This window comes from Sarcophilus harrisii, chromosome 2 (genome assembly GCF_902635505.1).
Source record: "Sarcophilus harrisii chromosome 2, mSarHar1.11, whole genome shotgun sequence".
NCBI lineage: Eukaryota > Metazoa > Chordata > Mammalia > Dasyuromorphia > Dasyuridae > Sarcophilus > Sarcophilus harrisii.
Window position 1 is genome coordinate 523,357,129 of NC_045427.1, and position 1,153,433 is coordinate 524,510,561.

General features: G+C 35.2%; 4 protein-coding genes and 1 non-coding gene across 11 annotated transcripts; 2 read left to right on the top strand and 3 right to left on the bottom strand.

The window, feature by feature from the left end:
* Positions 1 to 19,875: 19,875 nt before the first annotated feature.
* Positions 19,876 to 548,019, bottom strand: TLN2 (talin 2). Of its 4 annotated transcripts, none has more exons than XM_003755615.4 (60): positions 547,906 to 548,019; positions 445,719 to 445,825; positions 320,119 to 320,197; positions 300,052 to 300,110; positions 251,312 to 251,480; positions 243,995 to 244,092; positions 242,433 to 242,562; positions 238,626 to 238,778; positions 237,168 to 237,310; positions 233,554 to 233,681; positions 222,163 to 222,226; positions 220,163 to 220,267; positions 207,122 to 207,277; positions 206,321 to 206,422; positions 206,108 to 206,184; positions 202,037 to 202,217; positions 199,938 to 200,051; positions 197,390 to 197,498; positions 195,600 to 195,808; positions 194,784 to 194,882; positions 186,256 to 186,423; positions 182,168 to 182,462; positions 181,356 to 181,522; positions 178,900 to 179,028; positions 176,849 to 176,962; positions 174,356 to 174,469; positions 171,376 to 171,510; positions 170,348 to 170,476; positions 167,317 to 167,419; positions 160,535 to 160,743; positions 157,822 to 157,941; positions 156,791 to 156,988; positions 155,612 to 155,751; positions 146,169 to 146,262; positions 142,903 to 142,992; positions 141,090 to 141,212; positions 138,837 to 138,980; positions 137,329 to 137,490; positions 132,681 to 132,821; positions 130,085 to 130,266; positions 128,576 to 128,708; positions 121,593 to 121,694; positions 117,684 to 117,854; positions 101,314 to 101,460; positions 97,805 to 97,906; positions 94,807 to 94,926; positions 85,744 to 85,890; positions 79,121 to 79,287; positions 77,608 to 77,791; positions 75,513 to 75,638; positions 72,354 to 72,470; positions 70,316 to 70,501; positions 58,465 to 58,572; positions 44,288 to 44,393; positions 42,844 to 42,968; positions 30,948 to 31,073; positions 28,456 to 28,518; positions 28,181 to 28,363; positions 26,739 to 26,864; positions 19,876 to 25,801 (listed from the first exon to the last, which is right to left on the bottom strand). In XM_003755615.4, exons 5-60 carry the CDS (start codon positions 251,445 to 251,447, stop codon positions 25,673 to 25,675), a joined length of 7,629 nt encoding a protein of 2,542 aa, XP_003755663.1. In that variant the 5' UTR covers positions 251,448 to 251,480; positions 300,052 to 300,110; positions 320,119 to 320,197; positions 445,719 to 445,825; positions 547,906 to 548,019; the 3' UTR covers positions 19,876 to 25,672. The 4 variants fall into 4 exon arrangements, with proteins under 4 accessions (XP_003755663.1, XP_023353474.1, XP_031811299.1 ...); XM_023497706.2 differs by having other exon boundaries at positions 251,312 to 251,483; XM_031955439.1 differs by lacking the exon at positions 547,906 to 548,019 and adding an exon at positions 545,891 to 546,077 and having other exon boundaries at positions 251,312 to 251,483.
* MIR190 (microRNA mir-190) lies at positions 39,175 to 39,324 on the bottom strand. The gene has a single exon (NR_105676.1). It is a non-coding gene; the product is annotated as a microRNA mir-190 (primary transcript).
* Positions 548,020 to 718,777: 170,758 nt separating the features above from the next.
* On the top strand, positions 718,778 to 720,508 carry LOC100932047 (C2 calcium-dependent domain-containing protein 4B). The gene is made up of 2 exons (XM_012543133.3): positions 718,778 to 718,884; positions 719,083 to 720,508. The coding sequence occupies exon 2, from the start codon at positions 719,124 to 719,126 to the stop codon at positions 720,402 to 720,404; it is 1,281 nt and encodes a 426-aa protein (XP_012398587.3). The 5' UTR covers positions 718,778 to 718,884; positions 719,083 to 719,123; the 3' UTR covers positions 720,405 to 720,508.
* A 148,989-nt stretch (positions 720,509 to 869,497) lies between these two features.
* On the bottom strand, positions 869,498 to 871,398 carry LOC116421845 (C2 calcium-dependent domain-containing protein 4B-like). Its single transcript, XM_031955442.1, has 2 exons — positions 871,267 to 871,398; positions 869,498 to 870,818 (listed from the first exon to the last, which is right to left on the bottom strand). Exon 2 carries the CDS (start codon positions 870,764 to 870,766, stop codon positions 869,609 to 869,611), a length of 1,158 nt encoding a protein of 385 aa, XP_031811302.1. The 5' UTR covers positions 870,767 to 870,818; positions 871,267 to 871,398; the 3' UTR covers positions 869,498 to 869,608.
* Positions 871,399 to 881,572: 10,174 nt separating this feature from the next.
* On the top strand, positions 881,573 to 1,058,676 carry VPS13C (vacuolar protein sorting 13 homolog C). 4 transcript variants are annotated; one of them, XM_031955443.1, is made up of 85 exons: positions 881,573 to 881,888; positions 895,304 to 895,347; positions 897,428 to 897,470; positions 898,060 to 898,155; positions 898,825 to 898,926; positions 910,698 to 910,760; positions 912,946 to 913,011; positions 913,228 to 913,337; positions 919,915 to 919,974; positions 925,707 to 925,766; positions 926,163 to 926,243; positions 927,275 to 927,344; positions 930,292 to 930,419; positions 931,324 to 931,430; positions 932,783 to 932,954; positions 935,244 to 935,306; positions 936,232 to 936,367; positions 936,903 to 936,997; positions 937,920 to 938,062; positions 939,098 to 939,290; positions 939,778 to 939,892; positions 940,349 to 940,485; positions 941,012 to 941,135; positions 942,945 to 943,062; positions 943,528 to 943,657; positions 944,551 to 944,629; positions 945,553 to 945,692; positions 945,896 to 946,049; positions 946,921 to 947,000; positions 947,843 to 947,902; positions 950,593 to 950,752; positions 951,413 to 951,529; positions 951,615 to 951,718; positions 953,218 to 953,385; positions 953,849 to 954,153; positions 955,197 to 955,344; positions 956,048 to 956,156; positions 962,499 to 962,635; positions 966,537 to 966,693; positions 966,994 to 967,073; positions 969,937 to 969,996; positions 971,132 to 971,294; positions 973,695 to 973,808; positions 976,538 to 976,641; positions 977,507 to 977,674; positions 979,029 to 979,333; positions 981,202 to 981,349; positions 981,767 to 981,923; positions 984,356 to 984,486; positions 984,908 to 985,077; positions 987,083 to 987,330; positions 987,967 to 988,196; positions 989,234 to 989,326; positions 991,184 to 991,549; positions 991,930 to 992,016; positions 992,814 to 992,969; positions 993,132 to 993,396; positions 994,310 to 994,470; positions 996,214 to 996,335; positions 996,564 to 996,858; positions 998,012 to 998,401; positions 1,005,896 to 1,006,000; positions 1,006,911 to 1,007,075; positions 1,009,833 to 1,009,961; positions 1,010,226 to 1,010,359; positions 1,010,678 to 1,010,804; positions 1,020,842 to 1,021,077; positions 1,022,512 to 1,022,653; positions 1,026,364 to 1,026,504; positions 1,028,219 to 1,028,300; positions 1,028,411 to 1,028,480; positions 1,029,490 to 1,029,601; positions 1,029,759 to 1,029,872; positions 1,038,680 to 1,038,819; positions 1,040,064 to 1,040,145; positions 1,040,831 to 1,040,944; positions 1,041,832 to 1,041,907; positions 1,044,589 to 1,044,752; positions 1,046,736 to 1,046,781; positions 1,047,348 to 1,047,471; positions 1,048,770 to 1,048,884; positions 1,053,445 to 1,053,533; positions 1,055,063 to 1,055,186; positions 1,055,597 to 1,055,680; positions 1,057,356 to 1,058,676. In XM_031955443.1, the coding sequence occupies exons 1-85, from the start codon at positions 881,789 to 881,791 to the stop codon at positions 1,057,443 to 1,057,445; spliced, it is 11,292 nt and encodes a 3,763-aa protein (XP_031811303.1). In that variant the 5' UTR covers positions 881,573 to 881,788; the 3' UTR covers positions 1,057,446 to 1,058,676. The 4 variants fall into 4 exon arrangements, with proteins under 4 accessions (XP_031811303.1, XP_031811304.1, XP_031811305.1 ...); XM_031955444.1 differs by lacking the exons at positions 910,698 to 910,760; positions 912,946 to 913,011; XM_031955445.1 differs by lacking the exons at positions 1,053,445 to 1,053,533; positions 1,055,063 to 1,055,186; positions 1,055,597 to 1,055,680; positions 1,057,356 to 1,058,676 and adding an exon at positions 1,049,558 to 1,053,438.
* Positions 1,058,677 to 1,153,433: the final 94,757 nt, after the last annotated feature.

Sequence of the window (1,153,433 nt, forward strand, 5' to 3'; positions counted from 1 at the left end):
TTGATGTTCTGCTGGATACATGACAATGTACTTTTTTGTTTTGCTTTATTTTATTTTATATTTCTTTTATGTTTTCCTTTTTTTTTTTTTTTACTGATTTTTCAGATAAAAAAAAAGTATCACCATTCATTTAACCTTCCTTTTATGATTGGGCATTTAGTTTGTGTCCTGGATTATTGTTTGTGTTTATTCAATTACAATGAATTCTAACAAGCAAATTGGCTGCATTGGAAAGAAGCTGAATTGTTTAGGAACTCCACAAGAGCAGGGATTGTCTTTTCTTTTTCTTTGTATCCCTAGAGCTTAGCATAGTGTTAGGCACATAGTAGGCATTTAACAAATGTTTCTTGACCACTAAAGATCTTTAAAATTATAATTCTTCCATGCTTGGGAAGACATGTTACTATGTGATGAGATCTATAGAGTGGACTTTTCCACTCTAGTGACAATATAAAATTGAGAGAGGAACACCAGCAGCAACAGATGGAGAATTCTTTCCAGGAGAATGACTTTAAAGCCTTTTTTTCTTTCTCTTGTTCAGTCAGTTGAGAGAAAACCTAGCAGGAAGTGACTGAATTATGCCTATTTAGAGAAACTGCTGGAAAAATGGTGAATTTACTCCATTCTCGGGTTACTCTTTTTCTGTTTTATTGTCAGATGGATTAAGTGACACGGTTCATTTGCTGTTTTTGTATTTTAAAATCTGCTTGCTAGTTATTTATATTCTTTTAAAGATTACTTTCTAGATAAAGATAAGAACTTTAATTGCATCCTGTTCTGATGTTTTTCTATAGCGTTTGAGAAAAGTTTGGTGGGGAAGAATGAGAAACTGTGAGTAATTGATTATTTCATATTCAGCTGGTTAGAAAAATCTGCTTTTTGGCTTGTGTAATCAAAAGAATTGCCTGGGGGCATAGAGCTTTATGGATTTTTACTAATAATTTGTGTTTTGAAGTCTTCTACCATTGCAGAGAACAGCCATGTGGAGCTGGGATTTTTGCCCTGGGCTGAGCTCATCTTTACCTCTTAGTCAGTCAGTTGCTTTGAACCTTTGGGCTTTCTCCATAGAGGGAAAGAGGAGAGAGCCAGAGCAGAGCCAGAGGAGAGCCCTGAGCTGGCACTCATTAGGGGGAGGTAGGTGGAGTCAAGGAGAATCAATTCCATCCATCTTTGAAAAGGGAGAAGCTGGAGGAAAGTGCTTGTCACCCTTTACTGCAACATCTGCTGAATAAATACTACTGCTGGGGAAATCTTTATTATTATTACTTTAGTATTTATTTTGTAACTTTTTTTTTCTTTTTAAATTTGAGTTTCAAATTCTCTTCCTTCCTCCCCACCTAGTGAGAAGGCAAGTAATATGATATCAATAATTCTTGTGAAATCATGCAAAATACATTTCCTATGGACATCTTTTACCAAATAGCTCTTTTAAAAACAACATTTTCCGGGTGTTAATGATCTGTCTTCATATTTAAGCTATGACAAAAATCACTTAGAAGTCCTTTTTATTTATTCTTTTTAAAAAATGAACAGCGGCATCTTAACTACTCAAAAGACAAACTTTTGTGGATGCTCCATTTTATTTCACCTATATTGAGCTCCCCCTATTGAGAACAGGGAACACATATCCTATCATAACATTTATTTTAAAGGAATACATTTATGAACTTTGTGCCTCACAAATGTTTTGATAGTGTCTTTCCAGACTGCCAAGCTCTGCCAGTGCTAATTACAGTAAGGTTTGTGAGATGACTTGGTTATGTTTGTCTACCATAAGCTTTTAATCAACTTTATTTTAGGGGGAGAAAGAATTTTCACCACAGCAGTTTGGGATCATTAATGTTACACAGATTTCAAAGTTATTTATGTCTATCTGAGGGGAAATGATGTGAACATTGTTTCCCTGGCAGATCCCATGGGGAACATGATGATTTGGAGGTACCAATGTGTGATAGGAATGGATGAGTGGACTCCATTAAAAGACCATGTTCCTGCTAGCAACTCACTATCTAAATGGGCTCCAATGAGGAACAAACTGACCCTGTAGAATTATCTTGTCCTGACAGAATTATCTTGTACAGACATAGCTATCCCATACTGACGTCCACTGTTAACCCTATACAACTGGAGGTTAAGCTATAGATGTCAGCTCCCAAGACTATCTTGTATAAACAGGATGACCATAATCACCAGTTGATTTACTGATGTACACAATTAGCATGGTTAGAACATGGTGCTCTGGGTCTTTTCCTACAAAAGATCTCCCCCTCCCCTTGTTAACTGAGAGTTCTGTTAGAGTTCTGTTTCTTAAAGCATTTTAATAAAGCTTTGTCTCTTGACTCCGAAAACTTATTCTCTACTGGGTCAAGCTAGTGTCTGGCTTTCTCCTCAATCTTGTTTGGACTCCACCCTGGTGGGGAGAACTATAAGTCTTTGATTAGATTGCCCAAGAGGTGATTTGGAAGTAAATGACAATATCAAAGTCACAGCCCCCAGCCCAGATCAGAATAGGTCCACCTTACAGTATAATATTCATTTTGCCTCATTATTTGTTAACCAATTAGAGTTGAGTTCTACTCTCAGAAACACTAACTTCCAAGGGCATATATTCACTGAATGTTTACCTTTACTAATAATATGCTACCATTATTTATAAAATAGTTTATTACTCAAAAACCATGTCACAGCTGGAAACTTCTAACTGGAAAGCTGTCAAATTAATAGGGATTTTCTCAGAAGCTAGAAGATCCTTTTCTCATTGAATGCATTGAATGCAGTAAAGATGTCACCCATCATCTCCCAATATGAAATTGTTTCTCCAAATCAGAAAAATGGAAACAGAAGAAAGTATACAATGAACTGAAACTACTGATATTGAGAATATTATAAGTTAAGAAGAGTATAAGATTTGAAGTCAATAGGGATGGAAAAAGCCATCTACATCCAAAGAAAGAACTTTGGAAATACAGATCAAAGCATACTATTTTCAGTGGTTTTTGTTTTGTTTTATTTTATTTGTTTGTTTTTCTTTCTTGTGGTTTCCCCTTTTGTTCTGATTCTTTTTCATAACACAAGTAATATGGAAATATGTTTAAAATGATTGTACATGTATAATCTATATCAGATTGTTTGCTGTCTTGGGAAGAGGGGAGGAAAGGGAGAGAGGGAGAAAAATTTGGAGCTCAAAAATCTTACAAAAGTGAATGCTGAAAACAATCTTTCACATAATTGGAAAAATAAAATACTCAAGTGAAAAAAAAAAGACTAAGTCAACAACTTGATTTTAGTTTCCCTCTGGCTATAGGACTCTGGGAAAATTGTTTTTAGTTTGCTTGTTTTTAATCCTGACTCTTTGTGACCCCATTTGCAGTTTTCCGATCAAAGATACTGGGATGGTTTGCTTTCTCCAGTTCATTTTACACATGAGGAAACTGAGACAAATAGAGTTGAATGACTTGCTCAGGCTCACACAGCTAGTAAATATTTAAACTCAGGAAGACGACTCTTCCCAGTTTCAAGCCCAATACTGTATTTACTGCCATGTATGCAAGTTATTGATTCCTCCCTCTCCCTCTCCCCCCCATTTTAAGATATATTGAGAAGAGGGAAATCAAAGAAAGAGTAGGATCCCTTCTTAGAATAGATGAGAAGATGACAACTGATGGTAACTGATTGGAGAGAAAAGGCTCAACTTTCATGTTGTTTCTTCTTGGGAAGGGAGAATCATCTTTGGACTGCATAGTCAGAATAAAAATAGCCAATGGGTCTTCCTTTTGTCCAGCCTACTAATGAGAATCATCACAAAGTAGGATGGACTGCTTTAATAAGAAGAGGGTTCTCCCTCCCTCGAGGTCTTAAAACAAAGGTTAGCAGCCAGCCACCGCACATTTTTGTTGTTGTATTCAGTCATTTCAGATTCAGTCTGACTTTTCATGACCCCATTTGAGGTTTTCTCTAAGATGCTGAACTGGTTTGTTATTTTCTTCTTCAACTCCTTTCACAGATGAGGAAACTGAGATTTGTCCAGGGCCACATAGCTAGAAGATTTCCTGACTCCAGAACTGGCACTCTACCCATTGGGCCACCTATCGCTCCCAAAACATGTCTGAAGATTCTTGTATGTGCCGGGTGCTGCGCTTGGAGGTACACTGAGGAAAGGAGTCATGGCTGGATTAGGGGCTTCGGAGGGTCTTTCCAGCCTTGAGATTCTTCGACACTCCCTGAACTTGCTTCTCCCCACTCCCATCCCCCCCACCGGACTGTGGGGAGGAAAGTGCTTGCAAAGGAGCATCTCCGTATGAGTCTCTTATTCTCCCCACACACTTTCCCACTGACTCACCTCCCCAGGGCCCTGGTGCCTCCATGCTGCTGCTGCTGCCTAAAGGAGACAGAAATGTATTCTGCTACCAGAAGGACCAATCTCTGTGTCCCGGATGGTCAGACTCTCAAGGTCACAGATTTAGAACTTGAAGTCAATCCAACCCTCGCAGATGAGAAAACAGGTCTAAGATCACCCAGCATCGAGGATTGGGCCCCGGCCTCCCTGATCCAGCTGCAACTCACTTTCCACCACACCGAGCTGCTCCTTCCACGGCTGAGGGGCCACTCTCACGAGGGACTGTTCCTGGAAAAGGCATCCAGGACTGCCACCCAGTGTTCAGACATCAAAGGCAGGAGGTTCGGCTCCCGGTGCCTGGAGCTAGGAGCCTCCAGCAGTCGGTGCCCTTGGTTCTAGACTCCGCGATCAAAGGGTACCGAGGCAGAAAACACCCACAAAATACTCCAATAGCCCTGGCCTCTGGCACAGACAGGCGAAGCCATGGAAGGAGATTAGTAGCTTCACTTAGAGTTAAAAGTCCCACCTTTGGAAGACAAATGTGGAGATGTGGAGAGGTAGTGACATAGAGGAACCAAGTAAGTCCCGAGTTCCAATCTCATCTCAGACACCTATTAGCCACGTATTCCTAGGTAACTGACTATTCCTTCTCGCCTCAGTTTCCCCCTTTATCAAATGAGAAAGCTGGATTTGATAGTTCCTAAGATTCCTTCTGGTTCTAAATCTACAAACTTATGAATCTGTTTAGAGATGGCAGCACCTACATCCTGGGTACAGAGTCAAATAAAATACAGAGTCAAAAAGTCAAGGGGCCCAAAGAATCTCGGAACTGGAAAGAGCCTCAGACACCATCTAATCCAGCCCATGATCCCTGCCTCGGTATCCCCGCCAAGCACAGTGCCTGATACCTAACATATTTTGGGGCTGCTGCAGTCTCAGCACAAATGAAATCAGGGTCTCTATTATAGCACAATTGTGTAAGAAAAGATTTAGCTAATAGGAGGCAGTGAGGCAGTTCAGTGAATAGAGTAAGGAAGACCCCAGTTAAAATCTGGCCTAAAGATACTACTTGTGTGACTTTGGGCAAGTCACTTAACCTCAATTTATCTTAATCCACTGGAGAAGAAAATGACAAATCATTCCAGTATCTGCACTGCCCAGCTGCATAAAAAATGCGCACCCACATACACACACATCCCCCAAACTAGCCACAGGCTGAAACGGATCAATAAATAATCCCCTCTCTGCTTTGATAAATCACTCTGTGGATATATCAAAGACGCAGAAAATAAAGTTCTCACTCTCAAGTCTTTGGTGCTGTCAAGATTCAACATCTGAAACTGATAGAATTTTATCATTGGAAATGAGGTTAAATAAAAGACATTATTATCTACATTGCTGACTACTCCCCGAGGACCACGGGACCCTTCTGTCTGAGCTGAAATCTTTGTCTACCTTCATTAGAATGAAAGCTCTTTCGGGGGCAAGGATTGTGCCCACTGTTCTCCTCTTTATTCTTTGTGTTTAGCACAGTGCTGGGCACATGGGACATAATTAATAAATGTTTTTATTTATTCATTCATTCATAACTAGGATTTCCCCCTTAAAAAAGAGATAAAAGGTTTGGTTTTAGTTCTGTCCTGGTAATGGTTAAGAAATGTCTTAAATCCAAACCTGGAGGTGCCTCTCCAAAGAGCAAAATATCACTAAGGAAATAAGGAATCGGGCCTCTGTCCAGCCTCCATCACTAGGGTAGACCTTTTTTCTGAGCGGCCTTCTCCTCATCTGTCTTTGATTTAACTTGATTCCCTCTCCTTGTAATTTGCTGGATTTGTGTCTTAGCCAGGATACACTCTCCAACTTGGTGTTTTGATTTCTTCTCCAGAGTTCCTGAAATGGGATTTTTCAGTACTGGTATTTTAGGTTTTATAAGAAAGTCCATGAAATTCAAAGCGACGTAATGAATAAAGGCCTGCCCATAGAATCAAGAAGACCTACATTCAAATCCCAGCATTGCCATTTTATTGGCTCTGTGACCCAGGTAAGCCACTTAACGCTTCGGTACCTAAAGCTTCTAAAACTAGTTACAGAGAGCTGCTGACTTGCATTAATGGCAGGAGTTTCCATACTGAGAATTCCTGATATCAATCAAATCATAAGTTTTGGTCCAAGAATGAGACTGCATGTTAGTGGAATAGGTTCTGGAGACTGTCACTTCTTAACTATTTGAACATGGACAAGGCATTTAACTTCTGAGCCTGTGGAATGGGAGTGAGATTTACACAATCTATCTCATAAGGGCACTCAGGGGAAGTGCTCAATTAAAACATGAGCTATCCTACCCTTAAGGGAAGAGGAATGATTGGGGACCTTCTCCCAAGGAAGCTTAAAGCCAGTGTTCCTAACCCTTTTGGGCATCAGTCTGAAGCTTATGAACTTCTTCTTACAATTATTGTTGTTGTTATTCATTCTTTGTTCTTGAGGAGGAGGGTGAAGTCTTGACATGAGTGTGAATTGGATTTAAATGAGGCAGAGCTGTACAAAATCATCACCCTTCAGTGGGAAGACAAAACACAAAACAAAAACTTTTTTAAATAATTAAAGGAAGTGCTAAATTTTAATTAGAGGTTAGCAAAAGATATATATATATATATATATATATATATATTTTATTTCAACCAAATTCATGAATCCCCTGAAATCTATGTACAAGTCCCTGTTAAGAATTATCTTACAGGGATGAATGATGAAGGAATCACAATGGGAAACATTGGACTTGTTACTGAAACCTTACTCGACTGCCTTCTTTCCCAGATAGTGCACAAAATACATTTTTAAGGACCTTAATGAGAAACAGATTCCATTTCTTGATCTGCCTAGGAGAGCTATCACTGATTAATATTGGTAGAGATTCCAGGAGCCATATGTGCTCTTCTTAATACATCTAGGAGCAAGAATGAGCTTGGGGAATTAGAGTGTGAGCTATTCCGGCCACTATTTATTTTTATGTGGAATAAAGATAAAAGAAAAGGAACTGGAACCCTTCCCACCTATACTGAATTTTTTTTTCATAATAAATCCAGCCATATTTGCCGACCTTTTTATAGGTTCTAAAAGGTCTGAGGATAAAACTTTTATAAGTGTAAGATAGCATATACCTGGGTGCCAGGATTATCGTTGTAGGCTGTAACTACCCTAAGGTCTCAACCATAGCAGGTCACTGGGCTGCAGGACCACTTTACAGCAGTGACCAGGTTACGACAAGTTTCTTTCAGCATTTCAATAATCCACATCTGTGCTCTCCCTTGGAGAGATACTGAAGACAGGGCTTCAAAAAATACCCTCGTGATACCCCAGAAGATTGTTCTTCACAGAAGCTGTTGTGAAACAAATAACTTTTCAAAATTGCTGTTTAAAGAAATAACTTTAAGAAAATCTCCATATGTAGCTGAAAATCAAGTTGATGTGGACTATCCCTAATAAAGAGTAATTTATTTTTGTCTAATTATTTGGGTCCAAGGCAGTTTAGCATAGTGGAGAAAGAGATGGCCTTGGATCAGGAAGAACCGAGTTCCATATCAGCCTCTGACACGTGATGGTAAGTGATCCTGGGCCAGTAACTTAATCTTTGGTTCTCTGGGCAACTTTCTTCTTCTTTTTTTTTTTCTGGGCAACTTTTCTCAGACTTTTAAGTTGTAAAGAGAACATGAAGTTGGGAGGGTTAGTTAACATATTGAATGGCAGAAAGTTCAACAAATAAACTGCCTGATTACAAATCTATGTATGGTTGGACATTCACTTGAAGGGAAGTTAAGGATCTTTAGCAAACTCCCAAATCAACATATTCTAACATGTAACCTTTCTAAACTTCAATGTCTTATCTGAAAAATGGGGGTAATATTAATGTCTGTAGTAATAATATCTCATAGAGTCATGCTGAAGCTAAAATATGTATAGCGTGCTTTACAAAACTTAAAGTGGAATAGAAATGTCAGTGATGATGATATGAAGATGATGATGGACGCCCAAAGTCCCACTCAGATCATAGACGACATTAATAAAAATGTAATTTGTAAAAGAAGGGATATGAACCTCCTAGGTCTGTCCTGGTCAGGTCGCATCGGTGGTTTTGTGTTCAATTCTAAGCACCATATTCAACAAGGACTTTGATAAGCAGAAGCAAACAAGACATCAAGGCAATGAGGGACAATGGAGAAGGCCCTGATGTCTTGGAGTCAAAGGAACAGAGTTTGGTATTGTTGAGTCACTCCAGTTGTTTCTAACTTTTCCTGATCCCATTTGGAGTTTTCTTGGCAAAGAGATTCAGTGATTTGCCATTTCCTTCTCCAGTTCATTTTTACCAATGAGGAAAATATGGTTAAGTGACTTGTCCAAGATTACATAGCTAGTAAGTGTCTGAGGTCAAATTTGAACTCAGATCATCCTGACTCCAGACTGAAACTGAGTTGAATCTATTTATTAAATGTGTAATCTTGAATAAGTAATGTAAACTCTCTAGGCCTAGGTTTCCCTTCCTGTAGAATGTGGGGGTTAGATTAAATGGTCTTCGAGATCCTTCCGGCTTTACTTTCATGATTTAAGAGACAAAAGTTACGGTGGTGAAGTGACCAGAAATCATATCATACAAACATTTGGTGGAAAAAATGGAAATATTTAGCCTGGAGAGAAGAATTATATTCAAATATATAAAAGGCTCTTCTAATAAGTGGAAGAGTATTAATTACATTGATTATAATTGTTCTGTTTGGCCCAGAAAATAAAATTAGGACAAATGAGTGGTCCTAATATAAAAATTTTTTTTAAAAATTAGAAAAATCTAAAGGTGAAATGGTTTGATTTAAGAAACACTGAGTTCTCTGTCCTCAAAAGACTTTCCGAACAGCTGGACAGTAATTTTCTTAGGAATGTTGTAGAATGGATTCCTGTGTAGGTACAGATCAGAAGAGATGACACGCTAGGACCTTTGAAATTCTAAGATACTATCAATAACAAAACGACCTTTTCATCTCAGTATAAACTGGCAATCCTAAATCAGAACACACCAAAATGAAAGAACAGATGAGAACAATGATAATCATATAGGGCATTTGATTGCATTATCTCTAAAGTCCCTTTCAGGCTGAACTGGCTGTCATGGCTATTCTCCTTATTCATATATTTTTATGTATTTCAACTAGGTACTACTAGGTCCCAGTTTAATTTAGAATTGCCTCAAAGAAATTCCTTAATATCTGGGTGAGACTTGTAGAGTTCAAAATCAATGTCAAATTATAAAAATTCCACTTTTACTGTATTATTTTGCCTTTCTCAAAAAAAAAAAAAAACTCTTTATTTCCAAACAGATAAAGTCTAAACTCTTTTCCTTGCCTTTCAAAGCCTTCTCAAAAATTTCATTCCATCATTGCTTCAAAAGTTCTAAGTTACTATTGATTATAGAAATGCAAATTAAAACAACTCTGAGCTACCACCTCATATCTATCAGATTTGCAAAACATGACAGAAAAGGAAAATGACAAATCCTGAAGAGGATGTGGAAAAATTGGGACACTAATGCACTGTTGGTAGAGTTGTGAACCCAGTGTAATCATTTTGGAGAATAATTTGGAACTGTGTTCAAAGGGTTATAAAATTATATACATCCTTTGACCCAGCATTACCACATTAGATCTGTATCCTAAAGAGATCAAAGAAAAGGGGAAAGGACCTGTTTATACAAAACCTATTTATAGTAGTTCTTGTGGTGGCAAAGAATTCTAAATTCTAAATGCAGAATAAAACACTTTTTAAACTTTATTTTTCTCTTTTTTTGTTTGTGTTTTCCTTTGCAACATGGCTAACATGGAAATATGTTTTGTATGACCACATTTGTAATCAGTATCAAATTGCTTATCTTCTGAAGGAGGGGAAAGGAATAGGAGGAAAGAGAAAATTAGAAACGCAAACTTGTTTAAATGATTAAAAGGTTTTTTAAAACATATAATGGGGAAAAGTTTAATAAAATAAATAAAATATGTTAAAATTTTAAAAAAATTAAAAGGGTTTCATGATAAATAGGCTAGCCTATTCACAATGCCCTCGGCCCCAAATCCCCTCTGTATGAGAGAGATGGGAACTATATTGATCACTTTGTATCCACTTAAATTCATTTTCATTCCTACCTCTCCTCCTTTACTCATGATGTTGTTTTGTTTATGAAATATTCTTCTTTCTTCTAGTCAACAGTCCCAATCCAAATTATTCTCCAAAGATGAGTTCACTTCTCATATCCTCTAAGGCTCTTTTCTGTTCCACCCTACACTGATGGCTCTCTTTTCTAAAGATCTTTATCACTTGTAACTTATGGACTATAATTGACTTCTTGACTTTTAAAAGCTCTCTTGAACTCTTCTCTGTTGTTTACAGATAAGAGATGTCCCACTGTGTTGGAATACTGGGGAGCCACCTGACAGTGGCTGCTGGAGACCCAACCCAGAATGGATCTTCTCTTGTGAGGGGATGCTACAAGGAGACTGAGAGGCAGTTGCTGTTCTCTGACCTCTCTGACCGAGAAGCCGTTGGGTTGTCTGACCTCCCTCCTCTTCCCTTTGCCTCCAATTTATCTCATAGTCCCCAGCACCTGTGTCAGCAAAGGCTGCCCTGAAGCTCCTTCAGATGCTTGTGATCCACAGCTGTGGAGGCTCTCGGAGAATTGACCTGTCCCCTAACAACTCTCTAATTGGAGTCTAACCTCCCCGAGGTCTGGAATTGCTTTTAATTCAGTAGATAGTATGCAAAATACTGTGACACTCCCCAAATCATCCAAAACAGTGTTTGTTGGATTCAATATTTAACTCGAGGGCAGCTAGATGGTGCGGTGGATAGAACACCAGCCCTCGAGTCAGGAGGACCTGAGTTCAAATGTGGTCTCAGATATTTAACAAGTACCACTAACTGTATGTCCCCAGGCAAGTCATTTAATCCCAATTGCCTGCTCCCTCCCCTTTATGTGTGTATGTGTGTGTTTGTGTAAAATTAGCTTGAAAATGAACAAGGATAAATTCTCAGAATATTGAAAGCACTATTAAAAATAGGGATATTTTAAAGTCATAAATCTAGAGAAAGCTAAGTAAACTATTCCAGAAACTGAAAGTTCCAACCTCTTATGGTTACTATGTCTTGTCTATTTGTCTGCAGTCTTCTTGAGTTTAAATTCCAAAGAGAAGGAAAGGAATGGACACATGTTGTTCTTTAGTACCAATAGATGCTAATTATTTCCTCGTACTTGCTGCAGTCCATGAAACAAGCATTTATTGAGCTCCTACTATGCAGCAGGTATTAGTGTAATTTCTTGGGTACAAAGGCAAAAACGAAACATTTCCTGACCTTAAGAAACCAGAGGAGCACACGGGGACAGGGGTTTGGATGAGCAGCTGTGGTCATATATGCTTTGTAGTCAGTTATAAGTGAAACCTGGCACATAGATCATCATTACTCAGCTTCCTCAAAGAAAGTTTGTATCTGGATTCTGAAATAGCCCAAACACTTAGTCATAGAGCCATGCAACGTGGTCTAGTTGTTTCATGAAAAGAGACTGGATTTGCCCGTTTCCTCATCTTTAACATTTGGGGGTTGGCTTAGATGACGTCTCTCCTCCAGTTTTAGAGGCTGTGATGAGGTGTAGATCAACATGCGCTATATACTTGTTCTCCGAGCTGTGTCACCCATGGGATTAGTGGCCAGCTGTATGAGCAGAGAGTGAAAGGAGAGAGAGAGAGAGAAAGAGAGAGAGAGAGAGAGAGAGAGAGACAGAGAGAGAGACAGAGACAGAGACACAGAGAGAGAAACAGAGAGACAGAGAGAGAGAGAGAGAGAGAGAGAGACAGACAGACAGAGAGAGAGAGAGACAGAGAGAGACTGAGAGAGAGAGACAGAGAGAGAGAGAGACAGAGACAGAGAGATAGAGACAGAGAGAGAGACAGAGAGAGAGAGACAAAGAGAGAGAGAAACACAGAGAGAGAAACAGAGAGAGAGAGAGACAGAGACAGAGAGAGAGACACACACACACACACAGAACGAGAGAGAGAGAGACAGAGACAGACAAAGAGAGACAGAGAGAGAGAGACAGAGAGAGAGAACGAGAGAGAGACAGAGAGACAGAGACAGAGAGACAGAGACAGAGAGAGACAGAGACAGAGACAAAGACAGAGATAGAGACAGGGAGGAAGGGAGAGAGAGAATGAAAAAGGAAGAAAGAAGAAGAAAATAGGAAGAAAGAAGGAAGAAGAAGAAAAAGGTGGGAAGAGGAAGAGAAGAGAGGGAGAAAGGACAGAGATGGGATGAGGGAGAAGCAGCAGGAGAAAGATGGGAGAGGGAGAAAGAGAGATAAAGGGAGAAAGGAGAGAGGCAGGAACACACAAAGAGAGACAGAAAGGGGAAAGAGGAGAGACGGAAACAGTAAAACATACAGAGAAAATTATCCAGAAGCTTAACAGACCCTTCTTTACAGTTGTGTTCCTTGTGGGAATTCACGTTTTTCTTACTCTTTTCTCAGTACAGTTATATGGGACAGTTCAAGGTCATCAGAACTGAGAGCCCAAATCCTTCCAGGGAATGGAAGACTGTGAAGACTGAGTTACCACCCTGGATGCCTTAGAATCAGCTGGAGTCAGGATAAGCAAAAGTTCTTGGTCTTTAGGGGTAGAAGTGAAGGGAATGGACACAGGATGTCCATGACCTCCCTTCTCTTCCTCTACCACCAAAGCGACTCTGGCTTGTCTTCCTCCACCCCTAATCCTTTCCACAATCCTCTGTATATACCAAAAGATCGAACCAGCACAGAATAGTGGAAAGGGCCATTTTTCAAGCATATGCTAATAGAGTACTGGCCAATCAGTAATTAGCCTTAAGTGCTCGGTTGTCTACCCCAGTGCATTAACTCAGAGTTTCAGCCCTTTTCTGAAGACAACTGAGCTCTTAACTCTATTGATCAGATTCCCCTTTTCCAACCCAGCAGTCTACCTTTATTACCTTTCCTTTTATGCCAGTACCAGGAATCCACTAATCTCTCTCATTTCCCTGAACTCCCTTTTGTCCTTTCTAGAGATCCGAAACATTAAGAGAAGGGAATGGAACGGGGAGAGACAGCAAAGCTGGATGAATAGCCTTACCATACCTCCTTTTCCTGACTTTGCTCTATATATGAGGATTTTGGTTCACAGGCAGACATTGGAATAAACACAGTGTCTTGATTATGGAAAACGGTTCTTCAACCTTTGTTCCTGGACTCAAAGGGAATCTAAACTTTATTTTCTAAAAATAAACCCTGAACTCTAATCCCCTGCCAAATGAATCCTAATATGGGTACAAGGACACAGAAGTGGTTGCTTTCACATCCTGAACATGGCATTGCTCTGGTATTTACATCCAACTCCTAGAGCCAGGAAAGAACGAAGGAAAATCTGCAGGTCAAAATTTGCCTAAATTGTGGCCGAAAATGGTTCACTCTTCAGAGCTAAAGGTAGCTAGAATTTTTGGCATTTGATCATTAGCTGTGATTCTCAATGGATCAGGCAGTTTAAAATTAGTGATTTGCCTGAGGACTGTGGTTGCCCATCTTGACAAGGTACAATGGATCTGGAATAAGGGAGACTGGAGGTCCTATCCCATCTTAGAAGTTAGTATTTGAATAGAGTGTGCTATTTATGAAGGCCTTCCTGAGCCTCAGTTTCTTCATGTATAAATAACAGTTGATATCTCAGATTATAAGGATCAAGTAACATAACGTGTAAGAGTTGCCTAGCAAACCTCAATGCTGTATATAAATGTGTGCTCTGCAAAGAAGCTGTGATTTCATGAGCTTTGGGGATTTTTGATGTAAGAACTCTTTCTACCAAAGGAGATTTGAAAACTTAGGACCACGTTAGTAAGTCAGTCAGTCAGACTGTAAGTAAGCATTTATTAAGTACTTATTATGTGCAAAACACTGTTCTAAATTCTAGGGTGTTGCCTGAGGCTTATAGAAATTAATGACTTGCCTTGATCAGACAACTAATAATAGTCAGAGACAAGATATGAACCTAGTTTTTTGTTTTTATTCTGTTTTTTTTTCACTCCAAATTCAGTGCTGTATCCATCATTACTCTTTCTAATTATGTTTGTTTGAGAGGATTTAGATATAAAATAAAAGAACTGGAACAATAAAATCAAGACCACAAGAGTAAATTCATTAGTCCCAGGACAGACTATCCATACTATTACTCATATACAACCATGATAGCAACCAATGAAAAAGTATTTATTAGGCACCTACTATGTTTCAGGCACTGGAAATACCAAGAGAAAGGATGAAATAATCCTCTAAATTAATGAAAACAGGATAGAGAAAAAGAGGAGCATCTAAGTTAATCCTAGATGGAAGATGAAATATAAAGAGTAAATTGCAAACATGGAGGTTGGCTTATGTACAGAGGTAGGAAATTAAATGTTGAATTTAGAAAGCAATAGTGATTCAATCCATCTGACTGCAATGTAGAGTGCATGAGGGGAAAATTGAAATAAGGCTAGAAAAGTCGGCTGGAGACAGATGGTAGATAACCTTGAATACCAGACTAATGATTTTTTTCCCCACTTAATAGTATTTTATTTTTTCCAATTACAAGTAAAGCCAGTTTTCAATATTCATTTTTAAAAGAGATTTTGAGTTCCAAAATTTTCTCCCTCTCTCTCCCCTTTCCTCTTTCTCAAACAAGCAATTTGATATAAGGTATACATGTATAACAATGGTAAACATTTCCATTTTCATCATGTTGTGAAAGAGGAGTCAGAACCAAAGGAAAAAAACACAAGAAAGAAAAAAAACACCCAACAAAAAAGTGAAAATAGTATGTTTTGATCTGCAATCAGACTCTACAGTTCTTTCTCTGGATATGGATAGCATTTTCAATCACAAATCTTTTGAAATTGTTTTGAATTACTGTATTGCTGAGGAGAGCTAAATAGATCATCACACAGTGTTGCCATGTTCTCCCGGTTCTGCTCACTTCACTCAGCATCAGTTCATGTAAATCTTCCCAGGTTTTTTTCTGAAAGCTGCATGCTCATTTCTTTTAGCACAATAGTACTCCATGACATTCATATACCGCAACTTGTTAAGCCATTCTTCAATTAAGGGGCATCTTCCTAATTTCCAATTCTTTGCCACCATAAAAAGAGCTGCTGTATTTCTGTACATGTAGGTCGTTTTCCCCTTTTTGATGTCTTTGGGATACAAACTCCACAGAGACACTACTGGTTCAAAGGGTATGCAGAGTTTGATAGCCCTTTGAGCATAGTTCCAAACCACTCTCCAGAATGGTTGGATCAGTTCACAACTCCATCAATAATGCATTAGTGTTCCAATTTCCCATATCTTCTCCAACATTTATCATTTTCTGATAGATGTGAAATGGTGCCTCAACTGTTTTGTTTTGCATTTTCTAATCACTTAGAGTATTTCTTCAATTTAACTATACATAGCTTTAATTTCTTCATCTGAAAATGTTTGTTCATATCTTTGACCAGTTATCAATTGGACAGACTTGCATTCTTATAAATTTGACTCATTTACTTCATCAGAATACTTCATCAGAAACATTAACTGTAAAAATTGTTTACAATTTTTCTTTTTGCTTTCCTTTTAATCTTGGTTGTATTGTTCTTATTTGTGCTAAACCTTTTTAACTTAATGAAATCAAAATTATCCATTTTGTATTTCATGTTTTCTATCTAATGCTTGGTCATAAATTCCTCCTTCTCCATAGCTCTGACAGGTAAACTATTCCTTATTCTCCTAATTTGCTTATGGTATCACCTTTTATGTCTAAATCATGCACCCATTTCCTTATCTTGAAATAGGATATAAGATGTTAGTCTATGCTTAGTTTCTGACATACTATTTTCCAGTTTTCCCAGCAGCTTTTGTTAAATAGTGGCTTTTACCTCAGAAGCTGAAATCTCTGGGTTTCTCAAATAGATTATTATAGTTATTTAACTGTCTTGTGTACTTAACTTTTTCCACTCATCCACCATGTAAAAAAATTTTTTTTACAGGCAGTAGGTAAACACTGCAACTTTCTGAAAATAACATGGTCAGATGTACGCTTAAAGAATATTACTTAAGAAAGCCAACTGTGCAAATGATGGATTGCAGAAAAGAGAAACAGGAGAAAGGAGGACTAAATGAAGAGTTCTTACAGTAGATCAAATGAAGGATATTGAAAGGCTTGAACTAGGATGATGATCCTTTGAGTGAAGAGAAAGGAATAGATGTGAGAAATGTTAAAGAATGGGTCTTAACCTGAGAAATAAGAACTTGTTTTTTGAATATATGTAATGACTGTATTTCAACATAATTGATTTCCTTCAAAATCCAATAGGTACATCCATGAAATGGAGAATGCCTGAACAAGTTGTAGGATGTGTTTGTGATGGAATAGTATTGAGCTCTAAGAAATGACAAGCAGGATGGTTTTAGGAAAAAACCTGGAAAAGACTGATATGGACTGTTGCAAAGTGATGTGAGCAGAACCAGGAAAACATTGTACACAGTAGTAGCAATACTGTATTATGATCAACTGTGCATGACTTAGCTATTCTCAGCAATACAATGAACCAAGACAATTCTGAAGAATTCATGATGAAAAATGCTATTCACCTCTGGAGAAAGAACTGATGAAGTCTGAATGCAGATGGTGTTGTGCCACAGTTCCCTTTTATTGTCCTGACTCAATTTCCCTAACTGTCCAACCTCAATTTCCCTAAATTCTTCTGCCTCAATCCCTCTGGTTGCAACCCCTCCCCCTTTTCTGTTCATTAGGACTGAGATAAATTAGGGCTGTAGCTGGCCATTCTGACATTCCAAAAGTTAAAACTCCAGATGTCCTATCTCAGATACCTAATTGGTGTCTTCTGAGTTCAGATTTCCTGGCTCCTAACTCCTCCTAAGTTTTAAGAATTTATGGTCCTACTTCCCAACCTGTCAGAACTAGACTGATGGTCAGTCACTGGAAATTCCTGCCATTTACCAGTGTTCCAACTCCATCCCTTCCCTGATCTTGGAGCCATGTATATAAAAACTATCAGAATCTCACATTCACTACTGGATTCTTTGAGACCAAAGTCTGATTCAGTCCTGGGACCAAAATGGATCCTTTGGTCCCAGAAAATCTCTCCCTCTCAGAAACCCAAATAAAACATTAATCTTGCCTCAGTTTCTCCAGCATTACAATGGAAACATACTTTAAAAACCCCACTATTCTTTGGGGGTTTCTTGGGTTTTAGAGAGCAGGGACTGTTTTCTTTGGCAACATGATTAATATGGAAATGTTTGACATGATAGCATAAGTAAAATCTATATAAAACTGCTACCTTTACAAAGAGTGTAGAGGGATAGCAGGGAAGGAGGGAATTTGGACCCCAAAATTTTAAAAAATGAATGTTAAAATGCAGTTTAAGTTTAGTTTTATTGTAATTGAGAAAAAATAAACTATAAATATTTTTAAAATCCACTTAGATCTCTAAGATGGTTTTATAGACTGTTAGGGAAAAACTAGCTTAGGCTAGTTTACATGGCAGGAACTTTAGCAGATGTAGCATCTACCACAGCAGTGTTGGCGAAATGGTGAAGATTTATGGCAAAGGAGGCTGGGATGCCTCTAAACCCAGGTATTCTGAAGCATACACTATTTTGATGTCTTCCCCATCCCCACATAAACTTCTTTTCTAAGTTTGAGAATCCCTTAATTTCCTGTTTCTCTAGCGCAAGGCTGAATTGGAACATTTCTGCAGAAGTTAATGGAGACTAGGAAGGTACTGAAATGATGAAACTTCCCAATAATAGGTGGCCTGGAGCCCATGTTAAGAGTGCCATCTTTTTTTGATTTTCAATTATAATCAATATCACACAGTTGAGCACTTAATTATACTTTTGTTTCACCTTTGTACATTTTGCTTCCTCAACCAGATAAGATCCTTGAGAAGGGCAGAGATCATGCTTTATATTTCTTTTATTCAGATTTCATGGTGCTTTGTATTGAGCAAGACTTGGTAGAGCTTAAAAAAAAAACAAAAAACCTTTGGATTTGGAGTCAAAAGACATGGATTCAAATTCTGAAACTGCTACTTATTACTTGTGTGATTTTTGACAAGTCACTCCTTTGCTGACAAATGAAAGTTAAATGAATTGGCAGTTCACCAAGTAGTCACTTATCTCCCGGGTCCTTGAGACCTCTGGAGGGTTTTTGAGGTCAAAACTATTTTCATGTAATAATTTTCATGCCTATTCTTTTTGAACTATATATCTATATAAGGCTATTCAACCAATGCAATGTATTGCAACAGATTGAATGCATAAGCAGATATGAAAATCTAATTGTCTTCTATTAAGCTGGATATTAAAGAAATTTGCAAAAATATGTAAAACAATTTCATTCTTCTTAAATGAATTAATATACATTAATAAACATTAAGCCCTTTGAGGTCCTCAATAATTAAGTAAAGGGATCTTAAATAATTTTTAAGTAGAAAGGGATTCCGAGATCAAAAAACTTGAGAACCACTCAACTGGATGATCCTCAGGTTTCTTCTAAGTTTTTAAATCTCATAGTTCAATAATGTTTGATAAATTATCTTGATGAGTTCAAGGGTTTAGTATTCTGCCAATTACCATTCTAGGTGCAGACTCACCTTCTAAGACAGAGAATTCTAAGCAATTTTCTAAGATATAAGCTTAGAGACACTGACTTCTATTTTGTTCAATGCTAAAGGAAAAGGAAACTTTGGATGGTACCACTGGCCAGTGATACTCTCTTGATTATTATAGTGTTTGCACTCAAATGTTTAACCCACTACAAGGTGGGTTACTCTAGGCCTCTCTAGAGATCCATGAAACTGCTACAGAGGTTGAAGGAAATAAGGGCATTAAATGTAACTGTAAAGAGCTTTGCTTCAGCTCCCCAAGGAAAGGGGATTTCAGTCAATCAAGTGTTGCTCAATGGTAATTAATTACCATTACTCCCTTGATAAGCACATTCTCTCTTCAGCCCTTTCATTTATGGAAACAAATATGGGACTTGGTTATCCACAGAACTTTTCAGCCAGATTAACAAGCAAAACTGAGGTTAACTAATGAGAGCAGGTACACAGTGGCTATATAAGCATGAGCAAGTCACTTAAATACTCAGTACCCAAGGCATTCTCTAAGGCTATAAATTGCAAATCCATTGTCGATGGAGAGACTTTCCTAATGGTGAATTCATGGATAGAAAAGCAAAAATTAATACCTCCTCTTCCCATTATGAATCTTTAATTTCCTGCTTTAAAAGGAAAATTTATCTTCTCTGAGCATTTATCTCACCTTTGGTTCTTTAATGAGGATCATCCATGTTCTTGTGTTCTTCACTTTCTCCTTAGTCTTGACAGATTTGGATAATTACAGTTGTGTGACAACTCTTAGTACTGAACATGCTCATACGCATTCTTACTCTTTCAGACCCTCACACAAATTCATTTCTTTAAAAGTTTATTTCTGGTGAATACAAAAAAATAATTTCTGTGGCCAGATAAATAGCATACAGACACTATGACATCAGGGATGGACCATTCCCGATTCCTTCTGGATTTGCAGCCTGAAGAAGGCAAGCTGCCAAGCAAAAGCCTGTCTCATACACCCTGGAACAATTGAGTCCGAGGTTCAGCATTGAAAACATGGATGCTTGTAAGAAAGGTAAGGAAGCAGATTCACAGCAAGAAAAGGGTTGAACTTCAATTAGGAAAAAAAAATCCCTTCATAGTGTTTTTTTTTTTTTTTTAAAGAAAAATCAACATAAAGTCCATTTCTAATGACATAACACATTACCATTTATAGAGGGAGAAAGATGGAGCCAGTGAAGGGTAGGAATCTTATGGGATGTCAAGAGCATCTTAGTCCATTAACCCAGAATGCAAAGTCTGTGGGAGGTTTGGCCCAATCCCAGGGAGAAGACATTTAACTTACTTGCAATATTTCTCGAAAGCAGAGAGACTCAGATACCACTGAGAAATGGGGAATTTGAGACTTTTATTAACTATAGAGAAATCTATCTATTGCATATTCATTTTCACCTTCCAGAATTCCAAAACTAGCAGCGGTGTGTTCTTATGCCATTTTTTTTCCAGTTGTAGAGTGGGAAAAATAATTTGCACTAGATAGTAGGAAAACATGATTCCAGAGGAACTTTTAATGAAGTTTGCTGCCCACCTCCGGATGGAGAAGTGATAGTTTTTGGTCTTGGTCAATTGGGGATTGATTTTTGACTTTGCTCACCTTTATAAAGGTTTTGGATTTCTTCACCCCTTGTGGTATTTCTCTTACTCCCATCCCCTACCTTCCTCAATAAATACAATTTATTCAATAAAAAGGTGGGACAGAGGGGAAAAAATGCTTGTTTACTGAAAAAAAAAAAAACTAAAACTAAGTAGTGGGAAAGATAACCCAGGCTGTAATCCGTAATTCAGAAAGCTAAATTCAGTGAAGTTTCCTACTATCTTTTGTTCTGTCTTTACCACAAAGAACACTAGCCCTTATATGGAGCGACCGGGCTCAATGAGTGCTCCAGCTTTTACTCTGAACAAATACACGAATTTAAGCTGTTTATATCTAAGGCTGTAGAGATATTTTATTTGTGTTTCCAGTGTTATCTTCTTCTTTGGGTTCTAGAAGAGCCCTTATTATAAGAGTATAACCTAAATTACATCTTTATTTTAATCTAGAAATTTGGTTTAAAGCATAGACAAAAAGTCATGACTAAAGGTGGAAGATTATCAACCCCATCTTTCAAGTCTATATACTAGCTACATATATCTCCTTTGGGAGAATGAATTTGCACCTTTCCCTTTCTGCTAAGCTTAAAAATGGCCCAGTGCAACAATATGGGACAGGAAACTTAATTAAGAAGAAGGCACAAGGTTCTGGGAGACACCCAAGGAAAAACCATCTCTTTGATTAGGAGAGGGAGGCTGGATAGGACATTTTGAGTTAGTGGATGCGAGGGATTTCTAAAAGCTGGACCTGGGGTCTAGAGTCCAAATTCTAGTGAGGTACCTTAGTCAGTGGTACTAGAAATACCAGCTGGCAACTCTGCAAATGCCTCTAAGACAGATAGACATTCTCATATTCATTCTCTTTCTCTCTCTTACACACACACACACACATACACACACGATAGAAATTTAAAAAAAAATCTAATTGTACATCTTACAGATCATAGTATCACAATAGAACCCAAATTCTAAATTTTTTTTTTCGGATTTTAAATTTTTAGATTTTTGTGTGGTTTTTCTCTTTTGTTGGTGATGGTAAAGAAGATTGTAAATTTGTTTTGTCCATACACTCACTGGGTATATATTAACAGGAGTACACTCTCAGAAAACCAGTACATGCAAATATAAGATGCCATTAAGAGTTCATTACTATAAATCTCATTTCTTCTATGAAATCAGTATGTAAAGAAGCTTAAAAAGATGTGTACTTCTTAGGCTGGACTCTAAGCAGAGCAGAGGCTCAGGACCTATCACAGCTGGTCTAACACTTCCTATCATTCTGTTAAAGAACAAATTTCAAAAAGCTATACTTAATGAATTTCCAGTTTTCCTCTTATTTTATGCACTGATACCTGGTATTGATTAGGAGATGAATCAATAATTAAAGTCTATGACTGAATATAAAACATTTAGCACCTGTGACTTTTGGACCTTTTAGCCCTTTGCCCAAATACCTTTTTGTAAAAAAAATCAGATTATCTTGGGTATCTTACTGACCATTTTCATCTCTGGGCCTAGTTTAGTTTTGGAACAATGGAGATCATTTTACAGAGAGAAACACTAAGTTGCTTCCTGTTATTCATTTCAAAGTGACTTTTTTTTCTTTTCTTCTGAGGCAATTGGGATTAAGTGACTTGCCCACGGTCACACAGCTAGGAAGTGTCTTCAAGAGTAGATTTGAATTCAGGTCCTCTTGACTTCAGGGCTGGTGCTCTATCTACTGCATCACCTAGCTGCCCCCAAAGTGACTTCTTAAATACTCAACAACAACTCTTCAGTTAGCAGGCCTTTGGACTATGGGGATCAAAATAAAACTCTAGGTCCTAACATAAGAAAAAAAGGCCAGACCAGCACATCTCACATTTAATAGGCAATGTAACCTTGTGTATATCTCTATGGGTGACCCTTATCTAAACCAGAGATTTAGAGAGCCTTGATTATCACACCTCCTTGATGACAGAACCGTCAAGATCGGATTTGGAATCAAGAGACTTGGACTCAAGTCCTCACTATTATTTACCAGCTATCTGACTTTTATCAAATCACGTCATCTCTCCCTCTTTTGACCTTAATTTTCTCCTAGTAAAATAAGGAGTGGGAAGTTGGATTAGATCAGGGTTTTTAAGCTTGGTTGTGAACTTTTATAATTATATTTCAATTTCTTATGTAATTCTATATATTTTATTTTCTGTATTTAATAAACAATCTGAGAAGGGGTCTAGAAGTTTCAAAGTGACAAAGGGGTTCCGAACTCAAAGATGATTAAGGACCCCTTCTGTGTATAGCTATAATCCTATGAAAAGAAAGTGATTTCTTGGAACAAAGACTCATATTTGGGGATACTGTCTTTCAGAAAACTCTGAATTTTAGGGAGAGGAAGGTGCTCTCTTAAAAATATAAGAGGTAAGATCTAGAGGGAACAACTGCTAATAATGTCTAAATCTACCACCAAGCCATATACTATTTTATGGATAAAACAGCTTACATCTAATTGCCCAAAATGAAGTTATTCACATAAGGTGTTTTGTGTGTGTGTCCTACACACATGCTAAGTGAGGAAAGCAGCAGCTAAGGCTACACTGCATGGGATAATCTATTCTGAAAAAAAAAAAAAAAAAAAGCATCCAGAAGGGTAACAGCAGCAGCAAACCCTGACAAAGGGGACATTTAGACTCTACAAAAATAAACTTAGTCTTTCTTTCCTGTTCCTCATAGCTGCAAAGAATTTGGCTTTTATTTATTCACTTCTGCCAGTTTTCTAAAGCAAATACATTAGGAAAGATCTATTGATATTTCAGACTCCTCTCACTAAGCTGTGTGACATGGAGGAACAATCTTCACCATCATCATCACATGTGGGAGGCAGGAGTGTAGCAAGGGGGGCTTCCCCTGAGAGGAGCCCTGAGGAGGCTCAGAGATGGGGCAAGCTCCACACAGACCAGCTGCCACACTCCGTGAGCTCTTTATCTTTTCCTGAGATGCCACAGTTCTATCTATTCATTGATTCTGGGGAATGGATTAAGCCCACTGCCTTCTTAACCCAATTCCCCATACACATTTTAAAATTAAAACAAAACCAAAAACAAACCTAGATACTATCATCTTTAAGTTTCTACTAGTCTCTAAAAAAACTTCCCTGATATGTATAGTGCATGCAAGTCTCTTAAATAGGGGAAGTCTTCACTAGCTAAATGGTACTTGAATACTATGAAATTGCTCTGAAGTCCAATTAACAAGATTTCAGGAGCAAGGATGGCAAGACTGATGGGCCAGGACTGGGGTCTGCCCTATGGTTGATTCATCTGGAAATATATTGCAATGTAACAGTGAAGCCTTTTGAAGGCTGGAAAGCCCATATTTTCCCATTCTAAGTGAACTTTCCACTCCACACTATGCAGAGCCAATGACAGCAAGGAAGGAGAGGGAAATAAAGCTCTCCAGGAAAGAGGCAGAGGGTGAGAGCTTTGTCTGACTAGCAGCTTTTGGAAACCATATCCCTCCATTAACTTTACAAAAGACTCTGCTTAGGATGACTGGCTCATCTTACATGTACCTTCTTTAACAGAAGCATCAGAATACTCTTGGGAATTCAGGGAATAGGTGAAGTACCTTATGAAGCACTATATTAAAAAAAAATTCCAAAAAGGACTAGGTAAGGGGGAAGTACTAGAGGACATTAAAAAAACAAGGTGAAAGTTATAGAAAGTTCCAATATGATAACTTATTTTATACTGATGCTCAATCAAGGAGATGGAGTTTGGGAGTTATTTCTCACCTCGACTCGCCTAAACAACTGAATTTCTAAATCTGGAAAATGACTTTTGAGAAAGTAGTAGTTTGATTCAGGGAAAGACTGGAGATGGGAGAAGAGGAAGGAGGCAGTGCGCAATTCATCCATTCACTCTCTCTCTCTTTTGCCAAGCAAGAGATCTGAGAAGTCCTTCACAATGCTATTAAATTTTGGCTATTATTTATCTCTTTCCCTGGTAACTTAGTCATTTCCCCAAGGCTTAGATGCAGGGGCTTTAGTACACCAAGGACACAAACTGTCCAAAAAAACTAAATTCCTCTCTTCATCAGTTATTCATCCATTCTGGATGAATGCCCCAAAATAACCTGCCAAAAGATGGCTTTCTTATAGCTAGACAGGAGAATGGATGGCTGTATTTATGTGAGCCTAAGCAGCTTCAGAAAAGTAATTAAGTATGCAGGTTTGATTACAATCCCTTACTTCCCAAGGTCTGACAGGCCTCTTTTTCCTTAGCCCACTAGAGAGGAAGAACAAAAAAACAAAAACAAAAAACATTATTTCACTTCCTGGGCCACAGAATATACAATTGGTACATATCATACAAGAAGATGACAGATAAGGGGCAAGAACAGACCCACAGACTAGTGCAATCGGGAGCAATGATTCTTCTAAAATTCGAGGTGAGTTAATTACCAAAACACAAAATGGGGGAGACACCCATCACTCTCCTGGAGTCCACACTGGTTTGCGTTTGTGGCTTAACTGTGTCCAAAACACTTCTGCCATCTTTTCTGGAGAAGGAGAAGAATCATTTACTCCATAGTGGTAGATACCTGTGACACGAATGCCTTTTCCTCAAACAGTTTTTTCTTTCTTCCTATTAAGATTCCCCCCAAGATCCCAATAACAGGCCAAGAGGAAAGGTTGACAAAATCCAAGTGTCTGAGAATGACATAATACTGATTTTTTTTTTTGAGGTGGGGAGGAGAGGGGGTAACAGTTCATAAAATGTGTATCCTCTCCTGAGAAACAGTGAATGAGGAAGGGGAAAAGAAGGAAGAATGGTGGATGGGGACACTGTACCACAATCATGCAGCTTTTGCTGTACAGATGAACAAGAACATACACATTGTTGGTGCTTGTTCTAAGCACCTGCAGGCAGTTTCCAGGGAAGCCCATGGCCCATTAGAATGATGTCAGTTCGGTTCTTTCTATAGCGTCCCCTGGGCTCTCAACCTCAGCTTTGGGATTTAGCCTTCATCCTCTCTCAACTCTGTGGGGAGGAATTTGTACTGCTGCTGGCGGATCTGAGCCAGTTTTTTCCTTGCTTCTTCTAGTTCTCGTTCTTTCTTCAGCATTTCTTCTTGGGCAGCGATGATCTAGAAGAAAAGCAATAAGGTTTGATGGGCTCGAAGAAGGTATAGGTGCACCCCTGCTACTTTTTCTTTGCCCATTGTCTTCCTTTCCCCCTCTCTTTCTTGCCAAACAGAGGGCAGAGCAGTCCTTCATAATGCTATTTAATTTTGGCGATAGTTAATCCTTTCCCTGGTAACTTTGTCATTTCCCCAAGGATTAGATGGACATGAACTATCCAAGAAAACTAAATTCCTCTCTTCAGCAGTTATTCAAATACTTTAGAGCTACCCCTGATAAATCTAGTATCCTTTCAAGTCTGAAGAAAGAGAAAGAGGAAGGGAGGGAGGGAGGAAGAAAAAAAAGAAGGAAAGAAGGGAAGAAGGAAGGAAGAAAGGAAGAAAGAGAAGGAGGAAGGGAGGAAGGAAAGAAGGGAGAGAAGAAGGGAGGGAGTGTGATCTGGTCAAGCTGGCTTTCTATTTCTCACTCTGGACACTCTGTTTCCCAGCTCCCTGCTTTTCCTCTGGCTGTTCCTCGTGTCTAGAAGGCACACTCTTCTCCCACAGAATACTTTTCTTCCTTCAAAATTCAGCTCAAGTATCATTTTCTAGAAGGTTTTTCCCTATTAATCTATCCTGCACCCTTCATCCCAAACTACCTTCTATATAACCACTTTGTATTTATTTGTGTTAATTCTCTTTTCACTTATATTTATGCAGCTCTCTCAAAAGCCTTAGTAAATGTTAAATTACCAAAACTTAAGGATACTCTGTATTATGTGTCCATTGTCTTTACCATTTGAATGTAACCTTGTGATAGTAAGGATGGTTTCTTTCTTTGTAGTTGTATCCCTAGAACTTAGAGGGACCTTAAAAATGTTTATTGGTTGACTGACCTTAGTAGACACTGTGGGAGCCAAGGTTAGAGGGTGTACCAAATCTTAGTCCCTGAGTATTCACTCACCTGAGCAATGCCGCCCACAAACTTTGTCTTCACCACCACATCATCATCATCGGCTTTGCCAAAGGCTGCTTTCTGCGCTGCACGGACGAGATTGTCAGATGCTCTTTTCACAGCATTTCCTGCAGCCTAGGGTGAGAATGAAAAATAAATCCTATCGTTAAAGATTAGACAAAACAGAATCTGAGAAATGGTCAAAGATGAAGGATTCAGACTCAGGGGAAATGCCAGAGTGAAGTAAACCGAACAAAGAAAACAATATTGATCATTTCAACACTGTTAGTGAAAATAATTAAACATAATGACTAATTGGTTTCAGAGAAAAGTTGAGAAAAAATTTATGTCCCTCCCTTTACTAAAAAAGATAGAAGGATATGGATGTGGAATATTGCTTATGATGTCAAACAATGTCATTGTATTTCTTTTGCTGACCTACAATCCCACCCACCTCTCTTTTGCCCTGCCCTTTTCTTTTTAAATCTTTGTTTAAAAGGTTAGTCTGCTGAATAGATAGGGAGAAGGATATCTTTGAAAGTGGCTGTGATTTAAAAACAAAAAGAAATTAAAATTTAAAAGATGAAACCAAATTAATCAAACAACTAACCTTAAATAGCAAGCATTTCTTTAGTGACTATAATGTGCCAAACACTGAAGAAATCATCAAAGACATATATCACAGAATCAAAGATGGAAGGAAACTTAGAGGTCATCTAACTCAAAGTCCTTGTTTTAAAAATGAGTATCTAAGGCCAAGAGAAGTCAAGAGACCTTAGTCATATTTACAGAGATAGTAAGGAGCAGAGCTGGGATTTGTTTTTCAAAGCATTTTTTCTAGCATTCTTTCTTTCTTAAAAAAAAAAAAAACAATTAAATATTGTATTTTTGTATTGTCTACATTTTCCTTGGTATCCTTCCCCTCATATTCTCCTCAAAGAAAATGGACTCAACTTTGATGGAAGGCAGAAGGGAGCAGTAGAAAGAATGCTAAACTTCATGGGAGCAAAGAACTAGAAACAAGATAGATGCTGATCAATTGAGGAATGGCTAAAAAAAAGTTGTGGTATCGGAATGGAATGGAATGTTACTGGGCAGAAAAAAACAAATGTAAGAACTACAGAGAAGAAGAACTACATGAACTGATTTTTTAAAATATGTTTTGTTATAAGGGATGGTTCTTTGAGAAGAATATGGGGAAGGATATTTATATATATAAAATACAGCACCAAACCTCTGAGGATGCTGAGATAATTATAGCTTAGCATAGTACCTGGCACAGAATAAGCATTGTACATAAGTGTTAGCTGTTGCTGTTGATAAAGGATGACTATTAGCATCTTTGACTGATTAATTTTTAAGCTTGCCTAGCTGGGTGCTGCCCCACACACGCCCCGACCGCCCAGGAGTGTTCCACCCCCCCGCCCCTGTGCCCTGGCACGAGGCCCTACCTGCAGCCTTCGCATGGCCTCTGAGTCCTGGTCGGCCTTCACCTTGCAGGCCACCAGCAGCTGGGCCGTGGAAGCTGCCACCTGCTTGGCGGAGGAGATCAGCTTCTCCTCGCTGGCGTGGCCCTGCACGGAGGCGTTGGCGGCTTCACACAGGCTGCTGGTCGCCGCCGCCACCATCCTAGCCTGCAAATGGCCAAGAGACAAAGAGTGAGCGAACGCTCTGACTTTCCTGCGAGAGCTCAGAAAGCCGAGAGAGAGCAGAAGCAATGACTCACAGCAGAGATCAGTCCCTGAGACCACTGTCCATCGTCGGCAGCATTTGCGGGGATCGCGCCAACCTAAAGGAGAGATTTAGAGGGATTAAACGAGAAACGTCAATATCCCCCCTCTCCTGCCAGCTACTTTTAGACCCCTGCCTTCTTCTCAATCTGAAACGAGAGCGAGCTAATTTACTATCACCTGCGGCACTGCCACCCAGAAATACGAGGGCAGAAAGCCCATTCTCATTCAGGGCTCTGAACATCCATAAAGGGTTTCCCAGGCAGGTCCTACCACTCGGGCCAGGTGGAGCAGAGGAGAACTTCAGAATGACCTCATCTGAGTCGCCAGACACCAGGTTTTCCAAGAACAGCTCAGGGAACAATAGGGAAGGACGGCCTTTTATACCATTTACTTCCTCTGACAACCCCTCTCTACTTGAAATGTGGGAGCTACAGAGTCCATGTATTCAAGGGATGAGGGAAGCAGAAATCTCCCCCAGTTACTGGGCTCTGGAAGAAGCAGTGTGACTTTCTAGCACATGTCCCAGGAGAAAAGCCATTTATCTTAATTGTTCATAAACTCATATGATTCTTTGTCCTTAAGAAATTCGGGCTGTTTAGTCAGGGAAAGAAAAGCCTGAAGACAGCTTGTTTCTGTAACAAGAGATACAACAACAAGGGGTCCGTAACAAGGTTTGGGGGAAATATTTTCCTTCTAGGCAGGTCCACCGGAGGTTAGTGGCAATGGAAAGAACTGCATCGACTTCGGGTTCATGTTTAGAAATACAGAGGGGCTGGACCTCAGTGAATTGTCAAAGCAAATTTCTCTAGGAGAAATTGCAAATGGGATCATAGGGAGCTTTTTTTTTTTTTTTTTAAAACTTTTAAATTCCAAAACATACGCATAGGCAGTTTTCAACATTCATCCTTGCAAAAATAAAAGCATTCTAATTTTTTCTCTCCATTTCTTCTCCCCACCTCTCCCCCGGATGGCAAACAATCCAATACAGATCATGGGGATCTTTAAAGTAATTTCAGACTTAAACACTAGAGGGCATTGCATGGAATTGCAATTTAGAAAAAAGGGAAGCTGCATTCCATATACACACATTTCTGATGATATTTTCATTTATTTATTTTTTTTAGTTATATTATTCTTCAGTGGCTTTGAAGGGTGGGTAGCATTTGGATAGGTGGAATCATATATCTAAATTACACATTTTTAGACTATAATTTTTTTTAGCAGGATATAATTATTAAGTAATATTATATTTTTTGGACAGGACTTGTGATTTCATTTTTACAGAAAATTCTCAAAGATAACCAGCAATTCCTCTGCAATTGACAGTCTCAGTCGCCTAGAGCCATTCACTCATCTGGAATAGGAGAAACATGTGATACAGAAGGAGTGATGTGTTCAAAGTCAAGAGTCAAGGTCAAGGCCAAACCTAAACTCAAGTTCAGGGGGGCATTGAGAAGGAAATGCCTTTCCCAGGGTGACACAGTCACTGTGTTAAAAGGCAGGGTGTGACTGAGGTCTTCTTGACCCTAAGGCTAGCTCTCTAAATTCTATCCTACCCTAAATTGTTATGCAAGGGACCCTAGCATCATGTTGATGGAAGGAATGCTCCAAGTCATTTAACCTCCCCCCCCCACCATTAGGTAGATGATGACACTGAGTCTTCTCAAATAAAACAAACAGCACCCCCAAAACCCTAACTGCCATGCAGCTGAATTTGAAGAGATGACAGAACTATTAGTCCTTAGGCAACCTAATCAAAGGAGAACTAAAAACTACTATTTGTGCTGAGACAGAAGGGAATGGGTAATTTATAGGTGAATCACATATAAGACAATTGGTATTTAGACAATTTACCAGCTGTGTGACTCTGGGCAAGTCATTTAACCCTCAGTTGCCTCAGTTTCCCCAACTGTAAAATGAACTGGAGAAGGAAATGGCAAACCACTCCAGTATCTTTGCCAAGAAAACGCTACATAAAGTCATGAGAGTCAGACGTGACTGAAAAACAACTGAACTCAGAAGAAAACTACCCATGTAAAGTTTGTCACTTATTCTGTAGGACTTAAATGTTAAAAGAATTAATGATACTGCTTGGAAGTGAGAATAGGAAAAATGGTTTTTTGACTTGCATTGGCCCCCTCGCTCTGGTGCTTATAGAGTCAGCCACTCACAAAGGAAAAAACAAAACATTGTTTATGATTCAAATAGTTCAGTGGTACAATGGGGATATACAGGACCCGTCTTTCTATTCTAAAGTGGAATGCCTCCTTTAACGAGGAGCAGCTGGAAGACCTGGAAGCCAAACACTTAATTATGCTTGTCAGGTTTGCATAAACACAGTTTTCGGCCAACCTGATCAGGGCTGGCAATTCGGTAAGTGAAGCTGAGATGTCTGACTACTTGGGCTCCTACCCTCAGTCACTTGGGCTCTCTCTCCAGGTGCTTCCTCAGCCTTTCACCCCTTGCCCACAAGGGGCTTACTCACCTTCCCCTGGGCCACCAGCTCTCTCTGGGCCGCCGATGCCGACTTGACGAGAGCACTCGTGGCTGCTGCGATGGATTTGGCTGCTTCTAAGATCTGTTCTTCAAAATCCAGAGTCTCGTCTGCTTGCTATAATTAAAAGAGAACACCGTCATATGTAATTCACATGCAAGGGGGGGCTGTTCCATGCTCTCGCTCCCATTACTGGGCTTATCATTGGTAGACTAGCCACCCTTAAGCTCTCTGCCATCTGGATCGTGCACATCTGTACAAAAACAGTAAGTGCTGACCCTGGCAGGTACTGCCAGATCTCAAAGGTGGGCAGACCGCAACATGCAGATTTCTAAAAGCCACATTTCCTTGCATGAATCTGTAACAGAAAGCACAGAATCACCCTGCATAATATCAGAGTGCATGCTTTTCCAATAAGAAACTACATGAGTTCTGGGGTAGAATATGAGGGTCATATTCCTGTGATTCTCCTCTCAGTAGGGCCCAGAATAAGGGAAGGATGGCTAGCTTCCATGTTGTACTGTAAAAAGGAAAACAAAGTATTTGTCTGATTTGTCCAAGGGTGCGCGTCCCCCACACACTGTAAAAACAACTAGTGGCAGGGACACAATCCAGAGTGCTGAAAACCTTCCCAAATGTGCTTCAGAGTGCAAGCTCTCGACTAGCAAGAAGCTGGGCCGAGGGATGTGTCACTTGAAGCACAAGATCAATGTTATCTTCAGTCGTTTAACTTTTGTGCTCTGATGCTAGTCTTAGCTTTACTGTGTCACCCGACAAGGCAGGGGCAAGCTGTATCCTGGGGGCTGAAGGCATGGCGGACACCTGACCAGGGGGAGTCAAGAATCCTTGCCAAATGCCTCATGTGGTCGGTTGGGAGACTTTGGTCAGTCCCTCAAGTCAGACTTGCATGTAAATCAAACCATAATCAAGGATATCAACATTAACATGAATGTTCTGAACCTGGCAAAAAATCCAGCTTTTGTTTTTACAATAAAAGGGGAATTTCAAAGCAAAACAAATCCTTAAAGAGGTAGGGGCACTTCTAAGAATCAGGGGAAGGATTTGGCGTGAGGCTATTTCTTTTGTCCGTCTTTCTTATCCTGGAATTCTGCTAGCTGTGTGTGTCTATAGTATGGAATTCAGATGAAGGGGGATATAACTTGGACTCTCATCCAGTAAGTGGATCAAAATAGGATCAAACTGTTATTTACAAAGGACTTTACAAAAATTATTTTTTATTATATTTATTTATATATATTTATAATTATGATATATATAATATAATATATGGATAATATTATCAAAGTTCTACTGCATAAAGAAGAATCACTGAGGTTAAGGAATTTTTTTTTCTTTCTTTCATCTTTTTTTGGTGCTTTGGAAATTCATCTATGGAGAGAATTGTGTGTTTCAGAACATTCTGATTCTGGGAAGTCTAGGGAATATTGGATCTGGAAAGGATCTTATGTGATCATCTAGACCCATTCACTCATTTGGAATGGGAGAAACATGTGATACAGAAGGAGTGATGTGTTCAAAGTCAGAGGTCAAAATCAAGATCACACCTGGAACTCAGGCTCCTAGTCTATTGCCCTTTCTATATTACTAGCTGGCTTAAGAGAAGAGCAGTAGAGCATTTGCTCAGTTGAGTTCTCATTTTCTTAAGCTATGAATTTTTTAACCGAATGATAAATCCATCCAAGTTAACATTCTTTAGGCATTCTTAAATGTTATTTCTAGTATAAATGGGGCATAATACTAGCTTCTAGTAGAAAATGGAGAAGTGCAATTTTGCCAAGTCTTGGTGAATTCAGCAAATTAAGCAAACACATCTTATTAAATAGAAAACTTTAAGAGACCCTCCAACTTCTTTTGTTGCTCTGGAATTTTATGTCACTAAATAACGCTTGAAATAGATTCTTCTGCCTGGGGAATTAGCAATCTTTTGATACACGAAATTTTGGTTGCCAATAATGTATGTTATCATGCTATTTGACCAGCACTTATTTTATTCCCATCTGTACATATTCTATAGCTCAAAGCTATTTTGGAAAGATAATTTGTAAAAAGCCATTGATATTATTCTCATTCTCCTAAGAAGGGTTTCAAATGGACGGTTTGATAGTCAAATGAAATATATAGGATAGAAGATAATTATACATTACACGTGTATAAAGCCTGTACTATTTCTACTTCTACATCTGTCTGGAAGCCAGTTTTATTAGTTAAATCCAGACCTACTTTGCTGAAAGCACACATCAATGAAAGGGCACTTAGGTCTCTTATATGGTGTATGATACCTTGCTTAAAGATGACATGAGCTCTCCCAAAGCCAGCATGGACTTTGCAGTTCAGTATTTATGAATGTGAAGGCTCTAACAGAGACCTTGATTACCCTCTTAAAGTAATTATTCCTTAACAATGGCTGCCTTCTTATGATAATAGCCAATGGAATCCCCTAGTGGGAAAGGAGAAAAACAATTCAAGTCATGAGCTATTCACACTCAGAAAAGTAGAAATACTTAACTGGTGTATCCTTCAAAATTCTGCCTTAATAAAGGGCCACAAAAAGATGGGGGCTTTTTTTTTTTTTTACATTGATATTCACCATAATTTTAATGTATCTAGAGGAAGCCCTACATTTCTCTTTTCATAAAATTTTAATTTATTTATTTGATCGCTTTTTTAAAAGAACAACTCACCATTCATGAGCAAGACATATAGTGCTAGGAGGCTGGAGGTGAACAGTAAGAACAATTTTCTTGGAAAAAAAAAAAAAATGGAGAGAACACTGTGACTTGAATCAGGAGACCTGAGTTTGAGGCTCAGCTCTACAATTAAAGAACTTTATGACATTGAAAATTTTCAACTTTCAGAATTTCTTCTATTTCTTCTTCTTCTTCTTTTTTTTTTTTTTATTGAGAGAAGTTTGGCCAAATTATTTCTAAGTTCCCTTCCAGATCTAATATCCCACTTAGACTTTTTATTCTAATAATGACTCCTGGCTAAAGTTCTATTCTCAGATGTAGAAGAAAATAAAAACAAAAAACAAACAAAAACAAAACACCAGCAACAAACAAAACCCTGAGCTCTGGTTTCTAAGAAGAATGACTATAAAAAGAAAGCCATGGGGTTTTTGTATGATTTTATTTTAAATGAAAATCTACTGTGACTGATCATACAAAAGTAAGCTAGCTGATCATAGATTGCTTCTCGACTTTTTATACTTACTGGGGTTGCACGCAGGACTTAAAAAAAAAATTAAATGGGATTTAAGTAAACCTATTTAAAGTTGGCACTGTGGTATAGTGGATAATGATAGTTTCAACATCAAGATCTGGGTTCCATTCTCATCTGACACATACTGGCTGTATGATCTTGGACAAGTCATTTAACTTTTCAATATCCTGGGCAACACCTAAGAGTATGAGCTCTGATAAGCATAGGAGCATTACTATACCAACAGTCCCACCCCTTATTTCTATCCCTAATTTAAAAACTATTCATTCACCACAGCCTGTTTAATATGAGCCACGAGAAGTCATGAATATGAGGAAGTCAGAGAAAAATGGGAAGAGTTGTATGAAGTGATGCAAAATAAAGAACTGAGAGAATATGCACAATCATTAAAGTAATGTATATAGCATTAAAAAGCAGTTGGATTCTGATAAAGTGCAATGAAATATCTCTGGCTTACTGAACCGACAAAGAAATTCACATTTGTCCTTTTGTTAAGAGAGCTGGGACTACAGATGTGGGAATAAGCTGTCAGACCAGTCTGTCTTGTAATCAGTTAATTTTGCTTAAAAATTTTTCTTTGTTACAAGGAAGGGCTTGAGGGCAGTGGGGGAGGTAGAGAAATTCAGGGAAAATAACTAGTATATATTTTTAAAGACATAACAAAGCAAATTAGATTAGAATCCTGTGTGATCTATATTCCTTCCCTCCAATATCATTAATGATCAAGGCTGGTTTTTTGTAAATCTATAATCATTTCAGATGGCTTTTTGTCCACTGTAATGAAAATACTGGCATTAAACAGTCTGTGAGACAAAGGAATTGGTGACATACAGTGGCTAAAGTTAAAATCTCCTACTTCCTCTACCTCCAAGTCAAAGATTACGAAAGGGTTTTCACTCCAGACTGACATCCTACACCTCCCCTCAATGTCTTTGCCAACCACTTTTTTGGGACAGAAGGAAGAGCGTCTTCTGTGGGATGTCTGTCCAAAGCTCTGCTTGGATGCTAGTTATACCAGTGGTACCTGATCTTGAAAGTGGTGACCATGATTTGTTAACGTACACATGATGTCAAGAAGAGGATGGGACATTGAGATCCTAATGACTGCAGTCACAGTCAATGCTATTTTGTAGTGCATTTCATACACAAATTTCGAAGGCTCTGAGCATATAAAAGTATATGACTGAGTCTAAAGTTCCCTTCTATGCTATTCAAGACCTAGATTTAAAACATGCTTGTATAAATGCAAACATGCTTCCATTTGCTAAAGGCTATCACTGGAGAAGAAACTCTTAAATAATATTGGGGGGGAATACAAACAGAAGCACAATTCAAGAATGTAGTAACTGCTTCTTCATTAAGAATTAGCTCTTCCGCTGGCAAATATAAACATGCACAACATCTTTTATGTCTGTACAATCTTTTAAATTGCTTTTTAACCCATCCTTGTCAAATTTATTACCGGAAAACTAACAATGGAATTTCTTCACTTTCCCATGTAAAACAATAAAACATAAAACAAGTGTTGTTTTATTTTTGCCTTAATGACAAAATGCACAAAAATATTATCATTCAAATGATTATGGAATCAAGAATCACCTTTACCAATTTCGTCTAGAAAAATAAGTATTAACATCAATCTTTTTCATGTTAAGCAATTCAATATGGGTAAAGACTGCCTTATTTCTTTATCTTCTGTTCCCCCAGCATCACTTTGGTTTTTGTCCTTTCTTTTAGGGGTCAGTCCTCCATCTATTCAGGAAAGTTTGGGACTTTATAGTACAGGGTTCATGTAGAAGAGTTCTAGGGATGGCAAGTATTCAGGTTCTCTCTAATGATGAGCTCCTCTGGTTCCCTCTCCCTTCTCTCTGCCTCTCAAAATACTAAAAGTTCATTATCATATAGGTCTGTTTTAATTGTGACTTTTGCTCTCCCTCCCCTTGCTGCTTTTACCCCAAACATCTCTGTTCCAATCAGGGCTTATATGGGATAGGTAAAAAGCAAACAGGAAAAATTTGCCTTTCTTCTTGCTCATAGCCTGAAGCTTCCCTAGGGTAAGACAAATGGAGGATGTTGCCCAGGTCACTGTTCTTTTGCCCCATCCACTCACTCTACCCAAGTGATTTTGTACCTGTGCCCAGTTAAAATCTTGTTTCTGGCTAAAGAGAAACGACGATTACTTTCCATAAAGCTGCCTGAAACAAAATTAGGCAGAAGAACAGCTCATTATGCAACCTTTCAAGTTAAGAATCCTTGTTTTATTTTGACAGTAAGACACAAAGGTTGAAGTCTAATTATACTAAGCTATGTCAGTATACTGAAATGTTCCTATCTTATGGGTCAGGTGAATTTTCAGTATTATAAGCACAGTTAGCTGTACTGAAGAATACTTGCTAATTAAAAATAAGGCCATGTCCTTCACACCAATTCCTTTAAAAAACAGGATTTAGTCTATAAAAAAAAGTGTGAAGATTTTGCATATATTTAAATGCATTAAAAAGAGAGAACAACATCTAGAACTCTCAGATATAGGCAAATGAATCATATTTCTTGCTGGTTCCAAGTGTATAGGGAGGCCCCCCTCTATCAAATCCTTCATTTTTGGCTTTCAGAATTATCAGTCATAGGGCAAATACCCCTATGGCCTATACCCCCAAACCCAGACTAAATATAATTCAGCACAAATGAGATCCATAAAACGAAAAAACAAAAAAACAAAAACCTTTTTTTTTGACAATGGTATTTTAATATAATTGGTTCTCTGAAATCTTATGTAGACATCTACTGATTGATGTTTTGGGAGGCTGATAGAGAATTGGTTGGTTCTAAGGCACCATCCCTCCTCCTAGTTCCTAGTAAATCTTTCCCTATATTTCCCTTCCAAGCCTGGAGAAATTGGAGTTCATCAAAAGCTTATGGAATAAGGAATCTCCTAAGTGTCTTCCTGTTTCTTTAGACTAAATTGGCTCTGGAAAGGAACTCAGAATGGAAGATAAGGGAAGGAGGTTTTGGGGACTGGTTATGAAGAGGCAGTATTACATGAAGCACTCTATGCCCTTTACATTCATATTTTTTAAAAGCAATGATGATTCTAATGTGACCTGGAGGTATAGAATTTCTGTTTGAAGCACAATTATTAAAGCCTTGATTCTGCTTTTAAAAGAAGTCACAAACACGTGCAAAATAGATGAGCTGGAATCATTAAAAGAAAAATCATAATATTGATAAGCTCATGGAAGATGAATCCTAGATACATCTAGGGTAAAAGTCACTGATGATAAAACTATTTCATTCATTAGGCTAAAAGATATGACATTAATTAATTGGAAGTCCCAAATTTGGGGATGTGTGTTGTTGATCTGACTTTTTAAAAGATCTTTTTTTCCCCTTCCAATACTACTCCTTGACGAATACCAATGAGAGCAAGGCAGAGGAAAAAAGTTTTAGGCGAGGTGATGGTTATAAACTTAACCATTTACAAAGCTTTCCCCAAAACATTTCCTTCCTCTTTGAGCTATTTCCATTCATCTTAGAAGCATTAAGGATACATGTTAGGAAAGTTAATTTATTTCAAATAAAAAAATCTTTCTCAGCCTTTCAACCTGATCTGTTAATTTTAGATTAAAAAAAAAAAAATAGTTCACCAGTGTTAATTCACTGCATTGATTTCAAATAACCATTTCCTCAAAGAATTTCATAGCAAAACTAATTGCTTTGGTCAAAAACTCAAGGAAGTTATTTATTGATGCAATGAAGAAGGATTTAAGTTTTGGCAACATAGAACGTTAGATGTTTGGAAATTTTCTTAAAATTAAAGAAATAAGGCATTTATTATTGTCTCAGTGGGGCTCAAGAAGTTTGGAAGGGCCATTTGCTATGCCAGGATTCAGGGAGAGCCAAGAATACATACTACTGAGAGGCCCAGTAGAGAGCACATTTTATAACATTGAGACCAAATAATTTCAGATGTTGAGGAATGTAAAAAGAATATTTCTATCTTATGCCATGTTTTTAAATTATGCTATTATAGACTATGTGTCACTTCTACTATCCAAATTCTTCATGAATTTTTTTTTTTTTTTTACTCTCTCCATTTTGTTTTGTTATTGGCAAACTGGATCCCTTTATACATAACATAGCTGTAATAAATTCCGAAGCTAATTCTGAAGAACAACCTTTCTTCTTTGAAAGGAAAGGGACCAAAGTTATTTCAAAGAGACTCATGTAAAAGGAAAAGAAAATTTCTAAAAAATTCAAATCCCCAACTGTCTTATAACAGATCACAAGCAATTTGTCAGCCTCTGCTTGGTAACAGGGTTACTAATGGTAAGCTATATCAGTCAAGGAAACTCTCAGCCATTATTAACATTGCACTATTTTTATTAAACTTATTAAAGCTTAACCCTGATCCATTCCAAGTCTGAACTTCTAAAATAATATGAAGATTCCCACTGAATTGTGATTGTATAGCCACAACATAATTCACAGGGTAATTGGATGTTTTATTTTTACTACCTGATGTTAAAAGCAATTAGATGTTTTTGGTTAAGTTTTTATTCCCCCTTATATTCTGGTTGAAATTTTGAGACTATAACACTCTGGAGATTAATCTAAAGAGCAGAAAAGGAATAAATTGAAATGGGAAAAATAAAGAAATTGCTTGTGTTTGGTGGCTATAATATTGATCTTTATCATTTGGAATAAGAAAGTGCTAGCTGGATTAATCCCACTATCATTTTTGTCACTGAGGATACAATCCTGAGAATTTGTCAATGTGTAGATCTATGAAATACAATCTCTTGAACCCTAAATTCTTGAGGAAGTTCTAATAATTATGTGATTTTTGTCTATAATAAATATCTTGCAACACTGATACAGTTCCCAAGCACAACCCAAATAAATGGAATATTCCATATTCCTACAACATAATATAAGAATGAGAATCTGAAGTCTTCTAAATATCCTTGTGACCTTAAAACACTCCTCCCTGTTGCCTTATAGACTATATTATGAACCCCCGGAGACAGGGCAGGACACTGTAGGAATATGTTTGATATATAGTTGGATTAAATAACAACCTAATATATCAAACATATCACACAGAGGCCTGCAGAAAAGGCATCCAGGTTTGATTGAGCTTGAAAATGGACACAGAATTGAAGACTATGACAGCAGGGAATGATCATCAGCTACTAGAGACGCAACTTCTTTACCTGTCTGTGGAGGCATAAGCCTATCTGTGAGTGTGGAAATAGCACTATTAGCAATATGGCACATGCATAAGCTCTCTAACATTTTTATTCGATCATCATACCACATTTCCAATCAAAAAGTTAATTCAGCAAGGTGTATTTTGTTTATTGATTTTTTTTTTTTTTGTTCTTCTTCTGAAAATCCAATGTAAAAAGGGATGCTTAAATTTTAAGAATCTGAGCTGGGAGTGTTCCAGGTAACATCTTCACAAGTCAAAGACCATTACATTCTAAAAATAGGCATTATGAGCATATGGCATGTAGAGTAATTTCACCAACATCACCTTCCTTAAGGTGGTTCATAAAATCAAAGGAAATGCCCAACTATATACATTACAATCACTAGTACCCATCAAAAATTCAGGACCTGTTATGGTAGACCAAATACATTTTCCTATAAACAGTGAAAATGAATATTAATCTTATACTATATTTCTTTTCCTAAAGGTAGAAACATTACAACAGCTGATTTAAAAAAATTAAAATATTTCTGAAAAAGTTTAAACTAAAAAAAAAAAAAGAATTAAAAAGAGAGAAGATGAGTAGAGTTGAGAGAGGAAACAAGGAGGTAGAAAATGAGTACAACAATTAAAAACTTAAAAGTGTATATTTGTTTTCTTCTTTGGAAAATCTATCTAGACAAAAATGTTATTTTATATAGATGGTAGTGAAAAAAAGCAAAGAAAATAGATGTTTCTCTAAAACAGATTAGATTATTAAGGTTTGGATATGCAGTTTCTCAAAAATGATTAGTCAGTTAACATAAGACATGTGAAAGGCATTGAATCAAAAGTTTCTAAATCAAAAAGTTTTTACTTGGAAAATAGAGACTGGCTCTGGATCACTGAAAATATAGCTATCCCTGAGTAACAATATACTCTTCTTATTGGGGGACCATATGTAAAATATATAGCATAAGAGTAAAGACTCATATCAACCACTTAATTATGACTTTCACTCTTGTTAAATCATTTTGTAACATGTTTGGTATGGAAACCATTACATTAAATATGACATCTGTAGCAACATATGCAAAGAAAATAAGGGCTAGAGGTCTGCACTACAATTCTGAGAAGCTTCTTAATTTGGTAACCAAAGATACTAAATTTTCTCAACCATGATATCTCGGACTCCCTCATATGCTAAATGGGAATTTCCCAAGAGACCTATGAAGTAACTTACACTTTTAACAGTTTTCTTGTGGATAGAAAGGAGAAAATCTCCATCTGTCATAACTTGCATCTTTTATAACTTACATTTTCTAGATCTGATCTGCTTTTTCTTCTTCTAAAATAAATCTAAAACAATGAGACCTTTAGGAACTTTGGTCCACTGCTATTACTAATAGCAAAAAATTAAAAATATAACTGGACATATGAGGGGAACAGCAGAATACAACAGTAGTCATATTGAAATGCTGTTTCCTTCAGCCACTTACTGGTCAACTGGACTCCTTCAGAGGCTGAACAGACATTGGCAACAGTCCCTAGAAACTTTCCTGATGGCTTGGTAAGATGGGCAATTATCTGACTTGTTTTGTGGAGGTTGTCCCACCCAGTCAAGATGAATTCCAATTGGTCCCACCCAGTCAAGGTCAATTCCAATTGGCTAGAACTCTGTTCTTATTGGCACTATGGGGAGCTCATAATAGAGCCTCAAATGCCATGGTTTTCAATTCAAAGAGCTCATTCTCCCTAAATCAAGTGAAATGACAGGTCAGGTGAATATCAATTAGATGGAGAGAAAAAATTCAGAACCAAAAAAGGATAACTCTTTACAAAAAAAACCAAAAAACAAAAAAACAGAGCAGATATATTTAGGATATATAAAATGAAATTTTAAAAAAAGCAGGCACATTTCTTTCCCCAAGGAATTAAAATGTCTATGGAAGTGGATTAGATGTTAATAGTGATTTTTTGAGTTATTAGACAGGTTCCCTCATGATTAGATATAGGAAAAAGTCAGGGAAGGAAGAAAAAGGGTCAGTGAAGGGTCTAAACTCAAGATTAACCACATTAACCTTTTATTTTTGACAAAATTGATAATTTTCAAGAAACTAGAAAACAAAGCAGATTTTTAATGTACTTTGCTGTGTGAGTTTGAAAGAGAAATTATAACTTTTCCCCATACATCTCCCAATCTCTTTGGGACAGAGACCATTTGGAGGAGATATGATTTCATGGAAAACTGAAGAAACTAAAATCCTATATTAACATCTTAGTAAAATATTTACAATTCTTTTGAAGGTTACCTTTAGGCCAGGAAGATAGTTCTTTGGTTTAAAAGAACTGTAAAAAACCTGACTGTTCAAGGAAATAATCTCAATAAATTCATCAAGTGGTGGTATATGTTTGTGTACTACTCTGATGAGTTATTTTTTCCTTGAGTCAGTTGTAACATTTTATACTCAAATATTCCATGAAAGGGTAGAGAGACAGTGTAAGAGTTGAGAGTATATTCTTGAAGCACTCAGGGTTGATTTCCCAACTTTTCTGTGGGGAAGCTAATTATTATTTCTTGGAGGTCTCACAGTTAAGGAAGTTAAAAGTATTGAGAGTGAGGACTCTCAATTGAATATATTAAACTAAAATGTTTTTAAAACCAGGCACTAATAAACTAATAAAAATAAACCATCATGGAGGTAGATCTGAATTAATAACATGTTTTTTGCTAGACCTGTCCAGTGGTTATTACTTTATGACAGAATAAGTGAAGTCAATTAATGAATTGAAGACTATATATGTAATCTATATACCCACATAGCTTTTCAACTTTAGATCTTCTTTCTCTCTACAATCCTTTTTGAATGAAAGTAGTTCACTTGTGAATTAGGTTTTCAATTTCTTTTCCCTCTCCTGTCCCCATCCCTCTCATACTCACAACATATGCAACCTTAAATTTTGATGTCTATTGATGAGCAAAAACATAACAGGAAAAACTTCAAACTTTAATCTCGTAATTTTTCCTTTGTGGAAGGAGACATTTTTACAAATGAATCATTTAGAAGAGCTCTCTGGATTAAATTTAAAGATAGATTTTTCAGCACTGCCTAGTTTCCCTCTATAGTGATGTTTTTTTCAAGGCCCTACTTTCCTTCTATAAAAAACTCATGAAAATTTTGGAATCCATAATAAACCTGGTACCTTCTGACCTTTCATTTTGTAGCAGGTACTTCCTAAGAAGGCATTCTGCAAATACATCTATGTATGAGATAGAAGTAATTCTATATTATGAAAAAGTTAGTGATAGATTCATAGTCTTGATGACAAAGAAATAGGTAAAGCAGACTTCTCTGTAGCACACCTGCCCTCCCTGTTCCTCTCCCACCTCCCCATTTCCGGAATCATGAAGTCACTGTGTTGATGTCACAAAAGCAACAGTCAATAGATACTCACTTTTGGTTTAGCTCTTGGCTTTAGTTGCTCGAGCTTCTTAGCTGCAGCCTCAATAGATGCTGCAGCCCCCAGTAATTCAGTTTCAGCAATGACTGTCGGGTCTTCCGGATCCACCCACTCTGTACCTGAAATGAGTCCAAAACACCATCATTTTTGGTAGTCAAGGTTCTTGCTCTACTGCCGAGACTCAACACAAACACCCGGAAATATGAGAGAGTATGATGTGGAAGAACTCTGATGGTCTCCCTGAAAGTGAATTTAGTTTCTTCTCATCTCATTTAATGCCTCTAATTTCTAAAAAAGAGCATTTAATTACATAGATATTTTGGGCAAACCTTTGTTTTTGATATCATTTGCTGTAGAGCAAGGAGCAGTCATCAGTAGGAACTTTGGCAAATAAGTTCACACAAACTACTACTGTCTTTTTGTGGAATCCTACTACTGCCTCCAGCTGAAAGTTTTAGCAAGTCCAGATTCCTCAACTCTGAATGAAATTGCCCCGGAATGATGGCAACAGGGGTCCAGGAATTCTTTACTGCCATCTTCCTCACCAGGGCCTGGGATGAAACTTGGATTTATAGTACATAAAGTTAGACTGAAAGTATTAAGTACAGAGAAGTCTGCTGCAAAAGCAGCACTCAGAATTAAGTTGGCTGGCATATTTTTGGTAATTTTGGTTTTTGAAGCCAATGTTGAAGAGTAGATGGAAAACTGGCCCAGAAGCCAGGAAGACTTGAATCTTGCCACTGACACATATTGGCTAGGGAGTTCAAATTTAGCCTCAGAATCTTTCTAGCTATGTGATTCTGGCAAGTCACTTAAGCTGCTTGCTCCAGCTTCCTCAATTGTAAAATGGGCATTATGAGGAGAAATAGGAATAATAGTACCTCTTTCCTTGGACTGTTGTAAGGATCAAGTGAGACAGTAATTTGTAAAGTACTTAATATAGTACTTAGAATATAGCAGGTGTTTAATAAATGCTTTTTTCCACTCTCCTTTCCTTTAGGTAACTCTCTATGATGACAAATTGCAGAGAAATGGCAATGGTGCAATAGTAGAAGGAAGATTGTTATCTGGTAGTTTCCTACACAATAAATTCACAAGTCTATTGCCTACTTTCGTTACTTTGGATGACAACATAGAAAATAAATGACAGAATCATTGGAAAGGGAGTTTAAAATTGGCTCTTCTTTACAAAAAAGATGCATGCAATACAGAGGGAAAGAAGAAAGCTTGTCCTAAAAAAGACATATCCAACCTTGTTATTTCTTACCTTTCTCTACTTATTTTCTATAACTGAGAGCTTCTGTTCCATAAAGGACATTCAGGAAAGGTTTGAAGTGGATTTTCTTTAAGCCCAGCAAATGACCAAGGCAAACCAACCCCCTTGATTATGAGAGTGAGTATTGTCAATGTAGGGTGGAATAATGAGAATCAAACCCACCTTTCATGGCTTCTGCTGCCTGGATAAGCTCCGTCACAGCACCCGCCACTCGCTTGGAGAAAGCAGCCAATTGATGCTTTAGTTCTGGTGTTGGTTTCTGCAGAATCTATGTATGAAAAGAAAGCAAGCAAGATTACATGTGAATGTTACAGAAAATATATTCTTCCATCTACCAAAGCTCACAACTGAGATAAAGTTATGAACTATGTTATAAAAAAGTCAAAAATTATGAAACAAAACCACCCCAGCTGCTCACCTATCACATCCAAATTCTAAGGAATACACATCCACACACCACTGAAGGCATAAGAACAAAAGCAGCAACAAATATTCAACAGCAAAGCAAATGTGTGGTCTAAATCTAATGGCGATTGGTACTTGGAAATCCAGTAGTTTGGTCCCAGGTGACAGGAATCCCTAAGAGTACAAGCATCGTAAATCCTAGACTTCCAAGTACAATTTTTTTGGGAAGTGAGGTGAAATAGGAAGGGGCAAAACTCCAATGACAAAAAAGGGAGAATCACTTTTATATATTTATTCAAGATTGACTTTTTCTTTTTAAATTGATGATTTAAAGATAGATAATTAATGAGTACTATTCTCCCTTTTTTTTTCATTCTAGATCAGATGAGCTTTTTCAGCTGAGTTTTTCACTAGTCCATCAAAGGAATTATTATTATTTAGTCATTTCAGTTGGGTCTAATTCTTCCTTGGGATTTGTTGACAAAGATCCTGGAGTGGTTGGCCATTTCTTTCTGAGGCAAACAGGGTCAAGTAATTTGCCCAGGGTCACACAGACAACATCCAAGGCCACCTTTGAACTTCTCAGACTCGTTCTCTTAAACTCATTCTTTTAGTCTGTTCCTTTATATTCATAGTGGCAACCTTTAAATTTGGAGAACTTAATAAATTCATAGATGATACTTAGATTTTTTTTTCCACTTGTACCGATAAACATACAACTACCATTTCTCTGAGTTCTTCTAAACAGATAAAACAAAACAAATCTTCCTTATGATAAAAATCGGCATTACTACTTTGGTGCAGGTAAGAGAAACAAACCCATTTTTCATAGCATTCTTCTTAGTTCTTCCTAAAGCCCTTTGGACTCATAGTATTCTGGAAACCTTAGCCCTACCATCCCTCCTTCCTTTTTTATCTATAGCCTATCCCTCATTTCTAGTTTGACTGAAGATGCAGAAGAGCAAAATCTCAAACTTTTAGGTAAAGTAAAATCAAGAAGTCTTAAAGTTTTAGCTGAATCAACTAACCACTAACTCATGTCACAAGCTGGAGAATCAAGATTGATTGCCTCTGGGTCAACTGACTAAAATATATTAGAATGTTCTAAAAATATTACAAATAGACAGTTCTAACCACTCAGAGTTGTTTTTATCTCTCTCTGTAAGATGCAATTTCTTTATCTCATCCTGTATTCCTTGAGGCTCTCTGTTACTGATTTGTCACAATTTAACACCATATATATATATATATATATATATCTCTTGGATTTTTTTTTTCTTCTCTTAGATCAACACTCCGCTCTTAATTTGCAACACTAATGAGAGACATATAGATATAAATAACCACTCAGGGTTCTCTTGGTGAGATAAACTTCCTCTCCATTTCCTTTATTAGTTGAGAGTTTGTACAGGTATAAAAACTTCATACCTGTCAAAGATCTTCACTGAAATTGTTCTAATTGATTTGGGAGGCCCTGATATTCTTTCTTCTACAATTATTACCTTCTTTTCCCCTCCCCTCACGCCCATCTTCATCTTTAAAAACTAGTTCAGTGATATGCAGACAATAAGCAATTGGGAAGCTGAATGAGTCCTCTAGTCAAATTATATTAAGACTGTTGAGTCTAGTTTTACAAATACAACTCTTTTAGTAGTAGGCCTGTTCTTCTAAACTGTGATGAGTAGAATTTGCTTTCCCTAATGCTTTGGGCTCTTCTCCAGTTTTTTCATACCTCACTCAACAATTTGGTTACTCCTTGTGTCACTGGAGAAACCAATGGATTTTTAATCATATAATCTAAGTTCAAATCCTAGCCATACCACATATTATGGGACCTTGAGCAAACTGCTTAATATCTCTGGGTCTTCAGTTTCCTTATCTATAAAATGAAGTTAGATTCAAGGATCTTTAACATCCTTTCAAACTCTGAATCTATAACCTTAGATTTTCTATAATCCTTTGATTTCAAAGAGCAAACAGAACAAATATTTATTGTCTATTATGTGCCTAGTGAATGCACTCACAAGGCAGGATGAAAAAACAAAGGGAAGTACAAGATACAATCCAGAAGGACATTACAGTCTGGTTGGGAACATCAGATTTATGTACATTATCACTGGGCAGCTCTAGACTTATAGACTTCATAGCCACAAGACTCCCAAACTTGTATCAGTGAGTATTTGCAAATTAGAATCTTGAATGTTACTGAGTCAAAGAAGTATAATTAGTTGTTGTCTGGTCATTCAGTCATGTCCTACTCTGTATGATCCCTTGGATGCCAGTATTGTCCATGGGATTGTCTTGGCCAAAATAATGGAGTAGTTTGCCATTTATTTTTCCAGTGGAAAACTGATTTTAATGTGTAAAAACCAAGTTATACTGAAATATAGTCATCAAAATATACATACTTTAAAAATCATAAATTTATAGATCCCCTCTGGAATCTATTCCTGGATAAAGGGACATTTTGTATGACTTCTGTTAAGAATCCCTTAGAGGTCTAAGTAAGCCAAATCCCACATACTCTCCCACATCCAATCCCATTCCCAACCCACACATTCTCTTTGATTTAAAATAATAGAGCAACTCCAAATCTTTTTGTCTATAATTTTTCTCTTGAAAACTAAAAGATAGTTAAGAAAACTCCAAACCTACACCAATTGTAATATTTACTATCCTTATCTAGATTTGGGTTTATAAAGTGAGCCTAGCTGTTTGACTCTTTGTGACCCTATTTGGGATTTTTTTTTTTTGGCAAAGATGCTGAAGTGACTATCTAGTAAGGGTCAAAGGCTACCTTTAAAGTCAGGTCTTCCATTCCAAGTTTGGCATGCTACCCATTATAGCTCATGGCTGGTCCAACTACCAGAAAAATAGTGGTACCTTAATTATGGCTGTCTGATATGAACACCTGAAAAAATGATGTTCCTCTCAGAAGGTAATAGAATTTTTTGAAAAGCTATTAACTATTTGTGGAAAGGTAGGGGAAAAAACCACACACTCAAACTGCTTCAGAGAAGAATGAGGAAACAAAGAATCATGGCTGAGAAAAAAGCAGTGAGGGAGAGAGATGTCACTTCTGTATATATTCTGAACTTGGAAGCAAGAAAGAAATTTTATTGTAAACAGATTTTGAAAGTGAAGCAGGATGGAAACAATTTCTATTTTTATATTAACATTTTTTTTCATAAAGACAGTCTGGGAACAAGGTGATTTCTAATGGAAGGAAACAGAACAAAATTAAAATTCTGCTGGTGGAAATGAGGGTAATTTCAGTGCCACTTAAAGATCATATATTATAGTTGTACATAAATGTTGGCCTCTGATTGCAAGAGACTATGATGAGTTCATTCAGGGAATGCTTATAAATGAGTTTACAGGTTGCCTTGTAGTCCAAATTTTGTACAAATTAAAGGCAAACGGACCAGGCAAAATGTAACACAAAGAGGTATCTGTGAACCCCAGGAAGTATGTTGGAGGATGTAAAGTATAAGAAGACTGGAGAGGATCTGAAGGGCTTTGAATATTAAATAAAGATTTCTGTATTTGATCCTGGAGTTGATAGGGAGCCACTGGAATTATTAAGTAGAGGGAAGTGGGGTAACTTTAGGAAGATCACTTTAGTAGCTGAGAGGAGGATGGACTAAAATGGGGAGAAATGGGGGAGTAGAAAACCAATTAATTATTAAAATAGGCCTGTTCCAAGTACCAGAGGAAAGAAAGGGTCACATACACATAATGATACAAAGGTAAAAATCGACAGGGCTTGGCAAGAGATTGGATATAGGGGTAAGAGAGAGTCAAAGATATCACCTAGATGGTGAGCCTGGGAATGGAGGATGTTGGAGGTAGTAGTAACAGGAAACTAAGGGAGAGGAAGAATTAGGAGGAAATAAGCTAATTAAGCTAAATTTTGGACATATTGTATTTAAGATTATGGAAATGTACAAGAAGCAGAAAGGTTATGCTGGAGAAGAGGATTTGAGAATCATCAGCTTAGAAATACTTTTATCTACTGCCTGTTCGTACAGCCATTTGTGTGTACAGAGGAAGAGGCAGTGGAGGTGGAGAAAGATGAAGCAAACAGACCCACCAGTAGTTCTTGTAACAATCCAGGCATGAGGTAATGAGGGTCTGCACCAGCATGGGGACAGTGTTAGAACAGAGAAAGGGGGATGTACAAGAGATGGTATAAAGGTAAAATCAACACATATTTACTTATTCCTGGTAAACACTTAAATAGACAACGAACTTGGCTCAGAATTAAACAGAAGAAAAAGAAGGTCTGATTTCTTCTCCTTGTAACCAAAATTTCTCTCTTTGCACCAGCAGATTCATTCTTTCAGTAATGATATAAAGATGTCAGTCACTCAATACAAAACTTTCTCAATCTTCCTCTATACTGAGGAATTTGTAGAAATGGAACTAAGAAAGCAAATTGATCAAACAGCAAATACAGAGTATAGCAGAAGTGTTAGTATGGTTTTGAGGTTAAGCTTTAATAGCTTAAATAAGTTCGGTAGGCTTTTGTGGCTTAAAACTGCATCAAAACTTTTGTCTGGATTAATACCTACCATGTTTTAGGCACTATGTGGGGTGATGAGTATATAGAGAAAAAAATCAAACAGTCCCTGCCCTCCAGTAACTTACAGTCTGAGGAAAGGGGGGCTGATGGTCAATATGAATATATAGAAAAAACAAAATAATTTAAATTAGATAAAAGATGTATTTTTGGATAAAGCCCCTAAAGCACTGAGAATAAACAACTGGCCTTAATCAGCAAGACCTGGATTAAACTCTTGCCTCTGACAGATATGTGGATGTGTGACCCTTACAAAGTCACCTAACCTATCTGTGTCCTAAGCCAACTCTTGAATTCTCTGAGCTGATCAGGAGGAACTGCTTATGCATTGTTTATTTAGAGTTCTTCAAACCAATAAAATCAGACTTGTGGCAAAAATGAAAAAAAAATACATAAGGCACTGCGTTATATAACTAGTTGTAAAAATATATATATATATAGCTCTTGCACTCAAAGAGCTCACTTTTTATTGATTTTTGAATGAATAGATTTCTATGATACTCTTTTCTCCTTCCCCTACTTATGTACACTTTAAAGGAGATACCATATATGCCACAATGGACTACTCAGAGATAACCTTTCTATAAAGACTGAAGTTTAAATAGAAACATTTTAATGTCTATTGTATAAAAAAAAAGGTTAATATTTTTGGTTTGATTCTAAAACTTATATTTCATGTCTTATATTCTTGCAAGAAACATTTTGTTTTCCTTGATTTTTTTTTTTTCTCCACAAGTTTCTTTTTTAGGAGACTTAATAAAAATGTATACTCTTTTTATGGAGCAGCTAGGTGGTGTGCTGGATAGACTTGCCAGCCCTAGAGTCCTGAAGAGCTGAATTCAAATGTGACTCTAGATACTTACTAGCTGTGAGACCCTAGGCAAGTCACTTAACCATGCTTGTCTCAATTGTAAAATGTATGTAAAATGAGCTGGAGAAGGAATATCTGCAGCCAAGAAAGTCCCATATAGAGTCACAAAGAATGAAACACAAGTAACAACTTTTTATATCATTCGCAAACTAACTCAGAAGATGGTATTCTAAATGTGAGATCTTTTATTAATAACCAGACATACTACTGGAGAAACTAAATAATTATAAATCTTGATGATCTCATTACAAATGAGCACATATAAACATACAACACAAACATAAATTTAATTTAAAATTTAATTAAATTTAATAAAAACAAATATATAAAAAGTAGTTAAATCTAAGGTGGGAGAGATAAGTTGGAGTCAGGTTGTATATAAACAGGAGTTTGTATTTCATTTTTTAGAATAAAAGGCAATATAAAAATAAATAAAATAAAAAAAATAAAAAGCCACATAAGTTGTTCAAGTAGGGGAATTGCATGGTCAGATCTATGCTTATGGAAATTAATTTTGGCAGCAGCATGGAGGATTGACTGGAGTGGGCAAAATCTTCCAGCAAAGAGATCAATTAGGAGACTTCTGCAATAATTTAGCTAAGAGGAGATGAGAACCTGGGGCTAAGATGGCAGCCATGTGAAAGAAGAAAGGGGTTGGATGTCAAAGATGCTACAAAGGTAAAAACAGCAAGATAGGGCAATTGGATGGTTATTTGTAGTAGAGAGTCCAGGACAGTGTCAAGATTACAAATCTGAGGCACTGCAAGAAAAATGGTTCCTTTGTCAGAAAGAGGGAAGTTTGGGGGAAAGCACTGGCTAGAAAGAAAGAAGATGAATTCAGTTCCAGACAAGCTGAGTTTAAGATGTCTCTAGGACTTCAAGACTGAAATGTCTACAACAGAGAAGTAATGATGTGGGACTGAATTCACCTGGAGGGAGGTGATGTAGCTGGGTGTATAAATTGAAGAGCCATCTATATAGAGAACAGTAAAATGCACAGGAGCTGATGAGGTTAACAAGAGAGAGAGCAAAGAAGGCCCACCAGGACAGAAGTTATCCACAGTTAGGAGCAAAGGAGAATGAGAAGAATGTGGAAGATGTAAAGGCAGAGTAATTTTTCAAGAACTGAATTTGTTGTTTAGTTGTGTCTAACTTTTAGTGACTCCATTTGGGGTTTTCTTGGCAAAGATACTGGAGTGGTTGGTCATTTCCTTCTCCAGCTCATTTTACAGATGAGCAAACTAAAGCAGAGGTAAGTGACTTGCCCAGGGTCACATCGCTAGTAAGTGTCTGAGGTCAGATTTGAACTCAGGAAGATGAGTTTTCCCGACTCCATCCAAGCATTCTTCCCATTGTATCACCTAGCAGACCCAATAACTCAATAATCACCTTCAAACTAAGTCAACATATAGCAGAATACTCAGTGAATTCAAGGCAAATGGAGGAACAGTTGAGCATGATGAAAAAGATTAGAAAATATGGACAAACACTAAGAAAACACTAAGGCCAAAGAGACTTGTAGACTACTCAGAAACCTCATAAACCATGAATATTTTCTTGAAAATAATCAGGAGGCCCTGGGCATGGCAAACACTAAACAGCAAACATAACAAAAAAAAAAAAAAAAAATTAACTTTATTGCACAAGAATAATGTAATGCACAAGAAGCGATTCACTGATGTGGAAGTCATTCCTGAATCAATGACTTAATAGATCAAAGATCAAAATTAGTATGAAGCTGAAAGAATAAAAATGAGAAAAAGATATTATATGTGTGATGAAAAGAACTCTAATCTGACCCATATAAAGAAGGAAATGAGGCTGAAAAAGGGAGAAATGTATGGAGAAGGCATCAATAGCAATGACAACAATTTTGTATTGAAGTTTTAACTGCATTGTTGGAAGGAATGCCTGTACCAATGAGATTGCAGAAATACTTACGATGAGGATATGGTTTCAAGTTTTTGTGGCATTCTCATTTATAATTCAAACTCTTAGTCACACTGGTTTCTTCTTTTGTTACCGGAACTATAAGCACTATTTGCAATAGTAAAGACTCCAGGGCTTTCTTCATCTTTAGACTCTCACAATTTTCTGCTTTAGGAAATCAATGTTTCCAAAACTTAAATTAATTCAGTGTTTTAGTTAATTTAACAAACATTAATGTAACTTTTTTTTTTAAAATATGTGCTGATAAGTCACAAGCTCCCCAAATGCATAAGTGGATGTGAAATCAAACAGATGAGGAAAAAGGTCTAGGATTGATAATCTTAGATTATTAATAGGACTTAAAATTTAAATGTGCTTACTGTTAGCTACTGGAATTCTGGGCTCTTTTTAAGAGCCTATTTGATAACTTTAATGATATAAACCAGGTTTTTGAACATCTTTTTTTAATGTCATGGGTCTTTTGGCAGTTTGGTAGACCCTTTTTCAGAATAATGTTGTTAAAGGAGTAAAATAAAATAATGTAGGATTTCAAAGTAAACTAATTATACTGAAATACAAATCAAAATATTTTTTAAAAACCCCACAAATTTGTGTATCCCTGATCTAAACTGATAGGAAAAAAGTAAATATTTCCATTTAAGGTTATCTTGAAAATCAGTACACAGATTTAGGGAATTTCACACATTTTTTTTAAAGGCTCATTTTAATTTCATTTGCTTTTTGTTCTGTTTAACAGTTTTCTTTTTAGAACTGGCTACCTCCATATTACAAGTCTACAAACTGTCAAGTAAAAACGAAATACATTTCCTCTGTAATTACATGTTACAATGACAATAATTGTGTTGAAAGATGAAAAAGAAACACAGGTGGCAGGCTTTGAACAGACACATAAACTGTTCAATTTTGCAGAATTTAAGGTTTGAAAGAGCTGTCTCCATAGTAAATACAGGGAAAAATGAACCCATAATAAAAAACAAATTAACAGAAATGCTAGCAACTACTCAAATAAAAATTGATGTTAGCATGGTAATACTGAAGGATACCTATCTTTTAAACAAGACTCCTCATGTAGGAAGAGCCCACAGTTATTCCCTGACTGCCTGGCCCACCCAGAGCTAAAAGCCACTAAATCGAAGACATGGAGATATAGCCTACAGGCCGGCCAAGAAAAGTGATAAATAGTGGAGTAGAAAAGAGTGCTGGTCTGGAGTCACAAAGATCTCAGATACCGAGTCTGGGCAGGTTATTTCTGTTCTATCTTTTGTGGAAACTTTGTTAAAAACAAAACCTTAGTGGCATTTTGTTCCACTAAATAAAATAATTTTTCATAATCTACCAACAATAAGCAAGATAGGATTTATAGTCTCAGTATCTTTTAGTCAAGGACAAAATAGCAAAGATGAGGTTTATGTTTAATTATCACTTGTCGCTTCTTCCTTACTAAAATCCTCCTCATGGATGATCTTGATTTATATATAGACAAGTTGGATGAAGTTTTTGCCTAAGTAGGAAAGTAGGTAGGTGAGTCACTAAGTTTTTCTCAGTTGCTTTTTTAGGGATATATTGATAAAGGGCCATGATTTCTTCCATGCCTTTGGTATCCTCATTTTTAACAACCATGGATCTTTCTATCATCATCTTCACAATTAAGGCTCCTCTAGCATGGATCTCACTTTTATTCATCTGGTTCAGTAGAGTTGTTTGACCCATTTTTACTATCTATTTATAATTCTACTTCCCTTATAAACATACATGGGACCGTAATCTTAGGTATTAATGGTAGTTCCATTGCTTTTGCTGTAGAAAACATTTGTTTTTAATAATTTTTATAGATATTTTCCATTTTCCTTCTATGTGACTTGCTCCTTCCATTCTTGTTTTTTAAAGGCATTTGCACTTGAGATTACTTGCTTAGTTTATACTTCCTGTCAAGCTTTTAAAAACAAAACTAAACAAGCAATAACCCTGGTATTACTCTTAAATGCTTTTCTTTACTTTATGCAATGATATTTCTTCTCATTATCCATGATCCTTCATAAAATTTTACAAACGAATTTAGATTTTAAATCACTGTTGGCTTTGGCCACTTTTTCTCCTTGGAAACTATATTAAGTTAAATGTTTGCTGATTAAGATGTTTTCTGGGCTTCTCTGGTATTCCTGTGGCAATATATTTACAATGGTTAGATTTTGGTACAAAATAACTGTAATCAGTGCTGATGTCATTTCTAATATCCATTTTTCATTATTGTTTTCTTGTAATGTCTTGAGGATAGCCTTAATTTTTTTTTAAATCCCTCAACAATACATACAACAAGATTCTATTTTCTCTATACCCTACAGTCAATTCTGTGGCAGTAAAGATGGAGTCCATGGGAATTCTCTGTCCCTTAATCTTTTCGTGTTTTCATAAAGAAATCTTCAATTCATGTATTGAGTCTTTTTTTTTCTCAGCAATAATTTTGGAGGGGTTTGGGGAGCAGGTAAACGTATCATCTGTGATCCTTCTTATTCTTTTGAATACTTTTTTCTATTTGAGAGATTTTGAAAAGTAAACTACTTTAAAAACTGTGTCCACTCCAACAAGACATTATGTATCAATTTTCCACACATATCTGATGAGAGCTAGGAGTTCTTTTGGATGATATTAAATGTCATTATTGAGACATATCAAATGTAGTTATTCTATTATTAGCATTGCTAATAAATGTGGATCAATATAGTAACAATAACAGATCTGTTTTATTTTGTGTCTTTTATCCTTAGTTCAATTTCATTTTCACATGGTATCTAGATGACTGGAAATAGCCAGATCGCATGCAAAGCTGACTGTAGGTTTATTTTCCCTTTAAAAACTTTTCACTATTTTGTAAGAATATACTGCTCAAAGTGTTCTATTTTCCTTCCTAATATATCCTAAACTGATGTTATTCTTTGTTCCCACGTCTCTCCACTTAGCAAGAAGATTAAATGTTTTCTCTAATACAGCTCATTTAATCTTGTTTTGGTGACTTTAAAAAACTGATGTGACAAAATCAATATCTTTACATTTATCCATTTCTCATTTAAAAAATTTGACAGGAGTCAATATCTTTACATTTACCTATTTCTTATTTTTAAAAAAATAATAGTCTGTTTAAATAGGTTAGGTCAGAGTTACCATAATCATGTATGATATCTACTCTCTAGTCTTTATTCTTCTGTTTGACTTGTTATTTAATCACATTTTAAAAAAATCTAACCAACTGATGGTCTGATTATAAATAGATATGATTTTGTCAACTTCAAGTTTTCTCAAGGAGAATCTAGGTGACCAATTAGTCAATAAGTATTTATTTAGTGCTTCCTCTGTGCTAAGCACTATGCTTACTTATTACTGCTGTCAAGAAGCTTACAGTCTAATGGGTAACATGCAAAAACTATGTAGAAATAAGATACATAGGATAAATTGGAGATAACCAATATGGGGAAGGCACTGGCATTATGGAGGATCAGGAAAGGTTTCTTATGGGTGAAATTTAGCTAAGATTTGAAAGAAGCCAATAAGATGGAGATGAGGAATGGGAGAATTCTAGGCATGGGAGACAGCAAGTGAAAATGCTTAAAATTGGATGAGGGAGTATTTTATGTGAAGGAGAGCAAGGAGACTGGTGTTATTGGGTTATAAAAATGTTGAGGGGAAAGAGGAGGGAGTTAAATGTGTAAGCTGACTGGAAAGATAGGAAGGGACCAGGTTATGAAGAACTTTTGAATATTAAACAGCATTTCTCTTTGCTAGGATTATTTAAAAGGGGAGGCATGGATATGAGTTGTCTCAGGACAGCTTCTGAGATGTCTTACAATTCACGAAAATCTAATGCACTCATTAAACTAAAACTTAAGTCTTATGATTTCAATTTTGCTAATATAGATGTAGTTCAGTTATTTCTACACAGCAAAGTTCTGATTAATGTAACTCACATTATTTGAAATTTGCACTTTTCCAAGTAAATTTATATGTAAGTTAGGATAATTAGGTCTGGTTCAATGGAAAATTCAAATAATGTGACCACTTAACAGGGATTCATTATCTGCATTAGTTGACTTTAATGTGTAATGTGTTAAGTCAACTTATTTTTGCCTGAATAAAGATCACAAGAGAGAAGTTCCAACAGTAAATTAACTTTTATGAAGAGTTTAAGAATTGCAATTCTTAGCAACCTTTGCCACAATAATTCTGTAAGCAAAAGGACCCTCCAGGACAGATCCATTTTGGATCTATTTTGTGGGTTGCTTTGACCAGAAAAAATTCATGACTATCTGACTGATAATGAACCTCTTCAAACCTAGGTAAGCTGGTTCTCAGGCTAATTAGTCCCAAGAGAAATCAGAGTCCCTCCTGTACCAAGACAAAGTACTGAAAAAGAACCTATGTGATAGCTTGTGGTGCACATGAACTAACATTCCATAACGTAAGGGGATTTTCATGGAGCAAATTCTAATAAGGAAATCTCACCTATTTTATTTTTCTTAATTTGGTTCCTTTGCTATGTATGTATCTGAAAAGACTTGGTTCCCTTGTTTTATTTATATTCCAAAAGTTAACCTAATTTAAGCAAACATTAAGGCCCTTGCCTGGGAACAAACATTTGCAATTGTTTCCTTTCCACTGGCACTCCAGCACAGAGGTTTCTGCTCAGGGGGATTAAGTACATCACAGCCTACAAGGACACAGGCTATCAATTTCTTATTATTTTACAGGTTCAAAGGAAAAAAGGATTTTAGTTCAGGGATCTTAAATATTCTATCATTTTCTCATCTTCTTCCTATCCCCACTGGGCCTATAGCTAGAAAGAGAAGAGTTCAAATCTAGGCTTAGACTAGTTCTATGGTTCCAGGCATGTTTTTAAACCTCTATCTGCTGCATTATCTTCAACTGTAAAAGGGAATAATAACAGCCCCCCACCCACCTCCTAGGACTGTAAAAAATCAAATATGAATGAAGTGCTTGGAACAATGCCTAGCCCAAAGGAGGTGCTTAATAAGAAAGGAAACAAACATTTTTTTAAATGTACCAAACTTGGGAGGTTGTTTTTATTATTATTATTCCCATTTTACATTTGAGGAAACTGAGGCAGGCAGAAGGAAAGTTACTTGTGCAGTGTCACACAGCTAGTGAGAATCTGAAGCTATATTATCTGAACTCAGGTCTTCCTGACTTTAGGGCCAGCACTCTGTCCACTTACCCATCTAGAAGCCTTAATAAATGATTTTTTTCCCTTCTTTACAGAGGGAAACCAAGGAACAAATTAAGAAACTTGCTCAAAAGCCATACTAATTAAATAAAAGCTATTTAAATTCATTTCACTTTTATTCAGTGTTGATTATGTGAACAACACTGGACTAAGTGATGGATATGCAAAGGCAAAAATCGGATAGTTTCTGCTCATAAGAAGCTTACATTTTCTGGAGGTAATCAATATGGACACTGAAGAGTAGCTAAACAGCAAAAACATCTATAAAGAAAATATAAAATAATTGGGAGGTGGGTGGGAGGAGAGCACTGATAGAACTTGGATCTCTTCTTTCTCGTGGCACCAATCTCCCCCATCCCCCACCCTCCGGGTTCCATGTTGTCTCCTTTGCCAAGATCAATCAAACAATCTCTTCTATTTTCCCTCAGATAGCTGTCATTTTGTGGAACACCCTTATATTGATAAGCAAAACAGAAATTAGATTAAATATCCCAATAAATTTGAAGTCCAGAATTGAGACTTTTAAAAATGTCATGCAATAGAAAAGGGAAGAGAATGCCAGGCTGCCTGTAAGTCAGATAAATTACCAATCCTTTTTCCTTCTGAGTTTTCTTAACTGAAAAATGGAAGTATTATCCTTTCTTCTTCCATCCTCACAGGGCAATGAAGCAACAAAATGAAGAATGCAAATGCAAAAGTACTTTAAAAAGGTATGAAAGTAAAATAATCTCTCTTTTTTTTCCCCACTGTATGAGACTGTCTGTCTCCAGAAGGAAAGCATACAAAGTCATTCATTTTAATTACCAGGGAAGACAAGTTCTGAAATAATCTACTGTGAACTGGTCTGAGAAAGTGAGGAAAAAAAAAGGGAAAAGAAGAGAGATAGAAAGGGAAAGGAAAAGAAAGGGAGTGAGAAAGTAAGAATGGGAAAGAGATATGAAGGGAAAGAAAAGAAGAGAGAAAAAAGATAAGGGGAAAAAAGTAAGGGAAAGAAAGAGAAACAGAAAAAAGAATGAGAGTGAAAGAAAGAGTGAGGGAGAAGAGAATGTAAAAAATGGAAAGAGAAAGAAAAAAGGAAAGACAGTTGAAAGAGAAAGAAAAGGAGAAAGAGGGAGAAACATGGGGAAGAGACTAAGGAGGAAGAGAGAGAAAGAAGAAGAGAGAGAGACACGCATAGAAGGAGGGAGGAAAAAAGAAAGGGAAGGCAAGAGAGAGAGAGAAAGAGAAAGAGAGAGAGAGAGAATATGAATACGGGAAGGGAAGGAATGAGAGAGAGAGAGTCAATATATTTTTCTTACCACAAGGACATGTTCCAGGAGATCCAGGTATCCTAAAGTACATTCAGTCCCATATCGCAAAGCTCTGGCTTTCACATCTTCAGCAACATCAGCATGATATGAAGCTTGCTAAGGAAAGAAAGGAACACAGACCTTAAGCAGGAAGAACCAGTTCTATACCAACTAAAGCAAGGAAAGGAAGTTTTCTACCCATATTCATAGGTTCACAGAGATAGAGCTGGCAGGAAAAGAGATTTCAAAGATCACTTAGGTCAACTCTCTCACTTTAAAGAAAAGGAAATCGAGGTCTAGGGAAGATAAAATGCTTTGTTCCTACTCCCATAGATAATATATGTCAAAAGCAGAATCTGAAGCCAGTATTCTGACTCCAGAGCCAGTAATCTTTCTACTGGATCACAATGAATTTTAAAATTTAATTTCTCAAAGATATTACCACTAGGGGAAAGGGGGAGAGGGGAGGAAGGAAGAGATCTTCAAGTCTTATTTTGAATTATTAAGGAAATGATTCTTAAAAGTGAGGAAAATAAAGGGTTACTCTGCAATTATATGAATGGTCAATCGCTAGCTGATCCTGATACTTAAAGATTTAAATCAAAAGTCAGAAATAATTTAGAGAGACTCAATGGCCTCCTGTGTTAGGAACAGGAAGAAATTAATCATCTAAGATAAAATTTGTTATTTTTTTGGTTCAGAATGTCAATAAATATATATAGAAACGTAGTAATTACTCTGGATAAGGGAATCCTGGGCCAACAGTAGATTCTGAGGTTGTTCTCTGAGTCCCTTATCTGAAATCTGATGGTGTCTGATTCCCTTATTTAGTTCCTATTACAGAAGTAAATAAAATATCAGCTTTCAAGAGAGAAAAAGTAGTGTGAGTAAAACAGACAGTTTCTCTCAGAGTTGTAATAGTGGGTGCAAGGGCTCATTCCATTACTACATGATTTAGTTCTCACTTTCTTTTCAAAGTGAAATTGGATGGTTATCATGACTCTAGTCATTTGTTGTTACGCCACTCACCTTAGTTTACTGTCAACAACCTGAGTCTGGGGAGTAGGCTAATTAATGCTTGCTCCTTCACCCACTTATAGTACTAGGAAATCTCTTCATCTCTTTCTATAACTTGCCTTTTAAGTGGGGGGTTGATTTTTGCACTCCCTCAATGAAGCAGGCAAAAAAAAAAAAAAAAAAAAAAAAAAGAAGCAGGCAATGGAAGCTGGGTTGGGCCCAGGAGTAAACTGGTAAATGTTTCATAACTGTCTCTCCAGAAAAAAGAAATGTACACATGATACACTTTTAAATCTGCATTATTTATATTTTCTCCATTACTTTCTTAAGTCCAGACAATCAATAAAATAATGAATCAAGCCCAGATTTTTAGCATTTGCTTATTTCTAAGCAAATACTGACACTAATACCCTGAAAATTGAAAAACTGAGTTTTCTGGCAAATGACTCCAGTACAAGTTGAGTGGGACAATAGTACCACAGAATGTAAGAGCTGGAAATACCCTTAAAGAACATCTAATTTAACCCTCTCATTTTATGGAAAAAAGAAATAGAAGCCAGAGAAAGTTGGAATAGAAGCATAGACCACCCAATGAGCTCTGAAAAACAATGTTGGTTTAAAGATTCTCATATACAGGCAGAGAGGCATTCAGGGTACACGGCATAGGATATGGAGTCAGTCGCGCGTGGGTTCAAATTTCAGCTCTGTAACACTCTGGTTATGTGAGTCTGTAATCTCTTGGGGGTTTAAGATTATATGTTAATGTTTGCTTTACTAGAAGGAGTCTCTCCAATGGGATTTCTTGATATCTACTAAATCACAGGTTTGGAATAAACAAATATAGATTATAGAGCTCAAAGGGACCTTAAAGGTTAACTCATTCACGTGTCATTTAAGAGATTAGGTACCTAAATTGAGCAGTGGAAAAGCTAGCTAGATTAGGAGTCTGGAAGACTTAAGTTTAGTTTCTCATATATATGAGAAATCAAACTTTTTTCAACCTCAGTTTACTCATCTTTAAAATGAAGATAATAATAGCACCTATTTCATAGGATCACTGTGGAAGATCAAATGAGAAAATGTTTGTAAAATGCCTTGCCAACCTTAAAGCGATAAATGCTACAATTATTATTATTATAAAATAGGTACAAGGTAATTAAAGGCTTTTCAAGTTTATACCAATAGTAAGTGACAGAGCTGGGCTATTCTAACTTCAAAATTAGTTTTATTTTTTTTTCTTCTGTGTCATGGAGCCTTCTAAACATTTACAAATAGAAGAACTTTAAGTATAAAGGCTTCTTTGGGACTCTGATCTAAGTAGCCCTGTGGTTTTTTTTAGGACATTCTCTCCAGTTTTACTAGATAATTCATGAAGGATGAATGATTTCTTAAAATGTAATACAAAATATAATCACAGAAAAGATGGGAACAAAGAACAATTGGTTCTTTTTTTTTGCAATAGATGTGCTTCTAGATTGTACATAAATTGAATTTTTATAAATTGAATCATAGTTGAAACACAGTAGAGAAATTTGCTATTTGAAAAAAGAAGCTAGTGAAACATCTTGCCACAAAATAGATACTCTTTGCAATGCAAATAATTGTCCCTTAACTTATTCATTTTCTAAATTCAAGCTCATGTATGATAAGTTTGCTTAAAGCAGGATGTGCCTGCAAAATAACCATCAAAATTGTATTACTTGTGTAGACAGAAAGGGGGTTTGATTTGGTTTAGGATTTGATTTTGGATTTCTGCATTTGGTTTCATTTGAAGTTTTTTGTTTTATACAATGTTATGAGATTTTCTAGGCAATTGATTTACCTTCCTTGTGACATTTCCTTTGCTTAATATGAACATTAGTTTGATATAACAGAAAGACTACTAGACTGGAACTTGAAAGAGTAAGATTCTGCTAACTTGGTACAGTTGGCAAAGAAATGGCTCAGTGGATAGGGTGCTATGTCTGGGGTTAGGAAAACACAAATTTGAATTAAGTTTCAGACACTAATTGTGACTCATGGGAAGTCACTTTACCTGCCTGCCTCAGTTTCCTCAACTGTAAAATGTAAGAATACCTCCAATAATGAGGATCAAATGGGATGATTTTAGTAAAGCATTTAGCACAGTACTTGGCACATAGTAGGAACATTGAATAATTGCTTCTTTCTTTCCCTTCTTCCTTGGGTATATTAAGCTGATTTTTCAGTCCCAGAACCTTAATTATAAAATGGAACCATCTTAATCAATAGTTTCTAACATCTCTTTAAAATATCAAGTAGAATAAGGAGTAAACTAATCTGGAATTTGTTACAGATAAGACATCTAATTTAAGTCATGTATGATTACTGGAAAAAAATTGACTATGCTGCATTCAATTAAAAATAAAAAATCATTTAGAGAAACTCTTGTTAGATTTTTATATTAGGAACTTAACTTAGATGAAATTAATCAGCTATTTATAAATTATGTTTCAGTTACTACAGGGCTCCAGTAAATGTAAAAGGAGATAAAGTATTTATTCTAGGTAAGGAAACCCTAGGCAAATAGTAGATTAGGTTGTCTTATGAGACACTATTAAGTCTGATGGGGTATTATGCTCTTAATGATACACTGTAGAGGTGAATCACAAAGCAGGTTGCCTCCTCTATTCTCTTTCTTCAGTGATATCCAATACCTTCATTCTGCCTGCAGGTAGCAAAGGTGCCCCCTTCATCCAAGATGTTCTATCTTGGGATAATTAGTTTAATCCATTATCCTTTACCAGGAACATATCTGCATTTTAACAAGGGCCATCTGGATAAAGAACATAAATAAAAATACCCTGCTAGCTCAAGGAGGGGGGTTGGGGATGAGGAGGGGAGACAGAACCTTCAGTGCCTCTTAAATCACTTCTCTAGGTAGAGCCAGACATTACCATTGAGAGATTTCACACCTAAAAGACAATGGAGAGGCTCATGCTTGTCAAGAATATTCAGACATGTTACAAACTAAAAAATTAGCAATCTAAATCTCCAAATATTTATATCTATTTATCCATTTAATATATATATATATATATATATATATATATATTACATATGTATATACATACATTAGAAAAATGGAGATTTTTCTTTTCCCCTCTTCCTATACACAGTCCCTTTTCACCATAGAAGATCAATATGTCTCAACATCCTTCTCACCCTTTCTCTGATTAGTTACTCTCTGAACCTCCATTTTAAGGAATGTTCCCTGACATTCATTTATTCTTCTTTGGCAATTCTATTCCTTACTCTTTGGTCTTCTTTTTCTATCACCCACCTTCTTCCCCTTGCTGTACTATTTTTTCTTTATGTACTGTCTTCCCCTATTAGAATATAAGCTTCTGGAAGGCAAGACAATCTTTCGCTTGCATTTGTATTCACATCGATTAACAGAATGCTTGCTATATAGTAAGCACTTAATAAGAGCTTGTTGCCTTGAAAAGAAATCGGTCATTTGGCAAGAGTGAACAACAATGGGTGCAGAGTCTATAAAGTCTTTTGGCATCCAGCCAATATCAAGGGAGCTAGAACATCCTGACATGTTGGATGAATGCTTTTTGGATGATTTGGTGGAAACAAAAGCGATAGGAGAGTATAAATAAAGAATAAGAGAGTATAAAGGATAAAGGATAGGAGAGTATAAGTGGGAGAATATAGAGTATAAAATCAATCACTTTTAGGCCATTGTCAATCAATCAACAAGCATTTATGAGGTGCATATTATATACCCAAGAGAGCTTACATTCTATTGACTTACATGGACGAGATTCATGTGGTATTATACTGAAATAAGAACCCCCTTTTCCTATGTCCGAATTGATGGCTATAAATTCCTTTATAAATTCACAATTACTATGAATTCCTTACTTCTAGCGGCTTTTAGGGATATGGCCACATCCTGAGGAAAGCCTTTTATGATCAAAACCTTAGTTATTACCTTTGATTCTTTTTTCCTCCTTTCATCTCACAGCCAAGTAATTATGAGGACATACTGATTCTGTTTCTAAAATATTTCTCATATCCAACTCTTCTTTATACCCAGTGTCACCACTTTACAACAGGCCTTCATCATTATCTTTCATTTCAAGTATCAGAATAACCTTCAAACAGATATTGCCATCTTACTCTTTCCTCCACTTGAATTTCCACTGGCAAACTAATCCTCCTTAGGAACAGAGATCTAGTCCCATTATTCTTCTGCTTAAAAATCCTTAGTGGCTCCATATAGTCAACAAATAAAGATCTAACTTTTGCCTGGCATTCAAGGCACACCATAATTCAATGTTATCTTACCCTTATAATCCTGTCTTGTATTATTCACCATTGCTCCAGCTTACTTAGATAACTGCATCCTCTGAATATACCTTGTTTTTTCCTAGTGTTCTCTATATCTGGATGCCCTTTCCCCCCTCATTACCTGACAAATTCCTATTTGCCATGGAAAGCCTAGCTCAACTTCCACTTTCTCCAAGAAGCCCTCACTGATTCCCTTCCTACTCCTAATTACCAACACCTTTCCTCCAACATCCTGCCCTGCCCTTTTCATAACTGTATAATTTTCTATTTCTCAACTTCCTACTTATTATGATAATTATTATTAGGAGTCATTATGATGACCCCTGTGTATGTGTGTGTGTGTACATGTGTGCATAAAAAAATTAAATCTCCTAATTATGCCCTTGCTCCTCAAGGGTAGGAATTGTGTTCTATCTGAATCTTGTTATCTGCCCAAATTAGTACCCAGAACAATAACACCAGGCACTGAATGCTTTCATGGATCTAAGTGATGTTACCAGACTTGGAATTTTATCCAAATTTCATTGAACTGCTTACATTCAGATAAAATTTTTGTTTTAGCTGCGTCGATTATTAAAGCTTTTAGTACACAAGACTATTATTTTTCATTATTTATTAGCTAGTGCCAGTCAGCTTGTTGTGATGTAAAATTTTGAGCACTATGAAAATTTTCCCAGAAAATCCAGTCAGACTGCCTTCCCAGATCACTTTGGCAAGACTTCATTGCCAGATTTCTGGATCAACAATTCTGATTACCAATTTTTCATATGTATATGTATATGGCCATATATTAAAAAAAGTTTAGATTTTGTTATATGTAAGAATCAGGCCGATACAGGGTTTAAAACTTGCTTCTGACACAAACTAGTCTTGGTAAATCACTAAATCCTTTTAGCAAACTCTAAGGCAGAGGTCCTCAAACTATGGTCGCGGGCCAGATGCTACAGCTGAGGACGATTATCCCCCTCACCCAGGGCTATGAAGTTTCTTTATTTAAAGGCCCACAAAATAAAGTTTTTATGTTTACTATAGTCCGGCCCTCCAACAGTCTGAGGGACAGTGAACTGGCCCCCTATTTAAAAAGTTTGAGGACCCCTGCAAGGGATTCTTTAAGACTGTCTCGAGAGAACAGTCAATCTACATTAGAAGTTCCTTATTGGGAGCTCTCTATATCAGTGGAGTCCTAAGTTATATCCAAAGATGGCAAAATATATGTGCAACATGTATATGTACACCTAGGGCTTCACTTCTGTCACCTGGGTACTTTTAAAACCTCACCACTAGGCCCACAAGACATCCCAGCTTTCCATCTGCCCTGCAGCTAAGGTCCTTTTTATATGCTATCTCCTCCAAATTCTGATTCACCTTTCCTGTCTAGCACAGGGCTTGGCCTAATAAACAATACTAATTATTGCTTAATAATAATAAACTTGGTTTAGTAACTGCTTAGTAATTGCTTTTTCATTTATTCATATTCACAGGAACATATGAAAACATTTATATACATACAAACACACCTTAAAGTTTCTTCCATTTTCTTAGCACAATAAAACAAGGAAGACTCCCAGTACATTGGATAAATCTTTTGTGATAAACTTAAAGGAGGACATGGACAAAAGTCATATTAGATGAGCAGATGTGGATGGACTGAAATCTATATTATCAAAGGGGATACTATTCATGTTGATAAGATCAGACAAATTTGCAATTTTTGAATATGTTTTATATGTATGATAATAATAACAATGAACATTTACAAAGTACTTATTATGTGTCAGGCACTATGCTAAGCACTTTATAAATATTATCTCATTTGATCCTCACAATAACTTTGGGAGACAGGTGCTATAATTATCCTCCTTTTTACAGAAGAGGAAACAGACAAATAGGTAGAATAATTTGTCTAAGGTCACATTGCTAGTAACTGGCTGGGGCTCGATCTGAGACTGAACCCCATCTACTGTACTACCTAGTTGTATTTATATTATATTTATATGTATTATTATATAATTTGCCTCTTATATTTATATTAAAGATATGTATCTTATGCTATAAGGACAAATGACATCTACATACAGAGAGAACTTTAGCTAGGAGTTGTGAGAGGGCAGGAGACTCATTCATTGTCCTAGAGTACACTGTGGATCATTTACCATGCCTCTCCTTCATACAGCAGCAACAAAATTTGTTGAATTCAATTAGTGAGCATCCCATCCCTCAAAATGTTACAAATATGAAATGTTATTTATATATTCAATTCCTAACATTTAATTCAAGCTGTTTTTATCATAATCCAAAGAATATTCAATACTCAAGAAATACATTTTTATGCTTTCTAAATATTATCCAAGTCTTAGTTTAACAAAAGGAAAAGTCAGTCTTAGAGATGAGTCCTATGGATCCGGGAATCTTCCCTAAAGACCAGTTGGTCTAAGTCCCTTGACCCTATCACCTTGTTAATGTGACACCACTTGGGCTGGTGAATCCCTCAGAATCCTGTTCATTATTTAATTCTGGGCCACACAATGCATCATGGTATAGTGGAAGAGCAATTTGATTTTGGTCCTGATTCAGATATTTTATGGACGAAACATTACTTGGAATAAATTATGGCCCTTCTCAGCTGCCTCATTTAAGTCATGAGATCTGCCCAGGTCTTTTCTAGCTCTAATGTTCTATTATGCTGTTAGCAGAGTAGTTTGTATTTGATCAGGAGCCACTATAGCTTGTTGAGTTCCGGGTGACATGGTTAGACCAATGCTTTAGGAAAATTACTTTGGTGACTGTATGGAGGAGACATAAAATAAAAAATAGCTTAAGGCACTGAGAGGTAATAGGAGGCTATGTCAAATAGTCTAGGTGAGAAGGGATGAAGTAGCCTGAATTAGGGTAGAGCTACCTATAAAGAGGAAGGGGAAACATATATGATAGATGTAGTAGATATAGAAATTAGGATACATGAAATGGGTGAGAGTGAAAAGTTGAGAATATATACAAAGCTTATGAACTGAGATGAATGAAAAGATGATGCTCTTGTTGACAGGAAGAAAGACAGGTTTAGGAAGAAAAAGTTGAGTTTGAGATACTTTGAAAATCCAGCTTAAAATATTTGACACCTATGAGAAGTTAGGTAGCTCAATGTAGAGTGCTGCATCTGAAGTCAGGAAAACTCATCTTTCTGAGTTCAAAACTGGCCTCGAAGACTTATTACTAGCTGGGTCATCCTGGGCAAGTGACTTCACTCTGTTTGTCTCAGTTTCCTCAACTGTAAAATGATCTGAAGAAGAAAGAAGCAAACCACTCTAGTATCTTTGCCAAGAAAACCCTAAATGGAGACAAGAAGAATTAAGAGGCAGAAAGTCAATGATGAACTAGCAAAGTCTGAGAAGGACCAGTCAGAGAGGCAGGAAGGGAACAATGTCAGGGAAATTCAGAGAGAGCAGGAAAGCTCCAGAGGAGAGGGTGATTAAGGGTGTCAAATGTTGCAGAGAGATCAAGGAAGACGCAGGGAGAGAAGGTTCCATTAGAGTGATTTATAAGGCACTGGCAACTTTGGAGAAGGCAGTTTCAGTTGAGTGAAAAAGCATGAAGCCAAACTGCAATGGGGAAAGAAGACAATGTGAGGAGAAGGAGATCAACAGGTATGGCTGGAAAGATAGGGATATAAGACAAATAGTTTGGAGGGATGGTGGGAGCTAACAAGAATTTCTGAAGGATGAGGAAGACTTGGGCATTTTGGAGGTAGATATCAGGGAAGAAACCAGTAGAGAGGAAGATACTGATGCTTAGAAAAAGAGGAGGAAAATGGTGAAGACAATCTGCTAGAGAAGGTGAGAGGAGATGGGATCAAAGGTGCAGGTGAAGGGACTTGACCTTTGGCAAGGAGGAAGGCCATCATTACATCAGAGACTAGAGGAGAGCACAGAATGACTGAGAAAGTTAAATAGGGATAGGATTAATTAAATTTTCCTTTTATTCCATTTCTCCATTTCTGGAATAAGGAGGAAGAAGTTTGACCTAATAGAGAAACAGATGGAAAAAACTGAAACCTATTCCATTTCCATTTTAATCATCGAATCTATCTCTGTTTCAGAGCATCTTATTCATGGAACAGCATCACTGGGGAGTAAGGTATACGAAGACTGCAAAATGGGGGTAAATACCTTCTCTTTTCCTTCAGAGGTAGATCAAATATATTTGAAATAATAAACATAATAAACAATATTATTTTAATAATAAATGTTTTACAGCTGTCAGGTGCTATTATGTGCATATTGGCAAAATAATGAACAGGAGAGAATGAAAAATCATGCTTTACTCATGAGAAATAATACCCTAGATCCTTAATTTTGGGTCACCACTGACACCAATTTCTCAACCATTCTACCTCTCTCCCACCTCCCACTTTTCTCTATTCTGCTGTCATTAACACTTTTTTCTACATCCTGTTAGCTCCTTCACTGTCCCTCTCCCAGGGACATGTACCCATGGTAAAGGTACCAGCCCCTGTGCAATGCTGGGAATTTTTTTTTCCATTAAATCAGTTTTATCACCAAGCAGCACAGCAACAAACCCAACTGTCTCACTGATCTGCAATTCATACTTCCTATAACATCATTCCATATGAGGCACTGACCAATCTTAATAAGGAAGCCCAATAATTAGAATCCAAAAAACTTTCCAGAAATATATCCACCCAATCTTCAGAAGGGTCCAATGTTTGAGGCAAGCATACTTTGTGCAGGTCTGCCTGGAAAGCACAGCTTTGCTATCTCAAGTTTTTTGGATTTCTAGAGAAAAATGGATAAACAGGGAAAAGATGGTCCTCATCAATTCCAAATTTTCATGGTCACTGAACACAAAAACACTTTTTTCAAGTGAGGCTGAGGGAAGGCACTTGGAGACATTAGAGAGATGTTTTAGAGAGAGAAACTCTGAGTCAGCAGACTGCCTTTCTCTGTGCCTGGCTTTTCCCAATGGATGCAGAAGGTCAGGAATTACTTGGCTACTCTCACATAAAGCCTTCCTGGCCTGCTTTTAAACTGATAACCAGGGTGGACTGGCCAGACAATGATCTGTACTGATGGGGCCCTGTGGGAATCTAACTGAACTTGATCACAAAGGATTAGAAACAGGATGAACAGTTTTCTACAGAAAGAGTAAGGGATAAGAAGAGCCAGTACACTTGGATAAGTATTCCCTATGGCCAGGAACACAATGTTTCATAGCTTTCATTGTGAATTCCTCTTTATTTTTTTAAATAAGCTATTTAATATTTTATTTTCCTCCCAATTACATGTTAAAACAATTTTTAACATTTGTTTTTTACAAATTTGAGTTCCAAATTCTTTACCTTCATTCCTTCCCATCTCACCGAGAAGGCAAGCAATTTGATAGAGAAAACTTTTTTATCTTAAAAAAATGATGAATGTTTTCAAATCACATTTCCTCATGTTATTGCTTTTCACTAATTCAATTTTCTTTCCTATTTTTATGAGAAAAGATGATATTTTACGACTGAACTATATAAAGACTTTCAAAAAAGCAAAGAGCCTTTACATTTCTCATCTTTCCTTCCTTACTCCACACATTTCACTTCAATTAAAAAAAAAAAAGATTTTAAAATTGAATAAAATTTTTAAACAAAAATATCCTCTTCCATGCTAATGTTTCCTATTCTATTATCCTGGTGCTACTTAGGAATCTTCTAGAAGAAATTATACAACAATTTGGGTATTCAAGGGCTTGGAGTTTGAGTATTTCTTCTTCCTCACCTCTCAACGAATGGCCATAAAACTAATTTTGGTAACCTTCTAGCTGCCAAAGAATTTAAATCCTCTTGAGTAAGGGGAGTTCTGACCAACTCCACCTGGGATGAAGTGGAGGTTTCCAATCTCCCCTCCTCCCCCAGTTTAATTTTCCTTCCACTCCACTCCCTTTTTCTCCCTTTTAAAGACCTGGACTTGAAACAGCTCTCACAGTGGGGAGCAAAGAGCTAATTTTGCAAACAAGCTATAGACAAGTAGTTTATCTGACTTAGCTTCAACACAGCTCTTCAAAGTTGTTTTATTCATCCAATTTACTCCCTCATAGTAATCATGAGATCTGTACTATAGCTAAGGGCTTCTCTACCTCTGTAGGAAGGATAGTTACCAAATAATTTTTAAATTGGGAAACCTGGTTTGGAAAGCAGTTAAAACCTGTTTACTACAATTCCCTGGGTTTCTTCAGCCTGGCTCTTTTATAAGAAGTTTCCTTCTTAGGAAAGAACAGAAAATAAGGAAAGTAGAAGAATTAAGTCAGCAGGTTAGCAACACAGCCACTCTCAAGTACGAAACTACCTCAAAGTCACCAGTAGAATGTCCACGTGCCGGACACCTGAAGCTAAAGGTTTAAGACCTTCTGCCACCTCCCTCCAAACTCTACACCCTGAAAGCTAAACTAAATAGCTCAGTCAAAAGTGAAAATCGCCTATTGATAAAAATCCCTGCCAAGTTAGAAGCAAGAGGAAGTAAATCTTTACCTTACAAGCTGCTAACATGTCAGACACCGCTTTTCGGCTCAGATTTGCAGTAGCAATCACATCCTCTTGTCTGCACGAGTTCCCAGCGGCCACGGCTTTGGCGGTTGCCATAGTGATGCCTTTCGTCATCCTTATCGATTCTTCAGGTGATGATGTCTTTTCTGGCACTTCCTTTGACTGAAATACCTGGAAGGTAAGAGAAGAAAGGGGGAAAAAAAAAAACAAACCACAACTTATTTCTCTCTTTGCCAGGCCACCGCCCGGTGCCTCAAAACAGATGCAGCAATTGGAAACAACCTTGAAATGGCAGGAAATTAGAAATTTAATTTGAGTACAGTAATATCATTCTTGCTTGTCAAGACTCTAGCCCTGATAAGCCTCTAACACCTACACAAGGAACAGGCTGTGGAAGGCATGCGTAAAATATTAACCCATTCAGTTGCAGGAACTGACACCCAATATTTTTAATTTAAACTGTCCTGGGAAAGTAACTGTTTTAGCCCCTCATCCTTTTCCTTCTTCCATACTGATGTCCCAGCAGCTCTAAAGACCGAGCAGTCCCTTGATTTGTTTGTGGATTGAAGGGCAGAGCTGACCTGGATGCATCTCAGAGGACTCATGTATCTCTCTTTAAAGGGGTGTGGGGTTGGGGGAAATGAGGCATTGAGCTCGCTCTATTCTTAGCCTCTCTTACAAATATAACTGCATAATTGTGCAGAGGAGCTCAAGTCGAGTGAGCTATGGTGACACTGTGAATTATTTAGCAACACATACATCTTTAGAGATGCTGAAATAAATTAACCATGGTAAATGTATATCCTACTTTAAAGCTGCACCAATCAATCAAATCAAAGAATACTGGGTGGGTGGCCGGCTGTTTCGGGGTTGTATTTCTATGTCTTTTTTCTCCCTGGGGTTGATTATAAATGCCGTTCCCTCTGTACTGGGCATTAGTTACTGAAGAAAAGGACCAGCATCCAGACAGTAAGTACTAGATTTGGGATTTTCTTGGCAAAGATACTGGAGTGGTTTGCTATTTCTTTTTACAGCTCATTTTACAAGTTAGGAAATTGAGGCAAAGAGGGTTAATTAACTTGGGCAGGGTCATATAGTTAGCATCTGAGGGGGGATTTGAATTCAGGTCCTTCTGACTCCAGGCCTGCCAGTGTATCCACTGGACCACTTGGTTGCTCTAATTCCAGATTAGTATGAGCGTCTCCTAGGAACTTCAAGGAAGCAGCTTTCTAGAGGGTTTCCCTTAGGCAGGCAGAGGGAGAGAGAGCTGCCTATCAGAAGATCTAACTCAAGAAGCATGGGGGGAGGGGGAGGAAGATGGGTCCAGGAAAATAGCAGAGGATTGTAAGTGAGGGGTAGAGATATTTAGGAGACAATTTGTATATGCACAGAGCCCTCCTTTTTTTGACTCTCTGGGAAACTTTGGGCAAGCACAAAAGCTCCAAAGCTCTGGCATGATTGGAATGAGTAGTTCTGAAACACTGTCTGGTTGGAATAAATATTGTATTTTGATTTTAATCCTTCAAGTACAAACTAATGCTAAATCAACTAAGATCTAAACAATAAGTCAACAGGGTGGAAGTTAGTGCCTCTCAGGCAAACCCTAATGGGATTTCTCCATTCTACTAATAGGTGCGAGTTGATTTTATCATAGGTGAATGACCAACTCATAGAAGAAGGAAGAGGAGAGTCACATAACTACACTTGAATTTATGACCAAAATTCCTTTAAAAAAAAAAAGGTTCCAATAGATTGTTGTCCATTTTCAATCAATTCCTTAGGAGAATTAGGATAATGAATGACAGGACATAATGAGGAAAAAGAGGAGGAGGAAGAGCAGTAAAAGTACAGATATTAATGAACTAAAATCCTCTTTTCTGCAGTGTAACATCTGAGCATATTTCACATTTGAAAGACATGGAACAGATTAAGTTAGGTGCACTGTATGATAGCATTATCTACAAATAGAAGGAAATGAGTTTTAAGGATAAAGTTTGTAGGGGGCAATTATATGGTTCTTTACCGTGAGCTCTTGTTTTATGTACTCAATAGTAGCTTCCAGAGCTCTCGTGCCTCTGGTGGCTTCATCCTCCACAGCTTTCACTGTCTTTAGGAGAGATGTGACATTTGTTACCATCACCTAGAAAGGGATTAAGAAAAAGAGAGAAGAAATAGTATGTGGGTTGAAGACTTTACCCTAAATCACAGATTTGACTACATCACAAATTATTTGAAATATTGAAAACTGGCAAAAAACAAACAAACATCCAAACAAAAACAAAACCCCAACAACAACAATAAAACTTCAATTAAGGTCTTGCTTTCATTTAACAATCTTCAAATTGGAACAAATATCAATCCATTAATAAAGATTTTTTAAAGTGCCCACTTTGTGTCTTGCATTGTAGTAAGCACTAAGTATTCAAAGAAAAATGTTGAAATTGTTCCTGCCCTCAAAGAGCTTACATTCTTTTTTTTTCCTTAGGCACTTAAGTTACTGCCCAGGGTTACATAGCTAATGAGCTTTTGAACTCAGGTCCTTCTAATTCCAGGCCGGTGTTCTACCCACAGTGTCACTTAGCTGCCCCAAGGAGCTTACATTCTAATGAGAGAATGGAATCAAAAGAGGAGGTATGAGGCAGAGAGTTCATTCAAATGACAATGAACCAAGTGAAAGCTCCCTAAGGACTTAATTAGGGTAGTATTTGCATGAATAGAGAGGGAAAGGAAAATGGGAAAGATCTGTCAATTTACTGGATATTCAGGGTGAGGAATTTGGAATTGAGGAAGCCACTGAGTTTCTGAAGATGAGTGAATGGAAAGCACCCTCAGCTATGACAGGAAAGTTCAGAAGAAGGGTGGGTTTGGGTAGGAAAGATGACAGATTCTGCTTTGAACATATTAAGTTTGAAATGCCTTTGGAACATCTAGTTCAATAGTTTAAAAGGTAGTTGATGATGTAGGTCTGGAACAAGAGTTATCTGAATAGATGTTGAGTGATTTCTTAGCTGAGAGGGAGAAGGTGATAAGATCACTGAATCAGACAATGACCAGAGGAAAAAAATGGTCCAGAGCCTTAGGGAACACTGCAAGCAAAACAAAAGCAATAGAACATCCCAGACTCATTGCTTTTACATTACAAAAAATGGAGATGTGAATCTTATTCATTCATGTATTCATCATCTTTCCATCTTACTATGAGAAAAGTGATTTTTTTTTTCCTCCTGTTGCCTAATTCAGTCAATCAACAAATATTAATTATACATGTTATGTGGCAGACACTATGCAAGGTGCTGGGGATATAAATATAAAAGGCAGTGCCTACCTTCAAGGAGACTGAATTCTAGTAAAGGGATACAACATGTTCAAAGATAAGCAGAATATATGCAAAATAAATACACTGTAAAATGAAATAGGAAGCGAGGTAATAAGAACTGGAAAGGCCATGAAAGGGCTCTTGTAGGAGGTGGTAATTTGACCTGGGCACATGGAAGTCAGGAGGGAGAGCATGGAAAATAAAAAAAGTCATGGAGGCCAAAGCAGGCATCAGGTAATGCCTTATAATAATTCTGGGAAATTTCACATTGAGAAGTCACAAAGTGAAAGATGGACCAGATACAGGTGTATCAGTTTGGCTTAATAAAGGCATACAGCCCATGCATAAGAGTCAGCTAACCTGCTGACCTAAGTCAGCTAAGCCTGACTTAAGCCAATACTACTCAAAGCCCTGGAATCATTCAAAGAAACTAAGTGGCTATCAATCTTTCTGGGACAATGGGTGACCAAACGTGCTTCCTTTCTGATTTTCTTCCTTCAGTTTTCAGTTTTGCTCTTTTCAAATATGGTATGCTTCAGTTATAACTATTGATGAATCTCTAACAGTGACCAAGCAAGAGGTCATTAACTGGATAATGAAAATATCACTACTTTTTTGTATATGATAAAAGGCATCTGAGTTGAGGATAAGTGAAAGCCAATGTTTTGGTCTTTTTTGGGCTCTTAGTTTTCATGTAGCAAGTTGATAAAAAAGGAAAATGGCAAGTGTTAGAGTGACAATGTTAATGTAGCTCTGAATTCATACTGTCACCCTGGAAAGCAATTTAAAACTATGCCCTCAAGGTTAGTAAATTTTACATGCCATTTGATCTAGCACTATCACTATGAGGGTATAAACTTTAAAGAAATAAAAAAAAAAATAAAAATCTCATATATGCACCTCTCTTTTGAGGTAGCAAACAACTGAAAATTAAGGGACAAATTATGGGAGGTAATTGTAATGGAATACTATTGTGCTATAAGAAATGGCAAAGGGGACAACTGGTGGGTCATAACTGGACCCGAGTGAAGGACTTAAGCAGACTCGTATGAATTGTTGGACAGTAAAGAGAAAAGAACTGGAAAATAATTTATACTATAACAATATTGTAAAAATGGATCTCTCAAAAACTTAAGAACTCTTAATGATCATTCATGACTCCAGAGGTTGAATAATAAAGAATGCTTCCTATGTCCTAATAGAGAAGTGATAATCTAAAGATACAGAATGAGATATTTTTGGATATGATCTATATGGAACTTAGTTTTGCTTGGTTATGTTTAACTTTGTTACAATAGTTTTTGCTTTTTAAAAATTTTGTTGAGAGGAGAGGGTAGAGGATCTGGGAGGAAGAGGAAAAAAATGTGTTAGCTGAGAAAAAAGTTTCTATGCAACCTCCTGATGAAAATTATGACACTATTTTATGCTCTCATTTTCACCTGGCATCAAACCAAGGATTCTAAACCTTAAAACTGCAAATTCAGTGACTTGACATCCTCACTGTTCACTTTGAAGGGCAGAGAAGATGGTACTGGCATCTCTTGAATAGCAAAGCGATGCTTGTGACAGAACTACTGCTGTGTTAAACTTGATATAAGACAGGCTGCTACATTGACAGAGATCACACAAAGTGCTGAATAAATCACTTTAACGGGTTATTTTTGTCACCAGAAAGACCATGTTGCTAAAGATGATTTCAAACTCATAGAGAACAAAACTGGAAGGGTTTAACCAGGTAATAATAGCATGCTACAAATAACCAGGTCGTGGAGGGAAAAAAAAAAAAGACCTTTAATATGAATAAACGCTTGAGTGAACTGCCATTTGAAAGACAGGTTGGGGAAAAAAGAAAGGCCCTCCTCTCACCTTGGCTGCACCCTTGAGTTGGTACATGGATGGATCATCAGCTGGCTTGCTGGCAGCTCCTTTCGTAGCACCGATAAGATCAGAAAGGGCCTTGGCCACATCTTTTATGGCATTGATCAGCACCACCTAAAAGAAAGGAGCCACAAAAAGAGAAGGAGGAAATCACCTCACAACCTTATCTATCTTCATCTCTCAAATACAAAGAATTAAGCTTTCTTAATGACCATGCATGACTCCAGAGGTCCAATAATAAAGAATGCTTCTGACCTCCTGACGGAGAAGTGATGGTCTACAGATACAGAATGAGACATTTCTGGACACAGTCAATATAGGAATTAGTTTTACTTGATTATGCATAAAACACTAGCATACGGAAGATGTCATGAGGAATTGGGCAGAGAGAAGGATTATCTTTGTAAAATAAAAATGTTTTGTTGGGACCTGTGATTTTAATGATCTGAAGAACTTTCAAAATGGAAATTAATCTCTCACTTCTAGATTTCAGAGAAATGACTGGAATACCGGGAGGTAAAAGTGCATTGCCCACCAGCACTCAGGCAGCAGGTATCAAAAGTGGGACTTTAAACCAGACTTTCTCAACTCTAAGACCCACACTCTGCTGCTTTTTAATAAAAACAGCCCAGCTAAATATGTTTTTAGCCAGTGACTTTGTTGATCTGGTCTCATTTCCTACAAAGGGATTGAGACAGATAAGCAGTCACTCTGACTCAACACTACCTTTACCTCATGAGACCAAATAATTCAATATATACACTAGCCTGCCCTTTCACAAAATGCATTATCTTAATCTGTTTTACTCCATGGTAACTGTGACTACTGGATATAACAAGCCATATTTTTGCAGCATTTCTTCTCTCACTTTACCCAGTTTTCTATCTTTCTTTCATAAAAGGAGTACCAAGTTTCTGGGAGTGGAGAAAAGATGGTGGTAGACGTTTTGCCTCTGCTGCCCATGTGCCAGCTCCTATTGTCATGGAGCACTGGGTGGTGGTCTCCCTGTGTGGCTGGAGACATACAAAGAAGTGGGCAAAAGGCACTTTCCTACTTTTCCTTAACTAACGAATCCTTCCCAACTAGCTGGCGATGAGCTCTGGGGAGAAATCAGGACAATACCTCCTGGATGTTTTCAAAAGCTTGAGAATCCACAGAAAGACACCAAAGTACTTTGAGCAGCATTTGCAAACTGTCATCATCTACCTTAAGCTCAATTCTCACATTTCACCTTTTAAGATAGTCTGGCCCTTTACTTTCCAAAGTTTAAACACACCAGAACACTGTGGCCAACGTGTGGCTCTACTTCTAGTTATCAAGTTATAGTCTTTCGGTCCTCCACGGGGTAAAAGCAACACCACAGGAAGGAATTGTGCAAATACTTAAAATTCCACAGGGCAGCCAGTTTGGATTCTGATATTATCAAAAAGAAATCCAGCGGGGAAAAAATCTGCAATCTAAGGAATGTTTCCCTTCTGAGTTATGCTCCAGTAGAGGATGTCAGAGGAAGAAAGGGGCACGGCCATTGGGGGAAAAGTTGCTAGTGTTTTATTAACTCACTTCAATCACTTATTAACAATGCACACAGCACCATTTGCTTTCTCATACGAGTAAAAAGTTTTTGTCTGCTAGGAGCCATCCGAACTGAAGGGATGGACTTGTGTAGAAGTTGTAAGAAGCTAAGTCTGAAGAGTTCACCACCTGATGGGCTAGAATGAGCCAAATAAACAGGAATGAGTAGTAACTTTTTGGGGGAAGCTTTTAAATGGTTAGCTGCTCACTAAACCTGCTTGTATTTAAGAGAATATAAGTGATAATTCTAGCTGGAACAGAACCTGCCACCGAGTTAATTTCCATCTCCCAAAGTCAAATATGCATGAAATCATATGTTTATGCCTTGTTTTTCTTTGAGAAATCTGACTGGAGTCAGTTATTTTGTCTAACTACAAAGACCCTGACCACAAACACAAGAATAAGATTACAAATGAAGAACTGGAAGGACATCTATTATTTTACAGCTGATGCAACTAAAGGTCAGAGAGGTTAAGTTTTTATATTTAGATACCCCTAGTCATTCTCATACCTGGGTCTCAGGGTCATCAGAACCTAGGCTGGCTGCTCCCAGCTTCACCACTTCAGCTAGTTGGGTGATGGTGGCTGCTGATGACTGAGCGGCTTGGGCCAGTTTATCTTGAGTAGAAGCAGCCCCCGACACCAGTAGTTTTGTATCTTCCACCAAGGCCTTTGCTGTCTTTAGAATGTTCTCCCTGGGAACGAAAATAAGGCATTAGAGAATAAAGGGGCAATGGACAACTTGTTGATTATGTAAGGCTGTATGGTAAAAAGTTGAGATGCCCATCAGCCAAACCATGGTACCCACAGAATCAAGACTTAAAGAAGGAATACTTGAAGAAAGTTGTTGTCAAAGAAGGTCTCTGAATAAAAGGATTTCCTTATTGAGGGAGGGGAGAAAGAGAGAGGAAGGGAAGGAAAGAGAAAGAGAAGAAGGGAAGGAGGGAGGGGGGAAGGGAGAGAAAGAGATGTGAGAGTCTTCCTCTGGAAAGAATGGCAAAGCTGCCAAATGTCAAGGAGCAAAATGTGAAAATCTTGGATTTTAGATCTCTCTGACTCTCTCTCTTTGTTAAGTGACTAGCCCAGGGTCATAAAGCTAAATATGAGGCCATATGAAAACGCAGGTTTTCCTGATTTCAGGGCTTGATGTTCTATCCCCTGCATCACCTAGCTGCTCTTGGTTGTCTCTTTATAGCCCTACATTTTGTGTGTGTGCACGAGTGAGGCTTTCTTTCTCATGAGCTAAGAAATCCAGCAGAAAACACTTAGCTCACTGTATGAAATCAGACAAATGGGGCTAGAAGAAGTTCTCCACTATATTCTATGTTGAGATGGCACTGGCAGGAGGTGAGCTTGGGAGGAAGAAACAGCTGGAATCCCTTTCTCTTTCCCTGCCCCAGGATGCAGGGTCAGAGCCAGAGGGAGTACGGAGCAGCTGTGGGGCCGGGATGGGGCCTCCAGCAGCACGCACGGAATTCTGACAGTTCTAATTTGGGAGGTGGCACAGGAATGCATATTCCTCAGCTGCTGGTCAAGGTCCAAGCTCCTGACCCAGGCAAGGAAAAGAGGTCAGGTCGTGAGCATCACTTACCCAATGAGCTAAAATCCCAGCTTTTTGGCCAGTGCATTTCTCTACGTACAACTGCCATGTGGTTAATAAGAGAATGGGTTACAAGAGTGATTTCCTGTTTTCCTGAGTGAGAATGTCATCCTTCACTGGAGCAGGCTTTATTTGGGTTGTGAAATGAAAGGCTCAAGAAATGATTCTACTTTTAACTCTAGTCAATAGGATTTATTTTGACTATTTGGCTTGTTCCATTTCTCTTAGCTGCTTGCTTTTCCAGTCCTTTTCAGGATTGCCATAAAGCTTTTTGCCTTCTGCTCCTGCTTCTCTGGAGTGAACCTGGGAATGTCCCTAACGCAGCTAAAACTCCATCTTGACCTTCGCCCCTGGCCACTCTGAGATGGTCACCTTCTGTCCGTCTCTGAAGCAGCCCCCCCCTCCCCTCTAACCGAGCGCTGACCTGTGGTCTGCAAAGGTTTCATTGTTCTCGGCATTGAGGGTTCCGGCTGTCGCGAACATGATGGTCGTGTCCAGATCTGCGATGATGCCCGACACAGCGCTGGCGGCAGTGATGCAAGCCTGTGTCCCTTTGTTCCCTGCTTGGAGCGCAGACAGAACCAAAGAAACCTGGAAACCAGAGACAGAGGAAATTACCCAAAGACCTTCCAGGGCGACATCGAGGCTTGTCGTTGTCTCCAAGGTCTCTTCCTGGCCATGAAACCATGCAACGGGCTATGACTCAACAGCCACTCACGTCCCACTTCGGGTACTCACAGCCCATGGGCTAATCATTTGTATTTCCTGGGCCTAAGTTTTTTTAAATCTTTAAAACAAGGGGATTGGCCTCCAGATAGCCTTCTAAGTCCCTTCCAGTTCTACAGCTCTGTTTGATGATCAGTCTATGGATTTATGATCCTAAATCACATTAAAAATGTGTCAAGAAGAAATATTCACAGCTGGGATAATCTAATCTAATAATCTGGTCATTTCATACTGGGGGGGGGGGGGGGGGGGATTAACTTTTTTCTGACTTCTTTCATACACCTCTGTGCCTTAGCCAGTGCAAGGAGGTTTCCTACAGGCTGGCACTGTATTTTGTGTCTTAGGATGCCTCTTGATCAGAAATGAACTCTGGTCAAGGAGCACCCTGCATCTGCTTTGGGTGTAAAGGACCAGCCCTCCCCACCCCATGGGAATGATCAATATTCTAAGCACTCCCCTTTCCTAATAGCCAAACAAAAGGAAAAAGATCTTCTGATTTAATAAATAAGAATTCCAATTATCTACCATATGCAGGGTAGACAAAACAGGAATCAGCAACATTTATTTCCATAGTACCTCGCTTTTTAAGCAATCTATGCTGGTACTCAGTAACATGGTAGTCATCTTTTCTTTAGCTATTTCTCAAACAGATTCTCTCTTAAAAAATTTTTTTTAGGTCCAAATCCTCTCTCTCCCTAATTCTCCTTATCCAAAAACTCCTCCTTGACCAATTGAGAATGGAAAAAACAAACCCTTGTACAGTAAAAAGCAAATTCCTGCTGTGGCTATGTCCAAAACACCTTCCAAAGGGCTCAATCTACACTTGAACTCATCACTTCTCTATCAGAAAATGGGCAGCCTGTTCATAAGCACTCTGGAAATGTGGTTGGTCATGAAGAATCTCTTTAAAAAAAATCTTCATTTTACTCCCTTTCCCAGACAATCCCAGACAACAAAGGAATTAATGTGTCTTTTTAATCATAGATTATTATAGGAGACACAATGAAAACATAATGCTTATCAAAACGAGCAGATAACATTCCACCACATATTTAACTTGTGTACAACATAACCCTTTTATAATGATAAGCAACTTCCAATTAAAAAACAAATGACAATGAAAAGTATAAAGGTCTTAAGAAAAGACAGGAAAGTATCCTGGAAAGAGAACTGGTTTAAAGTCTGAAAAATTGGACTCAAATCTCACCTCTGAGTTTGTAAATTATTTACCTTCAAGCTTCAGTTTTCTGAAGTATAAGAATATGTATACTGCCTATTTCACCAAGTTAGAAGGATCAAGTGAGATAACATTTATGAAATTATAATATAAATGCTAACTATTATTAATGAGAAGCAGTAAGAACACTATGGTTCTCCAACCCTAATGTCACTATCTACTGCAGTATTTTTAACATTCACTTTTTAAAATTTTGAGTTCCAAATTCTCTCTCCAGTCCCTCCTCCACCTATGGAAAAGGCAAATAATATAATATTAATTATACATTTAAAGTCAACAATTCAGGGATTTTTAACCTAGGATCTGTGAAATTGAAATAGTAGGTTTTTTAAAAATTGTTGTTAACTGAATTTCACTATAATCTGTTTCATTTTTAATTCCATGTATCTTAAGTATTTAAAAACATTCACCCAAGAGGAGTTTATAGGCTTCACTGCTAAAAGAATCCATGACAAAAAAAGACATAAAAAAACCCAAACATTAAAAACTTCAGGTTTACTAGAATAAATACATGAAAGGACTTAACTTGATACATGCAGTTGACAATGGTCATTGCACGCTTGGGGAATGATGGCTTACTAGTCACCATAGCAATGACCAATCCATCAATGAGAACATTGATCAAGTACTCTGTGTACAGAGCCTTGAAAGAGATGCTGCATCCAGGTAGAGAATTGTTACCTTTTCTCATGTTTCTGACCCTAGTTCCCCAGTTCCCAAGTACCTTTGTAGCTATATTAAAAAAGACAAGCCAGATTTGAAGCAAATGGACATTATGCACGAGATGTTATAAACAAGAAGTCTATAGAGGGCTCCCATATGCCAGGTTAAGGTACAAGGAATACAGAAGAATAATTCACAGCCAGAGAGGATGGTTTAAGAAGATCATAGAAATGTCAAATAACAACTGAGAATGCAATAGGAAATTTTAAAAGGAAAAACTATTTCAGAAAACACCTAGAGACCTTTCAAGAAAATTCATAAAGCTGTTGATTTCCTCTGATCTAGTGGAATATAAACTGAGAACAGATATTATATATTTTGCTTAATTTTTGAATGACTAGTGCTTAGCGCAGTGTTTTATATTTAACAGTTACTTAAGGACATATCAGATTGGCTGGGGCTTACAAAAAGAAAAGAATCATATGTACAAAAGTCTGTATAATAGACTAGTTTAATATAAAAAGTTGGGAGTAAATTCAGTGTCCAAAGATTAAGAAATGGCTGAATAAATTGGTGTTAATATCACTAGTATTGGTAGTATTACTGGTAGTTGGTAATAACTTTGCAGGGTTGTTGTGAGCATCAAATGAAATATTAATTGTAAAGCACTTAGCACAGTGCCTGAAACATATAAGGTATTACAAAAACATCAGCTATCGTTATTATGATTACTGCTATTAATAATAGCAATGATAACCTTAATGATAACTAGCATTTATATGGCATTTGAATGCTTAAAAAAATGCTTCATAATTATTTTTTTAAAATTGAATCCTCCCCAACATCACTGACAAGTAGGTGCTATAATTATCATCATTTTATAGATGAAGAAACGGGCACAGAGTGGTTAAATGACTTGTCCAGGGTCACACAGAAGGTAAATGTCTGAAATTGGACTTGCTACACAAGTGAAATGTAATATTGTTGAGCTGTCAGCAAAGAAGGATATTAAGAATTCAGAGAGGGTAGCTAGATGACACAGTGGATAGAGCACCAGAGTTGGGAGGATGTGAGTTTAAATCCAGCCTCATTTAACTAGGAGTGTGATCCTAAATAAGTCACTTAACTCCAATTGCCTTGCAAAAACAACCCCCCCCCCCAAAAAAAAAAAGAGAGAGAGAGAGAGATTCAGAGAAACATAGGAATAAAAATATGAAATGATATAACGTAAGAAATAAAAATGAAGAACCAAAATATCAATGGAAACAATGACTACAGAAAATGTAATAAAAGCAACAGCAAAATGCAACAAACTCATATCAAGCCCAATGGACAATTCTGCTTCCAAATGATTAAAGTGTATATTTGTTATTCTTATTTTCTGTTCATAATTGGCAAACGGCAAAAATGGAAAATAACATGATTTATCAGTTGCAATCACTCCATTAGGTAATGTCACAACTTTTTTTGTTAAAATGTTTTCTTAAAGGGGAAGGACCTTTTGGAGATGAGGTAGAGTTTGTTACAACATGACTGTGAAAATTAAGGAGAGCATTTTGTCCTGGCGGACAGAAGAATGGAAGGTGAAAAGGTATGTGCTAAGAATATATTCAGATTTCTATTTTTGGATGTCTTTTCCAACCTACTCATGATCACCTTTGATCATCTTAGCTGAAAAGAGAAATCATGTCTAGGACAGAATGATATGTACATTGTCAATGTATTTATAGTATTAGATGTCTAATTGTTTCACAAGGAAACACAAGGAAAGGTGCAATCACAGGAGCAGTGAAGGTGGAGAGGGCAGTGTTTCCTGCCTAGAAATGAAAGTGAGATGGGCAGCCACAGTGCACAGAGATCTTGGGTCCAGAGTCAGGAAGACTCATCTTCCCAAGTTCAAATTCAGCCTCGGACATTTATTAGCTGTATGACCCTAAGCAAGTCACTTCACCCTATTTTCCTCATCTGTCAAATGAACTAGAGAAGGAAATGGCAAACCACTGCAGTATTTTTGCTAAGAAAAACCCAAATGGGGCTTCAGAGAGCCAGACACGACTGCACAGAGATGAAGTAAGTGCATCAAAACACAAAATAAAAGAAGTCAGGCAGATAAAGGCGAAATTTCTTAGACTATTACTGAAGTATAAATATATTCTCTCCTCTAAAAGGGCTGTTTTATCTCTTGGGACAGCTCTCTTCCATCCTATTTCAATTTCAAGTGGCCTTCCAGGGGGAAACTTGGCAGCTACAAATTCAATAACAAAGGGAAATAGTAAAGTCCTTCAGGATATGGATTCATTTCCTGGTTCTAGCATGTCTTTGGCATCCTAGACAATTATTTCAAGCTATAGGAACATACCTCAGGCCAGGGACTTTACTACAGGGTATAGATGGAAAACACCCTCTCCATGTATGTATTTTCCTTATATTAAGTGGAAAGATTAAGAAAAATTTCCAAACAATGGTAATTTTTAAGTTTTAATTAACAACAATTAGATGCCATAAAGCATTAATAACATAGGATGGAAGGGGGCCTGTGTATGTCAAATTTACCAAGGTTCAGAATCACAGCTCTAATAAACCTGGTCCAGGCCAATCAATACCTTTATTATGCTATCTGCCAACATAATCCTTAGCAGTGTATTGGTCACAGAGATTGGTTTAAAGCTGGAAGAGACCTTAGAAGCCATTAAAGCCAACCCCTTCATTTTACAAATGAGGAACCAGAAGCACAGAGATGTTTAACAACTTGCATATAGTCACTCAGCCAGCTTTTCCTGACTCCAAGACCAGAGCTTTATCCATTACACTGCCCCTCAAAATAACAATAGCTCCACTGAGATTGGTTCCCTAACTTTTTGAGTAGGAAGATTTTCAAAATACCAAAGAAATTTATAGACTTTCTCAAAATTATATTATCAGAGGAAAGAGATGATGAAATTGCAATGCTTAGTGCGCAAATGGCAACTCTTGTAGTTACTCAATGACAATGAATGAAGAATCTACTGGTCTAATGGGGGGAGAGGAAAGAAAAGTAGGCAGAATAGCATCTATGTAATATATAACAGATAGAAAGAAAATAGATAGAAAGAAATCTTTTAGATAGAAGAAAGAAATAGAGGTTGGCTTCTACTAGACTGTGCCATAATTAGGATATAAAATTCACATGCACAAATACCATGACTCAGATCATGGGAACATGGGAAAAAAACTACTTTCTGTGGATTATAAGAGTTGCTGGGAATAAAGAATTATTACAATGGAATGACGGATCAGGGAAGGTTCCTTAGAGAAGGTACATGGTACCTTTGAGTGGATGGAACAGCAGAAGTAAACAGATGGGAAGGAGGGATGAGCAAATTGTGTTAGTGTATGTGTTGGGACTGAAAAGGTAAATTATGGCAGAATTTGTGTGTCTGACAGAATCGTGTTAATTATGAGCAGCATCGAGGTCACTGTGAATTTGGGGGGATATGTTAGTGTCCTCCCAGGAACAACAGAAAGGAAAACAAAGCTACCATCGCCCACCCTGCGTTGCTGCCAGTGCCCAAGTCATTAGACAGTTTGCCATGGAGCTCAATGCATAAGAATACTTCAGAGACATAACCCAGATGAACACAGAGCGCTCAGAAAGAACCGCCCCCTCCTAGACCCTAGAAGCTCCTGTTTTCCCAAAGGTTTCACACGGCTCTTTTCCTTCCCCCCTTCCAGCGTGTGCTACTCTGCAGCCCCACGAAAGCCCGTTACGCCCTCTGCCTCCACGGTTTGTCTCAGGCAGCAGCTCCTGCCTTTTGTCCTACAGATCAGCCACTGGCTACCTGATCATGGTGAAAGATAAGAGTATTGAAGTTGGCCGTAGCCCTCAGTGATGGAAGGACCAGAGTCACTTTTCTAAACCCCACCTTCCACTTACCATGGACCTTGTGGCCGTTGCGGTCCCTGACCATCTTAGAAGTTTCCAGGAGCACCTTTCTGGGAGGGAGGAGGGGCTCTACTCCTGATAGCCACACTCAATTGCCCCTCCTCCCCTCCTTTCCCCAGGAGAACAAAGCTTCACAGAGGATTTTTTTTTTTAAATCCATAACTGACTCAATTATTCAAGGGAAGAGAGGATTCAGTCTCTTTGCTAGGTTATCACACAGTTATTTAGAAGGAGCTTGTAACTTTGCTCTTTGTTCATTATGCATCAGCACCTTTGCCAGGTGACAAACAAGAAACTATAGGAGCAATAAAATACTAATCAATTGGTTTGTCCAATTCATTCTATGGGGAGACAGATGAAACCACTGGATTAACAGATTTTTTTTTTTTTTTTTTTAAGTATTTCACTTACCTGTGTCATCATCCCTGTTGCTAAAGTTGCAGCAGCTGGGAGCTGGCTCTGTTTACTCATCATATGACCAGAGGGTTAAATTTCTTACCTTTTCAGTGACTGAGCGGGCACATTCTATCAGCTCCCTCTTGGTGTAACTGTCAGTGGGGCAGACCTGAAGAGCTCCTGCCTTCTGGACGAGGAAGATACAGCCATGGCCAAGATCCTGAACACGGGTCCGGATCTGGAATCCAATCTGAGAAGGAAAACCAGGGTGGGGAGGAGGAGAGATGTTATAGATCTTTTCATTTATACTTTCTCATAGCATGGAAAATTTCTCTTAAGTTATAGGTGACCAAAGCTAGGAAAATTCCACTTCTATTGGGATTCCATATCTCGTGAAGTGTGGGAGGGGATACCAGTTAAATTACATTTTACAGATTCCAAAGGCCACCCAGATCCCATAAAGTATGTCTACATTTTGTGGTATTATTTTTCATTCTATTTCTATTTTGCCACATACAACAGGCAGCCAAGGCTGACCCTCTGAAAAGTTGTTAAACAGTATGTGGATGATTTGGGGGTCTCTAGCTTTTCTCTTGCTGCTCTTCAAGCCATTTTCCCCTTCTCTCACACGACCTCCATGACTCCCCCTTTTTTATCTGTTAAGAGTTCTAAGGAAAGACTCAGACATTAATCACTTACATTTTAGTGTGAGCACAAATTCAATGTTTAGTATAACACCTGGTATATAATAGGGATTTACTAAACTCTCTACTGACTGATTTATATTTTCCTTCCTGATTTTTGTAATTTAATCCTGACCTAGGATTATGGACAGAAGATTTGGTTCTCTGTTAAAGGAATTTCAAGCAAAAGCAATCAGTAGAGGGAGCACCTTCCAGGTACTTTATTAACCTGTACTACACAAGAAAAAAAATTAAGGAACATAATCATAACCCTACAGTCCTCAAAGATCCTGAAATGCTTTCTGAATTATCTAAGGCCCCATGTTAGTCACAATTTACATAAAGCACATTTTAGCTATGATATTTTTCTGAAAACCAGCATTCCCTTCTAGATATATTTAACTGTCCTATTCAAGTTCCCAACTAAGCTGAGAAAGAGAGTTTACTATCCCAAGAATGGGTGCTTTAAAAAAAAAAACAGATTTTTAAAAAAGTATTTGTTAATTAGTATTTATCGCTTAGAGCTGAGTTGGTACAAATTCTTTTAAATGAACTTGTTCCTTGGATAAGAATCATAAAATTCTCTAGGCTATGGCTGTGCTTTCTGTGCCTGCAGCCAAATCAGTTTTGCTGTGGAGAGCTGCCAGTCATCTGATTTGAGTTATAACAAATAATGCTTCCTACCTTAATTTGCATCCCTCTGGGCCAGCACAAATCTGTTTCACATCAATTTTTATTTTGGTTTCATCAATAAATCTGTCATAAATAATAGGCTGTCCAGTTCAGCTAGGCAATTTTAAAAAAAATTTTCAAAGTATTAAATCAATATGTATTATTTTCAAGAATCCATACTAAGACCTGTGGATTACATTTAAGGAATTCCGCCACCTCATTTTTGAAAATGTCTTTGGAGGCATATAATTACACAGGAGCTTGTGTGATCACTTGGATAGAAGTCATCTTCCTAGATAATCTCATTTATTGGATTATAGGGAAAGGTATTTGATGCCAATTTGACTTTGTAATAACCATGATAGAAAAGATGCTATTCACTTTACCTTGTCAACAGAACATATTAAAGTCAGTGGGAAAAAAAAAAGATAAATTTTATACTTTATGTTTAAGCATGTCTACTTGTGGGATCAGATGGAGATAGTTTTAAAAATAAGACACTTCAAATAGGAGGCTGTGACATTTTAGATCCAAAACTAACTTGGAGAGGAATTTCAGACTCCTAGGGCATCCCAAAGCATTCAGCAGCCTAAGGAAAATGTTCTGCAGAAGCCAATATTTTAAATCTGAAAATTTTAGGAAGTGTTTAAAAGGAAAAAGAGGAGGAAGGTGAGGTAGTGATAAAATCTTAGGCTTTTTAAATTGGAAGAATCTTGGGAATAATCTATCCAAATCACATACTTAAATTTTTTTTTTTTTTAAAGGGAACTGATTTGGAGACCGAATGATTTCCCCATAGTCATAGCTAGTAAGAGAGCTGAGACATTATATCAGCTTTCTTTATATGATTCTTTATATGATTTATATGATTATATATTCAGTTCTTTATATGATTGATACCTTTCAGTGTCATTAATATAATTCTGAATTGACCAGTATTCTGCCTGAAAAAAGAACTCTAGTATGAGATGCTATAGGTTCATCATGGCAAGAGCTGCCTAACCCCTCCTTGTCACCTAGAAACAAACACCTCAAACTAAAACCCTCTTCCCCTTACTCAAGGAATTCAGTGTCTTGTTACTTCGGAGAAACATAATTACAGAAAAAAATTTATAATTCTAATGCTGTAAATATGATTTCAACAATGTTCACAGATCTTTACTATCTTCCCCTTCCCAATCCCCCCAAATTAGAATTGACCATATTTAGCAGACAAAGCAAAACTCTAGTTAGGCAGGTCCCAAGACAGCAAGTGACCAGGCAAGGAAAATGGCAAGGCTAAAATAACAGTTATGAAATCCCTTTAAGAAGAAGCATAAGCTCAAGGTATTAATGTTGAAGTAAAATCAATAATTCATTTTTAGACTCAGAAATTCCTGAAACCTGTTGTTGAAATCTCCTATCTGCTTCATTGTGCTATTCTATTAAGATGATATTGATAATGTCAATAAATGATAGTGATTTGGTAACATTATTATTACTAATAAAGAGTTTCCTCACTGGATTTTTGCATATCAGAAAAATCACAGTTCTGAATAGTAATAATAATGGTGACTTGAATGTCTGTAGCACTTTCAGGCTCATAAACGTTTTTCTGATAATAATTCCATGAGAATGGTAGTATGAATATTACTACTCCCATTTTAAAGATAATAAAACCAAGCTGTAAGTTTTTTTTATAGTTGCACAGCTAAAGTGTAGCAACTGAGACAGGATTAAGTCCATCAATTAATCAGTTAATTAAATCATTAAGGACTGACTCCAGATTCCAACTCTAATACTTTCCACTACATCAATTTAAGTAAGACTTGTCTCAAGTTAGTTTTGGAATAAAAGTAGTTTCACCCTGAATTCTTTTCATGTTTGTTAAGCATGGGAAGAGGATACCAAAGGCTCTTCCTGTCTTGCCCCTGACATTTATTTAAATCTAGTATGCCTGAGCAATGTCATATTCATGTACTGATCCATGTATAGCTATTGTGAGAACAAAATATTATGTTTAAAGTACTTTACAAATCTTAAAATACTTTAAATGTACTTTGTGCATCTAAATGCTAGCTATCATTACTAGAGGGGATTGGATAAGGCCAACAGTTCTTAAAGAATGGTTTATGGATTTATGATCATAGATCATAATTTTTAATAAAATTAAGATGTTATTTGCCTATTAAAAATACCTATCCCTTTTCTAATTACATATCTGTGTGAGGCCATATTTTCATCAAATACTTCTACCAAAATAATATACTATAAGAGATTGAATGCAGAGACATAAATGACAATTCAGCTGTCTTCTATTAAGCCAGACATTAAGAGATTTGCAAAAATATGCAAAACAACACCATTCTTCTTGATATTTTTCCGTTTTGGAAAATGTAGTGGTTTTTAAAAAATAAATATTATTTATGTTAACATGTTAACAGATTTCAAATTTATTTAAAAATAAAATACAGGAAATAAATTTTCATTTAATTTATAATATGATGCTATTCATCCCTGACCCTTAGTTTGCTAATTTATAAAATAAAAAGGGGCTGAGGCATCTAGGTAGTGCAGTGGGTAGAGCATGACCCTGGGAATCAAGAGGATCTGAATTCAAAATGAGAATTTACTAGTCATGTGAATCTGAGCAAGTACCTCAATTCTGACTGCCTCCAAAAAAATTGAAAAATAGTTATTCTTAATATAGGATATTCTTAATATAGAATCTTAAGATTCTATGATCTTATTAATGACAAGTTGGAAAAAATTAGCAGCTTTAATGTATTACTTGCTGACATTAAGAGGAAAAAAATAACTCTACTTTTCTTCCATGAACAAAAAGCGAAAAGAGAATGTTGTATCCCAATTAATTTGGGCTTATGTTAATGAAATTAAAACTTCAGTCTTTATAGGATTCTAAATGATATTCTATTTATTGAGTTAAAGAAACATATGGTCATTTTCCTTACTAAATACAACTAAACAAATGAACTTTTTCCCCTTAAGCTAATATTTTTAAGAGCAAATTTACAATTTGGATAAGATTAAGCACCATTTTTACTCCCAAAAGGATAGTCCTTGGAAGATTATAAACTAGCAAGAGGAGCTAGAGTGGTGGAAGGCATTTTCCAATGTCAACTTCAATGTTCTTTGATGAGTATGTGGTGCTAAAAACACTTTGAAAAGAGTTAGGAATCTTGGATTTGAATTCTAATTCTTACAATGACTGTGGGATCTTAGTCAAGTCACTTCATTTCTAAATCAGTTTCCTCATTTTTAAGATGAAGGGGTTGCATCAGATGACATAGTTCTAAATTTACAAATGTACAGCCACAATCTATCACTTAACCTTTCTGATTCTCATCCTTAAAATGGGAATAACAACAGATGAGAATTACTTCTCTTCTAAGGCTCTAGTTGGGCAAATACCCTGTAAACTTTAAAGCGTAGTAAATCTGATTATTAGAGAGACAGTCTGGTATGAGAATGTGGGCTCTTTATGAGAGTGAAGATTCTTTCATTTTTCCCCAATATCTTTCACCATGTCTGTCTGGCACATCCCAGCCACTCAATAAATGCTTGTTGATCTTAATAAAAAGTTCTGGTTGTCATTACTAGCTGTGTGACCTTGACCAAATAATTTGGCTCATTTGAGGCACTGTTTTGTTATTTGCAATAATTGTACCATATACCTCACAGGTTGAAATGAGGCTCAAATAAAATGATTTATGTAGGTGGCTGTGCCTGTTACTTCTTTTAAGACTCTAAAGTGAGGGCTTCTAACCTAAGGCATATGGACTAAAAAAAAATTTTTGATAATTATTTTAACATAATTGTTTCTTTGTAGTCCTACATTTTATTATTTTATGCATCCAAAAATGTTATTCTAAGAAGTCCACTGGCTTCATCAGATATACAAAAATTTAAGGACCTGTTCTCTAAAAATAGAGAAATTGATGGCAACAGGGAGAGTATATATGAAGGATGGAAATAATTAATTTTACAATTGTCAATGAAGTATCTCAGAGCAAGAAACTGATAGAGAATTCTTTTGTAGGCATATTGTTCATTTTGAGAAGGCTACCTAGGAATAGGGAACATAGCAAACTTAAATAAGTGCCTGCTTTTAATACACTGAATGCTAGAAAATTGCTAGTTATCCTCAGGTTTTCAATGTGATATTCTGAAATAAACATGAATTTTTCCAATGAAAATCAAGAGGGTAAAGCTTCCTTTTGCTGCCCAAAGGAAGTCTATTCCATTCGGTTTGATATAGTCGTGGAATAGGATGGAATGCTTACACTGCAAAATGTCTTGGGACTCTGGAGAACAAGGTCCTGGGGCTGTTTATTTGGATTGGATTTAAATGTTTTCACATGCCATGATGGAGGGCCCTCTTAGGCATATGAATGTTTCCCAGTTCTTGGGAACAGAAAGCAGTGTGGCTTTAGGGATCTCCCAGCCCCCTCCTTTTAATATATGTCTGGCAGGCACACACAAGGAATTTCCCTTAGCAAACCATGGGCAGTATTATATTCCTACCCCCAGCTTCTTTTCACTCCAGATTACATTGTTCTTTTGTCTGGAATGCAAAATACAACTCAAGATGTGATGGTGAAAAAACAACAAAATGAAAAGTTAATGAAAACATCAGCCCCTATAAACTGAAAAATATTTGAGAGATCAGTATCTACAGTAATTTGCAGCTGCATTTTTAGCAGATAATTTCCTTTCCTGACTTTTTTCATTACTTTATATTTTGCTTTTTCCTGACTGTTACAATAAAAAATTGTGCTCATTTTTTTTTTTTTTTTTACAGAGGGTAGGTGGTTTGTAGAATCTTAGGACTGCAAAAGTAATATGTAATCGATATGTATGTGATCTATAATCATATGTAATATGATCTATAACCCAATGCCTTGGAAAGATTTATACTTAAGCTAACTAGGAGAGATGGTGACTGATAGGTGCTTTTAAAGGTCTTTGGAAAGAGATGTTTCAAATCTCTTTGAATAATATAATGGTTAAAATTCATATGAAGTTTTAGTTTACAAAATGGAGTTATGTGTTCCAGGTAGCATTAGCTGCATTTTAAAAATGAGGAAACTGATGTTTACAAAGATTTTTTTCAGTCTCACAGCAAGAATGACCAAAACGTAGGTACTCCAGGGCAGATTTTCTGACTTCCAGTTCAATGCTCTTTCCATCCTACCCCACTGCTACTAACCACTGTCTTTTGTTGTTTTGGGCACAGCAATTAGGGTCAAGTGAGGCTGGATTTGAACTCAGGTCCACTGTGATATCTAGTTGCCTCTACTTACCACCTTCAATATTCAATTTCCTTTCAAGTGTGGTAGTTCTTAATTTTGCTTAACCAAGTCTTCTTTTACTGCAATTTTGTTTTTTTGCTCGTTTTTACTTTATAAAAGTCAAACATATTATGTTCTAAAGACTGGTCGTTTTTCTTAAAATAATTAGCCACCACAGCAGAAGTATCAACAGAAGTCTGATGCATAAATCTGCAAACAGTTTAGTCTTGGTACTGACTTGAAAGAATCACTGATTCAAACCTGCCACGCTCTTTGTGGTGGGAGATGGTGGGGGTGATGAGCTTATATTAATGTTATTCTATTATTAACCTGTTAGAGCTTAATATAGGAAAACTCATGTTTAAGCATCAAAATTCAGGCTATGGTTATTCCTGGAATGCTGAATTCAATTAATTTTTTATATTACATATATTATAAATAATACATATAAATAAAAAAATTGGAGCATACTGGACATAATTATAGTGGAATAAGGAATTTCCAAAGAAGAAATTAACTACCACTGCCACTCAGCACATTCTGTACCTTTTATTTTTAATGAATGGATTACTAGTTAAGTGACTTGCCCAGGATTACACAGTCAGGAAGTGGTCAGAGGTGAAATCTGAATTCAGATCTTCCTGATCCTGAGAGTGGCTTCCTATTCACTACGCCCTTAGTTCTGAAAGTAAAGGCTACAAGAGTTCTTCCTTTAAAGGGGGTCTATGAGGTCAAGAGTATTTTTCTAACTTCTGTATTAATACTAAAAGATTTTAATTTCTACTATGGTAAATATCAATGGATATAGACCACATAAATAAAAGCTCTTTGGAGGGGATCCTTAATATTTGAGAGAGTGAAAGCAGTCCTGAGACCACTCTGACATGCTGCTTTTCCATGCTTGCACAAATATAATTACATGCCATTATCATGCCATACATTAGACAGCAACTTTTACTTAAGTGTTTATTTCTGAAACATATTTAGGTATATGAGTTAACGTTTTAAAAAGAGGTGGGGAAGAATGCTAGTATCAGGAGATACTAACCTTAATCATAAAGGCAAAAGGAAAGATAATTCCTAACCCTCTGCCTCAGGAATATATTTAGTTACTTTCATCTTCCCTACACAGCTGTAATCTATACCATTTTGTTATATTACAGGTTTAGAATATTTTCCCTGAAGGGAACACTGATTGTTAGGGTTAAACTCCTGCCAGGCTTTACTTCCCAAAATTCTGTGGGTCTTTTCTCTTTAAAAATCTGGCCTATTTGCATTTTCCTAAAGGGTCCTACCACCTAAGGCAATCCCTGAATCCACCAATTAGACTCTACATATTAGGAATGAGAAGTGCTTGGATTTCATATTAGGACAGGTCATTCTACAAGCCATTCACTGAGGTTCTTGGGAGCACAGCCACCATGGGGAGGTGACTTTTGAGATGATCAGGGAAGACATCTGACCTAATATCCAGAAATTCCAATTACTGGGATGGCAAAGATTTGGCTGAGGACAAAGAACAAATCAGAGTAAAGCCAAAAATATACTAGTATGAGACAAAGGAAGAGCCCCCACAAAACTTGGAATGTGAGTCTGATGTAGATTTTGGAAACAGCACAGTTGGTGACTTTGGTGCTAACTTGTTCAGGGAAAATAGGTCTCATAGAGCTGGAAGCAGCTAAACTCCATCTCTCAGGGCTATTTCATGGGTTCCTCTAACTGCTACTGGGGAGAATTCTGCCATATTTGATTAGCTCCACATGTCAGAATTAGGAGCTATAGAAAGAAGCTGCAAAGGGACAAATTTGGCCTTGATATCAGGAAAAGCTTCCTTATGATTAGAACTATCCAAAAGTGGGATGGGCTGCTATGGGAAGTGACAGATGATTTTCCCTGTCCCTTTAGATCTTTAAGCAAAGATGACCATAAATTGGGTATGATGTAAAAAAGATTTTTTTTTTTAAGGTAGAAAGCATTTTTTTTTATAGGTAGAAAGGATTTTTTTTTTTTTTTTAGGTACAGGTTGAACTAGATGGTTATGAATGTCCCATCCATTTATGATTTTATAATTCTTCCATTTTCTAAACTAAAGGTACAATGCTGAGTGAGCTAAGTCAAATGATTCTGGAGAGAAGGAGGGAGAAGATCATAGTGATCACCTTGGTGTATATGTCTAGATAGCAAAGGCTTTTATCAGGCATGTGTCACACGCTGGGAGAGCCAATGGTTCTAGATGACATGGATGAATATAAATAAGCAGACCTCTTCTATCTGGGAGCTCATATGCTATGCTCAATTTATCATGGAGGTCCGAGAGTAGGGGCTACAATAGAAGTCAGATTCAGGGAAATCCTGCAACTGTTTTATCCAAGACTCAGGGGAAAAAATGGGAGAAAGAAACCTGGCTTTGACTCCCTGGCCCCGGTCTCATATGTGACACTGAGCTGTGAAGAGTAATCTGGGTATGAACATCAGTATTATACATTCACTAATTAAAACAGAGCTCATAAGATGGCAGACCTCCTCTGGTTCAGCTGTAGCTGCTGCCATCTGGCCCTGGAGAGCCAAATGCCCATAGTCACTGGTCATTTGTGAAGCAAGTCCTCCCAACTCCTCCGGGTTAGTAACCGACTTAGTCATCTGGAAAAAGAAAACAAGCAGAACACACAAACACACATATAAAAAATGCATCAGAATAATGGGTTAATACCATTTGGAAGCCAAATGATCTTCTTTTTTAACCCTGCAACAGGTGCGTTAGGGTTACGGTGTCTGAGAATAACTGGGTGCAAAGCCAAACCTGGACAGGCGTGCTTTGTTTGCTCCCCCTCCTCTCCCCGGGGTCTGGCAAGCGGAGGGCCCGGGACTCCACAGCTAGCATGCTCAGCATTGAGAGTGTGCAAAAAGGCCAGTAGGGTTTCCAGTTAGGTGGCTGGAATCGCTTTGCCGGGCCCAAGGACAATGCGACCATCATCAGCAGCAGCCAGCTAGCTTCTCCTGCTAGCCCCATAACAGGGTGGAAATCCTTTGAGGAACTTGCAGGGGGACACACGGGCATGTGACAAACTCTCATTTCCTTCCTGCCCCTTAATTCCTCTCCCCCATTTACCAGAGGCTGTCCATTAATGGCTCAGTTCTAGAGCTATCCAGCCTTTTTAGCATCAGATCAATCACTATTCCACAGGAATACTGGGAGAATAGTATAGAACTAAGCTAGCTATGAACCCAAATTTCAATGAACACAGTGGGGCTTAGCCTTCTCATTTCAGCCAGATGGAATACTAAGCATGAGAAAACGGGGGAGGTGAGGAAGTAAAGCACTGGAAGGTTCAAGACAAATAAGTGCTCTGGGGGGAAAAACCCCCAACAAACCCAAACCTAAAAAAGTTCTAGATCTGGACAATTGGAGGGAAATAATTAAGGAGAGAGCTTAAAACAGCAAACCAAAATAGTCCAATTCCACTGTTTTGCATCAAGAAGAGCAAGCATTCTCTTCCAAGTTACTTTAGTTATAGAAAAACTTCATTACAATTTGCTTAGCTTAAATAAGTTTCCAGTTACTTCCCTCCCAAATTCCTTTTATTTCCCCCCAAATATTGTTTTAGTAATCCCTCTCATAAATGACCTTTCATTCCTTTTTCCATTAGGAAAAGCTGTTCTACATTCTGTTTTCTCCTTTTAGTTTTAGAGATAACAGCCATCTTTCTATGGTATAAATAATAAAACCCTTAAGCAAGAGAAGCTGTACATAAAAAGGACTGCTGCTTTCAGACCTACATGTGGGTCACCAAGAAATGAACATTAGGTCCAAAATGGAACAAGGAGAGCCAAAGAGTTGCTTCATTTCTGTTTGCGTCAAAATGAAACCCAATGACTCAGGGGCTAACCCTAAGGCATATGGCTATAATTTTCTGCAAACTCAAAGTATTTGCACCAGCTGTCTAATAAATGGGGACTAAGCATAAAGCTAGGGTTTCACTAAGATCGTAGACATCAAGAGTTAAGTCAGCAGGACACTTCGGCTATGGAGATACTGCAGGGGCAAAACTACAACTAGTTAGTAAAACTAATTCCTTTAGTTTGTTGTGCTTCTCTCCAAAAGTCAAGCTTGAGAACGGTCAGATTCAACTCATCTTCTGTCAAACGATCCCTTGAGAATCACCACCTCTGGCCTGGATTTCCAAATGTTTTCCATTACGTTAGGATGAACACTGCCATTCCTTCCTACCCTGAGGGGGAAAAACAAACCTACCACGCTGCAGACCAGGCAGGTCTGTGAACTGAGCCGCTAGAGGGAGGGGAAAGACTTTAGTAGTCGTAGGTCAGCCTCTAGTGGACATAAGTTCACATGACAAAATCTTTTGGAGACCTTAGACCTTATGCAAGACCAGGTCTAGGTTGAGAATGATTTGGGTCTGATTAGAAAAAAATGCTAGGTGCTCAAATATGGCCTTTTGTACCAAGCAAATAAAAGGATATATGAGAGATATTACTGACTGAATGTAATTTACACCTAACATTTAGACTGTCATATTTACATTGGCTGAATGTAACCCTTTTCTTGCATATAGTCTTATTTATTGTTTAAATAGTAGTCACTTTTATAAAATCAAGGCCTACCTTGATGAAAACATTTTCTATTAGGATATTCAGCTGTCCTTTATATAAGGACCTTTATGATTAATTTCAACTTGAGTTTAGTTCCAGATAAAGTTTCATTTCAACAGATGTGTTTTGTCTTGTCAAAAATAAAACAATGTATACAGTTTTCCTTTTAGCTTTGGCTGACAAAAAACCTATAGTAAATTGTACAAGGATTGTAATTTGTTTAATTCAGGTATCTGAAAAATCTACTTTTTTCTGCATCCTTAATTTTCCTTTCTTCTTTCTTTTTCCTTCCTAGCACAAAATATGTCTAATAAATAATAAATAAATGCTTGCTGACTGACTTTCTCCATTTTGCTTCTCCTGTTCACCTCACTCTCTCCCCTTAACATATCCATACCATAGATTTCTCTAATTCTGATTTGGGGAATCTGTTTCTGAACAAGATCAAGTCTAGCAAATAGGACTTGGTTCTATAAAGCAGAGGTGTCAGACTCATAGGCCTGAGCCGGCTCCTCAAACTCTTGAGTGGGGGTGCTTTTGGCCTGAATCATTAAAATGTAAATGACGAAAATTCAAATAGCAGCTAATATTAAATAAAAATAAATAATAGCTAATATTAAATTGTGGGTTTTCTACATTAATGTGGATCTGTTTCTGTTTGAGTTTGATATTACTGTTCTAAAGTGTCAAATAACTAGAAGGACAACAGATACCTACATGAACTGTCTTTTGCTGGTTTAATGAAAGAAAAAAAAGAAAAAGAAAGGAAAGAAAAAAAAAAAAAAAACAACCTGGAGAAAAATATTTCCTCTGCTTTCCCAAAAGAGAAATAGACTTTAATAACTAGGTGATAAAGATTAGGGAATTAAAACAAAACAAAACAAAAAAATCCAGGATCTCCCCCACTTACCATTTCTTGTGCAGTTATAGCAATGGCTTTAGAATATTTCACCACTGTTGTCTGGTAGTCAACGAAAGTTCCCTTTGGTTCTGGAGGAGTGCCTTCATCCAGCTAGAGGAAGTGAAAAATAATTTAATTAAATGATCATCATCATTATGAGAAAATTTATTTCTCTTAGGATGCAGAGTTACAGAATCATATCATCATGCCCTAAAAGGAATCCTAAGTGACCCTAATAGTTTTATTAGTAACTGCCTTTGACAAGAGTTTTAGGCAAATAATGTGTGAGAATGAGGTTCAGTTTGTATAAGGACACATGAAGCTGCAAAGGGAGATATTGAAGACAATCAGAAATTTAAGTAATATCTCTTCTTGCAAAGATCTTAATGGTATCATTAGTATAGAATGCTCACCTTCAGGAAGAGGAGAAAAAAAAAAAAAACCAGTGAAGAAGAGCGGTCAGACAGGAAGAAGAAGGCCTACATGTAAGGACATTATAGGACTCCCTCCACCAAAATAAGGTCAATGTAAGTGAGAAAAGGATGTGATCAAATTGTAGATGGCCTTGAAAAACTAGGCAGAAGAAAACAGACTTGATGTGTGTGTCTGTGGATGGGGGAGCATCATAGACTCTTAAGTGGGAGAGTAACAAGATGTGAGTAATATTTTCAGATGGTTAACTTGGCATCTGTGTGCAGAATGGCTTTGATGCAGAAATAAAGTGGAAGCAGAGAAAGCATTTAGAAGCTTATTAGGTAAAAGGCATTAAAATTAGAGCTGTTATTTAACGAGGAATAAAAAAATGGCAGTAGAGAACACTGAAAACATGTGGTATAATATAGAATATATAATCATCATCACTATTTGGAACGTAATCATTACTAATGTCATCAACATCAACTCCAGCTGGACCATCCATTTTCCTATCAAAAAATGGAGACATCGCCAAATAGCTCTATCCCTGACGCATTGCAATGTGTGAGGAATAAGAGATGAGGCTAATGTAGTTTAATCATTCAAAGTGGGGATAACAACATAGCAGGGGAATTGCTTATATTATTAAAAGTTTAAATAACCAGTTAAAAGAAACTTTATAAATTATTCTCACATTCCAGTGATAATAATTTAATTAGAAAATTACAGCATTAGGCTCCATCCTTTCTCTCATCCTTACGAAAAAAAACAAAGAGAAACTATGTGACATTCTGGAATTATGTCACTAGATTTCCATAAATTAAATGATTCAAATGAACATACATCTAGAAACATAAAATATGTGTATATATATATATATATATATATATATATATATATATATATATATATATATCCTTTGACTACATTTTTCTAATCAATTGCAGAATTCAATGATACTACAGTCTAAAGGGCAAAACTCTCTTTTATGAACATGACAAGTTTGAGGAATACCAAAAGTCATCCCCTCTTCTTATCTTCACAACCAATGCATGAAATTACCACCCTTAAAGTCAGCAGATCCTATTGAAATGTCAATTTTATCTTGATTTAACCAAGTGGTATCAGAAAGGATTCTGAGTCCTGATGATGTCTTAACTGTGTATGCAAGAAGAAGATGGCAGGATGAATGATTTTGAATACTTTGCCAGAACCAACTTCAGATACTGGAAAAATTTCTAAGTTCATATTTTGTAAACTGATCACTTTTATTTTAAACAGAGATTTTATATATACACACACACACACACACATATATATATATTAAAAAAAAACTCACTGAAAGGATTCACTTATACTAATGGTGGTAGTTGCTTTGTTGTTCTCTTCCAGTGGAAAGGTTGTGATAAGTGTGCATAGGGGGATTAAGCAAACATTTATAATAATATTAGTTTGTCCAAGTCCTATAATGTCAAGTAAACTTGAAAACTTTCTACAAACTTGTTGGTTACTTCCTCATTCTTTCATAGATTCCTGGGTCCATAAAACAGGCTAATGGTCAGACTTCTGGCATTAGGGCTCAAGCAAATAAACTGATTCAGGTAGATAAGACTCTGAAATTAAGAGAAAGTTTAAATAATGTTTTTTTCGTTTCTCAGAAACTTGTAAAACATTTTTTTTCAAATCACTGGAGAGGTACCAAACTTGGGTTCAATGAAGAAATAAAAAGACATTTAATGCTACATTCCTGAATGCTATTTCAAGATATATATATATATATATATATATATACGGTATATTGGATACTAGGAGTGTTCAGTCACATGGAAAGCTTGTCAAAACACTCAAGGACCTTAGGAAGAAAAATATCACATTCAATTTCTGTAAAACTGACCAACTTTAAAACAAGATACCAAATTAAAACTCCAGAAGGTAAATGAATGCTTTGACAAGACATGTAAGTGAGATCCTCAAAAGGGAATCATAACACCCTAGTTCAGGCTTATTACTTTGTCTGAACTATGAGGAATAATTACTGCATAATGTTTAAGGATAATTATTCTAATTAAGATGCTATCTAGTTTCAGGGTATATCCACTTTCTGATACAATAGCAACAAATCTTCTCTAAATTAACGACCATTTATTATTCTGAAAAATCTTATTAACGCACTCATAATAGATGTTTCAAGACAAGACTTCCATTATGGTCGCCTAAATTTCTTGGCTATGATATCAAATGATAGCAATTAGATAAAGATGAACAATTGTTAGGACTAATGAATGTCAACCTGATACAACAATGCAAGTGCTAACTTCTGGAATTCAGCAGGAGACAAGTTGCTAAGAGTCTCTGAATATATTCTCTACTTAGCCACCAACTCAACTATCACCATTTTTCCTTATGTAGAATATAGTGATCCACTACAAAAAGAGTATGTTTACAGAAGGAAGATCTGTCGGACATATGATTTGAAAACAATAACACTGAGTGGCAATCAGCAATAAAAAGCTGGAAATCTTCAAAGGCAAAGTGTCTGAAGGCATGAACAAAAGAAATACAAGGGAAGTTAATGAGAATAATAATAAATAATAAGAAGCACATTTATATAGTGTTTACTATGTACTAAGCACTGTCCTAAGTGCTCTAGAAATACTGTCATTGTTGATCCTCACAACAATCCTGGAAAGTAGATATTATTATTTTCCTTCTTTTTTATTTGAGTTAACTGAAGGAAACAGAGGTTAAATGAACTGATGTGAAGTGATAGAGCTAAAATGTTCAGAGGTTGGATGTGGAATTTATTGTAGTTTTTCAGTCATTTTGATTGTGTCTGACTCTCCATGACTCCCTCTGAATTTTGTTTTGTCTTTTTGGGCAAAGATACTGGAATGGCTTGCCATTTCTTTCTCCTGCTCATTTTACAGATGGGGAAACTGAGGCACAGTTAAGTGACTTATTCAGGGTCACACAGCTAGTAAGTATTTAAGGCTGGATTTGAATTCAGGCCTTCCTAACTCCAAGCCTAGGTTCTACCCCCTGCACCACATAGCTGTCTCTAATCAGGAAAAGGTATTAGTTTCCAGAGATTAAAGAGAATCCACCTTGCTCATGGCTTCTGCAATCGCATCTACCATTCCTCCCACCATTCCGACTTCACTGGCAGCTTCATTCAAGGTGACCATAATATCATCCACTGCTTCTTTCATTAGCTGGGCAGCCTCTGTGATGGCATCATGGGTGTGCTGTGCCTAGGAAGAAAAAGGAAGAAGACAAAAAAGGTTGTTTAAATGGCAAAATCATCTCTTAAGAATGGCTTCAAGGATTGCAGCCTTGAATTCACAGGACCCTAGATTTAGGACTGGAAGAGACCTTAGAGATGGGCAAGACTCAGACACTTAAATAACTTATTCATTGTAAAAGGTATCAGGATTTAGCCTGAGGTCCTCAATGCTCTATCCTCTTCCCTACAACTCCTCACTCCTGGCCCTTTTGGTGAAGTGAGAGCTAATTGCTGCTATTTCAATATGACATAAGTCCTCCCCACAGTCGGTCTACATCAGTGGGTGTAAAGGTTTAGGTGTTAACATCTCATCAGCAAGCAATATGACACAGCTAATGGTATATGCTACTCAAAGAATTAGGCAACTGTGAAATATGTCAGTTTAATGAGGTTTTCAACAAATGTTTGTAATATCTGTTGTAACTTTTTTCTTCCATTTTCCCAACGCTGTCATTTCTGTACAAGAGCTAACAAAATCTAGGAATATGTTTGATGATTATGGTATGCATAAGAAAAATAAATCCTGAGAAAGTAATTGCAAAAAAAAAAAAAAAATCCTTGAGGATATGTCAAAATATTATATCATTGCATTTAGATGGTATGACATGATGTAATAGAGATAGAATAGTAGACGTGGAGCCAGGAAGTTGTTCAATTGTGTCAACTTTTCATGATCCTGTGAACCATAGCACACTAATACCGTCTGTGGGGTTTTCTTGACAAAGATACTGGAGTGGTTTGCCATTTCTTTCTCTGGGGGATTAAGACAAACAGAGGTTAAGTCACTGGTCCTCAAAGTGTAGTCCAAAGAATTGTTGGAGTCTCTGAAACCCTTTCAGAGGGTCTACAAATTCAAAATTATTTTTTATTTCTAATATAGTAAATAGCTATAAATATAATGCATGTGAACAAAAACTCTTTGAACAGATCCTCAATAGTTTTTTTTTGTTTGTTTGTTTGTTTGTTTTTTTAACAACATGAAGATATTGAGAACAAAGGTTTGAGAACCACTGGGTTAAGTGATGTGCTAGAGTCACACAGCTAGTAACTGTCTAAAGGCTGGATTTAATTAAAATCCAGTCATCTTGACTCCAGGCTTAGCACTCTATTGACAGAGTCACCTAGCTGTCTCCAAGAACACCTGAGTTCAAATTCTGCCCACCACTTATTATTTGTCTGACCTCAGACAAGTCATTCTGAACATATCTTTATACTAAGAAGGAAGAAAGAACACATGATCTCAAAATTCCTTTCCAGCTCTACATCTATAACATGATTTTTTTTAAACATACAGGCAAGATTTGCTACATGGAGACTTACTTGTGAGGATCAAATGAAAAAAAAATTTGTATAGCACTTAACACAGCATCTGTCACATATTAGGTATTTATTTAATAAATGCTTGGTTCCTTTGCATGTAAAAATAATCAAATCTAAGGACTAGAGTGAATGTGGCTGGGACTTACGTAACAAAGGAAAGATCCTTGATTTAAGAACTACTAAAATCCAGGAAGGAAATTAGATCTTGGCTGGTCTACTAGTCCTGGATGATTCTTAGTATCTGACAAGCATGAATCACATACTCCTGGTGTCATTACATCCAAGATGATTTGGGCTACAATATGCACTTGGTTATTAACCAATATGATTAATATTGGCTAATGGTTAGAATTAATAGTCTTGTCAAAGATTCCTCTTTATCAAATGAGGACCAGCCAAGCTAAATTCAGAGAAACCCATGACTAGAAAGTCAGCCATTAGGTGATTTTTTTTTTTTTTTTTGCTATAGAGACTTAGAAATACTATCTACCTTTGTGGAGGAATAAAATGAAGGATCCTTGAAATAATGAAGAAATAAAATACATTGCTGATAGAAGGATAATCAATGAGAAAACTGATGTTTTCAAAAATTTAAATTACAAATTGCTTTCCTGGGACATGTCCATTTTATGAGAAGCCCTCCTGTATTCACACACAAATATCTGGGAGGTTTTTCATTTTTCAATCATCAGAAAATATCAAGATTTGTGCCTTTACTCTATATCGTCAGAGAGCAAATTAAAAAAAAAAAGGTACTGAATGAAGTGGAACGAATTTATATTTGAAAAGCTACCTTTTATTATTAGCACTTATTAACAGCACCAAAGGAGAGAGACTTTTGTGTTTAAATAACACCTCTTGGGTGAGATTTTCCAAATGCTTTATGAATAATAATTTGCCCTATTTTATAGATAGAGAATCAACAACAGGCCTGCGCAAGACCTACATTCTAATAACTGTTTAGAAATGGGAACACAGCACAAGACTTGGAGGTCAATGTCCTGACTGCTATTACTTTACTCTATTCTGATGAGATTAGGGTAGAAGATTTGACCAGCAAGAAGCAGAAACAGTAGCAGTTTTCCCAAAAGAATAGAAAGTCATAATTCACAAAGCAGTCTCCTTGGAACAGTCTTACAGAGATAGTTTGCAAGTATTATGCAATTAAGGAAACTGATTTCAATACATATCAGAACTGGGACTCAATGCAGAGGCTCAGGCTTGAAGCCAAATGACCCTTCTCCTATGCCCAACTTCCACTTCTAAGATTTGTTCTGATGTTTAGCTAAGCTGGATAACTTTTAAGTAAGGAATATTAGTTATAAAGGTGGAAAGAGTGTACCACAGCCTCAGAATTAGACCACTTTTCAAATCTGATCTCTGACACATACAGGCTGAGGGATCCTCGGCGGGTCACATAATTTTTCCGTGCTGCAGCTAAGTCTCTATAACTATAAATTGCAGAAGAGGTGCTCCTGGAATTAGTATAAGAGTTTCTCTCACTGGGAGTTCCCTATGTTGATGAAATCATGGGCTCCTAAAAAATAAACTTCAAAGTAGGATGATGGGGCAGCTAGGTGGTGCAGTAGATAAAGTGCAGGGCCTGGAATCAGGAAGACTTTTTCATGACTTTAAATCCAGCCTCAGACACTTATTAGTTGTGCAATTCTGGGCAAGTCTTTACTCCTGTCTCAGCTTCTTTATCTGTTAAACAAGCTGGGGAAGGAAATAGCAAATCAGTCCAATATCTTTGCCAAGAAAACCCCAAATGAGGTCACAAAGAGTTGGACATGACTGAAATGACTAAACACATACAGGATGGATAGTACCACAACTCTTTTTAAATGAGAGTACATTCACATACCCTTGGTCTGGATGCATCACCTCAACTGAAATTCAGTGTTGTTCTCTTTCCAAGTGACAAAATTAAACTGTACTAAATAATGGAATAGCTTTGATGAGATAGGAACATATCTCAGAATGAAAACTGGAAGGGAACTCATAGACTACCTATTCCTTATTCCTACCCTTTTATTTTACATATGATGAACCTGAGGTCTTGAGAGGTTAAGTGGTAAGCCACAGAGCTTAAGTAGGCATCAGAGGAGAGATCTGAACCCAAGGCTTCTGATACCAGAACCACTGCTGCTTCCCTTTTACTATGCTGCCTGCTTATCAATGAGAAAATGTAAATACTAATTGACTGAAGTTATTCAACCAAAAGAAGTGAATAGTTCAATAAGAGAGGTTATTAAAAGATCTAGAATTCATTCTGCTCTTGAAAATAATTGCCAGATCATGGGAATCAAGAATGATTTCCTCAAATGTGACAAATAATGAGGTATGAAATGTGATAACAGTAGCTGGCTTTGCTCGGGGTGGCTGTCAGTGTGCATAACACTCTCTCACAGGGACAGACTGATAAACCAGTAATTTAGGGTGATATTTCATTTCATTCAGACCATGTGACTGAGTAAGGGCAAAACAGAATTCACAGTTTATTGTGATTCAGAAAATCCTACAGTACTCAATCTACCTCAGGAGAAAAAAAAATACATAAATTTACTTACAAACTGAAGGCAGAAGGCAAGAGTTTGTATATAAGATTTTGGAGATTTCAAAACAATCAAAATGAGATGGATGCTTACAACATTAGTGACACTAACAATCCTACATGTCTATATCAAAACAAAACTATTCAAAACTCCTAAAAATAGTATTTGTACTCCCACATGGACCAAAAGATAGGGCCCAGATCAGATGCATGAAGTTTGGTATGCAGATGGTCAAACTCAAACATATACACTAGGATCTCATAAATGGAAGGGACTTCAATTAAAATTCTCTCTCTAAAGCTTATTAACTGAGTGAGTCTAGGCAGATTACCTCTCTCCTCTGGCCCTCAGTTCCTCAAGTTGGATAAGATAGCTTTTGAGTTCTCAAGCTCTGGTTCTGTGCTGCTATTTCTTGATTAATGGTTATCTCAGCCTCAGTGATGGAGAATTTAATAAATGTCAAAGCAACCCTCATTCACATTTGGACAGCTCAGTTTCTTCTCATATTGAATCATAATCTGCCTTTCTACAATTTTCATTCAATTGCTCCTAGTTTTACTTCCTATGAATGATCAGAAGAAAAAAAAAATCCAATTTCTCTCTTATATGACAACCTTCCAAAAACCTGAGGGTACTTCTCATGTCCCTTCTAAAAAATTTTTTTCCAGGCTAAATAACTTCATATCCTTTTACCATCCTGTTTGTTTTTTCAAGATATAATTCAGATTATCATTATCCTCAGTAAGATGAAGCATCCAGAAGTAAACATAATACTCTAGATATAGGTGGAGGAGAGCAGCACTCCCATCTTCCCCAGGCTGAATACTGTAATTACTTCACAATGTAGCACAGAAAGCATCCATTAACAAATATTTCTCTCCTTTTCTACTTCTGACATTTATTTTTTAACCATATTTAAAACTTTATATTTATCCCTATTAAATTTCTTTGAATTTTTAGCCTATTCTAGTCCATCAACATCATTTTAGCTTCTGAATGTCAATGTTTTTAGCTATACATATGCCATGTAACCCGGAAACATCAAAATAAATACATTGCATTTTTTCCAAAGTGACTGATGCCCAAGAAATATATACCATCTTCTACTCTAGTAAGGTCAGCTTCTTCAGCATCCCCTGTTCATGCCTTTCTCTAAAATTTCTTACGTGTTGTTCTAGTCATTGAAAAGGCTTCCTTTCTTCCTACTGGACTTTCAAGACAGAGTTCAAGTGAGATATTCTCTAGGCTCTTCCTTGATGCTTTCTTTCACTGTTTTCCCTTTCCCAGGGATCACCAGGATATCTCTGGCCTCCTTCACAAAATTGAGAACTTAAATAATGTTGTGTTGCTATATGCAATTTAATGACAGTTTTATGCATCTTAATCTTACCTCTCCAGGTACACTGCTATCTCAGTAGGGGAAGGGACCTATATTATGTTTTTTAAGCATCTCCTACAACACTTGGCATAGCTAGGCTGAACTTTAAGGAAAAACTTTCTGACAAATAAAATTACCCCAAGGGCAAAGGGCTGTTGCATTCGGGTTGTGCATTTCCTCCACAGTGGAAGTTTTTAAAGCTGAATAATCACTTGTCAGCTCTGTTATAATTTAGTTATTTTTCCAGTCGTGATTGATTCCTCATGGCTTCATTTGGGGTTTTCTTGGCAAAAACACTGGAATGGTTTACCATTTCCCTTACTAGTACATTTTACATATGAGGAAGCCAAGGCAAACAGAGCTAAATGATTTGTCCAGGGTCATACAACTAGTAAGAATTCTGAGACTACATTTGAACTCAGGTTTTTCTAACTCTAGGCCCTGCTCTATCCATTTTTATCACCTAGGTGTTATAGAGAAGATACTTACTAAGATGCTGATGCTTCTTTTGCTACTACAGCTACCATTAATACCACTACCACATACTATTACTACTGCTACTATTATATATATATATATATATTTGTATAGTTTATATTTATTATTTATATAAATATATTTTAAGGTTTAAATAGCTCTTAAAACATATGTCACTTAATTCTTATAACTATCTGCAGAAGGAATCATTAACACCCTCATTTTATAGGTGAGTAAACTGAGGAATATCTAGGTATAGTGAATTTTCTGGGATCATATACCTAGTTGGTTTCAGAGGCACACTTTGAACTCAGGTTTTCTACTCTTTTAGGTTCCTTTTAACTGGAAGATTCTACTGCCATTTCATTTTTCATAATGCTCCCAAATTACATTACTGACGAACTTAGTTATTTTTATGCTTATAAACTCTTCCCAGTGTCTTATTCCCCACTGCCAAATAAAAAAAGTTTTAACTTTACTCAATCAATTACACTATTATTTAAAAGACTCTCAAATTATCTCTGAAGTTTAAGGGGTGTACTCCCTAAGACAATGGTCATATCAGTCCTAATTTGTTCAAGACCTTACCATCCCAGACTTACCTGATTTTGGAAGATCATTCCCTCTATTTCCCCCCTTCTCCTCTCCTCACCAATAGGGAGACACTAAAATATCTACAGTTTGCTGGATGCTCAGAAAGAAAGGAAACAGACACACAGTTTCCTTGACTACCTTCCCAAGGGGCAATGTCCTGAGTGAAATATATAATGACACATTTGTATCAGAGAAGTCTCCAAGGGATGCTAACTGTGTATCCACATCCTTTTCAAATCCCAGAGGTTACCTGGGTCTGAGCTGCTTTCTGAAGGACAAGAACACCGCTACAATGTATTGTAATCATAACTATCCTTTTTAAATCTCCTCCATCACACACTGTCTCCACTTTCCCACAGAAGCTGAAAAATTAAATTCAATGCTAAACCTTGCAAACAAACAAACAAACAAAACAAAACAAACAAACAAACAAAAAAAACCAACCCAACAAAAAAACTAGCATGTTTCTTGTCCACATTAATCTTAACCAGGGGGATGTCAATTAATTACTGTCCTACCCTTGTCATTCTTTCCCCATCAGAGGATACTGAGGTAATTTTTTGAAATCCATAATAAAAATAAATATAATGATAAAGATCCCTAATAAAAGATAGTGCGCATGTTACAGAATAACTCCTATATATGGTATTCTGGAACATGATTCTGCCAGCATCATAATTTATCTCACACCTCATGTGTTTTCTCAACTCTACTTACACATGTGGCAAGTCATTCTTGCTATCACCAGGAGACTTTGAAAGAACACGCTGTTTTAAGACATGAAACATGAGAAATCCTAAATATCTACCATTTTAAGGCCATGAGAACCTCAACAGCAAGAGGCACACGTGATTGTCCTAAACTTAGCATCTGTGTTTCCATAATGGAAACTCTGTTTTCTGTCAGTCTCCCCTGATTCTGTGCCTGATGGGTGGCCTGGACTCACTTTTGCAGGTGATTTCCCCAGCTCTGCAAGTCTAACATTTGTTGTGTCTTTAGTACATCTACTAGAACACATGAAAAGGAGACACAGGCTACTTGAAGGGGTGAGAATATTGAGTTTTCTTGCAAAACTTTAAGCCATTATTAGGAACAAGACCCCATTCTGCTGCAAATCTCTAGACTAATAAAAAAAGTCATGCTTAACACCTTGCAGATCCATTATGTATAACTTGATATTCCTTTCAAATACACAACAAAATTATCATGGAACTTTTTTTTATTCTCCCTTTACACACCTCTCCTCTTTCCCAAATATTGAGATGGCTACCATTAGACACAAATCTGCATGTGTGTATATGTAGGTATACACACATAAACATGTATTTGTACACACACATACATGTCAGTTCTTTTTCTGGATTCAAATAGCAACTTTGTGGTATTTATAATAAAATGAACTGGTTGCTCAAAATCATTTTTAAAAGAATACTTCTGACACTGCATACAATGTTTTCTTGGTTCCACTCATTTTGTTCTTCATTATTTCATAGAGATCTCTCCATGCTTTTCTAAAATCACTGAGCTATCATTTTTTATATAGATAATATTCTATCATGAATAAATACTACAAGTTGTTTATCCACCATTCACCAATTGACAAGCATTCTCACAATTTCCAGTTCTTGCCACCACGAAAAGAGATAGTTGCCACAAATATTTTAAACATATAGGTTCTTTTCCATTTTCCCATATCACCTTTTTACAGGTTAAATAGTGGTATTGCTAAGTCAAATTGTATAAGCAGTTTAATAACTCTTAAGAGATTCCACATCTCTTTCCAAAATGATTGAATCAGCTCAGACCCACCAAAAATGAATTAAGGTCCCAATTTTTCCACATCCTCTCTAACATTTGTCACTTTCTTTCTATCATTTTAGCCAATATGATGGGTTTAAAATATCTCAAAGTTGTTTTTTAATTTGTATTTCTCTAATCAATATTGATTTAGAGCATGTTTTCATATGATTACAAATTGTTTTTATTTCTTCACTGGAAAAAACTGTGTGTTAATATCCTTTGCCCATGTATCAGTTGGGGAACGACTTGCATTTTTTTTTTTTTTTTTTTTTTTTTGCTTTTTTACTGAGGCAATTAGGATTAAATGACTTGCCCAGGGTCACACATACAACCAGGAAGTGTTAAGTATATGAGGTTACATTTGAATTTAGGTCCTCCTGACTTCAGGGCTGGTGCTCTATCCACTACACCAACTAGCTGTCCCAATGATTTGCATTTTTACACATATGACCAAGTTCTTTAAATATTTGAAATATGAGAACTTTATCTGAGGAATAGTCTCTAAGTCCCCCCCTCCCCCACATCTTTCTGCTTTCCTTCTGATTCTAGTTACATTTGTTTTATTTGTACAGAACCTTTTTATATCTCACAACACTCTCTTGCTTTCAAAAATTGCTCATTTATCCATGTCTGATAAGTAATATATTCCATGTTCTTCAAATTTTCTTGTAATATCTCCCTTTATTTCTAAGTCACACATCCATTTTGACCTAGCCTTAATCACAGATCGAACCTTGCCTCAGTCAAACTGAGACTATTCAAGATCTTAGTTTAAAAAAGCCAAGGTCTCCCACTGCATCCAGGGCCATCTCTAGTCATTGTGATGTATATCTTGCCACTGGACCCAAAAGGCTCCAGAGGAAAAAGTAGGATTATGACAATCTGCTCTTACTGAAATCTGATTCACTTCCACATCATAGTATTACCTCCCTGATGCTGTGATTCTCTTTGAGGAAAAAGAATGAAGAATAATCTTAGTAAATGGTGTAAGATATTGATCCATGTGCAATTTCTGCCAGAATGCTTTCCAAACAAGGTTTTTGTTTGTAATTTAATAATTAATATTTTAATTATTTAATTTAATAAATTAATTGATAATTTAATTGGAATGGCATTGAATATACAGATGAATTTTGGTAAAATTGCCATTTTTATTACACTGGCCCTAACTATTCAAGAACAATGAAAATTTCTTTATTTAAATCTGATTTTATTTACATACAAAGATTTTTATGATTTTGTTCATATAGATCCTAGGTTTGTTTTGGTAGTATCTTTTCTCAGGTTGTTATCTTTATTTATGTTAATAGTTTTCCTTCTGTTAAATCATCCTTGAATTTCTAACATGAATTCTTCTTGGTCACAAAGCAAAATCTTTGTAAAACATTGTTACAATCTTTTAGCTGGTATTTTATGGTCCATAATTATAATTTATTTACTATTGTAATTACTTGGCCTTTAAGTGTTTGACAGAACTCACTTGGAAATATGTCAGGTCCTGGTACTTTTTTCTTAGGAAGCTTATTTATGGCCTATTCAATCCCCTCTCTCTAATCCCTAAAAATAGGTCTATTTAGATATTCTATTTCTTCTTATGCTATCTGGACAATTATTATTCTTATAAGTGTTCTTCCATTTCACTTAAATTCACTAACTTTATTGGCAAATAACTGGACAAAATAACTCCTTATAATTGCTTTCATTTCAGAAAAAGAACAAGTTAAAAATCTCCAATTAAACACTAAATTGGAAATTCTAGAACTTAAAGGTGAAATTAAAATAAATGTATCTTTTTTTTTGTTTGCTTGCATTTTGTTTTCTTTCTCATTTTAAAAAAATTTTTCTTATGCAGCATGATAATTGTGGAAATATGTATAGAAGAACTACATATGTTCAACATACATTGGATTACTTGCCTCCCTCTGGGGTGGAAGTTGGGGGAAAGGAGGGGGAAAAATGGAGCACAAGATTTTGCAAGGGTGAATGTTGAAAATTATCTATGCGTATGTTTTGAGAATAAAAAGCTTTAACAAAAATTAAATTTATTAGGAATAAAATAAAATTGAGCATAAGAAAACTATTGAATTAATAAAAAAACTAAGAGCTGGTATTTTGAAAAATTCAATAAAATAAACAAAACATTAGTTAACATGATTTTTTAAAACAATAGGTGAGAATTACTAGAAAGGTAGTATCATAAATGAAAATGGTGACTATGCCACTAAAGATGAAATGAAAGCAATTACAAGGAGTTATTTTGTCCAATTATTTGCCAATAAATTTAATGAACTTAAGTGAAATGGAAGAACATTTGTAAGAATATATTCTTTAAGATAAAGTCTTTTAGTCTCTAATTTATTTTTTTCCTAGATTTTCATGGTCTCTTATTAAATACAAAATTTATTGCATTATGGTCTATAAAGAAAGTACTTAAGTTTTCTGCTTTTGGCTATAAAAGTTTTCTACCCTAATATATGGTCAATCTTTTTAAGGTACCTTGTATGCTGAGGAAAAAGTATATTCATTTGCATTTTCATTCAATTCTCTCCAGAAATCTAACATATCTAGCTCATCTAAAATTCCATTTGCTTCCTAAACTTCTTTAATATTTTTTCTGGTTAGATTTATCTAGTTCTGAAACAAGAACATAAAAGTCCCCTGTTGTTATCTTTTTCCACCTGTAATTCATTTATTTTTTTCTTTTAAAGATTTAGATGCTATGGCATTTGATGCATATAAGTTTAGTATTGATATTATTTTATTATCTAAGGCAGAGGTCCTCAAACTAAGGCTCGTGGGCCAGATGTGGCAGCTGAGGATGATTATCTCCCTCACCCAGGGCTATGAAGTTTCTTTATATAAAGGCCCACAAAAGAAAGTTTTTGTTTTTACTACAGTCTGGCCCTCCAACAGTTTGAGGGACAGTGAACTGGCCTCCTATTTAAAAAGTTTAAGGACCCCTGATCTAAGGTATCTTTTATTATAATGTAGTTTCCTCATTTATTTCTTTTAATTAAATCTATTTTAGCTTTGACTTTGATATCATGATCATTACCCCCACTATTTTTGCATCAGCTGAGATATAATACATTCTACTAGAGCCCTTTCTTTTAACATTTGTATATCACTTATTTTTAGAATGTTTCTTGTAAGCAGTATATTGTTGGGTTTTGATTTTTAATCCATTATGCTATCCACCTTCAAAGGTATAATTACTATTTGGGTATTTCCCTTCATCCTATTTTCCCACACTATTGTCCTTTCCAGCCTCTCTTTTTATCCTCTCTCTTCTAGTTTACCATTCCCTACATATTATATACGCCTTTAAAGAATTTCTCTTATCCTTTCGCTTAATCCTTCTTTTCTTTACCCTGCTCATTCCTCTAAGATAGGGTTTCTCAAACTTTTTTCATCAATAAATTTTTACATGACTCCAAGCATATAGGTATAGAAAATACAAATCAAACATTCACTAATAATCAATCATAATTTTGTGAACCCCCTTCCCCACATTCAGTTATAAAATCCCATATAAAGTTGCATACACTCAGTTTAAATAACTGAGTTCTAGAATCTCTTCCTTCCCCCTCCTCAAATCTTAATTTACATACCCTTCTAAACACTTCTTCTGTTATCTTATTCCCTCACCTTCTTATTTCTTTATGAATTTAATAGACTTCTATATCCTCCTAGATGTCTATATTGTTCCTTCTTTACCCCCAAATGATTTCTCTGAATCAGGTTTATTGTATCAAGACTTATTTCAATATCTATATTTGTCATATTCAATGTAATAATAATTACAATAATTGTAATATTTAGTGCTAAATCAAGATTCTTTCACACAGTCTAATAATTCTTATGTTTTCTTTTCTTGATCTGTTCTCTAGATCAGTTGTTTCTCACGAGATGTTTCATTTTCTATTTTTTCAATTTTGTTTTATTATTTCTTGATATTTTATAATGTCATTCACTTCCCTTTGTCCAATACTAATTTTCTTTTTTTTTTTTTTACATGACCAAACCGTTATTTTGCTGTTCAAAAAGAATCAGACCCTGAAATCCAATACTAATTTTCAAAGAGTTGTTTTCATCCTTAATATTCTGAAGCTCTTTAACCAGTTTAGTAGACTTTCTCTTCATGATTTCCTTGGTTTTCTTGAATTATTCCCCCTCCCCCTCACACATTTTTTCCTCAATTTCTTTTATTTGATTTTTAAGTCCTTCTTAAGCTCTTCCAAGATCTTTTTTCAGGCATGTGACATTTGAGGTTACTCTTTGATTATTATTATTTTTTAATACTTCAATATCCTTCTCTGAAAATGAACCAAGGACTTTTCTAGCACCATAATAGCTGTTTATGGATGAGTTCTTTCTCCTTTCCTTACTCATTTTCATTTATTTAGTTTTAGCAACTTGTTATTATAATCACCTCTGGTCCTGAGGCATGGAAGATGGTGCCTCTGGCTTACTGTTATTTTCTAAACGTTGGCCAAGGCCCAACTATAGCACTCATTTTCCTTTCCAAGCCCCAGCTAAGGTCACCAAGTACATTATGCTGGGGATGTTCTTGCTCCTTGAAGATTATCTATCTAGTTGCTGTAATCTTCAGTTCTCCCCTCTGGCCTGGACCCAAATCAGAAACTTAGCTTTCCTGTAAGTGCCCACCAGCAGCAGCAGACGGCACCTTCAGCTGCAACAGCACAGGGTCCTTCAATCTTTCCCTGCTCAGATGCTGGACTTCCCTACTAACTGTAAGGTGAGAATGCCTGTGGCTTAGGCTGAAGCTGAGGCTCCTTCTTTGTAGTTTGTTGTTTCAGCAGACATAGATTGGAAATGCTTGTACTTCACTCAGGCTGAACCGGAGTTCCTAGGGTCTTTGCTCAGATCTTCTCCAGCTGTCCCGGGGGATCACTGTTGTATCCCAACTTTTTTTTATTTTTGTCACTCTGTCTTCACAATGAGATACTATTTTCGTTTGTGGAAGAAATCTGGAGAGTAACAGATTTATATCTGGAAGGGGATCTTGAACTCTGCTGAGAACTAGCCTTAAACTGCTACAATCTCCTATCAGAGGGTTCTCCTCTTTCAATTTAACTGAAAGGGTCTCCAATTTCTTTATCTTAAAGACCACCTCATGATTCAGGCCAATTCCACTAGACTCGTGATGGAGAGCCATCTGCATCCAGAAAGAGGGATATATGGGAGCTGAATGTGGATCACAACATAGTATTTTCACCTTTTTTGCTGCTGCTGTTGTTTGCTTGCTCCCTCCCCCCCTCCCTTTTTGACTTGAATTTTCTTGTGCAGCATGGTAAATGTGGAAATATATATAGAAGAATTACACATGTTTAACATATATTGGATATTGTTGTCTAGGGAAGGTAGAAGGTGGAGAGGGAGGGAAAGAACTTTGGAACACAAGGTTTTGCAAGAGTGAATGTTGAATGTTTAACATGTATGACACTGCCTGCCATCTAGGGGAGGGGGTAGAAAGAGGGAAGGAAAAAGTTGGAACAGAAGTGATTGCAAGGGACAATGTTGAAAAATTACCCATGCATATGTTCTGTCAATAAAAAGCTATAAAGAAGAGTGAATGTTGAAAACTATTTTTATATGTATTTTGAAAAACAAAAAACTATTTAAAAAAAAGACCCCACACCTCAGTGTAGTAGTTGGTCTACCCAACATAGAACACGGGGCTTGGAATCAGGATAGACCTGGGTTCAAATCCAGCTTCAGATTCTATCTGTATGACTCAGCAAGTCACTTATCTTTTCTAAACCTCAGTTTCCCTACCTGTACTTCACAGGATTGTTGTGTACACTTTCACACACACTTAAAACGATTCCAAAGAGTGGTTCTTCTGGGGGTGGCTCTGACATCCCCCCAGTACAGCCATCCCCTTGCCAAACCCCATAGTCACCCCTTCAAGAAGCAATTGTAATAGGTAGCACAAGAATACTACAAGCAAGGCACAAGCAAAAGGCATGTACAGTTGGTTATAGAAGAAAAGGCTGTGATAATTAGCTTCTCTTCAAGACCTGGAATATTTCTTTCCTGGCTAGAAACAAAGTAGCTTACCACTATTCAGATGAAGGAACCAAGACAAAAATCACATTAAATCTCACACAAACTATCAAACTGACATGGTAAGTACAACCCATTCCTGAGTATGTTTCTTCATATGACAATATTTTGTCCAAGCAGCCGAGCTATGGTACTTTCCTCTCTCTGACTGGACCTCTGTTTTCCCTCCAGCTCTGACTCTGCATTTTCTACAAATCACTGCAATAAACCAGATGAAGACAACCAACTTATATAAGCTAAGCAGAATATTTCATAGAGAGTAGAAACAGATTATTAGAGCTGGACCACTTAGTCTCTGGAGTTACTTCAAGCTCCAGGTCTAAGAACGCCTATCAAATCCATCTCCTCCTTTCTCCTCCCACTGCTACAGCTCAAGTTTGAGACTGTTTTTGCTGCCCCCATTTTAATCCCTCTGATTCATGTGGATATCAGGTATTACTCTTTCTATATAGAGATTGATCTGTCTTACACTCATTTTATTGTCTCCCGATAGAGTTCTTATATTTTATTATGAGTTTGCCTACAGGTTTTATTCCCCATTATACTACAAATTCCATGAGGATATATATGCTAATTTGCTTTGTCATCCTTCTCGGGACCTAGCACGGTACTCTGCACATAGTAGGTGCTAAACACGTGCCTTGTTGGCAAGTCATGTTGTCGAGCTCTTTAGGATTCCACTTTGGGGTTTTCTTGACAAAGATACTGAAGTAGTTTACCATTTCCCTCTCCGGTTCATTTTATATATGAGGAACTGAGGCAAAGGGGGTCACAAAGATAGTAAGTATCTGAGGCTGTTCTTGAATTCATGAAGACGAGTCTTTCTGATTCCAAAACCGGTGCTCTACCCACTGTGCAATGTAGCTGCCTCCATAATATATGCCTAGTGGATGAATAAATTTGCTGAAGGTCCATACACGGTTGATCTGCATGTGGCAGTTCACCTGCCTAGAGTCAGGAAGATCTGAATTCATATTTATTAATCACTATATTTAATACTTATTAATAAATTATAATTACTAACTTAAAGCTATTAATAAGTTAAGTTACACTAAGACTTTTGAGAAACCCTGCATATTTAAATTAATATAAACTATATAAATATAAAGAAAACAGTTATGTTAGCAGTTCAGTGGAATTAAGACATTTGGTATCAAAACCAAATCATTACATCTTATTTTCTGTCAAATGAAATTGCCTATAGAAAGATGCACTGAGATCCAATGTAATCTGTTGTCATCAGCCACTTCATAGCTGATAACTTCATTTAAAATTTCATTTCTAGGATCTGAGTCCGGATGAACTGAAGGCACTTGTTGTTTCTTTAGTGAAATATTTTAACATAAACATTACCTCTTAAAGAAAATAACACATTGCAGTCCTTGACCACTCAACGTAACAAAAAAATACTAAAAGCTAAAGATATATATCATTTGCAAATGAGCCACAGCATTTCACACACCCTGTCCTTAAGATAACAAAAGCTGCTGTCCCTAAGATAACAAAAGTCAATACCATCTGTGACCTTATGCCACATTTTGCTTTGTGCTGCAGGAAATGCCTAAATACAGAGATGTATCTACAGATATGTCACTTGCTAGAAAATAATGGAAAAAGGTCCCTTGTACTCTGTGCAGATGCCCAGAGATAGTGTTTTTGTTCCTGTAATAATCACCCACATCCCAAAAGAGACTTGCCTGCTGATGTGCAGCTATAGCATGAAAGAAGAAGCCAACAAAAAAAGGTTTCCATCATGTAGTTTTCTTACTCTTTTCCCTGGTGAACATTAAGAATACCAATACCTCAGACTTTCTTGTCTCACACAGTTCAGCAGCCAAATATCAAGAAGAAAGGAAAGATTTAGTGATTTGGAAAACCAAAAATTTCCAAGCAATGCTCCACACAGCAGGAATGTGTGAGTACTTCAAAATGACCCCACTGTGAAGTATAAAGGGGGAAGGGTCCCTCAGAATATACCTTGGGGTTGCCTCCACCTTCTTTGGCAGCATACAACATCTGTAGAGCAGATTCCGCCAATGTTTTGGTCTGGTCCAACACCGTCATCTGCTGTTGATGGTCTAGAATTTTAGATGCAACACCGACCGCAGCTAAGATCAAGGGTTCGAAGTAACTCGCCAGCTGTGTGACCTTGCAATGAAAATATCCACAAAAAAAAAAAAAAAAAAAAAAAAAAGCATTCAATTTAACATGTCTCAAACCATAGTTTGCAGGGAAAGACAGAAGTTTAAAAAAAAAAAAAGATCAGATGATTCTCTAGGAAGATATGCAACTTAGCTTTTGAAAATCCATCTTGAAAGGTGGTTCTGAACTGTCTTGAAGAATTCTACCTTCTTTTTGTATTTTTTTACAGGAGTATACAGAAACTTGTTCAGTAGTATGGAGTTTAGATGTATCTAATCTGGGAATCAGTTATTTTAAAAACAAGAAACTTATAAGGGCTTTAAAAAAAAAAAGGGACAACTGTTTCTTCTACTATGTAAAGAAAGTTTAATTATTAGTAGATAAGATTCCTTAATTTTGTGATGGAACCAAAAGACTTACATCCCTGGTACCCATTTCAAATCCCATCTGTTTTCTAGCAGAGTCCAGGTACCTCTGTGAAGCTTAATTGAAAGAAAAAAAAAAGCAAAAAAATCCTTTATCATTATCTTCAGACATTTAGCTTTGGATTTAGCTCCAGCTGATGAAAAGCTATTTACTGAACTGGCAAGGGGACAGTGATTGATTGGGTTCTATTCTAAGGCTTTACTTAATGCTTTAATAAGGGAAGCAAATTGTTATCAGGTCCAGGTCTGTAACCTGGAGACTGGAAAGAGAAAAAAAAAGATGCTTCATAAGATTCCATAGAGATGAACCCTCTTTGTCTAATCTATGTGTTGTCCTGACAATGAACACTGACTGTGTTGTTGTTGTTGTTGTTTTGTTTGTGTGTGTGAGATAAATAAGAGGAATCTTGGTCTGACCATTTGGGTTACACAAAGATGGGAGAGCATAATGAATGTTTAATTTTCTTGATGCTCATTTGTTCAAAAACTGGATTTTCAAAATAAAGGCAGTTTTATAATCTTTTCTTTAAGAAATGTATTGTTGTTTAACAATGTTCAGTTGTATTTGATTCTCTATGAGTACTGGGCAAAGGAAATGGAGCAATTTTATATTTCCTTCTCCAGTGTGTTTCCATTTTACAAAAGAGGAACTGAAACAAACAGGTAACTTTGCTCAGGTTCACTTAGCCAGTAAGTTTCTGAAGCTGGATTTGAATTTAGAATTTCCTGGTGTTTTAGCCATAAAGACAGAACTGAGCTTCAGGAAAATGCTGCTAAAATAATTTATGTAAGATTCCATTATCCATGAAATAATTTTATATCCCTTTCTTATATCTATAGTTAAATCTTTTCTATAACAAATGTGAGATAACTTTGCAACTTGGAAAGTTAGTCAATAAATATTTAACTCCTGTTGTATTAAGTAAAAGGGATACCAATTTCTGCTCTCAAGCTTAAGGTCAAGGTGAAAACAACTACTTTGTCTTTTAACATTCAGATCTTGGATGCTCTTGCTTCTTAGTCTTTTAAAAATTATTATTTATTTTGTTTTTTTCCTCAATAGTATTTTATTTTTCCAAAAACACAGAAAGATACTTTTCAACGCTCATTTTTTATAAATCTTTGTGTTCCAAATTTTTCTATCTCCCTCTTTCATCTCCCCACTCAAGACAGCAAGCAATCTGATAAAGGTTAAATATGTTCTTGCTTCTTAGACTTAACAATACATTGGTATTAATTTTGCATTTTCAATATACCGTGTGAATCTATTGCCAGACATGATTGTGAAATGTCATCAGAAAATCAAAGACCTTTTGGAATACTACAAAGTTTTTGCGGCATTGATGGGACAAGTAGGAGCAAGATTAAAAATGTATGTATTTCTCAAAATTTAAAAGTCAGAATGGAGTCTCTATTAGCTAGCAATGACCTAGAAATAATAATTTTGATTTAGGATAATGATTCTCAAATTAAGAAAAGATTATCTTGCACATAGCTTCAGAAAGACTAGTGTCAATTTCCAGTCTGTTCCCAAGGCAAAAGATTGTTGCTCTGCAACAATTTTGTTTGCACATTGGGTGCTGAAACCATGAGGCATTTCCTATATTTACCAGAAAGAGATGCATAACACCTCTGAGGAATATGAAAATTGCAAGCACTCTATATAAAATGTCATTCTAAAAGCTTATTTCATTAATTTAATTGATGGATTAAGACAGGAATTCTTAATCTTCTTCTTCTTCTTTTTTTTTTTTTGGCAGCATGTTGAAGCCCATAGATCTCTTTCTCAGAATGTTTTTAAATGCATAAAATAAAATGTAAAAATTTCCAGAAATCAAACATATTGAAATAGTTATAAAAATATTTTTAAACAGCAAGTTTGAGAACTGTATAAATTCTCCAGATTTAAGAGAATATTGATTATTAAGAGTTAAATACAGCATTTTAAGAGAAATAATAGGTGTCTTTGTGTCCTAAATGAAAGAAATTTTTTTGGTCCTAGGTGGTGTACCACTAGGGCCGATTTTAAATTACCAGACTTTAGAATTTCAAAGCCCTGTGGGAGGCTTTGCTTCTCCTCTTAAGCTTTTTGGTCTACTATATCTCTCAGTAGACTATGAGCACTCTGAGAATAGGACTGACTTTTTGCTTTCTTTGTATTCCCATGGATTAGTACAATGCCTGCCACTTAATGATGTGCTAGTTGACTCACTGACTGATTAGATGGAATAATGAATGCTGTTCTTTAATTCTTATTATTGCTAAAAACTACTGAAATAAGTCCTCAAAATATATGAAAATAGGACAAAAAACAATTGGGAAGGAGGCAAATGTGTAAATAAATGCAAATGGCAATTTTTATAGAATTTGGTACATTCAAAGCATCACTGATATGAAAGCCAGGATTTGAATCAGTATCTTCTGAATCTAAACTTAATATTTTTTCTTCTATTCCACTCTTCCTGAGTTCATAAGGAGGACAAAGAAACACTATAGTGGAAAACTTTGTCATTCATCAATAAACACCTTTAGGTGATTTTAGAATTTAAAAAAAAAAATCATCAAAAGTGCTAGTGTTTTTCACCTGCAGAGATTTTGGATACTAGATTTCTTTATCTGAAGAATATGATCTATAAACAAAATCACAAGAGAATTAAAATTGACATCTACTATGAATATTTCCAAAATAAATTAAATACCAGTGAAGAATTTGCATAATTAATTCAATACAGTTTATGTTTTAATAAGAATTTAAACTAAAAGGAATATTAACATTCTTAAGCAAGTAAGGGAAAGGCTATTCCCCCCTCTAATTTCAGAATAAGGATAGAACTTTCCTGTTAAAATAAATTGAAATGAGGTAAACTTAAATGATGGGGGAAAAAAACCAAAAACATCTCCCCTCCCCAAATCAGAATTGGGCTTACAGTTCTGGCTTCAATTTTACTAATGGCTGCTAATTCTAGGAAACACTATCAAAGAAGGATGCCCACAGGGAAGGGTCCTAGGTGCAACGGCTAAGAGTAAGAAGCCCAGAGCACAAATGATTCTGCCAGACCTCAAGGGGAATGGTAGTGCTGAAATGATTTAATTTCTTGAGTACATGCTAGGATGAGGGCAAGTGATCTTTTCTGTAGCTTCATGCAGTGTTGGAAGCAACCATCTGACATGGCTGACAGCATGATGGGAGAGATTTTTGAGAGCATAACCACTTCAAATACTTCTTCTCTAAGTAGATACAGATGGGCAATGTGCTCACGCATCCATGCACACACCGATACACATCCACACTCAGAAGAAACAAATTAGGCCAGAATACCTTGTGTCCCAACTGAGCTGCTTCTCCCCTTGCTGCTGTAGCAATGGGATCGATAAGGTGCCCGATCTCCTGGACCACGGATGTCAACTGTTCCTGCAAAGCCTGATAAGAAAAGACATTCTCAAGTTCTCCTGCTACAATTTACTCACTGGGCTGCCCCCGTTCATAGAAGACAGGGGTACATGTATCAAGTGGATGATCATGAGGGTGTCGGCTCTTTAAAACATTTATCTTTGTGGCAAGGGTTCACACATTCTGTGGCTAGCAGTTTCTAGAAGCATTTCTCTGTACAAGATCAGAGGTAGGTCTCCATTTCTGCTTGATAGCCCCAAATTGTCTCCTACTTGTTTCCAGCCCCAGTTCATGCCTTCATATTCATTTTGGTATCATTAGATTATTCAGGAAAATGACTGAAATTACCGAATTAAACACAAAGGAACCCAGTAAAGCCAACCAAAAGATGTAAAAACAAAACAAAATAAAATCTGGGCACAGAAGTTAGCCATCTTGGAACTAATTTGCAAAATATCAAAGGTGATATTAAAAAGAGAGAAAAACACCTATAAAAGTTGAGATTCATTTCCAAAATACTATACTAGAAACTGTACCAGTAACGTGTCAATCATGGATTGTTAGGGAAGGCACAATAAATTTTTACATGAAGTTGTAACCACTAAAAACACCCTAATGTAATTATTCCTAGGTTTTTTTTTTTCCCCTAAACCTCAGTTTCAAAGATTTGGACTGGATTCTGGAAAAATTCCAAATTTAGAACAAGATTTTGCTGTCTTTTTTTTTTGTAACCCCAGAGAACCCATAAAGCAAAGACTCCGTTGTTGATGATTATCTTAGAAGTATTAGATTACTAAGCAAAAATTTTCACTGAAAAAAATGCATGTCTTGGATCAAAAACACTGTACATTCATTGCTTGCTTTCCTGCACACATGTGCACAACGCCAGATGATTCAAGGCAAAAATACATGGTGACAATGAGCTGTTCATCAGAAATGAGACTGGTCTTTGTGGTTAGCAAATTTGCCAGAATGTTGTTGTATATGAGCCTTATGCTTAAGAGATCTGCTCTCATTGGAAGTAATGAGAAAAACAGCCTATGGAACGACCACAAAAACATTCTGGGAAAGAAAAATGGCTTCCAGGAGGTTTCTGCTAATTGCTTGTCACCACAATGACAAGTATATCCACAATCTGACTCTAGCCAAGACAGCAAAATATTCCAGATACATTGAGTTGCTACAGATGGGTTATGAAATGGACTGGGACATAACAGTGGAGAATATGCATTTGGAGACATTTTTTTTCTTCTGTCCGAAAAAGCTCCAAATCCCAACTTTTTAAAACCTTTCATGACCCTGATTTAGAAAGTCAATTAAGGCCTTTCAAACATCATAAGCTGCCAGTCTTCACCTGGGAATTGAGGACCAAGAACTTTCTCTTTAATTTTTGTATCCCAAGCACCTAACAGTGCCTGGCACAAACCTGATGAATGAATGATTGATTTAGATTGAAATGAGAACAAATGTAAGCTCAAAAGCCAGGATCTGGTTGGTATCTTCCTAGGGAGGACTTTCCTGATCCCTATATAGTACCCTTTCTCTCAAATAACCTTTTGTATTTACCTACTTCCTACATAATCAAACTTTAAATTCACCTTCTCTATTTTTATGTGGACTTGCTTTTCCCATTAGAATGCAAACTTTTTGAGAGTAAAGCTTGTTTCATTCTTGGTACTTGTGCCTAGCACAGTGTCTGACATATAAAAGGTACTTAATATTTGGTTGATTGATCTACTGACACAAAATGAAGGCTTGAGATAAACAGGAAAACTAATTGCCAGGACAAAGATCCAAGACCATAAAGTCCATATTATATTAGGAAGCCAAAATACAGGCAGTAATCATTTGCTTGCCTCAGTTAAGATTCTCCAGAGTTTCCATCTATTTAATGACAACTTCTTCCTTTCCTGATCCTCACACCTCTAGGGACAGCATACTAAGACTCTGTACTAAATCTGTACCTTACTCAACTTCCCCTATTGTACTATAGGCTCATATACTATCTCCTCCTCCCAAAATGCCTCCTCCACAATGCTTCTTAAGTAAAAACATTAAGTGATAGGTCCACAAAGAATTTATGCTAGCAAATGTCAACACATCCCCCAAGACAATACTTCAATTTTTCTGTATTTGATTTTCTGTCATGCTGATCACAGCAGCTATTACAAACTTTTTCTTCTTTTAAACTAATCATACCATACTTAACTTCTCCACCTTTTCCCTAGATCCTCTCTGAAGAGTACCTTATTATATACTTGATTTTAAAAGACATGTCTGAAGGATCTAATCACTTTCTTTTCTAATCCACACTCTCTCACTAATCCACTCAACTCTCAAGGTAATTTTTCTAATATGTAGCTCTAACCACACCACCTTCCTGCTCAATAAACTTCGGTAGCACCTTATCCATATCCCAATGACCCCTCTAGCACAAAACAGAAAATCTTTTGGTTTTTAAAGGTCTTCATCAACAGGCCTCTTCCACCTCTCCAATCTTTTTACATTCTACTCCTCTCCACATACTCTATGATTTAGTCATACTAGCCTGCCTGCCTGCCATTTTTGTAAATGATATTCCATCTGCTACCTCTGTGCCTTGCACTAGCTTCTATCCCTGGAAGGCTCTTTTTCCCAACCTTTAAATTTTGGAATGCTTGGCTTCTTTTAATAGCGAGCATTTTTATAATTCCCTAAGTTTCTCAAAGAACTTTACATAGATTAACTAATTTGATACTTATATTACCTTCATGAGGTGGGTAATATTATTATCCCCATCTTACAAATGAGGAAATTCAGAGAAATTGCAGAAATTATACAAAGGAGAAATAAATTGCTTAGGGTCATATAGCTTATTAATGGTGTATGAAACAAGATTTGAACTCATGGCTTCCTGATTCCAAGGCCTAAGATCCGTTATAACACTTCTCTATCTTTATCAGTTCAAGCACTATCTCCCACAGCAGATCTTTCCTGGTCCCTCTAATTGCTAATGACATTTTCTCATACTACATTCTTTCATCTCCTTGTGTTAAAAGCTTTATATGTTAGCTTTCCTATTAGAATGTAAGTTCCTTTAAGACAAGGACTGGTTTTGCTTTTTCTTTATATTTTTATATTAAGTACTTAATGAATAAGGACTTAATAAGTATTTACTTAAAAGTATTAAATAATCACTAATTATATAGTAAAGAATATAGTAATTAATGATAATTAAGTAGTAAATATTTACTTATTAAATCAATAAACAAGCATTTACTAAATACTTACTATATGTTCTTACTTAGTACTTACTAAATGCTTACCGACCGATTTATAATGATTCCCATGTCTTCTCCTTAAGTTCATTATCTTGCCAATTCACTAGCAACTTTAATATACTGAATAACATGTTTTTTTGATTCATTCTGTTCTTCTACAAGTAGCAGTAACAGAGAGTAGAGTTAGGGGGTCAAGTTTGGTTCTTATTCCACAGGATGGCACTAGTTTTAGGTTATCAGACTACCTGATTGATGGAGAAGAAACATATTACTCTTTCCCTTAGTTTCTGGAAAGGTCTTGGAATACACAAGTTGTGGAAGGAGAGTTCCCTTTGCTCAAAGACACAATTTGATAGGGACAGCTAACATATTGGATAAGACAGTCAGGTTGCAAAAATAACCTACTAGAAAAGACCAATGGATTGAAATGAATTTAATAAGATGAAACTGAATAGTTATAAATGTAGGATATCTTATACTTGGGTGCTTAAAGTCGCCTTTTCAAGAATAAGACGAAAGGATATGGATAATCAGGAGTTTCTAGAGGATGACAATCACAAGTTGAAGGCCTCAAGTCATTTGAAGGAATAGATTCCTTCTCACTTTGTATCTTTGAATACAGTCCAGATGACCATTTGTTGGGAATGTTATAGCAATGATTCCTTCTCAGACCAGAGTGGGAAATGGAGAACTACTGAGGTCCCTTTTAATTCTGGAAGTCTGCTTCACTGCTCAGACTTAGCTCTGATTACTAAGTTCAACTCTCTCTTATTTTTAAATTTTCTTCCAAAAGTACAAATTCTATTTTGTTTTGATATAAAAAGTTCCAAATAAAACCTTTTATAAACTACACTTCCAGTCCTTGCAATGCTAGAAAACCTTCCACATTGTCCAACAGTGGGCAATTATCAGTGAAATAATAAGAGTGTACATAGTTCAGCAGACAGACTGAAAACATGAAAATCAACTTGTCCTAGTTCATAGAGAATCACTGAGGATCAAGGCCCACAAACAAGACAGAAAGGGATCAGGAAAAAATTATTAATTAAAAAAAAAAAAAAAAAAAACTGGTCAGGTGCCAAATGTCTACCAGGCATTAATGTTGGGGATACAACAAAAATGAGATAGTACCTGTCTCTTCAAGGAGCTTACATTTCTATTAAAGGTCCCTTATTCACTTGGCAAAAATCTGAGCAGTTCCACTGACTCTAAGTACTCCCTAATCCAGATTCTTTAAAACATGCTTGTTCTTAGGTAAATTCCTGGAGCAGGAGAACGGACAATCTTTGTTTAGGACAGATGGGGCAGAATCAAAATTAGAAAAAAAGCATGTCATTCCCCAAACCTATTTAACTGAGTATCAAAGTATTTGTAAAGTAGCGATATCCAAAGAACTGAGAAGAAAAGGAAGATGGTTAGTCAAAGTAGGGATTCAAGGGCAGGGATTCAGTAGATCAGAAAGCCAAAAGACAGAGAGGATCAGAGTCTTGACTACTTTACCTTCAGAGTACTTGCTAACTGAATGCTTAATGGATAGTCAATTGGTTGAATTCATTATGAGTTCTAGGAATGTGGTTTACAAAAGGTTTTATTTGGATATAACAAAAGAAAATGGAATTTTCACTTTTGGAAGAAAATTAAAAATAAGAGTTAAATTTGGTGGCCAGAGCCAAGTCTGTTCATTACATCCTCTGCCCCCACTGGCCGTAATGAACCAGCATCATAATAGGCTGCTGTTTTCTGTATATTCAGTGATAATACAATAGGCTCATGACATGGAAAGTAGACATAGTTCAGTTAATGCACTGCCACTTATAGACAAAGTCCAAGTGCTACTGCCTCATCTGAGCAAATTAAGTAGCAGGTAGAGATGAATCAAAGGAAACAAAGTTAGGCATTAAGAGCACTTAGAATGAAGATGGAAAAAACAACAACGAAAAGAAAGAGAACTGGCTGTCTCCAAAGAAATGGGGAAAAAAAATTTCTACCTCCTAGATTTAGGAAAAAAGAGCTCAATAATTTACAAGACTGATAGTGTAAGTGGATAAGGGTAATAGTAATAGATGAAAGGCTGTATAGCTAATAATCTTAGAGTAAAAATGTTTAGCTCAGTGAGGTCTGCCTGTATTTGAGTTTAATGCAAAATCAGATAATTTGATCAATGCTTTTTTCCCCCAGTTAATGCACACAGATACATTCAAAATTTATGTTTTAAGGTCTGCTCTGTTGAGCTTCTAAATTGAATTTAGAAACCCAGGTTGATAACACACTCCATCTTTTCTTCAATTTTTAATGTATTTGCTGTTTTCCAATCTTGCCTACCACTGGTAGGCGCCATCTTCTCAACTACTCAAAGAGAAATCCTGCTCACATGTTAATTTCAATTTTTTACAATCAGCATACCTACTCTCCTTCCATTCATGATCCACTGATCATTATTTAACAATATCTACTCTATTCTCTCCACTCCAGGATTAAGCATCTTAAATTCACAGAAGAAAGATTAATTAAGACTCAAAACATACATATTTTTGCTCTTCACAGAGCAATACAATTTCAAAGTGAAAAGTGACTTAAAGGGTCATCTAGTCTAGTATGTCTCCGAACAGGAATCCACGTTCCTGTTCTCCATGAATCATCTCCAAGAAGTGATTGTAGAATGCTTACTTATAAAACGCCAACAATAGAAAACCCACTGCCTATTGAACTTTTAGATTGCACTAATTATTTTTTTTCATATTTTGAATTTTTTCCAGATATGGAGCGGATATCTGTTCATTGACAGCTTTTGCCCACTGCTCCAAAATCTCTCTGGGGCCACAAAAGAACAAATCATATAGCGGCTCTTTTAATACATGAAGAAAACTACCATTACATATCCTATTACTTTTTCATTTAAAAAAAATAAAAGAGAGAATATTTGTTAAGCATTTTGGAAACCTCAAATTGCTATATAAATGCTAGTTACTATATAATCAATAGTATTATAATTACTGTTTCCAGAAACCCACATTTCCTAATTCTTTTAAAAGTAAACATATGAGCCTTGAACATAATTGCTACTAGAGGAGGCTCTATGTTATACATACATCAATCATATACATATGATTTCATATATACTGCCTTCAATTATAAACCTTCTTTACCTCAGCTGACAATTTTGATGAATCATGGCTGGAAAATATTATCATTCACTGGCTAGCCTTCTAGAGACGAGTCTCTCTATATGTAGCAAGACTATTTTAGGCAACAAATATGCAATCTGCTATGAGAGGGCACAATGGATAAAGCACTACCCTGAGTTCCAATCTTGCCTCAGACACTTTCCAAAGCTGTGTGATCCAGGAATAATAACCATATCTATCTCACAGGTTGATAGACACATAGATAAGGACAAATGAAATTATTTAAAGCATGTGTAAAGCACTTTGCAGACCTTAAAGAATTACATGCAATATCAGCTGCTGCTGCTACTAATACTGATACTACTGCTACTAGAACTGCTATAAACTTTTTCCAGAGACTGCACTGAGCTGGTACAGTTCTGAGGGCCAACTCAGAGGATTTAGGTTCTCAATGCTAGATCACTACAGCATTCTCTAGCCTGCAGGGGATAGATGGAGCAAATTACCTTTGAACAGCAATCCTTACCTCCACTGAGATGTCATCCCTTGTGGCCAAGTTCTGGCTGACTGCAGCCAGAGAGGCTTGCTCAATATCTCGGATGCACCTATTGATGCCATCAATGGAATAGTCACATTCTCTCTGGCCCGGAGCCTTATCCCTGAAACCAAGAGAATTTTATTAGGAGAAAAGGAGAGTCCAGTTTGCTTTGGGACATCACATCAATGACTAGTGCATTGGGAGGCTCTGACCAGGCGACCCCTGTCATTATGCTACTTAATTAGCTCCAGGTTCTCTAATTCCTACTTTTACATCTGACTTACATATGGGACATCCTGCCTCATCAAAGTGAAGGAAATTGTAGTTGTTCAACTTGAGAGGGGATCAATATCTGAAGAATACACTATTATTTCAGGAAGTAATAAAAAAACCCTTTAACCTTAATTGCCCAAATATTCCATGAATTGCCAAAAACTGGGGACTTGGATTAAGGCTTCTTACTGCTTAAGTATAATACCATCATAAAAAAGCTGGTTCAAATTCTACTTCAGAGACTTACTGGATACAAAGCTGTGGGCAAATCCCTTAATCTTTGAGCCTTAGATGCAACTTCATCTGTAAAATGGGGATAATATTAGGACTTTTCTTATAGGACTGTTCTGAGAATCAAAACAATATATGGAAAGCAATTTGTAAATCTTAAAGTACTATATGTTAACTATTATTATTGTTGTTATAAAAGATGAGTTCTATTTCCTGCACAAATGAGCAACATTATGCACTACTGAAAGAGCCCCTACTTATATTAAGGATAAGAATAATCCCTAATGGATTTTTTTTTTTTTTTTTGCATGGGCTTCTAAATTTCACAATGATGATTAAGAACATTAAGCAGTAAAGTGCTAGTTAATTCTATGACCTTCCCAAGTAAATGAGAAACAAAGTATAATTGTGTGAGTCCTTCTGTACAGAATTATATCTAATTCTGTAGATAATTGTAGATAAGAACATTTCAAGGAATGTTCTTAAGAATCCTAATGATACTGTAGATGGCAGAGACAACCACAGCTTTAGCAGGACTCAAAATATTCATATGATTTTTACCATTGAATTAGATTATACCCCAAATCGGTTTTAGGGCAGAATAGCAAATACTGGTTATCTTTGGATATTTAGGTGACACAGGTGATAGATAGCATTAGAACTGAGATAAAACTACATCACAGTTAAAATAATAAACCTTATGCATTTGGTGTAATGGGAAGGGCAGAAGATTTGGAGCTGGAAGACTGGGATTCCAGTTTTAGCTCAATCACTAATCAGCTGTATGACCTTGAGCAAATCAGTTGACCTCAATCTCCCTAACCTACAAAACAGAATTCATAATGCCAGCAGGACCTATAATATAGGATTGTTTCAAAGATCAAATCAGGTAACGGAAATAAAGTAATCTGAAACTGTAAGTCACTATATAAGAAATGATTACTATACTGTTGGAAAATGAAGGTGAATGCAAGCCATTCAAAAGACACTTACCTAATGGAAGTGATGAGGCTCTTGATTGAATCTGATACAGTATGAGAATGTCCAGCAAGGACAGACCAGGTGGGTGGGTCTTTAGGATTGATGGCCAATGAGCGAGCAGTCCTGATCAGGAACGAGGAGCTCTCCAACATGGTCTTAGCTGAGACTAGGATGGGTTCCTGTGCTCGAGATCCCTAGGAAAAATCAAAGTAGTAGAGTTGTTGCTAGTTTGGAAATAACAAAGTCAAAGTTGGAGGCAGAAAAGTATTCCTTGAAGGTGATACTTATTAAATAGAGGTATCTAATAGTCTTTCAGGATTTGGGAGAAAACAGTATGTTTGGTGGAGTTCTGAATTCCTGAGGACAAGGTAGCCAAACTGATTAGGAAGCTTTCTTCTTATGCCTGATAACCAATTGGGTCCAGAAAAGTATGAGGGTATCAATTGAGTGGGAGTCAGTAACCAAGAAAGACTTTTGCAGAGTTATCAGCATAGCAATCCATGCTAGAATCTTATTGAAATACAGCTTGAAACATCAGCACTCAATGGATGTACAAAACTTGTGTGCATGTTCTTAAAATGGTCCACCTTAAAGTTTAACTTCATGTGTTCAAGTATTTTTAGTAATATCTAGTAGTTTTTAGTAAGCATTCAATTTAATTAAATATTCATTTGGTTATCTAGGGCATTTAGATTTTATAGTAGATAGGACACCCCGTCTGGAGTCAGGAAGAGCTGAGTTCAAATCCAGCTTCAAACATTTATTAGTTTTGTGACCCTGTTTGTATTATCTTTCCTTTTCTGTAAAAGGACCTGAAGAAGGAAATGGCAAACCACTTTTTGATAGTATCTCTACCACAAAAACCCCAAATAGGATCACGAGTCAGACAGGGCTGAAATGACTGAACAATGACAAATGATTGTTTTTGGGTTTTTCCCTCCCTTACTACTTATTGATATCTAAGAGGAAAAAGTAAGAGGTTGAAAACAAATGTGATAGTTTTACTATTTGTTAGTAGCAGTTGTAGAGGTGAGAAACCTCAAAACTCCTGTATGAAAATGAGGGGTTTGGATTACCTTTGGATTTCAATGGTTTGTACTTTCCCCAAAGTCTAAAAAGATTGAGAGATGATTATGGTCACTTGAATAGCAATCTACTTGTAGACTGCAAAGTTGCAACATGATTATTCTATTTTCCTTTTATTTCCCAATGTCCTAACCCTCCTTCTTATCTTTGGAGAGTAACATCAGAAAGTTTGTATTCCTTCAAGTTGGGATACTGAGAAAAAGTTGCCTGAAGGCCATAGAACCAAGAGACAGGAGGAACAGGATTTTACAGTCCAAGACTTTAGTCATGGAAAAGAAAGTCATGAAAAAATTAAGAGGAACAGAAAATAATCTACAATCATGTTTACAGGCAAAAATTTCTTGAGAATTTTATTCTATAGCAAAGATCTTTGGAATTTCACTAGTCATTCAGATTCCACTGTGGTATTTTTTCTTCATAGTCTTGACACTTTTTTCATGTTCTAGTGAGGTTCTTCTTCAGTTTTCCTCACATAAGTTAAAATACTGACCTCCAGAATATCACTTCCTTGACTACTGATATGCAAATTCATCTCTGAGTATGACAAATTTGTCTTTACTGAAGTCTGATAACTGAGTTCATGAGAAAATTAATTTATATAGCTCTGGCTTTCCCAAGGAAGGAAAGAAAACTACTGACTTTACAAACGATATTCTGAACAGAATTATCATATGTTTATGTTGTTTTACCCCTAATGTTTTGCAGTTCTTATCACCTCCTTTAAGAAATCTCCAGTAAGAAGACTTATATGAACTGATACAAAATCAAAAAAGGAGAACCAGGAAATAAGGTACTCAATGACACACACACATTTATTAGAAAGGGCTTTTTTTTTCTTTGAAAGAACTATTTTTTTATTACCTACTTAGGCAAATGGGTACCCCAGAAGAAGTATATGAATATTAAAGCCCTAGAGGGTAGAAGATTTGAAAAAAGCCTTCCTGGTAGATAACAACAAAAAACATTTCTGTACAAATTGTACTCTTCTCTCTCTTTTGGAAACCCTTGCAGTAAACAAGGATAGCAACATGGAAGATAAGAGTATGATAGAGCAAGGCATCTAGTCAATAAAGTTCTGAGATGTGTTGGGGAACCCAGAGTCTTTAAAAAAAAAAAAAAAAAAAAAAAGACAAGTAAACACCACAAAGCCACAATTTGTTTCTTTATATTAAACGAACAAACCAAGCCCACATCTGAATACTTTTTCTAACTTCCCTATTTAGAGATTGAAAATTCAAGGTCCAACAGTCAATAAGCTATAATAATAGCTTTTTTTTTTTAATTATTCAGTCAAACTGGAATACTACTTCTTTCATTGATAACAATAATAAAATGATACTTTGTACATATTTAAGTATTTTTAGCTATTAACTTCATATATATGTATGTATATATATATATATATATATATATATATATATATATATATATATATATTTAACAGTATAGACAACCCCAAATCCAATTTTTTCTTGCTTCCTGGAACCCCCAAAAAAAAAGAAAAAAGGCATACATATCCTACCTCAGAGCTGATCTGGGCTGGAATGCTTACGAACTCAGGGTTGGAAGCAAATGCTGTCAGATTTTCAACTGCTTCAATCAAGGGCACAGTTGCAATTCGACACTTAGTGCGATTGTCTTCAGAGAAATCTCCATCCAGAGCCTGGTGTGAAGAGAAAATACAGAAGTATTTTCTGTATAATAATATCTAGTGTCTGTCCCTAGGGGCTAAAACCATCTTCTTCCAAAAGAATGTGGTCTGATTTTATTCAGGATTCTTAAAACATTTGTAAATAAAAGCAAAACGTACAGGATCCAAAACAATTTTAAGAAATAGAGTAAAATATGCATCTCATGTAACAGCTGACCTCCTGAATCATATGAACTATCCTTGCAATAAAGGATAAAATGATACATTTTGAAATAATATTCTTTTCCTGGTTTCATATATCTGGAGTATCTCCAAAAAGCAGAGCCAAACACCTTAAAAATTGAATGGAATCCTCTGGAGGCTCAAGCATCATATGTCAACACTAACTTTCCATCCAAAGAAAGTACAAATGTAAATATGCCTACAGTTTAAAGGCAGAAGGTTTCCATTCCAAGGAAACATTTTCATAACTGGCTTTATATTAAAGTGCCTAAAGATTATATTAATAGGAGCACCAAATATCCAGGTCATTTCAGTCATTCTTGTCTCCTGTTGCCCAGATTAGCTACTTTGATGAGAATGGCATTCCCTTTATATCTTAGATTCAAGACTTCTCTTAGTCTAATCTGTTTGTTAATCTGTTATAATAGGTTAGGAATCCCTAAAAGGTCAGAAGGAAATAGATATACTTAGAGCTAGATGGGACTTTAAAGACCATTTAATCCAAACTCTCAAGTTATAGTTGAGGACCGAAGCACTGAATGGTTAAGTGGCTTTTAAATATATGAAATAAAAATTATAACATTATAATATAAACTAATTATATTGAAATACTTACTAAAATAGTTTAAAAACAAATTTGTGAACTTCAAGCTAAGAACCTCTGCTTTAGAATTGGTCCCTCTCTCAGATAGAATAGTTGAAACTATAGTTTCCTACTAGTCATAACATCCCCTCCAGTACAATCTTTACTTTACCACACCTCTCATCTCTTAGAACAGAGTTCTTAACCTAAAGAATGTAAATAAATTTCAAGGAGTCCATGAACTTGGACAGGAAAATAATGACATCTTTATTTAAACAGTTGATTTCTTTTAAATCCCCTACATTTTATTTCATGGAAATTAAAACAGTATCTTGAGAAGACTCCCATAGGCTTGATCAGACTGCAGAGGAGTTTATGACACACATTACATGATCAAGCAATTTTAGTAGAAATTAGTTTTGACAGAACTCACAGATTCTTAGAAAACAAGATTTGGAAACTTTTTCATTTTAGTGGAGAAGAAATGGAGGCCCAGAGAAACAAAGTCATTTGTCCAAAGTTACAAAGATACCTGCTAATAGAGCACATTGTAGAACCTATCTTTTAAAGGCTACCAGTAGAATGCTCTTTTCTGCTCTGTCACACTGACTCAGAGACAACTGAAACAAGGTTCAAAATAAGAAAAGACCACAGTCAAACAAAAAATATTTTTTTGGGTAAAATCTACTTTAAAAAGGGAAAGCGAGTGAGAAGAGAGTATACTTACAGCCAAGCCAAGTACTATCAAAGAAGAAACAGAATCATTTGTTTTGAGTGTACAGTGATGATGTTTAATCCCAAGGGAATGAACTAAGTATTTCTTTACAGGGCAAGGCCATGCTCTGGCTTCTTAGAAAAACAAAAGCTACTCTTGCACAATTTTTATTTGGCATCCAACCAGTGAAACTGCCCAAGTTAAAATAACATTCCATTCCACACATCTGATATGAAACTAGAGTAACAAGCTGAATGAAGGAAGAAAGAAAAGACAGCTATACAATTTTCTTTGAGGAGAGTGGGTATAACTGGTAGTATGTCTTCCATATTACATTATCCAATACAAGAAACAGTCAGGATTTAAAGATTCAGGGTGGCCAACAGATAAAAGGCTTGGTTTCAGATATTCACAACCTGACAACCTCTCATGGATTCAATTTCTTGGTGCTGCTTCTACTTTCATCCTCCTTCTCTCTATTATTCCAACTGCTGACATTCTAACACAAATTGGATGTAATCTCATAAAAAAAAAATTTATGACAAAAAACTTTTTTCTTCCTCCCACTACCCCTACCCTATCAGAAACAACAGCAATAAAATTCTTGTAATAAAGTAGGCATAGTTAAGCAAAACAAATTCTCCTAAAAGTCTCATTATGTATCACCATCTCTTTCTCAAAAAGCCAATAGCATATTTCATAATTTATCCTCTGGAATCACATTTGATTATTGCTTTGATCATAGTTTTTACAGTTTTCAAAGTGGTTTATTTTTAGTGTCATAATTGTATTGTATAGATATTGTCCCCCTGACTTTACTGTGTTATCAGCTCATACAAATCTCAGATTTCACTGAAATCACTTTCATCATTTCTTATGGCATAATAGTATTCCATTACCTGATATACCTCTTATGGTACAGTAATATTCCAATGCTATCACAAAACATTTTTTCCCAGCCATTACCGAACTAATAGGGATCCTCTTAGTTTCCAGGTTTTTGATATACTACAAAAACAGTTGTTACACTTCTTTTTGTACAAATGCATAATGTTTCTGTTTTTTTTAATCTCTTTGATGTACAGACCTAGCACTGTATATATATATCCTCATTATTAAAAGGATAATCAGGTATTAAAAATGGGTGCCCCTTGCTAATCACTGCTATATAATCCTGAGCAAATAATCTTCGGGCCTTAGTTTTTTTATTTGAAAATAAGGGAATTAATTGGACCAGATAATCTCAAAGGACCGTTTCATTTTAAAATCTATGATCTAAGTTCAAGAAAAGATCTAATTGAGACTTTTTCACTGATGTAATCAGAATAAAAGTAATAAAAAAGTGAGAGGTCTGGAAAGAATGTACTTAAGTATATGTTTTCACATACTTTAAGTGCTTTAAGTGAATGAAGTCAGAAAATTTTAAAAAGCAAGTTTTTCCTTCCCAGGGATACTATATAAGTCTATACTCAGTTGTAATCTGTCCTGAATTCTAATGCTGCATTACCACCCAATTACAACACTCAACCTAGTTACCTTAAAGGAATCTCAAAAATCAACATGTACAATAAGGATCACCTCCTTCACCAAACTTCCTAATTTGTTTTTGAAAGCAGTATCTTTTTTTTTTCTCCCCTTTAGGCAATTGGGATTAAGTGACTTGCCCAGGGTCACACAGCCAGGAAGTGTTAAGTGTCTGAGGACAGATTTGAACTTGGGTCCTCCTGACTTCAAGGCTGGTGCTCTATCCATTGCCATCACCTAGCTGCCCCAATATCATCTTTCTAATCACCAAGGTTTGTAATTCTGAAGTTACTCAATCCCAATTCTAATTATTTGCCACATCTTGCTGAGTCTAACATCACTTCCTTCTCTCCACTCACATAATTACTTACAAGCTTGTCTTTTAGGACATTACCAGTCTCATTTACTGAAATGAGTTGCTGTGAAAATGTGACATTCCTTGAAGAATCTGAAGAGAACTGAAGAATTTGAGAGAAATTTTGTATACAGATCACTGTGTTTCAAACTGAGCAAAAATACAAAGAAGAGCCACTGGAATCTAAAGAAAAAAAATCCTCTTCAATTCCCCATAACTTAGTATGGCAATGTTTTAAGTTATAAAAAATATATACATTTAATTTCATTTTTTTCCAGGTTAGTTGATTTCACAGCAGCAAAAGTCAACTGTGAACACCAACAAAACACAAGGAAACAACCATATAAGGAAGATTTGACTAGATATGATTTGGAAGATCCTACCTGTGGAATTGATCCCCTCCACATTAGGAAAGGGATTACAGACTTAACTTAAGATCTATAGGCAATGCATTTCCCTGTTAAAAAAAAATTTTTTTTCCTCTTTTCTTCTTTATATAATTCCATTTACTTTAATCTTTGTTCCAACAGAAAGAAAACAATACTATTTCTGGCATATTATTTATTTCAAGAAAGATCCTACCTGCCCTTTCAATTACACTTTACTATTTTATATCTAATCTTATGGTCATAAAGAAAGAGAAAACTAACTGGCTTTCAAGAAATTCTGGGATAACATTTTCCTTTTCCACTGGAATGGGATTTGAGGCCTTTACTGTCTCTGAGCTTCCCATCACCAATAAATGAGAAATCTGTTCTCCTGGGTGACATATTTTCTACACAGATATACATCATGGCCCCTCTTTAAAAAATATAAAACCTTCAACTTTTTAAATACATTTAAGCAGAATTCTTTCTAATTTTCAGTAAAAAAGAAAAAACACACACTGATTTCTTTATAATTTCCATCCTCTCCATTATATAAGGAGACACACACTCAGACTGTTAATTCATCAAAAGTGACCTACATGGATATGCAATTAATGCATGCCCCATTTGGAAATAAAACAACTTTTAATGGGTAAAAATATTAACACAGAGAGCACAACAAAAACCTGGGATTCGAGGTGGAACTACGTTAGGGGCGTGGGGGAGGGGAAGAAGCCAGTTGAAGGACCTACCTTGATGGTTTTCACCAGGTTGGCAGTGCTATTGGCGACCTCCTTTGCCGACTGAACAAAATGCCTCTTGGCCACTGGGTTGGCTGTCTTAGATGAAGCGATGCGACAAGCGTTGCACAAAGCGGAGGTGTGCTTGGCAACAATTGTGGCAGCTGACAAAACCTATCAAAGAGAGAACCGAGAGCTGCAGGGAATCTGGTTCAAAGGCTCGGCTTTGAAAATCTAGAGTTCACAGGAATCAACTCAGGTATCAAAGTGGATTTCAGGTCTACTAAAATCAGGTTCTATTGTTCCACAGGCTAAAGGGCTTCCAAAGCTTTTTTTACATACATGTCAGCAGGAAGGATGGGAGTATGATAACAAAGAAAGAGGGGAAAAAGGGAAATAGGAAAAAAAAATATCTGAAGGATGCAATGAGGGAGAAACGAGTAGAAATGGTAAAGATTTTGACATGTTGTAGAATGGGGCTATGGAGAGTGACTTAGGCATCTCTGAGAAACATAGGTGATTTTCTTTCTTTTCTACTAGAATGGGGCCCGAGGTCTTTCCTATTTCTGAGTTCCTAATATTAATTATTGAGAAATCTGCATACAATTTGCTACCCTGTGCTACATATATTCAGTAAGGATACAGACCTTGTGTACCCCCCCCTCATCTCAAGGTTTTTTATTTTTATTTTTGCGAGGCAATCAGGGTTAAATAATTTCCCCAAGGTTATACAACTACTAAGTGTCAAATGGCTGAGGATGGATTTGAACCCAAGTACTCCTGACTCCAGGCCCACCTCCACCCCCCAGTTTCCACTTTTAAACAAAATATGTGGAACTATACAGATACAATGAGGTTAAACGAAATAAAAGATAGTAATAAAAAAGAAAAAGAAAAGAAAGAGATATTCACAAAAAAGGCAACACGTAGCTTTTTAGAGGTAGATATGGAAGGGAGAAGACATGATGTTGCTAAACAGACATTATGGTAGATTTGATTGTCTTTAAATTAACTGATATTCAGTCATTTTAGTTATGCCCAACTCTTTGTGATCCCCACTGGGATTTGTGTTTATTTTTGGCAAAGACACTGAAGTTGGCTTACTAGTTTCTTTTCCAGACCATTTTTCAGATGAGGAAATTGAGGCAACAAGGTAAGTGACTTGCCCAGGATCACACTGTCTGAAACTTGATCTGAATTCCAATTCCACCCTGGCACTCTACTCCCTGAGCCACTTAGCTGCTCCCAATGCTCTCTAAATATACAGAACACAATCCACCCTCATCTTTTACTCTCCACTGCTGATTTTATTTTATTCCAGCAATAATATAGGCTCTCTTTTACCTAAGATACAATTCTCTAATTTCCAATCTATAACAAGTTTCAAGGGCTCCCAAATTCTTTATCCAAGCCCGGGATGTGCCCAGTCTCCATCCCACCTTCACCATTCCTTTTACCTCCCCCTTAGGACATGCTGAAGCAGGACACAGAGCATTTCTCATCCTGCCCAGGTCGATTACCTGTGACGGACTGCTCCCTGGATCCACCAGGTTCTGACAAGCCATCTGGATCGCCTGATTAGCCCTGGCAAACTGGATGTGATCCACAAGACCCTGGTGCCCTGCCTGGCTGTTGGGATCAGAGATGCCAACGAGGTAAGCAGCCTAGAACAAGAAGGAAACAAGGTACTATTATTATCTATTTTACAGCTGAGGAAACTGAGGCAGCAAGTGGCTAAGCAACATACCCAGCTCACCCAGACAGTAAGTGCCTGAGGCAGGATTTGAACCTGGGGCTTTTGATTCAAGTTCAGTTCTTTGCACTATGATGCCCACCTGGCATGTTATTGTACCACAGTATCTGTATTTTTTAGTGTAAGACCCAGATGTATACATGGCACTGAGTATTGTATACTCAGACAACTAGAGGATTTCATTTATCTGCTTCAACTTTCCAAATTCAGGACTGCCACAAATCCTCTCTTGGGAGGACCCATGACACTATTTTGGAGTTGAGTAAATCAAACAGTTATTTTAAAAATTCACAAGATGTCCATAGTAGGAGGAGTAGGGGCGACATCTAATATATTACTGCTGAGGGTCCCAACCTTTTCTCACTTGAGCTCTACTTTTGAACACCAATTAAGACCTTATGATCCTAAGGCCAGAAACAGAATTCAAACAAGTCGTACTTATTTTAACAAGAACAAAGACACGTAACAGTAATTGCAAAACCTCAAAAACCAAATTTTTTTTTTTTTTTAAAAAGGATAAATCATTAGGTTGAGTATATATGTTTCTGTGATCCCTATTCTCAGGCCACTTGCCATCTCCTCCATAGTCTTACCACACCAGAGACAATAAGCTGAAAGACACACCCACTTTAGGGTCTCCCTGAATTGATTAATAACTGCTTTTCTGGACCATTATTTCAGGAATGTCTCAGCCAATATATTTCCACTCTCATGATATCATCCATCTCTTACACAGCTTCAATGGCTTTGCAATTGCTACTCCCACAGCCCACTCTAAAACAAGAATAAATTCAAGTCTTCCCTTGCTCCTGGATGATGTGACAGCCTGCTTCCTAGGACCTTGTTCACCCTCACAGTAATATTCTAGACTAGTGTCCTTCTTTGGGAACCACTTTCTATATTTTCTTCATGTAAGAATGTAGGATCTTTGAGAACAAAGACTTTTTTGCTTTTCCATTTCCAGTACTTAGAACAGTACTTGGCACATAGTAAATACTTAAATGTTTTATTTATTTATTTATACATTCATTCTTTTATCTATTTTGGCCAAGCATTTCTCTTCTTCTCCATCATTTTTCCTACAGACTCAGACAAGAAACAAACAAACAAAAAAAAAGTGGAAGGTACCATGGTTCTGTTGAGTTTTCAATTTTGGGATATTACAACTAGTAAGAAATTATAGTTTCAACTATTCTGTCTGAGAGAGGGACCAATTCTAAAGCAGAGGTTCTTAACTTGGAGTTCACAAATTTGTTTTTAAACTATTTTAGTATTTCAATATAATTAGTTTATATTATAATGTTATAATTTTTATTTCATATATTTAAAAACATTCTAAGTATGGGTCCATAGGCTTTTACCAGGCTGACATGTGTGTCTACGATATAAAATATATTAAAAACTGCCTCCAGCTTCTTTCCTTCTCTCTCCCCCTCCCTCCCCCCTCTCTGTCTGTATTTTTTTTTTAAGCAGAGACTGCTTCTCTCCAATATTTTGTCATCTTCCATATTAACTTAGAAACAAAAAATGTGGAAAGTACCGACACCCTTCCTCCCTTCTTTTCTTCTTTCCAAAATACAGGGGCTACGCATGAATTTGGCTTTATATTGAAGGAACTAACCTAGTTTCCCTCCCCACTGCTGGAAGATCACATTTAATGCTAAATTTAGTGTACATACCCAATTGCCTTAGCTACTGCAACATGGAACTCCTGAGTTCAAACGGTTCTTTGGCCCCAAGCTCAGCCCCCCTAGCAGTTTGAATTATAAGCATGTAGCCCCACATCTGGCAAGAACCCTTTTAGAGACAGTTTCTCTGGATTGGATTAATTCCAGTCCTCTTTTCTTACTATTAAAAAAAGCTGTCAATCCTTGCCTTGTGATTAAAAGAGAGGTCAGGTTCACATTTCTTATTTTTCCTCCTGGATAATCTTCAAGAATTTACCATGGAAATGTTCATTTGAATCTCAAGTGGAGGTTGGCGATCAATGCCTTACCATACTTGGTCAAAACAGACTTACCTGGGCTGCAGCTTCCGTGAGGCCACAGAGGGCCTTGGATGCAATTCCCACACATTCTCCAAATAGAGGAAGGTCACCTGTCTTGGCATTTTGAGATATTCCTGCCATTGATTCACCCAGAACCTAAAACAAAGAAAGCACCATTCTAATAACACTAAGTGCAAGATCCTAATACTGACTTAAAAGTTTAATCTCCAAGGAAATGTAATTCTATCTTCTTTCTAGTCTTCTCCCTCGTTGCTAACCATTAAAGGTAGATAAATGATAATAAATCAGTTTTAAATAGAGAATAAATTCATATTTTGAGCATGAAACTTTCACCTCTAAAATGTCTTTTATTCTAACAAAAGGGGGAATATTCATATAGAGTATCAAAAATACATAATATTTGGGTGTCCCTTTCTATGATTATACCTAAGCTAGGAACTCCTAGAGCTGCACACTTTTATAGCTTAATGTAAAGGAGATGAAACAGTTTAGTAAATAATTGTTTCAACAGAATACATGCTTCTTGAAGGCAGCAATTGTTTAATTGTTGTTTTTGTATCATTCAAGATTAGCTCAATGCTTGGCAAATGGTAGATGATTAATAGATGTTTTCTGATTGACTAAATCCAATTTAACATTAATTTATAAAGTGTTTACTATATGCCAAGAAGTAGGTAGGTGGGTCAGGAGACAGAGTACTGAGCCTAGAGTTAGGAGGATATGAATTCAAATCCAGTCCCATTTACTAGCTGTGTGAGCTTGGGTAAGACACTTGCTCTGTTTGCTTTAATCCATTGGAGAAAGAAATAACAAACTACTTCAGTATCATTGCCAAGAAAATCCCATGGACAGCACTGATATATAGTGAGTGGCCCACAAAGTCATAGTGAGACCTGACTGAATATTATATGATGAAATTTACTTGGTAATATCAATATGAAAGAAAGTATTTTTTATTAGAATAAGTTTAAAAGGAAAACATTTCTATATTTTATATTTATACTTACCTTCTTTTGGACAATAATTTACTACAAATTTTATATGTAAACTCAAGAGAGACATGTTGGCTAATTCTTCAAGAAAGACTACTGGGTAGGTGTGTATATATTATGATTAAACCTGCTCCATACATAGTGAAAAGAAGAATAAAACAATAATTAATTTGCTTTTTCTTAGTAAGATGGTAGCACCACCAAATCTATAAAACATTATAGTAACAAAGATCTCCTCAGTAGTAATTTCTCTGATGGTGAAACAGGCATATGATACTTTCCTAGGGAAAAAACCCTTCAATTCCTGGATATGCAAAGCATATTAATTTATATACGGAAAAATAGTCTTAATTTTAATTAGAAGGAAGGAAAGAAGGAGGGCATCTCTGAAACTAACTTCAATGTGGCTGGAAAAACATCCTCTGCCTAGGAGAGTCCAAAAATCCAAGTATTTATATTCTCATATCTCTCTCTCTCTCTCTCTCTCTCTCTCTCTCTCTCTCTCTCTCTCTCTCTCTCTCTCTGTATTTATGTACACATGTGATATGTAGAGTAGAGGAAAATAGCTGGAAGGGACCTAAGAGACCAAAGTATTCATAGATTCATATACACACGTGTATTCAAACATATAGACACAGATGTATGTGTCCACCCACACAGTTATGGAAGAAGTGATCACCTGTACGTATTACTGCAGATTCTCCCAGCTTTGGTGTGTTTGCAGACACATGTACACACCTCTATCACACATGTGAATCACACGTCAACACACATGGTTCCTTGTTTACACACAAGAAAGCTGACAGCTACTACAACAACAAAAGCATTCTTACCTTGGAATTTTCCATTACACTCTCAATACAGTCAAAATAGGAGAGATCACTAACGGGTTCATTGGGATTATCCAACATTCCCTTAACAGTCTGCAGAAAGAGAGCAAAACTTAAATGTAGAATAAATATAGAATGAAACCAACTCACTATAATACTGTACACAATTTTTTTCCTATACATAGAGCTCTGATCACTATTGTTCATTTCCCTTTTAAGTAGATAAACTTTGAATTCTTGATGCAAGCATATTAAGTAGAGACCAGTTTTGTTAATCAGATATGGTACTAATTAAGCTAGAAGTTGATTACTTTTATAGCCAATACTTATAAGGGAGAGAAATGAAGGACTTTATTTAAATCCTGAGAAGCTGTGTTTAAATAGTTTCAAGGAGAAAAGTCTAACCTAGATTTCGTTCTATTGAGTTAGTGGTGCACATAATAGTTATAAACAATAATATAATAGTTATAAATAAATGGACAGATAAATGTATGTATATGCATAACATACATATTAATATATGAGGGTTGTAGTGTTTAATGAAGTAAAATTTTTCTTCATAGGATGTCTTGAAGATGAGGGGCTTAAGAAGCATCACATAGGAAAGTTGATGAGAACATTTATAAGCATAACAGAAGGGACCTTAGCGGCTGTCTAGAGCACTTTACAGATAAAGACACCAAAGAGGTAAGGGTACTTCACCAGTCACAAATGGAGTGCTCTTTCCACTATAACCCCAATGGCATCCATATTCAGTTTAAGCTAGAAGATTAAAGGACACTTTAAAAAGAATAGTGGCACTTAAAGGGAGATGATCCCTTTGGACATCCTAAGAAAATCTGGAGAATGGAAAGAAAATTGTTCTTTTAACATACTATCTCTTTTTTTAAAAACTTAAAAAAAATTTTTTTAAAGTACTTTTAAGAAATACTACCTCTCATGCTATATTACCTGAATGACCTTAAGCAAATCACATAAAAATATCTAGGGTCTCATTTTCCTCATTTATAAAAATGAGAAATATTAGAGTAAATGACTTTTGTATTTCCCTCTGATCTATGATCCAGTTAATTTAAAAAATAGATCCTCCCAAATAACTGAAAATTTAATCAGGTATTGGTTATTAATGGCAAAAATGACTCATTTAACCAGCTTGCATTCTGAGCAGTTTATAAATGTTTCAGATCCAATATAACAAACTTTTTCTGTTTTACTTGGAGTACAAGAGCTTATTTGCTATTAACAAGATCACAGAATATCTCCATTGTCTCTATATATACATATATACACAGACAATTCCCTCAGCTTCAGCTACCTGAGAATCAATTATAAATGTAAAAACATGCCAAATCTCAACTCAGAAGGACAATTAGTGAGTAAAATCTCTCTATGCTTGTTTTAATTTTTCCAATCAAAAAGATTCTCTCCCTAAAAATAAAGTATCAATAGGCATCAAATCCTTTGTAGAGTATAACTCATTTCCCCTTATTTGCTTTCAATTAATCACTATTTCTGTTGTTTATAACCTCAAAACTACAGTCTATTTGACTTAGCTTCAACTATTTTGGATTCAGCTAACCAACCATGAAAATTTCTTCATCTATTATTAGTCTGACTTTTTCTAAAGAATTCACCTTAAAGCAAGATTAGTTTAAATAGGATTTATTTGAAATGGACTATTTAGAATCCTATGAGATTTTTTTTCCTTCTTAAAAAAAAATAACTATCATTATTTTAATTTTGTTTTCCATCCTCCCTAATGAAGGCATAATTCAGGCATGAAATACATTATAAAGTATAATTTATATCTATTCTTTCCTATGTAAATGGGAAACAAGCAAATATCTGAACATTTTTGTCAAACAACAGGCAGATTCAAACAAGATTTATGTCCTTCTGATCATTTAAAAACACAGAGTAGAAGGAAAAACAGCTAAGGGGATGTAATACTAGGCCACTGAATCAGACAAACAGCTAACATATTTAAGGTGATCAAGAGAATGCTACTTTCCATGTAAACAGTATAAAATTTTTTAAAACTTAAGGGTTCTGGACATTGTATCGCACTGGCAAACATGGGTGTTAGTTACTCAGAGTCCTTAACATTCACCTCAAGCTTTTCTCCTTTGTATTGGCAGTGAATGAAGTGACCTGAGCTCAGGTACAAAAGACAGTGCCCCACAGCTTATCATTAAGACCTATTGTCTAAAAATGGCAGCAGAATTCTAATGTCTGGTGTTACATTGTGGAAAAGGCCTAAAGACGTCATCGGTTGTGTTGAGAAATATGTAGATTTAAATTCAAGGCTCGTGGAGAGGGGTCTAAGCAATTTTTACAAAGTAATTGTACATTCTGGGTTCCAGGCTACTACTCCAATGCCAGGAATAAAAAGTCAATTTATAAAGACTACATCATGTGCAAGTGGGAAGCCAGAATTATTTCAGGTTGGTTGTGGAATGTCCTCTAGGTACCTGTATAATCCCATGACGTCAGAACTACATGGACTGAAGAACACAGAAATACTCTAAATGACTACCAAGCAGCATCTCTGTAGGAAAATCAAGTGGCCATGGAAATACAACCAATTTATTTTTCCTGAAATATCAATTTGGTCTGTTTAATATGCTCTGCATCTTTGGAACTGCTGGCTTGTCAAGGGCTGGGGAGGAGAAGGCTTTCGTTCATTTTCTGTCACAAACATTTATATTCTTATACTAAGATATAAGAGTTAGAATTTTAAATATAGCTGAAACTATAGTTATCAGGTGATAGGGAGTCCCAGGACTCTGACTCTGCTCTAAACTTTTTAGTCAAGTATGTTTAACATCCTGCCTAGACAATGTCCCAGAACTCCAGTAGGACAAAATGCACAGGTGAAACATTCTTTATTCAGTAAGTAGTGTGTCCCAGGCAGGCTGTCATTTTCAACTGCCTCAGGATAAAACATTGTCTTAAGTTGCCTTAACCAGTTCAGTTTTGGTCTTACATCCCCAGTGCCAGGCAAAGAGCTTTGGACAATTCCTCCCTGTTCTTGTAAATATGAGACTTTTTCTACAAAATATACCTGTGGTATAAGGTAGAGGCAGTACTGAGGCTTCCTTGGGACCCACCAGGAAGGATTCCTATCTACCAGGATTGGTTACAATTCCTTTCCCAGAAAGAGTAGGAGATAAGAAAGGCACAGGACAGTAATCCTACAAGAAAATGGAAGAACCATACCAATCCTTCCACCTTTTGAAATTTCTAAGCCTCATTTCATATAACAATACCTCAAGTTCCCTGAGGGCATTGTCACACTCCTTCTGGCCCGGTGCTTGCTGGGTACACAGTGTGATGAGTTGGTTAATGCTTTCTGTCACAGCTCTAGAAGGGGGGGAAAAGGATTTTTTAAAAATAAAGACTGATGATGAAATTACCCTTATTTTATTTTTCTAGTTCATAAGAAATTCAGTTAAATAAGGTACAATCCCCATTCAAGGCTTTTCTGTAAGCTATAGGTTCTAAACAAGAAAAAACAAAAGAGCAAAAAACCCAACATAATTGAGGAAGAGAATTTCTCCCTCAAGCAAAGCAGAATAATTACCTTATTTCTGATGATTGAATTTGCTTCTAAGGGGAACTTGTGTTTCTTTTCAAAATTAATGACTGTCTAAATATATACACAAGCAAGACTTTGCAATGGAGTTCAAATATTAATACAACCACATTAATATTGCTTTCAGGATCTTTCATTAGCCACTTACAAGTAATAATCTGGACACCTCACCTTGCAATTTCTAAGATTTTAATAACAGACTACAGATTACCACAGACATGCTGAGAGCAATGCAATGGAAGTTTGAAAATACTTTTAATAAAATCCCACATGAATTCATAGATCTTAAATGCAGGACTATACACTGGAAAAACAAAATGTTATTTTCATTTGAAGATTGGGCACACAGAACACACCAGAACCTTAGATCCAATCTTGGCACTGTTTCAGGACCACCATGAACATTTGGGAAAGATTTAAAACTTGGAGCATCCTGGGTATCCAATTCCTCTTAAGCAGCTCCTTGTAGAATGGGAGGCAGATATTGATACCTACTCTAGGTTCTGAAGATATTCACAATTCAGAGAGCCAGATTATTTTAAGGGCACACATTTCATTACTATGTAGTGTAATAAAATTTGATAGACTTGCAGAGATGACTGTCGTATTTCAAGGTAAAGCACAGTTAAGAGAGAATAAAGATAAAACCCAGAGACAGAGAATTGGGAGGGTGTGAGTCCAAGTCAACATGTTCCTTGGGTTGCTACTTAAATTACTGATATCTTTTATTAATATGGAGTAGTAAGTGGGGTCTGGAGTTCAGATTTGTCCTCAGGCTAGCTATGTGATTCTGGGCAGGCAGATTCTGTTTACTGAGAAGGCAGCTAGGAGTTCAGCAGATATAGAGCTGGGCCTGAAGACAGGAACACTTGAATTCAGATGATCTCAGACACTTACTAGCTCTATGACTCTAGGCAAGTAAGTCATTTAACCTTTTTTTTTTCCCTTTCTTTTCCCTAGCTCATCACCTTAAGTAAATTTAAAATTCAAAGTAGAGTTTTTTATTGGCCTTAATCCACTGGAGAAGGAAATGGCAAAGCACTCCAAGAAAACCCTATGAGCAATATGGTCTACGGGGTCACAAAGAGTTGGACACAACTGAACAACAACGTTAGGAGAAGGAGAAAAAAGGAAAACGAATCTTCAGCTTGACTTTCAATTCTCTTCACAATTTGGATCTTAGCCAACTACCCAAAATGACATCTTAAAACTTCCAATATAAAGCAAATCAATGCATAAACTCCCTTCCCCTCACCCCCCACCTAGTCCCCCAACATGTCATGCTCATTCCCACCCACAAGCTTTTGTTAACAACATTCCCCTTTGTTTGCAATACTCTTTGCATTTATATAAATTAGGCCCATCTTTGAAAAGATTGTTATAAGTAAGTGGCTTTGTGGACTTAGTGAATCATAAAGGAAATGTGAGTTACTCTTCCTCTTCATGACCCAATTCGAGTCCTGTAATAAAAGTGACAATAGCACCTGAGACCTATTTTTATATCATTTTCTGGTTTACAAAACTCTTAACATATTTGGTCACATTTAGTTCTCCCAGCAACCTAGGGAGGTAGGGTGTACACGTCTTACTTTTGTAGATGATGAAAGGCCCAGAGCACCCCAATCAAATCCCAGGTCTTTGGGCATCATATCCATTACTCTTGGGACAATACCAAGGTGCTGCTACTTCAAAATCCCTTCCACAAATGCTAGTTTAATGGAAAGGACAAAGGATTTGGAGTCAGAGAATGAATGCATTTTACTAATAAACTACTTTAAGTTTGCCAGAGAATATGCAAATTGAATGAAGAGATTTTTCCAATGTACAAAGGACAATCAACTTAATTATTTGATGAGAAAACTCTACTTTGAATTTTAAATTTACTTAAGGTGATGAGCTAGGGAAAAGAAAGGGAAAAAAAAAAACCATACTGAACTTTGGTTAGGGAAACAACTAAAATCCTCCTCCTCCCCCAATCCAATTTGATTTAGATCAAATTCATTCCTTTGTCCAAAGATTTTCCTTATAAAAATTTTAGTATCTCTAACTATGAAAAACCCAACATTTGAGATAAGTACTCAATTGGGATAACATATGACAAAATAGGGCTATTTTTTCCTTCACTATATGCAATGGAGAAACAATACACAATAACTGCTGGTTCCCTCTCAAGGGCAGGCAGGGACTGTACCTTATATTGTGGTTGGTGCAGTATCATTCAGGGGAAGAGCCTATTAGGGTTTAATAAATCAATAAACCAGTATAAATTAATACACCCAATTAATAGTGGCACAGCAGTTGTGTGGTGAGATCAGGACCACTTGGTATATTTGTACACAAATGTTTCATTTAGTATTTTGCTCTTTCCAATGTGTCTGCTCTTCATTTGGTTTGTTTTCAACTCTTGCCAATGTCAAGGTTACTTGGTTTAGAACAACAGACTCTAAAACTAAGGGCTTGTACCTGTCTGTTCAAAAGACAGGGTAACACCTTATGCATGAGGAATTCATTGGGCAATATGGACAGATACTGAATAGCCTTGATTCGGCTATTAGTCACACTTATTTATTCCTTCAGAGTATGTAGAAGGAATAAACAAGAAAAGTCAGGGTGCCCAACGTGAAAGGTTGTGTGAATCCAACTCAGGACATCGCCAACTTCTACAGAGGGCACTCAAGAGATTATCAAACATTAAGCATATTGGAGTTAGCAGCTACCACTGGCCCTGGAGTAGCGTGACTGATAATGGAAACACAAACCAGGGACATTCCTGTATTCAAGAATAAAAGCAAGCAGACCTGAGCCCAAGCCCCAAAACACTGAGGGGCTTTATAAACTCAAAACTGTTCAGTGACACTAAAATGACCCAAATTAGAGTATCTCAAGAGATACAACATGAGGGAGAAAATCCACAGTAAGTATGGATAACCACTTACTACATGCAAACCATAGTAGGGGTTTAATAACAGGGTGAAAATATTGTTCCTGCCTTTAAATTACTTAAAGTCTAGTGAAGATAAAAATATTACTGACCAACAAATATTTATTGGAATGCCCATTATTTACATGTACAGTACTAGGTGTAGGGAAAGAATTAAAACTCAAAATGTGGATCCTTGTCCTTGAGTAGTCCTCATTATGGACCAGACTAATGGGGATGGAGATGGGGTCTTGAATAAATGTCTGCTGAACTGAACTGCAATCTATTTAGGGATATTCAACTCATACCTACAAAAATGTAAATAGAAAAGTAACAAAACTAGAAAACAGTGACACAAAGCATTACCTAAGAGGTAACACACACAATTTGTGTCAATATAGATGGATTATATATTTTCCAAGTTTAGAGGGTGGAGGCAGAGGACCGTGGCTGAAATAGTCAAATGCCAATACAAGATCAAGAATGACAAGAAAGCAATCTGTGGGTTGGAGTAGCCAACAAAGTCTTTTAAAGAAGGTAGGAGTTGATTTATATTCTAAAGAATAGTTACTATTCAAACAAAAAGAAAAAAGCAGGAGAGTAATTAGGAATGAAGAAGAATAGTATGATCAAAGGCAAATGCAAAAAAGACCATTTTTTTTTCATGCACATCCCAATTCTTTTTTTTCCTTCTCTTATACAAAGAGAACTGCTGTTCCAGCTTTGGTCTCTGAGGAGATCAGATAGGCTCAGCAGGGACCAACAGCAAAATACAAGTGGCAATGAGGGAGACAGGTGTTAATTAAATTGCAGGTTCCTAGCAAGTCAATGCTAAGGTTGGGACAGAAGTGGAAACGGGTCCTATGATCCCCAGTATAACCTCAGTAACTAGGGCAGTTTTGGAAGGGAAGAAGGGTAAATTGCTTCTCAAGTTGTCGAATATTTCATGCCACGGGCTTAGCAAGGTTGCAGTGTCAGCAACAACAGCAGAGAGAGTGAATAGAGATAGAGCCCCTTCTTCTTAGAACTGAAAATTGGTTTCTCAGTTTCTGGACCCAATCAAAGAGCACCAACTTAGCTACTTATCCTGTGACAGGGATTGGCGGAAACCTGAGAAAATGGTTCAACTCAACCAGGCTCATGAGAATCAGCAACATTCTGAACCAGAACAAATGAAGGAAATAAATAAGTTTTTACATCCTTAATGTGAAATGAAAGCAAATGAATATAAAGTAAAAATAAAAGCCAGGCCACTGTAGACATTTGAAACAAAATGAGCTCAACTATCCTCTGCCCTCCCTTCCCCTTTTATCCTGAGGAAGAAATGAGAGTCCATTACACAAAGAAATGTTCCATTTTCTATTGAGAAGAAAACTGGCTTTCCAATGAGCAGAAGGAATGAACAGTACAACAAAGAACAAACAGACTCAAGTTTGAAAATATTGGGAGTTTGGGGGAGGAGAGAAGAGAGGGCAGGAAATTCAGGATCAAGACACTGGACTGGCTTGTTCACACCCTGAAAAGCAGCAATGTCACTGCCATTCAGTCATATGACAGCCATATGAATGACCAAGAGATACCAGGGTAGATAATGAAAAGGGCAATGACCAGGAAATCAAGAGCCCAAAAAACTAGTCTTGGGTTTTCTACCAAGTGCCCCTAAGAAAGAGATTGTTACCTCTCTGGAACTCAGTTTCCTCATTTGTAAAGGCATTGTTTCTAAAGCAAGGGATTCATACTCTAGAATCTATGGACTTGTTCTTTAAAAGTATTCTGTTAACTGTATTTCAACATAATTTGTTTCTTTTATAATCCTATGAATTTTATTTTATACATTTTAAAACTTGATTTTGAAATGAGGCCCACAGGCTTTACCAGACTATCAAAAGGGTCTAGTACACATAAAATGACTAAGAATCTCTAGTTCAAAGGTTGTGACAATGCTAAAATTGTGACATATAAATAACAGAAGAGTACCTCTCCATAAAAAGTGACCAATATGAATGCTATGAAGAAATATGATTCAGAATAAAGGACAATCAGAACAACAATCATATTGACAGTAACTATGCAACAATAGGAGGAAAAAAAATATATATATATAGATAGATAGATAGATATGTGTGTATACATATACACACATACACACATATATGGAAAAGAGTTCAAAAGGGGACATGAAAACCAAGAGAATATTTAGTAATTATCTTTTTAATGTCATTATGCACTTCAAATATTATAAAAGGTTTACAACTTTGTGCATCATGTCCCCCTACTATTTCTATATGTGAATATTTTCTAATAGTTTAAAACAAATGACAAAATTAAAAAAAAAAAAAAAAAGCAAATCAAATGAATGCTTTTACTAGATTGTGTCCAGGATCTATTGGGACTTTAACCTCAGTAACTTAATATTCAGTAGAAGTGGAAAGAACACAGATTTTGGATCACTTTTGTGATCCTCGGCAAACCATTTCATCTCAATACTAAGACTCAGTTTCCTAATCTATGTAATTAAATACTTGGACTTCACTGGGTATCAAGCTCAAGGAGAAATGGAGCCCGTAACCCTTATACCAGGATACCTGTAGGCTCAGAAAACTACATACTACTATTCCCTATGTCTATTTTTATTTATCTTGCTAAATATTTCTGAATTACATTTTAATCTGATTTGGGCCCCATTAGAGTGCTGTGGGCTGTGTGTTCAATCCCTAAGGACTAGATGGCCTCTATGGAAGTTCCTGGATATAGAGATCTAGGATGTTCTCCTTCTGTAATGGGAGGAGCAATAAAGACTGGAGTGCTGAAGATGTCTGGCCACTCTGATATCCATGACCATCCTCCTTGGTTGGGTCCTTCTGCCAAAGTCTGATTGAGATAACTCTGACAAGACCAGATCCATTCTACAGACTCCACCACTTCTACCTTGGACAACAAGTAGGGAGGAAAATGCATAACAAAAGATGCTGGGTCCTTGGGGAGTAGCTACCAGCATCCGTTCAAAAGTTTGCTCTTATAGAAGGAGCTAATTCACTTTGATCACTCTTATCTGATTAATTTACAGCATGCACAGGAGGGAGTCCGATTCTGTGACCCCATTTAGGATTTTATTAGCAAAAACTGAGGTTAAGGATAAGATTAAGTGACTTGCTTAGGGTCACTTACGCTAGTGTATGAAGCCATATTTGAACTCTGGAAGATATCTTCCTGATTTCAAATCCTATACTTTGTCACTGCACTATGGTAGTAAATGGTAAGGCTTGGAATTAAACTCAAGTCTGATGTCTCCACAGTCAGTACTCTAAGCTTCTTACTCCTTCCAATGTACCATACTACCTTAAAGAGCTTTGGTTTCTTATTTTTTTTTTTTAAGTATGTATGATAATTATGTTTGCATTATCTATCTTCTGTGTTATGTTGGTTACTTAATTTTTCTGGCTCTCATTTCCTCATCTACAAAATAAGGATTTGATTAGAGGGTCTCTCAAGGTTCCTTATTGCATCTAGGTGAGCTATTCAAAGGAGAAGCAATGCAAAGGATAGTTCCCAAATGTCCCTGGGCTTCTATGATCATTTTTACTGAAAGAAGCCTTTGGATAATTTATTGAGTCCAGGAAAGATTTCTTTTAAATTTTTTTTTTTTTTTTTAAGGTGTGTGACTTTTATCTTCAACTTTTTTTTCAATTTTCTAAGTAGGGATTTGAAGTATGAATATTATGAATGCTGATCATATTCATTTGGAGTAACTCTTTTATTTGATACCTGGAACTTTAAAAGGCCAATTTGATCTTCCCCTAGGATATTTCAGCTCTGAAAACTAGTTCTACCTTGCTAGACTTTCTCATGATCTAAGGTGATAGATGGCATGTTCCAGAATGGAAACCTTTCAAATCACTGTAATTTTTGGTCATTGAAAAAGTGCAAGATAATGTAAGTCATCTAAGGAAAGATGCCTGGGAAGAGGTTTATCAAAAGGGCTTGGCAATTTAGGGATGTGGAAGAAGAGTAAAGAATCATCAACAGCTGCTAAAAACCCAACTGGGAGAACAATAGATCTTCAAAGTGAAAGAGTTCTTAACTAGCACAACTATGGATATGGAATAGCTCTTGATCAAACAAAAATAGTAAGGACCATAAAAGAAAATATGGACAATTTTGATCACTTGCATAAATTAAAACTTGCTTTCATGGTCAAAATATTTGGAATTAAAATTAGAATGGAAATAGTTAACTGGGAAAAAAATCATTATAATCTGTTTCTCTGATAAAGTCCTTATATCCAAGATATAAAGAATGATTTATAAGAAATCATATCCTAGAAAAATGGGCAAAGTAAATGAACAAAAGAAGAAATTCTAGTTATGAATAAGCATATGGAAAAATATTCCAAATCACTAATAATTAGAGAAAATTAAGTCAAAATTCTATCTCATAACTAGATGATTGATAAAAATGCAAGAAAAAGAAATTGACAAATGCTGGAAAAGCTAAAGAAAAAAGAGGAATACTAATGGACTACTTGTAGAATTGTTAAATACTCCAGCTATTTTGAAAAGTCACTAAAGTGTGCATCACCTTTAAACCAACTATACCACTGTCCTATATCTCAAAGAGATCAAAGAAAGAAAAAAAAAATCTATAAATACAAAAATATTTATAGTAGCTCTTTTCATAGTAGCAAAGAACTAGAAACAAAGTAGATGTCCATGAATAGAGAAATGGTTGAAAAAATTTTATATTTTTTTTTATCATGCTATGAGAAATAAGAAAAGGGATGGACAGTTTTGGAAAAACTTAGGAAGACTTGTTTGAAGTTGAGGAAGAATGAAATAAGCAGTATCAGGAAAACAATATATACAATAACATTATAAAGAAAAACAACTCTGAAAGACTTAAAAACTGATAAATGCAATGGCCAATCATGATTTTAAAGTACCAATGTGGAGCTTTTATTCATTTCCTGGAAGAAAGATGATGGCCTCAACATTCAGATTAAGACATATAGTTTAAGATATGGCTACTATAGAAATTTATTTTGATTGACTATGCAAATCTGTTTTAATAGTTTTGTTTCTATTTTTCCATTTCTCTTTCTAGTGGTGGTGGTGGGAAAGGGAGTGAAAAACAAAAAGAAAAAGAAAAGGAAAACCAGAAAAAAAAACACAGATAAGGAGGACAGTTATGGTAGTCACATTCAAGTTTATTTTAAAAAGAAAAACAATCTGTACAGAAAAGAGATTCATGATTTTGGGCACGATCCTATTTTTCTGTTCAATTATGTATGCAGAAATGCCCGCTTTATTTGGTATTCATTAAGTTCAGAATCAAACAAATGGAATTTGAAAGATTTTAACTTATTTGTTCATTCTCTGGTAGCTCTAGTTGTAAAGCAGGCTGAAGAATCATTTAAGAATAGAAGAGAGGGAAAGTTTTTGGTTAGAATCATAAGTAGACTTGATAGCTCCACAAGCAAAAGGAAACTTCAAAGGTAGTTTTACAAGGAAAAAGAAAAAAAAAAGTCAATAATATTACTCTTCTGAGTGGAACAATGACAAAATGTAATGGTAAATATAGAGTCTATCTACATTTAAAGCTTAAAAAAAGAGGAAGAAATGGAATGGGTCATGTAGTTATCCCAGGATCAAGTAGTCAAAAAAATCACTTTAAATCGGAGCCTGCAAAATCAATGAAGTTGGGAATTTACTAAAGACTGCGACAGATTTGGAATCAAGAGATTTGGTTCAAATTCCAACCCAGTCACTTACGTTTAACCACTTAGAGACTAAGCTTCCTTAGCTGTAAAAGGGGAAAACATATTTTGAACAAAATAATATTTGTATTACCTACCTCTCAGGACTATAGTTAGCAAAATACTTCTCAAATTTTAAATCATTGTAGAAATGTGCATGATTAGGATTAAAAGGAGAAAAAAGTCTTGTGCAAAGAAAACTGCAACTGAAAATTCAACCCAATAAACCATTATTAAATGACTATTATGTGCAGGAGACACATTCATTTAAAACATAATCATTCAACTTTCATAAATTACCAGTAGTCTGATCATTTCTGCTACTTACAGGGAACACACACACAGTACACGTAGCAACAAGAGGCTAGACCAAGCATTTAAAGACATTATAACAGAAAAGAATTGCCACAGTGACACAGTATAACCCTTCATTTTCCCCTCTTACCTTGCAGCTGCTGCTAAGAGATTTTTCGCATTAGGGGCCCCTGGATCAACGGAGAGAGATTTAGCAGCTAACAACAGCTTACTGGATGCCATGGAGATATTCTTGAGGTTCCCTATCACTTGGATCTGGTCCTCTTTAGTCTGGAAAGTCAAAAGGAACCAAACTAACTAACTGTTTATCAGCCCTGGAACTCAAAGGGCCACAGGGAACATTTTGAAATAAAAGTATAGATCCCATTTTGCAGACCCCGTTTCCAGGTGCCTGTCTCCGTAGGACACTGACCAGTGGCTCCACTTATCCAGAAAGATGCCCCATTACACATCACGTTCTAGGTTCAGGAATCTACCCGAAGCAACTGAATATCTGACAGGAGCTGTGTTCCCAAGCGCGTGCATGCAGACACACCCCCCCCACAAACAATTCCAGCAACTTGCTTAACAAAGCCTGGGTTGTCAAGCAGTTTGCACATCTCAGCCTGGCACAAATGACCCACATTGTCTCTATTCTCAGGGCTGATTACATTCTGGCATTTTCTACACACTAAAAAGACATTTCTCACCTGGCCTAGCATCTGAAAATTAAAAAAAAGAAAAAAAAGAAAACATCTTTTGTAAATAAGAGGGCAAAAAACACCTTTACTCTCTCTTAGGGAGATCACTGGAGTTCAGGAAACAGTGATACTACTAAGGCTTGTCATGTTCCCTTGCTCTAAAAAGGTTTATCTATTCACTTGTAGGAGGGAACATGTAATTGTTTGATACTAGGTTTCAAAATGATAGTTTTAAATGGGCCAAAGAGCACAATATAAATACAAATTTTTACTGAGCTATGTTAAATTCCAATCTGCTACCCTAATCTCTGTTAAAATGCACCCCATATTTCTACCCAAAATGGTACAAGAAAGAGAGAAATTTTTAAAGGAAGGACAAGAAAAGAAAAACTCATTCTCTGGAGCCTGGAAATACTTCTTTCACTGGCAAAGATCCAAGTTTGAGACCACTTTCAGGTAGCACCATTCTAAGGGGCTTGTCCCAGATCATGGATCTTCCCTTTAAGTACACAGAACAGAGACATATCTAGAACCCCTGAAGCTTGTCTCTATCAATGTACACAAGGAAACTGAAGTCCCAAATGTCCAGTAGAAAGGTAGATCTGAACTCAGCACTAAGCCCCAATTACCTGAGCTTGCCCAGCCATTTCAATGCCGGCATCGAGGAATTCATCAAAGTCATCACTGAATTTTCCAGAGGCAGCTGCTAGTTCTCCGCTCTGTCCCCGGGTGGCGTGGACTACCTCCCCTGCTGATTGGTTCAGGTCAGCCGCAGCCTGGTTCAATTCACTTTGAGCTTCCTGGAAAGGCTTGGTACTTGGTGGTAGCTAGGGTAAGAAAGCAGAGAGGAAAATGTGATTCATCCTGGATGGAGGTGTCAGTACACTACGAAGTGTGTAATGGTAAAATTAAGAAAGTCTCTGTGATCCCACCCAAGTTAAACTTGTCCTTAGACATGGTTAGCCTCAAGACCAAAGCAAATCTAACATTAGGAAAATAGTATAAAGTGAGGAACCTAAGAGATTAAAATTTTAGATGCAAAGAAGCTTCAATAATGAACTTACTGTTAGTCTTAAGAACTAAGAGTAGGGGAAAAATAAAACCACTATCATATTTAAGGCCTTCTGGTTTTCTAAACCACCAATAATTAACTTTGGCAATAATTATCAGGTTTAGAGAACCCTGCAATAGTTTTGTTGGTGTTAAACTTGTGATCTTTGCTAGTAATAGACAGCTTTTTCATTTCCCCAGTGGGCAACTGACAAAATTGTCAGATAGCTACAAGTGATAATATCCCTTAAGTACGGTGGGGCTGTATCTCTTTTCTCTTTTTTTTCTAATGCAGGAGAGAGACCACCAAGAGATCAAAGTTGTCTCCCCCACTAACTTTTCTCTGCTAAGAAGACCTTAAAAAGCAATGAGTTATGGATCCACTGGAAAAGATATTATGGCAATGCAATAAAGGAATTTAGTATAATTATGGAAATTAGTTCTGCCTCCAAGTGACAAGAAGAAATAGAAGTCTGCTTAACCAAAAGAGAAATATCCTAAGAATTAGAGTTTCTCCAAATGACCTTCTCAGGACAAAAAGACTTCATATTTTACTCTGGAAAAAAATCCAATACTTAAACATCTTCCCCAATAAAATGATTCTTCTCACTGAATCAACAAGCAGCTTCTTGCTGGATTCGCCAATGCTCTTCAGGGCCACATCCACATCCTTCTGCCCAGGAAGGCAATTCACACAATTGTTCAAAGAGTGTGACACAGCTTTGGCCACCTTGGAAGGAAAAACAAAATAATAAAAGAGTTTCTCGAATCTCACTTTGACCAAATTATGTGTCCTTTGAATGCAAATTTTGGGTTGCTAAAATGAAGTAGAATGGACATCCTAATCCTGCTGAAACTGCAGTGTTTTACATCCCCAAAAGGTGCAAATCATGGAAATCATCACTATCTATCTAAAATTGTAGTGTGGTGAACTGGATAGAGAACTGATCTCTAAGGAGATCTAGTTCAAATTCTCCTTCTGATACATATTGGCAATGTGATCCTAGATACTTCCTCTGAGGAGTTCATCGAGTCTCTCCAAGATTATATATGGCAAAGAAGTGTCAACTTGTATTAGTAGGAGTTCATTACTGGGAACTTCCTATGCCAATGAAATAATGGTTCCATTAAAAAAATATTAAAAAATAATGCTACAAAACTACTAGTTCTCAGGAAAGATTCTGGGTCTAAAGCCAAGGTGCCCAAGCTACTTGGGGATAACATTTGGTGATACAATGTACCTAGGTAGATATCCTAGAGCAAATAAATCCAAAGTGCTTTTTGATTCCAACAGAAGTCACAACTAGTTCAAGCTGTGTGAAAGTTTAAAAAAAAAAAATAGAATCACCTTTATCTTTGCTAAGGTCACAAGGGTGAAAACTCATTCTGAATAATCCTTTGAAACAAGAAATTGAGTTGAGTGACTGTATCACTTGAATAATTCCATATTCATTTTGGGATGTGTTATTTTGCTCTGGCAGACACCTCACTTGTTGCTTCAGCTGCTTGATAAAGGTACTATTCTGTTCTCTTAAACAGAAAGTAATTGGGCATAGTGGTTTACACATGATATTCCATTATTGGAGAGGTTAATTAAGGCTGTTACACTTCTTGAGCTTAGAAATTGTTAACTGCAAGGGGCTCTTGCCTTCACTTAATATGGTGCGCATCCTCCTCAGGGCTCAAAGGACCAATAGGTTATTTAAGAAAAGAATGGAGGTCAGAAGTTGACCATCGCTTATATCCCAAAGAGATTATAAAGAAGAGAAAGGGACCTGTATGTGCACGAATGTTTGTGGCAGCCCTGTTTGTAGTGGCTAGAAACTGGGAACTGAGTGGATGCCCATCAGTTGGAGAATGGTTGGGTAAATTGTGGTATATGAATGTTATGGAATATTATTGTTCTGTAAGAAACGACCAACAGGATGATTTCAGAAAGGCCTGGAGAGACTTACATGAACTGATGCTGAGTGAAATGAGCAGGACCAGGAGATCATTATATACTTCAACAACAGTACTATATGATGACCAGTTCTGATGGATCAGGCCATCCTCAGCAACGAGATCAACCAAATCATTTCCAATGGAGCAGTAATGAACTGAACCAGCTACGCCCAGAGAAAGAACTCTGGGAGATGACTAAGAACCATACATTGAATTCTCAATCCCTATATTTATGCCCACCTGCATTTTTGATTTCCTTCACAAGCTAATTGTACAATATTTCAGAGTCTGATTCTTTTTATACAGCAAAATAATGTTTTGGTCATGTATACATATTGTATATCTAATTTATATTTTAATGTATTTAACATCTACTGGTCATCCTGCCATCTAGGGGAGGAGGTGGGGGGTAAGAGGTGAAAAATTGGAACAAGAGGTTTGGCAATTGTTAACGCTGTAAAGTTACCCATGCATATAACCTGTAAATAAAAGGCTATTCAATTAAAAAAAAAAAAAAAAAAAAAAAAAAAGAAGTTGACCATCAAAGCCCCTCAGACGATTGAGAGTGGACCCATGAGTAGTCCTACACTTTGAGGCTGGGAGAAAGGAGGAAAATTAAGTCTGAAAAAAAAGCAAATAAAATCCAATCTACGAGAAAGAAAAAACTGGATTTTTCATTTCATAGATCTCTTTCCATACTGCTGGTCTATCCCAAAATATAGGGTGTCAAGGCAAACAGATTAATTGGTTACTTTTGTTGATCTGAATGGACTGAAAACAGTCACGGTAACAGATCCAGTTTTCCTCCAATGTATCAGCCAGACTAAACTCATCAAGGACAGAAAGGCTTAAATAACCTCCAAATACACATTAGGGAAAGAGTTAAGGAATGGACCTGTGATTTCATTGTTATAAAGTTTTAAGCACATATTCAGAAAATTTTATGCCTTTTCACCTAATTTTTTTGGGAAGTAGTAGGAGGCAAACTAAACCTTTTTAGTTGGCTCTAGAAATAGGCGAAGTTAACTGCCAAGTCACATAAGAACCTAATGGCTTTTAGAATGATTTTTTTAAAAAATAAAAGCACACATTCAATGTCAAAAAAAACTATGATTCCTACTATGTTGATTATTTGTCTTTTAAGTTATAAATGTTACAGTGAAGGCCCCAAGGCTCTGATAACACAAGAGAATACTGTTTTGTACCTTCCTTGCTTTCTGCCAGTTGTGTACATCAATGCCATGGCTAGACAGAAAATTATCTTATACCATATATAGTTGAAAGAATTGGAACCTTATTCTATAGTTAAAGTGTTTACTGCACAGATAAGCTTAGTAAAGTCAGAACCAAGTAACATAAAGCCTACCCTGAGGGCCCACCTGAGCTAGTCTCTGTTGACTTTCTGCATCTCCAGGGGCAATCAGGGCCTGCTTAGCTTCTTGAATGAGCATGGCTGAGCCCTCCATCACATCTCTGGCTGAATCCAACATAGCGTGAGCTGCCACAGGATCATTGGTGGATGCTGCTACTCCTCGAGCTGCCTGCGCCAGAGTTTTCAAAGCCTGGGCTGTCTCTCTTGCAGCTACCCCTTGAAGGAAAAATCCACCAGACTGTCTGTTAGCATACCATATATAAAGCCAGTGTTTAAAATTACAACAAGCAACAAAATTATGATGGGGCATAATGATTATTTACATTACTAAAGGTAGAAGGAGACTTCCTTTATTTACTGGCTAAAAGGGACCAGTTCTTTAGGGCCTCTGAAAAAGGGGTCTGCCATAAGCTGGAGATGAGTTAAGAAAATGACCACATGGCCATGGGGAATGACTGATGTTTTTTCTAAATTACAACCTATTACTAAAGATGTTGGAAAGAGCCAAAAGAGACTCCAATGAAGAATATTATGACAAAGCCCCAAAGTGTTCAAAGCCTCATTTTGCTACAACTCTGTCAAGTTGCATACATAGCAAAATGGTACCAGAAATCTGGATCATAAAACTGACCCACCATCTTCTCTGAGAACCCATCAAACAAATCAATTGTCCAAGGCTCATGAAAATAAAACCTATAAAATTAGGGTCTGCATATCGACCCATCATAAGGAGTCATGACAAGGGTGTGATTTTACCCTGATAGGTGCAAGTGCTGGAACTGACAGTGAGGGTGAGGAATGAAGTAGGGAGGGTGAATGTCCAATGAAGGGGAGACAGTACACTCAAGAGTCCAACCAAGCAAGCAAAAGGACCCGGCTCACTTGGAGGTAAGCAACTAGACACATAAGTGGGTAAATGTGCTCACATACTTGGCTCAAGTTAGTATGGTGCTACAGAGCCTGGATCCATGTCCCACTGCTATTAACTACTGTCTGTGGGAAACCTGGAGGAGTCCCTTAACCTCTCTCACAGCGAGTGAATTTTCTCATTTCCAAAATAGAGATAATATGTTCAACCTACTTAGTTATTTTGATGGAAACTTTTTGGAAACATTAAAGTAGTATACAAATAAATAATGATTAAAAAATTTTATTCTGAACATTAGAAATAAAGCAAGCATTTCCATAACATCGAATAGAGAAAAAAAAAAAAGATTGCAATGAAACTGAAAATCAATTATGTACAAGTTCCTATTTGTTTTAAATATATAAGAAAATGATCATGTAACTTCTCCCCCCACCCCTTTCTATTCTTTCCTCCCTCACTCTAGACATGGTTACCATTACATACACAGAGCCATTACATATGTGTAAATTCACCTGCCAAGAGGAGATAAGAATGTAGCAACAGTAATAATATGGTCTCTGAGAAGCAAGACCACGTCACAAAATACAGAATTCCAAGCCTGTCCATATAGTAGCTCTTTGCAGGCTGGCCGGCCCACCCCAGTACACTGCCCCAGCACTTCTAGAGAAGAAGCTAATTCTACCATGCTGGTGGATATGGGTAGAAAAAAAATAGGGGCTTTTTGCAAGCTTTGACCTAATTCTTCATGGAACTGGCCCTCCACCTCAGGAGCTCAGTGTCCAGCTCCAAGCCACATCATTGGTGGACCATCCTTCCTGTTCCCTCTTTATGAATTGTCTTCACTCTTTAGAACAAAAGCTCCTCCAGGAGAGAGATATGTTACTTATGCCTCAAATTTTAGCACTAAGCTGGTACACAGCAACACCTTTCATAAAGGCTTATCGATCTGCTTTTTGTCCCTCTGATGATGTTGTAGGACTGCCAGCTCTTTCTAGTCTTAAAAGGTTACTTATATGCCATTTAACCTATTTTCCTACTTATTCTCGGTGAAGGCAGACTCTTTGACCTTGATTCTAATTTATCCTCTGGAGCACTTATTCACCAACAACTTTAAGCTCTGACAATAAATATGAAAATGCTTGCCTGGCAAAGCTAAGACATGAATTGATAGGAAGGATAGAATATACTCATGTCCATCTGAAACTCATGAAGAAGACAAATTCATAAAAACTCCTAATAAGTGGTTTACAGCTGCAACTCCAACCTTCATGTGATAATTTTCAGACAGTTCAAAGTTGAACTCTGTATGTACAGCAGGGAAGTATTATGGCTTAGTCTGAGTCAGTAGGTGGTCCTGTCATTTCAGAGTGAGGTGCAGTAGTGCAATAAAGAGACCAGAAGAAACTCAAATACATAAATGAGACAGTGTTGGTGTATCTCAGGCAGCCTAATTGTAAATATTTAGGAAATGACACAGCTGGGATATAGCTCTGTAACCTAATGAATGCAAATTACAAATCTCCCAATCCCTACTTTATCAAGTAAGCTTCAAACGTAGTTTATATAGGCTGGAACACTTTTAAACAAAATAATTTGTCGTCGTTGCAGTTTGGGGTTGGAGCAGATTTTTGACAAAATGTGCATGAGAATCTGCAAAAATAAGTGAGGCTAATGTGAATAAAAGATATAAAATGAGTAAGAATGGACATTTGATTTTAGACATAAGCCTCTTCTTTATAGACAAAAGCAGAGTGTAGTAATACCGGGAAGGAAAGAAGAAGATTTGGCTTCTAGATCAAAATCTGACAATTACCAAAAATGTGAACATAAGAAAATTAGTTTCTCCAGACCTCAACCTCCTCAGTTATAAAATAAGAAGGATTAAACTAGATGATCTGTAAGGTTCCATATATTTTTGTTGGAATGCATTCCCAGAACCTATTATAGTGCCTGAGACAGAGTGGGTGTTTAGCTAGTACTTTCCTATTGATTGATTTCAGCTCAGAATATCTTCTTTTTACCTCCTTTATTTATCACCTATGATAGAATCCAACCTAATTTTACATCAAGAGCACATAATGGTTGTTGTTGTTTACCCTTCACTGTTAAAGATGACCATGACATCAGGAGGTGAATGACACACAAGTGAACTGCTTTTAAGTGAGGGAGGGCTGGGCAAGGTCACCTGCCTTACCTTCTCCTCCAGAGCCACCTGGATGTAGCGGCCAGATAGAGATCAGGAAGACTGGAGATGGGCCTGGATGCAGTAGGAGACCTGAGCCTTTCTAAGTTAGTCTTTATTAATAGGTTTCAGTTTGACTGAGGCAATGCCCAATCAGTGATGAAGGCTAGGTAAGAAATGAAGCAACAAATAGCCTCTTACCTAGTCCAGGAGGGGAAAAAAAAAATCAATCTAGGAAAGAGAAACCCTCCAGGTTGTGGCCAAAATAGAAACAATTGTTAATTACATTTACTCTGACTCAATCAAGATCCATACAATGACCAAGTAGGGCTTGGCCTGGGACCAATCAATGAGAGCCAGTCACAGTGACTTGAGTTTAAGGCACGCTACTTAAGAAAGAACTCTAACCTATAAACTCCAAGATATCTTGCCTGATAGATGGAAGGATGAAAGGAAGGAATGGAGGGAGGGAGGAAAGGAAGGAGGGAAATGAAAGAAATATATTAAAAAAGAGCTGTATTAACCAGCTTGGTAAAGGCAGCTAGAAAAGGCACTTCTATCAAGACTCATTTGATGCAAAACATATTTTTATAGATAAAGACCATATTTAGAAAGCAATGGAGAGAAACCAACTCAGTAAAAAGGAAGCATATAGGAAAACATGAATTTCAAAGATTTAGGTACATTCATCCCAAATAATTTCTGCTCGATTCCTTCTGAAACTCATAGCACTTGAGGATCTACAAGGCATGATTCAGTTTCCAATCAAGAGGAAACTCCTGATAAATGTCAAAACAGGCCACCAAAAAAACCTGGCAAAAATCTAATGTTGTCCAATGGTTGAATTTGCAATAACAATGTAAATAGTGACCACCACGGGGACAGGCTTAAAAAGCAAAACAAAACAATTCTATGATCTGAATTCTATTGCCAGGACTAAGATTGGGAAAGCATTGCAAAGGGATTTTTAAAAACTACAAAAAAGCATATGAAGCCATAAATTACTTCAGCAGCTCCCTCACCATCTGGATCCTAAATTATGTTCAATAGCAGTGTCTGGAAAATATGCACTAGTGAGATTAAATACAGAAGAAACCCCTTATAATGGCTGATCTTTATTATAGGGACTTCTTTATCCTAAAATTTCAGATCACCATTGGACAAATACAACTATGTAAATAAACGTCAGCTACCACATGATTAAACTGGGGGTGGGGAGAAAAGATTTAAAACTGTCTCAAAATTAATTTTAAATGAGTTCCACAATCTCTCTATACAGGGACTGGTAAAAACTTTATACACCTGAAAAATAACTGATATTATTTGAATTACTGAAAATAACTTCAGGATGACAAATTCCTTCACTCAAAATATATTGACCAGTTGCTATTTTTGAACCTAGAAGGAAATATGAAGATACCCCAGCCTTAATTTATCTATAGTAGCTATACAAGAAAGTGGTGTTGTGGGCCTTCCTTATCTCAATATCTTCCATTAGTACTGCCTTCAAATTACTCAATTTATTAAGCACCTATTATGTTCAAGGCCCTAAATTAAGCTACTAAATACCTTTCTTTTTTAACCCAAAGCTTTAACCCAATACAAGAAAAACTTGTATTGAAGAGAGAAAGAGAAAGCTTCAAATTGTAGAGGCAGAATCCTGCCCAATGATGGTAAAGAGAGTGAAGTGGTTATATTGGTTACAAAAGAAGCAAATGCCCTCCAAATCAAAATGCATAGTGCATGAATGCATGCACATGCAGAAAATAAGATAACACCTGTCTTCTGTGGTGCTCTCTAAGGGAGAGTAAATTTGAAAACACAAAAACACAAAAGAAAATAGTAGTTAAAGAAATGGGATAAGACCTTAAGTATGTATGACTGTTAAAGATGACAACAGTAAATATTTCTTTAATTATAATTATAACTCAGACTTATAATACAGATAGATATAAAATGGTTACTAATTTTACTTTACAGATGAAGAAACTGAATTTCATTCAGAAAAGCTAAGTGACTTGCTCAGGTTCACACAGAATTTAAATGTTAGAACTGAGATTTGGCCACAGTTCTCACAAATCCAAGTTCAGTGATCATGCTATCTTTTCTACCTTTTCCAAACAACCAGAGAGACCAAATACACAGAAAATGTATGGAATACAGGACAAAGATAAATACTGTTCATAATGAAGATTCTTAGGTTTGTATAACCTAAGAATGTACCTTCTAAGTTTTGAAAGAAGGGAAAATTAAGTTTAAGACTTTTTCTGTGATAAGAATTTTCTTGTACTCTAATTCTCTGAAAACTAGTTACCAATATAACTACATCTAGACTAATTGTCTGTTAGCCTATTCTATAAGAAAGAATATCCCCATCATTCATTTTATGGGGAAAAAAAGGCCTCAATCAGCAAGTCTTTAAGTGCCAATTAATATATAAAGCTAGGTGGTGCAACAGATAGAACCCTAGGTCTAGAGTCAGGAAGGCTCATCTTCCCAAGTTCAAATCAGCCTCTGACACTGTGTGACCCTGGACAAGTCACTTAACCCTGTTTGCCTCAGTTTCCTCATCTGTAAAATGAACAGAAAAGGCAATGGCAAATCATTTCAGTATCTTTGCCAAGAAGAACCCAAATGGAGCCATGACTGAACATAACGGAATATATTCAAGCACTAATCTAGGCACTGAAGAGAGAAAGACAAAAATGAAATCATCGCCGTCCTCAAGTAGCTTATATTCTAATAAGGGAGACAATATGCAATTAATGTCTAAGTAAGTGATGTATAAGCACTCACATTTGGACCATTATCTGATAAACAAAATATAGACAAATTATTGTGAACACTTGATTTCTGAAGAATATATAAATCACATTAAATCTTATATCAAAGAAAATGCTTTTAAAAAGTCACATCAATTAAACATGAAAATACACAACAGTGGTGGTAATTAATTCTTTGTCTTTACTGACAAGAAAATAAGTTGGTTTGCTTTTTTAAAATCACCATGAAATTTTTTTTTTCTTAAGGAACATCTGTTAAAAAATTATTATTTGTTTTTAAATTCTGAGTTCCAAATTATCTCTTCTTCCCACCTCATCCACCACCCACTGAGAAGGCAAGCAATAAATGCAACATTCAATTTTTTTCCTAGAATGAAAAATAGATTACATAAACTAATTTCCAGAACTTTGGCTTACACATTAAAAAATAATTTTAGTTAGATCTGAAACTAGAGCTAGGAATAGGTAGGGAAGGAGGAAACTTTAAAAAAAAAAAAACAAACAGCACAATACAACACAGACAGAAGACTGATGACTACTGTCTTTCCAAAGAATTAATTAATGTATGTGCCTTGGATTCCCTTAAAAAATGGGTGATGTACTACATAATCAATTTAAATAAAAGCCAGGGCTCTTAACCACTGACATGATGCACATTTCTATGTTTTAGTCCTAGGAAGCACAATTCTGTCAAAAAATGATTTGGAGACATTTTCTAAATTGACTAGAGTGTGCCACTCTGGAAGTTCATTTCAGTAACTAATTCAGCTACTCCTCTAAAAACAAATTTCTATCCATGATGGTCAGTGACACCTGGAACTCTCACCATCAGCATGAGAGAATTAAAAACAAAATCACTCAACAAGTAAAAAGCTACTGATATCAGAAATGAAATATCTCTGTTCATTGCTGGTTATAAATTTACTATATGGCATTATGAATAATGAAGCACCTACCTGTGTAGTGTTCATTGCCTTGAGCAGCACAAGTCAGTAGTTGGGCCATTGAAGACCCGACAGCTTTCGAAGTACTTCCTAGGTCCTGGGCACACTTTTCAAGCTAAAACAACAGAAATGGGGAATATTATTTTGAGGAAATGAAAAACTCCACTAAGTTCATATATTAAAAAAAAAACACAACTCACAAGGATTGGCCTGTGCCTTAATGATTTCTACTTAGAAACAATAAGGCACAGAATATAGTACATTGGAAGTGAAATCAGATATTGATGTTTTAGTGCTTATTAGTTGTATGACCACATACAACTAATGATTCCCTCATTTATAAAATGGGGCTAATAAAGCTTTATTCTATATCTTTCAAAGGGGAGTTGTGATAAATGTGTTTTTGTAAATCAGAAAAGGCCATATAAGTTTATTATTAATGATAATAATGACTCTTAAAAGTTTTTTTGGAACATTCATTGCAAATCCTTAGAATGAGCCAAGGACCTCCCTATCAACTAAGTGGGCAGAAGGATTGCTCCTCTACCTCACCTGGATGAAGGATCTCTCACGATGGTTAATTTCATTATTCTATTTCAAACTGTACAAGTAAAACATTAAAGGAGAATTTGAGAATGGTAATAAACTGATGCAAATGACATTTAAAAAAAAATTCCTTAATAGTATATAAGCTTTCTGAAAGCAAGCGCTATTTTATCCCTATTTATTATAAGTATCTAATACATTATCTTATATATTAAGTAGGTGCTTCATAAATGTTGATTTTTTTCATCTAAGGCACAATAATAAATGCACAATCTTATTATTTAAAAGTAAAATAAATGCAAATTTATTTTACAAGTCAATTAGCTCATTAAAGGATATGGCAAATGACTAAGTTAGGATCATTTTTTGAACGCAAACCTTAAAAAAGCTTAACAGGATGTCTCAACATTTAGTACAGACTCTCATATATAGGGTTGGGTTTATCCTGCCCCTCCCTCCTTTTAAATATAGTTGCTACATCCCAGTTACCAGTGGAAAAACACAACAGATTTGGAATGAGAAGACTGGAATTTAAATTCTTGCTCTATCATGATATCCAAGGTCACCTGGGTGATCTTGGACATATCACCTCTCTGGGATACATATAGTTCCTCATTTGTAAAAAGGTAAGGGGAGTTAGAGCAGATGTCTTTTTGGTATAATTTATGATTAGGGAAAGAAAGTAGAGACAAGATCTGTGATTTAACTGATAGAAGGAGTTCCTATCTGAGGAAACACCTTTTCCTAAGGCAGGCCAGGATTCTCTCCATAATTTATTGTTTTAAAGAGCTGCCTACAACACCAAGAGGTCCCAAAACTTGCCCAGGATCGCATAGCCAAGTACATGTTAGAAGTGAGCCTTAGATTGAGGTCGTCTTGGATTTAAGGCCATTTCTCTTTTCACTATGATACAGTGTCTCCTAAATCTAGAATCCTAAGGAATATTGATGCAAAGACAGAATTTCTGGGTTCTTGGTATGTTTAGAAAAATCTGGATAAAAAATTAATTTTAGTAGCAACAGTAGAAATACATACTTCCATTTTAGAAAGGCTTGCCAGTAAAACTCATATTTCCAGATAAAAATATAAAATTGCAATTGAGATGCATCTGCAATGCAAAAGGATTGCTACATTCAGAAAATGTCAGCTGAAACTGAGATGGAATGTGCCTGAGGGCATTCAACTGCTTTCAGACTATTTTGAGTAAAGCAACTTCATTTATAGGAATACACAATGGGATATCTCAGGCTTGGAAATACTCCCTTATCAATTCACCCAGCAGCAGCAGCAAAGAGTGCTGTTTACATGCTTTACATTATCAGTATATGTTAATGAGGAAAGGCAGCCTGACACAATATATAGGGACTGGTACATTTTTATAGGAGTTAAATCCTGACATAAATCACCTTGCAGTATCATGAATTCATTTATATTATGGACCCAAATCATATCCGTAGTAGAAATAATAATATCACATTGCTTATGTATAGTATGTTCTGCTAGCCTTCCTTTTGAAGCTTTTACAATATGGTAAGACAGAAGAGGGATCATTATTTTAGGAAAAAAGTGGCTGCGGAAAGGATGTCACACAGCCCAAGGTCACGTATCTAGTCGGTGGCAAAGCTGGGAAGAAAATCCAGGTCTTCTGGACGTAGGGTTATAGATTCAGAGTTAGAAAGGATCATGGCAGCCATTGAGTCCAACGTGGAGATGCTGATCACCGATGAGGAATGTGACGCTCAAAAATTAAATCACTTGCCCAAGTTCACAAATGGAGCAGATGACAGAAACAAGCTATGAATTCAGGGCTTCCTGATATTAATTCCACTGATTACATTTAATGATTATCTATTTTTGTGATTTTCGACAATCAATTATCCCTCTCTTCAGGATGCTATCATTTTTGCACTATCAATTCTCTTATAATAACAAAAAGTCTGTCACAAAACTTTATTTCTCAACTACAGCATGTTAATGTATGTTATTTCTTAAAAATACATTTTTATTAATCTTATTTTTACATCATCTTCTTTCACCTTTTTCTCTTCCTTAGAGGAGAATAAACCTTTATAAAAGTTCAGAAAAGCTAATCAACATATTAAAGGAGTTGGACATTATATGCAGTGCTCCACACCCATAATTCTCTCTGCAAAGAATATTTGGGGAGGAAATATGAATGTTATTCTTGCATTCTATGAAAGAGGTGACCATTTTCTGCCAAGCCGTGTTGCTAGGAAATATGTACAGAAGAACTAGCCAGATATTTAGCAAAGTTGTCTAGCTCTCTGCTGCAATGGGGTCAGTCTAGATCTGTACATTCCAGGTATTTTTGAAAGCAGAATTCTGGCCACCAGTGAATTTGAACCAAATACACCAAAGGGTTTTTCCACAAGTAGGACAAAAGCCCACACTTTTTTCTCTTTAGATGTCACTTTAATCTTCTTCCCTAGAAATGGGGGGAAAAAAACCTTCTGACCATGCCCTCATCCCTTCTTACAGTTTCTCCAGGGAGTGGCTTTAGTTGACTCTCCACAGCTGCCATTTTGGCGTCCTGTAGTTCATTTTTGAGAGTCTGTACGGTGTTCAAAGCAGAATCAATTTCCATTGGGCCACAGGCTTCATGTGCCTAGACAGAAAAGAACAAATTAAAGCAGGAAACATTTACATCCAGATAAGGAATCCCTGAATCTTGTGGAGAAAGAGCATCTGGAGGCAATGGAGAAGGAAGACCCAGAAAACAAAGTTCTGGGACTATGGCACTGTCAAACGGTTCAGCATCAGAAACTGATGTGACTTAATTAGCCGAACTGACATTAAAGAAGAAGCAGGACCATTTGTGTCCTGAGGACCTTGTGAATTTTCCATGTGACTTGCAGCTGAAATCTTCCACATGCGTTATCAGAATGAGAGCTCTTTCAGAGCACGAGCTGCCTCTTCTATGTGTATTTAGTGTTGTGTGCACAGTAAGCCTTTCATAAATGCTTCATTCATTCATTCATCTATATGACAACAGAATCCAAGAAAGACGGATTCTATGGCCAAGTCAGATGTTCTAGTACAAGACTTACAATCATTTTCCAACAAAGGTAGTAGAAGAAACACAGGAAGATAAAATGACTCAAAATCTTCTCAGCTAGTTTACCAAGTTGTCATGTGAAAAACAGGAACGAACACATGTCAGAGACCAACAACCACCTCAAATGACACAAAATTGTTGTCAAGGAATGCTAGAAGAGATCACTATAAATCCAACCTTAGAAATATCTGCACCAGCCAGTTGCAGAGGGAGGCAAGAAGAACACAAGGCTTTCTTACCCAAAATTATCTGAACTGAAGGAGACAAATAACTAGATGACATAGAGAGGAAAACTTAAATGAAAGGAAAAATCTGACTATATTAAAGGAGGTTTCCAAAGTTTCAAAACACACCCTGAAATATCTATTCCCACCCCTAAACTATCCCAAGGAGCTCTTATTTTTTTTTTTAAATGCTTTTCGGAACTAACAGATCTAAAATGTACTTACTTTTTGGGAGGCAGTTCTCAGCTCCGCCAGGCTGGTAGCAAGGTTCTTGGCACATTGGCTCAGCTGCATAGCCGCAGCCTGATCACTGACAGTAGGTACCGCGGCTTTGGCAGACGCCACCATTTTGCTTCCCGGCTAAATATGAACAGAAAGCAATTGGAGAATCTATTGTGTGGTCATGTACTCTTCCCTATTCAGAGGCCCAAAAGGTAGTTTCTTGCTTAGTCCTCTAATCTGTTGATTTTGTTCAGTTTTATATCTTAGTCACGTTTCCATTCAGTACCTTAGTATATAGGGACCGCTCTAAACTAAATTTCTGATAGATTGCTTGCTATTTGGAGAATGGCTAAACAGTTAGTTCCACAACTTCTGACTCAAATGGGCAGCATGACTGTGGACAAGTCACCCAACTTCTCAGTTCCTCTGGAAATGCTCTAAAACCCTAAGCTGCAGAATTGTTACTCATCTGTATTAGTAGAGGGGTTTCTTTTACCAAGAAAACCACAGGTTTGGGACAAAACAGCAGCAAAGGAGGGAACTTTTTTTTTGTTCCAGACCTGTGACTTCACTGGACTTTCTATGTACATAAATGATCTTGTCTAGGGGTTCTATTGCTCTTTTCTTTAATGCTGATTTTGTAACCTCATGAGCTATAATGTTAAATTTCAAGTGTAGTTTTCCCACAGTTATTAAGTTACCTAAGATACACGAGTACACAGGTGGGGGGATCTGGATACACATATGTAACCAGGGTGGCTCTAGAAGGATGGATCTTTGGCCACTTTAATGGACATGGAAGTTATTTCATGTAGATATATATGTGATCTCTAGCATTTAAAAGGGAAGAATAGTGAAAAATGACAAAGGTCAACATGTGTCAGGTTCAAAAAGGTTGTGATGTCTTGAGAAGGAAAGGAATATGCATTTACATAATGCTCCAGCACTGCACTAAGCATATTACAAATATTTATTTGACCCTGGCAATAATCCTGAAGCATAGTTGCTGATATTATTCCCACTTTACAGTTGAGAAAACTGAGGCACATCAAGGTTAAATGACTTGCCCAGGTTGCACACCTACTAAGTGTTTAAAACTGGATTTTAATTTGAGAATGAGAAAATCCCAATAGTGTTTCCTTAATCACCATAGGTTCTCTACAAAGACTTTAGCCTACAGAAAGAATACTGAGAATGTTTGGATTCAGATCTTTAGGAACATTTAAAATTAGCAAAACTATGGAAATGGTAGGAGGGGAGAAAAATCATCATCCTACCATGATACAAGTTGGGATTAACTAGTAATAAACAAGGGTCTTCTTAGAAGAGCCAGATTCACAAATAAAATGCACTGAAAAACTGACAAGAATAGGGATAACTATTTCATTATGAAAATGGCATTTTTTTTTTTTTAAAGAAAGGCAACATGGCATAATAGATAAAGAGTAGATCTTGGAAGAAGAAAGATCTGGTTTCAACTGCCTCTTCTAACACGAAGTGGTTATGTTATTCTGACCTGGCCACTTTCAGAAATCTAGGCTGTTCTCTAAAACTATAAGGTACAGAGAAAATGTTAACATGCATTGCTAGAAGGAATTCCTTCAACCAATAAATTCATGGAATCACTCCCTATCCTGTATTCCTAATAATTAGATTATATCTATTGTACAGACCTCATAGTAACAAATAACCAAATAATGTGTTTCCAAGGAAGAAAATGAATTATAACTATTTCTTTGCATCCTATGTTTCCAAAACAAATTTCTCTCTCTTTCTCTCTCTCTCTCTCTCTCACACACACACACACACACACACACACACACACATTCTTTCTCTCTCTCACACACACACCCCTAGAGAGCCAACTGTTTTTCTTTCCTTATATGAGAGAACCAGCATATCTTTGAAGGGGATACAAAGATTTGAGTCTCATTCACAGTTTTTGACTGACTACTTTAAGGGTTCCAGAAGCCAGCTAACTCTCACTTCTAAATTGAAAGCAATAATCAGCACAAGCCTGTTCATCAAGATTTCCAATTTATCACATTCTCTTCCTGACTTCTTTTTCTTAAAGAGGAAAGAAGAAAAGTCAGAAAGTCCTTAAAAAAAAATAAAAAGGATCATCATGTGCATCTGCCCCAAGGGTTTTTTGCTATATTTTAGCATTCTGCTCTACAATACTCAATCTATCTTCTCTGAAACTGGAAAAATAATAAGAGTCTCAAGGGTCTGATTCTACCACAAAACATTTGTTGAAACTGCAGGAGGCATTCTAATTTCTCTCTTTAAGATCAAATGAAGAAGAAAAGGACCCATATGCACAAAATATTTATAGTAGCAGCTCTCTTTGTGGTAGTAAAGAAGTGGAATATGGGAGTAAGAGCAGCCCCATCAACTGAGGCTGGGTAGAACTACTTACGGCTTGTCAAGGGGATGGGATATTATTGTCCTTTAAGAAATGCTGAAAGAAAGGGTTTCAGAGAAATGTGGGAAGACTTGTAAATGTGCAGTGAAGTGAAGCAAGAGAATAATTTATGTAATAACAGCAATACTATAAGCATAAACAGCACTAAAAGAGTTAGGAATTCTGATCAACACAAAGTCACTCACAATTCCAAAGAATTCATGATGAAACATGCTACCATGCTCCCGACAGAGAGGTGATAGACTCAGCACAGTTTGAGACACATATCAAAATGTACTATGAATATATCTGAACAGTTATATACAACAAATATATCTAGATAGATTGATTGATTGATACACACGTATAATTTACATGGCCAATAAGGAATTTTGTATGACTATACATGTTTGTAATTAAGGTTTTGTTTTTCTCATTTTCTTATGAGGGTTTGGGGAGGAGAAGGAAGGAAGAGACAGATTTGAAAAAAAGAAATTAATTTTAAAATGTTCTCTCTCAAAGGAGAACAGGAATACAAGAGTCTATGAGTCCTGACATGGATTGGTCAATTTTACCTACCTGGAGGAAGTTCTGGCTGGAAATGATGAGAGCTAGTTGAGCACTGAGATCTTCTGCTTGAGCCTGGCTCCCCCTTACCCCCTGGACCAGCTGAGGAATATGATCAGCTACAGCCTGTGGGAAGCGAGGGAAAATATAATTAAGCACCTCTGGGTAATCTGGGGAATGTAATTATGTTGAATTATCCAGAGTGAGTAGGAAAATAACCTAGTAGAAGGTTTTTCTTGCACATGAAATTCATTTACATGATCTCTTTGGGAGGCAAAGACACGTCCCAGACCTTAGAAAGCATTTTGGCTTTAGAAGGCTTTACAAATACAGGGTTTTACTCTATAGTTAAGGTTTTTCCTGGCAGATGAGACTATTATGTATGAAGGTGTGAAAACTAGCTCACAGAAACTGGGCTTTCAACTTAACAGAAGGTATGTAACAGCAACTTTGAACTGGTTACTTTCATATAAAGTGACCATTTCCAAACCATGTCCCTTGCCCTCCAGCTATCTTCTTCATCTCCTCCTTATCAGAAGCTTGGGCTCTCCCCATGGGATGCAGGATGTGGAAGCCTTCACTTTACCTGGGTAGACCCAGACCTTGAAGTCACTTCTTAGTTATCTGTCCCACACATATCTACCTCCCCTTTAAGTGTTATGTTCTTCCACTAGAACTGCTTGCATTTCTATCTCAAGCACTTAGCCCAGTGTCTAGCACACTGTAGGTACTTATTAATGTTATCAATCATTCATTCACTTATAGGATCCTGAACTGAAAACCAAGATATAAGCATAATTTATGGCCAAAATGGAGTCAAGTGGATTCATCAATTAATCCAAAGCAAGAAAGGTAATCAATTTGGAGGGGGAGGGGATGGCAAATACTTTCAAGTTGGACTACCTGGCTCTTAGCAAAAGCATCCATTACTTAGCTCTCTCCTGATAAGTCGTCTCCATGAGTTAGGCAGGAGATACTGACATAGTTCCTTTTTTCCCTCAGCTTCACCAAGTATATTTCATTTCCCCAAATATGAAAGACTTCCCAAAGGTGGCAAGAGTCAGAACTCCATGTTTTTGGAAGCTTATTTCCATATATAGCCTGGCATGATTCCTTCAAAAGAACTTAACCCCCTGGCTTTTTTCTTAAGTAATGAACTCTTTGAAGCTCATATGCTGCCCACTAATCTCAAGACATTTCATTCTTTAACCAGGTTCTCAAAAGCTTTATAACTCAGTGGGCTTTGATAAATTATGAGTCTTCCATTTTCCTGGAATTGACTATATTGACTGTATTTTTATTTGTTAATTTTTTCTTTTCTTTCCTTTTTTAATAAGGGAGCCTTTTCTTCTAGAAGTCTATTAACTTGATTTTCATGCACCTTCTGAGAAGTGGAATTGCCCATTTCTATATCCCGTTGGGATCCTTATTGCTTGACAGGCCCTGCAGCAACCAAAATCGGGAGGAGAACAGCAGCTTGAACAATGGTACAAGCTCACACGCAGCAGTGCTCTCCCATCCAGCAGCAGCAGCCTCCACATAAAAGCAGTGGGAGAAGCCTGAGGCTAAAATGGTCTTTTCTTTGGAGTGCTTGCCTCATATATTTCTCAGAGCTTTTGTGCAGATGAGCTCAGAGCTATATCCGAAGGGGGAATATGGAATTTGGGCCCTGCTTTCAGAGAGTCATAGTGGGATCATCCAATTCCTTTCAAAGATAAATTTGTTTCTGAGATGGTAATAATCACCCCCATACTGTGGATATAAATCATTTCATAGATATATCTTGAGGAGTTCAAGTTAAATTTAAAAATGCACCATGTTTCTTTCCTGATTAGTTTTTTAAAAGTATAAAAGATCAACCATGTTATAGACAGATCTCTAAGAAATGGCCACACAATGGGATTTGCCAGATCAAACCATTTTCAGTCCTTTTGAGAGACCCAGGCTCACTGTGGCCTACTTAGCTGAAGACGGAATCTCATAAAAAAAAAAAACAATAAAAAAAAAAAAAAAACCCCGAGACAGAAAGGCTCCAATAGACAACTCCAAAAGGAAAATGGAGCTGAAGCCAAGTGGGAATGAAAAACTCAAGGTGTGGAATGGGGCAGAGGGCAAAGCAGAAAATGAAACACTATTATGATGTGTAAAGGATGAATGAGAAGTAGCCAGCTCTTCAAAAGAAAGGCTCTTTGGAAATTCAATGATTTATTACTGTTTCATGGTATTCAAATGGCTGGACTACTGAATGGCGGTGATTTTTGCATCTTTCAAAAAAGAAGAGAAAGTAAATCCAGGACATAGGAAAGAAAGAACTGGGAAAAAAAAATAAAAAGCCAAGTACTGACAAAAAGCAGACTCAGGAACACCTGGAAAATGTGAGCCATTGTGAATTGGATTAGTGGATCTGAATGATATCCATTAACTAAATTAGCAAGGCACTTAGAGTGGTAACACTCTTAGTATCATCTACAATAGACATTATACTCTGTCAGGCTGGATACTTACCTTGCAGCTCTGGACAAGTTGTTGGTGAGCTGCTGGGTTCTTGTTAGAAATAGCCGCGTTCTGGGATGCCGCAATTGTCTGAGTGGCAGCAGCTGCAGCTTGTTTTGCTGCAACCTTAAAAGGAGTAATCAACATGGAAAGATTTATTATTTTTTAAGGTACAGTTTTTGTTTCCTACATGTAAAGCAGTCCCTGCTGTATGTGTAAGAACAAGGATATAAGTAGATACCGATTTTGTAAATCGCTTTATGATTTTTAACAATGTCCCTGGAAACTATCATAAGGTTCAATACCCTGGAAGAATTATTAAGTTAGCTTGGTATGGGAAGTGGTTGGTATTTTCCCTTTGTCTTTTTTGTAAAGGGACAAGGAACAATCCTACCCATAATGGTACTAATGAGTGGCACCAAGGGGAATTCTTGAAAAAAAAATAAAAAACATAATATAGCACTTTCCATGCAGCTCTAATAAGCCAAATATAAATGTTTCATGCCTATGTTTTTCTTATGTATAATTGAATAACACTCTCCCCTTATGAAGAGCCTTGACAGAAAAACTATGAAACTATGGCTATAATTTTGGTGCATTTTCCTCGCCCCTTTCATATATAAAAAAAGGCTAAATTCAACTTTGAAAATGTTTACATTTAGTTTTTGATGAACTGATCTCAACGCTACTAATTAAAGAACAAGGATGAGGACAATGGCATGAGTAAGAGATGTTTCTGGATAAAAATTTATACATGAGTATGTGTGCAAGCACGCAATACACTTTTTCCCCATTCTATACTAATTTTGGTACTCCTGAATACATGATACAAAATTTGATATCCATCGATCTGTCAGAGAACTATACATTTTAACTCTGATGAGAATTCACTGACATTTCTTACTTTAAAAGTGTTCTTCTTTCCCCATCTATTCAAATCTTCTGATTTTCTATGATTCAAGAAAATAGCAGATACTCACTAGTATTTGATAAACTATTCCCTCCATTCCAAAAGTGAGAGAATATCCTAACAATTATCTTTCAAAATTTATAATCCAAATAAGCAATTTCTTGGGAAAAAAAGCAATCACAGAAATGTAACTGCTTTCTAATATTAAAGATTCTAGCTTTCAAAATATTTGCTTTGGTACAAATGAGATGATAGCTTAAGAACTGACTTTAATCCTAGCTTCAGAGTTCCCACAGACTTGAAATCCCTTCTCCTTCAATAATATTCATTTCTTAGATATGAATTCTTTGTGCCAGTGGTTAAATCTTTGACTTAGTTTTACTAATTAGAAAGATATACTCCAAATTTGCTGACTTGTATAGTACCTATTTAACCTAAAAAGGATTCTGGGAAGATGACAGAGTAGTAGATCAGTAAATTTCAAGCTCTCCATTTAATGACTCCTTGCCCAAAGAGAATTTATAGAAGAATCCAAAAAAGAAGTTAAAATCAAATGAGAGACATTGAGGAAAAAATAAAAATAAAAACCATCCAAGAAAAATAATATTATGAAAAAAAAGGCAAACTAGAAAAGGAGATATAGTCTTAAAAATAATAACTCCTTGAAAATTAAAATTGGGCAAGGGAAAACCAGAAAAGCTGTAAGAGACCAAGAAATAGCAAAAATAGAAAATAAAGAGTAAATAGAACAGAATGAGAAACATCTTTTAAGAAAAACAACAGATCTGGAAAAGAGATCAAGAAGAGGAAAATATAAGAATAATTGAATTACCTGAATCTGTTACCAAAAAAACAAAAACAAAAACAAAAAAAAATCCCAAACAAACCCTGACACAATAATGCAAGAAATAATCCAAGAAAAGTGTCTTGGAATAGAATGTGAGGCAAAAGTAGAAATAGGAAAAATCCACTTATCACCACCTCAAAGAAATCCTTTGTGGGAATCACATAGGAAATAGTTGCCAAATTTTGAAACCCCTAGATCAAAGAGAAAATTTTGCAAGAAACAAGAAAAAAACAATTCAAATAAACAACAAATAAAAAAGTAGATATTCCAGAAAAAGGAAGGGAGGAAGGCGGCCTTTTTTCTGACCTCCAATCGGTTGACAATTTTTTTCTTAATAGCATTCTGAGCAGCTGCATTGGTTGCAATCCGGAGACCTTCTGCAGCTTCCCTCAGTCTCTGTTGCTGATCTTCATTTTCTGGATTAGCAGCAGCACCCTGTAAGGGTAAAAATAAGGATTTCAAGAGGTCCAGGGAGTTCAATTATACACCTTTGATTGTTCTTTTATCTAATTTTGTTCTGAATATGGTTGGTTGGTAGGCAAAGGTAATTTTCCCAAGAGATAATTTTAAGCTCAAGAGGCTTCCTTTTGACATTAAAAATATCTGCACATGTTTTGCTAAGCTCTGAAAGTCAAAGTGAGATCATTAAACTCTAAGACATATTCTAAAGTGTTTTAAAGGCTGCCATGTGGATGAAGTACTTAACACATTCTGCTAACCCTACAGGGCAAAACTATATAGAAATTACAGGGAACCAGATTTTGGTTCAATTAGATTAATTTTTATAAAAGAGATCTAACAAGAAAATGAGTATGGTTGTCTTGAAATGTGATGATGAATTCATCAGCCCTGCAGTTCTGCAAATAAAGCATGTATGCTAGATATTTTAAGTAAAGCTTAGACTTGGGCTCTATATTCTCTTCCAAAATATCCTTTATGATCCCTTATTATCTGTGATCCATGTAAGTTATCACAGGACAAAAATATAATACTTGAAATACACTTAGCACAGTAAAAAAAATCATTTAATTTCATTTGTTAATTGAAAATGTGATTTACAATCTTGATTATACTAAATTGTGAATCATCCTTATAAGATATTTGCTCCCTATAGCATTATAAAGAATTGATACATCTATCGGAAGTTTTACAAGTGGGAAATAAGGTACAAAATCTGAGGTTGTAAAAGAATTTTTCTAAAATGAATTATTTAACTGAAAATTTTATTTCTGGTCATGAGAACCAAGAGATAACAGAGATGAAAGGTAGTTCCTCTTCAGTGCATTAGCAAAAAAAATGAGATACTTTGAAGAAGTTACATTAGGGAAGGAACCAAGGGGTCACCTCTATAACATTTTTTTGTCTCTAAGTTCCTGGCACATTGGGAGTGATGCTTCATTTTGGTTTGAGGCATGGGAGTCTGGGTAGGTTTTTATAAAGTACAGATGGTATGTGAAGTGGGAAAGAGGAATATAATTGTTAATAGATAGCAGATTTTTAAAAAGTCTCAGTAGTTCAATTGTGGTTAAGTTCCTTTATTTTTCCTTTCCAAACTATAGCACACATAATTGAGTTCACCCTCATATCTCCCTCCTCTCATGGACTTTACCTGAATAAAAATCAAAGAAGAAATGCAATGATGTCTATAAGGCAATTACTTGTGTAAGTGTACTATGTCTATACCTCACTCCGAGGTCCATGAGATCAAGGACTTCATCCTATCTAAACTTGAGATCTTCCCTAATGCCTGGAATTGTGTTCAACCCAGAGCAGGCACTTAACACATTTGCTGGAATGAAAATCTCTTCCATGGGGCAACCTGCAAGCTCATAAAGGGCGGAGAATGCTTCTGCTTTTATCTGGGTATCTCTAGCACTTCCAGTTAGTTCCATGCTTGTCACATAGTAAGTACTTGATAACTATTTACTGACTGATTGGGACAGTGAAATCACTTTACCATACAGGATCCTTGAGTGTTAATGTATTTATTTTAGTCTTTTCTCCTAGTACACAGCATACATGATTCCTGGATTAGAAAGTCATTAAACCAGGTATTCTGATCACACATTCGGCTGTGTCACCCATAAGGAGCTATCATTCTGCTTCTATGGATTTGTTTCCTAATCTGTTAAATAGTCACAGATCAAAGAATCTTGGTGATCATCTAATCAGACCTTCTTTTTTTAGAGAGGGAAAAAGTGAGAACCAGAAAAGGGCCTGGAAGGGGCAGCTACGTAGTGCAGTGGATAGAGCAGAGGCCCTGGAGTCAGGAGGACTCAAGTTAAAATACAAATTCAGACATTACTGGCTGTGTGATCCTGGACAAGGCACTTAACCCTGATTACCTAAAAAAAGAAATTAAAAAATGAGAGTTAAAGTCCTGCCAGCTCTGACTCATATTAAGTTAGCTGACCTTTCAATACCATGTAACTCTCCAAAACCTGCTCTGGGGGTGTGAACACACCAAACTGGTGATCACAGATAGGGGCCAAACCAAAAAATAATAAATACGGTGCAGGAAGAACACTGAAAATCCTGAATTTGCTAACCTGTATGAACTAGGTTAGGAAGATTAAATCTTTCTGAGTCTCATGTTCCTCTTCTGTGGGAAGGAAAAGTTGGATTAGAACATCCCTAGAGCCCCTATCAGCGACTGATGACGTTCCCTAAGTAGATTAGAAGAACAGCACATTAAAGAGACACAAAATTCCTAAGTGAGATAGCTGACCCCATGCCTTGTCCCAGGGAATCCACGGGATTACCTTTGCAGCCTCGACCATCCGCGCAGTGGAGTCAGCCAGGAGTTTGGCGGCCGCCAGAAGCTTTTTGGAGTTCTCCATGTCGATTTCCGCCTCAGCATCGGACCTCATGGCATTGACAAGGTCCGAGGTGGCTTGGGCCAGCACTCTGGCCTGCCGGACCATCTCACCTGGGGGATGAGACAGGTGAGACTGCAAAACCTCAAAGTGTTTTAAAGGAACCCGTTCAACTCTAATGGGGATGCAGAAATGGAGACATTTTTGTAAAAATACTCCGTCCCTAGACCAGCCTCTTGGAATAACAACTACGGACTCAACACCTTTCCAAAAAGACAAAGGAAAAGAACATTTTCTATGGGAGTTGCATGTTCTGAATAACTGGAGTTTAATTATCCTCTGCACAGAATTAACATGAATAGAAAAACAAACTGGACTGATTTCTTACAGGCTTGAACAAAACCTAGGAGGAGGAGGAGGTTGTGCAAAGTTTTCATTTTTAAACACACACACATCTAACTAAATGTGTGAAAAAAATCTTTTGGTTTTAAATTATTCATGAAAAATGCAGAAAATGTAAAAAAAAGTTGTATGCTATCACTTAATAAGTAGTGCTAAGAGAAACACATCTGTTAGTTTGAAATAAAGAATTGCTCCCAATTTCAGCGTAATTCCATAATGAACTTTTTGAAGTTTTTGCAATACAATAGAGACCTCTTTATAATAACGGAGTAATTCTCTCTCTCTCTTCACATGATAGCTACCCAAAATTTTTAGAGGAAACAAGAAATAAATACATCCTAGTCAACTCCACTTACCAGCATCTCCCATTGAGCTGAAGATGCTCTCAGTAACGCACATGATGGTGTCGGTGGCCTGGTCATAGCGGCCAATCGGCTCCCCTCGGCTGGCGAACTGCCGGACGTGCTGCAGGAGGTCGTGCAAGGCCTGGCTGACCACGCTGGCTGCTGCGCTGACCTGCTTCAGGAGCTCGCTATCATCGGTGGCGTCCTGGCAGGCTCGGACACAGTTTTCCACTGACCGGTCGACAAGTTTTCCAGCCTCAATCAGTTGTTCCTGGCATACGGGGGAGCTGAGAGTGGGGCTCACCACCTGCAAAAGGAGGCACAGAGGTACAGGAACTACAGGGTGGTTTTAATCAATCCCAACTATGTGCGAACACCTCTGAGTACGCTACAAGCTTAGGTTCGGTTTAGGTTCCATAAATCAAGGTATAGGATCCCTGAGGGTGGCCTCCTGCCTGCTTCCTATCTTCAAATCTGGGCTCAAAAAGAGTCCATAATAGCCACCTCTATCCCTTCTTTGCTAAAATGGATCACAAGAGTGCCTATAAATATGGAATATTGTATATATTGATAATTGTAGGAAATTAACGATTTCCTTTTTTGAAATCTTCCCTCTTTCCAAAGGATGGCTCACTGGGCAAGGGAATTAGCGACACATATAGCTGAAAATCAACCATTCAACAAGCATTTATTAAGCACCTAATAAGTGGCAGGAAGTGTGCTAGGCCCACTGGAGCTACGAATACAAAGAATGAAACAATCCCTACCATCAAATGTTATATGAATATCAGTTAGTTTTTATATAATGCCTTAAGCTTTGTAAATTGTGTAAAAAAGTAAAGAATATGATAAAAGAACAAGATATTAATAAAAATGAGATGAAAAAATTAACAAAAAAATTTCAGTCCAAGACTGCCTCTTCCTGAAAGTATTGTCTAATTGATTTCATCTATTTTATAATCACTAAGCAAAAATTAATGCACATCTACTTATTACATTTATATATTATCAATTTTCAAATTTCTAAGCTGGTGAAGGGAAGCAATGACAAAGATAATTCAAAATGGCAGATAAATCCCAAATTCACTGGAGTATGATTTTTGTATATGGGAGAAAGTGAGTATATCCGACATAGGAATTTGCAACACTTAAAATTGAGCCCACAAGTAATCAAAATGTAGTTCTGTATCTAGTCTCTCAACATGTATTTTTTGATTGCCCATTGAGAATATGTAATGGCAAAGTCAACAGTATCTAAGTACACCTACAATGCCTTTTAAGAAATTTCACTAAAAAACTCATTGAGTGTCAAATCATGTGAAAAGGTTTTGCAAGCCAACTACCATGTTAGTTCCCCAACCCATTAAATATAGTAAATTCTAATTTATACAGAATAGTTAAGAAATAATGTATTCTGGTTAATTAAGCATTCTCATTATTTGAATGAGATGCTCTACTACTTCAGATTGAATTAGAATGCAATAAAATCTATTCAAATATAATGAACGTTATTTAAACTTTCTTAAGGGCATTTTAGGACCATCATTATAAAAACCAATGAGCAATAGATAGTATTCTCAACACCCTCCTCCTTCTAAAAAATGAAGTTCCTTCAAATAAACAATAGTATTTTAAGATTTGCAAAGCATGGTACAAATATTTTCTCATTTGGCTCCATCATTTTGGGAGGAATGTGTTATAATTAACTCCATTTTATAGATAAAGAAATAGACTCAAAGAACCATTAGGAGATGATTTCTGAGCAAATATCTGAGGCCAAATTCCAATGTGGATCTTCCTGATTCCAAGTCTAATGCTCTCATGATTAAACACAATGCAACCTATTTGCCCAACATTACTAAATGAAAGCTATGGTATTTCTTCACTAACCAGAACAACACAATAATAAACTTTTCTGATATTCTCGAATACAAGTTCTTTCTTTTCAAGAGTAACATCTGGAACAAGTTTAATGTGTGGGAATAAACAGACAAAATACTAAATTGTTATTTTTTTTAATAAAAATAAAACAGTCCCATAGTAGGTTTTGTGGATAGTGTTGAGCCTAGAGTCAAAGACCTGAGTTCCAAACCCAGCCTCAGACTCTTACTCTCTGTGTGACTATGGGTAAGTCACAGAGAGGAAGGAAATAGAAAACTACTCCTGTATCTTTGCTAAGAAAACCTCATGGACAGTACCGATGTACTATGGTCTAAGGAGGTCAAGAAGAATTGGACACACATGAACAATAGCAAGCGCCAAGATTCTCTTCTTCCCCTAAAAGTCAGTTGTATCTTAGCAGAGCTAACAAAAACAATTATGTAGATCATCAGTGGTATAAACTACTATCTTTTCATTTGCTTAAAAGTTTAGGGACGGAATAGAGCCTAGAACTATGATTCACTTAGTATATGGAACATCTAGATGAGTAAATTCTTCTACCAAAGGAGGATGATACCTGCAATTTAGACTTTTAGAGAATTATTTAGAATAGAAGTGTTAAATTCAACTAATTTTCATAAGCTCTGTCCTGAACCAGATGGAAATGTAATTGAGAAATTCTTAATAAAGTAAAATAAAAATAAAATAAAAATATAATTGGGAAATGCTTAATAAAATAAAATTAAAATTAAATAAATAACAATAATTGTGATTTTCTAAGTCAATATGTGACCTGCAGGGACCAGTTTCTATTTGAGTTTAATGCCAAAGGCCTATCCAGGATCAAACAGCCAGGATGATTTAGAAGAGAGACTTGAACTCATCCTCCTGATTTTGAGCCCAACTATTCATTCACTACTCCAACATTCTTTCCCCTTCCTTAACAGGGAGACTACATAGGTCCCTATCTACTAATTCTTGGTTAATTTGTTTTAGAACAGAGATACTCTGACCCTTATGCCCCAAAGCAAAAATAAGTCAAGACTTTTATTCCATCTAAGGCCATGCAGCTCAGATCCGTGAGTTCCATATGTTACTTATTTAAGAGACTCATGTTCCCTGTCCTCATCACAAAGACACTATTAACTATGAAACGGCTACTCAAGACTACCTATGCTTTTTTTTTTCAAAAAAACTTTTTGTTTTCAAAACATATGCATGGATAATTTGACAAGATTGATCCTTGCATAGTCTTGTGTTTCAGACTTTTTTCTCCTTTCCCTCCTCCCCTCCCCTAGATGGCAAACAATCCAATATATGTTAAACTTGTTAAAATATATGTTAAATCCAATATGTGTAAACATATTTATACAAATTTCTTGCTGCACAAGAGAAAACAGATCAAAAAGGAAAGTAAATGAGTAAGAAAACAAAATGCAAGCAAACCACAATAAAAAGAGTGAAAAATGCTATCTTGTGATCCACACTCAGTTCCCAGTCGTCTCTCTGGGTGTAGATGGCTCTCTTCATCACAAGATTATTGGAACTGGCCTGAGTCATCTCATATTAGAAAGAGTAATGCTCATCAGAATTGATCATCATATAATACTGATGTTGTTGTGTACAATGATCTCCTGGTTCTGCTCATTTCACTTAGCATTAGTGCATATAAGAGACTACCTGTACTTTTACAAGAGTGAGTTACATAATTCAGAAACCTTTTCTGAACAGAATTTGAGATAAAGAACTGGAAAAACTAGATCTATAAAATCTAGGATATAAGCAAACACCTTTGTTGTTACCAAGTTAAATTGTATCTGACCTCATGACCTCTTTTAGACTTTTCTTGGCAAAGATACTACACTGGCTTGCCATTTCCTTCTCCAGTTCTTTTTGCAGATGAGAAAACTAAAACAAACAGGGTGAAGTGACTTGACCAGGACCTCACTGCTAGTAAGTGGTTCAGGCCTGATTTAAACTCATAAAAATAAATCTTTTCCTGATTGCACTCTATCCACTACATCACCTAGTTGCCTTAGGATGCCAAGGAAAAGTACCAACTCTAAGAGTCTGTGCATTAGTCACAGTTTGAAGATATAAAGGGAATAACACAACCCTGCCAAAGCCACCTGGAGATACTCAAAAACATTCTGAATGAAAATCAGCAAAGTTTTCAAGAGCCATGAGAGTGGGAGCTCAAGAACCAACTACAACCTTACCTTAGCACAAGCCACCAGCTGGGAGGTAGAGAGGGCACACTGGGTTGCAGCAGCGATTACTCTGTTCTGCAGAACAGTATCTTCTGCCACCTGGGCAACATTCTTTGCTTTCAGCACCAACATGGCGGCAGCATTAGCAACAGCTTTGGCTAAACTCATCAGTACATCCTGCCAAAAAAGCAAATAATACTCTTTTATTTTTCCTTTCCTTCTTTTTGTAGTACAGAAATAAAATGAGATTTACTTGTGTGTTTGTAAGAGTCTTTCCTAAGTATGTTTTTTTTTAATATATAAAGAGAAGGCAGTCACAAAATAGGAAGACTTGCAATGCTCACATCATATTATTTTTCTCATCCAATAAGTGGTCTGAAATAAATCAATTTTGGAGAAAGAGTTTCCATTTTAATAACTGGTTCACATGTACCAGACATTTAGAATTAAGTCCTTAATCCAATTTAATTTTTTTAAACCATTTTTCCAACATACTCTGTAAATAAAATGATAGAATATTATAGTAGAAAGGGACTTGAGGAATTAAATCAGAATCAAATCAGTTCAGGATTTTCTAACCCAAATGATACTGTGAACAGTAAATATTTAAATTCTATTCAGTGAACCACTGTCTGCTCAACAGTCTGAAAATAATAGTTATCAATGGTTCAGGAGTCCAGTACTAAAAGACAAGATTAGACTGGGAGAGAAGCAAGTCACAGGCAAAATTTTTAAAGATTATACCTTTTCAGTTTAAGATAATTTTTTTTAAATGGGTAAGTTTTGAGGTAAATTTTGTGAAGAGATAAGATAAATCCTTTATTAAATTCTTACTATTGCAGAACAGAAAGCATTTCCTTTGAATTAATAAGCATCCATGTGGTCCAACACTGAGGAGGGAAACTGAGGCCAGGAAATGGTATATGAATGACTCAAAACCAAACAACTAGAAAGTGGAAAATCTGAGTCTTGAATTCAGGTTTTCTGAATCTCTTTTCATATTGCTTCTGATGGTGGGTAAAAACAAACTTGAAAATATAACTAACTTTCACAAATACCATCTGTAATGTTTGGCCACACTAGGTGAATATGTTTCACTGAAAACATGGAAAAAATAATCTTTTTGGATCACTGTTTCCCTAGGCATTTGAGGTTTTCATTAGTATGAAGTATGAAGAATCCAGCCTCCAGAGGATGATATAAAACATTCAGAGGAAGACATGGTATCCTGAAATTAAATATAGATTCTAAGGAATCAGTTTGTTTTAAAATTAGTCATGTCTTCTGGGATTTGTTTGGTAGGAATCAAATATGATGGAAACTAGAAAAAAAAATTTAACTAGAAAAGAGAAAACGTGTTCTATCACCTTCTGACTAAAGAAGGAGACAGCTGTAAACTCTCATAAAACAGGAAACACTTGGCAAAGGATAGTGTTTATGATTAGCCCTTGTCTTGCTGAGATATAGTGAAATGGGTATTCCATCTGTGGAATAAAGAGTAATATCACTTCTTTAACTAGATTGGTCACCCAGCTGCCTAGTTTGCTGATTAACAAATGTTAGGTTTGGTTTATTTTCCATATTTTAAGAGACTTAAATAAACACAAGCATTTATTATTTGTACCTAAGGGATCATATGCATTACTTATTCCTACTATGTGCAAGGCATCCTGCAAGTATTAAGAAAACAAAGAGAAAAACCAAAACGAGCAGTCTAGCAAGATATGTGAACTCACAGGTAAATATACAGAAAATACAAGGTCACTTTCAGACTGAGGCACTATCAATCCAAGGAAAACATAATCTAATTGTTTGTGAGTGGTGTTTGAATTAAGATCTGAAAGAAAGTAGGAACTCTAAAAGGTGGAAGTCAGAAAGGAGGACACTTCTCTAAACAAAACCAAAGGCATAGTTTCTGGGAGACCTGGAAAAATGTGCATGAGGTTGAACTGAAATCACAGGAGAAGCAGGAAAACAACAGGGTTAAAGATGGGCAACTTGGAAAGACTTAAGAGCTCTGATCAATTCAAACAGATTTCAGGGGAATGAATGAAGTGTGTGACCTCTTAGCTAACAGAGAGCTGATGGATTTAAGGTGCTGAAAGAAAAAAAAAGATTTTCAGATCAGGGCAACACGATAATTTGTTTTAAAAGTTTTGTTTTGACTTTTGTTCAATGTGAGGAAAAGATGGGAAGGAGAGCGGCACTAATGATAGGATATAACTACTCTTCTCCTCAACCCCCAACAAAATGAGAAAAGAAGATCATGGAACCATTAAAAAAAAATCAAAGAACAAAGAAAAATTGAAAGAAACACACACAAACAGCACAGTTTTGAAAGCTATACATAGAACTTAAAAGGAAGCCACATGCACAACTTTTATCTGATTGCTTATGGTCTCAAATAGGGAAGAGGGGAGGGAAGGAATACAATTTGGACCTTAAAATTAAAAAAAAAAAACCCAACAAATGTAAAAAGATTGGAAAAAAAGAAATATTATATATTAAAAATAAAAAGAAGCCTTACTTATTGGAGAGTCAAGCTTTCATGTACATTCTACTTTGTTTATGGAAATGTTTTTATTTTATGAGTGCTGTTTGAAATTTTAAAAAAGAAATTTTTGTGGAATTCTATATATTAGAAACAACAAGAAGGACAATTTTTTGGATGGGGTTATATGAGGAGAGTAATATATACGCCTGGAAAAGATTAAAGATAGTTTGGGAAGTCTTTGAAAGCCAAAAAGAGTTTGTATTTGGTTTTAGAGGTAATAAAGAGCCACTACAGTTTATGGAGCAGGGGAGTAAGATGGTCAGACATGCACTCTGGGAATATCACTTTGACAGCTGTGTAGAGAACTAATTGGAGATAGCTGAGACTGGAGGCAGGGACATCAATTAGGAAACCATTCCAATATTCCAGATGAGTGGGTCTCAACTAGGTTGTGACTGTGAATGGACAGCAGAAGATTATTATGGAAATAAAACAGATAAGATTTGGCAACCCATTTGATATGTGTAGTGAGAGAAAGGTTCTGAGATTGCAACCTGGGTGACTAGAAGGATGGAAGTACCCTCAAGAGAAATAGGGAATTTGGGGAAAAGCAAGGCTTTGAGGGAACAGTAATGATATAACTCAATTTGATTTAGAAATGCTCATCCACAATAGACAAGCCATTTTTATTTTAAATAAGAATGTCAAGGCATTCCCTTCCCCAGAGAGAGCTGGGAATAGAGGTCTCCATTAGTTCATCTGATAATGAAAAGCACTTTAGAGCTCTAAAATTAGAGCAGGTTTTTTCCCCTCCCCTGGGGAGAAGGGGAGAAGGAGGAAGAGAGCAGTCAGTATCTTTAATGTAATTTTTCTTACATTTTCTTTTTTCCCTTGGGGTCTTTTGAAATATTTTTGTTATCATATTGGGTCATTGTTTTCTGTTTGGTCCATTTTAACTCTCAGGGTTTTCAGGCTTGGATGAAGTTGTGTTCTATGTTGTCCATTTCCTTTATTTTTCCTTTTTATTTTTTCCTTCCTAATATCTCCATTCTATATCTCCAGTTTCATTTTTCCAGGTATTCTATAGTTTCTGTGACCAAATCTTTTTTTTCTCTGATTCTTCCTGAACTTCCAGTGGGGTGGGTATTTGTAGGATTAAAGTTTTCCTTTGTTTATTCATTTTTTCTACCTCGGTAACTAGATTGGGAGATTTGGCTTGTGTCAGTCTCTGCAACTGAATGCCTGTGTATGGTTCTGTATATGGTGGACCACAAAAGGTCCCTCTTTTCAGGATCTCTGGAGCTAAAACTCTGCTGAGCTCTTCCTGGAGGCGCCTCTCTGTGAGCCTGGAGCTTCTGCCTGGGGTCCCTCCTACTTGCTGCCAGGCTCAGAGGATACTCCCATAATGGATTCCTGCCTTCGTCTGTAGGGAATGCACTCACTGGATTTGGCAAAGGGTCTTTCTTTAGCCTCACTGGATCCTGCCTGCAGCTCCCTATTCTTTCTTTAGTCCATCCCTGGAGTCAGAAGCCTCATCTTCCTGAGTTCAATTCTGGTCTCAGATACTTATTTGCCATGGGATCCTGGGCAAGTTAGTTAACCTGATTTGCCTCCGTTTCCTCATCTGTAAAATGAGTTTCAGAAGGAAATGGCAAAACACTCAAGTATCTTTCCCAAGGAAACCTCAAATGGAGTCATGAAGAATCAGATACAAATGAAACAATTGAACAATAATAAAAAAATGGCATATTTGTACTTAGTTGTTTGCAGAACATTTTCCCAAATAAACCATGAGCTCCTTCACAGTAGGGACAATTTTTGTTTTCTTTCTTGGTATTCCCTATGCCAAGTATAGGACTAAGCATGTATTAGGTGCTTAATAAATGCTTACTGACTGATTGGACTTTGGGGATGGCCTCGTATAACTTGTACCATCTTGGATCCATTGGGAATACTCATTGGTTGCTCTCTTGGGCTAAGTTCCTGGTGGCTCTAGGTTTTTCTGACTGTGTTTTATTCATAGGAAGATGGGGGGGGGGGGGGGGAAGGCGGGGAATAAGCATTTATGTACTGCCTACTATATTCCAAGCATTGAATGAGCACTTTTTATAAATCTTATTTGATCCTTGTAACAACACTGCAAGGTAGATGCTATTATTATGTCCATTTTACCGTTGAGGAAACTGAAGCACATAGTGGTTAAGTAGTAGGGTACTAAAGCTGGTGTCTAAGGCAATATTTGAACTCAGGTATTCCCAACCCCAAGCCCCGTGGCCAGTCTACTGTGCCATCAGCTCCCTCATGGAATTATCAAGGGAAAACAAAGCTTTTTGTCCTGAAAGCTGAGGGCAATTTCTGTGAAGAATAAGTAGAGTAAAAATAGTCAACATTTACTCAATACTTCTCTGTGACTGAGCACTCCACTCCCATTCCTCATTTATATAGGAAATCCCTCTGAATATTACATTTTTAGATTGAAGGTGATGGTTGGAAAGAAGGTATAGATTATCTAGGTCAGTAGTTTCTCAAAATGTGGAGTAGGGACCCTAGAGAAGAGGAACCCCCTTACAAGGGGACCATGAGAGCAAAACTATTTTCAAAGTAATACAAAGATGTTTTAACTTCTAATTTTATAACTATCAGTAGACAAAACCCATACATACAAAAATTATCTGGTGTCCTTAATAATTTTTAAGAGTATGATCATGCAGTCTTGAGAGTCAAAAGTTTGGGAATTGCAAATACAGACTAATGGTTCATTTTACAGAGAAAACAGAACAAGAGTCAAGATAAAGGATTTTTTTAAATTGCTCAATGTCTTTCATAACCCTATTGCACACAAGTACCAAAATTCAGTGTTGAATAATAAAGAGTGTTTTAAAGAGCTCATGAATAGTAAGTCCCATTAATTGATTTAACTACAGAAACACACACAATATATTAGCTATTATAGTTGACTCAAAGAATTGGAATAATTTTTAACTTCAACGTGAATCCTTAGAGATAATCTGTATAATCTTCTCAGTATTAAAATACCCGCAGAGAGTTTAAAGAGGACATTTTTAGGAGAAGAAAGGTAATGGATTTGACTCATTTAAGTAGTAGTAAATTTGAAACCCAACTGATATCTATTAACTCTTTCTTGGCTGCCCTGTACAATAGAAATTTGTAATTCTAATGTAGTCAATTACAGAGAATAGGGTCCTATTCTGAAAATGTAGAAATTAGAGAAAAGGAACAGGTGCCTTTTTGTTAGAGATAATAGGTTTTGTTACTGTTTGGTTGTGTCTCATTTTTCATGATGCCAGGTTCTTCTCTACTCCACCATCTCTCAAAATCTTAAATTCCTGTTTCATGTTTCCATGACACTATCTGTCATAGGTGTTCTCCTTTCCCTTTGCCTTCAATCTTTCCCATCATCAAGGTCTTTTCTAATAAGTCCTGTCTTCTCATTATGAAACCAAAGTATTTAAGTTTCATCTTCAGTATTAATAGTTTGAACTAATTTCTTTGATTTTTGACTGATTTGATCTTTCCTTTTAAATGGACTCTAAAAAGTCTTGAACCCACAAAAGCAGCAATCCCATGGCGCTTAGTTTTCCTTCCAGTTTAACTCTCACAGTCAAACACTGCTCCTGGAAAAATCATAGTTTAGACTTTTGCCAGCAAAGTGATGCTTCTGCTTTTTAGTAAACTGTCCAGATATGCCATAGTTTTCCTTCTAGGGAGCAAACGACTTTTAATTTTGTGGCTGCAGTCCCTGTCTACAGTGATCTTGGAGTTCAAGAATACAGTTCTGACACTGCTTCCACTTCTTACTTTGCCAGAAAGGAAAGGACCGGGTGCCAGGATCCTAGTTTTTTTGATGTTATGTTTCAAGCCAGTTTTTACTCTCTGTTCTTTTGCCCTCATCAAGAAGCTCAATTCCTCTTCACTTTCTGCCATCAGAGTTGTATTATCCACATACATACCTGAGACTGTTGATATTTTCCCCAGCAACCTTAATTCCAGCTTTTGACTCAGTGAGCTGATAGTTAGCAGGATGTACTCTGCATATTAGTTAAATGAATAAGGTGACAGTTTACAGCCTTGTCATCATATTCTTTTTCCAATATTAAATCAATCAGCCATTTTATGTTTGGTTCCAACTATTGCTTCTTGGCCCTCTTACAGGTTCCTTGGGAAAAAAGTAAAGTTGTCTGGTATTCCCATCTCTTTAAGGAATTGCCACATTTTGCTGTGATCCACACAAAGGCTTCAGTAGAATCAATGAAGCAGAAGGAGGTCGTTCTCTGGAACACCCTTGCTTTCTCCATAATCTAGCTAATGTTGGCCTTGGGTTTTAGTGCCAGACATTTTCCTTTGTGCCTCCCATCAGCCAGCATAAGTGACTAGTTTCCTGGTTTGCAGGAGAGAGGTTTCCCAAGAGGGGCCTCCTACTTTTGGTACCCACTATGTTATGTTCATGTTTCCTTCCCATCTATAATGAATAGGCAGAAAAGCAAATAGAAACCCATTCTGAAAGCTTCAAAATGGTGATGCTGGCAATATATCAGGCAAGATGCAAATAGAGTCTGGAGATGCTCACCGGCAGACACATCATGTCCTCAGGAAGGAAAGGGTCACATATGCTTTTATTTTGGATATTTTTAGAGTTGGACAGTATATAATTACGAACTCTTCCCCAAATACAAAGGACAGATTTAAAACATATGGATATTGTATGCACAAATATAATAATGATAGCTAATAGCAAGAATTTATATAGGGCTTAAAGTTGGCAAAGCACTTTATAAATATTATCTTGTTGTAGCTAATAACCCTGGGCAGCAGGCCTATTTTATGAGGAATTGAGGCAGACCAGTAAATAGGTGATTTTCTCAGGATCACAGAACTAGTCAAGTGTTTAAGGCGAGACTTGAATTGAAGTTTTCCTTATTCTGAATCCAGTGTTCTATCAAATGCAGCACTTAGCTCTGTGCATACGTGTGTGCACACACATGAGAGTTGACAGGAGCACAAATGGACAGCTTTAAAGGGACCTCGGACGTTGTGTGGAGCATCCCCCCTCATTTTATAGATGAGCCCAGAATGAAATGTCCAATGGCACACAGAGGGTAGAGGAAAAATTTCAACATAGGTCCTTTAACTCCAAATATAGTTCTGTTTACACTATACACCATGTTATGTGTGGATGCTCATACACGGGATATAATATAGAAGGGATTCCTTTTTTATCTGGGTTGGACTACTCAGGCTGCTAGGACAGAGAACTGGACCTGGAGTCAGGAAGACATCTTTCTGCGTTCAAATCTGATTTCAAATAATTAATAGTTATGTGACTCTGTGCAAGTCACTTATCCCTTTTTGCCTCAGTTTCCATCTTAAAAATGAGCTGGAGATGGACATGGTCAACCACTCCAATACCTTTGCTAAGAAATCCCCAGTAGGGTCACAAAGAGTTGGGCACGACTGAAATGACTAAGCAATTCACCAGCAAGATGGATACTGAGGTTTGTCCTAATTCTCTAATTCTGTGTATGTGTTTATATATAAGAAATGAGATAAAAACTGATCTATTAGAAATAAAAGCAACCACAATATCAAAGAAGCATACACTCATAGACAGACAGATGTCCAAGGAAAGGACAATGAATTCCCACAACTGTGTGTCAATGTCTGCTGGATCATCCAACAGAGAAGGTAGTTTGTCCAACAGAGAAGAAGGGGAAGACAAAAGGGAAATTAGTGGTACCTAAGAAGAATATTGAACTTTGTACCCCAAACTTTCCTTTTTGTACCCATTTAAAAAGAAATCAACATACTCTAAGTGACCAAAATGCTCTTTGACCTGGCTCAACAAAATGTAAATTTTTTCAATCTTCTAATCTTTCACTCTGTTTGAGGCAAAAGTGGGTGGGTGGGAGAAGTTAGCTCTTTTGTTAGTTCATCTTGTTCTTGTATGTACTATAACTTAGAAAGGTTTGCGGTGGGGTGGAGTAGAATTAAGTTTTAGTTAGTTTAATTTTAATTTAATTCTTACTTGGAATCGCTCATCTGTTTCATTCTCTCCAATCTGTCTCAAAAGATCCCCACTGGCTTGACCAATACTTCCAGCAGCAGTCAACACAGTCTGTCGAGGCTACAATCATTAAAAAACAATAACAACAACAACAAAAATTTAGGTTGGAATAAAATTCTCATTCACCAAAAAAAATCTTGTTAAGTAGAGATACAACTTCTTTCAGACATAGAGAAATTGGCAGGATTTCCCCAAAGATCCAAATGAAAATGTCTGGAGTTAATACAGAGTGCAAAAGGAATAGGGAATACAGTCATTGCTTCTACCTGAAGAATTCACATATCTTATGGACCAGGATGGAAAGCCACTAACAGGAATAAATGGAGTTAAAATTTTCACCCAATGGGTAAGACCCAGTTCACTAAGTAGTGCTCAATTCATGTAAATAAGAGTCCAAAGTGATTAAACCTTTGTGTATGGTGCCTTTTACAGATCAATGGGGGTAGATCTTAGCAAAGTACTCTTTCCAAATCACTTAAAGCAAAAAAAGTAGCCCTTGAGAACTTGCTCAATTCCACAAAAGTTAAAAAAAAAAAAATGGACTCTCAAACTCTCTTCCATTTTCTCATGGGATGGGAGGAAATCTCAGAGGCTACCTAATTCAATTTGTTCTTTTTAGAAATAGGAAATTGAGGCCCAGGAAGAGGAAGACTTTTGCACAGTAATGTCAGAGGTGGGACTTGAATCCAAATCCCGAGTGGACAAACCAAGGGCCAGAGAAGACGAGCTGCCTCCTCACAGGCCGCCATCTCCTTCACATAACCCTTTATGATTTACCTCTCCAGAAGTGGGCTGCACAGCCTTTAACAGGTCAGACACTGCCCCGGCTAACGTCCGCGCGGCTCTCAGGAGGTCTTCTCCACTGCCCACATCATCATCCATGAGTGCCGCGAGGAGCTTCACACCCTTGGACATTTCCGTCAAGTTAGAAGAGATGGTGGTGATTGCACAACCCACGGCCGTGTAATCTGTGTCTGCAGGATCACCTGGGGCAGAAGGAGAAAGAGCAGCAGGTCAGCTGGATACCCCAAGCCCAAGGAATAGCAGCAACTCAGAGCAATTCCATCAAATCTATTTTGGTTTCTAGGTTAATCAACAAAAATGAAGAAACAAAACAGACAAATCGGTCTTATTAACAAAGCTGCACCTGTAAGGCTGACCTGAGGCAATGAACCTTCTCAGGCTTATTTCCCATCATTCCCCTTCACACAATCTACAGTCCAATTAGCCTGGCCTTCTGGGTGCTATGAGTACCGGTCCTCCCACCTCTGCGTTTGCACGAATTGTGGCCCCTGCTTGAGATGCACTCCTTCCTCACCTCCTGCAGTTCCAGGATGCCTACAAAACTCATTTTAATGCTACAAAAATGCTACAGAGCCCCAGGCTGCTAGTAAATCCTCTTCTTGAAATTACCTTGTATTTATTTGAGGGAAAATGTATATATATATATATATATATATATATATATATATATATATATATATGTGTGTGTGTGTGTGTGTGTGTACAAATATGTATGTATTGTGGTTATCTAGGTGGTACAATACATAGAGCATGACCCTAGAGTCAGGAAGACTTAAGTTCAAATCCAGCTTCAGAAACTTGCCATTATCTGTGTGACCTTGAGCAAGTCACTTAATCTTTCTTCCTCCAAAAAAAAAAAAAAATCGTGTATCTATGTATATGTAATGATACATACACCCACACCTATATAGGTATATATATATATAAATGAATTTGAGTTTGTGTGTACATACAAATAGATACATATTTCCCCCCCCAATCAAGTATAAATTTCTTAACTGACGAAGACTTTCATTTTTGTATCTGCACCCCTAGAATTTAGCAAACTGCTTTAGTAGATATTTAACAAAGTTGTTAATTGATTTTTCGAAGCACTGATAGTGTGAACTCCTTATCATTAAAGGAACATTTAGGAAAGGACAATCCGTCTGTAAGACCTTTGTAGTCACTGCTTAAACAAAATAACTTTCACATCACCAAAGGGAATTTCAGCATTTCAAAGCATTTGTGATTATGGCCCCATCTGGTACATAGGGAGTTTAACTCTTGCTGCTTTAAACGTGATATCATGTAAGTGACACCTGCATGATAGAAAGCAGATTTTCTGGGTCAGTTTCCCTTTCACTTCTCTGATAAAAAGGGTGGATTCTCTAATAGCTTTTGCTCTTAAAGATAGTGGTACTTCAGAGAAAGAAAGACAAGATGGCTCCATTGATAGTATAAGTCTTCCTCTTGAGGCTATAAACTCCAAGAGGAGAAGTTCCTGACTTAATACTTTATTTAATGTTTAGCATATTGCCATGGGGATAAAGGGACTTTAATGTGTTTTTACATGATGCATGATGTGGGCTGAAATGGTACTAAGTTGTTGGGTTTTTCCCAAGATCTCCAGGGTCCTACTGAAGAAAGTGAATGGATTGAAGCAAATCTGGTAATGTATAAATATAGATAGTTCCTCCATATCGTGGAAATCTGTTTTTTCAATCAAAGGGCAATGGGTGAAATGCTCCAGCACTCCACAAATCTCTATCCCAGTGACTCACCAGCTGTGAGGTTAACAACTGAAGCTGTTCCAGCCGTGATAGCATCAACCTGAGAGTGGATTTCATGTTTTGATTCATCGACTTTGTTCTGAACCCATACCCTAGAGGCCTGCAAAATAAGGGAATCACCCAAAAGAATGTCAATTACATGCCAAATTAAAAGAGGAATAAAAGAATCTATTCCCAAAAGACAAGAGCCAATATTTCCGATTTAAAAAAAATTTTTTAAAAATCTAAATTCTCTTAAAGCAAAGGGAACTAATGAAGCATTTAAGTTTACTTAAATCATTTTCTCTAATGTGCCTTTTACTTTTTCTCAGATGCTAGCTAGGGAGAAGTCCTTCCTCCTCCCTTCCTCCCCCCCTCTCCCCCCCGCCCCCGGTTGGTTCATTAAAAACTATTACTACTATTTTCTTTATTTTAAAATTCCTGGCAGGAAAGGCCTGATGACTTTTATTCAGTCAGAGTAAGTTTAAGTACTTAATCTAGTGGGGAAAGAAAGCTATTTAGTTCCATGACAATGAGGATATCGGTTAATAATAATTCCCTTTTTTTGTTTGGTAGAGTTGTAATGATTTATCGCTGTTCTGTTCTCAGTGCAATGGCTATTTTTCTTGCAATTTGATTCTGTTTAGATGTGATAGTTATTAAAAATAAAACAAACCCTTTTAATTCTAGATCTGTGATTTCACTGATATAGGGAACTCTAGGTTTGAAAACTCCCTCCAGAGATGGATTTGAAGAACTCTTCTGAAAATTATAGCCACGGAGAGTTGCCAGAGGTCCACAGAGGTCAGGATTCTTATTCATACTCTTGGAGTCAGAATGTATCAGTGGCAGGGCCTAAAGGGATTCCCTTACTTCAAGTCTCAACGCTATACTATAGATGACTTACATGTGTAGATATAGCAGATTCTCCCCTATACAATATTTAGAAAAAACCTTGTGTCTTCCAGGCTTGTCCATGTCATTAGCCAAAAGAATGACATTCAGAAAAATAATTTCATCCCTCTAGATTTGAACTCCTCCTCAGACAAAAAAAAAGGGAAAGGGACTGATTGCATTTTAAAGTCCATTCCAACTCTTAAATTTTAAGAGCCTAAGATGTTGGAAATATTTATTAAACTGTCATTTCTGTGCTTTACTAAATTCAGGAAACAATAGAATAATATTCCTGAGGCCCTATAAGATCTAGAGGCTCCTTCTAATCTATGATTACATCAGAGTGAGATTAAAATAGATATAATGTAGATCTAATGTGAAATCCACTTGTACTTGAAATCTGATGGCCAGAGTAATGTTTATTTATTCAGAATAACTGAGAAGATGCAATTCTCCATCCATGCTAGATCAAAAGAGAGCATATACAATATACTTTTCCTGAGCCATAGTCTAAAAAATAAAATATCAATAAATTATGATACTTAACAACCTCGAACTGAATGCAACAGGACAGCTAACCAGAACTAGAAGGATATTTTTCTTGGCTCAAAAACATCATTGAATTTCAACTGCCAGCTCATCCCATCCTGTGTAACTGACAGTGGTACCAATTAATGTGAAAGAAATCCAAGCAGAATTTTCATGATATCAATATATAAACCCCAAATGATGTGTAGGAACTCAGCTAGCACTCACTGCTTAAGCCTGATGAATTTCTGTTTTCTCTATGATCCCCAAGGCCTTCACCATCACACAATATGGTATACTGAAAAGGACACTCAGGGCTCAGGACTCAAGGAAATCTGAGTTCTATCCCTCTCTCTAATATTTATTAACTTGCTAAGCAGTCGGGCTATAAGCATTTATTAAGTACTGACTGTGTGCTAGGCACTAAAGACACAAAGAGAAGTAAAAAAAACTATCTCTGTCCTCAAGGAGTTTACATGTCAATGGATGAGGTAGCATAAAAAAATTTATATGTATACACACACACACACACACACACACACACATACATACATATATGTGTATATGAATATGATATATACAGAGTAGATGGCAAGTAATCTGAAAGGAGAAGACATTAATATCTGGAGAGGAAAATAGGAAAGGCTAACTATAAAGTAGAATTTAAAATGAGATTTGAAAGAACAGAGACAATTTATGGGAGATGAGAATAAGTTAGATATGAAAACAAGCTACACAAAGTTCTAAATGTAAAAAAGAAAAATTTATAATTGATCTGGAAGCAGTAGGAAACCACTAGAGCTCACTAAGCAGGAAGGTGAAATGGTCCAGTATGATGCTGGACACATCATTTCAACTATCCACACCTCGGTTTCCTCACTGTCAAGGGATGGGGTTGAACTAGCTGTGCATTAAGATTCTTTCCAGTTCTGACACAGAACACATATGGAAATCTCAGCCCACAAAATTACTTACCCATAAAACTATATCTGTTTCTGAGGGTTCAGCTAAGAAACAATGACTCTAAACAAGAGACTGCAAACCAGAACGTTTTCCAGGGCCAAATTTTAGCTCCAATAAATAATCTAGCCTTCCGTTAGATCTGAGATGTGCTGAAAGACTTATAAAAAACACTCACCATGTCTTGCCCAAGAGGCGGCAGGTTATCAACTTCACTGAGGTCCGCCTGAGCTTGTTGAACCGCATGCATGCTTGTATTAATTGTTCCCATCAGGGCCTGCTGGGCTGACGTCTGGGAAAACAAATGGATATGGGGAATTCCAACAGAAAAAATTCTCCTTTTGTAGAAAAAGTCATACAGTTCTTACAAAACTTCATGTCACATTTCATGTCTTCTTAAGTTCTGGTGTGTCTTGGGCTTTGCATAAAATACATTAAAGACTAGGAAGGAATTTTTAACAGCTCTAAACTGGCATATTGGTAGTGAGATGGTGTAGTGGATGGAACACTGGACTTAAAATCAGGAAAACCAAAGTGAAATTGTGCTTCAGCTGCTTAGTAAACCATGGACAAGTCATTTAATCTCTCTCTTCATCATTTATAAATTGGTGATAATAATAGCACTTACCTTCCCAGGTGGCTGTGAAGCTTAAAAAAGATCATATTATAATATTATAAAGCACCTTACAAATTTTAGAGTATGCTAATATTAGCTACTATTGCTATCTTGTAACCCCTACCAGGTTAAACTCAATTTTGTGTATTTTGGAGTTTTTACTGTTACTTAAGACTCCACTTTTCTGCAATTCCCCTACCTAACCCTACTCAGAAGGTATCTTCCTCCCCACTATCCCTGACTACAAATATCTGAATGTTGATATTTGACCCATCCTTGAAGGCTCAACTCCATGTCTGAATTTTCCTAATTTTCCTTGAATTGACATATACCTTTTTTTTTTCTCTCCTTGAATTTCTTACATCATTTAATTTCTGCCTGTCCTATGAATGAAACATATTCTATTTTGTAAATGCATTTTGAGATATATATATATATGTATATGTGTGTGTGTCTTTTCTTTCATATTACAATATACATAAGCTTATAAAAAGCAGAGTATGTTTTATTTGTCTTCAGATTTCTTCAGTGTCTTATATACGGAGGGGCTAAAATAAATGGTTATTGAATTGAATGCCAATTGTTTTCTTACCAATGGGCTTTAGAAATTCTTAAACCAATAGCATAGGTCACCTGGTAAAACTAACTGCCAAAGTGGGTTCAAATAGGCATTTGTTTTAAAGATCAGGGCAAACAAATATTGTGGAAATCCATACATATCATTTGTTAGATTCTTTTGTAGTCATGTATTCTCTTCAATTGAAAATTTATCCTCAAATGTATATACTAACAAGTTTTGTTTTGCTTTTATTATAGATCCATGATTTTAAGAGAATAGGAAGTACACACACCTTCTACCAACACAGATCAGCAACTGTTCTGCCATTTCTAGTTTTAAAGAGTGGACTGGAGTGTCAAGAGGTTAAGGGAGGTTAAGGAACAATATCTTCAAAACAACCGATATGTGTCAGAAAAGGGAAGGAATGCAGTTCCTCCTTACCCCAGGCTGCCCTTCTCCACCACACCAAGGTGTCTCCCAATAAAAACTTGTTGAACAGGATTTGAAACTATTAAGTAATTTGGTTAACATATCTCTTCAAGACAAAGCCATGAGTTGGATACTTACACAAGAAAAATGGTTAAGTCTTGAACACGTCTACTTTTGAACATTCTAATCAATAAGATGCCGACATCATATGTGAGACTGATAGAATGTGTGTATGTGCATATACAGATAGATAGATGTATCTAACATAGATTATATATCTATTACAGATAGATAGATCGATAGATCGATCTCAGCACAACTAATCAATACTACTAGAAGGTAAAAAATCCCAATGCCAACCCAAACCATCAAAATAACATACATGTCCTCTTTCAAGGGGCCGTTCACCTTCTGTAAGAGACTTTTTCTCCTTCTCCCCAGATGCCAGTGTCTTCTAGATGGCTACCATGTACAACATTTGCAGATATCTTGCACAGACCTGGTCCCCCATTAGAATGCACGCTTCTTGAGGAAAGGTTTCATTTCTCCTTTCTTTTGAAACACATTGTTTTATAAACAATAATAACCGTTTATTGATTTATGTCCTACTGGTCATCTCTTAAGGACAAAGCAAGCACATGGAGGACCAAAGAAATTGCAAGAAAAGGCTTACCAATGGCGGCATGTGTCCTCGATGCATCTGGCCAACCATGACTTGCTGCTGGGGGGAGGGCATACTTCCAATGTTGAAAGTTTCTGGTCCGCTGGAACCGGAGCGCATGACAGCTGGCAACGCCACAGAGCCATGCTCGACCTTCCCTGTTCGATTGAACTGTTGCTGTAGGATGGTGGACCTGGAGAGAAAATCTTGGACTGTTTAGTTTCTGTCATTCAGCCAGTTATAAAGAATATAGTTTATTTTTAAATAATAAAATATCACAAGCCTATCCTGTCTTATACAATAAATATCTTCCTGAAAAAAAGTTCCATGCCAAATAAATTTCGGTAAATTGAGTTGTACTTTTGAATATAATGAGGATAAAGCAATGGTCAAGGAAATTCAATCTCAGAACTACAAATAATCACCTCTTATTTTATCTTTTACAACTTCCATATTTTATATATGTAGGTTCCTAATATAAAGGTACATTTCATTTTTAATTTTTTGCAGTTTTTGTGAGTCAGTGTGTGTCATGTCTTGTCTGTTGGTGAATGTTACGCATTCAGCTTGAAAACAATGAAATTAGTAAAAAAAACCAATAAAATGGAAGACCAAAGACCAATGAATAAATCAGGGCACAAAATTGAGTTGTCAGATGAAATCTTTACAGTGTGTCCTGCTTTGGCAATTCAATATCAAAAAAAATCTCATTGGTACTATTACACACATCTCAGATTGGCTAAGAACAGGAAAAGATAATGATAAGTGTTGGAGGGGATGTGGAAAAACTAGGACACTGATGCATTATGGGTTGAATTGTGAATACATCCAGCCATTCTGGAGAGCAATTTGGAACTATGCCCAAAATGCTATAAAACTCATACCCTTTGATCCAGCGGGGTTTCTAGTGGGCTTCTATCTCAAAGAAATCATAAAAGAATGAAAGGGAACCACATGTGCTAAAATGTTTTGTGGCAGCCCTCTTTGTAGTGGTCAGAAACTAGAAATTGAATCAGTTGGAGAATGGTTGGGTAAATTGTGGTATATGAATGTTATAGAATATTATTGTTCTGTAAGAAATGTCCAGCAGGATGATTTCAGCCTGGAGAGATTTACATGAACTGATGCTGAGTGAACTGAGCAGAACCATTATACACAGAAACAACAAGAATATACTATAATCAATTCTGATGGATGTGGCTCTTTTCAACTACAAGGTGATTCAGGCAGTTTCAATGGTCTTGTCATGAGGAGAGCCATCTGCACCCCGAGAGAGGACTGAGTGTGGGCTACAACACAAGATCTTCATGTTTTTTGCTGTTGCTTGCTTGCTTTTTTTTTTCCCTCCTTTTTTTTCCTTTTTGATCTGATTTTTCTTGTATAGCATAATAATTATGGAAATATGTATAGAAGAACTGCACATGTCTAATAAATATTAGATTACCTGCTATCTAGGGGATGGGGTCAGGAAAAGGAAAGGAGAAAAATTTTGGAACAAGATTTTACAAGGGTAAATGTTGAAAACTATGTATGTATTTTGAAAATAAAAAGCTAAAAAAATCTCACTAAGCATAGAATATATCATATTACTATTTCTCACTGAGTAAAAAGTAAGTAGGAATTTAGTCATTCAAAACTGGGCCATGTTCAGGAGGTATAGTGCCCACTCTGTATATTGGTCTAATTATCAGATAGTTTGTAGATCGATCAGATGGAAGTGAAACAGACCTATAATCTACTGAATAGCTCTCACACTATTAAAGTTCATTTTCTGGGAGCTAGGGCAATGTTGTTGGGAAGAAGGGAGAATTTGAGGATTTCTAAGCACTGGGATCCCTCTTTGATGAAGCTGAACTGGGGCAAGGAAAACATGGTGGGTATGAGATGGGTTTAGCAAAAAATAGTAGATAAGATCCCTTTAGTCCAATAGATGTAGTCTGAACTCTTGATCCTCTCTATTGAGCATAAAGGTAAAAGAAAAAGGGAGAGTCTATGGGTGTTTCTAGATGCATCTTCCCTTTCCCCAGGTGTCCACATCAAAAGGTTCCCACCTTAGCTAAGCCAATGAGAAAGGCATGCATTGATGGTGGGATTCTCACATGTGGTGGCTCCTTAAGGAAATACTTAGGCAGGAATAAAGTACTCTTATAAGAAGAGTACTAAAAGATAATGGCCAGGGACATTTGAGGTGAGTCCCTTTCCTACCAATATATATCATCTTAAAATATCCAGCATTGAATTTGCTCATTTACATTTGCTAGTCACTTCTAATTCCAATAATTTATAGTACTTTTGCCACAGGCCAGGCAAAACTTTTTTTCACATCAGATTTAATTCTAACTTCAGCATTAATACTTGGGAACAGAAAATAACATGTTGAAAAGGAAAGGAAAGGGGGAAAAAGGCAAGAGTTGGGGGAAAATGATGGAAAATATCATTATGTAGTGGTTATGATCCATTGGGGGAAAAATACACATTTAGCCAGGTGCTATACAGAGATCCATTATAGAAAATAGATATCTGATAACTGTTTAAAAGGCTTTATTGGATTAAAAAAGCTAGAGATATTCAAGTTCCTCCCTCCAGTAATACTGCATGTGGAAGCTCACTTAGCAGCCATTATTTTGATACCAACCTAATTAACAAGATAAATGTGAACAAAGAAGAAAGCTATCCAATGGCTCTGTTCCTCCAAAATGAAATCCCATACCCATCTCCCTCACTGCACAGTATTACCAACTGCCAGTACTTGTAATTATAGCTGAATGGTCTAGACTGTTTGCATTTCCTTGGAAATGGTGAATGATACCCTGAGGCAAATCAGGTACAACCGACATTTATAGGGAATGGGAGAACTAAATCTGGAGGACAGTGAATTCAACCAATGAGCAATGGAAAAACAGTCTATGTAATCATGTATAAAAACCACATGGCTTTCTGTGTTCTCTTAAAAAGCAGACATCTATTTTCACATCCTAAAATCAGATTACTTCCCTTAGTTAATGAGAACAAAAAGAAAAGCATAGCAAGATAATGAGAACTTTTAAAATTTGTGTCCACTAGTAGGCAGACAATCAACAATGTCAATGAAGACTGCAATGATTGTTCTTTACAAAAGCTCCATGCTCGCTTTCTTACACATGAGACCGAGTGGTAAAGGTGGAGACAGCTAGTTAAGGATTTGGACACAGCTTTTACCTGACTACAAGTTCAGGGTCATGTCTCAATGACTATCATGATGCCTTACCATGTTTGTCTAGTGAACAGAGTGAGAACAGGTGATGGGGGAGACTGGGAGAGGGCACTTCACTTGTCACTATTTAAAATGTGATGGGGATTTTCCCAAGAAGCTTCATTAGTCCTGGGGCTTTGGAAACAGTGATGCAAATGGTGCTTCTACCCAGGGTTTCAGTTGAGTAAGTATTAAAGCTGCTGTTGTATTCTTGGGAGACTGGCTATAATACTCTGCAGGAGTGGCAGGTGTATAGCTGATTTGTGTAGTCCCAGAGATTAGGAACCCTGGGTCTGTCCACAGTAAATGGTATTTCTGAGCTTTTTTCACCTCTGGGGGACAAGATGAGGATTCTTGGGTGCCAGTATGGATCTAATTAGGTTCTCCTGACAAGGTCTGGTTGGGGTCAGAGAATGAATTAGCCATTTGGTTCAGAAGAAAGGGTACTGGACATGGTTCCATTCTTGGCTCTGCAACATTCACCTATGTGACATTGGGCAAGTCACTGAATCTTTACCATTTTTTCTTCTGTGAAATGAAGGGGTTGGACTGGATGGCCCCCAAGGTGCTTTTCAGACCTGATTCTTTAATCAATTTCCTCCAATAAATGTAATGTCTGGAGGAAACTAACATGAAAATACAACTACTGCTGTATCACAACATAGCAATGTCCCAGTACTCTCTGTAATCAGTTTTATATCATTCATGCCATATAAATGAATTATTTAGTGTGATTAGAATTCAATACAAGATACCCCATCAAGAAGAACAATTAGATAGGAATCCAATAGAAATGATTGCATCCCTTTCTGTTACAAAGCAACTCTTTCCTTCATGAACAGAACACTTACTTTTTAGGGGAAACAGATTCTTCTAACATTGTTGACTCCTCATCTCCTTCTAATCCAAATCTATCTTTACTTTGTTTCTAGGAGAAGACAAAAACAAAATTCCATAAAGTCAAATGAATGAATCATTGACCCAGTCACCCCAGAAGAGTTATATGTGGGAACAACATAACAAGACATTCAAGGCCACTTTTAATCAAAACGATGAGTAAATACCTTCTTGAGAATGATGTCAATGTAGCCTGCAATTAGTTGAGATATCTGCTCTCCTTCAGTTGTTTGTACAGAATAATAACTTTCCTGATACTCCCCAAAATCCTAAAGGAAACAGTATTAATAGGAATTTAAAAAAAAAACAAAAAACATCAATTTTTAAAGAGGAGAAAAAAAAGATGGGACCAGAGAGATAACAGACACCAGTTTAATGTAACTTCTACTTTTAATAAATTTATGGACTTTAAAAAATGCATATCCATCTAGGACTACTAAGATCCAGTCCTGTATGAAGTAAATGAGATGATAACTTTGTCTGAGAGGGGGAGTGCTGGTGGTTTCCAATTATTTAATGATAGAAACAAATAATATATTGATTTTTTCTTGTTTTAACTCTTTTTTGCCCGCGGCAGTAATTGCAAGGCTTATAGAGCTTTAAGGAAGAATGACAGTCAGTTGGTTAATCCACAGTAATAATTGAGTATTTACTGTTGAGAACTATGATAATATTAAGTACTGTGATAAATAAATATACAGAGGAGGTTTCCAAAAATATTTGTAGAATTTAGTGACACAGAAACAGCTAACATAGAACAACTACAGCTAACATTGTAAAAAAATGGAGCACTATCAACTTTTTTCTATAATAATGTGATCCAATTAAGCCCACACCACTCCACCCAGACATAACTTTTCGTGCTTTACCAAGATGAGGTCATGTGAGATCCCAACAAATGAAAGCACCAGGTCTACTTTTGCCCTCTTCCCTGCCTATCCCCATACCCTCCCACCCCGACATTGTACCAGAGTAAAACTCTTGGGTGATGCTGCCCAGCGCTTGACAGTAGTAAGTGGCCATTCTTGCAAGACTTCCTTAGTCTTTTCATCCACTCGCATCACTGAGTCCTTAGTGATACCCAGCAATCGGGGAACCAATTTGTTCTTACCCTTCATCTTTTCCTGAAATGAAAGATAAGACTTATTCATCCTACTGAAGACAAAAATCTATTTATATTTATCTATAATATTAAGTTGAATGGTTTAATTTTATTTTAATTTGTATTGGGTGTGGTTTGGGATAGTACTGAGACTTTAAAGTCAGATTAAATCATGACAATTAATTCATACCATATAAAACTGGAAGTTAGCTTGGAGGTGCTTGACTATTTTATACAAGAAGAAAGTACAATCAAAGAAAATGAAATGATTTGCCAAACAGATAGTACACCCAAGGTTTAAATTCAAAATCTGATTCAAAACCTAGGGCTCTTTCTCCTAATCTCTGCTATCTCCTCACCCTCTGACCATCAGCAACTTCAATGTACAATTTTTCCAACGTGTTCTAGGAATTCTCTCTAGTTGTCTATATTTCTATAACCATTGCTTTGCCCCCACCAGGAAACCTTGTTCCATCCCTGCTTTATACACACACCCCACTCCAAATTAATTTCTAGCCACTTTCAACTGCCTGATGTCCCAGGACAAATCTATTACCAGGCTGAACCTCTAAAGACAATGAAACCATCCCTAACCTTCGCTCAGTGATGAACATATTTCCACTCTATCTTACCCTCCCCATCCTGGCTGCCATTCTCCATCACCTAATGACTGCTCTTTTACTCCCATCCCCTCAACCCACCCCCAAAATGCATACTCTAAATCTACCCGACCTGTGCCCTAGCAATGTGCTTCAGAACTAATAAACTAGCTTTTATCTTAAATGTTTTTCTTTTTTCATTCTCTCTATTTTCTTGTACTTATACTGAGACCTGATTTCCCCCTAATGACACAGCTTTTCCAGTCCAGACAGCATGTATGTTCATATGCTAAAATCACTGGTTAAGTAAGAGGTGGAATAGTCCTTGTTCTCAAGCCACCATCAGGTTTCTTCTCTATTACTATTACTCAGTAACCACTCCTCCTATAAGGCTCATTCAATCCATTCTTATCACCCAACTGGGATATGACAGGCATTGCTTACAGACCTCTAGGACATTCATTTCTTCCTCAATAAACTGAATGACCAGTTCACATAATCTTCCTCTCCTCCCCAAGTCATACCCTCATACTAGAGGATTTTTTGACATATGATACTTTCTCAAATATCCCAAGCCACCAAATTCATCAATTTAGTCATTGTCCATAACCTACTCCTCTCCACCTTAGCCACCCATCCAGATGTTTAAATTCTTGATGTTGCCATTACTCTCAAGTAGTGTTCTATATCCGTGGCTTATAAACACTGAAATTCCTTTATCTGACTATGGTCACTTGTGGTCCCCCTGACAACTACAAACTATTCTTAATATTTACTGTGACCTCCAGTTTCTTGCCCTCTTGTTCTACTGGAGATCTTGTCTTGCCCAACACCAAACTTGGTTTCATTCACTGCCTTCATTCCTAGTCACATGCTGTTGAACAAAGTTGCAGAAATCACAACTGTGTTGAGTGGGAATGCTTTAAATTAAGTTTCATAATATCAATCAGGCTCTCACTGTAGCAAAGCAATTCTTTTAGATGTCCTTAACTGATTCACTATCCTGCTCACTGCAACAGCTAATGCAAACCTTTTTTATCCCCTCAAAACTCCCATAGCCTTCCCCCTATCCCTACACACTCAGCTATGTACCTTGCCTCATATTTCACTGAAAAATTTAAGGCCATTAACTGAGAGTTCACTTTTCTCCCCTCCTCATCTCACATCACTCAGATGCCTTGTCTCATTTCCTCCATCATCCATTCTTGAAGTGGAAGTCCTTCTCCTTGCCAAGGAAAACCATTTTACATGGACAAATCATTCATTCCATCCCAACTCTCCAGCATATTGTCTCTTCAAAAATCTCTGTTTTGTGTGTGTGTCTGTCTGTCTTTCTATCTCTATAGTGTGTGTTTGTCTCACATCTGTCTCTCTCTCCCTCCCTTTCTCTTCTTTAATGTTGTCTATAAAGATGCACATGTCTCTATCATTCTCAAAAATTCCTCATCTGATCCATCTACCTTCTTCCTTGCTAACTAGCTCTTATATTTCTTCTCACTTAAATGATCATCAAGTAGGCCATTGGCAATATCACCACTTACTTTCCTCTCACTCTTTTCTCAACTCTCTACAGTAGGATTTCCAGCACAAAAACTGCACTCTTCATCATTATTAATGATCACTAAACTTGCCAAGCCTAATGGGATATTCTTAATTCCCATTTTTCTGCAGTTTTGATGCTGATCATTCTCTTCTCCTAGACAGTCTCTTTTCTAAGCTTTCATGACATTGTTCTCTCCTAGTTTTCTGATCTATTTCTGATCTATCGAACTATTCCTTCACAATCTCTTTTGCCAGGCCCTCAAGCTGGTCATGTTCATTAACATGTGGCTCTGTTCTGCACCTACCTTTTTTCTCCCTGTATATCATTTTGCTTATTGATTTCGTCAGCTTTCATGGATTCAATTATCATCTCTATGCAAACATCCTCTCAATCTAGTAGACATCTTAAATTCAATATGTTCAGAACTTTACTAATTTTCTTTCTTCCCAAAGTCCCCTTTTCCTAATTTCCTTAGGGTACTATCATCCTCAGAGTCACCCAGGTTCACAACCTAGGTATTATCTAATTCCTCACTTTCTTAGCTACCAATAGTTTCTTAGCTATTTCTCCTTCCTAACATCTTCTGCATATAGCTCCTTCTCTCTTTCTGCCACTGTCACACTCCCTGGGGCAGGCCCAAATCACTGCAGAGAGAAAGGCAGATTTCTCCAAATGTTAGAGTGAAGAATTGTTCCAAGAAGACAAGGGAAAACAGACTGTTTCACCAAAAAAGGAAAGGATGGAGAGTGGACCTGTGAATTCACTGACATAGGGAGCTCACAGATAAGGAAGCTCCTTCTATCAATGCAAGTCAGCAATTTATACCTTTGGGTAGTTGTGCAGAGATTTATTAAATGATGGGCAGAGGGTCATCCAGCTAGTATGTGTAAGGAGCAGGACTTGAATATAGTTCTTCCTGATTCTAAGGCTGGCTATCTATCCCCTCTGCTACACTGCCTCTCAAAGGGAGCTTGTTCCAAAAAGAATAGAAAGGACTGAACAAATAGTGATTCCACTGAGAACAAACAAAATAAATGATAAATAAAAGAGGCCACAGAGAGAACGCAACATATTGTTCAGGCTGAGAACCTGTTGGGAAGACAAATGTTTGCAACCTGTAAACAGCCATTTCCTGTTTTCTATCTTTAATGACCCCAGCTATAAAAGAGCTCTCAGCTGCCAGGTGATATGGTTATCACACATGACAGAGGACATGTGGAAAATACATTCACCTCCACCAGCAGTTGGGATTGGGTGGTTGGCTGAGCATGTAGGTTGTGGTAAAAATCTAGAAAGTATAAAACAAATGAAAGCTTACAAAGAGAAAGGAATACAGAAGAATAATATTGGTAGCACATTAAATACTATGCTAAAAATTGTACATTGTAGATTTATGGTTTTATGTTATCTTTATCATATATATGTGCATATGTTAATATATGTTGATGACTATCAAGGTCATAACTTAAAAAAAAAAAAAAAAAAAAGGGAAAGATGTACTCTAACTTCAATGGACCTCAATGTCAATCCTTGGCCCTGGGTTCTAGTGAACATCTTCATAGACTGATTTCGGTACTCTCCAGATTTCTTTCTCACCTACTACCTTGAAAAGTCTCCACCATGGAACTCTGCTCTCCTGATTGGTGATCCCCTCCATGGGACTCATTATTTTAGGAAAAATAAGAGCCATGCTTTACCTCTTCTAGACTTGGATGTCTCCAGACTTATCTTTCTCTTCACCTGTAGCCTTGCCACTTCCCTCCCATTCCCAATTTCCAGTTTCCTTAAATGTGTTATCTTTCCCCAAAAGAATGTTAAACTTCTTGAGAGCAGGGACTTATTTGATTACATTTGCATCTTGGCACAGGGTCTGGAACATAGTAAGTACTTAAATTTTCTATTTACATTTACATAGAAGGTGTTATATTTGTTTTAACCTTTGAATTTTTTAGTGAGAAATGGAGAATATAGATACACATGGTGGAATAGGTAAAGAAATTCCTGCATTATAGTGTTTAAGGTCTGATTATAGGAAGTTTGAGTCTTTACGTATTCCAAAGAACTATGATAATTCAGGCAGTTCTTACAGTTATTAAGTACATAAATTAAATATGCCAGGCCCTGTGCTGAGCATCTGGGATACAAGAAAGAAAAAAAAAAAATCTACCCTTGAGATACTCACAATCAAAAGCAGAGAGGAAAAAAGGCAAACCTCCCCCCATCCCACCAAAAAGTCAGTGACTTCTAAACACCCATCTACATACATAGTAGCTGCCCTGTGCTTTGTACACAGTATATAATCAATAAAGTTCCTAAAATACTAGCAATAACTCAAGAGATAAAAGTAATATTGATTTAAATAAGCATGGCATATTGATCACTTAAGATATGAGTACAGGTAGGGAAAAAAAACAAAGGAGAGCTAGCAGAGCTGAGAAGAAACAATGTTTTTTGGTAACTGAGAATTTATTTTTTTACTGGATAAATTTTAAATTTATTTAACATTTAAATTGTGTTTAATAAATTGTCTATTGACATATCGTAAATAAACGAATATTTATTATGGTGAAAATATTCACCATTCAATGTGGATTTTTTCCTGAGGGGCACAATTTTTCTATCTCATAGCTTTCTCTGCTTAGAGTGCTATTTGTTAGCACCTTTTGAGGTAAGGAAAAATAGAAACAAAAAAGATGCTTGTTAATTTAGGAATGGCCAAAGAGAAAATATGCTTCATAATTGTAATGAAAAATTATTACTGAGCTACAATAACTGATTATGATGAATCCAGAAAAACATGAAATTATATGAATTTATAGAAATTAAGAAGAATCTGAAAGAAATATTTGTACATACATACATACATATACATATAGACATATATATAAACACCACTATAAATGGAAAGAACAACAAAACAATGCTGTGAAGCTATAATAATCAAGGTTGGCCCAAAGAAGCGATTATAAGAAGACACTTCTCCTGTGATTCTTGGCAGAGGTGAGGGACCGTGGGTATAGAACACTGGATATCACATCACATTGTTATGATAATAATCATCATATTGGTTAGTTTTGTCATATCTTTTTTCTTCTTTTTTTATTATAAAAGATGGCTCTTTGGAAAAGGTGAGGGAAGGGTACAATGGGGAAAAAACTAACATAAAATTAAACTATATCAATAAAATTTGTTTTTATAACTAAAAATTTCATTTTCCCTAAAATTATCCAGGAAAAAAAAAGGAGTTACTTTCTATCTAGCAGAAACAAATATAGCAAAAGATGTAATATTGGGGACTTTGAGACATACCACAAATCCTAAAATAATGATGAGAATGTCACTCTTTCAGTATTCTCAATCAAGGGAAAATATTAAAGTGAGAGAGGATTCAATAAGGAAAGGGGTTTGGGAACGAGCATTTGAAGGAAGAAAGAATGCATATAATAAAGCAGTTATGGGACTAAATGGGTTTATGGATATACTAAAGGCTCTAGAATATTGGCAAGGGAAGAACAAGCCCTGGAAAAAAAAATGAGTGGGCTTCACAATCCACCCATAGTGGACCCCATTGCTTAACCTAATCTGGCTCTAGAAGCGGCAGACAGATGTCAGGATGGAGGTGTGGAGGCTGCAGCCAGTTAATTTGCAAGCACAGCACTGGCACACACAGCTGACAGGACCCAGAAAGGGATGGGAAATAAAATATGGTTTGCAGCTGTTCCTTCTACTCCTTCTTCCCACCCACCCTTGGCACTCTCCTCTGCAGTGCTTCAGTGTGAGGGGTGCCTATGTGAGCAAGAAGACAGGGAACAGAGAAACCTGATGGATTATTTTAACACATGTCAGGATCATTCTGGCACACAGAAAGAAGCCACTGTAAATAATTCAACAAATTAAAACGAAGCTTCCTATTAGGAACAATCAGCAATAAAATAAAATAAAGAATATTGAAAGTAGCAGCTGAGACTATCATTATGGGATAATCTATTTGCAATTCTTCTTCTCAAAACCCAGAACAGCTGGAGAGAATTAAAACGGTAAATAGCTAATATCTGTACAAGGAACCTTTGCCTTTTAAGGGCAAATACATTTGCTCAAATTCTATATATGTGAAGTATAAATATATCTATAGTAGAGTAAAAATTAAATCAGCAAGATTTTTAGAAAGGCCTAGAAAGATTTACATGAACTGATGCTGAGTGAAATAAGCAGAACCAGAAAAACAGTGGCCACAGCAACAGCAAGACTGTAAAATGTGATCATTGTGATAGGTTTCTTCTCAGTAGTGATAAGTGATCCAAGTTAATCCCAATAAACTTTGGATGGAAAACACATCCGCATCCAAAGAGAAGCTCTGGAGACTGAATGTAAATCAACACATGATATATTCACTTTTGTTTTTTTCTTCTTTTTTTTTCTCTCTTGTGTTTTTTTCATTTTGTTCTGATTTTTTTTTCTCCCAATATGAATCATATGGAAATATGTTTTTTAAAAAAGCATGAATGTACATATATAACCAAAAATGTTACATCAGGAAAAAAAAGTTAAAAAAATTAAATCAGCAAATTCTATAACTAATCACCTTAATACCAACATACACGCTCATATATATTGACCTTCCCCTAAGAGATTCAGAATAAAGTTATTATCTATCACTTCAAGAGCAAGGTTTTTTTTTTTTAAACTAGAGTTTGTTGCTTCATTCCCACTTCCAAGGAAACTTTCTCTAGGTGGACCACTTTCTTTTTGGGGGCACACACAGCTAATTTAACTATCATGAAACAGCTGCATTCATCTATTGCACAAAGAAGTGGAATCCCAGAGGTCACACTTTCTCCATCTTTCTCAGCCATCTCTTATGCCTCCACTAAAATTAGGTTATTTTCCTAGAAAGTTTTGCAATTACTATCTATTTCTTCTGATATGAACATTGCTGATAACTACCCTCAATTTCTTTTTGGAAAGAAAAAATGCAAGCATTTGCAAAGTATTGGGAAATAGATATATGTAACTGTGCACATCCGTGTGTACATGTGCAATGAATGTTCCATGACATGATAAACATAGAAATGTGTTTAGAAGAACTGCACATATTTAACCTATATTGGTTTATTTGCTGTCTTAGGGAGGAGGAAGGAGAGCATGAAAAAATTTGGAGCACAAGGTTTTGCAAAGGTTAATGTTGAAAAACATCCTTTCATGTATTTGGAAAATAAAATGCTATTAAAAGTAAAAGAAATTTTAAAAAAAAGAACTCTATGTTTAGAAGAATTGCACATATTTAACCTATATTGGTTTACTTGTTGTCTTCACGAGGAGAGAGAGGAGAAAAATTTGGAGCACAAGGTTTTGCAAAGGTGAATGCTGAAAAACATTTCCACATGTATTTGGAAAATAAAATGCTATTAAAAATAAAAGAAAATGTAAAAATAAAGAACTCTATTGCCCAGTAGAATGAAACTTCATTTAGATTAAAAAAGTTCAAATCTTAGCTTTGCTAGTGACAGCATAATCTTGCATAAGTCACAATCTCTGGGGGCCTTGGTTCTCTTATCTGTAAAATGAGAATACTGAATTAGATGCATTTTAAGATCTATTCTAGCCTTAAATCTATGATCCTGTGATCTTTAGGAAGCTTATGTCAGTCAAAGTAGAACAAGTTCCTAGACAAAGTCTGAAGTCTAGAAGGCAGTGTGTGATCCACTGATAACATCTCCTTCTCTAGGCTTCAGGTTTCTCACCTGGAAAATGAGAAGCCTGCTAAAATCATCTCTTTAGGACTCTTCCAGTTCTGAAATGCTACAAGCTAAGATCTGCAAAAGGGTAACAAGATTGGAAAGGGAATCAATTATTGAATTTTTAAAAAGATGGAATTTTCCCCAACTGAGTTCATAGACATTCTGTCCACAGAGCCTTTGTGGGCCCAGAACCTCAGGTTAAGAGCTTCTTCATATGAAATGAAATGCCAGGCCTATTATCTTTATAAACAAAGAGGTTTATAAATGAAAAGTTATATTTAAGCAACCTATGAACTCACTATTTCTGAATGTTATTTTTAAAACTGCCACAAGTGAATGAAAGGCAAATGGCCCTATTTCTTTACTTTGATCAGAGACAGTGGATAAAAAGTCAGAATAGGGGAGAAGAATGCAAACTTGAATTTCTACCCATCCATCTGAATAATATGTAGCTCAGAGTGACAAAACCAGGTAGGAAAGGATATCTAGCTTCTCTCTATGAAGTAAGAGTCCATAGGTATGCCTTGCAAAATGATGCAAAAAATATTAATTCAATATATGACACTGTCAGATTTTATTATACTTGACATTTAAAACAGATGGTAACACTATGAAGGGAAGAAAAACTTATGATTATGCAAAACCAAAACATGAGTAACTTCAATAAAACAGTCCAACTAGTCCTTTCAGACAACCCCCCATGAATTTTCAATTCTATGTAACATGACTAATATACATAACATAAACATTTAAATGTTTTAGCTGATTAAAATTTCAGCTATTTTTAATTTATTGTTTTTAATATATGAGTATAAATATTGGTAAGTTACATTATTTGGAAACCACTCACTGATTTTTCTCTTTATTTGTTAAAGCACCCTAGTATCTCCCTTTCATAATTTAATACCTAAATTAAGTTTCAGAATTTAGGAGTCAGAAGGATTATTACTTAGAGGTTTAAAATTCTGGATTTCTCAGCTCACTTAAAAAGAGAAAAAAAGACATAAAAAAAGAAATCATTTAATAAAAGATTAAAGCTTTAAATATTCCATTAACATCTTACAAAAGAAAAAATGTAAAATTAGTGGAATTCTAATGACTAAAGTCAAATTTAAAAATGCATATAAATATCATTGAAAGATTCTTGCCCTTTCTCTTCTACCTCCAAGATTGGGAGCAAAGAAACCCAAGATGGTTGGGCTCCTTATTCTTTCTAAAAAGTTCTCTGAACAGCATTTTATAGGCTTCAGTCAACTTTCAGGATCTTTTTCCAATAAAAAAAGTCTCCTTCTCCCCCCCCCCCCCCCCCCCCCCCAGCTCTATCACTTACTTAAGAGACAATGGTCAGGGTAATCACTATTCTCTTTTTCATTTTCTAATCATTATTTGAGATATTATCTGACAGAATTAATTTTTAAAGTTTAGATTATTGATTGATTTCCTTACTGGAAGGACCTAAGTTAAAATCTTCCCTCTGATGTTCATTACCTGGGTGATCTTGAGCAAATCACTTAATCTCCTTTGGTCTCAGCATCCTCATCTGTAAAATAGATTCTTTTAATGCCCTTAAAGGTCCTTTTCAATTTAATACTTGTGATCTCCTAATACTGCATTTACTTCCTGATCTATATTATTACTCAGACAATGGTGACACAATGGATAGAGTGCAGAGCCTGGAGAATCAAGAAGACTCATTTGCAATAGTTCAAATATGACCTCAGACATATTGGTTGACCCTGAGAAGTCACTTAATGCTGACTGCCTCAGTGTCTTTCTTTGTAAAATGAGCTGGAGAAGGAAATGGCAAAGCAGCCCATCATCATTGCTAAGAAAACCCCAAATAGGGTCACAATGAGTTGTACATAGCTGAAAAACTACTCAACAACAATAACATATGCTACTCTGAATCTATTTCTCATCAGTTTGCCATAGCCTTGAATATTTCTAAAGTATTTTTACTGATAGGAGTATTATCTTAAGTAAAATGATTTATATTATAAAAAAATTATTAGTGTACAAGAAATTAATTGTATATCAGAAAGTTATAAAAATCCTCAACTTTGTTCCTACGAGTTTTTCTTCATTGATATGTCCTGACTGTAGAGCACATTAATGTGTTGTTTTTTAAAAACTTTTCTTATCTATTGATCTCTCAAGAAATCTACAGTTATGTGATTTTGATTGGCCCATGAATTATAGAAGTTATCTTGTAATCCAAAGAGCAAATAATTATTAGATTAATTATTACCCAGAATATTTTCTCTGTTCAATTTGATGATATTGGGGATGGGTAGGATGGTAATTATTGGTAATTTTTAAAAAATCTAAAAAAATACAAAGTACAATTTTTTTTTTCATTCAAAAATTAGTTGAATGATAGAAGATTTTTTTGTTGTTGTTGGCAAGGTCTCCAAATGTTGTCTAGCTAAATGTCAAATTGTATGAAAGTCAGGGTGGTACAATGAATAGGGGATAAGGATTAGAGTGAAAAATAATTGAGTTAAAATTTTGCCTCAGAAACTTAGTACCTTCATGATCCTGAGAAAATCATGGTTTCAGTTAATTCATATATGAAAAAAGGTAATAAGAGTACATAATGGTCTGTTGTAAGGGTCACATAAAATAATAAATGCAAAAAGCTTTGTAAATCTTAAAGTACTCTATAAATGTGAACAATTATGATGATGATTATTAAAGTAACTAAAAACATTTCCATCAGTACAAAAAATATAACTATGTTAATTCAATAATCAAAACTGCTCCTTATATAATTACGCAGATTTTTCCAAAGAGGAAGCAGATTAATACAATGATATACATTGTATATGATTATATATACAATGTATATATTTAGAAATACAATGTATGTTGTAAAGAAATACAATGATGGTCCCCAATATCCCAAATGATGGTTTTACTTCTTTGGGTTGGTTTAGTTCTGAGTTGGTAAAATTGTTTACAGCACCCTTTCTCTATTCTTCCTGCCTGTGTCTTGAAAGACCAGTTGCTGTTCAGCTGGTTTTGATTCTGTTGGTAGGAAACTGAATCCTGGAGTATGTTGCCAAACTATGTGCTTTCTACATGGGTGGAACAGCAGGGCTTTAGGAGCTTAAAATGGCACAAAGACTTCTGGGATGCACTACCCTTCACAGGACAGGAGTAAGATAGAAGAGAAAAGAAAGAAACTGAATATGCATCAAAACCAAACAGAAATCATTTTGAAATAAATTGGTTAGAAGAGCCTAGAAATGCAGAGGCTCTATGGAAGGATAGAATGGAAAGGGAATGTGGAAATCATGATAATGGATCACTCAATGAAGACAATGAAGACAAATGAAATAGAAAGTAATGCTACTATCCTGGGGAATAGGAAAAGGCTCTGGATCTGTGAAGACATGCCCTCTGCTAAACCAAGTGAGATCTCTGCAACCTGGGACTTGGAGTATTGCTTAGAGCAGTCATGTCAAACTCAAATGGAAGCATATTGACTTAGAAAACCACAAGGTAACATTAGCTATGTTGTACGGTATTTTCATTTTTTAAAAAAAACATTTCCCAATTACATTTTAATTTGGTTTAGACAGGGGACTTGCAGCAAGAATCTGACACCTCTGGCTGAGAGAACTGAAAGTTTTACAATCAGTCACAAAAGCAGGATGTGTCAGTCACAGTTGGAACTCAAATCCAGATCTTTTGCTCAGAGACCTGCTCTCCAGTTACTCTGCACTTTATCTGCTTTTCTGGAACATGTAGGTGGAGCGCTGGGTCTGGAGTCAGAAAGACTTGAATACAAATCCCAGCCTCAGGTATTTTCCTGTGTCATCTTGGGAATGTTATTTAAATTTTACTTGTCTCAGTTTCACCAATTTTAAAATGGATATAAAATTAGAACTTCCTTTGCAGAACTGTTGTGAGAATAAAATGAGGGAATGACTGTAAAGGGTTTAGCACATAGTAGTAAACTCTTATTTCCTTTCTTTAGCTCTTTCCCCTATGCCACAGCTGTTTAACATGATGCTAGCATTTTTTTCCCCTGCTAACAGAATCACAAAATGAAGAGTGTGAAACACTGTCACAAAAATCCCTTAGTCCAAGTCCTTTATTTTAGAAATGCAGTGATTTGCCAGTTTCCTGGCTTGAAGGTGAGTTCTCTAGATTCACAACACTATTACTGCCTCTTTGGTATCATTCTATCAAACTGAAAGTGCATACCCTTATCCTGTAAGCTCCCTGAGAACATTCTCCCACCCCCTTTTTTGGCTTTTCTTTCTATCTCCATCTTCTTCCACAGGTCTGTACACAGTCGGCCCTTAATGAAAGCTTATTACTCAATTTCCTTTTCTATGAACAATTTCTATAGAACAAAAAAAAGAGTATCATATACTGTCACCTTCAATTGTGATACTAGTAGATTTTGATTAAATATCATAAATATTGAAGGATAAGGCAACAGAATTCAAAACAAAAACATAGTCATTAAAAAGGAATTAAAAAAAAAAAAGCCAAAGCATAAAACAATATATGCAAAATTACTTATAAGATGTCAAACTGGACAAGACCCTAGCGATCAAGTTTAGTCTCTCAGCTTACAAATAGAAAAACTGAAGTCCATGGAGGTTAAGGAGCAATTGCTGAACAAAAAAAATTATTAAGAAACCACTGAGATCTGGAGCTGGATCAGTGAGCTTCCTATTCACTAATGTTTCCACTGCTTCTGCTCTCTGTGTTAGGTAAGTCACAGATTAAAAGAGATGTTAATTGCCTCTGATGAGTTCAGTGTCTTAAACAATGCTCAAGGGGAGAGATAAAAGATCATATTGCTCATAAGAATCTGAGCCAAATTTCGAACCCAAGGCTCCAGATTTGTCCAGTGCTCCTTTTCTATCATCTTTCATTGTCTCACACATATCTGAAGAGTCCTGGTCAGCCCACGAGGCAAGGAAGACAAAGAGCTGTCAGCACACATTACAATAGAACACAAGAAACAAAGTGGGGCAGAATGGAACAGCTTGACATATACAACTCACCTTCACAAGGAAAAAGGAGACACCATATGTCCGGAGAGAACGTGCAAGTTTTACGTATTTCACCTTGGCTTCTATTTCCGACATCTCCCCACAGTTTTTGTGCTCCTGCAAGAGTACAAGATCCCAGGGGAAAGTTACAGCATCCTACCATTAAGTAATCATTTGAGCAATCTCTATGGCACATTAGGAAAATGTACACGTGAGATGCGATTCAGGGCAAACTCATCAAGAAAACAGAGAAGCTATGAGGACAGAAGACATGGAAGTTTCTGCAGAAAGGAATGAGAAGGAAGGGAGTTGAGACCCTGCAGATGTCAAAGGGAGCTATCATTTCTTTCACTTTTTTTTTAAAATTCTGAGGCCCCCCCCCAAAAAAATTCTTAACTAAGAAAACATCAAATAAAATGAACATTTCTATTTACATAATAGAAAAGAAAAAAAGAGAATTATATATAAAATTGGAGATGTTATGAATATCTTGTTTTATTTTTAAAATATATAATAAATTCAATCTGCACCTTTCAAATCTGTCCCTCTAGTCCATGATTCTTTCTAGTCTTTCTTCCCATTTTGTTCTATACAGTTTTAAGTGTACAAACGACCCTCTTTCTCTGCTTTTTTTTAAAATTCCTATATATCCTCTCTCTTCCTCAAACTCCCTCATCCCATCTTGGGGAAAAAAGGAAGACTATCATTTTGATAGACTACTAGAGGTCCCTTCCCTTTCTTCCTTCTACTTTTCTCATATTTACTTTCTTTTTCATCCTAAGTATCCCTACCTTATTCAAATTGATAGTACTTCAACCCCTCACAAACCTGAGAGCAATACTGATCAGTATGGAAGTTTTAACCTGTTCTATATTTCCCACTGAGGCAGTTTACCCGTCCACACAGGGCCTGGTGGTTTCTACTCCTGGGAGCTCATCATTGTTATATTTAATATGGACTTTCTAGCTCTATACCCAACTTAGGCTCAGCTCAGAATTCCACAATTCAAGTGATCCACCAGCTTCAGCCTTCCCAACAGAGGTGTACAAGCATGTGCTAGCCATGCTTAAGGTACAAGAATGACTGAAATAAAAATGGTTGGCAGGGATCATGGAGTTATATTTTTAAGAAACCTGACACCAACAGGAGGTATGAAAATGGTGTGTTTCCTGACATTTTGCATGCTTGGAATTCAAGACTAAAAATTATGTCTAGATAGGAGTCTTGGAATGAACATTTCAAAGCAAAGACAATTCTTTAGCTTTCAAAAAGTCCCCTTTGAAAAGATTCATTTATAATAATCTAAGAATGAATTAAGCTTTGCTTTTTAAAATACATCTCTGGAATAGGAGCTGGTGCTAGGAAATGGACCTGTGACATCACTAATTCAGGTGAGAAAACTCCTCTATTAATGTAGGTCAGCATCTTCTCTGCAACTTAGAGAGCTGACTACTATCTATAGAGATTAAGGGACTTTTTTAGAACCACATAGCCATTATGTGTCAGAAGCGGGGGTATAATACAGGTCTTTCTGGCTCTCTAGGAATTATGCCATGATTATTCTCCAAAATAGTGGCTCCTGAATAAGGATGTCAGTCAAAAGCAAGTCAATATGAAAAAGTGATAGATAAAACATCTCCTGCTATATTGTGATTACATAATATATTGTTGATTGCTATTGAGAATATCTCTTAAAAATTAAATATAAATATGTTTGAGACTGAGAAAATTCACTGAACAACCTTCAATTAAAATCTATAGATTAAGAAAATACATACAATATTCCTAAAGAAGAACTGACAACTTCTTTACTCTTCAGTTATTGATAATTAATGATATAAATTAGTTCCTTTTATCTTGAGTGAATGATAATGACATAAATTAGCTTTTCTACTCTTTAGTTAATGAAAATCATGATATAAGTGGAGAGCTACAAAATTAGGATGATGACAGAATCCTTTCAAATAAAAAAAAGAGAGAAAGGTAGTTAGAATATTTTACATTTTCATTACCTGAAATATTCTTTTTTCAGCTCCTCTTTGCTTGATGTATTCTTTGGGCAGAAATTCCTTTAGACTGAGGGGGGAAAAGGAAAATTATGTTGTGATAGATACAATAAAAAGGAAAAGGAACCATTCACAAAAATTCAAGATCAAGCCCCTATGCCAGTTCCATCTATTCTCAAACAGTCTTTGTTCAATTCAATTAAAAACACACATATATTAATTAGATATATATGGGGTGCCAGGGAATGTGCCAAGTAATTAGAATACAAAGTTGACAAATGAAATGGCAACTCATACTTCAAAGATTTTATAATGTAATAAAAAAAAAAAAGATGGAAAAATGGGGAGAAAGAAAGACATATCCATAGGATACAAATTAGAATGGAAAAATAACAAACAAATGGTCTAGGAAAAGTTGGAAGAAAGATTAATCTTAGCAGGAGACAGAAAAGGGGAGGAGTCAGGGTTGAGAAGTCAAGAAAGGCTTTATGGAAGAGAGGAAAATGAGCTGGTTCTTCAAGGAAGACAAAGATTTCAGTAGGTGAAAGAAGCAGACACATATGATCAAATCTCTGAATCAGGAAGGCTATATTAGATACCTACAAAAAAGAAACAGAGTGGAAGGAGGGAGATTTGTGGGGAGGCTTATATATAATATTCTAGATCAACATTTAATGAGTTCTGGTGATGTAGTGAAGAAAAGGGAGAAAATATAAACGAAATTGTGATTCATTTAATAGTTAAGCATGGCACATAATGCCCTAAAACTAGGTCACAAATAAAAAAAACTACCTGAGAAAGTCAAACCATACTCAACAAAGCAGAATCATTTCTTGAATCCATTAAGATAAATATAAATGTTTTCTTATGCTTTGCTCCTTTTTTTGTAGATAAGGGGTAAGTAAATTGGTTCTTTCTTGGGTTTTCAAGCTTCCCACTTATAAGCAACACAACACTTCAACTATGTGGGGGAAGGAAAGGTCAAATTTGGACCAAAGATGAGCCCTTAGGAAAGTCTAAATGTACCAGTGGCACAATTCAGAAGTATTTGTTATGTTTTAGTGATATGACAAGTTATATTCCTAGAGGGCATTAAGGTTTACAAAGAACACTTCAGTAGCAAAAGTTGTTTAAGTCTTTGAAATTAGATATAAACCAGTACATAGACTAGGGCTTCTGATTTTTGAGAAAAGAGATCTGGTCAAGTACACTGTTATTATCCCCATCTACAGATATGGAAAATAAAGCTTCAGTTAAGTTCTCTTTATTCATATGGCTTCTAACTTAGTTCAGGCCCTCATCATCTCTTATGAAGACTACTACAATAGTCTCCTATTCACAACTATTTTCACTTTCTAATTCTTTTTTTACATGGATTCTAAATTGGTATTCTTGAACTACAAACTGGATTGTGTTTACTACCTCTGCTCAAAAATTTCAATGGCTCCCTGTTACTTCCAGGATAAAATTCCCAATTGTTAACTTGGCATTTAAAACCTTCTACCTACTTTTCTAATCATTTCCCATTAATTTTCATTCCAGACTAAGCAGGTTTTTCAGAATTCCTTGTACTATTCTTTCCATTTTAACTCCTACTTCTTAGAGGTTTTACATAATTGTACTCTCCAGCCTGGAATGTACTCTCTCCTCCCCTCTATCTCATTAGATTTCACATCTTCCTTCCAAACACAGTTCAGCTGTAACAGGCTACCCAAGGCCTTACCTCATTTCTCCCACCATGCCTCTTTCATTATTACTTCTTACTGTCTCTTTGAATAATTTTGTATTACCTTCTATAGTTTTATATTTACTTGTGTGATTTCTGTGTCTTCCCCATCTAAGTTTCTTGGAGGAACAAACTTTTTCCTTGTTCGTATGCTCTATATCTGCCACAGTGCTATATCACAGGTATTTAATGTTTGTTGAATTGAATTGAATGTAATCTAACATTGGATTTATCATAATCTGTCATTCTAGACCATATACTTGCATTGTTTAATGCAGGTATGGGACCCAAGAACTTTAGCGATTATCCTAACTGTTGAGATAGCTCCTTTTACTATTTTGATCGTTAAATGTTGGTTCTCTCCCCTTTCCCCCTCTAAGCCAATTTCTTGGTCTTCCACTAATCTTTCTATTAGTGATCTTTTTTGGAAATCACAGTCATTCTGAAGACTTCCTCTGTTATTCTGTCTACATAGATAACTTCCAAATTTATCCCCAATTCTAATCTCTCCTCTTAGTTACAGACTCACACTTCTAATTTCCTTTTAGACAACACCACTTGAGTGTGTCACAGGCAACTCAAACGCAACATGATAGAGAGATAACTTCTGATTTTTCTCCCTAAAGCTGCTTCTCCTTCTAACTTTCCTTTTTCTGCTGATGGTTCTACCATACAAGTGATAACCTCCCATCATTCATTCTTGAGATTTTTGACTCCTTTGTCTTAATTATTTACCAAATCCTAGTCAAAAAGGATCAAATCAAAGTATGTCCCGCTGAATCTCTATCTGTAATATCTACCTATATTTTTTTTTTTCTGCTATTGTTACCATACCAACCCATGCCCTTCTTGTAAGAGTGGATTAACAGAATAGCTTACTAAGTGGTATTCTCAATGAATTTTGTGAGGACTTTATTTGAGAAGTGTCTGTACTATATCAAAACAAAATGTGTTTTTAATAAGTCAACTTATGTAATAATATGAATTATAATTATTTGTGTTAGTAGCTTCTCCCTAATTGACAATAAGGTCCATGATAATAAGAACTGAGTCTGAACTTTTTTTTTTCTTCAATATAGACTCCCTTAGTGTCTAACATGGGGCTGAGTATAGAATAGAAGTCAGTTCAATGAATGATTAAATAAAATTGCCCCATACTTTTTTAGGGAATGTTATTGATGCTCTAAGTTAGAGAATCATAGGTGGAAGAGACCCCAGCCTGCCAATTTTACAATGGAAAGAACTGAGTCCTAGAGAGCCAATGGGGCCCTCACCAGTTCATTCTACACAAGCTGCCAACCTAAGCAAAGGTCTAACCATTCCACTCCCTTGCTCAAGTGTACAATTGAAAATGATTGTGAAGTAAAAATATAGGACAATAATAAAACTTAATTAAAAATGATTAGGTATGGCCTTTAGAAAGTGACAGAGTCTGACCTTAATTTCATAAGTCAGCCCCAACATACAATCATTGACAGGAGGCTGAGGCATATTTTTTAGAAAGTTTTGAAGTTTCCATCTCTCTTCCCAACTCTACTGATGCTTCTAACACCAAACCTTGTTCAGATCAGAATATAACAGAGAAATGATATCAAATAGCTAAGCAAATCCATTAGTGCCAAAGCCCAGCTCCATATCAAATCCTTCATTAGATTGACAGAAAATTTCATCAGACTTGCAAAGTAGATGTCATATGCCTGGTATATTAACACATAGCTCTCTAGGCGCTCATTTAAAAATAATACATGCATATTTCTTTTATTCTCCTTGGGAAGTCAGAAAATTATAGTCTGGGTCCTTTTCATAAAAACACATCAACATTAGGCCATAAAAATCAGACCATCTACCATCATTCTTCTGCCAGCTAGCATTGCAGTAGCTCTGGCCTGGTTACCGTTTTGATAATTGAGTCTGGTTTCCAAAGGTGTATAAGAGGCTGGGACTCTTATCCACTAAAATCCATCAGTCAAAATGACAAGCTTCATTCTAAAAAGTGTGTTAGATGCCCAACACAATTGGATGATATTCTCCAAAGTAGGAAACCTATTTGTGAAGAGCCTACCTTTCACTATATTTCCTGTATTCTTTCAATGAAATAGAATCCATTTAAAATCCAAATATCTCATAACATCACAGAGGAGTTGGAAGAGATCTCAAAGGTTTTCTATCCCAACTCCCATTTTTACCTATGATGAAATAGAGGATGAAGTTACATGCCCAGGATCACATAGAAGTAGGCACTGAATGCAGGGTGGGGAGAGGTTTCTGACTCCTAAGCAAATCCCCTTTCCAGTTTACTACCTTGTCTTCACAAAAGATGTGTATTCAGGAAGCCCAAAGTCTGGATCTGGGAGGCCAAGTTATGTATTCAAATCTCTCCTAATGCTTCCCTTGTTCTATTCTCATTTGCAAACTCCACACTATCTGAAAAATACCTTAGCTAAGCCCCTAAACCTACACCAGAAGCCTTTCCTCAGTCTGCTCCTGTTAGAGGCTTTGGCTGGCTGAAGCTCTAGAAGGAAGTCTGTCCTGGAGCTATATCCACATCCCCAGCCCAACAGAACAATTACAAGGCAATACCTGTAACACTGAAGGTATTGTCACTGTGTTCCCTCAGCCTCCATCCTACTATGTGTATCTCCCACTTTATTCATTCTACTGATACATTGTAGCAACAGATAATAATGTCATGGGTAACAGACAGGAAATGAGCAGAGACTTGGCTTCCAACCCACTGACGTCTTTATTGACTGTGGGACCACGAGCCAAGCCACGATACTTCTCAAAGTCATTTGCACCTACATATAATAATAGAATTCCCACTTTACAGGCTTGTTATTAAGATCAAATAAGGCATACTTGCAGTTATTGCTTCCATAACACACCTTCCTCCATCCCTGTTTTGATATATTGTGGGTCAGCATAAGAAATTAAATGGGAATTTTGGGGGAATTTTGCAGAAGCCACAGATGACATGCAAAGGGCAGAAGATAACACAGAAAAGATTTGGAAATGCAGAAATGTACGAAATATGTGTACAGTATTGCATAATATCAATATAATTTATCTTTTAGTATCATAACTTGGGCTTTTTCTCTGGTACAAAAGGCCAAAAAATTTCATGTGAATTTTCTAGATTGTGGGGGTACGATACTCCTAACCCCCATGATGTGGAAAGGATAACTGCAAAGTGTTTATCTGTGATTGTGAAGCTATGAAACTGGAAATTTAATGAAGATAAAATAATTTATATATTCAAGTAATCATTACCTTTCAAAATGCTTATACCAGGAGAATACATGCTCAGTTCAATGATGCTATTATCTATAGTAACATTATTCTGGTAGAATTAAAAAACCTCCATTTCCCTCCCTTATTCTCCTCTAACGTCACATTTTCTTAGAAACAATTAATTGTGTTGTTAGGTTGAGTATATCAAAGTGCCGGCAATTCTTCATTTTCAAGGTATGTTTAATTATTGTAGATAGCAAAAATAGTCTCAGCTCTAAAGGAACTGAATGGTAATTGGTGGAGCAAGTATATAAATAGGAAAATACATAACAAGACACATTGAGTAGATACATAACCTTACAGAGGGCATCATTAACAGATTAAGCAGCTCGGGGAAGACTCTTGAAAAGGTGGCATTTTAGAGCTAGTCCTGAAGGAAGCCAGAGATTCTAAGAGAAAGTGGCGACAGGAGGAATATATCAGAAATAGAAGGCAACCAGCATTAAGAAATGTGATGGGAAGATTCAGGTTCTTCTAGCAAGGAGTTTATTATCCAAAAGGCATGTAATGCATATATACATACACACGTGTGTGTATGCACACACACACATATATGTGTATGTATATATGTGTGTGTGTGTGTATTTTCCACAAATACACAATCCAATTTTTTATATGGTGTCTTATAAAAGAGAGGTCAAATAGAATGCATGAGATAACTGGCTTCTGAATGACCGTAAGTTGCAAAATCTGAACCTTCCATTGGTCAGAGAGGCACAGAGCTAATTGCTATTAGGGATAAGATACAGGAATCTCTTGGGGTCCTCAGAAAATTCTGCTAAGAAAACTTGCACTATCCCAATTCCATCAATAAATAACTGATAAAATGAAAGTGCTGAAGGGAGTGAATTTGAGGCAAGGGGACAGGCTTTGGGTTGGTGACGGGTGGAGAAAGAGACAGAGTAGGTTCTATTAGTAGGAGTAGGTTATATTAGTCCAGAAAAAGTAAAATGAATGGAATGATATTCAGAAAAGTGGCTGTGGCCCTTCCCCCACCCCATACACCTTCCACATTGTCCAAGTTTTTGTAACTACCCCTGACTAAAGCTCTCTCCTCCCAGAAGAAAAAAAAAATTCTCTATGGTATGCTACAAAATAAAGCAATGGCCTCTAAATTATTTAAATAAAATTTTAAAGAAGAAAAACTCCAAAGAGCTTATGAGGAAAAAACATACAGTTGAATAGATGCCAAGGATAAAATTGATTTAGGACCTCTTATGTTATCAAAAGTTTTGCTCAGTCAACAACAAACTTGCTCAGAGTTTGTGGTAAAAAGTTTCAAGTTCCGGCACTACCAGACATTCAGACAGTGAATTATTTTTTTTTTTTTTGGTAAGAAAATTGCTATCAAAGCATGTTTAGACACTATGGGATGAATATGTAAACTTTGGACTTTGGGAGAAATTTCTTCTTCCTTAGCACATTTTCAACCAGACAAAAAAATCTCTATGTAATCAAACAAAAGCCACTGTGGTCAGATAAGCAGGGTAAACCAAAGTAACCAGGAGATCTTGTCAGTTTTTAGCATCTCCTGCATTTGTTTCTTCCTTTCCATTTCCATTGTCATGGCCCTAGTCTAAACCCTGACTATGTCTAGCCTTAACAATTACAACGTTTGCTAAACAGTTTTCCTAACTTCACATTCTTTTATTGTAGTTGTTTTGTTTTGGAGTTTGGGTTTTTGGAGACAATTGGGGTTAAGTTATTTGCCCAGGATTACAAAACTATTAGGTGTCTGAGGCTGTATTTGAACTGATGTTCTCCTGACTTTTGGCCTGGTACTCTATCCATCTAGCAGCCCCTAAGGTCATATTCTCTTGACATATATCCATCCTGCATACTATCAGTAGATTAATCTTTTAAAATCTGCATTCTGAGTTTTATTACCTATTCAAAAATATAATTCAATGCAATGAAAATGTTACTATATGAAAAGGAGTAAGTTAGGCAACACAGATGCAAATAAGAATACAGAACCTGCTTTCAAAAGAGCTTAAAATAATAAAAGAGCAAATACACAAAAATTAATATAATATAAAATTGAATTGATAGGAATAAAGAAAAAGTCTAGGAAAAAAATGCTTACATCTTGGGGGGATGGAAGGAAATTCTTGAGGTTTCATGGAGAAGTTGACACCTGAGTTGGACTGTAAAGGAAGAGAAGGATTTCAAGGATATAATGTATTATAGGCATAGTGGAGCACATGTATAACTTCATGTGGGTAGGCAAATGCAGATTGAAACTACAAGTACAGTTAAAGGAGAGTTTTATAACATCAAGTTTGGAAACATTGGCAAGAGACAAATTATGAAGGGTCCTGATTGCCAGGTTTAAGATTTGAATTTTTTCCTACAGGTAATAATAAAATTCTGCAAATGATATGTAATGCCTCTAATATTCTATAAGTGATTCTAGAAGTAATAGGAACATTAAATGTTTAAGTAAGGGAATGATATAATTGAATCTGAGCATTAGAAAAATTAGTAGTTATATGGAAAAATGAATTGGTAAACAGAAAGTCTAGAGGAAGAGAAACAATTTAGTAGACTACAGTTCCTAAGCAAGATACTGAAGATTTAAACTTAGGTGGCTTAGCTGTATGTGGAAAGGAAAGGATGAATATGAAAGATGCTTTGGAATTTGAACTAAGAGGACTCAGCAAATGTTTAGATGGGCATATATGTGGGTGGTCCTCAGGGAGACAAGAGAGTGAAGTGACATCAAGAAAATCATGTTCTAGAAGCAAGATGGGAAAGAAAAGAGAGATGTCATACTAGAAAGGTGTCACACTAAAGTAGGAGAAAATGAAAGAGAAGGGACTATGGTAGAGAATGATAAGATGGAGTCAAAAGGTTTTAAATGCCAGATAAATGAATCTACATTTTATGACAGTACTTGGCACACAATAAGTGCTTTGGATTAAGTGACTACAAAAAATATATTAACATCAGACAATTTCACTAAGGTACTAAACAACTCTATAAATTATAAAGCACTATAAATGAAAAACTAAGCAATATTTTATAGATGATAACTGAACTTTTTCTACAGATGAAATGCTTTCATTAGAAGAAAGTAGCTGTAGATCAGAGATTAATTTTTTTTAACCAACCAAAAGAAGTTTTCAAATGCAGCAGCACATAACTAGTGCTATAGGCATTTGTTAAACATTGCTAGCTGAAATGTATAACTACAAAGTATAGCTCTCAATCAAAATATGCCTGAGAAGCTGATTCTGATGACTATATCTTATGGTATTTCAAGTTATGTCTAACACAGAGCTTAATTCAAACATCACATACACAGGTCTGTAAACATAAAATATACAAAGATGCATATAAACATATACATGATGTTCATTGCACAATTCTGGAATTTAGTTAATCATTAAAACCTATTATTAACATAAACTATTACCTTGAAGACTGGAATTCTCTATTAAGGGGAAATTAGGGTACATATAGCTTCACAGTTTTAATTTAATTAAAACACTGAGTCCTATATGGTATATATAATGAAAAGACACAATCCAATATCAATGTTAAATGAAAATGTCTCATTACCTATGCTGGATTTAGTCTAAATTAAAAAGCAAATCACAATCCTCAAGGAAAAACACCCACAAGGCAACAATAAGCTTGCTTTAATTTAGAATCAAGAGTTGAAGTATCTATTCTACCAGAGGCATAACCTACATGTTACATTTAAAAAACACAATTTCAGAGTATTTTCCAGCTTAGATTTTCACATGAAAGAACATTATCAATGTAATTGGGGAAGATGTCATTCTCTAGGACTCCTTTGCCCAAAATGCCAAGCACTGTCAAAGAAAGTTAAGAAATCAGGCTGACAAGGCTAGTGATAGTCATTTCCGGCTTCTTGGCCCTGCTGATATTTATTTTTTATTTATTATTGCATTTCCCACTATGCTTATTTCTAAACTTGTCCCATTCTCCTTCAACCCACAATTGCACTTTCGTGCCTTTTTCGTATACTTTTATAGAGTATATTGAGATAATTCACACAAATACAATACAAGTTTCTTCAATTTCCCTCCTCAGCACAATTAAATCAGGGACTATGGCTTACTCATCTTTGGTTCCCTCAGTGTCTAAAGCAGTATTTTGGAATCAGAAAGCATTCAATAATTAACTAGAGAAATAAATAGACTACAACCACACTTATGCCTAATAATACTAAATGGCTGTCTGAGAATTAAATTGCATTCCATACTTGGGGTAAATAGTGAGTAGGTAATTTTATAATCAAATTCTTCTTCCAGAAGACCAGTGATAAAAGGAACTCTTCCATGAAAGCAAGACTATTTTGAAGAGTCTTTAGGAAACCATATAGGAATTCAAAAATCACAGGTTCTAGCATAAGAGGTAAAGGAAGAATTCAATCAAAGTACTCTTTTTGGGCAAAGAATTATCTAAGAGAGTGAAGGTGAGTTTGCTTTGTCATTAGTTTATCATCTATCTCTTACATGCTATGATAATAGCTTATCATCATAAGGATTAACAACTTCTTTTTCCTGGTAGAAAGATATAAAGACAGTATTATAATCGTCTTATTTGGTAACAAATAAGTGAGAACAATTTAACTTGGGATTCTCTTCTGCCCATGAAATAGGGTTACAACTGTGAATGATTAAAAATAGGGAAGTCATTCTATTTAAATTGCTGTCTTAAAAAATCATCTTCTTTCTTATGTAGTTCACCATTAAAGATATCAAAATGAAAACAGGATCATCATTTCTTAATCACATAATTAAGTTACTCTTGTAACAGTAAAGCAGCTTTCACATAGCTTCAATATGGAAAAAGTTCTATTAGCCAGGTTAATAAGCCCTACTGATTACTTGGTATTGTGGCTTGTTTGGTGTATAGAGACTAAAATAACAGGAATTCATCATAGAAAAGTTTTTTTGGTGTTTTGATTTTTAATAGTAAGACTGAGAATCAAGGTTATGATATGATTTTCCACTACAAATCATCTCTTTGAAAGACTCCCTAAGATTCATTAACCCAAGGGTAGAACTCTTTCAAATGGCATAGGCTAGACAAAATAATAGGGGATTTTCTGTCTCTGAGAAGAATTTTAAAAATAAAGAGCCCAAGGTTTCTTTCTCTTTCAAGGGCATCTAGTATTATCTTCCATTTAGATGGTATGAGACTTTTAAGAGTTGAGTCAGCATTTTCATTATTCCCTTCAGAAGAGACTTGGACACAATCTAATTAATGGCCCTATCTCCCCTTCACAACATATTCTGAATTCTATCTTCAGCTTGCCTATTCATTTAGTCCCACTCCCTAAACTGACATTCATTTCCATTCCTACAACTAACTTCACTGCAAGCTCAACTTTAAGGAGCATCATTATACTGACAACTCTCCTGCATCTGAATGACTGATCTAATTGTTTCAACTACACACATCAAGAAAAACTGAAATAGAATGAGGGAAATAATAGGTAAAGAATAGAAAACTACTACAGGGAGAGGGACAGAACAAGATCTTATAAAAATTCACACCAAGATCTTGACAGAAGTAATGCCAGATGAAGGACTAGATTGTAATTGGGAATTGTATTCCTCACCATTCACAATAATATACCCCTGTAATTCAGGCTCATGGAGAGATGATTAATAAAACTTTAAAGTTTCTTCCTGCTCACTTGAAACATCTGATATCATACCATTAGCAGAAAATGAGCCAAATCTTACACATTTACCTGAAATCAGACAACAGTTAACAAATACTAATTAAATGACATGAACAAGGCTTTGTGTTAAGAGCTGAGGATGCAAAAATAGACAAAAATAGTCTCTATCCTAAAGGAGCTAACATTCTAATGAGGAGACAACATACAAATAACTACATAAAAGATAGAGAACAGCAAAATGAAAAAAAATGTCAGAGTGAAGGCACTAACATGGGGGGAGGAGAATTAAAGTTGAGGAAGGAATCCTGCAGAAGATAGAATGTAAGTTGAATATTGAAGGAATCCAGGAAAGCCAGGAGATAGAGGTGAAGAAGTTGAGCATTCTGGATACTGAGATCATTCCCAGTTAAAAGGCATAGAAGAGAAATATTGGTTTTACTGCCCCCAACCTCCTCAAAATGTTACCATGTCAAATAAGATGGGGTAGGGGGGAGAGAAGAAAAAAGAGACAAAGAGGCAGAGAAAGAGGAGGGGGGAAGAAGGGGAGAGAGAAAGAGAGAAATACAGAGACAGACAGGCAGGGAAGAGTAGAAGGAAGGAAAAAATAGGGAGAAAGAGGGAAGGAGGAGAGAGAGAGAGAAAAGGGGGAAAGAGAGGGAAACAGGGAGGGAGGGGGAGAGGAAGGAGGGGGAGATAACAAAGGAAAGCCACTTACTCTAAAAACCCAGGTTTATGTTTATGTTCTACGTGAGGTCCAAACTGTATCTGGGCTTGAAATCCACCAAACTCGCAAGCTTTCTCAAAGGAGACTGGATGAGAACCATTCAGGATATCATCTCGAGCCTGCAAAGCAAGAGTCAGAAATGCCAGCATCTTTCAAACACTACCATACTATAACAATACAAGTTATTATTATCATCTCTTTCATTATCAGGCAGAATTTCTGTCTTTAGTGGTAAGTGAAGCTTTTCAATGACCTCAAGTTCTACAACTTTTCTCTCTTCAGATTTCATTAAGTCTTCCACTTCAGCTTCAGATCTTATTTTATCTAATCTACACTAAAGAAGGAAGTTATTTCTTACAATTTACCTACATAGGTCTGAAATATGACTGTAGAGTTCAAGATACCAGTGACAAAAGCAATATGATGCTCCCAGCCATAACTGCTAAACTCAGTTTTCAATTCTGTTGTGATATAGAACTGGAATGTAATGGAAACACTGATATATTTAGTCCATTTCATGCACATTCATGGTTTGTCTACCTTAGTGCTCAGCACTATCTTCGCTGAAACATTTTCATAAGGAAGGATATTGACATTTCTCACTTATTCTGATGTATCTGACCACTTTTTGCCAAAACATGAAAAAAAATACTATTTGCTCTTTTGTATTCTAGTCAATCTGACCATTCCAATAGATCCAGGTAGGAAGGGTCAGCCTACAACTGGAGCAACTGTATCATGCTGCCCAGAGTGGTATACATACTAGAACTCAATTCCTTGGCATTTCATTCAAGGTTATTATTAATATTGTTATCACTATCTTGTTCTTCTCTTTTTTGATAACAGTAGTAATTAGGATGGAGGCAGTTAGATACTTTATTGAAAAAAGTGTTTGAGAAGGAGTCAGAAAGACCTGATGTGACCTCAGACACTTAGCAGGTATTTAACACTGGGCAATTCACACAGCCTCTGTTTGCCTTAATCAGCTGAAGAAGAAAATTAAAACCTTTCCAGTAACTTTGCCAAGAAACTCCATAGACAGCATTGATATTCTATAGTCCATGAGGTCATGAAGACTTGTACCCAATGGAACAGCAACAACTATAACAATTATAATTGACAGTATTTATAATTATAATTATAATTGTCAATTATAATTGACAGCACTTTAAGCAGAACTATAAGCACTTCATAACACAAATATCTCATTTTATCCTGACAATTCTGAGGGATAGATGCTATTATCTCCATCTTAAAGATGAGGAAAAGGAGACACAGAGGGGATAGGTGACTTGGGCTAATAAATTAGGCTGTTAAGTGCCTGAGTCTGGATTTGAATTCAGGACTTCCTGATATTCTATGCACCTGCTTTACTATAGCACCTACCAGAAAAGATCTGAGAACAAGTGACAATCTGGCACTTATTCTTTTATGTATAACATCCTGTTATTGATAAAATTATTTTTTTTAATTGATTAAGAATATTGAGATGTAAATTCTCATTGCAATTAGACAAATCATGTCGACATGTACTTCATCCTGACTATGCTTTCAAGGCTTTGGTGATTATGAGTATATATTAAGATGGCAGCAATTAAAAATCATACTTAAATATTTTGGTGTATTTGCAGCATGAAGTTTACACAGGACAGCAAACTACTGGTGTATAATTCTAGTCACCTAATTATCTATCTAGTAGATTTTTCATTTTACAGGGAAGTGTTGCATAATTTCTAATTCATCATAACATAATTTGAATTGATCAACAAAGAATAGCCCCTTAAAAGAACCCTTCTAGAATATCTGGCTGCAATGATATAATGGCAGCATTATAAACTGCTTGGCATCTATAGTAAATCCATATGACTCACTATTTGTTGTGAATTTCTTTGTTGATATTATTATTGATTAAATTCATGTGCATGTTATCCAGGGGTATATTTTGTTTCTACTATTAGATTTTTAGGTGTTACATAAACTTTGTTTGGAGATAAACCTCTTTTGGTTATATGTGACAAATATATGTCTATTATCCTACCATTGCTTTCTGAAGCATTATCTGTTTGTTCCAAAAGTATTTTAGTAAAGTTTTAACCTGTTTATCATGTGTTCTGAGAATATTTATCAGTCAATTTTTCTCCTTTTTGACAAGGAAATATTCATTTTTTTTAAACCTGCTTTGAGTTTACGAGTTTGTTGTTTTACATTAAGTCTTGATTTTAGGATGCTAGTATAAGCTTTTTCCTTAACTATCTTGTATCTGATTTATCTTGCCCAATGATGACCAATTATTATCATTAATCTACTGACAATTTCTTCTGTTGATATACTACTGTGCTTTCTCACTAAAGTAAATATCACCTTGGGAAGAAGAATAAAATCTGAACAATACCACCAACAAAATATTGAGTTAAAATTTTCACTGTTGACTTTGGTTAAGTGAAATTTTAGATAAATGAAATGACAATGGTCTAAAAACTTAAGGGAGAAGTAGCAGGTACTGCAAAATAAAAAGATTTACTGAAGATATAAGAAAGCAAAGCTGACCATGAAAAATAATGGGAAAACTAAAAAGTATCTGCCAAATTATCAGGTTGAGAAAGATTGATCATAGAAATGAAGGTGTTCAGCTGTCTTTGATGCATATAATGTAAAGTAGGAAAGGATATTACGTCAACCAGTACAATACCATCATTTCACAGAAAAGAAATTAGAAACTCAGAGAGATGGACTGATTTATTCAAAGTCACACAAGTAGTAATTGATAGAGTTGAGAATAAAACCTATGTTCTTTGACTGAATAAACAAGACTCATTCCACTGTATTAGCTTATTTCTTCATTCACTTAACATTCCTTACAAACAACTCAGTGAAAAAAGTTGAGAAAAAAGTCAAGGGAGTGAGGCAATGACAGCAAAATCAGTGTGATCTTATAGGGCAAAGATATCTCACCTTTTTTTTAAAAAGAGGAATTCAAATAATAAAACTATAGCCTATCCTGGAGATGACATTTTCTATAAACTGAATGTACTTAATAGATTGAGTGTTAATGTTCATAGGAAATGGAATACAAACTGACTAAAAATCCTACAAATAACTAACTTTATCTTTCTCCCTTCCCTTTCCTTATTTTCTATTCATTTTCTCTCTAGCCCCATTGATCTTCAGTTCTCTCATCCTTAATTTGTTTCCTCTTCACTAGCTAAGTAAATCAGAGCTAACTTTGTGCATTTTTGGTAATTGTCTCTCTAAGCATGATTACTTTAACAAGTATCTCAATTGGCTTGTACATGTTTTACATTCCTAGAATTAATGCCTAGAGTTGCTTATAGGTCAGCATTTAATCCAGGTCCCTTCCAAATCAATGTTTCATCCTGGAAAAACTCTCAAGTGAAGCAAAACTGCCTTGTTTCCCATCAGATGGCTCCCCATGTTTACATAAACTAAAAACGGGTCCAGTGAATGGAACTAATGCTTTCTGATATACAATGGAGAAAGGCTTTGACTTAACCCAAAATACACAGAGGCCAGCTCTCATTTCTTGTGTCACCTCTGTCAAAGGCTTTCCAATAGTTGTTTAACCTGAGTCTGTAGATTTACCATACCTGAACATAAAGCAAATTCAGCTGTACAGGATCTCTTGAATCCACATTCTGGTCTGAATAAAAGAATTTCCGTCTAAGCAGCAACGTTTCATTTTCATCTACTCCTTGTTCTCTGAATGTTCGACTGTGATCTAGCCAATTTACTAGAATGCAATGAGGCTTGTATTAGTAAAAGGTATCGATATCTTTTAATTAAAAGAATTTGACAAAAAGGCTATTTGATACAGGATTATTATTCTTGATGTTCAACTATAACATTTATAGAAACAAATGTAAAAACATTTAGACCATGCTTAAAATTGGATATTTTATTGGCCCTATAGAGAAACCATTTTCTATCTATGTAAAACCCAATTAGATTCTACTTAAATGCTTTATTTTTTCATACTGTTATTATTACCTGTTTTTTCACAATATAATAATTTTTGAATTTTTAAATTATTAGAGCTTAAAAACATACTAAAACTTTTGAGACAGTACATAATCCCCCATCTAAATCAACCATCTCTTGAAATAGAATTTTTTTTTTAAAGCAGTCATACCCTGAAAATTTTCAAAGTATTCTTGCATCTTTCATAGGGAACATTGAAAAAAAAAAAAAATCACAAAAGAAATTTTAGTCTAACAAATACTTTTGAGTTGTTATTTTCTGAGATTCTTGAAGTTTGGTGAAGCAATATGATAATACCAATAGTTAAAGAGCAAAGAAGAGATATGATAAAACATCCCCTTCTTTTTTGTAGAAGTTGTATTTATCTTGGGAAGGAAGAGAAAGGTGAAGATGAGCAAAGTCTATAGGAACTGAACATTGCGTATAATGCTCTAAATCCAAGTCCAGTGCAGTCACTATCCCTTACTCTGTATTGTTTATCGTTATTAAAACTGAGGAATGCCATTTCAGATGGGGAAATAGCACAAGCATAAATCAGGAATGAGGACGGTAAGAGTGGTGGTGATAATAATGACAACTAGCATTTACATAATGCACCAACAAAGCACTTTATATTTATTCTCTCATTTGATCCTCACAAAAAAGAAAGAGGTGCTATTATTTTCCCTATTTTATAGGTGAGATAACTAAGGTCTACAAATGTTGAGTGATTGGTCCCACTAATAAAAGTTTGAGGCAGAAGTTGAAGGCAAGTCATGATGACTCCAAATTCAGGGTTTATTCATTTTGGCACTAACATCAGTAAAAAGATAAGTCTGGCTGTAGCAGTGGGTCTGTGAAGCCACAAGAGATGTGGCCAAATAGGTACTCAAGTTACTCTTTAGCCTATAACCTAGGAGGGGACAAAGGTAAGGCATCCAAGTACAAGCAGAGAAATAAAGAATATACCCTGGGGAAAGGAGCCTTGAATTACGTGAAAGATAGAAACATAACACTGTACTTTGCTATACTGTGATAAGACAATTATTCATCCTTCCCAAGCTTCTTGTTTTCTTTTTGAGACTTACAATCATCATCAGTGTGAAGTTTGGCCTTTAGCTTCTCCATTTTCCTTTCATCTCGTAGTAATGTTCTGTCCTTTTTGAGTGTACCCGTTCCTTCCTCTTTTTTCTCCTCAATTATTTCTTGGATTAATGAATATTCTTCATAATTGGTTATACCTAGAAAACCCAAACCCAAATGTGAATTAGAATAGCATTTTTGAGATTGTGTTTTATGGAATGATATAGACACAGAGTTCTAGATGAACTGCCAAGGTTAAACCTTGAGAAAATCCAATCTATACTTTAGTCCAATTCCTATTTTAACAACATGCACACACACATACAAATATCCTATCCCACAAAAATTACTGTGATCTTTCTACTATATCTTGTTTAACTCAGGCCTGTCTGTATATTGCTATCATTCCTTTTCACACCAATTCCAAAAGCACATACCTAGCAACATCTCTCCTCGAATCTTTTGGCAATAAACTCCAGCTATCACCCAGGCTCCTAAAACATGACTTCTCCAGTATCCCTACACTTTAAATGAGACACCCTTATGGTCCACTCTTCATATAGCATCTGTTGCATAACTTATAAAACTTACACATCCTACAGCTGCTTCACACTTGGTGGCCTTTCCTCACATTATGTCCCCCATATTAAAACTCTGTACTTACCCTTCCTCACCACTCCCATATCCTGGACTTAGATGTTCTAAATTACTCCCTCCATGATAATCTAAACAGAATGTATATAGCCAATGATAATAATTCTTGATATGAACTCTGCCCTCCTATTTTGCTCCAAAATTTCCCCCCCAAACTTCATTTTAGAGCTATTTCTTATCCCACCTCCCCAATATCCTGCTGTAGCATGTATGTGGTTCCATCAAAATATCTCAAACACCAAAGTGTTCTCTGTCCAGCTCAAGAAACTCAATAATCACATTTACATAATTATTAACAATTAACTTACATGCTGTTTTAATAATTAATTTGCATGAATACAATGACAATAATTATGAATGGAGCTCATAAGTACAATGAATGATTGATTTTGAGTGAGAAAACATAAGGCAAATTCTAGCTCTGTTACTTAATCCTGGGAAACTTAGTTATTCTTAGTCTGCTCACCTAGATACTAAAGGGTTTGATTATATCTGAGGTCCCTTTCAACAGCAATATTACTAACACTTTTGTTCATCTAAACATCTACATTTGGATCTTGTAAAGATGAAGGAATAAAAAACTCATTAAGAAAGAAAGAAAATAAGGATTGCCAGATGTCATTGGATGTATAACTGAATGCTTCTAGTCCACATCAAAGGGAATCATTGATACTTTGTGCTTTGCTATGGTCTTAAACTATTTTATTAACCTTTTATTAAAAGGAATAGTATAAAGTCAAAAGCTCTGAGTTCTAGTCTCGTACTTTACTAGTTACATTCCTTTGAGCTTTTTACAATCTCAGTGACCTCAATTTCCTCATCTAGAAAATAACTATATTTATAACCATTTCTCATTCTAAAATTTCATGGCTTAGGAATGGAGATACGGTATAATAAAAATAGGAATATTTAGATACTGTATAATAAACATAGGAATATTTCTGTGTGGTATGGACCACTTCTCAGAATTTTTTTTTAACACATAATATGAAACATATTTAGTTTTATAAAACCAATTATAGCAAAATACAATTATCAAAATATTTTTTTTTAATCCCAAATAAGTCTGCATCCTCATGTTGAAACTCTGGCATGGGGGCAGAAAAAAAGGCTAAAGTCTTTGAAGGGTTGTTAAATCGAAGAAAGTTGTTAAATGAAAGAAGGAAGAGACCTATATGACTGTATATTTATTTATCCACACACACATTTATAGAGAGAATTTGTTTTGCTAGACAACGGATATTTGTTACAAGAATATACTCTTTTTCTTTTAAATGGAGTAGAGGATGAAGGGAGAGAATATACTTTCTTAAACCAAAGATAGGGATGTCACAGATGTGAAACACTGCATGTACTTTAAGAGGAGGTTAAATTATTAGTTTTACTTAATGGTTTTATTTTGTTACAGGAGGCCTGAGACAAAGTGATTTGTAAATGTTTGTAAAAAACAAAACATCAATAAAACTTAAAAGAGAAGAAGGAAAGTTAAACAAAAGAAAAAAAAGAAAGGGAAAGAAAAAAAAAAGAAACAAAATAGAAAAGGAGAGAAAAGGAAGAGAAAAAAGAAAAGGGAAAGAAAAGGAAAGAAAAAAGAAAAAAAAGACAAGAAAAAAGGCTGCAGTGCCATTACTAGGAATATAAAAAGGATTCTTGTACTAGGTTGGCAATCAGAAAAAATAATCTTAGGGTCACAGAATTTTAGAGCTAGAAGAAAATTAATTTATTCCAATCACTTTATAACAGTGAATAAATTATATGCCTCTTCCCCCCATGAGATGCAATGACTTGACAGAGGTTAAATATATACTCATCAACAGAGGTAGTATTCAATTCCCTGCTCTTCCCAATGTATTATAATACCTCTTTCATGTCCCTTACTACCACTTCCACCAGTACCATGGTAGGTATGTAGACAGTGGTGCAAGGTATCATAGAAGAATATATTTGGAATAGAAAAATGATAATCATATCCAGAGAAAGAACTATGGAGACTGAATCTGAATTAAAGCATCACCTTTTTGTTTGTTTTTTTCTTTCCGGAGGTTTTTGTTTTCCTTTTAGTCAGATTTTTCTTTCACAACATGACAAATATGGTAATATGTTTAAAAGGATTGTATATATTTAACTTATATCAGATTGCTTGCTATCTGAGGCAGAGGGAAGGGAGGGAATAGAGGAAAAGTAAAAAAAATTTAAAACACAAAATTTTACAAAAAATGAATGTTGAAAGCTATCTTTACATATATTTGTAAAAATAAAATACTATTGGGGAAAAAGGTATCATGGGATAAATAATGGATAAAAAAGCTAGCATTACAGTCAGAAAGATATGGGTTCAAATGCCACCTTTGGCAATTACTGGCACTGTATTAAAAACAAAGTAGTTAATGCAGAAGCGTCCACCTGCTATTTTTAGTCAAGGAAATTTTCTGATAAGGGAGTTCTGGAAACCAATGAACTCACAGGTCTTACCCCATCCATTTAAGGCTTACAAATTATATCTTTACATATATTATCATATTATATCCTTTAATAAACCCTGGAGAATTAAACCGTACAGCTATATTATATTCAGTTTACAGGTGAGGAGATAAAGGTAAATGACTTAGTCATGGTCAATGTAGCCAATAAAAAGATCAAAGGAAGGCTTTGTACTTTGATCTCTCCATCCTCCTAGTTTAGTCTAAAGCTCTTTCTACTTTACTATTTTCGGGGAGAGGGGAAAGGATTCTTTTTTTGGGGGGGGTTCTTTTTAAATGACTTGTCCAGAGTCACAAAGTAGTAAATGTCTCAGGCCAGATTTGACTTCAGGTCCTCCAGACTCTGGGGCTGGTACTCTATCCCCTGTGCCACTTACCTACTACTCTAGTTTATTATTAATACTTTTAAGATTTTCAAATTCTTTCTTCTATTCTTTAAAAGGCAGATTTACTCTCTTGAATATCTTTAAATAAATTACTTACTATTGGGCTTATGGAATTCACTGGATATTTCAATTTTTGAAGGGAAATAGCAATTTGCGTAGCTTCAGGAATCATGTACTTGGGGTAGGGGTGGGAACCAGATCCTTGCTGCAATTTGAAGCACTGGGCAGGGTATGAGCATAGAGATAAAAAGATACATTCCAGAAAGTGAGAGTCAGACATTTGAAATCTCACCTATCCTGCTACAAATCGTGACCAGTAATTCCCCAACAGTTTTAGAATCATCCACCATCACTGTCTTCACTGATCCATCCAGCATCCGTATTTTTTGAGGTCTTTGTTTCTTTTTATATTCCAAAATATCCTAGAGCACAAACCACAGGAACATTTTACACTCATTCTCCCTAGATAGAAATGTAGCTTTTAATAGAGCAAGAGTTATTATTAACTTTTCTTGTATATCATAAACTCCCTTTTAGCAGTCTAATTTCAGAAATTTTTAAATGCATAAGATAAAATATATGTGATGACAAAAGAAATCAACTCCATTGAAATATAATTATCAAACTTTATTTTAAAAAAATTCACAGAATCCAAATTAAAAGTCAAAGAAGTAGATTCATGGATGAAGCTAATAATATTAGTCACTTTCATAGGCAACTTTTTTTCAGTAAAAGCCCTTGTAATTGCACAAACATTTAATGGACTACAATTTCTAATTTAAAATCAATTTATTAATGCTTAGTAATTAAAGAAAAAACAAATACCAATTTAATACTGAAATTGTATCTAAATAATTATAGCTTATGATTACTCAAAATTGTGTGTGATTTATGGCTCATATTCTATCCAATTAGGATTAGCTCATTCTGATTTTTTTAGTGAGACTCTTCAGAGAAATTACAGTTTGAGAAGTGTACAAAAAGACTTTGATAGAATCCCTCTGTCCTCACATTCAATATGAAGAGCAAACGAGACATTAGGCTGAGAGCCATATTTGGCTCTCACTTGACTTTATCTTGGTTGTGACTCCCCAAAACCCAACAGTGGAGGATAAAGGATCTTGCCTGGACAACATTCATGCAATGCTTACAATGGAGTTTTCACTGAATATTAACCAATCTAATTTGTCCACTCCAGTTGCTGGCCTTCATGCATCAGAGAGCTATTATCTTAGGGTTGATTTAACTGAAAAGAATGTTTAACCCTTTTTCACTGTCTCCTTTCCTTCCCTAACCTTTCTTTTTGCATTAAAATGACTTGTTATTCAAATTGTTTTATTACTTTACAGATGTTTGTGTATTCAGATGCAAAAGGTACTCAAATCCCATACCTCCCAAAATGATCAGAGAAATTTAATGATCAAATTCACTTTTCATCTTCCTTCCATCCTCCAACCCTCACTCTGCACTATGTCCCATTAATAATTACAGGAATATCCCCATAATTTCCACCAGGAGATGCCTCATTAAAACTCCTGGCTATAGAACTAAGTAAGAAATAGGATTGTTCTATTGGGTTGTGGAAAATATTTAAAACACACATACACATATATACACACCCAGGGCTACTCCTATGCCCCTGTGGAGTTTTGAGAATTTGGATTGTTGACATTTCCTACTATCCCCTGAGCCTCCTCCTTCAAAGAAAATTAGGAGTGTTTAAGAATACATTTATTGCTCATAGACCAAAGCAAATGATGTTTTTTCTTCTTTCCCTTCAAGTATAGTAATATTTGCTCTCATTAGAAGTCCCTCAAAACACCCAAAGGAAAACAAGAACAGGGAGAAACGTACCCCATTCCGCAGCATATAGTAGTCCAGCGTTCTGCCAGCTTCCAGCCAAATGCCTTTCCTGGGATCTTCATCCGATAGGAATAAGCCATAGTCGGAAGCTAAGAATTAAAATATAGGAAAATCAGAAATACAGCGAGGCTGAGACCTTGGGAGACCCAATAATGTATGCTCTGGCTTCTGTGCATTGAGTCTGTTGACCTGGCAAATGTACTGGCATCTTTCTTAATAGGAGAGAACTATTTGTTTGGCAGCAGTGGGCAGGATCTTTGGATGACAACACAAGCTGTATTCAATGCTAAAGCAGATCAGGAGGCATAAGAGCTGAGCTGTTGCAGTAATAAACCCAAATAAGATTATGTTTCATTAAGTTACTAGGCTGAAAAGTTATGTTTAACATTGGGGGAACCTTAGAGACAAAACAATCCAGGCTCACCAGCTGAAGTTGGCCTTTATCCCTATCAGGACTGGTCTATGGCCCCAGACTACTGAGGAGCCTCTTGAAAGGTCTTTCTACCTCAATTCTTTGCCTCTCCAATCAGCCCTGCAAACTACTTCAAGGCTAATCTTTCTTTTGTATAATTTGGCCATATTACCCCGTCTAAAGTATCTTCAGTGATTTTTTTCTTTTCTTTTCTTTTCTTTTCTTTTCTTTTTTTACTATTGAACAAAATTTAAGATCTTTTGCTTGATATTCAAATCTCTTAACATTGTAAAGTCATCAAATCTTTCCAATTTTGTCTCGAATTACATCCCTTCACATGATCCAGACAACATGAAAATATCCCTAATCTCAGAACACATGGTATATTCTCAGACAATACTCCTCCCTTCTTTTGATTCCATTCCCCTATTGCGAGAAAGTATTCTTTTATCCTCTTTAATCATCCTTTAAAAACCAATTCAAATACCAATACCCTCTCCCCAAATTCTTGAAGATGTTGTAGATGCTGCTGATCAATAAGAACCTTTGATGTTCTGAATCTCTCTAATGCAATATTATATACCACAGCTAGGAATAATCTTATCAGCCAAGAGATTTCGAACCCCACCAAAGTAATAATGAGGTCTTATCTAAACTTTAAATGTCCACTGGAGTTCAATACTCTATTTTGTACATAGTAGGCAATAAATAACAGATAACATAATGAACTGAATGTCTAATTCCATAAGGGTAAGGGTAACCATTCAAGAAGGAAAAATAATAGGCCAGAAATGCTATGAATGTATATTTATTTGTTAATGCCAAGGAAATATATGTTGCTTGAAGCAAGATTCGTCTAACAAGTATAAATAATACTCCATTAGAACCCAGGGAGAACCCATCTTAAGTTGAAGATGACTGAAGTGTTTATCACTGTTATATTTATATATTAGTGTCCACAGAAAGAATCATGACTTAAAACCAGCTACAAAATCCATTTCTCGATAAGCCAGACTTTTTCCAAAAGAGTATAAATTTACCCAAAAAATAAAGAGGAAGAAATTGATTATGGTTCCAGAGAGGCTACAAAGTATCCTTTCAAAATAAGTATAGGAGATCCAAAGTGAGTTTAAGAATCTCTAATGCTTCTGGAATCGGCAATTGCTAGTCCCTTGAATGTTTGATGCTCCCACCTAAGTTAGACATTAATCTGATCACAGAAAAAGAAAAAGACATAAGAAGGAAGAAGTATTCAAAGAAGAGAAGGTATCAAGGTGATATTAAGACTTTTAGAGGGGAAGATTGGGAGGGAAGGGCAGGAGAAAGGAAGAAATGGAAAGAAGGGGAAAAAGGAGTAAAAGGGAGGGGGAACAGAGGGAGGGAGGAGACATGGACAGTGAGACAGAAGAGAGAGAGGGATGGGGGGAGTAGAGTACTAAAGATATTTATTTCTCGACTGCATTTATTAAAGCTTATCAGCTATTTTGTATAAATATGTTTTGGTTTGGTTTAGTTTTTTAAAAAAATGTTTCTAGAGAAATTTCCCTTCATGTAGATCTAGTCCCTGGATCTGAAATCTTTCAACCTCAATTATTTGATTTATAGTCTTCAAGTTTATAAGACACATTTTCCACACCTCGAAGACTAATTCCCTGCCAACCTGGGGCTTTTCATTTACAAGCTGTGAGGCGTATAAACACAATGAGAATACAAGAGGAGGGAAAAAAGAAAAACAAAAACAAATGAGGCTTCTAATTTACATTAAGATCCATGGGCTCACTAGTTTCAATTAGTAATGAAAAATTGACATATCACTACTTATTTTTTAAATAACATTTAAATATCATGTAACCTCAAGAAGACCTAAACTGATAAAAATCATCTTTATTCTTAATGTTGCCAAAGAAATAAGAATGATCTGCTTGAAATAAAAAACAATGTATTTGGGTTTGTGTGTGTGTATGTGTGTGTGTGTGAAAATCAAAATTTGTGTTGTATAGTATGTACAATGTTCAAGTAAGCAATAATTCTTCAGAACAAGTTTCACTAACATTTATAGATTAGCCCCTATGCTAGAGGATTTTGTTGTTTGGTTTAGCGAGTTATTTCACATTAGGTGGCAAAACAGAAAAAAGCCTAGAGTCAACCCTTAAACACTGACTAGCTGTGTGAGCTTTGGCAAGTAACGTCACTCTTTTTGCCTCAGTTTCCTTATCAGTAAAATTCACTCAAGAAGGAAATGGCAAATCACTCCAGTATTTGCCCGAAAAAACTCAAATAGGATCATGAAGAATAGGGTATATCTAGAATGACAAAACAATAACTATATGATGGCAAAGTGGATAGCGTTCTAGACCTGAAATTAGGAAGACCTTGTGTTCAAATATGATCTTAAATCACTTGGCTTGCTGTGCAATCCTGAAAAATCATTTAACCAGTGTTTGCCTCTGTTTCCTCATCTGTAAAATGGGGAAAAATTACAGCACCTGTCATTCAGAGTTGTTTTGAGGATCAAGTGAGATCATATTTCCAAAGTACTTTGCAAATATTAATGCATTATATAAATGTCAGCTATTAAAACAATATATGTATTTTAAATATTAATATTATTGTTGTCATTTTTTAGTTGCAAAATTACATATGTTCAAGGAAATCTTGAAAAAAGTGTTAGAATTCATGAGTAACTTCTTCCTGGAATTTTATTATCCTCAATTCAATTTTTAAAGTATTATTCATATATTATACAGAACAATTTATTCTAATTAATTCAGTGTTACCATAGAACATAGTATGTTATGGATCATGGAACATCACAATCTCAATATTCAAAATTGTGGGTAATAAATACATATAGCAGATTTAAAGAGATTATAAAAAGTAATAACTAATGACTCAAGAAGAAGTAAGAAGCATTACAGATATAGATGAATAGGAAAGATGGGTCAAATATGGAACAAGAAAGAAATTGTGAATAGCCAATCTAAAAATTAATCAACACGTATTTACTAAAGGATGTTCTATATATTAGGCAGTGTGCTAGATGCTAGGGGGATGGTTACAAAGACAAATGTGAAGTAGTTACCATCCAGAAAGAGCTTGCGTGTTACTGGGGGAAATGGATACAAATAATAAACATACACAAAATACATAGAAAGTAAACATAAATAAGTAATGCTCAATTAAAAGCTCTAAAGGAAGGCTTTCAACCCAGCTGTGCACAACAGGAGGTAATGCTCATATCATTGAGATTGCGGATGTATGGAAGAACGTGCATGGCATTGATGGAATATACAAAGACAAAAAATGTTTCTATTGTCAAGGAGATTGTGGTCCATCCTTAGTGATCTGTATACTAAAACTTGCTAGAGAAGATGAAAAGGTTATAGTCTTCACTAATTTTGTAAGTGCTTCCAAAACCTAGCATCTTATCTGTCTGTCCCTATCTCATGTGTTTATATGTGCATGTGTAGTGTACACACACACACACACACACACACACACATGCTTGTATTAAATATAAAGGTAAGCGTAAGTGGAGGGTAGAAAATATATGGGAAAATATGGTTCAAGATAAAAAACAAAATAAGAGATCAAAGGCTTTTAAAATATTGAATCTCATACCTGTAGATAATAAATTGATTATTCCAGAAGAGAAGATAATAAATTTAAGTACCAAACATTACAAAAAAAATTTTTTTAACCAGATGAATATTGACAGGAAATAACTGTTGAACAATATGGGAATCATTTTACAGAATGCATACTATATGCAGTCAGATTTTACCATATTATTCATTTCAAAGGATAAATATGCAAATGCTATCAAAAACTCTAACTAGACCCAATGTCAGTGAAAAAAAGGGAAATGAAGAGAGGAAAAGACATGGACATGGAATATTACCATTCCCTACAGAAGTTACCTGATACAAGGCAATCAAAACAAGGACAGAAAAAAGCTCAGAAAGAATCATAATAAACTAATATTTTATCTCCCTAATAAGTGGGGAAATATGTAAATCAGTGGGCAATAAACTCATTAATAAAATGTTTAAAAAAGAGATGGTACAAAGATCAGATGTTCACAAAATCATGTTCTTATGATAAAAGAGTGATAAATTGATCTTGAAAAAGTTTGCTGTGAAGATTATGAATAATCATAAGCATTAATAGATGAATGTAGAACAATAAACAAAAAAAGTCCTATGAATCAGAGTTTCCACAAGGAACTGTTCTCATAGATTCCACCTGGACTTTAATTTTTCAGTTTTTGATGTGCTCCAAGAAGTATTTAGCAATGATATTTAATAAAATGAAGAGAAAAGAATGACTGGATCAGACCAAAAACAAGGGGAAGAGATTCTTGATGTAGGTGAGACAATTTTAAAAGAAAATAAGGATCAGTTTTTTTGGTTTCTCAAAGAAGATAAAATAATAAGGATTAGGAAAAATTTATTAATAGTTTCCCCACCTCAAAAGAAGATCAAGAAAACAATACCAATTCATGTTGCCTACTTTTTACTATGTGCAAAAAACAAATAAAAAATTATAAACAGACAAGAAAGGCATAGTTGCTGCAAGTAGGAAAAAAGAACAGGTTAGCTTCTAAAAAATTTTTTTACAACAAATTTTCAGTCAAATACTAAGAACAGGTTAGCTTCTAAAAAATTTTTTACAACAAATTTTCAGTCAAATACTACACTGAAAGGGACTCAGATTCTAAGATTCTTGCTGTTTATTTGTTAATTACTATACCATGCAATATTCTTCAATAGCTAAAGCCACAAATGCAACTTTATGCAAAGATATTTTGACAATCAAAAACACAAAATGGAGCGATATGCTCAGCAAAGGTATTTACTGTACTGAGGGAGGATGTCTTGCATAGGGTCCAACAGAAAGGACTGCCTATAGACAATAAGGATTTCTAGGAGCTCTTGTTTGGTAATAATACTTTACTTTCCGCTTCTCTCAACTCCAAACTACTACATGAACTCTGCAGTAAAATTCAACATGATTCAAAAGAGACCCACCTAATATCAATATGTATAAACCAAATAAAGAATGGCTACTAGCCAGATTATGACACAAAAAGCTGAATGGGAAATTCACTGAGTTAATTTATCAGGACAACTATCGTGGTGAAATACTGCAAATAAGCAATGAAATAGGCCCAGAATTGAACAAGAAGAAGAGGGTGAGACTGCAATCAGGAAATTGAGTAGTGATTTTAATGATCACAAGCTGTTCCTCTTATGCAAAAATCTTTCTGCAAAACATTAATATTCTACCACTGATGCCATATGGCCTTAAATCACAAAATACAAAAAGCTAAGAAAAATTTAAAAAAAGGGGGGGGGGGGCAATGGAGAGATAAATGATGGGTATGTGAGGTATAAAACATTACTAATGACTTGTGTACAATAAGTTGAATTATCTTGAACTTACAAACACACAGCAAAACAAGCATTTACATATAGAATGTTGAACCAAAGAAAACAGATTACCTATGAAATTGAAAATCTCTATTGTGCAGACTATTGTAATTTGCATAAAATATATCATCCAGGAAATGCATGATCAGAAAAGAAGGTCAGAAGAAGTAAAGGGGGAGAAGGCAGAAGAGAGGAGTTACAGATGGACAATTTCAGTGCTTCAGTGGTACATATATGAAGAAACAGGGAAAGAGAGATAAATAGGTAGCATAGTGGATAGAGCACTGGCCCTGGAATCAGGAGGGCCTGTGTTCAAATCTAACCATAAGTCATTTAGTCTGGATTACCTCTGCTTCCTCTACCTTCCCCTTCAAAAAAGAGAAAGATATAGTGAAAGATTTCAAATTCATTAAGTATTTTGTCTTTGAATTGCTCTGACAGGAGCATTTAGACAAGAAGAACTATTCTGAATATAAAGTAATTATTTATTATCTTCACAATTGGAGGGAGTACATCAGTGAGGTCACAGATCTCTTGCAGTATTTAAAAACTGAAATCATATGACTCTGGCAATTAATTATATGTGGGAAAGGATGAGGGGCAGGAAAGGATCAAAAATTATTTTGAGGATTCAAGCTCATGTGTATATATATATATTACTCTAAATTAAGAGCTTTTTACTTACTTAATTATTAATTTATTAATTATGAGCTAATTACTTGATATGAATAATAAATACTAATCTGATGACCATGTCAAAATCAATGACATATATCATTTCCAAGAAGTGAATTTGAAAAATCTTAATACTCAAAAAAGTATGGTCTTAAATACAATCTGTAACAATATAAATTTCTTGGCTTTTAATCTTAGAAAAATAGCATTGTACAGTTCTGTCTTTTGATAACTGGACTGTCTTTAGGGAGAAATGTGAAGTAGTGATTTCCATAGTTTCTAAATTTTGATTAAAATGATATCTTCTAAGTTATCATGCTTATATAAAAATATATCTGATCAGAAGTGAAAAGCTGTCATGTAACAACTGTTAAATACAATGCCAAGATTTTAAACATTAAAAAAAATAAATTAATGGTTATAATAATAACTGGGCTACACCTGTATAGAATTTTAAGGCTTTCTTTTCGTTTTTGCAGATGTGTAGGGAGGGGTGTTGTAAGGGTTGGGTTAGGATACAGAGAATGAGTCTTCAATCACACCTAGGCTACAGTGTAGTAGCCATTCATGGGACACTTGGGTTTGAATCTCGAGCCTAATCCAGCTACCAGCAAGGTGACCATAGGCAGTTTTCTCATCAAAATTGGGGCTCATCCTTGTGCAAAAATAGTCTGGGAAAAAAAGGACTTTGTAAACTTTGCAGAGCTATCTAAGTGTGACTTATAATATTCTCTAGAAACAGAATGGCAGTAATGCTCCAAGAAAACATGTCATTTACTCATGACTTACCTTGTCCAGTTTGTGCCTCGGGAACCCGCTCCCGAATGACGCGGCATGCATCATACACTGCTGTAGATGGTTCAAACTGCATAGTCTTCACTACATTGCAGTGGCGGACACAAATCTTTAGTGACAAGGCCACCATTTTCCTTGGTAATTTGAAGGCTCCCCCTCAGAACTGCTGAAAAAAAAAAAAACACATTAGGATTTTCAGATCATCTGTTAACCTGAAAGAGGTAGCATGATGTTAACCTGAAAGAGGTAGCATGATGTTAACCTGAAAGAGGTAGCATGATGTTAACCTAAAAGAGGTAGCACAATACAGTAGTTGTGCTCAGGAGGCAACTAGTAACACTGCAGTTCACAGTGTTCTAGGCCTGGAGCCAAGAACACCTCAGTTCAAATCTGGTCTCAAATTCTTACTAGCTGTGGCACCCTAGGCAAGTCACTTAATCTCTGCCTCAGTTTGCTCTATTGTAAAATTAGATAATAATAGCATCTTCTTCCCAAGATTTTGGAAAAATCAAATGTGCACAGTGCCTGTTATATAGTTCAGAAATAAATGATTTCTAAATAAATAAATCCATAAATGAATGAATAAATAAATGAATACACACATCACTAAATAAACAAACAAATAAATAAACAAATGAACAAGCAAACAAATAAATAGACAGATATATAGATAAATAAATGGATGTTTTCTTCCCTGGAACTCAAAACACTTGAGTTTCTATTCCACCTCTGAAATAAGCCATCACACTAATCTTGGGTGAGTCTTTTAAAGTTGAAAGTGTTTTAAGCAACTCTCTTAGGATTCTAAGTTGGACCTATATTGAGAGAAAATTCACATATTGCAGAGTTCTGAATATTTGTGAGATCATATGTCCAGTCATTATCCATGGCTTTTAAATTTTTTATTTTCTTTTATATATATATATATATATATATATATATTACAATATATAAAAGTCTATCTTCTCTCTTTCCTATATTCTCCCACCCTCAAAGACAAAAGAAAAACAACATTCTCCTAAGTAAACATAATCAAGTAAAATAAATCTGAACCCTAATAACGAAGACATTTATTTTGTTTGATATGTGTATAGAAGTGTGTGTGTGTGTGTGTGTGTGTGTCCCTGTTTGTCATTTTATCAAATCTATCTCAATCTATACTCTCAATACATCATTCATTTGAATGGATGAAGGTAAGGGTAGCATGCATTATCAAGAGTGTTTTAGAGTCATGACTGGTCATTGCAGTGATGAAAAGACTTAAGAATACTAAAGTATTGCATTTACAAAGTTGTTATTGTTCAAATTATTGTCATGCTTCTTTACTTCACTGTATCAATTCATCTAAATTTTTGCCAGATTTCCTTGAAATCATCCTTTTCATCATTTATTACAGAACAATAGCATTCCATTTCTATAGTATAATTTGTTCATTCATTTTCCAATTAATGAAGAATTGTTATTTCTCTGTTGTTTGTAGTTCTTTACTACTACAAAAAGAGCTACAGTAAATATTTTTGTATTTATAGATCTTTTTCCTCTTTCTTTGATCAACTGGGCATATAGACTTGTTAGTGGTATCACTGGGTCAAAGGTACACACAGTTCAGTAACTTTTTTGGGTAAAGTTATAAATTGCTTTTACAGAATGGCTATACTAGTTCAAAAAAAAGAGCATATTATATCTATTTTCTCATAAATCTTCCAACACTTGTAATCTTCCTTTTTTTGTTAACTTGTGACCATGAAATAATAATACAGGAATTCTTTAATTCCTCTAATTAATGGTATTTTGGAGAATTTTTTTCATAAGGCTTCATTTTGGATCTATCCTTTATTAACAACAACAAACAAAACAAAACAAAACAAAAAACAAGCAGTTCAAAAGATCTGGGTCTTCTGCTGCTTATAAGATGGTAGGTAGAATAATAGATAAAATGCTTAACTAAAAATCAGGAAGTCCCGAGCTGAATCTCATCTCAAAAATATACTAGCTGTCAGATCTTAAAGCAAATTAATTATTCACTTTCAGCTTCAGCTTTAACATCTGCAAAACAAGTATAAATACAGCACCTATTTTACAGATTTGCTATAAGCAAAATATTTTATTTTTATGTATGTGTGCATATGTATTATATATATGTGAATAGAATAACATTTCTATAGTACTACAGCTTGCAAAATATTATATAAACAGTTTTATATTTAAAAATATATGGCCTTTCCCAAATCATTCAACTTTCATTGAGTTTTACATTTGTGAAATGAGGTCAATAATACCTATCCTGCCTGCTTTACAAGATTGTTATGAAGATCAAATGGGACAGCCTCCTTGAAATAAATGTTTCCATTTTTCATCTCAGATTATCCTTAAGGCCAATCTCTGAGTGAGCTAAAGGTATATTATCTGTATTTTAAAGATTAAAATCTGTATATTATCTGTATTTTAAAGATTAAAAAAAAGAAAATAACAAAGGCTCAGGGAGATTAGGTGATCTAGGTTGATAGTTATTAGAGGCAAAATTAAAATTCTGGTCTCTCCTAAATTCATATCTCTCTTCCCTATGCGATACTGCTACTTTCTTGGACAACTGAGAAACGAAATGCACTATGATTATTAAAGAAATGGTATCAGAGACTTCACCCCAAAATGAGCCACCTAACTTTATTTCTCTCCAAGGGCTAAAAGCAATTTATGTTCAATGCATCATAGTTCATGTTTGGGTTTTCTTCCAGCTGAAGAGATTCAGAAATAGATCTGGTCCTGGTTTAAACTGGTTCATGAGATAATTTCTTTTATTTTTGAACACATTAATTCAGGATTCAGCAAATCAGTAGTTTGTTCTAATTTGTAAGATGGCTAAGTGAATCAAATGAGATAATACATAAAGCATTTTGCAGACTTTACAGCACTATATAAATGCTACTTATTAGCAGTATTACCATTGAGAGAGTTGCTTTATTTTGTTGAATCCAGTAAAGGCATACCACTGGTCACAATGAGGACCAGAAACTATATACTAGTGATTGTTGGTGGGATAATTTATATTACACAGAGAAAAGCATATTATAGCTAATGTTTAAATGAGATGCAGGCCTAGCATAGTTAATATAAATCCATGGATAAATAAAAACTACATTTTATTAGATGGTTTATATTTGCTTCAAACTTAAAAACACTCAGAGAAAGCAGTGAGGAGACACAGTCGATAGAGGACCAAGCCGGGAATCAGGAAGACCAATCTCCCTTTCAATTTGTCCTCAGATACTTATTGGGTATGTGACCCTGAGGAAGTCACTTAATCCTGTCTGCCTCATTTTCTCATCTATCAAATGAGTTGAAGAAGGAAATGGCAAACCACTCCAATATCTTTGCCACGAAAAATCCAAACGGGGTCATGAAAACTTAAAAATGACTCAAAAGGATTGAACAACAACCTAGGAAATAGGGGAAAAGATTTATCAAGTTCACTGTATTCCCACTATTTTATTCTTTGATAAAGATATTAGCAAGCAGTGAAATTGTCAGATGTCAATGAGAACAAGATAATTCACTAATTGGATAATTAGTCCCCAAAGGAGTAAAAGTCAAAATACTAAGATTCAAGTTTATTATTATGTTTGATAACTTGTTTGTTGTGAGCAGTCATACACAATCATCACCACTTGGATAAATACAAGCTTAAAAAATGCACCGTCTCACTGGGCAGAACGGGAATAGCTTCACTGAGGCTAGCCAATGTGAAGCCATGATAAGAGTCTGCTTACTTGAATTTATTCTGAAAATACATGAAATCTATTTACTTGACAACTGTCAAATGACACTGTTCAAAACACAAGAAGTCTCTTCAGTAGCTATCTGCCCAATACTGAATTAACTTCCTCTAGCCTAAATCAACTTAAAACAGGACATTAAATTTCCACTGACCCCCTAGATGATGGGAGTTAGGATCTCGGAAGATCTCTCATCCAACCCATCCCCAAACAATGAGCTCTCTTCCAATATTCCTCATTCTTGGCTATCCAGGCATTCAGCCTATGTTTGATTCCATTTATTAAGTACCTACCCCCACACCATAAATACTATTGTGCAAAGTACAGTTATAAACACTGAGGAGACAACTCTTCCTTTTGGGGGAGATACATAGATATACAGGTAGAAGGTAAGTGGAGGAAGAAGTGCTAACAAGTGGACGAGAAGGGAAGTGACCCCTGAACTGAGACCCTCAGGCTCTTAAGTCACACTGGTGAGGGCAGGAGTTACTCTGGACCAGAGGAACAATCTTTGCAAAGGATAGAGAAAGGAGAGTGTGAGGAGTGTTTAACACAGACAGTATAGCTAATGTATAAATGATATGAAATGGGACTCGGAAGCTAGGCTGGAGCCGGGCTGTGGGAGGCCTTTAAATGGTAGGCTGGGGAACTTATGTTTTATCCTTAGACTTTTTAAAAAGCAGCCACAATGGCTTTTAGAAATATAATTGACTTACTGACAAGGACTGCTAAGTGACATAGAAAATAGAGTGCTAAGCTTGGAGTCAGGAAGACCCAAGTGCAAATGCAGCCTCCTACACTTCCTGACTATGATTTGGGCAAATCACTTTGACTTCTGTCTGTCCTGGTTTCTTCAACTGTAAATTGAGGATAATAAATAGCACCTACCTCACAAGGTGGTTGTGAGGATGAAATGAGAGAGTGAGTTTAAACACCTGCCTGGAATATAATAGGGGTTCTATAAATGCTCATTTCCTTCCCTTCCCTCTTCTTCCATATAAGCATGAAATAAATAAAAGGCAGGTAGTAAGGTGCAGGGGCAGGACCAATGAATGGAGTTCCAGGCCTGGAATCAGGAAGACTCATCTTCCTGAGTTTAAATCAGGTCTCAGATACTTACTAGCTGTGTGACTTTGGGCAAGTCACTTAATCCTGTTTGCCTCAGTTTCCTCATCTGTAAAATAAGATGGAGAAGGAACTGACAAAGCACTTGAGTACATTTGCCAAGAAAACCCAAATGGGGTCATGAAGAGTTAGACATGACTGAACAACTAAACAACATTAAAACTCCACCCACATTCATACTCTCATTTATCTCCAGTCATCTAATTCCAGTCTTCTCTTTTCCAAACTGGACAGTTTTCCTCCTTCATATGTCACATTCATATGTTGACATAGCAAGACTTCAGGGTTCTACTTTTAAGAATGCACTGATCATTTTAAAAGAAATTAAATTCATCTAAGTCTTTCTGAAGCACCGAAATCAGATTTGAGTTCCCATTAAATGAATGTGAACTCTTATTGGGATCTAATTATCATGGAATAATACAAGAACTGGTCTCAGTCAAGGAGACCCGTGATTCTGACTCACATTGGCTGTGTGATCCAAGGCAAGTCACTCAAGTTGCTCCCCTTCTCTCCTTTCTTATCCCTATCCAGATCCTCTTCTTCTGAGAACAAGTTTAATCCCTTCTCAATGTGTAGACCTGCAAATACTATCATGTCTCTCTTGAATGTTCTTTTAAATGCCTAATTCCTAATGTGAAACAGATTCTAGGCTCATCATCATTCCGATTTCCCTCATCTCAATACTCTGCAGCTTATTAATTTCTTACACTGAGATGACCACATCGTCCAGTGACAATGAGAGCAAGGGTTTGATAACATCCCTTCCCCTCCCTCTCAGCACAGCCAATACCTGCAGTAGCATTTTTGTGATGACACATCTAGCTGCTGACTCCTATTGATCTTGCAATCACCTCAAACCACAAAAATGTTTTATAACTACTATCTGATAAATGTAAACTGTCACTCCAGGTGAAACTGCATCCATAAAGATAGAAGACTTTCTCCTTTGACAATAAGCTTTCAAAGCACTGTGACACTTGATTTGCCTTTCCTCCTCTTGTTCTCCAAATACCTATTATCCACCTATTCTTCTATATCCCTTTGAAATCCTGCCTTTTCTCAGAAGCCTTTGGAGATGTCAGCTATAATTCATTTTTTAAACTCCTTTGATACTTAGTGGGTAGAAGAATCCATCAGTACTTTAGAAAATATAATGGTCTGTGATGCTTAATTTAGCAATAGTCATGTCAGGATTAACTCTGTTGTATAAAATATCTTGTTTAATAATAAACTCATGTTTACATATATATGGATATATAATATATATGCATATATACGTATATGTATATGTATATCTACACATATGCATGTGTATTTGTGCCTATATACACATATAAATTATCCCAAAATATCATAATACATAATTACATATTAATAACCATCACTACAACTCAAATATTTAATTAAGCATCTACTACTAAGATCAAATAACTATGCTAGTCACGGGACTTACAAAGCCAAAAATGAAACCATTCTTGCGCCTTGAAAGTCACTGGAATAAATATTAGGAAAATCTTGCTTATATCTTCTTCTTATACTAGTAGCTAAATCTCTTGTTTTCTAGTAAAATCTGAAGAGCCAAAGAACTATCTCCAGAAAATTAGTGTAAAAATCATCACTATTTAGAAGAGTCCAAGATTACTGTTTAGCCTTGCTTATATCAACTAGAAATAACAGTCAATAAAAAAGAAAGAGCAGTAAAAAGAAAACACTGGAAATGATTAACCTATAAGCAACACAGGTGTGAAATTACCAGCTCGATAAATAAGTCAATAAAAATTCCAGTGTAGTAAGTTAGCCGCCAGAGCAATATTCCCTGCTTTTGGCTATTGAAGGAAACAATACTCTACACGAGCCTATATATTTTAAATATTATCTTTAAATCAAGAGGGTTATTTTTTGGCATTCTTGAATATTCCTACCATCCTACAGTTAGAATGCTTCTACAAGGGCAAATTTCTAACAAATCACCTTAAAGTAAGGTATGTTTTGTTAGTCATTTCTCATTACAACCTGTCTACATTAAATGTCTGAACAAATCACAGATTATTATTATACTGTAAGAAATAACAAAAAGATCATTTTCAGAAAACTGTGAGAAAATCTGTATTAAGTAATACAGCATAGAGCCAGGAGAACAATGTACAATAACAATATGGTATGTAAAAATGACTTTAAAAGACTTAACGACTCTAATCAATTAAATAGGTTCAAGAGGACCAATGATGAAGCATGTTAAACATATCCTGACAAAGAAGCAATGGAATAAATTTCCATTTTATTGGAATGCAGAAAAATACAGATGGTCTGAGACATTTAATGTGGGAATGTGTTTCCCCCTCTTCTATGCAAATTTATTAGAAGGATTTTTTTGGTGTTTTTTTTTTTTTAAACAGTCCTGAGAGGGAAAAGAACAGACTAAAAAGAAGGGGCACAGGAATATGATTTGAGAGGGGGGGGGGGAAGGAATACTCATTGAAATCTTTTTAAAAAAAAAATTTATAAGAGAATAGAAGGAAGGCCAAAAAGAATCATACATGATTAGAAAAGCTCTAAAAGTGATGTGTAAAATTTGTTAAACAAATTAGAATATATTTAAAGGAAATTATATTTTAAAAGAAAAAGGCTATACATATTTACAATTTCATATATGAATCCTCTTGGCTTTTGACTATATGCTCATTTTATTAGATAATTTTTAGATGAGCAGATTTTTTTTTAAAGGAGGGATTTCCCACATTTTGGACATTTACTCAAAAACTTGAGGCATCTTTCACTTCACTCAAAGAGAGAAAGGAAACAATGGATAGCTAGTACCTAATTTTCCAAACGTTCTACCAAACCTGCTGATCACCAAACACTTTGTTTACTTACCAACAAAAGATTTGAAAAGAAGCCTAGCCTTACAGAAATTTAACTTGCCCTATTCAGAAAAGTCTAATATTAATAAATGAATGTTAAAGAAAACAAAACAAAAACAAAAGCAATGTTGGGTAACGCCTGATTTTCTGTTATAATGAGTACATTTGTCAGCATTTTCACATGCTAAGAAAGTCATGGATTAGATCAATATTTTAGAAATGTAGAGCTAAAAGGGACTTAAAAGTCATAAAATTAGTTGTTTTGCATGAGCACACATGTATGCTCTATCAAATCACTTACCTTCTCAATGAGAAAGTAATGAGAATTCAGAATTCAGGATTGTTAAAGATTGTTTTTGCATATAATTGAGAGGAAAATAAAAAAAGTTAAATCATGAAAGCTACAAAAGTCTAATCTCTTCATAATACTGTCTCTCTCCAATAATACATCTTTTTTCCTGCTTAAATGAAAAAAATATTTGGAAAGGAAAAAATAAATTTCATCAGCTATTACTACTCTGACAATAAAATCTTTTAAAATTGCAAATGAGAATTTCTAAAGTAATTGTTGTAGAATTTTCTATAGAAAATCCTATAATTCCTATTAAGACATATAATAAACAAATTTTGATAAAAATTTGAAAGAAAACTGCAGAAGAGGGTTGGAATTTGTGCAAAATTGAGGGCCTGTAAAGAAAAAAGAAGTCTGTCATTCCTTTACAATTTTGCCTAATGGTGAAAAGATGCAAAAAAGCATTTTAAAAATCTTTGAAAGTCAAGTAAAGTCACATTGTTCTCATATTCAAAACCTTCCAGTAAGATGGTTCTAAACAATCTTAACTGATTAATCTTCTATAATTTTAAATGAACTTTTTGTTCCAACCAGTATGCCACCTCATTTTTTTCTAGAGAAAAGGAATTTGATGAAATCTAAGGTCACTAGCTATTTAATCACAGGTTTAATATTACATAGTTCCAAGGAGTCTCTGAAATAAACTTCACTGAAATTGAGAATGGCTGATTCCCTAAAATTTCTTTTACCTCTAAAATTCACTTTTTCCTCTTCTTGTTTTCCTAACTCTGCCCTTTTGCCCAACTGAATCTTCTACCTAAAATGCCTGGCTCCTTTTTTCTAACTATGAAAATTCTACCCATATTTCAAGAACAGATTCAAATCTCAACTTTTTCAAGACGTAGTCTTTAAGAAGCTATCTTCCTCTTCCCCTAAAATCTTTTTAAAAAAAATTTTTTTAGTTTAAGTATAAATACAAAATAGGAAAATTTAAAAAAAAAACTTCTATGTGCACTGCAGAACATGAGAGGTTTCAAAATATAAAGTAATAAAATTCAATTTTAAGAAAGCTTATATAATAAATTCTATATATTGTGCTCAGGGCTGTTTTTTTTTTCCTTCCTTGTACATTTCTTTTGTTCTCTACTGTGTACTTCTTACCTTGTTCTTTTCTCCCCCTTTTTCCTGCTAACCCCAAGAAGACTACAATTAAGCGTATATATAAATATATGTATGTGTTTATACATATACACACATATGTATATACATACATATACCATGCATAAGCATAGGAATCTATAAAAAATATATGCACATAGATTCATATGCATCTATAAGACCATAATATGCTTATTTGTCCTGTTTTTCTGAAAATAGAAAACACCTTTCTTTTTAAGTCCAAGTCTTTCCATGTTTTTCTAATTCTACCAACTTATCATTTCCTATACCACAGCAATGTTCCAGATTTAACTATCTACTTATTTTAAATAGGTTAAAACAATATTAATTAATATGACTGCCTTATAGTATAGTTCCCTTATTTTTCTTTTTATTAAATCTATTTTAGCTTTAACTTTGTCTAAGATCATGATTACATTACTGCCCTCTTCCTGAGTCCTCTACTTTCTTTCTACCTGTTATCTTGTCTTCCTATTGCTTATCCTACCCTATCTTTAAGAATCCCTCCCTTATCCTCTCTCCCCCTATTTCCTCTTGCCCTCTTGTTTCCATCTGAATTTAGAAACTTTTGTACCTTCCAATTATATGTTATTCACTTTTTATCCCATTCCCATTAATCTACATACCCTTCTATACTTGGCCTTATCCTATTTCCTCACCCTCTTATTTCTTTATAAATTTAGAAGACTTGATCCCTTTAAAATGTATGTTGTTCTTTCTTTAACCCTGATCTAATGGAGTAGGACTCCCTAAAAAAAAACTCTCCTTTATCCTTTCCCCCTCCCTTATCCCCTTAACCTCTTATTTATTTCTAAATTTAGAAGACTTTATCTATATATCTGTATATATGTACCTATGTATATATAGTATTGTTCCTCCTTTAATCCATTCTTAGTGAGAGTAAGGGTTCTTAACTACCAGCCCTCCTCCCCCATCTAATTCCTCAGTGTCAGTTCTTCCTCTCTTACCTGATTTGTATAAGTACTCTTTTTCTACATGGTTTTGCTTTTTAGAATCAATTCATACTCAGTTCTACCCCAATCTTTCTTTCAAACTACCCAATTACTAATAACAATCGTAGACATATGGTTTACATTTCCATGAATAAAAAGCCAATAGTCTGTCCTTACTGAGTCCTTTGTAATTACTCTTTGATATTCACTTCATATTTCTCTTGGATTTCACATGTCAAATTTTCTATTAAGTTTGGGTTTTTGGTTTTTTTTGCAACAAAAACCCAAACTTAATAGAAAATTTGACATGGGAAATTTTTTGCAATAAAATACTAGGGAAAAAAAGTCCTGAAGGTCTCGCAATTAATTGAATATCCTTTTTCATTTCATTTCAGCATTATGCTTAACTTCTTTGGGTGAGCTATTTTTGGACACAACCCTAGTTCTTTTGCTTCTGGATAAAAGACCTGTAGTCTTTTATTGTAACTGTTATTGAGTCTTGTGTGATTCTAATTATTGTTCCCACCATATTTGAATTGATTTTTTCCTTTAGTTTAGTCAACTCCTAAGATCTGTCTAGATAAAGAACAGAAATTTTGGTCATATAAGGCCAGTAGGTCCTGTAATAGTAGGAGACCGTATCACACCCTGGTCAACCAAGTAGCATTTGTTGTGGGGATTAGTTTAAAGATTTCTGATCTGGGAACTGGCTCACCTTATAATGAGAGATTGTCCACCTTTGCATAGAGCAGGAGGGATACCACTACGAGCTCATTTCTCCATTTTCTACTTCTGAGAAGGATATGGGCTAGACATATCTATTGTACATCAGAAATTTGCAAAGTAGGGCTGTCACACTATTTTAGAAGTACAAGATGACAGTCAGCATACTCTTGGACTGAATAAACCAGTTCCCTTCTACGAAATGCTATTACACAAACAGTCAAGGATAGTTGAGCAAATATATTTAACAAAGTATTTTGTAAAATGTAATTGTGGGGATCAAATGATTTAGATTAGACAATAGGATACCCAAGTGTTATGGTTCTGAAAGGAAGTGCCAGAAGGCCAGTTTTCCCCAAGTGCCTGTGGCTCAAAGGAAAGTCCATGAATTGCCTCTCATCTCTCTCTTCCCACTCTCCCATGCAGCAGCATAGGGAAATCTTTCAGGGAACCATTCCAGCCTTCCAGGACAGAAATGTTATCCCTATTACTCCCCCCTCCCTAGTTTCTGGGCTAAAATCACTCCTTCTATCATTATGCTTCCCCCAACTTCTTCATCCCTTTGAACCCTGGTTTTTTTTTTTTTTTTTTTTTTTTTTTTTTGGATTTCCTCTCTGAGGAATAGTTTTCATTGCTCCTACAGTCATTATATTATTATGTGCTGCACAATTAAGAATAGTTTTGCCTTTCTAGCAATCCCAGTGTTGATTATTATAAGAGATAAGATGAGTTAATCTAACAAAATCTACATCTAGATTTTGAAGGTTTGCCTTAGCAGTTCCCTGACATTTCCTAGATTTGCAAACTGCAGGCAGAAAGCTCCAGGATGAGCTGCCATTCTGAATTATCTGCTCTCTTCCTAGAGCTTTAATAACAAAGAATTTACAATGAACCATCATTTCTTTTCATTTGTTTCTTATTATACTGACAGTAAGGCTATTGAAATGTACAAAGGAAGTTCCCTAGAAGCAGGATTATTGCTGTTTGCCAAGAATACTTGTTATTTCTGTGACTAATATTACTATCTGCTTTGAAAAAATACAGAGCTTCTTGCAAACATCAATTGCTACTTTTTTCCAGTTACTAGAATCCAATTACTACAACAAATCCCAAACCTGTGTCATTTGCTTTTTGAACAGAATGTCTTTCATTAATACTTTTTCCCTTAAAGGTCAGACATGAGGAGTGATACATTAACTTAATGGGTGAAATACATAGCAGAACACTATTTGAAGAAGCAGAGCTCAATATAAATGGATAGAATTCTAATAGTGTTTCTTGTCTAACTTAACATGAACATGTTTTGTCAGCCCTAGAGAAATGGAAGGAAATTTTCCATATTCCCGATCCATTTCATTTTTTCACACTCTATTTATAAGAACAAAACCCAACTTCTATAAGGAAAGGATGCTTACTGAAGGCTATCCACAGATAAAGCAAAGTATAGCACATGAACAATGAGATTCCAATCTCTCATTTACATTGATTTCAATATAATAAATTTATGGCAAGAAACATTGATTTGGGAAAACCTTCCCATTAGTGAATTTTTCTCAGAGTTTCCACTTTGAGAAAAGATCCAGCCATCTTGAATTACTCTTTCAGCTTTGCTTCTGAATCTCTGGATTTCCCCATTATGACCCAGTACAAATACATTTCCTTGTCCCCACACCCCTTCAGCTCTCTTTCATAAGTTTTCTTCTACCATTAAAACATAAACTTCATGAGAAGAAAGACCTTCTTTCTTTTTGTATCCACAATACTTACTTACCACAGTATCTGGCACATAATAAGTACTTAAATGCTTATTGACTTGACTTGTAACCTCATAAGCTATGGGAACTTCTATAACTCAAAGCCCTACAAACCTAATTTAGCCAGTAATATATCATTATTAACTATGACAGAATCAGAATCCAAAAGATCTTTACAGACTAGAAGTCTGTCTAAAAGTTGAGGGATTAGGGATGGTTAGCTGACAAAAAAACTGAATGAATCAATAAAGTGACATGTCCACAGCTAGAATATTGTGTCTAAGTAGAAGAAAGATTAGATAAGCTTGAGAACAGCAAGAGGAAAACATTCAAAAATGATGAAGGTCCTCAGGTCCATGTCAAGAGAATATTGAATGAAAGAACTGGAAATGTTTATCCTAGTGAAGAGAAGAATTAGGGAAGACATTAAAGCAATCATTAAGTATTTAGTGGCCTATACAGGGAAAATTGATTAGGCTTGTTATATGTGGCTCTAAGGATTTTTTAAAAATTATTTTTACCCATTTCATTAAATGGATTTAAATACAGTTTTCTTCTCTCCTGGATCACTATCTTACCCTGGCAGGGTCTTAAGCAACTTAATAAAACTAGAAGCTACATTGTACAAGTTTATCCAAAATGGACAAGTCATAATGGAGAGTTTGACAAAAGATGATCCACTGGAGAAGGAAATGGCAAACTACTAAAATATCTTTTGCCAAGAAAATCCCACGGTCAGATAAAACAGATGGCACTGGAGGATGAGAGTCTCCCAGGTCCAAAGGTATCCAAAATGTTACTGGGGAAGAGTGAAGGAAAACTACAATCAATTTCAGTGTTAATGAAGGAAAGAGGTGCTTTCTTAAAGTGAATTTTTGATAGATTGTAAAAAGTACCCTCTACTTCTCAAATCCCGTGGTTCTGACCCCATGCCCAACTTCCATATGCTCCTTTTAATCATCATACTTTGAAACTGGTTCCCATAGAATGTAACAGAAAATATAAAGCATAAGAAAAAAAAAAAAAAGAATTGAGATTTATCCCTACCATAGGTATACAAGGAGGAGCTGGAGAACCAAGGTCAATGTTGGTATGCTGTGTCAACGACAAATGCAGCACCTAGTAAGTGTAGTTAATATTATGCCCCGAGCATAAATAAATGAGTCATTAGGGAGAATGAATAAAATCAGGTTTCCCCTCGTGTACTATGAAATGATAGAACATTCTGTGGTTAAATGCATCTTGGCTAATGTCCACCTGAGGTATTGTGGTTATGCTGTTGCTTCTTGTCCCTGGACCAAGGGCTTATTTAACTGCCTTCATTAAGTTTATGTGTTAAGACTGCCAAGAAGATAGGTTTCAGATCTTCTATGATCACAGATTTAGAGCTAACAGGAGGTGTCCTGGTCCAACTCACTAATTTTACACTTGAAAAAATTGAAATCAAGAGGGACTATAATTCATCCAAGGTCAAAGAGATCGTAATGGCAAAGAATCCTCATTTGCCACCCTTAGCTCTGCTTGATTTGGTTCCATCATCATCCTCACCATGCTCTCTTTCCCCTATGACAGGCTCATCATTCAGAAAAAATCATTGTGAAAAATGCTTCAATTTTGATACTCAACACATTCGATTGCTTTTATTCCTTAGAGAGGGCAAGAGCGAAGGTCAAAAATTTCTCCCCTTGTCTTTCTTTAAAGAAGGCTCAAAATTCCTGTAATCTTTCCATCATGTCCCAGTTGCTCTGCTGGGTTTTGATTCCACCACCATCATTACATACCAATATGTAGGGCTAGGATGCTTTCTTTATTTCCTTCTCTCTATTGTTATCCCCCTATTAGACTGTAAGCTTCTAGAGAGCAGCAACTCTTTCCTCAGCATTTTAGCACATAAGAGGAATTTTAAAACTATTCATCATTTTCTATTCAAATGTAAAGGAAAAGTTCACAAAATCATTGATTCAGAATTGGAAAGAACTTAAAAGTTCAGCTAGTCAAACTCCCTAGTTTTTTCAGATGAGGAAACAAGTCACTTTTCCAAGGTCATATAAGAAGAGTCAGAATTTGAATGCAGGTGCTCTGATTCTAAATCCAACTGTTTAAAAACTTAAGAAATAATTCGGTTCAGTCGTGCCAAGAGATAGGGGAGATCACATTTCACAGTTTATAAACGAGAAATTCAGGCCTGAGGAGATGAATGAGATAATGTACAAAAAGTGTTTTGTGGACTATAAAGTACTATATAAAGGTGAATAATCATCATCTTCCTCTTCATTACCCTTATTTCTGAAGTAATGAGCCACACAAGTAGTTAATATGAAATCTCAGGATCCCTGCTTCTCAGAAAGCTGAGGTTGCTGGGCGATACAGTGGATAGAAGGTTGAATTTCAAGTCAGGAAGATTTGAATTCAAATTTTGCCGCAGACAGTTAATAATTATTACCCTTTCAGCCTCAGCAATAGACACGGTATTTTTTATTCACATTTAACTTGTAAGTACAGATCTTTTTGAAATACACCATCTAACTAGGCCTTTCCCCATTTTTGAACCCAAGAGTAGGATTTCAAAATTGAACCTTATTAGATTTGACTTATCATTCTAGCCTGTCAAAATCTTTTTTGGAACCTGATTCACTCATGTTTAGTATTCACACTTCTTTCTGGGTTTATGTCATCTGGACAGCTGACAAATACACCTTCAATTCAATCTGCCATAAAAATGTGGGACAAGAATCAGTAGTCCTCATAATGTGACTGAAAATTCAACCAGATGGTAATTAAAATTCAACCTTCTGATTTCTTGGAAATTCAGATTTGGCCATTCTTTTTTGGACTAAAACATTATGGGGTACTCAATAAATTTTGATGAGGCCTTTGAAAAAAATCTCTGATTCACATTAAACTTTCTATTTAATTATGCCAGAATATATAGATAATTTCTGGTCTTTAGTTAGCTAGTCCAACTGTGAAATGAGGATAGTAATATTTTACTTGCTTAGAATCAGATGATATTTTGAAGTCGTTTCAGGTTCAAATAACCTTTAATATCAATGTCACCAACTATATAAAACTAAAGATAAATGAATATGTCAAGATGAATATCTAGAAATGCATTAGAAATAACTACATTGTAACATATTTATATTTTTCATTTAAACCTGAATGTTTAGTTTACCTAACTGGTCATTATTTTCAACAGAAGGGAGGATTACTGTTTTAAAATAATTGAGCCAAAAAAATGGTAAACTATACCTATTATGTGGGATAACTTAATTCCAGAAATTATCTGTTCTATTTGGCATGATTTAAATAGAATCACCTCACCTGTGAGTTAGGTGATATTATGTTCTGCATTCTGTAGATGGGGAAACTGAGGCAAATAGCAGGTAAATGACTTGCTCAAGATCATACAGCTAGTAAGTATCTGAAGCCAGATTTGAACTCAGTTCTTCTTGCCCAATAATTTATTCCCTGAGCTACCTCATTGACCACTAATCATGCTTTAATCTGCTCTAGTTAAATGGTATCTGGGGTATTATTCTTTATACTGAGAATAACATTTGAGAAAATGAATGAAAAAGCTGGAGGAAGATCGAAGAGAATCCTGGGTTAAAGAAGGGAAATAACATGATGCTAGTTTAGGGTTGGTAGAAGCTGTCATTATTAACTTAGTGTCCATTACCTTGTTCTTTTAATATTTTGATGGGTGCATTTCAATATAATTGGTTTCCTTTATAATCTTTTGTATTTTATGCATTTAAAAATATTGTTCTGAGAAAGGATTTAAGTGAATTAGTCACATTGTCAAAGAGGTTCATTACACACAAAGGTTAAAAAACTTTTCATTAGAGGCAGTTAGATGGGTACAGGGGATAGAGCACTGGCCTGGAATCAGGAGGACCTGAGTTCAAATCCTGCCTCAAACACATAACACCAATTATATGATGCTGGGCAAGTCAATTAACCCCGACTGCCTTGCAAAGGAAGGAGGGGTGGGGGAGGAGAGAGAGGGAGAGAGAGAGAGAAAGGAAGAGAGAGAGAGAGAAGAAAAGAAAGAAAGAATCCTTCATTAAAAGATTTCAATTTATTTAATGTGGAGATAAATTTAGTGGAGGCAGGATCGTTCAAATACTGAAATAGCTGTTGTATGTACAAAAGCGATTTAAACTTCAGATCACAGAATTAGATTTAGAGGTAGGGAGCTATTTGAGGTCACCTAGTCTAACTCATTTTACAGAAAAAGAACATAGGACCCAGAAAGGTCTTCTGGTTAGGTGAGATAACTTGCCCAGTGGGAATGTAGGAAAGGTGATTTCTCCACAGTATTATTAGAATAGATGATCTCTGGGATTCCTTTCACTTCTGAGATTCTGTGACTTCAGAATAAAAGATAAACGAAGGGAGTAAAATGTCAACCAAGGTTCAAACTTGAAGAAAACTCAACAAGATACAATTCTAGACCAAGGAATGAAGTTTAAAAAGAAAAACAAGATATAAACCTTCAAAAAGAAGAGAAAAAGAGGAGAGGCAGTTGTTTAACAAAAATCTTAAACTGTACTACAAATGAAGGAAATGGCAGGTTTACAAAGAAAAGGAATTAAACTCCATATGTAGTAAAGCTCAAGAAGCAACCCATGGTCATTAATGCTCTGCTTTCTGGAACCATCAAGTTTTCAGAGCTGCTTTGTAGAGCAAATTAGGAATACCAAAAAACAAAACAAAACAAAACAACAACAACAACAAAAAAAACCCAGCTAAATTCATTTTGATACACACATTTTAATAGAATAAGTCTATTATATCCTCAACATAAGTCAGGCTGAATTGAGAGATACAGAATACAGAATGTGGTCAAAAGCTCAAAGTATTATAAATTCTGTCATAAAAACTGTGTTAAAGGGCAACAATGACAGGTTTAATAAGCTAAAAATGTTATAATCAGGATTTTTGAAATGTGATTATTAAGTGATATGATTTAAACTATAGTGTATGTAAATACATATCATAAGAAATCCCTTAATGAAATTCTACTTAATATATACAGACCTGTTTTCATTGATGGATGACACAAGATTATGTCAATTAAACAATCCCTTTTTGGAAGAAATATGTAAAATCCATTCTCAGACAAGTATCCAATGTGAAATCACTGAACTAGTAGCAATTCAGGATAGCCTAGAAAATCATAAATTAATTTTATTCATTTTACTTCTAGTTACTCTTTAGGGAGGAGATTCAGAAGTGTTTTTTTTTTCTTTGAAAGAATTAGAAAAGTAAAAAAGAAGATTAAAATAGGTAAAGAAGCAGCCTAAACTCTATTCAGAAAAAAGCAGTCCACATATGTATTCACATTTTTTATTCAGAAGATAGAATTTTGCAGGGCAGCTAGGTGGTGGATAGAGCACCAGGCCTCAGACACTTCCTGGCTGTGTGACCCTGGGCAAGTCACTTAACCCCAATTGCTGGGGGGGGGGGGAGATAGTATTTGAGCTGAGCGTTGGAGATAACTACAGAGATTTATTGTTTTGTAGAACTCAAGAAATATTTTCTTGAAATGTAATTTCCTGGAAAGACAAAGGGTTAGTCATTGCTAGGTTTATGCAATAATCAAGATGTTATTTAGTAATAAAATAGATCTAAATGCAGTTTTTCCCCTCCTGGATCACTGTCTTGTCATGATGGAGGGGCTCACACAGCTTAATGATATCATGAGCTACACTGTACAGTTATCCAAGACAAACAAATCACAGTAGAGAATTCTAAATGGCAAACTGCTCTAGAATGGACAGCATTCTCCTCCTTGATCACTGTCACAGCAGAGGAGCTTACACAGCTCATTAAGATTTATATCATGCACTGATCCATTGTTGGTGGAGTTGTGAACGAACCCAACCATTCTGGAGAGCAATCTGGAATTATGCCCCAAAAGTTATCAAACTGTCCCTACCCTTTGACCCAGCAGTGCTACTACTGGGCTTATTCCCCAAGGAGATAAAGAAGGGAAAGGGACCTGTATGTGCCAAAATGTTTGTGGCAGCCCTGCTTGTAGTGGCTAGAAACTGGAAAATGAATGGATGACCTTCAATTGGAGAATGACTGAATAAATTGTGGTATACAAATGTTATGGAATATTATTGTTCTGTAAGAAATGATCAGCAGGATGAATACAGAGATGATTGACGAGACTTACATGAACTGATGCTAAGTGAAATGAGCAGAACCAAGAGATCATTATATAATTCAACAACGATACTGTATGAAGATGTAATCTGATGGAAGTGGATTTCTTTGACAAAGAGACCTAATTCAGTTTCAACTGATCAATGATGGACAGAAGCAGCTACACCCAAAGAAAAAAACACTGGGAAATGAATGTAAACTGTTTGCATTTTTGTTTTTCTTCCCAGGTTATTTCTACCTTCTGAATCCAATTCTCCCTGTGCAACAAGAAAACTGTTTGGTTCTGCACACATATATTTTATCTAGGATATACTACGACATATTCAACATATATAAGACTGCTTGCCATCTAGGGGAGGGGGTGGAGGGTGGGAGGGAAAAATCGGAACAGAAGTGAGTGCAAGGGACAATGTTGTAAAAAAATTACCCTGGCATGGGTTCTGTTAATAAAAAGTTATTATTAAAAAAAAAAAAAAAAGATTTATGTCATGAAGGATTACCCAGAATGAATAGCTCTTAGTGGAGAGATCTGAGAAAAGGTGATCTACTGAAGAAGAAAATGACAGACCACTCCTGTATCTCTGCCAAGAGAATCCCAAGGACAGTCTTAAAATGGTAAAGCAGATGATGTCAGAAGATGAGCCCATAAGGCAATTAGGTATCACTAGACAGTCAATGTTGAAATCAGATTGATTACATACTTTGCAGTAAATGATGGAGAAGTTCAATAATTAGTTAAAACAAGAACTGGACTTGACTATGGTATGATTCAGGAACTTATTGCATAACTCATAATTAAATTGAAGGAAATATGGAAAATCATCAAAATGAATAGGCAATACCTAAATAATTCCTTATGGATATGAAATTGGAATGATAAATCAACTTAAGAGCTCATCTTCTGATATCATTTAATAGTTAGAGTACCTAAAGAATTGTGGACAGAGTCTCACAGTATCATACATGAGGCAGTAACAAAAAAAATATTCCCAAAGGGGGAAAAAAAAACAAGAAAGCAAAATGGCTATCTGATTAGGCTTTAGAAATAGCTGAGGAAAAAAAGAGAAAGGGAAAAGAGAAAGGGAAAGATATATGCAACTGAACATTCTTTCTAAAGAAAGATAAGAAGGTTTTCTTAAATGAACAATGCAAAGAAATAAAGGAAAATGGAAATGTGGGTAATGGGAAAGACAAGAAGTCTCTTCAAGAAAATTAGAGAAATCAAGGGAACATTTCATGCAAAAAAATAAACATGACAAAAGACAAAAATGATAGGGACTTAATAAAAGCAAAAGATTTAAAAAGAGGTAAAAAGAACACACAAAAGAGCTATATAAGAAAGATTTTAACATTAATAACCACCATAGTATAGTTACTGATCTAGAACCAAGCATCCTGAAGAATGAAGTCAAATGGGTATTAGGAAGCACTGATAACAATAACATTTCCACTTCTAGTGGAAATGATAGAATTCCAGATGAACTGCTTACAATCTTAAAGATGATACTGCTGAGGTGCTGCACTCAATATGTCAGCAAATTTCGAATTCTCAAAAGCGGTCACTAGTTTGAAAAAGATCAGTTTACACCCCAATTCTAAAGATGGGAAATGCCAAAAATATTAAAATTAATTAACAAGATGCTTATTTCATATGCTAACAAGATTATGCTTAATACTCTGCAAGCTAGAGGTCAGTATGTGAGCTGAGAATTACTAGAAGAGCAGAACAATTTTTGAAAAAACAAAGGAAATAAAGACCAAACAGATCATTTACTGTATATCCTGGACAAAGCAAAGGCGTTCCAGAAAATACCTACCTCTGCTTCATTGATTGTACTAAAGCCCTCTTTGTGGATCACAACAAAAGTGGCAAGTTCTCAAAGAGAGAAGAGTACCAAATTATTTTACTTCGATTAAGAGGCAACAATTAGAAGCAAACAGGCAAATAGATTGGATTAAGAATGGAAAAAAAAATAATAAAACTATATTGTGTCACATTCATTAATTAACATATGCAGAGTACATTCATGTAAAATGTCAGACTGGATGAATCAAAAGCAGGAATTAAGGTTGCTGGGAGAAATATCAACAATCTCAAATATGAAGATGATACCATTCTGATGGCAGAAAGTGAAGAATTAAGAAGCCTCTTGATGCAAATGAAAGAAAAGAATGAAAAAGCTGGCTTGAAGCTCAATGTAAAAAATACTAATCTGTCAACTGGTTCTACCATATCCCGGCAAACAGAGGGAGAAATAATGAAATCAGTGTCAGATTTTATACTCCTGGGCACTGCAGATAGTGACTGCAGCCATGAAACTGAAAAACACTTGCTCTTTGAAAAGAAAGCTATGGCAAATCCAGACAGCATGCTTAAAAACAGAGGCATCAACTGACTGAAAAAGATCTGTATAATAAAAGTTATGATTTTTTTTTGCAGTAGCAATGTATGACTGTGACAGTTGGACATCAAGGAAAGCTGAGCACCACAGAATCATTGCTTTTGAACTGTGGTGCTAGAGAAGATTTTTGAAAGTTCCTTGGAGAGCAAGGTGAGCAAATCCATAAATACTTAAATTAATTTAGATAAACTCCAAGACTCCAGCTTCTGGGACAAGAACTCACTATTTGATAAAAATCCTTGGGAAAATTGGAAATTAGTGTGGCAGAAACTAAGAACTGACCTAAACATCCTATACCAGTGGTTCTCAAAGTCTGGTCCAGACCATCCTCGGAATCTCTGAAATCCTTTCAGAGAGTCTACAAATTCATAATTGGTTTTTATTTTTAATGTGATCAATATCTATAACTATAACCCACATAAACAAAAACTCTTTGGACAGATCCTCAATCATTTTTAATAGGATAAAGATATTGAGAACAAAAGTTTGAGGATCACTGCACCAAGATAAGATCAAAACGGGTTCATGATTTAGACATAAAGAGTGATACTATAAGCAAATTAGGAGAACAAAGAACAGTCTGCCTTTCAGATATATGAAAAAGGAAGGAATTCGTGATCAAAGAAGTGCCAGACTACATTATGTAATGCAAAATAGATGTTCGATTATATTAAGTTAAAAAGTTTTTGTACAAATAAAACCAATGCAAAAAATATTAGAATGGAAGCAATAAATGGGTGGAAATTTTTAACATTCAATAGTTCTGATAAAGGCCTCATTTCTAAAATATATAAAGAATTGATTCAAATTTATAAGAATTCAAGCCATTCTTCAATTGATAAATGGGCAAAGGATATGAAAGACAATTTTTAGATGAGGAAATTAAAACCATTTCTAGTTATATGGAAAAATGCTCCAAATCACTATTGATCAGAGAAATAAAAATCAAGACAATTCTGAAATACCACCACACATCTCTCAGATTGACTATGATAACTACATAATGAGAAGACAAACACTACAAAAGACTCTGAAGCTGGGAAAGACTGAAGGCAAAAGGAGAAAGTGATGGCCAAGGATGAGATGTAGAGAGAGCATCATTGAAACAATGAATATGAAATTGGTCAGACTTTAAGAGGTAGTAGAGGACATAAGGGCCTGGTTTGCTATGGTCCATGGGGTCATAAAGATTAAATATAAATGAATAGCTGATCAAGAAGAAGAAATGAACTTTTATTTTCTACTACATCTTCTGTATCAAATGATTTCTGAAGGAAGGCAATATGTATGATGGTAAGTACCTTGGCCCAGGAATTGGGTGACCTGTGTTCTAGTTTTGCCTAATATTTGCCCTGTATCATTGAATGAGCCCCTAACAGATCCAGGCTTCTAATATTAGGTGATCTAGTTGTAAGATCCCATAATTTTTAAAGGCAAAAAAAGGCTTTTTAATCTTTCTCCCTCAAATGGTGAACCTCTTAGTTAACTTGTTTGAATATCAAATGAAAAAGGTATTTTCTTCCCAGTAAAATATAAATATTTATGGATAGTATTACTCCATCTCCCTTGAAATGTTAAACAGGGTCTTTTCTTCATGTTCTGTTTTTTTATTGATTTGGTTCTATGATACATAATAATTCAAAAGCTATAAAAGGTAACTATGAAATACAAGCCACAGGGTCATGAATCAAGTAAGTATGGATGAAAATATATTCATTAAATCTCTTTGTAATATATTCCCAGAGCCACAGCAAAAGGAAAAAAAAAAAAAAAAAAAAAAAAAGAAAAAGAAATTCAATGGCAAAACAAGCCTATCCTCACAATATATGAGAGATTGCTTCTTCAGTGATTGAAATCTATATGGGAAATGCTTTCATTTAATATCATAAACCCTTCAGACTCAGTGTCAAGTGTTCCAAGTATCCAGGTTTCTAAGCTGAATCTCCCTACACTGAGTACAATTCTCCCCAAATCCTTTAGCAAACCAAAAATATCCCAGTTTTATGATTTTACTGTCATACTTCCATTCTATATGGATAGGAGAGGTAATGTGATACATCAGAAAGAGCCTTTGGTGTTTAAAAGTTCAAGACTAAATTCCAAATCTTAGGAGCAATATAAATCTGCGTAAGGCCTCAAATTCCTCTTACAAATCATGCTCCATAGCAGGAAAAACAGAAATAATAACAATATATTTAACACCATATGTTATAGTGGGGAGGGTTATACTTTAATCAGGAAGACTGGATTGAATCCTAGCTTTAATCCTGTATGATCATGGACAGACAGATCATTTAACCTCAGCCTCACTATTTAAGTCCCATATTTGTTGGAAAAAAAAAGTATTTTGTAAACCCTTAATTTATGATATACATGAATAGTAATGTGACCTTTATGTAAACAGAAAATAGGCCTTGAAATCAAGAAACCCTGGGATCAAGACATACCTCTGTCATAGTTTGATCCAGGACAAGATGTTTAACTTCTTAGGGCCTGAGGCAACTCTCTTAAGATTATAGGCTGGTCAGTGTTACTACTGGGATTATATCCCAAAGAGATTATAAAGAAGGGAAAGGGACCTGTATGTGCACGAATGTTTGTGGCAGCCCTTTTTGTAGTGGCTAAAAACTGGAAACTGAATGGATGTCCATCAGTTGGAGAATGGTTGAATAAATTGTGGTATATGAAAATTATGGAATATTACTGTTCTGTAATAAAAGACCAACAGGATAATTTCAGAAAGGCCTGGAGAGACTTACATGAACTGATGCTGAGTGAAATGAGCAGGACCAGGAGATCATTATATACTTCAACAACAATACTATATGATGACCAGTTCTGATGGATCAGGCCATCCTCAGCAACGAGATCAACCAAATCATTTCTAATGGAGCAGTAATGAACTGAACTAGCTATGCCCAGAAAAAGAACTCTGGGAGATGACTAAAAACCATTACATTGAATTCCCAATCCCTATATTTATGCACACCTGCATTTTTGATTTCCTTCACAAGCTAATTGTACAATATTTCAGAGTCTGATTCTTTTTCTACAGCAAAATAACGTTTTGGTCAGGTATACTTATTGTGTATCTAATTTATATTTTAATATATTTAACATCTACTGGTCATCCTGCCATCTAGGGGAGGGGGTGGGTGGGGGGGTAAGAGGTGAAGAATTGGAACAAGAGGTTAGGCAATTGTTAATGCTGTAAAGTTACCCATGTATATATCCTGTAAATTAAAGGCTATTAAATTAAAAAAAAAAAAAAAGATTATAGGCTGGTAATAATTAAAAGAAGAAATTTCTTCATCTTTAAGCTTTTTACACCCATGAATTCACACTGAATCCCGGTCCCTAAATCTAATGCACTATCAATCAATTAATAAATATTTATTAAGAGTCTACTATGTGTCAGACACAATGATAAGAGCTGCAATTAATAGACTGATCATCTATTTAAACATATAAGTATCTAGTCCTTGATCAAACTCCTTTGGAGGAGAAGCCAATCAAAGCACATAGCACAATTTATTTTAATCTCATAGGAGACTGATACACAATTGTTAATGTAAAATTATCCGCTATTAGTGGTGTTTTGTAAATCCAGTAGTTTTGGATGTATATGGGAATTAAAGTGACAAAAACTGTAGTTCTTTGTTATTTAAAAATAAATTGTCAACCAGAAGGATAGTTAAGCTTAAGGCAAGGACCATGTGCATTAAAAGGTTAATGAAACCTTAAAAGCTTTATCATTAGATTATATGTTCATTCTATCTTGGGATCTGGTTGATCTAAGCCTGTTTAGTCTGTATGATCATCAATCAATCATTCAACAAGCATTTATTAAATAATTATGTGCTTTCTAATCTCTTTGTTGCTTGTAGTTCAGTTATTCACTTGCGTCTGACTCTTCCTGACTCTGTGGGCTACAGCATGCTAATACTGTCCATGAGGTCTTGGCCAGGTTACTGGAATGGTTTGCCATTTCTTTCTTCAAATCATTTTATAAGTGAAGAAATTTAGGGAAGTAAGATTAAGGAACTTGCCCAGGATACGCTTATAAGCATCTAATGCTGTAATTGAACTTGGGTCTTCCTGAATCCAGGTCAAACTCAGTGGAAACACTGAGCCACCTAGCTGCCTCTTTTAACCACTTACAGCTTCAGATTTCTAAACTGAAAAATGAGGATAAGTATATTTATACTATTTACCCCACAGAGTTGTTATGAGGAAGGTACTTCATAAAACTTAAAGTACTATGTAAATACAATCTACTATTATTATTTTCTAAATTCATAATGATCCTCAAACAGTCTAGAAATAAGAGAAGAATCTGCATTGCTTGATCACATTTCTATAATCTTTAATAATTAAAATGTTTTTGTTTTCTTTCAATACTCTTATGAGTTGGGAGTTAAAAATATCATTTACATTTGATAAATGGGGAACCAGAAACTCAAGAAATGATCTCACAGAAACTTAGAAGACAGAAGCAGGACTAGAAATGCAGGGTTCCAGCCTCCAAAATTGAATGCGATTTTCTCTACACCCCAGCTTCTCAAAATATGGTTAGCAACTTCATATGGGATATTGTAATTGAATAAATATTTGATTTGGAGATATATACATATACATACATATATATATGTATGTATATGTATATATGTAAAACAGATATACATTTCTCAGGTGAAAAGAGGTTATGGGAAGAAAAAAGTTTAAGAAGTCCTAGTCTATACCATGTATTTACATAGATTAGAATACAGCTCTGTGACCCATGGCAAGGACTACATTTTATTTTATTTTGATTTTAAAGATCTTCAAAGAATCAGACCTTGGTTTTGTTTTCCTTCAAATCAATATGAAAAAGACAAATTCAAATGCATGAGTGGAAGCCTTTCTTGCAGTGGGAAATATTCTCTGACTACTACTAATGATAATAATGCAATTCACATTTATGTAGTGTTTTAGAGCTCATAAAGCATTTTCCTCACATTATACACATGAAGTATACAATAATAAGAGTAAGAGTTGGCATTTATATAGCTCTTTAAACATTCTCCCTTTAACAATTCTGGGAGGCAGAATGGTATACTGAAAAGAGCATTATATTTAAAGTTAAAGAGCTCATGGGCTCCATTTGCCAACTTTGCTCCTTATTACCCATGTGATTTCAGACAAGACCCTTAATCAGTGCAGTTCTCATTTTTCTCATGTGTAAAAAAAGTATCTTGAAGTTTAACATATTTATGTTACCTAAAATTCTATGTTTCTATCTAAGTAATACAAATATGATTATTCCCATTTCACTAATGAGGAAACTGAGGCTCAGAGAAATTAAGCCATTTTCCCATGGCAAGAGAACTTAAAAGTGTCTCTGCAAGAACCAGAGCTCAGATCTAGCAACTTTGTGGTATTTGAAGCAGCAAACGACTGTGAAGGAAAGACAGAAGACAGATTGTTTACAGGTAAAGTCACTACCCCATCACCTTGATGACTATTTCTGCTCTGGGAATAAAAGTGCCCTCCAGATCACCAGATCTGCTTTCTAGCTCAGTTCCTGATGCCATCAATGAGGGAAAAAAATCATTGTTAGGAAGAAGTCCAACTTTCTCATTACCAATTACAACTGCTGACCAACTTTCACCAATAGCCAGACCACCAACAGTGGAATTGTCGAGACCACTGGTCTTACTTCGATTCCAACTTGAACATCTATCATTCAGAAAGGTGTTCCTGAGGAGAAGAGACAAATGATTGTATTTGTATCCCTAGGACTTGGTACATCGTCTGGCACATAGTTAAGTGTTAAGTAAATAATTGTTGACTGACAGTTTTTTGCACACCATTATTGTTTAATGAATATTTTTGAATGATTGAACAAAGGGCTAAATAAATAATGAATTAATTAATAAAATATACTACACAGTTTTATATGCTTTTTTTTTTTTTTTAAACTGGCTGGAAAAAAAAATGTCCAAAATGTCTGATTGGTGGTATGGGAAGGAGTGGGAGAGTAGATGAAAGAGAGAGAAAAAGGAATTTCATGGATAAAATTGAATAGGTTAGAAAGGGAAATGAAAAACTAAAGAACTTTAAGAAGAAGTCATGAGGAAGAGTTGAGAGAAGCATGAAACTTCTAAGTATCTGAAGAAAATCGTTTGTTGACTGTGGAAGAAAGTTGTTCCATATGGTCTCAAAAGGTAGCAAGAAGTATATTGCAAAGTACATTTAGAAAAAATGTTCTTATGGCTATCCCAAAGTGGAATGGACCATTTCAGAAGGCAGTCCTTTTCCTCTTAATGACAGTTTTTAAGAAAAGACTACACAGCCACCTGTCAGACAGTTATATGGGGATCTTCAGGCATGAATTCAACTAGATAACCACTGATGTAATTTCTAATGCCAACATTTTGCAATTCTGTGGAAAAAGTATTAGTTGTGAAGAGATATATCCAAATTTTTTTCTTGCATGATTCAGATTTTCTTCTATTATTTTCATAGAAAATTGTTTTTTAAAATAAAAGAACAAACCTATGATTTCATTGATGTACATAACTTCCAACTATCCCACCAAGCACTGGCAAAAGTGGCAAATGGCCTGGGGCACCGAGGTGCCTGAAGAGAAGAAAGATTAAGTAAATTGTCCAGTGTTACAAAACTATGTGTCAGAAGCAGGAATTAAATCCAGGTCTCCCAGACTACAAAGCCAACACTTTAAGTACCCTGCTGTGCTATCTCTTAATTAAAAACATAAAACACAGAAATGCAAAATGCCCTCAAAAATACAAGTTTAGGTTTAAATAGATTAATAAATAGAAAAGATTTGTAGTTAACATATTTATTGTTCTCATGTAAATGAGAACAGATTAAGTACACTAAATATCCCTTTTATAATCTCTGGTCCATGTAAATTCATTTAGTTCTGCTTTTTTCTCCAGAGAATTTCCAGTGACTTGAAGGAAGTTGGGAATTGAATAGGTCACTTAATCTCATGGCATAGAACTAAATTTTCATCTTGTCTCTATTTCAGTTATCTTAGATTCAATTAATTTCTATTTTGATTTTAGACCTTTAAAAACAAAGGGGAATTAGTGTTAGGAAAAATTAGGGGACAGTCTAGGGGAAAGTAGAGGTGGAAACCAAACAGCTCCCACCCAGTTCAGCTCAGTTAAGATCAGCCCAAATAAGATTAATAACCAAACCACTACCTTTGTTTCCAACGAGAACAACCTGAACACTATTAAGGAAAATGATGAGGTTCTGCTTGCTAGATTTAATTTTAAAGTCATGTCATGGTGATATTCCTGGATTCCATTTCAAGGCTGTGAAAGTCCCTAAAGAATCTCTTTTCATCTTGTATGAAAGCAAGGAGGAAAGACCAAAATCAGAAAAATCATATGATGCTATTGTCATAGTAAAAAATTTTCATGTAACAAATGTATATGATTCCCCCCTGACCATTAATACAATGGTTCTTCAGAGTTGGAGTATCTTTTTTTGTTAAAGTATCTTTCTTGCTAATTTGTGAACAAAACTATTTGAGAGTTGGTATTATCTGAATAATGTATACCAATTGACAAGCATCTATTGAACACTAACTATCAGCTGGGTACTTTAAAATATAAATCTAGAATTAAAATAGTTCCTTGTTTCAAGATGATATAATTCTTTTTTTTTTTGGTTTTTATTTAATAGCCTTTTATTTACAGGATATATGCATGGGTAACTTTACAGCATTAACAATTGCCAAACCTCTTGTTCCAATTTTTTACCTCTTACCCCCCCCCCCTCCCCTAGATGGCAGGATGACCAGTAGATGTTAAATATATTAAAATATAAATTAGATACACAATAAGTATACATGACCAAAACGTTATTTTGCTGTACAAAAAGAATCAGACTCTGAAATATTGTACAATTAGCTTGTGAAGGAAATCAAAAATGCAGGTGGGCAAAAATATAGGGATTGGGAATTCAATGTAATGGTTTTTAGTCATCTCCCAGAGTTCTTTTTCTGGGCATAGCTGGTTCAATTCATTACTGCTCCATTGGAAATGATTTGGTTGATCTCGTTGCTGAGGATGGCCTGATCCATCAGAACTGGTCATCACATAGTATTGTTGTTGAAGTATATAATGATCTCCTGGTCCTGCTCATTTCACTCAGCATCAGTTCGTGTAAGTCTCTCCAGGCCTTTCTGAAATCATCCTGTTGGTCATTTCTTACAGAACAGTAATATTCCATAATATTCATATACCACAATTTATTCAGCCATTCTCCAACTGATGGACATCCATTCAGTTTCCAGTTTTTAGCCACTACAAATAGGGCTGCCACAAACATTTGTGCACATACAGGTCCCTTTCCCTTCTTTATAATCTCTTTGGGATATAATCCCAGTAGGATGATATAATTCTTAAGAAATTAGAATATGATATTTATGAACCAAGTGAAACTTTTTTTCCCTCCACAATGGCTTAATTTAACTTTTAAACAGATATCCCAACTATTCCAGTCATTTGAATTGGATATATTAATTTGCTTTCAGTAACAAATACTGGGGAAGAATACTTTGAATTAAATTAGAATATTTACAGAGTTATTGTGAATGAAAAGATCTTTTTAAGTCAACTTCTGACCAAGACAGCAATTCAAATTGTAATTCTTTAAGACTCTAGTTATGAATCTTTTTCTTTATACATGTTACATTATAACTAATTTGCCAAAATAAGGTTGCTTGTGTATATATGATGTCAACATTTTTATATGTGTTCTTACCTCCTAGGCACTTCTATTATAATATAGCCAAGATGGATTTGTACCAATTTTGTCAATTGTTTCAATATTTTTACTTTCTAATATAAAGCATTAACCAGCAAAAAACCCATTTAGAGAAAACAGAAATTTTTTTCTATAATTCACACATGCTGGGAATCATTTTAATAATCTTGGGTATCACCAATCCTAATAAGAAAATTACATTTAAGATTACATTTGGTATTTCAAACTATATAAGATGTTCCAGAACCATTGTGCTTGTAAACTGGTTATACTATGTACTGAGATAAAACCTCAGTGGGTTCATGAATAGTATTTAGAATAGAATAGAATAGAACTAGAATAGTTTCTAGTCTTAACCCAGAATTACACTGTGAATTATTAGCCAAAAAAAAGAAAAAGAAAAGAAAAGAAAGAAAATTACAGTCCTTTCCTTGTTACCAAGACTAAATAATTGTAGCATGAGGCTTAAATATAGCAGTGACTATCAATTAACATCATTGTACATTTTACTAGCTTCCTTGTGAGTACAGGATGCTGAATAATTACAGAATTCTGATTTATATATCAAGGTCATGGTAAACAAGACTGTTCGTGATCCATGTTGACAGTCTCTGTTGTCATTCTCCCCTGTTTTATGACTTCTTCTAGTGCAAACTATAGTAATAGCATGATTAGAATTTTAATGGAGGAATAAAAAATACTAGCACTCAATATTTAGATTTTCTACATAGTCCAAGACACAGAAAATATAATCATACAACTTCTACCTAGGAAGGATGGGAAATGAGCATGTGAAAAAAATCATTACCTAGATAGAAACCAAGTTATTCTGAATGGTAACAAGATGCCATGTAACAAACCTTGGGGAAATTAAGAAAGCCAAGATAATTAAAATATTATACATTGTTGATATAATGGCATAATAACCAATTTTAAAACTCATTCAAATAGAGCTAATTTGGTCCACTTATGAAACAAACTTAAATGTGGATACAGAACGAATTTCTCTCTGTTTAGATCATCTTGCATAGCATCGTTATAGTATATCACACCTACAAATATTCTCTTTTTAAATCAATTGAGATTTTTGAGATATAATCCTACTTTACCAGAAGAAAACAGATTTGTTTGTTTGTTTAAGTCCAGAGTTTTAACCTTCATTTCTACATATCCTGGAAGAAAGGTACCTCAAGGGCCTTCAATTTTCCTGGTTTTCAAAGATGCCATAAAGTTTAATATTTTGGATTGCAGTCCTCAAATCTCTTTCTCTTCATTCACAAGTTCTCCACTCTTTTATAGTTCCTCATCATCTTTCAACACAGTTTCAATGCTTCCAGTTTCCCCTTTCCCTAACTTTTTATGCACACTTATACCAAATGGATATCGTTAATGTACAGGTCTGACCACATCACTTTTCTGCTCAAGGATAAATGCAAACTCCCCTCCTCAGCATTTAAAGCCCTTAACAATGTGGCTCTAGTTTATCTTTCCAATATATTATACATTATTCTTTCCTTTCACATACTTTGCTTTTAAACTAAACAGGCCAACCTGCTTTCTCCTGAACACATTTCAGCTGTTTATGTGTCTTTGCACAGTCTATTTTCCCTACCAGTAATTCTGGCTTTTAAAATCCATAGCTTCCTTTCAAATCTCAACTCAGAAGCCACCTTTTATGAAGGGCTTTTTCTTATAGCCCTCAATGGCTTCGAAAAAATTAATTGGTATGTCATTTTTATGTAGAAAAGACAGCATGGATATGGATATAGGTACAGACTTAACCTCTGATCTCTGAGTGTTTTAAGCAACTAAGACTATTAGTTTCACAGATATCAGAAGTTCTCTCACCTAATGAAATCATGAATTTAGTCCCTATCCTTATAAGTTTATGCATATTTATATGTATTCTGATCTCCTTTTATAGATTATAAACTCCCTAAGAACAGGGACTTATTTTTTTCAACCTCAGCACTTAGCATAGTGGTTCACAAAAAAAATAATTACTTAAAACAATAAAATTATTTAATAATTTAATAAGTATTTAATAAATGTTAGTTGATTAACTGAGTGATGATATCAAGCAGAGCACCTGGAACATAGTAGAACTTAATACTGAATCATTAAATCATTGTACAATAAATAACTTAATGGCCACATTTTTAAGGGTTGACAAATGCATCAAATGACAATTTCCTTGATTCCAAAGTCAGAATTTCTTTCCCTGGATTATTTATCCTTATACAATTTTGTTTCACCTTTTTTTAAACCAACAATTATTGTACAAAATATATACTACATATGCTTATTTATGCATATATTTGTGTTTATACATGTCTACACACACACACACACATGTGTATGTGTGTGTATATTGTTTTTCCTATGGCTACTTACCCTCAAACTACCTCTAGCTTACATTTATGTTTTTATACTTACTTTTAATTCAATCTGATTCAATCAATAGATATTTTCCTTTATATTTATATACAGAATTTAAAAAGTATTCATCTTCAGAGATTGTATAGATAATCAGATAAAAACTTTCCAAATGTTAATCCCTATGTCACTAATTAGCTCTGTGACCCTGGGTGAGTTCCAATACCTCTGAATCCAAGTTCCCCACATGCAAAACACAGAGTTGAAAAAAGATGATCCATAATAGTTTCATTCTAGCAATGAGCTGAATCATACATACTTCTTCATGTAATTATTTCAAACTTGCACTTTAAAATGTCATTTCAATGTTAAGTCCTCTGATTATATCATATTATGTAGGATTTAAAATTTACAAACAGATATATTGCAAATATGGGACTGAAGGATAGCAATGAAAGTGTATTTGTGTACATAAGTGTGTACATATGTATGTGTGAATGTGTACATATATACATATGTGGATGTATACACACACATACGTACACTGTACGTCTGTGTATATGAAATGACTCTCCTTTGCATGGGTTTGGCCACAGAACATCATAAATCTGATAGATAAGAAATCCAGGGGTATCTTTTTCTCCTTTCTGGACCTGAGTGCTTTAAATGAGCTTTTGGGTGATGTTGAGACTCTTGTGAATCCATCTGGATGGAAAGTGGGCAGCAAGAACACTTGTTTACACTTTCCTAAGTCACAGAGAACACGGATAACAATGTCAAAAATTACAGACATTAAACAAACAACAGTAACAAAAGAAATTCACAGGAGAAACAATTCAAATAGCTAGATGCTACAAAATTGCTTCAGGTAATTCAGGAGTGTGTGTGTGTGTGTGTGTGTATGTGTGTGTAAAATCAGTTGTCAAGAGAAAAGTATTGAGAGGACCAATGCAAGAATAATCCATCTATTCCATGTAGACACACAGAGGTCTGGCATCCTTCTCTCAGTGGCCTTTCCCATCTGCCCAAACACACTTTATTATATGTTCTAAGCAAAGTGACATTATTAGGACGTGGCTCAGTTGTAAGGCTTGTGTCGATAAAGCAACAATTGCGGACAGTGATCACTCCCCTCCTCCCTCCCCCAAGTCTATAAGCAACATGGTAAGTGACATAATTTAAATTTTCTGTCAGTCTTTCATTCTGGCTTCAATCATTTTTTTCAAAACATGTTAGTCAATATTGCAAGGAAAGGCAGCCATCTCCTTATTTGCTCTCATGGCATTTTTATAGCTGTGACCTCAACAGACATTGTCTATTACTTTTTTTTTCAATAAGAAGTTAGGAGGGCTTCAGTTATTTATTCAGAAATAAGTTTGTTGATCTCTAAGTCAGAGAATTATCACTTTTGTGTGTGTCATGAATCCCTTCTGTTGTCTGGTGAAGCTTAGTTTTACTATAATATTTTTTAAAAAATGATAATTGTGGGAAGTATTAAATTTCATTAGATATTAGTAAAAATAAGGATGTAGATAATTGCCATAACTCTCCCATATTCACCTCCAAAAGGCCATGAAAGAGTGTCCTAAAACAAATCCTGGAACCATAGAACAAGCAAAAAAATTGGAAGAAAAAAATCTGTTAGTTCAAGAAACTTGGAAAATACACCCCCAAAAAAAGGTCTAACTTGAGTAAAAGGGAAATGCAGTATGAACAGGAAAAATCCCAGCAAGCCTGAAGCAAGCCTTGTCTTAGCAAACCAGCAGTGCTGTTCATCAGGCAAATATCAAAACCAAGACCCCCCCCCCCCCAGTGCCTCTGCATATTTAGCCAAGAGAATTTGCAGTCTCTAGCGTGAGAACCACCACACACTTTGGCACAGTCCCAGGCAAACATATAGACAGCAGCTCTACAGGTGTCTAAGCAATCAGGCAGCTGATAATACTGGGACTGCTTCTTGCTTCATCCAGACCAATATTTGCTTCAGAGTAGCCCAGGAACCGCAAAAACACACCACCAGCCTCAGCACATACTGGACACCAGAGGCAGGAACCTGGCTAAGCACCAGGTAAGCTACCAGACCTCTACAACTTCCAGCAGCATCAGCTATACCCTCACTCCATCCTCTTAGCCCAGCACCAGACACAAAGGTCCACACTGCAACACCAGGAAAATAGCCAGAGTACAAGAATTCTGAGACAATATCCCTTCCCCTTCCAGAAGAGCTCAAATTTAAAAGAAAGGGAAAAGGCCAAAAAAGATAAGCAGAATACTAGAACAAAAGAATCTGATCAGAGACAGTTGTGGCAATAGGAAGGTCAAGACATAAAACTCAGAAGAAATGATAATGTCAAAACAGATATGGGCAATAGCACAAAGAAAACTGGGATGTGATCTCAAGTCCACAAAGGATTCAAGGAAAGCTCAAAAAGGAGATTAAAAATCATATAAGAAAAGAAAAAAAGGTGGGAAATGAAATGAAAATGATGCAAGAAAATCATGAAACAACATGTTGGAATAAGAAAAAAAAAACTATTAAAAAGTAGAATAGGCCAAACAGAACAGGAGATATAAAAATTCACTTAAGAAAATAATTACTTAAAAAGTACAATTGGCCAAATTGGAAAGGAAGTACTAAAGCTATTTGAGGAAAACAATTCCTTAAAAGTTGGAATTGAGCAAGTGGAAGCTACTTATTCAGTGGGACATCTTACAATCCATAAAATTCAAAAGAATGAAAAAATTGAAAATGTAAAATACGTCATAGCAAAAACAATTTATCTAAAAAACAGATCCAGGCAAAACAATATTAGAATCACTGGACTACCCTAAGTCATAATCAACCTAGACAACATCAAGGAAAACTGCCCTCCCATTTTGGAATCAGAGGTCAAAATAGGCTTTGAAAGAATCCACCAATCACCTCAAGAAAGAGATCCCAAAATAAAATTTCCAAGGAACATTATAGCCAAAATTCAAAATTATCAGCTCAAGGAATAAATACTATAGAAAGAAACAATTCAAATATTGAAGAGCCACAATCATCACAGGATGTAGCAGTTGTAACATGAAAGGACAGGAAGTCATGGAACATGATATTACAGTAGGCAAAGGAGCTACGACTACAACCAAGAATCACTTCAATGAGAAAAATGATTCTTTGGTGAAATAGAAGCAAGCTTTCACAAGGAAAAGAATAGAATTGAACCACAAAAAAAATTTGACCTCTAATATGAAGACTCAAGAGAAGCCTAAAAAGGTAAAAATGGAAAAGAAAACAAAGGATTCAATGGAGCTGAACTGTTTATAATAGTACTAATAGTACAGCTAAAAGAAATATACATAGACAAAGGATACAAGGGGTATCTGAGAGAATGATATTCAAAAATTGAGTGGAAGAAGAGTACACTGAGTACAAAAGAAGGGAAAGAGAATGGGATAAATTATTTCACATAAAAAGGTGTAAAAAAACCTGTTGCAATGGAGGGAAAGATGGGCATTGCTTGAACCTTATTCTAATTAGTATTGGCTCAAAGAGGAATAATCGGTTGAATATGGAAATCTATCTTACCCAACAGGAAAATAGGAGGGGAGGAGATTAAATTATATAGAGGAGGGAGTCAACAGAGAGGCACTGACAGAAGAGAAAACAGAGTAAGGGAAGCAGTAAACTGAAGAAAAATATCAGTTAGGAGGGGAAGAGTGAAAGGAGAGAGAATAGGAGGAGGAAAAGAGATGATGAGAAATATATAATTAGTAATCATCACTGTTAATATGAAATGAACTCTCCCACAAAATGGCAGGGGATAGCAGAGTGGATCAAAAACTAGGAACCTATAATATGATATTTATAAGATATAACATCTAAAGAAGAGAGACAACCACAGAATAAAAGGAAGGAGCCAGAACAAATCTATTATGCTTCAATTGAAGTTTTTTTTTTTTTTTAAAGGAGTAGCAATCTTATCTCAGAGAAAATAAAAGGAAAAGTGAGCTAATTAAAAAATTAAGAAAATACACATTCCTAAAAGGTACCACAAATAATGAAGTAATATCAATGTTTAACATACATGTATGTTAAACCAAGTGTTCTAACATTTGGTTTAAACCAAATGTTGAAACCAAGTGGCATAGCATCTAAATTCTTTTTTTAAATTATTATAGCTTTTTATTTACAAAACATATGCATGGGTAATTTTTTCAACATTGACTCTTGCAAAAGATAAATCTTGCAAAAGATAAATACAAAGGACTCAAGAAGGAAAATGCTATCCATATCCAGATAAAGAATTAATGGGTTTTAAAAGCAGATCAAAACATATTTTTTCACTTTATTTTTTCCCTTTTCATCTCTTTCTTTTTTCATAACTATGACTAATAAGGAAATATGTTTTATATGATAGCATATGTATTACTTATTTAAGACTACTTATCATTTTAGGAAGAAGGGATGTAAGGGAAGGGAGAAAAATCTGGAATTCAAAATCTTATAAAAATGAATGCTAAAAATTGTCTTGATATGTAATTGGAGGAAAAAGAAATAAAATCGTAAAAAATTAAAAATGAAATAGCCACAATTGTTCTTTAAAAAATACTTATTGATTGGCTGAAAAAAAAATTCAATTGACTCACACCCTTCCCTTGCCCCCCCACTTTAAGGTCACTGATTTGCTGAAACCTAACCATATACCTTGGTTAAGAATCCCTTACAAGGCAATTACAGGAGGGCAGGACAATTTCTAGTACTGTAGTACTGTTTGCCCATATGAATTATTTCCACGTTGGGTAGCAAGGTAAATTACCTCAATCCTTAATATAATTTGTGCTTCGTATGTGAAAAGTCCTCTAGAGGCAATGTGGTTACTCCAACAGAATGACACTGATGTCTGGGGACTCTTTCCAGAACCTGATTCTTTTAAAGACACAAACTTGACAAGGGTTACTCAAGCTTGATCTTTCTGGAGATGTATCCTGATTAATTTAATAGTATGAACAACCAGAAAAGTATGTCAGAAGACTAAGTCAGTCTAAAAACACACACACACACACACACACACACACACACACACACACACATATATATATATAATTTTTTTTTTGGCTCGACTTTAGGTTAACAAAATTCAATCAATTACATTTGTTGTAAGCGTTCTTGGATCTATTCCTGCCCCTTCATTTTTCAATCCATGAATATACAAACTGCTACAGAATCCCATATCTCATGGGTATAGTGAATGACATGACTACTGGACAGCAAAAATAAAAAAAAAAATTAAATTGCAAACAAATATCAGTATCTTACACTTAAAGATATCAAAGGCAATAGCTCCTACTCAGGATGTGAATTTTTTTTTTTTTTTTTTTTGGCTGAAGCAATTGGGGGTTAAGTGAGTTGCCTAGAGTCACACAGCCAGTAAGTGTGTAGTGTCTGAGACCAGATTTGAACTCAGGTCCTTTTCAGGATTTCAGGGCTGGTGCTCTATCCACTGTACCACATAGCTGCCCCAAAATATGAATCTTTAAAAAGAGTCACTTTTCTTTTTTTCACTGGGAAATAGAATTGACTTTAATATAGTCTTTGGTTCTGTCTTCAAGTTTACCTTTTTCTCTAACATTTCACCCCCTTCAACTTCAATCATACAGAGATTTGATTCTGACAAGTTGATCTTCTAAAGTTGGACTCTCTTGGTCACAAATAGAAAAGATGATAGTTGGAATTCTAAAACTTCAGTATTTTTAAAACAACTTGACAAAGATAATTCATTTCTCCCTTCCCATTCTTCCAAATACTTCTTTATTTCCTCACCCTAACTTAGAAGTTAAGAAAATTTTTTTGCCTTCAGAAAATCTCAACAAAGTATTAAATTTTTAAGATGATGCAATGTATATCTCATGACACAATGAAATGTAATAATTGGAAAAAAAATCCATTTTAAGACTACTAGTAGTCAAAACTCTTGTTCCTTTTCAAGCTATATAAAACAGATAAGGGGGTAGAGAATATTTGCAATAATTAGTTTGAGAGAAATAATAAAACTATTTTTTTCTAAATGAGGAAGGCATGATAATGAAAGTCGCCTTGATTTTTGAAAGTTAGCTCATTAGTGGTACAGCAAGTGTACGATGCCTCATTTTTCCATATTGAGACTCCACATCATTATCACAAAGGCATACGATTATTATACATTTGATACAAAGCTCCTAATTTAAATTTCCAGGAATAATGTCCACAGTTTATTATTCCAACAGCCAACTTATATGGCAAAGTAGCATGAGGCTACTGAAATGTCCCAATGGGCAGTCAAATCTATTCATTTGTCCCTAAGACAACCATATTTGTATACTTTTCTCTGGGAGAAGAAGATGGGTGAAGGAAAAGGGAAATTTTAAGATATGTACTAATGGAGCTGAGAAAGCTTAAGCAGGAAGAAGGGTTGAGGTTTGAGAAGAAAGTTAATATTTCTGTAATACTCACTGTGAGAGAACACAGGGAAATCTGAGAGAGATGAACAGGGTGACTGTTCATCAACTGTGCAAGTCCAGTTGAGGTTATGAAATACTTGGGCAAAATAATCACATACACACTGATTTATATCTCTCTACATATAAGTTATTGAGACTGGACTATTATTTTCTTTAATCTGCCTATCTATTAAGTATATGTATGTACATATTTTGCTGAGGCAATTGCCCAAGGACACACAGGTAGAAAGTATTCAGTGCCTAGGGTCACATTTGAACTCAGGGCCTCCTAACTTCAGAGCTATATCCATTGTGCCATCTAGCTTCCCCAGTATATTTTCTTCTGAGGATACCTAGTTGGTACAATGGATAGAGTGCTAGTCCTGGGTGCCGAGAAAACTCATTATCTTCTTGAATTCAAATCTGGCCTCAAACACATAGTATCTGTGTGACTCTGGGCAAGTTAAATAACTTGGGTTTATAAGTTATTTATAAATAACTTATTTATTTATAATAATAAATTATTATTTATTATTATTATTAATAACCCTGGTTGCCTCAGTTTTCTCATGTATAAAATCAGCTGGAAAAGGAAATGCAAAACTACTCCAGTATCTATCAAAAAAATCCCAAATGGGTTCACAAAGTCACATGCATGACTGAACAACAAAACAGCTTTAAAAAAAAGAAAAATTGAATGGAAAAAAAACTGAATGGAGAAAAATTATAAAGAGTGATTATTCAAATTTAATTCAATAAATGCATTATATGCCTGTTATTTGCCAAGAAGCACTGTACTAAGCCCTGAGAAATGAGATTAAAAACACAACAATATCTGTATTCTAAAAAGCACATATTCTATGGGGAAAGGGATGGAACACAACATGTATTCAGATAATATAAAGATATACAAAGACAAATGCAGTAAATTAAAGAAAAAGCACTAAAAGCTAGAGGGATAAGAAAAGACATGATTTTAAAACTATGATTTATATATAAAAAAACTATGATTTAAAAGAGATAATTTTCTAAGGATGAAGTAGGGGTGACTTCCAGATTTGAGGGCTTGTACAAAGGACACTTAATAGGTCATTTTGACTGGCATGAAGAGTTTCTAAAGGGGAATAATATGAGAGAAAATTGGAAAAGTGGGTGAGAGTCAGATTGAGGAAGACTTAAATTGTCAGAATGTATATTTCTATATTATATCCTACAGGCAACAGAGAGACAGTGAAGATTTTTCTGTAGAATCCTGATATATCAAGAACAACATTTTAGAAACATCAATTTGTCAGCTAAAGGTGGAAAGACTGCAGAGGGGACAGATGAAAAGCAAGAAAACCAATTAGAAAACTAATGCAATAGTATAGGCAAGAGGATGTCAGGGTTAAACCAATGTGTGGCTAGTTGTGTGAATGGAGAGAAGAGGAGACTGTATGAAAAATGGTGCAGAAGGAGAATCAACAACACTTAGCAGCTGATAGCATATGAAGAATGAGTGAAAAGGAAAAAGTCTTTCTCCATAATAACTGTCACAACTGAATTTACATGGGACCCTAGAGTAGGCAAAGAGCTTTATATGTATTAAAACAGTGGTTCTCAAAATATGGTCCAGACAATCCTGGGAGTCTCTGAAATACTTTTAGAAGGTCTACAAATTCAAAAGTAATTTTATTTCTAATGTAGTAAATATCTATAAATATAACATATAAACAAAAACTATTTGGAGAGATAATAATTTTTAATAGTATAAAGATACTGAGAACAAAAGTTTGAGAACTACTGTATTAAAACCTATCAAAAGTGATTCTTAAAGAAAACCATTAATGAATTTAATAATTCTCTAGAAATCTCTAGCACTTAACCTAGGTACAAAGAAAACACAGAAGGACAGCCAGATGGTGCAGTGGACAAAGCACCAGTCCTGACTCAAGAGGACCAAAGTCTCCCCTAAACAAAAAAGAGAAGAGAATGAGAACACAGAAACTTAAAATCAAATGGTTAGAAGATATTGTCAATTAATTATCAATTGATAAAAAGCATTAATTGAAGGCAAATAATATTTTCTAAAGTAATAATTTAAGACGATGATATGATGTAATTTCATGGATACATAATTTTTCATGGATTTCATGATTTTTAGAGCCCCTTTCAATTTAGGATCTGAGATCACATAAGTCTTTCTATATATCTATGTGAGCCAAACATAATCATTTCTGCTATAACATAACGCAAAAAAAAAATTATGTTATGCAAATCTAAGTAATTAAATACAACAGGTTTATGAGGAAAGGAGGATTGTGACACAATGCTCAAAAACTTCATCAGTTATACAAACAAAAAGATAAGGAGCTAATTTTAAAAATAAAGGTAGTTCTACTTTATACAGATTAAATGGTTGAGAAATCTATAAATACACAATAAATAGTGGTGATGGCCTTGGTATGTCCCTAGGCAACAGTTTAATCTGGGCTAAATTCCTAAAGCCGAGGGTAGCAAGATAAGGAGGCTGGAGGGTCATGGCTGAAGGGTGTGGACCGGCCCACCTTTCTATATATATATATATATATATATATATATATATATATATATATATATATATATACACCTATACCTATATATATATATCTATATCTATACACACACACACACACACACACACAAAATGTGGCATATTATTACCATGACAAAGACATGAAGTTTACTTGTGGAAATATATGATGGAAGAATTACAGCTTGTCAGTTACTACAAGCAGAAGAAATTTCATATGAGCAAACTCAAAATTTTACTATGCTCAAAATGTTCCCTAATTTATCACTTTGGAATAACTGTTGTTTTCTAAACAGCACGACTGACTTGCAACACAGTCATGAAAGCATGATTAAGCAAGGAGCATCCATGAGGTCCATGATACCAAGTTAAGATGGGATGGGTTGGGTTTTTTGTTTTTAGAGGAAATAAGGTCACATAGCTAGTAAAGCATCTGAGGCCAGATTTGAACTCAGGTCCTCTTGATTCTATAGCTGATTGCTTTTATCATGGTACTACCTAGCTGCCAAGGGAAGGATTAATTTTATCATATTCAGTTACAGAAAGATTCTTTGGAGGGTAATAGTAAATCAGATTGTTTGTACAATTAGTCTACATCAACTAAATACTATTTTAAAGCTGCCAGTTTTGTTTAAAATCTTAACTGCTTTTGTTATTGTTTTAAAGCTTAGAAATAAAAAAAAAATTCACTCATTTTTTGACTCTAACGGTTCAGACCAATAACTTCAAAGTGTGGCAAGCTCCCATTGTGAAAGCTTCTCAGTAAACCAAATGATCAATAAATAAATGTGTATATCTAGCATCTTCTGAGTACTATGCTTTGTATTACAGTGGGAACAAGAAAGTCTTATAATATTCAGATCTTATCCTGAAGTTTTGAATTGATTTCATTGGAAAGACAAGCAATGAAACAATTAGATAATGAGATGCTAATGGTATGGCAGGGTCACAGTTAATGACACAAGAATTAAGAGAAAAAATAGATCATGAATTTATAGGCTCCTGCAGAATAACAAAGTCAGGCTATGAATGTGGGTGAAGGAAGGTGATCTGAATTCGCTATGTTTTAATCTCAAAACTATCTTCCTATAGTATCCCCATGATCTAAACTCTCTCACACATGAGACACTATCATCTTGGTCCAAATTCAACTAACTACATAAAGATCAAAACATTAGAAAGCCAATGTATGGTTTATATAAAAATGTTTCAAGGCTGACAAAGATTTACCCACACTAGGCTGGTAGTGGGTTTCCATTAATATGACAATACTATGATTCTCAAGCTTCCCTATTAGCCAAAGGTTTGTCAGCAACATGGTTTAGCTAAATCTCCATAGCATTTTCAGTCAGTCTGTATGGATTTTGGGTAACTGAAACAGACTTACTGATTCACACAGAGTGTAGAGTATACTGATTATTCTGTTAAGCAATGACATCTGGAATTGTAAGTCATGGCAGCAACTTGGGAAGACAGTGGGGACTGAGTGTGGATCACAACATAGAATTTTCACTCTTTCTGTTGGTGTTTGCTTGTGTTTTGTTTTCTTTCTCATTTTTTTTTCCTTTTTGATTCCTTCTGAACCCTTTCTGTTCTGTTTGTATTCTTTGAAAAATTATCTGCACTCATCATTCTTGGCTTTTTTTTTTTTCATCACTATCACTCAATCTCTCATCCTCTCAATTCATCCAAATTTTTGGATCATCCAAATATTCTAAAAGTTCTGCCTTGTAACATAAAATATAGTCCAGCAAATCAAATCCACACATCTTTCATATTCCTCACCTGAGGTCCATCCTATCTCTGTCAAGACATGAAAAGCATGGGTGACAGACATCATCAGTCTTCTGGAATGATAAGTGTTCCCTGTTTTGAGCTGTTTTGAGTTATTTTTCTTTATAATGTTATAGTTCTTACATAAATGATTTCTCTTGGTTCTGCTCAATTCTCTCCACATCCATTCATAAATGTCTCATAGAACTTTTGATATATTACCTTGAATTGTCATTTTATGTTTCTTTTCTCCCTCAATACATCATGCATTGACAGAAAGCAAAGACTATATCTTACATTGGTCTAAATTCTTTTTGGTAGCTAATACAAAACTTTCAACATCTGAAGTCTTCAACAAATTTTTATTCAACTAACCTCTTGCTTTTTTAGTATAGCTAGGTTATAATGAATGCAGATAATGAATCCTTGTCAAGTGGTTGCATTATTTGAATTCACACTGCATATTTCCATTGGACTGGAACCAATGACCATAATTTATCTAATTATACCTTAGACTAGTATGAATTCAAATACATGCAACCTTTACAGAATTCTTTATTCACACTAATTGGGACACAGCTGTATTTGTTCTAAGGTCTGGATGAAATAATGCTTGAAGTGCCTACATTAATGAAAACTAGATAAATGAAATGGAAATAAAAAAGGTCTCTTCCAACTCCCTTCATGATATAAATATATTTCCTCTCCATTCGCTTCCTTCTCAGTAACCACAGAAAAATACAGGCAATACCAGCTATTAAAAAGGAAAAGCATGTTCCAAACATCATGTCTCCTTCCTCCTCTCTCTTTCTGTCTCTCCCCTCCCCTGCCCAATCAACCAGTCAGCAGGCATGTCCATAAGCAGCAAGCCCTTCACCAGGATGGTGGAGAATGCTGGGTACTAGCATCCCAAAAGACCTTCCTGAATTTGCATGAGTGACAGTTAGAATGAGAAAAGCAATTCTCCATTCAAAATTGATTTTATGTCCTCAGCCCATCTGTGTTGGGAAGTCCCACTGGCAGTCCTGGCTGGAAATTCTGTTTGGGTAAAGTTCCCAGATTTAGCCATTACTTTCTTAGTACATGCTGATGCCATAGCTGTCAGCATCTGCTTTGGAGATCTGAGGTTCCATTTATATTAAGTCAATTCCACGGTGACTTGGGAGAGCATTACAGCAATCAAGTAGTTCTGTACTTCGAGAAAGCAAGCTAGAGCCATTATGTTTAAGCACCTGATTACAGATATGCAATAACATTTCTCTACCTTCTAAGTACCTTCACTACAACTTTATGTGAACATATCACTACAATGTAATTGAGTTTCACAGTATGAGTGCTTGAATGCTCTGAATTTAAACTTCCAATATATGCCTCAAACTATGCTGCTGGGAGCATATATAGAAAACAGGATCAATGCTACTGAGATAAAATATATTTATCTCCACTGACCAAAAACCTCCACAAAATCGCACAAAATTCATTTCTTCTTTTAAAACACCACTTTCTCTCTGTTTCAATAACAAAAGTATTGACTTTATCTTGTCCCCACCCTAACAGTCAGAACTAAAACACTGCTCATAAGATGTTGCATTTTTCACTGAATCTTCAGAATATCAATGTATACTATTCTCTTGTCTTTTTTTCAGGGTTTATCTTGACATGAAGCTTTTAAATATATCTGACATATCTGTAACACAATCAATTCCTCAACTTTCATAACAGAAAGGAGGCAAAAAAAATTAAAAACTGCACTTCAAAAATAGCAATTAAAAAAAGAAAATTAAAGTACAGCCAGAATATTACTTGGAGGCTAAGTATTTCCCTTTTTCTGAATTTTAAAAATCTAAATGTGATCATTATGATCATTGGAAGACTAAACCTTATTAAATTATGTCCCTAAATCTTCTTGGTTTCTTTTCAAAGTTGTAAATTCGTTCAGATTCACACTTTTTGAAGAAAAGGATGTCAATGAAAACCTGACTTCTGTGTATGAATATTTATTTCTAAAAGCTCTTTCTTTATGAAAAATGAAGTGAAATTCATATGAAAACAAAAATCTGATGCAAAATTCTACCTTAGGTAATGAAAAGTCTGAATTCTATGACATAATTATTTAGGAAACAATAAACAAATTTTTATATAATACCTCTACTTGGTCACCTATGTTTTTTGCCCAAGAAATCTGAGAATACAAATAAATCAGGGTGAAGCAAAGTGACAAAAAGATAAATCTGATAAACGGCACACTAACTGTACCAAACACAATATCATCCTTAACAACTTGTTTCTTTAAAAAAAAAATTACTTTTTTTTCAAAGCTATTTTAGCATAGAAAGTTCCCAAAGTAAAATGCACTATTACCTTCCTCTTATTACTACCTATTCCACCAAGTTAAGTTTTCTGTCTTGCTTATTTTTCTTTGTTAAAATGGCTGCCTTTCCATGCCTAGTTTAAATTATAGAGTCCAAAATTCCAGAAATAGAGAAATGATAAAGAAAAATAAGTGGAAACAAACTTTAAAACAGACTTTGATGGAGTTTTTAATAATGTCAAAGGTACTTTTATCTTAAAAAACTGTCACTTACTGAATCCAGGTAGCATAGATCAATATCAATTAAACAAGTTTTATTTTAATAAATCTCAGAATATTTAAATAAACATAATTTTTACTCTAACTTCTACTAATTCCCTAACATTTCCCACTAAGAAGATATTTCACTCAAAAAGTTGTCAACCAATCCAGATGTTTTAGAAAAATACTGTCCACACATGAGAAGGTTTAAAAATTTGTGGTATTAACAATGACAACAATAAAAACATTAATCTCAGAGAAAAAAAATGCTACATTAGTCTGACTCACTAATTATGCTTGGTTATACCTCTTCAGTAGATGGACTAGGGAGACAAGCTTCATTCAGTATATTAATCATGAAGGGAAACATTCATACAAGCTAGCTGCAAAATAAAATTTTTCAGCTTTATGAAAATCTTCTAGTAGAACCAGAGCAAACATGAAAAATGGGGCCAGCTTTCAATATTTTACATTCATTTTCTTTGATAAACATCTTCATTTAGTCATTTGTCAATATATTCTGTGGCATAACTCATTTTAAAGATATATTCACATATAGTAATAGTAATTTAAAGTAGAACTGAAAGATCAATGGGAGGAGAAAGAATTAAGTGATATTAACATTTTATACTGATCAAAAGCACTGATGTGAGCGAGTAACTATAATGGAATTGTCTGATCTGTCATGTTCTTCAAGGGACTGACAGAGAAGAAGGTCTGTGTTGAGATTAAGGTTATTTGATAAATTTAAGGATCACAGATCACAAAAGTGAAGCAGGAAGGGACCTTAAGGACATTTAGTTCAAACCCTTGATTTTTTACAGATGAGGAAACTGAGGCCGATGGAGTTAAGGTGACTTTCTAAGATTTAAAACATGATTCTTGGTCTCCCAGAACCAGTATTCTTTCCAATAATCTATCCAAGTCTCAGTATCCAAATAAGTAGTATATGGGAAACAACTGATGTACTTACCCATAGAATTACTCACAGTAACCTCATCAACAATAATAGCACCATTATCTGATTTAATCCTTATAATAATCTTGGGACATTATGCCCCTATTTTACCAATAAAGAAACCCAGGCAAATACAAGTCACGTGTCATCTCCAGGATGCCACAACTAGTGTTTGAAGTCAAATTTAGAGTCTTCCTGATTCCAACTCTAGCACTTACCTACTGAGCCACCCAGCTGCCCCTTTCTTATCATAGAGTAGTATATAAATGTGGCTTATTATTATGTGATAATATTTGAAAAAGATTTGTTCCTCTGAGTGCAGACCGAAGCATATTTTTCCACTATATTTTTCTTGGGTTTTTTTGGTTTTTGCATTTTCTTTTGCAACATGGCTAATATGGAAATATGTTTTGCCTGACTTCACATGTATAATGGATGTCATATTGCTTGCCTTCTCAAGGGCTGAGTATGGTATGGGAAGAAGAGAATTTGGAATTCAAAATGTTTTAAACAAAAAGAACATTAAAATCTTTTTAAATGCAACTGGGAAATATTTAATGAAATACATGAAAAGAATTTGTTTCAAATTCAATGTGCTGCCCTACAAAAGATTCCCTAGAGGTGCAGAAGATGACATCTTCATCAAGTGCATTAACTTAAGTCAGCACAACAGGAAAGTTTCATGGCAATCAACATGACCCAAAGAAGATCAACGTAACAGTCTGATTTCCCTCTAAGTTCTCTTTTTAAAAAGCTTTGCATCTGGATCACCCTTGATAGTATTTCTAGTATAATCACTTAAAATCTAAGGTTGCCATATGATACATAGTTTGGAAGAAGACAAAAGAGTTCAGAATTAGACACCATCTATTTCTACTTTCCAGATATTAAAATGCAGAAAATTTCTTCATTTTCCTATTCTAGGATGAATTTCTTTGCCTTATGCAAGTGATGTCAAAAGGGTAGAAACAAATAAAGATGAAAAGGAATCCCAGTGGAAAGAGAGGCATTTGGTTTGACTTTTCAGACCGGGAGCCAGCACTCCCACCATTCACTCCCACCATTCTGTTCCATAATCAAGGAGCATTAATGTGATTTGCAGTGGTCCTAGTCATGTCAGGTAGTAATGATGAGGGAACCATAGGAAAATACAAACTATTATCCTTCAAGGTCCGCTTCAAGTCCCACCTTCTCCATGAAATCTTTCCTAACTAATCCAGACCAGGGTGTGACTTTTAAACAAGATACATGGGAAATTAACAGTGATGGACAAGGATTAGTAGTAGAAGTATCTCCATAAAGGGATTCCAAATTGCATGATTATGCTACAGTTTAGAGGGATATTAGCTTAGGGCTCCAACACTCTTATCAGTGAGCCTGATGAGAAGACATCATGTAAATTATCTTTTTGATGTGGTGACTTTCCTAGTCATTTATGAATACTGGAAGTTTTCTTCTGAGAAACCATGGCATTGAAACTCAAGTCTATAGTACACCTTCAGAGCTTTAACGTCATATGAGTAACTCCAATACCTGGTGATTCAAATGATTATAACAAATCCTAAGTGTTCTTCCAAAGGATGTAGAAAGGCAACAGTGGCCATTCTAATGGAATCTGTGTCCATTGTAACCCTCTGCAATGTAAGAAGGAATTGGTCTAATTTTATTTGCAGTTTATGGATTGTGTATTCTTCTATGAATGACCTGTAACTACTGTTGACAAGAGTTATCTGATGGAATGACATACAAAGCCATTCATATTAGTAAAATAGGATAATAGAATTTTACTGACCAGCGCTTTATCATGTCAATAAAAATACTGAATTTGGTCAACTCAAGAGGGACTGTTAGAAACTTTCATTGTAAACCGAGGAGACTTGGCACAACTTTAAAAGGCCTAGGTTTGGAATCAAAGCACGTGGATTCAGACCTCACACCTCTATATAACATAAGGATCCTTATCTATAAAATGAGGGGACTGGACAAGATGATCACTAAGATTCCTCTTACCTTTAATTTATGATCTTATTATAAAGTAAACTCTTCACACAAGGTGATCTTGCAACATGCTATAAAAAGAAAAAGAAAAAATCAATTTCAGAATCAAGAAGACACAGCTCTGAAATATACATACCAACACTTCTACATTAAGCTGATTTACTTGTAAAAGGTGCCAGAGAAGAGAAGCCTTTCAATAATGCCAGAAGTTATCCTAATGATCTCAGATGTTACAGGGACAGAGGAGTTTTACTCTGAATTCCAGGTATTGTCAGGTTCTTTTTAGGGCTCTCAAATTTTTTTTTCTTAAAAATGGGTGAGGCTACCACTTCCCTGACAGCAAAATTTTCCAATATGTCCAAGGATCTGCTCAAGATTATTCCATGTCATTTGCAGCTACTTTCCAGAAAATGTGAAGAATAGATTTATTTGTCTACAGTTATACTGATTCATGTATAAGATCAAGTATTGATACAAAAGCAAACTAAGATTAGAGATATATAGCCATTCTTAATCACCAAGTATGGTATCAAGGAAGGATTAATGGTCCAGGAATCAAGAGACCTAACAGAAGCTTAATAAATACTTTCAAAATTGAAATACATAGTCCCAATTGTGCTACTAATTGTACAGCACTGAAACAATAAAACCAAAAACCAAAACAAAACAAAAACCTTATACATATTTTGACAAAGAAATGGGATTACCTTTATCCTTTTTAAATTGATCCACCTCTTTTAAAGTTTTCTTTTAAAATTTTCTGTTTTAAAAAGTCAGTGTAGTTAACCAAAGACTAGGGGTAGAGTATGGGGAATGAGAAGGGTTTGGGGGAATGAGGAAGAGAAATGATAACATAAATACAAGTACCCAAGTCAAGGAATTCCTTCACACCTCGACCCCATTGGGGAAAAGAGGAATAAAAAAGCAAATTTGTTGTAATAAATGTGAATATTCAAGACAAATTCTTCACAATGGCTATACCCATGTGTGTGTGTTTCTCTGTAATGTACAGCATATTTCATCATTGGTCCTCTGAATGATCAGTGGTTATCATTGGTCCATGAATGGTCACTAGATTGATCATGATTCTTATAACTTTCAAAACTTATCATTCTTAATGAAAGCACTCAAAAACCATTCACTTTTACAATACTGAGTTTATAGTATAATTTGTTCTTTCTGCTCACTTCATTCTCTGTTAGTACAACAATTTTTATGAAATCTTTGTGTATTTGGAGTGCTAGACCCACAGAAGGTCCTTAAAAGTTTAATGAATTTAAAAATTAGAACAGTAAAATAAATAAAATATTGGGAATTATATTTTGCTATAATTTGTCTTCAAGTCTCATTATTCAACTGAAACTGCCCTCTCCAATGTGCCCAGTGAGCTCTTAATTACCACATGCAATGGACTTTTCTCAGTCCTCATCTTCCTTGACCTCTCCACACATCAGATGCTATTAACCCCTCCCTCTTCCAAAATATTTACTTCCTTTTGCGTTTTCATGAATCTGATCTCTCTAATCTGCTCCCACCCACCCATCATTTTAACTTCCTCAATTTTGCTTGCTTCCACCATCTTTCCTCTACTTCTATCCTTCACAAAACCAGAGTGATTTTCCTAAAGCACAGGCCAGACTCTAAAATCCCCCTTACTCAATAAATTCCAATAACCCAAATTACTTCTGGGATCAAATATAGAAGCCTCTGTTTGTTACAGAACACTCTTCACAAACTGACCCCTTCTTATCTTTCCAGGCTTATCACATATTATTTCCTCCACAGGCTCTACAGTCTAGCCACAGTGACTCCAATATTCCTGACCCTTACTACTACATCTCTGGTTTCTGAACTTTTGCACCAACCATCCTGAATTCCTGGAAAGTCCTCCTTCCTTACCTCTACTTTTGGGAATTCATGTTTTCCTTCAAGACTCAGCTCAAGCAGCCCCTCTAAATGGGGCCTTTAGTGGGTTCTCCCTAAGAGAAGACCCCTCACTCATGGTTACCTGGATCCTGTTTTATGTCTATTAAATAGGCCTATTTATAGCATATTTTCTCCCACAAGAATGTAAGCTTCTTGATGGCAGTCACCATTTTACTTTGGTATTTGTATCCACTGTACCTTGCACAGTTCTTGGAATATTACAGGCAATAAATAAAATCCTGGATTAAGGTATATGTATTCATATTTTTGTAAGAATTAGAGAATAATAACCAAAGATACCAGAGGAGACCCTGAAATATCTTTAAATCTCTTCTGAAAAGGAATTCTCCAGACAAGTGAAAATCAACCCTAATTATTGGACATTTAATGAGGAGGCAGACTAGTAGTTTTCAGTTCCTCTAGCTAAGAACTTGGCTTGATCAGAAGATTCAACAGCCTCAAAGCATCTGGGCAGGGGAAGACATTTCTATATAGACATCTCCAGCTAGTTTTCTTCTCCATGATTTGAGTAGCCCAACACTCTAATGGAAAGAATCAAGGAGAGGGGGTTCGTCCCCCAGGTTAAGCTCACCCAGACTATAGTTTGTTTACACTCTAAACAGAAATTAGCTATCCCAAATGAATGAGGTCCCTTATAATTTCTAAAACTCTTGAGGGTTTCCAAGAGTTTTTGTTTAGTGGATGTATAAAAAAGTAAGATGCCTGAGAACTATTATGAAAATTATTTTGATATCAGAGACCTCCTGATGTAATTCATCTGTAAATGGTGAAAATAACATCTACCTTACAGGGTTGTTATGAGGAGAAGGCTCATTGCTCAACAATAATGGAAAAAAACAAACAAAAATTTATTGAGCCTGAAATATTATGCAAAGTCCTATGGTAGAGAATACCAAAAGAAGTATAAAATATAATTCCTGCTATTTAGGAGTTTAATAAAAACTTAACACATCAGAAAAAAAGAAAAAGACAATGAACCAATCAGTCAGGAAGATAAGCATTAAGGTATAGTGGAAGCAACAATAACATTGTCATGATCAACTCTAATGAATATATGACTCTTTTCAAGAGTGAGTTGATTCAGTCCAATTCCAATAGACTTGGGATGGAGAGCCCTCTGCATCCAGAAAGAGCACTATGGGGACTGAATGTGAATCACAACATAGTATTTTCACCTTTGTTGTTGTTATTGCTTGCTTGCTTGTTTTTGTTTTCTCATTTTTTCCCTTTTTGATCTGATTTTTCTTGTGCACCATGATAAATATGGAAATATGTATAGAAGAATTGCATATATTTAACCTATATTGGATCACTTACTTTCTAGGGGAGGGAAGGGAGGAAAAACTTGGAATGCAAGGTTTTGAAAGAATGAATGTTGAAAACTCTCTTTGCATATATTTTGGGGGAAAAAAAAGCTATTTTAAAAAAAAGGTAACATGGAAAAGAATCTGACTTCAAAGATAGTAAGGTCTGGGCTCAAGTTCCATGTGTCCTGTATGATGGGGATAAATTACTTAATCTTGAAATTAATCTCTCTGTATCTTACATAAATCTTAAAAGAATATAAATTGCAGCAAATCAAAATTAGAAATTCCCTTATTGAGGTTTTCATATTCAAATGAAATCATAGGACTGATTATAGAGAGAAATTATGTATCTCTCTACCCAGTAAACAGTAAACTAGATATAAGGGGAAGCCAAACAAATATTACTGCATAAATATGAAAAAACTAAGACTCAGATGAGTCTGTGGTCATATGGTCAGGAGGTAATACGATGCTCAAATTTGAATTGTCTGGCACCAAATCTGATATTCCTTTTATTGCATCCTATTATCAAACAAGATAGACAGTATGCATAGAAGAAATCCATGAATAATACAAATGTATATGATAAGTGACAAGTGAATGGTATAGATGATAATTGATATGAAATCTTAAGAGACTGTGAATTGTCTTTAGTAAAGAAGTAAATATGGGAGGGAAGCTAGAGCTGGATTTTAGCAGAAGAGATTGAATATGATGGTGATGATGATGATGATGAGGAAGAGGAGGAGGAGGAGGAGGAGGAGGAGGAGATGAAAGATGGTACTTTGCATTTACATGTACTTTATGTTATAAAATACTGTATGCACTTTAAAGTTCAAAAAGCAATGTACATGTGTTGGCTCATTTGGTTCTTATTACAACACTGGGAGGTAAATGAAATTATTATTTCTATTTTACAGATGACAAAACAGGATGAAAGAAGTTAGGTGACTTGTCAGTCACACAGTCAATATCTGAGCCAAGATTTGAGCTCAAATCTTCCTGATGGCTCTCAGATGAGACTCTGTAGGGATGGGCAGAGGAATTTAAGAAGGAAAATGAGGGACAAGCCATGTCATCAGGCAGGCAGGCTCTGGGCAGAGTTGTAAAACCAATGATTATTCAGTTGCATGAAACACAATGCATTTTAATTGAATTATAATGGGTCTGCTGACAGGGTACAGTCTGGGAGCATGGAACAGAAGGTCAGTCCAGGTCTATTGCTGAATCAAATCAACTAGGGCGGCTTCAGGGGAACCAAGGGCATGATCCTCCGCCATGGAGAGGGCATCTGCAGAGGCTCACCTGGCCACAGGAATACATGGCGGGCAGGACCCATTATAAGTCCTTCATTTATAACTTTTGACATTTTCCTTAAAATGCACATTAAAATGTGGTTAATCTATGGATACATCCATTAAACTGAGGGTCTTTAAGCTATAAGGCTACATATACACCCTCAGCTGCTGTTGAGAAATCAAAAGAAACCAAAGAAAAGGAGAGGTAAGAGATTGGGAGAAGAGGAGGGAACAAGGGAAGAAGAGAAACAGAGGAAGGAATGGAGCCCTTTTTAGCCCATAAGTGAAATCATATTCATTATTCCACCTAAGAAGCCTAGTTACCATCACCCTTTCAAAACTCAGAACCAGGTTTAATTTCCAAATGCCAAATCAAAAAAATGTCATGAACATTATTTAGCATTAAAGGGGAAGGGGTATGGAGGTTCCTTTCCTTGGATGCTCTTCAACAACACTTGGAGAAATGGAGGAAGTCCTAGTATCAGACAAAGAAAGCAAGGAGAAAAGTAGCTTTTGTCATAAAAACAAGTTGTCTATAAAACAAGAAGGAATCCCTGAAAGCCCAGCAGTCAGTCAACCTCAAGGAGCTAGCTTTTCCTCCTGAGAAGGAATAAAGAAATTCAGAAGGTAGAATCCTGAAAACATTGTGAGCTCCTTTAGATCAGAAACTATCTTTTGCCTCTTTTCATATACCCAGCACTTAAGCACAGTGCCTGGCACATGGCAAGCATTCAAAAATACTTATTGATCGAAAACAATGGAACAGGAAGGTAAGAAGCAGCACTATTTCTCCTGGTGAATCACTGTCTTTCAGATTAATTACTGGGGCAATGTGGAGTAACAGATAGTAAAACGAGGATCAGAGTCAGAAAGATTTAAATTTAAACTCTATCTCAAATACTTTCTAGATGAGTAACCCTAATCAAACCATTTAAACTCTCTCAGGCTCAGATTCTTCATCTGTAAAATGGGGATTAATAGCATCACCTAACTCCTTGGAGGCAGGTATGAAAATTGTTCAATTCAGCAGTGATTTACTAAGCCCTTCCTAATATGCCAGGATTTGTGTAAGGCTCTGGGAATAGGAAGAAACATAAACATAGTCCTTGTTCTCAGGAAGCTCACATTCTAATAGGGAAGACTATTAAAGAATTAACTAGGGATATGCAAGATCCATAAACACTAAATGGAAGGATCAAATAATTTTATTCATGTATGCATAAATACATGTAGGATTTTTTGGTAAGGCTTAAAGGATTATATAATTGCCATCGTCATTATCATCATCATCAATGAAATTATCTGAATAGTGAGCAAACATTATACTTTCTGTCCCATCAGGTAATGAACTATAGGTTATTTAATCTTAATCTCTAATATCAATTTGCTCACTGTTAACTACATGCCTTTAAAGGAGGACTCAGCAGAAAAAATATTTTCCACAATGTTATCATCTATTCATACAGAATTTTAATAATCTTTATAACTTCAAAGAAATTATTCTGATGTTTGTCTCTAATTTTTAATAGAAAAGATATTATAAAATGGTTAATCTCAATCAAAAATTGGATGCAAATGTAGAATCTGAGAAAATATAGCCCCTTCACACTATAGACAAGGAAAGCAAGGACAGAAGGATGAAGTGGTCATTTAATTAATAAGGAATACACAGAGAAATGAACCCAGATTTTACTCCAAACTTTGTTTTTAACTATATCAAACTGCCTCTCACTTCTACCACAAATTATTCTATCAAAATTTAATGAAGATATTTGGGAAGGTAGATAATGATTTTTTAGCCCCTTAAATTCTTAATTACCATAACTTACAGTTATGGAGAGAAGATCATTGTAATTGGTAGTTATGAAATTTAACAAGCAGCTCTTTACTTTTATAACACCATAAAGTTTAAAGAACATGAGGTTTAAAACATCTGCTCTTAAAAAGGGTAAACAAACTAACCAGATTTGTTTTAATTATATTTTGCCAAGATACAGTTTAGGCTTGGGGCATTAATATTAACTGCTACATCAGGAAATGTTAGAGAAACCTAAAATTATACTACAACCCTCCTCATACATAAACATGAAATCACTTGACCCACTTTCTAAAAGGAATCCAGCTCCCTGCATTAATCTGCAGTGACATTTTAAAAGTTGTTCTTAAAAAAAAAAATTTCCATTACATAAAAAATACATTTTCCCTTTACACCACCTTTGATTTCGTTACTACAAATAGCTGCCATTTCCCCAACAGTGAACCTCTATCTAAAACAAAAGGGCCAAAGTGACTTTAATGTCTTCTCTTTATTTTTGCTTCTTGATATACAACTCTTTTCAAAAGTTTGCTTTCAGACAAAATCAATACTGGACTTTTTCAGTAAGAGGAGTAATTATACTAAAATAACATAAGAATTAAACCCAAGCTATACAGGATACAGGATTCTCTGGTTTCTCCCAACCAGTTTTATGGATAATTTTTGTTAACTTACAAAATATCGTCGAAAGAACTGATATGAATTAATTGCCCAAAATAAAAATAAAAAAAAAGGTATAAAGTTAAAAAGAGAGAAAGGAGAGGGAAGGAGGGGAAGAGGTGGGAGGAAATAGGCTGCAATATCAATTGAGTTTTTAATTTCAAGTAGCAAAAAGAAATAAGCAAAATGTCATGGGAAAAACTAGGGTTAGAATCAAAAGGTAGACTTCAAGAAACTAATTTCTCTGAGGTTTCCAGAATGTCTTCCTTTTTAAAAACTTGAATGAGGTTAGATTCCTTGATATTAAAGAGGTTCCAGAAATTTTTACTCTGCCCTCACCAGACCTGCCCAACAAAATCCTAGAAATTCTTCCTTTACCCTGTGCCTTATGATGACGTCTCCTTTCCAGTGACATAGCCATTACTTAAACTTGAATGGCCCCTTCTACTCAACCTCTACCTAGTTCACCAGAAGATAGCCCCTTCTAATATTCATGAGCTTACACACCCAAAAGTATGGTAAAATGGATAAAAGGCTAGCTTCAGAGCCAGGATTCAACCTCTTGCTTCTGGCTTCGGGAACCTGGCCAAAACATCTAATCTTTCAGTGCTCAAAGGCAACTCTAAGTCTATATACATTTATAGAGGAAGTTTTGGATTTGTACCTCTCTATATCAAGGAAATGACGATAAAAATTTTTTTAAACACCAGGTATATCACAATTGCTTCCTAAAGAGGCTCCCTGCCTTCAATGCATTTTTTTTTTAAATAACTTTTTATTTACAAGATATATGCATGGGTAATTTTTCAGCATTGACAATTGCAAAACCTTTTGTTCCAACTTTTCCCCTCCTTCCCCTCACCCCTTCCCCCAGATTATAGGTTAACCAATATATGTTAAATAAGTTAAAATATAAATTAAATACAATATATGTGTACATGTCCAAACAGTTTCAATGCATTATTTATGTGGTTACCAGCTTATTATTCCTAAAACACTGTGATCTTATAGTCCTCTTCAAGAAATTTCAATGACTTTTACCTTTTACCTATAGGATAAAATAAAGATCTATTTCACATTACAAAGATAAAATGGCTAGACATGGATGGGATTCCTTACAATCTGGCAATAAACTATCTTTCTATACCCTACTTTCTCTGCTGAAGACTCAGCATCATACTTAAATTTTTTAAAAAATGAGATGATCCAGCTAGATCTTTCTCTTCTCCCCCATTTCCTCTATACGAGTTTCTATTCATTTCCATTTCTTATGAAGAGCTGGCCCTCCTTCCAGTCAAGGTATGTACCCTTGGGCATATACTTCTATTTATTTCCATCCCATCTTCACCAGAAGATGGAGTCCTCTATCATTACAAGCCTCTCTCTAACCTTTAAACTTTTCCTGTTGACTGGCTCCTTCCTTGCTGCCTACAAACAAACCCCTGTCTCCCCAATCTTTTTTTAAGCCTATATGATTTGAAAAGAGTATCTCACTTAAGATATCATTTTCTAGCCTTCATCTTCTCAGCTAAATTCTTTGAGAAAACAGTCTGCAGTGGATGTCACTATTTCCTCTCCTTTCACTTACTTCTAAGACCTCTGCAATCTGGCTTTCCAACTAATCATTCAAATTACCTTCTCCAATGTGACTTATAATCTATTAATTGACAAATATCTAATAGCATTTTCTCATTCCTCATCCTTCTAGACATATCTGCAACCTTAAGTATTCTTAAATTCTTTTCATGGATAGTTTCTGTTTTCTAGGTTTTTGTAACATTCTTGTCTCCTGATTCTCCTCTGACATGTTGAATCATTCCTACTTAGGCTACTTTGCAGAATTTCATCCAGGTCATGCATTAACCATGAGAATCCTCAAGGCTCTGTCTTATTTGTTCATCTCTTTTTCTTCTATATTATTTGTCTTTGTGATCCCTTCAACTGTCATCTCTATGCAGGAGACCCTCAGATCTATAAATCCCAAAAACTTTCAGCAGAGAGTGAGTTCCAATGCAAAATCTTTAACTGTCTTCTGAATATATCAAATAAGAAGTCCCAAAGGTACCTCAAACTCACCCGTTCCTTCAAACCATCCCTTCTTTTCATTTTTTCCTATTAGTGTCAGGTATACTATGATATGGGCAGCTAGATATCCACAAGACAGTAGATAGAATACCATGTCTAGAATCAGGAAGAAGTATCTTCCTGAGCTCAAATCTGGCCTGAGATACTTATTAGCTGTGTGACCCTGGGCAAGTCACGTAATGCTATTCTTCAGTTATAAAATGAGATGGCAAAGGAAATGGTAAACTAGTTCAGTATCTTTACCAAGAAAACCCCAAATGGGGTCAGGAAGTGTCAGATATGATTGAAAAAATGACTGAACACAACATACTATGATACTCCTAGTAATACACTACCAAATCTTGTCATTTCTTAGTTCCCTATATTTTTTATATATCTTCCTCTCATGACTTTTATTACCTGGAGTATTTCAATAGCGTTCTAACTGGTCTCTGCCTCAAAACACTCCCCACTCTAATCTATACAATCTAAGTTACCAAAGTGATTTTTCTAAAGTGCAAGATTAAACCATGTCATCCCTCTACTCAGTAAGCTCTAATATTTGCTTATTATCCCCATCATCAATTATAAAATACTTTGGCATTTAATGGTTGTTGTTGAGTCATTCAGTCATATTCAACTTTTTGTAACCCCATGGACTAGCCCTTCTATCCTCTACCATCTCACAAAGTTTCTTCAAGCTCATGTTCATTTTTTTTATCATCCTATCCATTTTATCCTGTGCCATCCCCTTTTCCTTTTGCTTTTAATCTTTCCTAACATAAAGGTCTATTCCAATGAATTTTCTCAAAGAATTTCATCTTCAGCTTTGGTATTTGACATTCCAGGGAATAATTTGAATTAATTTCTTTAAGAATTAACTGATTTGGCCTCTCAGCTGTCCCCTTAATCCCCTTGCTGGCACTTAGAGGGTTTGTAACCTGATTCCTTCCTACTTTCCACACCTTTTACACTTCCCTCATATACTCTACAATCTAGCTACACTAGCCAACTTGCTATTCACACAATAGACTCTGTTTCCTGATCCTCTTCATCACCTCTTTCTCTTCTCCTTCTTCATCTCCACTTTTCTAGTTTTCTTCATAACTAAGTTCACATTACACCTATAATAGGAGGGCTTTGTCAGTAATCTCCACTCTTATCCCTCAATCCTTTCTTTCTGAGATTATCTCCCATTCACATTGTATATATGTCTTCCCCAGCTATCAAAGCCAGAAGAAACCCTAAATTCCTATTACTCAGTGTCTATCCTGCTCATTTGATATTTATCCTATCCTTTCTTGTAACTATTTGGGTTTATGTTGTCTCAACTTGAAGTCCAGAACCATGTTTTATACTTCTTAATATCCTCACAAAATCTAGATATTGTCTGATATACAATAGATATCTAATAAATATTTAGTAATTAATGTGTCACTATTTTCTGGTTCATATAATTCAGATTTTTTTAAGATGATGTGAACATGGCCATAGCAAGAGACTGATCTCCATTTAAGTAATCTAAGAAGATGCATGATGTAGTAGATAAAGCACTGGGATCAAATCCAGTCTCTGACATATACGTTGACACTAAAGAACCTTGCGCAAGACACTTCAGCTTTCAGTGATATAAGTAACTAAACCTTTAAACTAAAAAAACAGTACTGCAATGCTAGAAAGAATTTCTCCCTCCCAACAAAATCACAGGTTCAGTCCCTATCCCTATAGGTTAGTTAACATTGTTTATACATCACAGGAACAGATTATAATGCCAGTCTATTTTGTATAAATACTCTTTAATAAAAAATGCTGTTTAATGAAAGATTCCCTATCTGCTTAAAATGTTGGGCTCTTCTCCCTATAGAACATAAGTTCCTGCTGAGACGGAATCGTTTTTGTTTTGACTTTGCATCAAGTAGCACGGTAGCTTGTATATAGTAGACGCTTAATAAATATATTAGATTGGATTGGATTGGTTGGATTTACACAATTTACACAATCTCAACAACAATACTAAAAGGGAAAAATTAATACTGGCAATTCATTCATTCAACAAATATTGATTAAGAATTAAGTGTGGAGGAAACCTGAGCTTGAAATTATAGATGCTAAAAATGTATCTATCATAATCCCCATTTCCAACAAACTTACAATTTAATTAGAGATATAAGATATATAAGCAAATAATTATTATAAAAGGGAGCATTGGTGTGTGTGGAAAAGTAAAAATGCTATAGTCCAGAGACTGTGAAGGTCCCTTCTAGCAAGAATAAACAAGGAAGGAATCACAGTATATGGCAGTCTATCTGAAGAGAATAGAGTAAGCTAACTAGTTATTATTATGATAGTTATTTGGGGAATAAGATTTTTCACTGTCAATTAATTAAAGTGGCATCATGACTCACAAAATAATTTAGATATGATTACTCTCAGGGGAACTGCTAATCAAATTTCTATGTCCACAGATTGAGACAAAGGAGTCTGAACCAGAGGTGACCTTATCATGATAGACTTAAGGTACAAAGAAAATATTGTGTTTTCAATCTATTAGCTATAGTTATTTAAAAAATAATAACAAAAACAAAGCTATTTAAAACCCAAAGACTTTTATTTTCAAAAATATTTTTTGCCAGAGGGCATGGCTATGGATCTTATGAGTTCTAAATAAATATATTAATTAAACTTCCCTGAGCTCTGGGTATTCTGAATCCAGGCTTCTATTAAGAATGCCTTAGTGATAACAAGGATGATGCAATGGCCAAAACTGGACTTTTATAAAATTGGACATTCTGCAATTATATGAAACTTTCCAAAGGATAAAGCAGAATGGTATGAGAATTCTGAACGCCCTAGACTGTGTGGAGCCAAGAGCTCTAATACTGGCAGGACTGAGTCATTCTATCATCCCTTAGAGGTAAATAAATTGAGGATTACTTATTTGTGGAATTTTTAGTGGAGAGGAACAAGAAAGGCTCTTTTGATTTGGGGTACTTCATTCACCTAATGAAACCACTGGGTTCTGTCTCTGTGTGTCTCAGGATGCATTTCAATTACTTGGCTAAGAAATTGAAATAGTCTCATGACCCAATCTGCCCTCTGAAATATCTGTCTACACTATCAAATTAATTCTCTTAGAAATTCCATTTGTATAGATTGGGCCCTATATACTTGGGAAAACATTTTAATATATAGCAGTACAAAAATATTTCACATATATATACACCAAACACAAACATACATACATACACACACAGACTAGGAATGAACTATGAGAATTTGGCTCCTGGCTAACTTTAATACCAACTACTTAACATTTATTGCTTATTTATTAATTTATTAGCAAATTAGAACCAACTGACAAAATAAGCAAAACAAACTAATTTGTAGGAGTATAGATTTAGAGTAGGAAAGGATTTCAAAGATCTAATCCCCTCATTTTACAAATGAGAAAACTGAGGAACCAGAGGGGTGGTAATTGGACAAGTCTAGCAAATCTGGGATAAAAAATGCAACAGATTTTATAAATCATCTTATCCAGCATGCTAGTTTTTCTCAGAAAACTGTTGCATGGAGAAATCAAACAACATGCCCAAAGGTACAGGACTATAATACATCAGGACTCACCTCTAGATGCTTGGACTCCTAACCTTGCTCTCTTTTCCAATGTAGCAGTAGACCTCTGATGTGAAAGGTCCCAGCAAGTCTCTAAGATTCTACAATTCTGCAAGATTATGAGTCATGGTCCTAAAAGTATCCACTTTCCATTTGCTCAGTAAATTGGTGAATGCTTCGATTACTACATCTATACAATGACGTTTAGCACTATTGAATTAGCATGATATACGCACCCATTACTGCCAAATTCAAGGTCAAAGTACAGTTGCTTGCCATGTGAGATGTTCTGAAATTCTAAATACATCTAAGTTAATAGATCAGTTAGTACATTAAGAATTTGGGGATTTAATAAAGCCTCTAAGCACATAGCTATAAGCCACTGATATGGCAATTTTCCCCCTGCACTTAAGGATACAGGACAATTCTGGATAGTTCAAATCCTATTATCTTAATTTTTTTTGGTGAGAGGTCATATTCTTGAGTTGCAGGGGAATCATGTGGGTTTGCTAGAAAGCATTCTTACTGTGCTCTGCACTAACCAGCCACAACCAGCTAATCACCAGAACTTCCCACAAAAGCTATTTCTCCAATCTTATTCAATTGAGCTGGGATCAATCCAAGATTCAAATAAATTGTACATTAGAGGGGGGTCCTACATTAGTTTCTATTCAAACCAAATCTACATTCTGGTAGATTAAGCAGGGTCATTCCATTATAAGCCACAAGTTTTTATATATAACAGCAAAATCTGAAATAGCATGACTATTTCTAGAACTTTTTTTGAAAAGTTAACAAAAAGGAAATATAGTAACAATCATTACTATTTCCAGAAATATGCTATCATAGGCAAAACCTGTCCACTAAGAGTAGGACTGCCTTATAATAATGACTAATATATTATCACTTTAAGCAGGGTTCCTCAAACTTTTTAAATAGGGGGCCAATTCATTGTCCCTCAGACTGTTGGAGGGCTGGACTATAGTAAAAACAAAAACTTTGTTTTGTGGACCTTTAAATAAATAAACTTCATAGCCCTGAGTGAGGGGGATAATTGTCCTCAGCTGCCGCATCTGGCCTGCGGGGCCGTAGTTTGAGGACCCCAGACTTTAAGATTTGCAAAGCACTGTACCAACATGTATTCCTATTTGATCCTCACAACAATCCTGTGAAGCAGGTGGCTATTACTATCCCCATTGTACAAATAAGGAAACTAAGGCTGAGAAAGATTAAGGGAATTGGCAAAGGTCAAATTGCTAGCATGTAAGGCAGGATGTGCCCATGTGGCCCACAATGCTCCCTTATAATCAGATTAAAATATAACCAGAAAATAATTAACAAAATAAATTAATTAATTAATAAAGAAAAGAAACATATCAATATATGATTTTCTAACCTGAGACACAGCCTACAGGGATCCTTATGTACAGTTTGGTGTACATTTCTATTTTGAAGTTGACACCCCTGGTGAATTAGATAGAAAACCAGCCTTAGAGGAAAGAAAACCCAGATTCAAGAAGTTACCTGTGTAGTTTAGGGCAAATCAGTAAATCCCTCAGTGCTTCAAAACAACTCTCTTAAGTTTCTAAGCTGCAGAATAGGTACTAAGCTACATCAGTGGAGCTCTATCCCTCACAAGGAATTACTTCTATCAGTTTTCAAAGTGTGGTTTGAGTTCCCCGGACACTTTCAGTGGGTTTATGTGATAAAAATATTTGTCATAATCTACCAAGATGCTTTAATTTCTAATATGACAAATATTGCTTTAGATCACATAAACAAAACCTCTTGGGGTTAGGGAGTAGAAAACAGTCTAAATAATTTTAAGACAGCAAAGAGATTCAAAGGCTAAAAGGTTTGACAATCACTGCCCTACATTGATGAAATGACAGGCCACAAAAAAATTGGATCAGGCACTATGCCAGAGAGGCAGTAGCAAAAGTGATCTTGTCCATGACTTAAGGACCTTACATGGAAAATAATTCTCTCAGTTCAGAAACTATGGAAGGGACTCTACCTTACTAGGTCAATATTCTAGGGACTTTTAAGTCAATGGTATTTTATTATTTTTTTTTTAAAGGAAATTCTTATCTTAGGAACTTTTGAGATGACTTTGTAATTTCTAAGAACAATTATTTGACATAAATAAATCTCCAAAAGGCACTGCCTCAAGGAACCTGGTGGACTGGCGAATTTAATTAAGAAAAATAGCTTAGAGAATATAATTATTGTTGTTGTTATTGTTATTTTTATTCTGAATCATTCACTGAGCAGCCAAGACATGCATCTAAATGCACAGCAGAACATATGTGCCTGAAAAAAAATGATTAGCTGAAAATGACAGACAACTCTCTCTATCCCTCCAAGGATATTAAGGAGGAGAAACTGATGCTGTCCATGAGAAATTGCAATCCAACCTTCTACAAATAGAATAGTGGCAAGAATACAAAATATTACATTTTTAATGAAGGAAAGGAAGTACAGGAAATAACTTGTCTTAGTGATTTAAAACCCATCTTGATCAATACATTATGACCTTTCCCTACATACTAGATAGCTATTATTTTTTCCTCAAAGCTCAGAGTTGTTTCTTAAAAATCATGGAGATAATTTCATATTTTCTTGGATAACTAGGATATGGGATATCCCAGGGACTGAAGACTTTCCTTGAAATCTCAAACAATGGGATACTTATTGACCCCACAAGCTCAGACATTATAAAATAGTTTCATATGTGTCAGCAAAGAGTCAATGAGATAAATAAGCACAGGAGAAGCTATTTTTTACTCCTCACTTTTTCCCTTATTGTGACAGCTTTCAAATGGCTTCTTTATGTCAAAGAGGAAACTAAACTAAGGTCAGAATGGTAGCTTATTCCAAAACTCAGGTTTCAAACACATAATCGCGACTCATTAACTACAGCATTAAACATATCACTGTAATCATATTCACTGTCTTTAAAACAAGAACAACAAACTAATGCATAATTTTTAATCCTGTTAAGAACTAATGGCTCATAGCTGCCTGAATACTTTAATTGCTGATCCCTACCTGATTTCCCCCAAAGCCCTTCAGAAAGCCAAGAAGATGTGGTTGTGGTTGATTACCTCACTCATTCACTCAGCTCGGATTTTTGTTCAGTTCCCTCAAGGCAACTTATGCTTTCTGTGCTTTTAGACTGGAACCTTAACATAGTTTACATTAAAGCAAAAGAACTAAATAGCATTAGTTAATGAATTTTGATTTTTACTGATGTTATTTTACATTCAGGGAAGCCCTAAGAGTACTGTTTTCATTTTCTACTGCCTTACTTTCTTTAAACCCACCAAAAAAAACCAAAACAAAACAGGGATAATCTATGGATTGAAGAAAAAAGAGAAATTAGTAAATGGGTGATGACTCCTTGCCAACCAAAAAAGTACAATTAGCTAAAGTCTACCAAGGAAAGGCTCACTTCCAATATTCTCTAGCAAATAACCATAGCTGCCAAAGGGACACAATACCCTAATGGAAATTTTTGAAGATGAAATATAAGATATAGCATTTAGTAAATAAAAAGGACAGGAGAAAATAAAAGCCCTGATTTTTCTTAAGGTACATATGGAAAATCAAAATGATTAGAAAATGAAGTTACTTTATGATGTAAAATAAAACAATATTCTTTAATAGATTGACTTTCCCTAATACTGAAAAATTGCCAAAACAATTTTTTTTTTTAATTCCTAACTACCTAGGATCAAATAAAATTTGCTGACAAAGCTGGGTCTAGAATCAGAAAGATATGAATTCAAATTCAGACTGATATTTACTAGTTCCATGACTCAAGCAAGTCACTTAACTTCCATCTGCCTCAGTTTCCTCAATTGTGAATTGGGGATAATAATAGCACTTATCTTTCAGAGTAGTTGTGAAAGTCAAAGGAGATAATATTTGTAAAAATGATTAGCAGAATGCTTTATACATAATAAGTGCTTCTTCCTTTCTTGTCCAAATAAATATATTTAGAGCTATGATGATTTTTAATCTCAATTCCCTCAAAATTTATCCCCATCAAATAGGATTCAAAATTTCTTTTTGGAAGAATCATTCTATAATTCATATTGTGATTTTGGTTCTGAAAGAGAGAGAGACTGAGACAGACAGAAAGAGAGATAGATAGATGCTTGCCTTTCTGTAAATTGTAAGATCCTGAAGACCTGGAAGTATTTTATATTTATTTCCATACCCTAAAAAGAGTGGGCACATATATTAATCACTTTTCAATTGGAGAGGGAGGGAAGAGGAAAAAAAAACAACTTCTGAAATAGAAACTCAATAGAAATTCCAGAAAGAAGAAAAAAATAAAGAGGAAGAAAGAAAACTTTGTTAGATTGGCCAACATGCTTAGGATCATTTCATAAACTTGTTAATTAGGAATGTAGAAACATCAAGTAGGTCAAAAGAAAAAGTCTATAAATGAACCATCCTGATACATAATGGTAGTATAACTATAGCATTATAAAATAATAATAATAAAATGTAATTTATTCTATCTATAATTATGAAAGACTATTATATATATATAAATAAATATATAGAAATTGTAAAACTCTACTATGGCCCAAAGTCACACAGCTAGTGTCAGAAGCAGGACTCACATTAAAGTCTTTCTGACAGCCAGTGTCAAATCTTATCCACTATGCTACTGTCTCTCAACTCTCAGAAATAATATATCTATCTCTAATCAATAGAGATTTAGAGCATTTTTTTTCTGACATGGTTACATATTGCTTTGATTTCTTCTTCTAAAGACTCCCCATTCACATCCTTTGAGTATTTATCATTTGGGGAATGGTTCTTATTTTTATAAATTGAATCCATTCTCTTTATCTTTGAGAAATGAGACCTCTATCAGTGAAATTTGCTAGACAATTTTAAAAGAATAATTTTATTTTTTATGGTACCTTTTAAGCAAAATACAATTTTCCCTGATAATATCTTTTAATGAAGTCTATTTTGACTTTTCCTTTATGTGAGATCATGATTGCTAACCCTGCCCCCTTTTTTAACTTCTACTCAACAATGACAAATTCTGCTCTTGTCCTTTTATTTTAATTTTGTGTGAATCTTTCTACTTCAAATATGTCTCTTGTAATCAATATATTATTGGATTTTGATTCCAAAATCTTTCTGCTGTCTGCTTCCATTTTATGGGTGATATCATCCCATTCACATCAATAGGTCTGATTACTAACTATGTATTTCCCTCCTCCCAATTTGAATGCTGTAAATATTACTTCACTGGTATTACTTCATTGTCTATGGTAACTATTAGCAAGATATAATTTCCCCTTCATCTGATTTTCTTTTATTTATCTTTCTCTCTCTTGCTTCTGACTGCTGCCCTCTTTAATCCACCTTTTTTGTAATCCATCCCATTTCCTATAACTCTTATCTGCTTCTACTCCTATTTCCCTATTGCGTAAGAAAGATTTCTATACCCAACTGTGTATATATATTATTCTTTTTTTAACTAATCCCAATGTGAATGATGTTTAAACACTATCTGCCATTTCCCAATTTTCCCCTCTACTATAGAAAATTTTCCTTGCAAGTTTTTTTTTCAGAAAATGTTTATTCTACCCCTTCTTATCCCCTTCTCCCAGTACATCCCTCTTTTTCACCCATTTACTTAATTTTTGAGATCATCCCAACATAATCAAGTCACACCTGTGCCCTCTGTCCATACAGACTCCTTATAACTCTAATAATGATAAAAATTTTAGAAATTATTTGTATCATCTTCCCATAAAGGAATATAACAGTTTGGTTTTATTAAGTCCTTTAATATTACTCTTTCATGAATACCTTTTGATGTTTCTCTTGAGTCTTGTGTTTCAATATATTTTTTCTTCTTCAACACAAATGCTGGAGAGCACTTTATTTTACTAAATATCCATTTTTTCCCCTGAAGGATTACACCGAGTTTTGTTGAGTAAGTGATTCTTGGTTATAATCTTAATCCCTTTGCTTTCTAGAATATCATATTCCAAGCCTGCCATTTCTTTAATATGGAAGCTGTTAAATTTTTGGTCGCCTTACTATGACTCCATGGTATATTGAATTTCTGTCTACTTAAAATATTTTCTACTTGACAAGGGAACTGTGGAATTTGGCTATAATATTCCTGGGAGTTTTTATTTTGGGATCTCCTTCTGTGGATTCTTTCCATTTCTATATTGCTCTCTAGTTCTAGATTATCAGGGAAGTTTTCCTTAACTATTTCTTCAAATATGCTACCTAGGTTCGTCCCACATCAGCATATGTCATTTCTAAAAAAATGAGGTGATACCTCAGAATTTCTATGATAAAACCCTTATTTCTCAAATATATAAGGAACTAAATCAAATTTTAAAAATAAAAGTCACTTCAAAATTGGTAAATGGTCAAAAGATTAATAGGCAGTTTTCAGAGGAAGAATTCAAAGCTATCTATACTCATGTGTAAAAAATGCTCTAAATTACTCTTGATTCAAGAAATATGAATTAAAACAACACTAAAGTATTACCTCACTCCTATTGGAAATGACGTGCTGGAGGGGATGAGGGAAGACAGAAAGCCTACAGGTACACTAATAAATTGTTGGTGGAGTTGTGAAACAATCCAATCATTATAGAAATCACTTTGAAATTATGTACAAAGGCCTATAAAGCTATGCATATCCTTTGACACAACAGTATCTTCTCTATCCCAAAGATTAGAGAAAAAGGAAAAGGATTTATATAAATAAAAATATTTATAACATTTCTTTCTGTGGTGGTTAAGAATTGGAAATTAAGAGAATGCTCATCAGTTGGAGAATAGCTAAACAAATCTTTAATGGAACACTATTGTACTATAATAAATGACAAAGGTTGTGGGGAGAGATATTTAAGAAAAAACATGGCAAGACTTACATGAACTGATGCAAAATAAAATAACCACCAGCTGTTCACTGTGTACAATAATAGTAATATTAGATGAGGACCAATTGTGAAAAGACTTGGCTATTCTGATCAATACAATGATCCAAGATAATTCCAAAGAATTCATGAGAAAGGAATGCTATCCACCTCCATAGAAAGAACTGATAAATTCTGAATACAACACAAAGCATAATTCTCTTACTTTTTTTGTAATATGTGTTAATGTGAAATTTTTTGTATGACTTCATGTGTACAATTGAAATAATTTTGCTTCCCTTGTCAATGGGTAGGGAGGAAGAGACTATGGAACTCAAAATTTAAAAAGAAAAGAATGTTACAAGCAATTAATTTCTTAAAAAGGACAAAATAATTTACATGAATGAAAACTATCATTTCTATTATTTCCATTTTATTTTCTATAAATATCTTACCTAAATTCTCAGTTCATGTAAAAAATCCAGTTCTCCAAAATTATCTTTAAAGGATATGGAAGATCTCGAGTAGCCATGCCTGAAACAATAAAAGGAATTACTAAAAATCAATCTTATGGAAGCATATATAAATGCTCAGTTTTTAAGAAAATACTAAATATAAGCATTTTCCCTTCCTACTAAGCATAGAAGGAAACAACTTAGGAAACAATGAATTTCTATTTCCAAATAGGAGTTGGGAATTTGCTTTACCAACAAGGAATTAATATCTCAAGATATTCATTTTGGAGAATATAATTATATTGTTTTTGGAACAAAGGCAAACCATAATTTTTCAGCCATGTGTTAGGAAGGACAAAGACTGAATAAAATGAAGTATGAGAAAATATGTCTTTTATTCCCCTGCAAATGTAAATGGTAGAAACCATCAAACTTATCGATAATTCACTTATATCTGATAAAGAATCTGCCTTTGTTTTCCCCTTTGAATTAAGGCCTTCTTGAAAAAGTGGCTCATGATTCCTTCAGGCTACAATTGCACCCCAACCCCCCCAAAATAAATAAATTTGATTTGTGTTATCTAGGAATACAACTTAGGAATTATCTGCAAAAATACAACATAAAATCAACTGTTACTTTTCATCCATGTATGAAAACCTTAGGGAGATAGAATAATATATTGAAGTCAGAGACTGAAGTTCAGTTTTGAACACAGAAAACTACAGCCAGTGAGACAAAATACAGAAAATTAAGAACCAAAAATAATGCTTAAAATCAAATTGACAGTTACATAACTAATAACAAATGATATTAGCTGTACAATTATGAAAACACATATACCCTACAAAAATAAGTATTCCTCAATTCAACCATATTTACCTCTTCCAAAAGTAAAAAAGAAACAAACAAAAGTGAGTATTGTAGACACTAGTCATATAATTTTATTTTTAAAATATATCTTAAAGAATGTTGAAGGGCAACTTGATAATGTAATAAGAATATAAGTGTGTCAAATGGGAAGAAGAATAAATTGTGGAGTAATAGTAAGAGAAGTTACATAACAGCTGAAAACAACTGAAAGCAACAATTTTGGTGACCTGAAAAGAGAGGAATGATGATGAAATGTCAGAGAAATGAAGAGGAAATTAGAAGGGTAAACTGGTGCTGTCACTTCACTTTAGCAGCTTAAACAGGAGAATCCATTACCATTGGGAAAGCAAAATAAAACAAAACATGATAATTTGAGGGGTAGAGGAAAGGGGAAGAACAACCCAGAATAGGATATAGTATAGGTAAAACCACAGAAACCTTTGTCAAATTCTAGAACCATGGACAAGTCCCATAAAGCATATGATTCAAAGATAATGATAGCCGCATTGGCCACTTGGTGTTTCAAGTTTGGCTATTTTAAAAGTCATTTTTTGTTTAAAATAATTACTGCAAGGTCCAAGTTATAAAGCTAAACTTGGAACAAAGAAGGTACTACTGTGGAATAGTGGAAGGACCTCTTAAAGGGAAGACAGATAGCTCTACCACTAATTAGCCAGGTGATCTCACATAGTAAATAAGCATTTCACTTCCCAGCTTCAGTTTCTTTATTTGCAAAATACAAAGATTGAACAGCACAACATCTTAAGTCCCACTCACCCCAACCATTTCAAGTTTTATGTTCAGAAAGACACAATAAAATACAGAAGTGCTATTCCTACTGATGTTGACAATAAAAATTCTTAGTAGTTAAATATGTAAAACTAAACAGATACTATGATAGCAACAAATACCCCAAATGTGGACAAGAAATAAATCACTTTCATTAAGAAATTACAAATGTTAATATTAAAACAGAACAAGTTAGGGGGAAAGAGTGCAGTTCGGAAATTGTTTAAGCTATAATTTGTGAAAAGCTCTGTACTAAATGTTGGGAAGACACAAAGTTTGGATGAGAAAAATTAGATCTCCTCAAAGAATTTATAGTCTAATAGGAAAGTAAGTCATACACAGAGGGACAGAAATTTTCCAGGAAATTCAATGGAATAGAAGATTTCCCAGCAGAAGAAAAAAAACAAACAAACTTCCTCTACCAAAGCAAGCTAATATTATCTTCCATGAGATCTGAACTTCAAGACTTCAAGTCTGGCTCTGTCAAAAGGGGGGGATGGGGTGGTGGGGAGAACAAGATTTGTAGATATCCGAGGTTATTTCCATTCCAAATTTATGATTTTATAAATACAAATTAACAAGATAATAACAATATTGGACACATATTAGCTGTTTAATAAACCTTCAATAAATTTTATTATTGTTCTTTGTGGAACAAAACAAAGAGGAGAGAAGGCTAGATAGATCCTACAGGGGTAGATACTGTTATAAGACAGGGTAACGGATCATAAATTCTTCCTAAGAGTTAAACATGAATATAGAGAAGACAAGGGAGAGGTACATGATGAGTAAGAGCAAGCTGCAACATAGAAGGCTAAAAAACAGGAGTAAAATGTGTAGTGAAAGAAATGTATGCTCAGGAAAAATTAGGCTGCTTACATGTCAAGAAGAAAGAATAGAAAGCAGACAGCCAAAATGTTCCACTGATATTATCCTCTTGGTGTCAAGAAAAGAAAGGAAGGCTTTCTGTCAATTGCCTAGATCCACTGTGCAAACTTATGGGAGGATACGGACAAGAAGATCATAGGATGGTCAAATATGAATGGTCTACAAATTATATCAATAAACGCAATTCCTAAATAGATGAAATCATAGACTTGAGTATGTGAGTACATGAAGTTCAAGGGGATTACTGCTGGGGTTAAATAAGTAGGTAACCCTTTTGGGGGAGCTGACATGATAACAGAAGCTCAGTGTGGGATGGAACTTCTGGAGTCATCTACTTGAAACAATATCTGAGTAGGAAATCCCTTTTGACAATTTCCAATAAGAGGAATCTCCCCTGTTTGAAAATCTCTAGTAGCTGAGGATTAAATGACTTCTAGAGCTATCTAGTTCCTAATAATGATCAAGTGGAAGCAGTCTATTCCACTTTATTGAGCTTTAATCATTAGGGAATTTATGTTCATTAAGTCTACCCTTTCTCTGAAGCTTGGCCACTGGCACTGTCCATTCAAGCCAGATGTACTGAGGGCCTAACTCAACGGATGGCTCAGCCAACTGTAAATCATAATCTTTGCAATGTGCTTTCTTCACCTGCTTCTGTAATTCTAATCAAGGACTTCAAGAAACAGTCAAGCTAACAAAGGCATGAGACACTACTTATGGAAAAAGAGTCTTTGAGACTGTTTTGCATTTTCTTTGCTATAAGAGTCTGTTTTATGGATGGTGGTAATAGTATTATTAAATAAATGGAACATGAAAAAATCAAAGCAGCAAAAAGACATCAATAAGCCAGCAAAAAAACCCAAACAATCACTGGAATGAACTGGTATAAGATGGAAAGGGAGAAGTTTGGAGGAAAATTAAAGTATGATTCAGCGTAGTATGAAAACTAAATAGTATATCCTAAACTAAAAAGAGCTTAGACACTGATTGGCATGAATGACATAATGAATTATTACTTAATATACTTCTCCCTTTCACATCACAGGGGATATAGGCATAGCACCCCTATTATCGGAAAATCTATGTAAAATTTTTTGGCCCTCCCTTCAAAGCCATTCCAATTCAGAAATCATATAATATCCCTTAATAATTATGAGTTTCTTGAGGGCAAGGATTTCCATTTTTGTCTTTTTTATTCCCAACTCCTAGCACAATGCGTGGCATTTCATTAAATCTTATAGATTCATTAAATAAAGTCATAAATTATAATTTCTTGTTTTATAGTAAAAGAATGTTCAAATAAGCAGTTCTACCAGGCCTTGGGCACTGAGGGGCTAATAGTTACACAGAGTTGATGAGGTAAAAGCCCACAAACAGCCCTTAGTAATGCTGACCATGAATGTGGATAAGATAAATGCACTCTGATGTGTTTTAAGGAGAAACTAATATTAAACAAATATTAAAAAGGGTGTATGAGCAATACTCCAGATTTGAGGCTGCTGTTATAGAGACTTGGGTGGGTTTCCAGTCTAGGAAGCTGAAGAGTCCTTAATGGTTTTTTTTGATTTTCAGTGAGATGATCTCTTCAGGTCTCGAACTTGCTTTTGTAAGCAATATGCACCTGTACCTAAGAAAATCACCTATGATGCACATGCAACATAAACTCATTTGAATGTTAATAGCTTTGCTATTTTTTTCTTTCCATTTTTTCCTTTAATCATCATGTATAGTAAAAATACAAATACAAACATCCAAATATATGATTTATAATCTATTTCATCTGACATAAAATTCATCTTGGGTCAAAGATATGTGAGTAACAAAAATGAAAAGCATGAATCTAATACAAGGGAAATATTATAAAAACTTCTCCATGAGGTATCTAGATTTATTTCACCATAACAAAGGAAATGATGATGGGAAATATGAATAAGAATGAAAAGAAGGGAGACATAATGGATCAGATGAGACATTCCTAAGGTTAAGATTTTATTCCATTCCAGTATATTTACTCAGTTAACAGATTTATTTTTATAAAGTTCTATTTATGTATGAAAGTATTTTTCTTAGACTGTAAAATGTAGAATTATTCTCACAATAGGTCCATTATGTTCAATTTATTTTCTACAAACAGATTTATTCTTTTTAATGTCTATTTTCAAAGCTTCAGGAGCCTTATATAAAACCTGAAACCCCTATAAAATCATAATTATAAACCTTTTTGAAAAGCCTTAATACTGTTTAATTACACAAATCCCTTCATAAGGCTTAATAGAATAAAAAACACCTAATTACTTTTGCTCTGCTCTCATTTCCTCTGTTTTCCTTCATTAAAAAAAAAAAAAAATTCCTGAGAACCAATAGGTAAGTATTACTATTACATTTCACAGATGAGTGGGAAAACAAGACAACTTTGCAATAAAATGAAGAGCCATACAGAACCATCTCCAGCCTTCAAAATCTCTGCTTTTTTCCTACTGAACTTAGAAATTGTGTTTAATGCAATAGAAAATGATTTGCCGAAAAGAAAATTAGTACTATCTAACAATCTACCTCCAAAAGCAATTTTTTTGCAGGATGAAATATTTTATAAGGAGTAAATAATTTGAGCCATATAGTTTAACATAATTTAATGTAATCTGAGCCATGTAATAGTTTAATATACAAATGGAGATATGTATATGTAAAGAAAGAAATGCATGGGTGTATATGTGAAAATAAATACATACCTATATGTATATATACACAGACTCCTATGAGTATATGCATATATACACACACACATATGATATTTAACATGCTATTGAAACAACATGCATACATAATAAAAACAGGTTTTCGGATGTGAAAAGAACTCCTAAAGTCATCTAATGTCACCACTTCCTAAAGAGGACTCTCTTCTACCTTATCCCTAATAATCAGACATCTGCTTTCTTTTTTAAGATCTCAAAAGGAATCCCCTTCTTTGTATGGAAGCCCAGGCCCCTTTGGAGTAACATTAGACATTAGGGAGCTGTCCCTTACATTAATTTAACATTAGCTTCACTGTGATATATGGAAATAAAACAGGTTCTTTTTCAGTTTATTGATATATGATTTTATAACCTACCTAACACTCCTCCTCTTTCTCAATGAGGTATAAGTTTGACGTGTGATGGACAGAGCACTGGGTTTGAAATCAGGAAGCTTCATCTTCCTGAGTTCAAATGTGGTCTCAGACACTAGCTACATGACTGTAGGAAAGACACAAGATGAGATTGAATTATAGAATAATGGGAAAAAATTTAGAGAATGAAAGAATCACCCCCTTCCCAAATTCCTACAAATAGAATTAAAGAAAAGTTCTTTAAAATCTCTGGATAGGACAATAGAGACAAGGATTTAAATGAAGGAAGTAGAAGTGCTTTATATATGCCAGACAGTGTGCTTTACAAATTTTATCTAATTTGATCTTCCAAATAACCCCAAAAGGTAGGTACTTTTATTATTCCCATTTTGCAGGTTAAGTAACAAACCAGGGTTATATTGCTAGGAAATATCTAAAATTGGATTTGAATTCAGGTCTTCCTGACTCCAGGTTAGCACTCTATCTACTGTTCCACTTACTTGCCTATGGGATAATATTTCTCATTACTTTTGTGGAAAAGATGCAAAGATTCAGGGTATAATTACATGGATTTAAGACTGACAAGGGTGGTAAAATTTAAAAAGTAATCATTAATGGTTTGGCATCAACTTATAAAATGTCACTAGAAATGAAATGATTTAGAGATCTGTGATTGGTGCTGTACACTGCTCTTTTTACTAATGACTTAGATAATGGCATTGATGAGATCATATTTAACGTTTAGATGACACAGAGCAAGAAAGGATAACTTACAAGCTAGCTTAGAGTCAGATTCATAAGATCTTGACAAATTGTGACATAGGGCTAAATTTAGGAAGAGAAACTCTAATGGGAATATATGTAAAGTCTGACACGTGTATACAAAATCAAGTTCAAAGCAAATGAAAGAAGTATCTTTAGAACACTTTGTCTGAAAAATATCTAGAAGTTTTAAGAGAATTGGTACAATATGGTAACCCAAAAAAAAAAAAAAAGCCCATTTTGGGCTTCAGTAAAAGTATAACTTCACTAAATAAAAGAAGTGACAATCCAACTACAGACTGGCTTGGCACTAAAAGTAGAGTGCTGAGTTTAGTTCTAGGGTGCCATATTTTAGGAAAGAATCGGAAGGGTCCTTTCTCACTAGCAAAGATAAGGCAAGTCTTAAGATAGATTTCGTGCAGAAAGGATTCCTTTTGGGGGAGCTATGAATTGTGTGAAAGCAATGAGTACCATCTCAAAATTAAATTTTCCTAGGAGAGAAAAAAATTGCAATAATTATGTATACATATAGATATGTATGTACATATTTGGAGAGAAAACGCTGTTTAACAATTTATATTACCCCATGAACAATTCTAAATTCTAAAATTTGTAAAATTTTGACCCCAGGAAAATGCTTATGTAAAATTATACACTGAGGACAAATTGCATAATACTATTCTCAAAAGCCAAAAAAAGATGCATATTTACTTCCAGAGGGCAAAATATATGCAACTTCCATTTTTTAAAAAGGAACAAATACTGAAATACTTCTTAATTTATGGCCCTAGAATTCATGACTTTCTGATCCACAATGTATCGGGTATGAGACAATAGTGGCAGCTTCTATGCCCACTGATATTATAAACAGGACTTTTAATGTGTTTTCCGCCTTGGAGAAAAGATTGAGTACAGGAAGGAGCAAAAATGAATCCAACAGTCTGGAAAAATCTAACAGTATTCTTTGTAAAGGTTATCAAGTTGACATTTCTTTCATTCTCAATTTTTTATGTTTCAGATAAACTAGCAAAAAGTGGGGGAAAGAAGGTGGAATTGAGAGAAAACCAACAATAACAGATGTTAGGGTCCTTATAGCTCAGCAATTTATAGCTCTACTTGAAATCAAAATTATTATAGATTAAAAATAAGCTATGCTTTATTGAACAAATTGCTGAACTAAGACACAGCACATTTACCTAGGTTATAGCTCCAGATAAGAAACAAAATAAAAGCATGAATCTAATCAAGTCTCAAATTCCATGTGCAACTCTCTTATCAACTGTGTCACCTAGCTGTGAAGGAGAAGGAGAAGAAGGAGAAAGAGGAGGAGGTTAAGGACATTGTCAACTAGTTCTCCACAATAACACTTTAAAATACTTCTAGTAAATATTCAATATTGGAATGAATTATATTCATAAATGTAAATACTGCTAAACATCAATTTTATAAGAAATAACTACATATAAATGTATAATTGCACTCCAAAGTGGAGTAGGTGAGGGGAAAATACTGTAAACCTTTATATTTTCCTCCAAAATTTCTATTTCTCCATCGGTCTTCACATTCTCCATGAGAGAGACAGACATCCAGATAGCCAAAAACATTTTTTCCCCTTTTCATCACTTCAACTTTGCTAGAAATTTTAGATTGCCAACTGAGGACAAGCTTTTGATGAACCAAACATTCCTATGTTCAAAGCTAGCAATTAGCTAGAAGACTGGGTTGCTTGTTTCGTTTTGTTCTATTTGTAAAGGAAAGAAGGTACTAAAATTTTTAATATTCACATATTTAGATGGTGTTTTACTATTTATAAAACATGGTTCATATATACATTAACTTATAGAAAAATAAAATGTTTTTATTAAAGGTTTACTAAATAAAATCTTTTAGATAATATCCTTGGACAAAGAGAGAAATCCAACAATCTCCTCCTTCTACTTAAGGTACTTAGCAAGGAAATGCAAGTTTAAATGTAGAGACCTTAATTTTTGTCTTTGTAGCCTCAAATGCTTAACACAGTGACCAACAAATGTAATATTTGTTCATTGATTTATCTATATCCCTCAAATACTATATGATTCTCGACTACCCAATAAAAATAGCTATTTTCTTCACAAAATATTAGCAGAAGAGCAATTAATCCAGATCAACACAAAAGATTTAGAAACAGTATTTTTGTTGAGGCTCCAACTCATTCTTAGCCAACCTCCAAAACTCTACCATTCAGAACACTCATTTCCTGGATATTCCATTCAACCTAGTTTCAGCTATTTTCCTCCACACTTGTGATCACTGACATTCAGAGCATTAACTCCTAACAAAGAACTTGGAGGACAGAGGTGCTATTTAACATCGTAGTAACTACTTCTTCTCTAGTCCATGATAATATAAAATGAGAATCAGGCATTGCCAAGTGGTAAAACCATTTGTTTCTTTTTACAAAAATGAAAATCATTTATCTGAAATGAAAAGGTGGCCCTAGAGAATCCAGTCTGAGATGCTGTGTGATGTTAAGCAAGTCACTTTAAAAATATTTGCCTCAGTTTCCTCATCTGTAAAAAAGGGTGTAATTAAATCACCAACTCTTAGGGTTATTGTGAGGAACAAATGAGGTAACTATAAAGCCTAAGTGTTTTATTATCTAACTACTATTTTTCTTCATCATCAGCAGCAATAAAAACATATCAATCCTGGTAAGTATGAAAAGTGATTCTGCAGGCCTTTTTTTCCTCCACATTAAGTGTCATGAACCAAATCAGAACCCTAAGGTATAGGAATACTTTTGTCAAAGATTTCAATATGATAGTATTAGAATTAGAAGAGTAGACTTCAAAGACTAATTACTTCAACCCTATCACTTTTAACAAATGAGGAAACTGGGACCCAAAGAGGCTAAGCTTGCCCAAAGTTAATATCAAATAAAATTTGAATCTAGATCATTTAACTACAGAATCAATTCAAGAGTTTGGAGTTCACTACTAGGTCTGTATCCCAAAAAGATAATAAAAAGGAAGAAAGGACCCATATGTACAAAAATATTTATAGCAGCTTTTTTGTGATGGCAAAAAATTGGAAATTGAGGGGTAGCTAGATAGCACAACGTATAGAGCACCAGTGCAGGAGTCAAGAGTTCCTGGATTAAAATCAAACCTCAAACACTGAATACTTACCAGCTCTGACTCTGCCTCAAAAAAAATGCTATTAATTGAGGAGTGGCTGAATAATTTATGGTATATAAATATAATGGAATATTATTTTTCTATAAGGAATGATGAGCAGGTCGATTCCAGAAAAACCTAAAAAGACTTACATGAACTGATACTGAGTGAAATGCAGAATCAAGAAAACATTATACACAGTAACAGTAAGATTATATGATGATCAACTATGATAGACTTAGTTCTCTTTATCAATACAATGATCAAAGACAATTCTACAAGGCACATGATTCATAGAGGGAAAGAACTGTGGAGTCTGAATGTAGACTAATGTATACTATTTTCATTTTATCTTTTCTTTCTCATGGTGTTTTCCTTCTGTTTTGATCCTTCTTTCACAAAATGACTAATATGGAAATATGTTTAATATGGATGTACATGCATAACCTCTATCACACTGCTTGCCATCTTGGGGAGGGATTAGAGGTAAGAGGGAGAGGAAAAAACCTTATAAAAGTAAATGCTGAAAACTATCTTTTCCTGTAATTGGGGGGGGGGGGGGGGGAGAAACTATTAACTGCATCCTGATAAATTTTGGGGGGAAAAATAAAATATGCTGGAAATTTATCTTTTTTACATTCAAGCCTTTACTTCCTTCATCTATCTTGGTTTAAATAGTTGGAGAAAAAAAAGGTTTAGAACTCTTAGTTAAAAAACAAGTGAACTTTTAAAGTTGACAAATCAAAGACATAGTAACTAGCTAAGTAACCATACTATGAAAATCAAGAGCTTTTCTATTCCTGGTCAACAATTTCTTACATCGCCAGGCCTGCCTGATTACTGCTTGCGTATACCTCATTTTCAAAAACTATCTTTGCTGCCCAAGCCATACTTAGCACATATCTGGTTTCCATAAACTGCCATCTGTTGCCTTCCTCTGAGACACAGTGATCATCACCATCAATATTTTCATTCAGTGTACATTAGAAAGAAACTACTGGACTATTACTTGTCCCATTGCTTTAAAATCAAAACTTAAAGCTTCCCCTCCCTCTTGCTTCTACAGATCTCTAGCTCGCTCACTACCTGTTTCCTTTGAAATAAAAAATACCCTCCCTCTCAATGTGTGAATTGCTTTCCATCTTTTCAATTTTTAGCTTGGGAAGATTAATCTATTACTTTAATGAAGGAATCTGCCAGAGAGGATATTATTCCCCTGCACCAAAATAGATCCACATCTGTTCAACAATTTTATTGTTAACTTTTTACTTCTTGAAATAATTAAGTAACTTACCTCTGGAGTCACATAACCAGAGTGTATTAAAGATGAGACTTAAACCAGTATCTGTCTCTAAGAAAGCTCTTCTATCTATTATACCAGTTTGCCTCTCCTTTTCATTATATCTTATAAATCAAGTCTCCCAAATCTCTGATCTCTTCCTTTCCACCCTTTTTTCATAAACTTGTCAAATTCCATGTCCTCCATGAAGCCTTCTCCTATCAGTTTGCCCCACCTTCTTTCATCCTCCCTCTAAATTTCCCAAGGGCTGGCTTTCTGTATCACATACGCACTTGTTCATGTTAAGAGTCTTGAGTTGGACATCTCAATTCTGAGCTCCTTCACTAATTCTAAGGAAAAAAGTCTTAAGAGATTTTCTCATCCCTTGCAATATCCCTTGCAACATCTGGACAACATTAGCATATTGTGTCGCAGAATGTCACAGCTGGAATGTCTAAATAGTCCAAACCATACCTGAAGATGAATTATATCTAGAAAATAAGTGACAAATGATTCTATTTGTATTCCATTAATATATATGGACACTAATATCATTATTATCTTTTATTTTAATATTACATACAGATACTAGAACAAGAACAGAGATACTATGATTCCCCTGATGTTGTTTGCAGAAGCAAAGAAATAAGCAAAGCCCCAGACATTTGCAATAGACATACTCAGGAGTTCCAAATATTGAGCTTTTGTAACCTCTTCACATCTGCATATTTGATCTGATTGCTCCCTTACTCCATTCTCACCTTGTAATCCTTTGCTACTTTTTTAAAAATCATAACCTACTTTACAAAGAATCAACAAAAAAAATCATTAAAAAAAAAATTAGTTTTCCATATCTCCAACAGATTTGAAGGGCAGGTACTTATACCAGAGTCCCATTCAGCTTAGGTCAAGAGCTTTTGACCTATTCTATTTTTTGACTAGTTTACCCCTCCTTAGACAGTCTGAAATGAACCCATCTAAATCAATCTTAAAAGAGTCTGAAGCATACATTAAAATGCATTCATCAGAATTCCTCTTCCCTTTTTACACTTTCACTAACAACTCTCTGCTAGAATCCATTAAGAGAGAGATTTAAATATTTAATTTAAATGTTCCTCTAACAGACTCATAACTACACTAAGTATAAAAAGTGAAGCAAACATTTCCGATGTCACTCTTGAGTAAAGAGCAAAACACTTAACTGATATGCTATTTTCAAGTGATTTCCAATCCATATGTTTCATCATAAGAACAATTAGATCACATTGAAATTGCTTTCTGGTGGGATTCTAAAACTTCACTTTATGCATCAGGGAATTACACAAATCAGTACTTTGCATTTTTCATTCTTTGGGAAAATCAAACAAGTCAACTAAAAGAAAAGGAAAATCTAAGATTACTAAATTAACCAATGAAATATCTGCTTGCTTTCTTGGCATTCAGCTTTAATAAACGAGAAAAGAATATTTTTATCTGGTTATATATCCCATATCAGCAAGAATAAGTCTATATTCCTCATGCACTTTTAAATAATCACCAATACAGCAAATGTCCATGTCTGCCAAAAGAAACAAATAAAAGCACTGTGGTACAATAATGTAATGATATATTACTGTGCTCATTAAATGATGAATATAGGAAATCATGGGATGACATATGAATTGATACCAAAAAGAAAGAAAAATAATGTATCCAATAATTAAAAGAAGGTTTCAATGGAAAGAGTAACAAAGACAACAAAATAATTGAAAATTGAATACCGGAAAAGTACAATTAAAAAAAAAATAACTACAAGAAGGAAACTTCCCTTCTACTTTCTTTGTTAGGGAAGAGAAGAGAAGTGGTGTAGAGCCAAATATGCTAGAGAGTTTTGGTAAGATAATTGAACTTTTTCTCCTTATTTCATACTTTTAGATATGAGAAGACTTTCTGGGAGTGAAAAAGAAGGGGATACACTGGGAATTTTGGTGATGTTAAACTATCAATAAAAATTTGAAAGACAGAGAAAGAAAGATAAAAGAAAATAACATCCTTATTCTCAGCTCAATGTATTTTTTCCTTTATTAAAGATTTTTATTTTTCAAAACATATGCATGGACAATTCTTCAACATTAGCCCTTGCAAAACCTTGTGTTCCAATTTCTTTCCCCTTCCTCTAACCCCTGTGCTAGATGGCAAGTGGTCTAATATATGTTAAACATGGTAGAAATATATGTTAAATCCAATATATGCATACATATTTATACAATTGTGTTGCTGCACAAGAAAAATCAAATCAAACCAGAAAAAAATTAAAAATCAAAATAAAATGCAAGCAAACAACAACAAAAAGAGTGAAAATGCTATGTTATGAACCACTAAGTTCCCACAGTCCTCTCTCTGGATGTGGAAGGTTCTCCTCATTACTGAATAATTGGAACCAGTTTGAATCATCTCACCGTTGAAGAGAGTCATGTCCATCAGAAGTGATCATCATATAGTCTTATTGTTGCCATGTAAAATGATCTCTTGGTTCTGCTCATTTCACTCAGCATCAGTTTGTGTAAGTCTCTCCAGGCCTTTCTGAAATCATCCTGCTGATCATTTGTTACAGAACAATAACATTCCATAACATTCATATACCATAACTTATTCAGCCATTCTCCAAATAATGGGCATCTACTCAGTTTCCAGTTTCTAGCCATTACAAAGAGGGCTGCCACAAACATTTTTGCACATACAGGCCCCTTTCTCTCCTTCAAGATCTTTTTGGGATATAAGTCTAATAGTAGCACTGCTGAATCAAAGGTATGCACAGTTTGAAAACTTTTTGAGTATAGTTCCAAATTACTCCCCAGAATGGTGGGATCAATTCACAACTCCACCAGCAATGCATCAATGTCCCAGTTTTCCCACATCCTCTCCAACATTTGTCATTATCTTTTCCTGTCATCTTAATCAAGCTGAGAGGTATGTAGTGGTACCTCAGAGTTGTCTTAATTTGCATTTCTCTGATCAATAGTGATTTAGAGCACCTGTTCATATATCTAGAAATAGTTTCAATTTCTTCATCTGAAAATTGTTTGTTCATACCCTTTGACCATTCATCAATTAGAGAATAGCTTGAATTCTTAAAAATTTGAGTCAATTCTCCATATATTTTAGAAATGAGGCCTTTATCAGAAAAAAAAAAAAAACTTTTTAATTTAATATAATCAAAATTATCTCTTTTGTGATCAATGATGATCTTCAGTTCTTCTTTGGCCAAAGGTTTTTTTGTTTGTTTGTTTGTTTTTTCTCAGGCAATTGGAGTTAAATAATTTGCCCAGGGTCACACAACTAGGAAATGTTAAGTGTCGGAGGCCAGATTTGAACTCAGGGACCTCCTGACTTCAGGGCTGGTATTCTATCCATTACATCAACTAGCTGCTCCGGCCAAAGGTATTTTTAAGCTTTAACTAAATGGTACCCAGAAGAATTTTTATTCTACCAATAAGATAGTAGTTTAGCCCTTCTTCATCAGTAACATAAGTATTATGATGAAGGTACTTCCCTGGACAGAAGAGAAAATTTTTCTTTTCTCGTGTAATGGCCGGAAAAAAATTCAGAGTCAGTGGTATTAGTAGTAGTAGTGATGGTGATGTATTCCTCGTTTTATCCATTTTAATACATACAATGAATGTGATACATAGAAAGAAAAAAGTCACAAAATAACTGAAACAATGCTGGGAAATTATAAAAAAACAAGTTTGTCCCCAAAGAAAACCTATAAGATGCCTATCCATCTATCTTTCTTTTACAGAGCCATGGATGTAGAGAACTGTATAATTATAAGATTTTTTTCTATGTTGATTGTTTTTGCTAAATGTTTATTTCTTCTCAGTAATCTTTTTTCTTTAAAAACTCTTTGACATAAAGGCTGGTTCTTCAGGAATATGGCAGGGAAATCAAGGTAATGTGAAAACAGAAGATACTGATTAAAGTTGATTTTTTAAAATATCTTTTAAAGCTGTATGCAAAAGTCACAATTTCACATGCAATTCCCTCTTTCTGTCCCTTGAATTTGGAAGTATTCATTTTGTGGACGCTTTAAGTTCATAACAATTTTTAAAATTTATTTCACAGGTACCATTACATTATTTAGGTATCTCTCTGTTATCCCTCATCTTTACTTTGCCACCAGTCCACCTCAGTTTGTCTTAATAAATGTATGAAATATTAATATACATAATCATCCATCTTCCTCCTCAGTCATATTTTGCAAATGAGCTTGTATTCATCCTTGAAACTCTCAGTCCTCTTGCCTTACATGTTCTCTTGACAAATTCATCCTATCTTTGGTGATTGGGGCAGTTTCTAGATTCTTCCAATATTCTTATTTTAGATCAAATAAATTTCTCCATAATCACAGGATTACAGATGTGGAACTGAAAAGCTCTTAGAAATAATCTTACTTATACCCACATTTTACAGATGATGAAATGCAGACAAATGAAATTATTTGTCCATGGTCACAAAGGTAGTAAGCTTTGGAGGCAGGATTTAATAGCAATTCTTCTTACTTCAAATTTGGTTGTCTTTTCACTCTACCATACTCACCTCCAGAACTGACACTTTTGCTTTTATGTATTTCCCATTTTCCACAATCTATATCTGTTTAAATCAGATGGGCTGGAGCTCCTTATCACATGTATCTTTTTATTTTTTATTTTGATCTTTTCTTCTAATTTAATGTTGCTATCCTTTGCTCTAATAATTGATGATTTATTTTTATAAAAAGCTAATTCTAAAATTATTCACAACACTAAGCAATAGTTTCCTTCTCCTAAAGTCATAGTTCCATTTCTTTAATATTCAATTTTTATAAAAAAAAATTTAGCACAATGTATGGCACATAGTAGAAATAAATGCCTATTACCTTTGCTTCCCCTCACCCATATGCCATGTTTAACGTCTTGGAACTCTCCTCTTAAAGAAACTATATATTATGCACATGCCTAAATTTTCTGATTAGTAGTCAATAATGCCTATATTCTGAATGATGAAGCCTATTGTGAAATAGTTTCCACTTCTTCCTGCATGCTCCATCCTGTATATCACAGAAATCAACAGATTAAAATATACTCTGATATAATTTAGGTTCTTCATAAAACGTTTCTACTTCATTTCCTGTAACACTGTTGTACTTGAACATGTTGAACAACTTGAAATGTTGACTTGAACAATAACTAAAATAAGGAGAATATTTTATGAGCCTTAAAGAACTATACAAATGTTAGGAATTATTATTATTATTAATCTTTATGATGATTTTTGCTTCTATGTATTACAAACCAAATAAAATGACCAAGGATGTCATGAAATCATGCTTCATTTTGCCTTTTGGCACAAGATGAAAAGTAGCTCCTCTAATTCCCTAAATGATTCTCTGAAGACAACCTGTGAGCTAGTCTTCCATTTAGTTCCCAATTTTAAAAAAATTCATAACATTATTACAGTGAGAATGTTAACATGAATGTGGGTAGGTTCCTCTGGTTACACACCAACTTGTTGATCAATGAAATAAAATTCATGTTCTTAGATGGTGTCCAAATTATGTCCTTTTCCTCTCCCAGTGTACTTTTCATCAACATGTTATTATTACTACACAAATAAATAGGACCCTTGTGGCACTTTTGGAATTACATAACTTTTCCTGGCCACAAATTTATCACCTAATGTTCTGATGAAAGAATAGGGGAATACAATAAAATGTACAAGTCCTGTAACTCACACAATTTTTCTATGAAAACTATTTCCCTGATTCTTAGATTTGCAGTCTGGGAGCTACATCAGAAAGAAGGATGGTGGCCAAGTCCACAATTTCATTGTCTTCACGGCAGGGAAAGGAAGGATATAGCTAATACTATCCCTGACGCCTCCCCCTCCCCCCCAAAAAATAGCACTATCTTACACTGACTCTTTTTTTTTTTTTTTTTTTTTTTTTTTTAAGCTGTTTATTGACAGAACAAATGCCTGGGTAATTTTTCAACATTATCCCTTGCACTCATTTTGGTTCCAACTTTTCCCTTCCCTTCTTCCACCACCTCCCCTATATGGCAGGCAGTCTCATACATGTTAAGCACTTACATTGACTCTTTACATGATACAAATTATCACTGTTCCAAACCATGGACCTTTTATGAGTTCCAACTTAATTCCTCCATTTTCTTTACTTCCCTTCCTTCTGAAAATCTCTCAGCTATCTTTGGATACCTTATTCATTCATTGTATACTTGGACTATATGTTTTCGAAGAACCAAGGTCAGCTCCTTGATTAAGATCAGAGGTTGTTTCACTCTTTGTATTTGTATGGCCAATCCCTAGCACTATGCCTGCCATGAAGTAGGCTCTTAATAAATGCTTGTTAATTGATTGATTTACCCAATTAACAATGTTAGGTAGAACATGGCTAGCAACTTTTTTTTTAAGCAAATGGAATATTTACTGGTAGCAATCTAGATGCAAAAGTAATAATTTAATATTAACATATATTCAATTCAACTAATATAACTAAAAGGAAAACAAAAAAATTTATTCCTATTGATTAGTTCCCCATAGCCCCATAGTTCTAACAGATGTTAAGAAACAGTAGCTCCTTTGTCTTCCTCAAAACTAGAATCAACTATATCTTTCTCTGTGTTCATCTACAATTTATTACAGCAGGTAAGAGTTTGATGATTGCACAATCTGGCCTAAACAAATGAATTAAGGGGATAACTACCAAATGAACACATTTGTCTACACTTTTAACAAAGAAAGAGCCCTTTCTTCCCGGCAAATATAGTGCTGATAACTAAATCAAAAAGAGCTAAAACAGAGGCAGGGAAGTATAGAGCAATTTCCCTAATGAATACCGAAACAAAAATTTTGAACAAAATATTAATAGGGCTATTATACAGCAATATAACATGAGGATTGTACAGTATGACCAGGTAAGATTTACACCAGGAATGCAAGGTTGGTTCAATGTTAGGAAAACTATCAATATTATTGGCCATCCATTAACAAACCAATAGATATCAAATGATTATCTCAAGAGATGCCAAATAAGCATTTGACAAAATATATAGCATTCATTCACATTAAAAACACTAGAGAGCACAGGATGAAAAGGTGTCTTCCTTAAAATGATAAGCCTTGTCTATCTAAAACTATCAGCAAGCATTTTTATTCAATACAGCTCTAGAAATGTTAGCTTTTAGCAACAAGCAAAGAAGAAGAAGAAAATGAAGGAATAAAAGTAGGCAGACAAGTAAATGTTTAAGGTGAAGTCAGAGTCCAAGTCTTCCCGATTCCAATTCCAGGGCCCTTGTATTATACTATGCTACTCTGGTTGTGATTGTTGTTTGTCCTTCATTCTCAAAGAGAACATGATATCAAGGAGATGATGTCATGACATGCACAGCCTCAATTTCTCCTCCAGAGATAACAGGGTCCAGTGGCTAGGATGATTGGAGATGGCCCTGGATGCAATGGAAGACCTTGGCCTTATAAACTAAGGTTTCCAACAGGTCTCAGTTTGACTGAGCCAACTGTGCATTCAGTGATTAAGACTAGAAAAGTAAGAAATGAGGCAAAAAATATCTATTTTGCGTAATTAAAAAAAAAAAAAATCTGGGAGGAGAAGGCCCTCAAGATTTCTGATAAAAACAAAATACAGTCCCTCTGAACTTATAGGCTATAGCATTCATTTAATTTGTCTTCAATTATTTTTGTGCCAATGTCTCCTATCATCAACTTGATACAGAAAGCAAGGACTATGCATTATATATCCTTGTTTCTCCCAGAGCATCCGGACAAAAGTAGGTGCCAAAAATATGTTTCTTGGCAAAGACAGAAGACATTAAGCACTGAAGTGATGACTACAGATTAGAATGACCAAAAAATATTACAAGGTTGTGAGTTAGCTGAACCTTGAAGGTTGAAATGATCTGAGGACATTCTAGGCAGTAACAAAGCAAAGTGGTTCCCAAGGACAAACTTAAAGAATTTAGTTAGCATAATGGATAGAGTGCCAGGCTTGAAATAAGGAATACTCACCTTCCTGCACTCAAATCTGGCCTCAGATGCTTCCTGGCTATGTGACCCTGGGCAATTCACTTAATTCTGTTTGCCTCAGTTTCTTCATCTATAAAATGAGCTTAAGAAGGAAATGACAAATCTTCCCACTCTCTTTGCCAAGAAACAGAATCACACAAGATTTTTTAAATGACTGAATAAGAAGAAAACTCAAGAAAGTGTTCTACTTGATAAATCAGATATAACTACCTCTTAAATTACATCGGGGAATAAAAGATGACTTTCACAAAAGTAACTTTCATTTCAATGGAAGAGATCCAGCAAAGGATGGCAAAGTTAATGGTAAGATATGGTTACAGGCCTGCAATTTCAAATGCTGGTCCCAAGTTAAGAAAGAATTTTATGTAATATGGTAACAGGCCATGAAGGAAGTAAGCATAAATGACTTCAAGTGAAACTGACCCCATTTCCAAGGACTCCGAAGCATAAGGAAAGAAAGGAATTTGGCGGCACCTAATGTGCCACATTCCACAGCTGCGATTCATTATAGAATGTAAGAAATGCGGCGGTCCAGCTCAGAAACTAAACAAAAGCAAGGTGAGACATAGAACAGCCTCCAGCTGAGACACCAGCCGAGAAAAAACCTGCTAAACCCAAGGACAAGAACCCCTTAACTTTACCACTAAAGAGAGATCATTATCTGTAGCCTCGCATCCTTAAGAGTCTCATTACTTTCTCAGGAAGACCAGGGCTCAAATCTAATCTCAGACTCTAGAACCTGAGCAAGTCACTCAGCCTCTATACTGCAGATTCCTCAATTATAAAATGAAAGGTTTGAACTCAATGACATTTAACATCTCTTCCAGCTCTAAATCTATAATCCTACAATTCCTTCCTGGGATTTACCTCCTTTCATCACTTTTCCAACACTGTTAATATGACAGCTGCCTCTAAAACATTTCCCTTTATAAAATGAGTTGACTAAGTGGTATGTCTCCCAGATGGGATCTGTGAAAGCAAAATAGGTGAGAAAAATTAAAGAGACAGCATGGAGTAACGACAGAGTCAACGGTTTAGAAACCAGGTGATCTGGGTTTTACTGCAGGCTTTGATACTTTCTGCCAAGATATCTCCTTTCTCTGAGCCTCAGTTTCCCCGCATGTAAACGAGGGTGTTGCATTGGATGATATTTAAGCTCTAACTGATTGTAGGATTAAGTGCTCTTATGATTACAATTCAAGATAAACTTCTTATCCTTACAGCAACAAGGGAAACCCCTAGAGTGAATGCAAGTCTGAAGAAGGACCAGAAGACTCTTAGCCCTTGTTTCTCCCCTCGTAGTGTTCCTGCTCCCTACTTTCCTATCAACATCAGCTCACAAAGGTCAGAGTCTTAGAGCTGTGAGTTCTCTTCCACAGGTAGGAGAAGAAATGACAGGATGATACTCAGATCCTGCTGCCAACATTGCAACAGAGGATTGCAGTTCTGTTTCCCTAAGAAAATACTGTAAGGACTGGTGATAAAGTTATAAAGTACTAAACTTCAGAAACATTAAGGGTCAAATAGGCTTTTGGGGACTATCTGCCAACAAAGATAGTAACAGATGTTTGCTGTCAACAACAAAAATTCATTCAGAGGAAGAGGGAGGTCAGAAAGACACTGGACTGCTAACCACACTGAATGATTTAAAATGCACCCACACCACCACTGTGTATAGGTCAAACATGTTTGGACATCCAGATTCTTCGCAGTTTGCCTAATTTTGAACTATGAGTCCCATTTGGCCCTTTCCTGCTCTTCTGGATACTGGATGTGCTTCCTGTCTCTGGCATCTATTATTTGTTTTTGGGATTGTGGGATTTTTTTTTTTTAATGTTTCAGAATAACTGACACTTTTGTTCTTAACCCATCTCCGTCTTCAGACCTCTCACTGAGATGTTTCCTTTGCTAAGAAGTCTTATTAAACAAATCTGGCATGCTTGTATCACAAGCCAGAGGCAGAATACATGGTGGGAGATCTGGCCTGGGGATATAACTGTACAACAAAACATTTTAAAGGAGGGGAAATGTGTTCCATCCAGTTCCTAATAGTTGGTAACTTTGGGAATATAACCCACACCTAATGTAAAAGTGTAGGCAAGTGAGGTTGGGAAAAGAGACCGAGATTTCATGTTTATGGCAAATGCTGTTAGAAATTTCAAGTTTTAAAGAAGTATCCAAAAACTGAATAAGGTCCAAGATGACACTTAGCCCAGAGAAATGAACACCAAAATATCAGAAAAAAAGATTTAAGAGAACTCGCTACAAACAACAACAACATGATGGGATTTATCACCACTTCACAAAACACCAATACAAGCTAACATTTATTTATAAGCTTTGAGCTTTGCAAAGTGCTTTATAAACATTCCTCATTTGATTCTCATGTTAGGAAGATGTTATAAATATTCCCATTTATCAAATGAGGAAATTGAAATTGCAAAGTCAAGTGACTTCATCAAAGTTCCACAACTAATAACTATCAGAAAAAATATTTGAACTCAGCCCATCCTGACTCCAAGACCACTGCACATTCACTGAGAGCTGGCTGCTTTAGTTTTCACAAATATAAGGCTCTACATGGAGCCTTATAATTCTTGCTAAATTAGGAAAGTTAGTTATGTAAGAGTGAACAATCAAGGTAAAAAAAATTAAGATAAGGTAATCTAATTTTTACATCTCAATGTGCATACACTGCACATAGAGAGACTCTAGTTCTTCAAATTTTTTAGAATGTCTCACTTGACTAAAATAATTAAAAAAGAAAGAGAAGTTTGAAGGAAGGAAGAAGTTGTTTCTGGGGTAATCAAAAAGGTTACCCCCCAAAAACAAGAAAAATAAAGACACTGGTGGCCATAATACTACAATTGACTAGCTTTGTAACATAGGACAAATTATATCAGTTAGCTGCACATCAGTTTCTTCATATTTAAAATTGGAGGATAGTGATGGAGAAATAACTTCTGGCGTTTTTATTGTGTTAAAATTCTATATTCCTATGACTTAAGGAGATTGCTGCCTGTAGATCAGTAACCAATCTTGCTGCTTTATCATTCTAGTCCTATCATTTCTTCCTATTGCTCACTCAAAAATACCTCGTTATACCTGTTCATTGCTGTTTTCTGACCACTTTTTTGTTTATTCTAATGAGTTTGGGTTATCTAAAATGTCATTTCTTAAAGTGTAGTTTGTGCACTTCTTCAGGGACCCAGGTTCTTCATGACCTTCATGTCAAAACTATTTTCATAATAGTACTTAGAAATTGTTTGTCTATTAAAATGCTCTTCCCTTTCCCAACTACATAACTGTGTAAGGCCAAATTGTCTTTATATACTCCATGCAAAACAACATACCACAATAGAGTAAATGAAGAAACAAATATGAGAATGCAGCTGTTTTCTATTAAATCAGATATTAAAGAGATTTGCAAAAACATTTAAAAATTATAATACTTTTCTCACTATGTTATTAGAAGTTTTTTCCATAAAATTATGTATAGACATATAATATATATCACTATTTTTAATGAAATTTTAATGAAAATATTTTAAACTATCACTTTAAATTTCTCATATAATAAGTATCAACAGAGAAAATCCACATAAACAAAAGTTCTTTGGGTTTTCAAATAAATATTAAGAGAGTAAAGGAGTCCTTAGACAAAAAAAAAAAAAAAAAAAAAAAAAAAAAGGACAATCTCTCTGCCATATCACACTATTATTCTAATCTATAACATAATTATATGACATTCATTGGAGTTCATTTTAATTGTAGACTATCTGAATATGACTTCAATAAACTAAATCTAACCAAAAATAAGGGTAATTTGACAAAATTTTTTTTGTCCTGAACTTATCTTCAAATTTATTGATATTCACTTAAATCACTCTTAAACCATTGAAAAAAGAATCCATTTTCCCTGACCAAAAGCAAATAATCAAATTTCTTACCTTTTAACTCAAAATTATTTTTGGAATTTTTGTCTAAGTTCAGTCAACAAGTATTTATTAAGCACCTACTATGCGCTAGGTACTGTGCTAAACACTGGAAATACACTTCCCCCAAAAAAAGACAAAAGCCAGCCCTACTCTCAAAGAACTCATAGTCTAATAGAGAAACAATATGAAAACAATCATGTATGGACAGGATAAATTGGAAATAATCAACAAAGGAAAGCACTAGCATTAAGGGGTAACATGAATGGTTTGGGTTTGTTTGTTTTTTGGAAGAAGTGGGGTTTTGGCTGAGCCTTAAAGGAAGCCACAGGAGACAGAAAAGATGATAGAGAGAATTCCAGGGTATAGTAAAAATGCTCAGATTTGGAAGATGGATTTTTCTCATAAAAGAAACGCAAGGAGTCCAGCATAACAGGAGTTGCAGAATGCATGGAAAAGACTAATATATAAGAAGATTGGAAAGGTAGGGGAGATCCAGGTTACAAAGAGCTCTGAACGTCAAACAGACGTTCCCAAACAGAGGATTTTATATATGATCCTAGAGATGACAGGTAGTCACTACATTTTGTAGAATAGGAGTTGGACGTTTGGGGGTGGGGTAACATGGTCAAACTTGCACTGTAGTAAGATTAATTTGACATGGTGTGGTGATAATAAATTTAAAATTAAGAGAGGCTAAGGGTCCTGTGCAAGGTCCCACACTAATAAAAGGCAGGGCTACTTTGAGAACTTATGTCTCCTGATTGCTGGGCTAACACAGCATTCCATAACATAGTCTGCAAGTCCACCAGGAGTCAGAAGATGCTCCCCCACTACAGATACATTGTGTCTCAATAAATGGCATGAGTGCAGACCCTGGGCAATCATTGGAGGCAGAAAACTATGCACAGAGACTGATGGATGGCTGCTATCAGGTAAATTACAGAACAAGAAAAAACTCACCTGAGCCCCAGTACCAGGTCGCAGTTTCCTCCACCTCTATGTCAAGGATAATATCTAACCTCGGCTCAGTTTCCTCTGCATCTATGTCAAGGATGACATCTCACTTACGACTTCAACAAATATGTCGTGGAACTCTAAAATCTGGTGTAGGGAAAGAGGCGAGACTCCAAGGGCTTCTTGAAAACTGATCCATCAGCTACCTAACAAGTACCACTCCAGGTCCGTGAGTAATTAAATGGGTGGAAAGAACATTTCTGACTGAAGTGGGTGGACAACAAAGACTAGAAAACTTTCATGGAGGAAACTGTGAGGGTTTTTGTTTGTTTTTAATGATCCTTAAAGGATGGTTTGTATTTCAGAAGCCAGAAAAGTGGTCAGAGCATACAGAGGCAAGAAGAAAAAGCAGAAAGTGGTACAGTGTGAAGAATATACACTTTACTTGAGCTGCAACATACATGAAAGGGGAGTGCATTTGGAGCTAAGTAATAAAAGGCAGATAATGGAAGGCCTTGTACAAGAGGGAGTCACTGAAGGGTTCTGAGTCAGAGGGACATGATCAGATCAGTAAATAAGGATAATTAATCTGGAAGAAATAGGAAGGATGGATTAGGGAAGAAAGGCCCAGGCTTTCTCTATGGCTACCTCTGGCTTCTCTGATCAGTGGATGGCAACAGAGGACATTATCCTCACCTTTCTACCTTTCCTCAAGCCTTTTGTATAATATTTCCCCTAAGTTTTTTTTTTTAAAGAATCATAGCTTTAAAGATTTATATCATTTCAACAGATGAGGAGAGTTCCAGTGGAAGTACTTCAAGGTGTCAATCAGTCCTTCTATTAACATGGATCTTACTTCATTATTATTATTTTTTTAAAGAATTATTCTTCTTTTTCCTAATTGTATTACTATGTCAATTTCCATCAATGCTCATGTTCCCTCCCCTGCTAGGGAGTATACCAGCAAACTGAGAAATGTTCTAATGTACTTTAGACTCTAGATCTAAAGCTCTACTGATAATTTAATGAGTTGGGTTCCCCCCCCAATCTCATTTTTCTAGGCTTTTTACCTTGTCACAAAGTTTATATAGCAGCCATTGCATTATTGACTTTTGTTAGCATGCAGCTAACAAAACAGACTAGATGAAGGAATAGTTGTATCTTGGAAAGTAGAATAGACCATTAAAATTACCTCCATTCTACAGATAAGAAAGATGAGGCTTAAAGAAATTAAGTAAATTGTTTAAAGTTTCAAAATATAAACTAAAATTAAGTTCTTGTTGACACCAATTTCAGTTTTCCTTGCCTCATTTTCTCTGGTTTCCCTGCTTCAAATTCTTCCTATATTCAATCCATCTTTTTCTCAGCTGTCAAACTGATTCCTAAAGCAAAGGGATTTTGACCTCATCAGTCAAAATACTTTAGGGGCTCCCTATTAGTAACATGTAAGCTTAATTATTCTCTTTCTCTAGCTATTCATGAGAATATTACATACACACAAATATATAAATGCATTCATATTCTATTCTGTTCTCGGAGAAAATACAAACCATTTTGTTTGTATTATAAAGTCCTCTGGTTGTAGCAAATCTTCCTAGACTTACTGCCTAGAAAGATCATGCACTCATTTACAGCCTCATTATACTAGATTTTTGCTATTCCTCATACAGAACACAATTCCCATCTCTGCTTTAGCACAAGCTTCCCCTCTCCCCCAATACACTTCCTTGTCATCTTCACCCCTTAAAACTGATAGCTTTAAAAATGTTTCGGCTGAAACAAGAATCAGCTTAAGTATTACTTCTAATATGAGGTCTTCTTTGATCCCCTCTTTTTGCGAGTGATTCCCTAAAATCATTTTATATATTTTTAAAAATTTTATTTGTATATGTATGTTTCATACCACCTCCAACTTCCCCCCATACCTCAAAAATGAAAGCTCATTGAAGGCAGAGACTGTTTTTATTTTGTCTTTGTGAGTCAGGGCCCAGAACATAGAAAACTTTTTTTAATAAAGGTTTGGAGAAGGAGGAAAGGAAAGAAAGAAGTAAATCAGAGGGAGGAAGGGAAGGAGGAAGATAGGGCGGATAGGAGAAAGGAGGGGGAAAAGGAGGAAACATTCCACATTTTTTATGCCTGAGTTGATAGAGAAGATGATGTACTAGGGGACAGGAGAAGTTATTGGCCAAGATGATTAAGAGGGGAAGGAAGGAAGGAAGGAAGGAAAGGAGAGTGAGCTAGCATTTGTATAGAGTGATTCAGGAAGAACTGAGTCAGTTCAAAGGTTGGAAAGAGACAGCAGATTGTGACTGAACAACATGAGAAACTGTTTTGTTTTGTTTTTAAAATGAATATAGAGAATGTAGAGTAGGAGGAATGAGTCTATGAATAAAAAAGAGAAAAAGTAAATTGAGTTGGTATCAAAGTATATGAAGGAATGCCAGGAAATTTGGTGGAAGTAGAGAAACAACAAGGAGGCCAAGGGTGGTTGGAAAATAGAGGGTGTGAAAGAGAATAACCTCAATAAGCCTAGGAAAAAATAATCTGGAACGAGCTCATAAAGAGTTTTAAATGCTAAACAGACGGCTTTGCATTTTTTTCCCTCCACAGCAGGGCTTCTTAAATTTTTTCTACTAGTGATCCCTGCCCAACCCACTCACCCCGAAATTTTTACATGACTTTGGGCATATAGGTTTATAAAATATATATATACCCAAATTAAACATTTACAGATAATAAATCACAAATTCACAAATTCATGACCCTTACATTCAGAGTCACAAATCACAGAAAAACTGGTCTCTAGGGGGAATAAGAAGCTCTGGGAATATTTTGATTGTTGTGGTCAAACCTATATTTTAAAAGTTTCCATTTGAGAGATCATACCAGGAGTAAAAAGCTGAGGTATGAATCCCTGCTGGGTGCTTGGAGACTTTCCTCTGTGTGATCATGTATGGTGGGGTGCTATGCATGTGTCCTGAGGATGTCCCTTACACTGTAATATTGTGAAACTGAGACAGTTAATGATTTTTACTAACCACACTGATTTTCTTGAGTTCCCCAATCCAGAGGAGGTCAGATTGACCCAGAAATCAGAAGCAGGAGACAAAATGAACATTCCTTAATGCCATGCAGTATTCACAAGCTGAACCCAGAATTCCCCCTGGATGCCAGAGAACTGACATGTGGACTGACTCATGTGGACCCCCAGCCCAGTGAACAAACCTGATTCAGCCATGATATAGCTTCTGAAAAACAGCCCTGTCCAGAGATAACCTGTTAGGACCACTATGCAATTATACCTCCCCCACCCCATATCCCTGTGACTTTTGTTTCAAAAAAATACTTGCTTGCCTCTATCCACCTGGAGCTCAGTTCTAGCTCTACTCCCATGTAGACAGGCCTATATGTCTGCTTTTTTTAGGAGGAATAAAAGCTCAGATAGATCCTAACTGTTTATCTTTCTTAGACTGAACTCTAGAAAAAGACTGACAATATCAGTATCAAGGAGGCAGGCTGAGAAATTTTGTCTGATACTATATTTCATAAAACATCTGAAGAATAGGTTTCTGAACTCCTTATGATCTCTGTTTTAGTATAAGCAGTCCTAGTTAATGGGTGGAAGCATGTGAGTTTCCTAAAACCTGCTTCTGAGTCTCACCTTGTACCAGAGCATTAAATGTTCAGCTCTCTTGGAGCTGAGAATATCCTCCTTATCTTTCCTCTATTAAAATCCGTCTATTGCCTTAAGAAGAATTCCTTTATACTGACACAAAAAAAGTAATCTTTCCTTTCTTTAGAGTTAGGTTTCTTAACCTAGGGCTCATGGATCCCTAAGGGGCTAATGGTTCATTTCAAAATGTCCATGAGCTTGGAAGGGGAAAAAAAATTACATCTTTACTTTGGTTAACTTTTGGTTTTCTGTGTAATCTGCTGTGTTTTGCCTTATGTATTTTAAAAAACATTATTCTGGGAAGGTGTCCATAGGCTTCACCTGCTTATCAAAGGAGTACATGACACACAAAAGATTAAGAATTACTTTATTTTAAAGTATTTTGACTGGATCTTTCCTTTGCTTTAACAAAATTATTTATATTTTTTGTTTTTAAATTATATTAATTTCCAAATAAGTTTCCCTTGATCTCCCCTTGTCATGGAGATTTCCCTTATAATAGTGACTATCAAAGTCCAGGGACCACCTCTTTCAGGTGATCTTCATGTAAGGTTAAAATTAGTTTCATAATAATAGTATGCTGTTTTAATTTCCCATAAGGAAATACAAATAGATATATATTTCATAAAATCTGGGGAGTGGTCCTAAACAATGTTAAGAGTATAAAGGGATCTGAAGTCTAAAAAGTTAAGAATCTCTGCTTTATGAGAAAAATTAAAGAAAATCCACAATCCAATGAATATAACATTTCCTTAATTCTTCAAGAAAAGGAAGGAAATACTGTTTTCTCAACTTTTCTCCAGATCAAACTTGTTCACTATAATTACAGAGAATGCATATTTATTTTATTTCTCTTTCAGTGTATATAGTTACAGGCATTACATATATATTGTTTTCCTCAATTCTCTTTTTCTTCATTCTGCATTATAAGTGTTGCCATGTTTTCCTAAATTTTTCAGACTCATCATTTTTTATGACCAAGTCAGTGATTAATACATGTTTGTTCAAGTGAATAATAACTGTTCACACTTCTCCAGTTTGTGGATTATAAAGCAGTTTTCTCATAACTCAGCAGTGCAAAAATTATTACCATTTATAGGAAGGGAATTAAGAGTGAGAAAAGGATTTGAAATCCAAGGCCATTGCTTTTATTTTCTTTAACTATACTGTTGGGGGATCTTAGCTATTTCCAGTAAGCTTTGTAGTATCCTTATTGATAAAATGAGAAGTCAAGATAAAGAAAAGCTTGGGTAGGAGATGTGTTTCCCTGAATATATATATAATCCTTAAACTTGTTCCAATTATGATTAATGATAATAACTGATATTTAAACAGGATTGTAAAGCTGATAAAGCTGATTTTCATATTTTCACATTTCAGTTTTACAAGAACTTTTTGATACAGATATTATAGTTATTGTGCTCCTTGTGTTACACATTAAAAATGGAGGTTCAGAAAGGCCCAGCACACAAAATTACTGAGAGGCGGACAAAAGACATGAATTCAGTTTTCTTACCTCAAGAGCCAACTCTTATGCACTATGTCGTGTTCTCTTTTAGAAATCCTAAATTTCCAAATGCCATAAATTCACCCCCTTTGAATGTAAAGTTCATAGGATGAAAATAAACAGCTGGAAGAAATTTAGATTCACCTGATTGAAACCATCCAGATCCAGGGCAAAGGGAGAAAGCATTATTTAGAATGGAAGAGACAAGGGGAAAGAGGAAGAATTTTAAAGCCTCGTTTGTCTACTTCTTCCACAGAACTCCTCTCAAGCCCTATTTTCATTTATCTCAAGTATTCTTAATCTTTATATCACAGATCTCTTTAGCAGACTGGCAAATTCTATGGATCCCTTCTCAGAGTGTTTTAAAATGCCTTTAAAAGTATTTAGTATTACCAAGGAAACTAATTACATTATTAAAGTTTCAGTTATATTGAAAAAAATCATCAAAATATTCATGAAAATAAAGTTACCAGACCCCAAATTAAGAATTCCTGATTTTGATGGACAGACACACCAGATTAAAAAAAAAAAAAAAGTTTTTTCTAATATGTTTCTAAAAAATAACTGAAGATCCTAGGAAAGGTCATAAAAACATTAAATAAGACTATTCTCATTTTATTTTTAATGAAAGGCAAAATTATCTAGGACTGAAAGCATTTTTTCCTTTTTTAAAAATTCTGTGAAAGTAAGACAGACTGGCATTACTCACGTGTGGTCACGCTTGGGCAGGCCTCTGAAACCTGTCTTACCTCAAAGGTATGTCACCCTGCCATCAAAGCTGTGTACCTTTCCCTCTGTAGACAAAAAGTAAGTTTGACTGATTCACAGGAGTGATGGGCAGTACACTCCTGTCATGCTTTACTGTCCCCATGAGAAGTCATGTGTTGGAAAGGTTCCAAGTGTCAGATTCATCCACAGGTCTGTTGTCTGGTACCCAGGGCTCACTGCTTAGAAAATACCAAAGGAATGACAATAAACCAAGTCATTTTAGATAATCAGTTTGTTGTGGTTTGATTTTCGTTTTTTGGCCGGGTTAGGGAACTCCAAGTAAAGAAGTTTCCTCTAACAATGAAGTCTGACGACTGCAACTCATTGCTGAGAGTAAATTGGAGCTCTGAGAAGTCACAGAGCTAGTATATGTGTAGGAGGAGTAACTTAAACCCACATCTTCTTGGCCTTGGGGCCAGCTAACCACCCTGCCCTGCCCACTGGTGCTTATGGAGTAATAAATGATGACCACCAATATCAACGGTGGGAGACAATGTGACTTAACAGTGACGTAAGCACAGGATGATATTCTTTATTTTCTGAATTTCTTGTACTGAAGTCAGAGGAACTCTTTTTGGATTCTGATTCTGCTTCTCCTTTTAAGCAAGTCATTTCACTGTTCATATTCAAAGTTCCTCAATTGTCTTGGTGGACAATTGAAGAGGTTAGACTAGAAGTATACTTCATTTCTATATCTATGATTCTGTAAACAAAATGAAATGTAGATTTTTAGCCAGAGCCCACAAAACAATTTGTAGAGAGATGAAGAGAGGGACGAAGGAAGGGAGGAAGAGAAGGAAAAAGAGAGGGAGAAAGGAAGGAAGGAGAGATGGAGGGAAGGAAGAAGGCTAGGAGGATTGGAAGAAAGAAAGGGAGGAAGGGAAGGGAAAGAAGATCAAAACAAAACTTACAGAATATATTTTAAAAATTAGACTAAATTTCCAAGCATGAGAACATGTTGCAGCATTTTAAAGCTTGATTGTTTAATTTCCTAAATCAGAATTATTTAGGAAGTTATTTTAGTGGCACCAGATAGTTTCAAAGCTGTTGTAAATCGGGTGAAATTACAGGCCTGGAGTAATTATTTTGAAAGCGAGATAGTTTCTAAACTGAATACTAGGCTGTAGAGAGTATAATTTCCCCACATTATACATTTGGAAGCTTCCCTAAAATTATCTTACTCCAACGTGTCTGCCTGGAAATGGCTTAAGAATTAGAAATAAGAACTAAGGATATATTCAGTCTTATTGAAAGAAGGTTGAAAACATAAAAGAATTCTTTTTCTTTTTAAGTATGTATTTTCTTCTTATAGGTATTTTACCATTATAAACCACAGAGCAGTAACCAGGGCATGAAGTGAGAAAGCCAAATATATTTCCCTCCAAAGCTGAAATTTTGCACACTGTTAGGGGAAGAGCCAGACACTTGAGAAAATTCATTGGCCAAGATAAATATTTGGGTTTTTCTAACTGCCATGTTTACCAAAGATTGTTCCCAACAAATTAAAAAGCCACTATAGGGAGAGCCCTCAGAGCTCACACACTTGGAAAGGAGCCAGTCAACCTGGCATCATTTCTTAGAGAAGCTGAAGGGGAACCATGACCTGTCAAGCCAAGACCCACAAACCACTGAGGTATTTGGGTAGATCTGCACAGAAGCCTTTAGAACCACATTCAAATTCCCATTGGAAATCTGTCAGCACTTTCAAGGACACTGAGGAAAAAAAGTGAGTGGGGAGAAAAAAACTGGATAGAACAATTAACCAATCTAGAACTTAATGATGCTCTGACAGGTCTTGAAGGAAGAATAAGGGAAAGACAAAATCCAACTTACAATGAAAGCCTAGCTTCTCTTCCTTAACTGCAATCTTCATGTTGTCTTTGGGACATGTGAGCCATAAACAGCTTCCCACTTGAATCACTGTACTTACTACATAATACAAAATGCAGGCGTGGGCTGTGAGCTTAAGCTTTTGCCCTTAACTACATTTCTTCTGCCTAATACAATGCATGGCACAGAACAGAAGTTTAACATATGCTTATTAACTATATGCTTCCCTACACAAAATTATTTTATTATACTCTATATCAGAGGTCCTCAAACTTTTTAAATAGGAGGCCAGTTCACTGTCCCTCAGACTGTTGGAGGGCCGGACTATAGTAAAAACAAAAACTTTGTTTTGTGGGCCTTTAAATAAAGAAACTTCATAGCCCTGAGTGAGGGGGATAAACATTCTCAGCTGCTGCATCTGGCCCGCGGGCCTTAGTTTGAGGACCCCCTGCTCTATGTACACTATAAATTATAATCTAACTATATTGTAAAATTAAGAAACAATATTATCATAATTTGTCTAATTAGCCATTTACAAATTTGTTGTTAAGAAACTAACTTAACTGTCTTTTGTAATCTCTCACCTGGTATGTTTTAATAACAACAGCATCACACTTGGAGTAAGTAAGGGTTTGCAAATGCTTTGTAGACACTCTCATTTAAATTTCATAACAACTTGGTAAATAGTTACTGCAGGTATCACTTCCCATTTTACAGATGAAGAAATCAAGATTCAGAATGATTAAATGATTTGCTTATCAGGTAATTCATTCTACAGGTTTCTGAAACGGGATTTAAATTCAAATCTCTGATTCCAAGTCCAGAAGTAAGACACTGATGTATTAGTTTCAAGTTTTGGTGGAGCCCATTAATGATATAAAGCAGAGTGAGTCCATGTATACAGTGCTTCTCTATTCATCAAATAAAAATACAATTCAGTGGTTCCTACAAACAAAAAAATTACAATCATTCATCAGATACCTTGAGCTTTTAGTACAATATTCGCAGTTTTTCAAAGACTCAAATTTACTACCATTATGTGACAAAGTTAAGAAACTGGAAACAACTACCTAAATCAGCTGTGTGTATGTGTGTATAAATATAAAAATCAATAATTACTAACCACCACAGATACTTAATAGCTGTGAAACCCCAGGAAAGTCATGTAAAAAAAAAATGCTTATGTTCCTCAGTTTCCCCATCTGTAAAATGGGGTTAATAAGAGAAATTACTTCACTGATTATGGTATAGATAAAATAAACTGATACAATATTTTAATGCTCTTTATAAACCTTAAGATATTATATAAATGCTAGTTGTTATTACTGCTAGTTTCTTTGGCTGAAGCAGAAATATAAAGGTTTTAAATGTAGGCAGTGCCTACAACCTCTTATCTATAAAATTCTCACCATTTCTGATGTTCTGAAATACAACAAGGCTAAGAAAACCCTAAATTATCATGGAAATTTGAGGTGGTTAAGAGAGTGTTTCCCTTGAGTTAAGAGGAACCTGGTTCTCTTATTCTTTATTAAAGAGCATCTGTAATGATAGAATCAAGAAGACAGGCTCAGAGATGGAGTGGACACAAAAAGAAAGGAGTCTGAGAAGAGAACAAATGATGAAAAGCTTCTTCATTTCCTCTCTTATCCATCACTTCACTACTTTTTTCTTTTTCTTATCTCTTACATACATACACATGCACACACAAGCACATTCATATAAGACATGCATCCACATACCTTTCTCCTAATCTAGTTTCCTTTATGTCTGTCATGACACTTAAGCATCCTTCTCAGAAAAACTGTAATTCTGGAAACTGGAAGGGCTAAACAAGGAAATTTCTGCAAGAGGGTCTTCTGAGTTTTTATTTCACCATATTTGAGATGCTACTATCTTCAGATGTAAGCTCTAATGTACAAAACAATTACTTTTTTAAAAATATTAATTTTTGAGTGATGCTTTAATAATACTATGTTATGGAGAGGACTTGTGATTTCATTTTTATAGAGAATTTCCAGGAAGGTTATGCATGGTCATAAGGTTGATTAATATCAGGTTAACTATCAGCTATACTCAGCTATTTTATTAGCTACCACTAGTACCCTCCTTGTCCCCGCTCCCCACAACAAAAAAGGTAATCTAGCAGGAATGCAGATATATGTTTCAGGAGGAAGGAAAAAGAAATCCTGTGATTTCTCTGGCATAATGAACTCCTACTATGAAAACTCCTTCTACCAAAACAAATTTAGTCTGTTGACATCACCTAAAAATAGTTAAAAGTGATTTGCACATAATGTTTCTGGCAGCCCTTTTCGTAGTGGCTAGAAATTGGAAACTGAGTGGATGCCCATTAATTGGAGAATGGCTGAACAAGTTTTGGTATGTGAATGTTATGGAATATTATTGTTCTGTAAGAAATGACCAGCAGGATGATTTCAGAAAGGCCTGGAGAGACTTACATGAACTGATGCTAAGTGAAGTGAGCAGAACCAGGAGATCATTATACACTTTAACAACAATACTGTATGATGATGTATTCTGATGGAAATGGATTTCTTCGACAAAGAGATCTAATTCAGTTCCAATTGATCAATGATGGACAGAATCAGCTACACCCAGAGAAGGAACCCTGGGAAATGAATGTGGACTACTTGCATTTTTGTTTTTCTTCCCAGGTTATTTTTACCTTTCTGAATCGGATTTTTCTTGTGCAATAAGACAATTGTACAAATATGTAAACTTATATTGTATTTAATATATATATATATATATATATATATATATATATATATAGCATGTTTAACATGTATAAGACTGGGAAGACATGTATAAGACATATATAGAGGGAAGGAAGGGAAAAGTTGGAGCAGAAGTGATTGCAAGGGACAATGTTGAAAAATTACCCATGCATATGTTCTGTCATTAAAAAGTTATTTTTTAAAAAAGTGATTTGCACATGATCAAGTAGCTAAAATATGCCAGACCACTGATTCAGGTCATTCTGACTCAAAAATTACCCCTCTGTCTATTATGTCTATTATGCAATGCAATATATCTATATATAATCTATATCTAATTAGCCCTCTATTATGTCTATTATGCAATGCTATATATCTATATATCTCTATATAGATATATCTAGATGTAGATGTAGATATAGATATAGATATAGATATAGATATAGATATAGATATAGATATACACACACACATACACATCTATCCTTTCTTAAGATTACATTTCCACATTGTAAAAATCTCTGTAGGTTTATTTGCACTGTGAATTTGCTCTGCTTTCAAATGCTGCTGTCTGCCTGGAACCTGCAGCCATCTTGGGGGGAGGAGGAACTACCCCTGTGGAGACAGACCAGTCATCCCCACCAACTGTGCACTGATTGCCACCCACTGGGAAAACAAACTGAAGCAGCAAGGCACCATGAGGGAGAAACAGGAAAAGCAGCATGTCCTAGCAAAGTCAAACCATTGTTACCACCTGCTCTCAGGCTCTGGAAACACTACTTCAGGGCCCTAAGTCCACAAGCACTGGCAACAGAAATGCGCCCCTGACCCTTGGTCCCACTTCTAGCCCAGTCCTAGCACCCATCATCCTAGAACCCAACCCTGGTGGGGATGTGACCTGGCAGCTGCTGAAGAGCTGGAAAGAAAACTCTCAACGCCAAAGTTCTTGGCACTGTCAGAAGGTTCCACATCAGAAATCGATAAGGTTTTTAGCATAGGAAATGACATTAAAGAAAATACATTAAGATTTCCTTTGCTATTATACCCGAAGGACAGGAAACCTTTGCATCTGACTCACAACAAATTTCTCCCTTTTTGTTTCATACATCTCTTGCACTTAGTATAGCCCTTGGGGTATAATATAAATGCTTAATCACTTGTCATTTATTCATAAAAAATAAATGTATGAGGATATCTCATATTTGCTTTCATATCATTTATCAAGTTAAAAATTTTTTTATAGATTTCAAAACTGCAAAATTTCTAATAGTGCTGACATAGAATGCTGATGTTGAAAGGGTTTTTGGTAGGAAGAAGGAGTTAGAGTGAAGATGGTTGGGAAATAAGAATTTTAGCAAAGTCTTCCCCCAAAAAAACTCCTACAAAAAGATCTAAGAAACACATCAGACTAAAACCTGATCAGAAAGTTTAAGAAAAAGTCACTGAGAAATTTTTCCAGCTGAGCTGGGCATAGGTTAGCAAAAAGTTACATTGGTACAGAAAGGTGGAAAGAAAAGATGCTGGGGATGGGGTCTGGTTAGGAGATACCTTCCAAGAGCGTTCAGGTATCCAAGGACTGAAAGCAGACTGAGGATGTGCAAAATAACAAGGCAAGGTCTCCAATCCATACCAGGGGACTTTGTACAGATTGTAAGAATGGTGGCAATGTTAATGGCTTTTTTACTCACTACAGAGTTTCAGAACTGCCACGGAGCTGGAGTGGACTGAAGAGGGGACCTGTGCCCCGGGGTACATTCTAAGCAAGAAGTGCTCACAAGCTCTAAGCTCTGTGCTGAGCAAGAAACAAGTTCGGGTCAGCAGGATGATTTCAGAGAGGCCTGGAGAGACTTACATAAACTGATGCTAAGTGAAATGAGCAGAACCGGGAGATTATTGTACATAGCAACAACAAGATTATGTGATGATCAATTCTGATGAAAGTGACTTTTTCCAACAATGAGATGAATGAGATTATTTACATATATATATATATATATATATATATATATATATATATATATGTTCCTAACTTCTAGTATACTCTGAAGCATGCAGAGGAATAACTAGGGAAGGAAACCATATATATATATGATTAAAACATATATTTTTGATACTATAAACCAACAAAGCTTTTCAGCAAATGGTAGTTAAGACCAGTAGCAGTCTAACGAAGCTCTAAACTCACCAAGCTCGTGGGCCAGTTGCTCAGTACAAACCCAGATTAGAAATTTACAAGGCTCCAACAAGCAATCAGTCTTGTCCTGGATCATATCAGTTAGGAGTACTGAAAGATTATAGGTATGCATTTAACCTAAACAATCCCTGAGATCCAAGAACAACAAAACACTCAACACCTCTAAGAAAACAGTAACAAGATCAATCCAAACATTCCCTAAATAAGTGTACAAAGCCTGGCACTTATATAAAATCTGAAGTTAGGAAGTGGTCTAGAAGAATGAGTAAACAAATAAAAATAATCCTGTCATAAAAAGCTATCATCACAAGAAAATTTAAGACATAAATTCACCGCCCCCTCCCAAAAAGAAAAAAATGACTCTAAAACATCTACAAAAATGACCTCAAAGAAAAACACAGCTTCGGCATAAATTCAATGAGAATTACTGAAAGAAAAGAATTTTGTTTTTAAATTTTAAAATGTTTTTATAAATAAAATGTATGTGCTAAAGGAAAAATTTGGAAAAGAAATGAGAGTCATAGGAGAAAGAATTGGAAAGGGAATTAGCTTGTCACAAGATGTATAAAATGAGAGTTATGGTTGAAGAGTCAAACATTTATTAAATGCCTACATGTGCCAGGTATTACTAAGAGTTAGAGATACCCCTCCAAAAAAAATAGTGTAATACAGTCCAAATAAGCTCAAGGAGCTCACACTCTAATGAAAGAAGAAAACATATTTTTTTTTTTTTAAAAGCTGAAAACACAGAAAAAGAAGCTCTGGATTGAGAATCAAAGTTATGATGAAGAAGATGTCAGAAATTATCTGAGAAGATGAGTTTCAGAACTGATTTTATCTTGCAGAATGATGAGTTTCATAGCCAATGGGAAATAAAAGACAAAGGTCCATTGGGTATTCCACTCTGAGAAAAGAAAGTAAAAACTCAGCAATATGTGCTTCCCACAAATTGGAGACATAAATTGTCATCAGGAATGACTGTGCCAGGCCTATCTCACTAAACATAGTATGTTTAAATAGTTCTCTGACAAACACAAAATATTTCCTGTTTTCCTGAAAAGTTCAAATGAACATAAAGCCTTGTGACGACAATGAGCTCTTAATTGTAAGTACAATAATACCATGAGTTGCAAAGAGCAGTGGACTTCAGAGACAGAAGACCCAGGTAAAGAGTAGCCAGTGAACTAGTAATAACAAGGTTAAGCACTTTATTTTAGAATACCTTCCTCACTCCCTGCCTCAGTGGTTTTTAAATCCAAAATCACATTTAACTTTCAGTTAAATGCACTAAACTGAGTCCCACCCAGGAGGAAAAAAAAAAAAAAACTTAAAAATTAAATAGCTTGTTCTCTGACAAGTTACTTAGTTTCTCCTTGGCCTGGGCAACCAAGCATCTGAGAAGGTAAAATGCAAAACAGGTGTTTGATTTGTATTGGTAGAGGAGGTTGCTCTCCGACTTCCTTAATCCGGTGAAATCATAGACAAATTTTTACAAAAAAAATTTTTTTTAAAAAAGGACTATGTTATAAGTGGGTAACAATAGGTAGTATTTATATGTTATAGATGAGAAAACTTCAATCCACAGGTAAATAATACATCATAAGATATAGATTTAGAATTGAAAGAGACTTTAATTCAATACTCTTTTTGCAGAGGAGGAAACTAAGGCAATGAGAGATTAGATTTGTCCTAAATTTTGCATCAAGGAAGCAGCAAAAGTAGGATTACAATCTGGTCCAGTATTTTTTTTCCCATTACATTTTGTCTACTCTTCTAATTCTGCTATTAGTTTTATGATTCTACGCAATCTGCTTCTTAGGACTTTTCCTTCCTTAGCTATAAAATCAAGCAGTCATTTGAAGTCCTTTTCAAATCTAAATGTACATAATTCTGTGGTTCTGACATTAAGAACACTAATTTTTTTTCTTCTTTTTAAAACAACATCGGAGATCAAAGTTGAAATTTCATTAAAAAATAGATACCTGTCATCCTAACATCTATGACAATTTATTTGATAGACAATATGTTTTTGTTTTGTTTTTAAATCAAGTTGTCAATTTGGCAATTGCCTCTCCTAGTGTGGGATGACTCAAGCAATGTCACACCTATATGTGCAAAAGTGCACATAAAATATTAAAAGATATCCCCACTTCCCAAATAGAGGGTGAAGATTCCAACCCACATATATGGAAGAAGTTAAATCTGTTTAACATATATGTGCCTAGCTAGAACCCTATCATCATCAGGGGTCAGAGAAAGAGTTCTAGATGAAACAAAGCAAAATGAGGCATTATGTTTTTCAAAATGAGGCATTATGTTTTTATGGTCTTAAAAGAAGTATGGAAAGGGAGAGGAAAAAGAATTCACTTGGATGGGAAGAGGAAGGATGAGAAAAATTCTTTCACATAAGTAGAGAGTGCAGGTAGAAGTCTACATAAGCAAAAAGAAAGATGTGAAGTGACTAAGACTTAAAACTTTCATCTGAACTGGTCAGAAGAGAGAAACACTAAACATATAAATATATATTATTCTTTTTATCATAAAGAATTGCAAACTGAGGGAAGTGCCCATCAATTAGGGAATGGCTAAATGAGTTATGATATATCAATGTGATGGAAAACTACTGTGCTATAAGAAAGGATGAAAGGAATAGTATCCAAGAAACCTGGAAAGACTTATATGGACCAATGAAGGGTGAAGTGGGCAAAACCACCAGACTAAGTTATACTATGACAACAATACTATGACAACAACTGTAAAGCAGATGCCTCTTTGTATCTTTTTCTCTTGGAGAGGCTCAGTCATATTTCCACTGCATTCAAATTAGATTGCTTTGTTGTTATTCTTTCCATTTATATTGTTGCAGTCATTGAGTATACTGTTTTCCCTTTGTAGTATTTCATAAATATCTTCCATGGCTCTCTGTAGTCATTATTTTTTACACAGAGTGGCATTATATTCACGTACTACAATTTGTTTAGACATTCTCCAACTGATTGTCCTTATATCTAACATGCTTGTGTAAATATTGCGCCATTCTCCTTTGTGAAATTATAAACTTCTTGAAGACAGAGACTATAATTTTTTATCAGAATAGCTTCTGGACTTCATTGGCTTTCATACAACAAATACTATGGTTGTTGAACTCAAGTAAAGGCCAGGAAAAATGACAAACATTTGATAGAAAAAGGAAGCAAATTTTCCCCAAATTAGCCAAATGGAAAAAGTACAAAGGGGAATATAAAGTAGAAAGACAAAATCAAGAAGTAACATACACTTAATCTACCCCCTTTACCTCATACCACACTGTAACATTGATATTATCATTGAATATAAGATTAAAAGAAAGATTCATCTAAAACCACTTATGAAATAAAATTTCATTTCTGAACTAAATTGGGTCAAAGTAGATAGATAGATAGATAGATAGATAGATTAGATAGACAGATAGGCACATAGATACATAGACAGATACATAGATATAGATATATTAGCAAAATTTAAACACAAACTGGTAATGCACCAAATACTGTAGCCCCAGGTTTGGAGTCTCTACTATAATATGTAACTTAAATGATTACAAGATAAATATTTATGTCTGCTCTTATTTTTTGGATCTCAAAATTGTAGAATCAAAAATTTAAAGCTGGGAGGAGCCTCAGAAGCCATCTAGTCCAACTTACTACTTTTACAAATGGGAAAACTGAGGCTCAAGGAGAAGTGACTTGCCCAGGCTCACACAAGCAATAAGCATCCAGAGTGGAATATGAACCCATTTCCTCTAAAAATTGCATAGTTGAGGCTTCTTCACTATGCCATAACTGTTTAACATACCATGAAGTATTTGATGACATTGGCATTAAAAATAAGTTGCCCTTATAAAAATAATTTTTAAAAACTTCACCCATTATGTTGTAACCCAGGTTGTCTCTCCTTAGTTCTAGGGGTATTCCTGAAATATCTAAGAAATCACTTAAAAAGTTATCCCATTGATCATAAAAGAAAGAAAGAGACCCACATGTGCAAAAATGTTTGTGGCAGCCCTTTATGTAGTGGCTAGAATCTGGAAACTGAGTGGATGCCCCTCAGTTGGAGAATGGCTGAATAAGTTATGGTGCATGAATGTTATAGAATATTATTGTTCTATAAGAAACAATTAGCAGGATGATTTCAGGGAAGCCTGGAGATACTTGTATGAACTGATGCTGAGTGAAATGAGCAGAACCAGGAGATCACTGAACATGGCAACAAGAAAATTATGATGATCAATTCCAATAGAGGTGGCTTTTTTCAATAATGAGATGAATAAGGCCAGGTCCACTGATCTTGTGATGAAGAGAGCCATCTGCACCCAGAGAGAGAACTGTGGGAGCTAAGTGTGGATCACAACATTAGCCCTGTCACTCTTTTTGTTGTTGTCTGCTAGTATTTTGTTTTCTTTCTCTTTTATTTTTTGATCTGATTTTTCTTGTTCAGCACTATAATTATAGAAATATGTATAGCACAAGTTTAACATATATTTGGATTACTTGCCATCTAAGGGAGAGAATAGGGGAAAGGGAGGAAAAATTTAGAACACAAATTGGTACTGCAAGGTGAATGTTGAAATATCATTACATGTTTGGAAAATAAAATGCTTTAATAAAATTTTTTAAAAGTTGTCTCTTCTATACTTATAGTGGTGCAATGTCACTGCATCCTGTGTTCTAACACAGGGTTTTAACTACTCGATATTTCTTTTTTTTCTACATACATGCAGTATCAAGAAAGGGTTAATTTTCATGGAGGAGGGGCTTCTAAAGGGGTGTAACATTCCGTTGGAAACTGGGCCAGTTTATAATTGGGAAAAAATCTAAGCAAAGATTGTACTTAGAGACCTTTCTTTTCCATTCATTATAGTATCAATTCCTACACAGGAAACCCCACCCCAGCTTTTGTTTGGAATTGTTTCACAGATTAATTACAAGACCGATTTTATTCCTGCTATTTAAAGTAATATGCAAAACAGATGAAATCTCCATGTGCAATCAGAAAACTACAGATAAAACTAACTTTCTGGCTAGTGTTGGAAATGATTTTTTTTCTTGAGTTGATAAAGGAGAAAATAATAATTTTTGCAAATGTAAAAAGCAAGTTGTTATAACTGGAAGCTCCTTCTCACACTAATTTCAAAAGAGGAGTATTTTCCCAAATGATCTAGGCCAGGACTTATGTATACATACCTTTCACGTTTTCTAACATAACTAATATTTTGAAGTACTTAAGTTATAATTCCTGAGAACGCAGCCAGAAAAGATTTTCTGTGACATTTGTACATTACAAAACTGATTATCTCTAGTGAAGATATTTTAAAATGAGCCACAAACCTGCAAAGAAATGAACAACTGATGTTAGCCGCATGTGTGAATTACAAAACATAGGTTGGCAGCCAATGACAGAGGATGAAGTCATTAAGGAACAGCACAAAGGACTGGATCGACCAATTCTCTGAAAAAAGAAAACCCTAGTTCAACCTTGACAGGCTGTGGAACCCTAAGCAATTCATGTAACCTCTGTGTCTAGGTACAGAGACACAATTAATAGCTCTGTTGCAATTGTTAGCAACGAAAGTCTAAGCTACAAAGAAGATGCTGGAGTTTCCTCCCTGGAAATTCAATAACAATAAAATCACCAAAAAATAAACCACAGACACAGATTCTTCTTTCTCTCCCTCCCTCTTTTCGCTCTCAAGAAATTTATTATCTATGCCAGATAATTGCACTACTAGCAATATTCCCTCCTAAAACATTTAAAATTAAATTAGTTATGTATCAAAATATTTATTTCATAGAGCAATTTTGCACAGCAACTCTAGGACAACTGTCAAACGCACTGGTAGAGAGTGACTTTATCCTTCCAAATTCCCAAAATAACTGAACTGCCCACGTATTTAGGAAAATAAGTTCATTACTTTAAATTGATTTCACTTAGAAAATTAAGGCTAGGTCCTACTCTTATTCTTCTGACTATCACATGATTTAGCTCACATCTTTGACTACAGTAAGTCCACAAAACATATTTACTGAATTAAATTAAGGAAAAGCAGTTTCAGTCATCAATCACCCAACAGTTAAGTCTCTTGCACTGATCTATGATGTAGAAGGAAACAGAGTACGACACATAGTCACAATCCATTTAGGAACCCAAAACTAATCTATAAAAATAGGAAGGAAAGAGAGAGTATATAATAAAATGCTTGTTGTGGGTTAAGGGCAAAAGATGAAGAATACATTAGAAAAGGGGCATCCATGTGGATAGGAATCACTAGAGTTTAAGTTTGTAGAAAAAAATGACTAATTCCTGGTACCTTAAAAAAAAAAATGGGTAAGATAAAAAGGTAAAAAGAAGGAAAGGTTAACCACAAGGAGGGTGTAACAGCCTTGTATGCAATAGCCACTTACTTAAATATTTACTGAATTAGCAATTTTAGAATGAAATAATAGTTCATTGTTACATGAGCTCCTATCACTGTTTATGCTTCTGGATTCAGTCAGTGACTGTAAGATCCCCAAATCATTCTTCTCCACCTCTTTAGCAACTGTTATAAAATTCTATCATTCACACCAGAAGATGCTTTCATCTCTTGGAAAACAACTGGAGTGCAAAAGAGAATATGAAAAAAAAAAAAAAAATTCCGGATTCTGAAGGTCTTCCATTCTCTATTCTTGGATATTATTATGAAATAACTAGACACAATTTCCTTATTTATTCATTCAACAAACATTTGCAGACAGTTCAGATTTATTGTTCTCTCAGCCTAGAAAGTTTTCAACCTATTCTTTGCTGATTAATTCTTACACCTCTTTTAATACCCAATTACAATGCTATCTCTTCCATGAAGTCTTCCTGGATCCTCCCAAACTTTTTCAACCACAAAGTCTGTCATTTCAAAGCCTTAAAGAATGACCCTAACTTGTAGGCAGAAGTTAGGAAATTTTCCCACCACAGAGATGAAGAGAGGTAGAAGAGGAAAAAGACAATCACTTTATTTTATATGTACAGAGATATCAAGGCAAGTTACATGCAAGATGTGGCAAGATTGAAAATAATGGAGAATGGAAATAGCATTTTAGTTTTCTACAAGAAAAGTAAATGCTCCTAAAGGTGCAAAAAGACATTCTAATCACAAGCAATTTAGAGATATTTCTTTCATTTTGTTTATACTATTCTTTACATAGAACACTTTTTTAAAAATAGGCACCAAAAACAGAAATATCAATCAGGTACTCTGGTAGTATATTTCCTAAGTATCTCAAATTCCAAATCAGTAGAATCCACCTTAATGAGATCTTAGAGTAATTTGTTTTAAAGGCACTACATTTTAAAACATACATTATTCTCTCATACATGTGTCTATGAAGCTTTCAAAGATATGGTTTCCTACTCCAGTTCACATTCAGTGTTTTTCTGTGAATGTTTTAGGGGGGAGAAAAAAAGCTATTATGAGAGGATCCTTGGCTTGCGGTAATAATCTCCCTATATGCAGCTCTACCAGTGTGCTAGTAGATTAGATTTTCTAGGTTTAGGTCCAGAAAAATGAGAGCCAACTGGAATTATTTTGTTTGGCCCTTGAGAGAAGAACCAGAAGTAAATGGAGGAAGTTGCAAAGAGGCAGATTTAGGTCTGATGGGGGTGGGGTGGGGAGTTTCTAATAATTAGCCTATACAGAAGTGGAATGAGTTGTCCTCAGAGAAAATGGGTTACTTCTCCTTGAAAGAAAGGAGTGGTCTTCAAGACAAGGATGAAGGACCACTTTTAGGGGATAGTATAGTAACAGAGTTCCTGAGAGTATGAGTTGAACCAGAAAGCTATGGAGGTCCCTACAAATTCTGAAAATCTGTGACAGTAACTTAAAACTTCAAAAGTTTTATGTATATTACAGGATGATCGACATAAATATATAAGTATCACTTATCTGATCTGTGTGCATGTATATACATGTGTATACATACAAATACACAGTCACATCCTTTTGACTACATTTTTGCTACGGTCCACATCCCTACTATGCCTACAAAAATTAGTGGGTGTGGGTGAGAGAGAGAGAGAGAGAGAGAAGGAGGAGGAAAGGAGAGAGGAGAGAGAGAGAGGGATAAGGAAGAAGGGAGGGAAAGGGAGGAAAAGAGGGAGAGGAGGAAGAAGGAGGGAGGGAGAGAGAGAGAGAGAAGGAGGGAGAAAGGGAGGGAGGGAGAAGGAGGGAGAGAGAGAGAGAAAGAGAGAGAGGGAGGGAGAGAGAGAGGGGGGGGGAGAGAGGGAGGAAGGGGGAGGGAGGGAGGGAGAGAAAAGTGGGAGGGAGAGGGAAAAGAGAGACTGAGACATGCCTAGTCACATGCAAGAAATCACAAATCACAGATTTCCAGACAAATGCTTTTTTCATTATTATCAGCTGAAAACCATAGGTAAGTTTTCCCCAAATTTCTACTTTTCCAGTGAACAGTAACATCTTTTTAATTACCTTTTCTAACTAATGAGTTCTAATTTTCTTCTGACAATGAATACATAATCTTTCCATCTATAGCAGTTCCAAAGAAATGAATCTTTCTAAACTTTTTTGTATCATGGATCCCCTGATTAGTCCACCAAAGTCTAAGAACAGATAAAAATTACAAAAGAAATCAACAATTATTGAAAATAAAAATGTAATTTTCCTCCTCTAAGTTCATAGAAGTCATATATATATATATATATATATATATATATATATATATATACACACACCCCAAGTTAAAAATCCTTGACCTAGACAATCAATGGATAAAACTTAACTGTTTTTTACTTTACCACTTCATCACAACAAAATCTGAGTTATTTAGGATGTTCTAGAAAAAGCATTCAAATGCAAGACTGAATCGGTATTATTTACTAAAAGCCTACTGGTTAAAAAAAAAAAAAAAAATAGTTTTTATCCTAAAATTGGTTTATCATAGGTATTTGGGACTAAAATTCATTAATTCCTACCAAATAACAGCATCTCATTACTTTCCTAATTCCTACAATGAAATATTTTCACATGTATTTAATCAGGACTTTAAAAATACAGACTGAAGCAGTGAACTTGTACTTTCATACTTTAAATAAAAGACCTCCCTGATTTCATTGGTATGGGCACTGCCTCCTTCCTGTTAATCCACTTTTGGAAAAATTTAGAGCAGAAGTACTCCTATACTTCATTTTTAAGATTTCCTCAGAGTAAAATTCTGTGGTAAGAGCACAAATCAAAGAGAGAAAACTAATCTAGGTGTTACAGTAAAAATTGCAGGATTAAAGCCAGAAGTCTTGAAGAAATCTGGATCTTGGACCCCATCTATATTTTATATTTATTTGTGCCTTTATATCCCTAATGCTTAGTATTTGATATGTAATAGATACTTAGTAAGTACCTGTTAATTAATTCAAACATTGCAATCCTTTAATTCCTTGGGAGAATTACTTTAGGGGTTCTTTGATGATGAGTCTCTATTTTAACTAAACTGACATAGTCCAGGCTCTACTTCTGACTCAACTTTGTCTAACAGTGACAGAGAATCTTCCTTACTCTAGTTTTTCCATTTTTGGTCTTCTCACACTGTAATATATATTATGATGTGGTCAGGATGATGAGATTAGGGTTCCTGGTGGTCAGGGAGTTAGATGATGAAGTTAGTGGCAGGTTTGGGGTTCAGGGAACAAAATGAAGAGGTTTGGCTCCTCTAAATCCCCTTGGGATTCGATGCAGGGCAGGGAATTGTGGGAACCCCTTCTGGTGGCGCAGAGGTCCTTCATAAAGGAATTTACAAACCCAAAGAGCAAGATGGGTAAAAGAAGTTTATTATTGGCATTTGAAAGTTCACCTTTGCTATGCATAAATGGAAAGGCTGAATTCCTTAATGGCAAGGTCCTGGAAGAGAAGTAATGTTTCTAGTAGAAAAATCCCAACAGAGAGATAGAAAGTTTCTTTAGGGAAATAGATGAGAGAGTTAAGAGAGGGAAACGCTGAAAGAGAATATTATTCCAGCGAGCAGAGGTTTCCTTGGCATAGCATGGCATGAATGGCATGTTAGGTCCTCTGCAAGGAGAGGATTTAAAATTGGCTCTTTTATAATAGAAGCCTTTGGCTACAATGGGAGGTTTGCTCCCAATGGGGTTAATAGGTGGAGTATGAGCTGGAATTGAATAGAATTTATTTAATTGAATGGGATTGGAATTCTCCAGCTCTGGACTCAACTAGCCCCACCTAGATAACAGAATGAAGCTGTTTATCTTGTTTCCCTCCAGCAGGATCCCACAGACACAGGGTTCAAGAAGAATCCTTCAAGGAGTTTTAGAGAGTTTCGGGTTCCTTCATCAAGGATAGCAATACCTAGTTCAAAATAAACAGGTGACAAATTCATAATGGCCATTTTCTTTGGCAAAAGGTAGATTTGTTTAGGGAAAGGGGGTACAGATAAAATGAAGGGATGCAATAGGCAACAGGAATGGTAAATATCAAATAGAGTTGGGAGAACATATAGTTAGACTAAGAAAAAAGTAAAGTTCGTCTGGGGAATTCATAATTAACTTAGAGAAAGAAAATACATGATGAGGTGGGAGAAAGCCATTGGCTGGCAGGTTAGACTGAGTAGAGTTAGCTATAGTGAGAGAAGTAAGGCACTATGAGGGAGTGAAAGTGACTTAATGCTGAAGAGAACTTAGCAAAGATCTTCATCATAAACAGATCTTTTACAGGACAAATTTACCCTCAGGAGTTTCCCTGGGAGACTAGAGGATTAAAGGTGGGAACTTAAAAAGGGAGTGGTCAGGGGCCAGACCTGGCAACTCCTAGGCAGAGGTAGGGAGCCTCAATATCTCAAAAGATTGTCTGACCTAGAGGTTGGGAGATGGATAAAAGGGGCTTTCTAAAGAGTTTCTTCCTAGACAGTGTTGTGCCAAAGTTCCCTTTTTAATGTCGTGACCCAGTTTCTCCAGTAGTCCTAGTTATTGTGCCTTAGTTATAACCTTTCCCTCTTAACGTTTGAGATAAAGGTTTTATATCTTTAGGTTATAGACATTCCTACTTTGTTTGACAAGATAAAGGTTTATCCATTTTAGATGTCATTGGAATATCAGTAACCTCCCCCACCATTAGGTTATCCTCATCTAGGTGCCTCCCTCACTAGGGGGGGATAACTTGTTATCCTATAAAAAATCTTGTTGTCCTTAAGGGGAAGAATTGTCTTTCTGCTTACATTTGTAATTCAAACAATTAAGACAATAGATTTAGAGCTGGGAGGGACCTAAAATATCATATAATTTAACCTCTATTTTAAAAATAAATATTCTGAGCTTACAGGAGAAATATCTTGTTTAAGGTCACTCAAGAAGCAAACTGCAAAGCTGGAATTCCAAACCAGATTCTCCATATCTCTTTCCACTGTGATTCTCATATAATACATTTATTTTGCCACCAGATCCATACCAAAAGTTTTTCCAGATTAATAGGACCATATAAAGCTTATATTTCATGTAACATTTCAGAATTCAGGGTCACTACCTCCATTTAATGAGGAGAAATAATACTAATATCTTTATAAAGGAAAATGACTCCTATATTTTTGTGCTTTGGATATTTAGTTTAGTTGTTATTATTTTAAATACAAGGGGAAAAATGAACCCCTTCCACCTCCCTATTTATAATTAAGCAGGAAGAAAAAATAATCCATAAAAATGTGTATCTTTGATATGGGTCTGATATTTAAGATATGCAGGCAACTTAACAGAAATGTAAAGTCATTTCCAATTGCAAAGTTTACAAAACAGAGGAGGTATTCAGGTGGGCAGAGAAAGCCTCAAGCACTGAAAGGATTATGATATTTCCAAGGCCATCAGGGAAGAGCATACATAGGATCATTTCTGTCTTAAGTGGCCTTTTATTCAAGTGGACTTTTGATTACACTCCCAAGTCAGGTAGAGGTCTCTAGTATCCTCACTTACTGTACTCAATACTTTCAATCAGAAAGCCAAGTTATGTTGTCAAATCCCCAAGGTTATATTTCCCCTATAAAACATATTCTCATGCTATAGATCCTTGCTAAATGTCTTTATGAACTGAGCCATCCAGTCTGTGGCTTACTATTCCCTCATGGTGTCTTTTCTCCTTTTTCTCCTTTTAGTGTCTACTCACTAAATTTCAGAATAACTATCAGGACTCTAAGCTCCTTTTAAAGTTAGTGATTTACCCCAAGGAAAGACAACCAGTAAGTATCTAAGGCAGAATTTGAATTCAGGTTCTTCTGACTTCAGAGCCAGTAGTTATATCCACTGTACCATCTAGTTACCCTGATTCTTTGATTCTGTGAAATAAAGCAGATGCCCATGGACTGAAGAATAGCTAAATAAATTAAGAGATGTGTAGAGGGAATAGGAGGGTATAATAGACTATTACTATGCGGTTAATAAGTTAATGATGAATATAGAGAAATATGGAAAGACTTAGATGAAGTGAAATAAGCAGAACCATGAGAAGATGCATAACAACTATAGCAATCACAATAAAAAGAACAGAAAAAGGAGCAAAATTGAAAACCATTTAGTTATAATGATGAAGCTTAGCCTCAAATATATAAGAAAACATTTTTATATATTTGTAAAATACAAACAAAATGAACATTTAATAAACATTTCGTGACTGTGGAAGTTGTGACATTTGTCACTGTTGTTATTATAGAGTAGTATGAGTATGAAACACTGAATATAATATCTGACTGGGCTTTTTTTTTCCCTCTTTTTAATTTGCTCCAAAGAAATGGTTCTCCAAGAAAGGTATGGAAGATACATAAGGAAATGTTGATATGTAAAAACCAAAGATATATATTAAAAAACAGAAATTGATTTTCTTTAGTCATGCTAATCCTTTTGGTATTATCATTATATGACTTACTGGATTTTCTCTATTCTGGATACATGTAAATTATATTCCTTGTAGTTACAGGATAAAAATTTAACATTAGAGAAGAAAAAAGTTTTGGTGTTTCATCAGTTGCTTATTAACATTTTGTTTTCACATTTGGTTAATACATTTAAATTAAGCAAAATTGATCTCAATAAATGAGAATATGAATCAGACTCTGGGTATGCAGCTAAACTTCCACATTGTCATTAAGTTAATGATGATGAAACATGGCAGAGCACAAAATGTAAGCAAAAAAGTTAATTTTAAACATTTATAAATACATAAGTAATGATAAGATGACTAGGATATTAACCAAGAAGTGGGGGGAAATGGATTTGTTGCATAAGCATTCAAAACACATCCAGGAAATTTTCTTTTCAAAAAATAGCAAACTGAATGTGTTTTAGCTGTGGTCTGAAGCCAAAGTATCAGAACGTCCCATATAATCTTACAGTTGAACAAAAATAGCCTCAACTCCTGTAACTGTAACTACCCTTCTAAAGTCCCATTCCCACCCTCAAGTGAATCCTATAGTAACTCTCTCCCATTGGATCCATCATATTCTAAATACTAAAATAGCCTTCATTATTCTCAAATTCATTTATAAAGATATCGAATTCAGATTAACAGGGAAAATAATTACAAATACAATCTATTAGAAGAGATGTATTTTAAAACTTGAAATCCGAATTCTTAGATGCCTAAATTAAGCCATTATTTCAAGACTTCTTCATTCCAGAAAAATGTTTTATCTCAAATTGATTTAAAAAAAAAAGTCAGGCTAAACCACTTCCTATGTATGACCTCTGCCTTGGGAGAGGTCTGGATTACATGATCTAATACCAGAAGCCTCCTACTTCCTATAACATCTGGCCAGCCCCACTGGCATAGTCCAGAATTTCAGCAGTTCTGAATAACTTGGAAAGGGCTTTAGCATATGGTCAGTTCTAAAGAGAACAAAAGAAGAGATTTAAAGATAAACACAGGGGAGTATCCAGAATGAGAGTTATGGCTTCTCAGAGGACATGGGAGGAAAAGGAGCCGGAATTTTACTGATTACACTAATGGGTTATAGCAGTTGGTGGCTTCCATATAATTCTCTTCATGAAGAACTGAAGAAAATACTAAAAATGATGCCGTATAGGATAATATATATATATATATATATATATATATATATATATATATATATATATAGGATCATGTCCAAGCTTGGACATGAGCCCATTTAGGGTTTTCTTGGCAAAGACATGGGTTTGCTATTTCCTTCTCCTGCTCATTTTACAGATGAGGAAACTGAGGCAAACAAGGTGAATGACCTGCCCAGGGTCACATAGCTAGGAAGTGTCTGAAATTATATTTCAATTCTGCTCTTCCTGACTCCAGGTCCAGTGCTCTAACCAGTGAGCCACCAACATAGAGACATAGTGATATGCACAGAGCAGGAAATGGATGGACAGATGGACAGCTAGCTAAGTAGGTCGTAGGTAGGTAGATAAGTAAGTGGGTGGGTGGGTAGGTAGATGGATAACTAGACACAGACAGACGGATGATAGATAATAGATAAATAGATGCAGGACAAACAAAAAAATAAATAAATAGCTGGGTGATCAAAAGAAATTTACATTCTCCAGTTTATTGTAAAAGTATTATCTTCTTGGTTATTACTCCCTATCTGTTGAGAAAGCAGTTTGCTAGAGAAAAAGGAAACTCATAGGTAAAGTATTATATTATTTTATTATAGAATTAGACAAGCAAGCTGATGATAATCTAAAAATTGCCAGGCAGTTAACCTTCTAATATTTATAGAATGTTGGGGAGTCATTTTAGGAGAAATGGAAAACACTTCCAACTTTAAGAGACCTCTAGAATGATCATTATGGACAATGCTGGCAGATTAAGAGCAATTCACTATACGATAATGAAGGTAATGGTGATGATGTCAACAAAAACAACTACCATTTATATACCACTTTAAGATTTGTAAAGCACTTTACAAATACTATCTCATTTTCTCCTTGCAACAAACCTAAGACGTAGATATTATCATTTCTATTTTATAGATTGGGAAATCTGAGGTTGGATTTGAACTCAGTTCTTCTTGCTTCCAAGTTCATTTTTATCCACTGTACTCTCTAGCTACCTTTTGAGAGATAAAAGTTAAGGTTACTGCACTAAAAAAGAGAAAAGGAAGAAGATAAGAGTAAGGATGACATCAGGCTTCCTTCTTACAATGACAATGTATGATTTAAAATCATTAAATCTTGTGTGTGTGAAAAGAAAGTATTAACTAAGAAGTATAGCTGGGTAGTGTAGATTATAAATGGCAGCTCAAGAAGGAGCTATCCTTCTACCCTGAAGTAATGATTCCTCAGAGGCTAGACTCACAGACATTGGTAGGATTTGGACAGGGGAGAAGGAGATGAGGCTATTCCAGACAAGGGAAATGGTGGAGACCAGAAAAATGATTTAAACAACTATTGGAAAAGCAAATTCACATAAGCTAAGAATGGAAGATTAGAAAGGTAGTTGTACTGATTGGATTGCCACACACACACACATACTATTTCCCTAGCCAACTCCTTGAGGGTAGGAATTAAGGTTGAATCTTGCAACAGAGCACTGGGGAGGAAGACATCTTCCTAAGTTCAATTCCAGCCACTGATACTTCTTAGCTGTGTGACCCAGTCTAAGTCACTTAACCCTACTTGTCTCAGTTTCCTCATGTGTAAAATGAGCTGGAGAAGAAAATGGCAAATCACTCCAGTATCTTTGCCAAAAAACTCCAAATGGGATCTCGAAGAATCGGACACAAATGAAATGATTGAGAAACAACATGCTTTACAGCATGGTAGGTTTGGTGTCAAGCTCCAATAGAAATGGGGATCACTATACTATATATAAGGATCCCAACAGGATACAATTGAACTGAAAACCACATGTGATCCATGTTTTCTTATATTTTCATTTATATTGTGAAATAATTTCCAATTACACCTTGTACATGCAGCCTATGTTGGACATTTCTGCCTTATAGCATATTTAGAAGTTCTTCCATCCAAAGAATTCAAAGCAGATTCACATTTACTTTTTTATTTTATTTGTTCACACAATATCCCTGTGAGATGGATCAAGATATATGGTCAATGGACAGGTAGAGGAATCAAAGTGAAGAAGATGAACGCTCTATAGAGGTCATAGTGACTCAGGAAGGAAAATAAGAACAAGAAATACATCTCCTGAACCCAATGTCCTTTGCTCAATATCACAACAACAGGAAAGAAAATTTGTAATTGTATTTTATAGAAACAAGTCTAGAGAGGCTCACCCAGCTCTGCCATGAACAGAATTCCTGGGCTTGTCCTCAAAGGGGTCAGTAGTCCTAGAAATCCAGAAGCCAAATGTACAAAAATACATTTTTTTTTTAAAAAAAAAAATCCTGTAGACACTTGATAGATATCTGATTCATCAAGGTAAGGAAAGGATCTTAAAATATTGAATATCCCAGCAGACGCTCCATGGGCAGGAGGATGATGTAATAAGAAAGGGGATCCAAATTCAAATGCTGACTGTGCCTTTCTCTCTGCACCTCAGTTGTTGTATCTGATAAATGTAGGGATTCTAAGCTCTTGTACTTCTAATTCTTAAAAGTATAATATTCAAGCAGCATTATGGATTCTGAAGTTAAAGAGATCACCTGACATTTGTACTTTTGTAAAATTTATCTAACAGAAACTATCCTCCTTCTTTTTTGTCCTTTCATAGCAAATTAGGTATGTCTTTACTGTTTTCAATAAAATTTCAACTAGAAATGTAGGGCAAGAGGAGAGAGAGAACAGCACCTAATTTTTCATCCCTAATTTTCCCAGCTACCACTGGGAAGACCCAAAGAGCAATAAAACAAAATCTGTATCATGTACAGTGAACTACCGTGAGGCTAGTCCCAAATCCCAGTTGGCTTAACACAAGTCCAGGGTTATTAAAGTCATAACTGCAAGAGTAATTATTGATGTCCAATAGAAAAAAGTTATAGAAAAACCATTTCTCTACTTTCATCTGGACTCACTATAAAATTGTGAATTTATAGAGACATCTTCTACCATCCTTTACTTCAAAATGGAGGTCTGAAACCTGGAGTCCATTAACTTTAAAAAGAAAGAGAGAGAGAGAGAGAGAGAGAGGAAATGGGGAGGGGAAGAAAGACAGAGAGGGAGAGCAAAAGGAAAGACACAAAGGAGACAAGGAAAGAGGGAGAGGCAGAGAGAATGAGACAAAGAGATCACTATCTTATTTTATGGCTAATTTCCTTTATATTGTATTATTTTGTTTTATGCTTTTAAAAATAAGATTCTAAGAAGGAGATGACAGGCTTCCCCAGACTATTAAAGGGGTCCATGTCATAAACAAACAAACAAAAAAAAAAGTTAAGAATTTTTTTAATTTAAAGGCTTATCTTCAAAGAGAAAAACCATAAGGTAGGGAAAAGGGAGAAAACCAAGAAGTTCCAAACAGTATGTCATTCAGATCTGGCCCAGTTAGTGAAGTCAGTGTTCCGTTCTTTACAGGAAAATATGGCTGGCTCTTCCTTGCTTGCTGTTCAACTTGCTCCCTACAGGTAGTGATAAAATGTTCTGAGAATCACACAGAACTGAGCCTTCAGGAAGCAATACACTGGGAAAACACTGTTACATGCAAGGGTTCTGATAAAGGCCTCATTTCTAATATTTCTATATAGAGAACTGACTCAAATATATAAGAATTCAAGCCATTCTCTAATTGATAAATGGTCAAAGGATAGGAATAGACAATTTTTAGATAAAGAAATTGAAACTATTTTTACTTGTATAAAAGAGTGTTCCAAATCACGATTGATCAGAGAAATGCAAATTAAGACAGCTCTGAGATACCACTACAAACCTGTCAGATTGATTAGAATGAGAGGGAAAGATAATGTAGAATGTTGGAGGGGATGTGGGAAAACTGGGACACTAATACATTGTTGGTGGAACTGTGAATACATCCAGCCATTCTGGAGAACAACTTGGAACTATGCTCAAAAAGTTATCAAACTGTGCATACCCTTTGACCCAGCAGTGTTACTACTGGGCTTATATCCCAAAGAGATCTTAAGGAAGGAAAAGGGACCCACATGTTTGTGGCAGCCCTTTTTGTAGTGGCCAGGAACTGAAAACTGAGTGGATGCCCATCAATTGGAGAATGGCTGAATAAATTGTGGTGTATGAATATTACAGAATAAGAAACAATCAAGATGATTTCAGAGAGGCTTGGAGTGACTTACACGAACTGATGCTGAGTAAAGTGAGCAGAACCAGGAGATTGTTATAAATGGCAAAAGAAGACTATATGATGATTAATTCTGATGGACGTGGTTCTCTTCAACAATGAGATGATTCAAACCAGTTCCAATGATCTTGTGATGAAGAGAGCTATCTACACCCAGAGAGAGGATTGTGGGAACTTTGAGTAGATCACAACATAACATTTTCACTCTTTTTACTGTGGTTTCCTTGAATTTTATTTTTTCTCGTTCCCCCCCCCACACTTTTGATCTGATTTTTCTTGTGCAGCAACATAATTCTATAAATATGTATGCCTATATTGGATTCAACATATATATATTTTACTACATTTAACATATATTAGATTACTTGCCATGTAGGGGAGGGGGTGGGGGATAAAAGGGGGAAATTTGGAACACAAGATTTCTCAAGGGTCAATGTTGGAAAATTGTCTATGCCCATATTTTGAAAATAAAAAACTTCAATTAAAAACAAAACTGAGCCTTCAGATGTTACTTCCCTTCATAGTGCAACAACCAAGCAAACAATTATTGAGCATCTCACTACTACATGCCCAACACTGAGTTAAATACAATGACTTTTTGAGTTTTTTGAAAAATCCCTAACTTGAATGACTTTATAATCCTGATGGGGGAGACAAAATTGAGGTGCATAAAATAATTAGTGAGTAATAAAAGAGCATATAATTAAGTGATAAATTGTGTATTAAAAGACTTTAAGGGAAGCAGGGACTCACAGCAGAAGGAAATTAATGAGGACACAAGTAGTCCTACAATTTTAAAGGAGGAAGTAAAAGGTGAACTACATTCTTAACACCATCTGACATACATTTATTAGATTTTGAGACATTTGTTCTATACTTAGGGAAAATTCCTAAGTCAGAGGTGGTTTTTTTCCCCCTTTTTCTAGGTTTTCAAGTATGACATGAAGAATTTGCATTATTTAGGTAAAAGGTTAAAAGGAAAGGTCAACTGTCTAAAACAAAGAACAATTCAAAACATCAAAATTATATTAAACTACCTTGGATGAGCACAGTGCTATGAATTCAAAAATTTACAAAATAATAATAATTATTTAAAAATCATGAATCATAGCTTCAATAATCTTAGAATAGGATTAACAGTGTGTCCATAGATAAGTAAACTATAAGGCAAAATATTCTAAGGGCAGGATGAACTACAGTGGTATAAAACTCAAACAGAAGATAGAGTGGGGCACTGAACCCTACATAATGATCCTTACTGGTTGCATATTGACTTAGAATCACATACATACAATTATCTACATTCTATTAATTTTTATTTATTTTGTTAAATATTTCTCAATTGAATTAATGGAAAAAATGCAAATGAAGGTCGACAAGATATACCAGATCTAAAACTATATTATAAAGCAGCAATCATCAAAACTATTTGGTACTGGCTAAGAAGTAGACCAGTGCAATAGGTTAGATTATAGAAGCAGCCCAGCAAGGTTCAGAAAAGTTCCAGTAACCAATTATTTTTGGTTTGGTGGTTCACTAAGACACAGAGGAATTTTAGTCAAGATTTAGGAATTTACCTATATAGGTGAAATCAAAGGAACTTGAAATGATTCACTTTACAAAGACATTAAGCTGCCTCGATGCTGCTTTGCCCATGGACAAACTACTTTATAAGAAACAGAAACATTATGTGGTTATGGGATAACATCTATTCTAACATACCATTTGAGTGATTAGGATTATGATGAAATTAATATTCTTTGAAGAGGAACTAAAGGCAAATTATTTCAGGAAAAACAAAGAGTCTGACTCAACGTAAAATACAGCAGTATCTTACACACACAAATATGTGTTCTTTAACAATATAGCTGTATGTACTTTTTAAAAACTGATGTCTTAAAAAAGTGTTCTTCCTATGAATTTCACAACTGATAAGGAATAACAATAGCAACAAGGATCAAAAATCAGTTGAGAGCCAAGACTCTTGTTTTGGAGGACAACATCAGGGTGGAATGAAAGGTTGATGATGTGAGGTGGAAGAAATAAGTAGAATATATCCACTAGGATATATGGCATTAAGTAAGAAGGCATACAATCAAAATTCTTTCTACAGGACCTAGATAGTTTCGGCTCATATTCAGTCTTTCTCCCCCAGTAAATTTCAATTCTTATACTTTACTAACACATTAAAAATATGTAGAAAATAACTTGTCAGGGGAGGAGGAAAAAAAGGAGAAAAAAATCTGTTTTGGTGAAAACTGTTGGAAGCTACTTTTCTGTTTCAATCTCCAGACTGGAGTTAATATTTCACTTAATTAAAGTTGCTAGCAGAGGAGAGAGGTAAACATGTCTAAAGATTTTTTCTGACACAGCAAAGAAATAACTGTTTTCTTATAGTCTAAATTGGTCCTTCCTAATAATGTTCGATTTTTGGAGTCCCATAGAAGTCTAAACAGAAAGGGCTTTTTCTTTCATTCTAATGAAGAATTACTCTTCTGGGTACTACCAGGATCTAGTAAAGGCGGGATGCACATCTGAAGATAAGTTCAAAGTGGGATGGGAGCATAAGGAAGGTCTAAACCAAAGGCACATGAGTAGCATTTAACTTTAGGAAAAAAATATAGGGAGGGAAAATTTAGGGAGGAAACAAGAAAGCTTTGGGAAGACAAGAAGGAAGAAAATTTAGAAGAGAGGCCAGTTTCAAGCAGGCTGATTTAAACAGTGAGAAAGAAAGGAATTTATTTGAAAATATGATATTTAAACAAAATATCATTAATTTTTTTCCCTGAAAAATATACATTTAGATGAAACAGATAAGATATGACTTCTGTAAGAAAGGTTAAGGTTAAGGGTATCACTTTCTTTCTATTGGGGGGGGGAGAGGAGAGAGGCAATCTTATTTTCTAATCTGAAGTCAAAGAAAATAATAAGTATCAAATAAAGCATAATCATAAGACATTTTATTGAACCAATGTTACTGCTCAGTGACACCATTTATAACTATACCCTATAGAAACATCCCAAACCATGGTATAGCCTCTAGACTACTCCGGTAGCTTCCCTTCCTTCTTCTGGCTACTTTTCCTGTCTGATTTCAGCTCCATTCCTGTCCGTAGAGAGCTGGCTCCTGTAAATGTTATTCACTTAAAGTCATTTGTATATAGAAGCAAATTATCCTTCTGGGCAGAGTAGGGCTATCTACTATTATACTATTTGAAGAAAAAGTCTGATTTAAGGGCATTGAGGGAGAGGAGGTATAGCTTTTAGAGGAACTGTGGGAGAAAACACTGAAATAAAACTATAAATAGGAGAAAACACCTGCACTGTCATACCCAAGTGTAAGAAACTTCACACCTGAACACAATTATTTACAGTCAAAAGGAAATTAGATCACAAATGGCTAGAAAACATAGGTTTTCAATGAGCTCTTGCCAGAGTCTGGCATCTGATTCTATTCATCACTTGTTTTAAAAGCCACAATAATTAAAATACAGTCAATTCACAGAACTGGAGATGAAAATGTCACAGCCCTACATGGAAACAGGAAATGAAAAGTCTGAGGAAGCAAATGCTCGTCATGACAAGGGCTCCAGTTTGGTAGTAAGTCGCCTGAAGAGAAGGAATCCATTTGTGCCATCTGATGCCCGATAAGTGCAGCTTCATCAATGCCCACCAATAAGGGAAAGCTAGTTTGGTGATATGAAAGCATGAATTAGAGAATATTCTTAAAGCAAAATGAACAACTGTGGAGAAACCTATCAACTAACCCACTCAAACTCTTATTTATTAGCTGTGTGATGCTGGGCAGGTTCTTTAGCCACTGTGTTTCAATTTCTTCATTGGAAATGGGGGAAAAGGAGGGGTATTGACTGGAGTACCTCAAAGGTCCCACGTAGCGGGCAGCTGCAGCTAAGTGCTACAGTAGACTGGGGATCGGGCAGCTTCACCTTCTGAGATCACAGCAGGTCTCAGAAACTTACTAGCTGTGTGACCCTGAGTAAGAAACTTTACCCTGTTTGCCTCAGTTTCCCCATCAGTAAAATGAGCTGGAGAAGGTAATGTTAAACGGCTCCAGTATCTTTGTGAAGAGAACCCCAAACAGGGTCATGAAGAGTTGGACACAACTGGACAAAGTAGCAAAGGTCCTCTCCACTCTGTCTATGATTCGGTGTGCAAGATATTGTGCCAAGAACTGAGACATTTTCCAAACAGATTCTGCAGCAAACTTCAGGAGCTTACAGTAGATGGGAGTAAAAATGACGTTTTATTCCTCTAATTACTGTTTGGATTTCACTACAGAAACACAGCCAACTGTTATGAATAACACGCTAACACTGGCAGTTTGACATATGCAGTGAGCCAAACTCAAAGGCGGAAAGCTCTTGGTGCTAGATCTGCCTCTGACACAGACTGGCTGTATCATTTAACACCTCGGTACCACAGATATCTCTCCAGAAAGGCTGAGAACCTACCTGCCTGAGGACAGAATGTGTCCTCCCCCACAACCCCCATCCAAAAGGGGAAATATTGATGAGAACATGTAGCTAAAACTGTCCATTCTACACTAAATAGTGATTTCCCCAAAGAATCATAAAGCAATCTCAGGTAATTTAAAAGAAACAAGAATCCTTCTTATCTTAAATTAGATTAAACAGCTGATACTTCATGATAATCTAGATCAAAAAAAGGAATCTTCTCCCCAAAACACAGAAAATTAGAGGTGACAAGTGATTTTTCTCTGATGTCCTCACATTTAAGTAAAGCAATGAACCAGAAAGACAGGAATGAAGAAGGGAGGAAACAAGCATGTGCCAGATATTGTGCTAAATTCTTTACGTATATTAATCTCTTAATTCTTCTGGAAGTCCTGGGTTCAAGTTCTAATACTGGCCCACAATGGCTGTGCAATCCTAGGGAAGTTATTTAATCCCCTGGCAACTCTCTAATTGCAGAGGAAGAGGTAACATATAAAGGGAGTTCCTTTTAAATGACAAAAGCACAGACCCAATTCTGGTTCCTATGAGAAATGCCACACTTAGTCAGAAACATGGTTTATGGAGCTGTGTTCTCTTCATGAGACACTGATTAAAATTAATAATAACCTGAAAGTTGGAAATGGAACCCCAAATATCTATTTAAGCAGTAAATATTGTCAAAATTTATCTTTTAAGTTTTTCTGGAAATTTAATTATTTTATGTCTTGAATGTATTATTCCACAAAATTGTCGATCTAAAATTGTAATGGCTATTTCTTTGCATTTCCAACATTAATCCCAGAGCAGGTAGGTGGATAGAGCTGGGATTAGTCAAGAAGACTTCTCTTCCCAAGTTCAAATGCAACCTCAGAAACTTTCTAGCTACGTAACCCTGGGCAAATCATTTAATCCTTTTTGCCCCAGTTTCTTCATCTGTAAAATGAGGTAGAGAAGGAATTGGCAAACTACTGCAGTATTTTTGACAAGAAAATCCAAAATAGGTTCATGAAGAATCAAACATGGCTGAAACAGCTGAATTACAAATGTAACATAGTATAATATCATCAGACCTCCACTCGCAAGTCAGGTAAGAGTGGGGACAGAAACGAAATCACCATTGTAACTATCTCAGCCTCAGCCTTGGCCAAAGCTCCAGGATATAATTATGATAGAGAAATATGGTGGAATAAAATGCTTACTAATAAGTCACAGACTTCTCAGAAAACCATAATTATTGCTACTACAGGCCCTCTTTCAATATTGTCATGGAGAAGACAAGAAGAATAAAGTTGTGGTCCTAATTCTTTATATGACCCAGAATTAGCAGAATTACAATCTTACTGATAGTCCCATCTCCTATGCCAACCAAATGAATATAGATTCATAAGGCTAGATAACTCCTACATCCTGTTCTCATGATCCCAGGTATTCAAAGAAGTCATTTGCTGGAACAAAAAGACTTCTTCCTCTACTACCTCTTTCTGAATGCTAATCTCCATCTAAATTGGCTTGATCCCCAATTTCTAGTCTTCTTTCCATACCTTTTCATAATACCCTCAAAATTCGTAACAAATATCTTCATCAAAAGTCTCCTCCCACAATCTTTCCATTTTTCTGCATATATGAAAAAATCTGAATTTTTCCAAATGATATCTCATTCTTAGCCAACCGCTTCTGATGTGCTTGTTCTTTCTCTCAGGTCTCCTGACAGAAGTCCAGAAAGAGGAGACAACAAACTATTTTAGCTGCATTCCAACTTCCAGTCTTGACCATTATACTAGGCAACCTCTTTTCAAGAAATGAGTTCAAATTCTAATGTTATTTCTGCCTATCTCTGATCTTGGACAAGATATTTTCTCTGGATTTCAGGTTACTCATCTATAAAGTATGTTTGAACCTGATAACATTCAAATTCCCATCCCATCCAGCCCTAAATCTATTATCTTAGAGTTCTTTTCTTTATTTTATCCATCTTTACAATCTTAGTCTCTCTTCTCCTTTCTTTCTCTTTTTTAAAAAGTCTTTTTTTTTTTATTCTGAATGTAAAACACCAAACAAAACAAGCATTTCCACATACAAAGTAGAACAGTTTAAAAAAAAAAAAAAAAAGAATCATACAAGAAACTGTGAATCACTATTAAGAACACCTTGCTTTTTCCCTTTAAGTAGGCTCAATGACTCCCTGAATAATAAATTCAATATGTAATTTTCAAAGCTGTCTTGGTTGTCAGTGTTAACTTCTGGCCTTTCTTTTACACTGTTCTGTGCATTCCTTTTAATGCTTCAATAAATCTTTTTTTTTCCCTTTAATTTTTCTTTAAGAAGCAACCCTGTCATTATCCACCTCTCTACTACCTCCCCTCAATGAAAAAAAGAAAAAGAAAATCTCCTGTTACATTATATGTGTGTATATGTATTACATACATATATGTGAGGGAGGGCGACAGGAAGGAATGGAAGAAGGGAGGGAGGTAAGGAAGGAAAAAAAAACCCACCCCATCCAAAATTGCATCAAATCTATGATCATAAATTCTGAAATTTCCTTCTGATCACAATCGCCTTTTCTTCCAGCTTTTAATCTCTTCTTCTGCCTTCTTCATCTATTTTTTTAATCCTCTCTACAACCTCTAGTCATTGTCCTTCTCTTTTTTCCATAGCCATTACTCATGCCTCATTTTCCTCCTTTAATTAACCAGTGTGGCTATGTACTTATTCCACCCTTCAATTCTTTGTCCTTTCACTTCATAATTCAGTCATCCACAACACTTTAGCTCTTCACTCCTACTCACAGATGAAGGAAGCTACTGAAAAAAAGTCAAGAAACCAAGCCAACTGGGTTTACTACAAATTCACATTATGTAAAACCAACAAGCCTTCACTGCTTTTGGACAAGCTCCCAAAAGCAACTCTTTCAAACCTTCTTTCTTCAAGTAACCAAATCTACCTCTACCTAAGCTTTCTTTCAGCAAGCAAGACTTTGTTATCCCCCATCACCCTCATTTGTAAGCCCCAAGTCATCTTTTGGTCTTCACTTTACTTTTGTAACCAATGAATCGAATGCTGAACCTGGAAGTCATTAAGATTTGAATTAAAATCAGTCTCAGACACACTTACAGTTCATGTGACCTCTTACTGGTCATTTTTTAATCTCTATCTGCCTCAGTTCCTTCATCTGCAAAATGGGAACAACAATACCTCCCTATGATGATGAAATGAGAAAAAATGAAATAACATTTTTAAAGTGCTATATAAATGCTACTTGTTTGTTTGGTTGTTGTTTTCAGAATCCACAGCTTCTTTCAAGGCTGAGAGCTAAATGGTATCCCATTCTTACATAGCCTTCTCCTAGTTCTCAAACTTGCTTGTATTTATCACTAAATCTTATATATTCCTAAGAAATCTAAGTTTCTTAAGGAAAAGAGATACAGGGTTTTTTCCTTTGTATCTCCAATATCTAACCATGTCATGCACATAGGAGATACCTAATAACAGGCATACTTTTCAACAGAATTAAATAATAGATGCTCAAAATATTTCCGGCTTAATTTATCTATTTTTCCCATTAGGGCAAAAATCTTCATAACAGATATCCACTTCACTACTTTGGTTTACCAAATTGAAGCCTTCCAAATTTAAACTTTAAATCACACCTCCTACTTCTTATAATTTTGGGGTGGGATGAATGAGTGAATCTATGGAAAGAGTATTCAACTTGGATCACAGAAAGACCTGAGTTAAAATTATTCATTCTTATATCCTTACTAGCTGAATAATCCTAGGCAAGTTAACTAACCTACATCAGCTTCAATCTCCTATCTGTTAAATGACAGTAATGATAGCACTTCCCTTACAGTTATTGTGAGGATTAAATGATGAAATATTTGTAAACAGATCAGAAAATCCAACCAAGCAGGAACAGACTCTGCAATATTAGTGTTAAATTGCAATAGAAGCAAATCCTGCTGCCACATACTGACTTGTTAAACCACAAATTAACATTACCTTATGCTATACTGTATTTTGTTAAACATTTCCTAATTTTATTTTAATCTGATTCAGGGGCACTCAGGAAATGTGCTCTATAACATCAAGAACAGAAAGTCATTTAGCCTTTTCTTGTATATCCTTGGTGATAAAAGCTCACTACCAGACAAAATATTTGGGGGCAGAAGTTCATTTTTAGAACATTTTCCTGTTTCATACCAACCTTCTAAACACTGGGCCTTCATCAGTCTTGTCAGAAAGAGTCTAACCCCTCATTTAAGAAAATAGCCTATCAAAGATATGCAAACAATAACCACATCCTTCACCCCCATTCCAAGTTTTTTCTTCAAACTTAAACCTCCTCAGTTCTTCCATTCTGTGATAAGATTTCTTGTTTCCTTAGTGTCATTATTTTTCAATGGATGTGCTCCGGATTGTCACTGTCATTCTGAAAATGTGATGTCTAAACCTGAACGAAATACAATAGATCAGACATTGGCCCCAGCAGGCTGCAGCATGGCTTCTCCTGACGCTTTCTGGACACTGTATTTGCTTTAGTTACTTGGGCCAGCTGTATCACACTACTGACTCATGGCTCTTTCAAAATCATTAAAACCTCTTAGTATTTAAGCAGCATATTTGCTATCCATCCCAGATTTGTGTTAGCTGCCAATTTGATACCTTTAGACTTTTTAGGTCATCATCTGAGTTATTGACAAAAATTATAATTAAGAATGAATTGAGAACAAAATCTTTTAGAACACAACATTCTGGAGGTAGCACAAACATCCAATCAATTAAGCACTTTTTATTCAGCTACTTAGAAATCCCTCAAACCATTCTATCATTAAACCCACAGTTCCCCATTTCTCTGGCTAATCCTCAAGGAATAGCATTAAAGATTTTATCAAATACCCTAATGAAATCCAAGTCCACCGTCTATAGAATTTAGTATCAAAAGATCTAGGTGCTTAAAAAAAAAAAAAAAAAAAAGATTTGGGTGCTTATCTAGTTGCACCTATTATTAGCTAGAACTTTCTCATCTCCAAAGTGGAGAAAGTAACACTCGAATGACTAATTTCAAAGGATTACTGTGAGAAGCACAGAAAGATATATGTGAAAGCATCTTTTAACTTAATTTAATGGTACATTATTTTTCCAATTACAAAAAGATGATCTTCAACATTCATTTTTGTAAAATTTTGAGTTCTAATTTTTTTTTAATCCTTCTCTCCCTGAGTTCATCCTTCCCCAACAGAGCAAACAAACCAATATAGATTATATATGTACAATCAATTTTAACACAGTTTCATATGAGTCATGTTAGGAAAGAAAAATCAGAACAAAAGGGGAAAACCACAAGAAACAAAACAAAAAGGTGAAACCTGTATGCTTGGTTCTACATTCAGTTTCAAATTTTTTCTCTGGATGAGGATGGCAATTTTCATCCAAAATCTATTGAAGTTGTCTTGAATCACTGTATTGCTGAGAAAAACTAGGCCTATATAGTTGAACATCAAGGAGTAAATATTAATCATGTGTATTATATGCTCCCAAAAGACAGGAACCATGTTTATTTATCTTTATATCATTCTTTAACATTTAGGGTATACGTAGTAGGTGCTTAATTAACGCTAAATGAATTTTTATTTCCCTGATTTGCTAAATCTAAAAATAATCCTAACAGTAAGAAAAATTACATTAGCTTGACAAAAAAATTTTTTGGGGGGAGAACCCATTAAAATTGGTGGCTGAAAATTGCTGCCTTTCTGAGTTCTCACCATCTTAACATCCCAGACTAGTATTTTATTAGAGATGAATTGTGAACTCAGAGGTCTGCTATTTCCAGAATCCAGCTTTTTGTAAAAATGGAACATTTGCCCTCTTCTAGTCCTCTGGCACCAGTCCTGTTATCCACAGGATTTCCAAAGAGAATCAAAAGCAGCATTCTTTCAGTGATACCCCTAGGATATAATTCATGGAAACATGAATTCATTTAAATCAGCTAGGTAAGTACTTTCTTTAAAATGCCCTAATTGTTTTACTCTCTCCCCATGGAGAAGTTCTTCCATCTCTCTGGAATTCTTTGGTGGAGTAGATAGAGAACTGGACCCCAAGTCAAGAAAATCTGAATTCAAATCCAGTCTCAGACACTTACTAGCTATGTCACTGATTAAATATTTAACCTCTCTCTGCCTCAGTTTTCACAACTACAATACATAGTCTAATATTGATACCTCTCACAAAGAGTTGTCATAAGGATCAAATGGGATAAGATCAGTAAAGCATACAGCACAGTGCTTGGCAATTTATCCTAAATCTTCCTTGTTTACACATGTTCCTCCCTCATTAGACTCTGAACTCTGAGAACAGTAGTTGTTTTTTATCTTTCCCAGTGACCAACACTTAGAGTAGCTCAATAAATGCTTGCTATCCAGAACCAGGAAAATATTATACATAGCAACAACAAGATTGTGTGAAGATCAACTTTGACAGACTTGGATCTTCTCAGCAATTCAGAGCTCAATAAAATTTGCATGGAAAACATCATCTACATCTAGAGAGAGTATAATTGAGGTTAATGTGGAACAATATATACTATTTTCATCTTTTTTCTTTCTTCTGTTTTGCTTTTTTTTCTCATAGTTTTTCCCTTTTGTTTTGATTTTTCTCTCCCAATATGATTCAATGGAAATATGTAAAAAATAAATATACACATGTAACTTATAAAAAATAAATGAAGGAATGAATAAATAAGGACTTGCTATCTTGATTTAAAGTAGACAGGCAGCTGGAAAACATGAATCCCAGTTTCAAGGCTGCTATTTATTACCTGGATAATCTCAAACAAAATATTACACTTCAAGTTTGGACACAGCTGCTTGCTGGTCATCTCCTCATTAGACTTGAGAATAAGAACTCTTTAGCTTGCCATTATTTGTATTCCCAGCTCCTAGTACACAAATAGGGGCTAGAGTCAGAAGTCATGTCTAGCGTCAGCAAGACCTGAATTCCAATCAAGTCTCAGATACTTACTAGCTGGGTGACTCTGAGCTGTCATCTGCTGGAGAAAAATGTCAAACCACTCCAGTATCTTTGGACGGTATCATGGGGAGCAAGGTCCATGGGATCACAAAGAGTTAGACAAAACCGAAGAACAGTAGCAACAGCATTTAAATAATTTTTAAAATCTTTGCAAAGCCTTTTACATTTATTATTACATTTCATTCTCTCAAAAGAAACCCCACAGCTATTATTATTATTCCCATTTTACAGATAAAGAAACTGACACCAAAAGAGGTTAACCAGCTTGCATAGGGTCACAAAGCTGTCTAGCAAGATTTGAACTCCAAATTCAACACTTTGTTCCCTACCAGTTACCTATCCTCCAAGATGGTTCCTCTTAACATTAGCAATAAATTGTCCATTTTCTAGCAGATGCTCTTAACCACAGGCAGTTCTCCCCCTTCAGACCGCAAGGTCATATTTTCCCTCAGGAGCTGACTTACTGTTTTTATTCTGGCCAAGTCCAACTATCAGGGCTCCCCCTCAGACATAAAGTCGATGTCATCTCTATCTGAGGATTTATGGAGAGTCAACTTGCTATTAATTAAATAGAGCAACTTCTCAATGTGTTACTTGAACTTGAGTCAGTGTCTTTGAGTGCAAGCATGTGTATGCTCTAAAGCAGAAACACCTACATTTTATTCCTAAATTCTACGGTACCAGGTGTGTTTCTCTGGGTAATTCAATTTATCTCTATGGATCTCCGTTTGCCCCAGTGTAAAATGTGCATGATACTTGTACACTTACTACTTTGCAGCATTCTGCAAACTTTTAAAGCACTGTAAAGATATGATTTATTATTATTATTATTATTATTATTATTGTTTCAGCACAGTGGCTAATGTTCTTCAAGGAGATTACTGCCACCAGGAAAGCTGTTCAAACTATCTCCAGTCACAACTCTGCACCCCCATCATCACCATCACCTTGCAGGGGTCCTCAAACTATGGCTCACGGGCCAGATGCGGCAACTGAGGATGTTCATCCCCCTCACCCAGGGCTATGAAGTTTCTTTATTTAAAGGTCCACAGAACAAAGTTTTTGTTTTTACTATAGTCTGGCCCTCCGACAGTCTGAGGGACAGTGAACTGGCCCCCTATTTAAAAAGTTTGAGGACCCCTGTATCTAGAGCATTTCTGAAGCACTACCAGGAACACTGAGCAAGACCTTAGGCAAGAACCAGACTCCCTTTCTCACAGGCCAGAAGCATTAGCCATGGGACTGAAGCCGTTATCTCCCTGGTGCCGAAGGCCACACACATCTTCCAGAAGCGAGAAGGAGCCAGGCTACTTTCCCTCCCTGTCCCAAGAGTGCTCCTCTGAAAGGTTCTGCTTCTCAGCTCTGTCACACTCAACCCTGCACACTCTCACAGGGGCTCAAGCACAGCATGGCCTTGCCTCCAATAAAAAGAAAGGGATCTGCCACCCTGCAAAGAGCACACCGTCTTAGGCCTAGGTAAAGAACTGCATTTTAAGGGAGGGTCCAGACTGGCAAGTGTACTCCCTCCCTCATCTCCTCAAGTTCAGTTCCTTACTCTCCTCCCAGCTCTCCAGAGCTTTTCTCTATCACACACCCACTCTTTTATATACTATTTTCCCCTATTAGAATGTAAACTCCTTGAGGACTGCAACTTTCTTTTTTTGTTTGTTTATATTCGTTCCAGTGTTAGCACTTAATAAATGCTTGAGTCAGAAGAATAGCTCATTTTAAAAACCTATTTTATAAGAAAAATACTCCTATTTTTGCAAAAGTCATTCACAATATTAGGGACAGAAGGATCTAATCATGAGGCCCTTAACTTAAACTGGAGAACTGTAATGATATTTTAATTTTTCATTTTTTTTATTGTCTCTCTACCTAAACTATAATCTCCTTGAGTCTAGGAACTAAGTGTATTTATCTGAGTGTTTCATCTTCTAGCAAAGTAATGGCAAAAAGCACCAGGAGAACCTTTAATATACTTTCTGATTTATTTAATTGGAGCTAAGCTATAATTGTTTTATTGTACTTTTTTTTGGGGGGGGAAGAGGGAGTCTTTTAAAATCTCTTTTATTTGTAAAATTGTTTTCCAGAAGCTATGTATGAGCTTGAGCTGCTGTCTCTAAAAAGCAGACTCTTGCTAAGCTCCCTGGAGATTATTGTTCCTTCTATGATATTGCTGAGCCTTCTCAAATCTCTTCCCTAGGTACCAGTATTGCTCCTCCTTTCCAAATCTCTCCCTTCCTATTAAGGAATGAAGTCATTTATTTTAATGTTTCCCCTTCCTGATTGTGTTGGACTTCACACCAGCACTAGAAATATTTATCTAACATGGCAATTTTCATATCCCTGTGTCAAGTTCTGAAAGGAAAGAAATTACAGAATTCCAAGATAAGGAGTAGCTAAAGCCTAAATGAAATGAAAATAAGATGAGGATTTAAACTAGAACTTGGTCGAGAGGTTCTGGCCAAGCCATCTGACCTCTTTCAGCTTCAGTTTCTTTTAAAATAATATGTTTCCCATATATTTATACCATGTTTAACATATTGGACTACTTACTGTCAAGGAGAGGGTATGGGGGAGTGGGGGTGTAAAGTGGAACACAAGGTTTTCCAAGGATTAATGTTAAGAATTATCCATGCATATGTTTTGAAAAATAAAAAGCTTAAATATCTATGAACTTTTGGAAAATTGTCTTATAGCAACTGGGTGGTTATTTCAGCATTGGGGTTATTAGAAATACTTAGCATATGCAAAGATAAATGTATTTTAATGAGAATATACTTAAGTATTTTCTAATTTGGAATACTTTAAGTAAAGTTCAAAGCCAGGTTAATGTAACAAAATGTTTAATGCAAAATCTATAAATGCAGAGATTTTTTTTGTCCTTTACATAGTAGATGCGAAATAAATGTTTATTTAATAGAATTCTAACTTTTCACTCCAAAAGGACGGTTTCATTAGTTACTGTTAGGATCTTGACCTAACAAAGTAATGCTAACAAGAGGTTCTAGTAGAACTTCTAAATTTAATTTGGATTCTATAAAATTCCAAGACCTGCTTAGGATGGAACAGAAAAACATTTGAGATTAGCTGTTGCACAAATCTATATAGCATTCACCTGCTTCTTGAATTAAATTAACACAATATTCATAAGTAGATAGGGTCTCAGTTTAAATGACCTTTCAAATCTTCTAATTTTATCACTTAATTTTATAAAAGAAGAAAATGACTCCCCAAAACATTCAAATAACTAGTCCAAAGTTGCTACATTGACAACATAAGGTTTCTTTTCATAAATAAGTCAAATAAGTGGATGATACTCTTCTTGTATTTTTTTCACTATTTATTTAGTCAAGAATTTCTTCCCAGACAAATTTCAAACTCTAGACCCAGTAGGCTCTGAACTAATGAAATTTATTCAGGATCCAAAAAAATCATCAATAAAACACGTTCATGTTAAAGCTAGTTAAGATGAATGTCTAAAGCAAACCTTAAAAGTCAATAAGCCAACAAGCTTTTATTAAGCACCTACCACCTATCAGCCATTATTCAAAGCATGGGAATACAAACCTGAAAGACCAGAAATTATGATTATGTCACTTAAAAGAAATAAAAAATCCATTATATCTCCCTTTTCCACTTTACTTCTTTTTCCCATTCCAGTTTGACTTGTTACCTTTTCAAAATCAGTGTTCAAAAATTATGTTGGGATATCTCCTTTTTTATTCGCAGGTAGTTAGGCATGTAAGAAAAAAAAGTTAGTTGCTGACCAAAAAATTCCAGGAAAGTAGAAGTAAATTCCAAGTCCTCCAGGAATCTGTCTCCCTTCCTTCCTTTGTACTCTTTCTTTCCTAAGTGAATGGAAAGGCAAATTCAAAGTGGCAACAACAAGAAAAGATTGAAAACTTATAGCTATCCCAGAAATGATAGATTCTGGGTTCCCTATTCTACATCTATGTCAACTGTATCAGTTCCTTCCAGTTGGTGAGAAACATTTACAAGCTCCAAATTCTTAAGCAGGTGACACTTATACCCTATATATACCAAAAGTTATTTTTTTTTTAATTTAATAGCCTTTTATTTACAGGTTATATGCATGGGTAACTTTACAGCATTAACAATTGCCAAACCTCTTGTTCCAATTTTTCATCTTACCCCCCCACCCCCTCCCCTAGATGGCAGGATGACCAGTAGATGTTAAATATATTAAAATATAAATTAGATACACAATAAGTATACATGACCAAAAAGTTATTTTGCTGTACAAAAAGAATCAGACTCTGAAATATTGTACAATTAGCTTGTGAAGGAAATCAAAAATGCAGGTGGGCATAAATATAGGGATTGGGAATTCAATGTAATGGTTTTTAGTCATCTCCCAGAGTTCTTTTTCTGGGCATAGCTAGTTCAGTTCATTACTGCTCCATTAGAAATGATTTAGTTGATCTCGTTGCTGAGGATGGCCTGGTCCATCAGAACTGTATATACCAAAAGTTATACAGAAAAAGCATTTAATACATTCAAAATTCATTTTTTAAAAAAGAAACTATTTTTAAAAAGCTAAGAAAAGAAATAGTTCATGGAAGGTTTATAAGAATTCTATCTGGTCTTTCTTCCATTTACCAACCTGGGGAGAACAAAGGATTTAGTATTAATATGCTTCCATATATAACAGACACTGACTGAAATGTCAGGTAACTTGAGGAAAGCCCATTGAATAGGGCCTCCTCTCTACTTAGGAAGGTTAATAAGTGGGTCAAGGGACATTGTCCCTAAGGCTGATTTTTCATTTCACATATCCTCTCTACAACTTTATATCACTCCCTCCCCTTCCCCCCAAAAGGCAGCAAAGATAGAAAATAGTATCTCTGTCCACTCTAACTGCTCTCATTATAATCAAGTCACTCTATTTCAGATTCGTTTTTATGCTGGTTAAAAATAGGAGTAACAGGTCACCTAAGTGAAAGACAATAACAGAAATATCTATATTCTGGAGTTTTTCAATTGGTAAAATAATGGATAACACTGTTTTCCATGTATTTAACCGTCAGAATTACTTGCACATGTCAGCAAAACAGTTTATTTTCAACAACCTAATTGCAGCATCCTGGTCAATATTCTTTTTCTGGCATTTCCACCTAACAGCTTCTTAAGAAAGGATTATTTTTATAACAGCTACATAATAAAATAATTTATTGGTTCTGATTTAGAGAAATATTGTGTATTAGTACATAAACTGGGAAAAAAATTCTTATTCTATTTCAATCTAAAGCAACAGGAAGGAAAGCACACTCAGGGAGAGAAGAATATTCCATTAGCAGCTTCCTTGCCATTCACAACCTTTTGACATTTCCCAGCAAGTTATTTAACCTATGATGAACATCAAAGTTGCTTAGACATCAGAAGGGAAAAGATGCAAATTTGCTCAGATTTGGGGTTCCAAAGATACCTTAAAGTCAGTCAGCAGTTCCTCAGAAGGATAGCTATAATAAATTTAGCAAAACAAAAGAAAGAAATAGCCTAAAAGAATATTTACATCCTTAAATGAAGGAAACCAAGAAGCAGAAAAGGCTACAAATAAATGGAAACTACAGTTAACTACTGCTTCATTCATTCATTTTTTTTTTTTTAACTGAGCACCTACTAGAGAATCATAAGAAAGCCATTACTGCTCTCCCTTAGATACAAGGCAGAGTAAGGGGTACAGCAGGCTGAACATGGCTATCAATACAATTCGAGTAACTTGGTGTGATTAGTGGTGTCTGATGAGAGGAAGAATAACTAAGCATTGGTACCCGCAACAAAAGCAGAAACAAATCTCCAATTTATATGAAAGACTACATTTGAAATGGTATGCAAAAATTAACTCTTTCTTAAAAACCCTAAATTGCCTCACCAAGTGTGCTCTTTCTTAACAGCCTCCTGAGACTTTCAGTCTTAAAGTGTAGATAGATGTAAGCAATACATTGCTATCCTGAAAAGAATTCATTTATTTCTGCCTTTCTCCTACCTGTTTACTAAAAAGATAGTAGTTCATATCCAAAGTTACACAGCAACCAGCGGCAAAGTTAAATAAGCTCTATACCTTCTATGAAACTTTTTATTTTAGTCTTTTGAAAATACCTACTTAAGAATCCTATATAAGTCGTCCTTTTGTTTAAAAAAAAAAGTCTCACGTAATTTGCTAATGATTAGAAGTTCATTTTATAGAGACTTTCCTTTCACATTTTATTTCTGCAGCTTAAGGAATAATTTCCTAACCACCCCTCACGAATCCCTTTCTCATTAACCTACCTTGATTTGTCCCCTGCTAATCCTCAATCCTGGGCAACGGAAACCCTCACCATTCAATTTCTCCAGTCCTGTTTCTGTGCTGTACAGCACACTAGAGAAAGCCATAAATTCTTGCCAGTTCCATCCACTGTAAATTTATGCTGCCTAACCTCTGCTGGGCCTTTACTGCTATTTGACAAGCCTTCTATTTAACACTCATTCATTCCCTTTCTCACTACCCACAGTGACTGTTTCAAATATTTTCCTCCCTCTTCAAACCCTCAATTCTACTCCCCCACCCACACACTCTCAGCGATGACCTCACCTATTTTACTGAGATCTGATATGAGATCATTCAACTCCCTTCCCTCCACATTACAAAGCTTTTCGATGTTTGTACGCATTCTGCCCCTTTTTTCTTTGCCCCCCCCCAAAATCCTATTTCAGAGGAAGAAAATGCCTATATTTTTGTTTTGTTTTTCCCTAATATGCTATTCCTTGAACTGTGAATTTGGTCTAAACCCCCGGTTCAGGTCAGTCTCTCCACCAGCACCTTCTCTTCTGCCAGTATATCTGCTCAAGTCTCCCATCCTTTTTTTAAGCCTTTTCCCTCAATCTACTGTCCTTTCTCTTTCTTCCCTTCTTCCCCTTGTCCTTTAGCTCCCTGAAAAGACATTCTGCAAGAGGTTAAAGACAGAGATACTCCTTGCTCCAATAATTTCATTATGAGGAACCAACCCTAAGAATACAATGAAAAAAAACCGAATTATTTCTACTAATATGTTTAGAGTGCCATTACTTGCAAGCAAGGGGAAACTGGCAACAATCTAGATGCCAATCTAGATGTAGGGGAAGGGCTAAACAAATTGCAATTTTTTTCAATAGTATTTTATTTTTTCCAAATGTATGTAAAAATAGTTTTCAATATTCATCTCTGTAAAACTTTATGTTCTAAATTTTTCTCCCTTCCTCTTATACCTCCATCCTCCCCAAGACCGCAAAAAAAATCTGATATAGGCTAAATATGTATTATCCTTTTAAATAAATTTCCATATCTATCATTCTGTGCAAGAAAAATCAAATAAAAGGAAGGAGGAACCATGAAAAAGGAAAAAACCAAATGAACAAAGATGAAAATACTATGCTTCAATCCACATTTAGTCTCCATGGTTTTCTCTCTCTGGATGTGATTGGCACTTTCCATCCCAAGTCTATTGGAATCGCCTTGAATCACCTCATTGTTGAGAACAGCCAACTCCATCACAGTTAATCATCACATAATCTTGTTATTGCTGTATACAATGTTCTCTGGGTTCTATTCACTTCACTCAGTATCAATTCATGTCTTTCCAAGCTTTCCTGAAATCAACCTGCTCATCATTTCTTTTAGAAAGCCATATATTCCTATACCACAATTTATTCAGCCATTCTCTAATTGATGGGCATCCACTCAGTTTCCAGTTCCTGGCCACTACATAAAGGGCTGCCACAAACATTCTTGCACATATGGGTCCTTTTCCCTTTTTTATGATTTCTCTGGTGAGAGACCCAGTGGATGGATCAAAGGGTAGGCACACAGACTGTGACTTCTAAGGTCTGTCTTTTTAACCCAAATATTCTCCAACTAATGTTGCATGGTTTCAAGTCAGTCAAGAAACATTTATTTATTAAGTACCTTCTATGTACCAAGCACTATGTCATATAGAGGAATTGCAAAGAAAGGCAAAAGACAATCCTCAGTCTTAGGGAATTGGCAATGTAATAAGGAAAAAAAATTAGGAAAGCAATTATTTACTGACAAGCTACACAAAGGGAAAAAGGGAGATAATCAACAAGGAAAACAGGCTCGCATTAAATGGGATCCAGAAAGACTTCTTGAAGAGAACAGGATCTTAGAAGGTATTTGAGAGAAGCCAAGGGGTCAAGACAAGAGGACACAGGTTGGGCTGAGATGGAAGCATTCCAGTATTTGTGGTTACGCATCTTGGCTTCAATCAACTGGGCTTTAGGAGGATTTGGGTGACTCTTCTAAAAACAAAGTGTAGTAAAACAAGGCTAACGCCAAGTGACCCCGTGAAGAAGCCAGGGTCTTTGACATCTCCTTTGGCTTTATAAATACCTTGTTTGATCCTCACAACAACCCCATGAGGTACATATTATTATCCTCATTTTATAGTTGGGGAAACTGAATAGATTAAGTGATTCACTCAGGGTCACACAGCTAGAAAGGTTCTGAGACCACCTTTAAATTCAGGTCCAATTCACTATCTACTGTGCTAAGATTCTCTATACATCCAATTTTCTCTCATGGGAAACAACATTTCTACTATACACCAATCTCAGAGGATTGTCAAGAGGAAAGCATATAAATCTTAAAAAATGCTGTAGGCATAAATTAATAGAAGTATAATGTAAACTGATTGTTAGAATCAATCCTAATCTTTCTTTCAATATGGACCTAAAGTTCCAAGTTCTACTTGCTGGATATGGGCAGAATACATTGAATTAATTTGTCCCCTTTGTATTACCTATTCTGGAACACTTAAAGAGAGTTATACTCTTTTAAGTCTTCTCCAGGTTAAATATATCACATTCTTTCAACCAGTACTCATATGGCAAAGTTCTTATGTCCTTTCATCATCCTAAATTACCAATCTTCTGAAATTTATTTGTCTTTCCTAAGATGTGCTATGCCAAGAATTTATTTTTTTTTAATTTTTATTTATTTATTTATTTTACTGCTGAGGCAATTGGAGTTAAGTGACTTGCCCAGGGTCATACAGCCACAACATGTTAAGTATCTGAGACCAGAGTTGAACTCAGGTCTTCCTAACTTCAGTTCTATCCACTGTGCCACCTAGCTGCCCCATTTATTTTTATTTTTTAAAAGCTTTTTATTTTCAAAACATATGCATAGATAATTTTCAACATTCACCCTTGAAAAACCTTGTGCTCCAAATTTTCTCCCTCCCTTCCTCCCACCCCCTCCTCTAGACAACAAGTAATCCAATATTTCTTAAACAGGTGCAATTCTTCTCTATAATTCTTCCACAGTTATTATATAACACAAGAAAAAAATGAGAAAGAAAACAAAATACAAACAAACAACAACAACAAAAATTTTTTTAAAATACTGTGTTGTCATCCACACGCAGTCCCCACAGTCTCTCTCTGGGTTGTGTCAAGAATTTAACCAATTCTTGTACTACAGGTGTGTTCTGCACAGGGCAGAATATAGTAAAACTACCACCTCCCTCAAGTCAGACACTATGTTTTTCTTAACATAGTCTAGGGCAGCATCAGCTTATCTGGCTAGAGCAGCTAGTTCACCAGACCTGGATTCAGGAAGACCTGGTAAAACCCAGTCTCAGACACTTAACTGTGTGATCCTAGGCAAATCATTTGACTTCTATTTCCCTTAGTTTCCTCAATTGTTTAAAAAAAAAAAAAAAAAAAAAGGGGATAATAATAGTGCGAACCTCCCAGAGTTGAAGTAAGGGTTAATGAAATAATATTATAAATATTGTATTATATATGCATCTTATATATTATTTTACACTTATTACAGTGCCTGGTACATAGTAGGTACTTTATAAATGCTAGCTGTTATCATCGTCATCATTATTATTATTAGTCCTGAATTGACTGTTAAGTAATCAATATCTATTATGTATCCAGTACTATATTAAGTGTGGGAGATACAAAGACAAAAATAGAAATAATTCCTGTTCTCAAGGAGCTTCTAGTCTCCTGTGGAATTTAATATATACATGTACAATTAAATAAAGAATAAATACAAAGTAAATTTAAATTTTAGGAGGTAGAGGTGAAGAAAGAAAGCAATTCCAGTAAAGAAGCCAAATTGCAAAGGGTATGGAAGAGTGAATGGCTTCAAAGCCCAAAGATGAATCAGAGTGGGAGGGAGACATGGTACTTTGGTGAGTGGCGGAAGAGGGGGAATGGTCATCTAGCTATTATCATAAAAGGAAGCATCCTGTGGTCGTTTCTTTGTAAGAAGGCAATTTTCATTATGTGAATCAGATCACCTTTCCCTCCAGGTTTTCCTAAACTGGTTCTTTGTGGATTCCTCTTTGTCTGGCCTATTGTTTTTCAATTCACAAATACAAAGAATGTTTTCCCCCCAGCCTCACTCCCACATCTGGCATCTCCTAGGTAGGTAGATTTATGACTGATTTTTGAACTGCACTACCATTCACTCTGATGATTCCAGTAAGTAGCATGGCCTCTAGAGTACTCTCTTCCTCTTCTCCAGATTGATTGGTACTCTTCTTAGGATAAAGTACAATGACCTTTTCTTAGTCCTTATCAGCTTTACCCTCTAGAAAAGAAGTCAACATTGTAGAACATTTCACGTGCCTCTTGATCCTTTTTCTTTCTTTTCTAAGATTCTACTCTCTCCTGCATTCTTTCCCTCTTATTCTAACATATCCTTTTCTGGCTCCTTCACTGTCCTTCTCCTTTTACTCTCATTTTGGTTAAAAATTACAAGTCCCTGAAGTTTGGATTCCAGCTCTTTCCCTTCTACCCTCTTCCCTTGGCAATCTCAATCACCTAGTGGTTCTAACAGTGGCTCTAAGCAGCTGCTATTTATCTCTAACCTTAAACTTTACCTTCTACCTAGACATCTCATCCACAAATTACAATATTAAGAGCCAAAATGATTTTTTTATTTTTAAAACCAGTTACTCCTCTGACTTCCCTGTTGTTGTAAATGCAGTCATTATTTGACCATGTTGAAATATTGGTATGACCTTTGATTCCTCCTCTTATATCTAGTCAATCTCCAAGTCCTATTAATTTTTCCCTTGCAATATCCTGATGCTCTCTCATAACTCCCCACTTTTTTGTATTTGCTTTGCATGTATTTTCTATTTGTCTGTATATGTAGGTATTATTTTACCAAGTAAAATGTGAACCTGAGAACAGAGAATGCTTTTGTCATCATGTCCCTCCAGCCACAAAGACACATTCTAAATGATTAATAAATGTTTATTGCATTAAACTGAATCTCTTTTATCTTCCTGCCTTGCTCTACTTGAAGTTGCTTACCACATGCTGCATATGACAATAACTGTCTAAGAAGTTCCTATCTTTAGTTTTTGCTGCCTCCAGCAGCATATCCAGAAGTATATTTCATATTACTTCCATAATAACTTTCCTTTTATGCAAACGGTGAAATCGTGTCTCTGTTCAAAATTCTTTAGGGGCTCCTGATTGTCTAGTAAGTAAAATCTAAACTTAGCCTGGCATTCAAGGTCCTCCACAATCAAACCACCTTACTCTTTCAGTGAAATCTCCTATCACTCTCTTCCATGTGATCAAGTCATCACCAATCCGGAATTATTTAACACCCCACATATAATTCCAAAACTTTCTCTTTCCTCTCCTCCAATCAACTTTTGACATTCTACCTGTGATTTACAAATTAATTTAAAAAATCTACGTAAGTTAATTATTTGTGTATGTATGGATTTACCTACTAGATTATAAACTCTATGAGGACAAAGACTATGTCTTATTTTTATCTCTGGTCAATACTTCTGGACACAGTTTGCCTTTAACAAATGTATGTTGAATTGATGAAACATTAGTCCAGTCAGAAGAACTAGACAGCTCAATATTAACCCAGACAAGATAGTGGAGATAAACTATAAGAACAAGGACAGACACATGGGGCTAGAGGATGAAAAAGGAATCCTCTCTTTTCATCTGCCCCAGTTGCTAGGGTTAATTAAGCAGTGTTTGATATTCCTTTAATTTATGCCCATATCCTGATAAACCCTTCCCTCCCTTTTTCCTTACCTACACTTCCAACTGAAAGTATCTAGTTACAGCAAAGGGAAAACACTTTACATAAAAATAAGCAATATTAGATCATTCTGCCTCCAGATGTAAAAACTGACTGATCTTCTAAAAGTCCCTAGGGAGTCTGCTGGAAATGGAGGTTGCTCTTAAAGCAGAAGGCGGGGAGGAAGGATAGGCTAGGGCAAGATGGTTGAAGTAATTATAAAAGTAAAATGTTTTAAAACTAAACTGGAAATTTAGGTGAAAGTTGAAATAAGGTGAAATATGGCTTCCTGGCCCAGTCAGAGATGTAATTAAGGACTAATGGAATCAATTTACTACATTCTTTAACAGCAATATCATCTAATGATACTATGTGGGTGAAAATTATGGGACATAACTATCTCAGATGAATCACAACTTCAGGGGACACAAAGGAGCAAAGAAGAGATGAATGGGACATAAAAGTGGCCTGCTACCATAAAACCAAGAGAGACCTGAGCACAATTAGTGGCACAAATGATATCCATCCAGGAAACTTATGGCCAGAGAAGGAGAAAGAATAAAGTAAGGTGTAAAAAAGCTAGCACCTTTTGTGTTACACTGAATTTTCAGGCCCTAGAGGAAGGTACCTAGCACCTTGGATAGATCCTCCCATAAGATTAATGGGAAGGTAGGGAAAAACCCACAGGAGAGAAAGCACATAAATTGTAATCTAAAAAGGAATAGTCACAACATAGAGGTCACAGGTCCACTGTTATATCAAAGTAAAAATAATCATACTGGTCTGAATACAGGTTGCTCTTTTCAATGTCAAAATTGACATCCTGTGTATGTCTCAAATGTCACACGCCCAGGACAGAATTAAATATTTTTATTCAAAAACTCTTCCCTTTTCCAAATTTCCTTATTGCTTGGAGAGGTATTACCATCTTCCCAATTACCAAGATGGTCAACCTGAGTAAGTTATTCTTTATTTCCTCACACTCTATCAATCAACAAGTACTTATTATGTGCATCCACTATGAGTTTACACTTTTCATATCCAATCTACTCCCCAAATTGAGGCCCTCATCACTTCATGTCTGGACTGCTGACACACTTTGCTGATAGGTCTTCCTACTTCATTTTTCTTTCCACACTAGTCTATTATCTATTCAGCTGCCAAAATCAACTTCCTAAAGCTCTTATCTCTCACTCCCTTTACTCTCAATAAATTCCACTAACTCTGTATCATCTCTAGGAGCGAATATAGTATTTTCTTTTTGGCTTTTACAATCCATTACACTCTGATCCCTTCCTACTTTTCTCTAGTCTTCTTATACTTTATCCCCACACACTTACTTTATAATCCATGTACAACCTACTTGCTTTTCATATAAGACGCTTCATTTTCTCACTATATTTTTATATAGTTTTTATTAAGTTTTTCAATGGTTGTTCCTCCCTATCTATGGAATGCTTTTCTTCTTTGCCTTCCCTCTTTCTGGTTTCCATGGCTTCCTTCAATATTCAAATCAAATCCCAAATCCAGAAGGCCTTTCCCAGCTCAGTTCTGCCCTCCTCCCCTCCTAGAAGCTTCCCTCAGAGATCACTTGTCATTTTGTATATGTCTTGTTTGTACATAGTTGTCTGCACATTATGTCTTTTCATCAGAATATCAGATCCTTGAGGACAAAAATCATGTTTTTACCTTTCTTTGCATTCCTAGTGCCTAATTAACACGGTGCCTGGCACATAGTAAATGCCTAATAAATGTTTATGAAGATGATGATGAAGATAATATAAACCATACCCACAAAGTGAGGTCTCTTTAAAAGGGAAAACTATACCTGTAAAATAGTTAAACAAAATGACCATATAAAATATTCAACATTAAAGTCTGCAGAGAACATGAGAGAAACTGCAAGGATGGTGGGTATGGGAAGCAGAAACAGTTTGCAAATTTACAGATTCACATTTGATGAAAGGACGGAACAAGACTGTTGGGAACTAATTACATATTCTACGTAAGCCAGCCTCTTATCACAGAAACAGGCAGACAAAATAAGCACAAGTATAAACTATACTTGTGTTTTTACAAGTCAGATTTAAAGAGAAAAATTATGGCCAAAATTTGAACTTCTAGAGTAACTATAAAAATTATAGGGGCCAATTAAAAAAACAAACCCCAAAGGAATATTCTTTGTCCATATGCAAAATTAAGCAAATTTAAGGGGGAAAATCCAGTTCTCCTAAGACATAGGTAGAATGTCATGCACATCATTTCCTTGCAACACTCCCAATTAATAAGAAGGACAATTCAGAGAGGCATAAAGTTTCAAGAGATAAAGTCAGATTTCCAAAATGGAGAAAGTATTTCCTATTTGGCTCTTATTCAAAATTTTACTTCTCCTTTAAGAGAGAACTATAATTGACAAAATTTCTTTTAAAAACTTGGAAATATGCCTTTGGCAATACAATTCCAATTTCAAGTGCATATTGCATACTTCCCTCTCAGGTCAGCGCTTCTTGACAAGAGTGTGGCCAATCAATTTTATGCTCTCCCTCACTCAACAGAGATTTGTCCACACAAATTATACTGCTTGCCATGGTCCACTGATAATTCTCGGGACCAATTCTTTTCACATTTCAAACCTCATCTAGTAGGTTTAAAAAAAAATGCTCTGTGCATAAGCTTTCTAAATAAGGATAGTAAAAAACCTGAATCAGCATTTTACAACACTCCTACAGACAGCTACATTTGCGTTAAGTGTGTTCCATTTACCAATAAGATCTCTTTCTAATGATATGAATGGGGAAAAGGCACTCAGTCTTATTTATGAGTCTAAAGAAATATTGTATGAATTAAAGGATATAGACACCTTGAATCTGAATTTTTTGGGTCTTCTTTTCAGTCCTTTTCCCCCCCCAGACACTCTCAGACTACTTAAGGATAATAAAACCAAACAGGTTGTTGGGTTATTATTTGTCCTGTATATAACTATCTTGTTGGAAGGTTTAACTGAGAAAACCTAATTTTCTTTCAAGTCAATGACAATATTTACTCTGAAAGGAAAAAAAAGTTAATCAATTGATCATCTTCTCCTTACCAAGATAACAATAATATTATTTACATACAGCAGGAATTCTCAACCTTTTTTGTATCATGGATCTCTTTGGTAATCCCATGAAGCCTACAGACCTTTCTCAGAATATTTTTCTTTCAATAATTGAAGGAAATGCTAAATTTCAATTAGAGGTTAGTGAATATAAACATATATTCTTAATCTGAGTATTTCCCCTTTTTTGTGCAGGGTAGTGGTCAAACTGGTTGTTAGTGTTGGGAAAAAGAGGGGGCAAATAAACATCTGTATGATACTTTACTATGTGCCAGATATACTATGTTAAGCATCTTAAAATATCTCATATATACTCATTATACTCAGAGCAATCTTGGGACATAGGAGTTATTATTATCCTTACTGTGCAGTTGAGGAAACTGAGATAAACAGTCCTCAAGTGATACAACTGGGGGAGAATAACCTGAAGCCACTCACTCTTGGAAGAATTCTTCATACAACAGTAATCAACCTTATATAATCACTGCTCTTTGAAAAATCTAATTAGCTATTTACAGTTCTTCAACTATTCCTCATTTTCTGATTTGAATAGGACAACTACAATCTGCCAGAAAGATTTTATTCTCTTAGCTGGGCCAGCAGTGTTCCAGCAGAGATCACTTAGTAGGTAGGCCTGATGAAAACAAGCCCAAAGGCCTGCCAATTAGGGTCCTCACTTCTTGGAAAGTCTCTGATTTAGTTCATGAAAACAATTTCAGATGTTTTACTATACAATTGCTTACCTCACTTCCCACCTAAAGTTTCATACAAACAACTTTACCAAACCCTTCTTCTATCAAAATATTAGCAGGCACAACCATTTAAAAATGACTGCACTGATCCATGCTAAATTAGTAGCTATGAGATTAATCACCTGCCTGCTATAGCTTATAGTCAATTAACTCTTGTGTGCTAGAACAGAGTGAACTTCCATTTGTAACTCAGGCAGAAAAAAAAAAGGGCATGAAAAGGCAAAAAGAATATAAAGAAACACCCAAGGAAAGCTGAAATCAAAGAACCTGCAATAATTATAGGTTACTGCTGACATTATACAGGAAACATTTTTTTCCCTCTTGTCTGACAGAAATTTCATTTTATTTGCAGTCAAAACAATTTCAAGTGAAATTAGAATTCTTCAGGAAACACTGCAGCTATCCTAAGTAAATGTCACCTTGATGTGATTAAAAGCAAAAAGAGGTTGTAAAAAAACAAATCATAAAACCAGGAAAATATACTCACAGTTGTAAGCCAGGGAGCATACAACACTTTCTGTGCCATGTGGAAGGAGCAAAAAGAGGGAAGTAAGTCAGGATATCCAGTGCATGCTGATGCATGAAGAATTCTTCCAAGAGTGAGTGATTTCAGATAACTCTCCCCCACTGGGATCACTTGACAACTGTTATTCAATCTCCTGAGATAACCCTGGGGATGATTTCTTTAGGATCAAAGAGTCCTCAAACCCTTCCCCTCCCTCAACCTCCAAACACGGTATTCATCAGAAAATTGGGGGGGTTTTTGTTTTGTTTTTTAACAAATTTAAGCAGTTTCCATATTTCACAGTAATTGCACTTCAAAGGTAGGGAAAAGGGGGTAGGGGGAAGCTCCCAGACTCCATCCTATCCCCAAGTTGCCTCAGAACCACAGACTCCAGGAAGAAAGATAGACAATCCTGGGATTTGCTGACTCCTTGCCTCTGCCAGGAAATCCTTATCTTCTCAATCAGTGATTGCCAGGTTATGTGGAGTATATATAACTAAGAAACAAACAGTCAACCAGTTATACTTCCATTCCTGGACTTCTACTGAAATAGTTGGAAAGTTTTAGTTTTTTTTCTATAGTACACCAAAACAATGAAGAGCAGATTCCATGGCCCTAGAGATCTGTTTCTCTTTGTTTGCTTAGGGGAGAGAGAAGAGGCCACCTACAAAGAACTGACTCCTTTGGCTCACCAGCAAAATACAAGTCACCAAACTAACCTTATAGCAAAAAAAGCAGACTAAGAGTTGCTCTGACTGTATTTGGGTCTAGCAGAAAGAGAGGGGAGAAAGGCAGGAGGAAAAGAAAGGAAATGGAACGCATCAAACAACCATTCTAAGAACTTAAGATGCTATGATAATGGAATATGAGAATCCTCTAGTACTATTCCTTCTATACTGTATAATTTGCATACCCTTTCAGTCTCTCTTTTCCTCTTTTTCCACAAGGAAGTGAAAAATCCCTAACCCCTGAATTCTTGTGTAGAAATTGGTATATTCTCATCACCACAAGCATTTATTAAATATGTGTTAGGCATTGTGTTGCTTTTTGGGAATAAAAAGACAAAAACTCAAAAACAGTCCCTTTCCTCAAGGAGCTTTACATAGTCATGGGGGATTTAACAGTTAAATCACTAAAAATAAGTGCTGCAAAATACACACAGAGTAGGGAGAAGAATGTGATATCAAATCGAGGGCATCCTATGGCATCCTAAATTGAGTTCTTGAATGGCTGTTGTAGGAGTAGGAAAAAAAAAAAAGGCCCTGAAAAAAAAAGACCTTTCAAAAATAAGAGTGTGTAGCTATGAGAGAAAGAGGAATAGGGAACTTTTCAAAACCACCTCATGTATCTCTTGCTTTCTTAAGGGTGAAAATGCAAAGTAGCTGAGTGGAGCTGAAATCAATGTTGTTGTTCATCCTGCATTTTCCAAAAGGACCAATGACTGCACAGGGTGAAATGAACTTAAATGAGACAGAGTTGCACAAAGTCATCAACCTCTCTTCCAGGCACTGACAACCAGCCAGGGTCTGGTATGCACTGGATAAACTTGGCATCTTCATGTGTGACCAAGTTCTAAGCTTCACAGCACCTGCTTCCCCTGCCTTCAACGGGGCTGTGACAAATCATTCCACTGGAGCTGGGGAGGAGAAGGAGTTTTCACAAGCGTGGGATAGATACCTCCCTAACTCATCAGGAGACTTGAGGCCTTTTGGTCACTCCTACCCTGTTTAGTACATCTGTCAAGAAGATTTTCAGCTCATGTCCTAGCTCCGTAGAGACACCTGTGGCTGTTGGGTAGAACTATTTCAAAACCAAGATGTGAAAGACAAGTGAGAAAATTAAGTGCATAAGTCAGCATTTTGCAAACTATGTTATCAGATCACTTTGTGTTTCCCAAAAGTAGTGACCACAAGTCAATTCAATTAAATTCATTTCCTAAGCATCTCTCATTTATGACCTCCAGCAACCAGAGCAACCTGGCTTATTATCAGCTTTCCTTAAAGTCCCACCTTGGTACAGACTGTCAATGAGTCTTTGAAAAAGTCATTTCACCTTGGAATTCCTTCGCTAAGAAAGACTTTAAGTTATAAAGTGGGTTATGATCTGCACTGAGAAAGGGAGTTCCTCACACCAATGAATTTACAATTGCATTCCCTACCTTTATGTGCAAAAATCACTGAACTGTAGAATAAGGACAGTCTAACACTGGAAAGGTTCATCATCAGGGGGGGCTGTCATGGCACCTCATCTACAAAAGCATGAAAGTGGTGAAATCTGCAATGATGGAATAATTAATGAAGCATGAACTACCAGAGAGGGAAGTGGATTCAGGTGTCTGGGCTTACACTGTCTTGGAACCTAACCAGTCTGTGCCAGAAGAGGGGAGCTGCAGACAAGGAAGCTATGTCCCAAACCCAGCCTCCAATCCCTTAGAGGCAACTGTCCCAAAGGAGTACACTATACCCCACTCCTATTTCTATAAAAGGGAGGCCAGCAGTAGGAAGAGAGATGTAAAGACGTCAGAAATAATGAAAGCAGCTTCACTGAGTGTGAGAGACATCTGATTAAAAGCGCGAGAATCTGAGTTCAAATCTTAGATCTGTGATTATAAGTAGCTTTCTGTAAATCACTTTTTGACCCCTCAAATATCATATTGTACAAAGTTTTGCAAGGGTGAATGCTGAAAAATATTTTTGCATGTAGTTTGAAAATAAAAAGTTATTATTAAAATTTTAAAAACACTATATTGGGATCCACATTCAGTGCCTATAGGCCACTTTCTGGAGACAGATGACTTTTTCTTTCACAAGTCTATTGGAATTGATCATCTTATAATCTTGTTGTTGCTGTATACAATGTTCTCTTGGTTCTGCTCATTTCACTCAGCTTTAATTCATTTGAGTCTCTCCAGGTCTCCCTGAAATCATCCTGCTTATCATTTCTTATAGAATAATAATATTTCATAATATTCATATACTATAACTTATTCAGTTATTCCCCAACTGATGGACATCCACTCAAGTTTCCAGTTCCTTGCCACAACAAAAAGGGCTGCCACAAACATTTTTGCACATGTGGGCCCTTTTCCCTCCTTTGTGATTTCCTTGGGACACAGGCCCAAGAGAAACTGCTGGATCAAAAGGAATACACAGCTTTATAGTCCAAATTGCTCTCCAGAATAGTTGTATCAGCTCATAACTCCTTAGTAAATTACTTAATCTCTAGGCCTCAGTTTCCTCAAATATAAAATTGGCAAAGTAAATTAGGTGATCCCTAAGGTCCTCTGGCTTTTTAAATGTTGTTATACTATAAAATCTGTATTGTTCACTAAAACAGTAGTGTGGGTTAAAAGTTTGTTGTTGTTGTTAAATTAATGAATAAGAAATTCATGATTAATACAACCATAATAGGTTAATAATAGCCCAGGGAAGGAGAATAAACATTCCCTCCTTTTCTCCCTCCATTCTTCCTTCCCTCCCTATCTCTCTCTCTCTCTCTTTCTCCCTTCCATGTATGTGTGTGCATATACATATGCGTATACATATATGTAGGTGTGTATGTATACATATATGAATATAATTTGAGCTTCATGATAACTCTGAAAGATAGGTGCTATTATTATTATTCTCCATTGTACAATTGAGAAAACTAGGATTATGCAATTTGCTCGAGGTCACACAGTAAGCATCTAAGGCTGGATTTGAACTCAGGTTTTCCTCACTTTAGGAGTAATATTGTATTTGTTTCTTAAATGAATATGCCTCGAATGAATCTGCCCCTTTAAAAATGATGAAGAGCAACCACGTTTTCCCCCCAAAATTATAATTTAATATCACTATTGAAGGTAAGTTGAATGAATCTAGTGACATATTTCTTACATTTTATGGTATCCCTTTTATTGATTTGGTAACTGGAACTTTCTATATTTCTTCAAGTGAAAAATACCGAGTCCTAAATGAAGCATGCATTTATTTTCTCTTACTGTTGTTAACAAGTTCCTTGGGATGGTCAGAGTTTAAGCAATACTACCTCACTCTATTACTCAGAAAGTTTCATTACAATATATGTCAAAAATATCAAAGTTACTACAGAGCAAAGAGAAGAACCATTTATTTAACCATAGTGTCTAAAAATAGGGATTTGAGGTACTAAATGAGTAGGGCTCTCACAATTTTTTTTTTTTTATTTGTGCCCAAATGTCTCATATTTCCAAATGCTTTCCCTGACATATAAGGGCAAAAATTTTAAAGGGAACAAATCAATTGATATAGATATATAAATAAGATTTTATTTTTCAAAATACCTGACTTCTGATAGAACTAGGTAGTACAGTAGATAGAGCACCACTCCTCAAGTCAGGTGGCTCTGAGTTCAAATCCAGATTGAGACCCTACTTGTATAACTCAAAGTAAGCTACTTTTAACTCCAGTGCCTTCTCCCTGACCCCAACAAAGTGCCTGGCTTCATAGGGCTTTAAAAATGACATTAATCAAGCAACACTAAGTAACTACAATGGTCCAGGACATTGTATAGCCCAAGGCCCTTATTACAGAGGAAAAAGCTGCAACACAGAGTTTCCTTTACACTAATAGAAAGAAGCCACACTGGGATTTGAACTACATCTAGGGCCTTCAAACCCAAATCCAGAATTCCAATTATTATGCCTCAGTGTTCAAATCACTTTCTATCATAATTCAAGTTTTCTCACTTTTCTTCTCTCACAGAAAATGTCTTGGAACATTGCAGAACCTTTTCCTGAGGTGTGCTTTTCCTGCAGCATGCCCCGAAACCACAAAGACATCAAACATTTTTATGCATATGTGCCTGGACACTTCTACCTCACTATGTGCAAAATGATGATATGATGGTATATCTTCTGTGGTCAAAACATTTTCATGCTTAAATCAAAACAAAACAAAGAAGAAAGATTAGGAATTACATTGCAATTCCTCCAAAAGCTCTCCTAAAACTTAACAATTTAATAAAAGGAAACTTCTTGGTTAATATATCTTTTAAATTTTTTTTAAAGTTAAGAATTGGGATTGTGTAGAATTCATAGTATCATAAGTCTGGAACTTAAATTTCCTTGGATGATCACATGCTCCAATGATATCATTTTACAAAAGACATTACAAAGACCCAGAGAAGGAAATTACTCAACATCATGTTGCTAATACAAAGCAGAGTCTGAATTTGAACCTAGGTCTTCTAATTTGAAATCCGCATTCTTTATACTGAAACATACTACTTCTACTACCAAAATATGTCAAGTTATCAAACCCGACTGTCCAGCTGAAAGGGTCATAGTTTCACATGTCTAGAATTTGAAGGAACCATAATGGGATAACATTACTGCTCTGGCTCTCATTCATTCATTGAATAAACACTTATTAAGCACCTATTACAGTCAAGACACTGCTAGAAGCAGGTACATAGTGGAGTGGATAGAGACCAGCCCCTGGAGTCAGGAGGACTGGCCCTGGAACACACTTAACTCTTACTAGCTGTGTGACCTTGGGCAAGTCACTTAACCCCAACTGCTTCACCCCCTTCCCCAAAAAAGCCATTGTGCTAAGTGTTGAGATGCAAAGACAAAAACAGGGCCTCCCCTCAAGGAGTTAAGATTCTGTTGGGGGAAGTTTTGTGTGTATATGTTTTGAAAATAAAAAAACTTTTACAAAAAAAAGAGAGATGTCTTGTCTGGTTGCAATCCATGAGGGAAGAGAGGAAGTTAGAGGGAGGAAGGAAAACTGAAATTCTCAGCAAGGCTGTTTTAGTCTTTCATCAGGAAACCCAGGGAGGAAAAAAGTGACAAGCGCCAAGAAAAGACCATAACCAGCAACCAATTAGTCAAACTAGGTCTTGGAAATACGCTTACATGGTTTGTGGCACTCCTTAACAGGTGCATAAACTTTAAGAAATGTCACCAATTTGGCAAAAGACTAATTGTTTACTATTCAAGAATCAGTCTAAGTTCAAAGAGTCTCAATAATGAAAGGCTAGCCAAGCCGCAACCCATGAAGACAGTTTGCTAAGGCACCGTGAGCCAGTGATCAATGTCAGTAGCAAGAATAATCACACTAGGGAAATCAAAGATAATTTCAGATAATAAACACTTATTAAGCATCTTTTATATGCCACACACTGCGCCAAGTATTAAAGTATAGCACCACAGGTTTACTAACCTGTGTAACCTGAGTAAAAAGAAAAAAGATCTATACATATTCCTATACTAGCAATTCATGAACCAAGAACAGAAAAGAAGAATAAGAAAGTACAGACTACTCATTGGGATTGTAAGCTAGAGGTAAGGGTGTCAGCCCTATGAAAAAACACAGAGGCCACAAGAATAATATTTTTAAACAATGGGTAACTAAAATGGAAAATTAAACAGACTCAAGATTAAACAAATAGAATTGTCAGTATTTATGTACTGGCCCTGTAAGAAAGAAATCTGGAGGCTTCTCAGGGAGCAGGTGAACTTCTTTACAATTGAAATAGCAAGATACAGTAAAAACAAACAAACAAACAAACAAAAAAAAAAAAAAAAAAACAAACACTTACTTGAGACTGAGGAGCTGAATTCAAACCCCACTCCAGATACATATGACCTATGTGACTTTTGGCAAGTCCATTTAATAAATGGGCCCTGGTCTCCACATGCATAAGGAACTGTAAGCTCCAAAATTTGTTTTGGATTATAAAGTGACGATCCAAACTCCAGCAGGCTACAAAAAGGCAGCATTTATTTGGAATATTTAAGAAAAAGATAGGGGTGCTTAATTATAAATGTCAGATTGATTTCAATTCTATTGCTTCGTAGGTATTTTTCTGGGTTTTTAGGATCATCAATTTAGGGCTGAGGTCATACATTCCAATTCTATCATTTCATGAATGAGGAACTGAGTCTAAATCATATAGTTAACAAGTGAAAGGACTGAGATTTGAACCCTTTTTTGCATCTATGTGGCTATTACCACTATGCTCTGATTCAAATAAGATAGGGAATTATGGTATGTCTTTATTTCCCCTGCCCAAAGTATGCTCGATTATACATGATTATACAGGAAAGAAATCTACAGATTTTTATAATGAATAGAATGCCCAAGATGATGTTACCCCATCTTCTTTTGAGCCTGCTATAGTATTAATGCCCATTTTTAAAGGGCAGTGAGATGTTGCCTGTGGCCCGTATGAAGACCTCAGAGCAAGGTTTAAGGCAAGTTTTCCCATTATTTGTAGAATAGGGTGACTCTAGCTAGTTTCAGCACATACTAAAATTAATTTGTACTTTGACATAAGTAGAATGGGGCTACAATAATGGTAAGTGGAAGAAAAGTTCTCAAGAAAATGACATTCTATCAAAATGAATTTTACCATTTGAAATATGTCTTAGTCTACAAGGTAGAGAAGGGAGGAAAATGTTTTCTAAGGGCAACAAAACCATGTATTTTGGCAGTCTTAACTAATATGACTGAAGCTGAATGAACAATTAAGTGGTAGGAAAATGAAAAGTGAGGTAACAGCTTCTATTGACCTAGACTGGCCAGTACAATTAATCAAGAATTTGACTGATTTTGTCTTTTAATCTGACCCTTTGCAGCATAATGATATCTTTATAAAACAATGACATTATTAGAAAACTTTAAAGTCCTATAGTCCCTTCTGAATCATCAAAGAAAGATTGTTACACTAGTAACTTCTTATGTTTTAGGTGTTTGTACAGACTCATTCTTCAAGAATTACCAATCCATGTGTCATTTCTCACAAAAAGCCTCAGTATAATAAGTATGCTTTGCTTCAGAGAATTCAGAATCATTAGCAACAATGAAAAATGATATAATGGAACACACATCTCTCCAAAAAGAGGTGGGAGATTATGGATGCAAAATGTAACAAATTCCATCATATGCACTGGCTTGGTTCTTCCTTTCATTTTTTTTTTTTTTTTTTGGGTCATAAGATGCAGATTACTGTTAAAGGCTGAATATAAAAGCAAAAGAAACAGCAGAACTGGGACAGCTAAGTGGCGCAGTAGATAAAGCACTAGTCCTGAAGTCAGAAGGACCTGAGTTCTAATCTGCCCTCAGACACTTAACACTTCCTAGCTATGTGACCCTGGGCAAGTCACTTAACCCCCATTGCCTCAGCAAAAAGAAAGAGAAAGAAAGAAAAGAAATTAAACAACAGGACTTTTTGTAATACACATGAGTAAGGAATTCAACATAACAAAATGCTAGATTATATATAACATTTGCTAAAAACAAGTGCTGGAGAGTAAGTTCAAACTATTAAAAACAGTCCCTGTCAAAAAAAAAGTCTAAAATTTTTTCTAAGGAAAAAAACACAAGTAAATAAGAAATAAATAATTTACTAATGAAAAATCATACTTAGTCAAATCTAGTATTTTTCCATTTAAATTATGAAAATGTCATTTTCATTATTCACTGAAGTCAGATTTAAAATTTCTCCTCAAAACAACTTTTCCCTGAATTTTCAGAAATCATTTTCTAAGCCTGTACTAAATGAACCTCTTTATTATTAATTCAGATTATGCAAAATTAAGAGGCTAGTTTGTTATACTGATCAGCTACAGGATTTAAATATTTATTTACCTGGGAGGAAAAAAAGTTTCCATTTTTAACTTTGCCAACATTATTAAACAGATCTGGGACCCACTATGAAACATTCATCACAATTGATAGTGTTCGTCCTTTAAAGACTCTACATTTTAAAAAATAAAACTTGAAAAGCCGGCTTTAGCCTAATGTGGCCACACGTGTGACCTCCCCCTCTCTTACAGCACTGTGTGTGCGTGCATGTGTACATCTCTGCTGGGGGAGGGTGTACAGGGATCCGAGTTGTATGTAAGACTTGTGGAATCAGATTCCTTACTCTGGTCATAAAATGGGCATCACTTGCTCAAGAAAAAGAGGAATAGGGCCAGCTAGGTGGTGCAGTGGATAGAGCACCAGCCCTGAAGTCAGAAGAACCTGAGTTCAAATCTGGTCTCAGACACTTAACACTTCCTAGCTGTGTGACCCTGGGCAAGTAAGTCACTTAACCCCAATTTCCTGAGAAAGAAAGAAAAAAAGAAAATAAAAAGAAAAAAAAAAGAAAAAAGAAAGAAAAAGGGGAAATGCTCTTGGAAGGAACAACTCTTTTCAAAAAGAATTCAGTGAATCTCCCTCCTGCTTCTGTCTGCATCCTTAGGAAGACAACTCAATTGCTTATTAAGCATGTAACATTTTATTATGCTTCAATTACACAGTTGCTCTGATCAACCGTGCTAGAGACTAATTAGCATGCAATTAACTCATGTGCCTAACATAAGGACAGGACCGCTTCCAACAAGCATCTCCAAATATCCTAGCCCAGTGACCCAGAGCACCATTTCCCTTGTGCTTTCTTCCTCAAGAAGTTCCCCAGCATCGTGCAGTTTTTAATAAAACCGTTGTATTTTTAAACTTTGTGACTTTGAAGATTCCTATTTAGATCGCTTTATATACACAATCTTATCTGATTCTTACACAGAGCTCTGAGCCGCATAGGGCCAGTATTATACCCATTTTGCCAATGAGGAAAACAGAGAACAGAGAGGTGACTGACTCAATGTCCACAAACGGGTGAAAGGATTACTTGTAGGATGTAGAACCTGAAAAGAGCACAAACTTCAGGGGAGTACCCATACACCCCGTGCCTCGCAAAGACATGTACTCTGCAAATGCTTGTGGTAAAGATAAAAGCCCCCGCGGGCATTCTGACAAGAATCCAGGGTCCTTCCTTGATGTTCCACCATCCTCTTCAATTATTTCCTATTTGCAAGCCCACTTAAATCCCACTTCTTTATGACGCCCCTTCAACATCCACAATATCATTATTTTCCCCTAAAGCCACCCAGAATTAGTCCTCTTGGTCAGGAAGGAACAGGAACTATTAAAACAATTTGCCTCCAATTGATGATATACATCTATCCTTCTGTGGTCATCATTTCACACAATCCAAAAACAAGAGAAATGCCAAAGAAGACACATTCAGCTTCTGAATATATTTTCTCGGAAGATTAATATCCTGTCTGACTGTCACTCTGCTCACATGGCAAAGTGAATTTCTCAAGGGTCAGCTCTTTTGCCCCATCACAGGGACAGATGCAGCTGCTCCGACACTGGGCCGTCTGGCCTGACTCTCAAGTTGCATAGTTATTTATATCCAAAAAGGAGTACATGCTTCTGCCACATCAAAATATGAAGGGCTGACCCCAGAGAAAGGTCACAAAAGACAATGTCACTCGTTTTAAACACACTGGCAATTTAAGAATACTTCCCTATGTGAGGGTACACTCATTAGGAACCAAAAATTCTGTAAAGGGTTCCGGTCCAGAAATAAATTTCAAAGTCAGCCTGAGCCTGCAATCACTCCTCCGTTAGGAAGAAGTTAATCCTCCCAAGGTTTAATACAGTTCCTATGAATTCCAAATACTTAGTAAAGGAACTCAGGAATGGAGACCAGATTGGTGATTTCATTGGCATTGGGAATTTCCAGATGCAAAGTTGTCTCTATTGATGCAGGTTGCTACCTTCTTTACAATTTATACTTTCTTTCTTTAAGAGAATTACCTAGAGTAATGATAAGTTAATAATAATACCAACAGCTGGCATTTATATTGCTTTAAGTTTTGCAAAGCACTTTACAAATGTAACCTCCAATTCTTATAAAAACCTTAGGAGATAGATGCATATCGAGAAATAGAAGCACAGGCTATGTGACTTCCCCAGGCTCACACAATCAGTATTTGTCAGAGGCAGGACCTGAACCCTAATTTCCCAGCTTCTTCTCTGATATTCTACCTTGACTCTAAAAATTCAGATTAAAGTCCAGGAAGAAAGGAAGGAAATCACAGGGAGATCACCAATATTGTAGCAAAATGTTTTCATTTATAAAAAGATTCAGAGTAGGGGTTATTTGACTGTCAAGTTTTCCTTGTACATTTAAAATTATTCAAATTTAATTTAAATAAATGCTTAGCTGTATCTTCCCTGTAAAAAGTAAGACTCACCATCAGAGGAAAAAGGGCAGGAAGAAGGGGAATGGATACTAGTTGATAAATCATTAAAGATTAGAAGAAGTGAAACATGAGAGATTTTTTGGGGGCGGGGGAGGGGGGAGAATCCATCTTTTGGATCCTTCTTTGTACACAGCACAACATCATATATAAATTGGGCTCTCAAAAAGTGATAGGTTAAAAAAGAATTTCTTCTGAATAAAAGTGTAATTATAGTACTGACCCTTGGTTTCTAGAAGCCAATTAAGGTATTGAGAAGTTCTGGAAAGTTTACATGACAAGAGGAAAATGTAGGTAAAGTACCAGGTAGAAAATAAAATAAAGATGGGATATAAAATTGACCAGGAAAGGAAAAATAAGCCGCAACCCTGAGACAAGAAATGCCTCCATTAAGATTTTTATCTTGAAAGAATAAGGCAGTAGTAGAAGACTAAGGAAGGGTGTATGAAATGCTAAGAAGAGGAAAGAGAATGGGGAATAAACAATAAGAAAAGTTGAAAAGAACAGGCTACCCCATAAGCTCAAGAAATTCCAAGTAGAGAAAGACTGAAGGGAAGGGATGAACATGATGATCTCTTTTCAATTTCACTGAAAGAAGATCCCTTGCATGAAGAGCATTAAAAGGCTGAGTGTGTGAATGAACCCACTAATCTCTTAAGAAGTCATTTTGTGGTCAAATCCCATTTGGGTTAAGCAGAAAAGTCAGTGAAGGAAGTTGTATTAAACAGAAGATCCAAACACTTGGTAGAAGAAACCACACAAAAAGCCCTTTGAGTGAGCCCTTACTTGCTAACCAGTGGCTGGTTAGCTGGGATTGTTAGAGCGCAATACTAATGCCACGGGATCCTGTCTGTTCTAAGACTAAAGCCCATCTAGCTTTACAAAGCAACAACAAAAACCGCCTGCTCATAAGAGAGAAACTAGGTGTGAAAGTCTAGAATGTTAAAGTAATTCAATCTCATCTAACAAACATTAATGAAATGTCTACTTTGGAAAAGTCATTGCACTAAGCTCTGCAGATAAGTAAAAAGCCATTCCCTGTCCTCCTAGAGCTTATATAAAACATACAAGTAGTTAAGTAAAACCAGGATCATTTATTTAAGAGCATCAACAAAGAAAGGGATCAGGAAAGACTTTCTAAAGTGTGTATCCTGTAGCTAGACAATGTGCAGATGTGATCTTGGCTACTGATTCCACAGGTGTGTCCCTCTACAAACACAGGTACTGATGATTCAGAAAAGAGAGTTCTGAAATGAACCTTGAAAGGAAAATAAGATTTCAAATAGGCAGAGCTAAAGAGTGCATCCCAAGCATTAATATGTGCAAAGCACTGGGGCTATAGATAGAAAAGCAAGACATTCCCCAATCTCTAGGACCTCTTGTTCTAATTGGGGAAACAAGACAATATAGGTAAGAGATTTTACTTGCAAATCATAAAAAGGTCTCTCAGTCCTGAGGATGCAGATAGTAACACATCTTCTTGAATGACATCTCCTCATAAAATGTTATCTGTTTCTGATGCTGAACCATTTGAGAATGCTGAACATTTTAAGGGAGGGAATCCCTCTTTTTTGGATGATGAGAGCCTATGAGGCAGGGGCAGTAGCTACTGCAGAAACAACGGCCAGGTGACCTCTCCACGGGTGCTGCTTGCCCAGGGATCAGCTACAAGGTTTGGGCTGGAAGCGGGACTCTTGGTCTGGCGGATCACTGCCAAGCTCCTGAGCTTACATGCTGATAGCATGGGGTAGTTGGTTGGCAAAGCAAATAGAGCACAGGGCCTTAAGTTACCAAGACATGAATTCAAATCTGGCTTCAGACACTTACTAGCTTGTGACCCTAAGCAAGTCATGTAAATAGTATTTGCCTCAATTTACTGAACTGTAAAATAAGGATAACAACACCACCCATCTCCCAGGCTATTGTGGGGATCAAATGAAATAATATTTGTAATGTGGCTGGCATATAGGAAGCTATTATTATTATTAGGAGGAGGCAGTTGGTCAATTTTATTTGCTGTTGGTGAAGATGTTAGAGGGGCTCAGGGCTACAGAAGGGCAGAGAGGTATCATCAGATGAAAAATGTTTCTGGTGCTTTTTCCATGGCAACGGGCTACCTCACTAGACAGGCATAGGGAACGAACTTGTGATTACCATTATTACTGGAAACTGCCATTATCAATGCAAAGCAACACAATCTTTGCAATGACTTGCCCAGGATCACACAGCCAGTAAGTATTAGAGGCAACATTTCAACCCTGGGCTTCCTGACTTTGATGTCTACAATACCACAACGCAGTGTGTCTATCATGCTGACCAACCAGAAACCATGTTTTCATATTATGAAAAATCTCTTTTGCTAGGGAAAACCTTATAAGGATCTGTTTTCTCTTCCTGGCTAAACAAAAAAAGTAAAAAAGAAAAAAAGAAAAAACCTTCATCATATCTAATAATGGCAGAAGTTAATACTGCATGAATCTCTCCCTCCTAAAATAAGGTCTGCTTTAATAGGATGAAAAGAATTAGAACTAAAGTCAGCCAGGAAGAGTCTCAATCAGTTGCGCTATAGCAGAAGGAAGACTTAATTCTGAATAATGACAATGAGGATGTGAATCCCAACATGGGCAACTCATGTCATTTGACTTAACTGAACTTCAGTATCCTAATCTGTAAAATGAAGATAAATACCAGCAATATCTACCTCACAAAGTTGTTTCAAGGATCAAATAAAACAATATCTATTATGACAACAACATCCATTTTCCATCAGTTGCACAGCTTGGTTTCATCTCCACCATCATCACGCCTCCTTTTCAGGTTATCTTGATCCATCCCAACACCCTTGGACTCCAGACTATAAGCTAATGAGGGCAGAAGCTGTCTTTCTTTTTCTTATTTGCTTCCTCAGTGGTTAATACAATGCCTGGTACACATTCAGTGCTTAATAAATGTATATTATTTTGTAATGTTACTATATATAAGCTAAAGTCCTTTTAAAACCAAGTGCTAAATAAATGTAAGTTAGGCTCATAAATACAGAAAGGAGAGAGACTGGCAGACCCTTACCAATAGTCTTAGTCAGATACTATGCACCAATTTGGCTCATAAGCCTGTCATATATGAGCCACAAATCTTCATAAAGCTTTGTAGTGAAAATCCAGCTTTTAATACTTGGATTAGAGATGAAGTAAAAAGCATTAATTTTAAAAAGCTCTTTTCACATACTCAATCTAGTATATTTAGTACTTAGATTACAAATAGTATTCAGCATAACTATAATATTTGAAGGTTAAGAATTGTGCCAACTTAGCAAAACTGCAGGGCAAAAGCTGGGCAACCAAGCAGCAATAAAAACATATACATCTTTTTAAGAATAGCACAACACAGTTTCAAAAAAAAAAAGTACCAAGCACTGAGCCATGTGACAATGGTCCCTTGACAATTCTGCTCAAAAATACATCAGATACAAAGCAATAAACCAAATGCTGTTTGGCTGTGAGGAAATATTTTCCCCTAGACCATCACTGGATCCTGACAGCTAGGATTAATGGATTACTCTGAAAATTATTATCAAAAATACAAGATTAGAAACATGGCAGGGAAAAATAAAAAAATAAAAAAATAAAATAAAATAAAAAAATAAAAAGTTGAGAACTCTGGGAGAGGCATTTGTCTGCCCATTCGTCATAATACTTGCCACTAAACTGAGGTCCATTTTTTTTTAAAACATGGGATAACTGTTCCAACTTTTGTATCCCAACTTTTGTTAATAGAGTAGGAAAGTGGAACAAAAAGCTCTAACATTGATTATGGGTAACTGAAATATGAATTCTAAGTGGAGATGGGGAGAAAAATTTTTGAACTAAGATTATAGACCATGGTGTCTCTCTTTCCACTTTTTTCTCTAACCACTAGACAAAAACTAAGAAATATAAAATCACTAGGACAATTAGCCACTGACAAAAGGCTAGTCCATGAAATGAAAATTAATTTAAAGGGAAACCTTTAAAATTCATGTATGGGAAGAGGTGTCTACTTATCCCTTCAATATGGTTAACTCATAGACATTATCAGCATTAAAATCACTTTATGTACCAGTGCGAAGAGCCTAAAGAAGACTCATATTCAAATTTCTACTTCTAACCTCTATTACCTGTGTGACTCTGGGTAGGGACATTTCACTTTGCTAGAGTTCTATTTTCTCTTCAAATAAATGAGAGGGTTGGACTAGATAGGCCTTGAGCTTTCTTCCACTCTAAATCTATGATTCTATGATCAGAATTATAAATGAAGGAGGGGACCAAATTTTTTTATTTTTACATGGAACACTTTTAAAATTGAAATACACTGATGGAACCAACAGTATCCCGAGAACACAGTAAATGCTTAATGATATTTATAGAGTAATTGAATGAATCAATGACAAGAGGCTCTAAAGGTATGAAACACACCAAAGATAAAAGGATACCTAAAGTAAGAGAGTTAAGTCTGTCTTTATACATACCTACAAATGTTACACAGAAGAATTTTTGACATATACTTTTAATATATACTAATATTTAAAATTCATTAAATTAACCCTTTTTTTTTTGGTTGTCAATCAGTTGTTTTCAGTCATGTTTGACTTCATGATTCCATGATTCATGATTCCCCATGTGGGATTATAATGGCAGAGATACTAGCGCATTTCCTTTTCCTGCTCATTTTACAAGTGGGGAAACTTAGGCAAACTAGGTCAAATGATTTGCCCAAGATGATAATCCTAGTAAATGTCTCAAGTCACATTTGAACTCAGGTTTCTCTAGCTCTTGTACCAAAGCTCTATATACTGCTCTATTTAGCTGCCCTAAATGAAGCCACATTCACACCTTTAACAGAACATTAGGATTCACAGAACACAATTTAAGGAACTGATCTGGTTTATTCCCTTGATTTTTATAAATAGAAAATTTAAGCACAGTAGATTTTAAGCTCCTTTAGGGCAGGAACTATTTTTGTCTTTGTATTTCCAGAATCTAGAACAGAATAAGAGTCCTGAATGTAACAAACACATGCTGAACTACATGGAAGTTAAAATAATTTACTGAAAACTATTCACATACCCAGAAGCAAAATAAGATGTGATGGCTCAGTTCCTCTACCTGATTTCAGGTTGTGTTCTTTCTGATGATGCACCAGGTTTTGGGAGAGCATTTCATAAGGTAAAAATTCACAAAGGCTACTAAGAGTTACAAGAAGTCCTTTTATCTCAAAAAAAAAAAAAAAACGTGATGATCAAGATGATCTAACAGTGTGAAGGAGGTCATTTAAAGGCCAGAGAGAAAGAGGGAGAGGATGAGGACTAGAGAGTTGGGGAACAATTAGAGAAGGTCCAGAACAAACTTCCATGCAAATTATGTCTAGTAGGAACTGCATGATGGGAACAAGGGAAGTAGTATATGCTAATACAAGAAAGGAAGGGACCCTTACCTGCAGGATCTTTACTGATCTGGTGGTCTGAGCAAGATAAAACATACTCAGGAATGTGTCAGTGATTAGAGTTCACATCATTCCCAAGGGCTGTATCAAATCATTTCTACTCTTAATCAATCAACAAACATTCATTAAGATGCCAGGCACTGTGCTAAGAGCTGAATATACAAAGAAAAGCAAAAACACAGTCCAAGTATTCTCACATTCTAAATATACAGACATATAAAGTTATGTATATACAAAATTTCAACAGTGTAAATGGGAAGTAATGTCTCAAAGGAAAGGAAGAGTGACAGAAAAGGAAACCTAGAAAAAAGCCTCTTGCAAAAATGTGTATTGGTATAAAAAATTTTTAAATGCAAATGAGTTTTTAAGGATATCACTGTATTTATATTAATAATCTATGATTTGAATTTGCTAAATTCTATACAGCCATTACTAAATTTGGAGTAATTTTATTCCAGTCATCATCTTCTTATCTTCTACTTCTCCATACCTATTAAATCTGTTCTTCACCCTAACAAAGATGTAAATGCCAAAAGGTACTTCAAAGGCCAATTACCTTTATTCCTTTTTTCTTACAGATGAGGAAACTGAGACCAAGAGAGATGAAGTAATTTACCTTCAGTTACAGAGCTAGTTAGTATTAAGGGGGGAATTTGAACTCCAGTCCTCTGATTCCCAGAGACAGTATTTCTTCCAAACCAACCAAGTCACCTTCTGAAAATATCCTAATCCTTGTGTGTCCTGAATATCAAAATCAGTCAACATCACCCTCATAAAAGCCTAAAAATGATCCTGTCCTATAAACTTTCACTCTGCCAAACAAATATCCAGCAATGAATCATTCCTTCTGAGTTCCTGAAACATAAAAGTGTTATTAAAGAATCTGACCCAAAACAAATATCTAACTTCAACAAAGTCTTCAAAGCTACTTGCTGAGCATTTTTATTCTTTCCTTCTTGATTCCCAACTACACTCCCATAAACTTGACAAAAGTTTTCTGCCAATCTCGACATTAATTCTATTAATCTCCACTTTCAGTAAAGATCTGACCAATTTTTTTTAAAGAAAATTGAGATTAACAAGCATAAACTCTCTACACTATCCCCTTCACTTATCTAATATATCTGTCTTGAGAAATTTCTTACTTCCTATGTCAAAGGAAGAGTTATCCCTTCCAAGTTTCTTCTTTCTATTCATGCCCTTGATCCTATGTCCTCCTACTTTACTCAGAGATGGTTATTAGAATGATCTCTCATACACTCTTTCCCTCTCCTTCTCCCTCCCCTCCCTCCTCCCTCTCATCCTCTACCTTCAAATATCCACAGCTCTCATTTTCCAAGGGTGAGAGGAGGGACATCTTTCACTTGACCTTGCTCTTCTCTTTCACTGAAAAACTTCTACAATAGCCAGCCTAAATCTGCTACTACCTTTACTTCCTCATCACTTACTTGTCTTCCTAGCCCCGCTACAAGCTGCCTTTTGTCTTCTTCACTCTATTAAAACCAAAATCTTAAAAGAAAATGCTCCCATTTCTAGAACACTTTAAGTTTTACAAATACTTTCAAAACAGCTCCATAAAGTAGGCAATGCATTATTATTCTCATTTTACAAATTAAGAAATTGAAGTCCAGGGGGCTGACTGCCTGAACTCACATAGATAATACTGGACAATGGGTTTGAATCCAGGTACTCTTACTCCAAATTGATTACCCCTTCCTCAAAGCCACACTTCACTCATTCCTAATGACTGCCTAACAAGGCTTTTCCCCTCAGTCTTCAATCTCCAAATCTCTACAATTTTTGACATTAGGCATCATTTTCCCTTCTCAAAATTCCTTCTTTCCTTAGTTTCTAGGATCATATAACATCATAGATTGTTGTTGTTTTACTATTCAACAACGATATCTTTCCCCTGGATTTTAGAATCACTAGACACCTAAAGATAAAGGTACAGATCATAGCTTTAGCAATCATTAACATCCTCTTAAGAGGATGTCAGCAGTTCAATCATTTGCTTTTTAGCAAGCTTCCATATCTTACAGCTGTCTCACATAGGCTGCTGAGCACAGGAAATTAAAGCTACACTTTCCCAAGGAAAAGCAATGGCCAGTTGGCTTTAAGAAAAATATGATAAGCAGCTAGGTGACACAGTGGAGAGAGCACTAGCCCTGAAGTCAGGAGAACCTGGGTTCAAATCTGATCTCAGTCACTGAACACTTCCTAGCTATGTGACCCTGGAAAGTCACTTAATCCCAATTGCCTCAGCAAAAAAAAAAAAAAAAGAAAGAAAGAAAGAAAGAAAGAAGAAGAAGAAGAAATAAGAAGAAGGAAGGAAGGAAGGAAGGAAGGAAGGAAGGAAGGAAGGAAGGAAGGAAGGAAGGAAGGAAGGAAGGAAGGAAGGAAGGAAGGAAGGAAGGAAGGAAGGAAGGAAGAAGAAGAAGAAGAAGAAGAAGAAGAAGAAGAAGAAGAAAAGGAAGAAGAAGAAGAAGGAAGAAGAAGATGACTAAGAAATCTTGGTTATCAGACCTTAAAATGGTCTGAAGTTTCACTGTATAGGAAAGAGGTTATCTTGAATTTCTCTGGTCATAGATTTCAAGCTAGAAGAGACTTCAATGACTATCCTGTCCAACTTCTTTGTTCTAAATCTTATTTTAACTGATACCTACTTTTATACCATCTTCATTCCTGAATACACCTGTCACGCTTCTCTCCTATCCAGAAGTTCATACTATTTTTTTAGTGAAGCAAAAAAATTCAGCAAAATCATTATGTATATTATTTTTCTTGTTCTGTATATGCTGCATCAGTTCTCATATATCTTCCAAAACTTTTTTGAATTCTTAATAGTCACTGCTTCCTATTGCATATTCATAAGATAGCAAAATTTGTTTAGCTAATTCCAAATCAACGAATTACCATGAAAAATACAACTATGAATATTTTAATGTAATATGAAATCTTTGTTTAAATCTTGGTCCTCCGTGAAGTATATACCTAGCATTCTTATCTTTCACCTCCTTCAATTTTTAGATGGAAAATAAGGCCCAGAGAGGAAGTGATTTGCCCATGGTCACATAAGTAATAACTGACACAGGTAATTTAACATCTAGCTCCTCTGAATTCCATATCAGTACTCTCCCCTGTGTACCAAGCTGACAATTCTTTGTGAAAGGCCCAAAAATAATAAAACTTGTATAGATGAATCTAACACAAAAACAATTTTTTTCACTTAAGATTATGATCTACTCCACATAAGCACTCAATTCATTACATTTCCATATTAGGCCACAGTGCAACATTGTCTGCCTCATTAAAAATCTGCCAGTATAAAGGGAAATCAGCAAAATAAAATTTCTATTTCTTATTGGTATTATTTGGATGTGATGGGCACATTACTGCTTCCTTTCATTTCATAAGTAATATTTTACTCCCGGCCCAGATTTGTGATTTTATTGTGTAGAGAATAGTTAGGGCAAGAAAACTCCCTCTACCAATATAAGTCTTCAGCAATTTAGAGAGTTAACCCAGGGGAAGTACTTCAAGGTCATGTGATTTGTGTATGTGTGCATGTCAGAGATGGAATTTGAACCTAAACCTTTATGAATATATAGCCAAACCCCTATTCATTTATACCATGCTGCCTCTCAAGCTAGACTTCATTTTTGAAACAAAATGTTAATAAAAATTTATGTTAACGTTTCTGAAATACAGTTACGGGGACTTGTATACCATTATCTAGATTTTTAAAAATAATAATCTTATCATTTTGACTGTAATATTCGTTGCTAAGCCAAATTCCATGAAGTCTCTTCCCAATTCAGGAAATGGATCTATCAAGTGATTTAAGTGAATCCAAAAGGTTTCAAATAAATAATGTTTTCATAAAGAAAGGCAAAGGGATGCTACCATTTCTTTTAAAAGAAGAAATAAGAAAAATCCATGTATCAAATTAAGAATAGACCACATATTTTACAGTGAATAACTCCTTGAATCAAATACTGAATACCGTGTATAGTAATGAAAATAGTCCATCTTGTTTATTTTACCACCAACATCCTAAGACCCTGACCAAATTAGTATTTAAAAAGTATTATCAATGTTCTGGGAAACCAATCTCACATTTCCCCATCTGATTGAGGAAAGAGGGTGGCAAGATGACAGAATCTGCATTCTTGCTGCTAAGAGGGCAGAGAGAAGAATAAAAGAATCATCCTGTACAACACACCTGGACCCGCTCCTTTAACTGTGAAAATACAGAAGAACATGGCATCAGTGAAAAAGAATTGTCTTATCTATTAGATGGCCCAGCTTACCACGTCTTAAAGGTCACTTTCCCCCCTTTCATTTACTGTTGTTTCCTGTGGCTCGCCTGAATTTGCACAGGATGCGTTTTTCCAGGGCACATTTGGCACATCTCCATCTCCCCCAGCTTACCAAAATCTGAACAAATAAAATCTTGTTGACTTATGGCCTGTGGCATGGCCTGTGCTATCAGAAAGGATGGCCAAAAAACAGCCCCTGGGAACAGCCTCCAAACAATGCTATCATTCTTCTGCATCTTTCAGGAGGTTTAAGTGTAGTATGCATATTAAATAGCAGGGAGAAAATGCTCAGTGGAAGCAGAAACTAGTCCCTTCTAGTCTGGTCTCAAGAAGGGATCTCACACTGGCCTAAGCTAAATGCAATAAGTGGGCAGCAAATATGGGTTGAGCAGCCATAGGCCCCATCTTTGGGCCCTTTTCTCTAAGTACAGAGGGGGTTGTTGTTCGTCCTCCACTCTGTAAGACACCAGGCCATCAAGGAGGTGCAAATGAACTGGATTTGAGGATAGGGAAATTCTCCTTCAGAGCCATGACCCAAGGTGGCCCTAGGTGCAGTGGAAGACCTGGGCCTTTTTAAGCTAAGGTCTTTAACAGCCTCAGTCTGAGCTAAAGATACATTCAGTGATAAAGGGTAGCTAAGTAAGATATGAGGCAAGTAATGGTCTCTTTTACCAAGTCAAAAATAAATAAGTAGATCCGGGAGGGGAAGCCCCTCTTGGTTTCTGGCCATAACAGAAGCAATTGCTATTTTCATTCATTCTGAAGCAATCAGAGCCCAAACAGAGGTACTGGTTTCTGGAAGTAGGCTCAGGGACACAGATGACCCAACCCCCCCTTCTTAGGGTAGGAGCGGTCAGAAAAGGCACATCCAGATCTTCTGAGATCAACAGCACAAGCCTAGATCAAGACTACTCCCTCCTTTGTTCATATAACTTTAGTCTTCTGGCTAATTAGAATATATTGTCACTGGTCTCCTAAGGTCCTTCTAGTAAGCTTCTCTATTCCTCAAGTATATCACACTAGCTTAACCTTGAGAGGATTGCCAGCCTTTCCCAGGGCCTCCAGACACTGGACACAAATCATGCTATAAGAAATGCTACCAAATATACCTCCATGTATTCTGAGCTTCTCCCACCCTCTACATGACAGAGACACACTGTGGCAACAAGCAATAACATAATAACAAGCAATACTTTTCAAAAGCTCTGAACTTGGAGATAGGAGAGACCTGTATGCAAATCCTGCCTCTGATCTTTTGAGGCTACTTAACCACAGCAAAATAACTTTACCTCTCTTACCTCAGTTTTCTTATCTGTAAGATGAGATTAATAATATACTTAACAGCTAAATATATTGCTAGTATATTTCACATTAAATTAGTTTAATACCTATCTGAATATATTACTAATATATATATATATATATACACATATTTATATATATATGTCCTTTGTATGTGATAAAGGACTTTTATCAACATAATCTTATTTGATCTCAATAACAATTATAAATATTTTACATATAATAGGTGCTTGATAAATTCTTGTGGAGTTGAAATGAATTAACTATATTAATAATATGTTAATATAATAAAGTTTGTTTTGGCATTTCCAACATCTAGGAGACATCTTGAACATAACAGGTATTTAATAAACGTCTGCGAGTTAATTTAGTTTTTCACTGAATTTTGACAAACAGGATTGTTCAATATCAGTATATTAAAAGAATAATGAACTTAAAGATCATCAACAAAAATTGCCATGAAGCAAACACCGTTTTTCTTTTAAAAATAAAGACAAGTCATCAGGGTCTCCAGTCATAAAAAAAAAGGTAGAACTTCCCAAATAAAATGACTTTTTGAAATGATTATCTTAAAGCAGCTAGATGACACAGGGGATACAGCACCAGCCCTAAAGTCAGGAGAACCGAAGTTCAAAACTGGCCTCAGACACTTAACACTTCCTAGCTGTGTGACTCTGGGAAAGTCACTTAATTCCAATTGGCTCACAAAATTCAAAAAAAAAGAGAAATGATTATTTCACTTATGCAGAAAACAGACTTTTGATGAATTACTGATTCTGATTACTGATAAATGGGGGGAGGGGGAGGGGAGGAGAGGAACACAAATGAAAAAAGCCCCTGAGCAGAGAAAATAGCTAACACAAAGCTTATATATTTTTTTCTATTTGAAGAATACTCAAGTCACATATAGAACCTTATTGACTCTATGAATATATTTGAAACCATCCCAATCATTGATTTGCTGGGTCATAGTGGATTAGAAACAGTCAATTAGAGATACCCATTAGCCATAGTTACTCCAAGAACACATATTATGTAAGAAAAAGTAAATTATCAACACCACCTAGAATTGGGTTTCTCAGAGGAAAACAGATTAACAGAACTAAATAAATTACCTAGAATGAAAATCAAATCCATACAATAAACTAGTTTTTGATAATCCCAGATAACAAAACTGAAAAGTATTTAACTATTCAATAAAAATTACTAGAAAAATTGAATAGTATGGCAAAAAAGAAATTAGATAAACATCTCATCTTATAAAACAAAAATCCTAAATGAATTAATGGTTTGAGTAATTTTCATTTAGAAAACAATGGGATCCTATGTCATAATTTGTTGGAAAAAATTCTACTTATTAAAAAATAAATAGAAGGATTTTTAGGAGAAAAAGAAAAGAAAAAAGCAACATATCCAGAATAAGAGAGAAGGATGTGGGGAAGGGGAAGAAATGATCAATGTCCAAGTTATAAACATTTCTGCTAAAAATATCATATATAAAATTTAATGAATTCACACACATTTATAAAAGTAAAATCTATTCTGTAGTTTTTAAAGTTAAATCAAATGGACAATTTTCCAAAGAACACAAATTATGATTAAACTCATGAAAAGTTGTTCAAACTTTTTAATAATCATGACAATAGAAATTGAAGCTATTTTATTTATTAATTTGGAAAAGATGTTTAAAATAACATTATTCAATGCTAGTGGGGCTGAGGAGAAAGAAACAGAGTATTACTCTGCTGATGAATCTATCAACTGAGGCAGCTGCTTCAAAAATCATTCAGCATTACAAAATAATAGCTAAAAAACTGTTCATAATCAGTGATCCTAAAACTAGTTTTATATAGGACAGTAATGAAAATCAGAGGTGAGGCGGTAAGTTGATAAATTTTTATGACCAACTCTCATAACAACAGTACAAAAACTAAAAACAATTCACACTTTATAACAACTAACAGTTAAACATGAAGGTATGTGATTATAATGGAATGTTTTTATACCATAAGAAATTGCAAATATAAAGTATACAAAGAAATATGAGAAGACCTCAAAGAACCAAAGCAATAACATAACCCTAATATTATCCAAGTAAAATAATAGGAACCATGAGGTTCAGAATGTAAAAAGGAAACAAATAGACCTTCTTAAAGTTTTATGTATAAAGTTTTATATGTGTGTGTACGCAGATACATACGTATACAAACATAAATACATACATACATAGAAGCACACACAAATAAAAAGACTTAACACCTGATAAGTGCAATAATAAATCAGGACTCCAGAAAATTTGATTCAGTCTGCTCCCTAACTTCTGAGGAAGAGATGGACAAGACATGCAAAATGAGATACACTTCTTCAGATATGGCAAGCATCTAAAATTTTAACCAATTTTATTTGTCTTTTGGGAGGGTTTTCATCTAGGGAAAAGAAGAGGGATAAGAGTGAAGTGGGGGATGGAGAAACCAGAGCAAGACTTCTCTCCTGAAGAAAACAAAAAAATTCATTTAAAAAATAGCAGGTCACTGTTGTTGGAAATAACATGTTAAATTTATTGTATGCTTTTAAAGAAAAACTATATGTAATAGAGATTCACACTGAAACATGCCCTTATTTTTTATAGTTCTCTATGGAAATGTTCAAATGTATTGATGTTTGCTAAGGTCATGATAAAAATAAGTATTTTTTAAAAGATGTACATATACATCTTAAAATTATTCTTTTTAGGTAAAAATATCTGATAAACAGAAGAGGTCCATTCTTATTTGTGTTTGAATATATGTTTCTAATATTAAAAAAAGAAACAGAGTAAGAGCTAGTTATAACAGTAAACAACCTATAACTTGGATTAAAAAAAAAAGTTCAAAACCTGATTCAGACACTTACTAGCTATGTGACTTCTCTGTGCCTCATTGACATGATCTATAAAAGGAGGAGGGGCGGGGAAAAAGGGTATCACCACATTCTTCATTAAGAAAAGGGTAAATTAATTTCAGTACACCTAGATCAAGAAAACAAGGAACTGTATGCTCCCTGACCATGTTAAATGGAAAAATAAAAGTTGAGTATTTTGAAGGGACATTTTCATTATTTACTTATGTGTTGTTCAGTAGTTTTCACTGGTATCCAATTCTTCATGACCCCATTTGGGCTTTTCTTGGCAAAGAAATGGAATGATTTGCCACTTCGTTCTCCATTTCATTTTATAGATGAGGAAACTTAAGCAAATAGGGCTGTGTCTTCTTGCCTCGGATTATACAGCTTCTAAATGTCTGAGACCAGGTTTGAACTCAGGAAAATGAGTTTTCCTGACTCCAGGCCTGGCAACCTATCTACTGCACTACTTAGCTGCCTAATTTACTGATGTAGCAACCCGCATTCACACATCACATTGGAAAGATACAACGGCATTAAACATTTATTACACAACTACTATGTGAAGGGCATCATGCCAGACTAGGAAATTTATGATGAAATTTCTACCATCAAGTTATATACTACAATCTATTAGGAAAAGACAATGTGGTGATGATAAAGGAAGGAGCAGACAGAGAAAGAAGAAGGAGCAAAAGGAGACAGGAGCCCAGAGCAGTTCCTTTGAAGTCTGCAAGGCACTTTATTTTTTTATTTTATTATCAGTTCCATATTGGGTCCTCTTGTTTCCCCTTCTCTATGCATTGAGAAAACTGGAAAAAACCAAATTCATCATCAATATGTATAGTCATGCAAAACAAATTTCCACATTAGTCATATTGAATAAAAAACAAGTTAAAAAAAAAATGAAAATATTTGCAAAGCAGGAACACATGCTCATACACATATACACCCCAATACAAAATTGTATGTGACAACTCTATAGGAAAAGTTAAAAACACTATGAGAAGTTTGAGGTGTTCATATATTAACTAAAGGGAATCTAAAGATTTATTTTATGTCATCATTTCATTTTATGAAATTCACCAAATAAAAATTTAGAGAGGATCATAGACTTAGAGCTGGAAAGATATCTGGAAGCAATCTGAAACATCAACTTCATTTTACAGATAAAATTGGGACTTAAAGAAATTAATTACCATGCCCAAGGCCATGTAGCTATTAAGTGACAAATTCAGAAGTTGAACTTCTCTTCTAACTTATTTAAAGTCAATGATCTGTGCAACTTAGAATCCTAGAATCTTGAATATGGAAGAGTAAATACGAAGCTAATGGGAGATAAGAAGAAAGAGAAGAGGCCCCAGCAATTGGGGGTGGAAGGGGAAGAGAAATCCTAAAGTTAACAATTAGTGTTTGAGCTCCAAGCACAAACTTTTTGTTGTAAAGAGGAATCGCTCAGCCAATGATTGGACTAGAGGGCTTCAAAGGTTCTTTCCAACTAGAATTCAGTACGTGGGTGCTCCTTCTGTTAAAAAAGATCACAGCCCATACCAGCCTAGGTGGCAAGGTGCTAGAGCTCACTATTGGCCTGGTGATATCACCCAGCAAAAAGCCTCTCTCAATGTTACCTAAGCTGGTGTTAATGTGAATCATATAAATGGTCTCCCAGCTGGAACCCATGAACCTTTCCAACTTCCTGCCAAAGCTTGTATGTACTCTGGTAGCTCAGCCCTTCAAAGCTAAAAGAATAAAAAGAACTGCCTCCTAAAAAAAATCTCTGGGCCATAATAGAACATCCAGGGGAAGAATCCTGGTAGGGAAATGCAAGTATGAGCTACAGTTTACAAATGAAGAAATTAAGGCTGCTACATCAAATCATTGGTATATGACCACTGTGACTTGGACCTAGTTCTAACAACCTTATGTCTAACAGCAATTTTCTTAATAAAAAATATTTTTATGATTTATCTTGCCCAGAGTGATTATAAGTACATAGTCATCTATAAATAAAGCTTCTAAAAAAAGACCTACTAACACATCTAAGGTAAGTATAATCACCCATTAAATTGCTCAAGAACAGATATTTTTAAGAATTCTCTCTTCTGTAAAGGAATCATAAAATCATAAATTTTATGGAAGGGAATTTTATGGAAGCTGGAAGGGACCTTAATGATCCTCAAGGTTAGCATCTTTATTTTGCAGATGAGAAAACTGTAGCCCACTTGACAAGGTCACATAAGATTTGAACTACAGTCCTTTGATTCCCAAAGAGCTAACTATGTGCTGCAACAGCCACACATATACGCACCAAGAAAAAAAAAAAAAAAATGAAATAAATACAATATAGTATGGAGGAGGGCAAGTGGAAGTAGGTCAAGGAAACATGAAAGATTTCATATATAAAGAGGTTTCTAGATTTATGTCAATCACATGGCAAAATCAGTTTCTTAAAACAACAACAACAACAACAACAAAACCAACAACAATGAATCAAATACCATGTGGTACTACTCCCCAGGACAGAGAAAAACAAAACAAAAGTATTCCTTCCTTTCCAAATTAAAGAAATAGTTAGCCTCCAATATAATGTATAAAGAAACACACATCTAGAAATTTTACTTATATATGTATATACACACACACATAAATATATATATTTCACATTTCAATATTTTGTTTCCACATTTTAAAAAATATACTGTAGTTAAACTATATGCTTTTCTTCATATGTCTACTAATGTTTATACCCATTTCATTAAAAGTTTTATGATCCATGTTATACCCTGAAACACCCCATCTCTTTTCATCACTACAATATGTTTATTATTAGCCTGTAGCCACCAGAGAGCACAATCTCAAAAGCACTTAGACATGGTTTTACCTAGAACACTTGGAGATATTTTCTCAGTGGGCTTTATTACAATTCTTCAATGTTTGTTAGATTTAGACTTTTATAAAGGTCAGTTTCAAAGGTGTTGAGGTCAAAACCAAATGGCCACATTTAGTCATTTTTTTCTCCTATGAAATTCTCACAGAAAAACAGAATTGCACCAAGAGAATTCATTTCCAATATTATCTATCTTCATTTGATGGAAGAGAATAAAACAATCGTGATACAAAAAGATGAAGAGGAAGAGGGAGAGGAAAAAGAAGACAAGGGAGAGGGTTAAGATAAGAGGAAAGGGAACAGAAAGAAAAGAAAGGAAGGGAAGGAGAGAGAGGAGGAATGAAGAGAGAGAGGGAGAGAAGGGGGAGGACAATGAAGACAAGAGGAAGAGAAAGAAAAAGGAAGAAGAGGGGAAGCAAACTCCCACTATGGCAGTGTGTTAATCTATGTCAAATGTTACCAATAAACATGAGACTGAAATCCCAAGATGAGCAAAAAAATTTAAGTTGGGACATTTGTTTTAAATCTAAAAATATGCAGAGTGACAAGAAAATAGCTCAGTAGTTAGGAAACTCAGAAGTTTCCCCCCCCACCTTAGATTGAAAAAGCATCCCTCTACATTGATATTATAATACACTTTAGAATCATGAAATGAAGAAACTAAGTGCTACCAAAGGAATGCATTTGATTTCAACACTAGCTGGTGTTGGAATAGCATAGGAACACTAAGAGCTGATAAAAGGTTCAATTCTTAGATAAATGTATGCAAACTCATTTGCAAGGCAGATTTAGAGCATGATTCCAGAATCCAGAGTTGCAGACAAGGTACTTGCAAATGTCTGGCTCCCATCCAGGGAGATGAAGCCTGGTTTTGATGAGTCTAATATTCTTTGAGAATCTTTATTATAAAAAAAAAAGTATTTTTTTGAAATCTGCATTTTTTACTAAAAAGTATAAAAATTCCAAAAGGCAATATAAGAGATGGCTGGTGGATATTGGGTATAAATAAGTTGCAACATAGTATCTATAATGACTTGCTTTAAAAAAATTGGCAAGAAAAGCATTAGAAGATAATGACTTGCTTTAAAAAAATTGGCAAGAAAAGCATTAGAAGTAAGGGGATAGCAGAGAAGGTTGGGAGATTATAGAATTAAAAACAGGGTACGAAAACAATATAAACAATGACTAAAACCATGTAAATGGAAAGAATAACCACCACAAAACAAATGAAAATGAATGCTGGAAAATTACACTTTACAAGTTTGGTCCCAAAGAAGAAATATGAGAAGACATCACTATCCACTCCTCTGCAGAGCTAGGAAGTGAAGAGGGGGGTATAGAACACACACACACACACTGTGTGTGTGTGTGTGTGTGTGTGTGTGTGTGTGTGTGTATGTGTATATATATATATATATATATATATATATATATATATATTTCATATTTTTCTCTTTAAAAAACTCGTATAAGGAATGGCTTCTTGGGAAGAATTAAACAAAGGGATGTAGAGTAAAATCTAGACAATATGTAAAAGCGAAAGATATTGATAAATATTAATTTTAAAAGAAAGAAATGAAGAGAAACAAATGAATAATTCTGCTATTAGACTTATAACACCCCAATTAACAAATCAATTATGTACTAAACTCCTATGTGCCAGGCACTATACTAAATGCTAGAGATACAGAAAGATACAAAACAGTCCCTGTCCTCAAGGAACTCACAATCTAAAGGAGACAACAAATATGTACAAATGAACTATATAAAGATGAATAGGAAATAATCAACAAAAGGAAGGCACTACAACTGAGGGGTGTTGGGAAAGGCTTTCTGAAACTGAAGAGATTTTAGCTGGAACTTAAAAGGAAGCCAGTAGGAATAATTAAGAAGGGGAGAATATTATGGGAATGAGGGGCAGCCAGGGAAAATAATTACAGGTGAGAACTGAAGTCTCATTCCTGGACCGGGAAGGGGCCAGTCACTGGATGCAAGTATATATAGTAGAAAGTACACTATAAGAAAATCAGGAAGTTAGAGAGATGGAGCAAGATTTTAAAGGGCTTTGAATACCAGAATTTTTTGTAGTTGATCTTGGAGGTGAAAAGGAGCTATTGAAATTTACTGAGGAAGGTAGTGACATATCTGGACTGTAGAAAAATCCCTGTAATAGCAGAATGTAGGGTGGATGGTGTAGGGACAGACTTGAGGCAGAAATACCCACTAGCAGCAATTGCAATAATTCAGATGCAAGGTGATGAGGGTTGGTACTAGAGTAGTAATAATGTCAAATAACAGAAAGAACTATTTTTGAGAAGATGCAAAGGGGAAAGCAACAGGCCTTGGCAACAGATTGGATATGGGAGGTGAGAGTTAAAGAAGAGTTAAGGATGACACTAGGATTCAAGTCTGAAGGACTTTGAGGATAGTATTGCCCTTAATAGTAAGAAGGAAAGAGTTAGGGGGGAAAAGATATTAGTTCTGTTTGGACACAATGAGGTTTAAGATATATGCTAGGTATAGTGGATTACATGCCATTTAGGGGAGGGGTAGGGGGGAAGGAGGGAAAATTGGAACAAGGTTTTTCAAGGATCAATAATTGAAAAATTATCCTTGTATATGTTTTGAAAATTAAAAAAACTTCAACAAAACAAGATTATGCTAGACACACACTTTGAGATGTCTCAGAGGCATCTGGAGATGAAAAACTGGAAGTCAGCACAGAGGTTACAATAGCAGGCTAAGCAGAGTTGAAAATAATCAGCATAAGGATACTAATGAAATCCATGGGAGCTGATGAGATCACCAAGTGAAATAGTTTAGAAGAGGACAGAACCTAGAGATACCTATGGTTAGTGAGGATCCAGAAAAGGAGACTGAAAAGAAGCCCAAATAAGTAGGAGGAAAACCAGGAGAGAGTGGTGTCCAAAAAACCCAGAGAGAAGAGTGCCAAGAAGGAAAGAGATATCAACAGAGCTGCAGAAAGTTTGGGGAGAATCAAGACTAAGAAAAAGCCACTGGATTTGGCTATGTGGAAATCATTGGTAACTTTGTTGAGAGGAGTTTCTATGAAATAATAAAGTCAGAAGCCAGATTATAAAGGGTCAAGAAGAGGAAAAAAAGAACTAGAAGAATTTTTCTTGTGTGTAGGACAGATAGTCTAAAAAAGTCTAAGGGAAAGACATAAATAACAATACTTGAAGTGAAAAGATAGGTATAAAAAAGCTACCAAGTTCATAGGTGGGCCAAAAAGACACACTAGTGAGATTATAAATCTACTTAAATATCTAATAACAATGTTCCTCGTACTAGCAACTCTACTCTCCCCCCCCCCCCCCCCCCCCCCCCCCCCCCCCCCCCCCCCCCCCCCATATCTGCTGTTCTGACCTGTTTTTAACTCCATGGAACTACCCAGGTTAAGCTATTCCTGCTACTTTAAGCCTCGATTAAAACCTCCTCCTTTTGCCTCTTTCCCCTTAACACTGGCGGGTTAGAGACTGGAGTACTCCCAATGCCTTTCTTTAGAGAGCAAAAGTTGGACTTTTGGGTTCACTACACTTTACATCTGGTTTCAACTTCATGCAATAAGATGCCTCCACACTGGGTAGCCTCTGGTGTGTCCCCTCTCTACTTTCCTGCCTCCTTTTGTATGTTGTCACACTCCACCCCTGTCCTCAAGGAGCTTTCAATTTAATTCATGGAGGCTGATCCTTGTTTTATAGATCATGCAATAGGGTTCAGGAAGGTTTTCTGCCACAGGCCTGTATTTTCAGAAAGCCTGATCTTGGAAGTGGGGCCTCTGATTCCAAATTCCATCCTCTTTCCACTAAATCTCTAAGTCTAGACTTTCCATTTTACCATTTGCTGAGTCACCAGCCTGACAGCTGGTTGACAGCTGCTCAGGAACTAGATTTCCTGGATCATCATTTATGCCCATTATCTTGCTCCCCAGTGACTTTGCTTTGCTCATGGCCATGAGGCAGAAAAGAGGGAGGCAACATGTTTCAAATGTAATTAGTACTTGAGGATTTATAACTCCTTAAGTTGCCTTACCTCAGATGTAAAGGCAATTTGGGTGCCCTGAATCTGGATTTTTAACCTTGAACATGAATGATACGCTCATCACCAAATCTTCCTTAAAGAGAACCATCTCAACTTCTCAGATTAGCAAGATTGCCCAGAAACAAATAAGTTTCCAAAGCTGCCTCTGATGAGGAAACATTCCATTGTTACATAGAATTTAGCCAATCTATTTCTTTGCATGAATGAATTCAAAAGAATTTATGTCTTTATATGACTTATAATGAGTCATAAAATTCCTAAAGCTCCTAGTGGCATTTGGTTGTTTCTAGAAGGAGGTAGAGCTTAGTTAAAATGGTTAAAAATGCTTAGCTAAAAGCATTGATTTTTTTTTAACACTCAATGTGTCCCTTTAGAAGAAGCTCAGTGATAATTTATCCCAATCCCCTCATTCATTATAAACTTAAAGAAACAGCTGCTGAGAGAGCAGAGGTGATCTGCCCTAGATCACACAGCTAACAAATATAGCGTGGACTTTTTGACTTGAAGACCAGCATTCTCACAATATATTTCAAAGTTTGAGAAGAAAGGGTGAGATAAGACAGAATAGGGACAAGAAGCAAGAAAAGGAAAAAAATCATTTTGATTAAGGATTAAACTTAACAAATATGTTGCATATGTCAGTTAATAAGCACTTTGGATTTTTGTTTTGGTTTTTTGTTTTGTTTTTAACCAAGAACCCACAGAAATCTTCATAGTGCAAGATAAGAAATACATATTAAAAGTCCTTCCAGAAGGGCTGAGACTTATCCAGAATGATTTTTTTTTCCCTAAGGTTGCTTTGCGGACAAACACAAGTGTATTTATTTCTTAACCCAGCTGTTTTTCAGCTGTACTAAATAGTTGTTATCAGCTGCTGGCCCTAGAAGAACACTGTCATAAATGCATGTGTCCCAAACCACTCGCCACAAAAGCTAGTCCCAAGAAATTGTTTCTGTTCTTGGCAGTTGTTGGCAAGTAAAGAAAGATGCTGAAGAATGATTAAAACCAGAAATCAAGTCTGTATTAGATGTTCTTGTTGAAAAGTGACAGTTCCAAAGACCCATCAACTTTAAGAACTTTAAGATTTTAAAATAAGAATATTAATATATTCCTAACATTAATATTGCTATGTTCTTATTACTGAGAAGGAAAACAATAAATCTGCCTAGAAATATCCAAGAGATACTGATAAAGATTTTATTATCTGATACTAAAAGAGAGTGGTTGTCAAGGTTTGGGGGTTTTGATTTTTTTTGGTGGGGGACTAGAAAGGAAAGCTATGAACTCAGTCTTCAAGAGTGACAAGTACTCATATTCCTGTTAACCTGAAAGGTAGATAAGAAGTTCCAGAGAAAAATGGAACCATTTCAATGAAGCCAAAGACTACTCAAAATGGATTTTGGGACTAATAACTTCATTATCTCGAAATGACAAGTTAGTTATCTGGGTTCCACAGTTTATGTTATATCTAAGGTGGCATTTGAATTTGATATGACAGGATCTTTATCCTTTTGTTTCCCTTAATGGGTCCCTCAAAATCTTCATGTTAATTTCACGTTAATTATGAAATTCCAAAGAATAAATAGTTAAATGAAAATTCTAGGAGACAAAGGGCAGAAGAACAATCTACTCATAATTGAATTTCCTTAATAAAATTTCTTTGTATTTACTTACCAAAAAAAGGGATAACTCTGCAGTTAGATTTTATTCACATATGACAGTATGTAAACTCTTGCTTCCTTTTAGATTTGGATAATTAATAAGTAAAAATAGAAGATAATCAATAAATGTTTTCTTTGGATTGATTTGATTAAGTAAGCAGCCACTGATGAATTGTGAATGTAATCAGGTATTGACTGATTGTAAACAAACTATTTTGGTTTATGTTTTAGGAGAGTCTAAAAACTGATTTCTATCAGAATGAAAGGTTAGTTTGTCATAGTATTGCAAGTGAATAGAATGGGTACTTGGTTTACTCTTTGCTCATGGAGGGAGCTTTGAAGGGGTGGTTTAGAGTCCTTGAAAGTCCATTAACTGAGCTTCAGAGTACTGTTCTTTCACTAATGGCCTTCCACCATTTGCTATCCAATATGAACCTCCTAACTCTAGTTTCATCCACCAAGTATCTCTTGACTAGTGAAATAAGCTCTTCTCCACATGGACTTAAACAACATTTGTCAGCTATATGCCATTTATTTAGCAAACAATCATAATCTGTGTTCCTGTTTGAATCATTCTTTCATTTGTGATCTCCCTGTGTATGGAACCAATGGGAAGTTCTTTGAGAGCAGAGATAGAATCTCAGACCTCTCCAAATCCTCAAAGCACCTAGCACTGCACTTTGCAGAATAACGAATGTTCGACAAATACTTGTTACTTGGAATAAATCTATTTATTTCTCTCTCAGTGGTCTCATCAAAAGCAATGCTACCTTTTATATGCTTCACAAGCAATTTCTGTTTCTTTTTGCACTAAGTGAAAGCAAATCGGGTAGATAATTTGCCTACAGAGAGCAGAACTATGTCAACTCAAACTACTATCAGACTGTTTTCAGTGTGGTCATACCTTGAAATCAACAAATATTACAAATAAGAACTGGATTTATTATTTCCTGATTGTCTAGACTTAAGAAAGTGATGGGGAAAATGGTTAATAATGCAAACTGAAACTTAAAAGTTTATAAAATGTACATATACATATATATATGTACACATATATATACATGCATATATGGTAGAGAGAGAAAGGACAAAGTGGGACAGGGAGGAAGAAGAGAAAGGGAGAGGATGGGAGAGATGTTTTGAGGTGTTAAGTTTTGGATTTGCTGGTTTTTTCTTGGGAAGGGGGATAGTGTTAAATATTTATCAATACACCACTGGATTTTTTTGTCCAACCTACTTGGTTCATTAATGGAGTAACTTAAAGAATTCCTACTATAAGATAAGGATTTACCAAACCAAAGAAAGAACTTCAGCAGAAAAAAAACACAAATTTGTTTTCATGTGGCAATTATTACAATAACAAAAGCTTCTTAATCATCTGAAATTTTTTGCAGCTATTATCTCATCCAAGCTAGCAACTTATACTTACTTTTCCCAGCCCAGCCACTGAATACAGAAGCAATATAAATGAGGAAAAAAAAGTCATAATAAATTATTATTATTATTAGACTGCCGAGTGCAGGCTAGGAAGCTGTTTCTCATTGTATTCTAATCTACCATTGCCACTGTCTGAAGGCTTAGATATTGCTGTGATAGGTACTTTAGGAATACTCAGGAACAAACAGAAGAACATCCCATTAAAATTGCATTTGTGTTTCTGTCTTCTTTGATGGGCTTCATTCTGTTGCCACAGAGGCAAAGATAATGTGCTATGCTCAAACAATGTCAGAACTCAAAACAGAGCTCTCTGCAGAGGTTAGCTTTTGTTTCCACAGCCAAGGAAGCACCATGAATATGGCTGTACCTCACTTTAGGAAAATCCACCATACAATAAACTCCAAAGTTATATAACAAGAAAAAATTGGAAGACTGCCTTGGGGATAAACCAAGGATTATTTCTACTATAAAGGATTGCTTTGTCTTATTTAAATGGCCAGTTTCCCAAAGGCATTTAAATTATTGTATTTCTGAATAGTTAATTTGCACACAACTTTTCAGCAATAACATTTATCATAAAAGAAAAAGTATTTCTTTCAAAATTAGAATAAAAATTCATAAAAATCACATGCACATATATATGTATATATACACATCTATATTACTGTGCTTGCTTTCAAAAGCGAAAATGAACCATTCCCATATGATTCTAATGCTTTTACCCTGCTTTTTTTTTCCAGTAGAAAGAAGAAGTGTTCTGCTGTGTCTATACTATCTTTCCTATTCCCCCTTGTCACCAGTGACAGGCTAGCTAAGGTGAGGAGTTCAGTATTTGCCCAAGGAATACAGCAAAGCTAACTGAACCAGAGAGGGAGCCCACACACATGCATATGTACATTCAGACAGATGTGAATACACACACAAAAAAAGTCTGCATAGGAGCTCAGATTCCAGACTCCAGATGTGAGGTAAAAGAATCAGTATACAAAAACTACATTAATCTTCAATTTTCTCAAAAAAAAAAATAAAACATAAATAATGTTAGGAATTATCTAAAGGATTATTACATATGTAAATATAGAAAAGAAGGAAAAGGATATAGGACTTTAGAAAGCAGAGTGAGAAAAACACATTCAACTGACTCCTTTATGCACCCTTTGTCTCTAAGTAGGAAAGTTATCTACCTTCCAGGTGATGAACTCTCCTTTGCTCCTCAAATAAAAAAATCTTCCATCACCATCATCATCACCACCACCACCACCTCACACTACATTAAGTGAGGTAGGTGACCTTGTACACTTCTCCTTCACTTAAATCCAATTCCCTTGCATATCAAGGCATCATCTCCCTGATGTCATGGTCCTCTTTGAGAACCAAGGACAAACAATAATTGCTTATGTAAGAACTCTGTTGAAAATTAAGTTTTTGATATTGGTTCTAAAGAACCACTGAAAAGTATAAAGGGATGAAACTCTTGAGTTGATGCACTGAGGTTGGACAACCGAGCACTTAAGGCTAACTACCAATTGGACAATATTCTATTACCATATGCTTGGAAAATGGCCCTCCCCACTATTCTGTGCTGGTCCACAGGTTTGGTGTATACAGAGAATTGTAGGAGGGACTAAGACAAGCCAGAGTCATTTTGGTGGTAGAAAAGAAGAAGGAAGGTCATAGAGATTCTGCATCCATCCAATTCACTCCTACCCCTAAAGACCAAGAATAAAGACCAAGGACTTTTGCTTATTCTGACTCTGGTTGATTCTAAGGTATCCAGGGAGTTAACTCAGTCTTCACAGAAAAGCACTTTCTCACTAATCATGGTAAGAAAGTGAGAGGACTATGATGATGAACACTGCATGATCTGAGACAGAGACACAGTCTCTGTTGGTTGTTATTACTTAAGTTTTTTTTCTTGGTGACAAGGGAAAGTTCTATAAAAGTGGGGGAAAAAAGATATCAGGAAATGGCCATGGCACAAAAAGCAAAAAGGATCAATAAAACTTTCTCTTAAAGAAGAGAATTAAGTTTCTGAAACAGGATAAATTAACACATCTCTCAAATTCCATTATCGTTAAGATCATCACATTTATTTAGACTCTTCAATTCCCATTTTTCTAATGTTTTGATATCAAATGTTCCTTATTCTTTCTCTTAGTAATGAAAGGTCAAATTATAAAGGATCACTGGGAAAGTCAAGTGCAAAACTCTGGGTAACTCGAAGTACTTTAGTTCTCAGTTTCATCAATTTAATTACTAAAGACCTCCTTTGCAATCAGCTCCCACACAGACCATCTTCCTCCTTGCAGTGAAATCACCACAACTGACTTCCAGATTTCTGAGTCATCTTCTCCATTACAAGTTCAGCTGGATGTTGAACTCAAGACAAAAAGACTGAGCAATGAGGAGACTTAAATTGCTCCATGTGGGTCACACCTTCCCACACCCATGACCACCCCCACCATCATCACTTTCTCTGATGTGAAAGTCTCTTCTATACAACTCTGCCTCAGTATAACACAGCTGCTCTGGGAAAAGACTCCTTGCCAAACCAAATCCACTATATTGTCAAAGCATTCCAGTTACACAGGGAGCGCTATTTCATTGGCTGCCACTGATCTCAAAAGGACTATTAAAGGCATTTTATCACTGAAATATTTCCATTAAAAAAAAAAAAAAATCTGGTAGGCCTACTGCCCTATGTTCCCTCACTAAAAAGACCTCTTTTCCTCTAAGACCCCTGATTTCTGTCAAAGTTGTCTGGTATAGAATCCAGATCTCCTGATGCTGGAGTGGCAAAGAATATCCAGATGTACACGCCCAAGAGGGCATATGTATGAAATCACAGAAAAGGGAGCCAAAGGGAGCCATAGACCATGGGGGGATAGTCTCAGACCAAATGGACCACATGAATTATAACTTTTTGATAGAATTTTCTCAATTCTTTAAAGACTGAAGTCCCTGGGCAAATCATCAGCAAAGACAAGTACAAAGATAGAGAGAATATTTTTAAAAAGTAAATCCAAGAGTCACCACTGGAAAAAATTAAAACCTAACCCTGAGGTCTAACCTAGGCATGTGGAAACAGGAATCTGCCAAATAGGCAGCTAGCTGAAATTCAGAAGGAAAAGCCCTATTTGGGGTGGCAAGGTTAGGGCAAAACAGAATGCACAGTGCATTTTATTAGCCTTTCATCATCTTGTCACTGCACACTCTAGTTAAACATGGAATATACAAGTGCCTGCCAAATGACAATAGGAAATCTGACCCTTGCTGAAATTTGCTTCCAGCACATTTTCAAAAACACAATGGATGACTTCAAAAGATGGGGTATAGTCACTTGTGAGGCTGTAAAAGGCCAGAAAAGACAGAGCATGGCTCATCACACAGCAAATCAGGACCCAGGTGGCTCTCTTCCAACAAGAACATCAGGAAAACTAGCTGATTAAGAGGTCAAGTTCGAAGCAGTTTGACAAGCATCAGCTGCAAGTCATACACTCAAGAATTTTCTGTCCTACTCCATGGATCATGGTGCATAAAGAACTGTCCTTTTCAGATTTAAGATGACCAGGAAAATTTGATTGCTTTTGGGCACTTTTGTTAAGAATATAAAGAAACAAGAGTCATGATCCCTGCCTTAAGGTCAGTCATCAGTTAACAAGCATTTATAGAATATTTACCATATTCTAAGTACTGGGGATAAATAGAAAAGAAGAGAACATCCAGCTCTTGTTCTAGAAGCTCACATTCTAAAGATAGAGAAATGTGTAAATAACTAGAAACAAAAGATATACAGAAGCAAAGGAGTAATCTGAAAGGGGAAGCCTCAGAAGCTGGGGAGACTGAGAAGTCTCCTGTGAAAGGTGAAACGTGAAGAAACCTAGGAAAAGTAAGAGTCAATAGTGGGGAGATAGAGAATTTCCGGAAGGCAGGTAGATGGAGGATCTTCTTTGTGGAATGGAAAGCAGGCCAATGTTTTGAACCGTAGAGTGCATGGAAGGAGAGCTAGGTGTAAGATGACAGGAAAGGTAAGAAGGGGCCACGTTACAAAAAGGATTTTGTATTTGACTCTGGCAGTGGCAGGAAAGCCATTGGAGCCATTCAGCTGGAGGGTGAAATGGTCAGATCTATGCAGAAAAAAAAAAAAAATCACCATGGCAGCTAAAGGACAATGTGGTAAGATACTTAACAGCAAGACCAAGAAGAAGGCTCTGGTATTATTTTCAGGAAAAAGGAGAAGAGAATCTGAACCAGAACTGTGGCTCCATGAAGGAAGCAAAGGGGGGAATATTAAAAAAGAAAAATTGTAGCGAAGGTAAAAATAATAAGATCTGGAAATGGGTTAGATGGATGGGATGAGCAAGAATAAGGAATCAAGCGTGATACTGAGGTTGGCAAGTACTGGGAAGATGGTATTATGCTCAACAGTAATAAAGTTTACAAACAAGAAAAATTTGAGGAGAACAACCATTCATTTCATTTTGGGTATATTGAATTTAAGATATCTATAGAATACCTAGCAGCTTACAGCTGAAGGAGACAGATAAAAAAGATATTAAATGATAAGAGAAGAATCAAATGTCAAACTATAATCTCAGATGCAAGTGCATAGGAATTTAAAAAGATAAAGATTCTAGTCAACATTGACTAGAATGGTAAAGGGAACCTTCATGGAAGGGGTGGGACAATACCTAGGTCTTCGAATCTAAAATCACAAGATGAAAATGTTAGTGTTGCAAAAGACCTTTGAGATTCTATAATACAAAATGCTCATTTTACTGATGGGTTAATTTAAGGTAAATTAAAATCCCAGATTCAATACACCCATATGTATAAGCACTGGGAGGAAAAAGTCATCTCCCAGAACTACCCCCCAAAAAAATTGCTGCATAATATTTTTTAAAAAATATAAGCACAAAAGAATCAAACAGTGAAAGGATGCCCATCAACTGGAGAATGATTGAATAAGCATAGCATATATTTGTGATGGAATACTATTACCCTATAAGCAGAATAGTTTCAGAAAAATTCAGAAAGTCTTATATGAACAGATACAAAGTGAAATAAGAACGAGGAAAACAATATACATAGTAATGGCAATATTGTAACAATAATCAACTACAACAATATAAATGAAAAGAATAACTGCCACAAAACATCAAAAATCAATTTAGCAAAATTATGAATAACAAGCTTTATCTCAAAAAAAAAGATATGAAAAGACCACTCTTCACTCCTTTGCAAAAATCAAATGTTTTGTTGAACATTTTTTTAACTTATTTGCTAAAAGGAATGACTTTAAGAAGGGGGAAGGAAAAGAATATATGGGATTATCTTTTGAACTGACAATTTTTTTTTAAAGATCACAAAAAAATGTTAAAATGAGTGTTAAATAAATGAAGATCACAGTTCTCAATTAAAAAACAGCAACATTTTTAAAAGTTTGCTTCCTATTATTATGAACCCTTAATGATTCCATAATTCTACTCCAAATGCTTATAGTTACAAGAAAATTAGTTGTTAGCAACTGATGCTTATCCATTACAACTTTAAAAAAATGCAGGAGTTATATGAGCAAAAAAAGGAAAAGGCAACTTACTCCAATAGAAATAGAAGATCACAAAGTCCCAGACTCAGGAATAAGCATAATTTCTGCAGGACTATGGGACAGTCAACCCTACTGGTGACCAAAAATAGTTAATAGCCCTAAGAGATAACATTTTCAAATATAAGGATGAAGGTCAGCCTTTTTTAAAAGCCCTTTTATATACAATCAACCTGGTTAATTCTTGAACAACTCCATGAGGCAAAGTATTAGCTCAATTTTATAGATAGAAATGGTGTGGCTATCATCATCATCACTGTCACTAGGCTATTCCCACAACATAAATTATGGGCAGGCTCAGGTTACAATATAGCCCCACTTCATTCCTGGGTCTGTGGCTAGCCACATTTCTGCAAAATTAGTATAGCAAGGTCTTATCCTAGGGCATTATTTTTATTTAGCAATTATAGCACATTGGTACCTTGTACTGAAAAAGCAAAATAGTATAATAAGGACTAGCTAGTAGTGAACAAGTGCTTTGAAAATCAAACCTGAACTCAACGCCTTATTGTGCAAGGAGGCATTCCAACATTACACAGAAGACATAGGGCAGAAAGGAAAAAGCCATGATTCACTACTCTTCAATAAGAAAATGTGAGACATTCAGTCCAAGGACATCAATATTTGGACACTGAAAAGCCAGCAGTGACCAGCAGCAACTAATCAGTTGTACCATTTAGTTTTACAGTTTGCAAGTGGTTTGGCGTTCCACAGAGCTTTGTGGTAATGCAAAATCCAGGCTAAGGAGCCAAAATAGTTAACACAAAAAAACATAAAAGAACGAAAACTTCATTTCCTATTTTTCTTTACCACAGGTAGACTGGCTCTGAAAACAGAAATCATTTATGAGTTGCCTTTAACTTAGAAATGCACTCTTAATCAAACCAGGTAGAAAATTATTCCAGATATTTCTTTTTTACTTCTTCCCTAAACCCAAAGGATCACAACATGTCATTACAAGGCAGACTCAAAACATAAAAAACATGATCACTAAAGAGATCATGAGGAACAAACACATTTTGCCCTCCAAGTAAATTGCCTAGAGTGAGGTTAGGGATTGGGAAGGTGGAATACAAAGAAACTAGTTTATATATTTCCTATTTGTCATGTTTCCTTCTACCTCCCTTAATCAAGGTTCTTCAGACTATCTAAGTAAAGAAAATCTATTAGGGATAAAGTGCTTTCAAACTTCCACTATTAAGGTGGAAATTGGTGAACCACTACACAAAGGAAGGACAAGAATAGGAATTAAGACAAGAGGAAATAGCACAAGCAATCAGCAATCTCAGCTGTAGTACTGACAACCCTCTCGTTTCTATTCAAGTCCTTAATCCTGTATGATAGGGAAGCAATTTTATTTATCATGAAGGTTCAGGTAAATACTAAATGCCATGTCTCACTGAATTGTGTTGCCTTAACTATAACTTAACCATTACAAGTTTTTATTCTATCAACTTCTCCCACTATTAATTGCATTTGTTCACTTCAAAGCTTAAGGAAAATACACTCTTTAACATCTTATTCTGGGATCTATTTCAGTTCACCTTGAGTATTTCTTGACACGTTTCTAAAATGCTGGACTACAACATAATTAAACTAGGGCATCATTATTCACTGTGAAATAATTCTTCCCTTTCTTTGTGGGATTCTTCTAAATGCATTAGTTGTTCAAGTCGTTTCAGTCATATCTGACTCTTTTGAGAACCTATTTGGGTTTTTTTGGCAAAGACATTAGTGTTTTGCCATTTCCTTCTCCAGCTCATTTTACAGATGAGGGAACTAAAGCAAACAGGGTTAAGTGGCTTGCCCAGGGTCACACTGCTAGTAAGTATCTGAGATCACATCTGAATTCTGATCTGGTCTGCTCTGGTGTTCTAGCCACTATACTACCTATCTGCTCCATAAATGTAGTAAGAATGCTCACTAATGTGAGATTTATGAAAATTGAATTTACTAATATCTCTTGCATAAAGAATTCTTTTTTTCTAGTTTTCCCTCTTCTACATCCTCATTTGGTAGGTTTTCACCAAAGAGATCAAAAAAGTACTAGCAAAAGTGAAGGAATCATTTCATTGACATTAAGGACCATCATATATTAGAAATGTCATAACCATGAAAATCTTTAGAATAAGGTAGATAAGTTCTTCTGTCCATCTAGAAAATATATGTGCTACTTACACAGTTTTCAACCAATTATTCCAGAAATCTGTTGAAGGATGAAAAACCAGGTATTTAATCCAAGAGCCAGAAGCAACCAAATCCAGATGTTGTCTTGCTGGGGAATCCTATTAGAAGAGAAATAAATGAATTATTTGAATTCAAACATCAAGATTAATGAATGAAATAATGCTCTGAAAACACTGCACTTAAGTAAGTCTGCTTTTAAAGGGAGAAGGAAAATCCTATGTGAGATAAAAGTGCTTGGAGGTACAGTGCTAAGAAATGGCTGATTAAGAACTGGATGGGAATTTAAAAATTCATCCCCAAAATAGTACAGATGACAAAACTGAATGAGTTAAGTGATATGCTTATAGTCACAAAGCTAGTTAGTAGCAGAGTAAACATTAGAAAACATGTTTTTTTGGACTTACAAGAATAAATTTATAGACTCAAATTCATAGACTATTAAGATGAAAGAAATGAAAGACAACAATAAAAACTTTTAAAATGAAGAATTTTAGAGTGTAAACCTGAAATTATAAGATGCATCTGTGAGGTGAAAAAGAAAACTCTTTAACATGTAAAAGTTGACAGTCATAGGCATAGGGACCAAATCCTTAAAGTGTTACAGATTCATAAAAAAAAAAAGGGGGAGACCCTCTTTGTAAGATAAACCTATTTCTAAAGACAGTGACTGCTCAGACTTCAACAAAAGTTTGCTTGGCCAAGGAGATTTCCCTGAGATATTTCTGAAACATCACAAGATGTTTAGAGGAAACTAGAAACACAAAATGCTAATTCCCTAGTATTCTAATTGTTGTTTCTAATGATGGACTTTTCAAAACTTAAATCTAATAATTACATGTCTAATCCAAAACTAACCAAAGGATTTTTGGTCCTTTTCTGCTCTGAATATAACAACAGTTTTGAAAATGAACTGAAAACTTTCATTTTAATGTAATTTGCACCAAACCTGATTACTTGCTTCCTGCAGAAAAGTGGGTGGACCTTCAGAGTCACATACCAGGGATAAGTTCTCAATAATTAAGTGGTCAAATTTGAATATGATGATTAAGATTTTTTAAAATGTCTTTTTTTTCTATTTCCCAGGAATTAGTTTTATCATTGTCAGAGCTAGCCTTTTCTGTATATAATTTATGCATTTCTTCCCAAAGAACCAAATATGTATTCTGAGATGCAGCCTTAGGGTTCCCTCCATTGTTTACCCAGTTCTCTTTGCATGAAATGGAATTGAGGCAATGAGGTAATTTGTTTTGAAACTACAGCAACCACTCTTATTTTCTTCTTCTTCTTTTTTTACTACTTCAATTCTCCTGGGATCAGAGAAAATGCACAGCACGCCACACTCACCCTCCACAGTGATCCAATTCAATGGTGTACATTTCCTATTGTTCTGCTATTCCCCTGTAAAATGAATTCTTACTAACATAGGATCATGGGTTCATGGATTTAAAGGTGGAAGGAACATTAGAGGCTACTGAGTCTAACTCCTTAACTTCATAATCAGTGAACAAGTATTTATTAAGCACATAATTAAGAACCACCAGATCATGTCATGACCTAATTGTGTGTATCTGACATCCTGAATGTTTGATGGAACTGGGCTTGAGAAAAATTAAAAATTTACTGAATTTGAGCATCCTATCTTCATTTCTGAGCCTCTCTTCTACATCCTAGTATAACTTTCTCCCATTTTGTTATGATTTTCTCTAGTTTCATATTCCTAAGTATCCCATACCTCCAAATAATTGATCCTCAGCCAATACCCAATTAAAAAATCTATTTCCCCTAGGAGACAGAGTTCTTTTTACTAGACATTAAAAGACAAGCTAACTATTTAAAACAATTCATACTAAAGTATTACTAGATGACTAAAATCCCTAGTAGTAATCCTGGAATCACATTTTTTTTTTTTTAAATTTAATAGCCTTTTATTTACAGGATATATACATGGGTAACTTTACAGCATTAACAATTGCCAAACCTCTTGTTCCAATTTTTCACCTCTTACCCCCCCCCCCCCTCCCCTAGATGGCAGGATGACCAGTAGATGTTAAATATATTAAAATATAAATTAGATACACAATAAGTATACATGACCAAAACGTTATTTTGCTGTACAAAAAGAATCAGACTCTGAAATATTGTACAATTAGCTTGTGAAGGAAATCAAAAATGCAGGTGTGCATAAATATAGGGATTGGGAATTCAATGTAATGGTTTTTAGTCATCTCCCAGAGTTCTTTTTCTGGGCATAGCTAGTTCAGTTCATTACTGCTCCATTAGAAATGATTTGGTTGATCTCGTTGCTGAGGATGGCCTGGTCCATCAGAACTGGTCATCATATAGTATTGTTGTTGAAGTATATAATGATCTCCTGGTCCTGCTCATTTCACTCAGCATCAGTTCGTGTAAGTCTCTCCAGGCCTTTCTGAAATCATCCTGTTGGTCATTTCTTACAGAACAGTAATATTCCATAATATTCATATACCACAATTTATTCAGCCATTCTCCAACTGATGGACATCCATTCAGTTTCCAGTTTCTAGCCACTACAAAAAGGGCTGCCACAAACATTCGTGCACATACAGGTCCCTTTCCCTTCTTTATAATCTCTTTGGGATATAATCCCAGTAGTAACACTGCTGGATCAAAGGGTATGCACAGTTTGATAACTTTTTGAGCATAGTTCCAAACTACTCTCCAAAATGGTTGGATTCGTTCACAACTCCACCAACAATGCATCAATGTCCCAGTTTTCCCGCATCCCCTCCAACAATCATCATTATTTTTTCCTGTCATCTTAGCCAATCTGACAGGTGTGTAGTGGTATCTTAGAGTTGTCTTAATTTGCATTTCTCTGATTAATAATGACTTGGAGCATCTTTTCATATGACTAGAAATAGCTGGAATCACATTTCTAAAGAAGGTTAAAGAAATACAGGTCAATCTTTAGTAGCATGTAAGAAAGACTAAGAATATTAAAAAATAATTATGATCATATAGACTCATTTTCCAAAATTTGTTGCTTATGTAATTTATTATTATCTGCTCACAAAAATTGGAAAGAACGTATGTCCAAAAAAGTTTCTCTACAATATCACACTTAGTAAGAGCTGGTTGAGGAAAAAGCAACATACAAAGTAGAAATGACCTGAGACAAATAGAGTTGAATCTGGTCTCCCACTTTATAATTGTGTGATATTTTGACAAACCTATTTGGACTTCAGTTTCTTCATCATACATTGCAGGGGAGGTGAGGAGGGGAAGTCTTTTCCAATGTTATTGAATTTTCAGTTTCAAATTCTCTCCCTGTCCCTCCCCTTGCCTCTAAGAAAGCAAGAAAAACAAAGGCAATTACAAATATAAATAGTCAGGTCAAACAAACTCTGGAGGAAGAAGAGGAACAAAAAACTGGAGGTGAATAGCATGTTCCATCATGAGTTCTTTGGAATTGTGGTTGGTCATTGTGTAGACAGAGTTGCCAGTCCTTTCAGAGTTGATTGTCTTTACAAAATTATTGTTGTATACATTGTTCTCCCAGTTCTGCTTTACTTTATACCAGTTTATACAAGTCTTCCTGAGTTTTGTTTTGTTTTGTTTTTTAAACCAGCCTCTTTATTATTTCCTACAGCACAAAATTATTACATTCCATTCATATACCATAATTTGTTTAGCCATTACCCAATAAATGGACACTCCCTATGTTTCCAAGTCATGGCTATCATAAAAAAAAAAGCTACTATAAATGTTTTTGTGTATGTGGGTCCTTTTCCTTTTTCTTTTGCTCTCTCTGGGATACAAATGTTTTGGGATTTGGATCTAATAGCAGTTCTGCTGAGTGTGCACATTTTATTAGCTTTTTTGGGCATACTTCCAAATTGCTTTCTGGAATAGTTAGATCAGTTCACAGCTTCACCAACTGTGCATTAATATACCTATTTTCCCACAGCCTCTACAACATGTCATTTTCTTTTTATTGTTAACTTAGTCAATATTAGGCTATCAGGATCATACCTCAGAATTGTTTTAATTTATGCTTCTCTAATTATGAGTGATTTTTTAAAAAAAATAGCTATAGACTGAATTTCTTAATCTGAAAACTGTATTCATATTCTTTCACTATTAATTAGAGAATAGCTCTTTTTATTATATTAACTCAGTTCCTTATATATCTTAGAAATGAAATTTTTATCAAAAGAAATTGCCTGCAAATATTTTCCCCAATTTCCCATTTCTTTTCTAATTTTCTACATTGTTTATATAAAATCCTTTTTTAATTATATGTAATCAAAATTATCGATAAAATGAGAGTAGGAATATTAATATAACTTTTATGATCACAGGATTTTCAGGATGAAATTATATAGAATAAACAGAATACTTATTAAAGATAGCACATAATATTCCTATTATTGCTATAGTGGTTGATGTTTGTCTTTCCTTTTAGAAGAGGGCCATGACATCAGGAAGGCAATGCTATGGCTTGCAAGTCAATTGGATTTAATGAGAGAGGACTGTGCAAAAACACTAGCTTTACTTTCTCCTCCAGAGTCATTTGGGTCCAGTGGCAAGATATAGAAATCAAGACAACTAGAGGTGGCCCTGCAGGCAATGAGAGACATTGACCTTTATAATCAAAGGTCTTTCTCAGTTCTCAGCAATAACCATTCAATGATTAAGACTATAGAGGATATGAATACTAGGGAATATTATTGTTCAGTCAGAAATGACCAGTAGGAGGATCTCACAAAGGCCTGGAGAGAACTACATGAACTGATGCTGAGTGAAACAAGCAGGGCCAGGAGATCATTATATACTTCAACAACAACACTATATAATCATCAATTCTGATGGACCCGGCCATCCTCAGCAACGAGATGAACCAAACCAGTTCCAATGGAGCATTAATAAACTGAACCAGCTACACCCAGCGAAAGAACTCTGGGAAATAACTAAGAACCATTATATTGAATTCCCAATCCCTATATTCTTGCCTGCCTGCATTTTGGATTTCCTTTACAGGCTAACTGTACAATATTTCAGAGTCGGATTCTTTTTGTTCAGCAAAATAATGTTTTGGTCATGTATACTTATGGTGTATCTAATTTATACTTTAATATATTTAACATGTATTGATCATTCTACCATCTAGGGGAGGGAGGAGGGGGAAGGAGGGGAAAAGATGGAACAAAACATTTGGCAATTGTCAAAGCTGTAAATTACCCATACACATAACTTGTAAATAAAAAGCTATGAAGAAAAAAAAAAGACTATGGAGGAAATGAGGCAAAGAATGGCCTCTTTTATCTAGTTAAAAGAAAAGAGAAACAATCTGCGGGGAGAAGCCCCTCAAGTTTTCCAGTCAAAACAAAAATACTCTAAAAGTATGTAGATGATCATACTTTGTTACACTTACTACTGCTTGCCCATACTACTTCAATAACTTCCAAACTGCATTCAAGTATTTCAGGCTCTCTGCACCCCCAATACAATCATCCTTCATGTAGCTATCAAGTCTGATTATGTTAGTGACTGAAGATTTATGAACAAAAGACTGTCTGTTGCTCCTAGGACAAAATAAAAACTCTTCAGGTTGACATTTAAATTCCTTGACAATGTCTTTCATCTACCTCTATATTATTATTGCACATTGCTCCTTGTCATACATTCTGTGTTTCCAGAGTTAAGTATTTTTGCTATTAACCACATTTGGCATCCACTCCCTACTTCCATGACTTTGCACAAACCATTCAGATATTTAGAATCTGAATTCATCTATGTATAAAGGGCTCTACTATTCTTTTCTTAATTACCATTTATGAACCTATGCAATTTAAAAAAAAAAAAAAAAAAAACAGATAGTCTGGGCACATCACTTAACCCCAGTTTGCCTCTGTCTCCTTAACTGAAAAATGCTGGTAATAATAACATCCACCTCAAAGGAAACAGGAATGCTTATTTCCTTCACCTCCCTCTCTATTCATTTTATTAACCAACTTATATAAGGAATCACGGGAGGGGCTGAGATCTACCTGGATAGTTCTCTCCTACCAGAAACGTATCTTCTCCTCACCTCTATCTCTTAGATTCCTTACCTTGTTTCAAGACTCAGTTTAGCAATCTCCTACCAGTTTTTAGTGGCAATATTACCTCCTCCAATTATCATTCATTTACTTAGATGTTTATATCTTATATTGCCCTCACCAATGAATATAACTTCCTTGAAGGCAGAGACAGATAATATTCCCTTTGTCCTCAATATTTAATGCAAAACCCAGTAGACTTAATAAATGCTTGTCAGATTAGATTGAATGATTGAATTAGTACAAGAATGAACAAATATCTGATCCTATTTTTGGTCAGCAAATGTGGTAAACTAAGAGAAGGGGGACTGGTTTAGAAGAAAGAGAGAACTAATAATAAGAGGTCATTGGATAAAAGCAAGGAATTCAACATCCTAAACTATCTTTTCTAGAGATAAGAGAAGAATAAAGAAACTCCTCCACTACTGGAATATATCAGTCTAATAGATTATAAACTCATTGAGAACAGGAACTAATGTCTTATTCATCATTGTTCATAAAGCCCCTAGAAGTAATTGGACACTGTGTTATATTCCACTTAATAAATAATTATTTATTGAAACAATCTCATCATGGCAGACTCTTCCTTTATTCAAGCATTCTGGTCCTAGGTCCAATACTTTTTCCTCTACCCTGCCATACCAAGAAATGGTGTCCTTGATTGGGATTCACAGAAGTATATTATCCTTGTTCATGTTATACCTTTTCCTATGTATTTGTATATATCTTGCTTTTCCTACTAGACTTCTAAATTCCTAGAAGTAGAGCCAACGCCTTACATTTTATGTCACAATGCCAAGTATGACAGATACTCTATAGAAATAGTATGGTATAAATGAAAAAACATGCAATTTGAAATTAGAAGAACAGAGTTTGAATCACAATACTGTAATTTTATTAAGTATGAGATACTGGGCAAGTCTTCTCATAGCCTCAGGTTCCACTTCTGTACAATAACTGATTTTTGTCTTAGAGGACAATGAATTTAAAATGTTAAATAAATGTAGGTTATTTACTATCAATACCACATAGAGGGTATAGAGCAGGAACTATGTTCAGGAAGAGACTTCAAAGACGAATAAGGACAAATAATACAATCAGGGAACTGAATAATTGGAAGATAAGATGAGCTTATCACATGAAAAGAGCAAAGAAAGACAGAGGGACAAGCAGAATATTCCAAAGTTATCTTTGGATTGATTTTGTTTTGTTTTGATTTGGGATAAGAGTAGGATTATTTTACATTGAGATGACAGTGTTGCTCGCTCCATGCTTTTATTTCAAACACTCAGCAATAATTTCTGGAAATGAAATCATTATCAAATAAAACCAGCTCTGTATCAGAAGAATCTGTGCCTCTGGGTATAAAATCAGAAAGCAAGGACTGCTGTAGTCTCCCAATCTGTCACTTCAGCATAAATGTGGAGTATTGTTACTACAGAAGCTCCACCAAGAATACATTACTTGTGTCTTAAGACAATCCATATTTCCAGAAGTCGGGGTTCTCTGAGGAGAAATGACTGAGAAATGTTTCCTTTGTTCACAGATTCAAAGGCAGTTGCTGCTAGGAGTGGTTCTATTATTTATTTCTCCTATCAGAGGGTTTCAATGAAAGCATCTAATTTGTCTTAAATTTCTCTAACTCTGAAGTCTTCACCAGCTGGATTCTCTTTCCCCTGAGCATCTTCACTTATGTTTCTGCTGTCTGCTCAAAGTCTTCCAAAACCTCATTGACATTATTGTCCATCCACCATACTTTAGTGCTGATAAGCTGATGCGGAAAGTTATTGGCCATGGTCAACAGTATACAGTGGATGCACCAAAACAGAAAAACATTGTGCTCCAATTCAGAGTATCTTTGTAATGTCCACAGGAAACAATTTTTTTTTTTTTTTTTTTTTTTTTTTACCATATCTGCGTATACACTGCTGTGCTGAATTTTTGGGAGGACATAGACAAGAATCACACAAAATAGAAAGAAATGGATGGACAATGGTCTGTATCATTGGAAGGAACTCCCAAGTAAATAAGATCACAAATCTGTTTCAATATTTATTATGAATGTCACTATTACACAATCTCTATTGATTAACCGACTTAGGCCATCAGTCCTACAGATAAAATTATCAAGTTTTCAGCAAAAAATGTTTAAATATTATCATGCCAAAAGAAACGAAGAATTCAGAGAAACTTGGAAAGACTTGAATGGACTGATACAAGTAAGAGAGAACAATGAAAGCCATTTACACAATGACTACAATGATAGAAGATAAAACACTGAAAAACAGAACTCTGATCAGTGCAATGACCAACAATGAAGCATGTTTTCCTTCTTTCATCAAAGAAAGAATGAGGCATATTTTGCCATACATACTAATATGTTTTACTTTGTTTCGTTTTGTTTATTTATACTTTGATACATGGGAAGGTGGGCACCTGGCACAGTCACAAATTTTTTGTTTTGTTTTTTTTATTTTAACTCTATGATTTCATCAGTATTGAGAGATCCTCTTAAGAAAACTCTACCAAAAAGACTAGCACTTGTCTGCAACTTACAGTCTTAAAAGGGTTAACTGCACCAGACTCTCCCAAAATCATTCAACCCCTAGGTTAGAACAGAGATCTTCCTGATTTCCACAGCAGCTCTCTAGTCACTACTTTCATGCTCTTGCAAAATAAAATGCTCATTCAACAGAGAGGGAGGGAAGGAGGAAGGAGGGAAGGAGGGAAGGAGGGAAGGAGGGAAGGAAGGAAGGAAGGAAGGAAGGAAGGAAGGAAGGAAGGAAGGAAGGAAGGAAGGAAGGAAGGAAGGAAGGAAGGAAAGAAGAAAGAAAGAAAGAAATTAAGAATTTAAGAGAGAAAGAAAGAAAGAGAGAGAGAGAGAGAGAAAGAGAAAGAAAGAAAGAGAGAGAAAGAGGATGGAAGGAAGGAAGGAAGGAAGGAAGGAAGGAAGGAAGGAAGGAAGGAAGGAAGGAAAGAAGAAAGAAAGAAATTAAGAATTTAAGAGAGGGAAAGAAAGAAAGAAAGAAAGAAAGAAAGAAAGAAAGAAAAGAAAGAAAGAAAGAAAGAAAGAAAGAAAGAAAGAAAGAAAGAAAGAAAGAAAGAAAGAAAAAGAGGGATGACCATACTATCCTAGGCACAGGAGCTTTTTCAAATAATTGTTTTGGAGTACAACAATTTGGCATCTTCCTTCTCTACTTACATGGTAAATAATACAGCCCTGTCATTTAGAAGCAGGATGCCTCTCAAAGACTAGTCACAGATGGCTCACACAAAGAGCAATCCACTGTTTCCACCCCTATCTTGACCAAGGCACCAAGAAATGACCACATCAGGAAATGGATTCCAGAAGCTCTTGTTTGATGTCTGGCGTAAAACCCAGACTGGCTCCTACAACTGACCAGGCCCTTCAGCCAAACTTCTGAGACCTGGCTAAAAGCCTTCACAAAAGTCAAGACCCTTGCTTATGCATAAGGAATTAGTCACTATATAAAAATTCAAGTTCATTTAAATTAAGGGCTTTTGTCAGAGCTAAAAGAAGAAACTGATAGCAAGATTTCTTATCACTGGGGACACTAGAGCAGCTAAATTCAGTATCTAATAATGGATTTAAGTCCCTGGAAACATTCCTTAAGGAAGTAAAAATTTCTGACGAATAGAATCATGATGAATGTCTAACCCAACATCTTTACAAACCAGAATCTGATTAAAATTAATATTATGGGCTATTGGCTACTCTGAAGGGAAAGCAAGGAGAGATGTAACAAAAGAACTACTATTTACAATACAAGTGCATGTGAATAAATTTATTGGTAGAGTCGATTTGCTAATTCTGTCTCTGTGTGTGTGTGTGTGTGTGTGTGTGTGTGTGTGTGTTCTGGTATCGAGAGAATAAGAGGATGGAAAAAAGAATTTTGTTTTTGTCACCACCTGAGCCAACTTCCTTTCCCCAACTTTAGGGTTTCCTTGGAAGTTATTTCTCTTCAAGGAAAAGCAAAAGCAAAGGATTTATTTGTGTCTCAGAACCATTTCTGCCTAGAAGACTCCGCTCTCCGATTTCTTTAATCAGATGAGTCCTACCTAATGAGGCAGCACCAAAACAAAACATAATTTAGAACCAGTATAGACATGAATTTGAAATCTGAATCCCGCATTCACTAAATGTGTGACCCAGGCAAGTCACATAAGTTCTCCTATGTAGTTTTCTCATGTAAAAGTGAGATGACGGTACTTGTACCCCTTATCTCAGCACTCAGTTTTCTCATCTATAAAATGAAAAAAACCAGAATCAATGGCTTCTAAAGTTCCTTTCAGTTCTAAATCTATGATTCTCTGGCAATTGGATGTGGTAGGATTGAGCCAGTATAGGGAACAGACTGGAAATACGGCTTTGTTACCTGCCAGGTAATTCCTAGACTTTTCCCCCTTAATGTATAAACAGAGGTGTGTGATATGTCATGTTGATCCAGAGATTGATTGGGAAGGAGAGATGGGTAAATAATAAAGATGGCAGCCAGTACAGAGCTGCTCCTCGCAATTGCACCTGCTGTACTTAACCTCTATTTCCTAGCATCAGTCATATAAGGAGCAAGAGACAGGGAGTTGTAAAGGTATCCAATGAATTTTATAAGAGCCCAGGGAAAGCCCTTAGCTGATCCATCCACACCAGCCATATTGCCATCTTCCTAGCTTCTCTTTCTACCTAGAATGTACTTTCACAAATAAAATCTCCCTTCCTGGATCCCAACTTTCCCCCCCCCCCTCCCCTTTTTAGAATATAAGTTCCTTGTTACTTATGTATTTTTATTCCCATCACCTAGTACAGTATCTGGCACACAGTATTTACTTAATAAATACTTTTTCAGTGGAAGATATGTAGGAAAACATGGATAATAACTATACAGGATAAGGCATGTCTCAATTATAATATGCATCATTAAAAAACATACCCCCAGTCAGTGAGATCACAGCTCCCTTGGAGAACTAAAAAGAAGAATTCTTAGCAACATGCACCAACACAATTGAGTGGAAGAACAATCCAGTTTATGTTCATCTTGGAAGATTGAAGATTATCATGAAATCTAATCATTATTTAGGTTTGGAGGGGCAAGATTTTCAATGAATTTTCCCAGAAGCTTTTACTAACTGGTTGGTAGTAATCTGAAGGTCTTATTAGACAATGAGCCTACTATGTGTATATTTTCACAAATGCCTATTATAATTGCTGCCCATATTAGAATCTTACTATGGAAAAAGCTGACACCAGAGTTGCAACCAATCAAGGACCTATATTGCTAACTATCTACTAGCCTAGAGTTACCTAAAGAGACTCCTTTTCAGTTGTACAGTCTTGGAGAGGGATTTGAATCAGAACAGTTGAAAGATCAAGAAAACAAACAACCAACAAATCTCAGAGAAAATAAGTGCACATTCCAGGACTGGGTTACCTATGCCATCTATCCATTACCCAACATTCTCCCTGAAATGGATCTTTTCCTCTTGCCTCCTTCAACCACCTTCTTTCTGTCTTTCCTTCCTCTTTTTTTCTATTTATACTCCCTCTTACTTCTTTGCCTCTTTCTTTCCTTTTCTGTATCTTCCCCAGGCCATGGGTTCCTCAGTGGGCTCCACAGGAAGTATTTAAGATGAAAGAAATTGTTGGCTCTTGATGGAGACTATGAAAAACAGGCCACAGGCAGCAGAAGAAATTTTTCTTCTCTACTATCCACTAGCATAAAGTGATGTAACAGAACTGTGTCCCCTGATCTTGGTGGAGGGTGGGTCACCTGGCCTGGAAAAATTCCTTAAAATGATCCCCATCTTCCTACCAGCTTCACAAGGAATTGCCCACCTCCAATTAATCTGTGAATCAATTTAGTCTGGGAAACAATCACCACCCTTACTGATTTGAAAATTCACCCTTAACCGCTCCCTAGCCCAAACCATAGAAGGCTAATAAAAAAATTACTCTGTACCCCAAACCTTTGCTAATTCTCATCTGGAACTGGCCCTCTGGGAAGATGTTTCTCAGTATAATAAACTCCCCCCCCCCTTTTTTTTTTTGGCCAAAAACCTCTCCTGTAGATCATGACTGCGAATTCTTTCACAAAAATGAAATTGCCCTGGGGACCCCATTGCTATTAGGATATATCTCATCCCTCATCACTCACCCCTCAACATAAAGCATTTAATTTTTTAAGTCCATCTGCTCAGACTTCTGTTTCCTTATTGCACTGAAGACCAGATTTCCTCAGGAATGCTTATCTAAAGACTCTTTGGTTATGGACATAGGAAAAGGCTCATGCAAATCAAAAGTATAGCTGTATATTGTATATTCTCCTTTATCAGTAGCACAGCCTTCGGCTAAAGTGGCTTGTTAAGGGAATAAATTTATAGATTCACCTAGAGATGTAGATTTTTTTTTTTGAAAAAACAAAAAAAATCATTGTCTTTGTTTTATGTTTCAGAACCAACTGAGGTGAGATTAAGCCCGATCATTTTCTAGGTCAGGCAAAAATAAACTAAAATATTTGTTTATGAGATTGGTTGTAAATGAAAATGTTGTTGACCTCGAGTTCAAATTAGGAATCAAAGAGTAAGTTGTACTCAAATATTTCAAATAAAAGAAGGAAACAAAACCTTTTTCATACACAAATGTTTCTTATTTGATTAAGACAATGTCAGTGACATGCCAAAAAAAACAAAATTAAAAACAACAACAACAATATTATCATCATCACCTATCCCAGCTTCCCTGAAAATATTGTAAATTATTTTTATGGTATCACATACTTAACTTGCCCTGAATAATGCAAACTCTGACTGAAGTTTTCAGGGTCAGCATTTGCCTTATTTACATTCTTTTAAATCTGTCTTTCCCTCATCAACAGCAGACTCAAGGCTCCCAACTGACAGGAAGAATATCTGTGTCCTGGAGCACTTGACAGGCCTTTTTAAAGAGTAGCCTTACATTTTAACATCAAAAGGCAATTCTTTTGTAACACTGAATAATTTTAGAAATGAAATTCATCATAACACAAACTTAAGGAATAAAATGAAACTCTGGGGGGAAAAAAAGAGGAATTTTAAGGAATATATTAAAAATGCTTTCAACTTTTCCTACCTTGTCTCTTTCCTGCTTCTTTCTCTGGGACACTAGGCATTATTTATATCTATTCCACCCGGAACTTGTACCCCTCATTTCACAAAATCCACAGCCATCTTAAGGTATTTTCTAAGAGACATCCACAATTTCCTCACTATAAAATTTGCCTTCACATCTGTTCTATATTTAAGTTGATCACTATTTCTTCCCAAGAGTTCAGGTAAGTGTCTAGAAGAAGGATCACAATATTTGTAGAGTGAATTGGGAGCCAAAAGGCAGTAATGGATCAAGTTCCAGCAACTAACTGTATGGCCCTTACCATGGCACTTATCTTTTCACAGACTCATTTGTAAAAAGGGAGAAAGTAATAATCTTTACAATTCTACATCCCTAACAGTTATTGCAAAAATCAAGCAAGATTATGTGCATTAGCAAACTATAAAAGTTAAATAAAAACTATTATCATTATTATGGCCAACTGACCATTAATGGTCAAGCTAAGTTTATTCAACTTTAAAAGAGGGTAAAATTTTAACATCTTCCCCTCCTCCCCGTGTAAATACTTACATGCCTAAATGATGCTTTCTGTAGGATCACAAAGAAGATAATGCATAGACTTTGAAACTGGAAGAGATCTTAAAAGATATCTGGTCCAACCCACTCATTCTGCAAATTAAGCCCTTGGAAGGTTAAATATCATACATACGTTAAGAAAGAACTGAAGTTTAAACCCAAGTCCTCTGAAAATAGATCTACTGCTCTTTCCTCTTGCCCTTATTGATCTCTATTTAAGAGTTCAAATCTGGTCTCAAACATTTAACACGTCCTAGCTGTGTGACCCTGGGCAAGTCACTTAACCCAAAGTGCCTCAGCCAAAAAAAAAAAAAAAAGCAAATATTTTCCACCCAGGTTCTAAAAAGGGAGCAAAGCAGATTCCTGGCCTGCTGGGGTCAATGCCCAATTCCAGACCAAATTCATATACTTAGCAGGCAATAAGGCAAGAAGGCTACTATCATCCATAGCCCAAATCTTAAACCAGAAGTTATATAAATAAGGATTCAGTCTGCTCTTGGGAAACTGTCAAGAAGCCAACTGTGTTCAGTCCACTGGCCTTTTTTGCCTTAGAAACATAAATGGTCTTTGTGTTCATTTTATATAGAGAATTTGAAGGGTAGAGTGTAAATTCTATGTCTGAGATGGAATAATTCACATCTTGAATTAAAGGAGAGGAGAAAGGGTCATAGTCAATATACAAGATAAACGTACAAATTTAAGTAAAACCACAAACATATCATAGCCATTTTTGTGTAACAGAAGAAAAACTCACTGAAGTAGAAATTTTGAGCTCTGTTCCAAATCTGTCTGTAATTTATTATTTGTGTTCTTTTGACAAGTCATTAAATTTTTGATTCCTCCCCACACCTCTACTCAATGAGAGGAATGGATGAGGTCAGGGGTCTCCAGCAAGTTGACTGAGGCCTACAAGAACTCTAAATCAGTTACTGATAATATCACACATCCTTCTCTCTGCCACGCCAGATTGCCTGATAGAGAAGACCATAAAGGGACCAATAATAACTGCCCTTGTCCTTGTCCCTGACCCCCAACAGTCCATACAACAAACGAGCCATTCCTTAATTTGAGTGATCCTAAAACACAAAAGTAACTAAAAAATGGCTTCTTCTTCACAAAAAGGTTAGAGATGACTGCACCAGCCTCTCTCTAAAAAAGTGTAGAACTGGACTATCAAAACACACAGATTCTTTGATCCAACAGCGTCTCTATTAGGTCTGAATCCCAAAGCAATCATTAAAAAAGGGAAAAGGGCACGTACAAAAATGTTTGTAGCAATCCTTTTTGTAGAGGTAAGGAACTGGAAAATGAACCCATCAGTTGGGGAATGGCTGAATAAATTATGGTATATAAATGTAATGGAATATTCTTGTTCTATGAAACAATCAGCAGGCTGATTTCAGAAAGGACTGGAGAGACCTACGTGAATTGATACTAAGTGAAATGAGCAGAACCAGGAGAACATTGTACCCAGCAACAACAAGATTATGTGATGATCACCTGTAATGGACATGGCTCTATTCAACAATGAGGTGAACTCAGGCTAATTCCAACAAACTTGTGATGGAAAGAGTCATCTACATCCAGAGAGAGTCATGGGGACTGAATGTAGATCACAATGTAATATTTTCACCTTTTTTGTTATTGTTTGCTTGCTTGGTTTTTTTTTTCTTTTAATTTTTTTTCCTTTTTGATCTGATTTTTCTTGTGCAGAATGATAAATGTAGAAATGTGTTTAGAAGAACTGCACATGTTTAACTTATATTGGATTCCTTGGTGTTTAGAGAAAGAAGGAAATGGGGAGGGAGAAAGAAAACAAGGTTTTTGCAAGGATGAATACTGAAAATTATTTTTGCATGTATTTTAAAAAATAAAAAGCTATTAATTTTTTTAATTAGAGTATAAAATTATATAAAGGGGTCATTACATGATAGAGAATTCAGAATCTCAGAACTGATAGTTCTAAGAGGCCATCAAATTAAGATTTATCCTACACTTGGAAACTCATAGGAATTGTAGCAGAGATAAGAGAAGTGGAGTTAAAAGAAATCTTTAAGACCATCTAGTACAAGCTATTCATTTTACAGAGGAAGAGATAGCCCCTGATTAAGTAACTTTCCCAGTTATATAAGTAATAAGTAGAATAGCCAGGATTTGAACACAGAACTTGTGACTTTTTCCATTATACTATATATGACTATAATTTTATATCCTAACTTGTATTTTCTTACTCCACAATTTTATATATAAATATATATATATATATACATACACACATATATAAAAAATATATAACACGTTTTTAAAGAAAGATTCCTTCCTTAAAAAGCCTCTTACAACCAGGTGTTTCCCATGTATATGCAAAGTTTATACAAGACTCCTGGACATATTCAAATCAAGAACTTTTGTTCAATGATCCTCCATCATGGTATAAAAGAAAATATACTTATCAAAGGTGCCCATTATTGTCACAGAAGATATTCTGAGACAAAGTCCAGATGGAAGATGTATTCCTTATAGAAGTTTTTTAGATATAGAATCACAGATCAAATGTTGGAAGGAACCTCAGAATTAACCTAGTCAAATATTTTCATTTTACAGATGGGAACATAGAGGCCCATGTAGGTTAAATGATTTGCCAAATATCCCACAGGCAGTAGGTATCTGAGATGGTATCTATCCCAGGTTCTACCGCTCCAAAATCCAAAATCTTTTCAATGAACAAACAATATTATGCTGATTCCATTAAACCTGGACTACTCCAGGGTTCCTCAGAGGCTAAAGGGAGCTTAGCCTGGTAGTTACGCAGAGGAAAAAAAAAAGTGAGCATAGAATATATATTACTTAAATCATGGCATATAGTTAAGCAGAAAGCTCACTGAATTAATTATCATTACATATATCATGAATACTATAGAGAAACAATGAGTTGGACCCCAAAATTTAAAGGGGAAGAGAAATGTTAATTGCATTTAGGAAGCTTTCATTATTCAATAAACCCATCTCCTATAGCTCTACAAGACTATAAATGATATCCAAAAACTGATGTTTAAAATGGTAAATGACATAACACAAAAGAAAGATGCATGATGGGTGTAAGTAGGATACATCTTATCTCCAAAGATAACAATGCATGACTCATCCATAAAAAGTTAAAAAAAAAAACAAAAAACTAATGACAAATAGGATGAGAAAAGAAGTTCCAATGGTCATAAGGAAGAATGTAGAATAGCCAATGGACAATCTAAATGTTGTACTTGTAATGACAAAAATATCAGGCCATGCAATGGAAGACTACTCCAGCAAGTTGGCTACATCTTCCATTGATGATTTATAAAAGATCATAGATAAAAATGCTTGTACAGGTTGTGATCCTCAGAGGTTCTGGAAGTATGCATATAGATTAAGTGATGAAAAGCATCAGTGTATAAGAAATACATTTTTAATAGTATACACAGAAGAAAACAAAAAACTTTAAGAATATAAGTAGTGAAAGAAGACCACAAACTATCTCATTATTTATATTTTAAAGCACTTATAATCCTACCATAAGACACATTACAATATTGGTATTTTTCTTGTTTTGTAGGACACAAAACATCACACAAACATTTTTTCCCAGGGACTTTTCTGAGTTTATATACCAGGTGTTAATTATCTGAGAGCAGAAGGTTTGCTGGGGTTTGAGTCCAATCTCCATCGTTTTCTGTGTGATTTCAGGAAAATATCACCTAAACCAAGACTTCTTAAACTTTTTACATCTTGTGACTCCTTTTCACCTAAGAAATTTTTACACTATCCTAGGTATATACAGGTATTCAAATCAAACATTTACTGATAATAAATCATAATTCCACAACCCCCACCATCCCATATGGGATCACAACCCACAAATTTAAGAAGCTATGACCTAAACTTTCTTGGGCCTCAGTTCCTGTATTTGTGAAATATGGCTATTACTTTACAAACTACCTACCTTGAGGGTTTGTTTGTGAAGAACCCTCTCAGCAAAATTTACAACAGTATTAAAATGTAAGCTCTCATTTTATTTAACATAGCACTTGTTGCTGACTTCAGCTATATATTCCTTTAACAGAAAAGAGCAGTGGTTTTTCTTTAAAAGATATTTTTAATCCTTTGTGCTTAGCAAAACTAAATGTATAGTGAGTTAATTCTTATGCAGGTGAAAGTCTCAATTTGAGAAAGAGGTATATAATTTGTGTGACTGAAGCAGAGGTTTAATTTCTTAAAACTACCTCCATGAGTTTACCATTGCCCTTTATCATGATTATAGAACAGAATTCAATAGTTTGTAAAACTCCCCCACTGAATTCAGAGGAGGATTTCTCATTCTTCATTTGCAAAGTAGGCAAAGAAAGACTGAACTGCAGAACTGGAAAGAGGAGAAAGAAAAGGTAAACCAAAAAAAGGAGGGGTGTTAAGGGGCAGTGAGGGAGAAGAAGAAACCTGCCAGGATTTTTTTCTAAAATTAAAAGGGAAAGGGAGACAGGCTCTTGCAGCAAAGTACAACAGCTACAAGACTTGGCATTTCATTTTCATGGACCCAGGATTTGATTTGCTTCAAAAACTCACCACAAGATTGTCAACACATACAGAAAGCAATAAGTACAAGATGAGATGTAACAATGACCAAAAAACAGCCAGCAAATTCCACAGAGCAATTATACAAGCATGCTCATGATGTCATTTGGAAATGTGGAACTGACATCTTAGGGTTACAGCTTTTCTCTGAGCACTTCCAAATACCAAACAATGATGAAGACAAGGAGAAGTTTACTCATGAGTCGTCTACTTGGCCATCAGCAAGAATGGTAATAATGTGGTGAGAGCGTAGAGGGCAAGAATGGTTTCATTTTGCTCTTAACTGCAAAGAATCTGCGTGTAAAGTCAACATGACAGCAAGCATGATACATTGTCATCCCCTTGTAAGAGTCTTAGTTATTTGGTTGCTAACACAACAGCAGTAAAACTAACCCTAAATAAATACCTAATTGACAACAAGACGGGGAAACGTCGAGGCATATTTCTAATTACTTAATTAGAGCCAAAGTGCCCATGTGCCATTGTAAACAAATAGACTTACAGCTAATTTAAATGTCTTATCAATCAGCAAGCATTCCAACTGTCTTAAAATATGTTTAGAATAAGTAAGATAACTTTTGGGAGGAAAAAAACAAACAGTCTGAAGCATTTTCCTGGTGACCAGATTCCACATGAGGTAAATGTCAAACCATTCCAACTTTAGTCATAAGTGTAAATGAGCTGGAATATAAAGTAGCAGACTGTCTCATTTGTGTTTGTGCATTCCCAACAGCACCTAATACTGTGCGCCTCACATAAACAGATGCCTGCAGAACTGAAGAGACACACAGAGCTACACTAATGAACTACAAATAAGATGTGATGAGTAGAATACTCAGCAGAATATAAGCTTAATGAAGACAGGGACTGTTTTCCTTTTTGCCCTTAAAAACCTCATCATAATAAGGATAATTAAATAATAAATGTTATTTAAGAAGAAGAAAAAGAAGTGCTAATTATTAAAACAAGTATGGAACAACGACATAAATGACAGGCTTAATATCTGTGAAAGAAACTGCTCAAACAACCTAAGTAAAATGGTAGGTAACTGGTTTCTACATCAATGTTTCTCAAACTTTTGTTCTCAGTATCTATATATATATATATATATATATGTATACCTATATACTATTATTAAGGATGTAAGTAAGTAGTAAGCATGAATATTATTAAAAATGTGTCTAAAGAGTTTTTGTTCATGTGGATTATATTTATAGGCATTTATCATATTAGAACTAATTTTGAATTTGTAGACCTTCTGAAAGGGTTTCAGAGGACCCTCTCCCCAGGATTCCCTGGGTCACACTTTTGAAAATTACTGGTTTATATCATAAAATGAACAAGCACGGTGTGTCTCAAAACTCACATTTCACAACAGTATGATGAATAAAATGCCAGCTTTGGAGCCAGGATTCAAATTATGCTTCAAACTCACAAAGAAGAAATGGGGGAGAAGGAGAAAAGCATAACTTAAGTACCTATTATGTGCCATACTCTTGACCTTTACAACAACTCTTAGAAGTAAATGCTATTATATTATTAACCTCATTTGACAGTTAAGGAAACTGAGACTGACAATGGTGAGACCCTGGGCAACTCACTTCAGTCCTCTAGGTCTATAAATGTAAAATGAGGGGATTTAACTAAATGACCTTTAATGACTTTTCTAGCTTTAAATCTATGCCCATAAAATCAGAATATTTGATTGTGCAAAAACAGATGGGGAAAAAAAACAGTAACAAAACTGAGGAAAACTGCATGCCTTTAGAGTATTTCAAGTTTTTCTACATGTTGAGATAAAATGGGTCTCTATGAGAACTTTTTAAAAAATGAAGTCCACTATAAGTGAGCTGGTTTTACTAATTCAAAGGCTGATTTAAACAATGATTAGTAACAATTAATTAATGAATCAGCAAATATCTGTGTCTACTTTTCCCAGGCATTTTGATAGGCACTGGAGATGCAAAGAAAGAGCCTCAGTATAATGAGCCTAGAGGGTAAAGAAGGCTTCCTTAATTCTAAGACAGAAATCCACCCATTCTGGCTACAAATCTCTCACAGCAGCAGTTTCAACAGACCCTTACAATAAAAAAGGGAATTCTCAGGAGTCTCAAATTGTTTAGGTCTTTTCCTTCCACATCCGCCTCCTTATGGGGGTGGCTGCTTTGTGGTCAGAATGGCTCTTCACCAAAGCTAAAAAACTTCCAAACAAGGATATTTTAATTAAATAGGAGAAACAAGGAAGAGGGAAATAAAAAAATCCCTAGCAATCCTTCCCCTCACTGGATGCTAACCAGACCCCTAACCTCCAATCATTCCTACCGGAGTTTCATACCAAGCTGTCTTCTCCAAGGGCCAGTTGGCCTCTACTTGCTAAAGGCACACCCACTGCTCAAAAATTTCTCTATTTTGACTTCTCTCATCATTCTATCTAAGGAACTATCCCCACCCTTTCCTGAAAATAAACTTTATTTCCAAATAAACAGATCTTTCTCCATTTCCCAAGATTTGACACTACCTGTACTACAGAGACCCAGAAAACTCCTCTACTGAGCAAAAGCCAAAGGGTGAAGGGAAAATGATTCATTGGTCAAAAATCAGAGCACAGATGGGCAGCTTTGGCTTCCCTGGGTTTCCAAACAGGGTGTTGGTCAGTGTGCTCAGCCAGCCCTGCAAAGAGTTTCCTTTACAATTTAAGAATACTATAACATCCAGGGGCATCCCCTAAAAGCTGGGTCCATGACACAAATAAGGTTCAACACCCCTGTCCAAAAAAATCAATACTTTGCATACAAAATGCTCCGCAGATATATAAAGTTGCATGGAACGGTACCCTGTAAAGTGAACTTTTGATTGAATGGAACAGTTTTCTGCACCAAACAAATTACAGAGAATCACAAGGGAAGGAATGTAGATTTGTCTCACTTTATACAACAGAATTGTTTCACATTATACCTCAGGTACATATGGGAATCAATCTATATAAGAGAAACAAAATAGAAAATCCTTTTTGCCAGTCAAGGATTCTTTTTGTAAAAATAAACCAACATGCTCTGATTTATATGCTATGTACATTCATACAGCTGCTACATATAGCACATGAAAAAAAAAATTAGATTCAATAAAATCAAAATAAGCCCTCTAACTCATGGACAAAACAATAAAACCTTATATGAGGCTTTTCATCAGTAGAAGTTTCTGAAATATGACTATGTGGCATAGTAAACATTAAGGGCTGTAAACAGAAACAAAGAGTAGACCTTTCATTATCATACTTTGTACCATCTTGGGAACTCAAGAGAAAGAATGGCCATTCTTTTGCCATTTAAGGAGTGGTTATGAGGCATTAGGTGATGTTAGAAGCAGCTGGTAACCACTGTAGCCCTCACTTCTCCTCCACCCTTTTTTGGAAGAGGGGGTTGAATGGAATGTGTCATTGCAAAGGTCTCTGGGTACCTTGTTCCTCTCAATTAGAAAAAAACTTAAACTATGAAGGCAATCACCATCTAGTCCTAGGCAAAAAAATCCTTAACATAAGAAGTGTTGTTGTACTCAAGGGCACAGAAAACCTGGCAGCTGCCAATCACAAGAAAGTTTTGCCCCTCAAAAAACAAGACTGGAAGATGGCATGAGAAAGGAATCTGCAAAGCAAAGAGAACTCTAAACATCAAGAAGAACAAAAGAGAAATAACAACTCTTTCATTATCAAATCTGTGATTGAAGATTCCAAGCAAAATATCATTGTATAAAAGAGTCCAAAATGGGGATCATTTCCTTACTCTGTCTGCCAAAGAATGGAGCCTTTCCCACTTCAACTTGTCCCCCACCCCCACCCCAGACAGCTCACTCCCTGGCTCACCTTCTCCCTCACAGGACAAGCTTTTCTCAGGCAGTGACTATTTCATACAGCAAGACTTAAAGAATGGCTGAGGGAAAGAATAAGGATCTGATCCTTAATTCACATAAGTCATTTTTTAAAATAGCAACAATAACAGCATACATGTGTATAGTACTTACTTTTTTAGTTCAGACTTGTGATTTCATTACAACAGGCAGCCAAGTAAGGAAACGCCCTCTATGAATGTAGCCTACAACTGTTTTATAATTCATAATGTTGTAGGGTAGCCTTGAGCATTGAAAGGTTTAATGAACAAGCGAGAGTCAACTGGACATGTATGTCAGAGCTGGAATACTAATCCATCCCCCTACTGAAAACCCTCTTTCTGGGACCTGTATGTGCAAGAATATTTGTGGCAACCCTCTTTGTAGTGGCCAGAAATTGGAAACTGAGTAGATTCCCATCAATTGGAGAATGGCTGAATAAATTGTGGTATATGAATATTATGGAATATTATTGTTCGGTAAGAAATGACCGGCAGGATGATTTCAGAGAGGCCTGGAAAGACTTACAGGAACTGATGCTGAGTGAAGTGAGCAGGATCAGGAGATCATTATATACTTCAACAACAATACTATATGATGATCAACTCTGATGGATGTGGCCATCCTCAGCAATGAGATCAACCAAATCATTTCCAATGGAGCAGTAATGAACTGACCCAGCTACACCCAGGGAAAGAACTCTGGGAGATGACTAAGAACCACTCCATAGAATTCCCAATCCCTCTATTTTTGTCCACTTGCATTTTTTATTTCCTTCACAGGCTAATTGTACACTATTTCAAAGTTTGATTCTTTTTGTACAACAAAATAACTGTTTGGACGTGTGTGTGTGTATATATATATATATATATTATATATATATATATATATATATATATATATTGTATTTAACTTATACTTTAACATATTTAACATGTATTGGCCAACCTGCCATCTGGGGGAAAGAGTGGGGGGAAGGAGTGGAAAAGTTGGAACAAAAGGTTTTGCAATTGTCAATGCTGAAAAATTACCCATGCCTATAACTTGTAAATAAAAAGCTATACAAAATAAAGAAAAATAAAAAAGCTTTAAAAATAAATTTTAAAAAGAAAACCCTCTTTCTTATTTCACCAGGTATTTCTCTATGTAAGCATATCACCTGACATGCCATTGAAAGCTCATGAGATTATTACAACCAAGATGTCAAGCAAGGGAGCATAAAAATATGATTTGATTTTGATTTTACAGATAAGGAAACTGAGGCTCAACTTACCCACAGTTATATGGCTAATAAGAGGATGAATTCTCAATACATCCCATACTTTTAGGTGATTCATCTGACAATAGCATGTTACAGAGGGATTTTTGGTCAGGTACAGGTTGTATCAGTATTTTCTGAGGAAAATCCTCAGGTAAAGTCAGAACATCTGTCATGAGATTATAAGAAAGGGATGCCACAAATCTTGGCCAACCCCAACCACTACCTTCCTTCCATACTTCCCTACCCCATCACTCCCTTCTTTTCCTTCTCTCTCCTACCTTCTCTTATTTTTTCTATCCACTCCTTTCTCCCTACCTCATTCTTTCCTTTCCTCCCCCCTCTTCCTTGTCTTCCATGCTCCCTATATCAGTCCCTTCCTTTTCTTCCCTCCCTCCCTTTTCTTTCTATTTCCCCTCCTTTCCTTTCAATCTTTCTTTTTTCATTTTTTTGGAGGGAGGAAGGGTAGAATTTGAAGAGTTTCCTTCATCCAGTTCAAGATCAATGCTAACCACTCAGACTGTCAAGTTTCCTTGTCTAAAAAAATGAAAGACTATATGATCTTCAATACTGCCTCCAAGCTCTAAGAGACTGATTCTAAGACAGCTACTCTTTGAAAAGAGATCTAAAAGAAGTTGCTAGATAGCTTAAACTTTAAATGGTAAATTGAAGACATTTTATAACTGGAAGGGCCCTTAGAGATAAAGAAACTCAGAATCTAAGTGTATACTACCATATTTATGATCTTCCCACCACATCACACTGTCCTTTGCTGACACTTTTTTTTTTCAAAGATGGCACAACTTGGCCAACGAAAAGAGAGATTTGTGTGTAGCATAATGAATTGATATCTTTCCTATTTCAAATCATGACTAAAAGGCTGTTGGGGGCACAGACCCATAATCCTTCCTACCAAAAAGGCTGAAAAAGATGAATCATTTGGTCCTGGAAATTCTGATATGCAATGGGCTACAACCTATCCATCAGGTATCTGTACTAAAATTGGCACCAATATAGTGAATCACACTTTCCCCATCCCAGACAGTGAATTGCTTCATAGAAGATCAAACATGGAAGATCAGTCCATAAATGGTTACTGCATTTCCAACTTAGGTGAGAGGAATATTCCGACTCAAAAAAAAAAAATGGAGAAGAAAGGAGAAGGAAAAGAAAAAAGGAAGAGAAAGAGAGAAGAAAAGAAGAGAAGGAGAAGAAAAGAGAAGAAGAAAAGAAGAGAAGAAAATAAAGGGGAGAAAAAGAAGAAAAGAAAAGGAGGAGAAGAGGAAAAAAAGAAAAAAGAAGAGGGAGAAGAGAAAAAGAAGAGGAAGATGAAAAAGGAGAGAAGAAGAAAAGAAGAGAAGGAAAGAAAAGAAGAAGGAAAGGAGAAAAAGAAGAGAAGAAAAGAGGAAGATGAAAAAGAAAAGAAGAGGAGAAGGAGAAGAGAAGAAAGAAGAGGAGAAAAAAGCAGAAGAAGAGAAGAGAAGAAGAAAAGAAGAGAAGGAGAAGAGAAGAAAGAGAAAGACTAAATTTGTTCTCTTATGGTGTAAGAGAGACTTTTTTCATGTAAGAAATAAGATTTAAACAAGCATATCTCCCTTTATAGGACTTTGGAGTGCACTACAGAACCATTTCAGGGGTTATGCACTTCTTTATTAATAACAAGTAGCTTTAAAATGACACAGAACACTTTTAAAATCCACATTCAACTAAACATTTCTCTCTCTTTTTCAGTGGACGGCAAAGCAATGTATTATTTCTCGTTAACAGCAGCTTTTATGGAATAGGAGATTGGATTTAGAAGCAGGTGGAGTACAAGGTAGCAGGCATCAAAGCAGTCTATCTAATTTCCAGTTTCCACACAACCAACTCCGGCAGCACTGGGGGAGGGAAGACTGGTTTGCCTAGTGCTCAGCATAAAAGGTCAGTGGAGGAAAGTGCCCTGGCATAAGAGTAGGCTTTGTCCTCACTCATCATTTTTATGGAAGCTTTTGCTCTGAATTAAATGCCAGGACCTACATGGTTACAGCCTTCTTCAGTTAGCAACTCAGCAAATAAAGACTTTATTGTTGGCTCATTTATTATTGCAAAATCTCAAGCAAGGGGAAGCCATTGTCCCCAACTGATGCACTAGAATGAAAGAGATCTGTCTTAGTGAAACAGGGATATTCCATCATTCTAGGAAAGCACTACTTTAAAGTTTCCTGACGTTAAGATTTACTACCAAAATACTGAATAAAAAGATAGATATGGACCTGTGATTTTCAGTGAAATAAAAAGGGAGTAGGAAAAGCAGTTAGTAAGCACCTACCAGTGCTTAAGTGCCAGGCAATATGTTAAGCACTTTACAAATGTTATCTCATTTAATCCTTATAATAACCCTGTGAGGTAGGAGGTATAATCATCCCCATTTTACAGTTTAGGAAACTGAATCAGAGAGAAGTTAAATGACTATCCAAGGTGACAGAACTAGATAAGTATCAAAGTGAGGAAATCAATGACATGGCCCCAAGTTGGTCTTGTGTGAAGAATAGTAAGGAGGCCAATGGCCAATGACATTGAATTGAAGAATACATGAGGGGTAAGGGGGGATACAAAATAAGAAGCCACAAAGGTAGGAGGAAGTCAGGAAGGACTTTGAATGCCAGACAGTCAGAAGATTTTTATTTTTCATCCTTAAGTTTATGAAAATCCTAAATTTTATTTTTGATCCTTAAGTTTATGGAGAGCCACTATAGCAGTGGTTCTCAAACTTTTGTTTTCAGTATCTTTATCCTATTAAAAAATTATTGAGGCTCTCTCCAAAGGGTTTTTGTTTGTCTGGGTTATATTTATAGACATTTATCATATTGGAAATAAAAACTATTTTTGAATTTGTAGACCCTCTAAAAGGGTTTCAGAAATCCCCAGGAATCTCTAGACCAAACTTTGAGAACCACTGCACTATAGTTTACTAAATATAGGGAGGAGGGGAAGATGGAGAGGTAACATGGTCATACAAGAACTTCAGGAAGATCAGCTGGTTAGAAGAATGGGGGATGGCCCTAAAGAAGGAGAGGTGTGAGTCGAGGAGAGCAAGCAGCAGGCTACAGCAATAGTTCTGCCCTGCAGTGATTAGGAACTACACCAGGCAGGTAGTATTATGTGAGAAATGTTTCAAAAGTAGAATAGATAGTACCTGACAACAGACTGGATTTGTGGGGATGGAGGAGGCAGCTAATGAGTTAGCAATAAATAATACGTTGCTTTGCCATCTACTGATAACAAATTTTTATGTAAGAACAAGTAAAGAATTGAGGACCCCCAGGTTGTACCTGGGTAATCCTGCTGTGAAGTCATAAAGAATAAAAGTAAAGTTAGAAAGAGGGGAGGGCTGGGAGAGGGGAGTGTAAGTGGGATGGAGAAGGAATTCAGTTTTGGAAGTGTTAAACTTAAATTTCTCCAGGGTATCTGTTTAGAAAGGTTTGACTGGACAGTTAGCTACATAAGAAATAGGGCTAGTGCCACAGGCAAGTCAATTAACTTCTAACTGCCTTAGGCAACTCTAAAACCTAACTGGAGAAAGAAGGCAGACCTTCATTGGCATAGGGAGTTTCCTCATCTCACAGTTTCCTACTGCCAATGGAATCACAGGCTTAGTTCCCTTACCCTTTATAAATATAAACAACTTACATAATTATTTAGGGTTGTTTGCAAAGCACTTGATTCACAACAACCCTGTGAGAAGCACAATTGGTATTAAACAAAACTCTATAATGGGGGTCTCTAGCCACCAGTCTATTTCCAACAGGATCCTTTCTTCCCTCCTGGAATAGATCCTCTTTTTCTAACTTCTCTCTTTTGGAATGGATCTCCTTTCTCTATTTCTTCCCTGCTGGAATGGATCTCCTTTATCTCCTTCCTCCTGGAATGGATCCCTTTTTCTGACTCTTCCCTCCTGGAATAGATCCCCTTTCTCAATCTCCTTCCTCCTTGAATGGATCCCTTTTTCTGACTCTTCCCTGCTGGAATGGATCCCCTTTCTCAATCTCCTTCCTCCTGGAATGGATCCCCTTTCTGTAAACTCCTCCCTCCTAGGTAAATACCTGTGTCCTATTCACAAACCCACTGCCTCATCTATAAAATGAATTGGGCTAGTAAACCTAGCTTCAGATGCCAGCTCTGTTCTTACCAGTTGTGTGACCTTAGGCCAAATCATTTAATATCTCAGGAGTTCAGTTTTTTCATCTGTAAAATTAGAAGACTGAGCTTACAAGGAAACTGATTATTGCCAAGGGATGAAGTCTCTTGCCCAAGGTCACAAAGCAAAGGGATGGCAAACTCAAGAGTCAAACATGTTTCACTCCAAGTTCATGTTACCCATCGCTCACATAATATGTTAACTAATATTTAAGGTTCTACCTAATAGGGTATGATCCTTTCTGGGGTTGGGGTAGGTGGGAGGGGAGTTAAGGGCAAGGGGATAGAAGGAATATAATCCTACCCCTCACATGCTCACATGCTCACATGCTCACATGCTCCTGGGAAAATAGCAGAATTGACCAAAAGCTACTGATATCATAAGGAACTCACAAAGCAAGTAAATAAAGGAAGACTTGACAATTCAGTTCAACCAAGGTAGACTGGACTATTAAGGAATTATTATTCACAAGGCACAGTAGTAGGCAGTAAGGTTATAAAGACAAAAATAAAATCATCCCTCCCCTCAAAGGCATTTACATTCTACAGGTGAGCTATTACATGTGTGTAATGTGCATACAAAAAAATTTACAAAAGGAGTGTCAACAACTAGAGAGCACTGAGAAGTCAACACTTGAGAAAGGTTGGAGGCCTCTTTCCTCACAATCTCAAGAATCTCCAGGCAGCTTCTGTATATGGTGTGGAGCCAAAATTAGCACGCCTGGAATCTGTGTACAGTACTCTCAACTGTCAACTGATAAGAGTCAGGGTAGAGACAGAAACCTTTGCCCTACACCTCCACCCAAAAGACTCAATATCCTAAAGCTAGAATTTTCAGAGAAGGTCTTTCAATTCTTACTCCAGGAGGGCAGAAGACAGGGACTAGCCTGCCATGGAAATTGTGAGGTGGGACTAAAAGGTCTTGAAGGCTGACCTTAAATACCCTCTAAAAATTAGTTTTGGAAACTTTTTCTTTCAGTTTTTCAGGGTGATGAAGAATCAATCATTGGATATTTATTAAGCACCTACTAGGTGCCAAGTACTGTGCTAGACATTGGAGACAGGAATACAATGAATGAAACAATCCCTGCTCACAAATCGCTTACATTCTAACTGGGATCCACACTTATTACACAGGGGGGGAAAAAGTGCCATGAAAATTAATTAAAATAACTGATTCTTTTGAATTCTTAATGACTTAGCAGTAAATCCCACCACCCTAACTCTAGAGAATTAGAATTAGCACCTTAAGAGAACTCCGTTTAATGTCTCCTGCACTACCTGCTAAGTGTCACTGCCTCCTTTGACAATAACTCCTCTTAGGGAGGGCTAAAAATACTACTTGAGGGTAACAAATGTGAATTATGAATACCAGAGATGGTTTCAATGTTTCCAGGCACTAACTGCACAACAGTGGTATCAAATTCAAAAGTAGCACATGAAAGCCTGCGGATCCACTCTACACACAAATTCCAAATTTGTAAATCCTATACTTTACAGTGAGCACTTTGGCCAAAGAAAAAAAATCTATCTTGTCCCCCAGTTATAACTGCTACTGCATTTATAAGAGCTTATTAAATTTCTATAGTCTGTCTTGTTAAATTGCTGGAAAATGTGAGTGTAGAAAAAGTAGGTAAATGATACCAGAGACCATTATGTTGCTTGCTAAGCAGGATACAATCATCAGTTATGAATTTAGAGTTTAGAATCAACAAGAGAATAAAGTTTATTGAATCCTTTCTTTCTAGAGATTTCTTATTGAGCAATTTTAGGCAAGATGCATTCTAAGCTACACATGGTGGACATCCTGTCCCAGGACTAACAGGTTAAAACTTTTCTGAAAATGGGAAGGAGTTTCATTCACTAACCCCATCCATCTCTTCTCCACCACTCCCAGTAACTTGCTGCTTTAGATGTTTCTTTGTAAAGGTTTTCCTTAAAGTCATCTCAGTACAGTGGAAGGATCAGCTCCAATGAAATCCAAACTTTTAATCTCCACACATACATATGTAAATAGAGACATAAACACATTCATATATGTGTGCATGTGTGTATATATATATATACATACATATATATCTATAATATATCTATTAATATATAATATGATATAATATAATATAATAATATATACATACAGAAGGATTAACTCCAGTGAAATCTAAGCTTTTAATTTCTAGATACACATATGTGTGTTATATGTATATACTGTGTACTATATGTATATACTTATACATATATACATATAAAACACATTTGTGTAAGTATTGTGAATAAGTATATATTTGTGGGTGGGTGGGTGTGCTTTGTAAAACTATCCAATGTACATCCTTTATTCTAGTCATTCTGATTATATTACTATCCAATTTATAAGCTTCTAATGACTTACCTAGGGCCTACCAAAAAAAAGTCAAATTCCTTCAGCAGACATAGACTTTCCACTACTATCTAAACCCCTCAACCAATTTTACTTCCTATGCTTCAATCAAGCTGGCCTAGAATCATTATCAAAACATATTTTATGCTTTCCAGTTTCCATGCCATTGCTCATACTGTGCTCTTTCATTCAAAAAGCATTTACCTATTTCATGCTAGACCTTTGAGATAGACACAAATAAAAGAGTATCTCCCCTTTAGAGCCTTATAATTTATTAGGGAACATAGTATGTCTAGGAAAAAAGTGAGTATCATTTTCTTTAAGAATAAAAGTGGTATACCGATTAAACTTTTAAAATCATATCCTTGGTGATTTATAATTATAGAAGGATGGAAGCTTTTTCATATTATTCTTATAAAATTAGTGTTGTCTTTTTAGATTACCAATTTCCCATTTCTCTTAATCCACCCATACTCCCTCTTCTCTCTCCTAAAACATGGTGGTGGGGAAGGGAGGGAGACAAAAGACAGAGAGAAATATACTATGTTTTAGCAAAATTATTCCAAGAGATAATATAAAATAAAATAGTCCTAAAGAGTTTTTTTTAAGTGCTTTGGTAAAACAAACAAACCTGTTTAGCCTTACCCATATTTATCACTTCTACAGAGAGAGATGGGGCATCTATGTGACACAATGGTTAGAGCACTCACTTAGTTTGGAGTCAGGACTCATCAAATCTGACCTCAGACACTGACTAGCAGTATGACCCTGGACAAGTTCCTTATCCCTGTTTGCTTCAGTTTGCTCATCTATAAAATAAGTGGAGAAGGAAATGGCAAACCAATCTAATATCTTTACCAAGAAAACCCCAAATGGGGTCACAAAGAATAGGAGACAACTGAACGACAACAACAAAAATAATGTCAGATTAATTCCTAGGTGTTATTGAAAAGAATGCTCTGGGTCCAAATCCTGGGGCAAAATGAACAGTTCATCAGGAATGTTGATCCTGTGATGATCAAGAATAATTTCCCTTTAGAAGTGACACCCCTTTTGCCTTCTTCACATATCTCTACGCCAAAAAGCTGGGCTAGAATTCTAAAAGGAAGTTTTCATTTGTACCACACAATGTGTCTGTAGCCTTTCCCAGGAAGACCAAATATGCTTTGATTTGTTTTTTCAAATTATTGACAAAATACAACAAAAGCCCATTCCTCACTCTAGTTCCAGTTTTCATTTCACTTTCACACCCCCAGGCACAGCCAAAGGAATGGTAACCTTTCCAGAGATGGATCTCAAGTTACAGGTCCACTCCACAATCTCAGCCAATGAGATCTGCCCAACAACACTATCTTGTGAAGGCTGGAAAAAATGTTCACTTGCAATAAAATATTAAAAGAATTTGTGACAAGTTAGTGCTACCCTCCTATGTTCCAGAAAGCAGCCAGAACAAACTCTCAAGGCCCTGTACACTTGCAACCCTCAAACATTTGCATATAAGCCTTCATTAGAAGAAAGGAAATATCCTGATTATATTCTGAATGATTCACTAAATAAACATAGAGACCCTAATAGGGAAGGAAAGGCAAAAGGAGCCAGAAATTGCTAGAATTTCAAAAGAAAAAAATTAAAATAAAACTTTTATTTTTGCTGTACATTGTAAGGATCATATTAATCTCCTAGGCATAAAAACACTGGATTTATATAGTTGGGCAGCTAGTGGTTAGAGAACAAGCTTGGAGTCAGGAAGACTAATCTTCCTGAGTTCAAATCTGGCCTCAAACCCAGAGCAAGTCAATTAATCCCGTTTGCCTCTGTTTCTTTATCTGTAAAATAAGCTAGAAAAGGAAATGGCTAACTATTCCAGTATCTTTGCCAAAAAACAAAAACAAAAACAAATCAGAAAGAACTGAATACAACTGAGTCCACCACTCTGGAGAACAATTTGGAACTATGCCCAAAGGGTTATCAATCAAACTCTGCATACCCTTTGACCCAGCAGTGTTTCTATTGGGATTATATCCCAAAGAAATCATAAAAAAAAGGTAAAGGATTCACATATGCAAATGTTTATATAACAACAATTTTGTGGCAAGAAACTGGAAACTAAGTGCATACCTATCAGCTGGAGAATGGCTGAATAAGTTGGTATATGAATGTTATGGAATATTATTGTTATATAAGAAATGATCAGGAGGATGATTTTAGAGAGGCCTGGAGAGATTTACATGAGCTGATGCTGCGTTAAATGAGCAGAGCCAGATCATTATACACAGCAACAAGATTATACAATGATCAATTCTGATGGACCTGACTCTTTTCAACAATGAGATGATTCAGGTCAGTTCCAATAGTCTTGCGATGGAGAGAGCCATCTGCACCCAAAAGGTACTGTGGGAACTGAGTGTGGATCACAACATAGTATTTTCACTTTTGTTGTTGTTGTTTACTTGTATTTTGTTTTCTTTCTAATTTTTTTCCTTTTTGATCTGATTTTTCTTGTGCAACATGATAATTGTGGAAATATGTTTAAAAGAATTGCACAGATTTAATCTATATTGAATTACTTGCCATCTAGGGGAGGGGTTGGGGGGAAAGAAGGGGAAAAAACCTGGAACACAAGGTTTTGCAAGGGTGAATGCTGAAAACTATCTATACTTTGAAAATAAAAAGCTTTTAAAAAGGGGGGGGGGGGAGTACCTTGGGAATCCTGGAAGAGGTATCCAGCAAGCAGATGATGATGAGTGACTGAATATACAAATTTAGATGTATCTGTATAAAAATAATATTTAAATCTAGAGGAGCTGGTGAGATCTTCAAGAAAGCATGTTTAGAGAAACTCTTACCTAGTCCTCAATCAATGAATGGGCATGGGCTCAGACAAAATGAGATCTGGGAAAGACTTTAATCTAGATAGACCAAGGTCATCCACTGTACCACCCTGGGTCATTGTCAGTTGTCTTGACCTTGGTCTTGCCCATGGACTTTGATAATTCTGGAACAGAGTAGATGGCTTTGCACAGCTCTGGCTCACTTAAATCCAATTCATGTGCAAGTCAAGACATCACCCTCCAGACATCATAAGTCCTCTTTAAGAATAAAGGAAGATGAACAACAAAAGAAAAGAGACAAAAAAAAGAGAGAGAGAAAGAGTCTAAGACAGAGCCCTGGAGAACAGAAAATCTAAGTCAAAAAGGAGTTGCTTATTTTCATTAATAAGTTGAGTATCCACACCAATGAAATCATACATCCTTTTTTTTTTTTTAACTGATATACAATTTAAGTACTTTTGGCTCTGAAATGGGAAGGCCAGAAAGCAAATCCTGTTTCAGATGCATGCTACTCATGTACACTTGGGAAAAATCATTTGATTTCCACAGGTCTCAGTTTTCTCATCTGTAAAAAAATAAAAAATAAAGAGGGACAGGCAGACAGACACACAGACAGACTAGATCTGATATCCTCTTAGATCCCATTCACTTTTAGATTTATTATCAGTTGGACAGATCTGAAACAATAAACAATATTATCAGTCTCTTTTTCTATCCAGTCTCATCTTCATCAACTAACTATGCTATTTCCTACTCTTCCTACTACTAACATTTTTATTTTGTAGTCAATACTAAAAGAAAACGAGATAACATATGTAAAGCTCTTTGCAAAAGAATTTATGTAAGTGCTACTAGCTGTTATCATTCTGGAACAGCTAGGTGACAAAGTAGGTAAGAGCATCAGGCCTGGAGAGTTCAAATCTGGTCTTAGACACTTACTAGTTGTAAGAGCCTGGGCAAGTCACTGTTTGCTTCAGTTTCCTCTTAAAATGAACTGCAGAAGGAAATAGCAAACTATTATAGTATCTTTGCCAAGAAAACCCTAAATAGGGTCATGAAGAGCTGGACAAGACTGAAAAAACTGAACAATAAAATTAGTATTATTCCAAGTCCTAACCACAGCTGGTGGTAAAATATGCATTACATACAGAGGATTTGTTAAAATAATGCCTTGGATTCAATGAAACAAGGAAATAGAGAAAATAAAAGTATTCTGTCTCCAGTTTATTAGCTCCACTCTTCCAGTATTTGCATTTTTTAAAATGGATTTACAAATTTAAAAAAGAATCCTCAAAGCTCCTTAGATCCTTGTCCTACTTGAATCACTATTTTTAATTAAAGAAAGATTACCTGGGCAAAACTTCAATAATTCACTATTGAATTTTACTCTCCCACATTCCTTAAGATCAGGGTAAGGTACTTCACTCCCACTCCATTCCTTCTTGAAACCTTACCCTATAGTTTCACGAAATTTATAGGAAACCCAAATAAAGAAACTCACTAATCCATATCCCAAAACTTCAAGAAATCTAGATTGTAAGAAAGGAAGAACATAAATCTAGATTGCAAGAAAGGAAGAACATAAGTTTAACCCCAACCCAAAAATGTGTAGGAATGCCCCATAAAGAATCTGATCAATCCATAGGCCAACATTTCAAGTGAACTAATTAGCACAAAATTAAAGGGGACCCCACAATTTAAGGCCACTCCTTGATCCATGAAATATACAAGAATACTCTTTAGAGAACTTGACAAATCCCCAGACTATCACTTCTGGAAAACCAGATAAATATACAAATGACAAACAAGAAAGGGAAAGAAGAGGAAGAAAAAGAGAGGGGTTGAAGAAACAAAGCTATATTTGAGTTAAGCAGTTCATCCCATTCTTGACTAATCAGGGGTCCCCAGGCTTCAACTGCAGGATTTTAATTTCAGTTCTATTAATTTCTCCATTGCTTAAAGCTAGCAATGTTATGAAATGGCATATAATACATAACTTTGTTTGACAAGTAACTAAAAAACTTCCAGGAAAAGAAATAGAGAGTGCAAATAAAGCTAAATCTGCTCTGGCATCTATTATACCAGATTGGGGGGAGTAGAAGAGAAGGAGGGAGCTGAAGCCACATCAAAAGACTGAATGAATGATTATCTGTAGTCAGAGCTTCTCTTTTTTCTGAAAGGAAGCATTCAGATCTCCTGATTTAAATCTATCCAACTCAACAAATATTTATTAAGGGCCTACTACGTACAAAGCACTGGGACTCCCAAAAGTGAGTTCAACCAGAAAGGTTATATAAGACTAAAAGAGTTAAGAACTAGATGGTGGTTTCAATAGTATAGGCTGGGGGAACTCTACTTAAGGAAACTTTACAGCCCAGCAAGTTCTGGTTCCTTAATTTACAGTCTTAGAGAGTTGCCTAGAAGCACTGACAATTTAAGTAACTTGGCCAGGATAACAGAGCCAATACTAGGAAAAAAGTTTAGATTCTCTTTCTCTCTTTCCTACCTCCCTTTCTCTGACTTTCTTTGACTTTCTCCCCCCCCTTCTTCTTCTTCCCTCTTTCCTCCTTCCTTCCTCCTCCCTTTCTGTCTCTGTCTCTCCATGTCTCCCTCTCCCCCCTCTTTCCTTCTCTCTCTCTCCCTCTCTGTCTCTCTCTGTCATAAGACTCAAAACAAACTCCTAGCATAAAAACTTATTTGTAGCTTCAACAAAAGTGGACTACATTTGAGAAGAGCTTTTAATGTAAAAACAAAATTAAACAAAATCAATTGTTTTGCATAATGTGCACAAACCACACAAGGATTGTAATCCAGTGTAACTACAGTACAGAACAGAAGCCCTAGATTCAAATCTCCCCTCTAATTTATTACTTATATGATTTTGGTCAAGTCACTTACTCCTAGGACCTAAATGACTACCTTAAACTAGATGGCCTCAGAAATCATTTCCAGGGGCAACTAGGTGGTGCATTGGATAGAACACCTACCCTGAAGTCAGGAGGACCTGAGTTCAAATGTGGTCTCAGACACTTAACACTTCCTAGCTGTGTGACCCTGGGCAAGTCATTGAATCACAACTGCCTCAGAAAAGAGAGGGAGAGAGAGAGGAAGAAGGAGAGGGAGAGGGAGAGGGAAAAGGAGAGGGAGAGGGAGAGAGAGAAGGAGAAGGAGAAGGAGAGGGAGAAGGAGAGGGAGAAGGAGAGGGAGAGGAAGAGGGAGAGGAAGAAGGAGGAAGGGAGAGGGAGGAAGGAAGGAAGGAAGGAAGGAAGGAAGGAAGGAAGGAAGGAAGGAAGGAAGGAAGGAAGGAAGGAAGGAAGGAAGGAAGGAAGGAAGGAAGGAAGGAAGGAAGGAAAAAAAAAGAACGAAAAAAGAAATAATTTCCTATTCCAAAATGGATCCTAGGCATTACCAAGAGTATAATTGTTTTTCCGAGCAAAGGCCTAGAGAGTATTTGTAAAACCAACAACAACAATAACAAAACTAAACTAAAAAAACTGAAATCTTTACTATTATAGACAATCACTCAAAATAATGTGACTGAATGGGATTTTCTGTAACACAATTCTTCCAAAAGAGAACCTAGAGACAGAGGGACATGCTAGAAGCTGCTGTCCTAATCAGGGATGAGGTTACAATCACTCTGAATTAAAAAATAAAAACAAAATCAGTTTCTCACCAGTTTCCTTGAATGATCTTTTCTATTTTTTGGCGTGGCCAGCATTCTAAGTGGCTTTAATAGCTGCTTGAATACACTAGTGACTGAGAAGCTGATAACACAGGTTGGGTTAAAAGTCACAGACTAAAGAGGTATAAGGAGATGAGGACCTCCTTTCTATTTGTGAAAGGGCCACAGATTGAATTTCACTTGCTAAATGTTTCCTAGGACAGTCTGAGACACCAAGCTCTGCTCCACCCTTAGGAGGCATCACTTGGGAGAAAATGGTTGCAATGTAATACACTATGACAGAATGTCCACAGACTACATCCAGACATAGGTTTCCATATCAAGCACCACAACATGTCCAAGCCCAGCCCATCCAAGGGAACAAGCTGCTCATTCACCTTGGCAGAGGACTATAAATTTTTATTTCATAAACAATATTAAAGAAAGATTGCCAGTAGCTTTATGGGAAATTGCAGGTATTGGTTCTATGCCTACCTAGTAAAACTTGAATGTTGCAGTAATGGCTAATAAGGAAAATATAGACCACCAGTGGAAATCATCTTTCATATCAAATGTAATGCAAAGATAAAAAGGCAAGTATTATCCAAAGAAGCAAGCCAAAAAAATAAGATGTGACCTTGCTTATTGGATTTTTGCCCCCTAAATACGTTTATTGCTATTTTTTGTTTTTATATTATCTTCAATTCTGAAGATGTCTTTCCACCATTCCCTGTCCAATGAGCCATCTCTTAACAAAAAAATAAAGAAAAATAACAGTTCAGCAACACTAACAGATCCATCAAGCAAAAATCTGACACTATATGATTTTCTATCCTCCCATATTTTCTACCCCTAACTTAAATAAAATGCAGTTTGACAAAAGTATTTTCTACTGTTTGCTAACTTTGAAAACCATCAACTTTGAAACTTGTTCCTCCTGATAGCTGGTAATCATAATAGTCCTGTATCACAGAAATCAAACAATAACAAATATCTGAGTGTTTATTTGATGAAAAGTACTATCGTCAAGGGCAATTAGGAGGTATAGTGGACTGAGTGCTGGCCCAGATTTAAGAAGATTCATCTTTGTGAGATCAAATCAGGTGTCAGGCATTTGTTAGCTGTGTAAGCCTGGGCAAGTCACCCAATCTTATTTGTCTAAGTTTTCTCATCTGTCAAATAAGCTGGAGAAAGAAACAGCAAGTCACTATAGAATCTTTGCTATGAAAACCCCAAATAGAGTCACAAAGAGTCAGACATTACTGAAAACAAAAGAATAATAATAAAAACTATTACAAAGCATTGTGGAGAATATAAAGAATATTATTTTAAGAAAAGGTAGAAACCTTAAGGACTATAACCTTTAGTAATGTATATGTGATACAGTGGAAAAGAACGGAATTTTCAGCCAGAGGTCTTAGGCTCAAATACTGGCTTTTCTACTAATTGGGCTGTGTGTGTGTGTGTGTGTGTGTGTGTTTGTGTGTGTGTGACACACATGCACACAAGCCAGAGAATTAAAGAGATTTTAGTCAAGTGCTTTCTCTGGGCCTCAATTTTAGCATCAATGAAATGTATAAAGAGATTAGAACACATGAGTTCTAAAAACATGGTCCTGAAATCTTTAAACCACGAGGGAATATATCAGTACTCAATGAAAGACAGTTGAAGACAATTATTTCAGTTAAAACGGAAAAGAAAAAGCAAAGCAGAGCAGACTTCCTAGAAGGAGGATTAGATTCGGAGGCTTTAATGACTAGAATTCAGTGAAGACTAGAACCAATCTGTGAACCAATCCAGCCAGAGAAGAAGGCTTTTCTCTTGAGGAAAAGTTTAGAAAACAGATGAGAACTAGATTGTGGAACATCATGAATACCAAGCTAAAAACTTTATTTTAGAGACAGGTTTCTGAGAAGTGTTAGAGAGTGTTAGAAAGGTTAATTTTCAGAGCTGTACAAGATGGTTTTCAAAACAAGAGAATTTCCCCTCCCCCCTCAATTATGAGCACATTTTTAATATGAGAATTCTAGAAAAGAACTGGAAGTATTTTGTAATGGGATAAAGAAGAAACAGTAGGAAGGAAACAAGAGGGAGGGAATGGTGATTTTTTTTTTTTTAACTACCCACTCTACACTGTGAATGGACAGCATGGAAACAGTTTGCCTCGTTGTCTCAATCTCCAACCTTCTCGTCATTCTCTCTGATATTGGGGATTCTTTTTTTGGAGGGATGGGGGATGGGGAGGGATCAGAGAAAGAAGAGAATTTGGCACTGAAAAGAAAGTGATTCTCAGTACTGTAGTCCAGGCACAGTAAGTGGCCTCCAGGGATTTCTAAACTTCCCCTGGCACCCTGCCAGCATACCTAAATCCTGACCTATCAGATGTCTATTTCAGTCTCGGCCTCTTTGAGTAAATTGGAAAGGAAGTAAAGCCAAGAGCAGTATCCAATAAGGTTCAAGTCAGGTCCAGATGCTTCCTTCTCACTTTCACCTAGATGAGGGGAGGAGGGGAGGACTGCCCTTTGGCAATCTGCTGAAGTCTATGGAACTTTTCTCAGAAAAATGTTTTTAAATGCATAAAGTAGAATATATTAGATTATTTTTTTTAAAACTCACCAAAGAAATCCCTAATTTATATTGAAACAGCTTCCAAAAAAATTTTTTTTTAACTTGTAGCATAGTAGTATACAGTGGCAGGTCTAATAACATTAGTGATCTTAAAGCTGTGAAGAGTGAAAGTTGTATTTTGAGATATAGCAACTGTAATGTGATATGAAAACATTGTGATGACAGTCACAGGTACTGCTATTACCAATGTGGTTTCTTGTTAACATTCATAATTGAAGGAAATGCTAAATTTCAATGAGAGACTGATGAAAATTGAGGTGTAATTTGTTTTCCCCCAAATCCAAGCAAACGAGTAAAATATAACTATAGATCCTAGATTAAAAACTCCTGAACCCAGATATGTGAAGAACTTTTAACCTACTCTATTTCATAACTAATGCACCTGTACCTTATCTAAAATGCAAATTTCTGTTGACAAGTTGTCACTTTACTTCAGGAGTATAAAATGAAAGTTCTATGTCAACTGATTTTTCCTTTTGCATATTGCCAAGGAATCTAATACTCAGAATTTCCAATTTTATATTAAAATTTCAATCATCTTTGTTACATGAAGCCAACTCATCAACAACCACAAATTTGGAACTACTAGAGAACTCAAAGGAAATTAACCAGTTACCTTGCTAAATGATGGGAACAATGCCCCCCATCACTTCAGAGGCAAAAAGCAGGTGCCTAGTTGCAAGAAAAGAAAGCAAAAGAGTTCCTTCCATCTTCTGAGGAAAAGAAAAGTTGCCTTTAAACTAAGTAGGTCAGTACCTGGCTTTAGACTGACTTTTACTGAATACTCTCTTGACAACCAGCTCTGGGAGGACAGATTTATATCCAGAGCACCGTGATAAGACCAAATTTGCCTCACTGAATTATTTTTACTAATCACAGAAGGTTATTTATCATATTATTTATCACGTTATATAGTTTACAAATGGCTATGCTGCTCTTAAAAAAAAATCTTTCACTCAGCAGTTTTTCCTATGATTAAAAACTAACTGCATGATTGAAACATTGATGTTTTTCTCTCTGGATTGCAAATGTTCTGGTTCTTAATCAGAAATAATGAACCTATCATATCATAAGACTAAAAGAAAAAACTTCATGTAGGTAGCCTTAAAAAAATAAATAAATAAACTCATGACCCTAACAAATTTTCTGACAAATTTTTCCCTTCAGTTGATTTTCGGAATATGATTACATAATTCCATACCTATATTGACAAATCAGTTGTTTTAAGTAATAATTTACTTCTATGAAGAATGAGAATGTATGTGTATGATAGTATGTGAAATTAGGAATAATAATATCTTAAAATTGTATTATTCTTCATTGTAGTATACTCGAGTTCTAAGTGAACAAGCACGGTAAGACTTTGTCTTAGCTACCATTGTTACAGATAGAAGTTCATATAAAATCTAGCATCAGCCAAAACTGCAGAGTAGTCATCCATATCTCAAAACACAGTACCCAAGTTAATACTAACTAAAGGTAAACCCCTATATAGAAACCTGTGCCTGGAAAGAATTTAGGTCTATTTTTGTCATGGCAAGCCTTGTCACAAAAGCATGTCAGGCAATGTGAAACTAAAAATCAGCTTGTTGCTAATGGAGACGGCATGGGTGGAAATAGAACAGCCCACTAGTAAAAGATGGCAGCAGGGAAATCCCCACTGGTGACATACAAAGACACTTAAAACTTTGTCAGGAAGACAGGTTAGCCAATAAAGAAGAAATATTCCCTCTCTGAAGAACCCAATTTGAGAGAGCTTAATTGAATCATTAATAATTTGCTTTCTTCTATTAATTTGTCCATACTAGAGGTCAATCCTAATCCCAACCCCATTTCCTCAAAACTACCCTCCCGGTATCATCCATGTCTATCCATATTTAATGCATCTTTCAGTGCTCATTTCACATTGACCTGCACCATGAAGCCTTCTCTTTCCAGCTCAGCCTTCATCCCTGTTAGGAATTCCTGTAGCATTCACTGACTATATAATTTCTTAAACAATTAATCATATATTTACTTCCTCTTAACATTTGTCCTAGTAACTCCCTTGAATTACTCCTTATTTGCCTAAGATTTATTTTAACACCACTATATTATCTGGCATGATTACAAAATAGGGCATCTTAGTTAATGAGCTCTTCCCCATTGGAAAGCAAGGCCATCTTCCGAGTTAAGAGTCATATTCAAGTCCTTTCACTGATGGTCACTGACTGAGCGGGACTGGGGCAGGTCACTTAATTTCACACATTCCCCAGCAACTCTTCACAGAATTCTTTATTAAAATGGAATTGTAGGTCTGCCCACCACCACATACACACACACAAAAGGTCATCCATACCATTTCATTTTTATCTTTGTATCTTCAGAGTTTTTCACTGTACCTAGTGTTTAGTATATACATAGTAAATGCTCAATGAATTGAATTCAATATGTAATTTTAAATCTATTTGATGACTTAAAAATTTCAACCACCTACCCTCCCCATGGCTGTTATGAGGAAACTGCTTAACAAATCATATAGTGTTCTAGCAATATGAGCAAAGTATTAATATTAAGAGTAGCTTTCATATTTCTATAGTGCTCATGGTTTATCATAATTGGCATAGCTGGTGATAATTAAAATATAGAAACAGACACTTGATACTAAAATTATATTAAATATATAAAAGTTCTTTGATGATTTCAAAAGATACTTCCAAATATTGGGGAGACTATAAATTCATTATTTTTACCAGTATGCTATCAAAAAGTTACAGTGCCTATTAAAAGAGATTTGTTGTTGCTAGATGATGAATAGAAAAGAATATACAGTATGAATTATAAGTTTTCACAAAATGTTTGTCTTTCCCTTCTCAGAGCTTTATTTCTGTACCAAAATAATTGTTCTAGTCTCACCCAAGTCCACTTACATAAATGTATTCATAATATTGGTCTAAAACTGTTACAGGTAAAATTCCACTATAATGAATTTTATCAGATATCTAAATGCTTTTTTGGCTGTGGTAGATTTTTGTTTAAAATAAACACACTATCATAAGTCATGTTCCTGATCTAGAGGACCCTCTTAGATATGAAACATAGCTGATGTGCAGACTTTTTTTGAATGAAGTGAAAAGATGTTTAAGGGGAGCAAGATAACATTGCTATCTTCAAATACTTAAAAGCCCCAAAAAGCAGAAGTAGAAATAATGGGAGGAAGAAAGTTGTAGAGCAACTTTAGATTTGATGTCTGGAGAAAGATCCTAAGAATAAAAACAATCCTAAGGGGATGGATGAGTTATCTAAGAAGGAAGTAGGTCCTCCCTTTCTGAAGATCTTTAAGCAAAGACTAGATTCAAGTGGATTTGTTGTCATGGAATTCTTTTTCAGATATGGGTTGGCCTATATAGCCCCTGAGGTCTATTCAAACCCAGAAATTTTGCGATTTTTTTTTTTGATACTGGTATTCTTATCTGACCTCAACCCTATTCCTTATCCCTCCAGCACCTAGCACAGGACATGGCAAATAAAAGAAGCTTATGGATGGTTGGTTGAAGTGAAAGTTGCTTGAAATCTAGTAATCACAAAAATGAGTTAGATATTTACAACCACTTTGAAAGGAACTTGCATTATTTCATTTGAGCCCACAACAATCTGACTCCAACTAGCAACTTACAATATATGCCACAATAAATTAGAAAGGCATAGTAGAATTTAACATAAAAAGTCACATGATTTTCATTTTTATTTACTTATTTATTTTGCTGGGGCAATTAGGGTTAAGTGACTTGCCTCGGGTCACACAGCTAGTACACAATTTTTTTTTTAAATTAGAGGAAAAAAGGAGGTATTTTTCATAACTATAGTCCAGGGATAATCAAACAGGACAGAAGTGTAAGACAAATTTCATCAGAGAAGATTAAAAAAACAAAAAAACTTTTGCATAAACAAAATCAATATCATTAGGGAAAAATTTATCATTGGGGGAAAAAAGACTTGCATCAAACATTATGATAAAAGTCTGATATCCAAAATATCACAGAGTACAAGAGACAACCATATATAGCACAGAGCTGGGCTTCAAGCAAGGAAGATCTGGATTCAGGTACTGTCTTAGAAATAAGCTGGCTGTTTTGAACCCTCTTAAAATTCTATGGGCTCCAGACTGCTGAGACTGTAAGTTTTAGAGAAAATACACCTCTATTTTGCCTTGGTAGATGAAATTTTCTAATTTGTGTATTCTCTTCTTTACAATGCAGGTTCAGTCCTCTATCCCTATAGATTTCATCAGACACAATTATAAAACACTGAGTTATTTATTTTCCAATAGAGTTATTGAACCAGCCAGTTTGCAGGAGCAAGAGGAAAGAATATAAAGAAACAGATTATTAATATTATTAGTAATCCCTCGAGAAAAATGAAATTAATAGAATAAACAGCCAATTTTAAAAACAAATCAAAGTCTATAATAAGATATATATTTAAAACTTTCCTACTAGAAATTTAGAAAGAAGATACAAAAGAAAATTATTTTTAAATGTTATTTTCCTCACTTTCAAAAGCAAAACTCGAGTTTTAACAATGTTGCTAAATTATTTTTAAGTCATGTTGCCTTTTCAATATTAAAAATATATTTACAAGAAAGGTAAACAAACCTTAGAATTCCTCCTCCCTGCCAGTCTAGTGCCTGCAGTTACACAAAGATCAAAGGAAAGAGAATGAAACTGTTATGTAAATTTCATGGTAACCAGATAGAAACATTATTTCTGTGGGTCCCCCCCAGGAGTGATAAAAATACATTTCATATAAAATCCTTTTATGTAATAGTATTCATTATATAAATAAGGAAAATGAACCCAAAGAAAGTGAATGACTTTTTTAAGGTCACACTGTTAGCTAGTGTCAGACTCAGAAAAAATACAAGTCAGGATGTGATAAGTATCTTAGAAGAGATATAAAGAGTTACAAGAGTGTTTTCTTTTACTGCTACACCAAAAATCAGAGGATCCCTGTCTAGAAGGGACCTTGTAGACGTCAATTTTTAGGTCATTTACCCACGTACTGCTACAAGAATAGGAGAGCTAAAGGGTGAAGGGAAAGGAGAAAGAAAAGTTGCAATAGAATCTAAATCTAGCCATAGAGAGGAAATTAATGGTGAGTGGTTTTTCTCACCATTATTAGGTCATAAAAGATACGATGATGTCTCTTACAGCTTGTATCTCCAGGGAATGTTCCATAGCTCAATTTCCATTACTGGTCAGGATTATCTAATAATGCTGCATTTTGTGATGACAGATTTGGGGCGATTGATAAAGGTCAGTTAAATTAGCAAGCTGATCAATTAGATGATTAAAAAGAAAGATCTTATTGTCAAGAAATCATTAAAAAGGCCAAATGGCTGGCTAAGCAACAAAGGGAGTGTTTTGGGGCTGATCAAAAAGAAGGAATGGACAAAATTTTTTTTTGTTGGTTGTAGTCCTTTGTTTTCTAAGAGGATCTATGACGTCAGAAGAATGATGTCTAGACTAGAGAAGGGATTAGATTTAAGTAAACATGGAGCTTTGCAAAGTCAATCAGCCTCACTCTCTACTCTAGTCACTATAGTCCAGAGGTAAGACATGGGGTTAGGCTGACTGGTGATAACTACAGATAGCCTGTTACTGAAGACCTTCAGGTGATTACCTCTGTGCGGGTGCTTGCATTTAATAAAGGCTGGATGATAGACTGGTGACCTAGCAAGCCTGCTCTGTTGCCCCAATTCTCATTATATTACAACATGTAGAAATCTAATAAGATCTGTGAGATATAAATGGCACAGACAATAAACAAGCCATCTAAAATAATGTTATATTAAACACTACAATAATATTATATTGAATACTACAAATAGAGAAGAAATAGATCAGTGGCAAAGGGCTAAAAACAGTCAAAGCAAGCTTTAACAGAACAGGAAGAATTTCTACTGGACCTTACAGGATGAAGTGGATTTGGAAAGCAACAGGACTAGGGAGGATATTCTAGGTCTGGAGTGAGGTAGATAAAATACTTAGATGGGAATAAGCACAAGGTTCTTGGAAAGCAAAGAGAAAAAGCTTGAAAAAGGCAAAGTATTCCTTCTGGCTGGCTATAACATCAGAAATTATGCAATTCCAGCTCTGCGATCTGTAAAATGGGGAGAAAGCAGGGAGGATGTCTTCTCAGGTGTCTTTAACAGATCTAAATTCATGATAATAATAATGACAATGATATGACAATACTTCACATTTCTACAACACTTAAAGTATTACATAAGTTTTTTGGGTTGGTTTCTTTTTTTTGGCCAAATAATTTACATAGCATCATAGAAAGGAAACAGGCAAAGTTTCATGTATTTCAAACCCCTCATTTTACAGATGAGAAAGCTGAGACTCAAGAGAAATCAAATGATTTGTATAATGTCACAAAGGTAAAAAGTGATGAAAGGAGAATCTTAAGCCAGGTCCTTTTTCTCTAAATTCCATAGTCTCTTATATACACTATCTCATTTGACCTTCACAAGGACCCTATTTGGTTGGAGGTTCCCATTTTTATTTATTGTTGGTCCAATTTTACAGGTGAGGAAATTTAAAATGAGAAGCTGAATTGGCCAGGGTCACAGCTAGTAAAACAAATGTCTATTGCTAGTCTATGTTTTAGGGCTCTACTCTTAATCTAGTAAATTGATGTTAATTTTTATATTATTTCCTAAGCTTAGGAGGGGGAAAAGGAAAGGAAAAGCATTTACTAAGCTCCCTACTACTCTGCGTCAGGTATGATGCTAAGCACTCTGCAAATATTATCTCATTTGATCTCATCTGTATTTATATCAATTGACCTATAAATTATGAAGCATTTTGCAAGCATTATACTACTGTGTAAATATTAACTATTATAAGAATTACTACTGTTATTATTATTATGGCCTTTATTTCAGTGTTTCTGTTTACAAACTAACTTTAACTTGCAACCTGGCAAAAATGACAAAAAGTAACAACAGTTGAAATTGGAGAGTGTAAAGATAGGCACACTAATACACTGTTGGTGGAGCTATGAAATAGTATAACCATTTTGGAAAACAATATGGAATTATACAAATAAAGTGACTAAAATTCCATACTCTTTGAATGAAAGATTCTATTACTGAGTCAACAATAAGAAAAAAAAAAAAGTCCCCATATAGTCCAAATACTTATAGCAACATTTTTTTTTTAATAATAGAAAAGAATTGGAGACAAAAATAAACACTCATCAATTGGTGAATGGCTAAACAAACAATAGTACATGAATGTTATAGAATATTACTGAGCTAAGAAATGACATGTGTGATGAACACAAAAAAACATGGAAAGATCCTATATGTACTAATATACAGAGTGAAGCAATTAGTGTCAAGAAAACAATATACAATTACTATAATGTAAAAAAAAAAAAAAACACACACACACACACCAAGATATCAAAAGTAAATGTAAAAAGAGTATAAAGGTTAAGTGTAATTCAAATGAAAACATATGATAAGATATCTCCAACGTATCCTTTTGTGGAGATGGGAGATCCACAGGCATTATACACTGCACATGTTTTCAGACTTTTTCAGTATATTGACCAGTTGAGCTGATTTTTTCCCTCTCTAAAAATACTATTTATCATATGGGATGGCTCTCAGAGAGGGGGAGGTTAAGAAATAGAAAATATCAATTAAAAAGTTAAAAACTAACTAACTCCAATCCTATTTAATTCCACATCAGCTGCTTGGAAGAATTTACAGATACCATTCCCAGAGTCAGAGGACAGGGTAGTGGGTCTGGAGTCAGGAATAACAGTCTCAATATTTACCAGCTTCATGACTCTGGACAAGTCACTTGAGAAGATCAAATGAGATAATATTTGTAAAAGTGCTCAGCGCAGTGCCTGGAATATAGTAGGTCCTATACAAATGCACATTCTCTTCTCCTTTACCCTTCTATTCCACAACCCACAACATTTTTGTAAATAGACATTGATTCAGCTATTATTCACTTTCAGAAATAACTCATAGAAATCATGATGCAGTATATCTGTTTTTCTAATATAAGGCATTCCTGATGGAACACTATAGGCAAGATAGTATCAAGGAGCCATGTCAAAAAGATCAGTGACTTTGACTAGCCTTCTGAATTCACTATGGAACCTCACTCTTTAGTTTGGTCAAGCTTGTGACACCTTTGTTCAATATATCAAATCTCAGATTATATTCAATTAAAGAAGCAAATATACTTGTCATTTTCTAATATATTTCAAATATTTATGAGACCAATTAGGGGAGTGTAATTTATAGAGAGGTAGTGCAGGAATCAGATTGACCCGGGGTTCAAGTTTCATTTCTGACATGTATAATTTATCATCTCAAAAATCCTGGCAACTTTCTAAGATATAAATTGTAGAAAAAGTTCCTATCTGCATTAGTGAAAGGGAGTTTCCTCTTCTGAGAGTTCCCTGTTCCAAAGAAACCATAAGTCCAGTCCCTATGACTATGGAATGAAGTCAACCAACAAGGATCTGTGAATTGCTCTTAGGTTATATGGCATTATGGGGAAAAAAAAAAAACCTTTCCCAAATTTAATACTTATTTTACTTACATTTAATACCTATTTTATATCATATTTAATAATATGTTTCCACACAGAGAGACACACACCTAAAAATAAAGAAAACATTTAAGAAAAAGTATTTTGGCTTGAATCCAATTCAATCCATACCTAAAGTAAAGAAATTAAAATGAATGAATAAGCTAAATACTCTCAGCACTACAGGTATGGGGAAGAGTTGGAGAAAATATATCTGGCAGTATTCCTGCCCTTACAGTTCTTATATCCAATGTCCCAAACCAAATCAAGTCAACAAGTATTTATTATGCAAATAGTACCTGCCCTAAAGGAATTTACAATCTAATGGGAAACATAATACAAAAAGGAAGGGAGCTAAGGAAGAGGAGAGGAGGAGAAATGGAGGAGAAGAAAGAGGAAGAAGAAGAATGAAAATCTTCCAGGACAGAAAGCTGCTGGATTATAGTGGATAAAGCAGTATTGGAAAGACATGAATGGACCTCTGAAAGGATGAAGGAGTTAATATGTGTACCCTGAGCACTTTCTTACTGGGTGATGATGGAAAAAGAAGAATAAAGAGTTAGAAAGGCAAGCCAATGAGGAAGGAAGGAGTGAGCTTGGCTGGCCTAGGAGACCTTGGGCATCAGTCCTAGGTTATGGGGGACGGGGTCTATCAAAGAGGAGGGGTTGCAGGGCTAAAAGATAGAATGAATATATCTGATAAGGCCAGGAAATGGATCTGTGATTTCATGGTCCTCCCAGGTCAGGAAACTCCCTTTACTAATGTGGGTCAGCACCTCATCTGCAATTTGGACTATTAAAGAGAGTTGCCTAGTATTGACTTGCCCAGGATCATAAGGCCAGTTATATAAGAGGCTAAACTTGAACGAACACAGGTCATTTTGATTGCCAGACCATTCTATCCAGTAAGCATGTTGCCTTTCCATGAGAGAATGGGAAGTACATAAGACAGAGTATGTGTCATACTTATATATAATATAGAAATAGAAATAGGATAAAATATAGAAATAGGACCTCAGAGAGAGGAGAAAAATGAGTTCACTAATGTTAACAAGGTTAAATTGTAAGATTTGGGGTTTTCTTATTTATTTGAGGGGAGAGATGGGTGTTTAGTTTCATGATCCACAGGAAAGCAGAGACAGCAGGAGGGAACTTGAAACTCTTAACATCAGGACATTTGTGTTTCTTTAGAGTGAAGCCTAACAGACAGCTTGACCATATTCCTATAAAATACAAAAGCAAGGAGGTAGAGTGCAAGAGTGCATGACCCCACTTTTCTTTGCTTTTGGTTTCTTTTCTGAACCTGTGATATCACTGCAGTAGGAAATTTCCAATAAGTACTATCTGACCTTAGATGGCTCTTTTAACTCTCAAATTCAGTAATTCAGCGTCTTATCCAGGCTGATGATTTCTTAAGTCATCTCAAACACAGGCAAGTTAAGTGCTTTGCCTGTGGTTCACACAGAAGAGGACTTGAATTCAAATCTTTCTTGATTCAGAGGTTGCAATCCTGGCTCTCTAACCACTTCTACCTTCTGCCCATCTACTCCTTTGTTTTTACATGCAATAATAACTATGTACTAGGCCACAGATTGATTAGATCACGTAGTTGAATATTTCAAGAGAAACAAAGAATGAAACACTGCCAGACATCCTTGGAAATGTTTGGCTTTCTGACCCCATTCTCAGTGGTTCTTTGAATGCTTTCATATTTCAGTTCATTATGTTATGATCGGTGTAATTCTTTATTTCCAAGATGAGCTGAACAGGAGGCAATCCTGTTACTCTAACTAGATCATGTACAAGGGAAGCTGAGGGGAGGGTCTACATGCCTTCCAGTCTGTTCCTCCTCCTACACCCCAAGGTCTGTAAATCAATGTATTGCACTGTCTGATGTAGCATGAATTAATTCTGGCTCTAATCATCACTGGGTTTTTGCTGACTCTGCCATTATACATTAACCTTTGAAGCAAAAAAAAAATTTTTTAATGAAATTTAAATATTGTTGGAGATATTAGAGGAAGGAGCTACTATATGAAAGAGCTGTATTCTAACTGGCTTTTCTTTCCCAAAGCATGATATAAGAGGAAGAAAAAAAGGGGAATGGGGAAACTCTAGACTCTAGAGCATAAATGCAATGATTTTTTTTTCTCAATCTTTATTCTCCTTGACCTTTTTGCCTCTGACACTGCTGATTACTCTCTTCTCCATGATTATTCACTCCTTTCTAAGTTTTCAGAATACTATTCTTTCTCCTGGTTTACCTCCTATGTGGCCATTTCTGCTCTTTCTCTTTTGCTATCTACCCTCTAACTGTATATATCCCTCAGAGTTCTATTTCACTTGGTGATCTCATCACTTCCCATGAATAAATACCATCTCCATGCTGATAATTCTCAAATCTATCTTTCCTGCCCCAAACTCTCTGCTGACCTCTAAGTTCACATCTCCAACTGCCCTTCAGATATCTCAAACTGACTCCAGTAAACATTTTCAACTTAACAGCAGAGCTCATTCATTATTTTTCCCTCTAAAATCCCATCTTCCATCCATTTTTTCCCTAATATTATAGAGGGCAACACCATCCTCCCAGTCCCTCAGGCTCACAACCTAGGAGTCATCCTGGATTTCTCACTTTCTCATAACCCCACCTCATCCCACATTTATAAGCTATTTCCAAGGTCTGTCCACCTCATCTCTACAAAATTTCTCAAATAGGACCCCTTCTCTCCTGTGACACTGCCATCACTCATCACACCTCAGTCTGATTAAAACTGTAACTCTCACTGTAACTGCTCCAGTCTCTCACTGCTCCAATCCATTCCCCATTCAACCATCAAAGTCCTAAACCACAAGTCACCATCATCACTCCTCCTTCTCAATAAACTCAGGGGCTTCCTAGTGCATCCAGGAGCAAATACAAAATGTTCTGTTTAGCATTCAAAGCTCTTTATAATCCAATCCTCTCCCACCTGTCTAGTCTTCTTATACCTTACTCCCCACATTGTACTCTTTGATCCAGTGACATGAAGAAGGCACTATACCTCCCAATTCCAGGTATTCTCTCTGGCTGTCTCCCATGCCCTGAATCCTCTTTCTCCTTTGCTCCAATCACTGACCTTCCTGGCTTCCTTTTAAGTGCCAATTAAAAATCCACCTTCTACAGGAAGCTTTCCCAAAATAAATTCCAATGCTTTCCCTATATATAAGATATATATCTTGGAGATAGCCATCTGCACCCAGAGAAAGGAAGGATTGTGGGGACTGAATGTGGATCACAACATAATATTTTCACTTTTTTTGGTTGTTATTTACTTGCATTTTGTTTTCTTTCTCATTCCCCTCCCCTTTGCATCTGATTTTTCTTGTGCAGCAAGATAATTGAGGAAATATGTATAGAATATATTAAACATGCACATATTTAATATATATTGGATTATTTGCCCTCTGGGGAGGGAGAGAGGGAGGAAAAAAATTGGAACACAAGGTTTTGTAGGGGTGAATGTTGAAAACTATATATGAAAACATATGCACATGTATGCATTTTGAAAATTAAAAGCTTAAAAAAATTTTAAATATATATCTTGTATAGAGCTTGCTTTGTACGTATATTTCTTTGCATATTATCTCCTCCATTTGACTGTATTCTCCTTGAGAGCATGAATTGTCCTGCGCCTTTTTTTGTATCTTTGGTGCTTAGCATAATGACTAGAAAGGTAGGTGTTTAATAAATGTTTATTGATTGATTAATGCAGGAAAATCATCAAGGAGAAGGTGTACACAGACTGATTTTGTAAAAGACTGCATACAAGTGAGTTTTTTTCTTCTCAAAGAACTAAGGCTCATAGGTACAGTAGCAAAATACTATCTGCATCAGGACTGAGGATGCAGAGTGGAGGACAAGGAACAGGATTAGGAGTCACAGAAACTCATAAGAAAGTACTTTAGCCATCTTCAGGTCTAACCTGATGTGAAAACCTCATTTTAGAAAAAAACAATGTCTTGGTCATCTCTGAAAAAAAATTTAGTGATAGGGAACCTGCTACCTCATGAAGTAGCAGGGCCATTCCATTTTCAGATGCTCCATAACAGAAAAAGGAAGCAAAATGCAATGGAAAGATACTAAAGGTGGAATTGCAGCTCTGCTAATACCTGTGTGATCTGAGAAAAGTCACTTAATTAACTTCTGGGCCTGAGTCTCTTTATAAAGGGATTGAGTAAGATACCTAAGTATCTTCTATGCTCACTTCCAACGCAACAAACATTTATTTTTTTTTAAAGCTTTTTATTTTCAAAACATATGGAATGATAGTTTTCAACATTCTCCCTTGTAAAACCTTGAATGTCAAATTTTTTTCTCCCTCCCTTCCTCCCACCACACTCTCTAAATGGCAAGTAATCCAATATATGATAAGCGGGCAATTCTTCTATACATATTTCCACAATTATCATGCTGCACAAGAAAAATCAGATCAAAAAGGGAAAAAATGAGAAAAAACAAACTGCAAGCAAGCAACAACAAAAAAAATGAAAATACTATGTTTCGATACACACTCAGTTCCCTCTCTGAGTGCAGATAGCTCTCTCCATCACAAGACCATTGCAACTGGTCTGAATTCGCCTTACTATAACAAACATTTATTAAATAATTATTATGTGCCAGGCTTAATGCTAAGTACTGGGGATACCAAGAAAAAACAAAAAGCACCCTGTCCATGAAAATCTTACATTCTAAGAGAGATCACATATACATAAATTGATAAAGGTAATAATGATAATAGTAGCTAACATTTACATAATATTTATTATTTGACAGGCATTGTGCTAAGTGCTTTATAAAAATTATCTCATTTGATCTTCAGAACAACTCAAGGAGGTAGAGGCTATTATTGTCCCCATTTTACAGATAAGAAAACTGAGGCAGAGGTTAAGTGACTTATCCAGGATCACATAGCTAGTAAGTATCTGGGCTGAATTTGAATTCATGACTTGATATCATGCTCAGCACCCCATCCACTGAACCACATAGCTGCCTCACAATTTGTCACAATATAGAGTAGATGAAAATTGGGGTGGGAGATGGGTACAAGAGTTGATATTTAAATCTACAATTTTATGCCTTCCTTATATTGAAAGCTCTTAATCAACAACTTAGGTTTTTTAAAAAAGAGACTTAAGGAGTTATGTTCCACCTGCCAATCTCCTCCTCAGACTGTGACAGTCAAACATCATCCCACATATTGTTGGTCTATTGAGTTCTATTCTTCCTTTTTTGTTTGTTTTTAAATTTTGTAGGCCCCTTCCTAATACAGCACACAGAATTAAGACTGTGGTAATGAACACATTCAGAGCTGAAAGGAGATCCTTTGGGAATCATTTAACACAAAAAAAACCAGACCCACACTGACTTGCCCAAACAGATAAAAAAACCATCTTCTCACTCCAAATTCAGTACTGTCCCCACTATACTATATTGGCCTTCCTTTAAAAAGATGAAGCTAAAAAGTTCTAACAATTAAGCTAACAGGTGAGACAGTCCATGGACCTGACACCTACAAATAGTTGCCTCCTGGCTGTACAGACACAAAAATAGTAAATATCTTGGCTTCAGACATTCTCTATGGCTGTCCCCTTTGCCTGAGACTGACTTCTTTTAAAAGTCCCAACTAAATCCCTTTTGTTACCTACTGGAAGCCTTCCCAAATCTTTTTAATTTTAGTGTCTTCTGTTAATTACTTCCTATTTATCCTGTCTATAGTTTGATCTATCAATCTATCTATCTAAATTTATGTGTGTGTATATATATTTGCTTGCAAATTCACTTCATGTTGTCTTCCCCCATTGAACTGTATTCTCCTAGAGGGTAGGGGGTTCATTTACCTCTTTTTAAATCCCCAGCATTTAGCAGGCACTGAATAAATGACTACTAATTGACTAATTAATGAAAAAACCTAAGGAAACTGATAAAAGCATATCACAGCATAGATTATTATTGAATTGCTATTAGCCTATGGAAGTTAATAATTAAATTATATTATGCCAATAATATAATTTATATAGCACTTTCTAAGTGTGTATGTGTGTGTGTATAAACATATATACAAATGCATATAAATTCTTTCCTTAGTTTCCTAATTGGTAAACACCCTTTTCCTCTCCCAGAAGGGTGTGCATCTAATTCTTCCTTTCCTTCCAGAAGAACCAGCTTGAATTCCTTAATGAGGTTTTTGTTTTCCTCCATAAAACTAACTATAGACCTTATATTTGGGGCTTATTTCACAATGTCCCTTTTCATAGTCATCTGAAAAAAAAAAAAAGATACCAAGTCATGGCAACCAACATAACAGCTATTTCAGAAATTATGTCAAAGACATCTGGAAGAGAACTTTGAATGGCTGTAAAGGGAGTAAAGAAAGGGAAGAGAAAAAGGGAAAGGAGGGAGGAGGAGGAGGAGGAGGAGGAGGAGGAGGAGGAGGAGGAGAAAAGAGGAGGAGGAGGAGGAGAAAAGAGGAGAAGGAGGAAATGGTAGAAGTAAAGAAAGAAAACTAAAGCTTCTTTCCCCAACGCTAGCTATCTAAAAGTTCAGAAACTTTTATGAGAAAATCTGAAAACTCTAGAAATCTGCTTTCTTAGGTATCTCTAAAAATAACTGAAATTCCTGACATCCCCAGCAGGCAGTGTCTTTTCAGCAGCTTCAAGAGCATGTAAGTAAGGCAAGCAGCTTCTTCAGCAGACCAAGCACAGGGCAAGCAAGTCCAAAAACAGTCAATAAAGATGGCTCTGTCCCACTAAGAGTTCAAAATCTCACATAGATCACAAGAAACAAAAGTTGACAACTTAAAAAAAAAATAAATCAGTAATAGCCAATTAAATTTGTAGAGGGCAAGCAGGTGACACAGTGGATAGAAAAGTACCTGAATTCAAATGCAGCCTCAGACACCAGCTATGTGATTCTAGGCAAGTCACCACTTAACCCAGTTTACCTCAGTTCCTCATCTCTAAAAGCGAGCTGGAGATGGAAAGGCCCAACCATTCCCTTATCTTTGCCAAGAAAACCTCAAATGAGGTCACAGGGAGTCGGACATGACTGAAAAAACTCAATAACAACTTATATTTGGATAGCTCTTCATAATCTTCAAAGCAAATTCCTTATGTATTACTTCATTAATATATTCTAATTACTCCTGACCTCTCATTAGAGCACTGATATCACTGATCTTTTCACTGTAGGAAATGAGAAAGTTTCCAATTGAAACATGAGGGGTAGAAGGGGGGAAAGGGTGGAAGAAGTTGTTATATATTCCAATGATACTGATTAGGTTTTTACTCCTGACTTTTCCTTTGATTAAAGCAACTCTAAGGAAAATGTATGTCATGTTAAAAAAAAATAGAGAAGGTTTCAATTCAGTCATAAGAACACAGACCTAAAGTACTGAAGGCTCATTTTAAAAATCACAAATAGATTCATTATCCACAGGAATTTTATATATATAGATGGCATGAATTCCAGAGGAATCTTACAGATTATAGAAGCTGAGCTAATTCATTGTCAATGTATATATAATATGCTTAAAAGTGGATTTCTGATCATGATGGGAGATGGGGAAAGTATTTGCAAAGTCCTGGAACAGCCTCCATTGTTATAGTGTGATCAAATCACAATGCCCATTCTTCTCCATTAAGATTTTGAAGCAAGCAAAAATGTCAGGGCAAAAATTATTGTCAAGGTTAAGTGAGATGAGGAAAAGTCAGAAAAAGCCACAAATGTATTAACTCTACCTAGACAACTGCAAGAGCTTCTCAATTGGTTTCTCTGCTTCAAGTCTTTCCCCTTTCTAATTCATCTTCAAAAGCTGTCGAAGTGATACTGGCTAAAGCTTAGGTCTGTCCATGAAACTCCCATACTTTTAAAGCTCCAGGGGCTTCTTCTTGCCTCTTAGATCAAACATGATTTCCTCTGGCTTTTAAAGCTTTTCACAATTCTATTTGCAGCCTTTTGGTGCAGACTTATTGAACATTATTTTCCTTCATACCTTTTCCATCCCCCTCCCCCAAGCAGCACCCTCTTAATTCATAGCACCTCTCCCCACCCCCTTGCCACACAATCTAACTTGCCTTGGTGCAAACTGTCTTCCAAGCCTGAAATGCTTCTCTCACCTCCCTCAACCTCTCAGAATGTGCAGATTTCCTTTAAGCCTCAGCCCAAATGTCACTTCCTACAAGGGGTTCATTCTGAGCCCAAATATCTTCCTACCCATCCCAATGAAATAGCCTGGTATTTATTCTGTATATATTTTATATTTCTTATCTGTGTACTGATGGTTTCCTTTCCCACCTCCAAAAAGAATGACAACTGCTGCCAGCCCTGATAAAGCATGCTTACAATTTCTGTTGTTAGAGAGGCTGAGGCTGGTTGAGTTCTGAGCTGGGGCCAATAGGTTATTTTCACTACTTTTTATATTAATATGGAAGGGTACATCTGTAAAGTGAGGGGAAGGGACACTGGATTGCCTCAGGAAGTCAGCGTGGGTCCAAGACAGGAGACCAAAGCTCCTTGCTGATTAGAATGGGATCCAGTTAGTGAATCACCCCTGCATTTACAGCATGGGCAAGATAGGGAGACCCAAACTTAATTGAATTTTCATCTTCCTTCAAGTCTCAGCTTGGATCCCACTTTTCCTGCAAACCCTTTTGTTCCTCAAATTGCCTTGTACTTACCTATCTGCATACACGTGCCCATTAGTAGAACAAAGTATTCTCTGGTGCTCCTTCCTACCATCTCAGTTTATCCTCCACCCTTTGTCTATCCTGTCCAGTCAAATCTATTTACTGCTCCAGGAATTCCTTCTTGCCAAGAGGTCTCTCCAGGCCTCCTCTACTTGCTTCCCACCCCACTCTGACCCATTCCCTTCTATCTCTCTTTTATGTATCTGAAATTTATGTATATGATGTGCATTTTATGTTACACTGCTCAACATGCAAGAAGTAATGTCTCCTCCATTAGAATGTAAGCCCTTTGAAGATGAGGCCTTTTCTTCCCTCTTTTGTTTTGGAACTCTAGTCCTTAGCATAAGGTCTATCCTAGAAAAGGTGAATATTAAATTTTTTGTTGATTTATCCCAGTACCTAGCACAAGGTCTCAGGTAATAGAAGTTGCTTAATGAATGAAGTTTGATTAAATTATTGAATAAATCAATTCCTCAGTTCTGCTGATTAAACTTCAACTAAAATCTTATAGTCAAAAAATTTGGTTTTTAAAGTGTCAAGCAGCACTGGGACTCTCTGGGATTGAATCATTAAAAACATACACATACAAATACACAATCCCACAGGAAAAAAAAAATCAGACACAATTATTCAGTCTTCAAGCTCTGAGGAATTGTTTTGGTGTCCTGGGGATAGGACACATGTTTTAATTGCCTAATTATGTAATTATCTAGTTTCATGTTTTATGTCACCAGTGAGCAGCCAAATTATATCCACAAGTATGTGCCAAGGGTTGTTCTAGCTCCATTTTCTGTTTATGCCCAAGGTTTCAACAGTCTTTTTGTTCCTATAGTCAAGAACTTAATGTTATATAACCAGGTCACTCCTTCATTTTGCTTTTTTTTTTTTTAATCAATATGATGATGACATTTTTATCTCTCTGGAATAACAAAATCTTTGTCTATGTGTTCAGACTTTTATAACTTACAAAACACTTTATAACAGTACTGTGATATAGGAAATGTAAGCATCATTATCCCCATTCTAGAGATGAGGAAAGTAAAATTTGGAGAGGTTATGTGATAAAACTTGAATCCTGGTCTGCTTTTAAAAGCTCTCTTTACTCTTCACTCTTTACAGGGATTCTTTTTTTTCTAATACCCCTTTCAAATATTGGCACCAAATCTAAACAGGGTCCCCTGAATTCCAATTGTCATCCTACTCTCCTCATGAGAAAACCTTAAACTGTGCAATGGGAAGGATGGCCTCTACAGGAGAGCTTTCTCTTTATCTTGCCCCAAAATCAAGCCTCAAACTCATTTCCTGACCACCACATCAAAACTAGCCACCAATCCTGTGTGACATGTTCCAGGTATAAGTTGTCTTTGAGAAGAGCTTTTATATATTCTTTTATTCCCCTTTTTTATATAATTATAGCTTTTTATTTACAAGATATATGCATAGGTAATTTTTCAGCATTGACAGTTGCAAAACCTTTTGTTCCAACTTTTTCCCTCCTTCCCCCCACCCCTTCCCCAGATGGCAGATTGACCAATACATGTTAAATATGTCAAAGTATAAGTTAAATACAATATATGTATACATGTCCAAACAGTTATTTTTCTGTCCAGAAAGAATCGGACTTTGAAATAGTGTACAATTAGCCTGTGAAGGAAATCAAAAATGCAGGCAGACAAAAATAGAGGGATTGGGAATTCTATGTAGTGGTTCACAGTCATCTCCCAGAGTTCTTTTGCTGGGTATAGCTGGTTCAGTTCATTACTGCTCTATTGGAACTGATTTGGTTCATCTCATTATTGAGCTTTTATATATTCTAAAGAATCTACAGAAATATAAGATATCTTTATGCACACATCACAAATAAAACTTCTTAAGGGCAGGGGCTATTTTGCCTGCTTTATAGCACAAGCAGTTAGTATAGTACCTAGCACATCATAAAAAAACAATTAAAAAAAAATGAAAATCCCTAAAGAAATATCTTCAACATGACAAGTTTTTTTCTTTACCTTTCCACTATTTATCCAGCAGAAATTGTGAGGAAACCCCAAGTCCCGAAGATTCAATAAACATTTGTTAAGTTCCTATTATAATATAATATCCTTAACATTTAGCATATCCAAAGATATCATTAATAAAAAATAAGTGTTCTTCCCTCAAGGAGCTTACAATCCAAGAGAAGAGACAACACATTTTCAAGAATGAGCCCAATATGTACTCCACAACACAGAATTATATCTCTATGTAAATTAACCTTCAAAAATACTTCAAGGTATGTCCAGCCAAGCAGATTTATCAACACAATCTAACTACAAACATTCAATGCAACTAAGAAGAGGTTCCATCCTGAAAAGAGTATTCAAAATGCTTCTTAGAGTGTGTACTCTTTTTAAAAAAATAATAATAATAGCTTTTTATTTTTCAAAATACATGCAAAGATAATTTTCACCCTTGAAAAACCTTGTGTTCCAAATTTTTATCCCTCCAATCCCACCAATTCTCTTCCCTAGATAGCAAGTAGTCCAATATAGGTTAAACATGACATGCAATTCTTCCAAACATATTTCCACATTTATCATGTTGTGTAAGAGAAATCAGATCAAAAGGAGGAAAAATGAGAAAAAGAAACAGCAAATAAACAAACAACAACAAAGGTGAAAATACTATGCTCTGATCCATATTCAGTCTTCATAGTCCTTTCTCTGGATCACAAGTCTACTGGAATACAGGCTGTGTACTACTGAAAACAAAAATTCCCTATTATACCAGGAAACCTTCTAAACAAGGATCATAATTCTAGAGTAAGAAGCTAATCCAACTTCCTAATTCCATGAATGAAGAAAATCAAGATATCAGCGGTAACATGATTTGCTCAGGATCCTAAAGGTAGCAGACCTACAGTCCAAGTGAAACAAATTATCTTCAGTAATGTTCTACACAACTTTTATGTCTATAACATACAATTAATTTCTAAATAGCTTTGTATTGTCCTCTCATTGCTTTCTACATTTAAGTCTTATCTCTAGTTCACTTGTATTTGCAATGGTTAATAAAACTACTTTAAAGTCTACTTTAATTTGTAAATATAATTTTAAAATGTTCACAATGCAATACCTAAATTGATCATGAAAATGCTAATTTTCATTTTTACTTCCTTTGAACTTTTATATATTCTATACAATCCTGATAAATCTAACTTTTGCTTTTAGGATATCACTGTGCATACCTCAGGAAAAAAATTTCATCTTTGCTATATCCCAACAGGAGAAGGATTCTGGAAATTTGTATATTAAATTCACTTCTAAGAACAATTCATCTCATGACTTTGGACAAACCATTTCTATACTTCTTTGGAAAGTAATAAAAATTTTGAAATGCTTTTTCATTACGCAAAAGTATGCAAGGGATCTGCTCCAGGGCCAATTGTTAAAATTTTCAGTGTGAACATTTAGGCCTTAGTAATTGGCTAACACTAAAAGTCAAGATTTGAATTGTAGGCTTATCAATCATTTAGACTTAAACAATGTAGACAATATTAATAGCACAAATTAAATTTAGAAGTATGTCATGAGCATTTCTTGGGGGAGGGAAGGAGAAAATTTGCCTGTGGTTAAATATTTACCAAAACATCCTTACAAATAAATCACATGTTTGCTGAGGAAATTAAACAGATGAGCAGATATTCTAAATTTTACTAAGCTTTGGTTTTAGAATTATCTTTGGTAATTAGTTTAGGTAGATGTGATAGTTTAGAAAGTCATAGCGATTAAAATATTAAATGTTATATCTTTAAGATCTAACTCAGAAGTTGCAGAATTGTTCAGATTCCTGACATTGCCCTCAGATTCTTCTCTTAGTTCCTAACAATGTCTGAAATGGAAAATATTTGGTTCAAATATTTCTAAAAACAGGGTGACAAAGTTTTTGACTCCAAAGGACTTCCCTGTTAAACTACACTACAAATTGCATACTAAGAGGGAATAAAGAATGACTGAATTGTCAACACAGGGTTTAATTAAAACTGCAAGTTTTGAATTATGCAATATTTACTAGATAAGCTATAATACAGAGTTGACTAATAATACTTGGATTAAATAGTGCCTTTATTCCTAAGATTTTAAAACCTTTTTGTACAGTTATTATTATTGTTCTTAAGTTGTTTCTGTCATGTCTAACTTTCTGTCAGCCAGTTTGTGATTTTCTTGGCAAAGACACCGCCATTTCTTTCTCCAGTTCATTTTACAGATGAGGAGACTAAGGCAACCAGGGTTAAATGACTTATCTGGAGAGAGAGCTAATAAGTGTCTGAGGCCAGATTTGAACTCAGGAAGATGAGTCTTCTTGATTCCTGGCCTGGTATTCTATGCACTATGGCACCACCTAGCTGTCCCATACCTAGAGTAGCCCACCTTAATTTCATCTCTATAAAGCAGGGGCAGGGAACCTGAGTAGAGTATAAAGTCACTAACAAATCTCTGCCTTTACCATTCTTTGATAGAATCTAGAATTTGCTTAATCACCTATCCCCATCCCCTTCCTTCCCTCAAGGCTAAAAAAAGAGGGGTTGGGGCATCAGAGACATCATATTTAAAAAGTTACCAACCCCTACTTTAAGTATTCTTAGGTACTATGCAATATCATTACTAAGAAGAATGGTTCAAAGAATAAATTAATAAGAAAACTATGGCAAATAAAGATGCTCTTTTGGTTTCCCACGTGCAATATAGTTAAGATGACCTAGAATATTTCACCAACTAATGATTCCTGACTACCTCCTCAGAAAAACTGATGGGTTTAGACTGACATGTATTTTAAAAGAAATAGAATCTCATTTCCATTTAGCTTTCTTTCCACAAACATTAGTGGAGGAAAACACAGAGAAATGTATATAAACTGAATATTTAAGCCAAATGTAAACCACTCACCACGGATAAGTACAGGAAAGAAGTAAACTGCTTAAAACACTTCAGACATTTTCATAGCATGGTAACTGCAGTTTATAGCTTCCTGTATGTTGTTTTCCAAGTTTACAACATTCTCCTACTGTTGTTCTTAAAATAAATTCTGGAAACAAAAACATAGTATCTACATCCAATATATATGACAGGAACCAGATCAAGCAGAAAAGTCGAGTGAAGTGAAAAAATAAATATATCTTTAAACCTCAACAGCGATCAGTTTAACTATTAAGGTAGCAACAGTCATCACTATAGATAAAGTTACACTTATCAACTAGGTCAGTTTTGGGTGAAGGGATTTCAGGGAGTAGGAAAAGCTTACTTGCCCACTCCTTCTTCTCCCTGCCTCAAAAAGGAAAAAAGCTTCCTCTCCTAACCTACTTTTAATTACTTGCAATTCCACCACAAGTTCATTAACTGCAAAACATTATATCCCATTAGACTGCTCATCCATCTGAAAGCACCTTCCATTGTCATTAGTTATTTATACTTCTGTGTAAATGAGTTTCAGATCTCAGAGCCTAGGAAGACCCTAGCACGGTCTCCAATGGAAATGACTATTAATTCTGAGAAAGAATTAAGGAAGCTTAAGGACCACAATGAAGTAAATTTTTATGTAATAGACTGCCTGCATGTCTATGAAGGTTCCACAATCTGCATCCCTTAAATATCTCAACCAATTCATCAGGAAACATCCCAAGCACTGAAATGTTAACAGTAACTTCTGCCACTATATATCACCATACTTCGGAAATGAAAACTCTGGGTAGGTAAAATTCTGTCCTTGATGATGAAGCCTACCTTTCCACAGAGGTAGGGGTCTACAGGTACAGAATTATTTTTCATTTTTCTTCTTTGTTTAAGGATCCAATTAGGAGCAGAGTGGGAGAATCATGACAGTTTGAGCAAGCACCCAAAAATGTTCTCAGTATAAGAAAAAAATTTCTTAGGAAGTTTGAAAAATCAGAGGGAAAGGAGAAAAAACAAAAACTCCAGCACAGGAAGGACAGGTCCTCATTCTTCAACCACCTCCAGAAAACCACAAGGTAAGCCTAGGAATATTCATTCTAAATAGACAACCCATGGAGTTTTAAATACCCAAGACATGTTGCATTTTGGCATTAGCGACTAAACATAAAAGTAGGCAAAGGAAAAGGAGTCATTCTGTGAGTGTAGGGGGAGAGGTGGGAGTTAATTGGAAGATTAGCAAAAATATAAAATAGGAAACAGATGAGCTCAAAATAGAAAAATTTCCTATGCTGCTGATTATTAAAGACTCTTTAACAGGCATTTCAACAGTAAAAAGACTCATTACAGATTATTTGGCATTACTTATGCCGTTATACTAGGATTCTCCCCAAGCCAATTAGCTACTATCTGCAAATTCAAGTCTTCTACTTAACATCTTCTCCTCCTTATAGCCCAGACTCATTCGATTTCTGATTTATGTAAGTTGACATAGTCAGAAAAGTCATTATATATAACAGAAACACTTCTACAGTGACCTCACACAAACATCAGTGCTCAAGAAAAGGAAGGGTCAAGAAAGGAAATATGGAGGACTTCCTCTAGCAGGTTTGATATCAACTTCTCAATACTGAGTGGATGCAGGGAGCAAATCTCCAGTCTTCTTTCTACCTATTTCCTCCTATTTTTCTATAATTAAAGAAATTGATAAAAAATCATTTCAGATCTTTCTTTCTTTACTGATTCTTGAAACTTAATAGCCATATAGAGAAATATCATAATGTTCTATGAGTATTATCTAAAGTATGCACTCCAGAAGTAAAAAAAAAATTGTAGGTACATCCAGTACCTACTTTTGTACTTTATCATGCTCCACATCAACGCTGAAACTCATACACTTTTAATACCCCTTCTCTGCTCACTGGAGAGGATGAGGAGTGAATGATGGAAGAGCTCCTCCCAGATCCTTATTTAAGGAGGGTGCCCAAGGCAACTATCTCAAAATTTTCTACCTACCTACACTCTCCTGGACTTCCTCATGCCCTCTTGATGGGCCCTCCTCCCCACTTCTCAAATTCTTTTTATTTATTATCTTCTCATGTTAGTATGGGTTTCTTGAGGTTAGAGACCATCTTTCTTTGTATCCCCAGTTCTCAGTAAAGTACCTGGCAAAAAGCAGGTACTTAATATCTACTTTTTAAAAAATAAATTATAAACATGTTCTACTATACTGGTACCAATGCTATGTATATCGTAGAAGTAACCAGATTTTTTTTTAATGGATGGTACAAGAAACCTAATTACTCTTACTAAAATTAAAATAATGTTTGAGAGAGAAATGTAATTGGTTATGCTTAAATTTTTTTTTTAATTAACTTGGCTACATAAAATATATACATTTCTCACATGGACAATTCTTGTCATGAATAAAGGCAACAAAGTGTGACAACAGTCAGTTGTGCTTCACAAAATAACATTCTGAATGAAAAAAATAGTATGAATTCTTGTATAACTGCGCCTAATTTTAAAATATTTTTTCAAATGTGATAATATACATAAAACATTTTACAAACCTTATGGCAATAAATAAATAATAGCTATATTGCTACTGTTAATAGTGAAAATCTTGGTTTAACATTTTGTAATATAAACAAACAAAAGTTTTGTTTGAAGTTGTCTATTTTGTTAACTGGTTTGAATGATGGTCATAGCTGGAAAAATCTTTACATCACAAAGATACTCAGGGTCAAATGGAAGAAATGCACTATTTCACTTATTAAATCATTTAATAAATTAAATGTATTCAATCATGATAATAATTTTTTAAAAATCTTAACCACCAATTAAAAAAAATTGTTAAAATTTGGCTAGTAAATTTCCTTCTTCCCTGATGATAGTCAGTTCTTATAAACTATTCAAAAAGTATATATAGATTTTTAATGTTTCTAACAAATGATTCAAAACTCAATGAAATTTTTCATTTAGGACATTTTTTCAACAGAATAGAAACCTATTTACTTAAGTATACATAAACCTCTATATGAGCCAAAGTTTGCATAATTTTTGGCAATAAATTTTAAATGATCACATATCTTGCTAATGATGACTGTTTCATACACTCAATGGCTAAAATCTCAAGGCACACTATACTCTTCTGGTAAGATTCACTATTAATGAGAGTGGATGTAAATCCATACTCAAATAACCTTCTTAATAATTTTGAAAATTTTCTGGTCAACTTCTCAGATCTCATTTAAATCATCATTTTAGGATGCACTAGGAACAAAAGTATTTATCTTGGTATTGTGCTGTCATTTGCTCATACAAGTTTATATTAGTAGTATTATGTTCAATCCATGATTACTTTCCAGGAAAAGCTTGTTAAGCCATTTGGCCCATTTTGTAAGGGTTAATTCAGTTAAAATCAGTTGGATAATCCATAAATCCACTTTAACTAGGTAATATAAATTACACAATACTCTGCAACGTGCTGAAAAAAAAAAAAAACAACACATTTTTAATGAAGAAAACTGCTACTATCAATCCCTCCATATTGTGGAATTTCCATTCTGTCCTCAGAATATTAGAGTACCATCATGACATATATCTAACATACAGCCTGAGTGAGTGTGCCCGTGTACACCTATATATTAAATATTAATAAAACTTAATGCAATGCTTATTTATATGAGCAATGCATATAAATAGAAGTTCTAATTTTTTTTTATGCCCACAGTTCAATTGGCTGTTTTTTTCTTTTTCTTTTTTTATTTATTTAATAGCCTTTTATTTACAGGATATATACATGGGTAACTTTACAGCATTAACAATTGCCATACCTCTTGTTCCAATTTTTCACCTCTTACCCCCCCCACCCCCTCCCCTAGATGGCAGGATGACCAGTAGATGTTAAATATATTAAAATATAAATTAGATACACAATAAGTATACCTGACCAAAATGTTATTTTGCTGTACAAAAAGAATCAGACTCTGAAATATTGTACAATTAGCTTGTGAAGGAAATCAAAAATGCAGGTGTGCATAAATATAGGGATTGGGAATTCAATGTAATGGTTTTTAGTCATCTCCCAGAGTTCTTTTTCTGGGCATAGCTAGTTCAGTTCATTACTGCTCCATTAGAAATGATTTGGTTGATCTTGTTGCTGAGGATGGCCTGGTCCATCAGAACTGGTCATCATATAGTATTGTTGTTGAAGTATATAATGATCTCCTGGTCCTGCTCATTTCACTCAGCATCAGTTCGTGTAAGTCTCTCCAGGCCTTTCTGAAATTATCCTGTTGGTCATTTCTTACAGAACAGTAATATTCCATAATTTTCATATACCACAATTTATTCAGCCATTCTCCAACTGATGGACATCAATTGGCTGTTTTTTGCATCCCACTTTGGGTACTACTGATGTAAGAGTACAATAGTCCTCCTTGGACAGTAACTGGAGAGAACTACTATAATGAACAATCTTCCATAATGTCACCTTGCAATTATAATACATACCTAGTGTATGAGTGAAAATCTTTTATATGTATAGCAATAGAAGGATAGCTTTTGTGTTTGTTTTTCCAACTTGAGAATATTATGCTGCCACTATTCCAACAAAAGTAAAGGAATGGTTCAAAATGATTCAAAATTCTTTCATCTGAGAAGCACAAATTATATCTTTACTCTTCATAATGAATTGAGGAATAAAACTGCACAATCATTAATCAGCTCCCCCTCAAAAAAGAAGCATTTATTAAAAGAGGGAATACTATTCAATGGAAAGACTCAGTTAATCCAGCCTCAAAGAGTAGTCTAATGGGTCATCTTGGATGTAAATCACTCATTCTCTTAGTGTCTAAGACATCTCTGAAAAGGACTATAGTTTAGAGAAAGATGGTTAATCTGCATGGCTAAAGAGTTTTCTCAAAGGAAGTGCTGGGCTCCCAGCAAAAATGAAATTATAGGGAGGTCCAGATCAAAAAAAGGAAAAAAGAAAAAAGATGCCTATCTCACAAAGTGATATACTATGTATAAAACACTTTTCAAATCTTAAAGTGCTACATACTAAAAGTAATTGTAAAATATAGCTAGGGATTTCATATAGTGCTTAATTATTACCTTACTTTATCTTCACGTAAATAACTTCCCATATAACCTTGGAAGATAGATACTATTATAGTCAGCCCCTATTTTAAAGATAAAGAAACTGAGGCAGACAGAGATTTAAATGATTTGCTCAGGGTCACAGCTAATAAGTATCTGAAACTGGTTTTGATTGCAGGTCTTCTGAACTCTAGATCCAGAACTCTATCCACTGGGCTATCTAGCTACCTCACTTAAATGTCAACTATTTATAACAGTTAAAATTACTTGTTCACTCAAATTTGTTCTTAAAATAATATTGCTATTGCTGTATACAATGTCCTCATGGTTCTGCTCATTTCATTCTTCATTACTTAATGCAGGACCTTTCATGTTTTTTCTAAGATCACGGAGCTCATAATTTCTATTAGCATAGTAGTTAGTATTCCATCACAATCATCTGCCACAACTTGTTCCCTAAACCATGGCTATTCCTGCAATACCCAAATTAGTTATAAAGGACATATAAAAAAAGATTCTATCTGCATCTAAAGAAAGAACTGATGAATAGAAACATGTACAGAATAACTTTACATATACACACAATTATTTATGTCTAATGGGTAGTCATTTCTAGAATAAGGAGAGGGAAAAAAAAAGAAATTTACATGATAACATTTTCAGTTTTATGTATAGTCATCTTCTTTTTTTATTATACTGTTATAGAGATGCTTATTTTATTCCATAAAGTAATTTTTAAAATAAAAATAAATGAATGTCAACAACCATATGCCATAAAAATGTCAATTTTGATAAATATTAATTATTTCTCCTTTCCTTTCTCCTCCTGCTATTCCTTTCAAGAAACTACTTTCTTAATTAATGGATAAGAAATATCCTTTGCCATCAAAACACTACTTAGTTAAGACGAAGATTTTAAAGAACAAAAAGTTCAAAAAAAAGAAAGCTAAATGGTTAGAAAATATTTACCTAATATCATTTACAAAAGATATGACCCAGCTTCTAAACCCGGAAAAGTACTGAACAATGAAGAACGAACGTATCACTGCACCTGAAGACCCATAAAGTTCAGCTATTAGCACTCTACCTTCAATAAGAACAATGCCTGAATCAAACTTGTCCTGAAGTACCCATCTCTCACAGGGTTATTATGCTAATGAAGTGAGATAACGTGTATAAAGGACTTTTCAGAAAGGCTCATCACTAAGGCTGTACTGAAACAACAATGCAGGCATCTTTCCCTACTCCCTTGGCAAATAGCCATCAAATACCCACAGGTCTGCTACAGTTTAAAATTATCAAAAACACACAAAAAATTTACCCACTCCCCTTGCTCTCTTAAGTAGTATTTAATCAGTGACTGGCAATCCCCAGAAATCAATTCCACTCACTGTCAATAAGCCAGAAGGAACAGAATTTGCTCTTCTGCGTAGGTATTTGATGCTCTGCCAAGCACCCTTCCAGAGGGAACAAGGTTTGCTTGTTTTTTGGTTCTTGTTTGTTTTTTTCCTAAAGGGTGTGCATTTTATTAAGAATGCAAATAACATACAGGGAGGTCCTGAGGGACATCACAAATGGCCAATCTTTTTTTGTCCTACACAAAACAAATTAAACTGGCAAGGCAAGGTTATTAAAGCTTCTGAAAGGGTAATGGTGGAGATGGCCATTCCTGACTAGCAATCAAAGTCTGTCCCCAACACACTTCACTACAACCTACAAGTTCCTTGATATACTAGAAAATGGATCCAGCTCAAGATGCTCCTTGAAGTCTTTCTGATTACACAGGTTTGCATTGATGTCCCCCCCTTTTTAACTTGTATTAAAACTTTCAACACCCTCCACCCAGAGCTCAGGGTCTTCCCTACTATAGCATAAGCTGGACAATCACAGCATGAATGCCTACTCCACTCCCATATTCTACAGCTAACCTTACGTTAAAAAATATATCAAGGATAGCTGTAATAAGGAAAAGTAACCCACAAAATTAAGTTTAACAGGATAAATGCAAAGTCCTACATTTAGATTCACAAACTGGTTGTAGTGTGCAATATAGGAGAGGGTTGACACCTAAAAAAAGGAATTTTGATGAAATGTGTGTGGGTAAAGAACCATCATCATTCCCCTGTACATTATACAAGCCCTGACTATAATATAGGATTGTAAGCACCACATTTATAAAAGACAACTGAAAAACTGTACAGCAGGTGAAGGTGGTGATGGTGAAGGATCTAAAAATGACATCATAAGTATAAATGAAGAACTCTGGGAAAGTGAAGGATAAAAGGGAAAATTTAGCCTATATTAAAAAGATACTTTTTTTAATGGATGAAGGTATTTGGAATGTTTAGCCTTGAAAAAGAGATACAGGAGCGCGGAATTTGGAATCAAGAGACCCAAAGCCAACAAAGACCAGCTAAGTAGCTGTTATTTATATGGATGTTATTTAACTAACTCTTCCAACCCTTGTTCTTTTCATCTCCTGGCATTATGTCTTGCATATAATATTTATGAAGTGTTTCCTGAATTTAATCTGTAAAAAAAAAAAAAAATAGACTGATAATGCCCACATTACCTACTTCATTAGATTATTATGAGCAAAGTATTTTAGTAAACCTGAAATGGGAATTCCCCGTTTCTCTTCAAGATTTAGAGCAAATTCTACCTTCTAATTGTAGGATATTTCTAGTCTGTTCTTCTCACTCTCATTATTCCTTCCCTCTGAGACTGCCTTCCATCTACCTTTTTATTATGCATATTTCCTATCTTCTCAATAATATTTTCCGTATTATGATACTGTTTTATATTTTCGCCTTTGCACATGGATGCTTCCTAAATGTTCTCTGAGTGACAGAAATTATGGACAAAAACTATGTAGATATTTGTTTCTGAGACTAAGAGGCAGAATAGCACTATGGACAGAAAGCTGGTCTTGAATTAAAAAAGACCTCAATGTAAAAATCCTGCTTAAGAAAAATGAATATGAAAGATACAAAGAATAATGGGAAGAATTATATAAACTGATGCAAAGAAAAACAGTATTCACAAAGACTACAATATAAATGGGGGGAAAAAGTTAAACGGGAAATTTGCCTATTATAATGACAGAGCTTAGTCCCCCCAAAAAAGAAATGAGAAAATATATCTCCTTTGTTTTCTTTGCAGAAGCAGGAAATGGGTACGGAAAGCCATCATCAGATTCAGTTGGTAGACAAGATACTTTTTTTTTTTTTTTTAATTTAATAGCCTTTTATTTACAGGTTATATGTATGGGTAACTTTACAGCATTGACAATTGCCAAACCTCTTGTTCGAATTTTTCCCCTCTTTCCCCTCCCCCCTCCCCCAGATGGCAAGATGACCAGTAGATGTTAAATATATTAAAATATAAATTAGATACACAATAAGTATATGTGACCAAACCGTTATTTTGCTGTACAAAAAGAATCACACTCTGAAATATTGTACAATTAGCCTGTGAAGGAAATCAAAAATGCAGGTGGGCAAAAATATGGGGATTGGGAATTCAATGTAATGGTTCTTAGTCATCTCCCAGAGTTCTTTCGCTGGGTGTAGCTGGTTCAGTTCATTACTGCTCCATTGGAACTGATTTGGTTGATCACATTGCTGAGGATGGCCAGGTCCATCAGAATTGGTCATCATATAGTATTGTTGTTGAAGTATATAATCTCTTGGCCCTGCTTTTTTCACTCAGCATTAGTTCATGTAAGTCTCTCCAGGCCTTTCTGAAATCTTCCTGTTGGTCATTTCTTACAGAACAATAATATTCCATAATATTCATATACCACAATTTATTCAGCCATTCTCCAACTGATGGTCATCCACTCATTTTCCAGTTTCTAGTCACTACAAACAGGGCTGCCACAAACATTCGTGCACATACGGGTCCCTTTCCCTTCTTTATGATCTCTTTGGGACATAAGCCCAGTAGTAACACTGCTGGATGGTAATATGCACAGTTTGATAACTTTTTGAGCATAGTTCCAAACTGCTCTCCACAATGGTTGACTCCCTTCACAATTCCATCAACAATGTATCAGTGTCCCAGTTTTCCCACATCCCCTCCAACATTCCGCATTATCCTTCCCTGTCATTCTAGCCAATCTGACGGGTGTGTAGTGGTATCTCAAAGTTGAGACAAGATACTTTTCATAAATGCTTTTCCTCCTTCTTTTCTTTTTCATTCTTTATTAAAAGGATTGTTCATTGGAAAAGGAAAAGCAAAGGATAAATTCAAAAATGAAGGTAATGTAAAAAAAATCAGTAACTTCAAAAATAATAATAAATCCTATCTCCAATAATTAGAGACAATGAGTGGATCATTTAAGTTCTCTAGACCTCAGTTTCCTCATTTGTAAAGTAGGACCAATGGACCAATGATACCTGTGGCACCTACAAGGGAGGTGTGTGTGTGTGTGTGTGTGTGTGTGTGTGTGTGTGACTATTCCTCAAATATGCCAGTTATTTTTAGTAGTATTATTAAACATAATATGGTGAAATAACCATTTGTAATCTCTCATGATGATTTGAGTTTACCTTCAACAATACAGAAAATGTTCCTTCTATAAAATAAATACCAAATGTGAATAGCACATAATAAAAGCAACAGGGGCCTATTTTAAAGAAAAATTTACTTTAAAAAAATTTACTCATACGCTATACACAAAACTCTACTCTGATACCTCACAAAGAAATGGAGGGGACCCAAATTTCTAGACAACTGAGTCAACAGAGCAGAAGCTCTGATGATTATTTAACCAAAATGGAAGAACTTTGAATGTGTACCAGAGACTGACCATAGGACCAACATAACTGAATCCTCAAGGCTAATCTCCAGAAGATCAGTATTATAGAAGGAGTATTCCTGACATACATGAGCATGTGTACCTCCAAGCACTTTAAGAATATAAACAAAATATCAAGGACAACCAGAGGCTGGTCAAAATAGAATGACCTGTGCAGGTTAAATGTTTTTCAAATAAATGATGATAATCAGGAAAATTTGTGTTGTCACCTCTGATTTCTACAGACTGAAGTAATACAATGCTGAACAAGGTCTTCAGCCTAAAGGTGATATCTGGATAGTTCATCTTAGCACCAGCCTGAGAAACAGATATTAAAACACTTCTAGAGAGCTTTGAGGACATACTGACCTTCCTAGTCCAACAGAAGATTTACTGATCAGACCAGTTAGAATCCAGTCTCTAGCGTGTAACTACTCACAGCTCCAAATCTGACTATTTGTAATTGCTGCAATCCTCCACATTCCACACAGACCACAGATTTTAAAATCATTATTCTGCCTATTGAAGGGCAGAAAAATAGTCATAAATTAATCCCCTCAACTGTAAAGTTGACTCCTGGCAGAGAATTTCTACCTATCTTTAGGGGCTATCAAATAATTTCCATCTTATGAGTTGGAAATCTATAGAATCTCTGGAGGGAAAAAAGGCTTCACAAAACCATACTATCCCATCAAGACATCACCTTATATCTCTCTTTTTCTTAGAAAAATTTGTCCATACTTAATTCATTTCCCCTCCCCTCATGCTTCAATTCTTTGCAATCTAACTTCCAATATCAGCATTTAACAAGAAACTCCCCTTTCCAAAGTTACCAACGATCTTTTATTTGCCAAATTTGATATCCTTTTCTCTCTGCTTAAGGTCTCTTCTTTCTTCAACATGCTTCTGCCAGAGTGATTTTCCTAGAATACAGCCATGTTCTCCCCAACTCCCCAATTCCAAAACTTAACTGGTTCCCTACTGCTTCTAGAATGTGATGTAAGCTGTTATAATTATAGCTTTTAGAGACCTTTACATCAGAAACCCAGTCCATCTTCCAACCTCACTAGACAGTAGTCACCTTTCTACACTCTTCCATCCAAACTAATCTCTTTTCTTTGTGTATATGTATGTGTTCATGTGTACATACAGTTTTTCCTTTGCACTACACTTTTTTCTCCTTTCAAACTCACAAAAGAACTCTTCAAGATGCAAGCACCACCTTCAAGTAACACTTTCTACAGGAAAATTTTGCTGATCTTCCAATTGCTAACATCTTCCTCCTAAAACAATCTTGTACATACTTGTCCTATATTTATTTGAATTTATTTACTTTATGCTTATTTTTATAACTATATAGAGGCATTAGACGTCTGATCAAATGTAAGCTCCTAGAAAATAAAGATTATTCCATTCATTTTTGTATTACCAGAACCTAGTAAACTATGTGCCACATAGTATGCATTTTACACATGCTTTGTTGATTGCAGATTGAATGGGAAGGAGCTTTCCTCCTCACACAGATTACCTTCATGATTTATGATGGGACTATGTAATTCATATATCCATTTAACTTAAGAGTGAAAGACTATCTAGCAATTAAATTTATAATGTTTTGTTTCTCTGAAATGGACACATGCCAAGTATTGGCTGCTTATAACATAATTCTTTGGGCATCTATACTCATTAAAACTATAAAAGAACCTGAGACACTAAACTATTAGATGATTTTTTTAAGCCACAGTAACTCATGAATCCTAACTACTGAGGGAAATATTCCAATAAATTATTATCATAGCTGCTTTACAAATTGAACCTTGGACAAGTCATATAGCTTCTCAATGCTTTAAATAATTTTCTTTTTTAAAATATTTAATATTTTATTTTTTCTCCATTTATGCATAAAAGCAATTTTAACATTTTTTTTTAATCTTGAATTGTGAATTCTCTTCTCTTTCCCCACTCCCCCATTGAGAAATCAACAATTTGATATAAATTACACAAGTGCAGTCATATAACACATATTTCCATATTAGTCATGTTGCAAAAGAAAACAGATTTTAAAAAAGAACTACCAAGAAAAATAAAGTTTAAAAAAAATTCTGCAATCTGCATTCAGCCTCCATTAGTTCTTTTTCTGGAGACAGACAGCATTTTTCATCATAAATCCTTTGTAATTGTCTAGTCAACATTAAAAGTTAAAAATAAATTGTAGACCTAGATATAATGAGTTTCCTCATTGGGAAGCTCCCTATATAAATGACATCATAATGACACTATCTCTGTACTTATTATAGCAAAGAAATGGTTGGAAAGGAAGGCACTGGCCCCCACTACAGTTTATCAGACCATATCTAGAGTATTGTGCTTCTTAAAATATACCCCCAAATGAGCAAAGTAATACAATATTAGAGGGAAGGAAAGGAGCCTTTGAAAACAAGACATGCACTTGAAGATTTTTTTAAGAAACTGGGGATATTTAGTGTGAAGGAAAGATTAAAGGCTGGAGAGAAGGAAAGCCAGGAAATCGGACATGATAAATATTAACATGTATTTGAAGAATTTCAAATATTTTGAAATTTGGAAGAGGCATGTGCGACTTTGGGGCTAACATATCTGGGTCTCAGTCTCTCTAACTGGAAAATGGGATGACCTCTGAGCTCTCTTGTAGTTCTAAATTTATGTTACTAAGATCTTGGGACTTGTTTTGATTTAAGGCAAAACCAAATAAATAAATAAAAAGAACTAGATTTCAGTTCCATTTAAGGAAAAACTTCTCTATAAAACATACCCCTCCCAAAAGATAATGGGTTGCATAGGGAAGCAGTGAGTTCCCATTTTCCAGAGGCTGATGATAATGTTAGGGGTGCTATAGAAGTGATGCAAGTTCAGGTACAGGTTGGATTAAATGATCTCTAGGGTCCCTTCCAACTGTGAGATGCTATTATTCGATACCTATTAATAGCTCTGTATGCTCAAAAACTGCTTAACACTGAACAAAGGAAACAAAACAAAACCCTACAGAACACACAGCTGCCTGAGTACTCACTACCATATAAGCTGGAAGTGTAAGAATTTCTTAACTTTCAGCAAGTTGAATGATTAGGTGGTTCTTTGATTAAAGATTATTCAACATGATTAACGATGATTATCAAAAGAATTAAATAGTAGGAAACAAAGCTGAATCTATAAGAGATGAAAGGAACACCAACATATATACATCTCTCTAAGAGTTAAAATAGTGAAGGGCACATATGTTCCTAAAGTTGTCAGTCAATGAAGAAGAGAAGGTTCTTGGCTAGAAAACAGCAATCTTTATGGAAGTGAACATGACAAAAAGCTTTTTATGGCTTACTCTGGGGAGGGCAATCAATTAAGATGCTTACAGTCAGTCCCTTGCAAAAAAAAAAAAAAAAAAAAGACTATTGGCTGGTACTGGAGATATCTATATTCTACCAAGCTTTCCTGGGCACTCCAACATGGAATAAAACATGAGTTTGAAACCTTTATCAGATATATACCAGCAGTACTTAACCTTTCTCACCCTTTGTTTCCTCATCTGTAAAATGAAAATAAGAATCACACCTACCTCATAGGATTAAAGTAAGATAAAATGAGATAACATATGTAAATTGCTTTGTGAACCCAAAAGCATTTTGTACATGTGAAGCAATTATTAATATTACTTTAGTAGACAAGATTTGACTGATACTAAATCCCAATCCAATCATCCATTCAAAAAATATTTGCCCATATAACATGTGCATGGGCATAGTGGAAAATACAAAGACAATAAAAATACATCCTCTACATTCAAGAACATTAAGTTCAATATAAAGAACTTTCTAATTATTAGAATAGCCTAGAAATAGAATGGGAAAGCAGAAAACTTCCACTGAACCAAGAGTTCATAACCCTTTTTTTGCCATCATGGGATCTCTCAGGCAATATAGTAAAACGTATGGACCTCTTAAAATCATGTTTTTAAATGCATAAAATAAATACAGAAGAATCCAAAGGAAATCAATTGACTTAAATCAGGTATCAAAAAAAAAAATACATATTTTAAAACAAATTCATCGACCCCAGGTAAGAATATTGTAGAAGACATTTTTGTTTCTTGAGGGCTCCTTCCTACTAAGATTCTAGGATTCTACAATTCTCTGGATACATCAATAACTATTCTAAAAGATTTCACATAATGAATATCCTAAGTAAAGTGAAAACAACAGCCTACTTCAAGAATGGAAGGAGAAAAACAATTACTTACAATTAGGGTGATTAGGCTTCTTAGAATTCAAGGGATTTCAGTTTATTTCAAGACAAGAATACGGTAAGAAGGGCAAGAAAAGAGAATAGTTTTATCCTAATATGCAGAGTTCTACTTTATTTCTACAACTTGCAAATCAGAATCATAATTATTTCCAGGAGAGAACACCACAGCTGCCCCCATCATACAAGTATTTAGGATGGGATAGGGTAACTCATCCCTCCAACCCTCCTCCCTACCACCTTCTCTCCCCCCCCCCCCCCCCCCCCCCCCCCCCCACACACACACACACACACTTCCTTTCTCCAAGTTAGACCCAAAAGGAAAATTTCAAGACTGGCCAGAATGCAATTAACTAACTTGGAACAATGCCAGCTAAGACAGTAGGCTACCACCCACAAGCTTGAATGGGGACGTTATGGAGCAGTACCCTAAAGGAGACAAAGAAGCAAGACCTGGTGGGCTTCCCAAATTATTTTTTATCCTATTAAATTATAACACCTTCTTATTTTCCCCTAGGATATCAGTCCAGTTCTGCCTGAAAGCCTAAAGCTAAATTACTAGAGCTTCAAGCCTTCTTTATATACTCTAAGGCTAGCTCTCTGTTTAACCCCATCTGAATCACCTAAGCCAAATCCTGCTACTAGCTGGCTAGCTATTAGAAGAAAAAGGTTCAGCTAAAGTTCCCTGCAGTCATTAGGAAAAGACAAAAGATTGTTCACAGGAACTGATGGATAGGATATGAGGAGCCAATACTATTTTCTAGAATAGAATTTATATTTGAATAATATAGTTTAACTATTAGATTCTCAGAGGGATTTTAATCAAGACTGAAAGACAATTTTCTAATCCTCTTCAAGGATTAGAAAATGTGACAATAAACATGTGGTCTAAGAAACCAAAAATAATTAAAAAAAAAAAAAAACTCAAAAATTAAACTGCTGAAGAAAGGCGGAAAGTATTTATAATTCTGATATTCCTCACCCAAAGAGAAGTAGATAAAACTTAAGTGGGAAAAAGGGGAGAATTAAAGATTCAACTCAATAACATTTGTTATTGGGTATCTATTATGTGTCTTCCATATTTCAAGTTCAAAGCCAACTCAAAGGCCATTAAAATGAATGCATGAGTAGACTCCTGAGAAAGGCATGGAATAAAAGAATATCTTAAGAAAATGACTACATGAGAAGGTGGGTCAGTCAAGAGGTGAGAGCAAGGGAAACTGGCATATTTACAATCAATTGATCAGTCAAATGACAAATATTTATTAAGCATCTACTAGGTTCCAGGCACAATGTTGGTTACAAAGGTACATACAGAATGAGAGAGTATGGATGGATTGGGATTGCCATTGTTTGATGACTAATCAAAAATCAATGATAATAATGCTAACTAGAATTTATATAGTTAAGATTTGCAAAGTGCTTTATATAAGTTATCTCCTTTGATCTCAGCACTACTATCTCAAAGACAGAGTTAAGTGTCAGGGATACAAAAATAAATAAAACAGGCCCACTTCCCTCAAGATATTGATAAACTATTAATACAAACAAAGAGGAAAACAGGCAGACTCACTCTTAAGAAACTGCCAGAAAGCAACAAAGCCATCTTTTTGGATATGGTAGTAACTCAAAGCTGAAGAGCAAGAAAATGCTTTAACAACTATGAGAAGCAGTTCACAAAGTTGATGACTAATCCACAAAGGTCTATTTAACCCAAAATATTCTTGTAATATGGGTCCAATGACTGAATATATATATTTATTGCAATATGAACCATCTACATTCAGAGAGGTTTGTCGTGCGATTGGTGACAAGACAATGAAAAGGGAAGGATGGGAAGAAAATAAGCTTTTATATAACACCTATCATGTGCCAGGCATTATTCTATCTCTTTTGATACTCATAACAACTCTAGAAGGAAAGTACTATAATTATCCTCATTTCCTTAGCTGAGGAAACTAAGGCAAAAAAAAAAAAAAAAAAAAAAAAAAAGTTTAGTAGTTTAGTGATCTGCACAAAGTCACACAGCTAGTCTGAGGTCTGATTTAAACTTGTCTTCTTAATTCCAGTCCCAGAATTCTAAACACTATCAGTAGCTATCCTCAAAGGTTAAGGCTTTGGGGAGGAGGGTAAAGAAACCCCTAAAGAAGATCTGCTCTGTTATAAAGGGCTTCCTGTAATCTATGTTGGTAGAGGGAATACTCACAATAAAGAAATTATCAACCTTTACTCACTTTAGTATGCCTGAAGCACAGAAATGATTGAACTTCAATCACCATGTACAATAATATTTCTAAGGGAAAATACATCATAATTCCTCTTGGAATACAAAGAGCTCATCAGCTTTTCTTTCAAGGCTTAAAGCAGGTATCACCTCTTCCATAAAGTAATTTTCCCAATTATTAGCACTCTCTATTATTTTCCAAGGGCGTTTTGTGTGATCCATCTTTTGACCTCTTTCACCTCTTCCCTACTTCTCTATGCATATGTTATATCTCCCCTGTACAATGTAAGCACCTTGGAAAGATATTACTTTTTGTCTCTTTCTTCCAGATCTAACATATTACTTCACCCACAGTGGGCACTTCAGAAATATTTGCTAAACCAAACTGTTTGAATCTATAATCTAAGTCCTCCCATCCATAGCAGTCTTAGCAATAGGAATGAAGGATTCAGCCAGGTCCAAATCACTGGCTTTGAGCTGGTCAGGCTGGTCTGTAAATTAATGGAGTTCATTCATGAAATACTTGGGAGGGAATGAAGAACAAAAAAGGGTGTTCTGAGGAGAAAAAGAAAGTATCAAAGTCCAAGAGGGAGAATGTTAATAAGACAGAAATCCTTAACTACAGGGACAGTGTGGAGGAAAGAATCTGCATAGCTCTAAAATGTTCTACCTCTATATTTTTCTTTTTCCTTGTTAGTAAGTTTTGTTAGAGAGAATCTTCTCCACTATTTCCCTCATATTATTCACCTTCCATGCTGTTATTTTGCTTCTTCCTACAAAACTACTCGCCTTTTAAATCAATACCATATGATAATAGTTAGAGCACTGATCATTTGAGGATCATTTGATTCTCACAACAGTCCTGTGAGGGGAGTGACTACTATTTCTATCTTAAAGACAAGGAAATTGAGTCAGAGGGTCATAGAGCTGATAAGTATCCAGAACAGGATTTAACTCAGGTCTCCCTATCCATGTCCAATGCTCTGCCCTGATTCTGGATACCCAAGAAGAACCACACAAAGTCTTAGCTTGCCTACAACTATACTCCTAAAGCCTACAACTAGACTGCTAAGGTCAGCCTTGAACAAAAACATACAGAAGTTGGACAGTCAGGGGCACATATACATACCCTTGAGTAAGGCTGACCTGACAACAATTATATTGCACTAAATTTTTGGCAAGCCTTGGTACACAGACAATTTTTAGAAAGTTTACCCTGTCCTTTTTGTTTATTGGTTTAAAATAAACACCTGTTTGATATCTATATTCCAACTTCTTAAGTGTTTGTTTCAGTTGGAAATGTTTGTTTCACCAGGAAAGATTCCCAAAACAGAAAGCTTTGTTTCAACTGTTACTATGAAACAGTTGTTTGGAAGCAGAGAGGGAAAAAAGTCAAACATTTTAAATAACTTGGATCTAAGCAGAAACACAGGTTAAAAACTTTGGTGCAAATTAGCTTTAACATTTGTTAAAATGTGTCAGTGGATAAACTTGGCTCTGGTATTTTGGGCCCATTTCACCTATTAATCCTCCCTCTACTGTCTCTCTCTGCCTGTCTATTTCAGACATGTACCAAATACAGACCGAGAAAAGTCCCTTCTTGTAACTTATTAAAAATTCTCCTGCTGAAGTCATAATCCAAGTTTGCTTTTAGGCCCAAGAAGATACACTGAGGGAAATAAGACTCCATAACCAAGGATAGACTGCATTCATCAATTATTACTGAGCACTAATGGAAATCTGAATTTATTTACCCTGTAAAGAAAATTATCTTATATGGCCTGAACAATTTCACAGACCTAAACTTGCTTTCAGTTATGAGGGGTTTTTTTGTTTGTTTGTTTGTTTTTTGTTTTTTTAGTTATTAGATACTATATATTTGAGCAACAGTTGCTTGACTCAATAATAAGGACAAAAATCTGCATTCTTTCCTACAACAGCAAACCTGAAAGTGAATATTTGCTGCTTAAGCATAGTTTCCACTATGGACTAGACTCCTAGTAACTGATTTGTCAACAAGACTCACCCAGCTTTCATGCTTTTAATAAAAGCAACAACAATCCCCATGACTCAACTCCCGACCACTATAACACTGGGATCTTTCCCACTCTGGATGGCTAATCAATTGATATCTATTTATAGAGTGCCTCTTATTTGTTTAGAATTTGGTTAAGACCATAGTGGGAAGGGAGAATTCAGAAAAAGATTTACTATCTAATCCATCTCTTAGAAATATCTGTCTTTCACTTCATCTCAAAGTGGTAAATTAAAATGTTCCTGCTCTCATTGAGCTTACAATCTAGGTGGCAGAGACAAGACTAATACTCATGCAATAATCATTCTGCAAAGGAAGATGTTAAATTCCAAATTGTATGGAACAGACTACAGATCCTGGAGAGATTTTCATCTGTACCTCCTTAATGAGTAGCATGGCATGTAGTTAGTGGATAGAGAGCAAGCATAAAAAAACCAGAGAGATCTAGGTTGAAGTCTTGCCTCAAATTCAAACTCATGGCTCATTTAACCTGGTGTTCTAGACAACTCTTTAATTAGTATAATTTGCAAAGTGCCAATATGCAGTAGTTAAGAGAGTTTCCTTACTATTTATGAAATGTAAGGTCCAGTCCTTATCCTCATCCTCTTAATGCTCATTGATTCTAACTTCTCACATCATAGTTCTGTCTCCTTAATTAGTCCATAGATTTCTGAAGCACAGGAACCAAATCTTACATGATTTTGTTTTCCCTTCCAGAGTCCTTAGCACAACGCTCTGTACAAAGGAATTTTATTAGATCTTATGAGGTATGTAATACAAGAATTATCCCCCTATCTGATGAGGAAACTGGGTGAGAGAAATTAAGCATCTTCCTCAAGGGTCACCCAACTACTTAGATTCAAATTTGGTGTTCTTGCTATCACAGTACTCCTGCTTCCATGAAATCAACCACTAGGTAATTGAAAATATTCTTGGTAAATGGAAATAGAGAGACTTGTTGGTTTTAGAGGAAGGGAAAGTCAGTACATCTGGATCCAATCATCATAATGTTGTATTTCTCCAGTAACTTTCATCCCAGAGGATTTCCCCCAGAGGATCCCAAAGTAATACCCCTATTGTTGACATATATGCAACTGAAAGTAGGATACAGCAGGGAACCTATACCAGCAACACTGATCAAGAACTTTCAGGGAAAAAGGAAAGGGGGGAAGGGAAAGCACTGTGAGGTAGCTTTCCCAAGGAGAGGTCTTGAGACACGAGGAATGTAAATCTTTTAGGCTGGCATAAAGCCATGACACCGATACTGATAAATCTGTAATTTTTTTTTCCTCTTGAGGATTTCATTTGCAAAATTCCCTATTACTTCTGGAGGAGAAGCATTGTTCATGTAAAAAAAAAAAATTTTTTTTTTTAAAGACCACATGAGCCTACCCTTCTATCCTAGTCACTTTCTTCCACTCTCCAGAGTCTGACAATTTCCCTGCTTCCCTGGATCAGCACTTCAGAACAGATGATGCTCTGTGAAGGAGCCCATGGGAGAACTTCCCAATTTGGCTCTGAGCTTGCCTAGACTAATGCTGCACAGCAGGCCTTCAGCTACTCAAATAAGCTTCTAATTGTCATTTCAAAAATGCACATGGACAGTTATTTCAAGCCATTTAGCAAGTCTTTCTTAGGGTATTTTTCCCTGATGATACTTAGAAGTATTTAAGAGTTTAAGGGAATATTAGAAAAATTATATGCCATATAACTTTGCCCTCAAATAAAAATAAAATAACCTATAGTTAGGTACTCAGCTCCTAGTAATTCACTCTGGAGGTGAAATGTTACAAAGTGGACACTACAAAATAGCTTAGAAGGCTGCTGTCAGACCCTTTATCTAACACCATATCTTCACAGCCCCAAAAGCCACAAGGCATTACTACCAAACATTTCCCAAAACAGTGAATGCTCTAAGGATTTAGGATATAATACAATAGGATAAGAGGAAGAGGGAATCAGGAATGCAAACAAGGAATGGGGAGCAACTATTGTTCCCAATCTCAGAACAAAGAAAATTTAGCAACAACCAAAAACCTAACCACAAATGATATTGATACTATTACTAATAACAGATTTTTAAATAAACCTTTACAAAGTGTTTTACATACACGATCATCTGATCTTAATAATCTTATGAGGCAAGAAGTGCAATTATCTTTATCTTTATATTACATATGAAGAAACTGAGATGAAGTTACAGGCCCAGCTTCATGACTATTAAGTAAAACAGATGGGACTGGTACACAGGTCTTCTAACTTCAAGTCCAAAGCTCTGACCACTACAATATATTCCTCTTTTGACAATTGTAATAAAAAAAAATCATATTTACATAACAATCTAAGTTAGAAAGCATTTAAAAATTGTTGCTGTTGAGTCATTTCAATTGTGTTCAATTCTAAATCACCTTATCTGGGGTTTTCTTAGCAAAGATACTACAGCGGTCTGCCATTTTCTTCTTTAGTTCATTTTACAGATGAAGCAAGTGAGGTTAAGTGACTTGCCTGGGATCACACAGCTAGCGTGAGGCTAAATCTGAACTCACGTCTTCCTGATCCAGGCCTAGTGCTCCTTCCCACTAAGCATAATTATGATTTACAATCTAATCCACATCCCTGCAAAACTGTCTCTCACTGTATCTCAAGGCTCTTTCAATGCTATCGCACTGCCATTCTGATCCAGTGGCTTCCTTTGAAAATTGCCCTTTTTTTTAATTGCTTGAAAATTTTAGAAAAATTTAGAAAAGTAGGACAAACTCACTGACTTTGCCTATGGCATTTCTACAGGGTCTATTTAGAATTCAAGTAAAAAAAGTTATCACCAGAAAGCTCCAGTTTTACTTACCTGCAGGGACACAGGAGTTGCCTAAACTATTAATCAATAAACTCTCTCCACTCAATGGAAACAAAAAAGCAAAATAAACAAAATAGGATTTAACAACTTTATAAAGTTTCCAAAATGACCCCACCTTAATACATCAAAAGATATCAGAATTCAAATTTAAGGAAATGATCAATATTAATTCCAGAGGCTTGATGATGAAATATATTTCCATTCTTTCATAGAAAGATCATGAACTGGATTGCAGAATGCCACATAATGATCCGATATGATTAAGGTGTCTGTTTTACTTAATTCTTTCTTACAGAAGAGAATTCTATTTGGGGATGGGAATGGTATTGAGAAATGACAGTAACAAAAAAAATCAATTAAGACTTCTTGAAATTCAATTTTATTTTTATTTTCAGTTCCAACTTGTTTCCCTTCTTCCATCCCACCTCATTGAGAAGGCAAGAAATACAATATCCCTTCTACATGTGAAATCATTTAAAACATCTTTTCCACATTAGCCATGTTCTGGAGAGGGAAAAAAGAAACAAAAAGAGAAAGAGAAAAAAAATTCTTCAATTATCACTCTGAGTTCATCAGCTCTCTAGAGGTAATTAGCACTTTTTTATGAGTTTCTTGGAATTCTGATGGATTATAGTATTCATCAGAAATACTCTTTCATAATTAATCATGTTTATGATTTTACTTTGCATCAGTTCATTTAAGTCTTCCCAGATTGTTCTGAAACTATGCCTTTTATCATTTCTTATACCACAATAATATTTCATCATATTCATTGACCACAACTTGTTCATTCTCCAATTGATGAGCATCTACTTAGGTTCCAATTCTTTGCCACCACAAAAAGAGCTGCTATAGATACTTTTGTACATTTTTGTAATTTTCCTTTTTCATTGTTCTCCCTAAGATATAGACCTATATTAATGATATCACTGGGTCAATGGGTATGTACAGCTTTGTAGCTTTCTGGGCATATTTCCAAACTGCTCTTCAGAATACTTAGACTAGTCCACAGTTCTACCAAAGATGCATTATGTATCTATTTTCCCAAATTCCCTCCAATATTTATTATTTTCCTTTTATATCATCTTATTCAATCTGCTGAGGGTTAGACAGTATCTCAGAGTTGCTTTCTAGCATCAATAACATTTTTTAACCAATATACTTTCATTAATTCAACAAATATCGATAAAACACTTGATATGTGTATAGCACTCTACCAAGTATAAAAAGAATTTAAAAGTTTATAAAAGAAGTTTCTACTATCATAGAGTTTATCTCCTAGCTCCCTGGTTCCCAAACTATGCACTAGACAAACTTAAGAGAGATGCTGAAATTTTAATTTTTGAGAAAAACAATTGGCCAACAAATATTTATTACTATGTAACAGTGAATGGATCCAGCCATTCTGGAGAGCAATCAGGAACTATCCTCAAAAAGCTATCAAACTGCATTACCCTTTGATCCAGCAGTGTTTCTACTGAGCTTATATCCCAAAGAGATCTTAAAGGAGGGAAAGGGACCCACTTGTGCAAAAATGTTGTGGCAGCTCTCGCTGTAGTGGCAAGAAACTGGAAACTGAATGGATGCTCATTAATTGGAGAATGGCTGAATAAATTATGGGATATGGATATTATAGAATATTATTATTCTGTAAGAAATGATCAGGAAGATGATTTCAAAGATGCCTGGAAAGACTTACATGAACTGATGCTGAGTGAAATAAGCAGAATCAAGAGAATTTCATTGTTGGGGGCAATTTCAATCTTGTGATGAAGAGAGCCATTTTTACTCAGAAAGAAGACTGTGGAAACTGAGGGAGGATCACAACATAGCATTCTCATTCTTTTTGATGTTGTTCACTTGGATTTTGTTTTTATTCATTTTCTTTCCTTTTTGATCTGATTTTTATTGTGCAGCAAGAGATTTGTATAAATGTTTACACAGATTAGATTTAACATATATTTTAACACGTTTAACATATATTGGATGGCTTGCCATCCAGGGGAGGGGATGGAGGGAAAGAGGGGAAAATCTGAAACACAAGACTATGCAAGCGCCATTGTTGAAAAATTATCCATGCATATGTTTTGAAAATAAAAATCTTTATTTTTTTTTAAAAAGAGCTTAACTATATGCCAGGCATCATACTAAGCATTGGAAATATAAAAGAAACTTATATCCTAATGAGAAAGCTACCACATAAAAGGAAGCTAAAAAGAGGGGATGGGGACATAATAAAGAAGCCCACAGAGTTGTATAAACAGGTGAGAAATTAAGTGATGGATAGCTTAAAAACCGTTCTTAAAGGATTGTTAGATGATACAATGAATAGAATACTGGCTCTGGAATCAGGAGGTCCTGAGTTCAAATACAGAAGCAGACACTTAACACGAGCTATATGATCCTAGGCAAGTCACAATCCCAATTGCCTCATAAATAAAACAAAACTTTTAAAGCAGAGGTTTTTTGAGGTGTCTGACAGCCTCCAATCAAAGGGAAGGACCCCAGGATTTATACTTCCACATATGAGTTACAATGAAGAATGAAGAGCTTTCTAAGACAAAACAGAGAACATGATGATACAATACTTAATACTTGACATCTGCTAAACATCTCATAGGAAACTCTGAAGTTGTTCACAATCACGATTAAACTGAGCTATATTTCTTTTAATAACATCTTTAGATTTGAAATTAGAGTTTGTTTGTTTTTGTTTACTCTTAACTAAGCCAGTAATTTTCTTGTTTACAATGTCACAGCCTTCCAAAACTTAATTTTGGGTGGCTGCTATAATAAAAAAGTAAAGTATGACAGAAAAACCCATATGGTACAGGATCTGAAGGAGACAGTATCCATTCTGATTCCAAGATCTGAAAAGATCTGATTCCAAGATCAGCTTTTTGTGATGACACAAAGTGCTCATCAGTGAACACATTCCATTAGTAAATGATTGTGATCATTTAAAATGAAATTAAAATATTATTTTCCTTGAAAGGAAAGGCAGAGCAGGAATAAAAAGTAAAGTGAAGGCAAAAAGCTGGAAAATACAAGGTATGATAAGGAGACATAAGACCTCTTCACTTAGGAACCAAAGAGACATCTCTGTTTTGTTTCGTCCATTTCTTTTTTTTTTTTTTTTTTTTTGGGGGGGGGGGGGGGGGGGCGGGGGGGCTCCTGGGCTCCATCACCTGCTTGTGTGTCTGCTCCACAGGGCCCCAAAGGCGAGAACGTGGGCTCCATCACCCAGCCGCTCCCCAGCAGTTATCTCATCTTCAGGGCACCCTCTGAGTCCGACGGTAAGTCCTCCTCCCTGCCCTCATACTCAAATCCTCCTGACTTCAGGGTTGGTCAACATTCATTTTTGAAAGATTTTGAGTTCTAATTTTTTTTCTCCCTCCTTCTTTTCCCTCCCCAAGACAGCAAGCAATCTAATAGATTATATATGTATAATCATATTAAACATTATTTTTACATTAATCATGTTCTAAAAGAAGAATGAGAACAAAAAGTGAAAACTTCAAGAAAGAGATTTTTTTTTTTTTTTTTAAGTGGACACAGTGGATAGAGCACCAGGAAGGAACCAAGTCTGGGGGAGTGCCAAGAAACAGAAGACAAGGATTAAGAGAGGAGAGGAAATGCGGTGATCATGCATCAGTCATCCCAGGGGGCCCAGTGAAAGGAGTAGTTAGATCTGAAGACACTGGGGAGAAAGGGCAGAGGTAAATGGGAATGAAAGAGGGGCCCCTGGGATTCAGTGCCCCAGGATGATATCCAAAGAATCCATTTTGCATATACTATAGTAACTAGTTTCAATTCCAGAGCAAGATGCCCCTCCCAGGTCAAGCTCATCATTTTTAAACTTACCACCTAGCTGTTAACTCAAACCTTGACTGACCCCACTTCCCTCAGCCTCCTGTCCCCTCCTGACTGGAAGTTACCAAACTTCTCCCGATGCTTTCCTCTGCAGAGAACAGAAGCTGGACTTTCAGATCACTCTACTTTACATTCGATGTTCTACATGGTTTGGTAGCACCAGATTCTGGTTCCAAGAACTGGTTCTGTTCCAAGGAACAAAAGACCCCCTATTGCTCCACATGCCTCCCCCTCTCCTCAGTCTATTTCCACTTCCTTGCTTTTTTTTGTACCTTGTCTCTCCTTTTTAGACTATAAGCTCTTTGAGGGCAGGGACTGGCTTTTTTTTATGCATTGTATCCTGTGTGCTATACACACAGTGCCTGGCACTGGATAGATGCTTCATAATTGTTTAATGAATTGGATTGAGAAAATTAAGAAAAAAGGACATGATGCTAACCAATTTAGGAATGAATCCTGATGATATTAATGAATAAAGGAAGTTCTCTGAGAACCTTAAGTTATTGAAAGGTTCAAGATCGTGACACAAAGTGCCTATGAAGTCCATCTCACTAAAAGACACCCTGAGGAGCAGGGAATGTTAGAACTGGAGGGGAAGGTATACCCTGATGATACCTGCTGGGAGACAGCAGCTACAGATCTAGTAGGTTCAGCAAAGTCTGATTAGGGAATAGGGGTGGACCCAGAATTTCAGCAACTGCTAGGAGCCAGGAAATAAAAAAAAAATATCAACCCAATACAACAAACTTAGAATTGGAAATCTCTTCCCAAAGAAAATTTAATTTTCATAGAAAAATGTACTCATAATTACTGAGATGTCAAGCCCTATTTAAATACTTCAGTTTATTTCTCCTATTCTAATAAAGAATTACTAACGTCCAGTGTCCCACTGTAGCAAGGAAGTGACCCTGAGTCACTGAAGTTTATATTAGAACACAAACTTTTAGTCCAGGGATTCTGTGAATTTGTTTATTTTAAAATATTTTATAACTACTTATATAACTAGTTTTCTTTGTAATGCTATGCATCTGAATTTATGCATTTAAGAACTCTCTCTCTCTCTCTGTCTGTCTGTCTCTCTCTCTCTCTTACACACACACATACACACACACACACCTTGATCTATAAAGATCCTCTATTAAAGTTAGAAAGGGTTTGAGTACAGACTAGGTAATGGAATAAACATATATCATCTGAAGACAAAGAAATCTAAAGTGCAGAGAGTCTAATAACTATATGGTAATGGACTGTCTTGACCACAGCAACTCATGAAATTGTCTTTTAAGATGTGAAGAGGTTATAATTTGCACTGGCAAGTTCTAATAAGAAAATTGTTTTATTTCCTCTACCTTTGGTCAAGAAAGTTCTTACAGGTCAAGCAAAGATTCAATAATTTATTTACACAGCTACCAAAATACAGTTTTCTATCAAGGCTTTCTTTAAATATCAGTGTTTCAATATCACAACCAAATCCCATTTGGATGACAACTTTAAAGATTTGTAATGTATTACATATACTAACAGTGATGATGGTGGTAAGGAGATGGGATTTTTTTGTTGTTGTTTTTCTTTTGGGAATTCAGTAAGATTGAGTTGCTGAAAAGTTTTTGACCTTTCCCTTCTAGTAGTTTGCTTTAATGAATAAAATTATAGGCCCAATCCTTATTCCTATGTTTCAAGAACTCTGATTAAAACTGAAGACAATATGCTTGCACTAAGAAGAAATAGTGGTCATTCAAATCATATCATCTCTTTGGATCTTAGATAAGTGATCTAGAAAAATGAAAGATCTGGAACAGACAAGGTCATTTTTAGCTGTGGTATTCTGATCCCATATAACGGAAATCTAAATTAAATTTAATTTATTCAACTAGATTTCCCTTTAGAAGTCACTATCATTTCATATCTTTAAAGAGGCACTATAATTGAAAAGCCAGAGCAAACTAAATTTATTAAAATAGATACAAAAAAGCTAAAAAGTATTTATAATACAACTATGTGTCTAAACCTTATGAATGATTTTTAAAAAGTCCAAATTACTTAACTGTATTGAATTTTTATGTTAAATATGAATACATGGGCCAAGGACTTAGGAAATTTTAAATTTTATATACATGTTCTTTATAATGTTAAGATCTGATCTGGAAGTCTAATACTTCATTATCATTAACATTTACTAGTAATAAAAACCATTACATTGAATTCCCAATCCCTATATTTATGCACACATGCATTTTTGATTTCCTTCACAAGCTAATAATTGTACAATATTTCAGAGTCTGATTCTTTTTGTACAGCAAAATAACGTTTTGGTCATGTATACTTACTGTGTATCTAATTTATATTTTAATGTATTTAACATCTACTGGTCATCCTGCCATCTAGGGGAGGGGTGGGGGGGTAAGAGGTGAAAAATTGGAACAAGAGGTTTGGCAATTGTTAATGCTGTAAAGTTACCCATGCATATATCCTGTAAATAAAAGGCTATTAAATAAAAAAAATTTAAAAAAAAAATTTACTAGTAATAATATTGGCTACAGCAAATCCCTTTTAGGACATTTTTGTTACTATCTATATACTATTATATTTATATATTTTATGAGTGTTATTTTTTTTCAAATTTCTACTGGCAATAGCTACAAAGTCTACTTCCTACATCATCCTAATCCACAGTTTTTCTTTTGTTTGGTTTTGCTTTGCTTTGCTTTGCTAAGAAAGAAATCATTTAGGATCTAATCTATGATTTTAATAATATAGTGAACTCTCAGGAAAAGAAGTTCCTTTTACCAATACAAGCTGACACCTTTTCTGCAATTTGTAACTTTAAAGTCAGGGTTCTTAATCTTGCATCCAGGACTCCAAAAAGTTCATAGACGTCCATAAATTTGTGTGCATGTAACATCTCACTGAAATTTATCATGTCCTTCTGTTTGGAAGGTAGAGAACAATCATCAATAGAATTCACAAATATTTTCATCTCATACTACCATTGTTGTAGATATCAAAATTTCTTCACTACTTATAAATTACTATAGTTATCAGACCTGCTGTTAGATATGTTAGATCACAATAATTTTTTTTTTCCTTAGCATTTTGTTAACTGTCAATTCAGTAATTTTTCAGTCACCTCCAAGTCTCTGTGACTCCACTTGGGATTTTGTTGGCAAAGATAACTAGAGTGGTTTGTCATTTTCTTCTCCAGCTCATTATAAGGAAGTGAGGCAAACAAGATTAACTGGCTTGGCTAAATTCAGAAAAATAGTGTTTAAGGGTGTATTTGAATTCGAGAAGATAAGAATTCCTGATTCTAAGCCCAGTGCTCTATCCCTTGTATCACTTAGCCACTTAACTGTACTTCATTATAAGTGGTTTCCTTTGTAAATCTGCGTATTTTATTTCATATATTTAAAAAAAAAAAAAAAACCACATGATTTTGAGGTCTTTACAGGATTCCCCAGACTGCCAAAAGGATCTATTCCTCAAATTGAGCAAGAACCTCTGCCTTCAAGAGATACCTTAGACATTAAGATGTTTGGTGACTTGCCCAGGTCTTCCTGGTCTTGAAACCAACTGTCCCCCACCTCTGCCCCTCTTTACTTTGCCCAAATACATTAACTTTACATAGCTCAAAAAAATAGACTAATATACAAAAATGTCTAGATGAAGTTAGTGGACTCCAGAAAGCTAACATGACATAAAACTCACTAAGAAAATTAAAGTACAAACATAAAACCATGAAATGTTCGGGTTTCCTCATTTTAGGAAAGGTACTGACAAAATGGAGAACATCCAAAGAACTAAAAATGTGAGTGGACCAGTATCAATGAAGTAGAAGGAAGGACTGAGTTTTCAACATCTTGAAATGAATGGAAGAACAGTCTAAGAGGACTGTTGGAACTTGACTAGAAACAATAGGTAGAAGATGCAGAGTTAACTGAGAGACAGCCATATAAACAGTGAAGTAGACAAGTCCACAAATAAACAGAGAAAAATCATATATAACAGTCAAAGACAGATGATAAAGATGGAGAAACAGATGGAGAAATAGATGATAAACTGTAGAGACAGATCAAAATTTAAATAAAAGTATAGATAAAATGGATGGATGGATGGATGGGTAAAAGACAGAATTTATTAAATGCTTATGTGAGCCAAGCACTGTGCTAAATTTTGGGAATAAAAATAAAAACAGCGAAAGCTCATTCTCCCAAAAATCTTCCTAACAATTAAAAGACATCCAAACATGGGATAGTTTAGGCTGTCTTGGATAGTCTTTGATTCCCTAATGACCTCTTTGGGTAGATACCATACAAGAGATTCCTGTTCATATGAAGGATAGGCGAGGAAATTTGAAGTCCCTTTGAATTCTAATATTTTATGATCTCCTAAGATTCCTTTTAGCTCCAAAATCTATAGATCAGATTCCTACAATACAAACCCAAGCTGAATAATTCACTGGAAAATCAAACAGAACTTTGGGATTTTTTAAGAAAAGATTTTAAAAGAACAAGCAAATATGCAAAATTTTACCATGAATACTTAATGAAGAGCCCCCAAACATTTTGCTTGAAGAAACAATATTTGCAAAACACTAACAGGCCTTCTTTGTCACACCCTAGAGTGTGTGAGATATACCACCTTCAATAGCATAGATAAATACAGCAACCCCTTCTCTGGATTCCCCATTTTTTCCCTAATTTATGACACATATATGTTCATCTGGTATCTCAACTTCTAAAAGGATTAATGTGTTTAAGAATCTTTTTTTAAACACTTGCTATAAAGCCACCTCCAAAGAGCTGGGAGGTCAACGTGTACAAACAGAAAAGGTCTTACCCAAGAAAGAAAGAAATTTGGGGCAATGATTGCACAGTCAGCAATAAAAGATACCTCACTCTCAAATACCCTTCATTTTTTTTCCTGTCACAAAGAATAAAACCTACTGTCAGATTCCTATTATTTTCCAGCCTGTCAAGCAGCTAGATGAATCCTTTGCTCTACACACTGGAATACCTCTGGTACATACAGGTAGCCAAAAAGCCTAATGAAGTAAATACTGAAAATTCTTCAGGTAGAGAACTTTTTAAAAAAGTGATTACCATTTTCACTCTAGCCATATGCAAGCCAGAATATGCTGGAAATAAGCCAGAGAATTAAATTCAACTTGTGGAGTGGTTTTTGGAAAGTAAATTTAAAAACCCTTTTATATGCATTGAAAATGTGATTTTTACAGACTATCCTTCCCTAACAGAAACAGGGAGGTAGAAAGTGTAGAGTGACTACAACTCAAGTTTAAGGAAAGGACTAGACTGCAATCAGATGGTCGGAAGTTACAAGTTAAACGCTGAATCTCCAATGTTGAGGAAAGAACATCAGGATTTTCCCCAGAAGGATTACAGTTCTCGGCTATCTCATCTCCACTCCACACTCCCTGCTTTTTCTCCTACACAATCATTTTTTGGCAGCTTCTTTCAAAAATCACCATGGTTCCCATACTGCTTGTCAAGCCCAACAGGACATAGATGGTGTAGAACGAAGGATATTATATTAAGAATATGAAAACTTGGGTTCCAATCCCAATAGCTGTTTATTGTTAGGTAAGTCTCAATCCCTTTGTCTCATTAATCATTTGTAAAATGAAGATTTGGACTAAATGGTCCCTAAGGTCCTTTCTGTCTCTATGATCTCTGACCCTGGACCCTTCCCCTTGGGAGAGGAAGAATAATAGGCCAGCTGAGAGATTTGAGAAACTGATTTGACAGGAAAAAAATTAAATAGGAAATCCCATAACTTAGTTTGAAGACCATGATATAGCTCCAGACGGAAAAGACTAAGAAAAGAAGATAGAAGAGCCAACCTCCACATTTTACAGATGAAGACAATGAGCCCCAGAGATAAGGTGACAATAATTATTAGTAATTTTTTTTTTCATTCAAACCTGTGGTTTTATCAGTGTAGGAGAAATCCCACTGTGGAAACTTCCTTTACATATAGATACAGTCAACCTGTCTATAACTTATTAAGTTCCAAATCTTTTATCTCCAGCCACAATCTCTTGAATCACCTGCTGCTCCCTGAACATCTTTAATAAGATGTTACCTGGCTACTCAAACTTCACCTCTACAAAACTAAAGTCTTCCTTTCCAATCTACCCTCTCCTCCTAATTTATTTATTTCTTATACCTGTTACTTCTCCTTATAGAATTCAAGCTTCTTAACTTAATGCAAGGAAATTTTTGTATCACTAGCACATGGCAATTACTAAAGAAAAATGACTAATTAATGGGACAAGTCCAAACCTCAGAGGCAACCTCATACTCTTCCCTCTTCCTCATTTCCCACATAAAATCTACTTCTATTTATTCTACATTCACACCATCTTGCACATTCAGACTTTCCTTACCACTCCCAGTCACTAATCTTGTTCAGGTCTTCATATTCTCAACTTTTTAAAACTGTCTTATTGTTAATCTTGTCTTTTTTCCCTTTTATGAAGCCTTCACACAGCCACCAAGCCAGTTCAATTCATGGACTATATTTCTAACTCTCATATACTTTCCTGCCTTGTCCTATTTCCAATCACTCTTTGCTAAAACCCAACTCTGGATCATTCCCATCATCTGTCTTTTTCACTCCTACTCACATGCTACTGAAAGGAACTGAGAAGTTATAAAACTGTGTAGATATTATTTCATCTCAAATGGCCCTTCATTGCCATTTTCTATTCCATTCACGATGACTGATCCAACTTTCTTATTCTTTCCTCAAATTTCCCATAACACCTCACCTTCTCAGCTGAGAACCTTGCCTCATTCATCACCAAAAAATGAGGTCTTTCCCCAAAAATACTGTTTTCTCATCTCTTCATGTCACACTCCCCTACCAGCTCAGGTATAAAAGTAAATTGCTCTTTTTTTTTTAACAAGTACTCCCCCTCTACATGCATTCTTGATCCTATCTCATGTTGTCTTCTCCAGAAGATTGCTCCTACTATCATTCCTACTCTTTCTCCAATCTTTAATCCCTCCAGAGCTAATAGCAACTTCCCTAATATTTAAGTCTTCTTACAAAAAAAGCCCTCTTTAGATCCTAATATCTCCACTACTGTCCAATATTCTTCCTTCCTTTCTCAACAAAACACCTGGAGGAAAAAAAGTCAATGCTTAGTGCCTCCATTTTATCTGCTTCTCTTCTCTTCTGGGTACCAGTAATTACTGTGCCAAATTAAGTCTTGTCTGTTCATCTCCTTCTTGACTTCCATAGCATTTGGCATTCAAAACTACCATCTCTTCCTTCTGGGTATTTTCTCCTCTCTGGGTTTCCTAAACACTATTCTTTCTTGGTTCACATTATAGTCAGATTGCTCCTTCTCAGTCTCCTTTGCCAGGTTTTCATCCAATTCACACCCACAAAATGCAGGTGTTCCCCAAATTCCTGCCATAGGACCCCTTCTCTTTTTTATTACTCTCTATGATGATCTAATCAATTCTAATTTGTTTAATTGCCATCTCCATGCAGTAGTCTATCACATATATACCTTATGCCTTCCTTTCTCCCCTAAGCTATAATCCTACATTAACAACTGTCTATCAATTAATCAGATATTACATGGGCATCTCAAATTCACTCTGTTCAAAACAGAACTTATCTTTTCTCCCCAATTCTCAATTTCCTGATTACTGCTGAGACCACTTCCATCATTCCAAGCCACCCTGTTCACAATCTTGATGTCATCCTCAATACTTCATTTTTGCTCACTCTCTATCTAAACAGTTGCCAAATCTGTTCTTTTCTACCCTTAGAGCATCACTTGCATAGATCTCTTCCTCTCCACTCAGCTACTATCCTATTTGAAGCCCTCATCATCTCTTGCTTAAACTTACTTAGTGTTTTATTCAATTTTGAATTCTTCTACCTATGCATTGATAACCTATACTAGAAATAATATACTTCATCTCAACCTACTGAAATCTTTCCCTTCATTTTAGGTCTTATTTATCATCAATATGAAATCCACCACAAATTCTTTTAGAATTATTTATCTGAACCTTTCCACTGTTCCTGTCCCATGCTACCTTGTATCATAACTATTTGAATATATGTCCTATTCCCCTATTGATAGCTGAGCTCTAGAGAGCAGTGTGTTGTACTGAAATAAGCATTGGCTATGGAGTCATACTACATTGGTTCGGATTCCAGTTCTGCCATTTCATGCCTATGGAACCTAAGCTACCAAGCCTCAGTTTCTCCTCTGTAAAATGTAAGTTAGATGATCTTTGTGGTCCTTTCCAGCCTTAAATCTCATTGATTTCATCAACGTGCTGTTTTTGTTTGACTTTACATGCACTATAACCTGGTAGAGTGCCCTGAAAAGAGTAGGTGCCACTAAATTTGCTGAGCTGAAATTATTCAAAAGCAAATCTCAGGACTTCTCTGAGTCAAATGGGAACGACAACCCCTGCACTATCTACCTCACAAGCGCATTGAGAAGAAAGTACTTAGTAACTGTAAGTGCTACATAAAAAGTCAACTATTATTATTACTCAAGAACACAAGATTCTTTTAAATGCTTCTGTCAAACCAAGCCATCTCCACAAAAGAACTAGAGTTTTGGCCAGTCCCAGGAAGGAGACTCATTTAAACAGGACCTAAAGGCAGATAAATAATAGGTTTTGAACCCATAGGTAGCACTTTAAGGTAAATGAGAAAATTAAGCCTCTTATGTGGGCTTCAGAGTAAACTGTAAAACCCAATAATAATCTCGGCTTTCCCTGGAGCATTAACCTGCATGACTTCAGGGCACATTTTGGAAGGTATTCTCATTTAAATCAACATGTCAGAATATATACAGACACCAGTGTCAAGTAATTAAATGGCATGTCCAGAAGCAGTGGAAACACCCAGGAGGGAAAAAGAGAGAGAGAGAGGATTTTAATTTAAGACATAAGAACTTAGTGGTCTGAACTTTGTTCAGAATCCTTAGAAAAAAAAGAATGGGGGAAAAGCATCCTTAGCATCACATGCTTTACACGTGTACAGACTTAAACACCATGCCAGATAGAGAGGCAAAAATCTTCCTACTGTTTCTCAAGTGGACACAGGAACTGAATGTTGCATAATCTCTATCACTGACCTACATGCCATCACTATCATCTCAAGGATGTCAAATCCCCATTTCTGTACAACAGCAACTGAGGCTGCCCCCAGTGTAAATTCTTTCTTCAGGGAAAAAGCAACAAAAGGCAATTACCAGAGAATAAATCTAGTTGTCTTTAGAGCCTCCATATTAATCAAGTGATCATCAAGTATTTCATGAATGCCAACTATGTGCTCAGAACTATACAAGACACTGAGAACAATAAAAGATTAATGAATTATAGGATCTTTGGAGATAATTTAGTATAATCCCTTTGTGGTACAGATGGGTAAACTGAGACCCAGAAAGGTGAAGCCACAGATGAACCACTGTTTAATGCTTAGGAAGTGAAGAGAGTGAAAAATATGCTTTAAGTTCTTCTAAAAGGAATTGAAGTCAAGAATTTGGAAGTAAAACTGGGAACAGGGCTGAAACTCAGAAGGGATGCTGTAATTACCAGCTAAACAGATACTAAAGCAATTTAATAAACTCTCTTTGATCATGAGGAAGTACAGCAATAAAGGTCAACCTTCATTCTGACGGCTACCCTTTGTGTTGTGGAAATATGACACACTTCCCAAAAGCAACTGTAAACTAATATGGGGGAGGCAGAAAAATATGCTGTGTGAGAGGGCTGTATTTAGAGTCAGGGGCTTTTGAGTTCAAAATTTATCAGTCATTTAATACTTCTGTGACTTTGAGCAATTGAGTTATCTTTCTGGATCCCTTTCACCTCTGAATCTTTGAATCTATGATGTGGAAAAGAACTAAAGCTACCATATCTTCACTATTACTGTCTTCAGTGCAAGGTACTAATCCACAATAAAATTTTTCTAGGAGCTGGCCTTTACACTGAAGGAAATTACTTTACCAGATATTCCATCAACATGTACACAAATACAGATTTCCAGCTCCTAGAAAGAAGCTCACTGGAAGACTTCCTAAAAATGCTTTTTGTGGAGAAAGATGACTTCAAAAAGTTCAGTCTTTTCTTCTGCCTTTGAGAAGTATCTTTGGGTGCTGCCATACATTATATATGGATGGCAAGAAAGTGACAATCAAGTTTTTTAAACATTCTCTGTATTGTAGGTTTTCTACCCAGGATATAGCAAGTGGAGAAGAATAGGAGTTATATGCATTCCCCAGACCTTGAACTTTTTCCAAAACATTTCTGTCAACAGTTTACATTCCAGGAGGAATTAATATTTATTGATAATCTATCTACTTGCTGTAGAAATAGAAAGGGACATTATCTCTAGGAACTAAAACTATGGGGGGTTATTATTCTCCAAAAAGAAATTTTTGTCTAAATGGCACTAGAACCTTAGAAAAGCAAAATATATAACATACACACATGCATACACATGTATATGAACAATATTCCCTTCCTGTACTATCTACATAGCCAAAACATCAAGAATCTGACTGAAATTAAAGTGACTGTTAAGAGGTAAACATAAACATGGAACTAACATCAACTCTGAAAATCCAGTCAAAGTCATGATTCCAGGTAACCCATAAATAAAGTCTCTCATTACCAAAACAGAAAGAAACAATTAAAGTCCTTAAATGCTCAAAGAGTCTATGATTCTACTCTGTATTCAGTATGGTCTGTTCTTTCTTGTCTAACTAGTACTAACTCAAAAAGATAATGGTTATTTAAAATGAGTTAAACTTCACTTACGTAAGAAAGATACACCATAAATCTCCCTCTTTGGTCAAGTGTTTTTTTTTTTCCCCTGTAAAAAGAACTTCTGCCTTTTGAAACTTTTCGTGTAATTTTTTTTTTAGTGGAAAAATTACAGATGGACCACAGATTCCTTAACTATGTTTTATCTTTAGGCAAAACATCTGGTTATATACCCTTTATTTATTCTAATTATTTTAAATGGTTTGAATTGGTTTGTGTTTTGACTAGTTTTTACTAGTTAGTTCCCTTATTAGATATAAAATTAATAGGATTAGAAAGTTTTAGAGGAAAGTACCATAATTAAAAAGGCACCAGCTGGATAAGTTAGGCTATAATTCTGACTATGTTTACTACAGCTTCCATCTTGTCTTGAAAATTGCTATGCCCAATAAAAAATTAGCTTAAAAAACTTCACTGCTTTTTTCTACTTTTCCCCTTAGGGACAAACACCCAAAATTTTTCCAAAAAATGCTGCAAGACTTGTGGAAAGAATATCATAGGACACAAAGTCCTATATTATTTCCTAATATTCTTGACAGTCAAAGAAAAAACACCCCAAAACATTAGAATGTTTTGAGTTTCACAACATGCAAAGAACAGTTTTCAAATATTTTGAAGTCACAGAATGTTGCTCAAGCTGTAATTATTACAAAAAAAGTTATTTTTTAAATAGCATAGTTGACAATTAAATCTACATGCTAAAACCTTTAAGACAAAGGAAATATTTAAGGGATAAGGTAAAGGATAATTTGTCCTTTCTGGGCCTCAGTTTCCTCATATGTAACAAGAGAACAACAATCCCTATGGTACACACCTCCAAGATGGTGATTACAGGAAAAAAAATGTAAATAAAATGCAAACCTTAAAGCACTATATAACTATCAATTATTATTATAATAAAATTTCCTTTTCTTTTGATTTTGCTCCTAATCTTTATCACAGTTTAAAAAAAAAAGATTACAATAAAATTTATACCTGTAATGGCAAAATTCCTCTGTTTACTTTCTGGAATAGTCTCCAGGAATAGCCTGAAGGATAACCATGAGAAAGGGACTAAATTTAAGGAGGGAAATGTTCAGAAACTTAAAATATGTAGGGGATAGAGGAAATCCCCTACACACAAAGAATAATTTCCCCAAAAAGGCAACTCCATTTTCAAAATACTTGGGGGGTGAGGAAGTGGGAAAGGTTTCCTTAGAATATAGCGTAGAAAAAAGCCAGAAGTGAAAAAATGCAAAGTCTATCTCAACCACCAAATAGAAAAGACTGATGTAATCTAAATCTATATACCTACTCTGATGCTGTAATAATTTTCATTATAGACAACTTCAAAAAAGGTGACTTCTTTCTTCCAGGAAGGGAAAAAAAACAATTTCAGCTTTAATAAGGGCAAAATTTTCATTACAATTTTACCTAATAAGAGTCAGCAAAAAGTAAGAAGCTAAGGCAGCTTCATAGTCCATGTACAATTTAGCAGTCTAAAGATTCATAGTCACATAGTCATAACTGGCAAGATTTTAAAAGATGTAATTTTTCATCACTACATTAGATCCGCTTCAAAACTAGTCTATGCTAAACAGAGAAAACCGGAAAAAAGTCCTCAGGTATAGATGCTTGTATGCTATAACTCAAAAAGGGGGGGGGGGGGGGGAGCAGGAGTGCAGAAAATGGCATTCAGGAAGGTCCCCAAGGTCCAGCACATAAACTGGTAGAGGAAGTGGGATCACCAGCCCCTCTCAAAGATTAGATTATTTTGCAAATTTAATGGTAATTAGGGTTGGATTAGGTTAGGGGGCAACAGATTAAAAGAATTGACCTTTCAATATCTAAAGAATTCCAACTAGGGTAGTTTAAACCTTAGCATTACAGCATAGCTCTTAAAGGGAAATTCTCTTTCACAGGCTTTAAGATGCCGTCCAGTTTATTTAAAGAAAACTCAAAACGTACATACAGAACAGCAATACTATGGCAATATTTCAACAAGATGCAAAATATAAAGTCTGGCACATTCTTGCATACAAACACAACACAGAGATGTGGTTGTCCCCAGGGAATTTATCTCTTTTTCCTTCCACCATCAGAAAACAAGAACAAGATTTACTTTTTTTTTAAAAATTATCATCCTCCCTCCCCTTTATCCAAGAAAAAAATACATTCATAAGACAGCAAATGACAAAAATGAGAATAAGCAGTATTACTACACTATTGGAAAAGGATGCAATTCAGCAGGTCACTGTATTAGGGGAACCCAGCCATCCTAGGATGGTTTATGAGAGGCAGTTATTGTTTGAATCTTTGTGAGATTGTTGATACAAGACTTGAGCATCTCCATTTTACAGAGGAAAAAACTAAGGCTCTAAGCAAGTTAAGTGACTAGCCAGCCTCTGGTGTGAGTGATCACTCTTCTTGGTTAAGTCCAGCTCATTCTATTATCAGATGCTACCTCTCGAGAAATCATCTCCTGTGGGAAATACGTAACACTTTTTCCTTCGGAGTTAACCTCAACACCCACTTTTTCCCACTACCAAAAAGAAAAGCTGCTTCCTTAACTATGTCAACTTCCTTCTTGGTCTTGTCAACACCTGCGGTCACTCACGTACACCTCTAGGAATAACCAATTTCGTTTCACCCATAAGGTCCTCCCTGATAAACTCTTCTTTCCCATGAAAACTAGCACTACCACTCGATGTCCTCTTCTCTCACCATTTGTCACGGGAGACACCCCGGTTTCCCCAAAGCCTCACCTGGCAGACAAACCTTCACTTAGTGAAACCCCAACTTCGAGTCCCACCCCCTTTCTGCGCCTCCAGGAGCTGAATTGCAAGTCCAGGGAATTGACCTGGCAGGGGCTGGCGAGGGCTGGGGACGGCCGGGGCAGCTCGGGAGGACGCTGGAAGTGCCAACGGAGTCGCAGACGCGATTCCAAGGAGGACACGGGGGACGGACTGCCCAAGAACAGCTCCCCCTTCCCCCGCCTTTCTCCATCTCCGCCCCCACCCCCAGCCACGCTCCTAAGCAGCCACGCGAAACCCAGGAGCTCCCGGCTGCTGGGACTCCCCGCTCCTTTCCCCGCTCTGTATTGAGCAGTCATTGCTCCGCAGGGCAGCGAGAGCTTCCAGGGCGCTCCGCTTCAAGCAGCGCCGGGAAAGATCTGAGAGGATATTTCTTTTCCCACTCCCCCTTCCACCCCACCCCTTTTCGACATGCAGCAAAAAGCACCCACCTCTATTCCCCGCATATCTAGAGCGCAAGGCTGAGGTGCCCCTACAGCCGCGTACCAGCAACCAGCCTCAGGGCTAGATGGGCGTGTTCCCCCCCTCCCAGAGCTGGTACCTCCGGATTTCGGTGGGGAAGGGGAGAGGGAAAGGCGCAGTGGGGTGGGGCGGGTATCCAGCAACTGGACCGGGCTGCTTTCCTCCTACCCTCCCCTTTCTCTTCAGCGGGTCCAGTAGGGAGCACTACTGGTCCCTGATTTGGGGGGGGCGGGGGGCGCTTCCGGCTCATGCCAGCTTTGGCAATGTGCGGCAGCCCGCAGTCGCCCCCACCTCGATAGCTCTAACAGGGACACCCGTTCCGCTCCCCGCGCCCCGTCGTCCTCTCCCACCTCCACATGTACAAAGTTTCCCAGCGAATATAGCTCGCTTCCAACCCCCGCGTGTAACGAAAGCGGTGCTGAAGATGCAAGGCTGCTAACCAGCTCCAGAAACTGCTCTCCATACACATGCACACATGCACACACACACACATACATACACACCCCCCAACCCCCACCAGCAAGACCCACTGAAAATATGGCGCCTTCGAATATCTTCACTCAGTCTTATCAAGGATCCCAAAATGCGTGTTCTCAATCCCTCTAGTTCCCACAGAACGCGGGGCGCGAAATTTCAGTTCAGACAGAGGCGAAACGGGACAAGAGAAAAAGGCTGGAGGGAGTGGATTCTCCCAGCTAGGCAAAATGAGCAAACCGCACTTAATCCAAGTCCTTTCCTCGGATCTCAGAGCCTCGGCTTTTGCCAGTTCTTTTGCAGCCAGAAATTTGTGACAAAAATATAAAGTAAAAGAGCGAATGAGAAAGAGGCGATTAACCTCTCCTTAAGCTTTCAAACCCCGAATCCAGGAGGGGTTAGTGAGATTAAGACGGATATATTCTGCTTCGGATGCGGCTGCTAGCTACTTGTTTGCAAAGTAGCGCCGGAGTGGAGATGGGTTGTGCTGGAATGAAGCTGATCGACCAGCCAGACTAACTCTCCCCGGCTTCAGGAGGCGGCAGCAAAAGTCGCTGGAAACCGGCAACTGGAGGGGGTCACTTTCGCCTCCGGGGCTGCTTTTTAAAGCCCAATCACCGGAAACCAACCCTGGAACAGAGAATTAGACCCTCCTCTGCAAGCAGCAAAGAGCCCGCTACTAAGTCCCGGCTCTAAAGAGATCTGCAACTGCAAATCGTAGACTCTAGGTTGAGTGCAATGAAACGTGCATATGCAAAAGACAGGTGCATTATTTTCATTTTTTAAAATCTTTTTTATTTCGGGGGGGAAAAAAAAGCTCTTCCAGAATTAGGAGTCTAGGTAGCTTTGCATTTAATTTCTGCACTGGCATCACTCTCAAGATGGGGAGAGGGTAGAGAGAGAGAGAAGAGGGGGAAAAAAATCCAGATTTTTCCTCTTTGCAAGAGGAGGGGGGAAAAGACACGAGAAATTTCATGCAACGTGCATGCATCTGGAGGAAGAGGAAAACCCGAATGACCCGTGTGCCTTACCGGGGGATGCGCTTAGGGTTTCATTGCAGAGTGCCTGCCTGTGTGTGTGCAGTTGGCGTGCCCCCCGGTGCGTCTGCTGTCCGCTCTGCTCCTGCAGCCGCCGCTGCCGCCGCCTCCGGCTCCAGGCGCCGAACAACAGTCGGGAGAGAGAGCGCGAGTGCGAGCGCGAGGACAGGAGAGGAGAGGCGAGGAGCGCGAGCCCGGAGCCCCCAGCACCGGGAGAGCAGGAAGCGCGTCATCACTCTGGGACGGCTCGGGCCTTTTTTTTTTTTCTTTTTCCTTCTCCATCCCAAACTGCGCCGCGTCCCCCCACCCCGCGGGGTTCGGACTCGGGGTTCGGCCCGACGCCGTCCCCGAGGCCCGGCCTGGAGCCCTCCCCTCCTCCTCCTCCCCGCGGGAGCCCCGAGGCCGCGCGCGACCCAGCGGGGCAAGGCGACGCCGCCGTGGCCGCGGAAGGGACCGTGTCACCCCCACCCCCGCCGCGGAGTCTTGGGGTACTTGTTCTGTCCCCGTTCATGGAGGCTGTGGGGGAGGGGGGAAGCGCTCGGAGAGGGACTGCGGGAGAGCGGCCCGTGCGTCCCCGCGCGGGCACTGCTGGCCGGGGTCAGAAAGGTGTGACCCGGCGCCGCCGTTGGGCCCCCCCAGAAGTGACCGCCCTCCGAGCCGCCGGCGGCGGGCAAGCAGCGTCTAGAATAGCGCGCTAAACTTGGAGCCTGGAAGACCAGGGTTCAAGTCCATCCTCGGCCCTCGCTAGTTGTATGACCCTGACCGAGCCTCGGAAAGCTCTGCCTCAGGCTGCAAAATGGAACTAAGCGCCCCCGCCTCCCGAGTAGCTGGGAGGGCCGGGGGAGATTACATTTGTGAAGGGCTAACAATTGTCGCCCGGTGCGCGCAGAAAAACTGCTGAGGGAGCAGGCATCACCACGTATTATCTGCCGTGTGGCTAGTACTGTGCTAAGCACTGCGAATACAAAGAAAGGCCGAGGACAAAGTCCCTGCCCTCACTATGTAATGGTGCAAACAATATGCAAAAAAAAGCACTAGTAATTATACACGAGAAAAAGAGGGAATAATCAACAGAATAGGCCGAGAAAGTCTTGCGGCAGAAAGTAGCATTTTATGCTATCCATACGCAGAGAAAGCACTGATTGTGCCTGAATACAGATTGACACATACCTTTTTTTAAAACTTTCTTAAGGGCTTTTTTCGGGGTGGGGAGAAATAAATGTTTTCTTTTGCAACATGACTTCTATGGAAATGTTTTGCATAATTTCATATGTGCCTTCTCAATGGTGGAGGGGAAGAAGGGAGAGAAGCTGGAACTCAGTTTTAAAAATAAAAATTGTTTTACATGTAACTAGAGAAAATAAAGTATTAAAACATGAAAGTAGAATTTTAGCTGGAACTGAAGAAAGCTAAAATAGAGGAATTCATAGTTTTGCTACTTCCTAATCTCTTCAGTTCTTTAGTTTCCCCAAAGTAAAATGAGGAAGTTAAGACAATATTACCTGTAGCTAATCACTGAGAGTAGAGAAAGGGAGGTAGAGATGAGGTGGGAAAGGATTCCAGGCATGGAGGCAGCCAGAGAAAAAAAAAAAATTTTTTTTTTTTTTTTAATAGCCTGAGCTATGTACTGGCTTGTTCAAGAAACAGCAAGGATCCTAGTGTTACTGGATTAAAGAGAACAGAGGGACATGTAAAATGTAAGAATGCTTGAAAGGTAATAAAGGCCAGGTTATGAAAGTCTTTGAATGCTAAACAGGATATTATATTAGTGGAAGAATTAGGGAGCCACTGGGGTATGTAAAGGGAGGGGAAAAAGAAAGGAAGTGATTTGTTCAAGCCTTGTCTTTAGGAAGAACAAAAAATTAAGCAGAGAGATTAATTTGTCCAGACTCTCACAGCTAGTGAAAGTTTGAGTCAGAATATGAACTCAAGATTTTCCTATTTCAGGTTCATTATTCCATTCATTGCATCACCTAGATGTCAGGAAGCTGAACTTTACTATAGAGAAGGCTTGTAGGGAGCTCTCTTTTTTCCCATCCTCCCTCTAAATGGGTAAGAGAAAGATATATTCCATATTTGAAAGTTTTTCTCTTCAGCGTATCTAATAATAGCCACTATTGCTAAAACACTGAAATGTACAAAGTACTTTACAGATATTATCTCACCTGAGAAATCCCTTGATTTTTTTCCTTGAAAAGGCAGTTGTGCATTTGACATTGTAGTTGCTCAGTTATAAAAGAATATTAGGATAGACTTCTCTTAAGTGTAAAGAAGTAAATCATACTTTTTTTTTGTCTCTCAAACTTATCAGGTTAAAAACTGTTTAGGGTATAACACTGATGGTTGCAATTATTTGAAGTGAGTAGCCTTTGTGAGATGACTTTCTTGCAAATTCCCAGATGGCTATTATCTAAAATCAGTGGATTATTTTATTTCCTAAAAAGGTATTAAGATTTCTTCTCCCAGTCTGATAAACCTAGTTTAATTATAAGACCCAAAGCTCCTATAACAGTCTTGGAGTATACTTCCTGCAGAGCACTGACTTTAAAAGAGAAAAGGCAAGGTGTGGGAACTGATTGCTTAAACAGTTCCATAAGATGCCCTAAAAGAGTAGACTGTCAGCAAAAAGTTCTTGGTTGATTCCTGTAAAATGTCCTCTCTTTCCTGTCTCCCTTTTAACTTTTGCTGGGTTAATAGTATAAGTGATGGTGGCACCATGCCTGAAACATCAGGGTTTAAGGAAGCTATTGAGGTTAGTAAGAAAATAGTAGGCTCATTAAATTAGTATCTTCCAAGTTGTCTATAGATGTCCTAATGGAATGAAGCCAACTTCTTGCTTAAAAACGGCAAAGAAGCCTTTTTTACTTGCTGTATATGCTGTGTTAAGATAGAGGAATTCATAGTTTTGCTACTTCCTAATCTCTTCAGTTCTTTAGTTTCCCCAAAGTAAAATGAGCAAGTTAGACAATATTACCTGTAGCTAATCACTGAGAGTAGAGAAAGGGAAAGAAGCAGTATCACAAAATACATACACAATTGTATATTTCAAGCTAGAATGAATCTCAAGAATCCAACTCCCTCATTTTACAGATGAGGAAAATGAGGCAGAGAGAGAGGCTAGCCTAGGATCACATAGCTAATAAGTGTTAGAGGCAGAATTTGAACTCTGTTCTTAACTTTTAAGTCCAGAGTTCACACCCACTATTCCCCTTAAGGCCTTCACCCACAGACAGCTAATATGGGACAGGATTTAAATTTGATTCCTGATCTGGTGTAGGACTATCTATTCTTCCACCCAGATGCCTCAAATGTTCTGAGCAGGCAGTAAGAGATATAGTAGAGGACTGCCCCTGTTTCCTTCTCTGTCAGGACACTATTGTAGAAAGGAAGAGTAGGATAGGCTGAATCCTGAGAAGAATTCACCAGGTATGTATGTAGTTTTGTTACATAGGAAAGCCCTCCACCTGGTACTTTCCTCTGTTATTCCTTGTCTTTTTGTTATCTGGGTGCTTGAGTTGTATTTATCTACTAGAATTTGCATTGTTGGCACTCTGGGCAAGATCACAGTTACCTAGTCCTAGTTTTATCTCTAGCTCTAAGGTACTAATAAGCTCCAAATCCCTTGAGTCTTGGGATTCAAATGCACCTAAAGTATTATTTTTCTTTCTGCTGTATAGACTTTTGCTTAAAATCCTTTGAGGAGTTTACTCATCAAATATCTATATCTCAATCCCAGATTTCAAGGCCTGTGTTCCAGTTATCCAATACCTGCAAAACAGCACTAACTGGTCTCATCCTGACTTTCCAATACCACCAGTTGAACTTGTCATTCATTGATTAGGGTATATCTTGCATGTCTACTATGTGCAAGACATTATGCCATATATTCTACGAGATTGCTGGGCTAAGAAATATTTGCCAAGAAACCAAATTTTCCAATTGATAAATACACTTATTTTTCCTTTTCCGTTAGATTTTAAATCCATACAGGACTGATATCCTAGCCCAACAATCATAAAAGCTTGGTATATTTGCAAAATGTCCATTGTTGTAGAGACAACAGATAGTTTATAAGTCAAATAGCACCATCTTGTAGAATTGATATTTATCATTTATATCTTAGTTTATGAAAATGCTTTTAGTAAAAAGTACAGTAATAAGAAGCCATTCTCCCTTTGGAAAGCAGTTTAATTCAGCTAAACAAGCATCTCAAAATAGCTGCATGCCAGCTGACTGCTGAAATTCTCCATCTTGACTAAAAGCTGAGTCTATGGGTGAAAATTTTCTTGATGTAGAGGGATGGAAACTGGACAGAGCCCTGGAGATATGGTTTGAAAATAGCAACCAAATCCTAGGCAACCATTAATTATATCTGCTTTGTTGCTTGAGATCAAACATTATTTTACCCCTTTTTCTTCATGCCACCCTCCAAAGATGTTGCTTGGAATAAATCAACTCAAGAGCCAGAATTCTAATCCTGGCTTTATCAATAAATGGACTAGATACTCATACTCTGTGAGGTTCCTTCTAGTTCTAAATCTTATGCTCTTAAATCAAAATAACCTTGGGCAGGCCATTTAAAAAAAAAAAATTCCTCATTTTCTCCAATACTTTTGTCATGACTTCAAAACTATTTCTAGCTTCTCCTTTGGAGAAGCTAACTCTAACCATGCACTTGCCTACTCCTGAGTTTCAGAACAGCTCTTCTGATTGAAGTGAAATTGATTTCACCAGTGGCAACTGCCTTGAAATTGAGAATCATCCTTCTATAGGCCTAGAAAACCTAGTTATTTCCCAAGATAGAATCAGCCACTAGCAATCACCATCTATGATGGCTGTGCTACAAGGTTCATTATAGACCAGTAGAAAATCTGACTCCTTTTAACAAGATAACAGTCATAGGCTTTGTCTCCACCCAGACAGAGGTTAAACATGGTGACATTTTATCTATGGTAACTACCAGTATTCCCAAGGGAACAAACTGATTCCTTCTCAGCTATTGTACTCCAGTCCGATTCTGAGAGATTGAATATAAACACAGTTCATGTGATCAAGGGGTACAGCATCTGGATGATTCAAGGAAATAGCCTTGCAGTTACTGTAATACATCTCCAACAGAAACATAGTTTTTAGCAGGCCACCAACTGTAATTACAAAATCAGACACAATCCTTTGGTGCCAGAAAGCCAGCTGCCAGGAGATTCTCGTAGGCCCCTAGAGAACTGCAACATTTATATTAACCTCTTTGAAATCATGCCTGGCTTTGTATGTTTCTGGGTTCATTTTTCCCCTTGTTTCCCACCTAAACAAATTCAACTGGATACACATTTAAATATGTGCATTCATACTAAACATTTGGGGGGGAGGAGGATATTTTTGCTTATAGTATTACATTTCATGTCATATTAAATATCTTCTTAAAATTCTTTGATGTTACACCATAAACAATTAATTTATTTTTTCCAGTCAAAAGTGATTTTTATGCAGTGAGAATGAGAATTTCTGGAAAATTTTATGTAGTAGCAGAATAACCAAAACCAGAGATGGAAATTAGGTATTTATGCTTCTATTTTAGTTGAATATCTTTAAATGTTGCCTTTTCTTATTATAAAGTCCAAGAAGACATATTAACTTGAAGTATGGAATATAGAGGACAGTTTATTACCAGAGTTAAAATAATTCAAAAGGAAAGCCAAAGCTATTAACTATTTGAACAATGTCATCCTTCAGTTTTTAGGAGAAAGGGACAGTTGGACCTTTCTGTGAAATAGAGACATACTAAGTTAATTTCTTTTTTAAACCAGGGAGCAGAATAAAACTGAAAAGTTTTTTATATTTTTATATTCAGTGAGTGACAGATATTTGACATGTCAGAAAAATGACATCATTTGGTGGTTCTTAAATGGAAGGGAAAATCATCTAATTTTTTTACTTTGTTAAAATGGTATGTGGATATAAACACAAGTACATAAATGATTCAGGTGGTTCCTTAAATAGAAAAAGTTCATGCTCAAAAAGTTATCAAACTGTGCATACCCTTTGATCCAGCAGTGTTACTACTGGGATTATATCCCAAAGAGATTATAAAGAAGGGAAAGGGACCTGTATGTGCACGAATGTTTGTGGCAGCCCTTTTTGTAGTGGCTAGAAACTGGAAACTGAATGGATGTCCATCAGTTGGAGAATGGCTGAATAAATTGTGGTATATGAAAATTATGGAATATTACTGTTCTGTAAGAAATGACCAACAGGATGATTTCAGAAAGGCCTGGAGAGACTTACACGAACTGATGCTAAGTGAAATGAGCAGGACCAGGAGATCATTATATACTTCAACAACAATACTAGATGATGACCAGTCCTGATGGATCAGGCCATCCTCAGCAACGAGATCAACCAAATCATTTCTAATGGAGCAGTAATGAACTGAACTAGCTATACCCAGAAAAAGAACTCTGGGAGATGACTAAAAACCATTACATTGAATTCCCAGTCCCTATATTTATGCACACCTGCATCTTTGATTTCCTTCACAAGCTAATTGTACAATAATTCAGAGTCTGATTCTTTTTGTACAGCAAAATAATGTTTTGGTCATGTATACTTATTGTGTATCTAAGTTATATTTTAATATATTTAACATCTACTGGTCATCCTGCCATTTAGGGGAGGGGGTGGGGGGGTAAGAGGTGAAAAATTGGAACAAGAGGTTTGGCAATTGTTAATGCTGTAAAGTTACCCATGTATATATCCTGTAAATTAAAGGCTATTAAATAAATAAATAAATAAATAAATAAATAAATAAAAAAAAAAATAAATAAATAGAAAAAGTTCTAGTATTATTCAATTTCAAGTATTATTTTATCAAGCCAAAAATATCTCACAGAAAATTTTTCTTTTCTATATAATATATGTGTATAAATATTTATGAGAAGAAGCTTAGCCTAGTATACAAAAGGCTGCTCTTAGAACCTGGAAGAAGTGAGTTCAAGTCCTGCCTCTGACACAGGGGAAGTCATCTAACTTCTCAGTGCTTTGGATCAAAACAATCAAGCACATAGCTCTCAACTCCCCAGTGCTGCAAACCAGACTAAAATGTAATTGGAAAATATTTAGCAAAATAGAGATACAATAAAACTGACAGCATTACATTTTAAAACTAAGTCAACATGTGACCTGCAGGGATCCTTATGTATGGATCAGTGGCCCCTGTTGGTATTTGTTTGATATCAATGGTAAAGAGAATTCACCAATAATTACAGATGAGTTAGCGATCTGTCTTAGTAGAGAAGGTTCCTCACACTGCTAAAACTATAAATCTAGACCAAGAAAACATACATGACCTAGACCTTAGAATTTTAATTATCTTATCAAGGTAAATACTCTCTTGAACAATGCAGAACATAATCCATCCATATCTACCATAATCTCTGTGATTCTTGTGCCCTGGTTAGCTTATTTAAATCCTCAAAAACAGTTGTGATGTATTCATTACATGATGTATATGAATACATATATAACTACAGTTCTGTTGATAGTTCTTTACCATTTTGTACTTCTTGAATTCAAATCAAATGGCTAAAATTTATTAATTTATGAAAGGTTGATATTTCTATCTTGGTAACTAAAACTGATTTGTAAAGGCATTGATGTTGCCTCTTCCTACTCATGGCCTTAAACATGGTAGGATTTTTCCTTTAACTTTCACTTTATTCTTATTGGTATCTATGTGACTCAGTGGATAAAGCATCTGTGGTCCAAATCCTCCCTTAAATACTATTATGACCATGGAAGAGTTACCCTCTCTTGCAAGGCTTTAGACGCTTCAACTTTAAAATAAAGGTGTTTGTATTTGATGGCTCAGGGTCTCTTCCAGCTCTAAATATATGATTTAGGAATCTCTTAAAACTATCACCCTATATTTCTTCTCCTGTGGTTTCTTCTTTTAGACCTCTTTCTTGTCTCACCACTACCTTTTAGCCTTTTGTTGAATCATCCATTTCCTACACTTGAATGTGATATCTTTCTTGTCTTCTTTCTCTACTTTTTTCACTGATCCTCATTCACTCCCAAGTCTTCAGTTGTCATCTCTGTCCTGCTTACTCCCACATTTATCTATCCCAGGGCATATTCAATCTTTATTTGTCTCTTGAATTCCAATCTCACATATCTAACTTCCTGTTGATCATCATCTGATTCTTCTATGGACACCTCAAACTTAATATGTGCAAAAGTAAGTTCTTACCTTACCTTATTCTACCTTTTTTCCCTTTAAAACTTCCCATTTCTGTTGAAGAAACCAGTACTTTCGTAGTCAACTATGTGTAAATTTTGGAGTATTTTTTTTCCCCTTTTCCCTCTACCTTACCTGCCACATCCCAACATTTGTCAAGGATTGTCTCATTTTACTTCCATTACATCTGTGACATCTATCCCCTTTTCTTCACTCATACAAACAGTCACACTTTTGTACCTGGACTATTGTAGTAACCCATTAATTGTTCTCTTTGCCTCCAAACTTTCTCTTCTGACCCATGTTCCACACAACTGCCGAAATTATCTTCTTAAGGCAAAATTCTGATAATGTTTTCCTAGATTAAAGATATATGCTAACAAATACTTAATGCTAGTTGACTGTTGGCCTTCAGGATAAAAAGGCAAACTCCTAAATAGACCCTTTATGATATGGTCAACTCATCTTTCCAAGCTTATTCATTTCATATACAGTGTTGCAACCACACTGAGCTACTTGCCATTTTCTGATTTCAATTTATCATCTCCTACTTCTATGTGTTTGTACATGTCATCCCCCATTCCCATAATGTGCCCCTTGTTTTCCATCTTTAAGGATTCATATCCTTTACTGCTCAGTTCAGAAAACACTTTTTCCGTGAATCTTTCTGATTTCCTCCATTAGCAATCTCCCTTTCTTCCAGTATGACTAGAGCTCTTGTCTTTCATCCTCTCTTACCCTTTCATTAACTACTTTGAATTAAATGTATCTTAACCTTATGCGATACCTTCTTTTCCAGTAGATACTATATCTGTTTTGTCTTTCAATTGTCCCAGATACCTATCTTGCCTGTCAAAGTTCTTATTATATAATAGGTGCTTAAATAAATAATTTGTTGAAATTAAATAACTAGAGGACAAAAATAGTGAGTTGATTCTACGTAAAAGCATAGTATGTGTCTTAGAGTCACGTTACTATAAACTATTTCATTGTATAGGAGCATCATAGCCCCTTAGAATTGGAAGAGGCTTTAGATGTTGTTTGGTATATACCTCTTATTTTAAAGATGAGGAAAATGAAGCATAAAAAAGCAAATGATTTGACTATGTCCAAATAGTACTTTATGAAGAGCAAAATCAAGCATAAGACCACTGTAAAGAATGTAAAACAGTCACGTTAGAAAAATGAGAAATAGGCAAGGCAGCACAATGAGGAGAAAGAAATAAAGTATCTACTCCAAAAAATTTTAAAGAACTGAATTTAATATCATTTAAGAAACGTTTCCCAAATGATTGGAGATGAATTTAAACTCTTGTCTCAAATTCAGTTTGAATATTTTTTTCCCTACCCAAGAATAAAGTAGACTTAGTTTGTTAACACTTTCTTTGCCCTGACAATTACTTGCATGAAAAGCCATTTTATGTATATTTTAATTAATTACACTGAGCATGTGTTTTTTGTTTTTTGTTCCTATTTTTTGATAAGGCAATTGGGTTTAAGTGACTTGCCCAGGGTCACATAGCTAGAAAATAATTAAGTATATGAGGCTGGATTTGAACTCAGTTTCTCTGAATTCCAGGGCAGTGCTCTATGAACTAGACCATCTAGCTGCCCTCTAAGCATGTGTTTATATTAAAGTACTTCAGTTAGTCTATTGTTATGGGTCAGAACTTGAAACAAGGTACTAAGTCAATGGAATTGATAGACAATAGTTATCTAATTTAGCATGGTGCTTAACAGTTCTCTAGTTCAGTACATGTACTCAGTACTTACTATAGTTCTACAAGATTCACACCTTTAATAAGAGAGTATATAAGCTCGGACAAACTCAGCCAGAATTAGAATGAAGGAAGACAGAGAAGTGGTGGCAGGCTCTCCTCCTTAGCTTCTCCACTGACACTAAGATCTGGAAGACCTCCAGAAAACTGGCTGAGCCCCAAGTGAAGGAGACAAGACTTTGAAGGAGACAATAAAGGATTTGGACTTTAACCTCTGGCTACTCTTGTGGTGATTACTGAACTGAAACGAAGGCTGCTCCCAGAGACCCCAAGAACATCCCAACAAGGGAATATAATATTTTAGAAAGAATATTACAGTCTATGATCTAAAAGTTGTACATATTCCATTCAGGGATCCATTTTTCTCATCCTTTGGGACTCTTCCTTATAGGCTCCAGGAAATCTTCTACAGGAAGTTCATTAGTAGGCTAAGTACCTTCTTTTTAATCTCTTGCTAATATTTAAGTGTCAATGCAGTACATGAGTTGCTCATTTTACTGAAAGACTGGTATATCTTCATTCCTGGTCAAACACCTCTTTTGTTTACTGTGTATAATCCACTGTTTATTATATATCGCAACCTATTTACATCCACCATGCCCCTCAGTGTTGTCCTTTGGATGACTTCTTTTGATTCCTCAGTGATTATGACATCCTGTGATTTGCAGCTGTGTAGCATTGCCAGAAGAACATTAATATTAACAGCATGGGATTTTATTTAGAGGAGAAATATAGAACCACTGAAAGCACTGACCAGTTTCACAAAGAAAATCCAGTCTTCTCTTCTATTTCCTCAGTCCTGGACCTGATTCATTGTCTATCTACTGTATCTGTCCAAAAAAAATATATTGATGGACTAACTGCAGACTGTCCAGGTAATTACATATCCTACTCTAGACAATAGACATACTCTATGCATTTAGTTTTTCTGATGTATCTTTGAGCCAAACTCTTTTGAATGATTCTGGGTTTCTCTTAGGAGTCTGCAGTGTTGCATGGCTTGATATAATACAGACAATGTCATTCACAAACAGGAACACTTGGAGAATCCAGAAATAGGAATCTCTCTTCCATTTGAATTCTTCATGGAATATAGTTAGTAGACATGTCTCCTTGATGTTAGGCTTTTTTAGACAAAGAATCTTTAAAAAAAAAAAAAAAAAAAAAAGATATCCCCTTTACCGTATCTGTGGCATATTCTATAAGATAGCCATTTTAACCCCCATTTACACTGACAGGCTAGATTCCCCAGAGTATTTCTACTGTGTTCTCACAGAATTATAGGGGTATCTGTGAGGGATTGGAAGGCAAAGGGTTAGGGATTCTAGGACTATATCGCAAGGGTCCCCACAGGCATGTTGCACGCTTATCAGTTACATTTGTTAAACCAGTCTTAGATTTCACAATTATTACTATAAAATAGTTGGTACAAAACATCTAAGTCTAAAAGTCTGTGACAGATTCTCCAAACAGTACATACAGAGTCTAGAGGAAAATTAGTTTAAACTTAAGAGTACACATATGGCAAATGGAAAACTCAAAATTCCTGGAACTTTTTAGGACACACCATTTGCTGGTGTCCTAAAGATTTAAGTCATAAGTGGCTTAATTTTTTTTTTAGGCTCTTTGTAGAGCTTTGAAACTCTATACATTCTGTCTTTTTCTCATAATTCAAACATTACTATCATCTAATCTAGGGACATTTTTAGGCAGAGAATGGAAATATGAAAAATTCAAAACCCTTCAGACTTTTTGAAGCTCACAAAGTTTTTCTTCAAACAAGGTAGGAGCAGGGAGGAAGGGAGAGAGACTGTAGGGAGCCCAATTAGTTCCTTCTCAAGGGCACAGCTGGAATACTCTCTTCACAGCCAGGCACTAGAATCTTTGAGTTTCCATTAGCTCGATGGTTTTATATGGCCTCCCAGAAGGAATGGCCATCTTTTCTGGCTATTCTGAACAGATAGCCTGAGAGTTTGCAGAATATTTGACACAGTGCATAGTACATAGTAAATGCTTAAATGTTTATTGAAGGGATGAATTGAAGGCATCCAGGTCTTGTTCCTACCTGGTGAACATTTCAGATATATTCTTACCTGTTAAATGTATTGGGACTAAATGGGGTGATGTGATTTCAACCCCATCATTATTCCTATATCAAGATTTTCTAAGTTCTTAACATGAGAGATAAAGTTTAAGGAAATATAGCTAAGTATTAATAATATTTACTGTGTGTAACACACATAGGTATCCTATGAGATATAGTATACCATCATGAGCAAGGCAGAATTACACTAGAGAAAGCAGAGCTGGTGGATAGATAAAAATTGAATACCTTTGATAAATGGTATCCCCTTCTTTGGAATGTAAGCTCTTTGAAGGTTGGAACTATTTGTTTCTCTTCCTGGATCACTAATTTGTCAGGGCAGAGGGGCATACATAATATTAAAACTATAAACAGAGCATAATATCAAGTTCTAACAAAAAGCAATCCACTGAAATGGCAAACTACTCCAGTGTCTTTGCCAAGAAAGCTCCAAGGATCAGTATTAAAATGATAAAAGATATGACACTGGAAGATGAGCCACCTAGCTTGGAAGATGTTCAATATACTACTGGGGAAGAGCAGAAGACAATTACAAACTCCAGAATTAATGAAGCAGCTAGGCCAAAGCCAAAAGGAAGCTCACCTGAGGATGTGTTTAGCAATGAAAGGAAAGTCCAGTGCTGTAAAGATCAGTATTGCATAGTAACCTGGAATATAAGGACCCAGGTAAGCTATTTGGCATCAAACAGAGTATGAAATGATTAAACACCAATAATTTGGGTATCAGTGAACTTAAATGGATGGAAATGGGTGAATTTAATTCAGCTGCTCATTATGTATACCGCAATGGGCACAAATCCCTTAGAAAAAATAGAGTCCCCTCACAATAAAAAAGTGAGAAAAAGCAATATTGGAATATAATCTCAAAAATGATAGAATATCTGTTCGAATCCAAGGCAAATTGTTCAACATCACAGTAATACAGTTTATGCTCTAACCACTGATGGTGGAGGCTAAATTTAGTCAATTCTATGAAGACTTACAACATCTTCTATAAATAACACCTAAAAAAAGACATCACATTTATCATAGGGATTGGAATGCAAAAGTGGGAAAAGATAATTGGCCTTGTTTGTCTTTGTAGTACAAAATGAAACAGGATAGAGATTAATAGAGTTTTATCAAGATAACTCTCTGATTATTTAAAAAAAAAAGAAAAGAAAACACTTTCCCCCAACAACTCCAAAGTTAACTCTACATATGGATATCACAAGATGGTCAATATTGAAACAATGTTGATTATATACTTTGTGGACAGAAGTGGAGAAGCTTAACACAGTTAAAACAAGACTTGGAACTGTCTATGATTCAGATCATGAGCTTCTTTGGGCAAAACTCAGACTTAAAGAAAGAAAGTAGGGTAACTATCAGACTGTGAAAATATGACCTAAATAATATCCCTTATGAATATGAGGTAAAAATGGTGAATAGATTTAAGGGATTAGATCTGGTAGACAGACTATCTGAAGAATTATGAATAGAGGTTCATTTTATTAGACAAGAGGTATCAACAAAAAACATCCCAAAGAAAAAGAAAATTGCTGTTTTACAAATAGTTGAGGAAAGAAGGAACGTGAAGGGTAAGGAAAAAAATATGAATGTTGGAGTCCAGCTCCAGTGAATATACCAAGAGTGTAAATAAATATCCAATGCCAAGTGGAAGATATGCTTTGTAATCTCTGTTTATTGATCTGAGTGTAAGTATTTACATACCTTTTAGGCTAGTGTTACAATAGTACTAGCTACTTTCAGGTGACATCAAAAACCTTCCAGGGTTAATGCACAATCCATACTTTGATATTTCTGTATCTACCTTAACTATCAATACCAAGGTGCTTATCAACACCGAATTATAAATAGCATAGTTGTGGTGCTCATCAACATCAACAGAATTGTAAATTGTCGTGATATTTATCAATACAGAATAGTAAATAGAAATTATTATACTAATGTATTTACCTCAAGTATGTCTTTGATTCATTATATAGTTAAAATGCCTCTCCATCAAGATTATACTAAATTTACCAAGTATGTCTTTACAATACTTAGGGAGATGGTGAGCCAATAGTTTGAATCACTCACCCTAAAAGAGAGTAGGTCTCAAATAATATCTGGACTAGATTCTAGCTGTTCATGGACTTATTAAATACTGGCTCCCTGCATATGAACACAGAATTTCAGAGAAAAGCAAGGAGAGATAAAGCTTTCTTGAGTAATGCAAAGAAATAGAAAAAAAAAAAAAAAAAAAAAAAAAAAAAACAGGAAAGACAAGAAATCTCTTCAAGAAAATTAGAAATCTCCTAACCAATTGGAAAAAATATTAAATGCTCTTGGATAGGGTGAGCAAATATAATAAAGATGACAATACTACCTAAACTAATCTATTTAGCGCTATAGCAATCAGACTCCCCAAAAACTATTTTAATGACCTAGAAAAAATAACAAGGTTTATGTGGAAAAACAAAAGGTCAAGAATTTCAAGGGAACTAATGAAAAAAAAAATCAACTGAAAGTGGCCTAACTGTATCAGATTTAAAATTATATTATAAAGCAGCGGTTACCAAAACCATTTGGTATTAGTTAAGAAATAGACTAATTGATCAGTGGAATAGGTTAGGTTCACAGGACAAAATAGTCAATAACTTTAATAACTTAGTGTTTGACAAGCCCAAAGACCCCAGCTTTTGGAATAAGAATTCATTTTGACAAAAACTTCTGGGAAAATTGGAAATTAGTATGGCAGAAACTAGGCATTGACTTACACTTAACACCTTACACCAAGATAAGGTCAAAATGGGTTCATGACCTAGGTATAAAGAATGAGATTATAAATTAGAAGAACATAGGATAGTTTACCTTTCAGACCTGTGGAGGAGGAAGGAATTTATGACCAAAGAAGAACTAGAGATCATTATTGATCGCAAAATAGAAAATTTTGATCATATCAAATTGAAAAGTTTTTGTACAAACAAAACTAATGCAGACAAGATTAGAAGAGAAGCAATAAACTGGAAAAACATTTTTACAGCCAAAGGTTCTGATAAAGGCCTCATTTCCAAACTATATAGAGAACTGACTCTATGAGAAATCAAGCCATTTTCCAATTGATAAATGGTCAAAGGATATGAACAGACAATTCTCAGATGAAGAAATTGAAACTATTTCTAGCCATATAAAAAGATGCTCCATTATTAATCAGAGAGATGCAAATTAAGACAACTCTGAGATACCCCTGCACACCTGTCAGATTGGCTAGAATGACAGGGAAAGATAATGCGGAATGTTGGAGGGGATGTGGGAAAACAGGGACATTGATATATTGTTGGTGGAACTGTGAACACATCTAGCCATTCTGGAGAGCGATTTGGAACTATGCTCAAAAAGTTATCAAACTGCATACCCTTTGACCCAGCAGTGTTACTACTAGGCTTATATCCGAAAGAGATCTTAAAGATCTGTATGTGCAAAAATGTTTGTGGCAGCCCTGTTTGTAGTGGCCAGAAACTGGAAACTGAGTGGATGCCCCTTAATTGGAGAATGGCTGAATAAATTGTAGTATATGAATGTTATGGATTATTATTGTTCTGTAAGAAATGACCAGCAGGATGATTTCAGAAAGTCCTGGAGATACTTACGTGAACTGATGCTGAGTAAAATGAGCAGGACCAGGAGATCATTATATACTTCAACAACAACACTATGTGAGGATCAATTATGATGGACATGGCTCTCTTCAACAATGAGATGAAACAAATCAGCTCCAATAGAACAATAATGAGTTGAACCAACTACACCCAGTGAAAGAACTCAGGCTTCTGTGAACCACCACATAGAATCCCCAATCCCTCTATTTTTGTCCTGCATTTTTGATTTCCTTCACAAGCTAATAGGACACTATTTCAAAGTTTGATTCTTTTTGTGCAGCAAAATAACTATATGGATATGTTTACATATATTGTATTTAACTCATAGTTTAAAATATTTAACATGTATTGGTCTACCTGCCATCTGGGGGGGGGGGGGGGAAGGAGGAGAAAAAATTGAAATAAAAGGTTTTGCAACTATCAATGCTGAAAAATTACCCATGCATATATCTTGTAAGTAAAAAGCTATAATAAAAAAAGAAAGAAAATTAGAGATCTCAAGGGAATGTTTCATGCAAAAATGATACAGCAAGACTAGTTTGTATGGAGTTGGAAAAAGATAATACATAAAAAGACTAGAAACATTGGAACTGAACTGTGAAGATTTTAAAAGCCAAAAATGTAGTGGCCCAAAACTCTGAAAGGATGTACTTGAATCTAAGACAGCAGGGTGCTTGTAAAGTACCTACTGGTGAGAGATGGTGGTTTTCTAAGCACATACTTGATGTAATGTAATGATGTGGTCAATCTAGTGGATGTATATTTAGGGTAAGGTGGTGATGTGATGGTCTACAGCTGCGCATGCCCAGTGTGATGTAGTCATGCTAGGGTATTTAAGGGAGTCTCAGAGACAGAGATCTCTCTTGGGTGCATCGATCTCAGCCATACAGAAGACTTCAGGCTCCAGACTCCAGAGTCCAGACTCCATCTTTGACCAGCCATGTGGTGGCTGCTCTCCTGCCTCCTTCACTCTACTCCCTCACTAAACCCAAAGCCTCGGGCTGATCCCAAGGCCCACCAGAGAGCTAGACTGGACATTACACAAAAAGGAATTTAGATTTGATCTCAGAACTTGTAGAGAGCTTAATGAAGAGAGTTAGTTCCTTGGATGGAAAACTTGCAAATCTGGATAGCATACTAAAAAAGCAGAGATATCACCTTGTCGACAACGGTCTATATAATCAAAGTGATAGTTTTCTCCAGAGTAATGTATGACTGAGGGACTTGAAATATAAGAAAAGCCAAGCATCTCAGAATCAATGTTTTCGAATTATGGTGCAGAAATTTAGCAACTTTGTTGAGAATGGCTTGGCATGGGGAAAAATACTTGAGGCAGAGAGACTGATTAAGAAGTAATTACAGTACAGCAGGTAAGAAAGGATGAGAAGCTGATCAGAGTAGTCAACAATATAAAGACCTCCAAAGAAAACAAAAAGAGTATAAGACATTGCATCTAGTAATTAGAAGGTTGTTGATATAGATAAGGGAATGTGAAGGTGTGTACATAATTGTACGAGCAGAATTCAAGATTGGGTTTTTACTTTGCTATTGTTCAGTCATGTCTGTTTTTTCATAACACACCATGAACCATAGCGCATGAAGCCCTTCTATTCTCCACTCTCTTAGAGTCTGTCCAAGTTCATGTTCATTGTTTCCATGACACTGGCTATCCATCTCAACCCTTGCCATCCTCTTGTCCTTTTCCCTTCAATATTTCTTAACATTAGAATCTTCTCATCATATGACCCAAGTATTTAAGCTTCTGCTTCAGGATTTGAGCTTCCAGAGTAGAGCTTTAATGTCTTAACTTATTGACTGATTTGATCTCCTTGCTGTTCATGGGACTCTCAAAAGTCTTCTCCAGCACCATAATTCAAAATAATTCTGAGATGCTCAGCTTTCTTTATATTCCAAGTCCCACAGCAATACGTTGCTCTGGAAAAAGCATAGCTTTAACTATAATAGACCTTTGTGACAAAATGTCTCTTTTTTTAGTCACAGGCCAAAGTTTCCAGAGTTATCCAGAGTAACCCTAGTTTTCCATCTAAGGAGCAAGCATCTTTTAATATCATGACTGCAGTTGCTATCTGCAATGCTCTTGAAGCTCAAGAATATAAAATCTGACATTTGTTTCCATTTCTTCTCCCTCTGTTTGTCAGGAAGTAATGAGACCAGTTGCCAAGATCTTAGTTTTTTTGGATCTTAAGTTTTAAGCAAGCTTTTACACTCTCATCTTTTATCCTCATCCAGAGGTTTCTTACTTCCTCTTCACTTTATGCCGTTAGTAGTATCTGCATATCTGAGATTGTGGATATTTCTCCCAATAACCTTAATCCAGCTTTTGGTTCATCACAGAAGGAAAGAGTGGAGAATGAGAACTTACTTGAGACAATGTCATAGAAGCAATGAACATGGGCTTGAACAGAAATAATGGAGTATAAAATAATGGAGTATAAAAAAAACAGGAAATAATGGAGTATAAAAAGGCCTGGTATACTTATGGTCCTTGGGGTGAGAAGAATCAAGCTCAACTGAATAACAATTTTTTTCACCTATTTATTTAATTTGCTTAATTGATTATTTAAATGTAATGTAATGCTATTTATTATAAATAATTTAGATGAAATTATTTAATTTAACAACTATTACATTATTTGTTTATTTTCTCCTATAGTAGAACTGAAACTTTTTTTGGGGGGGGGGAGAGCCTGTGATTTTATGATCAAATCGGTTCTTATAAAAAGTTTAATGATAACAATGTACAGAAGAAATTAGAGAGGAGGGAAAGGAAGTAAAAAGACCAGTTAAGAAATCATTGTCATACTTTATACCAGAACTGATGAGAGCCTGAAGTTGGGTGGCATCATTGGGAATAGAAATGACTAAATTGATCAATGTATTATATATTTCAGAGCTGTAATTGTCAAATCTTGAAGACAAATTTGATGTGAGGAGAGTGACTACTCAAGGATAAGATTCTGAGTCTGGTGACAAAGTAGTTATGCCATCAATAGAAAAAAAACCATCAAAGAGAAGAAAAATTTTTGAGAGAAGATAATGCCTGACTTCAGACTTTTTGAATTTGTGATATTAGTAGAATATTCAAGTAGAGATATCCTATAGATAGTTGTAATATAGGATAGGAACATGGGAAAGTCATATTGGGAGTTTTGTTATTGAAAGCTATAACATTTCTGAAAATTTAATCCTTTGAATATTTTTAAATTGATAAATACCTCAAAAAATAGCAAAGCTTTTCCCAGAAGAAATGGATACACCTTAGCAAGTGTAGCATATTTGCATTCATCAATGGTTTACTTTGAAGTATTTACGTTCCTAAAGTCTTTGATACTTCAAAGGAGTCATGATTTCTTAGTGTTGTTTTTATTTCTCAAAATGTTTTTAGACTGAAGAATACTGATGGGTCATGTGAGATGGTCATTGGTTACTTTCACTTTTACCATATGACTGTTGCACCTTTTCTTCTAGTCGTACATTTTCCTGATGACATTCTTTGCAAATCTTTCTCTTGAACAATTCTTGGCTATTAATGAATTAATTACAGTTTATTTATACCCATCACAGTCCTCTCTTTTGCCTTTTGAATAAGCTGAAACTTTAGTGCTATAGTTGCTATGTTATTCTGGAGCTCAGAATTATACAGCATCACCCAAAATTTGTCTCCAAAAGCGTGGTCCTTGGCATGTTATAGTCATATTTAAAATGTTAAATTAGATAAGCTGTCAAATGATATCTCTACTTATATCACCCTGTTCTAATTTAGTTTAATGGAGTACTTAGCTATAGTTTCAAAGAGAACAAACAGACTATCAAACCAAGCCCACAGACTATATTGCACCATAGCCAATTCTTTTAATTTGTCTTCACCATCAGTACCACTTGTCACAGTTAAATTAATTTCTTAATGGATCAGGAATACAGGCAAAATAAACCAATCAACCACTCTCACTTTCTTTCTTGTTATCTCTGGGCATGCAACAATAGGGTACTATAAATAGGAGGTAAAGAGACAGTAAGAGGTAAGATCATTAGTGATTGGCTATAAAGTACCAAAACTTGATCCTTCATAAACAAAAGTTTCTGCTGTGTCCATCTCCTTCCCATTCTGAAATGTAGGGGAAATAGCTCTTTTGAATCACTGGTATAAGGCTTATTGTATGAATGCTGTAGTATCCTAGAAACATCAGTTAGGCTCCTAGTTACTTAACTTATGACCCCAAGGTACTTGGGCATTGGGAAGACAGAAGCCAAATCCATAAGCCAAGTTTATGAAATCATTTTCTCTTATGATTTCGTCTTCATTTATTCCTTCTTTTCCATTTCTAGCACATTGCCCTGAATATAGTTTTCATTTACTAATAGTCTGTCCTTGATCCAATCCATCCCACACTGGTTATCTTTCCTAAAATATTCAATTATTTTTATTGAAGGAAGCAGCACTATTACAGTGGGGAAAGTTCTGGAATAAAAGGATCTAGCTCTTCCACTTACTACTTTGTGTAGTAGGTATGACTTTGGACAAATCATTTAATTATTCTGGACCTTGATTTTCTCAGCTATAAAATGAGAGATTGCAATAGATGATTTATGAGATCTCTTCCAGCTTTAAATCTATATTCATATGATCCCATTTCCTTGATTGAAATTTTCTATGGATTGTGTTGGAATCCTTACAAAGTGTTAACTCATTAGAGTTGATAGAGACAATAATTATCTAATTTAGCATGGTTCAGTATGATTGATCTGATCCTACGAGGAGATGTTATGGGCTAGAACTTGAAACAAGATACTAAGTGGAATTGAGGAGACAATGTTTAAGTCTAGTTTAGCATTGATTTAATCATACAACAAATAATGGTTTCCCAGTGATATAATGATTGGTGTGTACTCAGTGAACAGCACATAAGCAAGAAGCCCTCAGGGCCAAAGAGCACTCTGGGAGATACAGAAGCCCACAAGCCCACTCTCGGAGGCGAAGTCAGATTCATTCCATCTTCCACCTTTGTGCTGGCTGGAGGCTGAAGAAAGCAGAGGCAAAGGACAAAGCTGCAAGAGCTCTTGGAATCAAGGAAGGAGAAAATAAACGTTTGGATTTTATTAGCTGGCTGCATTTGAAGTGATTATTACTCTGAATCAAAACTAAGGCTGCATCCAGAAAACCTCCCCAAGAAACCTGCTCAGAGAGAACCATTATATTTTAAAGAAAAGAACACCCCAGATTGCTATCAAAAAAAGTCCAAACTTTTAAGACTGCCATTCAAATCCTTCCATAATTGAATCCCTTTCCAGTTTGGGATTTCGCTTCCTCTTCAATCTTATCTCCCTCTACTCTCTGGCTTAACACTGTTCCAGCCCAACTATCCTATTAGTCCTCAAAATATATCATATGTGTTCTGTCTTCCTATTTAAAGAGAGAGCACCCTCCCTATCTAGAATGTTTCCTGTTTAAGGATGTTTTACATTTCTTGAAAACACAGGCCAAATCCCACTATCCTCTATGATTTTTCTAGTCCCAAATGATTGTTCCCTTTTCTGTATTCTTATAAGCATGATTGTAGTATTCATTAAACTCTTATTATATAATAGTTCACATTTATAGCAACTTATGGTTTTTAAAGTACTTTCACCATAGAAACCCTGGCAAGTAACAAGTACAGATATTCTTATCTTCATTCTTCAGCTATGGAAACAGGTTCCAGGAGGTTAAGTGTTTACCTATAGTCATTTAGCTAGTAGGTGTCAAAGCTGACATTGAATCCCACTTCTCTCCTGAGTTGAAGTCCCATGTGTCTTCCATTATACCTTATTATCTCTACTACACTTTGTTGCTACCCTGTATCTTCAGTTATTCTTGTGAATTCTTTCTAACTAATTCTTAGCTCTTTTAGAGCAGGGAGGTTTGTATGATTTATAAGTCCTTTTATCCCCAGGGATCAGCCAGGATTCTTTGGCATATAGTAGACAGTCAATGTTGATTGATTTGATTATAAATAAAAGTATTTATGAAGCTGTGGGGTTCAGCATCAAGTAGAAGGAGGGGAAATCACTCAAGAAAATCAAAATCTCATAGGATTTCAAATATGGCAAATGTTTCTGTGTGTGTGTGTTTGTGTGTGTGTGTGTGTGTGTGTGTGTGTTTGGAAAAGAAATTAGGAAGTTTCAGCTGAGGAGATGCAGGAGCATATAGGTGGTCTTAGAACAATTAATATCAGGGTTAGAAAGGACATTAAAAAATATTCAGACCAAATTTCATCAAAATGTTTTAAATTAAGAACCAATTTTCTTACCTTCTTACCTCTGTGCAACCCATCCCATTTTGAAAAAACAAAACCAAAATCCAAACATATATAGAGACATACAAATTTTCACATTGCTTGTGTATAAAAATGTGTATGTTATTCTGTGATGGCCACGTTAGCATCCTGGATACTTTAGAATCAGCCAGAGTCAGGATAAGCAAAAGTCTTTGATCTTTGTTCTTTGACTTTAGAGGTAGGAGTGAATTGGATGGATGCAGAATCGCCACAACCTTCCTTCTTTGACTCCTGCCCAGAAGTGACCCTGGCTAGTCTTACTCCACTCCCTAGTCCCTCCTACAATTCTTTGTATAGACCAATTATCAAGCCAGCACAGGACAGTGGGAAGGACCATTTTCCAAGAATATGCTTATAGAGTATTGTCCAATTGGTAATTAGCCTTAAGTGCTTGAACTTACCTCAGTGTATCAACTCAAGAGTTTCAGCCCTTTACATCTCTCCCTTTCTTTTGTTTTAGAACACAGGTGGTCATGCCATCCCTGACTTCTCAGGGAGATGAGAACCCCAAAAAGGAGGTGATCGCGCTCTCCCTGACTTCTCAGGAAAAGAGGTGAAAACACCAAAAAGGAGGTGATCACTCCCCCCCCCCAACTTTTCAGGAAGAGAGGTGAAAGCACTAGAAAGGAGGTGATCACACCCTCCCTGACATCTCAGGAAGGGAGATGAAAAGCACCAAAGGGAAGTGGGAGTTGCTAGTGGGTTCCTGGGCTGAAGAGTCTTATTAGAAACAGGTATGCACAAACTCACCAGCATGGGAAGTATTACACAAGCACATAGCAATAACGCAGAGGCTATTAGTGGTGACTCTCCCCACAGCCAATGCAGACTCAATGTGGTGTAACAAACATGAATTGTACATGCAAGTAGTGATATAACAAACAATATAAATCAACATGGTATTGTAAAAGTCCTAGAAGGAGGGTATGTAAATAACAGTCACACATACACCTTCTTCAGCAGCCAAGAGATAGCCCAAAACCAATCTATTGTCCCTTGCTTCACATGTCAGGGAATCCAATAATCCCCGCAAGTTTTTGAAGTCCTGCAACAGTCTTTTTATGTTTTAGGGAATCCAATGATTCCAGCAGATTTTGAAGTCCTACAACAGTGTTATCATGTCTCAAAGAATCCAGTGATTCCTGAGGGTTTTGATGCCCTGCAACAGTCTTATCATGTCTCAGATAATCCAATGTTTCCTGAGGGTTTTAAAGTCCTACAACAATCCTATCATGTCTTAGAGAATCCAATGATTCCTGAGGGTTTTGAAGGGACAACAATTTTTGATGTCCATGAGTAAAACGCCCTAACTGCCAGATCTCTTTCAGTGGTGGGCACAGTCAGAGACAGAACCATCTGATGTTTCTTGGGTCTTCTCCTTCATTTCAAAAGTCTGCTCTGTCTCTCTCCGATGGACAAGGCAAATACAGCTCATTGGCACCCATCTGATTCCTTCTCCATCTGTGGAGATACAAGCAAACCCTCTCCCCCAAGCAGTTAACTTATCTGGTCCCTTCCATTCACCACTTTCTGGGGCTCTTCACATCACCAGCGATTGTCTAAAGATAGTGGAGCTGCTCACAGTGGACACTGCCCTTCTGCTGGGTTATGAAACCTATCTGCCGGAGCTGGTGCATCTTTGTCAAAAATCAAGAAGTTAATAGTATAAAGAGCTAGATTTAGAAGTTCTCTAGGATTACCTGTGGCTCCCCCTTTCTTTTTTTTTTTTTTTTGGAGGAGCGTCTTAATGTCTCTGTTTCTCCTCTCTATTATTGCCTGTCCTTGAGGATTAAAAGGTATGCCAGTGGTGTATAAAATCTTATACTATGCACAAAAATGTGCAAAATGTTTAGAAGTATATGCAGGTCCATTGTCTGTTTTTATTGCTTGTGGCACACCCATAATTGCAAATGCTTGTATAAGGAATTCAGTGACCACTTGAGCTGTCTCTTTTGCTGCTGGTATTGCAAAAGTGAATCCTGAAAAGTGCCTACCACAACGTGGATAAAAGACAAACGACCAAAAGATTTATAATGGGTCACATCCTTATATCTCCTGGATAATAAGTAAGAGCTAAAATGATTGCATACAATTCCTTTTGCCGAGTGTACTGAAAAGGAGTTCTGACTACTCTCTTTATAGTTAAGTTATGAGAGTATGCAGCGCAAATATTATGTTTGGATGCATCTGTAAAGATAATTGTTTCTTTAAGAGGAACTTTAGAAAACTTTTCTTCAAGAATCCATCACCAATTATGTAATAGTCTGGTTATCGTTAATGGAGACCCGTGTGTAAAATTTGGAGCCATGGCTAATAAAATTTGGCACTCTGGGATGGTCTCACAGCACACATTAATTTGTATATTAGTATAAAAGGTGTATATCTTGTCAGGTCTTGTCCCAGATAATTGTACTGCTTGCTTAATGGCCTTTAATAAAATTCTAGCCACAAGCACTGAGTAGGGAGTAAGGCTTTGTTCTGGTTGTGCCAGGAGGTTCACCCACTCTGTCACACTGTCTCCTTGATGAAGGACTGCTGTGGGTGCCTCTTGTGTAGGAAAAACTGGTATTTCCAAGGGTTTTTGAATGACTCTTTCAACCACATTGGATAAAGCCAGTTCAACTTCTCTCAAAGCCTCTTGAGCTTCTTTTGTAAACTGGCATGGTGAGTTTAAAGCACTGTCTCCCCTTAAAATATCATATAACGGTTGCAATTGATAAGTAGTCAAGCTTAACACTGGTTGCATCCATTGGATATCTCCTATCAATTTCTGAAAGTCATTTAAGGTGTTTAGCTTCTCTGTTCTTAAGGATAGTTTTTGTACTGTAAGCACCTTAGGCTATACTTCATATCCTAAATATTGAAAAGGAGCATGCCTTTGAATTTTTTCTGAAGCTATGTGCAATGTGTAGTACCTTAGTGTTTCCATGGTGTTTTGTAGACATGTTTCTAACATTTGTTCCTCAGGTGCACATCACAATACATCATCCATGTAATGTAATAACATTACTTTTGGAAATGTTTTTCTTACTGGAGCAAGAGCAGCAGCAACATACATTTGACACATAGTGGGGCTGTTTTTCATTCCCTGTGGCAAAACTGTCTATTCATATCTTTTATAAGGCTCAGCTAAGTTAACACTGGGCACTGAAAAGGCAAATCTTTTCATATCCTCCTTATCCAGAGGGATAGAATAGAAACAATCCTTAATAACCCAAAGAGGCCATTCTCTAGGCAACTGAGTAGGAGATGGAAGTCCAGGCTGAAGAGTTCCCATAGTTTCCATCTGTTCATTCACCTTTCTTAAATCAGTCAACATCCTCTATTTTCCAGATTTTTTTTTTACAACAAATACTGGGGAATTTCAAGGATTTAGAGAAGATTGGAAGTGTCCTTGGTCAAGTTGCTCCTGTATTATATCTAATAAGGCCTGAATTTTATCGCTACCTAAGGGTCACTGTTCTATCCACACTGGTGTATCAGTTTTCCATTGGATAGGAACAGGTGAGAGTGTTGGCAGGCCTTCAACAGCAGCCCTGCCTAAAAAACCAAAGTACTCATTTTTAATCCTAATTTTTGTCAAATGTCTCTTCCCCACAGATTGATGGGGATTTTTCAACTATAAAAGGAGTAAAAACTTGTGGTTTACCTTCACATATCCATCTCAAAAGGGTAGCACTAACTTCAATTGCTATTGCTCCTCCTACACCAGACATGTAGGCGTCTGCCTTAATCTTTGGCCAGTGACTGGGCCAGTTGGCACCTCTAATGACTGTACGATCTGCACCAGTGTCTGCCAATACTGCTAATAGTATGCCATTTATATAGATGGTGAGCATAGGTCAGTCAGCTGTCATAGCTGCTGTCCAATATATTCCTGGATTTTGTTGCTTGGAGTCAGAATCTTGGCGACTATCACCAGATTGCTTATTAGGAGTCTGTATCAGTAAACCTGATGCTACGACTTCTCCTGGGTGATGTCACACTACCTGTATTAGTGACCAGGATATTATCTACACATTCCCCAGTTTCCCACATCAGTGTATGAATAACACTGTTTTGTAAGTACTCTCAGGAGGTGAAATGGTCAAGCCTACTGTCCCTGGAGGCAAGGGATCCATAGGCTGGAGAAGAACAGACTTCACCTCTCAAGGGGGTGTCTCAGTTGTCCCAGCTGCATACAACTATATTCTCCCCAATTGTAATCCCTTTCTCCCTTCAGGTTGCTTCCTGGCTAATTGATTGTGTAATTCCTTTTCCCCATCAAATTGCTTCCTGGCTGATTGGTGACGTCTGGGTACTGAACTTCTAGGCACTCTCTAGGTGTAGCATTGGCTGCCATCATGCCCCAAGTATTTTTTTCCTTGGACCCTGGGGCTGGGCCCCTCATCCTATTTCTCTGAATCAGTCTACATTCTGAGGCCCAATGGAAGCCTCTGTTGCATTTTGGACATGGGGTATTTGGTCTTGTTCTCCCACCCTGTTTTCTCACTCTGTCTCTATGCCAACATTAAGTTTTCAGATACCCTACTTTACTACATTGAAAGAACTGACGAATCTCTCTGGAAGTCCTTTGCCAAAAGGGACCTTGTCTTCCCATGTTCAGATCTTGGGAAGTCTGCATCATAACCTGGCTATGAAAGGCATTTGTGCCCACTATGACACAGCGTGTTATGATCTCATCTAAAGGAGCATCCTTGCACAGTCCTAGTATAATTCTTCTACAAACCTCATTAGCATTTTCTTTAGCAAGTTGCCTTATCATAACTTCTGTTGTTGCATTTTCACCATTAGTTCATACAACAGCCGTCTGCAAACGTCCCATAAAATCAGCAAAGGGTTCATTTGGTCCTTGTGCAATTTTTGTGAAGGCCTCACCCTTGTTGTTTTACTGGGGAGAGAAGCCCATGCTTTGATAGCAGCAGCAGCAGCAGCAATTTGCTCATATGCTGCTATGGAGTAATTAATCTGTACTGAAATTTCTGCATAAGAACCTACCCCTGTTAGTTGGTCATAGGTGATTGGAGGATTAACTCCACTTTGACTATTTTGTTGGGCTTGCATCCTACAGAGTTCACTATGTTCAGAAAGCCACAACAAGTTTTGTCCAGGTTCTAAGCATGTCCTTGCTATAGATTTCCAGTTCTTAGGGGTTAAGACTTCATAAGCCAAATTCTGTAATAGCATCTTAACATAAGCTGATGTAGTCCCATAAAGAGTACAAGTCTTTCTCAGGTCTTTGAGGATTTCTAGATCAAAAGGAGCGTATCTTCTACTTTCTTGATCTAAAGAGTTAAACTGTTGAATCACAGGATACATTTCTAGTTTCAAATAAGCTATATCCTTCCCTTCCTCTGTGGCTTTAAGTACTGCATTTTGCAATCTACTCATAGGAGGGAGTGATTGCTGGGGGGGAAGTGCTGGTGGTATCTCTGCCCCTCCCACTACTCCTCCTCCCTCTATCCAAGAAGGTGGAGTTGATGGGGGCGTGTCAAGAACCATTTCCGGTTTAGGCCAATTTAGGGTTGAAGCTGCCTTGTGAGAGTGAGAATCACCACGCCCTTCATCTTCACTTAACTCCTCATATCCTCCAGTGATATAGCCATTAGTCTGTTCATTGTCTTCCTCTTTTTCCTCACACTTCCTTATCTGGCTGTTCTTAGAATTTTTCTTTTTTCTATAACTTGCAGGATTCTTTAAGGCTAATTGTATTATGTTGTATGTATAGAATGTTTCCTTGGAAATTGAATGAGGACCTTTATCATTGTAGTATTCACATAACTGATCTCCTACCAGCTTCCATTTATCTAGCCCTATCTCTTCCTTTAAGAACCAAGGGGATGTGTGTTCTTATGTACCCAAGAGTCTAGTGATCTGCAACCAAGTTATAATTAAGCCTTGTCCCTTGATCAACTTAAGTATGCTTTCTACAGCACTCCCTCAGGGTGGGAGTGGGCGTGGGGCTGGGGCTGGGACTGGGGGAGAATCTTTTCCCAATATCTGCCCCATTTCAGCTAGAAACGATTGCTAGTTTAGCCCTTAACAAAGTAAGTTCCCTATTTGTCTATTAAAATATTCACCCTGTTTCCTGTCACTGGAGACTTCTTCAGTGAAATTAGGGTCCTTGGTCCACACATTGGGCACCAAATGTGATGGCCGCATTAGCACCCTAGATAACTTAGCCAGAGTCAATAAATGTCTACTGTAGCCTCTGGGGAGCTAAAGACAAAAATGAAATAACCACTGTCATCAAGAAGTTAATTCTATAGGGAGAATGTTTTACAAAATATATAGCATGTATGCATAAAATAATTTTTTATTAAAGCTTTTTCTTTTTCAAAACATATGCATGGACAATTCTTTAACATTGGCCCTTGTAAAGCCTTGTGTTCCAATTTTCCCTTCCTTTCCCCACGCCTTCCCCTAGATGGCAAATAGTCCAATACATGTTAAACATGGTAAAAATATGTTAAATTCAACATATGGCATGCATAAAATGATATGCATATATGTTTATCTATAATATCACATTTCTTTTCCCTTTCTAGTATGTTAGTCCTAAGAATCCTTTCTATCTCCATCTCTTTTTTTGTTTGTCTCTGTCTCTATGTTTTTCTGTTCCTGTTTCTCTGTCTTTCATGTACATAAACACACATCCCTACAAATGTGCAACAAGTAGTGGACTTTGTAATGGAGTTAGTGTAACCAACTACAGAATTCAGAAGGCACAAATGCTGGCTAATGAAAATGATGTGGTCCCACTAACAGAACTTTATTGAATATTTTCAGTCTTTTATCATTAAAGTGTTTATTTTTTATAATCAAAACCTCTTTGTCTAGGGTCACTTACCATGCCAATGCTGAGCACTTCTTTATAGCACTTTAGCAACCCATCTTAAATGTAGTTTACTGACAAGGAGTAATATAAAAGAAAAATGTTCTATTGGTCCCTCTAATTTCTCCATGCAGATTCTGATAGAAATGCTGCTGGTATCTCTATTAGACTTTCAACAATGCCTCACCATGGTGTGAAGATGGTTCTGTTTTTCCTAGACTGTACCCCTGAAGTTCAAACTGATAGACCTTATAAAACTAGCAAGTATTGAAACCTGACTCAGAAATGGATTATCTGTTGTCTGACAATCAGAGAGACTAATTGCCACATGGTTGACTGTTGAACCATAACAAGAAGGGAGTGATATATAGACTTTACCTCCATAATACTAACAGTTTGGGGTGGGAGATGGAAGCAGTCCAACTCAGTTTCATCCCCTTACCTCCCTTCATCATTCTCCACTGCTCTGTGCCACCATGGAAGATGATTCCTCTTCTAGCTGCCATCCCAGAACCTGTAACCATGACAGCCTTCTCCTGGTGCTTACCTTTGCCCCTAATTCTCTCAGGCCACCCTATACCTATTGTCACATTGCCTGTGCCACAGTCACCGCATCTCCACTTTCCCATTAAAGTGATTTTGCTCCAGGTATGAGAATTCTAGTTAAGGGTTTGGTGGGCCACTAGATGCAATGACTTTTTTTAAACATAGAAACTCATTAAACTGTCTATAGCAAGGTCTTTATAGATCATAGATTTAAAGGTAGGAGAGAATTTAGTCTAGACTCATCTAACTAACAATTATCTAAGTGTTCTGGACTACAAGACCTATCCAGGTCTTACTAACTATAAGTCCAGTACTCTCTCCTCTTATAAGGATGCCAGGTTTTTATTTATAAAGGAAGAGAGAACAACCACACCAATTAAATTGTGGATCTTTGAAATATTTCTGGGAATAATTCTCCATACTTAACTAATCTCTCTATGTGTCTCTTTGACTCTGTCTCTCTATGTCTCTACCTATCTCTGGCTCTCTTTCTCTTCCTCTTTTCTGTTTCTCTTCCCTGTTTCTCTCCTCTAAGAAGTATACACTTTTACTATAAGACTTAACAAAATTGTAAAAATTTTGTTTGAGCCAACATTTTATTTTGGCTCTCTAAGCTAAGCCTCAGGAGTATAAAAAAGATATATTTCCATAGCAAACACCATGCTTTTCTGTCTTAAAGCAATGAAAGCAATTTGCAATTCTTTCAAATGAACTGTTTTAAGTGAAAGTCACAGTAATATTCCTAATCACAGGAATCAAGAGTTAAGTTTGCCAAGCATTTCTCAAAATTTTATTTATTAACATTGAGAATTCATTCATAAAGAAGGTGTTTTTGAAGTGTTGAAAAATCTTGGTTTGTGTAGAATCAGCTAATGTTCATTTTTTATTCTTTGGTTATATAACCTTCTAAATATAATATTGGGCTTCTCTCCTATCTGTATAATAGAGCCCACATCTACTGGGAGGATTATATTTGCACAATTAGAAATTAATTCTCCATAGAGCAAAAATCCAAGGATATGAGTTTTCCTAAAATATGATTTGTAATGAAAGAGAAAGTGAATGTGTGATTGGGAGATGGAATAGGGAAACCATTTTGGGCTTAGTGAGTTTTGTTTTTATTTCTATTTTGCTTTAGAATCTGAATCTCCCTATCTTGCCCAGGCTGAAGTATAGTGGTTATTCACAGTTTGATCCAAGTAATGATAAGCTCAGTAACTTTTACAATTTTTATTTTATTTTATTTTTAGTTCAAAATTTTCTGTACTCTCTCCCATTGAGAGGGCAATATGTGTATATATGTATGTTTATATATATATATAATATATACACACATGTAAACATATATAATCATACAAAAAGAAATTCCTACATTAGTAATACCAAAGAAAAAGAAAAAGAAAGGGAAGGAAGAAATGAAGAAAGGAAGGAAGGAAAGAAGAAAAGAAGAAAGAAGGAAAGGAAGAAAGAAAGAAAGGGAGGAAGAAAGAAAGAAGGGAAGGAAGAAAGTAAGAGGGAAGAAGGGAGAGGCAGAGAAAAAGGAAAGAAGGAAGAGAAAGGAAAAACATCTTTAGTCTTCACTATTGAGTCCATGATTTCTTTCTTTGGAGATAGCTAAGATTTTTTTTTTTTTAAATCATGAATCCTTTGGAATTATGGTGGGTCATTTTTATCAGAATTCCTAAACCTTTCAGAGAATATCTTTACAATATTGTTGTTCTTATATAATTTTTCTCTTGGTCTTGCTTACTTCACTTTGTATAAATTCATACAAATCTCCTCTAAGTTTTCTGAAACCATACCTTTGTAATTTTTTTTTTGTTGTTGTTGAGGCAATTGGGGTTAAGTGACTTGCCCAGGGTCACACAACTAGGAAGTGTTAAGTGTCTGAGGCCAGATTTAAACTCAAGTCCTCCTGACTAAAAGGATATTGCTCTATCCACTGCGCCCTCCCTTATAATTTCTTATAGCAAAAAAGTATTCTTATGACATTCATATAGTATAACTTTTTCAGCCATTTACCAATTGTTGAAAATCTCTTTACTTTCCAACTTTATGCTGCCACAAAAGGAGGCAATATAAATATTTTTGCATATATGATCCTTTTCCCTCTTTCTTTGATCTCTTTAGGGTATAGACCTAGTAGCAGTATTGCTGGATCAAAGAGTATAAATTTTTTGAACATAGTTCCAAATTGCTTTCCAGAAGGTTTTGAACCATTTCAGAGATCTATCAACAGTATTTTGAAGTACCTATTTTCCTATAGTTCCTCCAGCGTTAGCATTTTCCATTTTTGTCAACTAATGTGAGTTATTTTAGTTGCATTTCTCTATTAGTTACTCTGAGCCTTATTTGACATAGCTATTGATAGTTTGGATTTCTTTCTCTGAAAATTGCCCATTCATATGTTTTGGCTATTTATCAATGGGGGAATGGCTCTTATGAAATTGGCTTAGTTCCCTCTACATCAGGGAAGTGTGGTTCATGGGCCTTATTTGATCTGCAAAATCATTTATTGAGGCAACCATAGGTGATGATGAGTTGAAAGCTAACAATTTCTCACTGCTTGAGTTCTATAAGTTGCTAATTTTGTATGGTCTATGAATGATATACATATCCAAATGTCCCTTGGCAGGAAAAAAAAGTTTCCCACCTCTGCTCTAAATCCTAGAAATGAGAACTCTATCAGAGAAATTTGCTGCAAAGATTTTTTTCCCTTAGTTTTCTACTTCTCTCAACTTGTAGGTAATAAAAACTGCCCATTTTTACCTCTTGTGAATATCTCTATTTCTTGTTTAGTCATAAAGTCTTTCCCTATCTATAGATCTGATGGTAATTTTCTATAGTACAACAACTTTGGCCTACTCCATTTACAACTTCCCTCCCACCTCATATTGATAAGACATTTTGACAGTATAGATAGGAGCAACTATGATGAGAGGCATTATGTAGTGCAATGGAAAGGGGGCTGCGCTTGCAGTTGAAGACAGAAGTTCAAGTCCTTCTTCAGATAAGAGTTTGGTAGTCATAGGTAAGTTGTTTAATCTCTTAGGATCTTGGTTTCCTCGTTTCTTGGCTATCTGACAGGTGGTGAGGAAAGTTCTTGGGAAATATAAACATGCTTATAAGTGTGAGTTGCTGTCAGTGGATAAAGAATTCTTATATTTTCTGCATTTATAGTCTCCTTAACTTTCCTTCTTTTGCATACTCAAATCTAGCAAATCCCATTCTTTCTAGTATCCAAAGGTTCATTTGGCTCAATGGTTTCTCCTTTTTGATCCTGATAATGCTGCTGCTATCTCCTCCACGGGTTTGTTACTATTGTTGTTTTGGCAATCGGGCATTAATTGACTTGCCCAGGATCAAACAGACAGGAAGTGTCTGAGACCAGATTTGAACACAGGCTCTTCTAACTCCAGAGCTCATGCTGTATCCACTGTACCATTTAGCCACCCTTTTTCCACTGAATTCTTACTCCAGTATCCCATTGTGAAATAGAAATGACTGGATTTATTAAGGCAATGTCAAAAGAATGCAGACTGTCAAAGTCTACAATCCTAAAAAAGGTTGAGAAGTGACCAAGTATATTGTGTTTTGTCCCAGATCCAGAGAGGCTCACCACCAGAAGACTGACTGTACTTCAAATCAAATTAAGGCTTTATGATCCTAGACAAATTACCTTCACTCCACCTCAATTCCTTCATCTGTAAAATAGACATAAGGGTAGCATAGATCCCATAGAGTTGTTGTGAGAATAAAATGAGATAATATATATATATATAAAGTGTTTTGCAAACCCTGAAGTACTATATCTGTTTTAGCCATGATGCCTCTGAACCTAGCATATCCCTTCCAATACAAATCTAGGAAAAAATGACTGGCATGAGAAGGGGTCAAAACAACATAAACAAAACACACACACACACACACACACACACACACACACACACACAGAAACATCCTACCAGACAAGCCTTATTCCTAACATGAGAATTTTAGGAACTAAGAAAGTTCTTGTAGCATTACCATACTCTCTGGAGTCAACAGACATGTTACAATGTGTGGTTAAGGTTTTATGACCTAGTGGCTATCGCAGACTGGTATTTGTGAGTGTCAGCTTGGGTTACTCTGTCCACATTGGCTTCCCACCCACAGCATTGTTGGGAATGGATTCACAAACCATTTCTAGACTACACAAAATGACTGACTGGGTCTGACCATTACCTCAGAAAATATGGTCACCCACATTGCCACAAATATGCAGACATGTAGTGAAACAGAAAATTAATAATAAACTGAAAGCAGTTTTCTTTTGAAAGACTTCATTCTGCCTTTTTTTAAAATCAAGAAATAAAGGTTTTTTCTTCCTCCTAGTTTGCACTTGATGCAGGATCCTTATGCCTTGTGATTTTATTGGTATAGGGAACATTCAATAAGGGAATTCACTCTTCCAATGCAAATCAACATTTGCTTCCCAAATTATAGTCTTTTCCCTTTGGAAAAAAGAGAGTAAATGATTTGCTTAGAGTCAAACAGCCTATATATGCCAGAGGTGGGACTTGTGCCAGGTTTCTCTGACTAAGACCAGCCTTCTGGCCACACTGCCTTTTTTATTCTGTCTTACCTAATTTGAAACGTGACATCTTATTGCTCCTGTAACAGTATTTTATCTCTGGGTGCTTGTGTAGCATATTGGAAATTGAATCAATTTGGGAGTGAGGATGTCTGCTTTGTAGTCTCACTTAAATTGTTTGGGCCTCAGTTTCCTCACCTGTTAAAAGCAGTAGTGCAAAATTACATAAGCACCAAAGCATTTCCCATTCCAGTATTCTATTCTTCCCCTTAAAATCCTAGGCTTAGTTTGGACAAGGCTATTCTGACTAACATTATTTAAAAATAATGTCATTAATGCATACTATTAGTAAATACTAATTTTAATTATAGTATTTATATAATAAATAGTAAATAGAAATAGTAATAGTAAAATACTTCTTTGAGGTTTAAAAATCGTGATATTATATATATATATATATATATATATATATATATATATATATATTAGATTGATTGCCTTTTTGTAATGGCCCAACTATGAAACTAAATGCCATTACATAGTTGTTGGGTTTTTTCTAGCATTTTTTTTTTCATGAAACCATTTAACATCAATAGGTAGGCTATGCTTCTAATATCACCCATATGACATTTAATTTCTTTTGATACTGAGAAAGGGAAGGGAGCCAGCGTTCATTAAGTACTTACTATGTTCCAGGATCTGTGTTAAACATCTCATTTGATCCTCACAACCATCCAGGGAGATAGATATTGTTATTCCCCTTATTGTATACTTTAGAAAATTGAGGCGCATAGAGATTAAGTGACTATGCCCTAGTTTCTAATGTTAGATTTAAACTCATAAATTCCAGATTTCAGATGCAGCACTCCATTCACTGTACAACCTTGATGCCTTGGAGTATTAGGCATTTCATCTCCCCAAGCAGATCATAAGCTTAATGAGAATACAACTCATACCTTAGACTCTTGTCAGTGTCATGTAGGCAAAAGACAAACAGCTGAATAGAGGTCTATTGATCATATCCTCAGCATATTTAACATACAATGCCAATACTGGTGCTCAAAAAAAAGGTCAGAAATTTAGAATGGAATGGACATAAGTGATGCTACATTAGTGGTGTCAAATTCTGTTTTTTTTAATTAAAGCTTTTTATTACAAAACATATGTATGGGTAATTTTTCAACATTGACCCTTATAAAACCTTTTGTTCCAAATTTTCCCCAGTTTCCAGTTTCTTGCCACTGCAAAAGGGCTGCCACAAACATTTTTGCCCACGTGGGTCCCTTTTCCTCCTCTAAGATCTCTTTGGGATATAAGCCCAGTAGTAACACTTCTGGGTTAAAGGGTATGCACAGTTTGATGACTTTTTTTTAACATAATTCCAAATTTCTCTCCAGAATGGTTGGATCCATTCACAATTTCACTAGCAATGTATTGGTATCCCAGTTTTCCTACATCCCCTCCAACATTTGTCATTATTTTTTCCTGTCATTTTACCCAATCTGTGTAGTATTATCTCAGAGTAGTCTCAATTTGTATTTCTCTGACCAATAGTGATTTAGAGCACCTTTTCATATGACTAGAAATGGTTTTAATTTCTTCATCTGAAAATTGTCTGCTTATATCCTTTGACCATTTATCAATTAGAGAATGGCTTGAATTCTTACAGATTTGAATCAATTCTCTACATATTTTAAAAATGAGGCCTTTATTAGCCCCCTTAAATGTAAAACTATTTTTCCCAGTTTATTGCTTCCTTTCTAATCTTGTCTGCATTAGTTTTGTTTGTTCAAAAACTTTTTAACTTAATATAATCAAAATTATATATTTGTTTTTTTTATTTATTTAATAGTCTTTTATTTACAGGTTATATGCATGGGTAACTTTACAGCATTAACAATTGTCAAACCTCTTGTTCCAATTTTTCACCTCCTACCCCTCACCCCCTCCCCCAGATGGCAGGATGACCAGTAGATGTTAAATATATTAAAATATAAATTAGATACACAATAAGTATACATGACCAAACTGTTATTTTGCTGTACAAAAAGAATCAGACTCTGAAATATTGTACAATTAGTTTGTGAAGAAAATCAAAAATGCAGGTGGGCATAAATATAGGGATTGGGAGTTCAATGTAATGGTTTTTAGTCATCACCCAGAGTTCTTTCTCTGGGCGTAGCTGGTTCAGTTCATTACTACTCCATTGGAAATGCTTTGGTTGATCTTACTGAGGATGGCCAGGTCCATCAAACTGGTCATCATATAGTATTGTTGTTGAAGTATATAATGATTTCCTGGTCCTGCTCATTTCACTCAGCATCAGTTCGTGTAAGTCTCTCCAGGCCTTTCTGAAATCATCTTGTTGGTCATTTCTTACAGAACAAGAATATTCCATAATATTCATATACCATAATTTATTCAGCCATTCTCCAACTCATGGGCATCCATTCAGTTTCCAGTTTCTAGCCACTACAAAGAGGGCTGCCACAAACATTCGTGCACATACAGGTCCCTTTCCCTTCTTTATGATCTCTTTGGGATATAATCCCAGTAGTAACACTGCTGGATCAAAGGGTATGCACAGTTTGATAACTTTTTGAGCATAGTTCCAAACTACTCTCCAAAATGGTTGGATTCGTTCACAACTCCACCAACAATGCATCAATGTCCCAGTTTTCCCGCATCCCTTCCAACAATCATCATTACAAAATTATATATTTGATGTTCAATAATGATTTCCAGTGGTTCCTATTTTACCAAGTATATTTTACAAATATTTCCCAATTACATGGAAATATTTCCAAATACATTTATATCCAGTTATACTTGCAGTCCATGGGCAGCATAACTTACACCTCTAATGTAGTCCACTTTCTGTTGAGTCCAACCTTTTTCATTTGCAGATTAGAAAATGTAGTCCTGGAGTACTAAGTGTTATAGTCCCATTTTAATATGTGTCAGTAATGGAACCTACTACTGGAACCTAAGTCTCTCTGCATAAAAAAGCCAACTCTCTCTTAGATCTGGAAAATGTAGGAAAACCACTTTGATATCTGTGCAGAAGTTGGATTGGAGGAGAAAGACATTTGAAGCAGAAAGACTAAATAGAAGGCTATTGTAATAGTGGAAGTAACAGGTGATGATGGAAGCCCCCTTAAAGATTGTAAAATATTTGTGCAGAGAGAAGGGAAGAGATATACAAATAGAAATGACAAGGTTTGGCACCTGACTAGGTAGATGAGACAAGTAAGGGTAAGGAGTATAATGAGTAAAGCATGACATACAAGGTGAGAAGTGGAATGACTAGAAGGATTGTGGTACCCATAGAAATAAAAGTTTGGAAGAGAGAGAGAGAATCTCAAAATCCCCAGGAATAGCAATCCTCTCTCCACACTTTCAAGCGACTGGCTCTGATTCCAACCTGACCTTTATAGTCATTATTTAGGAGAAGCAACCCCTATAGAATAGGGGTCAATCAAACCAACTAACTGCCAACCAAGTGAGAATACCCACAGAGCAGAAAAGCCAGCCTCACTGAAGCTGCAAAGCACACTGAGGGAGAGACAGGAATTGGCATGTGCCAATCTACAAGTCAAATCACCAGTACTTAGTGACTCTCAGACTTAGATTTAAACAAGCCTGGATTCTGAGTCTGACAATAGTGACACTATCCCAGACCTACGCTTCTGCCTCTATCTCAGTACACATATCTATCCACCAGGGAAGCATCATTTGTGGAAATGTGACCTGGCAACTACTTCTGCTAACTCTTTCTTCAAGTGCTGAGTAGTTTCCTCACAACCCTCCCCTTCCATTTCCCTACCTCTTCCTCCAGAGCTTCTGAAAACATGGAAAAGAAAATCCTTGGCACTGTCACATGGTTCAACATCATTAGTACATGAAGAAACATTATCATCTGCTTTTCCTCTCCACTCAAATATCAGAACCTTTCTTGCATCTGAGACCATATCTATATTAAAATGCGAGCTTCTTGAGAACCAGGTCTTTGCTTTTCTTTTTGTATCCCAATACTTTAAATTGTGCTTTGCACATTGTAAACACTTAAATGCTTTTTCATTCAGTCATGCATTTGTGAGAAAGATAATGTGATCTGTTTTGGATATGTTAAATCTGAGATGCTTTTGGCAATCCAGAATGAAATGTCCAATAGACAGTTATTTGAAACTGTAATTGGGGAAGAGACTAAAGCTAGATGTATGGATCTAAAAGTTATTAACGTGAAGATGATAAATGAACTCATTGTAACTGTTGAAATCACTAAGTGGGAGAAGAAAGTAAAGAAGAAAGATAATGGACCTAGAATACAGACTTGGGGTACTACCTACCATTATCAGGTGTGACATAATGAGCCAGCATGGGAGTTGGAGGAATGATCATGTAGAAAGGAGGACCACCAAATTTTTAAAAAAATGACATTACCGAGGCCAACAATATCAAATGCTACAGAGTAATGAATAAGAATTGGGAGGAAGGAAAGACCATTAAAGGATCACTAGACTTTAGAAAGAGAAGCTTATATTAAGTGACAAGATTAGAAGCCTAATTATAGGGGCTTAAGAAGTAAGCAAAAGGATAAGGAAAGTCATCAAAGTAGGGGACTTTTTCTGAGTTTGAAAAGAAGAGGAGAAATCTGTGATTATTACTAGAGAGGGTTGGATCTAATGAGGATTTTCTCAAGGGTGAAGCAGAATTGGGCTTGTTTATAGGGGGAAAAAAAGATAACAAGAGATCAAAAGTTACACTGAATGAATACTTAACCTCATGACTTAAATGTTCCTTGAAGGACTATGTATGTGGCAATTGATGGGAGTGAATGAAAAATGAAGGCAGCCTGAAAGGAAGGCAGAGGAGGAAGAAGCTTCTTCCATTATTTTGACAAATGTTCATCCGATGGCATTTCTCCTTCTAAGCCTATCACTGGCAAAGCCAAAAAACAAGAAACTCATTTATATCATTGTAGTAAAAAGCATACATTTTGTGTCCTGTCCAAGTTTATCTCTTCATGTAGGATATTCAACTCCTGGAAGAACTAGAGTAAAAGGACTTCTTTCTTTTCATGTAACCCGACTCAGATCTAGTGAGGTATAGCATGTGGCAGACAGTTTTGTTCTCCCAAAGTACAGAAGAATGTTTTATTTTTCCAATTATTTCTTCTTCCAAATGAAAATTGGGAAGAAAAACAAAAACCTGGATCACTCTATGGTTCTTCCTTTTGATGGCACAGGAATGTAATCTGTAAACTCCAAATGTTAAGGATGTGTTTCAGGAAAGCTCTGATTCTATTATATAATAAAAGGAAATATTATCTTTCATAACCCTTCATAACTCTTCCTACGTCCTAATACATTAGTTTTGTTGCCATTATGTGACACTATCACATTATTTTAACTAGAATAACACATACAAATCTTCACCTTCAAAGCCAACTATATTGTTTCACCTCATTTTAACACAAACCATTCGAAGTAACAATTACATTTATTATCCAATACAATTTCTTATCTGTTTTATAGCCACTTTCCATAGCTAGGGGCGGCTGTGCCTTATTTTTGCTTACAAGTTTTATTGTTTCAAGTTTCAGATATTTGAAGTGATTTATCGAAGCACAATCCTTTGAAACATTAAAACAATGAACTGCAGACCTGGGGCATATTTGAGTAATTCAAACATTGTCTGATTTTGTGCAATTCCGAGAGAGAAAAACAGTTGACACCAGGCTATTTCTTTCTGGAATTCTGCCAAAGTCTAACTCACTGTCCTAGTGAAATTCATTGTTATGAAATTCTCATTTAGAAGTTTCAGAAACTGCTAACATCTGCATATCATATTTTGAAGGTCCACAGTAAAATCAGTTTTGTATAAAGCACAGAATTTATTCTAAAATCAATACATTTTATTTACTTTATTTATATGTATGTGTGTGTGTGTGTGTGTGTGTGTGTGTAAGAGAGAAAGAGAGAGAGAAAGAGAGAGAGAGAGAGAATGAATATCTTGAATATATATAGTCTGGGCCATACAAATCATAGGACTAGTTCAAGTCAAATGTTAAATCTGGAAGGAACTTGAGAAAGCATTAGATTTGTTGTTAAGTTCAAAACTCATCTCAGACATTTGCTACCTTTGTGACCTTGGTCAAATTAATTACCCATCTTGGGTTTCAGTTTCCTCATTTGTAATCTGAGGGAGCATTTTAAAGTCCATAGCACTAGTTTTGTGGTTGATCTTATAATTAATAATGCTAATCTATCAAAAAGTATTTATTAAGCTCCTACTATGTGCCAGACACTGTGCTAAGTGCCAGGGACATAACTATAAAGAATGAAACAATCCTTGCTCACAAGGAGATTTCATTCTAATAGAATCCTAAAACTTAGGTGAAGTAACTTGTCCAAGACCATTATATAAATATTTAAAGATAGGTGAGATCTAAGAAGTCTCCAATTCCTTCATTTTATAAATGAAGAAGCTAGGGTGCAAAGGAATCAAATTATTGACCCAAGGTCTTATAGGTAGGAAATAACAGTGTCAGGATTTGACTCCAGATTATCTGACACCAACACCAATACTCTTTTCACTATATAACAAGTTTGTTACAAAGTCAAAATAATAATGTTAACTCATTACTTTTACAAAGTACTTTGAGGCTTATAAAAAACTTTACATATATAATTTCATTTGACTGTCACAACTATCCTGTTAGAGAGGTGCTATTAGAAGAAAATAAAAGTAGAAGTGCAATGACTTGTTCAGAGTTATACATGTAAGAACTGTTTGAAGTGGAATCTAAGATTTCCTTGTCTTTATCCCAAATTTTATTCTACTATCTAGTTCTAATTTTTTAAAATAACTTTTTATTGACAGAACCCATGCCTGGGTAATTTTTTACAACATTATCCCTTGCACTCACTTGTGTTCCGATTTCCCCCCCCCACCTCCACCCCCTCCCCCAGATAGCAAGCAATCCTATACATGTTAAATAGGTCGCAGTATATCCTAGATACAATATATGTGTGCAGAACCGAACAGTTCTCTTGTTGCACAGGGAGAATTGGATTCAGAAGGTAAAAATAACCCGGGAAGACAAACAAAAATGCAAACAGTTTATATTCATTTCCCAGTGTTCTTTCTTTGGGTTTAGCTGATTCTGTCCATCATTGATCAATTGAAACTGAGTTAGATCTTTTCTTTGTTGAAGAAATCCATTTCTATCGGAATACATTCTCATACAGTATCGTTGTTGAGGTATATAATGATCTCCTGGTTCTGCTCATTTCACTTAGCATCAGTTCATGTAAGTCTCTCCAAGCCTCTCTGTATTCATCCTGCTGGTCATTTCTTACAGAACAATAATATTCCATAACATTCATATACCACAGTTTACCCAACCATTCTTCAATTGATGGACATCCATTTATTTTCCAGTTTCTAGCCATTACAAACAGGGCTGCCACAAACATTTTGGCACATACGTCCCTTTCCCTTCTTTAGTATCTCCTTGGGGTATAAGCCCAGTCTACTATCTAGTGATATCTTTTGGCTTCCAATCCAGTCTCTTTTTTTACACCACAGGCCCAACTAATCCTTTCTGTTTCTATGCATCTTTCCATCAATTGCACCACCTCTTCTACTTCTTTGATTTGGATTTCAGTGACAGTTATTAAAGAAGCAAAATAGATTCCCTTTGTCTCTATTTCTCCTCTCTTTCAAACAAAAAAAGTTAAACTTTTTTTTTATTATAGCTTTTTATTTACAAGATATATGCATGGGTAATTTTTCAGCATTGACAATTGCCAAACTTTTTGTTCCAGTTTTTCCCCTCCTTCCCCCCACCCCCTCCCCCAGATTGCAGGTTGACCAATACATGTTAAATATGTTAAAGTATAAATTAAATACAAAATAAGTATGCATGTCCAAACAGTTATTTTGCTATATAAAAAGAATCAGACTCTAAAATAGTGAACAATTAGCCTGTGAAGGAAATAAAAAATGCATATGGACAAAAATATAGGGATTGAGAATTCTATGTAATGGTTCATAGACATCTCCCAGAGTTCTTTCACTGGGTGTAGCTGGTTCAGTTCATTACTGCTCCATTGGAACCGATTTGGTTCATATCATTGCTAAAGATGGCCAGGTCCATCAGACTTGATCATCATATAGTATTGTTGTTGAAGTATATAATGATCTCCTGGTCCTGCTTATTTCACTCAGCATCAATTCATGTAAGTCTCTCCAGGCCTTTCTGAAATCATCCTGTTGGTCATTTCTTACCGAACAATAATATTCCATAATATTCACATACCACAATTTATTCAGCCATTCTACAACTGATGGGCATCCATTCAGTCTCCAGTTTCTGGCCACTATAAAGAGGATTGCCACAAACATTCTTGCACATACAGGTCTTTTTCCCTTCTTTAAAATCTCTTTCCCAAAGAGATCTTAAAGGCTCTTAAAGGAGGGAAAGGGACCCACATGTACAAAAATGTTTGTGGCAACCCCTTTTGTAGGGACCAGAAACTAGAGACTGAGTGGATGCCCATCAGTTGGAGAATGGCTGAATAAATTATGGTATATAAATATTATGTGTAATGGGCTGAAGCTGAGCAGATGCACTGAGTTCCTGTCCAAGTACTTATGGCTAATTAGCAATTGGACAATATTAATATATGTTGGGAGAAAGAATGGCCCCACCCACTCTCTGTGCAAATTTGACATGTATAGGAGATTGGATAGAGGATTAGGTGGGTGGAGTGTGAGAGCCAGAGGCACTGCTGGCTGGATTGGAGTCCAGATTGCTCTCACTTCCTTTTGCCATTCCCCTTCATGTTGACAAAGAATAAAGATCAAGGACTTTTGCTTATCCTGCCTCTGGCTGATTTTAAAATACCCTGGGTGCTAACCACGGTCATCACAGTTATGGAATATTATTGTTCTGTAAGAAACGATCAGCAGGATGATTTCAGAGAGGTCTGGAAAGACTTACATGAACTGATGCTGAGTGAAATGAGGAGAACCAGGAGATCATTGTACACGGCAACAAGAAGACTATATGATGATCAGTTCTGATGGACATGGCTCTCTTCAACAACAAGATGATTCAAACCAGTTCCAATTGTTCAGTGATGAAGAGAGCCATCTACTCCCATGTAATGGGCTGAGGCTTGAGTTGATGCACTGAGGTCCCAAGCACATGAGGCTAAATAGTAATTGGACCATACTCTATTAATATATATGCTTGGAGAAAGAATGGCCCCTGCCCACTCTGTGCAAATCCTGATGTGTTGTATAGGAAATGATGATTTTGGTGGGTGGACGCAGAGGGGCAGGAAGAGAGGCAAAAAGACTGCTGACTGGGTTCTGCTCTGGTGGCTTCTGGTCTTGTGACTTCTGGTCTGGCTGGCTTCTTGACACAGCTGCTGACATTGCTAATCTCCTTTTACCTCCAATCCCTCTTTACCTCCGATCCTTCTTCACCTCCACTGAGAATAAAGATTGAAGATTTTTCCTTAACCTGAATTCCTGACTCATGCTGTTTTTAAAATACCCGGTCATCACACTCCCAGAGAGAGGCCTGTGGGAACTAAGTGTGGACCACAACATAGCATTTTCATGCTTTCTGTTGATGTTTGCTTGCATCTTGTTTTCTTTCTCAGGTTTTTTTCTTCTTGATCCAATTTTTCTTGTGCAGCAAGATAACTATAAATATGTATACATATATATTGTATTTAACATATATTGTAACACACTTAACATGTATTGGAATACCTGCCATCTACCTAGACATCTAGCAATGTCTTGCTAGAGAGCAAGCAATTTGATATAGGTTATACAGATGAATCATTTAAAACATTTTTCCAACATTCGTCATGTTGTGAAAGAAGAATCAGAACAAAAGGGAAAAAATCACAAGAAAGAAAAAGCAAAAAATAAAGTGAAAATAATATGCTTTGATTTGCATTTGGACTCAGTAGTTCTTTTTCAGCTGTGCATATCATTTTCATCAAGATATTTACAGTTGTCTTGCAACACTGGATTTCTGAGGAGAGCTATGGCTATAGTTGATCATTGCACAATACTCCTGTTACTGTATACAAAATTCTCCCTTTTCCTATTCACTTCATTAAGCATCAGTTCATGTAAATCTTTCCAAGTTTTTCTGAAATCTGTTCATCATTTCTTATAGAACAATAGTATTCCAGTATATTCATATATCATAATTTATTCAGTCATTCTCCAATTGATGGACATCCCCTCAATTTCCAATTTTTAGTCACAACAAAACAAGTTGCTATAAATATTTTTGTTATCTCTGGGTCCTTTTTTATGATCTCTTTGAGATTTAGATCTAGTAATGATATTACTGAATCAAAGAGTATGCACAGTTTCATAGCCCTTTGGATACAGTATCAAATTGTTCTCCAGAATAATTGGATCAATTTTCTATAAAAAAGGAATTTTAAAATGAGTGTTAAAGTCCTTAACAACCTTTTGGGATACGTGAACATCCTTTGCTATTTGCTCTGCTTAAATACAAATATTGTCTCCCTAGGAGGCAACATTGATCTACAAATTGTAATTGTCAATCAGGTAGGCTATCACTGACTTCAGTATGATTATGAATTAATGAAGGAGTAGAATAAACCCAAGTGAAAATAACATTTGACATTTAAATACAGATTAATGTTTACAAAGTATATTCCATACCATATCCCATTTGATTTTCAAAAAACTTTAGGCTACTAAATGAAATAAAAATATTAGGGTCTAAATTTTATAGATGAAGAAATTAAATTATTTAGTGAGTTTATGTGTTTTGCTCCAAATCATACAGTTGGTGAGTGACAGAATCAAAATTCAAACCTAGGTTTCCTAATTTGATAAGATGATTTTCTTTGAGAATGGTATTTCTACATCCTAAAAAATAGGCATCTTATGTCAGCACCTTTGTCGTAGTATAGTGGATAGAGCACCAGCTTTGGAGTCAGAATGATTTCAAATCTGGCCTCAGATATTTGACACTTGCTAGCTGTGTGACCCTGGGCAGGATACTTAACAGCTCTCCATAGGCATCTTGAGCTCTTAGTAGAGTATAGGAAATGTGCAAATAGTTTTGGTTATATATGAATATGTATGCACACATACACACATATTTGCTGGAGTTTTTTAATCTAAGCAAAAGAACTGTGGATTATAAAGGCAGATGGGAAGGAGACAACTGCCTACATATTTGCCTCAACCTAAGTATCATGATGGTTAGCTCTATCACACAATTCACAAGAGAAAAATTTAAAAGTATTCAGCAATAAATGTTTATTATACAGTAATTTGGAGAAATGACTGTGTAACAAGTATGGGTAACAGGCAGGGTCAATTAAAGATCCCAATTTTTTAAGATAAATTTGACCTCAAACCTCATTGAGTCCTAGTGGGCTGAAACCTAGAAATAGAAAATAGATCTGAAAGGGTATGTCTTATTCAAAGGGAAAAAGATAGTTCTTCTCTTTAAAGGGAAAAAGTGTTAGCATTATATTAAGAATGTATGAGGATAAGAGACAGCATGGTACAGTGGCTAGAGAATCAGGCTTGGAACTCTATTTATCATCCAAGCCTAGTAATGATCTATTCCCACTGTAATGACAATGGAGAGGTTTATCCTACAAGATTGAAGGACTTTGTTTTAGAAAAATGCACATTTTAATGATCTTGAAAGAAGTCAATTCTTAGCCTGAAGTGTAGTTTATGCTTTACTGTGGAGCATTGGTTCATCTTGAGAGGTAGTGTGGCATGGTGGGGAGGAAATTGAACTTAAAGTCAGGAAGTTCACATCTGAGTTCATGTCTTGCTTCAAACACATGTTGACTGTATGACCCTGGCAAGTTAAACTCTCAGTACCTTCCAGGCAACTCTCTAAGGCTCTATAAGTTGCAGAATGCTTCATATATCAACGTGTACCTGGTCAGACAATGCAAAATTAGTCAATGATATAAAAAAATGAAGGAAGAAGCTAGAAAGCAATGTACCACAAAGAAGGAAAGATTGATTTGTACTTCCAAATAATCTGTTTAGCAAAGATAAACATATTTCACCATGAAAATAGGTTGTTCTTCAATGATACAAAAATGTTTCATTCTTTCCTATCAAAGAATCCAGAGCTGTGTAGGACCTTTGATAGACAAATTGATCATATCCCAGAAACTTAACAAGAAAAACAATTGCACACCAATTTTGTATAAGAAAACAATAAAGGCTTATATGTTATAAGTTTATAAAATGATTTTGAATTGATGCTTTATATGAAGATCACTAAAAACCCAAAATCTAAGATTTTGAAAGAATAATTTCTAAGAAAAGGAACAGCTTACCTAGAAAGATGAAGATGCAGAATGGTTTAGAGAATAAGTGAATTATTATTTCATGAACTCCAACCCTACAAGTGAAGATAGAAGGGTGAGAGAAGTAGAAACAGAGTTCATAACATTAAAAACAGAATTCTGAGATCTGTTTTTGAAGTAGGTGGCAATGAAGGCAGTATCTATGTGAGTTTAAGGATTAAGATTGCATTTTCACAAACAACAAACTAAGGAGTATGTTGTGCTATTTAACATTCATTTTTTAAATAAAATGTTGAGTTCCAAATTTTCTCTCTGCTTTTATTCCTCTGTAAGACAGTAAACAATTTGATATAGGCTATATATTTGTACAATCTTGTAAAACATTTTTTCTTTGTTTCTTTCTTTTTTTGTTTGTTTAGGCAATTGGGGTTAAGTGACTTGCCCAGGGTCACACAGCCAGGATGTGTTAAATGTCTGGGACCAGATTTGACCTCAGGTCCTCCTGACTTCAGGACAGGTGCTCTCTCCACTGCACCACCTAGCTGCCCCTAAAACATTTTCATATAAGTTATGTTGTCAAAGGAGAAAAAGAATAAAAGGAAAAAAAAAACACATACAAAGATGAAAATAGTGTGCTTCAATCTGCATTCAGACTCCATTAGTTTTTTCTCTGAATGTGGTTAGAATTTTCCATCTTGAGTCTTTTGGAATTATCCTTGATAATTGTATTTTTTTAGGATTATATTTTATTTTTTTTTTATTATACCTTTTTATTTACAAGATATATGCATGGGTAATTTTTCAGCATTGACAATTGCAAAACCTTTTGTTCCAATTTTTCCCCTCCTTCCCTCCACCCCCTCCCCCAGATGGCAGCTTGACCAATATATGTTAAATATGTTAAAGTATAAGTTAAATACAATATATGTATACATGTCCATACAGTTATTTTGCTGTACAAAATGAATTGGACTTTGAAATAGTGTATAATTAACCTGTGAAGGAAATAAAAAATGCAGATGGACAAAAATAGAGGGATTGGAAATTCTATGTAGTGGTTCATACTCATTCCCCAGAGTTCTTTTGCTGGGTGTAGCTAGTTCAATTCACTACTGCTCTATTGGAACTTATTTGGCTCATCTCATTGTTGAAGATGGCCACATCCATCAGAATTGATCATCACATAGTGTTGTTGTTGAAATATATAATGATCTTCCGGTCCTGCTCATTTCACTCAGCATCAGTTCATATAAGTCTCTCCAGGCCTTCTGGATAATTGCATTGCTGAGGAGAAGAATTAAGTCAATCATAGTTGATCATTGTACAATGTTGCTATTACTATGTACAATGTTCTCCTGGTCCTGCTCACTTCACTAAGCATTAGTTTGTGTAAATCTTTCCAGTTCATGTAGGTTTTTCTGAAATCTGTCTGCTCATCATTTCTTATAGCACATTTGTATTCCTTTACATTCATCTACACAATTTTTTCAGTTGTTCTCCAATTGATGGATATTACCTCGATTTCCAATTCTTTTTTATCTCAGAAACATTTTTTGTGCCTGTGGGTCCTTTTCCTTTTTTATAATGTCTTTGAAATCATAGTAGTAGTACTGCTGGATCAAAGGGTATTATTGTGCTAATTTTTAAAAAGTAAAATTCTTAAAAATTTAAATGATCAAAAATTACTAAACATTTTAAAGTAAAATTATGAAAAGCAATTATTTTAAAAGTTATAATAGAATTTGCTTTATGTATTTATTATAAATACTATTTTATTTTTCCAAATACATGTAAAGATATTTTTCAATATTTATTTTTGTAAGACTTTGTGTTCCAAATTTTTCTCCCTCCCTTCTTTACCTCCCCCCACTTTGAGTGCAAGCTAACAAACTAAATATGTACATTATTTTAAAAATATTTTCATTTTGTCATGTTGTATATGAAAAATCAGGCCAGAAGGGTAAAAATATGAGAAAGAAAAGCCAACCAAATGAAAAAGATGAAAATATTATGCTTTGATGCACATTTGGTCTCCATATTTCTCTCTCTGGATGCAATTGGCATTTTCCATCCCAATTCTATTGGAACTACCTCGAATCATTGAGCATTATGGAGAAGAACCAAGTCCATCACAGTTGATCATCACATAATTTTGTTGTTACTGTATTCAGTGTTCTCCTGGTTCTGCTCACTTCCTTCTGACTTCATGAAAATCTTTCCTGGATTTTCTGAAATCAGTCTGCTCATCATTTTTTATAGAATAATAATATTCCATTACATATACCATAACTTATTCAGTCATTCCCCAACTGATGGGCCTCTACTTAATTTTCACTTCCTTGCCACTACAAAAAGGGCTGCTGCAAACATTTTTTTTTTTTTTTTTTTTTTTTTTTTTGCATTTTGTAGGTCCTTTCCCCTTGCTGGATTAAAGATTATGCACAGTTTTATAGCCTTTTGGGCATAGTTCCAAATTATTCTTCAGAAATGTTGGATCATTTCACAACTCCACCAATAATGCATTAGTGTCCCAATTTCCCTACATCCTTTCCAACATTTATGATTATTTTTTCTGTTATTTTAGCTAATTTGAGAGATATGAAGTGGTATCTCAGAGATGTCTTAATTTGCATTTCTCTAATCAATAGTGATTTAGAGCATTTTTGCATGTGATTAGAAATGGCTTATTTTCTTCATCTGAAAATTGTCTGTCATATCCTTTGACCAATAATCAACTGAGGAATGACTTGTGTAATAGTAGAATTTGATGGAAGAAAAATTTTAAAAAATCAAGAGATACATTTATCATGTGATAGGATATGAAAAATTCATAACAAATGCAAAAAACCCAGAAATCTTAAAATATATCCTTAACAAATATAATTGAATAAATATCAAATAGCCAAAGAAAACAATTTGCACATTTAAAGTGCCTGTTTTGCAGAGCTTAACATACTTTATACTGTGAGAAAAGAGGGTTCTTTGATGCATTGAAGAAATTTCATTCTTTCATAATTGACAAGATCAATGTTGGAAGAAAACCCAGAGTATGTGTGTAGCCTAATCCAGGACTTCTTAAACTTTTTCCACTCCCAAACATTTTTTTTTTACCCAAAAAGTTTTCATATGACCCTGGATATATATACACATGTAAAATAGTAATACAAATCAAATTTCATGATCCCTATATTCAGTTCTGAAGCCCCATATGGGGTTGTGAACCACAATTTAAGAAGCTGGGACTGAACTCATATCTGAATAAGATTTCTCCTATAATGCACTTAACTGTTCATCCATTTGTTCATTGAAAATGTCCAGTTATTCAGTGAATTTTAACTATAGCCTCATCTGTCTCTGTGTACATTTTTTTCTCTCTTCCTTGCCATTAGATTTTTATTCTTGATGATATCCATCCCTCCTCAGTACATATAAATTTTGAGCTGTAGGTACCTACCTATACATTGTTTTTATAGAAATTAGTTTTCTCAGAATCTATGGTTTGTGTTATACTCTATATAGAATTCCTCTAACAAAATGTAAAATGATTATTTTTCCCTAGGTTCCTATTATTTCTATTTTGTCAATCAGTTCCTTTTTATTAATAAGTATTGGGTTTAGAATATCAGTTCTTCTTGTCACCTCCTCTACTTTTTGAAGAATAAAGTTGCTACTAAGGCAAGCCAAGAATTTATTTGGTTTCTCTGCTCTTAGCAGAGAGAGCTTCACCAGATGTCCCTATAAGCAACTTTCTCCACCACTGCAATAGTAAAGGAAAATTGGATAAAAGATGCAGTTCTAAATGAAAAGTAAAGAACAATATGCTAAATAATGACTGGGTCTAACTCTAAATCATAGGTACATTAACAGTTTTATTAAAGATAATAGAGAGACAGTATGCCAAAATATATGGGATACAGCTAAAGTAATCCTTAGAGGAAAAAATTATTTCCCTGAATGCATTCTTTAAAAAAAAAAAAGAGAGAGAGAGGACTAATGAATTTAACATATGTCCCAGTCTGTTACAGCAATTTTGAGACTCAAATAAGGTTCTTTCTTATAAGTGAGTTAGTCCAGTAATGTTTCAAGCAATAGGACTTTATTATGGCTCATTTTAACTCACACAAGAGCAGGCCTGGGCCTACTATGAGATACTCAGAGGCCAGAATATCAGGGAACAGGGACAAGGAAAGAGCCAATCAGGGTAAAGATGTCACTGTTTCTCAGATAGTATTAGAAATTAAGGGCTTCTGGACTTGAAGTGCTATGGTCTTTAAGACAATAACATGAGGAAAAGGAGAAGGGAGAGTCAGTGATTGTCTTGCAAGAGGCTGCTTTTCAATTTGGCACATTCAAGTTCTTATCTCTTAGAACTTTCTTTAGTCAAAAACCATTACATTGAATTCCCAATCCCTATATTTATTCCCACATGCATTTTTGATTTCCTTCACAAGCTAATTGTACAATATTTCAAAGTCTGATTCTTTTTGTATAGCAAAATAACGTTTTGGTCATGTATACTTATTGTGTATCTAATTTATATTTTAATGTACTTAACATCTACTGGTTATCCTGCCATCTGGGGGAGGGGGTGAGGGGTAAGAGGTGAAAAACTGAAACGAGGTTTGGCAATTGTTAATGCTGTAAAGTTACCCATGCATATATCCTGTAAATAAAAGGCTATTAAAAAAAAAAAAAAAAAAAAGAACTTTCTTTAGTCAATGTGTGGTATAACAGAGCTCTGGGTCACTTCTATTCCACAGAGGTAAACAATTCAAGTTATCTTATCAGAAGGGCGGGTTTTCATTCAGACATATTTGATTGATTTCCCGTAAAGCTTCTCTTTCTGTCACTAGAGACAGTAATATAAGGAAATTGGTCTTAAGGATTTATGCCTATTCTTTACCCTGTGTGTTTCCTTTTCTTCCCTCTTCTATAATAAATTTTCACTTTGTATTCAATAAAAATCACCTCATCATTATTGAGATTTTAAAACAATTCATTATAACAATGCAGATAGCACTAAACAAGACAAAACCACAAGAGTTTTTTGTTTGTTTGTTTTAAAAAAGCAAGAAATTTAAAACGGTGTTTTATTGTTGGTTTGTTAGGCAATGAATATGTGGGGAAGAATAGGGAAGAAGTGGAAAGTGGATAAATTTACCAGCTGTAATGGGCTGAAGCTTGAGTTGATGCACTGAGGTCCCAAGCCTGTGAGGCTAAATAGTAATTGGACCATACTCTATTAATATATATGGTTGGACAAAAAATGGCCCCGCCCACTCTTTGTGCAAGTCCTGATGTGTTATATAGGAAATGATGTAGGGACAATTTTGGTGGGTGGAGGAAGAGGGGTAGGAAGAGAGGCAGAGAGAGACTGCTGGCAGGGTTTGTGTGGCGGCTGCTCACATTGCTATTGCCATCCCCCTTCACCTCCACAAAGAATAAAGATTGAAGATATTCCCTTAACCTGAATTCCTGACTGGGGATGATTTTAAAATACGTGGTCATCACAAATGGCGCCTAAGCGTGGGAACCAAGGACTCTACTTTCACTGAAGAAGTCTCTGGTGACCAGGAATTTAGGTGAGTATTGTAACAGACAAACAGGGAACTTATTTTCTTAAAGACTAAACTAGTAACCTTTTTTTGGCTGAAATGGGACAGATGCTTGTTAAAGATTCCCCATCCCTGCCCCCAACCCCTTCAACCACACCCAGGAGTGGCACTATAGAAAGCATGGTTAAGCTGATAGAAGGACAAGGGCTACTTATAACTTGGGAACAGATAGCTAGACTTCTGGGTACATTAAAACACACCTCCCCTTGGTTCTTAGAGAAAGAGCAAATCTCTCCAGATAATTGGACATTAATTGGCCAACAGATCTCTGAATATTACAATGAAAAAGGCCCTCATTCAATTTCCATCGAGGCATTCTATGTATACAATATAATACAGTTGGCCTTAAAAAATCCTATGATTTTTAGTAAAAAAAAAAAAAAGCTCTAGGAATAGCCAAATGGGGAAGCCTGAGATAAAGGAGGAAGACAATGAACAGATTAATGACCATATTCCCACAGGGCATGGAGACTTAAGTGAGGCTCAAGGGTGTGGTGAATCTCTATCCCATGAGGCAGCTTCAGCCCCACCTAAGGAGCAGGTAATTGACTCTCCTCTGTCAACTCCACCCTCCAGGATGGAGAGAGGAGGGGTAGTGGGATAGTGGGGCAGTGACAGCACCAACACCTCCCCCCCAGCATCCAACCACTCCTATGACTAGATTGCAAAAGGGACCAATTAAGGCCAAGGTGGAAGGGAGAGATGTAGCTGAACTTCAAGCTCACATTTTTCCTGTGATACAACAGTTTAACTCTTCAGGTCAAGAAAGTAGAAGATACACTCCTTTTGATATAGAAATCCTCAAAGACCTGAAAAAGGTTTGCACTCTTTAGCTTTTGAAATCTTGACACCTAATGACTGGAAATCTATAGCAAGGGTATGCCTAGAACCTGGACAAAACTATTTGTGGCTTTCTGAATATAGTGAGCTCTGCAGGATACAAGCCCAATAAAATAGTCAAAGTGGAGTTCATACTGCAATCACCTGTGACCTACTAACAGGTGTAGGTTCCTATGGAGATGTTGCAGTACAGATTAATTATTCCATAGCAGCATATGAGCAAATTGCTGCTAATGCTATCAAAGCATGGGCTTCTCTCCACAATAAATACAAGGGTGAGGCCTTCACAAAAATAACACAAGGGCCAAATGAACCCTTTGCTGACTTTGTAGGACGTTTGCAGATAGCTATCACAAGAACTAATGGTGAAAATGCATCAACAGACGTTTTGATAAGGCAACTTGCTAAGGAAAATGCTAATGAGGTTTGTGAAAGAATTATACTAGGGCTGCGCAAGGATGCTCCTTCAGAGGAATTCATAAGATGCTGTGCCACAGTGGGCACAAATGCCTTTTATAGCCAGTCTATGATTGTAGACTTCCCAAGATCCCAACATGGGAAGACAGGGTCCCTTCTGGCAAGGGACTTCCAGAGAGACTCGTCAATGCTTTCAGTGTGGTAAAGTAAGGCATCTGAAAGCTCAGTGTTGGTATAGAGACAGAATGAGAAAACAGGGTGGGAGAACAAGACCCAATACCCCATGTTCAAAATGCAACAGAGGCTTCCATTGGGCTTCAGAATGTAGACAGGCTCAGGGAAACGGGATGAGGGGCCCAGCCCCAGGGCCCCAGGCAAAAACACTTGGGGCATGACAGCAGCCAATGGTGCACCCAGAGAGTGCCTAGAAGTCCAGTACCCAGATATGACCAATCAACCAGGAAGCCATATGATGGGAGAAAGGGATTACACAATCAATCAGCCAGGAAGCAACCTGATGGGAGAAAGGGATTACAATTAGGGAGAATAGGGTTTTATGCAGCTGGGACAACTGAGATATCCCCTAAAGAGGTGAAATATGTTCCTATTTATGGATCCCTTGCCTCCAGGAACAGTAGGCTTGACCATTTCACCTCCTGAGAGTACATACAAAACAGTGTCCATCCACACACTGATGTGGGAAACTGGGGAATGTGTAGATAACATCCCAGTCACTAATACAGGTAGGCAATGTGTGACTTATTACCCAGGAGAAGTAGTAGCATCAGGTTTACCCATATAGAATCCTAATAAGCAATCTGGTGATAGTAACCTAGATTCTGACTCCAGACCACAAAAATCCAGGAATATACTGGAAAGCAGCTGTAACAGCTGCCCAATCTATGCTCACAATCTATATAAATGGCCTACCATTAGAAGGCTTGGTAGACACAGGTGCAGATCGTACAGTCATTAGAGGTGCCAACTGGCCCAGTCACCGGCCAAAGATTAAAGCAGACACCTACATATCTGGTGTAGGAGGATCAATAACAGCTGCCCCTATGAGATGGACTTTTGAAGGCAAAACAGGAGTTTTTACTCCTTTTATAGTTGAAAAAATCCCCATCAATCTGTGGGGAAGAGACTGTGGGGTTAAAAATGAGTACTTCTGTTTTTTAGGCAGGGCTGCTGTTGAAGGCCTGCCAACACTTTCACCTGTTCCTATCCAATGGAAAACTGATACACCAGTGTAGATAGAACAGTGGCCCTTAGGTAGCAATAAAATTCAGACTTTATTAGATATAGTACAGGAGTAACTTGACCAAGGACACTTACAACCTTCTCTAAGTCCTTGGAATTCCCCAGTATTTGTTGTAAAAAAGAAATCTGGAAAATAGAGGATGTTGACTGATTTAAGAAAGGTGAATGAACAGATGGAAACTATGGGAACTCTTCAGCCTGGACTTCCATCTCCTACTCAGTTGCCTAGAGAATGGCCTCTTTGGGTTATAGATATTAAGGATTGTTTCTATTCTATCTCTCTGGATAAGGAGGATATGAAAAGATTTGTCTTTTCAATGCCCAGCGTTAATTTAGCTGAGCCTTATAAAAGATATAAATGGACAGTTTTGCCACAGGGAAGAAAAACAGCCCCACTATGTGTCAAATGTATGTTGCTGCTGCTCTTGCTCCAGTAAGAAAAGCATTTCCAAAAGTAATGCTATTACATTACATGGATGATGTATTGTGATGTGCACCTGAGGAACAAATGTTAGAAGCATGTCTACAAAACACCATAGAAACACTAAGGAACTACAAACTTCATATCAGTACAGAAAAAATTCAAAGACATGCTCCTTTTCAATATTTAGGATATGAAGTATAGCCTAAGGTACTTACAGTACAAAAACTGTCCTTAAGAACAGAGAAGCTAAACACCTTAAATGACTTTCAGAAATTGATAGGAGATATCCAATGGATGCAACCAGTGTTAAGCTTGACTACTTATCAATTGCAACCGTTATATGATATTTTAAGGGGAGACAGTGCTTTAAACTCACTACGCCAGCTTACAAAAGAAGCTCAAGAGGCTTTGAGAGAAGTTGAACTGGCTTTATCCAATGTGGTTGAAAGAATCGTTCAAAAGCCCTTGGAAATATCAGTTTTTGCTATGCAAGAGGCACCCACAGCAGTCCTTCATCAAGGAGACAGTGTGACAGAGTGGATGAACCTCCTGGCACAATTAGAACAAAGCCTTACTCCTTACCCAGTGCTTGTGGCTAGAATTTTATTAAAGGCCATTAAGCAAGCAGTACAATTATCTGGGACAAGACCTGACAAGATATACACCTTTTATACTAATACACAAATTAATGTGTGCTATGAGACCATCCCAGAATGGCAAATTTTATTAGCCATGGCTCCAAATTTTACACACGGGTCTCCCTTAAAGATAACCAGACTATTACATAATTGGCGATGGATTCTTGAAGAAAAAGTTTCTAACGTTCCTCTTAAAGGACCAACTATCTTCACAGATGCATCCAAACATAATATTTGTGCTGTGTATTCTCATGATCTAACTATAAAAAGAGTAGTCAGAACTCCTTTTCAGTCCACTCAGCAGAATGAATTGTATGCAATCATTGTAGCTCTTACTTATTATCCAGGAGACATAAATATAACATCTGATTTGGCCTATTCATTAGGTGTGGTACAAAGAATTGCCATAGCCCAAATAAAATTTACAGCCTCTAATATATATCAGTTCTTTAAGAAACTTCAAGAGCAAGTGAGAAAGCATCCAGAGTAAGATTTATATTTTGCATGTCCACTCTCATAGTGGACTTCCAGGTTCCATTTTTGATGGTAATTCAAAGGCAGATAGCCTTCTAACCATGTTGGTCAATACTCTTTTATTCCAAGAAGCCCAGGAATCTCATTCTAAATATCATCAGGCTGCTTGAGCTTTACGTTTACAATTTGGAATAACAAGAGAGGAAGCTAGGAGCATAGTAAAAGCCTGTATGGCTTGCCTTCCTTTCCACACTCCTACACTGCCTCCAGGGAAGAACCCTTGTAGTTTGAGACCCAATGAAATCTGGCAAATGGATGTGACCCATTATAAATCTTTTGGTCGCCTGTCTTTTATCCACGTTGTGGTAGGCACTTTTCAGGATTCACTTTTGCAATACCAGCAGCAAAAGAGACAGCTCAAGTGGTCACTGAATTCCTCATACAAGATTTGCAATTATGGGTATGCCACAAGCAATAAAAACAGACAATGGACCCGCATATACTTCTAAACATTTTGCACATTTTTGTGCACAGTATAAGATTTTATACATCATTGGCATACCTTTTAATCCTCAAGGACAGGCAATAGTAGAGAGGAGAAACAGAGACATTAAGATGCTCCTCTAAAAAAAAAAAAAAAAAAAAAAAAAAAGAAAGAAAGGAGGAGCCACAGGTAACCCTAGAGAACTTCTAATTCTAGCTCTTTATACTATTAACTTCTTGATTTTTGACAAAGATGCACTAGCTCCAGCAGATTGGTTTTATAACCCAGCAGAAGGGCAGTGTCCACTGTGAGCAGCTCCACTATCTTTAGCCAATCCTCAGGTGATGTGGAGAGATCCAGAAAGTGGTGAATGGAAGGGACCAGATAAGTTAACTGCTTGGGGGAGAGGGTTTGCTTGTATCTCCACAGATGGAGAAGAAATCAGATGGGTGCCAATGAGTTGTATTTGCCTTGTCCATTGGAGAGAAACAGAACAGACCTTTGAAATGAAGGAGAAGACTCAAGAAACATCAGATAGTTCTGTCTCTGACTGTGCCCACCACTGAAAGAGCCTGGCAGTTATGGCGTTTGACCTATGGACATCAAAAATTGTTGGGCTTCAAAACCCTCAAGAATCATTGGATTCTCTGAGACATGATAAGATTGTTGTAGGACTTGAAAACCCTCAGGAATCATTGGATTCTCTGAGACATAAGATTGTTGTAGGATTTGAAAGCCCTCAGGAATCATTGGATTCTCTGAGACATAAGACTTGAAAGCCCTCAGGAATCCCTGGATTTTCTGAGAAATGATAAGACTGTTACAGGACTTCAAAATCTGCTGGAATCATTGGATTCCCTAAAACACAAAAAAGACTGTTGCAGGACTTCAAAAACTTGGGGGATCATTGGATTCCCTGACATGTGAAGCAATGGACAACAGATTGGTTTTGGACTATCTCTTGGCTGCTGAAGAAGGCATAGGTGTGACTGTTGTTTACATACCCTCTTTCTAGGACTTTTGGCCATCTTTTACACCATGTTGATTTATATTGTTTGTTATACCACTACTTGCATGTACAATTCATGTTTGTTACACCACATTGAGCCTGCACTGACTGTGGGGAGGGTCTAATAGCCTCTGCGTTATTGCTATGTGCTTGTGTAATACCTCCCATGCTGATGGGTTTGTGCATAATAAGACCCTTCAGCCCAGAAACCCGCTAGCAACCCCCACTTCCCTTTGGTGTTTTTCATCTTCCTGACATCTCAGGAAGGGTGTGATCATCTCCTTTTTAGTGGTTTCACCTCCCTTCCTGAGAAGTTAGGGGGGTCATGATTACCTCCTTTTTGGTGCTTTCACCTCCTTTCCTGAGAAGTCAGGGAGGGTGTGATCACCTCCCCTTGGGGGCTCTGACGTCCCTGAGGAGTCAGGGATGGCATGACCGCCTGTGTTCTAAAACAAAAGAAAGTGGGAGATGTAATGGGCTGAAGCTCGAGTTGATGCATTGAGGTCCCAAGCACATGAGGTTAAATAGTAATTGGACCATACCCTATTAATATATATGCTTGGAGAAAGAATGGCCCCACCCACTCTTTGTGCAAGTCCTGATGTGTTATATAGGAAATGATGTAGGGACAATTTTGGTGGGTGGAGGCAGAGGGGCAGGAAGAGAGGCAGAGAGAGACTGCTGGCTAGGTTTGTGTGGCGGCTACTCACAATGCTATCGCCATCCCCCTTCACCTCCACAAAGAATAAATATCGAAGATGTTCCCTTAACCTGAATTCCTGACTTGGGATGATTTTAAAATATGCGATCATCACTACAATTCCTAACAGCATGATGAGATAGGCACATTTGGGCAAACAACTCTTTCCTTCTTGATCACTCTTTAAGCAGATCAGTAAGCTAGACAAGACTACAATTCCTTGTTATTATACTTAGTATAGTAGTACTTTTCACTAGTAATTGGCTCTAATCTTTCAAAAGTCTCTCTGGAGAGACTTACATGAAGTGAGTAGAGTCAGGAGAGCATTATACACAAGATTATATAATAATCAATTCTGATGGATGTGGCTCTTTTTGGCAATGAGGTGATTTAGGCCAATTCCTGTTGTCTTGTGATGGAGAGAACCATCTGCACCCAGAGAGAGAATTGTAGTATTTTCACTTTTTTTTTTGTTATTTACTTGCATTTTGTTTTCTTTCTCATTTTTTCCTTTTTGATTACAAGCAAATATTTCCTTAGACAGTTACCAACTTTGCGAGCACTGGGAAGTCAGTTAAAACTTTCTTAAAGCAGGGATGTAAAAAGCGGGGATAATAACAGGTCCAATCTTGTAGTATTATTATGAGAAACAGATGAGATAATACATGTAAGGTGCATTATAATTCTTAAAATGTTATTATTAAACAAAAAGGCTTTGAAAAAAATAACAAAAAACTAATAATTATTAATTAACCTGCTCAAGAAATAGAGGAAAAACTGAAGTTATTAAAGCAAAAAAAATGAGAATTCACACAAAATGAAGAGGAAAGGAAAAAATTCTCAGAAGTAGCTATACTGAATTATAGGATGAAAAATGTAAATGAAATAAATACATTTCTATAAAAATATAAAACATCAAATTTAACAATATAAAAAACAGATATTCTAAATAACCCAATTTCAGAAAGTGAAATTAAACATGCCATAAATGAATTCTGGTGGTGGTGGTAGGGAACTTCAGATCTAAATAAATGTAGTAATGAAATCTGTCTAACTTTTAAAGAACAAATTATCCCAATCTTATAAGAACTTTTCAAAAGCAAAGATGAAAGATACTTTCCCAAAGTTTTCTTACAAGACAAATATAGTCCTTATTTCCCATCTAGGAAGAGATAGATCAAAGAAAGAGAGCTGCACAGAAACAAAAATAAAATCAATGCAAAATATTAAATAAAACAGTGATAAAAGATTTACAAAATGTTGAAAATCACTCATTTTGATCAAGTTGTATTTATGGGCTTTTAAGGAGATGGCTTAAAAGGAGAAAAAATAGCTTGTTATTTATCCTTTATTCTCAAAGAGGGTGATAACTTGATTTATGCATAAATTAGATTTAAATGAAACAGAACAAGACAATTAACTTCACTCTTTTTTCCAGAGACATTAGATTTCAATGGCAAGACAAGAGTCAAGACAACTGATAATGGTCCCCCAAAATAGGAAAACATCAACATATAAAATCATATTAGTAACAAAAACTGCAGGGATCATATGATTATTTAATAGGGATCAAGAAAATCTTTGATAATATATTGCATTTGTTTATTTTTAATTTATGGATAATATGTAACATTCATTTATTTAAAAATATTTTAAAAGTACAAGAATGAAAGAACCTTTCCTTCATATGATAAAAAAAAAAATTTCTCACAAGCCAAGAATAGCTACAATTAATTATAACAGAGAAATACTGGAAATTTCTCAGTAAGATCCAGAGTGCAGCCAGAATGCCCAGTGTTAACATTATGATTTGATGAAGTATTAAAAATGCTAATTATAACAATAGGTAGTATAATGAAATGGAAAACAGAACCTAATGTGATGAGATGGAAGTTGAGTTTGAATCTTGGTTCTATCACTTATTAGCTGTGTAACACTGGCCAAATTACTTATATTTTTGAGCTTAAATTTTCTCATCTGGAACATGCATGACATCTGAAGTTAACTTCAAGTTTTAAATTTATGAACATATAGGGCCAGAAAAAATTGAAAATAAGCTTAAGCCACTGTTTGGAGATAATATGAAAATTTACTTAGAAAGCACAATAAAATCAATGAAAAATAAGTCAATAATTTAAGTAAAACACAAATCTACTAAAATAGCATTTTTAATTACTCAAATGAATTTGTGATATTATCCAGTTGGATGATCCCTCTAACAGTGAAATTTCATGCATGCATATCCTGTGCTACTCTTGTCCACATCCTCCAATAATTTCATCACAAAGTTCTAGCCAATATGCTGGAAGTCTTTCTTGCTTTCTCTTAACATTGAAAGGATATCTATAGAGTATTTGGGCTGTGCATTTGCCATCCTTTGGTCTTGCTGTATGACCAACCAATCTTAATTTCCAATCATCATATTTCTCCAATGATATCTTTTACTTCTCTTCTTTTTGGAAGTTCCTCATTGTATTCTATTGTATTGTAATCTGCTAAATCCACTTTCCTCTCTTTAATATTCATTTTCAATATTTTGGAAACTACTTTGTTCCAAGTCTAAGCCAAAGAAAATTACACTTGTAGAATATAATTTTTAAAATGTGGGCCTATATTATCAGAAGAAACTTAAGGTTATTAGAAAAGAGTCATTGGCTAATATATTGTTGATAAAGTTGTGAACTGATCTAGCCATTCTGGAGAGCAATTTGAAATTATGTCCAAAGGTCTATCAAACTGTGCATGTCATTTTATCCAACAGTGTCTCTACTGGGCCTATATCCCAAAGAGATAATAAAAAAGAGAAAAGGACCCATATATGCAAAAATGTTTGTGGCAGCCCTTTTTGTAGTGGCAAGGAACTGAAAACTGAGTGGATACTCATAAGTTAGAGAATGGCTGAATAAATTATGGTATGTAATCATTATGGAATATTAATGTTCTATAAGAAACAATCAGCAGGATGATTTCAGAAAGATGATTTCAGATTTTGGCTGGAGAGACTTACATGAAGTGATGTGGCTCTTTTTGGCAATGAGGTGATTTAGGCCAATTCCTGTTGTCTTGTGATGGAGAGAACCATCTGCACCCAGAGAGAGAAGTAGTATTTTCACTTTTTTTTTTTTGTTATTTACTTGCATTTTGTTTTCTTTCTCATTTTTTCCTTTTTGATCCGATTTGTCTTGTGCAGCATGATAATTGTGGAAATATGTGTACAAGAATTGCACATGTTTAACATATATTGGATTACTTGCCATCTAAGGAAGAGGGTGGAGGAAAGGAGGGAGAAAAAAATTGAAATACAAGGTTTTTGTTGTTGTTTAAGGGTGAATGTTGAAAACTATGCATATATTTTGAAAACAAAAAGCTTTTTTTAAAAGAAGAATCATTGCACTTTCATGAAGAAATTCAATCCTCTCTTCTTCTATTTAAGTCTAAGCCCAACCCATTTTCCATTATACTGTCTTTCCTAGACAAACAGACTAATGGATAAGTTCTATAAATTATCCATTCAACTTCATATTACGAACTGAACAATAGATATTCTTTATCCACTAAGTCTTTCCTGTGTGGATAGCCGGGCCAAATTCTTTTGAGTAGTTATTGATCTCTTCCATGAGTCTTGATCATCTTCCTGGGCTTGATGCATCCAGCATCTGTAAAGAGAAATATCTTGTGGACTTCACTAAGGAATCCCTCTTCAAAATGGACTTTGTTCAAGATACTTTTGATTAGCATGTGCTTCCTTTTTTGTGTCTCATCTGATGCTTATGATGAATATCATTTGATCAAAATTATTTCTGCAATATCTTTTGAGGAATCTTGAATGATTTTTATATGTGGATGCAAAATTACTTGTTGGAAGACTTTCCTAAAACATAATCGACAAACAATAAATACAACAGCATCATGTATTCACCATATCTTTCAGTCAAGTAAGTCATGATAAAGATGAAATCTATTATATAACATTGTTTTTGAAAGCCTGTTTCTTTCCTACTAATATTATTATTGAGAAGGTCCTCAATGGATGTATAGATTATTAAGATTTTTCTTATTTAGGGGAGCAGTAGATAGACTGATAGTTTTTGACACTCTCCTTTGCATTTTTATTATGGTATTAGTAATGTCCAAGATCTCTCCCCCTTCTCCCCCCCCCCACATCTTTATCTTCCCTTCCTGATACACTTTTTGAATTGATACTTAAACACTTATAAATGTGAGTTATCTTCAGCATAAATTTATAAGCACATAGACCATATATATATATATATTTCAAATTTGCTTATTCTTCCATATCTTTATTCTTTTTAATACCATTTCCATCTATTCTATAAACATGTTTGTATGTCCAAATGTGTGATTCTGCTATCCTTGATAGAAAAAATAATTTCTAATTGCTGCTTCCTAATCCTTAATGAATTTGGGGTGGCCTTGCTTAATTGAATTGCTTACCAAATGGTTTAAATGTCTTTAAACTAGTCTTAATCTCTTCTACTTTACATTGCATTATGAAGCAAGAGTTTATAAGACTCATAATTATCCATTATCCTTCTTTGTAAGATTTTAAAAATGAGTTTATATCCAATACCCTAACTGAGTGTTGCCTTTCACTTCCATCTTGCTGCATGTTGCAAATTATGTCAAATATTTACTTACTGAAGTAGTTTTAGGGTTTTTTGATTTTCTTGTTATGTTAATTAGTTTATATCAATTAAAGTTCTGTATAAAATTATTTTAATCATATTGATATCATTTTTTACATTATCAAATATTTGTTTAAATAGTTCAGAACTGAGTTGTTTTAATTGCAGGCAATATCTTTTTTGTTATCATTATTCATTCTTCTAGCTTTTTTAGTGTGTGATCTTTTGTCTAAGTCATTAGTATACTGTAAAAAGACAATTGATTCAGCAAAGACTCTCCAATTAATAATCTTTTTCTATTAAAATAAAATGTAAATAATTTTTTAGTGATTTTTGGCAATAATGTTGCATGCCTGCTGATTTTTTTTTTGAAGGAACTATCCATGATGTAAAGTATGAGGCTTCTCTGTAGTATGTTAGCTTCTTTCATTCTTCCTGATTTATGCTTTTTTAATATTTCTCATTAGACTTTTGAATTTGATTTCCACTTTCCACTTTTCCACTTTTGAATTGATGTCACCAAGCATTAAAGTATATTCCAGCTTAACTTTCAGGGTCTTGTCAAATCTTCATAGAATTTCTTTGCCTTTTCAATCTCTTGCAATTGATATAAATGCATAAAGGGCAATTATTTTCATGATGGTCTTTATCTAAACATTTAACATGAGCTCTATATGTATTACAAGCCAAATGTACCATGAAATAATGACTCTTACTTCCTTTGAATATAAAACCAACTCAGCTAATGCAAATTCATTTGCTCCTCCAACTCTGTGATTCTTCTGTAAAGCTGCTACTTTCTTCTTTCTTTTAGTTTCATTTTGAGGATACCTAGATTGATAAGTTTCAGCTTTTTTTTAGTATTCTATATGCCTGTTACTGGACAAGGATATTATATTTAGAATTTTATATTCTATAAACTTTTATTTTTTAACATTCTCTGTCCCTTTTCCTACTATTCTGTTACCATAAGTATAGAAATAGAAAAGGCCTGAACAAGGCTGAGTACTTTTTGCATTTTTCTTTGTTTTATGGTTTTTATAGTCTAGGGACTTATAATCAAATGGCTAGTCTAGTGGTAATTAGCCTTTCTATACTTACATGGAATGATCCTCAGAAATAGACTCAGCAAATTTCCAGGATCATATGTAATAATGCCTTTCCAATATGGCAGAATCTGTCAAATCTTAAACTTAACTGGCCTAACCTTTGAGAGTCCAGAGTTACCTGTATGCTACAAAGTGGTGTCAAATGTGACTTTGCATACATATAAGAATAGCAAAAATCAGGAAGAAGACATAAAGAAATACCAATAATGGTAACAATAAAATATAACAAATATATTGCTAACTTACCAAAAAGCTACACAAGTTGTATAAATTTCATGTTAACATAATTGTCATAGAAATAAAAGAAGAGCTAAATGGGTAGAGTTACTCAATGTTAATGGCTAGGCAGCACCAATTATGGCAAAAGTGACAACATTCTCTAAATTAATCAAGAAATTTAATTCTATATACAATCAAATAGCAGGAATATGCTATATAAAATTAAATATAATATTAAGAAAGTTTATATCAAGGGAAAAATCAAGAATACAAATGGAAATTACGGGAGAAAGCTAGAAATCAGGTTTAGCATGACTAAATCTCAAAATAGGTTATAAAGCAATACTTTTCAAAACTATCTGTTACTATATTTAGAAAGAACAATTTTTAATTATTGGAAGATATATGATCAACAAGACTTAGGAAAAATTCATATAACAGAATAGTATTCATTATACTTAAGAACACATAGTAATATCAAACAAACTCTTTACAACAAGAAATTATTATAAAAACTGGACAGCAATTTGGTAGAAAATAAGTTTAGTTAGACATGCCACAATGGATTACAAAGATATAAAAGCTCTTAATTTTAAAATTGTGTGCAAAAATCAAAAGAGCATTCATTTTATTTTACAATTGAAGGTAAAGGATGAATTCAGATAATTTTTTATGATAAATGTTATTATATAAATCTAACATTGGAACCACATTGGATCCAACGAGCTAGAGGCAGTGTACCTATTCTCTTTCCTGAAAGGGGCCATTCTTCTCTATATCCATATACATAGTATAGACCAGATTTAGTCCTGGAAAAAGCCTGCCCTCTAATAACAAAGCAGAATTTCTCAAATTCTTTCATTCATTAAATTCTCTTATCCCAGAATCCTGGAGTCAAATTAGTTCAAGTTTAGATTTGAGCTCATGATTATGTTTCTTTGAAAAGAGAGGAGTTTAAAGGTATTTGTACCATAGGAATTGTGCCATATGAATCAATTATGGAACATATATCTATTTCCTACATGCAAAACAAATGTTTAAACATACAAAAGAGTCACATCTGAAATGACAAAATAATTTATGGTAGCATTCACTAGCATAAGTTAAAATTACTATTGGAATCTCTTGAGAAGTTTATACTTTTTTAGGAATGCTGAAAAGCATAGACATATTTCACTTCACTTCTGCACTGTCTAAACAATTCTTATTCATACTTATTCAGGTGATCATCTCCTTCAATGAAGAAATTCTCCTGGACACCAATCAGTTCCACCTCTTGGATCTGATGATACTCTGGATGCCTGAAACTTACTCCCAAGCTTAGAAATAAATATATGTTTTGAAATTAATATTGATCTATCTACTCAGTAAAAAAAAAAAAAAAAGTACAAAGTGGAAAGGTAGCCAAGGTTCCAAAGACAAGTTTGCTTAGGTGAGTACTCCTTTTCTATTTGCCCCATGGAGCAGTTGGTAATGTTGGGAGTGGAGGGTGAGAGGGGGTGGGATGTGGAGAAGGGTCAATTCTTTTCTACCATTATCACCTAAACAAATGGTGGTATAATAATGCAATGGATTACTAGAATAATGCAACAGAATGTACATATTAATAATTTTAAAAAATATGGAAATATATATATGAAGCAATTGAAAATAAAGAAAACATAGAATAAAAGCTATTTTTGAACAAGATAAAGGAAATACCAAGTAAAATCAACTTAAATTTTCATGTGGTAATCCCTTGATTCCTTTGACTTCCATTGTTATTTAAGAGTGGATAATTGTATAGTTGTAGTCATTGTGTGGGAAATTCTTTTGAATAGCTTGGAGGGTATAGTGGTACCTATACTCTTTCCAAAGTCAAAGGATGTAGATCCAAATCTTCCGTGTATGATTTTAGTCATTTAATCTCCCAGGACCTTCTTTTCCTTATCTGAAAAATGAAAGTTTGGAATAGATAGCTATTGAGGTCGATTTGGAGGTAGAAGGCTTCCTCTACGATATCAGATAAAAACTTAGTGTCTTGGTAAATATTCCACTTTGCTTATCAAGAAGTTTTAGAGCATGAAAAAAAGATTACCTACTTATATGAATAATGCTGATATAAAATGCTATTTGGTTTTCTATAAATTTTCTTTTGTCCAAACAAGTGATTTCATTGGTTTGAGAAACTCTCTGATATGTGAACTCTTTTCACCAATTTATAATTGCAGATGATTAACTTGTCTGAAATATACAGTCTTAGAAAGTTAGTTGACCCTGAAATGTTAAGTGACTTAATCATGGATAACACAGCTCAAGACAGGATTTGATCACATGCCATCCTTACTCTAAGCCAGTGGTTCTCAAACTTTTGTTTTCAGTATCTTTATCCTATTAAAAATTATTGAGGATCTCTCTAAAGAGTTTTTGTTTATCTGGATTATATTTATAGACATTTACTATATTGGAAATAAAAACTATTTTTGAATTTGTAGACCCTCTAAAAGGGTTTCAGAGATCCCCAGGATTCTCTAGACCATACTTTGAGAATCACTGACTCCCTACAAGTTACCACATGGAAATACTGTATTTTTTATTCCTTAAAAATTTTTATTTCATTAAATATTTTCCAATTATATTTTAAACTATTTTTCACATTCATTTTTTTCTCTATAGTATTTTATTTTTCTATACATGTAAAGATGCTTTTCAATATTCATTTTTGTAAGATTTAGAGTTCCAGATTTTTTTTTGTTATGCCAAAGAAACTGAGCAAGATGAGAGATTAGAGACCAATTCAATAGTTTATTAAATGGAGAGAAATACTGGGACCAATGGATCCATAGTTGATCCCAGGGCTAGATGAGACTATCATCTCAAAGAATCTAGCCCTGAGTATCGGGGCAGCAAGCTTTTTATAGAATAACAAGAACAATGACATAATGGAGGTACCTAGTTGGGGATAACCTAATGGGAGGTTACTGATATTCTAATGACATCTAAAATGGATAAACCTTTATTTTGTCAAACATTAAAGAATATCTACAAAACCTTTATCTCAAACATTAAGAGGGAAAGGTTATAACCTAAGGAAGAATAACTAAATAGGACTATTAGAGAAACTGGGTCACAACATTAAAAGCGAACTTTGGCATAACATTTTTCTCCTCCCTTCCTTGGCTCAAGACATCAAATAATCTAAGTTGTACATGTACAATCAGTTTAAACATATTTTTCATATTAGTCAGGTTGTAAAAGAAAAATCAGAACAAAAGGGAAAGACCAGGGGGGAAAAAGCTAGCCAAAAAAAGCTAGCTTGAGAAGTTTATACTTTTTTAGGAATGCTGAAAAGCATAGACATATTTCATTTCACTTCTGCACTGTCTAAACAATTCTTGATAATAGTATCTTTTGATCCACATTAGTCTCCTTAGTTCTCTCTCTGAATGCATATATTATTTTCCAACCCAAGTCTATTGGAATTGTCTTTGATCACTTTATTGCTAAGAAGATCTAAGGCTATCATAGCTGATCATCCCACAATCTTGCTGTTACTGTGTTCTATGTTCTATTGTTTCTGTTCACTTAGTATCAGTTCTTATAAGTCTTTCCAGTTTTTTTTCCTGAAATCAGCTTGCTCATCATTTCTTAAAGAAAAATAATATTCCATTAAATTCATATGCTATAATTTATTTATCTGTTCCCAATTGATGGACATCCAGTCAGTTTCCAGTTCCCTGCCACTACAAAAAGAGCTACCATAAACATTCTTGGACCTGTGGGTCCTTTTCCCTCTTTTATTATCTCTTTGGGATACAGACCCAGTAGGGTCTCCTGAATTGAAGGGTTTGCAGTTTTATAGCCCTTTGGGCATAGTTCCAAATTGCTCTCCAAAATGGCTGGATCAGTTCATAACTCCATCAATAATTTGTAGTATTCCAGTTATGAAAATATAGTCGAATCATATCTGTCATTTTTCTTGCCCCTAAAAAGCTATCCTCTTTTTAGCCTAATTTACTTTTCCTAAGAAAGGACTAAGAAGCAGACTGTTGGAAAGTAATAGAATCCTAGGCAGAGTTAAGAAACCTACTATCTGATATGTATCCGAAATAGAGTCTATATAATTAGTTTCAAAATCAAGCAAGTGCTCTGGACTCATCATCCTATTTAAACCACAGAAGTAGCTGAAAAGAAATGCAAGGTGTGCAAAGTTAGAAAATCCACCCCAAATTTTCCAATGGACTATTTGTACCCAAACTGTGGCTCAGAGCATTCTGAGCTCATATTGGTTTGATCACCTACAGTTGGACACATTGTAACTTAACTCTAACCTAGTGATGTCATTTTGTTTCTCTTTGAGAATAAAGGACAACATCCACACATCTACACTGTGATAAGATTAGTTTCAAATATCTAGTCATTTTTCCATTGTAGACAGTTAAGTGGTGCAGTGGATGGAGTGCTACAATTGAAGTTAGGAAGACCTGAATCCAGCTCTTATGTGAGCAAGTCACTTAACTGTTATCCTCCTCCATTTCCTTATTATGAAATGGAGACCTATGTCAAAGTTTTGTTGTGAGGGTCAAATGAAATGATGAACTTAAAGTGCTGTGAAAAACCAAGTACTTTTTAAATGCTAGCTATAATAATCATCATTGTCATTATTATTAATATTATTATATTTCATTGAAGTGGATATTACTTCCAGGGATCCAAACTGTGGTTCATTTTTGCCTGCCCATTTTGTACACTCTTGTCCATGTCGTCCCATAAGTTTATCACTGGGAGGTCCATCCAATATATGGGGGACCATTTTTAACTTTTTCTTGATATCAAGAGGATTCATATTGTCTATGCCAAACTGTATTGTGAAATTAATGGCATGAAAAGGGAATAATACATCTGAAACTCTAATCTAAAGATTAATGATTAATCTTGGATTCAAGCATGCAGAATTAAACACTCTGCATGCATTTAAAGGTTAAATATAATTAAACACAGAGCTAAATACTATGTATGCCTATAAAGGTGAAGTAAGTATGCATGTGGCTTTCTAACAAGAGTCAGAGCATTTCTAAGGGAATTCTGAACCTAGGATGGAGATTGTATCTTGGCTGAAAGGATAAGAATTCAGGGGACTATGAGTTGCTATAAACCCCCTTAAAATCTGCGGGACTCAGTGCAATTATTTTTTATTTATGTATATTTTTTCAGCATCCAGAAAAATAGAATTTTACTTACCTATCATGTTTTCTCTTATATCTTTCATAAAAATTTTAAAAAATATCTTTCATTATTGAAATATCTTTCAATAAAGTCTCAGTGTAGGGTTTTTTTTTTTTCCTCCAGTAAGGTTTAATAAATTTTAAGGGCATACAGGCAAAGTTCAGTCACTTTCCTACTTTCCTATGCAGTCATTTTCAACTCATTTTCATCCTAGGATAGATTTCTCATACACAAGGATTATTTTTCATTTGCTATCTACTTACTTGGACATCTTTATGAGTTCTGTGATCTCCATGCCATTATTTGATTATTTTCATTTATCCATGCATTTTTTAAAAACCAGCCATTCATATTAATTTAGAGACTTTTATTAATAAGCCATTGAACTAGTAATTCTTTTCTAATTTTTTAAACTTGACAAGAATAATCATGGAAACAAAATGCAAAAAATGAAGTCAAATCAAGGGAATGGAACAGATCCAAGATGGTAAAGAGTAGACAGGACATTGTCTGAGCTCTTCTCAGCTTCCTTAGATTCAATTGTAGATCAAGCCTCTGAATGGATTTTGGAGTGACAAAAACAACAAACATTCAGCGTGTAATAATTTTCAATTTAAGGTATCTTGGAAGGATTTCAGGAAAGCTCTGTCTCAATTGGGCAGGGAGGAATATAACCCAACACAGACAGGTGTGGCTCTTTTCAACAGCAAGATTATTCAGGCCACTTCCACTGGTCTTTTGATGGAGAGAGCCATCTGCACACAGAGAGAGAACTGTGGGAACTGAGAGTGGATCACAAAATAGTATTTTCACTTTTTTTTCTTGTTGTTTGCTTGCTTTTTTACCCTGAAGAAAATTGCAATGGCAAAATGCCATTGAAACTTCAAAGAGGTACATGGACTAGTCTTAAGCTCAAAATAACTAAAAATTATCTTATAAGAGAGCTAGAAGAAAAGTAGGGAGAAAAAATGAAAGCTAATGCAGAAGAATGATGAAAATTTTTTGAAAAAAAAAAAAGCCAACAGCTTGGAAAAGGAAGCACAGAAATGGACTGAAGAAAACAACTCCTCAAAAAATAAAGATAATGATGAATGGGAGGAAACCCTTCCAATGAAGGGTTGTGGGAAAATTAGGACATTAATGTATTGTTGATAGGGTGGTGAACTGATCCAATATTCTGGAGAGCAATATGGAATTATTGGTAAAAAAAAAAAAAAAAAGCTAACTATAGAAAATACCTCATTGGAAAAATAATTACTCTAGAAAATAGATCCAGGAGAGATGATCTAAAAATTATTGAACTATCTGAAAGCTGTGATAAAAAAAAAAAAAGGAGCCTAGATAACATCTTTCAAGAAATCATCAAGGAAGTCTGCCCTGATATCTTAAATCCAGAGGGTAAAATAGTTATTGAAAGAATCCACCAATGACCTCCTGAAAGAGATTCCAAAATGACAACTCTATAGGATATTATAGCTAAATTCCAAAATTATCAGATCAAGGAGAAAATAATGAAAGCAGCCAGAAAGAAACAATTTAAATATCAAGGAGCAACAATCAGAAAAATAAAAATAAAAAATCAGAAAAAGGAGTTAGAAGCTTCTACATTAAAGTATTGGAAGGTCTAGAATCTGTTATTTTTTCTGGAAGGCAAAGGAACTTGGACTACAACCAAATATCAGCTACCCAGGAAAATTAAGCATTATCTTTTAGGGGAAAAGAGGGATATTTAATGAAATAGGGGATTTTTAATAATTTCTGATAAAAAGACCAGAGATAAACAGAAATTTTGTTCTTCAAGTATAAGAAAAGCATAAAAAGATAAACAAAGAAGAAAAAAAGACTATGTTTTTCAAAGGTTAAAATGTTTACATCCCTATAAGGGAAGATGATACTTGTAAATCTTAAGAACTATATCTTTGTTGGGGTAGTTAGAAGGGTTATACTTAGAGGGTGTAGGTATAAATTAACTTTAATGTGATAATATTAAAAAAAGAACTTGTAGTAGAAAGGGGATGGTCCTGGGAGAAAGGGAAAGGGAAGGGAAAATAAGGTAAATTACATCACATGAAGAGCACAAAAGACTAGTAGAGAAAGAAAAGTGAGAAATGAGCATTGTTTGAAGCTTTATCTCATAGAATTTGGCTCAAAGAAGGAATATCATATATACTTATTTTGGTATAGGAGTTTGTCTCACCCTATAGGGAAGTAGGAGGGGAAAGGGAAAAAGAACAGGGGAGGCTAAGAGAAGGGAGGACAAAAGTAGAAGGGAAAGGAATAAGAAAGGGGAGCTGAAAAACTGAGGGTGGCTTGAGAGAGATACTGGTCAGAAGCAAAACACTGGTGAGGTGAATAAGGATAAAAGGAGAAAGAAAAGTATAACTTGAGGAAAACAGGTGGGAAATACTGAGTTAGTAGTCTTAACTATGAATGTGTGTAGGATGGAAGCAGATAGAAGAGTGGATTAAAAGCCAGAATCCTACAATATGTTGTTTATAAGAAATACATTTGGAACAGAAAGGTATATACAGAATAAAGGTAAAAAGTTGGAGGTGAATATAGTATGCTTCAGCTGAAGTAAAAAACAAGAAAAAAGCCAAAAAACAGAGATAATGCTCAGACTGAGCAAAAGCAAAACATAGATCTAATTAAAAGAGAGAGAAACTACATATTGCTAAAAGTAATGTCAATATTAATCATATATACACCGAGTGATATAGCATCCAAATCATTAGAGAAGTTAAGTGAGTTGCAAGAATAAACAAAATTTCAACAACCCTCTCTTGGAACTAAATAAATCTAACCACAAAATAAGTAAGAAAGACGTTAAGGAGGTAAATAGAATTTTAGAAAAGTTAGGTATGATAGATCTTTGGAGAAAATTGAATGGGGAAAGAAATAAATATACCTCTTTGTTAGAAAGTATGTGACACAAAAATTTACCACATTTAAATTCATAAAGGTGATATTAAATATATTTTTTAGATGACAATGAAATAAAAATTATAGGCCCATGGGAAAATAGACTAAAAATTAATTGGAAACAAAGTAATTTAATCCTAATGAATGAATGGGTTAAAGAAAAAATCACAGAAAATAATTTCATCCAAAAGAATGAAAATAATGAGACAACATACCAAAATTTATGGGATGCAACTGAAGTAGATCTTAGGGGGAATTTCATATCTCTAGATGCTTATATGAATAAAATAGAGAAAGAGAAGATTAATAAATTAGGCATATAACTAAAAAAACTAGAAAAAAACTTCCCCCAATTAAAAACCAAATTAGAAATTCTGAAAATCAAAGGAGAGCTTAATACAATTGAAAGTAAGAAACCTATTGAACTAATAAATAACAATGTTAGTTGGTTTTATGGAACCCTCCCTCCCCTGGAACAAAATAGACAAAACCTTTGTTAATTTAATTAGAAAAAAGGAAAGAAGAAAACCAAATTATCACTATAAAAATGAAAATGATAAACTTATCACTAATAAAGAGGAAATTAAAACAATAATTAGGAACCATTTTGCCCAATTGTTTGGCAATAAATATGATAATCTAAGTGAAATGGATTAATATTTACAAAAATATCGATTTTCCAGATTAACAGATAAGGAAATAAAATAATACCATTTTAGAAAAAGAAATTTAACAAGCCATTATTCAATTGCTTAAGAAAAATAACTCCAGGGCCTGATGAATTTGCAAGTTAATTCTACCAAATATTTAAAGAACCATTATTTCCAATACTATATAAACTATTTGGGAAAATAGGGAAATAAAATTCTTTTTATTACAGATCTAAACTAGGAATGGTCAAAACAAAGAAAGAAAATTTTAGACCAATTTTCCAAACCAATATTGTTGCAAAAGTCTTAAATAAAATATTAGCAAAGAGATTACAACTTTTTCCCCAGTACACTGTGACCAACTGGGATTTATATCAGGAATGTAGAACTGGTTCAATATCAAGAAAAATATCAGCATAATTGACTTTATCATAACAAAACTAATGGAAATCATATGATTATTTCAATATATGCAAAAAAATTGACAAATATGACACCCATTCCTAATAAAAAACACTAGAGAGCATAGGAATAAATGGAGTTTTCCTTAAAGTGATAAATAGATGCTATTTAGCATCTATCTAAAAACCTGTAATGGGGATAAACTAGAAGCATTCCCAGTAATATCAGGGTTGATACAAGATTGCCCATTATTACCACTATTATTCAATATTCTATTACAAATATTAATGTTAGCAATTAGAGAAGAAAAAGAAATCGAAGGAATTAGAATAGGTAATGAGGAAACAAAATTGTTACTCTTTACAGATGATATGATGGTATATTTAGAGAATCCTAGAGACTCAACTAAAAAACTAATGGAAACAACAACTTTAGCAAAGTTGCAGGATATAAAATAAACACATAAATCATTATGTGTTTCTATATGTTACCAATAGACCCCAGCAGCAAAAGATAAAAAGAGAAATCCCATTTAAAAGAACTGTAGACAATATAAAATATTTGGGAGTCTACATGCCAAAATCAAGTCAGGAATTATATCAACACAATTATGAAACACTTTTCACAAAAATAAATTTAGATCTAAACAATTGGAAGAATATCAAATGCTCATGAGTAGATTGAGTTAATATAATAAAAATGAAAATTCTATCTAAAATTAATCTACTTATTCACTGCCATACCTATCAAACTGACAAATTACTTTATAGAAATAAAAAACAATAACAAAGTTCATCTGGAAGAACAAAAGACCAATAATTGCAAGGGAATTAATGAAAAAAAAAATGCAAAGGAAGGGGGCCTATCTGTACTAGATCTAAAACTATATTTTAAAGTGGTGGTCATCAAAATCATTTGGTACTAGCTAAGAAATAGAGTAGTAGTCAGTTGAATAAGTTAGGTTTACAAAACACAATAGTCAATAACTACAGTAATTAAGTGTTTGATAAACCCAAAGACTCAAAGTAAATGCAATAAGAATTCAATATATAACAAAAATTATTGGAAAATGTTATGGCAGAAAGTAGGCATTGACCAACCTAACACCCTCTACCAGTAGGAGGTATAAATGGTTTCGTGATTTAGACATAAAGTGTGATGTTATAAACAAATTAGGAAAATAAGGAATAGTCTACCTCTTAAATTTTGGAGAAGAGCAGAATTTATGGCCAAAGAAGAACTACAGAACATTATGAAATACGAAAATGAATAATTTTAATTACCTTAAGTTGAAAAGTTTTTGCGCAACAAAATCAATATAGCCAAGATCAGAAGGGAAGCAGAAAGCTAGGGGGAAAAAATTTAGTTAATGTTTTTGATAAGAGTCTCATTTTCAAAATATATGGAGAATTAGCTCAAATTTGTAAGAACACAAGCCATTTCCTAATTGATAAATGATCAAAAGATAAGAACAGACTATTTTCAGATGAAGAAACTAATGCCATTTCTAGTCATATGAAAAAATGCTACTATTGATTAGAGAAATGCAAATTAAGACAACTCTGAAGTACCATTTCACATCTCTCAGAAATGGCCAAGATGAAATGATAAATATTGGAGGAAATGTGTGTAGTTATGAACTGATCCAACAGTTTTGGAGAGCAATTTGGAACTATGCCCAAAAAGCTATCAAACTGATCCTTTTTGATCAAAGGATCAAACCCTTTGATCCAGCAGTTCTCTCCTGGGTCTGTAGGTCATAAAAGAAGGAAAAGGACCCACATATACAAAAATCTAGCAGCTCTTTTTACCATGGAAAGGAACTTATGGGAAATGGCTAAGTAAATTATGGTATATGAATGTATTGGAATGTTATTGTTTTATAAGAAATGATGAGCAGGTTGATTTCAAAAAATAGCCTGAAAGAGCTTATATGAACTGATGCTAAGTCAAATGAGTAGAATCAGATAACATCATACAAAGAAATTATAAGATTATGTAATGATCAACTGTGAAGGACTTGGCTCTTTTCAACAATGAGGTGATTCAAGGCAATTCCAATAAACTTGTGCTGGAAAATGCCAATCACATCCAGAGAACTATGGAGGCTAAATGTGCTTCAAAGCATAGTATTTTCACTTTTTGTTGTTATTTGTTTGCTGGTTGTTATTATTTTTCTTTCTCATGGTTTTTTTCTGTTTTGATCTGATTTTTCTTTTTTCTTTTTCTTTTTTTTTGGGGGGTGGGCTGAGGCAATTGGGGTTAAATGATTTGCCCAGGGTCACACAGCTAGGAAGTGTTAAGTGTCTGAGGCCAGATGATTTTTCTTGTGCAGTATGATGAATATAGAAATATGTTTAGAAGAATTGCACATGTTTAACCTATATTGGATTGCTTACTATCCTGGGGAGGGAGAGAGAACAATTTGGAACGCATGGTTTTGCCAAGATGGATATTTAAAACTATCTTTGCATGTATTTGGAAAAATAAATTAGAAAAAAAAATCAAAGGAATGAGTCTGTTTTATGTAAAATGTAGATTTCAAAAGACCAGCAGTCAGCTGAAACTGGGTGACACAGAGTTAGTCCAGGAAGATCTGAAACATTACTACCTGAGTGATCCTGGGTAAGTCACTTAACCTCTCTCTGTTCAGTTTCCTCAACTATAAATTAGGAATAATAATAGTTTCTATTTTCCTTCTATCTATTATAAGGATCAAACAAGATGATATTTGTAAAGTGCCTAGCACAGTGCACATAATAGGTGCCTGATAAATATGTATTTTCTCCTCCTTCCTTCCTTCCTTCCTTCCTTCCTTCCTTCTTTCCTTCCTTCCTTCCTTCCTTCCTCTCTTCCTTCCTTCCTCTTTTCCTTTCTTCCTCCTTTCCTCCCTTCTTCCCTGTTTCCATCCCTCCCTCTCTCCTTCCTTTCTACCTATACACGGGAAGCAGACTTGAAAAGCTAATGAACAAGCATCTTCTGTACTGTTGCTTTCCATAGATTTCCTTTGACTCAATTATCGTTTTTTTGGCTTTTTTTTTTTTTGTTTGTTTGTTTTCATCTGCCCTAGATGTATCCCTGCCCTTTCCCCATTTCTTCAAACTAAATCTGAGCAAAAAGTGAGGGTTTGAACTTGAATAACAAATCTGATTCTGCTCCTATTCTGGTACCTTATATTTTTTATTCTCTGTTCCCTTTTCTTTCTAGTCACACAGTATTACTGGATCAGGACTCAAGCTTAAGAAAATCTATTTGTAGTCTAATCCATAGCAGCTAGTAAACTGAGCTAAGATACATTAATTTACTATAGAGAAGCATTTTCTTACCATAATTCTGATCTTCTTCAAATCTATATGATGGAAGCTCTGTAGCTTACTTTATTTAGTATATTTATATCCCTTTGGCCTAGAAGACTGCTTGGGACATTGTAGATTCTTAATAAATGCTTGTTGATTGATTAACTTGCAAGCTCAAAGAAACATAAAAGTCCAGAAATGTCAAGGCACTTTTCTTTAGGTTTAGGTACTTAGTAAATTTATCCTTTCTCTAGAAGAGAGATTTGATTGATCTCTATGGGTAAATATGGGAGTTACAGAGCTAGATTCTTGTAGACATACTCGAGATAAATTCTGGATAATCTTGATGGAAATGCATGTGACAAGAACAAGGCATCACAATTATACTATTTATGACTCTTGTCTTGGTAAATACATTGGTGTGATAATGTCTGCTATTTACAACTATGTTTCAATAAATTCTTTGGTATTGATAAACATCACAACTATTTACAATCTGTTGGTATTGATGAGCATCACAACTATGCTATTTACAATTCTGTTTTGATAAGTACCTTGGTGTTGATAGTTAAGGTGGATACTGAAATGTCAAAGTATACTTTATGCATTAACCCTGGAATGTGTATAGCATCGCCTGGAGGTAGCTAGTGTTAATGTAACACTAGCTTAAAGAGTATATGATTTTCAGATTAATAAAGGAAGACTGCAAAGCGTAATATTCACTTGGCCTTGGATATTTATTTCAGATTCACACTCTCAGTTTTCACTGGGAGCTAGACTCTGGGAGACTCTGTGCTATCTTCCATTTTACTCATATCTGAAACAATATGCACTAGGCTTTTTAAAAGTATCTTTTAATATTTATATGATTTTGCCCCTCTTCTACTCACATCTCTTTTTCCTCTCCCCATTGTTTTATTATCTGAATATAACATGGAAATAAAATCTGCTAATGATTTGTTGCATTTCTTCATTATTCTCTGTTCTTAGTTTAAAAAGAGGATGAAAGAGCAGCTGGATGGTACAGTGGATAGAGTACTGACTCTGGAATCAGAGGACCTGAGTTCAAATGTAGCTTCAGATACTTAATACTTTCTAGCTGTGTGACCCTGGGCAAGTCACTTAACCCTGATTGCCCCACCAAAAACAAAACAACAAACAAAAAAGAATCCAAAAAAGTGGATGAAATAGCTTAGGCATTCTGGAAAGTAGTTTAGAACTATATCTCAAAATTATTCAATGAGAGATCAATACAAAATAGAAATTATGAGACTTTTTTTTTTTTTTTTTGCCATATCCAACGTCTCCACCCTTCCCATAGGTTTCAGACATAATTCTAGAGAATTACTTTGAGATTGAAGGTCCATCCTAGGCTTAGACAAATGGTCATGAATCCTGCTCCCTGTCTGAACTGCAACTATTTTTTAAAGAGAGATGGTCAAGGAAGCCAGAGAGAAAAAAAGGTAAGACCCTAAGATCAAAGGGAAAACATACTGGGGTTAAGAAGTAGTGTGAATTTGGCCTTGGAAAAATTCATTTCTTGATATTGCTCCATAATATTTTGGAGGGGTTCCCCTGCTTCTTTTGTTGCATAAAGTTGGCAGTTCATGAGTTTTTGCTATTGATCACGCATCATCTTTTCTACCATACTTCACCACTCACTCAGCTTTGAGTTCTCTGGATCAATCTTTATAGTCTTTTTTTTAGGGTTGCTGGACACTAGTTGGATCCCAGAGAATTCTATAACACTGCTGTTTTCCTTTTTAGAGATGTACTCTCACCATTTTGTTGTATTTAATAGCTATAATGTAAACTCAATATAGAACTTGCTTCCATGATTGCAGGCTGTTCCTTAAATCCCACCTACATAGCCAAAATTTTTAGCTGGAAGGAACATTAGAAATAATCTAATTCAATCCTCTTCATTGTATAGATGAGCAAACTGAGGCTTATGAAGTGGCTTACTCAGAGCTCTAGGCAGAGTCAGGTTTTCTTTCTTGGAGGCAATAAAGCTTAAATGTTTTATCTAGGGTCACACAACTAGCAAGTGTCTGAAGCTGAATTTGAGCACAGGTTCTCTGGACTTCAAATTCAGTACTCTATCCACTGTACCACCTAGATGCTCCTGAGAGCCAGATTTTGAAATTAGGTTTTCTGACTCCAACTTAAGCTGTTTTCCCACTAACACCAGAAATATAACTAGGATGGGACAATTCAGCATTTGTTCAGGGCATCAAAATGTAAGGGACACATATACATTGTTTCAGCATTCTCATTTCTTCACCAGCATAGGCATAATTGAATTGAGCACCCAGTTAACTTAATTGCTTAAACTGGGTACTACCAGATGTTTCTTACTATGGTGGTTGAACAAAAAGGGGCCACTTCCTGACTCACTCTAAAGATATTCCTTGTTTTATTATCTGAATATAACATGGAAATAAAATCTGCTAATGATTTGTTGCATTTCTTCATTATTCTCTGTTCTTAGTTTAAAAAGAGGATGAAAGAGCAGCTGGATGGTACAGTCGATAGAGTACTGACTCTGGAATCAGAGGACCTGAGTTCAAATGTGGCTTCAGATACTTAATACTTTCTAGCTGTGTGACCCTGGGCAAGTGATCTTGGCAGTAGCATTCCCAACAATGACTTTGTGATTGTAGGATCTCTCCACAGGAGCCAGTGCCTCAGGATCTCTGTCTCATGCAGAAGGCAATTCCCCTTAGGAATTAGCAAAAGTAGGGTTTTTTTTTTGTTTTTTTGTTTTTTTTTTTTGGCAAAGATGGGTTTACTTTTTAGTGGGCCAAATCCTGATAGGAATTTTATTTTATTTTATTTTATTTATTTATTTTTTAATAACTTTTTATTGATAGAACCCATGCCAGGGTAATTTTTTACAACATTATCCCTTGCACTCACTTCTGTTTCATTTTTCCCCTCCCTCTCTCCACCCTCTCCCCCAGATGGCAAGCAGTCTTATACATGTTAAATAGGTTACAGTAGATCTTGGATACAATATATGTGTGCAGAACCGAACAGTTCTCTTGTTGCTCAGGGAGAATAGGATTTAGAAGGTATAAATAACCTGGGAAGAAGAACAAAAATGCAAGCAGTTTACATTCATTTCCTAGTGTTCTTTCTTTGGGTGTAGCTGCTTCTGTCCATCCTTGATCAATTGAAACTAAGTTAGATCTTCTCTTTGTTGAAGAAATCCACTTCCATCAGAATACATCCTCATACAGTATCATTGTTGAGGTATATAATGATCTCCTGGTTCTGCTCATTTCACTCAGCATCAGTTCATGTAAGTCTTGCCAATCCTCTCTATTTGTGCTGCTGGTCATTTCTTACAGAACAATAATATTCCATAACATTCATATACCACAATTTACTCAACCATTCTCCAATTGATGGGCATCCATTCATTTTCCAGCTTCTGGCCACTACAAACAGGGCTGCCACAAACATTTTGGCACATACAGGTCCCTTTCCCTTCTTTAGTATCTCTTTGGGGTATAAGCCCAGTAGAAACACTGCTGAATCAAAGGGTATGCACAGTTTTATAACTTTTCGGGCATAGTTCCAAATTGCTCTCCAGAATGGTTGGATTCGTTCACAGCTCCACCAACAATGTATCAGTGTCCCTGTTTTCCCACATCCCCTCCAACATTCCACGTTATTTTTTCCTGTCATCTTAGCCAATCTGACAGGTGTGTAGTGGTATCTCAGAGTTGTCTTAATTTGCATTTCTCTGATCAATAGTGATTTGGAACACTTTCATATGAGTGGTAATAGTTTCAATTTCATTATCTGAAAATTGTCTGTTCATATCCTTTGACCATTTATTAATTAGAGAATGGCTTGATTCTCATAGGAATTTTAGCAAAAGTTTGGGGTGCAGAGTCATTTTTTTTTTTTAGTCTAGTTTTTTTTAGTCTTTTAGTCTTTAGTCTTTTAGTCTTTTTTTAGTCTAACCCCTTTTTAGGGGTTAGGGAGTGATTAAAGGCAAATTTCCAATTCAATAAAGGTTGGTAATTGTTTCCCAGAACAAAGTGATTATCAGGTTAATTGAAGGTGGGTGATTCCCATGGGAACCAGGAAGTTTTCCCAAAGGAGATTCAGGTGGGTGAGGATCATTTTTAGGAATTTCCTCAAGCCAGGTGGCCCACCCTCCAGAAAGGTCATGGAGACACAGAGTCCTTGTTACATCATTTCCCCCTCAAGTAGTCACCTTATCTATGTTCATTGAGGTTCAGGCCAGGAGGGGAGGTGGGAGATCTGAAGTGGCAGCAGCAACATCTAGGGGATGTTGAGTGTCCCAGTAAGTTGTTCCATGATCTTCAGACTGAACAAGTAGTTGGAAGGAAGTTCGTAGCTTGAAGCCTGTAGGAAACAAATCTCATAAGTAGGTTAAAAGTGGGTTGTCATCCAGATTGGACACGGTGACATTTGGGAATGGGGCCTTTGTAAATAAAACTTTGGGTCCCATCTGTGGGCTGCATTAAGGATGATGATGGGCCTCCCAACAATCCTGAATGCCACCACTGCCCACAGATTTCCCTAGATGAAAGGCTAAGAAGGAGTTAATACCCTACTGGCAGGGGCCACAGAATGACATCAAGAAAAGACAGAGAGAAAATGCTAGGATCAAAGTTCTCATCCTTGAAATGGAAACCAATGGCAAAAAAGAAGACTAGAGTGAGAGAAAGAAGGACACAGACAATTTTACCCTTCTATCTCCAGAATGTTTCAGGGGTCCTGTGGAAGAGTAACTTCTGGTCCTCTATAGGTTCACAGGAATATTCTGAAATATCTGAGGGAGAGGCAGCAGAAGCAGCATTTTTAATCCTAGAAATATGAGTTCAGCTGAAGAACCCTTTCAATTTGATTTATGTTGGAGTAGTCAGAATGACCTTATATGGTCCTTTCCATTTTATATGAGTATCTGTAGGTTTAGGAAGATGCTCATTTGCATATTCAGAAAGGACTTTCTGAACTGCACAACTATGTGGCAAACTGAGTGACCAGATGCTATTCTGGATCTACAAGAATGTGAGAGGTTAATAAGAAGGGCCTCCCATACAGAAGTTCAAAGGGGCTAAACTTAAAGATGTCAACAAAAACCAAAAGCAACTTGAAACCTCTGCATAATGAGGGTCTCCCCCATCAAGAGATAGTGTCTTAGAGTCTTCCCTTCTACTCAGCCTAATTTGTCTTGGTTGCTTATTGAATTATTTGTATATCATGGATTATAAATCTGATTTGGGGATTTCTTGTCCTGGACATCAAAATTCCTAGTCATATATGTGACTATCATACCCTTCTTTCTATAGGTTACATAAGTTTCTCTATTTCAGAGTATCTGCTTATTTTCTAAAGACCTGGATTCCTGGAATAATATTCTAAAATGTCTCTATTTCATTATTTAATCTGCTTCCTATGATTATTCCACATGTTTATCTGAGTCAAATCAGAGGAGGTGGCATTTCAGGCCCATATCAACAATTTGACTCATTTGTTTGAGAGGAAGATGATCCTAAAGACATAGTTTTGTTCTTACATCACTCATTGGACTTTGCTGAATCACACTGTTCTTTGTTTTGATAGTCAAATGGAGTTTCTAAGATAATACTCGGGAGGAAGCAAAACTAAAATTGCGGTGGAAAAATCTAGGATGGCTTTTCTGGCTTGGATTTTCTGGCTTGGAGTAGTTAAATGTTTAAAGTCACATCAATCTCTTTTGGTATTTTTCTGCCTGTTTTCTCTGAATTTAAATAATGAATGAGACACAAGTAGAATTTCCATTTATTTCCACTTTTAACAAGATAAGGATTTTTATTTCCTCAGTTAGGTACCTAAGTACACTCAATTAAAGTAAAATAAGCCCCTTTTAATTTATTCTCTCCAAACTTCAAGGGACTTCCATAACATGGAAACCTAGAATATCATCTATTTCAGATAAGCAAATGACTTTTAGGAGAGGGAATCTAGTGAAATAGATGGAGAGGTAGCCTTGGAATCAAGAAGGCCTGGCTGGGTTCATAATCCTGCCTTTGACATAAACTGACTTTGTGACCTTGGGCAAGACACTCATCCAATTAGTGCCCAAGGCAACTCTTAAAATGATAAATTGAAGTTCAGAAATTGATCTGGACTGATAGAGGAAGTTTCTTTATAGAGAATTCCCAATATCAATGAAATCATTGTAGCATTTTATCACTGGAAGGGACTGTAGAATTTATTTATTAGTCCTGATTCCTCATTTTACAAATGAGGAAACTGAGATCCAGATCTTAACAATACATTCCTAAGTCTCTGATAGCATCTTGCTTCCAATTGCATTGCTCCTGTCCCTTGAGGCTTCTTGGTTCCAAAGGAAAGTAGGCTAACATAGACTTTCTTATAACAAAATAAAAGAAAGAAATATTCAGCTTCTTCAAAGTGTTGACTCATGGGTTATTTCTTCCATATATAGTTTAGAAAGATCTACCCCAAGCTCATAAAACTTGTCCACTGGCTGCTGAGTCTGATGAATCTGTTTCACTGGTGTCACACATCAGGATAGATTCTGCATCCAGGATTTTGGTGATAGAATACTCTTTCCCCTTTCAGAAAAGCACAATCATTCTTTTAGCCACTGACCTGGTAATATATCTGAATTTCTGTGTAGGTGTCCAGACTTCAGATTTTTTTTCCAGCTGTCTACACAAATGTAATAAAGGACCACAAATCAATTTTATTTGAACAATTTGAAATGCAATCTTCTCTATGGAGACAAGCATTGATGGATGTTGCTGGATCCCTGCCACCCCTTGACAAAATAGGGTTCTATTTTATACTAAACCCAGATCTTGCAATATCTGCCATTTAATCAGCCCTTGCACAAATAACCCCAGTGAATAAGTTTGCAGCAAATTGACCTGCATTTCACATGAGATGAAAAACACTTTGCCATTAAACATATTTACCCTTATGCTTCATTAGTTCTCAACATATCTAGCTCTTTTTCCCCTTTATCATACAGATCATAGGAGCTAACCATGGAAAAGACCTATTAAATCATTGTGTCCATTCCTTGTTGAGTCAGAATAGAATCCCAGCAAAGGGGAAGTAAACTAGGCTTGTACTTATTTGAGTCAGAAGGCTAAGAAGCATCAACACATAGATAGACTGAGTATGAGCCTTTATGGCATCCTTCCAAGGCACTGAACACATTAACAATTAGTTTCCTGTGTTCACATTTACTCAGGAGTTTTCTAATGTTAGAAGCTGAGATTCAGCATTAAAGGAGCCCTCCTGAATGGATCCAGTGACAATTATGAGCAGCAGAGTTGAAGGTAATTAAGGGAGCCTGGGATTTCTTTCTTTTTTTTTCCCTCCTTGTACATGAAACCCAGACATTCCCTTTCCTTTCTGGAGCCAGACAAAACACCAAAGAGCTTATGGAGAGAAACATTTCCAGGGTTGCCTTAGAACAACATTCGTCTTAGCAAGTAGGACTTGTGTTTAAGGTTAACTGAGTTCTATCATTATTCACTCAAAATTGGGGAACTTCCATGAATTTGCTGGCCTGAGTTGGTGGTTCTGAGGAAAACATATATGCCTGCTATTATCAGTTATGTCTTTTTAAAGGAACTGACTGCAATGAGATCTCTTAGAAAGGATTAAAGATAGTGGTAATGGGAAGTTGTTTGGACTTAGGAAACGGGTAAGTGGCAAGAATCTAGATCTGGAGTCAGGAACTTGAATTCATATCTGGCTCCTGACACTTACTAGCTGTGTGACCTCAAGTATGGTAACTTAAATTTTTGCCTCAGCTTTTTCACCTGTAAAATGGAGATACATAATTCCAGGATTGTTGGGAAGATCAAATGAAATGCTATTTGTAAAGTTCCTGGCATGTAGCAGACACTATTTAAATACCATTATTATCATTAGATTGTGAGTTTCTCAAGGACAAGGACTATCTTTTGTCTGTCTTTGTACCCCCAGCCTTAGCACAGTTCCTGGCTTATTATAGGAGCTCAATAAATGCATATTGATGGACTAATGAACAGGTCAAGTATTTTAGAGAGAGAGGAAAAAGGAGAGATGTTTTTAGAAAAATGGGAAAACTGGTAGTCAATGATTTACATGGTGTTGCTAGGCTAAAATTAACCCAAACAATAGGAAAAATTAATAAAACTAATCCTATCTTTCTACCAAAAAGAGTTATTGTTTTAGATAGAGAATGTTTTTAAGAGACCCCTTTTAAAATGCACACTTTATGTCAAATGTTATGCCTCATTCTTACCAGCCTTAAGGGCTGGATAAGTTGGCACCAATGGGAGAACAGACCAGTGGGAAAGGTACAAAAGAAGGAAAGGAAGAAGTATTACTGATAGGGGAGGTTGAATATAATCTTCCTCCATTTCACCAGTTTGCAGACTTGAGAAAAGAAAACATCAAGGTGGTTAATGGGAAAGACTGGATGAACCTTAGAACAAATATCCCCTGTAATAACCTATTCTCTTCAAGTTTCTGACTTCCTTCCCAGGTTACTCAGCTAATTGCAAGGGCATAAAGAGGAAACAAGGAAGGTGCAGTTCAAAAGGTACATGGCTGTAAAGCAAACAGTGTATTGGGAATCAGGAGGCCTGATTCCCAGCTCTGCTGCTTAACTAGCCAAATGAACTTTATATGTTGCATTTTTAAAAAGTTTTGCTGAGGCAGTTGGGGTTAAGTGACTTGCCCAGGGTCACACAGCTAGGAAGTGTTAAGTGTCTGAGGCCAGATTTGAACTCAGTTCCTCCTGACTTCAGGGCTGGTGCTCTATCCACTGCACCACCTAGCTGTCCCTACATGTTGTCTTTGTAAAGTGATGGAGTGAGATCTAACTGGTTTCTTCAAGCTCTCTGAGCCAACATGAGACAGTGGAAGGCAGCTGGATTTAGAATGAGAGGACCTTCCTAGGCTTAAAATCTGGCCTTCCACTTACCTATGTGGCCTTAGCACTGTGGGCTTTATTTCTTCTTCTGTAAAATGAGAGAGATGACCTTAGATGACGTCTAATGTCCCTACCCTTTCTAAGTGTATGATCCTATGATTTTAGAATTAATGCTTCTAGGATTTGTTAGTAGTATATTGTTACAGGAATATAAGTAAAGAATTGCTCATTGAAAATAGCAAGTCCTATAGAAACAATCACTAGTAATTATCTTAATGATGAAAACTCTGCATAGATTCAATTCACTTTGTTGAGGGCCTGCTATATGCTAGTCAGGTGACTGGGTGATACAGTGGATAGAGCACTGAGCTTGAAGTCAGGAAGACTCACCTTCCTGATTTTAAATCCAACATCAGACACTTAGTAATTGTGTGCCCCTGTTTGCCTCAGTTTCCTCATCTGTAAAATGAGCTGGAGAAGGAAATGACTAGAAAACCCTAAGAGGGATCACAAAGAGTTGGATATGACAAAAATGGACTAACAGATGTTACAGACATTTGTTAGATGTTGCCTAGTAGACATTGTGCTAGGTACTGAGGATAGAACAGATTTGAAAATGAGAACTTATATTCTACAGGATCTCTTTTCTTCTTAGCTGTCATTTCCTTTCCATAATTAGCATACACATGAAAAATAAGAATTCTAAACAAGAGACTAAAAATTATATGAATTATAATTTGAAAACTATAAGTTAGCCAAGGATATAGAATCTGTCTTAACATTCACCTTCTCAGATCACTTCAGGTCTCAGATTTTTGGTTTCTTTGCCTTTCTGTTGATGTCCTACACATTAGAATTGCAAGTTTTGATGTATGTCTGACCTTTTGAATCTCCAATGGCCAATTCTACAAGTAAATGTCACCATAGTGTGATAGGAAATGACATCAAGATTGAGATGTGTAGCTGCAAAAAAGCTAGAAAATAAGAGTGGAGGCAATTCAGATCTACACATGATCATTTGGAAGATCTCAGTGAAAAGAGACTTTCAGGATGAGAAGGAACAGTCATCTGTCATCACGAAATACCAAATGGGAATTATCCAATCAGGAAACATACCTAATAGAAAATATCTTCAATATTTTCCTTTGTAGCACTGAAATATAACATTTTCCCCCACTGAATATATCATTAACAGACATTTCTTGAGCCCCTACTAAAAACAGGGCACTGCAGTAGCTATTAAGGAGAAAAAAGGAGGTACACAAAGGTAGCACCTTGGATAGAATGCTGAAGGTGAGGGTTGTGAAGATGAGCTGATTCAAATCTAGCCTCATATATTTATTATTTAAACTTGGTACATCACTTAGGTAAATTACCTTAAATCATGTGAACCTAACAACTTTTTGAGATGAGTGCTATTATTATCCCTGTTTTCAGATGAGTAAACTGAGACTTTAAGTCTTATAAGTAGTGAGTGTCTAAGTCTGGCCTTTATCTTAGGTCTTCCTTATTCCAGTTTAGCATTCCCTCTTTCACTTCTCACTCACTGACTCTTTGCTTCAAGCTGTTTTGCCCCACTGGAGAGAGGATAGCAAAGTGGGCTCCTTTTTTTCTATACAAAGGAACAGCCAAAAGGAGCAGCTTCTCATATACTGGCCAAGGTTCTGGGAAGAGGTCTGGAACAGTTTGGAGATAAGGCAAAGAAGCCTTTTGCTTACTCTTTCCCAGAAGATCAAAAGCCAGATGTAGGGTCCCTGATTCATTGAGCATTGGCAATTCTGTCTCCAGGGCAGGAAAATAAAGGCCTGGAGTTTTATCCCAGCCTTATCCTAATGTTATCAGCCCTCCCCCATATCCAGCCTCTTCCCTTGTTCATTTGATATTCCCTGATGGAGGCCTCTTATCAGCTGGATTTGTTCCATTCCCAGTTTTGATCTCTCAGCATCAATGAATGGATCATTCTGTGCATTTCTTTGTATAAATCTGAGAGGTCAGCAGCCTTACCTCAGAAGGGAAGTTTAGAGGGTCTTTTGACTATAGTATACTACTATTTTGCTGAGACTTGTCTGCCAGGGTAATAATACTAACAACAATAACAAACTTGTGTTTAGTTTTTTATCCTTTTCAGAGTGCCTTCATATGTAATATCTCCTTTGCATCTTTTAATCACCTTGTGGTAGGAAGGGGAGATTTTCCATTTTTCAGATGGGTAAACAGAGAATTAAAGAAATTAATCCAAATTGCTCATCTAAGCAATGGGAATTGCTAAGTGGGAATACTAAGGTTAGAAACATAGTATTCTTAATTCCTAGTCTAGTGTTTTCCCCATCATATTGTATTAACTAAAGATAATTTATGGAAACTTGTGATATTTGTCATAATGACACTTTCTGCATTCTTCTGACCTCTTTCTTCTCTTCTCCCTTTATCTCTCATATGCTAAAATTTCTCCTCAGGAGATCGATGGTTATATGGTCTACCTAGAAAGTTACAAATGGTATGGTGATGGCATCTTCACTAAGGATGTCTTATTGTGATGAGCTAAGATCTATACAAGACATAAAGTTTGTCATGTACTCCAGATATACTGTGAAGGATTTATGGGTTTTAGCTTTCCCCTACAAGTTTGGGAGGCAGGAAATAACTCAGAAATTAGAAGTCTTACTACTAGATGGAATAGCATTTGGTATATATAACCATTATGTGTCAATAGTGATGATATTCATGTGGAAGTGGATTTAAAAAAATCTAACCCCAAATGTTATTGTTGTGGTTTAGTTGTTTCAATCATATCCAACTCTTTGTGACTTCATATGGAGTTTTCTTGGCAAAGATATTCTAGTGGTTCATCATTTTCTTCTCCAGCTTTTTTACAGGTGAGGAAACTGAGGGTTAAGTGATTTACCCAGGGTTACACAGATAGAAAGTATCTGAGGCTTCATTTGAACTCAGGTCTTTTTTAACTCCAGATGATGTATGCTGTATGATCTGTGCCGCCTCGTTGCCTCAGCCCAAAATGAATTTCCTTATGGACATGGATCAAAGTCACAGGGCCAGAATGGGTGGTATTGTGAATTCAGATTTCAGCAGTGCTGCTAGGACAAATCTTTTTATTTATTTACTCTTGTTTTCTCATATATAAAATGAGGAAGTTGAACCTTATGACTTCAAAAGTCCCTTCCAACTATAAATCTATGATTGTATGAGCTGGTATTATTGGAGGGAATAACAATGAGAGCTATCTATAAGATCTCTAAGAACTCTATCTATGAGAACTCACTGAAATCTGTAAATTCAAAACATTCTTTATTATAATGAGTTAGCTCAGATTCTTTGTTGCAAATATTCATTTTTATTTCAATGTGAGCTCATTTCTACAAAATTGTTTGGAGAACTGATGTAGACAATAGATACTTATCACATAATTGGTGATACCTTCATTCTACTCAGAAGAGAGTGAAGTTTAAGGAATAATCAAAATTCATTATGAAATGGAATTATAGAGCAAGTCATGTAATAATAAAATATTCTAGCACTAATCAATTTTATAAACAGTTGGACTATTTGGAAAGATACCAGGTACAAATTCCCCCTTTTTTACTGGGTACTTATTGCAATAACTTAAAACTCTTCTGAGACATATAAAACTTAATTCACAAATTATAGAAGCACCAAGCAGCCCATTACAAAGAGAGCATGTACAGAATTCATATTATAGCTGAGAAGCAAAATCGTTTTGGGTTATGGGGCTGTTCAATGAAGGCTTAGAGTCACTACCTTGGTGCAGTTTTCTTGATCATTCATTATTTAGTAATTATCTGGCCATCACAGTTTTATAAGTATTCTGATTACATATTAATTAGTCAATGATGTATCAATCAAGGTGGTAACATTCTCTGGCAAAATTGTAGCCTAATGTTATATTTTTCAAGAAAAACATATAAATGATTATTGAATAAATTGATCCTTAAATTAGCTAATTATTTCAAGGTGGGTATAATATCTCACATAATTGCCTTTTGCTTACCTGTTATTGACTTCTTTTTTATTTCTTTTACTCATTTGTTACTTATTTTTCTGTTATTGTCTGTTATCACCTTCCCCTTAACAGCTGCTCTAAATTAACTTCTATGTGATCTTGGACAAGCCACTTAACCTTCAAAGTCTTACTTTCCTCATCTGTAAAAATTAGAGGCTCTCACTAGGCAGCCTCTGACACCCTCTCTAGTGGTGAATCTTTAGTCCTCTGAACTCTACTCCCTTATTCCCAATACATGAGTCATATCTCAGACACTTACAAGCTGTGCAATTCTAGATAAGTCACTTAACTTACGTTTGCCTCAGTTTTTCATCTATAAAATGGGAATAATAATAGTACCTATCTTCTAAGATTGTAGTGAACATAAAATAAAATAATAATTGTAAAGTTCTTAGGACAATGCCTGGCACATAACAAGCACTATTATAAAGACTAGCTATAATAATCTTGGTTCTAAATTGTAGTGGTATGGGACTTTCCTCATTACTAGAGATAAAAGGCCCATCTTTAGAGAGCAATTAGTGAAGAAATGGTGAGAACTGAAGAGCTCCAGTCTTCAATCAATCCTGTTTGGGATTCTTCAAGCTTTAAGTCTTCTTTGTGTATTGAGCTGATTTGCAAGTTTCTGGCCTCCAACTTTGAGGGGGAAGATGGAAGAGACTAACTCCTCTTTAAGTTTTTGAAGGAAAAGTCTATATGAGATGAGCTGGTAGTCTCCATTAGGTCCCTGTTATTGAGACTTTGGGGATTTTTTTCCTTTTTTATGACATCTAGAACTTTCTTGGTTAAGCTGAGTTATCTTATTTCCAATGGGAGAGTTCCTTCACTCTGTTATTCTCCTAATATGCCTTCTCTGATTTCTGTTTTGCTATCAATTTGGATAAATGGATTTTTTTGTTATCTGATATGTGTTCATTGTAGAATGAATATATGGTGGGAAAGTTGTTGAGTCTTGGAGATAAAGTTTGGGATCTTCTTCCCCCCAAAATAACAGTGACAGAATGATTAGAAATTAATTTGAACATGATCATATCTCTTAAACTAATAATATTTAAGATAACAGAGTCATAATTTTAGCTTTATATCTCTCTCTATGAGGAGAGCAGAACAACTAAGCTTTTGTTCCCAATCTCCTGCTTCCTTACTGGATGGAATTAATCTCCCTTGGAGAAGGGTAGGGGGGAAAGAGGCTAGAGAGATCTATTGTATTCTGCTTCCTTTTTAGTCACATGATGATGGTGAGTCTTTCTAACATTACTTTATTATTATCATGTTTCCTTTATGTCTTGTCTTTTTTAGGTTAAATATTCCCAGTTCCTTGAACTGATCATCATGGCATAGTCTTTAGTCTACTCACCATCTCAGTAACTTTCTTTCAGACCATCTTCAGTTTACCTATTTCCTTACTAAAGTGTGAACCCAAAACTGAAGATTAGATGTGTTCTTGACGAGGTTAGAGTGCCATGGAATTTATCACTGTTTTCTGGAAGCTATTTTTCTCTCTAAAAAATAAACCTTAAATTAAAGAAAAAAAGAATATTTCCACATATAAAATAGAATAGGAAAAGAAGGCTAAATGAGAAAATGCAAATTCCCTATTATAATTGTGCTTTTAAAAAAAGTATATACCAGATTCAACATGCTACTTTCAAAGCTATCCTGATTGCCTATATTTCCTTCTGAACTTTTTTTTGGTTCATTTCTGTTCAGTATTAACAAAAATACTTCAATGATCCTCTTTTCTTTCTCTTCTTTTCAATACTAGCCTACTTGGGGCTGGCCAAACTTAACCAGTGATTTCAGATTCTGCAGGAAAGGAGAGACAACTGGAAAGGGTGATCACCACAATGCTTTATTAGTCTTGCATGGAAAGTTATAGGAGTGGAAATGACTGTGCAGACCAGTGACACAGCAAGTGACACACATAAAGAAACAGACACAGACACAGACACACATGCACACATACCCTAGAAGCAATCAAGGGGAGGGTTTTGGGTGGTGGTCTGTGCAGGAGAACAGAGAGCACTCATACCCACTGAATTTGTTTATAGAAAGAAGTTTCAATGTCTCATTAAGCATCTTGAGTCTACCTCTTGTCAGAAGGTGAGCATGACTTTTCCTTTTATCACTGGTATTTGTGTATATCCCTGATGTTTCTGAATGAAGTTCAAATCTCATGTTGTATAACCAACAATCCTAAGAAGAGAAGCTTCTTATTAGATGCTAAATTCTTTGGCTATTGTAATCTATGAAACAAAGAACAACATTTTTAAAACGGTCTTGTATTTCCAAAGTGATTGTAGTGGATTAGTATAAAGGGAAACAGATGGTCTTAAAATGTTTTTTGCAGATTATCTGTAAAGATTAATTTGAGTATTAACATATATTTATAATATTTCTCCAGTGACCAAAAAATCAAGATGAGGAATCATAGAAATATTGATATTTTCAAGATAAAAAACCAGAAGCCAAGAGAAAATTGTAATTAATTGTAAGGATGGTTCACTTCTTGGAGAAGAAAACAAAGAAGTTTGTTTCATTGTATACCTAAATACTACAAGAAATTTAATTTCATGGGACAGTTGGTCATCTCATTTTTATTTCTTGTGATGACTATAACCAAAAAGATTATTATGAAAATAATCCTAGCTTCTGCATAAACACCTGCTGTAAAAAATGAAGAGATAGAAATGCTATGGGAAAATTTGGCAAAATCTTTCAAAGTCAACATATTCTCTGACACAGTGATTTTAATGTTAAGATAGGCATACCATAGGATTGCAAATCTATGTTAGACAACATGACCTTAGGTTTGAGCAGCAGAAAGAGGCAAAGGTTAGTAGACCATTCAGATGACTTATTACAATATGTAAATTGCACTTTCTTTATAAATATAATCAGAAATACTCAACATTTTGAGAACCAAACCTCATGAAAAAATGAAATCATATAGTAGCAGATAGGAAGTTAGTGGCAATTGGTAAGACAATATATCTTTCTGTCCATCTATCTATCTATCTATAATTCAACTGCCTGTGTGCATTCAGCTCTTTCAATTAATTAAAACATAAACAAAATCAATATCAAACTGGAAAAATGATGAAATTAAAAAAGAAATTGCATTCGCTTTTAATAGCTTCAACTTGCCTATTCAAAGGAGTCATCAAAACAAACAAACAAAAAAGGAAGGACTGAATGCAAAAAAAGACGAGGAGATTGACCTTGGTAGTCACTGTTTCTTACAGAAGTTTAATCAAAGTAAATAAGTCATTGAAACTGGGAAGGTAAAAGATCTCCAAAGTCTCCTTGGTCCCTTGGTCTTCTTGTCAAGAAGAAATATGGCAGCCAAGGACAATACTGGTTTGGAACACAGGTTCATTGTCAGACACTTTGGAAGAAAATGGCAGAGTATTAGAAGTTTTACCTCATAAAACAATAGTAACATAATAGCTAATGTTTATGTAGCTCTTTCTATGTGCTAGGTGCTGTGCTAAGAACTTTGCAATTATTATCTCATCTGAGCCTTACAACAATCCTGGAAAGTGGTGCTATTATTATTTCTATTTTATAGACAAGGAAACTGAGGCAAATAGAGTAAGTGACTTTCCCAGGATCATACAACCAAATTAGTGTTGGAGGTCAGATATGAGCTTGACTTTTCCTAATTCTGGGTCCAGTATTCTAACCATTGAACCTCATAGCTATCTAGTTAGAAAAAAAGTAATATAAGTCAAAAACCTACAGAAATTTAGTGGGAAACCCAACTGAGCCAATTTTTCCAAAGGCATGTATAAATGAAACTGTCAGAAAAGCAACAAATATGCTGAAAGTGTTATTGATTTGTGAGTATTTCTGAAATAACTCCTTTTTGTAGTAGATAACAGTGCAATTGCTCCACTTGGAAGCCTACATCTCTGTTGTGCTAGATGGGGAAGTAGAAATGATATTTAGGGAAACAAAAATGGAAAAAGTTATTGTACCAGATACTGAGAATATTTATGGTAGAGGTGATATAATGTTGTGGGAGGTGATTCAACTTTGAAATTATTGAAGTATCATTTTATAAGGAATTTCAGGAAAAGGAAAATACCAATAGAATGAGGAAGAAAGATCTATATAACATGATTGCATAAAAAGACAATACATCAATAATTATTGATTCATTTGCCTATTTTCTCAGATTTATGGGCTTAATCTATTCAGGTATTAAGAGTAGCCTTCATTTTCTAAAATGTCACAGAATAGGCAAGTGTTCTAAAATAATTTTCATGGCAAACCATTTTTATTATAACTACCCAGTTGATTCAGAGATACAAAGAATACAAAATCTTGTTTTATTTATTTTTGATCTTTAAAAAATTGGGTTGTACATAAAAATTTAGCCTTAAAGTTTATCTTCCAATAATGTGTTTCTTATGAATGCATTCAGATAAAACAAGATTCCTTGATAAATGTAAATACAGAGATAATTCTGGTCAAGGATCTTATGATCATTACCCTGAAGGAAGGTATAAAGTAAAAAAGATGTGTGTTTAACAAAAGCATTTTCCACTGTCATAGAGAATGTTCTATATGGAATTGAAGTGGAAAAGGAAGTCCCTATCAAATGGATGATGAGATCGCCCAGTTGCTCCTCTTTGTTAAGTATTATTTTATTGTTTGGATCAAGTTCCAGATCATTATAAGACTTTTTCACTGAGTTTCATGATTATACAAAAGATATTAATTTACCAATCTATTCATTAAAATATTATTGATAAAAAATGCTTGTTGCTCTTTTGGAGTCTTTCTTGCCAATCAAAAGTTATCAGATCTGCTCCATCCATTTCTTTTTAGAACATGTTATGATCATGTAAATTAGTGTAATAATCGAATACAGTAATCAGAAATAATGGATCATGCTTTATGGTACCACTAGCAAGCGAGGGAGAGTGATCTAATAGTGAGAACTTCAGGCCAATGGATAAAATAGGTAAACAAAAGCAGTTGTGGGTGTGTTTGTGTATGTGTGTGTATATTTACATATATAAACATAGCATATGCATATACATAAAGTTTTAGCAATTTTAGCAGAAATTATTTTACATAAATAACACCAGTTTTAAGATTTTAAAATGTATCGTAGGATTTTGATATAGTAGCAAATTACCTAAAATGGAGGAACCCATGTGGAAACTCCAGGGAGATGCTTCTAGGTGAAGATATTTTGTGCTCCCCTTCCACAGGGGTGTGAATAGCTTATTTTCATTGGCTGCATAGTGAGAAGTGCCTGCCTCTTTAAAATTACCAGAAGGGAAGAAAAGCCAAGATGGCAGAGCAAAGGCAGCAGCTAATCTGAACTCTCCCCCAAAGCCCACTGTACATTTAAAACTGATGCCATAAAACAATTCTTGGAGCAGTAGATCACACCAAAGTATGGGTTAAAATGATATTCCAGTCAAAGGCAATTCAGATCAGCAGGAAAGTTTTTTTGCACTGGGGCAAAAGTGGAATGTAATGCAGCCCAGGCTGAGCCAGCACAGATTGGACCAGCAAACCAAGAGCAGATCTTGGGAGCCAGTGAATCTGCAGAAGCAGCAAGTGCTTCCTGAGCCCCCAGACCACAGACTATAACTGGGTCAAACAAGTGATCAGAAGGAGATTATAGGGACTTATTTGCTGACACTAGGGGCAGCACTCTGTTGCTTGGTCCACACACAGATCTGATCGAAGTCTTGGGTGGCAGTCTCAAGGTGAAGAGTAACAGGAGCACATTAGAGCTTGCTGGCTGCAGTGGAGGACTCTCATTATAGTTCCAGGGCAGAAAAGAGTGCTTGTGGTTGCTCACAGATCAGAGCACAGACCCGGAGAATAATAAATACACCTTTCTTTCAATCATACCATCCTAGAAGAATTGGAAAACTTATAGGTTTCCTAGAAAAATCTCTGAAAACAGCTGAACAAAAACCCTGAAGCATGGAACAATACACTCTCTACCCTGAAAACAAAGAGTTAAAAAGTCAAGAAATAGACTGGAAAAATAAACAAACAACAGAAACATTTCTGATTATTGAAAGGTACCATCATGATAAGGAAGTTCAAAATACACATGCAGAATCTAACAAAGTCAAAGCTCCTATATCCAAAACCTCCAAAAAAATGTAAATTGGTCTCAGACCATGGAAGAGCTCAAAAAGATTTTGAAAATTGAGCTATTTTTCCAATGAAATATTTCACACTGTTTTCTATTTTTTCATTCTTTCAATTTTTTTAGAGAATGAAAAAATAGAAGACAGTGTGAAATATTTCATTGGAAAAATAACTGATCTGGAAAATAGATCCAGGAAAGTTAATTTAAAAATTATAGGACTACCTGAAAGACATGATAAAAAAGAGGCTAGACACCATCTTTCAAGAAATTATCAAGGAAAAATGCCCTGATATTCTAGAACCAAAGGGTAAAATAGATAGCAAAAGAATTTACCAATCACCTCCTGAAAGAGATCCCAAAATGAAAACTCCCAGGATTATTATAGCCAAATTTCCGAGTTCCCAGTTCAAGGAGAAAATATCATTAGCAACTAAAAAGAAACAATTCAAATATGGTGGAGTCACAGTCAGATTTAGCAGTTTTTATATTAAAGGATTGGAGGGCTTGGAATATATTTTGGAGGAGAAAAGAGCTGACATTAAAACTAAGAACCATGTACTCAACTACATTCAATGTAATCTTTCAGGGTAAAAATGGATAGTCAATGAAATACAGGACTTTCAAGCATTCTTGATGAAAGTCAGACCAGAGCTGAATAGAAAATTTGACTTTCATATACAAGATGCAAGAAAATCATAAAAGGGTAAACAGTAAAGAGAAATTATAGGAGACTTAATAAGGTTAAACTGGGTACAATGTACTAAGTTAGGTGGGAGGAAGGGTATGCTTCTTTTTTTCTTTATGTCCTGTGGCCCCAAGAAAAGGGATTAGGACTTTGGTCTATTTCTGTAGTCCCTTTCAGTTCTATATTTAGCCAATGGAGTTTCAGATTCAAGAGCTTCATCTAAGGATGTGTTTAACATTGTTATGCTATGTTAAACAATCAGCTTTGTAGAAGAAAGATACAACAGATCTACTCTACATTACTTTTTAGATTACTCCACATTAAAAATACTACTTTCTTAGATCTAGAGTTTAGATCTCAGGGGTCCTCAAACTATGACCTGCAGGCCAGATGCAGCAGCTGAGGACCTTTATCCCCCTCACCCAGGGCTATGAAGTTTCTTTATTTAAAGACCCACAAAACAAAGCTTTTGTTTTTACTATAGTCTGGCCCTCCAACAGTCTGAGGGACAGTGAACTGGCCCCCTATTTAAAAAGTTTGAGGACTCCTGACAGCTAACGAAATAATGAATCAAGTCTTTATTTGTAGTGTTGACTGATAATCTGGGATATAAATGCTTTCACTGAAAATTAAATAATTGTTTTTCATGAGCCAATTTGAGCCAGCTCCAGTACATACCTGATTATGCCTCTCTATGGGAAGGATGGTTGTATGTTTATCTTTGCTATATACCTTTAAAATAATTATTCCCTTGTAAAAGTAATCTGACTCTTCAGTGGTAAAAAGAAACTGGGATGCTGATGACTACTAACACTTAGGCAACAGAAAGTTTGAGACAATGGTAAAATATAGAACCCTACCCCCCAAATTTCAATTAAGATACAGGAGAAGCTTAGGTGGGGGTGACAGAGTAGTTACTACCAGAAGCAAATAGAACTATCTGGGCAGTGAGGGGAGGTGAGGGGGAGTAGGGGTTCATCATTTTTCCCTTTATTCTTTTTTTAGTAAAGCTTTTTATTTACAAAGTATATGCATGGGTTATTTTTCCAACGTTGACCCTTGCATAATCTTTTGTTCCATATTTTCCCCTCTTTCTTCCTACTCCCTCCCCTAGTTAGCAGGTAGTCCAATACTTGTTAAATATGTTGAAATACATGTTAGATCTGATTTATGTATATATATTTATACAGTTATCTTGTTATATGAGAAAAATCAGATCAAGAAGGAAGAAAAAGAAAAACTGAGAAAGAAAACAAAATGCAACCAAATAACAACAGAAAGAGTGAGAATGCTATGTTGTGTTCCACATTCTGTTCCCATGGTTCTCTTTCTGGGTGTAGATGGCTCTCTTCATCACTTCACAAGTGGAACTGGTTTGAATCATCTCAATGTTGAAGAGAACCACGTCCATCAGAATTGATCATCGTATAGTCCTATTGTTGCTGTGTATAATGATCTCCTGGTTCTGCTCATTTCACTTGGCATCAGTTCATGTAGGTCTCTCCAAGCCTCTCTGAAATCATCCTGCTGGTCATTTGAACAATAGTATTCTATAGCATTCATATACTATAATTTATTCAGTCATTCTCCAACTAATGGACATCCACTCAGTTTCCAATTTCTTGCCACTACAAAGAAGACTGTCACAAACATTTTGCACAAAAAGGGTCCTTTTCCCTTCTTTAAGATCTCTTTGGGATATAAGCCCAGTAGAAACACTGCTGGATCAAAGGGTATGCACAATTTGATAACTTTCTGAACATAGTTCCAAACTGCTCTCCAAAATGGTTGGATCCATTCACAGTTCCACCAACAATGTATGTGTCCCAGTTTTCCCATATCCCCTCTAACATTCATCATTACCTTTTCCTGTCATCTTAGCCAATCTGACAGGTGTGTAGTGATATCTCAGAGTTGTCTTAATTTGCATTTCTCTGAATAATCGTGATTTGGAGCACCTTTTCATGTGGCTACAAATAGTTTCAATTTCATCATCTGAAAATTGTTTATTTGACCATTTATTAGTTGGAGAATGGCTTAATTTCTTATAAATTTGAGTCAATTCTCTATATATTTTAGAAATGAAGCCTTTATCAGATCCTTTGGATGTAAAAATGTTTTTCCAGTTTATTGCTTCCATTCTAATCTTGTCTGCATTAGTTTTGTTTGTACAAAAACTTTAACTTATTGTAATCAAAATTATCTATTTTATGATCAATAATGTTCTCTAGTTTTTCTTTGGTCACAAATTCCTTCCTCCTCCACAAATCTGAGAGGTAAACTATCCTATGTTCTTCTAACTTGTTTATAATATCATTCTTTATGTCTAGATCATGAATCCATTTCAACCTTATCTTGGTATACAGTGTTAGGTACAAGTCTATACCTACTTTCTGTCACAACTAGTTTCCAATTTTCCCAGCAGTTTTTGTCAAATGGTGAATTCTTATCTCAAAGCTGGGGCCTTTGGGTTTGTCAAATATTAGATTGTTATAATCATTGGCTATTTTGTTCTGTGAACCTAACCTATTCTACTGATCAACTTCACTATTTCTTAGCCAGTACCAAATGGTTTGATGACTGTTGCTTTATAATATAGTTTTAGATCTGGTACAGCTAAACCACCTTCATTTGCTTTTCTCTTCATTAATTTCTTTGAAATTCTTGCCCTTTTGTTCTTCCAGATGAATTTTGTTGTTATTTTTTTCCAGTTTCTTTTTTTTTTAGTTTCAGTTTTTTATAGTTTCTTGGGAGTTTGATTTAGTATAGTACTAATTAAATAGATTAGTTTAGGGAGTATTGTTATCTTTATCATATTTGCTCAACCTATTCATGAGCACTTGATATTTTTCCAATTGCTTAGATCTGACTTTGTGTGGAAAGTGTTTTATAATTTTGCTTATATAGTTCCTGACTTTCCCTTGGCAGATAAATTCCCAAATATTTTATATTATCAACAGTTATTTTAAATGGAATTTCTCTTTGTATCTCTTTCTGTTGGATTTTGTTAGTGATATATAAGAATGCTGATGATTTATGTGAATTTATTTTGTATCCTGCAACTTTGCTAAAGTTGTGGATTATTTCTAATAGCTTTTTAGTTGATTCTCTAGGGTTCTCTAAGTATACCATCATATCATCTGCAAAGAGTGATAATATGATTTCTTCAATACCTACTCTAATTCCTTTAATCTCTTTTTCTTCTCTTATTGCCAAGGCTAGCATTTATAATACAATATTGAATGGAAATGATAATAGTGGGCAACCTTGTTTCACCCCTGATCTTATTGGGAATGGTTCTAGTTTATTCTTGTCACATATGATGCTTGCTGATGGTTTTAAATAGATGCTACTGGCTATTTTAAGGAAAAGTCCATTTATTCCCATACTCTCTAGTGTATTTTTTAAAAATAGGAATGGGTATTAAATTTTATCAAATGCTTTTTCTGCATCTATTGAGATAATCATATGGTTTTTGTTAATTTGGTTATTGATATAGTCAATTATGGTAATAGTTTCCCTAATATTGAACCAACCCTGCATTCCTGGTATAAATCCTACTTGGTCGTGGTATATTATTCTGGGGATGATTATTTGTAATCTCTTTGCTAATATTTTATTTAAGATTTTTACATCAATATTCATTAGGGAGATTGGTCTATAATTTTCTTTCTCTGTTTATGTCCTACCTGGTTTAGGTATCAGTATCATGTCTGTGTCATAAAAGGAATTTGGTAGGAGTCCTTCTTACCAAATAAATTCCTACCAATAAAAAAAGAAATAGTTTATATAGTATTGGAGTTAATTGTTCTTTAAATTTTGGTAGAATTCATATGTAAATCCATCTGGTCCTGGGGATTTTTTCTTAGGGAGTTGATTAATAGCTTGTTCTATTTCTTTTTCTAAAATGGGACTATTTAAGTAATTTATTTCCTCTTCTGTTAATCTGGGCAATCTATATTTTTGTATATTTTTTGTATTGCTCCATTTCATTTAGGTTGTCAAATTTATTGACAGAAAGTTGGGCAAAGTAACTCCTGATAATTGCTCGTTTCCTCTTGATTGGTAGATAATTCTCCCTTTTCATTTTTGAGACTAACAATATGATTTTCCTCTTTCCTTTTTCTAATCAAATTAACTTCAAGGTTTATCTGTTTTTTTTTTTTCATAAAACAAACTCTTAGTTTTATTTATTAATTCAATAGTTTTTTAGTTTCAATTTTATTGATCCCTCCTTTTATTTTTAGAATTTCAAATTTGATATTTGATTGGGGGTTTTTAATTTGTTCTTTTTCTAGCTTTTTTATTTGCAAGCCCAATTTATTGATCTTCTCTTTCTCTATTTAATGCAACTAAGCATCTAGAGATACAAAATTCCCCTTATAACCTCTTTGGTTGCATCTCACAAATTTTGGTATATTGTCTCATTATTGTTATTCTCTTGGATGAAATTATTATTATTTTTTCTTCCATATCCTTTTTTAAAATTATAGTACCTTTTGTTGACAGAATCCATGCCAGGGTAATTTTTTTTTACAACATTATCCCTTGCACTCACTTCTGTTCTGATTTTTCCCTCCCACCCTCCACCCCCTCCCCTAGATGGCAAGCAGTCCTATATATTTGAATATGTCCTCTATATCCTAAGATACAATGTATGTGTGCAGATCCAAACAGTTTTCTTTTTGCACAGGGAGTTGGATTCAGAAGGTTAAAATAACCCGGGAAGAAAAACAAAAATGCAAACAGTTTACATTTCATTTCCCAGTGTTTTCTTTGGGTTGTAGCTGCTTCTTCCATCATTGATCAATTGAAACGATTAGGTCTCTTTGTCAAAAAATCCACTTCCATCAGATTACATCTTCATACAGTATCTTGTTGGCGTATATAATGATCTCTTGGCTCTCTCTTTCATTAGTTGTTCATTAATTCTCTCCAATCCTCTCTGTATTTGTGCTGCTGGTCATTTCTTAAGAACAATAATATTCCAAACATTCATATACCACAATTTAAACCATTCTCAATTGTGGGCATCCACTCATTTCCACTTCTAACAAAACAGGGCTGCCCAAACTTTGGCACATGGTCCCTTTCCTTCGTATTCCTTGGGGTATAAAGTAGAAACACTACTGGTCAAGGGATACGTTTGATAACTTTTTGGGGCATAATTCCATATTGCTCTCCAGAATGGTTGGATTCGTTCACAACTCCACCAACAATGTATCAGTGTCCCAGTTTTCCCGCATCCCCTCCAACAATCATTGGATGAAATTATTGATTGTCTCTATGATTTGCTGTTTCACCCATTCATTCTTTAGGATGAGATTATTTAGTTTCCAATTTCTTTTTGATCTGTTTTCCCCTGGCCCTTTATTGAATGTAATTTTTATTGCATTTACTATTTCTGCCTTTCTGCATTTGATTTTGAGGAATTTATATCCTAATATATGGTCAATTTTTGTATAGCTTCCATGAACTGCTGAGAAGAAAGTGTACTCCTTTCTGCCTCTATTCAGTTTTCTCCAAAGATCTATCATATCTAGTTCTTCTAATATTCTATTTACCTCTTTAACTTCTTTCTTATTTATTTTGTAGTTTGATTTATCTAGTTCTGAGAGAACAAAGTTGAGATCTTCCACTATTAGTTTTGCTGTCTATTTCTTCTTGCAACTCTCTTAACTTTTCCTTTAGGAATTTAGATGCTACACCACTTGGTTCATATATGTTTAATAATGATACTGCTTCATTATCTGTGGTACCTTTAGCAAGATATAGTTTTCTTCCTTATTTCTTTTAATTAGATCAATTTTTGCTTTTGCTTGATCAGAGATCAAGATGGCTACCCCTGTTTTTTCTACTTCACCTGAAGCATAATAGATTCTGCTCCAGTCTTTTACCTTTAGTTTATATGTATTGCTCTGCTTTAAATATGTTTCTTGTAAACAACATATTGTAGGATTCTGGCTTTTAACCCAGTCTGCTATCCGCTTACATTTTATGGGAGAGTTCATCCCATTCACATTTACAGTTAAAAATACCAATTCTGTATTTCCTGCCATCTTATTAACTCCAAATTATACTTTTCTCTTTCCTTTTCCCCTTTCCTTCCTCCTCAGTATTTTAATTATGAACACTATGTGACTCAAGCAGTCATCCCCCATTAGAGACCCTCCCCATTTCTTATACCTTTCCCTAACTATTTCTCTTTTCCCTTCTATTTAACCTACCCCTTCTCTTTTTCCCTTTCCTCTCCAACTTTTCTATAAGATGAGAGATGTTTCTCAGTGAAACCAAATATATCTAATATTATTTCTTTGGGACAAATCTGATGACAGTAAGATTCACACAATATTCGTCACCTTCTCTTCTTTCCCTCAATTATGTTTTCTTTGCCTCTTCCTTAGATGTAATTTCCCTCATTTTACTTCCACTTCCCCTTTTTTTTCTATTACAATCCTTTTTCCATCTTGTTTCTTTTTTATATTATAACAGTAAAATCAGATTATACATGTATTCTCAATGCATACCCATAACAGAAATACAATTTTCAAGAGGTTTTTTTTTTTCTTTTTACCTTTTTATGCTTCTCTTGAGTTCTATATTTGGAGGTCAAATTTTTTGTTTAGCTCTGGTCTTTTCATCAAAAATAAATGGAATTCACCATTTTCATTGAATGTTCATCTTCTTCCCTGAAAGAAAATGCTCAGTTTAGCAGGATAATTTAGCGAAGGTTCCTTTGCCTTTCAGAATATCAGATTCCAGGCCCTTCTATCCTTTAAAGTGGAAGCTGCTAGGTCCTGAGTAATCCTTATTAGGGCTCCTCAGTATTTGAATTTTTTCTTTCTGGCTGCTTGTTATATTTTTTCCTTGTTCTGATAGTTCTCAAATTTAACCATGATATTCCTTGGGCTTTCAATTTTGGGATCTCTTTCAAGAGGCATTTGGTGAATTCTCTCAATGGTCATTTTACCTTCTGGTTCTATGACATCTGGGCAGTTCTCTTTGATGATTTTCTGAAAGATAGTGTCTAGGCTCTTTTTTTCCATCATGTATTTCAAGGAATCTAATAATCCTTAGATTGTTTCTCCTAGATCTATTTTCCAGGTCGATTGTTTTCCCAATTCAGTATTTTACATATTTTTTGGTTTTGCTTGACTGATTTTTGTTGTCTCATTGAGTCATTCAATTTCATATGTTCAATTCTGAATTTTAGTGTATTATTTTCTTCATTTACTTTTTTAACTTCTTTTTTTATTTTTCCAATTGAATTTTTAAATGAGTTATTTTGTTCTATAGAAATTTTTTTTCCATTTCACAAATTCTGTTTTTAAAGAGTTATTTTATTTTATTGTTTCACAAATTCTGTTTTTCTGGGAGTTGCTTTCTTTTTCCATTTTATCAGATCTATCTTTTAATGAGTTATATCCTTTTTCCATTTTACTAAGTCTATTTTGTAGTGAATTTTCTTCAGATAGTTTCTGTGTTGCCTTTTCCAAACCCTCTTGCAAATTTTTTATTTCCTTTCCCCCGTTTTTCTTCTAGCTCTCTTTTAAGATCCTTTTTAATTTCTTCTAGAAGAGCCTTGTATGATGGGGAGCAGGTTATATCACCTTTTGGGGCTTCATCTGGAGACAGTCTGCCTTTAGTCTCCTCAGGGTTTGAAATCTGTTCTTCTCTTTCACCATAGAAGCTGTCTAGCATCAGAGTCCTGTCCACTTTTTTGCTCATTTTAAAAAATGTTTTAAAAATGTTAAGGTCTACCTTTAAGGCAGGGGAGATTTTCCAAGCAGCCCCAGTTGTGCTGGGTCAGTGCTGATTCACTCCTGAGTGGCATGGTCAGGGCTCCTGAGATTCTGGTGTTTTGGGGTTCACTATTGATCTTTTGTATTTGTGTTGGATGTTTTATAACTTTTCTGCAGATCTCCTGGCTTGTACCAGGGCAGAGTGGCCAGCACTGCTGTAGGTTCCTGTGGATTTCCCCCCCTAGATTCTCTGCCATGTTGAGTCTGCACTGCCCTGGGACTCTGCACTGCCGATTGAAACAGACTTTTTCTGGTGGTCTTCGAAATTATCTTCTGCTGCTAATTTGTTGCACTCCCAATATGTGTGGATTCTGCCAGTCCAGAACTAATTCAAAGGCTGGATTTAGTAATTAGTGTGAGGGTTGTAGAAAAAGTCAGAGAGAAACGTGTGTCATCTCCACTGTCTTCATTTTCCCTTTATTCTTATGGAAGATTGCAAATGTTAGTGGACTAGACTTTGAGAGTTATAGAAACATTTTGAAAATAGAGACTATTGAAAAATGAAATGAGTTTTTGGAGGTCATTCCCTACTACCCTTGGAACATACAGTACAAAGTGTGTGAAGTTTGAACTTCAGCATTTGTAGAGCAACAGCTGGGTCAGATTCAGCATCTGGGAAGTAAGAAAGAGAAAAGAATTGTAGTGGAAGGATGTAAGGAATATCGGATAATGTGGTACCTTTTGTTCCAGTAGGGGGAAATCATTGACTACAGTACAACTAATTTTGTGATTTGACAGATTGTAGAAATAAAGTAAAAAATTTTCTTTTGTGGTACTTAAATATTTTAGTCTATGCATAAATGTCGAAAAATGTTGACAGTTTATAGCTTCCATAAATATACAATAGCTCCACTTTGTCTTTGGGATCAGATTCAAACTCCCCAGTTTGGCATTTAGAACCCTCTATATCTTGTCCTCTCCTTACCTATCTAGCTTTATCTTTCACTACACCCTAAAACGAACCCTTCTTTCTAGTCAGACTTCCTTCCAATGTATCACTAACACTCATGAAGTTTAGTTTGTCTAAATTTCTCTGCTCATGCTGTTTCCATAGAAAACTTTCCCATCTTCCCTGCTTCTCTTAACTTGCTTTGGACTCAGGAGTCCCAAAATTGAGGAGCTAGATAAAATTCAGTGTCCAGTACTTTATGTTTCAATGACAATCGAAAAACATGCCATGTGCCTCCAAGTGAATGGAATATATTAGATTTTTACTTACATTAACCATAGTGGGAAAACTTGATGTTTTATTCATTCTCTCACTTATTCTGCAATACAGTGGGCCTCCTTACTATTCCTTTCATATGACAATTTATTTTCTGATGTGTACATTTTTTGTTGACTGTCTTCCATTCCTAGAAATGCTCTCCCTCTTCATTTTTACCTTTTGACTTTCCTAGCTTCTTTCAAGTCGCAGTTAAAATTCTAGTTTCTGCAAGAAGTCTCTCCATCATCCCTGTTAATATTATTGTCTTTCTTCTAAGATTATCTCCAGTTTAGCCTGCATATCATTTATGTGTACACAGTTGTTTGCATATTATCACCTCTGCTAGAATGTAAAACCTAGTGACCAGCAGGTTTTTTTTTTTTAATTTTTGTTTTTGTTAGCCTTTCTTTGCATACCCAGCACTTAACACAATACATGGCTCATATTGGGTGCTTAATAAATTCTCCTTGATGACTAATAAGGACATTTCACTCTATGACATGTTAGTGTATCTCTTTATTTTGAAAGAAAAATAATAAATGAATGAAAGACAAATGAATAGAATTTCTCCCTTCTATATAAAAAAAAAGGTGTGAGATCAGGAATCCTAAATTCTTCAAGGAGCAGGTTTGAGAGTAGGGGTTATGATGAAATGGTGAAATAGTTGAATTTAGGGCTATGGTTTTATAGCATACTATTAGAATAAATGTTGACTCAGTAATATAAAAGAAAACTTAGAGTCTTAGAATAATCCAAAATAAAGATATATTGCCTCTTGTGAAATTTCCATTTGGATTTGGAAGTAGAAATTAAGTCAGATCCTTAGCCATTTTTTTCTTTCTTTGTGTTTACAACATTTAGTGATCCTACTGTCTTGGCAGTAGACTTGGCTTCCCAGAAACTTTGTCCCTTTAATCTCTTTCTGAGTTCATCAGTTTCATGAAGCTTAACATGTAGCCTTTTTAAATCCAGGTTTTAAAAAATGATTCTCCAGGTTCCATATATTACAATGTGCATAAGTCCCATGTTTATATGAAACAGAAGACTAACCAATGAGGGTGTAGCCCAGGGAGCATACACAGGGGACCTAGCCTGCTTCTAAAAGTTTGTGATGATGTGGAATAGAGAGATTTGTTTTCCCACTATAGAACACCTGCATGTTTCTGACTGTTTCTTGTCCAATTACTTTAAGGGGAAGAAAATGTAGTTTGGTTGTCTGCTTGAGCCAGAATTGAGCATTTATAGAAAAGGCACCAACTAGCCAAATCAGTTATATTTCTGTGAGTATGAAAAAAATTCTATAAATCACCAGTGGGGGAAGAGACCTGGGGTCTTTATTTTATGCTAAATGTCCTGGAGCACATGACTCTCTTATTGTTTCTGTTTTTGATTGTGTCTATTCTTTCCCATTCTTTCATGAAGCAATATGAGAGATTTATTAGATCATAACTTTTGTTATTATTTTTTCTAGCTCTCTAAAATAACTCTGGTAGTTTGATTGGTATGGTACTGTATAGGTGAATTAATTTAGGTAGTATTATAATTTTTATTACATGAGCAATTAATGTTTCTCCAATTACTTAGATCTGTCTTTATGTGGCCATTGGATAATCTTAGAGAATTGTGTGGTACAGAGAGGATAGTTGGTTGCCCAGAATTACACTACCAGTGTTTATCAGAGAAGATACTTGAACTTATATTATAATAAATAACATATTTTATGAAAAATAGCTACTATAGCCTATGCTTCTAGGCGTGTACAATTCTAACAAGGAGATAGCCTCAAGGGGCCTTTAAGTATGCCCAGTTTGCTTAGCATGGAGTTTGCTGTGTACCTTGGACAAAATGGGAAAGCTCAAGGGCTCCTCAAAGCCATCTCCATGTTAAAAGTAAGGATACTCAGAAACTTAAATGAAATGTGTTTTACAAAACAAAACAAAATTTAATTTTGCATTGTTTTACATATTTTTGCAATTCGTGTCTGTATTAACAGAAGATGTTTAGACTCATATCTATTTCTGCATTCAAAATATTTTAGTTGAAGTATATGAAGAAAATCCAGTCTCATATAGATTTGTAATTGGAAAAGGAAGGAGTTCAGATCCAGCCTCAGACATTTACTAGCTGTGTGATCTTGGGCAAGTTAATTAAGCCTGTTTGCCTCAGTTTTGTCATCTGAAAAATGAGCTGGAGAAGGAAATGACAAACCACTCCAGTATCTTTGCCAAGAAAACCTCAAATAGACTCACAAATAGTTGGATGCAACTGAAAAATGACCAAACAACAGCAACAATAAAATTATCTTCAAATTTGAAAAAAAAATAGAGATATATGTAAAGTAGATATGCTTCAAAGAAAAGGCTACTATTTTGTGGCATAAGCCAAATATGTGTATACTAGTAGGAACTTTGTGTGTATGTGGGTTTTTTTTTTGTTGTTGTTGTTTTGCTGAACAACAGAAAAAAAGAAAAAAAAAGTAAATCTTGAGGATACATTCTGCAACTGTACCTGATACTATCTTACCTCTCTAAAGAAGAGAACTTTCCACAATTTATATCTTTCTGTACTGTGTTTTATGAACTTTTTGATCCTGTAACTAATTAATTTTCTTCCAGAAGTCATTGACTTTGGAATGGTAAAATACTTTGTTTTATTTAATTCCCACAGTAAATTTGTAAGTCAAAGAATGAAAACATTAATTAGCTCTATTTTATAGTTTTGAGAACCAAGACTGTGATATTAAATAATTTACTCAAGTTCAGTTATATTGTAATGTATGGTATAGCCAGGACTAGAATCCAGTGCTTCCAATTCAAGTCTGGTATTTTCCACTATAATTCACAGTTTATAAAACACTATTAAAAATATTTGCTGTTGTCACTGATAGTGGTAGTGGTTATAGTAGTGCTAGTGGTGTTAATGGTGGTGGTGATGGTGGTAGTAGTAGTAAATATTATCCTTCTCCTCCATTAAAGTCCTACTCAGATACCTTAAAATAATAATAATTATAAAATAATAAATTAATATTTTGTCAAGGTTTTAAGTTGACCCTGGAATTTCTTTTTTTTTTTTCTTCTTTTCTTTTTTTTATTATAGTAACTTTTTATTGACAGAATCCATGCCAGGGTAATTTTTTTACAACATTATCCCTTGCACTCACTTCTGTTCCGATTTTCCCCTCCCACCTTCCATCCCCTCCCCTAGATGGCAAGCAGTCCTATATATGTTGAATATGTCCTCGTATATCCTAGATTCAATGTATGTGTGCAGATCCAAACAGTTTTCTTGTTGCACAGGGAGAATTGGGTTCAAAAGGTAAAAATAACCTGGGAAGAAAAACAAAAATGCAAACAGTTTACATTCATTTCCCAGTGTTCTTTCTTTGGGTGTAGCTGCTTCTGTCCATCATTGATCAATTGAAACTGAATTAGGTCTCTTTGGTTGACCCTGGAATTTCAAGGGATATGTTAGCAAAACATAAAAATCTAGCAGGTCTTACCAAATTCAAAAGTCTTAGAGAGTATGGATCTGTATTCTTTAGGTTACCTATAAGAAATATCTAGTTAAGGTAAAGGATACTCATCATCAAAAGAAAGACTCTAGGAATTTATGTAGCTTGTTCAGGGAATCATGGAGGGGATATAATCTGTACTGACAGAGGCAAAACTGAGAGTCTCTCAAAGTACCTAATGCAGTAGTGCAGTAGTAGTAGCAGTAGCAGCGACAGCAGCAGCAGCAGCAGCAGCAGTAGTAATAGTAGTAGTAGCAGATATAATAAATATAGTAGTAATAGTAGTAGTAGTAGTAGTAGTAGTAGTAATAGTATAAATTGTTATCTTTTTGGGTGTGTCAAGGAGCCCAAGACTCTCTGATGACAATTACTATATGCAGAATTACCTTTACAGGTATTTGAGACCTAGGGCAAATCACATTGTCTAAGGATTCATATTTCACTCAACATCTTTATATTGATGCAAAACGACTTTTTAAATTCAATTATTTTTTGTATGTTAATGGTTAGTGCCATCTACCAAAAATAAGGGACCAAGAAGACACTAAACAAGTATAGCCCTATTTAGCTAAATATGATACAAGTTTGGAAGATGGGCAGCTGGGTTAGGAAGAGGCTTGGAGGTCCTACCCATGATAATGCTAGAATATCAGCAGGGAGAAAGAGTTCTCACAATAAAGAAGGAGTTTGGGGGTTAGCAAAAGGAAAAAAAAATCCCTCAATTCTTTTGTAAGGACATCAAATGTAGAATAGACTTGATTTAATCTGAAAAACAAACATCTTAAAAGTTTTACACTAGAGCTCATAAATTGAAACATGACTTCCCTTTACTCACTCATGATCCTCACATCTCAAGAAACTTATATGTCTTCAGATTTGTAGTATTATCTTTTATGTCCTTCCCAACAAAGGAAAGTCACTTCAGGGTACTAGGATAGCAAGCAATCCATCTGGTAAACCCGATTTCCTAGGGGTGTATATAGACCACCTAATCTCCTGTTCCAATCCCTTGGCTAGAACAGCAGCCAAAGAGAGATCAGAAACTTCTAAGATTGTATCCAGTACTTATAAAAGGAGGACTTTTGCTTCTGGGTCTCAGGTAGCAAAAACATTCTATCAAGTTTCCAAAATGTAGCCTACAGCTGATAACCACAACTCTGAGTTTACCTAGACCAGGTTCAAACTTAGAGAGTGTCTGCAGCTTAGGTATATGAATTAGCTATGAATCATCAATCATCATCAATTCCAAAATAACATCCTCATTACTAGGTTTCCTCTGTATCGCAGACAGAGATGCCAAGAAAAACAGAATAAGGCCTACTTTGGTGGACAACAAGAACCTGGGATAATGCCTGCCTATGTATTCCATCAGATTAAGTCCAATAAATAATTAATTTCATGACACACCTACATCTTCCCAGCTCCTTGAACCTTTACTCTGGCAATTAATAATCTTACTTTTCTCAGCTTCTCAGTTCTTAGAACTCTGTTGACAACTTATTTTCAGTCTGACCTAGGTTTTTGTTTTATATTTGTTCTCCTCCTAATCTAGATCCTCCACCTCTTTTATCCCAAATCTGTATTCTTTGCCTAATACTGGATTAGACTGACCCTGCCAAAAAACAACACACACACAGAACACATACACACACACACACACACACAAATAAATAAATACACATTATATATACATATATTATATTTATATATAAATTATATAGGTGATCACCTATATACATATACACACACATTAACCATGTCCTTGATGAAAACATGAGAAATAGGCAGTTATTACTCACCAGAGAGGGATATCAACCCTACGAGTGACCCTGGCTTTAGACTCATGCAAATTTCAAATTCAGTCTTGGGAGAGAGTGGGATCTAAAACAGAGCTTCAGCTTTTTTTTCCCCTGAAACTTTAAGGCTTTTTTCCTCTATCTGACAGTTCTGAGAAAAATTTCTAAAATCATAGTTTGGCTCATGGAGTCCCTTCAAAATGAATTAAGAGTATTTTCTTTTTTCATTCTTTATTTTATTTTTTAAATATATATTTTATTTTTTATTAAAGCTTTTTAATTTTCAAAACTTATGTGTGGATAATTTTTCAACATTAACCCTTGCAAAACCTTATGTTCCAATTTTTCCCCACCTTCCCTCCACCCCCTCTCCTAGAAGGCAAGTAATTCAATATATGTTAAATGTGGTAAAAATATATGTTAAATACAATATATGCATACATATTTATACAATTATCTTGCTGCACAAGAAAAATCAAGTCAAAAAAGGAAAAAAGAGAAAGAAAACAAAATGCAAGCAAGCAATAACCAAAAGACTAAAAATGCTATGTTGTGATTCACACTCAGTTCCCACAGTCCTTTCTCTGGGTGCAGATGGCTCTTTTCATCACAAGATCATTGGAAATGGCCTCAATCACTCACTGCTGAAAAGAGCCATGTCCATCAGAATTGATAATCATATAATCTTGCTGTTGCTGTGTAAGATGATCTCCTGGTTCTGCTCATTTCATTTAGCAGTTCACGTAAGTCTTTTTAGGTTTCTCGGAAATCATCCTAATGGTTGTTTCTTAAAGAACAATAATATTCCATAACATTCAGAAACCATAACTTTTTCAGCCATTCTCCAATTGATGGGCATCTTCTCACCCCAAACCTGTATACCAAGATAAGGTTGAAATAGGTTTATGATTTAGACATAAAGAGTGATATTATAAGCAAATTAGAAGAACATAGGATAGTACCTTTCAGACTTGTGAAGGAGAAAAGAATTTGTGGCCAAAGAAGAACCAGAATCCATCATTGAACACAAAATAGATAATTTTAATTATATTACGCTAAAAAGGTTTTATACAAACAAAACTAATGCAGACAAGATTAGAAGGGAAGCAATAAACTGGGAAAACATTTTTATATTTAAAGATTCTGATAAAAATCTCATTTTAAAAATATATAGAGAATTTATTCAAATTTATAATAGTTCAAGTCATTCTCCAATTGATAAATGGTCAAAGGATATGAACAGACAATTTTCAGATGAAGAAATTAAAACTATTTCTAGTTATCTGAAAAGGTGCTCTAAATCACTATTGATTAGAAAAATGCAAATTAAGACAACTCTGAGGTACGTTGATGAATGTTGGAGGGGATGTGGGAAAACTGGGATACTAATACATTTTTGGTGGAGTTATGAACTGATCCAACCATTCTGGAGATCAGTTTGGAACTATGCCCAAAGGGCTATCAAACTGTGCATACTCTTTGATCCAGCAGTGTTTCTACTGAGCTTATGTCCCAAAGAGATCTTAAAGGAGGGAAAGGGACCCACATGTGCGAAAATGAAATGCCTTCTTTGTAGTGGCCAGAAACAGTATTTTCTAATAACAGCAGACATTTCCTAGCAATAAATATCATATAGGGTAGTCCTTTACCACAAAAGAAATGCTTATAATAAAAAAAGACTCATACCATATGAGTCTTTGGCATACTTAAAATATAGAATACTTTGTTAGGATGCTGAAGAGATATTTTCACTTTAGAACTGCATGGCTTGAGCATCTTAGTTTCACAACTCTTTTGGTCAACTGGACATGGCTTTTTATTTTGATGGACTATTTTGTCATAGTAGTATTTTTCTCCTCTAAGCAGCTATTGTAGAAATAACCTCTTGCTTGACCACCAGCACCCAATTCAAGAAATTCCCAACCTGTTGGACTCACAAGATTATTGATAGAGCTGGAAATCTCTGTATCTCAGAGAAGAAAAAGGAATATCCATTTATATAGTACCTGCTATGTGCCGGGCATCATGCAAATATTATCTCATTTGATCTTCACAACAATCATGAGAAGTAGGTACTATATTATTATCCCCATTTTACACTAGAGGAAACAGAGATTTAGTTCCCTGACCAAGCTGTTAAGTATCTGAGGGCAAGTTTGAACTCAGGCTCAGCACTCCATCTAGTAGCTGCTTCTCAGTGTCACTCTTTATTCACAAAATAGGTGGCAGTCAGGTTCAGGGACATATATTAAATAGAAGAAGCAGCCTGTCTCTCCTAGGCACATTGTCTTGTTGCTATGTATATGCAGTACCATTTCTGTTGGGAGAGGAGGTTGAGAAATCCTCTTCCCCCTCTCATAGGAAGTCCAAGTGGGAACTGGCATTTGTTGTCTGTGTCCCAACACTTTTTGCAAGGAATTGAAGCAAATATCCCTTTCCATGGAGCAAAAAGTCACAATCTTACTTCCTTAGGAGGTGTACCAGTCTAGCAAGTTTTGAAACCAGAATCTCTGGATCTTTCTTAATAACACAGCCTTACCAAATAACTTTCTATAGTAGACCATGTTTTAATTGTCCCATATCCAATTAAGAGAGTACAGAATATAAAATCACATGGTTTCTATTGTTTATTCAGTGTATCACTTAACTAGCATTTATTATTTACTGTATTCTAGGTACAAGGATAAACACTGGCTTTTTAAAAATCAAAAGTGCACAGAAATTTGAATTTTACAGCATTTATGGATAATGATTTTTATATACAATATCTGAGGGCTTTGAACATCTGGCCTAGACTTACTTCTTATTCCAACTGAAAACCAAAGACTGCCACTTTTCTAACTACCCCAGAATCAATCATGAGTAGCTAATCTCCTATACAACCACATGCCACTTGATATTTTTTATTAAGAAAATGGTACTTTGTAGTACAGTTGGAAAATGGCTAGAAGAGCACTTCAAAAACCTGCTCCTGAGGCCCTTGATGAATGATTGTATTTATAGTTATCTATTAGCTCCTTTCTCAGAAACCAGCTCTATCCCTGACTACCTTTCTAGGCAACAAAACATAAACATTCTTTTCTTTATTAAGGAACTTGCTACTTGATCCTGTTAGATTTGGAGAAAAAAAGTCCCTGGGTTCAAGCAGATCTCTACTTAATAGCAGTATGATCTTGCACAAACCTCTAGAAGGAGCCTTAATTTCCTCATCCTCATTTACCTCATCAAGTAAAATGTAAACTATACTTACACTTCCCCAATAAAATTCCTCCTTTGAAACTTCTGTGTTTTGTTGAGGTGAGCCAGTTGTTTGCATGTAGAACCCCTCATTAGACTGTGAGCTCCTGGAAAGCAGGAACTTTTCTTTGTCTTTCACTGTATACCTAGCACTTAGCACAATGCCTGGCACATAGACCACACTTTCTACACCAGTGGTCTCCCATTTCTCTACTAAAAGGAGGAAAGGATATACTTATGATTAGGTCTAAAAAAGACACAGGGTGTTTAGATCATTCTACTGGTTATCAGAGTTGCTTTATCTAATTTGAATTGTTAGGTGAGCTTACCCCTTTCTTCTGTACATTTCAACATGTGTTTGTCTTGAGATTGTATCTTATAGCAGGCAACTTGTTGATAATAGTACTGGCTTAAGAGCCAAGAGCTTGGGTCCAAATTCCATTTCTGACCTCAGTCACTTTTGTGCCAAATCACCTAAGTGATTTTGTACCTGTTTCCTCAACAAAAATGAGAAGAGTGGCCTTTGAGATTCTTTCCAATTCCAAAGTTTTGTGATCCATTGACTATCCTGGCTGCTCTCCTTTGAGTAGCAACCACTGAGAGCATGCTTCCCTGAATGAAGGGTGGGCCAGTCATAAGGCAAAAATATGAATTAATAATGGAACTCTCAAGATATGAACATTTCCGGGGGAAGGTCTCTAATGCACTGGATGGGTCCTCCATGAAAAATTTATGGAAAGACATAGATACGATTTACACAGACTGAAATGTCATAGTGGGGTGATGATTGTTCCCAGTGGAGGCATTACCTACATCAATGAGACCACAATTCCATCAAAGAACCAAAACTGTAAATATAATGACAATAAATTACAATGACAGCTTTGATCAAGGAACTCAATCCTAAATACTTCCTGGATATCTTTAGGAAATTGATTCTTTACTTCTTCCCCTGGTCTTTATTGGGTCTAGTTTTGGCCTTATCTTGCTTGGTTCAACGCTTTTATGATGCTTCCAGCATATCTCTAGTCATTCATACTCCATCCTTTCCAGTTCTCCTTTAAATTTCTTCTTTCTTCAGAATGTAATCTTCTCTAAGGCAGAGTTTGTCCTGCTTGCCTTTATTTGTATCCACAGAGTTAGTATAGTGCCTGGCATATAATAATTGCTTAATAAATGTTCTGTCTGTCTGTCTATCTATATATCTATCTCTGTATATCTAGCTTCCTATTTATGAGAAAAAACAAATATATGTATATATGTGTATATATAGATATATGTGTATATATACACTTAAATATGTATTTATATATGCATAAACATATATATATATTACATATATATGCATACACACATAAATATTCCTTATATATAATCCATGCTTGTTCAATATATGAACAATTGTGTAATTGTGGCAGCTAGGGAGCCCAGTGGATAGAGGACTTTGTTCTAAAGTCAGGAATACTTGAGTTTAATCTGTTCAAGTCAGACATTTATTAGCTCTTAGACAAGTCCTATAATCTCTGTCTCATAATCCTTAACTGTAAAGTATAAAGCAGGGGTCCTCAAACTTTTTAAATAGGGGGCCAATTCACTGTCCCTCAGACTGTTGGAGGGCCAGACTATAGTAAAAACAAAAACTTTGTTTTGTGGGCCTTTAAATAAAGAAACTTCATAGCCCTGGGTGAGTGGGATAAACGTCCTCAGCTGCTGCATCTGGCCCCGCGGGCCCCTGGTATAAAGAATACCAGCTCCTATCCCACAAGGTTGCTATAAGAATCAAATGAGATCTTATTTGTAAAGTGTTTGGCACAGTACTTGGCACAGACTAGGAACCATATAAATGTATATTTCTTCTCCCTTTCCCCCCTTAAAGTTAAAACTTTATAGATGTAGTTCAGCTTCCTCACTTTACAGATGAGGAGTCTAAGATACAGAGTAAGAACATGAGTTGTCGAGGTTTACATAGCTAGTCAGTGCCTTGGGTGAGATTTGAATACAGATTATCCTGACTCTAAGTCTAGCATCCTATCTTTTATGCCACACTGGGAATAAATGTCAGTATAGAGACAAAGAGACAAATAATCTTACATAGTTTGGTGTACATCTGTGAATTTGCCTCCTGATGCCACAGTGTATTTTAAAAATTGGCATTAGTTACATTTCTTCCAGAATTTATATTTTTGGACTAGGGCCAATTTGCCTTATCCTAAGAGATGACTCTATTTATAGGCAAAAGAAAGAAAAAAACAGAAACTGAGAAGGCTAAGTCTGAGATCTGCAGCATTGTAATGTTGAAATGCAACTCTGATCCTTATCTAAAACTTTGTGGGGTGTGTGTATGTGTGTGTGTGTGTGTGTGTGTGTGTGTGTGTGTGTGTGTGCTGAATGGATGCTGATATGGAAAGAATTGACAGTAAGCCTAGGGATACAGACTTAGCTCATGTTAGAAGATTGAAATCTGGAGATTTAACAGTTCCATGGTAACTAGTTAGGGATCCCTGTTCTAGATAATTTGGGTTTTAAAAACAAAACAAAAATGGCTCATTATTATCTCTCTACTCTGGCACTCAGATAAAAATTTTGCCTATGGATAAGGTTAGAAAAACCCATTTTGGTTTTAGATATTTTATATTCAGTTCTACATTTATGATTCTGTATTCAACTTAAAATCAAGGAGATTTGGTTTAAATTCCATCTCAGACAATTGCTTACTGTGTGATCTTAGATAAGTCACTTAATCTTCCTGACCTTTAGTTTTCCATATGTAAAATAAGGAATTTGGACTTACTGACTTCTAAGATCACTTTTAACTCTTTATGATCCTATAACATTTTTCTCAGGTATTTAGATAATCCAAGTCTGACCTATCTACTTAAGGCTTGTTGATGTTTGTCCTTCATTTTCAAAGAGGACCATGACATCAGGGCAGTGATTCCATGACATGCAAGTGACTTGGATGTAAGTGAGGGTAGACTGTGCAAGGTCACCTGCCTTACTTTCTCCTCCAGAGCCAGATAGCTCCAGTGGCAAGATATAGATCAGCCTGACCCAAGGTGACCCTGGATGCATTAGAAGACCTGGGCCTTTTTAAGCTAAGGTCTTTAACAAGTCTCAGTTTGACTGAGGCAATGCAATGGGGTAAAAAATGGCCTCTTTTACTTCGTGTCTCTGTCTCTGTTTCTCTATGTATGAATACAGATAAAGATACATATGTATGTATATGTATGTATGTTTATGTGTTTGTATGTATAAATCTGGGAGAGGAAAATCCTCAGGGTTTCTGGCCAAAACAGAAATAACTGTTATTTACATTTACTCTGAGCCGATCGGGATCTGAACACTGACCAAGTGGGGCTAGGCCTGGGTCAGGCAATGAGAGCCAAAGTGATTAGGGTTTAAGGCATGGTCCTGTCCCATAAAGCCCAAAATATCTTGTGAGATTTCAGCAATCAAAATCCACATTCCTTCCAGCGGGATACCAGCAGGCAAAAGGTATGATATACTTAATGGACAGAAAGAAAGGAACAAAAAGAAAAGAAAAGGAACTGACCAGTTCTAGTTGGGTCTCCAGTGGGGCAGGTCTTACTTCTGTTCACAGAGGTTGTTTGTCCTTCATTCTTGAAGTGGACCATGATATTAGAGAGTGATACCATGACATACAAGATGGTAAATAAGAGAAGTCTGGGCAAAGTCACCAAGCCTCACTTTCTCCTATTGAGCCTAGTCTAATCAGGACAACTGGAGATGGCCTTTTCTACTAAAACCACCAAAATACAATCTAGCAATCTGTTCTGTGGGCTAAAACAATTATTTTACTCAGATTTTTATATTTGACCTACCTCTTTAAAAATTGGCTTCTTTCATTTCTTCCATAACATTCTATAACATTATAGAGCTTGAAGAGACCTTGGGGATCATCTTCATCTAATCCTCATTTTGCAGATGAGTTGAAATATTTTCCTCAAGATCATGCAAATCTCACCCAATCAGTGCATAAAAAGAGTAGGGACTAAAGAACTCAGGTCCCCTCATCTTGATTTTGTTGTTCTTTTGCTTATATTTGCATAGTGTAGTCAAACCTGTCTCTGGCTTTCTAATGTATTGGTAAATTTGATTTATTTCTTACTGAGATCTTTAACACAAAGTTTTCCCTTCTGTCTCTGTGTCTACCTATAAAGAAGCCATGGACTGCTTAGCATGGTTGGAATGCCAATTATTTCATGGTGAAAGCTAACACACTTGAGAAATAGTCTGAAGCATGACTGCAAGGTCTGATGTTTACAGCTGACATTTGTCAAGGACTCAGTAATGAAAGAGGCAAGAAAGAAAGATGAAAAGGAACATGTGCTATTGCTTAGTGTTGTACAAAATATGTGGGGCTTAGTATATATTCTGATGTTTTTGTATTTCTTGTTTTGAAATAGGAATGCAAAAATAAAATTTTTCGTTGCTATTTTTGTTTTGTGGTACAAGAAGACATCACCTTCAAGGAGGCTGTGATCACATTATAGCACCATTTTATTTTTATAATAATATGCTATATGCCATTTCTGTGTTTTAATTTTAGGGAAAACTAACTAGGAAGTTGTAGGAAGATGGCAAAATAACGAAGGATATGGCTCTTCCAAATATATATATGGCTCTTCCAAATTCCCCCACAAATAATTTAGAATAAAGTCTCAAAGTAAATTTTAGCCTAGCAGTTAGGTAAAGTGGTTATCTAGCCTAAGATAATATGAAAGAATGTTGGGAAATATCTGATCTTCTGCAATGGTGATCTGTACTGATTGAAATGTAGATACTACAGGGCAGATACCACCAAGTAAACAAAACAGCAAGTCCTGCAGGCAACAATGTTGATGGCTAGCTTAACAACCACACTCCCTGGTGTGTGCTTACTCGTTCTTACCTGCAACCACAGCCTGGGATCATTTCTGGTCAAGGGCCAGGGCCCCATGTCCAGAGCTAATGGACTGCCCCCACAACCTTCCCCTGATCAGTTGCCAAACACCAACTCTGTCTTCTCCCAACACTGTTCGTGGGGTCAAAAGTTCCAAAAGCTGAAGCTGCTGCTGACATACTTGGCCTTGTATTATAGAACATTAGAAGAACCAAGCAGTTCTGTTCATTTCACTCTTTATTATTTCATGCAAGTCTTTCCATTCTAAGCAATCAAATGATCTCTAGACAGAGTTCAGAAAATAACAGTACAAAAAAAATCTGAAATTTGAGAAATTATCTCCCACACTCTGGGAGCAGAAACCGACCCCATCATCAAGTTAGCAGCCAAGAAATACACTGTTAAAAAATGAATAAAAAACAGAGAAAGAACCTGACCATAGAGAGCTACTATGGTGAGAGGGAAGGTCAGGATTCAACCTCAAAAGAAGACAGAACAGCTTCTTGTAAAAGCTTCAAGGAAAAAAAATATAAAATTGTCATAAGCTCAGAAAGAGCTCTTGGAAAAGTTAAAAAGAACTTTTTGTTTTGCAAGGCAAGGGGGATTAAGTGGCTTTCTCAGGGTCACATAGCTAGTAAGTGTCAAGTGTTGGAGGCCAGATATGAGCTTACATCCTCCTAACTCCTGGGCTAGTGCTCTATCCATTGTGCCACCTAGCTGCCCCTAAATTTTTATTTTAATGAAGTAAGAGAGGTTGAAGAAAAATTGGGAAAGTAAATGAGAGTAATACAATAAAAGGAAGAAAATTATGAAAGGAAAGTTAACTAATGTGAAAAATATTCAAAAACTTACTGAAATAAATTACTCCTTAACAATTAGAATTGGACAAGGAGAAAGTAATGATTTCACAAGACATCAAGAAAGAATAAAAAGAATAAAAAAATAAAATAAGAGTGTGAAATACCTCATTAGAAAACAAACTGATCTGGAAAGTAGATTGAGGAGCAGGAGGAGGAACAAGAGGAGAAGAAGGATCAGAAGGAAGGGGAAGATAGAGAGGAAGGGGAGGAGGAGGAGAAGCAATTCTGAAATATTTAAGAACTCTGAGCAATGCAATGACATAAAGTATGACTAGAGAATCAATGATAATACTTGTTAACCATCTTTTAATAAGCTGATTAAGTTGTAGTATCTGATTGTGATGAAATACCACCCTAGTATAAGAAATGATGAGCAGTTTGATTTTAGGAAAACATGGAAAGACTTACATGAAATAATGAAGAGTGAAATGAGCAGAACCAAGAGATTGCTCTATACAATAACAGCAATAGTGCTTGAACAGTAATGTGAATGATTAAGTTATTTTGAGTTATATGAATATTCAAATCCTCTACAAAGGACCTGTGAAGGAAGATGGTATTCATCTCCAGAGAAAGAATTGATAGATGTAATTGTACATTATATAATTTCACAGATAGATCTGTTTCAAATGTTTGTCTTCTTTGGTGTGGGGTTGGGAATGAAAGGGAAACAGCTTGGAACTTTAATATAATGAAAAAAATTTAAATTTAGGGGCAAAGAATCCTTGGAGAAAAATGCATGCTGAATGAAACAAATTTCATATAACATTCATTATCTGACTCATTTCTCCCTTATCTTAAAATATAGTAAAACTTTCATTGAGGTTCTGAGGCGGTAATGTGGTATAATTTAACTAACTCTGGAGAGGCCAAGGTTTGAATTTTGCCTCTAATAGCTAATTATGGACAAATCACTTAACTACTATGAGCCTCAGTTTTTTTTTTCATCTGTTTAAAGGATGATAATACCTGTAGTAGCTATTTCACAGGATTATTAGTCTCAAAGAAGAGAATGTATGCTATACTGCAAATCCTAAATGCTCTAAAGAATGACAAATGTTATCATTAATTTGGTTCAATTCTATACAACAAGCATTTATAAGGTCCTCCTCCTATACTATATTCTAGGTACTGGTCTAGGCTCTGGGGATTCAAAGACAAAAAGGAAAATAATCCCTATTCTTAAGAAGTGTATATTCTACATATTAAAAAAAATCTGTATACATATATTTCTGTGTATTTATATGTGTTTATGTATTTTTGTTTTATATATGCAGACATATATGTGTATACATATCTACAAAATGCTATATTGATGTCTCTTAATTTTAAACCAATTTGTCCTGTGTATACTGCCCCTACCCAGAATTGAACTCTTGTAACAAAGAAAAACAGGTAAGAAAAACCAATTGATAACATTATGTTTAACAAAGAAAGCAACATTCTGTCCCTGTACTCCCCAGCTTCTTTGCCAACAGGAGGGAAGCCTGTTTCATTATCTGTCCTTTCAGACCACAATTCATTCTTTTATAAAACACACACACACACACACACACACACACATATATATACATATATATCATATAAAATATTTTATATTTCTCCAATTACAATTTTAACAATTTCTCCAAAAATTGCTAAAAATAGCTGAGTCAGTTGTAGTTCTTCATCATACAATATTACCATTACTGTGTACAACCACACTTAGTTCTTATATTTACTCAGTCTGCCTTCCTTTTATATGTATTTTAATTTACATAGTTGGAGACATTAGATTCTGGTGGTTCTGTTATTTCACTCTTATAAGTTCTTATCAATCTTACTATGTTTCTCTGAATTTTGCTATGTGTTTCATTAAGCAATCTCCTCTCCCTTTCCCCTGCCCTCTCCCCCACTCGCTTCTCTTCCCTTTCTCTCTTCTCTCTCCTCTTCTCTGCTCTTCTTTTTCTTTATTTCTTCCCATCTCATACCTGATTTGGTTAAACTATTATAAGTATCACATACTCTTAAAGTTCTTTAATATATTTCCATTTGTACTCCTATAAGAAGTATTTATTAGTTGCCTTCAGAACAGTAGGTCCTAAGTGACAAGTCACAGATTTAGAAGCAGAATGGATTTTAGAGGAAATTTAGTCCAAAATAAAAATTTTATAGATAACGCAACTTAGACTCAGAAAGTCCTATTTGTCCAAGGTCATATAGTCCTACTTCTCTCTCTGCTTGGTGCTACAGCAGTATAGAAACAGTATATTATATTGAAAAAAAGGCCATTAGATTTGGAGTTAGAGAGAACCTTGTCACTTATGATCTGCAAATCTCTCTGGGCCTTAATTTTCTCATTTATAAAACAAGAGGCCTCTGTATTCTCTTCTGGGCACTCACTTTATGAACCTCACTCTTCTTAGAGCCTTTTCTTCCATTTTTTGGTGGTTTCTTACCCCTAGTTCTTGTCATTCCTAATTTTGTGGGAAAGAAGTTGAAGAGATTGCATAAATGCCTCACCATGTACTGTTTTTGTAATCTTATATATGTTCAGCATATACTAGGCTTGACTTCCCAGTATATGTGTGTACTGTAAACATTTCCTTGTGCAATATAAATAGAGCATATATTGTCTATTAGCCATCCACTCTCTTTGCAATGAGATCTGTATTCTCTAGCTCAGTGACTTGTTTGCCTTAACAAATCTACTTTGTGATTACAATACCAAAACCCAGTAGATACAGAGAAGTGTTTTTAGTGCCTTTCACATTTCTGTTTAAATCCAACAGTCATGTTGAGGTGATAAGTAAAAATAATGGAAGAAAAGTATTACCTAATATCTTCTTGCCTGAAGCTGTATAGTCTAAGCATTTGAGCAGTCGAACACCCTATATACCAAATAACCTTTTTGGTATTAAGAATAACTGAACCAATTTCAATTCAAATCTCTTAGAGAATCCTATATTATTTCTAAGCTGAAGCACAGCTCAAATGGAGCAGTCAAACAGAAGACTGTTTTTTATGTTCTACTAAAACACTAAAATGGATCTGTCCACATCAGCCCATCTTTTTTCTATCACATATTTTCCTGGTGTCATCCTTGATTCTTACTCTTCTTTGGAGTTCTTCATTGATACAAGTTGCATTGTATTCACACTTAACATCTTATCTTTCCATTATTCCGCTGTGAAAGATTAATTTTCAGTTTTTCAGAAATTGTTCTGCTCCATGTAACGCATCTATGCAACAAGATTTACAGATTAAGTTGACAATTAAAAAAAAACTATTGGTGGAAATTAGTTCCAATTGATCTGTAATGAACAGAACCAACTACACCCAGAGAAAGGACACTGGGAAATGAGTATGGACCATAACATAACATTTCCACTCTTTCTGTTATTGTTTGCTTACATTTTTGTTTTTTCTTCTCAGGTTATTTTTATCTTCTTTCTAAATTTGATCTTCCTTGTGCAACAAGATAACTGTATAAATATGTATACATATATTATATTTAACATATACTTTAATATATTTAACATGTATGGGACTACCTGCCATCTAGGGGTGGCGAGGAAGGGAAAAGTTGAAACAGAAGTTTTTGCAAGGGTCAAAGTTGAAAAATTACCCATGCATATGTTTTGTATATAAAAAGCTATAATAAAAAAAAAAAACTATTGGTGGATCTAAGAATTGAGCTTATCGATTCTTCCTTACAGAGACATATATAATTAATTCATAATATGTTTTTTTAATGGTTGTTGATATCTTTTGTTTTTATTTTGCCTACATTTCTCACTTTATACCTTCTCTTCCAATGAGCCATCCCTTATAACAAAAAAAAAAAAAAAAAAAAAAAAGAGGAAGAAAAAAGTTCAACAAAACTAATATATTGAAAAAGTCTTCTATTAAATGTAATGTCCTACATATTCAACATATATAGGACTGCTTGCCATCTAGGGGAGGGGGTGGAGGGAGAGAGGGGAAAAATCGGAACAGAAGTGAGTGCAAGGGATAATGTTGTAAAAACAACATCCTGGCATGGGTTCTGTCAATAAAAAGTTATTATAATAAAAAAATTTAAAAAAAAAGTAATGTCCTATATTCATGATCTGCTGCCTATGTAGTAGCAAGATATAGGTGCCTTCTCAAGTATCTTCTTCAGAGTCAAGCTTTGTCATCACAATGTCACAGCATTTGACTTGAATATTTTGTTGTTCTTTTCATTCGCATTTTTGTGATCATTATGTATATTGCTTTTCTGGGACTACTTAGTTAACTTTGCATCAGATCTTATAAGTCCTTGGTTTTCTTCATTATCTATTTCTACATTTATCATATTCACTATGTCTTACAGCACAATTATTTTCTATGACATTTACATACATATTTTAGTTTGGTCATTTCTGAATCAATAGGCATTTACTTTATTTTTCATTGTTCAATATAATAAAAAATGCTGCAAAATATTTTGGTGAACATAGGAATCATTCTTTTATCCTTGACATTCTTTAGAACCAGTCTGTAGAATCTTTGAGTCCATAAGTATAGACAGTTTAGTCACTCTTTTTTTCATAATTCCAAATTGCTCTCCAAAATAACTGGACCAATTCAGAACTCCATCAACATTAAGTACATTATTATTCCTCTTTCTCCACAATTCCTCCAACATTGATGATTTCTATTTTTTTTTGTCATTTTTGTCAATTTTCTAGGTGTGAAGTAAAACCTCCAGGTAGTTTTGATTTGTATTTCTCACCTGATTGATATTTTGGAGCATTCTCTCATATGATTGATAATAATTTGTGATTCTTCTTTTGAAAACAGTTTATATCACATGTACTGAGTAATGGTTTTGGTCACACATACATACTATATTTCCATTAATTGTCCATGTATATTATATGTCAGGCCTTGATAAGAAATATTTGATATAAATATTTTACTAGTTGACTATTTCCCTTCATAAACTAGTTGCATTAATTTTGTTCATGCCAAAATTTTGTTTTTGATATTCCCTGATAGGGTACACAATTTAGTCAAATAAAGTCAAACTGATTTTTAAGGACAGGCCAACATTGCCTATTTAAACTCATGAGAAAGGACTTAAGTAATGCACAACTGGTGGAAGCTCTTTCTTCTCCCAACGCCATATCCCTCCTTATGAATATGCTTTTGAAAAGACCAAGATCCAACAGCTGTTAGAGGCCCAGAGGAGAAGCAGAGAACATAGCAGGTGGTACCACCTGTGTTTGCAGGATGTCTGCCCAAACAGTTTTTCCCTGTTGTTGAGGAGAACAGGACAGCTAGGATGTGGAAGAAAGGTTGGGGGAAGTAAAAATTATAAGCAATTAGAGTTTGAAGAGTGAGGAAATGAAGCAGTGTCAAAAGTCTGGACAACTGTTTTAATTTAAGGAATTGGATGCTTTCTTTGGGATGTTGTTTAGAGCCTGTGGATTAGGAGAATTCACTCAGAAGTAAATTAATGCGGGCCCTTCTAATCGTCTAATAAAATATAGCCTCCTAGCTAATTTTCCTAAATATTATCCATTCTGCTATACCAAATAGGGTTAAAAGCCTGAAAATCCTTACCAGCTGAATTTGCAGCTGTTTCTCATGGTGCTGAGGATAGAGTGGGCTCAGAGACAAAATCAGAAAGTATGCTTTATTACACATAAGATCATAGGCTTAGAGTTGGAAAGGACTGGCATTTAGTTTTAAAATCTCTCTGCTTTCACTTAGCAGTCATATCTTTTCTCTAGTTTCCAAATCTTCCTTTTGTCACCAATCTTTCTTCGGTAATCAAGCTTGCTGACAATGCCTCAAGTGAGTGTTGAGAATAGAAGGAGTCTATTTTGAAGGAAGAAACCAGAGAATCTGATGGTATAATGAAAGATAAGGTAGGAAAGTAGAAGGTACAATGGGTGGGAGAATATTGCCAGAATATTTATAGGCTGTAAAGCACTACACAAATAGAAGTTGTTTTGGTTTGGTGTGGGATGGGAGTGATAATGGAATATTCAAGTATTCAAATACAAATACTGCAATCATATCAATTTCATAATTCCTTTGACTGATGCCATTTTTGACCGCCATGCCATGGAGTTTTGCTTTCATGGGAAAATTGAATTCATTAAAAGAGCTTCACTGTTTTCCAAAGGCAATCCAGTTCACTCTTTTACTCCTGTTCAACTCTGGGACCAATTTACTGTGCATCTCTATTGTCTATCCGAGATATACATACTGATGTGATAGCTACATAGTCAGTTCATTCAAATTCATGTTGCAATCTAGGCAGAAGATATTTTTCATCTGTTTAGTTTTTCTTGTGTGAATGGACACACCAAACTCCTTTGAATGACTCCAGTTCTCTTCAGGAGGCTCTGAACTGTTTCAATCAGTATGTTATCCATAAACAGTAGTATCTGGAAGAACTCATCATCCATAAGGAGTTCCTCTTCAACTTGGACTCTGTGCTGGTTTTCTTCCATTAAAATGGCAAAAATCTGTGCTGAGCATGTCTCTGTTTTAGGCCTTGGCTGATTTTGATGATTAGGAGGTCATTATCACATCTTTCAAGGAATCTTGAATGATTTTGATATATGGATTGGAGATTTTTTGTTGAAAAGAATCTGTAAGGTGATTGTTCTACAGAATCAAAATTTTATGATAATCAACAAAAATAAGTACAATCAGATTTTATGAATATCTTTCCTTCAGCTGTGAAATTGTAAAGGTGTAGTCCATTGGTGATTATCATTTTTGAAAACCTCCTTGTTCCCTACCAATATTCACAATGAGGATGCCTTCTAGTTATATATAGATGATATAACTATTTTGTCTTCATGGAAGAATTGAGATTTAGGTCGGAGATTATTGATATTCTTACATTTCAGCAGTATTAAGGTCTGAGATTTTGTCAACTTTTAAAAATATTTCCCCCTCCTTATGATATCATGCTTATTCATCTTTGAAAGCTCTCACAATTGTATTGTCTCTAGTATCTCTCCTGTATGTACTTGGGTTAGTCTGGATGCTTTTCCCATCTTTGTTCTCTCTAGTGTTATATTTGTCTTTCCTTTAATCTTATCTAGGACTGTGATATTAGCATCTAAATGTGATAGTTCCATAGTCTATAAAGGAAAAACCAATTGTTTTAATGATTCTTGCAAATCTCAGTTTTCTTTTGTTGTCCTTCCACATTCATTCTTGAATGTCCTTGGCATGATTTTGCTTAGTTCAGTCCCATGCCAAGATTTTAAAGTGATTTTATCCTTCTCTCCTTCTTTTTGCTTTATGCTTTGCTCTTTTTTTATATTAGCTTTTTAAGCTAATATTGCTTATAATTGTACATTATCCTTTTTAAAAAAAATTACAAATTAGTTTATATTCTAACCTGGTATTGCCTTTTTTAGTCATAGTTTTCTTTTTGTCAAGCAAGACATTTTCTAAGCACTTTAGGTCTCCTTGTTTTAGCACAGTGAATAGAGCAGCAGACTTGGAGTCAGGAAGACATGAGTTTAAATCTGGCTTCAAATATTTACTGTGTGAACCTATCTATGCAAGTCATATAACTTCTGTTTGACTCAATTTCCTCATCTGTAAAATGGTGATAATGGTAACACCTGCCTTTCATGGTTGTTGTAAAGATCAAATAATAGAATATTTATAAAATGCTTTGCAAACCTAAACTTTGATGTAAATGTTAGATATTAATAAATAATAATAAACTTGTTTGTAGAATTGTAATTAGGATAATGAAATAGGATCTTTCATAATAGATGGCATTTATATAGAGTTTTGAAGTTCAAAAAGTGCTTTATATATTACCTCATTTGAATCTCATAATATCCCTGTGAAGTAGGTGTTGTTATTATGATTTCTATTTTACAAACAAGGAACTTGAAGCTTAGATTGAATCATTTGCCTAGGGTGCACATGCTGATAAATTTTCAAAGTAGGATTTGAACATAGATCTTGAGAATAGCATTCTATTCACTCTATCCACTGGTGTATACCACCTCTCTAGTTCATAGGGCTAACTTTGTATAAAGATGGTAAGTAGCTGCCTATGGAATATGATTTAATCAATCCTAGGGAAGTCTTTCCCTGCCTAAAAATATCTCTCCTCTGGCCTTGCCACAGTGCCAGAAGTTCCCATGTGACTTTCTCCTTTGGGATAAGCCATTCAAGAACAACTATTAAAATGTAACTATTACTTGGCAGAGATAACATAGTAAATCATTATAAAATGTTCATTCTTTAAGTTTTAAAAAAAATATCAGATTAGCTCTAACAGAGAAGAGGATATCTCAAGGAATAGAGTATAGAACCAGCAACTTTTGGGGAATTGGAAGGAAAGGTCAATAGAACTTGATGTTTTCTGGGAGGTCAGGTGGAGTGGAGGAAAGGGCAAGTCTCTTAAGTAAGGGCTACCATAAAAACACTTCCTGTCTTAGAGGCAAACCATTTGAAAAGTGGTAAAAGGGATAAATAGAATCCCAGTGGAAAACTTCCCAGTTCTGACCCTGTCCCATTATATCAAATAATTTGTTAGCCTCAGGTGAAATTTACTAATAACCTGATGTGGTAGAATTTTTGTTTCAGGCAAAGGGGGAACTAACATCACTATGGGTTTGTTTTTGTTTTTATTTTGCCTTTTTTTTTTTTAAAGCACTTTCCTCAATCCATCTGAATATTTAAATTTGCAGAAGTTTTGAAACTGCATCCATGGGGAGAAAATATTTTTCATAAATGATTTGAAGTCAGCAGATATTGCTATTCTCTAGGAATTACAGAGATTTTGTGTTCTTTACATGATAATGCTTCATTATTAAAAAAAAAAGCAAATGAGAACAGGTATCACTACCTGAACAAAAATGGCTAAAAATTTGATTTGAACATTATAGGAAATGTAAGCAATTCATAGATTTGGAATGGAGTCAGGAATTTATGGCAGAAATAGAAATATTTGGAAGAGCTGAACCACTTTAATGTTAATTAGTATACATTCACATTATTAATGTATCCCTATGACCAAAGTACAAATAATATATTATTAATATAGCTGAATTAAAACCTTAAAGCTGGAATTAGAGAATTAAGTATTTTTCAAAGCTTAAAGAAATCTAACATTTTGAATTAATATTAAATCCTGGACCTCAATCCAGAAAATCATTTCAAAGACTGATTTCCAAAGAGATTCCAAATACATTCATTTAACTGACATTTATAAAGTTCCTACAATTGATATTAATTGTTCACACAGACAAAATAAAAGTCTGCATCTTCAAGGAGCTTACATTTTAATTAGGAAAAAAAAAGATTCCCTATAGATGGTAAGATTTTCTTCTTTGTATCTTTAGGTCTATTTCTGCATTGTGTTCTAAAATATTTTAGGCTTTCCTCAGTGAAATCCATGGCACTAAATAGACATAGTTTAGAAATACATTTGGAAAAACAAAGTGGGTGACAAGTATTGCCCAGATTATTTCAGACATTTTTGTGGATAGCCTATTAGTCTATCAATACATATATAGACATTGCAGACAAATAAATTGTGCTCCAAGAATATCAAATTGCTTTATATTTGAGAAATTACATAGCACTTTTAATGATCCCAAGCTATGTGTTACATCAAAACTTCATCTTTTTATTCCAGAATTTTCCTAGTGATACTATATGACTGTGAAAAATGGCCTAAGAAGCAATGAAAAGATACATACATGTTAGTTGTAAGTAGATTTCATCATATTATCAACAATAATTTATTCCTATGAGAAGGAGAGTAAAATATATTAGTCCAAATGCTTTTGACCAGAGAAGAAAATGGATTGTTTAAGTAGCAAGAGTGAGTGGCAACTGAAGGACAACCTGACATCCATGAACTATTACAAGAATCAAAGAGAAGCATCTAGTGCTGTGGTAATGTCTTAAATAGATCCTCAATGAAGTAATCTATAGAAAAGCAAAGCTGAGAATTGCACAAGATGAGAACTTATAGATGGATGGAGGTCTGTAGCGGTAGCAGGATTATTTGTATTTATAAGTTTATGGGTTTATTGCATTTAAGTAATGAAATATCCAACTATCTGACTAATGAAAATCTGAGAAAAGGAATGATTGATGGTAGCAACTTGGACTTTAGTTTAAAGTCATGAGCATTATGTGTTCTACTATAAGGGTTATTAACTGGACACCACTATCCTTCCAGTCATCCTGACTGTCAGTCACAGAGTCAGTCATTCTGTTAATAAACAAACATTAAGCACTTGCTATGTGTTCTTGGTATCTCATTTTTCTTCACCTCACATACCCAATCAATTGAATTAATTTCTATAACATTTCTCAAAACCTTCCCTTTCTTTCTCTTATCACACTTACCATGCTACCTCAAGTCTTCCTCACCTTTCACTTGGACTTGTATGGTAGCTTTCTAATTTGTCTCCCTTTCGAAAGTCTTTCCTCCTTCCAACCTACCTTTCACACTGAAAATGACATTAATTCAATAAACTCCAGTTGCTCTCTATTGTCTCAAGGATTAAATGCTGACTCTTCCATTTGGTATTAACGGCCATTTATGACTTGGCTCCAATATATCTTTTCATTCTTATTTTTTATTACTCTTCTTTATGACCTCCATGGCCTAACTAGATCAGTCTTCTTGCTGTTTATCATACGCAATACTTAGTTCCTGTCTCTGTGCTGTCACATGTATCTCCCATTCCTAAAAGGCACTCTCATCTCTCCTCTACCTCTTAGAATCCCGAGTTTCCTTCAAAACTCAAATCCAGCTCCCTCTTCTATATGAAGTCTTTCCTTTTCCTCCTTCTCTATCCAACTACCTCCTTCTTCTCCATTCCTACAATGTATTCATTGAGAGAAGGGAGGAAGAAACCAGATGGTTAAAGTTAAAATTAAAATAAAGTGAGTCGGGTGACTGAAAGTGTTATAGAACCTACTGTAGATGGTAGTGTACAAATCTAAGTGCAAGACAGAGCAATCATATCAGGAAGAGGAGACATGAAAGGAAGAAAAAAGCTAATGGGATATTAAGCCACTTTTCTAGTTCTCCCTTCCCTGTGAAAGTCCTTCTGAACTCATGAGAAAACATCCTTCCTGACTTCATTCCATGTAGAAATTGGGTAGCAGTTGTTTTTAAGAAAGTTCATATCTTTTTCCCCCCCTAAGGCAATTGGGTTAAGTGACTTGCCCAGGGTCACACAGCTGGGACATGTTAAGTGTTTGAGGTCAGATTTGACCTCAGATCCTCCTGACTTCAGGGCTAGTGCTCTATCCATTTCACCACCTAGTCGCCCCTGGAAGTTCATATCTTTTAACAAAGAATATTTGTTAGTTATCTGTAAGGATTCTGTATGGACATGAAAATGTTAAAGAATAAAACCTGGGGCTCTGGAATATTGTGCTTGTTAGCATCTGTACTGTGGGCTTTACCTTCAGCTCTGATGAATTAATTCTCTCTAATTATAAGCAGCAGGAACAATTCGATGACTTTCTGGTCTTGATTACACTGTTCCTAGAGAACCAATTTTGCAGGTGTATTCATTTTTCATAGCAGGAGAAAAAAAGGATAGTGGCTTTTAAGGCTAGTGAAGGAATTTTTGTCATTGAGTTCAAGGGGCAGACACCAGCTGTGTTGTGGGTGGGGGGAGAAATGTTAAGTAGTTCCTAAGTGCTCTTTGAATTATCATGGCTGCCAACATGCAGAGAATCTGTCTGTAAAAATTTAAGGTTCCACAGCTATAGGAGAGATCCTGTTTATTTGAAAAAAAAAAAGTCTATTTTCTACCCTCTCTTCCCTGTGGCCTGCTTGGTTCTGCATTTGTACAAGTTGTGTAACTTTCTGGGCCAACCTTAGTCAAAATCGTGAGATAACTTCTTGTGGGTAGAACAAGTACAGGCATTTGAATGAAAATTAGTAATATTTTCCTTCAAAAAAGTGAAATTTAGTGATTTCTTGAATAGTTATTAAATAAATATGCTTACATCAAAATAGTGATATGTGACCATTAGAATCAAAGTTAAGTGAATAAGTTAAGACAAAAATAAGCTGAAAGAGAACTTTGTGAATTGTTAGACTTTTAATATTTTTTCTTATAAAACTTGATTATTGACATAGGGTTTAAATTAAGAACTGATACTATGAAATAAAAATATAATTATTTTTTAAAAAATTGTGAGATAGGTGAAGTTTGTCTTAGGATATTCCACAACTTTCCCTCTTTTCTCTGTAGGCATTCCTCTGATCACCAAATAAAACCACCTTGAAGTTATTCCCCTAACCTCAGGCATGTTCCATTAGGCTCCTATTCTCAGATATTTGTCATATAGGAAATCAATCTATAATCCACAAGGTCACTGTGGATAACATATCATGTTACTATGACAAACATTTTTGTGCACTTACTTTAAACCAGGCACTGTGATAAGTACTGAGGGTACAAATATTGGCAAAAAGGAGCATGTCCCTGCCTTCAAGGAACCTGCATTGTAATTGGACGAAGATAACCTAGAAAAGGGAGGTAAAATGGAATAGAGAGAAATTATCCATATGGGGGTATGGTGACAAATTTTATAACTAAAAAGCACATCTTGGGAAGAAATGGAGCATGACGGGCTCTCCAAAATGGAGATTGCTCTTCCCCAAGGAGAAACTCACTAAAGAGATAAAGGGGCCACCATGGAAGAGTAATATTCCAAAATGATAAGACCTGAAGTGCTAAGGGAATTTTCAAGATAAAGAAGCAGATTAGTCATATTAGCAAAATCAGAGAATCAGAAGCACAGCTGGATATTATCTCTCTCTCCCTCATTTATCCTGTAAGTCTCTTCCCTAATAATACTAGATGGAATTTAGATCATGATCATTCTGCTATGCTCTATAAGTTGGAGTCTTACATTATAGTTTCTTTAAAAAAAATCATTGATCTTTTCTTTTTGATGTCATCTCTGTGTTTCTGGTATTAAGACCTATTTCACGGCATGAATGCCCCACCCACCCCACTATACTATATAACTGAGGCTTGCTAACCATTTCTGACCTTTATCCATTCTACTCTCAGCCATCGAAACTCACTCCATCTTTCCTAGGTAACCACTAAATCAACCCCTCCAAACATATTCTTATACTTTCCCAGTCCCATTATGTCTGTCAGCTGTCAAATTATCCAGGAGCTAAGTATATTCTCTGCTACTCGGACCCTCTTTCTACTTCCAGGATAGTCCATAGACCCTTCTTCATAGTTATTTTTCCTCTGCCCTTCAGTTTCATCGTCTCAAAACTAGGGTCTAAAATATTAGCTTTCAAGTGACATTTGGATTTTAATGATTTTTCAATTTCCTTCTATCGCCTTTCTGAATGATCTCACCAGCTTCTATGGGAAATGTATATATATCCAGGTTTAATCTCCTTTATAAGCTCTAGTCTCACATTACTAAGTGCCTGCTAGACATCTCTACTTGGCTGTCTTATAGACATTTCGAATTCAAAATGTCCAAAACAGGTCTCAGTGTGCTAGCCTTTAAGTGATCCTCTTCCTAACTTCCCTGCTTCTGCTATAGGAATTACTATCCTGCTAGTAACCTAGATTTACAACTTTAGTGCCACCCATAACTCTTTCATCTCTTTCCCTTTTCCCCAATAGGCAATTTTATTGCCAAGTCTTTTCAATCATACTTGCCGAACATTTCTTGTATTTCTTGCCGTCTCGCAACTCATACCATAATCACCATGATTCGGGTGCTGATTACCTCTTGCCTGGACTATTACAGTTATCTCCAAGTTGGTCTCCTTGTTTCCAATTTATCTCTCCAATCTGTTCTACATTCAAAGGTCAAAATAATCTCCCATAGAACAGGCTCAGGCCTAAGAGTCTCTGATGGCTTTTAGAATAAAATATTAGCATTGACTACCCTTCACCATCTGGTTTCACATTATTTTCTTTCATACAGACTATATTCCAATCAAACAGGTCTATTTGTTATTCCCTAAAATTAGCACTATGCCCCCTATCCTCATGTCTTTGCAAAGAATTCCTCACGTTTAAAAGGTATCCTGACTCAACTCTGCTCATTAGACTACTTAACTATCTTTAGGGTTCAACACAAATACTTCCTATATTAAACTTTTTCCTGATTTCCCTTTGTGAGTTTTTTTCTCCCTTTTCAAACTTTCACAATCTTATTTCTATATATTGTATCCTTCAACTTTCCACCAATAGAATGTAGATTCCTTGAGGACAGAAACGATTTTTTCTTTGTTATACATTCCAGAACCAAATCAATGAGCAAAAGCATGTTTTACTGAAATCCCTTGTCCTTCTTCAAAAACTGCTTCTTTCTCCCACCCATTAATTCTTGTGTTCCTGCCCATGTGGAAGTAGAGACTGCTCATGGCAGACAGTTACAGTTCCCTCTTGTAATTCTACTTTCCATTGAAGGGTACTATCCATTTTGTTTAGTTCAGCACTCTTTGGTCACTACATAGGGCAATTAATAAGATAGGAAGTAGCTCATTGTGTGTACTGTCAGTCATACCTTGAGAATTTATAGCCAGAGAAGCAGAGTGGACAGGGTAGAATCTATTATTTTCAGAGTCAAAGGTCAAATCTTGATGTACTGTTGCCTTTGGTAATACAAAGAACCTGCTTCCCAAATGCTGCCTTGGAAACTTGAGTGACTGTATTTAGCCCAAGGAAGGCTGGCCACAGCTGCTTCTGCAGTGATTTTGAACTACTTTGGACTATCAGTCACATGTTTATAGGTTGACTAGTGTTGGACATCTTTTTTTTTTCTCCCTACAGTTGTGACTGGTATGAAAGAGCTATTTGGAAGAAATGGTTAATTGAATTAATTCCAATTGCCACAGAGCACTCCCAGAAGATTTGGGGGTAAAAACTTCATTAGGTTATTGATTCCTGAGGCACTTAACAGGGCTGTCAATCCCTCTTTGGATGAGTACTGAATGTGAAGGAAATTACTCTTGAATTTCTAAAATGATAAGTAGGATGGTATCCAAGTCATGAGGATCAATCATAGATCTGACAATATATAGAAATCCATTTTCTTATTCAACAAGCACCTATTGAGTATCTATGGTAAGTGAACCACTAGACCTTAGTAGCATGAAAGAATAATAAATAGCTAAGACGCAAAAAAAATATTGTTCTAACTTCCTAAGAAAGAGAGTGTTTCATAATAAATAGAACTGCCACATTTCTCTTTCTTCTTAAATATATCTGTCCTTTAGCAACTTATAATTGAATGGAGCAAAACAAAACATAATATCCAAGTAACTGTACTACAAAAAAGCATATTTGTTTCTCATTTTGATCTTGAATCCTTCATATTCTTCTTTTACACATATTCTAATATCCTCAAATGACCTGTGGTTTTTGGATATACATGTCAGCACATATTATCTCTCCTAGTAAGTTCCCTTCAGTCAAGGATTATTTTATTCTTGTTTTTGTTTCCCCTGAAACCTAGAAAATAGTGTAACATATAGTAGCTACTTAATAAATGCTTATTAGAGATAAAGCTATCATATTTAATTGGATTCAAGTCTTATCTTGCCTTTGAGGGTAGAGATTCTATTATGTTTTCCTGGACCTTTCTAATTTATAATATTGATAGCATATAGTAATTCTCCAATAAAAGTATGAAAGAATGTGTGATGTAAGAACTACTGACAAAAATTACTTAGGAAATCTTGACTGGAAAGATCATAAGATTCTTGGGAAGCAGTGAGATTTGACCTGGGCCTCAGTTGAGAAGTTGGAGCCGTTTTCTTTTCTTTTTTTTTAGAATCAGCTTTATTGGGGCAACTAGATAGGTAGTGAATAGAATATCAGTCCTGAAACCAGGAGGACCTGAGTTCAAATTTAATCTCAGACAGTTATTAGTTTTGTGATCCAAGACAAGCCACATAACACTGATTGCCTCCAAAAAAAAAAAAAGATAAATTTTATTGATGGTTTTTTTGTTTCTGCATCAATTCCTACTTCCTAAGAGAGAAAGCATATCACAACAAATATAAGTGCCATATTCCTCTTCCTTTTCAAATATATCTGCCTTGAACCAGGAAAGGTTTATGTATTACCTTTACCACATACTGGCTATGTGAGCCTGGGCATGTCCTTTCCCTACCCTTTTACACTGGATACTCCTTTATAAAAAGAAAAAGACATAGTGCCTGTGTATTTGATTTCCTTCATCATCCTGCTTCTCTGTGGAGAGGAAGAAGAAATGTTTCATTGTTTGCTCTTCAGAATGGAGGCTGGTTCAGCTTCCTATTTACCTTCCTTTTTCTTTGGCTTAGTGGATAGAGAGTTGAGCTTAGATTCAGGAAGCCCTGACTTCAAATATGGACATTTACCAGCTGTATAATTCTGGGAAAGTCACCTTTTTCCCCACTCAGTTTCCTCAGTGGTAAAATGAGAATAATACTAGCATCTACCTCTCAGGGTTGTTGTGAGGATCAAATGAGGTAATAATTATAAAGTGCTTAACTCAGTGCTCGGCTCATGGTAAGTGCTAGAGAAATGTCAGCTCTTATTATAATCATCATGGTATAGTATCATTTAGCATATACATTATTGTTATTGCTACTGTTAATATTGCAGCCCTGATACACACACACACATACACTCACATACATATATGTGTATGTATATATATTTTTCTGACTCTGCTTATTTCACTCTAAGCTTATGTTAGTTTTCCTCAAATCCCCCATAATTTTTGCAGACAGAGATGAGGCAGAGGGCATTAGAGGTATAGGGAAGAAACTAAACCAAAGCCCAGGAATGGTACAAGTTAAGATAGGTTCTACAGATTAAAGCAGACCAATTTTGAGAGTGTTTTGGGGTCAGTTGTTTAAAAAAGGAAAGGTAAATAAAATGATAGGATAATTGAAGATTGCAGAGGTCTCAGGATTCCAGACAAAATGGGGAAAAGACATGAAAAACCCAAGTTGAGACTGAGTAGGTGTGTATCAGTGTTATTGGGAAGAAAATCCTCTTCCTCAGCCCTTCCAAGGAAGATCATAATTCCTGCTATCCACTGAATGGGGGAAACATTAAATGAGGTCATCTTTTTATTGGCAGAACAGATTATTATATTTCCAAAGACCACAGTATATTCAAAAGTTCTTTTGTCAGAATTTTAAATGCATATAATATTTGATTCCTGCAGAAGTCATTACTTCTTTCCTGGCTCTTATGGGATTTTAGAGCTGGAAGGAATCTTGGCAATCCAGGTTAATTCCCTCATTTTATAGAGGATGAGATGGACACCTAGAGGGGATAAGTGACTTGTCCAGAGACATGATGATGAACCATCACCAGAGCCCAGGGCTCAACTTCTCACCTATTGCTTTTTCTATGATATCACAGCTATTTTCCTTGACAGACATTTCTTAGGAAAAAATAATTATTTTTATGAATGCCTTTTGCTTTTATAACACATTTATTTCTTAATATACTTTTCTTTTTTCCCTTACTCAGCAAATAATCACTTGTAACAAAATCTGAGGGGAATAAGAGAAGGGAAGTAGATTAGCAAAACTAAACAACATGTCCACTATGTTTGATAGGATGGTTAATATTTTGTATTTATAGTCTCCCACTTCTTAAGTGGAGGTTAGGGAATGTGTTTTCTCAGGTAGTGCCTGAGGCTTGAGCTATTAAACTTGGTTATTCTAACTACACAGTATTTAGTTTTGGAAGTTTTTCCTTCTCAAAATAGACTTTCCTATACCCTCTACAATGCCATTTTTTGGCTATTTCCTCATTGGCTCTGCTGTCCTCAGATTCTCTATGTTTTCCGAGGACCGAAATTTTTTTGAAATAGATCTTTTAAAATAATCTGTTATAACTTCGATTCACAGGAGGGTGATACTGTGAGACATCTACCACATGGGATAAAATGTAAGTGCAGAGGAAGACCATGTGTTCCTGTAGCTATTGATAATGAAGTGAAATAAATGATCTCCAAATTACATTTTTGATCTTACATCTATTGTAAGTCCACCTATGCCTTTCTGACTTTTCTCTATCTCATTTGCTCCTGCCCACTTTTTCCTTTTATAAATGTTTTAATTCAATTGGACATTTATCAAGACACTGTGCATGTTGTTCAAGAATGCAATCTATGGCAAAGACCTTACATAACTCAAAATGCAGTCACTTATGTTTTATACTTCCCTCATCTGTGATATTTTCCTGATCTTTCTCCCCAAGGCTTACCAGCATTAAGATTGAGTTAAAAACTTCCTGCTGATTGAGAACACATAGTTTTCAGAAGAAAAAAAAAATGTAAACTAAATATTCATATGAAGGGATGCATTGAGTATGGAAATTGACTAAATTGTCCATACCCTTTGATCTAGCAATCACACTACTGGGACTATATTCTAAGATAAATCAAATATAGAAACAAAGGTCCAATATACACCACAATATTCATAACCACAATTTTCTTATGGTAGCAAAAATCTGAAAAGAAGTTCCTGTTCATTAATTGGGGAATGGCTGAACAAACTCTGGTATATGATATAATGGAATATTTTTTAAATGCAGTAAGAAATTGTGAATATGAGGGTTTCAGAGAAGGGGAAGATTTGTATAAAAGATACAGAAACAACTGGAAGAAGAGTGTATACAATGACAAGAGATTAAATGAAAAGATTATATTGAGGAAGCCTAGCTTTACATACATGTTGCCTGAGAACATGTTTCCCTTCTTCTAGTAGAGAAATGTAGGACTCTGAAGGGAGAACATGACATACATTGTCATCTGTGGTCATCTGGTCATTGTATCTGTTGGTTTTATTTAATTGTTTTTCTTTATTTCAAGGCTTGGTTTGATTTTGGGGGTGAAGGGGATATCTAGAAATGAAAGTGATCCAAATAAAAACAAATGACATCAATAGAACTAATTAAAGTTGTAATAACAACATCAACAATAGTAACACTTGATTTCTCTCCTCATTTAAAGCCTAAAGAAAGTATCCTATGTACTCCATGCAATATAATGCTTAATTATATAAGGATTAATTACATAGGATGGAGTTTAGGTTCATCAATCTAGGCATCTCCCTGTTTTTTAAAAAAAAATTGTTTTTTTTTTTAAATTAAGAATGTATTTTATTTTTTCATAATGCATTCATTTCCCTTTAACCCTTCTTTCACACTAAATTGACTTTTGCAACAGCAAAAAATAATTAAGCCACCAGCTGCCTTGTTTGGTAACATATTTCATATTCCATATCCATAATTGCCATCATTCTACTGCTGTCTGCATTTCTCCCCTCTCCCTGCCAAAAATGACCTCCCAGTGCATGCTAAGTATATTTGGTTACCTACTCTTCTTGTGTACACTCTTCTTCCAGTTGTTTCTGTATCTTTTATACAAATCTTCCCCTTCTCTGAAACCCTCATATTCACAATTTCTTACTTCATTTAAAAAATAAGTATATGGGCTTACCTACTCATCGATGGCAGTTGATTAATAACTTACTTGTCAAGATTAAATAAAGGGGGAAAATATCTCAGAAAATACTTACTAACATAGTGTGTCTGGGTATCAGAGACAATACATGGTACAGTAACAAAATGCAATGTATTTGGAGTTACTTAAGTTACTTACAAGTTACTTAACTTTCCTGGAAGTCAGTTTTTTCATCTCTACAATTAAGAAGTTTGGATTCCATGACCTCTTAGGATTCTTCCATGCCAAGGAACTTTTTTTGATTTGTCCACTATTAGTGCTTCTTCTCCCTCCCCCCATCCCCATCCAATCTATTTTGTGTTTACTTATCTGGGGTCATGTTGTTCCACCCACTTATTAGAATGAATGAAAAAATATTTAAATGCATACTATTTGCCAAAGCACTGTGCTAAGTGCAATGAGTACAAACTGTTTTCAGCAAGATGTCTCCATTATCAAAGACCTAACATTGTAATAGGGAAAAATAATATTTATGGGAGGTTTCATCAGCAAGCTAGATAGAAAGGTCCAGTGGTCTTTAGGGTGCATGATAAAGTATCTTCTTTAATGTTACTTCCACTGATAAATCCATATGTACATCTGATTTTGAACCATTTGATAATGCTAAGAACTTAATCACCAAGAACCTTCTTTGTCTAGTCTGTGCTAAAGGTGGCTACTAAGGAGAAAGGAGCTTTGGTGCCTGCAGAAGTAGTTACCAGGTCACATTTCCACAAAGGTTGATTTCTTGGAAGATGAATTTGTGGGGTGGGCTAGAAGAAGGGCCAGTGGTAGGCATGTGGAGGGCCTGATGTTCTTGGGAGCAGGCTCTTAGGCTATCGAGATGGTTGAAGTAGTTCGATTTCCTTGGTATATTTTTCTTCCTCAATGTGTACTGCTGCTTCAGCTAGGCCCCCTTTCCATAGAGGTTATGCCTCCTGATGATGGCTGTGGGAAGGGGTCTGGAAGCAGGGCTAGTAATCTGTGCATTCCTGTTCATCTTAAAGCTCTTGGGCTTATCTACTCATCGATGGCAGTTGGTCAGTGATTGCTGTTGGTAATGGCAAGGATGCTGAATCCAAAGTCCAAAGCCACCCTTCATGGCACTTAGATTTCAGTGATAGCACAATATACAGGGAGCTGGGCTTAGAGTCAGGAAGGCCCAATCAAATCTAGTCTCAGATATTTTATTAGCTCTGTGACCCTGAGAAAATCACCTAACTTGTCTGTTTCAATTTCATCAACTGTAAACTGAGGATGGTGAGAGCACCTATTTTGTTTTGAGGATCAAATGAGATTTTTGTGAAATGCGTAGCACAGTTCCTGGAACACAATAGATACTCAACAAATTCTCATTCCTTTTGTTTTTCCCTGTTGGGGGACCAGGATGGAAGCAGTGTTGATAGTTTGGGGGATCATCCAGAATGAAAGTGGAGCACAAAGATAATTTTGTTTATCTACAGAGTTAGCAATGTGCCTAGCACATAATAAGAGCTTAAAAATTGATTGTTGAATTGAATTGAATTCATCTTGAGTTTAGAGGGAAGTCATGGAAAAACAAGAAATCTTTCTAAGAAATCTCTAAATAGATACTAAGGATCCAAAGAAAATTCCAAAGGGCTTTTTCCTTCATGTTAATTAAATACCTTGTCACTTTTGGCAGCTGTTTACTGCTATAAGTACTCTGAGCTTGATTGCTTTTCAGACCTTTATCTAAGTTATGACATCCCAAGCATATTTAATATACACCTGTGAGATAAAATCTTAAATCATTAAAGCTGTGGACTTTTTGCTAGTATATACAGCACTTACAAATAATATATTTTATGAAGATATCATGAAATCTTATGGAAAATAAATTGATCTGATGAAAAGTTAAGTGGGGCCATGGAGGAGTAAGTCTTGATTACAGGGAAGATGCTTTGAAACATGAGAGACCCAAGATTTATGTTCATTTTTTTCTTTTTCTTCCTCTGTAATAGTCACTTTCCATGAACTATGTCCCGGCAAATGATGGCTTATTGATTGTAAAGAAATTTCATTGTCCTCTGAGTTTGAGGCCTGAGGCTAGGGGCAGGGAAGGAAGGGGAACAGAAGTAGTTCCGGCTGGTGCTATCAACAACCCTGAGACACTTACCAGGCTACATACATGCCATCAGCTCCTATTCTGAGGAGCTGCTTATGCAGATGGTTCTTCTTCTACATAGATGACCTTAGAACAAGATGGGAAACTAGAGGTCATTTGGTCCACAGGCTACTCTGCCCTGAGATGAGGAACTAGATTTTAAATGACTTGCTCAAGATGACAAACTTCAGAGGTGTAACTTGAACCCTTGCAGGGCCTGGGCTCTTACTCTTTACTCCCCTAGGATGACTGCTATGTTTTATGTTTTCTGATCTGGACTGATATTAATATTGATATTAAATTTCTATATAAAATTGTGTTGTAAAGGAGAAAGGCAGAAAGACAGGCCAGAGGACCACAAAAGGACCAACATTGCAATTTACCCTGGCCATTCTCTCTTGCTATAACCCTGGGGTCCTTACTCTCCTCTCAGGGTCTTGCATCGCCTGGGTTTCGCAGCTTCCATGTCCCAAAGATTTACTACTTTTGCCCTACTGCCTGTTTTTCATCACCAGTTTAAAAATAATCATAGAAAATCCTTGAATAGCTTGTCTTGTATTTTGTTCCTTTCTTATGATTCATCCAAATGTAAGGAAAACTAAAGAATTGTTGGAGATTGTATAATCTCTTTCCACCAGCTCTCTTTCAAACCTGTGTATCTACAAATAAATAAATAATAAAGACCAGCATTAGTTGTTACCAATTTTTATACCAGAGTATCCTAGAATGCAGGTATAAATTTATTCCTTAATGCTTCCCTTTCTCCCCAGCTCCAGCCACCACTTAATAAGCCAGCATTATATTTAGTACCAGGGCTAAATTAGGAATATTTGGCGATGCAATACTTTTATTTCATTATTAGGGATGCTCTCACAAATACAAAAATCTCAGTCTACTTAGCACATTTTGTTAAACAGAACCATGTGATATGGAACCAAGGGAAATCTCAGTGTGGCCTTCTTCCCAGTCCTCCACTTGTTTATATTGATGAAAGCTAATTGGCAAGCTGTGTTCACCATTGGTATCACACAAGTTTCAAGAGAATTAGTGTCAGGCTTCTAGTATTCAGTGTCTAGTAGGCCTAGCTGTGGAAGATGTGGAGGAAGACATAAAGAACAACCATACAGGATGGACATGAGACACAGATGTCTATGGGAACACTGGAGGCTAATTAAAAAACCATTTAGAGAGTTGAAAGGGATTCTGAGGTCATTTAGATCAACCTACTAATTTTCACAGAGAAGGAAAATAAGATTTACCTAGCTACAGTGAATGATCCAGAGTTACATTTCAAAAAAGTAGAAAATAAATTTACCCAATGAGAACTGAACAGTGCCACAAAGGAGCACAGAAGAGGTATGGTCACCCTCATCCTAGAATATAGAAAATGTAAACCAGGCTTTGAAGTATGAGAGCCCTGATTCTTCTGGTTTCTTTTTCTTTTTCTTCTTCAGGAATTGTTTCCCACAAAGTGTGTCCCTGAAATAATGCAACTCATTGATAATAGAGAAGTTTTACTTTCTTCTGAGTGTGAATCCTGAACCCAGAAATAGGGAAAGAGGGGGGTATGGAGGGGTCTTCAGCCAGGATTAGGAACCAAGTCCTTTGACTTTCAGATCTTGTGTTCTCTCTATTAAAATATAGTGGTTTTCATCAATTGGAGAATGGCTGAATAAATTATGGTATATGAATGTTATGGAATATTATTACCAACAGGATGAATACAAAGAGGCTTGGAGAGACTTACATGAACTTATGCTAAATGAAATGAGCAGAACCAGGAGATCATTATACACTTCAACAACAATACTGTATGAGGATCAACTCTGATGGAAGTGGCCCTCTTCAACAATGAGAGGATCCAATTCAGATACAATTGATCAGTGATGAACAGAACCAGCTACGCCCAGCAAAAGAACACTGGGAAATGAATGTGGACTGCTTGCATTTTTGTTTTTCTTCTCAGGTTATTTTTACCTTTCTAAATCTGATTTTTCTTGTGCACCCAGAGAACTGTACAAATATGTACACATACATTGTATTTTAGATATACTTTAAATTGTTTGACATGTATGAGACTGCCTGCTATGTAGGGGAAATGGTGGAGGGAAGGAAGGGAAAAGTTGGAGCAGAAGTGATTGCAAGGGTCAACGTTGAAAAATTACCCATGTATCTGTTCTGTCAATAAAAAGCTATAATAAAAAAATATATTGTGGTTTTCATTAAAGGCAGCCTTGGTAACTAAGAGAAAGCCAAACTTGAAGTCAGCAGGACCCAAGCCCAAATCCTGCCTCAGAACTTCACTATGTTTATGACTTTGGATAACTTTCTTACCCTCTGAGACTCAGTTTCCTCATCTGTAAATGGGAATGAGCATTCTCCTCATACAATCATTGTAAGGATCATGGGATAAAACGTTTACAAAATGCTTTACACAAATTTTAAAGCCTCTGTAAATGTAAACTTGTTTTATTGTTAAAAGGAAAGAAAAAGGGAATGGATACCACAAAAAGGAGTAGTGAAAGGAATTCAAGGGTTGTATAGAGGGGGAGTAAAGGGAGCTGCTGCCTGTAACCCTAACCTGCCTATATTGCCTTGGTAGTGTTAGTAACAGAACATGAGGCAAGTGTCTCAGGGTGTTTGCTGTGGTGGCTGTTAAAAAATAGAGTTTGGAAGATTGAAAAGAATACTGGACTCTGAGCCAGAGGCAGAGTAGGGGATGTAGGTCTTGGTTTGAACCCCAGCTCTTTTATTTGCTATTTATTCATTTTAAATAGGGAGAATAGCCTAGATGGAAAAAGACCTGGTATACAGTAAGTACTTAACAATTGCTTATTGAATAATAGACTGGAAAATCCTTCTGTCTACAAATTAATGGCATTCTGATTTAGTTGAGAGGCTGGTTCTGCCACTCAGTAGGCATGCAGGAGAAAATCTCCCCAATGAGATCTGTTTCTATTGTGCATCTTGGAGGGTTGGGCTTTGGTTATAATCCTGTTATTGTCATTGGAGCACCAGCTAGTCATGATCCTCCTGCCTTGTGCTTGGCTTCATTGTAGGAAGGTCCTATGAAGCTTGGAGCCCTACAGTTGCCCCTATTTGGTGTCCCAGGGATAGCTCCACAGCTCAGTAATTACTGGGTGAACTGAAAGGAATCCACATTTGTGGATTAGGCAAACCCCATGTGGCCAGGGCTTTGCTGCTCTGGCTCCAAGGTGAAGAAGGAAGGAGCTGCAAAGTAATGCACCTGATTTTGTTGTTGTATTAGCCAATAGCACCTCCATAAAGCCATAATTATCAAAGAACATTTAACACAAAATTATATAGCAATGGGCTCTAGAGGCACCATACAGAGAAATGAGTATAGTTCCTTGTGCTTGAGGAAGCAACTTTCTGGGACACCCACACACCCTGTCATCTGGAAAATCTGTGAAAAAAATTTTGGTTCTCTCTTCATACCAGAGATGAAGTCTGGATTAATAGAATATTAAGAGATAAAATATGTTGATACTATACATATTTTATTATTATTATACATATTTTTCTGCATTTCTTATAGAGGGTCATAGATAGTAGAGGAAGTTTGGGTGAGATATAAAACCCTCCAACCCAGCAAAAGAAACTGCTGAAATGTCTGGTTTGGCTCCCCATTACCCAGGAGCGACTCAGCCTTCCTGAGAGGTCAGGGGGCTGACAATTTGTATTATAATTAAAGCAGAGTTATACTAAAGTGGCAAGGAGACATCTGCACACAATAACAAGTTGTTTATGTGGTCCACATGCACAGTGTGCTATAGTTATGTAAGGGTATTAAGGTATATAAGGCTGAGAGAATTTTGAATAAATGAACTCCTGTTCTGACCATCTTTGAGAGTTATGGGGGAGGGTGGAACCAAGATGGCAGAGAGCAGACACGATTTTCTGTGACCTCCTCTGACTTTCTTTCAAACCAACAGCAGATTAAGCCTCTACACTGGTCTTGGAGTTGAAGAACCCACAAATATTGGGAATATAACACATTCCCAGAAGATACCTTGAAAAACTTCAGAATAGGTCTGTTTCAAACGGGCAGGGGGATGGTCTGCTAAGCTCAGAATGCAGTATGAGGAGCCTGGGCAAGGGGCTGGGGCTGGGAGTCAGAGCATTGCAATTCCATGCACCTGTGAAATCTTCTGTGATCCTCTTAGGCTACTTTGTCCTGTTTGCAAGCAGATGGTTTGGTAGATTTGCTACAAAAGGCAAATTGTAAACACTAAGCTCAGGAAAAACACTGGACTTAGCCACCATTACCCAGCACTGGAAATCAATCAGCAGAACTGCCCCAGGTTAAATTAAAGCAGGTGTCCCTCCTTTGCATTGAACAGATCCAAAGTCTTAAAAAGTGAATTAAAAAACCAAAAAGAACTCTCACCATAAATGCTTTTATGAGAGAGAACAGACCTCAAATCCTGAGTTTCCTAAAAGCAAAACAAATCCAGATGAAGCCCCAAAAGGAGATATGAGTTGGTCCCCATTTTATAAGGCTTTCTTGGAAGATTGCATAAAGCATCTTAAAGGAAATTTAGAAGAAAAATAGGAAAATGAAATGAGATCATTGCAAGAAGTAATGGAAAAAGCATATAATGCCCTACAAAGGAGATATGAAAAAGACACCAATTCACTGAAAAACAAAATTTGTGAAATGGAAAAATGCAATGAACAAAAGAATTCAATTGGCCAATTACAAAAGGAACTAAAAAGGTAACTAAAAAAATAATATATTAAAAATTAGAATTGAACAAATGGAAGTGAATGACTCAATAAGACTTCAAGAATCAAACAAAAACAAAAAAAAAATGAAAAACTAGAAGAAAATATGAAATATCTCCTAGGAAAAACAACTGATCTGGAAAATAGTGTAGAGGGCTGAAACGCTTGAGTTTATGCACTGAGGTCCGGACAACTGAGCTTAAGGCTAATTATCAATTGGACAATACTCTATAAGCATATGCTTGGAAAATGGCCTGCCCCACTATCCTGTGCTGGCTCAATAATTGGTGTATACAGAGAATTGTAGGAAGGTCTAGGGGGTGGTGGAGTAAGACTACCCAGGGTCGCTTTGGAAGTAGACGAGGAAGAAGGAGATTGTGGAGATTCTGCGTCCATCCAATTCAATACTACCTCTAAAGATCAAGAATAAAGACCGAGGACTTTTGCTTATCTTGACTCTCGCTAATTCTAAGGTATGCTAACATGGTCATCACAAAATAGATCTAGGAGAGACAATCTAAGGATTATTGGACTTCCTGAAAGCCATGATGAAAAAAGAACCTAGACATTATTTTACAGGAAATCATAAAAGAAAATTGCCCTGGTAAAATAGCCATTGAAAAAATTCACCAAACACCTCCTGAAAGAGACCTCAAGATTAAATCCCCAAGGAATATCATGGCTAAATTTCAGAACTATCACACCAAGGAAAAGATATTGCAAGCAGCCAGAGAGTTCTGCCCCTTTACTCCTCACCAGGGATCAGAATTTGGGCTGGTACCAAAATCTTCCAGTGAGCAGATCTGGACATTTTCTGATTCTCTAAATGTTTTCTGTGTCATCTGCTGACCTTTGAGTCATCTGTGATTTCTGAGAACCCCCCTCCCCCAATTTCCATTTAATTTCTTTTGCCCAGTATGCAACATATCAAAATTGTTTTGGGGAAAATCATCATGTAAAAGGGATAATTATAGTTTAGAACAACTATTTATGCCCCACTACTTTTCTGCTTTAGTACTAGACCTCAATCCTTAGTTTATTTCCTTGAGGTACTGGGTTAAAGTAGAATGACTGAATGAGTGAGTAAATGAAAATGTAGGAAATGTAGAGAAGGTGCTGATTTGATTTGGAAGATGGAATTTCCACACTCCAAATAACCAGTTTCCATAAGGATAATATAATTACAAGATAATAAGGAACACCTTATTCTAATAAAACCACTGTTCTAGTTTCTATCTCTATTCTTAAGTAGATACATATGATATATGAAAGGATGAAAATCTACAGTTCAATACGCAGTTCCTGTCTTGGTTTAAAGATGAGGATGATGGTTAGAAAAGGTAAGTATATCACCAAGTGGGAAAGTAGCTGAGGGCCCTCAGCTATTCTTTGATTGATCTGGGGAGACTCTTAGTAAAAGAGGTAATATTTCAGGAATTGTTTTAATGATGAGAGTGAAATTACTTACACAGAGAGAGATATGTAAGGGCAAGAGCAATAAATCCATCTGTAGACATTTGTTAAATAGCTTCTATATGAAAGATATCATGCAATTTTTTGTGAGGATACAATAATATAAAAAAGGGCCCCTGCTGTTAAGGAGCTTTTAAATTTAGTTGGGGTAACTAAGATTTATTTCAATGATATTTCATTGTTGTGAGTTCTCCAGCCACTAAGGTAGAAGATCACCATCATCATAATAGTGCCTGACATTTTTATAGTGCTCCAAGGGTTAAAAGTACTTGGAAGCAATTATCTCATTTGAACTTCTCAGGGAACTTGTAAAGAAGGTGGGTATTAGAAGTGGAATCATCTCCACTTTATTTCATAACCCCTGTTTATGCTTCAGGATATCATCTTGAGTTGTTGTTTTCTGAAAAATCCATCATTGAAGAAAACCTGGCAATGAATGTTTCTGGACTCACTTGGGTTGGTTCTCAAAAATCTGTCATTCTGGGTTTGAAGCATTTTTGTCTTGATAGGATCTGTCAGTTTATTCTCCACTGAAACAGCTTTCTAGGTACTAGGGTCATATTGAAACATTGAGGAAGAGCTTTGAGGGATGAAATAAGACATAAGTACATGTGTGCATGCATTACACACAAATACACACATAAAATTCACAATAGCAGGAATTTTAGAGTATAATGGCCAATGAAAAGCTGAGAAAACACATGCTATATAGGAATTCAGAGAAGGAAAAGATCACTTTGACCTGATGTTCAAAGAGATTTCTAGATACTAGGCCTATAGCACAAAGAATTAAAAGAAAGATGAAAAGGCTCTATAAGTTTAAAATCATTTGTAGCAACTTTTTTCATAGTAGCAAAAAAATTTAGAAATCAAGATAGTGTTCTGTCGGAGGATGGCTAAATAAACTGTGGTATAAGGCCTTAAGAAATGAAGAAATGAACAATTTCAAAGGAAACTGGAGAGACTTCTCTGAACTGATATAAAGCAGAATGAGCAGAACCACAACCATTTATACAATGATAGCAACATTATACAAAAGATTTTGAAAGATTTTAGAACTCTGATCAACACATTGATAACTACAAGTCGAAAAGAATGAAGATGAAATTCACCATTCACATTGACAGAGAGGTGATGACCTTAAAATGCAGAAAAGAGACATACATTTTAGAAAAGGTTAATGTGGGAATTTGTTTTATTACATTATAAAGAGATGTACACATATGTATCCATATGGATTTGTTTGCTTTTAAATTTTGTTTAATGTGGAGGTAAGTGTGAGGAACAGATTAACAAAAGTATCTTGTAACTTGAAAAAAATTTTTAAGCAATTGAGAGAAAAATAGGCTTTCTGGATTAAGTAACATCAGATTTGACTTTTAAAGCAGATCCATATAAGGGCATGGACATATATGAAGTTGACTTTGGATAGGTAGGTCTTTAATGAGTTGGAAGTGACAGATTGGATTGTAGGAAGAGAGAAGAGAAGAGAAGAGAAGAGAAGAGGAGTATTCTAGAGTGGTCTCAGGACAGTTGAAAAGATTCTTTACAGTTTTACCCAGTCCAAATAAGAAAAATGGCTGCTTATTAAATAACCAGTTTCCATAAGGACAATGTAATTATAAGAGAAAAGACATCTGCAAGATGTTGCTCCAACTAATGTTCTTTTTCTTGTTTTCTCCTTCCTTCCTTCCTCCCTAGGCAATTGGGGTAAAATGACTTGATCAGGGTCACACAGCTAATTAAGTATCGGAGGCAGGATTTGAATTCAGGTCCTCCTGACTAGTGTTCTATCCACTTTGCCATCCAGCTGCCCCTAATGCCCCTTTTCAACAAGATCATGAATATTACAACTTCCTCACTAATGGTAAAAACACCACTGTAACAAAATTTGGCAAATCTTTTGAGATGCAAAACCCTCTGCCCTCTGATCGGTGGAGAGCCTTGGTAAACTGGATCAGTGAGTCACAAGCAGTATCAGTAAGGGCTATGTGAAAGTACAATCTACCTTAAGTGCTAGGGTTCAGACATAACTGAAATGAAACCTCAGAGCTTACCTTGGTTAGGGAAGAACTGGTTTGAGTGTAGCTACTCTTTGCCTTCATCCCTCAACCAAGTAAGAAACTCCTGGGTTTACAGTACAGAGGGAGCCAAAATTAACATAACAAAGATCATATGGTCTCAGGTCACTTTCAGATTTTTCATCTGAATTTTGGTCATCCTGGATATATACTCCTTTAAATCATTATACCTATGAAAATAAGTTCTCCTTGTGATATTGTAACTATCATGGTTTCATGGAACCATTTAATTTTATTTATTTCATAATATTCATTTATGCCCATATGAGGCTTCTTTTTGCTCTTTATCTAGAGGCATATTCGTTCAAATAATACATTTATTTAGCACCTACAAATGCTAGGTGTGGCATAAGGGTTATAAAGATCAGAAAATCTCTACCCTTGTTCTATTCTGTTAGTGAAGCAACATATACACAGATAAGTAAGTTCAAAATAGAACTTATCCAGTTCTTCCTGAGGGAGTTTCCAACTTCATTATTTGCTTATTTTGAGAGGAGTCATCATAAATAAAAGTGTAATGGGGGTACAGATGTCTTTGTAGAATTTTAGCAACCATTTAACATCTCTGGCAGTTACTTTGAGGTCCACAACCTGAGCTGCTCTCTTGATGGTATTTGATGTTTTCTGTCCTCCCAAAGTCACCAGGCTCCTTTTTCTCAGAAAATGTTAAGGTCTTTCATTAGTTCACTAAAGGAAAGGGACAGGGCAAAAGAAACTGACCCCTGCCTGTTTGGAGACAGGGGAGCTCTTTCTTCCTTTCCAAACATCCTGCTCAGATCTTTCTCTATTTATAAAGTATTCTTGCTTCCTCTTTGATCCCATCCTTTTCACATTCCCTGGCTGGGAAAACAGAAACAGATACACACAATTTTCTCACTTAACATCAATAAAACATTTTAAAAACATAGAAAGGAGCAGAAGGAAGTTCAAAAGTGACAGTGTTGGCATTATAATATTAAATATAACATACACCTTAAAGCAAATAGCTATATTTAAGAGATTTGTGGCCTTACATATAACTAATTGCAATAGTTTGTGTTTGTTGATATTTGTCAAGGTAATAATAAAAAAGAGTGAAAAAAGAAAAAGGGAAAGAAAAATCTTGTGTTGTCTGTTGTCTTTATTAATCCCCAAATCCTTGGTTGAATGTAGGCAGGATCAACTCTTTTGGCTGAATTTACTGGTCCAGAAATTGGAGAAAACAGTATCGGAGATGAGAGTGGACTCTCCCCATCAAGGCTGGAGTAAATCACTGAGTTTATCAGAATCACTTGCTATTCTCCTTTTGGAATGAAATAAGTTTGGTGGTATTGTAAGAGTATACAATAGTTGGAGGAGTATTGTATTTGAAGTCAGAATATTTTGGTTCATATCCCAGTTCTACTTGCTATCTATATAACCTTGGAAAAATCATATAATGTCCTCCTCTGTAAAAGAAGAGGGTCAATTAAACAAATAATTGGACCATAGACTTGGAACTGGAAGAAAATCATTAAATCATCATGCATTGAAAGTGCCCTTTTTTCTCCTACACCATACCTCAGAACCTTTCTTCATTATCCACCATTTTTTTTTCTTCCTTTGCTTCAGCCTCTGAGAAAGACCTAGCCTTTCCCTTTGTTGGGGCCAATCCCTTTATTTGTGCTTTTGATCCCAAATTTTCTTGTCTCTGGAAACTCGCTTCCTTGATCATTCCTCTTTTCTCTTATATTTAATCTCTTCTTATCCACTGGCCCCAATAAACTTGTCAAACTTCTTCCATCTTAAAAAAAACAAAACAAAGTCTTCTCTTAACCCAGAAGCCTCCTCAAGTCATCACTCTATATATTTCTTTTTTAAGCATAATTCTTATAGTCTCTACAGGGTCTTTTCATAACCTAAATGTTGAGATGATTTCTTCCCCTCTCAGTTTTAAACTTTGAATAATCTGACTTTCTTCTCTACCTTTTAATTGAAACTGTTCTGTCCAAGTTTACCAACAATCTCTTAAATTCTGAGTACAGTGGTTTTTAATTGGTTCTCCCCCTACCTGACTTACTTCAGCTTTTGACACTGTTGACCATTCCCTTCTCTTTGGATACTTTAATTTCCACTAGCTTTTATTAACATTGTCCTCTCTTGATTCCATTACCTCGAGTCTATGGATTTTGATACTGTTGACCATCATCTCCTTCTCCTTGATACTTTAAAGTCCATTGGATTCTAATTACACTGTCTTCTCTTGGTTCTATTGCCTCCTCTCAATGTACTTGGATAGATCATCTTTTATCTGCTTACAAAGTGTCAGTATTCTCCAAGGCTTTCTTGTGCTTTCTTTATTTCTCTAGGTAATCTCATTTATGGGTTCAATTGTCATTTCTACAGAGATGATCCCTAAATCAACGGATCTAACAGGCAGCTATGTGGGATTGGGATTCGAGACTAGAATTCAATCCTTTTACCCAAGTGTATTGAAGGCATCTCAGTCTAAATATGTTTGATCAGGGTTCATTATACTTCAAATTGATGCTTATTCAAAACATCCTTATTTCTTTTTAGATCACCATATTAGATATATGTTCTAGTCCCAAGGATTATAATTATCGTATCATCACTTTCTCTCATCTAGCCCATACTAACAATTGCCAATTTTTCAACTTTACTTATCCAACATTTCTCATATTCTATTGTTACCCTTTACACACTTTTTGCTTCAGTCAAAAGTGACCTTATGGTTATTTGCTGATGAAATCCCACTTTTCTCTCTGGGCTTCCTCTTCTATAGTTGGTACCTTATACTTGAAGATCTCTTATGAAAAACAAGTTCTTTCAGAATTGATAATATCCTCAGGCAGTTTAGATGCCTTCCTATGAAATAAGGGTTTTGCAGGGGAGGGTTGTAATAGTTTTCTTTACCCCAAAATATCACCTTCATTGATCACTATAGAAATCACCTAGAAATTTCCTCATTAAAATCACTTCTGGTCCCTTTCAGATATATGCATTTTAATTAGTTTAAGATAGTCATATTATCTAAAAAGAGCAACAGATTACACTTACCTCAGGATTAATTTATCTCATTAATTTATTAATAGTCCTTATCACCTAGCAGTGAATAGGATCCTGAAGCAGAGGCAAGCTTGAATTCAGTCATATGGGGATAGATGTATTTTCATGAGAGACATCAGGTTAAAGTGGTAGACAAGAGTCTGGGGTTTAGAGACAACTATTTTATGTGGAGGATTTTGGCAGTGGTGGGGCTGGAGTAGGAGGACACATTAGGAAGGGACTGAGAGATTTTGCCATTGGGTAGATTTAGAAGGAAATAGAGGAGGGAGAGGGAGCTTGTCTAGATTTTATTTACAGCAAGGGCAGAGAAACCTTTAATTTGCCATAAATTTTACTCTGGTTCCCTTAAGATCCTTTTTAAAAGACGCATTGTGACATGAAAGTGAACTGCATTGTTGGAAGATTATGCCAGTAGTAGGCAAATTCTAACAAGATGAGAAGGCTTTAGGTAAAAGCTTGATAATGAACTCCATCTCTGTCCTCTAAGGGCCAGCCTATCTAAATTTGGAGAAACCCATCACTATTAACCCACTAACAGGGACAGGGAGCATTCACACTGAAGAAAATCATTTGGGTTTTTGAAATATAGAAAGAAAAAGTACATAACCCTGACCTTCAGGAAAAATAAAAACTAAGCTAATAAAAAAATCAAACAAGTGTTAGCTTTTATTTAAAACAGAAAAATTACAAAATATAGTTCATTCCTTCATTTTATAAAAAAGAAGGAATTTTTTTAAAATTAAACAAAAATATAAAAATATGCTTCAATTACATACAATAGCCAGGAAAGAAACTGGGACTTAATGGGAAAAAGTAACAAAAAGAGAAAGGGATAAGAAGGGGAAGGAAGTGAGAATAATTTTCTTATCATTTGTCAAAGCCTGACAATTCACCATTTTTTAAAAAGTGAAAGATAACCCTCTAGACCTAAAATATGAAGCCTTAAGTGACATGGTGGACAGTGGTAGACCTGGAATCAGGAAGATTTGAGTTCAAATCCTACTTCAAATGATAGTTTATGATTTTGGACAAGTCATTTAGTCTCTGTTTGCCTCTGTAAAATGGGTATAAGAATAACACCTATTTTCAAAGGTTTTGTGAGGGAAAAATGAGGTTATATTTGTAAAATATTTTGCAAAATTTAAAGTGCAACATAAATAAAGGCTATTAAACATTACCACAAATATTTTAAAATAGTTTTAATTTGTATCCAGACTTCTCTGTTAAAGAATATGAGGAAAAATATCAAGGAAAAGGGAAAGATCTAAATGACCTTTTGAAATGGTCAGATTTGTGTGGCTTTGGGATTATGGACTGTTTCTACTTGTAAAGTTGTATCCAATATCCTGTGATGACTACTCCTGAGAACAGGCCAGACTGTTAATCTAAGCCAATTGATGAGTAGTAAGGCTTCAGGTTCATTCTAGAAGATGTCTAGGATGTCTAAGAGAAATCCTTTGAACCTCCAGCATTCCCACTGCTGTGAAGAGCAGAAACATCATCACTGTACTGACCTCTTGAGCTGCTGAGTCTGAGAGGGAGATCTAGAAAAAGAGGCTAGACAGCACTATCCTGAAATCAGATGGAATCCTGCCTAGATTTAAAAATTAAGGAATGAGGATGAAAACCATTCTCCGTTCATGCCAAGGAAGAGTTAGATGAAAGTGGAGAGGGAATTATAGACCTCTAGTTGATGGCTTGAAGAGTTTTTTTAGGTAAATATAATAGATTAGTAGTCTTGAGGATCACCTAGTCTATGTTAAGACATACAAATACATATATGTGTATGTATACACAGATTTAGATATACACATGTGTGTTATATTCATTTAGCCTTACATACTCTTTTTTTCTGATGAATAAACACCAGAAAAAGCAAAGACACAAGTTTCTATTTTTTGTGTGAAATAGTATCCCCATCTTGTGATCTTTGAGAATATTACTACTAAGAATGTTGTAAATTTGCATCTGGAGGCATTACTATGTTCCTGGTAAAGGCTAAATCAAAGTAAGTCAAAGATCTTTGGGCTATGCATGATCTCTTCCCTAAATTTAATAGTTCACAGGAGAATGCAAATATATATATGTATATATATATATATATATATATGTGTGTGTGTGTGTGTGTGTGTGTGTGTGTATACACACATATTATATATGTGGTAGCCAATGGTTTTGAAGCAAATAGAAAATGATTAAATTGAAATTGTGGCATGCACACATATCTAAGTTACTATACCATGCAAATCACATTTCTCAGAAGCCAGAAAGTTGATTGTGATGTGACAAAAAGATCTTATTTTATAGCCCTCCTTCTTGTGAGTTTCAGCCAATTTTAATGAATCCTCAGCAGCTTGTGACAAGGAAAATATTTTGTAAATTTTCATCTAAATGTTAATTTAAGAAGATTTTGCTATGAATGCAAAACAGAAAAGCTGTGGTGAAGGAGGGAAAGAAGGTAGATAGCTATACTATCACAATAATAACACAGGTATAACTAGAGGAGGGTGCCTGGGGCTGTATCCCAAAGGCATTTGAATTCTGGGTTTGTTTTTTTCCCCTCCCCTGATCTTCCCTGTTCCCATCAGTAGTAATCTCCTAATAGTAACCTCTCAGTATACCAAACACTATGTTTTATCTTGAACTCTTTCCTGCTCCTATGCCCAACCTCCATCCTGTCAAGAGAGGGACTTTTTACTCCATGAGGGCTTTATCCTCCTGGCTTGTCATGGGTGCTACAATTTCATATTCTAACTTGCTAGGGCCATAATTGAGTTGTAGAACATTAGGTCTTCAGGTGGCATAGAGTGGCTCTATATTCTCTCATTCCCTTTGGCTCCCCACTTCCTTTTTACTTCTTGGATATTGTTTGAATTTTTCCTATAGCTTTAAGTAGTTAGAAGCCTCTGCTTCCTTCGTTGGGCACTCACTGCTCAATATTCTTAGTTACTCTCCCCCTCCCTCTCTTTCTTTTCTCTCTACCCCACCCCTCCCAGGACACACAAAGGGTATCCCCAGGCTAAGTAATAACTTAGATGATAGTCAGCTTTTTACCCTTGGACAGGGCAAGGTGAAACAAAACTGTGAAAATCAATTCAATTATTATTCTGAGAAATACAAAAACGTTTCTTTCTCCTCCTGTACCCCATACAAAATTTGGGGTTTGAAAAGAGAATTAAGCCAAGCCTTCAATTCTAATCTAGTTTGTGCTTTCTCAAACTATAATAATCCTGATTGGTGTATACATTGCCTGCATTTTAATTAGTGATAAAGACTAATATTAAAATTCAAGAAAGGAAGCATGAATGAATTAGAAGAAAAATTACATTAAATTAGGATGTAATAACTTAAGTGCTTTCCCTGTTCTTTTGACTTATCTTCCCTTCCTTTCTCACTCCCTCTCCTTCCCATTTTTCTTACCAAGGTCATTGAATATTTACTTTGGGAATTAGTAGCACGAGCTATCCTATGGTACATAGGGCATATCTATCAAGGGAATGTTTTAGAATATTAGTGACTTTTGCCAATAATATTGTGGTTACAGCTAGACCGCTGGTTATATACAATTATGCTCAAATAAACAAGTACATTCTTTATCTAATATGGTTAATGTTTCAAGAAATACAGGCTCTGTTTCATGTATATTGAATACAATAGACTTTGGCAATCTATGACACCAAGATGACATTTAGTGACATGGGAAGATGGGACAAAACCAGGGATTGCAATGAAAGAGCATTGAACTTGAAATATGGATGTGAGATAGAATGACACAGAGTATCTTTTCAGTTTTGATACTGAGTCTATTATTAGCAAATAATTTTCTTATTCAAGAAAATGAAATATAGTTATTTCTTAAACTGGTATCCTCCATTCCTCATTTATAAGGAATGAGGAAATAAACATTAAGATTTGTACATGAACTAACTGATCAAGAAAGACACTGAAAGTCAGAATGGGGGTGTGGAGAACAAGCTTTTTCAAAGCCTCTGTAAATGACACATTTGAATATTAAAAAATCATGGCTTTAAAAAAACTCAGTTCTTAGGTTATGTGCAATATGTTCTGATTGGTATCATTCCATGTATAAGTCTCACTTCAAAAAATGCTTGATGATGTGCAATGAAAGGGCCCCTTCCTTACTTCAGAGCGTGCTGGAGTAAGTAGCTCATACTGCTTCCTATCAGCTTCCAGAGTGTTAATGAAAAGTCTTTTAATTGCCTACTGAGTTGGAACAGAATGTATATACAAAAGGCACTAAAAGACACATATTTCTTTTTTCCATGGTGGCTAATGAGGCCAGGACTACTCTGATCAAGGATATCAACAGGCAATTGTCAGATGAATAAATTAAAGCCATGTAGAGTCACATGAAAAAATGCTCTAAATCACTATTGATTAGAGAAATGCAAATGAAAACAACTCTGAAGTACTACCTCATACCTATTAGATTGGTTAAGATGATAGGAAAAGAAAATGAGAAATATAGGCAGGCATGTGGGAAAACTGGGACACTAATGCATTTTTGGTAGAGTTGTGAACTGATCCAACTATTTAAGAGAACAATTTGGAACTATGCCCAAAGGACTATAAAATCATTGCCACAAAGTAGGCCTGTCTCCCAAAGAGATAATAAAAAAGGAAAAGAACCCACATGTGCCAAAATGTTTGTAGCAGCTCTTTTTTGTGAAGGCAAAGACTTGGAAATTGAGTTTATGTTCACCATTTGGGGAATGGCTGAGTAAGTTGTTGTATATGAATATAATGGAATACTATTGTTGTATAAGAAATGATAAGCAAATGGATTCCAGAAAAGCCTGGAAAGACTTACATGAACTGATACTGAGTGAAGTGAGCAGAACCAAGAGAACATTGCACACAAGAACAGCAAGACTGTGTGGTGATCAACTATGATAGATTTAGCTCTTCTCAGCAATTCAGTGATCCAAGATGATTCCAGTAGTTTTGGGATGGAAAATGACATCCACATCCAGAGAAAGAACTATGGAGACTAAATGTGGATCAAAAAAATTTTTTTTTACTTTCTTGTGGCTTTTCTCTTTTGTTTTCATTTTTCTTTCATAACATGATTAAAATGGAAATATGTTTAAAATGATTGCACATGTATCATCTATATCAGATTGCTTGGTTTATGGTGGGATAAGAGAGGGAGGAAGAAAAAAAATTGGAACTCAGAATCTTTCAAAAATCAATGTTGGAAACTATCTTTACATATTAAAAGAAAGAAAAAAGAATGACTGTGATCATGAACACATGGCAGTTGTACTTCCTTATTTTTTTGTGTTTATTCTTTCGTGATCATAAGTGAATGAGTATCAAAAATGGAATAGACCAGGTTATGACCTTGTGACCTTTGAAAAGTCAGAATAGCAACCAGAGTACAACAATTAAAGATTTTAGAAAAATCTATCAATAACATCTAAACCTGCGGAGGAGCCTTTGTGAACCAGCCCAGCGGTGGATCAAACAGGCAACTGAGACCATGTCCTGAAAGCAAAGAAGTAACTCATACATATCCATTAATAAATGTGGTGAGAAGTATGTTTATGGCAACCACTTTAAGTCTGAATTCACTGTCTCTGGGAACTGATGTGGTAGAAGAAAATGGGCTCCTACTTTAAGAGGTTTTGTGTTTTGATTATCTTCTCAGTAAATATCCTTTTGTAAAAGCTTATTGGTATTAATTGATTAATTGATATTGATCAGAAATCAATTGATTACACAATATTGAAATGAACGATACTGGGTTGAAGCACATTAGATAGAGTTAATGAGAGACAGTAGGAGAGAAGACACTCTATAATCCTTCAAATATATCCCTAAGTCTTTGAGGGGAGCAAAACAGCTATATTGTAGTTATTCCAGTGCATTTGGGAGCTGGAAGAGTAGCTCCAGAGTCTGCAAAGTGGTCTTTTACTAGAAATACCACTAATTCATAATCTATAATAATTTGGACAGAATGGGCTAATGCTTATCTTATTATTTAAGAGAAGAGGGCTCATTAAGCAAACAAAAATGTAAACACAATTGAAACATAATATTCAAGCACTTTTAAAATGCTCCTTCACATACCAAACATAGATATGTTAGCTTCTAATCATTTTGGTCTATATAAGTATACCCAGAGCCTATGCAAAGCTAGGCTTGGAGATCTTTCTGCTAATTACTTGTTTCCTGTAGCTTTTAAATATTAAAAAAAACTGACAGTTTTTAAAAGGGCTTTTGATTTAGACTTCATAAAAGCAGTCTGGCTAAATAAGGCATTCCTTCAACTTTTCTGGGTGTGGAGACACCAGGAAGAGGGAATGTGTTCACATGAAACAAGTTCTCTTGTAAAGAATAACCAGAATACAAAATAAATTATTATGTAATGAATAGGGGGATTGGTGAAATTTGAGCATGACCTAGAGATATTGTACAAAAGCTATGGAAGAGAGATTTGTTTCCCCTTAATCTCCCCCTAAAGAAGCAAAAAACAAACAAACAAACAAAAACCCTTATGATCTTGGATTCTTCTTTTTGGTAGTCTTATTAGTCATGTTCATGTCTTTCCTCCTTTCCTTAGGAGTAGCCCCACCTTTCCTTCAACATTATTTTTAGCAGTTTAGAAAGCATTGGCCACAGTTGATAATCACAACAGATTTTGCCAGCACACTCTTTGAAGAAGCTATAGTTTAGAGGAGCATGTAATTTGTACAGAAAATCTGGCATTTCAAGAAAAACACTGACTTGTCCGATTGGAGCCAAGTTTTGTTTTAATAGTCCATAAATCAGGGAGGGGAAGCCCAACAATACTTTCAGGAACCAGTGAAGAAGAGCTGAGAGATACAGAAGACCCAGACTACCGGCTTTTTAGCTCTATGTGACCACAAGCAAGTCATTTGACATATCTGAACCTTATCTTTATCTGTAAAGTGGAGAATAAGAGTAATGGGTCCCATCTTGCCTGCAGGGTTATTATATGGCTCAGATGAAGGACAAATGAAATGCTTGCAAACAAACAAAAAACCTTTGGTTAATTATAAAATGATCTATAAATATAAACTAATAGATAAATATGTTATTCCCCCTAGAATGTTTTTGTTTGTTTTTGCAAGGCAATTGGGGTTAAGTGACTTGCCTAGGATCACACAGATAGTAAGGGTTAAGTGTCTGAGGTCCTTCTAACTCCAGGGTTGTATTTTATCCACTGTACCATACAGCTGCCCTCTGCCACTGGAATGTAATTTTTTTGAGGATAGGAGCTGTTTTTCCTTTTTCTTCATATTCCACTAGCATTTTCTCTGGAACATACTAATAATAGGTTTTTTTTTTTTGAAAGTTTGTAAACTAACTGGTTAAATTGTAAAGTGCTACAAAAATATAAACTACTTCATGTTTTTCCTTATAGTCACAGTATCTGATATCTAGAAGGAGCTTAATAATTGTTGAATTGAAATGAATTATTTTTCTCTAATATCAGCATTTTTATAGAAAATTCCTTATCTTCAGAAAGCTCCATGACCTTTAAGTAGTGATAATTTTGTGAAGTTACTTACCCTACAGTCCCACGTTTTCAAATTCAAAAGATCATACTTAAAGAGTTCTTTCAGCTCTAGAAGACTATATAGTATCCAATATCTAATTTTTACTATTGTTACCTGTTATATTTTCTGGTTGTGGGGACACTGGCAGCAGAAATACAGACTATTAAGAAACAAGATAGTTATGCTAGGAATTGTGTGTGTGTGTGTGTGTGTGTGTGTGTGTGTGTGTGAGTATTTATAAGAAGCTAGTTAAAAGTAGCTGTGATTGCTTTCAGGATTTTATGTGCTAAAGTCACTTCATCTTGTCCCTCAAAATGGGATAGAGATGTTATTACTATTAGACAATTGTGTGGCTCAATAGATAGAGTATTAGATTGGAGTAAGAAAGATGTGAGTTGGAATCTAGGCTCAGACACTTAACTAGTTGTGTGACCCTGGTTGTGCAAACTAAACTAACCTTTCTATAGGTAGCTATCCTTCTCTAGGTAATGTGGTAGATAGAATGTTGAGTATAAAGTTAGGAAGACCTGAATTCAAATGTAGCCCAATCTCAGACACTTTCTAACTGTGATCCTGGACAAGGGCAGCTAGGTAGCACAGTGAATGGAGCTTGAGCTTGAGTCAGAAAGACTCATCTTCATGAGTTCAAATCTGGCCTCAGACACTTACTAGTTGTGTGATCCTGGACAAGCCACTTAACCATATTTGCCTCAGTTCCTCATCTGTAAAATGAGCTGAAGAAGGAAATGGCAAACCACTTTGATATCTCTGCTTAAAAAGAACAATGGGATCATGAAAAATTGAACAGACCTGAAAAATAAATGAATTGAACTGAGCAAGTAATTTAACTGATGTTTGCCTTAATTTCCTTAACTATAAACTGTAAAATAATATCATTTACCTCAAAGGGTTGTTGTAAGACTCAAATAAGATAATATTTATAAAGCATTTAGCATAATATCTGGCATATAGTAGTTGCTTATAAATTCTTATTCTCTCCCCCTTCTTCTTGGGAAGGAAAATAGTAGTCTGATTGAACAAAGAAACCATGACTTATGTATGGCTTTTAATTAGTCAATGATCAAGGTAGGACTAGAATATTGATTTCTAAACTCCTACTTCACTATTCTAAGGATCATCAACTCTTGAAGCTTCTTTGATGTTCATTGGGCAAGGATGATGATTCCTGAAGCTGAGCATCAAGTGAGTGAATCAGAGACTGACAGTTCCAATTCCAGTTAAGCCAAAAGACAAATGGCTCTGCAGTCAGGAATGAGTGTAAAGCAATAAGGGAAATAATTCAGGAGGTTGATTTGGCTCAAGTACCAGTAGGTGGCAATTTTTATACAAAGTTAGGCCGCTACTTTATAGGAATGTGGATTTAAACATTTGATAAAACATAAAGCATAAAAATGCAAAGTGATCCAGGAAAATCCTATAACTGTTTTTCCATGTTGATTTTGAATAAAATTTAATGAGCCAGAGTAAACAGATGGGTGGAGGTAGGAGTATACTGGTAAATGTTTAACAATGGGCTCTTAGGGGAAAAAATGTACTCGTGACACATCTGGGAATTTAATCTCCATTATTAGCATTTTCTTCAATAGTTTCTTAAGTCTATACAATTAACAGAATAATAAATCAAACCCTCGATCTAGCACCACCCTGGGAATAGGGAAGTTATATGTTAAATGAGTTTAATTTATAGATTATTCCATCCAGGTCTAAGTAGTTTATGTTTCTATTTTGATTAACCATTTATCTCATATTCAGGTTTAATCAAATAATCAATAAAACATTTAATTGCTCCATATAGTCCTATATACCAGGTGCTAGGGATATGATTACCAAAAAAAAAAAAAAAGATTAAAAAAATGCTTCTCCTCCCAATTTCAATGATCTCATGATGAAGAGAGCCATCTATACCTAGAGAGAGAAAACTGCAGGAACTGAGTGTGGATCATAACATAACATAACATAACTCTTTTTGTTATTGTTCATTTGCATTTTGTTTTCTTATTCATTTTCTTTCCTTTTTTGATCTGATCCTTCTTGTGCAGCAAGATAATTGTACAAATATGCTTACACATATTGGATTTAACATATATTTTAACATGTGTAACATATATTGGATTATGTGCTATCTAGGGGTGGGGGTGGGGGAAAGAGAGGAAAATTTGGAACACAAGGCTGTGCAAGGACCAATGTTGAAAAATTATTTGTGCATATGTTGTGAAAATAAAAAGCTTTAATAATTAAAAACAAACAAAATTAAATGCCTTTTCTCAAAGAGCTAACATGTCTGTGTGTAAGTGTATTCAGAATAAATACATGATATATATATTATTTTACTACAAAGTAGTTAAGAAAGGAGGGAGAGATTTAGCAATTGAGGGAAGCAGAAATGACCTCATGTAAAAGATAGTATTTGAGTTGAATCTTTTTTTTTTATTAAAGCTTTTTATTTTTCAAATTATATGCATGGATAATTCTTCAACATTGACTCTTGCAAAACCTTGTGTTCCAATTTCCTCTCCTTCCCTCACCCCATTTCTTAGATGGCAAGTAGTCAAATATATGTTAAAGATGGTAGAAATATATGTTAAACCCAATATATGCATACATATTTTATAATTATTTTGCTGTACAGGAAAAATCAAATCAAACTGATAAAAAATGAGAAAGAAAATAAAATGCAAGCAAACAACAACAAAAAAGTGAAAATGCTATATTGTGAACCATACTCAGTTCCCACAGGGCCAGTGTCAAGGTATTGATACAGAAAGTAGAATTAGAATTCTGTGAATGAAGAGTCCAGTTTGGATCTCAGAGTTTGGGAAGAGGAAAAATGGATAACAAGACTGGAATAGAATTTAAGGAAGGATTTTAAAGTAAAAAAAAAAATTAAAAATAACCAGAGGAGTTTATATTTTTTCCTTCAGGGGCAATAGAGGATTCATTTATTAAGAAGTAGATTGGATAAGCACCAACCCTGGAGTCAGAACAACCAGAGAGATGGATTTGGAGAAAAGGATAATTAGTTCTGTTTTGTACATAATGAGTTTGAGATATCATTGAGGCATTCAGTTTGAACTGTAAAATAGACAATTAATGATATAGGGCCCTTATCTTTCCCCCATTCTATTATGTTATGGAAATGCTTGTTTCATTTTTTAAGTTCAGAATAAAATTTTAAAAAATTTAATGATATAAGGCTAAAAAACAGAAGAAAAGCTGAGATTGGAGTAGTAGCTATCTGTGAGGCTGCATCAAGAATTAAACTCCACCTTATTCTAAGGAGTGGTGATCATCAGATGGATTCAAAGTTCCAAAATAACTCTTATAAGTAGATATTTTGACTAATAGTAAAGAAAAAAACAAATAAACTTCATTTGCCAGTTAAACTAGCTTTCCAGACTTACCAATAGGTGGCAGACTTTGTCAATTAATGGCAATGCTGTCCAATAAATGATCCAAAGAAAGAGGACCAAGAAAATAAAGTGATGGAAACTGTGGATTTTAAAAAATATATATATTCATCAAATTAAGATAGGATTCAATGAAGAAATGATGTTAATTATTAGTTAAAGGTGTAGAATTTGAGTTTTAAAACAACAAGATTATCTCTTTAACTGTTCACCAGTTGTCATTGTAATATAAATTATTCATGTTAGAAATGCTATTTAAAAGGTCAGTTTTAAAAAACCATTAAATATGGATTTAAGACTTTAAATGTAGAATGATGTTTAAGAATTGTTAGAATCTCTAATATTTTAACTAACCTTAATCTTATTTGTTTTGTTTTAAAGAAAAGGTTATATATTGAGAAAAGTAATATTAGATGTAGAAACTGAAAGAGCTATGAACATTGTCCATAGGAAGATAAATTAAAACAAATTTGGTCCCTTGGTAGCACATCTTCATAGCATGTGAGATAAATGCTGAGAGTGAATGTCATTCAGGACAGTATTTTAGAAAGAGAACAGAATACATGGGAAACCAGAGAAAAGACAAGTTAGGTTGTTGTTCACAGAGACATTAAAATAAATCAGTGACCAATAAGGGTCAAGCAGAAGGTTAGAGCCCAAGACCAACACTATTTGTTTTCTGAGACAGCTATGTGATAATGGTACAAGTCATTATCTTGCTAGCCAGCAGCATCCATCAAACTAAACAAAAATCACATCAATTACTGGTTTTAAGATAAAAACATTGTAATAAATCATTTGCACAAGATAAATATGCCTACATGGTGAAGTTTTTAAAGAACATTTCTTTAGCTCGAGGAGGTTCTAATGACATTGTCTTCAAAGTATGTGATCTGGGTTGAATGGGGTATTGAGGCTTCTGATAAGACATGCCCAGAAGGAGAGATCATATTAACTTTCTCAGAGACAGAATGAAAATTGAACTACAGTGCTTTTCATCTTTTTGTTCCTCAAGGGTGAAATTACACGGGTAATCTAAATGATTAAGGAAGACATACTAAAATAGATGAAGATTCATTGGACAAATATTGAGTGAGTACCTACTGTGTGCATTGCATTTTTACTAGACAGACAGTGGGATGTAAAAGATGCATAACACATGCTCCCTTTATTTAAGCAGCTTACAACATAATTGGTAAGATGACAGACACATGAGACAGCTAACTAACAATTAAGGCAAGCCCTGATTAAGTCTTGCCGAAAATGAACTCGGCAGATAATATGCAAGTGTGTTCCATGCTATTCAGACAAGGGAAAGATCAGTGGAGAAATGGGAGAAGGGAGGGTGAGACTTAAGTAGGGCCTTGAATATAATTAAAGGGAAATGTTCTGAGACTTCAAAGTCAGTATTTCAGATGCTAAATGAAACACATTGCTAAAATTTCTTTAGGTTTTTGATAGTAGTGTTTAATGTCTTCTAAAGGTAGTAACAAAGAATTTACATTCTTAATCCTCCTTCTGTGTAACTAACTAGCCACGATACCTTTCCTGTATGGATGGATCCCCTGGAATTAGAAAGTGGGACCCACTTCCAGTATGGGGGAGATAGGAGTGGGAGTAGAAAGTTGATTATCTAGTAACCTCATGAGTTTTTCCCTCCAGCAAAGAACAAATGACAAGTGGTGCCAGAAGACATGGGTTTCTAGGGAAGAAAGGGTAAATGAGAGTCTTAACTAGAATGCTGGGGAGTTGTCTTCAGAGCTATCTTAAGTTCAGTTCATGTCTGAAGTGATTTCCAACCACAAGGTGGTGCTATGAGTATGGGAGATTTTAGGATTCTGAAGGAAAATAATTATTAGAAAGAAGAATGGCGTTGATTGTTTATGGGATATTGTGAATCCTTTATGTGTTTTTAGCACTTTTCTTTGGTGTGGAATAACAGCTGCTTTAATCTTTTAAATGTATTTATTACTTCGAGAACTTGTACTAAACCTGGGGACCCTCTAATCCACGTCTGGGAATTTATAGGCACAAAATATTTGAATTATATTTTGATATTTCCCAGAGGCTTCTGTGAGTAGGGGCAGTACGAGTAAAAGAGAAAATGATTTGGGGATGCCAATCCAAATAGCTTATGTAGAACAAGTGCTTGGAGCCCTTGACCTTGGATTACACTAATGATTGTGAAATTACTAAACCTAGAGAAAATCTTTTACTTGTTTGTATTTCAGGTAGCTAAGTATGGGATCCAAAGGATATTATGCTTTTTTAAAGGAAGACAGGTAGTGAATGTTATTAAGTAGTATAAAAAGTATTCTAAAACAACTTTAGAAACTGAACTTGATATCCTCCCCAGAGTCTAAAATACAGAAATTTCATCAGAATGTTAAATGCCAAAGAAAGCAAGTAGTTGCAACACAGTTTTATCATGAATGAAGAAAGAGTTGTGATGGATAGAAATATGAGTGAAAGGAAAACATGAAGGTAGCAGTACCTATATATGGCAGTATAGCCAGAAGGAGATAATAGTAAATTCTCATAAAAATCAGTCACTTCAAAAATTTTCACAAGGAGCACTTTGTTATGCTATTTTGTATAAAAAATATCTTTCTAGTATTTTTAAATTAACAAATCAATGATCCCTCATAGGATCTTAAGAAGACTGCATCAAGGGAGAAATTGAACTACATTGAAGACCATTAGTTCTGGATTTTATATTAGACCAAACAGTTATTTGAAAAGATAAATTTACTGAGCAATGGAAAATCTCTGGCTGAGAAATGAAGCTCTTCTGCTTTCAATAATTCTGCCCCATCCCCAAAGCAGGGACTGCATCTTTAGAGATAAGGAGAATCCAATATCAACAGATTTTAAGATAGGGGTTACCCCCTCTCCCCCAAATAGTGAGAATGTCCTAGCATTCCTTAAATAAACCTCAAGCAGTGGTCTTGTGTTCTGAAGCCAACCTAGATCAATAAGGAGCTGACTCCCTCTACTTCTTGTAGATAATTCATAGTTCAATAGATTTAGAGCTAGAAGATTCTAGTCTCAAAACATTTCCCTTCTTCAGTTTTACATAAAAGGAAACTGACTTTCTGAGACTAGTAGAGACTCTCAGTTATGATTCTTCTTGATACTACCTCTCCAGACATGGGCATCCCCCTCAAATATCTATTCTTGAACTTAATTTTTGTATTTATGCAGTCATGTCCCAAAGACATCAGACTCTTACATCTTCCATTATCTCTCAAAGTCTGTCCAAATTCATGTTTGTTGTTTTCATGACACTATCTTTCCATCTCATCCTCTACCATCTCCTTTTCCTTCATTTCTTCCCAATATTAGGGTCTTTTCCAATGAGTCCTGTCTTCTTATTATGTGGCTAAAAGTATTTATGTTTCAGCTTCAGTATTTGACCTTCCAGCGAATAGCTTGAATTAAATTCTTTAAATGTTATTATCTATTTATGTACTTGTTCCATGTTTATTCTTTATTACTCTATGTAAGTCTTTTTCATTTCCAACATTTTTGTCAAATTTGGATGATAAATCCCCAAAGATCAGGAATCATATCCATTGGCTTATTCTTTTCTGTATTTAGCATACTACTATGTGTCAAATAAGTGCTTTCTTAATAATAATCATTATGATTATTACAGCTTGCATTGTTATAATCCTTTAAGTTTACAAAGTTCTTTAGCACAATATCTCATTTTATGTTCAGAATAACCCTCATGAATTTAGTTGCTATTATTAGCATTTTTACAGACAAAAAAACTGAGACCCAGAGGGCTAGGTAACTTATCAGGATTATATAGCTAGTGCCAGTTAAGACTCGGCCATAAATCCTCTTGACTCAAACTCTGTCACTCTATTCAAAATGTCCTGAGAATTGTATGTTAACATATTTAAGCAAATCATTAAGTTGGTAAGGACTGTGAACCCATGACTCTTTGTAGGGTCCTTAAGAATTAGATCCCTGATACCTCGCACATATTTATGGCACACATTTACCTGCATAGCAGGTAAGTCATAATTTCCTATTATATTGAATTGATATAGCATATTCACCCAGATAGAACTCAGGTCAGTTTAGAAGTGTCCTTGAGTGGCTTGTTTGAAATACGATATTCTGAAACTGTGAATAGCATAGAAAAGGTTAAAGAACACCAGAAAATTCTGTAATAGGTAGAGTTCATGAAGTTAGTTACCAAGTCACTGAATTATCGCTAATCTTCCTCTTCTAATAACACCACAGATATAATTTCTGTTCCTAACTTGCTTCCTGTGTGATTTAAGAATAGGAGTAAACCTGTTAAATTTTCCTCTAGTTATGGATTTACCTGTGTCAAGTTTGTTCCAACTGTAAATCATTTCAGTTCCCTTTACCATATTTTTCTCTTTTGTAGACTAAAGAGATTATGACTTAAGATGCTTGTGTTAATGCTGTTGAAAAATGTATTAATGTTGGAAAAAATATTATAAATAATGTAGATTAATCCTAAATTAGGCAGAATGGAGGGAAGTACACTTAGAAAGTGTTGCTGTAACAAACTAGGATCATTTTCTTAGCTTGAGTTACAGCTTAGTAGATTGGAAGAAGAAGCATAGACAGCTTGGTGGCATAGTGGATAGAATGCCAGGCCTGAAGTCTGGAAAAGCTGAGTTTATATCTAATTTTAGATGCTTACTATCTGAATGATCCTGGGCAAGTCACTTAACTCTGGCTCAGTTTCCTCATCTGTAAAATGAGTTGGAGAAGGAAATGGTAAATCACTTCAGTATCTTTGCCAAGAAAATCCAAATGGAGGTCAAGAAGACTTGGGCACAGTTAAAATGACTCAGGAACTATATGGCATGAGTTAGTAACCTTGTGCCAGTCATTAAAGGGAACTAATAACTTCTCCAGGTTGATGTTTATGTGACATGATCTAAAATCTGGTTAATGATAGACTATCTCTACTTTCTTCACCCCAAATTATTATTTCATATAGTTGACAAAAATATCCCGAATATACTGGTATAACCATGTTACTCCCTCTGAATCTGTCACTTCTCTACTCACAAAGCTGTTGTCTGACAAAATTTTTAGTTTAGAACTAGAAGAGATTTTAGAGGACATGGAGTCCAGTCTTCTCATTTTAAAGAAGAAGAAATTATGGCCTAGAGGAAATTAAAGGACATGCCTAAGGTCATACAGGTAGAAAAATCCAAGATGTGGAAACCCTGTGTCTTTCCTTTATACTAAATTATCTTCCCACAAATGTCTTATCCTGGCATTCAGGATCTTCTACAATCTGGCTCTGACCTAATTTTTTTTGCCTTATTTCCCTCTTCTCCCCTTTACCTCTTCCTCTATGAATAAGCATACACTCAATATTGTACAATACAATTACTTGATTGCTTGTTCACTAATTCCTTTCATACCATGAAAGTGATCTCTTCAACTTCAATAAACATCCTAAGACTATAGCACTTTTAAGATTCTTCTTTACTCCAGATTCATTTATGTATTTTTTTACCCTGCCTCCTCCCCAAAGTAGTTGACAATCTTCATAGTGGAGACTGGTATTCTTCATCATCTTATCCCGGGTTTATTTAACACAGTTTGGAGCATGAACTTGGTGCATTCTCAGGAAGCAATAACTTCCCTCTTACCAAAGGTCTGCAGACAAAGGTTGTGTGACCATTTTGGGGAGTTACTATAGGAGAGAGTTTCAATTTTAATGCATTATAGATGGTCTTTGTAGTTCTTTCACATTTTGAGTACACAATTTACAAGTAGCCACATGAAAAAAAACTCCAAATTACTAATTGAGAAATGCAAAAGAAGGCAACTTTAAGATTCTACCTCATACCCTGCTGAATAGCAAAATTGACCAAAAAAGAAAATAAGAGGCTGTGTGTGTGTGTGTGTGTGATGGGAAATAGATACATTGATGTACTCTTGGTAGGCCTGTGAATGGATCCAATAATTCTGAAAACAATTTGGAATTAGGTCCAAAGGTTATTAAGATATGCTTGTCCTTTGACCCAGTGAATATTACTAGTAGTCCATTACCCTTAAAGATTTCAAAGAAAGAGGGAAAAGATGCATATGTACAAAAATATTTATAGTAGCTTTTTTGTAATGGCAAAGAATTGGAAATTAAGGTGGTAGCATTAATTGTTGGAGGACAAAACAAATTATGGTATATTAATGGAGTACTATTGTGTAGAAGAAATGATGAAGGGGGTGGTTTCAGAGCAACTTGGGAACACATGTATTGATGCAAAGTGAGCAGAACAAGGAGAACAATCATATTATAATAATGCCAAGAGGAACAATTCAGACCTCTGATCAAAGAGGTGATTCCAGCAGACCAGAGAAGAATCCTGCCCACCTTCATGACAATGAGATGTTGGATAAATATGCAGAATAAAGAGCCACATGAAAATGTGTTTTGCTTGATTATGCTTATTAATATAAGGCTTCCTTCGTGCTTCTTTTTGCTCTTTTCATTATTACTTTCAGTGAATAGGAGGGAAAAGTACTTTGACAACTGAAAAACAATTTTTAATTGAAGATGTTGATTCTGCTCCATGAATATTTGTATTAGGCAGGTTAGAGGGAAGCTGGCTTTGACAGTTACTGGAATAAACTGGAATCAATTTCTGGGTCTCACGGGTGGCACTTTAGTACAATTGGGCGTGTAACTTTATCTGAAGCATAAACAGAACTCTATCCATTTCCTATTTCCTTGCTCTGCCTCACTCTTTCCATATGCCAGGAAATATGTCAGGGTGTGTTTCCTCCTTTCCAAGCACGGTGGGGAATTCAGCAGCTAATCATTTCTTATTTGTGATGGGAAATCCTATTTTTTTAAAACAGCTTTGAAAGGTGTCTCTTCCGGATATAGGTACAAATGCTTTTCCCAAAGCAGTCCAGAGATTGCTGTTATTCAACCGCCAATAATTTGCACCTAGAGAGCATTTCCCCTTAACTGGCCTCCTTGGTGTGGTAAGAGGCGGAGTTGGCCCGTTTTTTTTCTTTTCTTGCTGTTCATCCACGTTCTCCATTGGGTAAGGCCCCATGGGGCCAGGATATAAAAGCACAGATCAGCTGTCCCTCAGTCCAGTGCTGAAGCAAAAAGTCGCCGCTTTTAAAAACCGACCAATAGTAGCAGTTCCTCAGTCAAAGCTACGGGTGACAGAAGGAAGGGAAGAAAGACAGTTTTAAAAGGTAACCGGTACAATATTGAGAAAATATTTATCTGAGAATGTTTGGGAGAGGAGGATGTACGCATAAGTGTGTTTCTGAGTGTGTCCGCTCACAGACACTTGAGTTTATATTAAGCAAATGGAACAACAGGGGAAGGGAACCCAATTGTCTCTTTCTAGGGAAGGAATCTTACAAGTCTTTTTTTTTTTTTCCCAATAGGAATATTTCCAAACTCCTCTCCCTATCTTAGATCCTGGGAAATGCGACTTTTGGAGAAACTACGCGATTCCACTGGGACGAGCACAGCCCTGGAGCCCGAGAAGGTACCAATGGATCTCATGTCCAAGAGCCCGGCAGTCTCTCCTTTCTGCAACGTGCTCACTCCGGGGCGCATCCCGGCTTTCTGCATCCCACCCCGGCTACCTCCCCACACCATTCCTGCTTTCCAGCCTCCTGGAGCTTCTGCCTCTACTCCCCGACGCTGCACAGTGGAACCCGACATGTGGCCTCACAGTCGGAACTTAAGCAGCAGACCTGGGGAGGAGGAGCTGCGGCCAGGTCTTGTGGGAGCCAGGGAGGACCCGGACCTCACCGACTGGGACCCGCGCTCGCAGGCTGCCCTCTCGCTGCAGCACCTGCCCCGCCGGCCGACCTCGTACGGCTTCTGCGCGCTGCTGGAGAGCCCGAATACCCGGCGCAAGGAGTCCCTTTTCCTCGGGGGCTCCGCAGCCGCTGCCGCCCTTCTTCTCCAGCCCCCGCGCCCTCGGGCTCACACCTATTGTGGAGGCGGCGGCGGCACCTGCCACCCACGAGGGCGAAGGGGCGCCTTAGTCGGGCCCGACAGCGCCGCCTCCTCCTCCTCTTCTGCCAGCTCGTCCCCCTGCGCTTCCCCGCGGCCCCGAGAGGCTCCCGCCCCGCGTTCCCGGAGCCGCCAGCGCTACCGCCGCCTCCTCCGCGCCCCCGAGGGGCTCCTGGGCCGGGCGCTGCGGGCCGGTGGGAGCCGCGTTCTGGCCCGGGCCCGCTCGGTCTCCAGCGCAGAAGACGACGACGAGGACTTCGAGGCCGCGCCGGACGCGGACCGCGTCTCCACCTCCGCGGGGCCGAGGGCTCCGTCCCTCCCGCCGGCCGCCGCCGCTCTGGGCCCGCCGCGGGAGCGCCTGGAGGCCGAGAGCACCGTGAGCCTGGGCCACCACGGCGCCGCCCTGCACTTGGCCACCGAGTACTGTCCGGCGTCCCGGCGGCTGCGCATCCGCCTGCTCCGAGCCGAGGGTCTGTACGGCGGCGCGGCCGCGCCCGGGGCCATCGGCTGCAGAGTCAGCGTCACCTTGGTGCCCCCGGGCAAGACGCGCAAGCAGCGCAGCGCCGTGGTCCGACAGAGCCGAAACCCAGTGTTCAACGAGGACTTCTTCTTCGACGGACTGTCCGAGGATGACCTGCGCCGCACGGCCGTGAGGGTCAAGGCCGAGAACAAGGGCCGGGGCCTGGAGCGGGACCGTTTGCTCGGCCGGGGTGAGCTGGAGCTCAGCTCCCTACTTCTCTGACCGTGGCCCCGCTTCACCCCTTCCTTCCTGGTGCTTTGTTAACCCGGGGAGGCCCGGCAGCTATTTTGTAAAAAGAAATAAAGTTTTATTTATTTTTACTCGAATATTTGTTTTTGTTTTCTAATTTAGAATTTAACTGTTAGAAACATGTCTCAAATAGGCTATCGCATTAACGGGGGAAAAGTCATTCAACTGATTTCTACATAATTAATGCCCTAGTGTTCTAAACTATTTTCAATTTTCAAACAGGAAAGAATTGGTCTTAGATGGAGTACTGCATGATGGGGGTGGGAGGAAACAATATTTCATATCTAGATAGTGACCTCTCTGCAGGTGCTTCTCTGATCACTTCTTCCCCCTTTCTAATAGAAATTCTGTGTTTGTCAATATTCATAGTAAAAGATATTCATTCTGAGTCAAATTTTGCAAACATCACAACTTACAATAAGAAGTGTGAAATGTGATGGGACAAATTGGAAATCTAGCCTAGGTACTCAAGAACAATTTGTTGAAGAGATTATTTGCAGCTGCTTAAGGCTCAATGAATAGGTAGATATCGAACTTGAGGCAAGGGAAGAGAGATTAACAGGTGAAAAAATATTCCCATCTCTCTTCTTTCTACCCGTGTGACCTTGGCAAGTTACTTGACCTCTCTGAGCCTTAGTTTTCTCAGATGTAAAATAAGGGGATCTGCGGAGATGCCCTCTGTTTTTTTTTTTTTTTTTTTTTCCCAGCCCTAGATCTAAGTCTTTCAGGCTCAGGGTACAAAAACATTTTTCAATGCAGGAAAGCAGGATGAAATAAACAGCTCAGCAGGAATGTTATAATGAAGAATAATGGGAAATGATATTGGGAAATGAGAATAGAGGGTTATAAACTCCACTAAGCAATAGGAAGGTCTTGAGGCTTTTGAATAGGAGGTACATGATCAGAACTGGGAATTTTAAGTATCTGCAAAGCTGGACAAGGATGAGTTCAAGACTGGAGGCAGGGAGACCAATTAGGAGGCTGTTAAATAGTCCTGAATGGAGTTGTGAAGGCTGGACCAAGGTGGTTGAAAGTATGACCTAAGAGGAGAAAAGGCAAGATACTACAGAGATAGTATAGATTAACTTGGTAATAGAATGTAAGTTTTTTGAGGATAGGGACCTCTTTTGCTTTTTCTTTATATTTCTAGGGCTAACCACAGTTCCTGGGGCATAGTAAGTGCTTCATAAATGCTTCTTGACTGATTGGTTGTAAGGAGTCAGGAAGAGTCAAAGATGATCTTGTGGGAGGAAGATCATAACATTAATAGAAATAGGAAGATTATGTAGGTGTAGAGGGAATATGATTGGTTCATTCTGGGATTTGTTGATTCTGAGGAATGTTGGGACATTCAGGTCAAGATGGTTACTAGGCACTGGGAGATAGAGGATTGAAGATAAAAGAAGAAATCTGGGTAACATTTGGTATTTATTTGCCTAGTTCTGTGATTCCCTGCCACATTGATATTTCTCCCTATTTCCATTCAACTGCCAGTTCTTTGTTAGTTGTCCGCTGTTCTTCCTTGGGGTTCCCATAGATATTAGTGATACAGTGTCCTTCATTACAGGCCTCTAACCAGGTTCACTGATGTTTGATTCCTTCCTTCCAGAAACATGCTTATGCAGTGGCCTTTAACATAGATCTCTTTCCAGATCTGTATGCTTCTAGAAACCCTGCTCCATCTGTATTTGCTACTACCCAAGGGTCCAAATAGTGCTGCTCTGTGAGGCTTTTCTTTGTAGGAGGAAGGAGGCCTGTCAGTGCTTCATAACATCAAAGTCTTCGATTTCTTCATCATCATTATCTTCATTCTTTAAACATTTAATAAGATTCTAACATGAGCAATATCTTCCGTTAGAGAGTGTGTATCATTAGAAGGTAGATGTTGGGGAAAGACACAAAGATAAATAATGTTATGTTCGTTCATATTCATATAACACTTTAAGGTTTACAAAACACTGTAATGCTTTATCTCATTTAATCCTTATAGAAACTCGATGAGGCAGGTGATATTCTCATTTTCCAGATAAGAAAATTAAAGCTCTGAAAAATTAAATTACTTTTTGAGACAGTTAAGTGACACAATGAAAGGAGCGCAGAGTCTGAGCTCTAATCCAGCCTCAGACTCTTTCTAGGTGTGTAATCCTGGATAGGTGCTACATAATTTCTGTCTGCTTCAGTGTGCTCAACTGTAAAATGGGGGTCATATTAACACCTACTTTCCTGAGTTATTTGAAGATCAAATGAAAAAATGTGTTTTTAAAACAATAATAGCCATTTATTTTTCAAAATACATGCAAAGATAGTTTTCAACATTTACCCTTGCAAAACCTTTGAGTTCCAAATTTTCCTTCTTCCCTCTTTTCCTCTAAACAGCAAGCAATCCAATATAGGTTAAACATGTGCAATTCTTGTAAAGAGATTTCTACAGTTATGCTGCACAAAAGAGATCCTATCAACAGGGGGAGAAATGAAAGGAAGAAAAGCAAGAAAACAAATGACAAAAAGGTGAAAATATTATGTTATGATCCACACACAGTTCCCACAGTCCTCTCTCTGGGTGTAGATGGCTCTGTCCATCACAAGTCTATTGGAATTGGCCTGAATCACCTCACTGTTGAAAAGAACCAAATCCATCAGAGTTGATCATCACAATCTTCTTATTGCTGTGTACAGTGTTCTCCTTGTTCTACTCACTTCACTTAGTGTCAATTCATGTGAATCTCTCCAGACTCCAGAGATACAGTAATTTGAAATCATCCTGCTGGTTGTTTCTTACAGAACAATAATATTCCATAATATTCATACATCATAACTTATTCAGCCATTTTCCAATTGATGAGCATCCACTCAGTTTCCAGTTCTTTGCCACTACAGATTGCATTTTAATGATCTCTTTAGGATACAGACCCAGTAGAAACACTGCTGAATTAAAGGGTATGCCCAGTTTGATAGCCCTTTGAGCAGAGTTCCAAATTGCTCTCCAGAATGGCTAGATCAGCTCACAACTCCACCAACAATGTATTTTGTGACTCGGTCTTCCCACATCCCCTCCAACAATTATCCTTATTTGAGAAAACAGGTCAAGTACTTAGCATAGTTGCTGGCACATAGTAAATGCTTAATAAATGCTTGTTTTCTTCCCTTTTCCCAGGATCACATAGCTAAGCAAGTTTCTGGGGAGGAATTTGAACCCAGGTTTTCCTGATTGCAAGACTAGAATTCTATCCACATATGCCATGGGCAATAAGATAATAATTGTGTGTGAATATATTAATAAAAATGTAATAGAAAACTAGAATATAATGGAAGCTAGGATATAAGTTCATAAAAGGAATAGAAAGTATTTTTTTTTTTTTAACCATTAATTGAATGGCTAATTCAACCTCATACATGGAACTACTCTGGACTTTTTATTTGTCCTGACAGTGAGACAGACTAAGGATACTAGAATTTCATTATAAACATTAAGATAAACTTCCTTCAGAGTTATCTGACTGTAGCAAAAGACTCAGGATTTGGGGTTTGGGCTTCTTGCAATGTAAGACAATGCTCTTACATATAAGATATTTAAGACTATGATAAAAAAAAATCAAATGTGACTATCCAATACCTTCAAATCCAGGTAATTAGTCAGATAAGTCAAATGATATTCAAGGAATTGCCTAGTTCAATCTTGTCATTGTATGGTTGAGAACAATGAAGCTTAATGAAGTAAAATCACTTATTTAGTTAGTTATTTAAAGAGCCAGAACCAGAAACCCTGTGGTTCAACATCCAGCTTTGTACTAAGCCACAGTCTCTCACTTAAGACCATCATTTACAGATTTCAGTTTCATACTATTGCTTTCATACTAGCAAGTGGGTAGAGAGTGGGGTTTCATTTGCCAGAGTGGTCTGCATGTCACAGGATTTGGGGGCTGATCTATGTTTTCTGGAAATGCAGGTACTTTCTCCATTCTACTACTGATCATCTTTGTTAAACTCATCTATAGAAGAGCTGAAGAAAGAATCAGCTAATTTTTTGAATCCAGGTTAGGTCTGTAAATTTACATTATCAAAATCCTAATTTGATTGCTCCTACTTCAGACTAGTTTGGTGTTGGTGAGGAAGAGAGGGAAAATGAAGTTGTAGTAATGAAAAACCTGAATTATTTAATATTTTGGAGAAAATATATTTCTTATGTTACTACATAATTACCAACACAAATAATTAATACATTCATTATTTACAAAGACATACAGCAATCTGAACCAAACTAACAAAGCATTGACTAATAGAGACACAAGGGGATCAACTTTAATGAACAGATGAGACTAATTTATGTAATGTACATTTCTAAAGTGCCTTTCTTAAATAGCAATCTTTATAGTATTGACTTCTTTAGCAAATCCTTTCTTCAGAAGTTGAGTCTTTACCTTCTAAGAGGATAAAGGGCCATGGATTTTGTGTTTTATGATTACAGGGTATTTAAGAGGAACAGAGTGAGACAGTGGGAACAAGGGCCACCAAAACTCAGTCCTAATATGAAAGAATAGATGGAATGTTATGCAAAGGACAGAATTTAACAGAGGAAGCCAGTCAATTCATATGAATTCTGAAATAGAATCTGCAACATTGGGGGATCTACAGCTGGGGGGAAGTTAGGGGTGGAAAGTCTGTATAGATTAAGATAAGAAAGGATTGTGAAGGGAAAACATAAGGTGTTGGTGAAGGAGACTTTATTTCCCACAGTTTTTGCCCGAGACAATATCCTTATACGATGAAAGTTTGCCAAACACATTTCTTTCTTACTCAGCCAAGTCTGTGCCACTGTGGTCCCAGAAGCATAAACAGGACAGAGGTGAACTTTAGCCCAGTTCCTGTCTGAAAAATAGCAAGTTCTGAATCAGTGGAGTGCATGCTAACAATGTTTTATTTAAAATGAAGATGTTAATCACTCGGACAAAAGCCTTCATTTTTAAAAAATGAAAACAACCTTCTGTTTTCTTTCTTCACCTGCCTAATAGATTCTCCTGGAAAGCTTTTAGAAACTTCCTTAGGATGGGACCTCAGAGCTCATGTAGTTCAAACCTTTCATTTTAAAGATTAAGAGTCTAAGGCTTGAAAAGGTTAAATGACTTTTTCAAAGTTACATAAGAGGTTGCAGAGCCCAGGCTTGAATTTAAGTCCTCTGGCTTTAAGGGACAGCTAGATTATACAGTGCTAGACCTAAAGCTAGGGACACCTGAGTGCAGGACTGGTCTCAGTAATGAATGACCCCAAACAAGTCATTTAGATTCTGCTAACCTCAGTTTCCTTTTCTGTAAAATGAGCTAGAGAAGAAAATGGCGAACCACTCCAATATCTCTGCCAAGAAAACCCCAAATGGGGTCACAAAGAGTCAACCACAATTGAACAACAGCCACCTCTGGATCCAAATACATCCAGCATGCTTTCTGTTGTACTGAAGACAGTCTTAGGAAAATTCATTTTCATTCAAGACATAATTATTGAACAACTTGCTTTCTGCAGAGCATTGTACTAGTGTGGGGACCAAAAGAGATGTTGATTTATAAGTTAGGAGGAGGAATATGATAATTACATCAGCAATTGTACTACAAGGCAGACTATGAGTGCTGTGAGAGCAGTACAAAGAACCATAAACCTTCAAATGAAGGAGATCAGATCTCATTGGAGGAACAGAGTAGGGGCGAGGGGAAATCAGGAAAAACTTAAGAAATGATATGTGAGCTGCATCTTGCAGGAGTGGTATAGTTTTGAAAGATGGAGATGCAGTGAGCAAAGCATTCTGGAATAAGCTCTTATAAAAGTCATAAATAAAAAGAACTGTCTTTGTGAACTTTGAGATGAGCTGGGGTGTGGAACTAATTCTACTTTTTTCTCTCTAAAAAATTTGCAAGTTTTCTGTGTTTAGAAGATCAAATGAGATAGTAAAGTACTTAGTATAGTACCTGGCACATATATACATGTTAGTTGGTATTGTGAGACACAGACCAAGATCACATAGGGAATAGGCAGAAAGAGTTGGGTTTCGAGCTAGAAATCTTTCACTCCAAATCAGTGTTTTCTGTTCACTATATTTGCAATGTCTCGTTCATCAAATGCCTTTGTTCATATAAATGACAGAATAATAGAGGAATTAAGGGATATACCCAAATTATTAGATGACTGAACAGCTGTTTGAACCAGATGCTCTGACTACAAATCCAATTGGATCATCAGTGAATTTAAGATTAAAAGGCAATGATTGAGGCCAGTTTAAGGAAATCAGGTGGGCAAATCCTAAATTACTCAGGTTATCTGGAACTAGAATTCCCATTTTCTTTTTTTTAAGTTTTTACTTTATAGTATTTTATTTTTCCAATTACATTCATTTTTGTAAGATTTTTGAGTTCCAGATTTTTTCTGATTTTTTTTTCTCTCTTCCTGCCTTCTTTTGCTTCTTCCCGGGATTGCAAGTGATCTGATATAGATTATATTTATACAATAATTTTAATTATATTCCCATATTAGTTATGTGGTGGAAGAAAAATCAGAACAAAAAGGAAAAAATCACAGGAAAGAAACAGCAACAAACAAAAAGAGGTGAAAATAATTTGCTTTGATTTTCCTTCAGTCTCCATAGTTTTCTTCTCTGGCTATGCATGGCACTTTCCATTCTGAGTTTATTGGAATTATCTTGGATCACTGAGAAAAGCTAAGTGTATCATAGTTAATCATCATACAATTTTGCTATTACTATGTATAATGCAGAATTCCCATTTTCTTTGCACCATTGTGACAATTATAGGATGATGTGTGAATAGCAAATTGAAAGAAATATACACTACGCCAGATCAGAGAAACTTTGGTTAGCTAATTAGAACCAATCATTTTGTGTGTGCTACATGGAAATCTTTTATCATGTGTGTTCTCAATAATCTTCCTTACTGCTTTTGATATTTTTATATACTATTCTTTTACCTTGCAAATAAACTCTAGACAATTGTGTGATGGTAGGAGTAATTCATTTCAGCAACTGTTTCTTCAATGTCTATCTTGTAACAAGCACTACATGAGTCACTGGGAATAGAAATGCAAAAATTAAATGATTCTTGCCCTCAAGCTACATTCTATTAGGGAAGACAACATATACACAGAAAAAAAATCAATACAAAATACATAAAAAGTCAATACATAGTAATTTTTGGAGTACAAGAGCTAATAACTAATAATCAAGAAAAGGCTTCTTGTAGGAAATGGCACTTGATCTGAGGCACGGAGGAAGTTAGAGGTTCTAAGAGATACACAATAAATAGAGAGGGCATTCCAGGCATTGGAAATCACGTATAGTGTGCCCAAAGCCTATAGAGATAGGTTGGAGCCAGAAACTGAAGAATTTTAAATATCCATAAAAAGTTTATATTTAACCCTGGAGGCAGTAAAAAGCCACTAAAATTTCTTGAGAATGAGAGCAACAAAGATAAAATGAAATGAGCAGAATCAAGAGAATTGTTTTTGTTTTTTGAAACTTTAAATGACTAAGTCTTTAAACTAAGAAGGACTTATGAAAGAAGATGCTATCAACATCCAGAGAAAGAGCTAATAACTAGAAGTATGCATAGTATGGTTTTACATATATAGATGTAATTATATATATGCATATATGCACAAATATAATGGTAGCTTTCTGTAGGGAGGGTGGGGAGAGAAGAAAAAAAAGTACACAACAGAGAACTAAAGAAAACAGAAGGAAGGACAGAAAAGTAGGGCAGCTTTAAAAATTATGTTGTATTTATTACATAATTTTTCCAAAAAAAAAGGAAACATTGTGAAATAGAAATTCATGGTTTTATATTAAATCCTCTTTTTGTGTTGGGCTGTATACAAGGGGATGTTCTTTTTTTTTTTTTTTTGATCTTTTTGTATTTAAGGTCAAAATGACTGAAATTTAAATAAAAGGACAGGTGTAGCATATTCAGACTAGTGTTTTAGCACTTTCACACTTGGCAGTTATGTGAAAGGTCAGACAGAGAAGAGACCAATTAGAAAGAAGCATGATTACCAAAACAGAAAGCTATTATAATAGTCCACATGAGAGGTGATGAGGGTCTCATCTTGGCTTGTTGTTTTATAAGTAGAGGGAAAGGAATAGTTTGAGGAAATGTTGTTAAGATAGAATTTTCAAGATTTGGCAATTAATTAGACATAAGGAAGGTGTGAGTGGAGAAGAAGTGATGAGAAAAATGGTGATAAGAAGTAGAAATGGAGAGTAAGTATTCAAATCAAGTGTCAAGAAAGAGAAGCAGTGAAAAAAGGAAGAAAACATGTAAGCCATTAGGAATGTGGTGCATCTCTAGCCTAAGGAAGTCAAGCAATTTCAGGGACAAGAAGGTGCCTTGATTTGACTTTTAAAATCACTGAAGTTTAGATTGTGGTAAATCAGAAAGCTGCCAAAGAGAAGTATCCCTTAAACCAGTTCCAAGAAGGAGCATTTATGTGAACCAGCAAGGTTCAAGGCAGGAACTTCTACATGAACAAAGGGACTAAGTTGTTGTGTCTGAACTAGCTCTCTGGAGGATCTTGGTACCAGCCAAAGTCCTTGGTTTTAGGAGAGGAGTGAAGAGGCGGGATTCACATGGATGGTCAAACATGGAGTCCATTTATTCCAAATTCTCTCAGCATTATATACCCTAATATAACCAAAGCAACACTGTGCATGTGCTAACTATACATGGCCACATGAACAATGTGCTATTGTATGTAGTTTGCCACCTGGTTTCATAACACAGGTTGTTACGGCCTCCTGACTTCTCAGGAAGGCTGAGAGCCTTTAGGGGAGATGGGGAGCAAGATAGGGTTTCAGCACATTGATCTGAAAGCAACATGACTGCTGATTCTTTTTCTAGTCTCTGTAAGTCTAGGGAAGGAAAAGACAAGAGATTTCCATTGGAGAAGATTGTGAGAGATTTGATCTTTTCAGGGGAAAGCCAAATTGTGATTTGCATAAGGAAGTGCAAGAATAATTTGAGAGAAGAGTTCAAAGATATAGGAGTCTTTGTTTAAAATAGAATTTCCAAAGAATTATAATTTACTGACCTCTGTATAATACTTTACAGATTAGAAATACTTTTTCTCACAGCATCTCTGATGAGAGCAATCGTAAATATTATTACCCCATTTTACAGATGAGGAAACTGAGACCCTCATTACTGCTCATCTGAATTACAATAGAGGTTTCCTAACTTGTCTAAAAAACAAGAAAAATGAGAATCTCATCAGCTCCCAGAAAAAAGTATTAGTAGAACTAGGGACAGGAAAATGGAAATGGGGCTGGAGAGATGTATCTGAATCTAATTATAGAAGCAATTCTGTGTGTGTGTGTGTGTGTGTGTGTGTGTGTGTGTGTGTGTGTGTCTGCTTGTATCTGTCTCTGTGTCTGTGTCTGTCTCTGTCTCTTTCGACTTTTACCTAATATGATAATTCATGTTAGTAGTGATCAGAGAATTAGGAGATTAGGAAGCAGATTGGAAAGTTGTGTTTTGATGAGGAAGAAAGAGTAGAGAGAAGACTCCATTTAATTAAAGGAATATGTTAGAGAATCAAGCAATCCCAAGATTTCAATTAGACTTTTCATTTGCTTCAGACTTCTAAAAAGACTTCTTCCTAAGTGAAAATTCTGATTAGCTAGTAGGTACACAGTTTTCTGAGGAAAGAAAGGAAGTAAAAATGGAAGGAGGAAAAGGAAGACTGGTTTCCTGTCTCAACAAGTTACCTCCTCAGGAAGTACATTGATTAATTAAAGTAATAAAATTATTTAAAACATGTGAACATACATACAGACACACACATACACACACACCAAGAATACAAGACCTAGTTGATTTATTGCTCTGACAAGTTTCAGGGACAGAAGTCATGTTTATATTAGTCTCAAATTAAACTAAAAGGGTATATTTGTTTTCAGAACATATGTGAATATTCACAGGCTTCTTCAGTAAATGACCTTTATACTGACTTTCCTTTATAAGATTGGGACAATGCTTGTCCACTTGTCTATATAGTGCCCATTATGTGCTATTGGTGGATTAAGGGTTTCATAGAATGCCAGAGTTGAAAAGAACTTTAAAAAGGAAATGAAAGCAACCAGGCTTTGGTTCTCCATTTCTTGCATAGGGCATGATGATATCCTCTTTGGATTCTTCTTAGAAAATATGTAGATTGAATTTTGGTTTGATTTGATTTAATATATTTTTATATTTGTATTTTATTAGTACTTTTGTCTTTATAAGAGTCCTTTCTCCTCTATTATTGACCCCCACCTTGTAAAAAAGAAAAACAAGGAAAAGCCTATGATAAAATGACTGTCTGACAACACATACCATTTTCTGCTTTTCCTGGATCCTTGCCACTTTTATGAATGACAGGGTATAGTTTGTTATTTCTTTTTCTGGATGTCTCTTGGTTTTTCTTTTCTTTTTAAAAAATGCTTTGTGAACTTTACAGATATTAACAAGAATATTTCTATATACAATGAGAGTATTGTATATGAAAATGTTACTCTATTTTGTATAGATTTTTTTAAAGGACATTTTAAATTTAACCTTGTAGTATCCAGTCTATGTCCTGCCTATGTCCACTTTTGGATTTCTTTTTATTCTTTTCACTGGATTCATAAAAATGTTTCATTGATGACCCTTTAAAAAATTCTTCTCTCCTCATCTCTCCTTTTTATTCTCTCTCTACCTCTAGTTCTTCTCCCACCAAAAAACCAACCAAACAAGTCTTTCTCCTTGTAACATGAGGAGTCAAATCAAATCAAACCAAAATAAACATGATTCCCTAAAACTCTTCCCCCATCTCCATTTAACGTATCTGAAAAATGTAAGCCTTGTTCTGTATCTACAGTCTTATCACCTCTTTGCCAATCAATGGAGCTATAATGGTCAGAATTTTTAGGCATTTAAAAGATTTTTTGCTCTTCAATAATATAGTCTCTCTCCCTTTCTGTTTCCCCCCTCCTAGACAAGTAATCCAATACATATTAAACATGTACGATGTTTTCATACATATTTCTGCATTGTCATGCTGCACAAGAAAAATGAGATCAAAAAAGAAAAAATGAGAAAAAAGCAAATAATTTATTCTCTTAATTTTGCTAATTTCATTTTGTTCTAATTGTGGAAGAAAAACTCAATACTCTGCATTTTTAGGCACAAAATCGAGACAAAAATTCATGAATGAAATAAGTCTAAGCCCGTCTGCTCACAGAAGGAAAAATTCAAAGGAATAGAAATATATTCTACCTTTAAAAATCATTCAGGACTAAGTCATTTCTATTTACAATTTATCATATTTCCTAAACAAAAGCAAAATTCCATAATTAGATAAAAATCTACATGTAGTGTTCTGGTAACAGTTTTGATTTGTCAAATAAAATAATAGTCAATTTTATAAGATAATTTAATCAATAATTTTAAGTAATAAAAAAAATTATTGGTCCTCTAAATCAAATCTGTTTCAAATATGAATTTTTCCTAGACTGACCAGATCAGATCTCTTTCTAAGAAGAGGATTAGTCCTTTGATAACAATGATCTAAAACAATTTCAATGCAGGTCATAGTTTCGGAATTGAAAGAGAGGAATGAACTTTTCCACCCATGTTAGATTAAAGGATTAAAGATTACAATAAAATATTAAGTTATATTGTAATATATAGCCAAGAGATAGAATGGATAGAGAGTGGTTAGTATGCTTCTACACAATTCTAATAATCTTTCCAGTTTTTTCTGAACCTGTCCCTTTCATTATTTCTTACACAGATATGATGTTTGATTTTCTGCATATATCATAATTTGTCTAACCAATCCCAAGTTGATAGGCATCCACTTGTTTTCTTGGTTGTTGTTTTTTGCTACAACAAAAAAAGTTGCTAAAATATTTTTATACACATGAGTTCTTTCCTTCTCTCTGATCTCTTTGAGAATATAGGCTTAATGCTAATATTTCTGTGTCAAAGAGTATGCAGAGAGTTGTGATTTTTTGGGTATAATTCCAAAATGATTTTCAAAATGTCTAGTCTAATTTATAGCTTCACCAACAGCAGTGTATTACCATTTCTGTCTTCCCATGGCTCCTGAAACAATTGGCATTTTTCCTTTTTTCTTATCTTTGGTAGTTTCATAACTATGAAATGGAATTTAGATTGTTGTGATTTCACATTTAATTAAACATTTAGAGAGTTATTTCATGTGGTTATTAACAGATTGTGTTTTTTTTTCTTTTCAGAATTAACCATTTATATTCTTTGACTTTAACTATTAGGAAATTACTTTTGCTTTCATATATTTGTATTAGTCTCCTATATAGCTTAGATAAAGGACTTTCATCAAAGAAATTTATTATAAATATTTTCCTCCAGCTATTTTCTTCTACAGATGTGAATATTTCCCTTCTGCATTAATTTGTGATATAATCTTTTATATCTACATCATATATCATGATTTATGGTGTGAGCTGTTATAGCCCTAATTTCTACACAACTAATTTTTTCCTTTAATAATAGCTTTTTATGCTATATATGCAAAGATATATGCAAATATATGCAAAGATAGTTTTCAATATTTACCATTGCAAATATTATTTTCCAAATTTTTCTCTCTCCCTTCCCTTTCTCGCCTCTCCTAGACAAGTAATCTTATAAGTATTAAACATGTACAATTCTCCTCTACATATTTCCACATTGTCAAGCTGCACAAGAAAAATCAGATCAAAAAGGGAAAAATGAGAACAAAAGCAAGCAAACAACAACAAAAAAGGCAAAAATACTATGTTGTGATCTATGTTCAGTCCCTAGTTCTCTTTTTGGATGCAAGTCTATTGAAATTGACCTGAATCACCTCATTGTTGAAAAGAGCTACCTCCATCAGAGATGATCTTCAGATAAACTTGTTGCTATGTACAATGTTCTTTTGGTTTTACTCACTTCACTTAGTATAAGTTCATATAAGTCTCTCCCAGATTTTCTGAAACCATCCTGCTGATTGCTTCTTATAGAGCAATAATATTTCATAACATTTATATACCATAACTTATTCAGCCATTCCCCAACTGATAGGCATGAAAAATAAAAAAAACATAAGTTTCTAGAACAGAACTATTTCATAAACAATATTTTAAATGTGTTTATTGTTGTTTATTTCTAGTTATTTTAATTTGGTTCTGGCCTGACTTGGGAGTACTGCAAATTAAATTGTCTGTAACTAATATATTTGTCATGTTTGCTGAGTCAACTTATCCTTATTCTTTCTTTGAACAGAATGGTTTTTAAAAATTTCTTGTGATTAAGATATATATTTTTTGAGCATCAGGAATAAATCCTTAATTATCAAAGATGTCCTAATGTGATATGATTCTTTTTATTTTAATAGATTTTTATTTTCAAGTACATGCAAAGGTAGTTTTCAACATCCATCCTTGCAAAGGTGTTCCAAATTTTTCTTATTCCTTTCCTCCCTCCTTCTACCTCTAGATAGGAAGCAATCTGATATATGTTGAACATGTGCGATTCTTATAAACACATTTCCATATTCATCATGCTGCACAAAAATATCAAGGGAAAAAACATGAGAAAAAAACAAGCAAATACCATCACCAACTACAAAGAGCTAGATTTAGAAGTTCTCTAGGGTTACCTGTGGCACCCCCTTTCTTTTGTTTTTGGAGGAGCGTCTTAATATCTCTGTTTCTCCTCTCTACTATTGCCTGTCCTTGAGGATTAAAAGGCATGCCCGTGGTGTGTAAAATCTTATACTGTGCACAAAAGTGTGCAAAATGTTTTGAAGTATAGGCAGGACCATTGTCTGTTTTTATTGCTTGTGGCACACCCATAATGGCAAATGCTTGTGTGAGGAATTCAGTGACCACTTGGGCTGTCTCTTTTGCTTCTGATATTGCAAAAGTGAGTCCCGAAAAGGTGTCTACCACAACGTGGATGAAAGACAGACGACCAAAAGATTTATAATGGGTCACATCCATTTGCCAGATTTCATTGGGTCTCAAACCACGAGGGCTCTTCCCTGGAGGCAGTGTAGGAGCGTGGAAAGGAAGGCAAGCCATACAGGCTTTTACTATGCTCCTGGCTTCCTCTCTTGTTATTCCAAATTGTAAACGTAAAGCTCGAGCAGCCTGATGATATTTAGAATGAGATGCCTGAGCTTCTTGGAACAAAGGGGTATTGATCAACATAGTTAGAAGGCTATCTGCCTTTGAATTACCATCAAATATGGGATCTGGAAGTCCATTATGAGAATGGACTGCAAAATATAAATCTTACTCTGGATGCTTTCTCACTTGCTCTTGAAGTTTCTTAAAGAGCTGATATATATATTAGAGGCTGTAAATTTTATTTGGGCTGTGGCAATTCTTTGTACCACACCTACTAAATAGGCCGAATCAGATATTATATTTATGTCTCCTGGATAATAAGTAAGAGCTAGAATGATCGCGTACAATTCATTCTGCTGAGTGGACTGAAAAGGAGTTCTGGCTATTCTCTTTATAGTTAGATCATGAGAGTACACAGCACAAATATTATGTTTGGATGCATCCGTGAAGATAGTTGGTCCTTGAAGAGGAACTTTAGAAACTTTTTCTCCAAGAATCCATTGCCAATTATGTAATAGTCTAGTTATCTTTAATGGAGACCCATGTATAAAATTTGGAGCCATGGCTAATAAAATTTGCCACTCTGGGATGGTCTCACAACACACATTAATTTGTGTATTAGTATAAAAGGTGTATATCTTGTCAGGTCTTGTCCCAGATAATTGTACTGCTTGCTTAGTGGCCTTTAATAAAATTTTAGCCACAAGCACTGGGTAGGGTGTAAGACTTTGTTCTGGTTGTGCTGGGAGGTTCACCCACTCTATCACACTGTGTCCTTGATGAAGGACTGCTGTGGGTGCCTCTTGTGTGGCAAAAACTGATATCTCCAAGGGTTTTTGAGTGACTCAACCACATTGGATAAAGCCAGTTCAACTTCTCTCAAAGCCTCTTGAGCTTTTTTTGTAAGCTGGCGTGGTGAATTTAAAGCACTGTCTTCCCTTAAAATGTCATATAATGGTTGTAACTGATAGGTAGTCAAACCTAACACTGGTCGCATCCATTGGATATCTCCTATCAATTTCTGAAAATCATTCAATGTGTTTAGCTTCTCTGTTCTTAAGGACAGTTTTTGAACTGTAAGAACCTTAGGGTATACTTCATATCCTAAATATTGAAAAGGAGCATGTCTTTGAATTTTTTCTGGTGCTATGTATAATTTGTAATTCCTTAGTGTTTCTATGGTCTTTTGTAGACATGCTTCTAACATTTGTTCCTCAGGTGCACATCCCAAGATATCATCCATGTAATGTAATAACATAACTTTTGGGAATGCTTTTCTTACTGGAGCAAGAGCAGCAGCAACATACATTTGACACATAGTAGGGCTGTTTTTCATTCCCTGTGGCAAAACTGTCCATTCATATCTTTTATAAGTCTCAGCTAAGTTAACGCTGGACATTGAAAAGGTAAATCTTTTCATATCCTCCTTATCCAGAGGGATAGAATAGAAACAATCCTTAATATCTATGACCCAAAGAGGCCATTCTCTAGGCAACTGAGTAGGAGATGGAAGTCCAGGCTGAAGAGCTCACATAGTTTCCATCTGTTCATTCACTTTTCTTAAATCCGTTAACATCCTCCATTTTCCAGATTTCTTTTTCACAACAAACACTGGGGAATTCCAAGGACTTAGAGAAGGTTTTAAGTGTCCTTGGTCAAGCTGCTCCTGTACTATATCTAATAAGGCCTGAATTTTATCGCTACCTAAGGGTCACTGTTCTATCCACACTGGTGTATCAGTTTTCCATTGGATAGGAACAGGTGAAAGTGTTGGCAGGCCTTCAACAGCAGCCCTGCTTAAAAAATGGAAATACTCATTTTTAACCCTAATTGCTGTAAAACGTCTCTTCCCCACAGATTGATGAGAATTTTTTCAACTATAAAAGGAGTAAAAACTCCTGTTTTGCCTTCAAAAGTCCATCTCATAGGGGCAGCACTAACTTCAGCTGCTATTGATCCTCCTACACCAGACATGTAGGTGTCTGCTTTAATCTTTGGCCAGTGACTGGGCCAATTGGCACCTCTAATGACCGTCCGATCTGCACCAGTGTCTACCAGTCCTTCCAATGGAAGGCCATTTATATAGATCGTGAGCATAGGTCGGTCAGTTGTTACAGCTGCTGTCCAATATATTGCTGGATTTTGTGATCTGAAATCGGAATCTGGGTGACTATCACCAAGCTGCTTATTAGGATTCTGTATGAGTAAACCTGATGCTACTATTTCTCCTGGGTGATAAGTCACACATTGTCTGCCTGTATTGGTGACTGGGATATTATTTACACATTCCCCAGTTTCCCACATCAGTGTATGGATGGACACTGTTTTGTATGTACTCTCAGGAGGTGAAATGGTCAAGCCTACTGTGCCTGGAGGCAAGGGATCCATAGGCTGGAGAGGAACAGATTTCACCTCTCCAGGGGGTATCTCAGTTGTCTCAGCTGCATGCAACTCTATTCTCCCTAATTGTAATCCCTTTCTCCCATCAGGTTGCTTCCTGGCTGATTGATTGTTGTAATCCCTTTCTCCCATCATATGACTTCCTGGCTGATTGGTCATGTCTGGGTATTGGACTTCTAGGCACTCTCTGGGTGCACATTGGCTGCCATCATGCCCCAAGTGTTTTTTGCCTGGGGTCCTGGGGCTGGGCCCCTCATCCCGTTTCCCTGAACCTGTCTACATTCTGAGGCCCAATGGAAACCTCTGAGCATGCCACAGGTAACCCTAGAGAACTCCTAAATCTAGCTCTTTATACTATTAACTTCTTGATTTTTGACAAAGATGCACTGGCTCCAGCAGACAGGTTTTATAACCCACCAGAAGGTCAGTGTCCAGTGCGAGCAGCTCCACTATCTTTAGATAATCGCCAGGTGATGTGGAGAGACCCAGAAAGTGGTGAATGGAAAGGACCAGATAGGCTAACTGCTTTGGGGAAAGGGTTTGCTTGTATCTCTACAGGTGGAGAAGGAATCAGATGGGTGCCAACGAGCTATATTCGCATTGTCCATTGCAGAGAGACGGAGCAGACCCTTGAAACAAAGGAGAAGATCCAAGAAATATCGGGTGGTTCTGTTGCTGATTGTGCTCACCATTGAAAGAGCATGGCAGTTATAGCGTTTGACTCATGGACATCAAAGATTGTTGGACTTCAAACCCCTCAGGAATCATTGGATTCTCTGAGACATAGGACTCGAAAATCCTCAGGAATCATTGGATTCTCTAAGACATAGGACTCGAAAACCCTCAGGAATCATTGGATTCTCTGAGACATAGGACTCGAAAATCCTCAGGAATCATTGGATTCTCTGAGACATAGGACTTGAAAACTCTCAGGAATCATTGGATTCTCTGAGAAATGATAAGACTGTTACAGGACTTCAAAATCTGCTGGAATCATTGGATTCCCTAACACATAAAAAGACTTTTGCAGGACTTCAAAAACTCAGGGGGATCATTGTATCCCCTGACATGTGAAGCAATGGACAACAGATTGGTTTTGGACTATCTCTTAGCTGCTGAAGAAGGCATATGTGTGACTGTTGTTTACATACCCTCTTTCTAGGACTTTTGGCAATCTTTTACACCATGTTGATTTATATTGTTTGTTATACCACTACTTGCATGTACAATTCATGTTTGTTACACCACATTGAGCCTGCACTGACTGTGGGGAGGGTCTAATATCCTCTGCGTTATTGCTATGTGCTTGTGTAATACCTCCCATGCTGATGGGTTTGTGCATAAGACTCTTCAGCCCAGAAACCCGCTAGCAACCCCCACTTCCCTTTGGTGCTTTTCATCTCCCTTCCTGAGATGTCAGGGAGGGCGTGATCATCTCCTTTTTAGTGCTTTCACCGCCTTTCCTGAGAAGTCAGGGAGGCTGTGATCACCTCCTTTTCGGTGCTTTCACCTCCTTCCCTGAGAAGTTAGGGAGGCTGTGATCACCTCCCCTTGGGGGCTCTGACCTCCCTGAGGAGTCAGGGATGGCATGACCACCTGTGTTCTAAAATAAAAGAAAGCGGGAGATGTAATGGGCTGAAGTTTGAGTTGATGCACTGAGGTCTCAAGTACATGAGGCTAAATAGTAATTGGGCTATACTCTATTAATATACATGATTGGATAAAGAATGGTCCCTGTCCACTCTCTGTGCAAGTCCTGATGTATTGTAGAGGAAATGACCATTTTGGTGGGTGGAGGCAGAGAGAGGAACAGGAAGAGAAACTGGGAGAGATTGGACCTGGGCTCCATACTCCTAGCTGCTGGTCATGTGGCTGCTGGTCTAGCTAGCTTCTTGACTCAGCTGCACACATTGCTATGGCTGATTATCTTCCACCTCTGATCCTTCTTCACTGAGAATAAAGACTGACGATTTTCCCCTAACCTGAATTCCTGACTCCTGGTGATTTAAAAATACACGGTCTTCACAACCAACAAAAAAAGTGAAAATACTATGCTTTGATCCACATTTAGATCCAGATATCTTTATTTGGATGCAGATGGCTCTTGCCATGACAAGTCTATTGGAATTGTCTTAAAACACCTCATTGCTGAAAAAAGCCAAGCCCATCACAGTTTATCACATAATCTGTTATTGCTATGTACATTGTTCTTTTGGTTCTGTTTATTTCAATCAGTATAAGTTCATGTAAGTCTTTCTAGGCTTTTCTGAAATCAGCCTGCTTATTATTTCAAATTAGGACATAATATTTCATTACTTGTATTCATATACCATAACTTATTCAGACATTCCCCAATTGATGGGCATTCACTCAATTTCCAGTTTCTCACCTCTACAAAAAATGCTGCTACCAACACTTTTGCACATGTGAATTCTTTTCCCTTTTTCATGATCTCTTTGAGATACAGACTCAGTAAAGTCACTGTTGGATCAAAGGATCTGCCTAGTTTTAAAATGCTTTGATTAAAATTCCAAATTGCTCTCCAGAATGGTTAGATCATTTCGCAACTACACAACAATGCGTTAGTGTCACAATTTTCCCATATCCCCTTCAATATTTATCATTATCTTCAGAACTGTTTTTTTTTTTCAATTCTTCAAGCAATTTTTGTTAAAAAGTGAGTTCTTACCCCAGGATTTGGTGTCCTTGTATTTATTGAGACAATAAGAAGACTGAGTGAATAGACTGTTGGACCTGAGTTATGATAACTATTGTACAAATCTATCTTCACACTTAAAAGTTGTGGGATCCTGGGCAAGTTACTTGACCTCTAATCTATCTCATTTTCATCATTGATAAAATTAAATAATAACAACAAGAAGAAAAACACTTAGTATTCAAAGTTGTGAGGATAAAATGAGTTAGTATTTGTGAAACTCTTTGCAATTCTTAAAGCATTATTATAATTGTCATGGTTGGGCAATGTCAGTAATATTTCTAAGTATTTCTACAAAGAGCGCATTATAGTTATATTTGTATATATTTAAGGTGTGTACCTGGTAGATGGACTCTCAGATATTTTTCATGTTATTGTGATTATTTTGAAAGGAATTTATCTTTTTTTCACTTCATACTGGGTTTCACTGGTAATATATAAAAACATTGGTGATTTATACAGGATTATTTTACATTCTGCTACTTTACTGTAGTTATTGTCACAACTAATTTTCATTGAGTTTTTAGAATTTGCTGTCACTGAATCATCTGAAAAATAATGATCATCGATTCTCTTGCTAGTTTATGTTTATTCCCTAAATTCCTATCTTATTGCTATGGCTAATGTGTAGAACCATGTCAAATAATAATGATGACCCTGGACATTTTTACTTTACCTCAGTCTTATTGGAAAGGACTTTAGCATTTCTCCATAATAAATAATGCTAGCTTTTGACATTGTTAGATGCTATTTACCATATTAAGGAAATATTTGTTTATTTCTATGTTTTTAAATGGTTTTTTCTTAAAAGAAAAATAAGTATTATATTTTATTTAAAGCCTTTCCTAAATTTTTCGATAAAACATGATTTTTCTTGTTTTGTCTATTAATACTGCTTATAATTTTCCTAATATTGAATCAACTCTGCTTTCATGGCATAAATGAAACTTGATACATTTTATAGCTTATATATGTATACATATATAATGTCTACAATTTTAGCATGTTTTTTACCTGTTTTGATAATATTTTATTTTATTTTTTTTGTTTTTAAAAGTAATTGACTCATTAAAATTTTACTATTTAAATGTTTTTCTGGAGTCAGGAAAATGATGTCATCTAATTCAGCTCCTATCTGAAGTATTGTTTGCTTCAAGTTTCAATCTGGTTAAATACTTCTATACTTTTTTGTTCTATACTTTCTTAATGAATATCCATCTCCTTGAAGGAGAGAAATAAAATGGTGATTGAATAGTTCTAACTTCTCTTTATCATTTGTCATTGTCATACTCACCATCATTCCCAAATAGAATTAACCAATAAGCATTTATAAAGTGCCTACTATGTGTCAATCACTCTATGAGGCAGGAGGAATACAAATGCCAGCACTATCAGCTCCTGACCCCAAGGAATTTCCTTGTTTCTGTTTTTGCTTTAATATCACTACCCCTTCCCCATTCACCTATTTTTGACTTTTTAAAAAATTGTTCTTGGATAAATTCTTGTATTTTTTTTTACTCATTCTGGACTTTAGTCCTGCGATACTATTCTTACAGAATCACCCCAAAGTTTGTATTTGTCCTCAATTACTTGGCTTTAATGCCATCTTTTATGTATGTCTTTTAAAACTTTAAGCTTGGGACAGCTAGGTGGCTCTTTGGATAGAGCAAACCAACCCTGGAGCCAGGAGGAACTGAGTTCAAAACACTTGACATTTACTAACTATGTGATCCTTGGCAAGGCAAGTCACTTAACCCTGATTACCTCTTAAATCAAACCAAAGCAAAGCAACCCCCCCACCTATACCCCACAAAAACCTGAAATCTTGCCTTCACTTCCCCATTGCAATCCTCTAAGTATGCTGATGAATGTCAATCTTAGTCACATGGTTCTCTTTGTATCCCTTTCCTCATTTCTTGCCCATTAGAATAATTTGTGTTTATTCTCGTTTTGAGTTCATGGTTCATTTTCATTCAAATTCCCACCGCATGTAAATGTCTTTTATCAAAGAATATGGAAGTTAATACAACAAAATTTCATCCTAACATGGTTGATCATCACATGACTATAAGATATACATTGGTGACCAGCTCTTATACCCTCAAACATAAAAAAAAATTATATTTGCTAGCATATATAAATGCTTATGTGCAGGTATATATACATATGTATAATAATTTATGTATATATGTGCATATACATACTGATATGTATATGACATGTCTAGGCATAAAAATATGAGATGGAATACCCATAAATTCCTTATACATTACTACCTTAGAGATGTTTTTCCATTTATTTTATCACTGATCCAAATCAAGTGAAAGACTGAGAAATTGCTTTAAGAAGACAAATATAATGATTAGTCAAGTCTGTTATATCAAAAATTGAACAGTACTAATTCTTTTATCAATCCTGTAAACCTTAATACAATATAGAAATAGTATAGAATTATATGAACTATTATAATTTTATTAGAGTTGCTAGTGCCTTTCTTGGCTATGGCAAACTGATTTTAATTGAAAGTTTTCATCCTATAATCTGAACATGTCTAAATGAGCTCAGGCTAGCCACATTTCATTTTATTAAATCCCTTTTATGGACATCTGTGGGCTCCAACCTTAAGTCTGTACAAAGGGCAGCCTGGTAGAAATGTGTCTAGTTAGCTAGATGCTAAATGACACAAACATGAATAGTCTGATCCTTCCATTCCATTGATTGCACATTTCAAGAAGTCATATGCCATATTTCAGAGAAAAGTGCAAAAGCCCATCTGACATGAGTTTCTAAAATATAGCTAGAAATAGAACAGCTTAAGCATTTGTTATAAGCATGGAAAATCAGTCCCTTGGTACAGTGACATAACAAAAAAGAAAACGGAGAATATTAATACCCTCTGTTTCAGTTTTATCAAAGCTGAAAAATTTTTATTTGTTATTTGTCATTACTAAGAAATAATTTATAGTTTTTGATCTGGTGTAGTTTTACCTTGCCAATAAATAATGAGGTTCCTTCTTCACTAAAGACTTATTAACTATTCTTGCCTGTTGAATAATTGTGCCTTGAATAGATTTCTTGTTCAAGTACAGGTGGGACTGTCACCTGAAGTCCTTTTCAATGGTGATCCCAAGGGGCTTTGTTGTTGTTGTTGTTCATGTCAAATAGAGATGTTCCACAGATTGCAAAAATAAATGCCTTGCTCCTTTGCTTTCTTTTACACCTAACCAAATGGCTATTGTCAGGGTTTTTTTCCTCTTACTTTAGTTCCTAGATCTTTACTTGTGGATCAGTTTCATGAATTGTTTTGCTTCTTAAAGCTTGCTTGACAGATGCTTTCTATACTACCTTTTTTTTCTTGTATGAGGCTATATTGATCAAGATTATTATACATAAAGAAGAAAGCCTAATAACCAGAGTTGGATCAACTTTGAAACATCATCATTTTTTAATGCATGTGACTTACTTTGCTTGGTATTGATTGATTCATGTCCAATGAAGAGTTTAACTAATCAAGACAGTGATATTTTGATAATCAGTGACATCAATGTGAATTTGTGCAAGATGATTATGGGAAAATTATACTGGAAGATATGCTTGGAGACTAAGAAATGAAGGAAACCAAAGGGTTATATATAGGCTACTCAGAACATAATTCTATGTTGTCAACACTTTATTCAAGAAAAGAGACAGAAAATATTAGATATGACTAGTAACAAATAACATCACATACACACGTACACATACACAAACACATGAAATTAGCTATCTCTTAAGTCACAAGAAATGATTGATTCCTGATGGGGAAACCATTTTTGAATTAGTTGTCCAAGTATAGTTAGACACTTAACTAGTTGGAGATGAAACCAACTGCAAATTAAGAGTAAAAATGAGAAAATACTATCAATTTGACCCATTCAAGACACCTGCTGAGGCTGGAAAGTAAGAATTAGAATAAGATATTTATTTTTGTTGTCACCATTTCTTAAAGAAGTTCCAGCAATATTAAGTAGTCTTCACAATAAGGAGGCAAAAAAGAGCCCAGAAACCACCTCAGCTAACAAACATTTGATTTCCTTCAAATACAGAGACACAAAAAGCCATCAAAATTGTTTGGTCCTTTCTTGACGCATGGAAGTCAGTGGTAACACCAGTTTAGAATACAAAAACATCTAGAAAAATTGAAGAAGTTGGAAAATTATGAACAATATTGCTAGACAAAACAACAAAAAGAATCTGCATAAATTTTGTGAGGTATGTGGACTAAGTGAATCATGAACATGTCTAAAGGAAACTGGAAAGAGCATAACAGAAGAAAATGGAATAATTTGATGAATATTTCTATACTGATTTATTTTTTAGCATTTATAACAGAAAAATCCTACATTTTAGTACATATTACAGCCAATATGCATTATTAGAAGTAGAAATTGAGTTCAAGGTGAGAAAACTGGTCCAGACACACAGAAGAAATCCATGCATCATGAATTTGAAAGAATTGATGACTATTTTGCCTAGAGAGAGGAAGAATTTCCAGGAATTTAAAGAAAAAACCCTTACAAATAATATTACCAGAATTGATTAAAATAACAACTACTGACCTATCTCTATACTTATGCTTCTCTTTATAATCTTTTAAACAATGATCTATACATTAATATAGGGAGTCAATGATGAAAATAAGAATAGAGAATTAGCAACTAATGATTTTCCCATAGCAGGTCATGTCTTCACTGGCCCACTAATGTCTGAATATACATAAAATACATGATTCTGCTGTATGTGTTGTTTTTTGATTAAAAAAAAAGTATTCAACTCAGCAAAATGGAACCTAATGGAGTTTCTCTCATAAGGTTTCTTCTAGGCATATATTAACATTTTTTGATTGATGCAACCCAAAGATTCAACAGGCCTTTAATTATCAATATTATGTGAGACAAAAATGTATAATTGGTAGTGGTTATTTTGGGAATGTCCCATACCTTCATTGGAATTGTTTCTCATGTTGATTGGATGGTTTCTGGGTTGAGCTGGATTGAGGCTCATCAAAAGTATTTGTCATGGTCACATTAAACAAATTTTGTGTGTGTGTGTGTGTGTGTGTGTGTGTGTGTGTGTGATTTACAATGGATTGTGCTAAGCACTGAAAATACAAATGTAAAAGAAAACAGTCTTCACTTTTAAGAAGCTCACTTTCTAATGAGAGAGATGACAGAGTCAGATGGAATGGTCGAATGGTCCTTAGGGTACAAAAGCAAAGGAGATGACAATGTATTTTCTTTGATGTCATTTTCATGAATAAAATGATATCAGTTTGCACATTGTACCATATGACAATGGCAAGGATTTTGGTGATTATGTTTTTCTTTTCACAATATACTTTTGGAATACATACTCTGGTTTTCTTGTTATTCCTCACACATGGCATTTTATCACCCAACTGTGAGCATTTTCATTGGCCTACCCATGGGACTGGAATATCTCCTATGTCCACCTCATAGCTTCTTTGAATCAATCCCAGCAAAAGTCCCATTTTCTTCAAGAAGTCTTTGCTTTCCTGTGAGACTACCCCAAATTTTTGTCTATGTGTTATTTGCGTGTTCTCTCTCTCATGAGGCAGGCAATTCATTGGGAGCAGAGATTTTTTTCTTTTCTTTGTATTCTCACAGCTTAGCACAGTGTTTGACACATAGTAGGTACATAATAAATTCTAGTTGACTGCTCTTACATAGTTATGGCTGCTGAGGGAGTAGGGGCTGCAGCATTTGCAGAGGCAGTTGCTAGACTGCATATCCATAAGAAGTGCTTCCCTAGACTATGGTTTCAAGGGCAAGGCTGGAAGCAGGGATAGTGCTCTGCAGAAATCTGCTGTGTTCTGCTGTGAGTAACTATTTGTCTAAGGCAATTGCTTAATGTTTGTGTTTGTGATGTTAGGAATGGTAGACCCATTCTCCACAAATTGTTGCAAAGGCTGAACTGGAAGCAAGGCCAGTTGTGTGTAGGGTAGGGCTGTTTCCAGGACTATTGGGTTCAGAGTTTTAGATTATTGCAGTTATCTCTGAGAGAAGGTTATGGTCAAAGTGGCTTAAATTATCTAGAATATGTGTACTCACATCTTAAATAGACACTTCTAAGTTGTTGGGTCAAAAAAAGGCTAAGAGAGGGCTGAATTTTATTTGGCAAATTGTTCAACTTGTTCAATTATTCCAAGCTGCTCCTTGACACAAAGCATATTTTCTACATTAATAGTCTTCTAGAGATAAGATATGAAAATTGGGAAATCATATGATTTCTGAAGAATTAAAATTATAGATAATTAAAAAGGCAATTGAAAGATTTATGCTGGCTGTAATATATTACTAATGGTGACATAAATAAGAAATTGTTTGAGATCTGTCATCCAGAACATTTTTGATCAGAAAAGGAGATAGGTCAGTGCTGTCATTAAAAAAAAAGTTATAAGAGATATAGTACCCAAGTATTATGCTGGTACACATGGAATTTTAATAAGTGTATCCTCTGTGGAAGGTTTATGGGGAGCCATGACCAGGAATAGTGCAAAATGAGATTGTGTTTTGGGGGAGGAGTGAGTAGCATGAAGTGTAATTTGTACAAATGGGAGGCATGATGAAATCAGATCCATTAAAATATTGAAGTATGATGAAATTATATTTCACATAAATGAGAAAATGGACATTGACTATAGCTGTACTTGGAAAAATTTACTCATATAGTTGCATTATGGGTTTCTTGGAAGTCATATGACAGGAACCTATAAACAGCCTTATCAACTCTATTCTTTGTCTTTCCACTGAGAATAACTGGGTCATGGTAATAATTCCAGTTTTTTTTTTTTAATGACTGCATCCCAGAATGGGTGGGAAAAGGAGGAAGAGATTTGGCAGTAGAGGCCATCTGATAAAATAAGAAAGGTTATCAATGGGCTTGTAATATATTTTATAGCTTTATTTGAGTATAATATACTTTAAGTGCAATATGTTTTCTCTTTACAAATGCCATCATTTGGTTCTATTTGAGATGGTGACCAAATAATATTAAGAATTTAACTAACAGGATGCTTTTTCTTGATGATTGATAAAGACATCAAATGGCATAATGTATCTTAATAAATCACCAAACATCTTCCATTACCTGTGTGATGTTTGTAAATGGAAAAAAAAAATGAAACATTTTCATGACCTCTGGTCTTATCTCTATAATGAGCAATAGGACTAGATAATTTCCAGGCTTCAGTATCCTTTTCTGAAGATGAATCCCAGTCCTTTCTATTTCTGTAGTAACTTTATATGGTTGTAATGAGGTTTGAATGCCCTCAATTCTTGGTGGTCATGAGGTTAGTGGTAGTAGGAGAGTTATTAAAATATAACCTTTAATCGGCTGCAGGTTTAAAAGTGAAAGAATTCATTTATTCCTGAATTATTAGTAGCAAAGTGAAAGTTTATTGTGGATAGAAATCAGTTTTTAAGGGACTGACTTCTATAGTGGCAGAGATCTATTAGGGAAATGAAATTTGATGCTGAAAATGCTTTTTCAGGGGCAAAAGGGTCCTAGTAAGTTGCTTGGGCCTCTTTTGCAAAGAGATACTGCCCTTTTTAAGGAGTCTTGGGAGTTTCAGGAGCCAAGGTTCCCAGGCTTAAATTCTTATCAGTTTCTATCCCAGATCTCCTATCGAAATTAACAATACTTCAAAGGGGTGCTTTTTGACCAGGATTTCTAATTGAATCAAAGGCTCTGGCATCCCAGAAAGATAATTTATGGGGGAAGGGGAAGGGGATATGCCTTCCCCAGGAGGGACTGGGACTCCAAAGGGATTATAGATCAAAAGGAAACACAGTTTTGTAAAGGGAACAGTTTGTTTCCTTTCCTCTTCAGTTGGGTTCTTTCTCCTTTCGATGCTCATTTAAAAAATTATAGCAGCTTGTCATTGTAACCACTTATAATTCTAGGGTGTAGGGAATGGTGACTCTGGTTTAAGAATCGCCTTGAGTTCTTTCCTCTACTTTGAAATTGAAACCAAGAACTCTGCATTCCTACAAATGCCCCAAGGCCAGCAGCATCCCTACCCACACTCACTGGATGTGTGCTGATTGCTGTAGTGGTGGTGAAAAGTCCTGTGGCTGGAGCCCAGGTTACTTCCCTACCCAACTAGTCCCAGAGTTTCCCTCTGGCTGTTTCAGTGGAACTTAGCCTAGAGGTGTTCACACTTCTGTCCTGGTGTTTTTCTCCAGATCTAAAGTTGTTCTAGGAGGATCACTTTTCTGCCCCTCCCCCCCTCCCCCCCACTCCTGTTTGTTTTTACTGCTCTACATTTGTCCTGAGGTACAATTTTGTCTTGGGGGAAATCTGGAGAACTTGAAATTTTCTGACCCACTCTGCCTTTTCTCCGAATCCTCTCAGGTCGAGATATTTCAAAGGATTCTCCCAAAGAATTCCTTTGAAAAGCAATATGAACCCCTAATTTTTCATACTATTAAAAAGCTCTTGTGACTTGGAAAAGAAGTGTGTGTATGAAAGGGTCCTAGAACACAGGAAGATTGTCACAGGAAGATCAATATAGGATGAGGGATGGTACAAATGGAGGCTGGCCTCAATGCAGAGAGATAGGGGTATTGATTGATTGTTTCATTCTGTATATTTGTATCCTCAATGTCCAGAAGATGAGATTAGAGTCAGGGAACCAAAATGATGAGATTAGCATTCTTGGGTAGTCAGGGAGGTAAATGATGAGTTTAGTGGCACGTTTGGGGTTCAAGGAAGCAAATGAAGAGGTTTGGCTAGGATTTGGCACAGGGTAGGGAGTTGTGGGAACCCCCTTCTGAGGTTGCAGAGATCCTTCATAAAGGAATTTACAAACCCGAAAAGCTAGACTGCATTATTTTGGGGGGCAGAGATTGCTGCTATGCCAGGGATGGCATATTCGGTCCTCTGCAAATGAGTCAAGAGTCATGAGTTGATTGCTCTAATAATCATCCACAGTATATCCCATTGCAAGGACAAGTGCTGGAAGATCAGATCTAGCTTAGTAAGACTTGCCTGAATCATATCATTTGAACTTGCTTGTGGATCCTGTCCTCAAAGAAAGACAGGGGCTGTCCTGCAACCTAACACATTCTATTCACATTATATGTGCATTTCTCAAGGCTGGTTTTCTTTTTGAAGCCTTCACTAGCAACTAAAAAACCCCCACCTGGATTGTAAACTATGAGAGCTAGGTGAGTGAACAATCTTAACTTTCTTTTGGCTCCAGCACCTAAACACAATGAATACAATAGGTACTTAATAACTGGTAGATGAATTGCATTTTATTTAAAAAAGAAAAACAATATAATACTGATCACTTTACCCCTCTTGCATGATTCAGAACTTGCAGAACAATGGTTTTGTTTTTATGTTATATCCCATTTGTGAACAATGTAGTGTTTTGTAGATCATTTACATGGAAGTTTCAAAACAAGTTTGAACCGAACTGTGAAATAAGATCCTGCTGTGCAGTAAATCCAAAAGTCAGTAGTTTTTATTTTTTATCTCTCTCTAGCACTGCAGCTGAATCAACCAAAACAATTATAGTCCAGGATCTTCTTTAGCCACACTCTCTGGGTTTCATTGTGCTGGTGAGGACTTTTGTTTGATGCTAATGTGTATTAAAAATGGTCCTTAGTTCTTTTGCCTCAGCATTTGTTCTTGTCTGCTGTTGTTGTTGCTGTTTTTTTTTTTTAATTTTGGTAGGAGAAGAAGAAAGGAAAAAAATATTTGTTAAGTTACTATGTATGTGCTAGGCACTGTTAGCTCTTTACAAAAAATATCTATTTGATCCTTAATCTATTGTTATCCCATTTTACAGTTGAGGATACTGAGGCAGATAATGGTTAAATGACTTGTCTAAAGCTCTACAAATAAAAATATGATACTGGATTCAACTCAAATCTTTTTTACTCCATGTCTATTCCAATATCTCTTTGTCAATTTTTAAAAATTATATTAATATCTTTGACCCACATACTCCTTCAAAAGTGACTCCATCTTTTCTTCTTCCTCTCAAATACCAATGCAGCTATATCAATTCTAGTTCTTTATTATGAAGAGATTTTTAAAAATTGAAGGAAAAGGACATATACATATAGAAATATTTATAATAGTGGCAGAGAATTGGAAATTGAGGAGATGTCCACCTATTGGGGAATGGCTTACATGAACTGATGCAAAGAAAATTGTGCAGAACCAGAAGAACATTATGTATAGTAAGAGCAATATTGTATGATGATCAACTGTGAATGACTTAGCTATTCCCAGCAATACAGATAAAAAAAAAACTCATGATATCCTAAGTCAAGTGTTTAAATAATTTGTTTTTTTTAAATCATGTGGATCAAAGAATAAAGTCTTTAAAAACATGTGCTTTTCAGAAATCCTTGTGGTTTTACTGGTTCCACCGGACCAATTTCAAGGTCATAGTTAACCTGATATCTACTTATTTTCCAGAAATACAACTATGGTAGAATCATGTTTCAGTTGAACTTTTGTGTGAGTTGGAAACATATTTAGAAACAGATGGATAAAGTGAAAACTTGGGATTTGGTTGCAAAGGCTGATTCATTATTGCTACTTCAAGGTTCTCTCCCTCCACTTCTACCACTCAGTAACCTCTTTCTTCCTTTGAGTTTCATGTTGTTAGTATCTATCACCTAATCAATATTCTGGAGGCTGTCAATAGACCCCTTCCCCAAGTCATTTCCATTATTTCCTCAATTAGTTTGTGTAATGTTCTTCTCTAAAATGTAGTCTTCTCTGGGAGCAGGTTTCTTGGGGGGCTTCTGGGAGCACCCTTCGTTTCAGTTCAGTAATTACCCCAAATGCAGCCAGGTGTTAAAGTCCAAATCCTTTTATTGTCTCCTTCAAAGTCTTGTCTCCTTCACTTGGGGCTCGGCTAGCTTTTCTTAGAGGCCCATCTCTCTCCTTGGTTCTGAGATTTTAAGCTCCTTCTGCTAGTCCTTTGTCTTCTCTGCTTCTGCAAGCTTCTTTGGCTTCTGAATCTCTCCGACTGAATCCTGGCTGAGGCTTCTAGCTTATATATGCTCTCTTAAAGGCATGAATCTTGTAGAACTATAGTAAATACTAAGTACATGTACTGAACTAGAGAACTGTTATGCACCATGCTAAATTAGATAACTATTGTTTCTATCAATTCCACTGACTTAGCACCTTGTTTCAAGTTCTGGCCCATAACAGTTTGGTTTATGAATCACAATTTTTCTCTCCATTTCCACTTCTGTTTGCATATTAGGAGACTTTAACATACATTTTGACTTTCCATCAAATATAAATATAAATATAAATATAAACAATAAACAATAAATATAAATATAAACAATCAGATCTTCAACCTACTCATTTCCCATGACTTAATTCTCTACCCTACCTCAGTCAGACATAAAAAAGACTATATCTAATGTTGCTACCACCATCAAATGTAATACCTCCATGCTGAAGAATTCTGAAATCTCTTTATCCAACTTTAGCTTTTCACCTCAAGGATGAACAACAACAATACATTCCCTTATGAAATTCTACTTTTTGTGCTGTGACCACCAATCCTTTGACCCTTCAGTTCTTTCCCAGTCCATCTCCCCTGCATTAGTCACTTTCTTTTTCTCCCCATCTTGACTTCTTGATGAACCAATTCAGCTCTATACTGACCTCCTCTCTTGAATCCTTAGCCTTCTTACTATTTTACCTCTTATACCTGCCTAGCTTCAACCTTGGATCATTCCCACTCTTTGTAGCCTGTGGTGCTGAGCAAAGTTGGAGAAAATCATGCAATCATTCTAACTGGCTCTACTACAAATTTATGTTACACAACTGGACCCTTATTACTGCTAGGCAATCCTACTCATTAAGCAACTCTTTCAAACCTTTTCATCTCTCCTCAAACCTCTCAAGGCCCCTCTTTCCTTTACTCTCTTAGCTGAGAATCTTGTCTTTATTTTACAGAAAAAAATTGAGACCATTAGCTTTGAGCTCCATTTTCTCCCTTTCTTATCTCATATCATGCATATGCCTTCTGCTTGTTATCTCCTCTTTCACCCTTATCTCACATGATAATATAAACATATTATTTGCCAACGCTTATCAAGACTCTTTACCTGCTCAAGTGATCCTCTTTCTTCTCTTCTCCTCCAAGAGATTGACCTCTCTATTACCCACACTCTTTTACTTTCAATCTTTATCTACTGGCTAATTTCCTAATACTTTCCAATTGTCAAAACTCCCTCACTTGATCTTACCATCCCTGCTATCATGATTATATTTATATATATATATATATATATATATATATATATATATATATATATATATATATATATATAAAATCTTCTCCCCTTTGTGGTTAGACTCCTTGAGAAGACAGTCTATAATTGGTGCCTCCACTTTGTTTTCTCATGTTCTTCTTGATCCTTTACAAATTAGCTTCTGACTTTAAGTAGAAAGTATTTAGAAATTTATAGTAGCACTTCTTAATTGTTACCTGTAACTGGGAAAAAAAGATGGTTATATGCCGGAATCATTTACAAATTGGCATTTGAATATTATTCCAATGGAAATAATTGTTTGGTTCATGGGTCACAGATAACATTGTGCTCTCAGGACTACATGGGGAAATACTGCAAAGAAGCTGGGTCATTTTGGGAAAGTTCAATAGAACTACCACCAGACCCTTAGGTCTTCTGATAAGGTGTTTATATTTCCACTTACTGTTGACACCATGGACAAATATTTTTTTAAGAATAAACGGTAATGAGCATGTACATGCTTTTGTCAAACAAAGAACTTCCTCAGTTTTTGATCATGTGATATTTGAGTCAAACTTGTTTGTTTCTTGAATTTCTGCCTGAATTGAGAAAGTCTTTGTTCCTATTGATTTTTCAGTCCATATCTTGATTTTTCTATTAAAATTTACCTCTTTTAGTGCTTTCTAGATAGTACCTTTATATCTATGATAACTCAGCTGCAACCTTTTAAAGAATTCTGATGACATCACAATGTAACAATGTTAATGGAGTGAAATGGGTTGGTCTTAGAGTCAGGGGAATTAGAAGAAAAGCGTCTGCTAACTTTCTCATTCTGGAAGACTGCATGGTTAGAATGCTTAATATGTGGCAAAATTATTAAATGAACAAAGGATGAATGGAGTTGACTAAAAGAAAAAAAATCATTTTAAAAGTAATTTCTTAAGCAACAATATTAGAGCATAAAGAGGTTAGAACTGGGAGACAAAAAGTCTTGGATTCTAGTCTTGGTCCTTCCTTTAGAAATTAGAATTGAATTAGAAATTGAATTACAGACCCACTTGAGTGGGTCTCTGACAATGCATATCACAATCCATGCCTTCCCATTCTATATGATTTCTATCAGCATCTATCTAAAAATTCTCCATGGGAACAGGCATCCAATGTGCTAGACATCTCCCCCCCTCTCTCTTTTTGCTGAGGCAATTGGGGTTAAGTGACTTGCCCAGGGTCACACAGCTACAAAGTGTTAAGTGTCTGAGGCCATATTTGAACTCAGGTGTTCCTGACTTCAGGGTTGGTGCTCTATTCACTGTGCCACCTAATTGCCTTGTTTCCCTAAACATCTCAAGGAATTCTCCCGTGATACACCTGCCATTCTTTACTCCATTTAATTAGCCTGTCTTTTCTTTCTGTTCTTTAGGTGGTGAGGCTGGTGACTTTGCATAGCTTTTCCTTAATTAAAAAGAAAAAATAATAAGCAACAAGCAACAACCACCAAAAAAAGGTGCAAATACTATACTCTGATATACTTTCAATTTCTCTCAGGATGTGGTTGGTACTTTCCATCACAAGTCTATTAGAATTGTCTTGGATCATTTTATTGTTGAAAAGAGCCAAGTCCATCACAGTTGATTATCACATAATCTTCTTGTTACTGTGTACAATGTTCTCTTGGTTCTGCTCATTTCACTTAGCATTAGTTCACGTTAAGTCTCTCCAGGTTTTTCTGAAATCAGCTTGCTCATCATTTCTTATAGAACAATAACATCCCATTCCATTCATATTCCATAACTTCTAGGACTCTTATAAGGTGCTAAGTCACTGGAATTGATAGAGACAATAATTATCTAAGCAGGGTGCTTAACAGTTCTTTAGTTCACTAATGTACTTAGTACTTATTAGAGTTCCACAAGACTCACACCTTTAAGAGAGCATATATAAGGAGGAGCCCAGTAAAGGACAAGCCCACTAAGACACAAGCCCACTCTTGGAGGCGGAGACAGATTCATTCCATCTTCCACCTTGTGCTGGCTGGAGGCTGAAGCTGGAGAGGCAAAGGACTAGAACAGAAGTCCACTAGAAGCTCTCGGAGCCTCAGCCAGGATTTATTCAGGGAGATTCACAAGCCAGAGATGGCAGCTGGGCAGAATGAAGGAAGACAGAGAAGTGGTGGCAGTCTGTCCTGTGGAGAATACTGAAACCAAGATCCAGAAGGCCTCCAGAAAAGCTAGCCCAGCCCCAAGTGAAGGAGATAAGATTTTGGAAGAGACAATAAAGGATTTGGACTTTAATCCCTGGCTGCATTCGGGGTTATTACTGGAAACTAAAACTAAGACTGCCTCCAGAAGCCGCCCCAAGAAACCTGCTCCCAGAGAACATTATAATTTAGAGAAGAACATTGCACATAACATATTTAGTCATTCCCCAATTAATGGGCATCCACTCAATTTTCAGCACCTTGATGCTACAAAAGGGCTGCTACATACACTTTTAAAAAAAATTTTTTTTATAGCTTTTTATTTACAAGATATATGCATGGGTAATTTTTCAGCTTTGACCCTTGCAAAACCTTCTGTTCCAACTTTTCCCCTCCTTCCCCCCAACCCCTCCCCCAGATGGCAGGTAGATCAATACATGTTAAATATGTTAAAGTATATGTTAAATATAATATCAGTATACATATCCATACAGTTATTTTGCTGCATAAGAAAAATCGAACTTTGAAATAATGTAAAATTAACCTGAGAAGGAAATCAACAACACAAACAGACAAAAAACAAAGGGATTAGAAATGCTATGTAGTGGTTCACACTCATTTCTCAGAGTTCTTTCGCTGGGTATAAGTTGGTTCTATTCATTATTGAACAAATGGAACTGATTTGGTTCATCTCATTGTTGAAGAGGGCCATGTCCATCAGAATTGATCATCATATAGTATTGTTGTTGCCATGTATAATGATCTCCTGGTCCTGCTCGTTTCACTCAGCATCAGTTCATGTAAGTCTCTCCAGGCCTTTCTGAAATCCTCCTGATGGTCATTTCTTAGAGAACAATAATATTCCATAATATTCTTATACCACAGTTTATTCAGCCATTCTCCAATTGATGGATATCCACTCAGTTTCCAGCCACTACAAACAGGGTTGCCACAAACATTTTTGCACATACAGGTTCCTTTCCTTTCTTTAAGATCTCTTTGGGGTATAAGCCCAGTAGAAACATTGCTGGATTAAAGGGTATGCACAGTTTGATAACTTTTTGAGCATAGTTCCAAACTCTTCTCCAGAATGGTTGGATCTGTTCACAGTTCCATCAATAATGTATCAGTGTTGAATGGCTGTCCATCAGTTGGAGAATGGCTGAATAAATTGTGGTATATGAATATTATGGAATATTATTGTTCTGTAAGAAATGACCAACAGGATGATTTCAGAAAGGCCTGGGGAGACTTACACGAACTGATGCTGAGTGAAATGAGTAGGACCAGGAGATCATTATATACTTCAACAACAATACTATATGATGACCAGTTCTGATGGACCCGGCCATCCTCAGCAATGAGATCAACCAAATCATTTCCAATGGAGCAGTAATGAACTGAACCAGCTATGCCCAGAAAAAGAACTCTGGGAGATGACTAAAAACCATTACATTGAATTCCCAATCCCTATATTTATGCCCACTTGCATTTTTGATTTCCTTCACAAGCTAATTGTACAATATTTCAGAGTCTGATTCTTTTTATACAGCAAAATAATGTTTTGGTCATGTATAGTTATTGTGTATCTAATTTATATTTTAATGTATTTAACATCTACTGGTCATCCTGCCATCTAGGGGAGGGAGTGGGGAGTAAGAGGTGAAAAATTGGAACAAGAGGTTTGGCAATTGTTAACGCTGTAAATTTACCCATGCATATAACCTGTAAATAAAAGGCTATTAAATAAAAAAATAAAAAAAATAATATATCAGTGTTTCAGTTTCCCCATATTCCCTCCAACATTCAGCATTATCTTTTCCTGTCATCTTAGCCAATCTGAGAGGTTACACTTTTATTTTTTAAAAAATTATTTAATATTCTGAGGAATTTGTGATCTCATCAATTTGCAACTTTTTTTCTCCAATAATGAATATCACAACTAATCTATGACTGCTCATTATATGTAACTTCTATAGATATCTATCAAAAATACTCCATGGGAATAGGCTTTCAATGTAATATATGCTTTCTTCACCTTCCCCAGACATCCCAAAGAGTTATCTGGTCATATGCCTGTCATTCTTCATTCCATTTGACTAGCCCATTTTCTCTTTCTATTTTTTAGTATCATTTCTACTTCCTTGATAAGCACTTCAGGGACTATGATGGTCCAAATAGGTGGTTTCTCCATTCATGATGGAGAAAAATTTGTTGTAGTAATTTTTGTAAATCTTTTCAATTTTTTCTTTGGGCATAGTCCTTTTTTCCATTTTCATGCTTGAATGATTTGGAATACATATTTTGTGAAGTTTTCTTTAGACTAGCTTTTTTTGCTTCATTTTGTTTTGAGAGATACTGCTTATAATTGACTATCACCCTTTTCATAAGATTTCAGCAACAAATTAATATTCTAACCTGATTTTGACTTTAGGAGCCAAGTCTCTCAGTTTAGCAAATAAGTGAATATGTGGTGATTAATGTGTTGTCTGGGCTCTTGATTTCTTTGTTGTGACAATTAAATTCATATTTTTAAAAATTCTGTATAAAATTATTATAGTTGCTGTTGATATTATTTATGTTACTTAGTTCCTAATTTTTTTTAATTGACTAAATAATTCAGGGTTAAATCTTCAACATATGCAAAATATCCCTTTCCCATTACTATTCTTTCTTCTTGCTTTAGGTACTTAGAGTTTAAGTAATTTGCTTATGGGGTCAGAGTCAGTAAGTGTCAGAGGTAGGATTTAAATCCAGATCTTTTTACTAGCTCCTTATACTTTAGTCTATACCACAATTGTTTCTTGTACATGTAAAAGGATATTGGGGGAAATTTTTTGATAAAGAGGTATAAAAACATGGTGCTTTGCATCTGTAATTGATGGAGTATGGTGATAATGGGGAGAGAAAGACAGAGACAGACAGATCGACCAGAGAGACAGAGACAGAGAGACAGAGACAGATAGTGTGTGTGTGTGTGTGTATGTGTGTGTGTGTGTGTGTGTGTGTGTGTGTATGTGTATGTGTGTGTAAAAGACAAAAAAAAATGGCTGGAAATGTCAACTGAGCTTATATTTTTGCATGAGGAAGGTGACCATTCCTAGCTGTTCCTGCCTTTGCTGCTTATTTCTATCCCTACTTGTACCCAATCCCAGCATCTGCTCCTGAATGTGCCTTCAGCTGCTTTCTTAGCTTTTTGGCTCTTCTCCATCCTCTTGGATTAAAATGGACAAGCAAAACTTTAAGAGAAAGCTCTATCCATTAAGATACTTGCTTCAACAATGCACAAAGCCATTTATAGTCATCTTGAAGGAGCTGAAAATAAGAATTATGCAGTCTTAATAAAGACATTAGAAAAGGCAAAACTTTTTCAAAATCAACTAAGAATTTTTTTCAAATGTGGTTCGTGATGTTGGCAACCAGTGGCTCCAGAGGAAAAAGTGAGGCTGTGATTTTGTGCAGCTTTCCATCACCTCACTCCAGTTCTTACATGTCATGTCATCACATCCCCGATATCATAGTCCTCCTTGAGAATGAAGAACAAACAATTAATGATTATAAAAGTGTAGTTCGTAAGAATGGTCTGAGTGATTGAAGAATTAAGTTCCACCACATTAATGCTTTCTGTATGACAATGTCTCCATTTTATTTCTTGGATGAATAAACTTAATTTAAGACTACTACCCTTACATGGGAATAGTACTATGTGCCCAGGGAAGAGCTGGGATCTGATTATTAGTACTACTCTCTACCATGTGGTTGAATGCTCACCCTCTACCTCAGCATCTCTAGCAACTGCCTCTACTGTTTGCCCTTCCTGTTTACTGTGATGTAGTAACCATGGAATTTGTCCCGGTTGTTTGCTCTTCAGAGACCAAAACAGCTTTTTAAACTGTATGCTAGTGATCAATGACATATCTGTATTTCTGGGAAAGGGGTAGTTTCCTGTCTTTCACTTTATTGTACCTGATATGCCATCCTCCCCCCCAACTTCAACATTAATGGATCTGATTGCTTCAATGTGAGGACTCCCTCCAGTGGTGCAGATTGAAACACATCCCCAAATATTTTCTCATATGTCTTATCAATGTCCTTCTACAGTGGTCCAGTGAGAATCTATCCAATATACAGAGGACTTTCCATATCTCTCGACATTACACAGAAGTCACTGCATCATTTATTTATCCTTTTATTCTTTGTTCTTGCTACATAAACAGTCTACCCTTTTTTAGTTATGCTTTTCATTTCACACACATCACACACGTGATGCACACCCACCCATACCAGAAGAACAATTTAGACAATAATTTATATATTTACATGTACATGCATGTGTGTATAAATATATATGGGGATGGAAAAAGAAGAAAGGAGAAAAGGAGAAGGGATGTGTCTTAACACTTTGTTACTGTATAGATTGCTCTCTTGTGCTCACTTGACTCTACCTCAGTTCATAGTTCTCAGATTTTTTCAAAAACATTCCTCTTATGATTTCTTATGACACAATATTCCAGTGCATTCTTATACCATAACTTATTTAGCTACTCCCCAGTTGATGGGTATCTCTTTAGTTTTTAGTGCTGATTTCCTTTTATATAGCTCTATTTGTACAGTCCATTGTTAGTAATATGTTGCAGACTTAGTCTCACCATTCATTTCTCCACTGTCTTTTGGCTGGTCCACAACATTGATTCTTTCAGAAAATATGATATTTTCTACTTTGTAGTCATATAACAGCACTGGAAAAATATTGATGCTAAAAAGATTGCTTTTTTTCCTTAGGAAGAAGATAGTGCTGAGAAATTTCAAAAACATAATCCACTATTTTTTTTCTCATTTAATTCTGGACCCATGGCAGTGTCCATCTTCATTGTCTATCTGAACTATGTATACACTAATGAGCCCACTTTATGGGTAATATATATCATAGAAGCTCCCTTTTCCCCCCTTACATTCAATCCAATCAAACATTTATTAAGAACCTACTGTTTGTTTTGCACTGTGCTAAAGGTTCAATTAATAACAGTATTAAAAAAAAAAAAAGACAATCCTTGCTTTCAATTAGCTTACAATATAAAGGGAAACACCACACCCAAAAGGAGGATAGAAAATGGAGGAGGGAGGGAGACTATCAGAGGATAGTAGTAGAGTGACATTTTGTTCCATGGAATTGAAACTAAAAAGAGTGGCAGGTATAAAATGAAGTGAGCTGAAACTCTAGTTTCTCTCCTCTATAAAGGAAAATATTGGGAAGAGTTTGGTATTCTATTCTCTAACCCTAGAGAAAGCTGAAGAAGGTGGTGTTAGTCAAGGCTTGAGCCAGCACTATGGTGATGAAATTAGAGGTGATAAGTTTATCTGGGGAGAGGCATCTTGTTGTACATTGGAGCTGAAACAAAATGGAATCTTTAAATCTTGTCTAGTTAAATTCTGATCAATTGATATTTGATTTTTTTCTACATGTCTCTGAAACCTAGATCAAATTATTTTACCTTCCCTAGTTTCTCAAATTTTCCCCCTTTCCCCACTTCATTTCTCTCAATTAAAAACAATATTCACTTCCCTTAGTAAAGTTCAATTGCCTTCCTGTCTTTCAAACAATCATTATGGTAATATTTCTAAAGTTCACTTTTATGTTTGATAATTTCCCTCTGATGGGTTATGGAACCATTCACAAAACATTTGAGAAGGGTTTTCATTGCCTATTTCCACGACCTTGAAACTGTATAACCACTGAAGAGGGATGGATATATATAATGTGTATATATGTATATATATATATATATATATATATATATATATATACACACACACACACACATACACACACATATATATACTATACATATATTATGCATATGGATAGATGTATGTTATGTATAGATATCTATTTATATAAACACATATATATGTAAACCCTCTCCCATTTACTTTTTGATAAGTAAATTTCTTGTCAAACATTTGCTTTTAGTGTAGACCCTATTTACTAAAAGAATCCTAATCTGAACTTTTCTTATAACATAATTACACATAAATTAGAGTAGTTATATAGAAATGAAATATGATTTTGGATCATTATTTTAGCATATGCTAATACAGTGTTTCCCTGATTGAATCATTCTTTGAAACTTCACTTAGAATTCTACTTGCTCACTGATTCTAAATAGAAGCCTTCATCAAATGAAATGAATTCTCCTAATTGCATGTGTGCATTGGAATTTTCAGATAATTTATAGATCTATTTATTCTCTAGCACCACTAGAAGAAGCAATGAGCAATTTAAGTTTTTAGAAATGAGACTTTGCAGAAGGGTGATGTCACCCCGTCTTTTTAGAATACTCTTTGTGTAGGGAAGAGCAGCTAACTCAAGTAATTTAATATTTTTCACTGGCAGAAAAGCAGATTTTTAGAGCTTGAAAAGATTTTTAAAATCATCTAGTCCAACTACTTAATTTTTGTAGATAAAGAAACTGAATATAGTAAGTAGCAGCAAAACTATAATTAAAGGCTGGGCTTTATGACACCCTATTCAAGTTCTTTCTCCACTGTACAATGTTGCCTAATATTCATGAATCTTATTTTTTTGCCACATATAACATTAATAGTAATAATAAAAAACTATCTTTTAGACAGCACTTTGAGTTTTCAATGCACTCTATAAATATTATCTCATTTTATCCTTACAACCCTGAGAGGTAGGTACTATTATTTACTCCATTATTACCCCATTTCAGATAAAGTAACTGAAGCAAATAGAGATTAAGTGACTTGCCCAGGATCACACAACTAGTAAGTGTCTAAGGCTGAACTCAGGTCTAACTTGGCTCCAAGTCCAGGAACCTAATCACTGTACCACCTCGCTACCAAATATCTAAATATAGTACAGTGGCAACACATAGATTAAAAAGAGGTAATTCACATACATGTAACATCTCATCTGCTTTTACTTTCCCAATTCAAATTCACATTGGCAACATATCTGAACATGTTGCATTTTTTTGAAATATGAATTTAGCAACATAAGTGCATATGAGTAGAGAGAACCAATAAATCTTTTAAAAATTTATTTTATTTTATTTTTTTTGAGAACCAATAAATCTTAAGGATCAGGAAGTCAGGAAGAGAGCTAGCAATAAAACTCCTGGCCCCAGAGGTCTGTACACTAGTATACAAAGTGAATTTGAGATGCTAATGTAAGGAAGCAAATTTGACTTTATTGATTTAACTGAGACTTTTCAAGATACTACTCATGGCTAGAATGTAGCTTTTGAACAGGAAATATCTTGTACAAAAAAGAATAGAAAAACAAAAGAGGTGATGGAGTAACAGTATATCGGTCAATTTTCTTTCTTTCTTTTTTTTTTTTTTTTGCATTGATATCTTTTATTTTTGTTATATTTATTTCTTAATACATTGCTGTGTTCCATAACCCTTCTTTGTGACAAAGATTTAAAAAGGAAAGAGAAAAAAGTTAAAACTAAAGCTAGTTAACTAACTAAAGCTAAGTAATACATTGCTTGCATCTGACAGCCTATTCAATGTTCTACAACCCAATCCCATACCTGTTGGAATACAGGGGAACCACCTAATAGTGGCTGCTGGAGATCCAATCCAGAATGGATCTCCTCTTGTGAGAGGATGACACAAGGAGACCGAGAGGCAGTTGTTGTTCTCTGACTTCTCTGACTGAGAGGCTGTTGCATTGTCTGACCTCTCTCCTCTTCCCTATGCCTCCAATTTATCTCATCCCCAGTCTGCAACACCTGAGTCAGCAAAGGCTGCCTTGCAGCTCCTTCAGATGCTATGATCCACAGCTGTGGAGGGTCTCAGAGAATTGATCTGTCCCTTAACACATACCTCTGCAGTGAAGGGTGGAAGGTTCACTTTTTCTACTCTTTTCTGGGTCAAAAACTGAGTATTGTAATCACACGATTTTTATCTTATTTTTTTGCCATTGTTTCTTACATTATTTTAATTGTTGTATATATTGTTTTCCAGGTTGTACTTACCTTAGTCTATATAAGTTCATATGAATCTTCCCATTTTCCTCTAAATTCTAGGTGGGTGGTTGATGGGGTACTAGACATAAAATCAAAGAGACCTGAATTCAAATCCTGCCTGAGATGCTTATTAGCAGTGTAACCTTGAACAAGACAGTGGCCTCTGTTTGTGATAGTTTCCTGATCTGTAAAATGGGGATAATCATAGTAACTTACTCCCAGAATTGTGAGTTTAAATAAGTAAATATATGTAAAGAGATTTTCAAGTCTTAAGATATTATATGAATATTAGTTATTATTATTAATTCTTTATGTTCATTGTTTCTTGCAAGATAGTAATCCTCCCTTGTATTCATGTACTATAATTAGCTTAATCATCTTCCCAATTGACTAAATCAATTTTTAATATCAATATTCTCCCAGTGATTATAATTGACTGTAAATTTTAGAATGTCATGATTTCAGAAGAATTAAATTACAGGTGACCCAACGGGCAATGGAAAGATGCGTGGTGTCATCAAGTTTCAGTATATTACCAGTAATGACTTAGATTCAAGAAATGAAGTAAAAGACATTATCAAATATACATGTATAATCTATATTGGATTGTTTAATGTGTTAGAGAGTGATGAGGTAAGGGAGGGAGGGAAAAATGAAAATTTAGAACTCAAATCTCTCTCTATATATATATACATCTAGATACCTGATCTAGATCTATACAGAAAGAGAAGAGAGAGGAAGAGGTAGAGGGAGAAAGGGGGACTAGGAAAGGAAATGGGTTGGTTACAAAATAGGAATGAGGGATAACAGATCAAATATATTGCATTATTATTAACAAAATAGTAAAAAAAAATTCAAAGGATGACCTTTAGCACAATGGACAGATCCTCAGTGATGGGTTAATGATGGTGGTAATATATAGAAAAAAATAGCAGAATGAATTTCAGACAAGAAGGCAGGCAGGTAGAGGGAATAATCACATAAAAAAGATCATAGATTGAGTGAAGTATTGAGATATATGGTATTAGTAACTAATTAATAAGTATATATTAAGTATCATTACTTATGTGATCTTGGGTGAATTACCCAACCTACTTGAGCTTCAGTTTCCTCATATGTAAAATGAGAGAGATGGATTTGATAGCTTCTGAAGTCCTTTCCAACTCAAGAACTATGATCTTATTACTACCCCAGGCATTGTGGTAGAAGTTGGTGGTAACAAACACATCTTTAGGCCAAATTAAAATCAGTAATCTCAAAATAGTTAGGAAAGGATAAGCTTTTGGTAAAGTATGAAATTTTATGTATCAATTTTTTTCTCTTAGGAGGAAAAAATAACAATTTATATCAGTTTTCAAGAATGAATAAAAAAAAAAAAAGAATGAATAGTAGCATTTCAATCGCCTTAATCCCTGGTGGCAGGGACTGGGGACGGGAATAGAAATGGAATCTTTCTTGTGTCCCTCAAATGTATGTATCCTTTCAGTCAACAAATATTTATTGAACACCTGTTAATATGTTTCCCAGCTCATAAGGTGCAACTAATATATACACTCCTGGCCTTTCTTAAGTGGTGGAGCACCTTCGCTCTTTCTCCTCCTTCTGTTTCCTCTCAGGCCAAAGAAATCATGGCCAAATTTTCCAAGCAGTGTACCTTGGGTGTGCTTTTGGTTGCTGCTGGGAAACAGAGTAGAGGAAATAAGGAAAAAAAAAAGGTGCTGCAGCCTTGGAAAAATAGGAAGTTAGTTCATTTTGAAGGGTTGGGGATTTTTTTTTTTTTATGAGTGATAATAGTGTTTTTGTTTACTTAAAGGGGGCAGAGCATTCAATGGTATTATCTAACCAGACCTTGTTTGTGAATGGATTCAGACTCTGAGGCCTGGGAAAGTGCTGGCACTAAGTGAAACTGAAGTGTTTTTAAACCTGAGGAAAATCCCTTAAGTCTCTTGATTATTGCTATAGCACTGATGACTGAGGAAGGAACAAACATTAAGGCTCTTTGTACTTTACCTGTGGAGATCAGAGGGAGACTATGTAAGTTGGAAAAATATAGGACTATATCCTAAAGGCGCTCTCAGTGTTAGCTCCTTTCCTTTCCTCCCTTCTCTTGTCCTGTCCTGTGTTCTTCACCTCTCTTCCTTTCTTTTTTCTTTGGGGAAATAAATATAAGAAGGAAATTATAGCGAATTGTTTGTCTACTTAGCTATTAAAACAATATTTTTACGAGAAATGTTTTAAAAGTGCTTATATGCTTTGAGGCAAAGGTCCAAACATGGGATTCTGGGTAGAAAGGGATGCTTGAGTAGTCTGCAGACTTTACTAAGGACTTCTTGGAAAATGGGAATAAAAAGAGGCCAAAATAAACAAGTCTACTTTATAGTCATGCAAACAAGGCCTAGATCAATATATGGAGATGATAAAGTTTATCTTTGATGACCTTCCATTTCCCTCTTCCCACCTGATTCCTTTCTCCTTCTTATGACAACTGCTTGATGTCTCCTTGCTGATCCCTGCTTGATCAGAGTGACTGTGGAAGCTTTCCCTGTCAAGTGCCTCAAGAATCTAAAATTATTCTTGCCTCTGACACCTCGTTATCCTAAGAAATTCATCATACAGACAATAGCTGAAATTTTCATACATATTATCTATCATCTATCTATCCATTATTATCTATTTATATCTTAGCTATATGATGCAGTAGATAGAATGCCAGCAGTCTTCCTGAGTTGAAATATGGCCTCAGATACTAGCTGTATGACCCTGGGCAAGCTACTTAACACTGTTTACCCTATTTGCCTCAGTTTCCTCACCTATAAAATGAACTGGAGAAGGAAGTGGCAAGTCATTCAGGTATCTTTGCCAAGAAATGTCAAATGGGATCATAAGGAGTTGGACATTATTAAAAACAACTGAACAACCCCAAGAAATAGATACACATGTAAATATACATACACATATATGTATATCTATACACATGTGTGTATGCATATGTGTGAGCACATATGTATATAAATTTTAAACACTTTAACACTAAGTCAGAGATGATTGTTATATATATTAAAATGCCAAGTGATTCTGGATGTCAGGAGAGACGTTACATCTGGATAAGTAGATCTGAAAATCATTAGCAAAAAGATGATCATTGACTCCATGGGAGCAGATGATATAACCTAATGAAATAATGTAGAAGAGGGAGAAAAGAAGATGAAGGACAGAGTCTTGAGGAACACATATGGTTAATGTGTGTGACTTAGATGGAGATGCAGCGGTGGATACTGAGAGTGTTGAAACTTGTTCGAAGAAAGCCAGGAGAAAGCATTATTACAGAACATATCACAATCAACACCAAGATAACTGTGTTCATTCAAAAGAATAAATCTCCAGTGGCAGAAATGGAAGTGTTTCAGTGTGGAAGTGGGAAAGGACCAGGAGGGGGTAGTTTTAAGAGGGATTGTTTTTCAAAGACCCTTCAATTTACGGATTCCTCGATTTACCTGCAAACAAAGTCAGTTCAGCGTATTACTGATATTTTTGAGGGTAGAATCATTACATAATTCCACAGATCACTAATACTAACTACATTAGGAGGAAATTATGTAGTGATAGTAGTCTTCCTGATGTCAATCTCTTCCTCTACCAAGGTATTTCCATCCACAGCTATTATTCAGGCAAACAAAACACTCTACAAATCATTGTCTATCACATTTGTTATTTGGGATACCATAGAATCTGGTACTGGCAAATACATGATGTACAGGCAAGTGGGTGGGGGCAAATCAGGAGACTGATGTAAGTTACATCAGTTGCTCAGAAGTTGTTTAAATATTTTGAAATGGTATACATAACTTCAGGTCACATTGCTTTCTCCCTTTATTGACCTCAGTGCTAACCATGTACTCAGAATTCCCAAATCTACCACACAGAACTGTATGCAACCTTCCAAAGGTATATTACAGGGTATTTTATGCCAGGAGATGTGGGAGTTGAGTATATGCAGCCAATCCAACTTTTAGGCCCTTAGAATTAGAGAGCTCCCTTTGGATCTCAGACCAGCTGTAGCATATACAAGGTTTATCAGGCAACAATGAAAGTGAACCTGGTGGGGCCAATGCTATGTAGAACTTGGATTGAGGAAACATAGCTGGCTTCTAGGAGAGCAAGAGCAGGATATTTGCTACATCACCATTAGATTTGGTTAGTCATATAGTATGGTTTCATAATAATATTGGGTGATGGGAATTTGGAAGTATGGATTCTACTTCTTCTGTAGCCAATATAGAATCAAGAAATTTTTGAGCCGGAAGTGACTTAGAAAAAAACTATAAGATTTCTGAGGATAAGAATCACTTTGTTTTCATCTGTGTTACCCCAGAAACTAAAAAAGTACCTTGTACATAGTAGATATCCAATAAATGATAGTTGAATAAAATTAATCAATTGAATTAATTAATTGGTTTGAATTTTATTAATTTTAAAGATGAGAAAGTCGAGGTCAAGATAGATTTTAAAATTGTCTTAATGTCATATTGCTATCTAAAGCAAAATCTCAAACTGGGACTCAGGCTTCATATTTTCAAACAAGTTGCTTTTCTACTATAGCTTTATACACATCTCATCTCAGTGTAGAGGAAAAAGTTTTGGGCTTGGAGTTAAGAGATCTGGGCTTTTATCCCAAAACTAATGTTTACTCAATGATCATGGACAGGTCACTTAACCTCTCTCAGGCTCAGTGTCTGCATCTTTAAAATGGATATACCAAAATTTTCTTTATTCATAATACAACATTGATGTGATGAAAACCCTTTGTAAACTTCAAAATCCTTTATAAATGTGAGCAATTATTAGTTTAACAAATATGACAATATCAAAAGAAGGCCTTGAAATCATTAAAGAGATTATTGAGAATTGATGGCAATCCTCTCTTCCCCCCTTTCAACAGATTACAGTGTCTCCCTAAGTTCTCCAGTATCAGATATCAATCTTAAGTTTGGCATTTAAGGTCCTTACAACTTGGCTTCTTCCAATCTTTCCAAGCTTCTTACTTCTTTCTCTGTCCCATGTAGTCTGCAATACATTGATACCCATCTCCTTACAATCCTCACAGAAGCCTCCAGACTGTACTCTCACTGGTTGCTCCCCATACCTGAAATACTCTCACCTCTCATTTCTGTATCTTCAAGTCCCAGATAAAACCCTATTTTCACCAGAAGCCTCTCCTTATCCCACTTAATGCCACGGCCTTCATTCTATTGATTATGTCATTTATCTTGTATGTAATTTGTTAGTATGTAGTTGTTTTCACATCTTCTCCATTAGAATATCACCTTTTTGAGAACAGGTACTCTCTTGCTCACACACACGTGAACACACACATACACACACATCTTTTTTTTGGTATCTGCATCATTTCACACAGTGCCTGAAAAATAGCTACTTGATGAATGCCTACTGACTGTCTGCTATGAGAACACGGACAAGAATTGCACACGATGAGATGCTGATCAGAGAATCACAGAATCTGAGGGTTGACAGGGACTGGACGTGTAGTCCAATTCATATATAAATGGAATCTCCATCATCAAATGAGATAATATTTGTAAAGCACTTAGCACAGCACCAGGTATATAGCAGGTACTCAATTGTTTCCAACCTCTCCCAAACACACATTATAATATAGCCAACAAGTGTCACCTGTCTGCTTTAAGGCCAATGGAAGTTGCAATCAATCCAACCATCAATAGACAAATACTTATAAAACACTTGTAAAAGTCATGCTACCCAGAAAGGGTACTGTCCTGGGGCTAGAGACAGGAAAATCAAAATTAAAATGGTCTCTTCTTTTAAGGAACTCATATTTTACTTATGATTATACTCCCATTTACAGCATTATTATTCAGCTGAATTATTGAAGTATATAACAAGATGCAACCAATTTGATGAAGATTAAAGACCAAATTCAGACTCATTGTGAAGATAATTCTATGCTCCATTCATTTTTTAAAAATATTTTTTCCATTATATGTAAAAATGATTTTATCATTTTTAAAAGTTTTGAGTTCCAAATTCAATCCTTTCCTCATTCCTCTCCCCACTTCCTGAAATGGTAAACAATCCAATATAGGTTATATATGTGTAATCAGGCAAAACATATTTTTATATTATTCATTTGTGAAAGAAAACACAACCAAAAAAATGAAAGTGAAAATAATATGATTTAGTGTATATCCAGATACAATCAATTCTTTATCTGGAGATAGATGGCATTTTTTAATCATGAGTCCTTTGGAATTTTCTTAGGTCATCATATAACTAAATCATTCAAAGCTCTTCATCATATAATATTGCTGTTCCTGTATACAAAGTTCTTCCTGGTTTTGTTGACTTTATCAGTTCATGTAAGTATTTTCAGGTTTTTCTCATTTCTTATAGAACAATGATATACCATTACAATTATATACTTATATTGATTAGTGATAAGGATATGATCCTAGAGAGATGGGCTAAATATTTGCATAGTATTTCTCAATAGCATATTATTAATAATTGCTGAAACCATTGACAAATCACTTCAGATTAAAGTAAATCCCTCCCTAACTGAAATTCCAGTTGAAGAAGAATCTTGACTATATTGGTTTTGTTTGTGCAAAATCTTTTTTAATTTAAGGCTATCAAAATTATCCATTTTGCATTTCATAATGTTCAATTCATTCTTTGTCATAAATTCCTCCCTTCTCCACAGATCGGACAGATAACTATATCTTGCTCTCCTGATTTGCTTTATACTATCACCCTTTATCTAAATCATGAACCCATTTTGACCTTATCTTGGTATAGGGTGTTAGATTTGATCAACGACTATTTTCTGTCACATTACTTTCCAATTTTCCCAGAAATTTTTGTTAAATAATGAGTTCTTATCCCAGAACCTGTAGTCTCTGGGTTTATCAAATAGTAGATTACTGTAGTCATTGACTATTGTGTCTTGTGTATCTAACCTATTCCACTGATCTACTACTCTGTTTCTTAGCCAGTACTAAATGGTTTTGATGACCATCACTTTATTTTTTTTATAATATAGTTTTAGCCATGTTGTCAAATGCTTTCCATAAGGATGAACATGGCATCAAGATCAGCAACACCACTGATGGTAAATTCTTTAACTTGAAAAGGTTATTAGCCAAAACCAATGCGGAGAGAGTATTGTTACATGATTTGTTGTTTGTAGATGATTGTGCATTCACTGCAGCCTTTGAAACTGAGATGCAACACAATGGATCAATTCTCTGCTGTGTGTGCTAATTTTGACCTAACAATTAACACCAAGAAAACACAAGTACTCCATCAGCCAGAACTACACCATCCATATATGGAACCACTGGTTATAGCAAATGGAGAAGTTTGAATGTTGTAGATAAAGTTTACTTACCTTGGCAGCATACTTTTCAGGGATGTACACGCTGATAATGAGGTTGAAATATGTATTGCCTGAGCTAGCTCATTGTTTGGGAGGCTCCAAAGGAAGGATGGGAGAGAAGTATTAGACTGACTACCTCTTATGGTATGCTTGTGAAACCAGGACAATATTCTAGCACTGAATCACCATTTAAATTGACATAGGAAGATTTTGAAGATCACTTGGTGTGATAAAATATCAGAGGTCCTGTATGTGCACGAATGTTTGTGGCAGCCCTCTTTGTAGTGGCTAGAAATTGGAAACTGAGTGGATGCCCATCAATTGGAGAATGGCTGAATAAATTGTGGTATATGAATATTATGGAATATTATTCTGTAAGAAATGACCAACAGGATGATTTCAGAAAGGCCTGGAAGACTTACCGAACTGATGCTGAGTGAAATAGGCGGGACCAGGAAGTCATTCTATACTTCAACAACAATACTATATGATGACCAGTTCTGATGGACCTGCCATCCTCAGCAACGAGATCAACCAAATCATTTCCAATGGAGCAGTAATGAACTGAACCAGCTCGCCCAGAGAAAGAACTCTGGGAGATGACTAAAACCATTACATTGAATTCCCAATCCCTATGTTTTTGCCCACCTCCATTTTGATTTCCTTCACAGCTAATTTACAATATTTCAGAGTCTGATTCTTTGTACAAGCAAAATAACGGTTTGTCATGTAACTTATTTGTATCTTATATTTTAATATATTTAACATCTACTAGTCATCCTACCATCTGGGGAAGGGAGGGTAAGAGGGGAAAAATTGGAACAAGAGGTTTGGCAATTGTTAATGCTGTAAAGTTACCCATGCATATATAAAGAATGAAATTATTAATAAATTAGAGGAACACAGGATAGTTTACCTCTCCGACCTGTGGAAGGGGAAGGTCTTTATGACCAAAGAAGAACTAGAGATCATTACTGATCACAAAATAGAAAATTTCGATTATACCAAACTGAAAAGTTTTTGTACAAACAAAACTGCAGACAAGATTAGAAGGGAAGCAATAAACTGGGAAAATATTTTTACAGTCAAAGGTTCTGATAAAGGCCTCATTTCCAAATATATAGAAAATTAACTCTAATTTATAAAAAATCAAGCCATTCTCCAATTGAAAAATGGTCAAAGAGATATGAACAGAACAATTCTCAGATGAAGAAATTGAAACTATTTCTAGTGATATGAAAAGATGCTCCAAGTCATTATTAATCAGAGAAATGCAAATTAAGACAACTCTAAGATACCACTACACACCTGTCAGATTAGTAAGATGACAGGAAAAATAAAAGGTGATTGTTGGAGGATGCGGGAAAACTGAGACATTGATGCATTGTTGGTGGAGTTGTGAAATCCAACCATTTTGGAAGTAGTTTGGAACTATGCTCAAAAAGTTATCAAACTTGCATACCCTTTGATCCAACAGTGTTACTACTGGGATTATATCCCAAAGAGATTATAAAGAAGGGAAAGGGACATGTATGTCACGAATGTTTGTGCAACCCTTTTGTAGTGGCTAAAACTGGAAACTGAATGGATGTCCATCAGTTGGAGAATGGCTGAATAAATTGTGGTATATAATATTATGGGATATTTTGTTCTGTAGAAATGACCAACAGGATGATTTCAGAAAAAGGCCTGGAGAGACTTACCAACTGATGCTGAGGTAAATAGGCAGGACCAGGAGATCATTATATACTTCAACAACAATCTATATGATGACCAGTTCTGATGGACAGGCCATCCTCAGCACAGATCAACCAAATCATTTCCAACGGAGCAATAATGAACAACCAGCTATGCCCAGAAAAGAACTCTGGAGATGACTAAAAACCATTACATTGAATTCCCAATCCCTATATTTATGCACACATGCATTTTGATTTCCTTCACAAGCTAATTGTACAATATTTCAGAGTCTGATTCTTTCTGTACAGCAAAATAACGTTTGGTCATGTATACTTATTTGTATCTAATTTATATTTTAATATATTTAACATCTACTGTCATCCACCATCTAGGGAGGGATAGAAGTAAAGGTGAAAAACTGGAACAAGAGGTTTGGCAATTGTTAATGCTGTAAAGTTACCCATGCATATATCCTGTAAATAAAAGGCTATTAAATAAAAAAAAATAAGAAAAAAAAAGTTACCCATGCATATAACCTGTAAATAAAAGGCTATTAAATAAAAAAATATATATCAGAGGTCCTTTGAGGAATCTTTCTTGAACTAAATTGCCAAGCTTCAAACTCTAATGCAGAGAGTAAACTCCAATGAGTTGGCCATGTTGTTCAAATGCCAACAAAAAAGCTATTTTATGGAGAGCTCACCCAGGGCAAGTGTTCACACGATGGTCAGAAAAAGCGATACAAGTTCCTTCTCAAAGCCTCTCAAGAATTTTGGAGATGGATGTGTGACATTGGATGTGTGCATGGAAGACACTGGCACAGGACCGCCAGCATGGCGTTCCCTTGTTAGAGAGGTTGCTGTCTCTATGAGCAAAAGCAGAATTGAAGCAGCTCAAAAAAAAAAAAAAAAAAAAAAAAAAAGGAGATGCATCAATTAAGAGAATCCACCCCAAATAGTCACATGAAATTTGTGCACAATCTGTCACAGAGCTTATATTGATCTAATCAGCCACAATCAGACACAATGTAACTTAACTTTAATACAGTGCTATCATTCTGCTTCTCTTTGAGAATGAAGAATAACACTACGTCTCAACTTGTCCAGCCATTTCCCAATTGATAGACATCCCCTCAATTTCCAATTCTTGGCCACTATAAAAAGAGCTGTTATAAATATTTTTGTACAAATGGGTCCTTTCCTGTCCCTTCTCTGGTATTTGCCAGATCAAAAAATATGCTGTTTGTATGGCCCATTGGAAACTATACTCACTTTTAAGAGTTCTGCTAGGGTACGATAACATAGGAATAAAGGAAATTACCCAACAGATTTCAGTGAGCAAACAACTAATCTGACCCGGATTTCTTTGCTTAATTCTTGTTCCCACATTTTTAACCACCTCAGATCAAATACCAGTATGGCCTTTTCTTTTTGTTAACCATTTTCATTCACCTCCCTTCCCACTTTCTTGTTCCCCTGATATGAGTATTATATCATCTTTGTAGACCAGTTATTATTGAACTTTGTCTTGATCCTCACTTTCTTGTTTTTTCTTCTAGCCCAGGAGCTCTTTATCTGGTGTCCACAGATATCCAAGGGGTTTGTAGATACATTTCAGTATATCTAGGAACTTGGATGGGGAATTTCTATTTTCACTAATCTCTCATTGAAATTTAGCATTTTCTTCAATTATTTTAAACCTTATTCTGAAAAGTATCACTGACTTCACTGGATGTAAAAAGAGTTCATTTAAAAAAGATTAAGAACCTTATTCTAGAGTATTCTGATTGGTTTTCTGGAGATCTCTGGACCAGCTTTTGTTTCAGCAGAGTAATCACCAGGAGAATAGCCAGGGATAAAGTCCAAATTCTTTATCTCCTTCCTTGCCAGGGGCCTGGGCCACCTTTCTTGAGGTCCTCCTGAATGTGTTTTGGTTTCTGTGGGGGATTCAGGAGGACCACCATGACAGTCTCCATCTTGAAGTCTGTCTCAGTCTGAGAGCTTGTACTCTAGCCATTGTCTTCTCTGTCTCTGTCTCTGAGCCCTTCTCTGGCTTAGGTTTGTCCCAGTTTATATGCAGTATACTGAGTATAAGCCAATCATTATATCACTAGGGAACCATTATTTGTTACAAGATTATTTCGATCATACTAAACTAGAAAACTATTAATCACCATGCTAAACTAGATAACCATTGTCTTATCAATTCCACTGAGCTAACACCTTGTTGTAAGAATCCTTGTTTTAAGTATATTTCTCCAGAGTCCTGGCCCATTACACTAGCCCTACTTCCTGGTGGCTCAAAGCTCTCAGGATCAAGTCTAACTTCACCCATGTTTTACTCCTGAACTTCAGTGAACTCAACCTCACTCACAACCAATTTCTCTGAATGCCCTGATGTATATTTGTAACACTCTTGTGACTCATTGTCTTTAAAATTGGCAGGATACTGCCAATCAGTGTTTAGGAGGCTTCCTAACTGGACACTGACATTGTTAATTAACTTGTCTAAGGTCACACAGTATGTATGTGTTAGAGGCAGGATTGGGACCAAATCTTTATGACTCCTACATAAACGATGCCATTTGTTGTTTTTATTCAGTTATTTTTCAGTTGTGTCTGCCTCTTTGTGACTCCATTTGGGATTTTTTTTGGGCAAAGATACTGGACTGGGTGGTCATATCCTTTTCTAGCTTGTTTTACAGATGAGGAAATTGAAGCAAACAAGATTAAGTGACATACCCAGAGTCACACAGCTAGCAAATGCCTGAGGCCAGTTTTAAATTCAGGAAGATCTGTCTTCCTTCATTGTTACTTCCCAGTAGCCTCATTGGTGCAATAAAACTCTCCTTGTACAAAGAAGTACAAGTTAAGTAAAGCATACAAATTCATCACACCTGACAATGTATGTCTCAGCTTCTTTAGTCTCCCCCCTCTCCTCTGATAGAAGGAAAATATAATTTTTTTCATGTTATTTATATTGTTAACATTTGACCACGAGAAATATCCAAACACAATCAAAGTTGATTGAAAAGACATTTGAGAAAGTGTATTATTGAGGCACGAATTCACTATTATTGGAATTGTGAACTGATCCAACCATTTTGGAGAGCAATCTAGAATTATTGAGTTATTAACTTTCCTATACCCTTTGATCCAGCCATACCAGTACTAGGTCTTTTGCCCAAGATGAATAGGGGAAAAGGAGAAGAACTTGTATGTTCTAAAATACTTATGATGGCTCTTTTTTTGGTATCAAGGAACTGAAAATTGCAGGGATGCCCATCATTTGGGGAATGGCTAAACAAGTTGCATTATATGATTGTGTTGGAATATGACTGTGCTATAAGAAATGGTCACCTTGATAATTTTAGAAAAGCATGGTTAGGCTTACATAAAATAATAAGGAGCAAAAGGAATCAAACTAAGAGAATGAACTTACACTAACAACATATTACTTTAAGAACAATTTTGAATGGCTAGGTCATTTTGACTATTATAAATACACAAATAAAATACAAAGAACATATTAGGGAAGTTGCTATCTACAACCAGAGAAAGAACTTATATACAGAAGTATATAGAGCAGGGGTCCTCAAACTTTTTAAATAGGGGGCCAGTTCACTGTCCCTCAGACTGTTGGAGGGCCAGACTACAGTAAAAACAAAAACTTTGTTTTGTGGACCTTTAAATAAAGAAACTTCATAGCTCTGGGTGAGGGGGATAAATGTCCTCAGCTGCTGCATCTGGCCTGCAGGCTGTAGTTTGAGGACTCCTGAGAGAATGGTTTAACATATTTATATGTATTTGTGTCTAATGGTAACTATCTCTAGGGTAGGAAGGAGGGAAGAAAAAAAGGGAGAAAAGAAAGTTACATAATTTCATTATGTACTTAAAAAAATAGCAAGTTGTGCATAACAAGTTTACAGTTTCATGTATAATCATTGTTTTTTCTATTCTGCTATGTTATTGAAATGTTTGTTTTATTTCTTATTATTTAATATTTTTATTTTCCATGTTACATGTGAAACCAATTTTTTACATATGTTTTTATAACTTTGAGTTCTAGATTCTTTTCCTTCCTCCCCATCCCTATCCCCTTTAAGAAAGCATATGTGAGATTATGCAAAATATTTCCATAAAGATCACGTTGTGAAAGAAAACATAGATCCTTCCCCAAAAAAACTCTCAAGAAAAATAAATTTTCAGTTTTTCTTGATAATTTCTTGAAAGATGATGTCTAGGTTCTTTTTTTTTTCTTTTTTGATCATGGTTTTCAGGTAGGCCAATAATTTTAAAATTATTTCTCCTGAATCTATTTTCCAGGTCAGTTGTTTTCCAATGAGATATTTCACATTTTTAAAATTTTTTTTTCATTCTTTTCGTTTTGTTTTATTGTTTCTTTATTTCTCAGAAAATCATTAGTTTCTATTTGCTCAATTCTAATTTTCAAGGAATTATTTTCTTCAGTGAGCTTTTGTAGCTCCTTTCCCATTAGACCAATTTTGCTTTTTTAAGGCATTATTCTCCTCATTAGCTTTTTAAAATTTCCTTTTGCACCACTTTCAATTCTTTTCCAATTTTTTTCCTATATGTTACTTTATTTTCAAAATTCCTTTTGAGCTCTTCCATTGCTTGAGACTAATATTTATTTTTCTTGGAGGCTTTGGAGGTAGGAGCTTTGACTTTGTTATCTTCTTCTGAATGTGTGGGTTTTGATCTTCCTTGTCATGATAGTAACTTTCTATGGTCAGAATCTTTTTCTGTGGTCCACTCATTTCCCCAGTCTATTAGTTGGCTTTTAACTCTTTGTTAAATTAGAGCTCCATTTCCAGGGTAGAGGGTGCACTATCCCAAGATGTTTTCAGAGACCACAAGGACTTATTTATGCCCTGGACTTGTGAGGAGAGTCCCCACTGTACTGTGACTGTAAGTTCTAATGTGCTAAACCAACAGGATCCTTCTTCAATGCTAATAAAGAGGCTTCTTGTGAGCTGAGGTCCTTAGAAGCCCCTGCCACCACCACTGCCCATGCCTGTCCTGGTTTGCTGATTTCCCTCTCACCTTACTGACAGACCTTTCCTGCTCATCCTCCAAGATGTCTCTGGGTTGAGAGTTCTAGAAACCTCCAGTACTGCAGCTGATTCAGAGGCCCAACCCTGTTCTTGCTTTGCTGGTGCTAGGGCTTGGCCTGGGGCTGGCTGGGGCTGTGCTAGCCCAGCCTGTACCCAGATTGCACGCTACACTACTACCCTGGTACCACAGACCTTTCCTGCTGAACCTTCACCTGGAAAATATTCTACTCAATCTTTTTGTGTGTTCTGATGCTCTAAAATTTGTTTAAAGTCAATATTTAAAGGAATTTGGAGTGGTTTGGGGGAGAGCACAGTGAGTCCCTACCTTTACTGTGCCATATTGGCCTGTTTTATTTCTTAAGTTCAGAATAAAAGTAGTTAAAAAATTCAAAAGCATGCATTATTATAATACAACATTAAAAATTAAAATTTACAGTTCAAAAATGGAACTGAAGTGATCAGACACTGAAAATGACCCTAGCTCCCAGAAGGAATGATTTAGGCAAAAAAGCTATTTGAGAAAAGCAGTCATGGACAAAGTTTAACCCAAAAGAAGACTTGAAAAAAATGTGCTTTTCCTCCTCCCACTTCTCATCTTTGCAAAGATGGAGAAATATGAACATGAAATGCAATATATGTTGTCAGACTCAATTGATGTGTCAGTCAGTTGAAACTGTTTCTGTTTCTCTTCCCTCCCATCCCTGCTCTAATACAACTTTCTCTTTTATTCTTTATTATGAAGAATGGCTTATTGACAGGAAAAGGATCAAGTCAAGGAAATGCTAGTGAAAATCTGACAAAAAGCAAAATAAATACAGGACAAACTTTAAAGTTTAATATGTACTGAGAATTTTTTTCTCCAATCACTTTCTTAAATATGAACCATTAGCAAAGTAATAAACCACGCCCTGATCTGTAGCATGTAACAATTTTAATATGAATTATATTTACACTGAAAACGTAACAATTTACTCTCCTGAGCTGTATAGGCTAGCTCCAACATGCCCTTAGATGAGGTTTATAACTTCAGAAATTATGGTGCTGGTTCCGCCTACAGTTTCGCATAAGTGGTAAGAGAAAAGTCTTGGATATAGGATATGAGAGAGAGAGAGACAGAGACAGAGACAGAGGGACAGGGACAGACAGAGACAGAGACATACACACAGAGACAGAGACAGAGAGAGACAGAGACAGAGATACACACACATATACAGAGAGAGACAGAGAGAGAGAGAGAGAGAGAGAGAGATTTTTTCAATCACTGATTAGATTTGCTGATTTTTTCTTTTTTTCCTTGTCTTTTTCCTCCTCTTCCTCCTCCTCTTTCTTCTCCTCCTTCTTCTTCTCCTCTTCTTCCTCCTCTTCTCCTCCTCCTTCTATTTCTCTATCTATTCCTCTTTCTTTAAAATTTATTGGGGAATAGCTCTTTGGGAAGAGGTAAGATACAAGGGAAGTAATGTGAAAACTCAAAATTGCAATAAAAAATTTTAATGCATATATTAAAAAAGACAAATAAATTTGTTAAAATTATAAAACTTTTAAAGATGGGTCACGTGCCGAAGGTGAGGCTAAGCTGCCGATCTCTATGTTATATAGCTCATCACAGCAGTTTCACATTTAAAACGGTTAGCTAATGACAATCATGCCCTAAGCCTAACCTTAAAAATAATGTTCTATGCAACACTTTGAGAAAAAGAACCTAGAAATTCTGGGAAATGATCCTGTCTATCACTGGCTGGCACAGGTTGGATTTCTGGGTAGTGAAGTAGTTATTGCTTTGGATATACTTCATTAATAAATGAATTTTGATGGACCATATGGTGTTTTCCCTCCATTTTCTTGTCTTGCTGAGGACAGGCAACAGTAAATGTCACTGCATATTAAAAGCCTAATGACACACAGCACCATTTGCCACAGTTGTCTTACCAGAAGCAGAAAATATGAAAGGCTTTGCAAACTGTCCAAACTCTCCCAGGCAAACATTCTTCCTGGGCTCAGAACAAAAGCTCTTATGTCTGCTCCTAGCATTAATTTCTGAGAGGTCCATATGTTTGACTACTCCCATGAGCTGCACATAACCAAGCTGGTGTGAAATATAAAACAATGCCTAGCCCAGAATTTCACTTTGACGTCTTTGTGGTCTTAAAATCAATTTGTTTCCTGCCTTTATCATTAAGTGTGTCCAGCTTATCATTCTCACTTCTGCCAGGGCGATAGCCAGAGCCTCTGCCCTGAAACCCCTGAGTTAACTCAAGGCTCCTTGAGGCTATAGACCAGTCAGGAAACTTCTGATGACCTCTGACTGATAGTGGTAGATGCCAAGTAGGTCACCAGACCTGTTAAGACTGATGCTGGTTCAACAGACATTTATTTTATTCTCTTCCTGCTCTGTGAGGTTGTTGAGGAGAAATGGGATTACTCAGGCAGCCACTGGGAAAACCTGCAGTCAAGGACACTAGTACTATAATGTCTGATCAGCATCCCCATGGCAAAGTAGGCTGAGCCAACAAGTCCTTGACCTAGATTTTGCACTGAATCAACACCATTAGTTTCTGGTGACCTACTTTTCGTGTACCCTTTGCTTCCTTTTCATGTGTATGCAGGATGCCTGAATTACTACAAATGCTAAGAAACGAGGTTCCATTAGTAGACTTGAAGTGACTTTCCATTATAATGAGGAAGTCTAGGAAATCTAATGGGGAATGCAGTGTGGAATGTTCTCTGACTGCATAAGTCAAAAATGAACACTTCTGCAAGGAACATTTGCCAGATACGCTAGATAGTGACAAATGCTCAAATGGCTCCTGGATTTTATTTATTTGGTTATTTCTTTTAATGATATGAATTACAACCTTCAATGTCTGCCTATCTTGTGTGACACTTTCCCATGTTCTCCTAATAGGGCAAAAATTCAATGTTCTGGAAACCAATCTCACCTCCTGACATTATGAGGAATGAGACATTATCAGAACCCAATGGAAGAGGGTTTCTTAACCTCTTTTTGCCCAAGAAATTTTTATGTGACCCTGGATATATGGTATGTAAAATAGGTTTACAAATGAAACATTTACTGATAATAAGTCATAGTCTCCTGACCTCCACATTGAGTTATGAAACTCCATATGAGTTGGGGACCACATTTTAAGAAACTGAGCAATAGAGAATTTGGATATCTCACATGCTGTGATGTATTCTTGCCATGTGACCAGCTTATTTTCCTTCTATCATGTTTTCTTGATCACATCTTTTACACCTGTTCTAAAAAGTTCTTCATTTGTCATATGTTGCAATCTACTCACAACTTTCAGGCATATTGCTCTCTGTATAATATTCAGTTTCCTGGAGATTATGTTCTAGGTTTTTCAGTCATATGGCAATCAGTATAAAGACATAATTCCACCAGTAGTGATTCATTGACTAATGGCAGTGCAGGGCTGACCAAGATTAATTGCCATCAAGAGTAAACTTCAATATCTCAGATCACAAGGTGACATAGCTGGAAAGCCATTTACTCTAGAGGGAGGTGATAGTGAAGAAATTGTATTCCAGGAATATACTACAGAATCAATGACCAGAAGCAAACAAACAGGTAACGAATTTATTACATATTGAGTGCTGAGAGAAATTACATTTGTTATTCTTGAAAGATTATAGGCAATAATGAGGAAGACAAATGGCATCCCGGTTTTTGGCAAAATTCTAGATGATATTAAAGGGATGATTTGTAAACCTTCATGGAAACAGAAGCAGTGGCTTCATCAAGCCAGAATGATTTCATCAAGAACAAGTCATACTATGGCAGAAACTAGGCATTGACCCACAGTTAATACCATATACCAAGTTAAGATCAAAACGGGTTCATGATCTAGGCATAAAGAATGAGATTATAAATAAATTAGAAGAACATAGGATAATTTACCTCTCAGACCTGTGGAGGAGGAAGAAATCTGTGACCAAAGAAGAACTAGAGATCATAATTGATCACAAAATAGAAAATTTTGATTATATCAAGTTAAAAAGCTTTTGTACTAACAAAACTAATGCAGACAAGATTAGAAGGGAAGCAATAAACTGGGAAAACATCTTTACAGTTAAAGGTTCTGATAAAGGTCTCATTTCCAAAAATATATAGAAAATTAACTCAAATTTATATGAAATCAAGTCATTCTCCAATTGTAATGGTCAAAGGATATGAACAGACAATTTTCAGATGATGAAATTGAAACTATTACCACTCATATGAAAGTGTTCCAAATCACTATTGATCAGAGAAATGCAAATTAAAACAACTCTGAGAAACCACTACACACCTGTCAGACTGGCTAAAATGACAGGAAAAGATAAGGACAGATGTGGGGAAACTGGGACACTGATGCACTGTTGGTGGAGTTGTGAATGGATCCAACCATTCTGGAGAGCAATCTGGAATTATGCCCAAAAAGTTATCAAACTGTGCATACCCTTTGATCCAGCAGTGTTACTACTGGGTTTATATCCCAAAGAGATATTAAAGAAGAGAAAGGTACTTATATGTGCAAAAATGTTTGTGGTAGCCCTCTTTGTAGTGGCTAGAAACTGGAAATTGAATGGATGCCCATCAAGTGGAAAATGACTGAATAAATTGTGGTATATGAATATTATGGAATATTATTGTTCTGTAAGAAATGAGCAGCAGGATGATTTCAGAAAGGCCTGGAGAGACTTACATGAACTGATGCTGAGTGAAATGAGCAGGGCCAGGAGATATTATATACTTCAACAACAATATAGCATGATGATCAATTCCTTTTTTTTCTTTTTTTAAAAATTTTTAATAGCTTTTTATTTACAAGTTATATGCATGGGTAATTTTACAGCATTGACAATTGCCAAATCTTTTGTTCCAATTTTTCCCCTCTTCCCCCTCACCCCCTCCCCTAGATGGCAAGATGACCAATACACATTAAATATGTTAAAGTATAAATTAAATACAAAATAAGTATACATACCCAAACCATTATTTTGTTGTACAAAAAGATTTGGACTCTGAAATACTGTACAATTAGCCTGTGAAGGAAATAAAAAATGTAGAAGGGCAAAAATATAGGGATTGGGAATTCAATGTAATGGTTCTTAGTCATCTCCCAGAGTTCTTTCACTGGGTGTAGCTGGTTCAGTTCATTACTGCTCCATTGGAAATGATTTGGTTCATCTTACTGCTAAAGATGTCCAGGTTCATCAGAATTGATCATCATATAGTATTGTTGTTGAAGTATATAATGATCTCCTGTTCCTGCTCATTTCACTCAGCATCAGTTCTTGTAAGTCTCTCCAGGCCTTTCTGAAATCATCCTGTTGGTCATTTCAAGACTTTGAAGAGATCATATGGATCAAGAATACACAGAGCTCGAGCAAAGGACAGCTTCCCATTTTCAAATGAATTTGTCGTACTGACTCTGCCGTTTATTCTGCAGTTCCTTAAAGCTGCTGGATCCTTATTTCCACCTAACAAGAATTCAAAAATATACCAAGTTGCCAATCTAAAAAGAATGTTTACCTTCTTTCCATGAGGAAGTTCAAAATATTCATGTATCTAGTTGGATAGAAGTAGGGAGATAGTTCTCTCACCCTTCCCTCATCCCCCAATACAGGTTTATTCTGGGAGATTTGGTAATAAGTTTTGGAACTTACAGCCACAGACTTTATTCTTGAGTGCAAAAATCAAGGGCACTTATGTTTCTTTAGATTTGGAACTTTAAAATTGTTCAGCAGTACCCAATTTTCCAGTCCTTTCTACTTGCAGGCCACTCAAGACTCCCTGGGAATGAATAAAGGGCCTCAAACACTACTGGTTCCCAATGAGATTCCATTTACCTCTCCACATTTTGGCAGGTGGACCCAGATTTACTATTTAGGGAATGAATTTAGGGTCCCAGCTAGAACTGACTCTCAATATGGTCTCACTTTCCCCTTTCTCCCAGGCTTACCCTCAACCTTCCCTTGTCCTTTTCCCCTCCTGACCAGACTCTGAACCCTTATTACCATTTTTTCCAGAATGAACCTATAATCCCCTCTTCATTCTGACCTTTTCCCCTACTCCCCATTTTCAAATCATGTTGGGTTACATGGGGAGGGAATATATCCCAATGTACCTATGGCCTTGTTATCATACCTATTATTTCACTCTTAGGATTTCCAGAACCTTCCCATTTCTCTTGCAGCTGAATTCTACTACATGTATCATCTTTATTAATTAGTATGATGTCCTTGAGGGAAAAAACTCTCTCTCTCTTTTTTTTTAAATTTGTGTCTCCTGTACTTAGCACAGTGCTTAGGACATTATAAGTGCTTAGTAAATACTTTTAAATTTATTAATTTCTCCTGTAAGTATAAGAGTCTTTAGCATCCCTGCTCTACGTTGAATGGAATTAGGGTACAACTATGGTCCTCTGATTATATATCTGACTACAAATGATTTGTTCCTTCATTTTGGCATGCTGAGCTAGAAAAAAAATGAAGCAAGAGTTAAATATTTCCTGTCCTAAAATTAGGCTCATTTGTTTCTGCTGCATAGTATCATAATCTAAAGCAAAATTATTATTTGCAGATTGGGATTTCTCAGATCTCATTTCTAAGATATATAAAGAACCAATTTCATAAAAATAAAAGCCATTCCCCAATTGATAAATTATCAAACAATATAAATGGGTCATTGTAGAGGGCCAGAACTCTGGAGAAGTATATTTGAAACAAGGTGTTAACTCAGTGGAATTGATGAGATTATGGTTCTCTAGTTTACATATATTTAGTACTTAGTATGATGATATAATGGTTCTCTAGTTCACACATACTCAGTATGCTGTAATTATGTAATTGTAATAGGGTATTTAAAGTTAAGAGAACTGGGGACAGAGTCAGTCAGTCAGAGTGAACGAACTATGAAAGAGACAATAAAGATTTTAGACTCTATTCTTGACCATCCTTGTGGTGACTATCCTGCTGAGATCAAGGACCATCTGGAAGACTTCCAGAAAGCTAGCCCGGACATTACAGGTCATTTTCTAGGTAAGGAAATACAAGCTATCAATAGCCAAATAAAAAAATGCTGCAAATCACTAATAGAGAAACTAACATTAAAACAACTCTCAGATTCTATCTCATATTCATCAGATTGGCAAAATAGACAAAAAAGGAAAAATTAAAAAATGCTAGAGGGGTTGCAGGAAAATAGACACAGTAATGTATGGTTGGTGGAGTTATAAATTGGTCTAGCTAATCTGGAAAATAATTTGGAGCTGTGTCCCCAAAATTACCAAATTATTTATTCCTGTCCCTTGATCCAACAATACCACTATAAGGCCTATAGCTCAAAAAATTGTAAAGAGGAAAAGAGTCTAAATGTAAAATAATATTTATAGATGTTCTTTTGGTTGTAGCAAAATACTGGAAACTAAGAGGGTACCTGTCAATTAGGAAATGGCTGAACAGATTATATTATATAATTGTAATGATATTGTGACATATGAAATGATGAAAGATTGGTCCTGAGAAACCTAGGAAGGCTTGTATGAACTGATGTCAAGGGTAGTGAATGGAACCCAGGAGAACATTTAAAAAAATTTAAAGACAAAACACTTTGAATGATTTAAAAATTCTGATTAATGCAATAATCAACCATGAATCTAGAGGACTCGTGATAAAATATATTATCTGCCTCCTGGTAGAGAGCTGATGGATTGAGAGAGAAGATTGAGATATAAATGGATATAGACAAAATGAAGATTTGTTTCTGCCAGGCTGCATATTTGTATACAAGGATTTTCTTTTCTATTTTTTGCAAGAGTATGGAGGGAAGAGGAGGCATGGGAAGAGAAGAGAGATAAAAAAAATTTTAAATTTAATTTTTAAGAAGTCTGGCTTCAAATTATCATAAAAAAAGAGGCAAGAAAAAGCTTTTGCAGTGGAGGGGAAGACGGAGAGGAGAGTGAGTGAGTGAACATTACTCTCATTAGAGTTGGTTCAAATAGGAAATAACATACATACTCAGTAGGGGTATAGAAATCTATCTTAACCTGCAGAAAAATAGGGGAATGGGATATGGGAAGGGGGGAGGGTAATAAAAGAGAGGGCATATTGGGGGAGGGAGTGGTCAGTAGCAAAACACTTTTGAGGAGGGGCAGGGTGGAAGGAGAGAGAATAAATGGGAGAGATACAATTAGCAATAGTAATTGTAAAACAATTTTCAAAGCATGTTTCTCTGATGGAATATTATTGTTCTCTAGGAAATGATGAGCAGGGATGTTATTAGGAAAAAAAAAAACACCTAGAAAGTCCATGAACTGTATGCAAAGTAATAGCAATGTTCTGGTATGATCAGATGTAAATGACTTTGTTATTCTCAGTGGGACAATCATCCACAATTACTTTGAAGGACTTAAGATTAAAAAAATTGTATCCATACCCAGAGAAAAAACTGATCGAGACTAAATATTTTTCTATTTTTCAACTTAATTTTTCTTAAGGGTTTTTATTTTTATTAGGGTGGAAGATCTGTGTTTTCCTTTACAAGAAAGACTGACTTTTATGGAAATGTTTTACATAACTTCACATGCAGTTTCTTAATTTCAAGTGAGGATAAGGGAAAGAACCTAGAACTTAAAAATCTTAAAACAAATGTAAAAAAAAAATGCCATCTAACAGATGGACTGATTTACACGTGACTAGAATCCTAAACTAGAGGTAAGAAAGGCTTATTAAGACCATTTTCTGTGGAATGAATTTAGTAACTTACCTGCTTCTCCTACCACCTACAGAGTGAAGGCCTGTTTTTATACGAGAGTTTCAGACTTCTCTGACTTTGTCAATATGGGTTCTCTTTCTCTTGGCATACTAAAAACTTCTGTGATCTTTGGTTTATTTGTGGCCAAGAATTCATCCCTCTGCTGCATGAAACTGAGCTTATTTAGAATAGTCTATGAACAACAGACATATATTCCACTCTTGAAGGTAGGGACTATTTTGCCTTCATATTCCCAGTACCTAGTATAAAATTCAGCACATAGTAGATGCCTAATAGGGCTTGTTGATTGATCAGTAAAGCTAGTAATGGAAGTCTTTCCAGAATGGTAGGATTTTGCAGAGGTTACATTTTATGGGCATTCCTTCAAGAGACAGTTATTAACCAACTCTTTATTTTTATGTGCCTTTTCATCACTAGAACTCCTCTAAGTAACTTATATGGGAAAAATGAAACATTTCTGATTTTCCCTTTATTTCCCACTTCTGTGATTGATAAAAATTGCTAAATTTCAACCAAAAATAAGGCAGAACATATCCTTTTGCTTTTTAAAAAAATAAGCTTTTATTGATGTCTTTAGATTTTTACACCATCAAGTTTTCTCCAGTAACTCTCCCCATATATAACTAGATAAAAATTCCAAATAAAAAATATTTATAAAGACAGAAAAAAGAGGAAGAATCAGCATAACTGATAGCCACATTGAAAAAACCTTTATGTATGTATATATATAATATTTATTTATATATTATATGTGTGTGTACATATTTATTCATATATTATATGTATTTATATGTATAACTATAAGTGTACTTTCCATTTATGCAAAAGGATGGGGTAGAAGTGTTTTCTCACACCTATTCTTTTGAAACAGAGCTGTTTTACCCTTCTGATTTGTTTATTTGTGTGCAGGCGTGGTACTGGTAGTGTTCTCTTCATTTATATTAGTGTAGTCACTGTATATATTTTTTGGGGGTTCTGTTTACTTCATTCTGCATTAGTTCATATAGTTTCATGTTTCTTTGTCTTCATCACATTAATCATTTCTTACAGTGTAGCAATATCCCATTATATTTATATACCACAATTTACCTATTTACTTCCTTTTGCTTCTTATCTGTCTTTACAAATATTTCACTTCTCTCATAGCCCATTAAAAATCTCATCGGCAATCACAACAAAGTTCAAGAAATTTTGGCTATTCTGTCCCAACCTTTCTGAAGATGGAAGGTTCCATTTTTATTGCAGCCTTACCTTTCTTTAATCACAGTGCTGGTAAAAACAAGAAGTCATTAATAGAAAACCACATTTATCCATAATCAATAGCAAGAGAATATAATATTACTAGAACAACACATCTGTCAACATTTCAGGAAAAGGAATTTATAAGGTAGGTGACATTAGCCATAGTCAGTAATATGACAAGGATTTGGGATTACATTATTGCAGAAGGTTATTCAAACTGGGAAGCCTAATAATATTTACTCATCTCTTTTCCTTCTGTTTCTGGATAAGATTGAGGAGAGCTTTAATTAAACCTGAAATCTGATAGCCCAAACACATTAAAGTAGTTCTGATCTGACCTGAGAAGAGGAGAGATAGAGGATTATGCAGTAAAACTTTTAGCCTCATTTTGATTCATTGATCTACCCATTTGTCTTAAAATGCCAGGTAGTATGCTCTAGTAAATGGAAAATTGCTTTGGAAAATAAGCTTTGACTGTTGTTTGGGGTTGCCTATATTTAATAGCTCAGATAATTCTATAACTTTATGACTTTCCTGGAAAATACATGGAACTTATCCATCATTAGAATAACATAAATTTGAGTGTTACATAAAGCTATTTCTCTGTGTCATCTAGCAAAACTTTAAAAAATAAAAGTTAATAATTGATCTCATCTATATTGGTACTTTTTCTGATGGTTCTAATTATCATTTGTTCATGCTAACTCATCTTACAAGACTCATAAATTCACTCATAAATTCTTCATAGGAAAGTCTATTCAGTGATGGTGAATCTTCTTTCAGTAAAACTGTTTCTTTTAGTTTTCAATATTCCCTTTATAAGATTTTGAGTTACATTTTTTCTCCCAACCTCTCTCCCTCTCTTCTCCCTCCCCCAAGACAACAAGCAATCTGATATACTTTAAACATGTACAATTGTATTAAATATATTTACACATTAGTCATGTTGTGAAAGAAGAATCAGAACAAATCACAAGAAAAAAAACAAAAAAGTGAAGTGAAAATAGTATGTTTTGCAAAACTACAAAACACTTTCCATACAATTAAAGTCCAATCTAAACAACTGGAAAAATATCAAGTGCTATTGGATAGGTCCAGCAAATATAATAAAGATGACAATATTACCTAAACTAACCTATTTATTTTAGTGCCATACCAAGCAAACTTTCAAGAAACTATTTTACTGACCTAGAAAAAATAACAAAATTCATCTGGAAGAACAAAAGGTCAAGAATAATGAAGGAACAATGAAGAGAAAATCAAATTAAGGTGGCCTAGCTGTACCAGATGTAAAACTATTATAAAGCAATGGTCATCAAAAACAGTTGGTACTGGCTAAGAAATAGAGTTGTCAATCAGTGGAACAGGTTAGGTTCACAGGACAAAATAGTAAATGACTAAAGTAATCTAGACTAATCCCAGCTTTTGGGATAAGAATTCACTATTTGACAAAAACTGCTGGGAAAATTGGCAACTAGTATGGCAGAAACTAGGCATTGACCTACACTGAATATTGTACACCAAGATAAAGGTCAAAATTGGTTCATGATCTAGATATAAAGAATATTATTATAAACAAATTAGAAGAACATAGAATAGTTTACCTCTCATTACCTCTCAGATCTATGGAGGAGGAAGGAATTTGTGACCAAAGAAGAATTAGAGATCATTATTGATCACAAAATAGAAAACTTTGATTATATTAAGTTAAAAAGGTTTTGTACAAACAAAACTAATGCAACCAAGATTAGAAGGGAAGCAATAAACTGGAAAACATTTTTACATTCAAAGGTTCTGATAAAGGCCTCATTTCCAAAATATATAGAGAATTAACTCAAATTTATAAGAATTCAAGCCATTCTCCAATTGATAAATGGTCAAAGGATATGAACAGAAAATTTTCAGATGAAGAAATTGAAACTATTTCTACTCAAATGAAAAGGTGTTCCAAATCACTATTGATCAGAGAAATGCAAATTAAGACAACTCTGAGATACCACTACACACTTGTCAGATTGGCTAAGATGACAGGAAAAGATAATGCTGAATGTTGGAGGTGGGAAAACTGGGACACTGATGCATTGTTGGTGGAATTGTAGGCGGATCCAACCATTCTGGAGAGCAGTTTGGAACTATGTTCAAAAAGTTATCAAACTATGTATACCCTATGATTCAGCAGTGTTACTACTGGGCTTATATCCCAGAGAAATCTTAAAGGAGGGAAAGGGACCTGTATGTGCAAAAATATTTGTGGCAGCCCTTTTTGTAGTAGCAAGAAACTAGAACCTGAGTGTATATCCATAAATTGTAGAATGACTGAATAAATTATGGTATATGGATGTTATGGAATATTATTTTTCTATAAGAAACTACCAACAGGATGATTTCAGAGAGGCCTGGAAAGACTTACATGAACTGATGCTAAGTGAAATGAGCATAACCAGGAGATCATTATTCATGGCAACAACAAAACTATACAATACTCAATTCTCATGGACGTGGCTCTCTTCAACAATGAGAGGATTCAAACCAGTTCCAGTTGTTCAGTGATGAAGAGAGCCATCTACACCCAGAGAGAGGACTGTGAGAAATGAGTGTGGACCACAACATAGCATTTTCACTCTTTTCATTGTTGCTTGCTTACATTTTATTCTTCTGCTTCTTTTTTTTTAAAACTGGTTTGATTTGATTTTTCTTGTGGAACAAAATAATTGTATAAATATGTGTGCATATATTGGATTTAACCACGTTTAAACATGTTCTACCATATTTAATATAAAAAAAGAAAATAGTATGCTTTGATCTGCATTCAGACTTCATAGTTCTTTCTCTGGCTGTAAATAGAATTTTCTATCATGAGTCTTTTGGAATCATCATGGATCACTTTATTGCTGAGAAGAGCTAAGTCTATCATGATTACCATCATCATGCTATTACAATATACAATGTTCTCCTGGTTCTGCTCACTTCCTTCAGCATCAGTTCTTATAAGGTTTTCCAGGTTTTTCTGAAATCTGCTCATTATTTCTTAAAGCAAAATTCATATAATACAATCTGTGCAGCCATTTCCCAATTGATGGACAGCCTTTTAATTTCCAATTCTTTAACACCACAAAAAGAGCTGATAGAAATATTTTTGTACATGTGGGTCCTTTCCCCTTTTTTATAATCTCTCTGAGATACAGACCTAGTATTGGCAAACAAGTTGTTTCAGTTATTTTCTCTTTGCTGTGACGCAACCCCTCTGGGATACTTTCTCTAATTGCACTTACATTCAGTTTGAGTCCCAGAGAAGCATCACTATCTTTGCTTCTAGGTATAACTCTGTGGCTACACTTTTTACTGTATTTCAGAGCCCCATCCTGTGTGCTTCCCATTAACAGTCAGTCAACGATCAGACAATAGAAGAACAATTGATATAAAACATTTGCCACAAAAACCACAATAAGGTATACTCAGAACCCGTGGAAAGACTAAACTCAAACTTAGAATAATACTGTGGTAATGTTTTACATGTATAAGATACATATGTGGCAAAAAGTAACTCACAATTCCTGTTACTATTAGGCTACAAAGTATTTTTTTTTCTAGAGCAATCATATCAAACCATTGATCTTAAAGCATATTAGAATACAATTGGGAAATGTTTAATAAAATAAGTAAAATGGAATAAAGTGTAGATAATATTAAAATTCAAAACTGAGTCAATATGCTGCCACAGAGATCCTTTTTTATTGAGAGGCCTTTTTTTTTGTTTGTTTGTTTGACACCACTGTCCCAGAGTCCTCACAATGCTTACATTTGTTTCTGTCTTCTAAAGTTAAGCTGGGCAGGTCCTAGTGATGTGAACTGTTTTCCTTTGTCAGGAAGAAGCCCAATCAGCTATTATCAGATATATTTAATTCCTAGACTATTCTGTTTGTGTTTATAAAGTGATTTGTGAGGATGGAACTCTTTGATGCCTTAAACCTCTGTGCATCTTTAAACAATCTTTGAGAATTGATTAGCATATCTTTAGATCTGTTAAGTCTGCCAGTCTGCAGGTGCATTCCATCTGGCTGCTTGATCCCCCTAAACTTGAGCTCCTTGGTACTTCTTTTCCTTCTTGATCCTTCCCTCATAAATTTGCACTTTTATGCTGGGGAAATCCCCAAGGCTACATTTCCCTTATTAAATAAATCTGTTTATTATGAAGATCTTTGCTAAATTCTGTTCAGGATTAAGTCCACTATAGATTACTCTCTTCCTCATAGCACTTTCCCTTTAATGATATCTTTCTCTTTACTGTAGCTAACTCTGCTAAACTCCTCTATGGATCTAATCTGTCAGTCAATGGTATACTTAGGCCTCATGGCATATTCCCTTAAGGGATTCTTTCAAATTTCTTTCCTTGCTAAATATATACTTTTCCAAATCTATTTTATATTTTCTACTCCTGGTACCTTGTTTTACCTTTTAGTTTTGTTTCTTCTCCTAAATAAACTTTCCTTTGGCAAAGAATTGGCCATTGTAAATTTGTCATGTTTTATTTCAAACTAGGTATATTGTTACCCTGACTTCATCATTAGAATTGAATGATTCTCTGCACTTCATGGCTTACTACTCATTAATGAGAGTTTTAGTTTTTGTCACTTGTACTACAAAGCTCATTTTGGGGAACTGCTGTGATTTTTTTTTTTTTAGAAAGAGCTTAGACCCTTAGCCTAAAATAGACAATTCTCTCCTATTCTATTCCCTTAGGGTCTCAACATTGTTCTCATTTTTTAGTCATTTTTAGTGTCCAATCCTTTGTGATCCCTTTTGGGGTTTTCTTGCAGAGATATCAGAATAATTTATCGTTTTCTTCTCCAATTCATTTTACAGATGAGGAAACTGAGGCCACCTGAGTTAAATGATTTGCTTATGATCTTACCGTCATTTAGCTAGAAGTGTCTGAACTAATAAGTTGTCAGTTCTTCTTGACTCCAGGCCTGGTGCTTTATACACTGTGGCATTTACCTACCCCTCCTGCCATTTGAAGAATAATTTGCCCAATAATTACAACACAGCTCTGGGGTCCAGGAATTCCTAATGCTTTTTAAAAAAATTCTATTATTTAATGATTTCTTTAACTAGTTGCTGGGGGAGGGGGGGAAGAATCTGGGCAGCTTCTGCCCAAGGGACAAATTTATTACCTTTCTTAATTATTCAGCTGTTTTCCTGACTTTTTCAAAAGAAAATAAGCAACTCAGAGCTTCACATACTTAACCAGATGCTGAATGATTCACTCATATCTCAAAGGTACATCCTAATTAGATACAAATGAGATCTGAATATATTATAGATGACTGGGGTTGTAAAAAGATCCAAAAATATCAGAAAAAGAGATTTAGTTTTACATCTCAGTATAGTTGTCCTTACCCCTTATTACCTGCAAAACTGTCATAGTTCCAAAGGATTCCAGGTGTGCAACAAATTTTATTTCACTGTCTTGTGTCTACCTTACTCCTATTCTCTCAATGGCTTTCTTATTTTCTGGATCAGTTTACCTGTCACCAAAGTCCTCCTCTCTTACTCAGTTTCCTTCAGTTCCTGCAGAGTTCAAAGAGAACTATCTTGTCTCCTTAACTTGGTACTTCTTGCATTGGTCTGATGTTGGATATCTGAATGAACTCTGGAGCATTCTGTTTGCACACCTGTTCTCTATTTGCTACCCTAACCCTGAAATTTCATGTTTGCTCTGCTTGTTAGTTCCTTTTAAAAAAAGTTTTATTGATATGCTTTGGTTTTGCATTACAAACACTTTGGGATCACTCCCATTTCATGAGGGGGCTTTCATAACAAAGTAAAACTGATAGAATTGCAATGCCAGCAGAAAGTTCATACAGCATTTTTATGCCTGTAACATCCCCACCAAAACGAATTATGAACAAACCAACAGGAATCTATTTTCTTTTCTTCCCACCTTCTCCTCATAGAAAAAAGGAAAAGGAAAACAGATTTCTCATAACAAACACGCAGAAATTCTCTAAATGACCTTATGTGATGTTAAAACAAAAACTCTCGCAAACTGCTAAAATGGAAGAAGTTGCAGGTCCAAAAGGGAGATGTGGAATGAACCAGAGTTCATAACTCTGGTTATAACAGAATTATAAATGCATTTATTGCCTGAGGAGAAGCAGCTTGCAAGCTGGAGCAATAAGACAATGTTCTTATTGACTCAAACAGAAACCGGGAAGGGGGGAAGTATTTATACATACTAGAGATATTTAAGACCATGAGATTAGTAACATTAGAGGAAAATTGTAAATTGGAAACTCAGGGAGATATTGGGGTTTAGGAAGAGGATATCTGTAAATACAATAAATTAGAAAGCAGAATATATGCTGCTCTTTAGATAAGTCAGAAATCAAGATGTTTGTTTTTCTCTCTGAGTTGGTCAAGACTGATTTCAGCAGTTGCAGGCATCTTTGAGCTGAAGTTTGCTTGATATGTCAAGCAGCCCTGGGCGTCAGAAGTCCTGATTGCTAGTTGAGCTACTAGCTCAACTGGTTCCCTTTGTGAGAAAGGGAAGCTCTGACATATTTAATTGGTTACTACAAGCACTACAGAACTCATGTCCACAGCCAATATAAAATTCTGTTAATCCTGAAATAAATCAAACTCAAAAATAAATCAAAATATGGAAGGAAAGTTTTCTTTAACTGAGATAAAGGAGGGTTTGAAGCTGGAGCACCCATATTTGTGAGTACATGGATGTCCACCAAGAAAACTTAACAGAAAGGTAGGTGCAGGATGGGGAATGAAGAGTGAGGTCTGATCATGAGATTCCAATCTTCTTTGTTAATCTGAGCCAGAAAACCTTCTGGTTGTTTTTACCCTTCATGATCTAGATCATCTTAAATCTTAATGGAAAAGGTAAGGACACCTGGAATCACCAGAGGTGGCTGTGGCTAGCCCAAGCTAGCATTTTTAAAAAGATAGAACTAAACTTCCTAAGATGGAGCTCAGGCCAATGCAGTTGAGAGTAAGGTATCTCAAAGACAGGAATACAATGTCATTTCTAGAATTCTTTTGGAGGGAGAGGCTTTACTTACTATCAGGATGTTTTTTTTTTTTTTGACAGAGGAGGGAATATTATATTTTATGTGCATAATACTAAAATTAACTTTCCTATCCGTATGTGTATGTGACAAAGAGGAACTCACAATACTTGTTATTTTGGGGTCCAAAAATCTTTATATTTCTTCTAGTTAATGTTAAACATTGGTCTCAAACCATATTAAAATGCAACTGGGAAACAATATAACAAATAAAAATGTAGCAAAATTCAAGTCTGACAAGGTAGTACATATACACACATATAAACATGTGTGCATGTCAATCTATGTATGTGTGTCTGTGTATCCTTCTGTACCCTAAATCTATCACCTTTCTGTTATGGAAAAGCATCATCATTAATCATCTATCAATGATCTTTATATTAATCATAATTTTTACAGCTTTCCACGGTATTTGTTTTTACTGTGTTATTATTATAGAATTGTTCTCCTGGTTGTTTATTTCATTCTTTTTCTGTTTATACAAGCACTCAGGATTGTTTGCTTTTATAATACTGAAATAATAGTATAAATTGTTTTTCTGGTCCTATTTACTTCTCTTAGCATAAGCTCACAAAAGTTTTTTCATGTCTTCTGGAAATCATATATTTCCTTCTTTTTTAAAGCACAATAGCACTATTTTGTACTCATATGCCACAATTTTTTCAGCTATTCCTCACATGATGAATATTGAACAATTTTTGAGGGTTTCTTTTACTACCACAAAAAAGAGCTGCTCTAAATATCTTTATTCATTAAAGATCTTTTTCTTCTTCCTTTGATCACTTTTTATTATAGGTCTGGCAGTAGTATAGCTAGCTTAAAAGACATGTACCATTAAGTAACTAGACGTAATTCTAAACTAATTTCCAGTTTGCTTGTGCCCATTCCCAGGCCAACCAATATTAATGTTCTTGTTTCCCCATAGTCCCTACAACATTTATTATTTTCCTTTTTTTGTCATTTTTGCAACTCTTATGGAGGTTAGGTAACATCTCAGAATTGCTTTAATTTTCATTTCTCTAATTAGTAGTGATTTGGAGCATTTTTAAAAAATGTGAATATATAAATAAAAAGCCAGGGTTGCTTCCCTTGAGAACATTCTGGTTATATCCTGGGACCATTTATCAATTAGGGAATAACTTTTATTCTTATAAATTTTGAACAGTTGCATATGTATGTATGTATGTATGTATGTATATATGTACAATAACAAAGATTATTCCCTTACATACCTTTTTCTTATATTATTGCTATAATCAGAATTTCTAGTGCTATGTCAAATAGAATGGTGACAATTGATAACCTTTATTTTGCCTCTGAATTTATTGAAAATGGTTTAAATTTCCATTATAGTTAAAGGTAACTTTTAGCATTAGATACATACTACTTATCATTTTATGCGGTAGTCCATTTATTTCTGTGTTTTCTAGTGAAAATTAGAGAACAGAAATAACTATTCTATTTTGCCTACTGTTTTTCTACATCTATAGCTATAATCATGTTTTGTATTGATTCTATTTTTAATTTTGTTTATAATTCATAATAATATAATTACATTCATCATAAATAAGTTTATTATTTTCCTAATATTAAAATAATCCTATATTCCTATAAATCCATTCTGCTCATAAAAAATTTTTATGACATGTTCTTTTAGCCTCTTGCTAATGTTTTATTTTAAATGTTTGCATTTATGTTAATTTGGATATTAGTCTACGGCATTCTTTTTCTGTTTTGATTCTTTTTTGTTTAATGGATCAAGATCATATCTGTGTCAATGAAAAGAATTTTGAAGGATCCCTCTGCTATATATTTTTTTGCAAATAAGTTATATATTATTTAAATTAATTATTTTTTGGATGTTTAATAGAATTCACTTGTGAATCTATCTAGAACTGGAGCTTTTATTTTGCCATTTCTTTTATGGCTTATTCAACTTCTTCCTCTGAAAATGGGGTTGTTTAAATTTTCTTTCTTTTTTGTTGTTAATTTAGCTGTTTTATGTTTTTACAAATGTCCATTTGCATCATTTCTAGTTGTTGGGCTTTGTGACATAGATAAACAAAATATATTCTTTTATTATTATTTATTTATTCATTTCATGTGAATTGTCTTTTTTCATTTTTCAAATTATTAACTTGGTTTTCCTCTTTTTTCTTTTAATCGAATTAGCTAATAGTTTATCTACTGTATTGTTTCCACCCCAAAATTCTAACTTTTATTTGTCAATTTTTTGTTGTCAATTTTGTTAGTTTCTTTTTCTTTCGGTATTTCCATTTTGGTGTTTAGTTGGGTTTTTTACATTTGTTGATTTTAAAAATATTTTTTCATTGCCATTCATTGTAACTCCCAATTTATTAATGTAATCTCTCTTTTTGTTTGTTAATAATACTACTACTATTAATACATAAAAATCCCCCCTAAGAACTGCTTTGTTTGCATCTTAAACTTTTTGCTATGTTTCTTTGTTATAGTTTTTTATCTTTAATGAAACTATCATTTTTTATGATTTATCCTTTGACCTAACAATTGTTTAGAATTAAATTATTTAATTTACAATTGATTTTTGGCATTATTAGAGACTTTATTTAATACAATTTTTATTGCATCGTGATCAATAAAGACTTGTATTTATGCTCTCCAAGTTCTGCTTTTCCCTATTTGTTTGTGAAATTTTTATGTTCCAAGACAGATAATCCTTGCCAAGGTGTCAAATGTAGTTGAGAATATGTAGACTCCTTTCTATTTCCATTTGACAATCACAAACCTAGAGTATCTACTTTTTCTAAAATTCTATTCAGGTCCTTAGCTTCTTTCTTGTTTAGTTTTTATTATATTTATCTAAGGTCTATATAAGTTGAGGCCTCATTATTATAGTTTTAATTGTCTGTTTTCTCCTTGTAATTAATTTAGTTTTTCTTTTAAGTATTTAGAAGCTGAGTCACTGGATGTATGTGTGTATTATTGAAATCAATTCCTTGTATATGTTATCTTTCAGCAAAATAGTTTCCCTTAAATCTTTTGTTTCTTCTTGCTGTTGCCTTCTTTGAAATATAATTGCTACTTCTGTTTGTGTGTTTATTGAAGCATAATAAATTTTGTCTCAATACTTATTTAAGTACAAGTCTTTATATTTCAAGTGTCAAACATTGCTTTCTAATCCACTTTGTTAATTACTTCTGCTTTATAGGTGATTTCATCCCATTCAGTTAGGATAGTGAATTGTTTATTTCCTTCTAGTCTAAACTCTTATGTTTTTCTTCCCTATATGCCTCTGTCCCTGTTTATTTTATTGCCCTTTCTTTTTTCATCCTTTAATTCTTTCCTTCTCTCTCCCTTTCCAAGCTTAAGATTTGTTTTGCTTATAATCAATCTCATCCAGAATCTTTCTTTATCTTATATTCCCTTTCCCCCTCTGCTTGTTCCTATTTGTATCCCTGCTGAAGTGAATATATTTCTACACCAAACACTTTGTGTGTGTGTGTGTGTGTGTGTGTGTGTGTGTGTGTGTGTGTGTATTCTACCTTATTTTGACAAGTTAAGATGGAGTAGAGTTCAAGTGATGCCTCTCACTCCTTTCATATTTTCATAGGGTTCTATTTATACCCACTTATGTATGTTAGCAATTTCTGTTATCTTTTCCTTTGATTTTTCTTTAATGTATCCTCTTCCCACCTGTTTTTTCTTTTTTTTCTTGTATCTTTAAAAATATTGAAGCTATGATTCTTCCATCTTTTTTGACTACTTCTCTGAATCCTTGTGGCAATAGGATTCTAAAAAATGTTTTTAAAAAATATTAACCCTTCCATTATTATTGTTATTCTGAAAGAATGTTTATTATGTTTGTTTATTGTTTATTATGTGCCACATATTATTCCAAGCAATGGGAATAAAAATTCAAAAATAAAATAGGCTTGTTCTTAAGAAGCTTATGTTCTAATAGAGGAAACAACATGTACACATATAACTATATATAAAATGCAAAGCAATTTCAGGAGAATATTAGGAGAGACTGGAAAATACTTAAATAGGAGGTAGAACTTTAGCTGCGTACCATTTTTATTCACTATGTCACAAGCAGCTTGATAATAGGACACAAAAACTAGAAGGGCTCTTCTATAATTTATTTCTTCTCTTCCTTTTCCCCTTGCCCTTTCTCCCAACCTCTCTACGTTTGGATACCAGAGTTTATTTAGTAGAAGAGAGACACAGTCAGACCTGTGCCTTCAGAAGATCATTTTGGCAGCTAAGTAAGGATGGATTGGAGATGAGAGAGTCTTGAGATGGGGATGGGAGGGGAATTAGGGGGAATATACAAGCTCCTGATGAGAATCTGGACTAGTGTGGTGACTGAGTGAGTAGACATAAAAGAATACATGTAAAAGACTATATAGAGATAGAAATATAACAAATTTGGCAACTGGTTGAATTAATAGAGTGAGGAAAAATGAGGAAATGAAAATAATACCAAAAATAGGAACTTTTGTCACTGGAAAGATGGTAGTGTCCTCTGAAGAAAGAGGGAAGTTTGGAAGAGGTGTTTTGTTTTTGTTATTATTGTTTTTTAAGGGAAGATATCTATTTCTCACCACTACAAATAGATGCAAGTTACTGACCTCCCTTAAACAGCTTAGCAGAAGGGCACTTGTCTTGTCACTTGATTCAATTGTTTCTCCTAGTATCTTCTCAGGGGCAAGAAACCTATGTCTAACATCCCTTGTACCTTTTTTTTAGCTGTCAGTCTCTCCAACTCTGAAATGCTCCATCCTCCCTATTATACTAAGACTTTGAAGTTTGGTTTAGTGGGATTTTGTTCATGTTTCTCTTAAAGCAGTAGTATGCTGGCAAATACTTAACAACAGGCTCTTCTACATATATTTCAGGTGTGTTTACATATACATATGCATATATACACATGGCATACTTTTAAGTTTAATCTAATTATTGAAATTTTTTTTCCTCCCTTCTTAAGTAGCCCTGATTTGTAGCATTTGCTGGTTCCCAAGTTGTAAAAGCTCATGCTGAACATTTAGCAATGGGTTACAGGCAAGCACATCCCAAGGGTATCGTGAAAGACCAGATGGTGAGAGTAAAGATGGGAGAGTGGGAGGGTGTATTGAAATTAGTTAAGAGACTTCAAAGGATGAAATGGTGCTTTTAGGCTAGGCATAGAACAGAGTGCTGCCTTCCTTCAAGACTCAGTTCAAATATCACCATCATCAGCAAGCTTTTCTGTGTCCTCCCAGCTGCTTTTCCCTTTTAGATTCCATTTCAACTGCTTTGCGTATATCTTGCATATACCTCTTAATTTGTATATTGCCTCGCTGTATTAGAATTGTAAGCTCCTTGTGGGCAGGAGCCAATTTTTCACCTTTTTTTTTTAAATCACTAGCCCTTAACAGAACTAGCACATAATAAATGATTAATAAAACTTCTTTGTTAATTGAGAAGTACCATGACATATAATTAGGAATTTTTGTACCCAAGGCAGGAATATGAAATGCCCTAGCAGCAGACAAGGAGTACATCCTAAGCTAGGAATAGGGTAGTAAAAAAGAGAGGGATAGGAACTAACCTCACCCCATTACCTGGTAAACTCCTCTTTTAACTAATTATTCTTGCTATCTAGGTGCTAAGCTTTATTTTATCTATAGTGCTGAAGAACCGCAGGTGTTTTCAATATGTTCTAAATTCAAATCCTGGGATTTATCCCTTTCCCTATCCCACAATTGTCCCGGCCTAGTTACAACTAGATTCAAAGCTTCTTGAATATGAAGAGTTGAATTGGCACCATTTAGACTATATGGAAAACACATTTTTAAACCATTTGTGTGGAGAAATTTCTCTGCAAATGGAAATTAAATGATAAAACATGAGAATGCTTTTAAAAGCTTTATGAACAGAAATGTCTTTTATTTTGTTTTTGTATTCATCATTACTTAGCCCAGCAAGAAACTGGAAAAAAATTAGCCAGCAGGTTACCAAGAGACTCAGCTTTCCTTTTTAACATTTACAAAGAAAATCCATGAATATTACTCCACACTGGCAAGCGATAAGTGGTAGGGGAATTAAATAAATGGTACTTTCTGTGACTCAGGCCTTTGGTTGTCCACAATGAATCATTTGTAGAATCAAAACAAGCATTAATACCTAGAGATGTCACAAGCAGGGAAACAAAGTTGACACTGTGTAATAGCTTCTGTTTGTAGTTTATGGTACAAAATAGACAAGCTTTGGAACATAAGCTTTTATTGCTCAAATCAACAAAAACAAGCCTGGACCAGTGTTCAGAATAGTTGTAATCCATGTACACCAGATGGAAAGCAATTCTTCCAAGCTTCTCAGCTGCTCATCTTCCTCAGTGGGCCACGAATAGAGTCTAGATTCTGACTTCCATCAGATCTTGCCTTTTGTTCAAATTAGGACTTCCTGCTGTCTCTATATTTCAGTAGTATTTCTCATCCTAACAAGAGATTTTCATCCCTCATTATTACCACTTTGCTTTCTTTATAAAGGGAAGCTAGCTGACAGTAAAATTCTATAAGCTTTTAAATTCTATAGTTACTGTTACTGGAAAGATTGAGTTCTTGATTAGGCATGGATATATGTTCACCAATTTTTTTAAAGTAGAAGTCTAGGATGACAAGATTTAAGGAGGAAAATTCCTTATAGACCTTCTCATTTTACAGATGAGAAAACTGTATGCCAAGCCTGTTTGACTTTGAAACCAAGGTTTGTTATTAGAGGCATAATCAGAAAGAATAACGATAGCTGACATTTACATAGGGTTTTACATATATTGGGTCATTTAATTATCATAATACACCGGTGGGATAGGTGCTAGAGATACTTCAATTTTACAGATAAGAAAGTTGAAGTACAGAGAAATTTTAGTAATTTGCAATAGAAACAGCCTCTAAATCTGGTGATTCCCTGGACTGGGAATCATAAGAACTGGTCCTTGGTCCTTGTTCTGTTGTTGTGATTGTGAGTTAATTGATTCTCTAGTCCTCTGGAACATGATGAGATTGGGTTTTCTAACTCTAAAATTCTATAATTCTGACTCAATGTGGCTTCCAGAAGAGTCAGCAGTGAACTATAATTTAAGTGTACTAGGTATTTTTTTCTCCTAAATATATGTGCTTAGAGTCAATTTCCTTGATTGTAAAATGGAGATAATAAGCTTACCTTTCTTCCAGGGTTGTTTTGAGAATCAAATGAAATAATTTTTATAAAGTATATAGTCAATGCTTGGCACATAGTAGGTGTTTAATAAATACTTGTTTCATGATTTCCTTGTGGAGAAGTACTAACAATTAGTGGATCAGAAAAGATCTTGGTAGCATTTGAATTGAACTTTGAAGGAAGCTGGGGAATCTCAGAGGCAGAGGGGGAGAAAAAATATCTTCTAAACATACAGAAAAGGAAAGAATCAATAGAAACTAGAAATGATGTAGATAAATGAAATCTATAGATTATAAATACTATATTCAAGCACTTCCAAAGAAGTCAATGCTAAGAGTTTTTCTTAACAAAAGCAATCACTAACTGTGATGTTGGGCAAGTTGAAATCTTAGTTTTCTATTTTATAGACTCAAATTTGCACAGAATCTCAGTAGTCAGCTATACAATCCAAAGACTCCCTTTATAACACATTTGATAAGATATCATACTGCCTTTGCGTGAAGACAGTTAGTGATGGGCAACCTGTTGCCTCTGGAGGCAGCCAATTCCACTTTTGAATGGCTCTAATTATTAGGAAATTTAAAAAATTTAATAAAAAATTAAGTTTGCCTCTTTTCAACTTGTAGTCTGCCCTCTAAGTCTAATCCTTTTCTCATATGAGAGCCTTTCAAATAAATGTTTCTTGCTCTCGTCCTCTTCTCTTCCAATGTTTTTTCCATGCTGAACAACTTTAGTTCTTTCAGATTTTTCTCATACAGCAGAAACCAGAGACCTTTCATCATGGATGCCTTCTACAAACTTTGCAATTTATTAATATCCTTCCTAAAACGTGAGGTCTAGTATTGAATATAACATTCCAGATGTAGTCTGACTGGAACTGAGAATAGGAGAGCTAGCACATGCATAATGCTTGATCCTTTCTCTGAATCTAGTCTAAGATGTAATTGACTTTATTGGCTGCCATTTCTCTCTGATTTGCTAAAGGGCAAGACATTCCATATCTCTGCTCTGGGCATTTTCTCTGGCAGTTCCCTATGCCTGGAATGCCCTCTCTCCTCACTTCTGCCTCCTGACTACCCTAGCTTCTTTCTAGGACCAGCTAAAATCTTACTACAGATTCCTGATTCCCCTTAATTCTAGTGCCTTCTCTATTTTTATTTCCATTTTATTTTTTTATTCTGTGTGTAATTTGTTTGTCCATCCATTGTTTACATGTTGCCTTCTTCAGTAGACTCTAAACTCCTTGAGAGAAGACACTGTCTTGAATCTTTCTTTGTAGTTTTTTTTTCTTTTAGCACAGTTCCTGGCACATAGTAGATGTTTACTGATGGATTTGTTGGGTGATCTTAAAGTAGCCTTAAAATATTATATTATTATTACATAATGTAGCAAAGAATTCTTTCATTTTAATAGTCAGTTATGAAGATATTTAAGGATTAGAGTTTAGAAAGAGATTGGGAAAGGAAGAAAGGTATACTAGTTCAAAGACTAGCGACAGGAAGTTGGAGGAGTAAAGAAAAAGACAAACCTGATTGTCAACTTATCGTAGAGGGATGAAGTAATGCTTCTATCCAAAATGCAGGTGTAGACTGGATTTGTGATTTCACAGAAAAATGATGGAGAAAATGACAGTAATGAAGATTAAACTTTAAAAGTTATCATAGATCTGTTTTTTTACCCAGATGTTCAATCGTTAAACATTTACCAGCATGCCTCTGAATAAAGAGGGATAATATGGAAAAACCTCAGGTCAAATAATGAGAGGTAGGATTTATAAAGATGTGTGTAAAGTGCTTCACAGACATTATGTCATTTGATCCTTACAATAGTCCTGGGAGATGAGTGCTATTATGTCGATTTTATAGATGAAGAAACTGAGGCAGGTTGAGATTAAGTGACTTGCTCAGGGTCACACAACTAATAAATATTTGAAACTAGATTTGAACTCAGTTCTTCTTGGCTCCAGAATTATAACTCTATTTTCTTCACCTCTTTGCTGCCTCTGTGACAATCTTTAAACACCAGAATTTGTATTTTATCCTAAACACAATTTAAGTCTTAGTTCCTTAACCAATGATTTCTCTTCCATACAATTTGATTTTCCCTCAGTATAGTTTAATCAAAAATTAGTTGTCTAGGAACCTGAAACTTCGATAATACACAAGTCATAAAGATTTCTGAGTTCCCTTGGTCCTAGATTTTCTCCCTTTCTCAAATGTTTATTGTTATTTTGAACCCATACACCCTATCAACACAACCGTAGAGTCCTGCATTTCTTTGTTACTTTGACTAGATAGTTTCATAAGCTGTCAGAGAAAAATTGTGAAACCTATTAGCAGGAATCAGAGTGAAAAACACCCTCCTTTTCCCTCCCACCGAGTTGACAGACCTGGTCAGGTGCATGACTCCCTAGGTAGTCATTATCTCTCAAATTACAAGATAATTTCCTGGTCCTCTGTAAACAAGTTATAGAAAAAGCTGGCTGGATCACTGGTGGGGCTCTGAACTACAGCTATAGTCTCTTGAGCCTTAATCTCTTGGCAAAGATTCTCGTGGTCTGTATAAACCACAATCCTTTGTAAACAGATGGTTCATATTATTTCCATATGATGCATGCAATTTTAGCCAGTTAAATGGTGTAACCCTGCCCCTGAGTCCTTGTGGTCAGGTTCAGAAGCCCAATAAGGGGCTGTGTTCATATTTAAGACTGGCTTGATTTTTGAAAAACCTTACGTTGGGCAGTGACAGGACACATTCTGAGAAGGAGGTGACAATAAAATTCCTTTATCATTGAAGAAGTTCTCCCACTTTCATTATACATTATATACTGGAAAGAAAATTTATAAGAGAGACAGAGACAGAAACAGAAACAGAAACAGAGAGAGATGCAGACACAGACACAAAGACAGACAGAAAGAGTCATAACAGAGTTCTGGACTTATGATTCGTGGCTTCAAGTCTAAAGTGTCTTATCACTCACTTTATGTTACTCACCTCTCTACTCTTTTGGTTCCATTTAAATTTTCAAGCTATCAATTCCCTCACCTAGCTATTCTGCATCATTTAATAACCCATTCTATTCTGTAATTGATCCTATTCCTCGTTTTGTCAAACTCCATTTTTCAATGTAAATCAAAAGCCTCTCTCTTCCAGTTCGCCAGGTTGAATAGTATGATTATTCCTGATCCCTGAAATATTTGTTTGCTAAGCAGTTTAACCTGGGATCCTTGTTTTGCTTGCTAATATACAGAAACTAATTTAAGTTAATGTTGTCCCTTGTATCTTCTTGTAAAAATTAAGGGTGATTTGGTCCCCCCAGATGGCTACATCAGGTGATCTTGATTTGGGTAGTTCTGATTTCCCAGCCAAAGATTACTAGAGGCAGCTGAGTCTCATAAAGCAATTAGCATTCCTTAATTGTTATTGCCAGAGAGGGTGTAATCAGTCAAAGCTGAAGACCAACCACTTTCACCAGTAGCAGTCAATTCAAAGGTTTGCAAATGACTTTGACTTCTTCCTTTCTTGCACCTCAATAAAAATAAGTTTTTCTGTATTATCTGGGTCTCTGGCTTTGCTGAGGTGGTCAGACAGAGTTTGATGACTTAAATCAGAGAGTCAGATTCGACTGAGGCAGAGTTAATTGAGTAGCTAGAATAGCACAATTTGGGATGAGGCCAAATTTGAATTTAGGTCTTGCTATTGCCAAGCCTACAGCCCTATCTACTAGACCACCTAGATGCCTCATTTTTGTTGTTGTTGTTAACATATTGATTTGAGTCAAATTCATAAGATGATGTCTATATATTTGATGAAAAACTCTTTATTTTCCTCTATAATGAGACAGCCAGATTTTAAAAAATCACTAAATATTTATAGGATTATAGCTGATAATTTTCACATTTTATAAATGTTTGTATTTTTATTTCAATAGCTTCTAATCAGAGTTTTCCCTAAAGAGGGTGTAGGGCTGGGAAAATCATGCTGTGTAAAAGTTCTTTTCCCTCCTTCACCTTCCCTCCTAAAAAATTCCACTACAAAAGCCATTTCAGGGGACGGGGGAGGGAATATATAACATGCAACCTCATGGATCTGCATGTGAAAAGGAGGGAGGAAATTTATCAAAATAACAATTGTTTCCTAATTGTACAATGGGAAGAATAGTTATTGTCCTTGATTTTCCAAGAGGAAGTGACATTACTATATTATAGTACTCAAGTTATAGTATGATCAACTATGGCTGGTCAGATCATTTGGGCATTTGGAGTGGAAATATCTCTAAATCTGTTCATCTCACATTTCTTTTGAGCTACTGTAATTCTGCTTTGCTCATAGAGCACAGCACCTTTTCTGAGGAGGGCATGCCAAGCTGGGCAATCCTGTGTCAGTGTCTCCCATGTCACACAACCAACTCCAGTTTGTCAGCGAGACCTTGAGAGTGTCCTTGTTTCGCTTCCTCTAAACATCACATGAGCACTTGTCTTATGTAAGTTCTCCATAAAATACTCCTTTTGGCAAATATACATTTGGCATTTAACAATGTGGCCAAAAATGTTTGTGGCAGCCCTGTTTGTAGTGGCCAGAAACTGGAAACTGAGTGGATGCCCATCAATTGGAGAATGGTTGGGTAAATTGTGGTATATAAATGTTATGGGATATTATTGTTCTGTAAGAAATGACCAGCAGGATGAATACAGAGAGGCTTGGAGAGACTTATATGAACTGATGCTGAGTGAAATGAGCAGAACCAGGAGATCATTATATAACTCAACAACGATACTGTGTGAGGATGTATTCTGATAGAAATGGATTTCTTTGACAAAGAGAAGATCTAACTCAGTTTCAATAGATCAAGGATGGACAGAAGCAGCTACACCCAAAGAAAGAACACTAGGAAATGAATGTAAACTGCTTGCATTTTTGTTCTTCTTCCCAGGTTATTTATACCTTCTAAATCCAATACTCCCTGAGCAACAAGAGAACTGTTCAGTTCTACACACATATATTATATCTAAGATCTACTGTAACCTATTTAACATGTATAGGACTGCTTGCCATCTAAGGGAGGGGGTGGAGGGAGGGAGGGGAAAAGTCAGAACAGAAGTGAGTGCAAGGGATAATGTTGTAAAAAATTACCCAGGTGACATTGATTCATTGTTGGTGGAATTGTGAACGAATCCAACCATTTTGGAGAGTAGTTTGGAACTATGCTCAAAAAGTTATCAAACTGTGCATACCCTTTGATCCAGCAGTGTTACTACTGGGATTATATCCCAAAGAGATTATAAAGAAGGGAAAGGGACCTGTATGTGCACGAATGTTTGTGGCAGCCCTTTTTGTAGTGGCTAGAAACTGGAAACTGAATGGATGTCCATCAGTTGGAGAATGGCTGAATAAATTGTGGTATATGAAAATTATGGAATATTACTGTTCTGTAAGAAATGACCAACAGGATGATTTCAGAAAGGCCTGGAGAGACTTACACGAACTGATGCTAAGTGAAATGAGCAGGACCAGGAGATCATTATATACTTCAACAACAATACTAGATGATGACCAGTCCTGATGGATCAGGCCATCCTCAGCAACGAGATCAACCAAATCATTTCTAATGGAGCAGTAATGAACTGAACTAGCTATACCCAGAAAAGAACTCGAGATGACTAAAACCATTACATTGAATTCCCAGTCCCTATATTTATGCACACAACTGCATCTTTGATTTCCTTCACAAGCTAATTGTACAATATTTCAGAGTCTGATTCTTTTGTACAGCAAAATAATGTTTGGTCATGTATACTTATTGTGTATCTAAGTTATATTTTAATATATTTAACATCTACTGGTCATCCTGCCATTTAGGGAGGGGTGGGGGTAAGAGGTGAAAAATTGGAACAAGAGGTTTGGCAATTGTTAATGCTGTAAAGTTACCCATGTATATATCCTGTAAATTAAAGGCTATTAAATAAAAAAAAAAATAAAAAAAAAGAAAGCAAAAAAAAAATTACCCAGGTTCTGTCAATAAAAAGTTATAATTATGAAAAAAAAAATAAACAATGTGGCCAGCCCATAAGAGCTGTACTCTCCACAGTAGAGTTTGAATGCTTGGCAGTTTCATTGAAGAAAGGACCTCAGGTCTGGTATCTTATCCTACCAGGTGATCTTCAATATCTTCTTAAAACATTTCAAATGGAACAGATTCATTTTCCTGGCATGGTGCTGGCACTCTGTCCAGGTTTCACATGCATACAACAATGAAGTCAGCACAATTATTCTGTAGACTTTCAGTGTGAAAATCTAATCCTTCTCTTCTTCCACACTTTCCTTGGAGTCTCCCAAACACTGAGCTAGCTCTGGCCATGTGTGTGTCAATGTGATCTTACCACACAGCATTATAAACTTTTCCATTTACTAAAACTCATTCCATATATGAATGTTTGGTACTGGCTGAAGGAGTACCTGTGTCTTCTTGGTAATTCTTGTTCTGCCAAAATTAGCACAAACAGCCAAGGACTGATCCATACTCTGTTGCTTTTCAGCTTTAAAGGCTACATTGAATGTACAATCATCCACAAAAACAAATCATGCTTTTTCTACTTGACTTGAAGTCTTTTCAAGTTAAATAATTTACAACAGTAATAGCACCTAACTTGAAGGGTGTTAATTAAGATCAAATGAGATAATATCTGTAAAATGCTAAGCACAGTGCCTGTCACAGTTGCTTTTTGTCCTTCATTTTCTTTTCTTTTTCTTTTTCTTTTTGCTGAGGCAATTGGTGTTAAGTGACTTGCCCAAGGTCACACAGCTACTGTCCATTTTCAAAGAGGATCAATAATATCATGGGGTGATGTCTTGGCTCTTGACTGAATTGGATTTAAGTGAGGTAGAGTTGCACTAAGTTGTTTATTTCCAGAATCATCAAAGACCAGTGTCAAACTAAAAGTTAAGATGACCAGTAATGGTCAGGATGCAGCGGATGACTTTGGTACCCTCCATGTCTGATCAAGCTCTAAGTGCTCGGTAGCACCTGCCTCAGCTTCCTTCATGGCCATTGTTCTCCATCACCAATTCCAGCAAAGCAATGCTTGAGGACACCCAACCGTCTTCTAACCCACTGATGGGTTTGAGGTCTGTTGGTTTCCCTCAATCTGATTTAGCCCATCTGTCCAGGCAGGGTACCAGATATGGCCCTTGTACATGCTACAGCTTCTTGAAGCTACAGGATGAGAGATGGACACTAAAGTCAGATAAGCAATCCAGAAAAGGGCTCAAGTCTTCCTACAAGAAGTATGATACCCCATACATATCCCTGTCACATAGTAGGCACTTAATAAAAATTAGTTTCTTTCCCTTATCTCTAAAAGAGTCTGGTCACATAAACACATAAAATATTATGTAGTTAGAGATTGATTTCAGTAGTAATAGAAAAAAAAGATGAATTCTTAGATGACATGGGTCAGGTGAGAGTACAATAGAAGTTTGCATTTAATTAGACCCAATTTTCTTTTTTTTCAGTGACTGAGATATAGCAGGATATATAGATTAAGAAACAGCCTTGGAGCTGGGAAGAATAGAGTTCAAGTCTTGCCTCTGGCACATCCTACTTGAATGACCTTGAGCAAGTCCTTAATTTAGTAGCTGGCTCAGGGAAATCTCTGAGACTTGAAATTACTCAGGAGTTGCTGATATGCTTTGGCAGAGGGAATTCCCAAACTGATGTCATCACAGCTTCAAGTTAAAACATTTTTTAATGATGAGGTGGAATAAATTCACATTACACTGATAAAAGCTGGCAAAAGGAAATGATGCTGAAGACAGTGTTTTTACTGGAAAATGAAATGACATTTCAGCTAGCTGGTTTTTATAAGAGTTAACTGGGTTTTTGCACATGTCCATAACATCTACAATGGAGGCACTCATGCCTGAAATTAATTGCTTCTAGAAAAGACATTCTATGTCCCCCTCTGACATGAGTGGAAGCAAGCAGAAACTGGACTGTTCCCACCCAGAATGGAGAAATCCATCCATTCTTCTCCATGCAGTCTCCACTATGTGTTTCCCATGTGGATAGAAGCAGCAAACATCCTCTTTTCTTTACCTCTTTCCTTTCATATTATAGAGGTTGCAGAATATTTTCTCCCCAAAACAAGTGCTTGCTGTCTCCCATATGGGTGTCTCAATTGAAAGTGATCAGGGCATGTGCAAAGTCTGATTGCCCAAATAACTTACGTATCCCATTGCCCCATAATCCATGGCATCAGAAAATGGCTTCAAAAACCTAAACCCCAGTTCCTCTTGATTCAAAGCAATATTGCAACAAAGGAAATGCAGCACAAAAAAATGAAGATACACAGTTGGTCCCTTGATTTTTGTTCAATTCAACATGTCTTTTTTAAATTTTATTTTTTATTATAACTTTTTATATACAAAACAAATGCATGGGTAATTTTTCAACATTGACCCTTGCAAAACCTTCTGTTCCAACTTTTCCCCTCCTTCCCTCCACCTCCTCCACTAGATGGCAGATAGTCCCATACATGTTAAATATGTTAAAGTATATGTTAAATACAATATGTGTATATATATTTATATAATTATCTTGTTGCACAGGAAAGATCGGATTTAGAAAGAAGGTAAAAATAACCTGAGAAGAAAAAAACAAAAATGCAAGCAAACATTAACAGAAAGAGTGGAAATGTTATGTTGTGGTCCATACTCATTTCCCAGTGTTCTTTTTCAGGGTGTAGTTGGTTCTGTTCATTACAGATCAATTGGAACTGATTTGGATCCTTTCATTGTAATTCAACATATTTTTATTAAACATCTACTAGGTATAGTATGTCAACTAGGTGGCACAGTGGATAGAGTGCCAGAGTGTCAGGAAGACTTGAGTTTATGTCCCATTCCAGACACTTACTAGTTGTGTGACCCTGGACAAGACATATACTCCAGTTTGCCTCAGTTTCCTCATATGTAAAACAAGCCAGAGAAGGAAATGGCAAACCACTCCAGTATATTTGACAAAAATAAAAAAAAACCTAGCAAAATTCAAAATGAGATCAGAACAACAACATAGGGTGCCAGGCTATACAATGACAAGTTCTTGCTTTCAAGAAGATTAAGTCCTACTAGGAGTAAGCAATAAAGTGCTAAGGCTGGGAGGAATCTATAGATTCTAAGATGTTAAAGTAAAAAGGGAGTTTTAGCAGTAGAGTACAGAGTAGAAACACTGAGACATCAAAAATTAATATATAGTGTACCAGGAGAATCCAATAACCTAGTTTGATTAGAATGTAAAGGATGTTGAGAAGGCTGTCTCTTCATCCCTGAAATGCTTTCCTCCTAACCTTCTTGGAGAATCTGGAATTTCCTGGTCCTTTCCTGGTCTCCCCAGTTTGCAATGCTTTCCCCTCTGAAGCTACTTTTCATATATTCTATATTTATCTTGAATGTGCCCCTTTTTGGATATTCCATCTCCCCAAATGGGATGTAAGCTCCTTGAGGTCAGAGACTGTTTTTGTTCTTTGTATTGCCATCACTTAGCACAACTCCTGATATATAATAAGCTCTTGATAAATGTTTGTTGATTAAAAAGATAATAATAAATAACAAGTATATAGCACTTATAAGCACTCTTCAATTATTATATCATCTGATCCTCACAACAACCCTGAGGAATAGATGCTATTATTATCTCCATTTTACAGATGAGAAAATGGAGGCAAAGAGAGGTAAGTATGCCCAGAGTCATACAACTAGGGAATGTTTTTGTTTCCTCAGTCGAGGCTGAGCACTGGATTCTCAGTCCAAGAACTAAGCAAAAATCAGACCACGAAATCTCTCTCTCCTAAAGCAACATTGTAACCTTCAAGAAGATGCTGCTTTGGGAACTGTGTCATCTTTAAGGAGAGGGAGGTAACTATAGCAACACTGAAACATGGCTGACCCCAGTCTACGCAAGAGACTTGCAGTTCTGTTGTATGCACAGCTGATTAAATATTTGTGAAACTCATTTTACGATGTCACTTTACTAAGTGCCAACCAAAGGTACCAAACCTACCTGTAATTACAAAGTTCAGAAATAACCTCAGAATGAGAATTACACGGCTTCTTTCATGGCTTAAAATAGAAAAATCTCTAAAGCCAACCTAGAGAAAGCAAATAAAGATGATGGGATATAGAGCATTTCTAATTGTCTATCTGGAAACACCGCTGTGTTAGTGGGACACTTCAGAGAGGACCCAAGTCTTACCAACTGACATCTATCACTTTCTCAGAATGTGGCTTTTGAAGGGTACCTTTTTGGTTTTAGTTAAGGTTGGAGTTTAAACCATATTAAGCTAATGGACAGAACTGACTTTCCATTTGCCCGGTGGGGCCTGATCTGTGCTGCTGGGCTTCCACTGACGTCAGTGAACCATTTGGCTGACTCTGCTTAACAAATTTAGAAAGAGAGCTAATGGATTGGAATTTTCCACTCATAGAAGCTGGGTGTGAGGTAGTATGGGAGTCAGGAAGGTCTTGGCTCCATCTTTTGCAACATATATTTCTGTGGAACTGAAACATTTCTCAAAGCTATTTGCTTCTAGAAAAATTTTAATCTGGCAAAATTTTAATGTAATGTAATCTGTTTTGAGGAGAGATGAGGGGAGAGAGGAAGAAAAATGGACATCAAAATATTATAATAGTAAATGTCAAAAATTAATTATTAATACTTTTTTTTAAAAGAGAGGTTGGAGTCAAGAAATGATGTTAAGAAATAGAGCAAGATTGCATGTCCAAGAGTATTATACTATCCATGCTTGAAGATTTGATCCTTTCATTTGTGAAATCCTTCCTAGGTCCCATATTATTGGGACCTATAACTACATTAGGCCAATTGTCACAGACATCATCTTGAAAGCTGCCTTGCTGCCACTCTTTCCCTTTCCCTTCCCCCCTTTCATAATCAAATTGGATTCATAATCAAGTCAATACTGTCACTGCTGCTAGAAAGGATGTGTCATTTTACTTCGCTGTATTCTCAAAATAACTTTCTCTGGTCACTATTCTACTCTATGTGCTGTCTCTCCCTTAAAGATATTATTATATCCTATCAAGAGAAGCAATACATATAGTCAATCTTTGATTTTTCAGGGTAATGTTCTTAGAAAGTGGCATGAAAGTTAAAAAAAAGAAAATGTAATTATATTGAACTTATGGGGAATAGGAGTTTAGATTTCTAGGACTACCATCAAAAACTGTAATCTTTTACTATAGATTGTTTTACTACTAATGAGAAAGAATGTTTTTCATGTTACCTGTTTTATTTTGTGTACTGCATTTTATGGTTACCATGTTAAGAAAAGTGCATATTATCAGAATTAAAGTTTTGTTATAAAGAATTTTATGCAGGCCCTTTTTGTAATGGCAAGGAATTGAAAACTGAGTAGATGTCCATCAGTTGGAAATGATTGAATAAGTTATGGTATTTGAATGTCATGGAATATTATTGTTCTCTAAGAAATGATTAGGAGGTTGATTTCAGAGAAGTCTGAAGAGACTTACATGAACTGATTCTAAGTGAAGTGAGTAGAACTAGGGGAACATTGTATACAGCAACATTATATGATGATCAATTCTGATGGACATGGTTCTTTCCAACAACAAGGTGATTCAGGCCAGTTCCAATGCCTTGTAATGAAGACAGCCATCTTCACTCAGAAAGAGTCAAAGGAGAGAAGAGAGACTGAAGGCCAGGAGCCTGAAAACCATTTATTCAGGAAATATTTAGGTGCAAAACTACAGAGGCAGCATAGTATTGTATAGATCAATTGCTGATAGTGTAAGAGATACCATCTGAACACAGATTGTCTTGTCTCTAAGTCTAGAATTCTATATACTATTCCTGCCATATAGTAGACCTGACTTCATGACCTTGATCATGTTGTCCCTCTTTTTCAAACCTTCTTGTGACTCCCATTAACCAACCATGTAAAGTTGCAATTCCTTAGGCTAATATTCTTACAATATTAATTTGGATCTATCTACCTTTTCCACTGTCCCTTGAGTGTCAGACAACTTGAATCCTAAATAAACTTTGGTCAAATTTGTTGAAGGTGTATTTTCTGATTAATTTGCATCCCTACAATGAAAATAAGGATTCTAAAGTCAACTTGGTTCCAGACACTTAGCTAGTATAGTGCTAAGTACCTGGAAACCTAAGCCCACTACCATTACCAACACTACCACATAATAGCTAGAATTTTTAGATTTGAGCTAGATTTTCACATTTGAACTCAGAACTTCCTGATTTCTGTTGCTCTGTTTATTGTACTATGTAGCCATAAATTATTTTTAACAATTTAAATATTATTTTATTTTTTCAAATACATGTAAAGATAGTTTTCAATATTCATGTTTGTAAGACTTTGTACACCAAAATTTTCTCTCTCCCTCTTCTCTCTCTCCCCTTCCCAAAATAGCAAGAAATCTGATATAGGTTAAATAAGTAAAATTCTTTTGAACATATTATCATATTTGACATGTTGTACAAGAAAAATCAGACCAAAAGGGAAAAAACTACAATAAAGAAAACAAACAAAAACAAAAAAGGTGAAAATACTATGCTTTGATCCACATTCAGTCTTTATAGCTCTGCCACTGGATACAAATGACACTTTCCATCTAAACTCTATTGTAATTGCTTCGAATCACCACATTGTTGAGAAAAGCCAAGTCCATCAGAGTTGATCATCACATAATCTTGCTGTTACTATGTACAATGTTCTCTTGGTTCTGCTCACTTCACTCAGCATTACTTCATGTATATCTTTCCAGGCCTTTCTGAAATCATCCTGCTGATCATTTCTTATAGAACCATAATATTCCATAACATTCATATACCACAATTTATTCAGGCGTTCCCCAACTGATGGGCGTCCACTCAGTTTCCAGTTTCTTGCCACTACAAAAAGGGCTGCCATAAACATTTTCCCTCCTTTAAGATCTCTTTGGGATATAAACCCAGTAGAAACACTCCTGAATCAAAGGGTATGCACAGTTTGATAACTTTTTGGGCATAATTCCAGATTGCTCTCCAGAATGGTTCAAGCATTTCAAAACTCCACCAACAATGCATTAGTGTTCCAGTTTTCCCACTTTCTCTCCAACATTTATTATATCTTTTCCTATCATCTTAGCCAATCTGAGAAGTGAGACCTCAGAGTTATCTTAATTTTTATTTCTCTAATCCATAGAGATTTAGAACTTTTTTTCACATAACTCTAGCTGCAAATTATAAAAACAAATGAAATGCATTCAATGCAGATTTCACTGCTTGGGCATATACAGGATACACACTATAGAGGAAACATGAAGGTCATATGCAAATACACATTAGAGTTTCATCCAGAGTTCACATCAGAGATACTAGAGAAGGCATTCACAGCAAACTTGAGCATAATGCCTTTGCTTGTTTTTTCCCTTTGACCTATTCTGAGATGATGTCATAACTCCTTCAACTGATCTCTCAAGTCCAATAAGAAGCTTCAAACTCATCTCTAGTTTCCAAGACTTGGCACATAGTAAGCACTTAGTAAATGCTTGCTGACTGATTGGACAATCATGGCTCTTGGAAAAATACCAACAGACATGGAATAAATCCTACAATAACACTTCCTGGTAAAAATTATATGCACACACTAGAAAAGTCACATGTGGATTCCTTTGAGTCTTTGTTCAGGCTTCCAGGTTCCCAGGATATTCAGTAGAGTATGATTAAGACGCTCTGGCTGACGGTGTCCTTGAGGGTAACAAGATATAATCTTTTCTATCTATTTTAATGTCTTCTTTATTCCCGACATGAGTAACAACCAGATGAGTAGCTTGTACTCAATGTCTCAACCTTGATAGAAATAAACAGACCTTAACAGAGAAGTATTTTTCCTACAACACTAGGGGAGCTTTTCTGGTTCCTAGTTGGCTAAGCCCCTGTGTATCAGGTGAAGTGATCTATGACCAGTTCCTCCTATTCCCTTCCGGAAAAAAAAAGTTTATTAATGTCAATTCCAAAGATTTGTTGTTGCTTATGTGTTTCATGTGAGGAGTCTGAATTGGTAGTTCATTATATTTACTAAGTCTGGTTCTCTCACTTCTAAAGAAGAGAAAGGGATAAGTATAAATATAAATATAAATGACATATAAATATATGTCGAATATATACCAAGCATTGTGCTAAGTACTTTTTATAAATATGATCTAATCTGGGCCTCACAATAAGCCTGAGAGACAATGATATTATTATCTCCATTTTACAGTTGAGGAAACTGAGGCAAACAGTAGTTAAGTGACTTGTCCAGATTCACACATTTTTGGTTGTTGTTGTTCAGTTGTTTCAGGAGCGTCCATCTCTTTATGACCCCATTTTTGGGACATGATGACCCAGAGAAGACTCATGAAGACCCTTGGCCAGGATATTGGAGTGGTTCGCCATTTCCTTCTCCTATTTATTTTATAGATGAGAAATTGAGGCAAACAGGATTAAATGATTTGCCCAGAATCACACAGCTAGTTATGTTCTGAAGCTGATTTAAACTCAGGTTTTTCTGACTCCAGGCCTGGTACACTGCATACTGAGCTGCTTGGCTGTTCATATAACACAGTAAGGGGCTTAGACCAGATTTGATTTCATGATTAGAAGCCCAAAACTATCCACTGTACTGCTGCCATTTGGAACCATCAGCCACCTTTGTTCCAGAGTTTTCTCTTGGCCTGAATGTGCAAATCATCAGAGAATGCTTTCACAGTCAGTCAACAAACATTTATTAAATCCTCATTATATGTCAGGTACTGTATTAAGTATTGGGAATATAAGGAAAGAAAAAACAAACCAACAAACCACAGTCTTTTACGCCAGAGCAGCCCTTGTTGTAAAGGAGGAAAAAGCATGCAAATAGTTATGAACATATGACATACACAATGGAAATGGAAGATAACCTCAGAGGGAAGGAGCTATTGTCAGTGGAAACCAGGAAAGGCTTCAGATGGGGTCTGAGCTAAATCTTGAAGGAAATCAGAAAAGACAGAAGTGAGCCACAGACCAGGATAAGACTGACTGACTTCTGGCCCCATTGATAGTTTGCTAAAAGAGTTTCATTGCATAGCTTCCATCTTGGCGCTTCTCACAACATCATGGAGCCATCTAGAGAAGTAAGTTTTGAGATCTCAGTTCTGTTGTCTTATAGTATCTTTTAGAACTCTTCATTTTGAATATATGCTTGCCTCCTGTCATTTGAGGATGAACAAGGAAGGGTAAGTTAGATCAATGATAATTCATTTACTCCCACCAATGGCAATTTCCTTGGGGAAAAGTCCTAGACTCTTAACTTATCATCGAACATAGATTTAGAGTTGGAAGGGACCAAAGAAATGGACTAGACAACGCCTCTTTTTACAAGTAAGGAAACTGAGGCCCAGAGAAGTTAAGTGACTTGCCCCTTTTTCCTTATGTTTTATAGATTATCCCCACTTCTTTTCATGGGGATTAGCAATATTTTAAATGCATGGAGTCTAAAAGATCATGCATCTGCATTCGTTTGTGTTGGTCTTCCATGACTGGTGATGTATGCTAAATTTTCAGGATCAATGCACATCATATAGTTTAATGGGTTCCTTGACCTTTTAAAGTATATTTAGGGCAGCTACCCATCCCTGGTTGGTGGCAACCAACATAGCACTTGTTAGAACATGTCAGTGGAGTTTTAACTGTGCAAATTGGCAAGATTTCATTAGATAAAAGAAAACCATATTTTATTTATCTTTTTATGCCATAGGGGTCTGATAGTACCAGCTACTTAGGTCCAGCACTGAATATATTTGACTGACAATATTAGTGGTTCTCAAGTTTTTTGGTCTCAAGACCACCTTTATATGCATCAAAAGACTCTCTCCCCATTCCATTCCACCCTGAGAGCTTTTGTTTATGTGGATTATTATATCCAGAAATATTTACTAAATTAGAAATTTAAACATCTTAGTATTATCATGAAAATAGTTTTGACTTTATAGACTCCCTGAAAGGATCTGAGAGACTCCTATGGAGATCCCTAGAAAAGAATTTGAAAATGGCTAGCCAAGAGTTACAATTCATGGCATGATGTCTTAGTTTCTTTATCAAAGCCTGATAGTCCCCACATCACAGGCAGTTCTTTAAGGTAGTTCTTTTAGAGCTTCCATCTTAGAAAAAAAGGATTTTCTAAGACTGGAGAGAAGAGGAAAGAAAAGGAGAAGAGAGGTGTGTGTGTGGGAGAGTGTCTTTAATGTATATTGTGTGTATTGTTTCTTGGGTACCTCCTACATCCCATTAAACAGTAAGACTATTTTAGCTCATTCATTAATTTCATTTTTTAGACATTCCTTCCATTTCATTAGCACTGGAGAATTTCCAAAGTTGAACCCTCCATACACCTTTGAACTAGGAAAATTCAATTTTTTCTTGACACTCCCAAATGGCACCCTCCTCTATCTTCCTAATTGCTTCTTTTAGATTTTGTGAGCAGTATTGCATTTATGGACTAAGCTCCAGGTTGCTACCTTTAGTATTTTTTGACAAGCTAAAAACTATATATGCTGAAAAGCTATAGATAATTCCCATGTCTGGATATAGCAAGACCACAGTGTCTATATTCTCACTCCCACAATTTCCTTTGTGATCGTCAAGATATTAGGACACATCCTGTTTTCCAGAGCTAAGGCCCAGCAAGCCAACAGTGCCCTGGGTTTGGCATAACAACAATCCTTTGTGCTCCTCTCTAGACGATCTCAGCCACAGCAAAATCCAGAATTGTTTCTCACGGCTTCAGGTGGTCTCTAAGCTTGGACAAGCACCTGTGGTACCTATGCTCCAGTCATAAAGTCCTGCTCTGAATCAAACTTAGCATGTTTTCATTACCTCTCATTGTCAGGGCTACAGCACAGGGAGAAGCCATTGGAATAAATATTGAGATCTCCCTGCACTGCCTGCTAGGAGTGGGGTTCTTGCCTACATTGATAGGAAGTGTATTGTTGTGCTTGCAAATCATAGCACTCACTGAAATTAAACTTCTGTTTATCTCTGACCCTCTCTCTCTGTAGCCTGCTTTGTTTGGCTCCAGCCACTCGCAGGCTAGAGGCCAGTTCTAGTCCAGCTGACACCATCGCCAAAGACACTGCAACATTTCCAATTAAGCACTCGAGGTGCCCAGGTTGGGTCCAGTTGCTGCTTGTTCAATAACTGTCAGATCGGGTAGTCTCACAGATGTCTTAATAGTTATGTACAACAATCAATACCAAGAGACTCTTGGAGGATGGTTAAAACCAAGCTATTTCTGTGTTACCAGAAACACAGTCAAAAACAACATAGGATCAGTGAAAACACTGATCAAGAACCACAGACCAAGAAGTGAAATGAACCTTAAAAACATTCTCAAGCAACCATGCCTTCCAGTGATTGCCTCACTACTCTCTGCCTTGACAACACAGTCCAGAGAGAAAACCTTTCTTGATCCAGATTCCCAATGACAAGAAAAGCCCAATCCAAGGAAGCCAGATCAACATTTTGGTAAAAGAAGCGAAATTCTGCTCATTTACTCAATCCTGGGCTCTCCTTCTGATTGACTCCATGAATTAGTACCCCTAACTGTCTTCTCCTTATTGTGCTAAGATAGGCTAGGCTAGATAAAAATAATGTCAACCAATAAACATTGATTAAGTATCAATCAATAAATATTGATTAAGATACAAAAAGAGACAAAAGACCATTCCTGTTTTTAAGGAACTTACAATCTAATGGGGGAGAAAATAATTTAGATTTTAGTGTTTTAAGTTTTATAAAGCATTTTATACTTATTAGTGGTTTGATTTATGGTCCTGCCTTCTTGGTTTTCCTCTTTCTCCTTCATTATCTCCTCATTGTTACCTCACCACTGATGCAGCTTCTCAGATCAATGAGCAGTCTTAGGACTTTGTCATCAAGCTTCCACGTTTTAGGACTCAGGTAATTAGAAAGGGTAGTTCCTATTTTTTAGCCTGCTAGAAAGTGGAGGTTTTCCCCTTCTGTTCTCTATTGCACAACATCAGCTCATATTATATTCCATTAAATAAACCTATCAGTCAAACTGACCTACTCACTGACCCCCAAACACACTCTACATTTTCCCAACTCTTTGTCTTTGCTTATGCTTTTTCCTGTGCCAGAATGTCCTTCTGCACCCTTTTCTCTCTGTTTTAACTTCTATTGTTTCTTCAAAGCTCAACTTAAATGTTATCTCCTCCAAAAAACTCCTTTTACCTTGAACCTCATATCATATGTTGCTTGCACTTTTTGCATATATTTACCATATATTATTTTGTATTAAATTTATTTATATGTGATCCACATTTTCAGTTTCTTTCTATTTTCAGTTCTCTTTTATGTGTTGTCCCCTCTCCTTGAGGGGAATCATTGTCTTTCTTTTTGCTTTTATATATGAAAAATATGTAGATATATATGGAAATATATATTTCATAAGGGCAAGAATCATACCTTTTCTTAAATTTTGTAAAGCTCCAGAGCCTAGTATAACACTCTGGATACAATGCTTTTTTAATTATTTAAAAATTTCATTGAACTTAATTTCTCTGAGTTTCAATTTCCTCCTTTGTAAAAATGATGGGATTGGATTAGATGACCTAATTTTCCTTTTAGCTTACAAATTCTGTAATGCTGTGAACATTGTAGTTTCTCCAAAACCTTTCTTATTAGTATAATACTTTGATATTATACTATTAGTATACTGATTAGTATAATAGTATGATGGATTTGAACATAATGAAGACGTTTTGGGAAGATCAAGATGAATAGGACTCTGCCCTCATGGAGCTTACAGTCTTTGCAATGGAATCTCTCTGTCTCTGACTGCAATAATGAAACATATTGATAGGAAGTATATTGTTGCTAAAAATAGGTTAGAGAACATCTAAAAGAGCAGTTGCCCAACCAGAATTCCTCCTCCAACTTAGATAATACTTGTCTAAATCAATACATACTAAATAAACAGCTAAATACTGGGGTGACTCAGAATAATAAGCACACAGTGTTAAAGACACTTCCTCTGCTTGATCCTTAAAGTCACAAAATGATTCAGTTCCTAAGTTAACCCAGCAGCTCAGCCTAGATTTTCCCTTTCTGCAATGCCCTATGTCAGGTTGCATCCTGAGGTCACTTACTTGAATCTCTGAAAAAGAAGGCAAGGGAACTGACAGATGTTGCACAACAGCCTGGCTAATACTGTTTGCTCGGGGAAATGATTCCACTGGGTTGTCATTCACGTCATTGTAAGCTCACTCTTCTCCTATTTCTTCCATTTACTATAGCCAGAAGCTTAAACAGAATAGGAAGAAAGAAATCTAGGATTTTTACTGACACTCCCTTCCTTACCCCTCTCACCTTATAGCAAAAACAAATAAAAAAGTCATCCCTACAATGTTGACAAGCTTAGCTTTCTTAGAAGTATAATACTTTATGTATGATAAACATGGTGAAGATGTTTGGGGAAGATCAATTACTCAAAACAACTGGATTGATTTAATTGGACTTCCTCTTTGTATATCCTTGGGGAGAGACAGTTTCTAAGACCTTTCAGGAAAGAAATTTGTTCCCTTACATTTTGGTATATTTTATTTTATTTTATTTCCAAATATTGACACTTTTCATTTTTGCAAGTTGTTTTTCCAATATGGTTCTCTGCTCCATTGAACTCTTCCTTGTTACAAGTAAGCAAAACCAACACAGTGACCATATTTAAACCTGATACAAACACCATTCTGCATCCACACTCTCATATATCTACCTAGATGAGATATTACCTTATATTTTACTCAGAAATTATCAAAGGAAAGTTGATCACATATGAAGTTCAGGGCTGGATAATACCTTATAGGGTAGACTTTGATAAAGTAGATAGGAAAGACACATGATATTTCCACATGAGAATTGGTTGAGATTGATTAGCCTAAAAAAGAGAATACTTAGAGAAGAAAACACACATTTATTAAATTCCTAGCTCCCCAAAATAAATAAATAAATAAAGCTAAGTGGAGCAGCTAGGGGGTGCAGTGGATAGAGCACTGGTCCTGGAGTCAAATGGATCTGAGTTCAAACGTTAGTCTTAGCCACTTAATATTTACTAGCTGTGTGACCCTAGGCAAGTTACTTAACCCCAATTGCCTCACCATACAAAAAATATTAATTAATAAGTTTCTATTATATGTCAGGTACTTTGCAAGGTGATTTACAAATATTATCATATTTCCTCCTCATTCTCCTCATTCTGAGACATAGGAACTATTATCCCCATTTTGTTGTTCAGTTGTTTCAGTCCTGTCCAACTCTTCATTGACCCCATTGGGGTTTTCTTGGCAGAGATACTGGAATGGTTTGCCATTTCCTTTTTCAGCTCATTTTACAGATGAGGAAACTGAAGCAAATAGGGAGTAACTTGCCCAGAATCATATAACTAGTGTTAGGTCTTCCTGACTCCAGTCCTGGTGCCCTAACCACAGCATCTCTTAGCTACTCATCCACATTTTACACTTGAGGAAATTTGAATCAAATAGAGGTTGTGACTTATTCAGAGTAACACAACTACCAAGTACCTGAGACCTGGTCTGAACTCAAGTCTTCTTAACTCCAGACTCGTACTCCATCAGTGCTCAGTGCATAGAAACTGATTTAAGCTAGTTTTCTATTAGATTCTTCTGCCTTTTTCATTAAATTGGGATGGAAATTTTCATCCACATCCAGAAAGAGAACTATGGAAACTTAACATGGATCAAAGCATAGTAATTTTTTATTTGTTTGTTTCTTATTGTTTTTTCCCTTTTGGTCTGATTTTTCTTGCATAACATGACAAATATGAAAATATGTTTTTAAAAAAATGCTCATGTGTAACCCATATCAGATTACTGCTGTCTTGGTGAGGAGAAAGGTAAAGGAAGGAGGAAGAAAATTTGGAACACAAAGTCTTACCAAAAATGAATGTTGAAAACTATTTTTACATGTATTGGATTAATAAAATAATGTTAAAAATTAAAAAAAAAGAAAAATGTAAAAAAATATTGAAAAATACATTCCTCAGTTTGGCCATCAAGGTCCCACATGATTTAGACATATCTTGCTTAGTTAAACTTACTTGTCATTGTTCCCCAACATTCACCTTCCATTCTAGCCAGACAAGTCTTTTCCACTGATTAGTGAATGGATATGGCCTAGTGGAAAAACTTCAGTAGTAAAATTGGGTGACAATAGTTAGGAGCTGAACTTTTTCACCTATCATTAGAAATAACCAACAGTAGGGTGTTCTGCTTTGAGAGTTGGTAGTTTTGTAAGCAAAGGTCGGATGCCCCTTGCTGGATATTTTAGGGAGCAGTGCCCCAATTGCCCAAATGCTCTCGATCCTCTAGGATTTTGTGAGCCCATAAAATTAAGAATGATATAGAATCTTAAGAAAAGGACCCACTGCAAAAGAAGCTATAAGAGGACTTTTTCTTTATGATAATAAAAACCTTGCCAAGAAAACAGAACAGCTCCAGAAACCCTTCTGATAGAAACTTTATAGTGAGTCCATCAATGCCATTTGTCTATACCAGGGGTGGGGAATGCTTGACCTGCGGATGGCATAAAGCCCACAAAATCATTTGGTCTGGCCCTGCCAAGGCAACTGCAGGTAATGAAGGGCTAAAAGATACAAAAAAATCTCCCACTGCCTTTGTTTTTAAGCTGGTCATTTTGTATGACCCACAAACTATGTTAGAAATATCCAAATAGCTCTCGGCAGAAAAGAAGTTTTCCATCCCTGTTTTATATGAGGATGAGACAGTGACAACTAGTTATTCTAGATCTTTACTAATTCTTTTTTTTTTCTCCTATCCTATGCTCAGCTCCAGTTAGAGATTTTAATTAGGAGAGGAAAATTACTTTGTACAAACAGTAAGCCCTGGGCTCCTATTCTGGGTTGGTTGCTAACTCATGTAACCTGATCTTGGATAAGCTATTTAACCTTTCATCACAGCTGTTTTAATCCCTTAAAAATAGGGATTCAGCTGGTCTTCTTGCAGCCTCATGGCAACAGTGTAAGAAATGAGTGTCTGTTTGGAAAAAAATACATCTAAAAATCATTTGCTTAAAAATTCTTTCCCTCTTGTCCCCTGGCTGATAAAAAATAATAATCAACTAGCATTGAACATTTTAAGACTTGCAAAATACTTAACAAATATTATCTCATTTCATTCTAATAACTTTGGGTGATAAGTGCTATTATTGTTCCTGTTTCAAGGTTGAGAAAACCGAGTTAGACTATAGTCAAATGTTTGCTTAGGTTCACAGAACCTAAGCACAATTTGAACACAGGTTTTCTTGACTCCTAGTTCAAAGTTCTATCCACTGATCCACCTACCTGCTTCCAAAAAGAATATAAGAAAATTGGTTTTGACCACAGAGCTAGCTAATCAGAAAGCAGTCTGCAGGACACTTGCAATAAATGATTTAATGGCAAGATTCTCCCACCTCTTTTTATTATATTTTTAAAAACTTTATTATTTATTTTAGATTATACATGTACATTTATTTATATATAAATATATATGTATATGAGTCATGTTGGAAGAGAAAAGTCAGAACAAAAAATAAAAAAAAATGAGAAAGAAAAAAAAGGCAAAAAAGGTGAAAACAGTTTTCTTCAATCTACACTCATTTTCTGTAGTCCCATCTCTTTTTAGATTGACATGACAACATTATAGGTATAGAACTAGAAGAACATGCAAGATCATCCAGTCCAACTCATTCATTTTATAGATGGAAAAATTGAGGCCCAGAGAAATCAAATGACTTGCCTAAATTCACACAAGTACTAAATGTTAGAGGCAGGACTTGAATCCATGTCCTGTCACTCAAGACCATTGTGCCTTCTACTGCAACCTACTGCCTCCTTAAATATGAATGATACTATACATAGAATGTGCTATTAAAAAAAGTGTCATTGTAATTTAAAATATGCTTTAAATTTTTATCTTTTGGGCCCCCCAAAAACATCCATAGAAATGGAAGGCTTAATATCATTGGGGAAAAAAAGTAATGTTATTTACTAAATGATTTTACCTGAGTCTTATTTGTAAAATGAGGATAATAATACCTACAATATCTTCTTTTTGGAGCTATTACGAATATAGTGTTTGTTGCTTGTGAAGCACATAGAATTAGGAGTTATCTACATTCCCATCTTGACTCAGAAACAAAATTCTTCTTCGCCATCAATGGAGCAAACTGAGAAGAGCTAAACCATTTTCCACAGGTATTGCAGTATAGGGGAAAGCATTTAATTTTATTGAATTTGTTTTCTCATCTTTAAAATTAATTGACCTAATATATGTGTCCTGTACTGACTTCAAAGCCAGGAAGATGTCACTTCAGTCCTGCCTCTGTGTCACTTTATCACTCACTTCTCTAGGAGTGGCTCTCTAAGACTGGAGGTTGCTGAGGAGGCACTGATTTGCCATGGTAAAGGGAGATTCCTCACCTCACAGGTCTAGTTCCTATTCTCATGACCTGGTCCTAACTCTCAGAGGGTTGTTGTGATTTATGCATTTTCAAAAAATCATAAAGGACTATATAAATATGAACCATGAATATTGTTGCTGATGTTGGTTGATATCAGCCAGGGGACAATTAACAGTATGTTAATTGCTATGGAAGAACTTAAGAAAAATAATCGAATAATTGTGTATTATCTACCCTGTAGAATCATTGAATCCTAGAGCTAGAGATGGAAGGGACTTTATTTGTTTTTCAGTTGGATTCTATTGTGTAGTTATTTGTTGTATCCGTTTCCAGCTCATTTTACAGATAAGGAAACTAAAACAAACAGGATTAAGTGACTTGCCTTGAGTCACACAGATAGGAAGTGTCTGAGGCCATTTTCGAACTTGGGGAAACAGAGCCTTCCTGGCTCTATGGCCAGGGCTCTTTTAAAATATTATACTCACCCTTCCACTCTAGGAAAAAAGAAACTAATAAAACAGGGCCCCAAAAAGCATTTTTGGTTACATTTCTAACATCTTATGGTGTTTAAAAAGGTTTAAGAGACATAATTTCTGATAATTTAATTATTTTATTAATAATGGCAACATCATAATAAAAGGATGGTCACTTGGTCATCTCTCTCTTAAACCAAAGGCAAACATGGTGCCAGCCTCATGGTTCATATGCCCACTGGAAGAGGGTTATTTCTGAGCAATCAACTCTGATTGGCTAACAAGAATGAGAGAATGAATATAACAATAAGGGGCTGCACCTGATCCTTGATTATGTCATTCACTTCTAAGTTCCCCCTAGCCTTGGATAATCTATTCAACAAATTTACACCCCACCCCCAATTAAAGCTTGAGAAAAAGGCAAGTTTCCCTACTTGGGTAGGGTCTGAACAAGAAAGTTAGTCCAATCTCTTTAGCAGTTATATCATTCAAGAGGCTGAACTTTTAAAATCCAGACTTTAGGAAAAAAAAACTTTTTTTTTTTTTTCTGGATCTTCCCAGATAATTGGTTGTTAAAAATCATTTCTATTTGTCTGTATGTTTAATGCTTTTGTTATTGTTGTTGTTTTTCTTAAGAATCCTTGACAAGAAATTTAGGGATCAAAATGTTTTATCCTGACCTTTTATGTGACTTTTAAGGAACTATTATGATTTCCTTTTAGCTGGCTTCATTATACAGCCATTTCTTCAAATGTAAATTTCTCTGCCTAGTCACCCAAATCCTACATAATCTGGCCATATCTTACTTCATTCACTAAACTTGTTTGCCACCATTCCACAACATGCATCCTCTATTCTAGCCATTTAAGTCTTCACTGTCTAGTAAATATTTATAGTTCAGTGAAAAGAAAGTTAGTCTTAGAATTCAGTGTCAATAGTTAGAGGCTGAGCTCTTTGGATGACTAGTTATTTAGCCTGGATTATTTATCAGTTAAATAAGGAAAAGGAACAAAATGAGCTTACAAATCACTGAATCAAGGTTTGGAAAGGCCCATACTATCTGGTCTTAGCTGTACCTAAAAAAAAAGGGGGGGGGAAATGTTCTACAAGAAACTTGACAAATGGTCAGTTAGCTTTTGCTAGAACTTCTCCAGTGAAGGGAGAGCCCACTAATTAAAAATATATACCAGTCCACTTTTGAAAAATTTTAATATTAGCTTTTTCCTTATGTCAAGCCTAAATTTGTCTTTTATTGCCATTTTTACTATTTATTCTATCATCTGACACCAAATAGAACAAGTTGATTTCTTCTCTTACCAGACAGCCCTTCAAAAACTTATAAATGTTAAACATGTCCCCTCTCTCTCCTAAATTTTCTCTTTTCTGGGCTAAATATCACTAGTTTCTTCAAATGATCATCAGGGAATAAGCTCAAGGTTCTCTTCTCTAGATGCTCTCCAATTTATCTAATGTCCTTCTAAAATATGTTTCCAAAATGGACAAATATGCTCCAGATGTAATCTGATAAAGGCCAAGAATAGCAACACATCCCCCTCTTACTTCTGGATGTCAAAACTCTTTTAACACCACCTAAGACTGAATTAGCTTTCTAAGCTGCCATAACATTCATACAATATGAATCTCCCTTGGCTAAAATTCCCAGATCCAATCAAGACAAACTGCTGTTTGACCATGCTTTTCCCATTTTGTTCCTAAGAAGTTGATTTCAGGCGTAATAATTTACACTTACAATTTCTCCCTTCCCCCATTAGGTTTCAGCTTATTTGATTCAGCCCAGCTGCAAATGTTTCTTTCTGCTTAAATAACCATATGGCTTTATATCATGTTTTCCCACCTTTCCTTATTGCATTTCCCACACCAGAATTTCATCTTTCCTGATGTTTCATAACATCTTTACTAACTATTCCAACCTACTCTGACCTTTTTCCTTTTGCTTCATTTACAACAAGTACCATAAATTTTAACTTATAATTCTCCTATGATTTTATGTATGTTGGTTTTCCATCTCCAGTAAGACTGTAAATCTCAAAAGTGGGAAACATATTTTTGGTTTCTTTTAGACACCAGTGACTAGCACAGTGTACAACAGAAGTCAAGGATAACTTGGGGTAAAGAAAGGAGAGGAACATTCCATTTGGCACTGGTTTTGCCCAGATATTTCCACAGACATCCAAAATGGTAGCTGTTTCAAGTATTTGTAGGGATATCTAATTGAAGAGAGATTACATTTGTTCCAATTTGCTTGTGTAGCAAATCTAGTAAGATTGAATAGCAGTGATTAAAAAAAATACAAAGCTTATTGTTGTTTTTCAGTAATGTACAATTGTGTCCAATTCTTCATGATCCCATTTGGGGTTTTCTTGGCAAAGACACTTCTCCAGCAAATTTAGGCTTAGTGTAGGGAAAACCCATGATAGTTGGAACAGTCAAAGTGGAATGAGCTGCATTGCAAGGTAGTGGGTACTTCTTCACTCTATAAGCAAAACACACATATGAAGTGATTCAAGGGATAGAAAAAGTGGAACTGAGAAAAGATTCGTTTCTTTCAAAATAATCACCTGAATCAAATGACATAGGTCATATTCCACTGACATTTATATTTTATAGAAGAGAGCAAACAATTGAATTAGGATTTCAGTCTTCCATGAATCAATTTTAATTACCCCATCAGCTTTATTTAGTGAAATCTCAAAGATCACTGAGGCTTAGACCACAAGTCATCTTTTGAGATTTCATCATTTGTCACAAGTTTGCGTCTGTTGATGCATCATTTTCCCCCACTGAATGTGAGCACATCTGGCTGTTTTGCTCAGACAAATAAATGAGTAGTTAGCTCATCCTTTGAAATGACCTTTACTCCTTCAGATAGTATGATAAAGGTCTCATAATGCTGTGGGAAAGAGCCTGGACCACACTCACACTACTTGTCCAACCTTGGTTGGGAAATTACCTTCTCTGGGTTTCAGTTTCCTCATCAATAATATGACAGAATTCAACCAGATGGTCTCTGAGATTTCTTCCAGCTTTCTTGAGTAATCTGTATCATCATTCTAAATTGAACGAATTGGAGTAAGGGATATCTAAGGTTTCTCCCCTTTTCTTCCTTGACCTCCTCCAACCTTTAGAATTCTGAGATTATCAAGCCATTCTCCAATTGATAAATGATCAAAGGATATGAACTGACAATTCTCAGATGAAGAAATTGAAACTATTTCTAGCTGTATGAAAAGCCCAGTCATTATTAATCAGAGAAATGCAAATTAAGACAACTCTGAGATACCACTATACACTTGTCAGACTGGCTAAGAAAACAGAAAAAGATAATGCGAAATGTTTCAGGAGATGTGGGAAAACTGGGATACTGATGCATTATTGGTAGAATTGTGAACAGATTCAGCCATTCTGGAAAGCAATTTGGAACTATGCTCAAAAAGTTATCAAACTGTGCATACTCTTTGACCCTGCAATGTTACTACTGGGCTTATATCCCAAAGAGATCTTAAAGAAGGGAAAGGGATCTATCTGTATGTGCAAAAAGGTTTGTGGCAGCCCTCTTTGTAGTGGCCAGAAACTGGAAACTGAGTGGATGCCCATCAATTGGAGAATGGATGAATAAATTGTGGTATATGAATGTTATGGAATACTATTGTTCGGTAAAAAATGACCAGCAGAATGAATATAGAGAGCCCTGGAGAGACTTACAAGAACTGATGCTGAGTGAAATGAGCAGGACCATAAGATCATTATATACTTTAACAACAATACTATATGATGATCAGTTCTGATGGACATGGCCCTCTCCAGCAATGAGATGAACCAAATCAGTTCCAACAGGGCAGTAATGAATTGAATCAGCTACACCCAGCAAAAGAACTCTGGAAAATGAGTATGAACCACTGCATAGAATTCCCAATCCCTCTATTTTTGTCCACCTGCATTTTTGATTTCCTTCACAGGTTAATTGTACACTATTTCAAAGTCTGATTCTTTTTGTACAGCAAAATAACTATGGACATGTATACTTTTTTGTATTTAATTTATACATTAACATATTTAACATGTACTAGTCAACCTGCCATCTGAGGGAATGGATGGGGGGAAGGAGGGGAAAAATTGGAACAAAAGTTTTGGCAATTGTCAATGCTGTAAAATTACCCATGTGTATAACTTGTAAATAAAAAGCTATAATAAAAATTTTTTTAATAAAGAATTCTGAGATTATGAATGCTTTTATTCAATGGGCTTATGTGGGAACAACTTGGATCCTGGGGTTGACCCAAATGAACTCTGAATCATGGGGCCATGGTTTTTAGAGCTGGAAGGGAACTTAGATCTCATTGAGCCCAGTCCCATCATTTTACAGAAGGGCATACTGAGAACCAGGGAAGGTTAGAGACTTTAATCTTAGGTCTTTGGGTTCCAAATCTAGTGGTTTGTCCATTGTCCTCTGTTCCATCCCAGTTCTGTATAATTCTGTGATTCTGTCCTTTTTATATTTACTTTATTGAGGTTAACTGGATCTTTCCAGAATCTAATGATGTTTAATTTTTTTTCAAGGATTCATCTTCATATCAGCTTAACTATAGGCAAATACTCTGATCAGGTACGTTATCTTTAGCAAACTTTCCATTTTCCTTTTTTATATTCTGTACCTTCATTCATTCATCAATAATTCTATCCTCTTCCTCATTCATTCCTGTCATTTACCATGTCCTGTTCACCCCCAATGTATACCTTTGTGTCCTATATATGAGAGCAAACATGGTGTAGGAGATAGAAGATCAGCCATGGACACAGTAATTCCTGACCTTAAGACTGCCTCTGTCATATCCTAATTATGTGAGTATGGACACAAAGGCAAGGCTTGTGGTTTCTCAGTGTCCTAGAAAACTTTTAGATGTTATAGATGAACACAAAGCAGTTGGTAATCTGTAATGGTGGAAGGAGTTTCTACATCAGTGAATTATCTAAATGGATGAAACACATGTGTACAATACATATATGCATGCATATATGTTAAAACATGCATAGACACCAAATATGTTTTCTGTGGGCAGAATATCACATTTTATATGTGTGTATATAAAGATACACATACTTAATGTGACAGACATTATTCTATCAATAGATATATATGAAAGACATTTAATACACCTTATATATAAATGTATATGTCTATATACATACATATGTGTGTGCAAGTATATATGCAAGATATTATTCTGACCACAGAAGGTATATTTGGTCACAGAAAAATAATTCTAAACCCTTCCCAGGGAGATGTAACCCACAAATTATTAATTAATTACATGTTCCAATCTCCTTGATTTGCAAATAAAGAAACTAAGACGTAGGAACATTGAGACTTGGCCAAGGGAGTAAATCTTAGAGGCAAAAATGAAGTCAAATCTGCTGATTCCTATTTCAGTGCTCTTAACACAACAGACTATCATTCAGCAAAGTGAAGCTGGTATTGTACTAGATCATAAAGCTATATGAATTCCAGGTAATTTGAGGAAGGAGAAAGCATTAATACTATGGGGACTTGGGGAAGAACAGGGAAAACTTTATCTGAGTCAAATCTTGAAAGATAATAAGGATTTTGAGCAGGGAGCACTGATGAAGAAGGAATACATTTCAGTGAGAAATATTAGCTTGCTCAACTGTGCAAAGGGAAGTGCCAAGATTGGGGAAGAGTAATTTAGTCCAGTAGATTTATTTAAGATGTCAACCTTGATTTCTGAGAGTAACTAATCTGATAAATGAATTCATACAAAAGTAATATGGATGTTACTATAACAAATTTTGGCCTAATTATAGTAGTCTTTTTGTTAATATTGCTTGTTGAAGGTGGGTACTTTAGAAAAGAAAAAAAGATAGGAAAGTTAATTAGCTAGCTCAGAAGATATTGTCAGAGAATTAGATCAGCTTTCTGGGTCATCATATAAGAATTACAACTCTTTCTTATGGTAAAAGAAAAACAGAAGTAGATGGCCATTAATTAGGGAATGGAGAAACAAATTCAAGTACATGGATGTAATTAATATTACTATGTAATAATAAATTATTATTATGATGGATATAGACGCATTGAAAGACTTACAGGAACTGGTGCAAAGTAAAGTAAAGAGAACAAAATTAAAAAAAAAACCTAACCAAAAAAACCCCCAAACTAAACCCCACAAATCAATATGAACTACAAATTCTGCAATGTAAATGAAAATATAGCTGCAAAATTAATCTTAAAAATGAATATTGCAAAATTTCAAAGAATAATCTTGGTCCTAAAGAAGAGATCTGAAAATATCTCTTCTCACTCCTTTGCAGAGGTGAATGGTCCACAAATGTGGAAAACTGTTTATCGTGTCAATTTTTTCAATGTATTGACTAATTTTTCAGATTTTTTTCTTTGAAAAAAATCTTTATGCTAAGGGATGGCTCTCTCAGAGAGGAGAGGCAAAGGTATACAAGGGTAAATTTAATTGATATAAAAACAAAAGATATCAAGAAAATTTTATTTTGAAGAAAGAATGATGGCTCATAAATGAAATAATTTTTTAAAAATTCACAAAAAAGAACAGAAGAAAGTTTGGATGAAGGCATAAATGAGTAGGATATGCTTGTTATTGTCCTGTTGAATTCAACATATATTTTAGAAACGCCAAACTATAGGTTGTAATTCACACTTTCACTTATGATACTCTTTTTCTACACCTTATATGTTGATGTTTGTTAAGGTCACAATCAAAAACAAAAACAATGATACCTCTTAACCAAGAATATAATTTACTTAATGAGGGCTGGGAAAATGGATTTGCCTGAAGAAAAACTGATTTAATCAATAAAGCTTTTAACTAAAACTGGAGAGAAAGATAGTTTCTCAAATATTAACTTCTCAGCCAGACACTAGAGAAAGCCACACTAGGTGGCTGGAAAAAGAATAGTAGTAAAGAAGAAATTTATTTGCTTTTAAAAAAAGATAAGGAGGACAAAATTATTTTTTCAACTTCATTTAATTTTTGTAAATTATCTTTTAAAAATGTGTACTTAGCAATCATCAATGAACTCAAATCATTTAAGTGTTCTCAAATGTGGTTCCCAGACTCTCGAAGGCCTTAGACCAGTGGTTCTCAAAATCTGGTCCAGAGCATTCTTGGAATCTCTGAAATCCTTTCAGAGAGTCTACAAATTCGTAATTAGTTTTTATTTTTAATGTGATAAATATCTATAACTATAACCCACATAAAGAAAAACTCTTTGGACAGATCCTCAATCATTTTTAATAGAACAGATAATGAGATACAAAGATAATGAGAAGATAATGAGAACAAAAGTTTGAGGACCACTGCCTTAGACCCTTTAAGGGGGATCATGAAGTCAAAAATATTTTCATAATAATACTAAAACATTATTTGCTTATTAAAATATTCCTTCCCTTTTCTTACTACATATCTTTGTGAGGTCAGATTTGTTTTCCCTAACATATACCCATAGACTGATTGCAGAAACAGATATGAAAATCTCACTGTCTTCTAGTAAGTCAGACATTAAAGAAATTTTCAAAAATACATAAAACAATACTACTTTCCCCCCTAAATTTTGTCTTGCTTTGGAAAATGTCACTTTAAAAGTTAAATTATGGTATTTATAGTAATGTGTAATGTCTGGGTTATTTTTAAATAATTTAAATAAATATTTTAAAATGTTATTAGTTTTAATTTATAATACAAATATTGATAGATATGACCCACATAAACAGAAAGATTATGGGGAGGGTGTGGTTCAATAATTTTAAGAGTATAAAGGAGTCCTTAGATCAAAACATTTGAAAACAGTGGGCTGACAAGAATAATGAGAAAGGATTGTATAAAAAAACTGGACTTCTATTATATAGCTTGTTTAAAAGAACCCTATAAGTATTTTTATGTGTATATATCTTATATTTAACAAGGTTGCAACAAAATTTTGGTATCCCCTTGTAATGTTTTCTCTTCTGTAATCCAACATAAACCTTTATAATAGACCATATATAGACCTTTAAATATTGCCAAAATGCTTTTATATATAAGATCTCATTAGATTCTCACAACCACCTTCTAAGATGGGTGCTATTATTCTTTCCATGATAAAACCAAGGAAAATGAATGTCAGAGGGCTGAGGCAGTATTTGATCCCAAGTTTTCCTAAATCCCAATCCAGCAGTCTACCTATCACCCCAAATTCCTTTTCTAATAAGAAAAATCAAGTAAGCTAGAAATTTCAATACAAGGAGATCAATATGGCATTATGATTATTCTGAGATTTTATAGAAATGTGGCAGTGGATAATCCAGCATAGACTATCCTGGAACATTTAAGGGAGCAGTAGTTAGCTCTCCACTAAAGATCAGAGCTGCCAGAGTGAGTTGAGAGATAGCTCTGGAGGGGATACTATATTTGCCTAAAAGAAATAGAATAGATAGGATTGCAAAGGAATGGAGATATATCTTCTTATACCTTTTCTTTTCTTTGGAGCCAAGATTGTTCTTTATAAACATTTAGCTTTGTGAAATTCCAAAGCAAAGACATACAATAAAAACAAAAAAGCAAACAAAAAGCAGAAAGTTCTGGGCAAGTATAAAAGAGAGAAAAAGAAATTATGTATTAGTGGTATTGAACTACAGATTGTCTTTCCAGTTGCTAGAAATAGTGACTTCTAGATTCAAATCCCAAGCCACAGAAGTAGGGTAAATGTATTATGAAATACATCAGTGATCTGGACATCTGCTAAAGAGAAAATCTCCCTCCCTTCCTTCTTCCCTATTTCCTTTTCTCCTTCCCTCCTTCCCTACCTCCTCTCCTTCCTTTGATTCCTCTTTCCCTCCTTCTCTTCTTTCCTACCTCTCTCTTTCTCTCTTCTTCTTTTCCTCTTCCTCCTCTTCTTCCTCTTCCTTCTTCCTTCTCCTCCTTTCTCTTTCTCTCTGTGTATCTCTCTCCCTCTCAGTGTGTCTCTCTGTCTCTTTGTCTCTCTCTGTCTCTGTCTCTCTGTGTGTGTGTTTCTGTCTCTCCCTTTCTCTCTGTCTCTTTGTCTCTCTGTCTCTCTGTCTCTGTCTCTGTCTCTGTCTCTGTCTCTGTCTCTCTCCCTCTCTCTCTCTGTCTCTCCCTTTCTCTTTGTCTCTCTCTCTCTCTCTCTCTCTCTCTCTCTCTCTCTCTCTCTCTCTTTCTCTCTCTCTGTATGTCTTTCTCTCTCTCTGTATGTCTGTCTCTGTCTCTCAAAGTAGCTAATAATTTTTCAGAAGACAATACTGCTAATTTCACCTGAGGAAGTATAAATATGATTCTATCAATAGACTATATATCTACTTTACAAGGGCCAGCCTAGCTAGTCACATGTAAGTCAATTCAAGGGGCTCTCAATGAGAAATTCTGCTTAATACAAGCATAAATAATTCTAAAAAGGAAGAAAAAGAGAAAAAGAGACCAATGTAATTATAGGGGGAATTCATGTACTGAGGTCATATTTCTACTAGGAAAAGAAAAGAGAGTAAGTGACTGAGATGAAAAACACTGTATTCTAAAAGTCTTTGTGTTTTTTTAAACTTTAGCTTAAGCATATTTTCATAACATCGTAAAGCTTTTAATTATAACAATATGTAAAGCTTTAGTTTAAAACTGCACTAAGACTTTGGGGACACTTTCTATAGAAAGCATAAGCATTGGAAACATAAGAATAAGTGCAAAAATCTTAAAATCCAAATAAACCTTGAGGTTTGTGATAAATGAAAAGGAGAACAAAAATGTTGGATTTTTGTTTGTTTGTCTGCTATATAGAGGAAAGAGGAGGAATGAAGATGTAATACTACTGCTTATGTGAAATATAATAATGACAATGAATGATAACAAGAAGGCTAAACTACTCAATTGTAGTTTAATCATTTTTCCTTTATCAAGGAGAAGGATATTTCTATGAGAAAATATAGAACAAAAAAAAAAAAAGAATTACGTGCAAGAAGGAAAAGGAAAGAACCCATTTTTGTCCTTAATGAGGACAAGTAATTCAGTCCAGAGAAATTTCATTTGAAGGTACTGAAAGAGCTTACACCAGTGGTTCTCAAAGTATGGTCTAGAGAATCCTGGGGATCTCTGAAACCCTTTTAGAGGGTCTACAAATTAAAAAATAGTTTTTATTTCCAATATGGTAAATGTCTATAAATATAACCCAGATAAACAAAAATGCTTTGGTGAGATCCTCAATAATTTTTAATAGTATAAAGATACTGAAAACAAAAGTTTGAGAACCACTGACTTACACAAATGATTCTGAGTTCCTTTCAGAACTATAGTTGAGGAATGATGGAGAACAGGTGAAGTACCCCAAGAGTTGAGACAAACAATAACTAGAGACACAACTAGAAATTGTGACACCTGGGGAAAGCTTTATAAAATGTGCACAGGAAAAGTAACATGAAATTTTCTCTCAAAGTAATTTTAAAGACAAATATATACATATATATATATATATATATTAAGGGAAGAGAGACAAGACTATGGGTAGAGACCCTAGAACACTTTAGGAGAATATTAGAGAGGCTCACCATTAGGTGAGGTGAGGTGAAGAGAGAAAGAGAGAGGTAGGAAAGAAGAGAAGGAAAAAGGAATCCACTTGGGTTTTGACTGCTGGGTAGGAAGGGGACTTGTAGAAAGCTCTTACTTGTTTTTATGCTGCATAACATAAATGCTGTCTGTGTCCTAAATTTTAGTGTCCTTGGAAAAATCGTTGTTTACCCTGATTATGGCTCTGCCAATATCCTCTAATTTTCAGAAAATGTGAGAAAATAGATTCTATAAACTTCAGCAGGGTAGATATTGATTTCATGAATTCTTTAAAAGGATGTTTTGTGAATGCTTAGAAAAAGGAATAATCACTATAAGTCAGAATAGGGTTATTAAGGGTTATTAATATCATGTAAGACTAACCTCATCTTTTTTGACAGTTTTACTGAAATGGTAGGTCAGAGGTTTGTTCAAGATATAATATGCAGAGATTTCAGCAAAGCATTTAGCATTACTTCTAACAATAGCCATGCTGACAAGATGGAGAGATGAGGACAGGATGATAATACAGTTAAATCAATTCAGAGCTAGTTCAACATTCAAACCTCAAAAGAATTAATTAATGCATCAATGCCTACAATTTATCAAAGTGTTTCAGGGCTCCATCCATCAGCCCTATTCCATTCAAGATCTTATAATTAATGCAATAACTTTGATGAAAACAACAATGTCATGCACTTCAAATTTGAAGATAACACAAGGCTGGGAGGAATAGCTAATATACTGCATCACAGATCCAAGATTTTAAATGTTTTTAAAAGGCTAGAGTTCTGGACTGAATCTAATAAAATGTAATTTAATTGTGAAAGATATGGTTTCATCAATAGTCTATATGTCAGCTTTATAAGTTCTGCCTAGAAGTTTTCAAGTAAGCTTCCCTCTTCAGTGAATTCTTTGGTTCAGTCAAATGATGAAACGAAAACTAGAAAATCTACTTTGGTTCTATGCAATCTTTTTCAACTTCCTAAGCAATTGTGGCATTGTTGGGGAAAAGCAGATAGATATTGCTAAAAATCATATTCAGATGTCAAATCCAAATAGAAATCATACATAAGGATCCTGTGCATTGCATTAAACATAAACATTTTCTAAATTTTATAACATTTTAATTTATTTTATTAGATACTTTCCAATTACATTTTAATCTAGTTTCAGTTGCATTAGGGAATAGTGTAGCAGCAATATGCCTGCAGACTATGTATTTGACACCTCTAGTTTAGACCACCTAAAAACCTCAAATATTAATTAAAATCATATAAATGTGAATTTTTTTTCTCACTAGCTAATAAATGGATATACTACTGAAGCAAATGAATCATATTACTCTTTTTTTTAGAGTAGCATTTTAAATATTTTATTCACACTTTTTGCTTTTTATTTCACCAAAACTTTCCCCATTATATCTCCCCATCTTCCTTCCAGAGAATTATTATTATTATAACAAGTAATATTTTTAAGTAAAAGAAAAAGAAAAAAATAAGCAAAAGTAATTAATAAATAAAAACATGATGTGTCCCAAAAGTTGTAGTACAGTTTTATACTTTAATAACTTGGGGGAGTAGCAGAAAATCTAAAGATCAGATCTTCAGGTGTGGATTTAAACACTAATAGCTTAAAACTTCATTAGGATCTTTGGAGTACCCTGTATTTGCAATTTGTCATACTTATGAATCTCTCACTCTAAAAAGGATTGAGATAGAATGGTTTTCTTATATCTCATTTTTGGAATCATGTCTTTGGAATTTTGCCCCATTCCTTTTGGATTGTTCTGCAATTGTGCTTTCTGTTTATATTGATATACCATAATCACTATATTATTTTCTTGTACTGATTACTTAATTTGCATCAATTCATGTAGGTCTTTCCATCCTTTTATGTATTCATCACATACACAATTTCTTATAGCACAAAAATATTTCATTACAATCATATGCTACAATTTACTTACCCCATTCCTTAATTAGTGGGCATCTACTTTGTTTCTGATTCTTTGCTACTAAAAAAGTGCTGTCATAAATATTTTGGTATATATAGTTTCTTATCAGTGATCTCTTTGAAGCATACATCTAGTAGAGGAATCTCTGGGTCAATAAATATCAACATTTTAATAATTTTATTTGCATAATTCTAAATTGCTCTATAAATTGGTTGTTCTGATTTCAGCCTATCAATTTTAACATAATTGCCACAAATGAAACAAGAAAACAAACAAACAAAAAGTTTCAGCTGAGTAGAAGGATGATTCAAGCTATACTTGGATAAACAAATAAAGGAGTTAATGGAATTGATTTTATTGTATGTTGAGGTATATAATGATCTCCTGGTTCTGCTCATTTCATTCAGCATCAATTCATGTAAGTCTCGCCAATCCTTTCTGTATTCATCCTGCGAATCATGAATATTTCTTTAAGAAAATATGGAAGTGGAGATCATTATTTACTTCAACAATGATACTGTATGAGGATGTATTCTAATGGAAGTGGATTTCTTCGACAAAGAGAAGATCTAGCTCAGTTTCAATAGATCAAGGATGGACAGAAGCAGCTACACCCAAGGAAAGAACACTAGGAAATGAATGTTAACTGCTTGCATTTTTGTTCTTCTTCCTGGGTTATTTATACCTTCTAAATCCAAGTCTTCCTGTACAACAAGAGAACTGTTCGGTTCTGTATATATATATTGTATCTAGGATATACTGTGACATTTAACATATATAGGACTGCTTGCCATCTGGGGCAGGGGGTGGAGGGAGGGAGGGGAAAAATCGGAACAGAAGTGAGTGCAAGGGATAATGTTGTAAAGAAATTTTTTTCAAAATAAAAAAATTATTAAAAAAAGAAAATTTGGAAATACTAAACATAGTGAGCAATGAACAATATCGCTGAAAGTTAAATTTATTTTGTTCAAATAGTCCAAAAGTGATTTCTGATATGAATCACTTCCAAAGCAGCTCTCTCCAGAGAAATCATAGACCTGCTAGAGAAAAGATCAAAGTCAATTTCAAATTAGAAAAAAGAATAAAAATGAGAAGATATGGTACACAATTGTGGGAACTCCAATATGATTTATTTTAAAATCGGTTGATTTATCCTTAAAATATAATTTTTTAAAAAAAGAACACAACACAAAAAGATATCAAAACTTCCTTTGGAAACTCAACCAATATATAGCAGTTGCCACAACTAGTAGATCAGAAGAGTCTAGAAACTGATTCAACTAGAAACAAGACACTAAGTGGAATTGAGGAGACAATGGTTAAATCTAGTTTATCATTGATTTAATCTTTCAACAAATAATGGTTTTCTAGTGATGTAATGGTTGGTTTGTACTCAGTGTGTAGCATATAAGCTAGGATCCTCAGTTAGGATTCAGTTGGGAAGATTCAGAAGCCAAAGAAGGCAGGCAGGAGCTCAAACTCTGGGAACCAAGAAGACTACAGAAGGCCTCCAAAAAAAAAACTAGCCGAGCCCCAAGTAAAGGAGACAAGACTTTGAAGAAGACAATAAAGGATTTGGACTTTAACACCTGGCTGCACTTAAGGTAATTACTTTGAACTGAAATGAAGGCTGCTTCCAGAAACCCCCAGGAAACCTCAACAGAGAACATTACATTTTAGAGAGAACATTACATTGCTTCACAGCCATGTAGCCTTACCTCTGCAAAGGAGCAGATGTACTATGAAGAAGTAGAAATCACAATAAAAACCAAACAACCATCCAACAAAAAGATGAAATGAGTAACTGTCCAAGACTAGTTTTTTTCAAATCATCACAATTTTGAGGACATTGAGGGATCAATTCTCAAGATATCTGAAAGAGCAGATACCAGATAACTGAGAAAAGTCACAAAAAATTTAGCTACTAAAATTTGATTGTAATAATATTAATAGTTACCAATTCATATTTCCACTTTTTTTTTTTTTTGCTGAGGTTAAGTGACTTGCCTAGGGTCACATAGCTAGGAAGTGTTAAATGTCTAAGGCTAGATTTGAACTCAGGTCCTCCTGACCTCAGGGCTGGTGCTCTATCCACTGCACCACCTAGCTTTTCTTAAAATTTTTTATGAGAATAATTTACATATGAATTTAGAATTCTTGATGAAAATGTGAGAAGGAAATGTACAAACTTTTGCAGTATATAGCTTAGTCCATCTTTATAATCAAGCAGCTGAACTTGGCCCTGAATTGGAGTGAGTAATTTGAATAATCCAGGTTTCTTCCCAAGCCAAAAATCCATCTTTTAACATTAATATATTTTCTATAATGCTAAGAATCTTAGAATAACATAATCTTTAAAGAATTAAAATTGTTGACCACCCAAAGGATGAAGGAAAAAATGGCTGGGAGCACATTTAAATTTATTAATAACTCAATTGTTTAGGAAATTGGGCATAAATTTTAACCATTCAAGTCAGTAACCATTTATTAATTATATCTGTTGTTTATTTACAATTTATCCTATAGATAGCTTACTGTATGCAAGATATATAGATGCTATATGTTGGGGATACAAAGACAAAGATAAAACAGTTCTTATCTCCAAGAAATTTATATTCTAAATTGGGACTACCGCATGTACAAAGAGGAGATGCAAAAATATAAAACACAAAAGTAAATAATCTGTGTTTTTTGTTGAGTTTTCTTTATATGTGGTATTTGTTTTCTTTTTTCTCTATTTCAATCATGTTTCATGAAGCAATATCACTCAAATGTTCTACCTCAAACTCAATATATCCAAAACTAAGTCTATAATTCTCTTTTAAGCCTTCTCAAATGTCACTGCCTTCCCCTATTCGCTAATGCCTCCTCAATTCCCCTCCCCAACAGCCAAACTTCACATAAGTCTTTGCATTAAAACCTTTAAATGTTTTTAGCATGTAATGTTGTATAATGCAATTGTCTGTTTGGTTTTTTTGTTTGTTTGTTTGTTTTGGTTTGGTTTTTTGCAACTTATCCCCTTAGCAAACTGCATGCTCCAAGAAGGCAGGGAATATGTCTTACATAAACTTTTTATTGCTCCCTGAGTCCATTGGTCTATGAATAGCTATTGTTAAATTGTTTCAGATGTGTTCCATTTGTGGGGTTTTTTTTTTTTTTTGCAAAGATAACTGGAGAAGTTTTTACCATTTCCTTCTCTACTTATTTTACAGATTAGAAAACCAAGGCAAACCGGGTTAAGTGATTTGCTCAGGCTCACACAACTAATAAGCTTCTGAAGTCAGATTTGAACTCAGAAGATGTCTTCTTGATTTCAGGGGTGGTGTTCTCTCCACTGTGCCACCTACCTGCTCACTGAAAACAAATTTTAATAACTTAAGTCTACTGAAAACAGCAGGCATTTAATAAATGTTTGTTGAATGAGTGAATGAATTTACATTATGAACTGAGTGTCCAATTTGTTATGTAGACAACACCAAATTCAAAAGAATGACTTTAATCTTGGAGATTTTATGGTCACAGTAGCTTGGAAAGGGTGAAATCACAGACTTTTTTCATTATTCCAATCAAAACATATGTAATTACTTATGTTGTTAGACATGTCCCACCATTCCACACATCCATATCTTAAGATTTTCAACTTTCTTCCCTATTATCTAATTTAACATGAACATATTTCTGCAGATCCAATGATTTAGAGAGAAAAAAAATCCATTTGTGAAGATGTCTCTATTTTCATGGCTAACCTTAATGATAGTCCTATTTTATTTCCCATTTTGGGAACAGGGATGGAATCTGCAGACCATGAAAAACAGTAGCATACCTCACTTCCTGGCTTGACAGTTACTACAAATTGCATTCATAAGCCTGAGACTTCTTTTCAAAGCCCCAGAAATCATTGTCCGCTTCCTGGGCAAATGTGGTTGCCATTTAATTTCATAGGAGGTGAGGAGTTAGGGTCTGAATGGGATGTGAAAATTGCTTGCAATAAAGTTCTTTCTTATTGACCAGCAGTTAGATATTTTAATTAAGAAAAATACAATCTTTTCCACTCTTTTTTACAGCTGAGGATCTACTGATACAATTAATTGCAGAGTTGGGACTAGAATCAGTGTCATTTGGCTTTAAATTCTCTTTATATTACTTATTACTGTCTTCCTTGTCTGTTTCATACATATAGGCTCAGAATAAATAATTAAATACTTTTTTGTTTCCTCTCTTATCTTATATTTAACAGGTTGTATTTAAAGAAAGTAAATTTTACAAATAGCCTAACATTTTTGAAAAGAGTTTTTTTAAAGGTCAAAGCATTCCACTGAGGGAAAGAAGAGAATCAGTCAGTCAATAAACATTTATTAAATAACTACTATGTTCCAGACAATACATTAAGTGCTGGAATACAAAAAAAGGGGGGGAGGGAAAAATTTACAGTCGAATGGGGAGGCAACATATCAACAAGCCAATTATAGGGCAAATTGGAAATAAACAGAAAGAAGACATTGTAATTAGGGATGAATGGAAGTGTTTTCTCTAAAAAAGGGATTTTATCTGGAATTTGAAGGAATCCAAGAAAGGTAGTAGGTAGAAATGAGAAGGGAGAGCATTCTGGGAGTAGGGGAAATAGCAAGTGAACATGTCTGAAAGCCAGGAGATCAGTATCTTGTTCAAGGAACAAAAAGAGAGCTGGTATCACTGGAGCACAGAGTATGTGAGGTGATGTAACATGTAAGAAATCTGGAATGGTATTTGGGGATACAGGTTATAAAGGTCTTTCAATACCAAACATAATTGATCACAGATATTATTGGAATTTATTGAGTAGAGTGATGACACCATCAGATTTGAATTTTAGGGAAGTTTAACAATTGGGTGGAGGATGGAGGGGTGAGGAAAGACTTGGGGCAAAGACATGAACCAGTAGATTATTACAGTAGGTCAGGTGTGAGGTGATGAAAGCTTGAACCAAGAGTGACAGAGGAGAGAAGGGGGCATATGCAAGAAATGTTGCAAAGATGAATGAGAGACAGTGAAGAGAAAAGGATAACATTTTGGTTGTGAAATTGGGTAATTAGGAAGATGGTAGTGTTCTAGAGAGCAATATAGATACTTGGAAGGGGCAAAGATTTGAGGAAAAGTAGAATGAGTTCAGTTTTTAGAAATCTACAGGATATCTACTAGGGGAGATCCAGTAGGTAGTTAGAGAAGCAAGACTAGATGGAGGTCAAGAAAGACCTGAAGGCTGGATGAGTAGATTTGAAAATCATGAGCATAATTATTGGTGGAATTGTGAAATGATCCAAATATTCTGGAGAGCAATTTGAAACTATGCCCAAGGAGCTATAAAACTGTGTATACCCTTTAATCCAGCAATGTCACTACTGGGCCTGTATCCCAAAGAGATAATAAAAGAAGGAAAAGTACCCATATGTACAAAATATTTGTAGCAGCCCTTTTTGAAGTAGCAAGGAATTGGAATTGGAATGGATGCCCATCAATTGGGAAGTGGCTAAATAAGTTATTGTATATATGAATATAATAGAATTATTTTGTTTTATAAGAAATGACAAGTGGGCTAATTTCATAAAAGTCTGGAAAGACTTACATGAACTGATACTGAGTGAAATGAGCAGAACCAAGAGAACATTGTACACAGTAACAAGAAGATTATGTGATAATCAATTTTGATGGACTTAGCTCTGCTCAACAATGTGTTGATTCATGGCAATTCCAATAGATTTTGGATGAAAAATGTCATCTGCATCCAGAGAGAGAACTATGGAGACAATGTGGATTGAAGCATAGTATTTCACTTTTTTGTTGTTGATGTTGTTTGTTTGTTTGTTTGTTTCTTATGTTTTTTCCCCTTTTGGTCTAATTTTTCTTGCACAACATGACAAATGTGGATATTTATTTAACAATTTAACCAGATTGCTTGCTGTCTCAGGGAGGGAGAAGATAAAGGAGGGAGAGAGAAAAATTTGTAACACAAAGTCTTTACAAAAATGAATGTTGAAAACTATCTTTACATGTATTTGGGAAAACAAAATACTATTTAAAAAAGAAAAAAAGAAAGAAAATCATGAGCATTGAGATGATTATTGAATCCATAGAACCTTATTAGTTCGCCAACTGAAATGGTATAGAGGGAGAATAGAAGAGGGTCCAGAATAGAAAGAACCCTATGGAACATCCTTTTATCGTGGATCTGATCCACTATAAAATTAAGCTCCAACAAAGGAAACTTAGAAGAATGAAAACAAGCAATGTGTTGATGAAAACCTACCTAATTATCTTTTGGCCAAAATTCAAATAACATGTGACAGGTTTGTAGTGTACGAATTACTTCCTATTCCCACCAACATATGTGTATTAGGATTATTGATGCAGTTAATTATGTTTAATCTCTCTTTTTTTTTTGGAGGGAGGGGGTCTGGTGATATTATATTCTAGAAATTTTATAAGTACTTTTGACTCTCACCAAGTTGAATGAAGCAGCAAATATTGGTATCTGCTCTGGATTTTTGTTCTGTTTTTCTTTTATTTTTCTAGTTAAGAACAATTGACTAAGTATCTATCTATGGTCATATAGATCAAAGCTTCTTAAACTGTGGGTCGTGACACTATATGGGGTCATGTAACTGAATGTGGGGGTTGCTAAATTACAATTTATTATCAGCAAATGTTTGATTTGTATCCTCTTTTATATTTCTATATGCTTGGGGTTGCATAAAAATTTCCTGGGCAAAATAGGGTTGCAAGTAGAAGTTTAAGAAGGCTTGATATTGATTACGTTCTGTGGACTTCACCCCACTTGAGAACTAAAGAAAAAAAGAATAGAACGTCCTGCAGAGATGTTGCTAATTCTTGTATTAAAGCTTAGATATTTAAGAATGAATGTTTTGAATGTTGGTGGTACAGGGTATCACAAGGTACTCAGCTTTAGGCCAAAAAGATAATTGACTTTTTTGCTTTTATAAATCATATCTCATTAAATGGCACCAGACATTTCAGGAGACATAGCTTCCTTCATTTTTCTTCCAAAGTCTACACTATTGATCTAAATATAAGAATTGCTGGAAATTGCATAAAAATTTTGTCTTTGTTCCATATAATTGAAAAATAAATTTATAAGGTACAAAATAAATTCAAACTTTTGAAAAGTATCTATCTTTTAAAATATGTATTTATATGCATATAATATTCTATATAATGGTCATAAGTAATAAATTATATGCTGTTTATAAAAATAGTAGATAGTAGATAGTAGATAGATAGGTAAGTTTTATTGTTTCTTGTTCTTTGTTCTTGAAGAGGACCTATGATATCACAGGTGATGACTTGTGCATTAATAGGATTTCCATAGGTCCCAAGCATGTGAAGCTAAATAGTAATTGGACCATACTCTATTAATATATATGCTTGGACCCACATTTAACACCGTACAGCAAAATAAGGTCAAAATGGGTTCATGATCTAGGCATAAAGAATGAGATCATTAATAAATTGAAAGAGCATAGGATAGTTTACCTCTCAGACCTGTGGAAGAGGAAGGAATTTATGACCAAAGAAGAACTAGAGATCACTATTGACTACAAAATTGAAAATTTTGATTATATTAAATTGAAAAGTTTTTGTATGAACAAAACTAATGCAGGCAAGATTAGAAGGGAAACAATAAACTGGGAAAACATTTTTACAGTCAAAGGTTCTGATAAAGGACTCATTTCCAAAATATATAGAGAATTGACTCTAATTTATAATAAATCAAGCCATTCTCCAATTGATAAATGGTCAGCTGATATAGAACAGACAATTTTCAGATGATGAAATTAAAACTATTACTACTCATATGAAAGAGTGTTCCAAATCACTATTAATCAGAGAAATGCAAATTAAGACAACTCTGAGATACCACTATACACCTGTCAGATTGGCCAGAATGACAGGGAAAGATGATGCAGAATGGTGGAGGGGATGTGGGAAAACAGGGACACTGATACATTGTTGGTGGAATTGTGAATACATCCAGCCATTCTGGAGAGCAATTTGGAACTATGCCCAAAAAGTTATTAAACTGTGCATACCCTTTAATCCAGCAGTGTCTCTACTGGGCTTATACCCCAAAGAGATACTAAAAAAGGGAAAAGGACCTGTATGTGTCAAAATGTTTGTGGCAGCCCTGTTTGTAGTGGCCAGAAGCTGGAAAATGAATGGATATCCATCAATTGGAGAATGGTTGAGTAAATTGTGATATGTGAATGTTATGGAATATTATTGTTCTGTAAGAAATGACCAGCAGCACAAATACAGAGAGGATTGGCGAGACTTACATGAACTGATGCTGAGCGAAATGAGCAGAACCAAGAAATCATTATATACCTCAACAACAATACCATATAAGGATGTATTCTGATGGAAGTGGATTTCTTCAACAAAGACAAGATCTAACTTAGTTTCAATTGATCAAGGATGGACAGAAGCAGCTACACCCAAAGAAAGAACACTAGGAAATGAATGTAAACTGCTTGTATTTTTGTTCTTCTTCCCAGGTTATTTATACCTTCTAAATCCAATTCTCCCTGAGCAAAAGAAAACTGTTCGGTTCTGCACACATATATTGTATCCAAGATCTACTGTAATGTATTTAACATGTATAGGACTGCTTGCCATCTTGGGGAGAGGGTGGAGGGAGGGAGGGGAAAAATCGGAACAGAAGTGAGTGCAAAGGATAATGCTGTAAAAAATTACCCTGGCATGGGTTCTGTCAATAAAAAGTTATTTAAAAGAAAAAAAGAAAAAAATATATATATAGCTTGGAGAAAGAATGGCCCCCGCCCACTCTCTGTGCAAGTCCTGATGTGTTGTATAGGAAATGACGATTTTGGTGGGTGGAGGCAGAGAGGCAGGAAGAGAGGCAGGAAAAGAGACAGCTGGCTGGCTTCTTGGCACAGCTGCTCACATTGCTAATCCCCCTTCACCTCTGATCCCCCCTCACCTCCAATCCTTCTTCACCTCTACTGAGAATAAAGACTGAAGATTTTCCCTTAACCTGAATTCCTGACTCCATCTGATTTTAAAATACACGGTCATCACAGCATAAGGCAGAGTTGCACAAAATCATCAGTCTCATTGTTTTCCTGAGTCTTCAAAGTCCAGTGTCAGGACAAAAGTCAACGTGATGAGCAATGGCTTGGGATGCATTGAATAACCTTGGCATGTTTAGTACCTGATTAAGTTCTAAGTGCTCCACAGCACCTGCTTTTGTCGTCTTCGTGACCAATAGAACAAATTGTTCTGCTGGGGGCAGTTTTCCTGTGCCTGGAGTAGATGTCTCCCTAACTCATCAAGTTTGAAGCCCCAATGAGTTTAGCCCATCGACCAAGACTGTGTATTGGAGTATGGCTACAACTTCTTGAACTATTGGTAGCTAAATAAACATATAACACACATGTACTTGCATGTGTTTCCATGTACAGATAGATGTACATACACATAGATAGTATACATCCATATGTACATGTGTATAAATATATATGAATTTTTATTCTAAACCAATGCTTCTCTTTGGGTGTGTGAGCATGTGTGTGTGTGATTTTGTGTGGGGGAGAGGTAGGGCAGTGTAGTGTAAGGACAGATAGCATGCTGGAGTCGGAGTCAGCAAAAGCTTGTTTCAAACCCTGCCCTTGTGACTTACCAACTTCATGACCACAGGCATAAGACCATAAAACATTGAACCTCTCTGAGTCCCAAGAACTTCTCTTTGATGGCTTGCAATCTACCTTGGGAAAGAGAATTTCTACATTAATGAAATCACATGTCCTTGATATTTTTTATTTTTGGTAAGTCCTTACTATGCATTCTACATGTCCTTGATACATTGTAGTTATGATTATGCATCTATGTATCTATCTCACTGTCCTAGGACATGTGAGTTAATATTCATGCTCCTTATTTTCAACATGAATCTTTGTAGTCCAAGAAAATTATTCTCTTAGGGCTTTTTCAAGCACTACAACTGAATAGTTATAAAAATAATGATCAAAGCTAGTTTTTCTTTTCTCATTACAAATATACTTTTGATATTTGAAGATTACAAAATGTTTTTGATATTTGGAGGCAGTTAGATATCAACCTGGATTTTGACTTAGCAGAAGTCCAAGTTAACAGATTTTTCACAAAGGTGCTTCTGTTAATAGTATATAATATTTTGCTTGAAATATAATAATATAGGGGCAGCTAGGTGACACAATGGATAGAGTACCCGCCTTAAAGTCAGGAGGACCTAAGTTCAAATGTGACCTCAGACACTTAACACTTACTGACTGTGTGACCCTGGGCAAGTCACTTAAACCCAATTGCCTCAGTAAATAAATAAAAACAAACAAATGAATGAATGAATGAATGAATAAAATAACATAATTAGTTCTTTGCCATAGTAGCCATGGGCATCCTAGTTTCACTCCATAAGTGATATTAACCCTGGAAACATACTATACTGCATGCTATGCTTTTTTCAAAAATGCTTAGTTTTGGGGAAGCTAGATGGACTAAGCCTGCAATCAACTAAGTTCAAATCCAGCCAATTACTTAGCTGTGTGATCCTGGGCAAGTTATTTAACCCTAATTGCTTCTCCCTCTCCAAAAAAAAGGAAAAAAAAATTAGGTCTTTGCAATATGCATTACATTCAAATTAAAACTTTCACCTTTTCCTCCCTGTCCTTTTACCTTTAAAAAACAATCATGTGCTAAGTGAATCAAGCAGAACCAGAAAAATACTTTACACAGCAACAAAAATATTTGTGATGGTTAACTGTGATAGACTCAGCTCCTCTTGGCAATTCCAATAAATTTTGGATGGAAAATACCATCTGCATCTAGAAAGAGAAGTATAAAAACTGAATGTAGATCAACACATGCTATTTTCACCTTTTTTATCCCTCGTGGTTTTTCCCTTTTGTTCTGATTCTTGTCTACTAACATGACTCATGGGAATATATAAAAAATGAATATAACCTTTATTTATTCCTTTATTTGCTGAGGCAATTGGAGTTAAGTGACTTGCCCAGAGTCACACAGCTAGGAAGTGTTAAATGTCTGAGGTCAGATTTGAACTCAGGTCCTCCTGACTTCAGGGCTGGTGCTCTATCACTGCACCACCAAGCTGCCTCTAACCTTAAAAGAATTTTTAAATAATAATCATTCAACATTAGCATACCATATATTGAAGTGGAAATAGCCAATTAGCCTGGGATTTAGGGGACCTTAATCCCACTTGCAATGCTTATATAAACTACTTTGAGCAAGCTAGTTAATCTTTCTAGACCTCAATTTTCTCACCTGTAAAATGGGCTAGATATTAATTTCATTTCCAGATCTAAATGTAAATCTTTTGCTAGATTTATTTTTCTTTTCCCTTCCCAAAAATGACATTTCGAAGTTTTAAAATAGTGATTTTTTTTAAACTTTCAGGGACTCAACTCAGGAATCTCTTTTCTTTAAACCTCAAGCCTTTTTGGCATATATAGAAATCACTTAAGGGGACTGAAACTGTGTAAAAGCTATTACATTCGATATGTCCCTGATTCACCCTCAGTCATTCTTTCCTGAGCATATCAAAGTTTTGCCTCTTTTCAGAAAAGCTCATTTATTCAAGCTGTTGGTAATTGTAAGACTAGTCATAGAGCAATATTTCTTTGAAGGAAGTAGATATATTGTTATTCAAAGGAGAAATAAAATAATATATATACACATAAGTAGAAGCAGGTTTGCCCATTAATAATAATTGATATGTTGCTTCACTCCATCAATAACAATGGTTGCATGTCAAACAGATGTATATTTGTTGCAGCTATCAAATTCACAGTGTTGTCTTTCAGTTTTATGTATTAAGAAATGTAGCAACTTGGAAGCTTAGCAGATAGGCCATATATTATCAGGGCAATCTTTAATAGGCTACAAGACTGAAAATTGAGTACCTAAGAACGTTGTTTTTATTCCAAATTCTAAGCCTTTGAAAATACTATTTTTTCATGGAGATAAAATTCTTCTCATTCTTTTTTTCTGAACATTTATTATTTATTGATTTTTAAATTTTGATTTTAAATATCAACTAAAATGAGCACCTCTATTTATATAATAGGATGGGGGAAAAGGATTGTATATGAAACTATGAATCTTTGTTATGTAGAGCTCACTTTTCAATTTAAGTATATAGTTTATTCAGTATGTAACTGTTAAAGCTGTACTGCTTATCTGTGATTCCTCCTTGCCTTTTTCTGTTTTGTGCCTTGAGAAAATAATAATAAACAATCCCCCTTTTTTTCTTTTATTGTTTTTCTTTCTGCTTTTGTCAACTTCATCACCAGCTCTTCTTTGTCTTCTAGGTCCTCCTGCTCTACATACAGATACTAAAATAAAAAAGAAAGGACAAATATAACCTTTGTTATAAATAAGCATGGTCAAGAAAACAAATTTCCACTTTGGCTATAGCCAAGAGTGGATGTCTCACTCTTTATTTTGATACCATTGCATGTGTGTCAAAAGATAGAAGCATATTTAATTACTGGTCCTCTAAAATAATGGCTGGTCATTGTATTATGAGAGTTCTTATGAATCTTTCTAAATTATCCTTTTATTATCTTTCCAATTCTCCCCTTGATTTCTACTTCTTTACAATAACAAAAAGAGCTACTATAAATATTTTTGTTCAAGGGTTTTGGAACTATTTTCCCAAACAACTCTGACTTCTACTAGCAAATACATCTCCAGAGTTCACCTACCTACCTAGACCCTAGGATCAGTCCAGAGAATTTGAGAAAAAGTGTTTTATTCATAAGCTATTATTTACTAGTCCCACCAAACCCCCATTGGTGATCTCTCCCTCTCTCTACCTTATAATTATAGATTGATATAAATTAGTCAGCAGCTGACATAGCTGACAAAGCTAATTAAGCTTTTAACAAGAGATATTTATTAAAGAGGTAGAGAAAGAAAGAAAAGTTGATGCAAAACATTGTTCAAAGTCCTTGACACATTCTTCCATAAGTACATACAGAATCTAGGGGGATACTAGGTTTAAGCTTAGAGACTACATGTGACCAAGAAGTAACTCACAGATCCTAGGATTTTTTTTTTTTTTTTTTTGCTGGACTCCTCAAGATATTCCCCCTAAGTGTGGTATACTTTTTCTACTGGGTTTCTTGTAAAATCATAATTTTGACTTTCCTCAATGTGTCTTTATTCTAGAATGCCAATAAAAAAGTCAAAATTCTTTAGTATTCTGAGTTCACCAGGACTTCCTCTGGCCAAAATGGAGTTGGGGATGGGAGAGGAGAATAACTTTGATGATAAAACAATATCTACTTGCCTATCCCCCCAATATCTACTTCCCCGCAATCAATATCTTCTCAGAGGCTTGGCTGTAGGAATTAATGACCAAATTGTAAATATCTAACTGCCTTGGATTCCAAAATGGTCTGATATTCTATAGCCCACAGGCAGTGGCTGAATTTCCCAACCAATCAAAACACACATCCTATGCAATGCCAGTTCAGTTTATTCAGTGACTTTCAATGACATATAAATTGATCAGGGAGTTTCCCATACTTAGTCCAATAATTGACGGAATTGTGAAGAATTTTCACTTGGCTTATATATCAGGGCATTACATCTTGACCCTTTAAATGAGATGATATGTTTTGACTGATTGACTCAATCTACACCACCCTTAGATACATTTGATCTTTATAGGCCTAGTAGAGTTATAATAGGATTACAAGATGTTAAGAGAAGACTGGTTTTACCAGTTTGAGGGCTGCTGAGCCTTTTTTATGGCTGTCTATTCATCTTTAGTAGCCACTTGATTCAACCAAATTTTATTTGTAGCTCCAAGAAACTGGAACCTGTGCAGTAACCACATACCAGTAAACCATGGAAGATAAGCTAAATCAGTTGAGGGTAAGCAACAGGCTTCAAACCCACTGGTGAATTAAAAGGGTGTTTATCCCAAGGATGCAAAGGTAGAATGCACAAAAGGGAACCATTTGTTCCAACTGACCACGAAAGCAGCCACAGCAGGTGCTGTGGAGAGCTTAGAGCTTGGTTGAACAATAAAGATGCTAGGGTCATTCACTGCATCCCAAGCCATTCTCAGTCACCCTGACTTTTTGTCTTGCCACTGAATTCCAATGACTATAGATAAGAGTGTGTCCAACAATTTTGCACAACTCTGCCTCACTTAAAATTAATTTATGCACAATTCGAAAGACATCACTCATATCATTTAACCATTTTTACCTAACTCAAAGTCCTGTAGAGATGGACAAGAAATGAAGCAGTTGGTGTGGATAAATTGAGAGTTATAGTCATAATTCTGCTCTCAGATGGCCCATGCCATAGGGTCATCTTCTTATGGAACTGAAGCAGTCGTGAGATTTGACAGTCCGCTGGGTAACTGAACAACCTTTTTAAAAAAACACACTCCTCATTTCCATGGACAACAAAAGGAGTGCATGATAGTCTCATGACAATGCAACTGTCACTTGTAGGAAAGCACCATGCTACCATCACCAGTGCATATGCTCCTACCATGATGAACCCTGATGAGGTCAAAGAAAAACTCTATGAAGATCTAGAAACCTTCATTATCAATGTATTGAAAGAGGACAAGTTTGTAATTTTGGATGACTTTAATGCCAGAGTAGGCACAGAATATCAGACACATCAGGGAGTCCTGGGGAATAATGGAATCAGAAACAGTGGTTACTTACTATTTAAGACTGTAATCTCATGACCTTCCAATCACCAACACTGTTTTCCCTTTACTTAAATGCAGTAAGAATTTATAGATGCACCCTTGCAGCAAAGGACATTTAATAGTCTATAGTCTATGTGTATTTTCCCCCTTGAACTCAGAGCCTCACCAGCCATGTGCTGATATGTCTGTCATCTTCAGTGATTTTATATATATACACACACATATATGTATACATATATCTTCTTCCATCAATGATTTTGTTTATATATGATATTGTTAGTTTTGTATATATACACATATATGAGTATGTATATCCATGTATGCATAAAGATGTACACATATACATAAACACATATACCTAAATACATATTCTTTCACTCTCTAGCCTTAAACTCTCTTCCAAGATGTTTCCATGTGTATGATAAAATCATAAAAGATGTATGCATTGACTGAAATAATATTATTCAATGAGTTTCTAATTATCAACATCCAATAATGGTCAGAACATGGAGACGTGCTCAAGGTTGTTTGCTAATATCATGTAGATTACCCAGTGTATAGTTCAAATGAAAGAGGGATTCCCTGTGAATGGGTATATTCTCTTGATCTTTTGAAGATGACATTATTATGATTACATCAAGCCCCAGCATAGTAGGATCCTCCTCAATGAATTCCAAAACCACATAAAAGAGATCAGCTTCATAGTAAAATCCTTATAGGAAAATTCAAACTTGAAAAATGCTTATTTCTAGGCATATATGCTTGGTTGAATATTTATCTATATTGGGTAGGCACAACAGTCAGACATTGAATAGGAGTAGAATAAGAGCAGGCTAATTTGCATTTCAGAAGAAGAAAAGCTCATAATAATGCCTAACAAAATCCTCATTGAGATCTCACTGAGGAGGCCCTAGAATATTCTAGGATTTACTGTAATCCCCAAAATATCAAGTCAAGTCAATAATAATTTATTAAGCACCTAGTACTTGCCAGGTCTTGTGCTAAGTGCTATCATTTGCCAATAGAAGCATCCAAAACATATCAAAAAAACTTCACTTTTTAAACATCAATATTTTTCTGGGTATTTTTTCAGCTGTGGAAATCATGGAACAATACAATCTCTAAAGTTGTCACAATTGTGATTTATCAAAATGATAATTGAAGGTATCAGTTGCTTTAATATGTACAATAATGATCTTCATACAAGAGCAATAAGTGGGATAAAAGGTATCATCCAGAAAATGCATGATTTGAAAAGTAGATGAACTAATCACACAACTGAGATTTAGAGATAATAAGTGAACTTCCTGAGTACTAACAAGTATTCAGCATGTTAAAAGATCAGGAGAAAACTTGCCAGTAAATAGGGTAGATCTCCATTCAGAAGATTATACAATGAAATATATAATTAGGAGTGTGATAAAACCAGCTCATATGGTCTCATAAGAGCTGATTGTTATACCTTAGAAATTGGCAAACACTATAAAATGGGACTTAATTTGTTGTTTTCTTGATTCTCTAGACATAAGAACATCATGATAGAGCAACTTAATATTGCATATTAAATTAAAAAGTATCATGTATTTGACTACCTGACATCTGAGGAGGGGGTGAGGAGAAGGAGGGGAAAAGTTGGAAGAGAAGGTTTTGCAAGGATCAATGTTGAAAAATTACCCATGCATATGTTTTGTAAATAAAAAGCTATATTAAAAAATTTTAATACAAAAAAGTATGCATATATATTTTTCCAGGGAGCCAGTTGTTAAACATTCACCAGCACACTACTGTCTACAGTGGACGATTTTTGGAGAACATGGACAAGAATTGTATTGAATGAGAAGGCATGGCTGAGTTGTAATCTGCAGAAATGAAAGGAAATCCCACATTGATGATATGATGGATCCATTCAAATATTGAAGTAATATCAACAACAGTCTTCTATTTTAACAGCTTCATACTGACACTACTGCTAGAATAAAATGAAAGATTTTTGGTTTCTTAAAAGAGATGATTCCTATGAACTAAAGGGAATTTCTCAACTTTACTTCTATTTCATCTCTTACTTTAATGACAATTTATATCAAATTATACATAAATAAAACCATCCCACCAAGAATTGTTTTCTTAATTATCACAATATTTTAATTTCTCTGCATGTTAATAATGTGACAATAATATTAGCTACTTTTATGTAGAGATTTATGGTTTGCAAAGTATTTTATACATCTTGAACATTAAATCCTCCTACATTATTACTATGAAGTAGGTTCTGTCAATAATGCTGTTTTGTAGATGAGGAAACTAAGAGTGAAAGATGGGGTAAATGACTTATCTGGCCTCACACTATTGTATACTAAATCAGACACTAAATCAGAATTTGAACTCAAGTTTCCTAACTTCATGGGCTGTTCTCTGCTCTCTATGCTTCTTAAGCAAATATATTTTTATAGCTCTCTTATAACAATTATAATAGTCTAATTTGTACTACATTTATTTATAAACAGGTACCATTTCTTTTTCCAGTTTATGAGTTCCATATGGGCAGGAAGTATGTCTTCCTTATATTGGTGCTCACTTGGAACACAGAGCAGAGTGCCTTCAGCCTCTTAGATTTGAAGGAGACTTAAGATATCATAACATCCAGCTAATCCTTGAATATCTTATCATCATATCTATCTAAAATATATTGTCACTGATGACTTTCATTGAGGGGTATCCACTGTTTCTCAAGGCAGAAATTTTACTTGTGGAGAGCTATAATTGTTTAGTGATTTTTTTTTCTGAAATCAACTTGAAATTGGCCTCTTTGGAACTTCTATCCAATGCTCCTTAGTTCTTCCTTCTAAGGCCAGTCAGAACAAAGAAATTCTGTCTCTCAAGATCCTTTGAATGTTTGAAAACTAGTGTTTCATCCCTATGTCTTCTATTTTCCCTGGACAATTGTCCTCAATACCTTGAATTAATCTCCATATAACATTAACTCTAAGATCTTCTCCTGGCTGCCCACATCTGGTTCCTTTCTAGCTGTGGTCTGATTAGGTAGAATATAGTGAAACTATTATCTCCCTTGTCTTATACAATGAGCTTCTCTTAATATTACAGTATTTCATGAGCCATTTGGTTGTTGTAGAACACAGCTGAATTATATTGAATTTACAATCCATTTAAACATCTATTTTTTTTTTGAATAACTGTTATCTAGCTTCACTTACCTTAGTTTGTGCTTAGTTGATTTTTTTTTTTAAACCTAAATTCAGGACTTTAGATTTTTTTATTACTAATTTTAATTTTAATTAAGATCAATGTTCTAGCCAAAATCTTTTTTAATATCAACATACCATTCCTTTCTGGTTTTGACTCACCTGCAAGTTTTGTAAATACAAAATCTATGCCTTTATTTAAGTCATTAATAAAAATATTAAGTGGAATTGGGCCAAGTCCAAACCACTGGGTTACTGAATTGGTATCTTTCTTTCCAGTTGGCATTGAATCATTGAGGGGTGATTAGGTTCAACTAAACAAACAATTGTGAATCCATCTATTCTACTATAATTTCTCCATATTTTCCAGAAGAATAAGAGAAGAGACTTTGCTAAGAAATTTTCTAAAAAATCAGTGTATATTATATAACTATGTTTTTTTCTGTATCAATTCATCTACTAACCCTGTTGAAAAAGAAAGTTAATATGGCTTGACCTGTTCTTGATGAAATCATGATAGCTCTTGGTTTTTCTAGTATTTGCTGACTAGACATAATAAAAATTTTAGAATTTTCCCAGGAATAGAAGTCAAGATCACTGGTCTATATTTTACAATTTCCATTTTCTTCTCCTTTTTGAACATCAGGACAATATTTGCTCTTCTCTGGTCTTGTCATAACTTTTTGATCTTCATACTCTTTTAAAGATTATTGCAAAGGCTCAACCTTCCTATCTCTTAGTTATTTTAGTACCAAAGGATGAAACTTAATTGGGTTAATTGACTTGAACTCATTAAGGACAGCAAAAGGCTACTTACTTATATTTAGTATCAACTATATATTAGCCATTTTTCTTTTTTCTTTTTAAATTCAAGGTCATTCTCTTTGGCAGCAAACAAATGCAAATCAATATTTCAACTTAGCTTTTCTCTGCTATCCATCATTACCATTCTATCCACTCTGAGAAGTCATCCTATTCCACTTTTTAATCTCCTTTTCCCCTTAATACAAGTTAATGTCCCTCCCTTTTATCTTTTTTTTCTTGGCTTTCCTCAGCAGCATTTCCTATTCTAACTTTTAGGAATTCTTGAACTCTTCTTACAGGAGCATATCAGGTTTTTGTATTTATCTTGCCTCTTTCTGTCTTCTATATTTATCTTTTAAAAATCTCAGTTGGATGAAGAGTTCTGTGTTTATCCACATACGTGTCAGTAATGAAACTCGTACTTATACCCCTGATTTCTTTAGTTTATCCCCCCAAATTTACTATCTTTGTGGCTGTTGTTCAATTGTTTCAGTCATGTCTGATTCTCTGTGACCCTAACTGAGGTTTTCTTGATAAAGATATTGAAATGGTTTACCTTTTCCTCTCCAGATCATTTTCCAGATGAGGAAACTGAGGCAAACAGGATTAAGTGACTTGCCTAGGGTCAGACAGCTAGTAAGTATCTGAGGCCATATTTGAACTCAAGTTCTTCTGACTCCAGAATCTACTGTGCTACCTACTTGCCCTGTTCATCTTTGCCAGTGCTTTGTATCTTCTAGCAGAATCTTTTTTCCCCTTAAACAAATGTGAATTACCAAAATTAGGTAGCAGTCATCTATTTTGACAAGCCTTAAGAAATGACCTGTCATATGTTGAATGTGTGTCTCAAAAGCTGGCATCATTTCTTGCGAGGTCAGTAAGTGCTACTTCAGGGCTCTTTAGCAGGGATCTACCAACCATTATTTTTCCTCTGAACCTTACAGGATATTTCTCTCACCTCACAATACTTATAGATCCATATTACTATTATTTGTTGAATAACTTGCTGCTTCCTTCTTAGAGAGTCCAGCTCTTCTTCATAAAGAGCCTCATAGCTATTACTTAGCCCTTTGTCACATTCTTCCACCCACCAAAAAACAAACAAATAAAAAAAAACCCATAAAATCTCTGAAACAGGTCAGGATGCCTTTATTCCTACTCAGATTTCATATATATATATATATATATATATATATATATATATATATGCTATTCTAAATGAGTCATTAAATTGAATTGGTCTCCAAAGGACTACTGTTTAAATTTTATGAATATTGTAAAGAGCAATACAAATAGACTATCGCTACAAAAACTAAAGTGAGAGGTTTTAAAAAGAAATCTGGTAAAAACCAATGTATTATAAATAAAAAACTGGTTTCTCCAAAAGGTTTATTTTAATAATTTACTGGAAATTATACACTAAGGTAATAAAGACCACAATCATGAATTCATAGGAGCATGTTGAAATTCTACTATAGGAAAACAAAACCAAAAATTTGAAAATGAGTGGGATTCCATTAATATTAATGGCTGGATGGTCTATGAATGTAATGAAATATTATAATTTTGTAAGAAACAATAAAAAAGAAACTTAGAAAAACAAAGTAAAATTCATATAAAATGATACAGGAAAAAGAAAGCAGAACCAGTAAAAGGATATATAAAATAAACGCAATCAATGAAAATAAAACTATAAGGCAGCTAAAACCAGATCAACCACAATGATAAATCTTTGCATAGATGATAAAACACTACTTCTTTACTTTAGTAGAAAAGTACAGAGTGCTATAGGGATGGAATGTAGCATGTACTCTCAGTGAAGACAATTTATTTCTTGATTTTATTTAATATCTATTTTTTATTACCAAGAGGGCTTCATTGGGAGTGAGGTCTATCAGAAAATGACTTGATAGAAGAAAGAAAAGAAAACTAGAGAAATGATGTGCACAATGAATATAATAATATGAATTAAAAGGCCACTGAGATGAAGCCAGTTGTTACATAGTTGTATTATCTAACTGGTAACGGGTAAGAGTTGAGGGAATGGACACTTTCTTAGGAGAAATGGGGGACTATGAATGTAGAATATTGCATATATTACAACTACATTATTATGTTGATTGGTTTTGCTTTATTTTTTTTCAAGCATTGGAGAAATGGGCAAATACTACATCTGAAAATAATGTGTAAAAACAAGGAATCAATAAAATTAAAAAAAAGAATATATTATCTAGTCCATAATAAATTCATATTTTCTTTATCTTTATGATTTATTGATAATCTAATCTTAGTTAATCATTATACATATTAGAAAAAGTTTAATAAAAACATAATTTGGGGAAAACCTGAAAAAAGCAACAATAAAACTTTCTTTATAAAAAATGAAATCCTATTGCTCAAAATTCAGCTTTCTAATTGATTCTGCTGTAAAACTCTTCTACAGTAAATCTATAGGTCAAATTCTTTATGGAGCAGAGGTGATAGAGGCTAGGATGACATAGAGACAACAAATTTATATAATTACTTTAAAAATAGTTTTCTTTAAAACAAAAAAACTCTTTTACTAATAAAATATTCTGATATTGAATTGGGTGTACAGTCTCTTCAATGATCCAAAGGCAGAATAAAATACTTAACATAACTGAAGAACTTGTGCTATGTTCAACTATATAAGTGTACTGTAAGAACAGAATTAGTTAATTATAGACTGTTTTGCACGAACAAATTTGATGTAGCTAAAATTATAAGGGAAACAGTTAACTGGAAAAAAAATCTTCACAGGATGTATCTCTGGTAAAGGTTTTATTTCTAAAATATTCAAGGAACTGATTCAAATTTAAAGGCATAAGAGTCACTACCTAAAGAACAAATGGTTAAATGATGTGAACAGATAGATGTGAAAGAAAGACATCTAGGCTATAAACAGCTATGTTTTTTAAAATCTCCAAATGACTAATGATTAGATAAAATTAAAGCAACTCTGAAGTTTGACTTCATATGCATCAGGTTAGCAAAGATTTACAAAAAAGAAAATGACAGATGTTGGAGGAGCTATTTTTGTATTTGCAAAAGAGTCCAACCAACTTGAAAAGCAACCTGAGGCTATGCCCAGAAAACTCATTAAACTTTGCATAATTATTGATACAGATGATATCCCTAGTATACCTTAAAGAGATCAAAGAAAAATGAAGAAGATTCAGATGTATAAATACATATACATGCATACATAAACAAAACACATTGTCTTAAATATATGTACATGTGTGTATGTATATGTGTATGTGAGACAGAGAGGGAGAGAGAGAGAGAGAGAGAGAGAGAGAGAAAGACAGAGGGACAGAGGGACAGAGAGACAGAGAGAATGAAAAAGCTAAGTGAGTGGCCATACATTGGGAATAGATGAACAAATTGTAGTAAATGAATATAATATAACATTATTGTGCCATATGAAATGATGAAAGTGATGGGCTCAGAAAAATCTGAGAGGAATTATGTGAATTGATGTAAAGACAGAAGAATAAGAAGAATAATTTGTACAGTACCATCATTATAAAGATACCTTTGAATGAGTTAAGGTCTCTAATCAATGCAATGATCAACCATGATTCTGATAACTGATCATCTATGTGTCTCCTGACAAGGAGATTATAGGTTCAAGATAAAGAATTAAATATACATTTTCAACATGGATATTGTGGGATTTTATTTTTCTTGACATTTATTTGTTACAAATATTTTTGTTTTCTCTTTTTCTTTTAAATTGTGGAAAGAATGGGAAGGAGAGAAAATAAATGCTTCTTAATAAAAAAAAAAACCCATAGAACTCTTTATTTAAATTCTATTTCTATGAGTTAGTTGTCCATCATGTCAAAGAAACTATTAGGGTAAGGAAGCTCAATAGGATGGTCCTTTAGGTACAAGATAAGGAAGTAAAGTCTGAAAAGAAAGCTATTTTGTCACTGTTGTCTCTTGAGACTACTCTCTGTTCCATCAATCTAGTAGTTCCAAACAGCTCTTATTCATTCGAAAAATACTTATGATGTATATAATGTGTGCAAAGAACTGCACTTCATATGAGAGAAATACAAAGTTTAGATAAAACATTGTGCTGGCCTTAAGGAGCTAAGAGGCTGAAAGTCTAAGACAGAACCACAGATAACTATAATTTTCAAGTACAATAAAGAAGAAAAATGTTCAGTACAGTGCGTGTTTAATAAATAAATGGATGTTTAACAAATATTGATTGATTGAATGGAGGATCTTCTTGTTCATGCATTGTTGTACAAGATGATAGAATTACTAGTGTATTAGGAGTCTGAGAATTGACCTGTTTGCCTGGAGGATTTTAATGGAACCTATCAAGAGAAAAGGGCAAAAAATCTGGGAGACATCATATTTTAGGCAACCTAGAATACCAGACAAGGAATTTGAACTTTACGTGGAAAGGTACATGAGATTTCTGAGCATAGGGCAAGTAATAAGATCTCTGGGTAGGAAAGACTACTCTAGTTTTCCATGTAGACAGATTAAAGGAGAAGATGCTGAGAGACCTGTTAGGAAGCTATACTACAGCTAGTACAGTATAGTACAGCTAATGAGGAAGGTGGCCAAGCAAACAGAGAGGAGGAGAAAGATGCAAGAAATGTTGCAAAGGTGGAATTGGTTACTGATTATATATGGCAAGTGGTAATCAGAAAAAATAATGCTTAGATAGCCACAAGTTTGCCAACGTGGGATACTAAGTAAAGTTTCTACAGGCAGAAATAGTAAATTCAGAAAGAAGAGGGGAAAAAACCATCAAGTTTAATTTTGGACAGATTGGGTTGAGGTGTTTATTTCACATCCTCTAGGAGAGGTCCTAAAGACATTTGGAAATGTAGAACTTAGGACTCTGGTCAAAATCACAGATCTGGGGGCATTGGTAGTTAAAGTCACAAAGAGGAGTAGATGAGATTTCCAAGAGAAGCCTTTGGACATTACAAATGAATTTCCTAAAACTTTCTCTCCTAAGGAAACATAAGTATAGGATACATGGTTTCAGTGCCTAATTGAGGTAACCAAACGGTTTGGGCAATAGGATCTTCCATAGAGGGTTAAGAGTAAGATCCCCTGATACTGTCATGGACTGCCTTGGAATGTTAAATCGAAGACTATATTCCTATTAATCCATATGTGCTAATCTGCTGGATTATCTCTTAACAAATGTATAGTTTACCTATTTAAAATCTTCAGCAAGGTCTTACTTTGGAAGCCTTTGCCTTGTGTAATCATCTCCATCTCTGGTAAGGAATTTGCCATAGTTATTTTTTTTGTCTTGTGGATTCCTTTCATGTCCATACTGAGTTGGCCTGCCACTACCCCATGCTGCTGTATGTTGCTTTCAAAACAAGCAGTGACAAATACAACTGGATATTTAATCAAAACACTTTGCTCTTTGGTTGGCCCTTTTAGCTATGATATTTTCCAGATGGCATGGAATAATTAAATGCGATAGAGTTCTGCCTTGTTAATCTTTCTTTAGTTAAACTCAGGCAAAACTTTAAAGCAATAGCTCTCCAATTTGGAACTATGCCCAAAAAGTTATCAAACTGTGCATACCCTTTTATCCAGCAGTGTTTCTACTGGGCTTATACTCCAAAGAGATACTAAAAAAGGGAAAGGGACCTGTATGTACCAAAATGTTTGTGGCAGCCCTGTTTGTAGTGGCCAGAAGCTGGAAAATGAATGGATGCCCATCAATTGGAGAATGGTTGAGTAAATTGTGGTTTATGAATGTTATGGAATATTATTGTTCTGTAAGAAATGACCAGTAGGGCGAATACAGAGAGGATTGGCGAGACTTACATGAACTGATGCTGAGCGAAATGAGCAGAACCAGGAGATCATTATATACCTCAACAACGATACTGTGTGAGGATGTATTCTGATGGAAGTGGATTTCTTCAACGAAGGCAAGATCTAACTTAGTTTCAATTGATCAAGGATGGACAGAAGCAGCTACACCCAAAGAAAGAACACTAGGAAATGAATGTAAACTGCTTGCATTTTTGTTCTTCTTCCCAGGTTATTTATACCTTCTAAATCCAATTCTCCCTGAGCAACAAGAAAACTGTTCAGTTCTGCACACATATATTGTATCCAAGATCTATTGTAATCTATTTAACATGTATAGGACTGCTTGCCATCTGGGGGAGAGGGTGGAGGGAGAGAGGGGAAAAATCGGAACAGAAGTGAGTGCAAGGGATAATGTTGTAAAAAATTACCCTGGCATGGGTTCTGTCAATAAAAAGTTATTTAAAAATAAATAAATAAATAAATAAAGACAACATATATAAAAAAAAAATAAAGCAATAGCTCTCCAAGCCATGATCTTGGACATTGACAAAGGCAGAAAAATGCCACTGGACTATACTAACCTGACAAAATCACATCTGTCAGGGTCCTAACCAGCGGACCTTCCACAGGCCTTTTCTTTTGCTTAGATATTTAGAGCCATACCAAAAGTTTCTTGGGGTACATTTGGGGGAGCTCCCTCTGAAACATTGCTAGAAAAACTTATTTATTTATTTACTGTCCAATGGAATTATTGACAACTTCAAAAATCAGAATTAACTTAAGTTTAGCCTGTAGAGTTTAAATGATGCATACACTGTAAATTATTCTGATGACATTCTTTAAGAAATTGGATTTGAAATGTTATCTCTTTTTATATTTAGAAACCTATTTCTAGTTTCGTTTTCTTTGGACCTTTATAACTTATTTTAAATTTTGAGCTTTGTGTGATGGTACATACCTGCAATCCCTGCTAATAGGAAGGCTAAAATTGGTGGATTATTTGACCTCAGGAGTTCTTAGCTCCAGGAGAGTAAAGCCAGGAGAGTAAAGGACAGCTACCTTGTCCTAAGTACAGCACCACTGAGATAACTGATGCCTAAGAAAGGATGAACTTATCTTGGTCAGTAATTGAGAAGGTCAAAAAGCAGTCTAACAATCAGTAGTATGATTGGATCCTTGAGTGCTGATTGTACTTTTAATCTAGGTGAGATAGGGTGACCTAGTCTAAAAAATGAACCATACCTCTTCTAGTTTGTAAATCTTTATGCATAGTATTTAGTATCCAAATTCAACAATTAAGAAAATCTTTTATGAAATTCAGCATGTAATTGAGTAAGCCACTAACAAGCTTCATCATTGCTAAAATTTCATAAAGATTTTAAAAAGCAAACAAAAATTCTCGCTTTTTGTGCTTTGTGCACAAATAGAACTATTTTTAATAGTTGTGCTTTGCTGTTATATTTTATCAAAAATCTGTTTTTGTACTTTCAAGATGTGTCCTTGCCTTCAAATGGTTCTTTAGTTTCATCCTCAAGGTTCTGTTTATCATATTTATATGGTGTAAGTATTAGCAGAAAAAGCTTGGCTGAAGCTAGAGTAAATCACAGTGCAAGAGTATCTGAATATACATTGGGCTTTTATCTATTTCATCCTTTTCTGCATATCATTGATAATTGATGAGGTACCCATGATAGAAATAGAGAACTCAGAAGTTCTGTCCATAATAGTTTATTCTTCATGAAAGAAAATAAAAAATTACAGATTATTTAAAAAATGAAAGCTCTTATAATGAAAGCCTATAAAAGACAGAGTTCTGCAAAAGGTTAAATAGGACCTGTGTTCTGCCATTAACTTATATTAAGAAGGGAAATTGGTCAAATCATGGTACATGGTTGACAGGTAGATGAGTTGCAGAAAATGCAAATTAAATTTTATGGGACTAGGGTCACTGATCAGGAGACATACTCAAGGGATGCGCTAATAGGTCTATTTTTGGGGCAGCAGCAGAAACAAAGAACATACAGTTATTGTTATTGGTATTAGTAGATGGGGACCTATGCAGATTAATACACCTCTGCATTGAATAGGAAAAAGCAATACATATAATTTAAAATTTTCCACTAGATGGCACCAAAACATAGCACAAATTAAAAATTTCCCTTGGAAAAAATCTTATGTAATTGCTAAGAAACTTTATATGCATGTTTCTTATTTCTTAAAAATGAAGTTCAAAAAAAATCACTAGCTTCCAAGAATTTGGTGTCTCCTATCAGTGCAAAGGCCACCCATAATTGCAGAGGACAGAGGACATATCTTATCATTTACTTCCTGACAAAGAGAGATTGAATGCATGATGTAGAATGTGACATTTCTGGGGACAGTCAATGTGAGAATTTGTTTTGCTTGACTATTCAATAACTGCATCACAAAAGTTTTACTTTTATTTTCTTTGAAATGGAAGGACTGGGAAAGGGTGGAAAGTAAGGTAAAATAAAATGGGGGAAAAAGAATTCTTAATGTTAGAATGGAGTCAAGAAGCCTGAGTTCTGGTTTTATTCCTGTTTTTCTTTTTTTAAAAAAAGTTTTATTAAAGTTAATATTTAAATTATTTAATTTAATAATTTAAAAATTTTTATTATTTATTATTTAAGTATTAATAATTTTAAATAATTATTTAATTTAATAAATAAAATAATAATAAATTAAATAAATTATTTAAATAATGTTAAAATTAAAGTTTAAGTTAATGTAAACACTTATAGAGTATTCTTACTTTGTAAGAAATCTCTTGAAATAACATAAAACAACTAAGTAAAACTAATAATTCAGTGTCTTCATTTTATTTAAAGTGATGCAACATTTCACATCTGTAGCATCTCTCTTCTTCTATATATTTTTAATGAATAGAAGTTTATTTTCCTTACCCCAATTCTCCACTTAATCTTGTAAGAAATTACCTTAATGACTGTGTACAAAACTATATCTATGTCTCATTTTGTACCCTAAATCCATCACCTTTCCTTCACTGATAACATTCTTCATCAGTAATCCTCTGGAATCATGAATGATCATTGTATTAATCTTAGTTATTACAGCTTCCACAAAAGATTGTTTACAATAGTAATTGCCTAAGTATTCTCTTAAATCTGCTCATTTTATTCTTCATCAATTTACAAAAAAACCTTCAAAATTGTTTATTTTTATAATGTTGATTTTGTAGTATAATTTGTATTTTTGCCTCTGCATATTTCACTCTGTATCTGATCACATAACTGCTCAGTTTCTTTTGGGTCTAGGCCTGGCAGTTGTTTATCTGAGTTAAAGGGAATGCATTGTTTTGTAACACATTTGTCTATAATTTAAAGTTGCTTTCCAGAATGGTTGTACCCATCTACAGCATCAGTATACCTGTTTTTCCACAATCCTTCCAATACTTCTCATTTTCCCTTTTTTCCTTCCTTGCAACTCTGATGAGTGTAAGGTGAAATCTAAGAATTGCCTTAGTTTATATTTCTTTAAAAATGAGTGATTTGGAACATTTTTTTCATGCAACTGTAGATAAACCTGGGCTTCTTCTCTTGAGTACTGCCTATTGGTATCCTTAGATCACATAAATGGTTGAATGTTAAATATTGTCATTCAACCCTACTGGTTTCCATTTACTGTAAAATGAGCAAATTGATGTTCGTATCTCCAAACTTCTCTGTATTTCACATCCCAATTGAAAACTTAGGTCTAGTCTACCTCCTTTGAGAGAATTTTAGAACTCAGAAACCATTAGGTGATCATATACTTCAGTTTGTATTTTATCCTACAGGCATTTGGTGGTTACTGAAACTTCTTGAGCCTGGAAACAATAGTCAATCCTGTGTGGCATTGCATTGGCAATGGAAGAGATGAGTCGGAGAGACAGATTAGGCGCTATATTAATAAATGAGGTTAGAAGTATTGAGGAATGACCCAGGGTGATCACTATATGAACAGAGAAGGAGCTAGATGCTATATAAGTGTGACCTATTAATTATTGCCACCATTAAGTTATTTTTACCTTATTGTATTTTATAGATGTTACTGCACTTAACTGACAGGTTTTCATAATATATCTTTTTCCTTTGCTATAGATATAGAAAAAGAGGTAGCTGATCATAAAAGAGACAGAAGAATAGATTTAGTATCAGAAACATTTGTATTTTAATTCTACTTCCAGAATACTCTACTTAGATCACAGGAGGATGACTTGATTTCATAATGTCCTAGGTAAGTCTCTAAGAATATAATAATGGAAGAGTTGTTGATCTTCTCTGATGGAGGGCATTTTTATACAGGAATGAAATTATTTGTCTCTGGACTCCAAAATAAAGTATATGGAAACCAGACATCATATTCTACTGGGATATGTAGACTTCCTTCAGCCTAAAGGACAAAATTCAGATTTTTTTACTCTGGAATTGAGGGCTATCCACAATCTAGCTCAAAATATGTTTTTAGCTTTTTAATTTTTTTTTTCCCTTCATGGATGCTATTTTATCACAACCACATTCTACTACTAGCCATCCTCCTACATCATTCTCCCTTTTGTTTTCTTGCATTTGCACAGATCATCCTAGATCAGGGCTTCCAAATTTTTTTTTAATAGTTTTTATTTTTATAGGGGAAAACCATAAGAAAACAAAAACAGAAGAAGAAAAAGAGATGAAAATTGCATGTGTTGATCTATATTCAGTCTTCACTATTCTCTCTATGGATGTGGACAGCGTTTTTCATCCAATTTTTTTGTTGATGTTTTTTATCGTAGACCCCTTTGTCAGTCTGGTGAAAATCTTAAGGAACTCTTCTTGGAATAAAGTTTTTTAAATACATAAAATATATTAGATTACAAAAGTAACTGGTTACACTGAAATATAGATGCTTAAATTGAATTACCTTTGCCTCTCTCTATCTATTTCTTCTTTCAAGGCTCAACCCATATTCTAGCTGTTTAAGAAAACCTTAATGCCCACAGTTTTAAAAAATACCCCCCTTTTCAAATTTTCTCACAGCCCTTTTTCTGGATCTTTCCTTTACTTTTTTTCACATTCTACTTGGTATCACACTTGAGAGGCTACAATGAAGGATAGAAAGGGCTCTGGCCTATGAGTCAGCAAACATCCAGGATCAAATCTCACTTTGACATTTATTAGCTGATTTACCACTGGTAAATCATTTAATCCCTTTAAGCCTGGGTTGTTTTTTTTAAATCTGCAAAATAAGGATGATAATATCTGTAGTACCTACCTCAGTACTGTTATGAGAATCACATGAGATTATATCTATTTCTATAAGTTACTTCTTTGATTAGAAGGATTGTTATTTCAAATTTCTTATCCTTGCAAAGTGCTTTTAATGACTCCAAACTTATCCCTTAAACACAGACCTATCTATTTAATAATAATCCTCTTTGAGATATGGCATGGCCATGAGTCATGGAAAATCATAATCTCCAAAGAATTAAAAGTGAGGATCACTCAAAGGGCAACAGAAAGGCATATGGTGGACTTGAGCAGGGTGCAACTTTTATTAATGAAGAATTGTGCAAGAGAAGTAGTATAAAGAATATTATCAGTTTCACTTAAAAAATAATGAATTGTCATATGTCAAGAGACCTAGAAGAAGACTTCAGTATATTGCATGGATTCCCACTGGTTGATTTATGGATGACATAAGATAATAGATTTAGAGTTGGAAAGGAGCCTTGAGACCATTAAATCTAACTCCCTCATTTTACATATGAGGAAATTGAGGCCAAAATAGATTAAGTGACTTGCTCAGGGCAACATGACTAGTAATTTTCTGAAGTGGCTCAGATCTTTCTGATTCCAGAGTCCTATCCACTCTACCATGCTAGAGAGTTTCATGAAATAAGCTGTGCATGTATTGGTGTATTGTTGCATCCCGAGTGTAATATCTTGTATTTGGGAGAAAGAGAGCCAGAACTGTAATTTCATTTCTGAGGGGAGCATCCAGGAAGAAAATTCTCTTCATAGATGTAGAAAGACCAAATCTGTTCCTCTATTCATTCTTCCTTTGAATCCCTTGTACACTATCGGCACCTAAATGCTTGCTGACTTGCATTACTATTATCTTTCTGGTGTTAAGATTGATTTTACTCAGACTAAAATAGGATTTATTTAGCAAGATCTACTTTGTGAATAGTGACAGTGGAACATGCTACCAACAACTGATACAATTAAAGCAAATTTAGATGGAAAAATCTTGCTGTATTTATCCACTATTCACAAAGTAGGACTAACCATTATTTAGGAAAAAGGAATCTCACTTCTATTCATGTTCTGTTGTATTTTTTGTAAAAAGATTGATAAACAATAACAATAAAATAATGATAATAGAAGTTTTCATTTCTATAATACCTTACAGTTTGCAAAATTGAGACAGAGAAAGACTGAGAGACAAAGAAAGAGAGGGAAAAGTATTGAAGAAATATGCCTGACTAATTTTCAGTCTAAACTATGTCAGTTACCACAGTTGATTAGAAAATGGTTCTAAGGCAGACCAAGGCCTCTGGCTTTAGGCAGATGGTTAGTTCCTTAAAACTTTCTTAATAAAAGATGGAGAAGCAGCATTTCAAAACCCAACTTTGAGCCATACTGAGTGGGGACTGAACCAGATTAGGAAATATTTAACAATTAAGCAATCAGCACATGTTTAACAAAATAAATAAAAGTATAAAACAGTGTTAACATGTAGTTTTCTAAAGTTATGCATAGTTTAATGGGCTCATTTCTATTTGAGTTTGATACCACTGGCCTAGTGAACAGAGAGTTGGCCAGAGTCAGGAAGTCCAGTCTCTGATACATACTGTTTGTATGTATCACTTAACCTATGGGATCACAGGCACTTTTCTAAGACATTAAGTGGCCTAGCAAATGATAATCTGCTTTGATAGAGGATGTTAACTGTGAGTTCCTTACACCTAAAGGACCATATTGGTCAAACAAAAAACTGGCATGTCTAACTTTTTTTTCAAATGAAAGAGCATTGGATCTTACAAATACTAATTTTATCCTTATGACAACTCAGGGAGGTAGATACAATTATTATCTTCATTCTATAGAGGAGGAGAATGAGGCAGAGAGATGTTAAATGATTTGCTTGAGTCACATAGCAAGTCAAATTTGAGTTCAAATTTGAATTCAGGTGTTCTTGACTTTAAGTCTAATAGTGTATTCACTGCTAGATGAGAAGATATCTCTAAGGTCCCTTTCTATTCTACATTTATGATGTCATGACCCTATGACATGAGATATCCTTTTCAGCTCATCTGAGTTCTCAATTGCTGATGGCCCAAGGAGGCCCTCGTATAAGATGAAGTTTATATAGTGCAGGCATAAAGTTTACATACTGATTTAAGATTTTCGGAATGCATTATATACAATATCTCACTTGACCCTTATGTTGACTTGATGAAGTAGGTAATATTATTAACCTATTCTCAGATGATACTAAACCTCAGAGAGATTAAGTGATGCGTCCCAGGTCACTACTGAAGCATGATTCCAGCCCAGGTCTTCCTGCCCCAAATGTAGCACTAAGCTCTGTTACCTTCTAGAAATGAAAAGTTCTCCCTTAATTTGTCAAGCTATATTTTGGGTTCTAACTCAAAACAATGAAAACCTGAGTAATACTTTAAAGAAAAATAAAACTTTATTTCTTTTTACAAAATTAGCTGCCAGGGTCCGGGCCTCCCCGGGTTAACAAAACACCAGGAAGGGAGGGGTGAAGCGGGGCCACGGTCAGAGAAGTAGGGAGCTGAGCTCCAGCTCACCCCGGCCGAGCAAACGGTCCCGCTCCAGGCCCCGGCCCTTGTTCTCGGCCTTGACCCTCACGGCCGTGCGGCGCAGGTCATCCTCGGACAGTCCGTCGAAGAAGAAGTCCTCGTTGAACACTGGGTTTCGGCTCTGTCGGACCACGGCGCTGCGCTGCTTGCGCGTCTTGCCCGGGGGCACCAAGGTGACGCTGACTCTGCAGCCGATGGCCCCGGGCGCGGCCGCGCCGCCGTACAGACCCTCGGCTCGGAGCAGGCGGATGCGCAGCCGCCGGGACGCCGGACAGTACTCGGTGGCCAAGTGCAGGGCGGCGCCGTGGTGGCCCAGGCTCACGGTGCTCTCGGCCTCCAGGCGCTCCCGCGGCGGGCCCAGAGCGGCGGCGGCCGGCGGGAGGGACGGAGCCCTCGGCCCCCCGGAGGTGGAGACGCGGTCCGCGTCCGGCGCGGCCTCGAAGTCCTCGTCGTCGTCTTCTGCGCTGGAGACCGAGCGGGCCCGGGCCAGAACGCGGCTCCCACCGGCCCGCAGCGCCCGGCCCAGGAGCCCCTCGGGGGCGCGGAGGAGGCGGCGGTAGCGCTGGCGGCTCCGGGAACGCGGGGCATCGCAGGGAGACGAGCTGGCAGAGCAGAAGGAGGAAGAGGCGATGTCGGTAGTGTCGGGGGAGACCCTCGGCCCTCGTGGGATGCAGGTGCCACCGCTACCGCAGTAGGTGTGAGCCCGAGGTCGCAGCAACTGCCGGGACGGGGGCTGGAGAAGAAGGGCGGCAGCGGCTGCGGAGCCCCCGAGGAAAAGGGACTCCTTGCGCCGGGTATTCGGGCTCTCCAGCAGCGCGCAGAAGCCGTACGAGGTCGGCCGGCGGGGCAGGTGCTGCAGCGAGAGGGCAGCCTGCGAGCGCGGGTCCCAGTCGGTGAGATCCGGGTCCTCCCTGGCTCCCACAAGACCTGGCCGCAGCTCCTGCTGTCGCTGATCTCGGGTAGGGCGTAGGGAAGGACTGGGTAAGAGCCTGGGCGGGATGCAGAACTCTGGGATGCTGTCTGGGGTGAGAACATTGGTAAAGGTGGAAGGAGCGAAGGCAGAGGTGGCCGCTGGGCGTGTCCGCACTCGTAGGAGCCGCTCCAAGCACCACATTAGAGTAGTGGTACTCGCGTGTGAGGGGGTTTCTTGGATCAAACTAATCTATCTAAAACACACAAGGAGACTATAGATCAAAGGACAGCAATTTCGGTTTCTTTTGCTTGGAAATGTTTTCTCCCTCCTACTCTTGCGCTTCCCAGATTACGACTCCCCAGCCCCGCCCCCCACTCCAAATTCTTTCTTTGATGTTTCAACTTGCCTCAAGTGGACTGCTTCCTTATTCTCTTAGCTTTGCCCCCCCCCCCCCCCCCCCCCCCCTTACTCCTACTTCTTCCTTTTACTTTCCTAACACTCATACTCCTAGAATGAATCTGGCCCTAGTTTCTTCCTTGCTGCTTCTCAGAAGCAGTTGGGCAGTCATTTGGTGAATTCCCACATTACTGCACGTTTTCCTTGAAAAAGGGAGGGAACAGATAGCTCACATATCCTAGCCAGATAACTAGTCATCATTCCAGGACCTGATTATCAAGCAGACATGACCCCTCTGTACCTACCTAGAATTCACTGATTATTCTTTTTTGCGTCTCCACGTTTGCAGATTATGGCTGCCTGCAGTGGTGTCTGAGTTGGCACAGATCTCCTCAAATGCTGTTAGAAATTATCAGCAGCAGCACAAGAATAATTGCTGGCAGTTCCTTTATAGGGGCTGCGGGCAAACGTCCAGCCAATCCGAAGGCACTGAGATCCTAAGGTAAGCCCCTCCCCCTCGGCGCTGTGAGTATAATTCGCAGGTTGTGTAACCCGATACCGCCCCACACCGTGCCCCCACTATTTTAGTCAGGCCACGTGGCCCAAGCCGTAGAGGAACTTGAGGAAACTATACCATTTCTATGGCATTGGTAGAAAACTACATAAGTCCTGGGCTTATTTCTTTATCTTTTCCTCTATCCCTTAAACACAAACCTATGGCTGTTCCTATGCAAAATTATGGTGTATTTTTCTGACAATGTTGTCTGGCTGAATGTTTTGGAGTACTCTGAAATCTTTGAAGAGAAGAAACTGTGGATTCCCCAAAGGGCGATAAAGAAGTGCACTATGGGCATAAGCACACAGTAACCACTGTAAATTAGGAATTAAATAGAAATGGTATAAAGGATGTTATCTGAGAAATGTCGAACTAGGAGGAAAAAAAGATGGACTGATCTAATTGTTGGATAGCCCACAGGCTTCATTAGTCTTTGTGCCAAGTCAAGGGAATAAGGGAAAAGAGCCCATGGACATCTCTGACGTTTTCAGTGGGAAGTTGTTGGGAGTTTCAGAGGATGGGAAGGTAGGATGGGGTGAGATCTGTGTCACTGAAAGGAATATTCATGTTAGTGATATCACATATCATGGGGATGTGGGAATACCAGTGTAGCACTCGGATTGAAGTAGTATAGCATGTAAGATGGATAATCAAGGTAATCTATTTTATTTTAGTGACTAAGCAGGGATATACTTTACATCCCTCATTAGTCTTTAAAATAACAATGGAAAAATTGGATCAAGATAAATGTGTCCTTATGTGGGCTAGTGTAATTTGGGCTAGACAAAGTTATGGTATTATATTTAAGATCTTGCATTTATTTGTATTTATTTTCTTTATATTTATTCTATCTGTATATGCTTATATATGTATATATAATCATGGTTATGTTATTATATTTAAAAAATAAGAAAATAAAAACTAAGCCTGGAATGGTAATGATGGTGGGCAACTTTTTTCTCTCAGTCATAGGATCATAGGATCCAGTTAGTCAACAAGTATTAATTGAATGCTCACTATGTGCCTAGCTGTGTGTTATAAATAGTATATATGAGATGCTCAAGAAATATTTTACTATTATTCAAGGAACAATTATTTAAAATGTCTTCAGATATAAATATTACAAATTATTTTGTTCAAAAAATGTTAGGTTTAAAAATGCTATTAAGCTACATTTTCTGTTCAAGCACTAGAAACATACAGACTTTTAGAACCAGAAGGAAGAAAAAAAAAGAGGAAGGACAAAACAAAAGAAAGAAGAAAGGATAGAGATCTAGATCTTATTTTATAGATGACAAATCTGAGATTCAGAGAGAGAAAGAGCTTTGCTTAAGCTCACAACTAGTTATAGTCAATATCAGAAATCATATCTCCTGGCTCTCACTGGAGTAGTCTTACTACCATATTTCTTTGAGACAGTGACACAGTGGATAAAGTGAATACTTTGTAACTAAGAAGATCTGAGTTCAAATTTGGCTGCACACATTTATAAGATGTGTGACTCTGGACAAGAGTCACTGGGCAAGGCACTTCTGTCTGCCTCTTATCTATAAAACAGGGATAATAATAATAATATCCACCAAATGAGATATTTGTAAAATGCTTAGCACAATACTTGACACATAGTAGGTGCTTAATAAATGTTTATTTCCTTCCTCCTATTTTAAGCTGTCACATAAAATTAATAGCAATAGCTCACATTTATATATCAATTTAAATGTGTAAATTATCTTATAATACTATTTGTCTGTTGTCCCCTTTGCCTCATCAAGGCATTTTAAAATATCTATATCTTTAAGAAACCAGATTGAATGAAGATAGAAACTGTTTAAATAACTTGTAATGTGTAATCACATAAGAAAACCAGCAATGGAATTAAATTTTATAGACAGACAACTTTATAGAACAGTAGGTCTTCAAGTTACAAGAGACATTAGATTATCTAGTCCAGACCCTTTATTTTATTGATGAAGAGCTAAAGATCAGTTATAAGGGGCTCAGCTAGTATTCAAATCCAGGTCTCTCCACTGCAAAGTATATTTTCTTTCTGCTACACTTGTACCAGGGAGAGACTGGAATAAGAAGGCCCTCATGTGGAGGACACCAAGCATTTTAGTATTGGGTTTTCCTCTACCTCCCAACATATTTTTCCTTTGTTTTCATATAATTTCTATTAGAAGTCACCTAGGAGATGTAATGGAGAAAGTGCAGGGTCTGGACATTTCACTTTGGACATTTACTTAGTTACATAACCATAGGCAAGCCACCTTTTTTTTTGCCTCAGTTTCCTCAACTGCAAATTAGAGATAATAACAGCACCTATTTTGTAGGATTGTAGTAAGGATCAAAGGAAGTATTTTTTAAAAAGCTTTTAGATATTAGGCATTATATAAAATGTTTACTCCTTCCCCTTATCTCTGTTGAAAGTACCTTTTCATTCTCAGAACAAATTCTTTGATCCAACTACATTTGTACTGACCAAGTCTGTGCCAAGGATTTGCGATCTGTATGATAATTTTTTGGATAAGAAATTGGTACTAGACAGACAGAGACAGAGAAAGACAGAGGGAGCTAGGGAAATACAAGCAAAGAGAAAATGAGACAGACATAGAGAGGTTAGGAGTTCTGGAAAGAACAGAGAATGAGAGGCAATTGTGGGTGAAGAAAACATTCAAGATTCTGAAAATATTAAAAAGTAAAGAAAATATTGGTTAATGATTAAAGTCATTTTTAGATTTAGTGTTTCAGGGATTAGTTGCTTTCATGCACAAAGTCATGAAAATGTTTTTGCCTCTGACTAAGCAAAGTCACTTGTTTTTGCTAACAATTAATCTTCTAAAGTAATATAACAGATAGTATCTACACACAAGATCTGCAGATGGCAGCAAATATAGCTAGGTGTTTCATGGTGTGTTTCAATACCTTGTGACTCTTCATAACTTCATGCTTTTCTCACTTCTCAGCCACGAGAAGCCAACTGGTCATGAGGCTGGGCAGCCTGGGCTAGACCACGTGCACAAGCAGGAGCCATGTGTTTCAAGAAAAATTTTAAATCTTTCTTGCTGTCACTTCTAGATAGCTTACAAATGTAACTATGGGAACATTCAGTTATGGTGCTGGAAAACAGTTCCATGAAAAAAAGCAAAAATAGACCACAGACCATTAGGCTGCTGGTGATTTTGAAGTAAATGTTTGAAAGATGAATAACATAGGTTAGGCATTAGTCTGCTAGTCTGAATATAATAAATAACTGTTGAATGAATAAATAATATGAAGATAAGAAATGGTGGCTACAAAAATGTTACCATATATGCTTTTTTTTTCTTATTCTTTCCATATATTGGCTTTTCTAGTTATACTTTCTACCTCTCTTCTTTATATCTATGCTACTTTTCTAATTCATGTTTTAACATTATCTCTAGAGAGAATTCTGGGAAGATGGCAAAATAGGTTAGAATATTCCAAACTCTTTAAATATCTCCCACAAACAAGACAAAATTTAACCTCAGAGCAAACACAGAGTAGTAAAAAAAAAAAAAAATAGAAATTGGGGCAGAACAGTGGTCATTCTTGGACAATCAGGAAAGATCCAAAAATACCAGGAAAAGATACCAGGAATGAGATTTGGCTTGTGTGAAATGTAAATACCTCCAGGCTAGTTCTGCTGAGAGGGCAAGGAACAAGCCCTGTAAACTAGCTGGGATAGAGTTAACCTGGGCCCAGCCCAGCCATAGGAATTTTCACCTCCCAGACAGTGTGGGGAATCAAAGGTCTGAGGTGAGGAAGACTAGAACCTTTGCTGATAAGGAACATAAGGCCCAACAGGACTGCTGAGATGGAATCCTGCAAGAGAAGAAACCAGCACAAACCTGGTGAGTACAAAAGTAGTATGGCAGGGATGCTGCTTGCTGTGGATACTTACAGAAGAGCAGAGTTCTTGGTTTCTGGTTCTAGGCTGGAAGGAAGAATTGAAGGAGGCCCTGAGGTCAGAAATACTATTCCCTATACTTCACTAATCATCTGCTACAAATAAAAAAAAAAAAATGAGCAGGCAAAGGAGAAAGAACTCAACCACAGAAAATTACTATGGAAATAAGCAAGACCAGAGTTTATCTTCAGAGGAGAGTGAAATGAAAAATGCGTCTCCTATCCCAAAGAATAACAATAAATGGTCACCTCCCCCAAAAGAATTCATAGAACTCAAAAGAGACTTTAAAAATCAAATGACAGAGGTTGAGAAAACATTAACAACAACAACAACAACAAAAGAACAATCCAAGAAAAAACAAAAAGATTATTAAAATAAAGTCAACCAACTGGAAAAGGAGATCCAGAATCTTAAGGAAGAAAATGACTCCTTGAAAACTAGAATTGTGCCAGGGGAAGCCAGTGAAGTTATAAGAGATCAAGAAATAATAAAATAAAATATAAAGAATGAAATAATAGAAAAGAATGCAACTCATCTCATAAGAAAAATAATTGATCTGGACATGAGATCAAGAAGTGAAAACATAATAATAATTAGACTATGTGAAAGCTATGATCAAAAAAGAATCTTCATAAAAAAGGGAAAAGGACCTATATGTCCAAAAATGTTTGTGGTAGCTCATTTTGTAGTGCCAAGAAACTGAAAACTGAGTGTCTGTCCGTTACTTGGAAAATGGCTGAATAAAGTATGGTATATGAATGTTATGGAATATTATTGTTCTATAAGAAATGATGAGCAGGCTGCTTTTAGAAAGCCTTGAAGAGGCTTTACATGAACTGATACTAAATGAAGTGAGTAAAACCAGATCATTGAATGCATGTGGCTCTTTTCAGCAATGAAGGAGATTCTACAAGGAAAACCTACAATAATATAATAGCCAAATTATGAATACCCCAAACTCAAAGAGAAAAATATTATGGGCAAAAAGAAAAAGACAATTCAAATATAGTGGAGCCACAAGATCTAGAAGTGGTTACATTAAAAGACGATAGGTCTTGAAACATATATCAAAGAGCAAACTAACTAGGGTTGCAAACCAAAAATATCATACCCAGCTAAATTAAGCACATCTGAACAACAACAAAAAATTAGACATTCAAAAATGCACATGGATTTTTTTCTATTCTTAATTAAATTAAAATGTTCTTACTTTTTTCTCTGCTTTGTAACTTCTTATTACATTTTCTCCACTTCACAAAAGGGAAGTAAAGGGAGGATAAAGAAGAGGTTGAAAAACTTTCTTTTTCAAATAAAATGTTATTTTAAAAAATCTACTGGTTATCTATCTTTAGATTTTGACAAATATTTTGACATCAATAAGAATGTTTATTTTCTTGTTTAATCCTGTTACTCATATATTACATATTTTCTATCTCTGACAACTTTTTCAGGATAAAAATTATCTTTTCTTTACCTAATCAATTAACAGTTTTTCTTTGATTTAATTGTGTTAACCAAGTTCCAATGTGTATAATGTACTGACAGCAAAAGGCACTCAGTTAATGCTTGGGATAATGGTGTTGTTAGTTGCTATTTAAGATCATAAGAATCACAGGGACATTGACTTTAGAGCTTGAAGGAGTCTTAGAGATAATTCTAGTTGTCAGTCACTTAACTAGTATTTAACAAGTACCTACTATTATGTTGGTCAAGCACTATGTTAAATGCTGAAGATACAAAGAAAGGCATAAAATCTCAAAAAGTTTCTGCTCTCCAGGAGCTCACAGTCTAATGGGGAAGGAGATATAAACAGGAGAAACTGGGGGTGGTCTCAGAGGGAAGGCACAAAGATTCAGGAGAAATGGGAAAGGTTTCTTGGAGAAGATACTGATGTGACTCATGGATTATGAGAGAAAGATTGTGGTTCAAGAGTCTGGAATATGCAAAGGATTACTATGTAATGGTTTTTATCCTATAAGATCACTGACCACAGAAATAATTTTATTGGAGTCTAATTATGTAAATTTGGATTTTCCATCTCAACACTAGCCTTTTGAAATAAAGTTCTATGTATGGAAATTAATGTGTGTGTGGTGGGTAGAATTGTAGATCCCAGAGCAAATCCAACTGTAGTTTTTCAAAGTTGGTTTAATCAAGGACCTGACTAGAAGTGTTAATGGAGGCAAATAGGTATGTAAAACACCAAATGAAGGTCAGGAGACCTGGGTTTAAGGCCCAGCTTTGCTATCAACAATAATAATTGAAGTTGGTATTGAAGTACCCAAGTGAGAGAAAATACAGGATAGCCAAAATAATGAAAATTTATTGCTAGCTAGCGACTGAACCCCACCAGAACAGGGGAGTCAGTATCAAGTGATTTTAGAGACACATATTTATAGAAAGAAACATAAAAGTTCCCTAATACATTTGTCATACTAAAGGAATTTCATCCTAGACAGGAGGCAAAGATTATCACACTAAGGGTGCCATTCCAAATAAAAAAAATATAAAATAAAAGAAATAAAAGACAGTCCCTGTGCTTGAGGAGCTCACGTTCTAAATGGAGGAATATAACATATGGAAGATTTTGGCTATGAGTCAGATGGAAATATCTCATGATCTTTAGGATGCATGAACAACAAATATTAATGCCTCTTTCTTTTGATAAAATGACAAATTTCTCATGTTGAATTCTCATAAATTTCTCAAGATTGTGCTAATGACTTTAGCAGCAAGAGCTTTCTTTTCTGAGTTTTTGATAGTTATAGCTGTAGCACCTGCAGGAACAATTGCCAGATTGCTTGCTTCCCAAGCAAGGGGAACTTGTCACGAGATTTGCTTCCTAAGATGACGTTTGAAGGAACTGGACTGAATACATTGCTACTCCTAGGGTTTTGAGTTGTCTCCATCAGAATTTGAGAGGAGATGGTAGTCATGAAGGTAGTAGGGGTTAGACTTGCCTGGAGCGTACCTCCTCCTGCATCTCTTTCCAGGTACTTTGCTTCTTTAGCTAAGGTGGTTTCTTGTGTGTCAGTAGGCTTGGAGCCAGTGAAGTTGGCTGGCCCTTTTTCTGCAGTAATTCTTTCCATGGATGTTGACTAAGAGATCTGCCAGATACTCTCTTCCCCCTAGGTTTTTGGGTCACCACTCACTCCTGGCTCTCCTCCTACCTATCTGACCACTCCTCTGTTTTGCTGGAACCTTTTCCGGATCACATCCTGTAACTGTAGGTGTCCCTCATGGTTCTGTCCAAGTCTGTCTTCCCTTTCTTGTCTATATTCAATTAGGGATCTCATCCTCCCATGGATTTAGTTACTATCTCTATGCTGATGATTCTCAAATCTATCCATTCTGTCCCAAACTCTCTGTGGACTTCTCATCTCATCTCCAAATGGCTTTTGGACATCTCCAAACAGATATTCAGTAATTCAATAAACGCAGTCTATCTTTCCCCAAACGTGTCTTTCCCTCCCTACCTTTTCTGTTACTATTGAGGAGAATTTCATCCTCAGATACTCAACCCAGGAATCTTTCTGGACTCTACACTATCTTATCCACCAAGTCCAATCTGTTGCCAGGGCCTGGATATTTCTTTGCAACCCTTTTGACTACATCCCCTTATATTCTCTGACACTGCCTCAACTTCAGTACAAGTCCTTATCATCTCATGTCTGCATTACTACATAAGACTGCTGGTGGGACTGCCTGACTCAAATTTCTCCCTTCTCCAATCTGTTCTCCATTCAAGAAATCAAGTATGTTTATTAGAACTCAGTTTCTCCAATATCATTTCTCTAGAGTCAATAAATTCCACTTGCTTCCTATTGTCATATAAAATGCTTTATTTGGTATTCAAAGCCTTTTATAACCTTGCCCCCTCCTGGGTATTTGACAAACAAGACACTTCATCTCTCATCAATGGCCATTTTCTTCAGCTGCCCCAGATTCCTGGAATGTTCTCATTTCTCTGCTCCAAATGATGACCTCCCTGGCTTCCTTTAAGTCTTAAATCCTACCTATTACAGAAAAATTTTCTCAATCCCTTTTAATTTCTCCTTAATGCCTTTCCTGTTCTCTATTTATCTTGTCTGTAACTTGATTGTAAATATCTATTTGTTGCCCTCCCTTAGGAGAACTCATTGAGAGGAGAAACTATCCATTGCCTTAAATTTTTTTTTGAAGGGGGTATCCACAGGACTCAGAACAGTACCTGGTACATAGTAGATACTTAATAAATGCTTATTGATTAATTGATTGATTACCTTTCAAGAATCTCCATGTCATGTTAAAACATCAAGGGAAGAATTAAATTTGCTAATATGTCTGTAAGCAGTCAAGACAGAATTAAAGTACACTTATGTGCCATCAAATGTTCTAAGTATTGGGGATACAAAGAAAGGTAAAAAACCTGTTCTTACTTTCAAGAAGCGCACCATCTTATGAGAGAGACAACATGCCAATAACTATGTAATGACATAAAGTAGACTAAAAATAATCTTATTAGCATTAAAGGGCATTAGGAAAAGCTTCAGGTAGAAAATGGGATTTTAGCTTTGAACTGAAGGAAACCAGGAAAGTCAGGAGACAAGAGACCAGGAGGGCAAGAACTTGGGGGACAGCTAGAAAAAATGCAGGAGTCAAGATGTGAAATGGAGTACTCTATGAGGAACAGAAGCTGGTGTCACCCTATCACAACATACCTGGAGAGGAGTGAGGTGTAGAAAGACAAAAAAGGTAGGCAGGGGGCACTCCAGAAATACATAAATATTTTAAAATGCAAGACATTATAGCCTGCAATATCTTTTCCCACGTTTTAGATCTAACCTATCCAGATGACTTCCTAGTTAACACTCCCATGACTGTTCTCATTATTTATTAATATCACTTATTTGGCAATATATTTCATACCATATTGCTTTTCTTACATAATCTTACTTCATTTCCTTGCTTATTTAACTTTTCTAAAGTTTACCTGCTCAATTATATCAAATAAGCTCTTTAAAGGTAGGAACTGTGTATCATATATAATTATGTCCTAGATTCAGCTAATGTAGTGTTCTGCATAAATATTTGCCGATTGGCTATTGTTAGCTTTCAAACACGCTGCTTTACCAGGGGTGCACAAACTGCATTTTCTTTCACGACTGTTAAAATATTGGCTCAGAAATTTTCTTCAAATTGAGTCTCCCGGAGTGTTTTTTCCCTTCCATTTTTCCATTTAAAAGGTACATTTCTTGATGTTTTGGAAGTGTATAAATCACATAACTTCTTAAATGCAAAATGAGGGACTTAAACTAGAGAATCTCTAAGCTCAATTTCCAAATTTAATATCCAGTTCAGGAATGGTTAATATTCCAATCCTTTTTCCCCGTCCTATTCCCATTCTAACCCAAATTGTGGTTAAAGGCACCTTGAAACGGAAGATATTGTTTGGAAAATGACATAATTGCCCCATAACACAGATTTAAGAAGGGGGAAGGCCCTAGTCTCGTCTCCTCCATTTCTACATCCTTTTTTGAAACAATCAAGAAGCAGAGTTCGTTAAACCCAGGGCTGGTCAGGAGCAGAGCCAGGAAGCAAAATGAAATAATTTTTCATCAGAATTCGTTTCCAAATCCTACTTTTCTTTCTTTTATTTTACATCATTATTTTAATATTTTAAAATGGGTGTGTTTACATTTAAAGGCTGAGATAGGCGCAGAACCCAGGGAACCCGCAGGCTCCGCTTGTACCCAGCTGAAGTGACCGTCAGCGGGCCAGCGGCTGAAAGGGTGGGTCTAGGAGGGCTAACGTGAAAGCGGGCCCGCGCGTGGGTTAGGGTTCTTTATTGGGTGAGGATTCTGCTAGCTGCCCCTCACGGGGGAGCTCCGGCAAGACCTCTTGGGTCTGGGGTCGCTTTGGACTACCAGGATTTAAGGGTTTTTTTTTAAGCATCGTTTGGGAAAAGAAGGCGCGGTCCGCAGACGCTCTCATCCTTACTCAGCTTAAAGAGGAGCTTCCCTGCCTCTCGGGAGGAACTGCTGGCGGACACTTGCCGGGGCCAGCGCAATCTAGCGTCGGGAGCGGCGGACACGAGCGCGGCGGGGAAGCCGCGCGTGCGCGCACGTTTCGGCCACGCGTGCGCGCGCTCCGAGGGTGGGGAGGGTGGGGGCGGGGGACGATTCTCCCTCCCCGTGGGAGACACCGCCTTCCTCTTTCATCCTCCCCTCGGCGCTGCGCAGCTGCAACCGCCTCTGGAGACCAACGCTCGGGTTCGGGTCTCTGACCCGCTCCTCTCCTCCGTCCGCTTCTTTCCTTTCCCTCTGGGCTTCTCCTCCTCCCTTCCCCTCCCCCCATCAAAGCCATGGTGCTGGAGTCGGTGGTCGCGGACCTGTTCAATCGCTTCTTAGGGGACTACGTGGAAAACCTGGACAAGTCCCAACTGAAGCTGGGCATCTGGGGCGGTGAGTGACCCCCAGGGGCCGCCGTCCTTCTGCGGGGGCGGCCCTGCTCCAGCCCTCCCCTCCCCCTCCCGTTTTACTTTCTCCGCTGAGAAGCTCCGCCTCCCGGGGCTGGCGTGAGGCGCCCCTGCCCCTCTTCCTGGACGGGTGGGCGGCGGAGGCCTGCCTGGCCCTCTGCTTTCTCGCATCCTGGGCGCGCAGAGCGAGCCCCGGCGGGGGAGCCTGCGGGCGCGGAGGGGCGCTTCGGGAGGAAGCCTCCCGGCCACTGGGGAGTTCCGTTCCCGGAGGCGGGAGTGGGTGGGGGCGGTGTCCCGGTCTTTTAACTTTTTGCTTTTGAAAAAAATCCATATTGTTCCTGCGCGGCGTGACCCAGTGCTTGTGGAAAACGGTCTCGGAGAAAAGGGCACGGCGCAAGGCGCAGCTGATTGGAGGAGGGACCAGAACCGCAAAGTAAAAGTACAACCCGGAGATAAGCCTCGGGCCAAAGTCGTTATTCCGTCACCGAGGTCCAAGAGTCGGTACTCACCCCGCTATCAAGGAGTCCACGAGATAGAGACACTGAGAGTGAAGGATTTTAAAGAAGTGTGTCCGCCCCGTGCACCTCCTAGACCCTTGTGGAGACTTCAGCGTCTGGACAGTATTTTAGCGCCTAACATTATTATTAAATACTAAGCAGTATTTAGTGCTTAGAAGGAGTAGTGGTTCTCTTTCTGTTCCCGAGGGCGGAGGTGATTACTGGACGGGGTGGTAGCAAGCGGCTAACCATGAGCAGCTAGGTGGCTTTTAAACTAGACGTCCGGTAGAAAGGGCGTCCCAGAAGCGGTGGTGCGTTTAAGAGTTTTCCAAGCCTGAACCAAAAGCTGCGCGGCCGGTGGCTAGGCTGGCGCTCAGCCTTCCGAGTAGGAGCTCCCCACCTTTATCTCTGACCTGCCATCAGTAGTCCTCGGGCTGTTCCTGTATTCTTCCAGGACACACTTAGCCTAATCGGTTGATGGTGATTCAGATGAACATGTGCATGCTAGAATACCTAAACATCCAGGCAAGTATTGCAGGGAAATTACGACAGGGACAAGCACATTTTGGTGTGAGGAGTTAGGAAGAAGTCTTACATAGTTTCTTCCTTCTAAGAAGTCTGGACTGAGAGGTTAAACAAAGGGGATTAAGATAGCGCCGCCGGGGAGTCTCCCTGGAAAAATGTAGTAGAGGGCCTGAAAATAAGAGAAGTTTTTCAGAGGGCTGAGAAATGGAGAGAAACTCTGAGATCTGAGTATAGAAGAAAGTTGTATGGGAATAAAGTGGTCTATCAGGGAGTCAAAGGCAAGTTATAGAGACCTTCGAATGTCACCGTGAGCTTTTTTTTAAAAATAGGAAACAGGAAGTTGCTATTGGTCTGAAAAAAAGTTAGTTTTTAAACAAGATTGGTATAAGTAGTATGAAATAGAAGTAAGTACTGTGAAGGATGGATTGGGTTCTCCCTGGATAGAAAGACGGCTTAAATATAAGGCTACACGACCACTTGTAAGCAGATATAATGTAGAAGCGAGGCAGAACAAGGTCAGAGATGAACTGAAGGAGAAGGGAGAGTGCATCATTGAATTAAAAAAAAAAAAGGTTCAAGATTATGGAAGGCTGAAAATAAAGCAAGAATATCACTGATGAATGGGGAGTGAAGAGATTTGCTCATTGGGCTTGGTGGGGATGAAAAGTAGGTACAGCAAAAGTGAAATTTTGGTAGCGGTCATAAGGGAATTTGAAGTAAGAGTCTTGGAGGTGGAGCACATTTGAAAGAAACACTTGGAATCAGGAGAGATCCAGTATTAGTAGTGCGACCTTGGCAAATCATTAAACCTTTCTGAGATTGTTTCCTTATTTGTAAAATGGGTATCAGAGGATCATACATTTAGAGCTGGACCAAAGTTAGAGGCCATCTTGTGTAACCCCCTCATTTTATAGATGAGGACATTGTGGACTAGAGCGGTTATATAACTTCTTAAGAGGTCACACAGGTAATGAATTACGGAGTTGGGCTTTGAATCCAAATTATCTGACTCAGAATCTACTATTACAAAACTTCTTAAATTATGAGTTATGATCCCATATGGGGTCATATAACTGAATGTGGGGGTTATGCAATTATGATTTGTTGTCAGTAAGTGTTTAATTTGTATGCCTGTTTTATATACATATATACCTGGGGTCATATAAAAATTTCTTGAACCAAAAAGTGGAAAAAGTTTATTTAAGAAGTTCTGTGCTGGACTACCATACATGTAATATCTACATTATAGAGCTTTTTTAAGGAAAGCTCTTGGTAATTCACAAGCACTGCAAATAAAATTGTTGGAAATACAAATCTTAGGAATTGAGGAGGTGAGAAACAGTCTATCATGTTAGAAACTCATTAGTGTGGCTCTTGAAGTTGTTGGAGTTGATAGTAGGAAGTGGAAGTGAAGAGAAAACAGCTAGTTTTCAAAGTTATTGAGGAAGATGATAGATGAAGGTCCTGAAGGTGATAAGGGTCTTGAGGTTGATATAATCAGATGGTATAAACTTCTGAGATAAAGATGTTGTTAATGGTCACAGAGTCTACATCTGTAAGTTTACAGATTTTATTGAGGTGCTAGGAGTTTGGGGACATGAAAGGAGGGATGATAAAAGATGACTGTATTTTTAAAGGAAAGCTTAAGAGGTAAAAGTAGTTTAAAAAGCAAAAATTAGAGGATGAATGCAAGTTTGTCAATAATAGAATGGTAATGCTCCAGAGGGCACAGAAGGAACACAAGAGCATGTTATTAGTAAGGGTATTTAGGACTGAGTTGGATAGGGGTGGTGGTGGATTTTAAAAGTTGTGGGGGGGGGGAGGGAAAGTTGATGGTTCTATATAACAGGGTTTAGGAAAAATGGGGACTGATTGAGGGGCAAGTGTAAATGGGAGGGATTTAATTGCCTTTAGTTTGGAGATGTACTGAGTGTATAGGTGTTTGCAGAATTAAGCAGCCTTAAAGTACCTATTAAAATAGTGGTGTGGTTCAAGGATGTTTGATTCTTTTGTCAAGTGACACTGTGTTTACCAACTGTTATTACTCTTTCCCCACTAAGGGCCATGCCCCCCCCCCCTCCGCCTCCTCCCCCCCCCAGCCAATTCTTTTTTCTTGTAAGAGCTATTTGAAAGCTGGATGTTTTGAAACAAAAATATGTTTTACTGTGAAATCAGGAAGTATTGATTGCTTTGTGATTTAGTTTCTGCCTGCAACTGAAATGTCAAAATTTTTAGCTCCTTTGTATGGGATACATTTTTAGAGACTTTTTACATAACCCTTTAAAAATCTACAAAGTTCTTTATATTTGATCTTCACAAGAACTCTGTGAGGTACATATGGTTGGCTCCTTATAGATGAAGAAATATAGTCCAAAAGAAGCAATTTGTGATGGAAGAGCCTCTAAATGTTAGAAGTGGATTTAGTTAGTTCTCTCCTGATTCAGTGTTCTTTCTACTATAGTTAACTGCCTCTTAATGACTGAATATTAGGGGATGTTTCATGTTAACTTTCTCTCCTTTTGTTTTAAAATTCCTATGATACAGGATCATTTCCTCTTTCTTATTCTGAATAAAGTTTTGTTGCAGAGCCCTAATCTAAGTTTTTAACATGTTTGAAGAAATTGAGCAATTTGTTCCATGACATATTAGTGAAATCACATGTTAGGGATTTTTTAAACTTTAGTTTTGGAATAATAAAGCAGTGTTATAGGTTACTAGATGAAACTATTCAATAGGGAAGTCAAAACAGAGCCTGTTTTTTGTTTTTATTTTTGCTTTTTTTTTTTTGGAGTAAGAAATTAGAGGAATAATTTTTTTTGTTTGAAACTGGGCATTATAGCTTTGATCTCTTGATTAACTATTATAACAAATTAAAAAAAAAACAAAAACAAACAAAAAAAAGCTTAAAAGAGAAATGTGTGGTGCTTTTGGGGGGGCATCAGCAGTTTGGGGAGAGTGGAGATAGAGAAATTTCTTTAAGTTAGCCATTTAATTATTATTATTATTTACCTTTTTTTTTTTTTTTTCCTTGAGGCAATTGGGGCTAAGTGACTTGCTCAGGGTCAAACAGGAAGTGTTAAGTGTCTGAGGTCAAATTTGAACTCAGGTCCTCCTGACTTCGGGGCTGGTGCTCTATCCACTGTGCCACCCAGCTGCTCCAAGTTAGCTATTTTAGCAAATAAAGTAAAAATGTCTTTTAGAAAGAGAAAACTGACCATTTAATGTACTATATATATGTGTACATATAATATTTATTTTAAAATAATTCTTTTATTAGTTTAAATATCTGATATATTGAATTTATTTTCAATGACTCTCTCTTTGACATCTTGAATTAGATGTCATATAAATATTTCAATCTCAGAATGTTCAAAACTTTACATGACTAAGTTGATATTTTCTTTCAAAGATTCCAACAAACTCATGAATTTGTAATATTTTAGTGTCTTAATAGGAATTTATAGTTAGCTAGTAATCAATATTTATAGAATGTCTATTATGTCCAGTATTTAGTGAGGAGTGAAGTTGAAACGATATTAGAAAAGTTACTTTTAGCCCTCAATGACATTAAAGCCATCATGGAAGACAAGAAAAGCACAAATAGTAGGAATGAGAAATATATTTGCCTTAATCTGGTTTTATGTCTTTGAACAAATTAGAAAATCAGAGTTGGAAAGGATTTTATCCAAGTCCTTGTTTTATAGATGAAGAAATAGGTGTTTTGTGTAAAAACACCCTGAGCTTCAGTTTCATTACCTACAGGACTACATAGTAATTGCTGGGTTACAAGTGGAAAAACTATGCAGTTTCTGCTGCTGTGTTGAATTCACAGACTTCTCTACTAATCTAATTGCTTTGGAGAGAGAGCTTTTTCTTGGGGCTGGTTCCCCTGCTCAGTGAGACCTAACCGTGGGTCAGTGTTTCTTGGTACCCCATACATACTCATTTCACTCTTGAATACCTTTCCCAACTTTTCTTCCTTCTCACTAGCAGAGTGGTCCTGAATCTTTCCATTCTTTCCACCCCAAGCCACTTTCTCCCTTTTGTATATTGTTTTCCTCTCTTAGAATGTAAGTTCCTTGAAGGTGGTAGGGACTTTATTATTTGCTTGTATTTGTATCACTAATGCCTAGCTCAATGGCTAGCTACTAGTAATAATAAATGCTCACTCAATCTCTGTCTCTCTGATACACATATGAGTTTAATTGCAAATTAGATGGAAAGGTCCCATGGTCCCCAGGGTGTAGTGGGAAAGTAGATGGTAATATATCTTTAATATTAGTTATCTTCCTAAAACCATTTCCAGTTCTGATAGCAAACGATTTGATATGCCAAGGACTGTAATATCTAGAAATTTCTTTTTAGGAGTCTTCAATACCTTTGATTGCTGAGAAAGCAGGGGCTGTAGAACCCTCTGAAGGAGTTGCCATATCTTTATCCCATTTCTCATATCTGCCTTATTCTTTGCCTTATTCACATCACCAGCCTCCTCCCCATCAACTGGACTCTTATTGCAACAACCTTCTAATTAATTTTTCCTCAAGTCTCTTCCTTCTCCAAACTATCTTCCACACAGCTGCCAAAGTAATAATCACAGTTCTGAGGGTCAGCATCACTCAATAAACTAGTGGCTTCCTTTAACTACCATTCTGGAATCCACTATAAGCTCTTCTGTTTGGAATTTAAAATCAATTGTAACCTAACACCAACCTAGCTTTCCATCATTATACTAAAATATTACCCTTCACAAATTTTTTGAGTTGGCCAAATTGACATTTTTGCTGTTTCTTATACACAACACTCCATCTTTAATATTCATGCTTTTTTACATCCTGTCCCACATGTTCACATGTGTAGAACATACTCCCTTTCAGCGTTGTCTCTTGGAATCCCTATTTTCCTTCAAAGATTATCTCAGGTACCACTCCCTGTAGGAAATCTTTTCTGATAATGCAGTTACCAGTGCCTCCCTTATCCCATTACCTTATTATTTTGTCTATGCTTTGCACATATTTATGTGTGTGCTTTCTAATGTGTGTGGATTCTATCTCCTCTATATGATGTTAGTTCCTTCAGTTTTTGGTATTTCTAGTACTTAATAATGCCCATAATAGAAAAGCACTTAAATGCTTGTTAATTAAATGAATCAAGGGGAAGGGACATATATAAAATCATATAGTAAAATGAAGTGCTATGTAAGTGTCAAGTGATAGTCTTATATAACTAACTTTGGAAATGTACAGGAGTGCCATTAATTGGTAAGATGAAAAAATGAGGGATTAATTATGGAATGGATGTAGCTAGGAGGTACTTATATTGTTTTGTGACAGAAGTAATTTTTAAGAAGAGGAACATTAATAATTGTAGAAATTTTCACACTAAATTTATGCATCTTGACTGAATTCAGAATGTTTTGAATAAAATTCCATCTATGTAAAAGTTATAAGTGTTTTATGAATTTTAGTTTTTATTTTTCTCCATCCTAATTTTTTCCATTACAGATATTTTAATTAGAATAATATAGCTTTCATATTGCAATTTAGCCTTCTTTTCCTTTGATGTTTTCACTAATTTCACAGTTGGAAAATTTTTTGTAAGGTTAACACTATAAAACTAAGATAGCATTTATAGAGAACTATTTTTTAAAAATTATGGTTACACTGTCAGATCTCCTGACAGCTTGCTTGATATCATTTTAAAGGATTTAGAACAGTTGCTGGTGGTGAACTTGTAGCTGCCCACACAAATTTGAAGGTTTATCAGGTTTTGTTCAGCAAGTGCCAGGAGAGAAATTGTACCGCCTTTAGCAATTTGAGGTGTGTCCAGGATATAGTTGTTTTCAAGAGTAATCCATAGCTCAAAGGGTATGTCAGAAAACCATGATGTTGTAACTTGGATTCAATTGTGTTGTCTTGGATGTGTAGTTTAGATCGTTGTTAATCTTCTATTTTTTAAGACATTTCATGTTGAAAGTAAGTGGTCAAAAGCATTTTTTTTTTTTATTTGAAGAATTGCATAATGTTAAAACCATATGAAAGAATTCTCCGGATCACTAATGGTAAAATAAATAGTATTTCTTACTACTTTTAGACAGGAAAGTCAATTCCATTAATTTCTTTGTCTCTCCAAAATTAGCTTGAACCATCCTTCCATTTAGCTAACATTTTCTTTTGAATTCTTGCATTTTGTATAGTAATTATGTTAAGATTTGTATGATTCAAGCAGTACAGTCATTTTGGAAAGCTGATTGACTCTAATCTCCTTTTGCTTGCTCCACCAACTTTTAACTCAATACTGTTGAACTAAATCATTCTTCAAACAAGATATATGTAGGCCAAAACCCAGTTTCTTTCAATTCACCAATTATTGTTGTGATTATTGTGTATAAAGGGCAGCTAGGTGGTGCAATATATTGAGCAGTGGGCTTAGGATCAGGAAGATTTGTCTTTCTGAGTTCAGATCCAGCCTCATACACTATCTCTGTGACCCCATTTGCCTTAGTTCCTTATCTGTAAAATGAGCTGGAGAAGGAAATACTTCAGTATCTTGCCAACAAAACCCCCAAAGGAGATCACAGAGTCAGAGATGACTTAACAACAATTGCATATAAAGCATTGTAAAAGGCATAGTCTAGACTGGAGATAATCACAGAGGCAAGAAACTAGAATTAAAAGAGATTAAGAAAGATTTCCTGTAGAAATGATTATAGCTGGGACTTGAAAAGGAATCCAGGAAAAACCAGGAGATGGAGATGAGGATGGACAGTGTTGTAGTCATGGGAAGTCAGCCATTGAAAATACCTGAAACAAAGAAATGAGTGTCTTGCTCATGGAACCACCAGCAGGCCTATGTCCTTGGGTCGAAGATTATCTGACTGTTGGGGCAGTGCTGTAGTACAGTGTATAGGGTGTCAGGCCCAGAGTCAGCTTACTAGCTTAGTGATTCTGACCACGTCACTTAACACCTGCCTCAATTTCCTTATCTGTAAAAAACCAAACCAAAATAAATACCCCAGGGTTTTTGTTAGGATCATAGAATTCTAAAGTGCTTAGCACTATACCTGGTATGTTATAGGCACTATATAAATGTTAGCTTTTATTATTATCTATTAAGAAGTCATTGTTGTTTATCTTTTGTTCTTGAAGAGGACAATGACATTACAAGAGTGATACCTTGCTGGTGAATTGGATTTAAGTGAGGCAAAGCTGTGCAGAATGGTTAGCCTTTTGACCTTTTAGGTATTAAGGAGCCATTGAAATTTATTGAAATTTTTCAGTTCAAATTAGGAGTGTTAGTTTAGGCTAGTGTTTTAGGAAAATCATGACACTTGAGTGGAGGATGAAATTGGTGTGGGGAGAGACTTGTTCCAGGTTAATCAGCCAACTAGCAGCCTCTTGCAGGACTCCATGAAGGCTGTGCTGCAGTGGTGACAGTGTGAGAGGAGAGCAGGGAATGTGTCTGAGGGATCTTAAAGCAACAGGCTTTGGCAACAGATTGGATATGGGGAATGTGATGATATGTAGATTAGGAGAGTGGGAGATTGGGAGGTTGGTTGGTTCCCTGCTTTGATTTAGGGAAGTTTAGAAAGGAGGAGGGTTTTGAGGGAAACATAATGTCAATTTTGGACATGTAGAGTTTAAAATGTCAATAGGACATCCATATTGAGATGTCCAGTTAGCAGTTGCAGATATGAGATTCGAGCCTAGCAGAGGGTTTAGGTCTAGATAAATAGATTTGACATTATCAGCATAGATAATTGGATGGGAATTGTTGAGATTCTTAAGTTAAATAGTATTAGATAGAGAAGAATCTTGTGGGATACCTATATTTAGGAGATGTGTCTGGGATGAAGATCCAGAAAAGGAGAGTTGTTGGAAGGAGCAGTCAGATAGGTAGAAGAACCTATGAGAGAATAATGTCTCAAAAACCTGGAGAGAAGAATATCAAGGAAAAGAGATGGATTAAAGGTGAAAAAGGTCAAGGAGGTCAAGAAGATGACAGAGATGTCAAGGACAAGGATTTAAAGAAAGACAATAGATATTGCAGTTAGGAGATCTTTGTTAACTTTGGAGAGAGCAGCTTTGGTTTGAATGACAGAGTTGGAACCCAGTAGGAAGATAGCTCTTTCGTTTCAAGTTTCTAGTCATCAGGAAGAAAGCTGCTTTAAGTGTTTTTGTATATACCTATCCTTTTCCTCTTTCTTTGATTGCTGTAATTTCTCTAATAATAATAATAATAGCCTTGTCAAAGGATATTAACAGTTTTAGTAACTTTTTGGGTATATATACAAATCGCTTTCCATAAAGCCTGGACCAGTTCATTGTTCCATCAACAATGCTTCAGTGTGCTTTACTTGTTTCCCCCACCCCCCAGCTTCTCTGAAATTTGTCATTATCCTCTTTTTTCATTTTGCTAATCTGATATAGGAGTGGGATGGAATTTTTACATTTTTCTAATTATTGACATTCAGTTTTTATTAAATGGTGAGTGCTTCTACCAGTTATTGAGATCTTAAAAAAAAATTTTTTTTTTGTTTTGCTGAGGCAATTGGGGTTAAGTGACTTGCCCAAGGTCACACAGCTAAGAACTGTTAAGTGTCTGAGGTCAGATTTGAACTCGGGTCCTCTGACTTAAGGACTGGTGCTCTGTTCACTGCACCTCTTAGCTACCCCAAGATCTTTTCAATTTTATCAATTGCTATGCTACCATGTTTATTTGCTTCCACATTACACACTAATTTGTTCTACCAATCAACCTTCTTATCCCTTTTTTTAATCCCCTTAAAAATCATTACTGGTTTGTTGTAATGATTATGACTTCGTAATTTAGTTTGAGATGTGGCACTGTTCAACCTTTTTTCTTGCCATTTAAAAAAATCATTATTATCTTTCCTTTTCTTGTCTCCATATGAATTTTTTTCTAGATCTATCAGATATTCTTTTGGGATTTAGAGATTAGGATAGCACTGAATAAATAAAATAATTTCGATAACTTTTTTATTTGCGGAATCTTCCCTGAGCAATTAATGATTTTTAAATTATTTGTTTGTCTTTATTCAAGCAAGGAGAATTTTATAGTTAGAATCCAGTTCTTGGGTCAATCTTGGTAGATAATATGTTCAAATATTTTATAGCCTTTTTTAGTTATTTTGAATGGAATTATTCTTGCAGGATTTAGAAACAACTAACATAAAGCAAAGATGCTCATTGTCACCACTACTATTTAACACAATGCTAAAAATGCTACTTATAGGGTGATAAGCCAAAAAAAAAAAAAAAAAAAAAAGAAAGAAAGAAACTGAGGGAATAAGTATAGCCAGAGTGAAAATAAAATGATCACTTTTTGCAGATGATACTATTGATGTGGAACAGTCCTTGGAAATGATGAAGCACTAAGTTGGGAGAGTTGTTCAGAAGAAGAGAGTTCAGAAAACTTATAAAGGTGTTTGTCTAGCCAGATGGAGTACTTTATTTTGTGAAAGGCACAAGAGCTAATTAAAAGGAGGTTTAGCAGGGGCTGAGAATGAAAAAAAAGCTACTTAAAAGTCAGAGTTAGGGAGGAAGAAGGAAGAAGGGTAGGGTCTAGAAAGTAAGGAACAGTGCTAAGGGAGAGTGAACACGATTGCTCTAGTGCACCTGCTTGGGAAGAGGGAAAGTCCCTCAATTGCAGTGTCCTAGAAGCTAAAAAGTGTTCATTATTTGGATTTAGGGGCAAGATAGCAGTCTAGACTTCTGAATGACAAATTAGACATCTTGAAGGATAGTGTAAACTCCGTTTCTTTCACACACATGCTCTAAGGTTATTCTACATTACTCCCAATAGCTATATTTCTAAGGTGACTATATCATTCCCAAGACCAAGTGGCCTGTGGATTTCTTAAAAAGTATTTAGATTGGGGGTTTCTAGTACATCATTTTCAAGAGCTTGCACCACATCACTAAGATATGATGTTATGTTTACAGAACTTTAAAGAATCAAATATAATCACTTGAAATGCTAATAACTTAATCAAAGTTGCCTGATTTAAAATAAAAGCATGTGTATATATATATATCTATATATCTATACATATATATATATATATATATATACACAAAATTCAGCAGGAAGAACTAAAAACAAAAAAATTCATTCAAATAAATACAAAAGCTATAAAGTATTTAGACATGCATCAAATAAACTTTATTTGGGGAACACATAGATTTAATTATGTAATCTAATTCCATAATTTTACATATAAGAAGACTGAGGCTTAGAGAAGGTAAATTGATTTACCATATGTGATACAGGTTGTTAATATCCAGAGTTGGAATTGGATATCAGATCTAGCCCCTCTTCTTGTGCTTTTCTGCATATTCTCAATTCTCAAGTTGTACTTATTTGCAAATTTTCTTTTGAAGTGGGGTTGTTTGATTTACTATATTTGTATCCCAGTTGGACTATAATGGTGTCTGGGACATAAGTAGGTAATTTAATGGGCATTTTTCTGATTGAATCAGGACAAGTAGCTTCTTTCTATATAATTTTGAATTAAGATCAAGGGTGTTGGGAAATAGCTATTTAATGATCTAAATACCAACTTTTATATGCAGTTTTTAAAAAGGCATTTATTTGATTTAGTCTGAAATAGAAAACTGATATTGAAAACATTTTCTTAATATTTTTAGATATTTGATTACTTTTAAAATGTCTTTTAAAATGTCTGCTTTCATTTTAAGCATTTCATGAATTATTTGCATTTTCACATTGTTATTTAGAAGTTATTAAATTGTACTCTATTAAGACTAGGCCAAGTTAAGTTTAACTTAACTTTTATTTTAAAATGAAGTTCAGTTCCAGGTACTAATCTAATCTATGGTTGTGCCTTCCTTTTAACTTGTGTGAGAACTCGTGTCTCCTCCCACACTGCAAATAAAATAACCTATAGGATGAATGCTATACTTACTGTTTAGTTAGATAACATTTATATTTTTTATAGAGGAAATAAACATTTGTTTGCTAGATTATGGGTAGGTCAAAGACATTTCTTTTGTTCTTTTTGTTTTTAGATCAGTAAATAGTGAGATAATTTTACATTTTGATTCTACATTTTGCCAAAGGGGAAAAAAATGTGATCATGTTGACATTATGGTTGTCATTTAAAATCAATTACCTTTAAATTTTCTTTTATATGGAAGCTGAGATTGAAAGGAAAACATATACTTTAGTCATTTTTGGTTTGAGTTAAGTGACTATTGGCTGAAGAGCCAGATTAATTTGCTATAAGAATATACATTTCTTCTGTCAATAAAAAGTTATAATAACAAAAGGAAAAAAAAAGACAAAAAAAAAAGAATATACATTTCGTAAGATATTCCTACCTACCTGTTAAACCAGATTGAATAATTTGAAACATGATTTTCAACATTTGTAATTCATTTAGACAACCTCAGATTTAGGATGACAAATTTCTCATTTCCTTTACTACCTTAAGGTAATAGATTCAACTTTATCAGTGGGAGTTATGATTGGATTCAGTGGGATCTGAAAGACAACATTTGTCTAAGGTTATAACAGAATATAATCTAAAGACACTTGTGATGGCTCTACATGGAAACAAAAATTGGTGGCAATTGTAATTTTATAAAAAGGTTTAAAAATTTTGTAAATCAGGGGAAAGGGTCTGAATATTACCATATTTTAATGACATCTGAATAAAACTGAAATTAATTTGGTGTGATTAAGGTTAGGATAGGTTAGAATATTTTGGAGTACTAAAATTAATATGTAGATGCACTTGAGTTAAAGGATGTAATTTTAGAGGGAAAAAACAGTGTTTTATTGTATAAACTGAAATGATAAATAAATCCCTGAGGTATCCTTTGAGGAAGGCCTTGGGCTATATCAAAGGTTCTTAAATTTTTTAAAGTCACCAACCCTTGTAGGAGTTTATGAATTCCTTTTCAGAATAATGCTTTTAAATGCATAAAATAAAATATATAAGATTACAAAGGTATGCAATGATGTCACAATAAAGTTATCAAATTATTAAAACTTACCTAAATCCACAAACCCCCAGTTTGAGAATCCCTATACTATTTATTCTTATGGGTCTGTATTAGCTTTTCCTTTTTCTTTTTCTTTTCTATTTTCTTTTGTTCTTATCTTATGTTTGTGCCTAAACCATTTAAAATTCTTGAATTCTAGTTCTCCAATGAAGGAGATCCCAAATTCTCCCTTAATATCAAACAACCTAAGTACTTGGAAGTTTTTCTCTTGTGAGTTCTGTACATTCCATACTTTGACAGTAACATCATCTCTTAATATTAATGATAGAGATTAAAATTAGTATGTATGTTAACTTTATGCTATTTTCCTTCTTTTCTAATTTGGTTTTTAGGTAATGTGGCCTTAGATAACCTGCAAATAAAAGAAAATGCTCTGGTAAGTATTTTTAAATAAGCCTATCTTCATAGTTCCTTAAAATAACTTGCTGTTTCTTACAAATAACTTGTTTGCCAGATGCCTAACCAAACAAAATGAATGCAAGTTAAATATTTCATGTCTTTAAAATAGTAATGTGGTTGGTAAAGCTTAGAGGTATCAGATACTTGGTTCACAGCTCTCCCACTGTGCTCTAAACCAGATTAAAATGTAATTGGGAAATATCTAACAAAATAAGTAATAATACGATTACATACTACATTATTACATTTTAAAACAAAATCAATATGCAGCCTATAGGGGATCTTTATGCACAGAATAGTGGCCCCCATTTCTAATAGATGATTTGATGCAGCTGGGTTAGGGGATAATGTGCTGAACTTGGAATCAGGAAGACCTGGATTCAAATGCTGCCTCCAGTTCTTACTAGTTTTGTGACTAAGGGCAAGCCATTTAACCTCTGAGTTTAATTTTTCCTTATTTATAAAAAAGGGATTATTCTATTATAGTGTCTACCTCACGGAGTTTTTTGAGAACCAAATAGGTGAAAAAATGGATGTAAATGTTTTTGCAAACCTTAAAGTACTAATTAAATGCCAGGTATTTAACTGAGTTGTAAGAAAATTTTAGGATTGATCTGTGATTTCCTCATATGTCAGAGGTAAAGAGTACTTCTTTCTATTCCACTTTGGTTACATGAAAAGATAAAACAAATAGGAAAGTTTTAGTGTAGTGCTAATTAAACTTCATTTTCTTATTTTCTTTATATTCTTCATATTTATTTCTTAACCTTTAGTTTAAATGATTGTATATCATGTTGTGTTTCATGAGTTTGGTTTTTGGAAATTAGGAAGCAATCCAGATTTAAGTAAATGACAACATGAGAATTTATTTACTATTAAATTAGAGAATGATTAAAAATATCAGAATTATGATTACTTTTTTTTTTTTTTTACCATATAAAAAACTCATAGTTTTATTACAGTGTTATAGAAAGGCCAGCTTTTAGCAATTAGCAAATGTTATGCCTCTTTGAATCTTGAGGGAGGAAGATTTGCTTTTTTGGCCATGTGCTTTCTGCCTTGTATGACATGAAAGTCCTTTAATTTGTGTGGAAGTTTTTCTTAGGGGTATGTACACAAAATACACAATATAAATGTATATGTATGTGTATATATACATATATATATATAATATAATATATATTATATATGTATATATGTGTGTGTGTATGTGAGAATATGTTGAAATATTCTGGTTATTTGAATTTCTTGTATTTTGGATATAGATAAATTCAAGATTATTTTTGGCCAGCATTAGTCACTGTTATCTAAATTAAGACCTAGTTTATGAACAGCATTTGGAATCTATTTCTTTCCAAATTTATTGAGCCATTATTTTCAGTCTATTTATACAAAGATATTTCTTCCTGTCAGACTACATTGCAAGGAAGCACTGGCCATCTGTTCTATTAAAATTAAAATTTCTTTTCATAATTAGTATAGTTTTCCAAGAGTAATGAACTTGTAATAATTTTTCATTTTAGGTAATAAATCGAATGGACAGATTACCAATCCATTTTTAATGTTGTAAAGTCCTTTAGAACTTAATCCTTTAAAAATAATTATTTTACTTTTCTCTAATTAGCATTTTAGAGGGAGTGAAAATAAAATATGAAACATTGCTTCCAATTCCAAAATTTTCTCTGATTTTAATAATGTGTATGAAAGATCCTGTGACATGTTTGCCATACCTCTTATGTATATGGCTCTGTGACCCTGGACAACTGACTTACTTCCCTATATTAGTGGAAGGAGTTTTCTCACCTGGAAATTCCTTATATCAATGATGTCACAGGTCCAGTCTCTATCTTAGTCCTTAATAACTATTCTTATCTGATTTTTATCTCTAATATTATATGTTTACACTTTCTATAAAAATATCTCTTATGGACAAAACCTAAATATTTTGGTTTTAATTTTTTTTTCCAAATATGCTATTGTTTTTGTTATTGATTTATTTAATTAAACTTTTAGAATTTTGTTTTATAAAGATTGATCTCATTTTTTTCCTTTTAAAGAGTGAATTGGATGTTCCCTTTAAAGTAAAAGCTGGCCAAATAGGTAAGATTTTCAAAATTCACTTGAACTATTTTCAGACCTTAGATAAATACTGTTTTGTAGTTCTGTATTCTAACAAAAATAGGGATTTTTGTTGTGTTACGCGTGTGTGTGTGTGTGTGTGTGTGTGTGTGTGTGTATGTGTTTTTGTGAGGGGGGGGTCTTTTGGCATTAGGCTTTTATATCATTTCCTAGAATAATGTAAAAATGCATTAAATAAATTGTTGATAGTTTCCTTGTGGCTCTGACTATGTCAGTATGCCTTTGCTAAAGGTCTTAACAGCCTTTTTTCCAGGAAATTGTCTGACTTTGATAGCCACACTGTTTCTGGTCAAAGATCTATCTTTCTCTTCCTCCCCTCCCCCCTCTTCCTCTCTCGAGTGTGAATTCTTGTCTTTCTTGTACTTTGTCACTTAGATGAATATTTAGCTTATTTCTTGGAGTAAATTCTATGAGTTTTGGAGATGTTCATTATATTGATGGTAGCATTGTCAGAAAAAAATAGAGGATTTATTTTCTCTTCAATGAAGGTTTAGAAATGTGTGTCATTTCAATAGTTTAAAATTTTAAGGTTGAAATTATTTTTCTTTAGATAAACTTATTTTGAAGATTCCTTGGAAGAATTTGTATGGGGAAGCAGTTGTTGCAACTTTAGAAGGGTTGTATCTACTTGTTGTCCCTGGAGCTAGTAAGTTACTTTATTATTTAACTATTGATTTACATTACGGTGAATTAGAAACATTGTTAGTTCCGTAGATTGATATTTTTAAAAATAGACGATTCTAAAAAGGAACTAATTACAAATATGAGATATTTTTACATTTTACCAGGCAAAATTGTTTCAATTATTTATTATAATTATTTTTTTTTACTAATAAATGCATGTTATTAAACTTTTCTATTAAGATAAAATAGATAGGTTTATCTTAATTTTTGTGGAAAAAAGACAAAAAATGTTTTTCCTAGTGCTTCTATATAAATTTCTGATTAAAGGTAATCTTTTTTCTTATTTAAGCTTCTTTTCAATTTTCTGTTTTTGAAATTAGTCTTTAAAAATTTGCATGCACATCACATAGGAAGGAGCTTTAATAGGGATGGTTCTATGCAATAATTCAGGGGGTTCTATTTTTTTCACAATGTCAAGTAACCCTAGTTGTGCCATATGCTTATAGAAATTGCTTGTGCAGTGCATTCAACTCTTATGGAATCAGTGATAATTACCAATAAACTGACAATTGTATGGCCTATTTTGAAAAAAAAATTTTTTTGCATCCATATTAACTTTGTTTCTTTTCTAGAAGTGCTATCATTTAATTGTACTATAACTATGTTATTAAAATAAATGGTATATCTTTAGGTATCAAATATGATGCTGGAAAAGAAGAAAAATACCTACAGGAAATTAAACAGAGAGATCTATCAAGAATTGAAGAAGCCTTACAAAAAGCTGCTGAGAAAGGTATTTGTCACTTTTGCTAAATTTAGATTTCCTGGAAAAGGGCCACTTTTCTCCCCAGTCTTTTGCAGCAAGCAATCACAATAGATTTCCTTTGAGAATGACATTTTAAAAAATGATATTATAGCAGCTTGAAATTTGGGGTATACTTAAATGTATTTTAAATAGCTCTTTCAAAACTGATTCTATGCTTGCAAGCTTTTTTTGTTTTACACAAAAGAATAACTAGAGCTTGTTTGTATAATCACTTGAGTTCTTGAAAATTATGATGTTGAATTCTTAGCCATGATGACATCATTCTAAGAGAAAAATGGGTAATATTAAGGCAGTGGTGTTACTTTTTTGCAAATTGACTCTCTCTGACACAGGATTTGTTTAGTTTTTGACTTTTCATTGCATTTCCATGAGTTCTTTTTAGTATAGAAAAAATCAGGATGTGAGAAATAATTTCTATTGATTTTGGGAAGAATAATAAAGTTGGAGTGAGAAAATATTTTTATTTACAGAAGACAGGCTGCTAGAAGTAGTAATAGAGTGAAAGGTTTCTCTTTCTATGTTTCCAGTTTCAAGACAAGCTTAAGGTGGTAATAAACATGTAGCATCATTTTTCCTTATTTCTGTATTGGAAGATTTTGGTCTGGTGTTGGTGGTCCAGAATTGAATAAAAGCAGAATTTTATTGTTGTTGTTGTTAGTGTGATTTCTTTTTCTAGCTTAGGCATAATGTATATAATTAAGGAACTCCATTCATTGTATTTACCTTGTAGGGCTGGTTTGAGGAAAATGTGTTTATAGACCTTGAAAGCACTATGGAAATGTGCTTTGTTATTTTTGGTGTTAACAATTTTGGTGCTAAGTATTTTCTTTTTATAACATGAGCAGGCAAAGCAACTACATTGCCCAGTTGAAGAGGGCTGGACTTTTAAGTCAGAAAAACCTAAGTTTATATCCTGCTTAACAGTTACTTAGCTATTTGACCTGGGACATTGAATTGCTTTCATCTGTAGTTTCCTCAGTTGTAAAAAGAAGATCAGGATAGCCTCTTTATCAGCTGATTCTGTCAGCTGAAGATCAAATGAGATAACATATAAAGTGTTTTGTAAGATTTATTAAAGTGCTATAAAATGCTATTATTAATAAAATATTTAAGTATGGATTTTTTTCAAATACAAGAAAATGCTAAACTTTATTGCTCTTTAAATTTTGAAAAAAAAAATTGACTTTTTTTCCTTTCAACTTTATTTAGCAATTTAGATTTTTTTTTATGTCTATAAAGATAATTTAGTTTTTATATGTTATTCTTGATGTGGTACAGCCCTTAAGAATGATGTAGTAATAATCCCTAGGCTACTTGGCCATAGAAATGATATAATACATACCTTAAGCTATCTTGACTTAGGAATGATGTATTTCTTTCCTTAAGGTTACCTTGCCTTAGTTTATCTTGTACAGTCAGGATGCTGAGTCCAAAAGATTGCTGGTGTCATATAAAACCTATTGGCCAGAGATAACAGGATGCTTGAAGCTAATAAGCATCAATGATGAGGTGTCTAAAGTTAACATATCAAGTCTAAAAAAACATCTCTGAAAGGTTCTTCCCCTTTTCCTGACCTTGAGTTCTGCCCAGGGAACTATGATGAATAGGGCACTTGCCCCACAAAGTAAGAATCTGATCACTCTTCAACTTTATTGCTAAGCCATAAAATTAACAATATTAATGATGTGAAATACCTGATTTCTGTGACTTTTCTCTCTAAATTACCTGCTTGATCCTTGCTCTTTGCTATCTCCCTCTTTTAGATTTAGCTTGTTTTAATTGGCATTAATTATAGTTATAATAAACTTTGCCCCTTGACTTGCAGGTGGGTCTGAGCCTATAAATTTTTTAAATAATATTTTATTTTTCCAAATACATGTAAAAAATAATTTTCAACATATAGTTTTGTAAAACTTTGTGTTCCCAATTTCTCCCTCTTCCCTCCTCAAGATAGCAGGTAATCTGACGTAGGTTAAATATGTACAATCCGTTTAAAGATTTCCATTTTTGTGATATTGTACAAGAAAAATCAGAAAAAAAAGGAATAACACTAAAAGAAAGAAAACAGACAAACAAAAAAGCGAAAATAATATGTTTTGATCCATATTCGGCCTCCTCTCTATGGTTTGGCATTTTCCGTTCCAAGTCTATTGGAACTGTCTTGAATCATTGCATTATTGAGAAGAGCCAAGTCCACTGCAGCTTGTTGTTACCATATATGATGGTCTCTTGGTTCTGCTCACTTCACTTAATATCAGTTCATGAAGGTCTTTCCCAAGCTCTTCTGAAATCAGCCTGTCATCATTTCTAATGAAACAATAATATTCCATTACTTTCATATGCCATTATTCAACAATTTTCCAACTGAATGGCATTCAATTTCCACTTCCTTGTCCATTAAAAAAAAAAAAAGCTGTTTCAAACATTTTTGCTCTTATAGATTTTTCCCCTTTTTAAAAATTATTTTATTATTCCCTATTTCATTATCCCTTTGAGATACAGATCCAGTAGTGACAGTGCCAGATCAAAGGTTATGCACAATTTTATAACCCTTTGAGTATATTCCAAATTAGCAAATTCTTTTGAGATACCTTCTACATTGGTCTGAAATCCCTATTTTTGGGATGCCATTCACTCCAACTTTCTCACTTATAATAATTGAAATCCTTATTTTTTTTCTCTACAAGTGAATATGCCTATTGCTATTCGCATTCTTCCTTAATTACCTATTTTTGCTTCATTAGAATTAACTTCTATCCAGATAGTACATTTTCTACACTTGCTGTGACTTGATGTGGTAGAAAGAGCACTGGCATTATTATCAAGAAGGGTTTTTTGTCTCGACTCTCCTGTTTACTATTTGTGTGACCATGATTTTCACATTTTTGAAATCAGAATTTTTAACCTATTTTTTTGCACTTTAAAAATTTGATAAATATATTTCAGTTGGTTTCCTTTGTAATACTGTATATTTTATTTTATGCATTTAAATATATTACACATAGATGAGGTCCATAGACTGCCAAAATGCTCCATGATACAAAATGTTAAAAACCTTTGCTTTGAGATGTGTTCCAATTCTAACATTTTCTGAAACATTGGAAGGAAGAATAATTTGGAAAACTTTGAAATTTCATTTTTTTATATGATAGTGAACAAGTCAAATTTTTTTTTTCTGTTATAGTTTATTTAATGTATGTCTGAAAGTTCTTTTTATTCCTTTCTCACCTTCAGAAATATATTTCATACCCAGAAAATGATAGGTGGATGGAGGTTATAATTTTTGAGATTTTAAAAGAAAAATATTAAATACTTCTTGTGTTGTAAAGATATACATGGTACATTCTCTTATCCTGGGAATTCAGGTTTTAGTTGGCATTCTTAAAGCACTTATCTATCCTATAGTTTATATAGGCTTAAGGACTTTTTAAAATTTCGATTTCTAAATGCTACAGCTTTTACAATTAAGACTTTTAATGCTTTTAAGTTTGTGAGAGGGAACATGAAAAATGACTGACTTAACCATTTAGAATGTATAATAAAATTTTTGTATAAGTTGAAGAATTATAGCAGTATTATAAAACCAATGGGGATTTTGGTTGCTGGAATAGTATTAACTAAAACTTAGAAAGTAAAATTTGCTTTAATGTTACTATTTGAGATATATAAATGGAAAAAGTTCTTTATAAAAATGAGATAGGTGCATAGATTTGTGGTCCCTCCCTACTTAATTGGCAAATTTTCATTTTTTTTTTAAATTCTATTTTATCTTATTTTCATTTCTGAATTCTCTTCCTTCTATCTCTCTTTTCTACCCTCCATCCCCAATAAGGAACAAGAAAAACACGTGTGTGTGTGTGTGTGTGTGTGTGTATAAGTAAAACAAATTTCTATCTTAACCATCTCTTTCCTCTGTTCCCTCGTGGCTTCCAGTCCCACCCTTCACTCATGTGCTTGTTTGCACTCTTGAGTTTATCATATTTCTATCTGGAGGGGTGGATAGTATGTTTCATCATGAATCCTTTGAAATTGTGGTTCAGTTAGTTAGTGGAGATAGACTTTTTACTATTACTTTTTAAAGCATAAATGAGCATAATTTTGGTGCCAGAAATTTCTATATGTATAAAACTAATTGCACTCCTACTGCCATGTTTCCAACTTTAAATAAACAGACTTTTAAGATGTGAAAAATGTTCATATTCTGGGGAAAGAGAAGAGAGAAATGTCAAACCTTTGCCTAAGGCACAGAATTATTTTGTCTTGAACCTAAGAAAGGCTATTAATACACTGGGAAGAGCTTTGGGGTAGAAGTTAGGATTCTTGGGTTTTTAGCTATACTTTCCTCAATTTGTAACAATGTTCTTATTAGAAAATAAGTTCTACTTTGGTACTATCTGCTTTATTACATAGTTTCTAAAAATACAATGTGGGATTACTTTTGAATATTTTTGAATGTTGTAGACAGAACTGGAAGAGAGTTAATTTTACTTACCTACTTACCATATTCTTTTATTTATAACTATATTTAAAACTTGTTTTAGTAGATATGTTGAAATGTATATTCTTATTTTTGCTCATTAATATTATATGATATCAACAGTTAATCTGTAAATAATTCTCTTTGACATTTTAAGAAAATTATTTCACCAATAAATTGAAAATCAAAATACTTTTATTCAGATGATTACAAAAAACATGAGCAAAGGCATTTGAAATTTTAATCTTTTCCATTCACCAGGTCTAAAATTTTGATTTAGGAATTACAGGGTTTGGAAAGAAGTACACTAAAGTCTTTTGAAGACAAGGAACATTTCTAATTTGTAATAACTTTATCCACATCTCTTATAGCACAGTACTTTTTTATTTAATATCCCAGAGTTTGAGAGTTAAAAGTTAAAAGCACCTTCCTTGTCTATCTCTTATATGAAAGAAATCTGTACAACATAGCTGACAAGCAGTCATGTGGTTTCTGCATTAACACCAAAGAAGGGAACCCACAACCATAGAGTGGCTCATTTTATTTTTGTGTAGTTTTGATTGTTAGAGAGTTGTTCTGGACCAAATTTGCCTCCTTTTATTTTCTTTCCCTGTTCCCAGTTGTATCATCTGAGACTGAATGGTACAATTCAAAACCTTCTTTCAAATGATACTTTTTGAAATGATTGAGCATAGTTGTCATTTCAAGTCAGGTCAGCAGACATTTATCAAAAACTTGTTCCAGGCATTGTGCTAAATACTGGGGCTAAAAAGAAAGACAAAAATAGCCCCTTTAACCCAAGAAATATATAATGTATAATATAATGGGAAAGACAAAATGCAAATCACTATGTAAAAGCTGGTTATATAAAGGATGAATGGGAGGTGATCTCAGAGGGAAGGCACTGATCTCAAGGGGTATTGGAAAAGACTTCTTAGAGAAAGTGAGATTTTAATTGAAACTTGAAGGAAGCCAAGGAAACCAGATAGTTATGGGGGAATTGTGAGTGAAAATGCTTAGTTAGGAGATAGAGGGTTGACTGGAAAGAAAGGAAGGGGCCAACTTATGAAGGGCTTCAAAAGTCAATGAGGAAATGTTATGTTTGACCAAAGCTGGATATTTGGGACAAAAAGACCTACCCAAATTGACTACTACAGAGATCACTCATGGAAAACAGAATTATTTATTAGAATCTTGAGAAGCGGACCCCATCCTGGTGTATGAGCCAAATTCATAGCAGGACAGGGCCACTCCCTTGAAAATGTTCACAATATTTATACATTTTAGACAACCTCCAAAATCCCACCCTCTATATGGTGTGATTGGTCACATAAGTCTGTTCCCCTATTTGGTTAATGGAATGCAGTAGATGTATAACTTTCACACCAGTGTCTTTCTTTGAACAATAGAATATAGTCCAGACCTTATCTAAAATTACATGCTTCCTCACCATGGATCCTCTTTTGGACAGTGGAATGTAGTCCAGGCCTTATCTAAAATCATATGCTTCCTAAACTGGGGCCTTTAAGGCTTTAGATAACAATCTGTGATCAATATGTGTTTAATCTGTAAGTTTTCACCTTTTCCCCACCCAATCCCCCTTATTATTCATAAATATATATGTGTGTGTGTGTGTGGGTATGTGTATATCCTCATGAAGAACTAACATTGTAGTTAAACTCACTTAACATCTCTACACATAGCTTGTTAATCTCCTCATCTGGATCATCCCCTGATACTGCCTCCCATTCCTCTTTCTGTAAAATCATCATTTTAATGGCATCCTCTATATGTAAGATTCTTGACAGTGATCTTATATATATATATATATATATATATATATATATATATATTGGTCCCATGTCACTGGTCCATATTCCTTGATAATCTGTGCTGAAGGCTAGGTATCTCCCCACCTATTAACATCACCAGTTTGAATAGATTACGGGGTATTTGACAAATAGGCTTCAATGAAATTCCTTCAAACATCCCTCATTACCCCCTAATGAATGCTGGTAGACACAATTAAGCACTGACCCATCATTACAAACAATATTTGACTTGCTCCATCTGTTTCTATACTCACTACAATCTATATCTACCCTCTCTGGCTGATGAGTAAAAGTCCATTTATCCTTACTCACTCCCATCCATGGCCCTGAACCTGTTTGATTTAGACAATGCCCCAATAAGGTATCCCAGATCAATACCACTATCAAGATTTCACATGCACAGTTCATCAGTTCCTTTTCAGTGTTTGCCTCAGCTCATTCTCTGGATTCAGTTTGGAAGTCCACACGTTTGGAGCGTCCACTGGTTCTTTAATTCTAATATGCTTGGTCCATCCTCTTTCCTGTGTAGCACTGCTGTATCTGATGTCAAGAGGATTTGGAACAGTCCTTTCCAGCTCAGGGTCAGCTTGTTCTCCTTCCACATCTGAACTAGGACCCAGTCTCCAAGCTAGAATTTATGCATTGTGAATCCTATGGGAGGAATCGGAGCAACAAGCCCTTTTAGTTGTAAAGTTTTCATATGTTGCAGTAAAAACATGACATATTCCTTAAAAACAAATCCTTGGGCTCAAATATCGGATCCAAGGAAGAATTTTGAATCCCTTTTGGATAAGGGTGACCATACAATAATTCATATAGTGATAATCCCACATCCCTTCAGGGTTTTGGTTGAATTCTTAATAAGGCAAGGGGAAGGCACTTGGTCCAGGTCAATTGTGTACTCTAATGCCTATTTAGTCAGTTGCTGTTTAATTTCCTTATCCATCCTTTCCACTTCACCTGATGAGGGCAGATGCCATGGGATGTGTAAGTCACATGATATTTCTAGAGCTTGGGCCACAGATTGGGGGATCTTAGCTGTGAATTGGGTGCCTTGGTCCGAATCTACCTGCTCCACCAACCCATATCCTGGAATGATATGCTCAAGGAGTACTTTTATAACTGCTGAGGCAGTTGCCCAGGCAAGGGGGGAGGCCTCTACCCATGAGGTCAGATGGTCCACTATGACCAAGAGGTATTTGAGACTCCCTGCTGATGGCAGCTCGGTAAAGTCCACCTGTATGCTTTGGAAAGCCCTGCTACCAGGGGGCCTTCCTTCTTTTTGGACTTGTCATTGGACCATCCTGTTCATCCTCTGACATACAGGACACCTGCTGACAAGTTGCCTGCTATTGTGTACAAGCCAGTGCCACCAACTTAGTCAGCACCACATCACACAGGTCTTGGACACCCCAATGACTGCCCTGATGTAAATGTTGGAGTACATGTCTCATACCTGCTGTGGTCAGTACTTCTCTGCTGTCAGGGAGGAGCTAGTTCCTCTCTTTATCCTCCTGAGTGCCAAGGCTTTGGATTTCCTGCTTCTCTTCTGGGGTAAAGGAAGGTGGAGGCATTTGAGACAGGAGTGCCAGAATTAGCACCATCATTTCTTCCGTGTCCATCCTTCTCCAGCCCGTTTCGCCTTCTCATCTGCAAAGCAGTTTCCTCTTGTCTCAGATGAATCTCCTCTTTGGTGCCCCTGCATATGAATCACTGCAATGTTCTTAGGTAACATAAGATTAGTAAAAATTTTAGTGACCAATGCCCTGTATGCCAATCCTTTACCTTTACTGTTTCCATTCTTTCTCTCAAGTAATTTACGGTATCTAATTTCTTTTTCCCTTTACTTATACAATGACCTAAATATTTTACCTCACGTTTCACAAATTGCAGTTTGTCTTGAGAAATTCTCAGTCCCTGTGCTCCAAAATACAAACTGATAGTGACTTGGACAAGGTCACTCTTTTTCCTCGCTGCCACAAGAGGATCATTTACATACTGTAAAACTTTCAACAATAAGAAATTTATCCCAGAATGTTCACACAATTCTTACATACCCAAGTAGATGTTTCATAAATTGAATATTATACCCTTCATTTTGCTTTTAAAATATCCAATACACAGAAAAATCCCAAACTACACATTGTCTATAACAAAAACATTTTCAAAAGGACAAAGGTAAAAACTATTATCCTTAGAGTCCCTTTAAATAATTGGCATCAATACAGTTAATTAAAACTTCCTGTTTTCACATAAAACTATCTGAAAAGTTCTTAAAAACATACAATTAAACTTTTTGAAATAACCCTTTCAAACTATAGATAGCATGTATGATCATATTCTTTAAACAAGAGGACCATCATGTTTCAAACAAACAAATATTCAGTCAATTAACACCCTATGAGAGCAGCCTGTCCCTTTAAAAGCTTAGCCTGCTTCTTCAGCAGTTCTGCTGCAGCATGAACAAAGGTGCCTTTTCACTGCTGCCCTTCCCCACACTCAATTTCTTACACAGGAATCCTCAAGATTTAAGCAATCAGTTTATTTCCTTTCTTTTTCCAACTGATTCCTTCTTGATATTATTCAAGCTTCCAATTTACTCCTACAAATCAATCCTTCATAAATCACCTGCATTCTTTTTTTCAGTTCCCTTCAGAACTTTTAAGATTCACAATACAGTGAATAGTTAAAAAAGCTCCTTAAAGCATAACTTACAGTGTTAAATTAACCAATGTCTCAGAAGATAACATACTGAATCAAACTAATACAGCTGTTTTTAAAAGCTTTTTTTTTTTCTTTTCTGCCACCATGGAGAAAACTGCTCCGTGGACAGCTGTCCCTCTCTGGAGTGCACAACTATCTCCCCCCAAAACCCCATCCTGGATGAGCCCCCAAAGACCCCATCCCGGATGAGCCCCCAACTGTTTGGGACAAAAAGACCTACCCAAATTGATTACTACAGAGATCACTCATGGAAAGCAGAATTATTTTTTAGAATCTCGAGAAGCAAGACCCCACCCTTGTCTGCGAGCAAAATTTCACAACAGGATAGGGCCAGAGCCTTGAAAATATTCACAATATTTATACATTTCAGACAAAGAACCTCCAAATTCCCACCCTCTATATGGTGTGATTGGTCACATAAGTCTATTCCCCTATGTGGTAAGTGGAATGCAGTAGATGTATAGCTTTCTCACCAGTGTCGTCCTTTGAACAATAGAATAGAGTCCAGGCCTTAACTAAAATAATGTGCTTCCTAAACTGAGACCTTTAAGGCATTAACTAACAGTCCCTGATCAATATGTGCTTAATCTGTAAGTTTTTCACCTTTTTCCCCACACATGGAGGTAGTAAGGCCCCACTGAATTGGGAATGTATGTGACTTGGTTAGACCTAAGCTTTTATAAGGTCACTTTGAGAATTGAGTGGAGACTGGATTTGAGTGGAGAGACCAGAGGCAGAGAGATCCCCTAGAAAGTCTTTGCATTTGGCATGAGGTGTTAAAGGCCTGCTGCATGGGGACAACGGTGTCCCCCAGGAAGAAGAGCCATGTATGATAGAGAGTGATGGGACCTCATCGTAGGTGGGATATGGGGGAGAGGGAGGATAAGACCTTGAGGGCAAGCTTTAGCTATACCTGCTCCTCTGTGACCTCTTGAGTACTCTCTCCCTTGTCCGTGTTCGATAAACCACCCTAGTGTTTGTGACGTATGATGGGGGCAGAGCACAATGGAGCCAGTGCCTTCCTGTTCCTGGAATGTGTGTCCCTCTTTATTTAGCCCGAGTGTATGAATTTTTTTTTTTTTTTTTTGTCATCCACATCACTTAGCTGATTTTGTGGTATGCTCTGTTACCTTTTTGTTCCTCCTGGTTTTCTGTTTTCTGCAAATTAGATTACCATGCTATCTTTGCCTTTAAGCCATTGACTAAAAATGTTAAATAGCATAGGGCTAAGCATAGCTCCCTGAAATAATTCACTTCTGACCCCTTGCCATTTTTTTTTTTAATTGAAGCTTTTTATTTACAAAGCATATGCATGGGTAAATGACCCTTTGCCATGTTGATGATTTGACTCCACCCATCTCTAGCCAGTTTAGAGTTCACCATAATGTATTATTGTTTCTACATTAATTTTGTTACATATTTTAACAAAGCTTAGCTAAAATCTAGGCAAACTATACCCATATGATTTAGTAATTCTGTCAGAAAAAAAATCAAGATGATCTTTTATTGATGGACTCTGGTGGCCCTTTGTTGTCATTTTTTCTCTTTTACCAACTATCTTTTTAATGCTTATTTTAAAAACTATTTGAAATAGTTTTTATGGACACTAAGAGGAGAAGAGCCAACTCTTTCTCAGAAATTCAAGTGAAAGAGTAGAGAATGAGTGATGTTAAAGATTTTTGAAATGTAGAATAGAGTGGAGAAGAGTGATTTCATGGTGATTGGCATTTTAGTAAAGTGTGGTTTGAAGTCTTCTTTACATAGAGAGAGATGGCTGAAAGTGGTGGTGTGTAGAATTAGAGAAGGGAAGAATTGTGCAATTCTTTTTTTTTTCTTTTAAATCTTATTTTTGTTGACATATTTTTGCTTTTTGTTGACACATTTTTATATCATCTTCATTCCAGAAATTATTTCCTTCTTCCTTTTCGATGCAGAAAAATGAACATCCCTTATAACAAAGATTTTTAAAAAGAAAGAAAAAAAAATTCAGTAAAACCAACTGTGGTATCTCATATCCATAGTCTCCCACCTCAGAAGAGAGGGATAGTAATTGCATTTTCTCATCTATTTTCCTGGACCAAATTTGGTCAGTATAAATCTGTATGATGTTATTGAAAATCCTTGTAGCTTAATTATTTTTCTTGTTTTTTTCAATTCTTTCATGTCCCAAGTGAGTGAATCTTTTCCCTTTCAAGAAATTGTTGTTCTTTTTGGATAGTTAAATTTATCTAAATTCCTGTGTTGTAGAATCGAAATGATCTATTTCTTACCAGTGTTTCATTTTTCACCATGAGAAGAAATAAGGTATAAATAGGTTTTGTTTAGGTATGTTTGTCAGTCAGTAAAGTCAGCAAAACATTAGCCACAGTAAATTTGCTACTCTTTGGATTTTGCCTGTTATACAGAATATTTTTACTCCTAAATTGTTGAAATAAAATTTATTCAGTCTTCTATTTAATTGATGAAAATAGAACCACAGGAATTTTTTTTTTATGAAACATTCTGAACTGAGATTATACTAAACTAATTCATTTGTTTAGAAATAAGATTAGTTCAGTATAATCTTATTTCAGTTGTTTTGTTAATTGATACTTGATTCAATGAATTATGTTTAAATATATGTTCTATATTGAATGAAAGGTAAATTTCTTCACCAATCTCATAAAATACCTTGCATTTTGATTATTGCTATCATGGGGATTCAGGCGTACACTCAGGGGAGTTCATATATGGCTTGGAGAACTTTGTTTACAAGGACATCAAGCCGGGTGGGTATGCATGATTAATTATATTACTTTCTCTGATTAGAAAAATAAGTACTTTTTCATGTTTGTGTTTTTGGGTTAAAGCCCAGTTATTGTGGAGTTGTACTTTTGGATAGTATAAGAAAAAAATTTAACTTTTATAGTTTTGAAATTATGGTTGGTGCTTTTTATTGTACTTAACAGATAATGTTATATTTTTTAAGCTGTTTTAATACCACACATGAAAATTTGGTTTTCCACAAAAAGCATATTGAAATATAATGATTTGCTTTGCTAAAGGATTCACAGTAGTATTCCTTTATATAATAAACTGAGTGTAGTGTAAATTATATATACCCATATTAACCTAGTTTATGTAGAATTTTTCAGAAAAAAGTATGAACAGTAAGGTATATCTTTTAAGCTTTATTGAATAACAAGAAAAAGTTTATCTTTATAAAATTAAAATATTGTAGCTTAGGGGGCAGTGGATAGAACATTGCCTCTAGAGTCAGGAGGAAATGAGTTCAAATATAGCCTCAAATACTTCATACTTATTAGCTGTGTGACCCTAGACAAGTTTTCCAATTGCCCCACCAAAAAAAAAAAAAAAAAAAAAAAAGATACAGCTGAAACTGGTTAATATTTGGTTTCATTGTGATACATAAAACAATTTGCACAGCACTGATCAGAGTATTGTAGAAAGATGCTCTGTGCTACAGGATTAGAACTACTGTTTCTTCTTATTGGTTTCTTTTTGGAGGTTCAAGTATGACAGATCCTCAAGAGTTGGTTTAGATTATGTAGCTACTATTTTTAATATTGACTCTATATCCTGAGAATCTGCATTCATTTAATATTTATCTATAAAATTTAACAAGTTATAAGCATGTCTTAGCCTCCACCAGTAATAGATATTTTTGCCAGATTTTATTAGGATATAAACTGATTTTTTGATCTAGTTAATTCCATGGTAACATTTAATACTAATACTAATAAGTAGTATTTGATGTTTTGTTAATCACTGTGATCTGAATGGACTATTACAAACCTAAACCTCATTAATTGAGTTTTTTTTTGGTCTCTTTTTAAAAGTATGCTTTGTCATATTGAATTTTTTAGACTGGAGTTATTACTATTGATTGTAAAATAATAGGATAATTTTGCTGAAGGTGATATACTTGAGTATTTGGTTAGGTTTAAGAAATAATTCATTAAAAAATTCATATTGAATATTAGTTTTATGGTACCATCAAAGAAGTGGATGAATCATAATGGATGAATCATGCCAGTGATTTTTAGATTTATATGTTTCCTTCATATATACCATGCCTATTCTTTTTCTTATTCAGTAGCTTTCTTATTCATCAAGAACCTGAAGGAAGCAGGCAGAAACTGCCACAATGGGTAAAAGAAGTCTATCTGTATTACTGAACATTTAAAATGTTTAATTCAGTAATTGTGTTTTAATGATTTTATCTTGGTTTTAAAATGTAAGAAAAACTTAACATGCAACAAGGCAAAATTAAGTAAATTATTTTTAACTTTAAAGTAATGTTAGTTTTATCCCTACATATGAATCTAAAGTATGTTAAGGAAATTTAGGACCACTTTATTATCACAAAATAAATTTTAATTTATAGTTTAACTCTTTTAAGGGTTCAATTTTGTGTTATTTATCTGCTCTATAGATGCTTCCTTCTCTTCTGAAGTTAGTAAGGAGTTAATGCTGAAAAACACTGAAATCAATAATAAATAATATTGTTGATATTATTTTCTTAGGAAATGAGAAATTTGATTTTCTTATTATGCCCCTGTCACCTATGCACCATACATAGTCTTTTCCCATAGGTTCTTCATTGAATCATTAATGTGTTACATTTATAAAGCATTGTTAACATGTTCAAGTTAAAAATAAAGTTGTAAAAAGCTGGGAGAATATTTTAAAGATATTTACATGTTTGAATATATTGCCCTATTTCAAAAAATGTGCCCAATAATTTTGTTTCTAGATTATAAGAAATTGGTACTAGCTGAGTGTCAGAACTTTTATTTATACATAAAATCGTAGAGTCCTGTGTTGAAAGAGGTGAGGAAAGAGAGGTTTATTATCAGGAAGAAATCTGCTTTTTCCTCTTGTTTTTCTTTTCTGTCCAAAAGTCTAACTTGAATTCTATCCTTTTCTCACAAAAATGCTTTCATTGAGAAGGACGTAAACGTAAAAAGCACAAAAAGTATTTTAAGAAACCTTTTAAAGGTCTTGATCGCTCAAAAGGTAGGTGCATGTAGCTTTCTATGATATGTTTATCTTAAGTACATTGCTATATAGTTTATTTTTTTGAAGGAATTCACTAAATGTTATGTTAGTTTAAAAATGTCAAATTTGGGATTGATAATGCTGTATTGATTTTTATGATCAATGTATATCTGGTGTATCAAATCTAAATATCAACTATTTAACTTAATATAGTGTTTTTCTCTTTTTTCATAGATAAGCCAAAGAAAGAAAAAAAAGATACATTTTTGGAAAAGCTGGCAACTCAGGTCATAAAAAATGTACAAGTGAAAATTACAGATATTCATATTAAATATGAAGATGACGTAAGTTCATTTTGCTATTCTGAGGATAGTTTTAAAATCAACAAAATCTTTGACCTTGTATATTTTCAAAAGAAGGATTATCAGTATTTGAACATTTAAAACAATAATTAGTTTTCTTTACATACTCAGCTCTTAATTTCTTTATATGTATATTACATGTGGCAAATTTTTATTGGACTATTTTTGGCCATATTTTAATCCAAAATGAGCTTTCTTCTGATACCTTGTAATTTATATACCTTCTATTCATTTGTCAGATATTTGGTGAATATTTAAAGAATGCATTTTTTCATTAATGTGACTAAGCAAAAGTACAATTATATGGGGTCAAATTTTTTACAAAATATTATATGCTACACCCTAAAGTTAAACATATAAAATTATTCTTTTATTCTGTCTTGTTGGTACTGATGTCTTTTATTTACAAAGAATATCAAAAGCTGGACTTACAATTTAATACCTGAAAGAAATTGTAATTTGATAGATGGCTCAAGGAAATCTTTTACAATCAATTATTTGCAGAGATATAAATAGAACCTAGATCTTGTGACATCGATAAAAATAAATATACTTGTGTTCATATATCATAGTTAGCTCAAACAAGTACGTTAGAGCACCTTCAGAAACTAAAATTTTTAATGGACTTATTGGTGTTATACCAATTAATTTAGATATTTTATTGCTCAGTAACTGTTATTTTGTTGTATATTCTTTCTCTAGTTCTGATGTGCAACATGATTAAATTTTTCTTAATTTTTACAAAGTTTATGAAATATGTTATGAATGTTTCATTGAAAACAATTAAAACTTTACCAAATGTTTAATATATTTTAAAATCCACTATATATACATATATATGTAAAATATTTGTCCAAATTATCTTTGAAATGAATTTTAAATACAAATGACTCATTAGAAATCACAATTTAACATTTTCCAAGTTCTTCAAAGGAAGAAAGAAGGAAATATTAACTAAAGAGCTACTATTTGTGAAGCACTATATTAATCATTTTCTAATATTATCTCATTTAATCTTCACAACAATTTGCAGAGTAGATGCTGTTAGAATTATTCCAAGTGGAGGGAACTGAAGAGAACAAGAGTTAAGTAACTTTGCCAGAATCTCCCAGGTAGTTTTTGAGACCAGATTTGAGCTAAGGGCTTCCTTACTTCAGACCTAGCATTCCATTCACTAAGCCACCTCACTGCACTTTGTATATATAAGTGAAATGTCATGGGTGAAGGGTAGAACCTGAGTTTGAATTTAAACACAAAGCCATTTACTTTCTAAGTAAAAGGAGATATTTTATTACACTTGGATAAAAACTGAATAGGAAAATGCTTGTTAAGACATAGGTTGGAAAAGATCAGTTGTGACTCTTAGGGCTTTTTTATACCTTCATTCAGGAAATAAGTGTAAAAGTGTAAAGACCCTACTTGATTTTAGCCTCTTTTGATTTGAAATTCTTAAAATTTGATTCAGTAGTTTAATAAAAAAATATCATGGAGTTTAAGAAGGAAAAACAAAACCCTTCAATAGTTAAGAAAATAATAGAAATGCAACATATAATAGAATTGCAAACATATTGACTGTAGTTTGTGTTAAAATGAGAATGAGTTAAAGAAAACTGTTTAAAGAAGAAAATGGTTTAGAAGAAACATTGAGTGGTAAATAATTTGTTTCACAAATAGTTTTAATGTAACCATTTTCTTGTGGTCCTAGTGATGATAAGATACAGGGAGTTGAATAATATGGTCCTTGATAGCACAATAAGATATATTTGAATTTCATTTACTCTGTTATACAAAAATCCCAGTTTACAACTCCAGATCAAACTAAATGGTAGTTTTCTGCTTGCAATAAATAGTACAGGGATAAAATTCAGCCAGTATTCTGAAATGTGTCCTGGGAATCAGAAGACGACATGCGTTCCCTAATTACTTTAAAAAAAGTTGTTTGATAACAGAATTCCATTTAGCTTCAGTGGTTGTAAATGCTCCTATTAAACTCTTTTAAGTTCAAGGAAGCATATTTTATTTATTCTTTAACTTTTTATTTTTCCCTATACATAGCAATTATAATTATTAGATATTGTAGATATTTAATAATAGTAGTGATAATATATGGTTAATAACAGACATATTTACATAATAGAGAGAATAGATAAGTGTGTGTGTATGGGCAGTGACAAAAGCCAACATAATGTTGTCTAATATCTTGCTGACAGGCAGCATGACAGAGCCAGCTTAGAAATCAGTAACAGTTATTTTGCCTTTGATGTATACTGTGTGAGTTGGGCCACATTACTTAATCTATTACTATATTAAGCAACTCTCTAAAACTTTAAGTTGTAGAGCATATCTATTCTGATTGGAGAGGCTTTTCTCATTGGAAGTTAAGTGATATACCAAATTGATTCTTATTCTGGGCCAAACCTCCTTTCAACTCCCTTCCCAAAAGAAAACAACACTCTTGTGATATGTTAAAGCTCTTTGATGGCTAACAAACCAGATGATGAGTTTTTTAAATATCAAGATAAAAAAAATTGATTTTGGAAATAATTGCAAACATTAATTTACTTTGATGTTGGGGCTAAAATGAATCAAACCAATTTAATTAAAATTAATTAAATTCCCTACAAAAATTATAAAACTAAGGGAAAAGACCAAATATATTTTTGTAAACCTAAAATATTACTTTAGTCCACATGATAGTCAAAAAAAGAATCCTTTGAACAGAATACTTCTAAATGGCCAATCCCAGTCTGTTCTGTAAGACTTCTAATTAAAGGGAACCTTGTACTTCCCAAGGCAGGCCATTGTCTTTTTGGATATCTTGTTGGGAAGGTTTCTATCCTAAAATCTACCTCTTTGCAGTTCTATTACATTGCTCTGCCCTTTGATACTAAGCAATGAAAGTGAAGCCCTTTTTTACATGACGCCTTTCAAATACTTGATGATAGATATAGTATAGTTTCCTTTCCCTTTCACCTGAAGTCAAGTCTTTTACAAGCTAAACATGATGTTTTATACTATATACTTGTAATCTTAGCTGTCAGGAGTCTGAGGCTTATGGATCTCTTGAGTTTGGGAGTTTTGAACTGCAGAGGGCTATGTAGAATGGCTGTCTGCACTATTTTAAACCTCATTATGGTGAGCCCCTGAAAGCAGAAACTGTAGAGTTGCCTAAAGAGATGAAAACTGGTTCAGGTCAAACAGAATTGCCTGTCAATAGTGGGATCAAGTTCATAAGTTACCCTACAGTAAGATGGGGAAATACATTTGTTTTACTGCTAAACATTCCCATTCTCCTAACCAGTCCATATGTGTCATGTGAAATGACTCTGTGATCACTTCTTTTTCTGGTTGTTTCATTTTAATTTTCTCTTTAAAAGTATATTCTAGAATTTTGTCAAAGATTGAAGTCAAACTTTTTGTTGTATAGTTGCAGAATCCCATCTCTTTTCTTCCCCCTCCCCCCAATCAGGCAATTGGGGTTAAGTGACTTGCCCAGGGCCTCACAGCCAGAATGTTAAGTATCTGAGATCACATATGAACTCAGGTCCTCCTGACTTCAGGACTGGTGCTCTATCCACTGCGCCACCTAGCTGTCCCTCCCATCTCTTTTCTATAATGCCATAATCTTTTAAAGACATTTTATCTTTATATACTTGAAGCATATCTTTCAATCTTTATGCTTATTTAAGCATCATATCCTGAATAAATGGCTTAGAAGTCACATCTGCCTTTTTGTTTCTTCTGCCCTGGTGACTTAATCTCATCAAGAACAATTCTATTTCTCTGGTATTGTCTTCCCACTTATCTCAGGTTTCAACTTTTTTAATGCTTTTTTTTTCTTAATCTAACAATAATTTTTCTTGACAAAAAAAAAAAAGCCAAACCAAAATAAAGATTGAGTAGTTTTACTGTCTAGCAGTCTTATTCCTTTTTTTCCCCCTTTGGTCCTCTTTCCCTTTAATAATAGTTCTGCTCCCCTGCCTTTTTTTTGTCCTTTACTTTCATCTCACCTTTACTACAATCTGAGCTTTAGCAGTATTGACAATTTTTTGCAGGACAGTGCTGTGCTTTTTTTGTTGATCTTTTATCACCTGTTTGCCTTTGTTTCTATTTTCTATATGTATCTTTAAAAAATCTAAATTGGTTGATTAGTTCACTGTGTATCCTCATCAATCCCACTTTCTCCTTTTCTTTTCTGTGTCTTCATAATTTTATTCTTAGAGGGCTTTCAGTTCTAAGATGACTTCTATAGGATTTTTGTCCACAATCCTATATATCTTTTAATCCTTTGAAATTTGCTCCTCTAAAATCTAAGGTACATGTCATGCTCCTTTTTGATGAGAGTCAGATCTAGAAAAGCAATTTTTCTTTGTTCATCTGCTTTGTGAAGGATGAAGGCATCATTAAGACAACTCAAGAAATTGTTAGCAGCTCTGCTTTTGACTGAAAAAAAAAATGCTTTGAACAGTTAAAAGAAACTTGTCAGTTCTTTATCATGTTTCTGTACCAGATTTATTATTTATTTCTTGATCACTGTTCTGTGTTTCTTTTTATGTTCAGATGGTTGATTGTAAACTTGGATGACAGTATTAACTCTCCTGTCTGACATGGTCTCTTTAATTTTTTTTTTTACTTTCTCACACTCTGCCCAATTTTTAATTGTCCTGTTCTTTTTGAATAAGGTTTAAGTTTTCCAAAACTTAGCTATAGCTATAGCTATAGAATAGCTATTCTAATCATAAATCCCATCAAAACAAATTTCAGTAATATCTATGATGTCACATTTGACTCCTTAGGATGCACGTCCCCCTTGCTTATTAGCCATAGTTCATTTATGTATAGGCATCTTTAGCCCTAAGTTTTGTTTCTAGCTCTTGCCTTGGATTTTTGTATTTTAATATCTACTTTTTCTAGACTTTCTTTTTTGGATTGAGTTTGGTGAATATGTGTGTAGGATTTTATTTCTTTACTCCTCCCTTTTAAGTTTAAAGCTCTTTTTAAAATTATATTTACAGTGCTTCAGGCAAATGCATTTTTTACTCTGTTATTATCATTTTTTAAAATTATAAAAAAAAGCATATTCTCCATGCTTACTTAAGGATCACATCCTAAATAAGTGACTTAGCAGTTACATCTGCCATTTTTTACATTCTTTCCTTTGTGTCTTCTTAGGTATACTTCATTCCCATCATTGTTATGTTTTAAACCTAGGTTCAGAAATTAATTTCTGTTTTCAGATAGCCTTTAAAAACCTCTGTTGACTTCACAAATCTATTTCTTTCCTTGACTTCACTTGGCAGCAGTGATAGAAATAATAATAATGCTCTTAAGAGCTTTTATGCTTTTGCCAAGACTTTATAATGTTTTCTAGATTTAGTTTTGCAATTTATGTCAGTATGAATCACTAGGAATGGATAGTAATCATCAGAATTTATAAATGTTGGATGGTTTTCTTTCTGTTCCTGATTAAGTTCTCTCTTTCCCTTCAACAATAAAAAAGCATATCTTTTCACTCTTAATGTCATATTGATAAGTTTCTGCCTCTTCCTAGAGTCACCAGTCACAAGTTTTATTCTTTTCATTCTTTTATCCTATGCACCCACATCATGAAGAATCTGATAGGAAGAAACTTTTATTACTTAGCTCCAAATGTTCAATAGTTTTCCTTTCTTTTTCTTTTTTTTTTGTCATTCTTTCTCCATCCAACCTCCCAAGGAAGCACAAGAATTCCTTCTGCCTCTTCACATAGTTTTTTCTTTTCTTTTCAACTTAGTATTACTTTTAATTTTCTTTTTTTCATTTTAAAGGATTAAATACTTCATTTCCCTACTCATCTGGAGAGTGGAGAGGACTTCCTTAAGTCCCTTTACCTTATCTTCCAGAAGAGAAAATAGTTTTCATTTGAACATAGGTTGCAGTAATTGCAAATACTTATAATCTATTCAATGTAGTTATAAAGAAAACTCATAATTTTGTCTTTAGTTCCCTCTTTAAAAAATTCAGTTTTCCTGAAATTTACATTTGGAACAAGTTAGCATCATTCATTATTTAGGTCACCACACAATTGGATTGTTTTTAAAAAGTAAGAAAAAATTTAAAGTACTCAAGCATTAGAAAGTATGAAGAAAAATGAACTTTTAGTTGCTTACATGAGTAAATATTGAGAGAGATGTTTAGGGTTACTGAGACAAAAGCAGATAATAAGTGCACTTCACTCCCCTTAATTGGACCCAACATTGGACGCACAAACCTTGAGAATTGTATTTTTCCTTCACTGTTATTCATGATATCCTACTCTGCACTTTAAAGACTTAAAGTATGGATTTCTCTCATTTGTAGATTACAATCTATAAATCTACAAAAGATTGTTCTTTTAATGATTTCTTTGAAGATTTAAGCTTGCATCAGCAGATTAGAGAAGGGTAAACACAGATAATGATTATAAATATGAATATGAAAACACATTAAAATAACATCTATATATCTGTATGGACTTATATTTGCTCTATTTTGGAGTGTTGTATATTTCATTGCATATTTCATTTTTTTATTCTGATAGGTAACTGATCCAAAGCGACCTCTTTCATTGGGAGTGACATTGGGAGAACTTAGTCTTTTGGTAATGTTGATTTTATTTAGTTTTTATGGAATATGTCAAGTATTATTATAAACATAGAAGTTGAATTATTAATAGTATCTTCAACTTATTGTGAATGGTTTATATTTATGACCACTGCCCTTTTACAGTCTAGAGTATTAAATGAAAAGTTCTATCATGTTAATTCTATATTTTCTGAAAACTGAGTTGGCTTTTATAAATAGTGCATTTAACAAAAAAGAATGATAACAAAATTATCATTCTGAATCAATTTATTATATAGCTACTCTGTATTGGTCACTGTCCTTAAACTCTGGGGATACAAAAATAAATTAAATAGCCCCTTATATTCCTTGCATTTTATAATCAAAAGCTAATTCTTAAAACAAACTTTTTTTTCTCACTATTTTATTTTTCCAAATACATGTAAAGACAGTTTTCAACTTTCATTTTTGTAAAACTTTTGTTTCAAATTTTTTCCCCTCTCCATCCCTGACCTCCCTCTTCCCCAATGCAGCAAGCCATTTGATATAGGTTATACTTTTAAATACATTTTCATATTTGTCATGTATGGAAGAAAAATCAGACAAAAAGGGGAAAAAACACAAGAAAGAAAAAGCAACAAACCAATAGACAAAAAAAAAAAAAAGTGAAAATAACTATGTATTAATCCACGTTCAGTCTCCATAGTTCTCTCTCTGGATACATTTTCCATCCCAAATATATCAGAATTATCTTGGGTCACTACATTGCTGAGAAGAGCTACATCTGTGATAGTGACAGTTCTTCTGGTTTTGCTCACTTCACTCAGCATCAGTTCAGGTTAAAGTTAAGCCTTTTTTGAAATCAGCCTGCTCATCCTTTCTTACAGAATGATAATATTCCATTTACATTCATATATTATATCTTATTCAGCCATTTGTCAATTATGGGCATCTAAAGTAAACTTTATAGCAGTGAAATTTATATCTTTATAAGTGATTTGGATTTGTAGCACATTTAAAATTTCCCCTTTGAGTTTTTGTAGCTTGAGTTACTGATAAAATCAAATTATGTGCTTTAAGCTGAAAATAGATTGGAAAGCATAAATAAAGGACCACCAACAACCAATACTAGTTGAATTATTTTCAGGAGGTTTGTATTAAACTGATTGATTTGTTAAGAAAAAGAAGTTTATTCTCAGTTTTAATTAACATATGTTAGAAGTCTGAAGCTATTACCATATCTATTTAATAGAGAAGTTGACAAATTTATTTAAAAGGAAGAAAGAACTGTCTCATCACACAAATGCTGCCTGTAATATCACTAGATTTTTGAAAGTACAGAAACTATTTCACAAATTCTACAGATTTTTTTAAAATTTTGGGACTTTTGTATAGATGTTTAAAAATTGTTAAATATACTTGTGTTATTAAGATTCATAAATAGGTAACTTGTGATTCAGAAAGAGCAGTGAATTTTAATAGTTAATGAATAATTCAAGAATTTTATTAAGTTTATTCAATAAATATAATGTTTACTTATGTTCTCTTCTTTTTTTAGTTACTTTTCTATTCACTCCCCCATGTTCTGCAGTGGTATATAGATTAGCTTCTTTGCAGTATAGTTTTCCCTAGTGAGCAGTATTGTGAGCAGTATCAAGAAGCATGAGGAGGGTTGTGAAAGGAACATATTGTGGTTAACTAGATTTATATTTAAATGTTCTTATCTGTCTTTGAGATGGTACCTCAAAGGAAAAATTATGCTATTAGGCTATAGTTGCATTGATTCTAGATTTTTCTGGTTCATCTAAGTATTATGAAAGTAATTTATTTACATAATATTTTGTTTCTACCTATTTGTAAAATATCTTTTTAAAAACAGTTATGTGGTAAGTCTTGAATCTTTTTTTTTTTTTTGATACTAGAATTGTAAATATCAAAATTAGGCTTTAAATGTGTTTTCTCTTTTAACCTGTAAATTCATGCTATTAAACATTAATTGGACTCTTTCACTTGGGCAGAAACTCCTTGTTAATTTCTTTAGTGAATTTCATCATGTAATGTCTGTCTGAAATCTTTTCCCCTTTCTAAATCTGCCAATGCAATATTTTCGTCCCTTTCATTTTTTAGCAGTTGACCTTGCCTCTTGCTTTTGCTTCACAACATCATTTCTCAGCCCTTTCCTTTTCTTCTCATTTTTTCTTCCTTACTCAGAGGAATAGTTCTTTCTAAGGCTGACTCCTCAACCTCTCCTCTTGATGCAGAGCCTCTTTCTATATCATACCCTTTTTCTTACATCATTATTCCCTCTCCAATTTTGTGGGAAGTTGTTTCTGTGGACTCTTAAAGAGTCTGTATATTTAAAAACAATCACTTTTTGGGCTTTCCTACCACTAAGCTACCACAGTCTCTTGATTTCTTTCTCTTTGTTACCAAGTTTATTGAAAGTATGGGCTGTTGTAACACTCATTGACCCATTTCTTCACTACTAATTCATTTCTTAAGTGCTTTTTATCTGGATTTTAACCCTATAATGTTGCCCAAATTGCTTTATTCATGATCATTAATGATCTCTATAGACAAATCTTTTTCTCAATCATGTCATCGTCCATGTCTTTCTCACCAGCATTTGATACTATTATATCTTTTCTTCAAAACTTTTTCATTGGCTTCTATGGCTCTGAATTGTCCTGATGTTTTTCCTATGTCATCTCTCTTTGGGTAAGTAAGGCTGCCTGGCTTCTACTTCTAGCTCTTCCATTGGCTCCCCTTATATCTCTGTGATCTGTAATTTCCTTTTCTGAAAAATGAGGAATGGAGTGTAGCATGAGCCAGAATAAGATGTAATTGTGAAATATTTATCAAAACAAATAAAATACTATGAAACATAAATAATATTATTATGTGATTTTCTAAGTTGGTAGGCACCCTGCAAGAACCATTATATGTGATTTAGTGGCCTCTGTTTCTATTTGAGTTTGAAAAAGCAAACTAGATGATCTCTAATATCCCTCTTTGCAGCTCTGACATTATTTGATTGTGAAATATTCATGGGGTTTGTACAAATCCTTAATGTTTATAGGCTTAATCATAAATTTTTTGGGCATAAGTATATACATATAAATTTTGATTCCATGAATTATGACAGCAAAGGTAGAGTGAGGAGAATAGAGTGTTTCTACTTGGGGAGTTTTAGTAGTCAAAAACATTTTTATCTTGGGTCACTGATTTAAAAAAAAATCACATAATTCAAAAGCAAGCTTAATTTTTTTCCTTAAAACTGAGTGGATGCCCATCAGTTGGAGAATGGCTGAATAAATTGTGGTATATGAATATTATGGAATATTATTGTTCTGTAAGAAATGACCAACAGGATGATTTCAGAAAGGCCTGGAGAGACTTACACAAACTGATGCTGAGTGAAATGAGCAGGACCAGGAGATCATTATATACTTCAACAACAATATTATATGATGACCAATTCTGATGGACCTGGCCATCCTCAGCAATGAGATCAACCAAATCATTTCCAATGGAGCAGTAATGAACTGAACCAGCTACGCCCAAAGAAGGAACTCTGGGTGATGACTAAAAACCATTACATTGAATTCCCAATCCCTATATTTATGCCCACCTGCATTTTTGATTTCCTTCACAAGCTAATTGTACAATATTTCAGAGTCTGATTCTTTTTGTACAGCAAAATAACGTGTTTTGGTCATGTATACTTATTGTGTATCTAATTTATATTTTAATGTACTTAACATCTACTGGTCATCTTGCCATCTGGGAAAGGGGGTGGGAGGTAAGAGGTGAAAAATTGGAACAAGAGGTTTGGCAATTGTTAATGCTGTAAAGTTACCCATGTATATATCCTGTAAATAAAAGGCTATTAAATAAAAAAAAATAAATTAAAAAAAAAATTGGAACAAGAGGTTTGGCAATTGTTAATGCTGTGAAGTTACCCATACATATAACCTATAAATAAAAGGCTATTAAATAAAAAAAAATTTTTTTTCCTTAGAGTAATTTTACTAGTTTTTTTAATTAAGAAAGAAAAAAATTATCATTTTAGTTGTATTCATAGAATATATTTCAGATCTGTGTTATGTCAGTGTAAGAAATAGAAAATGGAAAAAGAAAGAATATTTGGAGATAGGAGAAAGAGACAGGTGGGTGGAAGAAGAAAATGAGAGAAATAAAAGACATAGAAGCATTTAGGAAGGAGAACCTATGCATGCATAAATCTAAAAGTGTGGAAACTCTTTCAGTGTTTGTTGAAAATCCTGAGAGATACATGTTTAACTTTTTTTGGTGGGGTGAGGGGTGAGACAGTTGGAGTTAAGTGACCTGCCCAGGGTCACCTAGGTAGTAAGTGTAAATTGTCTAATGTCCAATCTGAACTCAAATTGTCCTACCTCTAGGACCAATGTTCTATCCACTGTACCACTTAGCTGATCCATGTTTAACATATTTTAAACATTTTTTTCCTACTTTTAGAAAAAAAATCTCAACTGCCTTTTGATATTTGTGTTATTTTATGTGATTGAATTTGCTAGACACATTTCTAAAAGTTACATAAGTAACTTTTAGAAATAAGTACCCTTCTAGCCCTTTCCCTTTTTTTTTTCTTTATAACTTTATTGACAGTACATATGCATGGGCAATTTTTTACAGCATTATCTCCTGTACTCACTTCTGTTCCAATTTTTCCCTTCCCTCCCTCTACCCTCTCCCCTAGATGGCAGGTTATTTTTACTTTCTGAATCCAATTCTTCCTATGCAACAAGAGAACTGTTCAGTTCTGCACACATGTATTGTATCTAGGATATACTATAACATATTTAACATGTGTAAGACTGCCTTTCCTTCTTTTTTATACAGGTTAATCTTCCATTCTTTTTTTCCTTTTTCTTTCAGTTCCTTTTTCTTACCCTTTTAGATCTTTTATCTATATATAGGAAATCAATAAAGCCATGATTCTTTAAGCAAATTTTAAAAAGCTAGTCTCTCTCCTGTTTTTGAAATGAAAAACCCTTTTTATACTATATTTGAATCTCAAATTTTTGAAATTAAAAATTTTGAAATTTGAAATTTAGCCATTTATTTTTAATAGATACTGGGCCAAATAGTCAAATAAATGTTGTTTCCAATTAAGTAGTTAGTGACTCATTCATGCCCTCCCTTGTGAGTTATTATGTACTTCCTAGATTAGAAAAAATTGCCATAATGTTATATAAAATATTTCAATTTGTCCCCAAAATTTAGAAATATAGGTATTCTTAAAAAAGACTCACTCATTTTCAGTGGGGAAAAAAGAAAGCAATAAATTTGACTTCTCTATAAAGTAGATAGTGGAATTTCTCACCTTTGTCATCATTGGTAGAATAATAGCTTATCAATTTTTAATTTATTAAGGCTAACAATTTTTAAGGCCACATTATGCATGTTTTCATATACTCAAGGGTTATTAAATCAGTATCGGTTTTGCAGGAAAAATTAAATTAAGTAAATTTAATTTTTTCTCTAATAAATATTTTAAAATATTCTTTGAATTATGAACTGTTTAAAATAACTCAGGGTTATAAAGTTCAACTATCTCATTTTCACTCTTGTTTTTTTCTATAAAGTTAAATATTCTTCAGAAAAAAATCAGTGTGTCATTTCTTTGTTGGTTCTTTCATTTTGAGCAAAATATATTCATTTTGTACATTTTCACATTCAGAATATCTTTTTAATTTTTAAAATTTTGTTTTTCTTTCCATTCTTTAGACTGCTAATGAAAATTGGACTCCCTGTATATTAAATGAAGCTGCAAAGATCATATACAAGGTAATGTATTAGAAATCAATTGTGTCTTCCTAATATAGGAACATTTATTTTGTTTCTTGCAATCAATATCTTGAGTTAGTAAACTGTGCACCGAATTGAAAGCAAGAAATCTGGGTTCTAGTCTTGATTTTTTCATTCTCTATATGAGTGAGAAAATTACTTAATTTCTTGGGGTTGTAATTTCTCAATATTTAGATGTAAAATGTATTCCCTTAAAAACCACAAAGTTCTATGGTCTTATATTTCCTTCATATAATGTTTTCTATGAGAGTTTTTTAAGTACAAATTCAGTAGAATGTTTTAATTTTCATTTATGCATTTTTCGAAGTTAAAACAGTTATCAAGTAAAGACAATGTTCTAACTGATTGATGACATTAATATTTTTTCTTTTATAGCTTGTATGCCTTGATAGTCTTAGTGCCTATTGGAATGTAAACTGCAGTACATGTTATCGTGGATCCAAGGAACAGATATTGGTAATTCATTTTATGGATTTATTGTCCAGGTATCTGTTTGAAAACTTAAATGTATCAGTAGCTCTCAGAGCTTATTGAAGCAGTGTGGATTTTAAGCCATCAATGCTTCTTGTATGTCTAAGTTCCTTTGTGTGACAACCAACCCAGCTAAATACATTTTAGAATAATAAATTTCTTGGCGTTAGTATCTCTTACAGATATACCATTTAAAGGGCCATGATCTACATTGGTCAGAGAGACTATTTAAACTCTTTAAGTATTTTACATAACCTTGAAATATTTAGACAGATTTCAAAAGAAATTAATAAAACATATTCACTTTGAAAAGTATTTATAGAATAATTTTTGCTTAGAAATGTGAATTAAAAATAAACAGCATTGGGGTTTTTAAAAATTATAATTTGTACCTCCAAATCTGAAAACAATTATTGTAAACACAAATTATGCAAAAAGAATGAATATTACTGTTCATGAAATGGTTTAAATTTTATAGGTAAGGATTACATTTATATAATCTCATTTTTCATACATTTATGCTCCAAAGTTACCTTTTCAGTTCTAAATCTGTGATCCTGTGTATTTTAATTGTAATGGCTCTGAAGTATTATTTTTGAAAACCGTAACACATTCTACCCATTAACAGTTTAAAAATAGAGCTCTTTAAATTCAGAGGAAAATTCTATTTTATTAGTATCTTAAAAATCTTAGAATTAGTATCTTTAAAAGTATCCTGTCTTTTAAAATTATTTTTAACAACTTTTTTATTTCTTGAAACAAAATATGAATCTGCAAATTGTTTTTTGCATTTATCTTATTGGATTCCAAAAAGGAATGTTATTCTAAATAAAAGGACCAAATGAGATAATAATTATATTAGTCAGTCTTTAAATTTAGAAAAAATATTTTTTATCCTTTCTTGTTTTCATAATATATTGTGTATATATGATATGGGATATAAGATATACATATGTATTTACATATTCACATAGTCATTTATTTTATTTTTTATTTTTTATTTTTTTGTTATTTAGGATCATTTGAAAAGTGGAATCCCTTCCAGTATTAGTAGCAGTAGCAGTGGATCTCCAAACTATCAATATAGTAAGTAATACTTAAATTAATTTTGTATTTTTGCGAGCATTTGTGATTTTTAAATTTTTCCCATGCCTTCTAAATACACTGATGGACAGTAGTTGAAATAGAGTGAAAAGCTAAGGTTTTTATTATTTCATATCTTAGCTTTAAACGGTCAACTTTAGGACATTAAAGTTTTGATTTTTTTGGATTAGAACTAATTATTAAGGAATAAGTCATTAATTTTTAAATTAAATTATTTCTATGTATCTACTAAAGAAAACACATTGGGCTTCTTGTTTTTCTTTAATGATTTTTTTTAAACTGATCTTTTGTAAAGAAAGTAGATTTCACTTTCCAGTGATCACTTCAATTAGATCTTCCCACATAAACAAAAAAAAAAATTCTATTGACCATGAATGACACTGTGAATTGTAAGTTTTTAACAGTGATAATCTACCACCTTCTAGCAAAAGGAGGGAGATACATTTCACTATCAATTCTTTGACATTAAATCTTAAATCCTTATTTTCTGTATTGACTGTCTAATCAATCTGTTTATGTAATATTTTATTTTCTCTAAATAATAAATGACACAGATTCTTCAATACAACAAATTTTTTTCTTGGTGCCTAATAAAAAGTTAGTTGAGTTAACCTGAAGCCATACCCTAAAAACAGTCTGCTTCTTATCAGTAGGAGAGATCTTGAGGGATTCATTTGCTCTCTGCCCTCACTTCTTCATTTCCTTACCTGCTCCACACTCTTGTCCCACATAACTTACAGTGGAGAACTATATCTTTCATTTGAGTTAGATAGACTATAACTAAGGATCTCCTAGGAGTTGCGAGGTCTTCCTCTTGAAATGAGCAACTCTGAGCTCTACTTTAGTCTCAGGATTGACCAAGCACTTACTCTTCCGTGCCTTAGGGATTCCATGAAATGGAGAGGAGGAACAGAGAAAAGCTGGACAGTGAGGGCTTCACTATTAGGTGAAGAGAGGGGCTAGTCAGATGGGAACAGAGTTGGGCCAGACTCCCAAATCTCTCACTGAAAAGGAGAAGAGAATTCACTGCTAGAGAAGAGGCTACTCTTATAAATACATCTGAGGCATGAGGGTTTCCAGCAAAGTTCTTCTGACTCTTTGTAAGTCTCTCCTCTTTACGGGTGGACTTTGACTAAGCTGGGAATAGTGATATACTTGGAAAAAAGGAACAGGAGAATGTGATCAGAGAGAAGCAGGATATGAGGCAGAGGATCAAGGATATCTGGAATGGAGAATCTGGAGACATTTAAACAACAATAATCACATTTCAGGGAAGAAACTGATGGAGAGGGTTATGCTAGCTTTACCTGACCACTGCTATGACCTGTCTCTCCAAAACCAACCCCCTGCCTCATACAGTTCACCTATCTTTTTTCTCTTTTTTCATAGAAGGTATGGAAGTAGCAGGGGAAAGGTTCTGTTTTAAGGTAGAGAAACCAATTCCCACTACCTGATCCATTCCCATTTTTTTTTTGGGGGGGGATGTTTAGAGGGAATTCAGGAATCCAATTTTTCCAGATTCAGGAAAGTTGAGCAAGAAAGTATCTAGTCACTCATGTTCAAATGCCCAGGATCAGGAGTTGTAGATTCTACTTATAGTCCTTGTGAAGGTTGCTAGGACTCTTCTGGTCTTAAGGGAGGGTTAGAGGTTAAGCCTACAACTGACACCTTCTTTCCTCTCCTTTCTCCAAACCCTCTGGAAGGCTTGAAGCAAAGGCCAGATGTCTGTTTCATCACAGAGAGGAATCTTGTTCAGCAATGAGTTATTTAATGATGCATTAAAATAATGATGATTACTGACAACATTATTAAAGTTTTCCTATCTTGAAAACTAAAAGAGTAGGACTAAAAGTAGACCCTATCAGATTCTTAGTCTTTAGTACCATCTCTTTTTAGCACCATTTTGTATTGAATAATTTTGCTTTTTTAAAAAATTGGCCTCAGTGTCAGATTGGCCTTTAAAGAGGAAACCAGGGAGATGGTCTTAAAAGAGTTCCCAGATAAAAAAATTCTGAACTTTATTAAAATTTAACTATGGTGAATTATATTATGAGTTTTCTGAGGGAAAAATAACTTAGGAACAGTTTTTTTAAAAAGTAGATTTTATTTCTTGAATTATTGAAATTGTCCTTTTATAAATTCTGTATGGCAATTGTTAATTTAACTTTTTGTTTTGTTTCAGTAGCTTTGGCAATATATCTGATGGAAAAAAATTGTCAATAGGATATTTAAAATTATGAATTGTGACACAGTTAATTTCTAGACGTTAGTAGTTAACACATTTTCTAGCAGATCTTTTACATCCTGTTTTGCATCTCAAATTAGTTTTCTGAGAATATTTGTATAACTTAACAAATTTTATTTATGATCCTGTTTCTAAGTTTTGTAGAAGATTGACTTGAATTCTGCTTTATTTATCACTTCCTTTTGCATTTGCAGAGTGAACAGTTAAACAGTAAATGACAAAATGGTAAATAGTATCAAAGAAGAAAATTGAATGAGTTAATTATATGTATATATATGTTTGTATAGTTTAGAGCCATTTATGTACTCAGATGAATCTCTGATCAGTATGAATATTTTCTTTAGTAGAAGAAATTAATATTGTAAGCCATTTATGTTGTGAGAGTTTTCCATGTTCTCCTGTAGTTTTTCCAGATGGGATCTGCTTGGTGGGCTAGGGAATTGAATCCACAGAACTCTATAATTATTATTTTTTTTCTTTTCCTGTAGTCTATCACAAAATTTTTGGTTTGTTATATTATGCTTAATTTCAGCATCAGGGAAATATAGTAGGTGTACAAATACTTTTGGGGGTCTATTTTTATAATTTTAATCTTGATATTCTTAGTAGCATTTAATTTACTATTTTATTTCATGTATCTTACTTACAATGTTGTAAATATATCTTATGACTGTGTTATATAAGTTTTCAGGCCAATATCTGCCTCTGCAAAACTTTACATGAATCCTCATGCAGAAACTGAACTCAAAACACCCAAACTTGATTGCAATATAGAAGTACAGAACATTGCTATTGAATTGACCAAGCCCCAGGTAAGAGGTACTTGGACATTCCTATGATCTTAAGTCATTGTAGAAACCTTGCTTCTTATGTCTTCATCTTGAATGTAGCTTTGCATATTTTTAACATATCAAATAATTTTATGTATTTTCTTATATTAAAAAATGAAATTCACTAAATTATTATTTATTGTAATTTTTCTTTGCTTAAAAAGTAGACCTTGGTAGATTATAGCAAACTGTATACTTATCTTTTCCTAGTTGTTAATGAAAGTTTCTAGGGATTTTTTTCATATTTTGGACATTTTGGAAATAGGAACACTTGGAAAATACTGAATGTTGGACCTTTGATGACAGGGAGAAGCCATGCAGGTAGAATTAAAAAAGAAAAGTTCTCCTTACCTATATCAGCTATTTGTTCTGGGTTGGATTATAAGTGTAGATTTTGAGAAATTGAATAGGAAGGCTAAGGGACCTAATGAGGAGTTGTAGTTCTGTTTCAGTTCTACTAGGTTTCAGTGCCAGCTGCACTTAAGAAGCTGCATGGTTTTATTAGTAGGGGTTTTCTCTTCATGTAGATTAAAAACCTCTTTGTAAGTACTCGGAAAATTAACCACTTAGCCATCCTTTTGGTAGTGAATTTTTATAAACTTAAGTCTAGTGGACTTCAAGTCCACTTGGACATCAAGTACGCAACACAATGCGAGGCCTCTATCTGCAGCTTTTTTAGTTTGGTGGAATATACCACAGCTTGCCTTCTCCTAGCATGTCTTTCAGAACTTTGTTTACTTTCTTGACATTAAAATAAAGAAGATAAGACCTTAGTGGAAGGTGATATTTTTATTGGGGAAATTGGCTTAGTATCCTGCAGAATAAAATTTAGTCATTTCTGTATGTAAATGAACAAATAATTATTGTTTTGTTTTTGTTTTGATAGTACCTCAGTATGATTGATCTTCTGGAATCATTGGATTATATGGTTAGGAATGCTCCATACAGGAAATATAGACCTTGTTTGCCATTACATACTAATAGTCAACAATGGTAAGTTGGAAGCTTATCTTTAATTCATTCTAGAAAAAGAAAGTTACTGTAGTTATCAGTAAGTTATAGGCATTTAAACATATATTATCCATCTGTTATGGTTCTTTCTCCAGTAGTAGATGGACATTTTTTTAACCTATAGATTTCAACTTACACATCTTTTCATCCTGTATGCCTCCTAACATGTTCTTCCACAAGTCTTCTACAACAGTACCCATTGCACTTGTTAGGTCAGATTTCTCACTGCTTTTTTTTTCCACATGAGAAAAGTTCAGATTGTTTATTTCTTATACTTTACTAATCCTATATCTCTGTTTGTGTCAGTTTCTTACTTGAAATGTTATCTACCTCTCTCTGCCTGTTGATGTCTTACTTGTCCTTTACGACTTTGCTCAAATCTTTGTTTTATTTTCTTTAATCACCACAGCTAAAATCTCTGCTTCCCTTGTTATATATATATACTTTAACTATTTATGAAAGTTATCTTCTTCCTTTCCTCCCCTTATTCAACATTGTAAAGATTTTTCTTTCTTCTTTTTCTTTTTGCTGAGGCAATTGGAGTTAATTACTTGCCCAGGGTCACACAGCTAGGAATTGTTAAGTGTTTGAGGCTAGATTTGAATTCAGGTCCTCCTGACTTCAGGACTGGTGCTGTATCTACTGCGCCACCTAGCTGCCCCTTACTGTAAGGATTTTTGAAAACAGGAACTACATTTTATATCTCTGACCTTGAGAAAGTGCTTTCTATATAATAGATACTGAGTAAGTACTCTATAATTGGTGTTCTAGACAAGCCCTTTCCAGATCTATCTTTTGAACTATTATTATCTTTTATAAGATCAAAAACTCTTAATGACTCCTCATTGCTTCTTTTTTCCTGGTAATTCAAGGCCTTTCACAAACTGACACTGACTAGTCTTTGTAGCTTCCTCTTGTAAGCTTTTTCCATCCAAATTATTTTTCATTCCTTTTGTGTCATTTCTTTTTTGTGTCTTCAGTTCATCAAGCCTTAACTGCCTGTTATTTCAAAATAGAAGGTAAAGCATAATTATTCCTTTTCTCAATTCTATATCAATTCATACAAGTCTTTATAGATTTTCTGAAACCAGAGGGTGGAGATTTCAAAATAGTGGCTTTGGAAGATGCAATATAAAGATAGTAAAAGGGAAGGAAATGATTTGTCATAGAAGTGAGGAGTCCATTAAAGTTATATGTAGTGCTTTTCCTGGATTTTCTTTAAACTGAGTAAAATTGGTAGGTTTTTGTAATGCTATTGCTGAGATGTTTCCTCTAATTTTTCATGTTTTTCTTTATAAATTTTCAAATTTTCTATTAAAAACTTCTATTTGTAGGTGGAAATATGCAATTGATGCTGTTCTTGAAGTTCACATAAGACGATCTACCCGGATGTGGTCATGGAATAATATAAAAAAGCACAGGCAGTCTCTTAAGTGTTATAAAAATGTATACAAAAATAAGCTAACCCAGAATAAAGTCACAGAAGAAATACAAAATGAAATTCAGGTATTTTTTTACTTGGTATTATTTGTAATTGCCTTTGTTTTGGAATGTCTTTAAGGATTAAAGGAAAATATGAGTTTACTTCTATTTGACTTCTAAGTCAGTAGTTCTGATTTCTTTTAGATAGGGACTTTGATGTGAAACAAAATTTTGATGAAAGTGAACTTTTCAATTATATTTCATTTTAATAGCATATTAATTTTGGCATGACTATTTTACAGGGAAAGAAATCTAATTTTCACATACAGATTTAAATTTTTTTCTGTTGCTGACTAATTAAACAGTAATATAATAATAACTATATCTGGTATGATATATTTCTTCCAGGACACTCAAATTTTTTTTCAATTTTTAAAATATAGTCCATTAGTATTTTGATATGACAGATAATTATTTACATAGTTTAGCAGTTAGAAGAGAAAAAATTAAGTCACATAGTGTTTTGCTCAAAGTTATAGAATCTGGGCTCCAGTTTTGCCAATTCAGTCTCATATTCTGTCATTGATTGATCATGTGAACTGGGAATGGAATCCCCAATCATTTAGACTTTTGAAAGGGGAATAGAGAGAATATTCACTTCTCTTGTTATTTTTTGATTTTCCAAATTTATATTTATTGTTCATGTCCATGTTCTAATGAACTGTCATAGATATTAAAGTTTGTTTGTGAAAGAAATGGAATTTAACAATCAATCAAACATAAGCTATGTTCTTGGCACTGGACGTGGTTCTAGGAGTAATGACATAATGAATGAAACAATGCTTCTCTTTTAACAGAGGAGTCAACAAGGGCATAAAAAAGTATTTACAGAAAAAAAGGTAATGATAATAAGTATTTATAAATAAAATACAGAGTAATTTGAGAGGGATGACCCTAAAAGCTGAGTGGTTCAGGAAAGGCTTCATATAGAAAGTACTGGTCGAGATGTTTCTTGAAGGAAGAAAATACATCATTGGTAACTTTGGAGAGAGCAAATTTAGTCTTATGATGAGATCAATTCCCAGTTTGCAAAGGACTGAAGAATAAGTAAGAGGAGAGGAAATGGAAGCAGTGAGTAGAAACAGCTTTTTCAAGGAATTTGACTGAGAAAGGGAAGAGAGACAGCTTAAGAGAATGATAACTCTAAAGTGAAAGTTTTCTGAAAATGAAGGAAATTTGGTTATGAAGGAAGGTACCAGGCACTAAAGGGATGTCGAAGATGAGAGCAGTGAGGAGGTAGTGGGAAACAGAAGAATAAAGAATTGCTTTAGAGCAGTGAACCTTGAGTAAAAAGTTGCAAAATATGAATTTATAATGTGTCCAGTTAGCATGATTATATGTCTTCCAGTTTAGTTCATCACTGTGAGTAGAGTGGAGGAAGGGAATGGTGAAAATAGTTCCTGGGCTGAAATTTGATAAGGAATGAATGGTGATATGACAAAGCATTTGCAAGTAGAAGTTGGTTTTAGAGTAGGCTTACTGTAGAATTAAAATGGGAAGGAGATGGAAGTGAAGGTTGAGCCAGGGTAATGGCCTGAGAAAGAACTGAGAGGTGGAGCGACTGGAAGCCCCTCTGAGAACAAGAATGAGTTTGGGAGGTGTACAGCATAGAAAAAAGTGAAATCATGTGATAGGTTATAGCCAGATTGCGGAAGGTTTGAGTTTTTAATTAGGGAAGGGGAATTCTTGTGGGTAATGGTAGATCTAGTCACTAGGGGTCCTCAAACTTTTTAAATAGAAGGCCAGTTCACTGTCCCTCAGACTGTTGGAGGGCCGGACTATAATAAAAACAAAAAATTTGTTTTGTGGGCCTTTAAATAAAGAAACTTCATAGCCCTGGGTGAGGGGGATTAACGTCCTCAGCTGGTGCATATGGCCTGCGGCCATAGTTTGAGGACCTCTGGTCTAGTGTGTGGCTGAGGTGGAGTGAAGGAGTAGTTCATCAGATATAAGAAGAATGGTTTTTGAAGGACAGAGAACTTTACCAGCTACAAGTATGAGTAGATGCTATTTAAATAAGACTTCTTTTTGAACATTTGTATTTCCTATTTTGTCCTTAAAGCTTACTATATAATGTCATACCCAGAAATCTTACTTTTGAATTGTTTTTAATGAAGTGGTTTTCACCTTATAAAATTTTATTTTCTCTCATTTTAAAGCATTCTTGTAGCAAAAATAGATTTTTATTTTCATGGAGTTTTTTGCAGAAGGACAAGAAATTATGTGGATGAACATAAATTATTTGGTTAAAAAATCTCAGATTTTTTTTTTTTATCACTTATTTACTTAAACATCTGTCCTTTTGTTTTATAGGACTTGGAGAAGAATCTTGATGTTTTCAATATTATTTTAGCAAGACAACAAGCACAAGTTGAAGTAGGTAACTTTATCCAGCTTGTTTTATATTTCTAAGTACTTTGGTTTTTATCATTAGTTACTTAAGCCTAACTTTCAGAAATCTAGTTGTAATATTTGATGAAGAACCTGAAGCAAACCTGTGTCTTACTAACAGTGATATACTGATTTATTTCAGTGTTCTCTAACTACACTAAGCAATTAGATGAAAATGATCCTCAAAAGTGATTGAGTTGAAAGTCAGTTAAATCTTATTGAGAAATGAGATATTTCATCCCTTTTTTTCCATGTCTCTGTATAGTAAGTATAAATAATTGAGAGATACCTGAATATAAATTCTAAGTTCCCCAGAAAGATGTTAGTGTTTTCTTATATAACTTTGGGGACAATAGAAAGAATACTGGCTGTGTAATTAGAAGGTTTTTGTTTGATAAACAGATCTACCACTTGTTAGCCCTGGGGTCTCAGGCAAGTCATTTAAATTCTCTGGGCCCATCATTTAAAAGAAAGGGTAATTTGGCAAAAATGTAAGCTGCCATATCTTTCAAAATGTGTTTTGTGTGTGTGTGTGAGTGTGTGTGTGTGTATGTGCATATGGATTTTTTTTTTGCTCCATATTTCAAATTTAATTGGTATAGGAAATCCCTCTACCAATGTAGATCAATAACTTTTCTATAATTTTAAGTCTTTGAGAGTTAAGTGACTCACTGAAAATTTAAGTGACTTTCCCAAGCTCACACAACGAAGACTATAAGGTGTTATTAGTGAGTTTTGAATCCAGTTCCTTCTGACTACCATGATGGACAGCCCCCCAGTTGACTGCACCTTTTTACAGAGTATCTCTTTCCTGAATATAATATTATTGTCTTTTTAGAGTGTTCTTTTTAAAAGAAGATTTGAATTTAATGAAATTTAAATATTTTAAGAAATATTTTTTACTTTTTAGGTGATTCGATCTGGGCAAAAATTGAGAAAAAAATCAGCTGATATAGGAGAGAAGCGTAGTGGAGGCTGGTTTAGTGGGTTCTGGGGTAAGAAAGAAACCAAGAAAAAAGATGATGATGAATCCTTGGTTCCTGAAAGTAAGTTTCAATTTAGATTAATGTGTACTTCATTAATAAATAAATATAACACATATTCATTCTTACCTAATTTAACACAGTTTCCTAAAATAATATAAAATAAAAATATAAGAAAATATTTTTGCATGGTGTCTGAGTAAGATAAAGTGAATAGATTTTCATTTTGAACCTTAATGGAGGGTGTATATGGAAATAGACAAGAATTTCATAGAAGGGATTTGAAAGGATTGTGTTAAATAATCAGAGTACATAATGACAATAATATATTAAATAATAACTAACCTGCAAGTATAAAGCTTTTACATGCCAAACAAAAAAAATTGCAAAAGTAGTATTTAATATAGTGTGGCCTGGATTTTCAACAATATCTGTTTTAATATGTATTCAAAGAAATATAGATGTGTTTAAACTACTTTACCAATTTGGCTGGTTCTGATAGAGTACTTTAATCAGACCTCTTAATAGTTTTTTATTTATTACACTGAAGTTATCTTTCTGTAGTTGTTCCCTAAAAGATCTACAATTTTTATTGTAGCCATTGATGACCTTATGACTCCAGAGGAAAAGGCAAAACTTTTCACTGCCATTGGATATAGTGAAAGTACCCACAATTTAATTTTACCTAAGCAGGTAAGTATATTGATAAAATAAAATTTTTTACTTCTTTATTTTGTTCTAAGCTTGAAAGAGTTAGAAAAAGAATCAATCTGGGAAAAATGGTTAAAACATATTAGAGTTTAAATTTAGCAATGTGATTATTCAGATCCTGGAGGCAAAGTGGCTAAAAATAGTTGGAATCTTTAAGCTTGGAGCCAGGAAAACATGGATTCCAATTCTGTCTCTTAACAGCTCCTAGCTGTGTGGCTCTGTATAATTCACTTAAGTTCTATATGCCAGCAGTTTGTTTATTAGTGTTAACTATTAAATGGCTGTAGTACTTTGCTTATTAAAATTCTTTCTCCCGCTTAGATGTAGCTTTGTTACAAATTTTAGAATTACCTGAAATAAATCATTATGGAGTTGGAATTTTATTGCTATCATGTTATTATTTCTTTTATGACCCTCCATGGTTGTTTTTAATTTGTAATCTGAGAGAATATGATTTTTATACCATAGTAAGTTGTATTGAATCATGAACAGTTTTATATATCACCAGGTTATTTTGGAATCAAATGAGGGTAATGTATTTGAAATGCTTTGTAAACCTTAACACTAAATGTTAACTATTACTGTGGAAAAAGCGTTGGCCTTGAAGTCCTAATTAGCTGTATCAATTTGGGGAGTAATCAGCTTTTCTGAGCTTTAGTTTGCTTACCCATGGTACCTGTTTTACATTATTGTGAAGACCACATGAGATAATGTCTATAAAATGCTTTGCAAAACTTAATTGCTACTTCCTACATTATATTATAATTAGTTATAATTATTAATATTAATTAAATTTCACTAGTTTAATCTTTGCATATAGTATGTATTGAATATGGTATGAAATTTGCAAGAAAATAGAAACAACTTAAACTTCGTTTTAAAAATATTTTTTTTCTTTGTCTAGTATATTGCTCACGTAATGACACTAAAACTTCTCAGTACATCTATTACAATCAGAGAATACAAAAATGTTCCGGAGATACTTAAAGTACAAATTATTGGCTTAAGCACTCGAGCATCTCAGCGGCCAGGAGCACAGGCACTTAGGTAAATTTTTAAAAATTGAGATTTTTAATTTTTATGTTGTATTAGCTACAAAATCTTGTAAGTACATACATAGTGTTTGCACTCAAAGTCTGTATCCTCTATGCTAAAAAAAAACCCAAACAAATACAACATATGGATACTTTATTTGAAGGTCAAAGAAGATCAAATTATATACAAATTTATGGTGAGCATTTTCTAATCTGAGACATGTATAATGATTTCTTTTCTAAATAAGACATTCTCTAGCCCCTAGAGTTCACTCATATGTATCATATTCCATTATTGTGTTTGCATTTTTTTTTTCTTTAAGCCAGGCAGATTCTCTTTTCTCTGTCCATTTCCATTCCTTTTAAAAAAGAAACTTTGGGAGATAATGGGGCATATCTAATCTTGTGAGAGTGGATGCTGAAAGCTAAGCCCACCTTCTTGACTTTTCAAGACAAAAAGTAAACCAGAAATAAAAAGCTATAGTCAGTTATTCTTGAGATAATGTAGCAAAATAAGGGCCAATAACGAAAGGCGGTGGAATAATTGGATTAGGTAGCATTGAATTCATCCAACCATACAAAAAAGTTAATGAGCAATACAAATTAAGAAACATAAAAAAAAAAAAAAACAGTACTATACAGTATAGTCTGTGATTAATTGCTGAGGGAATGATACCAAAAAAATGTTATATGGATTTAAAGAAGGAATGAGAAAAAAATTGAAAACTTCATAGAAAAATGGATCTTTTTCTATTCAACTCCTATGGACATGAACAGTTCAGGGCAGCATCAAGAAAGTGAGAAAATGTAAACTGTGTTTGGATGGTCAGAGAGTAGACCAATTTTCCTAGAAGGAGGGTTTAATGTAATAGAAGATAAATTTGAAAGGGTATTGTGATATGAGATTTTGTAGAACTTAACTGCTAATTTGACTTAGTTCTTTGGCTTGAAAATGTAGTTCTTTTCTGAATTTTATATATTTAATTTTTTTCCATCCATTATATTAAAATAAATGTGCACTTTGTCTTTTTAAACAATCTGTTTGTAGGATCGAAGCAAAATTGGAACATTGGTATGTAACTGGTCTAATGCAGCAAAATATTGTTCCATCTCTTGTGGCTTCCATTGGGGAAACTAGCTCATCACTGCTTAATATTGAATTTGAGACCAATCCAGAGGATAGCACTGCTGATCAAACTCTAGTAGTTCAGTCTCAACCTGTAGAGATCATTTATGATGCAGTAAGTACAATTATGAAAGATAGTAAACATTTCCATTTCTTAATTTCATTGTAGTCTGACTTGGTCTGGCATCAGGGAATTTTTCTGGGGTCATGTGGCTCAGGTTGTGTATTAGATACCTCTGATTTAGATCACCTTGGGATGTGAAGGCCTGTAGTTTCTGTCTTCCAAACTGCTACTATTTTTTCTTCTCCATTTAACTCCTATGGAACTTGGCTCTACCAAATCTCCTTACCTTATATATTATGATTTCTACAAGCCTCTGACTTTATTCTTTGGAAGGCTCATGAACAACACATTTAACAAAGAATCATTTCCAATTTTTGATCCTAAAATTCAGAGAGAACGAAATAAAGCATAATTGTAAATCAGGTAGGAATTTATCTAAACTTGTAATAGTTATTCTCTAGATCTGAGCTGAGTTTTGACATAATGAAATAGATAAATTAATATTTGTTAAATGAAATGATTCATTATCATTTTACAGAAAACAATAAATGCAATGGTAGAATTCTTTCAAGCAAGTAAGAGTTTAGACCTTGAGCAGATAACAACAACAACATTGATGAAACTGGAAGAAATTAAAGAAAAAACAGCCACAGGTAAATATTTTGGACATTTTATTATTCATAATGGCAAACTGGATTTCAAAGTTGATAGACATTGAAACTGCAAATGTAAACACAAAAGAATGCATATGTAACTTAACATGATTTTTCAACAGTAAGGCCAATGTTTAAAAAAATTCTATTTTGGAGTACTTATTATATTGTATGTCCTGGGCCCAATGTATACCTAAAAAGATGACATGTCTTCTATATCATGTTTTTATGTTAGTGATCATATGCCTTTTAATTCTGAAAGTCATAATAATATCTTTCCTGGAGTATATTACTTAGTTCTTTGAGGTACTTTGAGTGGTTGGATTGTTTAAAAAGCCAAAATGACTGTTTTATCTTTATATTATGTTCCTATTTCATTTTGAACTTTTCATGTTTGTTAATAATTTGTTTGTATTTTTTAATTTAGATATTTTATTGTCAATTTATCATCTTTAGGACTTACCCACATTATTGAAACACGGAAAGTTCTTGATTTAAGAATTAATTTGAAGCCTTCCTACCTCATAGTACCAAGAACAGGATTCCATCATGAAAAGTCAGATATTCTAGTTTTGGATTTTGGTACTTTTCAGGTATGTTTTTGTGTGTATGTTATGTATAGTTTTCCATCTCTAGTGTTTTTTTTCCTCGAAAACTCAATTCCAATTTTTAATCCTTTCCTTAAATTATCTTATGCTGTCTTAATTTATATATTTGGAAATGGTTTTAAAATGATTTTATTCTTCATCATATTTTTTTTTTAGTACGTCCTGAGAAATTTTACTGATTGTTTTTGTGGTTTCAATATTTAGCATCATACATTGCATTTTTTTTAATTGAAGTTAAAGTAAGTTCATGAATTTTTATTTAAGTCACTAGCATTAAATAGAAAGGGGTTTTGCTAGTGACTGACTGAAACCTCTTAACATTATGCTCAAACTTTCCTTCCTCCCAGGAGAAAACTGAAAATAAATGAAAGGATTCTGTGGCAAGGTGCTGGTGAAAGACTACCAGGAATCATCCTGGAGAGAATTAACTACTCAGTTCTTTGCTACTTGATCTAACTAAAATATGTTAATGTATATGTGGAAGAGTAAATTAATTTTTTTTTTATTGTAGCTAAACAGTATAGGTCAAGGTGAAAGAAAAACTACTACTTCATCTCTAGAAGAAATAATGGACAAGGCATATGACAAGTTTGATGTTGAAATTAAAAGTGTCCAGTGTCTTTTTGGAAGATCAGGTAAAAATTTCTTTTTGGATTTTGAAATTCAGGAATTCTAACACTGATTGCTTTGTCAAGTAGATGGGCATAAGAATATTTAGGTATTGCCCTGTAACTAGTCTTAAGGAGTTTTAGGCAAAGGAGTATCTGAACAATTCAGTGAAAGTTGTTACCACTACAAGAAATAGAATTCTCAATATATCTTTACTAATACTGAGTCTTAGCTCAAAAATAAAGTTTAGTATTATGCAGTCATAATATTTGATGATGCAAAAGGAAAATTAAAATTTTTGTCTTAATGTATAGTGTTCTGGTTGGTTTTCTGGGGGTCTTGGAGCAGCTTTTGTTTCAGCAGATTAATCAATCATACTGAACTAGAGAACTGTTAATCACCATGCTAAACTAGAAAACCACTGTCTTATCAATTCCACTGACTTAGCACCTTGTAAGAATCCTTGTTTCAAGTAGAGTTCTGGTCTATAACATGAATGGAACAAAATATTGCTGAATTACTGTAATAAAAGCACTAACTAGTAATACTTTTAGTGTGTTTTGTTGCCTTTAACACAAGTGCTCTTATGTCACTCACTGAACAAATATTTAAATCTGTTTGAATTTATTTGTCATGAACCATGGAAATAGCTGGGGATACAGGTCCAAAGATTGAAACAATCCCTACTTGTTCTCTTTTCTAGATGTCTTAAAAACTCTTGTTTATGTCATCACTAAAACAGTCTAAAATTCTCCTAACATTAATTTTCCACTTTACAAATCTATAGGTGCTTTTTCTTATCAAAATTAAAATGGTTTGTTAACAAGTTAACAAGGTTATTAACAAGCTTTTTTGAGCATTCTTGAATGTACCAAAATGTTGTTGACATTTAGCTAATATTTAATGCTCTTCAATTATACAGATCTTTCTTTTCTATATGAGTAACAGTAAAAGATTATTAAATGGAAATAAACCCAACTTTCTGGATTCCCAGATCTAGTATTTTGGACTATGATCTATGTTCTCTCTCAATTACCTTTTTTTTTTTTTTTTTTAAAGCTTTGTTAATGCATTTGCTTTTTCATGCCTGTTATTTCAGGATGTAGCCCTTCCTTATGGAATAATTAGTTGAAATGGGAAAAGTTAACAGAAACAAACTTGACTATATATGAAGTGTATACAATGTATGATACACATAGTCCCCTACCTCTCTGTTAATGAGGGAAGAGGGATATGCAGATTTATTTTGTCATCTTTCAGGAGCAAGATTGTCATTTGTATTTAATCCGAGGTTATCTGTTTTATTGTTATTTTCAATACATCTTGGGCATATATTTTTTTGATGTATCATTTCAGTTAAGTGAATATCAATAACAAATAAGTAGAACCTCAAGTTTCATATAAATCCTCATAATTCTATTTCTTGTACAACCATTCTCTAATTGATAGTATCTTACTTTATTTCTAGTTTTCTGCTACTTTGTACAAAAAATAATTCTGTAAATATTTTGTTATATATTCTCCACTCTTTCTTTCTGCTCCTATAAATTGCTAACAAAATTTGGGGATTAAAATGGGTCTTATTGGTCTCAAAATCTTAATTTGCTTTGAAATTGTATTGCTCATACTGCCACTATCCAAATAAATATAGATCTATGTGAATTGATACAATTGGTTCACATCTTTACCTTTACCATTTTCTATTAATATCCCTTAATTCTTTTCAAGCGATATCTGGATTTTTACTGATTTACTATCTGTAATAAGAGGGGGAAAGTGTTAGGTAATTTCTTTCTTTTTTTTTTTTTTTTTTTTTTGGTAATTTTTTTATAAAGGGGAAGATTGGAAAAAAGCTCGATTTCAGCACCCATCATCTTTGCATATATTACAGCCAATGGATATCCATGTTGAGTTGGCTAAGGCAATGGTGGAAAAAGACATTAGAATGGCCAGGTAATGTTTGTTATATGAATTTCTTTTATTAGAGAGATTTAACTACTTCATTTAATTGACTTGATAAACAAATTGATTGATTGATTGATAAACAAATGCAAGTTTCTTTAAGTGAGATCTCAGTGATTTGTTATCTCTTATTTAATGTGAAAATATTTTATGGAAGAAGCTCTTACTTTAGGGCTGTAAAAGAATTTTTCATCTTTAAAAGTTTTTGTGAACTGCAGACTATTATTAATAAAGTAAAATGTAAAATTTGAGTAATATGTAATATCATTATAAATTAACAGTTTTTTATCTGAGGGAATTTAAAAAGTGAAATTTATTTTGAGTTTAGGTAAATAATCTTACCATATTATGCTTGTTGCTAGATTCTTATCACTAGATTAATGCTCTCCTAAGTTGATGCATATGATTTTAGAATGGGACATAATTACAAAGACATTCTTTAAATTTCATTTTCAGATTTAAAGTTTCAGGTGGGCTTCCTTTGATGCATGTGAGACTATCTGATCAAAAGATAAAAAATGTACTGGGTTTGATTCATAGCATACCCCTGCCGACAAGATCAGATGTGCCTTCTCCAGAAAGAAAGGTAAAAGCACTTGGAAAACATTTTAAAATCACTATTGTTTGTATTTTTTTTTTTTAACTTATTTTGACTTTTGAATTTTTCTTTAACACTTTTACCTCATGTAGAGATTTTTGGAATTTTAGGTGGTTTGATGCTTATTTTGCCAGTACTTTGATAACATTGCAAAACTGAATAACTACAGTTTGGAGCTTATTTCCGGAATTGCTTCTGTTTATTAATGGGATGGTGTTTTTATAGTAATCCAGGTATGTGAGGGAATATAGCATCCAAGAAAAGATTAATTTCCTCAGATATTATGGTACTGTATCACTACAGCCAGGCATATAATTTTCTGTGTATTGTTGCAGTTTGTTTATCATATATCTCATAATATGGAAAGGTTAAAAGTTCTTGACCACTTTACTTTGAACCTGTCTATAGATCACGAAGTAAGAATTGAATTGTCATGATAGAGTGACATTCTAAGAATATTAGCTTTCTTTATAGTGACATTTTTAGAGAAGTAAAACGGTTTTGCACTAGTAATAATTGTTATTTTTTTATTATCTTTGTGATCACACATGTGATACATTTGACCATAAATAATTGTGTGTGTATCTAATATGTACAGAAATAAGCATATACACGTATATTTAACATTTTTTAATTGTTTATGGGAGTCTAATATTGCAAAATTCTAACTAGATATAAAAAAACAGTTAATTATATATCTGACATGCTTTATGAAAAGATATGTATCTATATAAAATGACCCTTTTGTAAATTCAATCTTGAATAATTCAGTAAATATTTATTAACTATTTATGTTATGTGAAACTCTGAATCTACAGTGATAAGTAGTTCTTATTTTCAAAGAGCTTACCTTTTGTTTTTACTTATCCATTTTTTTCTAGGTAGTAACTATGCCCATTATTTCTGATGAGACAAAAAGACTGCTTAACACTTCGCTGCTACTAGAAGAAATAGAATCAGGTAAGGAAATATAAATTGCTGAATGTCCTTTTAAAAAATTCTATGAATTAATGCTGTAAAAATTAAGATATACAAATATAATAAATTCTGTAGCAGTTTATTGACATCATGATACAGTGGCTATATTGGCTATCAGGATGTTCAGTTTAAGCCAAAGCTAAATCATAGGCAGCTGTGTGAACTAGGCAGGGAAATGAGTATCTTATCTGAGATAAAGAGTCTCAGTTTCTTTATTTGTAAATTAAGGGGTTACATTAGGTGATGTTCTAGAACCTTAAATTCAGTGATTCTAAATAATAGCAATGTTAAAAAATACTTCTTAAATTGACCTGTATTTGTAACCATGAATAAAATTTAAAAAACAATAAGGAAATAGTGATACTGTCTTAAGTGTTGAATGGAAATAGTAACACTCTTCCAGGAAAGCTATTTGTAGAATTATGCTGTTTTTTATGTTTGCAAGTATACAAAGAGATCAATAACAATAATTAGCATTTCTGTAGCTCTTTTAGGTTCTAAAACACTCTGGAAATTTTCTCTTATTGATCCTCACAGCAAACAGGTGCTGTTATTATCCCATTTTACAGATGAGGAAATGGAGGGAGACAAAGGTTAAGTGACTTCAGCCCAGTGTCACATAGTAAATATTTGGCCCAGGGTTTTAACTCGGGGTCAGTGTTTTTGATTTCAGTACCTAAAACAATGTATCTTTTGACTCCTCCCCTCCCCCTTCCCCTATCTAACAACAATAAGTCAAGTCATTTTTTTGGGACTTAAATATTAAATAAAGATTAATGTGATCCTGATATTAAGATTTTTTTTAAGGTTAAATGACATTTTAATTGTGGTTGATTTAGATTTTGAATATTTGTATGTAATTTTCAACTATAGTATTTCAGATTAAATAAATGTCTTTCCTTTAGAGTCTGATGATGAATATTTTGATGCTGAGGATGGAGTACAACCAACTAGCAGAAGTATTAAAGCATCTGAGATGAGTAAAGTTACAGAACCCCCAAATGAAGAGCTTATTGATCTTCAGCTCAAATTTGAAATTAAAGAGGTATATACTAATTTCTTATCTTAGGAACATTTACATGTAAGTTATTATCTTTATAAGCTGTCTGATATTAGGCTTCTTTTTTTCTACAGGAAAGGAATGCAAGATCACATATATTTAACCCCTTCTGTCCATATTATGAAAATTTTAAAATGTAGGTTTAACTTACGTCAACTTTTTATTTACTGCCATATCTACTTCCTTAGGTGATTTTGGAACTTACCAAGCAACAGGAAAAAGAAGATACGATTCTTGTTTTTAATGTCATGCAATTGGGGACAGAAGCTACTGTTAGACCATTTGATATAGTTATAGTCTCTTATTTGAAGAAAATAAGCTTGGATTATCATGAAATTCAAGGTAACATTTATAAAAACCAAAATTAGGGATTGTTCTATGTTGCTTAATTAGATCTCTTTGTATCTTAAGCCTTGGAAAATTAGTTAATCTAATTTTTTGCTAGATTAAATATAAATAAATGCTGGTTTTCACACCATTATTTTTTTGCTTTTGTCAGAGGTGAAACTAAGTAGCATAGTGACCTTTTAATGCAAGAAGTAATCCCATCAATTATAATTTGGCAAAAATGGGAGAGGGGAGGTAGTAGCTGGTGAGGTAAGATGGATCAAAGGCAATTTTTTTTTTTTTTTTTTGAGGATGGAGGAGACATGAAGGAAGCAGTCAAGTGTCTAAGAATGATTAGTAACAGAGTTAGGAGAATAGAGGGGGTAATTTGCAGACAAGACATAATGAAATATAATCATTTGAGCATAAAGAGAAATTCATTTATCGTTGGCAAGAAGGGCTGCCTCTTCCTTTGAAAAAGGTGAAGAAAGAGATAGCATCAGAGGGACATGAGGGACAGCAGAGAAGAAGGATTTCTCTCCGAATGGCTTCAATTTTTTCCCTTTAAATGTGAGAAATGGTTCTCACCTGAGAGGGTAGGGAGATGAGGACCTGGGAATATTTGAGGAGGGATGAAAAAGTTTGGAAAAGCTCTTTTTGGGAGGAGAATAGAAGATAAATTGAGGAGATAGAAAAGAATTGCCTTACCACAGTGAGGATCCAGTTCAAATTATATAACAAATTTGTAATAGACCTTAGTCAAGTTTTTCTTAAGCTTTCAGAGAGAGATAAGGGTTTCAAATTTAACCCTTCAAAATATCTTTTTAAAAAGGAAAAGCTTATCCTAAATTTTCAGTTGTTAAGCTCTTTATATTTCTCCTTACAGGGACCAGAAAGAAACCCCTTCATCTGATTAGTTCTTCTGACAAATCTGGGTTAGATCTTTTAAAAGTGGAATATATCAAGGTATGAGTCTTTAAGATGTTTATATCATAGTTCATGTATATCTCTAGGATGAAGAAGGAGAGAATAGGTTAGAAGAATACTTTGAAAAAGACTTCACTAATTTTCATAATTGAAACTCTCTTCCCAACTCTTTTTATTCCATTCACTTCAAATGGGTATAAACCAAAGATATATACATATATATATATATATATATTTATGTGTGTATCTATATATAATCTATATATATAGATAATATATAGACACACATACACACACACCAGTTAGAAATGACTATAATTATGCACCTGAAAAAGTGGCTTCAGGTGGTTGCTTCTCTGGCTATACTTTTTAAGATCCTGAAAGGCATGTTCTCCCAAGTTTTAAAGGACAATAGAGCTACTCATATATTATTGTTAAATAAACATTATAATAATAATAATAAACTTATTTCTACACTTAAATCTATGATCTTTGGGAGGGAGTATTCCTTCTGATTGTAGTATACACCTTTTCCATATCTTTAAAGGTACTGAATGCCTTCCTCTTTTGACATTTTGAGATTACCATTATAGTCTGTGGATTATCCAGCTGTTTTCCCTCATTCTGTTTTCAGGACTGACTCACATCTTTCTGGGATCATACTTTTTCTTAGTGATGTCCTTCCTGCCATTTGTAGTATAGAAGTCATTTTGTTAATGTATTATATAGTCAGTTTACAATAGTTTTCCTTACCTTTGGGTCACCAGTTATATTTTGTACACAACTTAGAAATGACTAATATTAGCTATAAAATGTAATTAAGAAGATTATTTAGATTTGACTGTACTTTGTTTTATTAGAAATTTTAATTTCTCTTTTAGGCTGACAAGAACGGACCTAGTTTTCAAACTAATTTTGAAAACACCGAGCAAACATTTAAGGTAAATGAAAGTTATATTAAATTAAAATATCTTACCCAATAACTCATGTTATTACTTAAAGTCTTTTTTTGTTCCAGTTAAGGAATATTGTTAAATTTAAAAAATAATCAATTTAATCTAAATGGTAATTTAAAATTTGTTTTTTCTTATATTACTTAAGATATAATTTATTTAAGCTACTGGGTCAATAGAAAACTGAAAGAATTCTTTTCTCAAAGATAGAAGGAACTTATATTGTGAAAAAAAATTGATCTCAAGAAAACTAGACATAGTCTAGATACTGAACAGGTAGAACTAAATGTTATCTTATTAATCAACAATCATTTAAATGCCTACTATGTGCCAGGCAATGTGCTAAGCATTGAAGATTCAAGGATAAAATGAACACATATTTGTATTCATGGAGTAGAGCATTCTTTTTGAGGCAAGATCAGATACATATGCATTCAAGTTAATTTGGGTAGAGAAATCACTTACTGTTGAAAATCAGAAAGCCAAGCTTATTTGTTTTTTTAAAATTTTTTTTTTAATAAGCACTTTTTTTTTCTATCCCTTACTCTATTCCTTCTTATCTTTTCTTCTATTCCTCCCACTGTCCTTCTCCCCTAATGGAAAAAAAAAAAGAAAGAAAAACACAATTCTTATATGAATAGGCATAGTTAGTAAAATAAATTTCCATATTTGCTGTGATCAAAAAACTGTATTCCATTCATTGTCTATCCTCTGTCAAGAAGTAAGTAGCATCCATTAGTATTAGTGCTATAGAATTGTGATTAATCACAACATTGATCAGAATTCTTAAGTGTGTCAAAGTTTTTGTCTAGAGTTTTATTATTGTATATTACTGTCCTAGTTATCTTCACTTTAAATCAATTCATGCAGGTCTCCAGGTTTCTTTTGAAATCTGTCCTTTCATTGCTTATATCAAAATATTCCATTATATTCATATACCATATTCAGTTAGTTCTCAATTCTTGAGTAGTTTTCTCTTAATTTTCAGATGAAAAAAAAACTAATATAAATATTTTTATGAATTTAAGTAGTTTTCCTCTTCCTTTGATCTTTGTGGACTATATGCTTTCTGGTGATATCCCTCAGTCAAAGGTTATGATAGTGTTGTGAATTTCTGAGCATGTTTCTAAATTGCCTTTCAGAATGACTGGACCAATTAAAGCTCTATCAACATTGTGCATTTTTTGTCTTTTTTTCCTTATACCAACATTTGCTATATTTTTTACTCATCTTGCTAAATCGAGAAGTACTTAAAATCTGAAATAGAGTGACTTTAATTTTATTTTCAAAATAAATAATAAACCTTTAATCTATTTATTAGAAATTTGGAGCATTTCCCCCCCACATCTTTTGGAAAGCTTGGATGCTTTCTTTTGTAAACTGTTCATACACTTTGTTCATTTATGTCATTTGTGGCAAAACTTTTATTATAAACTTCTGTTACTTAGAGATCTTGGAAATGAAACCTGTATCAGAGAAATTTGTTGCAAAAACCAATTATATCTTTTTGAATTTTAGCTTCATTGATTTTGCTTGTGCAGAAAATTTTAATTTCATGTATTAAATGAATACATGTGATTATCTGCATATATTATGATTATACTAAGATCTTCTTTATCCCTTGTTTGGCTATAAACTTTTCCTTTTTCTGTTACAAAAAGTAATGTTTTCCTTGTTTCTATAATCTATTTACTTTGTGATCTCACATCTAAGCCAAATTCAATCTGATCAAATTTTGTTCACCATTTTACTGGGGTAGACAACATATGTGTATGTGAGATACAAAAAAAAAAATAATTGCAAGTAGCCACTATAAGCTGGACTATTAGAAAAAACATCATTGGGAAGCAGGTACTTCAACTGTGCTTTAAAAGATATGAAATATTGTGAAAAGTGGAGGTTAAGAAGAGAGAATGTTCCCAGCATGAATGACTACTTGCCAACAGGCACAGGAAGCTGTGTATTTTAGGTTGGTTGCCTGACTACTTGCCAACAGGCACAGGAAGCTGTGTATTTTAGGTTGGTTGCCTGATGGATGAATTTGTTGTATTACATCTGGAAACAACTATTTTCATTGCCCATTAAATGTATAAAGTTATCAGAACAATTATGTAAAATTTAAGCAACATATTCTTTGTCTCAGCACCTTAAAGAAAATCAATATTCTTTCCACTTCTTTCTTGGTTCTTTTTGTTCAGTTTAATCTCTTCCATTTGTTCAAGCTTTTTCAACAATACCTTGGAAGGAGTTTTATTTTTTATTTTAAGATTTATGTAGTTACTCGATTTTTTTTTTTTTTTTTTGGACAGGCCACTTAGCAACTGAAAACTCTTATATATGTTTTTACATCATCATTCACATGAATTATTTGTATGTATTTATTATTTTACTGATTGTTGTTGTTCACTCATTCAGTCATGTCCAGTATTCAGACTATTATAAACTTTAATTTTTAACTTTTAACAATATTAGAAAATGATCTAACCAAGAAATAGTTTATATTGTGAAGATTAGGATTACCAACACAAAGAAATAAAAAAAAAAACTATTGGGTAAGGAAGCTTTTAAGGTACTTACATAATTTTATATACCACTATTCTGTAGGACTGAAGGGTGTACTTACCTTTTCTCAATGAAGAGTTAATTTTCTTTCTTTTTTTTCCCCCCCCTTAAAAAAGGTGGCCTTTTCATCTTTAAATCTCTTACTGCAAACACAAGCCCTTCTCTCTTCTATTAATTACCTAACTACAGTTATCCCATCAGAGGGCCAAACTATTGCTGAGACAGAGTCACAGCTTCACAGTGAAAAGCAACTAAAAAATATTATTCTGAAGAAAGGTATGACGAATATTTACTATCTCTAAGTAAGATAATTAAAATGTTATTAACTAAATTTGATATTTCTTCTAGATCTCTTATAAGCTTTTTTATTTTTTTTTTAATTAAAGCTTTTTATTTTCAAAATATATGTATAGTTTTCAACATTGACCCTTGTAAAACCTTCTGTTCCAAATTTTTTTCCCTCCTTTCTCCCCATTCCATCCCCCAGATGGCAATTAATCCAATATATGTTAAACATGTGCAATTCTTTTATACATATTTCCACAAATATCGTGCTGCACAAGAAAATATGATAGGCTTTTCTAATGTTTGCGTTAGAGTTTATTCTTATAGATCTTGAAATAATTTGATATTTTTAACAAAATTGTGGTTTAGCATTGCAGAAAAGAATTTTAGGGATTGAATTAAAAATGTCTGCTTCGGATATAAATATATATCTTAAAGAGTAAAAAAAAGGTTCATTTTCAAAAGAACATTAGATTATGAAGATTAATTGAATTTTAAAGAATGAAAAGTCAGTTACATTATTATGATTATGTTTTTATTAACCCAAGTTTATTAAGTTGAAGAACAAAATCGCTTTAAATAAATATCTTTTTTAACTTAAAAATCCAAACATTTTGGATTATTTATTCAGAATTTTTTTTTTATTTTCAGTGACTGTACCCTCCAAAGATAATGACATTTTTAATTTCAAGCTATTTGCAAAGTTGAATGCTTTCTGTGTCACTGTTTGTGATGAAAAACACAATATTGCTGAAATAAAGATTCAAGGTAAAAATCAACTGAATTCAGTATTTGTGAAGGGTAACTTCTTTTTTTCAGTGTCAGTATAAAAGAATGATTTTTTTTTCTTCAGGCCTTGATTCTTCCCTTTCTCTTCAATCAAAAAAACAGTCACTTTTTGCACGACTAGAGAATATAATTGTCACAGATGTTGACACTAATACAATTCATAAACAGGTATATCAACTTAAATAATACTTTTATGATTGAATAGGTGTTTTTCTTGTTATTAGAAGTTATGTGTTGAGTATAGGCAAGGACAACTTCTTTAAACCTTACTCTCCAAGGGGGATCTTGGGGGATGCAGGTAATAATTTTACTGCCCACTTTATAAGGTTTTGAAGAAAGCCCTTTAGAAACCATAAATCTAAGAGGACAGCAAGAATAAAAAGTCTTATCAAAATGTGGGCATTTAGTTTATGACTTGTTAATAGAATAGGATCAGAGCTAGAAGAGAAGAATTGTAGAGATTTTCTAGTCCAAATCCCTTATTTCATAGATGAGAAATTGAGGCCCTGATATATGAAGTGACATAGTTCTAAAAGTAACCACAACAAGTAGAGATCAGAACTGAGGACCTCTGGCTCTGAATCTAGCATGGACATTTCAGTTACAGAACTGGTAAATCAAGAATTCATTGACCATCTACTATGTTCCAGGCACTGAATTAGGAGAATACAAAGAATGAATCAATCCCTACTCATTGGAGTTTGACCTCTGACTTAGGCCCTGTCTTGTAATCAAAGCTTCTCCCCTATGTACAAATGTACTGACTGCTGGTCAAGAACCATTGTATGAATCAGACACATATGCCACAACTACCTGAATGCTATCCCTAAAGGAAGGACAATTTAGAAAGGTCTTAAATGCCACAAATGATGTACACAGCCCAAAGCCCTCATCTGCCAGGACTGTATAGTCCATCTATCTTTGCTTATCTCACTTGACTCCATTATTAGTCTGTTTCTTACCCTTGGGCTTTTTGCAGTTTATAAAACAGGGGTCTTCAAATACAGCCCACGGGCCAGATGCAGCAGTTGAGGACGTTTATCCCCCTCACCCAGTGCTATGAAGTTTCTTTATTTAAAGGCCCACAAAACAAAGTTTTTGTTTTTACTATAGTCCGACCCTCCAACAGTCTGAGGGACAGTCCGACCCTCTATTTAAAAGGGGACCCTTTTTATAAAATATCTGTAGCCCTCCCTGCTAATGTAAGTCATAGATAGAAATGCTCTTCTCAGTGAAATATCTTCCAGGAAAACCTACAGGGCATTATAAATGACACACTTGGGTTCTGTGTTCCTCATCCTTTGGCTGTGTTTTTTCACTGTATTGACATTAGGCCACAAATAATATTAGGGATTCACCAAGTTATTAGTTCAGGGGTGGAGAATATCTGGCTCATGAAATCATTTCCTAAGGAACCACAACAATTTCCACTGCTTGAACTCCATGAGCTGATAATTTTGTATAGCTCGCAAATGATGTTATGAATATCCAAATGACCAGTGACAGAAAAAGTTTCCCTACCCCTGTTTTAGAACATTGATTTTGGAGTCAGGAAAAAATGGGGTCCGATGCTGCCTCTCATACGCATCAAGAGCAAGTCCAAACCCTACACTACTTTTGGGTACAATAGAAACAATAGTTTATATACTTTTTTTTTTTTTTTTTAGGTTGTTTCAATAATGGGCAATGAAGTTTTCCGTTTTAATTTGGATTTATATCCTGATGCTACTGAAGGAGATGCTTATGCTGACATGTCTAAAGTGGATGGTGTAGTGTCACTGAATGTGGGATGTATTCAGATAGTCTATCTTCATAAATTCCTCATGTCACTCTTGGTAATATTACTATTTGTATCTTTCATTTTCAAGTTAGAAGTGTTTGCATACTCAAACCCTGAGAATTCTAGATTCTTGGCAGTTTTGTGGTAGATATGGTCTATCTACTGAAAGTATTAATGTTTTAATATGTTGCTTTTCTACATTAAGGTAGCCAAATTCTTTGAGTCATTTGCTCATTTGGTCTGTGATTGGTAAACTCCAGCCAAAACCAAGTGAAATGAAAGTTATTGATTCAGACACTGTTAAAGCTGTTTGTTTTTGATCTGTTCCATGACCACAGACTTCTGACCCTGTCAGGAATCTCATGGATAGGTACCAACATTCAGTGGAAACACAAGTGCAGAAAAAATGTTTTTTGATTATTTTATAAACTAAAAACAGCTTTAAGTACCTGTTATATAGTGTCATCTGAAGGCCATCTTACATCTGACATTCTTGTTTATCTTCTTTATTTGAATAGAATTTCTTGAACAATTTTCATATGGCCAAAGAAGCACTGAGTGCTGCCACTGCCCAAGCTGCAGAAAAGGCTGCCACGAGTGTGAAAGATCTTGCCCAGAGGAGTTTTCGTGTTGCTATCAGTATTGATTTGAAGGCACCAGTTATCATTATTCCACAGTCTTCCATTTCCTCTAATGCAGTGGTGGTTGATCTTGGATTGATCAGAATACAGAACAAGTTTAGTCAGGTGTCTGGTGAAGACTGCTTACTCCCTCCAGTAATTGACAAAATGGTTGTGCAGCTAACAAAGCTTAAACTTTCTAGGTATGATCTTTTAATATTAATTTATGTCTTTTACTAATACCTTATCACAAAATTTCATGATACCAGTTTACTACATTGGAACTTGTTTTAATTTAAGTCATATGTCTAACACATAGGGGCTAAAAATCATAGGAGAAAGAATTACTGAAATACCATGAAGATGGTCTTTGTAAAATTTCACTGGATTAATCCTGAAGAAGCTTTTTGAGACTCAATTTGAACTTGAAAAATCTCTCTTTATATAATATATAAAATATAGAGTATATTCATTATAAACTTGTATAAAATTCATTAATAGATGTTCAATATCATTTGATGAATTTATGAAAATTTTTTAGTAAACAATTAATGATACATAAGGAACTGTTCTAAATTCCAAGTATATAAATACAAAAGTAAGAAAATCCTTTTCATCAAAGATTTTTTCCTACTAAGAGGAGACAATACAAAGAAGGGAATAGAAAGTGTAGATGTTTGGCAAGAAGGCAGCTAGGATAGATGACTAGATGGGATATGAAGACATATGTTCTGATTTATATCAGGTAGGATTTTGTAGATTGTCATCATGTTCCTGTCTCTGTAATGATTTTTGTAAATTATATAATTCTAATCAATTTTTCCCTGTAATGAACTCTTTTAATAATTTCTTAAAAGATTGAGTTTTGAAAATCCTAAAAATGCAGTGCTGGCAAGCTGTTCAAGTTATTTCACATTGAAATGTTAATCATTTTTGAGAATAGCTATTTTGATTTTCTTTTGTGAAAATAGCTACTGGACGTGGAGTGAAAAGTCTAGTGTTCTAGACTTGACTCCTTCATATTTGAAGATGTGTATGAGAAGATCATTAAACTACTGATTTTTGATTTTCTTGTCTGTAAAATCAGTATAATAATTCTTATATGCTGCTTATTTCTGCTTTTTTTTTTTTAATGTGGAATGCTTTGAAAACAAAACAATTTTATATAAATATGAATCATTATTAATGAAATGTTATAACTGGTCAACATCAGTTTCAGGTTTTTCCTTCTTTGATGTTTCATTAGAACAGTGATTCAGCCAGGTGTTTTTCATCCTGATATTCAGCTACTACATCCTATTAATTTGAATATTTTGGTGAATCGGAATTTAGCTTCAGCTTGGTATCACAAAATTCCTATAATGGAAATTACAGGACATCTTGATGCAATGAATGTAAGTATACATATGCATTTGTGTGTGTGTGTATGTGTGTGTGTGTGTATGTGTACACATATATATTTTTGAAATTTCTCAAATACGAAGAATTGTCTTATATTTATGAAAATAATATTTATTCATTGGCTTGAAAAATAGAAAAATATTTGGTAGGTTGTTTGAAATCTAATTATTCAGATTTTGAGTATGTCTAAATTTTTAAGTATTCTTTCTTATTCCTTTGTAGAAGTATACTTTATCAGATATATTTTATACATACACGCGCACACATGCAACACACACGCACAAATACATTTAAGGTAATCTGAATAGTAAAAAGAAAACAAAGTTTTTTTTTTAGCACTGTTGGATAACCATTTATATACTACACTAGAATAGTGATTTACACATTGGAATTTTATCCTTTCAAAGAAATTTGTCCTGTTTGTTTTAAAGTTAGCCTACTTGCATGATTACTCTTCTAGTAGGAGTAAAATAATTGTTAATATATTTTACTAGGGTTGTTTTTTGTTGTTTTTTTTTAAAGTGCTTACAAGTGTTGAATTGGGTTAATATGATTTTCTTAGTGTTGTGATAACCTTATTTTATGATCTACATTGATACAAATCTAATGAATTCTTTCATGCAGACTTTCACTCTGTGTGTGTGTGCATGTGTGTATGTGTATGTGTGTATACTTTACAGTGTTATTACTTTATAGGTTGGCCTAAATCAGGATGATTTGAGTCTTCTGCTTAGAATATTAGAAGAAAATCTTGGGGAGGCTGTTGAAGGACTGGATAAAATAGAGCCAAGAATACAAGAGAAAAGTAAGGGAGCAATCAATATAAAAATAATATTCCCCTTTCCACCTCTACTTCTAAATCCATAATTGTGATTATAACTATATTTCTATTTATTTATTGAAAGGAAGTTTGGTATAATACTGATAACTGGAATTTACATAGAATCAAAAGATTTTCTAAGTGTTTTATGTATATTATCTTACTTGGTTTTCACAACCCTGTTAAATAGGCATTATAATTATCCTCATTTTTACCTTTGAAAAAACTAAGATTCAGATTAAATTCCTTGCATTTAAGTGTCTGGTTAATGCTAACCCAAATTATCCTAAAGACAAACCTCACACTTTACTGATTACACCAAATTTACCCCTTAAAAAAATTAACAGATACAGTACTCAGACAGAAAACTTGATTCAATCAATGAGCAATTGCATCATCTTGAACCCAGGGCACTTTACTGACTGTTTTTACTTCTGTGCAGTGAGGAAAATAATTTTCTTCTAAGCTATCTCACTGAATTTTGAGAGATTCAATTGTAATATATGTAAAGAAGAGTTTTGTGGATTGTGAAATTAAATATGAATATTGGTTGTATTCTCGTGTGTGTGTGTGTGTGTATATATATATATATATATATATATATATATATATATATCGTCTAAAATTTAATTTTCAAATGGAAGCTATTAATGTTACTAATTAATCCTGTGTCAAGAGGAATTATGACCAGAGGTGGATGAATTATAGCTGATTCTACTGGATAAGAAAATGAGAGATATGACAAAGAAAAAGCCTTATGGTGAATTAAAGCTAAAGAATGTTAAATCTGAAAAAATTGATTCAGTTATTCATCATATTATAGTGATATATATCTATATACTTATAGAGATATATATATCTATAATTTAAACTATAATAATATAATATATAAGCACTATAATGTCCTACTGTCTAAATAATCCCTTCCTCCCATGCTCTGCTAGAAATGTACAGTTTAGCCCAAAGGTTCATGCATGATGCCCATTTAGGGATTTTCCATATTATTCAGAGATTCTGTCACCTCTGTCTCCATTTTTGACTTTAAGCTATCTACTACCTTGTTGCAATGAACAATAAATAGCTTGTTATTCTGCCCAGCTATGTGCATGTGTGAGTATATGTAATCATGCTGCCATTTGCACTGGCATAGCCAAAATCCAGTTTGCCTTTTTCTAACCCTGAGAAAGTGGTAGGTTCTGATTTCGCCCAACAAGAGAAGTAAAGAATGAGAACCATGAAAAATACTTTGATTTAAGGGCCAATGTTAATGACTTCAGTCTGTGAGGAAAAAGATTGAAATCCATATGGATCAGTCCTATTTCTCTAAAAGCTTATTAGGGCCAAGGGTAAGATCCAGTAAAAATAATTCCCCAAAGTGGAAAGAAGCTGATAAAATTTTGCAGTATATGCAGGAATGTGCTCTCCTTTAGAGGAGAAAATACAAATGGAAAAAAGGTTGAATCAAAATATTTCAAGAGAGAAAAAATCTAATTAAAAATCTATCACACAAGCAAAACCAACAGGGAAGATACTAAAAAGAACACTAAATCCTCAAAGAGATTACAAGGTTTTCTTTATAAACTTTACAAAATCAAACCAATGCCTGATGAAAAACATTAACTCATAACAAGATGTTTCAGAATAGTTTGAAAGAGAAATGAAAAGTCTTAACAATTTTAGAAAGGAATAAATGTCAGAACTTATAGAATTCATAGCAGAAATAATAACCAGATTAGAAAAACTTGAAATTATTGTAGCAAGTTTTCCAGAGAATAGAGATACTAGATTTGGAATATACTAATACTGAAAGTCTGGAAGAGGTTAAACAAAAAAAGCAATAACTTTAAAAGAACTCATAATCTTTGCATAAATAACTTTGGGAAAGGAATTACAGAAACAAGTGTCTAAAATCTCCCAGAAGAACTCACCAAATAACAATAACAAATATAACAACACTAGGTAGCATTTATACAATAATTTAATACTGCATAGTGTTAACCTCATTTGATCCTCACAACTTGAACACCATAATAATAATAAATAACACAGAAAACTGCCCAGATTTCCTCTGAAGGGAAAAAAAATAGAGTATCCATTGAAAGAAAACGTAGATTCTCTTCAGGGAACAACAATAACAAAACAAGCCCGCTTTACTTCAAACTCTTTAGACACACAGTGTTTCTATTTAATAGTTGCATTGACAACAAATTCTGCGACTTGCAAGAAGACTTTCAAATAAAGCTGAAAGAAAAGTCAATAACACAAACCTATTCTTCAATCATTAGAAATTGCCAAAGGGAATAGGGTAATATATTCCAAAAAAAGAGCAGAGGAGCTCGTGGCAATTCAGAATGACATATCTGTAAAATTAAGCTTAAGTCTGTAGAAAAGATGGAACTGTAATAAATGAAATACAAAAAAGGAAAAAGTGAAAGACATAAAAACAATAAGCAGAGTATTCACATTGTAAACAAAAGGTACAAAAGTACTCCCAAGAGAAAAAAAAATAATAAAATAACTTGTTTCATCTCTAAAGATTTTTTTTTTGAAGACACTGATGTAGGAAATAAATCAATAACAGTAACAGAAACAACAGCAACAAAACTTCAGGAGGAATTATCAAGTAATTTTTTTTAAGTACATACGGAGATAAGGATGAACCTGGAATTTAAAAACATAGAAATGAAGGATGGAGAAAATAGACCTAAAAAAAATTAAGAGAAGGTAGAGCAAGATCTAGTAAAAATTGTTTGGAAGAGAGAGTTTAGACTTGATACTTCAGAATCTTGAAATCCTCAAAGAATACAGACTTAAAAGAAATATCTGTGAATATAGAACATTAGTCAAAGAGTAAACATTTAAAACAGATGGACTAATGAGAAATTATATAGAAAACAAGATAAAGAAATTATGAGAAAAAGATGCAGAAGATTTTTAAAAAAATTAACAAATTGGGGGTGAGGAGATAATTTGAATTTATCATTTGACTGAGGAGAGAAAAAAAGATTTAGATAACTAGATAAAAGAAAAAAAACCCTGAAACTAGGCAATAAATTCACAAATACGTGGGAAGGGGATTGGTGAAAAGAGAGATCCTGTGGGAATATGGTGACATCAGAGTAGTTTAAGTAAAACTAATTGTAAGGGCCAAGTTGTAATTTAAAAGAGAAAAGAGAACAGAAAAAAAAAATTATTCTTTTTAAAATCATTATTGGGCACAGAAATGGAGGAAAACATAAAACTCTAATACCTTTGAATGTGAATGAATTGAACAATTCGACTCCCCAAAAAAGTGACGGAAAAAAAATCTGGAAAGCAAAGATAAAGAGAATCAAATCAAAATGAGAAACTAGAATACAATTTTCTGGTTATTAGGTAAATCCAAAAAAGCAGGAGTTGCAATCATGCTATCACCCAAAGTAGAAATAAAAATTCACAGTATAAGCAGAGGAATTATATTATACTTAAACCATATACAATGAGTCAATATCAATATTAACTGAAATTTGTTTCAGAAGGCATTTAAATTTATAATAGAAATTTTTTGAATTACAGAAAAGTATAACAATACAATTATAACTGACTTTAATGTTTCTCTATTAGCATTAAACAAATGTAACGAAAAATTCAAGAAACATAAAAAATACAAAACGAAGAGTTGTAGAATTTATATGTAAAAATGGAATCTTCTGAAAGAATGCTCCTTTTTTTTTTCAGTAGCATGTGGCACTTTTACAAAAATATACCATATATTAGATCCCAGCTAAATTGCAAATAAGTATAGAAAAAGCAGACTACTAAACATATCCTTTGCAGCCCATAATACAATGAAAGTAATATTTTATTCAGGATTCACAAACAAAATACAGACCTAACAGAATATTTAATAATGAAATCCTAAATAAAATTTTTTTTAAAGGAATGAATAGAAATAACTATTTCACAGTCAGTAGTAAACGATGAGACACCATACTGAAAAAAAAAGCTAAAGCAATCCTCAGAAGAAAATTATATATATATCCCTAGAAATATATGTTAATAAAATAGAACAGCTATTAACTGAATATGTATTTTAAAAATTTAGAAAGCCAACAAATAAACCAAAAATATGTGCAAAAGAGAAAATGTTGAAATTTTAGAGGAGAAATAGATAACTTGAAAATTAAAATAAGATGGAATTGATAAACAAAAGGTAGTTTTAAAGACTAAAAATTAATTAAAATTATTCTATTTGATTTTAAAGAAGATAAAAAATAGAATTTTAAAAAGTTATTAAGTACAATGATAAATAAAAATTGTTTGAACCTAATATGCAGTCATATGGTCAAAACTGGAATTATTTAAAAAAACATAAAATGCCCAAGCTAACATAACATCACCCCTCTACCCCCAAGAATACGTATTTCCATTTCATCCCCCACACATGTTATGAAAGAGATAAATCCTTATGGATATGGACCTGGCAATTACCTGTGCAGTTGCTACGTCCTTTTATCCTCAGGACAATAGCTACTAAAGAAATGGGAAAGTAAGTTCAGAATACCAAATGATTGGCATTTTCAAATGATTCAACAACAAAAATATGGTTTTGTTTGTGGAAATAATGTTGAGATTATACATTTTGGTCTGATAGTCTTCTGTCCCAAAGATCATGAGGGTCTTTCTTGCAGCTGAAATTACCTTTATATGTCTTTCTCCTATTAGAATATGAGCTCCTTGAGAAGGGGTACTGTTTGGCTTTCCTATTTGTATTTCCAATACTTAGCATAATCACTTGAAAAGAGTTAGTGCTTAATAAATTATTTTTTATTTGTTACAGATCTTAAACTCTATTATAAAAAAATACTCATCCGAATCATTTGATACTGGTTAAAAGATAGAAAATCAGTGGAAAAGATAATACAAACTAAAATCAGAAATAATTTAATTCCACAATCCAGTATTTGATAAACTTGAAAACATAAATTACTAAGGAAAGAATTCTTTATTTGATAAGAACCATTTGGATAATAGGAAAGTATACTGGCCAAAAGTAGAATTAGACTAACAGGTTGTACCATATAATGTGATAAATTCAAATGAATATTTGACTTTGCATTAAAGATTTTACTGTAAATCTTTTGTCATTTTATTACCTTTAAGATAAAATGAACATTTCTATTTATACTATAGAACAAAAGAGGAGGGTTATATGCAAAACATTTAAGACCAAAAGCCTCTCCATATCAGGAAGATATTTAAAGCAGATTGGCAAAGATGACAAAATATGGAAATATTGTTGAAGGAGTTGTGGAAAGGCAAATCCACAAAGTCATTGCATCATTAGTGGAACATCTGAATTGCTATCGCTACTTTGGAAAGCAATTTGGAATTGTACAACAAAAGTAACCAAAATATCCATAAACTTTAACCCAGAAATTCCATTTATATTCATGCCTTAATAAGATCAATGCAGAAAAACAAAAAGCTTACTTATACACTATTCAAAGAATGGGAAACAAAATGGGTATCCATTTTTTGGGAAATGGCTAAACAAATTGTAGTGTATTGATTGAATATAAATATGCTATCGCATATAATAAATATGAAGAACAAAAGAAAGCTTCTATGTGAACTGATGTAAAGTAAAAATGTAATACTATATACACATGGATGACAACAGTGTAAATAGAGCAACAACAAAACAATTTAAAAGGAAAGTTGTGAAATTATAATAGCCATGCTTGGACTCAAAGAATAGACCTTTTCCCCTCTTTTCTCTCTCCCAATCTTATCAAGGTGGCATTCAAGGGTGTGAAACGCAGTATATAATTCAAGACTTTTTTTGGTAAATTTATGGTTTTACTGAACTTTTTTTCCTCTTTAAATTCTTGGTTAAAAAAAATTAGTTCTTTTAGAAAGAACAAGTGCATAAACAATGAGGAAATGTAGGTGATATTAAAAGAAAAGATAGCAAAAATTTACATAAAATGTTTCACTTATGCTAATTATTTTTAATTAAGCCCATTTGGTACATGATTTTAGATAAATTAAAGTTCCTCATTAAATAAAAGTTGAATTCTCCTGATATAAATGTGGAATGAAATTTGTATAGTGTCTACCTATGATAATTTAATATTTTAAGAAATTGTAATATGAGAAGATAGATAACTACCATTACTTTTTTTTAAATGGGAATTTACTTAGGATCTCTGGAATGTGATGTAACAAATATCCCTACGCATTATTGTTTAACTTGTAATTGGAGAAATAAGTTGTTTTTTTAATTTACTGGTTGTTTTAGGACAGAATTGCATAATTTTCTTCCTTGTTTATGAATTTATTTAGGTACAACTAAAAAGCCTGTTGAAAGGTTCACGTCACAACAAGGTTTATGTAAGTCACAAGAAATTCTGCCTACTAGAGTTGAAGAAATTGTGCCAGAAGATGTCACTAATGTGCTGCTGAAATTTGAAATTAAAGAGGTGTGTGTTGGTATTTATAACCACTTTTTGACTGAGGATAGTTGAAAGGTTGGAATTGCTTTTAGAAATTTATAATTATCCAATGCTTTGGATGTAAAAATATCTCCATTATTAATCTAGTTTTTTGTAACTCCTGTGCTTCAATGGATTTATATACTCCCTTCAGTGTTACAGATCACAGTCCTTTCATTACTTATCCTCTGTGGGGTTCTTGCTTATATCCTCCCATAAATCTTCTTGGGGAGGAGTCCCCTCATTTTAAATTATTTGATATTGTGGAGATGCTGTTATTGCAGGTCCCTTATCCATTGGTCATCTCTTACTCTCAGTGAGGATGGCTCTCCTTTTTTGTGTATATAGACAGCTGTATGAGACCATTATCTTTTTTCTTTCTTTTCTTGGGTAGTTCTTTGCTGCTATTATGCTGTAGCCATGGTAAATCTTATACTGCTTCTTTTGAGATGTGTGTACAGTTGATTGTCTTTGTGTCAGTGCTGTTTTTAAATGCTTATGTTGGGAATGCTTATCAAGTTTTAGTCATGTTTAGATATATATTTCAGAGGGAAAATTTTAGCATGAACTACAACTTAATTTGTAAAAGGAAATGAGACTTAGAATATACTTTGGCCTAGACTTCAGTAATTTTTTTTTTTGGCCAAACATTTATTTATTTTTGTTTTGTTTTACAAAATCTTATATTCCAAATTTTTCTCCTTTCCTTTCTTCTATTCCCCTAGACAGTAAGTAATCCAATATGTGAAACATGTACAATTCTTCCATACATATTTCCACAAATATCATGCTTCACAAGAAAAATCAGATGGAAAAGGGGAAAAAAATGAGGAAAAAAAAAAGCAAGGAAATAACAACAAAAAAGGGGAAAATACTATGTTGTGATCCACACTCAGTCCCCATAGTCCTCTCTCTGGTTGTAGATTTTTCTCTTCATCACAACATCATTGGAACTGTTCTGAATCACCTCATTATTAAAAAGAGCCACATCCATCAGAGTTGATAATCACATAATATGGTTGTTGCTGTGTACAATTTTCCCCTGATTCTACTCATTTCACTTAGCATCATCAATTCATGTAAGTCTCTCCAGACTTCTCTGAAATCATCCTGCTGATCCTTTCTTATAAAACAATGAATAAGTTATAGTAAATGGAAGAATGAATGAATAAGTTATGGTATACGAGTGTTAAGGAATGTTAACTTTCCCAGTAGAGATACTATTTGGTCAAAGGATATGCATTATTTGGTAGCCCTCTGGGCATAATCAGGAAGTATTTTTAAAGAGGAATAAGTCATAGAAGGGATACAGGTAATAAAAAGTAAGTTAAAGGGTTTTGGTTTTTTGGGAGAATCCTTTTTAAGAGTAGAAAGGAGAATATCATCTAAAAATATAGAAGTCTCTAAAAATTTTTAGAGCAATATTAATGGATTTCCTTCTATCCTCTTATTTTTCTTTGTCATCCTATAGTTTGAGATACTGTGCTTTAGTCCACTGAGAAGCCTTAAAAACTGAACAGTATTGGAATTGATAATACTTTATTATTTCATGAGAATGTGGCCATTTATATTTAAAAAATATTTTCATTGTTTTCTATTTTTTATGGTCATATGTGTCTTTGATGTTGAAAAGTAGTTTTCTTTATGTTTAGTAGTAAATTCCGATTATCATTTAATTTTTTTGGTGTGCTTCATGAAACTTAGTAACAAAGTTCTTAATTGGAAAATTTGTAACATTATTTTTATTTGTGTCTCATTTTTTTTTTTTTTTTTTGGATTACTGGAAACATGATTACTTGGTTAAGGGAATTTTAACCCCAAAAGAATTGGATAGTGAAATGATTTACTAGTATAGAAATAGTCCTGTTTCCTAATTGTATAATTGTATATGTTTCATATATATCCTTATTTTCATTCTAGGCAATTTTCAGATTACTTGCTAAAAAGGAGATATGATACTAGATACAAACACATTAAGATGGTAATTTAGAAGGAAAAAGACCTTGACTTTTGGTTACCACAGCTTTTTATTCCTTTTATGATCTCATTGCTAATACCCGTGTATTTAAATAACTCAAATCAGACATTTCCTTTTTTTTTTTTTTTTGGTGGATTCTTTTGAAATTTTTTTCTTTGATTTCCTAAGCCAGTTTTTTTTTCTCTTCAGCAAAATATGTTTTAAACTTACATGTAGAAACCTACCCATTTGTAAATGAAAAGATAGTTCATATGGCATGCATGTAGGTTCTTGAAAGCAGCAAAATGTAAAGCATGACCTGAGGAACCATCAGTCAACCAGCATTTATTAAGTGCCTACTGTATGCTATTGTGACCTGGGTGCTGAAAAGACAAAAACAAATTATAAAAAGTGCCTGCCTCACATTTTTGTCAAAATATATATATATATTTAAACATTCTCTTTATTTCCAAATATATTTATCTTATCTCTTCTACTCATGGAACTATTCCTAGGAACAAACAAAATAGAAAAGATTAAAAAAAAGAGCTCATGGAAACTGAGTGGATGCTCATCAATGGGAAAATAACTGAATAAGTTATGGTATATAAATATTAAGGAATATTATTCTATAAGAAACAATCAACAGTATGATTTTAGAGAGGCTTAGAGAGTTAAATGAGCTGATGCTAAGTGAGCAGAACCAGGAGATCATTGTACATGGCAAGATTATGTGATGATCAGTTCTGATGGGTGTGGCTCTTTTCAACAGTGAGATGATGCAGGCCAGTTCTAATGATCTTGTGATGAAGAGAGCCATCTATATCCAGAGAGAGGACTGTGGAAACTTGAGTGTGAATCACAGTGTAATACTTCCATCTTTTTTGTTGTTGTTTGCTTGCATTTTTTTCCACATTTTTTTTCCTTTTGATCTGATTTTTCTTGTGTAGCATGATAATTGTGAAATATTTATAGAAGAATTACATATATTTAACATATGTCTGGGGAGGAGGTAGAGAGAAGAAAGGAGGGAGAAAATCTTTGGAACACAGGGTTTGCAAGGGTGAATGTTGAAAACTATCTTTGCATATATTTTGAAAATAAAAGGTTATTTTAAAAAAAAGTTCATCTAAAGCAACCACATCTACATCAACCAAGTTTGACAGTATATTGTGTTCCCTATCCCTTTTGGTTATTGTAATTATTCAGTGTTCATTTTTGTCATTGTTCCATTTTTATTTTTGTAGTCATTGTGTATGTCTTTTTTTTTTTTTTTTTTTTTTGGCCTATTTTACTTTGCCTCAATTCCCTTCTGCCCAATCCCGTAGAGACCTTTCTCTAAGTCCATTAAGATTATGTAGCTGTTCACTTTTTTGGTTTTGCTACATGACTAGCTCACAATCTATAAGATTTCTTTCAACCTATGAAATTTTAACGCTCCATACATTTTTTTTCAAAGTCTCTGTAAGTGATTTTCATTTGTCATTTGAGGCATTTGTTCCATCTTGGATCTTGGACAAATAATTTATGATGTGCCATGATTTCCTCATCTGTGAAAATGAGAGAATTGGACAAAATAATCCTTAAAGGTTTAGTTCTTGGTCTGATAGCAGCTTCACTAAGATTTTATACAGGGAAAATAGTAAAGGAAAAACTTTTACTTCATCTAGAAACTCACTTTTTGTATTTCACATGTTTTTCTTCACTCACTGTTAAAAATTATAGTTGTATGGCTATAGTGTTCCAAAGATTCAGTGATTTTTATGTACCTTCTAGTGTGCCTTACTTATGCTCAAACAGTAATTTAGGCATAGCCTAATTGAATTTCCTATAACATGTATCAATTTTTTGTTATTCTGTTTTTATGAGTTTTTAAAATGTTATCTTATAAGAATAATCAAATCAATTAAATGTTTTGTGTTCATTTCTTAGGTTCTGGTGACACTGATGAAAAAATCAGAAAAAAAAGTCAAGCTTTTACATGAACTAAATGTGTTGCAGCTTGGAGTGGAAACCAGGGTTAAAACTCATGTTATGACTGCTAAAATGTATCTGAAAAAAATTAATATGAAATCTCATGATTTCAAAGGTAAGTGTAACATAGTAGGCTTGATGAAAGTGTTAATAGCAGAAAGAGGTGTTTGTTTTTTCTCATTATCATGTTAAGGATCTATAGAGTGGTATTCTAAAGCACTTCATGTAATAATTTTTAGTAAATAAAATTTTGTTTTCTATTAGGGCTCCTCATTGTTTGACAGAAAACTTAAATTTTTTCAAAACCTTAATTATTATGTGTTGACAATAAAGCTTTAAAACAGTTGTCATTGGATACTTTAAATATGTTACTTTCAAGTAGGTTGATTTCTTAGGCAGTTTTTCTTTCTTATAGATTCTGAAGGAGAACCTCTTTGCATCATTAACTCTTGTAATGTAACTGATGAACCACTTCTGAAAATGGAATTCATAAAGGTATTCTTTGTTTTCTAGAATTCTTTACTATTGTGTATCTGTAATAATTTATTTTGCACTTCTCTTCCTATTCTTTTTTATTTGATTTAAAAACATTCTATAGTGGTAAGCTTATTTTTAAACTTGTGTGATCTTGTCTGCTCTTACCCTTGGAAATTTCCATTCATCTTTAAGACTTTCAATTCCATTAATTAAAAAATTGTCAACTCAAAGTTAAATAGAAGTTTAGATCCATTTAATGTAAGCTATATTTCTTTGCATTGCCTCACTCAATTATTTCTGTTTTTCCTAAAAATTACTGTTAAAATGAAACTGCATATATTTGTGACAGACATAGACAAAGACAGTGTAAGAAAAAATTTAACTCCCAAGTAATTGGATAGCTAGTATTTACATTTAGGATTTTATTTCAGTTTGGGAATTTTAATACCTTTGGTTTGGGAAAAGATGCTATTAGCACAAAGTATTATATGATTTTAGGATCATAGAGTTAGAGCTGAAAAGGCTGTTTAAGAGGCCTGTAACACCCCTTAGGAAATTGAATCATAAAGCAGTTAAGGCATGCCCAGCGTCACATAGTAAGTTTCTGAGGTGAGATTTACACTTGTGTTTTCATGACACTAAGCCCATTGCTTACCTACCTAGCTACCTATAATTGTGCATCTTTATTATTTTTTGGTTGATATTTGCCTGGTTGCCTAGTCATATCTGTCCCTGTCTGGCACCATAAATCTAGTCAGTACTAGATTGACTCTGACAAACTCTGAATCATCTTTCCCTTTCTCTCTGTTTGTAATGTTACCCTATAAGTGAAGATCTCCCTTATCTCTTCTCTAGGTACTATAAACTAACTGATCTCTTTGTTCCCAATCTTTCTTCTGCTAAATGCAGCCTTTATATAGCTATTAAAAGTCTTCCTAAAGCATAGTCCAACTGTATTAATATCCTCTTAAAAATTTCATATAATCAAATTATTAGATGTAAAAAAAAAAACTTTAGAGGTTCTATTTTCATTTTTGTTTTTAGATCAGCATTCTTATTTACAAGATTTCACAGAGTCTGAAACTTACAGCTAAGTTTAGTCACTTGCATATATATATATATATATATATATATATATATATATATATATCAAATTGGTAGCAGGGACTAGACTAGAAACCAGGTCTATTGATTCTAAACCCAATACTTTTTTTTTTGTTCTCCTAACTAAAGGTAAATTAATGAACTCTTCTTCCTGTTCAAAAAAAAAAAAAAAAAAAAAAAAAAAAAAAAAGAAGCAAGGCTCCAATCTGTATTACCATTCTTATTTTACACTATTCCCTTTGATAGTGTTCAAGCCAGAGTGAACTGAACTCTTGCTATTCCCCAGTTCTATACTGCTACTGTGTATTTCCTGGAAGTTGCCATGAGTAGATGTAAAGGTCTGAAACTATGAAAAGATGTACTTGAATGAGATAACTGAACACTTAAGGCTAATTTACCTATTCGATGTGAGACAATGACTCTATTAGCATATGTTTGGATAAATGGCTTTTCTCACAGTTGATGCTGGCTCAATGTTTGTGTTAAGATCATCATAAACAAGGATTAGAAGGTGGGGTGAGAGAGGCCAGAGTCACTTGGCAGGAGGAGGAGGAGAAAGGTGGAGATTCTGGAGTCCAGAATTGAGAAGAGATCTTTGGCAAAACTCCTGGCAGTTTGCCCGTGTCTCCCCCTAAAGACCAAGGGCTTTTAATTACCCTGATTCTGGCTGATCCTGAAATCTTCAGGGAGCCAACCCTGACTTAACAAGTAGACCTTCAAGATTTTCACATTTCTGCTCCCTTTAATTCTTATAAGACCTAGTTCAGATTCTGCCTTATCCATGAAGTTTTCCATGATCAGCCGTTCTGCCCTCCCCTGCCCCTCCTTATATTTCCTTGTAGTATTATATTCAGGTTTCTCTTTTGACCTTTTATTTTACATTGTGTCATGATTTACATAGGATCATAGATTTTGAACAGGGAGGAACCTTTGAGGTAATCTTGTAACTCTCAAAACCTCTTCCATTTGCCTGGTTTAAAATGATAGTTTTTGAGGACATTGATTTTTTCATCTTTGTTTCCATAGGGCCAGAACATAGCTGTTTAATAAACTGGGAATCTATATGACCTCATTGCTTTAAATTAAGGGAATTAAAAGGGAAATAGGAATAAAAGACTAAGGGATGAGAAAGGAAAGATTGTTACATTAGAGTTAAAAGACAATCTTGACTAGTTCAATAACTTTCTCAACTTTCTCTAGTAGGCAGGCATTGCGTATAAATTTTAGTTATGACACTATCATGTGATCTTAGTTAAGTCATTTTGAGCCTCAGTTTCATTATTTGTAAAATGGGACAATTAATTTAGATGACCTCCTGACCTCCAAGTCTATTCCTGCTCAGGCTAGTGAATTCTTTTAATTGTAACCTTCTATCTTCTCTAGCAGTGACAAAGATAAGTTATAAGAAAATTTTTTCTTCTACCAACATTTGCTTTTTAAAGCAGAAACAGTAATTATATACTGAATACTTTTTCCCCTTTTATATTTTTTAATAATATAGCAGAAGAAATGAAAACTGAGCATATGGTCAAGTCATATTGATTTTTTAGACATTTAGAATATGATTTCTTAGATTTTACCGTATATTCAAAGTATATATTAAGTGGAAACATTTTTATACTGTGGATATAAATTTACTGAGCCTTATTAAAAAAGCAAAGAGTTAGGAAAAAGTTAAAGAAAAAGAGTTAGGAAGTCCTATAAATAAATCAAGAAAATAAATTCAGTGTGTATGTTTTTAGTGTCTGTATTCAAGTGATCTAATTTTTATTTACAGGCAAACACTGATGGACCAGAATTTAAAACTGTTCATAATAGTACTAAACAAACAGTAAAGGTAATTCTTTTATGGTTCATTCTCAGGTATTAGTTGTGGGATTAATCAGTTAATCTAGTTCCAACAAATTGCCTCAGATTTTGCGGGTTTCACTATCAATATAAACATAACACAACAATAGTATTAGTCTCTCTTATAACTATATAAAAATAAAGATCTCATAAGAAGAAAGCTTAATTTCCTAGGAAAAATAATTTGCTTCACTGAGTTCAGTTGTGAATCAACTCGGTGTGTGTTGTTCTCTTGGAAGTGGCTTTTAAAAGATTAGGCGACTATATTGTTTGACTCAGTGTGTTATTGGCTAAAATTTTTGGCTAGCATTAATATAGGAATATTCTACAGGAATATATTTTAAAATAGATGACAGTTTATTTTAAAGCTTTTTATTTTCAAAACATATGTATAGATATTTTTCAACATTGACCCTTACAAAACCTTTTGTTCTAATTTTCCCCCTCCCTTCCCTTCTCCCTGATGGCAAGTAATCCAATATATATTAAACATAGTAAAAATATATGTTAAATCTAATATGTGCATACATAGTTATACAGTTTTCTTGTTGCACAAGGAAAAATCAGATTAAAAAAGAAAAAAATGAGAAAGAAAATAAAATGCAAGCAAACAACAACAAACAGAGTGAAAATGCTATGTTGTGATCTACATTCATTTCCACAGTTCTCTCTCTAGGTAGAGATGGCTCTCTTCATCACAAGACCATTGGAACTGGCCTGAATTATCTCATTGATGAAAAGAGCCACATCTAGATGACAATTTCTGAAGACTTTAGATTAAAAATAAATTTTAATATTTAAAGATTTTTAACCTCTTATAATTGGATACATTCATTGCTTACAACATATTTCAGCATTCAGTGCAGTTTTTGTTTGAAATATGGCCTGAAGTCTCATCAAAGTGCCCGAATCTTTGAGTAAACTAATAGATTTGTGAAGCTTTGTAAAACCAGTTAGAGATTTTAAAAAAGTTACTCTTGTGCTTAGTAAGAATAAATGTGGAGGCAGCTCTTTCTAGTCCTCTCTGGTATTTTGAGATATTCTGTTGATTAACTCTTGCAAAAAGTTTTTTATTCTTGTTTTTTATGATTTCTAAAATTATTTTCTATTGTTTCTTGGCTTAGGTATCATTTTCATCATTAGATTTAGTCCTCCATTTGGAATCTTTGTTATCTATCATGGACTTTATGTCTTCAGCTGTTCCATCCCAAGGCCTTCCCACTAATCAGAAGGGATATGAGATGAAACTGCCAATAGAGGACCTTAAAAGCACCGCAGTCAAAGCTGGTATTATTTTATCAATAACTATTATTCTTTTAATCAAAACTAGAATAATTATATAAAAAAACTTAGTTGTTATAATGTGCAAAAGAAAATAATCCAGTAAATTCCATCTACAAAGGCAGCCTGGGACATCTATAAAAGAAACAAAAATGTGATCCTTACTGTGATAATAAGATAGTTTAGGGAGTGGTTTTCAGCCATCATAAAGTTTTCGTCTTTTAATCCTTATTCTCTCACCCTCATATTTGATTGGTGATCAATCCTGCTATTTCTACATTCTTAACATCTTTTGTGTATGCCCTTTTCTTTCTTGTCACTTTTCTATCACTATCCTAGTTCAAATTTTCATCACCTCATGCATGAATTATTAAAATATCCTTCTGAAAAGCCTTCCTATTTCAAGTCTCTTCCACTTAGCTGTCATATTGATCTTCATAAAGCACAGATTTGACTTCATGATTTTCTTACCTTCTGGATGAAATAAAAAAAAATCCTCAGGCTTTTCAAGTCCTTTATAATCTGATCCCTTCCTTTTTTTTTTTTTTTTTTTTTAATCTTCTTATACATTATACTCCTTTACATATTCTGTAATCCATTGACACTGGCCTCCCTTGCTTTTCCTTGTGTAAAATATTCCATTTTGTGACCAAGCATTTTCATTTGTTGTCTCCTATGTCTGAAACTCTCCTCATTTTTTCCTCCTAGCTTCTATGGCATTCTGCAAGTCTTTTCCTTCAAAATCAGTTTTTGTAAGAATCTTTTCCAAGTCCTGATTAATTTTAGTGACTTTTTTTTCTGTTATTATCTGAAGTTTTTTGCATATGTATAATTTTGTATATGATTGTTTGGATGTTGTCTCCTTTATGGGGTGGATCTTTGAGAATATATACTGTCTTACCTTCCTTCCTTCCTTCCTTCCTTCCTCTCTCTTTCTCTTCCTCCCTCTCTTCCTCCCTCTCTTCCTCCCTCTCTTCCTCCCTCTCTTCCTTCCCTTCTCTTCCTTCCCCTCTCCCTCTCTCTCTCTCTCTCTCCCCCCCCCCCCCCCCCCCCCCCCCAGTGTCTGGCATATATAAATGTTAGGTGACCAGCTGGATAGAGAAATAGAAGAAGGAAATATTCAGAAATGATTTTCCTTCACAAAATTCATTATTTCCTTCATGCAATCATCAGTGATCATCTATGTTATGTGCCTTTTATGTTCACTTATTTATTGTAGGTGCTAGAAGATATATAAAGAAGAATGTAACAGTCCTAAATAGGTGAATTATCTAGTCAGAAGAAGCCAAAATAAAAATTAGAATATAAAAACATAAGAAAAATTTAAAATGTTATGCTATTACATGAGACATCATTTTCAGTTAATATAGTTAGGGAATGCTAATTCTACTGTATTTTTTTTTTTTAAACACTTAAGACTTCTTTGAGCTCTCTTGTGAAAGAGAGTATGTGCTGTGTTTGTTTCCTTTCTTTCTTTCCTATCAGTCAACAAGCGTTTACTAAGCACTTACCATGTGCCTAGCACTGTGCTAAGTTCTCATATACAGAGATAAAGAGTTTCTTGTGATTTGAATATTATTTTTGTGAAGCATTCTACAACTTAGACTGCATAAAATTATTGGTAGATGCTGATTACATTTCTGTATCATAAATAGGGATAATAAGTTCGTTGAATTCCATTATAAAGATGTTTCTTCATATGACATAACTCTACTAAAATATGTAATAAAATAATTGTACTTCTAAGATATAGAGACAGCATCATACAGTAGCATCAGTGTAGTAAAAGAGAATTGGATTTTGGAATCAGAGCTCAATCTGGAGGTCAGATCTTGGCCTGGATAACTCAGTAGCTGTGTGATTTTGGGAAAGACCCCGGAAAATGTAATCTTAAAGGAAATTTTTTTTTGTCTTTAAGAGCTGGTACATTGTAAACATTTAATAAAAATTTGTTGAATTTCTATGAAGCCACTTAACCTTTCTGAAGCTTGCTAAAATGGGAATGATAATAATGATAATACGACATACCATCATAGGGTTTTTGTGAGGAAGCAGTTTGTAGATCTTAAAATGCTATGTAAGTGCTAACTACTGTTATTTAGGATTGATTTTCCTCTTAATTCAGTTTGCCTTCTTATTCTAAGCTGACCAATATTTGGAAATTAATTTCATTTTAATTAACATTAATTAAATGCTTAATTAGAAATTGCTTTTGCTTTTGTTACATTCAAAGAACTGGAGATAGACAAAAATAAAACTGATCTTGATCTTGAGGACCTTATTTTCATTTTGCTGTTTTGATTATTCGTGTTCTAAAAGTACTTCTTATTCTATTTAGTTTGAGATTGAGTTTCTTTGTCATTTCATAATTATACTTTGCTAATCATAACTTTGGTAACTTTTCAGTATCTGACATTTCCCATCAAGATGTTTTTGATCTGAAAGTCACTGCAAAACTGAATGCATTTAATATCTTTGTCTGTGATCAGAAGTGCAACATTGCAGATATTAAAGTACAAGGCAAGTAATTACACAGTCATCTTACTTTGATTTGTCATAGTCTTCTAGTTTTAAAAATGTATGTAGCAATTTTTATTTTGAAATCTGTTGCCTTTTACTTTGCTTCTAAGTTTACAGTGTGGTGGATGTGTTGTGAGCAATTAATAAATTAAAAAAAATTTAAAATTAAAAAAATAAAATATTATACCTTGTATTTTTAGATAGATTTTGTTTAGTGACAAGTAATATAAGAACTTTTTCTTAGTTTTTTAAATAGATTTTACATAAAGCAGTGAAATTATTCTTACATATTCTAGTTACTGTTTTAAGACAGACAAATATGATTTTCAAAAAAAATTTCAGTGGTATTTTATTTTTCCAGATACATGTAAAGGTAGATTTCAACATTCATATTTGTAACACTTTGTATTCCAAATTTTCTTTTTCCTTCTCTTGCCTCTCTTCTCCCCAAGATACCATGCAATTTGATATAGGTTAAATATATGCAATTTTTAAAAACATATTTCCAGATTTCTCATGCTGTGCAAAAAAAATCAGAACAAAAGGGGAAAAAAAAACATGAGAAAGAAAGAAAGGAAGGAAGAAACAAACAAAAGTGAAAGTACTATTCTTCCATCCCTGATTCCATAGTTCTTTCCCTGGATGTGGTTGACATTTTCCATCCCATGTCTATTGCAGTTGCCTTAAATCACTGCATTGTTGAGAACCAAGTCCATCACAGTTGATCATCACATAATCTTGTTAGTGTGTACAATATTCTCTTTGTTCTACTCACTGCACTTAGCATCAGTTCATGTAAGTTGTAGTAACTGCCAGGATCAAAGGGTATGCTCATTTTGATAGCCCTTTGGGTATAGTTTCGTATTGCTCTCTGGAATGGTTGGATCAGTTCACAACTCCACCAACAATGCAGTTTCCCCACATCCCCTCCAACTTTTACCATTATCTTTTCTGGTCATCTTAGCCAATCTGAGAGGTGTGAAATGGTGAACTTCAGAGTTGTCTTAATTTGTATTTTTGTAATCAAAAATGATTTAGAGCAGACAAATACAATTTAAAACAATTTTATAACTTAAAGCTAATTTTGTAACTTAAAAATTGTCAGGGAGTGGTCATGAAATCATCTTCCTTTCCTTTTTGAAACATCTTGAATTGAAGTGGAAATATATTGAGTACAAAACACACCTTTTGAAGTTGCATGCTTTTTACTTTGTTAATGTGTGCCAAGAATCTGAAAGGATTTCTAAAGCCTTAATAATGGCTCCAATAGAAATCATCATATTATAACATACTCTCAAATATAACCATTCACATGTATTATTTGTGGTACAGCTTCATAAATGTGAAAACTATTAGTAGGTTGATAGCTTGTGAACATGATTATATTTTTCATATATATGTTTTTTTCTTACTCTGTCCAGTAAGTTGTAGGGCATCTTAATAAAAATTCTTTTTCAGAGACATGCCTGATACTATTCATGGGATGGACTTTGGTGTAGAATCAGAGAAAATAAGTATGTTTTCAGAGAAAATAAGCTAAAGGAAACATTTCTTGATTAAAATATCTGGGAGTCTATAACTTGTATATAGTCTAATAAATATTTGAATGTCTGTCAAGTATAACAATGTGATTTCTGAAGCAATCACATACTTAGGATCTTTTTCGATATTTAAATTAAGACTTAAGAGCATGGTTGTCTTTTGTCATTTGGTGGCTCTTACTTTAATCTTTAATGTACCACTGTGGTTTAAAGGCTTTTGTGTTGTTTTTAATTCAGATAGTACACTTGCCTTTATATATTATGAAATTTTCTGGTTTTAGATGGGACTTTTAATTTTTTAAGAGTATGATGGCAGAAAATGTTAATGGCTATATAAAGATTTTTTATAGGATCATAGATCCGAGTTTATGCTTAGTAAAGGAAGTCTCTCTCATTTGATTTTTTTCATTTTACAGATAAAGATCCTAAGGCACAGGATAGTTAAGTGATTTAACCACAGTGACCCAGAATTACAGAGGCACGATTTTAATGCCTTGAACTTAAGAATTGTCATTTTCCCTCACAGTGTTATCACTATGCTCCTTTATATAATAAAATAGAATTTTAATATTGGACTGACTGATGTTCAGTATTCATCTTAATGGAACTTTCAAGGAAATTTTTGTTTTTAGTTGAAAGTAATTTAAAATTATGAAGTCAGTGATAAAAAGCTATTTAGCAAGTTTTCGCCAGAGTTATGTTTAGTTTTTATTAAATATTAGTCACCTTCTTAGGCTAGTGTTAAACATTTATTCTTGATTATGTGTAGTAGATCAATTAATCAGTAAACATTAAGTCCCTACTATGTGCTAGCACTGTTGTTAGTGCTGGAAATACAAAAAAAGGCAAAGAAGTCCCTATCCTCTAAGAACTTATAATTTAATGGAACAAACCTATGCCACATTATTAATCTGATTTTTTTCAACATTCTAGTAATATGTACTAACACATTTCACATAACTATTTAAGATGTTTGATTTTTAATTTGAAGGTACTTTTTCATCTTAGTGGTAATAATATTTGTAATTATTATTAAAGTTGATTCATTTGAAAAAAGATCATTCTCCCAACACGGGGAATTATTTTTATTGATCTTTATCTTAACAACATACTACTTCACTTAACTGTTGTTAGATTTATTTTATGTTGGATTTGAAAGTAAGTGAAAGAACTAATTCTTTTTAACAGGGATGGATGCATCTGTTTCTGTGCAGTCAAAGAAGACAGAAGTTTTTGCCAGGCTCAGAGATATCATAGTTACAAATGCTGATCCAGTATCCATTCACAAAAAGGTGATTTTTAAGAAATATATAAATTTCAAAATTAAAATTTGTTTTTTGTAATTTGGATTAGGGAAACAACTTGATAAGAAACAATTTATCTTGAAGACAACTTATAACCAGGTAAATCACAGGTAGAAAGAATTATTTAATAATTTTATTTTAAAAAAGTCTTTTGGGAGATATAGTCATATGTATGGATATCTGGGCTAGATGGAACAGTAAATAGAGTTAGGGAGAATAATCCTGCTGAGTTCAGATAACTAGCTGCGTGACCCTGGGCAAACCGCTTAACATTGTTTGCCTCAATTTCTTGTAATGTAACCTGTAAAATGACCTAGAGAGGGGGAAATGGAAAACCACTCTAGTATCTTTATCAAGGAAACCCCACTTAGGATCATGAAGAGTCAGACATGACTGAAAAATGACCAAGCAGCAACAAAATGTTAAGTAGGTATGTACCAATCTGTCTATCTTCATCATTGCAGATAAAGAAACCAAGGCTTAGAGGCAGTTAAATGAATTGAGGCCTTTGTATGTTAGAGTTAGCACTTTCTCCCACAGTACTGCCACTGCCTTCCCTCATGTAATACAATAAATTCTTAACATTAGATTGGTTTATGTTCAGTTTTCAGACTAATGTAACATGTAGCAAAGTGTGTGTGTGTGTGTATCTCCCACATGACACAATTTTTTCTCTTTTCTCTGTTTTTATTAATAGCATGATTAAAAATAAAATGTTAGTTATATCTCATTTCTTTTTTTAATCTTCTTTTTGATTTATAAAATTTGCCATTACAAGAAATTCTTACTCCTATTAGAAAAATAAAGCTCACAAGACTAAATTGGTATAATAACAAAATATAATAACTTTCAGGCTGTCTCCATAGTAGGAGATGAAGTCTTCAGGTTCCAAATGACTCTTTATCCAGAAGCAACAGAGGGAAAAGCCTATACTGATATGTCTAAAGTAGATGGTAAATTAAGTCTTAAAGTGGGCTGCATTCAAATTGTTTATCTTCATAAATTCTTCATGTCACTTCTGGTAAGTTTCTTTTCAATTCACACTTTTTTTGGGGGGGGGAATAGTCATGTAATTTTTATGAATGTTTTTGAATGTAGATAGTCAAAATGTCCCATATCTAACAGTGCTAAGCTCCACTTATGAAGCATATAAGCTGTCAGTGCTGCAAGCATCTCTATAAGAAAATAAGTTGTTGAATTTCTCCATTTTACATTGGTAGAGGGAGTTCCCTCATTTGCAGCTTCTTATCATCAAACCTCAGTTCTGGTCTAAAAAGAGACAAATGTCTAAAAGCCTTTCCTTGTCATATAGCATTTATTAGCAGATGATACATGTTAGAATTAGTACATTGTTATTCTAATTTTGGCTCATGAATTTCTGTAAAAACTTTAAAAATTTTTCATATTGCTTTTGGAGGTATTCTATTTAGTTTCTAAGAATTGCCTCTTATATCCTTAAAGATCTCTGCCTTATTTTTCATTGAAATTTGAGTAACATGAACACATGAAATTTTCTTAAATTCTATTTTAAATCCTGTCCTAGTTTCAAATTCGTTGAATGTTGATTAGCTGCCTATTTTGGGTGAGGCGTTTTAGCAGGCACTGGTGATATATTAGATATAATATAGAGCCTGTTTTCAAGGAACTTTTATAATATCATGTGTATTTATGTGTAATTATCAAGAAATGATTGTTAAGAAGGAGACTAAAATAAGTTTAAGGAGAGGTCCAGGCAAAGTGTCATTAGATATTTAAGGAGGAAGAGGATACTTTTATATTAAGAGAGATCCACGAATGGCTTTATGGAGGAGATGGCCTCAGAGTTGAGTCTTTAGGGATGGGGTAAAAAACAAACAGATTGGGAGAGGGAGAAGGAAAGTCCATTCTAGGAATTGTTCAAATTGTTTGTTTAGTTGCTTATTAAAGATGAAAAATGTTCAGTGCCAGCGATTCCCATTTTCAGGAATCACATTTCATTGATTCAGGATAGATAGCTGTCGTCCAGACCCATGATTTTATAGATATAAGGAACTTCTGATCAACTCCTTTGACTATTATATATGCTGACCTGCCTCACCAGCAACTTAAAATATGAGGAGAGACAGCCTCATGTAGCTGTTTAAAAAAAAAACAAAAACTTTAATTATGAACTGCTAGAACCACTTTTCCTGAGGAGGCTTTATTTCCTTTTCTATTCTCTACCTTTTTTGGTTTTGATTTTTAAAAAATTGCTAAATCCATCAGGTGAGTCCTGATGTTTTTGGCTTTTTTTGTCCTTTTTTTTTTTTTTTTTTCTTCATCTTATGCATATTGCTTATTTCCTCACTCTTTGTATAATATATATCATTATCTAAGTTGCAACTTTCTTCCAACAGAATTTTCTCAACAATTTCCAGAAAGCTAAAGAGGCTGTGAGCAATGCCACAGCCCAGGCTGCAGAGAAGGCTGCTTCCAGTATGAAAGATTTTGCTCAAAAGAGTTTCCGTCTTTCTGTGGACATCAACCTTAAAGCACCAGTTATTATTATCCCACAGTCTTCAGTATCTTCCAATGCTGTTTTAGCAGATTTAGGTTTAATCAGAGTTGAAAATAAATTTAACTTGGTCCCTGTGGAACCGTGTAATCTTCCTCCAGTTGTTGACAAAATGAATATACAACTCACTCAGCTGAAGTTATCAAGGTATAAATAAACTTCTCCTACATGTATTTGAATTATGTGTTATTTGGTGAAATGTAATTTTGAATTTTATTTGGATAAGATATTTATCCTTTTTTTTTTGGTCTTAACCACAGAAGCATTTGGTGTGCTTCAGTAATTTTCTTGTCATTAATTTTTGTCAAATTAATTATATTCCTCAAACATTTATTATATACTATACTGATTGGTGCTGTGGGAGATATAAAGACACATAAGATACAATTCTTCTTTTATAGAATTTACAGTCTGGTAGAAGGAACTTGACATCAGTACTTCAGGTCTCTGATTTCATTGATTGGGTATTCCTTCCTCTGATAGAGATTAAAATTTCTATGACTTCTTCTTCAAGAGTTGCTCTGGTTAAACATTTATATTATAGCCACCGGCATACAGTCCATCAAGGAATGCTTAGTCATTTTGTACTTTTGTGTAGATTCTCCTGCATATCCTTGAATAACCTAGAAGTCACCTCTGTTCCATACTATAGCAAGCAATAGTTCATAGTCACAAATAAATATAGGACAAAATAGAGTGTGAAAGAACATGAACATAAAAGGTGAAAAAAAACTATATCTATTTCAAAAGGATTTCTAGCATTTGCATTTTGGTTTTTCCTGTGTATGAAATTTGCCCGTTAAAGTAACAATTTTATTAAAAATCAGTAAAAGTGATTTTTAAAAAAAAGTTGCGTCATTATATTGGGTCATATACATTACCCCTCAGAAGACAACTTTCAATGAACATCAATCCACAGAATTATGAAATGTTAAGGAGAAACTATTTCAGTGATTGTGCCTATAAGGTTATTTAATCATAGAGTCATAGGTTTAGAATTCGAAAATACCTTACTGATCATTTAGTTAAACTTTCTCATTGGATAGATGAAAAAATTGAGGCCTACAGAGATGTAGTAACTTGCTTCTTGGGCAAACAAGAGCCAGAATGTTAATGTTTTTCCTTTAATCCCAAATATACTTCTTCCACAGTGACAGATGGAAATTAATGAGTTTTCTCCCCCAGACATATTTGCTTACTTTAGCTCTTCAAGCAACTGAACACTCCACAAAATTGATCTCAAGAATCTTAGTACAATTTAAAGAAATCTAATCTTAGGTTAATTTTGCTGTTTTAATATAGTTTTTGATGGTAATATATTTACCAATGGTAATAGTTTTAATTTTTGTTTCCAATCCTTTTAAATTGAGAATATATTATGGAAGTGGTTCAAATATTGCTGAAAACTTTTTTTTTTTTTTTTTTTTTTTTTTAGTTCTGTGGAATGCAATAAACATTTTTGTTTGGAGAGATAGACAAAGTAATGAGGAGGCTCAATTAAAATAAAAATGTGGTGTCAATCATTACTGTTGTACCATAGCCAATGGCTGTAGGACAGACAACGTAGCATTACTTACTATGCATGCCAAGTCTTTAAGATTTGATATATATTTCCTTACAGTTTGATGATATTTGGAATAGACTGTGGATTAACTTTTTCTGTCCTTCAGCTTCAGCAGTGTTTTTCTACAGTGATAGAATCTTTTCTGTGATATTGCATCTTTTTACTATTAGCTTTTTCAAGTAATATACAAGGATGATAGAACACTACCAATACTTAGGATATTTATGGTTGGGGAATCTAAATTAGTGTTAATATGGTTGTCTGTTAAAAAATAAGGGTAATCAATTTGTAGAGTCAAAAAACTTAAAACTCTTTCCATGTGATGAAGAGTTCTAGTCTATAAGAATACAAATATTAATTTCTGTTCATGAACAAATAATAGTGAAACTTTTCCATGTAATCAATTTCAGGTAGCTTTTTTATATTTCTAAAAATTTTGTTCTCTTATCAGAATTATTTTGCAGGTTGGATCTTCAATACCTGACATTGAAATTTTACAACCAGTGAATATGTGTTGGTCCATCCAACGAAACTTAGCAGCAGAGTGGTATACAGAAATTCCAGGAATGAAAATAAAAGGAAATCTGAAACCAATGCAGGCAAGTATGGAGAAAAATACTACAGAAATCAACATAATACAGTTTTGTGTTTATCATTATGACATATCTCATAGTAACATATATTCAAAGTGGTGATATCTGAAAAAAGACAATAAATTAATTGTAAATGGTGCCATATTTGTCAACACTTCTCTATTTCCCCCACTCCCCCCTTGCAACATATTTAGATAGGTTATAATAAAAAAAATAAGTCTTCTTTGAATACTACTAGATTATCTTGAAAATATCATTTGTAATGCCCTTTGTTTATTGCTGAACTATTTTCCTTTTTCATATATGTTAATATATAAATATGTAAATAACTGATGATTTAATAACTTTGTGAATGAAAGATTTATTATTTTATAATTTTGTGGTTCTAATTATTTTTTACATGAAACTTGTTGGTGTTTTTAGATTGCCCTTAGTGAAGAAGATTTAACCATCTTAATGAAAATCTTAATGGAAAATCTTGGAGAGGGAGCTTTACAGCCGACTTCTATACAACCAGTTTTTCCAGAGGATTCAAGAGTGAAAAAAGGGAAATCTCAGGAGGATTCTGATCATGTGAGAGGTAAAAATTAAAGATTTTTGCTAATCTTAATGGGGGGAATTTTAAAAATTATATTTAAAAATAATTTGGCAGCATTGTTTTTAACTAATTGTTCCAATTGATTTTAGGTGCAATATATTTAGTTACCTAGAATAGAAAAAAATTGTACAAATACAGGAAGAAAGAAAAAATCTTAGTCACATATACTTAGATAATGAACTGAAAATAACCAAGAAATGTGGAAGAAAATAACACTTCATTTATCTGGTGTCTTTGGGGAAAATAAGCTATTTTCTCAGATAATTAATTCTTCTTATTATAAAACAATGCAACGTTTTTATGGACATCTTTCTAAATTATATTATATTGGTTGTACAGATGTTTCAAGAATTCCTGGCAAGATGATTATAGATAGGTGCTGACCCGGAATTCAGCAAGATATGGATTCAGATCTTTCCTTTTATATCTAATAACTTTGTCACTTAACTTCTGGGATTCTTGGTCTCCTTATTTACTATCCATTTTATTTATTATTATCCACTAAATGGACTCTTAGGCTTCCTCCAACTCTGAATTTATGATACTGTGAATGCTCTTAACATGTTTTCTTGCTTTCGCCTTCCATCCATATCCCACTTTCTAAGTGTGGGTGTCTCCAAGGCTCTTCTCTCTCAACAGTCGCTAACTTTACCAGGCAGGTGCCTCACACATTTGTTTGTCTGGCCCTTCTCTCTCTCTCCTGAGCTTCTGCCTCATATCATTAATTGTCTGTTGGATTTTTCAAATTAGAAATCCTGCAGATATCTCAAGTTCAACAACTCTTGAATAAAACGTGCTATCTTTTCATTCATGTTCATGCACTCTGTTCCTGTTTCTGTACCTTTTCAGTGACCTTCCTGCATGCCTCAGATGCATTCTGTCCTCACTGCTGCCTCAATTCTTCTCTTCCTCCAGGCTACAGCCCAAGTACCACTTTTTACATTACATCTTTCTGTCTCTTCCTTCTCTCCTCAGTTGTTAGTGCTCTATATGCTAAATTGTTTTGTGTATTTTTCTGTTTATTTACTTGTATTTTTTCTGTTTACACAATTAGAATGTAAGCTCCTTGAATAGGGTTTCATTTTTTGTATTTGTTTCTTTAACTCCTAACATAATTTATGTAATATAGTAAGTACTTAATATAATTGAAAGTTCTCCAGGGAAAGTAGTTCCATGATTTTGTTTGATAATTTCTGCTGTACAACAATTCAGTTTTCTTTATATTTAATGTCTCAGCACTGGAAATTATTACCTTCTTTTGGTCTGCCTAGATATTGCCAAGTAAAGAGAAGGCCAATTTAGCTGGATTATAGCTTTTAGTAGGGGGAATAATGTAATATAGAAGGAAACTGGGAAGGCAGGTTGAGACCACATGGTGAAGAGCTCTAAATTCCAGAAAAAAAGTTAACAGTGTATTATAGAAGTAATACTGGAATATAGGAAGTAGGGGAGTACCATGATCCTATATAGTCCTTGAAGAAAATCACTTTGGCTGTAATGTGGAGCATGGATTGGCTTGGGGAGAGACTTGAAATAGGGAAATCATTCAGGCTGTTGTAGTAATCCAACTCAGAAATGATTAGAGCCTAAACTGTTTTGGTGGATATTTGAGCAGAGAGAAAGAGTCAGGTGTAAGAGATGTTGAAGAAGTAGGAACCACAAGATTTGGCAACTCATTATATATATGTATGTGCGGTATGAAGGAGAGGTGGAAATTAAAGAAAGTGCCGGAATTACAAGCTTGGTAGCCAGAAAGAATGGTAGTGCTTTTTGACAGACACAGGGGATGTTTGGCTAGAAGAGTAAAAAGATAAGATGCTGTTGCATAATCTAGGCAGATTGCCATGAATAACTAATAGAGGGATACTGATAGAAGTGGTAGGGAAAGTAAATGTAAAAAAATGTTTTTGAGTTTGATGAAAATTCTTGGTAATTATAAATACATGCGTGTGTGTATGTGTGTGTATGGATAAAAAGATATATTTAGTTGTGGTTCTACCTAAAGGTTAGAGAATAAACTAGATGATCTCTTGAAGTCTTTTAAGTTCCATGTATATATGTGAAAATGTAGTACAAAATGCATCCTAACAGTCCTTTTATAATGGTAGTACCTTCTACTTTCAAATAAAATCTACAAAATAGTTTATAATCCCCATTTTACAAAGAGAGAAAAAACTGATTTTTGCAGAGATATTAAAAGACTTGGTCAAGATCAACAGAAGTTGTATTTGTGCCCTTTATAGGAAGTGACAGATTTTGTCAGTGCCACTTTGCTGTTAGGTTAATTTAGAAAAGATCCTCTTTTCTATAAAATCTTTTAACATGTAGAACTTTGAAAAATATTCTAGTAATGGGAGTTGTCATTAGATTTTCCTGTATTTATAAATAAAAAATTGCTAAACATTTTTTTTCAGGTTCAGACTTTGATACTCCTGAACAAGACATGAAAACTCTGAAGCCTTCTGACATTCAAAATGTTACTCTTCAATTTGATTTCCACTTTGAGTCTCTTTCACTTGTCCTCTACAACAATGATATAAATCAGGTAATGTAATAAATTCCTACAGTAGGAAATGCAGTTGAACAAAGTAGAATATACATTTTATTCGTAAAAAAGATTCTACCTTTGTGAAACTAAGGTGATTTCTAACATACTTTTGGAATAATTGTGCTTCATATATAAAAAGCACTTAGATATTTCTTGAATAAATGAATTAATGAATGGATAGCATAGCATTGTGAATAATAAAAAAAATACTTTCTTTGATAAAGGCCGCATTCTCAAATAAATTTTACATTCCCTAATTGATAAATGATCAAGGGATATGAACAGGCAGTTTTTAGTGAACAGTTGTTTGATATTGTGTCGAGTTGTTAAGCCAATTAAATGTTTAATTCTGTGATTCTGTGATATTATTTAATTACTAATCAGTTTTATTATCTTTCTCTTCAAAAATGTGCCATAGGGTTCCACACTTTCACTTCACAGTGACCATTTACGTCTTGGTGAATTCAGGCTCCATCTTATGACTTCAGCAGGAGAGATGTTTAATGATGGTTCATTAAATATCTACCTTAAACTGCAGACATGTACACTTGATGATCTTAGAGAAGGTGTTGAAAAAGCTACATCAAGGTTTGTTAATGCTATGTTTTGGATGAATTATATATTTGAGATTTAAAAATGCACTTAAATTTTCAATAATTAAAATTTTCACTGTTTTCTCATTTGAGACTTATTATTTGGCTGAGCCTTACATAATCATATTTTTCATCACAACTAGGAAACAGTACTCCTGATATAAGGGACTTTAAATTGTAAACCAGCAAAATGGATCATTTTCTTTTAAAGGGAATTGCAATGATAAAAAAGACTTAGGATGGAAATAAAAATAATATTGAAATAATTAATGGGGTGGAAGTAAATCCTTTGATAAACCAGGGACAGGATTAAAGATTAAAACAATTTTTTCACTAGTCTGAGAAGCTCCTGGGTGAGGAAACTTTTTCTACTAACGTAAGTTGGCACTTTCTCTATTCTGTGTTCTCAGAGAATTTCCTCAGTCATTGAGAGATTAAGTAACTTGATGGGACTATAGTAGCCAGTATATGTCAGAGATCAAAATTGAATTTGGATTTTCTTGGCTTTAATGTTGAATGCTTCTTTTGATAAACTTTTGCTAAATTATTTATATCAAAAACAGTCTATTTTCCTTAAAATTTTAGAGGTTGTATTTCCTTTGCTTAATTTTTTTTGGGGGGGAAAACATCTTTTATGGTCACTCCTTTCATTAATATACAGTAATAATGAGAATTTCAAGCAAACTTAAAAAGAGCCTTTATTTTAATGACATTCTTAAGTTTTCCCTCAATTTATAACTGGAAAGTTATGTTATAAGAAGTACCTATGGGGAAAAATAAATAATAACCTGTTTAACTTTGAAATTAATTGAACACATCCTGTACATATATCTTGTCTCTATATTTAATGAAAAACTTTGGATTTAACTAATTTTTAGAAACCTCACTTCTTTCCTGGGTGGGAGATTTTTGCTGAATGCAGTATTAGACTTTTTTTTTTCCATGTTGTTTAGTTTTGTTGATCTGTTTTTCTTCTTTTTTCTTCTTTATTATAACAAGATGGCTGTCTTTGAAAGGGAACAGGAAAGGGTGCAATGAGAAATGTAGACAATGTAAAAACAAAAGATTTTATTTTTTAAATAAAAGCCTGTTGTTTAAAAAGTAAATTTGATTAGTTATATTGATGTTTATTATTCTTTATAATGGGCAGCTAGGTGGTGAAGTAGATAGAATGCCAGGCCTGGAGTCAGGAAGACTCATTGTTCTGAATTCAAATCCTGGCTCAGACACTTACCAGCTGTGTGAACCTTGGCAAGTCATTTTACCATATTCACCTCAGTTTCCTCATCTGTTGTTACAGATGAACTGGAGAAGAAAATGGCAAACCACATCAGTATCTTTGCTAAGAAAACCCAAAATAAGGTCATAAAGAATCAGACATAGAACAATGACTGAACTGAATTGTTTATGATAAATAATTTTTAAAGAAAATAAAAAGTACATTTTAGCATTGTTCTTAGTCTGAAAGTTTTATGCCATTTACATTTGTCATGAGCCTTACTTAATGCTCTCTTCTTTTATTGGTGATATGTTTTTTGTTCTAATCAAAATATTAAATGACTGTCATTAGTCCAGTTGTCCATAACAAACATTTAGTAAACATTTGTTGAATTGCATCAAATTAAATTGATTAGTCCTTCAGGTTGTAAAGAAAGGTGACAAGATCTAAGTTTTTAAGGAAAGTTTTGTTTCTTAAAGTAAGATAAAGGGATTTCAGTCTTTTAAAGTTAATAGAACCAGATTGATGTAGTCTTTAAAATGACTGAGCTTCTCCCACAGATACTGGTTTGTTAACTTATTACATACATTGTATCTAACATATTCTATAGTTGCTTAATAACATAATTCACACTACAGTTATTGCAGTCTATTTGTTGCCTAGTTATTTAACTACCTTCCAGTTCATGCTGATCTGAACCTAATTTTGACAAGTTGAAGGAGAGGTGAAAAATTAGTCATTTAGAAATATGCTAAAATATTTAATTTTAATATTTTTTCAGAATGATTGACAAGAAGAATGGTCAAGATAAAAATTCAATGATTGATATAAATTACAAACAAGACAAAAATGGAAGTCAAATAGATGCTGTTCTTGACAAGCTCTTTATATGTGCTAGTGTGGAATTTCTAATGACTGTGGCAGATTTTTTTATCAAAGCTATTCCCCAAAGTTCAACACCTTCAACTGAAAAAACCACACAGATTTCATTAAGACAAACTACTTCAGCAAAAACCAAACCAGAGAGAGGTTGGTATGATTTCTTTTATCAGAAAAAAAAAAAGGAAAATTATGGACAAACAGATTAGACTTTAAAATGTGAGCATATCATTTCAAAAAAATTTACTAATTGGAAAATCCTTAATAGACATAGAAAAATGACTGAACTGAATTGTTTATGATAAATAATTTTTAAAGAAAATAAAAAGTAGATTTTAGCATTATCTTTTGTCTGAAAGTATTATACCATTTACATTTGCCATGAGCCTTACCTAATGGTCTCTTCTTTTATTGATGACATGTCTTTTGTTCTAATTAAATGTTAACTGTCTACCCACTAGTCCAGTTGTCCATAACAAATATTTCATAAATATTTGTTGAATTGCACCAAATTAAAATTACTTGAAAAAGTAAAATTAAACAACTATTAAGTAACAATATCAATGAAAAATTTTCTTTGTGTTCTTGTTCTTTTATTCCCAAATGCTTGAACAGGCCAATAATTATGTGAAGAACTTGAAAGGAAGGTTTTTTGTTGTATTTAATCTTTCTCTAAATAATCAGTAATTTTGTGATATTCTTATCTGTTTAACAACATTACTGTTAATAGGATTCTGTTAGTGTTTTTATGTCTTAGGCATTGTTTCTTCCTGTTTTTTTCCTTAGAAAGTTCTGGAAGGCCAAATATGACTATAAAAGCAAAGATAACAGATCCAGAAGTGGTATTTGTGGCTAGTTTGGCAAAGGCTGATGCCCCTGCTCTTACAGCGTCATTTAAGTGTGATTTTTGTTTATCATCTTCCAAAGTTGAGCAGAAGATGGTAGTATCTGTGAAAGACCTTAAAATGTTAGCCTGCCCTTTTATCAGAAAAAAAGGAACAAAAAATGTTACTACGGTAAGAATCACTGATGATTATAATTTGCTTGCTAGGTAACTGCAGAAATGAGTAATTAAAATGATCAGATATAGTTAATTGTTATGTTCAATTAGAATTGAGTTTTAGCATGAATCAGCATTTTTTTTAAGAGTACAAACTTATAGACTGGGAAAACTTTTTTTTTTTTTTTTTTTTACTAATACTTGGTGTAATTTATGACAGATGTCATACTCCACTAAAAGTTTATTTTGTATCATTCTGGAAAATATGGCTTTTACTAGTTGTCATAATTATTGCTCTATTTATTTGACATGCTTAATGTATAACTATTTGAAACAATATATAAATTGTGATGTTAAAACTAATAATTTTTTGATGTGTAGATTGATGTGTGAAAAGGAATATAGTCCTCAATTTAGCAACTCTGAATTTTAGATAACATAATAGTCTAGAAAGAATAATTTTTTTCTTATTGAGATAGCAAATGATTGCTTTTTAATCACTGAATTGATAGCATAAGTAAAAATTGATAAAGTTTATGTTGTTTTTCCTAATTTTATTACATTATTAACATAAACTTTCCCTGTAGTATATTATAATCAAGTTTAATTAATGTCTTTAGTGTATTATTTGTCGATTTTGAAAAATTGTAAACATATTTCAAACAGTTTTTTGTTAAATTAATGTTTAATAGCCTGTAGATTTTATGGTTAGCTACTCTAATAAAGCTTTTGAAGTGTGTTAAAATTATAACATGAAGGAATGTATATTTTGGGGTCTATGAAAGAGGAGGTTGGTTGACACATCTGTCATGGAGTAAGAATTTGGTGTAAATTAATATAGTAGAAGAGTTTTAAATCTGAACTGATATAAATTTTAAAGGTTTAAAATGTATTCTGTGAATAAGAACAAGGGTGTTTTAAAGGATTTTAACTAATATGAAAGAAATTATTTTCATTTGATATGATTTATTTACTTAACATTTTGAGTTCTGAAAAGCACTATGCAGTACTTACATAATTTTTAAAATATGAATTCTGTTTCTTTTGCTTTAGGTTTTACAGCCTTGCTCTTTACTTATGGAAAAACGTGAGCATGTTTCCGGAGAACAAAATATAGAACTCTTAATTGAAGAATTTATAATTAAGGTTATTATTGGTGAAAATTAAGTTTTCCTTTATAGAGATTGTAGATTCCTAAAGATTAGAAACCACATGTTTTGTTTTTTATCTGATGCAAAATATAGCACATAGATACCCGATAAATATTTGTTCAATTGAATTAAAATTATTTTTCCAGATTATAAAATACTCGATTCTTTTTCCCTTTAAAGATTATGATATAGTTTCTTCAGAAAATTGGTACATTTAAGATTTTTTGTGTGTGGTAGTGGTTTGGAGCAGGATTATACATTCATTTATGGTTATCTGCCTCTATGAAGATAGAGTAAATTGAATACTTATTGTATAAAGTATATATATTGTGTGAGAATGAGACCATTCCTATCCTAAAATAGTTTTCATTATGATTCTGAATGAGCTGATGGATAATTGAGCCTCAGTATCCACACAAGTATATTAAGGAAGTGATTATCAGCTCACTGAGGATAGGAATTTTCTCTTATTTATTTTTGTATCTCCTTCAGGGCAAAATAAAGTAGAATATGAGTATTTTAAGAGGTCCAAAGCACTTCAGTGTATGTCAGAAATGAGGGCACTGTCCTGTATGATTGGAAAAAAAAACCCCAAACTCAGAGGATACTTTATTTGAACTTGGTCTGGAACATGCAGTAGGATTTCAATGGACAGATTGTGAGAGGATGCATCCCAGCTTGGGAAGAGAAACAGTGAAGGAGCAAAATCCCTCCTCCCAAAACCAAAAGGACCTCAACCCTGATATGTTTAGATTTAGTGAATAGGCCAATTTGTCCTCTATGTATATCTATATATCTCTATCTATCTATATATATATATAGATAGATATAGATATAGATATAGTTATAGAGATATAGAGATATAGAGATATAGATATAGATATACATCTATATCTATCTATCTATATATATATAAAAGCTTTTGAGAAGAGGAATAATGTGATTAATCTTCTTAAAATATAGCTCTAATTTGACAATATTCAGGAAACTAGAGAATCTTAGAGAAGAAAAAAGTCACTAGTTTGGAAGTAGACATTAGGAATAAGACAATGAATCCTTGGAGTTCAGTGAAAAAGATGAGATATGGAGGAGTTGGCAAATGATTGAATGGAAAATGGGGATTTCACCCATTAGGTACTGGAATAGGAAGGAGGATTTGAACTGAACTTTAAAAGTCAGATAAGATTTGTTTAGGTATGATAGAGTAAGGAACTTCGAAGTCAAAGGTGTAGAAATTGGCAGGCTCAGATCATGTTTGGCATATGAGAATATCCACTACTTTCCTTGGAATGAAAGGCTTTTAAAGGGGAATAGTTTTAAGACTAGATTTTTGGCACTAAAGTAGAACAAATGAAGATATTTTAATTGGGAAAGCAAATATTCCATGATTATAGTGCTGTTTGAAAAGTATTAATCTTGTGGTAGTGTTTAAAATTATTTTGAAAAGATGATAAAGTTTTGCAAAGTACAGATCTGAGACAATTAGGATATGAATATATAGTTTAATAAAACCAAAGAAGATGGCAGAATGGATAATATCAAACAATCTGTTATACGTTGTAAATAATGAGGGGGGGGAGGGAGAGGGAGAGGGACAGGAAGAGGGAGGGGGAGGGAGAGAGGGGGAAAAGGAGGGAGGGAAGAAGAGAGAGGGAGAGGGATGGAAAAGAAGGGATGGAAAAGAAGGGACTGGATCTTTTTTGTATGAAATATAACTTTGTTGCTTTTGTTTTTAATTTCACATAAAATTTGAGAATTTTAAGTTTTTGACTAAGATAAATTTTTTTCTTTACTATGCTATTGTCATATGGGACAGCTTTTAATTTATTTCTTGTGCCTTTTTTTGTTAAAGGTTTCACCAGTAATTCTCAATACTGTAATGACAATCATGACTGCTATGTCACGAAAGAAAAAAGAGGATGAATCAAAAAGTATATCAAGCAGTACTGAAAACCTCTGGGCCATCAAGTCTATTGATGACTGTAATGCTTGGTTTCTTGGAGTTGACATGGCAACAGAAATAACAGAAACCTTTAAAGATTTTGAACATCTATCAATAAAGGAGAATTTTATTATGGTTGTAAAATCTGTTCAAGTCACCTTTGAATGTGGCTTGGGACATCGAACTATACCGTTATTATTGATAGAGTCTACATTTTCAGGAACTTTTAAAAATTGGTCTTCTCTGATGGCTGCTACTGCTGACATGACACTTGAGGTAATACCAATGTCTTTTTACCTTCTAGTAGTAAAACCAAATCCTAGTGTTAATGTTTTCTTTGGCAGTTCTTCACATTTAAATATATGAGTCTCTAACAAATTCAGTGTTATTCAGTGCAATTTATAGTAATGTTTATTGTTTCATTTTCTAAAACAGATTGTTTTTAGAAATGAGCCATTTAGTACAAGAACTAGAAGAAAAGGGGATCAATGTACCCAAATTGAATACATTTGTACAATGATGTAAATAACTTTAAATTACTTGATATGTTTTATTGACGTGTAGGATTTTTTTATCCTTGCTACAGAAGCCATATTCAGTAGTTGATATTGAAATACTTTTCTTGTTTGAAATTAAATCCCTTTTTTCCCCCCCAGATTCACTATTATAATGAAATACATGCTGTCTGGGAACCTTTGATTGAGAGAGTAGAAGGAAACAGACAATGGAATTTAAAGCTTGAAGTAAGAAATCATAACTATATTTTTTGTTCTAATCTTTAAAAAGTCTGAATGTGTTGTTCAACATATTCTACTGTGGGAACAATATTCTATTATCACTTAAAAGCACTTAGGAAAATTTTAAAACTAATGACAGATCCTTTTTTATTGCTGTGATCGCAAACTATTGCAGTATTCATTTATTTTCATAATATGTTTTTGTGAGGCAGCTTATCTTCAAAAATTGTATATTGAAATTGGCTTTCAGAGGATGAAATTTAACCTTCACTAAAAAGAAATGAATATTATACCTGTTTCTCTTGGTTACTGAATAGCTATGAGTAATTGTAAAGTACTTTATGAGCATTTAAAATTTTGTTGATACCAAACTGCTGGAAAAGGAAGACTAAGGGAAAAAAAAATTATTGTTTCATTTATTTATAGGTATAACTGATAAAAATGTGGGAAAAGTAGAAATATATAATCCATATTAGCACATTCTTAAAAAAATCATTTTGGTCCTCTGAATTAACCTTGCTCATTAGATTGCTCATTAAGACATTATTACCAATTAATCAGCTTAACACTAAGGAAATAGCTGTACTCCAGGGTATTTAAAGTGAAGTTGTTTATCTGATTTTGAAAAAATAACCTTGGTGCTTCTATGACGCACTATGAAAGATTTTCCTTTTTATTAACAATGATTAAAGAAGACCGATTTGTACCAATGCAAAAATAAAATATTTGTATTCACATCAAATAGAGTGAAAATTCCTTGAATTTATAAAATTGGTTGTTTTTATTTATATTTTCCCTTTCAGTTAAAGAATAATCCAGTCCAGGATAAAAGCTTGATGCCAGGAGATGATTTTATTTTTCTTCCTGAACCACAAACAGCAATTCACATTTCTTCAAAAGATACAATGAACATAACAATATCTAAATGTTGCCTCACGGTTTTCAACAACTTATCAAAGGTATACCTATTTGTTTAAAATACAAATTATTTGAAGAAGTATGAATACATAAAAAGTTGTCATATTTTTCCCTTAAATTAGCTTTTGTTGTTGAATAGTATAAAAATCTATGTATTGTATGTTGTTCAGACTTGTACTAAAATTATTTTTTTTTAATTTCAGGCTTTTTCAGAGGGAACTGCATCTACTTTTGATTATTCTTTAAAAGATAGGGCTCCTTTCACAGTCAAGAATGCAATAGGTGTTCCTATTAAGGTGCAGCCTAATTCTAATCTCCAAGTAATGGGCTCAACTGTAAAAAGTGACATTTATGATGTTGACATTGATCAGATTTTGGAATTGGAGTATTCTACTTCAGAACCCTTGCATCGAGGGAAACTATCTGTATTGAGTCGTCAGGAAAGCTCTCTCTTCACTCTGACTTTTGGTATATTATATTTATTTTATTGCAAAGTTTTCTTCTATTTTAATTAATGTAAATAGATGATAGCTAAATTGTCACATTAATAAGGGTTTTTTTGTTTGTTTGGGGTATTTTTTTTTTTTTTTTTGGTCTTTCTTGTTCTAGCATTTAAGATTCTTTGAAATTGTGATTAATTCTTTAGTTTACTCCAATCTCTTAACTTTGCTTTCTTATACTTGAAAAAGTTTAAAATTAGATCCCAAGTTATCGTAACTAAGTACAGCTTACTGGCATCACTTCAAAACAGTGAAAACAGTAGATAATGGGAAAGGAATACTAAAATTTATCACACTTTGCTGTCATAGAATGTAATAAAATTTTTCTTCTTTCAAGATAGGCAGTAGGGGATAGAGCCTTGGACTTGGTGTTAGAAGGACCTAGGTTCAATTTCTATCCCAGACATGATAACTTTTGTGATTCTGGACAAATCTGAGTGTCTGGACCTTTCTCAGTCTCAATTTTTTCATCTGTTAAAATATTGATAATACTTTTTTATTTCATGAAATTATGATGATCAAATATAAGGTATGAAAAGTGCTTTAAAAATATTAAAGCACTCCAAATGTGAGCTATTATTAAAATCAAATGGTTAAAATGTTCTTCTTTGATCTTTTTGTAAAATCAAGAGCTATATCTAACATTTTGAGGATTATAACACTGTGAATAAGGTATAGAGGATCATTAAGTAGCCACGAATTGACTACTCTTTATTTACTTTCTGCATCCTAGAAACATACTTGATGAAGTAGATTTCTAGAGAAATTTAACTTCTTGAGATTTAATTTTACTCCTTTACTCAAATTTTGATCAGTTTTGATTTGCCTTTTTTTCTTTTGGTTGCCATTTTGCTTATGTAAATCTTAATTATTTATATTAGTGCCTTATGGATACACAGAAATAGCAAATATTCCCATTACCCGACCTGGACGAAGATTATATAATGTACGGAATCCCTGTGTTAATTTTTCTGATTCAGCTTTGGTACAGATTGATGCAGCAGAAGGGAATAAAGTGATTACCCTTCGGTCTTCTTTGCAGGTGAGACTTTAAAGTGATTTTTCCTCATTCCAATTTGCTAGTGCCTTTCTTTTGTAATTATGTTGCATTTTTCTGCATATATTTATTCTGTATATACTAACATCTATGCATGATAGTGCATGTATCAAGGATGTAAGCTTCTTGAGATTAAAGATTGCTTCATATTTTTCATTGTATCATCAGCACCTAGCATAGTACTGGATCTATAGTAGGCATTTAATAAATGTTTATGGATTAATTGATTAGTCTGTGCTTCTTTAACTTGACATTTGTTTGTTTCTTTTTATTAAATATTTATGACAAACAACATGGTAAAGCTTCATTAAGTCAACACTTTTTTTAGGCAGGCATTTTGAAGCAATTTTTATTCTCTAAGGAAGCTTGCTTTTCTATTGGGTTTTTATTTAAAATAACTTAATTAAGGTCTTTTTGTGTCCCTTTATGTTTTAGAATTTAATGATTACTTACATACAATAAGACAAAAACTGAGTAGTATTTTTAGTGGAAGTTGATATACAAGTAGTAGTATAGAATTTAATTTTGTTTGTATTAAGTTTGTGATTACATTTTTTGAGAAATTAGAAGAGAATATTAGAAAGAAAACACTCAAAAAGTTTTTGCATATTTGTTTTACATCTTTAATATTATTTTGAAGTACTTCAGTGTTTAGAAAATGGTTTCTAATTTCTTACTATTGGGAAAACTTAAAAAACATTTTACCACCTTATCTCCTTTCCTAAATTATTCATGTTATTCATTATGCATTATTAATAAGTAAGCATTTTTTTTGAAAAGATATAATGATCCTGATGTGGCATCTTAGAATATAAAGGTAATAAAATATAAATATAAAGTTATACTACTTTGCATTTTATAAATCCAGGCAGTTCTGTCTCTTCTTCCTCTCTTCATTCTCTACTGTTCATCATTCTTCCATACCCTTTAATAGTCCGTGTCTGTCAAATCAGTGTCTCTCCCTCTCTTCCCCTCTCTCTCTCTCTCTCTCTCTCTCTCTCTCTCTCTCTCTCTCTCCCTCTCTCCCTCTCCCTGTCCCTTTTCCTCTCCCTGTCCCTCTCCGTCTCCCTCTCCCTCTCCTCCTTCTCTATTATAGGCACTTAATAAATGTTGATTTATTGATCTGTAACTGTCTATACATCTTTATTTCTTGTACTTTAAATTGAGCATATGCAAAATCTTCCTTGAAAACTGTTTCATCTTCCCATCCATTATTTCTTTTCATGACAGCATCATCATCCTGTTAACCCAGGCAGTATTCATATTTCCCTTTTCCCTTCTTCATTACCCCTACCTCCATTCAATCACTTGCTAAGTGTTAATAATTTTGTTTTTGTACTCAGATTCATACCCTTTCTTTCCACTCCCATTGCAGCCACTCTAATCATGACTCTCAAGAACTCTTTCCAGGTAGTTTTAGTAACTTCTTAACCAATAGAAAAGGGATGGGAGATGAAGCCTGTAAAGATATTTGTAACAAGAAACCATTTTTCTTGAATATTAATGATTACTTAAAATGGATAAATTCTTGAAAGGTAACATAGTCTGTTCTCAAACACTGGTTTCAGAGATGTTTTGAATAGTTTAATTTTATTTCCTTTATATTAATGCTTTCAATTTCAAAAAAAGTGTTTTTTCCCCAGTAGAAATTTTGAAAGCAACAGTAGACATGTTAAATTTTGAGGGTGATATTTCATTTAATAATGCATATGTCTTTTTGTTTCATAGATCAAGAACCATTTCTCTATTCCATTTACTATCTATAAATTTGTTAAGACTGCTAAGTTACTGGAACCCATTGGAACAGCCAAACCTGAAGAGGAATTCCATGTTCCTTTAGATTCATATAGGTAGATTTTGACTTAATATATAGAAATTTAAAATTTATGTTTTGAACCTCATGATTTTTTAAAGTTAATTTCTTCACCTGGGAATTCAGCTTTAAAATTTGACTTTAAGACTTATTTTCATTGATTATGCATTTATTTGCATCTCATTTTAATACTGTTAACATTTAAGAAGATACATCTTTTGTTTCTGATTTCTTTAAAATTTTTTCCCTATTAACTTTTCCACAGATGTCAACTATTTATTCAGCCAACTGGAATTTTGAAGGGTCAGTTTAAAGAGTCAACAACATATATTTCTTGGAAGGAGGAGCTTCATAGAAGTAATGAAGTCAGGTGCATTCTGCAGTGCCCATCAACTGAAATCAACTTCCTACCATTGATAGTAAACACAGTTGCAGTTCCTGATGAATTAAGTTATATTTCTACTCATGGGGAAGATTGGGATCCAGCATACATTATTCATCTTTATCCATCTCTAATTTTAAGGAATCTGCTTCCATATTCTCTAAGATATTTACTTGAGGTATTATTCTTATATATTGTTTGGCTAATATTGTTACGTGTAGATGAAATCAGTTTTAAATAGCAGTAGTATATAAGTATGTAAGCATATATTGCCATAAGTTATTAACATAGTATAATCATCTAGTAATCTATTACTCTACTGATCTATTCCTATCTATTTACCTACTTATCTATATGCATACAATACATAGAAAATAACAATGAAATATTTTTATTTTTTGAAGATGTTTTGGGAGCTAACTGCTACTAACTTCAGTTGACACTCCTCTAAATCCATACTTCTTCAGTTACTCATGGCCCTCTTTTCTTGATGTTTTTCTTAGCTCAGTGAGAGGTAGAATAGAAGAGAATGATCTTTCCATAATATTTGTGTATATGTATGTAAAAGTGTGTATGTATATATATATCTATGTATACACACACACACATACACACACACATACACACACACACACACACACACACAGCAGCTAGGTAGTACAGCTGATAAAACGCTAGGCTTGAATTTAAGAAAACTTTAAAATCCACCATCAGATATTTACTAGTTGTGTGACTTAGGTAAGTCATTTAACCTCTTTTTTTCCCCTCAATTTTCTCAGCTATGAAATGGGGATAATAATAGCACTAAACCCTTGGCTCCTTCCCATCCCCCAAGGTTGTTGTTAGGATCAAATGAGATAATGTGTGTAAAATTCTCAGCCCAATGTCTGGCACATAGTAGGCACCATAGAAATCTTAGCAGCTATTATTGTTATTGTTCTTATGTGTGTATATAAATGTTTACACATGTTTTATATACAAAACCTATACACTTCACTATATTGTAGCCTTAGGTTTTTTTAATTGCATTGTAAGTTTTAGAGCACCAACTTATTTATTATCTCATGTTATCCTTAATATAATAAGCAAAGTTAATAGAGTTATTATTATAATAACTCTTTGGTAATATAGAAAACTAAGGTGTTGTTAAATAAAATGATATATCTTAAGTTATACATTTGTTGTAGTTAGTGAAAGAGAATTACAACTTAACTACCTTATTATCAGTTCTTTATTCTTGCTGTCTGCTTATTATTCTTCCTTTAGCAAAATAGCTAAGGGTCAACAATAAATGCTTAGTATATAATTAGCCAAAACTGTTTTCTTTTTAGGGAACTGCAGATACTCATGAACTATCAGAAGGTAGTACTGCCGATGTTCTTTATTCAAGAATAAATGGAGAAATTATGGAATTAGTTTTGATGAAGTACCAAGGCAAAAACTGGAATGGACATTTTCGTATACAAGATACACTGCCTGAATTCTTTCTTGTGTGTTTTACATCGGACTCCACAGAAGTGATGACAGTAGACTTATCAATACATGTTAGGAGAATTGGTAGCCGTATGATACTGTCTGTTTTTAGTCCCTACTGGCTCATCAATAAAACTTCTCGTGTTCTTCAGTATCGTGCAGAAGATATACATGTGAAGCATCCAGCTGATTATAGGGACATTATTTTATTTTCTTTCAAGAAGAAGAACATTTTTAGTAAAAATAAGGTATGTTTTCATTAATGTTAGAGATTATAATAGTTACATTCTCACTTATAACATAGACATTTAGAGAATTACTTAGCCTCCCAATCTTATGCTTACCGGCAGGTCTGTACCCCATAGTAAGCTGGGAATCATACCATTAAGAGCCAGCGTAGATTGTCAGAGAAGCTTTTTTTTTTAAAAAATTCAATATCCCACAGAGCTTCCAAGGTTAAAGTATTTTGATTTAAGAAATCACAGAGATTAGCTGTACCAGATCTAAAACTATATTATAAAGCAGCAGTTACCAAAACCATTTGGCATTGGCTAAGAAATGGACTAGTTCATCAGTGGAATAGGTTAGGTTCAAAGGACAAAATAGTCAAAAATTTTAATAATATAGTGTTTGACAGACCCAAAGACCCCAGCTTTCGGGATAAGAATTCACTGTTTGACATAAACTACTGGGAAAATTGGAAATTAGTATGGCAGAAACTAGGCATTGACCTACACTTAACACCGTACACCAAGATAAGGTCAAAATGGGTTCGTAACCTAGGCATAAAGAATGAGATTATAACTAAATTAGAATAACATAAGATAGTTTACCTCTCAGACCTGTGGAGGAGGAAGGAATTTGTGACCAAAGAAGAACTTGAGATCATTATTGATCACAAAATAGAAAATTTTGATTATATCAAATTGAAAAGCTTTTGTACAAACAAAACTAATGCAGACAAAATTAGAAGGGAAACAATAAACTGGGAAAACATTTTTATAGTCAAAGGTTCTGATAAAGGCTTCATTTCTAAGATATATAGAGAATTGATTCTGATTTATAAGAAATCAAGCCATTTTCCAATTGATAAATGGTCAAAGGATATGAACAAATTTCAGTTGAAGAAATTGAAACTATTTCTAGCCTTACAAAAAGATACTCCAAGTCATTATTAATCAGAGAAATGCAAATTAAGACACCTCTCAGATACACTACACACCTATCAGATGTCAGATTGGCTAGAATGACAGGGAAAGATAATGTGAAATGTTGGAGGGGATGTGGGAAAACTGGGACACTGATGCATTGTTAGTGGAATTATGAATACATCCAGCTATTCTGGAGAGCAATTTGGAACTATGCTCAGAAAATTATCAAACTGTGATACCCTTTGATCCAGCAGTGTTACTACTGGGCTTATATCCCAAAGAGGTCTTAAAGAAGGGAAAGGGACCTGTATGTGCAAGAATGTTTGTGACAGCCCTGTTCGTAGTGTCCAGAAACTGAAAACTGAATGGATGTCCATCAATTGGAGAATGGCTGAATAAATTGTGGCATAAGAATATTATGGAATATTATTGTTCTGTAATAAATGACCAGCAGGATGAATACAGAGAGGCTTGGAGAGACTTACATGAACTGATGCTAAGTGAAATGAGCAGAACCAGGAGATCATTATATACTTCAGCAACAATACTATATGATGATCAGTTCTGATGGACATGGCTCTCTTCAACAGTGAGATGAACCAAAACAGTTCCATTTGTTCAATAATGAATAGAACCAGTTATACCCAGCAAAAGAACTCTGGGAAATGAGTGTGATCCACTACATAGCATTTCTAATCTTTTTTTTTTTTTTTGTCCACCTGCATTTTTGATTTTCTTCACAGGTTAAATATATATTATTTCAAAGTCCAATTCTCCTACTGCATCAAAATAATTGTATGGATATGTATACATATATTGTATTTAACATATACTTTAATATATTTAACATGTATTGGTCTACCTGCCATCTGGGGGAGGGGATGGGGGGAAGGAGGGGAAAAATTGGAATAAAAGGTTTTACAGTTGTCAATGCTGAAAAATTACCCATGCGTATATCTTATAAATAAAAAGTTATAATAAAGAAAGATTATACAATAAAAAAATAAATAAATGATTGAATTAAAAAAAAAAAGTCACAGGGATGATGACTAAAACCATAGGATGATTATGAGAGTGCTAATTGGATTATCATTCCTAGATCAAGAAATTAAAAATAGAAAGGAATGTTTATGGGAAAGATGAGGATTTCAGAAAGCTTGCCTGGAAGATGTTTGTATAGTGTCTGCTTGTAATCTCATTGATTGGCCAAGCAAAGCAAACCTTTTCCCTTTTTCATAGGACATATCTTTCATATCTTCCACAGGTCTTCTCTTTCCTAGTTCCTTCATTTAATCCATGTAAAAGATGTCAAGATCCTTTGCTAGGTAGGCGCTCTTAGATTTATCAGGTTCTCAAAGTGTATTAGTAATCAAATGTAATGTTCCAGATATGAATTTGCCAGGGCTGAATCCAGCCTTTCTCGTCTATACTTCTCTTATAATGCAATCTAAGATGTCATTAACTTTTTTGACTCTCATATCATAATATCAATTGAGACTGAGATTATAGCCTACTAAAACCCTGATTTTTTTTTGAATTTTCCATCTAGTTATATCATCCCATATTGTATTAGTGAATTTGAATTTTTGAACCAAATGTAAGACTATAGTTTTCCCTATTAAATTTAATCTCTTTGGCATTGGCACAATGATATAGTAGTCAATATCTTTTTGGATCCTCTTCTCTAATGCATTAACTATGCTTTTGAGATTTGTGTCATCTGCAAAAGTATACTTTATATTCTTTTATCCAAAACATTATTAATTAATTAATTTATTTATTCGCTTGCTCATTTATTTATTTTTATTATTGCTTTTTATTTACAAAACATATGCATGGGTAGTTTTTCATCATTGACCCTTGTGAAACTTTCTGTTCTACTTTTCCCCTCCTTCCACCTCTCCTCCTAGATGGCAGGCAGTCCAATGTATATTAAATATGTTAAAGTATATGTTAAATAAAATATGTGTATACATGTTTATATAGTTATCTTGCTGCACAAGAAAAATTGGATTTAGAAAGAATGTAAAAATAACATGTAAAGGAAAATAAAAATGCAAGCAAATAATAACAGAGTGGAAATTCTATGTTATGATGTGATGGGAAACACTCATTTCCCATCGTTCTCTCTCTGGGTGTAGCTGGTTCTCTTCATTATTGAACCATTGGAACTGATTTGAATCATCTCATTGTTGAAAAGAGCTATGTCCATCAGAATTGATCATCATACAGTATTGCAGTTGAAGTATATAATGATCTCCTGGTCCTTCTCATTTCACTCAGCATCAGTTCCTGTAAGCCTCTCCAGGCCTTTCTGAAATCATCCTGCTGGTCATTTCTTACAGAATAATAATATTCCATAACATTCATATACCACAGTTTATTCAGCCATTCTCCAGTTGATGGGCATCCATTTATTTTCTAGTTTCTAGCCACTACAAACAGGGCTGCCACAAATATTTTGGCACATATAGGTCCCTTTCCCTTTTTTAGTATTTCTTTGGGATATAAACCCAGTAGTAACACTCCTGGATCAAAGAGTATGCACAGTTTGCTAACTTTTTGAGCACAATTCCGAATTGGTCTCCAGAATGGTTGGATTCATTCACAATAACACCAACAATGTAGCAGTGTCCCAGTTTTCCCACATCCCCTCCAATATTCAGCATTATCTTTTCCTGTCATCGTAGCCAACTGAGAGATGTGTAGTGATATCTCAGAGTTGTTTTAATTTGCATTTCTCTGATTAATAATGATTTAGCACATCTTTTCATATGACTAGAAATACTTTTTAGCTTGATATAATCAAAATTTTCTATTTTGTGATCAATAATAATCTCTAGTTCTTCTTTGGTCACAAATTCCTTCCTCCTTCACAGTCTGAGAGGTAAACTATCCTGTGTTCTTCTAATTTATTTATAATCTCATTCTTTATGCTCAGATCATAGAACCATTTTGACCTTATCTTGGTGTACGGTGTTAAGTGTGGGTCATTATTTGATATTTTAAACAGCAGAGAGCCAGTTATAGATCTTTGTGTACTCCCTTTGTAACTTTCTTCAAAGTAGGCCCCAGATTATTAATAAATATTCTTTGTGATCCAGCCATTCAACCAGTTCCAAATCCATTTCGTTACTTTAATCCACATCTTTCCATCTTCTTCACAAGAACACGTCTGATACCTTGGGAAGACCTTGGTCAAACCATCTAAAGTTGAGTGTAGGATCCTCCTGTGAAAACTGAGTTAGCACTCTGGATACTTTAGAATCAGCTGGAGTCAGGATAAGCAAAAGTTCTTTGTCTTTAGGGGTAGAAGTGAAGGAATGGACACAGGATCTCCACGACCTTCCTTCTTCTCCTCTACCGCCAAAGTGACTTTGGCTTGTCTTACTCCACCCCCTAGTCTCTCCTACAATTCTCTGTATACACTAAAAGATCGAACCAGCACAGAATAGTGGGAAGGGTTATTTTTCAAGCATAGGCTAAAATAGAGCATTGTCCAATCAGTAATTAGCCTTAAGTGCTCGGTGATCTGACCCCAGTGCATTAACTCAGAGTTTCAGCCCTTTATACCCTCCCTCCAGGAACTGTTCTCCTGCCTCCAAATTTGGCATGTACAAATCTGAAAACTTGGTCTTGATGGTATGATCACTAATCTTATAAATTCTGAGGATAGTCTGAGGGTCTACTTTTTTCTTTTTATTTATAATAATAATTATTTTTTTTCTTTTGGCAAAAGTCTGCCATTCTTCCCTTCCATTCCAAGCCTCCTTCCCCTGTCCCTGTTACAAATATGTGTAGTCAAGCATTGACCATGTCCAAAAAAAAAATCTTTCATTTTTCACTCCAAGTTCATTGAGTCTGTCAGGTATCATATTTACTCATTAATCCTCCAAACCATGTTTGGATGTAGGCTGATCATAGTCTTTAATTCTTTGAAAGTTGTTTGTCTTTACCATGTTATGTCACTATAAATTGTTCTCCTGGTTTTTTTTCCCTTCACTTTGCTCATTTCATACAAGTTTTTTTCACGTTTCATCGAAAACATTCTTTTACAGTTTCTTTCATAGCACAACTTAGATGCTGAACTTGTTTAATTATTATTTATTTTGTAAGCAAAATCTCAAATTCATTTTCTTTGCCACTTCTAAAAAGACCTGTGGATATTTTTGTCATGTTTAGAGGGTTTTTTTTTTTTTATTTGGGATTAAGTCCTACGTTAATCTGCCCTTCCTTCAATTGTCTCTTTTCCCCTTTCCTCCTATTCTCTTTGTATCTGAGTCTGTTCATGTTGCATGTATGCGCATATGGGTACAAATGTGCACCCATATGTATATTCCGGCTCACATGTATGCGCGTGCATGTGCATTTCCTTTGGCCAGTTCAGATGAGAATTAGGCTCATGCCAATACCGCCCTTCCTGTCTTGCCCTTGTTTACATCATCTGTGTGATATTATTTTCCCTAAAATCACTCTCTCTTCTTCCTACTCCCTGCCCTGTGTCCCAAGGTGTTCCTCTTTCCCTATTTTTTCCATTCGTCTTCTAAGATCATAAAGACATAATAGAACCTCTCCCATACTTCATCTAATTAGACTTTCTCTTTGGTTCCAATAATAGTGTTCAGAATGGACATATGTAACATCTCCCTATATTTGAATGTTGGCAGTTTGTATGTTTGTGTTAATGACCTTTTTGTTTTTTTCTTGACTGATTTTGTGTGTTTTTTTTAAAAAAAATGTTTCTTGTAGAGATTTTATTATCTAATCTGTCACTCTTTAATTTTATTTGATTTTTAAATACATTTTTCATTCAAAGTCATAAATTTGGTATGTTTTCCCCCTGCCTGTCTCTAAAATTATTTTTTCCCTAAGTTTTTTTTTCTTCCATTGTAAACACAATAGTATATTTCTTCTTTAATTTTTTTTAAGGTAACCCTGTTCTCACTGGGTTTTTTTTTTTCTGCTCTGATACCCTCTTTTTGTTATCATTTTTTTTCCAAGGCTTTGTTTATTTGTTCCTTTTTTCCTGTTGTTTTTTGGTTATAGATTTCCCCCCTCTTTTATCTTCTCAGTCAGGTAGATCCCCCCCTTCCTTTCATTTGTTTCAGATAGTACTATTCATTAGCTTTTTATAATTTTTTATTTTTTTTCCACCCCTTTCCTAGAAGGATCTCTTTCACTTTATTCATTGTTCATCTTTTCTTTCTGTTTACTCTAGACCCTCATTCCATTGTTAGATTCATGATTGTTACAATCGTCTGGTCTCTTGTCTTTTCTCTGTATTCTTTATATAATCAAAGTGTTCAAGACATTCATTCTAGGCTCTCCCCTCTTAGATGCCATTGCTTTGTTGGATTTACCTTATGAATTCCACTTTTCCATTGTGCCTCACTGTCAGAAGTGTCAGTTATTGCAAGTGTCAGAGGGGATATTGCTCCATGGTAGAGTTCTTCGCTCTCCCAGACATTGATCTATGCTCTCCCAGACATTGATCTACCCTCTCCCTAATTTATTTTCCCCCCTACCTTTGCTTGAGAATTTTATTGTGCTTGTGTTTTACTCCTTGAGGTACCAGTTGCTCCCCAGGGGTTCCAACTCCTCCTTTCTCAAGAAATATTTTTTCAGTTTTTCAGATTTTTTTTAATATCCAAATTTCTGTCTTATTCATTTTTAAGCTCCTCATTTCCCTTTATTCATAGGAGCATTCATTACTTGAACCCTTTCTTAACTCTCAAATGAGGCCTTCTTTTTTTTTCTCCTTTTTTAAAACATGTTTTTTTATTCTATTCATTATTTTTGCTGTATAGGACATAAATTCTGCTCTCGTAATTTTCATTTCTCTTTCAAACTGCTTAAAACAATGTGTAGTGTTGTTCCACATTCTCCACAAATTCCAGAATTCTCTTGTCTCATAAAATGTTTACTTCTTTTCCTTCATTTTGCACTTTTCATAAAGGCCTGAATTTGTTTACTACATCTGGAAGTTATATTTCCTTCTATTGTCACTATTTTTCCAGATAACTTATCTACTTTTAAGACCTTGAGATTACTTTTCCCTGAAATTTTTGGTAATTTCAGTCACTCCCCCCATCTTCACCAATTTCTTATTTTCTTCATCATTTGCTTCCTGACTCCTTCCCCTCTGATTGTGCTTTCCTAAGGTTCTGCATCTCCTCCCATGCTGGGTAACTCATGGTTCACCAACCTTGGTCTTTATGCCAACTGACTTTGGATGTAGTTATGTGGCACAAGGTTTTCAGAAACATTTAACATGTTTGACTTTTATCATCATGCCAGCCTTATAAATAGGTTTTAGTTATCAGTTAAATTTACATCATTTTTTATATCATCATTTACATCATTTATAGATGAGGAATTGAAGTTTAGAAGTTTTCTGTTATTTTTCTGAGTTAGAGAATTTCCCACTGCCCAAGGTTATTTGATTCTTTTGTCTATTTTTCTATATGGCCTAGTTCGATAACTTCACAGAATTCTGGGGTAACAAGGAAAATGCTTAATAAGTATTTCACCAACTAAAACTGATGCAATATCAACTAATTTTTAAATAATGATATATATTCTCTGGTGCAGGTACAATTAAGAATTTCAACTAGCGTCTGGTCCAGTAGTTTTTCATTGGACACAGTAGGAAGTTATGGTTGTGTAAAATGTCCTGCCAATAATATGGAATATCTGGTAAGATGCTACATGTTTTTATTAATTTTATCTTCTCTTCACATTTACAAAAAATGGTAGTAATCCACTGTACCTGATAGTATTTTCCAAACTTGATATCTGGATAATCAGTATTTTATGTGGATTACTTTATTCTCTGGACATGTCTTTGTCTCCAAGTCATTGGCTACACTGGTCAATTTTTAGAATATTGTGATTGAACTGTTCTTATACTCATTTAAACTGATTTTTATTTGATGTTTGAAATTCCTTCAATTTTTTGCTATAGTGATATGGTGTTAGAAAAGGCAAATACTATCTTTAATTTTTACTAAATTTATTCACAGAGTTGGCTGTATAAATAAGATGTATCAAAATTAGCAACTAATTTGATATTGCATTGAAATTTCATAATTAAAAATGGTAATATTATATTGTCTTGTGTCATGGTTTTTATAAATATTCAAAAATTATATATTTATTTATGTTTATTTTAAATATATCTTAAATATATTTAAAATATTTAAATCATATTTAATATATTTTTAAATTATTTTAATTTATATTTAAAATAATATATTTTATTTATATTTAAAATTATGTTTAAATTTTTATATTTAAAAATTAAGTAATATAGTTCAAAAATTATTTATAGCTATACTTATGCACTCGTTTGCTATTGATGCATTAGGGAAATTATACCTTTTTAATTGACTGCCAGTGATGTCAGAGAGAAAGGACAATATTTTGGATGTTCAATTTAAATGCTTAATTTAATACTTAATTTAAAAATATTTTCAGCGTTAAAATGATAATAGCCATGAAAAATTTTAAATAATCTTAATTTGAATTCTAAGGTGTCTTTTTTTTTGTTGGTATTTAACTAAAAAAGGTGGGGTGAAGCATAGTACTAACTTATTTTCTTTCCTAGGTTGGAGTTAGCATCAAAATGAGCAGTTTTAATCTAACAAGGATAGTTACACTGACTCCTTTCTTTACTATTGCCAATAAGTCTTCAATGGAATTGGAAGTTGGAGAAATTGCACCTGATGGCTCATTACCAACAAATAAATGGAACTATATAGCCTCTTCTGAGGTAAAATATTTCATTAATATTATTATAAATGATTTTTCTAATAAATGATGGTATGTATGTAGGAAATGCATTTGTAATGTAATTGTCTAGGAAATACCTTTCTCTTTGTCCTTCTGAGAAACACAATGGCACTGTCTTTACAGATTTCTATATAAAGTCCAACAGCTTTGGAAAGGTTTTTTTCTTTTTATATTATAAAAATGTATATTATTCATAGATAAGACATATTGATAATATTCACTCACAATACAACTTAACCAGATATTGAAGGAACAAATATTGAACACTTTCTGCACTCTATAGATGCAGTAGAAGAAGTCATGTCTGCATTCCCATTAAGGTGATAAGACTTCCACACATGAAACACCTCAGCAGTACAGTAATGTTATAAAAACTATTAAGATATGAAGTATAAAATGGTCAGAGCATTCTAGGCCCTCTTATTTTGCAGAAACTTTGAAACTCAGAGAAATAAAGAAACTCATCAAGAATAATAAAGTTCAGTGGAATTCAAAGAAGGAAAAAAATCACTGTGGGTTGGAATGGCTGGAAAAAGGGAGATCATGACCTGAACCTGGAAGGAGGAGAGGAGGATTTGGAGATGAAAGTAATAGTTTGTGTTGTTTGAATATTAGGAAAAATAAAGCTAAGAATTAGTGTAGGCCTTGGTATTTTGGGAAAAATAAGTCAACATTAAGAAACAGATTTATAGAGGGAGGAGAAAGAAGAAAGAGAAGTTTATGTAATAACCTTGTTACTAAAAGGAATAGCAGTTCATTCATAATAGATTTTCAGTTTCATGTGTAATCATCTTTTTTTTTTTTTATTATGCCATGTTATAGAAATGCTTGTTTTATTCCATAACATAAAAATAAAATGAACAAAAAATATTATATTTTTGGGGAAAGATAATGAATTCTATTTGGGACATGTTGAATTTGAGATGTCTCTGGGACATACCGTTTGAGATGTCCAATAGGTGTTTGATGATGTGGTGATCTCTAGTTAAATGAAATTTGGAGAGAGATATCTAGAATCATCTGCAGTGAGTTGATATGATCATTAAGTTACATAGAATAGACAGAAAAGAAAAGAGGATCAATGACAGTAGGGAAGGAGACATTCAGATTTAGTGGGCATGACGCAGATAAGATTTAGCAAAAGATCTTGATAGGGAGCAGACAGGGAGGAGAAGTAGGAGTGTCACCAAAACAGTCTATTAAAGAATAAGTCCAGGAAAAAAAAAAAGCATATTAAAAGTATCATGCTTCATGGAGTTCAAAATAGATTAGAATTAAAATAAGGACATTGCATGTTCAGATAATATATGATTGATAACTTTGGAGAAAGGATTTTCTTTTAAATCATGAGCTTTTAGAGGGTTTAGAAGAAAGTAAGAGAAGAAATAAAGGCACCAAATGTAGATTGCTTTCTTTAGGTGTTTTGAGATTGGGCAGAGAGATCTCAAGTGACAGCTAGTAGGGTGGTCATTGTTTTGATCAAATGAGGATTTTTTTAAGCATATGTAGACATATGGGTGTATTTGTATGTAGTGGGTTAGGAGCTAGTAGATAGAGATTTAAGATAAAACAGACAGTAGTGATAATAGTAGGGTGATCTGCTGAAAATGGAAATCAAGATATGTACAGAAAGCTTGGCTTTGGCAAGGAAATAAGATAAATTAGTCTTAGAACTTCAGGGACTATCTAGTGATGCAAGAATTCCTCTCCAAATTATTATCCAAAAGTTGTTATCATATCTTTTCTTTTTTTCTTTTTTTTTTTTTTTAATTAAAGCTTTTTATTTTTCAAAACGTATGCATGGACAATTCTTCATATTAGCCCCTGTAAAACCCTATGTTGCAATTTCCCCCAATTTCTCCCACACTTTCTCCTAGATGGCAAGTAGTCCAACATATGTTAAACATGTTAAAATATAGGTTAATTCCAATATATGCATACATATTTATACAATTATCATGTTGCACAAGAAAAGAAGAGAAGCAAAATAAAATGCAAGCAAACAACAACAGAAAGAGTGAGAATGTTATGTTGTGTTCCACACTCTGTTCCCATGGTTCTCTCTGGGTGTAGATGGCTCTCTTCATCACTGAACAAGTGAAACTGGTTTGAATCATCTCATTGTTGAAGAGAGCCACGTCCATCAGAATTGACTGTCATATAGTCTTGTTGTTGCTGTGTGCATTGATCTCCTGGCTCTGCTCATTTCACTCAGCATCACTTCATGTAAGTCTCTCCAGGCCTCTCTGAAATCATTCTGTTGGTCATTTCTTACAGAGCAATAATATTCCAAACATTCATATACCACAATTTATTCAGCCATTCTCCAATTGATGGGCATTTACTCAGTTTCCAGTTTCTTGCCACTACAAAGAGGGCTGCCACAAACATTTTTGCACATATGGGTCCTTTTCACTCCTTTAAGGTCTCTTTGGGATATAAGCCCAGTAGTAACACTGCTGGATCAAAGGGTATGCACAGTTTGATAAGTTTTTGAGTATAATTCCAAACTGCTCTCCAGAATGGTTGAATCAGTTCATAGTTCCACCAACAATGTATTAGTATCCCAGTTTTCCTGCATCCCCTTCAACATTTATCATTATCTTTTCCTGTCATCAAGTTTTATTTTGGTTCAGTTGTGATTTTGGAGATATACAAAGTTTTAGAAAACTAATATAGCTTTTTTAAGACTAAAATGTTGGGTGTACAGACTAATAGGCATCTTTTATATTTTCAGTGTCTTCCATTTTGGCCTGAAAATTTGTCAGGCAAACTTTGTGTGCGTGTGGTGGGCTGTGAAGGATCCTCCAAGCCATTCTTTTATAATCAACAAGATAATGGCACATTATTGAGCTTAGAAGAACTGGTAAGTTTTGACTTATTGTCAGATTGTCATCATTTTAAAAATTTCTTCAAAGATAGTCTAGTGTGCTACTTTAAAAAATTTACTTGTATTCATTTTATGAAAATCTCATGGAATAGTAGTGAATAAATTAGAATCTGACAGGTATTTGGGAAAAGGAAATTTTTATTTCAGAGCAAATGGTAAACGTTTTTTCCTTGAAAACTTTTTTTGAATTTATATTGGATTAATTTTAATCATTTCTCATTCTTTCCTTCCCAATAATAGAATGGAGGTATTTTGGTAGATGTAAACCTTGCTGAACATTCAACTGTGATAACCTTTTCTGATTATCATGAAGGATCTGCACCTGCCCTAATCATTAACCAAACACCGTGGGACATTCTTCAATATAAACAAAGGTATGTAAAGAGTTAATGGGAAATACACATTTCTTATAGCTGTATATATATTTCCTTTTACAAATTAAACCTATTTATTTAAACATTTCTCTTCCTTTTCTTTCATTATCTGTTGAGTGAACATAGTGAGAATATTATATTCTTGTTATATCTGATATCAGGTTGAATAATAATACTAAATAAATGATATAATAGGAATTATTTAAAAAGCCTTAAAATGGAGAATTAACTTGTAGTTTGAATTAATAGTACACATTTTATGTTTCTCCATTTTCATTTTTATCATTTTTCCTTTTTACTCTGTCATTTGTACTTTAGTGGATCACAGGAAGAAATGGTTTTACTACCCAGACAAGTACGACTCTTTGCTTGGGCAGATCCTACTGGCACCAAAAAAATAACATGGAGATATGCAGAAAATGTGGGAGAACATGACCTGTTAAAGGTATGACTTTAAAAGATATGTATGCTATTAAATGTAACCATTTTTGGATGTGAGGAAATTGAATAGGGTGACTATACAAAGGCTTTATTTGCCATTTGATACTATGTGAATGACTTTATATGAAGATTTCCATCTAGTCTATTCACAAGCATTCATTGTATACTAAGGTTAACAGTATGTTGGAAATAGAAGGAAAAAAATGATAATTTAGCCTTTTAGTTTTATGTCTACAGATTAAGATAAAGAGTAATTTGAGGTGGAGTTGGTGGGTTAGAGATACTTTTAAAGACTAAGTGAAAAAAAAAATTTGGTGAAATATAAATGTATGTGATATAAGTATATTCCAAAGGCCCTTTCATTTACTTTGCATGAATTCTTAAAATGTATTGAAACTTCCTTCAAAATTGAATTAGTTTAAGGGTCTAAGTCTTAGGCAGTTGTCAATGACCAACAGCAACAAAGGAAAACTTTAGTTTACTCAAGACTATATCTGAGACTTCCAGCCAAGATGGCGGAGAGGACGTACACATCTATTTAAGCTCTGTGGTTTCTCTCAGAATTTATTTCATGACAAGCCTGGGAATTAATGCTTGACTGAAAAAAACAAACAAACAAACAAACCATAAATAATTACCAAGAGAAGGCATCCTTGAAATTCACCAGAAAAGATCTGTTTTTGCTTGAGGGCGGGGAGGGTTTTAGATCCAGCACTTTAGCCAGCCACAGCTGAGCAGACCTGAGGGGGGTGGGGTGTGATCTCAGCCATCTCTGCAGGGAGAGCTTTACTACAGTATTGCATACTTTGCCCTGGTAGCAAGCCACTAGACAAGCAGAGAAGCTAAAAGCACAGGGGGTGAAGACTATAACTGCAAAAAGCTAGGGAACTCTTGGGACCTGGCCACACCCACCCAGAGTGTTTCAGCATGTTCTCAGAATCTCAAGAGTTTCAGAGCACAGATGCAGTGCAGCCATTGCTGTCCTGCTAGTGCCTCACTGCTGTCCCCTCCTTTCCCCCCCAGTCTGTAGAGGAATCTCCATAATACCATCCCCCCCCCCCCCCCAAAAAAAAAAAAGCAGGCTGCATTTGTTTTTTTGCAAGTTTGTTTTCTTTGATTCTTCTCTGACAAAATGAGCAAAAAATTTAAACAGACCCTAACCATTGATAGCTTCTATATGGATAGAGAGCAGACTTTAAACCCTGAGGAGACTAAAAACAGACTGACTCCAGATGAATCCCCAAAGGAAGATATGATCTGATCTTCAACACAGAAGACTCTCCTAAAAGAAATTAAAAAGGCTTTCACAAGAGAGCTAGAAGAAAAGTGGGAAAAGGAAAGGGAAGCTTGGCAAGAGAGTCTGGATAAGTCTTCCCACTCACTTAAAGATAGAGTGGATAAAGAAATCAAATCCTTGAAAAACAGAATTAGTGAACTGGAAAAAGAAAATAGCTCTCTAAAAAATAAAATTGGTGAAATGGAAAAAATTCCATGGAACAAAACATCTCACTTAAAAATTCAATTGGGCAATTAGAAAAAGATATTAAAAAAAGTGAGTGAAGAAAATACTTCACTGAAAATCAGAATCGAACAAATGGAATTGAATGACTTGAGGAGACTCCAAGAATCAGTCAAGCAAAACCAAAAAAAAAAAAAAATAATGGGAAAAAATGTCAAATATCTTCTTGGAAAAACAATAGACCTGGAAAATAGATCTAGGAGAGACAATCTGAGAATTATTGGACTCCCTGAAAAATAAGATGGAAAAAAGAGCCTGAACTATTTTTCGGAAATTATCAAAAAATTGCCCATAAGTTATAGAAACAGAGGGTAAAATAGAAATTGAAAGAATTCATTGATCACCTACCGAAAGGAACCCTAAAATCAAAACACCAAGAAATATAGTGGCCAAAGTCCAGAACTATCACCCAAAGGAAAAAATAATAAAAGCTGCTAGAAAAAAATCAATTCAAATATAGAGGAGTCACAATAAGGATTACCCAGGATCTAGCAATTGTAAACAAATTATATTCTGAAAGGCTAAGGAATTGGTATGCACCAAAATAACACCCACCAAAACATCTTTTTTCCAGGGAGAAAATGGACATTCAACAAATAAGAATTTTTTTTTGATGAAAAACTGGAACTCAACAAAAGTTTGATCTATAAAATAGAACTCAAAGAAACCTAAAAAAGGTAAAAAAGAAATTTGGGAACTATATTTCTGCTATAAAGAATATAAGAATAATGCTTTGTTTTAAAACTAGAGGTGGAAAGGAAATTGTATTTGAAAAAGGGTAAAGGGAAGTTTACATCCTGAAGAGGAAAAAACTATTCTATCTGAGAGAAAGAATGGAGGGGGATGAACATAGTGTGTATCTTACTGCCATCAGAATTGGCTTAAAAAATAAAAATATTAGACATATTTGATTTATGGTGAAACTTCTCCTACCTCATTGAAAAGTGGGAGGGGAAAAGGGAAGAAATAAGGTAAGCGGAAGGGAATACAGAAATTATGAGGAAAAGGAATAAAACAGGAGGAACTCTAAGATGGGCGGAGGGATACTAAAAAAGGAGGTCTATGAGAAGGAAGTAGTGCTTACAAGTTTAATACTGGGGAGGGGGGTAAGGGAGAAGGAAGGGAGAAAAGCATAACCAGGGGTTAACAAGATGGCAAGTAATACAGAGTTCGTAATTTTAACCATAAATGTGAATGGGGTAAACTCCCCCATAAAGAGGAAGCGGTTAGCAGAATGGATTAAAAGCCAGAATCCTACAATATGTTGTTTACAGGAAACACACCTGAAGCCTGGAGAAACACAGAGTAAAGGTAAAAGGTTGGAGCAGAATCTACTATGCTTCAGGTGGTCAAAAAAGCAGGGATAGCCATCCTGATCTCAGATCAAGGAAAAGCAAAAATTGATCTAATTAAAAGAGATAAGGAAGGGCACTATATCTTGCTAAAGGGTAGCATAGATAATGAAGCAATATCAATATTAAACATATATGCACTAAGTGGTGTAGCATTTAAATTCTTAGGAGAGAAATTAAGAGAGCTGCAAGAAGAAATAGACAGCAAAACTATAATAGTGGGAGATCTGAACCTTGCACTCTCAGAATTAGATAAATCAAACCACAAAATAAATAAGAAAGAAGTCATAGAGGTAAATAGAATACTAGAAAAGTTAGATATGATAGATCTCTGGAGAAAACTAAATGGAGACAGAAAGGAGTACACTTTCTTCTCAGCAGTTCATGGAACCTATACAAAAATTGACCATATATTAGGACATAAAAACCTCAAACTCAAATGCAGTAAGGCAGAAATAGTAAATGCATCCTTTTCAGATCACAATGCAATGAAAATTACATTCAATTAAAAGCCAGGGGAAAATAGACCAAAAAATAATTGTAAACTAAATAATCTCATCCTAAAAAATGATTGGGTGAAACAGCAACTCATAGACATAATTAATAACTTCATCCAAGAAAATGATAATAATGAGACGTCATACCAAAATGTGTGGGATGCAGCCAAAGCTGTAATAAGGGGAAATTTCATATCTCTAGAGGCCTATTTGCATAAAATAGAGAAAGAGGTCATTGAATTGGACTTACAACTAAAAATGCTAGAAAAGAACAAATTAAAAAACCCCAGTCAAACACTAAACTTGAAATTCTAAAAATAAAAGGAGAAATCAATAAAATTGAAAGTAAAAAAACTATTGAGTTAATAAAAGTAAGAGTTGGTTCTATGAAAAACCCAACAAAATAGACAAACCCTTAGTAAATCTGATTAAAAAAACGAAAGAGGGAAATCAAATTGGTAGTCTTAAAAATGAAAAGGGAGAACTTGCCACTAATGAAGAGGAAATTAGAGCAATAATTAGGGGTTACTTTGCCCAACTTTATGTCAATAAATTTGATAATTTAAATGAAATGGAAGACTACCTTCAAAAATATAGCTTGCCCAGATTAACAGAGGAAGAAGTAAATATCCTAAACTGTCCTATTTTAGAAAAAGAAATAGAACAAGCTATTAACCAACTCCCTAAGAAAAAATCCCCAGGACCAGATGGATTTATATGTGAATTCCTCCCCCCAAATTTTTTTTTATTATAACTTTTATTGACAGAGCCTATGCCTGGGTAATTTTTTTTACAACATTATCCCTTGCACTCACTTCTGTTCCGACTTTTCCCCTCCCTCCCTTTACCCCTCCCCAGATGGCTAGCAGTCCTATACAAGTTAAATACACAGTGTATCCTTGATACAATATATGTGTGCAGAACCAAACAGTTCTCTTGTTGCACAGGAAGAATTGGATTCAGAAGGTAAAAATAACCTGGGAAGAAAGACAAAAATGCAAACAGTTTACATTCATTTCCCAGTGTTCTTTCTTTGGGTGTAGCTGCTTCTGTCCATCCTTGGTCAATTGAAACTGAGTTAGATCTCTTTGTTGAAGAAATCCACTTCCATCAGAATATATCCTCATACAGTATCGTTGTTGAGGTATATAATGATCTCCTGGTTCTGCTCATTTCACTTAGCATCAGTTCATGTAAGTCTCACCAATCCTCTCTGTATTCATCCTGCTGGTCATTTCTTACAGAATAATAATATTCCATAACATTCATATACCACAATTTACTCAACCCTTCTCCAAATAATGGGCATCCTTTCATTTTCCAGCTTCTAGCCACTACAAACAGGGATGCCACAAACATTTTTGCACATACAGGTCCCTTTCCCTTCTTTAGTATCTCTTTGGGGTATAAGCCCATAGAAACACTGCTGGATCAAAGGGTATGCACAGTTTGGTAACTTTTTGAGAATAGTTCCAGATTGCTTTCCAGAATGGTTGGATTTGTTCACAGGTCCACCAACAATGTATCAGTGTCCCTGTTTTCCCACATCCACTCCAACATTCCTCATTATCTTTATCTTTCCCTGTCATTCTAGCCAATCTGACAGGTGTGTAGTGGTATCTCACAGTTGTCTTAATTTGCATTTCTCTGATTAATAATGATTTGGAGCATATTTTCATATGGATAGAAATAGTTTCATTTCTTTGAGAATTGTCTGTTCATATCCTTTGACCATTTATCAATTTCTACCAAACATTTAAAGAACAATTAACTCCAATGCTATATAAACTGTTTGAAAAAATAGGGATTGAAGGAGTCATGATACTGATAACCTAAATCAGGTGGGTTGAAACACAGAGAAAGAAAATTATAGACCAATCTCCCTAATGAATATCGATGCTAAAATCTTAAATAAAATATTAGCAAAAAGATTACAGAAAATCATCCCCAGGATAGTACATTATGACCAAGTAGATTTTATACCAGGAATGAAGGGCTGGTTCGATATTAGGAAAACTATTAGCATAATTGACTATATCAATGATCAAATAAACAAAAAACATATGATCATCTCAATAGATGCAGAAAAAGCATTTGATAAAATCCAACATCCATTCCTAATAAAAACTCTTGAGAGGATAGGAATAAATGGATTTTTCCTTAAAATAGTCAGGAGCATATATTTAAAACTGTCAGTAAGCATCATAGGCAATGGGGAAAAACTGGAACCTTTCCTAGTAAGAACAGGAGTGAAACAAGGTTGCCCACTATCACCATTATTATTCAATATTGTATTAGAAACGCTAGCCTCGGCCGTAAGAGTCAAGAAAGAGATTAAAGGAATTAGAGTGGGTAATGAGGAAATTAAACTATCACTCTTTGCAGATGATATGATGGTATACTTAGAGAACCCCAGAGATTCTACTAAAAAGCTATTAGAAATAATTCATTACTTTAGCAAAGTTGCAGGATACAAAATAAATCCACATAAATCCTCAGCATTTTTATACATCACCAATAAAATCCAACAGCAAGAAATACAAAGAGAAATTCCATTCAAAATAACTGTCGACAGCATAAAATATTTGGGAATCTATCTACCAAAGTAAAGTCAGGAATTATTTGAGCAAAATTTTAAAATACTTTCCACACAAATAAAGTCAGATTTAAATAATTGGAAAAACATTAAGTGCTCTTGGATAGGCTGAGCGAATATAATAAAGATGACAGTATTCCCTAAACTAATCTATTTATTTAGTGCTACACCAATCAGACTCCAAGAAACTATTTTAATGATCTAGAAAAAATAACAACAAAATTCATATGGAATAATAAAAGGTCGAGAATCTCAAGAGAATCAATGAAAAAAAAATCAAATGAAGGTGGCCTAGCTGTACCTGATCTAAAACTATATTATAAAGCAGTAGTCACCAATACCATTTGATATTAGCTAAGAAATAGATTAGTTGATCAGTGGAATAGGTTAGGTTCACAAGACAAAATAGTCAATAACTATAGCAGTCTAGTGTGTGACAAACCCAAAGATCCCAACTTTTGGGATAAGAATTCATTATTTGGGAACTGCTGGGAAATATTTCAAAAACTGCTGGGAAAATTAGAAATTAATATAGCAGAAATTAGATATGGAACCACACTTAACACTGTACAACAAGATAAGATCAAAATGGATCCATGATTTAGGCATAAAGAATGAGATTATAAATAAATTAGAGGAACATAGGATAGTTTACCTCTCAGACTTGTGGAGGAGGAAGGAATTTGTGACCAAAGATAAACTAGCGATCATTATTGATCACAAAATAGAAATTTTTTGATTATATCAAATTAAAAAGCCTTTGTACAAAAAGAACTAATGCAAACAAGATTAGAAGAGAAGCAACAAACTGGGAAAACATTTTCACAGTTAAAAGTTCTGATAAAGGCCTCATTTCCAAAATATATAGAGAATTGACTTTAATTTATAAGAAATCAAGCCATTTTCCAATTGATAAATGGTCAAAGCATATGAACAGACAATTTTCAGATGAAGAAATTGAAACTATTTCCACTCATATGAGTGTTCCAACTCACTATTGATCAGAGAAGTACAAATTAAGACAGCTCTGCGATACCACTACACACCTGTCAGATTGGCTAAGATGACAGGAAAAAATAATGATGAATGTTGGAGGGGATGTGGGAAAACTGGGACATTGATGCATTGTTGGTGGAGTTGTGACCGAATCCAATTATTCTGGAGTGCTACTACTGGGCTTATATCCCAAAGAGATCTTAAAGAAGGGAAAGGGACCTGTATGTGCGAGAATGTTTATGGCAGCCCTCTTTGTAGTGGCCAGAAACTGGAAACTGAGTGGATGCCCATCAATTGGAGAATGGTCGGGTAAATTGTGGTATATGAATGTTATGGAATGTTATTGTTCTGTAAGAAATGACCAGCAGGATGAATACAGAGAGGCTTGGCGAGACTTACATGAACTGATGCTGAGTGAAATGAGCAGAACCAGGAAATCATTATATGCCTCAACAACGATACTGTGTGAGTATGTATTCTGATGGAAGTGATTTCTTCGACAAAGATCTAGCTCAGTTCCAATTGATCAAGGATGGACAGATGCAGCTACACCCAAAGAAAGAACACTGGGATGTTTGCATTTTTGTTTTTCTTCCCAGGTTATTTTTACCTTCTGAATCCAATTCTTCCCGTACAACAAGAGAACTGTTCGGTTCTGCACACATATGGTATATCTAGGATATACTTGGACATATTTAACATGTATAAGACTACTTGCCATTTGGGGGAGGGGGTGGAGGGAGGGAAGGGAAAAGTCGGAACAGAAGTGAGTGCAAAGGATAATGTTGTAAAAAATTACCCAGGCATGAGTTCTGTCAATAAAAAGTTATAATTATTAAAAAAAAAAAAAGACTATATCCTGGATGCATATTCTTTCTGAATGCCTTTCCCTTTCAATGGTTTAGTAAATCTCCTTATGTTAATTATTAAGAGAGTGCCTTGTTTCATTTCTGGTTTCAGATGTATATACCAGAGCTGCTGAGCTGAGTCAAACTTTGGCCCACACACAATTAGAGTGTGTTTGACTCTGAGGTTCATATGATCAAAACAGTCTAAGTTTGGGAGCTTAAAAGTCACTTTGACCAGTGCTTTTTTCCTTTCTTTTCCTTTCCTTTCCCCTCCTCCTCCTCCTCTTCCTCTTCTTCCTCTTCCTTCTCCTCCCTCTTCCCACTTCCTCCTCCCCCTTCCCACTTCCTCTTCCCCTTCCCCCTTCCTATTCCTCATCCCCCTTCCTCCTTTTCCTCTTCCCTCCCCCCTCCCCCTAAGGAGATTAAGAGATTTTTCTGAATTTACATAGGTCTTGAGTACCTAAGTATTTGAATCCAAGTCTCCTGCCTTCAAATCCAACACAGTTGAAACTGCATCACATTGCCACATTGTTTTTTGTTGGTGTTGTTTTATTTTTAGAATTCTTTTAGAGTCAGTATTATATATGTTTCTAATAGCTTGCATTTGAAACATCCATTAAAAAAGAAAGCCAAAGTTTTTTGTATATTTCTCAGGTGGATAAGAACCTTAAAAATTAAGTCATTGTTCAATCCTTCAACTAATATAAGAATCCCATCTACAAAATCCCTCAAAATTGGTCATCCAATTTATGCTTAAATATTTATAGTAATGGGAATGATTTTCCTACTGCTAGGCAGCCCATTTCTTTGCTGAACTTGTTGAAATATTTTTTCTCTGTAGAGAAATAGTTAATTCCTCTCATACCCAATAGCTCTTCATATAGTTGAAGACACTTCTTATATCTTTTTTCCTAGTGTTTCTTCTCTTCTAGTAACTAAGAAGCAGCTAGGTAATACAGCAGATAGAGACCTAGGCCTGGAGTCAGGAAAATCTGAATTGAAATTTAGCCTAATTTTAGGAGACTAGGCAAGTCACTTAACTTCTACATCAGTTTTCTTAAGTATAAAATAAGAATAATGATAGTACTTATTTTCCAGAATTGTTATGTAAGGATCAAATGAAATTATATTTGTAAAGCACTAAGCACAATACTTGATGTATAGTGGTTACTTAGTAAATGCTTATTTCCTTTCCCTCATATTAAATATCCCAATTCCTTCAATATTTCTACTTTCTTATGATTGAGATCCCTTATCATCCTTATTTCCCTCTTCTGCCATTTACTCTAGTTTGTTAAAGTATTTCTTAAAATGGGTCTAGAATTGAATACAGTATTTGAAATGTGGTCTGATGTGATTTAATTTCTTTTTTATAGTATTAAATAAAGTACTGCCTTTTAAATTTTATTTTGAAACTTACACAGAAATTAAAACAAAATTTCTGTGCATAACACTAGAACGGTTTTAGTTTAGTTAGGTTAAGTTTATCATCCAAAATTATTACATAGCAGAATGCTTAAAAGAAATATGAACCATAATAGATTAGAATGAAGTTATTTTTGAAATGGTTTCTTACATTAATATCCCAATATGTGACCATTACCTTAGGATCTGTAAATATTAGAGTAAAAACAGGGTACAAAATCTTTTGTCTTCTGTGCTATTGGAGTCCACATCAGTTCATGCTCCTCATTTTATATGTTTTTACCACTAAATGACTAGGTAACTTTGTTTACATTTTCTTCTCCATAAAAGGGAGATAATACTGCTTTTTTCCTCTGTTTTACTTAGTTTTTATAATGCTTTAAAAAATGAATATCAAAGTGCTTTGATAAGTAAAACACTATGTTTTTATAATGTGGTATTTTATAGAAAATCTGATGTAATTTGCTTAATTTTTTCCATTAGAATAAAAGTTTCTCATAATCATACTTTCTCCTTTTAAATGGGTAGAAATGTGATACATGGGAAAGAGTGTAGTACTTGAGGTCAGGAAAGGCTTAAGTTCAAATCCTGCTTCTTAAATTAACTAGTTAAGTGAAAATTAAGGGACTACTCCTGAGCCAGTGTTTGCTAAACTGCAATACGTGTTTAATAATATTTACTGCATTGGATTATTGTGATGATCTAACATAGTAATGCATCTAAAGTTGTTTGATAATTGTTAAAGCACTATACTGACATCAGTTATTATTGCCATTCCTCCTTTGCTTATTTTTTTCTGTTCTCTTAGGATGAATGTGGACAATTTCCATATGATGCAAATATTCAAATACACTGGGTGTCATTCCTGGATGGACGCCAAAGAGTACTGCTTTTTACTGATGATGTTGCATTGGTTTCCAAAGCACGACAAGCAGAAGAAATGGAACAGGCTGATCAAGAAATAAATGTGTCACTTCATAGTCTTGGACTTTCACTGGTTAACAATGAAAATAAACAGGAAATATCATATATTGGGATAACTAGGTATGGAATAAGGAAAACACATTATTAAAAGTTATTGAGTAGGAAATATTTGACAGTTACATTTTGAAACACTTTTTCTGAATTTTAAATTTCTTTCCTGTAATTCTTGAGAAATTTATAATAGTGGTGATGCCAGTTACTTCTTTCAGATCTCTTAAGTCAGTAGCTGCACAAAGAAAAGGTTGGGACAAAGAGACTAAATTTGAGATTTCATGTCATAGAGAACTTCTAGATGAAGAGACTACTGGTACCAGGGCAAGATAGCATCTTTTCTACAGTTCAAAGTTGCTAAAAACATGAGAGGCACAATTCTATGAGCATGGTTATATACACAGCTAATTTGTGTCCGAGGTGTGAATTCAACCCAACTCCTCCAAATTTTAAGCCCTACTTTACATTGTCTCAGACTCCCTCTCATTCTTCCCCCCCCATCCCTCCTTCCCCCCCCCCCGCCAAAAAAAATAGTTTTGTTATTTTTTTAAACCTGCTTTAATTTAGTAAACTATTTTAGGAATGTAGCTATTTGAGAAACATAAAATGTAATTAATCATATTGATTCTTTTACTGGATATAATAAGATATTTTATATAATTGCAAGAATTTAGACATTACAAAAATCAAAGTTCTGTTCATACCATAAGTTTAATTTTTTGGCTTGTAAAGACCTTTTGCTTTTAAAGCTCTTTTCCCCCACCCACTTAGTACTTTAGCAGAAGCTCAATTTGAAATGACTGCCAATGTGCATTCTATGGAAAGAATTACTTTTTGGTCTTTCATAAGAAAATATGCAGAATGGAAAGGCAATATTTTAAAAATTAATTGTGATATATTCTATATAGGTAATTTTCCTTATTGTTCTTATACTAAAGAAAAATAAATTCTCTCTTCATTGAATTGTTCCCTAAATATTCCTAGTTTAGAACCTTGTTAAGCTCTATGAGTAATTAAATGCCTATCAGTTATACAAGTAAAATCTAACTTTTTTCTTATGTGCCTTTATACATGTAATCAGCATTCTTCCTGTATTAAATAGGTGGCAAATGTTTTAGTGCAAAAGTTCTTAAGCTGCAATCAGTGATTTGTTTCACTATTTTGATAACTATATTGTAATATAGTTATCAAAATACCATATGCATTTTATTTTGCACATTTGAAAATATCAATGTGAAAAGATTCTGTAGGCTTCATAAGCTTGCTCTTAATAAGTCTTAAATACCCCTGTTAGAGCAATTTTGGGGGGCTTTTTTTGTGTTCTTTGAAAATTATTGTTAATTGTGTTAGAAACAATCTTTATTTTAATATTTTGTGAAGTCATTAAATTTTACATATTTAATAAAAATGTGAATCTAGTGATGAATAAAAATTTTGTATAAATTTTTATCATTTTAAAATATGTAGATTATTGAAGTATATTTTATTATTGAATTATTCTAGCTCTGATGTTGTTTGGGAGATGAAACCAAAACGGAAATGGAAACCTTTTAGTCAAAAGCACATAATTATTTTGGAACAAGCCTATCAGAAGTATCTTCGGTCAAATGAGCATGAATGGATTAAACTAGACAGCAATTTTGAGGTATTATTAATTTTATTTTATGATATTAATATCAAATGACATATACTTTTCTAGTAGGCTTTATAAGAATGAAAATATCGCTAAGCAAGAATTACAGTGTTTAATATATATATATGTATGAAACAAAAATTAACAAATTTTTACATTTTTTCTTTTATTTTAATGAGTTATTTTAGCTGTAACAATGTTCTTTTATGTTGTATTTTCATGGGAATTTTCACGAATTTTTAAGATTTTGGTGAAGCAATAAGAGAGAGCACTAAATCTGAAGTTAAAGAACCTGAGTTCATACATTGATTCTACCATTTAACTACTTTGGGCAAGTCACTTGACTGCTGCTACTCAGGTTCTTCAACTGTAAAATGAGGAATCTGTTCAAAAAGACTTAAAATCCTTTCTAAATTGAAAAGCATATAATTTTAGAAATTGAAATTACTCATGGTATCGATATTTGTTTCTTACATATACGTGCTATAAATGTCAAGTATAAAATGTGTATTTCACATATTTACTTTTTTGTATTAAAATAAAACATTACTGAGCTTGTGCTTCATAGGTTTTTTAAGCATATGTTGGTGTTTTAATCTGCCAAAGATTTTTTTCCTCATCTGTTAATAAAACCATGTGATTTAGGGGTAGGTTGGTTTTTTTTTTTTTTGCATGATTAATTATGCTAATTATTTTTCTAGTATTGAATTGTTTTTACCTTTAATTTGGTCATAGTTTAAAAAAAAGGTCTTTTGTTATGGTCTTTTTTTGCTTAATTTTAATTTAAAAATTACAATTTCAAATTAATATTCATAAATATTAACCTACATTTTTCTTTTTTGCTTTATCCTTTTCTTGTTTAGATATTAGAATTATGTTTGTCTCATTAAAAGTTAAGGAGATGGTTTTCTAAATTTTTGAGTGATTTTTTTTGCAGCATATATGCTAATTATTCTTAAAATGATAAAATTCATCTGTAAATTCATGTAGAATAGAATATTCTCCCTAGTTCTCCCACTTCTTTGACTAATAGTGTCTGTATAACTTTACTTTTTAATATTTTTCTTTCAAAATATTTTATTTTTGGCACTTTGTTTTTGAAAGAAGTAATTTATCTAGATTATTGTTCATCTTTATTTTTGAAGAGGACTGATAACATTATGGAATGATGTCTTTGCATGTATATGAATTAAATTTAACAGAGAGAATTTCACAAAGACATCAGCCTTTCTATTTTCCTAAGTCATCAAAATCCACTGACAGGACAAAAGTTGAGATGACTGACAATGGCCCAGGATGCCATAGCTGACCTCTGTGCCTTCACTACCTGACCAAGCTCTAAGCACTCCACAGCTCCCATTTCAGGCGGTTTCACAGCTTTGTTCCAATGAATAAACTGTTCTCTTCCACCTATTTGTCTAGGGAAAGTCTTCCCATGCTTGTAGATATCATCTAACTAACTGATGTCAATTGCTCTTAATCTCGTTTATCTTGTCTGCTGAGAGGTTTGCCAGGGCGAGCCTTCTGTGCCCAGTGCCCTTCTTGGAGCCACCTCTGCCTGGACTACTGCAATAAACTCCTACTTGGTCTCCATGCCTCACATCTCATCTCTCTCCAATCTATGACAGTTACTATAAAGATATTCCTAAATCACAAGTCTGACCAGGTTATTTCCCTATTAATTGAGCTCTAGTGGCTCCTGATTCTTCTACTATCAACTACAAACCCCTTTCTTTGTCATCTAAAACTCTTCATGACCTAATTCTAGCATCTTTCCATTATGTGCATTACATTCTAGCCAAACTGATTTTCTTCCTATAATTTTGCACATGGCATTCCATTTCCTGATTCCGTACTTTTGGAAGGTTTGTATCCCGTTCTAGAATACAATCTGAGTACATTCCATCTCTTGGATCCATTGGTTTCTAATGCATTGATTAGATATGGCTTTATTACATAAATACATCTGACTTAGATAATTACCCCTTAGTTGTCTAGCATTAATTAACATTGCTGTTGTTTAGCCCTTTTTCAGTTGTCTTCAGCTGTTTGTGACTCCTTTTGAGGTTTTCTTGGCAAAGATACTGGAGTGATTTACCATTTTCTTCTCCATTTTTTTCAAATGAGTAAACCGAGGCAAACACAGTTAAGTGCCTTGCTTGGGGTCATGTAGCTAGTCTTTGAGACTAAATTTGAACTCAAGATGAGCCTTCCTGACTGCAAGTCTGGGACTCTGTCCACTGAACCATCTTGTTCCTTTATCCAGAGGCAGCTAGGTTGCTCAGTAGGTAGAGCATGGTGCCTATAGTCAGCAAGATTCTTTGGTACATACAAAATATTTTGAGACAGAGATGTAGTGTTCATATAATCTACTACCATTTGATCAGGGAAATGCTCAATTACATGAACACAAATTTTGACTTATTCTTTGATTGAATAAGAAATTTCAATTTCTGCTGTCTATTTATAGCCAAAAGTGAGAATTCAGGTCCCGGCAAGCAGAACTGATTGCTCTATATACATAGTTTATTTCTACCAAATTTTCACCCTTATTGGATATATTTCCTTTTCCTGTCTCTTCTGACTTCTCTGCTCTCTCCTTTGGCATACTTACCTATATCCAGGCTTTTAGTTCTCTCTCTCTCTCTCTCTCTCTTTTTTTTTTTTTTTCCAGATAATTCTCAAATCTATTTCTCTGTTCTCATGTTTTCCTAAAGGTCTTATTTCTACCTCAGCATTGTCAAAACTTTCTGTTTGGCTCTTTAATTTATGGCATTATGCTTTTCAGCATCGTTAATTGTATATGTCATCACTCCTCTCTCATGAGAGTGATTATGAGCTCCTTGAGGAGAGATAATATATATTTTTATTTCTAGCACAAAACTGATTTACCTACAGTAGGTACTTAATTGTTTATTCCTTTCAGTTGTATCTAACTCTTCAACTCTGGAGTTTTCTGGACAAAGCTATTAGAGTGGTTTGCTTTTTCCTTTTCCATCTTATTTTACAGATTAGGAAACTGGGGTAGACAGGATTAAGTGACTTGTTCAGGGTTAGCTAGTAGATCTAAGACAGGATTTCATAGGAGAATGAGTCTTCCTGATTTCAAGCCTGATTCTATCTACTGCACCACCTAGCTACCCCAAGTGCTTAGTGTTTGTTGAATTGATTTTTTTTTTTTTGCAAGTTTGGAAATTGAGTAATTACCAATACAGTTATTTCAGTAGACACAGTTAAATTGAAGTATATATTTTATATATGTATATATATATATGTATATATGTATGTATATATGTATATGTATATATGTGAGTTGAACACCAGAAGATTTAGTTCCCATTAATATATGTATAAGTATATATAACCAAGTATAAGTGCTTTCCTTAAGTTTGCCAATTGTCTTTCTCTTGTGTTTAATAGAAAAATGCTATACTTAAAAAAAAAAAAATGAAATTGTTGGCCTTAAGGTCAACATGGATAGAGAACAACAACAAAAAATTACAAAAAATTTAATATTACCAATTTTGATATACGTGTGTGTGTGCATACAGATAATAGATATATTTCCCATTGATTCAACAAAAATACTAAATATCTAATGTTACAGAGTGCCATGTATTCCTTAAATGATTCCTTTTGCCCTTATTATAGAATATTTTATGTAACTTTTACTTGGAACTGAAAAATACTATTTAGATATAGATAAACTTTTTCTATTTTAGGTAAATTTTAGTAGATCCCCTATGGAAATGCGAGTCCCATTTCGGTGTCATATTAAGAGAGACTTCTTACCAGGTATCCATGTTGAGTTTAAGCAGTCTCCTCACCAAAGAAGTTTACGGGCCCAGTTGTACTGGATTCAGGTAATATTTCTTTATCTTCATTTTCTCTCCCTCCCTCTCTCCCTTCCTTCTTCCCTCCTCCCTCCCTCCCTCTCTTTCTTCTTTCTTTCCTTTCTTTCTCCCTCCCTTCCTCCTTCCCTTCTCCCTCCTTTCTTCCTTCTCTTCTTCCCTCCCTTCTTCCTTTCCTTTCTCTCTCCTTCCCTTCCTCTCTCAATCTCCCTTTCTTCCTTCCTCTTTCCCTCCCTTCTTCCCTTAATCTTTTTCCTTCCCTTCCTTCCTCCCTTTCTTCCTCTCTCCCTTTCTCTCTTTCTTCTTCCCTCCCTCTCTTTCTTCCTTTGCATTGGAGTTAAATGACTTGCCCAGGATCCCGCCGCTTGGAAGTGTTAAGTATCTGAGGCTGGATTTAAATTCGGGTCCTCCTAATTCCAGGGCCAGTGTTCTATCCACTGCATCTTCTAAATAACTCCTTTTATCTTCATTTTCAAAAAAGTCATTAGTAAATTTTTAAGAATGAAATTATAAATTTTAACTTGGATTTATCATTGTGTGTCTACATTTTTTTCAATTCTTCAGTATTGTTAGAGAATGTTTTCCAGTCAGTTTAATAATATTTTTTATCTATTTACTTCTTGACTTATACATCTTAATGCAGAAGTAGAATTCTTCCTTTTGGTAAGAATATCCAGCTTGTAAAAAAAAAAAGCGGTTTTTTTTTCTTTTAAATTTTCAATAGTATTTTGTTTTTTCATATACACATAAAAGTAGTTTTCAGCATTCATTTTTGTAAGACTTTATGTTCCAAATTTTTCTCCCTCCTTCTCTTACCTACTACCCCCTTCTTCAAGGCCGCAAGTAATCTAATTTAGGTTAAATATGTGGAATTCAAAAAGAGCATGTTTTATATGATAATATAAAATCTGTTGAGTTTGAAATCTCTCATAAATTATTTTGGAATAAGACATTTTAATATTTTCTTAATCGCTTATAGAAGAAATCAGACCTTTTGAAAACATAGTATTTAAGGGCTTTTTATTTAGCACTGTGTTTTTAAAGCAGTGGCAGTTCTTTGGCACATGAAAGTACTCCCAGGTAGAGAGACAGTGTTTGCATGACTTACTCTCATTTGATCAGGGAAATCTTCAGTTACATGTATGCATTTTATGGCTTATTACTATACTGAACAAGTTGAGTTTCGATTTCCCATTTGTTTTTTTAACTTATAATGAGAAATTTTCATCATTGTCTCTGAAAATAAGTCATTTTTTTCTTTACTATTTCCTGTTTAATATTACATCAATTTCTACCATAAGACCATATATTAATTACTTTTAGCATGGCCTGTATGGTATATAGCTACAAAGTTTTGCATTAATGACTTTGTGTATAAATTCTTTATGTTGCTTTTGCTCTAATTATGTTTTCCAGAACTTCATTTTTTTTTTTTTTGCCTCCATTTCCTTTGTGGAATGTGGGATCTTTCTTTAGTTGGGAGAGAGAAAAAAAGATTATATTGGAAAATAAAAATTGGAGGGGAAAAGAAAAATAAATAGTTATAAAGATAGAAGATAAGAATAAAAAAATTATAAGATAAAATAAAAGTAGAAGAAACCTTAAGGAGCACAGAGATAATTGGGGAGTGTATGTATGTATGTATATGTATGTGCATATGTGCATACATATGTGTAAAATTAAAATTAAAAAAAAATATATGCATCCTTTTTGTCTTATCTTCTAGGTTGATAATCAGTTACCAGGTTCAATGTTCCCAGTTGCATTTCATCCTGTAGCCCCTCCAAAGTCCATTGCTTTGGATTCAGGTAAAGAAAAAGTAAAAAGTTAATTTGAAACATACTTGTTTATTAAAGGTAATAAATATTAACATTTTTTTTCTGTAGAGATCAATTATTTTCTCTTTTTTACCTTTCAGAGCCCAGGCCATTTATTGATATTAGCATCATCACAAGATTTAATGAGTATAGTAAAGTGCTGCAATTCAAGTAAGTAAAGTAAGAAAGTTTTAACAGGAATTTACAATGATATTTGCTACTAGCATTCTGATAAATTCAGGGTAAAACTTTTGAAATACTAATTGGTAATATAAATTTTTATTTCCTCTGTTTGAGTGTGATAATCTATTTTATGATGATGATTACTATTTTTTGTTTTGGACCTTTGCTTTCATTGATATGGGAAATCTGTAGCATGGAAACTGTCTGCTGAAACAAATTGGCACATTGTCTATAACTTTTTATTTTAGAGAGTTGCTTTAGATCACTGAAAAAAGTTCCATATTCATAGAACTAATCTGTGTCAGAGCCCGGCCTTTAATCTAGAACACCTAAAGGCTGGCCATCTCTTATTTTCGCTTCCTTTTGAGCAAGGGCCCAGACCATTTATGCTTGATCATTCCCTGCTCTTTGCTTTCATGTAGGTACCTTCTCTCTACTCACTTTTCTTTTTATAAATTGTCTTCTTTCCTCAGAATGTAAATTTCTTGAGGGAAGGAGCTTGTTTTTGTTTATATTTTTATTCCTGGTAGGAAATGAGTATATGGCAGTTGTTGGCCATCTAGATCTGATTTTTATAATTAATTGAGTAATGGCATAAGTGTTTAGAGGTGGTTTTCTTAATGGATCATTCTATCTATGCATAGATCTCATTATTTTCCTAATGAAAGAGCTCTTAGCAGATGAAGTAGAAACCTTCTGCTGTGGCCTTTGGCCAAAACTAGGAAATCACTGATTTAGGACTTATTAATCACTTTCCTTTTCTGGGCTTCAGTTTCTCATATAGAGATTACATCTACATCTAGAGATGTATTTAGTACCTGAGTTACAGGATTATTGTGAAAATCAAATAAGGGAATTAAATAAAGCATGCTATGCTCTATTAATGTTGATTTATAATTCTAATTCTCTTTAAATATTGCTGAAAATAAGGTAATGAAATTATTGCATATATAGGAAAAAACATTATTTACTGTTACTATCTGTTATTTTTTTCTAGGTATTTTATGGTTCTTATCCAAGAAATGGCTTTGAAAATTGACCAAGGATTCTTAGGTGCAGTTCTTGCACTCTTCACACCAGCTACTGACCCTGAAGCTGAAAGGAAAAGGGTAATCATACTTTTTCATTGTGTGTCTCATAGTTTGACTTCTGTCTTTTAGAAAAACATGAGTGTGAAGTAATTAAAATTTGATGTTTTTATTGAGTGGGTTTTTTAAAAAAGAAAATATGATTAAAAATTTCTTTTAATGATTTCATTTCTTCTAGACTAAATTAATCCAGCAAGATATTGATACTCTAAACACTGAATTACTGGAAACATCCATGACAGATATATCAAGCCTCAGTTTCTTTGAACATTTCCATATTTCTCCCATTAAGGTATGCTGTAACTATTTTGGGAAAGTGGGAAACAAATCAAGTATTTATTTTGAAATTTGGAAAAATATTGTATCAGGTGGAGATTTTATTTCAAGGACCTAAGTAGAGTGGATTTTCTAATGAAGGAAACTGTGTAATAGTGTGTAACATGTATATGCCCAGTGTCCCACAAAGAAACTGCTGGTGCATGTTCTTCAGGTCCAAATTAATAGCACCCAAAAGTTCATTGACTTAATTAGAGAATTAGTTGGCAAAACCTTTTCCTAATTAAGTATGGAATTGTGACTAGAAAGAAATTTTATCTAAACAGAAAGATTTAACGGACATCCTCATTACTATGTGAAAATGCTTAAGTTGGTATTATATGCTGTTGAGGTATTTTTCCCTTTCTAAAATTTTGTTAGAAGTTAGGGAAAGGAAAATGGGATTCTTTTCATTTATCTAAATTTGAACTTTATGCTCTGCCTTGCTTTTCTCCTTTTTATTTTTCTTTTTAGATTCCTTAAAGAAATATATTTCCTGTATATTATCCATTCTGACACTCAAAACTCATGCAGTAGGCTAGAATATTAACTGGATATCATTTTTAAAAAAAAGATGTTAAGATCCTGCATTTAGTCCATGAGTATATAGTTTCATACCAACTGGTTTGATCATTTTAACTTAGCTGGCTGAACAAAACAATTTTTGGAAAGATTTATAAAATAATAGAATGGATTATCTCTTTGGTTTGAATTGTGAGATCAATGTGATTGGATACTTAGACAAAATTAGGTAGTCAAATTTAGTAAGTGTTATCTTTTTGAAAGAAAATCAGATATTTTGTTAGATATTGTAGAGGGCTGAAACTCCAAAAAGGTGTACTTGAATCAGACAGCAGAGCACTTAAGGATATTTATCTATTGGATGTGAAATAATGGCTCTATAAGCATATACTTAGATGATATGATAATGTGATGGTTCTCTTTATGATTGGTTCCTGCTGAATGGGTAATAGTGAGGTAATCACAGGCAAGGATTGGAGGACTGGGGGAGAGAAGTCAGAGTCACTTGGTGACAGGAAGAGGAGGAGAGAGGCTGGAGAACCTGGACTCCAGAATCCAGGATACATCTTTGGCAGGCTACATGGCAGCTTGCCTGCCTCCTTCACTTCTCCCTTAAAGACCAAGAACTTTGATTTATCCTGACTCTGACTGATCCTGAGGCCCTCCAGGGAGCTAGTCTGGATATTATAAGATATGGTAGAAATTTACTTATTTTAAAGTACACTGGGAATTGTGAATGTAAAAAGGATGAGTCATAATTCTTCCCCTTTATTTCAGAAGGGCTCTATCCTGAAGGAGGTATAAAAATTATGGATGCTATGGATTTATCTTTGAACCACATTACTAAAGCCATTTCTTGCACATGAACTATAAAATACTCAGGCAGTATTGTGAATGTGATATCTCACAGCCATATTGGAGTTAGATAAATGTATATGTTAAAAATGAACAAAAAGTATCATCCTCTTGCCTTTCTAGCGCCCTTTTCCAAGTAGTCTTCCCCAACTCTTCTTTAAAATATTTAGAAAGTTGTGAGAATTCTTACAAGGTGCTAAGTCACTGGAATTGATAGAGACGATGATTATGTAGTTAGTACTTACTAGAGTTCTGCAAGATTCACACCTTTAAGAGAACATATATAAGCCAGGAGCCTCAACCAGGATGCACTTTGGGAGATTCAAAGCCAGGATTTAGTCGAGGAGATTCACAAGTCAGGCAGGAAGAAGGAAGACAGAGAAGTGGTGGCAGGCTGTCCTGTGGAGAATATTGAAACCAAGATCCGGAAGGCCTCAAGAAAACTAGCCAAGCTTCATTGCCTATTAAGATTTGGAAAGAGACAGTAAAGGATTTGAACTTTTAATTCCTGGCTGCATTTGAGGTGATTATTGAACTGAACTGAAATTAAGGCTGCTTTCAGAAGCTCCCCAAGAAACCTGCTCACAGAGAACATTTACTTTAGGGAAGAACATTACAGAAAATAACCAAATGATAAAGAAAAACCTGTTTATTGCATTTATATATTTACTCTTATGTTGGAAAATTTTTTGTGCCTGTCTTTTTATAAAATTAAGATGGAAGATTATACACTGAAGAACTAAGCATTTAAGATATCAAAAAATCTAAAAACCTTGTACATTTCAATAAGTATTTCACAGCTATAGAAGAGTATGCATTCTTTTTTAGAAATTTTTATATTTTTCTGCATCATTAAAAGGTATCTAATAATACAAAAAGTCCTAATACAACTATCTGAAATAGCATGATGAATTGTGTCTAAGATAAACATGCATACTAGCTTATATTTGATAATATATACACATAAAACATGTCAGCATTCACTTTTTTCCTTTATAATAAACTTAGCAAATGTTACAAAACATGAACATTTCAGTATCCAAAGAGTAAAAAAATACATTTTTATATAATACTGTAAACTTTTGTTACATGCCACATTTTAAAAAGCATGTTAAAAAGATAGTAATGACATTGCCCTGCCTATTTTATTATTATTTATTATTTTATTATTATTTATTATTTATTATTATTTTATTATTTTATTATTATTTTATTATTGCCCTTTCTAAACTTCTTTGTACTTTTGTCTGTATATTTTTTATTTTTATTTTTTTCTTCTTGTTGTAGTAATAGTCATTTACTCCTTCTTTATCTTCTCCTCACCCCAAACAAAATAAAAACCTTCCCTTGTTATAAGTAAGTATAGTCAAACCAAACAAATTTTACACATTGGCTGTGCCTGAAAATGTAAATCTTACCCAAACCTTTAATTCTGTTAGTCAAGAAATGGGAGGCATGCTTTATCATTATTTTTCTGAATCATGACTGCTCATTGCATTGATCAGAATTCTTAAGTCTTTATAACTTATTTTCCTTTACATTATAGTAGTCACTGTGTTCTTCTGGTTCTCATTTGACTGCATTGATGAAGGCAAATCTTAAAAGTTTCTGTGCAACCATTTTTTTTTAAATTATAATAACTTTTTATTGACAGAACCCCTGCCAGGGTAATTTTTTTTACAACATTATCCCTTGCACTCACTTCTGTTCCAATTTTTCCCTCCCACCCTCCACCCCCTCCCCTATATGGCAAGCAGTCCTATATATGTTGAATATGTCGTAGTATATCCTAGATACAATATAGGTGTGCAGAACCAAACAGTTTTCTTGTTGCACAGGGAGAATTGGATTCCGAAGGTAAAAATAACCCTGGAAGAAAAACAAAAATGCAAACAGTTTACATTCATTTCCCAGTGTTTTTTCTTTGGGTGTAGCTGCTTCTGTCCATCATTGATCAATTGAAACTGATTTAGGTCTCTTTGTCAAAGAAATCCACTTCCATCAGAGTACATCTTCATACAGTATGGTTGTTGACGTATATAATGATCTCTTGGTTCTGCTCATTTCACTTAGCATCCATTCATGTAAGTCTCTCCAAGCCTCTCTGTATTCATCCTGCTGGTCATTTCTTACAGAACAATAATATTCCATAACATTCATATACCATAAATTACCCAACCATTCTCCAATTGATGGGCATCCATTCATTTTCCAGTTTCTAGCCACTATAAACAGGGCTGCCACAAACATTTTGGCACATACTGTTCCCTTTCCCTTCTTTAGTATCTCCTTGGGGTATAAGCCCAGTAGTAGCACTGCTGAGTCAAAGGATATGGACAGTTTGATAACTTTTGGGGCATAATTCCAGATTGCTCTCCAGAATGGTTGGATTCGTTCACAACTCCACCAACAATGTATCAGTGTCCCAGTTTTCCCGCATCCCCTCCAACAATCATCATTAATTTTTCCTGTCATCTTAGCCAATCTGACAGGTGTGTAGTGGTATCTCAGAGTTGTCTTAATTTGCATTTCTCTGATTAATAATGATTTTGGAGCACTCTTTCATATGAGTGGTAATAGTTTCAATTTCATCGTCTGAAATTGCCTGTTCATATCCTTTGACCATTTGTCAATTGGAGAATGGCTTGGTTTCTTATAAATTAGAGTCAGTTCTCTATATATTTTGGAGATGAGGCCTTTATCAGAACCTTTAACTGTGAAGATGTTTTCCCAGTTTGTTGCTTCCCTTCTAATCTTGTTTGCATTAGTTTTGTTTGTACAGAAGCTTTTTAATTTGATGTAATCAAAATTTTCTATTTTGTGGCCAATAATGGTCTATAGTTCGTCTTTGGTCACAAATTTCTTCCTCCTCCACAAGTCTGAGAGATAAATTATCCTATGTTCCTCCAATTTATTTATAATCTTGTTCTTTATGTCTAAAAATCATAGACCCATTTTGATCTTATCTTGGTATACAGTGTTAAGTGTGGGTCCATGCCTAATTTCTGCCATACTAATTTCCAGTTATCCCAGCAGTTTTTGTAAAATAATGAATTCTTATCCCAAAAGTTAGTATCTTTGGGTTTGTCAAACACTAGATTGCTGTAGTAGATTGACTATTTTGTCTTGTGAACCTAACCTGTTCTACTGATCAACTAATCCATTTCTTAGCCAATACCAAATGGTTTTGGTGACTGCTGCTTTATAATATAGTTTTAGATCAGGTACAGCTAGGCCACCTTCATTTGATTTTTTTTTCATTAATTCTTTTGAGATTCTCGACCTTTTATTATATCATATAATTTTGTTTGTTATTTTTCTAGATCACTAAAATATTTTCTTGGAAGTCTGATTGGTATAGCACTAAATAAATAGATTAGTTTTGGGAGTATTTTCATCTTTATTATATTCGCTCAGCCTATCCAGGAGCACTTAATATTTTTCCAATTATTTAAGTCTGACTTTATTTGTGTGGAAAGTTTTTTGTAATTTTGCTCATATAATTCCTGACTTTCCTTTGGTAGATAGATTCCCAAATATTTTATGCTGTGACAGTTATTTTGAATGGAATTTCTCTTTGTATCTCTTGCTGTTTGGATTTTTGTTGGTGATGTATAAAATGCTGAGGATTTATGTGGATTTATTTTATAACCTGCAACTTTGCTTAAGTTATGAATTATTTCTAATAGCTTTTTAGTAGAATCTCTGGGGTTCTCTAAGTATATCATCATATCATCTGCAAAGAGTGATAGTTTGGTTTCCTCATTGCCTATTCTGATTCCTTTAATCTCTTTCTTGACTCTTATTGCTGAGGCTAGTGTTTCTAATACAATATTGAATAATAATGGTGATAGTGGGCAACTTTGTTTCACTCCAGATCTTACTGGGAAAGGTTCCAGTTTTTCCCCATTGCATATGATGCTTACTGATGGTTTTAAATATATGCTCCTGACTATTTTAAGAAAAAAGTCCATTTATTCCTATACTCTCAAGTGTTTTTATTAGGAATGGATGTTGGATTTTATCAAATGCTTTTTCTGCATCTTTTGAGATGATCATATGGTTTTTGTTAGTTTGCTTATTGATATAGTCAGTTATGCTAATAGTTTTCCTAATATTGAACCAGCCCTGCAGTCTTGGTATAAATACTACTTGGCCATAGTGCATTATCCTGGGGATGATTTTCTGTAATCTTTTTGCTAATATTTTATTTAAGATTTTAGCATCGATATTCATTAGGGAGATTGGTCTATAATTTTCTTTCTCTGTTTTCAGCCTACCTGGTTTAGGTATCAGTACCATGTCTGTGTCGTAAAAGGAGTTTGGTGTAGGACTCCGTGTTTTTTCAAATAGTTTATATAGCATTGGAGTTAATTGTTCTTTAAATGTTTGGTAGAATTCACATGTAAATCCATCTGGTCCTGGGGATTTTTTCTTAGGGAGTTGGTTAATAGCTTGTTCCATTTCTTTTCTAAAATGGGACTGTTTAGGATATTTACTTCTTCCTCTGTTAATCTGGGCAAGCTATATTTTGAAGGTATTCTTCCATTTCATTTAAGTTGTCGAATTTATTGGCATAAAGTTGGGCAAAAGTAACTCCTAATTATTGCTCTAATTTCCTCTTTGTTAGTGAGCAGTTCTCCCTTTTCATTTTAAGACTAACAATTTGATTTTCCTCTTTCCTTTTTTAATCAGATTTACTAAGGGTTTGTCTATTTTGTTGGTTATTTCATAGAACCAACTCTTAGTTTATTAATTAATTCAGTAGTTTTTTTACTTTCAATTTTATTGAGCTCTCCTTTTATTTTTAGAATTTCAAGTTTAGTGTTTGATTGGGGGTTTTTAATTTGTTCCTTTTCTAGCATTTTTAATTGCAAGCCCAATTCGTTGACCTTCTCTTTCTCTATTTTATGCAAGTAGGCCTCTAGAGATATGAAATTTCCCTTTCTTATCGCTTTGGCTGCATCCCACACATTTTGGTGCAACCATTCTTTTTGCCATTTATTTACATGACTAATTTTCTATTATTAATCTGTATGCAAATTTATATACCATAATTTGCTGAACAATTCCCCAATTAATTGGGATCTGCTATGTTTTCATTTCTTGACTTCTTTAAAAGGCTTTTCCTGTGAATGTTTTTGTATATGTGGGTCTTTCTCAACTATCTTTGACATCTTTGCAGTATATGTGTAGTAGTGGTCAGTGGGTCAGAAAGCATATACAGTTTAGTGACTTTGGAGCATTAAATGCCAATTTATTTTCTAAAATGGTTAGAGCAATTCACAGCTCCACAAATAGTACATGTATATCTGTGCACTCATTTACTTTCAACAATTGTTAGTTTTACTTTTGGAGAGAGTTGTCTTTACTACTCTGATAGAATGTTCTTATGAGTATCATAGGTATTGATAGCTTACATTTTTTTTTTTTTTTTTGGAAAACTGCTTGTTTGTACACTTTGATCTGCTAGGTTTTTATTTGTATAAATATAATGTGTGATATTTATATGTGTGTATATATACACCTATATATCTTAGCTATCAAAACTTTATCAGAAATATTTCTTACAAAGATACTTTTTGATTCCCATCTGATTGTAACTGCATTGTTTCCATTTGTGCAAAAGCCCTTTGATTTGTGTAAGGGTCCATTTTATCTTTTTATTGTTATATGCGTGCGCGCGAGCGTGTGTGTGTGTGTGTTTGTATGGTTGTATGTGTGTTTGTTCTGAAGTCGTTCCAACTCAGCATTCACTTTCAGTAATACAGAATTATTCAAGTAATTAGTAATAAGTATAATTTTTTACTAGTATATTGTCACAGAATTTGAGGAAATTTTTGAAGATGGCCTAAAAATTATGTATAAAGTTGAACGAAGATTATTGACAAGAAATTGATCTGAACATCTCTTGATTTGGGTTTCTTTTACAATTTTTACTACCATACCCTTTCATAATATTCCATAATATGACGAAAAATATTTATGTTAACAAACTAAACAGATTTTAAATACTTTGAATTATAAAGCAGAGAATGGAAGCCCTTTGAGCACTTCTTCCTTTTCCATTTTTATGTCATTAAGGAAAATTTGAGATTAAATCCCAAATATATACATAGTGCTTCATCTTAATAGATTGTTTCCATCTCCTGTCTTTATGACTTTGCCTAATTTGTCCCCTGTCCTTCAAATGTTTTTTCTTTTGCTCCTGTCTCATAGATTCTTTAGATATTATGACTTACTTGAAATCTTTCCTGTTTCTCCCCTTTTGCTCCCTAGTTGATATGTATCTCTCTTCAACCTTGGGGACATTAGTCTGTATTTTCTCTTTACATATTTTGTATTTACTTAACGTTTTATATCTTATTTTTCCATAATAGTAGTGCCTATCATGTAGTCTTTAGTAATTGCTCAATAAGTGATAAATGAATGAATGGTTATTTGAGTTTTGAATAAAAATTTGATTTTAATTTTGTTATGATACATATGTGGAGAGATAGGAACCATGTGGAATTTGGGGCGCTCACTATGTTAAACTGAGAACTGATCATCATTTTCCAGGATTTCCAGGATCATCAGAAAGAAAGAAATCAGTCATATGGATTATTCATGACATATTTATCAGTGTCAATTATTATTAATAATGCCAATAATAATAGCTGTGATTTTTTGTTCTTTAAAATTAGCAAAGCTATTTACATAGGTTATCTCGTTTTATTCTCACCACAATCCTGGGAAATAAGTTCTATATCTCCACTTTAGTGGTCAGGAAATTTAGGCAGACAGGTTAAAATGATTTACCCAGAGACACATAGCTAGTAAATATCTGAGGCCATATTTAAACTTGGGTCAAACATTCTATTTATTCACTATGACACACAGCTGCCTTTTTGCATTAGTAATTCACAGTTTTTGATAACAATGTAAGGTAATTATCAATAATTTTTGAGAAGTCACAGAGTTCTAGGAGAGACATCAAAATATTAGAGTTGACCATATACCCGATTTTTCTAAAAAGGGAATTGCTGGTGCATTCAATAGTTCATATTTCAACAAATAAATTTCTAGTTAAGTGGGTGAAAATAAAATATTAGGGATTAAACATGGATGACTTGTAGCTAATTCACCATGTTTCAGATAATTTTATATATATTTTGCTTGCATTCTTTGAAATCTTTTAATGAAAGAATAGATGTAGTGGTAAAATGTTAAGACTCTCAATTATTAGATGAATAAGTTTAAAGTTTTATATTTTAAATGAATTATTAAGCAATTTGTGGGTTGATAATTTTTATTGGTGTATTGTTAAGCAAATTTTTTTAGAAAAAAAATTGGTTATCTGTATAAGCTGTTTTTAATAATTTTTTTTATCTGTCTTTCTTAAAAAAAAAAAAAAAAAACTTTTAGTTACATTTAAGTCTTTCCTTGGGTTCTGGTGGTGAAGAATCAGACAAAGAAAAACAGGAAATGATTGCACTTCATTCTGTCAACCTCCTATTGAAAAGCATAGGTGCTACACTGACTGATGTGGATGACCTCATATTCAAGTAAGCATTATTCTCAAATAAACTGGGAATACAGAAATATTAACTGTTGTTATCATGTATAGATATTTCATTCCCTTTGTCATCATGATACTCCTATTTAAGATGATTTTACTCTAAAGTTAAAGGGCTGGCGAGTGGAACCATAGGGAAATAGAATGATTCACCCTTTCCAAAAACAATTACAAATTTGACTTGATTATGGTTCTGGAACTCAAAGTGCAGTAGGATATAGTTGGGTAGGGGATGAGGAGTGCGGTTGTCAGGAACCCAGAAATGAAATGCAGTCTAGGTAGAGCTGGTCCTAGATATAGTGGGTGATTGTAACACTATTAAGCAGTCATAAAAGGGTTGAGACTTCCATGGTTGTTTTCTGCTTTAGAGTTATCGTAGTTGGGTAAAATAGCTGGGGGTTGTTGAAGTACTTATGAAGCATTTAAAACTTAAATATTGGCATTGTTGTTATAATTTCCTAGAGAAATTAATAATATTTCATTTGGCCATGGGAGGATGTAAGCATCTTCCATGCTCTAGTCTTGAAGGTAAGAAGGATTTTCAGAAGGCAGACATATGAAAGAAGTTTTTCAGACATGGAGGATGAAGTAGACAAATACATAATGACAGAGAATAGGTGGGAATTTTGCAACAGTGAATGTAGTAGTTTGGCTAGGGTATAAAATGCATGAAACTAAATGGTGTAAATAAAGCCTAGAAAAGGTTATTTTAGAGCCAGATGATAGGGAGAATTTCCTAAAAGTCATTTTTGGAAGATAAGAATATTTGTATTTAGCAGATCCATAGTTTTCATGTAAGTAAACATTTCTTAAATGATTGATTGCTTGTAAATATTTTCTTAACATCATAAGGTCTTTCTATGAAGAAGTTCATTCAACAAAGATTAACTCATTTTCTGTTTAAATTATCTTAAACACTAGATTAATATAGTAAAGATGAAATTTCCCTAAAAAGTTAGCCTAGTATCTGTTTATTAGTGAAGATAAATATTCTCCAGCTATAGTGCTTCTTAGGCTCTAGATCAGATTTTATCTCTCTCCTAAAATTTTTATAAGAATGAGATACTAACATGGTAATTTGGAGAAATGCATAAATGTATATAGTAGGAAACTGTCAAATTGTATGGCCAGGATGAAAAACTAATTATAATTTCTAAATGTTCAATTCCAGTTGTATTTAAATTAAGTATCACTTACTAAGGATGACAGTTCTCATGTACTTCTACTTTTCAGACTGGCATATTATGAAGTTCAGTATCAGTTCTACAAGAGAGATCAACTCATGTGGAGTGTTGTCAGGCACTATAGTGAACAGGTAATTTCTGACTCAAGAGAAAAACAAACTTCCCCATTTTTCTTGCTCAGTAGGCTAGTTGACCACTTAATTATTTACTTAGTACCATTATTTACTTATTACTAAGTACCAAGTACTTAGCTTGAATAATGAAAATGCATTTCCTTACTTAACTTTTTCTTCTTTCTTTTCAATTAAAAAAAAAATATGTATATAATTTTTTTGTAGTAGGTAGAAGCTGGTTACTTTAGTCTCTTAAGGTTCTAGAGAATCAAAAAGGGAAGCCTCTTGGCAATAGTTTGAACCTGGAGAGAATCTATATATTACATTCAGTATAGAAATAGTACCTAGATATAAGTTATAAGAGAGGAATCCTTCTAAATCAGTACCAAAAATAAAATAGAAGACTGAGACATACTTAGGTAATTCTAGTTTTAAGTCTGTGCTCAAGAGCACATAGTAACTATTTAGGGTCTCTTAGGTACTATTTCAATACTGAAGGTAATATTAAGATATCATTTATTTGTAGTATTGCCATTCCATTTCCTTTTTGTTCTGATTTGCAAATATTGCATATATTTTACTTTTTCCCTTCAACCATAATATTTGGCTTAACTAATACTGTTGTTTTAAAAATGTTAATGTTATTTTAATATTGAACAAATAAATAACCACAGAGCCTTTATTAACTCTTTCTTTTTTTTAGTTTTTGAAGCAGATGTATGTCCTGGTATTGGGTTTAGATGTACTTGGAAATCCATTTGGATTAATTAGAGGTCTGTCTGAAGGTGTTGAAGCACTCTTTTATGAACCTTTTCAGGTATTTCATTCTATTTGTTTTGACTCCCAAAATAGGGAAATTGAATTTCTACTTTATCTTTTTCTCAAACCGAACATTTAAATTTGACTGAATTATTGAAGCATTCCAAGGGTTAAAGAGATTTAAATTTATTTTCACCAATCCCTGGGTTCTTTAAAGGAGTTATTAGTATGTATCTCTAGGGTAGGCATTCTTAAACCCTTTTTGTATCATGCTCCTGTTTGTCAATGTGGTAAAGTCTATGTATCTCTTCTAAAAATAATGCTTTTAAATGTATAAAATAAAATATGTAGGATTACAAAGGAATTCAGTTATATTGAAATATAGTTCTTAGAATATTAAAGCACCAAGTTCGTGGGCTGTAGGCTAAGAATCCCATTCTAAAAATTGTAAGAAAGCATAGGGTTAGAGAAGATAGTTGGAGAAAATGAATTTTTGATATATCAGATTTGAGTTTACATTCTGAGTCTTCATATTAGAACTATGTTGCTTCATCTTTCCCAAGTCTCTCTCTTTAAAAGTCTAACTTTAAATGGCTTTTTCAGGCAAGAATTGTATCTCTTATGCATTCTTCTTTGGAATATGGTTAAAGTATATGATGTTAAAATCTTTGACTCTGCTGTTTGACATTTTTAGTTCTTTCACAGAGTTTGACAAAATTCTCTTAGAGATTAGGATGTTATGATCATAACATATACTCAATAAATTTTCTTTCATGAGAGGGAAAATAGGTGAAAAGAATGTTAAAGTATGGTGTTGAAAGGAATTTCAAGATTTTTTTGAAGGTTATCTCTGGAAAAATATGTATGTTTTTATTAGTCCTAAAATTATTAATAGAAGCTGTTAAATCAAAGTGTAAGACATTAAAATTTAACTTTTTAAATCAGGGAGCTGTTCAAGGGCCTGAAGAATTTGCTGAAGGGTTAGTAATTGGAGTAAGAAGTCTCTTTGGACACACTGTAGGTATGTGTCATTTCATTTATTCTTAAAAGTCACTAAATTCTATCTTATGATAAAATTTTCATATTTAATCAAACGAGGATCTCTTTCTTCTAGTATCTCTGGGTAAAAAATAGTTATTCTCTTGCCTTTAAGTGAATGATAGTTCTAAGACAGCAGCCTGTGGTTCTTATCACTATTCCTGTGTGATCCCTTTTAGAGAGATTTAATATGACCAGCAAGATAGCCAAATAGTTGCTTAATACAAACTTTTCTAAATCAAAACCTCAAAATAAGTGAATTACATTAATCATCTAAGTTAACATATATAAGATATGCTAGCTTTTAATAGTAGTTTTACTATTATGATTATTGTCAACCCAAGTATAAAGTAGTTTCAGCTGAATCAGCAAGACAATTAGGCATAATACCTTATGCAAGGTTAAATGCTCATTACTAAAAACTTAGACACTTTCATTTAGTGTTCCTACCTCCAACCAACTCCAAGCACCTATCTCAGTGACCCCAAATAAGCTTAATCTAGTATTGAGGATCCAGCTGCATGAATCCTTCATGGCAACAGTCCTGCAAGAAAAAACAGACACTAGTGTTACCCAACCATTTGGTAGAAAAGTAAGGAAAAAAAAGGAGGATTCAACCACAGAAGAAGAGCCATATTTGACTCTCATATCCACAAACTAGCAGGGAAGATAACATCATCTGGATTAAAGGCGCTCAGGAGTCTGCTCTTCTATCCTTTTTCCTTCCCACTACTCTACCCTGCCCCAGAAATCACTATTTATTAGAGAAATGCAAATTAAAACAACTCTGAGTTACCACCTCACACTTCTCAGGTTGGCTAAGATGACAAGAAAAGATAATGATAAATATTGAGGAGATGTGGGAAAACTGGGACATTAATACATTGTTGGTGGAGTTGTGAAATGATCCAACCATTATGGAGAACAATCTGGAACTATGCCCAAAGGACTATAAAATTATGCATACCAGTAGTGCCATTACTGGCTCTGTACCTCAAGGAATTCATAAAGGAGGGAAAAGGACCCACATGTGCAAAAATGTTTGAAGCAGCTCTTTGTATGGTAGCAAAGAATTGGAAAAGGGAGTGGATGTCCAACAATTGGGAAATGGCTGAATAAGCTGTGTATATGAATGTAATGGAATATTATTGTTCTATAAAAAATGATGAAGCTGGTTTTAGAAAGGCCTGGGAAGGAAGGAAGGAATAACAAAATAAATATGAAATAAATGAAAGAATACATGTGTTTAATCATACTTTTAAGTGTGAATTGAATATATAGTTTAATAAAACCAAAGAAAATGGCAGAATGGATAATATCAAACACTCTAGAGAGAGATAGGGAGAGAAGGCGAAGGAGACAGAGAGACAGGAAGAGAGAGAGAGGGGAAGAGAGAGGGAGGGAAAGAGAGAAGTGGGGAGAGAGGGGCAGGCACAGAATTTACTCTATCAATTTAGTTAAAAAAAAAAAGTTAAAATCAGTCTATGAAACAAATTGACAAAAAATTGATAAAATCAAAAGAAAAACAAGGATGTTTCATTATGCTGCTCAGAGAACATAGATTGTACCAAAAGCAATAAATATAGAGAGTATTACTTAAATTCATGAATGAAAATTGTCAGTCGAAAAGAGAGAGTGTTGTATGTAGTAGACTTCAGTATTTTGTGGAGTGCTAGTAATTCTCAAAAGGTTAGATTAAAATATAGAACTGAATGAAACTACTGAAGAATTTTGAGCTGAAAAATCTATGGCATCTCTTGAATGGAAACAACAACAACAAAAAATAATAATGCTTGTTGTTAGTGTCACATAGTACTTTAATTAAAAATATATATATATTGCTAGGCCAGAGAAATTTTAAGTGAAAGTTGAAAAGCAGAAATCTTAAACATGTTCTTTGTACATCTAACCACTTACAAACCATGACAAAAATTGGTGACTAATAGGGTATATGATCAAAAGACAGACATAAATGGGGACAGCGGTAACATGCTGAATAATAGGTCAAAGGACAAAGCAAAAACTAATAGCTTTATGTAAGAATAATAAAGATGGATAACCTACTAAAATTTCTAGAATGTAGCTAAAATAAAAATAAAAAATAATTTTCATATATTTAAAATAAAATAAATACTTGAGTATATGTTGCAAAAATTAAATATGAAACTTAAAAGTAGAAAGTAAAAAATAAATCTAAAATGAGGGTAATAGAAATCTTGAAAATTAAAGTAGAAAATCAAATGTAAAATTAAAAAACTGTAGGATAATCAAAACTAAAAGCAGTTTTTTAATTAACAAGATTAAGTTTGTAGGTAAAATGACTGGAAAAAAGAACAAGACAAAAAACCCATATTATCAAAATAAAGAATAACAAAATGAAATCACAACAGAGCAGAAACAAAAAATTACCAGAAACTATTTTGCATAGTTATATGCCATAAAACGGAGAATTTAAAAATAATAAGGATTATCTATATGATAATATTTTAGATTATTTTTCTTCCTAATGAATCTGTTTTCCAAATAAATTAATTTTGCATATTGCTAAACATGAGATGGGAAGACCATTTTCAAATTAGGTTATATATTATCATTTAAGGAACTATGACTTTTTATGTGTATAATTTTTAAAAAAATAACCAAACTTCATTTTGTTTATACTAGGAGGAGCAGCAGGGGTTGTGTCCCGAATAACAGGTTCTGTTGGGAAGGGTTTGGCTGCAATTACAATGGACAAGGAATATCAGCAAAAACGACGAGAAGAGATGGGCCGTCAGCCTAAAGATTTTGGAGACAGTCTGGCCAAAGGAGGAAAGGGCTTTCTGAGGGTATTATGTTCATTTTGGATCACTATTGAATTTGCTTCCTGCTATTTATTTAATAATATGAAGGTAACAATAGAAATCCTCATTTTGTAAATGGATTTAATAAATTAATCTAGAGTTTGTGTTAGGAAATAAGGCTGAACTTGCTACAGAACTTATATTGTGTATACTAACTTGTTAGTCACTTCTCATGGTAAGTTCTGAGTGTTTATGTTCTTGAAATGGGCTTTGCTAAAATAATTAAATTTTAGAGTCAAGGTTAAGTGCATATCCATAACCAGTATACCTTTTACTTTAAGTTAATGTGTCTTTTTAATTTGCTTAGGTTCAGACTAAGTGTGTGGTTTGTTACAGTGGTCAACAGTTTTATTCACAGTTTTTGTAGAGTGGAAGGACTTCATGAAAATCAAGTTTATTTTGAGTTGCTACATGAAACTGTTGATAGGCAAAGGCTTGTTGTAGGAGCAGGTGATGCCTGGGCTCATATAACAACTCAGGCTGGTCACACACCCCTTCTACTCCTCACTGTTTTTCTCTGTAAAATGGGGATGTTCTAATATTAATAGGTTTCTTATGAGAAGCAATCACTTGAAGCACTTTGCACAGATCTCAGCCTGTGATGGCCTAGCAAAAAAAAGTGAGGGATCAGGCTTCTCAGGCAAGACTCCAAAGTATAGAACTAAAGCTGCTATTAGGAAATTATTAGAAGCAAACCCTTGGGAGGTACATGGCGGCTTAATTTTTACATTTGCTCATAGATAGAAAAGGTTGTCTCAGAAATTAATGATTTATTTCAGCTCTTTTCATTAAATTAAGTTATATTTATATGACAGTGCTGTGGCAGATAGGATTTTGATGATGGTAGTGGCAGTGATTTGATGCTATTATGCTACCAGATAACAAACAGAAAAGAAGCAGTGATCAAGTGAATAAGAGTCTAATTTATTTGTAAAATATAAAACTCATACAGACAAGCACCAAATGGGTATGTATTTTAGATAGAAAAGGTCATATTAGAGAAAAGGCCATCATCAAAAAAAGTTTTAGAGGGGCTCACAGAAGATAAAATGGATAATTTTAAGTACACAAAATTTAAAAAAAACAATTTTTTTATGTAAGCAAATATAATAAAGTTACAGTGAAAAAAGAAACATCTGGAGAAAATTTTTGCAGCAAATGCTTTTGATAAAAGTCTCATTTCCAAAAGATATGTGGAATTCGTTCAAATTCATAAGATAAAAGCCATTTCCCACTTGACAAATAGTCTAAGGATATACACAGTTCTCAAGGAAAGAAACCCAAACTATCTACAGCTAAATGAGAAAACACTCCACATCACTAATAATTAAAACACAAATTAAATAATTTTGAGATTGTGTCTCAGAGTAGCAAAGAAGACCAAAAAAAAAAAAAAAAGGAAAGATGGGGAGGAACTGTGAGAAAATAGGAGCGTTATAGTGAAATGATGAATTTAAGTCTCAAACTGATAAATGAACATTTTAGTGTATATGTTATATATAATTTATAATAATCACAGTACATCGAGGTATTTGTTTTGTTTGATTATGAATATTTATTATAAGAAATTTATTTTTCTTTTTTCCAGTAAAGTGAGAAATACCATGGAATAAAAATAGATTTGTTAATTTTTTAAGAAATAGCGAGATGGGGGGGGGTGCAGTAGATGTGGAATGTTCCTTGTATTTTCAAATGAATTGTTATATTATTAGATTTAATCAATTGTTATACTTTATTACAGAATCTTACAGTTTGATGTTAAACATCAAATATCAAAGGTCTCATTTTTATTGGAGATATGCTCTGTAACACCAAGTAACTTTACTTAAATATTAGGAGTTATATCCAAATAAAACTTGTTAATAAAATAGATACTTAAAAACAAATTTAATATGTCAGCAGAGACCTCTAGTGGCCATTTGAAGTTAAGACATCTCTTATTGACTATATTACTGTTTTTTCTTTCAGGGAGTTGTAGGGGGTGTGACTGGAATAATTACCAAGCCTATGGAAGGTAGGATGAAAATATTTCTTTCATAAACCATATTAGAAACACCTTTGCATCCTATGAACAAAACAAATTTGACTTTCATGTGCTTGAATTATTGACTGAAGCTAGTTCCACACAGAAAATTTTGAATATTATTCTCATGCCATGAGCTAGAAATTCTATGAGCATACAATAATAATTAATTCTGATTATATATATTGTTTCTGCCTTAGCTACTAAAATAAGTATGATAATATCCAGAACTTTGATAATTCTTCTCTGAATCATTTATTTCTATTTCTTTGAAAAAGGAGGGAAAGTTAGAATGGGTTGCTCATTCTTCTACTTTTAGGCCTAAAGAGGCAGATTTCCTATGTATTCTTAAATATTTCATTCTGAGCTGAATTCTTAGACTTTTTTTGCCTAATGGGACTAAATGTACATTTCAGAAAGTTCATTTCTAAGTTTGCTTAATTAATGAAGTCATTATTTTATTCTGCATTTTGTGGATACAGACTTGTATTGTATTTTTGAACTAGTCTAGAATTGAGTAAGTAAAGTGGATCTTAATGTTTTCTTGTGATCTGAAGGAGCCAAAAAGGAAGGAGCAGCTGGATTCTTTAAAGGAATTGGAAAAGGGCTTGTGGGTGCTGTTGCTCGTCCAACTGGTGGCATCATTGATATGGCCAGCAGTACCTTCCAAGGAATTCAGAGGTAAAAAAAAAAAAAAGTTTTAAAGGAGAGTGTGATTTCTTAACAAGGTCTTAAAAATGAATGATTGTACATAGTTGTGTGGACAAACGTCATATAGAGCAAAATTTTTTTATTTTTTATTGGCTTATGTGTTTAAAAATGAAGCAAAGAAGATGAAAGTCAGGAACCACTTTTTTTTTTTCAGATTTGTAGTTATTAGCCAATAGGACTACAGTTAAATAAAGTCCTGAATTTGCAAATATCTAATGCATAAAGAAGATTTTTGCTTTTATAACAAGTAATTAAATATATTAACAAACACGATTTTATCCTGAAGCTTGAACATTTTAATATATGTGAAAAAATGCAGATTAAAATTATGATTGTACTTTTCATGGTAGACCTGGCTGGGCTTCTGATTTTATTAGTATGTGGAGCTCCTTCATGAGGAAAATCTTTTTACCAATGCAGGCCTGGCTGATTCTGCAACCTTGAGTCTAAGAGTTACCCCAAACACTGAATGTTGGATGAGATAGCCAGGGTCATAAAGGTAATTGGTTTGAAAGGCATAGTTTGAATTCAGGTCTTCCTGACCAGCTCTTTGTTCACCATGTCAGGTTGCCTACCATGGTGGTGCACAAAGGTAGTATAGTATTTCACTAGTTTATCTATTCTATATCTTTGTAGAGTATACTGTTCTGAGGTGAGAGTGAAATACTTTAGGTACTTCTGATCCAGTTTTACTGTGATAATTAAAGGGGAACGTCTAAGGCTGTGTTGTAGCCAGTAGCAATACAAACTAGATTAAAATTCAATAAAAATAATCTTTTGGAAGAGAACACATACAAAGCTCAATACCTAATTGATGTTTTTTTTCCTTCTGGATTATTTCTGACATATTTTTATTGGTAAGTTGAAAGAACATGTCTTTCAGGATTTTTTTTTTTTTAATATGCTGGAATCTATGTATTTGTCATTCTGATCTTGATCATCTTTTCTGCAGTTCTTTATCCATTCCCCTTTAAAGCTGTTGTTATGTTTTCATTTCATTTCTAAAGACTACTGATGTTTAGAAGAGGATGTTAATCACAGATCATAGGTTTAGAGCTGAAAGAAACCTTAGAGACTCTTGAGTTCATTGATTCTGTGAAGCAGCTGAGTTAGAGTCAGTCAGCAAGCGTTTACTAAGTGCTTATTATGCACCAGTCACTGTGACTAATCCAGGTTACACATCCCAGGTTGTGATGTGCCTGTTAGTCCTCCAGACTCTAAATTCATCACACCAAATTTGTTTTATTCTTACTTCTCTGTTCATATAGGGCAGCAGAATCAACTGAAGATGTATCTACTCTCCGCCCTCCTCGCCTGATTCATGAAGATGGGATCATAAGACCATATGACAGAAGTGAATCTGAAGGTCATGATTTATTTGAGGTAATTGTTATGTTTTTGGTCATGTAAAATTATGTTTATATTTTTAGATTTCAAAGAAATTTGTGTTATACTACATTCTTTGGGCTGTCCTTGTAGTTGACTCTTGATTATTGGATTTTTGGGGGGTATTGATTTAACTTAGCACTATGAATGGGAACTATAGGCAATTGTCTGCTTGGAAAAATTTAGCTTGGACAGAGAAAAATAAGAATGTTTTTAAAAAGCCCTAAAAGTTATGAAACCCTTTTAGGGTGGGCAAACTCTTCAGTTAATGAGTGTTCATTTGTGTTTCATGCTTTCTGGTATCACATTCTTATGTTTCACTTAGGCATTTTGAATTCCACAGCTTTTCTTTCTCTATATTACTTGCTTTATTGGGACTTTTATATAAATACTAATTCAGGTAGGATGACATAGATGAAAGCTTATATAGCATAAAGTATTTTTGATTCTTAAAACATATTTTAAATTATTTTTCTGACTTTCAAGCTTTATCTTTGTTATGTGTTAAGTATGACTGTCTTGCAAATGCTACCAGCTTTGTCCTCAAAAGAAAGTGAAATCTGTAATGTTATTAGCCTTTAATTTTTTTTTTATTGTAAGTTACTGTGCTTTTATTTTTTTGCATGCTTCTAACTTTATTTTCTATCTTTCTTTTTTTCTGCCTACACAGCAAGAACTGGAAATAGAGGAGTAAATATTTCCCATACTACTACTTGGTCTCATCCTTAAAAAATACTGTGGTATTAATTTACTGCTTGTGGAGTACTTAGATTGAGGGTCAATTTCAATGAAATATTCTCTAGACCCTTAATTTCATTTGAACTTTTAAGTATTAGTTTATAGGCATTTGACATACCAAATAAAAGTATTAGGACAACTGATTTGAAGCACAAAAAAATGTGATTAAAAAAAATTATATTCTTTAGTTAGGTAGGGGAAAAGCCTTATTGAGCTTCCAAAATGATGGGCTTTTGCTTTTCAAGTTTAGAATTTTCATCTTTTCTAATACTCTTCATGTGAACACTATGAAACGTCAATATAGAAAATACAAAACTAGAATCATTGTTTTGTTTCTGTTAACTCTGAGGTCCTAACACTTTGGTTACACAGTTTTTATTTCTCAGAATGCCATAGCTTTTGTTGAGTTATAAGTGTATCATCTTGGGCATCTGTTTTAATTATTAACAGCTGATGAATTGCAAATCAAATTGTACTGAAGATTTAAGACAATTAGCTAAGAGACAAAGTAAACATCAATCACATTTTATTTTATTCTAGAACTTTCTATGTACGGCCACTTTTTTTTTTTTTGCACTCAAACTTTTTCAAAATAGTCTCAACTTGGCACAGAATATTTGGTCTTGATTATTGTAACTCCATATATTACTCTTTGTAAGAGAATTATTTAAGAAACATACACAATTTTCTGTGCTTTACAAACCAGCTATGGACTTTTAAGACCAGTTTGATTTTAGAGAAATTATTCTCTTGCCTCATATACAGTTCTAACAATTCATGAATAATATAACTCTGAAAATTAGCATGATCAGGGAAATGTGGTGGTATTTTTCTCTAATATTCATCTGAAATGATCTCGTCCAATATATGATTTTTATTAGAAGAGAATCTGTTGTCTTTGAGCCACCTGACTTTACCATAATATACTGCAGTTTTCTGTACACATTGTCTCTGTCTATAAAATGATGCATTGTCACCTCCGGTGTCTATAATGCTTTCCTAAATTAAAAAAGTTAGACTGAAATTTTAAATGAACATTGACATGATATGTGGTACCTGTGTAGAATGAGTATTAGGATCTCAAATCTTGATTTGGGGTATTTTTTTTTTTTAAGATTGTTACCCAGGGAGGAAATAAAAAGACTCTCTTAGATGCTTTAGAGCTTGGGAAACAGCTGTGTATATGTATATTCATATAATTTTCTGTGAAAATGATGGATACAAATTTGAGTTATAGTCTTAAATCATCCATTAATTGTCTATTTTAAGATAAAACTGATACTTTCTTTCCTAGGGTATACTGAGCTTTTGATGGAACTTAACTTTAGAAACCCCTTTACTTACATGTGTTTTACCTTATTATTTATTTAATACTTTAAATAATTTTTATATTAATACATATTATCTTGTGTTTCCCTTCTTTATGTGTTATAAGAAGTACATAATTAAGAGGTGTATCTTTTTTTTAAAAAAGTTCTAAGGAAATAAATATGTATTCCTATTTGATTTATCAGTGGACTTGTTAATTTTATTCATTAGTAATATATTATTTACTCATAAGTAATATTGCTAATATCATAAAATCCAGAATACTCTAGAGTCCCTTATATTATATAAATAGGAAGAGGACTTGATAACTTTGTAATACAATTGTTCAAGCTTGTCCTCTAGGAAAACTAGAATTTTCTCCTTTGTTCCCTCTATAATAATCAATCAGGTAACCAAGTATTGAGTGTCTACCTATATATCTTATACTGAAGGGGATACAAAAGATGTACTGCCCTCTGAGTCTCTGCCCTCAGGAAATTTATGGTATATTATATACACATGCACACACATATATATGTATATGTCTTTATATAAAGTAAAAATAACATTAATGAAGCAACTAAAGTACAATTAAGTTCTTAACAGTATGATACTAACCACAAGTTCTTAGGTTTTTACTAGCCATTTATTAGATATTTCTCATGACTTTCATGTCTTTTTTTTTCTCATTATATTATTTTTGCTTAATGAGAATAATTAATGATTTTCTCACATTGTTGGATATCAAATCTTGTTACATATTTTAATTCAATTTGAAAAGGAAAAAATCTTCCAAACTACTCCCTACTCTTCTGGAATGGAAGTAAGAAAAAATTTGGATATTAGTACCTTAGCAGTTGATCTAGTCTCTAACTTACCAGCTATTCATGGACAACATGCCTAAATAACTTCATTTGAAATATCTAAATGCTACAGGATTTTTTTAGTTGCATTTTCTTTTTCATTTTAACAGCCATTTAATTTATTTCTCTTTCTAATATTTCTTCTCTCCTTCCCTTTACTGGAAAAAAAAAAGGAAAGCAAAAAACCCTTGAAATAAACATGTATAGTTAAGCACTAAATTTTCAGATTGGCCAGTGGAATTTATTAAAGCAGAAAAGAAACTGGTTTTTTGTTTTGAATATAATGTCATATACTTTAAAATTATACTTAAAAGTTTTTTTTTGCTAAGCTCAACTACCAACATAAAAGTTAGAGTAGTAAGCTAATAGTTATATGTACAAGATAGAAAATGGTTAGAATTTAATATACATTTTAATTTGAATGTATCATACATATTAAATTTATATTTCAAAAATGAAATTCAAATGTAGAAAATTACAATAACTTTTCCAGTTAGAAAAATTAGCACAAATGTAAAATGATTTTATCCAAGAATTGGTATTCCAGTGAATTCCTAACACAGACTTTTGGTATGACAATTATACCCTAATTTGAGACCCATTCTGAGAAATAAGACTTCACCTTCTCTCTGAAAATGGATCTCCTTCCTTCCTTCCTGGAGTTTTGGATTGCCTAAGGATGAACTTGGACCAGGCATCTGAAGAATTGATACTAGAAAATGACATGAGTAGAATAATCTTGCTGCCTGTTTATATAGTGTGTTTCTATGATATTTGACTTGTGTTATTTATTTACATATTGTTAAACTGTTATTTGCTTATTAACTGCAAATTCTATGTATTTTGAAATTAGTTACCTCACATTATTTTCATAATATACATCTAAATACCAATTAATAACCTAAGTGATAATTTGATTATTGAAATGACCAGTTTTTCAGTTTTTAATGTGACTGTGCACATATTACATGTAATAGTGACTTTGAAAGAGTCCAGAAGAATGTTTCTTCTGTATTTATTGTTTCTATTTGGATTGTCTTGTGTTTATATTTGTTTTTAGCAAAAAAATTATGGTAACTTTTAAAATATTAGAAATTCTGTCATTGTCATTAATATTGTCATTGTACTTTTTATCTGAAATAAAAAAAACAGGTAAATATAATCCTGTCTATATATAATCTACAAATGTATCTTTTATTTTATAGTTACATTAAAGTAATGAAATATGTTACCTTTTTGCATTATGGATGAGGAAATTCCTAGATATAGCCATTTTCCTGTTGTTTGTTAATATAATATTATAGTACTTCCTTTTCATAATTTTGGTATTCTGTAATCAGAGCTTAATTAATCTTTTAAAATCAATTTGGTCATTTGTTAAAATTTTAAAAAGATCATTGTAGTAGAAATGGTGCTAGTAAACCTTTTGTAAATATTTATTTGTATAGGAAATAAGGAAAATTGGCAAAGGACATGGAAGGGTTTTTTTTCCCCTAGTTTCCTATGCTAATATTAGTTCAGATTCCATTTGTAGGAATTGATGTTTCAAATCTAGAACTTGCAATGTAATGAGAATATCTGCTTTTCAGTAAATGGAGGTGACTGCAAACATGTGTGTCTAGTGTTTGAATTTTTTTTTTCTTTTCAGAATCACATAAAAAAGCTGGATGGTGAAACTTACCGGTATCACTGCGCCATTCCTACATGCAAAAAGGCTAATCTTGTGGTTACAAATAGGTAAAAATGACATTCTTCAAATATAACTGTACGTAAAAGGAAATTTTGGAAGAATAAATAGTTGGCTTAATGAATTTTAAAATTTAAATGGAATTAAAATATAAATTAATAAATCAATACAATAAATGACTTAATGAATAAATCACACATTGAACAATAATGTAAATTAATGATTGATAGACTTGATTAATATCAAATTTAAATAAAATTTCATAGACTGTAGAACCAGAATTCACCGTTAGATATCATTTAACCCAACCCCATAATTTTACTGAAAAAGAAATTACAACTTAGACAAGTTAAATAATTTATCTAAGATAACTAATCAGTGGCAGAACTGATTCTGAAACCTAGGTCTGCTAACTTTCAACATTCATCAAATGAGTAGTTATAGCATCACATTTAAATGTAAGATTATGTTTAGAATATCTGGTGTTGTCTTTTATAGATCAGTTCTGTTTCTTTTTATTTGTGTCCTAGAATCTTTGTGAGAGTTTCATTTTTCTGAAATAAATGAACAGACAGAGATTCTCATTGTTTTTCTCCCTAAGATTAATTCCATTATCTAACTTGGGAGAATTTTCTTTATGTCTTTCAAATTTTCTAGATAATATTTTATAGGCTTAAAGTTGAATAGGTATAGAAGACAAAAGTTGCATTAGATTCCAGCTACCACTTTTGATGAATATTTGGTGAGGATGTCTAAACTTACCAGCTTTTATTTAGGTTCATTTGGTCCCCTGGTCTTTTAGGGATTCTTGCATTCTTCCATATTTGTACCATGGAAAGTTTACATCAAAGGCCATTTCCTATACAGTATTTTCTTGAACTTGATGGATTTTTGTTTTCTTGTACTAAATGTTAAGGCATCAAAATCTAATCATATTTAACATTTGTGACATTTTACATGTTCTTTCTTGACTAGAAAGTGTTCTCTTTCTTGTATGAATGCTATTAATACACAATTTTGGGGGTAACTAAGTAACTTTGTGGTTGGAATACTTCAAGAGAACATGAGTTTAAATGCAGCCTCAGACTATTTGACACTTATTAACTTTGTGACCCTGGGCAAATTAACACCAATTGTCTCACCCAAAAAAAAAAAAAAAAAAAAAAAAAAACTCCCAAAATCAAAGAACCAAAAAAAAAAAAAAAAAAAGTTTTCCAGGTAAAAAAAGGCCTCTGCCCATCTGATTTCTCTAGCCATAGTGCTGCCAGTAATGACATATGTACATATTTTTTCAGAATAAGGCAGTTGAAACTGGAAACTCCTTTTGTCCAAAATATTATACTTGCTAATTTTTGTGTAGCTCTATGAAACATTGAACCTTTCCAATTACTGCAAAAATGGCAAGGAGTAAACTTCCCAAAGTGTTGGATTATTTTTAATCTTAGTTTTCTTTAATGTCAACTGCAATATGCATTTTACTGGTCAGTGACCGGTTGACTATACTATTTTTCAACATAGCTTGTAGGAGGAGAAAGATGAATTTTGTTAATCACCTTTTTCTGCTTAACTTTATGAATAGGCGAGTGCTCTTTGTGAAGGAAGTGGAAATCTTAGGTCACATGTCTATAGAATGGCAGCACCCTTTTGAAGATTTTGTATTACCTCCAAGTGTTGATAATAATCTCCTAAAAATCTCAGTTAAGGTAAGTAAATAATCTGAGAGAAGAGACACCATATAAAACAAAACTGAAAAGCAGGAAGAAAGGAGTAAAGGTACCTGGTGTGGGGGACAAGATAGAAAATTCCAGAAAAGTCCAAACACAGAGTAACTGGTGGAAAAGACTCAGCTCCTTTTTAAGTAGGACCCTATAGTTAATGGCCTCCAGTCATAAGATCTAACCAGAGCAGCAGAAGGTGCTAATGAAATGTGAGGACCAAGAAGATTCAGTTTTGCAGAATAGTGAGATTTCCAAATTATTAATATCCTGGGGAACTGAAAGCATAGTAGAAAGTAGAGTTGGCATTTAAGCATCCATTTAAAAGTTGTGAGTTGTTTTCTGTTTTATTATGCCTAGCAAGAATTGTTTCTCTTCTGTCATTTCTTTTGAAACAGGATCATGGCTTCTTCCACAAAAAGGAAAATGTCAATCAAGTTTGTCTACGAAAAGTTTATCTTCAAAATCCAACAATAGCAATGGTAAATCATTTAAAGATTTTATAAGTGAAAAGTAAAGAAAAAAATATATTAGTGCTGTTCAGTTAGTGAATTTTTATTCTTTAATTTGAAAGAACAATAATGCTTTCTGTTAGAATTTTGGTAGATAAATTCAGAATTATCCTTGCATGACTTTTTGCCAATTAGATTTGGAACTCACCAGGAATAAGAGGTCTAGTAATGATTTCAAAGTGTGCAATTGAAACACTCTTTCCTATTTTTCCACTTTCTAGCTTGCCTATTTGTTCAGATTCTGACTTCCAACAGAATTACTTGGGGACAAGTCATCCTAGATTTGCTTCAGCCCATATAATGCTCATTATTTGTTTGATGTTAATGTCATGCATATAGTAGACAATTAAGAAATGTTTGTTGTATCAATGCATGACTATGTTTTGAGTATTATATAATATAGGAACAGAAAGTTATTTAAGACAGGGTTCCTGGCTTTTAAATGACTTATAATTTGGTCTTGAGAGGACAACTGAAACACATAGAGTGAGGAAAATGCTAGAGTTTGAGGATTCTATATATCTCCTTATCTGTGTGTGTCTTCATTATCTCAGTGTGACCATGAGTTCAGATTTTATGATTGCCATGTAATGTTGACAGATTTGAACAAGGTTATTTGTTAAAAGATTGATACTGTATCTTGATAGGAGCATATCTTAAAATTTTATGTAAATTACATTTTGATCTCCACATATTTAAAATTTATTTAAAGATTAGAAGATTTTATTTTGAGTCCAATTTTTTCTCCAGAAATTAACATTTTTTGGATGGAATTGAGACTTATCTCTTTTAAGAAAAGAGTGTATTGTATTTCTGCTGTAACAAATTTTGACAAGAATGAGAACTATATGTGATAAAAAGCAATATAAACTGATAATTCTGATAGGTGAGAATAAATCCTTCTCCACTGCTGAATGCAGAAATGATATGGTTTGGTTGCTAACATTATCTCTAAGTAAAGGTATAGGATTTTTGTCCACAATCAAATTGATACCATAGGAAATAAGAAGACAGTGCTTCCTTGATCCACTATAATTACATAATCTCAGTTGGGCCCCCATTGTCATAAAGCAATCCGTCTGTTCCTCTCTAATCAATTCTTTATCCCATATGCCGTTGCACCTATTCTAGATCTTTTTTTCTTTGCTCAAATCCCACAGGCTCCTCCTCTTTCTCTCAGTTGAGGATTTCACTTCATCCTTTATTGAAAAACTGAGGCTGTACACCATACCATAAGCTCCCTCTTTTTCCTTTCTTCTCATTTCACATGTCTCTGATACACTTATTATGTCCATCACTCCAATCTGTGATGAAGAGATGGCTGTTTCATTAGCAAAGACTCCTTGTCTACATGTAATCTTAATCTGTCTCCTCTAAAATTGCTCTCTACCAGTATCCTTTCATTTCTAAAGAGAAGTCCTGGTTTCTCCCATCCTTAAAAAACTTTGATTCGATCCTACCATATTCAACTATTCATTGCCCTTTGAAGTATAGATGTCTATGTGGTAGGAAAATTAGTATTGAAACCTTGTCAAATAACAATACAGCTAATTTCTTCTGTTTATTCTCTTCTCTTTCACTTCCCCTAGTCTTTATTTCTACAATTTATGATTATTTTTCTAATTCATAATATTCTTTTTTACAGAGAGCGTGTAATGCCATTGATAATGCTCAGTCAACAAGACACCAGCAAAAACTAGTGAAGCAATCATCGTTGAAATTATTTAGGCAGTAAATGCTGCCTTAATTATTCTCCCAGATACTGGGTTGATGCTCTTCTTCCATTATCATCTTGATCTTGTTGGAAATGAATTGGATGTCATGGCTGTCTTGTAGCGAAGTCAGAATTTTTATCATGTTCTGGAAGAATGTAAGCAAGATAATCTTTCATGTAAGAAACCTTTTGACTGAACTTGACAGATTATTTTTTTCTCAAGGACTAAGTTAATTTGTAAGCAGTGACATTATATATATATGTATATATTCATGTGTGTATTTACATATACATACCTACATTTTATATATCTATATATAAATGCAGATACTATACATATACACACGCACAGATACTTCTTTATTGAGTAGTACATTAAATGCCTGGAGATGTGTCTGTTATTTTAAGATTTTTCCATTTTTGGAATGGGAGGAATAAATTCAAATTGACAAGGAACAACAGGTCTAATTGTAAATTGTAATCCTGTTTGAGACTTGAGAAAAGAACTTTATAAATGATTGTTGCTTTCTTTAATGGTTTTAAACAACAGAAAAATGTTTGATACTGATAATTTTGTTTGGTCATTCTAAATAATTGAGTGAGATAAATTTCAAGTATATTATGTCATGGTGAACAAAAATCACCTGTGAAATGAAAATTGGATTTTTGTCCACAATCAAATTGATACCATAGGAAATAAGAAGACAGTGCTTCCTTGATCCACTATAATTACATAATCTTTTCCTGTTTCTTAATTTTTTCCTATTTCTTAAGAAAAACACATTTTATTATCTATGTTTTTCTTTTGATATATATTTTTTTTCTCTTTGTAATATAATGGGTATGGGTTAAATTGCAGCATTAACTACTAGAGTGCTCTATATTTTCTTTTCCATGTTGAATATAATTCAAACATTGAGGAAAACTGTATATGCCTGTCCCAGAATGTCCCAGAATATGTTTTATGGTTTAGAGATATGAAATGTTTTTATAAAACACATTGAATGTCTATCAATATCCCCCAAATTATTATTTAACAAATTATAAAGGATTTTAAGGCAGTCTGAACAATAAGTATCACATGATCAGAAATATTTTTGAAATGCTCATTAAGAGGAGCTATTAAATCCATACATAAATATAAGAAAGAAAAGTATTCTTTGAAGAAGTGATCATGTCAATACACCAGCCTGATCTGGCTGACTGGAGTACACTGTTTATTAAGCCTTCCCCCCCCCCCAAAAAAAAAAAAGATAATTGAGCTTTCTTAATTTAATTGGAATAAAACTATAACATTTAAAGGATTTATTATCAGTCACCTGTCTCATAAAATAATGAAATAAAATGGAACGAATTTGATAATGTTTTGTTTTTGTTCATAAGTAATGGAGATTTAAAATTTCACATTGTCCTGTCATCAAGTAGGTTTTACATGGATCACTCCAATAGTACTATTTATATGTCCTCAAAAATTGAGTTTAACCACTATTTGTTTCTGAAATAGAAAATAAGCAATACCAATTTTTATGTTACTATATGCCTTTTTGTCATTTTTTTCCTATGAAGAAAATTATCACTTAATGTGCATCTTTAAACAAAATTTCTGTACTAATGAATAAAGATACTTTTTCTAAAGGCATAAAGAAACATTGCAAAAAAGTATACAATCAGTCTTCTTCTTTAAAAAATTCTTAATTATGACTTAGAGATACCATATTATTTTATCTATAGGATATCTTTTGAGTCATTGAACTAATGGTTTATTCTAAAATGACATGGGTATCATGTTAAACTATGCAAAAATCAGGTTTATATTCATCAATTCACCAATACTCTTGCCTTAAATATTTGTTTTTTTAAGTTTTATTGTAAAACTGCTTTGAATTGATCCTCTTTTTTCATCATTGATGAATGTTTTGCTCTGCACTTTTTGTATTACATTGACTGCCAGTGACTGTATGTAAACTTTTCAAAGAAATAAAATACTTGAAGTGTTTGTCGTGATATTATTTACAGACATGATCTGATATAAAAGTATCTTATTAATTCCTATAATATCCAAGGCCATAATCTAGATGCTAAAAATTCAAAGACAAAATAATAAATAACCCCTGCCTTTCCAACTCTTCCCAAACCCTCATTTAGGGCATAAGAAAACCAAAACTTATTACACACATACACACACACACACACACACACACATTATTCACAATAAATTTCTGCATTTGCCATTTCCTAAAAAAATATTCTCACAATCTTCTTAGTCCATCAGGAGGTGGAGATAGCATATTCCATCATTTGTCCCTTGGAATACTGTTGGTTGTTACATTGACAAGAATTTAGCCCAGTAGTATTTTACCATATTTATATACCATAGCTTGTTTATTCAATGCTTAATTTATGGGACCCCTTCAGATTTTTATCCTTTGGTACCTCAAAAATATCAATTTTTTGGTACTACTTAATTTGTTTTGCTTACACTTGTCTTAATTTGTCTTCCCTCTGATTTCCCCTTCTTTCTTTTCTCTCCTATTTCACTGCTGAGTGAAATATAGCTGTGCTCAGCTGTATTTGTATGTGTGTATCCAGTTCATATGAGAATGAGGTTCTGGTGTCAACCATTCCCCTCCCCCTATCCTCCTTGTTTATATAGATATCTGCTAAAAATCCTAATTACATAAGATAATTTTCACTAATCTATCTTTCCTTCCTGAACCCCCTCTTTCCTTCCCAGTCTATTGCTCTTTCCCTCTTTTAAACTAAAGATATAATAGAACCACTATTCTCAAATAATAGAACCATTCCCTGGCCTTATCTAATTAGATTCACTCCAAACCTTAATGATGATCAGGGTCAGAGGGTACACATATATCATCCCTGTTTTTTAATGTAATCTTTTTTTTTTTTTATCATTTCTCAAAAAGATAATAGGTGAAAGGTTGTTCATTATCACTATACTATTATGCATTGTTACACTAGAAATGCTAGCTCTAACAATGACAAGAAAAAAGAAATTGAAAGAATAAGTGTAGGCAATGAGGAAAGAAAATTCATTCTCTATAGATGGTATGATGGCATTTTAGAGAATCTTAGAGAATCAATAAAAGAAACTAGGTAAAACAATTCAGCAAAGTTGCAAAAAATAGAATCAAACCACATAAATCATCAGAGTTTCTATTACCAACAAAATCCATCAAAAAGAAATAGAGAAATTCTATTTAAAATAACTGCAGACAATATAAAATACTTTGGAGTCTGTGCTGAGATACACCTGGGTATTGTATGAACACAAAATATTACAAAATATTTACAAAATTACAAAATATTTTTCTCATGCAGATCTAAACAATTGAAAAAATTGCTTGCTCAAGGGAAATCTGAGTTAATATAATAAAAATGACAATTCTATCAAAAGTAATTTGCTTATTCAGTCATACCAATCAAACCACCAAAGAATTGTTTTATATCTCTCTTCACTTCTTATACCTTAATGTTTATCCATAGCTCTGATTTCTTTATTAGGAAGGCTCAGAAGTCTTCAATTTTATTTCCACCCCCACCTTCCCTCCCATATTTAGTTTTGCTGTGTAAGTTACTTTTGGCTGTGAGCCCATATCTTTTGACTTCTGGAATGTCATTCCAAATTCTCTTCCCCTTCATAATGGTGTGATTACTAAGTCACTGACTGATTCCTCAGTACTTGAATTCATTCTTTGTGAGTGCTTACAATATTTTTTCTTTGATCTGGAAGCTTTGGACAGTGATGTCCCCTGGGTTTCTTTGTTCTTGAGTTTTTTTCACGAAAAAACTTGGTAGATTCTTTCCACCAAATTTCCACTTTTGCCCTTTAGGTCTAAAGGTCTAAAGGATATGATTTGTTTTCAGATTTTTTGAAACAGTATGTTTTTGTTTTGGTCATGGTTAGATAGTGCAACGATTCTTAAACTTTTTCACCCCAATCTGTTCTCCAGGTCAGTGTTGTTATTTTTTCTGTGAAGTACTTTACATTTTCTTCCATTTTTTTCAGCCTTTATATTTTAAATATTTTTTGTTGAGTTATGGAGTCATTGGTTTCTCTTTGGTCCATTCTGATATTTAGTAATTTATTGCTTGGATGAGGCTTTGTACCTCTCGTGTCAAGTTTTTAATGCCTTTTCCAATTCTTTCTTACCTTATGTCTCATTTTCTATTTTTTTCCCCTCAAATACTAATTCCATTTATAAAAATTACCTACAGGAACTCTAGTTGAGTTTGTGGACATGCTGTATTTTTCCTTTGAGTTTCATAGTTACTTTCTTCCGTGCTTGTGTTTTGATTGTCTGCTACCATAATACCTCATTATAATGGGTTGGGGTTTTTTTTTGTCCCCTTCTTTGAGCCTACTTTCTGACTTTGTGGCACTTCTGGAGGGAAGGTCTGGACTGATCCCATTTCTGCTTTCTTGGGAGTATTGAGTGTTGTTTTGGGATCTTAGGGACAGGCTGGGGACCTATAAGCTTTCAGTACTTCCAAAGTGTATGTTGCAAGGCTGAGACTAATTGCTCACTCTTTAGTCTGAGCTCTTCAAGTCTGACCTGAATTTGCATCTGAGCAAGAGTAGACTTCTATGGGACTGTGCCCCTGTTAACCAACTGAAAACTTTTGTTACTTAGAGTGATGAAACTGTAGCCCTTGCTCTTTACAGACTCACTGATGGAAGTGAGACCCTGCAGCTTAAGGCACTCTGCGACCTGAGCCCCTCTGGGGCCTGAGCCCTTCTGCAGGGGCACTGTTGCTGCTGGCTTCTGAACTGCCTTCTCTCAGTGCCCTGCCCAGTGTGTTCTCCCTACTGGGAATGTCCCTGCACACGGGAGGTCTCCATCTGCCCGGGGGCTCCTACTAGGAATTTGGTAGTGGGAGACAAAACTTGTCAGTTGGCCCCTGTCTCCATCACAATAGCCCAGGGCAGACTTGACGGTGCTCTGTGTGCAGCATGCTTCTGGCCTAGCCTGTGCGTCAGCATCTCCTGTCTCCCTTTGCCAACCTGGCCTTGGCAAAGACCCTAATGCTAATAGCCTTTTCTGTATTTACTGTATTACTAGGATTTAATCTGATGAATTTTCTAGGTATATTAAGAGGAGTCTATACGGGCAAACTTTGCTTCCTTTTCTTCTGCATCTTGGTTTTGCCTCCTTTAGCCACATTTCCCAACTCTTAACAACAAGAAATCAAATGGTTAGGAAATATAGAAGTCCTCAAAGATGCTACCCAGTAGCTTTTGATATTGAGGATACTGCGATATGTCCCCACCAGACTGTTATAGCTCCCCCCTTTCTTTATTCCAACAGCTCTAAAAACCAAATTAAAAGAGAAAAAAGAGAATAACTTCTCTTTTCTTTCACCTATTAGGGAGCAATAATCCTGGGTCTGATATAGATAACTTTAATATCCTATTTCTGCCTGTTATTTATTGGCTAGTGACATCCTCTCAGAGCTTCAGAAAGCTTTCTATAAAAGGCCAGATGTATAGTTCAAATCCTGCATCTGTCACTTTTTTGTGAACTTGATTAAGTCATTTAGTCTCTAAATTATCCTCCATTGTAAAATGAGGGAATTGGACTAAATGACCTCTAAAGTATCTTCTAGCTCCAAATCATGCTATTCCTTTTCTTTAAAAGGACTCTAATACTTGAAGTTTCATAGTGATTCTTAGATAAGTACTTTTTTAAAATCATAAAGCATGGTGTAATCATTATTAATAGTAGTGGTAATAATAATAGTACCTTTAACAACAGAGTTAACACTGCTTCTAGATTGTAGAAAACAACCTGGCAGGAGAGTAAAATAGGGAATTATCCCCTTCTCTATCCTCCCCCCCCAAATCCTTTTACTTAATTGCTCTCATACCTAGATTTTGAGCCTTAACATTTTTAATATACGTCACCTCAAGTAGCCGTTGTTTACAAAATTTATTTAAATTCCCAAAAATTGTATAAGACTCCATTCCTCAGCAAAGAACCTGATTGTTTTTTACTTTAAAATACTCTAAATATCCTCAATTTGATAAATGCTTTCCAAATCTTAGAAAAGTTACCAACCCTACATCCATTACAGGAGAATAACTTCAAGAATGGTTAATTTTTTCTCCCCACTCTTCCATCTTTGCCAATGTTTATTTTACAGTTATGCCAGCAGATAGTTGTTTTGATAAAATGTTCAAAGTAATTGATGTCTACATGTAGTCAACTGGAATGTTGCCACATCGTTATACATAATCAAAATTTATGACAACTCTGGGAAGAAAACAGTTTTAGAAATCTAATGAAGATTTTTAGCTTCTGTGTAATGGCTAAGCAAATTGATCTGTTCGTGGATGGCTTAAAGTTGACCTTTAGTTGGAGTGTAATTAGAATATGGCCATTGTGTGGATTCATTTTGTCTGATTATACTTGTTGCATAGGACTTTTTTCTTTCATTTTTTTAATGGAAAAGGAATTTGGATAGAGTTAGTCTTAATGATGGGAAGGGAAAAGAGCCTTTGAAACATTTTTAATATTGCATATATAGAAAAAATCCATAAGTTTAGATGGAATCACAGACAGGCAGGGCAGGTTTGAAAGTACCCTATTGCATTTATTGTGTATGTTTTAACAAATGTAAGTGGCTTGATACAAAAATTCACATATTCATATACAACGCTTGCTAGTGTTCTGCTGTGTATGTGCATGCGGTTTTTTGGTGCTGCAGGATTAAAAAACAATTTTTTTTTTGAAAACTGCAAGTCCGAATAAAACTTAAGACAACAAAGAATTCTCGTTATTTAGCCCAGTTTCCTTTAAAATTCTATTCCCCACTCATCTTTTGTTGTGTATTTCTAAGATAAGAAATCCTAATGGATGACTTCTAGAGTTTATACGACTACATACTATAATATGTAATGTCACAGTAATATGTCAATTACTTTGACAGTCCCCTGACTGGAAAATAGTAATTTCTCATTTACTTAATTTTTCTTGTATAGATTGTTAAACCAAACTTTTGAGAGGATATGGAGGTTTAGTAACGCTGTTTGTTATGATTTGGTACAGTAAACTTAATAGCATTTATGAATGGGAGTATCTGCAAGTTCTCACAATTTATTGGATCTCTCTTCAATTTTGACTCTGTGCTGTGTCTCCTCCATGACCACAATAAACATCTTTAGGGACCATCTGTCTGTCTTAAATGAGGAAGTTCATTTGACATTACTTATTTAAAGAGCTTCAAGTAAAGTTATTTCTTTTGTTCCATCTTTCATGAGTTCTCATATAATTTTGTCACTTAGGCAAGATACTTTTGATGGTGGAGGGTCTTTAAGGCAACATTTTGCTCTTCTGAATAAAATATTGGATTTTTAAAATCATCAAAAAGAAAATCCAAATGCTGTTGTTCTTCTCTTCTTGATACTAAAATGAGTTTGTTAGAAATATCCTTACAGAGTTTTTTCTATCTTTCATCTATTTATTATCTTCCAGTTTCATGCTTAAGTGTTCTCTAGTTGTTAAATTAAGTATCTCACCAAGTTTTCTTTGAACTGTTTTTTCCTTCCAGTTCTCTTTCAAGTTTTATTAGGTGTTATTGTCTATACACTTTTACCATCTTTTTTTTAAGTGTCTTTTTATCCAATCTTTTGTTTTCTAGATTCTCACCTACCCCTTCCACCCATTGAGAAGACAAGGCATTTTTAAAGGCCCATTATAAATATGAAATCATACCCCAAAAATCACAAATCATACCCCAAAAATCACAAATTAGTCCTATTCTGAAATAGGTGGGGTAACAAAAAGTTAAAAAAAAAAAAGACAAAACGTGTCAATTCTCCATTTGGAGGAGGTGGATAACATTTTTCATCATGAATCTTTTGGAAGTATGGTGTGTTATTGTAAATATTAGTTGCTAAATCTTTCTATATTCACAATATTACCATTTCCATGTAATTTATTTTCCTTCCCTTATTCATATAATTCATATAAGTTTTCCCAGATTTTTCTGAAAGTACCTCCTTTATCATTTCTTAGATGACAATGGTATTCTATCACAATCACATTTCACAACTTGTTCAGCTATTCCCCAATTGACCGTGATCCAGAACTAGATACTGGAGTAACAGCTGCCAGATGATCTGTTCCTGGTCCTACTGCTAGTACAGGGGTCCCTGATATCTCTTTCTGCCCAGGTGTTCCTTACTCTTACTGTTCTTGGGCACTAATTTTTTTAAGGAACTACCTTTAAGGTCAGGTTCTTTTTGTTGTTTTCTGATCATTTTCCCAACCTAATGCTTGACTCTGAACAATATATTTGGCTTCTGTTTCCCTGGATGGGTTACGCTCACTGTTCCAAGCTAAAGCTTTTTTGCCCTCAGCTAGTTCTGAGGGTCTGCAAATTTCTGGTGCTTCCAAAGAGGTGTTGGTCCCTGCTCTCCTGGTCTGAGATCTGGTTCTTCTCCAGGAAGAGCCACTGCCCTCTTGGGATCACGAATCCCATGCACCCTGGAACTGCAGCCAGGAACTATGGCCTCTGCTTGCTTGGGACTCCTAATGCCTCTCTCCCACCTGAAACATATTCTGGAACTAGGGCACCTGCTCCCTTTCAACCTCCAGTGCTAATGCCAGCACTTCGTTGCTCTAGAACTAGGGCCCCGCTCTCCACTTTGGAACTGTGTAATGACACCTAGCCTGCCCCCCAGTGCCAGGGGCCCCCGTCATCTCTTCCTGTGAGATGTTCAGGACCCTTACCATGCCCGGACTGGGAGAGTCTCCATCCCAGTGACTATTGCTGCTGCTGCCATCCCTGTAGTTACCTCAAAGGCCAGCAGCTGCTCTTATGTGGCACTGCACTCCTGTCTGGCTCACACCCCAGAGTCACAAACCTTTATTTCTGACTTTGTAGGTTGTCTTAGGTTGGAAAAACTTCTCTTCCTTGCCTTTTGTTGGCTCTGTTATTCTAGAATTCAAACCAACACTTTATTTTAAAGTTGTTAGGAGGGGAATGTTGAGAGAGTTTGGCTAGAATACTCCCTCTACTTCACCATCCTGGCCCTGCCTTGTCATAAAAGCCTTCTGATTGTTCTCTTTGCATCATCTTTTCCTTTTCTAGCTGTGGAAGAAACGATATCAACCAAGACCAATAAGGCCTTGTCTTATAAGTCAGGCCTGTTGACTCCCTCCCTCCTCTCCCCAAAGTCACAAAACCATTCTTTTTTTATGCTCAGCAGTATTTTATTTTTCCAAATACATGTAAAGATAGTGTGTGTGTGTGTGTGTGTGTGTGTGTGTGTTTCAAATGTTTTCCCTTCCTTCCCTGATCAACCCCATCTCCAAGACAGAAAACAATCTGACATACATGTACAATCCTTCTAAACATATTTCCATGTTTATCTTGTTGTTCAAGAAAAATAAGACCAAAAGGAAAAAAAAAAGCATGAGAAATAAAGAAACTAATAAACATAGTATTGAAAATACTATTCTTTGATCCATATTCATTTTCCAACCTTCTCTTTCTGGAAGCAGTTGGCATTTTCCATTTCAAGTCTACTGGAATTATTTTGGATCACTGCATTGCTAAGAAGAGCTTAGTCTGCCATGGTTGATCATCACATAATCTTACCCTTACTGTGCACAGTGTTCTCATGGTTCTGCTTACTTTACTCAGTATCAGTCCATGTAAGTCTTTCCAGGCTCGCAAAATCATTCTTGAGAATTAATTGGTCCTAGGGGCAAAAATTTGACTACTAATGGAGCTTTTTTTCTCAACTAGGGCAAAAAAAACCCTGGAACATGAAAGAGTAGTGTAACTCAAACTTGACTGTGCTAAGCTGGGAATAAAAATACAAAAAAGGCAATTAGTCCTTGTTCTAAAAGAGTTTATAATCTAATGGAGGAAGATAACACACAAAAGATAACTAACAAAGGAAAAGGAAATGGAAAGGGAAAATCCCTGAAAGAAGTTTGTAGGGAAATGGGGACAGTCGTGGTAGGGAAATTCAAAAACAGTAGCCAGCTAAAATATAAACAGATGGATATCCCAGGTACCCTCTTTAAATGGAGGTTTGGGAAGGAACATCTCTTCTATCCTTGTCTGGAGAGGCAGGAATTGTGAGTGGAAATCAATTGTCAGTCTTTGCAGAAGCATATTTGACTTCTATTTCTAGGGCAATAGACAAAAAATGAATGGGAAAGAGGGCAGAAGGCAGAGCAGTCATCTCTGGTTTCCTACTGGAGGGCATGGAGATGGGAAGCACAGTTGGGGATCAGCTACATATAATGAATTAAGAGAGTCTACACTCATGATTTAAGAGATTCTGCACCAGACTGGTGTTCCAAAGATCAATCTACTTCCTATCATTCAACAATGAGAGTATACTTTTTCCAAAACTATAAAACTGGCAGTAATTAACAGATTTTCCCAATATTCTTCTATTTAATATTAGCTAGCATTTACATAGCTCTTTAAGCATTTTACATTACTTCATTTAATCTTCACTACAACTCTGTGAGGTAAGTGCTTTTATTATTCCTATTTTACAGATGAGTAAACTGAGGCAGGTAGCAGTTAAGTGACTTGACTAGTCACACAGCTGAAAAGTATTTGAACCCATAGCTAACTGATTCCAAATTTATCATCTTATAATCACTATAATCCTTTCAAGTGAAGATAAATCAGATTTTCCCCATTATCAAAAGGCAGCACCTTGTGATGTGTATAAGAGAATGATGATGTTGGTGTCCCCAAGATCTGGCTTAGAATCTTGCCTCAGATCCTTTAATTCTGTGATTCTGGAGAAATCATATAACTTCTTTCAGCTTTCTTTTCCTCATCTTTAGAAAAAAGAAGGTTGAATTTGATGGTGTCTTAAGATTTCTTCCACTGTAATGCTATGATCTCAAGGCTACAAAAAGCCAGATGTACTATGAAAGGACTAAGTGTTTACTTTTCAATATTGCCATGCGTGGTGTACACAGGTGCAGAAAGCTGACTTGTTTATTTAAGGTAGGATCTAGAATACTTACAAGCACCAGCAATTTTCTTTTAAACCGTAGACTCTTGGACTTTATGTTGGGGCACATGAATCTAGACTTACTGAGAGTGAACAAATTGCACATGGTACCTTTTACATGTAAAAAATGTCTTTTTATGTGCCTTGTCCATGTGGTTCCAGTTTAGATACTGGGAGAGGCCCCCTTTTAAAAAATAAGCTGCACAGTAAGGGAGTGAACTCTAGCATGTCTGCTCTTCCATTCCAGATGGTGAATGGACTCCACGGAATCCACTGTGTTTTGTAGAGGCCATAAAGACTGATTACCCATGACTCAGACCAGGGAATAAGAATATATTGCCAGTGCTACCTTAAATTAATGACCCGGTCAATTAATGTTGAATTACAGTGTAGCTCATGGAGAATCACTTGTAATGCTTATTTAATGTCAAATAGATTCATCCTAATTCATGTTATCATTATGACTTTGGGGGAAAATTAATCATTTCTTATTTCATCCTTTATTTCAGCAAGACCTGTAGCAAACAAAATTTCTCTGTTTTCTATTAATTTTCATAAGGTGACATATAGATAAACATCCTGAAATGGTTCTTCAAGTAGTTCATAAGTGCAAGTAGTTGTAGAGAATCCAATGTTTTCTTTTCTTTTGTTTTGTTTTTCAGATCTACTCCTTGTTACACAAACACCAAAAGAAAATCTAGGTTTAATCCAGTCTTGATGCCAGAGAACATACAATAAAAAAATCCATCCCCCCCATTAATGGAGAAATGGGAGAGTACAGATGCTAAATGTTGCATATACTGCCCCAAAGCACATCACTTTGCCAGTAGTTTTGTTTGTTTTATTACAAAGGGGGGTTAACCCATTGAGGTGAAGAAAACATATCAAGAAATGATTTGACAGAAAGTCTACTACCTTCTTTCTTCTATCTTAACTTAATCTCCTCCCTTCTTATTTTCCTGTTGCATAAGATAGATTTTTATATTTAACAAATTGTGTATATTATTCCCTCTTTGAGAAAGTAATGCTGAAGCAATTCCCATTACCCATCTTCCAATCTTTCCTTCTAGTTTAATAGATCTTTCACACCTTTTGATATGAAATAATTTACCCCATTCTATCTCTCCCTTCAGCACCATACTCCTTTTTCCTCATACCTTGATTTTGTCATTCCCTCAAATTCATTTTATACATGAATTGCTCTGTATATGTAAATTTCTTTTATCTTTAGTGTTAGTGATATAATTTTTAAAAATTACAAGTATCATCTTCCCATGTACAGATGTAAATAGTTTAGCTCTGTTAGATCCCTCATGTTTTCTTTTCCTGTTTTACCTATGTTTCTCTTGGGTTTTGATATTACAAATCAAATTTTTGGTTTAATTTTGTACTTTTCCTTACAAAAGCTTGAAATCCTTCCATTTCACTGAATGATCATTCCCCTCTCCTTTGGTGTATTTTCTTAATTTTGCCAATCAAGTGATTCTTGATTATAGTCTTAGCTTTTATGCCTTTTGGAATATCATTTTCCATTACTTCTGATCTTTTAATGTTGCAGTTGCTAACTGATTGTGGCTCCCCAATGTTTATATTTTTTCTTTCTTGCCACTTGAAGTATCTTTTGCCTTGATTTGGTAGTTTTGAATATTGTCTATGATGTTCTTTGGAGTTTTATTTTAGAATCTCTTTCCTGAGGTGATAAGTGGATTCTTTTAGTTGCTATTTTGCCCTGTGGTTCCAGAATATCAGGGCAGTTTTCCTGGATAAAATCTTGAAAGATGATGTTTATGTACGTTTTTTTTTTGATTATGGTTTTCAAATAGTCCAATGATTCTGATGTTGTTTCTCCTGGATCTATTTTCTGGGTCAGTTGTTTTTCCCACGAAATATCTTCCATTTGAATTTTTTTTTCATTCTTTTGAATTTATTTTATTGATTCTTGAAATTTCATAATCATTAACTTTCAATTGCCTAATTCTAAATGGTAAGGAGTTGCTTTCCTCAATTAGCTTTTGAACTTTCTTTTCTATTTGGCCAATTCTAATTTTTAAACAGTTGTTTTCTTTTTACAAGCTGCTGACTCTTTTCCCATGATTTTCTTGGATCATTCTCATTTCTTTTGCCAATTTTTCTAATTCTTCTCTTTTATGATTTTTAAACTCCTTTTTTAGTTCTTCAAGTACTTTAACTTGAGACTACTTTCTATTTTTTTTTGAGTTTTACTCATAAGTGTTTTTACATTGTTTTATTCTTCTGAGTTTGTGTCTTGACCATCCCTGTCACCATAACTTTCTATGGTTACATTCTTTTGGTGGCTTTTTGTTCATCATTTTTGGTCTTTTTTCCTTTCTTTAAAATTTAAGCTCTTTTTGGGGGTCTGGGAGGTGGAGGAAAGGACACTGTCTCAGGCTTCTTGTTCCAGGGTCAGCAAGCCCTTGCTGTTTAGCTGGTGCTGCACTGATATTGCCTGGAAGACTGTAGAGGACCCTTGTATCTGGTGCTCTGATGAGAAAGAAAGGGTAGAGAGTGCTAGATACTGTTGGATGCCATAAATGATTGGTAGCGTATCTGGTCCTGAATCAGGGTCCTAGTGCTGGTGTGTGTTGAGGAGGTGTGGAGACAGTCTGTTTGCCCAGGACTGTGATGAAACACACAGTGGGTCTCTGGAGTGGACCTCTGACTATGCAGAGGCATGTGGGGCAATCTTGTATTGACATTAGCCTTCTCCACCTCACTGGGGTTCCTGCTGGTTTGCTGGGATGCTTCTTATCTTGAACTACATTGCCAAGTGAGACAGATCTTTCCTGCCATTTTCCGTGTTTCAGAGATTGTTTCCATCCATCTTTTCCCCCCAATTCTACTGTTCTAGGATTTGTTTTGGGGTGCTATTTTGCAATTGTTTGGAGGTTTATGATTTAGTAGAGTTAAGAGAAATTTACTGCTTATTGCACCAAATCCTAGAATCTTAGAGTTGGAAGGGACTTTAGAGTTATCCAATTCAAACTCTCAGCTGGACAGGAATTCTTCCTATAACTTTTCTGATAGAATCTTGTCTAAGAGCTGGAAAAACATTTCACCCTGTAATTGGCATTTTCCATAGCGAATACATTCTGTTTTAGTCCAATATATATTTCCTCATTCATAAAATGAAAACTCTCTGCCTAAGATTTTGAAGAATTAGTTTCATTAATTATAGGTCATGCCAGACTAACCTCATTTCCTTTTGGCACAGGATGACTAAACTAGTACATGACAAGGAAGACTATAAATGTAATTTATCTAGCTTTTAGCAAAAAAAAAATGTAGTTGTTGTTTAGTTGTGTCCAACTCTTTGTGACCCTATTTGGGCATTCTTGGCAATGGCACTGGACTGGTTTGCCATTTCCTTCTCCAGTTCATTTTACAGATGAGGAACTGAGACCAACAGAGTTAAGTGACTTTCCCAGTGTCACATAGATTATAAGTGTCAGAGGCCAGATTTGAACTCATGAAGATGAATCTTTCTGATTCCAAGTCCAGTGCTCTATCCATTGTACCACCTAACTACCTTTAATAAAATAGCGCATATTATTCTTGTGAAAAAGATGTAGCAAAGTATTAGATAATAGTTTAATTAGACAAATTCTAGACTGGTTAGATGGCAGTATTAAGAGTAGTTTTTAATGCTTCAGTATCAATATGGCAGGAGGTCTCCAGTGGAGCATGTCAGGGAGTTGAGCTTGGCCTTATGTTGTTTAACATTTTAATCAATGACTTGGGTAAAAGCATAGATGGCATGCTCATCAAATTTGCAGATGACACAGAGCTAAGACACTGAATAATAAAGTTAGGATCCAAAAAAGATTTTTGACAGGCTAGAGCATTGGGCTGAATCTAATAAGATAAAATTCAGTGGGGAACAAATAATCAACTTCAAAAGTACAAGATAGGGGAGGAATGGTTAGACAGCAATTGTTCTGGAAAAAAGATATCGATTTATTTATTTGCAGCCTGTAAGCTCAAAAATGATTTGGGAAGAGTGATGGGACAAATGCAATTGTGAACTGCATTAAGAGAAGCATAACTTCTAGGAAAAGACAGGTGATAAATACAAGGTAGGATGGGTCCAGTGAGGGACTGGATCTCATTTAGAGTACTATGGTCACTTATGGGTGCCACAGATTAAGGACACTGAGAGGCTGAAAAGCATCCAAAGGAAAGAAGCCAGCATGGTAACGGTATATCAAAACGCTTGAGAAAGCTAGGGATGTTTATCCTGAGGAAGACTCAGGAGTTACTTGCTAGCTGTCTTCAAGTACTTCAAAGGCTTACATTTATTCTGTTTTTGCCCCAGGGGACAGAACCAGGAGTAATAGCTGGAAGTTGTAAAGTGACAAATGTAGGTTTGATGCCAAGAAAAACCTCTTATCAATTAGACCTATTCCAAAATGTAATAAACTGTCTTAGGAGGCATTGTGTTCCTCTTCAATGGATATTATTTTGGGCATTTATTTATTATGTAGAAATTCATATGTAGAATTTCTTTTATCTGTAGGTTTCATAGAAGACTACTGAGGTCCCTTCTAAGTCTGAAAATATCCTTTTTTGGATTCTCTAATTTAATTTTACCCTTCTTTTTCAATGATGCTTTTCACTATTTCCCACTATACTAGTTTCTTAAACTTTTTCCGCTCATGACCCTTTTTTGCCTGAGAAATTCTTATGCAATCCCTGGCATATAAATCAAACATTTACAGATAATAAATTATGATTTCATGACCCACACATGCAATTACACTACCCAGAGTTTCAGAAGATTTACACTGTATTAAAAACACATCCCAAAGCGTCCCATGAATGTGCCAAGCCCATTGCTCCTTCTGTGCTTTTGTTCTCATTCTCTCATTTTTTCTTTTTCTCTCCCTTGATGATGCCTTGCCTACTTGTTCCACCCTTGCCTGTCCAAATGCCAGTCACTCTTCCTGGTTGAAATTATTTGTCTTCTTGATGCTGCAGTGGGCTAGTGATTTTATGAATTCCCAGGGAACTGCTAGGAAGTAAACTCTTTACCGATGCAGATTGGCATCTGCTGAGCAATTACAAACTTAGAGAGGTCCCTGAGGTGACTTGCCCAGGGACAACCAGCCAGTATGTGACAGAGGTCGGTTGACAATGAGAAAAGTGCTGCTTGGTTCTGGCAGCAAAACTCCTCTTATTTTTTGGATCAATCACTCCTAGGTGAATCAAGGTCTTCCTGACTCTGAGGCCAGTTTCCTATCCACACTGCTTCTCTGCCTTTCATTTTTTTAAATGGAAAACTGAGAGATTGTTGCCTAGAATATTTTTTTAGCTTAAAGGAGGATATACGTTGTTGGAAATCCAGTTGTGCAAAAGAGAACTTGAGGATGCAATTAAACAGTCATTTAATACTATTGTTGGCAAAAGGAGGGGAAAAAGAACAATCAAACTTCCAAGCCACCTCTGGAAAATACTGTTATGAAGCAGTCCCACATGTGGAAACCATTTTCTTAACTCTCATAACATCTGGTAAAAAGAAAAAAAAATAACCCTTCTGATCTATTTGTATGTGCCTCACTAAATCAGAATCCTTCTGAAGTGAGCCAGGTTTGCCGCCGGTAGCCAGAGGGACCAGTGAAATTTCTCTCCTTGGAGTTCTGTCACCTTAGAATACCCTTCAGGATCTCCTCTAGTATTCAGGGAAAACACTGTCTTCTCACTGACACTTCCCATGGTTTATCTAGTCTGTCGTCTTCCTCTAGGGCCTATAATAACTCACCAAACTCTCCTTGTTTTCAAAACTATGTACTTCCCACTATGAGGCGGCCTTCTCCTGCTTTTTAATGTACTTCTTCTACCTTGGTAGCCTGCCAAAAACCCCGAACATTGAAGGCAAGGACTGGTCAAGGTCTGTATTTAGTAGTTTAAGGAAACTGCCTCCCCACCTTAACAACAAACAGGACTCCTCTCAATTCAAGGGGATTGGCATCTTTTTTTTTTTTTTTCAATTTTGATTCTTCTTTATGGCTCAGCATAAATCCCACCTTTTCCATGAAGCCCTCTTTGCAAACCCACATTTAGGATTAAGGGATTTGAAATGACCCTCAAATAATTCAATAAGTTCAAAAGTTCAAACAGTTCAGTTTACAGATGAGGCAACTGAATCAAATGTTGACTCTCCACCCCCACCTCCCTGACTCTACATTCAGTTCTTCATAATATATTCTTTAAACTGCTCTTAGATTTTTAATTTTCACCAAATATTTTAATGCAATTATTCTCTGACTTTTATGATATATGTAAGTTTTTTCTAACCACTTTCTTGAGGATAAGAGCCATGTCTTATAACTTACTTTTTACCCTTAGAGCATCGAGCAACATACTTGAAATAGTTCAAACTCAGTAATGGCCTATTGACTAATTTATTGAATGTAGTTGGTTAGTCTATTAATGAGAAGAATATTAAAAACCTTCAGGACTTTTTTCCCCCTTTAAAAATTAATATAATAATTATAACAAATTCATATGACTATTCCTAGAAAAAAATGAGGATTGTGGGTAAAAGTTGCAAAGAGACATTTAGGCTTGATATAAGGAAATCTAACAACTTTGAGAAGAAGGAAGATTTGTGATTTTATATCTTTATATCTTTGTGGAGTAGAAAATCTCACCTCTGATTCAGATCAGATCAATTAATATGTTATAGTTTTTAGCGTGTTGGGGGTTAGAGTGTTGGGGGTAATTAGGGAAAGACTTGAAAGAACTTCAGGTCTTCCTGAATGCAAGAGCAGTCCTTTGTCCATGTTTTAAACAACTATTAAGAGATTAAGATTGGATTTCAATTCAGGTCTTTTCTATTTCAGGTACAACATTATACAATGAATCACCAGATATTTCTAAAATGATGAATGAGTATTATAATTTTTCCAACCAACTATACAGCCTAATATAAAAACTTACCATTTTTTTTATCCACGCAATTGCCTCTTCTTATGTGGATAAAGTCAAAAGTTTTTTTTTTTTATATTTATTGGAATATTTTACTTTATTTTCCAATTTTAAAATATTTCTATTTAGTTTTAACTTCTAAATTCTATCCCTTCCTACCTTTCTCCTTCCCAAGACAGTAAGTAATCAGATATAGGTTGTACATGTACAATTATATGAAACATTTCCATATTAGCCATTTTTGTAAGAAGACTCAAATAAAAAGGAAAAATGAAAGTGAAAAAATAGCATACTTTAGCCTATATTCAATTAGCATCAGTTCTTTCTCTGAAAGATACTTCATCATTAGTACTTTGAGATTGTCTTGGATTATTATATTGCTGAGAATAACACATAGTCTTTCTCAATTTTTCATTTAACAGTATTGTTATTACTATATCCAATGTTCTCCTGGCTTTGTTCACTTCACTATGGATTAATTCATGTAAGTCTTTCCAGGTTTTTCTGAAATAATCCTGCTTGTCATTTTTATAGCATAATAATATTGATTACAACCATATTCCACAGCTTGTTTAGCCATTCCTCAATTGATAATCATTCTTTTGATTTTCAATTCTTATCCACTGTAAAAAGACACCATAATTATGCTTTGTAAAATAGGTCTTTTCCTTTTCTCATGCAGCAAGATTATTGTATAAATATGTATGCATATATTGAATTTAGCATATATTTTAACATGTTTAACATATGTTGGATTACTTGCCATCTGGGGTGGGGATGGGTGAAGGAGGAGAAAATTTGGAACATAAGATTTTGTAAGGGTCAGTGAAAAATTGTTCTTAAAAAAAAACTTTAATAAAAAATAGGTTCTTTCTCCTTTTTGGGAATGCCTTTGGAAAATAGGCCTAACATTGGTATTGTTGGATCAAAGTGTACACACAATGTTATATAGGCCTTTGGACTTAGTTTCAAATTGGTCTCCAGAATGGTTAGATCAATTCACATACTCCATTAATGATGTATTCCCCACATTCCCTTTAGCATTCAACATTGTCTTTTTTGCCATGTTAGCTCACTCTAGTAGGTATGAGGTAATACTTCAGAATTGTTATTTTAGTTTGTATTTCTCTAATTAATAGTGATTTATAAAATTTTGTCTTATGAATATAGATAACTTTGATTTCTTTGTCAGAAAACTGCTTGTTTGTATCCTTTGACCATTTATCAGTAGGAGAATGACTTGTAGTTTTTATAAATTTGGATCAATTCTCTATATATTTGAGAAATAAGGCTTTTATCAGAGATATCTGGTATAAAAATTTCTCCCCACCCAGTTTTCTGTTTTCCTTATAATTTTGATTGCATTAGTTTTGTTTGTGTAAAAACTTTTGAATTTAATATAATCAAAATTATTTATTTTACTTTTTGTATTGTTTTCTATATCTTCTTTAGTCCTAAATTCTTCCTTTATGGGTGCTATATTTCAAAAAAGACCTTTCTATTGAGATAATCACATGATTTCTGTTGGTTTTGTTATTGATATAGTCAATTATGATGATAATTTTTAAAATATTGAATCAAATCTGTATTCTTAATTTAAATCCTACCTGGTCATAGTATATGATTCTTGTGATATATTGATGTAATCTATTTGCTAATGTTTTATTTAAGTTTTTTGCACCAATATTCATTAAGGTAATTGATATAATTTTCTTTCTCTGTTTTGGTTCTTTCTGGTTTGAGTATCAGCACCATATTTGTGTCATAAAAGGAACCTAGGAGAACTCCTTCTTTTCCTGAATTATATAGTATTGGAATTAATTGTTGTTTAAATATTTAGTAGAATTTGCTTGAGAATCCATCTGGTTCTGAGGATTTTTTTCTTAGGAAGTTCACTGATGGCTTGTTTAATTCTTATTTGTAAGATTAGGCTATTTAGGTATTTTGTTTCTTCTGTTAATCTGGGTAATTTATATAGATATTCACCTGTTTCATTTAGATTGTCATTTATTTGCATGTAATTGGGCAAAATATTTCTTAACAATTGTCTTATTGTGGTGAGTTCACTTCTTTCATCTTTGATATTAATAATTAATAAATCAAATTAACCAAAGGTTTATCTATTTTATTCATTATATAATTTATTAGTTCGATAGTTTTCTTAATTTCAGTTTTATTACTCTTTCCTTTGAATTTGTAAGAGCAGTTTAAAGAGCAGTTTAATATATTCTTTAAACTGCTCTTACATTTTGGATTTTACTACTAAGTTTCACTGAGCTTTAGCACGTAGTTGCTTTTTTCTCTAGAGGGTAGACTTCCTTCTGGCTTGTACTAGGAAGGGGAGCCTCGCTATTAGCCTCCCCTGCCTGTAGGATTTAGCTGCTGGTTTGCTCCAGGGCTGGGGTCCTGATGCTGAGTTGCTACAGAAACAGGGCCTCTCAGCTGGTAGATTTTTGGGGTGTGGTCTTGCTGTTGGCCAGCCATAAGGAGGGGCTTCACTACTGGTCAGCCTTGGGGTCAAGGACTCCCTCATGGCTTATGAAAGAAGTTGGGTTGGTGGGGTGGGGTCTTGCTGAGCTGGATAGACTAACCTAGGTGTGCAGGAATGCAGGGTCTTGCAACAGGCACCCTGTGGTGAGGCTGGCCACTGCTGATACTCTTGGACCTTGCTCTCCTCTACTACAGTGAGACAGACCTTTCTTATTATAATAAGCTGACCCTATATCAATTCTAAGATGTTTTTCTAGTTGTTTGGAGGGGGATTTGGAAGAGCTTTGGAAGGGCTCCTTCCTTATTCTTTATCTTACCACTGGAAGTCTACCAAATTAAATTAATATTATTTTAATATCAAATTAAATATTAGTTTATTTTCAAAGATCTGGGACTCTGCCCTCTGGATTGGTAACTGCCCTCTCCCAGACCTCTGTTTCTTGAAATCTTCAGCCTGACTTCACCTTATTACCTCCTTCAGTCTCTTCCTCTGAAAATTTCTTGCTAACCATTTTTCTGCCTCTTATCCTTTCTTCCCTCCCCTTAACCCTTTCCAGTTTTGGAACCATGAACCATAATCACTGAATTATACCAAAGTTCCTGTATAAGAACAAACAAAATGTTTGTTCGAAGCTTCAGCCAGTTGGCATAGTAGTCTGAGCACTGGGCCTGGAGTTAGAATGGACCTGACTTTGAATATGGCATTGGACAGTTATTAGCTGTGTGACCCTGAACAAAAATCACAACCTCTGTTTGTTTTAGTTCCCTTACCTATAAAATAGGGATAACAATAGCATCTCCTTCCCTCTGAGATTGGAAGGATCAAATGAAAAAATAATTGTAAAACACTTAGCACATTGTCTGGTACATTTTAGTTGTTAATAAACAACTTTTGATTTTTATTTGCACCCCTAGTTCTCAGAAAAGTGCTTGACATATATTAAGTATTTAATAAATAAAAGTGGTTTCATAATATTCATTGAAATTATCCTATTCATTCCCCCTTTTGTCCAGGAAAATGTAAACTCCTTGAGGGAAGGGGCTGTGCCATTTTAAAATTTTATATCCTTATTGCCTAAGGGCACTGTGACATCTTCAGTGTATTAGGCTTTGGGCAATGTGTACTAAAATAACTTAGTTTTGAAGCATCTTATTATATACTTTCAAAAAGTACTCTGTTCCATCTTTGCAACAGACATTGGATTATAAATTATAGTTGTGCTAGTTCCTTCATTATGCTCCTCATGAGCAAATATTTGCACAGTGAAATAACCAATAACCAAGTATCCCACGAAATGATGTTCTATTGTACTTAGGTATGCAATAAACCCAACTCAACAAGTTCTTTATTTGCCTCTCTGAGAATTAGCCGTGAGTCACTCCTTCACATGTGTGTGATGTTATTAAGTCTTTTGGCTTCATTTACAACATAGTATCTCTATGGATGTGGCTTAGTTCCTCCCATAATAGACCAACTCAATGGTTGTTTAACAGAGATCTCACATTTAGAATAACAGTTAAATTAATGTTTGTAGATATTCTTAAAACTGTGCTTTTGAACATCCTTTCTGATACTTTGCTCTAGTTGCTAGAGAGGATGAAAAGGGCAGGGGAAGGGGAGCAGGGCATATTTTTATCTTTTTCCTTATTTACCTGCAAGATCCTCAGCAAGTCATTTAATGTCTTCTGGCCACAGTTAATTTCTGATTCTTTAAATTAGGGTATTGGACTCAATAACCTCTAAGACTCCTTCTAACTCTAAGCCTCTGACTAGTTGATTTAATAACAAATTACAAATAACAAAATAAAAGTTTTGTCTGTGTATTTGTTGGTTTATGTTCAGTCTTATCTCATCAACTTAGACTATCCAAGACTTTCTAAAAGAGAGAAAGTAAATCTCTGGTTGGCAACTGTGGAGGAGCTGGTGATGATTTAAATATAAGAAAAAGTGTAACAGTTCTTAGGAAGTTATTGTTACTGACCCTTTACACTGAGATGTGTGCAATGAGTTCTTGTTCATTCATTCGTTTATTTATTTTCCCCATTGGTGCTGACAGACAATACTTTCTTCTTGGGGCCTCTTTTTAAACAGTGGCTCACAATGATAGCAGAACTCTCTGGCTTACAGGGTGGGGAACAAAGCTTTTGTCCTCATGAAATTAACCAGGATGGAACCTTAGACCTCAGCCTCATTAACAGTGAGCCAACTGAATTAACCGTTGGTCCCAGGCCAGACAGAAGAAATCTCCAAGGAGAACCACCAAAATATAATTTTGCTATATAATTTTCATTGCTCTTGAAATTTTGAAGATGGACAAAGTTTCCCTGCTGTTATTTTCCAGCAGAGTGATAAGTAAATTTATGTATTAATATATTCATAATTATTATTAATCTAAACACTGGAATTGTACATTTTAGAATTAAATTATAAACCACAGTCTTATTAATGCAAAAAAGAGAAATGGATAGGCATGTTGATGGATTTTGTTACCTTTTATAAACGCTGAATTGGCTCCTTGAATTAAAAATGATCATATGTGTCTCTTGAAAAGATATTTACACTGACAGCTTAAAATGCTAACTAAATTCCTTCCATATCGACCAGCTAGGCCTTTAAAACTGTAGACATTTCATTTCAGAGAAGGTGAAGTTGAAGATTAATTAATCATTTGAAATTATTTCTTTAATTATTCATTATGTTTAGCAAGTTCTCCAAAGAAGCCCAAAGTTGTTTTCAATATGTTTTCATAGTCTCTTATTTGTAAGCACCAGTTGCGTAAATTTGTATTTTGATTCTTTTAGAGAGTGCTTGCTACTGTTTTGTATACATTTTGATTTTACATTTCAAGGCTCAAAAATATATTCATGTGAGCTTGGTTTGGAAACATTTTGTACAAAGAATGGTTCTTTTTTTAAAAAAACATCTCGGTGCAAAAGCTTTCCACTGAATGCTTATAGTATTTCCTCTTGCTTTCAACCAGTTCCTTTAGTCTGACCTTTTGGAGCTGAAATTTTAGTTTATCCATGTGGATTGCATCCTCTAACTTAGATTGTTTTTAGAATTTGTTTTTATCAGAATTTATGAAATTCACAAGTTCAAAGACTAATATTTTGTTTTTCAGATTTACATGGTTGGATTTTTTTTTTGGCCCATAATTTTCAAGAATACTAAAATTTAAAGAGGCAATATAGAATAATACTCTCCTAGACATTAGTTTTGTGATCCTAGACAAATTATTTAATCTCTGAGTAATTTAGTAAATTCCCCATGATATATCTGTTAAGCCAGAGGAATAACAGCACTCTGCATTGTTGGAGGGGGTTTCCATACTGGAAATACCTATTGATAAAATCATAGCTCCTTTATATATTTGTAAAGGGAGAACCAGGGAAATCTTAGATTTGCTTGATAAATTCCACAGTAAACTTGATGAGATGATTAATAGTAGATTTTTTCTTATCAGAGGCATAGAGATAAATGAACAATACAGCTTCTTGTTGAGAGGTTAAAAAGAATTCCTCTGATTGGTCCTCGCTGGCAAGAGCTGCCTTTGAGATGATGACTGGTGTTTGAGAGTCAAGGTTTTATCTTTAAGAGTGAACTGTGAAATGGCCCATCTTTTTTTCTTGTATTTTCTTTCCCTTGGACTTTCTTTCCCTCGCTAAATTTTCATTGTGAACATTCACATCTCAGAAATTGTCAAACTCTACATATCAGTGCTTGATTTATTGTTATGATGATTTTGTCTAGACTTAAGAAAGTGATGGGAAAAATGTTAATAATGTAGATTAAATTTAAAAGGATGCTGTATGTGTCTTTCTGCCCTTAATAGCAAGTTGTTAAACATTTATTAGTAGTCTTCTGGATTTGTCCCTCTTTTGCCTTTCCAGGAGCAGAAAATGTTGATTTGCAAAGGAAGCACATAATAATCTATGAGGAGTTTTGAGGAGTCTGAGAGGAATTTTTGTGCCCCTAATTTTTCTGCTACCTTTTTTGTGTCTGGATCAGAGCCTACATACATATGGGCCTTTCCAGACTTGAAGAATCCCTGAAGGGGTGATATTGAGTTTGAGACTCTCAAGTTTTAGTTAGAAAATTTTCAAAAATTGAGTTGGGTAATCAATTCCTGATAAGAGATTTTATCTGTTAATCTTCAGTTTCTTAGCTCAATAATTTTATTACTTAACATTTTATTAATTTCTCCTTTTATTTTCAGAATTTCAAATTTGGCATTTAATTGGGGATTTTTAATTTGTTCTTTTTTTTTTTTTTTTTAGCTTTTTTAGTTGCATGCCTAATTCATTGTTCTTCTCTTACATTATTTTATTCAAGTAAACATCCAGAAATATGAAATTTCCTCAGAGAATTGCTTTGACTGCATCCCATAAATTTTGGTATGCTGTCTCATTATTGTCATTCTTTTGTATGAAATTATCGATTATGTATATGATTTCTTGTTTCACCTACCCATTCTTTAGGATTAGATTATTTAGTTTCCCAATTAATTTTTTGTTTACTTTTCCCTGGCTCTTTATTACATGTAATTTTCATTGCATTATGATCTGGGAAAGATGCATTTATTATTTCTGCATTTCTGTATTTGATTTTGAGGTTTTTATGTCCTAATACATACTCAATTTTTGTGTAGGTTTCATGCACCACTGAGAAAAAAGTATATTCCTTCCTATCCCCATTCAGTTTTCTACAGAGGTCTATCATACCTAACTTTTCTAAAAATCTATTCACCTCCTTAACTTCTTTCTTATTTATTTTGTGGTTTGATTTATCTAGTACTGAGAGAGCAAGATTGAAATATCCCACTAGTATAGTTTTTGTCTATTTCTTTTTGCAGCTCTCTCAACTTTTCCTCTAGGAATTTGGATGCTGTGCCACTTGGTGCATATATGTTTAGTATTGATATTACTTCTTTATCTATAGTATTCTTATCTCTTTTAATTAAATCTATTTTTGCCTTTGCTTAATCTGAGATCAGAATCATTATCCCTGCTTTTTTAAATTTTTTACTTCAACTGAATCATAATAGATTCTGCTTTAGCCTTTTATCTTTATTCTATGTATCACTGTGCTTTAAATGTATTTCTTGTAAACAACATATTGTAGGATTCTGGCTTTTAATCCAGTCTGCTATTCATTTCTGTTTTATGGGAAAATTCATCCCATTCAAATTCACAGTTAAAATTACTAATTCTGTATTTCCCACCATTTTATTTTCCCCGTTATACTTTTCTCTTTCCTTTCCCCCTTTTCTTCCTCACTACTGTTTTGTTTCTGACCACCACCTCCCTCAAGTTGCCCTGCCTTTTTTCAGCCTTTTCCTCTTATGCCTTTCTCCTCCTTCTGTTCTGCCTTCTATTTCCTTTCTGTTTTGTCTTTCTGCATTCCTATAGAGTGAGACAAGTTTCTAAATCAAACTAAATATGTCTGATATTTTCTTTGAGCCAAATGTAATGAGATTAAGGTTCAAACAATACTCATCCCTCTTCCTTCTTTCCCTTAATGTAACAGGTCTTTTTTTGCCTCTTCATGTGATGTAATTTATCCCATTTTACCTCTTCTTACCTCTTCTTCCATGAATCCCTTTCCTACCCCTAATTTCTTTTATATATATCATCACAATAAAGTCAAATTAGACCTATACCTTCTAAGAATACCTCTAACAAAGATCCAGTTCTCAAGAATTAAACATATCATCTTCCCATATAGGGATGTAAACATTTTAACCTTTAAAATCTTTTTCTTCCCTTTTTACCTTCTCTTGAGTTCTGTACTTGAGATCAGATTTTCTGTTTAGCTCTCATTTTTTTTAATAAAAAATAATTGAAAATCCCCTATTTCATTGAATGACCGTATTTTCCCCTGAAAGATAATGCTTAATTTTTCTGGATAGTCAATTATTGGCTGCAATTCAAGCTCCTTTGCCATCTGGAATATCATATTTCAGGTCCATTGATCCTTTAAAGTGGAAGCTTCTATGTCCTGGACAATCCTGATTGTGACTACTTGACATTTGAATTATTTCTTTTTGATCAAATTCTGAAATTTAGCTACAATATTTCTTGGAATTTTTATTTTGGGGTCTCTTTTAGGGAGTGATTGTTGGATTCTTCTAATGTCTTTTTTACCCTCTGGTCAGAGCAGTGTTCCTTGATGATTTCTTGAAAGATATTGTCTAGGATCTTTTTTTTTCATCATGGTTTTCAGGCATTCCAATAATTCTTAGATTGTCTCTCATGGATCTGTTTTCCAAGTCAGTTATTTTTGCAATAAGGTATTTTATATTTTCTTCTATTTTTTCAATTTTTTGTTTTGTTTGACTGATTCTTGATGTCTCATTGAGTCAGTCACTTCCATTTGTTCAATTCTAATTTTTACTGAATTATTTTCTTCAGTTAGCTTTTTTTTAACTTCCTTTTGCCTTTGGCCAATTGAAATTTTAAATAAGTTGTTTTGTTCATTGGATTTTTTTTTCCCATTTCACCAATTATTTTTCCATTTGTTTTCTTTTTCCATTTTGCCCAATCTTTTTTTTTAAAGGAGTGATTTTCTTCAGACAATTTATGAGTTTCCTTTTCCAAAGCTTTCATTTCCTTTCCCCACTTTTTTCTAATTCTCTTTTAAGATCTTTTTTAATTCTTCCAAGAGAGGCTTGAGAAATGGAGAGAAACTCATATTACCCTTTGAGGTTTCATCTGGAGACATTTTGCCTTTAGTATCCTCAGGATTGGAGGTCTGTTCTTTCCTTTCTCCATAAAAGCTATCTATGGTCAGAGATTTTTTTTACTCATTTTTAAATGTTGAGATCTGCTCTTAGGACAAAAGGGAGATTGTCTCAAGTTTCCTCTATAAGTGACAGTGGCTTCACACTGTCCTGGTGCCAGTGTTGCAGGCTTCCAGTGGGCATAGCCAAATCCCACTTGTTATGTTGGGGTTCAGGGGCTCACTATTTGCTTTCTAAAGTTGTGTTGAAGGTCTCACAGCTAGTCTGCTGATCCACTGGCTTCTGAACCAGGAAGGAGTTGCCAATGCTGCTGTGTTTTGGCTAACAGTCTCCCAGTAGATTCCCTCTGTGCACAGAGAATTCTCTGCCATGGACCTCCCTGTGCAGCATTTGTGCTTGGCCACCTCCCCCTCTGCCCAATTGAGACAGACCTTTCCTGAAGTTCTTTACAAATGTCTTCTGCTGGAAATTTGTTACACTTCAAATATTTGTGGGTTTTGTCAGCCCAAAATCTGTTCAAGGGTTTGATGTGGTCTTGATTCTAGGGAATCCAGGAAGAGCTCGGGTAAAGACATGTCAACTCTCTGCTATCTTAGCTTTGCCCCCTCAATTTGGAAAAGGAAAAGAATTGTATTGTAGCTCAGTGATTAAATTCACATCATGGAAAGAGGGGAAACTAGATCTCATCCTGATTATTGCTCCATGATAATTGTCTTTTCTAAGAGGATGTCAGGCCCAAAGTGAATAGAAAATATTTGTTTAGCAGTCCCACATGATGTCTTTGCTAGCTAAAAGAGAGTCTAATAGACTATTTCAGTGTTTTATGTATATTTCTATTTGTTCATGAATCCTTTACATTTTATTTATATTCTGTGGTGGCTAACATAAATCTTGTCCCATACCATCATGTTTTATAGTGAGAGCCTATATATCTTATAGCCAATACCTATATGTATATTGAATCCTTATAGAGGGATGTGGAGACCCTTGTACTCTCTGGGACAAACCTATTCACAATGCATACAAATTCTTATTCAGATTTCCTGAGAATTTTACTCTGGGCCTCTGGTCCTGGAACCTCTTTGGTTTCACATATATATCTGTGTGAGCCCATACATATCTAGGGAGCCCCCAAACATAGGTGAGATATTCAAATATAGCTAGAAGACAGTTAAAGAAGTTCTAAATTCAAATCTGATGTCAGATACTTATTAGTTATGTGTAAGCAAGCCATTTAACCTCTGCCTCAATTTTTTTCAATTGTAAAATGAGAATAATAGGAGCATCTCCCTCTCAGAGTTGTGAAGATCAAATGAGATATTTGTAAAGTTATAGCATAGAGTAGGCGCATTATAAATGTATATTTCCTCCCCCACCCTTACCAGGATCATTTTTGTTATGTATCAGCATCTAGATTCTGAAGAAACTTCACAGTGAACTTTCTGTTCTTCATTTTTGGAACTTAATTTGCATTAAATCACATTATCCTTTCTGGATTTTCTTGCTTCCTTTATTTGTTAAACTAGAGGTTGGAGTAGATAATTGCTAAACAACTCTCTTTCCAACTTTAAGTCTTGGGTCTCTGAATAAATGAGCACTTTAGTAACCATCTTTTAATTAACTAATAATACTTTTCTTAGAAGTTTTGAAATATATTTGCGTGTGTATTAAATCACAATATCCCAATCCCCATTGACATTACACATGTCCAGAAAATATGAATAAATATAACTTCTTGGATTACTGTTGGAGTTTAGTTCATAGGAATGTAGGTGCTTCTCTCATGAAGAAGATTTTCATATATATGCCCTTTTAAGTTAAGAAACTAATAAAAAGGGAAATTCCTTTGTACATGAAAATATACAGTTTAAAAGGAAAAAAAATAATAATGCTAGATAAAGTATATAACACTTGTATCAAGCGGAGTGCCAAGTATTTTACAATTGTTACTTCTTTTGATACAACAATTCTGGGAAATGGATGCTATTATTATCCCCATTTTATAGATGAGGAAACTGAGACTAACAGAACTTAAGTGATGTGCCCAGAATCACACACCTGGTGTCTCAAGCTGGAATAATTACTACTTATATTGATTTTTAGACTTCTCTATTGAAGGGATTGTTACAGAGCTTTATGGCCTAGAATTTTTAGTCTCCCTCCACCGCCAGAACTGTGTGTCAAAGAAATCAGTAGAAGAAATGCTTCTGAGAGCCCAAACTTCATTATTTTTTGGAAATGGAGATAGCCACCCAGCTAACAATTCAGAAAAATGTCTAGGTTTAACTGGTTTGTTATGAATTGGAGGGCATTCCCTGGATTAAAAGAGGCTCCGGATCTCAGTAGTCCGGTGTCCTAATTACAGGCTGTTGTGGAAAGGGTTGTAATTGGAAACTAACTTCTGTGTCCGTATTCGGTTCCTTCATTTTCCCTTTCTTTCCACTAGAGGGCGACCATCTACCAACCATGCTTGTTCCCAGTACTCTGGGTGGTTAAAGAACATAAATAGGCCATTGGCTTTTCCCATGACATCCTGGCTCCCAGCTACCAAGTAGAAACAGGCTAGATTCTGGGTCTCAGGCCGAGGACCCAGGCAGTCTGCCCCAGGTCTACCCCAGCTGGGTTCTGGGGCTGGCCCGAGAGTTCCAAGGCCAGTTCCGTTCAAGCCCAGAGACTTTTGGGGTGGGACCGAAAGGACCCAGCCTCCCCTGAGCACTTCAACGTCAAAGGGGCATAGACCAGAGTAGTTTGTAGCCTGGAGAACTCCCCACTCTCCCTAAAAGAATCTGCAGATAGATTTGCGGGTCTATTAACTAGGAAGGGGGAAATTATACATCTTTATTTTCACTAGCTTCTGAAATTTGGAATTTCCTTCAATTATTTAAAAAACATTCCTCTGAGAGAGGGTCCCGTTGCTGCTGCCTTATTTTCTGTGGCCCACTGAGCTGACTGGTTTTTTTTTTTAAATATTAAAAAACATTCTTGCTCGCAGGTTACAGACTATGGCCTTGAGGTCAGCCCCTGTACTAAACTCCATTTTTCAGTGCTTAGTTCTGCCTCCACTAAATTTCACTCCTTCAAATTACCATTTGTTTCAATGAAACAGGCTTAGTGAGATGTTCGCCAGTGTGGGCTGGGGGACCTGTGGGGGAAAGGAATGAAGCTGTCAGGGTTATAGCTTGATCCCAAGGAGTGTGTGTTCAATTGCTTGATGGGAAGATGATTCCTTTTCTACCTTTCCCCACATCACTGTCAATGGTGGTCTTGCATGGATGCAACAATGCCTTTTTTTTTTTTGCACTATCCTTCTAATCTGTCCCTTCCTGCTGCTGGCTGCCTTTTGGTGTGAGGCCCTGCGTGTAGTTATAAGCTAAGTAAACTATGGAAGATCTTTGTAGGAGAAATTGCCTGCTCTCCCCCAATTTTCTGCCCCTTTGGTTATCTTATGGCTGCCATAGGTATCCCCCAGGGAGGGATTTTCTCCTCCTGGACAGTGTTGAATGCATATCTCCTCTCTTCCCTGCCTCCCTACATACTTTGCATTTTTATATAGGAAAGAGTAGCCCAGAATGAATAGTCATGGCTGAGGCTGAAATTATATTATATTTCCCTCCGAATCCAGACCTCTTCTGAACTTCCCTGTAGTTTGAAAGGGTACCACCATCTTCCCAGTCTCCCTGATTTTCCTTGTTATCCTTAAGTCTTCATATTAAACTGTTCTCTTCACATTTTTCAATTATTTCTTAATTAGCACTGATCGCCTTTTTCTTAATCCTCATCTTTCTTGACTTTCCATGTCCCCTTTGATCCTGCTGACCATCCTTATCTGTCAGATGTTTCCTTTGTCCTCTCTGGGCTGTGATGAAACTGATCTCTCGTATCTCTTTGATTGCTGCTCTTCCACTCCCCTTGCTGGATCCATTCACCTGTCTGTGAGTATTCCTCAAGGCTCTGTCCTAGGCATTCCCTTTACTCTGTATTCTAGTGTTGCAGCTTCATCAGCACCTCTGGGTTTAATTATCACCTCTATGGAAAGGACTCTCAGATCTATATATCCGATCTTCATCTTTCTTCTGAATTCCCATCTTACATTACTAACTGCCTAGTGAGCATTTTAAACTTAATACCTCCAGCTTTCTCAAACTTAATATGTCTAAAATCAAATTCATTTTTTATGCCAAAATCCATCCAAATATTTCTATTTGTTCTGAGGGCACTACCATCCTTCTTGTCACTCACTTTTGGAACTTGGGGATTTTTTCTTGAATCCTCATTTTCCTTTCCTCCATATATTTAATTAGCTGCCAAATTTAGTTGGTTCTACCTCAGCAGCATTCCTTGTATCTTTCCCCTCCTCTCTAATCACAAGGCCACCATCTTCATTTCTTTAATTATGGAGAGCCTTGCTTCTGTTGTTTCAAATGTGTACTGTGATTTGAAATATAACAAACCTCAAGACACAGCTAATTTACACACACACACACACACACACACACACACGTGAATTTTATGTTTGGTATGATGTAGTGGACAGAAAACTGAGTTTGGAAGCAATAATACCTGGGTTCAAATACTATCAATGATACATTTTGTTAGGTGGCCCTGGACAAGACACTTAAGCTTAGTGAAGTGTTGTCATTGTTCAGTTATTTCAGTCATATCTAACTCTCGGTGACACTGTTTGGGGTTTTCTTGGCAAAGATGCTGGAGTTTGGCTATTTCCTTCTCTGGCTCATATCTACAAACAAAAACAGGCAAACAGAGTTAAATGATTTGTCCAGCTTGTAAGGATCTCAGGGCCAGATTTGAATTCACTTTTCCTGACTCTAGGTCAGGCACTCTATCCACTGAGCCACCAAACTGCTTAGTATACAATGGGTGCTTAATAAATATTTGTTTAATTGAATTTGAATTGCCAAAGCTCTGACAATTAGTGTTGACTCCAGAGCTCTCCCTTTGATCACTTTCTTAGCCTCCGCTCTTAAATCCTACAAGAAAGCTCTGACATTAAGTTCCTTATTTTCACAATATCACCAAGATCATCACTCTAAAAATATTGCTATCATTACCATTAATAAATTCCACAAGTTTACATAAGCACATATTTTGTACATGTAGCTGCATCAGAGAGAGTCTCCCCAGAGGAAGTGGCATTCATAGTCTCTGCTGCAAGGAGATTTTGATGCATTTGAGACAGTAAGAATGAAGGCAGTATGGTACAATGGAAAGATCGTTGGCTTTGGAGGCATTCAAAAATGGAAAAACAGCAGAAGTAGAAGCCCAGAGGAAAAAATAAGAACAGAGCTTTACTTGGTGGATTCCCAAGAATCTTGTTGATCATGATGATGATGATGATAATCATCAACATCATCAAGAACATATCATCAAAATGAGAAATTGAAATGTGAGAATTCTATGTTTTTGTCTCTATTGAAATAGTATAAATCAGTGAAGATCACTTGTATTTTAGTAATATTTGCCATAGTAGGAATTTGAGTTAAGCATTAAGGAAAATCTATATGGCTATTTGATTTATAAGATATTTTACTGTTTATTACCAGCAGAGATGTATAAAAGTGTCAAATCTAGATGATTTTAAGGAAAAAATATACATTCTTTTTTAAAATAGTGCTTATTGAGACGGGGGGAGAGGAGGGAGGAACAAGATGATTTCCTGCCTTTGTTTCCAATGATATGATTGCTTGGAGAAAAGCACAAGATAATATAACTATGCCTTAATTCAAAAGAATATTTATACAAATTTGTATAAAAATGGTCTGCTTTTGAGTTAATTAGTAATTATAGTTAGGCTTCTAAGAAATGAGCATTTATATTGATTATTTTTAAAATGCATATGCCTTAAAACCCCATTGTATGAAGGTATAGATTTTGTCTGGGCTGAAAAATATATTATTTTGTTTTTGGCCACTGGGTGGAAGAATGACTCAAGATTCCTCTTTGGTCATTTTTTTTTTTTTTTTTTTTTTTTTGGGTTTCTTTGTATAGATGGGTTAAACATAGTCGAAGTGAAAAGAGGGAATAATAAAGAGTTTGGTAAAAATTTAAAAAGGCTTAGAATTTACATGGAATATTAGAATTTACAGGGAAATATTGAAAAATGGAGGAAAAAGGATTTTTGTCCCCTGAATGTCAATTGATATTTCAGTCAGGGAACTGGGGGAAGATGAATTCTTCGGATTCTCAAAAAGATAAAAAAGCTAACAGCAGAGAAATATTCCTTTTAAAAATGTATGGTGGCCTTAGTTAAACCTGATTATTTCATTCATTGACCTGCTCACCACAAAGTAGCAAATGCCTAATAGATGACCTGTGCCCATGAGCTCGAAATAATATGAACCAGCCCTTTGGCATCTTCAAATAATATATCTTGCATCCTCTCTGCCAGAATTATGTTTTTCTCTTCCTTTTGGATTGTTCCTATTGGATCTGAGACTTTCTGGATTTTTCTGCTTTCCTTTCTCCTACTCCTTTCTTTTTTCTCCTCAAATAAATCATTCATGCCCTTTTGTCTGTCTTTATATTTTAGGGAAGTAAACCTGGCCTTATGGGTATAACAGCCCCACAGATTGTGCCAACAACTGATCTTCAACAAATATGCACTGACTATGCACTGGGTAATAAAACTCCTGGACTCTTCTGGTTAGTAAGGACTATGTGAAGCATGAATGCATATCTTGAATATCTGGTAGATTTTCTCAGAGGCAATCAAAGGGTAGGAATGGGGGTAGGACATATTTAGCTGGATTCAAATATCTGAGTTTCTAATTTGCTTTTTAAAAAACAGTATTACTTACAAAGCCCTTTAGAGCTTTGGGTTTCTAAGCTTCTTTATCCTTTTTAAAAATGGTGCAGAATTCATCTATAGTCATCTAAAGAAATGATTGAATATTGAAAATAGGATTTTAGGGGAATTGTTAAATTAATCCATGGAAGAAACTGCTTTCAGTCATTTTTAAGAACATCCCAGAGCAAAAGTTCTTCACTTTTTTGTGAGAATGTGTTACTTTGAACTTCCTTAAAACCTTAGGGCAATAGTGAGAAAAAGAAAAAAGTATCCTTAGAGATCTACTAAGACATTACAATTAACTGGTTAGGGACTTATGTTCTAGAAGATTCTTGTCTGTCGGTCTGAAGTTTAAAGACAGCCTCAGAAACTAACTGTGTGATTTTGGGCATGTCAAGTAACCTCTATCTTCATTTCTTTATCTGTAAAATGGGGGTATTAATAGCACTCTCTCCCAAAGTTGTCGGGAAGTTCAAACGAGAGAACAATTATAAAACACTCAGTACAATTTCTAAACTTAGTAAGCACCATATAACTGTTGTTATCATCATTATCATCCCTTTCTTCTGCCCATAGCCCATAGTGGTTCATATGGTTGTAATGACCAAGCAGGAGATGTCTGTAAACTCCTTTATTCTGGATGGCAAAGAATTGGTGTTTTTTGGCTAATCAAATATTTTGGTTAATTGAATGCATGAAATATATTGATGATTGATATTAAAAGAATTAAGATTTTAAAAACACATAATCATAACACTAACAAGACATGTCCTACTTCTGACATATACTCTTTATGAGACACTTCTCAGTCACTTCTTAGTCAATATTTTAGGCAAATTTCTAAAACTATAAATTATAAGATGACAACCTGTGTTGGTAGAGAGAATTACTGTGACTTCCCTTGCCAATAAAATCACAAATCCATTCCCTATCTTCTATCATATTTTTAACAACTTGATACTAAAGGAAGCAATGTTCATACTTAAACACTTAACAAATGTTAGCTATATAGATTCTTGGGTTTCTATAGTTGAAATGTATTTTTAACACCATCTATTTCAACTCCATTTCCAGAGATAGAAACTCAGGTCTATAGGGACTTGCTAAAGTTTTATATAGTCATTTTTCTAAGAATTGCTTTCCAAATTGCTTTCCAGAATGGTTGCACCCATTCAGAGATCCATCAACAATACATCTGCATGCTTGTTTTTCTACAATCCTTTTAACATTTGTCATTTTTTGTTTGTTTGGGTTTTGTGGGGGGTCCTATTTGCAACTGATGGGTATGAGAGAGAATCGCAGATTTACTTTGATTGCATTTCTCTTCTTAGTAATGATTTGGAGCATTTTTTCATAAGGGTAGAGATAGCATCAGTTTCCTCCCTTTAGAATAATTTCTCATTTCCTTAGACCATTTATTAATTGGGCAATGACTCTTATTCTTATAAATTTGAACCAGTCCCTTATATATTTTAGAAGAGAGAATTTTATCAAAGAAATCAATATAAAGATTTTCCCCCAATTAATTATTTTCCTTTCAATCTTTGCTTTATTGTATTTGTTTGTGCAAAAATTTTTGAAACCAAAATTATCCATTATCTTTTCTAAAATCCACTTTAATATTTGGCCATGAACTTTTATTCTGTACATGGATTCTATACATGGATATTCAACCTCTCCTGGGATTTGGAGCTTATCTTAATTTCAGATCTAAATCTTAGATTAAGATCTAAATGCAATTTCTTCTTTCATCCTGTTGGATAACACTTCATTCTCCCTAATATTCTGGAGAACAGAGAGGTAGTCTTTTAACACCTTCACTTTCAACTCTAGAATAGAAACAAATTTGTTTTTCATATATATATATATATATGTATATGTATATACATATATATGTATGTATGTATATATATATATATATATATATATATATATATATATATATATATATATACATACTTCGTGAAACCCTAATGTAGTACAACCTCTGCTAGCTATTGGAACTGGAGCTACTTCTTATCCTCCATACCTATTGAAATTAAGAAACTATTTTGTTTGTTTTAGGTTGTTTATTATTGAGGATTCTTGCTAAGAATTCAAGTTTTATAGCAGCCCTTCAATACCTTAAGTCAAAGAAGTAATTTGCCTGGGAATTTCAGGGATTGTATCAGGACCAATCAGGAATTATCTTGAGACATAACATCCCTTTATTTCTTATAAATAACAAATTACAACTTTCAGCAGGGAGATTTCTACAACTACTATGAGTTGTTCCTTCTGGGATTGGGACAAGGTTTCTCCCACTTGTTAGTACTTAGGAATCTTCTTTAGTTTTCCAAATAATTAAGGATGCTGTTACATTTAAAAAGATCTGTATTGTGGAGGAATCATGGTATGGTAGGAAAAGAAGTAAAAACAGATAAACCCAGGCCTGGTTCTATCTAATTCTGGCTCTGTCTTTAATCTGGGTATATTTGATTATTCCTCTGGGTGTCAGATTCCTCACTGGTAAAACATATATATTGCACTGGGTGCTATCCAAGGTCCCTTCCAGCTTTAACATGCCGTGATTTATTCTAGAAGAAATCTGTTCCCATTTGAACTCAGTTGATCAGAACTTTTTTTACTTCCTTGGATTATTTTTTCCCCGGATACCCCTCATCTTTTTTATTTTGATGGAGAGTCAGTCCTTAAGTGGCAGGTGAGAATACTACTTAATTTTAAAAACTCCAGATACACTCATCTGTAGGAAAGTGAGGACCTTTGGAATACACACCCACCCACACCCACACCTACTTCCCCCCACCCCACCCCCACCACACCACTTCTTCCCCTCACCAACATTTTTTATACAAGTGAAATCAGGTTAAACTAGATAGCAATGGCAACCTGGAAGGAAGAAAAAAAATCACAAAAGAGAACTCTGAGGGGTGCATTGAAGAAGGGTGAGGGATCTCACTTAGGGTGGAGAGGATTTTCTATTTTATTTTAAGCAGGAACTGATTGAATCATGGTCTCTTCTTTTTTTCTGTTACCTCCCTGAGTCACTGCCCAGCTGCAGTTGTATGAAGCCCCACAAAATGTACAGGAGCCAATCTCCCTGATTAACTGTACCCCTGGGATGGATATGAACCTGAAATCTAGGGATATTGAAGACATCCAGAGTGAAAGTGCATTCTCTTATGAAAGAGAACAGGAGACAGGTTCTGAATTCAGCACCAAGAGGTTATTCTTTATACAGAGGATGATTTGTTATCACTGAATGCTTTTTGAGTATCTGCAAGGTGATTGAGAAAGATAAATAACTAGTGAAACTAGAGTAAATTTGAACTGGCCTTGTGCCCTCAAAACTTGAACAGAAGCCAAGCTCTTGTTTCTGTGTTACACAGTACTGACCTTAAATATTAGGAACAAAAAAATCATTTACTGCCTCAGAGATCAAAGTAGCTTATAGATTTCCTTTTGAATAAGACATTGGTACTCATCTCACTCCTTTGGGCAAAGACAGACTAATAATTATTCTCTTCTTGAAAAAGGAGTCACATGATGGAGAGTGGGGTAGGAGGTAGGGGATTATCTGCCCAAAGTAAGACAAAAATCAGTAGTCAAAACAAGAATGTATTCTGGCCTGTGAGGCTAAATCCAAAATGTGTGAATGTGATTAACCTCTAAGCAAAATTCTGAAGTAGGCAAAGTTGGCATTGGATGATTTCTGCTTTTCTGCTTGGATCCTTTACTTCTGTGCTTGGGGTTGCCTCCTCTCTCAAGCATCTATGATTTCATTCTTTTCCCTCCCTTTTCCCAAAGCTCATTCCCAGAGAAGGTTCTAAAACTCACTTAGAATAAGGGGCATATGATTGATGACAGCTGAAAGTGTTCTGCCCTTTTAGGGATATCTTAAAGGACCAGAAATCCCAATAAACAGGTACCACCAGAGGTGAGTGAAATATTTATACTATTGCAATAAATGATTTTTGGGATGAAGTATGATTGGAATTTAAGGAGTAAATACATAGTTAAATAATAAAGTTTCAGAGCCAGGAGAAGGAAGCAGTTAGACATACTTAACAGTAGAGTTCAAAGGAGTTTTTTGACTTGAATCACCAGTTTATTAGGCAGCAGTGAATAGAAATTTCGATCTGGAGTTAGAAAGACCTAAGTTCAAATTGAGCCCCAGATAATTACTAGCTGTGTTACTCCAAGCAAATCACTTAACCTGTCTGACTTTGTTTCCTCAGCTGTAAAATGAGGTTAATAAAAGTGCTTCCCTGGATTGTTGCAAATACCTATGAGATAATATTTGTGTATATGACTGGCACATAGTAGGTGCTATAAAAATGCTTGTTTCCTTCCTTCTAATTACCCCAGACATTTTGTATAGAATTTTGAAAGAGAGGTTCAGAATCCTTTAAAATATTATATAATTCAACTAAATCAATAATAATGGGTTTTTTGGACATGAAAAGCAGGTTTTTTGGCACCTTAAAATAACGAAGAGGAATCACAGATCCTAACTGGTTTGAGGGATTCCTGTTATTCTTTGGAAGGGGAGACATATAGTAGTGATAGATATCTCCTTATGGAGAGTTAAGAAGGTAGTTCTCTATATACATTTCATGTGGCTAATTAGAAAGCATGCTGACTTCCCAGAGTGTATATAAATGATGTGACAGTCCTCCAAAATTTGCTTAATGCAATGACTCATACCTACTTTTAGTAATATGTATGGAAATAAATTATGGTTCCAGAAGTAATCTGTACTGCATCTTAAGTGATTATTAAGTTCTGGATGAGAAACTAAAAGACTCAATGGTAGTTTCATCCTTTATTCCAGTTGAAGCCATAGACTTTGGAAGATGACCATGAGAAAAGGCTTTGGGAATAACACAAAGAATAGTATTTGTTTTGCTATGCTACTGCTTATAAAACTAAACTGCTGAGCTCATGTCCAAGGAGAAAATGCTTCTTACAAGCAAAAGGGAGATTGTGCCAGGGAAGAGGGTTACTAACTTGTTCATAATGCTTTGAGGGCAGAGAAGGAAAATTCTCAAATAAAAAAATAAAAAGGTGAATTTGCAATTAAAAATAATGCAGTAAACCTAGGCTTCATTTCACTTGGTGTGATTAGATTTGTCAATATGTCAATATTGTCAATATGTCAATATGTCAATAAAATACTATCTCTTTTAAAAAAATAAAAGTCTGATAGGGTAGCACTATCATAAAAAAAAGGGAAAGGAAAGGAAAGAAGGAAGGAAAGAAAGAAACAGAAAGAAGTAAAAAAGGAAAAAAAGGAAAGAAAGAAAACAGCCTGCTTTACTATATATTCATACAAAATCACTTCTTTCTCAGAAGCATGATAGTATTTTTAATCATGTGTCCTTTGGAATTGTCTTGGATCTTTGTATTGCTGAGAATAGCTAAGCCATTCACAGTTATTCATCATACAATATTGCTGTTACTGTATACAATGTTCTTCTAGTTCTGCTTACTTTGTATCGGGTCATGTAAGTCTTTCCAGGTTTTCCTGTCATCATTTCTTATAGTAGAATAATGTTCCATTACAATTATATATCACAACTTGTTTAGCCATTCCCCAATTGATGGACATTTACTCAATTTCCAAATCATTTCACCACAGCTGCCATAAATATTTTTGTACAATTAGGTCCTCCCCCACCACACACCCCTTTTATTTCTTTGGGATACAAATCTAATAGTAGTGTTGCTGGCTATGCACAGTTTTATAGCCCTTTGGACATACTACCAAATGGCTCTCTCAAATGATTGGATCAGTTCACAACTCTACCAACAATGCATTAGATACTTTTGTATTCTTAATACTACTGAATATCTCCCAAGAATTTTTGTTTATGGATATTATATTTATTGATACATAAGAAAATAAAACATCTTTTTTATGATAGTAAGTTTATTTATTTTTCATACACATTGCTTTATGAATCATGTTGGGAAAGAAAAATCAGAGCAATGGGGATCTCTGATCCCCATGGGGAGAGATAAAAAAAAATACTAGACAAAAAAAGTGAACACAGCATGCATTGATTTACATTCACTGTCCTTAGATCTTTTTCTGGATTCAGATAGCATTTTTGGGATTGCTTTGGATTACTGAACCACTGAGAAGAACCAAGGCTTTCATAGTTGCTCATCACACATTCTTGCTATTACTGCGTACAATGTATTCCTGGTTCTAGCTTGTTTTGCTTAGCATCAGTTCATGTAAATCTTTCCCGACCCTTCTATAATCAGCTTGTTCACCATTTTTTATAGGACAAAAAAGTCTTAATATTTTTATGATAATGGTTTTGATTTTATTGATCGCTGGAGATCCTGGGACATCTAGGTGCTATAGTAGAGTAAAGGCTCAGAGTCAGGAAGACAACACCTCAAATCTTGCTTCGGACACTTACCAGTTATGTGATCTTGGACAAGTCACTTAAACTATGTTTGCTTCTGTAAATGGTCTGGAGAAGGAAATGGCAAACCATTCCATTATCATTGCCAAGAAAACCCTAAATGGGGATCATAAAGTGTTGAACATGACTGAAATGACTGACCTATAACAACAAGTGTGGTCTTTGGACCATACGTTGAAAATTATTAAGTTAGAGAGAACATCAAGAGGAGAACAGTCAGAATGATAATGGGACTCAAAATTGTACTATATGAGGATCAGTTGGGGGACTTAAAGATATTTTTGTCATTATGGCTATTTTATTTTATGTGGTATAAATTATCCTGATTTTGAATGGTGAGGGGACCTAGGATTAGACATGACTGCTCTCTTTGCCTCTTCCTTGAATTTCCAGACCCAGACAAATTATATGAGCGAGTACTAAAAAGAACTTGCAGATAGTATCATGGAAATATGGTGATAGTCTTAGGTTAATCATGGGCGGACCAAAAAGAACCATAAACTTAATCATGGAGAATGGAATAAGAGAATAATGTCTCCATTTTGAAAAAGGAGAAAATCCCTAATGTCCTAGAGATAAGGGGTTAATGAGCTTGCAATAGATACATAACAAAATCTATAACATTATTAAGCAAATGGTTTATGTACTCTGACAATAAAGCAGTGATCAGTAAAAGCTAGTCTGAATTCACTAAGAACATGTCATGTTTAACTAATCTCATTTCCTTTTTTGATAACAGAATTAGAAGAGAATGCTATAGATACAGTGTATGTGGATTTTAGCAATTCATTTAAAAAGTGTCTCATGGTATCTTTATGGACGAGAAACAGAAATGTGAGCTAGAAAAATCACATGGCAATATAGATTCATAGTTATTTGAGCCAGAAGAGATATTAATCAATATGTCAGAAGTATTGATTAATGGATTGACGTCAACTTGGATAGAAGATTCTAATGGAAGACTACAAGGCTTGGTATTATTTATCATTCTTATCAACAACTTGGATAAAGAGAGAGAATACATGTTTATTAAATTTGCAGATGACACAAAATTGGGAAGCATAGCTAATGTGGGTTGACAAAATTAAGATCCAAAAATATTTCAGTAGGTTGGAGCAATGGAAAGATTCAAACAAGATGAGATTGTACAATTCCCATGTATCCTTTATGACCTAGTTCGAATATCTCCTCCTTAGGTGAGCAGAATGACTATTTTTTACTTTTGAATCCCAAGAATAGATACTAACAAACACCTGGGTATAGAAGTTTTTACAGATTTACCTCTATGCTTCCACAGACCATTTGTGGGGCAGGTAAAGGGGATTCCTGAAAAGGGAAAGCATTTGGACATATGGTTGTATGGTAAAATCCATATTAGTTCTCTGATGGTATCATTCAAGAAATGAAGCTCTAATTGGAAACAATGAGAAAGGGAACAAAGGAGTCTTTACTACCTCTGAAATCACAAAGCATTGTTAATTGCCTACTTCAGTTTATATAAGGTCATCTTTGGATCAATTATTATGGAAATTGGAAGCAAATTTTAGTGAATTTCCTTGACTGTATTGGCTCCCATTGGGCTACTGGGGATTAAAATGCTTATGTACTTCAAAATAGAGTGTGGGTTTACAAGTGGCCTTCTACAGCAAAAATGTGGGTAACAAACACAATGGGAAAGCTATTGCAGTTAGAAGTTAAGTAGCTAGATTTATTTCTATATTTCACAATCAAGGTGTCTTTAGCTCCTCTTTATAAACTGTTGGGGTTCAGTCTGAATCTTGTCACAGGGATCTCAATGTCACTACTTGCTACTGAACAATGAACCGGCTCATTATTTTGCTGCAGTTGACTTGAAATTCCAAATCAGTTGTGTATCAAATATGCAATCCCAAATTTGATGCCTTGTTTCAAAAGTGCAGCAATATTCAAAAAATGACAACATCTTGCCTAATTATGAAATTCTGTCTTTGCTGCTCAGGCTAGAATATCTTGGATACAAGATTGTCTTTTTCTCTCTCTTTCTCCCTCTCTCTTTTTTAAGGTTTAAAATATACTACTATCACTTTAAAAATACTTGGGAAGAATATGTTTCATGAGTGAATTGCTTTGGTGCTTTTGCCCAAAGTGTGGAAACACTTGGAGGGGAAAAGATAAATTAGCATAAATACTTGAGGCAGTAGGAAATATATCTTGCCTCATTTCCTGATAATACCTTTCTGTTGCCAGAGCCTTGGTGCTAGTCATCACTGGGGGATGTTAGGGAAGTTAAGAAGATGGGGAAATGGCAGCCAGGTCCCCTCTCTTTTGCCATTAATGAACCTGACTTTGCTTCTCTAGTCAGATATTTTAAGAGTGAAAAGAGCTATTGGAAAATACTACTTGGTTCTCCTTGGCATAAATCAAAGGAATGCTGAGAGACCCGGGTTAGAGGAAGGGGGAAGGAAAAAAATTGAGTTCAAAAGTTTCTTTAAAAGTCTAATGTTTTCTTGAGCCACTAAGAAAAACCTTCAAAAGAGGAGGTCATGGCTCAATTTAATTCGATTCACCTTTTGAATGTCTTTCTCCTTTCCTACTCCTAAAATATCTAAGTATAAATGTCAGCCCTTATGCATACACGCAACAAAGATTTATTAAACACCAATTATGTTCTGGTCACTATAACTGGGCTCTGGGAATACAAAAACACAAAATCAAACTCCCTGTTTTCAAGGAACTCCCATTCTATGAAGTAAAACAACATGTAGTTATTTAAGTAGAGATAGTAAGTCTGAATATACAATATGCACACATATGTACATACATAGCAGACACACAATAATTTCAGTGGGGAGGCCCTAGTAATTGGGAGAATAACTAAAGCCCTGATGGTATTTGAGCTGAACTTTGAAAGAAGCTAGAGTTTCTAAAACACAGCAATCAGAAGAAAATAAATTCCACGCCTGGGCAAAGGCATGGGGATGAAAGATGAAATGTTGAATATGAGGTTCCAAGTGAGTAAGAGCTCCAATTTGGCTGGACCCTAGAACTCTGGAAAGGGAGTAATGCGTAATAAGACCAGAAAGGTGGATTAGAGCCAGGTTTGCAGAGCATTAAATGCCAAATAGGAGATTTTGTATTGATGCCAAAGAGGGAGCTGGACTACCTGGGTTACAGCTTTAAAGTCTTTGATCTCTCTCCTTTGCAGGGGTTATACTGATCACAGGACTTGGGAATGATTCAGTCTTCCAGTGGGGGCCACATTGTCCCACTACTGGGGCTGAAGAGGGATTTGGAACTGGCCCTCCCCAGATGGACTAGCCCCGGCCCAGAGGTCTGTTGTTCACTCCCCCAGTACTTGGTGAGTTTGCACTTTCCCCATAAGGAAGGAAGCAGCCCCATATTCTCCCAGTGGAAGGTAGCCTAGGGGAACTGGCCTAACTACACAAGGGCCCCAGTCAAATAATGCCCTTCCACCCACTCTGGAAACAGCTTCTCTCTTGAATAATATATTAAACTTAGATCTCGGATCACTCGCCCTGTCTGTAAGGAGACATCTGATGGAAACGGGAGAAAATCAAATAAATGTTCCATGAAGAATTCTGATCACCTGAATGAGCTTGTGCTGGGTGCTAGGGTGTCACCTCATCTGTATGTGTTGATACTTTCCAGAGAACTTTTGTGTGTGTGTGTCACAAAGACCTCTTCACTTTGGTGAGTTATGAATATGCAGGAAAGATGGCGTGAGACCATTTGGTGTCTCTGAACTGAGGCCAGCCTAATTCCTAAGGACTCCACTCAGTGTTACTTTTCCTGCATTTTCAGCAGCCCCTGAAATAGATTTCACTTCATATGAAATGCAAAGCACTGCAGAGTACAAACCTTGCCCTGGTCTCTGATCTAGCCGAGTTTTCTCAAACCAAGTGTTTTTATATATATAAAATATGTGTGTGTGTAAAATATATATACTATATATATAATATATGTATTTTCTTTCTTCAAAACAGTGCCTCACCCAAGCCCACAAATGGGGATCATAGGATAAGTAGATGCATAATATATTACCCAAAATATTCCACCAGGCATCTTCCATTACAGGTCACAGGGACTTGCAAATGGAGGCTTCTAGGTCAATGCATTTCCATCTGAGAGAAATTCTCCTTCATAATTAAGAATGTGTCAGCAGTTCCATTACAAACCCCCAAATGTTAAAATCCTCTCTGAAGTGAAACTTACTTTAAAAACTCTTGGTCTTAGAGCAGTCTCTCCCCCCACCTCCCTTTTTCCCCTCTATTTCAGTATCTTTCTCTGTTTCTTTCTCTTATCTCTGAACACCTAGGAGTGCCGGCACTTTCATGAATTGTTTGGAAGAAAAGTGGGATAGATTAGTAGAGTCAGACCTGTTCTGGAGCTAATTGTGTAACTGGGCAAGTCACTTAACACCAGGGAGCCTGTTTCTGCTTTTGAAGAGGGGCAATAAGCTGGGGAATGGGCTTGTGATTTCAGAGATGCTCCCTTTCCCAAAGTAAATAACAAATACCTTTTTTTCCCCAAAAATTCCAATCCTAGAGTGTTGTCTACAGCAGTATCAAACATATATGATAGGAACATATAATTCCTATCTAATTTTAATGTGTTAATGTATCAATAGAAAAAGAAACCTAGATATGTGGTTTTCTAAGTCAATATGAGACCTGCAGGGATCCTTATGTATGGCTTCATGGAATGACTTTTTATCTGAGTGTGACACACCTGAGGAGTAAAATGACTTGCTCATGAGCCAGTATGCATCATGGGTAAAGCTCACTTTCACAGCTCCAAGGCAGGGTTGCTTTGAGGTTGCAATGAGACCATGAATGGAAAAGTCTTGATAAACTTTAAGGAGTTACATAAATCTCAGTCATCATTATTATACATGACTTTGAGTAAGTCACTTCCCAAGAACTCATTTTCCTTATCTATAAAATGAAGACATTGGATTACACAGAGATAGCCTAGAAAAGTTGACAAGAGCCCTGCTTCTGGAATCAGAGGCTCCGAGTTCAAATCTCCCTCTGATGTTACTACTTGTGTGACCAGGAGCAAGTCTTTGGATTACCCTGGGCATAAGTCTGTTCAATTGGGTGATGGGGGTTTGAATTGAGGCTCCTCCTGGCTCGAGCTCTGTGATTCCATGACCTCCAGGATCCTGCCTGGTTATAAAATATGATTCTGTGATTTCTCCTACTGCCCTCCTCCTCCATAATTTCTACACATTCTTTACAGAAGACCCCTCCCAAATTTCTATCTTCCAAACATCTGAGATTTGGGGGTGGTTAGGCCAGAAATGACTCTTGGAAACAAATGTAATTGCCTCTTTTCTGGCTTTAATTGGACACTTGGACAGAGACCTAAGGTTTGGACTATATCTGGGTATATACAGGACAGATGCTTACTCTAGATGCCATCAGAGTTCTTAACTCCCAGATAATTAGGCCCCAGGAGACAGGCTATATTTCCCCTCTGGTTTCCGTCAAATGCAAGTTTCTTCATTTCCTGTCCTATGCTATTAGAAACTGTTAGGGTCTATTAGACATCTACTATTTCCTATTCTGTAACTAACTGCATATCAGTAACGGGGCTGAGGGGGAAGAGGAAGAATTTTGTGACTTTTCCTGGTGTCTGGAGCAACACTTTGGCACTATTTAGGTGCCTCCCTTTCCTCCTCCTGCCCCCTCCCAAGAGAGAATTACAGAAGCTTCCATATCATGCTCTTTGGCACAGGCTGATCTAAACAATAACTGGGCAGTGAAAAGGGTCTTTGTCTTCTTGCAAGAATTTCAAGCATTCACGAGCACGCTGAGAAGATTTATTTTGGGCATTGGGGGATCTTTCCCCAGTGCCCCTGAAATCATAGAACATACACAGATAACTATTCTTTTCACAGGTTCGGCTAGTTTTATCTTAAAGAAGCAGAGGTAATACAGAATTTCCCCCAGGATATTCCTAGAACCCAACTGCCTTCCTGGGGGCTGTTTGAACTTCTTCCCTCACTACACTTCTCAGCAGTGATTGCTTTGATTCCTGTGGTCTTAATGGTGATGCTATTAATCATAAAATCTAAGAGGCAGGGCTCTAATGGCTCTAACAAACAATCAACTATTTCTTAAGGAACTCGTATTATGCTAAGAAATGGGACAAAGACAAAACAATTCTTGGCTTCAAGGAGCTTACATTCTAATGAGGGAGACCAAGTTGGGGGAAGGCTTCCCTAGAAATAGCCACTGTGTTTTTCTGTCTAAGGAGTCTCTTGGATATCCTCGAGTGAAAGACAATGTAAATCAGAATAAAGTCATATTTTTTAGACTGGACTGTTTGTTTTTCCCCTTTAACTTACCATCCCCTTCACCTGCCCTCTCCAGAAAGCTATGAGTGGATTTTATTGGAGTGTAATGCAAAAACATCCAGGAAAAAGCCAAATAAAAACTTCCCTCATCATTATTTTTTTAAACCACATCCATCTACGTTATTTTTACCTGTTGACTCCTGTTCTCCAACAATAAGGACATTCTGTTCCTCCCCTATATGCCACTTCATTCCCATTTCCAATATTAATTTCCTCCATGATTCTCTCTTCTAGAAGATGAAACAAGTGTTTACGTGACTATAAATAATGACACAGCACATGGGTCTGAACTATAAGAACAGGACAATCCAAGCTCAATGTTGTCTTATTATTTATTGTGCCATCAGCACAGCTCTCCTATTGAGTCCCAGCCTTAAATCAAGGAGCCCATCTTGGAAGTTAATGTAAAAGAAAACAATTTGCACATAGAGTCTTCCCCTCCACTCTCCTGCCTGGTTTGTCTAGCAGTCAGAGGATGGAGGCTTGACATAAAAAGGTATCTGCTGAATAAATCCATCTAGTTACTAATGATACAATGATGTGGTGGAACACAAGAGAATACCAACTGCTACCCTTGGCAGATCTGTATGTGGTAGGAGTTGGAGCCATACTCCTTTGTCTAATAAGAAATATGGCATTTGGTGCTGCAGCCAGAGGGACTTTTAAGACATTTAAAACTTTGTTCAATCTTTGGGGAAATTGTAAGAAATTTAGGGATGAAGCAAGTGGTATTAGATCTGTAGGACTGGCTGAAATGGTTAAAATGGACCTAATGGGAGCTGTTCCTGAGGGGAAGGTTGTAGATCTATATGTTTAAAGGAATGCTTAACATTTTCTAGGTTCAAAAGGCTGGAAGGTTTGGGAGTATTTGTTTGCAAGTGGCTTGAAAAGGTCAGAACCAAGTAAAGGAAGAACATCTCAGTAAAAACATGTTTAACCTTTATGCTCGAGACATATTAATATTGGAAAACTCCATCGAATCTAGGTTCAGATGAAGTCGAGGAAATGAGCAACAGAGAAGGATTGAAGTTGAAAAGAAGACTTGCAGAAGACTTCGGGGGACAGACTGCTGGATATTGGTACCAGAGGTTGCAGATGCAGATATTGGTCCAATCTTTATTGTTTTAATGTCACCATTTTTGTTGTTCACTCATGTCTGACTCTCTGTGTCCCCATTTGGGATTTTTGGGGTAGGCATCCTAGACTGGTTTACCATTTCCTTTTCCAGCTCATTTTACAAATGAGGCAAACTGGGTTAAATTCAATTTGAATTCAGAATGTCTTCCTCTATCCACTGGGCCACCTCATTGCCTATTTATTTCACTATGGGGAAATAATTTTTACCTCCTTAACATTCTCTATAAAATAAGGGAACTGGATTAGGAGATATGTAACTCAATTCAGCAACCTACTATGTGCTAGGTACTGGGGATACAGAGAGAAAACCAAATTCTGTCCTCTTTCCTCCAGCCTCCTATACTAACTCTATAGTAGAGGACCTCATTCTCTACTTTAATGAAGAAAAAAACAAACCATAGTTTTGACAGCTGGAAAAGACCTTTAGTCAAATTCTCACATTTTACAGAGGATGAAACCAAGGCCCAGGAAGTTGTTTGTCTTGGATCATAGAACTATTAAGTGTCTGAGATGAAACTTGAACCCACATCTTCCTGTCTGCCAACTGAAGAGGGGCTTTCTTTTGAGTATCCTTTCTCTTGTTTTTTTATGTCACAAAACTCATCATCTCTCATTCTCTCCTGCTTTGTTTGCTCCAATCTTTCTATAAGAGATGGCCCACGCCAAGGTCAATATTCTACCTGAACTCTTTCTCTGGGGATTGTTCACTTGGCCCATTCCCTTCTCTATTTACCACTACTCTTAGCCACAATTTCAATCTTTCTCATCTACTGGTTTCCATTGATTCTTATAAATAGATTCAAGTGTCCCCTATTCTTGGAAAAACCTCCAAGTGACCTGCTACCCTTTTAAGCTGATATATCTTCTCCCAAACAAATGGTTGATGTGATCTATGCTTGTTGACTTCATTTCCTTTCCTTCTTATTTCTTACTTCCCAAACCCAGTAATCCCAATTGCTCAATCTAATTGCCTTTTTTTTTTTTAATCTCATTCTATTCGACCTCTATCCAGCTTTTCAATATAGTTCCTTTCTTGGTTGTTCCATTTTCCTTTCACTCCTCTGACATTATTTCCTTTTGATTCTACTCCTACCAACTTAACCATTCCTTCTCTGCTCCCTTTGTTGAGTTATTGGTCATATTTCACTCACTGAGATGGCTCCTCCAAAGTTCTGGGCTGGTCTTCTTTTTCATCTTGGTGATCACAAGATCATCAGCTTCTATGGGGAGCTTATTTCATATATTCCCCTTCACAGATTACTTTCCATCCAGGACCACAAGATGCTCCACAAATTGACTCTTCTTTTCTATAAGCCAGTTCTGATTCATAGAATTCACTCCCTTCTAGTCTCTGCCTCTCACTCAAGGATCATTTCAGGTGCCTTCCTTCACACAAATCCCCTCTCACTGTTTCCATTTGTTAGTTTTCTCTCTTAACTCAAATTCTTTTGTTTATGGTAGCTAGGTGACTCAGTGAATAGAGCTCCGGGTCCTGAGTTAGGAAAGCTGTTTTCAAATCCTTCTCTGATATTTACTGGTGACTCTGGAAGGGGACTTAACATCTGCCTGTTTCAGTTTCTCTGAAATCATAAAAACAGTGCCTACTTTTCAGGGTTGTTGTAAGGCTAACACTTTACAAAACCCAAAGAACAATATAAATGCTAGCTATCATTAGTATTTACTTATTTGTATGCTATAGCTCTTGTAGAATAGTATTTGCTTCAGGGTAAAGACAGTTTGTTATTTCTGGTTGTTTCCTCAGCTCCTAACAGTGACTTCCACACATAGGAGATACTTAATAGATGTTTGGCAAATTGATAATTATTGAGCACCCACTGTGTTCAAAGTACCCTTCCATATGCTGAGGCAGAGTACTAAGATACATACAATTCTGTCCTCCAGAAAGCTGCAATTTAGACATGTAAGCCATTCTATCTTCAGTAGTTCTCTCTGGCCTATCAAATAAATTTCAAATTCTCTTGCTGAGCATTAAAGGCCATCCAAAGATTGAGATTAGCCTAACTTTCTGACTTTATCTCATCTTTCCCCTCCCCTCTATGCTCAAGTCATATTAAATCACCTTTTATCCCATAGCTATAGGATAAATATGTGGGAAGCCCTTATGTGTTCATACCTGACTACGTTAATACTTTGTATTTATAATGACTAACATTTTATATAGCTCTTTAACATTTGGAAACTACAAAGGCTAACTCACAAGGTGAATTGGTGCTATGATTTCCCCTATTTTATAGATAAGTAAACTGAGGCAGAGAGAAGTAAATTATTTGCTTGGAATCACACAGCTAACAAATACCTCAGATAGGATTTAAACCTAGGTATTTCTGACTACAAATATTCCATTCTCTCCAGCTAGCTTCTCATCTTGCCTGCTGAGTTTCTCTCTATCCCATAAAACCAAATTCAAATGCTTTCTCCTCAACAAAGCTTTTCTTTGGTATTCATGTTAGATCACAACCTTTTCCCTTGCAGCAAAATATACTTACACTTATTCCGGAGGCAATCAAGGTTAAATGCTGCCTGCCCAGAGTCACACAGCTAGGAAGTATCTGAAGTTGGATTTGAACTCAGGTACTCCTAACTGCAAGGTCAGTGCTTTATCCACTGTGCCAATTTGTTACCTCAAATGTGCTCATTCTTATATGCTATTGCTGCCTCTGTTTGTGTGTGTTTGTATCATCCCTTACCTAGACTATAAGTACCACATGAATATGGGGCATGACATGCATATAACAACCCTTAATAATAAAGTGCTTAACTTGGAGCCAGGAATATCTGAATTTAACTTCTGCTTCAGACACTTGCTAGCTGTGTGATCTTGGGTAAGTCACTTAAACTCTCTAAAACTTAGTTTCCTCATGTGTAAAATGGATATAATAAGAGTGCCTACTTCATGGAATTGTTTTAAATATCAAAGGAGATGACAGATGTCAAGTACTTCACAAACCTTAAAAACAACATAAAAATGCTAGTTATTATGACTACTGCTACTGTTGATACTGCTGCTCTATTTCTCCTACTCCTACTACAATTACTACTATTACTGCTGCTGCTCTAATAGTACTCCTACTACAGTTACTACTACTACAACTACTACAACTACTACTACTACTACTACTACTACTTGCTGCTGCTGCTATTGCTCTATTCCTCTTCCTACTATGGTTACTTTTACTGCTGCTGCTGCTGCTGCTCTATTGCTCCTGTTCCTACTCCAGCTACCACCACTGCTGCTGCTAATGAAATAATGAATGGACATGGACAGTGTAAGTATAATCCAAGGCAGTAGATGATAAACATCAAATGAGTGCTGTAGAAATATAAGGTTGCAGAAAAGAGAAGGAACATTTCTAGTTGTAATGCTCAGGTCAGGCTTCAGGGAGAAGGTAAGCTTTGAGGTGGATCTTAACAGGGGAGTAAATTTAAGTGGGGCAGCTATATGTTGGGCCAGGAGACAGGAAGATCTGAATCCAAGTCAATCACTCAACCACTCCAGTATTTTTGTCAAGACAATCCCATGTACAGTATGGTCTGCTAGGTCACGAAGAATTGGTCATGTCCCAAATGACTGAGCAACAAGAATTTCAGTGGGTATAGAGCATAGGAGGAAGCGGCTCCAAAGCAGCTCAGAGAACAATGAAAACGTCAGCTGGACTAAAGTTAGGGGTTCACTGGTGGGAGCTATGATAAGGCAGGGCTGGAAAAGTAGATTTAGGCCAAGTTGTAAAGCACCTTGAGTGTCCCTAGGAAATAGCTGGTACTATATGGAACTCCTAAGCCTTCACCTCAAAATAAGGATGCACAATCTAGTGCCTGTCAAATGAGAGTCACTTTACTAGGGCATGTTAGCAGTCAGCCAAGATGGTGGCTGAAAAATGCCAGACGGTGATGAACAACCACTGGTTGACTTATTAAGCTCCAAAGTTTTAATGAAAGAGCCACAATTACAGAGCTCTCTGCCTTTGGCACTCCAGTATCCATCTCAATTTCCCCTTTCTTTCCAGAGAGACAGTGATTAAGGATTCATTCTGCACATGAAACAAGTGATCAATGGCGGCTGGCATTCGCCATTGTTTTTCTTTCCCCTGATCAGTATACAATGTATCTTGGGGAGCAGCAGTGCCTGAGAAAAATGAGTTTGCCAGACACAGTTCTATTTTGATTTAGACCACAAATAGTCCATTTCACTTTTTACATTGATAACATGAGGATGAGTTCCATTTCCTGAGTTCTAGAATCTGAGAATAAATAGATTTGTATTGATAGTTAAGGAGAAAAATTTATAGAAAAAGACTGTGACCTTTCATCTTAGGTACTGTGTTGTTTGTGGAAGGGGGAATATACCACCCAGTTTTTGTGGTCTTAGTTGGATAGGTGACAATTGAGACAAAGTGATGTGGTTGTTTTCATCACATCATTATTGTTCTTTTTAGGGAGTTGTGGGAATAGGAGAAAGCGGGGATTCAATACAGGATAAAGGAGGCAGGCAGGGTCCAGGAGACTCAAAATCTGCCTCCTTCTTCGATGAATTAAATAGCATATTATTAAAGCTATGTTAAGCTCAGCTTGTTAAGTTCAGGGAAGGTAAGGGAATGAGCATTTCTCAGGCCCAGTCAGTGCCGTGGCTGGAGTGACAGCCCTAGAGTTCCAATTTGACCTCAGACACTTACTTGTTATGTGACTCTGGGTAGTACATGACTCTTTTTGCCTCAGTTTCCTCAATTATAAAATGAGCTGGAGAGGGAAATAGCAAACTCCTCCATCATCTTTGCCAAGAAAACCTCAAAAGGGGGTCACAAAGGGTGTGAGGTACAAGTAAACAACAGCACATATATATATATATATATATATATGCCAGGCATTGTGCTTTACAATAATTACTCATTTGAACCCAGAAGAGAAGGTGGGCATTAATCTTAGGCCAAATACCAGAATTTGTCTTTGGATCCCTTAAGTCTCCTTTTCTGACCTTCCATCCCCTGGGAGGCAGCCTGGCCAAAAGGGAAGAGCTCTTATTTTGTAGTCCGTTATTTATTCCTCATGTAATATGAGTGAGCATCAAACAAGAAGCATGTATTATGTGTACTCCATGCTGGGGGCTGTGCTAGGTACTAGAGTGGGGAAGGGAGAGACAGATACTAAGTATGGCACTATCCCTGCTCATAAGCTCTCCTAGCCTCAGTTTCTTTGTGTGTAAATTGAAGGGTTTGGACTGATGACAATGAGACTCCCTTCTGGTGACAAATCCTTAATTCTGTGATCTTCTGGCACAAGCTTTAGGTTTCCCTCCAGCTGCCCAAACAGCACTTGCACCCCCCCAACCACCCAAATGTTGAAATCACCAGGCTTCATGTCTCCAAAATGCTTTAACTCTTTTCTCTGTGTTTTCTCCTCTCTCCCTATCAAAATTCCCTTCTTCTCAGGTAACTGTGTCACATACAGGAGGATGTCAAGAGAAAAGTAATCTGATGAAAAGGGCGACCTTTCCCCTCAAGGATGGCTTTAATGTTCATTTTAACTTGATTTCACCTATCAAAAGTGTGTGTGGGCAGTTGAAGAGGGGAGGGGAGAGGGAGAAATATATACAATGGGTTTTTCCCAGGTTCTAACACCCTTAGTAGTAGCTCTATTGTAAGTATTCCTGATATTCTCAATGCACTTTCAGAATCTTATTTCAGTTCATAGAATTTGATAGTTGGAAAAAAAATAAAAGTGACCTATCCCTCCCTCCTCATTATCTAGAAGATGAAATAAGACCAGATGGAAGCTCTTGGTAATGAAAAAAGTTCTGAAATCACAGGACCCATAGGTCCATAAGCAATGGGTATAGGATTATAAGCCAGCAAAACAGACCTTGTCTTCCAAGAGCTTACATTCTTATAGGGGAAGGCAACCTAGAAATGGCAGCTAGAGTAGAAAGAGGACCAGCAGAAGATTTGTGTATAGCAACATGGTGTGGAAATGGCACAATGACTTGGTTCCAGACATGATAAGGTAAAAATTCTCGCCTTTCAAAGCCTAGAGTCCTGGGGAGGGAGTCCAAATGATCTACTTTTTCTTGTTGTCTCTAATTCTTCCTCATTATTAATCTTGCCAAAGTCTCGTATGCCTCAATTTCCTCACTTGTCAAAATGCGATAATATTAGTACTGGTCCTACAAAACTCACAGAGTTGTTGTGGAAGGTTTATATATCTAAAAATCCTTCTAGGAAGTTAGAGTATTGTTTTTGTGTGTATTCCTTAATCCCTTTTTTTCATAGAGAAAACGTAGAGAAATAATCAAGACAACTGTTTTCATCTTTTGACTGATTTAAAGAATGAACAATAAAACAGGTGTTGTTTATCCTGGGGAAGAAAAAACAAAACTTAAGTGGGGCAGGAGAGCAGCTACGAGTACTTGGAAGGGCTGTCACCTGGAAGAAGGATTGGATTTGTTATGCTTGGCCTTGTGGGAGCAGAAAAGGGGCAACGATGGAAACCATACAAATATGGACTAGGAAAGTGGTTTCCCCACACAAGGTCTCTAAGCCAAGACTGAAAGATGCTTGACAGGTATATTGTGAAGGAGATCCTTCTTCAGGTAGGGGTTGGTCTGAGGCACCTCTCCAGCCCTTTCCAACTCTGAGGCGCTGCAGTTCTGTGTTACCAGTGAGTACAAATAATGGATAAGGCACTGATGAGTTCAGAGAAAATAATTCAAATGGTCACATGAGCATCAGTGACTGCATATATGGCTGGATGTGTGTGCAGATAACAGCATCAGAGACTCGTGGGTTTGCTGCCCCAACTACTTCCTCAGGCATTGTAGCTCATGATAGCTAGCAGGGTTTTCAGCAAGCTAAGGGTGTGAGACTCAGGGCGCTGATTTAAGCAGGAGTGTTCCCTGAGCAGGGCTTTGCTGAGATATAAGGTCCTGTTAGTGCTTTCACTGAAAGCTCCTCACTGATTTTGGCTTTCAACACCTTTGTCCACGTTTCTTTTATTTATGCATGAACTTCTGATCATTCTCCTTGAAAAATCAAATTGAACATCACACGCTGTTATTCGTAGTGGGAGTTTTTTTTTTCTTTTTGTATTTGTTGCCAGTTAATTACCTAAATGTTTGATGAATCAGAGGAGGAGGGAAAAAGAAGGCCAGAGAAGGAAATCTTAGCCCTAAGTCATCCCAGGCAGGAGGGACTGATGGAGTGCCTGCCAGGAGCAGACTAGTTGGATGATGTGCATTCAGAATTATGGAGAAACATTCAAGGACTAGGCTTTTGGCCCAAGGACTGTGGCCCCTTTCCCATCTTAATCAAGGGTTCTTACCTGGGTTCCATAAGTAGATTTCAGGGGACCCATGAGCTTGAATGGGGTAAAAAATTCCCTCTTACTTCAATGTAATTGAATTGCTTTGTAATCCCATGTATTTTATTTTACTTATTAAAAAACATCATTCTGAGAAAAGGCCGATAGGCTTCACTAGACTTGCCAGAGGGATGCATGACATAAAAGATTAAAAACCCCTCCTCTAAATGGAGCTGAACCTGCTTTTTGATGAGTTTGTTCCTTTTGAAGACATGATTTAAACAATTGTCTCCTAGACCATGGTTCTGGGCAACTGTTTCCCACACATGAGGTGATAAGGTTAATTTACAGTAAAAGCTAGAGAGTGGGAACTTGGAAGACCACTGAGAGTCAAGGAAGGGATTATTTCATTATCTGTCTGCCTATTCCCAGCACCTAGAACGATGTCTGGAAGGAGTAAGGACTTAATAGTACTTCTTGATTGATTACTTTATATCCCCAGATGGGAGCCCAGTCCTCAGAACATGCAGAGGAAGTCTTTGCTATCAATCAATATGTGTGTGGGATGGGGGTAGAGGGGCATAGAGTGCCAGGAACAGAATCAGACTCATTTTCCTAAGTTCAAATCTGTTTTGAGACACTGACTAGCTATATGATATGACTGGCTGCATGGCGAGTCACTTAATCCTGTCTGCCTCAGTTTCCTCACCCATAAAATGAGCAGAAAGAAATGGCAAACCACTGCAGTATCTTTGCCAAGAAAACCCCAAATGGGGTCTCAGAATGGGACACAACTGAAAATAACTGAACAACAGAGTGGGGTGAAAAGGGTGGGTAGTGATTATGTGTAATGGAGGGGCCCTGACCTCAATTTAGAACATGTGTGGATATTCTATGAGTATTTCCTTTCAGAATAATGCACGGTGAATAGGAAAGTCTTTTAGTTTCTGAGCAGAAAAGAACTCGGGTGATAATAATTGCTCTCTTCTCCTACTGGCCATCAAATCAAAAGCTGCTGTGGGTTGCTGGGATGGGGATGGGACTTAGGCCCTTTCCTCCCCACCCTGAGCCAACATAGAGCTCTGAACACATGGTTTTGCTGCTTTTCTCTCTCTCTTGTGTTTAATCCTTTCCTGCTCTTAGGTGAATATATATGAGGATGAATGAACTAGGCTATAATCTTCTGAGCATGGAGAGGTTAGAAAATCCATCAGAAATAAAGCAGCTGAGCCAAGTTAAGTCACAGGACTTTGGATTGAATCTCCAGTGATAGAACAAATATTCACCAGCATTTCCCTCAGAGAGCTTCTTTCTTCTTATCAAAACCTGGGGAAAGCCAGGCCCCTCCTTTTAGCTGTAAGGATTAGCTTTCCCTAAAAGAAAATACAATTATTCCCTGAGCGACCTTGTGTCTTCTTGGAAACCTAAAGCCGCACCCCCCCCCCAAAAAAAAGTGCCAGTAGGTACCTGGAGATCACTCTAGTTACCATGTCTTTCACTGCCCTCATAACCTGAGAGGGTCTGCGTCCAGAGACAAGGGGTGTGTAATCACCAGAGGAGCTTAAAGCTATTCTACCCTCATTCATTCTTGCTCTGTTAGGAGAAACAGTTATGTTCTATGACTTGCATATATTTCTTTTGTCCAAAGATTAAATCTGAATAGAGAATAATGGCATTCAAGTCCCTCTGACATTTCTTAACTCACACGTTCCTTAGCAAGTTGGGTTCCCAGAGCACAACTAGCTACATCATAATTTTAGGGTTCTAGGATTCCCCTAGAGTTATAGTGGTTAGTGAGAAATAAGCATTTATTAAGCACTTACTATATGTCCAGCATTGTGCCAAGTGCTTGGGAATACAAAAAAATTGGCAAAAAGCAGTCTGCACTCAAGGAGCTTATGATCTAAGCTTATGATCAAAAGACCATAAAGTTAGAAGTGGAGGCGACTCTAAAAGTCATCTTGTTCAACTTTCTTGTTTTTCTGAGAGGAAACTGAGTCCTGGAGAGACCCAGCAATTATTTCTACTTCAAGATCTCTAAGATCCTTAAGGCTCTTAAAAATGGTCCTAAAGTCATAAAGGAAGTTAGTAGAGGTAGGTATGGAACCAAGATCCTTCACCTGGCTCTCATCATTCTAATTGTTTCCATACCTGTCTGCCATTGATGTACCTTTATGCATCAATAGCTTATACAGTATGGGATGCTTTACTCAAGCACTTAAGAGTCGGCCATTTATAGCAAGTATTGTAAATCTGAACTGTACCTGGTTTTGTAAGACTTGCTCAGTTTATTAGCCATAGAATGTATCCCTGTTATGAACGACTATCCCATAAATATTCCTCCTTTGCCAAAAGGGAGAAAGAACATATAAATGTAAAGTGTAAATCCATTTCTCCTAGAAAAATATAAAAAACCCTCTAGGTTCATGAGGAAGGATCACTAATGTCAACTTTAAATGTGAGGGACAGTGTGTTAATTAAATATCATGACCGTATGTACTGCTGATATGGGTGTTATGTCACTTTTGGTAGGGACAGAGAGAAAAGCTTTCATTTTACCCATTAGATTGTGAGCTTCTCAAAGGCTGGGATCCTGGCTGCTGCCATCACCCTTGCACTTGAGGGGCCTTCATGCCTCCCTGACTCCCTTTGACCCATCCAGACTGGCTTTCGTGGAAGGATTTATTTCTCAGCTTCTAGAGAACGCCAGAGCCGAGTTCTTTGTACAAGAATCCCACCATCTTTTAATCTCCATCACATCTAGGAGAAGGTAGCCTCCAGGCCGGGCTAAGGGAGACAGCATGGCCCTTCTCTGCCAGTTCTCCGGCTGCCTCACTGTGTGGCCACGAGTGAGTTACTTGGCCTCTCTGAGTTTTCATCTGCCAAAGGGGAATTAGGAAGCTTGCACTCAGGCACTTCACAGGCATGTTGTTATCAGGGACGCTGGCGACATTCTTTGATATCTGGAGATGAAAGATGCCAGATTAATTCAGAATTTTATTTGTTGTTTTTTATTATTATTAATAGTTAAATCTCAGAAGGCATTTTGACAGACTTGTCAGCAGTCCCCCAACATGTCACTTTCCTAAGAACAGTAAACATTGCCTTCAGAGGCTGTCCCACTATGGCTTTTCTTTTTTCCCCCACTGTGGCAGTGAAAAATGGCTTCAAATCACAGTATTTAGAATGATGATATTTTTTGATGTACTCTATCTGCTTTCAGGCACCAACTCAAGCTTCCCACTCCTGTAGAAAATGAAAGGCCACAGATTTAAATGCCAGTCTTCCCTTGACTTTCAGAGACCTAGTTAGGACTGTCAGGAGAAAAGGGCCGGCCTTTGTCTCAGCAAGTTCTAATACTCCCTGAACCTTCCTCAAAGGAGAGCCTAGAAGCTTAGGCTTAGGCTTGTGTGTCCAGAGGCTTGCAAAAGGCCCTGGGCCAAGAGGCTTGGCTACCGGGGTCTTCTCTCCCTGCCCGGGGAGCTCAGCGATGGAGAATCTTTCCACTGGCTCCCCCTCTATCTGGTCGCAGGGAGTGGATCCATGGATGTTTTCAACCAAGGTAATCACCCTTTCCCCACATTCCATCTAACTCCTGCCCCCAAAGTCCCTTGCAACTGGCTTGAGCTGCTGATGGAATCTGGGGGCTCTTTTTTCTAAAGCCGTGTCACAGCTCTTGGGAAGTAGAAATCTGGCTGCTGGTTCCAGTCTGATGCGGCTGAATTCAGACCATGGGTGGATGTTTGCAAGACCACCGCCCATGAAGATTTGGTAATTTTTCATTTTTGTGAAAATGACTTTGTTCCATTGACTCTAGAACTAGATGGGAAGGAGGCTCTAAGTGGTGCTTCCCTATTGACCCTTAAGTCTTGGGACTGAACCCCTCTGATAAATGCCCTGTTAAAACTGGACGTGGGCTTGTTCATTGTCCTACAGGTCTGTATCTCAAAGCTTATTTTCTACTTCTGCAAGGATGCTTCTTGTCTATTCTGGCCATGTTGTCTCCCTTAGACTGCCCTGGTGATTGCATTCACCTGGAAATGATGATTAAAAGTGGTTAGATTCTTGTAGAAAGAGCTCAGCCCTGGGGATCTCTTAGGAATAAATCCATCCACCAAAGCCAATCTGGATGGCATCGGAGAGGCATAATGGCCCATCAGGGGCAAGACCCTGGACTAGATGCTGTGAAGTGATGGCAGCAGCTATGATCCCAGACTTTGAGAAGCTCACAATCTAATGGTAAAATAGAAAGCCTTTCTCCTTTGTCCTTACAAAGTCTTCCTGAGATGACACTTTGTATAGAAACATTTGCTGAGGTTATTTGTCGCCTTGAAAACAATCAAGGGATGGTGTGGTATAGCTGATAGACTGCTAGATTTGGAGTCGAGAAGACTTTCAAAGGCTGCCTCAGAAACTAATCTGCTGTGTGTCTCTAGGAACGTGATTTAATGTCTCTGGACCCTAGGTTTGCTCATTTTTAAAATGAGAAGATTGGACCTTCACAATGATGTTCAAGGTTGGTACTACCTCTAAATATATTACTTTATGAGTCTATAAGACTGTGTTGTCCATCCCCATGAATGTTCCAGAGGAGAGACTGTCTCTGAATATTTCTCCAAGGGGTTCAGCATGAATGACAAATATTTTTGCATTTCTAGTCCAACTTCCTTGTTGTATATATGAAGAAAAAGTCAGTTGAAGATGGGAGAGAGAGACAGTAATTTGTATTTCCAATGGGAAATTGGATCCATTGATCCAGTGGATCAATAGCATTTGATCACATAGCAAAGTCACTGCTAGAATTCTCATCTTCTGAATAACAGGCCAAAGAAGGGCTAAGGTATTAAGCTACCATCTACCATTTTGAGGGCCACAATTCCTGAGGTTGGAGATGTCTATATTAAGAAAAGACAGAACAAGTTTTGGTGTTGTTTTGCCATCTTCTTGTCTCTCCACAATCTTCATTCTATTTCCTAGCCACTGCTATCTCTAGCAAGAAAAAGATTTGCCATTTAAAAGTCTATTACTCCTTGAATTGCTTATATGCTGTATGGTATAAACTATCTCTGCATAAGACCCACTACTAAGAAAAATTTTTTATTTCAATGTCAGAAGTCTAATATTGTAAGCTTATTTCTTTTACAAAAAATGTCACCCTAACCTTGACATATTTCTTATAGTTACTCTAGAATAGAAGGGATTATAGCAATAAAAAATTAACTCTCTCTGCTTTTGTTAATGTTGTCATGAATTTCAAAGAATTCCAGAGCCTTGGATTTGGAAGAGACAACAGAAGCCATCTGGCAAAACCCATACTGAAAAAGGAATCTCTTTTTATCATACCCTTCCTGCCTTTGCTTGTAGACTGCCACGGTTTAAGAACCCACTATTCTCTGTTTCATCTACCCATGCCCCCCAAATATATAACATACTGCCTTTTGCTTTTTTTCTGCAATGGAAAGTTATTTCAATGTAGGATTTTGTTTCAGGGACTGACTACAGGCTTAATCACATTCTGAGTCTTTCTTATGGATCCTAGCAGTCATGAAATAACCCCCTGCAGGATAACAAGCTATCTAATTAACACACTCTAACCAAGGAAGAATAATGTTTTTGGTAACAGTAATAACTGTGTCCCGTTCATTGCATTAAAGAATTGAAACTGGAAGGGAACTCGGAGGTCATCTTGTTCTCCTTCTCTATCCTCCATTTAATAGATGTGGAAACTGAGGCAGAGTGAGTGAGAGATAATGAGAAAGTGAGTGAATATATCTGTGGCCCAAAGTCACATAGATAGCAAGCAGCAAAGTCATAATTTAAACTTAGGTTCTCTGGCTCCAAATTTGGTAATGTTTGCATGATGCTTTGCAAAATGATATTTGCAAAATGTTTTACATTATTCAATTTGATCCTTACAGCAGGAAGTGCAAGTCTTCTTTCCATTTTAGAGATGAGGAAACAGGGATGATGAGATTAAATGACTTGTTCAGGAACACATGGCTGTAGGTTATATGTGTGAAGGAGGATTTGAAGTCGGGTCTCCCTAATCCCTTTCCATTGCATGGCATTCCATGTAGCCAGTCCTCACTCCATTGTTTCCAGGGTTGCTTTGGCTGATCTTAGTTCATGGAATGCCCTTGTCCTGAACCCATTGGAAAGGAAATTTGACAATTCTTTATGGAAAATGCTAAATGATCTACTGATCAGCAGCCTCTAGGTAAGAACAAATAAGTCCAGCAGGAGCAGAATCTTTTCATTTGGGTCCCGTAATTATCCTTGGGATCACCTTGATTCTTCAGTGGTGATATAGAGGATGGAGGGTCATGAAAATCTGAGTTGAAATCTTTCCTCAGACAAGTTGAAGTGCTTTGCAAATCTTTATATGCTATATAAATGCTATTATCGAGAATATTATTGAGAACTTCACAGGGTCTCTTTTCCTCCCTTCTCCCATTATATAGAGGAGCAAATGGATATTTTCCCCAAAGTTATCTCTGACTCAGGGGTCAGAACCAGAATTCAACTCCATGTCTTCTGTCTTGAAATCCAGGGTTCTTAAAGTAAAGAAACATAAATGTTGGTTCTAGGCAGGAGTTGGAAAATAGCATTTTGGAAGAGCTGTATGGATTTTTGACTTCCAGAACGAGAGGGTTTTTATAAATGTCAGGAGAAAGGAGAGTGAATACAAATGTCCATGAGCCATTAAGGTCTAAGGTCCACGGAAGGACACAAATGAGACGTTAGAACAGAGAGGAAATAAAGTCCATAACAGGGGAGCCAACAATTTGCATTGTAATTCTAAATGAAGCCAGAGGCTTGCAAAGTGATTAAATCAAATACTTGGCCAGACCAGAGCCAGTGATGTTAATGCATTAGAATCCAGTCCAAATTGTCCTTTCACTTATTACAGAAATGGGCAAAAGACAGATTAGACAAGGAAACTCTTACTGTCAATCACTCCCTTATGCCCTACCTCATAGGATAGTTAGAATAAAAGTGTTTCATAGACCTTAAAGTACTCTATAAATACATTATTGTTTTTATCTTTGTTATAAAAATGACAATAATCCAACATATTCTCTCCTTAGTATTTTTCAGGAGAAATGAAAGGTGAGCTATATTTCCTTGTGGAAGGTAGCTGGATGGAATGGCTAAGCCGTGGAAGCTGGAAGACTAGGTTCAAACCTCTTCTCTAATACATAGTAGCCATTGATCATATGTGGGTCACTTAGTTTCTCAGGGCCATAATCTACTCTCTAAGCTTGTAAAGGGAAGATAGTGTGACAGAATAGGTAAAGACATGCTTTGGAATCCAGAAGATCTAGTCAAGGCTGCTTCTGACACCTTCTGGCTGTGGGCAACCCCAAGAGAAGGTGTCACCCTGCATTGTTAGAAGGAGTTTCCTTAGCCAGAAACTCACTTTATCAATGAAATCGGAGGTCCGTCCTTGTCGTTGCCATTAGTGTTACAGTTGGACTAATGTCATAGAGAAGACCTGTCTTAGCAATGGTTAAGATGACACAATGAAGAGTACCTTGGTTTGTACACTGACTCAATGTGATGGTGATTTCATATACATGTAAGGAATGACCTTTTCTCCTTGAATGCTTCTCAGAAATCTAGCTATAACTTAGTCTTTCTTTGAATGTTGTTCATGGTACAGGATAGTTGTGCAATTTGCCAATGATTACTCATCTAGAATGTGTGAGTGAGGGGATCCAAACCAAATCTTCCTGACTGCAAACCAGCCTTCTATCCACTATTCCAGGGGCCCTCAAACTATGGCCCACGGGCCAGATTCGGCAGCTGAGGACGTTTATTCCCCTCACCCAGGGCTATGAAGTTTATTTAAAGGCCCACAAAACAAAGTTTTTGTTTTTACTATAGTCCGGCCCTCCAACAGTCTGAGGGACAGTGAATGGCCCCCTATTTAAAAAGTTTGAGGACCCCTGCGTTATTCCATCCACCTTTCATAACTGAATATAGATTATCATGTATTTCTTTTGAAAAAAATAACAAGGTGGAGATAGAGAATGTTAGATTAATATATTTTTGCTGTTACCATGTAATGTGATTACTACATAATATGGATATTTCTATATGTTATATCAATATATTATTTATATATGTAATCTAGGAAGTCAGGTGGCTCACTGGGATAGACAGCCGGGCCTGGAGTCTGGAAGCCTCGAGTTAAAATTTATCTTCAGACACTTACTAGATGTAATCTCATAACTGAGATTTTAGGTACTTTTGTTCTGTCACCCCTTTCTAAAAAGGGGGAATCCACATTTCATCACCATTCTTTTTGAAGTAATAATTGATCGCTTGGATCTGAGTTCAGAAGTTTTCATTTATATTATTTTGGTCTTTATGCAAATGTTTATCTTGTTCTATTCATTTTATATCAATTCACAGAAGTCTTTCCAGCTTTCTCTAAATTCATCATGTTCCATATTTCTTATACTTGATTGCTAATCAATTCTACCTGCTAAATTTGTGTGCATCTGGTGAGTAGGGATTGTTCCATCTTTTTGCATGAAACCCTAGAATCTAGCAAATATTTCCTGAGACATAGTAGGAGGGTAATAAATGGCTTGGGTAGCTAGGTGGCGCAGCAGATAGCATGCTGACTCAAGATCGGAGTTCAAATCTAGCCTCAGACGCTTACTAGCTGTATGACTCTGCTCAAGTAACTTAACTGTATTTGCTTCGGTTTATTCATTCATAAAATGAGCTGGAGAAGAAAATGGCTAGCCACTACAGGATCTTTGCCAAGAAAATTCCAAATGAGGTCACAAAGAATTGAATATGACTGAACAACAGCAATAAATGCTCTTTGATAAATAGGCATCCATTTTTTCTTTTCAATTCTTTGTTACAACAAAAAGATCAACTATTAATATTTTCTGTACATGTGGGTCTTTTCCTCTGCTTTTATGTCTTTGCCAGGAGAAATGGTGATAGTGGTTAGGATGGAATTTGCATAGTAGCAGAACAAAGAATATATATATAGTTTAGAAACTTTGGGGGTAAAGTTCCAGAATACAAAGGTATGGGTTACTTTGTTCTTTATACTTTATTATAAAGAAAAAATATGTGAGGCTAGATCTCAGTTCAAACTTCGTTTATTGCTTGTTATCTGCATAGATTTGGGCAGGTCACTTAAACTTCCCAGGCTTTGGTTTCCTCAAATGTAAAAGGATGACAAATTTGATGACTCCTGGGGTCCCTTCTAACATTAAATCAGGAACCATCTGTAATCTTTGCAGTTTTAAATCTGGAGCTGCATGGCCTCTGAAGTCCTCCCCAGCCCTTGACCCATGATCCCATGATGAAACATGCCAAGGAGATGGCAAACAATTTCTGATTCTATACCAAGTAGATATCCACTAGAAGATGGTCTGTTCCAGCAGAGACCCAAATGTAATAATCAAATGGGATGAATATATACACACACACACACACACACACACACACACACATATATATATATATATATGTTAGTGATCACCATTCTACAATTCTGTAGGATTTGGCATCATTCTGAGTGACTCTTATGGGCAAAGCAATATCTGGGGCTAGGGAAACTAATAAAGGCAAGGATTTAAACAACTGGAGGGAACACAATGCACATAAACAGTGAAAATATATTCAGAAATGCAGTAGACAATATTACATACAACATGGGACTTCATAATGTAGCTTTATATTTTTATAGTGTTCAAAGATTTGTAAATCACTTTGCATATCTTTTCTTACTTGGATCCCACAACAACCCTCTGAGAGAAGTGCTATTATTATTCCCATTTTACAGATGAGGAAACTGAGGCCACACAACTAGTAAGTGTCCAAGGCAGGATTTAAACTCAAGTTTTTCTGCCTCCAAGTCTACTAGCACCCCCTAAATGCTTTGGAAGCATAGATTCATAGTGTTGGAAGGGATCACAGAAGTCACCAAAAGGGATTCCTTTTTGAGGTATGAATCTTGCCCCCACCATCCTAGCCAGGTGACATCCATTCATGTCCCTGGATAATATAATTTCCTTGGTGACAGAGAGTTTTTTTATTTTGACTTTGTAGCCCTTGCTTATAGTACAGTGTTTTATACATAATAGATGCTTTATAAATATGTTCTCTTCCCTTTCCCCTTTTTTCCTTTTTTCCCCCACTTTCCCCTCCTTATCCCTTTTTCTCCCTTTGTTCCTCTCTCCTTACCCCATTCTCCCCTGTTCTTTTCTCCCTTCTCCCTCCCCTTTTCTTTTCCAGTCAATTGGAGTTAAGTGACTTGCCAAGAATTAGTCAGCTAGGAAGTCTTATTAAGTATCTGAATCTGAATTTGAACCCAGGTCCTTCTGAGCCCAGGGCTGCTCTATCTAACTGTATCATCTAGTTTTATAAATGTTGAAAGAATGAATGAATGCTTAGTGACTGCATAAGAATGCAGAAGATGTCTAATTTCTTTATTTTTTCCATGAGGTAACCAAAATGAAAGTGAAATGGAAGTCTATGGTCCCATTATATCCCACCATTATCACTTTGTAGGAATACCAATAGATGATACTTGGAATGGGTATGATCGTGTTTGGATTATTAACTGAAATAAAGAATTCTTGTCAGGATCTTAATATCTTTAGTGAATACTTTTTTTAAATAGATAGAAAAATGACAAATATTACTCAAGGAGAAAAAATTATGAAATATACTTCTCTCCTTGATGTAGAAAAGTATGGGCCTATGAAAAAAGAACAGTATATTTGTTGCTATCTGACATCGTTGCCTTGATTGATTTTACTTAGCCATTTTTCTTTGTTACAAAGAACAATCCATGGTGTTGGAATGGGTATATCAGGAAGTGACAATGGCATAAAACCAAAAAAAAAAAATTAAGAAGATAAAACAACTCAAAAAAATTCACTAAACATTTATTTTGACTTTAGAATATGGCTATTTCAACTTTTTTTTGTGCCAAATACCTTTTTGGTCATCTAGCAATTCCTGTGGACTCCTTTTCAGAATGTTTTAAAATGCATACAATAAAAGCATAGGTTTATGAAATAAGTCAATTATGTTGAAATACGTTTATAAAAACTTTTGAAGAAAAATCATAATAGTTAATAGTAAAGCTACTATAGTAAAACATGGCCTGGCATAAAATGTTTCTTTTTGACTATAGTAACATCTTTCTATTTTTTCTGGCTGCCTACTTGTCTGTTTGTCCATTTCTTCCAAATTAGTATCTTAGAGTAGTAGTGCTGGATTTTTTTTGAGTATACAGATTGTCTTGGTTTCAATCTCTCCCATGAGGAAATCCCAGAGGCCACAGGAACCACAGGACCTCCCATGTGCATCCTCAGGCCTACAGTCGTTTTCTCTGACCTCAGCTATTTCATGGCCAATAGCCCATAAATTATGGGGTAAAACTGATGAGTTTGTGCAAGGTTCCTTGAAGAGTATCGATAGTTAAGGAAATAACATTCTAATAAAAAAGACATTTTAATAAGGAAGGATAGGATATAGATTCCCCCACCCTTGCCTGTTTGAGAGCTGGTAAACAAATTTATGATTCCTCAGCAAGTAAATGATGATTTTTTTCTTAAGTCTGCCAGCCAGGCAAACACCAATTTTCAGTCTTAAAAGTTGCCTATAAAGAGGGTCTGTTTTTACTCTTGCTCTTTACAGTAGGCTTCCATTAATGTTAATGGGTGTTACATGCCCTCATCAAGGAGAGAAATAAGGAGAAGAATTCGTGGCCCATAAGTCTTCTGGAACTGCTAACCAAAGCAACTGTGCAAGTTAACTTTTCGATTTTTACTTTCACTATGAACTTGGAACTCCTCTGTTGGTTTAAAGGCTCTGACTCCCAAGAAATTTGTGTGTGAAAATAGGTGACTGATGCAAGGAAGGAATAGGACTTGATCCTGGCTAAAGGTCGATTGGAAGGATAAATGTTCCCTCTGTGTTCATACTTCTTTTACACTGTTGAACAGAATGATAGTGGACGAGTTTATTTTCCAGCAGAGGGAACATGGCTCTGTGACATGTCAAGAAGGATCCTTCCTTTATTTGCCCCTGCTCTTCATGGAGCAACTAAGCATATTTCAAGACTCAATTTATAGGAGACATCTGGAAGTGGGGCCGGGGAGAGACTTGGGGAGAAGCCCAATATCTCGCCCCAGGCTGGGTAAGAAATTGAACCAAGATTCATTAGTAAAATCCAATTCTGTGACCTTCATCATCTCCAAGTAGAGCACCTTCATCTCCTGTCACTTAAAGAAAATATATGAATTCACTGTCTTTCTTTGCTTTCTTTTCCACGTGCTGCCTAGGAGCTATTATAAAGCTTCTGGCTTGGGAGCATCAGGCATGTGACACCTACTTCATCTTCCCAGGACCTCTCACCCAGGTTTGAATATTGTTTGTTTACCACCTTGTCACTTGGGTAAACTCTGGAGTTCATACGGAATGTGTTCTCTTAGCTTCTGAACCAGGGAGTAGACTGAAAGGAATGATGGGCTCTGTTAAGCTCCAGAAAACATTTAGGTAGGTTGGTTGCCTTTCAGTTTGGAGAAGTGATCTTTAAAGACAAGTTCAGTGACTTGCTCAAACAGAACTGTTGCATGTACAATAGCTTTTCTGAGGGTCACTCTCCTGCTAGCACACACTCAGAGATTGGGTCTCCAGAGGTTGACCATTTCTTTCCACCGAACTCTGTGAGTAACCTCAAGGGGCTGGAATTTCTAGTATGCATCTCCTGAGCCCCGACTAATGTGCTTCCTATTATTAGAACCAGTTGAACTCATTAGCTTTTACAAAACAACAAAATAAGATTTGCCAAAAAGTAATAACAAGAGCTGTTCAGAACAATGTCTGCAAACTAGGGTATATGTGAAGGGGCATATTCTTCTGCATACCTAGGGAATCCAAGGAGAGTGGATGCTCAAAGTACAAAGATAATTAAGCACAGGGGTAAAGGCTAATGGGACTGAGGAGTTCTTTGAGAAAGGACTTCCCAAGCCCAGTCTCACTTTGTGGGATCTTCATGAAGTTTTGTTTTTGGTTTGCATCTCTGTTGAACTCAAGATCATTGTCTTTTTAAAATTCTTAGTCTGCTCTTCTCCCCATCATAAGGGGGACAATCCCCGAAACCTTTGCAGTCTCAAGTGACTGCCTTTCCCATCCATCCATAGGTATTTCTTTTCTCTTAGCTACTATGCTTTGGCAGCTGACACTGATTAATGATGGGATCTCTGGAATGCAAATGATTACTTTCTTTTCATAATACTCATTCATCTAAGATTAAGAAAGAATAAACACAAAAGAAACAGGTATCATTGGCTCGCACACACAGTAGCCAGCTGCCCTTTTCTTCCACGTGGTGATTGAAAGCTGTTTTTTACTTTGAGAACTGCTGAGAAGGAAAAAAAAAAAGAGATTGGAGAATCATCCCTTTGTACGCAAATGCAGTTGCTGCTTATCACCTCCTAAATCATCTATATTTATGATTATGAAGCCCACTAGAACATTTGGGGGGATTATTCAGTACCATTACTTAGTCTCACATGGATGGAAGTCACACAGCTTAAATTGGAGATAGGCAGAGAATCTCTGCATTCCTGTTTGTTATCCTATGAAGGACAAATTCATGTTCTGACTAGATCTTTAGTGGTCAGTATCTTTTCTCCCCCAGTCCTACTTACATGTATTTGTTGGTGAAGAGGCACAGGGAATAGAGTTAGGGACGTAGTCAACAAGATTTGGTTTTAAAACCCATCTCTTCTTAGCTATGTGACTATGAGAAAGTTGTTTAACCTTTCTGAACCTTACCTATAGAATGGAAATAACACCTGTGGTATGGAACATGTAACTGTAGGATTATTGCAGATCTCGATGGGAGAATATTTGACATTGCAAATCCTAAAAAGCAGTATACACACATATACGTATGTATGTATATGTGAATGTGTATATATGTGTGTGTGTATATATATGTGTGGGTGGGTGTTTATGAGCATATATATGATTTCAACAGGGAAAAGAGGGAAATAAAGCTGTTGATCCCCATACCTAAAATGGAATTGATACACATACACACACACATAATTTCACCAGAAAAAGGGAAACAAAGCTATTGATGCCCATGCCTAAAATGCTTATACACACACACACACACACACGCACACACACATATATATACACACACACATATGTGTATATGTATATATGCTTCCAGACACACACACACACACACACACACAATTTCATCAGAAATAAAGAGGAAATGAAGATAATAGAAAGAAAAACATTCTATGGGGAGCAGGAATAAAATGTGGGGTAAGTTACTGAGATATGTTTACACATATACATTAGTTTGCAAATAAATCAGTTAAATTAATTGAGCTACCAGTTATTTTCTGATGAACTACTGATTTCAACTAACTTGTTCACTAAATGCACATTTTAAAAAAATCAGTTTGTGGTTTCTTACAATTTCTTGTCATTTTTCCTTAGGCATATTCATTGCTATCCAGTCAGTTTTGTATTCATCTCTTATTGATTCCCAGTAGTATTCCCTCTGCCACCTTCCAACAATTGTTGGAAGCTTTCTTCATTCTCAAGTCTCAACCCTGACCTTTGTCTCCCGTGCTCTTAGCAAATGGCCTCACTTCCTACTTTTCTGACATCAGCCCATTCATCATGAATTCCCTTAAGTCTTATCACAGGATTGTAGGATTTGGAGATGGATGGAACCTTTAAAAATCATTGATTCTGGCCCCTTCATTTTACAGATAAAGAAACTCAGGCCCAGAAAAGTTAAATTTACCCAAGGTCACACAGGGAATAAGCAGAGAAACCATCTAAGCCCAGTCCATTGAACTCTCAAGCTAGATTCTCTTTCCATGACACTCCTCCATACCAAGTCTTCCCCTTTATTATCTGTCTTCCTTTCCTGTGTCAGAAAGAGGTAGCTCTCTGAGGTTAAGGCCACCCTCTCTCCCTTGCATTGGCATTTATTGAATTGTATGGAGTTGGATTGAATTGTATAGACAACCTTAAATCAATTCAAGAGTTTGTACAAAAAGCTAAGTATTGAGAGGAAAGAGTCTCAATTATGTGAGATTAATTCTATCTCACTATAAAATTATAAATTGCTATCAAATTTGGACTCTGGCATTATAATCTTTAAAAAAATCTTTCTCATGAGGATTTCAACATGGCAGGCGCACATCTCAATATAAATTGAATATCGGGAGTTGTTCTTTTCCATTTGGCAGCTATTGATTTCTTCTCCCCACTGGTGTTGAATGGAGCTCAGATTGAAGTGGCTGTCTTGGGATAGTGATTCCAATGAATCTAATTCTTTATCATCTCCAAACATCTTGGCCCAAACCCCTGTGTCATTGATTGGTGATAGTAGAGTTCCAAAAGTGGGAGTTGTGTGTGTGTGTGTGTGTGTGTGTTTGTGTGTGTGTGTGTGTGTGTGTTTAAATATCCATGGTTTAGATCAAAAGGGGAATAGGTTATGGTCTGTATATATGCATCCCATCTAAAATGTTACCTATAATTAGGTATTATAATATAATATTGCATATTATTGCATATATTATTATTATATTACAATGCATAAAATACATTATATTATCTTACACATACTGTAATGTATCATATATACATATTCTATTCAGTCAATCTCTAAATGATAAAATCTCATAGCTTCAGAGTTTTCTAGCCTAGAATTAGTGGGAATTTAGACAAGAACTAGTTGAACTTTACCTTTGCTTCCTGAACTCATTCCTATTAAAGGAGATATTACTAAGATAAACAAGATATTAGGAGAAATGAGTGTTTAAAACTCTCAAAAGAACAACACATTGCCAAACACCCATATATTTATAAAAATTTATATATTATAAGAAATCTTCCCTAATTCTTAAAGCAAGTTCTCTAAAATTTCCTGATGGCAATAACAGTAACTTACATTTCTGTAGCACTTAAAAGGTTACAAAACTCATTCCTCCCAGCAATTTTCTAAAGTAGGTGATGTAAGTATTATTTATTGGTATTTTAGAGATAAAGGAAGCAGGCAAAAAGAGGTTAAATGACTGAGATTTAAAGCTGGGTTTCTTCTGACTTTTTCCAATGACTAGGTAGCACAGAAGAATGCAAGACTTGGAGTTAGGAAAATCTGAATATAGTTTTATACTCTTTATTAGACATGGATGCTGAGCAAATCATTTAACTGCTCATTGCCTCTGTTTCTTATATGTAAAATGGGGTTAATAATAGTACCTGCTTCACAGGGTTATTGTGAGAATTAAATGAGATTTCATGTGTGTATGTGTATATGTGTGTGTGTGTGTGTCTATAAAAATGCTAGCTCTTATTGAGTCATGTCTACAAATATAGATTTTATATTACCTGAAATTTATTAAAGTATATATTTAAATACTGTTAACTCATTTGGATAAACTGTCGCTTCAATCTATATTAGTAACACCAGTGTATTTTTGAGGTTAATATTTTTCTTTATAGCTTTTCATAGTATTTTCATAGTATAATGAGCAAACATTGCAATATACTTTAAGATTTGGAAAGCATTTTACGTGTATTAATTTATAAACATTTACCAGATGCGTACTATGTGCAAGGCAGTATGATAAGCACTGGGAATATAAAAAAGAGACAAAACAAGGTCTCGCTCTCAAGGAGCTTATAATCTAACATAATTTACAATATAATATCTCTTTTGATCATAACAACAGCCTTGACAAGTAGGTACTATTGTTTCTCCATTTTACATGTGAGAAACAGGATGAGAAAAATTAAGCAACTAGTTCAAGATCACATAACTAATTACTGTCCAAATTGGGTCTTCCTGACTAAGAAGAGTACTCTATTTACCAAGTCAAAATGTCTCTCCTGAGAAGTTCAATGAGTTATATAAAGGAATTTGATAATGTTTTTAAAATTTGAAGCAATTTCTAATAATCAAATTCTCAAAATTCAAAAATTTGGGGATCTATATTAACAATATTTATTTTAAAAGAGTCAATACAGGCATGATTGAAGCAGTACTTGAAAATTCAAGGTTTAGACTGAAATTCTGTCCTACAATCCATTTGTATTGTCCTTAATTTACTGTCCTGAGATAGCCTCGAGGGGACAGCTTTGTTTATGTGAACACTGGAATCAGTGACCTCAAGAATTCCTGTCATTCCCAACACTTGAGAACATATGGTCTCCTAGACCAACCTGCCCTCTGATGTTCCCATAATCACCTGGCCCTACAAGGTGAGTTAAGAGTATGCTGATAACTCATAATGCTACATTTCCTCTTTTGCTTCAGAGTCTTTTTGGCAGACCCAATTTGCTTGGACGCTGTGCCTCAGTTCAAAGGCTATCTGGTGCTTTCTTAATTCCATGCCTAAAGTAATCATTGCAATTCTGACTTCAGATGTGGAAATAATTGACAAGAAAAGCTTGCCTAATAATAAGATAAGTATTGTGCAAAGATGCTTAGCAAAGCAAAATGGAGACTCTGCTGATAAATGAAAGTTACTTGTGGATGTCTTATCAACCTTTCTTGGGGCTTCTTTTTATTAAGACTGAGTTTTTGGAAGTAGGATTGTCCCTAGGCAGCTGTCTTAACATGACATTTTTGGGACTATTGAAAAGAGTGTGATTCTGGGAGGGCAGGTCCAGGGCGGTCACTAGGCAGTCAGGGGGCAGCTTACAGCCAAGAATGCGTGGCAGGGCATGTGGATGTTGCAGAGCTACATTTTCCTCAACATTTCTCAGGTACAGACACAGCTAGATTTGCTCTTTAAAAAGAGTAGCTGTAAATTCAGCAAAAGATAATATGGGGCAAAGTTTTTCAGGCCTTCATGCTTCAGGAAGGGGTGGATGAGATGATGATTACATGATGAAGAGGTCTCTCCGAGCTCGAAGAGTCTATGATTCTGTACAAGTAATCCATCAAAGAATATAACAAAGAATATAAAGGGGCTCATGCTCCTTAAGGTGTCTTCTCTCACACGTGGTGGGAGCACAGGGTCCCATCAATGAGGAATGTGTGTGTGTCAACTTTCTTGGCTCTTAGGTCAGCTCTCCCCTGCTGCCTCGGTTTAATGGGTAGGATACTGGTCTCAGAATCAGAAAGTCCTCAGTTTGAATCCACACATACTGGCTACATGGCCATTGTTGTTGTACTTTAGTGGGTCAATTGTGCCTGATTCTTCATGACCCTGATTGAGTTGTTTTTGTTATTATTATTGTTAATTTTTGTTAATTTTTGTTTATTTTGTTTTATTATTATTATTATTATTTTATTTTATTTTTTTTGGCAAAGATACTGAGTAGTTTGCCATTTCCTTCTCCAGTTCATTTATAGAGCAGACAGGGTTAAATGACTTTCCTAGGGTTACAATTAGTAAGAGCCTGAGGCTGGCTTTGAATTCAGGTCCTGCAGACTCCAGGGCTGATACTATCCATTGCAGCTCCTTAAAAGACCATTTAATCTTACCAGTGCATCAGGCCATTCATTAAGATAATAAGTGGCTGAGAAAATCTCTTCATTTGGGAGCTCCCTATCCAAAGCAATCATGGGTCTGGTCCCTACCTTTAATGTATATATACATAACTGACAATAAGAGATAACATTTGTTAGGTACATGACAGACAATCTGTGCCATAGGAACAGAGAGAAATATTGTGGGCTGCTTTGTTGAGAAGAAGTACAATTTGCACCAGGTTTTGGATATAAGGAAGAGAAAAGGTGTGTCTCCTAGTCTGGGGGCCAAGGTGTAAAGATAAGAATGCAGAAGACATGATTGGAGATAGTGAATCATTATGAGTGCTGTAGGGGAATAATCAGGGAAATAATGGGAGGTGAGATTGAAAAGGTAGGTTAAACGCCTTCTATTTCCTTTTGTGAATATTTCTTATTCTAGTTTTTGCCTCTGTTTATTCATTTGAGTAATTCTTCATTTTGGAATATGTTCCTTCTTCATTTTCTCCTGTGGAAATCCTTTTCCTTCAAGATTGGAGTTATTGTCACCATCACCAGAAAATCTTCATTGATTTTCACAGACAAAAGTCATCTCTTCCTCCTCAAATTACTCAGAGTATTTGTCTGGATTTCTACTCTTGATTATATTTCGGCATATTTCATATATAATTTTTATACATATCTAAACTCTTTCTCTTATACTAACTGGGAGCTTATTTTCATCTTTAAATTCCAAGTGCCTAGTATAGTATTTGCATTAACATTAATAAATGTTATTTGAATTGAATTAAAGGCCTCAAATGTGTTCTAAAAGAGATTGGAGTTGATTGTTTAGGCATTAGGGAGCTGTTGAAGATGTTTGAATGATCACTGATGGGAACTATGCAAAATATGGAGAGCATGGATGTGGCTAAAATACAGTTAGATGGATTTGAAATTCCTTGAATAACCTTTTGTTATTCAGTTGATTCAATAAAGTTTGATTCATTTGAGGTTTTCTTGGCAAAGATAGTGGAGTAGTTTGCCTTTCCTTCTCCACCTCACTTTACAGATGAGGAAACTTAGGCAAACAACATTGAGTGACTTGCCAAGTGAATGAACTCATGAACAACAGTCTTCCTGACTGGTGACCTAATACTCTATGTACTAGGGAGCCACCATGATAACTTTATATCTCAAGATATAGGAGTATCAATGCCTTATATTTCTACATGACATAAAATTGAAATGGATAACTAACATCAGAGGTTGTCAAATTATGCCCATCACCTATTTTTGTATGGCCTGACCAGTAATGATTTTTTTTTCCCCTGAGGCAGTTGGGGTTAAGTGACTTGCCCAGGGTCACACAGCTAGGAAGTGTTAAGTGTCTGAAGTCAGATTTGAACTGGGGTCCTTCTAACTTCAGGGCTGGTGCTCTATCCACTTTGCTACCTAGCTGCCTCAATTTTATGTTTTTTAAACAAAATTTTATTGTATTTAAAAATGTAAAAAACATTCTTAGCTTGCTGGAAGTATTCAGTTTGGCTATGCATGTTGCCAGTCAATGTAAATTTAAATAAGATAAAAATCAACTTCACAAGAAAAAAGTTGGTCAAGGTTTGGCTAGACATCAGCTTGTGTGCAAAAGATATGGAAGTTTTGGTGATTTAAAAGTCCAATATTAGCCAACAGTGAGAAATCAGAGTTTAAAAAGGTAATGTAATTAGATGCATGGAAAAAAACCAAAAGATGGCATCTAGGTCTATGGGACAACTGCTCTGCATGGACCACATCTACAGGCCTGTGTACAAATTGGAGGTCACATTTTAGAAAGGATGTTGATAAACCAGAGGGAGTTCAGAGGAGACCGGCCACCTGGATGAAGGTTCTTGAGATTGTGATGGTATGTTGCTATGAAGCGAGATTGAAGGAAATGGAGATGCTCACTCCAGAGAAGAGTTAGGAAGAACATGGCAACTCTCTCTACATAGATAAATGGTTATTATATAGAAGACAGAATAAGAAATTGACTGTTTCACTTGGCCTCATAGAGCAGAATAAATAATAATGGAGGCCAAAAGACAATTTTAATTTTAATATAAGGGGAAAAAATTCTAGCTGAAACTACCCCCGACTGAATTGGCTGCCTCAGGAGCTAGTGTTTTTTTTTGTTTTTTTTTTTTTCACTCAAGGTTTTCAAGAAAAGGACAGATGACTATTTGTGAGGTACATAGAAGATGAAGGGTTTGTACCAGTATGGAATCACCTGAACAGCTAGACACTGTGATGGATAGAGCACAAAATCTGACTTCAGAAAGGCTGAACTCTTATGTGGTACTACTAGCTGGGTGACCCTGAGCAAGACTTGTGATCTGTTTGACTAAATTTCATCTGTAACATGGGGATAAATAATAGCATCTAACTCCCAGTGTTGTTGTAAGGATCAAATGAGATAATAATTGTAAAGTACTCAGCCTTGTGCCTGGTACGTAATATTATATAAATGTTAGTTATGATATTGTTATTGCCAGTAATAATAATTTGGAAGCTCATCTAAAATCTATGTGTAGGATGCATTTGAGCCAGGGAAAGAATGGTACAGGGCTATTTTCAAAATCCTTTGCCATGTTCATCCTCAGAGACACCAGTGATGAACCTTAGGATCTATGAATGGCAGTAAAAAAAGATAGTAACATTCAGATAGATTTCCTTTAGCCAAAACTGAGAAACAGAAAATACTGAATCCCATCTTCTTTGAGTTCTCTTCTATTATAACCTATTATTTTATATTCCTTCCCTTTCTGATTTCTTCTGCCTATTTCCCAAATATTCCACTCTCCCCAATCATTCCCTTACTCTGGACTGGCCCATTCTCACTGAAAACTTGCTTTCTTTTTTCTCATCCTTCAGGACCAGGATTTCTGTATCTTTTATACTAACCAAAAGATCTGATAACTAAATCCATATTGGATATTATGAGAAGGGTAAGGAAGGTGTTTATTAAGCACTTACTATGTGCCAGGCTTTGTGCTAAGCACTTTACAAACATCACATTTGATATGCAAAACAATCTGGTAAGGAGAGGTACTATGATTAATCCCCATTTTATATTTGAGGAAATGCTTATGTGATTTCTTCAGGTCCACACCCCTAGTAAATCTCTGAAGCTGGATTTGAGCTCAGGTGGTCCTGACATCAGCACCAGAGCTCTAAGAACTTTGCTGTCCAGCCGTCCCTTCTTCCCAGGTTTTCTTTCATTTATTTTCTTTCTCAATAGGTTTTTGTGGGTCTTTGCATTTAAAAATTCTACTTCAGTCATCTTATTTTTCAGAGGATTAGTCACACAGAGTAGATATCTCTATCTTTTGTTCTAAATTCACTGGGCTCAGATTTGATTTGCTCATTTCTCCCTCACTCAGAGACTCAAAGGGACTGGTGACCTCACTGACCCAGGACTTTACTCCAGCAAGTCATACTGGACATCTGGTCTAGTTCTTGTCCATGTTTTCTCAGAAGTTCGTCACAGGAGGATCTCCTCAATCAGCTTGATAACTTTCTTATTTTCTCCTCTTCCAAAGTTATCAATGGAACCCTCTGGTTGTCCTTCTATGTCCTTTTGTCCTTTATTCCTAGCCATTATCTCTTCCTATGATAAAATCCTTTGACGCCATTCAGTTCTGTTTTGCTGAGTACTGCTGAACACCTGCCGAGCCTCTGCATGGTGGTCTTTGCAGGACTCGCTCTTGGAGACAGTAGTTATAAAATGTGTGGAGCAGCTAAATGGAGCAGTGGATATAGTATTGGCTATGGGGTCAGAAAGGCCTGTGCTTAAATTCAGCCTCAAACATTTACTAGCTCTGTGAGGCTTGACTAGTCCCTTAAACTCTTTGTCTCAATTTCCTCATCTGCAAAATGGGGATAATAGCACCTATTTCCTTGGGTTGTTAGGGATCAGATAAAAGAGATGATAATTGCAATTGACTTAGCATAATGCCTGGCATATAGTAACCCTTATGTAAATGTATTATTATTATAATTTTGTAGCCACATCAATAAGATGTTAATATTGACAAGATGGGCCTTCACTTTGCTGGGAAGCCTGAGGTCATCAAAAGAAGTTTGTAATTTCCCAAAAGCAATCCAACTCAGTCTTCTCCTTTTCAAATACAGATTTATTTTTTGTCCATCTGACTGACTCTGGCAGATGTAAGTACTGGTAAGTCCGTTAATAAGGTATCCATCCAAAATACATATTGAAATCTGGTCCAAACGCTTTCTTCATCCACTTGGTCTTTCTGGGATGAATGGAGGGGTCAGGCTCCTTTGAGTGATTAGAAATATTTTCAAGAGGCTCTGCAGTATTTCCGGCTTGATGAATCAGCATAGCCTCTGGAGGACCTCACTTTCCACACATGGACTCTGTTGGATCTTCTCCATCCCAGTAGTCAATCTTTGGCAAGTGTATCTCTTCCTGTTTTATGCTTTGTCTGATATTTATTATTAGAAGGTCACTGAAAAAGGTTGTTTCTCTCATTATATCTAAGGAAATGTGAATGATCTTGATGTAAGGATGAGAGACACAAGGTTTTTAAGGCAGCATATTGTTTGACTGAATTGAATGATCTTTAAAATAATAAAAAAAATAAGTACAATGGGATCAATTTTGTTCACATCTTTAAATTAATTGTGAAATGATAAAGATATGTGATCCATTGTTCAATATTGCTTGCAAAAGCATGTTTCTTCCCTACTACTAAGTTGAAAATACCCTCAATATATATAGATTACAATAAAATGTGTTGATGGATGAACAGAATATGTTTTTAATGTTAACATACTTTTGGTTTCCCTTTTAAAAATTAATAAGGCCTGACCTTTTCTTCATTACTTTTCTATTTTCTTTTCCTTTAAATACCTTGCACACTGGCCACTCAATGCTCTCATAATTGTATCACCTTCCTCTTCTCCCTCTCCTTCTCCCTCTTCTTCTTCCTCTCCCTCTCCCTCTCTTTTCTTCTCTCTCTCCCCTCTTTCCCTCTACCCCTCCCCTACCTCTCTCCCTCATATATATATCTCAATCTGACTGCTTTTCCTGTCTTTGTTCTGTTTAGTGCCATTTCTACCTCCTTTTTATGGACCTCAGGGGCAATGATGTTAGAGTGAGTATAAGTGTTATGGTTCCACTATCCTTGATGGAGGAAACAGTTTGTTGAAGCAGGTTGCGCAAATCTTTTCCATTTTTCTTTGGTTTGTAGCCCTTCTTCCATTTTCATCCTCGAATGCCCTTGGGATGACTTTGCTTAGTTGGACTTGCTGCCAAGCTGTCATGGTTTTACCCTCCACTGCTTCATGTTGCTTTATGAGACAAAATCATCCATCATGCTTCTTTGTAAGATTTTATAGACGAGTTTATGTTCTAACTCAGTGTTGCCTTTGGCAGGCTGCTTCTCTGTTTGGCAAATACATTAGATCTTTTCTACCTACGGCACTTTGTGGACTCTTTTGGTCTCTTTGTTGTGGCAATTAAATAACATTGGTTTACCTTCTGGATGAAATTATTATAATTCTTCCTTAAAAGCCTTAATTTATATACTTTATTCTTTGATATTTTCACTTACTTCTTTAATTCCTCTTCTGTACTATTTTGTATGGTTTTTGAACTTATTCCATTGCCTTTGCAAGGAGGCTTACAGAATCTGCTGTAGAAGTATCCCTTCTAGCTAGTTCCCCTATTCATACTCTTACTTGAGAGTTGAGTCCCCTAAAGAAATAACTTGCTACCTTGAGTTGACAGATATTCTGTGAGGCTGAACACCTCAGACTGTGACAGTTGTGCTTGCCATGAACAGGCAGGCAGTAAATATAATTCAAAGCTATTGTATTGCTTCAAACATCAGAGAAGTAACAGTAGTTATGAAATATTCCCTTTATCAGCCTAAGGCAGATTGCACCATAGAGTCAACGAGAAGAATTGGCACAAATCTAGAGAATGCTAGTTGTATGGCACATATATGGAAAAGAAATGTGCCCAAGACAATCCGTGTAGTGATCTCCTGCTGCTCACTCCTAGACACAGTATCTATGCTGGTACAGGTCACTCCAACCGGGATTATACCTCCATGCACCTTGATTCCTGAATGTCAAGGCTAATTCTCTCGTTAACCTCAAATTGGCTCTCTTCTCTGCTGCCAAGAGTCACACTCCTTAGAATTGTCTCCCTTGAGATTCATATTCATTCTCTCCTGCTCTCCCTCCTTCTTCTCTCTGTCTCTTTCTGCCTGTCTCTCTTTCTCTCTGTCTGTCTCTTCCCTAAGTAAGGTTTCTCCAAGTGGATGAGTATCTCTGCTCCAAGATACCATGATGGATGAGAAAGAGCACTTCTCTGTGGCAGAGGCACAGTAGGAAAGACAAAGAGTGATACTTTCTCAAGAGATGTGTTCTTTCTCCATATGCCACTCTTCTCTGGATTTCCTGGGGTCATAGTCATTAGTTGTTTCCTCCCTCAACTACTTCTCAGCACTGATAAACTTTGAGGTCCACCAGGGGCATGATCAATCTTCATTTAGCCAATGACAAGCTGTGACTTTAATCTCATAGAAAAACTCCTTCACACCTTACAAATGGTAACAGGGTGTAAACATGTTTTTGCACTTCTTTTAACACATTAACACCTCTCTCTCTCTCTCTCTCTCTCTCTCTCTCTCTCTCTCTCTCTCTGTCTCTCTGTCTCTCTGTCTCTCTGTCTCTCTCTCTCTTTCTCTCTCTCTCATCCTTCCCCCTTTTGTGATTTCATTAACTGTGCTGGAGTGGAGGAAGGTAATCAATTGGTCAGGGATCAATGCTTCAAACCCTTATGAAATAGGTTCACCTTCATCTGGGGATTTTGACTCAGTTTCTTTTATTGTAAAGTACTCCCTTGAAAAGGATCTCTGATTGCTTTCTAGTTTCTATTCTTCAGTTGGCTTTTGTCTGTCTTAATCAATCACTCTGCTGATTTTTCTATGATTTCCTTGATAAAAATCTGCTTACTTGTAAGCTTTTCCCTTCAGAAGGTCAAGAGTTTTTGTGCCTCCTATTCCTTTTCCATACTTGTTGTCTATTCTCTCTTCACTCAGCTCATCAGATGGTGGTGAGGGATCAATTTTCTACCAAGGATGAAGGTGGCCTCTTGGGACACTGCTGCAGGGAGACTCTGCATAACCCCTGTAATTGGTCTTATTCTCCAACCAGTCACACTCTACTGGATTCCACAGTCTGTTCTGGACCTGATTTTGTTAATTTACTAAAGTGACCTTCAGAAGCTAGCTACAAAAGGGCATTTGTGGATAGATTCCATCTTATACTGGGAAAACTGGTAAAAAGGATTTTTATTTTTTCTCTAATCTTTGTCTTATTCATTGTCTTATTCTTCCTAAACTGTGTCATATCATTTGAACCAGCACTCACTAAGAAATAATCATTTTTTTAGTGCCAGATAGTGAGTTAGGCACTAATAGGGGAGAAATCAAGTGCATAGATAATCATGTACAGAATAAATGTAAAGATTACAAATATAAATGTAAGGTCATTAAATATATAGTAGTTTGGGAGGAAGGGCACAGTCAGAGGTCAGAAAAGTTTCTATGGAGAAAGCACATTTGAATGTCTTCCTGAAGGAAGAGAAAGAGAGAGGGCCCTTTGTGAGACAGAGATGAGGAGGAAGGCAGTCCAAGCTTTCCTCTACTGTTTTTTTTTCTTCTTCTTGCCATCTATTTCTCTTATTTATGAGTCTTAGAGTTGGTCTGACTCATTGGCTTCCCTGTTAGTGAGATTCTTGCAGGCAATTTATAAAGAGATAAACTTCTGGTGCTTAAAATTACAGCAATCCCAAATGTAGTAAGGAGCAGGCAATGGGAGTTGGGAGCGTACTAGGACCAGTGGATTGGAGAGTGGTTTTTCTTTTAGATTTTTTTCTGTGCAAATTATCAGTTTTTTGTTTGTTTTTCTTTACTTCTTTTCATTTTTGAGGTTTCTGCATTTCAGGGTTTCCTATTTGTATTATTTGGTATTATACGATTTAGGAATCTCTTACTCCAGTCATTTTCTTAGAATTTCGTAAGAAAAATGGTTTAGAGTGAATGCTGAGCATTTGGGGCTTGGCAGAAAAGGAAGATGGTTCCGTGGAAGAGTAGTGGAGACCTATTTGGGGAACACTGAGGGGTCCTTACATTTGTAACTCTCTAATGCTAACATTTTAGCTTCTGCCTATTTTGAAGGCTGGTCCTGCTAGCAGGCACAATTTTGCCTCTCTAGCTAACCACTCTCCCTTTTGTCCTCATGTGTGGATTAGAAGAGATGATGTAAGAGAATGTGTTTTACAAATGTCAGATTAAAGTAAAGGTGTAAGAATAGAATTTGTTCCACTGTCCTCCCAACTTTCAGGTGTTTAACATTGGGAAATCAAGGACCATATTAAGTGCAAAGAGGTTAGACAAACCTCTTGGGAGCCTCCAGTGGAAGGATATTCTCTGCCTAAGGTAAGAGGCTCGGACTGAATGCTGTAGGAAACCTTTTCATATCTAATTAGGCAGTTTTGAAATGCTCATTTACTGGGCTACTCAGTACTGTCCCTTCTGGAGCCATCAGAGGCCATTGTATAAAGGGGCTTGATAAGACCTGGATTTCTGTTTTCAAACCCTAGTGTGTCCTTTTGAAGCATTTATCTATTTACATAGTACAGCATTTATCATCCCACAGACTGGCGCTGGTATAATGTTAACACAGAAGCACATATTGAAGAAAGCAGGATGAAAAAAATCGACTCCCCAAGCATTAATAACTCAGGGTTTCATTTGTTTTAAGCCTCCACAGGCTTCAACATTTTTCATGCACAAAGGGACAGCATCATTTCCTCGTTTCCCCCACTGAGCTGAACCTTTTGTTTCATGAACACTGGGTTTTAGAGTTCCAATCCTAAAGGGAACAAACCAGCAAACTTTCTAATTTTGTTAAGGTTCTTATAACTTAAAAAAAAAAGCAGTGAAAAAAGGATCTTGGTGAAGAACAGTCTGTTTCCCAGACTGAGGGCTTGACTGTAGTGACAGCTATTTTTAGTGAGAATGCTGGCAGGCAGCGTTCTACGTAAAAGCCTCTGACAAAAGTACCCTAAATACCTTCCCTTCTTGTTCAACCTAGATGGGAAAGAATAGTTTCCCCATTACACTTTCCTTATTTCAAAACTTTAGTGTGCACAGATACAGCTTTTTACTGCTCAAGACACCCAGTATTGCTATTTAAAGTAGGGGAAGAACAGCTATCAAAGTCTTAAGTCAGGGTTGTTTATACATCTATTATCTATTAGTTTGCCTGAAGAAAGATGCCAATATGGAAAAAATTTGAGTCTAGTTTCCATTCAACATCTGAAATTCAGCATCGTGAGATCAGAATAGATGTAGACATAGAGTTGGGGTCTAACAGCATTATGGGAGGAAACTGAAAACCAGAGAGATGCTAAATGAGTTGCTCAGTCACATAGCTAGTATGTACTGCATGGTGGATTTGACTCGAATCTACCAGTCTACAAGTTTGGAGTTATCAAGCTGCCTTCCTTTGGGAAAAAAAAAAAAACAAATTATCATTTGCTGTCATTCAGTGCCATAGAACAGAAAGGGCCCTCGGAGATTCTGAGTGGACTCCCCTCACTTTTTAGATGAAGACTTGGGGTTAAAAAAAAAATGAAGTAATTTACTAGCTCAAGGTCCCATGGACAGTTAGTGTCTGGACTGGGACCAGAACCTGTATCTTTTGACAGACATTAAGTCCTGGTCCTCATGGATAAAACGGCCTTTAAACAAAGAAGATAAGGATATTTTAGTTAAGACAACCAAGTGATCTTTTCAATTAAAGTATCAACAGTATCCTATCATTATTTTTTTTCCATTTTTCCATGAAAAGGATATTAGTATTTGTCTTAAAAAAACCCCGACATATGCGCATCTTTACTTGTCTTTTTAATGATTCCCATTCCCTATCCATCCATCCCATCCCATTCATGATAATGATCCCCTGAAATTAATTTTTGCTGCAAAGTACCATTAGCAGACATCTCATCTTTTTCATTGAAGGTGCCAGAATGCTGTTAACTTTGGCAAGAATATGTTTCTGAGTCCTTGCAGTGGAAAGATCGTCTACTCTTTATCAGTGAATAGTCACTGTCCTACTAATAGGGGGAAAAGTAGAGGCTGAAAATAAATGAGTAAGGAGAGCCAGTGTTCCCGACGCCCAGCTTTCTCAAGGCTGTGCTGATCTAAAGGCAGATGATGTCCTTGAGCTGCTGCACAACCCAGATAAGACTGTCTGAGATAAAGTGACTGTCCCTGCTTTGACAAATGGGACTGACCTTACAGCCCAGGTAAAACATTTAGGTTTCACAGAAGTGTCCATTAGGTAGAGGATGATATATAGCTACAAGTATGTAAATCCACAGGCAGGTGTTAACTGGCTGCTTTGTTATGCAATTAACCCACAATTCACAAGCACATACAAGAATGAAGGGATGGCACATTTGCCATCTTCCCTGCCTTCTTACTTAAATGATCGTATTAAGAAACACTCACTTGGAAAAGAAAGATGCACCAGCCATTGACACTGAGTGCTTCTGTCAAAATTAAACCTCAGTAATTCTGCCTCAAATAATGCTTGTCTAAGCACAAGATGAACCAATTAGGAGGATGGGATGGATAGAGAACTTGGGATGCCTTTTGTAGTCTCCATTGAGATGGCAATTCCTCAGCTGGGGAAGGCAGCTGCAGACATCTCTTAACTCTATCTGGCCGGAAGTGAAGTGGCAACCAAGGGATGAGAATTTCACAGTTAATTTGAATCGGAGGTAGAAGAGATATTTCATCTTATTGGGTTCTAAGGAATGAGGAAGGAACATCTGCTATCTCTTAGTCTGATCTTCCATTTCAGCCGACATCTCTGTGAGGCAGAGAATTCTAATACTTTTCCAAACTTAGAATTCAGAGCCATGAGATTTTCAATTGTGCTTGAGAGATATTGAACAGTTACAAGATAAGGGTTGGGATTCTACTTTTCAAGTCTCTGACTTGGTGTAGTTCTGCAGAGCCCAGAATTTTGCTACAGTATGTCTTTGGCTGTGGGGCCAAAGCTTGCCTCTTGGCCCCAGTTGCATGACATATCCATGCATCCTAGAGGTGCGTATTAATGAAAGGCAAAATTAATAATTTTATGATTTATTCTTCCATATTCACTTTAGCTGTGAAATGATCCCTAATTTAGATATTTAGTTTGCTGACCCAAAAGTGAAATGATTTGGATTTCACATGTCTTTGACATCCTGCCAGAAAGCCAAACTTGTTCTATGGAAATACATCTAATGAATATTGAAGGGGATGTGGGAAAACTGGGACACTAATACATTGTTGGTGGAGTTGTGAACTGACCCAATCATTCTCGAGAGCAATTTGGAACAATGTTCAAAGGGCTATCAAACTGTGCATACCCTTTGATCCAGCGATGTTTTTATTGGGACTGTATTCCAAACAAAGCATAAAAAATGGAAAAGGACCTGTGTGTGCAAAAATGTTGGTAGCAACCCTTTTTGTAGTGGCCAGAAACTGGAAACTAAGTGGATGCTCATCAATTGGAGAATGGCTGAATAAATCATAGAACATTATTATTCTATAAGAAATAATTAGCAGGATGATTTCAGAGAGGCCTGAAAAAACTTTCATGAATTGATACTAAATGAAATAAGTAGAACTAAGACAACATTATACACAACAACAAGAAGATTATGTGATGATCAATTCTGACAGACATGGCTCTTTTCAAGTGAGATAATTCAGATCCGTTCCAATGGTCTTGTGATGGAGAGAGCCATCTGCATCCAGATAGAGGGCTATGGGCACTAAGTGTGGATCACAACATAGTATTTTCACTCTTTTGTGGTTATTTGCTTGCATTTTGTTTTCTTTCTTATTTCTTCTTTTTGATCTGATTTTTCTTGTGCAGCATAATTGTGGAAATATGTATAGAAGAATTGCTCATGTTAAACATTGGATTACTTGCTGTCTAGGGGAGGGGATGGAGAAGGGAGGGAAAAATTTGGAACACAAAGTTTTGCAAGGATGAATGCTGAAAATTATCTATGCACATTTTGAAATTAAAAAGCTTTAATTAAAAAAAAGAAATACATCTAAATAAAGCAAAAGGATTTATCTCAATCATTTAATATTTATCAAGCACCTATCATGTGCCAGATACTGTGCTCAGCACAGGGAACAAAAAAAGCAAGGCAAAAGCCTGTCCCTATCCTTTAAAAACCAGTATTCCCTTCACATTGGATCTGGAAGGGACTGTGGTGATAAGCTAGTCTAACTGTTATATGGTATACATGAGGGAACCGAGGCCTAGGAAAGGGACTAGCTCAAAGTCACATGGCAGGTCAATGGAAAGATCAGCACACAAAGGCAAGTCTTTAGATTCCAAACCCAGTGCCCTCTCCCTCTCCCACCCTGCCCTCTGAGCTTCATGGAGATCAGAGACCCAAAACATAAACCAACCCAACCTGTTAGCAATCGAAAATGTTGAGTTCCAGAGAAGTTAAGGGATATACCTAAAAGTAGCATGGCTGGGATTCAAATTCAGTTCTCCTGACTCTGAATATAGCATTATATATTATATAGCAGATTTCAGGGAAGATAGAATTATTCCCAAGAGAGAGGCAGAAGCAGCAAAGAGGGGAAGGAGGAAAGGATGGAGAGAGGGAGGGAGAAATTAGAGAGAGGAGGGGGGAGAGAGAGAGGTAGAGATATGTGTAAGAGACATGGGGGAAAGAGGTTGAGGGAGAGGGAGAGATAGAGAGAGAGATGGAAAATTTAGTTTGAGAGAGAAATAGATTGAAAAGAAGAGCCAGACTAGTGCCTGAACCTAGAGAAATGTTGCTCCTGTTCCTGAACCATCATCCACTTGTAATTTTTCTGCCTGTCCCTGGTTTGTCTCTGGAGGCTTTTCAGCCTGCAGTAAGACACGTCGGGGACACCAGTCACTAAGCAGAGTCCTTGAAGGATGGTCCCTAAAAGAGGAAGAACAAAGCCCAAGGCAATCTGAATACTGGCAATGAAAGCAACCAATGATAAATGTAAAGAGGAATGACTTTTGCTTAGAAAACTCTTGACTTTTTTTTGGTACAAATACAAAGAAAGTTAAAGTCATGAATGATTGATATATAGTTTAAAACCCATAGATGTTGTTGTAATTGTCATTTCAGTTGTGTCTGACTCTCTGTAAATCCGTCTGGGGTTCCCTTGGCAAAGATACTGGAATGCTTCATCTTTTCCTTCTCCAGCTCATTTTGCAAATGAGGAAACTGAAGCAAACAGAGGTTAAGTGCCTTTTTCAGGGTCACACAGCTGTAAGTTTCTGAGGACAGATTTGAATTTGGGTCTCCCTGACTCTGGGCCCTGTCCACTGAGCCACCTTGTTGCCCTAAAATCCATGGATGCTGATGAAGAATTGGCAAAGGCGGACCCACTCTGAGGTTTTGAGAAAGAAAAGTTCAAATGATGACTCAAAATCAAATAATCAGGAGAGTTTATTTTTTATTTATGTTTTATAATTTTGTAAAAGCTTCAGTCAGCCACATATTGCTGCAGACCATATAAATTCAACATAAAATAGTGGCAACTATTAGGCCTGACATTGAAATATAGGCATCTGTGCCAGCTGATATCCTTCAGTAATGTAGCTTCATGAAGGCAGAGTAGTCCTGAAAAAGTGCTATTCACAGTACTTGAAAAATAACTCGGAACCGTTGTGGCAGATTTCATATGAGACCCTCTGATTTCCTTGGTTTTAGGAGCTTCTTGACTAATCTGGTCCATCCTAGTAGCTCTTCTCTTCTTATTTCTCAGCTGAGTCATTTAACCCACACTGTTATAAATCGATTTCTAGCTGAAAAAGACTACAGCTTGAATTTTGGGAGTATCCTCATCTGCATCTCTCTTAGTTCATCTCTCTTAGTTCATCTTTGTTTACTCAATGAATTTGGGTCTTCCTGACTCCAGGCACTGTACTTTATTCACCGAGCCCCCTTGCTGCCCTAAAATCCATGGATGCTGATGAGAAATTGGCAAAGTGAGGTTTTGAGAAAGAAAAGTTTTGAGAAAAAATGATGATTTTCCAACCAAGACATGGACCCAAACTACAAATTATCTCATCTTACCAGAAGATCAGACTTGAATCTCCAAGGGTCTTTATAGGAATGAGGAGAGACTTAAAATTATTTGATATTCACTGAATGACAGAGGTCATAGAGAATCTCGCTATGATTGATATAGGGTGGCATAGGAAGGTGAGAAATTTTGGGAGGAAGAGCTTTAATTTCATTGCAAGAATCGGGCTTGTGTCCAATTTTAAGAAAAATGATGTTATAAGATGCTTTTCCTCCCATACTAACAAAATGAAGATCATCGTATCTGTTTCTATGTCCTTGAGACTGGTTTGGAATTGCTATGAGTTCCCACCTGGTCTCATTCCTGGTCTTTTCTAAAGGATCTAATACCCTAAAGAATCTCTGATTGCTAACTGAATCCAGGAGAATCAGCATCCAAAGACTGTTATAATTTTCTAAATAATTATCAAGATTCTGAAACTATCGGCATAGTCTTTTGTTCTTCCATTTAATTCTGAACAAAATTCAATCTAACTGGAACATTTTCAGATCCTAGAAGGATTTTTAAGCATCCATGTTACAGTTTAACAAACTGGTAAGCCCTTTGAAGACCAGCATAATATAATTTATTTTTGAATCTCTCCTCCTTAGAAAAAGTGTTTTGTAAACAATGCATGTTTTTTTTTTAAAATAGTTGAATATTGTTGAAAAATAATTGAAAATAGTTGAATAGTGAATATTAAGTAATAGTTATTACCCGAAATGTTAAATTGAATGATCTGTGCATTTATTTTGAAATGTTTCCTATGATATATAGAAGTCAGGTGTGATTCACATGTGATTCTGTGAAATTTAGACCAGATCTTTTTTTGATTCCACGTGAATCTCATAAAATCAAATCAAATAGACATGAAAGAATGTGAACCAGGATATGAACAAAAGATGACTTCTAGAAAAGGCTGCAACTGGAAAGAAATGTAAACAATAGACATTTATAGTATCTATGTTTCAGAGGAATCTTAGAGATCATCTCATCTTCCCTATTTTCCAGATGAGAAAGCTGAGGCATATTAAATGCCTTGCATGAGATCACAAGCTATATACAAAGTCAGAATTTGAATATAGGTCCTCTTATCTAGTATTCATTTCACTTTATCACACTAGGATTGACATAAAGGAACGCTGATGAAATTAGATAAAAGTAAAAAATTAAATATAATTCATTTACTGAACTCACACAATATGTTTAAAGCTATTTTCTTATCAAATAATGTGTTTTTAAAAACAAGGTAATTAGTAGCAATGTAGAAAATAAAATAAGAAATAAAAAAAAGTTATCACTGGAAAAATTTAATAATTTGCAATTACTTTGATGGATCCAGGAGCCAAAGAGATCTGAGGATCAGCAGTGTCAAAGTTTGGCTTTGGAACCTTCTTAATTTACCTTCCTGATTATGTTTTGCTTAAACTGATATTAAGTCCAAAAGTGCCTATGAAGCCCTTATGGTAGACATAGCACAATATTAGGTACTGGGTCAAATTCTGTAAGTACCCTCTAGCTAGATAGTAGGAGGTAATGGCCCGGGAGCACATGCTGTTTCATAAAGGGGAGTTAGCTTGGAATGAAGATTTTGGCATGGATAATTGAGAGAATTCTGGGAAACCAGGAGTAGAATAAATGAACCATCATAGATAATAAGAATGTAGCAAATATTTTTGGACACTCAGAACATCCCATTCCAGAGTGTCTTCCTATCCAGCTCTAGTTCTTTATAGATTTACTAAGTATGTGATCAGCATATTTATGTGAATAGTTAATAGCACATTTAGTTTAGGAGACCAAAGGAAAAAATGAGATTGAAAGTTGAGTGGAAAAATGGAAGTTTCATGACCTTAGATTGGATTGCCTTCAGTTTGTAGTATGGTTTTGGGACTGGAATTCCTGGCTTTGAAGCCTTACCTTGAACCCCAACTTTGCTAATTACTACTTTAATGATTCAATAAGTTGCTTTACATTTCTGGGTCTCAGTGTTCTCATGTATGAAATAATGGAGTTAATTATATGATCTCCGGGGTCGTTTCATCTTTAAATATATAATCTTGGGTCCAATTAAAAAAAAAAAAAACATTTGAGTGTGCACATAGTACCTCCATTGAAGTATTGCAATGGAGACTGTCGAATCCCATCTAGAGTTCCCCAGTTGTTGTCATTTTGCATTTCTTAGACTGTTTTAGCATGCCCTCATAGCTTGTGGGGAATACAAATAGTAGGGACTCAATCCAACTTCCATTTTCTTTTTGTCAGAAACCTTCCAAAATGCACTACCAGAAATCCAAGTTCAAAGCATGTCATACTCTGGAAAGGCACCTTTCCTCTCCACAGCATTGTTTCCAAGGTTGGGGTGACATCTACTACAGGCAAAGAACTGTGATAGACACAGTAAATAATCAGGAACCAGAAGCTAGTTTCTTCATTCTCCCAATTCCTGTTTTAGACCTTCTTCATTTCTGCCTCTCTCTATAATTCTCTTTCTCAATCTTTTTCCTGCACAAATTCTTTCTTTTCTCTAAGGATCCATTTCTTCCATGAACCTTTTTCTAAATATTCCAGTCCACATGGATCTTTCTCTTCTCTAAACTATAATATTTGGAACTGAAGCACAAATATAGTAGAGTGCCATTTTGTTTTGGTTTCTATTTTCTTCATGTAAGAATTCTCTTTCTCAAGAGAAATGGAAATTATCTGAGGGGTGGTGAGTTACCTTTATACCAACTATTCCTTCTTCTTGGTTGATTTATTATGAAATGCCTTCTCCATTTCCCAATCACTAACGCTCAATCCCTCATGAAGAGTTTAGCTTTGTATTTGCTGATCTGTGTGTATGTTGTATCCTCTCCCCATAAGCTTACCTCTTCTCCACCAATTTGAGCTGAAGCTATTTCTTTTTGGTGTTGGTATGCCAATTTTTACTTCACTAATAATTTAATCCTCAGTGTTGTGTTGTCCAAATGTAATCTTTTGTATCTTTAATTTTCCCAACACAATGTCTGTACATAGTAAGAACTTGATAAATATTTGTTGATTTGGATATAAGTTAAAATTCAACAAACACTTCTTAAGTCCTTACTATGTGAAACACTACAGGTATTTCAACTTGGGTCTCAGAGCCAATGTGAGGAAGAAGAATAGCAAAGAATGCAGGGGATAAGTCTCCACAGCAACCAAATGGGAGAAAAAGTGTCAGCTTGGACCAGTGTGTGTCCCAACATAAGAGAAAAGGTCATTCCCTCATACAGTAAATTGCTGATAATGCAGATTAAGTTTATGAGGGAGATTTATGAGGCTCATATGAAGCACATAAAGTATATGTCTGCACACAGATGCATGCCTAATATGACTGAATTGCTTATGAAATTCATCTTCATGAGCAAAGAGTAGAGGGATTGTTGGTGTTGCAATAATAGTTACCCCCATCTTTCCACAGAAGGATTAATATCATGAGAGATGAATCATGATGTGATTTATATATATAAACACACACACATATACTCAAATACAATGAATATTTGATTTTCTCCAACTTGTGCAGAGCTAAATCAATTTGAAGTGATAATAGAAGAGAATTAAGTTATCAGAATGTGTATAACTATAAAGTTTTGAACATAGTTAACTCACAAGTTATTACAATTTCAGTGTAACATCTGTTATCATTGAAATAACAGATGTATTGTGTGTTATAAAATGAGGGGAAAATTGAAGATACAAAAGATTACATTTGGACAACACAGCACAGAGGATTAAATTATTTGTGAAGTGAAAATTAGTATAAAATAATGGGATATCTGAAGGGCATGTTCCAAGATGGAGATTGTAACAAGAGTAATGTTCTTAATAAAATACCATATGCCAAATGGAATACTATCTTTATCTCTACCTTACCAAAGCAGGGAGAATAACAATTATCAGCTGCCATCACTACAGAATTCATTGCCTAAGTAGCCACTAAACTGGTAATAAGCTTTTCCTTACTTAGCTCACTTAAGTTTTTAGATAGGAGATGCAGTCTGTACATAAACAATACATAAAGCCTTTCAAGCATGTCAAAACTAGCCATAGTTTACATATCTTTGAGGTAACCTTTGAGGACTTGAAAGATTTTCATCCAAAAAAAAATGACATGGCAAGTAGAGTGCATAATGGAGAGAGCAGGGGAAATTAGGAGTCATCAGGGACCTGGGTTTAATTTTAGGTTCTGACACAAACTGACTGGACAAGTAATACACTTAAACTTTTTGAACCTCAGTTTCCTCAGCTGTAATACAGGGATAAAAATTCCTAATTAGCTACCTCAGGGTTGTTAAAGCACTCCTTTAATATGTGCAATTTATTGTTGTTTTTTTTTAATCAAAAAATTTTAGCTTTGGAAATATTTTATAGTTCACTTTAGTTTCTCTTCCCACTTGATAACATGACTTACGTCTTTCTCTTCCAAATGACTAAGGTCCTCTTTCAACTTTAAATGCTACGATCCAAAGACAACCCCAAAATAACTGAAGATAGTTTTCATGTCTACTCCAAATATTCTCATCTTAGGCTAATCAGTCCCAGTTTTCCCTACCCTTTTCCCATATAAAGTTATTCACAGGAACTTGAAGACTCTGTAAGAAAGAGTGAAGCTGACAATTTTGTGCAGCTCTGTCTCACTTAAATCCAATTCATGCTCCAGTCAAGACAACACTGTGATGTTATTGGTCCTCTTTGAAAACAAAGGACCAATGACAATAACAATACTTTTATTAGTAAATATTGTATTTTCTTCCCTCCTCCCACAATAGCCACATCTCATATTGACTGATCACAGTATTCGAGATTTAGGATCATAAATTAAGAGTGACCAGGGATTTCAGAGGCCACCTATTATTACACCTTGCTCATTTTACAGTGATGAAATTAAAACCCAGAGAAATTGTGTTTTCCCAGTCACATAATTAATTAGTTAGGAGTTGAACCCATCTCTTTCTGACTTGAGATCCAGCATTTTTTCCTACCTTGTTGTATGCAACTGAAAAAGCAGGTAGACTAGCCATGCAGCTAAGGGATCAATGAAAAATAGCAGATCAAAATTCAGAACGCTGATTTATATCTCTAAAATGCTAAAAATTCAATTCAGTTTGCTTCAATAAGTTTTAACTGAACATCTATTATATGCCAGGAAGTTAAGGATACAAAGATAAAAAACAAACAACTCCTTATAATATAAGCATCACAAAAGACAACTAAAAACTTCCTAAATATGAGAAACGTGTATTTTAAAAATATATATTATATATTTGCATTTATATGTGTGTCTACATATGTGTATGTGCATGTGTATATATGTGCACATTCACACATATATACTCCTAAAATGATGAGTCAATTCTCTCCTTGGGATTTTTGAAAAGGGATAAATGAGAATGAGAAGGTCCAAAGTGATTACAAAATGTACTGATAGAAAGAATACTCTATGATAGTATAATTGTGGTTTCACAAATGCTTACTGCGGTATTGGGCAGTATAACGTTTAGCTAATTATTACATTAAACTTCTATAAATATGGTGAAATAAGCACAGACTATATATATATATATATATATATATATATATATGACGAAAACTATGTAATGAAACAATTAGCCACCCACTAAACAATTAAAATAAATGTTGCCAAACTACGCAGAACAATCATTACTTCAAAGAAGACATGTGAGAAAAAAAACTTTCCAGTACTCTTTTGCAGAGATGAAAGTTCTGTGGATGTAGAACATTGACTTTTCTTTCCCATAATTTTTTTCAATCTATTGATTGGTTTGGTTGATTTTTATTTAGTCTTCCACTTATTCTTTTTTTTTTTCCAAAAAATTGCTATTATTTTGTGTGACTTTTGGAGAGAAGGGAAAAAAAAGGGGAAAGATATCAATAAAAATTTATTTTTAACCATTTCAGCATTAAATTCTTCCTAGAACAATGCTATGCTCAGGAGAGATCTCACCAAGGTTCCTAATTACATTGTTTCCTTCCCATAGACAACCAGATGAGACAGAATATGAATCCTAGAACCTAAGAAGTGTTATGATATCTTTATTTTCCACCCTCCAACTATCTGCAATGCTGCCTTTCTTCTTTGAAAGGTCCAGGGAATAAATCCCATTAGGTTACCATTTATCAAGGCGTGTGGCCCTGGAAGACTATTGAAAATGTGAGGAATAGAGGTAAGGATGGGCGGGGGTTGGATAGAAAATCTAATTAAGTCTGATTCTGTCTGGTTTTCAATTCTGCTCCTGTTGACAGCCCACTCTCGCGAGCAGGAAGTCCCTGTTGGCCTCTGCTACGGAAAGGTTTTTAATAAAATATTCAAGATAGCTGAGGACCTTTAGAATGGGTAATTTTATTCAACATACACTATGATCTTCCTTCTAGTTGTGGTCTCTGGCTCAATACCCAGGAGCCCTTCTTGGCACACTTGCCTCCTATGCATTATGGTAAGGTATCCTGTGAAAAGCCAATTTACCCCCAGTCAGATGTACCATACTTCAAATTTGAGGCTAAAATTCTCTCTTGAGGTTAGTTTGCTTCCATGATGATACTCTTACAGCTTTACAAATCCTGGGTTTAACTTAACCAGTTCTCTGCTGCATTTTTAAGAAAGAGAGATTTTTTTTTTCTTCTTAAAAACAAAAAAACAAAACTGCCACACACACAGCTGTGAGCAGCCACAGCTGTCACACACAGGGTGAATTTCTCTAAGAAACTGCATACTTTCATTAAACAAGATTTGTAGTAAATTTATCGGCCTTTGGCTTTGCCTCTGGTTTTCCAAGCCTACCTAACCATGCCCGGGATTAATGAGATGGCTCCCTTCTGTGTCTTGGACAGTTTACTCTCAAAATCTCTCTATATACACTCAGTTTTTTCCTTTGCATTTTGAACAGCAGAAAAAAAAATGATTGGGTCACAATCTCTGTCAAAAGATTGGATTATTCCCTTTGGGTTGCAATTGGAGAATAAGTTTTCATTATCTCTAGTAATTAGCATTATCTTTTTGAAACTGGCTTGATTTATTAATGTAGTATACTGCACTGTATCTGTCAAAGGGATAGAGACTGGTGACATATCATAATCATCCTTATTTTTTTTTTTCCTTTTGTTTTAGTCTTGCTTCTTTATTTGGAGAGTACTTGAGGGCCCCAATATGGGTTTTCAATTTTCATAATTTTATGTAAGACTATTCTTATTAGAATAATCATGATTTAAGATGCTCTCTGATCTTTTTTACATTAAATTATAAAGGAGTAAAAAAAAATTAATGAGACCTTTTGTTTTCTGTACAAGTCATTCATTATTATTATTATTGACTTGCATTCTTTAGAACTTTCAAGTTTGCAAAGCACTTTACAAATGTTATCATATTTGATCCTCACAACAATTCTGGGAGGCAGATGCTATTGTTCCCATTTAACAGAGGAGGAAATTAAGTCAGACAGAATTTAAGTGCCTTCAAACAGATAGGAAATGTTAAGTATCTAAAGTAGGATTTGAACTTGGGCCTTTCTGACTCAGTGCTGGTGCTTTATCCACTGCAACATCTAAATGTCCCCTGATTACAATTTAGATATTTTTGATCTTAGATCCAGCCCTCTAAAGCTTTATCCCCTGGGTCTCCACATTTTTTTGGAAAATTAATGAAGCAGTTTTATGTGGTTATCAACTTCCACTCTAAACTCCCCTCCTCCAAGTGTTCAGGGCTTCCCAGATAAAGACCATTAAAAACAATTTAACATCGACTAATTAAATTCATATTTATACCCAACATTGTGCTAGGCTCTATGATAGATGCAATAAAGCAAAGGGACAGAGTCCCTGCTATTTGGTAGCTTCTAAATGAATTAGAGTTAGTATCACAACAACTAACTAGAGGAGAATAACCTAGAGAGTATAAAATAAAATACACAATTTACATAGTGTGGAGGATGTGATAAGGGAAATCAGAGCAGGGAAATGTAGATACAGTTTGGTTGGAAAGGGCACTATTGAAGGAAGGGGTAAGAGACAACTTGAGTTTG

What these genes read in the sequence shown, in the direction of transcription:
- LOC100932047 (XM_012543133.3), top strand. Translation starts at nt 719,124, where the DNA reads ATGCGACTTTTGGAGAAACTACGCGATTCCACTGGGACGAGCACAGCC.
- TLN2 (XM_003755615.4), bottom strand. Translation starts at nt 251,447, where the DNA reads ATGGTGGCCTTGTCACTAAAGATTTGTGTCCGCCACTGCAATGTAGTG. An exon ending in ATGCCCTCAGGGAACTTGAG is followed by an intron (nt 142,993 to 146,168) that starts GTATTGTTATAT and finishes CTCTTTCTGCAG; the next exon opens with ACTGTTAAGGGAATGTTGGA. An exon ending in CTCAGGGACTGATCTCTGCT is followed by an intron (nt 28,364 to 28,455) that starts GTGAGTCATTGC and finishes GGCCATTTGCAG; the next exon opens with GCTAGGATGGTGGCGGCGGC.
- LOC116421845 (XM_031955442.1), bottom strand. Translation starts at nt 870,766, where the DNA reads ATGTGGTGCTTGGAGCGGCTCCTACGAGTGCGGACACGCCCAGCGGCC.
- VPS13C (XM_031955443.1), top strand. Translation starts at nt 881,789, where the DNA reads ATGGTGCTGGAGTCGGTGGTCGCGGACCTGTTCAATCGCTTCTTAGGG. An exon ending in GACATCTTGATGCAATGAAT is followed by an intron (nt 955,345 to 956,047) that starts GTAAGTATACAT and finishes ATTACTTTATAG; the next exon opens with GTTGGCCTAAATCAGGATGA. An exon ending in TGAAAATGGAATTCATAAAG is followed by an intron (nt 967,074 to 969,936) that starts GTATTCTTTGTT and finishes TTTTATTTACAG; the next exon opens with GCAAACACTGATGGACCAGA.